Source organism: Ambystoma mexicanum, chromosome 6p (genome assembly GCF_040938575.1).
Source record: "Ambystoma mexicanum isolate Mex_15411 chromosome 6p, UKY_AmexF1_1, whole genome shotgun sequence".
Lineage (NCBI taxonomy): Eukaryota > Metazoa > Chordata > Amphibia > Caudata > Ambystomatidae > Ambystoma > Ambystoma mexicanum.
Window position 1 is genome coordinate 1,456,231,548 of NC_090935.1, and position 1,080,331 is coordinate 1,457,311,878.

At 47.1% G+C, this 1,080,331-nt stretch overlaps 1 protein-coding gene and 1 pseudogene across 4 annotated transcripts; one reads left to right on the forward strand and one right to left on the reverse strand.

Moving 5' to 3' along the window:
* Positions 1-166,600: 166,600 nt before the first annotated feature.
* LOC138510527 (zinc finger protein 454-like) lies at positions 166,601-794,628 on the reverse strand. Of its 4 annotated transcripts, XM_069626247.1 has the most exons (11): positions 794,453-794,628; positions 719,367-719,493; positions 687,734-687,841; positions 642,129-642,236; positions 612,253-612,363; positions 386,810-386,899; positions 380,727-380,816; positions 318,338-318,445; positions 227,796-227,843; positions 183,740-183,806; positions 172,104-172,262 (listed from the first exon to the last, which is right to left on the reverse strand). In XM_069626247.1, the coding sequence occupies exons 1-11, from the start codon at positions 794,474-794,476 to the stop codon at positions 172,235-172,237; spliced, it is 909 nt and encodes a 302-aa protein (XP_069482348.1). In that variant the 5' UTR covers positions 794,477-794,628; the 3' UTR covers positions 172,104-172,234. The 4 variants fall into 4 exon arrangements, with proteins under 4 accessions (XP_069482346.1, XP_069482347.1, XP_069482348.1 ...); XM_069626245.1 differs by lacking the exon at positions 183,740-183,806 and having other exon boundaries at positions 166,601-172,262; XM_069626248.1 differs by lacking the exon at positions 227,796-227,843.
* On the forward strand, positions 188,021-188,610 carry LOC138511064 (eukaryotic translation elongation factor 1 epsilon-1 pseudogene; annotated as a pseudogene).
* Positions 794,629-1,080,331: the final 285,703 nt, after the last annotated feature.

Sequence of the window (1,080,331 nt, forward strand, 5' to 3'; positions counted from 1 at the left end):
CGAAAAGCCTGCACACAACATAAGTGCGCTACTCCTCCCGACAATGACAACCGAAAATTGGATGCCTTTGGTAAGTCCTCAGGGGCCAGGCTTGGCTTCGCTGTGCAGACTTTCGCCAAGAAGTGCAACAGAAGATGGTGGATATGCCGTGCGAAGGTGAAAAAACAGACATGCTGCTCCCACAATTAGGCTTTAGCATCAACTACACCAAATCCTGCACAATTCCCTTAAAGGACTTGGTCTTCCTGAGAGCACAATTCCTTACAAATCACAATCTTGTAAAACCTTCTGCAGAAAGAGTGAAAAGATTACTTAACTCTAGCAGCGTCATTTACACCATACTAGCTGGTTACAGTCTGCTCATACATGGCTCTTATGGGGACCATGTCCTCTTGCATTCCTCTGATTCCCCACTGTCACCTTCACATGCAACCAGTACAACAATTTGTTGCACGCAGATGGTCCCAGATCCAGGGGTCCTGGTCAGACAAGGTAATCATCTCCCGCTCACTGTCAGACAGTCTGCAATGGTGGACACACCCTTTCAACATCAGAAGAGGAATCCCACTGGTGAAACCAACCTTCCAACTCACCATTGTGACCAAAGCCTCCCAGGATGGGGTGCTCATTTAGACCAGCACCAGATCAAAGGCCTCTGGTCACCTGTAGAAACTTTCCTGCACATAAATGTTCTAGAGTTGCGAGCAGTTCACTGGTCTCTCAAATCCTTTCTCCCCCTTATCAAGAACTCTGTGGTACGTGTCCTACCGACAACACAACCACAATGTTGTACTTAAGGAAGCAAGGTGGGACACGTTCAGACGCCTTATCCCAGGAAGCACAAACCATCTGGCACTGGGCCATCCGGCACAACATTCAGATCGAAACCTTCCACTTACCAGGGATGCAGAACAAGCAAGCAGATACCCTCAACAGGCACTCTTCAAACACACAAGTGGCAACTGCACAGCATCCAGATAGCCAGAAAGTTCTCAAAGTGGGGCCTTCCCCCTCTGGTCCTCTTCGCCAGCCCCGACAACAAGCAATGCCAACAGTTCACCAGCAGGATTCCACATCCGGACTCCCAAGGGGACGCATTCTCCTTCCCTTGTAACGGGGTGTTCGCCTCCACATTTCCCCCTTTCCTCTCATAAGGAAGACCATACAAAAGATTTGCAAGGCTCCTTGCAGGATAATCCTGGTCACCCTGTATTAGCCCAGGCAGACCTGCTTCTCCAACCTGCTTCAGTTGGCAGTGGGCGATACGATTCATCTGGAATCCCAGGCCAATCTTCTGTCCCGAGAACAACGGGATGATCTTTCATCACAATCCAGGCTCTCTCAAGTTGACGGTATGGCTCCTGACAACTTCGAATTCGGAAATCTGAATGTCCCTCAGGACTGCCGTCGCATCCTGGCAGCAGTAAGAGCCCCATCCACCAACATTTCATATGGTCAAAACTGGAAAAGATTTGTGCATGATGTGCACAACAACCTAATTTACAGCCGCTAGCTATAACACCTCATGAGCTCCTTCCATATCTTTTGCTATTAGCTACAGAATGTCTGGCGGTCTCTTCCATCAAGGTGCACTTGTCAGCGATCTCCAGATTTACACGTAAAAAACATCTTCTCCGCTCTACAGTGACAGGCTAATTAAACATTTCTTGAAAGGCCTCTTCATTCAAAAGAAAGAAAAAACAGTAAAATATATAAATATGCATATAAAATAGGAGAATAGGCTGCCTCTTCATATGCTATAACAACATCCTCATTCATTAAGGGATTATTCGTTTTACAGCAGCACTTTTACACCTAGTGAGTATTCCGGTTGCACATGTGTCTTCGGGGATCCGCCAGGCTCTCAGCAATTTGTGCCCAAACCATTTACAATTCACCCGGCCATCTGCTTTATCATGTTCACATTTTCTTCTAGCCTTTCAGCCACCTTACAGAAAAGAGCCCACTATCTTTGCGATAGTTAAAACAATGTCACCAATCCGGAGTGCCACTTCGGTTTTCACATCACGTACCTGTTCATCTTTCATGCGTGCAAAAATATGGGTGCTTTGTAGGGAGCTATAAAAGGGTGACCTAGGAAACGTAAGCTTTCTGCTTGCTTTAAATTACATTTGTACAGATCGTTTTTCTATAGCTTCCATCTTTTCTTATTGACACTCAGAAGTATTTGGTCACATTTTGTCAGCACAAATGGCCATGTTTCTTGTGGTGGTGGGTTTTTAATGTAGGCTCATTGGAATGTATCCACACTGCAATTATTCGGCCATGTGTAATTCATGCTCAGTTATTCAAGTTTGACCTCCAATTTAGCTCTGTCTCTTCCATACTGTTTATCTTGTGACATTTTCAAATATGCATGTCGGGACTACTTCCAACCTGGCAAATCTCTCCCAACTCTAGGGATTGAACATAGCCTTTGAAGTTGTCAAGTTTTTGGATGGATGCTCCTCACAGGCCTTGTTTTTCAGATTATCATTTTCTAAGAGATCTTTTTTTACAGTATTTATTGCTGGACTGTTTCTGGCTTTATTCTTAGTTGCAAAAACCCAATGGCTGATGCAAGAGTAGCATTTTGAAATCTTTTAGGGAGGAACATCAGGTTTTTCCAAAAAGGCGCTTTTGCTTGCTTTTTGTGGTGAACGTAAAGGGAATGGTACTGAGGGAACCATGAAGCTCAGGGTCCACCACCTGCGATCTGGAGTAGGCCTTGGATAAAGAAAATGGAGGCCAGGAGAAGAAAGAAGTGCCCAAGGTGAGGGGCAAGCACTTGGTAAGAAGCCTACCACACCAGTGCTAGTGGAGACTGTGGCATAAGCAATCTCGGGCCCAGAGAGTGGTCTGGAACCTCAGCCCTTGACAGATAGGTCCGCCAAACTGAAGGTGGTGCAATCTTCTGCAAAGGAGAGAGGCATCCTGACAATCGCCATGAAACAGTGACTGAAAGCCAAAGCAAAGACAGAAGTGTCCGGGCACTTAAAATCCTAAAGAGTGGGAGTACCTAGTTTGACCACGGGATATCAGAGCCAAAATTAAGAGAGGGACAGGCTGACAGATTATGGTGTTTAAGTAAGCTGACATTTCTAACTATACCTTCTCCAGCATGGGGTCTGGCATGGATTCACTTGCTCATGAATATTCCCCGTCGTCAGGCCGGGAATCCTCGTTAAAGAAAAAATCAGTATCAGTTTTGTTTCTGATCTGTCTTTCTCAGTAGTAACCAATCACTGGTCTCTGGGTCATACTCGCGCCAGCCAATGACTGCCCTCTCCCTAAGCCCCGCCTCTGGCAGCCATCCTCAGATTTTTACCGCACGCTCAAGTGTTGGGAGTCCTCGTGTTTAGCTCTCGAGCTTTTGCTGCGTTTTCGGGCTTTTTCAAGGAGAATTTCCCATTTTTCGGTCAAATAGAGCCTCAAGCTCCTCCGTCTCTACATCCGAGTAACGGGGATCCGTGTCGGATTTTTCTTCGCCCCTCAAGGGTGAAGATTTTGTCAAGTTACGCTTCTTGGAGGAGTCCAGAAGTTTCTGCGGCCTACCCGAACATGGCCCAGGAGAAAGGAAGATCGACACCCGGAAAGCTGTTCAGGGTTTGTCCTGGATGCCAGCTGCAGAATGTGTTCAAGGAGGACGAGCACTCGAAATGTCTCTACTGCCTTCATGAGGACAAAACGCACGTGGAGGAGGAGCTGGTAGAAGTCTTAGAGGGCCTCGACGAGGGCGTCGAAGAGGCCCGTTCCCACGGGAGAGATCCCGACGAAGGTGACGACGAGAGCGACGGCGGCATCGGCAAGGGTCCTAGTCACCCGTCGCTTCCGGAGCCGCAGGATAACTCAGCGGCCATTTTTTTGGTGATACAATCCTTATGTTCGGATACAAGGACGAGATTGCCCTTACCACCGACGGAGGATCCGGAACCAGGCTCGACGGAGGAGCCAGAGCCAGGCCCGGCGGGAAGCCCCCCGAACAAGAGAAGACAGATCCATCCAGCCCTGCCTTTTCAGCCCTCGCGGCCTACTCAACCTTTGCCCACGGCCCCCATCCCTGGGGATGACACGGGAACGGACACGGCCACGACGGGTACCGACGACTCCGGTGACAACGGGACGGAACTCCCATCGCCCCCAGCCCGGGCCTCCCCGCCCGACGAGATCAGATCTTTCCATGCAATGATCGCCAGGGCATCCAAGCTTTTTCAGCTCTACCCCAAAGAGAAGGAGGAAGGTTTCCTTTACCAACGGCGCGAGGCCAAGAGGAAAACAGTCCTCGCCGTGCCTCTGCTGGATGACATCTGGGACGAGGGTCTCACCATTTTTAAGAACCCGTCTACGACGCCTGCCAAGAGGGATCGGTACAAGAAGAAGTACCGGGTCCCCAAAGCAGCCCCTTTGTGCCTTAGGGCGCAACCGACCCCTGACTCGGTCGTCTCAGCGGCAGCCAAGAAGAAAGCGGGGGGGGCATCGGCCTCAAAGTCAACTTCCCCGCCAGACGGCGAAGGAAAGAAGCTGGACGCAATGGGATGATGAGTTATATCGTTGGCGGCAACAACGATTAAGGCGGCCAACGCCCTCGCGATCGTGGCCCGCTACGACAGTGAGTTATGGTACAAGATCGCCCCCCTGTTGGACTTCCTACCGGACGACAAGAGGGCCGAGGCCCTGGAGATCTTGCAAGAAGGCGAAGTGGCGTCGGACCACGCCACTACGGTGGCAACGGACATTGCTGACACCGGTTTCCGCCAGCTAGGCAACAGCGTTTACCTTAGACGACGAGGGTGGCTCAAGGCGACGGATTTCTGCCAGGACGTACAAGCCAAGGTTTTGGACATGCCGTTCGACGGGAACAATCTGTTTGGGAAAAGAGTGGATGAGTCCCTCCAAGCCATCAAGGCGGACACAGAGACCGCTAAGGCCTTAGGCGTTCTCCTGCAACGAAGAGCGTCCTTTTGGAGTACCGGAGGCAAGCAGGGTGCCTCCAAAGGATTCGGCGGTGGCTCCTCTACGTACCGCCAAGCGGCCCGCTCCTCATCGCAGGAAGCCTATATAGGACGAGGCAAGTCGGATGGACCCTGCCGTCGTCGCCAGGGAGGCCAAGGCGGCAAGGCGTCCTCCAAGCAAGATTGAACCTCCCTCCTTCCGGTGGGAGGCCGGCTGACGAAGTTCGTCAGGGTGTAGGAGTCCATCTCCACTGACCGTTGGGTGCTGGACGCCCTGGCCCAGGGGCACGCCCTCGAATTTAAAAAAAAAAGTGCCCCCGCATTCCATTCCACCCGTGGCCAGGAAGGAGAATCACGTCCCTCAACTGCTATTGGAGGTAAGGGCGATGCTCAAAAAAGGTGCCATCGAGCTCGTCCCGAAGAGGCTCTGGGGCACCGAAGTATACTCAAGGTACTTCCTCGTTAAAAAGAACACAGGAGGATGGTGCCCCATCCTGGACCTGCGACGACTGAACAAGTACATCAAGGCACAGACGTTCCGGATGGTCACCCTCCAGCACGTGCTGGGACAGCTGGAGGAGGGCGATTTCCTGTCGTAGTTGGATTTGGAGGATGAGTACTTCCACATCCCCATTCTAAAAGGACACTGAAAGTTCCTCAGGTTCGTGGTCCAAGGATGGCACTACCAGTTCAAGGCCCTCCCGTTCGGATTGAAGTCGGCACCCAGGGTGTTCACCAAGTGCCTCGCACCGGTGGCGGCGTGGCTGCGCCTGCAGGGGATCCACACCTACCCCTACCTGGACGACTGGCTCATCCGAGCAAGGACAAGGAAGCTTGCCGTAGATCACACAGCGAAGACCGTCCAGCTACTCACGGACCTGGGATTCTCCCTCAACTTTCCCAAATCCCACCTGGTCCTGTCGCAAGTCGCACTGTTTCTGGGAGCCAAGCTCGACACAGTGGCACGTCTGGCCTCGCCGTCGCAGGAAAGGACGAAGGCCATTCTGGGCAAGGTGCAACGTCTGCTGGCCGCGGACGAGGCCAGGGTGAGGTCCATCAAGTCCCTCCTCGGGATGATGTCCTCCTGCATATATCTCGTGCGCCTGTGCATGCTTCGGATGCGCCCTCTGCAAGTCTTCCTTGACGCCCGCTGGATCCAAGCGACGGGCAGCTTCAAGGACAGGATCCCGCTCAACGAGACCTTCCGACGAGCGATCCGGTGGTGGGCCACCCACGCTCATCTGACAGAGGGCACAGACTTTCAGACCCCATCTGACCAGATAACAGTGACAACAGATGCCTCCCTGGAAGGGTGGGGAGCGCACACCGGAGAACTTCACGCGAGAGGCCTTTGGCTCCCGGAGGAGAAGCCGCTCTACATCAACATCCTAGAGCTCCGTGCAGTGTTCTGGGCTCTCAGGTCCTTTCTCCCATCCCTCAAGGGCAAGGTGGTGAGAATCTTCACCGACAACACCACCACGATGTTCTACATCCGGAAGCAGGGAGGAACCACATCCCCAGCCCTCTTCAAGGAAGCCCAGGATCTGTGGCATTGGGCCGTCGCCCAAGGGATGTTTCTGGTGCCCTTTAATCTGGCAGGGATAAAGAACACCATCGCCGACTCACTCAGCAGGGAGCTGCGCTCGTGCCACGAGTGGGAACTACGTCAGGATCAAGTGGATCGACTCTTCCGACGATTGGGGAAAACCGCAGATTGACCTGTTCGCGACCGCGACAAGCTCCAAGTGCCAGAGGTTCGCCAGCAGGTTTCCCCAGCCGAGGAGCATGGACGATGCGTTCTCGTTCACCTGGGGCGGCCTGTTCCTATATGCGTTCCCTCCGTTGCCGTTGCTGCTCCGACTCGTCAACCAGCTCAAGAGGTCCCGGTTGCAGGATGATCCTCGTCGCACTGGCGTGGCCGAGGCAGATCTGGTTCCCGCACCTTCTGGACATTCAAGCTGCCGATGGACGCGGATCTTCTCTCCAGAGAAGGAGGCGCCATACTTCATCACGACCCAGAGTCGCTGAACTTGCAGGCCTGGCTCCTGCAGCACTAGAGTTTGGAGGGTATGAAATCCCGGCTGACAGCAGAGAGGTTCTTGCAAAGGCCAGGGCGTCCTCAACTCTCAAGTGCTATGGACATAAGTGGAAGAGGTTCTCTGTCTGGTGCTGTGCACAGAAGATTAACCCTCTACGGATTACGGCCCCTCAAGTGCTGCCGTACCTATTGTCGCTGGCCAAGGCTGGACTGGCTCATGCCTCCATCAAGATACATCTGGCTGCGATCTCCCGATACGCCAGAACCACAGGACGGGCGTCCTTGTGGTCCCATCACCTGGTGAAGGAATTTATGAAGGGACTGTTCCGATCGTTCCTGCCGGTGAAGGCCCCTGCCCCGGCGTGGGAGCTCAACGTGGTGCTTACCAGGCTCATGGGGGCGCCATTCGAGCCCCTGCATTCGGCACCGTTGAAGTTCCTGTCGTGTTACCTGTTTTCTTCCCGTCGCCTTTGTCGCAGGCCGAGAGGGCTTTGCGCTCGCTGGATTTGGCTAGAGCGCTAAAGTTCTACGTGGACCGCACAAAGAGTTTTCGGAAGACATCACAGCTATTTGTGAACTTTGGACCTGTGAACCAAGGGAAGGCTCTCGCGAAGGCTTCCATTTCCAGATGGCTCTCCGGATGTATCATGCACTGTCATCGGTTGGCAAACCGGTAGTTGCCTGGCCGTCCGAGAGCCCATTCGACCAGAGCTATCGCTGCTACCACGGCGTTCTTGTCTGGTGTGCCCCTGCTGGACATCTGCAGGGCTGCTACGTGGAGGTCGACACACACCTTCACGAGATTCTACTGCGTCAACCGGGATTCCAGGGAGGAGTCCAGGGTCGGCCAAGCAGTGCTGCGCAACCTGTTCGCCTAAGGTGAGCCTGGTGAGGAGGTAAGAATTGCTTAATGTTGAGTTGTTGATGTAATGCTTAATGTTGAGCCTTTGCCACCTCCCGTTGGTTGTGCATGTGTGTACTGCTATGTATTCTTATATTCATGAGCATGTGAATCCATGCCAGACCCCATTCTGGAGAAGGAACAAGTTACTTACCTTTAACTGTTGTTCTCCAGCATGGGTCTGGCATGGATTCACATGCAAACTGTCCCTTCTACCCCTCTGCGGCTCTTCACTTGGTCATACTGCCACTTTGCGTGCTACCAAATCTGAGGATGGCTGCCAGAGGCGGGGCTTAGGGAGAGGGCAGTCATTGGCTGGGGGCAGTATGACCCAGAGACCAGTGGTTGGTTACTACTGAGAAAGACAGATCAGAAACGAAACTGATACTGATGTTTTTCTTTACCGAGGATTCCCAGCCTGACGGGGAATATTCATGAGCATGTGAATCCCTGCCAGACCCATGCTGGAGAACAACAGTTACAGGTAAGTAACTTGTTCCTTTCTTTGTGTTCTCCATATCCTGGTCTCCCCTAAACCCTGGGCATGATTTTAAACCCTTTTTAATGTATACTTTGGGCTCTGTTGATCCTCCTCCATCCATGACAATATCTTCTCCAAATTTCTGTCTAGGCCCCATAGCTCTACTCCATGGACCAGGGACCTGCCATTTTTCATTTGGAGAACTGTCAACCTGGGATGATATGATGTTGTAATGGACACGTTTGGTTAGTCCGCTACGTGATGCCTCAGCTTTTCAATCCACTCTTAGCATGTGTGGTTGCCACTCAATGTTGGTGATAATGTTACCCCTAAACGGGGATATTCCAAAACTTGTACTGCTGGTACACTGTCCAACGTAAACCTTGAATTGGTTTCCTTTTCCGTTTTGCACCAAATATCATTATTTTTCTTTTTAATGGTTGTTTTGCACTTACATTACTGTTCCTCTGCTGATAGCTCTCCTTGTACCACAATTAGTGTCCATGCCAGGAGCACAGTGTTATCAACATATGGGTGTAGTGATATCTCTTTCGTAAAGAAACAAACACACAATAACTAATTTTCTCTCTTAACTCTGAAACATATTTCAGTGCATGCACAAATCTGGGTTAAATTACCAATGAAGATGTTGTCTGTATGTTATTTTAGGATAATACCCTGAATGTATAATGCCTAAACTGGCAACCACCAGTCAATACAATTCCAGATTTGGTTTTTTCTAACAAGTATCCCGCACAGTCTGTGCAAGATCACAACCTTTCTTCATTCACCAAATGTCTAGAATTGCAGCAATGATTCAACAATCCTAAGTAAGGTGGACCAGCTCAATCGATATGTACCTATGTTGCAAGGCACCAAGTCTCTGTATCTATGTCAAGTTTGTAGCCTTCACACGTGAACCATTGTTACAGGCGGGGCCTCTCTTTGGGGAATATGTATTTGATTATCCCAGGCATTACAAATGCCCACATCTCAAACACTAATCAAGCGCACAAGCTCTCTTCAAATATAAACAAATGTTGCTTCAGCAGCTTGCTCACCTTATCTGCTCTAAACCAAACCTCCTTCAGTCCATGCATTGCCATGTGTATTACTGCAGTGATGACCTGCAGGTTGCCAAAGTAAAACCCATTCAATTGCCATGCCCAGTGCCCAGCGGATTCCTACAGTTGTGGCAACGACTTTACCTGGGCAATGGCCAGAAGGTTTACACAGTAGTGCCTAGCAGAATCCACAGTATACCTTCACCAAAAGCCATTGCTTTTTCTACGAATGGTCCTTTACAAGGGTTGAGCGACAGTACAGAATTGAGAGGGTAGATTTTTGATCCTGGTAGTGGCAGGTGAGGCAGGTGAGGGTGGAGCAAGCAAGGCTAGATTAGGCAGCAGGATGTGAAAAGAGGCACTTGCAAGTGGTGGAAAAAGGCCAGGCAAGGATGAGGAGTTGGATTACCAGGTGCCTGTAAGTAGTGTGGAAGTAGGGCACAGCCCTTTCATATGCTCACAAATTGAATACAGTGAGAAACATGCAAAATCCTACTAGCACCATAGTTATCCTAGAAGTGTGCAGCTGGCCAGTAAATGATCCAGATAACAAGACAACCTATTCATAGGATTGCATGTATTTTGTAGGCCTGTGTAGTGCGCCCTTCCAGGAAACTATGGGACTACTGGAAGGGCCATTGAATGTGCCATCACGTTTCTAGCCGTTTCCTGGTTAACGGTCTAGTTGTTATCACCAAGATGGCCGCCCCCTCTGTATACGAACTCCCTTGCTGCTGCCTGGTGTGTTGCACCTTCGGAATTCCTCTCGTAGGTAACGCTAGTTTCTTCCTGCCTTTTGAGCTAACGCTCTGTGTTATTCCACACCATGTGGTTCCCTCTTATTCAGCCGTCCCTTCGCCTGCATTCTGTTCCTTCCCTCTCACTCCCGTGCAAGTGTTTCAGCTCTCTTACCTTCTCGCGTCTATGCGAGTGCCCCGTTTCCTCTCCTTCTCGTGTCTGTGCGAGTACTCCGGTTACTCTCCTTCTTGTGTCTGTGCGAGAGTCTTGATCCTTTCTGCGCCTTGCGTGCTCCTTTTCTCTTTGAACTCTTTCCCATTCTGGTCTCCTAATGCTGGGATTCTGGCAGTTTGTTTCCCTTTATCTATCCTCTCCGACCCCAATCCGGAAGCCTTGAATTCTATCTGCAGCCCCGCATTGTTATTCTACTTCGTGCAGGGCTCCAGGCCATTTGTCTACCCATCAGGAGACGAATATACCGAAACTCCAGGATCTGCAAATCTCTGCCTACCATTGCAATCACCTGTTATTCCGGGTACTGCTAGGGAGCGCATCATACTGGGACTCGCAACTGCATCATTCCTCTTGACAATCAGCTATCTCTAAGTATTGGAATCCCTTCTGCAAGACACTACTAGATTTTTTTAGCCAAGAGGCTTTTTCCCTGTCACGGGCTTTGCTCTAGGGTTACCCCTTGATCAGGTGTGTCACTACACCAAACAACGTGGCCTCCAATGGAGCACGTCCATATCTTCACAACAAGAAGACCAAGGCCAAAAAGAAGCCCATAGAAAACAGAAGACAGAGACTCAGGAAAGCTCCTCTGAGGATCAAGCTGAGGAGGAAAGTGGGGGGGGGGTCACCTTGAAGTTTGACAGCGTGCAACGCCAGGGAGCCACAATGGCATCTTTAGAACAATACCAGGAGTTGGTAGGAGCCATCCAAAGTCTGACAGCTGAAGTCCAGTCACTCCGTAAGAAAACCTCACCGTAAGACAACAAATCAATACTCGAGATGAGGGCAGAGGAGATCTGCCCCTGTTACCTTTGCCTTTCGGGAAGTATGAAGGCAACCCAAAAACTCTGAAAGAATTTCTGGACTCATGTTTAATGTATTTTACCTTCCGTCCAAAGGCATTTGAAACGTACAGGGCCTGAGTAGACTTTCTAGTGTCAAACCTGGTTGGTGATGCCCTAGCTTGGGCCACCCCACTCATCACCCAATCAGATCCTTCCACAAATGATTAGACTGCATTTGTTACTTTGTTCAAGACTCGTTTTGAAAGGCCTGAAGTACAGTACGCTTCCTATGAAGCCATGCTAGACTTGAGATAAGGAACACACGACGTCCAAACCTATGTGTCTGCCTTCATGCGAGTAACTGCTAATTCCGAGTGGCCAGATATAGCCCAGCAGAACCTTTTTCGCCGTGGTGTGCATGAAAACATAAAAGACGAGTTGGCCCGGATTGCCAGACCACAATCTTTTCAAGAATTGGTTTCTCTTGCCCTTCAAATAGAGTTCCGTCTGGGAGAAAGATGGCAAGAGAAAAGAAGTAGACCTCCACTCCTACCAATGCTGAATGCTCACACCGCTGGAGAGAGATCGACACCTCACCAAGGGGAAGAACCTACGCAAATAGGATCAGCTAGAGGCCCTCTTACCGCTGAAGAACGCAAGAGGAGAAGGGAACTATGCCTCTGCATGTATTGTGCTTTTCAAAAACATTTGCTACGGAACTGCCCAGAGGTTCCCCCTCGCCAGCAGGGAAACGCTATCCCCGCACCTGAACAGGGAGAGGTCTGGTGTAGCATTACAGAATCCCTGCGATAAGGCCATACCCATTTCCTTGAACGAGGACACTAGTCTGATGGTCTTTCAGGTCAAGCTCACCTTTGGGAGGTCCTGTTCTTGGGATGCATTTGCCATGTTGGATTGTGGGGTGGCTGGCAACTTTTTGGAGATTAAGTGGGCGGAAGAAAACAGATTGCCCATTGTAACCAAGAAGGAGTCTGTTCCAGTAGAGGGAGTGGATGGCACTCCATTGTCATCCAGCCCCATTAGATATGAGACGGAACCTATTCACCTGCAGTTGTTCTAACACAAGGAGAAGGTTGTGTTTGACCTTATCAGGGCAGCTCACTTCCCTGTCATTCTGGGGATTTCTTGGTTGCGTCGACATAATCCAACCATCGACTGGACATCCAACACCATCAGATTCCAGTCACCGTACTGTCAAGGCAAATGTCTTCTGCCTCAAGACCAACCCATGCTCCGCAACCCTTTTAAGACCCTGGCCGCAGCCTCCCTGCTTTCGATTCCACCCCACTACCAGGACTATCTGGAAGTCTTCATCTTGCACCATTGAGACAATTCCGGGCGCCTCCATCCCCTTTGGTAGGATGTTTCCTCTATCTTTACCTGAACGCAAGGCACTCAAGGAGTGTCTAGACAACAACCTACAAAATGGTCTCATCCAAGAATCCAGATCCCCTGCAGACACGTCACTTATTTTCCTTCCTAAGAAAGGCTCTACAGAATTAAAGCCTTGTATTGATTACCGCGGTTTAAACAAACTTACCATCAAAGACCGCTACCCGGTGCCATTAATTAAGGAAATCCTGCAAGCAGTTCAAGGGACTACTGTATTCACCAAGATTGATTTGAGAGGCGCTTATCATCTGTTACGTGTTAGATCCAGAGATGAATGGCCTTCAGGACACCCCTGGGTCACTATGAATACAGGGTCATGCCGTTTGGCCTAGTTAACGCCCCAGCTATATGCCAGAGATTTGTTGACAAACTATTTGCAGATCTTCTATTTTCCTCCGTCGTTGTCTACTTAGGGCATCCTGGTCTATTCTTCGTCACCTACGGAACACTGCCAACATGTACATGAGGTCTTGGAATGTCTTCTTCAGAACCAACTGTATGCCAAACCGGAAAAATGCATCTTTGATTCTTCCTCAGTGTCCTACTTGGGATTCATACTTTCAGAAGACAGTGTTCGTATGGATCCCGGCAAGATCAAGGCCATATTGCAATGGAATACTCCTAAGAGTGTGAAGAATATACAGGGCCTCTTGGGACTAGCCAACTTTTACCGGTAATTCATCTCAGGGTTTTCTGACCTAGTCCTCCCTATTACGGTCCTTCTTAAGAAAGGCGTTCAGTTCAGTTGGTCTTTACAAGCCAATCACGCCTTCGATTGATTGAAGCAAGCCTTTACCAGGGCTCTGGTGCAGCCTGACCAGGCAAGGCCCTTCATTGTTGAAGCTGCCTCTTCTGGAGGAGCCATAGGGGCTGCATTACTTCAGAAGGGTTCTGATGGTCTGGAACATCCGGTGACGTATTTGTCTAGGACACTTATGCCCAGCGAACGGAACTACTCTGTGATTGAAAGAGAGCTGCTTGCCATTCGACAGGCATGCGAAGAATGGCGTCAATTTTTACAAGGAGCCTTGCATCGCTTTACTGTTCGCACTGATCACAGCAACCTGAAAGTGTTAGAACAAATGGAATGTCGGAATGCCAGGCATGCCCGATGGGCTTATTTTTTTTCTCAGTTCGATTTTGAGGTTACCCACATTCCTGGTAAAGAAAACATTCTGGCTGATGCCCTTTCACAAAGTCTTGATACCGAGGAGTGTACCGCTCAAGAACCTGAGTTATTGTTAGCCGGCAAGAACTTCAAGGCAATTGCCAATACTTTTCTTCAGGACATCAAGTCTAGTCTTTCTCAAGGACCCATTTTAGACACCTTGGAAGAAAGAGAGGGACTCCTCTTTAAAGAACACGCCTTGTACCTTTCGAACAAGAAACACCAGGAATTAGCAATGTTGTGGTGCCACGATTCACCCTTGGCGGGTCATAAAGGTCAAAAAGGCGACCTTGGAGTTGTTGTCTCTGTACTTTTGGTAGCCTAAATCGACCCGAGACATCAAGAGGTACGTGTCCTTGTGACCCACATGTGCCACAAACAAGTACTCTGTCAAGGCCGGTAGGCCTCCTACAACATGACTCTGTTCCAACAAAGCCATGGACACATATATCTATGGATTTTATTGTTGAACTTCCCCTATCCCTGGGGAAGACAGCTGTCATAGTGACTGTCAACACTCTGAGCAAACTAGCACTCTTTACTGCACTTAGAGGGATTCCATCTGCCCCAGAGACTGCCGTGGTATTCCTAAGAGACATAGTATGGTTGCATGGGCTTCCTGAGACCATAGTATCGGATCGAGGATCTCAGTTTACGTCTATGTTCTGGACCTCTCTGTGCAAACAATTAGGGATTCAACAGGCTCTCTCTTCAGGGTACCACCCACAGAGCAGTGGTTGGACAGAGACTAAACCACACCCTCGAACAATATTTGCATTGTTTCTGCAGCTTACGACAAGACGACTGGAGCAAATGCCTTCCCATGGCGGAATTTTCGTACAACAATGCTGTACATACAGCTATCCATATGAGCCCGTTCTACTGCACATATGGGCTTCATCCTCGTCATCTGCCCCTTACTACTCCCGTTTCTTCCAAACTGACATCCATCGATCAGCTCACAAGTGAACTCAAAAAGACCCACAAATAAACTAGTGAAACATTGACAGCCAGACGAGGTATGGACGCTGCCGGAGTCCCTCAGAGAAGCGATTATAATCCCACTCCTCAAAGCCAACAAGCCAGACATGGACTGCGGATCGTATAGACCGCTGTCATTATTGAACCAGGACAATAAAATTCTAATGGCCGTGCTGGCAAATAGAATGAAAAGGGTAATTGGCAGGTTGATACACCCCGATCAGACCAGATATGTCGCACATAGGAATATATCCAATAACCTTCGAAGGCTGAATCATGTAATAGAGCAATCCGAAGAGGCCTCAGGTGAATTAGCCATAATGTTCTCGGATGCAGTAAAGGCTTTTGACTCGGTCAAATGGCCATGGCTGTTAGCAACTCTGAAAGAAAATGGAATAGGATCCGGGTACCTGAAGTGGGCGGAATTACTATATAGCTCACCGCTAGCCAGAGTTAGAACCGGAGCAGTCATTTCGGAAAGATGGCAACTTAGTAGAGGCACAAGACAGGGATGCCCCTGGTCCATGATGTTGTATATCTAGCGTTGGAACCTCTGGCGATATACCTGAGACAGCAATATGAGGAAGTAGGGATTTATACAAAGGGGGGACTGCACCTACTATCGCTGTATGAGGATGACATGCTACTATATCTGAAATATCCAGAGGAAAGCCTACAATATAATCTCGAGGTACTTCAGCGATTTGCATCGCTCTCAGGCATCGCGATAAACCCTAAAAAGTCCTGCATATTCCCCTTAGGACGGTACATTGGGGTCCCACACGACAAGCTACTAGTATTGCCAGTACCCTGCGTGCCCAATACCTTTTAGATACCTGGGAATTGATATTTACCATGCAACTGAGGCAGAACATATAAACAATACCGAAAAATCCCTAACGAAAATTGTCAATAGCATGAAGTTCTGGACCAAACTCCCCCTAGCCATGATGGGGAAGGGGGCACTATTGAAGATTGTGGCATTGCCCAGATTGCTGCACCTCTTTGGGAACATATCGTACATGATACAAAGACGCTTCTTCACTAAACTCAAGGCATATGCAGAGAATTTTTATGGGCGAACACGAAGAATAGGATAGCCCTGTGGAAATTGCAAAACACATATGACAAAGGAGGCATAAACTTAGCCAAAAACGTACCCAATTTTGAGATGTATTACCTGGCCAGCCAACTGAGATATGTAACGGAATGGTTAGCCGAAGACTCCACAGCAGAGTCCAGGCAGTTCGGACAAGAATGTGCCCCGTATTTCTTGAAAGAATGGATCTGGCTCCCCAAACGAGAAACAGGGAAAGGCTCAGGCATGCTGGAGTTAGGGAGGCAAGTGTGGCGTTAGATGTGCCAGTCCATAAATAACCCTACTCCATATTCACCACAAGTGCCGCTAGTGACACTAACCAGAGGAGATGCCCAGCTAAGGAAATCGATCCGAATACACTGGGAGTCAGTAGGGATTTCAACAACAGGCGATATATGGCAAGAGGGGGTGGCAGAGGGTTTTGATGCGCTGGTAGAGGAAACGGGATTACATCGGGGACAGCATATAACCTATACCAGATTAGTACGGCAAGGGAAAGAGACATGGTCTGAAATAACACTAGAGGAGCAACCAGACATGGTCATAGAAACACTGTATGACATCTTGGAGGGAGGTCTCCCGGGTATATGAACTGTTGATGTCGAGAGTGGGAAGGGAGGTGACACAGTTACGACAGGAATGAGAGGAAGAAGCCGGAGAACGAATGACAGATGAGCTATGGGAAAGGGTACCACAAAAAAGTGTCCAGAAATGCAAGGCTGCAACAAATACAATTGTATATAACCCATAGAGCATATATGACCCCCCTGAGAATATCACGTTTAAAGGTACAGTACCACAAAAGTGTCCTAAATGCCAGGAGGAAAATGCTGGGTTGATACACATGTTCTGGCCATGCCCTGAAATAAGGAAGTATTGGGGAGAGGTGGCCCAAAGACTGGATGAAAAGGAGATAAACCTGAATATAGACTCAATATGGGCATGTATGGTGGGAGGGTTCCCTAGGCCACGCCATTTGAAACAGGTTGGCAAACTCAGATATGACCTATATACTGGCCAAGCGCAGGATAGCCATGGGGTGGAAAGCACGAAGCAGACACAAAGCAGAGGTTTGGTGGGCTGATCTCCGTAAATGGTCCGAAGCAGAAACAGTTGTATGGAATGAGGCAGCTAACAGAGGGGGGGGAAGAAGAAGCGGAAACCCTAACAGCCTGGAAACATCTAGTGGCGACACTATGGAGCCCCACCTATGAGGGCTCGAGTACAGAATATTCTGAGGTTACTGACGAAGGAACACCTCCTAAGAATAAAGTGCGTAAGGATGGAGCGGGGTAGGCTTGTTGGAGGGAGGAATAATGGATACATTACACATTGAGCACAAGTCTGCAACATGCAATATATTAGAAGTACTGTGGGAATTGTGAGTTTTTTTGTTGATTATTAAATGTAATTTTGTTTGGAAATAATAAAAAAAAAACATTGACAGCCAGCCTGAAGACCTACAAGACCTGGGCAGATCGAAAAAGAAACCCACACCCACTATGGAAAGAAGGCACTAGAGTATGGTTAGCCACCAAATTCCTACCTCGGTGGATACACGCAGGTAAATTCGCTCCCAGATATATCGGACCATTCCCGATCCTAAAGAGGGTCAATCCATTGGCCTTTAAACTTAAGCTTCCAACTGAGTTCCGGAGGATACACTCAATCTTTCGTTCTTCTTTATTGAAGGGATATCAAACTAACACGTTTCATTGGAAGACTCCCAGACTTGTGTCAAGAATCAACGGAACCTCCAGAATATGAAGTCTCATTTGGTAGATTCTCAGTACCATCAGGGTACACTCCAATACCTGGTCCATTGGAAGGGATACACAGGCGGAAAGGACCTGAGAACCCCGAAGACATATATATGCGCCCGCCTTCTGAGAAGATTCCACAGACTACATCCAGGAAAACCTGGATGACCCCCGAGAAAGAGGGGACATACTGTCATGCGCCCTTCCTAGAAACTATGGGACTACTGCAGGGGGCCATTGAATGTGCCATCATGTTTCTAGCCGTTTCCTGGTTAACGGTCTAATTGTTATCACCAATATGGCCGCCGCCTCTGTATATGGACTCCCTTGCTGCTGCCCGGTGCGTTGCACCTTTGGAATTCCTCTTGTAGGTAACGCTAGTTTCTTTATGCCTTTGAGCTAACGCTCCGTGTTATTCCACACCCTGTGGTTCCACCTTGTTCAGGCGTCCCTTCGCCTGCATTCTGTTCCTTCCCTCTTGCTCCCGTGCAAGTCTTTCAGCTCTCTTACCTTCTTGCACCAATGCGAGTGCCCCGGTTCCTCTCCTTCTCACGTCTGTGCAAGAGTCTTGATCCTCTCTGCGCCGTGCATGCTCCTTTTCTCTTTGAACTCTTTCCCATTCCAGTCTCCTAATTCCGGGATTCTGGCACACTCCGGAAGCCTTGGATTCTTTCTGCAGCCCCGCATTGCTATTCTACTTAGTGCAGGGCTACAGGCCATTTGTATACACATCACCTGTTATTCCGGGTGCTGCTAGGGAGCTCATCATACTGGGACTCCGCAACTGCATCATTACTCTTGACACTCAGCCATGTCTAAGTATTGGAATCCCTTCTGCAAGACTCTACCAGGGTTTTTTTAGCCAGCAGGCTTTTTCCCTGTCAGGGGCTTTGCTCCGGGGTTACCCCGTGGTCAGGTGTGTCACTACACCAGACAACGTGGCCTCCAACGGAGCATGTCCATATCTTCACGACAAGATGACCAAGACCAAAAAGAAGCTCAGCGAAAAGAAAGAAACCCGTAGAAGACAGAAGACGGAGACTCTGTGAAGCTCCTCTGAGGATCGAGGTGAGGAGGAAGTAGGGGAGGTCACCTTGAAGTTTGACAGCCTGCCCCCCACAGGTTCCCAGTGGGACAGGAGGCAGTCAAAGTAAAAGGATCTCTTAAATCCTTCTTTTCAACTCTGGCTGAGAGAGCTGGTGACTCTGTTGCTAGCAGAAAACACAGGAAGTGAGGTTGCAGATGATATGGACATGGTTGGATGGGACGAGAAGAAAGGAATATCTTTTGTGCAACTGTTTTTTTTTAACCATGTGATTAATGAGAAATGTATATATTTTATTTATTTCTATAGCGCCAGAACCCGTAGGCATCAGAGCGCTTAACAAAAACATGCAAGGACAACACAGACGGGACAAGCACATGGGTGAGCAAGGGCAGGAGGAGGGATTACTCGTATATAACGGTTTTGAATTGCTTGCGTAAGAACCGCAGAGATTACTCCTGTCGAAGTGTCAGAGGGAGGAAGTTCCATGCCTTAGTGGCAAGGAAGATAAAGGATCTTCCATTGCCTCGATTGCTGTTTGGTTTGGGATAAATAAGAAGTCGTTGGTTACTGGATCTCAGGGTTCTGTGTGGGTGGTAGTTCTTGATTTTTTTTCTCTCAGGTAGGTGGGTGCTTTGCCATAGACACATTTATGGGCCGACGTGAGGGTCTTGAACTGGATTCTCGGGCATATGGGGAGCCATTGGAGTGGTTTTCTGTGCTCTGAGATGTATTTGCCCCGACTTGTGTTCTTAATGATGCAGACAGCATCGTTTTGAATTTTATGCAACTTGGTCACATTGCCTTTTGATGCGCCACCTAAAAGTGCATTGCAGTAGTCTAATTGAGAGAGGATGGTTGCTCTGGCTAATGTTTTGCAGTTTCTTTCGGAGATGAAAGGCTTGAGTTGCCTGAGCAGATTATGCTGGTAATGTGTTGTTTTCACTAAGTTACTTACTGATGAGTCGGAGCTCAGAGAAGGATCCAAGTAACTGCCTAAGGTTTTGACTTTGCTGAGAGTAGCGATGTACCAACAATCTCAAAGTGGGCATACAGCAGGTCTAATTTGGGCCTAGTTTGTTGAGGGCCAAAGAGAAGAAGCTCTTTTAGCATTGTTGAGGCACATCTGATGGGTTGTCATCCACTGTTTAATATGCGATTTGGGGTTGTTTTACCGAGGGGGAAATGTTTGAGGGAGAATTTTGAAATAATCTTCAGTCTTTTCTCCCCTGAACATTACCGAGTTACCCAAATCCCTATCCCCACCCACACTCCCACCCACACCCCAACACACCCCTACCCACACCACACATCCCTCTACCCGCACCCAACATCCCCCTACTTGCTTTGCATTCCATCTTGTGCTGGTCCCTGCAACGCCTGTTCCCTTTCATTTCCATGATCGGGAACAGGCGCTGCAGGGTCCTTTCCTTTTTTTTGTCGGGTCAGCTGCGGAGGTGTCCCCTGCAAATCCTGCTCACTAAAGCCCTTTTTGTTTTGTTTGGGGGACTGTGGGACAGCTGCAGGATACACCCTGCAAACCCTGCTCACAGTATAGTGATCAGGGGTTGCGAGGGACATTCCTGCAGCCTTTTTTTGGATGGCTGCTGGGGACAGCCCTGCAACCCCCAGCACCAAATGCGTGATTTGGTCCAACTTTTCCCTTGTCAGATTTTTCAAACGGCCAAAATCCGGCCAATTCACGCATTCAGTATTTATTTATTCAGTCATTTTGTCCGAAACCAAACATGCTGTCCAGTTTAAGAGAGTCAGTCATGCTCCCCTTCCAGTGTGAGCAGGAGTTGCGTATCATTAGCATCATTAGAAAATAGAATATTTTCCTTATCCAGTTTATCACATAATAGTCAGATGTATACATTAAGGAGAGCTGGGGACAATCTGGCTCCCTTGGATCAATAACAGATGGCAGCGGGGTCAGAACAGAAACCGCCCCAATGCACCGCTGAGACTCTGCCGAACACGAAAGATTGAAACCCTGCTAGGGATTCATGGGAGCATCTGGCTGTACTTTGGAGTGTCGGAAGCATGATGGTGTGATCTAATAAATCAAATTCTGAGGATAGGTCCAACAGCATCAGCAGGCCGCATTGATTTGTATCTACCATGTCGAGCATGTTGTTCAGAAGGTCTAGCAGAGCACTCCCGGTGCTGTTGTTGGCTCTGAATCTGGATTGTCTTTCATGGAGAAGGAGTATTATTCCAGAAAGTCTGGAAATTGTATATTAGCCATTTTATTGACTATTCTGAGAAGTAAAAACAAATTGGTGATGGATCTGAGATTAGAGGGATCTTCAGGGCCGAGACCCGGCGTCTTGACTAGTGGTGTAACCGTTACTTTTTTAATGCCGTCAGGAACATTATTGTGCTTAAAGGAAGAGTTGATAAAGCATGTGAGAAATGGAGTAAATAAGGGTTTATAATCAAGGATGCTTTTGGAAGTTAGCGCATCTTCTGGGCCGGAGGTTGGGCGCATGGTAGCGAAAGCATCCGCTAGCTCCAAGGTGGTAATGGCTTCGAAGGTGAAGGTTGGGTATTCTTCTACCAAGTTCAGATTTCCTGGTTTGATGTTGGTTGGAAGTGGTACACTAGGGTTCACAATGGGGTTGATGAGGGCAAGGGTTATGATTTTCTGCTGCCTTACAGTGATTTTATCAGAGAAAGAAAGCTGTATTTTAGAGCAATCTTCTTTGGTTGGCAGCAATTGCCGGGGCTGGATTTTGTGCTTTTCTAGAGCTTTCAAGATTTTAAAAAGTTGCTTGGAGCAGTTGTTGGCCTCCATAATTTATTGGTTTAGGAAATGTTGTTTGGCGTCAAAAACGGGCTATTTTGTAGGCGTTCGTCAAGGCCTTCTTTCTGGGGGTACGATCTGGATTTGGACGAGGCGTGGTCTGCTTGTCGTTTTTCTTTTTTTGTGCCTGAAGTGCACGAGTAAACCAGCAATTACTTGAGGTCGAGTCTCCAACTGTGGTTGTTTTAATAGGTGCAAAGCGGTCGAGCATGTGGGTCATGTGCAGCTGAAGGGTAGCAGCTTCCAATGAGTTTTGGCCAGTCTCTATCTGTGATGTCCCTAATGTCGCATGGTCTGATGGAGTAATTCTTTTTAGATTCCTACTCCAAACTTTACGTGGTTTAGGTTGCTCTTTTTGAGACTGTGGGGGAGGGGTGAATGTGAAATTTGACAAAAGAATGGTCGGACCAGATAGATGGCTTCGTTCCCATAATTGTAATGTGCAAATTCCGGCCAATCACCCAGTACAGGGTTTTGCCCTTGCTGTGCGTGGGTTCCTGATCTAGTGTTTGATGAGATATATTTGCTGCTGTTGAAAGTAACGAAAGATGAAATACAATACTATTTGACAAAGTCACATGTGAGTCACTGCAAAAAGGGATGTGAGGGCAAGGGCAGGGAACTCTGCAAGACTGACCCCAGAAAAAATATATGGGAGATCCCCCAGAGTCTCTTTTCCATCATTATATTGCTTATTTTGCCAATATACAAATACACCCTGAGATATTTAAGGCAGGAGACTGAAACCTTCAAAACTATAGCCCACAAGAGTAGCCAGAGAGTTGGGTCTGGAAGCTCAGCATATCTCACTATGGGAGATGGCACAAGAGAGAGTGTGGTACATAAACAAGACCAAGTATGCATATGCAATCTCAATAGTTCTCTGCAGCTTCACCAAGGGAGAAAGTCACACACAAATGAGACCCGAAGGGAAAATGCAAAGAAGCCAAGGACACACGTAAGCATTGGAAGGCTTTGGCAGAGTTAGGCTCTGGCCCTGATGGGCCACCTGATATCAAGATGGCAACCCCCTCTATTTATCATCAACTTGTAGTCTTGAGTCCTCCATTGATCCATTGGCCTGTCACCTATGTTAAAAATGCGATCACAGGACTTGAGGCAAAAGGTCCAACCCATCTTCTAAGATCTAGCAGCAGAGATTGATAAGGTGTGTTAAGCAGCCCCAATTCATATACCATTCACTAGCCAGCCAGTCCATCATGGTGACCCATCGGACCATTACATTCACAGAGGTTATAACCAAGCTATTTTCCCCTCCATTCAAGTGGGCCACAAAGAGGAAACCCAGAGCTGGCTTTCCCTTATGAATCATGTGAGAAGGAACTCTGCTCTGAGGTTGAGGACACATAGGGACATGACCCAAAGGACGGCACAGGGAAAATTAAAAGACTTGGCCTCTACCCTTGGTGAGATAATAAACCCCTGCCTGGAATTAAACCTGCCCTTGCCTCTAGATAACATTAAACCTGTGTTCTTGCCACTCACCCCTCAATTCCTCCTGAATTAGAGACTTAGGTCCAGTCAAGGATGTGAAAGGCGTCTCCTTGTAGGTGCAATTGGAAATCGTAGAAGAGATTAATAAAGAAAAGGTAGAATCTTCAGGGACATGTCTGGTATTAGAAGGGTTACTCAAAGATTTGGTGGACAATCAAAATTCATAAGTAAACAAAAGACTGGCATAGCCCACTCTGCTCAACTCACTTAACCTATAGCCACAGTACTAAGGAATATCTTCAAGGCGAGGCTCGATGCCAGAGCGTTCTTTTTGTACTTCAAATATGTAGTCAAGACAGGAGACGGTGTGGCAAACACACAGCTTCATTATTGACAGGGAAAATAAAGGCAGCCTACCAGATCCTAAATAGCGATAGGCAAACCCTCTATAATGACTTAAAGAAGGGGTTCTTGGAATGACTCGGACATGATCGCGAATATTGCAGGACTGCCCAGGTCAGATTAAACCTCATTGTTACGCCTGTGGGAAATTGGGGCACAAAGTTAGCCTGTCCCGATGCACCTCAATAGTAGCCTATGGACACTAGCTATAGGTACCCAAACCCTGATGGCGAGAGAGAACATGCCAAGTGACCAAAGCTGGAGAATGAGGATAAAGATAATGCTGTGTCACTAGTCACAATTATAGCCCAAGACTCTGCTGGGGAGGAGTACCACATTCTGAGAGCCCTAGTTTGGTATATTGTCCATGCCCTCCTTAACTGATGGATTAGCAAATAGCTGAGAGGGCTGAACTAGTATTTCCCTCAACAGATGCTCTGTGACAAGCTATCCGGATCACCTTTGTCCATGGGGAAGTGTACCATAAGCCCAAATCAAGCCTTGGGGACCAAAAGCAGTGGTGGAGGCAGCACAGATTTTGATTCTTCCTAAACCAATCGTACTAGATAACGAAAACCCTTTCTTCCAGGCTGGATAGTTCAGGCCTGATCCAGAGCAAAGAAAAGCGATCCAGAGTCCTGAGGACTTGACTGGGAGGAATCCTGTGCAATATCCTGGAATGGGGTGAAAGGGCATAGAACCAATTTGCAATGGCCCAAACACTTTACTGTTCTGCATGACCCCACGGTTCGCCAAAACTGCTTCATGAGGGAGAAGAAAGGGAACACATGACCACCAGACCATCCCATACTGAGAAGAAACTAGGGGGAGCCAAATGGAAAGAGGAAGTGGTATATGACGAAGTTATATGTGAGTTGCTGGGCAAAGGGGTGTAACAGATATTGGGTCCTGGGAATCTCAGACCTGTTCTAAGAGGCTGACCCTGGGAGCAATATATAGGGATCCTCTAGAGCTGCTCTCCCATCTCCAGCTAACTTGAGCCATATACACACACACCTAGAGATCTTCACTGCAAGAGACTCAAATTATGAAACTTCTAGATCACTTGAGCAGCCCACGAGCCAGGACGTTGAGCTCAGCATAAAACGCTTTTGGGAAATGGCACACTAGAGCACTGACCACAGATGCCATTGGAATCTCCCCAGATGGTCTCCAGGACATGACCCAGTGAGAACCTGCTTATGAGGGTGGAGACCAGAAGAGGAGATGCAGGGAAGCGAAGGGACACGCAGGTGAGCATGGCAAGCCCATGACTGAGTCGGGCAGGCACCGACTGGGAACTATGAACTGTTTTTTTTGTTTTCGTTTTGGGGAGGTGCAGGGGGGAAATTAACACTTGTTAGCATGACCAATAGAAAGGACCCAAATGTTTTTTTTCTTGGGATATGGGTGGACACAGACATGATTCAATACATCAGGTTTTTCTTGAACACAGCCTTCATCCTTGCCAAGAGAGACAGTGAATTTTACTGAAGTAAGGCCTGTTTGCCAAAAATATCCTTTTGAGAAGTGGGTATGGACAGGATAGTGGCATGGGACAAAGAAATATACAAATATGGGGAATGTCCAAAGAAATACAAAAAGCTTTCAGATAAATGGGACTATGTCCTTGCATAAGGAAGGACATAGTAAAATGTGTTTATTTTCAGTCTTCACATGAACACAGAAGGTGGAGGAAGTTATTCTATGATTTAGAGAAGTGATGTGGTTCTCTATCAACACAGTCGTATGCAAGTGTGCTGTCTTTGTGGTATCCTAAAATTCAAATAAAAGGGTTTAATTAAAAGAAATTAGGTTTTAACTGAGGGTTTCCCACTAAATTGGGGCACCCGCATGTGGTGGTTGTTCTGTCCCATTCATTTTACACTCACCATGGATCTGTTTGCCAAGAGTATTGGACAGCATTCCCTAATCGAGGGAACAGCGGTGAGGGGAAAACATCACAGAAAGTACCACTTTTCACATATGATTTATATATACATATTTCACACAGACCCACCTCTCTGCCAGCAATTTGTTCACAAGTCGATGAATATATGAGTATCTCCAGTTGTATTGTCAGCTTTTCCAAGGCAGAGATACTTAATTTAACATTGTAGGCGTGCGATCGAGAAATCCTGACATAACAATCAGGAGCACCGGGCAACAAAATTAATACTTATATTGACATGTCACAAGTAGTGATCATTGTATGTGTTCTGGCTGGTCATGATCTTGATAGTGAAAGTGAAATCTTATGCAAGGCTTCTGTATTTCTTTCAAACAGTCAGTCATTTGTTCCAAAAGACCCTTAAACGCACTCCATGCGGTGGCCCTTCCACTGGTAAAGAGTAGAGCAGCAGGTTTATTGGCAATACTAGAGCAAATGTTTCAAATGTTGTTTACCCCAGATTGCATGATTTAGAAATTGAACAGTCTACTGGGTGAGTTGAGAACGAGGGACTGGTCTTTTTAGGAGAGGTCTACATACCAATGAAACGCCAACTTAGCCACGCCCTGGCTATTGGTGTCTAGGCACCTGTGACCAGAGGACGCGGCCACTCACGCTTACCAGCGGAAGACGTAGCACATCATTTCAGCTGTGACATAACCTTCCAGGTTTTTTTCGTACTAAAAGCAATTGTGTGCATTACCCGCACATCATTTTAGCCTGTGATATAACCTTCCAGGTCTTTTGGTGTACTAAAAGCAATTGTGTGCATTACTCTTCGTTAGTTGCACAAAAAAACTTTTTTGTGTTTTGTTTTTTGTACCTTTGCCTGAGTAAGGCTCAATGCACAGTATTTTTGCCTGTTGCATAATGTTTTATTTTCCTCTTTATGTAAAAGACCATTATTGATTTGTCATCTCGGTTACAACTAAGTTTATAAATTATACCTCTGAGTTAGTAAGGGCTAGTCAACTATAGTCTGCTTCCTTTTTTGACTTAATGCAAACTATTGCATGGACTGACTAATAATGTTTGTTCCCTGTGCAATTTGGTGGGATAAAGACCTGTAATAGAACAAATGTTTTTTGTTTAACCAATTGTTTTTGTTGTAATATTCTGTTTATCCCTTTCCCCTTTCGTTGAGTCTTGTCCCCTTTTCTTACAAAACTGTATGTATTTTATTTACATTTCCAGATTGATCTATATATGTTTACCTATTTTTTGTAAATATCTCCCATGTATGCAGCCAACAAGTGGCTATTGTTGTGTCCTCATTTCAAATGAAAAAATATATATTTTCTTTACATACTGTTTTGAATGGCGTAATATATGTGCTACCAACAATAGGCACAACCAAGGTTATTTGACTGGTGAAAAAAATATATATGTATAACTGAATCATTTGTTTTGTTTCAGCTATCAGTTGAATATGCACTGACAGCTTCCTAAATCAAAGTACAACTTAACTCTGTTCGGGAACAGATTTTGTTATATGTTACTTTTTAGGAGAGGTGGCAATCTGTGCTGGGATGAGTAATTGATGCGGAGGCGTGGGATGAGATCCAAAGAAGAATGACCAATACTTCAATAAGCTCCCACTATTTGGAAGAACAGCATATTATAGCGATTAGATGGCACTATAGGCCTGTCCGGTTAAAACAGATGTCTGAATATCAAAGTGATAAATGCTGGAGGGCCACTGGAGCGATGGGGACTCTTCTGCATGCCTTATAAGGTTGTCTGGGACTTAATGTGTTTTGGCTTAAGGCTAGATCGGAAGTGGAACAAATTATGGGGGTCACCTGTTTCACATGGCCCTCTCTATTTGATACTGGGAGGTGATATGGATCTCAAGCAATGACACAATGTACAACACAACTTTCAGTTAATAATCGTTCATTAGAATTTACAAGATTATGTTTTGGGAGGACCCCTTGCTCACTGTTCTTAGAGAAGCACAGCTTCACCTCACTGATGATGCCCAACAAGGCTGAAACACGTGTATGGGGTTGCTGTGGTACTCTTGTTCAGAGGAGAAATGCCTAGTATTTCGGTGCTGGACTGCCCCTGGGCAGGACAAAGACTGATATGCAGGGACATTTCTTCTCTGTGAAAGGAACAGTGAGCTAAAGACTTGGTAGAGTCTCTCTCAGGCGTTATTCACCCAAGAACACGTCATTGGGCTGTGTTTGTGCTGGTAGAGACATTCCCAGACCTAGGGGAGTTGCTAGGTCTGGAAAAGACCCGGGGCTAAGCTGGTGTCGGAACTGTTGGGACTGGGGGCTAGCTAGTCTTTTGGCTGTAGTTCCTGAGATTCTATCTGGGGCTACAACCAAAAGATCAGGGGCTATAGCCCCCTTAGCCCCTCCCTAGCAACACCCCTGCCCAGACCCCCCCTTGTTATTCTTATAAGTCTCTGTCCCTCCAGGGATGCCCTATTCTAGTACCCAAAGTTCAAACAATGATGTCCAACAGAAAGTTTAAACCTGTTTTTAGAAGTTCATTAGCCTTCAGGCTAAGCCTATTCTACAATATAAGGATTCTCCAAGTTTGGTCAACAACATGAAACCTATTAAAGTCCAACAAACAAAGCACATTTAAAATGGCTTCCTGGTTAATCCTCTCCAGTGGATTCTCATTGTTATGCTTTTCTTGGGATGTCTGGTTAATAGTTCTATGTCCCTACATCGACATGAGTTTTTTTCAAAATCATTTTTTTAACTAAATCATTTTGAGAAAAATCATCTTTAAAAAAAATATATATAAATATATATATATATATATTTGGGACGTTCACCCCCAAAATCCCTTCCCTGTATTATAAACCCTACCCCAAACCCCCTCCCTACCACTTGTAACCCCATCCACAATATATATTTTTATTTGCATTTCAATATTACAACATAACCTCCTTTCCCTCCCAGCTGGATATCCCCACTGCAACCCCTTGCATGGTACAAATCAAACAATACACTAAGTTAGCAAATATGGAGAAACCACAGGCGTTGGGGACAGTTCTGTAGATTAAAGTCAGATTGCAAAATTCTAGCACCTCTACCTAGTCCTTGGAAAATTTTGATTGTTCAACTTGAATTGCATAAGTAGTCCATTCTAGTGCCACAAGGTTCCAGATCCGATAAAACCATTCTGTAACCCCCAGAGGATCCTTGGACTTCCACTTCTATGCAATTCCCAATAACGCTGCCAACTGCAATACCACAAAAACTACATTTTTGCTTTGAATTATGATGCATATTGGGATCAAAAATCAGTAATAAGTTTGATTTCATGGAGCTTGGCTTCGATATTCCAAACAATTGTTACATACAATTATCAATCTCTGCCCAATAGCCCTCCAACACCGGACAATGCAAACAAATATGCCCCCAGTCCCCAAATCCCCCACATTGTCGCCAGCATTGTTCCGAGAGAGAAGATTTTATCTTATGCAGGCAAGCAGGCATGTAATGCCACTGAGTAAGTAATTTATACCAAAACTCTCGTAGTTGTTCCTTCCACAGTCCTTCCCATTCATTATCAGTAATTGGTGACCCCAATGTGTACTGCCATCTAGACTTACAATGCCATGGGAGAGTAGGAGATGACCCATTTAAGATTTTGTACATATTTGATATTGGAGCCTTATTACCTGGGTTAGTAGAGACACATTTTTCAAAAGGGGTAAGCTCTCTAATAGCTGCCTGTTTAAAAGAGGGGGCCAGAATCCAGTGGCGTACTTGGTAGTATTGGAAATGCTCCCTATCGTCTAGTCCAAAATTCAATTTACTCTGTGTAAAGGTTTTAAAGTCCCTGCCAACAAACAGATCACTAATTACCCTGCATCCTGCGTGCTTCCATTTAAGAAAGGCCTGAGGATCACACCCCAGAGAAAATTTGGGGTTAAAAAATACTGGAGTAAACGGTGAAGGGAATGTCGTTCGATCATTCCATCTTGCCGCCCCATGCCATATCTCCTCAACTAAATGTGTAACTTTACTCCTATGAATATTGGGGGAGCTAACGTTTTTTGCATGACATAGACCTTCCCCTAGATTTGGACCACCCATTGCCCGTTTCATCTGTAATCAACATTTCTCTTCATCTGATCCCCACCAATCTTTAATAACACAACACGAAGCTGTGCCGCCTGATAAAGTTTATACAAATCGGGAAGACCAAACCCTCCTCTCTCGGTGGGGACAGTCAAGACTTCATAGGCCAATCTGGGGGATTTGTTATTCTAAATAAATTTAGAAATTCTGCTTCGTAGCGCTTTAGAAAATGCCATGGGGATTCGGATTGGATGTGGTTGACTGAAGTAAACCCTTTTTGGGAGAGTAGTCATTTCTATGACATTCATCCGTCCAAGCCAGGAGGTGTTGGGATTTCAGCGGGATCCTTATGGAGAAAGTGGAGGAAGCGCCATTCTCGTTACGGACAATGGAAGACAAGATGGCGCCTCCTCGGTTCCATTTCAGCTATTCACTAGTACCATTCTAGTCTTTTTCAAAATGGCGACTGCACTCTACCCGTTCTATATTATTCATTGCAACAAACGGATAGGTGCGTCACTTCTGTTTCGCTCCGTGGTGTATCAGCCTTGTGCCTTTGCACTATGTTTCCCTGCTACTACGTTAGTGTTAGGCAGAAACCTGTGCAGTTCCCTTAGGGACCACTGCAAAACATTTAAGACCACAGGAGTAAGTAAACCCAATTGGTAGCAGTCTGCACCACCCAGATTTACCTGGTAGTTGTGGCTGAGCAGTCAGACTTCTCTCAAGAAGAGTTAGGCAGTATATAGAGTATACACAATAGGGCTTAAAATACAGTAGAACAAGCAAACACTGACCAGAGCTTTGGTATAAAAGTATATAATTATTTTTTTAAAAACACACTTATGAAAATACACTGGCACTAATATATCAAGCAAGTTCAAACACAGTCACTATAAGTATATACACCTCCCTAGTTAATTATTCGACAAGTCTACGTTAAGACACCACTTAGTTAGCAAAACAGAGGTGAGCGTGTAACCATAGATGGCACTCCAATAATTTGTTTAAAAAGGGAGATAAAAGGCAGAGTAGGAAAATAAGAACAGTACCAACACTTTTAAGAAACCACAACAAGTCAAGAAAGGCAGGGTCTACTGTAGAGCAAAAAGTTCATAGGCCAGGCCCACTCTTGGAGAGAGCAAGGCGGAATGTGCCCAAGATCACATAGTGGAAATGCACTCAGTCTTTGCAGAAAAGTCAAAAAGAGTTTGGATCAGTTCAGAAAGGCAAAGTTAGCAGGTCTAAGGTCAACCCAATTAGAAAGTCAAGGATTTACGGGACACCTTGGACAATCTGTTGCAAGGGAGACCAGGTGGGACACAGTACCTGAAATGGTGAGAAAGCTCCAACAGTGGCAGTTGTTCCTGGCAGCGGGTACAAGTCATGGCTTCGTCCAGGGGAAGCGATGATCTCGACGAGGAAGAAAGCTGGAGGTCGTTGGACTGCCAGGGAAGAAACCAGCCGCGGAGTTCCGATTAAAAGGTACGACCCTTTTATTTGCGGTAGTGGTGAAGTGTGGCTATCCGGCCGCCGGGGTGCTTGGCACGGGCGAGCCGACCACGAGACGTTCCAGGAAGGCGAAAAAGGCGAACTGGTTGGTCCCACCAGTTCAAAGGGAAGAAGACTCTCCTGGAAGAAGATCTCCTCTGTTGTCGGGGAAGTGGCGAGTTTGTACAGCCAGGGCTCCACCGGTGGTGTCGTCGCTGTAGATGGCTCAGCTTCTCCCCTCTTCGGATTCTTTAGGTCCTGTGGTGACTTCTGAAGTTCCAGTCCCCAAAGCCCTGCTTTTATGCAGAAAAACCCCCATTCAACAGCCTAGCTGTCACTCAAATATGCTAAGTGGTGAGCCGGGTGGCTCACCACTGGGCCAATCACCCAAGAGTGCGACTTGAGTTGCCAAGGCAACTCAGTCCAGGGTGCCTAATCCCCCTCCCACACATCCTGTAGACCCCAGACAGAGTGACGCCATTTGGAGGGCTTCTGTGGAGAAGCCCACCAAAAAGTGGAACAAAGGGCTCGACTTGGGTTAGAGTTTCAGGGGCGAACACAAACACCATTTTAAAACTGAGTCCTGGCAATAAATATTGAATAAATAACCCGGCGGTATCTTTAACATTGCACCAAAAAGTGGTGCGTTTAAAATCAATGGGAAAATCCCATAGGAAATATTCCGGTGGAATATTTCGCGTGGTATCCACTGCCACCAGCCAGAAACTAGACAAGACCCAGGGGCAATCGAATTACCCCTACCAGTACTTCCACAATATGATGGTTTGTACTGGTTCTGTTCACAATTTAAGACTGGTAAAGCCAATGGTGACTTTACATGCCCTGGGAGACAGTAGTCAGTCCCAGAGTATGGAGTATATGTTTGTGGGTCACTATGACACCCCTGTGTTACTGCACTGAGGATGCTGTGTAACACACATACCAAAAACACATGAAGCCCTATGGAGTAAAAGACTCCATACCCATAAAACACAGTCACAGTCAAAGGACCTCATCAAATCATGTCCAAGAGTGGGAGAAAAAGAGTCTCGCTCTTAGCAGGAGAAAAAAATAAACCCCAAAAATCCAGCAAAGCTGCTGTGGGACTCACTAGGTTTGGGAAATTAGCCTTAACAGAGAATTCTCCCTAACAGTTAGCGCCTTCTTGAAACTCTCCTTACCTTCGCTCCATTCTAGCTACTCTTTACCGTGCGCTTGCGGTAACTTTCCTTGTCACTCTCACCTCACCTCCGCTCTTTCTTATCCTCCTTTCCGTGTTCCTCGCAGAACCTTCCCTTACCTATTCTTCCTCTTGTTCGGTCTTTCTCTTTTTTCCTCTCTTTTTCCTCTCTCTCTGTTCCACAGATTCTTCCACCTGTATTGTCCTCCTTCTGCTTTTCCTTTAGCCCTCTATCCTCCCGGGGAACCTTTCAGCCTTGCGGACCACAGCTCTTTCCCGCCGGCTTGCTCCTCGCCACCGGGAATCCTTGCTCCATCATCAGACCGTTCCCATTCATTTTACCTGCAGTTCTTTGACGGTTCCGCTGTTGTGAAATTCTCCACCTCCTCTTCTTCCTCGATTGCCGCTGTCTTCATTCCATTCTACGGACCCCGGACGACACCTGGATCCACTCCATCCAACGGATCCTTCATTCCATTCTACGGAACCCGGGCGGCACATGGATTGGGTTTTCTTCCCCACGAGGGTTTCCCAAGGAGACTGCCCCGAGGTGCACAGAGCTCAGTTACTGGCCTCTGGACACTCTGGGGGAAGTATTCCGAATTTCGTTGGTCTACGACTGCCATCACCTGCTCAAGACTGCCATTGTGAGTAAAACGAAATTGTGTCCTTATAAAAGTATCAGTAAGTGACGCCAAAAAAGAAATGGATCAGCAGATACAACAATTGATGGCAGCAATGCAGAATTTTAGCACTGAGGTACAGACATTGCAAAATGAAAATGCAGTCCTTCGACAAATGGTAACTTCTCGCAAAGAGCTCCCTTCCGGACCACTACCCATGGGGAAATACGATGGCAACCCTAAAAGGCTGAAAGAATTTCTAGACTCTTGTATGGTACAATTCACCTTGAAACCTTCGTTTTTCCTGACGGAACGAGCTAAAGTCCGTTTTTTTATTTCAAATCTATCCGGCGGTGCCCTTGCCTGGGCTACACCTCTAGTTACTACCAACAATCAACTTATGGATACTTATGCAGGGTTCATTAACAGTTTACAGGCCATGTTTGGCAGAAAGGAACTGGTGGTTTCTGCTCAGGAAAACCTACTCGATCTTAAGCAAGGAAACACAGAGATCCTTGCCTTCATCACTCAATTCAAGCAACTAGCCCATGAAACTGCATATGCTAATGATGCTCTCCTCACCATTTTTCGCAGGAACTTATCTGAAGAATTTAAAGACGAGGTATCTAGAGTGCCACGCCCTCAGAATTTAGTGGAGATGATTATCTTGGAATTGCAGTTGGATTACCGCATACAAGAAAGAAATCAAGAAAAATGTAAAGGTAAATTCCGTTTAGCGCCTGCCAAATCTGAGATACCTAAAAACACCAGAAGTCTTGACGCAGGAGAACCGATGCAGCTGGGATCGGCCAGACGTCCATTAACCCCGGAAGAAAGACTGCGAAGAAGAACATTGGGATTATGTATGTATTGTGGATCAGCTAAACATGTGTTAAAGGATTGCCACCTTACAACTCCCCGACGTCCGGGAAACGCCTCCCCCCACCCATAGAGGGAACCATGAGTGGGTCTTTGGTGCAGTGTTCCCAACATATTCCTTCCAGATCTCAAGACATGGTGGTGATTCATGTCACAATCCAATTCCATGATGAACAAATTCGTAAAGTCCCTGCATTGGTGGATTGTGGAGCAGCAGGGTTATTCATGGATTCAGAATGGGCCTCTAAAAATAAGATACCGCGTATCAGTAAAACCATCGTTTTACCAATTGAAGGAGTTGATGGTACTCCCTTATCCTCAGGGCCGATCAAAGAAAACACTGCTAACCTAACCATGAAGGTTTCTAACCATGTATAGAACATCTCCTTTGATCAGATAAAGGCAGCCCACTATCCTCTGATTCTGGGTCTACCGTGGCTTGTCAAACACAACCCTTACATAAACTGGTCTGCAGGGACCTTATTTTTGGGCTCAGAACAATGCATAAAATCATGCTTACCTGAAGGAGCGGTAGGACTGTTTTCTACATTAAACCAACAAGAACCCATCCATAAGAAACCGACCATCTCTAACTTAGTCCTGCTTCCTGAATGTTATCAGGATTATCAATCTGTCTTTTCTAATGAAGAATTCAAAGAATTACCACCACATCGTGAGGACGACTGTTCCATAGATCTCCTACCAGAGACCCCAGTGCCATTCGGTAGAATGTATACTCTGTCAAGTTTAGAGAAAGAAGCCCTCAAGGATTATCTACAGACCAATCTACGTCATGGCCTTATAACGGAATCCAAAAGCCCGGCTGGAGCTTCTCTTTTCTTCATTCCGAAGAAAGACTGTAAAGAATTAAGGCCTTGCATAGACTATAGGGCCTTAACAAGGTTTCCCTGAAGGACCGATACCCTTTACCCCTCATACAAGACATCTTAGAGGCAGTAAGAGGTGCTTCCATATTTACAAAACTTGATGTTATAGGGGTGTATCATCTTCTTAGAATAAAAAAAGGGGATGAGTGGAAAACCGCTTTTCGCACGCCCTTTGGACATTACGAGTACCGGGTAATGCCTTTTGGGCTTGCTAACGCTCCTGCGGTATTTCAACATTTTGTTGATCACATCTTTGCAGACTTACTCTTACATAACCTCATCGTCTACTTGGACGACATTCTCATCTTTTCTAACAACTTACAAGAACACATCTGTCATGTTACAGAGGTGTTAAAACGGTTAAAGAAACATCATTTATTTGCTAACATAGAGAAATGTTCCTTCTACAAGTCCAGCATACCCTACTTGGGTTTTATTCTATCCGCACAAGGGGCAGACATGGACCCAGGGAAAGTCAAGGCTATTCATCAATGGAAATCACCCGAGAATCTAAAGGAAATACAAAGATTCTTGGGTTTCACAAACTTTTATCGAAAGTTTATTCCTAACTTTTCACGAATCATTAAATCTTTCACAGATCTACTCAAGAAAGGAAGAACATTCTGCTGGAATCTTTCAGCTCAACAAGCCTTCCAGAAATTGAAAGTTGCCTTTTCCACGGCACCCATATTGAGATTGCCTGATCAAACCAAACCCTTTATACTGGAAACGGATGCTTCCGAGACTGCAATTGGTGGAGTACTTAAACAGGAATCTAAGGAAGGAATAGATCGCCCTATAACTTACATGTCCAAATCTCTGACATGTTCTGAATGTAATTATACGGTTCTTGGAATGGAGCTTCTAGTGATCAAAAGGGCTTGCCAAGAATGGAGACATCTACTTTTAGGGGCTCAACATCCTGTACAGATCCGAACAGACCATAGAAACCTGAGAGTCCTACAAATCTGGAGTGCCAAAACAGTCGCCAGGCCCGATGGGCTTATTTTTTTTCTTCATGTGACTTTGTCCTTACCTACATTCCTGGAACCAATAATCAGATCGTAGATGCCCTTTCCAGGAGTACCTACAATCCTCTGCCTTTTACCCATGAAAAGATGAAGCCTCATGCTACCTTCATCTACTACGTATCGTCATTTTTGCAAGGCATACAAACGCAAAGCCAGAAAGTATTCCTGATGGAAGCTAACAAGCATCTACTAAGAAAGGAAGGAGATCTCTATTTCCATAAAGATCAATTGTACATTCCTGTGGGGAATTCCAGACAACAAGTACTACACATGTGTCACGATCATAAGACAGCTGGCCATCGTGGAGTCACCACTACCTTGGATCTAATTAACAGGCATTTCTGGTGGCCTGAGGTTCAAAAGGACGTTAAGGATAACATATCCTAATGTACTGTCTGTCTTCAATCAAAAGTACCGTGACGATTGCCTATTGGCAAATTGGTTCAATCATCTTTACCTACCCATCCATGGGAGAACATTATTACTACCTTTATTGTAGAATTGCCACCTTCTGCTCATTATACCACCATAATGGTAACTGTAGACTATATGACCAAACTAGCCCATTTTGTTCCAATGACCAGACTACCTTCAGCTGCTCAAATGGCGTCATGTTTCCTCCAAACAATATTCTGTCTCCATGGATGGACTCCCCAAGAGTATTACCTCTGACAGAGGATCCCAATACGTTTCCACATTTTGGAAGCATCTTTGCAAATCGTTGGGTATACAATGCAACCTGACCTCAGGCTATCACCCACAGTCCAATGGCCAGCTGGAGAGACTGAACCAATCGTTGGAGCAATACCTCAGTTGTTTTGTTTCCGCATCACAAGACAATTGGTGTGCACTCTTACCGTATGCAGAATTTGCGTACAACAATTCCATTCATTCAGCCATACAGATGTCACCATTCTATTGTACTTATGGATTCCATCCTTCTAGCTTCCCAACTACCAATCCACAAACCACCAATGTACCTGCGGTTGACACTCTTCTGTCAGACATCCAAACCGGTCATTCTACAGCCCTCACAGCCCTTGTAGAGGCCAGAAGCAAGGCTAAAAGACAAGCAGACAAGAAACACCTACAAGAACCCTTCTATAAACCTAAAGACTTGGTAGGGCTCTCCTCTAAACACCTGCTTAGAAGGCTGATACCATCTAAATTATCTCCAAGGTATTTTGGGCCATTCTCCATCATCAAAGCAGCCATAAGAAAGGTGGCATATAGATTACACCTCCCCCCTTCTTGGCATCAAATTCACAACGTTTTTCATGTTTCACAACTTAAATCACATGTATCAGACATATTCAACAGAAAACCATCTTCTGCTCCCCCCTCCGATTGACACTCCAGATGGTCTGGAATACGAGGTAGCTGCCATCTGTGATTCCAGGTACCACTGTGGTTCTTTGCAGTACCTTATAGACTGGAAAAGATACAGCCCTTCGGATCAGACATGGGAAAAGGCCACATCTGTAAATGCCCCCAGATTGATCCGAAGGTTTCATAGAAACCATCCTTGGAAGCCCGGACCAACGAACCCACAGAGAGGGCATACTGTTAGGATTCCAGCGGGATCCTTATGTAGAAAGTGGAGGAAGCGCCATTCTCGTTACGGACAATGGAAGACAAGATGGCGCCTCCTCAGTTCCATTTCAGCTATTCACTAGTACCATTCTAGTCTTTTTCAAAATGGCAACTGCACTCTACCCGTTCTATATTATTAATTACAACAAACGGGTATTTGCGTCGCTTCTGTTTCGCTCGGTGGTGTATCAGCCTTGTGCCTTTGCGCTACGTTTCCCTGCTACTATGTTAGCGCCTTCTTGAAACTCTCCTTACCTTCGCTCCATTCTAGCTACTGCTTACCGTGCACTTGCGGTAACTTTCCCTGTCACTCTCACCTCGCCTCCGCTCCGCACTTTCTTATCCTCCTTTCCGTGTTCCTCGTGGAACCTTCCCTTACCTATTCTTCCTCTTATTCGGTCTTTCTCTTTTATCCTCCCTTTTTCCTCTCTCTCTTCTGTGCATTCTTCCGCCTGTATTGTCCTCCTTCAGCTTTCCCTTCAGCCCTCTATCCTCCCGGGGAACCTTGCGGACCTCAGCTCTTTCCCCCAGCTTGCTCCTCAACTCCGGGAATCCTTGCTCCATCATCGGACCGTTCCCATTCAGCTTACCTGCAGTTCTTTGACGGTTCCGCTGTTGTGAAATTCTCCACCTCCTCTTCTTCCATGATTGCCGCTGTCTTCATTCCATTCTACGGACCCCGGACGGCACCTGGATCCACTCCATCCAACGGATCCTTCATTCCATTCTACGGAACCCGGACGGCACCTGGATTGGGTTTTCTTCCCCACGAGGGTTTCCCAAGGAGACTTCCCCCGAGGTGCACAGAGCCCAGTTATTGCCTCTGGACACTCTGGGGGAAGTATTCCGAAATTAGTCTGTCTACGACTGCCATCACCTGCTCAAGACTGCCATTGTGAGTAAAACGAAATTGTGTCCTTATAAAAGTATCAGGAGGTTGATAACAGACCCCATTGTCCGAGTTGACTCGTGATTGCCTTCAACGAGGGGGGAAAGTTAACTTCATAGAAGCCATCCAAATCTGGAGTTATTGTAACGCCAAAGAGCTTAATTTGACCTTTAGCCCAGCAAAATTTAGTATGTAAAGAGGCCACAGTGGTAGTGGGCAAAGATATATTTAATATTTCAGATTTAGCCAAATTAATTTTCAGACCTGCAACCGAACCATAATGCTCCAATTCTTGTTCTATTCCGGGCAGTGATCTAGCCGGTTCTGAAATAACTAATAACGTAACATCAGCGTAGGCCATGATTTTATGTTCTATCCCCCCAAATTGTATACCCTGAATATCTAGCGTTTGTTGAATCATTGCTAAAAAGGGCTCCAATCCAATGGCATACAACAGTGGCGACCTAGGGCAGCCCTGTTTTATTCGTCGCTGTAAGAAAATCGGGGAAGAGAGTTCCCCATTAATTAGTAACGGTGCCACCGGAAGATTATAGTTTACTTTGATTCTTGCCATATACTGAGGCTGAACCCCATTTTAGTCATAACTTCAAAAAGAAACGACCACTCGATTCGGTCCACAGCCTTTTCGGCATCCAGTGATAAGAGAATCGCAGGTATCTGTTTATTTGCCACTTTTTCCAACACATGACATAAACGATGTATGTTGTCGTGCATCTGTCGATTTTCTATAAAACCAGACTGATCTGGCAGTACAATGGATGGAAGAAAACCCTCCATCCTATTTGCGAGAATTTTCAAATATATCTTGGCATCCAGGTTAATAAGGGCGATAGGCCGGTATGAACCACACCTACCTGGATCCTTACCCGGTTTTGGAATAAGTATTATCTTTGCTTCTTCCATTGAGTGGGAAATACTGCATGAACTGATGAATTAATTATAGAGATAGACTAGTCTTGGAGCCAATACCTTCCGGAATATTTTATAAAATGAAGCAGAAAACCAATCGGGTCCTGGAGGCTTATTTGGGGGAAGAGAATTAATAACTTTGATTACCTCTTCGGTAGTATTTTCTTTTTCCAAAATATCTCAGTCTATTTGCGAGATTCGAGGAAGAGTAACTGTCTGCAAATATAGTAACTAGGATTGTTCATCTGGGTTTTCGGTATGATATAGATGCAAATGGAACAAACGAAATTGCGCTATAACTTGGGGAGTTTCCGTAACAATATCCCATCTGACAATTTTATTGATTGGACAGTTTGTGAAGCAAACTTCTGGCTTAATTGTCTCGCCAAAAGCTTATCCGTCTTATTGGCAATGACCTAATAGGATTGGTGCATATAAAGCAGGGATTTCGTTAAAAACAGGTTAGGTTTGGCATTTGCCACTCTGTTTGCTTTTAGGATTGCCGGATCCTTGCGCGATCCATTTCCCTCATTACATGTTGTAATTCGGCTCCCATTGTCGCTTCCAACGCTGTCCTCTGTCGCTATTTATATGCCGCCTCTGCTAATAGGATCCCTCGGATTGATGCCTTAAGCATCCCATACCATGTTGATAGAAATGTCTATATTCCCCCTTACTGTATCCTGAAATCTAGTCGATTGGAATCGCAACGTCCATACCCTTTGAGTCATCCCTTCTATATCCAACTGTAGTGTCAGTGGAGCATGGTCCGATAGCACTATAAGGTAATAAACCATAAAAGTGACTCTACCCAAGTGAGGTTTAGAGACCCAGGCATAATCAATAGGCGAGAACGAGCGATGCACGTGCAAATAAAACTTTAATCCTTTAGAATCCTCCATTAGGACCGGCCACACATCCACCAAGGCCAAATTGGCAAACTTTTCTTTTAATAATTTGGAGGGTGTAGAGTGTGTTGAGGAGGTAACTTTACTTCAATCCCGTACGGGATCCCAAGCTATATTGAGGGGTCTGAGCATTATTATTTCCCCCTCACTGAACATTTCAACTTGAGCAATGACTGATTTCAAAAATGTCTCCTAACCCGTGTTGGGAGCATATATTGATGCTACAGTTACTTTTTTGGAGCCAACCTCCAAAATAGCAAAAATATATTGTCCCTCTTTATGAATATGTGTTTTCAACACTGTACAGTGGGGACCAGTTTTCAGCGCTAAAAGGACCCCCGCTACTTTAGTCTTAGCGTTAGCATGTAGCACCAGCAGGTACTGTCGAAGCCGCAGTTTCTTTATCTGAAAAACATATATGCGTCTCTTGGAGCCCCACCAAATCTGGTTGGTGATGCCCCAAAAGAGCATCTAGCTTCCTGTGCTTCACCGACATGTTCAAGACTCTAATATTCAATGTTAGATATTTAAATTGTCCCATTTGACCACTAGGTTATTAATGACAAACAAACCATGTGTTTCCCCCATTTGCAAAACCTATCCAAAAGTATCTTGCAAGCCCTCCCCTTACCTTCCTCCCATCCAGCTTAACCCTACCCGTTATGCCCTCCCTATCCCCTACTTGTAGATCCCCAGCCATAGTCTCCTGTTGTGGGCCACAGTTCCTAACATAATCTGGATCAACCAGCCCCAGCCATTATCCCACTAAAACCCCAGGACAACATGCAGGGTAATCTAATACCCCCATCTGTTACCTTAACAGATAAATTCCAGACAGTTCCGCAGCATCACCTCCTCCGATTTCAGATAACGTTTTAGGCAGCATCGGATCATCCGTTGCTTCCCACAATTGTCAATGTTTATTGTCAATGCTTATACCTCCATCGCTCACAAGCGGGCCTGCTAATCTTCCCTTTGCTGATGCAACTGCTTCCTCCCTCGCTGTGACACAACTGACCATTCCCATGATTTTGATTGCTGAGATGTGTGAGCCGCGATAGAAGCTGTTGCGCCTTCACCCTCATCCTCATCAACTTGCAACAAAGCCAATCCTGCTTCATGGGACGTAACCCTACACGGTCTGCTGTCGATTGAAAGAAGAATCCCAAAAGGAACAGTCCATCTCTATTTAATCCCCTGGTCCGAAGTACTCTAACAATTGGTTTCATCTCTCGCCTTTTCTGGAGTGTGATCTGGGAGAGATCTTGAAAGAGCTGAATTTCCAACCCGTTATAGGTGATCATTCTTTGTTCTCAGGCTTTCTCACTCAGTATCTGTTCCTTTTGTTGATAGGAGGAGCAGGCAGCCAAAACATCACATGGGCGGGCTCCGGGATCGCTCCTTTTTGGGCCAGTCCAGTGAATTAGGTCTATTGAAATTAGGGGAGTCTCATCACCTGGGAGAAAAGCCACAAAAATCTGGGTTACCACTTCTCTTAACTCAGAACTGTTTCCAACAAGTTTCTCACTCGAATGTTGGAACAACGGGACCTATTCTCCAGATCTTCATATTGCAGTTCAAGGTTACGCGTCACCCTGGCAAGGTCCTCCAATGCAATGTCCGTCTGTTTACCATCTGTTTACTATCCTGTGTCAGATCCTGAATAGACTGTTCATTAGCCTCAAACCACTCACCTAAATTGGCAATGTCTTTGCTAAAGTCTGAGAGTGATTGTTTTATTTCCGACAGTAACCATTCCACAGCTTACTAGATCAATCTCACTGGGGCTTTCCTCCGTTGCTGAATTTGTTGATGACACCTGTCTCATCCGCCCCTACTTCAGAATTTTACCCCATGCAGCAGCTGTCTTCTATCGTGCAACTAATAAGAGGCGAAGGGAAAGCAACTCTCAGTGATGTCAATAATTTTGTTAGTCTCCCCCACCATGTAACTGTGTAACTGCCAAAGTACTGCCTCTAATGTGCTAGATTGTTTCGAACCCAGTCAGCACACAACTGCATCCTGAGAGGAGCGCTTAACAGCATCAATCACCCCATGCAAGACCTGCCTGTCAGCATGTCTCTCTCCGCCGGTGTTTCCACATGTTGCTTCCCCTGCCGGCTTAGACCATCAGCACTATTCACAAATCTCGTACTCGTCCTGTAGATGCACCGGCGCATCTCTCTCCGGCATTGCTGTTCTATGTCAATCCCACCGCTCGCACTCATAAATCCAGTATGGGGCGTGGCTCTGGGCCATGTTGCCACTTACTGCGTCTCCCGAATTTGGAGTGGCTATGCTCCACAAAGAGATCCAGTGTATCTCTAGTCCCCGACTCCATACGCCTCCCGTCACTGCGCCGCTCCGGCAGATGCTATCTAGGTTCCTCTGACGCCCTTACAATCCAGGGGAAATGAGAAGTCTGCACCTGGCATTCAGGGCCATGCCCTACCCAAGCACGCACCATTTTATCTTCTGATGAATGGGTCCCAGTGTGTAGAGCATACCAGTCAGAATATTCCGAGGACTGCACCAAAATTGCAAATAAACCATGCCGCTCCCATGAGCTGTGGAGGAACAGAGAGGCACAGACACGTCCTCAGGCTGCGGCAGCCATCTTGGAATCCCCCCCATATATTTTGATGACTTATTTCAGAAATAATTTTGTCTCAAAATAAAATATTTCGAAGCAACTGTTGGGGATAAATAAACACGATACCCTGCTAAACACAAATTCATCGGACCTCTTGTTTCTTTAACATGAAAACCTTATCTGGTCGCTTCACGATGTTGGATTCTCTTAGGCTTCTCCCAGGTCTAGCCACACCCTTGGTTTATCGCAAACATTTTCCAGGCCTCTGCATGAACTTGGTTTCTCTCAACACAGCATTCTTAACAGTAATGGGTACTCGTCCTCATCGAGGGTGCTGTCAGGACAGATGATATTCTCACCCTTCTTCCAGGATTTCCTCTTGTCAAGTTTCTCAAGGAAGTGCCTCACCATTAGGACTTCCTTCTGATCTCAAACTCAGTCGATATGACTGGTCCCTTTATCAACACGGCTCCTGCTCTACTGGTTAAACCTCAGGCATACCCTTTGTGGCAAGGCCAGTACTCTAGTCTTGTCAACAGCGAAGAGCCTCTCTCAAAAGGGTTGACAGACCTTGAGAGAGGTCCCTGCCAGTCCTAAACCTGAGGACCGGGTCACTTGAGAGGGCTCCATTTCATACCCATCGGCTTTCTGCCCGAGTAATGCTCTACAATAACCATGTGTCTCTCACCATGCGTCTTTTTCAGAGCCATTAAACCAGATGATCAACTGAGCACGAGAGCCCAGCCATCGCTCCACTACCGTGTCAAGAAAGCTCCAGAGACAGACACCCATGAGCAAAGCAACCCTCCAGGACACCTTAAAACAAGGATACTATTCCTGTAGCGAGAAGAACCAGAAAGGGAGACTGGAAGGTAGGACTTGTGACAGCATAATAAACAGCAGATAGCTCCTTTATTTATTTATTTATTCGCATTTGTTGAGCGCACAGCAGACCGGAGGCATCGTGGCGCTTGTTACAGTGTTGCTTATACTTAGTTACATATAGTTCAAGTCTGTTGGTGTTACATTGGACGATATTATTCTTTAGTTACAACATGCATTTGAGCAGCAAGAGAACCAGGTGAACAATGTTAGTTGAAAAGGGCGGTTTTGAGTTTTTTGCGGAAGGAGAAGAGAGATATTTCAGCTCTGAGGTCAGTGGGCAGAGAGTTCCAAAGCTTGGGTGTGAGGAAGGGGAAGCCTATGCCTCCTGCCTTAGTTCTATTGATGCGTGGTATAGTAAGTTGATTATTGTATTGAGATCTGATCGGTCTGGTGGATTGAGTTTTACATAATGTGTCAGATAAGTAAGAGGGAGCTGAGCGGTTGATGCATTTATGCGGTGTTGTGAGAATTTTGAAGGAGATTCAGTCCTTGACAGGGAGCCAGTGCACTGTCTTCCTGGCTTGTGTGATGTGATCTCTTTTTGGTATGCTGAGGGCTGCTCTAAGAGCATTGTTTTGAGTTGTTTGGAGCCTAGCGGTGAGGCAGTTGTCCTTAGTTAGGAATGGTTTTATGGGATTGATGAGTTTAGTACTCAGTGCAGAGTCCGAGACTATGGCGCTGACTTGTTTATCCATAGATAAGGTAGCTTCTATATGCATCCCTAGTGTTTTGACTGAAGATGGAACTTGGATGATACTGTTATATATGTTGAAGTTGAGGTACAGTGGGTTAAGGTTGGAGAGTGTGGATTTCTGGCCTAGAATAAGTATTTCGGTTTTGTCCCTGTTCAAGCAGAGGCCATTAGTAGCCATCCATGCTTGTATGGTGGAGTAGATTTGCTGTAAGTTAGTGGCGTCTTGATGATAATTCCCCGTCAGGGGAAGGAGAACCTGCGTGTCGTCAGCGTAGTTAGTGTAAGTGATCACTAGTGCGTCTAGTTTATCAAAGAGAGGTTTGGAAAAAAGATTATAGAGCGTGGGGGCAGTACAGGAACCTTGTGGGACACCACAGTGGATTATGGAGGGTGCTGCATGAGCTGAGTTAGAGAACACTTTCATAGCTCTGCCCTCTAGGGACGAGGTTACCCAAGACGATGCGTCCTTAGAGAAATGTGCAGCATGTGTCAGATGAGTGGTGAGTGTGGCGTGATCTACCAGATCAAACGCAGCTGAAAGGTCAAGGAGAAGGAGGAGAGCGGGCTTGCCATTGTCCAGGATGTTGGTGATTTCGTTTTTTAGGTCTAGATGGGCGGTTTGAGTTCCGTGTCCCTTGCGGAACACAGATTGTCTTTTTCCTAGGATTGCGTTTGATTCCAGGTAAAGTTGAATCTGTTTGTGGGCGACCTTGTCAAGTATTTTCAGGAGGAATGGGACTGTTGTAATGGGTCGGTAGTTGTTGGGATTAGTGGGATCTAGCGTGGTTTTTTTTAAGAGAGGGCGCACCCAGGCCTCTTTAAGGCTGTCTGGGACTATGCCCGTTTTGAAAGATGCATTGACGAATGCCGTGAGGAGTGGGGCGAGCGGTTCTGCGCAGTGTTTGATGATTTTAGGGGGGCATACATCACCCTTACATTGCGAGAGTTTGAGGTGTCTTAAGATGTCAATGACCTCAGCTTCGGAGATTTCAGTGAAGGCGAATGTGGGCATGTTGCTTGTTTTTACACTTGGTTTAGTCTGTGCATGTGTGCTTTGCTTAGGTAGGGTATTGAAGTGGTGGGATATCTTCTTTTGGAGGAGGTTTATTTTTGCAAGCATGGCTGATTGTATGCCTGTGCACCATGCCTCGTCTTTGACAATCTCGTCAGAGCAGGTAGGTGGTATGGTTAATTCTTTAAAGATACTGAAGAGTTCTTTAGAGTGGGATTTGGCAGCGGAGATACTGTGGTTGTAGGCTTCAGATTTAGCAAGGAAGATGGCATCTTTGTATTTTTAGCTATGGCTTTAAAGTTACATTTTGGGGTGTCATCAGGGTTACACTGCCAGTTTTTGAGTGCCTGGCGTTTGTCTTTGCGCAGAGTTTGGAGTTCCTCTGTGAACCAGGAATTGGAGTGGAATGACTTTTTCTCTTTTTTGTTTTCCAATGGGGCAGCGGTGTTGACAGCCATTGTGATGGTGTCTTTATATATTTCTGCGAGGATGTTAGCGTCTGTGGAGAACAGGGGCGCTAAGCATGGCAGATTAAGGAGTGTAATGACATTGTCCACAGTGAGTTTTTTGGCACTTCTGGCTAAGGTCGCCGGTGCCGTGGTAGGCACTTTAGTGCTTATTGAGACTGGGATGTCGAATAGGAGAAGCTTGTGGTCTATCCTTGGGAGGCTAATATTGGACGTGCTGGCTGTGTTACAATTGTGGTCTAAGATCCAATCTAGGATGCGTCCTTTTGAGTGAGTAGGTGAAGTGATCTTTTGGGAGAAGCCTAGGTCATGGAGGTCTTTGGCTAGAGAGATAGCAGTTTTGTCCTTGGGGTCGTTGAATCCTAGGTTAAGGTCTCCTATAAGTAGAGATTTGGTGGATTTTTTTATATTGTTTCCTAGGAGGTGATTGACTTGATTTATGAAATTGGTGGTGGGGCCAGGCGGACGGTAAATGGTGTGAATATTTATTGTGCTATTTGGGGAGAGTGCTAGCTTGACTGATAGAATGTTGACATTTCCTTCCTCTTGGTGGGGTACGGTTCTGACAGAAAGTGTGTCTTTGTGAATAAGGGCTACCCCCCCTCCTTGTCTGGCAGTCCTATCTTGTCTAAGAATGGCACACCCTTGTGGTAGAGCTAGTGTGATGGCTGGGCAGGAAGCTTCGTTAAACCAGCTCTCTGTGATAGCAAGAATGTTTATTTCTAGGGCGTGGGCATTGAGTGATCGTACATTGATTAGAGCACACTTGTAAAGCGTGGGGCAAGGGTTCATCGTGGGTATGGTAGGAGCTTCTGGTTTGGGTACAGCGGTACGTAGAGAGTAGGAGTGGCCGCCAGATGTGGTAGGTGTTTGCTTGGTGCTCTGGCATATGAAGGTATTGGCACGGTGGTGGCGTGTGTTGATTTTGGTGGTGTGTGAGCTAAGTCGGTAGTTTCTGTGTGGTATGTGTGTAGGGGTGCCTTGGTAGTGGATAGGAGAGGTGCGGGTTCTGAGTCTGTCTAGTCTACGGCTAAGGTTAGGTATCAATGTGCCTGGTGTGTTTTTTGGAGTGTGTGAGTGGTTGGGCAGGAGGTCCATCGTGAGAGGGCACTTGGTGGCGATTTGGTGATGGTAGTTGGCTCTAAGCTATAGGCCTCTGGTGTGGTCATTAGGGTGAGTAGTATGCTTACAAGGCAGGCGTAGAAGGGCGGGGGTTACAGCAGATTACACAGTATTGGCTATAATGGCAAAACGCAGATACACAATATTGGCTATGATGGCAAAATGCAGATACACAGTATTGGCTATGATGGCAAAATGCAGATACACAGTATTGGCTATGAGGGCAAAACGTGGATTACATGGGATGGGAGCATTTAGCATTGACTGTTGCTCGGCGTAAAAGACTGAGGGTGCGGTGGGCAAGTCTTATGGCGGGCATAGAGAGTAGGCGGGTGTGACTTACGGTTATATTGCCTCCAGCATAGGTATGACCGGGAGCATTGTTGTCCGTGGGAGTCCTGGAAGTCAGGTGCAGGTGTTGATGCGTTAGTGCTTTGCCTGTGTTAGGAAGTCAGCAGAGCAACAAAATGGAGCACAAGTTCATTGATGATGGTAGGAGAAGATTTTTCGGGCTTGTGGGGGCCGGGATGCAGCAGGACAGTGTCCCGCGCAGTAGCGCAGTAGTGGACTGGGGCAGACAGGAGGGGCCTTAGTCTGCGTGGGCATTCGTCGAGGTAGGCCGGCTTCCGCCTCCGGCTTACCTCCCAGCCTATAGCGGTGGGCTCACGTAGGTTGTTAGGCAACCGGGATCAACAAAGGCGAGCGGTGGCCATCTTAGATTTGGATGCAATGGGGACGGCGACTGTTCCTTGTGGCACGACGTCGGGAATATGGTCGTAGGTGAAATCAGGCATATAAAAGGCAATCGTGCCTTTACAGGAGTAAATGCAACAAATAAATGCAATTTCTCCAGCATGGGGTCTGGCATGGATTCACATGCTCATGAATATTCCCCGTCGTCAGGCCGGGAATCCTCGGTAAAGGTAACCAATCACTGGTCTCTGGGTCATACTGCCCCCAGCCAATGATTGTCCTCTCCCTAAGCCCCGCCTCTGGCAGCCATCCTCTGATTTTTACCGCACGCTCAAGTGTTGGGAGTCCTCGTGTTTATCTCTTCAGCTTTTGCTGCGTTTTCGTGCTTTTTCAAGGAGAATTTCTCATTTTTTGGTCAAATAGAGCCTCAAGCTCCACCGTCTCTACATCCGAGTAACGGGGATCCATGTCAGATTTTTCTACGCCCCTCAAGGGTGAAGATTTCGTCGAGTTACGCTTCTTGGAGGAGTCCAGAAGTTTCCGCGGCCTACCCGAACATGGCCCAGGAGAAAGGAAGCTCGACGCCCGAAAAGCTGTTATGGGTTTGTCCTGGATGCCAGCTGCAGAATGTGTTCAAGGAGGACGAGCACTCGAAATGTCTCTACTGCCTTCATGAGGACAAAACGCACATGGAGAAGGACTGTGCGTTTTGCAGGAACATGTCGGAACGGACCATCAGGGACCGACACCTTCGTCTCTCCAACTGGCTGGAAGGAAAGAGCCCGTCAGGTGAGAAGAAGAAGAAGAAGTCTGAGCGGTCTTCTAAGTCCTGGTAGGGCGCCCCGACGATGGGGGCCCAACAGAAGGCAAAGCACTGCGAGTCCGTGGGCACTGGGAGCGCCGAACGGTTGGGCTCCTCGGCTGCCAGGCAGGGCGCACCCTCTCCAGCGCTATCAACCTCGAGCCAACGCTCTGGCTCAGGGAAGAGGAAGGCCGAGAACCCGGCGAAGCTTCTGGAGAGGCCCCGGTCGAGCTCGAAGGATCCGGCCAAGGGGGAGCGAGGCGGTGACCCTCGCCCCAAGGTGAAGGCCACAGGCCCACACAAGATGGTAAAGGCCTTGATTCACTCGGCCAAGGCCTCTATCGAGGAAGTCACGGCGGCACTGGCGCAGCCTGTGGAGGCTACACTAGTGGAGGCGACCTCGGGGCCCAGAGTCTCCCTGCCTCCGTGGAGGGAAGCCTCTTTCAGACTCATCAAAGACCCCCGTGAAGACCCCGGCCGAAAAAGAGGGGGGAGCCATTGGCCATTGTGGACATGGACACAGCATCCGAGGAGGAGCTAGTAGAAGTCTTAGAGGGCCTCGACGAGGGCGTCGAAGAGGCCCGTTCCCACGGGAGGTATCCCGACGAAGGTGACGACGAGAGCGACGGCGGCACCGGCGAGGGTCCTAGTCACCCATCGCTTCAGGAGCCGCATGATAACTCGGCGGCGGAGCCAGAGCCAGGCCCGGCGGGAAGCCCCCCGAACAAGAGAAGACAGAGCCATCCAGCCCCGCCTTTTCAGCCCTCGCGGCCTACTCAACCTTTGCCCACGTCCCCCCCGTCCCTGGGGATGACAGGGGAACGGACACAGCCACAACGGGTACCAACGATGACGGCGGTGACGACGGGATGGAGCTCCCATTGCCCCCAGCCCGGGCCTCCCCGCCCGACGAGATCAGATTTTTCCATGCAATGATCGCCAGGGCATCCAAGCTTTTTCAGCTCTACCCCGAAGAGAAGAAGAAGGAAGGTTTCCTTTACCAACGGCGCAGGGCCAAGAGGAAAACAGTCCTCGCCGTGCCTCTGCTGGATGACATCTGGGACGAGGGTCTCACCCTTCTCAAGAAACTGTCTACGATGCCTGCCAAGAGGGATCGGTACGACAAGTACCGGGTCCCCGACGCGGCCCCTTTGTGCCTTAGGGCGCAACCGACCCCCGACTCGGTCGTCTCAGCGGCGGCCAAGAAGAAAGCAGGGGGGCATCGGCCTCAACATCAACGTCCCTGCCGGACGCAATGGGATGACGAGTTATCTCGTCGGCGGCAACAACGATTAAGGCAGCCAACGCCCTTGCGATCGTGGCCCGCTACAACAGGGAGTTATGGTACAAGATCGACCCCATGTTGGACTTCCTACCGGGCGACAAGAGGGCCGAGGCCCTGGAGATCTTGCAAGAAGGCGAAGTGGCGTCGGACCACGCCATTACGGTGACAACGGACATTGCCGACACCGGTTTCCACCAGCTAGGCAACGGCGTTTGCCTTAGACGACGAGGGTGGCTCACAGCGACGGATTTCCGCCAGGACGTATAAACCAAGGTTTTGGACATGCCATTCGACGGGAACAATCTGTTTGGGAAAACAGTGGATGAGTCCCTCCAAGCCATTAAGGCGGACACGGAGACAGCTAAGGCCCTAGGCGTTCTCCGGCAACGAACGCCGTCCTTTCGGAGCACCGGGGGCAAGCAGGGTGCCTCCAAGGGATTCGGCGGTGGCTCCTCTACATATCGCCAAGCGGCCTGCTCCTCGTCGCAGGAAGCCTATAGAGGACGAGGCAAGTCGGGTGGACCCCGCCGTCGTCACCAGGGAGGCCAAGGCGGCAAGGCGTCCTCCAAGCAAGAATGAACCGACAGCAGCTCACTGGAGCACCCCGGTGGGAGGCCGGCTGGCGAAGTTCGTCAGCGTGTGGGAGTCCATCTCCACCAACCGTTGGGTGCTGGACGCCCATCTCCACCGACCGTTGGGTGCTGGACGCCCTGGCCCAGGGGCACGCCCTCGAATTTCTAAAAAAGTGCCCCCGCATTCCACCCGTGGCCAGGAAGGAGAATCACGTCCCTCAACTGCTATTGGAGGTAAGGGCGATGCTCAAAAAAGGTGCCATCGAGCTCGTCCCGAAGAGGCTCCGGGGCTCCAGAGTATACTCAAGGTACTTCCTCGTGAAAAAGAAGACAGGAGGATGGGGCCCCATCCTGGACCTGCGACGACTGAACAAGTATATCAAGGCACAGAAGTTCCGGATGGTCACCCTCCAGCACGTGCTGGGACAGCTGGAGGAGGGCGATTTCCTGTCGTCGTTGGATTTGGAGGATGTGTACTTCCACATCCCCATTCAAAAAGGGCACCGAAAGTTCCTCAGGTTCATGGTCCAAGGACGGCACTACCAGTTCAAGGCCCTCCCGTTCGGATTGAAGTCGGCACCCAGGGTGTTGACCAAGTGCCTCGCACCGGTGGCGGCGCGGCTGCGCCTGCAGGGGATCCGTGTCTACCCCTACCTGGACGACTGGCTCATCCGAGCAAGGACAAGGGAGCTCGCCGTAGATCACACAGCGAAGACCGTTCAGCTGCTCACGGACCTGAGATTCTCCATCAACTTTCCCAAATCCCACCTGGTCCCATCGCAAGTCGCACTGTTTCTGGGAGCCAAGCTCGACACAGTGGCGTGTCTGGCCTCGCCGTCGGAGGAAAGGACGAAGGCCATCCTGGGCAAGGTGCAGCGTCTGCTGGCCACGGACGAGGTCAGGGTGAGGTCCATCAAGTCCCTCCTCGGGATGATGTCCTCCTGCATATATCTCGTGCGCCTGTGGAGGCTTCGGATGTGCCTGCTGGATCCAAGCGACGGGCAGCTTCGAGGACAGGATCCCGCTCAACGAGACCTTCCGACGAGCGATCCGGTGGTGGGACACCCTCGCTAATCTGACAGCGGGCACAGACTTTCAGACCCCATCTCACCAGATAACGGTGACGACAGATGCCTCCCTGGAACTTCATGCGAGAGGCCTTTGGCTCCCGGAGGAGAAGCCGCTCCACATCAACATCCTGGAGCTCCGTGCAGTGTTCTGGGCCCTCAGGTCCTTTCTCCCGTCCCTCAAGGGCAAGGTGGTGAGAATCTTCACCGACAACACCACCACGATGTTCTACATCCAAAAGCAGGGAGGAACCAGATCCCCAGCCCTCTCCAAGGAAGCCCAGGATCTGTGGCATTGGGCCGTCGCCCAAGGGATGTTTCTGGTGCCCTTTCATCTGGCAGGGATAAAGAACACCATCGCCGACTCACTCAGCAGGGAGCTGCGCTCGTGCCATGAGTGAGAACTACGTCAAGATCAAGTGGATCGACTCTTCCGACGATGGGGAAAAACGCAGATCGACCTGTTCGTGACAGCAACGAACTCCACGTGCCAGAGGTTCGCCAGCAGGTTTCCCCAGCCGAGGAGCATGGACGATGCTTTCTCGTTCCCCTGGGACGGCCTGTTCCTATATGCTTTACCTCTGTTGCCGTTGCTGCTCCGACTCGTCAACCAGCTCAAGAGGTCCCGGTGCAGGATGATCCTCGTCGCACCGGCGTGGCCGAGGCAGATCTGGTTCCCGGACCTTCTGGACTTGTCAGCGTCCCCACCAGTCAAGATGCCGACAGACTCGGATCTTCTGTCCAGAGAAGGGAGCGCCGTACTTCATCACGACCTGGAGTCGCTGAACTTGCAGGCCTGGCTCCTGCAGCACTAGAGTTTGGAGGGTTCGATATCCCAGCTGACTGCAGAGAGGTTCTTGCAAAGGCTAGGGCGTCCTCAACTCTCAAGTGCTATGGACATAAGTGGAAGAGGTTCTCTGTCTGGTGGTGCACAGAGGATTATGCCCCCTCAAGTGCTGCCGTACCTGTCGCTGGCCAAGGTTGACTGGCTCACGCCTCCATCAAGATACATCTGGCTGCGATCTCCCGATACACCAGAACCACAGGACGGGTGTCCTTGTGGTCCCATCGCCTGGTGAAGGAATTTATGAAGGGACTGTTCCGATCGTTCCCGCCGGTGAAGGCCCTTGCCCCGGCGTGGGAGCTCAATGTGGGGCTGACCAGGCTCATGGGGGCGCCATTCGAGCCCCTGCATTCGGCACCATTGAAGTTCCTGTCGTGGGAAACTGCGTTTCTTGTGGCCATCACCTCCGCACGATGAGTGGGAGAGATCCAGGCCCTATCCTGTAAGCCTCCATACTTGACTTTTCACGACACGAGGGTGGTGCTGAGGACGCACCCCTCCTTTATGCCCAAGGTGCCGTCGGACTTCCATTTCAACGAGCCCTTGATGTTACCTGTTTTCTTCCCGTCGCCTTCGTCGCCGGCCGAGAGGACTTTGCACTCGCTGGATGTGGCTAGAGCGATGAAGTTCTACGTGGACCGCACGAAGAGTTTTCGGAAGACATCACAGCTATTTTTGAACTTTGGACCAAGGGAAGGCTCTCTCGAAGGCTTCAATTTCCAGATGGCTCTCCGGCTGCATCATGCACTGTCATCGGTTGGCAAACCGGCCGTTGCCTGGCCGTCCGAGAACCAGTTCGACCAGAGCTATCACTGCTACCACGGCGTTCTTGTCTGGTGTGCCCCTGCTGGACATCTGCAGGGCTGCTACGTGGAGGTCGACACACACCTTCACGAGATTCTACTGCGTCGACCGGGATTCCAGGGAGGAGTCCAGGGTCGGCCAAGGAGTGCTGTGCAACCTGTTTGCCTAAGGTGAGCCTGGTGAGGAGGTAAGAATTGCTTAATGTTGAGTTGTTGATGTAATGCTTAATGTTGAGCCTTTGCCACCTCCCGTTGGTTGTGCATGTGTGTACTGCTATGTATTCTTATATTCATGAGCTTGTGAATCCATGCCAGACCCCATGCTGGAGAAGGAACAAGTTACTTACCTGTAACTGTTGTTCTCCAGCATGGGTCTGGCATGGATTCACATGCAAACCCTCCCTCCCACCCCTCTGCGGCTCTTCACTTGGTCATACTGCCACTTTGCATGCTACCAAATCTGAGGATGGCTGCCAGAGGCGGGGCTTAGGGAGAGGGCAGTCATTGGCTGGAGGCAGTATGACCCAGAGACCAGTGATTGATTACTACTGAGAAAGACAGATCAGAAACGAAACTGATACTGATTTTTTCTTTACCGAGGATTCCCGGCCTGACGACAGGGAATATTCATGAGCATGTGAATCCATGCCAGACCCATGCTGGAGAACAATATTTACAGGTAAGTAACTTGTTCCTTACTTGTATTTTTTTCAGCGGCCCAGCAGGGTTACAGGCACCAGTGGCAGTGATCAATACGGGTTCCAGCTGCTCCTGTAGTAGAGTGGTGGCCTGTGCAGATGATAGCAGGGCACGGCTGCTGATGTTGCGGGGCTCCAGCCCTGGATGGAAGTGGAGCTGAGGGGCAGACAGGAGGGGCCTTAGTCTGCGTGGGCCTTCTTGAGGTGGGCATGCTTCTGCCTCCGGCTTACCTCTCTGCCTATAGCCGTGGCTCACGTAGGTTGCTAGGCAACCGGGATCAACAAAGGCGAGCCGTGGCCATCTTAGATTCGGATGCAATGGGGACGGCGACTGTTCCTCGTGGCACGACGTCGGGAAGATGGTCGTAGGTGAAATCAGGCATATAAAAGGCAATCATGCCTTTACAGGAGTAAATGCAACAAATAAATGCAATTTACTTGTATTTTTTTCAGCGGCCCAGCAGGGTTGCAGGCACCAGTGGCCGTGATCAATACGTGTTCCAGCAGCTCCTGCACAAGTGGGTGCACTGCCAGGGGAACCTCTTCAACCTTAGACCACTGGCAATATAAGAAAATGGAAGATATCCCTCCAAGGACTATGCTTAACAGGGAAAATAGCTGCCATTGAGCCCTGTCTACAGACTTGGTAATTGGGCTGGCCGAGCTGCCATTTTTGACCTTTGGAAGCCCTGATTGGGGAAAGGGGGCAGGGCTTAACCTCCATATTCATTTCACACGTAACACCTACTGTGCAGGGAAAGAGCAGCAGCATTGGTTAGGGCCAGCAGACAAATCCCCAAAAATGGAGGGATATAGGAGATGGGGGTGAAAACAGGAAGGTGTGGGTTGTTTGGTTGAGGTAATCGAAGGAGGCAGACAAGATACATGGCAGGAGGAAGCGGTAGTGTGTAGGACACTAGTTGAGAAGATGAGGTATTGGTTTAGTGAGTACAAGGGAACTGCTATGTGAGTGTATGTTATTTTTCTGAGTGAGGAGGGTGTTTGAGTAGGGGTTGTAGGGAGGAGTAGTAGTACAGAGGACAAAGTAATAGTGGGAGGAGGAGAGTAGTGGTGGTGGGGGAAAAGAAATAGGAGGGTTGAGTAATAGTGTGAAGGAGGGGAGTAAACATGGAAAAGAGGAGTAGTTAACTGGAGTGGGAGGAGAAGTAACATCTAAGGGTGGAGGCGAGAACTAAGAGGAGTAAAACATCAGAGAGACAGAAGACTCCTGAGATGAGCAAGGAGGAGGGGCGATAGTGAGAGTTGAAGAGGTGAGCATGAGCACGAGAGAGACTGCCTGAATCCAGTCGAGTAAGTACAAGGCACTGTCTGAATTTCCCATCAGATTTCTAACACTTGGCAACAGTAGGAACAGTTATGAAGTCCCTGAGATAGTTTAGGTAGCCCACACTTGGGGAACCACCTGTAGTGCAAGGTAGTGATTCGACAGTAGGGGTCAACAATCAATAGCACTAACAAAAGAGAGAGAGAGAGAGAGAGAGACTGACTACCCCCCGTATGTCTCTAGGACTCACTGTTTTCTGTGACACCCTCTTCAGAGAAACTGTTGTACAGCGTATAGCAATAGTATTGCCACTTCCCTGTTAGTGTTATCCCCATGTATCAAGGGAGCAGATGAAAGACTGTCTGATTCCTTCCAGTCTTCTCCTCTGACTGGTGTTTCCACCTTCTTTTATAGGGATGGGCTGGTGAGTGATTTCTTAAGCCGGCCCAATATTGGTTCTTCCATTGTGGGTTTTTTAAACTCAAGCTGATTATTAGTTCAATTTTGGTAGTTGTGTGGGGGTTAATGGTTGTTTAAACTGTTTAATGGTCATCCCCAATCTTTTAAACAGAGACTGAGCCCTCTGTGCCATTTTGGATCTGCAAACAGGAGTGGATGTGTCGCAATGTCCAGTGAACTTGCAGCAAGTGGAGCCTGCTGTTTCTAAAGACTGCAAGTGTTCTTGTTCTCACTGGAAAGTCAAAATGGTTTAATGGATTTATTGGGGTTTTCTTTATCTTCACATTAGCATTCTGTAAATTTCTGCAATTGCCCTTTTCCGGGGTACAAGTCAGTTACAGTAATTTAGCTGGGTTTGGTTCCCAAAACCAGCTGTGTTTGGTGACATTCTGATATTATTCATGAAACCTTTACACTTGCCATGTTCTCCATTCATGGAGTTTGAATTTCCTAGGGCATATTGGGACCTGTAGCACCAATGGCTCTCTACATAGAAAGATGCTTCTTTCTCCTTCAAAAAGTACTGCTTCTCTAAACGAGAGACCAGCCCAGGGAATTTCACTTAATCCACCCTCTGGGAGGCCCATCGGATAGCAGTCCGAAAACCCCAACCCGTGTGGCTTGAACCTACAAAAGGATGGTTAGTTTCTCTAACTCATCACAAAGCCTCTTATATGGCCCCCTCAAGACTAATGGGGAGGGGGAGGTGTGATGATTCAACTATTCCTTATTGCCACAATGTCTTAGGCCCTTTGGGGGAAGATATCTCTCCTACGATGGGCTCACGGCAGGCTGCAGTCTGGGCAATCACCATGGAGATGCTCAGAGCCAACATATGGGATATGAGAAATGCATATGGCAGAACATCGGATCTCTATTTTGAATATATTGGAGATGAATTTAGAAGTTTTTCTTGCCAGGTGAGGCTGAATGCCATTAATTGGTTTGTTGTGAATTGGAATGACGTGACAATGTGATGCAGAATTCCAGTTCTACGAAAGCTGCAATGCGCATGGAAGTTGATCAGTTTCATGATTCGGGATTAGACGATGGGGAAGGGTTTTGCAAACAAAAAAAGAAAAAGCACTATTGTGTTTTATTAGCTTTATTTCTTATATGACCTTTTTGAAATGCCAGTAAAAAGAGTGAAAAAAAGCTAAGTGCAAAACTCAACCTCACCTCCCCACCTGACACAATATATAGTACTGTACGACACTTAACCACACACTTCTGCTTAGTTCTACGGCTGCATTTACCTGTAGGTGTAGTAGATGGCAGACAGAGGGAGGGGAAATATTGAGTAATGAGTCGATGGATTTCTGTAATGAATTAACCATATCAGTGGGCAGTGCCGTCAACCCAACCCCAACCCAAAACCAAAATCATTATAGCCGTACTGAGGTGTATGATATGATAAGTCATTCATAACGCGCATGTACGAAAGTGTTTCTAGGCACGACAAGGAAGGGATGGCAGAAGGAGGACAAAACAACGATCTTACTAGGCCTTGTGTCATTCAGATCACGGAAGTGCAGGGGGAAGTAGCGTGAGAAAAGAAGAGAGAAAGCAGAAGTGAAAAGGAAGGTCTTGAGTTGTTTCCGGAACCTTAAGTGGTCCTGCTCAAGATTGAGAGGCAGGGAGGCTGTTCCAGAGGGAGGCCCCAACCAAGGACAGAAATCTACCCCCCACTCTCTGCCTGGAGAAGCGTCTGACCCTCAGAGAGTTCGAAATGGATGAGCGGAGTGCTCAAGAAGGACTATGCTTAGGTAGAGAAAGTTGGATGTAGTGTGGTGCCTAGGCCCCAGAAAGTCTTGTGGACGATGCAGAGGGTCTTGAACTTGATCCTCACATTAACAGGGATAAGGTGGAGAGATTTCAGGGCTGGAGAGATACGATCCCTGGGCTTGAGGCCAAGGACAAGTCTTGCAGTCCTGTTCTGGATAAGTTGTAGAGGGTGTAGAGTAGATGCAGGCAGATTTAGAAAGAGGCTGTTGCAGCAGTCTAGCCTAGAGAGGACCAGGGCTCTGGAGACAGTGAGCTTCTGGGGGAAAGTGAGAAAAGGAAGAAAACCTCTGAGGAGGTGCAGCTGATAGCGTGACTTCTTAGAGATGTCAGAGATGTGAGGAGAGAAGGACAGGGTGGACTCGAAGATGACCCCAAGGTTCCTAGCCTCACTGGAAGGAGCAGGTACAGGGCCCAGGGTGGGCGGCCAAAGTGAGAGTGGGAAGGTGGGAGCAGGAGTCCCAATGTGGAGGATCTCAGTCTTTCTGGCATTAAGGCAGAGATTGTTGGATGCACACCATTCCTGAATAGCAGACACACAGTCTGGTATAAGAGAAGGAGCACTAGAGGCTGAGGGGAGCCTGAAGGAGATCTGGGTGTCATCTGCAGAAAGTAGAGATGCAGTGGGCCAGAGGTGCCAGGTAGTGGTTAAAAAGCCAGGGAGAGAGGTTAGACCCCTGTGGACCACCACACGTAGAGGGAGAGATGGACCTGGGAGGGTCGATCAGTGAGAAAAGAGGTCAACCAGGCAAGGGCCTGACCAGAGATACCCAGGTTGTCTCGGAGAGGGTTGAGCAGGATGGCTTGGTTGACCGTGTCGAAAACGGAGGATAGTTTAAGGAGAATGAGAACAGAAGGAAGGTTAAAGTCAAGATTAGAGAGGAAGTCTTGATAGGTGTTCAGGAGAGCAGTTTCTTGCTTCTGGCTGCTCTGAAGCCAGACTGGTGGTCATGGAGTCAACCAACAGATTCAGTATGTAGATTAAGCTAGGAGATGGCCAGCTTTTCCAGGAGTTTGTCCAGGAAAGAAGTGATGGAGATCGGGTGATAGTTTGCCAGAGAGAAACGATCGGCAGAAGGCTTCTTAAGAAGGGGATGCACAAGAGAGTGCTTAAGGAAGGAGGGAAAGGTTCCATTGGCAAAGGAGTGATTGCAGAAATTGGCCACGGGTGGAGCAAGGGTGTTGATGTGGTCCTTGATGGTTCTCGCGGAGCAGTGGAGCACCTGCTTTGAAGAGACTTTCATAGATCGGACTTGTCTAGAAACATAATTGGGAGTGAACAGGGGGGAAGGAGGAGTATTGCCTTTGGAGCAGGCCAGTTTGTCAGAGGTGTGCTTGATGCACTCCACCGCCTCTCTGCCACCCTACACTTGCGCTTAAGGGTGGCAAGGTCAGAATCGTACCAAGAGTTGCACTTGGCTGCAGGCTTCAAAGGATCCTCATGACAGGGGCGTGGGAGAAGGAGGAGGAGAGTAAGTTGCAGCAAAAGCCTCCACTAACACATGCTTCATGGGCCAGATGACCGAGAAGGTGGGTGGCAGTGCTGGCGGCTGCCTAGCCTGGGGGGCAAAGAGCGACAGCGGAGAGAAGAAGGTGGTCAGTCCAAGAGTGAGGAGTGGTGAGGGGGTTCGAGAGGGTAAGGTCTGAGGAGATCAGAACATCCAGCAGAGTGAGTTGGCCCAGAGGGTAGAATAGAGAGTGTGTTGCGTAAGAGCCACAGGAAGGGCTAGTAGCATCCAAGTGGATGTTACAGTCTCTGAGGAGGAGAAGTTGAGAGGTAGAGGCAAGGAGGGAGGAGAAGAGGTCAGCCCACTCGGAGATGAAAAGGGCGACCTGTAGATGGTGGCCACAGTGAGAGGCCAGGGGAAAAGGAGAGCCTGCAGACCAGTCATTCATATATATACTGCACGTATAGCACACAGCATAGAGAAAGAGTGTGAGTCTAAACATCTCTGTTTCTGTTATTGTTCATACTGTTTGCAGATTAAGCTTTGAAAATAAAAAAACAAAATACAAAATTAGAAATTGCAACAAAATGAGCCATTGGGGCTAATTGCCAATATTTTGCGAGGGGACATTTACTGTTGAATGTCAAGGGGTGTAGAAGGAACTGTTAACACTGCATCAGCAGGAGTGTACAAGTGCTCGACAAGCCAAGACATGGGTCATATAATGTCTAACTCTGTTTTTTTTTCTATTTTGTTTAAATCTTCTTTATTGTTTGTACATGTCAAAAGCAGCCAAATAAAATATGAAAGTTCCAATTCCAAAAGGCGACACAGGTCAGCATCAAACCAAGTTGTACCTGCCACCATAGGTGAACTCTCCTGCCACTTCACAACCAACACTGTGACAGTGAAGCCTGGAGAAGCATAGATTAGCTTCAACCCATCCGCATGTATCACGATGTAATCGGCTGAGGCAAACCCGTGTGCATGAGGTGCAGTTTCTGTTCCAAAACGTAGAGAGTGAAGAGGGCCAGTCTCTCAGGCATATTGGTGAGAGGAAGAAATAATTAAATGAAGCCGAGTTCACTTGACGAGACAACAGGCTGCCTCAACAAGCAAAAGAGGCATCATGTGTGTGCTGATATTACAAATCTTGATTTATACTGTAGATCAGGGCTTGTGCTAAGGTTGTGAACGTGAATCTGGGGAGGTGATCTCTGCTTAACCACTTAAGGAAGAGTATGCTTGTCCTATTTGCTTAGACTTTCATAGAGCTCAGTTTAAACCTTAAGCAGAGACGGATGGTCTCAGACAGCAAAGAGGAGGGGAAAGTCTAAAGTACCCTGGAGTCGATCACTTGCTCCAGTGTTTAACACCTGTCTCCCCAATGGACACACCTAGAGTAGTGTGTGGGGGGGGTACTTGGTAGCCGAGTCAAGGAAGACCAACTTGTGACCCTGATGACTTCAGCAGCCGCTAAGAAAGAGTTGCTTGGGACACTAAAAAAATGAGAGTCTGTGAGTGACTGAGGCGACCCTGGGGCTGTTCCGAACTATGGGGAGAAGAGAAGGACTGGAGACCCTAGTCTTAAAGGAAATGAAGGATATGGTGAGATACTAGAGTGCTTCATATACAGTCTCCATCACTGTGAACCCAGTCAACCCCAATCTCTCTGGTAATCAAAATAAAGTGAATAGTGAACTATTAACTGGTCTAACTCTCGAGTCATCTCTTGACTGTGGCACCCATACTCGTTCATAGGGCAGCTGTTAGCGGCATTCATTTCAGAAAAGTTCCAATTCTCTGATACCTTGTTAGTTCTTTACTTTCCTCCTCACAATGCTCTTGGTTCTCCTCATGCGCTGGGACACTCTCCCTTGATTCCCCTCTCACCACCTCAGTTACCGTCTAACTATTGGAATCTGCTTCCTTATCTGTTTCTGGCAATTATGATGATGTACATTTTTGATTGCTCCTCCATCTCTCCCCCCATACTTCACTGCCTGAGGAATGTGTTGTATCTGAAGTGGTATCCATGATAACCTCCTGATTCCAACGGGTTTGACTACTGGATAGTATAGCCTTGCCCATATCCACACGCCCCTTTGCCGCTGTGCTGCTGCACAGCTTTCTTCCTCCACACAGCATCTTTGCAACTTGCTGTTGGGTTTTGCCATTCTGGTGTGGACGTTCCTGTCCACCACTCTGACGGCTATTCTTCTTCTGACCTCTCTCTTCTCAGCGCCTCATTCATTCACATGCATGTGTTAAGAAAACCACACAGTGTTCCTCCTCCCTTTGGCGCCACACTGACAACTCAGAGTCTTGTTGCCACTCAGGAAATGCTTTTCCACTTGGTAGAGTCAGGAACAACTTCCTCTTCCACTGCTAACACTTTAAATCTGATGTGGCTTTTGTCTTGTGACTGTTTAAAGGAACAGACTTCCTCAATCTTTGTGAATCCTCTGATGGTGGCACTTATCCACAACAGCTACTTACAGCATCATGTTGATGTGTAACAACTTGTCGTGTGCAGACACTCTGAGCGAGCTTAAAAAAGATTGCAATCTGAAATTGTGTCCTCCACTATAAAAGTGAACATTGCAGGTGTGCAGAGAACGGGTACTTCCCAAAAAATCATCCCATTAGAGACAGGAATTATCAAGGACTGGGATTTCTTCTCTTCATACCAATGCTCAACCAGATGGTGTTGCATGATATTGAATTTAAATCTTGCAACAAGAAGCCAAAGGCTCCCTGAAACTACCATGCCCTGATGGTAGAGCTCAGGCCAAACTGTGAGAGAAAAAACATAAAGCCTCATTACGAGTATGGTGGTATGTAAGGACAGTTTTTCTGAAGTCCAATTAAGGGCCTAGCAAAACCATTCTACTGAGGCAGTACAAGACTCCACTCTTAGTATAAGGCTGTACCACCTGAGTTCGGGCTAGCGTAGGCAGAGCAGCCAGGATTATCTTAGGAGGGAGAGAGGGCAGTAGATACAGTACAAGTGAAATTGTAATACAAATGATCCAAAGAAACACTGAAACACTATGTATTGTAAAAAGAAAGGATTTATTTAAATACAGGTAGGCCCAGATATATCTAGGGGTTAAGTAAGTACTAACACATTATATGAAATCACAATATAAAACACAACACTATACTTGAAAGTACTCAGACCCAAGTATAGACCTTATTTGGAACACCTAACAGTAGTTCTAGGGAAGTCAAAACCTTGTTATACACATTTAGTATAGGTCAAACCTATTCTTTGGGAGTAAAAGACCAATGGTTACTTTTAGATTACCTTTGGTAATACAAGGACAGTAGGCCCTTCCAGTTGTACAGTGACTCTTGGAACAAATCACATAAACAGTCAACAGGACAATATACTTTTCGTGAATAGTGAAACGCTTATTCTAGGTTCAGTAAAAACCTATAACTACTTTTGTCATAGCCCACAGTTATACCAGGTGAGTAAAACCTAAGGATGTAATATACAATTACAGATGCTTTGGAAATCAGGGAAACCAAGAATTGAGGTAAGCAATAACTCTGATAACTTGTTTTGGATGGCACGCAGCTAACACAAGGTAAGTAAAACCCACATACTTTAACTTCACAATGAAGGGGAAAGTAAAACCCAATGTCACACTTTACTGAATAATTATTCTAGGTAGGCAACAACCTAATGTAGACTTATTAAGGGCAGGCTAGCAGCAAGTCAGGGGAAGCAAGACCCAGTTGGGGGACACTCATACAGTTATCCTAGCAGGACTAACCTGGTGATACCAACAGTTGGAGGACACTCATACAATTACCCTACAGGAATAATCTTGTGAAAGCAACACATTACTTTTGTAAAGAGGCACAACCTAATTACAGGATAGTAAAGTACCTTTACATCTACTTTCTTTTAGACTGGTTAAACAGTGGCTAAGGAAGAAAAGATGTTAACCATACTTTTAAGAATAGTGCATCACACATTCATGATCAGTAAGAACTTTTGTAACTGTTCACTCTCAGAATTACAGTTACCCACCAACTCTTTACAAGTAAGTAAAACACTTGATTTATTTTCTAGGCAGAAGTCCCAATCCCTTCAAAGTCTTTCCCTTAGAGCATGAGTGTTCTCAGTAGCAGAAGGGGGTCACTAGGACTAGTGACCAACAGGCAGTGTTAGAATAAGTTCTTCAGTAGCAAATGTCAGAGTTTCCTTAGGAAAACTGGCAATCAAGTGAGTACTTTACTTCTAGGGTTAGAAGAGGGTCCAGGGGCTTCACAGAAGACACCCCAGCAGGATTCTAGCAGTGGGACTGGGTGCACTGGATGAGGGACCTCCCAATCACAGAAAACACCCCAGGACTACACAGAAATCCCAACAGGTTAAGGTAAGTATATACCCAAGCCAACACAGTACCTCAGCAATGAAGAAGAGATTGCAGTAGGAGAACTTCAGGGACTGCAGCCAAATACCCGGTCAGTGGATTCCTTGTCCTGGAGACTGAACAGAAGACCTCAGAAGGGACTTTGCAGCAGGGATCGATGAAGAAGGCTCTAGGCACGATTTCTCTCGCGGCTGAATGCGGTTCAGCAGGTTTGGCGCCTTTTCAAGGAGCACAGAAGAAGACAGAAAATTGCGGTTGAATTCTTGTCATTTAAAAGGTCCAGCACTCTTCTGAGGGGACTTTTTGGACTCGATTCGTGTCTCTGGAGATACACCAGGATGCCCATGCAGTTTCAGCGAGATTCGGAATTCGGAAGACCATGCACCGCACAGTGGCTGGACGTCCCAGGGTATTGGGGTATTGCAAGAACGCAAGGTCGCAGCAACCCGTTGGATGGCTCAAAATGCAGGTCGTCCTGAGTCTAGTGGGTCTCACCAGGCTCTGGGTTCAGGTCGTCGTTCTCGGAGACCCCAGGTCGATCAGACGGAAGGGCTGCAGCAGGCACCGGTTACACAGCAGGCTCTCCGGTCGCTGGAAATCATTTCCCCCCGCTTTTCCTTCATCATTCTCTTCAGTTTTCTGTTCCAGTGGTCGACATGACTTCAGATTCCAGGTTTCCAGTATTTATCAGGAACTGCAACACAACCTCTACATTCTCTTCCCGCATTTTACAAGAAAGGGGAGTTTGGCTGTCCAATCAGGACAGCCAACCCCCCACTGGGATTTGGCCCAGTTGAAGGAAGGCCTAAGACAAAGGAGGGGGAAGTTTTGGACTCCTGCCCCACTTCCTGTGCTTACAGACTGACTGGAGCCTGGGTGGGGTGTCTTGGGGACTCGCACCAAAGACAAAACTCAAACAAAGGAATTTCCCGCCCTGGATGTCAGGGGAAGGAACAAGAAATGACAAGAAACACTAAAATGGCAGAAAAAGAAGACGGCCATTTTGGTTAAATGAGCACACTTAGGTGCTTTTACTGCAGCCGTGATTACAGCCCACGGTAAAGGTGCACCAAATTAGTAAAAGGTATCACTGCCACCAGCCATTAAAGGTAAGCTTGTCGCTGTAACAGAATTGTTACAGTTTAAATGTGAAAGGGGATACATTGTATCTCCCTAGCACTCCACATAAGGTGGGGTGTGCTGGTTTCACAGAATAAAATGTAAAAGGGATCCAAAGATCCTTTCAACCCTTGGGAACTGTAGTTCACTCAAGGTTAGAACAAGAAAGTTAAATGGGGAGCCCCTAGGGCAACCCAGCAACAACAAGCACTTATTGCCAATAAGTTGTTAGACATGATAACTTTAAAAAGACACTATGGAGAGTCTTAAAAATGACACCCATAAAAAGAGTTAAAGACAGGTGAGTGTGGAAAAAGGTTCCCACTCGCTGAGGTATTAATGAAAAATATCCCACTTGAAATGCAAAAAGTTCTGGAGTTGAACCAGGAAAGGAAGATTTACCAGCTCTGTGGAAATCTTACCTAACATGGTAATACTGCGTTAAATCCGCGGAAAACAAATTACTGTTACCACCACTTGGTCAGATGGAATTTCCACCTGATTACAAGTGATGGTAGCGGTGTAAATCCCCATTTATTTTGTGTCCATTGGACCCAAAGGGGCTTTTCTTTTGCAGATTTACCTCTGGAGTAAATCCAGCCTATTCTGCCGATGTGTGGGTGCTGAGTGACAAGATTTACCTCCAGGGTTTTGCTGAAGGTAAATCTTCCACTCAAAGCCAAAACTCATAATTTGGCGTAGTCGTAAAATTGGAGGTAACTCAGTTACTGCCATACTCGTAATGAGGCCAATAGTATGCTTCACATTGTACACAGCATTACAGTGCACATAGCAGTGAGAGACATTGGGCCTCCTTACACGGTAGGCGGTAGCCATGGCACTATTAGCGCCATGGCTACCCCCTTACCGCATTCCGGGTCCGTGTTCCCGGAATAGGGACTTAACGGGTCATTCCGACCTCGGAGGACCCGGTAAGTCCCCATTCCGGGAACCATTCCCCATTCCCATTTGATCCCCCATAGGGCTCAATGGGAATGGGGATGGAGCTAATAACGGGCCCGCTATTAGCGGGCCCGTTATTAGCTCTGAAGTCCCTCAACGGGTACCTTCCATAACGCCTGGTAAAACCAGGCGTTAAGGACGGGACCCGCTAAGGGATCTCGTAGTGGGGCGGTAAGGGATTACCAGCACCGGTGCCCTTACCAGTGCCGGTAATCCCTTACCGCCTACCGTGTAATGAGGCCCATTGTATAGTAATACACTAAAAACATGGGCCCTAATTGGAGACGTGTATTTAAGAACTTCACTAAAATATATTATCTCTAGTTTTATGTCTGAGTTGAGCAAGACAAGGGGCTTCATTACGAGTCCGCCGGTCCGGACTTAACGTTGCCGGTATAACCATACCGGCGCCGTTTCCGTGATCGCCACATTCTGACCTACGAATCCAGAAATACCACCACCATAAACCGCCACCGCGGAGTTAAGGCACCCATAAACTTCATCAGCACGGAAACCCCCAAGTTACCGGCAATACAAAACACTGTGCGCATTACGAGTATCACGGACATGGAAACACCGCCACAAAATTTGCATTAAAACCGTGAACACAGTGGTGGTATCGCCACCACCGTGAACATGACGTTAAACAGTGCCTCGTGAGCTGAATCGGGCCACAGGTGCACCAAATGAGCCCAGCTGGACCCAGCAGGCCACTGGGAGCTCACAAAAGGCCCATACCCAGGCCAACTCCAAACACAACTATGCAGGCAGCAGCTCTAGCAGCATTGGGACTGGGGCTATTGAACCAACAGGCAGCACCGCACATGGTGGCAGTAATGGTGCAGAGGAGGATGAGGCGGTGGAGGCGCAGGTGGCAGTTAGCAAACCCTGTACCCATGTCAAACCCAATTGTGCAGCCGGCACGACCCCGCAGGCAGCCTGCAATACCCCGCATCAGGGCCTCACCCTGGAATCTGACCCCAGGACAGATCCACACATTATACCGGCTGGACCGTCCAACAATCATGTACATCACCACCATGATAGAGGATGACATCAGCAGCCACATTGACATTTCCACCGCCACCCCCCCTCCTGAAGGTGGTGTCGGTACTGCATTTTCTTGGCACTGGAACTTATCAGCACACAGTTGGTGAGCTGCATGGGCTCTCACAACCCTGTTTTTCAAAAATATTGGTACAGGTACTGAATGCCCTGTTGCACCATGTGTCGGAACACATCGCCTAACCCCGTAACCTTGCCCAGGTCATTGCCACCAAGTTGGCCTTCCATGCCATTTCGAGCATGTCAAATTGTGGGCATGTCAAATTGCATAGGTGCAGTAGACCGCACCCACATAGAGCTGACAGTACCACGTGCAATCGAGATGGTGTACCGCAATAGGAAACTGTACCACTCACTGAATATACAGATGGTATGTGATGCCGGACAAGTAATTACACATTGCTGCACACGTTTCCCGAGCTCAACACATGACTCAATGGTCCTGCCGGAATTCGACATTGCCACGGTACATGGAACGCAACGCTGGACAAAGCACATGGCTATTGGGTGAGTACAACTGCCAATGCACAGGCCCTGTGGAAGGGGTGTGTGTGTCCAGGGCAATGACCTATGTGAGTGGGGTGCTACGACTGCACATGCATCACCCTCCCGCCCATTTAGTGAACAGTCAGCACAACCCGCACATCACAAAGCTACACATGACAGGTTGCCACAGTGTGCCCGTACACACCCTGCCTAATGAGATACACAACCAATACTACCACAAGCCCATACAACTTGAGCCACTCAATGCATCCACCCACACTATGCACCACTGCCCCCAATGCACATGATGCCTGCACATGAGACATCCTGCATCAACCACATCATCACAGTCAATTGATTGACTCTGCCATGTGTGTACATCACTGCACAATGCCATACTTACCAACCACTATTGTCCGCAAGGGCAACTACATATGCACAGGAAGTCATTGGTCAAGGTACAAAAATGCCAACGTCGACAACAATGACCCAGGAATGGTAATCACCCACCGGTCCAACCACTGCTTGGCACCTATGGATGACTGAATGATGCCACAAGATTGAACTGCATCTGATCAAGACACGCCTGTACGGAGACCAAGGGACAGGCATGATGAGGCATACAACGGGGCACATGTCTGCACACGTGGCATGATTGAGAGGACACTTGACCTACTGAAGGCTAGGTTCCGCTGCTTGAGCAGATCTGGCGGATCACTGCTCTACAGCCCAGTGAAGACGGGTAAAATGACACTTGTGTGTGCCATGCTGCACAATCTGTGCATGCTCAGGAACATTCCACTGCCCCCAGACGCAGAGGATGAAGATGGAGCTGAAGATGGGGATGGGATGGCTCCACTTCCTCCCGGGGTGCACAAGATGACCAACGAGCATAGGATACACTCATTCGCATTTACTTTTGAGAGACTGCACATTGACAGCATTGCATTGATATGACGATGCCAGGAAATAAATGAATTGACTGCAAATTAAATGATGGATGTCCACTCATTAATGATTTTCTCAAAGATTATATATTTCAAACAAAACAGGGAAGAAGGTGCATTGGGTAGGGAAGCTGTACACCCGTGCCCACCCACCACCCAAACGTACCCACCCCCAACCAGGCCCCAATATACTAACCCCCTAATGGACCTCCCACACCACCCAAACGTACCCACACCCAACCAGGACCCAATATACTAACCCCCTAATGCACCTCCCCCACCACCCAAACGTACCCACCCCCTTACACCCTTTTTGTCCATGTATGTGTCCTGCACTGCCAAACACACATGGCATTATTTGCGTGTGCGCTTCTGTGCATGGGCATCCTTGCCTGAGGGTTCTGTCAGGCGACTGGAACGCCTCTGTGGGCTGGCAGTGGTGGAGCCGGATGGGGTGGTTCTTGTGGATGGCACTGTTGGTGTTAGTGTTGGCATATGTCCCAGATACGCCTGCTGGGCAAACAACATGGACTCCGCTATGGTGGATGTGTTGTTGTTGCCCTCCCGGACATGGCGTGCCAAGGTCACAATGGTGGTGGCAAACCGTCCAATGGCCCTGGACATCTGACACCCAGATGTAGTATAACTCTCCCTCTGCAGCCTGGCCTCCTCCCGCTGCAGCCTGGACTCCTCCAGCTGCCTTTCAACTAGCTGGGTAAAATGGCCCGCTGATCCTCCATCCGCTGCATACAGGCATTCAGCTCAGCCATGGACGGGGTTGGCGACCTCATGGGACTATGCAGTGATGGGGGGGCTGAACTGGAGGTCTTGGAGGGATGATATGTCATCCAGGTTGGGCTCCTCCCCCTGTGGCCCTACATCAGCCTGCAGGGCTGGGGCACTGTTCTCACTGCCTGCAGCCTCCTCTGCAGTGCAGATGTTCTCAGGGATGGGATCTGTGGGCATGATGGGTGGGCGTGGCACTTGTGTGGCAGCAGGCAGCATGGGGATGGTGGTGTTGGCTGGTGCATCCGTGCCAGATGCAGCTGGTAGCTGAGTTGCAGAGCAGCTTGCCTCATGCTCCTGGGCAGGGGTGCTGGGTTGTCCACGTGCAGGTGCACATTGCCTCGCCTGTTGGGCGTTGTCGCTGTCACTTGAAATGGCTGTGGGGACACAGAGGGCATGCTATTAGTTGTGTGCTGGTACCTGATGGGTCCATCACATGCATCAGGTAGGTCGATCAGTGAGCATTTGCAGTAACACGCATATGACTGTTGATGGCCATGTATTGTGGGGGTGTTGCTTCTCGTCTGGGTCTTGAATGGGTCATTTGGGGCACTCCTGCACTGGCTGGGGTGGGGATGTTGTGAATGGGTCCTTTGGGGCACTCCTGCACTGACTGGGGGTGGGGAGTTTGTGAATGGGTCCTTTGGGGCACTCCTGCACTGACTGGGGGGGGGGGGTTGTGAATGGGTCCTTTGGGGCACTCCTGCACTGACTGGGGGGGGTTGTGAATGGGTCCTTTGGGGCACTCCTGCACTGACTGGGGGAGGGGGGTGAATGGGTCCTTTAGGGCACTCCTCGGCTCAACAAGTACTCATGGGATTGTAATGTGTGCACTTACCAGCATCTGCAGGTGGGCTCACTCCTGCCTCAGCATCACCAATTCCATGTATTGCCTCAAGGTGGAGGACACTGCTGCAGCGCTCCTCCCATGTCTGCAGTCTTAGTGGTGAAGCAGGCCCTCCACCTGTGCCACTGCTGCGCTGCCGTTGTGCAGCAATTAGGTTTTGCACCCTCAGTCTGAGGTCGTCCCACCTCTTGTGGCAGTCCTTCACGCTGCGTGTGGTGACACCCACAGCTGTGCACTTGCGTGCAGCTTCTGCCCACACCTCCTTTATACGCTGCTGGGTTGCACGGCGTTGGTCAGCGCTGAACAGCATTTCTGCATGCTGCACAATGTGGTCCACTAGTACAGTTGGCGCTGCCTCGCTGAAGTGCTGTTTCCGCTGTCTCTGTGCAGGGATCCTGGCTGCCATGGTGTTGGTCCTTTTTGCCTTCTCAGAGTGGTGATTTGGCCTATGCTGACTCTGGATGGCAGTGGATTGTGGTTTATATAATGGCCGCCTCTCTCTTTACGGTTTTCGCAGTCATGGTATTTCCGCTTCCGGTGTTTCCGTGTCCGTGAGGACGGTAGCGGACACGGTTTTTGCACTGCTTTTGGGGGGCTGTATGTCCATTTCTGTGGGTGTTTACGTGGCGACGGTGACACCGTTTCCGCGTCGGTGTGGTGCGCGCAACCGACAGGCCGTAATCGCCCGCTCTTTCCGCAACCTTGCGGACGCGGAAACTGCATCACCGTCGTCACGGAATCACCGCATTCCGGACCGGCGAACTCATAAAGAGGGCCCTTAAGGTTGCATTTGAAAAATAGGTATAGGGATGAAGGCCAAAACAAGGCCAGGAATTAACATTCATCTATGGCGAAACACAACATTATAAGAATAGGCCAGCACGTTGTCCTTGAAATTAACACACCATGTTCTCCAGGAGCTGTGAATAGTGTGTATGTATGGTTGTTACGTAATTATCACTTGGCTGCTTGGTAATATAAAGAGTTTTTCTGACTGGTAGGAATATTTCCAGTAATGCATGCTGATGCAATTTGTAATATACAGACGTTGGTGCAGGGCTGAGGGGAGGCAAAACGGGGTTAGCTTCCACCAGTACTAAAGTGTCCTTTTTTAATACCATAAATATTTATTGGACAAGCTTGGTGTCCGTCTCTTAGAAGCATGAAGATTATATTTTAGACCTCAACTCAGCCAACCAGAATGCCCGGAATGCAGTCTACAACCTCTGGTACATACCTCATTCCAATACATTCAGCCTTGAGCAGAAGGCTGAATTCATTCACTTTGCTTTTTAGTTGCACAGCTCCATGAGCTGGAGAATGGAAGCAGTATGAAGACCAAGAGATGGCGAGAGTGAAGGAGTCGAGAGAGGTGGTGGCAGAGAAGAGCAGGAGGAGGTGTTGAGAGCTGAAAGAGTAGATCGTAGGGCAGAGGTAAACCTGGAGTGGGGTAGGAGGTGATAGCAGCAAAGGAAAGGAGGGAGGAAGAAAAACCTAAATTGAATGAGACTGAGGCAATAACAGCAGAGGAAATGAGGGACGAGGTCAAACCTAGAATGGATGGAGGTGGTAACAGCAGAATGGAGGAGGGAGAAGGTCAAATCTGGAGCAGAAGCAGGTGGTAACAATGGAGGAAAGGAGGCAAGAATAACACTAGTGACTAGGAAGGAGGTGGTTACAGCAGGAGTGAAAAGGAGAGTCATGGTAACATTGCAGTCTGGGAGTGAAACATAATCAATGGTGGCATCAGGGGAAAGTGGTGCAGAGGAGGCAGGGAAGGATATTTAGGAGCAGGAATTATGCAGAGGAACATCAAGGCCTAGAAAGCAGGGAAAGGTATGTTCTGTCCGGGCAGGTCAGCCCTTGGCTGGCCCAGATGCCAGGAGGAGGAATGAGACTGTCTCAGGGAGCAAGAGAGAGGAAGGGTAAGGTCTCCCTGAGGTATTCCAGAGACCACTCTTTAGCTCCAGCCACCTGCCATGATCAGTGAAGAGATTGCTCAGGACTGTGATAGTTCAGGGGTAAGTGACTGTGGAAAGGCCACACCTAGAGACAAGGAAAGAAGAGGGTTCAGAAACCCCAAGAGCTTGCAATATGAAGGAAGCAGCAGATTGTGCAACCTACCTGGGACTTTAGTAGATGTGGAACAAGAGGGTTGGGCAACCCTAGGAGTCCAAATAACGAGTGCAGTGGAGAGTAGCGCAACCACCTAGGAGCTCTAAGGGCTTGGAATATGCTGCCAGTGCTCAGGGGCCTGGCACCACAGCGAATAGCAAAGACACTTGCTAGAAGACCATCCTGTCTGTTTTGATGACATTTCCATTTGTTTGGGAAGTTCCTCCTTACCGTTTTGCGAGTCTTCTATGTATAAACGATGTGGTTTTAGCGTACTTCTTGATTTCCGCTGTTTGATATGGAATGTTACAAGATTCTCAATATGTCGCATTGCCAGAAAATAATTTTCCAGTTTTTATTAAAAGAAAACAATCAAGAAAAGGGAAATTGGGGCTCCAAATCTAGGGCTGGTCCCTGTAATCTTTTCCTTGAAATTAAAGGGGGCTCCCACCGCAGAGCTCAGGCTTCCCCATTCTCAATAGGTCTTGATGAATACTGTTTTACTACAACCAGGAACCCCAACTTTCTAAGCTCTCTGTAATATAAGGGGGCCTAAAGGCTGCAGCCTTACCTCTCTAACTTCCTGAGGGACTTTCTATGTGACCTAATCAGGCATGGACTGATTGCGCACTCATATCTGGTTTCTGGTCACAGTCTGTTGATTCTTCTCGTCTTTCAACATACCACACCTTTTCCTCTCTCAACCTTTCTGCCTGCTGGTTTTATATCTCCTCTCCATTCTCTCATGTCCACTCCCTCATCCCCCAAGCTTACTCTTCCTCTCAATACTCTTAGCTCTATTTTTCTCCAGCCCCTTATCCCTCTCTCTCTACTTTTCTCTGCCTCCCTCTCCTGGTCCCGCTTAATTTTCCTAGTCCTATTTCTTTCCATCAACTCTGACCTCCTCCCACCTAATAACCTTCCTAAAGTATCCTAAATATCTCTCCGATTCCCCTCCCCCCAAGCATAAAACAAAAATGTGAAACACTGTCTCCGTCCCAACACCATACATTCACTCTTTCCAAACACACCAAATACCTCCTCCAAGTCCACCTTCTGCACACTCCTCGCAGGTCTCTTGCACTTCCTCCAACCATAACCAAAAACCTCTGATTGTATACTAACTCTGCTGGCTATTTCTAATCCTTCCCCTTCCTGCCTAGAAGGTTCTATTTGATCCCATTGGGCACCTAAATCGGCTGCTAAACTAATCACAACTCCTCCCATCTCCTCCACTTATGGCCTGTAATTTCCCCAGAAAGTCTTCATAAGGGCCCTTAGCCCCATCCCCTTTTCAGTTTCCATTTCCCTTCGGTCAGCCATGTGGTCATTGTTGCAGTTTGTTCTCTGGCTCTTTCCTGTACTAAGTTGGCTAATTTGCACAAAAGCTTTGGGGAGGGTTCCCTGGTCCTCCTGTCATGGTTCGCCGACCCTGGAAGCTGTGGAGAAGGAGGAAGAAAGGGTAAAAGGACTATTGCCCTCGGTAACGTCATGCACGCTCTAGTCTTCCCAGCCTTTATGAACCCGGAAGTTGCTAACGCGCATGCGTTGCAACTTCCAATGTTTTCGGGAAGTTTACTGCCAGCGCTCCGGGGTGTTTGCTACCTCCCGCTCCCCGACGAGTTTCCCTCTTTGCCTGCCCATTGCTTACCTGCTTGCTTCCTCCTGTTTTCCCTTGTCTCCCTGCTTACTCGCTTCCTCGTGCAGCACGATCCTGGTGCTCGCTCTATTTCCTTGGCCACGTCCCTTTGCTCCGTACTTTGTGTTCCTCTGCCCGGTTCTGTTCTCTCCCGTACGGAGCCACCTCTACTCAGTCATCTAAGGAGCCACCGCTACTTGTCTCATCTCCTGCTGGTACACTACATGGACCTCTTCTCTGGAGTCACGCCTCTGCACCGCATTGCATTCTGGTGGTAGTAGTCTTCAGCTGGAACTTTTCAATACACCTGCCAGGGTTTTTTGGCAAGGCTTTTCCCTGGTCCGGGGTGGGCTCCCTGGGGTCACCACTGCCAGGCAAACAGCTTTCTGGCAAAGTGGCTTCCGGTGGAGCCCATACCCAATACTTCAAACCGAAAGAGAGGACTCACAAGAAGAAACCCAGCGAAACCTGGAAACAGGGAAGAAAGGGGATCGCATTAGACGATCCTGACGATTCATCCGCCTTCCCTACAGATTCAGGTGAGGAGGGGTTTGGGGAACCAAACATTACTGAACAGACTAAATCTGAGAGATTGCAACGCCCAAAGATGGCCTCTCTGGAACAATATCAAGAACTGGTAAATGCCATTCAGGCTTTAACCACGGAAGTACAGTCTCTAAGAGCAGATAATACTGCACTCAGGCAGCAAGTACAACAGATCCAACAGATGGGACAACAAGTCCAACAGCGGGATGACAACCGAGGAGAGTTGCCACCCATCCCATTGCCATGTGGGAAGTATGATGGGAATCCAAAAAGAATGAAGGAATTTTTGGGTGCTTGTACCATCCACTTTACCTTTCGTCCTAGAACCTACGACTTGAATATAACAAAGATAGGCTTCTTAATTTCCAATCTGATAGGAAATGCTCTTGCATGGGCAACCCCTCTGGTGACAAGTTCAGATCCAGTTCTTACAAACTATGCCACTTTTGTCCAAAGATTCAGGGACAGATTTGAAAGGCCAAAAGTAATGTATTCCACTTTCGAAAACCTACTGGATATCCGTCAAGGTTCTTCTGATGTTCAGACATATGTCACAGGGTTACAAAGGATAGCGGCAGAAGCCGGATGGCCTGAGACAGCCCAACAGACTATCTTCCGAAGAGGACTCCATGAGGATATCAAAGATGAACTGGCGAGAATAGCCAGACCAAATACTTTTCAAGAACTGGTATCTTTAGTTCTACAGATAGAATATCGAATGGCTGAAAGGAAGGCAGAAAGAAGAAGGCCACGTACCTTCGTGTCAGTTCTTAACCCTCCTATACCTGACAGAGGATCGACGGAAGAACCAATGCAGATAGGTACTGCAAGAGGACCCCTCTCCACCAGTGAACGCAAAAGACGGAAGGACCTAGGGTTATGTATGTACTGCGGCTCTAACGGCCACCTGCTTCGGAACTGTCCGGAAGTACCTCCCAGACAGCAGGGAAACGAAAGACCCCAACCTTGAACAGGGATAAGGAAGGGGTGAACAACGTAAATCCCTGTTGCCTAGCACAGTCCCGAGTCTTGAACGACAGCTGTTTGATGATGATCAAGATCCAGGTTGAGTGGGATAAACATAATGCAGTGGAGTGCCTAGCCATGTTGGATTGCGGAGCAGCCGGCAATTTCGTGGATGACAAGTGGGCCCAGGACCAGCAGATTCCTAGACGTCCCAAGATACGGCCCATACCTGTAGAAGGGGCTGATGGAACCCCATTGACCTCCGGACCCATCAGCCATGAAACACAGGATTTAAAAATTAAGATGGCTAATCACCAGGAATACCTCACCTTTGATCTAATCAGGGCAGCAGATTTCCCAGTAATTTTAGGAATACCCTGGTTGAGAAAACACAACCCCCCCATTGATTGGAGTTTGAATACAGTAGACTTCAGATCTCAGTTTTGTGATCAGCATTGTTTGATTACGGACAACCCCCAGAGTATACAAGCAGCATTGCATCCGTCTCACGGTGTCAACACGGTTCCAGTACCATACCAGGGGTTCGAAGATGTGTTCACAGACACACAACCTCGTCTTTTGCCACCACATCGCAAAGAAGATTGCAGAATCGATCTGAGACCGGATGCGGTCATTCCCTTTGCAAGAATGTTTCCATTGTCTCTTCCTGAAAAAAAGAATCCCTGAGGGAGTACCTTACTACCAATCTAAAGAATGATCTCATCAGGGAATCGTCTTCGTCAGCAGGTGCTTCTCTCTTTTTCATTTAAAAAAAAAGGGACTACTGAACTACGACCCTGTATAGACTACAGAGGCCTAAACAGTCTAACAGTACGAGACAGGTATACTATGCCCTTAATGAAGGACATCATAGAAGCGGTCCAAGGAGCTCGGGTTTTCACCAAGCTAGACCTGAGAGGAGCTTACCACCTCCTAAGAATACGTGAAGGGGATGAGTGGAAGACGGCCTTCCGGACACCACTGGGTCATTATGAATACAGGGTCATGCCTTTCGCTTTAGTCAATGCACCTGCACAGTTTCAGCGGTTTATGGACAATATTTTTGCAGACTTGCTCTTTTCTTCGGTAGTGGTTTATCTAGATGATATTCTCATTTATTCGACCCATCTAGTCGAACATCGCATCTTGGTCACAGAAGTCTTACACAGATTAAGAAGACACAGTCTGCTAGCCACGCCCAAAAAATGCATCTTTGAAGCAACCACAGTACCTTATTTAGGTTTTAGTCTATCTGCTGACAACATACAGATGGACCCAGCCAAGACTAATGCTGTTACCAAGTGGCCTGTACCCTCCACCATCAGCGAAGTACAAAGGTTCTTAGGCCTTGCTAACTTTTATAGAAAGTTCATCCCTAATTTCTCGGAGATCATCTTACCCATCACTAACCTATTAAAAAAAGGAGTTAAATTTGTTTGGGATACCAGCACTGAACAAGCCTTCCAATTACTAAAAAGAACTTTTGTATCAGCTCCTGTACTAAGACAACCGGACCAAACAAAACCATTCATAGTTGAAACAGATGCTTCCCAAGGCGCCATTGGGGCTGCTCTATTACAGAAGGAGGAAGATGGCCTGGAACATCCTGTGTCCTATTACACACGTACATTAAGTCCAAGCGAACGAAACTACTCCGTTTTGGAAAAGGAACTCCTGGCCATTCGACAAGCATGCGAAGAATGGAGACATCTCCTCCAAGGCTCTGTAGTCCCTTTTTTGGTTCGCACGGATCATCAAAACCTCAAAGTTTTGCAACAGATGGAGTGTCGCAATTCGAGACACGCCAGATGGGCTTATTTCTTCTCACAGTTTGATTTTGTGATCACCTATCTTCCAGGAAAGGAGAACACTCTGGCCGATGCCCTTTCCCGCAGTATTTGCAAAGAAACAGAAGGGCCACTAGAACCTGAACTTGTACTGGCAGGAAAAACATTCATCAACACTCTCAAAACTTTTTTACAACAAGTACAGGCAGTACAACAAAGGGACCAGAACACAGTAACAAGCCTCAACTAGAAAGGCGGTCTTCTCTTTAAAAAGAATGCCCTGTTTTTGCCAACCCGAGGCCTTCAAGAACAGGCTATTTCCTGGTGCCATGATATTCCATCAGCAGGATACAAAGGTCAGAGAGCCACGATCGAACTAACATCTCGTCAATTTTGGTGGCCTTCTCTGATTAAAGACGTTAAAAGATATGTAGCATCATGCCCTGTGTGCGCCCAAAACAAATATACCTACCACAAACCTTTAGGACTCCTTCAACAAGAAGCACTTCCCGGCGGTCCTTGGCAACATATATCCACGGATTTCATTGTGGATCTGCCGGAATCATGTGGGTATACTGCCATAATGGTCACAACCGATTCCTTTAGTAAATTGGCTCACTTTTCTCCTCTTAAAGGACTCCCTACTGCCAGTATCACTGCAGAAGTGTTCTTGAAAGATATAGTGAGGCTTCATGGAATCCCTACCAATATTGTCTCAGACAGGGGCTCACAATTTACGTCCAAGTTCTGGACCGCTCTATGTAACATGCTAGGAATCAAGAGATCACTTTCTTCAGGATTCCACCCAGAGAGCAATGGACAAACGGAACGCTTAAACGCCACCCTTGAACAATATATACAGTGTTTTTGTAATCAAGAACAAAGCAACTGGTTCCATCTTATGCCCATGGCAGAATTTTCATATAACAACACGAGACATTCATCCATTGGTATGAGTCCTTTCAAATGCACCTACGGGTACGATCCGAGGCATATTCCGCTCTCTGGTTTACCATCTACGAATACACCTGCGTTGGATCACCTATTGGACACAATTCAAAGATTGCATCGTGATTCATCATCCAATCTCAAAAAGGCCCGACAAGATTGCAAGAAATGGGCAGATCTAAAGAGGAGCCCTAACCCTCAGTGGGAAGTAGGTAGCCGAGTATGGCTGTCTACTAGATACTTACCCAGATGGGCTCATCCGGGAAAGTTTGCACCCAGGTTTCTTGGTCCTTTTCGCATCACAGCCAAAATCAACCCAGTGGCCTACAGACTGAATCTTCCGTTAAGCTTAAAAAAGGTCCATCCAGTCTTTCATACATCGCTCCTAAAGACCTATACGAAGGACCCTCATTCTCGGAAGATAAGAAAACCTCCTCAGAAGACTACAGATACTAACGAGGAATACAAGGTTTTGAGTATTTTGGATTCCAGATACAAGAAAGGAGTTTTACAATACCTGGTCTTTTGGAAAGGTTACCCGAGGACAGAGTGCACTTGGGAACCTATTAGAAACATCTCTGCTCCTCGTCTTTTACAAAAGTTCCATCGTCTCCATCCCGGAAAGCCGGGAGGAAGAGCATTGAGAAGGGGTCATACTGTCATGGTTCGCCGATCCTGGAAGCTGTGGAGAAGGTGGAAGAAAGGGTAAAAGGACTATTGCCCTCGGTAACGTCATGCACGCTCTAGTCTTCCCAGCCTTTATGAACCCGAAAGTTGCTAACGCGCATGCGTTGCAACTTCCAGTGTTTTCGGGAAGTTTACTGCCAGCGCTCAGGGGTGTTTGCTACCTCCCGCTCCCCGACGAGTTTCCCTCTTTGCCTGCCCATTGCTTACCTGCTTGCTTCCTCCTGTTTTCCCTTGTCTCCCTGCTTACTCGCTTCCTCGTGCAGCACGATCCTGGTGCTCGCTCTATTTCCTTGGCTACGCCCCTTTGCTCCGTACTCTGTGTTCCTCTGCCCGGTTCTGTTCTCTCCCGTACGGAGCCACCTCTACTCAGTCATCTAAGGAGCCACCGCTACTCGTCTCATCTCCTGCTGGTGCACTACATGGACCTCTTCTCTGGAGTCACGCCTCTGCACCGCATTGCATTCTGGTGGTAGTAGTCTTCAGCTGGAACTTTTCAATACACCTGCAAGGGTTTTTCGGCAAGGCTTTTCCCTGGTCCGGGGTGGGCTCCCTGGGGTCCCCACTGCCAGGCAAACGGCTTTCTGGCAAAGTGGCTTCCGGTGGAGCCCATACCCAATACTTCAAACCGAAAGAGAGGACTCACAAGAAGAAACCCAGCGAAACCTGGAAACAGGGAAGAAAGGGGATCGCATTAGATGATCCTGACGATTCATCCGCCTGCCCTACAGATTCAGGTGAGGAGGGGTTTGGGGAACCAAACATTACTGAACAGACTAAATCTGAGACCTCCATAGGGCTGTGTTGCGCTCTACTGGTTCAATCCCTGCCGCTGCTGGTCCCCTACTCTTCTGTAGTGGGTGTTTGGTCTTGCATTCAACTCCTGCATGAGGAAGCATATCACATTCCCAATTGGATAACCAGGTTATGCCACCTGTTCTAGGCTGGGTTTTGTCTGTTAGGCAATGGTGGGTTGTGGTACTTGTAGTTCATTGGATTGTGCTGCCTCTCGGGAACCATAATCCATCCCAGGGGTCTGAGGAGTCTAGTGTCTACTGGTAATTTTAGTTGCTAGTAAACCACCTGCAAGAGAAGAGAAAGCAGTCTCGCCAGGACAGAAGCTTTTAGGCATTGTGTCTGGAGAAAGAGGCACTAATAAACATTCATGTCTCCATGCATACTGGGGAACTGGGTCTTCACCTCCTCCACACTCTGGCTCTGGTGTTACCTTGGTAGGCTGCTGACCCCAGGCTCAGAGGGGTCCTTGGCTGCCTTCCACAAGGCTCAGAGGGGTCCTTGGATGCCTACCCCAGGCTCAGAGGGGTCCCTGGCCCCCTTTTGACAGGATCAAACCCATAACCTGTCTCAGTAATAAACCTCATTGCAGATAGTTGCTGCTTGCTTCTCTGAACGTTGGCAAATCTGTCATGCCTTGCCATGTATTTATTAAACATCAACACCTCTGTAATGTGACAGATGGACTCCAAAATCCACAGACGAAGATAGTAGATTTAAGTTGCTGTATTAAAAAGAAATGGACTGGGACGGTTAAAACTAAGTGGGTCCCTGTGGGTCCCTATGGCTCCCCCCATCCTTGCCCATGCATCTCTAATACCAAGATCTTCCCTGACATACTCTAAAGCAAGGTAACCCCTACTATCTGTGTCTTTCTACTCTTGACTGGGTAACCTAAAGGCCCTGGTCTTTTCCATGTATCTCCTTTTGGGACTTACTAAAGGATACCTTTGGTTTGTTGGCCTGCCCGATGTCACCAGGGTTTCTCTTTCAATCTTCCCCCTTCTCACTCTCTTAGTCTCTCTCTGTCCACTCTCCCACCTCTATGATTTTCCTCCCCTCTCTCTATCTCGCTCTCTCCAGCTGTACTCCTTTCCTTTTCCTCCCACTTCCTCCTCTCCATCACCTCTATTTTGCCACCCTTACATTACCTGCACCACTCTCCCTTTCTCTACATAGACCCCTCTCTTCTCACCCCTAATAACCACTGTCTAATGCTCTGCATCCCAATATTATACACTCACCCCAGTCTCTTCCCACTACCTTGCATCTCTCTGCCTTCTCCAAAACTACTACTACCACCTTTCACTCTCCCCCAATTTCTTGTCACATACCCTATCACTTAAGCATGCTCTCTCTCTCTGAAACCCACTCCAAATCCCCCTCCACGCATCCCACTCTCTCGCCTTTCTTTCACTCGCCTTTTTTACACTCCCTTTCCACTTCACTACACACAACTGGTACCACTCTCACATACAATACCTTACCTGCCCTCATTCTTTGCCTGGTCTCTTGATCCACCATCACTCCACCTGATATCTCACCCGAACACCTTTCAATCTCCTCTGTGCTGGCGGCTTTTATGCCCCAGCCTTCCCTCTTCCAACACTCCTCCTCCCAGCTTCCCTTGGCCAATCACTAGCTAAGCAATCCCTGGAAGTCTTCAAAGGCTTTTACCCTCACCCCTTTTCAATCGCCATTTGCAGGGTAGCAGCCATGTGCTCAGGCTACTCCTTTTTCTTGTGGCTTGATTCATGTGATGGTGAGTTTTGCAATTTGGGTTAGGGAGAATTTCTGTGCCTCTCCTGCTCCCCTGCCTCACTCTCAGTTCAATTTGTGTTGCCCCACCATTACCCTGGGGTCTGTTTGGGGTCGTTAGGTCTGGGATCAGGTGTTGGGCATCTCAGTTTGATAGGAAAACTTCCAGTTCACTCCATTTCTGTTGTCATTTCAATTCCCCTGGTTCCAATTTAGATTCTCATGGTTTTACCAAGGTCATTCTGGGAATTGCATATCTGAAAAAGACAAAACAGAACTCTGACCAAAAGAGAGGCTGGTATTGCAGATGGGGCAGTGGTACCATCAGTAATACACAAACCACACTCAGGTGTAGGGACAGCACCTCCTAATTCTCTCAACCCACTTTTGGGATGGGTCAACATCTGCCTGAGAGACAACAGATTTGTCTTTCAAATCAATTGTAGTTATGATGGTTATAGGGCCTTATACATAAGAGAGTCGACTCAGCAAGACGGATGACAGAATCGTCAACCATTGGGTCGCGCTACCTACAGTCAACGAACACTCAACGGTTCCATGTTACAAGGTCTGTGAGTTATTTCACCATAATCATATGTTCCTCTGGCCGTACAAGATAGTAAGAGCATGTGAACAGATTGAAGCAAGGACCTTTAATGAGGCCCCTCGGATGTCTCGCTGGGTAAGGCCTGAGGAACTCTTGATTATGGCTATTAGCGATAGAGCTAAGAGCAATTTATTTCTTAGAAACAATGGGTCGAGGCGAGCGCACAACACATTGTTTAAAAGAAATACTAACCGACCACGGCTGGCATGGAAATGGAAGCGATGCTCCGATTGGAGCCCCTATTCCATTTCCATGGCAGTCAGAGGACATAAGAAGAGTGGTGCTGCAACATCTTCAGGTATGTGTGAGGGGTGTCAGAGAGATAAGCAGGGACAGCAGGTGGAGGGAAGGAAAATGGTGGGGCAAGTGCAAGCAACTGTAAGCTCGCTTGGGACATAGTCTTATACTGTGAAGTTCAGGCCGCATTCTGAGAAACACGATTGGCCGCTGCGCGTGCCCAGTTGCTAATTCCCTTAGATGAATGGTGGAACTTCCAGGAATTCCACTGCCAAATCAGAGAGAAGCTGCACTGTCCTTTGTCATGTCATGGAGAAAACAAGCAGTGCTGAAAGTTCTGTCTGGGAGGCGGATACACGATTTGACAACTCGCTTGGTGGAGCTGCGCAGACAATTAAAGAACCAGTTATAATCGCTGAGTACTTGAATTGAAATTGCAGTAACTAATCCTGCCATGGAGTGGTCCATGCATCACAGCTGAACAGGATCTGACATTTGCCAGCCCGAGAGGTGGGACTGAAGAAGCATAAATGGCAGCCACAATTTGACCCGTCTGTGTCAGGTGTTGAATGGAGCACAGACTTAGAGGTGCAAGGGAAGCGAGCAGATGGGTGACAGAGAGCTACAGAGGATGTTATGTTGCTTTATACTGTGCCCCGCTACAACCCATGGGCAGTCTCAAGGCACTCATGTGGCTCTGCAAGAGAAGAGGGTGGGTGTGTTAGTGATGCTATGATGGGATAGTTTCAGAACCAGGAGGAAATGGTGTCTGTGTGCGTTGTCTTGCGTGTGGGAGTTGGTTCCAGATGCCCCGTTTGTTATTACAGTATGGGTAGGACTCAGTGCCCCAGATGTGTGCTAATGTTTGTGTTGGGTGTGTGGGTAATAAGAGGTTGGTGTGGGGTTGCGGTACTACGCACTGGTTAGTTGTAACCATAAGGGGGTCCTGAGTCGTGGTTGACTGATATTTCTTTTATTGTATTGCATTGGTGTACATCTGTGTGGTGTCGATGGATTTATGGACTATGTGCAAGGGTATGTTCCCTGTAAGGTTACTTACAGAGTCTCACTCTGGTTGAGTGTGAGGATTAGATTTGTTCTCGGTATGTCTATGTGTAGTGTGGCTAGACCGAGGTCATGTATAGTGGCTTTGGTTATGTTGGAGGAGCAGGAAGGGAGGATTTGGTTGATACATGGTTAGTTTGACAGTGCCTCTGACATGCATCTTTGGTTGCCGCTCGATGGTACCTTCCCACGTTGTAATTGTAATTGGTTATTTATAACGCGCTTAATACCCAGAGGTTTCTAAGCATGGATCCGGGGATCGAACCTGTGTTGCTCCATGTCGTCTTGCTTCCAAGGTGAGTACGTTGCCCCTGAGCTATCCTCTCGCAACAAGGTTCTTATATTGTTCTTGGTTGCGGTCCGACAGCTAGCCCTGCATCCGACTTACCCTACAGATTTGAGGGCAGGGGTTTGGTTGTACCCAGTGTGTTCCTAGTTACTTAGCAGGGATTAGTCAGGGCAGCTGCGTTTGGCTTGTTGTGCAGTTGGCTGTTAAATGGGTGCACAGCTGGTATTATAATACGTTTGAGGAATTGGTGATTTACCAGGTGACTCTAGTTATGGGGTAGAGCAATTGTTAAGGTGATGCTTTGATTTAGTGCGTTACCTGTCTGGGCTTTCCTACGTGCATGAATTGCATGTGTAGAGTCTTTCCCTGGGTTGGTCTGTCTGTTGATTGGGTGGGCTACTCTACGCCAGTCTCTCTAGTTGTGGGGCATGACTGGGGGGGCGGGGAATGTGGGCGGTGGCGTATTCTGGTCCTCCTTTGTTTCACCACTGCTATCTGTGACCGCGTCCCTTAGTGTGTTTCTTTTCTTCCGCAATGCCATTTCTTTGCTGTCATTTTCCTTTACCGCTTGCCATTGTCTGCTGAATAACCAGGTTTTTAGTCCTTTCCTAAAGGTGATGTGGTCTTCTGTGGTTCAAATTTTTTGGGCATGGAATTCCATTGGTTGGCAATTAGGCGTGAGAATGTTGTTCCTCAGAATTTCCTCTTTTCGTAATGTTTTGTCTCTATTTGTAGGTCGTCGCTTGATCTTCGGTTCCTTCTTGGCTGGTAGCGGCTGATCTTGGCCTGGAGGAATTTGGCTCCTTGTCTGTGTAGGGATGTATGGACAATGCAGAGGGCTTTAAATTTGATGCGCTTTTTGACTGGTAGCCAATGAAGGCTTCTCAAAGCTGCCGTGATGTGGTCTCTTCTGTTTAATCTTAGGAGAACAATGGCTGCAGTGTTTTGGACCCACTGGAGCTTCTTGGTGAGTCTTTCCGGCACTCCTAGGTAGAGGCAGTTTCTGTAGTCAATTCTTGTTAACATCAAGAAAATGATTGTGAGGAAAAGAAGAGGTATGGGAGCTGCCTCCTGAGTAGTCTTAGGAGATAGAGGTGGCGCACACATACAAGAGTATGATTCTGGAAGATCTTCCGTCTGCTTTGGCAGAGGATGCTCCTGGCATTCCTGTGTCTACTAAACAAGATGACCCAGAATCTGTAAATCATTGATGTTGAGAATTATTTGCAAGTGTTTAGGGACTTCACAAGAAGACTCCCTATGTGCGTTCCATTCTGCCAATCTGGTGAGCTTTGGTCTGGTGGTCCCTCTGCCCCCCATTTTTCCATCATGGCACTCGTTTTCTCAGTGCGACCCTCACAGGCCAAGACTAAGCATTCCAGGCTTCCCCCTGCTTAGTCCTGCCTCCCGCTCCATCCCCTGGGCCCTGATTGGTCCACCTCCCCTTTATCCTTGACTTTCCTAGGGCAGCCCTCTGCCCGTGCAGCCCATGTGCAGCCCATGTGGCTAAGGGCCCCAAGGCAAAGAGCGGCTCCAACAGAGGCGGCTCCAGAGAGTGTTTGCAGGTGTCCGCAGGGGAAGCCATTGAAGCCAGTGACCAGCCGTCAACCAGCAGCAACCACCAAAGTGTGGCATGGGTGGAGAGTAGAGCAATTACTCTACTCCAGAAAACCCAGCCACTATACATTACCCTACTTCGAAACTGTGATTACTAGCATGTGCCACATTTAGAGAAGAATTGTGAATATTAGTAGGTGCCACACTTGGACAGAATTGTGAACATTAGCCTGCGTCTCATTTAGATAAGACTGTGTATATTAGTATGTGCCACACTTTTTTTTAAAAGTTTTTATTAATTTTAATCAACCAAACAACAATACAACCAAACATGCAGTGCATTTTACAACAATACCATTATTCAAGGCTCTATCTTGGTCACTGCCCCCCCCTTCCATGAGCCTATTTATTCTTCGTACTCTGTATCTGCTGTGCACAGTGGGGTCTCACTTCCCATAGATTCTGTTCGGTCTTGTATTGTTCCAAATAATTCCGCTAGTAGTGATTTCCATGCCATCAGGGAACCTGTCTCTTCCTCCCCCCCTGCAGTGCTTGCCTCTTGCCACACCATTGTTTCTGCTTCTGCCCACTTCTGTAAGTCTCTCCACCACACCTCCACCCTTGGCTTGTGACAAGTCGTCCATCCCATTGCAATCCTTCGTTTGGCAAGCACATATGCTAAATCTTTTAATTTACCAACATGTTTAAGTTTAGACGATCTGGGGAACCCTCCCAACAAGCAGGCCCATGCTGTATCTATAATTATCGTGACCCCCTTTTCCGTGCGACTTCTCCCCAAAACCGCTCAATTATCGGGCATGACCAGAACATATGTGTCATATCAGCATTTTCTTCGGTGCACTTGGGACACACTTGACGTCCAGCGTTTCCAAATTTAGATATCTTCATAGGTGTCATATATGCTCTGTGAGTTATGTACAGTTGTATTTGTTTCAATCTCGCATTTCTTGACACCTTTTTGTGGTACCCCAGGGCCCGTTCCCACATCCTATCCTCTATCGGGGTTCCAACTTCCACTTCCCAATCTAGTCTCAATTGTGTCAAGTTCTTCCCAACCTTAGACATTGACATTTCATACAGTCTAGAAATCTCATGCCCCCCCCTCCGATATGTCATATATTACCTCTATAATCGCGTCTGGTTCTTCTTCCAACACTGTTTCAGGCCATGTTTTCCTAATTCTCTGCACCATCCTGTTATATGTAATGTACTGGCCCATATGCAATCCCGTTTCCTCCCCAAGAGTTGCAAAGTCTAAAATGGTCCCTTCCCGCCAAACATCTCCCAACGTAACCAGCCCCACCGATTCCCAGTGAGACCTGATTATCGCCCTTAACTTGATATCATCCCCTGTCAGTGCGACTAGCGGTACCTGCGGGGAGCATGGGAATGGGTTTTCCATCATCCGGCATGCCCGACGCCACATCTGCCATCCAAGCGTCGTCATCCTAGGGCGCTCTTTCATTTCAGACTTAGGAAGCCAGATTATTTCTTTTAAATAAAATGGAGCACTATCGTGTCTGAGTAGTCTAGACTCCGGGGTCTCTTTCTCCGAGAGCCACTTAGCCACATACTGCAGCTGACTTGCTATATAATAAACCTCAAAATTTGGCAGTTTTATTCCTCCTTTCTCATAGAAGTTCTGCACCTTCCATAGCGCCACTCTGTTTCGGGTACCAGCCACAGGAAATCTCTGCATATACTGTTCAATTTAGCAAAGAACTTCTTAGGTATCATATATGGATTATTACTGAAATAATGCAGGAGCCTAGGCAGGACTACCATTTTTAGCATTGCACCTCGTCCCATCATAGCTAGGGGCAACTTTACACAGAATTGCATACACTTCTCAATTTTCTGGATTGCCACCTCAGTATTATGCCTCCACCGTGTGATACACATCTATCCCAAGGTACTGGAAAGAACGCTCCGCCCATGGTATTTGTAGCACTAGTAGCCGTTCCTCAGGGATTCCCTTATAACTGCCCAGCGAGAACATACTAGGTTTCCGGGGGTTCACAGCTATCCCAGACAATCCTGCATATCTCTCCATCACTTCCAGTAAGTACTGGAGATTTTCTTCTGGATACCTTAAGTATAGCAATATATCATCTGCATATAAGGAGATCAAGTGGCGTTCCCCCCCCCACCTCAATACCTTTCGTGTCATATTGTTGTCTGAGGTATATCGCTAGGGGCTCAAGGGCCAATACATAAACCATCGGGGACCATGGGCACCCCTGTCTAGTGCCCCCGCTAAGTTGCCATCTCTCAGATATTACTGATCCTGTTCTTACTCTGGCCAGTGGTTCACGGTATAGCATCTTTTGCCCACCTCATGTACCCAGGTCCCATCCCATATTTCTCCAAGGCCGCCAGCAGCCATGGCCATTTGACCGAATCGAAAGCTTTGATCGCGTCTAAGGACACAATCGCCATTTTGCCTCCAATCGCACTACCCCAGTCAACCACCCTTCGGAGTCGCCTATGGTTATGAGTTATGTTTCTGTTCGGGACATAGCCTGTGTGATCAGGGTGAATTAACTTGCCAATTACTCTTCGCAATCTGCTTGCCAGGACAGCCGTCAATATCATGCTGTCCTGATTCAGCGTCGAGAGAGGTCGGTAAGATCCACAGCTGCGCTCAGGTTTGTTAGGCTTAGGGAGCGGTATAATGATCGCCTCTCTAAGTGTTTCAGGTAACCGTCCCGCCTCAAACGCTTCATTGAGCATATCTAACATTGGAGGGAGCACTTCTTCCTTGTATATTTTATAAAACTCACTAGTATGTGCCACACTTGGACAGAATTGTCAATATTAGTATGTTCCACACTTGGACAGAATTGTGAATATTAGTGTGGGATACATTGACCCACTCAGCGGAATTCCCATCCATAACCAAGCTGACCTTCAGCAGTTAACAGCAAAATAGCTGCACTGGCTCCATTTAGCACCACTGCCTCGCATCAAAACTGCATTTTGCAGCTACAAAAGGATGGCTGCACTGTTTTGCCAAGAACAACAGGGCAAGTTGAAACAGGGAGCACCCCGAGAAAGGCTGCCAGGGTGTGTACTTGTGTGTACTATAGAAGCAGAGTGAAGAAGCAGCACTCCTTTGGTGCTAGCCCAAAGTTTCCCATTGAAAAAGGGAAATATTTTACATTTAAAATGATGCCTCCCTGATGCTCTTCATCTGTTCTACATTACTATGCTTTTATCAGTGAGGCCCTGCCATGCCCATCCATATTTAGATTGTGCTCCGGCAGAAGATAGCATTATCCCCGAATAACAGGCTGCGTCAGACCAAATCTGGGAAATCAACAGAAGCTTTACTTTCAGCTGCACAGAAAAATGCTTGACTTTTGGGCTACAAAATGTCAAAAATCACTGCTTCAAAAGAAACCCTAGCTCTAAGGGCATATGTCAATTGCAGTGGACCTGTGTCTTAAACAGATTGCTGTATAAGTGAAAATGACGAGGGCTGCAAAACAATGTTGGGACATCAGAAGGAAGAGAAAACCTTTTGAAATGGTCAGCACAGCAGACTTCACCGTGTGTTAAAATGCGTTTTTGCAAATAAGGAAAAATGCCTGTTTTAAAAGTGTGATGTAGAAAGAAGGCCCTGTCTTGGCCTAGCAATAAAATAAAGAAATAAAGGCATTGGCTATACTGGAAAATTAGCCTACTATGGCTCAAGGGACAGTTGGGGGCTTGGGGCTCCCCCCCCACAGGTTGCCTTTTGAAACTTTGAATGGACCAAGAGAAAGAAATATCACACGCTCGTCAGACTTCTGTCTGGGCTTCAGCTTGAGACAATAGATCTGGGACACCTACGTGCGACTTTTGGAAGTGATAACCACCAGTCACTCAAGCTCGGGAAACTCCAGGGCAACCCTGGGCTAAACTGACATTTGATGGTAGCCTGAAGAAAATAATGGTCCCAGTTGGGGGACAAAGGCCAGCCCATTTAGTCTCTAAAGACTAGTTTATTAATAAAACGTTGAGACTTTTATCTCCGCAATTAGACAACACAGAAAGGCGAAGGTTTCACAATCTAGATGCAATTTTGATGACTTTAAATTAAGACGTGGTAGCCTCCACTGGCATATAAGGGACAGAAATGGCAGAGAATTGGATATTCTGAGGAAAGTGTATGTGGTGCATCTTTGAAATTTGATATTCACATACCTTATGGTAATCTATACACATGTACAAAGTTATAGAATTGTAGGTAAAATAATTTCACTGAAAAGGACGAAAAATTATTAGACAGACTAAACAAAGTCCTACAAACTAGAGAATTGGACTGCCATGCTCTGAGTGAAATATGTAATCTGCCTATGTAATTGGAAAAAGTGCCACAACTGTACAAATGTGTGATTTATGTTAAGATTGATTTTTGGCAAAAAGGACTGCAGGATGACTTTGCACCTCATAAAACACAACCTCCTAAACTGAGTCCCATCCTTGAGGAGGCGACCACCATGGGCTGACCTATCCGGTTCTTGGGGATAGGTCTAGCTTATTTCTGCCCACCAATAAATTCTGTGATGTCACCCATCTTATAAATGAGGCTGACACACCCACAGACACTCTCTCCTGAATTTCCAGCACCTGCGTATCCGGACATTCCAGATCCACCTTTGCAAGATTCCAGACCCTACTGCCAGGCCAAAGCATTGCTGACCCTATCCCAGCATGGCCATTGATCCAGAAACCCCACTAAAATTCCAATAACAAAGGGGAAAAGCTGTGATACCCATTGGGAAGTATCCTGTGACCAGACTGGCTTTTTGCGCACTACCTGCATGCCCGCTGTACCCTTGCCATCCAGTGACCAGACTTGCCCAGCTGTTTGCTGTCAGGAGAGCCACCTCGCTGTGACCAGAACCTTTTGAGTCCAGAACCCGGTTGGCTGTCCCAACATCCAAAGCGCGGATTGCGAGTATTTCCCCATCCCATAGTCACACATAGTCTACCCCATCTTGACCTTTGTCTTTGTCCTATTTTCTAAGTAATCCTATTCATCCCTTGGTAGCTGGTTTAAGATTGTTAGAATTCTCTGTGCACCCTGTCCTTGTTCTCCCAGCGTTAGCGCCACCTTTATATTCATTTCTGTCTTGCATAGATCGTAAGTCCTTAGTCATATTTTGAATAATCAAATTAATTCCCACATAACGTTGAACGTGGGGTGAAAAGGTTGACGTCCCAAGTCAACCTTGGAGCGTACTGTGGCTTTCTTTAACAATATAGTCTTGATAATCTAGTTTAAGTAAAACTTCTTTCTTTCCAAACCGATTTTCTCTTTGTAACTGCTTTATTTTAGCAAAAACCGAATTTCTTTCATATATGGTCACCCTTTCACTTCTATATTGTCCCTATGATGTGCATCTATTCCCCAGCCTAAAAACTGCATTCCGATTCTGTGTATTTCACCCGTTTTAAAAAAAAACTTTTGACATCTAAAACTGAAAAAGGTGAAAATACAACTTTTACACGTGTGATTTTGACTGCACTGAGATTCTTACTTTTAAATTGCTTTTGAACTGTATGCCTTTTGTGACACATTGCTTTATAGTTGCTAGTGGTATTACATCCCTGATACTGTGATAAAACATATGTAACTCATTATTTAACCACACATATAATTAATTATTTATCAAAGTCTGAGTGTCATTATAAGCAATTGCAAAGGGTTTTTGCCTCTTAATTTGTGAGGGAAGGTTGGATTTTGCTTCTGTTTGCTGCATAATATCACTGACTCCTTGCCACTTCTTCCTATCCAATCAGAATTCGATTCATTGTGGGTTGAGGGAACATTGCACGGGGAAACCTTAAGTCGAGAGCTATCTATCTTAATTGAAAAAGTGCTGCTATTCATTTGTGCTTTGGATATGTTCTTGTAGAAGGTTAACCCAGTATATTTCAGTGGTTTTCATTGTAATTATCACCCCATTGGTGAGTGCCGCCCAATATAAAAATGGTGCAATTTTCTTTGAATTTAAAATGAATAAATATTGTGTTACCACCCGCCGGCCTGGTGCATGGCCCATTGTGACCCGGGGTATTTGTAAAAGGGGGTGTGAGACAGGTTAGTTATCGGCTCAATTTGAATTAATAGAAAATAAACAAAAAGTATTCTAATTGAGCACTACATCAGAGGCCAAGGGCAAGAGTCCTGGACCGGTGTGTGATGCCCGACGGGAATCCTTCACATTAGTATGTGCCACGCTTAGACAGAATTGTGAATATTAGCCCGTGTCTCATCTAGAAAAGACTGTGCATATTAGTAGGTGCCACACTTTCACAGAATTGTGAATGTTGGCAAGTGCCGCACTTAGCTAGAACTGTGAATGTTGCCCTGCGCCGGACCCAGACAGAATTGTGAATGATCGCAAGCACCACATTCAGTTAGAATTGTGAACATTCGCCTGCGCCAAACCCAGACAGAATTTTGAATGATCGCAAGCACCACATTCAGTTAGAATTGAGTACATTAGCCTGCGTCGCATCTAGATAGGATTGTAAATGTTAGCAGGTGCCACCTATGAATGTTAGCAAGTGCCACACTTAAATAGGATTGTGAACATTAGTCTGCGTCACATCCAGACAGGATTGTGAATGTCAGCCAGTGCCACATCTAGACTACATTGGGAATATTACCAATGCCACTTTCAGATAGAACTGTGAATGCTAGCTTGCTTCACATCTAGACAGGATTTTAATAGATCTAGATAAAATGCAGATATATTCACACACCACATCTAGAAAGAACGTGGAAATTTAGCACATATCACTTCTAGATAGAGGCCAATTAACCAACCCACTAACAATTTCACCCCTCTGCATACTGCATACACCTCTCAAACTCTAACCAAACACAACCACAACCCTATAGCACAACAAACAGCACAAACTTCACTACACCACAACCACAAAACAAACCACACATAGCTTCAGCTTCGCACAACAGCACACAATGGCTACCGACCGGAAAGCAACCGCAAGCTCAGGGAACGGTGTTAACCAAACTGAAGCTGCCAACAGCACTTCACTGCTCTCTTGAACTTTTCCCGCTCATCCCCACTAACTCACCCCACACTCACTTTCCTTTTCAGATCTGCCAGAGCACCAGGGGACCACTCCGGTGGTGATTTAATATTAACAGAAGCACTTTTTAGTGATTGGGTTGACTTGCCCTTCTAGAGATAGTTTGTTGTCTGAGTATTTCTAGGTCATTTACCACGTTGGAAGTCTACGGTTGTGTTTCCATGCCAGTCGGCCAGTCCAATTGGGGGTTGGTAGCGTTGCTTTCTGTGGGTGTAATAATTATTTCTGCTTTGGCTGGGTTCAGTTTGAGGGTGTCCGTTGTCTTCCAGTTGTAGATGTCTGTGAGGCAGTTGTTGAGGCTGCTTGGTTCCTGGGTCGTGATCATCTTCACAATCAGTGGTGTTACGTCAGCATAGTTGTAGGCGTTGTGAAGGCATCATGAAGTGGACACAGACAACTGAATTAAAAGTTTGAGCTATAGACATTTATTAAACAGAAAAGGGGTTGGAAAAGGCCTAGTTTGCCCTATGCAAAGGTGGGATTTCCCTTACTAATTAAACTAAGGATAGTCTGTGCCAGGAAGTCTAAAATAAAGGTATGTCTGTGTCCAAAACCTATGCTTGCCCCCACATCTACCTGTATACAATGTGTTGGGATGTCAGCATCAAAATGAGAAGTGTTCACATAAAAGTTCAGAGCTTCTTCAAGCTCTTGGTTTGTAAAGAGTTTCCCTTCCCCAAGTTCAAGATAGTTCACAATGCAAAGAAATTCCCTTCCCCAAACTTTCAAGTCTCTTTCAACTTACACACCTGTCTTGCCTCTTCTTCAGCTCTACAGTGATGCTTGGTTTATTCTCATTTCACATCCTCATGATACTTTACCATTGCTTGCTTTGCCATTATTCACATGTTGCACTTTTATATATTCCTATGGCTCTTGCCAATACTTGTTCTCTCAAGTTACACAGTTCCTTCTACTAAACTGCGTTCCTTCAGTTCAGTATTCAACAGTACTTGCTTTTCATTCGAGTCGGTATTCAAAAGTGCTTGCTTTCTTTCAAATCGGTATTCGAAAGTGTTTGCTTTCTTGCTTGCATTGAAATGAGTACTCAAAAGTGTTTGCTTTCCTTTAGATCAGCATTCATTAAAGTTCTCACCAGTTACATGCTCGCCTGCCGCCCCGGTGTCCCTCTTCCTAGGTTGACTCACTGGTCATTGCTTACAGCGCTCCCGCGACTCCTCCGGCTGCCACGAGTTATCTCTCTCTCATGCCTCTCTCTCTCTCATTCTCATGCGGCGCCTCGCTCTGTCTCCAATCCGGTCTCCGTGGCTTTGCTCCTTCCACTGATACGCCTCTCGCATCTCGGGCCTCACTCCGAAGCTTTGCTCGGTCCCGCCAGTTCCTGTTCTATCGCTCGCCATGGCCCTCCAGCTTCTTTCATTCTGGCTTTCCGCTGCATACATTCTGCATCGTACTGGGGCTCTCGAGCGCTCCGTCTTCCACGCTGCCTTCCCGGAGAGGTCTGCGCACCTCCACCAGTCCATAGATCTGCTACCACAGCTGACTCCATTTCCACTTGCTGCTTTTAAACTTCCCACCAGCTTGATTGGTGCGAAAAGGAGTAGACTGCACATTGCCGACTTGGAAGTTCTGCATTGCTCTTGCTCGTCTCCTCCTCGTCCCAGTACATAACTGGTGTTTGTGTGTGTCAATAAAGAGAGGATGTATTTCTCTTGTTGGTCTCTTCCTCATCCCAGTACCAAACTTGTGTCTATTGGGGAATGATGTATGGTAAATATAGGGAAGGGATTGAGAATAGCCTATAAAGGCTTGGGGGACTGTGGACTCATGGTGAAAGGGAAATGGGGGATACTGTGTCTCATCTCCACCAATCCCCTCCATTCAGGTAGTCCTGCCTCGCATATCCACCCCCGAGGATCAGGATCCGATAGCAATGGCCTTTTCCTGGCCACCTGGGAGGAGGATATGTTGGGGAAAGAAGTGAGGACACCCTCAGATTTCTCACAGCGGTTAGTCTGTGGTTTCGAATGATGTTCATAAGGGGGGACATGTAGATGTTGAAGAGCACGGGGAGAGGCTGGATCCATGTGGAACACTGCAGGAGATGTGTTTGGTGTTTGAGGTGAAAGGTGGCAAGTAGGTTCTTTCTGTTCGATAAGCCACCTTACTGCAGATTCCTTTATGCCACATTCATCAGTCTGTTTATTAGTGCTGCGTGGCTAATTGTGTCAAATGCCGCCTATATGTCCAATACTATGAGCTCAGATTGGGTGCCGTTGTCTGCATTTATTTTCAAATCCCATATTGATAGGAGTGCTGGTTCTGTTTTTCTCATTGGTCTGAAGCCAACTTGCGAGTGGTCGAGCATTCTGTCTGTTTCAACGTATTTAAGTAGAATTAGGTGACCTGGATCTGTAGTTGCTTGGATCTTCAGCACTTTCTGATTCCTTTTTACGAGTAGTTTGGTGTATGCTGATTTGAAGGAGGTTAGTAAGATTCCTATTTCAAGTGATAGGTTCATTAAGTTCCGGAAGTGTATCACTGGGGTTTTTCGGTTGAGGATTTCTTTGAAGATGCCTGCGGTGCAAGGGACACTTGGGGATCCTGCAGTGTTGCTGTCCTTGATAAGTATGGACAATATTTCTTCTGTAATTGGTTTGAGGTGGGTGAGTCTTGCTGTAGTCAGTGTTTCGCCCTTTGTCTGTGGTTCAGCAGTTATGGTTGTATTAGCACGGTTGGTGTTGATGGTCTGTTGAATTGTTTCTATTTTTGATCTGAAGTGGTTGGTGATGCTGTCACATAGTGCTTGTGTCGGGATGACAACTTTCTTGCAGGAGGAAGATATCTTTCTGTGGGTTGTTTGCCGATTCGATTCTTGTAGCATAGTATTTTTTGTTTCCTTTGAGTACTGTTGATTTGTATGGTCTTAGTTGTCTTTGGTATTTTATTTTGTCCTGTTGGTTGTACTGGTTTCTCCATATTGTTTACATTTTGCAGTTCTTTTTTAGTTCTTTCAGCTCTCCTGTGAATCATTTTTTGGTGTGGCTTTGAAAGGTTTTTCTGGTGCCAGGCAGTCTATCTAGTGCCTCTGTAATCCAGATGCTGAGTGTATTTTCAGCTACAACTATTTTTTTTTTCTTCAGTTGGCTCTGTGCTGTTAGGTTGGGTCAATTCTAGCAAGTTTGTTAGGGACTCCAGGTCTAGGCTCTTCCAATTTTTTTTGTTAGTGTCGTGTAGTATTTCCTTTCCAGCTGGTAGGCGGGTTTGGAGTTGGATGCAGAAAGATATTAAGGTATGGTTGCTCCATACCATCAGAGTAGGTGGCGCGGCTGTGCATAGTCCTTCTCTGCAGAGGATTGCGTCCAAGGTGTGTTTGGTGGTGTGGGTGGATCCATTTACAATTTGTTTGAAGTGCAGTGTTTCCAGAAGTGCACCAGAAGTGCACAGAGTGAGTTCGCAGAGGTTTCATTTTCTTTTTCAAACCAGATGTTGAAGTCTCCCAGTATGACTAGGTTATTGTTGTAGGTTGATGGTATGATGATGGAGTCTTCTAGCTTTGTTGCGAAGTTCGGGTTGTAGGACGGTGGTTTGTAGATCAGGAGGAACACTATGTTGGCTTGGTCGTTGAGTTTGATCTTGATGAGAAGGGATTCACAGCCTTTGACGTCGGTTGAGGGGAGTGGTGCGGCTCTAATATGTCCTTTGTGTATCATTGCGATTACACCTCCTCTTTGGTTTTCTCTTTTGGAGTCTATTAATTTGAATTTGCCCCGAATGGCTTTGTGCACAGTGTATTTGTAGTTGTTAGATAACCAAGTTTCTGTTGGAGAGAGCAAATCTGTGCTTCCTTTGCTTAGGAGGTCATGCATTTTGTTGACGTATTTGGGTTGGGTTTCCATTGCTGGCGGTTCTCTCCTGGTTGTGCTTGTTGGGAGAAGTTGTTCTTGGATGGTGTCTTCGTCGAGTAGGGTTGGTTGGGGTTCTTTCTGGTTGGTGAGTTGTGTTGGTGCCCATCCTTTGCTCCAGTCTTTGGTGATGTAGGGCGTGGTGAAGGTATTCGATTCAAGTGTGTCCCCGATTCTTGTTGGTGTATTGTCTGTGGTGTTCTACAGGTTGGGGTGGTTCTTTTTTTGGGTGCTGGGTTCGTTGTCCCAATGGGGTCTATTTGTTTCGCTTCTTGCTTGTGGATTTGTTGCTGATTGTTTTCACTTGCAAAGGAGCCGTTTGTGGAGCGGTAGCAAGAGATGTAGTCTGTGTTTGTTCTGTTCTTTGTCTCCTAAGTCTGTTCTGCATTGTCTTCACCAGGTTTCATGGAGAAAGAGTAAAAATGCAAGACAGGAAGGTGAAGGAAAAGGAAGAATAGATTTGGAGGAGTGAGCAGAGGAGTAGGAAAAGCTATGTAGATTTGAGGAGTCAGAAAAGGAAGGGAAGAGTGTGGCGGGGGTGGCACAGAACAGAAGAAATCTTCCCGGGGGGGACAAAAGTTTTAAAAGAGAACAAAGAGGAGCACGGAGAGAAGGCAGAAGGGTGAAAAGCCAGAGCAACTGGGCAGAAAAGAGAAGCTGGGGAGGGGGAAGCAAGGGATAAATCATTGTTGGCTGCCGAAGAGGAGGAGGAGGAGAAAGAATAGACAGGAAATGGACAGAAAGAGGGTTAAACCAGGAGGATGAGGAAGTGAGGTCCTGCAAAAGGAGCACTTTTTCATCCAAGGTTGGCAGCCTGTATTTCAAGGCACCTACCCAAAGCCCCCCAGCACCCAGTGAGGTCAAGTGCAGCATAACCCAGATGTGGCAAGGTTGGGTCCCACAAGTCGGATAGGTGGGGAGGACCACCTAGAGAGAACTCAGCACAATGACTACACCAACAACAGCAGAACGAACCAACCAAGCCAAGAAGTGCAGTGCACATTTCATAACCCATTGACTGTGAGTGCACTTGTTTGAACACCAGAAGATGGAGCCCCATTGCAGTGACGTTAGACTGACAGACCACGGTCCTTAAGCAAGCTACAATTGCCCCTGCTTTGTTTCCTTTTAACCTCTTAAGTGACAAGGACGTCCTTGAAAGTGCATGTGCAGTGCCAAGGACGAGATAGCTCGTCCTTTTTGGCACCTTGTTTTGAGCGATCCCTGCAAAGCAAGGATCGCTCAAAATTGTAATCCAACCCCCGGGCTATCTGAGGGGGAGGTCCCCCATAACTGCCAGGGGGTTGGATTACCTTCAGTTTCTTGTCGGCGTGCGTAAAACACGTGGCGTGAAACTGAAAGTAAAATCACTGCAGCAGCCATTTTCGGCTGCTGCGGTGAAGAGAGAAGGTAAGAGCCCTTCATTCTCCGCCTCGATCTCTGGCTGTATTTCAAGCCGGAGATTGAGGCGGGTATCATTGGAAAGGGGACATTCTCCCCTTTCCAACGATACCCATTGTGTGGCATTGCTGATCGCAGATCGGGCGCTGTCATGATGCCTACCCCCGGAGCACCAGGCCAGGCCCAGCACCCCCGGGAGCAGGCATCATGCCCACGGGTAAAAGCCCACCGGCCCCTTATAGGGGCTCTTTGGACTCTGTCCTGGTCGCCGTTGGCGCCAGGCTCATGTTGGACATCAGTCCTGGCGCCATAGGTGCCAGGCTCATAAAGGAAGGTGTTTTGTGCACTTACCTGATGCAGACCATGCTGCAAGATTCAGGCCTCCCTGAGACCTGAAAGGGACTATTTTTTCATCGGGACTATTTTGCCACTCAGGCGTGGCCGGGGAAGGATACTTACCTGGAACTACTTTGGGGGCTATTTAAGCCACGCCCAGACAGTAGCTCACGCTTCGCGTTGTTCTGCATCCAAGCAGCTGAACGCTCACCGTGTCTGCTCCTGCATCTGGTCTCCAGCCACGCCCGCCTCGATCCTGGAACATCTGTAAGGAAAGAAGAGAAGAGAAAGGTGAAAACCAAGAATTTTATCAAACTTCTTACCTGCATCCGGAACCTTCACGCCAGCATTCCTGAGAAAAGACTTTCATTTAAAAGCACCGCGTTGCTCGCTGCAGCGCCGCGCTTCACTTACCTGTCCTCGGGAGTTCTTCTGGCTCCACCGCGACTGTCTACACCAGTCGCCACATCTCTGCGCCTAGGGGAGAGAAGAAGAGACAAAATGTGAGCAGAAGGAACATATGAGGAAAGCCTAATTTTCCGCCATAACACTTACCGGTCTTCTGTTGGTGGACCATTCCTCATTTCGGGTCGGCGCCGCTTCGTTGGCAGGTACCGCACCCCGGCCCCTATGGGGAAAGGACAAAAGACATTACTAGAGGAATATAAAGACATTAAGAGGGATCGCCCCGATCGCTAACTCACCTGAGTTTACCATCGGCAATTCAATCCCTCAACGCATCGCCTTCATTCTGCACCTGAAATAAAGGACAGATCACAGGTTAGGAAGGCAACAGAAAAGGAGGCTCAACACTTGAACTTTTGTAATCTTCATACTTACGGCGTTCCGCTCGGAAAAGCCAAGTGGATTTTGCCAGCGCCATTCTGAAAACCAGTGAAGTAACTGGACAAACACGCGCCCCTGCACCAGAAGCAGGATGGAGAGTTCATCCTTTCAAACCATAAGGTGAGCTTCAACCGGGGATTTCGGAGGAAGTTAGAGAAGAACGAGGGGGGGAAGGGGGGAGCAAGCACACTATTCTGTAGACTGTTAATCCCCTTTCTCATCTGCAGAAGGATATTCCTACGGGCCAGACAAGCGAGATTTGAGGGTCCTGTTCAGTCGGTGCTCCGAGTTCTGCGCATCACGCTCGAAGAGACCACAGCAACCCAGACTAGACCACAGCAACCCAGACTAGACCAGCGCCTCCGTGGGAGTCAGGTGAGCGTTACAGGCGCAGGGCGCGCGATCCTCGGGCAGCAATGTTACTGGATTAATAGAGATCCGTTTGTGACGCGGAGGGAGAGGGGGCTGCTTACTAGGTAAGCGGCCCCCTTCCCCCCCGTGGCCCCAAAGCATGGGGCCACAGCGCTGGAGACCCCTGGGGGGCAGATGATCACTGCCCCCAGGGGTGAAAAAGAAAAAAAAATGGCGAGGGAAGGGGGAGGTGGAAGGGGGTTTGGAGCCCTGGGTCCCACTAGGCCACCAGGGATATAGGAAAAAGTGGTGTCCTTGTAAAGGGGAGGTTCTCCCCTTTCCAAGGACACCACGTATGTGACGCATTGCTGGTCACGGATCAGGGCAGAGTGCTCGATCTGTGACCAGCAACCCACTCGACCACCATGGAAACGTTTGTGACGTGGGGGGGGCGGCTGCTTCAAGTAAGCAGCCCTCTCCGCCCGGCCCCCAAAGCATAGGGGCACATATGTGCACAACCCTGAGGGCAGATGGCTGATCATCTGCCCCCAGGGAAGGGAGCAAAAATAAAATAAATAAATAAATAGAATGAGGGTTGGGGGGCCTGGGATTTTTTTGCCCCCATGAAATGTTGGTGGCCCTCCCCATCCCACACTGAGTGGAAAGGGGGGGCCACCACTTGTAGCCCTCCATGGGGGCAGATTTATGGCCCCAGGCAGGAGTACATGAGGTGGCCCCCCATCCCATCCAATTGGGGGGTGGGGGGAAGGGCTACCAGGAATTAGTGTGCAGGCACCCCAAAGGATGTGGCCTGCAGGTTAGGCCCCCCTGGGGGCAGATGGCTGATCTGCCCCAGGGAAGGGGGCAAAAAAAAAATATCAAAAGGGAATTTTGGGTGGGATTGGGGGGGCCACTAGCCACCAGGGATAGATTTTACAGAAATGGGGGTTGGCCCTCTCCCCCTCGTCCCAAGGGGAAATGGGGGCACCCCTTGTAGCCCTCCCTGGGGGCAGATATCTGCTCCTAGGAAGGGGCATCTGACCCCAGGGAGGGCTGAATGAGATGCCCGCCTGCTACATTTGGTGTGGGGGGGTAGAGGATCACCCCCCATTATATTAGAAAATTACCTGGCGGTTTAGGGTGCCCCTCAGCCCGCCCTAAAGTGTAGTGTACCATTTTCCATTTTTTTCTTTGTTTACGAAACTTGCCTTGGCGCAGAGGGTCACATTGGTGTGCCAATCTGGCGCCGGGGGGCCCAAACCTTACTGCCCCATCCACTGGGGGGCCTGTCCCACCATTTTTTTCGGGGCCCTCTCCCCCCGCCCCAAATGGAGGGGGTGTGTACCTCACGCAGCCATTTGTAGGAGGCCCAGGGAGGCCTGCATGCGGTGCCCCAGCCACCCATTTGGGGTGAGGGGGGAGAGGGCCCTCAAAAATGGTGGGACAGGCCCCCCAGTGGGTGGGGCAGTAAGGTTTGGGCACCCCTGGGCCAGATTGGCACATCAATGTGCCTCTCTGCACCAAGGGGAGTTGGGTTACCAAATGAAAAAAGTGAAAATGGTGGAACGCTTTTTAGGGGGGCGGTGGGGCACCCCAAAGGGTCTGGGAATTTTCTAATGGGATGGGGCGTTGACCCCCTCTCCTTCCACCGGCAATGGAGTGGGTGCCATGTCATGCAACCCTCCCTGGGACCAGATACCTGCTCCTAGGAACTGACGCCTGAGCCCAGGGAGGAGTGCAGGACAGCCCCCCACTTATCTGACCCTGGGGAGGGCTACATGAGATGGGCCGCCCCTCCAGTTGGGGTGGGGGTGTGGAGGTGCACCCCCTTCACGTTAGAACATTCCACAGCTGTGTAGGGGACCCCTGTGCCCCCGCTAAATGGCAGCCTGCCATTTTGAATTGTGTTCTTTGTTTACTATACCTGCCTTGGCGTAGAGGGGCACATTGGTATGCCAATCTGGCACCGGGGCACCCAAACGTACTGGCCAATGCAATAGGGGGGGGGGCAGTATGGGTGGCTTGGTATTTGGGTGGACTGACACAGATAATTTATGTTTTGTTTTTCCCTTTACAGGTCTTGAGCAGTTCAAGCTTCTCCCTTGTTATGTACGTATGAAATTTTGGTTATTGCAACATTGTATAGTGGGTGGAGGGCACACTGCTATTGGGATGGGTGGGAACTGGGCCTGTAGTGTTGGTGTTGTGAAGGGAAGTGGGTGCTCTGGGGAGGTATTGTGGTTGCCAGGAACACACTTGCCGGGTTAGCGCACAAAATGCCCCACAGTTCAGCTGAACAATGCTGTTTCCCTGGGAGGGAAGTTTGCCACTTAGTCATCTGTGCAATGTTTTTTTTGTTTTGGGGGTTGCCATACGCCCATTGGTCTTATTCCAATTCCCTATCATTGTGCAGTCCTGCCTTCCATGGTGGTAGATGACTGAAAAGTGTCATGTATGTGGTGGAAGGAGCTGAAAAATGTACAGATATCTGCCAGACAGTTTGGATGTGTTATTGGTAGGCAAAGCACTGAATGTAATTCTTTTATGTTTCCTTTGCAGTTGCGGCTACTGAAAAGCTTTCACTGACTTATGTAAGTACAACATATATTACTTGGTAATGTGGGGGTGGAGGGTTACTGTGGTGGAAGGAATTGTGGCTGCATTGTCAGTGATATGGGTAGGAAAGGGTAGTGGGGAGGTTCGGGGGCCAGTGATGGTTGTGCCTTGCATTGAGGAAGGTGGCTGCTTTGCAGAAGGAAAGGTTTGGCCGACATAAGTAGCAGCAAATTGTCAATTTTTTTCCAGTAGTTATGCAAATGGTCATTTTTTTCTGAGCATGCTATGCACACTTGGTACAGAGCTCATTCCTTTTACTGCAACGTTCACCATTTCTGTGGTCCAATTCCAGCAGTGGGCCCAGTGTGCCCCGCCAGGGTCCCCATCCTTTTGCAGGGGGAAAAGCTGTAATGCAGGGTAGCTAGAGGGGCAAGACATTGGGGGGTGGGGGGGTGTCATTGGACTTGGGCATCCGTCCCCCAGGTGGATATTTTGCCCCCCAAATTCAGCATTGGGTGCAGGGTGCCTTGGCATGGTCCCCATCCCTTCCTGGAGGGGAAAGCTGTAGTGCTGACCAGGAAGCGATGTAGGGTGGTGGTGGTTGATGTGTGTGACCTTGGCTGCCCCTCTGCCTTGGTAGTCAAGTGCCCCCAAGTTCACCAGTGGTCCTGGAGCTGTGGCCTGAAACACTCACAATGCTGTGTCTGAAGGTGCATCCATTTGTGGTAATTGTGGCACATTCTGTCAGGGTACCTATATTCAGAGAGCGTACAAAGCACACTTCCTGTGGACTTCATATCCTCTGGCAGACTAGTCACCCTGCCAAAGTATAGTGGTGTAGCATGTGCAAGTCACCTTAACACCGTTCAGTGCAGTTGGTGGCCCACAGGAGTAGAAACCTTCACTGTTTACAATTGTGCCAGCACAACTGTGTTATTGGTACAAGGTGACATACTATCTTCTTCACCTCTTTCCCCTGAAAATAATGTGGCAATTATGTGTCGACCTACTGTTATCTCAAATGAGAGGTGCGTTCCGAATGGGTGAAGTGTGTGCCTGGGATTGTTACAAGAGCTATGTGTTGACGCAATCGTTGTGTTATTTGATAAACTGTATGTGTAGCCATAATCATGGGGGTTTTCCTGTTTCCATTTCCTAGTGAGGATGAGGGTTGTGTGGATTTTCACCCACTGTTATATCCAAAGGGCTGCACGACCTTTCCAAGGGCCACCTACATCTGGGTCTGGAAGGGATGGCCTTGCAGTGCATTGCTTTGGGGTCGGGGGGATGCGCCTTCACCGGCTCAGAGGAGCCATCATCGATGCCCAAGCAAAATGACCGCCTGACCTTATAGTGGTGCACCTGGGAGGAAATGATTTTGCATTTGTGGGACAGAAGGGGGTACGGGAGCAGCTCATGGCGGACCTTGAATGGATTGCACAGAGGTTTCCAAACACTGTGGTGGCCTGGTCCCAGATGATTCCCAGGAAGGATTGGAGAACTCAAGGGAATACAAGGGCCATGAACTGCTCGGTGTGGAAACTGAATGGCGAGTTCACTATACTGACAGAGGGCAACAACAGAATACGGACCATTCACCATGGCATTATCAAAGGTGGTGTAATGTTTCACAGAGATGGGGTGCACCTTTCCAAAACAGGCATGGAGCTGTTCATTGGAGACATAATGGATTTTGCCCAGACACTATTTTACGGGGGCTAGGGGGTGCCCAGTAACTGATGGACGTACTGGAATATGTGAATTAAAATGGTAGTAAGTATGTTGGCAGTGAGACTCCCACTTCCTAGCAATTGATTGCGTTCATGGCATGTCAATGCATTCAGTATGTCTGTGCTGCTTATTTCTTAGCTACCCATCACCACTTGCATCAGCCTAAATCAATTTGCTTGGCCTTGCAGTAATTTCGTCCTTGTGACCTTTCCCCTTACAACAGACACCCCTATGTGAATGAGCAGGTGTTTTTGTCAAAAGTGTGCCAGCAGTTGCCTGGAAGGGCCTGCCGTGTACTTTTGTTATCTTCCCTGTCTGCTTCTTCATTGCCTATGGCTTTTCAACTCACCCAATCACTAATACGTTGCATGGTTGCTTCTCACCTCCATTTCCTATCCACCAGCATCCCATTAAGGAGGGCATGGTGCAAAGCATGTTGGCTGTTTCTGAATAGGTAGTGTGGCTGCAATCCTCGTCCCCACGCTTGTATTTGTGTAAAGTTTTGCGGAAGAGGACATCGTCCTTAGATTTTTTGTTGTCTTTCTTTTAGCTGCAGGTGTGTTGTAACTGTCTACCCACTTGTAGGAAAGCAGTCAGCTGGTCCTTAGCATTTCACGTGAGTGTTTTCAAAGTAGTACTCCGTTTATTGTAGCGTGCAGGGAGTACGTCATATTGCAGAGGGCTGCTGCAGTTTGTGAGCAAAGTCTGGACCTTTTGGTCTATTTGTGTGGAGTAGGTTTGTGGCACTGAATACCACTTACTTTGCTACATTCCATACTTTGAGAAGCACACATACTTATTGTTTCAGTCTTCATCTGGTCTTTGGGCAGTGAATGGTACCATAGCGAAGGTACTCGGGGCTTCTCGGCGATCAAGGTCTGGTGCGGAGGCATTAGCTGCAGTGATGGAGGCTGGCTCAGAGCAAGGCACAGAGGTGGACATGCAGTCTGAAACAGATAGTGCTTCTGAGGGGCAGGAGGGAAGTGATTGGGGAAGTGAGTTGTCCATTGATGAAAGTCCCTCCTCCAACTCATCATCGTCATCATCTGATGACGAAGAGGAAGGAAGAGTGCATCCACCTTTTCGCACACTTCCCACACGCAGGGGACCTGTAAGGGGGAGGGGACGTGCAAGACGGCCACACAATGTGGCAGTTCCTAGCATGGCTGAAGAGTCGCTCTGGGTGCCTCCAGCAACGGCTCAGCCTGTTGTGCCCTCTTTCACTGGTATATCGTGGTGCACAGTGAATACAGATGGGTTTCAGCCTATTGATTTTTTCAATCTTTTTTTTTGATAATGGGTTTATTGCAGATGTGGTTCAGCAAACCAATGTATACGCTGCACAGTTCATGAGGTCCCACTCTGAAACCCCACTCCAGAGCACAAGCATGGGTCCCCACAACCGATGTTGAAATGAGAAAGTTTTGGGGTCTCATTCTGCTCATGGGAATTGGACACAAGCCGTCTGTCGCGATATACTGGTCTACTGTAGCACCACTTTATTGCCTGTTTTCTTGCAGCTACAATGAGCAGAAATCACTTTCAAGTACTGCGCCGTATGTTGCACTTCAATGACAACTCGGCAGCATTACCCAGAACGGACCCAAACTTTGATAGGCTCTTCAAACTCAAGCCATTTCTGGACCACTTCACTCACCGATTTGCAGAGGTGTATGTTCCTAGCCAGAACATATCCATTGATGAATCGTTGGTGTTGTTCAAAGGTCGCCTAGTGTTCAGGCAATACATTCCAAGCAAGAGATCACGATATGGGATTAAAATGTACATGTTGTGTGAAAGTACCACTGGGTATGTCTGCAGCATGAGAGTCTACACCGGTAAAGACTCTACCCTAAACCCTCCGGGCTGCCCAGCCCATTTAGGGACAAGTGAGAAGGTAGTTTGGGATCTTCTCACATCATGGCTCCACAAGGGACACCATTTGTATGTAGACAATTTCTACAGAGGAATTCCACTGTTCAAGGAATTGTTCAATGTGGGCACACTGGCATGCGGTACAATCCGCAGTAACCGCAAAGGCTTCCGCAGACAACTTGTGTGTAAGAAGTTGGCCAAGGGACAATGTATGGCATTGCGGCAGGATGAATTGTTGGCAGTGAAATTCTGCGACAAAAGGGACGTGTACATGCTAAGTACTATTCATGATGAAAGTACTTCAGCAGTCCCTCTGCGCGGGCAGACTCAGAAAGTGTGGAAGCCCAACTGCATTCTGGAGTAAAACAAGTACATGGGTGGAGTAGACAAAAATGACCAAGTGCTTGAGTCATACCGTGCTGAACGCAAGTCGCGTTTCTGGTACAAAAAGTTAGCCACACACATTGTGTATATGGCAACGTACAATGCTTATGTGGTGTACCGTGCAGCTACTCCACAAAACAACCTCTCCTTTTTGGACTTTGAATTAGCAATTGTTCAATCTCTGGCTATGGTTCATGCACAAATTCCCTCCTTTCCAGAGGTAGAAGATGTGGCCAGATTGCAAGAGCGACACTTTGGTGATTATGTTCCTCCCACTGCCACAAAGGCACAACCTTACCGAAAATGTAAGGTGTGTACAAAACAAGGAAAGAGGAAGGATACTCGGGTGTACTGTCCCCAATGCCCTTCCCAGCCTGCCCTCTGCTTTCAGCCTTGTTTCCTTTCGTATCATACAAAGGAAAAATATTGGGAGATCGACTGATTTCCGAAAATGCCCATCATTCCTTGAAAGGGACCCTTAGCCGCTGAATTCGTGCATGTCTTATAAAGGAATGGCACTCTTGCACCCTGCCCTGGAGGTGTACCTTCAATGAAAATGCAACAGGATGTCAACTCACTTCACTTGATTTAGCGTGCCTTCACGAGCATTGCTAGTCCTGCTTTCTCCACTTGAGGCCTGCCTTGGAAAGGCAACCACAGCCGTAGCTTTCCCTTGAGGCCTGCCTACGAAATATACATCAGTCTATATCCCTCAGCTCAAGGCGTGATGTGCAAAGGAACGCTAATCAGGCTCCTTCCATTGAAGGCGTGCCTGTGAAATAGTAATCATTACGGATCCCTTTACTCGAGTCGTGCCATGTGGGTCATTCCCCTTTGGTGTGCTTTGGCAAGCAATGCTAGTCCTGCTCCCTCCACTTGAGGCCTGCCTGGGAAAGAGACCTTTCACTTCAGGTCTGCCTCATAAGGAAAAGGCAGTCTAGCTCCCTCTGTGTGTGGTGTGCCTTGCAAAGTAACGCAATGCATGTTCCTTTCCAAGCAGGCGCATCTTGGAAAGGAATGCCACTCCAGCTCCCTCCACTTGAGGTGTGCCTTGGAGTAGATAGGGACGGCACTCTGGTTTACTCCCCTTTGGCGTGCTTTGGCAAGCAATGTTAGTCCTGCTCCCTCCACTTGAGGCCTGCCTGGGAAAGAGACATCACCCCCGATACCTTTCACTTCAGGTCTGCCTCATAAGGAAAATGCAGTCTAGCTCCCTCTGCGTGTGGTGTGCCTTGCAAAGTAACGCAGTTTAGGCTCCTTCCACTTCAGGCGCACCTTGGAAAGGAATGCCACTCCACCGCCTCTAGTTGAGGCGGGCCATGGAGAAGAAGGGTAGAGCACTCTGGGTCACTCCCCTTTGGGGTGTCTTGGCAAGGCATGCTAGTGCAGCTTGCTCCTGTTCGGGATTGCCATAGAAAAAAACGTCTGGAAAGCCCCATCCGCTTCCGGCGTACATTGGAAAGGAATCTGAATCTGGCTCCTTCCACCCAAGGTTTGGCAATCAAAGAAACGCCAGTCCCGCTCCCTCTACTCAAGAGGTGCGTTGTGGAAGACCAGAACACCATTCAGGTTCCCTCTACTCAAGGGGTGTCTTTTCAAAATAATACACGCCACTTTGGCTCCCTCCCTTGAGGTCTAAGTGTCATGAAAGTGGTACTTGGAAACCAACTATATGGCGGCGGTGTCTTGCGTACCTCGTAACATCCTGCCTTGTTTATTGTTTTACTGCGAGTAATCTTATGTGTGGTGTAAGTGACACGTCTTCTGTAGGAATTAATTGGATATGATTGGTGTGTGAATTAGGTAAAGAAACAAAGAGCATGCAGATGCAATTTCTGTGAATGCACTTTTCCAGCACTGCAGAAATTATTGTCATGTTGCAGAGTGTGTGTTTTGTGTGGGTACGGTTGAACATATGAATATTTGCCCAGAGTTGCTATGGGCATACTCGAAGTTGGTGTGGAAGATAGCGCCTGTAGGGCAGGGTAGCCAAGTGAGCCAGTATGCACTTGCTATGAGTGTCCACATACGATTGCAGGCACATAAAGTTTGAATGCAGACACAGTTGCTATACAATTGCTGCCAAATGATAGTTAAGATATTGCTCGAGACACGGTTGCATTGTAAGCACATGTCCATGTGGTATAAGTGTGTAGATATGCTCATGTGCAGATACGCTTGCTGGTGCTAGTGATTTGGTAGAAGTGCAACTGCTGAAATGGGTGCCAAGTGACTGCAGACACAAAAGGGATACGAATGGCCAGGGATCCGGTGGGTGCCTTGTCGTGGCATCACTGCTCATAAGGACGATCCTTCTTGTGCTACACAAGGAGGTTTCTCCTTGTGCTAAATCCCACCTTGCGTGTCCAACTGCATTGTGACTGGTATGTATGGGAAGTGTGAGGAAAGGTGCTTTTGAAATGGCTTACTACCAGTACTTTACTGTTTCATGTGTGGGTGCACCTACCGGGGGCGCAAAAGAAAAAGGGTAACCCGCTGGTAACACCAAGCCTTTTGCCACAGCACAATTTGTTCATGTGGTCAACCTACAGATTTGGGCCTACGGTGTCGAAGCCAGCAAGGAAAACAGGGAACCCCATGCATTTCCCAAAAGAGGACACCAGTGTGAGGAGAGGTGCTTTTGAAATGGCTTACTACCAGTACTTTACTGTTTCCTGAGCGTACTACAGAGAAGTTACTATACAAATGATGTACCCATTGTCACTCAGGACGACGCCTGCACACAAGAGGTCTGCCTCTCATTGGGACCTGTGTGGGGACGCGGTAAGGTAGACCATGTGTTGTTTCGGTGGGTGGCCAGAGCGAAATGTCAGAGACCTTTCCCTGTGTCCACTCACCGAAACACATCGCCAACAACAGATGTCAGACCTTCTCGCGTTCCCACAGATGTCCAGACGAAAAAGGTACCTCACATGTGTGGGTGCAAAATAGGTTACCCACATGAGCAAAATGTGCTGTGGCGAAAGGCTTGGGGTTACCAGCGTGTTACCTTTTTCTCTTCCCAACGAAAACGGTACCTCACATATGTGGGTTCACCAATCTAGCCGCAAAGGGAAAAGGCTAACCCACTGATGACCACAAAAGGGTTTGGGGAGATAACCTACAGATTTGGGCATAGGGTGTCCAAGCCACCAAAGAAAACTGGGAACCCCATGCATTTCTCAAAAGAGGGCACCAGTAGGAATCCACAGAGGTCCAACTTGCGCGAAGCACACCAGAATGTTTTACCCAGAACCCCCGAAAAAGTGAAAAATGTGGGTTTTTTCAGCACATTTTGGACTTGCGCAAATCATACCTCTGCGGATTCCCACGGGTGTCCTCTTTTCGGAAATGCATGGGGTTCCCTGTTTTTCTTGGTGGCTTGGACACCTGAGGCCCATATCTGTATGGTGTGCCGGTCGGCAGAGAGTCTGAAATTCAGGTGTCCAAACAGACTTGGGGTTACTTGTGTTTTAGGCTTTCCCCTTGGCGCCCAGATAGGTGCACCCACACATGTGAGGTACCGTTTTCATCGGGACACCTGTGAGAACGCGGGACGGTAGGCCATGTGTTGTTGGGGGCGTGTTTTGTTGGGTGAGCCGAGCGAAATGTGCGGAAAATGTGTTTTTTTCCCCCACATTTTGGAGTTTGCGGGGCTGTCTGGGTAATAAATTCTGGCCCGATTTGCGCAAATCATACCTCTTTGGATTCCCAGAGATGTCCTCTTTTCGGAAATGCATGGGGTTCCCTGTTTTCCTTGGTGGCTTGGACACCCGAGCCCCATATCTGTATGGTGTGCCAGTCGGCAAAGAGTCTGAAATTCAGGTGTCAAAACAGACCTGGGGTTACTTGTGTTTAAGGCTTTCCCCTTGGCGCCCAGGTAGGTGCACCCACACATGTGAGGTACTGTTTTCATCGGGACACCTGTGGGAATGCGGAACAGTAGGCCCTGTGTTGTTGGGGGTGTGTTTCGATGGGCGAGCCGAGCAAAATCTGCAGAAAATGTGTTCTTTTCCCACATTTCGGACTTTGCAGGGGTTTCTGGGTAATGCATTCGGGGCCGATTTGCGCAAATCATACCTCTGCGGATTCCCACTGTAACGCTCACCTGGTATCCACGGGGATGTCACTCAGCCTGTTCTGCACTCTTACGACCTCAAACCCTTCCCTGGAGTCTACTCGAGTGGAGACTGGGCCTGAAACACAGGATTGGTAGTTTAACTCCCTATTGTCTCTGTGTGCTTGAACCCCTTCTTCCCCGGGGTCCAACCCTTCCCTTTGATCCACAGCTCACCTTGTTTTCTTGGAAAGTGTGCTCTCTGTCCTGCTTTCAGCACAGGGGCGCGTTGATTGATGCGGGCTCGTTGCTGCCTAGTTACTTCACTGGCAAGAGTCCGACAGGTAAGTATAATGAGTCTTTTGAACCGTTCTCTAACCTTGTTCCTGTCCTTCCTTAGATGATGGCCGGCATCCGGGGATGGGGACGTGCTGCTGAGATGAGTAGCGCTGAAGGTGATTGAGAGCGCGATACGTGATGCGACCCTTTCGTATTTGTATTGAACTGAGTTCTTTTTCTGTGTCTTTTAGGTGCCGCGACATTTTCAGCGTGGATGCCGGTTATGAAGAAGAAATGCGGTGAGTAAGCGTAGTATGCGGTGCCTCTAGATGTTTCCACGCTAACATGGAGTGTCTTTTCCATCTTGCAGATGGATGACAAGTTCCGGAGACAGAGTTCCCCCAGAGCGGCTGGGATTCAGGTAAGCGTTTGAAGCTCGTACAGTCTTTAAAAATAAGCAAAGATTTGCTGAATGCTTACTAATGCCTTTTTTCAGTTCTTTTTCCTTTTCCTCAGGAAGTGGCGTGCTGGGATGGGAATGACCCCTCCGAAGATGCCCGCAGAACAGAAGGAGCGATGAATGGTGGGCAGAAGCGCCGCAAGGTAAGGCTGTTCCTAATGGTGTTCTTGTTCTTGCAGGAGCTGAGCGCAGAAGAAAGATGCAGGCCTACTGGAAACCGATCCGAACACAGTGAGTGTCACGCTGCAGGTGCAGAAAACGCAAAGCATGTTTCTCAGCCTGGGCGTGGCTTAAATAGTCTCTGGGTATCCCAGGTGTCTATGGGCTGAACCACACCCAAAAGACTAGACTGCACATGCAGTTCTGGGAACTGAAATATGTGGGGGCATCCATCTTGTCCCCATCAATGCACTACAAGTCCAATCCCCAATGTTATCCTATGGGAGTGAGTGAGTCTAGTTTGGTGAAACAAAAGCACCAAGTCTGACTCCAAGTGGGTCTTTGGAGGGATGGAGAGTCCCTTGAGGGCCATGTAGGTGATCGTGGCCTGGCTCCAGCCTGACATCTTGGAGGGCTGGGAACATGAGGGGCAGGAATCATGACACCCACAGGTGTCCTCTTTTCGGAAATGCATGGGGTTCCCTGTTTTCCTTGGTGGCTTGGACACCCGAGGCCCATATCTGTATGGTGTGCCGGTCGGCAGAGAGTCTGAAATTCAGGTGTCGAAACAGACTTGGGGTTACTTGTGTTTTAGGCTTTCCCCTTGGTGGCCAGGTAGGTGCACCCACACATGTGAGGTACCGTTTTCATCGCGACCCCTGTGGGAACGCGGGACGGTAGGCCATGTGTTGTTGGGGGCGTGTTTCGATGGGTGAGCTGAGCGAAATGTGCGGAAAATACGTTTTTTCCCCACATTTCGGACTTTGCAGGGGTGACTGGTTAATACATTCTGGGCCGATTTGCGGATTCCCACGGGTGTCCTCTTTTCGGAAATGCATGGGGTTCCCTGTTTTCCTTGGTGGCTTGGACACCCGAGGCCCATATCTGTATGGTGTGCCCGTCGGCAGAGAGTCTGAAATTCAGGTGTCAAAGCAGACTTGGGATTACTTGTGTTTTAGGCTTTCCCCTTGGCGCCCAGGTAGGTGCACCCACACATGTGAGGTACCGTTTTCATCGGGACACCTGTGGGAACGCGGGACGGTAGGCCATGTGTTGTTGGGGCGTGTTTCGATGGGTGAGCCGAGCAAAATGTGCGGAAAATGCGTTTCTTTCCCTACATTTTGGACTTTGCAGGGGTGTCTGGGTAATAAATTCTGGGCCGTTTTGCGCAAATCATAACTCTGCGGATTCCCACGGGTGTCCTCATTTCGGAAATGCATGGGGTTCCTTGTTTTCCTTGGTGGCTTGGACACCCGAGGCCCATATCTGTATGGTGTGCCCGTCGGCAGAGAGTCTGAAATTCAGGTGTCAAAACAGACTTGGTGTTACTGGTGTTTTTAGGCTTTCCCCTTGGCGCCCAGGTAGGTGCACCCACACATGTGTGAGGTACCGTTTTCATCGGGACACCTGTGGGAACGCGGGACGGTAGGCCATGTGTTGTTGGGGGCGTGTTTCGATGGGTGAGCTGAGCGAAATGTGCGGAAAATGCGTTTTTTCCCCACATTTCGGACTTTGCAGGGGTGTCTGGGTAATACATTCTGGGCCGATTTGCGGATTCCCTTCGGAAATGCATGGGGTTCCCTGTTTTCCTTGGTGGCTTTGACACCCGAGGCCCATATCTGTATGGTGTGCCGGTCGGGAGAGAGTCTGAAATTCAGGTGTCAAAACAGACTTGGAGTTACTTGTGTTTTAGGTTTTCCCCTTGGCACCCAGGTAGGTGCACCCACACATGTGAGGTACCATTTTCATCGGGACACCTGGGGGAACGCGGGAAGGTATAACATTTGTTGTGTTTGTGTGGTTTTCATAACGTTTTGACCCATTTGCTGGTGCCCTTTGTCACACAACACTTTCATTTCCCAAATGTGACCTACATTTAGTCGCTGCTTTAGCCACCATACACTTTTGTAACCTGCACAAGTCACCTACCCTTGAAAAGGTCTGCCTGTGCTCTTTCAAAAAATGGATGCTTGCCATTCCTCACCACATTGGTTTTCCCGATTTACACATGCTAAGTGCGTCTGTTCAGGCCGTGAGCATAAAACTCCTGTGTGCCATGGCTCAGTGTTTGGCTTGTGGTATTGCTTATTTTGTAAAACACTACAAAAAATGTGTGCTTTCCTAACTGCAAGAGTCGTGGGAATGTAGCGGAGCATTGCTTTTCTCAAAATTCATAGAAGCCATTGCCGAACCAAGCCAACCATGTCCAACACATACCTTTTTTTCAGTCATTTTCCCGCTTTTCCCCCAATCTATGACATTTTCCCCTACCTAGTTGTTGCCTGACCTACGCAAATCACCCCTTCCTAAACTTGGATTTTTTTTTTTTTAAACTTTTATTTATTGGCAGAAGGTTAAGACAGGTACAGCACAGGTTGCGCAGAGAAAAAGAAAAGGGAAACAACCACCATTGTAATACACACAGGCATTGCATCACAAGTATTACAAACATCTGAGTCTGAAGGAGGGGGGAGGGCGATCGGCACCTGGGGGGGGGGCTTGAGTGTACAGTTCTCATAGTTAGTTGGGCGGGACTAACGGGGGGGTGGAGCTCCACTCCACCTCGTCTCTATTGTTCAGGTAGCTGCAGAATTCTGTCCACACATTTTTGGGACGGGAAGGCATAGCTAGGGATCCGATATATTCTTCTTCACACATTTGTACCCAAGTGAGGGCTTTCAACCACATTTCAGAGGTGGGGGTGGGGGGGGTTTCCAGCATTGTAATATACATCTCTTGGCTACAATGGCACTTACATTTAGAAATTTTGACATTGCCCTGTCATTTCCCCCCACCCAAATTCCGAACAGTAGGGCTAGTGGGTCCAGGCCTACAGGAGACCCAATTATCTCGGAAAGCGCCGCTGTTACCTCAGTCCAGAACGTGTTCAACCCAGCACAGGACCAAAACATATGTACGTGATCTGCCTCCTCAGAATTACATTTCGGGCATGTATGGGACGAAGTACCTGTGAATTTCGCAACTCTTTGCGGTGTGTAATAGAGTCTATTGAGGAGTTTATACTGTATGCAGCGGAATCTGGCACTGAGGGAGACCTTGCGCGTGTGTGCACACATCTTGCTCCACATCCCATCGGTAATTTCGGTACCCAGCTCCCGGGCCCATGCCTCCCGTGGTTTGGGGATATGCCCTCCACTTTTGCCAGCTGCATTCTGTACAGGGAGGATATTTTGCCCCTGCACCCTGTGGAGTTCGCTATGTATTGTAGTTCAGGTGAGTCTGGAGGTTCGTCCGGGTACGATGGCCACATTGCCCGGACTGCCGCTCTAAGCCTGAAATATTGCAGTAGCTCAAGCGCAGAGTTGGAGTGTGTGGGTCGCCACGTTTGGGGGGTGATGAATGTGCCATCGGGGTACAGGTCAGTTAGGGCTCGGTAACCTAGGTCATCCCAGTGTCAGGAGAAATGCTGATCGTGTGTGGGGGCAAGTCCAGGAAACTGCAATATGGGGAGCCATTTATAGTATGGGCAGTGGGCTTGGTCAGAGTGCAAAATATTCTTCCATGCTCTAATCGTGGCGGCCACAGGGTCAAACGGGGCATCTATCTGGAGTGTACGGTGTAATAGCAAGGTCATGATGTTAGTACCACCCCCTGCAAGTTTCTCTAATTTGACGTGAGGGGGCGGATTCAGGTATGTGTACCAGTGAGTGGCATGTTGGGCCTGTGCTGCGTACCAGTAGAGAGTTAGGCCCGGGGCTGTGAAACCCCCTTTCTCATATGGCAAAGTCATGTGCTGCCACTTCTTGCGGACCGCACCGGAGTGCCACAGGAATTGGGCACACAACGAGTGGAGCCTCTTAAAATATTGCTTCCCTGGCCATATTGGTACATTGGCAAAAATATAGAGGAGTTTGGGGACCACGATCATTTTTATTAGGGACAGCCTGCCCGCGAGGGACAATGGGAGATTGCGCCATTTGAGCATTTTAGATTCAATGAGCTGAGCTGTTGACTCGTAGTTGTCCGCTAGTAGAGAAGCCTTAGTCAGTGATACTTGCACCCCAAGGTATCTGACGCCACCTGGAGACCAGCATAAGGGAAATTCGCATGTCGGTTGCTCGGTTGCTGTGGTGAGAGGGAACATTTCTGATTTAAAGTAATTGATGGTGAACCCTGAGTACGTGCCTATTTTGGTTATGTCTCGGATGATCAGATCTAGGTGCGTGGAGGGGTTTCTGACGTATAGGAGAACGTCATCCGCGTACAGCGAGATGATTTCTGGCTTGTCCTGTAGGCGGAAGCCCTTGTTGGTATGTCGATTCCTGACGTGGTCCGCCATGGGTTCGATGGCGAGCGCAAATAGGATGGAGGAGAACGGGCATCCCTGGCGGGTGCCTCTGTGTAGCGCAAAGGGGGAGGAGGTGACGGAATTGACTAGCACCCTGGCCAATGGTCCTGTATATAGTAGTTTTATATAGGAGAGCATGTTTGGTCCCACTCCCATTTTTTCTAGCACATCCCATAAGTATTTCCATGAGACCATGCCAAATGCCTTTTGTGCATCCAGTGCGACTGCCACTGCATCAGCACTCGGATCAATTCTAGCCATCACGTTGAATAGGCGGCGGATTTTGAGCGCTGTAGACGGCCAGGAACAAATCCATTTTGGTCAGCATGGACTAGGTGGGGCATGAATGGGAGGAATCTATTGCATTTATTTTAGCGAACATTTTTGTGTCCGTATTAATGAGCGACAGGGGCCTATAGGACCCACATTCATCGGGGGGCTTCCCTGGCTTGGGGAGGACCGTTATCAGGGCTTCTCTTAGGGAGGGCGGGAGGGTGTGTAAACGGAGTGATTCGGTCCAGACCCCATACAATATGGGTGCTAGAATAGCAACATGTTCCTGGTAGAACTCGGATGTAAGCCCATCAGGGCCAGGGGCCTTGTTCTTAGGGAGGTCTGAGATTACCTGAACTATCTCTTCTAAGGTCAACGGGGCATCAAGTTGTTCCTTGGTGTTGTGAGAGATGAGGCTCATAGGAATGTTTTCTAGCAGGTCATCCAGGTCGTGGGCTGTATATTCAGGCTGGGGGCCATAAAGGTTGGCGTAAAAGCTAGCAAAGGTGTCGATGATGGCCTGGTCTGACCAGTGTCTTAAGCCCTGGTCATCCGTGATGCTATCTATACGGGACCTGCCACCCTCCGCCCGCACCAGTTTAGCCAGGGTTCTCCCCGGTCTGTCTCCCGCCCCATACCTTCGGGCAGCCACGGGGCGGGCATAGTATCGAACCTCGTTTAGGGCGTGAGATTCAAACAGCTCCAGGTCTGTTCTGATCTTTGCTAGGGTTGCCGGGGCTGGTGTGGAAATGTACTCTTGTTCAAGGGTTTTGAGCTTGGTTTCGGAGTTGTTAAGGGCCTGACTTATAGCTTTAAGGAACCCCGCCTCTCTCGAGATGCACATCCCTCTAATGTATACTTTAAACGCTTCCCATCGGGTCCCTTTGGGGGTGTCGGACGTATTGTTATTCTCAAAGAACGAGTTTATGTCCGCCAGTATCTCGGCCTTGAAGACGATATCCGACAGAGCGCACGATTTAAAGCGCCAGGTGGGTCGGGCCGTCAGTGTATTACCCATATGAATTTGTAGTAGCACAGGGGAGTGGTCAGAGAGTGTGCGCGGAAGGATACTGACATCAGAAACCCTGCCCACCCGGTTGCCAGACAGGAGGAACATATCTATTCTTGAGGAGCTGACGTGGACCATAGAGTAAATGGTATACTCTCTGGCTTGAGGGTGGAGCGTTCTCCACACATCGTGTAGATTCAGGGAGCCCATATGTGTATGGAGTCGCTTGGCAGCGCCGGATGTGGCTCTGCGGGTGGTGGTCGTTCTATCCAGGACGTTGTCAAGTATGAGATTCATGTCACCTCCCCATATAATGGGGACTTCCACATAACTCATGAGGATGGCGATTATTGTGTCTATAAATTCGGGGGAATCTGTGTTGGGGGCATATGTGTTAACGAGCAAACATTCTTTGTTAGCTAGAGTGCAGTGGAGAATCACATATCTGCCATATGTGTCAATATGGGATGTATGAAGTGTGAATTCTATAGATTTGTGGATGAGAGTAAGAACTCCCCTGGCTTGACTGGAATATTGAGTATAGTATCTATTGGGGCCCCAGGTTTGTGCCAGATTTGATGAGAGAAGTCTCAGCGCGTGTGTCTCTTGCAGTAGGAGTACCGTGATCCCGTGCCTCTGTGCGTATGTCGTGATCCTACGGGACTTCGTGAAATTCGTCAATCCCCGAACATTCCACAATAATATCTTTATAGTCATGTAGGCATTTTATGGGACATCCCTAGTGTAGAATCCTTCTCTGAGTGCCACCATGTGCGCTGCAATGGCGTAAGGACGCCTCGCTTTAAACCCGTTCACAACCTTTCTGCCATTTTTAATGCAACATTCCTCAACTTTGACACCCCCCACCCTCGCCGCCCGGTACCAACTAGCAGTGTGATAGGTCCCACCCATGGAGCGATCAACTGCGCGCCAACCCCAACTTGGCGACGCTTGAACAGTAGCCCAACTGGGTCTTAAACACAAACACTCCGTTTTAGGAGGCATTGCAGTTGCAGTGGGGGCTGCTGCTGCCGTCTGACCCACATTTGTTGCAATTGGTATGATGAAACATCATTAAATTTTGAATCGGCAGATGGGAGTAAGGTTACGAAGAGAGGATACACGTGTTATAGAATGGCAAGATCTAAGCTGCTGATGCCTTGGGGTGGTAAATGACAGTGCGGCTTGGCTGTCAGAGGACGGGCCCAGTGTGTGGAGATATCATCAGGTGAGCCGAGGTTGCATCCCCTACAAGGAGTCGTGCTCTTGATGTGTCAATGTTGGCCTATGCCGGCCCGAGACGGGTGGTGAGGGGGGAAACATCAGCCCACCAGGTGGCCCTTCACCGGATGGCCAAATCTAGCAAGGTCCAGCGTAAGGGCCCGGGAGCCCAGGAGTTAGTCATTGACCATGGGGTCCTCAGGGAGGTCCAGTAGTGGGATTTGTGCCTCGATGAACTTGACCACCTCGTCAGGGACCGTGAAAAAATAGAATTTGTTGTGGTGGGTGATTTTTAGGCGAGCAGGAAAGAGCATCGCATGCTCAATTTTTCTGTCTCTTAGCATTTTCTTCACCCCTCCAAAATTGGCGTCTTTCCATCTGTACCCCCACAGAAAAGTCAGGGAAAATCCTGATGATTTGAGAGTCCAGCCTTAGTTCCCCTTTCTCTCTGGCCAGGCGGAGTATGTGGTCTCTGTCCTTGTAACTCAACAGTTTTGCGATTATTGGCCTTGGGAAGTCTCCCGGCTTGGGTCGGGGTGCCAGCGAGCGGTGTGCTCTTTCAACTGTCAAGAATGGTGAGAGCACAGGACTGTCGAGGAGATCTTTGAGGAGTTGTTCAACCGCGTGTTCCATGCAACCTTTTAGCGCAGATTCAGGAACCCCCCACTGTGCGTATATTATTTCTCTGCGATCTCGATTTGAGGTCGTCACATTTAGCTTTGACCTGTTTCATGTCGCCGACCAGCTCAGTGACTGTGTTTTGCAAGGTATGGACGTTGTCTTCATTGGTTCCGATCCTTTGCTCCGTTTCTGTGATCCTGGTCCCGTGCTGGTCAAGTTGCCTTTAATGAGGCAACATTAGCGTTAATGTCATCCAGCTTTTCATGAAAGGCTGCAAAGTTTTTGGCCATGGACTCCATCATTGCAGTTAGGTCTGGTTGCGGGGGCTCCGGCAAGACTTTGCTCTCCTCCTGTGCTGCCGAGGAGGACGGCTGATCCGCCCTGGGGGCCGCTTTGGCGAACTTATCCATGGTGCTTACCTTTGTTGGTGCCGCGCGACCTGTTAGACATTTCCGTAGTGGGGGAACCCTGTCCAACCCGGCGGGGTAGGTGGCGGGTGCAGGTTAGGGCCTCCGAAGGAGGGCGGAGGTGGGCCAGCGGTTTTGACGTGTAGTTAACTTGGATTGGTGGCAGCGGTAGTGCTCGCCAAGGCCGAGAAGGTCAGTTCGCCGCTAGATCCCAGTATCAGAGAAGCAATGAGCAGGTGTAGCCGGGGGGGGGGCCTGTATATTACCGGGCTCCGCAGGTGTCTCGCGGTGGTCACAGGTCCCGTGGTTGGAGGAGGCTGGGGGGAATTAAGCGCGCCCCGCTAGACCAGGGTCGCCTCAGAGTATGCGTGGGCACGCTGGGTACTGGGTCGCAAACAGGATGAAGGGGCGGTACTGTTCGCAGCTGTATACGTTGATTAGGTGAGGCGATTCCTCCTATATGGCACCCCCAGAGCCAGGGAACCACGGCAGGAGTTCTCGGCGCTTGATTGCATGGGGCCCCCAGTGGGAAGTGTCCATTCAGGGCCGCACGAGGGGGGCATGCGGACTGTCGCCTCTGAGATTGTAAAGGGAATTGTGCACCAGTGGGTTCCAACGGATGGTCAGAGGAGGCAGCAGGCCACCTGAGCAGCGAGTGCAGGGGGGGAGCGGTGAGGAGTCCCATGCAGGTATTAACGCTTGAATTTGTCCAAACTCTCTGGGTAGAGTGCAAGGGGCCGGGTGGGCCGGGGACCACAGCAGGATAGAGCAGGGAGATGCAGTAGAGCCTGCGGCACCCACCTTGCAGCTTTAGGGGTGGCTAAACCTGTATGTCCGCCCGTGAAGCAGCACGCCCAGGAGGGCAGCTCCCCTCCACTGAGGGAGATCCAGATGGAGCGTCAATGAGGTGTGGAGGCGGAGACTGGTCACCGGTAGCGCCGCAGGCCCCAGGCAGGGGGACGCGCTGATGGGCCTGTGCTCGTAGGATTATGTTCGCGGGGGGGCCCAGTTCGCGCCGCGCGGCTCTGGATGTTGCCGCTCCAGTGTCCGGGGCAACCAAAACAAGAGCCAAGGAGGGGGGGGGAGATCGCCCCCCGCCGAGCGGTGGCTCTAGGTCCTGTGGGACGCCGCAGGACTACACAGCGCGGCGCCCTGGTTCATGCGTCTTCAGGCCCGGGGGGCCACGCTTGCATGTCGATGCGGGTGAGGTGGGCACCAAAAGTCAAGGAGCCCCGCTGTAACGCCAGCAGCCCCGGGCACAGCTGCGTTGGTCGCCCAGAAGTCCGCTCACGGCCAGGGCGATGGAGGGCTCGAGGTCCCGCTTCACAGGCACCGAAGGCGGGCAGAATCCCAAGACCAGGAAGCGCACAGGATGCTTGTAGGTAGCGGCGCACGGTGGGCAGGCCAGGCGGCGGTCCCAATCAAGGGAAACAGAAGGCAGCCGCGAGCCGGTACCTGGGAGGCCCAGAGTGGAGGCCGCCAGCCGCGGTAGACACTGGCAGCCGTAGTAAGGATTCTGGGCTCCGATTTTCCTCCAAACTTTGGGCAAATGTAGAGGAGATTGCTGGTTAACGATTCATGGGAGTCCTGTGAGTGGCTGTGAAGGAGAAGCGCCAATATCAGTCGGATCCGGGCGGCAGATACGGAGCTCAGACGCTAAGCAGCCATTTTCTGGGCTGCTCAACAGCGCCCCCCTAAACTTGGAATTTTGTCTACTTTTCAGAAATATATGCCTTTCTGTCCTCCAATTCGTTTTTCATACCCTTTACCTCCATTCCGTCCATGCATGTTCAATTGGCAAAAATGGCCAAAATCGCCTACCTCTCACAAAACAGTTGATAACCACATAAAAAATGGGTTTTTTTCGTTTCCACTCAACCTGTTCTTGAAAGCCAGGAAATTGGGGAATTCAGCACAGCAAACCATTTATTTGTTCCTAGCTCTTACAAGGAAAAAACACAGGCTTCTTTGTACATCATTTTATTGGCATTTTTTGTAAAAAACCAAAGTTTTCACACTTTTTGCTTATTTTCTCTCACCCCCTACAGCAACCTAGGATTCCTGGGTGGCGTTACGACCGCCTACATGTGGGAAAGAAAGGAGCCAAATTTGGCCACGATATCTCATGTAACAAAAAAGTTACAAGGCATTGAATGGCCACATACCGAAACCACCAAAAAAGGCCCTGGCACGGGGGGGGGGGATACCCATGGCACTTAAAGGGTTAAAACTCTCTTTAATTTACCCAGCCCACCCCAAGACATTGACAGATTTGTGTTGTAAAATAAATCAGTTTGAACCTTATTACTAAAGTCCTGAGTTATCTCTTGATCCCTTGTTGCTTCATGTTGTCAGAAATGGGATCACACGCATTAACTCAGTAAAGGACCACACATGCCTTCAATGAGAAGATCATGGCTCAGTGGTGAGGTTCAGAAGTCATCTTAAATATCTCTTAGAAACAATACATGGGATTTGGTTCCTAACCTGAGGTTTGCTAGGCTTGCTACTGGCTCCTTAGAAGAGGAGCATCCATTCTTCTCAGGCTTTCTTAGAGTCACCCGGTAAAAAACAACCTATTCCATGACAGATGTGCCCTGGACAAAGAGAAGAGATACCAGTTTCCAAGAACTGAGTCAGCCTGATCTTAGATGGAGAATCAGAATTGCGCATCCTCAACCAACTACCTATCTTCAAGGGATTAAACCAGATCTTCCAGTCCAAAAGTCAAATATAAACAGTATCTCCATGACCGTGAAACCCTCACCCCCCCCCCCAAGAAGACCTGGATCTACCAGCCCATATTGGCAGTCTAGAAGAGCTTGGAGGGAGGACTCCATAAGAGACCAGCATAACCAAGGTTGAGGCTATTGAGATGGCCAGACCTGATTTATGATGATTTCTATAGCCGTAGGTTTGTTATTGGCTGAGAGCCGGTGTCCGACCAGCTCAAAGTTATTAAAAAGCTTAAAGATGTGGTTGCCCAACACAAATGTGCCTCCTGTCTGTCTCCTACTTTCCTATAGCTGTTTGTTGGAGAAGATCCAGGGGTGTTCATAAAGAAGACGCATGCCTCGTTTCGGGGACATCCAAAGGAGTGGCTCAGGGGTCTGGGTGCCTCTTCGAACCAGTGAATGGAGATCCTGTGGATGATATCAGGTAGATCCCCTGGCAACTTTTCCTTAACCCCCTATCATGAGGGAGGTGACCGTTACTGAAGGACTGCTATGGACTCTCCAACTGACGAATTCTGAAATCCTCTGAAGGCAAACATATATCCGTTCACCTCTCACTTCTGCAGTTCAGGAAAGAGCTCAAGACCCTCCTCTTCAAGGAATGGCTCCTCCCTAACACCTAGGTTCATACACTGTCCGCTCTCCGCCATACCAGAGAATGGGTGATATGATCCCCACGGTTTCCTCCCCTGGTTACTTGTAGATCCATTGCTGACAATTGCCCTCCCCCTGTTAGATTCCCCACTTGCTTGTTTTTCTGCTCCCTAACCTTGTCCTTCTCCCTCCCCCCAATGATTGTAAACCGCTCTGTTGTATCCCGAAGCTAGGTCAGTGCTCAAGGAATACCCGAATAATCATAATAATATTATTAGAGAGAGAAACCAAGCATGTTAATTTTATTAACAAACTGCTTTCTTTGCAAGACATGCTTCGGAAAAAAGTGGCTTTAATTTACACCCACAGCAAGAAAGAACACGTGTTCACAATTCAGGAACAGGGTGCCAACTGCTGTGTTTCGAAAATCCTTAGCAGAGGAAAGGAAGTTAGTTTCAAAGCTGGGAGAAAAGATACATTCTTCCACACATGCATTCTGCCATGGTATAAAGAAGGTAACTTCAAAGGGTTTATGAAACATTACTCTAATCCTGGACAATGGCACATGATACAATGTTGCTGGCATGCAATTCTCTGATAGCATGTTTACCCCTGAGTGATACAAATGCACCAACGCATTGACATCCAATTACACATCTACTTGGTGAAGATACAAAGTTGCAACTTTACTAGCAATCAGTAATTTGTTTACCTTCAGGTAAGTTAGAAACATGCTCAGAGGTTTTACCAGTTGCACATTCACATGCAGCAAAAGCAGATAGATTTTCTCCTTCCCGTGCAGGCATAGGCACTAGCTAAGAGGATGAAATGAATTCCAAAATGATGGCCAGTCCAGGCATAAAGCCTGTATCTCATTCTTGAGTTCTGTCGGATGAAGGCTTAAGCTGGCCACTGAATCCTAAAGTAAGCACAGGTGAAACTAGGAGCAGCAACCAAGGAGACCGTCACAGAGAGCCTAACCAAGATGGAGGGAACAGAGCCCTATAAAAACCTTGCGACCCAGTCAGTCTGCCTTGGTCGTGTTGGCAAGAGAATGAGGTTTGTAGGTGGTTGGCAAACATGGAGCATGTTATACAAAGCGTCTCAGGGGTGCTGCGTACCCAACCTTCTTGGAGATGGCGGTACAGAAGTAGCCCCAGTCAGTCTTCTTTTAAAAAGGACAGCGACTTGTAGCGTGGGGTACCAACCCAACACCTTCCTGTTTTTACAGGCAGGTACTGGACCAGCTCCCAACACCACTTTGCTGATTTTCGTGGCGCTGGAACAGTGCAAGCACTGGCAGGGAAGGCCAAACGGAATGTCCGGTTGCTGTAGCAGTTGCTGTAGTTGGTTGATTTTAGCGGAAGTGTAGCAGGACATGTCAGGATACAAGGTAACAAGCTGAGGCACGTGGCAGAGGCAATGACCAGAACAATGACTGGGCTGGACAAGGCAAGGGGGGGTAAGAGAGCTAGCTGAAGGGGGGTCCTGACAAGGCAGCTAGCAGGTAAAAGGCAGAGAGCAGGTAGGTAAGACGGACAGGAGAGGCAAGAAGGGCAGAGCGACGGGCAGGGGGCAGGCTAAGACAAGGAATGTGGTTCCAAAAATAAGCATACAGAGTCAGGGAAAAAACTGTGTTGAGACGCAGTGAGTTGGCATCCCGAGCTCCCGGAAATACCTTGGGATGAAAACGAGGCTTGGAACGTGAGCAAACGCTGTCGCAAGGCCAGAAGAGAAGCGCATGCATGGAGCGTTGAACACGGACGTGGGAGCCGGGAGACAAGGGAAGCGCCAGAGTGAATACACCCGCCATTGCACGATCCCAGGGGTGCCGACCCCAAGCACTGGTGAGTGGCGTGAGACTATGTCCTCTCCCAGGAAGGCCAGATTGCGCCCGACTTCCACGGATGCCAGAGGTAGAATTCATGGACCAAACGAGGGGCATGAATTTTTTTTGGGGCTGCCAGGTGCGATCGCAATCAGAGTAACCTTTCCAGTGCACCAGAAATTGGAGCACTCCCGTCGGATCTGCAAATCACTCCTGCACCTCAAACTCAGGAACGCCATGCACAGTAACGGGAGGTGGACGTGAACAAGAACCATGCTCATCAGAAACATAGGGCTTCAGAAGGTAGACATGAAGTACAGGATGAATGAGCCATGTAGGAGGCAAGTGTAGATGGAAGGGCACTGGGGATACACATTTGATGACCTTAAAAGGACCAAAGAAATGAGGAGCCAACTTGGTAGGGAGGTTGCCTACAGGTAAGTTCTTAGAAGACAACCAAACCAGATCCCCAACCTGAAAAGGGGGCTCAGGAGAGTGTTTCTGGTCAGCCTGAGATTTCATAAACTCACGTGCCTCTGCAAGGGTACCAACTGCTAATTCATGTAGGTTCCGGATCTTAGCCACCAAGTGATCAGCGGAGGGGACATCACTGGGTAACACTGGCCGGAATGAAATCCGTTTTAGGTGCAGTCCAGAATAACATTGGAAGGGACCAAGACTGATGGCTGTGTATACTGCATTGTTGTACACTACTTCAGCAGTATTCAGACGGTCCAACCAATTGTCCTGGGCAGCATTGGCATAACAGCAGAGGTACTGTTCAAGCGTCTGGTTGGGCCGCTCCGTTTGCCCATTGGTTTGGGGATGATAGCCCAAGCTCAATGCTCGGTGGATGCTGAGATTTTTACATAGCTGTCTCCAAAAGGAAGAGATATATTGAGAACCACAATCGGACAGTATTTATTCCGGGAGGCCATGAAGACAGTAAACATGTTAAAAACTGTGTGGCATCTGGATGTTAGTAGGTATCTTTGGAAATACAATGAAGTGTGCCATCCTGGTGAAACAATCCACAACCACATTATACAAGCAAATCCATTGGAAAGAGGGAAGTCCACTATGAAATCTCTGCCTTGGCGAACAAATGGTTCTCCGACAGTCGTTGCAGTACTTACTTCACATGGCAGATGTGTTCATCCAATTTAGCAGAAAAAACAAGGATATCATTGAGGAATACCCAAACCGTTAAACCGATCAGATCTGAAAAGATGTTGTCCATAAAATGTTGGAAGACGGCTGGAGTGTTACACAGGCCAAATGTCCTTACCCGGTATTCGTAATGCCCAGATGGAATCTTAAAAGCTGTCTTCCATTCACCACCTTCTTTGATCCGTACCAAATGTTAGGCCCCTGAGATCAAGTTTGGTGTAAACACTGGCATCATGAAGGGATTCCATAATGTCATGAATCAAGGGCAAGGGGTATCAATCCTTGTGGGTTATATTGTTCAGCAGGTGATAGTCTATACATGGAAAAATTGTCCCTTCTTTCTTTTGCATGAAGATCAAGGGAAAGCCTGCAGGAGACTTGGATTGAACGATGTAACCCTTCTTGTGGCAGTCCTAGATATATTGTTGAATGGCTTCATTGTAGATTGCAGACAATGAATAGACCTTCCCGTGGGTTATCATAGCATCAGTGATCAATGGAATAGTCAAATGGTCTGTGCAGTGGCAAAGGAATGTCCTTGGGATCAAGAAAAAAACATTGAGGAAGAGAGGAAGACTGAAGGCCTCCAAAGAACAGCAGTCTTGATTGCAGCATGTGGAAGCAAAGACCAAAGTGTGGGTTTCCCAGTTAATGAGTGGATTGTGGTGTAACAACCAGGGTATGCCCAACACAACAGGAGAAGAGGGAGAACTGATGACATCAAAGTTAATATTCTCTTGGTGGTCTTTTATCCGTAGCTGTAAACCTCCAGTATGATGATGAAGGGGACCAGAAGACAGGGGTGTTCCGTCTATGACTTCCACCACAGTAGCAATGTCCTTATGGTTCAGGGAATACCGGTACTAGTCACATAAGCAGCATCTATATAATTGCCCGAGGTTCCACAGTCGAGAAGGGCTAGGGTGTTCTCGCTCTTGTTCTGCCAAGCTATCTGGATCTTCAAAACCATCAGGGCTACAGGTTTCATAGGCTGAATCCTAAGGTCAGGATTCTGAAGGACTGTCACATAAGGCCTGTTATCACCTTCCCATCATATGACAGGCCAGCTAGTTTTCTGACCTTCGTGGAGGACGCAGAGGACACATCCCTAAATAATGAACAGCGGCTCTGCAGTAAAGACACAGCCTGAGGGTACGCTGTCAGTACTTTTTAGTGTCCGACAATGGACCCCTTATGGTTCCCAGTTGTATAGGTTCCAGACCTGCTTCCGTAGGTCCAGGTGACACCAAAGAAGGTCTCAGAATCATTCTTTTAGACCTGTGTCTTTCTCCTCTTCTTTCCATTAGCCTATGGTCGATGCGAAGCACTTCATCAAAAAAAAGGGCCTGCAATGTGTCCAGTTCAGGGATGTGCAGTAACTCTTCCTTATATACGTCTCAAAGACCACGATAGAATAGTGTTTTCTGCGTGACTTCGGGCCATAGGGAGTCCGCTTCCAATTGTTGAAACTGGCTTATATATGATATTATGTCACTGGAACCTTGGTGTATGTCAATTAATTGCTTCTGGGCAGCCGTGGCCAAATTGGGAGACCAACACATCCAGGAACGTCTTCTCAAAAACCGCAAATTCATCAAGGATGGGTCTGTCTGCAGAAACCATTGGGGCTGCCCAGGCAAGTGCACTGACAGTTAAATTTCCCAGGATGTAGCCTCTTTCCCAGGATGTAGCCTATCTTGGCCTCATCTTGAGTGAAGTGGGAAGAACGGAAAAGGAAGTTTATCTTGCAGTCACGGCAAAATGCGGCTAAGACGTCTCGGGTCTCCATCAAACTTTAAAGGAGAAGTATGAGCCATAGCGCTTTCCACATGGGGTGCTGCTCCCGCTCCTTGGACCACCATCTGTCGTAAGGTGGTGTTTTCTTGTCATATGGTAGCCATTTCTGGGCATAAAGCCTGTATCTCATTCTTGAGTTCTATCGTATTCACACCTGTGCTACACGCTGCTGTCAGCTAGTGAACTCTGTGCCTCGTGAACAAGCATGGTACATCATGGTTCAGCGTGATGACTCATGAAGTTACGTGATGGAACATGGAATGCAGGTTGAATGATTAGAGGAGTTGAGCTCAACCTGGCGGTGCTCATACACGCTCCCTCCTACTCATCCCAATATCTCTAGTGTAACAATAATAAATAACTTATAATAATCCATCTGTGCCATACTCATTACATATATATGTGCCACTGTCATATGTATGCCCCACCACTACAAGTGGCGATGAGGATTCATAGCCCAGCCCCTCCCTTCCACTTCGTGACAACTACTAACGTTGGGCTGCTCTGCTTACCCCAGACGACGCATCGAGGCCGCTCCGCTCTTGCCCGAGCATTGCAGCGGCCCGTGGAAATCAGCCACATAAAGACTTATCCAAGGTAATTGTTACGATCATACGCGCAGTCGCCCTGCCGTTGCGCATCTCAATCAAGGTCAATTCTTTTCGCGCATGCGCACTACGTTTGAAATTACGGGCCCTTTGCAGATATCTCCGCACATGCGCATATATAATCAACAAGGAAGTGAATGTATTTAAAGTGACATGCACAGCAATCCGTGAATGGCAGATGGCAATTGAAGGCCTTTTAAAGTCACAGCACAAGATATACCACATAAAAGTAAACAAATCTATACAGCAACAAACAATAAATATATTTAAAGGTGTTGCAACATACACAAAGGAGATGGGTAATACTTTTGCAAGAATTTAATTGCACTGTACGATATGTTCCAGGAGTTAGAAATATTGCTGCCGATTGCTTATCCCGTCTCACCAGTGTGTCTGAAGTTGGAGATGAAGGTGAAGATGACATGGAAGTTGTTTTAACTATAGAGACGACATCTATTCCACAGAACGAATGGAATGATGCAGAAGCAGAAGACTGTATATTAACACATTTAAAACAACTTGTTAAAAGTCAAAGTCCAATGACGAAAGCGAAATTTGAAGAACTTGGTCTCGAAGACTATTGGAAAGTTGCAGATGAACTGTATGTTCGCGGTAACATGATCATGAGAGGTGACAGAATAATTCCACCATCAAGAGTATGTCAAAGGCTGATCGATTTGGGTCATGAAGGTCACCAGGGGATAGTGAAAACCAAGCTGTTACGCTCACCTGGCTCTCACAGGGGCGTCGATCTGAAATGGACAGCTGCGGCCTCCACCAATGTGACACGTAGTGCCGAGATGACGGACTGGACTGGCCCACCTAGCTTCGTTTGCTTGGCCCGTAGGAATATTAGTCTGCAAATGGAGAAAGGGAATTAACCACCCATGGAGTTGAGTGTTAACCCTCCCCCACTCCCGCTGTTCTCCCCACTGATCACCTTTGATGTCCCCTCTTATAGTCTCACCTGATGGTTTGGAAAGATGAGCTCTCCATCCTGCCTTGAGTGCAGGGGCGCGTTGATAACCAGTTACTTCACTGGCTCGAAGGAATTGGTGAGTGCCAGAACAATATTGACTCTGAGATTCCCAGCAAGACGCCGTAAGTATGTAGTTTGTAAGAGTTCAAATGTCTGACTTTCACTCTTGTCCAATTCCTTGCAGGTTGCAGCTTGACCCTAGCGAAGAGTTCCTCGTGGCAACCGGTAATATTCAGGTAATGATTTGTATTATCCAACACAGTTCGATAAAATAATGTCAATATGTAAACTGTTGCTTTCTCCCTTATTCAGGCGCTGAGAAAAATATGAAGTCTCGGGGAATAATGCCTCCGGCGGTAAAATCAGGTAAGTCTATTGTGGTGAGGAGGTTTACCCTTGTTTGTCCCTTTGTTTCACCTTGCTGTCCTTTTGTTTCCCCTTAGGGGCCGGGGTTCGGTGAGGATGCAGTGGAAGCTGCGCCGACATGTGAAGAGGAATAGTACCCCCGGTGGTAAATCAGGTAAGTCTATGGGGGGTAACTAATATTGCCTCTGTGCATTCCCTTGGCTCACCTTGCTGTTCTTGTCTTCCCCTTAGGTGCCGGAGTGAGGCGGGAGCATGCAGAAGGATGCGGTGGAATGTGAAGATGCTGCGAAGGCCTGTGAGTTCAGCGCGGCACTGCTGCAGGCGAGGTGACGCACATAAAATAACTTCTTTCTTCCAGCTCGAAGGCACGATGGATCGGGAATTCAGGTAAGGATCAAAGGTACTGCTCTTGTTCTAACCTTTTCTCCTTCTCCCCCCTTTTTCTAGGAGCTCCGGACTCAAGGCGGGCGTGGCAGAAGACTGGATGCAGACTTGCAGGGACGGTGAGCCTAACGCTGCTGGATGCAGAATAACGCGAGGCGTGTGCTGCTCTTCGGGCGTGGTTTAAATAGCCACCAAAGTAGTCCCAGGTAAGTATTCCTCCCCAGCCCCACCCAAGTAAAAAATAGTCCCTTAGGTAAAGTAGTCCCTTCAAAGCCTCCTTTGGCTTGGAGCTCTTGCAGCATGGTCTGCATCAGGTGAGTTTGCAGCATGGTCTGCATCAGGTGAGTTTGCAGAATGGTCTGCATCAAGTAAGTTTTAATCTATGAGCCTGGCGCCAGGACTGACTCTCCATATGAGCCTGGCACCATAGGTACCAGTACTGCACCCAAATAGCCCCTAGCAGGGGTTGTTGGGTTTGCTTAGCATAACTTGATACATGCTTCCGGGGTTGCTGGACTTGGTCTGGGTCCGCGGGGGTAGGTATCATGACAGCACTCCCACCCCTCCCCCCCTCCTAAAGTCGTTCTTTCCTGTGGTTTCGGTTTGTCTGGGAAATTTCGGTTTTCACCAATCGGGATGCATGAACGTGGTCACTAGGTTCCCATGATCTTTCCTGTGGTCCGTAACCTTTCCAGTCGATTAAATAAAAAAGTTTGGACTTTATCAGCTTGGAGTCCAGGATGTTCTTAACTTCAAATTCAAGTTCCCCGTCTACAAGGATGGGGTCTGGTGGCTTGGTTAATCTTGTCCCTGGTTGACCTCTGGTGGCCTGGCTGCAACCTCCAATAGAGCAGTCTATTCGTGATGGTATCCTTTGCAATGAAAGTGTGAAAGGTTTTGTGGGTGCAAGACACCCGATTGTTGTAACAAAGATTCCTGAGAAAGCATGGGATGAACTGGGTATGGATGTACTTGGTCATGTGAATAGTAATGCAATACAACAGTACTGTCTGGTTGTGATTGACCTTCTGACTAGGTGGGTGGAGGTATTAATTAGACCTTGTATCACTGCAAGAACTGTCACCGATTTCCTTTTGGAAATTTGTGAGAGAGGGGGGTTTCCAAAAAGCATCATGACCGACAATGGTACTCGATTCCGCTCCAAAGAAATGGAGGAGTTTTGCAGTAGGAACTCCATAGAACACAAAAAGTGTGCCATTTATCACCCACAGACCAATGGAGTAGTGGAACGATTTAATAAGCTGCTCAAGGAGACCATTCGATGGGCATGGTCGAATGTATTGAACTGGGAGAAAGCTGTGACGGAGAAAGTTGTGGCGCATCGTTTCACCCCACACTCCACCACAGGTTTGTCCCCATTTGAGTTGAGCAGGGGGAGGAAAGCAAACACAAAATTGGTACCATCATGGATGGATAAAGAAAATGAAGTACAGAGAGATTTTGAGTCAGTCTGTGAGAATATCAGAAAAGTCCAGTTGAAGAACAAATGTGCCTATGATAAACGCCTACCTGTGAATAGGAGAGATATAAAACCTGTGGTGGGAAATGTAAGAATTAAACTTCCCCCTATTTTAAGAAAAGGTCTAAGTAAATGGTCTAAACCTGTTAAAGTTATCGAGGTATTTAAACATGCTGTTAAAATAGTGGACGGGAGGATATGGAATACAGAGAGAGTGTGTGTAGTGAAACCACACGACAATAGTGTTAGAATGACAGTGGACGAGTGGATGATACTGGAAGTGGAGGAGATTGTGTGAGGAAAATATCAAGAATGGAGAATGTGAGGAGAATGTTGTTGCCAAGTGCGTGCACAAAGAAGGTATCAGATTTTTCCTTGCCAGATGTCACCACAGATCCTCCTCGCAAGTCGAGGTGGGGAAGAGTCTGTCGTAAACCATGACACATGGAGGACTTTGTGTAAATATGTTCTAGTTCAAAAGCTATATGTTTTGATGTTGTTAAAATTGTTCATGGTTGATATGAAGGAGGGAAGATGTGTAGTATTCACACCTGTATACAAACTATTGTCAGCTAGTGAACTCTGTGCCTCGTGAACAAGCATGGTACATCATTGTCCAGCGTGATGACTTGTGAAGTTACGTGATGGAACATGGAATGCTGGTTGAATGATTACAGAGGAGTTGAGCTCAACCTGGCCACGCTCATACACGCTCCCTCCTACTTAGCCCAATATCTCTAGTGTAACAATAATAAATAACTTATAATAATCCATCTGTGCCATACTCATTATATATATATGTGCCACTGCCATATCTATGACCTACCACTACAAGTCCCTGGATGTCATCCATCTTGGGACTGGATATTAGGCGTCTCAATCTTTTATACAACTTGTCTCGCGGCGATGTATACCGGACCGTCTCAGAGATGCTGTTGCATAAGTAGCCAGTCTGTCTTCTTGAAAAAAGGACTGTGACTTCTAGCGCAGGGTACCAACCCAACACCTTCCTGTTTGTACAGGCAGGTACTAGGCCATCTCCCAACGCCACAGGACAGCGCTTCCCTGATTTTTGTGGTGCTAGAACAGTGCAAGCACTGGCAGGGAAGGCCAAACGGAATGTCCTGTTGCTATAGCAGTTGCTGTACTTGGTTGATTCCAGCAGAAATGTAGCAGCATATGTCTGGATACAAGGTACCAAGATGATGCATGTGGCAGAGGCAATGACAAGAACAATGGCTGGGCTGGACTAGGCAAGTAGGTTAAGGGCGGTAGAGGAAGGGGAGATTCTGACCAAGGCAACTAGCAGGTAAAAGGCAGAGAGCAGGTAGGTAAGGCGGACAGGAGAGGCAAGAAGGGCAGCACCAAAGCAGGGGGCAGGCTAAGGCAAGGAATCAGGTTCCAGAGCATTAAGACTCAGTGAGTTGGCATTCCGAGCTCCCGGAAATACCTATGGGATGAAAACAAGGCTTAGAGCACGAGCAAACGCTGTCGCAAGGCAAGAAGAACTGCGCAATGTGCGGAGTGTCGAACACGGATATCCGCAAATGCGCAGATCATGAAACATGGCCGCGCCCAGGGAATCGGAAGACGAGGGAAGTGTCACTGGGAATACACCTGCTATTGCGGCGTCTGACAATCCTGGGGGCGTTGACCCAAAGCACAGGTGAGTGGTATGACAGAGAAATGGAGAGTGCAGAGGTTTGAATGGCAAAGAAGTTGAACAGTGAGGATTAGGAGGCAGATTCTGGACGAAATGGCAGAAACAAGTTAGGGGTGGTATTTTAAAAGAATTGGCAATCCTAGCTGGTATGATATATTTTATTTCTATCGCGCTCGTACACAAAGTGTTTCAGAGCGCGACAAGGGAAGGGAGGGGAACAAGGGAGAACAAAACAACGTTCTTACTAGGCCCAGTGACATTGAGAACATGCAAGTGCGTGGGAGAGGGGGAGGGGAAAAGTTCATGGAAGGGGGGAGAAGTGGAATGTGCGGAGCAGAAACAGATAAATAATAATAAATGAATAATAAAGGCAACAAACCGTGGTAGTGCAGCCAGCAAGTGCTGGGTTTAAAGCAGCAGACAGGGTAGGACTGATAAGTGCAGGGTGAGCAGGTTCCTGGGCTCGGCGGACAGAGGGTAGCCAGATGCACAGTGCCAGAAGAGAACAGATCAGCAGGGGAGAGGGTGGGCGGAGGAAGAAGCAAAGAGAGAGGTGTTGAGGAGTTTGCGGAACCAGAGATGGTTCTCCTCAAGTTTTAGAGTGGCGGGGAGGCTGTTCCAGAGGGAGGGACCAGCCGAAGACAGAGATCTACCCCCAGCTTGTTTCTTTGAATAACGACTGACCTTGAGGGAGTTCAAGGTAGAGAAGTGAAGAGCTCGGTAGGGGAGGAATTTGCAGAGGGATAGCTGAAGGTATTTTGGATCCAGGCCCCAGAAGGCCTTGTGGACAATGCAGAGGGTTTTGAATGTAATCCTTGCATCCACTGGGAGCCAATGGAGAGAATTCAGAGCTGGAGAGATACGATCCCAGGGCTTGAGGCCAAGGACAAGTCTTACAGTTCTGTTCTGGATTAGTTGCAGAAGGCGGAGGATAGAGGCAGATAGGTTTAGAAAGAGGCTGTTACAATAGTCCAACCTAGAGAGAACCAGAGCTTGGCACACAGTGAGCTTCTGGGGGAAGGAGAGGAAGGGTAGAGTACCTCTGAGGAGGTGCACTAGGAAGTTTGATTTTTTAGAGACATCAGAGATGTGGGCGGAGAAGGAAAGTGTGGAATCAAAGATGACCCTGAGATTCTTAGCCACACAGGTGGGTGTAGGAGGAGGGCCAAGCGAGGCCGGCCAGAGAGGAGGGGAAAGTATGGAGAAGGTGTGCCGATGAGGAGGATCTCAGTCTTGCTGGTGTTCAGACAAAGATCATTGGCGGAACACCAATTTTGAATGGCAGTGAGGCAGTCGGAGAGAGGGAGAGGAGGTGGTTGAGGGCAGCCTGAAAATAAGTTGAGCGTCGTCAGCATAACACTGGAAATTTGAGCAGAAAATGGCAATGCAGCAGGCGAGAGTTGCCAGGTATTGGTTGAAACTGGTAGAGGTGGTAGCCTGGAGGAAGTGGCAACAACAAATGGTAGAGGTAATATTCTGGAGGAGTGACAAGAGCATGTGATAAAGGTGGTATTCTATTGAAGGTGGAAATAGGTGATAGGTGTGGTTTTATGGAGGAGGTGGTAACAAGTCATAAAGGTGGTGTTCTGAATGGGGCGTTAAGAGTAGGTGGCAAAGGTGATATTCCAGAGTAAATGGTAAAACTAAGAAGGTGAGGAAGTATTCAGCAGGTGTTGGAGCAGGTAACAACAGAGGGTGAAGCAGCTATAGAGGAGGAGTTTGTACCAGCAGGGGCTGAATCCAGAAATGGAGTGATGGAGGTAGCAGTGAGAAAAGAGGATGTGCCAGGTAAAGTAAATCAAGCATTGAGAGGTAGAAAGGGAAGAGAAAGACAGGGCCTTGGAAGATTAATGTTAAAGGTCATTTGTACCGCGCACTATCACCACCGGAGTGGTCCCCTGGCGCTCTGGCGGCTCTGAAAAGAGGGGGGGTTCGAGATGGTACTCCTTCCTCCATATGGCACCCTTGGAAGTCCATTGCTTCCCTGACTAGTTTGAGGACTGCTTGCCAGACTTAGTGTATGTTGTGCAGGACCATGGGAGGTCACAACTAGCCAGAAGACGGGGCTCAGGATCCCTTAAACCAGAAACGCACTGGAGGACTCAGTAGGAGTGACAAAAACCTATTTTGTAGACATTGGCGGCATCCGGGTCAACTGGGAGGTGTGTCAGATCAGAAGATGGGCGCAGACTATTTTGATTCATTTCATAGGTTTATTTATTAAAGAAAAGGGGTAAAGGCCCATCTTTCCCTATACTATAAGATGTCCCTACCTAACAAAACTAGCTAAGGCGCTAGTCCGTTGTCAGTGAAAGTCTTATAAAGGAATCTGTCCACCGTCCAAACTAACCCTACCTGACCCTACCACTAACCTAATAACTTCGGTTCAATAGGTTATCCTCAAATAGTCTCTGGAGACTGTTTTTTTATAAATTCACACAGTTCATTTAGTATCAACAATACTGTTTCTCTTTTCCCGTTCCAATGTGGACAAGTCTCTCCTTTGATACTTTCTCGGGTTCTTGACCGAGTATGAACATTCTAATACTGATTCTCATTCCCTCTGGGTATTAACATGATATTTTCCTCTCTCGCTCACTGGGACGAGTAGGAGTGTTACGATTCTCATTCACTTGTCTAGATATCCATGTAAAATACTCTTCTCTTTTACCAGGACTCATTCACTTTTCTAGACAGCAATATGATTTACTCTTCTCCTTCAGTGGGACGAGTATGGGTATTCCAATAACTATTCTTGTCTGCTTCCATGGAGTTTGATATTATAATCTCTTTATCTATACTGGGACGAGTATGTGCATTCTAGTAATGATTCTTTGGCCCCCTCCCGGCTCTCCCATCTTCCCTGCTATCTTTGGCTAGTAGGGATAACATCACTGGGTTCTTGATTCTCTCTGGTTGTCTCTTCGCTTTGTCAGGTTGGCTTCTGTTGTTTCCCTCACACCTCTTTCTCTGTGTTGCCGTAGTTGTAGGCACTACGGTCTTTCAGTTACCTGCTTGTTCAGTATTGGTAAAGCGGTATCAACAGTGTTTACAGGACCCTTGGTCCACCACACACTTTATGGTCACGCCACCACTCTCCGTCTTATTTGCTTCTTAGCAGTTATGAGATGCTGCATGTTTCCATGTGGTTCCTGCTCTTTCTCCAATTCAGGAAACAGAGCGCCCAGCCTCTGCTCAGTGTCGGCGTGCAAGCTGCTTTGTAACAGGCTTTTTCCTTCCTCTCCAGGCTCCTCCACTTTCATATGCTACGCAGCCGTGGGGTTTCCCCAGTGTAGCTTTGTATTCCCTTCTCTTCTCCTCCACCACAGGTCCTCTTCCTTGTCTCAGTAAATGGGATTATCTTAATTAAAGGAATATTTACAGTTTCTGGTTTACAATGGTACATACTGGTATTTTCTTCACAGGAATCTTTATAGGATATATCTGAAGAGGTAAAACTGTCATATTCTTGAAGGAGTTCCTCACAGTAATGGCAGTCCCCAAAGGGGGAGTCTCACCCGGTGAGGTCCCACTTTCCACAACCCCTATAGAGGGTGTTACAAAGCATGCTCACCTCCCTAGCCTCACAGGGGGAGGGGTGCTCACATTTGGGGAGAAGGCACACATTCCTGTGATTCATTACAGAGGACATTGCAAGCAAGCAAGCAAGGAAGGGCAGGGAGGCCTATCCAGGAATGGTCAAGCAGACAAACCTGTATTGTTATTTGTGGAAGAGATCCATTATTTTTGCTTCAACCTCTCCTGTGTATTTTGAGTATAATTAAACACATAATGAAGAGAAATATGGTCTTTATGTACTTCTTGGTCTTTGTCATTTTGTGACTCATTTTATACCAATTTCTAATGGATCAAAGATAGCCTCATGGGAAAAAGAACACTGAGAAAAATGTATTGCAGCATTATGAACAGAAGAACTCCAGGATCCCTTTCAGGTCCTCAATGCGAAGGTGAGACTGGGTATGAGTTTTTATGGAAGGGAACCCTGGAGAGGTTTGGCTTTGACCCGGAGTATCACCAGCAGTGCTTGTGAGGCTCTGTGGCAGCGTCTTTATAAAGTACAGAATGCGCTAGGGAAATGGATCAAGCACTTGCAGGATTTTTGCTACCACACTATTTGCTCTTCTGTAGTATTGTTCATGGCTTGTTTCACTCCCCCATACCCACCTCGGCTGCACCTTGCTGTTCAGAAATGTTTCAAAAGTGTCTAGGTTTAGACACTGCTATCCTTTTCCTTCTCTGTACCTTTTCCCCTCCTTCCTCATGGGATACAACAAAGTAACTCTGCTCATAGTTGGCACCTTACAAAATGACAATAAATACTCTTGCTTAAAGAGACGAAAGTGCTACGCATATTGCAATGGTTTTGTGCATTGTTACTACCATCGCTGAAATGTTCTGTCTGACTGCTACATCAGCAAACTTTGGAACAAGCAGCTGTTAGATGGTTGAGGAAACACACAAGTACTGACAACAAAATATAAGGGTTTTATTAAACAAAAGTAAAACATAAGACTATTGCATGGAAGTTGATTCAGAGTGGATGTAACAAAGATTCTTGGAAGATGAAGTCCTTGAATTCAGGGTTCTAAACGAATAGGCATTCAGAAAGTTTCATGAAGGAAGGTCTCCTGTTTAGGTAGTTCTAGCATTCAATCTTCATTTATTCTGGAGACCACAAGGAGTCTCCACCTCTCTTGGGATTTAGGGAATCCACCCTTTGCCAAGTGTACCGCAAGTCCCACCTTCACTGGGGCTCTCCTTCTCTCTGTTACTGTTTCTCAGGGATATGGTGCCCCGCTCACACTTTCACACCCAGAGATAAAGCACCCTGCTCACTGGTCCACACCCGCCAATATAGTGTCCTGCTCACATTGTCTCTTCACCATTGCACACCCCTGGAATCCAGAGGCTCTCCTATGCTGTGATGCCTCCACTCTGGGGGGAGAGAGGGAGGGGTCAGCGTCACTCTCTCTCTCTTACTACTTCTCACCAATACCTTCTCCTGGGTCCGGAGTCTCTCTCTCTTTCCTCACCTTCACTGGAGCCCACCCATCTTCTGGGGTCCCAGGAGCTCACCTCTTCCTCACAAGAGTATACCCCTCTTCTGAAATGCAGGGGTTTCCTCGCCCCTCACTGGAGCAGACACCTCTTCTGGAGTCGGGGAGCTCCACTCCCCCTCACAGACCCCTCTATTGTGGTTCAGGGTGGCTCATCTCCCCTCACTGGAGCACCCCCGCCCTTCCGCAGTTCAGGGTGGCTCTTCTCTCCCTCACTGGAGCACAGCCCTCTTGTGGATTTAAGGGACCCCTCTGCTCTCCCCTCTTCCTCAGCAAACCTCTTTCCTCAGCTGCCAGCCTGAAAGACAGTCAGTGTTTCTTAGCTTCAGTGATAAAGCCCTCGCCATTCTCCCATTCACTGAGGCAAACTTTTGAATTGATTAATTAGCTTCCTATTCCAAGCCAGGGGAAGGAAGTCTTTAAAGGGCTTACGCCATCTTGGATTTCTTTCAGTTGGTTGCCAAGTGCAGGCGCTGGTGTTTGTCTGCTGCTCTGCTCTCGTCTTTGGTGGATTTCTGGTGGTTAAACGGCTATCCCAAGGGGCAGGAAGGCCTCTAATAAGTTATCACATGGGCAAAATAGTTTTCCCTTTGGGAAATGTGACGCAAGTGTTTTTCTTCTCAAATGCTGCAGCCACAGGGGAGGAAGAGAACCATTCTCTGTTACAGGCGCTACTGCTGGGGGGTGCAGGGTTGGCATAAATTAGGCTTTTCCCTTTGAGGATCCACACCGGTTGTCTTTCAGGGAAAGATACGCTATGGGAAAACACTTGCACATCCATAGAGGCACCTTAGTCACTTCCGAATCTGCTCCTGGTTTGGGAATTCTAAACCGTGTGCATCTTGGGAGTTTGTAGCCCCAAATACCCTGTTTCTCTGGGACATGGTAGTTTCTAAAAAGTTGTTTTCTCAAGGGGTTTAGGAATGGTTCAGGGCTGGTCCTATCAGCTCTACTCTTAGGTGGTCCATGGACTGGATGCACATTTGGTACTGTGACTTTTTCACACAGTGCACATTGATATCGGCTATGACTGTGCTTAACAGAGTAAGCCAAATCAACCTGAGACACTAAGTTAAAGGGGGGTCATTTATAATCTACCCTGTGCGGCAAAAGGCCATTTACGCCTTGTTATACCACTCCGGGGGATTTTTGTATGGTTTTGCAGGCAGTGTTGGAGACAAGAGGGAAAACACATTACTGCCTCATACTTCCCACTCCACCTGCAAAAGCTCTGTATCAATGGATTGCTTTTCTCCCGCTGATCCTTCTTCTGAAAGATATTCCTTCGAGATTCGCTGCTTTGGAAAACTTTTGATAGGGAGCGTATTGGATTTCGACCCGGTCGTCCACCATCGATGCGTCTTGTTAGGCATCTGGTCGTCGGCTCCAGACGTGACGTCTGGCAACGTATAAGTAGCGCGTCACTACACCCCGACCTCAGTTCCTTTTTTCCACGTGCTAACACGCTGCTTAAGAAACGCAGATCTTCAACTCTTCCGATAATTTTTCTAAAATTCTTGATGCGAGATGTCGGTCGCACGGGTGTCCGGTTTCAAGGGGTGTTCCATTTGTGGCACCAAGATGTCCCTTACGGACCCACACAAGTTGTATCTCAGGTGCATCGTTACAGGTCACAGGACTGACTGGTGTCCATCGTGCGCCAAGATGCAGCCGAAATCCCTTTGCGACCGAGCTGCAAAACTCGCTCTGGGTCGACTGCCCTCAAAATCTCCAGCATGGTCGATAGTTCGGTCTTCGTAGGCATACCCCCAAAAAAACACTGGTGGAAGAAGAAAAGGTCTCACTCGAGGAGCCACTCTTCCTCGTCCTTGTCCCAAAAAAAGAAAAGGCGCCACCGCCATCATCAAGATTCAGAGTCGTCAATGGAAAAAGGTAAGCCGTCGGCTGGGCCTACCACCCGCCAGGAGTCGGAGTATTTCAAATCCCCGATGCTTGAAATGTTCATGCTGCAGTTGGCGAGGCTCCCACCCCCATGCAACATGCCTCTGAGCCAAGAGTGGTGCTTGGTGCACCCGACCCCTCTAGTGCCCTGGTACTGACTATGTCGGCGCCGATTAATCTTTCGACTACTGCGGAAGCCGGATTACCCCTGTGCGTCCCAGGGTGTCAACGCTCCTGCGTCTCGATCAACATCCACCATCACAGCGCCGAACCCTCGATGTCGACGGTTGTCGACAATGTCTTTAGACCACAACCCTGGTGCAAATTCTTCGAGACCATGACTAGTATTTTCAGCGATCACAACGCTGATGACCAAGACGTGGACCCGATGTTCTTGGGTTCAGGTGGGGTCGACTAATTTGATGACCAGAATAAACTTCAACTAGCTCAAGGCCTCCAAGACGCCAGTGGTCTGGACACTTCACCTGACCTAGAGTTTCAGCACCCCCAGCCCTATCTTCACAATATAACTAAATACAAGGCTCTGGTAGAAAGGGTTATTGACACCCTGGGATTGCACTCAACAGTGGCACCTCCACAAGGTTATGACCTTACCGACATCCTAGAGGAAGGTCTTGCCACTGAACGTCATATGACTCTGAACCTGGCCATTGCCGATCCATTGACAGCTCTATGGCAAACCCCATGTTCCAGTCCTTCCGTCAGCTCCACCATTTCCAGGAAGAACAGGCCGGCTAAAGGAGACCCCTCATACCTCTCCTCTCACCCTTACCCAGAGGGGCTTGTTAGGCAAGCTGCTACAATCTCTTCTAGACCTGCATCATCTACATCCATTCTTCCCCAGACAGAGAAGCAAAAAAAGTAGAAGCCTTGGCAAAGAAGGCATTTACTTCGGGTCGCATGGCACTCAAAGCTACCAATGTGGCAAGCAGTTTTGCCAAATACTTCTTCGGTCTTTGGACAGCGGTGGAAAATTCTGCCCAATATGTCCCAGAAGGAGAGATGCGCTAGGGCTTCCTACAGCCAGTGGAGGATGGGAAGGAAGTTGCCAAGCAGTCGCTGCGAACAGGCCTGGACATCGCAGACTGTGTGGGCCAATCTATGGCTTCGGCCATAATGCTGAGAAGGCAGGCCTACTTGAAAACCTCTGGTTTTTCACCTAACATCCAACTTTTGGGCATGCCCTTCGAGGGCGATCTTTTCGGCCACAAAGCCGACGATTCATTGGAGAAGTTCAAGGAATCAAAACTTGCTTCCAAATCCTTAGGCCTAGTTGTGCAGCCGACCAAACCTGCTTTTAGCTTCGCCTCTAGGGCACAAGCTACAGGAGATATGCTCCTTATGGCAGAAGAGCGTAGCTCCTACCGTCCAGGCAAGCACAGAAGTTTTCTCATGCCCCTGAAGGGGCAGAGGGGCTTCTAGAGGTCAACAGGCAGCATCAGCGGTGGAGGCTACCCGGTCTCCAAAGCTGCTTTGATTTTCCCCTCTCACAGCGCACTGGTTGGAGGACGGCTGACGCAGCACTTGCTCCAGTGGCAGGGAATTACTTCTGATGCCTGGGCTTTACAGCTCATTAAATGTCTATTATTTATATATATATAGAAAACCACCCGACGGACCACCCCCACCTCCAATCCAACTGGAACAGAAGCTCCAGGAAGAACTGAGAGCCCTGTTGCTGAAGGGTGCCGTGGAAGAGATACCTCCCGAGTAGAGAGGATGGGTTGGTATTCCCAGTATTTCCTGGTGCCCAAGAAAGGAGATCTTTGTCCCATTCTGGACCTTAGCACCCTGAACAAGTTCTTCAGGAAAGACCATTCAGGATGGTGACGTTGAAAGAGATTCTCCACACTCTCAAACTTCAGGACTTGCTGGTGTCCATAGACCTACAGGACACCTATTTCCATGTGCCAATCTATAAAAAGCACAGGAAGTTCCTAAGGTTCACCATAGGAGATATGCACCATCAGTTCAAGGTGCTTCCCCCTTTGGTCTTACCTCCACCCCAAGGGTCTTCGCCAAACTCGTGGCGGTAGTTGCGGCTCACCTCAGGAGATCCGGAGTCCACATATTTCCATATGTGGACGACTGGCTGATCTGATGGATGTCTGTAGTGCAGGTCTTGTCCCATCTGCAGGACACCTGCTTGCTGCTGTACAGGCTGGGCTTCTTCCTAACTTTAAAGTCCCACATGACACCAGTCCAATGGCTCCAGTTCATCAGAGCAGTCCTAGATACCCGGGTGGGGAAGGCCTCCCCACTCGCCCCCGAGGAGAGAGGAGTCAGCTTGACACAGATGGTGGATTTATTCCAGAACAATGCCACTCTACCAGTGGCTTCCTTCCTCTGCCTTTTTGTCCACATGGCTGCCTGCATTTATCTAGTGCCAGAGGCCAGGTTGCGCATGAGATCCCTGCAATGGTAACTGAGGGATCAGTGGTCTCAGTACCTCGGCACTCTTGCAGATCTCCTCAGAGTGTCTGTGTCAGTGGTCAACGACCTGTCCTGGAGGGCAGACCGCAAAGTCTTTTGGTGGGGGAACCCTTCTGGCCTCTTTGACCTCAGACCAGAGTGGTCACTGATATATCCTTGAAAGGTTGGGGTGCTCAATGCGAGGATTTGCAGGTGAGCGGCCTCTGCTCAACGACAGAAGCCTGGTGGCACATCAACAGGCTGGAGTTACATGCGCTCAGGCTAGCCCGAAAGCATTTGCCCCGTCTCTGCATGAAAAGCATGTCCTCGTTCTGACGGACAACAAAGTGCCAATGCACTACCTCAACAAGCAAGATGGTGTGCACGCCCACCCCCTCTGCTAGGAGGCGATTATGCTTTGGTTCTCGTTGCTGGAGAACAGGATCTCAGTCTCGGCAGCTCATCTGGCCGGCACAGAGAACAACTTGGTGCGTGCTCTGAGCAGGCAGAGCGCAGTCTCACACGAGTGGGAAGTGTGCCAGGAATTCCTAGAGGAGGTCTTCACTCTCTGGGGTACCCCAGCAGTGGATCTGCCCTCTCCTTTACGCGTACCCTCTGATTCCTGTCATTCTATGGGTTCTCTGGAGGTTGAAGAGGTTTCAAGCGATCATAATCTTGATCGGACTGGACGAGGAGAACATTGTACTCCAACCTCTTGGATCTGTCCGCATCACTGGTTGCTTTGGCGCCCGGATCTCCTAACCCAGTCAGAAGGCCGGATACTCCATCCGACCCTGGAATCCCTCAAACTACATGCGTGGCTCTTGAGAGGATGCAATATGACTGGGGCCTCTCTAAGGAAGTACTTGAGGTGTTGCTGGCTGCACGCAAACCATCTACAAGATCTTTGTACGCGTGCAGATGGAGAAGATTTGAGGCGTGGTGCAGGGAATGTGAGATTGACCCCATTGCTTGCCCCACCAGTACAGTGATAGTTCCTTCTGTCACTGTCCTCTGCAGGCCTTCAGGTCACCACAGTCAAAGGATATTTGGTGGCCTTGTCTGTGTTCAAGAGATCCCCGGATCAAGGTTAGTTTTTTATGATCCCGGTAATGGCACAATTTCTGAAAGGCCTTGTAAATAAGTTTCCGCCATCTCCCTGTTTTGTCCCAGATTGGGATCTTAATCTGGTTCTTACATTTCTGATGGCGGCTCCTTTTGAGCCTATGTACTCTTGTCCTTTACAGCTTCTCTCATTGAAAACAGCCTCCATGGTGGCTATTACATCCGCTAGGACTTATGCTGAAAGCCACTCTTCCTACACTTTTTCCGAGAGAAAGTTTCACTCTGGGTAAGGCCCGACTTCCTCCCCAAGGTCGTATCAGAATTTCACTTGTTACAGTCTATCGAACTTCCGGTCTTCTATCCTTCTCCTTCTCACCCTTCTAAGCAGGAGGAACAGTTACATCAGCTCGACCCTAAGAGGGTGTTGAGTTACTATATCGCCAGGACTGCTGATTTCAGGAGAGCTGACCAGCTCTTCGTGGCTTTATCCTTAGCCCGTAAGGGCCTGCCCATAATGAAGCAGACTTTATCCCGTTGGATAATTCTCTGCATAGATGAATGTTCCCAGACTGCTGGGAAGGAATTATCAGCAGGCATCGGGGCCCATTCCACAAGGGGGCGGGGGGTCTCTGCATCAACCGCATTGCGGGGGGACCCTGTCCAGGAGATTTGTTGCGCTGCGACATGGTCATCTTTGCATACCTTTGCAAAGCACTATAGCCTGGATGTGGCTCGCACTTCTGATGTGTGTTTTGGCAGGGCAGTGCTGCAAAATTTCTTACTATAACTTTCTGCCCGCCTCATTCCGCCTCATTCATTAATGCTTTGGGAGTCTATCAGATGAGAAATCTGCAGGAGAAAGCAATCAATTGAAGGATAAATTACCTTACCGTAATGTTCTTTCTATGGATTCTTCTCTCGCAGATTCCTCCCCTCCCCTCCATCCCCGCTCAGAAAGTCGGTGCGCATCTTTCTATTTAAAAAAAAATGTTGACTTGGTGATGGTCCTCTGTGTCTGTTTTTCTGTCTTCCCGCCACAGTCTTAAATCAAACATTTTTCTGACACTACTCTTAGTGTTCTTTTCAATTGTTCCTTCTTCGGAGGCCTATAATTACTTTATTTTTTAAAGGGATAATTAGCTGGTTTGTTCTCTCCGTTTTCTTATGCAGTGTGTGGTGCTCTGGAAAAAAAGGGGGAACTGAGGTCTGGGAGTAGTGACGCGCTACTCATACGACGTTGCTTCTGGTGCCGTAGACTTGACGCTGAGCAAGATGAATCAAAGGTCCACTACGCCCCCTATCGAAATATTTTTCAGAGGTAATATCTTTCAGATGAGGAATCTACGGGAGAAGAATCCATAGAAAGAACATTGCGCTAAGGTCATTTCTCCTTTACACCAGCATGAGATGTTCATGCTGGTGTAAAACTGGATTCCTACGAAATCCATCTGCAATTAGCACCTGCTAAAAAAAGGCAGATTCTATAAGAATCCATTTGTAAATGCTGTCTGCAAAAAATGATTTGCAGGTGGCATTGTCTTTTTTACAAGACGAAGAGTAAAAGTGAACAGCAGAAAAGCTAGTTTTTATATAATAATAATTTAGTTTATTGTGATATAATCCAACATTTCGACTTTACGCAACATACAATTCTAATATACAAAATACAGAAGGTAAAATACAGATGTGCAAAAATACAGATATGAAGTACAAATAAAAAGCCAGTTTTTACTCTTCACCGTTGCGCTTTTAATTGTTGAAGATTGTATGCAGGGTACCAAACAGCACTTAAGTGCTAACCTCTGTGCACTTTTTCAAAATTACCTTGAAAGAAGCATCCTGTAGATTCAAAAAGCAACAGGCCGATTTGTTCTTCCACAGTTATCATCTTGGGATGAGCCCCAAAGGGAACTTCATCCTAGTCCACTACTCAGACTTTAAGAAGAACTTTTCGAAAGGCCTGTTCCCGCTGGTGTAGAGAATGTTGTTATCAAGTGTTATGCCTTTGGCAAGTCAAGCATCTGAAGAACCATTGTATATAAGCTACTGCAATAGGCAGTGGTCCAAGATGAAACGGATTAATAAGAGGAGGAGTGGTGGTATGTCAAGAAGGAACACTGAAAGGAGACCCGCAACCCAAGTTAAAATGCTGGCACAAGGCTTGGGAGTGCAGCGACATTACATCACTGCCATGGTGGAGGTTGAAGCATTAACAACACTATTAGATTCTGGGAGTTGTTAGCCATGTGGTGCAAGTCTCCTGTCTCATTTTGGGAACATCTAGTGGGGTGAACGAGATGCCCGGATAAGCTGGCACTGGCAGGGTGAGGGACACGAATTGGGGCCCTCTCAACTGCCACCTTCCCCAGCAGAGGTAGGACTCATTCTGGATTTCTATGTGGTAGGCCTTTCACCCTCGGCAGAGAGGGGTTCCCGTCCTCTCTTGGTAAGGCCAGGTTACTGGCTTTGTGACGTGTGGTTAGGTGAGGAAGTATAGGGAGTGAATGTGAAGTGGTTGTGCAAGTGAAAAGAGCATGTCTGAGTAGGAGGTGGGTAGAGTTGAGGGAACAGTGTGGAGGCAGGAGTAGTGAAGAGTCCTGTGGAGGGAGAGAGTAGTACCTTTGCATAAAAAGTTGAAACATCAAAGGGTGAAGGCAAGGCTTAGGAGGAGTGAGAGACATTGGAGGGACAGAGGAGTAAGACACAGGTGGTAGAAAGAGTGAGAGGTGGGTGCAGTTGAAAACAGGTGAGTAGTGAGAGAAGACCATCGGGTAGTGAGAGGAATATGCGGGCATGATAGAAAAGAGACTAATTCAGACATAGTATCTGTACAATGCATTCCAATACCCCTTTAGAATTACTAATCATTGGATAGAAAAGGGAGAGGTTAGAAAGTCCCTTGGTGAGTTTGGATGTAAAAGGCAAACAGCTTTTCGGTCCTTACCTCCAGTGGAAATCAGAAATGTGACAGTAGAGGTCAATAATCAGTATTTACTAACCTGTGGTTTAGGGACACCTGGGTTAAGGAGGAGGTGCTTTTCTTGATGAGAGAGGGATGGCAGTAGGGGCCTTTCAAACCCTTGGACCATCTCAGAGACTAGGAGTATTTTGTTTGAGCCACCTGTTACATGGAACATTTAACCAAACACTATCTGAACTCTTCATGTGCGAGTGTCGACCTGAGAAGTACTTCTGTGTTTGGAGAAGGAAGAAAAGGACAGCAAGACTGTTTAGGGAAAGGAGATCTGTAGAGTAATTGGTAAAGAGTGAGAATAAAGCTCAATTTGGTGTCAGAATGGGGATCCCCAGGATTAGGCATAGTAAGCCAACCCCGTAATAGTCCTGAGGGAATTTCTGAGGCTTATTCTCATTCTGAGGAGGCTTTTTCCTACATAAATCAATCCAGTTTCTAGAACGGAGATTTAGTTTGGAGCTCTGTCCAAGTTAACAATCATTTGATTGTTTCTGTATAGTAATTGACAAAGAGTTATAATAAAGTGCCTTTAATGCTTAATCCAAGCTTGGTCTGATAATCAATGTGTCATGGTTCCACAGTCTCCACTTCACACATTGGGCCTCATTACGGGTCGGGCGGTCTGGAATTAACAGTGGCGGTAAACCCGCCGCCACTGTTAATTCCGGACCGCCTGATCCCGACCCCTGCAGGCGGAAGGTGATCTTCCCGCCAGGTCTGACGTGGCGGGTTGAACACCTCCCGCCTGCAGGCCGACGTGGAAACACCAGCACCATCACGAGATGGTGCCGGTGTTTCCACATCCCCATTCCCGTTGAGTCCTATTGGACTCAACGGGAATGGGGATTAACACCATTCCGCCTCCGTGACTCCCGGAACTCCGGGGCTGTAATGCCCTGGTAATTCCGGGAGTCACAGAGGCGGAATGGTAATACAAGTCTGGCGGTAACCAGGCGGTTTTACCGCCGACTCGTAATGAGGCCCATTGTCTCTCTGGCAATGTTGGAGAAGCTATTGTAAATCTGAATTTGATCAGAGGACACAGAGTATCTCTATACTCTGATTGCATGATATAATAGACCGAAGGTAGTCACTGGTGCAGTCTAGTCTTCACTCGAGATGGCTTTTGGGTTGTGTCGGGCTCAAAAGCACAGCGGCTTATCAGTGGAGCCCAAACAGGCTGGAAAGAGAGTTTGCAATGATTAAGATACCTTTCCTGAAGCTAGACATTGGGCCTCATCACAAGTCTGGCGGTTACCCTTAAATGCGGCGGTAGCGCTATTACCACCGCATTTAAGGGTCCGCCAGATCATGGCCTTTGCGGATATCCCCCCAGCAAATTTGCTGATTTTCGGCGCATTTTACCGCTGACGGGAAATCCGCCGCCGGTAATAGCGCAAATTTTCCCCATTGGGCCAAATGGGAAATGAGGAATTCCCGAATGGGCCCAATGGGGAATGGGCACTAACTGTTCCGCCAAACCCATGATCTGGCGCTAATAGCACCAGGGGTTTAGCAGTAGGGCTAATAGCGCCAGCGGTAATAGCGCCGGCGTTACCGCCCAACTCGTGATGAGGCCCATTGTGTTCATCCTCAACTTATTCTGGTGCCTGTTTTCTCATAATTTATGACCAGTCTTCCTTCCTTCCTGGTTCCTTCTGTCCTGGCCTGCTCCTCCTTGTGGCCTACCTGACTCTGTTTGCCTGGATTCCTGTGGCTTGAGCCAGAAGGCTCTTAATGGTACCTCTCTGTGCTGTGACAGAGGATGCCTACCCTCACTGTCTGGGTATATGCATGGGGGTTTTCTTCCCCCTTTGGTATTCCTTGGGTGGTTACTTGCCTATCAGCTGTTCCATCAGCTGGTGACACAGTGGCTACTGCAAGGGAAAACCCTTACCAGGGAACTTCCAGAGTGAGGGAAAGGATGTAGGTAAGGCCGGCAGCTAATATAATGCCCACAATTTGACATATAACACCAGGCAGATATGGATCCTTTCAGATCAGATTAACTTCAACACTGACTGGTTACCATTACTTGTGTCCATGAAGATCAGAAGATCAAGAGGTCTATAGCGTGCAGATCAAAGTTGCAGGTGACAATTTCTAAGTGGAAACAGGAGTAATGCTGGACCTACTCGAGGAACTAATTCTGGGGACAGATCTTTCCCAGTTCTTTAAATGGATCACTGCTGCACTATCACGGACAGAGGGAGAAACCACCTAGAGAGTTACGAGGTGAAGGGCTAGACAGTTGGGGTTGGTCCAAAAACATCATAGCAAATCCCCCACAAAGAGCCATCTTTATAAAGGCATGTTAAGTAGAGGGTGTTTATGAAAGTGCGGGGATTGTGATGAACTCACAGGTTTATGTTGACTGATTGGGCTGGGGGAACCACAGGGCGGGGCGTCAGCACCTGATGTTGAGGCTGAAGGAGAAAAAGTAGAGTGATTAAGATTTCCCAGGTGATGAGCAATGTAGGAAATAAGGAGGGCACTGAGACAAAAGGGACCCTGTAAAGAAGAAATGTTTGAGAACAATATCAGAGGGTTCAAAGCAAAGAGGCTCCTTCCATCAGCCAAGGGACAAAGGAGTAGCCTTCTTATCCATCATCAGATTTCCTCAAACCATGGCCCTTATGAAAAGAGACAATATGCTTGTTTGTTTGGATCAGCCCCAAAGCCAATGAGGCTTTGTTCATCCTATCACTTTGACCGGCCCCTAAAAAACTCCCTCCCCTACCATTTAAACGCCCTTACAATCCCAAACCCCTGCAATACAGACCCTCCCGCCCCCCAATAAATGTCTGAGACACAACAGGCTCATCTTTCACATCAATTGTGGTTATGATGGTTACGGCCTTGTACACAAGAGGGTCAACACATAGCAGCTGGACCCATGAGAGAATCCCAGACTATGGGTACCCGCTAGTCAAAAACAAATTTGAGAATGGTTCCACGTTAAACTGACTGAGACATTTTTGTAACATGAAACCTCTGCAGAATTTGCCTGCCGGTGGATCGGGGATGCTGTGCCAACCTTCCCCGCATGTCACAGAGGAAACAAGCAGCCACAGCAGTAACACAGCCATTGGAAAGGTAATACAGCGGATGCACCATTTGACATCTCACTCCACTTAGAATTGTGATTGCTTTAGAAATTGTCTAAGGAACTGAATTCAAATTGTGTAACTAATTCCGGTGCAGGCCGTGCACTGAAGCTGAACACCAGTGGGAATTCAAGAGGTGGGTCTGAGGGACCATAAAAGACAGCAGTAGTTTGATCTGTACGTGGCCGGTGTTGGAAGGCGCAAAGCATTATTGGCACCCGGGCAGGAGGAGCAAGTAATCCGATTGCTCGGATCGCAGGATCAGTTCCACGATCTCAGCCCGTGCCATCTTCCCCCACTCTCCCTCCCCCCACTCACCAGATTTGTACCGGCTAGTGACAGCGCCAGGGCCCAGTGTTATACCGTGGGCCCCAGTCCGTTACCAGCCGGTAATACCACCCGGACGGGTGCTGATTGATTAATTAGTGCCAAACAAGAAAGGCATGCAAACTGAAGGATGAGAGCAGAACAAGCTGCAGAAGGCGGGAGAATCAGAGGGGAAATTAAAAGGAGCGGCAGAGCTGGAGGCGTGACAAGTAAGAGGGGGGGAGATAAGGTGGAAGTGTGGAGCTAATATTCCAGGGCGCCTACCCAAAAGCCCCCTGGACTCAGTGCGATCTGGTGAAATGCAATTAGAAGCCAAAGGCGCAGAGCCCATTCTAGCTAATGGCAGGAATCGGGCTTCTTTATGATATTAGCGCATTGATTCCATTAAAGACCTCCTCTCAGCCAATAAGATGCTCTCAATGAAGTGTATAATACCTAATGTAGACCTCATGCATTTCGACAACTTTTTTTAAGTCAGATTTAACCAGGCAAATGTAGTTGGTACTATGATTGGCTGCCAGTCTGGTTTGGAATGCTGCTTTTTGTTTGTGCAGCCATTCATCACAATTAAACTACGGCACGTGGCAACACGTTGACTTGTGGCATTTGTACATTTCCATATGAGGGACATTTTACGAATAAAGGCCTATATGGAAAAAGTTCCAGTCTATAGATGCATTTCTTATACTTAAGGGAGATGGACTGAGTAGCCCATTTCACAGAGTAAGTCTCCCTCACCATCCTTGCAGCGACTGAACAGTGGCCTGTGATTCATCTCAAATACATCGGAGTGCTCCGCTCTTCTTGGCTGCCTATCTGATTTTGTGTTCAAGATAACATAACAAGTTACTTGTGTGTGCTCATTTTTTCATCATAGTAAAAATACTTTCCTTTTTAGTTGCACAATCCCAGGAGAGGTTATCAAAGCTTTGCCTTCTCCAATTTAAAGCCTTAGTCTTCGCCTAGCGCATAAACTGGGGGGCTGGTCATTAGCCCAATAGGGTGACCCCTTTCTTGTTTTATAAGGCTGAATTATAGCTTTTGGTGGAACCGGAAGACTAGAACCATGTGGCCAACCATTCAAGCTTGCATTGAGGCTACGGTACAAGTATTTGACATGGGAGACTTCTGACTGTATTTCAATCTCTCATGCCATTTCTCTGGGGTCATTGGCAATGTATCGAAGCACTTCGATGGTTAATGCTGTCAGTGCTGAGTAGGAGACTGAAGTTGAACACCTTTGATGGCATATGGCTGCAAGTCTGGATGGGTTCTGGTATACTTTGGTCAGAGAGGCACCTCAAAAGAGCAACCTCTGATTAACATGGAGCATAAAGTAACTTCAAAGGAACATTCAGTGTTAGGACAATAAGGCTCCTCTGAACATGCTGTAGTAGTTTTATGATACTACAGATGTTTTCCCGGTGCTAGATCAGTTAACAGTGGAATCTTAAAGGCATATGGCTACATTGAGGCACCCCGAGTGTTCGATTGGGAGGGAACCGTGAGAGAGATGGATAAAGATAAATGTGGTGGATCGAGGAACAAGGGATGGAGCGGCACATATGATCCACTGTCCAGGAAGACCAGCATGGCAGTAATAAGTCTTCCAGACAGGCATATGCAGGTGAGGGCCCAGGCACAGCTGCAAACCCTGTGCAGGCATGCAGAATCGAAGTGGAAATGACAGCTAGGGAATTCAATAAAACTCGGGCACAGTAGCATGCATGGAGGCCCCTTAGGTGGTAGACAGCAAAATGCTCAGAAAGCACTCATTATATATGCGTGTGTAACCTAGTCAGATAGCTCAGCAACTAACCCTCTCACCTCCAATATCCACTTCCAACCGGCAGTCATAGGTTTGAACATCAGCAGAACCAACTCTGCCATTCATCCTTCCAAGGTCAATAAAATGAGTACCATTCAGTTGGGTAAATAACACCTGGTCTCAGTACCAATAAGACGATTCAGTTTGTGATGTGTGCTACATACATGGTAAATGTGTTTGTTTTCATTATTGATATTATTTTTCTTTATTCAGTGTTTATGGCAGACAGACCTTTACACTATGTAATTACACATTTACATCATTTCATGTCATCATTTCCATTTCATTACATTTTTAAAATCAACCAACCATTAGGAGAAAAAGAAAATTAGTTTAAAAAAAGGGAGATAGTAAAATCATCAATTAAGCAGAAATTCAATCAATTACATCGATAGTTCGTAAATTTAGAATAGAAAAAACGTTTGTGAATAGTAATCATACAGCAGTCAGTTGTTTTTCCACCTTCTGCCATATGTGGAAAGCAGCTGCAGTTGCCACTAATGGTTTTGCTCCATATATGGAGGCCCAGACCTGGTCAGTAGTATAGTCTGTGTACTTACAATAACCTCTCCCATAAAGGGGCACCAAAACACTACACTGAGTAAGTATATGTCTGGTCGTTTCCACTGATGATTTACATCGGTGGCAGAGACGATTGGATCTTTCCACACCAATCCAAGCCCCTGTCTTTTCAAAGACCTGTAAAGTTTCAAGCCTCAGTGAAATGATAAAATGTACCAGCCTTGGCGCATATCACAGGGTTCATTCTTTTTCATACCCTTTGTTGAACACATATATTATATTTCCTTTTGCTTGTCAGATAATCGATCGCCATCATACGGTCATAATCCTTTGACTTCCTTTCAAAATCCAGGGCATATACCTCACCTAATGTGGCTGGTAAACCCTTCATACCAATCGCCATACAGTGTTTTAATACACATATTTCAATATTTGCAAATCATACGCTGCGTCCACTATATAAATCATGATGCTTAATTATATTTGCAGGTTTGTTCCTTTCGCTAAAGTGTATGGTGCCCCACCACTTGCTAACAGCCAAATCCCAGAGAACATGCAAAGCTGGAAGTCCCAATTCCAGGTGCATGGCTTCCACCGGTATTGATCCAGGAAATCACATCATTGATCTCAATATTTTCACCTCCAATTTAGGGAGCCAAGTGACCAGGCCCATCGGAAGCGTCTCCAGTGCATATAAAAATCGCCGGAACTACAGCTGTCCCATAAGCACTAAGTTTGGCCTCCATAGAGCGACCCCCCCCTGTCCATCGATCACATTTCTTAGGGAGAGCCATTTAGTCCAAGCATGATGTACAGTATTCAAATCGTGAGTTATATGCATACCTAGGTAACGGCTTGCTCTAGTACATGTCCACCCAGTCGCCACGTTAACCTCTTACCGCAGTATGCTCCCTTGCCTATTGGCATGATCTTGGTCTTACCAATGTTTATTCGTAGACCATTTAAATCTGTATACTTTAACAGAGCATCTAGTGAGCGCTCCAAGCCCATGCGGGTGCGATCAAATAACAGTGTCATCCCCATATGTGACACCAGCTACCCTAGTACCCCCCCAAAGACAGAGGATGTTTGTGCACTGTTTCCAGATGTTGATCAAAGTCTGCCACGTAGAGATTGTACAGTAGTGGAGCAAGTACACAACCTTGTTAGTATTGGTCGCATGAGGGAACCATTCTGTACTAATCTGACTCTTACTGCAGTGTCCTCATGTATCTGTTGAATAAAGTACAGCAGTGTTTCATTGAGCCCCCAACCTGACAGTTTATCCCACAATCTATCCCCGTCTACTGTGTCAAAGGCTGAAGAATATTTCACATTACATACAAACTAGATCCTGGATTTTGCAGTGTGTCTGATATCAAAGTAAGGAGTATCCAGATTGCATGCTTAGTGCTATACCCCTTCCTGAATCCCATCTGCATTGGGCTTAGTATATAATTTGTACTTGCCCATGCAGAAAGTAGCTCCAACAACAAACGAGAGAAGATCTTGGAGCTAGAATCCTGCATGGCAAGTAGTCGATAGTGGTCAGGGTCCTCCCGTGAGCCTCCCTTGTATGCCAGAATCAAAATCGACTCCAGCCATGTAGATGGGTAGACAGCAGTCTCACAAACATGAAGGAACAAAGTATGTAATAACTCTGCCCAATAATCTTCTTTTCTTATTTATGGTTTTCCTCCAGAAGTTTTTATTTATATGCATTACCCAGGAAGATTCCGAGATCCCACATATCATACAAAATTTCACAATAGAAACCAACATTTCCCGTTACCCTTAATAATCCTATCAATTAGGCACCGGTTTCAGGCATTCATGTTATATTCATAAGCTCTCAACCAGCGTCTATAAACAGATTGTGCGACTACCTTGTGTCTGCATTTCTCACTGTATGTTAGATGTTGATGATTTTGTACTTTTTCGAATGGTGATTTTATAGGATCTCTTTCTTTTGTCTATCTCTTGATCATACACATACCCTGGATTACTGTGCACATTTGGGCGTTTAACAAGTTGCATTAACCCTAGGTTATACCCGTCCATTAAATGTTTCAGCTCCCAATCAGGTCTACCAAGTAGTATCTCTTGGTTGTGTGTGTTTGTTTTCAAATTTAGGTTGAACTGGCTGATCTTAAAAGCTGTCAAAGACAGCCTATTTCCCTGAGAATTTAGGGACGGGTTTGTGTCTAATCGCCTTCTGTGCTGTGTATTTAATGTTTGTAATAGCACACTTAATACAGCATTGTCACTTAAGTCTATCGTGCGAACTTGCAGCTGAGAAAAATACTTTGTAGTGGCAGTATTTACAAATATAAAGTCTATACAGCTTTTGTAAATGCCCTTTGACCAAGTAACCATTGGGTCCCCTGAATTGTCGGTCAGCATCTCCAGATCATATTCTAGAAGAGCTGTGCACCAACTGAAGGCCCTTGACTGCAATACACATCCTTGCTTACCCCCTTTGCCTTTATTCATAGTATCAGTGCAATCCACATTAAAGTCACCACACAAAATGATGCCTGCCTTAGGATATCTGCTGTGCCAGTTTATTAATATCTCCTTAACTGCATTCATGAGACTTTTTGTTTGAGACCCACCGGGTTGGGGGGGGGGAGGTGTCATACAGTGTCATGATTAATGTTGATTCAGAACCCCATGATGGTTTTGCAACTATAGCTGCCAAGAGATTAGTCTGTATAGGTCTATCAAGAAACTCCATCAAGTCACATCCTGCCTTCGCACCAATTCAAAGCCCTCCTTTTGGCCGACCCAGCTTAGCTGTTACTGCAAAGCTGTGTACCAAACTATAGCCATCAAGTTGGAAAGCCGAGGTCAGCCATGTTTCCTGTAAAGTAAAAACCTCAGATATGCTAGACCATTTGTATTTCCAAGAAACAAATTCTAGCCTCTTATATTCCAGGAAATCACTTTAGGAGTAAATAGACTTACACATTGCTTGTTAGGGGCAAAGGTCCCTAAATACTTGTACATATTGGCATATTCGTTCTGCTACAATAGGCGAATATAGGGATACAATGACCGAGTTCATCGCACTGAAATATTTCGGCAATTCAAGTGAACTTCTATCATTGCTTGATATGTTGCGTAAATCAGATATGGTATGGAAAGGTTTCAGAAGCCATTTTATATTAAGGAAGGGACAGTATCACCCAATTATCCAGTAGCCCTTGAAGCCTCACTCGTCTAACCTCTCCATTAGTTAGCTCATTCACGACTAAGTAAGGCCCAGTCGATGTAATAGGGTGTGGAGTAGGATTTTGATTGTCCTTTGTTACAATATTATAATCCTTGTCCTTTGTTCTTTTCTGCATTGCCAATTGCTGTTTTCTCCCTGGATTTGCCACATATTTCAGTTATTTAACAAGTTCTGAGGTTGGCGATAAATTCAGCATTGCTTGTTCAATATGAGGGCCAACAATGCTTGTTCCTTCGAATCTGCTGTTACCCTTAACAAATCTGTCCTGATCTCATGGTTGCCTTAGGTTTTAATGGGCCTGGATGGCTCACCGGTTTTTGAATGATAGTGTAGGATTGTACACCCGCCCCTATGACAATAGGTGAAATCTCATGAGAGTTCCCTGCAGTATGGTTTGGTGTCAGCAGCTTTACTGGATTTTTAATTCTTAGCCCCTTCCGTTTTCTAGTATGGCCATCTTTGTCCATACCACAACCTTTCAGACTCACCTCATATACTTTGGCCAATAATGTTTTTAAGTACCGTTGTTCTTCGGCTATACCAGAGCAAAGACGAAACAGAGCCTCAATTTTTGAATTCAAATCATCCAATCTAAGTTTAGCCATCTCTCCTTGCCTTACTGGCGTCGATGTACCCATTTACAGCCTCATAATCTTCTTCTCCTTCCTCCATTTCACTATCACTTGAAGTGAAATCAGTGATGGAAATGAGGTCAACCAAATCAGGAGTATTAGAAAGGGTAGACCCAATCACATTATTATATTCGGGCTTTGATGGTCCCAGGGAATCACGCCGCAAATTCAGGCAGTGGTTAAGTAATGACCCATTGTTGTCAATATTAGAAAACCCAGGAGAAGGGTCTATTGCAGGATTTATGGGTTACAGTACACTATCCTTGGTATTGGGCATCCCCCAGTCTTTACAACACTTTTCTCCAATTGCGCAGTCCGTGATGCCCCGATAAAGATAGTAATTTTTGGCTGTGTCATTCCTCGTTCACTTACACACTGTTTTTTGCCTTTCTTAGAACGAGGGAGGCACCTGTGGTCTTGCTTTCCAGTGGTCTGTGTTCTTTGACGTTTGCCCTTTCACAGTGCATTACTACGCAGGCCATAAGTATGTGCCTTAGTTTTTGGCATTGCAGCAAATTAAATACCAGCTTATGTCCTGTGCATCAAAATTAGGGATTCTTAATAAGGTTCTTACCCAATGACAGCCAATATTCACAAAGGGAGCATTGTTGGACTAGCTTATTACAACATTTTGCTCAATTGCAAAATATATTTTGTATATTTGCAAATCAAGGAGTCCAACCTGCACGTAATTTGTTGGTCTCCAATGGCAGGCAAAATACAAGAACACAGGTAGTAGATACTTGCTTATCAACCATACGAAGGTCCACATTACCACCCTGTAGTCCACCTATGTTTCTTCTTTATAGAATTAGTGGGTATGATCCGCAGCAGACAGGCTCGCTATGGCTTCAGCAGCCTCAACTGCCCTTCCAAGTCCTTCGTGGCGCTTTGTGCCAGATACCGGATTATATGGGCTACTCCAATGGGGCTTTCTCTTACACAACCAGGGTCATGGAAATGGCAGAAGGACTGCCAGTAGTTCGTTCAGTATAAAAGAAGAAGTTACTTTCTTACCTGGTAACGTTCTTTCGATGGGATGGTCCGACGTATTCCATATCTATGACAGTAATCACTACAGCTGTGCTGCTTCGGAAAATTTTTCGGCGTCTGCGTCCTGCGTCGATACACCGTCCTCGAGGACCTCCTCCGATGGCCGACGTCACCAGATGTTATAAGTAAAACGCACAACGCCCGTAGCCTCAGTTGTAGCTTTTTCCCAGAACGTGTGGCACCAATCTTCTGCCAGTATTACCACAGAAAGCCTTGCGGAAACGTAAACTGCAATCGCATAATTCTGTAGCGGGGTAGGCAGGGAGGGAGCAATATGAAATGCATCGTCAGACCATCCCATCAAAAGAACGTTACCAGGTAAGAAAGGTACTTGTTTTTCGAGGGGATTGGGTCCTCCGACGTATTCCATATCTATGACAGACTCCCAAAGCAGTACCAACGTAAGGAGGTGGGAAAAGAATTTAGAATATACAAATTTAGAATGCCCAATCAAATTGCAGAGTAAAGTACCGCCTTGCCAAAGGCCAGATTCTGCCCCTGGATAGAACCGAGGGAGTAGTGACTTAAAAACGTATGGACCGAAGCCCAGGTGGCTGCATCACAGATGTTATGCATAGGAACACCCCTCTGCAGGGCAGTAGAGGCAGCCATACCCCTGGTAGAATGGGCCCGTAAGCCTACCGGGGGGTCCTTACCCGCCAAGCGGTAACATTCGGAAATTGACAAGATGATCCATTGAGACAAAGGGCCTCATTACACGGTAGGCAGTAAACATGGCGCTATTAGCGCCATGGTTGCTGCCGGTACCGTACCGAGTCCGCCATGGTGAATGGCGGAATTACCGCCACATTCCAAGGTGTGTGGGGGCGGCAATTCCACATTCACCATGGCACTTCTCCATTCCCATTTGAGCCCCAATATGGCTCAATAGGAATGGGAAAGGCGGCAATTGCGGTACTGTAATTGCCTCCAAGGTCCCTTTGCAGGCCCGTTCCTTAACGGCTGGTAAAACCAGCCGTTCAGGTCGGGTCCCGTAAAGGGACCTCATAGTAAGGCGGTAAGGGTTTACCGGTACCCTTACCGGCAACGGTACCCTTTACCGCATTAATGAGGCCCAAAGTCTGCTTAGTAACAGCTTGTCCAAAATGCCTTCCATCTTAACCAATAAAGAGTTGATCGTCCACTCTGACCCGGGACATGCGTGAAATGTAGAAGCTTAAAGCTCTCCTAGGATCCAGCCTATGGAGCCTCTCCTCTTCCTTACCAGGATGTGGAGGAGGATAAAATGCCGGAAGAATAACCTTCTGGCTTAAATGAAATGCCGACCCCCACCTTCGGAAGAAAGTAAGGACAAACTCTAAGGACAACCGTGTCCTTATGAAGCACAGTGAAGGGTGGCTTAACTGAAAGTGCCTGTAACTCACTCACTCTGCGAGCGGAAGTGACCGCAACTAAAAACACAGTTTTAAGGGTTAACAGTCTCAAAGGACAAGAATGCAAAGGCTTAAAGGGAGCACGCATTAGAAACTTGAGAACAAGGTTCAGATCCCAACCGGGCACCTGGAAAGGTGACGGAGAGAACACATTAGTGAGCCCTTTCAGAAACTGAGAAATTAAAGGGATTTTAAAATAAGAACACTCCTCAGACGAGCGCTTAAATATAGACAGCGCCGCCAGGCAACCTTTAATGGTACCCACTTGCAGGCCCTTGTGGGCCAAAGAAAGCAAAAAACACAGAACGACAGGAATGTCACATGAAAAAGGATCCACATTCTGAACCCTGCACCAGTCGCAGAACTTTCTCCAACAGCAACGGTAGAAGGACTTTGTTGCCGGCCATCTGGCCGAAAGCAACACCTCCATCACGTCTTCAGGGAAGTCCCAATCTTTATACCTCAACCTTTCAGAAACCAAGCGTGAAGGTTGAGGGATCTGACCTCTGGATGGAGAACCTGACCCCCCTCCCGTGAGAGTCTCGGTAGGGAAGTTGACGTGGAGGGCAGATGGATAAGTCCAGAAGGTCCGGGTACCACGTCCTCCGGGCCCATGCCGGAGCAATGAGGATCATATGGGAACAGAACCTCCGTAACCTCCGCGGCACTTGTGGAATGACGGGGACTGGAGGAAATGCGTACAGCAGTGGGAATGACCACAAACGCGTCCCCTAAGGCTCCTCTTGGAGGAAATTCCCGCAAGCAGAACCTTTTGCACTTCCGGTTGACACTGGAGGCAAAGAGATCCACTTGAGGGGTCCCCCAAAGGGTGAAGATCTCCAGGAGAATCACCTGAGCCAGCTCCCACTCGTGAGAGATTGTGCTCTACCTGCTCAGAACCAGAGCTGCATCGCCTCCCTGCACAGAGGAAGATACCCTGCCCCCCCCCCCCTTTTTGCTGATGTAGTGCATGGCCACCGTGTTGTCTGTCAGAATCAGGACATTCTTTCATCATAGAGTCGGCAGAAAAGCCTTCATGGCAAGCCTGATGGCCCTCAGTTCCAACAGATTGATATGGAGTCTGGACTCCGACGGAGACGAATGACTGCTGACTGTCAACTCGTTGGCATGAGCTCCCCATCCTGTGATGATCATGCTCATGCTGATGTCCAAAGACTAAGCATGCTTTGTCTCATAATGTGAGGGATGCGTCCGTCACGATCGTCACCTCCGGCCGGGGAAGCCAAAATGGAGCCCCCCCTCATCAGATTGCCTTCCATGGCCCACCACAGAAGGTCCTGGGAGACCGAGGGCGGCACCTGAACGGGGTCCGACATCCTACCGGAGGACTGTGACCACTGGAGCTTGAGAGCTAATTGCAGAGATCTGATCCGCAACCTGGGCTCTGGCACCAGAAGAATGCAGGATGCCATGAGGCCGAGCAACCTCAAGAACTCGAACGCTGGGAGACTATGGCCATGTTGAAACTTGTGCACCATCTGCTGAATGTGGTGAGCCCTCACCTGGGGAGGAAAACACTGCCCCAGGGATGTGTCGAACACTGCTCCGATGTACTGGAGCCGCTGAGTTGGCGTCAAGTGGGACTTCTTTAAGTTGAGGGAGAAGCCCAGCCTGTGAAGGGAGTGGCAGGTGACGGACAGATGATCCAGGACTTGCTCGGGAGAACGCGCCCTGATCAACCAATCGAGCAGGTAGGGGTAGACGTAAATCCCCCCTTTCCGGAGATACGCTGCCACCACCACCATGAGCTTGGTGAAAACCCTCGGGGTGGAGGTCAATCCGAAGCAGGACCCAAAACTGAAAGTGCGAGTCGCCAACCGCGAACCTCAGGTACTTTTTGTGCTTGGGATTGATTGGCACATGAAAATAAGCGTCCTTGAGGTCGAGAGACACCAACCAGTCCTGAAGTTGAAGGGCCTGGAGGACCTGAGAGAGAGAGAAACCATCATGAACTTGTCCTTCCTGAGGAGTTTGTTCAAACCGCGGAAGTACATTATGGGTCTCAAACCCCTGTCTTTCTTAGAAATAAAAAAATAAGGGGAATACCATCCCTTGTTCCTCTCCGCTACAGGCACCAGCTCTATGGCGCTTTTCTCCAGCAGGGATTGAATTTCCTGCGCAAGGAGCAGATCCGGACTCTTCAAAGAGAGATTCCCTGTTGGATTGTCGTGAGGCCTCTGCTGGAAATGAAGACAGTAGCCGTGGGCTATGATCTTCAGAACCCACACATCTAAAGTAATGGCACGCCCTTCTACAAGATGCTGCGCCAGCCTTCCCCCAACCGGCGAAGCATGGGCCTCATGACTGAGCAGAAGCGGCTGCAGCGTTGCCTGAGGGCAAAGAGGCAACAGCTTGTGCGGCCTTGGCACCTCGAGTACCTTGTTTTCCACCTCAGGCACTCCTACGGTTGCCCCTTTGACTTGCAGCTCCTCTCGCTTTACTAAAGGATGAGTAACAACGAAAGGAACCTCCCCTCCATTGCTGTCCCCTAGGATGAAAAGACAGAGGTTGGCGGACTGCAGCGCCCAACGACTTTGCTGCAGCTTTGGAGGTCTGCAACCTCTCAAGGCTCTCGTCAGCCTTGCTGCCAAAAAGATGTTCACCATCAAAGGGCATGTTGAGGAGCCTGGCTTGCACATCAGGAGCAAACCCCGACTTCCTCAACCACGGAAACCTGCATATTACGGTGCTCGCCGCCATGGACCGGCTCACACAGTCTGCCATGTCCAAACCGGACTGAACGACTCAGGATGGCACACATGGCAGTCCAAGCTGCTGCCACCCTTCTTTGCAGAGCCATATGGAATGGCAGTACCGGGTCAGTGGGTGGACCTTGGTCTAGGATATCCGTCAGGTCATACTGCACAAAATCATCTGGGGGCGCCGACCACCCCAAGTAGTCTGTGACCCTCGACATAAGGCGCCGGTACGATGACTCGGCATGGGTGCCACGCTCAGGCCTACATAACTCCACCTCCGGAGAGGTGTCCAGACCAGTGGCGTCATGCAGTGACTGACGCAGGTCCTCAATCTGGCTATGACCAGAAAGAATCTCATCTGGTACCATGTCCGGAACCAACCCATCTTCAGAACCCTCTTCCACCTCGGAAATATACTCCAAAGGCTGGAAAGTGGGCATTGAATAAGGGAGAAAGACATGTTTTGCCTTGGCCAGAGCCTTTCTAGGGTGTTCCCCCTTGCCACGGAGTACCTCTGACACCACAGCCTCGAAAGGTGTTGAGGGCGTTGAGTGAAACGGCGTCGATGTTGAGTGAATCAGCATAGACGTTGAGCACGGCGCCGACAGCATCGACGGCTTCGACACAGGCCTCGAGGGCGGAGCCTCGAGCGTGTCCTTCGACAGCCTGGGCACCGATGGCGTCGATGACTTACTCCGAGGCAGAGCCTCGAGAGAGTCCTTCGACGACCTCGGCGCCACCGGTGTCGACGTCTTCTTCGAAGACTTCACAGGAGCACACGGGTTCGAGCGCGTCGAGGACCGGGACCTGGAACGGGCATGACTAGAACGAGTCTCCTTGTCCGAGCGGGACCTCTCCGGCGAATCGTGCTGACCACCCGAGCCCGAAGGCATACGAGCAGTGTCTCTAGTACGGTAACGGCCGTACCCTCTCGGAGGCGCAGACGGACCAGAGCCCTGTGATTCAAGAATCGACAACATTTTCTTCCCGAAGGAAGCCCATTCCTCTGGAGAGGAACGCTTGGTGGCATAAGAAACCTGCCGATGGGAAGAGTCCTCAGATGAGGACGGGGAAGGCGACCGATGACAGCGCTTCCGGGAGTGCCTCGAAAAGGCAAAGGAGTGGCGGGACCCACTCCGGGACCGAGACCACCTAGACTTACGACTACGATGCGGAGAGTCGCCCCTCGAATTGTCCGTCGAATGCCCAGTGGACCTCGCCTTCCGGGACTTGGACTCCTTACCGACCAACAGCTTCTTCTTACGCTCCCGCAAGGCCTTGGACGTAAGCGACTGGCAGTCGACACAATCATCCGTGTCGTGGGCCTCCCCGAGGCACCAGGGGCAGGCGTCGTGTGAGTCCGTCACCCACATGTTGGACCCGCAGTCCCCACACTTCTTGAAGCCCTGACGCGGAAGAAGAGGAAGACATCCTGATATTACTTCACAAACGAACAGGTTCGAAGAACCGAAAGGACAGAAACTCCAAAGAGTCGAGACGCGCCGAGATCTCCGAAGCGAACACGTTCGTGGAAAAAACGGAACTGAGGCTACGGGCGTCGTGCGTCCTACTTATCTGGTGACGTCGGCCGTCAGAGGAGGTCCTTGAGGACAGCGTATTGACGTCATCGACGCAGGATGCAGAAAGATTTTCCGAAGCAGCACAGCTGTGGTGATTACTGTCATAGATATGGAATACATCGGAGGACCCAATCCCCTCGAATGATGATGTTGCTAACACGCAGCTTATTTACAACATTGGATTGTACAATTTCACATAAAAACTTCAATACGAGTAGACTAACTATGGATGGCACTTTATCGAACTTGATAGACACTTATAAAGGTCTAAAACAGGGATGCCTGTTGGCTTCAACCCTTTTTAACTATTTTATAGCTGATGTTGTGAGGGAGTTCAGAAAGGTAATCTCGGACGCACCACTTCTTGGGCAGTATGCAGTCCCCTGGATGTTTTATGCGGATCTGGTTCTGCTTGCTAAAACACCCAGGGGTCTGCAGAACTTACTAGACCAATTGGCAAAGTATGTGGAAAGAAATGACTTGGTCATAAATGTGTCTAAAACAAAGACATTGAAGAATGTACCCAACACAAAAGCTAGAGCATCTCGTTTCTCGTGGTCCCTTATGCTCCAACCACTGGAGAACGTAACCCAATACAAATATTTGGGGATGAATTTGAATTTGCATAGGACTGATATACCATACTTATAAGAACTTAAAAAGAAAATCAGTACTGCGGTTTCACAAACCTCCATCATAAATCAAAAATATTGTACCTTTTCTTTAAAACCTGTAATTATGTTCTACTGTCAAAAGGTAGTTCCAACTGTCCTTTATGGTGCAGAGGCCAGGTATTGGAGAAACAAGATGGTCTGGCTGAGATTGGAGGGCCAATTTTGGAAAAATGCTCTGCATGTACCAAAAGCTATACAGATGTGTCTGTTGAGATACGAATTGGGTTTATCATCATTATACTGTATGTACATGTGGAGACTATGCAGTATCTTTCGTAAATGTATTATGAAACAACAGGAAAATACCCTACTTTGTATCCTGTCTACTTATATAAAAACAAGTGAGCACAAGGCTATAAGTATTTGGCGTAAACAAGTAGAGTGTTTTCTGTTGAAAGCTGAAGTTTCTGAAGAACTGTTAATGACAAATCCCAACAGAGCCAAAGAAAAAATTATAATATGGGACTGGATTAACACCTATGAGTTATGTCAAAAGACTAAGCATGCTTTGTCTCATAATGTGACTGTAAAGAAGACTAGGACTCCAGAAAACTATTTGTTGAAATTCCCTGGTGCCAGGCCAAGAAATTAATTCCTAAGATTCAGGATGAACTTGTGGAATACAAGAAGTAATTTAGCCAAATGGAATATTGTTGCTAAAGATGAGAACTTTTGTCGCTTCTGTAATGATCCTAAAATTCCAGAAACTCTGGCTCATATAGTTGTGGAATGTCCCATATTACTCTGCGAAAGAACTGAGCAATTCAAAAAACACTTTGAAACATGTATCACCTTAACAACTGAACAACTGTGGTTACGAATCTATAATACTCAAATAACTACTATAAGATTAGCAATTATAAATTACCTAAGAGCATTAAAAATAAAGGAGAGTTGTAATGAGAGATTACAATGATGTAGTCAAGAACGTTTAATGTATGGAAAATCTATCTGGATGGTTTAACTAGATTTTTATATTTTGAAACAAAAAATGTTTTTATTACGCTTTGAATAGATGAATTAATATTTTATGTGTTATATTTGATCATGAAATTATTTTATTTGTAATGATCTGATATGTAATTGTTTAGTTTTATTGTGTAGAGCATTGTTGTTTGGTTCTGTTAGTTTTTGTATTCCGTTGTTGCTTTTTCTATGTGGTTTATGTATTAAGTATTGAAAAGTTGATTTTTCAACTATGTCAATAAAAATAAAATGGAATTAATTGTAAGCATTAGGGGCAAGAAAAAGGCAATATACTGTGCCATAAATCCATAAATAATGCATTTTCTTTTTTTTTAATTGAAACTTCAGCTCAGCGAACCCTGACAGCGAGCTGGCAGTACGCCAAACTTTTATTACAGCAAAAACAATTCATGGTTATCCTATTTTCCACAGAAGATGTTCGGCAAATCTTACAAGCACCAGCCTCCTTTATGTTGCTTAGAACGGCATTGCCACCGGAAAGATTAGATTGAGGAATTCATTGTGAGGCAACATTCTCATTTAGATGTAAAGAATACAAAAAGTCCACAATAGCACAGGTTAATCTGACATTGTGTCCCGCGGCCGCATATGACCACCAGTTCTGATTGTCGGATTCAACAGGTAGCTATCCCCCTAAGTGGCGCATTCGCCATGAGGTTATCGCAGGACATCTAGTGACTAAGTGTTCTATAGTTTCAATTTTGAGGTTGCAGAAATGAAAAAGATTATCCTTTACTTCATTGATATGCTGAAGAAATTGCATCTCCCTGGTCTTCAGAGCATTTAGACGTAGCCTCAAGAATGGCTCACGATGATGTTGTGATGGACAGTTTGTTAAATAGCGACACTGGACATAGAGTTTGTGTTCTCCGATGCCTGATTTTAGTGTGGTTGGCATCATTTGTCTCAAATCACAATTCTGGATCCAGCACCAGGACTCGAACTTCTTTTTGACATATTGGGGTTGTGATATCAGATCGGCTAGGTTTAAGTCGGCATTACCTAAAGCATCTTCCAACAACTGTCACCATTCGTCTAGGAGGCCTGGTCTCCCACAACCTGGGATATGTTCGAAAATTTGATATGGCGGAGTCAAGGGATTCAACTTCATCTTACGCAACACCATCAACGATTTCCACATAACACAGTTATGCATGGAGTTTAATGATAGTTCATATTGAAGTGAAGTTATTGAGATGTAAAGAGGCAGCCTCAGTACCTGACGCCAGAACTGGGCATTGATGTTCCAACCTGATTCGGACCCAAAGGTGATTGCCGGGAGAACCTTTTGAATATAGAAGATTAGAACTGGGTCGAGCGTATGTCTTGTTTATTTTTAGGCCCTGGATACTGAATTGCGTCATTCGATTGACAAGGTCAAGCTTCCAGTGGTGTTCATTGAGAGATGTATTGAACTTTATTCCGAGATATCTGATGGAATTAACCAGGCTTAGAGGTGTACCGTTGATTTTCCACTGAAAGCATTTTGCTTTTTGGTTCCAACTGCCCCAATGGTCATGATCTTTGTCTTTTCCATGTTTAATTCACGATCCTTCGTATTTAGGTACTCATGTAGTTTGGTTAAGAGCCGTTGAAGACCAATCTGCGTGAGGTCCATTAAGACGAGATCATCGGCATAGGTTATACAATGAATTTCCGTGTTGTTAATTTTTGGCGGGAAGCAACAGACAGTTTCTAGTTGTATTGGGAAGTCAGAGATGAACGATTTGAAAATTTCAGCAGCCAGTGGACATCCCTGTTTCACACCTTTTTCCGTCTGTACTTTCTTTGATAGGTTGCCCTGATTGTTTAGGCGTATCCGTATGACAGTGTTGGAGTGTAAGGCTTTTATTGGTTGCAACAAGTTGTGAGGGCAGTTCCAGTTTGACATTTTCTGCCAAATTTTGCCCCGATTTACGCTGTCGAAAGCACCCCTTAGGTCAATGAATGCCAGATGTAGTTTTCTTTTTGCCTTTAAGGTTTCAAGTTTCAATGAGTTCAGTATCAATAAATTGACTTCTACTCTGACTCCCTTGGTAAATCCAGTTTGATGGATATCGTAGATCTCTTCTCGCCGGGACCACTGAACACATTTTTGGCGTAAGAAAGAAGCAAACATTTTCCCAATAGTGTCCAGCAAGGCAATCGGGCGATAGTTGTTGGGATCAGCCCAATTGCCTTTCTTGTGTATAGGCACGATAATTGCTTCACGCCAGGACTCGGGAACCAGCATTGAAAAGGACAATAAAGAGAACAAGGCTTCGATGAAGACTGACCATTGAACATCGTTTTGTTTTAACATCATGTTTGATATCATATCAGGGCCAGCAGCGTGCAAACTTTTCAGTGCTCGTATTGCAATTTTGATGTCATCCAAGGATATTTGCAGATCCCACGAAGTAAGATTGTTTTGTGGATCGGACGTTGGTTCACTGAGGGGAGCACTGAAGATGTTCGTAAAATGAGACTCCCATTTGGCTGCTTCGATTTCGTTTAACAGAGGCGCAGAATGTCGTGAATTTCCAAGAATGCCCAAATTTCACATGTTTTCTTTAGGATCAGTTGTTTCATTATGGATTCAGCTTTGTCCTGTTCAATTATCATTTTTTGAGATTTCAGCCAATTCCTGTACGTTTGTCGGCGCAATCAAATTGCAGCTTTAAGATCAATACCCCGCATGTTTGTGGAAGAAGAATTTTTTCATTGCTCTTATGTCTCGTCGCATCAGTCTCTTTGCAGTCTTTACCAACATAGATGATAGATGTCTGTGAGAGATGCCCATCGCCCTGTCGGACACTTTGATGGTGATGAAATCAGCAGGAAGCAGAGCCTAATCAACCGACTGGCCACATTTTGATTGAGTAATTGTTGGCTCATAGTATGAATTTGAGTGCCATTTATCTGCAGTCGTGCCCCCTGCATTGACCAATAACGGGGCTACGTAAATCTGTGTACAATGTGGCCATTCAAGCATGCAGGAGAAACGCAGGAAATCATGGTCACTGTTTGTCTTCTCACATACTACCAACGTCAGATCTTTGGAGAAAAGATTTTGAGATACCCAAAAATAGTCAATGATTGACCGTGATTTTAAGTTTGACCAGGTTGCGCAGGGTGGTTGGGTCTACTTTCACGTTGCTATTGACCATTTTGCAGTTTTGATTTTGCAATGCAAGACTCCACATCTGACCTCTTGCATCTACCTCTTCACTCACTAGAGGAATAAAGGACTGAGTTGAGAGGACAATTTTGAACCATGTGAAATTTAGATCTCTGTAACATATAATAGAGATGTTCGTGTAGGTTGTCAAAGCCTCATCAATATACAGTGTGATGGAGTTTAGAAATGCCTTTGTACTAATTTTTTCGGGATTCCAATACCCATTGAGAATTAGCAGGTGTTTCCTTGTAGATGTATTTTCGTCTCTGGTCCGCAGCAAGACCCCTTGAACAAAGGGGTTAGGACAGCAAGAATTCACAATTGACCACCAGGGATTGATTTTTATTAGTGTCAGGAGACCCGAAGATGGTCTCCCTTTTGAACTTTTGATGGCTGGGTTCAATAAAGTGACATAGCCATCCCTTGATGGAGGCTCACTTAGCCAAGTTTCCTGAAGGCAAATTATGAAGACATTTTCTAAAGAAACAGCAAAGCTGTTGAATAGTTGAGTAAATCCTCTGGTGTTCCAAGATAAGAATTTGCACAATTGGTTGCTTGCAGCCTGTCGTGGCTAATTACATTTCGCTGAATTGATCAACTTGTCATCGGCGTGAGTAAGTCACCTTTGAGAGTTACTATCACCTTGGCGTGAATTGACAGGAATTGTCATGGCTTTGCGTAGCTCGGTACGTCTGTCAGTTTGATGTTCGTAAGCCTCAGACCTCGATCTCGAATTTTCCCCACTTAAACGGGTGGAGGATGGTTCAAGAGTTATGTCAAAGCCAAATAGAAGCAGTTCCTCGGACGCCTTCAGAATAGTGTTACGAACTGAGGCAGAAACAATGTGAAGAAGAACCTGGTCACAGCAGTTCTCAGTCGCATACTCAACTATTTTAATATCATCAGACGTGATAGTGCGAAGTGAAGGGATGCAATTGAAAAGTTTCATCACGTTGTGACGGTTCAGATTTAGTTTGCCGTCGTCCGAGTGGAGATTTTGTAATCGCAGTTTGCAGTTTGCGTATATAATGCATACATTTTACAACTAAACATGTAATATGTAGCTACTGTGACAAGTTCAGGACTCTGTCAGGGTGTAAAGGTGAGATTAATGTAGCCTCCAAGATCCCCTTGTGCCAGGCATATAGATATCGTTGCCCCCAACCCTCATTTCATCGCAAAATACCTCCCAGGACATTTTCTGGCCAGTGTTCTCGCTTAGTTTATTTTTCATTGAGTATAACAGTTAACACAGTCAACTTTTAATACAGTGCATAAAGAAAGTAATAAATAAACACTCCTACTGGTTAAAGAAGTAGAAAGCATCAAACAAGATGGAAAAACCTAATAGGACCATTTCACAAAACAAATTGAGACAATTTCACTGTCCCACCCCATCCACATTTAAACACAAAGAAAAAATATCATCCAATGTTATTCAAAATTAATATCTACTTCCACTTTATCAACAACAAAAAAGTAGGCATCACTATTAACGCTCATAAAAATTGACCAGAGGCCATCTGCAGTGCGTTTCCCTACCATATCAGCTGACCTCATTGCTTGTTTTCTTACCCTACGTAGGAAGGAACATTCCGTCAAGAGATGTTTTGCCATGTCTAAGCTTTCATCTCCACAGAGGCAACACAATCTCTCATTTCTGGGGATCTTATACCATGACTTCAAGTGTTCGCACAGAGTTAAATTTAACTTTCAAATAGTCCCAGACACATATGTTTCCCAAGTAGTTACTTATATAACTCAGTGCATCCTCAGGTGCATTAAAGTATGCAAGTATGAAAGGAACAAGGCAGCGGATGATTTAGAAGCAAGATCCACAATCAATTGTTCCCTGCTCTGGGAAAAGAGGTAACCCTTTGTCCCTCCCGTTATTTAGAAAGGCTATCGGGCAACAACCCAAGAGTCTGCAATGAACTGGATCAGATTCATGTAGCTTTCTCTAGTATTTAGATTGACATAAAGTAGCCTAGTCATGGAGCCAACTGGAGCATTAGCCAGTTTCCAGTATGTAATAAGGCAACTCTAACTCTGCTTCACCTTGATGGGCTTTATGTCAGACTCCAGTTAAATAGCCTGAACCGGAGAATAATGAGGCAATCTCCGGAATCTCCTAAGAATAGTATGCTCTGGTTGAACTAAAGCTGAGGATCTCCCGAGTGCAAAAGTCTCCCCCCTCACCCCCCGTAGAGCATAATCGGAAAGATCTTAACCAGATACAACTTAACAAATACACCAACAGAATAGCCACCTCCATTAAATGCAAAAGAACCAATTGCTCCCGCTACCTGGGCGGTCTTAATGTGTACCTGTTCCAGGTGAGTGCTGCCATTTAATTTGGCATCAAGAGAAATCCCCAAATATTTATACGTGGGTACAATTTCAATCACTTCCATGTTTAGCGTCCATTGTGACTCATTTTTTTATATTTGGGGAGAAGACCATTATTTTTCGTTTTAGCGATGTTCATTTTAAGCGAATTGAGAGTGAAGTAATTGCTGAGCTGATCCAGAGTAGCCTGTAGAGCTCTGGGAGCAAGATCTAAGGCTAGATCATCGACAAAGGCCAGCCACTGTAGGGGCGTGTTGCCCAATTTAGGCCGAATGGAGTTAGTATTCCCAATGACCCCTCCCAGATCTGACAGATAAGGTGCAAGGATGCACCCTTGCTTAAGGCCCTTGTGCGTATCAATCCAGCCCATCATCGTACCCAGTTGGTACAGACGTACTTTAATTCAGGTGTTCTCATGCAGTTGAATAATCATTTTCAACAGTCCAGGCGGTATATGCCAATTTCTCAACTTTACCCACAGCCTAGGTATATCTACAGTGTCAAATGCTGCGCTGAAGTCTATGAAAGCAGCATATACAGGTAGATTAAGGATCATCCAGGCCTGATGTCTAGTAGTGACAAGAGCGAGGCCATTGATGGTATTATAGCCTTTACTGAAGCCTGTTTTGATAAAGTGCTAGATTGAGGACCATAACATCATCCCACTTAATCTCATCAAGTAGCACCCAGGTGAATATTTTTGCAGGGACATCTAAAATGGCTAACCGACAATAATTCCATGGATCAGTGCGACATCTTTTTTTTAATTATTTTTTTTTTACACACAGGTGATATTATCCTTCCAAGAGGAAGGGAAGGACTGTGTCACACTAATCCATTGGAATAGCCAATAGAGTGCCTCAGCCCAGATACTGGTGTCGGTTTTCAATAAACTGGTTACATAAACCATCCGGACCAGGTGCTCTCAATGAATTGCTAACCAAAATCAATTTGGAAATGTCGACTGGACGTCCAGACAGAGGATGACAATTTATTGGAGATGTTCTGGGGATTTTAAAAAACACCCAGTATCTGTTGAATGTATATTATCCAGTCCTTTTTAGGAACCCCAAACACCTCTCTACCTTGTAGACAGTTGCCATTTAGAATTCTCCAGAACTGTTTATGGTTATTAATGATCGAGCAGTGAAACAGATTGCGCCACTTGGCACAATCCAGAACCTATGCTCCGTTATCCAGTTATGATAATTGTCTTCAGCTTTTTCACCAGGAGGACATGGTCTACCAGTGTTTGATATAACATGTCTGTCTTACAAAGTTCTCTCCAGAGGGGCCTTTTCCTGTTCTTAATAGCTGTATCAAATATATGGCAATGGCATTTCAGAAATCCAACTTGCACAGTGCATTTGGGAGCAACTGAGAAAACCCGGACTGGAGCCAAGAGAACGGAATCAAGAGCAGCGAGGAAATAGACGTGAAATTTCCCCACCAAACACCATTGAGAAATCCAACACCAACCTGACAACTGCAGATGGCCTTAGACAAATGGGGGCGGGAGGTCAGCAAACTCACCATAACCTGAGGAAAGCCACAAGGAGACTGCGCAGCCTCAGAATATGTTTCCAAAACTGTTATGGAAAAGGGGGAGGGGCTTAGGAGTTTTTCCAAGTCCCTTACCTTTGTAGTCCAGCTCCTCGCGTAAAGAAAGGCACAGATTGGTTCATAGTCAGGTAAGCCCTCCAGTCAATGGAAAAGGGGATAAGGAGATCCAGAATGAGCAGGACCACTGCATAAAAAGAAACAAAAGGAAAGGCAGAGTGTGGGTTGTTCAGGTGAGGTAGAGGCCGACCAAGAGACCAGGTGGAGGAAGGACGGTGCAAGGGAGCTTGAGGTGCTTTAGTCATTAAGTGTGCAAGGTGAGGTAATTGTGAGGGAGAGTGGTACCCGTTTGTCAGAGGGGAAATAGAGAGTGTTTATGAAGGTGGGGTAGTAGTAAAGGAAGAGTGAGAGATAGGCGAAGGTGTCACGGTATTAGAGTGGGAGGGAGTTGGCGTTGGGAGAGAGTAGCATATCAGAGAAAGGTTGGGGTGTGAGGAAAATGGTGCAGAAGCAAAGGGAATGAGAATAGTGAGTATATTGGGTGAGTGAGCAGGGCACTATCCCTGGAAGGGTGAGTAGGGCACGCTATCCCTGCGTAGGGGTGAGAAGAGGGGCGTATAGAGCAGGGAGAAGCTGGGTGTAGTGAGGTGAGAGGAGAGCAGTAGTGGTGTAAAGAGGGTAGTAGTACAGCAACAGAGACGGGTGAGTATCAGGGGAAGGAAGAGTAGTGGTAAGATTGGAGGGTGGAGGTAAGCAGTACTGGGAGAGAAAAAGGAATTTCATAGAAATAGAGACGGACGAAATAGGCAGTGTGAGGTGAGACTGTGGGTGGAGTAGGAGATAAGAGGAGAAAATGGAGAGCGATAGAGAGACAAAGGGCGATAGAAATAAAATATCAATCAAAAAAGGAACATCCGGGTATGAGAGTAAGAAGACAGAGTAGGGCTTGAGCATCCGTAAGGCACAACCCTACAACCCCATTAGAACTAAATTGATATTGTAGGGTCAAGTTCCATTTGCCTTTAGACCCTTTCTGTAAGAGAAGTAAGACCTTAGGCAGTAGGGAAAAACAATCAGTATATACTGACCTGCGGAGTAGGGACGCCTAGGTTAAGGAGGGAATGGTGTTTTTTAGATGAGAAAGGGAGGTACTTAGTGGGCCACCCCCCCTTTTCAAGCCTAGTGTGTTACATTGAATAATCTACCTGTTGCTATTTTTAGCAATCTGCCCATTATTGCATTGAATAATCTGTCTATATTTTTATTAAACAATCTGCACATTCTCACATTAAGCTATTGTTGGAAATCAAATTAATAATACAAAAACCTTGAATTTTCGAGGAGTCTCTGCAACCTATTAAAGCCATCTGTGACACTATTATATTTATAGCATTCCACTTTTAGTGCCGGTGTGACTCACAACAGAAAATATGATCTTACAGTGGGGTCCTTTATGTAAATGATTTGTGGGTCAGGGGACCACTGGTTCTGTGGGCCTCAGATTTCAGAAATTGATATTGATTTGTCATTCAGTCTACTTACAATGAGTGGCACATAAAAAGTGTACGAGTCCCTTTTTTGGGGGCATTTCTGAAATCTTGCATAACATTTGAGAATGTGTTCTTTCTGTTGCGACTGCAAAAACACTATACGCTGGATGGTCTGAATATTCGATAATGTGATTAAATTGAACAACAATATAGCTACCCATTTGTCTAATTTAATTTGTAGTATTCCTTGCCCACTGAGAAAACATGAAATAGATGGAAATGATCAGGAGGTGGGCCCCTGAATTCACAACATTTTTCAACCTTACAAATAAGGAAATATTAGATGCCCTATACATGGAGTGGGGCCAGGAAATGTTTTTTTTTTTATTTTATTTTAACCATGTATTGTCTGTTCAACCACCTAAAGCATGTCAATGTATTAATCTAGTCTAATGATCAAAGGAAATGTGGAATCATTGCTCACATTAAACTGTAGTGTGTATTTGTGCAAGATGTCATTCATGGATGTCAATTGTAATAATGAAACAATAAGGAAGCACGGATTGATAACAATACAAAAACTGTACTGTGCTGTTTTCCCATTGTAAATCCTGCAGACAGTCTTGCCTCAGCAGCCAGAAAAGAATGTCAGAAGGTACAGCCAACTTGAACTCTAATGAGTTGCAAACTGTGACCTGGGCAAATGGAAGCTGAAAGAACTGGTGGCACTGTTACTTGCAAAGCACAACATTACCATGGTATGCTCTGACTTTGGTTAATACTTGTCTTTTCCAGCTCAGTTCAGGTTTGCAGTCCTCTGGTGTGTATCTGTTTGTGTTTCTTTAGGTTTGAGGAGTCATGGAACGGTCTTTCACATACATTACAAACAAATGGCTTTTCACCCGTGTGTATTCGCTGATGAGTGACCAGGTGTGATAACTGTCTGAAATTCTTCCCACATCTACCACATTTGTATGGTTTCTCCCCAGTATGTATTCGTCGATGTGTAATCAACGTTTGAGAGTTTTTGAACATTTTTCCACATTCAGGGCATTTATAGGGTCGATCACTCATAAGCGGTCCTTGATGTTGGTTCAGATTCTTTGACTGGAAGAAACTCTTCTGACATTCACTGCATGTGTTCTGTTTTCCATTTGCAGGCCATCTTGCATTTGTGTTTGTTGCTGGATTAAATATTTTCCCACACTGACTACACTTGCACAGTTTTAACACAGAGCAACCTTTTGGTCGTGGACTGAGCCCTGCATGAAAACCATTATGCTTAACAGGGTTTTCCCTCTCACTGAAGATGCGACCATGTTCAAATTGTGCTTTCTCCTTAATGTGGACTTTGTGGTGGTTGATAATGTCTACTTTGTGACAGAAGGTTTTGCCACATTGGTTGCACAAGTAGAGACCCTCGAAGCTTGCTTGTAGATGCTCAGTGTTGTCTACTGATACTTTTACACCTTTGACAAAGAACAAAACACATACAAATTACCATTTACAATTATTACTTTTGAAATAAATATTCATAGAAAATGTTAAACAATATAGGTTATGAACTTGAAATACACTGCTTACATAGGAAGTATAATATGACATGGAACTAGATAGTGAGTTTGACTCATTCACCTTTATGACTGAGAATAAGCATGTATTCGATCTCTTGATCAGAGGAAATCCTTTTTACTGCTTGTAAAGATGTCTTCTCATATAACCACTTGAGAACAGTTCCCTTTCACTAATGATGTCTTGGTGGTTTTAAGGCAGTCTGCTGTGGCACAATACAGATATGTGTTTCTAAGATTTTAAGATTTTGGAGCACTTTAAACATTTTGAATGTGTAACAGTATTTTTACCCAGGAGTGCAAAGCTGGCAGTTCTGCGGCTTTCCAGGATCGAGCGTGCATTCTTCAAAAGTTTAGCTGAGACCTAGCAGAAGACCAGGGTTGATAAACAAAGAACTGAACAAGAGAGATATGGAATGCCATAATTAGCAGAGTGGAAAATTGAATTCATATTACTGGTGTGGATGTTTATATAGATGAAGTCTATGTTCTAAGACTGCTAGAAAAACTAAATAGTCTAGTTTCCAATAATTTCTCTTTCTTTACAAGCTTTTTTGTTCTCTTATTTGGAGAAAATGCCCTTAGTGCAAATTAAGTGAAAATGTATCGTGAGTGCATCAGGACTTTATGGGTCACACTACATCTTTGCCCGTCCAGAAAAAATGCGGTAATTCCAGCACCAGCATTTTTTCCGGACCAGCAAAGCCCAAGTCTGCTGATGGAGGCCATGGATCTCCCGGCAAGCCAGACAGCCGGTAGATCAGGCCCCCATCGGCAGATAAATGCCAGCGATTCAGTAAATCCCATCCCATGAAGTGCATGGGACTCCATGGGAATGGGAACTTACCAGCTCTCCGCCACCAGTAATATCCTTGTAATGCCGGGTTATCAGGCAGCAGAGACAGTAAGTGGAGTTTGCCGGTATCCCACCGGCAAACTCCTAATGAGGGCCTATGACTCTGATCATATACAGCCTGAAGCATCACAATCACATAACCATTCACCGAAAGCCTCACAGAGCCTCTGAACAAAAATGGAAGAGGGACGGTGTAACCGCAAGCTCATAAAGTCTGCAGTATCCAGAATATCCACATTCCTAAAATCAAAAAATAGTTACAAGTATTCCTGGGATTGGTCAGCTATTACTGCAAAAGGATCAAAGTATAAAAGGGTTCCACTGGACTGATAGTACTTAGAGGGCCTTTAGAGAATGAAAGTGCTCACTATGGCAACTGCCCGACTGATAATGCCAGACTGCCATTAAACATCCTTACAACAAAGAGATGCCTACAAAGTTGGGTTGAGAGTAGTCCTCTCGCAAAACATGGGCAGGTTAGAACAGCTCATTCTATTCATCAGCACGAAGTAACACTCAAGAGAGAAAACTATCAGTCAAGTCAGAATGTTTGGAAACTTGATGGGCCATAGACTACCCTAAAGATGATCTAATCAGTCGGAAGATCACTATCATAACCCCAGCAAGCTCCCCTCACAGGCTCTCTAGATCTAAATATACCAATATCAGGATTATGCAGGGGTTCAACCCTACACCTTTTCCTTTCTACACTGGTTTGCAGGAAAAACAAATACATGTATGCTACTTCAGGAGAAACATGCACCTAAACAGGGAGGGGACCTGAAGCAGAGAGATCAAAGAGACCAGGGACTGCCCCAAGCTAGTGGATGCTGGACCAAGAGTAGGTATACTGATATAGAGATCCCTGGCCTAGTCATCTGGTTCCCTGCACTATAGGGAGGAGCCGCATGAACACCTATGCCCACACCCAATCCACTCTACAGACAACCAACAAGGAGAGGAAGGGGGTCAAGAACAGTTGCATATGCCCCTTTCCATCAGGTTAACCCCCTAAGCGAGTTGTTCCAGCTCCTTAGGCAGATCAAACACTTGGCATTGGAAATAGAGCATTTTCCTTTAGGAAATAAACTTGTAAGATTTCAAAGCCACCAAAGTTTGGGGATACCCGTTTTCTTTGGCACAAAAGCAAAGGGAAACATTTCCCCTTTTAGAGTCATTCTCGTGCTGAGCGGAAACAAAAATAATGCCCAAAGTAAAACTGATTTGCTTTGAATGTGAGAAAAGGAAAATAAACAAAAGGTAATTCTCCCACGCTAGTGAACGTCATGGGAATTACAAAGTTGCAATACTCACATAACAAAGAGGTTACAAATGTACCAGACACCTTCACAGCCGTACAAGGGGGGTTTCTAACTTGTAATTCACATGCTATGCAAACTGAAGGGCCTATGGTGCAGCAGGCAAAAGAAAAAGAACGTCCTGTAGGAATAAGGCAATCCTCACACATACCCAGACCATTTCTCAAATCCAAAATGGGGTCTGGTCTTGAACTAAGATTAGGGCAACCCCCTTTCAGGCAACTTGACTCTAGGCTCATTATCTAACCACCAAAGAGATTAGCTCACACAACACTAGTTCAAGCAATACTCCTAAGCATCCCCGAAGGGTAGGGGAGGCTATTCTATGAAAAGCAGCTAGTCAGTCTGGAATCATGGGCCATCTAAGAAGGAGCTGGGGGAAAAGGGTCTGGAGGAGATGAACTCTCTTACCTGGTAATGTTCTTTCGATGGGATGGTCCAACGACGTATTCCATATCTATGACAGTAATAACCAAAGCTGTGCTGCTTTGGAAAATCTTTCGGTGTCTGCTTCCTGCGTCGATGACGTCGATACGCCGCCCTCGAGGACCTCCTCCGACGGCCGACGTCACTGGATGTTATAAGTAGGACACACGACGCCCTTAGCCTCAGTTGTAGTTTTTTCCCAGAACGTGTGCCACCAGTCTTCTGCCAGTCTGACACACAAAGCCTTGTGGAAACGTAAGCTGCAATCGCATAAGAAATTCTGTACCGGGGAAGGTAGGGAGGGAGCGATATGGAATAACTCGTCGGACTATCCCATCGGAAGAACGTTACCAGGTAAGAGAGTAACTCGTTCTTCGAGGGGATTGGGTCCTCCCACGTATTCCATATCTATGACAGACTCCCAAAGCAGTACCAATGCAAGGAGGTGGAAAAGAATTTAGAAAACAGACATTTAGCATGCCCAATCAAATTGCGGAATAAAGGACCGCCTTGCCAAAGGCCAGATCCTGCCCCCGGATGCAATTGAGGGAATAGTGATGTACAAAAGTATGTACCGAAGCCCAGGTGGCTGCATCACAGATGTTGCAAATAGGAACACCCCTCTGCAGGGCAGTAGAGGCAGCCATACCCCTGGTAGAATGGGCCCATAAGCCGACAGGAGGGTCCTTACCCGCCAAGCGGTAACACTCAGAGATAGCAAAAATAATCCAGCGAGACAAAGTCTGTTTCGTCACAGCCTGTCCCAAACGCTTTCCAGCGTAACCCATAAAGAGCTGATCGTCCACTTTGACCCGAGACATGCGTGAAATATAAAAGCTTAGCGCTCTCCTAGGATCAAGCCTATGGAGCCTCTCCTCTTCCTTACCAGGATGTGGAGGAGGATAAAATGCCGGAAGAACAACCTTCTGGCCTAAATGAAATTCCGACACCACCTTCGGAAGAAAAGAAGGACGAACTCTAAGGACAACCCTGTCCTTATGAAACACAGTGAAGGGTGGCTTAACTGAAAGTGTCTGTAACTCACTCACTCAGCGAGCGGAAGTGACCGCAACTAAAAATACAGTTTTCAGAGTTAACAGTCTCAAAGGGCATAAATGCAAAGGCTCAAACGGAGCACCCATCAGAAACTTGAGAACAAGGTTGAAACCCCAACTGGGCACCTGGAGAGGTGACGGAGGGAACACATTAGTGAGCTCTTTCAGAAACTGAGAAATTAAAAGGAATTTTAAAATTTGAACACTCTTCAGACGAGCACTTAAATATGGACAGCGCCGCCAGGTAACCTTTAATGGTACCCACTTGAAGGCCCCCGTGGGCCAATAAAAACAAAAAAGACAGAACCATGGGAATTTCACATGCAAAAGGATCCACATTCTTAACCCTGCACCAGTCACAGAACTTTCTCCAACGGCAATGGTACAGGGACTTGGTTGCAGGCCTTCTGGCCGAAAGCAACATCTCCATCACGTCTTCAGGGAGGTCCCAATCCTTATACCTCAACCTTTCAGAAACCAAGCGTGAAGGTTGAGGGACCTGACCTTGGGATGGAGAACCTGACCCCATCATCTCGGTAGGGAAGACGACATGGAGGACAGATGGACAAGTCGAGAAGGTCCGGGTACCACATCCTCCGGGCCCACGCCGGAGCAATGAGGATCATCCGGGAACCGAACCTCTGTAACCTCCGCAGTACTTGCGGGATGACGGGGACTGGAGGAAACGCATACAGCAGTGGGAAAGACCACTCCACCACGAACGCATCTCCTAAGGCTCCGTTTGGAGGAAATTCCCGCGAGCAGAACCTCTCGCACTTCCGGTTGACACTGGAGGCGAAAAGATCCACTTGAGGGGTCCCCCAAAGGGCGAATATCTCCAGGAGAATCTCCTGAGCCAACTCCCACTCGTGAGAGATCGCGTCCGCTGTCTTGTTTTCGTCTCCTGCCAGATGAACTGCCGAGATCGAATCCTGCTGGATTGCCCAGAACCAGAGCTGCATCGCCTCCCTGCACAGAGGAAGTGACCCTGCCCCCCCCTTTTTGTTTCGGTAGTGCATGGCCACCGTGTTGTCCGTCAGGATCAGGACATTCTTTCCTCGCACAGTCGGCAGAAAAGCCTTCAGTGTTAGCCTGACAGCCCTTAGCTCCAACAGATTGATATGGTGTCTGGACTCCGACGGAGACCAACAACTGCTGACTCAACTTGTTGGCATGAGCTCCCCATCCCGTGAGGGATGCGTCCGTCACAAGCATCACCCCCGGCCAGTGCAGCCCAAATGGAGCCCCCCTCATCAAATTGCCTTCGTCGGCTCATCACAGAAGGTCCCGGGCGACCGAAGATGGCACCTGAACAGGGTCCGACATCCTGCCGCAGGACTGAGACCACTAGAGCTTGAGTGCCCATTGCAAAGATCTCATCCGCAACCTGGCCTCTGGCACCAGAAGAATGCAGGATGCCATGAGGCCGAGCAGTCTCAAGAACTCGAACACTGGGAGAGTCTGGGCAAGTTGAAACTTGTGCACCATCTGCAGAATGTGATGAGCCCTCACCTGGGGAGGAAAACACTGCCCCAGGGACGTGTTGAGCACCGCTCCGATGTACTGGAGCCTCTGAATAGGTGTCAAATGGGACTTCTTTAAGATGAGGGAGAAGCCCAGCTTGTGGAGGGAGTGGCAGGTGACTGACAGATGATGCAGGACTTGCTCGGGAGAGCGCGCCATGATCAACCAATCGTCCAGGTAGGGGTGAATCCCCCCTTTCCTGAGGTGCGCTGCCACCACTACCATGAGCTTGGTGAAGACCCTCGGGCGGAGGTCAATCCGAATGGCAGGACCCGAAACGGAAAGTGCGAGTCGCCAACCGCAAACCTCAGGTACTTCTTGTGCTTCGGATGGATCGGCACCTGAAAATAAGCATCCTTGAGGTCGAGAGACACCAACCAGTCCTGAAGTTGAAGGGCCTGGAGGACTTCAGAAAGAGTAACCATCTTGAACTTGTCCTTCCCAATGACGCTGCTTCCGTGAGTGCCTCGAAGAGGCAGAGGAGTGGCGAGACCAACACTGGGACCGAGACCCACTGGACTTCCGACGACAGGGAGAGTCGCCCCTCGAGTCGTCCGTCGAAAGTCCCTCAGACCTCGACTTCCAGGGCTTGGACACCTTACCTACCGAAAACTTCTTTCGACGCGAGTGACTGGCAGTCGACCCAGTCATCCATGTCATGGGCCTCCCTGAGGCACCAGAGGCAGGTGTTGTGCGAGTCCGTGACCGACATCTTGGACCCACAGTCCACGCACTTCTTAAAGCCCGGAAGCGGTGTGGAAGACGAGGTAGACATCTTCACGAAGAAATATTTCACAAACAGGTTCAAAGAACTGAGAAAGCAACAGAAACTCCAAAGAGTCGAGGCGCGCCGAGATTCCCGAAGCGAACATGTTCGCGGAAAAAACAGAACTGAGGCTACGGGTGTCGTGCGTCCTACTTATAACATCCAGTGACGTCGGCTGTCCGAGGAGGTTCTCGAAGGCGGCGTATCGACGTCATCGACGCAGGACACAGACGCCGAAAGATTTTCCGAAGCAGCACAACTGTGGTGATTACTGTCATAGATATGGAATACATCGGAGGACCCAATCCCCTCGAATGGTGAGTTACAGGTGTATTGGGAAGAGAGCTGGAGGAGAGGCCTCGAGGTTGGATAAAGGTGTGAGGGAGTTGGATGGAGACATGGTACCACGTAAAAAAAAAAGAGAGAACTGCAGTTTGAGTGAAGAGTTGGTAACATCTGGAGGAGAAAATAATGCAGAAGTTGGAGGAGAAGGATAATTTAGAATAGAGGAAAGTGGAGAAAAATAACCCCAATACCATCTGGAAAACCAAAAGTGTAGATGAATTGGAAACACCTAAAGAAGTGGGAGAAGAATAGGTACCCCCACTACCATAGAAGAACATGGAGGTTCAAGCAGACCAGGTCAATCCTGGGCATATTTCACAGGTGGGAGGAGCTACGAGATGGTACAACCTCACTGTGGCCAGGAAGCTAACAGCAGGGACAGTCAATGTGGGACTGCCTTGGATTAGGATCCCCAGAACAGGGAGGTTGCCATAAGATAGTGAGCCAGGCCCCAGACCTTGAATAGGGGGACTCTGTGGGAGAAGCTGCTGCATTACCTCAGACTCTACCAGGAGACCATCCGACTGCTCCCTGTCCAAGAATTGAATTGTTTATTTGTATAGCGCGCCAAACCCTCAGGTATCTGGGAACATTATTCCAGTTACATTTGTACAAGATATAGTTACAGTTGCATGTTACTTATATAAAAAACATCAAAATTATATTTACAACATTAGCATTTTTCATGAGCAGGAGATAATATAGGACATTATGTACAAGCAGGCGGGAAACGACAAGGAGAACCATTATAGGTTAGTTGGTTTCAAGGGTGGCGAGTCATCTTTTAGCACTTGTCCTGAATTGGGAGAGAGCAGGTACAATTCTTATGGCTGTAGGTATAGAGTTTCAAAGTTTGGATGCTAATACAGCCAAGCTAGTACCTCCAGATTTCTGGCAGTTATACCGCAAATTTTGAGGCAGTGTGGTTGGGCTGATCTAGTTGGTCTGGAAAACTGGTTTTTGGTGAATCCGCAGACCAGGTAATTGGGAGCTGAGTTCGTTAGGCATTTATGTGTAAGGGTCAGTGTTTTCAAAGAGATTCTGTTATTGATCGACAGCCAGCCAGCGTTGCGTCTCGTTTCAGAGATGCAGTGGGATCGGGGAATGTTGAAGGCTGCTCTGATAGCGTTATTTTGGAGGACCTGAAGTTCGTTTAGATTTCTTTTGCTGGTTCCGAGGTAGAGTGTGTTACAATAATCCAATTTGGATAGGATCAGCTGTCTAAGGTGGAAAAGCTAGTGAGGGAGAGAAAGGGTCTACAGACGTTAATTTACAAGTGTAGGTGTGGCAGAAGCTGCGGCGTTCAATTGTTTCGTCAGCATTTACGGAAGAGCCAAGATAGACGCATAGGGTTTTAATGACTTTAGAGACCGTGATGTTAATACCGTCTTTACAGAAGGAGTTGAAGGTGGTGTCAAGTTTGTTTAGTTTGGCTTGTGAGCCAGTTAATAAAAGTTCCGTCTTCTCATCATTGAGGCAGAGGCCATGTGTGGCCATCCACGCCTGAATAATGAGGTAGATCTTATTTAGTAATTTAGAGTCGGTATCATGATTGCTAGAAATCGGGATGAGGACTTGAGTGCCATCTGCATAATTAGTGTAGGTGACACCCAGGTAGTCCAGATTGTCGAATGGAGGCTTGGTAAATGTTATATAGTGTTGGTGACATGCAAGAGCCTTGTGGCACTCCACATGTCACAGGCGCGGGGTCAGCCGAGGACAAAGGCGAAAACACTAATCGTTCTCTTTTCTAAAAAGGATTGAATCCATTCGGTAGCTTCTTCAGAGAAGTGGGCTGAAGAGGAGAGGTGGTTGCAAAGGGCTTCATGACTGACACGATCAAATGCGGCTGATAGATCTAGGAGAAGGAGTGTTATATTGCCTTTGTCAATTTGCCGGTCAATTTGCATTTTTTTAAATCTTTGAGCGCTGTTTCTGTGCCATGTCTATGCCGGACCCCTGATTGCTGCAGGCCCAAGAGGTGGTTTGATTCCAAGTGGGTCTGTATTTGGAGCTAGGCTGCCCTGTTGAGAATTTTCAATAGGAACAGTACTGTGGTGATGGGCCTGTGGTTATTAGGGACGTTAGGGTTTTTTTTTTTTTTAGGAGAGGAAGTACCCAGGCCTCTCAAGTTGGTGGGGACTGTTTTAGATTCAAAAGATGAGTTGATGAAGGCTGTGATGGCCAGTACAAGATCTTTTGCTGACTCTTTGATGACAGCTGAAGGGCACATATTGCCTTGGCAGTGGGAGGGTTTTATGTTTTCCACTTCAGTGATGGATAGTGGGGGGAATTTGAAGCGGTTACAAGGAATCTCTGCTGGATGTTGGATCTTAGGGGGTCTAGCGTCTGTGCTAATGTTAAGTTTTTTCATTTCGATTTTGGTTTGTAGCTGTGAGATTTTATCAAGTAAGGCTGCTTGAATCTTAGTGCACCAGGCCTTATCTTTAGCACAGGGCTCAGTTGGGGGGATAGGCGATTCAAGCTCTCGGAGGATCTTAAAATGTTCTTTAGAAACAGATTTCGCATTGGAAATTCTATTATTATAGATTTCGCTTTCCGTTTGGAGGATGGCTAGCTTATATTCCTTTGCAGCTTTTAGGAAGGCATCTCTGATGGGGGTTAAAGGTTGTTTTTTCCAGGCCGATTCGGCCTTCCTTTTGTTGTCGCTTAGAGTTTTAAAGTTGGGGGTGAACCAGTTATTGAGGTGCGCTCGAGGCTTGGCTTTCCGTAATTTTAAGGCGGCAATAATATCTATGGACTGGAGGAGTCTAAGGTTGTAGAGCTCCACAAAGGTGGAGGGGTCTGTATTATTGTTAGAGTACTTCATGAGAGGTTGTAATAAGGGTAATAGGTTTTCAGTCGTGATGTTTTTGTTGTTTCTTGTTAAGGCAGAAGGCGCCAGGACGCTGGTTGAGGTAGTGAGTGGGCAGGGTTGAATGTGATCGTATGATGGTCAGTCCACGCGCATTGTGCATTAGCGAGGATATTGGTTTCACAATTGAGGTCAGCTATACAATCAAGAGTTCTGCCTTTGTTATGGGTAGGTTTGTTGATACAGTGGGAAAAGCCTAATTCTGTCATTGCATTGGCTAAAGACATGGCTGGGCTGTCTTTAGGGTCGAGGAAGCCAAGATTAAGATCGCCAAGGAGTACGATTTGTGAACCAGGTTTAGTTTCTGTGGCAAGGAGTTGTTGCAAATCTTCCTCTAATGTGGAGATAGGCCCGGGTGGTCTGTAGATAAGATGGATCTTAAGGGTGCGTGAGGCTGATAGGGGAAGTTTCACAGAGAGAAGTTCTGCAGAGGAGAACGGATGATGGGGGGGGAGGACTCTGATTCCAAGGTCTATTTTACTGAGGATGGCGACGCCACCACCTTTGGAAGATTCTCGGTCGTATCTTGTGATGGTGTATTTGTGTAGGATGGTTAATGACATGGAGGGAACTGCCGCAGCATGCAGCCAGGTCCCTGTAAATGCAAGGAAGTCTAGTTGATTGGCAGTGATAAAGTCGGCCACTTCTAATGCATGGGCAGTCAGTGACCTGGTGAGGGCGCCTTTGATGGACATGCTAGAATTGGTAGGGTTGCTGCTGCTAGCAGTAATTTTCATAATGCAGGGAGTGTCCCTGGTAGTAGCATTCTTGTGGGCTTTGCTAGTTTTGCTAGTAGTAGTGGTGGTAGTAGTAGGCTTGATTTGGGCTTTAGTGGTCCGTGTGGAGGTGTGAGCTTGGATGAATCTAGATCTAAGTCTCAAATTTCTGGTGACTGGATCACATGATTGATTAGGAGTAGGTCGGAAGGCAAAACGTTGGATCCATTGTAACAGTGAGAGGTCTGTAGTGCCAGTGACAGGAGTGGTGCCTGTATGTATCTTATTGTGGGATTGTGGTGGCCATTGTCGTAGGAAATAGGTGGGTAATATAGAATTAGGGTGTGGTAGTGTAGAGGACAGAGATAGTTACACTTCTCATATTGGTTGAGGGGTCCAGTTTAATAGGAATCTTGTGCCACATAATGCTAATGTAGGTGACTAGCACTAGTAGAAAAAGTGTGGTCTGTGTAGCCACGGTTGCATTTAGTGTCTAGTGGGTCTAGCTAGCCTATACCCCCATAGTCCTCTGAAGAGGGTTCAGCAACACCAAAACCTACGCCAAAAAGACAAAAGCAAGTGTAATCTCCTGGACTTTGGAATTCCTACAAGGTGCAGCTCAAAGTGGAACTGTGTAAGAGACTCTTTCTTCTGATCACAATTTACTCTTAGAATTATCCAGAGATTATTTTGCGTCTTTATGCTCTCACTCGCCAGGCACGTGACAAGTATTAAGGTGGAAGGTGAAGGAAACATCAAGAAAGAAGGCAGGGAGAGCAGTAAGGAGGAGGTTGACAGGAATCGCCAAGAAAAGACTGACAGAATGTTTATGGCAGAATGCAGGGAGGTTGGAAAGAGCATTAAGTCGAAGGTTGGAGGTATAAGAAAGGAGAGGGTGTAAGAGAACACCCAGAAGACAGGTTAGGGAAATAAGGGGACGGCAAGGCTAAAGATTTTCAAGGGTGAGCCAGTGAAGGGTAGAGGTATGAGCATGGGGAAACGCATCAAGGGTGAGAAGGAAGACAAAAAAGGCCTGGCAAGGAGATTAAGGGAGACATAAGTCAGGTCCCACAGATAGGAGACCGATGCACATGGTACAGGAGGTAGACAAGGTCGCGAGCAGAGTCAGGACCTTGGGACAGGGAGGTTGAGAGACAGTGGAATAAAAACTAAACAGGTTGATGCTTCTAGTTCTGAGATGGTCACCCTTTCTTTCAGGCTAAGACTCATCTTAAAAGGCCTTAGCTAGCATGTGGATGCACATCGGCCAATGACACTGAGAGAAAGGGTTAATCTCCGGGACAAGAAGATGACTAGTTCATATCCATGAGACAAAAGAAGTGTGGGTGATATTTAAAAACCCCAGAAATGTGACTGACTGTGAAACAACATTGTTCAGTGAGGGAGGGAACTTCAAGAACTGTTGATCCAGAAACATTTATGTTACTGTGCACAAACACGCATTGCATGCGTCTCTGACAAACTTCCCATACCTGAACTTCTGTCCCCCAAGTACGTTCATCTTACAGCGCGTTGGGACCATACCAATGGTGAAAGATGCTATAAGAATGACAATTACATTACATTACTTTGTTAAACCTTTAATGTTTATTTGATCATTCTTAGCCCCATTATTTGAATTTTCACAAATAAACCCTTTGTTAAACTTAAATCTCAGAGACTGCCTTGTGACGATACCACTCTGCTTTGTGACAATTTACACAGCATTCCTCCTATTCACTGCCTTTGGTTAATAGTGCTATGGTCATCGCTCGCACACACTCTGGGTTCTCAGGAAAACATTGTACTACTTCCGTTTCAAGGGGGTCATTGTTGGCTCTTGTGCAGAAGCTGGGGGTAGGCCCTGGGAGATCTGCTGTATACAACCTCTGGGGTCGATATCACATAGCCAGAGGTCTTCTTCAGCACCCAAGTTGACACTCTCACCAATTCCAAACCTTAGACTTTGTCACACCCTCCCCCTGCAATCCATTCCCCATCTACCCTGGCAGGTGCACAAGATTTTGCCTAAGGGCACCCCATGCCAAGGGATCCTCACTCTTGAATGACAAGGCAAGCCCATCCTACCACTGCAATAAACATGAGATAGAAATGGGACTTTCTACAGTTTCAAAGAAGATTGAAGACTCACCTCATCTGCCTGTGATCAGAATGGTCAACTACTCCTCAGCTCATAGTCGCCATTGGAATCCATGCAAACTCAACTTTTGGCTTCTTCTATGTTTACATCCAGTCTTGGATCTAGTGCCAGATCCCAAAGGCTGCCACTGGATATATTGGGTTCATGTGGGTTTCCACATCCAATCAGCATACCGAATGTGACTCCAATGTGGACAATTATGCTTGAGTGCATAATGAGAGACAGGCTTCTAAATGTACACTCAACACTATCTAAAGGCTAATGATAATTTATTTTTGGCAAGTAAGAAATGGTGTGCTGTGTTTATATGAACAATACAGTGGGCAAATTACTTTTTATGCCTGGCTGGTGGCATGCAGCTTTCCATTTTTACCCCTGATAGTCATTCACTATCAAGATACTCTGCACACACTTGCACAACCTTCGTACCCCTCACTCCACTTCTATAAAGCACTGGGGGATGGAAGGATGAGGGGGCAACAACATATGAAACTGCATAAATCTCCAATATGTAGCTGGATAAATAAATGTATGAATACGTGAATGTATGCAGTACATGGGCAACCCTTACAAATTGCTTCATAAAGACATGACAGCTTTCTTTAAAATCCATGTATGAAAAACACATTCACCAGAACTTTGGGATATTTCATACCCATTTTTTTTATTGCACATACAGCTTGCAGTTACTATTATATTTTCATAGGTGTACCACGCAACACCTGGCAGCCACCATTAGAATGCGCACCATGTGATCCCCTGGGTCTTCCACCCCATACACAGCGAACAACAGACACTATTCAACCAGGGCAGCGCGGCTCTGGCTAAGTGCAAGGAGGCAGGGGACTGTAAGATTCCAGTTACAGACCCTAAGTGCGTGGTAGGCTGGGAGGCATTGCAGGGGCTACAGGTCGTGGCGGAGCCTGGTACCCAGTGAGACTCTGAGGGAAGCCAGGCAATCAGTCAGTGCAGCAGACAGGTAGGTCAGCAGGGGAGAGAGAAAGAGGCTAAAAGGAATATTTTGAGCTGCTTCCGGAACTACAGGTGGTCTGGCTCAATTAGGAGAGGGTCAGGGAGGGCATTCCAGATTAATGGAACCTGTGGAAGCGTCTGACCCTCGGAGTTGGAGTTGGCTGAGCAAAGGGCTTGAGAAGGAAGGTGTTTAGGAAGAGAGTTGGATTTAGTGTAGGCTTCAGAAAGCCTTGTAGACGATGCAGAGGGTCTATAACTTGATCCTTGCAGCCACCAGGAGCCAGTGGAGAGATTTCAGGGCTGGAGAGATACGGTCTCTTGGCTTGCGGCAAAGGACAAGTCTTGCAGTCCTGCTCTGGATTAGTTGCAGAGGGTGTAGAGTAGAGGAAGACAGATTGAGAAAGAGGCTGTTGCAGTAGTCGAGCCTAGAGAGGGGTCTGTGGACAGTGATATTCTGAGGGAAAGTGAGAAAAGGAAGAATATCTCTGAGGAGGTGCAGCTGGTAGTGGGCTTTCTTGGCAAAGTCCCTGATGTGAGGAGAGAAGGAGAGAGTGGAGTCAAAGATGACACCAAGGTTTTTGCCTCACAGGAAGGCAATGGAATAAGGCCCAAGGAGGGCGGCCAGAGCGAGAGAGGGAAAGCGGGAGCAGGGGTCCCAATGAGAAGGATCTGTCTTACTGACATTAAGGCTCAGATCGTTTGGGCGTACCACACCTGAATCATGGATAGTGTGGGGTACATTTACCAGCCCAGCAGAACTCCCCTGCATCACCAAACTGCATTTTCAGCAGTTACAAGAATAATGCCTGCGCTGGGTCTGCTGAGCACATATTCCCTTGCATCAAAACTGCGTTTTTAGCAGTTACAAGAATAATGGCTGTGCTGGCTCTGCTGAGCACATATGGGGCGAGTTGCAACATCAAACACCCCGAGAATGGCTGCATTTATTTTCTTCATGTGCACCAAAGAAAATAATTCAAAGGCAGCCTGGCTCAGTGCTGCTATGCTGCCAGCTCAAAACCTCCAACTGAAAGAGAAAATGTTCTGTGTTTAAATGACTTTGCTCTGGTGCTATTTTCATCTTTCAACATTACACAGTTTGGTTCCAGTAAAACACAGCCATGCCCATCAAAATTTAGAACGAACACCATCAAATGATGGCCAGCCCCCCTGAAAGGCATTGTGGTGTCCAGTAAAATGTGTGAAAGAGCAGAGAAATTCATTTCAGGCCTACGGCAAGCGTTTAATTTTGCAACAAGGTAACACAGGCAAAACTCTTCACAAGAAGCTCTTGCTCCATCTGCTTATGTCAGTTTCAAAGAATCCTTTTCTTGAACATATCCCTGTGTACAGAAATTGACTAGAGCTCTGGAAGCTTTCAGACAGCAAAATGCGAGCAAAACTGCATTTTTTGTTAAATGGATCAAAATAAAATAAACCCGTGCTACTTTGCCTTGCAGAGAAATGAAAGGACATGATTGAAGCTAAATGGGATAGAATACTGTAAAATCCCCAGAAACACAACTGTACATTGGGCGAAGAAAAGCTGCAAAAATATAGGTATATTTAAACCTGTATTTTCTTTTCTTTACAAAAAGAATTTCAACAGCCTAGCTGACTCAGGCATTCCTGTTAGACCGGTTTGGCTCAAAGGCCAAATCTCGCACCTCCCCATGATTTCCCATTGCCAGGACAGGGATCCAGTTCTGTGGACTGCCAAGTGTGATAATTGATCATTACAGGGTGCCTAAGACTGCATTGCAGCAATGCTCCCAAGGACAAAGGGGGACTCCAACCCATGCGTTTCCCTCAGAAGTGTGAAAATCCTCTGCATTCAAACTAAGTACTTCAAAAGGAGAATCCTTGGCAACCTCTTGACAAAGCTGACCAAGGAAAGACATTTGCTGGGGGATTGGGAAGACTGCCCACTTGTGAGAACAAAGCCGGCCCATGAGAATCAAAAGACTTTTTGCATTAAAACATTTATTTCAGTGATATGAAAACGCAGTAATGTGAAATTCTTATGGTTTTTAATGTGATTTTCGCGCCATTAAAATAAGACGCTAAAGAAGAGGATTACATGATGTTATGGGGTCCTTTTCTGGCTCTTTATGATTGAGGTGGTGATGGAATTGTAAATATAACAGATATGACTGTGCCTTTTACGAAAATGCTGGTGAGGGAGGGTCCCCCCCCTTTTTTTTTCTTTTTTCTCTTTCTTCTTTCTCTTTTTCCCTTTTTTCCTCTTCCTGTTTGTGTTGTCTTTTGTACTTGTATATGTGTATTTGTTGCATGTTCCTTTAATTCATTGGATATAGTTATTATGCTAGAATGCACAAAATATGATATTTACAATGTACTGTAATTTTGATTATTAATGCTTAGTATGAGACGTTGTGTACTTTTTATGAAAATGTTGTTTATTGGAAACTTAATAAAATATTTCTGAAAAAATAAAAATAAGACAATGTGTATATTCCTAGCATGTGGGTGACGCGAACGACAGTAAAAAGACATTTCTGGAAGAAAATATGCCCAACATTGATAAGCTCCTGTGTATCCATTTGTAGATTTCTTTTTCATAGAAATGGCGAAAGATTGCCAGAAGGATAAAACAGCAGCTGTGTAAGTTTCGCTTGCTGGGGCTCCTTTTTTAATTCAATATCATGGAGCTTCTGGAGCTGACTTCGCTGGAGAAATCGCTGGGACTGAGGACGGGGCACAAGTATAGCGCGCAAGGAGACCGTGACACGATTCCAGTTCTTCATTCCAACAATGGTCCAAGTTTAGTTGGCCTTGCTACCATAGCAGCCCATCTAGTGAAACAAGCCAAGAAAGAGCAACTTCTTGGAAGTTCAGCAGAAGAAAAAGCCGTAGTACATCAATGGCTTAAATACAGAGTTACACGATTAGACAGACCATCCAGTAAAGAAGAAATCCGACTGATGTTAAAGGATCTTAACCAGTATCTCGAAGATAAGGTCTTCTTTGTTGGAATCCACTTCACATTGGCAGATATTCTAATGTATTATGCACCCCATAATAGCTGACCTTCAATTCAAGAGAAGGAGAAATATGAAAATGTCTTGCGCTGGTTTTGTCACATTCAGCATTATCCAGGCATTCGTCAACATCTCCCCGCAGTTGTCTTTATCAAGAACAGACTCTACACTAACTCACATTAGGAGCTCCTTGACGCGTCACTCTGGGTACTGAAAATAATGGAATTCCGAAAACCGAAATGCATATGGTGGTTCAGAACTAGAAACGTGGAGCCTTTAGGATTCTAACCACCTTGTTTAGTGGTTTCTTACAAGACTGAGTATATGAGCAGTTAACAATGTTGGTCAGTCATTTAGCGCTACATAATGGGAGAACTCTGTCCTCCTAACCCCTCAAGTTTGTGCTATTTCCATGTACCAATTACACGCAAAAACCTGGCCAATGTTTTTATTTATTCCCAGTAATATTTTATTCTGTGACAGGCAGCTATGACGTTTATGCTTCTGAACCTTTGTCTGTTTTTACTACAGAAAACAAAATGTGTTCACGTAAGCAAATCATGGTATGAAGTTTCTTCAATTCGTTATTTATGGGGCCTTATTGCAATAATTTGAATTGTTTGTTCTCTGAATGAAGGCTCTGAAGATCTGCTGCCAAATTTGTGAGAAAAGGGGAGTTTCTAATAGGTTTGTTTATTTTGCAAATATTTATGTATCCAAGTAAATTACATTGTTTTTTTTTTTAAAACAAAAAACAGCATCGTACAAACTTGGGGTTTGGAATGGTAGATTCCTTGTCAAATATGGGGTCTGCCTGTCTGATTTTCAGGAGGCTAATTGTAAAAATGAGCATTTTTTGTCATAACTGATTTTGGTAAAAGTAACTGTGGTATAACAATGCACATCATAAAACACACACCCTAAAGCTGATGTCACTTCCCTGGGTCCAATGTGCTTACAGGGAGGCGGCGACATCCATAGACTGACCTATCCCTTTTTAGAGTTAGGGCCAGATTAGTTCTGCCCTCATAGTAAAAATCCTCCGATGTCATCCGGTTTATAAAAGGAGGAAGCTTAGGGAGAGTCAGGACATTCAAAAATCAGGACATTCATAAATCAACATTCAGAGATCCAAACATTCCACATTCATCCTGCAAGTTTCCAGACTCCAGTGCCAGGCCAGCGGTAGCTGAACCACATCCATGCTGAACCTCCTATCCAGAATTAAACCCTACAAAAATCCCAATAATTCAGGGAAAAGGGGGGAAAGGATGCTGACCCCTTTTGGGATTATCCAGTGACCAGACCTGCTTTGCCCAGCTGATGCACCCGCTCTCCACTGAGACCAGATCCTGGTTGCCTCGCTGTGTCCCTAGAGGAGAGCCGCCGCTGCCCAGTGAACAGACCCTTGTCCCGCTGTCCAGAGACCTGGTTAGCTGTCCAAACTATGTAATTGAAGTGGTTTTGTAAGTATCGCCCTTCCCCAGTAACCAAAAAGCTGCCTCCATTGCTTTGTTACTTTGTATTCTGTCCAGTCCCATAGAAATCCTATTAATACCCTAATAAATTCTTAAATTGTCAGAATCGTGTGTGTATCCTGTCCTTAGGAAAATCTGTGTTAATCACCATGTGTTAGCGCAATCCTTTCCAAATCATTTCAGTCCGTTGTATATGTCCTTAGTACTATTTGGAATAAATGAATGAATTCCCATATAAAGATGCACATGGCGTGAATGGGTTAACATTGCAAATTAACCTTCACGCGGGCAGTGTCCTTCTTAGATAATCTAGCCACTAAAAAAAATAGTCTCAGTAGAACCTGCATTTTTCTCTTAAAACCGATGTTGCCGTGTAACTGCTTTCATTATAAAATCCGATGTACCTTTCCTACAAGGAATCCCATATAGTTCCCATCAAGAGTCACCCTTTCACTTTAGTATCATACCTGTTACGTGCCTTTGAACCCTAGCATTAAAACCGATTTCCGATTATGTCTGTTTAGCTCATTTCTGAAGTTGTTCGCCTATTTAAACCCGTACAAACTAAGAAATTGCAATTTTGCCACGTGCGATTCTTGCTGCACTGTTTTTACTTCCCAAAGTTGATTTTCTAAACAGTCTGCCTGTTGTTTAGTACCTTAGCTTGTACGTTTTCCTGCTTCTTTAGTAAAATAACCATTCAGTAATTCAGAGTGCCATTTTGCTCATTTTTCAAGGCCTCCCATTCAGGGGTGGTAGGTCGGATTTTCATTCTGATTTTTGCCTAGTACACCTGACTCCTTGCTACACCTCTCCGCCCACACACAACTTGGTTAACAGGGGCTTGATGGAGTGTTGCAGGGGGAATGCCCAACTGTGGTCCATTTAAAAGCACTACCCAAAAATAAATCTTGCTTTCATTCACTTGTGCATTGTGTATCTGATGTTAGAAGGTTAAACTAAATGTATCCTATCATGTTCCTGTGTAATTAGCAACACACTGGTGATTGCTGCCCTATATTGAATGTGTTTGATTTTTATTCAAAATTAAAAAATAAATAAATATTTCATTATTACACACCGGCCTGGTTCATGGTCCATTGCGACACAGGGTGTACGTTAAGGGGGGTTTGATACGGGTTGGCTGCCTCCTCAAAAACTGAATCTGAATGTAATAAAACTTTAAAGCGTTTTTATTGTGCGTCGCATCCTTGGCCAGTAGAAAGAGTCCTGGTCTGGAGTGTGCTGCATCTTTAAAATCCTTAACAATAGACAATCCGGAATGAGCGAGAGGAGAGGAGGCTGAGGGGAGCCTGAAAGAGAGCTGAGTGTCATCTGCCTAACACTGAAAGCTAGAGCAGAAGGTAGAGATAAGGTGGGCCAAAGGGGCAAAGTAAACATTGAAGAGCCAGGGTGAGAGGTTAGAGCCCTGGGGAACTCCATATGTGGAGAGAGGCGGTGGGGAGAGAGGACCCAAATTGGATCTGGGAGGGTCGGTCCAAGAGAAAGGAGGTCAACCACGCCAGGGCCTGACCAATGATTCCCAGCTTCTTGCAGAGACGATAGATCAGGATGACGTGATTGACTGTGTCAAAAGCAGAGAAAAAGTCAGGGTGGATGAGGACCGTAGGGAGGCTAGAATCGAGATTAGTGAGCAGATCTTCACGGGGGTTTGGTAGAGCAGTTTCCGTGCCTCTTGCTGCTCTGAAGCCCAGACTGATGGTCATGGAGACAACCCACAGATTCAGTGTGGAGAGTAAGCTGGGAGATGGCCAGCTTTTCCAGGAGTTTGCACAGGAAAGGAGTGATAGAGATCTGGCTGTAGTTTGCCGGACAGGTAGGATCGGCAGAAGGATTTTTCAGGAGGGGTGCACAAGGGAGTGCTTGAGGCGAGAGGGGAAAGATCCAGTGGCAAAAGAGCGATTGCAGAAATCAGCCAAGGCTGGAGCGAGGGTATCAATGTGGTCCTTGATGGTTCTGGAGGAGCACCTGTGTTTCAGACAACACTTTCTACACAAGTCCGATCTATGAAACATCGTCAAGTGTGATCGGAGAGAAAGAGGAGAAAGGAGGAGGAGTGGGATAGGCGGCCAGAGGGGCAATGGCATTTGGGCAATGGCACCACCAGCAGCGAGAGTCTGCACCTGGGTACATTTTAGCTAGAAGTGCAGGAGGTTGTGGAGGTTGTGTATGATTTTGATCGCCTGCATCCTATACTGTAGGGATACCGTGATGTTCGAGACACTCCTACACATGGACAGCCATAGGTCATCTGTTATTTCCCTCTGAAAGTCCTTGGCCTACCTTTCCCATGCTTTTATACAGGAGAAAGGCTCTGTAACAGTGTCTTATAAATGTGTGCAATTTGGCCTCTCAAGTCAGTGTTCTGCAAAAGAACCAGCTCAAAGGTGGTCCGCTCTCTCCACAGGGTATTCCACTCCCACCCCCATGGTGGGTCAGTGAGAGCACCCTTAAGTTGCAAATATGTGAAGGGGGAAATCCTACCAATGTCGAGGCATTCTTCTAATCGGTCAACGAATATAAACTTCCCATCCTCCTAGTTGTCCAGCTCTGCTAAAACCTGCTTCTTACCAATTTTGAAATTGCGAGGGCTCGACTATTACGTTCTGCAATGGGGGAGCCCCAATGCAGCTGAGGGAAGAGGGCCATGTCGACAGCCATCACGTACCTCTACTTTCCTTCCAGATTGATCACAGCACCTCCAGCATTGAGTGGGTCAAGAATATGAGGGATCTCATTCTGGAGTACGGCGATGAATCAAGTGGAATCATCACTTATTACCCGGCGGTGACCTCCCATGTGGCCCAGGGACGCAGCTACGACCTGACCCTAGGGGCGGCTATGTGAGAGAGGATTACATGGGAGCAGACAACTACCGGGGGGAGGTGGTGACAACATCAGATGAGATGCTGTATTCCTCCCTTTCCCCTGAAGACCCTATAATACCAGAGTTCCTAATGGCCAATTGTCATTCTAGTCAAGCCCCCATCTATGACTCGACAATCACAACTCACACATCTTTCATTTGTGATGTGCCTTTATGCGAGTCTTTTGAACACCACCATCCAAGAAATCCAGTAACATCTATTGACTTTAACTCCCATAAATCCTCAGGTACTGAGACGAGGAGGAAGAGGAAGGAGGAAGGAGTTTATGCAAACCAAGAGAAGCCCGAAGCCTAACGGCAGGCTAGTTGGTTTACTGGACCTAAAGTGTGTGGGGCCTAAGTGCGGGTACTATTTTTTAAAAGAGGAGAAAGCAGTGCGAGAGAAGACGTGCAAATCCAGGCAGAAGCTCGCAAACGCGTGACACACATACCAGTGTGGCGAGAAGGGAGGAGAGGCACAGCAGGCACACTCGAAGGACCATGGAAGCACTGGGAGCAGCAGAGGACCCCTGGAGATACGGGCATGTAGAGAGGCAGCGCTCGCTGGTCCAGGGCATGGAGGAAAGACGGCAAGTGATTGTGGAGCTGCAGGAAAGGCAAGGGAAATGTCTGCACAGTGCGAGAAGCCAAACCAGTGAGGAAGCTTCATTTCAGAGGCATGCCAAGAGTTGTAGATGCTGGGAACAACCGGTGAGTCTGCCAAAGGAGTTAGGAACCCCATGGCATACCGACACGCATGCAACCAAGTGATTGAATAGTATGTGATTGCTAATACGGACAATACTCAAAAGCGGTTTTAATACAGACAAAACCCAACACCAATTCAATATTAAAAAAGAATAATATTTGAATGGAGACAAGACAAAGTGCAGCAACAAACCCGAAGCAAGTACAGACGCATAAGATGACAGTGTGGAGGAAAGCTGAAACAAGTGTTACCAAAGGCAAATATACTGATCACCTCTGGGTATATATGCTACTGTGGTATAGTCAAAACAACTGTGAAACAAATAAGTCCTGGCAGGCGAATACACCAGGCAGCTGACATTTTGGGAAGATACCTGGAAGGGGAGTATACCAGGAGATCTGAAAAACACAAAGAAGGATTCCTGGCAGGGGAATGTACCAGGCTATCCGCAAAAGTTACATGAAGAGCTAAAGAAAGACTTATGGAATGTATTGTTTGAACAAAAACTTTGTGAATCTAGTGAAGACACACATGAATTGTTGGATGAAGAGACACCCTTGCCATCCTACCTATTAATCCATGGAAAGGGAACCACCCTCTGGATACAAGGGTCTTTCCTTGAAGAACACTTTTTGTTGGTGACATAGTTATATTTTTGGTTGTTAATACTCTTTGCTAACATCAAGTCAAAGACATTTGCTTTGTTATTTTGTTTCTAGTGTGAGGGTCAGCTTAAGGCATTTTGGACACAAGGACGACTTTCAAGTTACTGACTACTTGACACAGACAGACCTTTTAGTTTTCGTTTTCTAGTTAGGGAAGTTTGTTTTTAGAATAGGGCTACAGAGGTGTTTTCCCAACCCACTGTTTAATTAAAATGTCTGACTTTGAGAATACCATAACTTTGTGTCTGGCTCTCATTTCTGACCCTTCACAGTACCCAGAGACACTCACCTAGTTTGACCGGGCTTAATATCATATTGTCCATCTGTATTCACTGTTTCTTGGAGCCCTGATCTAGGTAGTCTATCAGTAAGCACAACTGGGCAGCCCGATAATATGCATCCAAATCTGGAAATCCAACCTCTCCCTTGTCCTTCCGGAGTATGAGGACCTGATGCGCTATTCTATGTTGAGCCCGGCCCATACGAATTTCAGTAGTCTATTTTCTTTCCAAATTAGTCTTTATTGAACACAACTTTACGAAGCATACATTTAGTCAAATCTGACAAGAAGGGAAGCACTTGTCTTGTCTTCTGCCTCCTCCTCCTAGGAGTCAACATTGAACAGCCCCCCCTCCCTCTCCTCGCTACATCCATACCATCAACCTCTATAGAACCCCCTTATTTAAAAAGTTATTCCTGCAATACTACTTACGGCACTAACCATTATCGCTAGATCTCCGCCCTGGCTTCCTTTATTCTCCTGTTTCCTCAGTACTGCCGATCCCGCTCATTGCTTCTAGATATGTAGAGTGCCATGCCCCTTTTCTTCATTCTCTCATCTCCCCCTCACCCTGCCTCTCCACAGCCTTCAGGTTCCATGCCCCATCAGTAAGGCCCGTCTTTGGTTGTAAGTATAGGAAGCCAGTTTCCCTATGCCCAGGGCCATCTCCAAATCAAGTATATCTATGAATGTGTCCCCTCTCCATAGCTGGCCTATCCTCTCGAGTCCGGCTTCAAAACATGTCTGGAATCTTTCCGGGATCGTGATCGCATCCCTGACTCCCGGGACCCATAGATGTCACAGCGGGGAAGGCCACGTTGCGACTCCCCTCATTTACGCCCCTTTCCTCCAAATGTCCCTTATGGTCCCCAATATGGAACAAGTTACTTACCTGTAACTGTTGTTCTCCTGCATGGGTCTGGCATGGATTCACATGCTCATGAATATTCCCCGTCGTCAGGCTGGGAATCCTCGGTAAAGAAAAAACCAGTATCAGTTTCGTTTCTGATCTGTCTTTCGTAGTAATAACCAATCACTGGTCTCTGCGTCATACTGACCACAGCCAATGACTGCCCTCTACCTAAGCACCGCCTCTGGCAGCCATCTTCAGATTTGGAAGCACGTGAAGTGGCAGTATGACCAAGTGAAGAGCCGCAGAGGGGTAGGCGGGAGGGTTCGCATGTGAATCCATGCCAGACCCATGCTGGAGAACAACAGTTACAGGTAAGTAACTTGTTCCTTCTCCAGCATGGGGTCTGGCATGGATTCACATGCTCATGAATAAAGAATACATAGCAGTACACACATGCACAACCACGGGAGGTGGCAAAGGCTCAACATTAAGCATCACATCAACTCAACATTAAGCATCTTACCTCCTCACCAGGCTCACCTCAGGAGAACAGGTTGCGCAGCACTGCTTGGCCGACCCTGGACTCCTGCCTGGAATCCCGGTCGACGCAGTAGAATTTCGTGAAGGTGTGCGTCGACCTCCACGTAGCAGCCCTGCATATGTCCAGCAGGGGCACACCAGATAGGAACGCCGTGGTAGCTGCGATCGCGCTGGTGGAATGGGCTCTCGGACGGCCAGGCAGCGGTCGGTTTGCCAACCGGTGACAGCACATGATACAGCCGGAGAGCCATCTGGAGATGGAAGCCTTCGAGAGAGCCTTCCCCTGATTGACAGGTCCAAAGTTCACAAAGAGTTGTGACGTCTTCCGAAAACCCTTCGTGCGGTCCACGTAGAACTTCAGCGCTCTAGCTACATCCAGCGAGTGCAAAGTCCTCTCAGCCGGCGACGAAGGCGACGGGAAGAACACAGGTAACACCAAGGGTTCGTTGAGATGGAAGTCCGACGGTACCTTGGGCATGAAGGAGGGGTGCATCCTGAGCACTACCCTCGTGTCGTGGAAAGTCAAGTACGGGGCCTTGCAGGAAAGGGCCTGGATCTCTCCCACTCGTCGTGCGGAGGTGATGGCCACAAGAAAAGCTGTTTTCCACGATAGAAACTTCAACGGGGCCGAGTGCAGAGGCTCGAACGGAGGTCCCATGAGCTTGGTCAGCACCACGTTGAGCTCCCACGCCGGGGCCGGAGCCTTCACCGGCGGGAACGATCTGAACAGTCCCTTCATGAACTCTTTCACCAGACGATGAGACCACAAGGACGTCCGCCCCGTGGTTCTGGTGTATCGGGAGATCGCAGCAAGATGAATCTTGATGGACGCGTGTGCCAGACCAGCTTTGGCCAGCGTCAGCAGGTACGGCAGTACTTGGGGAGCCGTAATCCGTAGAGGGTTAATCTTCTGTGCGTGGCACCAGACAGAGAACCTCTTCCATTTGTGTCCGTAGCATTTAAGAGTCGAGGACGCCCTGGCCTTTGCAAGAACCTCTCTGCAATCGGCCGGTATGTCGTATCCTCCAAACTCTAGCGCTGCAGGAGCCAGGCCTGCAAGTTCAGCGACTTCGGGTCGTGGTGGAGGATGGCGCCTCCTTCCCTGGAGAGTAGATCCGCGTCCGCCGGCAGCTTGATCGGCGGGGACGCTGACAAGTCCAGAAGGTCCGGGAACCATATCTGCCTCGGCCACGCAGGTGCGACGAGGATCATCCTGCACCGTGACCTCTTGAGCTGGTTGACTAGCCGGATTAGCAGAGGCAAGGGAGGGAACGCGTAGAGGAACAGGCCCTCCCAGGGGAACGAGAAAGCATCGCCCATGCTCCTCGTCTGGGGAAACCTGCTGGCGAACCTCCGGCACTTGGTGTTCGTCGCCGTCGCGAACAGGTCGATCTGGGGTGTGCCCCACCGTCGGAAGAGGCGATCCACCAGATCCTGCCGTAGTTCCCACTCGTGGCACGAGCGCAGCTCCCTGCTGAGTGAGTCGGCGATGGTGTTTTTTATCCCTGCCAGATGAAACGGCACCAGAAAAATCCCTTGGGCGACGGCCCAATGCCACAGGTCCTGCGCCTCCTTGGACAGCGCTGGGGACCTGGTTCCGCCCTGTTTCCTGATGTAAAACATGGTGGTGGTGTTGTCGGTGAAGATCCTCACCACCTTGCCCTTGAGGGACGGAAGGAAGGACCTGAGGGCCCAAAACACTGCACGGAGCTCCAGGACGTTGATATGCAGGGACTTCTCCGTCGGGAGCCAGAGTCCCCTTGCGTGCAGATTTTCGGTGTGCGCTCCCCACCCTTCCAGGGAGGCATCCGTGGTCACAGTCTCCTGGTGGGCAGGGGTCTGGAAGTCCATGCCCGCCGTCAGATGCGCGCGGGTGCCCCACCACCGTATCGCTCGTCGGAAACTCTCGTCGAGCTTGATCCTTTCCTCGAAGCTGCCCGTCGTCTGGATCCAGCGCGCATCCAGGAATTCTTGCAACGGGCGCATCCGGAGCCTGCACATGGGAATGAGGTAGATGCAGGAAGACATCATCCCGAGGAGGGACTTGATGGACCTCACCTTGGCCGCGTCGGCCACCAACATCCGTTGCACCTTGCCCAAGATGGTCCTGGTCCTCTCCTCCGACGGGGAGGCCAGAAGGGACACTGTGTCGAGCCTCGCTCCCAGAAACAGTGCGACTTGCGCGGGCACCAGGTGGGATTTGGCGTAGTTCACGGAGAATCCCAGGTCCGTGAGGAGTTGGACGGTCCTTGCCGTGTGGACCACGGCGAGCTCCCTCGTCTTGGCGCGGATGAGCCAGTCGTCCAGGTAGGGGTAGACGTGAATCCCCTCGCGGCGCAGCTGCGCCGCCACCGGTGCGAGGCACTTGGTGAATACCCTGGGTGCCGACCGTAGTCCGAAGGGAAGGGCTTTGAACTGGTAATGACGCCCTTGGACCACGAATCTGAGGAATTTTCGGTGCCCCTTTAGGATGGGAATGTGGAAGTAGGCATCCTCCAAATCCAACGACGATAGGAAGTCTCCTTCCTCCAGCTGACCCAGGACGTGCTGGAGGGTGACCATCCGGAACTTCTGCGCCTTGATGAACTTGTTCAGACGTCGCAGGTCTAGGATGGGGCGCCATCCTCCCGTCTTCTTCTTCACGAGGAAGTATCGCGAGTAGACTCCGGAGCCCCGAAGCCTCTTTGGGACGAGTTCGATGGCGCCCTTTCTGAGCATCGCCTTTACCTCCAGGAGAAGTTGAGGGACGTGAAGTTCTTTCCTGGCCACGGGGGGGACGCGCGGGCACCTTCTTTGAAACTCGAGCGCGTGGCCCCGGGCCAGGGCGTCCAGCACCCAACGGTCGGTGGAGATGGACTCCCACACGCTGACGAAGCCCGCCAGCCGGCCTCCCACCGGGGTGCTTCGGTGGGGGCCCGACCCCACGGCCGGTTCAATCCTGCTTGGACGCGGCCTTGCCGCCTTGACCTCCTTGGCGACGACGGCGGGGTCCGCTAGACTTGCCTCGTCCTCTGTAGGCCTCTTGCGACGACGAGCGGGCCGCTTGACGGTAGGAAGCGAAACCGCCGCCGGAACCTTTGGAGGCGCCCTTGCCTCCGCCGCTCCGAAAGGGCGTTCGTCGTTGCTGCAGGACTCCAAGGGCCCTGGCCGTCTCAGTATCCGCCTTGATGGCCTGAAGGGAATCGTCCACTGTCTTCCCAAACAGGTTGTTCCCGTCGAAGGGCATGTCCAGGACTCTGGTCTGGACGTCCTGCCGGAAATCCGTAGCTTTGAGCCATCCACGACGTCGAAGGCAAACGCCGTTGCCCAGCTGGCGGAACCCAGTGTCGGCGACGTCCGTCGCCACGGTGATGGCGTGGTCCGAGGCCACCTCACCTTCCTGCAGGATCTCCAGGGCCTCCGCCCTCTTGTCGTCCGGCAGAAAATCCAGCAGGGGAGCTATCTTGTACCACAGCTCCCTGTCGTAGCGAGCCACGATAGCCAAGGCGTTGGCCGCTTTAATCGTCGTCGCTGCCGACGAGATGACTCTACGTCCCATAATATCCAATTTCTTTCCCTCGCCGTCCGGCGGGGAAGTCGATGTGGAGGCCGCACCCCCCCCCCCGCTTTCTTCCTGGCTGCCGCGGAGACGACGGAATCCGGGGTAGGCTGCGCCCGGAGGCATAGGGGGGCCGTGTCCGGGACCCGGTACTTTTTCTCGTACCGGTCTCTTCTAGCTGGCGTCGTGGAAGGGTTCTTGAGGAGGGAAAGGCCCTCATCCCAAATGTCGTCCAACAGAGGCACTGCGAGGACCGTCTTCCTCTTGGCCTCGCGCCGCTGATAAAGGAAGCCTTCCTTTTTCTTCTCCTCAGGGCAGAGTTGGAAAAGCTCAGAAGCCCTGGAGATCATGGAGTGGAAAGATCCGATCTCGTCGGGCGGAGAAGCCCTGGTGGGAGGCGACGACGGAATATCCTCGTCGTATGCCTCGTCGTCCGTACCCGTCGCTGCCGTGTCAGTCCCCGTATCATCCCCTCGGGTGGACGGGGAGGAGGGCTGGACGGGGCGCGACGGTTGAAAAGGAGGTGGTGGATGGATCCTTCTTTTCTTGGTAGGGGGAACACCAGAAGGTCCCGGTTCTGGATCCCCCGACGGGAGAGGTTCCTCCGTCGGTAACGGCAGCCTCGTCCTTATCTCAGAGCATAAGGACTGTATGGCCAACAAAATGGCCGCCGAGTTGTCTTGCGGCGTTGGCAGAGGGGAATCCGACGGGCGAGCAGGGGCCCCGTCGGTATCCTCGACGATGTCGTCGTCGTCACCTGCGTCGGGGTCCATTCCGACGGGCTGGCCTTCTTCCACGCCTAGGCCGTGGCTTAAGACCTCGATCAGCTCCTCTTCTGAGGTTGAGGCCGAATCTACGACGACGCCCTGCCCCCCCTTCTTCTTCCCCACGGAGGGTTTCACGGGGGTCCTATCGATGGGCACAAAAGAAGACTCCCTCCGAGGAGGCAGGGAGATTCTGGGCCCTGAGGTCGCCACCACTGGTGCAGCCTCCACAGGCTGAGCCAGGGCCGCCGCGACCGTTTCGATAGAGGGCTTGGTCGGATGGATCAAGGCCTTCACCACCTTAGGTGCGCTCACCGCCTTATCCTTGAGGGAGGGGGCACTGCCACGCTCCTCCTCTGCCTTAGAGCTCGACCGGGGCCTCTCCAGGAGCTTCGCCGGGTGCTCGGCTTTCCTCTTACCCGACCCAGAGCGTTGGCTCGTGGTTGATGGTGCTGGGGAGGGTGCGCCCTGCCTGGCGCCCGTAGAGCCCGACCGTTCGGCGCTCCCGGTGCCAGCGGACTCGCGGTGCTTGGCCTTATGTTGGGCCCCCGTCGCCGGGGCGCCCTCAAAGGTCTTAGAAGACCGCTCGGATTTCTTCTTCTTCTCGCCAGACGGGCTCTTACCCTCCAGCCAGTTGGCGAGACGTTGATGGCGGTCCTTCATGGTCCGTTCCGACATGTTGCCGCAAAACGCACAGTCCTTCTCCACGTGCGTCTTGTCCTCATGAAGGCAGTAAAGGCAGAAAGAGTGTTCGTCCTCCTTGAAGACGTTCTGCAGCTGGCATCCAGGGCAGACCCTGAACAGCTTTCCGGGCGTCGAGCTTCCCTTCTCCTGGGCCATCTCCGAGACCGGGCCTGAGAAGCTTCTGGAGTCCTCCGAAGTGTAGCTCGACGAATCTTCACCCTTGAGGGGCACAGATGAATCCGACACGGGTCCCCGTTGATCGGATGTAGGATCGGTGGAGCTTGAGGCTCTTTTGACCGAAAGAATCGAAGTTTTTTGTGAAAAGCGCGAAAAAATAGCACTAACGCTCGAGAGCAATAGCACGAGGATCCCAACACATGAACGTGCGGTAAAAATCTGAAGATGGCTGCCAGAGGCGGTGCTTAGGTAGAGGGCAGTCATTGGCTGTGGTCAGTATGACGCAGAGACCAGTGATTGGTTATTACTACGAAAGACAGATCAGAAACGAAACTGATACTGGTTTTTTCTTTACCGAGGATTCCCAGCCTGACGACGGGGAATATTCATGAGCATGTGAATCCATGCCAGACCCCATGCTGGAGAAAGGGTGTTCCCGGATTCTGTCTCTTGGTAACCATAACCATTCCCCTACCATAGCTGGTCGCAGGTGACTGTTGTCTAATGTGATCCACTGGAGGTCCCTCTAGGCCCCAAGATGTGTTATCAGAACACTATGTTGGGCTGCCTTGTAGTACCGTTTCACATCTGGTAGAACCACCCCACTTTTTACCTTGGGAAGCACGAGTACCTCCTGTGCTATACTGGCCTTCTTCCCCTGTCACAATGTTGATAGGGAACACTTCATCTCCCAGAAGAAGGAAACTGGGATACAGATAGGGGGCATCTGAAATGGCTACAAAAGTCTTGGGAGGACAACCATTTTATTGCGTTGTCGTCCCCAACCATGATACTGTAAGCTTACTCCACTTCATCAGGGCCAGTTCAATCATGGACTTCAGTAGGGTGAATTAGAGTTCCCCCAGGTCTCTGGTAAGATTGATTCCCAGTTATCTTATAACTGCCCCCAACTAACCTGCATCCCCAGAGGTGCAAATCATCCTGTGTCGCCCTCTATATCCTTGTCCAGTCGGAAGAGGATCGATTTGGATTTATTGATCATCAGTCTGGTGAGTGCGCCGTATGTTTCTGTTGAAGGGCCGCCGGAATGGATGTCAGAGGGTTCACTATGTGCAGCAGCATGTCGTCTGCCTATAGAGCGAGTTTGTATTCCTTCCCTCCTACATGGATTCCCTCCACTCTGTTGCCCTCCCTAATCATCTGTGCAAGGGGCTCCAAAGAGAGTGCATACAAAGATGGGGCAAGAGGACAACCCTGCTTAGTGCCAACAACCCAGGTCACACCATCAGGAGTATCAACCATTCACAGTTACACAGGCTCTTAGGCAGGTGTACAATGCCATTATCCCATGGAAAAAGCCACCCCCTATACCATACTTGACTAGCACTGCTTCAAGAAATTCCAATTACACCCAATCAAAGGTATTTTCGGCATCGACCGAGAGAAGAGAGGGATCCCCACCCCCTCCATGGGCTTTGTGCATCAGGTGCAAAGTCTTCCACATTGTGACTGCCCTCACCTGATTCGGATGGATTAAAAGCAGCATGTAGCCCTCAAGTTTCGCCGGCAGCACCTAGGTATATATTTTGGCTTCTATATTTAGGAGAGATCGGGCGATATGCGACATTTCTTGGGGTCTCTCCCCTCCTTTGGTATCACCAAGTTGAATGCCCTCGAGAAAGACTCTGGGGCTTTACCCCTCCTCATCACGTCGGTAAACAGCTCTGTCATAAATGGTAATAAGACATTCAGAAAGATTTTATAGAATGCCGCGGTGAACCCATCGTCCCCAGGGCTTTCCCCATGGCAGTCTCCCCACCGCCTTCCAAATTTCTTATGCCGTTATGGGGCTTCCAGCGTGGCTGCTTAGCGTCCCTTCAATCAGGACAGGTGAGCATTCGCCAAATATATAGGGTCTCGTAGAAGAAGGTAAATGCCTCCTGGATCTCCTCTGTGGATGTCTCTTTTACCTCAGCCCCCCTCTATTTCTACCACTCATCTCCCTGCTCTCTTAATCGGTCTGCCAGGAGGCACGTCTGCCTTATCCCCTTTCTCGTAGAATTTTTGTTTAAGGAATTGCAGGTTACATCTTATCTTCCCTTCCTCAAGGAGTAGCTGTTCCTCCTGGTGTTTATCTCCTCATGCAGCCTATTCTCCACCAGTCCCTGTTCCCTTTTCTTCCACGCCCCTTCCCTAATCAAAACCCCCCTCCAGGTTGCTTTCCCCACTTCCCACACCATCCTTATATCCACCTTACCTGTGTGGTTAGTAATGAAGTACTCCTCGATTTCCCTAGTTAACTCCTTTCAGAACACTGAGTCATTCCAGAGACTCGTTGCACCTCCATTTGGACCCCCGCCCCCTTAGGTTCATGCCCGCCCAACCCAGGTCCACTCTCACCATATTGTGGTCCAACCACGAAGTCGGGCGAATCTCTGCGTTCAGCGACTCCTCCCACAGACCCTTGAAAACGTACACATAGTCTATCATAGTAAATGGTCCATGGCGTGGTGAGTAAAAGGTTTATCCTCTCTCTTGTAGCTGAAAGTAGCACCAGATGTCCCGCAGCCCATATAAATCTAGAGTCTCCTGGATCTTCCCATGGCCGGGTCTCACCACTTCGTGTGCCCGGTCCTGCATCCCCTGCCTGTCCCACTTCACATCCGCCAATATATTGAAGTCCCCTCCAATGATGTGTCCCAAGCTCCCCACCATTATTTTATGGAGGATATTCTTCAAGAATCTCAGTTGTCCCTGGTTGGGCGCAGGCGCCTGAGACCAACAGCCCTCCACATCTGACCACACCTTCAACACCTCCATCTTAAGAGCTCTGTTAAATAGCATACCCACCCCGCCCTCCTTACCGGTCCCGACCACCCATATACCTGGCCCGTCAAACCACTGGATATTCTCCTTTCCTCACCCTTATATAATTTGGACTTCTAGAAAAACATCACATCTAACTCTACCCTGCAAAATGTCCTTGCAACCAGTGACGTTTTAGTAGGGGAGTTCAGGCCCTTGACGTCCCAATCCTCAGCCGGCTCTCTTGAGCGGCTTCTCTTGCAGTCGCCATCATGTTATAGTACTACAAATCCCTCGTCCTTACCGTCTGGTAAGCCTTAAACTGCCAACTTGAACTATGTAACCAGGAAATAAAAACTAAGCAAGGTCCCTTGTACCAGCCCCACCCCCTCGTCTTCTCCTCTACTCCCTCCTCCCAACCCAAGCAGCGCCTGACTCGCCCCAGTTATAACAGTGTGCAAACCGAACCACCAACTGGACCCCTACACATGGGACTCAGCTCGTCAGACCTGTTTTTCTCAGAGCCCCTCACCTCCTTCCCACCTCCTTCATTTAACACCCCCTTAATCTCATCCCCTCAATCTCCCCGGATGCAATGCTCCCCCACCCCGATACCTTATGGGTAGTTCTGAGGCGTTTCGCACCCGAATAATCACCCCCCCCCCCCAAACTCAATGTCCTTCACTAAGAAAAAGAGACCATGGCCCTCATTACATGTTTGCTGGTCCGTTCATTCTGGACCAGCGAACTACGAGTTATGCGGGCGGGTGCTGTACCGCCCGCCAGGTCTGTGCTGGCAGGCGGAACGACGCCTGGCCACATAGAGATGCACGGAAACACTGGCACCATTACGACATGGTGTCAGTGTTTCCGTGGTCCCCATTCCAGTGACTCCACTGGAATGGGGATTAACAATTGCCGGCACCGGATTTTCCGGACCACAGGGGTTGTAATGCCCAGTAAATCCGGCAAGTCTCATGCCGGTAATTCACTACGGGTCCAGCAGCAGCCTGCCGGTTTTACCGGCACGGCTACCGCCAGACTTGTAATGAGGGCCAATGTCTTATGCCATCAGGTGTCTGCTGCCGGGGACGTGTTCAACTTCCTGAACTTCTGAGATCCTGGCATTCTTTGTCTTTAGGGTCCCTTGATATGCCATTAATTCGCCCCGACCTACTGCTCCATGGCCCCATGTGGGCCTCCGGTGTCACCTACTAACTCCCCTGTAGCCCTCTATATCTCCTCTTCGTTGGAGTTTGTATTTAGTTCCATCTACTTCAAAGGCTATGTAAAACGGCAAACCCCACCTATATTGGATTACCTTCTCATTCATCCACTTTGTTTGGGGTGAACACAGACATCTACCTGCAAGCGTTAGCGAGGACAGGTCTTGAAAAATCGTTACTCTGGCGTTACCGTACATCACCAGGCCCTTCCTCCTCACCTTCTCAATGTCATTCATTTTCAGTGTGATCTCCCCCTCTCTTCTCTCCATTTCTGACATTCTCACGTCCATTCGAATCTCTACGGCAACCCGAGAGGATTGGTTGTGCTCCACTTCTTCCAGTCTTTCTTCCATCATGTCGATCCTCTGAGTTATTTTGTTGACCCTTTCCCCGATGTCGGCCTGCATGCTCTGGATCACCTACATCAGAGCCGCAATGTCTTTTTGTTGCCATCGGTTTCCCCCCCACCCCCACCGCCATGGCAGTGTGCTCTCTCTCCCTGGTTCTTCTTCCATGTGTACTCAAAGGCAGCTAGTTTAGCTCTCACATTCCTTCGCTGCCAGGTGTGTTATCCCTTGTCTGGGGGGGCCCCACTGCGATGGGCTGACCTACTTCAAGTATATTCCCCAAGAGGCACCATATACCCTATAGGTAGTCAAGCCAGTAAGCAAGTCTCTTTGGAGTGACTCGTCGTGGGAACCAATGCTCATCGACCGATAGCCGATTCCTCTCCCCTCACTTGCCTCCTTGCCCTCCTCAATTTGGGCGTGCTGCGCCAGGCCCCTCTGGGGAGGGCAGGGGGTGCTAGCGCTCTCCAGCACGTTGTCTGTGGCCCTCCTTCTGGTGCTCAGCTGTTCCAACTTTCCTGGGATACCGATCCTAGTGAGCCGGGTGTATGTAGTGGGGTGTTTGGGAGACAGGCACATGCCCCTGGATAGGGGCTCTCACCTCCAATTGGTCTCCTCTAGTTTCATATGGCCCTGGGTCCCCTGGAATCTCTTCCTTTGTGGCTCTGGCACCTCTCTGTTCTGTGTTGGTGGAGAGTGAAGCACCCGGGAGGCGGGCACAGGCCCCAGAGCTGGGGCCCACACCTCTCGCTGGCCTTCTCTAGTGTCAACACGTGGTCCCATCGCCCTGGGGACTTTTAACTCTGCTCCGCCGATACCTAGCAGGGGGCTGGATTGGGCTGCACCAGGTGCAGGCCCCACAAGAGCTCCCAAGCCCCTCAGCCCCTGGGGAGCGGGGTGGTGCTGGGTCGCTTCCACCACTCTTCATAGGGTGGGGGGACCAGTCACCCACCTCTGCGCTTCCCACCTCACCCCGCGGTACGTGCTGCTCCCTCAGTCAGGTATCCTTTTCTGCATCTCCCTTTGGGCCGCGCCTCCCTGGATCACTTGCACCCCCCTCTGCCACTGTCGGGACCCTACGCGAGGGAGGGGGGAGCCCGGCAGGGTGTGCGTGCCTCAACCTCAAATGGGACCACTACCCCAAGGCTCATGTGGTGCCACGGCCCGGCGTACCTGTGTGCGGCAGCCGGCCCATGGAAGTCAGACTGGGACCTCCTCCTCACTGTCCCGGGCAATCAAGTGCGTGCTGTATCTTGTCTCCCCGGGGCCGTTGCAATCCAAACATCTTGGGAGTGTGCCCAGAGTGCTCCCACAGATGCCGCTCCGGTCTCTCCGTTCTGGGGGGGGGGGGTCTTTTAGGGAGGGCTCTGATCCCCTTTGGACCCGCTGGTCGGGGACCTTCGCGCTAAGGCGGCCGACATCCGGGCGCCCCCTGGTGGCCTCTCTCAGTAGTCTACTTTTAACTGACTCTAGGAAGGAGGGTGGCAAGGTTATGGGGAGCATTTGGAATAAAATAAGGAATTTGGGAGGACCACCATCTTAATACAATTCAGCAGTGCCATCCTGGAGAGATTCAGCCTAGCCAGCAATCTAGATCTGTCCGCACCTTATCCCACAAGGGAAGGAAGTTTTTCAAAAATAGGTTACCAAGATCCCGCAGTATCCCCACCCCAAGGCACCTAAACCCCTCCATTTGGAGACGAAAGTCAAGCACCCTCATGTATTCCATGGTCAAGGAGTCCCAGAGGCCCACCAGATGTGCCAGTGATAAGTTTATCATGAAGCCTGATAGCTCTCTTTATTTGGTCAAACCTTGCAGTAGGTTTGTTAGGGAAGTCCAAGGTGGAGTGAAGTACAGGAGGGCATCATCAGCCAATACGCGTATTTTATATTCATCTTCACCTATTTTGACCCCCTGCGTCAAGCTATTGGCTTTAACGTCAATCATCCAAAACGAGAGCATAAAGGAGGGGTGACAAGGGAGGAACGCCGTAGATTCCTTCCTGTTTACCACTACTTGCAGCCTAGGCATAGAATAAAGGGTGGAGACCCAACTTTTCCACATGGTCCCCATTCCCACCGAACACATGACCCCCCTTCAAGAAACTCCATCTAATGCAGTCAAAGGCCTTTTTGACGTTAAGGAACAATATCAGAGCCCATTTCTTTTTGACTGTAGGAGAGTGTAGCACATGCAGGGTTTTGCGAAGATGGTCTGCTCTTTGTCTGTTCGTTATAAATCCAGTCTGATCGATCAGAGTCGATCAGTCTCAGGAGGTGGTTCTCCAGCCTAGAAGCCAATATTCTTGCAAATTTGGTGTCAACTTTCAGCAATGAAATAGTCCTATAAGCCTGGCACTGCCTAGGGTCCTTTCCTAGTTTCGGAATTACCACTATTCGCGCTTCGAGAGAAATGTAGTTGGGCCCCTAGCCCCTCTCATAAAAGGCATTAAAAACCTTAGCTAACAGCGCTGCCAAAAGCTCTGGGAATTGCTTATATAATTTTAAATAAATACATCAGCCGTACAGCCGTCCTCCCCGGGGGCCTTCCCAGTTTATGATTTCCCTATAGCCAATAACACTTCATCCGCTGTGATGTCAGCTTCCAGGAGGGCTATCTCCTCCATCGTCAGCTTAGGCATTGCTAGTCCCTCTAAGTACGAACCGATGGCCTGGTCCTCTAGTTAAAGGGCCTGCATGTACAGTGCCTCATAAGAGTCTGCTAAACACCACTGGATCCCTTCCTTTTTTTTTTGGGCCCACCAATGTCCCAGTAGCACTCCTGATTGTATCCACTCTCCTATTCCACCCCCCCACCACCTCATACCCTATTGGGCAGCAATGTCACGGGTCAGGGTGCCAGTAAGGCTGATTGCCAATTCTGGCACCCTGACCCGGGAGGACCACCCTTCAGCTCTATCAAGAGCCTAATCTCGACTCAATTGGCCCTGAAAAAGACTTAGGTCGAAACGCGTGTCGGCTGTGTACACTCACCTATGTTGAACAACTGGCATTATCTGCCACATGAATGTTTTTAGATGCTCTGGTGTATTTTGAAAACAATAATAAAGCAACAATTTTTAGACACCAACATGACTTTTCTGACCTGATAATGAACCGAAAACACTAGCAAATCAGCTAAATCCTTGGACTATTGAATCCTCCCAGCGCCTAACATCATCCACAGGTTTGCCATCCCACCTACTCATTCAGCCAATTTGGAACCCCGGAGTTGGTCTCCAGACAAACCAGGAGTCAGGCTGCGGGCTAACCTACAATTACTTCATAAATAAGATGCGCAGTAGACGGAGTCCCGACCCAGATAACTCTAACCAACTACAACCACATAATGAAGTCAATTTCAACTGAATTTTAGAGAAAGGATTGGTAGGTAGAGGAAGATAACATGAATGGTCATGAAGTTGTCTGTTTGCTTCTGCCACATAACTGACACGATCCTGAAGAACAACGTTAGAACCCTTGTCCGCTTTTTTATCACTATGTGGGATAAGTTTTCCAACTCAAGCATAGCTTTACGCTAAGACAGGGTAAGATTTTGTTTATGATTAAACGTAGAACTTCTACGTAGTTTTCCGAGGTCGCTGACATACAGATCATGAAAGGCTTCAATGCAAACACCATCTGGAATAGGTGGATTAAATCTTGATTTCAATTTCATTTTAATTCGAATATCCCAGTTCGGATCAATGTCAAAGTCAGAGAAATCAAAATTAGAAGGATCAAAAGAATCACCATCGAGGGAAGCCAGATCAATCAATGAAGGAATGTCTGAGATACAAAGATTAATACGACCTGTGCGTAAAGTATGTGGCCTGACATTGGCTGGATTTAGGGCAAAAAACTTTTTTAGTCAAGACGTGATTGAACTGATGGGGCCCATGGGAGACCCTCGCGTATGCAAACAAGGCAAGATCACCACACACGAACTGATACGTCAGACACGAGGTTCAATTCCCAAAATATAGGGTATATTGCAAAGCAAATAGTCTCAGTTGGCTAACTGGGTCTCACGTCCCACAACATGTGTCTCAAGACCCCGTGGGATGCAAGAGAGCGAGCATTCTACAACAGTTACATATATACAAAACGAACATCTTGTTATCAGTCATGACATTTTCAATACCGCCCATAATGTATTTCCTTTGAAATGGTTTCGATGATTGACAATTATGACTATCATGACACCTTCAGACATTATTTCAGCAACAGTTTGCAATTTGCGGACTTGCAGACACGATTCTTTGTTTTAGGGAACACAATGTTCTTGTTCTTATGAGCAAGCTGCGTGCAGGGGAGAGACACATTCCAGCCTCACTATCTTCTAGATTCTATTCGTGTGCTAGCGGTCAGCTCGCTCTAAAGGGGCCCAGTGAAGGGGGGCCGTAAAAGAGAGCATAATTCAAGCCATTAATTGTTTGTTTCTACCGCATCAGCGAGACTAGCTGGCACCTGCGTAGTGATTAAATGCCTTGTTGCTTACTTCCAAGGACTTGTGAGGGAGGAGACCGGGCATCGCTGTCTGGCTTGCCTGCGCTGCGTTTCAACATGTATCTAGCGGCCTTGCTTTGTGCATGAGCAATAACGGAATAGAATACGCTTACAGCAAACAGTTTGAACAGAAAGCAAGAAGCAAAAATTAGTCAAAATGGCAAATTCTATTCCTACAAAACGGATGCAAAATGAACGCTCTCTGGTCATGCTCATTAGTCTGTACTAGTAATGCTGAACATATGAGGCGGTTGGTTTTCGGCCAACAGAATACATCGCCTATGTTATGGGAGGGTAATTTCTGGACTCACAAACCCTCCTCTTGGCCGTAAGCCAAGCGCGCATCATCCAAACATTGCATCTTCCTCTGACCAGGTATCTGATTCCGAGCTTTGCATACTACTATGCTCATCATCATTGTCATCAATATTTATTGACATGAATTCTTTCACAGTCTTCATTTCTTGATTCATATTAGTATGCAGCCTGGGAGTTTTTTTCCTGTTTTACTATATGTATGCACTCCTCACTTATTTCAGTGCAAATTATTGGTAAGCAGTGTATGCAACAACAACATGTCATAAATATACTGAGCACTGCTACTAGGATTGCAACTAATTTCCATCCCCATGAGCGTAATATTTCCCAGAACCAGGAGCTTATGTTTAATTCCCAACTACCTTCTGGGGGATGGAGGTCGGAGCTCAAAACGTGCAACTTTTTTATCGCTTCAAAAATCGTAGTAGAGGAGTCACAAATATGCAACATGATGATCCCACGATTTTGCAAACTCCCCCACGATCAGCCAAAATTATGTCAAGAGCCATCCTATTTTGGAGTGTCATCAATCTAATCCCTTTTTCCTCCAACATCATGTTGTATAATATATCCGTTGTCCCATTTCCTCTAATATTCTGGACAATTGTCTTATATTATAGGAGCTTATTGCTTGGCCCCAAAATGGTATGAATGATTTTGCCATGTCTTCTGCAATTAATCCTCCTTCCTTATCTCGTAGTGGTCTTGATCTAGATAGTTTGGCTAGATCTGCTGTTTTTGAAAGAAACACCCCCGGGAACAGAATCTCCAAGTACCTCCCCAATTTCTAGGCAACCAGGGATAAGCTTTTTCTCCACATATAAAATAGACAGGGTCACCTACATACACTGGTTCTTCCTCTCTATCGAGGAACGCTATATTCATACATCTAGTGAATGTCCCTACTGAATAGGAGCCTTTCTTTTTTAAGCAAAATGGAACAGAGCGTGGACTGTAATTTACTGTATAGGAAGGGGGCACTGTATCTTTATTTCCTTCTAGGTTCATATGAAACGTGATTAGAGATGATTTATATGGCACATACAATCTATGAAATATAGAACAACCTACAGGTTTCATTATTACCTCCTCAAATTCGTCCATGTATGTTTCATCTAATTGACTCGTTTCACTCTTGCACTTAATGCACTTAAGGATGCGTAACATGCAGAACACAATGGCAATGGCTGCACATACCAACCTATTCCCTTACCACCATGCTGTGGTAAGTGAGCACACACCCAACAATTGTTTTTTCTCAGAATTGAGTGTGTCATGTTCATTATCAGAAGTAGTGTGTTATTTCCATATCCTTCCCTGTGTCTCTCTTCCATTGGGGACAAAGTATAAGAAATTAAATGGACCAGGCTTTCAGTGGCGGAAATATTTCTAATAGGCAAGAACACTTCTAATGGGTGTATTTCTTCTAAATACCATAATACCAGTACTGTTATTATCGGTGCTGATATACTCATAACACACATGACTATTGTTAGGATCAACATACAATTTCTTCGGCAATGTTTTTTCTGTAACCTTTTAGTCTCTATATTTACTTCATCATCAGCATTGGTGCAGGAGGGGGCAGAAGTTGAAGCAGGCATTTTTTCTCTCGATGATTCTTCTCCAACAATGTTCATCATGAATACCTCTTACCGTTGCACTTGTTCGAATATTAGTAAGTTCAGAAATGTCAACAAAGTGTTTTGCCAGTTCTCAGCAGTCTGGATTGCTATACGTTGGGCATGATTATCGTGCTTCTGCACATCGCCCAAAGAACTCCAGAGCAGTTATCAATTGACTTTGTAGCATATGAGCCCCTCTTGTCCGTTAGGGGTGATCTACACATGGATTTTCAAAGATAGCACTGCAGAGCCGCGTTCCTGAGCTGTCGGGTTTGCAAAAATCCCACGCCTCCGGTTCCCACTTCATCCGTGATGGAAAACAGAGGCAACAAAGAAAAATAGAACAAAGATCTGATCACTCCTTGTTTTGAGGCCGTAAATTATACCACCTTGCTCCAGGTTCTGTTTGATCGATGAATAGTGCGGGTGCACTTTCAGACTCAGCGTCAGCCTGCGGCGCAACGAAAGATGTTGGGCGCCAAAATGATGATACAGGCACCATGTCAGCCAGCAGTGATGCAGATTCTGCTGAGCAACGTTGGGGCCCTCTTTGCCCTTTCTCCTTTATAGCAATCTTTTCAGGCTTTGTTTCAGGATCAGACAGATTTTGTGGCAAAGAGCTGGCAACGATTTCCTTTGTTTCTGAGGCAGATGTCTCTACCTGGTCGTCTGGAACGGGCAGTTCTTTCAATGGTGATGGGACTTTCTTTTCGTATGGGCATGTATCCACGCCTTCCTACCGTCCACACGGACTGCAGTTTGTGTTGCCAAAAGGACTTGGTAGGGTCCACGCCACCCGGGTGCAAGCGATTTCCTCTCAAAATCTTTCACTAGTATCCAGTCGCCTGGTTGCAGAGAATGTCCCGGACCAGTGTATCTGATGGGAAGAGCCTCCTGCACCTGCTGATGAATCAAATGCAATTTCTGCATTAACAGGTTACAGTATGTACTGAGCACAGGGTATTCAACTTCATTCAATCGCCTTGGCTGTGGCGCACACCATACATTAGCAGGTCTCCCCATCACAATCTCATACGGGGAGAGCCCAGTCCTTGCCTGCACACATGTGCGCATGCACAATAAAGCTAGGGCAATGCATCAGTCCAACATAACTTGTTTCCTGTGCAGATTTTACTAATTTTGGCTTTCAATATGCCGTTTCGGTGCTCAATAAACCTGGCACTCATCGGATGTCTGGTGCAATGGAATAGTTTGTCAATCTGAAGACCTGCGCAAATCTGTAATACTACTGCTCCCACAAAATGCGGGCCATTGTCTGACCATATGACCCGGGGCAAGCCAAACCGTGAGAGGTACTCCTTCAACATCACTTTCGCAGTGCTCATGGCAGTACAGTCTTTTAATGGATATGCTTCTACCCATTTACTGAATGCACACACAACCACTAGTACATATTTTAGGTTCTGACACCTTTCCATCTCTATAAAATCAAAATGGATTACCTCAAATGCATAGAGGGGGGCCAAAACTACCTGTGGGAGTAGCTGTCCCTTTTCCAACATTTTGTTGAAGGCACGTTATGCATTTCTGTACTAGTCTTTCTGCATTCTTCTTTATATGTGTGTTCTGCCATACTGTAGCTAAGTGCTGAATTATTTTCTTCGCACAAATGTGCGTGGGACTGTGGGCCATTGTGACCATTGCGGTTACATAGGAGTTGGGCAGCATCCAATTTCTACTTTTCTTGTCCACCCAGCAACCTTCTAGATCTAGTTCTGCAGAGCCTTCAGCCCATTCTTGTATTTCATCAGTAGTTGCTTCTGCCTGCATCTCTTTGACAGTGGCAATCCCATTCTCTATCATGCAAGGCACTTCTTCTGACTGTACTATTAACATTTTGGTACTCAAATCAGTGGCAGTTTGTTTCGCAATCCTGTCTGAAAAATGCATTCCCCGTTCCTACTTTACATGTTACTTATTGCTAGGCGCTTTGGTCATGTAAGTGCAGACAGCAATCGTACAATCAAAGGGCCATTTTGAATCCTGGTTCCATGTGATGTCAAGAAACCCCTTTCAACCCAGAGTTGGCCAAAGTTATGTACCACCCCAAAGGCGTATTGGCTGTCAGTATATATGTTTACACTCAATGTTTCAGAAATTTCACATGCTTTGGTTAATGCCATTATCTCTGCGGCTTGTGCAGAGTTGTAGAGGATTCTTTTACTTTCTACAATACTCTTTTGTGTCGTAATAGCATAGGTAGCAGTTTATGTGCCATCAGATCATTTGAAGCAGGAGCCGTCATAAAACAGTTCTCCATCTGGCTCTTTCTGTGGGGTGTCTGTTAAATCAACTCTTCCTTTTGTTTCTTCCTCAGTAACCATTAGACAATAATGGGGAGGCTATTCATTCTCTGTTATTTCTCCATTGGGCAGTGGCATTAATTCTGCAGGATTCAAAGCGCTACACCTCATAATTTGAATGTGTGGTGCAAATAGGACAAGTTCGTATCTAGTCAATCTAGCGGACGTGAGGTGTTGCGTCTGCGTTCTATTTAACAGAAAGTCTATGGCATGTGGCACCATTAGAATTAAAGGGTGCCCCAGCACCATTCCTTCAGTTTGTTTCACTGACGCAGCAACAGCTCGCAAACAACATGGTAAAGCGCGGGAAGAAAAATAGACGCATGGTCTATTTCTTCCACCGTGTTCCTGCGTTAAAACAGCCAACGCGCAGCCTTCATTCTCATGCATAAATAATCAAAATCTTTTCATAGTTTGGTATGCCCAAAACTTGGGCAGAGCACAATGCAGTTTTGAGCAGATCAAATGCTCTCTAGCATTCTTCATTCCAATGCAAAGGTATCACAGCATCCTTTTTTGTCAATGCCACCATTGGTTTCACAATCATCGCAAAATTTACTATCCACTGCCGGCAATAGGAAGCCATGCCTATTATGGCTCTGACTCCTTTCTGTGTTTTTGGAATAGGCATACCAGATATACTTTCTATCCTTTCTGGTGTCATTCTTCTCCCCTCTGTCGAAAGTAGGTAGCCTAAATAAGCCACCTCCTTTCGACAATATTGGAATTTCTTCAAACTCACTTTATGGCCATGTGCTGCTAAGTGTGACAATAACAGAACAGTACTCTTTTTACAAATCTCCTCTGCATCAGCAGCAATCAATAAATCATCTATATATTCTAACAATGCACAACCTGCCGGTAGTTCTAACATATCCAACTGTCCTTTCAATGCTCTGCTATAAATACTCAGACTCTCTGTATAGCCTTGTGGATGTCAAGTTGGCCCGACTCGTGATCAGGAGGCCTGGTAGAAGAACTCGAAGTGTAGCCGTTGAGTTCTTCCTACCAATGTGTCCCTTTGTATTTCTAAGTAAAAATACAAAGGAACCAATTAGTCGAACGATGGTTCTACTGTTGTAGCTGGAGATGGAAACAGACGCCGTGGAGCATAGAAAAGCAGCTGATCAAGGAAACTGTAATGATGGCTGATGTACACTGAGAATAGAGGCTGTAGGGGTTAAACCATATATCAGAAGACTCCGAGTATAGAGCGGAAAACAAACAATTTCAGGAAAAGACAAAAATGACAATCAGGAATCAGGTAATAGGCAGTGAAACTTACCAATGGTAGACAAGGGAAGGACACTACTGAGCAAACTCTGCAAACCCAACCTATCCTAACTCACGACGAAACGGGGACGCCTAGACGGAGTTTGGCAGTCTCAAGTCCACAGATTATCCCGACGAAACGAGGACACCCAACGACCTGAGCGCCGGGAATCAGTCTCTAGTTCGTTGCGATATTCTTTCGGGCATGCAGATTTGCTCAGGTAGGTGATGATAGTGCCACAGTGTTAAACAGTTGTTGTTCCTTAATCCGGCGTGTTGAGTCCGAAATGTTGAAAAGGACTTTGCTGGAAAGCCGGTGCGAACAGTAGAGGCAGAGCAGGTCCAATAACGTTCTGGGGTTCGGCAGCGTGCGGACAATAAGGCAGAACAGAATCAGCAGGCAAGGCAGGTCAAATTGCGTTCCGTGATTCGGCAGCGTGCGGACATAGATGCAGATCAGAATCAGCAGGCAAGGCAGGTCAAATAGAGTTCCGGGGTCTGGCAACGTGAAAGCAGTTCAGTAAGTAACAAACAGTAAACAGACAAGGAAGCAAGAGTTCAAGAAACACAGACTGCGGTCCAAAAAAAAGCCAGGAAAAGATAAGCGCAGTCAAAGGGAACAAGACGTGGGTTCGGGAGCTTTCAGCGATTTTGACGAAAATCAGAAGCAGCGAGTGCAGCTACCCGGAAGCGTTATAACGGGTAGCCGCGAACTTGATTGGCCCCTCCTCTTCCTTGCAGCGTGATAGTTTGTTTGTGGAGAGGACGCCATAGTCGCCATGGCAGCACGGGTTCGGAAAGGGTGTTTTGGCTTTTTATCAAAGGAACAGAGTTTCTTTGAAACGGGCAAGGGCCTTCGTCGAACACTTTGGGTTGGATGTTTTGCGGTGATCTTGACAGTGGAATGCGTGTGAATGTAAATGATCGCCCTCCTAACGTGAAAACAAACATATCTGCTATCATGGTGTACTGGAATGCTATAAAATGCATTCTTAAGGTCTATCACGCTAAAATATGCTGCCGAGGTGGGTATCATTGTCAAAATCGTGGTGACATCTGGGACCAATGGGAATTGGGGATCAATCACTTTGTTCAATGCGCGCAAATCAATTATGAAACGATACGGTATCTCATTACCTCCTTTCTTATACACTGGGAGAATGGGGCTGTTACATGTGCTGCCTGTAATCTCTTCAATTACCTTCAGTTTTACCAAATCTGAAACAATACTTTTCAATGCTTTCTCACCCTCCATCGAAATCTTGCATTGAGAAATACGTGGCAATGTTACTCCCTCCTTCAAAACTATGTTTACTGGTTCTATCTTCAAGCATCCCACATCATTGCCCATACACAAGCTGGTACTTCACTCAACTCCCCCGGCAAAGGTTTAGACAAAAATTCAGACACTGGTATATTTTGTGGTGAAATTGTCAAAAACACTCCATCAGGAGTGCAATGGATAACTGCACTCAGTTTTTTCAATACGTTTATTCCTAAAAGATTTTCCCCACAATTTTCTGTCAGGGGAAATTGACAATATTCAGTAAATGGACCTAATGTTACTGGTACTGATTGGGCCACTGGATTGATTACTGGCGTACCTGCGAACCCTACTGAGATATTCTTTTATTCCGGAACCAAGTGGTGGTCTATTGAGCACTTCTGTGCACCTGTGTCTACGAGAAAGCTATGCTCTCTATTCCCGACTTTCATTTCTACGTAGGGTCCTTTTTGATTCACCGGACTAGACACTAGTTCCGACCCATGTCTTGGGCTGTCCTATTGAGGAAACAATAAATCATTCGATGTGTTGTGTGTCAAAAATGTTTCCGCTCCTTCCTCTATTTCGTTCACTTTGATTTTGGTTGTAAGGAGTCTGACTCTGATCTTGGCTCTGATTCTGATTGCCATTTCCTTGATTATTCTGATTTTGCTGCATATTATTATTTCTACTCTGTCCATTTGTTCCCGGGTGTTCCCTGTGCGGCCTTCTCTGCCCATACCCATTTCTATTTTGCAAGTGTGGACATTGCGCTCGCCAATCACCCTCTTCTCTACAATATGCACCCTGATTTAATCTCAGAGGCCCTCCATGCATGTTGGAATTACTCCTTCCTTGCGTATTTCCTCTCCCTCTATTGTGGCCCACTACCTGCTGCAGTAACACCCTCGTTTTCAAATTTACTCTATCCTTCACCGCTTTCTCTTTCTCTGTATTCACTCTATTTTCATAATACTGGGCCATGTGTAATACTTCACTCAATGATTTTGCTTGCCACGCACTTTGATGTCATTATTAGGTTTTGAATTGGAGGTATTAATACGCTCACATATTTATCAACAAATAGTCTTTTACCTGCCTCCATGTTTACATCCTGCCCACTGAAATCTGTAAACACTTCTTCAAATCCATTAAAATAATCTGTTGCTAACTCATCTTTGCCTTGAACACATGCAGTTAACTTGTCCCATACAATTCTTTTTTCTGGAACTATCTCCTTCAATTTTCATATTATTCGTCCTGGTAATGCTGCCATATTTGGTGATGGTTTCTCGCCTGCTTTTCTATCCTTATCCTCTATTGCTAGATTTTCCCATGTGTCACCATAGCTATCCTTATCATTTACTTTTCTTATCTGCTTCCATATGTCTGCTGGCACAATTACTGGGAATATTAGGTCTATATCGTTCATAGTAAAAATGGACGATCTCAAATAGGACTCTATTTCTTTATAGAATCCCGCCGGATTCTTCCACAAATCAGGAATCGTTTGTTTTATATTATTCACCTCTTGTATGGAAAAAGGGACAATCACATACTGTGCTGTCTAATGTGCTTCTGTTACTTGCGCTGGGCCTACCTTAACACCAGGAATTTCTACTTTCGGCACAAAAGTAGGTGGAACCTCCCTCATAGGAAATACCACACTTACTTTTCCTCCTCCCTCCCTCATATGCAATACTATTGCCAAATCAAGCGATAAGGCTGTTCCTTCTGTTCCGCGATCAATAGCTCTCTTATATATTGCCATCAATTCAGGGGGGCTAGCGTGTTTATTTTCTATAGCTCTATCCTGCAAATATTCAACCATTACCTGCAGTGTTTTTCTCTTCATTGGCAATGTATATTGATCAAGTATGTTGTGCACTTCCATCGTGGGAACACTAGGATCTGTAATCAATTTTAGCGCCTCCCGTGTACATATTTTCATTTTCTCAGTAGCCTGTCTTGACGGCGGAAGAAATCACTGCTGCACATATGGCACTGCTTCTTACCTTTCCCTTCTTATATGTTTGTTCCTATACCCTGGTATGGCAAACATTTCAGCATATGCATCATCAAGTTCATTTTTAAATACAAAAAGCCTGTCCACATGTTCCTTTATTTCTACATCTCTCTCAATCGTGTCAAAGCATTCAAATCACGCAACTTCTGCGGCGGTACCATTCCAATTAACTGCTTCCACCTTTCCATTAAATATTCTCCAATGTATTCCAACAGTACCTATCTTTCACTATTCTTCCTGAAATCATACATCGAATCCAGCGTTGATGTTTCATCATTTACGTCTATATACATCTCTGCCTGTTCTTTCAGCTCCCTCTTTCTCTCCTTGCTGACCGCACTACGGGTTACTCTAGTACACTCAATTTGAGCCATCCCCTCGCTTTCCCTTTCGTCTTTTCTTCTTACAGTGACTTCAAGTTCAATAGGCGGAGGGGGAAGAGGAGTGTCTTGGGAGGGAGGGGGTGGTGCGGATGGAACGACGGGATGGGGGAGTGGTTGCTGCGGCGCTTGAGTTGCGGGCCGCAGCGCTGCTGGCTGTATGATCTGCAGCTGTAATTGAGTCTGAGCAGCAGGGATGGGTTGGGCAATGGGTACTGATGCAGTATTATTAGCCTCTCTTTTTGGGCGCTCTTGTCTTTTCTCAGTTAATATTTTATTAATTAGTTCATCTGATGAATGGAATTCTTGTTGAGGATATATTTTGTCTACTCCCATCTGAACACATATGTCTGCCTTCCTTAAATTATCATGCCGCTCCTTTTCATCCTGCTCTTTCCCTCTTTCTGTTCTTGACTTGTGCCTACGTGGATTTTTCTCTCTGCTTTTCCAACGAAGCATAGCTTCCTTCCACTAGTCTCTAATGACGTCAAATGTCGCAGGGCGTGCTTTCTTACGCAGCAATACTGATTCCAAATAATCTATCCTTGCAATCTCATAACTCCCATGTTTTGGCCATTGTAAATCTTCTTTGTGTCTGGTTTGCCTATGCCAAATTTCACAAAACATTATTGCTCCTACACCATATTTTACATACATCTCATATGCCGGCGACCCTACGGGTGGCGCGGCCTGGCCAGTTTCCAAAGATTGTCTACCGCAGTGGAAAAATCCCACTAGGCAGGAAGACAATACCCCAAGCATGTTGTAACCTTACCCTGGGCGTTTGATTTTGCAAAACCAACTCTCAACCAATATCAGGGTTATTTAGAATAGGGGCACGACTCACCTGATCAACCAAATCGTCTTTCAAGGAGCAATTCGTCCGTATACTGACGCAACCAAAAATCGTTGTGTCTGCGTATATTGGCTCACTCTGCCTCATTTCGGGACCCTCGCCTCCTTGTTCTCTGGCATACACGTCGATCAGGGATCAGCTCTGTACAGATCTGCAAAGGAGTCTCTCATCACTTTCACATGGGTGCCCCGAACACCTCTTGATCCCGGTACGACCGTCTCGTCCTCGCTTCGTTTTCTCCACTCGCCTTCTTATATTACAACTTATACAATGGAACAAGTGGGGGAGGGTCCCTATTCGGGTGCCATTTTGATGGGGCCTCTAGGGGACCCTCGCGTATGGAAACAAGGCACAATCACCACACACAAACTGATAGCCAGACACGAGGTTCAATTCCCAAAATCTAAGGTTTATTGCAAAGCAAATAGTCTCAGTTGGCCAACTGGGTCTCACGTACCGCAAGGTGTGTCTCCAGACCCCTTGGGACGCAAGAGAGCAAGCATTCTACAACAGTTACATATATACAAAACAAACATCTTGTTATCAGTTATGACATTTTCAATACCGCCCATAATGTATTTCCTTTGAAATGGTTTGGATGATTGACAATTGTGACGATTATGACACCTTCAGACATTATTTCAGCAACAGTTTGCAATTTGCAGACTTGCAGACACGATTCTTTGTTTTAGGGAACACAATGCTCTTGTTCTTACGAGCAAGCTGCGTGCAGGGGAGAGACACATACCAGCCTCACTATCTTCCAGTTTCTATTCGTGTGCTTGGGATCAGCTCGCTTTACAGGGGCTCAGTGAAGGGGGGCCGTGAAAGAGAGCACGATTCAAGCCATTAATTGTTCGTTTCTACCGCATCAGCGAGACTAGCTGGCACCTGCGTAGTGATTAAATGCCTTGTTGCTTACTTCCAAGGACTTGTGAGGGAGGAGACCGGGCATCGCTGTCTGGCTTGCCTGCACTGCATTTCAACATGTATCGTGCGGCATTGCTTTATGCAAGAGCAATAACGGAATAGAATACGCTTACAGCAAAGCAGTTTGAACAGAAAGCAAGAAGCGAAAATTAGTCAAAATGGCGAATTCTATTCCTATAAAATGGATGCAAAATGAACGCTCTCTGGTCATGCTCATTAGTCTGTACTAGTAATGCTGAACATATGAGGCGGTTTTTTTCAGCCAACAGAAAACATCGCCTATGTTATGGGAGGGTCATTTCTGGACTCACAGAACATAATCAAAGGAGGTGGTAGGACAGAAATTCAAACCAAAAGATAAAAGTGCCTTTTGGGAGTTGGTAAGAATGTGGGAAGAAAGATTTATAATCTGACAGTTATTCATAGTGGGTTTAATTGTTTGGCTCCAGAGCGTGTTGATCTGCCCTGTTGATCTGCTTTTGAGCCGTCTCCCACACTGGCCTCGGCGAGTTTTCTTCCCGCTTGTTGTTTTTGACCTCATCCCCTGCCTTTGCCTCTTCCACGACCCCTGCCACGTTTTTGGTTTTTGCCATCCTGACACAGGAGTCGCATTTCTTCTAAAAAAATCAACCTTATTGCAGGCTCCTCATTTTGTGAATTTGAGACATCTGATTCAGACGAAATGACTCCAATTTCCAAAGGCTCAGACATTAAGGGTTGCTGTTTGGTAATTTTACGTAAAGGGTCAAATCGCTTGGCGAATATAAATACTCTGCCAGATTCATAGTATAGCTTGTCTCTGATGAATTTTCTTTGCTTTTGCTGCTTAATCTCATCTTCATAATTAATCGATGACTCATCAATCTTGGCACGTAGCTTATTGCCCTCATCTGTAACCGGAACTTCTTTCAGTTCGTTTTCAGTTTTTTCAAGCAATTGTAATGCAATTAACCAATCTTGTTTGGCATATTTGACCAAAATGGTGAGGAAACGGGCTGAGCAGTCCTTACTAGCTCCACCCCATTCCTCAAGCATTTCTGCATCCTGGTCCTCAAATGACGGTGTAGTCATGATGCGTAGACCTCTAGATACTCGGCCAATGTCTAAGTAATTTTGTAATGAATGCTCATCCCACCATTTAGATATTTCTTTTTTGCAGAATTTTTCTATGTCTCTGAGTAAGGTTAACTCCTTACTGACGTTTTCATCTTTTTTCTTCTTGTTATTGATGGCATTGCCACCTGATGGCAGTGTCTGTTGCTCATTAAATAAATCTTTTGCCTGTAATATCTCCATATATCGTTGTTAGCCTTTTAGTGCTCTGCCTGAATGCAGCTGGAGCTTAAGGGTCTGAAGCCGGCTTGCTTTCTTCCAATATGCAAAAAATATACTCTTTCTCTGGATGTAGCACTACAAAAAACCACTGAAAAATGTGCATAAAATGTGCAAGCCCAGACGACCATGCTACCTCTTTGTTAAAATCCAATAGTCTTTATTTTAACAACAATGTGCAAAACACAATCTGAGCAGAAGCAAATAATGCTATTACTCACATGACAGACAAGTACACATAAGCCACTCACCCTCCTGGTTGGGCTAGCGCCATGCGTTCAGCTCGTCTACCGGGGTTCGTCAGGCTGTTAGAGATCCACATCTACATCAAACGCTCACAAATATATATAAACAAACTGGCCACCGAGCGTGCCATGCTCCTCCCCCAAGCTTCTAAGCATTGCGGTCACGAGACCGCTAAACGTCAGCAAATTGCCTGCTAGAGCTACTTCCATATTGGAATGTCTACAGCATCTATGGAACTCTCATTACATGTTCCTAGTTTGTATATGTACAACGCCAGTGCAACTGCTATTAATTAATAGCTGGCATTCTGGCTGAACGTGCCTTGCTCTGGTGGCTTGATGTTAACTTATTATGAAATGACATGCATTACTTACCGTAAAAGTATTTCTGATGATTGTATCTGCTTAGATTCACATGCTGTGCATATGGTCCGACATCCAGTGGTAACCGCGGAGTATTGCATCTCGTCTTTCGGGGGACCGAAAGGGGACGTCGGCATAGGCGTGTCTGAAACACTATCCCTATCGTGACGTGTGTAGTACCCAAAATCCCTCACGCGCTGAGGTCCCTCCGATTGTATTTTTTCTGCCATGAGGGAGCCCAAGGCTATAGTGAATGAGCACATGAAGAGAGAAAGTAGTAAGAAGTCTATGTTCCTTCCACCCCGAGCGGGGAGGCAGGGAGGGCGCATTTGAATCTAAGCAGATACAATCATCAGAAATGCTTTTACGGTAAGTAATGCATGTCTTCTGATGCTTGTTAATCTGCTTAGAATCACATGCTGTGCATAAACTAGCGAGCAGTACCCGGAGTTGGAGGTGGGTTGTGAGAAGGAACAGTAGAAAAAAAGATGTCTTAGTACTGCTTGTCCCACCTGAGAATCAGACCTAGAATGAGTGTCTAGGCAATAGTGTTTTGTAAAGGTTTGTACAGAACTCCAGGTTGCCGCTTTGCAAATGGACTCTAGGGGAACATTTGCAATGAATGCTATGGATGCCCCAGTGCCTCGAGTAGAATGTGGTCTAGGCTTGAAGGGCAGTTCTCTCTTTGCAAGAGTATAACAGTGTGATGCATTTGACAATCCACCTTGATATTGCTGAGTTAGAGACAGGGTCTGCTTCTCTACCAGCTGCCACTGAAACAAATAATTGTTTAGTTTTCCTCAGTGGTTTAGTTCTATCCATGTAGAACATGACTGCCCTGTGCACATTTAGGGCCTGATTCATGGAACGTTTTCCTATGGGATTGCGCCATTATAAAACACTTCCATGAATCAGGCCCCTAGTGTGTGAAGGCTTCTTTCGGCCATGTTAGTATGTCTCTGGAAGAACGTGGGTAGTTCGATTGACTGGTTCACATGGAACTTCGAAATAAATTTTGGCGCAAATCTGGGATGTGTGCGCAGAACTACCTTATCTTTGTGGACTGTAACAAAGGGGTCCAAAACCGAGAGGGCCTGTAGTTCGCTAACTCTTCTGATAGAAGTGATAGCTACCAGAAAGGCTGTCTTGTAGGTCAGGTCTTTCAGACTAGCTTTATGCATAGGCTCAAAAGGGGGTCCCATGAGCCTAGTTAAAACCACATTTAGGTCCCACCCAGGGGGGCTGGGTGAGTGATGGGGGGATAAATTCTTTTAACCCCTTCCATAAAGGCTTTAATCACAGGTATTTTCCACCACAACACCTTCTGCTGTGCCGTGGTGTAGGCTGACAACGCCGCTAGGTGAACCTTTAAGGAATTGAAGACTAACCCAGAGTCCAACAAATGGGTTAGATATAACACAATGTGTGAAGGCGAGCAATCGGTGGGATTGACGCCTTTGGAACTGCACCAGATGACAAAACGTTTCCATTTGCTGGCACAGCAATAATGTGTGTTAGGCTTTCTTGCCTCCCTCAGTATGTTCATGCATCTTTGAGGGAGTTGCAGATGTCCAAACTCTAAGACCTCAGGAGCCAGGCTGCTAAATTCACAGTTTGTGGGCATGGGTGCAGAGTCTCCACCCTGTCCTGAGACAACATGTTGTACGGGCAGGGCAGCTTGACTGGTGGGGAGAGGGACATTTCCATCAGGTGCGCGAACCAAGGTTGGCGGGCCCACATGGGAGCCACCAGAATCATGGTGACTGGCTCCTGGTGTATCTTGTGTACTATCTTGTTCAGAAGGGGAGTCGGGGGGCGGAAAAGCGTAGACAAATTTCCAGAGACCGTTCCCTTTGGATCGGTTCTGGGGGTACCTGGAGGGGTAATCTTGGCATTGGGCGTTCTCCCGAGTAGCGAACAGGTCGATCTCTGGAAACCCCCATTCTGCGAAGACGTTGGATACAATGTCTTCGTGCAGTTGCCATTCATACTCTTCTGGCAGAGGAAAATCTCTGCTGAGTACGTCTGCCAGAAGATTGCATTCCCCTGGAACATGTTGGGATATCAGGAACATCTTGTGTTTGAGAGCCCATATCCAAATGTTCTGGGACAGTTTGGATAGCCCTGGAGAGTGAGTGCCCCCCTGTTTGTTCAGGTAATACATTGCTGTTGTGCTGTCGGTTCAGACCAGCACTGTCTTCCCTTGCATTTGCACCTGAAAGGCTTTCAATGCTTTGAACACTGCTAGTAGCTCCAGTAGGTTTATATGGTTGGACGCTACCTGAGGGGACCACACTCCGTGCGCTGTCTGTTGAAGCAGGTGAGCCCCCCCCCACCCCGTGAGAGATGCATCTGTCGTGAGAATGGCTTCCACTGCAGGGGTGGGTGAAGGTTTTCCCCTTCAAGAGGTTCTCCCTCGGCCACCACTGCAGAGAGAGAACGAGGGCTGGCGAGACAACCAACAGATCTTCCCATTGTCCGCTGGCCTGACACCAGTGGCTGTTGAGCCACTCTTCCATGGGACGCATGCGCAGCAGCGCGTGGAGAACCAAGTATATGCATGACGCCATCATTCCTAGCAAGCGCATAGCTTTGCGTACCGTCACCTCTCGACTGGCTACATACTGAGGAACCTGAGAGAGCATGTTCTGAACCCTCTAGCTGGAAGGGAAGACTAGACCGTCTCCGTATGAATTAGAACCCCCAGGAACTGTTTTACTTGGCTGGGGACTAAGCTGGATTTCTTTTCGTTGATAGAAAATCCCAGGCTGAACAGTAGGTCTACTGTTCTTTGGGTGTTCGAAAAACAAACGTCGAACGAGTCCCCCATGATGAGCCAATCGTCGAGATAAGGGTAAACTGGAACGGAAAGTCTGCGCATGTGTGCCACTGCCACTGCCAGGACCTTGGTAAACACCCTTGGCGACGAGGCTATGCCGAAGGGGAGTACCTTGAACTGGTAGTTTTTGTCCTGAATCACGAACCTTAGGAATTTTCTGTGCGCTGGCAGTATTGAAATATGAAAGTATGCATCTTTCATATCCAATGGTGTCATGAAGTCCCCCTGTTTTAGCAATGGGATCACCTCTTGCAGTGTTACCATGCGAAACTTCTGGGGCTTTATGAACTTGTTCGCTGGGCGCAGGTCTAGAACAGGACGCATGGTGAGATCCTTTTTGGGTACAAGGAAGTACACTGAATAGATACCTTTGTTTACCTGAAGAATCAGGACGGCTTCTATGGCGTCCTTTTCCAGCAGCGCTTCCACCTCTTGGATCAGGATCTGCAGATGTTCCGGTGAAAGACGTCAATGTTTCGGCGGTCTGAACTGTGGAGATCGGGCGAATTCCACACAGTAACTGTGCGCGACCGTCTTTAAGATCCACTGGTCTGAAGTTATCCCCTCCCATGCCTTAAGGAAAGATGTTAATTGCCCCCCGACCGGGGAGACATAGGAGTGGACCTGGACTTGGTGGTCATTTCTGACCCGAAGTTGACACTCCTCTGGAATTGGAGCCTCTGCCTCTATTCTTTCCGCGCTTCTGACTCCTCTGGGGGTAGTAAGCGAGGCTTGCAGCCGGTTGACTTGAGTTGAAGTTGCCCGTGCCGAAATTGTTTTGAGCGGCATGGGCTTGTCCTCGAAAGGACAGCCGAGAATTACTGCCCCTCTATGAAGAGGGTTTCTTGGACATTTGGTGCAGCGACTTAATAGTCTTGTGCTCCTTCTTGGCTGTCTCCAACGCATCGTCTACCGCCTTCCCGAAGAGGTTGGCCTCTTCGATGGGTTTGTTGATAATGGATGCCTTGGTCTCAGGACTGAAGACCGACGTGCGCAGCCACACGTGCCTCTTTAGGAGAGTACCCTGTACGAGAGACCCGTCTGCGGTGTCCAGGGTATTCTTTACCACATTCTGATTGGCAAGTTTACCCAACCTCAAATTCCCAGTTTACTCTCCTGCTGGGAATTTGCACCATGTTCACAGGCTTATTCACACTTTCAAAGTTCACTGCCTTCCTGACCCGTCTTTGGCCTTGTCTGTTTAATTTCAGTTTCAATTCGCATTCACAAAATCCTTTCATTCATATCATAGTTATCAATCATCTGTATTTTAAGCTGCACCGGCGTTCCGACTGCCTGCACAGCCCCTCGCTCGCTCGCAAGTGATCCGACCTGTATAAACCATGCAGTTCGCACCACAGTGTCCCGGAGTCATTCAGACTGCTTTGACTCACCTAGTACGCTGTCTCCGGATGCTGTTCTCTGCTTCGGCAGGCTCTCTGTGGCTATCGCTGCTCCCAGCTTGTCACGATTCTCTTTCAGGGTCTACGCTGCCTCAGGTTAACGGAGAGGGAGTCTTCCTGACTCCAGGTCATCGGAAGACCAATCCTGCCACCGGAGACCTTCCGATTGCTCCCGCCACAATCTGCTTCCACTACAATGATTCTGTAGCTCCTTGGTGCTTCAGGCACGCGTCTCTCTGCCTTCACCTCCAGCTTCTCCAGCAGGCGTTTCACAGGCGATCTCACTAGCCTCACCTGAGCAGGCCATTTAGACTGCCCTTTTGGTCTCGGGTGCAGGCAGTTTTCCTTTACTGCACAACAGTCTTGGTACTCGGCAGCCCTCTTCCTCGCCCCAGTACCAGAGTGGTGTTTGTGTATGTCTGAGTTAATAAGGGAAGGATGTATGATTCTGGGTTGTCTCTTCCTCGTCTAAGTACCTGATTGGTGTTTATTGCAAGAGTGCTTTCTGGAATAATAGGGAAGAGATTGGTAATACCCTATAAAAGCCTGGGGGGACATTTGACTCCTTATAAAAGGGTATTGGGGATACCGTGTCTCACCCAAGGGTGCCTCATCCCCACTCACCAAGTCTCCTCCACCCAGGTGATCCTCCCTCGTATATCCACCCGCAGGGTCAGGATCTGAAAGCAACAGCCTTTCCCTGGCCACCTTGGAGGAGGATATGTTAGGGACGGTAGTGAGGATGCCCTCAGATTCCTCACACAGTCCAAACATTCATTGTCATTTATCTTCAATTCAAATACATCATACTTACTTTTCACTGCCCCTGCTTCAAACTCATTCCCAGCCATGTTCCCATGAGCTGTTAGTCAAGATACATTAAAAATAAATTTGTGTTAAAATTAAGAGCAGCACAACATATTAATCTAGCAATACAAAGGGGCGGGCCTCAAAGGATAGAAAACTAAATGCCATACAACCTTCACAACAATTTTTTATTATTATTTTTTTTTAAATTATTTGATTTAGTTGACAATTCAACTTTACAAATATTTTAGTAAGTATAAAACGAACCAAGAATTTCAATTATTGACAATATGATTGCAGTCACAGTAAAAAAGGTCAATATATGTTAACTTTTATCTACATTCTGCATCATGTTACTGTAGATACTTCCTTAAAAGAAGAGAAGAGAACAAGTTTGTAAACGTGATACCATTTAGCGATTAATTTCATGCTGATTTTATGCTTAACCGGCACATTTTAATTGACAAATACTATCTAGATTCACTACCTTGTTTCAGATTTGTAGGACTTAAAACTTTTCTGCGCATAAGGAAAGGCAGCATCCAAAATGCGAATCGTTGCAATTCTAACAGATATTTTGGCAGAGCAAAAAATTTCAGCCCAAATTTCAGCGTCGGAGCGATCAAAGTATTTCGGGGTCATACATTTGACAAGCGTGGTACGTTGAGACACAAAAGCTTTACAATTCAAAATAATATTACGCAAGGTTTCTGTGACAGATGTATCATTGCAAAATCGACAATAGCTTAGTTCTTTTTTTACAATGCCTCGTCTAACCAAGATTTCATTTACCGGCCACAAATTCAGACGTAATCTTAACACTTTTGTTCTTAAACTTGGGGATGGGCATTTGGCAAGAAAATCAGCCATTGTACGTAATTGCTTATGTCGAAAAAGTTCTCTGTTGAAATCTTTAAGCCCCATACATTTTTCTTGAGTCATTAGCCAATCTAGTTGGCAAGTTTTGACCTTTGCACGATTCGGATTTATTAACAACAACTCAATTGAGATGTCTGCATCTGCAAGAGCATTTATGATGTGTGTTCTCCATTTCAGAGGGAATGAATGATTAGAAGTTAACAGATACTTAGCTAAAATAGATAAGCTGTCTCTTTTTGAGATACTCATAATACATTTTCTGAATAGTGTGCACATTTTCCAGGTTACTTGTACTTGGACTGATAGAAGACCAAGTTCATATCTTAGTAACATATTGGGGGTACTTTTAGGCAGATTTAAAACCGCTTTCCAGAATTTTGCTTCAAGTTGATTCCAAAATAACTCAGATTTAGGTAACAGAGATTCCAACCCATATGTGATAACTGGTACCACCTTTTGCTGGTAGAATGACATTATGGGAACACACGTAAATTTGCCAAATTTGGCTTGAACAATTTTAGCCTGCGATACCAACATCAATAGTTTGGTTCGTATTGCTACTTCAAGGGATTTTTCAGATGTTACATTGTTAAAGTTCATCCCCAGATATTTATAGTCTAAAACCACTTGTAGTTTGTGGCTGCATATTGTCATTGAAATCTATTTTGGGAAGTTGTTTTAGCTCTGCCCAAGATAACAATTTGTGTTTTATTTTGATTTACAGTTAGCTTGTTTTCCGAAACATACTGATCAAGTACGTCAAGCAAAATTTGTAACCCAGTTGGAGTTTGGGAGATCAAGACAAGATCATCCGCATAGAGGAGCCATGCTATACATTGTTTTCCTAGCTTTGGGGAATCAGATTGAGCTGCAGCAAATGAGTCAGCTATGTCCAGTAAAAACAAGTTAAACAGTGTTGAAGCCAATATGCAACCTTGTTTTAAACCTCTAGCTGTTCTAATTTTCTTATTTAGAAGGCCTTCAATGTTCAACTTAATTTATACAGTGGTATTTGAGTGTAGGGGGCTCACAATTTTTACCAAAGATTTAGGACATTCAAATCTCAACAATTTTCGGATAAGTAAATCTCTGTCAATTGAGTCGAAGGCCATGCGGAAGTCAACAAAGGCAACATATAAAGGTTGCTTCCGCATGCCCAGAGACAAAACCAGTTTGGAATGGGTGTCTCCGCTGGTTTGAGAGTGACCATGAGTTCAAGTCACGCAAGTCTAGTCTGCAAAAGATTTTTCCGGGAACGTCCAAGAAAGCAATTGGACGATAACTCATGGGATTTTGTCTATCTCCTTTTTTGTGGATGGGGACAATGATAGTGTGTGTCCACGATGTTGGTAATTTTTGATATCGAATGATTAGCCTAAACAAAGTATATAGAATGGGAACCCACAAATCAACATTCTCTTTTAGAACCGCATTAGATAATCCATCTGGGCCTGGAGCACGGGACATGCTAGATTTGTTGATGAAGTATCGAATATCGTCTTCATCAAACTCAAGGTTGAAAACAGTGTTATGCATGTCCAGGGTCCCAGGGGCCGATGGGGCCGCATATAAATTTGAAAAGTGTAGTTCCCAATCATTTTCCGTTACTCCATTTATTTGAGAGGTGAGTTGCGGCGCTGCAGAGGTTGAATTGAGTAGTTGCCAAATTTGAGATGTGTTCTTACTTTGTATATGATGTATCATGGACTCACCATCCTTTTGATATTTAGTGAGCTTATATTCCCGCATCCCATTTTTATAAGCAGTTTTAATGCTTCTCAAGGCTAAATCTTTCATTGCCAATGGCAAATATTGGGTATGTCTCTTTTGTTTTCTAAACAATACTTATCTAAGACAAATTACATTATCGGATACTTGGCTTGGTTTCCCATGAGGCTCTGCTTAGTGGCATATAATTGCATTAGATGATAAGGTGCTAGATTATTTATGTTGACAAGGTCAGAGTCCTCCTTCTCAAACATATTTAAATGATCACTATAATGAGTTAGTGATTGTTTGGACCATTTTAGCCTATTTAAAGAATTGTTAATATTAACTGCACCCTTAAAAGTTTGTCTTGATGGAGATAAGACATGGGTCAGCATAACCTTGAAAGTCAATGGCCGATGGTCACTATACTCAGAAGTTTTCACTGCAAAATCCTTTGTATATTCAAATAAACCTCTAGATACAAAAATATAATCAATGATGGCAGACTGTTTTTTGTTACACCAAGTCGCAAGAGGGGGAGAATCAGCCATACTAGTACCATTTAGTATGACCAAATTCCATGCTTTTGCAAAATCATTCCATAATCCCAACCGTTCTTGTTTTTTCACTTTGTTCCCATGCAAAAGGTGTAAATTCAAATCCCCAGCAACAATAATGTATACAATACCATGTACCAATATAACTTTTTCCAAAACAGTCGTTAGATTTTTGATAAATAACGCAGTTGTAATACCCAAAGGGTTCCAGTAAACATTGACACAGGCAATTTTAAATGAGTTAATGTTGATGATAGAACATTGAATGAACGGGTTAATAGTGGGAAATGATGAAAGATGTATATTAGCTAGTGTATTTGTAGCAGTAAGTAAACCAGACCTAGGCCTTCCTTTGGTGGCTCGTAAAGCTGGTTCAAGTTGTGCGTCGTAGTTGTTCCAAGTGGGAGGCATAGATAACCAAGTTTCCTGCAGGAAAATGATGTCATACTCATAGAATACTCTTAGGGTTATTAATAAGGTGACTATGTCCTCTCGTATTCCAGCTAATTATCGAGACATACGTGTTCTTTTGCCGGTTCTAGTTATACTCTCGTGATATGGGCGTATTCTTTCTGTTCATACGCATTCTCCCCTACGTTATAAGTTGGTATATAACTTTCAGTTTTTTTGGGTGTTTTGAGGCATGATTTCAGAGGGTGTTTTACGTCTGAATTTAATGAGATCACAAAGCCTAAATTGAATAACACCTCCCTCGCCGCCCAAATGATGTTGTGTATGATCAAAGAGCGAGTCCAAATAAGGGCTATACTAAGGTTATCCCTGTTTGGAAACTCTATCTGATCAAGATCATCCGATTCAATTTCCCTGAGCATCAGTGTTTCAGAGAATAAACCAAGAATACTCTGACAGTTCATTATATATTGACGATCTTGACGGCAAGTCAGAAGCAAGGAATGTCTGGTCTCTGGTTTAGGTGTTATCTTATTTGTAATCAATTTCGATTGTTTTAGGGGCAAATTGCCAGAAGGTAGGGATGCATGCCTTTGCATAACCTGTTTGTTGTGTCCTTGTTAGGGCCTTTTTCCAATGGCCCAACATTATTTGTCTTTGAATTTAACAGCCACAGGAGAAATTGAGTTTTTAATTTCATCGAGATCATTTTGCCTCAATCTACCATTATTTAACATTCTCTGATCCCCACCTTGGGAAATTGGGGGCTCAGATTCAACAAAGGACACTCGTTTTGGAATGACATTCTTACATTCTAGGACTGTCGTCGTTGGCAAGGAAATAGGCACAATGGCAGAAGTGCATTTAGCAGGGCCATTTGCAACAATAGGAAATTTAGGAGGCTCAAAGCTTCGACTGTCTAAGTAACGATCAATCTCTCGTCTTAAGATTTTGCCTTGATACTATTGCAACATCAGAGTCACTGTTGATGTTTTCTGTTACATGTGAAGGGTTTGTCATCTGAGGTGCAGGGGTATTTTTATGTGTATGTAATTCAGCAAGGTACTGATCTTCAGCAAGTTTTACCAATTCATCAAGTGGAGGGTTATCTACGATCACTCTTGGTGACTGACATGCATCAAGATGTTTGTTCTTTCTCAGGTTGGTCATTGCAGCATATTTTTTTTCTATAGAGCTCGAGACCACCTGAGTCCGACTATTGGCACGTGTCAAATTGTTGATGAATTGTTTTGTTGAAGATGAGACCACCATCTTTGAAGATTTCACATTCTTTGTTTTTTTTATTTGGGCAGATTGTTTTTTTGGTTTTAGATCTGCAGCTTGATTAGCAGCCTTCACGTCAAAAACAGCATACGTGGATTTCGGGGTTTGCGTCAGACGTGATGTTTTATCAACAGGGATAAAATGAGGGTCAACAGAGGGAGCGGGATTAGTATTCATCTCTACACATTTCTCTGTTATAATTCCAGCCACAAAAGGAACAGATGTTTTCATTTTATGAGATTGTACCTCTTAATTTTTCTTGATCCTTTTGGGAATCTGGAATAAATTCCACAATGTGACATTCATCATCCTTAACTGTTTGTGTATGAACATTTATACAAACCAATCTCTTAAGCGCACTGACGTGCTGTTTCACATCCACAGACCGTGCTAGTTTCTTTTGCAGCTCAGAGATGTTAAGTTTTTCATTAGACTCACATCGCAAACATGCAACATCAATAGCTAGTTTCACTTGCTCAGATGTAAGTAAATCAACATTTTCTGTAAGTCCTCTAAGTGTGCCATCAATAGATTCAAACAATTTAGCAAGTGACATTAGCGCGATATTCATGACCTCAAGTGTTAAAAAGGAGGTTTTCTGAGTGTTGGGAGTTTTGGGATGGACCTGTGGATCATCATTTGTTCTATGGGGAGTCGGAGGAATAAATGAAACATCTAACACTGAAGTATTACAATTAAACCGTTGAATCATGTCAGGTGATTGTGACAGATTGGAGTCTTCTGAGCTGGCAGAGAAACAGGAGTTAGTGGAGTTCAGGTCAATAACTGCCGCTTTCGGATCTCTTGTTGCTGCTGGAATCACTGGAAGCGGCGCTCCAGATAAAGCATTTCTCAAGAGCATGCTGTCTGACATAGAGACTGACATTTTGTCATTTTCCCCAATTTGAAAACCGTGAGTTACAACAAGCAAACCAGATGAACCTGACCCTACATCAGGATTACTAACTACAATGTCATTTGACAGAGTTGCTACGGGTGCATTTAGAATGGGCATTTCAAGTGGCCCATCAGATCCCACTGTTCCAAAACCGTATTTACGAATATCCGCACTGTTCACGTTTGTGATTTTCTTTTTATTCAGCGCTTAAGTTTTGGATCAAACACGTCACTGAATTGGTGTGGAGCACATGTTACTAGGCGCTACATCCGTTTGGAGATCTTCATGAAGGGACTGAGACTCAGACATGATACAATGCCTAATATTGTCAGGCATAGCTGTTGTAAGACGATAAGGACCATTGAAGCGTGAGGCAATGCTCCTAAACACACGCTTAGGAGTGCTCACGTTGTTTTTAAAAAAAAAAAGGGTTTGCACTAATAGTATTTTACAAATGCAAGGGCAGAATCAAGAGATTAAGAATCAAAGCGATCCCGCGGCTTCCCAGACTCCACAGGTCTTACTTGGATGTGTCACAATGTTATGTGCAACTGACTGAACAACTGGGATCAAAGGGCCTAGCCCTGCAGTCTCCCTCTGCTCGTTGTTTGTAGATGCACAAAGTCTGAGATGATACAGATATGAAAGTACAGATATGCTTGGTTTGTATGTTAGGTCTCAAGTGCTGTCTTTTACAAATGCAGGTGCTGAACCTTAACTGCAGAGTGCAGGACTCTACACTATCAGTACTTATGAGGGTCGGTACACCCCCAGCGCCATACAGTTGCACAACAGCCAGTGGGCTTGTCTCCTCCGGGCTTAACGCCGCAAGGGTGGATGGCAGTGCGCTTTGAAGATGAAACAAGTCACGTGATAGATCACGTGGCGAGCGCAAGCCTCGCCTCCTCACTGTAGCGCTCGAGCACCTGCAAGAGCCCCTTCACAGCTCGCAGCGCAGGTCAGTCCAGGAGAGCAAAAACGAACGTTGCTCGCAGTTAAAAGCACATTAAATTCCTCACAATATCTTCACAACAATGTAATCATAGAATCACAATAACACAAATATGTATCTGATGCAATAGATACCTGAAATATTCTAAAAATATGCGTACATCTTATTAGGGTTAAGTCAAGTGCTCATGTGACAGGAGGCACATAGCCCCATGTGTACAGAAAGATATAGGAAAACACAACAGTAAATGCAATTAAAAGCACAATAACGATAATCTTTTCATGTTCATGAGTCCTATATATGTGGTTGGAGGGGACACCATAGACAGCTACCAGCTTATTCATTCAACCGCCTACCTGATCTAATAGAATATACAAAGACTACATCTTAATGTGTAATGAACCAATAATACTCAAATAAAGATTTGAAAAAATAAATCAGGCACTGTGATGAAATATACATATCACACAATGGAAATATAGAAGTATGAATGGATATGTCGTCCAAAGGGCTTGCGTTATTTTGTATGCACATAAGCACGTTCGCTAGCGAGGATACATTCTCTGTTTATTAGAATCATCATAAGATTTGGTTAATTGTGGAGCACCCTTAAATGAACAAACGGGCATCCATTTGCTACAAGGAAGGTCAAGGGGACAGGGATAACTACCTTCTTCATGCGTTAGACCTAGCCATATCATAGTTGTTTAATATAGTTTTTATCCCATCAATTAAAAAGGGTTTGTATTCCATCACCATTTGTATATTTAATCTCATCTGTGGACACTCCAACAAACAAAATATGAAATCACTTATTTATTTATTTTTTTAACAGTCGGATGATCCTGGTGGAATAATTTGTTGAACTGATCAAGTCCACCGAGGACTAGAGAAAACAGCCCAACATCCAATCTATAAGCATCTGGAGCATGAACAGACAAAGGCTGCAGGTGCAAGGAGTCTCCAACCCACTTTTCTAGCGTGTTAAAGTAGGATAATTGATTAATCTAGGCCTGACTGGTAAGGGAGAGACCATACTGGTGGAGGTGATCTCTGTGTCAAGCACCTTCGAATGGACTGTCTCCTCCCACGGATTCCTCATGTTTGATATCTCCAATATCCAGATACAGTTGCAGGTGCTTTGGAAAAAGAAATTTGGCAGCGGGTGCTGTGCGTCGATTGAGTCGACTATGTCCCTCGAGGGCCTCCATCTCGTAGATGATGTAATTGCAGCTATATATAGCACGCACAGTGCCCGTTGGCTTCAGTTCCATTTTTCCGAGTAAGCTTACTCTTTGCGAACTACAGCGCGCTTCAGAAATTTCCTCCAGAAATATCTGAAAATGTCTTTGTCTTCAAAACAGACTGCCCCAAAGACTGGGTTTAAAAAGTGTCATCAAGACTGCGATGCCATGTCGCTGACCGATCCACATCAAGTATGCTTGTGGTGTCTCGGTCTGAAGCACAAGGCCTGTGTTCAAAGTGATTGAAAAGGTGTACAATCACAGTGCGCCAAACTCGGGATTGTTAAATACAACAATGCATCAGTATTTATTGTTGACACATATCAGCCTACACGTGTTTCGAGCAGAAAAGCTCTTCTTCAAAGGCTGATTATCAATTAAAAACATGTATGGTGACAATTCACAACATCATTTCATGTGTAAGAAAAACTCTGGGGGCCATTCCGTCATCTGTGTCCCTCCTCCCTTAACCTTATCTGCGATGCTCTGCCAGAATCCCACTATCTCTGGGCATGACCAGAACATATGCATCATGTCCGCATTCTCCGCGCGACATCTCCGGCAGACCTGTTCCGTGTTCCTATATATACGTGACATCCTATGTGGGGTTAGATATACCCTATGCGTCACATATGTTTGGGTAAGTTGGAATCTTGCGTTTCTGGGAGACCTTCCTTGTGTGTAACAGCACCTTCTTCCATTCGGAGTCTGTGAATTCCCTATTCAAGTCACGTTCTCATTCTCTGCACACTGCTAGGTCCCCAGTTTCCAGCCCTTCCAGGAATAGATCATAAATCCTAGATACCGCATGTCCCCCTTCCGACACGTCATACAAGGGGTCTAAAACTGTGTTGGACTCCCTCCTTTCCATTATGCTAGACTATTTCCTCTCCATCCCGACTAGCAAGCCCAAGTGTTTCAGATACTGCCCTTCGTGTATGCCATATTCGCTCACTAATGCTGCGAATTCGAGCACTTTTCCTTCCTCCAGTAAGTCCCCTGCCTCTGCTATCCCACCACTCTCCCAATATTTCCTTATCTGTCTTTCTACACCTCGTTGTTAACCCATTATGCCTGCTATGGGAATGTGTCTGGAATACTGATCTGGGGTCCCCAGGAGTAACCAAGCTCTTTTCCATAGGTCCCTGCCAGGTTTCAAGAGCCCAGAGGGCCTTGGTAGCCTCAGGTCACCCACCCATAGTACTTCCTTTAGGTAATGAAGTTCTAGCATTGGCTGCAATAGCTAAATGTTTATGGATGCTTTGTCTGCGAGCCAGTTTGTTACAAACTGTATCTGACCTGCCAGGAAACAGATCCCAAAGCTGGGTATCCTCATTCCGCCACTGCTGTAGTACTTTCTTAGTGTGCGGAGGGCTATCCTGTTCCTCGCTGTCCCCCACAAGAATTTCATTAGTCGTCTCGGGAAAATAGCTGAGCGGCAACGTGCTTGCATTGGAAGCAAGACGACGTGGAGCAAGACAGGTTCGATCCCCGAGTCCGTGCTTACAAACCACTGGGTATTAATCATATCCAGTCGCCTGAAAAATCCCCTAGGGATGTCATGCAGGACATTAGTGAAGTGGTATAAGAGGCGCAGGAGTACTACCATTTTTAGCAACGCTGCCCTGCCGGTACCCAAAGGGGCAGTCTCTCCCAGAATCTCATTGAGTTCTCCACCCCCTCCAGCGCCTTCTCTGTGTTGTCCGCCTGTGTAGAAGCTGTGTCATGCCACACATTTATCCCCAGGTATCTAAAGGTTTTCACTGCCTACCTCAGTTCCAAGTTCGACAGTTCTGTGGCTAGGCTCTGCAGTTCTCACAGCTGGAAGACTAGATTTTTTTTTATTTATTCTAATACCAGAGAGCCTGCCGAACCGGTCCACCACGTCTAGTAGGCCCAACAGGTTATCCTCGGGTTGGTTAACGTATAATAATAGCATGTCTACCGCATACATGGACACCATATGTACCGTCCAGTCTATCTCTATTCCTGCTTCCGCAGATTTGGTTCTGAGGAAGACGCCAGTGACTCCAGTGCAAGGATGTATAGCATTGCTGACAGCGGGCAGCCCAGCTCGGTGCCTTTCCTCACCTCCCACATCTCTGAGATCCGCTTCCCGGTCCTCACTCGCTCCGTGGGCGCCTTGTACATTAGCCTCACCCACTTCATGAAAGCCTTGCCTATCCTGAACCGCTCCAGGGTCGCCTGTAGCCAATCCCACCTGACTGAGTCAAATGCATGGACTGCATCTAGAGAGGCTACGGCGTATTCCCCTTTTAGGTGATTTGTGCTGTCTATTATGTGCTGTAGTCTGTGTAGATTTCGGGTGGTGCAACACCCCGGCACGTACCCAGTCTGGTCTATATGGATCAGGCTACCTATCAATCTGTTGAGCCTGTTCGCCAGTACCGCTGCCAGAATTTTACTGTCTTGATTCATCATTGAAAGCAGCCTTTACAACCGCAGTCATGTGGGGGCTTCCGAGGTTTGCATTAGGGTACGATTACTGAGTCCTTGAGACTATCTGGCAGTATTCCTGCCTTGTGGTCTTCTGTGTATACACCTAGAAGCTTTGAGGCCAGGATGTGCTTGTATGCCTTATAGAATTCCCCAGGTAGCCCATCCGGTCCAGGCACTATGGCAGTCGGGAGTTCAGTTATCACTGCGCTTATTTCCTCTAGCGAAAGGGGTGCGTCCAAGGCACTTCCTTGTCCGCTTTCCAGCTGTGGTAGGTCTATCTGACCCAGGGACTCTTTGATGTCCCCGTCACATCCTTTGGCATCTCTTGTATATAGGTTTTCGTAGAAACATGCAAATCCGTCATTGATCTCCCCCTGCATCCTGACAACCCTCCAGTCTTCGTTCTTGATGCTGGTGATCATTTCCCTTGACTCCTCCCGTCTACATAGCGAGGCTAGCAGTCTCCTCGGCTTGTCCCCTTCCACATGCAACCTTTGGGTGTACTTCGCACAATCCAATTTCCATAACTGTTCCCATTCTGATATGCACCTTTGGGCCAGTTTCAGCAATCCCGCCTCCCCCGTGCCTCTCCCCGCTATTATACTTTCCTCTTAAGCTATATCGTTTTCCAGTCCCTCCAGGGATCTCTGTATTTCTGCCTGCAGGCCCCCCATTCTGCCTATCGCTGTTCCCCTTATGACAACATTAAAGGCTTCCCAGAGGGTTCCTGTCTTTGTTACGCTGCCTGTACTAGTATCAAAGTACTCTACCATTTCACCTTCCAGATGGGCCCTAAAGATGTCTTCATTCAGCCTCCATGTTCAGGCAAGAAATGCTTAAGATAGTCAAGAGCCAGAAACACTTGAAGCAGGCAGGCCATGCTCCTACCGCGCCTTGTAAAGCCGTAAGGAAAGGGCTCGAGCCAACTCCTGCATGCCTTCAAGCTCGGGACAAAGGCCAGATTTCCATCGAGAGCCGTCCATGCCACAACAAGATGAGAAATCGAGGGATCCTTTGAGTCATAAGTCGAAAGACAAGTGAGAGGTAGTAGATGCCATCAAAGCCTCTGGTGCCATCGACGTCAAAAGCGTCTTCATCAAAGACATCGATGGCTCCACAGGCATCTAGCTCAAAATTTTCGAAGCCCTCGACGCCTTTACCCGAGAGGTACAGAACACCTTCACTCCTTTACCAAGAAAGGATTTTCTTTAAATCTCTGTCCTCTATTTATAAGGACAATGAGCCGTATGATAATGATGTGCTCTTTGGTTTGCACTATGGCACACCAAATGTCCCTGATGGTTTCATATCAGAAGAATCCAGACTGAAAGACCTACATGACAATTTGCAGACAGCCAGTGGAGTGGACACTTCACCAGAATTGGAATTTGGAAAGCCTGAGTCAGATGAGCATGCAGATGCCTCCTACAGGCAGTTGATGAGCAAGGTAGTGGATTACCTGGATGGAGCAGACCTGCCCTCCCTTTCAAACAGGATGACCTTACAGATATCCTAGATAAAATCCTCAAAGGGATCCTATCTTACCTTTTCATATTTCTCTTCATAAGAGAGCAAGCGCCAATTGGGAAGCACCAGAGTCCAGTCCGGCTGTAAAGAACCTGACAAAGAAACACCGTCCGTCAAGCAGTGACCCCAACTACTTGTTGAAGCACCCTACCCCAGAAAGTCTGGTGGTGCAGGCAGCAACTGTTACCTCTAAACAGGCAGCTTATCTGACCATCCCACCGGATTGAGATAAAAGGGTAGATGCCTGGTCAAGAAAAGTATTTTCTGCTGGGAGCATGGGTCTTAAATCAGCCAACGCCACATGTTCCTTGGTAAAGTTCACATACACACTATGGGACTGCATTTCAGTGGTGGCTGAGCATATTCCCGAAGGGTAGGAAAGCAACGGTGTCTTGGCCATTGTAAAGTATAGCAAGAAGGCCATGTGCGAGTCTCTTCGGCCGGGTTTGGATTCTGCTGACAGCGTCAGCAGAGCCATCTCGGCAAGCACCGTCATTTGCAGATTTGCGTGGTTAAGAAAGTCTGGATTTGCACCAGACATACAGTCTAGACTCCTTACCACTCCTTTTGATGGGTCTCTTCTTGTGGGCAGCAAGGCTGACAAAAGCCTTGAGAAGCTGCATACCTAGGCAGCCTCAGCCTTTTGACTCCAGTGGAACATATTGGAGGGGTAGAGCCTTTCGCTACTACTCCTCAGTTGGAAGAGCGAGAGGAATGGCTGGTCAAAGAGGACAAAGATTTTCTCGTGGTCGACTAGGGAGAGGTGCAAAGCCCACACAAGCAGCAGCATCTTTACCAACACCCACTGCTTCAGACACCTCAAAACCTCTCCGAGGTCTTGAGTCATGACACCGCAGTGGGAGGCAGACTGTCTCAGGATCTGAAAGAATGGCGAGACATTACTTCGGATGCTTGGGCACTACAAATCATAGCCCAAGGTTACTGCCGCCCCTTCATTCAGAGAGCTCAGAACCATCCATCAGTGAACCATTATTTGAGGATTCCAGATCTGTTCCTTGTGCAGGAAATGTTGTCCCTGTTAGAGAAAGGTGCTATAGAGCCAGTACCTGTAACGGAGAGGAACAAAGGATGGTATGCTCCATATTTCCTAATCTCCAGAAGGACAGATGACTGAGACTCACCTTGGACTTGAGATACTTCAACAAGTTCCTCAGGAAGGACAAGTTCAAAATGGTCACACTTTCTCAGATCCTTCAGGCCCTCCAATTCCAGGATTGGATGGTGTCATTGGACCTTCAGGATGCATATTTTCTTGTACCAATCCATCTCAAGCACAGAAAGTACCTGAGGTTCGCCGTTGGCGGTTCTCATGATCAGTTTTGAGTTCTGCCATTCGGGTTGACTTCCGCCCCAAGGGAATTCACCAAACTGATGGCGGTGGTGGCAGCGAGTCTCAGGAAAGAGGGGATTCTTGTTTGCCTCTACCTTAAGAGACAATCTGGGTTGCTCCAAAGTAGCACTAAGGTGGCTAGTGTCCTTTCTCTCCGACCGCCAAGCGAAAGTTCACTCGGGGAATAATTTCTCTGACCCCATGGCTATAATATTTGGAGTCCCTCAAGAGTCTCTCACCTATGTTATTCAATATTTACATGCGTAGTCTGTGCAATATCCTGGTGAAAGCAGGAGTGTTTTTCACAAATTATGCGGACGACACGCAGCTGGTCATTTAATTAAAAGGACGATATATTGAGGATAGTGAGACGATCGGATCAGTCTATAGGGAAATTAATGAGTGGATGTAGAGGAACTGGATGTGCCTTAAAGACACGAAAACAGAACTTATGTTATTTGGGCACAGTAGCTCTCTAGACAAACTGGGAACTGAGTATGGGACTTTCCGGATAAATGAAGCCAAAATCCAGGTATCTAACCAGGTAAAAACCCTGGGAATGATGGTAAACTCCTCAGTGAATACGGAAGCACAGGTTAACTACCTACAAAAAAACTCAGATTACTATCTTCAGCTAATGAAGGCTAGTAGCCCTTTCCTGGACGAGGGCAATATAGCCACAATAGGCAAGGCTATTGTGCTATCTAGACTGGATTATGGCAATGCTCTTCTTGTTGGAGCTACGGCAAAAGACTTAGGGAGATGCCAAATTCTAGAATAACGCTGTAAGGATCGTAAAAAAAAACTAAGATGCAAACACATCACCTCAGCTAGACAATCGCTACACTGGCTCAGAGTTGAGGAGAGAGTCAAGTTTAAGACCTTGACACTTGTCCACAAGGGTGTTTTTGGTAAAGCTCCTATCTACCTAAAAAACAGAATGGAACGGTACATTCCACAGAGACGGCTTAGATCAGAAGGCAAAGGACTGCTCATAGTGCCTAAATATAAGCTCAAGAGAGGTCTGGGTAGATCATTTGTGGTCCTTGCGCCACAGATGTGGAACAGTCTTCCCCAAGCTCTCAGATAGGAAGAAAACCACCTAAAATTTAGGAAAATCTTGAAAACTTTCTTGTTCAAGTGAGTATGCCTCACTTGTCTGGACTTGTCTACCATTATGGAGTTAGAATGGGCAGTATTAGTAGCTATGAGGCGTTGCCGCGTGTGTTGTTTGTTTGGTTTTGTTTGGCAAAGCGCCCTGATGCCCACGGACTGCCGGTGCTATAGAAGCAGACACATAACATAACATACCTGGACCATTGGCTGATCAGGGCGTGTTCTCCCAAACAAGTCCTAGATCATCTCAACATCACCTGCCACTCTTCACAGATTGGCCTTCTCCCTCAATTACAAGAAGTCCCACATGACACCATCTCAAAAGCTCCAGTTCATAGGGGCTGTACTGGATACATCCTTGGGAAAGACCTTGCCACTCGAGGTGAGGGCTTAAGACATTCTGCAGATGGTTTCCAAGTTTCAGAGTGTCCAGCGTCTCCCGGTCTTTGACTTTTTTAGGTTGCTCGGCCTGAGAGTTAGACCCTGTCAATGGGCTCTCAGGACACAATGGTCTCAGTTCTCAGGCAGCACGTCGGACCTACTTCAGGTTCCAAGCAGGGTTGCACAGGATCTTCTGTGTCGGGCCTGCAAGGACAATATTCTGAAGGGAGAACCTTTTTGGCAACCATGGCCAGAGATAACAGTAGTGACGGATGCCTCACTCACAGGGTAGGGAGCCCACACCAATGATCGGACTATCAGCGGTCATTGGTATCCATCAGAGTCCAAACTACACATCAGCCTGTTGGAGCTGAGGGCAATCAGACTAGTGCTGATGGCCTTTCTGCTCTCTGTACGAGTATGGTATGTCCTGAACAGGGCAGACAACACAGTGGCCATGTACTACCCCAACAAGAGAGGAGGTGTAGGGTCACTACCAGTGTGCAGAGACACAATGCAGAGCTGGTGCTGGGCAATTCAAGAGGGGAATCTTTCCATCAGCAGTTCGCCTAGCCGGAGAGAAGAACACAGCGGCGGACGCTCTCAGCAAGCAAAGCACCGTCTCCCATGAGGTGGAACTAGCTCAGGAAGTCCTTCAAGAGATCTTCACCCTTTGGGCAACCCTTCAAGTCGATCTGTTTCGCAACCAGTGCCAACCAGAAGTGTGAACTACTTTGCTCCAGGGAATTTCCTCCAAGAGGAGCTCTAGGGTACGTGTTCGTAGTGGACTGGGAGTTTCCACTCCTGTACGCGTTTCCTCCAGTCCCTGTCATTCCTCATGTGATTAGGAGGATGAGAAAGGTCTGGAAATCCATGATCCCAATTGCCCCGGTTTGGACCAGGAGGACGTGGTACCTGGACCTTCTGGACATGTCCATCTGCCCTCCAACACGTCTTCCACAAAGAGAGGACCTTCTCTCGCGAGAGTAGGGTCGGGTTCTCCATCCAGAGGTCAAGACATTCAGCCTTCACGCATGGTTTCCGAGAGGCTTAGGTACAAGGATTGGGACCTCCAGGTTGGATTGGTAGACCTGGTGCTATTCCATGTTACTTAGATTCTGATATAGATGTGAAAACATATTTTCCGACTCAACCTATTTCGAAAGATTTAAAAGGAGAGTAGTTTCTGCTATGTGAACCTTTTGTTGATACAATTTTACTGAACAGAAAAAGCAATCTTGTTGTCCACATTATATTAACATTTTTAGAAAAACACTATTTTTTTGCAAGCAGTCAAAACCACCCACAAACCCAGAGTGTAATTATAATCACCATCTGCTGTGGAAAACTGTACATTTTTGTTCTGGGTATCATTTATAGCAAAGAAAAAAGTGATAAATGATTGAAAGTTAAAACTCCCAAATATCAAAAATGTTAGTACTTGACAGTGAATTGGTTATGTTATGGAGTGTGGTAGTGCAGTGTGTTCAATTTTCACACTACATCAAAGCATGGCATGTGACAGCATAGTGGGCGGGTAAAGTCAGCTGCTTGACTATGTGGTTGTCTCTTTACTCCTCTTGGTATTTTTTGTAGATTGAGAAGTATACAAATCCATTCCTGTTTCATCTTATCAATTTGTATCAGGACCAAAAACCACTTCACAATATGGTTAAAGTCAAAACAGGCACTCAGCCAGTATGACAATGGCTCATTCTGACCGCTGCCCTCTCCTGCGTGCCCATTCTCCATTTACTTGGCCTGCTGCTTAAGGCTGGGCATGATATGCTAGCATGATTTTACTCTGTTTATCATCTATTTTTTAAAGAGCCTGGGTCCTCGACATGGACCACCAGTTTCTGGCTTGTGGCTTCCACTGTAGTCTTTACAAATCATTTCAAGTGATGCATCCAGTGTCCATAGCATGTCTCTAAAACAGACTTTGCCTACTACATTTCAGTGCCTTGGAATCAGGTGATAATGCCCTCACTGGGCACTTTGCAACTCGTTTTCATTCCTATTTCAAAGTAAAAAGGCTTCCCCAAGGACATTCATTTTTGGGTTTGCGAGTCTGTGGGACACTTAGGAGTTTTTAGCTTGAAGCTAAATAAAGCGTGCAATCGTCAGGTTAGTAGCTCTTGTTTCACTGGCTTGTATTAATGGCTCTCCACAAGTCAGTAACATTTCTGTACAGCATCCTATAATCGTGGCAGGGAAGACCCATAGGTGCTCTCCCTAGCCATTTCTAGGAACCACAGTGAGGTGTCCTTGTGATCTAGATCTACCAGGGTCTGCGCCACGATCCTAGAAAAGTCTAGTAAAGTATTGCCAAAACGTGCTTTAGGAAACCAGCCCGAGGCTTGCCCAAGTTGTTACAAAAGCCTTAACTAGGGATTTCCTTCATTTTCCCTGAAACAGCAGAAGATCTTCCAGCAAAGGCGAGCTAAAACGGATTGGACCATAGTTTGTTGTTTCTGCAAGCATGCCATGAATCCAATAAGAGCAGGCACAAACGACAACTCCTATCACAAGTAGAAGAACAAGTTATTTACTCCTGGTAACGTTCTTTCGACTGGATGTTCCTCCCACGTATTCCTCATCTTTGATATCACCAATATCCAGCTTCAGCTGCTTTGGAACATTTCAGCAGAGGGCGCTATGCATCAATGCAGTCAACTCGATGTCCCTCGAGGGCCTTCGTCTCGGGGACGTCATTGCAGGCATTTATAGCACGTGCAGCACCCGCTGGCTTCAGTTCTGTTTTTTCGTGTAATTCTCAAGTAGAACTACCCGCTTCAATGCGGATTTGACCATACTAGGCTCTGAAGGAGCAAAAGCTATAATAGCATGGGAATTTTTACTGAGGGGTAGGTTGGGAGGGTGATGAGGAATACGTGGGAGGAACATCTATTTGAAAGAACATTACCAGGGGTAAGTAATTTGTTCATCAAATGGATTGTGTCCTCCCACGTATTTCTCCTCTTTGATAGACTCAGTGCAGTTTGTTTTGGCGGAGGGAGTAAGAATTTTGCCATCAATGGTTTCCATGAACAGAATGGAGGACAGCTTTTCTAAAGCTTCTGTTATCGCGAATTCTCTAGAATGGCTCATTTCCCTTACCTACTGAGTCACTCAGCAGCTTTGCTGGATTTCTATGATTTATTTTCTTCACCTGGTAAGAGTGTGAACCTTTTTTCCCAATCTTACATGTGTTTTGCTGTGTGTTTTTTTTTTATTTACATTTTTATTAATTTTTCCAACAAGTGCCAATCCGTACATGTTAATTTCACATTTCAGATTAATCACGAGTGCTTGTAATAACCATGAGGTGGTCATGAAGTGGAAAAAAGAAAAACAAAGATAACAGATACATAGGTAATTGGCTGACACTTGTCCCGTGACCCCCTCCCCCTCTCTTCCCTCCCCCCACCCTCACATGATACAACTTCAAGAAAGAAATGACTAAAACCAATCGAACAGAACAGGAGGGGCTTCACTCTGCACCGTTCAGATTAAATGTTTGTGCAAGGCTTCGATCACTTTTTCTAATTTTCTACCCACTAATGTGGACCAGTGGACTACTTGGGGCAATTTTCTTAGCAATCCTTGTTATTCACATTGGTGTGCTTAGTCAGTTGGTCTTACGATATCCCAGTATGACGAGTAGAATTCTAGGAAGGGCAATCATATCATGTTTATTTTCTTTTTAGATTCTTGGACTGCTGCTGTGAGGCTTTCCATTTCATAAATGGCATGTGCTTTGGTTAACCATTCTCTCTTTGTGGGAAGGGAGGGGGATTTCCACTTTACCGTTAAGCAGACCCTCACCGCTAGCAGTAGATTACGGGGCATGTGTGTGAGAATCACATTGGAATCTTCTTCGTCCAATTCGACTCCGAACAGGACCAAAACTGGGGTTATTGGGTGCTTGCGTATTATGCAGGTCATTGCCAATGGTGGGACCCACAACCATTCGCCCAGAGTTACAGGTGCGAAAATGTCATTTTCTATGGCCACCCATTGTTTTTCGGGGTTTTCCCAGAGATGGGTTTTCCCAGAGATAGGACTCGGAGCTGTGATGCTTTGTAATACTCCTCCAGGTCTGGATATCCCATGCCACCCGACTCCTTGGGTTGAATCATAGTGGGGCATGGAATTCTGGGTTTCTTGCCAGCCCATAGATATTTCACGAGTGTGCGTTTGCCTTCAGCCATAAATTATTCTTGTACGATTATGAGGAGGGATTGAAACGGGAATAGAAACCTTGGTAGGACATTCATTTTTATGGAGGTGAAGCTAGCAGCCCAGGTCAATGGTAACTTAGTCCATCTATTTACATCGGCTTGGATAGTATTCCACAGAGGGACTTAGTTTGCCTCAAATAGTCCTGTCAGGGGGACCGTTATGTTTACACCCAGATATCTAACGGAGTGGGGTTGCACTAGAAATCCCCAGTTCGTCTTTAGTTGCTCCAACGGGTCAGTGTCAGACTTTAGGGGAACTGCTATAGTTTTCTGTAGATTGGCTCGGAAGCCAGAAAGGGCCCCGTATCGAAGTAGTTCCTGAACTCTGTTGGTTGGGTCAGGTAAAGTAGGATGTTGTCTGCAAACATAGCCAATTTATACTCCTTGCCCCCTCGAGGAATACCATGAAGGCATGAGGGCATGATCTTATGGCCTGGGCGAATGATTCAATTACTAAAGCATACATTAGGGGGGATAATGGGCAGCCCTGCCTTGTGCCTCGCATGAGTGTAAATGGTGTTGAGGCGGTTCCGTTAATTGATACTCTAGCTTATGCTGGGTGGTAAAGTGCTCCCGCCCGCTGGGTCCATGTTCCCCCGAGCCCCACCCATCTCAATACTGCCCGCAGAAAGGCCACTCCACGCGGTCAAACGCCTTCTCGGCATCGATCGATAACAAAAGAGGGCCCTCTCCGGCCTCGCAAAGTGTCGCCATGAGGTCTAGGGTCTTCCTGATGTTGTCCGCCCCCTGTCTTCCCCTTACATACCCAACCTGATCAGAGTGAACCTGTTGGGGAAGGACCAGAGCTAAACGTGCCTCCAAGATGCTAGAGTACATTTTTGCGTCAACATTTATGAGGGAAATTGGGCAATATGATGAGCATTTTAGGGGATCTTTGCTCTCTTTTGAAATGACGATGATCGTGTCTTCAGTAAATGATTTGGGAGCTTGGCCCGTATCCAGGATTGAATTGAATAGTTTGGTGAGAAAGGGGGCTAGGGTGCTACTATTGGATTTGTAGAAGGCCGGTGTATAGCCGTCCTGTCCCGGCGCTGAGCCTGCTTTTAGGTTGGAAAAGGCTCCCTGAACCTCTAGGGTGGTGATCAGGCTGTTTAACATTTCAAGGTGTTGTCCAGTTATTTGCGGTCGAGGAAGCGCGGATAGATACCCATCTATGGCTGGCGAGTGCCTGTCTCCCTCTGCTGTGTACAGCTCTGAATAGAAGCTTGCGAATTGACTCACTGTATCTTGCGGGCATGTGAGGGGGGAACCTGATTCGTCATTAATCTTATGAACTGCTCTGTCTGCTCTTTATTTCCTTAAATTATTTGCCAGCATTGTGTGGGCTTTAAACCCTTTTTCAAAGAATTTCTGCTTAAGGTACTTAAGCAGAGTGAGCGCTTTGCCCTGCCATATATCTCTCAGCTCCCCTTAGCCCCTTAATTTGACTAATCAGGGTTTCATTGTGGGTTCGGTGGTGCCTCAGGGTTCTCTCCAGGGAGGATATCTCTGTTCTTAATTCCCCCTCTCTAAGTTGCGCGAGTCTTTTTGGCTGCACCCTCTGCTATTAAGAGTCCCCTAATCGTGGCCTTCCCTGCCTCCCAGACTGTTTAATGGCATTCCATCAACATCGTTGGTTTCGAAGTAATTGGTGATGGCCTCTGCAAGAGTCTCCTTGAATATTGGGTCTCTACACAAGAAGTCATTACAAATCCACCTATGCTCGGGTTTGGGCAAAGGGCCCAGGTCAAGGTCCACCGTGCATAGGTCATGGTCAGACCAAGCCACTACTTCTACGGCTGATCCCAGGATGGCGCTTTCCTCTTTGGCCCCCAGTAACAAGTAATCTATTCTAGAGAAGGTCTGGTGGGGGGGGGGAGAAGAAGGTAAAGGATTTACCCTCTGGGTGAGCTGTTCACCAAGTGTCAATCAAGTGGTGTTCTTTCAACTGGCTCAGAAATCTATTGCTTGGAGACGGCTGGGGGGGTTGTTGGGGGGGTTGTTGTTTCGCACCACTGAGTGCCAATCCCTTTCTCGTTACGCTGCCACGTTAAAATCTCCTCCACAAATCAGGGTGCCCTCCCGCCAAGCCTCTAAAAAGTCAAACAATGGTTCAAAGAAACTGGGTTGGCCTTGGTTGGGGGCATAAGCAGAGCAGAGTGTTACCATGTGTGTTCTCAGCCTTCCTTTAAGGGCTATGAATCTACCCTGAGCGTCCCTGTGTGTGTGCTCTATTTGTAGGCATCAGGACTTTTTGTACGAAATTCCCACCCCACCTTTCTTCTGGTTGCCTGAAGCCCACACTGTATTCCCAATGTCTTTACCAACAATTTTGCGCTCTTGCCCCTGGGTATCTGTCTCCTGCACAAATAATACATCCAATCTGGACTGCTTAAACTGTTGTGCAGTGAATTGAGGCCCTTCACATTTAGGGATCCAAAGACCACTCCATCAGATCTAGCCATATTGACCAATTTGAATCTCATGTATTGCCCCACTCCTCCACAGTCCATGCGGGGGTAGTACTTCCCGCCCGTAGTTAGGAATATTATATTGCTTTAGTGATCCCTGCATATCCGAACTGGTGTAGTATATCGACATTTTTGTTCTGTAAGACTGCTTGTTTCCCCCCCTCCCCTACCCTCCTCCCTTGCAAGATGCTACCGGAGCATCTCTTTTGAGAAAGAATGAGACGCCCTAAACTAAGAAGGGCCACACTAGTGAGATCCCTCTCCAGGGCATTTAAGTTTTTCAACATGTATACTTTCGTATAAACAACTCAAGCGATGTGCTTGGTGCTGGCATCGCTCTAGATTGAATTATGTCCTTAATTCCGTTAAAACATTTAACCATTGGCGTGGTGCGCCAAAAACTGAAGCCGATGTGTCATGGAGCGACCTCGGGAGCTGCTGTGTCTGGGAGTTCCTGGTGTATTCCTCAGGGAGTATTTAGTCTCTTGTATTTCCATTTGAATTGCGCTCGTCCAAGTCGCGGAGGTTTTGGTGCCGATTCACGTCTTGGGCCCGTTGGTTCTCTCTGGGACTCAGAGTTCGAGCCTGTCTCCAGTTCCTGTAAATGCTTTAGAGCTCGTTCCGCCTCCTTCACTGAAGTTAACCTGAACTCCTCGCAGTCATACTCGAATAAAAGTGAGAAGGGGTGCCCCCAGCGATAGCGCACTCCCCTCTCTTGCAACCAACCTGTGAGGGGTCGGCATCCTCTTCTTTTGGCCAAGTCATTGCAGATAAATCTTGGAACAATTTAACCTTTGAGCCCTCAAAGTCTATTATGTCTCCGTTTCTTGCTTTCAATAAAATGTCTTGTCTTTGCGTGTAATAGTGGCATTTTATGAGGACTGAACGTGGACCTCGTGGTGGGCCGACGGCTCTGTGAACTCTTGTCGAATTGAAGTACGGGGGATTCTCTCCATCATAAAGAGATAGAATTAGGGATTTTATCTTGCCTTCCAGACTAACCGGGGTTTCCCCCTGCGCTTCTTCCAGGCCTTTGATCCTTATGTTGGATCGCCGCTCCCGGTTTTCCAAGTCGTCCATCTTAGACTCCATGTCCTGTTCTTTCTGCTCCAGGTCCAAGAGCCGAGCCTCGTACAGCATAGCTGTAATATCCCCCGATTGCTGGTTATTGAGGTCAGTGACAGTTTCTGTGAGACTTGTTTTGATCGACCTGATCTCTCCAAGGAGGAGGCGGATGTTGGATTTTGTGGCGCTGTCAAGGTCATTGCCTGGTATTTCTGAGGTGCTTTGTGCTTCGTTCTGTTCCATTGCTACGCTTGAGCAACTGAACTTCTGCAGTGTTGCTAGGGTGCTTGGATCCAGCTTGCCCGTTGGTGGGAGCGGCTGTCTGTTACCTTGAGGGGAGCCGTGTACCGTAAGGTGGTGAGCCAACTGGCACGCTTCAAAGCGTCTGGGGTGCTTTGGGCTTTTATAGTACAGCTGGCGCCTTCCCCTCTGGCTCTCTGAGTGCACCCCCTCCTCTTGTCTGCCCGTTCAAGTGTACGCCCCCAAAGTGGGATTTTGGTGTGTGATCAGAGGGCTTTTATGCTAGAGGGGGGCGATGCTGTGGGTCTGGCCTTTAGGTGCTCGGTGCTCAAGAGAGGCAATTCGGTGATGTGATCCGCAGTTACCGTTTGCTGCATTTTATTTTGATTTTTCCCCCCTCCCTTCTGGCTTATGCGCACCTCGTTGCTTCGTGGTTCCTCCCTGTGCAATCCACCTTAGTATAACAGAGGGGTCTGGAAGAAGAGCGGTGCTGCGGATTGTGGCGACCTTTAGATCCTGTTAGTCTGTTGTGGGGAAAAGCGTGGTCCTTTTTGGGCTGCAAAGTGTAAAAACTTGCGTGCCTTTACATTTATATATTTAACATCCAGTAATGAAAGTGGCCTCTGGACCACCTGAGTTCCTGTGTGCTTATGCTCTAATATGGGTCTCAGAGTGTGCCGTTCCCCGAGTGCCCATCGCTCATATCCGAGCAAGTTGCTGGTGTTTACGCTGCCTCGTGGGGCAGCTGACCTGCTGTGGTAATGGTCACCGGGGCTTCTGTCGGGAGCTCCTCTCTTATCTGTGGGAGGGCTGGTAACCCTAGCTAAAGTCAAGCTCGGGCTCGGTTGGGGGGAGCGTGTGTGGGGCTTTGTGCAGGGCGGGGGGAGCCGCTGATGATTCCCCCCCGTTCCAAGCCCTGTTTATTAACGTCCCTCCCCACTCCTTACCAGGTGTCTTTGCGCACCTTTGCAGAACGGCTGATTAAAGGCGCCTGTCCCTGGGATCAGCTGTTAGTCCCGGCTCACGCTGGCGGGGGGGGGGGGGTCTTCAGCTATGCCGCTCCGTTCGTCTTAGAAATCCGCCATCTTGAGAGCGGTGAGGCGGCTCGGGACGTTCCTCTTTCCAGGTCGCTTTTCTCTGAATGCTGTCTGCGGTTTTTCATCAAACTTCGTTTATGGCACTCTGAGATGTTTACACTCGCTATCCTTCGCTCTGCACCTCAAATATTTTTTCCACATATTCTCTGCGCTGGAGAGGGAGACACAGGCTTAGGCTGCCATTATGTCTGCGCCCCCTGGTGGTCTCCTTTGCTGTGTGTTTTACATTTTTGTGTTCATAGACTGTGGAGCCTCACCTACTCCATTGACATCTTTTTACTGTGCGTCACACAGCACCTTTAGTGCAGTAACACAGGGTTGTCTTTTTCAGACTTCCCACTTTAAACTCCATATTCTGGGACGGACTACTGTCTCTCAGAACATGTAAAGTTGCCATTGACTTTATTAGTCTTTTTACATTCACAGACCCAGTACAAACTATCTTACATAGAGTACTGGAAAGGGTTAATAGTTATTCCTTTTTGTTCGTCTCTCATGGAATATTATTGTGTTCCCTTTTCTTTAAGATTTGGCTGGTGGCAGTGGTATCTACCATATTTTTCCTACTACAGTCTATTTAACTAGCCTTGGTACTTGTTAGGCAAAAACCTGTGCAGTTCCCTTAGGCACCACTGCAAAAAGTTTAAGACTACAGGAGTAAGCAGTAAACCCAATTGGTAGCAGTCTGCACCACCCAGATTTCCCTGGTAGCTGTGGCTGAGCAGTCAGACTTCTCTCAAGAAGAGTTAGGCAGTATATAGGGTATACACAATAGGGCTAAAAATACAGTAGCACAAGCAAACACTGACCAGAGCTTTGGTATAAAAGTATATCATTATTTATTTAATAACACATTTGTAAAAATACACTGGCACTAATATGTCAAGCAAGTTCAAACACAGTCACTATAAGTATATACACCTCCCTAGTTAATTATTCGACAAGTCTAGGTTAAGACACCACTTATTTAGCAAAACAGGGGTGAGCGCGTAACCGTAGATGGCACTCCAATAATTTGTTTAAAAAGGGAGAGAAAAGGCAGAATAGGAAAATAACATAGTACCAACACTTAAGACACCACAGCAAGTCAAGAAAGGCAGGGTCTACTATATGCCAAAATGTTCATAGGCCAGGCCCACTCTTGGAGAGCAAGGCGGAATGTGCCCAAGATCACACAGTGGAATTTGCAGAAAAGCCAAAAGAGGTTGGATCAGTTCAGAAAGGTAAAGTTAGCAGGTCTGAGGTCACCCCAGGATAGAGGGTCAAGGATTTATGGGACACCTTGGACAATCTGTTGCAAGGGAGACCAGGCGGGACACAGTACCTGAAATGGTGAGAAAGCTCCAGCGGGGGCAGTTGTTCCTGGCAGCGGGTGCAAGTCGGGGCTTCGACCAGGGGAAGAGATGCTCTCGATGTGGAGGAAAGCTGGAGGTTGTTGCACTGCCAGGGAAGAAACCAGCCATGGAGTTTCCCGGTTAAAAGGTACGACCCTTTTATTTGCAGTAGTGGTGAAGCATGGCTATCCGGCCGCCGGGGTGCTTGGCACGGGCAATTCGACCACGAGACGGTCCAGGAAGGTGAAAAAGGCGAACTGGTTGGTCCCACCAGCTCAAAGGGAAGAAGACTCTCCTGGAAGAAGATCACCTCTGTCGTCGGAGAAGTGGTGAGTTCGTACAGCAGGGTTCCACCGGTGGTGTCGTCGTTGTAGATGGCTCAGCTCCTCCCCTCTTCGGATTCTTTAGGTCCGGTGGCGACTTCTGAAGTTCCAGTCCCCAAAGCCCTGCTTTTATGCAGAAAAACCCCTATTCAACAGCCAAGTTGTCACTCAAACATGCTAAGTGGTGAGCCGGGCGACTCACCACTGGGCCAATCACACAAGAGTGCGACTTGAGTTGCCAAGGCAACTCAGTCCAGTGTGCCTAATCCCCCTCCCACACATCCTGTTGACCCCAGACAGAGTGGCACCATTTGGAGGGCTTCTGTGGAGAAGCCCGCTAAAAAGTGGAACAAAGGGCTCGACTTGGGTTAGGGTTTCAGAGGCGTACACAAACGCCATCTTAAAACCGAGTCCTGGCAAAAAGACCCAACCGGAGAATAAATATGAAATAAATAACCTGGCGGTATCTTTCACATTGCACCAAAAAGTGGTGCTTTTAAAATGAACGGGAAAATCCCATAGGAAATATTCCAGTGGAATATTTTGCGTGGTATCCACTGCCACCAGCCAAAAACTCGACAAGGGGGGACTGGACAGTGCCCCCTTGGAAAACAGACCCAGGGGCAACCGAATTACCCCTACCAGTACTTCCACAATATGATGTTTTGTACTGGTTCTGTTCACAATTTGAGACTAGTAAAGCCAATGGTGACTTTACATGCCCTGGGAGACAGTAGTCAGTCCCAGGGTATGGAGTCTATGTTTGGGGGTCACTATGACACCCCTGTGTTACTGCACTGAGGGTGCTGTGTAACACACATACCAAAAACACATGAAGCCCTATGGAGTAAAAGACCCCATAGCCCATAAAACACATTTACAGTCAAAGGACATTCTCAAATCATGCCTAAGAGTAGGAGAAAAAGTCTCACACTTAGCAGGAGAAAAAAAATAAACCTCAAAAATCCTGCAAAGCTGCTGGGGGACTCACTAGGTTTGGGAAATTAGCCTTAACAGAGAAAAATTCTCCCTAATAGTACGGTTTTAGGCTATCTTGGTCGCCTCAAACTTAAATCCGCTAGATCCCATTTACTTTTATTTGGCTCCGGCTGGGTTTACTCGCCATTTCTTTTTGTAAAGGTCTTTCTCGTGTTTTACTCTCCGCGCCAAACCAGGTTTGGTTCCTTTGTTCGCCGTCCTTTGGCGGGCTTCTGCACTGAAGCCCTTCTTAGGCGCCTGAGAGTCTGGGTGGACAGGAATTGAGTAAGGGTTTTTAGGCCCCCTCTTACAGGGTTCCCTTGGAAACCCAAGTCACACTCTAGTTTGATTGGCTAGGTGACTGTCCTGCCAGGACAGCCACCCTACTGTGTGATTGACAGCCAGGCTGTGTGAATGGGGGAAAACTGCTGCGGGTCCGAATCTCCAAACTTCGACGACAGAAGATCTGCAAGGAATCGTCTTCCCTTGAGCTGGTGGGACCAACCAGTTCGGCAAACACCAAGCAAGGCCTCCCAGCCCTGGTCGAATTTTCTGTGCATCGCTGCAGTGAACCGGGTAAGCCAGGAGGCTCGGACCCTGTTTGGGTTTTAAGGAACGCACTTTTATTCGTTGCTTTGCTCTGCTGCTGGTTTCTTCCCTGGGCAGTGCAGGACCCTCCAGTCTTCCTACTTCGTGTCAGTCTGACAGTCGCTTCAGGAGCCGAGCCTGCAGGACCTGCTAGGAACTTCTGCCTCAGTTACAGCCTTCTTCATTTAAGCTACTGTTCTAACCAGGTTGTTCGTTCCGTCCGAATGCGGTGAAAGGGTTTGAAATCTTTTGCCAATCTGAGGACCTGTCCTTCTCTACTCTTTTAAATAACTTTTCCTTCGACAAACTTCGTTTCGAACTCTTAGCAAAGACTTCACCGCGAACTACTCTGAACTGTGTGATCCTCTGCAAAGAGTCTGAACCATTAACATTGGACCAGGCCTATTGATTTGAATCCTAGTTGTAGTAAGCCTTTTCTAGATTGCCCTGCCAACTTACTTGTTGGGGCTGCTTGATTTTGAATAACCTTGTCTTTTCCTCCCTTTTTAATTGCTGGAGTGCCATTTTGCTCACATTTCATTTTGAGCTTAACTTGTCCAGAATTCATTGGGTGTTGTGTAGTATATTAAGAGTGTGATTTTTCTGCTGCTTTACTTAGTGAATTGTTTTACAACTGATGTGTAAATAAATGTATATTCTTTTACTCAGAAACCTTGAGTCAGTGTTTGCTTGAACCATAGTCATTGCCGTCCTTTGTGTAACTGTTGATAATGCTCACTTTACTCTTGAGATAAGTCTGGCTGCTCAGCCATCGCTACCATTTCACTGTGTAGTACAGGCTTGTACCAAAGGTGAATTTGTACTTGCACTTGTAGTCCTAACTGTGTGTGGTGTTCCCAAAGGGTAATGCATATGATCATGCCTAACATCTTCCATCCAGACTTAAGGTAGAATCAAGGCAGTAATGCTTAGTGAAGGTGTGTATTGTAGAACAAGTAGCTGCCTCACAAATGTTTTTAATAGGAATACCTCTTTGCAGAACAGAAGTAGCCATGTTCCTAGTGGAATGGGCTCTTAAGCCTTCTGGGGGATCCTTGCCCGCCAGCCTGTAGCATTTGGAAATGGCCAGAATAATCCATCTGGATGAGGTCTGTTTTGTTACAGCCTGTCCCAGTCTATGATCTGTATAACCTATGAATAGTTGGTCATCCAGACACAGTTTTGACAACCCTGAAATGTAGAAGTTCACAGCCCTTCGTGGGTCGAGGCTGTGCAACCTCTCCTCCACCTTGCCAGGATGAGGTGGAGGATAGAAAGTGGGTAACAATCTTTTGTCCTAAATGAAAGTCTGAAATGACCTTAGGTAGGAATGAAGGCTTGACCCTCAGGACGACCGTGTCCTTATGAAATACTGTATACGGTGGTTTAGAGGATAGTGCCTTCAACTCATTCACTCTACGGGCTGATGTTAGTGCTACCAACAAGATGGTCTTGAATGTTGGTAACCTTAAGGGACATGAATGGAGTGGTTCAAATGGTGCAAGGCATAAGACATTTTAACACCAGATTAAGGTCCAAACGGGAACCTGAAAGGGAGATGGAGGGAACACATTAGTGATTCCCTTCAGAAATTGCATCACTAAAGGTATCTTAAGTATGAGGTTTCTTCAGACGAGCGCTCGAAGATGGAAAGCCGCCAAATAACCTTTAATGGTCCCAACCCAGATTGGCCAAGTACAGCAGAAAGGGTAACACCTTGGGTGTTTTACAAAGCAAAGGGTCCACATTCTTACTGCACCAGCTGCATGATTTATTTCAACAGCAGCAGTACAAAGACTTTGTTGCTGGCCTTCATAGCAAAGTCTCCATTATGTCATGGATGTTAGTCCTTGAAGTGCACACTGGTGGCACGAGTAACGGTTGCTTAGCTTACCATAACTGTGGAATTTCAGGGTTTTTTCAGTTTTACCTGTAACCATACCATCCCGGTAATAACGTTTTTCCATTGAATTTCATAGGGTTTTGCTAGTCCAACTTAACCAAAACGTCCCTTTAACAAGGTTTTGTGTTAGTGAATTTCATAGGGCACTTTAAGCATAATGTCGCTATAGAGTAGTTTGTTCAGTAAAGAGAAAACAAATATAGACTTCAACTGGTTGGCGTATGTGCAATTACACTGCAAGTATCCATAGGACTCCATTAGTGTCCGCATCTTGAAATGCACTTTTATGTAGTTGTGGAAGCAAACTTGTTTACGTTCCACACCTAGACCCATGCATAGGTCATGCAGTGTATGCTAATAACACCGCCACTGTCGCCAGCCCTACGTATTCATGCAGTAGGCTACCGCATTTAAAGTATTGCTGTCCACTTCGTGGGAGGCTCTGCAAACTTAGCAATGTGTGACTAAAGTACTTCTAACTGTATAACGGCCACTGCTCAACAAAGAACAGCAACCTGCACTTTGACGTGGGCGTTTTAAATGTGGAATTACTTAGATTTATGTAAAGGCAATTAAGGAAACAGCAAAATATGCAGAACGCAAACAAGCTTACTGGTGGTTGGAAAAGCGCTGTATATACATGGGTTTCACAGAATAAATGACTTTGTGATATAGGTAAAGAAGCTGTGGTTGGAGTTCTTGTATTCCACAATGTATGTATATCCGCAAATGGTACCGCTAACAGTAATGGCGTAGCATAAAGTGTTTGCACTGCATGTGACGACAACTCAAATTGAAGGACAAAGAAGCAGTGGGCCGGCTACCGCCTTTCAAAAAAGGACATTGGGTACTATCATGTACAGCATTTGCCACATCTGCTGTGGGCAACAAGAGGGGCACTTCTGTACGGCAGCGGAGCTGTAAAACAACCTTTCCTAAGCAAATGCTGTGCTACAGACCCTTACCTGGCAAAGGGCATTGTATTGTACATGTAGTGCAATGCGCTACTGTGCACAGGTAAGGTACTTCGAAGTGCATTTCAACGGTCGTTACAGGAGCATTACAATGAGTATCGCCTATGTAGGTGATGGCCACTCAATAATTTCGTCTCCCGGCACGCCCCCTATAATATCTAGGCAGGTGTTTCCCCTTCTGTACCAGACTTTTCCTGGCTTTCCTTCTGTGGATTGTTTGAGAACACGATAATAAATAAAGATGCACTGGGGAATGAAAATAAAGGTAAGCAAAGAAAGCACCTTTCACAGATGAACAACTGAATTGCCAATGCACGCATGCAGGGCGGGAGGCATGGCATTGTGGAGAACACTTTAGTGCAGTCGGTTAGAAAGGAGTGCACTGCACAAAGGTTTCTTTACATGTTGCAGAGCGTTTTGAAGACAGTTGCAGCGCAACACTTACTGCAAGAAAATATCACTACTTGCAAGAACAGCACAAAGCCAATTTAGATAGGGTGTGCAGAAATCGAGATAGCTGGCACAGTAAGTTGAACGTTGTAGGTAGGGAAAAGTACTCATGCTGTGAAACGTCATAATGGCATGGGCGAAGTATGCCATTGGCACATGACAAAGAAATGCACAAATATACTTCTTTGCAATGTAACGCGCTTTTTCCATTGACGGACCAAATAGAAAATGACACTGCCACATCGGTAGCTGCATACTGCAATAGAAAGTTATGCAAGAGATCGAATGGCACTGGAACTCTTGTAACATGCTGTGCAGTAGTCCCTGCACAATGAACAATAATAATGTCGGCATGTTTGCGTATCACTTACATAAACCAAAATCAGGCACTTCATTGTACCTAGTCCATAACAGTACACATGTAGATCATAGATTGGTAAATGAGTACCGAGTGCACAGTGTTTTGCATTCACTTTCACTGAACGTATGTCGGCATACCCTGAAATCCACACACTGCCTCATAAAACACACACCCATAACGGCACCATCTGCATTTCTGTGAACAAATACACAGTGTATCTCTGTCGGGCTGTACACACCACACCCACAAACTTCATTGCCTAATCCCGTAACCTCTGCAGGCCCATTACTATGGGCGTCATCTGCAAAAGGGGCATATGTACCACGTGCCACCCTAACAGCTATCGCAATATTTGCTGACTTTTTGTGCTGCACTTGCCCGGGAGTGCGGGAATAACTTTGTACCAGGGGAGCGCACTTCGTTTGGTGTGGTGGCTCTTAAAAGAACCTTTGATTTTTTGTGGTTTTATTTATTTATTTATTTTAAAAAGGTGCTTCCCTAGAAACACTCTTTGCAGTTTTCATACGTGAATGTGTGTGTTGAACTGCAGCTCACAATCTTACAGTAGGGTCTTCAGTGCAGTCTGTAGATTGTGCACGAAAATTTTCATTGCCACTGGCCGACAAGGACATGCCATTTTCCTTCAAAAGGTGTATGTATGACGAAGCAATGTTTTCATTCTCACAGGAGAACATCCCAGCAGCACTCAAGATGTCACACATGCTTCTGTTGATGAGACCCCTTCCGACCTCTGGCTGCGGCCAGAAAGCATTCGAATAATGCAAGGTGATTTTTCGGCCGTATACATGAGAAAAGCACCTTGGCAGTAGGAAAAATGCGCTGCACTGCATTCATCAAAAATGTCAGTTGACTAACCACACGAGAACAAGGCATGGAACACAAAAAGAAGCCTCCAAAATGCTCGATCACAACGTGTACAGTTGCCGAAGAGGCCACGCGTCGACATTCTAGAAGCAGTCCGCCGACACAGCACGATTCCATACCACTCCACAAAACGTCCACTCCCTCCAAACCTAAATTGCTAGACAAGTCCTCTTGTAGGGCATACACGGACAGATCTTCCACAAAGTAATCACCCACGACTTGCCATGTTTCCCAGCCGCAGTACACAAAGTTCTGGAAAAGTGAATGCCTCCCTTTCCTGTGACGCACAACCAGAGCTCCGATTGGCCAAAGGCCATAGTCCCATTTCCATTGGCCAACTCGGTGAGAAGGGTAAAATGTGGCACGTGGCACGGTGAATCAGGAGGACTTCTTCGCCCTACTGGTGCTCTTTTCTGTAACATAGACCATGAGCACCTCATTGGCCAGAGGGCATAGTCCCATTTGTATTGACCAGCATGTTCACAAACACAGAATGTGGCACGTGCCTTTCTCCAAGTACTGCTCGGGCCGCGCCCCAGTAAAGACGGAGGAGGAGTCCTTCCTACTGGCGCACGTTCCTCTGACGCACACCCTGAGCAGCACATGATAGGGCAATCACTACAGTCCCATTTCCATAGTCTAACATGGTAGGGAGCGTCGAATGTGGCACATGCGAGTCTCCAAGTACATCGAGGGCCGGTCCCCAGTGCAGCAGGAGTCCCTCTTCCTATTGCTGCACATCATAAGCAACTCATTGGACAATCCCCACAGTTCCATTTTTGTGGCCGCCACTCGCAAAATCCCTGCATGTGACTTACCTGCTGCGTGGAGGAATAACTTGCATCCATGGCAGGGGGAGTTCGTAGTAAGGGGCGACTCTTAAGGTTTTTTTTTTTTTTTAGATCTTTCTACAAAAACACCTTTTTTTGTCTGTTTTCAGTAGCTTTTGAGTTTTCTTCTACGCACATTAGTTCAGTAAACTCCTCACCGCATCCTGTAGACGAGTAAACGAAACTGCTTTGCCAATGGAGGACAAAAAAATGTCATTTTCTTGGAAACACTCCGCATGTCCACAAGGAATAAGGTCACTGTTGCAGAAGAACATTCCACGAGCGGACAAAAAAAATGTACATGCTTCTGTTGATGTGACACCTTCCTTTGTCTGGCTCGGCACTACATCCATGAGCACTAGTCCATGCTCTTGGCGGTATTGTAGATGAGAAGCACCTTGGCGGTGGGAAAAAGCGTCCTCACGACACCCAGCAACCTCCTCAGTCTACGGGACAAATGTAAGCAATGCAGGTAACCCATATGCATGCTGCCGTAAGAAATTACGGTAACTACTGATGGAAACGTAGCAAGGTCTTTGCAAAGTGCATGCATATCGACAAAATTCCACTCATACACACCGTTCCACAATGCGTCCACTCCTTCCAAACCAAAATTGACATCAACGTTTCTTTGTAAAGCACTGTTATGCGCCTTTATTACAAGGGGAGCACATACAGGCAACACAATACGTTTCGCCATGTCAGCCACCCTCAGTACGCAGAGTACAATGTGCAACCATTTCACCTCCCATTCCTGTTAACCACACCCACTCTACTTGATTGGCTAATCCCCACACTACCATGGCAATTGGGCAAGGTGGTGTTAAACAATATGAAACTAGGCAGGGGACTCAGTTTGCCTGTCCTCACATTTTTACAACATTCTGGTCAATGCTTCTTGCACAGTGCGGAAGAAAACGGCATTGCCAATGGCGCTCAAATAAATGCCATTTCTACGGAACCACTGCATATTTTGCGACCTCATGATCTCATAGTGGGTGGAGAACATACCAGCTGTCTGTATAAACCGACGCATAAATCTGTTTAACACACCTTCCGACCGCTGGCTGGGGACACATTACACCGTCATGGACCCACACTTCTCTTGGTGTGATGCATGAGAAAACCACCTTGGCAGTAGGGAAAATATGCATCACTGCGGTCAGCAGCCTCATCAGTAGATGGATTAATAGTTCACACGACATGTAACCCAAATGTGCACTTCCATAGTGCACCACGACAGTCCACGTTCGTGACAGACGCAACATATATGCAAAGGCGAACCATCCCGCCGAAACTGCATTCACCCTGACAGACCCAGAAAGCGTCCATTCCTTCCAACTCTAAATTACCAGCAACACCTCTATGTAAGCAACACCTGTGCAGATGGCACACAAAGGTTTCACTGACGATAAGCACGATCCGTCTCTCCATGTCGATCACCCTCACGACACAGTATTGTGACAGTATTGTGACAAAATCGTAATGCCCTTCCTATAAACCACACCCTAAACTCCTAGTGTTCTATTTCCCACAATTCCATTTCCACCCTGCTCATAATGGGAGGATGTGCACATGCACTTTCCCCATCTACAGCGAGTGCCACGGCCCAATAAAGCTGTGCCAATACTTCTTTCATTTGCACGGTCACTTTTTGCAGAACTCCCCAAATTGGGTGCCGTCACATTTCAAAATACGCATGCACCATTCGCATACAAAACCTCTGCACTGCATACTGTCATTTCTTTACACCTCTCCTTTTTTACTGTTCAACACTCAGTACACGTTCTGTTTGTTTGCAAAGCCCCTCCACAGAAATGTCTGCTAAAGAAGGTAGTATTGCAGCATCCACAAACATCCTAACACACCCCCAGCACCCCTTTAGGTATGCAGACATTGCAACCCTTTCCACACCCACGGCAACACTGCACATCCAAGCAAGCGTCCATGTGGGCACCCAACATTATGCACAAACGTTACATACGTAGCGCCTGTTCTACCAATCTCACTCAAGCCATAAAACTGCCATGCACGAAAATGTGTCACACTTAGCAGACGCCACAACCATAGTACAGCCTGCACCACCCCTACGCACTACCGATCACACGCTATTGTTTCACTGTCAACCTATGCACACCACCTTCACAACATTGGGCCTATTTCAATAAATTTGCACACAGCAGAGAACCAACCAAATATAAGCTGCCCTTCAACCATACCCACTTTCATAGTCATATTACGTACGCACTGCACCCTATAGCCACACTACCAAACTTCTCACTGCACCATCTCCTGCCGCACACCAAATATTGTGGCATGTTCCAACTATTAACACAACCATGGAATGCACAATTCATGCTTTGCAACTCACTTGGTCAGCTGTAGCATGTCGACAATGTGCTTCACACGCATTTTCCAAACATCACCACCCTGTGCGCATGCACTGCCAAACCTGCATTGCTCCAGTGGGTCTGCTCCTTGCACACATTCCCCCCACCGTAATTGAGCAATACATGTCAGCATATCGCCAACTACCACTATGCACATATGCACCACTGGCACAAGCATTGCACCCAGTGCCCACACTTCGTGACTTTTCTCTGCAGCAACTCCAACCACAGAGCACCGCCATGGAGGTATGCAGTAACAAATCATGTACAAACAAGACACTCTCTCCTGCATCCCTGTACACTTTCAATCACATACGATGGGCTTACCCATTGCCATTCAAACTCTATTGTGCCACTGCCAACCTACCCACAATCTGTTAGCAACAGGGGCCTATGACGGCTAAAATGGGCTCCACGACCATTCCTTACATGTCACCACCCTCTAACTCATGCACATTGAAAAGTGCATTACTGGCATGCGTGTCCTCAAGGCCTAGGCTCTTGAATGTATAGCCTACGGCCTTCGGACATGCATCCAATTGTCTAGGCCTTGAACACACTCACAGCAATGTAATGTCACCATGCATGTCTCCATGTCAGCTTCTGTGACAATGCACATAGACACCACTGCCACCAACACTCCTACCCAACCTGTACACCACCATGGTGCTAAGCAGCAGAAAATGCCAACAGTTAACATGATGGCCACATGGGCAGCTACCATTTTGCACAAACGTATGACACGTAGGTAGCAGCACTTCACCCCAACTCCCCCACACCATAAAACATGCAGTCACAAACATAGGTCGCACTTACCAGAATGCACAAACATAACACATCCTCCACCAACTCTCCGCACAGCCATGCACAAAGTACTGTGTCACTGCCAACCTACCCACAATCAGTTTGCAGCACTAACACTATTTCAACCAATCCGCACACACCGCACTTTACAAGGACCACCCTGTACCGGATGCAGACTGACACATGCCTTCCTGCGGTGTGTATGATGCCGCCCTACGCTCCTCAGTTCATGCCCTACAGCCTACGGCCTTCGACCATGCACCAATAGTGTAATCCTTCCACAGACCCACCGCACCTTCATTCACCCATGCATGCCTCGATGTGCCTAACTACCGCTTTCCATCCGCAGCGCACCGCCACCCGCGCACCCACCCATCCTATGTCATGTGCAATTCACGCCTCATCTGCAAATTAGCTGCCACCACTCACCACGAAAGCAGTTCCCTGCAAACAGGTCACGGCATAAACTACGGGACCGTTACTAAAGCTGCCTCCAATCACCACAGAAAATAGAAGCCTATGTATGTCACATGAACCACTTCTCACTCCCCCAGCCATTCCTTCCTTTATGACCACCGACAATGCGTACGGCACATTTTTCAGACTCTGCCGATGCCGCCCTGTCCTCCGATACACCATGGCGGCTTTCCCAAAAAATGTTGACGCAAAGCACGCTTCTCTCCAGCCAACCACCGGCCGCGTCCAAACTTCTGATACCACACCGTACCGCGATTCAATGACACTTCAGTCCGCGGAGCGAACAAGGAAATGGGTCAGCAGAGCAGACCCTGATATCAGTAATTTTTTGGGACATACCTTTCAGTGTTTTGTAACAAACGTACTGGTCCGATTTCCACCAAACACATAAAAGCACGCTTTCTGGCCTAAGCCCACTCTACTAGCGCAAATTTGGTTAAAATCCATCCAGCCGTTCGACCTATAGCCGTGCGCAAAGTTTTGCCCTATTCAGTCTATGCGGAAAGAGAAAAAATTGGGGACCCATTGGGGACCCTCCCACCCCCCGCACGACACCTCGCCAACTTCTGAGCCACCCATATCCTTTTTTTGCAAAGTTTGGTGAGGATTCGTCGAGGGGGAGCAAAGTTATAAGACGCCAAAAAAGTGCTCTTCCTAGGAGTTTAGCAACTCAACCATAACTACACAGATATGGGATACATTACTCACCGTAATCGTATTTCTAATGCTTGTATCTGCTTAGATTCACATGCTGTGCATAGGCCGACATCTAGTGGAAGCTGCAGAGTATTACAGTTTGTTTTTCGAAACTCGAAAATGGGCGTCGACACAGGGCGTGCCAGTAATACTATACCTAGTGTGACGTCCACTGTACCCATGATCCCTCACGCGTCTAGGAGCCTCAGATTGTATTTTTTCTGACATGAGGTAGCATGAGGAGTAGCGGGAGTACATATTATCCAAGCAGATAGAAAGATAAGACTACAAGCATCCATGCGCCTTCTCTCAGAGGGGAGGAAGGGTGGATCGCATGTGAATCCAAGCAGATACAAGCAGCAAAAATACAATTACGGTGAGTAAGGTATCCCTTCTGAGGTTCGTGGAATCTGCTTAGATCACATGCTGTGCATAGATTAGCGAGCAGTGTTAGAAGACGGAGGTGGGATGTGAGAAGGGTCATGAGCAAATAAATGTCTTAGAACCACTTGTCCCACTGGAGTATCTGTCTTGGAATGAGTGTCAATGCAGTAGTGCTGAGTAAAGGTGTGAATAGAGCTCCAAGTAGCTGCTTTGCAAATGGTGTCAAGGGGTACATTTGCAATGAAAGCCAGAGTGGCCCCAGTGCCTCTAGTAGAGTGGGTTCCTGGCGTAAAAGGCAGTGTCTTATCTGAAAGGGAGTAACACAGCTGGATACAATTGACTATCCATTTGGAGATGGCACCTTTAGAGAGGCGATCTCCTTCTCTGCCTGTAGCTACGGACACGAACAGTTGGCCCGTTTTCCTCAGCGGCCTAGTCTTGTCCACATAGTATAGGACCGCCCTTCGCACATCTAGGGTGTGCAGTTTCACCTCAGCAGAGCTTTGGGGTTCTTGGAAGAAAGCCGGAAGCTCAATGGACTGGTTAACGTGGAATTTAGAAATAATCTTAGGTGAGAACCTAGGGTGTGTACGTAAAACCAATTTATCCTTATGAACAGTAAAGAAAGGATACTGCACTGAGAGCCTGAATTTCACTGACCCTTCTTATGGATGTAATGGCTACTAAGAAGGCAGTTTTATATGTCAGGTGTTTGAGACTGCTTTTATGCATGGGCTCGAATGGGAGGCCCATGTGTTTAGCAAGCACCACATTAAGGTCCCATCCTGGTAGTGGGTTAGAAATTGGAGGGTGGAGTCTCTTTACCCCTTCCATGAAGGCTTTAACCACTGGTACTTTCCACCAAGACACCTTGTTATGGGAGGTGGTGTATGCTGACAGTGCCACCAGGTGTACTTTCAGTGAGTTAAATACCAACCCTGCATCCAGCAGGTGGAGCATGTAGGTGACAATAGTGGAAGGAGTGCAATCAACAGGGTTGATTTGTTTATTCTGGCACCAGATAACAAATCTTTTCCATTTGTCTAAGTAGCAGTGCCTCGTGTTTGGCTTCATAGATTCTTTTAGGATGTCCATACATCTCTGAGGTAAATTGAGATGTCCAAACTCTATGACTTCAGGAGCCATGCTGCCAGGTTCATTGAGCTGGGTCTAGGATGCACTGTTTGACCTTGGTGCTGGGACAGTAGGTTGTACCAGCACGGGAGTCTGATGGGTTTGCACACTGCTAGTCTGCGTAAGTGGGGCAACCACGGTTGCCTCGCCCATATGGGAGCAACTAGGATGAGCGTCATCGATTCCCTGTGCATCTTGTTGACCACCTTCCTCATGAGAGGGGTTGGTGGAAAAGCGTACGCAAACATCCCTGACCAGTTCATCCACAGGTCGTTCCCCTTGGAGTCTGGCTGAGGGAACCTGGATGTGAATTCTGGGCATTGCCTGTTTTCGCTTGTGGCGAATAGGTCTGTAGTGGGGGAACCCCACTGTGAGAAGGTGTCTTCTACGACTTCTCTGTGTAGACACCATTCAAGTTCTTCTGGGAGGGGATCTCTGCTCAAAGCGTCCGCTAGTGAATTGAGATCCCCTGGAACATGTTGAGATGACAGGTAGATGTTCCGTCTAAGTGCCCATATCCACATTTTCTGGGCAAGCTTGGACAGATTTGGCGAACAAGTCCATCCCTGCTTGTTTAGGTAAAACATTGCTGTTGTGCTGTCTGTCAAGATCTGCACTGACAGGTTCAACAGGTGGGGCTCGAATGCTTGAAGTGCTCTGAATACTGCCAGAAGCTCTAGCAGATTGATATGATTCTTGGCCACGATGTGAGACCAGAGACCCTGAGCTGTGTGGTGAAGAAGGTGTGCTCCCCACCCTGACAGGGATGCGTCTGTTGGGACTACAGCCTGTACCTCGGGATCGTAAAAGGGTTTCCCCTTTGACAGGTTGTCTCTTGTCCACCAGTGAAGACTTTGTACAAGTGTTGGCGAAACGACCACTAGATCGTCCCACTGACCACTTGCCTGAGACCACTGTTTCGCCAACCATTCTTGCATGGGACGCATGCGCAGGCATGCGCGGGGGACCAGGTAAATACATGACGCCATCAGGTCTAGCAAACGCATTGCTTTGCGCACCCTTATCTGGCGACTGGGCTGATATAGAGGAATTTGCAGCAGTAGATTCTGAATTGTTTCCTCTGATGGAAAGGCCAACCCCTCTTGTGAGTTTAGGACAGCTACTAGGAACTGTTTGGAGGTGCTTGGCACCAGGCTTGATTTTTTCTCGTTTATGGAGAAACCCAATTCGAAGTGGAGGTTGATTGGTCTCTGAATGTTTGATCTGCAAATTACTGGGGTCTCCTCCGTGATGAGCCAGTCGTCCAGGTAAGGGTACACTGGGATTGCATCCCTGCTTAGGTGTGCCGCTGCCACCGCCAGTACCTTGGTAAATACCCTTGGAGCCGAGGCTATACCAAAGGGCAGCACCTTGAACTGGTAGTGGTTACTGTCCACCTTGAAGCGCAAAAACCTTCTGTGCGCTGGGAACATGAAAATATGAAAATAGGCATCTTTTAGGAGGGGCATTACCTCTTGGAGAGTAGTCATGCAAAATTTTTGGGGCTTGACATACTTGTTTGCAGGGCGTAAGTACAATACTGGGCGCATTGTCAAAGCACAAGGAAGTAAGTTGAATAGATACCCTTGTTTACCTGGCGTCCCGGGACGAGTTCTATTGCGTCCTTTGGTAGAAGATTGGTCTAAGGAATGTACTTTTTGACGTGGTGGGTGATTTCGGGGACGCTCTAACAGTTCTATGCAGTATCCTGCGGACACTGTGGACAGCACCCATCTGTCTGATGTGATCCCTTCCCAAGCTTGGGTGAAGTTGTAAGTGCGTCCCCCTACTGGGGATACGTGAGAAAGGACCCCGAGCGGAACATCACTGTTTAGTGCGAGTCGTGCTGCCGCCTCTATTGGGGCTGCCTCTACCCTTACCACAGCACCTCTTGTTTCCCCTGCCATAACTCTGGGTAGACTGCTGGTCGTCACCCCATGATGTACCCTGTCCCTGTGTATAGTTGGAGCCCCTATGCGAATTTTGGCCGCGGGGGAGACGAAAATTACCATTCCCTCTTTGATTAGGGTTCTTGTTCGTCAACTGTCCCACGGATTTCAGAGTCTCATACTCGTCTTTGGCAGTTTACCGCTTTGCCAAACAGAAGGTCCGGTTCCACCGGCTTGCCAATTAGGGATGCTTGTGTCTTGGGTTTAAACCCTGACTGGCTTAACCAAGCATGTTTCTTAATGACAGTGATCTCTATTAGCCTGCCGGTGTTATCCGCGGCATCAAAGGTTGCCTTAAGGATGCAACCGGACACAGCTCTCCCCTCCGACGCAACCTTAGCCAACTGGCCCTTTAAGGGTTCCGGTGCGGAGTCTATGAGGGCAGCTACTTGCTCCCACTGGTGACAGTTGTAACTAGCCAGCAGAGTGGTGGAGTTGGCAATCCTTGCCTGGTAAGCGGAAGTGGAGGCTACTGTAACGCTCACCTGGTTCCCACGGGGGCGCTGGTCTAGTCTGGATTGCTGTGGCCTCTTCTAGCGTGATGCGCAGGACCCGGAACACCGATTGGACAGGACCTCCAAATCGTGCTTGCCTGGCCCGTAGGAATATCCTTCTGCAGATGAGAAAGGGGATTAACAGTCTGCAGAATAGTGTGCTAGCTCCCCCCTTTTCCCCTTCCCCCTTCGTTCCTCTCTAACTTCCTCCAAACCCCGGTTTAAGCTCACCTTATGGCTTGGAAGGATGAACTCTCCATCCTGCTTCTGGTGCAGGGGCGCGTGTTCGTCCAGTTACTTCACTGGTTTTCAGAATGGCGCTGGCAAAATCCACTTGACTTTCTTGAGCGATGCGCCGTAAGTATGAAAGTTCAAAGTTCAAGTGAGGCCCCCTTTATGTTGTCTTTCTAACCTGTGATCTGTCCTTTATTTCAGGTGCAGAATGAAGGCGATGCGTCGAGGGGTTAAACTGCCGAGGTGAGTAGTGATGAGGGCAATCCCTCTAAATGTCCTTACCATAGGGGCCGGGGTACGGTACCTGCCAACAGGGCGGCGCCGACCTGAAATGTGGAAAAAAGCCGGTAAGTATTATGGCTGTTAATCAGGCTTTCCTTCTGTGTTCCTTCTTCTCACCTTTTGTTTCTTCCTCTCTCCCCCCTAGGTGCAGAGATGTGGCGTCCGATGCTGACAGCCGCGATGGAGCCGGGAGATGTCTCGAGGACAGGTGAGTGAAGTGTGGCGCTGCAGCGAGCAACGCAATGCTTTTAAATTGAAGTCTTTCTTCAGGGATGCTGGCGAGAAAATTCCGGATGCAGGTAAGAAGTTTGAAATAGTCCTTGGTTTTCACCTTTCTCTTCTCTTCCTTCCTTGCAGGTCTTCCAGGTTCGAGGTGGGCGTGGCTGGAGTCCAGGAGCAGGAGCAGACACAGTGAGAGTTAAGCTGCAGGAAGCAGAACAACGGGAAGCATGAGCTGCTGTCTGGGCGTGGCTTAAATAGCCTCCAAAGAAGTCCCAGGTATGTATCCTTCCCCAACTAGGTATGTATCCTTCCCTGGCCACGCCCGAGTGAAAAAATAGTCCCTATGAAAAAATAGTCCCTTTCAGGTCTCAGGGAGGCCTGAAGCGTGCAGCATGGTCTGCATCAGGTAAGTGCACAAAACACCTCCCTTTATGAGCCTGGCGCCTATGGCGCCAGGACTGATGTCCAAAGAGCCCCTATAAGGGGCCGCTGGGCTTTTACCCGAGGGCATGATGCCTGCTTCCGGGGGTGCTGGGCCTGGCCTGGTGCTCCGGGGGTAGGCATCATGACAGCACTCCCCCCCCCCCCCCCCCAAGGCCCCTCCCAAGTTCGTTCCTTCTGGAGGTTTCGGTTTGTTTGGGAAATTCCGATGGAACCTTTTTACCAGCCGAGGTGCATGTACGTGATCACTGGGTTCCCAAGACCTTTCCTGAGGCCCGTACCCTTTCCAGTCAATTACATAGAAAAGTTTTGATTTTGAGATCTTAGAATCCAAAATGTTCTTCACCTCGAATTCAAGCTCCCCATCTATCTGAATCGGTTCTGGTGGCTTTGTTAATCTGGTTCCTGAGTGCACTGGTTTCAAAAGTGACACATGAAAAACAGGGTGAATCCGCATGTTAGCTGGTAGATCGAGCTTGACTGCCACTGGGTGGATTATAGCGAGTAAGGGCCTAAATACCTTGGATTAAAAGTTCGAGGCCCCTTGAGTGATAGGTGTTTGGTAGCCAACCATACTTGATCCCCTATTTGGTATGGAGGCGCCTCTCTTCGATGCAGATCCGCATTCTTTTTGTATTTCCCTTTCGCATGTTGCAAATGTGAAGTTGCATCCTTGAAGGCTTGAGTAATCGTAGAATGCAAATGGTCCACTGCGGGCATTTCAAGGCTCAGAGGTGAGTCCAAGTCTGAAGTACGAGGGTGATGTCCATATAGGGTATAAAAGGGGCTCTGACCAGTTCCAGAGTGTATCGAGTTATTGTATGCATATTCTGCCACCCATAAAATGTCCTTCCAATTACCCTCCGATTGGTGCAACATACATCGTAGATATTGTTCAAGGGTCTGATTCGTTCTCTCCGTCTGACCATCGGTCTGTGGGTGGTGGCTGGTTGAGAGTCTTACTTCGATTTGTGCCAGTTGACAACACTTTTTCCAAAAATGAGAAATAAACTGGCTTCCCCGATCGGAGACTAGTATGGACGGGAATCCATGCAAACGGATGATATTTTCGAGGAATTCTTTGTCAAGAACAAAGGCTGAAGGTAATCCTTTCAACGGAATAAAGTGGGCCATTTTGGAAAATAAATCCACCACAACCAGAATAGTATTGTAACCATTACAAGAGGGCAGGTCCGTGATAAAATCTAGTGACAGGGTGTGCCAAGGTGCTGGTGGAATGTCTAAGGGCTGAAGAAGACCGGCGGGTATTGTCTTTTGACCTTTGTTTTGGGCACAAACTCCACAGAACATCACGAAAGATTTAATATCCTTTCGCCAGGAAGGCCACCAGAATTGTCATTTAACCTTTTCCTCTGTTTTGGCAATGCCAGGATGTCCTTCCATCAGGGTATCATGATGACGGGAAATAACCAGTTCTTGCAATTCCTTTTCTGGTAAAAATAAGCGTCCTTGGAAGTAAGGTAAGCCATCCTTTACTGAAAAGTTAGACCCCCTTTTGATCCAATCCTGCAAGGCTGAAGAGTCCAGGAATTGTTTCACTCGTGCTTGCATGTCTTCAAGGGTTTGTAAAGTGGTTATCCCCAAAATTCTTTGTTCGGGAATTATCGGCACAGGTTCTGAGTTTGTGTCTATTTCTTCCATTCCAATTCGGGATAGAGCGTCCGCCTTACCATTCTTATAGCCGGGGCGGTAGGTGATTACAAAATCGAACTCAGCAAAGAACAAAGCCCATCGGAGCTGTCGAGACGATTGAGCCTTGGCAGTTTTTTAAATATTGTAAATTTCGGTGATCAGTGATCACGGTGATGGTATGCCGGGCGCCGAGGAGATAATGCCGCCAAGCCTTGAAGGCGGACTTAATGGCTAATAGCCTTATCGGTGATCGCATAATTTATCTCCGGCGGTGAGAGCTTTCTGGACCAAAATGCTATGGGGTGCAGTTGGTTGGTTTCAGGGTCTCTCTGAGACAGGACAGCTCCCATGGCTAAGCTGGACGCATCGGTTTCGACTATATATGGGAGATCGGGACGCGGGTGCTTCAAAATAGGTGCGGACGTGAACTTAGCTTTCAACTCCTGAAAGGCCTGTTCGGCTTCCTCGGTCCATTCAAAACGTTTATTTTTTCGCAAGAGTGCAGTGATGGGTTGCACCACACGTGAAAACTCTGGGATAAACCTGCGATAAAAGTTGGCAAAACCAAGCATGGTTTGGACACCTTTCACCGAACTAGGTGATGGCCATTTGAGGATGGCATCCACTTTCCGTGAATCCATTCGGACCCCTTTAGGTGTCAGGATGAATCCGAGAAACTCAACCTCGGTGGTATGGAAAACACATTTTTCCAGCTTGGCAAACAGTTTGTGCTGGCGCAGTTTCTCTAGGACGGCCCTGACATGCTTTCTGTGACCAGATTCCGAAGAGGAGTACACAGGAATATCATCGATATACACGACAACACAGACATCGATGAGTTCCCGAAGGACATCGTTCATGAAGAATTGGAAGGCTGCAGGCGCGTTGCACAACCCGAAAGGCATCACCTGGTATTCGAATAGTCCATATTTTGTACGGAAGGCCGTTTTCCATTCGTCGCCTTCTTTTACTCGTACCAGATGATAAGCCCTCCGGAGATCTAACTTGGTGTATACGCAAGCGTCCTGCACCTGGTCAAGGAGTTCAGGGATCAGAGGCAGAGGGTAACGATTTTTAACAGTTATCTGGTTCAATGCGCGGTAATCGATACAAGTTTTAAGGTCGCCTTCTTTTTTAGGCACGAAGAACAAAGCTGAGGATGCCGGGGACTTTGACGGGCGAATGAAACCATTGGCGAGGTATTGAACTAAAATCAAATTGTCTCAAATGCAGATTCTCTGGTTCAGTAAGGGCGTAAATCCTGCTACAAGGGGGTTGTGCACCGGGCACCAGATCGATTTGGCAATCGTATGATCTGTGGGGAGGTAACGTGTTGGCCTGTTCGTTTTGGAAGACGTCCTTAAAGTCTTGGTACTCTGGAGGTAGTTGCACGGGGACCGAGGTTACTGATGCTAGATTAATCTTTGGATTTTCTGGGTAGCAGGTTTGTGCACAATCCGGGAAGGTTATTCTCTTTGCTCGCCAATCAATTCGAGGATTATGTGTCTCTAACCAAGGGATTCCGAGAATAAGCTGAAACTGTGGAGCCTTGATTACATCAAACACAACTGCCTCCCGATGGCCATCCGGACCTACAAGTGTCACCTCAGCTGTGGAATGTGTTACCGGTCCAGAGGCAATTTCGGTTCCATCTACTGTGGTGATGACATCTTTGTTGGTTTTAGGACGCAGAGGGAGGTTTATCCTAGAGACCAATTCTCGATCCACATAGTTTCCTATAGCCCCGCTATCGATGTATGCCTTTATAGCATGCAACCGTTTAGGCTGTTCCGGATCTACGAGGACCATTGGCACAATGAAATGCGAGGTCTGAGAGTTTGTTTTCAAGCTCGGCAAGCGGACCCCTACGCTTGCCGGGCGTGGTCGTTTCCCGATACAGAGTTTCCATGGATTTTATCAGCGGCTCCTACCACCTTCTTGGGCGGTTTTACCGGGCAATCTCGTAGAAAGTGTCCAGAGGACCCACAATAAAGGCATAATTGAATCTGTCGTCTTCTTTCCCGTTCTTTTTGAGTTAGGGGTCCTTTAACACCTCCGATTTGCATAGGCCCTGAGGCATCAGCCCCCTTGGGGTTAGCGTGGGTCTTGGCCAACACCCGGGTTTCAAACTTGGACCGATCTGCTTTTCTGTTTTGCAACCTGTGATCCAATTGGACCACTAAGTCTATATATTCAGTGCATTCTTGGGGCGGATTTACAACTTGTGCCAGGACATCTTTAAGTTCTCCGCGTAGACCTCGATAGAATAACGTGATTCTTTTATCCTCTGGCCAACCAGTTTCCACATTAGTCTATTGAAGGTTGCAATGTAGGATAGAAGGTCTTGATTGCCCTGTCGCAGAGATAGAAGTTCGTCATCCAGAGCCTGCCCCTGGGAGTGTTAAGCAAATAACCTTTCCATGCTTGTTTGAAATCCTTGAAAATCACGAAGAATCGGGTCATCTTGAGTTACCAGTGGGACTGACCAATCGGCAGCACAGCCGCTGAGATGTGACAACACAAAGGCTACCTTGGTCTGATCATTAGGGAAGGCCCCAGGTCTGCATAGGAAGTGCAAACGACACTGATTCATGAATATGGCAAATCGTTTGGGGTCCCCAGCAAAGCGTTCAGGTGGGGCCACCGGCATGTTTCCAGGTAGATTAATCTGCACCGGGTTACTGGAAACCACAGGAGCGGGGTTCCCCCCGGAACCGGGTAAAGGAGTTTGTCCAGCTTGACCTTGCAAAAGCTGTCTAGCCAGGTCATCAGCTCTATCCTTTATTACAATCACTTCCCTCCTGAGGGCAATAGTCTCTTGATGAGCGGCGTGTACTTCGGCCCGTAATTCCCCCAGTAATTGGGCCAACTGGTCAGTTTTGGAAGTTTCCATAGCGCCTGGGTGGGAATTTGTAGGAAGGCTTCGCGTTCTGTAACGCTCACCTGGTTCCCACGGGGGCGCTGGTCTAGTCTGGATTGCTGTGGCCTCTTCTAGCGTGATGCGCAGGACCCGGAACACCGTTTGGACAGGACCTCCAAATCGTGCTTGCCTGGCCCGTAGGAATATCCTTCTGCAGATGAGAAAGGGGATTAACAGTCTGCAGAATAGTGTGCTAGCTCCCCCCTTTTCCCCTTCCCCCTTCGTTCCTCTCTAACTTCCTCCAAACCCCGGTTTAAGCTCACCTTATGGTTTGGAAGGATGAACTCTCCATCCTGCTTCTGGTGCAGGGGCGCGTGTTCGTCCAATTACTTCACTGGTTTTCAGAATGGCGCTGGCAAAATCCACTTGACTTTCTTGAGCGATGCGCCGTAAGTATGAAAGTTCAAAGTTCAAGTGAGGCCCCCTTTATGTTGTCTTTCTAACCTGTGATCTGTCCTTTATTTCAGGTGCAGAATGAAGGCGATGCGTCGAGGGGTTAAACTGCCGAGGTGAGTAGTGATGTGGGCGATCCCTCTAAATGTCCTTATCATTCCCCAGAAATGTCTCTTGTCCTTTCCCCATAGGGGCCGGGGTACGGTACCTGCCAACGGGGCGGCGCCGACCCGAAATGTCGAAAAAAAGCCGGTAAGTATTATGGCTGTTAATCAGGCTTTCCTTCTGTGTTCCTTCTGCTCACCTTTTGTTTCTTCCTCTCTCCCCTAGGTGCAGGGATGTGGCGTCCGATGCTGACAGCCGCGATGGAGCCGGGAGATGTCTCGAGGACAGGTGAGTGAAGCGTGGCGCTGCAGCGAGCAACGCAATGCTTTTAAATGGAAGTCTTTCTTCAGGGATGCTGGCGAGAAGATTCCGGATGCAGGTAAGAAGTTTGAAATAGTCCTTGGTTTTCACCTTTCTCTTCTCTTCCTTCCTTGCAGGTCTTCCAGGTTCGAGGCGGGCGTGGCTGGAGTCCAGGAGCAGGAGCAGACACGGTGAGCGTTAAGCTGCAGGAAGCAGAACAACGCGAAGCATGAGCTGCTGTCTGGGCGTGGCTTAAATAGCCTCCAAAGAAGTCCCAGGTATGTATCCTTCCCCAACTAGGTATGTATCCTTCCCTGGCCACGCCCGAGTGAAAAAATAGTCCGTATGAAAAAATAGTCCCTTTCAGGTCTCAGGGAGGCCTGAAACGTGCAGCATGGTCTGCATCAGGTAAGTGCACAAAACACCTCCCTTTATGAGCCTGGCGCCTATGGCGCCAGGACTGATGTCCAACATGAGCCTGGCGCCAAAGGCGCCAGGACTGAGTCCAAAGAGCCCCTATAAGGGGCCTGCTGGGCTTTTACCCGAGAGCATGATGCCTGCTTCCAGGGGTGCTGGGCCTGGCCTGGTGCTCCGGGGGTAGGCATCATGACAGCTACCTTCCTTCCCAACCCGTAGATCTTCTTGCTCTCTTTGTCGGGGGGAGTCTCCGATGATAGAGGCGTTCCCGCCCTTTTCCGGGTATTGGTAACTACCAGGGAGTCGGGTTTGAGTTGCCCCCTTATGTAAAGCGGGACTGATTGGGCTGCCCTGAAATTTTTTTAGATTCTGGGGTTTACTGCCCTGATGAGGTTAGGATTGAGAAGGGAAGGATCAATTCTCAGTTGGATGGACTTGAGAATTGGAATGGCCTGGCAACGGGCTTCTTCTCTCCTACTAGTTCCTCAGCAAAGTCCCTCTCCTCCTGTGCCCCCTGAGTGTCGATGCAGAAGTGTTCCGCGGCTCTAGTCAAGACCTCATTTAGGAGGGGGGCCGGTTGTCGACTGGAGAGTCGGTAACTTGAGGTTCTTTGCCTACCGGGGAGTCTACTCTGTAGACTTCTGAGTCATCTTCCTCCTCCTCCAGGTCCTCGTCATCCCCATAATAGTCCACCCCAGTTTGGTCATCCAAAGTTAGCAATTCTGGATCCTCATCTTGTAGTGGATCCTCACTATACTGAGCATAAGGCTGTACGTAGAAAGGGTCAGAAGACCGACTTTGCATTAGTGCATCAAACCGAGGTTTCCTACCAGGGGGTTGCGGGTCCCTAGACCCTGAGGGAGTAGCCCCGTCAGGGGTATAGGAGAGGAAGTGTTCTGGGTTCTTGGCATAGAAGTCTGCTAGGGATGACATTCTAGACATAACTATCTATATCCTCACTGGTCCATTCCTTGGAGCTGGGTGATTACCCTTTCTTGGGAGGGTTTCCCTGCTATGACTTGACTGGACCTATGGGCTTGTGCAGGGGTCTTGGCTAGCTGTTTATCAGAAGACTTAGCACTGTCCTTATGTAGCTGTGGTGCAGAAGAAAAGTGAGGTGGTTTCTTCTGCTGTTTCCCCCCTTCCCCATGAGTGGAAGAATGTTTCCCCAGGTGTTTTCGCCTTCTCAGAGCCTTTCGACGCCTGGCGTCGAGATTCGGGGGTAGAGTACCATTCCTTAGATAGCAGGCATCGGGATTCGGAAGCAACCACGGAACGGTCTGCTGACGCCAACTTCTGGTGACCGGCCTGGGGCTGGTGGTCGGCTTCGTCTTCTGACGAGCGTACCTCCATGAATTGTGAGTGAGGCACTTTTGGCAACTGTGGATGGTTGCCTGGTGTCGTGAGGCGATCTTGATCGAGAATGCCCAGGGGACACCGATTCGGTGGACTACTCCTTGTGTGCCTCTTCCGAGAACTCGACATGCGCGTCAAGTCTCGGTTGGACTTCGAGTGTTTAGTGGAAGTGGTGTGAGTAGCGCTCGTGTCGCCAGATGTGTTCCCCATAACCACCCTGCCGGACAGCCTTCCGAGGTCGGGGACTTGCGTTTGGCCGTCTTTCGACGCCACGTTGCCCTCCCCGTCCGAAAGTACAGCGCCGCTGCCATCACTGAAGGCGTCCTCCGCTTCCATGGCCTTGCGTTGCCTGGCGTGGTGGGCCCAAAGTTTGATCGAGATGTCCTTTAGTGTCTTAGCCTTGAACCGGCTACACGCTCTACAGTTTGCCTCAGGGTGGTCCCTCGGTAAGCAGAGGTTACAGGTGGCGTGTTTGTCAACCCAAGGATACTTGCGGTTGCACTTGGGGCAGAATTTGAAAGGGGTACCCTCCATGCGCAAACTGAGGCAGCAGGCTAGTGTGTGTAGAAAATATATGTATATGAGTGTAGCGTATGTTGCCACCCCCCACTCTCCCTACTTGCAGGGCCGATGCCAGAGGCCTTCCAGGCCCGGGCCGAGGCCAGAGGCCTTCTGAGTCCCAAAGTCCGTCGTGCAGCTCTCGACGGTTGTCTTCTTCTCCGGGCTGGCGTCGAGCTTCGATGACTCGACGTAGGAGTGGGAGAAATAGGGAAAGATAAAGATGTTTAGCAAAATATGGCTGGAAGCCAGGGAACTCCGCGCAATGCTTCCGACCAGTATGGCGGAAAAAACAATCTGAGGGTCCTAGACGCGTGAGGGATGATGGGTACAGTGGACGTCGCACTAGGGATAGTTTTACTGGCATGCCCTGTGTCGACGCCCATTTTTCGAGTTTCGAAAAACAAACTGTAATACTCGGCAGCTTCCACTAGATGTCGGCCTAGAGTGCAACAAAGTGTGATGCATTTGACTATCCACCTTGAGATAGCTGACTTAGAGACAGGATCCCCTTCTCTGCCAGCTGCCACTGAAACGAAAAACTGTTTTCCTCAGTGGTTTTGTTCTTTCCAGGTAAGACATGACTGCCCTGCGCACATCTAACGTGTGTAGGCTCCTTTCGGCCATGTTAGTGGGGTTCTGGAAGAAAGTGATTGGTTCACATGGAACTTGGAAATAAATGTAGGCGCAAATCGAGGGTGAGTGCGCAGAACCACCTTATCTCTGTGAACAGTAACGAAAGGGTCTAGTACTGAAAGGGCCTGTAGTTCACTAACCCTTCTAATAGAAGTGATAGCCAGTAGGAAGGATGTCTTATAGGTAAGGTCTTTTAGACTTGCCTTGTGCATAGGCTCCCAGGGGGACCCAATGAGTCTAGTCAGAACCACATTAAAGTCCCATCCGGGAGCTGGGTTAGAAATGGGGGATTAATCCTTTTAACCCCTTCCATGAAAGCCTTGATAACTGGTATTTGCCACCACAACACTTTTTGGTGTGACGTAGTGTAGGCAGAGAGATTAGCTAAGTGAACCTTTTGGGAATTAAAAACCAGGTCTGAATCCAGTAAGTGGATCAGGTACAATATAATGCGAGTAGGAGAGCAGTCAATGGGATTGACACCCTTTGCATTACACCAGATAAAGCGTTTCTATTTACTGGAATAGCAGTATTGGGTTTTCTCGCTTCCCTGAGTATGTCCATACATCTCTGAGGGAGTTGAAGGTGTCCGAACTCTGACCTCAGGAGGCAGGCCGCTAAGTTCAGAGTTTGCGGGCATGGGTGCAGTGTTTCTCCCATATCCTGAGATAACATGTTGTAAGGGCAGGGCAGTTTCATAGGAGGAGAGAGGGACATCTCCATCAGATGAGAGAACCGGGGTTGGCGGGCCCACATGGGGGCCACCAATATCATGGTGACTGATAAAGCAAATTTCCCTGACCATGCTATCCAGAGCCCGCTCCCCTTGAAGCAGTTCTGTGGATACCTGGAGGCATAATCTTGGCATTGAGCGTTCTCCAGAGTTGTGAACAAGTCGATCTCTGGTAAGCCCAGTTCTGAGAAAACGTTGGATACAATGTCTTTGTCTAGTCGCCATTCATAATCTGCGGGCAGTGGGAAAGCTCTGCTGAGCAAGTCTGCAAGACGATGGAGTTCCCCTGGAACGTGTTGAGACAACAGGAACATCCTGTGTTTAAGAGCCCATATCCAAATGTTTTAAGACAGCTTGGATAGCCCTGGAGAGTGTGTGCCCCCTTGTTTGTTCAGGTAGTACATGGCTGTGGTGCTGTCTGTCAAGATCAGGACTGTTTCCCCTGTAACTGTGTTTGAAAAGCTTTCAGTGCTTTGAATACCGTTAATAGTTCCAATAGATTTATGTGGTTGGATGCTAATTGTGGGGCCCACACGGCGTGTGCAGTCTGATGAAGCAGGTGAGCCCCCACCCTGTGAGAGATGCGTCGGTCGTGAGAGTGGCTTCTACTGCGGGGTGGTGAAGGTTTTCCCCTTCAAGAGGTTTTTCCTCGAACACCACTGCAGAGATAGAACAAGGGCTGGCGTGACAACTACCAGATCTTCCCATTGTCCGCTGGCCTGACACCACTGGCTGTTGAGCCACACTTGCATGGGCCGCATGCGCCGACGCGCGTGCAGAACTAAATAAAAGCAGGACGCTATCATTCCTCTCAGACGCCTGGCCTTGCATTCCGTCACTTCCTGACTGGCTACATACTGAGGGATCTGAAACATTTTGAAACCTCTCGTGGGAGGGGAAGGCGAGGCCATCTTTTGTCCGAATTAGAGATTTCTGTATCTTTCAGTGTGTTCTTCCCCTTTGAAACAAGCCCCTGAATATCAAAAATAGTACAAACCTTAAGTATAATGCCATGGTATATGTTCTGAGCAATTTCAAAATATGAGGAATCTGTAGGAGGAAGATATTTATTAGAAATGAGAACAACATTACAAATATTGTATAATCAATAGTCTGCGGAGGATAGCTCAGGGGCAACATGCTCGCCTTGGAAGCAAGACGACACGGAGCAACACAGGTTCGATCCCCGGGTCTGCGCTTAGAAACCTCTGGGTATTAAGCGCGTTATAAATAACCTATCATATCAAGCAGACAAAACTGTAAGACTGTAGCAAAGAAAAAAGCATCCCAAGACCTGGAGCTCTGGGAAATATCATGCATAAACCCTGGTCAGCCTTTAGAAGTCATAGTTGACCATGACTTGTCAATGATTATTAAGATGAGGTTGGTGGCAAAATTACAGTTTCCGATCAGAAAAAAAAAGTGGTTTTGCGAACTGATCAAATACAAACAAAGATGGGTTACAGCCAACTGCCAGAGAAGGTAATGGGCCTCATTACAAGTTTGCCGGTATCTCCGCCTGGATACCAGCAAAGTTTATTACTGTTACAGGCACTCAGTCCGGTGGTATTACCGCCGGATTACGAGTGCTGGCAACAGTTCTAAATCCCCATTCCATGGAGTCCTACTGAACTCTATCGGGGGATTTGCCAATATTACCGGCACCGGTAATAGTGGTGCCAGTAATAACAGTGATTTTTGCCGGTAAGGCGCCCGACTTACCTCCAGCTCTTAGCTGGTGGTAAACCAGGTGCTCCACCAGCAAATTTGTAGTTGGTCGGTGCAGTAATATGTCGGGATACGTTAATACCGGCATTTCTTTTTTTTTAATAGTGCAATTTTAACTTTTATGAACCTTTTCTGTTACATCTCACACATAAGAATATCCAACATCATCTGTAATGTAAAAAATTAAAAACATGTAACCACATCATGATTGTACCTCCCCCTAAACTTAGAAACGTTGTTTTATAGTCCGGTTTAAACCCATCTCTCTTGTGTACCCCCACTATATTGTCCATGCATCTCTGCGATACTGCTTAGCTATTTATATTCAGGGTGATCTTCATTCCTCTAGCGCTGCAATTAGAGATGAAAACAGTGCCCGTGTTACCGCATCCCAGGATGCAACATCTTCGCTTGATTCTTGAGTCCTCAATACACTGCTCTGTACCAAACTACTGTGCCATTGCCCATTTTTGTAGATCTCTCCACCATACTTCCACCTTAGAGCCTTCTGAGGATTTCCAGGCCATCGCAATCCTACGTTTGGCCAACACATAGGCAAGGTCCTTCATTTTACTGAGATATCTTTCGTTGCGTTTGCGTGGGAAAATCCCCAATAGGCAGGCTGTTGGGGATTTTATGTCTAAATCTATTCCCCGTCCTGGTCATTCTGTGTGCTACTTCTACCCAGTACTGCTGCATTTTCCAACGAGACCAGACCATGTGCATCATACCTGCATTTTCCTCTTTGCATCTTGTCACTATTGTCCATCTGCGCCTTTGAACTGGGAGATTTTACAGGGTGTTAGGTATGCCCTATGGGTTATGTATAGCTGTGTGAAAAATTAATTAACTCCTCCTCTTCCAGTAGGTCTCCTATTGTAGCAATTCCGCTACTCTCCCAATGTCTACGAATTCCCACTACCCATTGTGTCTCCGTCAGTACGGCAGCCAGGGGGACCTGCGTGGAGAGAGGATTGGTCATGTTAAACACTTGGCAATCCCTCCTCCACAATTGCCTGCCCAGTGTCAGGAGGTGCGGAAGCTGGCTGAGGCATGACCCTTCTATTCATAGAATCTCTTTCAGTTAATAGTGTTCTAAAGTGGACTGTAGTACTGCAGTATCAAGTGTTGGTTTGTATGCCAGCCAGCCGAGTACAAACTGCAATTAGCCAGCTAGGAAATATAGTTCACAAGTGTGGGACCCTGATCCCTCAGTCTTCATAAACTCTCTGCAGTGTGCTCAAAGCCATTATGCATCTACCACCTTTCCAAAGAAATCATCTACAAACAGCATCCAGTTTGTGAAAAAACTGCTTAGGTGTATTGCAAGGAACATTTACAAAGTAACATAATAACCGGGGGAGAACTACCATCTTTAAGAGCGCCGCCCTATCCATCAATGAAAGAGGTAACCAGTTCCATGAATTTTATTACTCTCTCCCTAGGGCGCTCTGTGTGTTGTGTTTATGTTCGGTCAGCATGTCGTGGTATAGGTCTACGCCCAAATATTAAGAGTGTCAGCAGACCATTTTAACGCCAGGTCTGGTAGCAGCGCCTTTCTAGTTTTCGTCAGGCCTGCCAACGGGAACGGGCACGACTTCTCTCGGCTGATTGTGATGCCGGAGAGTTCTGCATGTATTTCAAGTTGATTCTAGGCTGTTGTATATAAAGCAACATATACATCAGCATACAGACAAACTCCATGCTTGACCACATCTATCCATATGCCTGCGTCTTCATATTCTTCCGTGAGGAACGGCGCTATTGGTTTCATAGCAAGAACAAAGAGCGCCCGGGACAATGGGCATCGGGGACCATGGGCATCCTTGCCTAGTGCCCTTTTCAAGTTCTCACTCTTCTGAAATATATTGGCCTGTTTTGATCCTAGTCCTAGGTGAGGTGTATATTAATTTTATCCATCGCAGATAATCTTGTCACATTCCAAACCGCAGGAGCGTGGCATATAGCCAATCCCATCTAACAGAATCAAATGCTTTGATAGCATCTAAGGATGCTACTGGGTAGTGTTCCTCACATGACTTTATTTTATCAATAATGTGGTGCAAGCGCCGCAGGTTCCATGACGTATTTCTAGCCGTTCTACAACCAGACCCATCTGGTCTGGGTGTATTAGGCATGTGATCACGCCTTTCAGCCTATTTGCCAACAATGCAGTAATTATCTTGCTGTCCGGATTTAACATGGACAAAGGTCTATAGAAGCTGCATTCCCCCCAGCGATTTATTTGGTTTGGGTAAAAGTATTTGTGAGAAACCTGAAGGTGTCTCACTGGTTAGTCCCCGGGATCTGTCATCCAGGTGGCCAAGACAAGGCTATCGCTTTTGGATCGAGTTCCTGGGGGTGGACCAGTGTGGGAGGATCACCTGGATGAGGGGTCTTCTGGGCGAGGGAGTGAGACACCCGATGGTGAGATGCAGTATACCCTTCTCTTCCCTTTAACACCTTTTCCCCATCCTACCAGGATACTTAGGAACTCAATTCCCCCCTTCCCCCTTTCCTGACACAAACACTTTCTCAAGGATAGCTCACTGTGAGCGAAAACAGACTAACACTGGAGCTGTATACCCGACATGTCCCAATACAATGGTCAGGCAATTTCTGATTATTACACACACCTGACCTCCATCACACTTCCCACACACAGATAAAAGGCGGAGCACGAAAGCACACTCTGAACAAGGAAAAGCACACAAGGAAGTGCAGCAGTTCCAAGAGGGCAGTTTAATACAAGGAGAAAGACGGCAAGACCAGAAAGGGTTGCAAGGAGAGAAGTGGCCTTGACCTTTTCAGACTGTTACTTTCGTGAACCTTGGAAAATAAGAAACCTAAGACCGGGGAATAAAGCTGAAGAAACCTGCATTCTGTGCCGGAGGTACCCGGGCCTCTCCCGCGTCGATAACCCAGGCAGGGAGGAACAATTGGTGCTGTGGCACTGTCCTTGGCTCCTACAAATAAGCAGCCCCAGTAAAGACAGCCCAGCCGGTGAGTCGGAGAGACCAATACCAGACCAGCATGTGTTAGAACCAAGGTTGCAAGCAGCAATATTTTATGAAGAAATCCAAAGAGAACTGTGTGTGAAAAGTATGTTACGAGCGACATGAATATAATTGGAAACCAGGAGGAGTGTCTGAACTTTTGGAAGCCAAGAAAGATACTGCAGACAGAGTGGTCCGGCGCCACGTGGGTGTTCATTCGCAGGTCTCGGTTAGGTATCCAACAGATTGGCAACTATAAGAAGGGAAATTGAAGATCGAAGTAGTCCTACAACAGGTCAAGCTAAACCCTGTGCACATTCGAAAGTCTTTGATAGTTTAATGCGCACTGAAATTGTTCGGAGCCCGGCTGAGGGAGACTAATTGTTTAAGAGAGAGGATGTGAGCCAGGCTCGGGGGGGGAGGGGTGGGGAGATCCGGGGTGAACTTTGAGTCACCCAAGAAAGAAAATTCTCTGAACATTGTAAAAAGGGTGATCTGAGCCCGGCTGTGGGGAATTCCGAGTGAATTACAAGAATTGAGTACGTATAAGAGGAAAGGCACTTTTTGTTTTGGTACACCAGGCCCTCTAAATCAAGAGACTTTGAAGTAAAGAGACTTGGATAGAGAAGGCCCTGATGCTGGTAATGGCATTGTATTTGTATTTTGTTTATTTGTATAGCGCGCCTGACCCAAAAGGCATCTGGGCACATATCTTAGGTTACAGTGACATAGTAAACAATAATGACAACTTAGGTTACAATGAAATAGTATACATCAGGAACAGTGACATCATAGAAACAAAACATATATTCAAATTCAAATTACTTTCAAGATTCTTGTGCCGAGAAAGCCAGAATGTGTGCTTTGCTCGAGTGAACCGCATTGCCCCAGGCTGAAACCGTGGGGAAGGGAGGCCAACGGCCTGAACATCCTGACATATCATTTCATGAACACTTCTTTTTTCATGAACACTACCCCACACTATTTGTATTTAGCTGGAAGGTATGGCAATAGGTTTCTTTAGTATAAGCCTTTTTACTTTGATGAGACTCCACTAGGACTGCATTATTATTATTTGATGGTCGCAACTTGCTCCCATCTGTAGATTTAGGGTTAGATAGGCATTTATCACATCATTGTTGAAGTTTAATAAACACCCTTGAACTGTGGTCACTTGTGTCTGTCTTACTGTTGATACCAAACCTTCCTTACAGTATTATAATAGATTCTCTTAAGCTTGGGGGAAGTATGCCCTTCTCATACGCTTCCATCAGCATATACAGCAGTGCCGGGACCATATCATCAGCAAACTCTTTATAGAATTCACTCGGCAGACCGTAGGGGCAAATAAATGTTCTGCCTCTTCCGTATGGACACAAGGCAGTTTAATCGAAAACAAGGCCTCCACTATATCGGTGTGGCAGATAGGGCTGTCTTTTTGTACAGATAGCTGTATTATCTAAGAAAGGTGCTATTAATCTTGATTTGTGATCTTTTAGTATCCCTGTGGTCATAATTAATGGAACAAATAATTGTGTGCTTGTCATCGCTATTTCAGAGCCAAGCAAGCAGTCTGCCCGGTTTGTCACCTTCTTCATGCAGGTTTTCAGTATACTTGACGTAGCTAAATCTTCCTAATGTTTCCTAACCAGCTATGCACTTCTGTTTTAACGCTATTATACCTTGGGTCCTCATCTCCACCTTTGTGCCTTTTTTTTCTGCCTTTTCTAGGTCGCTTGTGCCCTAGCTAAATCCTGCGTGATTTCTTTTCCTTTCATATGCCGCCTGCTTTGCTTTCACTTCTCCTCTAACCACGATCTTGAAAGCTTCCCATATGGTGCCGGCTGCAGAAATCATTCGTCTCAAAATAACGAATGATTTCCTCCCTAATACGATCACTGGATGTTGCATCCTGTAATGCTTTGCTTCTCAATTTCCATGTTGGGATCAGGGTTCTGGGTGGGACAATTTGCCATGTGAGGAGAAGAGGGCCATGGTCCTACAGGACCCATGCCTTGTATTCAGCTTCAATAAATTCACCTACATGTCCTGTCCCTGTAAATACATAGTAGTCAAGAGTAGCCTCGAGTGGTTCTATAAAGAACCCAACAGATGTCCGACAGCTGGAAGGATTCCAAAAGAGTACTTGGCACGTGGGGCTGGCCTTTTGAATGTATTATCTGACTTATCCAGGGTGGGGTCAAGTGTATAATTAAAGTCGCCCCCCCACATCCAGGGGCAGCCTCTACAGGGGCTTAGTCTAGAATATAGTGAACAGAAGAAAGTGGCAGCATCATGGTTAGGGGCATATACATTAAGTGAACAAGTTACTTACCAACTGGTAACGTTCTTTCGACTGGATGTTCCTCCAACGTATTTGTCATCTATGACATGTTATGGTCACAGCTGTGCTGCTTCGGAAACATTTTCGGCAGAGGGCGCCCTGCGTCGATGGAGTCGGGTCGATGTCCCTCGAAGGCCTCTGTCGAGGGGGACGTCATCGGATGTTATAAGTAGCACGCACAGTGCACATGGCCTCAGTTCATGTTTTTTCCCCCTGTCACAACGTGTGGGACACGTGCCCATAATACAGCATCGACTGTACTTAGCCTTGTTGGAACAAAAGCTGTAGTGGCATGGGAAATTCTTGAGAGGAGTAGGCTGGGAGAGCAATGAGGAATACGTTGGAGGAACATCCAATCGAAAGAACGTTACCATTTGGTAAGTAACTTGTTCTTCGAATGGATTGTGTCCTCCAACGTATTCCTCATGTATGACAGACTTCCAAAGCAGTATCCATGAGTGGAGGAGGGAGAAGAATTTAGACATACCCAATTAAATGGCAGAGTAAAGCACTGCCTTACCAAAAGCAACATCCCGAGCATGTGAAGTATCCAAGAAATAATGCTTAACAAACGTGTGTATGGAAGACCATGTTGCAGCATCACAGATGTTCTTTACCGGTACACACCTCTGCCGGGCAGTCGGTGTAGCCATGCTCCTGGTTGAAATGTGCCCGCAAGCCCCAGGAGGGTCCTTGCCAGCCAACCTGTAGCATTCTGAAATAGTGAGGATGATCCACCTACACAAGGTCGGTTTAGAAACAGTCTAGCCCAATCGCTGTCCAGTATACCCCACAAAGAGCTTGTCGTCCACTCTGATTTTGGACGTTCTAGAAAGATAAAAGCTGAATGCTCTCCTAGGATCCAACCTATGGAGTCGCTCCTCGTCCTTACTAGGATGCGAAGGAGGATAGAAGGTGGGGAGCACCACCTTCTGACAAATGAAATTCTGACACTACCTTCGGTAGGAAGGACGTATGTACTCTCAATACAATCCTGTCCGTGTGTAACAAAGTAAAGGGTAGCTGAGAAGAAAGTGCCTGCAACTCGCTCACTCTTCGAGTAGAGGTAACTGCAACCAAGAAAACAGTCTCAAATGTCAACAAACTCAACGGACAAGAGCGCAAAGGTTCAAACGGAGCACCCATCAGAAACTTTAAGACCAAATTAAGTTCCCAGACTGGCACCTGAAAAGGCGAAGTAGGGGATACATTTGCGAGCCCTTTCAGAAACTGAGTGATCAGTGGAATCTTAAAATAGGAGCATTCCTCGGATGAGCACTTAAAGATAGAAAGCGCTTCCAGGTAACCTTTAATGGTTCCCACTTGAAGACCCCTGTGGGCCAAAAAGTAAGAAGGAGAGAACCTCTGGAATTGAGCACTGAAAAGGATCAACATTCTTTCCTCTGCACCAGTTGCAAAACGTACGCAAACGGCAAGGTTACAGGGACTTTGTTTCTGGGCGACTGGCTGAAAGCAACACCTCCATCACGTCATCCTGGAGGTCCCAATCCTTATATCTCAACCGTTGAGAAACCATGCGTGAAGGTTGAGAGTCTTGACCTCTGGATGGAGATCCCGACCTTCCTCTCGCGAGAGAAGATCCTCTTTTTGGGGAAGACATATTGGAGAACAGAGGGACATGTCTAGAAGGTCCAGGTACCACGCTCTCCTGGCCCAATCCAGAGCAATGAGGATCATGTGGGTCCCGAACCCTTGTAACCTCCTGAGAATTTGAGGAATGACGGGGATTGGAAGAAACGCGTACAGAAGCGGGAATAACCAATCCATGACGAACGCGTCTCCTAGAGCTCCTCTCAGAGGAAATTCCCTCAAGCAGTACCTTTCGCACTTGCTGTTGGCACTGGTCGCGAACAGGTCCACTTGCGGGGTTCGCCAAAGGGCAAAGATCTCTTGAAGGACTTCCCGAGCCAGTTCCCACTCGTGGGAGACTGCGCTCTGCGTGCTCAGAGCATCAGCCGCCATGTTCTCTCCGGCCAGATGAACTGGATTGCCTACCTGCGCAGAGGGAGTGAACCTACACCACCTCTCTTGTTGAGGTAATGCATGGCCACCGTGTTGTCCTTCATTATCAGGACATTCTTTCCCTGTACAGATGGCAGGAAAGCCTTCAGTGCTAATCTCTTTGCTCTCAGTTCCAACATATTGATGTGTAGTTTGGACTCCGATGGAGATCAACGACCGCTGATGGTCAGATCGTTGGCATGAGCCCCCCATCCCGAGGGAAACGTACATCACTACCATTACATCCGGCCACGGTTGCTAAAAAGGCTCCCGCTTCATGAGATTTTCCTCGCTGGTCCACCACAGAAGATCATGGGAGACCTTGACCGGAACATAAAGGAGATCCAACACATTGCCTGAGAACTGGGACAATTGAGTCTGGAGAGCCCACTGAAGGGATCGCATTCTCAGCCGTACCTCTGGTACCAGAAAAATGCAGGATACCATGAGGCGAAGTAACTTTAAGAATTCGAAAGCCGGGCTTGTTGAAATTTGGTGACCATCTGGAGAATGTGTTGAGCCCTCACCTTGAGTGGCGAGCACATCCCCCAAGGACGTGTCCAACACAGCCCCGATGTACTGGAGATGTTGGGAAGCTGTCCTATGAGACTTCTTGAAATTGAGGGAAAAGCCCAGTTTGTGAAGGGAGTGGCAGGTGACGGTGAGATAATCCAAGGCTTGTTCGGGAGAACGCGCCCTGATCAGCCAATCGTCCAGGTAGGGGTAGATGTGAATCCCCCCTCTCCTGAGTGAGATGCGCTGCCACCACCACCATGAGCTTGGTGAAGACCCTCGAGGCGGAGGTGAACCAGAATGGCAGAACCCTAAACTGATTGTGCGAGCGGCCAACTGCAAACCGCAGGTATTTCCTGTGCTCGAGATGTATCGGCACACGAAAATAAGCATCCTGCAGGTCCAATGACACCAACCAATCCTGAAGTTGGAGGGCCTGAAGGATCTGAGAAAGAGAGACCATCTTGAACTTGTCCTTCCTGAGGAACTTGTTCAAGTATCTTAAACCCAAGATGGGTCTCGGTCCTCTGTCCTTCTTGGCAATCAAAAAATATGTGGAATAGGAGGGGGGTGCTGTTGAAAAGCCTGAAAGATGGCTGCCTACCCTGTGAGCTGTGTGTGCCTTCAACATTAATCCGACTGCATCGGCGGATTTCTTGTTTCTTTCCAGCTGAAACCATTGCTACTTGTACCGGGTGAGCTGCAGCACGTCTGCCCAGAGTCCTGACCAAAACCGGCACTGTGTTGCCACTCTACAATGAGCTGATCCTGGACAGCGTGGAGGGCCGGTGACTGGGGCGCCCAGCACTGTGGGAGCTGGTGGGCAGTCGTCCTACTGCCGCGGCTCCCCTGGTGCTGACACCCGACGAGCCCCCTGCTGCCTGGCATCCGTCTCCCTCCCCTGCCGCCCGACTGTGGCTGCTGCGCACCAGACTGGTAGCTCCCTCTTACCTTGCTGGTCTACGCAGCAGGACCGGAGCTGTGGAGTGACCCGTGTGGGGGAGAGCTGCCGCATCCGGATCTCTGCCCCAGAGCAGAGAGGGCACCTGGAGCAGCGTGCCTTTCCTCCCTCCGCAGCCCTCTGCATTGGGGATCCTTCATTTGCCGCGCACTACTGGCGGCCCATGTGCTGCGCGCGGCTCCTTGACTGGCCCGAAGCGTTCCTCCGAGATGCCTCCTGCGGCACACCTGCTGGGCCGCCCCATAACTCAGGTGGGTGATACTGTTAAGGGGCCGCTGCAGCTCCGATTAAGCCCTTCGGGCCCTGGCCACAGTGCCTCTCCCCGACCGCCCTAGCTTTAAGAGACCGTATCTGTGCGCCCGCTCCTCTTGCCTCCGCTTGCCCCGTGGGACACCAGCTCATTGACAACTCTGCCACTATTCATGCTCTGACAGTCATTGCCCTGTTGTGGAGGTTGCTGCCGTCTCTTGCGGCCTCGGTAGGACTGTGATCTCCTACCCTCATCGACGTTCTCCCATCTCAGGCCACCGGCAGGACCAGGCATCCTCCTCTGCCCTGGGGCCTCCAGGAATACATGTGCAATCTGGACGAGTTACATTTGATCAAGTGGCATTTGATCAAGCTGCCCATACCTCCTACTCATACCACCACCAGCCTGCGCAACTACCTACCACATTACCATCGCAGTGAGTCAGCACTGGTCCCTTGACCACGCATCAATCATCCCTGAGCCCCCAGGTAGCTCAGTTGTTCATGGATGCCCGTGGAAAGCCGAAACCCAAACAAAGTTCCTTGTCACTGTCAGTGCCTCCCTTTGCAATACAGTTTTTGACACTTTATCTAATACGCCTATTACGCTAGACTGGATTCTATCAAATCCGGTTCGTGCGAAACAAAAACTTTTTCTTCATGACTGGATAGAAAACCGAAGTCTATGCCTAAAATATAAGGACTTTGACACTCGTGTTTTTGGCATCAAAGCCCTGCATTCAACAGCGTCTTATTTATTAAGATGCCCGAGTCCTTACATCAGGCAACAATTTCTTAGGTTTCGTCTAATTCTCTGGCCAACAACAGAGGTTTTGACCAGACGAAACCGGATTCGCAAAGATCTGAACCATTGCCGCTTTTGCTCAAACAAAACACAAAGAGAAACCTTGGAACACTCATTTTATACTGTCCAATGTTAGTTAATCAAAGGATGATTTACTTTAAAAAATGCCTTTTGACCAGATATAATTTCATGTCAATGGATGACATTTGATCCTATATAACCAATAATCCTAATTTGGGAATGCGGGTGGCCATAATCCACTACTTAGATGCCATCTTTCCCAAATGTTCTTCTGATGAGGAGCCTATGTAACCTTATTTGCAATTTTAAAAATCTGCATTGCATTTAGTATTTTTCTTTTTTACTGCCTTTTGATCTTTAGTGAACATTGCAAATGTTCTGCTATAAATGTATCACATATCACTTCCTCAAAATAAGGAAAAATGTGAAGTCAAATTTCAACATTTTAGTGATAAGGTATTATTATCAATGTTCAAAGCCTGTATTTCCCTCATGCATTGATTAATCTGTGTTTGTGTTCACAATGTTCTCTTTTTTTTTCTTCTTTGATTTTAAATTGTAAACTTGTCATATGTTGTAAAATGTATTCATATTCGTTTTTTCATATATTTGAAAGGATGATTGTATTATCCATATCAAATAAAAAATAATAATAATGATTGACTCATAATCTTACTGCCCTCAAACTACCCATGATTGTTACATTCGCTATCCTTTGATCCCTCAGTTGATAGTAATGTCCGTTTTACCAGCTCCTCCCCGTATACGTGTGAAACATTTTTGAATTGTGATACACTTGGCCACCTGCGCTGTGACTGGAAATTCCCGTTGAACAATAAGCCAGTCGCAACGGGGCACTAATGTATATTTCCACTTACAGCTCTAGTTTGTTTCGCCTGCACTGCTTGGAATTGATGGTACATACTTGGAGCTGCTCTAGTTCTACTCTCTGCTATCACATTTATTGGTGGGACGTAACAATATCCCAATTGTTTATAATGCCGGTTTATAGTACCGAATCCCGGTACACCATTAATCACGTTTTTAGTTGATTGCACGGCAACAGCGCACCCCGCTGCAGTTGCAATAACTACTTTCGGGGACTTGTTAGATGCTGGCCCCCGTTGTGCCCATAGCATGGCCGGTCCATGTTGGGATCCGCCTGCTATCACCTGTTTTTTTGGGGTTGTTGGTATCTGTGGGAAGTGGGTGGGTGGGGTCACTGCCAGCTATAATGGGGTGGTGTGGGAGGAGGGAGGTGTTCAGGGGAGTTCGATTGAAAATGGCAGAGGCAGATTAGTAATTCATGTCATGTTAGGACGCTTTAGTGGCAATACTCACATTTGCAGTTACACGCTGTGACTTACTAGCTGGGATGCACCCTAGGGTGATGAAATGTCTACAAATATAATGTCCTGGAATGTCCGGGGACTAAGCAATTACACCAAAGCCCACAAAATCATCATAGCTTATGCCCAGAGACATGGTGTCAAGATACTTCTGCTGCAATAGACGCACTCCCGGGGTATCCTGGCAATGAACATCGCACCAACTTGGTGGCCCAATAGATTGTATATGACTAATTCTACACAGGAAAGTGGGGCTGCTGACATTGATCCATAAATCTGTTAAATTCGCACTCCATAAGAGCTATATCGATACTGAGGGTAGATACATTGTGCTCAATTGCACGATAGTGAACAAGGAATATCTTCTTGTGACCCCTTACGGTCCTAATATCGATACTCCGGATTTTATTGATGAAATTGCTTCTATACTGCTGGGTTATGTGGGTATCCAGATCATCTGAGGAGGAGACATGAACCTGATACTTGACACTGACATGGATAGGACGGGAACTGCACCCAGGACTTTGTCATGCGCTGCAAAAAGGCTACACATACATAGCGCATTGCTTGATATCCGAGAAGCCTGGAGGATCCTCCACCCTCAGCTATGTGAATATACCTACTATTCAACTGTTCACGATAGCTCCTCTAGAATTTATCTCTTCTTTATATCTAATAGCCTGGTGGGGAGGACTGCCGAAGCGCAAATTCTTACTTGCACGCTGTCTGACCATGTCCCGATTACTCTATCAGTGGAGTTGGGTGCTCCTGCACCCACTTTCAGCACATGGCGCTTCAAATCCGCAGCCCTCTTCGACATAGTCTTCAAGGTCAACATTCTAGCAGACATTGAGACCTTCTTTGAATGTAACACCCTACAGGCTACTACAGCTGGGGTCCGCTGGGACGCCTTCAAGGTATACATCAGAGGGATGTCCATCTCGAGGGAGGCGGGGGTGTTAAAGACTAGAAGAAATGACCTCAGTCGCTCTGAATCCAAACTGCGGCAGCTGAATCCAAACTGCGGCAGCTGGAGCAGGAGTGTGTGTCGGCGGCGGATCCTGCCAAACTCGCCCAAATTAGTGAGGAATTTAAGAGATTTGAAATGCACGAGAGAGGTTCGATACTTTAGTCGCCCGCAGGCTGCACGGAAATATGGAGAGGGTGAAAGACCTGGGAGAACATTGGCTAAACTAACGAGGGGGGGGAATGGGGACAGACCCAGCTTGTATCTATCAAGGACATGCAGGGTATCCCGAAATGGTCGGATCAGCAAGTACTAGATGTCTTTGATGAGTTCTATGCTAACATCTATGCCTTGCCCCCCGAAAGTAGTGAACACCACATGAGAGATCTACTTGATCAGATCCCCACGACATGCATCTCCTCTTCGAGTAGGGACCAATTGGATTCCCCAATCCGGCTGGACGAAATAGTCACAGATATTTTGGAACTCCCGAAGGGCAAGGCACCGGGTCCTGATGGACTCACTCCCGAGTTCTACCAGGAGCATGTAGCTATCCTTGCCCCCAAACTCCTAGAGATCTGGGACGAATCACTCAGTGGGTCTACTCTCCCTCCCTCCCTACGTGAAGCGGTCATAACGGTGCTGCTTAAACCGACAAGCCTAGCGATTAATGCGGCTGGTATAGGCCCCTTTCCCTCATGAAAATAGACACCAAGATTGTTGCTAAAGTTCTAGCAAATCACTTCCTTCCAATCATGACACATCTGGTCCATGAGGACCAAGGGGGCTTCGTACCTGGGAGATCCACCTCTCATAACATCCGGTGGCTCTTCAATGTGATGGTCAGAATCGACCAGGACGCGAGTGCCATCGCGGGTCACACTCGATGCTCAAAAAACATTCGATATGGTCTCATGGAAATACATGTGGCTAGTCCTTGAGACGATGGGGATTGGCCCCAATATGATTGGATACATTAAACTGCTACTCACTGCTCCGATGGCAAGAGGCCGGGTCAATTCCTTAACATCCACATTATTCACACTCTTCAGAGGTACCCAACAGGGCTGCCCATTCTCCCCGATCCTCTTCGCACTTGGGATAGAACCTATGCAGACCACATCAGAGCGCGCCATTCCCACAGGGGAATACGGCTGAACGACACCCCCGAAATAATATCCTTGTACTCAGATGATGTATTATTATACATTAGAGATCCCACTACTCATCTGGACCCCATACTACGAGACGCCACACAAGTGGGCACCCTCTCGGGCTTTGCAATCAATTACTCCAAATCTGAGATTTTCCCACTTACCATCTCCACCCAACAACCGGAGTACCCACTTCGCTGGTCTCCCAGCGGTATCAGGTACCTGGGTGTCAGACTGTCACTGTCCAAAACTACCCTGTTAGTGGATAACTACTTGGCCGTAGCACAGCTCGTTGAATCGAAAATGGCACGGTGACGCTCCCTCCCATTATCACTTGCTGGTAAACTCTCTCTCATCAAGATGGTTTTGGTCCCCAAGTTGCTCTACATCTTTAGTAATGTACCCATTAGGCCCGGGAAATGATACTTCACGCAACTACATAAATCATGTGATCAGTTCTTATGGCATTCAGGTGCGTTACGTAAGAAATGGTCAGACATGATATTCCCATATGAAAAGGGGGGGATTCACGGCTCCTGACTTGTTGCTATACTGGATGGCGCGCAGGCCCAGTATGCTACTCACTGGTACCCAAGTGCTCTGACTCGCCCACATGTCAAGCTGGAAACCCTGGCGGCCGACGGAGTCAACACCATGACCCTTTTATTCCATCGAGATTACATACTGGACTCCCCGCTTGACCCCGTGGCAACTACCCTTCTGGCATGGGGCCGAGTATTGAACATAACTGATGTAGACTACCCCTATTATAAATGGCTCCCCATATGGAGGTTCCCTGGACTGGAACCCACCCACGATGCAGCCTTGACCTGCCGCTGGGGTGCGCTGGGATATCAGGCGCTGACTGATCTCTTCCCCAATGGGAAGTTCATCGATCCACAGACGTGGAGGCAGGGCCACTCTGGGTCGGCTGTGAAGATGTTACAATATTATAGGCTTTGTGCCGCCTTCCGTGCCAGAGGGCCCACTTTTCCTGACGAACCGCCTGACACCAGGGTGATTGCGTATATTGCTGATTCAAGCGGCGCCCGTGGTGTTATCTCCTCTTTATACAAAATGCTACTGATGGGTAGCCCAGTCCGGCCTTTCAAAGCACAAACTTAATGGGCTGGCGATTTGGACCTCGAGATCTCTGACCAATTGTGGAAGAATATGTGCTTGCATACTAATAGAGTATACGTCAATTTCCGTTTGAGTCATGCAGTTTAAGTTACTGAGCAGACTGTATTACACTCCTCTCGAAATCTCTAAATTCGCTCGCACTGCCTCACACGCCTGTGCTCGCTGCAAGTCAGAGGGCACAGACCACCTACATATGTTCTGGACATGCCACATACTGAGGGCATTTTGGGATGGGATTTTGAAAGCTCTCAATGACATCACCGGAATGGTGATTGACCCTGATCCGTTGGGGGTACTGTTTGGTGTATGGAGCAGTGAGGATATTAGGCGTATGGCTAAATACCTAAATATAGGCTGCATGATGGCTAAGAAATGTGTACAACAATGTTGGAAGAGCCCCCCCCCCCCAACCTCCCAGAAGTGGCTCAACACACTTACCTGGGCCCAGAATTGTGAGGAGGAATATCTTGACATGCTCCCTCCCCAATCTCGCCCCAAGAACATTTGGTCAACCTTCAACAGCTACCTCATTAATCAGGCTGACTGCTCATCTGGAAATGACTCACCCTCTGTTTTACAAGATTAATCGCAATGTTCATAACGTCCCACTACTGTTGGTTCTGCATACTGTTGATTGTGGATACGATACGTCCTGTACGTGTAATGTTTTATTTTGTGCTCTGACATGCCCGTTTGCTGTAAACCTCTGCCAATAAAAAAAAAACAAATAAAAAAACATGTGGAATACCAACCCTTGTTCCTCTTGGCCACAGGCACTGGTTCTATAGCGACTTTCTCTAGCAGGGTCCAAATCTCCTGCACAAGGACTGGATCCTGAACCCTAAAAGAGTGCTTCCCCGGTGTATTGTCGCAAGGCCGTCGTAGAAAAGGAAGACAGTAGCCGTCGGCTATTGTTTCCAGAGCCCACGCATCTGAAGTAATGGCTCCCCACTCTTCTAGATTGCGAGACAGCCGGCCCCCTACCGGAGAACAATGAGACAAGGCCTCAGAGACGTTTTGATACGGCTGCGGCAGTGCCTGATGGCAAAAGGAACTAGCCCTCCATTGCTGTCCCCTAGGACGAAAAGGCTGAGGTTGTCTAACAGCTGCGCCCAAAGATTAGGCAGCTGCTTTGGAGGTCTGCAACTTCTCAAGACTCTCGTCAGGCTTGCTGCCAAACAGAAGAGACCTGAAGTGAGCTGGAAGTGAAGGTGGCTGTTGGGCTGGGGACTCTGCTCTGATCTCTACTGGCTGGTGCGGTTAATCTACCGTGACAACCTGTAAGGAGGAGAGGAGTGCAGAGTGTACTCGTGAGGCGAAACGCCTGGAAGCCTTTTGTTTTGTGTCGGACTTCATTATCCAAAGTAAATACTCTAGGCACGGGGAGCTTCTCTGCTGTACTCTATCGGGAGAGTGCGGGTTGCGCTCTGTCTACAGTGGGCAGGGCTTTAGTGTCCAGTTAGAGGAGGGACTGCAAAAGTATGTGCCTAATCAGGGCTTTGCGTCCGATTTTTATTTTTTCTTCTCTTTCTCTGTCTGCTATAGAACCTGTACGCGCCCTGACCACGCCCCACTGGCTTCCTGACTTCCGCCTTTCACTACTTAGGCTGCTGGTCTCACGCATGGCGCACGCGCATAAAGTGAGCTGGAAGTGAAAGTGGCTGTTTTGGGCTGCTAGGCTGAGTGCGGGTTGGGGGAAGAAAGCTTTACAGCCATTCCTGGGATTGTTGTCACCACAGCCTTTACACTTTGAGCATAAGGCCTTCGCTGGGAATTATTGGCGGGACATATTCCTGAGCTTTGTAAGATATGCAATATTTTTGCTGAGTTTGCTATCCTGAAACTGCTGTAACTATTTGGAGTACCTTTTTGTTGCTGTTTTCTTTGTTACTCGCGCACTGTTCCATACATTACTGAGCTCTGAGTCGCTCTCACCACGGACTGTCGTGCTCTTTCTGTTCAATATTCGTTTTGGCAACAGTGTTAAGAAATGGTCAAATCTGCCACACTACATCTACTACCGTAACGAGCTCAGGTGTGGCACTGAGTGAGGCTTTACAGGATCCCAATCACAATAATGTGGAGGGCGCAGAGATGGTCAAAGAGAACTCAGATGCCCCATGTAGTGTTGATGGGGACGGAGTAGCATTAGGCACGAGAGGGGTGCAAAAAACAAAAAAAACAGAAATTATTCAGGAGTTAGAGTTCCCGCACATGTACTCCCAGATACACGCTAAGAGGAATGGTCTTGACCCAGGCGATGATGACATTTCATTAATCCCTGTTGGTCTCTCCTTCGAATCCTGAGCACCACAACAGACCAGTTTTTTGAGTGTACGTGAGACACAAAACCAACATTTCAGTGAAGATGCAAACAATGTAAATCTAGATGTCTCTATGATGTCGCAGGCAGTTAAGATGGAGTTGGGCAAGCACACCAGACTCTCACCGGGTCCTTCTACTCCGGTGAATGCTGCGCAAAACGGCATCGATAATGTACATCTTTTTAACACCCTCCCCCGAATGGGGACTTTTTCACCACATAGTCTTAGCTGTAAATGCTAAATTTCCTCTTCCTTCTGCCTCACTCTTTACTCAGGCCCAAACAGCATTATCATGTGATGTGAACAGGGAGCCAGGTTCGCCGGATGGGTTAGCGATGTCTGATAAACGGACCGATGTAGAACTACCATTGCCTGTTACACAAGAACCTATTCCATTAGTTTCACTGACTAGCTTTCCTATTCTGGAAAATAATGAATATTTTGAGGAATACCCATTTATTTATTCACATTTGTTGAGCGCACAGTAGCCCGGAGGCATCATGGCACTGGTTACAGACACTTTTCTTAGTTACAGTTTTCTTAGTTCTAACTACCAGTGATCTGTAGAATATTAAATCTCCTGGATAAGGGGCATGATCTAACCCATTGGGAAGTGAAATAGCTTAAACGAATTTCATTGGAAACACAATCTAAACTTAATAGGGTGGAAGGTTTCCTGATGGGCAGGTCCTATGGATATGGCCCACAGGAGACCAGGTCCTCTTCTGCCCAATACCCGGCATCAGAATCTCAAGGCTCCCAAAACCCAGAGGGTGTCCTTGTGGGTCCTATTTTGGGGGGTACTGCCCATCCAGACTACAACTAATCAGGCGGATCTGACAGCCGGGAATAGTTCAAGTGGTGAAGTAGAGGGGGAAAAAAATTCTTAAAGCCATTGAAGAGCTATCTTTGAAAATTACTATTCTGGAACAGGTATTTACAAATCTGGTATCGAAAACAACTTCCATTGTATTCTCGGGGGAGTCTGTGCAGGTTCCAGATAAGGAAAACTCCTGTTATGAATCTCCAGATACCCCTTCTATCCTCACTAACATAGAAAATGCCTCTCTTGCAAGGGGACCTGTAACAAGCAGCTAAATTCCAGAAGACGCCCAAAGCACAGCTTTCGAAGGATATTCATTATCCAGGCGTCAAAAACATCTGGCTTTGAAAGCAAAAAATAGGTTGCTAAAGAAAAAGACAAATCTGAAGTCTCACAAGGTGCAAATAAAAATAAAAGAAGCAGCCAATGTTATGACAAATGAAGTTGCTCTCTCAGACTTGATTCAACTGAATGAAGAAAGCCGTTTGGCATTGCAGCTTCATAATACCAATGCTGGTATCATATCATCTTGTGCAACTCTGGCAAACATAAAAATAAAGTCTTAAAAAACAAAAAATGCAAATAAACAGCATGGGGGCCTCACTGGATTGTTTAACGTCGAGGCAGGAGTGGAAAATGAGAAACCTCCTTTACCCCTAAATATTGAAGTGGGGCACTGCAAGGAAGTGAAGCAATCACAACTGTCTCATTTTTATAGGGTAGTAGAGAAATCGACATCTCGACAGACTGCGCCGCTGGTACCACCGCAGCAGATTGCTGATGTTCCTATGACATCAGCAGAGTCAAACAAATTAGGGTTCTCATCCCAACCAAGGCTTGGAAATCTGGCCCGCTCTTTCTTGGTGAATTAAACCATCTAGTCCCTCCTTGCAATAACGCAACATTCAGGTGAATACAGGGGCTGCAAGTGACATGGCTGCCCAAGTTCATGGTTCGGTGCTGTCTACAAATCCTGGAATGCATATAATTGGGGAGGGGCATGTGGACCAAAATAAACATGACCTGTCAAAGATCATAAAAAAACTATGGGGATCCACCAGGGGGCGCAGAAATGCACTGACGCATCTCTGCTAGTCTCCTTCGAAGGGCGCCGTTATTGGGATCTGAGCCCCCCAGGAGTGAGGCGCCGACCCCCACCGGAGCCCCCTGGTATCGTGGGGCACCCGTATACCCCAACTCCGATCACCTGACGTGGAGCCTTCGCCGCATAGCGAGCCATCGAAATCTGAAGGGAGGGAGAGCCCTTCCTCCCCCAGAGCTGCGGCTCCATACAGAGTCAACTGAGGACCGCGGCCCGAGTGAGGCCTGTAACGCCGACCCACAGCGGGTGGAGAGCGCCCCCCCCGAGCTGCACCAAAGCGGTCTCCTGTGCCCTGCAGAGCCCAGACTGGATTGCACGGCGCTTAGGGCAGTTGCCCTCCACTGGGACCGCGTCCCGGAGCGGCGCTCGGGGCCCTGGGACCTACGGTGCTCCCACAGTCTTTGGTGCGCATCGGATCCGACTTGGGAGCGCACACCGGAGAGCAGGTCGGCCTGCGCAGGCCACCAGCCCCCGCCTCATCGGGAGCCACCAGGAGCAGAGGAACCCGCCGACGTTCTGGAAGAGCAGGTGCCCCCCCACAGCCTACTCACCTCCTCCACTGCGGGCCATCCTTGGAGCTGGCGGATGATCGAGGGGCGCGCCGAGAAACTCCCTACGAGGTGAGAGGTTGCCCAAGAGGCCTAAATAACAATAGTTAACTTACATTAAGGGCAAAAAGATCCTGTCCCTAGTCAATTGCTCTGCGGTCAGCGCTTGATTCTAACTCTGTGTATACTCCCACCCCTGGGGCTTGCTCATGCAGAGACGGTTTGGTTCGACGCTGGGACTGAGGGGAACAGGCCCTACCAATCTTTGAACGGAAGGAACGGCCTGGACACCCCCTGGCCCTGACGGTGAGCACGGGATCTGGGCTGCGGGCAGGCAGGTCCTCCCTCGAGCTGTAGCACAGCCCAGCAGCGGTGTCCACTTAGCTAGAGGCATTTCATGATTGGACCCCGTGGTGTGGCAATGGTCCGGGGGGGCCTATGAACTGGAAAGACTTCCTGCAGAAGTTCCGACGCCTGGCCCCTGGTTCCTCCGCCTTTACCTGCGATGGCGGCCTCAATGCTTTCTGAATCAACAGATACGAGCACGGTCCCCAAGGGCATGGCTGCCCTCCCGGAGGAGATCAGAGGCTTCAGGGCGGACATAACGTTACGACTGGACACCTTGGACAAAAAAGTAGATAATATGGATGACAGGGTGCAAGCGCTGGAAAATAATACGGCCTCGAACGACATCTTTGAAACACAATTCGACATGCGCTTGGCGGAACTCGAGAGGAGAAATGTTCCCTAAAGCTGGACGATTTGGAGAACAGGGAACGCCACTGTAACCTGCGCTTTTTAGGCTTTCCGGAGCGTGAGGGCGAAACCCAAGCAGACATTATAAAAGCTGTCAACAACATGGTGGGACTACTCTTTGAAGGGGCCAACACGAATGAACCAACTATTGATAGAGCCCACAGAGCAGGCGCAGCCAACAGGGGCCCCAGGTCCATCCTCGTAAGATTCCACTACTTTGCGGATAAAAGTAAGATTCTCGAATTAGCCGGCAGGAAAGGCCCGGTGGACTGGGAGGGGGCCCAGATCGCGGTGTATCAGGATCTGTCTGCCTTCACACTGGCGAGACGTCGGCTCTGCTTCCAGCTGACAAAAATACTTCAGACCAAGGGGATCCGGGAATAGATGGGGATACCCTTTTTCACTTTCATTTGAGCTGGAAGGCTACAAATATGCCCTGGTCACGGAAGACAATATTCGCAGGGTGTCGGGGGAGCTCCTGGATGAACCAAACTTGGAAATGGGCGAACAGGAACGCGAGAGAGCCCCAACAGGCCCCAGGGGGACGAGAGCTCCGCAGGAAAGGCGCAAAGTCAGTGGTCATAGGAAATTTAGAAGAGTGGCTCCGGCTTCCCCGGACCAGCCTAATACTTGAGGAGCTCCCGGGATCTCGACGCTCAAGCTTGTACTGTAATCTGTGAGTGGGGGTGCGACTCAATTATTCATGGACTGAAAGGAAAGGGGGGGTGAGGAGGGCTCGAATTGGTGTTTCTGTTGAGTTAAAGAGCCCGGAGGGGGAGACAATGGTGGCCTGGATTGGTGACGAGATGGAGCCGCTAATCAATCAGGCGTTCAGGGGGGAGGGGGGATTGGAAAGTTGGGGTTTGTTTGTTGGGGAATTAGTTGGGTCACGTTAGGTTTCCAGGTCTCTTTTACACCTATAGAATTGTTTCAGGGCACCAGCAGGGTGCGGAAGTTCAGCGGGAGTAATGCCATTTTGCGCTCCATGGAGGGAGCCATGAGCTTTTACCATCGTTTTGATGGATGATCCGCTTCACTTCTTGACGGTGGGGTCGTTAAATGTACGTGGGCTGAACTCACCACGAAAAGGTTTTTGGTGGTGAGAGAATTTGAGGCTGTGGCTTCACTTCCTATTTGTGCAAGAAACCCACTGGGTTAGGGGCAGGGAACCAAAGATAAGGGCTAAAAACATCAATCAAGTATATGTGGCGTCCTTCCAGGCTAAAAAACGCGGAGTGGCCCTGCTGGTTGCTCCCGGGGCCCACTTCGTGATCAAGGCCTAGAAGCCGGACCCAGAAGGCCGATATATTATGGTCAAGGGGGAGGCGAGGGGCCGGCTGTTCACCCTGGTCTGCATATATGCTCCGAATGAAGCACAGGATAGCTTCTGGGTGGGGATGAAAGAAAAAATCATGGCTTTCTCTGAGGGCACCCTATTGGTGGGGGGGGGGGATTTCAACATGGTTCTCTGCCACGAGAGGGATAGGAAGTCAGTTAACCTGTGCCCGAACTTGAGAATCCATAAAAAACTTACAGAAACCTTCCAGGAGGTCAATGGGGAATTGGGCTTGAGTGACACGCACCCCAGCAGGCAGGGCCGAGACCCCGACTTTACCTTTTACTCAAAGCCACATGCTACTTTCTCCCGTTATCGATTACATACTGGTCGACTCCAGGCTCCGGGGTGAGGTCACGGACTCGGGAGTGGAGATCGTCCCTTGGTCAGACCACGATTTGGTTAGAATAAAAATGGGTATTCCCCCTGCCCCTGCATCCCGGTCCCAGTGGAGGTGTAATGACCTCCTCTTACACGACAAGGAGGTACGCCAGTCCCTATTAGAGGCCATAAAAGATTATTTCTCTGTTAACGACGATGGGGAGGTTGGCGTTATGGGAGTCTGGGAGGCATTCAAGGCAACCATTAGGGGCACCCTGATTGGGATAGGTTCAAGGAAAAAGAGGGAGAGGGGCCATGAGGAGAAATTATTGAGGGAAAAGATAGACACTATCCAACCGGGGGGGAAACTGAAAACGCAGATGTTCCCCGGACAGTGGGAGGAGCTACAAAGACTGCGCTCTAGGTTGGCAGACCTCCAGGTGGGACAAACGGAAAAAAGCTATCCTTCCTGAAACAGAAGTACATGGAAAAAGGGGAGAAAGCGGACAGGATATTGGCTTGGAGGCTTTGCAAGCTCAGGAATAGTAGGAGGGTGAATTCCATTCGCACTCCAGCAGGGGAATCAACCGTGAGAGACAATAAGATAGCTGAGCAATTCAGACAATATTATGAACGGCTGTACTGCTCGGAGTACGCAGGAGATGGAACAGAAATAGACAAGTTTCCTAGACTCCCTCCCGATCCCAGGCCTTTCCCCGGATAAGGCAGAAACATTAGAACTCCCTGTAACCCCACAAGAGATAGTGGACACCATATCCTCATTAAAGAGCGGAACGGCACCGGGGGATGATGGGTATACCGTTAAGTTTTACAAGACTTATCGGTCCACATTGGCCCCGTTTATGGCCAAGATGTTCAACTCAGCACTGGAACTGGGCTCCCTTCCACCCACGATGATGTCCGCTCTGATAGTGGTACTCCCCAAAGATGGGAAAGACTCCTCTCAGTGACAATCATATCGCCCTATCTCTCTCCTCAATACTGATGTAAAGATTCTGGCCAAACTCCTAGCAAATAGACTGGCGAAACTCCTCCCTACCCTAGTACATGGGGATCAAGTGGGCTTTATACCGGGACGCCAGGGATCAGACAACATTCGAAAGATCCTTATTCTTATGCATGAGGCCTCAAGGCAGGGGGTGGAGGGCTATCTCCTTTCCTTAGATTCGGAAAAGGCCTTCGACCGGGTCGAGTGGCCTTACATGGGCAAAGTCCTCCGAAAAATGGGTCTGGGGGTCAACTTCTGTGGTTGGGTCTCAGCACTTTACAATGGTCCCTCGGCGAGAGTTTTGGTTAATGGCGGTACATCAGACCCTCTGGCCCTATCGAGGGGCACACGCCAGGGCTGTCCCCCGTCACCCCTTCTATACACTCTAGCAATGGAGCCTCTGGCAGCAGCGATTAGGGCTGACCAAGAAATCTCAGGGATCAGATGTGACAACTGCGACTTCAAACTCTCCGTGTTCGCAGACGATATCCTGGGCTACCTGACCAACCTTCAGGACTCTCTACCCCGAATGATCAGGCTTATAGATTACTATGGCGCCTTTTCGGGGCTCAAGGTGAACATGTCCAAGTCTAGCATTATGCCCATGGGTCCCAGGGACCACGAGATCGGGGATAACTCCGAAATACTGGGAGTAAGAATAGAGCGGGTATCCACCAGGTATCTGGGCACCACCATTCCGAGGGATCTTACACAACTCTACCAATATAACTTCCCGGTGATCTTGGCCAAGATGAGTAGCGATCTCAAACGTTGGGCACCCCTTACACTCTCCTGGTTTGGGCGTATGGTCACGGTCAAAATGAATATTCTGCCTCGCCTACTTTACCTCTTTGCGGCCCTCCCCGTGGTGATCCCTGATGCTTTCTTTGAGCTACTGCAGTCTCGAGTCCTCCGGTGCATTTGGGACGGTAAAAGATCAAGAGTTACATTTTCTACCTTGACTCTTCCTAAATCCCATGGTGGGTTTGGGCTCCCGGACTTCAGACTATACTACAAAGCAGCCCAGCTCCGGGTAATGTTAGAACACATGAGGGACGACCTGGGGACATACTGGACTTACATTGAGGATGTCCACACCCACCCGAAAAAAGTCAGGGATCTATTACGGGCCCCCCCCTAAGGCCCTCTCCTCCCACCTTAGAACACACCCCACCTTAGCGGCCCTCTGGGCAGTCTGGAAGCCGAACCGGGACAACAAGCTTCTGTCCTCTTGGCCGTCCCCCCTTAACCTCGCTGTGGGGCTCCCCCATCAATCTGGATACCAGGGGTTTCCGAAATACACAATCATGGTCAGACATGGGCCTGGAGAGGGTCGCTCAACTCTATCGTGAGGAGGGCTTCATGGAATACAACCAACTGACGGAGGCTCTGAGTGACAGCCCGCCCTCAGTCTTTGAAAACCTGCGCTTGAAGGGAATCCTGACCCAACCCCGGTGGGCCGATAACATTGGTCGCCCTCTTACCCCTTTCGAAATGCTCCTAGCCAAAAGCACCTCCCGGAAAGGTTCTCCGTCTAGGTTTTACAGCGCTTTGGTAACGGCTAACCTGGAGGGTAGACAGCCTTTCAAACGAATATGGGAAGAAAGGCTGAGCATGACGATAGATGACCACACATGGAGAGCTATCTTTAGGTCTGTATTTACAGGTTCAATGTATACTGCTGCCATGGAACATAGCTTCAAGCTACTTCACTCATGGCATCGCCCTCTAGCCAAAATGTTTAAAGAAGTGTCCCCCTTTTGCCCCAGGATATGTCACCAACGGGGCACGTGGTTTCACATGTGGTGGGGATGCCTGGTTATTCAGGTGTACTGGACGGAACTCCTCAGTTGGATTAAGGACATAGAGGGGTACTCCCCGACATTACTTCCTCTGGAAATCCTCCTGGGTACTCCCATGCCGGAGACGGAACAGACTGCTTTCCCTAGGGTCATTGGGGCCATGCTGAGGGCGTGGATGCTAGCACTAGCCCAAAAATGGAAAAGTGTTTTAGCTCCATCTAAACAGGAGTGGCTTTGTAAACTCAGGTCGATTTTTACCTATGAAAAACTTACTGCAATAACAAATGATACCATGTCGGAATTTGTACAGTTCTCCTTAACGATGATTGCATCTCTATGCGACTGTAAAGTACGCCTTATAATACCTTCACCTCACACTTCTCACCACCGGACCCAGGTTCCTAGTTGGGCCCCCTATTTGCTGTGAATCGATCTGATCCCACTATATCAAATTACACGACTGATAACACATTGATATTCGAATGTTCTCTCTGCAACTTCTAAAACCTGCATAGCCTCTAAGTCTTGGAATGTTGAAAAGTTGGGGGGGGGCTGCTGGGGGGGGAGGGGTCGGCGTGGGAGTTAAAGGCAAAAATACTGACATTTATGTTTGTTCAATGTCATGCCGGCAGGGATTGCTCGCGCACCCAACCTTTTATTTTGTATGGTGTCAATAAAAACAAAGTTTAAAAAAAAAAATAACTATGATGGAACTACTTCCAGATCTATCCTGGCTTAAACAATCGGTACACTCTGCCAATTATCATGATATAAACGTAGCTCCGTCACAGGATCTGGGGGAGCGTCCCCGAAAAATGACAGGTCTGAGCAACAGGAGCCAAACACACCAGGCACACGTTGGGCAGTCGAGTCCTTGTTCCAAATGTGAAAAGGAACAGGAGATGAGTACAGTACCGACCACTAACCCCCAAACCATTGCCCAAGCAAAGGAGGTACTGGCAGAGGGGGTCCCGGATGTACACGGGCCCCCCATGCCAGCTCATATCAAGGACAGTGACGGAATGTAATGTGGTGGAAAATAGCTTTCCCTGACTATCCCAGCAATTTATTTTACAATCTTTGTGACATTGGAGGTCCTCCGTCCCTACATAGAACACAGGTTCTGTTGTTTAATGAAGTCCCAAGACTGAGGCTGATATCCTCTGAGGATATTTGGCCGGTGGACTTTGTTCACCCAACAAGATTTGGTCATATGCAAATTGTTCCTAACTCTCAGAAGACTTTTGATCTAATACTGCAAGAGACTGAGCAATTTAATAGGATGGGGTACGATATACTCATCTTCAGCAATGAGTGAGGCCAAGGGAGACACTTGATGGACCAACAGAATATACCTCAACCTGGTAGGCAGGATGTGCAGGAATTTAAAGATGACCAAGTTTCAACTCAGGGGGAGGATCAACAGGACTTGAGATGGCTAGCGCTATCCTTGAGGGAGTCCATATCCCAAATTAAAACCATGCATCAGAAACTTTAGTCGCTCTAAAGCACCGCAACATTTGCGGCTCTTATCCTGGAATTCCAGGTGACATTCCAACTTTCTGGTTTCCAAAGCATTGTGCACCAAATGTAAAACTTTTGACTTGATTTGCATCCAAGAATCATGGTTGACTTCCCCACTCCAACTAGATGGTTTTGAATGCATACACCAACTTGTCAGTTCAGGAAACCACGGCAGGCCAGCTGGGGGCCTTTTAACTGCAGTTAAAGTAGAGATTGGCACAAGAATTCTGGAGTCAAAGGCTATATCTTGTGGGGTATTAGCGGTAGTCTTGGAATTACCTAATGGTCACCACTCGACCTTTATATTGGTGCTTAATATATATTCGAATTCTCAATCTTTCAATCTTCATTGGGCAATGTTATAGTGTCTTTGAATACCTGCCTCTCGACCAGGTTACTTAAATACAGGAGGATTAAATATCATAGTTGCGGGTGATCTTAATTCCGAAATCAAATATGGTCTAGGCCTGAACAAAAAGATGGGTTCTTCGTCTATTCAGTCTATGGGAAACTCCGGGGTGATTGAAGGGTTGTCCTTTGCTTCCACCTGTAAAACTACTCACAGGCAGATATGGCGTAAGTTATTTTATGTCATGGGGTTTTACGCATATGAATGTGTCTTTTGATTCCTCTGTAGAAGAGTTCCCATGGTCGAATGGGCTTTATAAATCCACCATTGATCATATTTTTATGTCAACTAGCCGATCAGCTGTGTGTGTCAAATTCTCAGTGATCGACTCTGAATGGAGTGACCACAGGTTCCTAGAGGTTAAATTAACATGGAATTTTAGCGCAATCAACCAAGGGAAAACAAACGTAGCTTTAACAGTTTCACGTGGAGGTAACCGCATAGAATGGCATGATGGGAATATAAGCAAACTAAATTCCGTATTTGTTCGTGAATACCAGTGTACCTCATGGCCTATTAAATTGCTTTTATTTTCTGTGCCCTTTTCGGAATATGTAAATTGCTTGATTGATAGCTCTATTAAGTCTCTATATAACATGGTCTCTAGACATCCACGCATGCATGCATGTCTATGATCCAATGGTGAGATCTAAAAAAAACTCCTCGAATTGCAGCCTTCGTGCGATCCTCTGCTCCAATTTAGATCAGGTCACAAAATTGAAGCAAATTCGATCAATTAAACAATCTAAGAAAAATTGGCTAAAAAATCATAAGATGGCCATGCTAGAAAAAGATAACGTCTCTATGCTAAGGGCCTTAAGATATGTTGCAGGCTGCCAGTTCTGGTCATTAATAAACAATATGGAGAATCCCCAGGTGACGTTGCAATCAGTATGTGTCCAGGACGACGCCTGGGCAAAGTACTTCTCTTCTTTATATGCAGGGAAATTTGCATTGTCAAAACCACTTGTTGAAATTAAAAATGGTCCTTGGGAATGTAACCTCACTATCTCCTCTATCGAACAACAGATTACTTCATCTAATCCCTCTAGGGCCGCAGGCCCAAATGGGCTTACTAACATTACGTTTAAGAGAAATACAGAATTCTGGCCTAAAGCACTTTTTATCCTATTTTCTGACATCATGGAGGGTCTCATACATCATTCCAGTATGCAAAAAAGGGGATAGAAGGTTCCAGAGCAATTATCGCCCTATATCAATTATGGATGCGGATTCTAAAATCTTTGCGGGCTTAGTGTTGAGGAGTATAGTGGAATGGATCGAGGCAAATCACATCTTGTCGGACCGACAGTTCGGTTTCCGAAAGGGCATGGGCACAGAAATAGGAGGTCTGCTCTTCACCCTACTACTCGAAAAGGCTGCAGGAATTCTGCGAGTCCTATCTATCTGGCCTCTATTGAACTTTGCTTTGGACAAGGTGGATAGGGTTAGACTATGGACTAGGGTGACCTTGATGGGAATGCCCTCCAGACTATTGACTATCCTCATACATCTGCATGAGGAATCAGCCATTCAGATCCGGCTAAATACGGATGGCGCCCCATCTCGACAGATTCAAACCTGCAATGGGCTGAGACAAGGGTGCCTATTTGCACCAACACTTTTTAACTTGTCTTTCTCTGATTTGGCTGGGCCCCTGGAAGAAGCCTCTTTCATTTCCCCGAATGTAGATGGGATTAAAATTAGTTGGAGTGCCTATGCTGACGACCTTCTACTCATTGATGGTACCCCCATTGGTCTTCAGCAGAAGCTATTGGCCCTATCAATCTATGTCAGGGCAAATGGTCTCGTTAAACAAAAAGAAATCGGTAGTGATTCGCCTAACGAATAGGAAAAAAATCTTTTCAATGGAATGTAAATGCCCATCTTCTAACTAAAGTAAGGTTTTTATGCTATTTGGGTTTCCCAGTCTTTAGTAGATCTACAAATTACATGTATTGGAATTTCTACTTGGATAAAGCTGATAAATTGATTTCTCAAATGAAAAAGGTGTCAAATATTGTAAATACTCGATTATTCCACTAATAAGGTTCTACAACTCCAAAGTTGTGCCAAAACTTACTTATGGATTTGAAATATTTCCCTTCGTTACACAACGATTGGTTGACAAGCTGGAATAAAAAATATGGTGTAAAATCCTTTACGATCTCCCGAAGGGTGTACCTATGAGTGCCATACGATTCGAGTTGGGTTTTCTATCTCTGGAGTGCAGAGTGCACTGGAGAAGACTGCTCTGTATCGAAACCTCTTAATGACACGAGAACACTCCTTCTATGCCCTCCTGCGAAATAGGTTAAGAAAGGGCGCCATTGTATCTAAATGGTTACTGACTCTGCAGATTGACTGTATGACAACTCTGGATACTATTGGCCTAACACATGAAACTCATATCTAATCCGGAGAGGGTAAAGTCCCATCTCCATTGTATGGACTGGATGAAATCAATGGAGATTGTTTGGTCATCTAGGATATTCTGTCACCTTATTCATGATGGAAAGAAAATGGGAACCCCTGAGTCATACCTCAATACACTTCCGGACCCTGTCAGGAGGGTTTCATATTTAAGATTCTGCTTTAATGCTTTACTCACTGGCGAAATTCGCTCAGGAGCGACAATAAAAATCCCATGTTCTTTTTACCATTGTAGTAAATATACTGAATCATTAAAACACCTATTGTTGGAATGTGCTGTGCTTATACCTCAACGTTTAGCAGCTTTTGGTAGATTTGTCCATGATCCTTCCAGTGTGGACACTGAGGATTTATGGTGGAATATGCTACATGGGAAATTGATTGCATTAAAATTGGCTGTAGTTAAATTTCTATCTGAAGTGTGTGGGCTATTAGAACCTTGTAAATAATCAAGCTGAAGATCTAGCACAGGCTCTGGGGTGAACCTGTTGGGCAAAAAGGAAATAATAAGATTAATTGTTGAACCCCCATGTTCGGAGGCCTGTGGGACCCCATTTACCAGGGATAAAAAAAACAACTGTATATAGATGCTGAAGTATTTCTGTTGGGGATTGATTGTAGAACTTTGTTTCTCTTTTCCTATGTTTTAATGATCAAATGTTTCTAAATAATGACTGTGAAATATTTTTTATAGGGCATGTTGAGAAGACGAGCCTGCACATCTGGTGAAAACCTGGATTTCCGCAACCACGCAAACCTACGCATCACGGTGCTCGTAGAGATTGGACCTGCTGACACTATCCGCAGTGTCCAACCCAGACTGAAGGGATTCACAAATGGCATCCTTGACATCCTTCACAATAGCCAGAAAGCCATCCCTTTCATCCCCTTTGGGAATATTCTCAGCTAAAGAGATGCAATTCCACAGAGTGTGTGAAAACTTTGCTCAGGCACAGGTGGAGTTGGCTGATTTCAACACCATACTCCCAGCAGAAAATACCTTGCGTACCCATCCATCCATCCATGCGCTTATCGTGCCTATCAGGAGGGATGGTAGGGTACGCTGCCTGCTTCGAGATGGCCGTAGCCGCCTGAACCACCAAACCCTCCGGAGTGGGGTGTGTGAACAGGTAGCTGGGGTCACTACTGGATGGGCGCTATTTCTTTGTTAACGACTTGTTCACCGCCGGAATACTCTCCGGGGCGTTCCAAGTATTAGCCACCCTCTTTTGCACTGCACATGAAATGGCAACACCGGGTCAGTGGACGGACCCTGATCCAGAATATCTAAGATTTTTTATTTTTATTTATGTATTACACGTCCAGACCCTCGGGTAGCACAGCGTGGTTACAAGATAACTTAGGAATTGGTCATACATTGTTACAGAGTACAAGATTCCAATGTTTGGGAGCTAGAACAGGGAAATTGCTGCCCCCCACTCTAGTAGTTTTGTAGCGAGGGGGTGCCAATAGGAGGTTGTCATTGGATCTTAGTGATCTAGTGTATTCTTTTAGGTGTAGAGTATTGTTAAGGTAAGTTGGGCCTTTTTTGGTCAGACATTTGTGTGCAATGCATAGTGTTTTAAAGATAATTCTTGCTTTGATGGGAAGCCAGTGAGCGTCCTTCCTAGTCTTGGAGATGTGGTCCGATTTTTTTATTCCTAAGGCAGCTCTTAGGACTTTATTTTGCAGTAGTTGCATTTTGGAGAGGATGGTATTGGATGTGCCTAGTAGTAATACATTGCAGTAATCCAATTTCGATAATACTAGGGCCCCTGGCCAAGGTAAGGCAGCTTGCTGGGGTCAGAAATTGTCGACAGAGAGCAATAAGTTTAGAGGTGTAGGCCGTGGAGGAGGCAAGTGCGTCAATATGTTTAGTCATAGTAAGACTGGCATCGAGGTAGACTCTTAGATCATCTTGATCAAATTGCTTCCGGAGGCCTGGACCAGCCCAGGTACTCCACAACTCTCAACACTAATCTCCGATCCGGCTTACCAAACTCCATCTCAGGGAAAGTGTCAAGGCCACTGGAATAATGCAAGGACTAACACAGTTCCTCCATCCGACTCTTCAGAAATGAGACACTGCGGAACACCAGGAGTACCATACGGAAGACCAAAAGGACCAACATCCACATCGGACCTTTCTTCGTCCTCATAAATGTCCTAGAGAGACTTAAATAAATCCTTCCTTGGGAGAGGAGTACACCTCTTCTCAGCTACAGGCTTCACAGTCTTAGAAATAGCCTTCCTCGGAGGGTCCACAGTCACCGGGACGTCCACCGGAAATTCGGCCCAGATGGCATCGAGGGCGCTGACGGCTTCGATGGCCTGACCGGGGGCAAAAACACGACAGGCGCACCCGATGGGCATGGTGCCACACCTTCAACGGCCTCGATGATTTCGCAGGTTTTCAACTGTTTCGGCGTAGACGAAAACCGCAACCTGGACCTGGCACGTCTCTGGTGATCACCCAATGCCATGTCTGAATGGGACTTCGAAGACTCCTGATGTTTATCGTGCCGTCCACCTGTGCCCGAAGGCACGCAAGTATCCAGCCGAGACTGTTCCCTTCCGGCTTCGTCAGAAAGCACGGACGGAACTGTGCCCTGGGACTGAAATAACTGCAACATCTGCAACCAGAAAGCATCCCACTCCTCTGGGGTTGAGGATTTGGTGCGGCAGGTTACCTTTGTCTGGGAGGCGTCGTCCGAAGAGGACACAGTAGGCAAACAGTGACGTCGCTGCCTGGACCGTCTCAACGAAGAGGATGAGTGGCGCGAACCACTGCGGGACCTGGAGCGCTTGGAATTTTTACGACGAGGAGAGTCGCCCCTCGACTCATCGGTCGAAAGAACAGCCGACTTAGATTTACGGTGCTTGGACACCTAGCCTCACTTCAATTTCCCCTTTCGTTCCCACAAGGCCTTGGCAGTCAACAAATGGCACTTCGAACAGTCATCCGTAGCGTTGCCCTCGCACAGGCACCACAGACAAATTTGATGCGGATCCGTGATCTTGGAGCCACAGTCCCGACATTTCTTGAAGCCAGACCGCAGGGTCTTGGGGGTAGAAGAAGAAAACATAAAACGGTAACTTAACAGTAACCACGAGGCACGCCGAGTTTTACAAAGCAAACACATTTGCGGAAAAAAAACGGAACTGAGGCTAAGGGTGCCGTGCGTGCTACTTATAACATCCAATGACGTCACCCTAAAAAAAAAAAAAGAAAAAAAAAAAGGCGATAGCTACCCAGCTCAGATAATCAAAGATGCTGCTAGAGAATTGCCGCCTTTTATCTCTAAATTAATTAATGCCTTGTTTTCATCTGGCACTGTCCCCAGCAACTTAAAGGAGTCCTGGGTATTACCCCTCCTAAAAAAACAATCTCTGGACCCTACCATCCCTACTAATTACAGGCCGACCACTACTGTACCGTTCCTACTTAAGCTACTGGACAAAGTGGCCTAGACTCAGATACAGGAGTATTTAGAGACTAATCATCTCCTTGGTGTCCGCCAATCTGGCTTTAGGCCACAGCACGGTACTGAAACAGCATTAATAGACTTAAAGACTCAGATCGATGAACTCAAAGATAAAGGAAAAATTGCCTTGTTACTTCTCCTTGATCTTTCTGCTGCCTTCGATCTGGTGGATCACAAAGTACTATGTAAACACCTCGCCTCAGCGGCGCACTTTTTACAGGACGTCATCACTTGGATCAAATCCTTTTTGAACAATAGGACCATGAGAGTCTTCTCCCCCTTAGCCGCCTCTGACCCTATCCCAATAACCTGTGGTGTGCCGCAAGGTTCCTGTGTCTCACCAACAATGTATAATATATTTACAAAGCCTTTGTTCAAAGTCTTGGACCATCTGGGTGTCACCTACACAAATTATGCAGACACCCAGATCCTTATACCTCTTACTGGAGAGTACGACAAGGACATGGACTTAGTGAATAAGATTTACTTAATCATCCAGGCATGGATGGCAGCACACGGCCTATGCGCGAATGACGATAAAACAGAGATCTTGATACTCGGAACTACAGCCAACCTCAATAAACTTAGCACCAAATACACTTCCTTCAATATAGATGAGAACAACATTAAAGTGGTAAAAGAAGTAAAAACATTAGGTTTCTACCTCGACTCAGTCCCTACTCTAAGTAAGCAAGTCAATACCATGGCCTCATCTACAGCTTATACTTGTAAGCTGATCAGAGCCCGCAAACCCTTTCTTTCCAAAGAAAGCTGTACGATCCTAGCCAGAGCCCTTATCCTCTCTAAACTGGATTATTGTAATGCATTGTACCTAGGTGCGAGCAAGTACATTGTTAACAAAATCCAAATTCTTCAAAATAATGCCCTCATAATAGCACTTGGCATAACAAAGAGAAAGCATAACTCGGAGCGGAGGAGAAGGCTTTCCACTAAAGGCAAAATGATGCTTAAAACTCTCTCACTAACCCATAAATGTCTTAATCAAGCGGCCCCACTCTACCTCTCTGAGAGACTTATCAGAAAATCCTCCTCACGACCTACAAAGATAGTCAACTCATGCTGTCTGGCCGTTCCTAGATTCAAACTAAAAAAAGAAGGGGGTGCAGTTTCCCTGTTATGGCAGCGCAAGCATGGAACACCCTCCCTCCTTCCTTGAGAGCAGACCAACCCTTTCCTAACTTTAGGCATAACACCATAAATTGGCTCATAGCTCAGGACCTTTGACACAACTGATAATACGAGCCCCATACATGTGAGGCTATATAACCCGCTACCACTATAACCACTGCCTTTAATTGTGAATGTATCTTCTCCTGCACTTGTACATCATGTATATATTATCTGTTATGTATAAATCAACTGTACCTATTGTAACTCATGCCGAAAGTATACTTTTAATTCTGTGTAAAGGCGCCTAGATACCTCTGGGTTTGGTGCGCCATATAAATCAATAAATAAAACAAACCCTCGACAGAGGCCTTCGAGGGACATCAACCTGACGCAATTGATGCAGGGCGCCCTCCACCATATAAAATAATTCCGAAGCAGCACAGCTGTGGACATTACATGTCAGATGAGGAATACGTTGGAGGACACAATCCATTCAAAATGCACATTTCTCTATTTTCAAATGAAACCATGCGCAAGGGCCATCCTTTCTTCATCATCCGACTTAACCTGAACTACCCTGAAAGACAATGACTGTGCAATCGATATTAGGACACCCCTGGCATATGAAAAGTATGTAGAGCCCACAATGTGTCCGCCCCATTTTCTGGTCAGTGTGTTGTGTCTATCGACTGTGAGGTGTTCCTGCAGTAGAGATATTCCAACTTTATGTCTGCGCAGGTACATCAGTACTCTATTTCTTTTGATATAGTTGTTGAGGCACCCAACGTTCCAGGTCACTAGCTTTAGGCTACCTGCCATGGCGTGCAGTATTTAGGGGGCCTCTGATACCACCCCTGCAATAGCCTAATCTGGGTTGTCACATCCACTGTCATATATTCCCATATAAAGGAATGTATCCTACAGTGATGACGCCTCTTTCTGCTGTGCGCCACATTCTCTACGCTGTCCAGAGTCAGCTGGGACATGTTTAAAAGGCAACACAAACTTCCCAACTCCCGCTCCTCCCAATCCCACCGTCCACCCCACAGTCGCCCAGCTATGCGCAGCATGCTCAGGCATATCCGCTTCTCCCACATATTCCACCAAACGCTATAGTTTAGTTGGTCAGTGCACAGCGAGTGGATACTGTTAAACTAGTATCCGAGGTTATAATTCGAACAGGGGTCGCAGCCGCAAGCGGTACCTACCAGCAGAGTTACTAGTTCTTCCACTCTGCTCCCTCCTGTACTGATAACACCTTGTCGCTCCAAAAGGCAGTGCTCAAAAAGGGGACCATAGTAAACCATCAGTCCCAGAGTCAGTGTTTAAGCCCTCTCATAGCAGATGCCGCAAATTATCTTGTTGATGCGCTTCTAATATCTAGAGCTGTGACAGGGAGGCGAAGTTCAGTAAGCAGCGATTTCCGTTTCTCGCTTCATCTTGTGGTCACCTTACCCTTCCATCTGAGCCATCCTTACCATATCCGTCCATGCATGTGCGTCTTCAGGTCTGTCAAAAAAGAGAGACTGGCCATTATGTAGGACCTTGAAGTGAGCTGGATAAGAATATATTTCAGCTCAGCCCTTCTAAGTCGATGCTCTGTGGATTACACCGCCGCCTCGCGAAAATGAGAGGATCTTTTCTCCATCTTTATAGTTCATAATATTGGCAATTATTGGCCTGGGGGGCACTCCAGGTGGGGCTTCTTGGTGAAGGATCTGTGCACATGTTCCACTGTAAAGCCCTGTGTGAGCTCCACAGGGCCCACCTCCTGCAAGAGCATATTCTCAACATATGTTGTGGGGTCCAGACCTTCTGTCCCCTCCGGTAGACCCCGTATTCTTATTTTTTGCCTGGCTCTGCCTTCCGTGTCTTCTATTTTCCAGCACTTTCACTCTTTGTTTCCTATCGTTGACTTCTACTTGCACTTTCTGAATGTTTCCTGTGTTGTCACTCACTTGTGTTTCGATCTATCCAGATCTTTCTTGCCATAGTAGACCTACATCTATCATGACCAAGTGAATTTTAAACTCAACAGCTGCTAGAATCTGTTTCTCACTTCCGTTCTATCTCTCCGACAACACAGGCGACAGCACTGTTTTACTCCCTGCCAGCTTGCCGTCTGAACTACAGGCATAGATTTCCATTGTGGTCTGGCTGACCTTCCCTTTTCCGGACTGACCAGGCATGTGCCCAATGAATTCACTAGCCAGTAAACTAGGGCTTGTATTCTTTCTACCGTTGGGGCGCACTTTGAGGGACGGACTCCCCGCTCTCCTCTTCACGCACGTAAGGGGGTCTGTCAGTGTACTCAACCGCTGTCCTTCCCAACACTGCGCTGCGTCTCTTTCGTTTTGTTTATCCGTAAGCCTATGACGTGGACTCCAATAATTGTGACTCTGCTGGGTCTTGGGGGATTCTCCACCTCTGCCGCAATCGTTGGCTTTATTACATGCAGCATCCACCCCCCCCCCACACCAGCTGGGGGCGGATTGCCGTCCTGTGCTTTACCACCAACCCTGTGGTGCAGCTTGGAGCTGCAGGCTGGTTTTGGGTTGTCCCGTGTTGAGCTGCAAATGTGCACAGGGAATGCAGCAATAGGAGCGCTTTAATCTGTAATTAGTGTAGATTAGTGATTTGCGTAGGTTTCAGTGTACGATAGAGCCTATTTAACCCCTGACTCACCGGCCGTCACGTCACTGAGTTGTCTACAGTCCAATTTTTCAGCAACCAGGAGATTTCTTCCCCAAGCATGTCTTATGTTGACGATGAAGCACTGCGACCCCAAGGAAGTGGGAGCGTGCGAGACAGACATATATCACAGGATCATAAGCGATGGCTCAGTCTTGATTCCCTTTATACAAAATGTCCAACGTGGTTAACATTTATTTAATCAGATCGTTTGCAGTATCTTATGGTCCCCTGTGCATATGGAGCAATTGCAACAATGTTTGGCAAATAGCCATTCACTCTGTTCTCCATCCAGGGAAAGCGGGGCTCTGGGGACGACCGCAATCCGCCTCGCCCTATGATAACTGGGCAGTGCTTTCTACGTCCCTCCGCCCGCAAGCTTCTCTGGGCTTGTCCCTCCGCTGCAGCACCCCACCGCTGCACAGCATTGTTTTTTGGTGTATGGTCTCTGTTGCGGCCACAGGGGTGTGGAGGGGATCCTCAGGTCTATAGTTGGCCTTCCCAGTGCACGGGCTCACAGGATATGCATAGAGGCTCGCAAGTTGCTCAAACGTCTTTTCTGAAAGCACCGGTCACCATCTAGCCTCTGCGATTGCGATCTTGGCATCTTGGGGAACCAGCTATTCAGCTCTGTGGCAAAAGTGATCTGCTGATGTTTAGGTAGCCGGGAATGTAGCATGAGTCAAGATGAATGCAATCTGGAGCGTATCTTGTAAGGATCAAGCAGGAGATAGGGAGATTACTTCTCTACAGCATGACTGCCAGCCACACCCATATCCCCCCACACCCCACCAATACTGGCCCATTATTACTGCACCGGCCAATTTATAATGAGCCCTAATAACTTGGATCCGAATTTGGCTGGAACAGAATTGATTTCTGACCAGAAAAAATGACAGCAGTCACTGAAGGCCAGAAAGAGGAGAAACCCCTTGTAAGGGTATCCATGTTTACTACTAAAAGTCCAGCTATCATTTGTCTGGTTCACAGATGCAGAAAAGATGAAGGTCAAGCTTTTAATCGGTACCAAATCAATCTCTACGTTGAATCATTAAACAGGTTTGTACTCTGGGGCAAGATAGATATCCAACCTATAGGATATTCCTGAACTACAGCAGGTAACTTGCTGACCATTGCAGATCTAGTATTCAGAAATGGAAACTACAAAATGTGGATTACGGTGGTGAAAGAGAATACCCCACAATGTCATTCACATTAAGCCCATCAATAAGGGGGGTAATGGGAAGGACAACAGCTGGTGGAATAAGGGAGGGTGGAGTTAAGGGTATCAAGGGTTAACCTCTTGTGAACAGAGGAAAAAAAACAGGAATGCTATGACTGGCGTTTTGCCTCTAGCAAAAAAAACAAAAGCAGAAAAAAACACCCTGGCATGACCAATATCCAATCTGCCCATAGTTAATTCTCAGTGCTGTACAGTACTCTGGTGCTCAGTCGGATATGCAATCCATGCTTTACAAAACTTTAAATGAAATAGAAGCCCATCACCCATACCAGAGCTTGAAGCAGTCCGGCATTCTCCTTTTCTTACATCAACATGATCGATAAAACTGGAATCTGCGTCCATACCGGGAACAGGAAATCCTGCTACACAGGCAAAATCTACAAAAGTACAAACAGCAATAAAAAGATCAAAGCCACCTCCACATTGGATCGTTCTCTGCAAATGACATAAAAAAGGTTTGTCGTTGTGTTAATCCAATTCAACTTATTTTTTTATAAACTTTTTATTAACTTTTCTTTTAACCATCTTATGAAGAGGATAGTGACTTTAAAAAGCTCAGGCCTTATTCCATCGCAGCATATTTTCAGTTAGTCCAATAAAAAATATCACAACTCGAACCTTTGTGTTGTTCATTTTACTTGAGCCATTTTAATCTACTACCATCACCTTCTTAGATCTGTTTTCTGAGGCAAATTTACTTAGATAAATGTGTAACAATGTATTTCTACAAATGTAGGTTGCCCGCACACATCTCTGAATAATAATGTAACAGCAACCCTTGTTCTGTATTCCCCAGTAGTGTGTATTTATGTTCCTCCTTGTTTACATAAACTGGTATTCATTTTTAAAAAACAGTCCTTTCGACAAACATTTCATCATGGAGGACAAGCCATCATCAATTAAATATGAACTTAAAACAAGTAACAATTCTAGGGCAAGACCGGAGAAAAGTATTATGCTTCACTTTCTTTACAGATAATATCAGCAAACAACCCATAAGGGCTAATTTTCCAAAGTCGGCTGGGAAAATTTGTAGTTTAGAGTTTTGTATCAACTTGAGCAAGAAGGACCCATCAATAACATCACATTTCAGGATAGAACTGTCCTCATTAAGAGTTTAGCGATGCAGCAAAAAAGAGGCAGTAATTCCTGCACTGTCAAATTCCAAGTTTAGAGGTAAAGTGGAAGATTCACCGCCAGCAAACAGCTGGAGGTAAATATTCCACTTTCCCTAAAAAAATCCCTTTGGAGACCTATGGACTTCAAAATTCTTGAATTCTACCGACCTTCTACCATTCATAATCCTGTGTCAAGCCCACAAAACCGAGTGGCAGTAACGGTAAATGTTGGGCGTTAATGTGGCGGATTTACTAATTGCTGCCAAACTGGTAATGAGGCCCATGTTCTTTCCTTCCTTGGCTAGATCCGTTCATTGCTGATCAAAGCAGATGAAGTATCCTTTTCTTTTCCTTCTCTCTGGCTTCGGGATGTTTGTTTAAGATGAGAATGGGGGGTGGGGGGAATAACCTTTTCCTGGCCAGATTTTCATTCGGAACGAAAGCTGTGGATTGCTTTATTCACCATATTGTCCCATTTCTTGTATTCACGTCGTCGGCTCTCCTACATGAGCTGTGGGCACAACTCACTCTAAACGTGCCCCTGATCCATAGACAATGGAGACTGACTGTTACAAACTGTCAGCATTCATGACCAATTGCTCACAAGTTGTTTTATATACCAGCCAGTGGCAGATGTTTAGGACTGTGCGGCCCTGGACATGGCACACCTCAGCTCTCCGAAAACTCATCACAACTCCTGGTGGGCAGAGCCAAAGACCTTCCCACTGCTTCATAGCAATGAGGTCATTCTGAAGGCTCGGATCCTTTCTCAATGTGCATGCTCCTCTAACTGTTTAGGCATGTTCTGAGCCACTGCTCTGATGTAGAGGCCTGAAGGCTCAGGGAATGATGGTCAGTCCATAATATGCAGACTTAAACATTTTTTTATTTATTATAGTGTTATTTGGTTATTTAAAACCTTAAACACTAATCAAAGAACAATTACCATTATTACATTCAGATGACAATTAGCAACCATAGTAATAATAATTTCATATACAACATGCTACAAATTATATTAAAATGTGCTATTAAGTAATACATTTCCTCTGCTTTTGAAAACAGCATTCCGCTTTATACAGGTCATTCCCGTCCTTAAAATAATAGCACAGAAATGTCCCAACATCTTATCTTTAAAATATCTTTAAAATATAAAAAGGTAAAATGATTTCATACCAGCCTGCCTTGCATGACAAGTACCTCTCTTTCGACCACTTCATATAACCAGATTCCATTTTCCCCATTCTAATACGATTCTTTTCCAAACATAAAAAGCTGCCCCCAATTCACACCTAATGAACTTGATGGGAGTTCATTTGGCTAATCCCAAAGCATGGCTCCATAATCTGCCATAAATTGTACTCAGATCCCTTGTAAATCTGGATGTGACCGTTCCCAGTGCATACAATGCACCAGGTATTATGCAAGTCTTATACATTTCCAGCAGTTCCTCAATCGAATGCCCACCCTTTATAGACATATATGCTCTAATGTCATTCCACTTTTTTACCACCTTTCTCTCTATCATTTCCTCATAGTAATGTCGGGGTGGGATATTCCTCACAAGCATGCCCAAGTATGGGTATGTTTCCACCACCTAAATAACTTGGGTATCAATTTTCCATCTAAATTTACAGTTTCCCTTCTTTCCTCCCTTTCCCCTAATATAAGTATTTTTGTTTTGCCCACATTTATGCTCAGATTATGCTCTTTAGCATATCAATGGAGCTCATTGAGCATCTTCTGAAGTCTGATGGGGGTTAAATCGATAATTACAGTGTCATTGGTGTATGACATCCAACTTATGGTTAGACCCATCTTAAGTGGGTAGTTATTGGTGTCTACAAAGCTCGCTCCCATGTCTGATACATAGAGATTATATAAAACAAGTGTTGTCACACAGCCCTGTTTAAGGGCCATATTTGTTTTAATGGGTAAGAACCTTTCCACTCCTTCATTCGCACAAATAATTACTGTAGTCTCTCTGTACATTTCTTTTAAGAAGTGACGAACTATGGGACATATTTTAAATGTTGTTAGTTTCCCCCAAAGCCTTTCCCTGTTAACACAATCAAATGCCCTTCACAAATCTATAAAACAGGCATATAATATTGACTTTATCTTCATGGTATTCGCTGGTTCAGTGTAACCATATTATATATGGCACTGAACCCAGATCTAAATTCCGTCTGGAGAGGAGATACAAGTTTATTTAATTTACTCCATTGGTTGATCAATTGTAATAATAATGAGCAAATAATCTTACAGCTGGAGTCTGCCATCGCCAGCAGTCGATAGTTCTTGGGGCACGTTCTTTCCCCTTTTTTATGAATCAGAATAAATATGGCCTCTCTCCAGCTGTCGGGGATCTTGCCACTTTTCCATACCCAAGAGTAAAGTTCTAGCAATATAGCTGCCCATTTATCCAGGTTACGCTTTATCCCTATATTTGCCAGTCTATCAGGCCCCGGAGCCCTAGAAGATTTCATATTATTTATGATCTTTAAAACATCTTCTAGTCCAAAAGGGAATATAATTTCTTCTTTAGTCCAACTAATCTCCATTTCTGGTATAGACTTGTGTTCCTCAAAGTAGAGTGAAGGATATATGATCTGTCCATTTTACTATTGATATTACATTGACATCCTTATTCTCCTCTTCTGTGATACATTGCCTATAAAGATACCAGATTTTTCTGCATCTTGAGTTCTACATAGCCTAAACATGATTTTACAATTAGAGTTATGCATGTTACTCTTATGGGCCCTAAGGCAATTCTTAAATTTAGTACGTATATTGAAGATTTTATACCTTTTTTCATCTTCATTCATACTGACCTTTCGTCAGTTTTATTTCATACTTTACCTCTTTTTTCTTAATCTATATCTGGAAATCATATATATTTCTATGTTTTTTCCTTGTCCTTTTGTTTATTAAGATTCTACAATTTGTCATCTGTATCATCCCCAATAAATCACCAATCACCTTAAGACGATTGACGACCATCTCTTGCCTACTTAATGGTAGGATGTTGAACATTTGGCTACATTTTACCTAATTGGTTTCTGTTCAATAAATCATATTCCCCCAAACATTGGTTTTGATATTGAGGCTTACACCACCACACCCTGTTTTCAACTGGGCTCTATATCAAGTACATTTTAAGATTTGGCGGTCACTAAGAAGGGTAAATATATGTTAAAATTCTTTTACCTGATTTTTTATCCCCTTATTTACGAACAAGTAATTCAATCGATAATTCACTCTCCCGTTAGACAACGTCAGATTACTTCCACCCCGAATGTCGGGTTCTAAAAAACCAAGTCACCAACTCTGAAGCCAATTCAGCCAGGTTATTCCATCAGACGTTTGAGGAAAGTGTGTTTGTTGCATTTCTAAATTTCTGTAACGCTCACCTGATTCCCGTAGAGGCGCCGGTCTTGACTGGGCGTATACCGTATCTTCAAAGGTGATGTGCAACACACGGCTGGCTCTTTGGGCTGGACCTCTGTGCACTGTATGTCTGACTTGAAGGGTAAGATGTCTGCAGATAGAAAATATGGGATTAAGGAACTGGGTTATTGAATGTCTCTCTCTTCTTCCCTTTCTCTTCTCCTGTAGAACCCCAAAGGTTAACGCTCTCACCTTAGGTAAGTGAACGCCGTGCTCTTCATCTCCCTCGGGGCAGGGTGCTGTAACCAGTTTCTTCACTGGATAAGGGGAGCAGGCCTCTTGACTTCAGAGGACTGCTGTCCGTCGTTTACTGCACGAACGGTAAGTTTCGAGTAACTCTAATGTCTTTAAAGTCTTTAGTAATGATGTTTCTTGTTTTGCAGGGTTCCGGCGATGGCGGATGACGGGCTGAAGTGAGTTGAAGATGGAGCCGGTGTGATGAATAGAAGCGCCTGGAAGCACGTAAGTAAGCGCTTGTTGCCTGCTTCACGATGCGCTCTAACTGTCTTTTTATTTTGCAGGTACAAGTTCGGAGCGGCTGCAGGGTGCCGGAATACCCACTGGGTTAGATGTGGAAAGGAGTAATGGCACGTGAGTATTAAAGTTCCCCAATGTCTTTAAACGCACCTTGTTTTGTCTTTCAGATGCGGGATGCAGCGCCGAAGGCCTCCGGAGCGTGCGAAGAGTTGGTAAGCTTTTGTCTTTCAGATGCCGGAATGCACCGCGAGGCGTTGGTGACAGCCGATGGACCAGGTAAGTGAAGAGCTGTCACTGAAGACCGTAATGCTAACCTGTTCTTTCTTGTCTTTATAGGTGTTGCTGAAGACTGGATTCAGGATGGTAAGCCTTTTTCCTTATGCCCAGGATCAGATGCTGAAGACACGATGAGCGTTCTGCTGCAGAGGATGCAGAATAACGCAAAGCAAGATTCATCCATCGGGTGTGGTTTAAATAGCCTCCTGTAGTGCTTAGGTGTCTCCTTCCACAGCCACGCCTAGGTAAGAAAAGAGTTCCTGCTTTCCAGAAGAGTTCCAGTGTTCTGAATCTAGGGAGTGGCTCCTGCCCCACCCAACAGGAAAAGTAGTTCCAAACAGAAGAGGATCAGAGGCTCAACTGGCAGGCAAGTAAGCAGCATGGTCTGCTGCAGGTAAGTCCACCCAAGCATTATGAGCCCGGCGCTTCCAGCGCTGGGACTGGGCATATTTATGAGCCTGGTGCCACTGGCGCCAGGACTGGGTCCAAAAGGTCCCAATTGGGACTGGTTGGCACTCGGAACCTGGGTTATGGATCTGTTTCCAAGGGAGTTGGGAAAACCCTGACCTTTTGGAAGCAGAGATCATGACAGTACCCCCCCTCAAGGCCCCTCCCAAACCAGGCTCCTCCGGGGGTTTTGGCTTGTCAGGAAATGTTCGGTGAAATCTTTTGATTAGGCGAGGAGCGTGGACATATTCAGCAGGTTCCCAGGATCTCTCTTGGGGGCCGTAGCCTTTCCAGTCAATTAGGTAAAATAGTGTAGATTTGGAGATCTTGGAGTCCAGAATGCTTTTGACTTCAAACTCGAGTTCTCCATCAACTAGGATAGGTTTTGGAGATTTAGTTAGTCGGGTTTGAGGTTGCACGGGTTTTAATAGAGAGACGTGGAAGACCGGATGTATCTTCATGTGCGGGGGCAAGTCCAACTTGACCGCTACTGGGTTTACTATGGTAGTGATGGAATAGGGACCAAGGTATCTTGGGTTGAATGTGCGTGGCCCTTTTAGAGGTAGATATTTGGTGGATAACCAGACTTGATCCCCTACTTGATATTGAGGGGCTTCCTTCCGATGTTGATCTGCTCCTTTCTTGTATTGTTCTTTAGCCCTTTGAAGGTGAGAAACAGCTTCCTTAAAGGCTTAGGTGATTGTAGAATGCAGGTAGTCTACTGCTGGTGTTTCAAGATCTTGGAGGGGATCCAACTCCGAGGTTCGAGGGTGACTGCCGTACAAAAGAAAAAACGGGGTTTTCCCAGTTCCCGAATGGACAGAGTTATTGTAGGCATATTCGGCTATCCAAAGGATGTCTTTCCAAGTTTTTTCAGTTTGTTGCAGCATGCAGCGTAAATACTGTTCCAGAGTTTGATTGGTCCTCTCGGTTTGTCCGTCGGTCTGAGGGTGGTGACTGGTCGATAGTCTCACATCAATTTGAGCCCACCGACAGCAACTTCGCCAAAAATGAGAAATAAATTGACTACCTCGATCCGAAATTAGAACCGAAGGAAAACCGTGCAGTCGGACGATGTTTTCGAGAAATTCTCGGGCCAGAGTTGCTGCTGTTGGCAAGCCTTTGAGCGGAATGAAATGCGCCATCTTGGAGAATAAGTCCACGATTACGAGAATCGTATTGTATCCGGAGCATGGAGGTAGATCGGTGATGAAGTCCATAGAAAGCGTATGCCAAGGGCGAGGTGGGATGTCAATAGGGAGTAAGAGGCCTGCTGGTCTTTCCTTTTGACTCTTGTTTTGGGCGCATACTCCACAGGACATTATAAAGTCTCTGATATCTTTTTTCCAAGACGGCCACCAGAAGTAGCGCTTGATCTTTTCTGAGGTCTTGGCCATACCGGGATGTCCTTCTATTAAAGAATCGTGATAACAAGCGATTACTTTTTTCTGTAAATCTGTGCTGGGTAGGTATAATCTTTCTTGGAAATACAATAAGTTGTCCTTTACTGCAAAGTCCTTTCCCTGCAGATGCCAATTCTGTATGTCTGCTGGAGTTACAAGTTGCCTGGCTTTATCCTCAACTTCCTCTATGGATTCTGTGGCGATTACACCCAGAATTCTTTGTTCGGGAATGATTGGTACAGGTTTAGGGTTGATCAAGTGTTCTTCCACTCCCATCCGAGAAAGGGCATCAGCTTTACCGTTCTTTGTACCAGGTCGATAGGTAATTATGAAGTCAAACTCGGCAAAGAATAATGCCCAACGGAGTTGTCTAGAGGATTGGGCTTTTGCGGTTTTCAAATATTGCAGGTTTCGGTGATCCGTAATCACAGTAACGGTGTGTCGGGCCCCCAGCAGATAATGCCGCCAAGCCTTAAAGGCAGACTTGATAGCCAGAAGTTCCTTGTCAGTAATCGTGTAATTGATTTCAGGAGGCGAGAATTTGCGGGACCAAAATGCCACGGGATGCAACTGATTGGTTACCGGGTCCTTTTGTGATAGAACTGCCCCCATGGCAAGGCTTGAAGCATCAGTTTCCACGATGTAGGGGAGTTCGGGGCGAGGGTGTTTTAAGATTGGTGCAGAGATAAATTTAGTCTTCAAATCCTGGAAAGCTTGTTCCGCCTCGGTAGACCATTCAAAACGTTTGTTTTTCTTTAACAAGGCAGTGATGGGCTGGACTATTCGAGAGAATTCGGGGATAAACCTGTGGTAAAAGTTATCAAAGCCTAACATGCTTTGCACACCTTTTACGGAGGATGGTGATGGCCATTTGAGAACTGCATCGACCTTCTTTGAATCCATACGCACTCCGCCAGGTGATAATATGAATCCCAAGAATTCAACTTCAGTCACGTTGAAAACACATTTTTCCAACTTAGCGAAATGTTTGTGTTGACGCAATCTTTCGAGGACCATTTTCACGTATTTCCGATGTTCAGATTCCGATGAAGAATAAACGAGGATGTCGTCAATGTAAACAACAACACACACATCTATGAGCTCTCTGAGGACATCGTTCATAAAATATTGAAAGGCGGCCGGGGCATTGCAAAGTCCGAAGGGCATGACCTGATAATAGCCCATACTTGGTGCGGAAGGCCGTCTTCCATTCATCGCCCTCTTTTACTCGTACCAAGTGGTAAGCTCCTCTAAGATCCAGCTTTGTATATATGCATGCTTTTCTGACTTGGTCCAGGAGTTCAGGGATCAAAGGTAATGGATATCTATTCTTAACGGTGATCTGGTTCAAGGAGCGATAATCTATACAAGTTCTAAGGTCTCCTTCCTTTTTTGGAACGAAGAACAAAGCTGAAGAAGCAGGGGACTTGGAAGGACGAATAAACCCATTTGCCAAGTATTGATCCAGGTATTGTCGAAGGTGAAGGTTCTCAGGCTCGGTGAGGGCATAAATTCTACTACAAGGAGGAGTAGATCCAGGTATCAGGTCTATCTGGCAGTCATAAGACCTATGAGGAGGTAGAGAGTTAGCCTGATCCTTCCGGAAAACATCTTGGTATTCTAGGTATTTGGGAGGTAATTGGGGAGTCTCTGAAGAAATTGCTGCCAGTGCAACACCAGGTGGAGGGTGACAAGTAGAGACACATTCTGGAAACTGGACCGTTCTTGCTCGCCAATCGATCAGAGGATTGTGTTTCTCTAACCAAGGTATTCCCAGAATAATCTGAAACTGAGGGGCCTTGATCACATCGAACACGATCTTCTCATGGTGTCCATCTTGACTTACTAGCGTCACCTCTTGAGTGGTATGCGTTACTGGCCCGGAGGCTATCTCCGTACCATCCACCGTAGTAATCACGTCCTTTACAGCCTTGGGACAAAGAGTTAGATTCATCCTCAAAACCATTTCATGATCCACATAATTGCCGATGGCACCGCTGTCGACGTAAGCTTCAATTGCATGTAATCGATCCGGATTATCAGGGCTAATGAGGACCATAGGTATCACGAAATGCGAGGTCACGGAACTAGTTTTCACGCTCGGCAAGAGGACCTCTATTCTTGTCGGGCGAGGTCGTTTCCCTGCTCAGAGTTTGTAACTTTGGTAACTGCAGCTCCTACTGCCTTCTTGGCAGGTTTCACCGGACAGTCTCGAAGAAAGTGCCCTGAGTTTCCGCAATAGAGGCATAATTGCAACTGTTTTCTCCTTTCCCGCTCCTTTTGTGTTAGAGGACCTTTCAGACCCCCTATTTGCATGGGTTCCCCGGAGTCTACTCCTTTGGAAGGAGTTGGCGGTTTGGAAAATACTCGAGCATCAAACTTGGAACGATCGGCCTTCCTGTTCTGCAGTCTGTGATCTATTTGAACGACTAAGTCTATATAGTCCGAACAATCTTGTGGGGGATTCACTACTTGGGCTAACACATCTTTGAGCTCTCCACGTAGACCTCTATAAAACAGCGTAATCCTTTTGTCCTCAGGCCATTGAGTTTCCACTATCAGTCTGTTGAAAGACGCAATATAAGCCAAAAGGTCTTGACTACCTTGTCGCAACGAAAGAAGCTCATTGTCCAAGGCCTGCCCCTGTGAACGTCTTGCGAACAGTTTTTCCATACTGAGCTGAAAAGCTTGAAAATCATGGAGGACCGGATCATCTTGATTTACCAGAGGGATCGACCAGTCTGCCGCATTGCCACTAAGGTACGAAAGCACGAAAGCTACTTTAGCTTGATCAGTTGGAAAGGCTGCTGGCCGGCATAAGAAATGCAACCGGCACTGATTGATAAATACTGCAAACCTCTTTGGGTCACCAGAAAATCATTCGGGCGGAGCCAGAGGTACATTCCCAGGTAGGTTGATCTGCACTGGATTCATAGAGGATGTAGAAGGAAGATTTCCCCCAGATGCGGGTAACGGGGTCTGTCCGGCTTGTGACTGTAGCAATTGTCTAGCGAGATCATCTGTTCGCTCCTTGGAAATAATCAGTTCCCTTCTTAGAGCGTTCGTTTCCTGACGGGCTGCATGCACTTCTGCCCTTAGTTCCCCAAGTAACTGGGCTAGCTGGTCGGTATCCGAGGTTTCCATAGCGCCTGGACGGGAGTTTTGTGGTAGGCTTTGCGTTCTGTAACGCTCACCTGATTCCCGTAGAGGCGCCGGTCTTGACTGGGCGTATACCGTATCTTCAAAGGTGATGTGCAACACACGGCTGGCTCTTTGGGCTGGACCTCTGTGCACTGTACGTCTGACTTGAAGGGTAAGATGTCTGCAGATAGAAAATATGGGATTAAGGAACTGGGTTATTGAATGTCTCTCTCTTCTTCCCTTTCTCTTCTCCTGTAGAACCCCAAAGGTTAACGCTCTCACCTTAGGTAAGTGAACGCCGTGCTCTCCATCTGCCTCGGGGCAGGGTGCTGTAACCAGTTTCTTCACTGGATAAGGGGAGCAGGCCTCTTGACTTCAGAGGACTGCTGTCCGTCGTTTACTGCACGAACGGTAAGTTTCGAGTAACTCTAATGTCTTTAAAGTCTTTAGTAATGATGTTTCTTGTTTTGCAGGGTTCCGGCGATGGCGGATGACGGGCTGAAGTGAGTTGAAGATGGAGCCCGTGTGATGAATAGAAGCGTCTGGAAGCACGTAAGTAAGCGCTTGTTGCCTGCTTCACGATGCGCTCTAACTGTCTTTTTATTTTGCAGGTACAAGTTCGGAGCGGCTGCAGGGTGCCGGAATACCCACTGGGTTAGATGTGGAAAGGAGTAATGGCACGTGAGTATTAAAGTTCCCCAATGTCTTTAAACGCACCTTGTTTTGTCTTTCAGATGCGGGATGCAGCGCCGAAGGCCTCCGGAGCGTGCAAAGAGTTGGTAAGCTTTTGTCTTTCAGATGCCAGAATGCACCGCGAGGCGTTGGTGACAGCCAATGGACCAGGTAAGTGAAGAGCTGTCACTGAAGACCGTAATGCTAACCTGTTCTTTCTTGTCTTTATAGGTGTTGCTGAAGACTGGATTCAGGATGGTAAGCCTTTTTCCTTAGGCCCAGGATCAGATGCTGAAGACACGATGAGCGTTCTGCTGCAGAGGATGCAGTAACGCAAAGCAAGATTCATCCATCGGGTGTGGTTTAAATAGCCTCCTGTAGTGCTTAGGTGTCTCCTTCCACAGCCACGCCTAGGTAAGAAAAGAGTTCCTGCTTTCCAGAAGAGTTCCAGTGTTCTGAATCTAGGGAGTGGCTCCTGCCCCACCCAACAGGAAAAGTAGTTCCAAACAGAAGAGGATCAGAGGCTCAACTGGCAGGCAAGTAAGCAGCATGGTCTGCTGCAGGTAAGTCCACCCAAGCATTATGAGCCCGGCGCTTCCAGCGCTGGGACTGGGCATATTTATGAGCCTGGTGCCACTGGCGCCAGGACTGGGTCCAAAAGGTCCCAATTGGGACTGGTTGGCACTCGGAACCTGGGTTATGGATCTGCTTCTAAAGGAGTTGGGGAAAACCCTGACCTTTTGGAAGCGGAGATCATGACAATTTCCCTAATCACCTGGAGTAGGAATCTCATTCCCCACAGAGCTCTTTCCAGTCATCCATCCTTGCCGTTGCCACATCACAATAGGCATTGAAATCCCCCATTATCATATTTGCCTTAGGCGATTCAACGAGCCATCCCTCAATGGTGTCAATTATAATCTTCCAAGGATTATAATTATAATCTTCCAGGATACTACAATCTCCATCAGGTTGGCTCCCTCTAGACGTGAGTATACGTTTATCAATAACAGTTCCTCATCAGAGCCATACTTGCCTATAATAACACACATGACATATTCAGAATTGCCAAATGTAACATAATCTCTAACCATTAATGGGTTGTGGTTCTTACCCCTACACATAGCCCCCTAACCCCCTTAGGTCTGCCCCTTTCACCAATTTTGCCAGGGTTGGTGAGGATATTATACTCATCTATGAGTATTGATCCCTGGACCCAGGTTCCTTGCAGGGCAAATATATCACAGCTATTCAAGAGGGCAATACTATCCCCATGCATAATTGATTGGAATTCCCTACTATTCCAAGAGACGATGGTTAACACTAAATCCTTTCATCGTTCTAAAATGGAATCCTCATCAGGAATCCATCTCTCAAATTCTTCACTGTTTAGCTGCCTCCCATCAGCCCTTATGTATTGCCTCAAATAACTGTTTTTAATCTCTGTGATATTCCCAATGTTGTTACATAGAATAAAGTGAAAATCTTTATTCCAAAGCGCTCGCAAGTGATTATACATTAATTCCACAATTACTGCTGTACCGAATGGTATGATGTCTCAATTTTCCCGACTTCCCACATCAGGAAGAATAACCCTTTCTATATCAGAGGTTCTAATGCATTGTAATTTAGGTATTTTGTGGAGACATTTAAGCAACCAACTACGGTTTAAATAAAGACTATCGTCCTCAGGGGCTTTCTCAATTATTTTAATACTCTTCCCTCTATTGATCACCATGACATATTGTTCCCCCTTTTTATCCCAATTTCTTTTCTCTTTTACATTTCTATAGCTACTCATCGCCAGTCTCTCCAATGCAGACTTCCAAAAGTTAAACATGTACTGCACTGACCATCAATCACTAGACAAGCATGCCTTAGGCCAGGCCTACAGATTTCCGAAGCTATGAGAAGCTGAAATATTTTGAGCAACTGGGTGTAAGCTTGACAAGGTATACTGTGGGCAGGATTTACTGACAATCTCAAGTCTAGTCTGGCCAGAACAGGAAGACAACTCTCTGCAGAACTACCCTGTGTTCTAGCGGGTACTCTCTGGACAGGACAATGCAGCAACCCATAGCAAATGTCTTCAAGGCCATGCAGCTTGCATGGAAGTGTGGTTGCCCATCATCCAACCTAGTGCAAGATCCACGGTACCAGTAAGCTGAAAGGCCAAAACTCAGTGCCTCACGCCAGGCAGAGCAAGGGGAGGAAAATCACACACCTGTAAGAGGCTCTCCCTGAGGGCAAGTTTACCATAGTAAAAGGTAAAAGCAGAATTCATTGTAGAAGAGGGAGTGCCTAGATTTGTAACCTTGGCACCGGTGGAAGTGTACACACGTTTCCGCAAAGTCCCCCCTTCATCATCACCTGATGAAGGCAAGGACAATGCCACTGCATCTTCGGATCCCACCAGAAATAGATGTGGCTCCTTTGGGTACTGGATATTACAGAAATAATAAATACAGAGGTGCCAGAGATGTACACCTCCACCCCAGCTCAACCCTCCAGGAATGATGAACCAGAAAAGGACACAATTGATCCATTGACCTGTTAACATGTTCCAACTCTCTGCAGGCCTACCATGACTGTTTTAGCAGACAGTTTCAAGAGTGTTCAGAGTTTTTCTGTGGACAGAACAATGCATGCAGCAAGCCATAAGAGATGCATTTAAGCCCCTGCAAGACTTGCCTCAACTAAATGGATGCCTGGTTGACCTACACCCAAAGAGCTGTAAGAACCAGGATACCAGTATACAGAAATTGCAAAACTCAGTACCTCGCACCATGTAGAACAAGACAAGGGGGTCAGGCGGGATCACATTCCTGGAAGAGGCCATCCTCATCTATGACCCCCTGTACAGACAACAATTATGTGGTGGACCATGAATTCTCTGAGACAAAGTTTGCCTTCAAAATGGTAAAGGCAGCCTTTTTTGTAAATGGGTCAGTGCATGGGGTTGCAGACTCAGCACTGGAGGAAGAAGCACACACGTTCCCCAAGTCCTGCTTTCATCAGCTTACAGGCACATGGAAAATGACAGTATCTATGGATTCCACCATGAAGATGTAACCCTAGCAAAGACTGCCTACTACTAGAAACACAATGACAGAAGTGCCAATGTCGTACCCCCCCTACCCCAGCTCCTCGTCTTGGGTTCAGCGCAGCCTTTTTGCTAATCCCGATAGGTCTTTCTCAGGACCTCTTTAAGTCATGTATTTCCTATACAATGTTCAACTTGTCCATGCCTGGTGTACTTCCCCTACCAGGGCTTTCTTAGATGCACAAACTTGCAACTGCATGGTATACTCTCCAGTCAGGGCTTTCACATATATGTATCTTTCTTACACCTTTAATTTACCTAGTATACTTCCCTGCCAGGGTTTTTCTCATGTGGGCCCTCCACACCCCTCCAAAATGGATAGTCTCTTGCTTTTGCTTTTTCTGATATTAGATCTGCCTGGCATTTATCCAGCCCGGACATCTTTTACATGTGTATTGCATGCACTCACCAACTTGAAGTCTTGTGTTTTTCTACCGTTCTTTCTATCAAAGAAATACTCTCTCGCTCTTTCTCTTTCATATGCATCATTTGGGTTTGGCATGGCTGCTAATACGCCATGGCATCCCCGCTTCCATTGGGTGGATTCACCAGCTCTGGCTGGCACATTCTACTTCTCCTGCGGTAAGCCAGTGGCAGTCGTTCAGTGTTTCCTTCTCTGTTGCTGCATCCATTTCTCGGCTTCTCTGCCTCTTGCGGTCCCTGCTGGGCTCTTCTGCTTTGTATATTCAGGCTCCGGTAAGCCGAAAGCTGCCCCCAAACACCTGCAATGTTGGCTTCTGACATTCCTGCAGCACGTTTCTTCTTGCGGTCAGCTTCCCTTTCTTTGGTTCCCAAGCCTGGCAGTTCCACAGCCCTCTCTCCAGCCACATGGTCCCTAGGTTCGTACCAAGAGAAGTAGCTTTCTCCTTCCAGCAGCATGCCTTGGTCAGCTGCTCCACTTGTTTAAATCCCCCAGTAACAGCTATGCGCTCACAACAACTAGATCGAAGCATGTGTTCCTGGCCTTCCTTGATCTGCATTACTCTGTTCATCTTCTTCATTGCAGTTTTCTGCGAGTTATGGGAATGGAAGTCCATTCTTTATGTTTTACAGGTAAAGTCCAGAAAGTATGGGTAATTGTTCTTTAAAGGCAAGTCAGTGTAGAGCCTGAAAAGGTTTTTTCGTTAATTCTAGAGGGCAAGTCATATTTTGGAGAACTCACATACAGATCTCATCATAAGGTCTTCAGTATCCTTCTTAGGTGGATGAGGAGAGGTGTAACAGTATGCCATTAGGCAGGGATGGGGTATCCTCAAAAGAAGAACGGGGATAACATGTCTCATTTGATGGCGCCATGATATTCTTCCGGAGGTTGTCTCCCCCCGCCCACCATGTGATTCTCCCTCATATAGCCACCCCCAGGGTCAGGATCAAGTAGTGGCAGTGTCCCCTGGCCACATGGGGAGAGGTCACCGCCGGGAAAGGAGTGATGACACCATCGGATTCATCACAATAGCTACAGACCAGCTTGGGCGTTGTGAGTGGCTGATGTATTGAACAGTCTGTCAATCTTGTTTTGTCATCAGTGGTGAACATCCTAAATATTTTTACCTTCTTTCCCTACTGATGGTATACAATTTAAGACTACTAATGCTAAAGGTCAGACATTTCTGCTAGACAAACAGTTGGTGGGAGCTCTCACAGGGGATCAACTGCTGATTTTCGGGTTGGTGTAAGAAAACTTTAGCCCTCACTGAACACCTGCCTAAAGTTTCCTCCCAGGTGGCCAGGGGAAGGCAGACGCTTCCTGATCCCATCCCGGGGAGTGGTGTACTGCGGGAGGATAACCTGGGGGTAAGACAAGGCCTGGGGTGGTGAGGAGATCCCGTGAGATGACAGGAATTTTCCTCTGATAGGAAGCTTCTTACCACTGTACCAAAAGAAGTTATGGCTTGCCATTTTAATGTCCCTCAACCTCATACTAGATCGAAGATTTTGAATTCTAAGGTTTTAATATCAAAGCACACTGTACCAAAACAAAGACCCTTTTTAGTATCTAAAACTAAATGCCCTCCTCAATCCCAAGGGTGCAATATAAACGATTGTGGAAATATTGTCTTCTCTAAACCATTCTCTTAAAAGGTTAAATCTCACAGCCGCTCTGCTAAAAACCTTAAAATAATTAAATCTACCCTTACAAGTAATTTAGAAGTAGAAACAAACCTAACTTTATTGAAAAGAACTACATGTCCCAGAATCCTAGAGGAACTGAGACAAGGAAGAGGGCTGAAGAGGCATGTATATTTAGTTATCAGGCAATTAAGCCTAGAAGCCGTTGCAGGAGTCAGACAATGGAAGCTAATGGCTCACACCTGAAGCCCATTGTCAAAACTGGAAGGCATAAAAGTCCCCAGTGGGAAAGGTGAGGAAGAAGGAGCTGGACTCGTAGTTGGAAGGCTGGCAGTAGTAGTAGCAGAGGAGAAGCACAAAGCTGGCAAGTCACGAGGAAGTGGGAGCACAGAAGGGACGCTGGAACATGGAGACAGCAGATTTCACCTGCAAGTTCCGAGAGGGTCCTGTGTTTCCAAAACCTCTATTGCAGAGGCTGCACAGAGGAAGAAGTGCTTGATGAGAGGTTTTTCACATGTGAGCAGATTTGCTGTGAATGCAGAGCCGTGAACGTGCAGGAGCACAATGCCAGAAGCAGAAGGCAAGGCAAGCAGAGGGTCTCTGGAGTGAAAGACACAACTAAAGTTGCCGGACTGGAGACACCTGTGCTGGAGAAGGGTGTGGGTCCCAAGTGAGACAGAAGTAGTAGCAGTGGTCAAGGAAGTTGGGGAAGTAGAGCAACCTGCAACCGCAGTGTCCCTGAAGCCGATGAGTGAAGCACAGCGTTCAGTTTCACTCAACAAGCCTTGCTGGTAACTGTAACCAGCTCTGACGAGACTCGTGTAAAGTTTAAAGCGAGTAGCAGTTCAATATCTTTAAACTGTCTGTTAACAATAGAAGAACAAGTTACTTATCCCATGTAAAATTCTTGTGACTGGATGTTCCTCCCACGTATTCCTTATCTTTGATATTTCCAAATATCCAGCTTCGCTGCTTCGGAAAGAAAATGTCAGCAGAGGGCGCTGTGTGTCAATGCCTATCAACTCAGTGTCCCTCAGAGGCCTCCGTCTTGATATCAACGTCACCAAAGGTATATGTAGCACGTGCAGCGCCCGTTGGCCTCAGTTCTGTTTTTACGGGTGAAGAATTAGCTTGTGGCTGACGTTTACTCCTCCTGAGAGAGCGTAGACTGTAACCGCAAGGGAAATTATACTGCGGGGTAGGTGGGGTGGGCTATAAGGAATACGTGGGAGGAACATCCAGTCAAAAGAAAGTTACCAGGGGTAAGTAACTTGTTCTTCAAATGGATTGTGTCCGCCCACATAATCTTTGATACACTCCCAAAGCAGTTTAAATAATCTGGAGGAGGTAGTAGAATATTTATCTGATATGAGATTTCATGATTGTGTATGCACGGAATGCAACATTGCTTTGCCAAATGCAGAATGCTGACCCGAGAAACAGTCTAAACTATAATGTGTAGTGAAGGTGTGTACAGATGACCATATGGCAGCTGCACATACATCCCTTATTGGAACTCCCCTCTGTAAAGCAGAAGAAGTTGCCATGTCCCTGGCCGAATGAGCTCTTAGGTGTTCCGGAGGAGCTTTACCCGCTAGTTTGTAGCATTCCCATATTGCCAATATAATCCATCTGGATAGAGTTTGTTTGGTGATAGCCAAACCCAATTTGAATAGGCCACAAATAACTGGTCATCCTGTTTTAACCTCGTCAATCTGTAGATGTAAAAGCTCAGTGCACATCTAGGGTCAAGCTTGTGAAGCCTTTCCTCTTCCTTCCCAGGATGTGGTGGAGGATAAAAAGATGGTAACGTTATCTTCTGAGTGAGATGAAACTCAGAGACAATTTTGGGGAGAAAAGTGGGCTTAACTTTCAGTACCACTTTGTCTTTATGAAACATAGTGTAAGGAGGCTTGCAGGATAAAGCCTGCAGCTCACTCACCCTTCGAGCAGATGTAATTGCTAAAAAGATGTTTTTTAGAGTTAGTAGCCTCAAAGGACAGGAGTGTAAAGGCTCGAAAGGAGCTCCCATCAAAAAGTTTAACACAAAGTTAAAGTGGAACTTGAAACGGGATCGGAGGGAAAACATTTGTCAGTCCATTTAAGAATTGTACTATTAGCGGAAGCAAGACTTCCTCTGAAGTGCGCTTAAAATAGAAAGCACTGGCAAATATCCCTTGATGGTACCAATCTGGAGCCCCAGATTTGCCAGATGTAATAAAAAGGTTAACACCATCTGTGTATTACATGTAAAAGGGTCAACATTCTTAGCTCTTCACCAGCTGCAGAACTTATTCCAGCAGCACAAATATTTAGTTGCTGGCCTTCTGGCCGAAAGCAAAATCTCCATTATGTCATCCGGGAGGTCCCAATCTCTCCCCCTCTCCGTCTCTCCCTCTCTCTCCGTCCCTCTCCCAGAAGGCCCATACCACGTCCTCCTGGCCCAATCCGGGGCAACTAGGATCATGGATTTCCTGAACTTGCTCAACCTCCTGATTACTTGAGGAATGACGGGGACAGGAGGAAACATTCCCAGTCCACTACGAACGCGTCTCCTAGAGCTCCTCTTGGGGGCAATTCCCTTGAGCAGTACAGTTTGCACTTCCGGTTGGCACCAGTCATGAAAAGATCCACTTGAGTGGTTCCCCAAAAGATGAAGATCTCTTGAAGGAGTTCCTCAGCTAGTTCCCACTCATGGGAGACTGCTCTGTCTGCTCAGAGCATCCGCCGCCGTGTTGTTCTCTCTGGCTAGATGCACTGATGACAGAGTTTCCATCTTGTATTGCCCAGAACCAGAGTTGCATTGCCTCTCTGCACAGTGGTAGTGGCCCTACACCTACTCTCTTGTTAAGGTAGTACATGGCCACTGTGTTGACCGTCATTATCAGCAAATTCTTTCCCTGTACAGATGGCAGAAAGGCCTTCAGCGCTAGTCAAATTGCCCTCAGCTCGAAAAGGTTGATCTGTAGTTTGGACTCCGATGGAGACCAACATCGGATGATTGTCAGATCGTTAGTATGGGCTCCACACCCCGTGAGTGAGGCATCCGTCACTACTGTTTCTCCGGCCATGGTTGCCAAAAGGGTTCTCCTTTCAAGATGTTCTCCCGACAGGCCCACCACTGATGATCCAGTGAGACTTTGCTTGGGATTTGTAGGAGATCTGACATCCTTCCTGAGAATTGTGACCACTGAGTCCTGAGAGCCCATTGGAGAGATCTCATTCTCAGGCGAGCCTCTGGCCCCAGAAAAATGCAGGATGCCATGAGGCCGAGCGACCTTAGAAAATCAAAGGCCGGTAGACGCTGGACATTCTGCAATTTGGTCATCACCTGCAGAATGTCTTGAGCCCTCACCTCTGGCGGCAAGGCTTTTACCAGGGATGCATCCAGGACTGCTCCGATTAACTGGAGTCTTTGTGATGGTATCATGTGGGACTACTGGAAGTTGACGGAGAAGCCCAGCCTGTGAAGGGAGTGGTAGGTGAAGCTGAGATTAACCAAGGCCTGTTCTGGGCAACTGGCCCTGATCATCCAATCGTCTAGGTAGGGGTAAACGTGAATTCCACCCCTACCGATACTCACTGCTACAACCGCCATCAGTTTGGTGAAAACCCTCAGGGCAGAGGTCAGCCCAAACGGCAGAACTCGAAACTCATAATGAGAACCACCAATGGCGACCCTCAGGTACGGTCTTTGCTTGAGATGGATCGGCACATGAAAGTAAGCATCCTGAAGGTCCAATGATACTGTCCAATCCTGAAGCTGGCGGGCTTGAAGGATCTGAGAAAGCGTTACCATCTTTAACTTGTACTTCCTGAGGAACTTGTTTAAGTCTCAAGTCCAAAATGGGTCTCAATCCTCTGTCATTCTTGGGGATTAGAAAATATGGTGAGTACCAAACCTTGTTCCTCTCCGCTACTGGTACTGGTTCTATAGCACCTTTCTCTAGCAGGGTTAAAATCTCCTGCATAAGGAGCAGATCTGGAACGTTCAAAGAGTTGTTCCCCCGGTGGATGACTCAGGGTTTTGCAGAAAAGGGAGCCAGTAACCTTGGCCAACTGTTTCTAATGCCCATGGATCTGAAGTAATAGCCTGCCATTCTGTCAGATGCTTTGACAATCTGCCTCCTACTGCAGTCTTGTGAATCAAGTCCTCAGAGAGGTTTAGGAGCAGCTGACGCAGTGGCTGAAGGTAAGGCAACCACTGCTGTTGCAGTCTTAGTACTTCTTCGTCCTCTTTGAGCTGGCTGTCCTCTGCTTCTTCCAAATGTGGAGTAGTGATGAAAGGACCTACCCCTCCAGGATGTACCCGTGGGGAGGTTTGGAGGTTGTCTTATTGCAGCACCAAGGGATTTGGCTGCTGCCTTGGATGTTTGCAGCTTCTCCAAACTCTCATCAGCTTTGTTTCCGATTAAATGAGTGCCATCAAAGGGCATGTTGAGAAGTCTGGATTGTACATCTGGGGCAAATCCTGACTTTCTCAGCCAGGCAAATCTGTGTGTCACTGCACTAGCCGCCATAGCTTTGCTGATACTGTCAACAGAGTTGAGACCAGTCTGGAGGGATTTGTACATTGCATCTTTCCCATCCTTGACTATGTTTAGGAATCCGTCTCACTCCTCCCCTTCAGGGATATGGTCAGCCGCCATTGAAATGCACCCCCAAAGGGCGTGTGTAAACCTTGCTAACGTGCATGTAGCATTGGCCGATTTCAAGGCCACACTCCCAGCCGAAAAAAAACATGTTGGCCATGGTGTTGTAACGCTTCTCATCCCTATCCTGAGGTATTGTAGTATAGGCATTCTGCCTACTCGTGGAGTGGCCGCCTGAACCACCAGACTTTCTGGTATTGGGTGCTTGGACAAGTAAAAAGGGTCAGAGCTTGAAACTCTGTACATTGCCGTCAACTTTTTATTGACAGCCGGAATGGTCTCTGGTGCCTCCCAGTTGGTAGTCACACGCCTTTGTAAGGCTTGATGAAAAGGTACAATTGGGTCCTCTTGTGGCCCACTGTCCAAGCTATCAGTTAGATAGTCTTGCTCAAAAACTGGTGTAGGTCTTGACCACCCCATATATCGCATAACTCTTGAGATCAGTTGCCTGTATGTCACTTATGCGTGGTCACTGGGGACTGCCCTGCCAAATTCAACCTCAGGTGAAGTGTCTATGCCACTAGCCTCATGTAGTCATTCCTGTGGGGTTTTCATATGTGAATCTTCTGAAATTAATGCTTCAGGCACTGATGGTTTTCCATATTGTAAACCAAAGGGTCTGGATTCATCAGACGATTCCTCTGCATACTCAAATAGAGCAGAAGGACTTGAAAACCATCTGATAGTGGTAAAGGAGTATATGTCTTTTCCAGTGTAGTAGTCATTATATTTGTGGTCAGGGGAGCCAAAATCGTCGAGACCGTCGATGGTTGCATCGATGACTTCGACATAGGTGGCGTTGAGGAGGTCGACGGCTTCTCCAAAGTTATCAGCACCCATGGCGTTGATGACGCAGCTTTCGACCCTGATGGTGTCGAATCTCGGCATCGATGACTTCGATGGCTCAGTTCTCGAGGGGACTTTATCTCGACTCAAGGAATTTTTTGATTGCTCTCGAAGAGTCTTAACTGCCGGGTCCGAAGACGCACATCTTTTGTGCTTACAAGGTCTTTCGACCAGAGCATGGGTTTTAGGTGTAGTTGAGGGAGGAAAGGCTGCGTTCTCGAACACTTTTTACATTCGTAATCTAAACTCTTCCCACTGGGCCGGCGAACTTGATTTAGTGGGGCAAACGACCCGTAGACGAGGAATGTGGCAATCTCGGGTGCGGTTTCTTTCTGTGTCTAGAGGTCCACTAGTGATGTGAACCACTTTGTGACCAGGAACGTTGTTTCTTTTTGCAACGACCAGAAACTGTTTGCGACTGGTCTGAAGTATTTTTTGACTGAGTCGAAGGGGAATTTTGGGTCCTACCTCCTGCAAGCTTCCCTCTATGCTCTCTAAGGGCTTTGGTCATCATAGATCGGCAGGCCTCACACTCCGATCACGGATGAGTCGACCCCAGGTACACCAGGCAGATCCTGTGAGGGTCCGTCACGGACCTCTTCGCACCGCAGTCACAGAATATTTTGAATCCGGACCTAGGAGTGGACGAAGACGAGGCCATTTCATGTATTCACTCGAAGAATTAAGAAATTATCGAAGTAGTATCCAAGATATTCCTGTCCAAGAATGAGGAGTACCACATCCGAAGCGTAAGCGCAGAAAAATTTAACTTGGGCCAACACCGCTGCACTTGCTACATGTACATTTGGTGACGTCGACATCCTGACTTAGGCCTCTGAGGTACATTAAGTCGACAGGCATCGACGCACAGCACCCCCCTGCTGATATTTGTTTCCCGGAGCAGCAAAGCTGGATTTTGGAAATGTCAAAGATAAGGAATACGCGGGAGGTCAATACATTCGAAATGTAGCACTCGCGCTTATTCTGAAAGCTGAAATTTTCACGTGAGACGTGAAAAACGTTGCATCCATTGTTCAACCTTTTTCGGAAAAAAGGAGTGGTCGTGTGTCCTTAATTGTGAAGAAGGAACACTTGTTAAATCCATTCCGAATATCTAACATTGACGTTGTACACAAGTTAGAAGTGATTAAGTGAAAACTGCAACAAAGGAAAGTCATGTGTGAGCAATTGTGTTTCCTGAAGGAAGTCAGAAGTTGACTCCTTTAACAATACACAGGAATACAATTCTATTCATCACTTTAAGTTTAAATATCTACCTTCAAGAGTAGACATGTGTGCCAGATTATGTTTTCACTTTGAAGACTGAACCTTGTATTTTATCCAGAATTGACATTCCATTCCAAGAAGTAAAGAGTGTACAATACTGAAGAAAAGAACACGCATTACCCAAGCCAAGAGGCAAACCCTTTCCATAGTAAAACAAGTCTTGTTTAAAGTGATCCATCTACTCTAAAGTTGTTAACAGTCAAGTGGCCTAAGATACAAATGTGGCATTGTTACCTGAAGCTGAAAGAGTGGCACTATGGCTTCTGGGTGATAACCTGGTTAGAAAAGGTGTGAGTAAAGCTCGGGAAGGGGATCTAGGTGCTTGCAAACAACATTCAGAAGTAGTCTTTAACCTGTCATGCTAAAGACTGCTGAAGTTGAAAGGAATTAAGTCTGGTGGGCCGAAGCAGGATATTCTTGTGACATACAGACGGAAAAGGCAAACAGACTACCTCCTTTTAGAAATTCTTTTAAGGAAAGAGTGCCTTGCCAACCTGAAGAGGCCTATGTGTCTTGTCAGACTGTGCCTGATAATTCAGAAGTACAAAGCAGTGGTAGAAGTACCCGAACTGTGGTGGCATACAAAGTTGTCAGCGGATGTCACATTGGTGTGTTTTGAAGTAGTGGCATACTGTGAGACAAATGTGACTATTCCCACAGTAAAAACAGTAGACTGGTAGTCGTTAAAGAGGGAATCAGCAACCCAAAAATATACATCCTGACAACTATACCAAATGTACTGAATGCGTTTTAACCAATTGTAAAGTTGAAGCTGGAGAAGTAAATCTTACATATTCTTTTGAACTGTGATAAATAATCTTGAAGAGAAGATCATTTATTGTCGTAGCCAGGAATACCATTGGTGCTATTTTCTTTGCTGGAATTGGAAGATCTTTTCAACTGAAAACAAAGAATTGTTACAAGTGGATTTTTGTTTGATGAACTTTTTGCTGTGATTTGGAACTGATAAGTACTGGTTCAAGACTTTTCTTTTCCTGTGAACATTTGGAAGTTTACTTAAAACCCAGGGAAAGGATCTTACACAGGACAGGTGTTAGATCATCCAGCTATTGTTTAATGGTGTTTATTATCTTGTGTTGCCTTATGATTTCTTTGGGTCCGTTTGTTGTTTAGTGTGAGGGTTAGCTATGCTAGCGATTGTTACCTTAGGCTTTAGACTAGGTAGGGAATTCCTCGGTAGAGAAGTGCAAGCAAGGCTTTATTTGAAAACATTTATTTTAATATGTCGCATTCTGAGAAAATTAAAAGCAGTTGTTTGCCTCACATTACTGACCCCTCACACCTCTGGGATGTGAATCTTGTGCTTCAATTACTCGATGACTGGACTGATAAGGGCTTTGCTGGCCAATTTGACCACATTATTAGGTTTCATTGCTCGCAAGAGTGCTTGCATGGGTGCGTGGATAGAAGGGTGTTATATTTGCAATAGATGTACAAATTCAGCAATTAACTTGGTGCCTATGAGTTTAAAGGGACACCATCATCAAAATTGTTTATTCAGCTACAAATCAATTAAAAAGCAGAAAAAAAAACAGAAAACAAGAACTGACATCAATACTAATAAAAACAGTAAACAAGTTTAAGACATTTATACAGATGATTCAAAAACCTTTTCCTCACTAGTCACCCCTTTAAGGAACAACAATGGAGCCCAAGCAACATAACACGAATCAGTCGAGAAAGGAAAATACAAAGTTGGACTACATTACAAAAAGAAAAAATATCTTAAAATTGGTAATATTGTCCTAATCCTTATAAATGAATAAGCTGGGCAGAATAGAGTGAAATGTAAAAGGTCCTCTAAAGCTGCATTGCATAAGGGTCAGCAGGAGGCCCCAGTAGAGACATGCAATTTAGCGATATTGGTGTTCAACCCCAAAGAATCAAAATGGCCTCTAGTTATCATCCAACAATTCGATATTTTGTGACTCAAAGTTAAATACACTTGTAAGGAGTCAATACGGCTGACAATGGCATGCTTCCTTTTAGACTTGAATGCCAGACATCGAAGATCAAAAGTGCATACCTAAATAATCAAATGTCTGAACTCTAATAATTTCTGCTGAGATGACTTCAATGGAGTCATCGCGGATTCCCAGGTGGGAACCTCCTCCGATGTAGCCAGGGTACCGCAGCTGCTAACTGATCCTGACCCTGAGGGGAGGTTATACGAGGGAGGATCACATTGGTGGAGACAATAACCGGGGAGATGTTATGACTTCGTTGGAGGAGTCACAGCGCCCCCCCTTCCCCATGATAATGAACCACTAGACCCAAAAACCTTAATGGTCTATTGTCAGATAACGATTCCCCACCCTGTAGAGGAAGTCAAGAAACCTTTTCTCTGCACCATTCTAGTCATACCCCCACTTTTCACCCAAACACCCATAATTCACATACACCTTTTTTTGATTTGCCTTTATGTAAAGTCCAGGGGAAAACCCATTTAAAAGTTAAGAATCCAAAGGTAGCCACAATCTCTAATCCTGAGGTGCATTGTTATGAAATCCATGAGAAAAACTACCTAGGAGTTCAAAGCCGAAAGAAAGTTAAGAACATTAACTCCCATAACCACTCAGGTACTGAGACGAGGAGGACAAGGGAGTTTGTGCAAAGTGACAGGAGTTGCGTAGTACAACGTGCAGTCTAGTTTTTCCAAACCTGCAATGAGCGAGACATTTAAAAATAGCAACCACATTATGGAGAAGAGGTGCAGCAAGCAGTGCAGAAGACGTTGCCATCCACGCCAAGGCTCCAAAGCACGAGGCACCCTTAGAGAGCTGGCAAAGTAGAGAAGGCTGCTGGGACAGAAATATGATGCGTGCAAGCAAGAAGGCCCGCAGAGACGCTGGGAGCAGTGTAGGAGCTCCTGGCGGTTCGGTCACTAGACAAGGCAGCAGACTTCACTCTGGGCCTTAAATGGTGAGCTGGTGTGTGACTACAGAAGCCAAGCCGGGTGTTGGGGGACCGTCTAGACACTCCGACCTGGAAGGCAGAAGAAGCCATAACGCAGTGGTGCGAGCAACAGAGAAACTGGAAAGGACCATTGAGTTTGCCCAAAGCAGATGGGGACACCGGGGCATGCCGACAACCGCACCAATGAGTGATTGAATGTTAAAAGATTGCTAATGCAGAAAATATACAGAGGCAAAGTTTGTTTTAATCGAGCCAAGGCAAAGTATAGAGGAAAGATTCAATAAAAAGAATATTTGAATGCAGACAAGACAAAGTATAAAGGAAAACCCAAATCAAATATAGATGTATTAGTAGACATGTAGACAAGTTAGTCTACTTGTTGTCCGATGTGTCTTCATGTGGCGCCCTGATGCATGCGGGCACCCAGCGCGATACAAATAAATAAATGTACGAGATGCCAATGTGGGGGAAGAAGTTTTGAGCAAATATATTTTAGTAAAATATTATATTACCACAGATAGATATACTCAGCACCACGTGGTATGTGCTATTGTGACATATCAAGGAATTGTGAAAGTCCTGGCAGGCGAGTATACATATAGTTTAGTATCTAATACATCTAACAGCATAGTCAATTTAATAGTCAGCTTAGGGCTGTTGCCCCTCATGCACCGCAACCATACAGACAATCTGGACATTAAAGAGTTCGAGTTAAGATAAGTCCCAAATATATGACATTTTATAGACTCGAAATATTCACAAAAAATAATCAAATGTTGGAGAGATCCAATCGCATTTTCGTTTTGACAAAATCTACAAACATTTGATTGACATAATTCATTGCATCTTCCCCATTGAACCAATCTTTCATATGTTTGGAATTGGTTCAACCTAAAACGAAGATCGAGATTGCGTCCCAATAATGAGGGGAACTGTATAATGTAACTGGGTCAAGTTCCCCATTTCCTTCGAACCAGGGCATATTCGTGGTACGAGTTATACAAACCTATGCGATCAGACTGACAGCACCAGTAATATATTCGCATTTTCCTTTTACAGCTTGGTAACTTCAATATTAAATCTTCCTTAGAAATAGCCGTGAGTGCCAAGATGGAATTCATTTTTTCGGCAAAAGCTATTAGTGAGGGAGGGTACCCTAGAGATAGCTGTTTATTCAGATCTTCATATAGGGAGTTTAAGGGCAGATTTAGAATCTTACCATAGTTACCAAGCATCTTCCAGTGCCATTTTACTGATGGGGGAAGAAGCCCAAACTCGTGTCTAACAATATCATTGGGAATTGATAATGCCAGTCCCAACACTTGTTTCCATATACAACCTTGTAAAGAGTCAAGCACATCTGATATTTCATAAACAGACATGTCAAGGAAATAAAGAATACAGGGTTCAACATTTAACAAGTAAAATTGTAGGACAGGTAATAGGGAAAAGCAACAATATTTCCTCATAATGATTCTCATCTGTGAAATGAAGGGCCTTGCTTTTGCATGCAATTTATTCTTCCACCAATACAGAGAATACTGATCAGACAAAATATAACCAAGATATTTAATGGATTTTACTTTTTCGATGGAGATCCCATCCATAATCCAAGTAAATCGGCATGGCTTTTTTTTCCCATCCGCATAAACAATTATGTTTGACTTTAGCTGGTTCACCTTTAAGTTATGGGCAGCCGCAAATTGTGAGAAAGAATTCAATTTATTCTGGAGCCCATATAGGGTCTTGTGAAATAAAAGATCATCAGCGAAACCTACATAGTTGAGTTTAATCTGGCCCAGTTTAACCAGGAAAGTAATTGCATTGTCCCAGCAATTTTCGATTTCACAAATATATAAATTAGAGATAGTACCGCTGCAAGGGTACAGCCTTGTTTAAGCCCAACGGTATTAAATCTGTGAGAGCACCTACCCTATTTAATCTTACTCTATAAAAAGTCGATGTATGTAAGAGAGCAATTAGCGACACCAAATGAACCAGAAAGCCCATATACAACAATTTTTCCCACAATATTTCTTTGACAACCGAGTCAAAAGCTGCACTCAAATCGAGAGCAGCCCTATATACAGGGCCTGTATGGTTCCGTTTGGTATTCCATTGGATGTGGGATACTAAGGTGGCATTAAGAGAACAGCCCATGGAACGGCGAAAACCAGTTTGATATTTTGAAAGGGTAGCATTAGCTTGCATATATTCTAAGAGCTCCTCCAAAATAAGATGGCAAAAAACTTTGGAGGAGGCATCAGTCAGGGCTATTGGTCTAAAGTTGTTGGGATCATTTAGAGGCCCCTTCTTATAAATAGGAATAATGGTTACCATGCACCACGATCTGGGTATTACTTGGGTGGAAAACACTATCAATTTTGTATTTTATAATGTTTGCCCATAATTGTACATCAGATTTAACAAGGCAAGCCGGTAATCCATCTGGGCCAACCGCTCTAGATGCGTTCCATTTCATAATTGCTCTGGTAATATCATCAAGGGACCAGGGAGAGCTAGCTAGCCATATAAGGTCAGGTTGTTTTGTCATAGTAAAGTTAGTAGGCATTTTGTATTTTAGGGTAATATAGGTTACCCATTCAAATGCAGCAATACCATTTTCATTTAGACCAACATTTTCCCCATTAAGAGAGATTTTAAAATTGCCCAGATGTTACGAGTGTCGCTTTTCAATAACAGATTAATCACATTTTGATTATCATTTAGATATAGGTTAAATTTAATACTTTTAAGTGCATTTTTATAGGTCTGAAGAATTCCCTTTTTATGGTAACAAAACAGTTCCCTATCCAAGTTCAATCTTACTAAGTTTCTCAGCCTTGCATTCTTTAATTTTTATTTAAATTAAAAATCTCTGAATTAAAATTGTGCTTATGTGTATTAGAGATGTTGATAGGGAGCCTTTTCGTAGCCAAGGCCACTAAGTGAAAATTGATTCAGTTTATTATAAAGGCATCCATATATGAAGGATCATTATTTATCATCGACATCTTGTTTGTTAAAATGGGGTCATCTTTAATCCTACGGATGAGCTGAAAGCACATGGATGCCGACCATCTAACAGACAATCCAGGTCTGTCTGTTTCCACCATTTCAAATACTGGGTTAGAATTATAACCCCAGTCATCAAGTTTAACTTTCAATACAATTGCACAGTGATCCCCAAAGACTAAATCTTCAATTATAACAGTCACTAAATTTAAAGAGGGAAGTAGACAGGAAAAAATGGTCTATGTGCGACGATAGCCCCCCCCTCTCAACCAAGTATATGCGGCAACTATATCTCGCACATCTACCACATGGATGTCCCAATTTAGAAAGACATTCACCCATTCTTTTCCATTTCTGATTGTAGGGGCAGATGGATGCAGCTTGCTACCCAAACTCTGCTTTTGTATAAACAGGAAGAGTTAAAATCTCCTCCCACCAAAACCCTTACCTGGGAGTGTCGAACCAGGGCACCCTCTAAGATGGAATCAATTATGCCTTCCAGCTGATTATATGGGGTAACCACCTTGTTCCAATACACACATAAGATCAATAAGGGTTTAACATGAACCAAACTAAACGTCATCTCAACTGCTAATACAGCAGCGTCCTTGTATATCCGTTTCGAAACTAGTTTGCAAGAGTTTTTAATAAGGATAGCAAGGCCACCTGAGGGCCTCCCCATCTCTCCTCTGTCAGCAGGTTGCGAATAGAACATAAATCCTTCTACATTGAAATGAATCATATGCATTGTCTCCTGCAATAAAACAACATCAGGATGGTTAGTGGGTTCAACTGTATCCCACCATCGTTGAAAATGTGCTAATCCACAGCGGTTCCATGAACTACACTTAAAAAGAAACTCATTGTTATGTTGGTTAGGGGGGTGGTAAAGTGATTGGAGCAACTGCGTTGGTGGGTGCATTATTCAAGCTATTCAATCCCTTCAGAGCTGCCGCTAAAGTTAGAATTTGTTTGATCATGTCATCATTGACATGAAGTGATGCACCCATCAAAGGGCTAGGTTGATCGTTCACAGTCTTGGCAACAGACTTCTCAAGAAATATCTTAGCCTCTACATCATTCTGAAACAAACAGGGCTTAATCCTACATATTCAAAATTATCCTGCTGCTCCCAAACCATTTTCATAATCAGCTTGGAATGGAAACCACATATCATCCTGTTATAGTTCGTTGTTAATTTCACACAGTCGATATCATCGGAGCAGAGAGTTCTTAAAAAGGGAATAGATTGGAAGGCTTTTAGCAAGAAAGATTGTTTTAAATTGGATTTACCATTAACCTTGGGGTTGCTCTCCCATCCCAAGATGAGTGGCATCTCTGAGGTAATCAAATTTTCTCGAATTTCAGTGGAATTCACATCAACAGTCTTGACACATTGTCCCACCTCTTTACCATGAGCTTGATTAAAACATGCTTGTTGGGACATATCCTGTGCAACTTTTGAAGGAATCACATCATTTATAGCAATTGGAATGGTAGGTGTAACGTTATTAGTTGCACTAGTTGGATCTGTATGTATACTAGATACAGGTGGTTGCCCATCTTTAACTTGTGGCATTGTCTCGTTGTTAACATTGGGCGCACTAGCAGTGGCATTCTTAGGAGCGATCGTTAGAACCGTATTTGTAGTAGGTATGGATAGTTGTTAGTCTTTACCCAGTATCCCCAGCATCCACAGCTCACCATTTTCATTTTGGACACGAGGAGCAACCTTTGAACGGGTGCTCATCCAGTCCCTTTTTTTGTTTTTTCATAGAGGTACTCTTGAGAACCATGGGATAAAATTGGGAAAGAGGATTGGAGGCTCTTTTACTGGTTTTTACTGATATCGTTTGACTTAGTCAAGTTGTCGACCATCGGTCCAGAATCTTTCTTTTTTATACTAATATTTCTTTGGGCCTTTAGGGCTCCCATTTTTTCTTCTGTTTTAAGGTCTAATAGTACCCTTGATTCTTCATTTATTTAATTGTGATAAATCAATTACCATATCAACATGGGTAGCAGAATATGCTTGCGAGGGAGGTTCACAAGAAATCTTCACCTCCTTCTTAGCTAATTCTTTCTTTAAGCAGTTTGCTTTGGCTCTTCTTTTCTGAGCTCTTCCGACAAGCCTTTTTTCTCTGCGAGTGAGCACAATTGTGGATTTGACTTCAGGATTAATTTCCCTTTGATCACGTGCCAGAGGATCATCTATTGTTAGACAATCATCCGTAAGCTCAATCAGATCTTTCAAGGGCGAGGGACTATCAGGTCCCTCCTGTTTTATGATCGTCTCATGTACAGGTGAAACAACCAGTCCCATAGGTTGTGAAGACCCATAACATTCCCTCAGTTCTTGAATATCATGTTCAATTTTTAGGATTGAACTATACACGTTACCAAACCCCCCATTGTCATAAGGTAATTAACTCAGTCTGACAGTGGACAGCTATCATCACCTTGGGGGCAGTAACCTCCGCAAAAGTTCTCTTTCCAACATCCATCCCACCCAAGTCACTGTGGGATTGAGTGGCATTGTCAACCATGACTATCTTTTTTGGGCTTCGCGGATAATACAGCCACAGCATCACACGTGAACAACAACCCTTCAATTTGATTAGTCTTATTCAGAAGTTCTCTGATTGCTGCCCTCAAGGTGCCCATCTCATAATGTGAATGTTCATGACCCTTGTCTAATAGGTCTAAGATTCTTGCTATTACTGGAAAATCGGTAGTCAGGGATGGTCCCTCCAATATGTCTGTTTTTTCAGCAGGTGATGACAAATCCTTGTCTTTGTCATTTATACTTGAATGAAACTCTTGGATATCGAGATTCATTCGTGCATCAATGACCGCTTGAAGGCAAGACATCTTGGGTGAGCTCATCACCAATTTCTCTACCATATAATCAGGGGGGGATCCAACTAATTCAGCTGTTATATCAATAGCCTGTGACATCAGATGGGGCAAATATCCCTTCGATTTTCTTAATGGGGGATTGGTAAGCATGAATACATCTTCGCGACCTACAATTTGAAGGTTTGCTGCTGTCGAAGGGCCGAGAGACAACCATACTCTCTTCCCCAGTTCAGCTTCTATTGTAGGACCCATCATAGAACAGTCTATAGTATCATTCAACAGGGACTTAGTTACTATATCTGGCATACCATTTAAAGGTTGCCCATGTGATTCCACATCATGGTTCTCAAGTGATATATCTGAGTGCAGAATATCATTCAAGTACTTTACTGCAAATTTGGTTACAGGTAAGCATGATTCATAGCTGCATTTGGGTGCATGGATCATAGCAGTTGTCAATTTTTTTGGGACGATTCCCATTTCATTCATGACGCCCTCCCTAGCATCCATAGGCTGACTTTTCTCTTTAGTGTAGGTTACTCACTCAACCCCACCTAACAGATTAGATGGCGACACTGCATCAACCTCAGATGTAGACATTACAGCCACGTTAGTTGGAGACAGCGGCGTGGGGCATTGTGGATCAATGAGTTTTCTCCCACTCCTGAGGCCATTGACCATGTTAGCAGATAAGAAGTAGGATGTCCTAGAATGGATACATTCGCCAACTCGTTTATATATGTGGATACCCAAACCAGACCTGCACCATTCAGGAGTAAAGAGCTGAGCACAACACCAATATGGACTCTTTGGATTTTCAAGATGGTAACACAAATGGCATAATCGAAAGCCGGCAAATATCCCCTTACCACAAGAACGTGTATACCATTTGTAATCATTTCGAAATGCAGAGGCACCACTCAACCGCCACGCAGCCGAACAGCCAAACAGTCACTTTCAGGCACTTACGGGGTGCGCGCGCGGGGTCGCGTACACCTCTACCTTTATACAAAAAGTCGCTCCACAATATGACGTCAGCGAGACAGAAGGGGTCTGCAAAGTAAGAAGCAAGGCACTATCAGAGCCAGAAAACATACAGTACAGTGCACTTAGCACAGTTCTTGCTTAAGTCTTTCAGTCTTTCAATGGAAAATAGTGAATTTACTTGAAAATGTCAGATGACACTTGCACCAGCAGGCGAGTTACGGCCGTGCAGAGAGGTACAGATATTCCTCTTGCCGACGCCGCGTTGCTGAAAGATGGTCCACAGAGCAAGTTGACGCTGGAGCCGTGCAGAGTAACTAGCCAAACAGTCACTTGCAAGCACTTTTTGTCGAAGGGTCAGCAACGATTGACCAGGACACAGGCCAAAGACATACAGGCACAGCAGTAGTGCGCCTCGAAGGAGGGCACTCTGAAACACTAGTAATGAAGAGATTACCCAGGCACTACTCAGCACAAGCAACAGAGCTTATAGCACTCATCGAAGCTCTACACGCCTCACAAGGGTGCCACGTGACCATTTATTCAGACGCGGCATACGTCACTACAACAGTGCATGCATGCTGGGCTGTCAAGTTGGGAGAGGAGGGCGATCCGCAGAGCAGATGGTTCCAGAGTACAACATGCCACCCGCTAAATACACTAATTTCCTCACTATCACAACCCTCTGTGCTAGCTGTCGTCAATTGCGCCGCACACACAGGTGGCACTGACGAAATAACATTAGGAAACGCAGCGGCAGACGCTGCGGCCTAAATGGCGGCCTACCTTCCTGTCCCGGTAATCTCAGAATATGTCAACTACACAACCACAGGACTCGTAGCCAGCAGCACACACAGCGCTGCCCATAATGCAACTTATTGATCTACAGGGAAAAGCACCAAATGAGGAAAGATCTATGGCCCAAATGAGCGTGTACACAGTCCCCCAATGGCCTACTCTGTAGAGCTTTTGACAATAGCATTCAACCAGTTACAGCCCCCATCGCACGCTGTCACGATCCATGCCCCTGACCCCCTCAGGTATAACAGCCCCCTGGCAGCAGTGGGGCTAAAGCCTTTCACACTTGCCCCAAGGGCCTTAAAATTCCATCAGAAACATACATGGAGTCAGGCGCCAGTCTCATTATCAGGAATAAAGCAATACCAGTTTTGGACCTTAATCCAACATGGAGGCCTATTACACAGCTCAGTTCTTTAGAACCAAGCCATACGGTCTAGTGTTTTGGGTGTGGCTGGGCCTGGAACTACTTGGCCTGGAACTACTTTACCTGGGCTATTTAAACCACACCCAAACAACAGAACACGCCTCGCGTTATTCTGCACTCCTGCAGCGTAACGCTCACCGTGTCCAGCTCCCGCTCATCTGCTTCTCCAGCGGCCCGATCCGGAAGCCCTAGATCTGGGTTCCATTAATAACCTGGAAGAACAAGAACAGCATTAGCGAGCAAGAACACTTACTGTGAAGTTACCGGTCTTGAATCCATCCTGCGCTTCACTTACCTCGCCCATCTCCGGAGTTCGACGCAACCAGCAAAAGTTAAAAAATCAAAGACAGCATTAATAACAATTCTTACCAGTGCAAGCAGCGAGTCCTGGCAGCACCCTGCGCTTCTCTTACCCCGTCCATCTCCGGGTTTCACCACAACCTGCAAGGGAGAAGGAACAAGGTCAGCATTAACAAAGCACTTACCTGGACAAGCAGCGCTTCGATCGCTCATCACTCCGGAACATCACCGCAACCTGTACAAAGAAGGGAAGAGAACACGGGTTAGCAGTTAACACCAATAAACAGCAATAAACAGCACAGCACTCCGCGCATCAATAACTCACTGTAGTCTTTGCCATCGGCGCGGCAACTCCGAGATCGCAACCATCCCTCTGAAAACAAAAAGAGACATTGATAGGGAACAGCGTAGTGGAGCAAGACACTGAGAAGACAGAGAAAACACAGGAAAAGAAAGAAACAGAATAAAGACGGAAAAGACATTATAACTCACCTGGAAGACAGCAAGCAGAGCCAGAGTCACAGCCGGTCTGGACCCGACATAAGGGCACACGGACCAGTGAAGCAACTAGGCACAAGGAAAGCCCGCACCAACCACGCGCCCCTGCACAGAGACGCAAGACGGAGAGTTGAATGCACAAAAACCTAAGGTGAGCAATAACCCTAAGGGAGGGGATTTGGACCAGAGGGAGGTGGGAGTCCACACATCACAGAACCAGTATCTTAACCCTCCATTCTCCTGTTATAGGCGCTACCCAACGTCTGGCACATAACTAAGCAGAGGGGTCAGGGATAACGCTTAGACCTCCATCCAGTTTCGTGTGGCGCCCCTGTGGATACCAGGTGAGCGTAACACACAGCCCAAAGAAACACATTGCTGCAGACATTCAGGAAAAATGGATCATACCAAATCTTCAAGAGCATCTCACGAATCTCAATATACATTGCACCACCTGCCAAACTTTCAGCACTGGCATGACACTCCGGACAATACGAGGAACAATGCATCACCCTATTGGTCTGTTCCGCGAGTTACATTGATTATGCAGACATGGGAGAAAGATGCAATGGTTCACGATATCTGATAGTTGTAGTGTGCACGTTTTAAAGGTGGGTTGAGGCCGCTCCTTGTGCACACCCGGATACCAAATGCGCTGCTAAATTTCTAGTGCGCAAGGTGTTCCCTCGATGGGGCATGTGCAATACGTTAAAGTCTGAAAATGGCACCTATTTTTTCAATGAACTCTTCAAAGAGATCACAGCACTACTTGGCATTAAACATTGGATGTGTTCAATTTACTACCCACAAGCACATGGCGTTGTGGAACAAATAAACTGCCTCCTCAAAAGCACACTCTCCAAACTCTGCACCAACCTAAAAAAGAACTGGGTGCATTGTTTGCCCCCGGCCTTGTTAAGTTTGCACATTCAGCCAAGTAAAGACCATCATCTCTCACCACACAAAATAGTAACTGGCAGGCGCATGTGCACACCCATCTCCCCAGTAAGGAGGGCGTCAGACGCCCGTAGAGCTTCAGCGGTTCTGGGGGAGGAACTCAAAGAATACTTAAACCTGACACGTACGATCAGATACTAGTGATTCCCAGAAGCAAATCTAAAAGGGTGGCAAAAGCATCTTTTGCCACAGCAGCACCGGCAGCCTGGAATGGCCTGCCACTGGATCTGAGGCTGGAATCTAACATAGAACCTTTAAAGAAAAAGTTGAAAACTTGGTTGTTTGACTAACACTAGCATTTTCGATAGACTTCTTCGCGATCATTGAGATCTAATCAATCCAAAATGCCTGGTTCATCTTGAGTTATGTAAAAGGCACCTTCCAAACACACAGCGTGCGACTAGAGCTTGTCGATCCCGATGCCCTGAAATGCAAAAGCGACACGAAGAACCTCAACTGCTCACAACAGCCATATTTAGTGATTGATGCGGCGAAATACGTAAACAAATGACAGGAAACAACGTTCAGTTGCCGAGCTGATAGACTCCTGGGGTACGAAGAGAAAACAGTGGCGTTTGTGGGAAGAACATGTGCACAGATATGGACAGAGCACGTCAGAAAACTGACATGGATTGCCGCAATGGAGAAGCCAGTGAAATTGCATCAAGAGAACTATGAGCTGCGTTTCCACAGCGAGGGAACTGTCTTAGTTGACTCCAACGAGCGATGAAACAGAACATTGCCGATTCCAGACTTGAAGAGGGGCACAGCGGCCATGATGGACTACTACTGGGTGTGTGGCCAACAACCGTATTTGCACCTCCCACCATCATGAAGGGGCTACTGTTCGCTGGCCACACTACACTCAGCAGTACTGGTTGTCCCAGAAGAACATATGAAAAGGGGGCCAATACCTGATACAATACCAACAGTTTCCCCAGCAGTCTAAGAACAAAATCCACTGCCAGAGATTCGTCTCTCATCAGGCAAGAGGCAATATGATAAGCTGCGGAGGAAGAAGAGGGCCTCGAACTATCTATCAAAAGATTCAACAGCATTGCTTGAGGAGATACCTGAAGAACTTTGTCTGTTCAACTCTGCTGAAACGTTTTTCGCATTCCTCTTGCTACCCTGCGTACAGGCCAGAACTAATGCTAAATGGCTGCAGATCGTACAATGTGAGCTGGTCCAGTTGGCGAACGATAGAGAGCAAGGGTTCAACTACATAAACGTTGAGCTCCGTGCCCCAAGGCCGATGAAGATGCAGAACAGTTACATACTGGACAGCAATGGAAGGAGGCGTGTGCAAAAAGATTGGGGATTAGGTTACAAATTCGTACCTCCCGAAGATTCAGAAAATGGGTCGTTGGCCCACATAGTAGTGGCAGTGCACGACCTGGGGGCGCACATGAAAAAAGAAGCTGGTATCCAGGGAGGTGATTGGTTCAATACCATTTTTGACTGGGCACCATCCTGGCTAGGAGCACTAATGAAGATTCTTGTTCCGGTCATCGTGTTCATCCAGGTTCTTTTCTGCATGTGCTAAGTGGGACACCGGTGTTGTGCCAAAGCAGTGCCCAATAGTGCAATGATGTTGGTTTCAATTGCCGTTTCAAAAGTACCTCATAATACAAAAGAAACAGAAATACAGTGATTCCAAGATGGCCACCGCGAGGTGGGGACGTGTCACGCACTCTTCCGTCCATGCCGACAGAAGCAGGTTTAGGCCTAAAATTAGAAATACCTCTGTGCATAAAGCTGTGCCCCCTCCTGGCAGGAAAAGAAATCCCCTATTGATACTTCGACCCTCAACAGCAAAGAAATCCCAGTGAGAGCCCCCATGGCCCGCCGGGGATGCTCCTGTGGGGTACCAGCGGACAGCATCAAGCAGCAGACAGAGCAGCCCAGAAAGGGGACCCAGCGAACAAGCCCAGGACCTGCCAGGAGGCAAGCCTGTGAGACCGGCTGAGGGAGAAGAGCCCTCCCTCCGTAAACATCAAATAGGCGGGCGGACCAGAGAGGGGAACCAGAGGAAGAGCTCATCTGCCACGAGGCGATCCTGAGAGACCGGCCGAGGGAGAAGGGCCCCCCCCCCTCCACAGATGCCATGCAGCAAACAGAGCGGACCAAAAAGGGGACCTGAAGGACGAGTCCACCCCTCGGCCCCTCCTTCAGAGCCCGGGAGTGTCCCAATCTGAAGGGACTACACAGTGTGTAGGGGAGCGGTGTCGGGAGGCGCAGAGGAGAGAGGAGCATTGCCGCACCTTGGAAACTCCCACACCAGAGGCACAAACACAGCTTCCCCAGATAGAGGATCCAGCAGGGTGGCAATGCGTAATCGAGCGGGGAGCCCCACAACACACCGGCCTTGATTGACACCGCCGGTCAACACGCGGGGAGAGACAAGTAAGTGGCTGGGAAGGGAGCTGCTGGAAGTCCCGCCCAGCCCGGGGCCGTGCGAGGTTCCCAGGCACATGCAGTCCAACACGGCCTTGGAGGATGTCAGAGACCCCCTTCCCTCCCCCCTGCATAAGGAATCCTATGCGGCTGCCTCCGCTCGGGAGCAGCCATGATCTCGCCTTGAAGGTGGAGAAGGCAGGTGCTGCGAGAGCCAAGAAGGAGTTAACGGGTCCAGATACACAAGGAGGAAAACAAAGAACAAAGGAGCCGCAGCTGGGTTCCCCTCCCTGCCCCCCGCAGCTCAAGGAGGGAATCTGCAATTGGGGACAAGGGACTGAGGAGGAGCTCACAGGAAGTAGAGATCAGAGATATCAGGTCCATTGAAGAGGCCCAGGCTTCAGTCCTGCGCAGCCCAACTCCCCTCTCGCAACAGATGGCAACACCAAACATAGCAGGCAACCTAGACTGCACTAAGGACCCCCCCCCTCCTGAAACCCAACAGCGAAGCTCAGCCTGGCCCCCTGTTTGGGGCCCACATTGAGCGCAAGCCACGCTGAGTCAAAGGAGGCGGAGGGCCCTTTGAGAATCTTCCTTTGCTGACAACGGGACTAGAGGTAGTCACACTCAACAAAACACCCTCTCTGGGAGAAGGAGGCAAAACAAAGGAGGAAAGATCAGTGGCACTAGAAACCCCGTTAGGGGAGAAGGGGCGATTGGGGGAATATCGCTACAAATGCCAGGGCCAAGGCGAAAAACACCTTGTTCAGACTTAAGGGGCAATCTGAGCGACAAGGGGGAACTGGAGCGCTGATGGAAGCAGCAACAGGGAGAGAGGGTCAAGGCACAACCCCCGGGGAACAACCCATTGGAGGGGCTGAAGGAGAACCCAGGCAAACTATGGCTCTCAATAAAGATGATCTACAAGAATGCCTAAGAGGCATGGAAGACAGCCTGAAGAGCTCATTCCAGGCCAAATAATGAAAATGAAGGATGACTTGCGTAGCTCCCTGCAGGAGGTGAGGAAGGAGGTTACTGAGTCGGGGAACTGAGTTGATGTTACATAGAGGAGCCTGTTAGAAGTGGCTGAAGAGGTTAAACAGAATAGCAAGCTTCTGGAGCAAGTTGCTAGGGCTACCCACAATTTGGAGGTACAGGCTGAAGAGCTTGAAAACCGCTCTCGAAGGTCGGATAGCTGGGTAAAAGGTCTAAATAAACAAGGAGATACCAGACACATACCTGAGGGGCACCATGCAGCAGTGCTATGGGAACCTTCTGACTGGGACCCGACCAGAGGAAGTAAAGATCGATCAAGTACATAGGGTTGGGCCCAGGAGGAGGGAGCCTGTTAGGAGACTGCGAGATGTACTAATGGCCGTAACATCCTACAAAATGAAAGAGGACATTCTGCGAGCGGCCAGTGCTCAGGAAAGTATTACAATCAACGGCTCCCAGATTCATCTATATCAGGATCTAGCGTTCACGACCCTGCAGAAGAGAAAGGCGATGCAACCGCTAACAAAAATTCCAACAGCAGAGAGCATTGCATACAAGTGGACGTTCCCTTTGGCCTACTCTTCCCATGGGAAGGCAGACAACAACAAAGTCACCACGTACCAAGAGGGCCTAGCAATAATTACAAACCTTGGGAATGGTCCGAACGTAGAGGAGGTAGAGATGTGAACTTGAGAGGGCCGCAAGCCAAAGTAAAAGAAACAGAGGCAGAACCTGCCCCGACAGCCCAAACTAAGAAGAAGGGAAAGATAGGGCATTGGGAAGAGAAGGCGTAACATAGCTCAGACGGGGGAGGGGGTGGGAGAGAGAGTTGGAGGCAACCATGGAATCAGCCAGTGGGTGAAGTTCACCCCTACAGGGTTGTATTAGGTCCAAGGCCCCAGGTTAGTATCTGGGGCAGTTCTTGGGAACCCAGGCCCTGAGGGGGGAAGGTAGGGGAAGCGAGGGGGGAAGGGAGGAGGGGTTCAGCGCTGGGTGGCATTGGGGGGGGGCTAAGGCATTACAGATGGGAGAGGTTAAAGACATAGTGGGGAAATGGGGGGGTACCAGACCTGCAGAACACGCTCCTGGGGCGGGGCAAGCCCAACGTGGATGCTGAGCAAAGGTAGGGGTCCACTCATTGAACAATGTTGCTTAAAATCACTTCATGCAAAGTACAGGGAATAAACTAACCCGTTAAGCGCAATCAAGTGGAAGGGATGCTCAACAGATGCCAGACAGACAATCGTGCTCCAAGAGACCTATATAAAGAAAGCATATAGACCACTGCCCAGATTTAGACACAATCATTCACCAAGCAAATGCCCAGGGGAGAACAACAGGAGTATTAATAGGCTTCAAAAACCACCTCTATGCGCAAGTCTTAGCCACATTGGAAGATCAGGGAGGGGGATACCTATTTTTACGGGTGCAGGTAGGGAATAAACTAATGACATTGGGGACGATATATGCTCCCAATGCCAACCAGGTTACATTTCTCAGGGAGACAATGCTAAAACTGAAAATATTTGCTGAGTGGCACATCATCTTAACAGGTGATTTCAACTTGGCGTGGGACCCCTCTAAAGATAAAAGTGCAAAGAGCATGCTGCGGTGCAAACATCCGCCGAAACACCTATGTGAAGCCTTTGATTACTTAGCCCTCAAAGATGTGTGGCTCGAGGTGAAGGGGGAGGAGAGTGGATTCACGTGCTTCTCCCACGTATACCAGACTTTCTCTAGGATCGACTATTTTTGGGTCTCAATGGCTCTCTTGGGGGAAATAGTGGACATGGAACTAGGTGCAATCTCATTGTCCGACCATGCACCCACTACGTTAGCGATGCGCAGGTGGGAACCTCGTAGAGGTCTGTGGGCATAGTCATTCCCGAAAGAGATCTTGACAGATGAGGGGACAGTGGGTAAGCTGAGCGAGAGGATAGAAGAGTTCTTTGAGCAGAATGAAAATGGGGAAACGTCACAGGAAGGGACCCGGGAGGCTTTTAAAGTGGTGATTTGGAGCAAAATGATATCAGTACAGTATCAGAAGCGGAAACGGTGGGAGGCCATAGGCCAAGATTTAGAAACTCAGATAGCGGCGGCCACACAAACACTGGCGGGAAATAAGTGTAGGACCAACTATAAGAAACTAAAGGCTCTCAGAGCGCAGTTGGAACTAATCAGGTCTTGGAGAGTAGAAAGAGCGTTATTACATACTAAACAGCGTTATTACATACAGGCAAACAGGGTGCGTAGACTCCTGGCGAGGCAATTGCGGAAGGCAGAGGCGTCCCATAATATCACGTGCCTGAAGCAGCCGGACGGGATGATAACAACAGAGCAAGAGAAGATTATAAAGTCCTTTGAATCCTTTTATGGATCCTTCTACAAATCCGATAACCCTACCCAAACCGAAGTGCAACGTTATTTGGGACAGGTTAACACTCGCACAATCTCTTTCACCAATGGGGCTAGATTGGAAGAGTCAATCACGAGGGAAGAGGTGAAGGAGTTGCTTAAGGGTCTCCCGAGAAAAAACTCAAGGTCCAGACGGGTTCTTGGCATGCTTTTACCAAAGGTTCTGAGACATATTGAGCTCAAAATTGGCTAATCTTTTTTATTCCTTTTTAGAGAGAAGTGCGGTTACCCCATCCATGGCAGAAGCCAAAGTGATAGGGATAGATCCTCTAAAAAAGACCCTAGGCTCTATGGCTTCTACTGCCCCATTACACTCTTAAACCTTGATGCCAAGATCTACACAGGAGTCCTGGCAGCCAGATTGTCCCACCTACTACCAGAATTGATAGGCTCTGATCAATCAGGGTTTGTTCGGGGTAGACACGTGGGACAACCCAAGACAGGGGTCCCCATTTAATAGAAAAAGCTGAGCGTAGTGAGGTGCAGGCCTTCCCGACAGTGCTTGACGCTGAGAAAACATTTGACCGTGTCCAATGGCCATTCTTGTTTGAGGTACTAAACAAATGGGGGTGGGCCTACAGTTTTTGCAAATGATAAAAGTTGTTCATGAAAGACCCACTATGAGACTCTCCATTAATTTGCGTCTATCTGAACAAATACAAATATCGCAGGGCACGAGACAGTGATGACTGCTGTCCCCTGCTCCTTTATGCAATATACCTAGAACCACTCATACAGGCTATCAGGCACAACCAAGGGATACATGGGATACATTTTCGGGGCGAGGAACACAAAATCGCAGCCTTCGCTGATGACTTTGACGCAACCAACTTCCTTGTTACCAACACTACTAAAGGAGCTCTCAGAAGTAGAAAAAGTATCAGGGTTGAAAATCGATGGTGTAAAACAGAATTATTGAACCTAGGGCTAACACAAGACCATCTGTTGTCACTACAGATAATCTCCCCATTCAAATTGACAACAGATAATATAGCTTGTCTGGGGGTGAACCTAACCAACTCGATATCGGCTATGCATGGGGGCCAAATTTCCTGGGATACTTTCAAAACTTAAAGCAGACTTGAACAGAAGGACTCCACTGCAGATCTCCTGGATCGGAAGAATGGCCTCAAAAACGGTAGCTCTCCCTAGAGCACAGTTCTTCAAACCAGGGGGGATGCGAGAGGCCAGTACGAAAACTTTTTTTTTTAAAACATTTTTGGGGAGGAAATGGGCTGGGGCGCCTCACATGATCGGACTGGACCAAAAACGGTCTCAGGCACCAATGAAAAAGTGGCCCACAGTTGCAAATGGATATTCATTCCTTTAGTCACAGACTGTTTGAATAGTACCCACGGGGTGTTTATTGTTAAAATGTAGACAAATTGTGATATTTTAAAAATATTCATTCAGCAACAGTGGTCAAAACTACTAGCTGTATAGTGAAGTAAATCATCAAACTGGCCCACATTGGCCAAAAAAGTGGCCTATTTTGACTGGCATCCACTAGCATTTTGCATTTTTTGGTACGGGCATTGCCCTATTGCCCTATAGGCCAGTCTGAGCCTGGCAGCTCATCTATAATGGGTGAGGGGGCGCCCACCCAGTGGCCCCCTCATCCATTATGGAGGAGCCAGCCCAGTGAAACACTGAGCACTACCTCCGCAGCTTTTTCCAGCTGAGTGAGTGCTCCTGGGCTGGTTGAACTGTCAAAGGGAAACACTGTTTCCCTTTAACAGTTCGGTTCCCCAGCCGCACATGCTCACTGAGCCATGCAAGGCTGGGGGCGTTTTGCTTCGCTAGCCTTACATAGCTCATTGGAAATGCTGGCTGGGGCACTGCATCTGCAAGGGCGAGCTCCTGCGCCTCCTCGCACATATGGACAGAGTAACCTGGAATGGGGCATTTCAGCACCCACGCGCAGGTCTCTGCAGAAGGTACGTTTATGTTCATTTCTTTTTTATTTAAATATGTGTATGGATGCGTGTTTGCTTGTGTTGTGAGAGTGTATGGTGATGGGTGCTTGTATGAATGATGGAGTGATTGCTTTGTGAATGTGAGTGCAAGTGCGTGTGTGTGTATTTGTTTTGGTCCGTTGAGCTGATTTTGGCGAGTGGTTGGTAAAGGGTAGGGCGGGGGAGGAGGGTTGTACAACAAAGGAATTTTAAAAATGCTTTTTTGCACAATCCCCCTACCCACTTGCCAAAAAATCGGCTGTTCTTCTGAGGCGCCGTGGAGCCCAGGGGACAGGGATGGTATTTTTATTTTTTTGGTATAGATGTCCAGTCAAAAATACCATGCTTTCCCTCTTCGCCCCTCAGCGCCAATTGTAAACTGTTTGGCTTTTCCATATTTTATTTTTAAAATATGCTCTAAAACGCAACATTTGAACCCATTATTTTAAGAAAATTCACGGAGGAAAACCCCTCGAACCTCTCTTTATTGGTTCAGGCTCCCTCGCTATGCTCTGTCGCTATGGACTTTTTATGGGAAATATTTATGCTCTTCCACTTAAAAAATTCACCAGCTCCCACAGGCCCTCGGACTGTTTGGAAATGGTTGGGGGGAGCCCAGGGACTGTGGTGGGAGAAGGATGGGCCGGAGCACTGGGATAGTGGTGGCAGCAGGGTGGGGAGAGCCCAGGGACTGAGTAGGAGTGGGATGAGGGAGCCCAGCGACCATGATGGGAGCAGGTGGGGAGCCATGGGACTATACTGGGAGTAGGGTGCGGTGATGGCGCGCAATAGTTCATAGCCATTTGTACATACAGTCCATTTGACATTTTTGGGGGGGCCCGGCCTGCCCAAATGTTGCTTATGGAGGGGGGGGGGGGTTCCCAGGCCACAAAAGTTTGAAGACCACTGCTCTAGAGTCTTATATCTCTTTCAATCCCTGCCAATTAAAATCCCATCATCCTTTTTCAAATCCCTGAAGAGACTGCTAATTCAATTTATTTGGCAAAAGAAAAGACCCAAGGTAGCTCTAGAGACCTTGATGGCACCAAAAACGAGGGGGGGGGCTTTGATCTCCCGAACGTTAAGAGATAATACGCTGCAGCACAGCTGAGATTTATAAGGGAGTGGCTTACCAATGACCTGTCTAAAGCGTGGGCTAGAATGGACCAGGCATTGGCGGGGTCTCCCTGGGGGAAGTGCTGTGGCTGGAAAGGCGGGATAGACCTACGAACATAGGGTTGAGTCACATTCTCTCAACAGTCTGCGACATATGGGACAGACTACTTAAGCAAGGTCGCTTATCATCGACCCTATCCCCCTTCAACCCAATGTTTGTTAATCCACAGTTCTTCCCAGGTCTGATTCAAGGGGCATTTACAAGGTGGAAGACAGTGGGCTGCACAAAGTTGGGGGGACATGTTCGAGAGGGGAGAGCGTAGATCATTCGAAATAGTAAAGGAGCATTGGGCTTGTGCGAAACCGGTAGATTTGAATACTATCAATTGAGATATTGGCTGAAGCAACCAGAGGTCTATCAAGCAGGGTTGAGAGTCCTGACCCCATTCGGAAAATTCATAATTACACACATTTTGGCACTTGATAGCATCACTATATGGGTTACTGCAGGGAGAAGACCCCGCTAAGGCGTGGCCCTACATGGAAATATGGCAAAACACTGTAGGGGAAGAGATACCTACACACCACTCTGGGCACAAGTCCCGAAACAAACTAAATCCATCCAGACCAGAGAAGCATGGTACAATATGATGGTGCTATGGCACTAAACCCCCGAGAGACTGCATGCTATGTAGCCAGGAGTGTCCCAGGAATGCTGTATGGGCTGCTCATGGAGGGGCGACTGGAGGCACGTATGGTGGGACTGCCCGAGACTACAATGTTTCTGGAATGACATCAAAACCTAAATACAGAAAATGGTGCAGGGTCCCCCAGCTTATTCTCCAAAAGAATGTATGTGCAGCCTCTTTGACCCTTATTCCAGATCCTGTCAAAACCACAGGGCAAGGCCTACATGATCCTGCTTATAGCAGCATGGACAGTCATAGCGAGGAAATGGAAACAGAAGGAGCCCCCCACGGCCGTAGACTGGCTTCGCAAGATATGGGGTACAATTGCGATGGAATGGATCACCTACGGAATACAAAGGGACAGAGACAAATTCCACCAGGAGTGGGAAATGATACTAGATTACCTATGGGAAGAATAGGTAATGCAATTGTGCCCTCAAAACCTGAGAATACTGGACATACTGTTAAGAAGATCAGCAGGATGGTGGCCAAGTGAGAACGCTACACTTCGTTTCTAGAAGCAGGTCTGGGGAACGAGGGGGAAGAGAGGGGAGCTGAGGGAGGGATGGATGGATGGGGGCAGGGGGGTTGTTTGTAAATTTGAAAATGCCAATAAAAATATTGTACAAAAAAAGAAATAGAAATACAAACTGACCACCTATCCCCTTGCATGATCCCCATACCCTATGGAGATAAGGTAGATGGACTGTACCGCACATTTATTGTTCCTCCCTCTGAAAATGACAAGGAAGTATGGGTAGATTTAACAGGGGATGGGGAATGTATCTACATGACATGCACTCCCAAATAATATGCGCAAGCAGGAGAAAGCCTGCAGAATGTATGTAGGGCATGGATACCAATAAAGGGAACGCCACCATATGAAGCTGCTGTAAGGAGAGAAAATTAACGCAAGTATGCAGAGGATTTTATTACTGTAAAAGTAACAAAAGGGTGGAATGTTGGGAAGAAAATTAACCTTTCACAACCACCTAGGCGCTTTAGTGTGCAGCAAGTCCCATAAATAAGACATGCGATGTACCAGGGGGAGAGGGCCGTGCTAAGGAACCCTGCACAAACACAATATTGCACGAAATACAGATGTATAGACGTAGTGCACGCATATAAAGAGGCGCCATTTTGTAGTTAGGGTAGATACATTCAGTCAGTCCTGCATGGCTGCGTGAGAAACACAGGCCAGATGAAACCTGAACAGGCCCAAGCGCTGATGGTAGAAGGACCTGCGCTACTAATTCCCATAGAAACTTCCCTCGGTTTCTTAATTGATGCAACCTCTTGTTATCTCGACAAGGAATGCGCCCAGCAAGGCTGCAAGATCATCACCAGGCTCCTCGCTGCACACATTCATCACAGCCAGGCCACCAGCAGAGTTCCAACCATCACCCTACACACCAGGAGTTATGTCACCCACACCTGGCCCAGTCCAAGTCCCCTGAATTCTGTGGTAGTAGGTGACCTCAGACTACCAACCATAAAACCAGTGATCATAAAACATCTGAAAGAACAAAAATATTTCACCTTATCCCCTAATGACCCACTTTGTAATACGAGGTAAAGGATGGAATAAATCCTCCCACCAAAGCGATGGTGGAAACCTTGGGTGCAAAGAGTGCGATATGAACCGAACAAAGAAAGTGTGGGTCAGCGTGATCGTGATCCTCCCCCTGTGCAAGTCCCAGAGTTTCCTAGGTACATGCCATAATGATAGAGTAACATTGTCTTGCAATAGTAACTCATGAGGAACATGGCCTTCAATCCCTGAGAGATGAGCCCAGCTGACCCAACGCGATAGAAGACAGGCGGAAGGGACTGGGACCAATCGCAACCTGGCATCCACTATGGACATGGCCCCTGTATAGGGTCTCACCAACCAGCCACGCTGGTTTTTACTGTATGTGATTATGTTCTGCCTTATAACCTTCTGTTTGGACTAATTTTCAGCAGAACATTGTCGAGCAGCAGAGTTCTTTGCTTGCATACTTACTTTTTGTGCAATTAAAACTGGTTATCCTTGCAAGAAATCTGCCACGGTCTCCATTTTTAAAAATTGGTAATAGCCCGTAAGCCCTAAACAGGCACAGAGCTCTCTCTTGGTTCTGGTTGTAGGCAGGAGCTATACTAATGTAATCCTTTCACTTTGGGGCTGGAGCAAACTCTTACCCACAAAGACTCCCAGATACATGACTGCCAACTGGGCTAGGTGGCACTTCTAAGGGTTGGCAGTCAGTCCGGCCTTTAACGGTCTGACGATTTAATATAAGTGGAAAACATGATCCTGGTCTCCAGAGTCGTCCTCAGCACATCGGCTGGGATCAGGACGCTGACTTTGCCACACCAAATATGGACCATACTCAAAGATGTACACACAAATGGAGAGATCCCTACAAAACAAAAGCAAACATATTCATCCTCAGATGCAAGAGTTAACAAATGTATGAACCCAGACTCGGAGATCACCACACAGAAATAGACTTGCAGTGGTACACTTTCATCTACATAGTGCACCTAGAGACGCACGCACACATCTAAACCCTTACACTGACAAACACTTGAGACAAATACATTCACAAAAACAGAAAATAAAAAAGTGTACTATTAGTAAAGAGTGGGCTGATGTGAAATAATCTTACTCCGATTTCACAAAATATATTTTTTATAACCATGAATTCAGTTAGATGGAAAGACAAGCATAACAACCAACTATAGTGGTCAGTAATGTGAGGCAGACAACTGCTTGTAGTTTTCTCAAAATGTTACATTTTATTATACTAAATGTTTTCAAACAAAGGCCTGCTTGGCCTACTCTACCGAGGAATTCCCTACCTAGTCTAAAGGCTAAGGGAACAATCTCTTGCATAGGTAAACTCGCCCTCACTCTAAACAACAAACATAGAAAGAAATGTATAAGGCAACACAAGATAGTAAACAGTACTAAACAATATCTGGATGACTTTCACCTGTCCTGGGTAAGTTCCGTGCCCCAGGTTTTAAAATCAACTTCCAAATGTTCAAAGGGAAAGAAAAGTATTGAACCAGTTTGTATCAGTTCAAAGTCAAAGCCAAAAGTTCAAACAAAAATCCATTGGCAACAATTCTTTGGTTTCAGTTGAAAAGATCCCCTTCCAACCCAACAAAGAAAATAGCACCAATGGTATTCCTGGGTTGGGCGATGTTGTGATAGGTTTCTTGCTCCCACTCTCCCGTGCCATTCTGGAATCCCCACAAGGTTCCAGAGTGACACAGGAGAGCCGTTGAAGTGAAGTCGGCTGTGCTGTAACAACTCCCTGGTGGCCAGGGGGTCTCTTTCCTCTATTAAACTTAAAATCACTCTTACATCTGTATGTCCAATCTCAAACTGGGATTCCATCGATGCCGTGATCGAGAAGGAGACCACGCCCCGAGGTCAGTCGCTCCAAGCAGCTGAGCCAGACGCACAAGTTCTGGTGCGACCAATCGTGCCCCAGGTGAGCGTGGGGCAGCTGAGGACCACCACCCATACGAAGCCCAATATCAGGGTGGGTGCGTGAACCAGTGCGAGCACCGTGACAGTGACACACCGACCAAGTTCAGCATTAGAGGAAAGGACCCCTAAACGTGGACGTGCCTGCAGGCATTTTGTTTGAAGTGTCTCGTAGGCAACCCAACATCGAAGAAAGAACTTGCTTGTCAATAATATCTATCTACTATTGGAATGCAACTTACAACCTATAACTCATCAATTGGCTTGGAAACCGGTCCTTTATTGGGTCTGACTCTGGAACTTGCCAGAGCTTGGAAAGTACTGCAACGCTCTTTTGGATTTACTAAACTCTTTGCGGTTGCTCTTTGCAATGGCAGAGCCATGTAAAACAAAAACTAGAATTGTTGGGATTAGACGAATTTTGGAAGAACTCGCTAAATATGCCACGTAGCTCAAAAAGTGTTGTCAAGTACACTTCTCAATGCGTGGGCCGCAAATGCCTTTTAAACTCATGTCTGAGTTTGACATTTTAGTTGGACTACCTCCGCTCGAAATCCATTCAGGGCAGGGAGTGTTATTTAGACTTAATAAACCCAGCCTATGCACGCACTTTGAATTTAGAACTGGCAACCTACAGGTTGAGACTTTTACTTGCTCCTGGAGCGGTGGCAATTCTGTTATCTGTCCGGCCTGTGGCTTGCCTCCTGAGTGTGTTGTTCATTTTTTGTTATTTTGTAAATGTTATGAGGAATTGAAGGAAATGTATTTGTTTCCATTGTTCAGGAAAGCACGTGTCAAAAACATCTTAGAAGCAGTAGCTCTGTGTCGCGCTACAGAAGTGTTAGATTATAAATCTTGTTGCAAAATGTATTCATTGTGCGTGGCTCCGTAGGAAACTTAAGTGTAACTGGATTTTATTATTGCTTTTATGTGATTTTCGAATTTGAATTTTAGATCGAGGCAATGATGTTTTGTAATTTGTGTGTGCTAATGGCAAATTTCCTGAATAAAGCATTTTCTGATAAGCTATCTCTTTGCCGCAATGACCACGGGATACTGTAAAGACATTTAGTCGCACCGGCAGCACACAGAGAATTATTTTGAAGAGATTGGCCTTGCACATCCATCAACCCAAAAAGAAAAAAAAAAAAAAAGAAAAAAACACAAGGTCACCTGGGCACACACACACAAAAAATATAATAAACAGTAATCATCTCAAACGCACAGCGCAACAATGCAGTACACCCCTGCCCCTGTAGCATTTCCTGCCTCTCCCAGAGCTCCTGCCATACCATGGGAGCAATGGGTAGATGTATTTCAAGTATACCTACGTGCCCTTGGGGGAAAAACGTTCAGTGATGATATGAAGGAGGCATCCCTGCTGAACTGCATCAGTACTGAAGCCTTAAGAATATTCTGCACCCTCTAAGATATAGTGTGCCCGGATGGAGCAGCAGGAGACTCCACTTCTTTAGGGACTGTCAAGTATGAACCAGCTCTGGCGAAACTTGCAAAACATTTTGGCAACAAAACAAATGTGGTACTGGAAAGGTATTTCTATTCAAGAAAACAAAACAAAGGGAAGTCAGTCGACAGCTAAAAATCTGCCTTGAGAGGCCTTATTGCATCCTGCGAATTTACAGGTGTTCTGGGCGAATACCTTAGGTATAACTTGTACTACACACTGCAGACGCAAAGACCCAGTAGAGATTGACGCAGGCCAAGGACCCAACACTGGAACAGGCCATTGACCTAACGAGGAAAATGTAACTTGGCAAAAAATGCATGAACGCTGTGCAACAAGAATCAGCCACTTCTCAGGTGAACAAAGTCGGAGGGTGTGATGACGACAGTGATGACCTAAGTATTGCCCTAGTGGGGAGAGGTTCTGGGTCTGCTGCAAGGCACAAAACAGATTTCATCGACAGGGTGAAAAAAAGACAGTGGATAAAAACCCTCTTACGCCAGCGAACGTCCTCAATCGAAGTGCTACAGGTGTGGACGCATGAGACACCCAAGTGGTGAGAAGGAGTGCTATTAATGCAGAATGCTACAGGTGTGGCATAGTGGGACATTATGGGAGTGCTTGCAAGAATCCCAGTTCCAAAGAAGGACGCTGCACCATAAGAGCCATAGAAGAGGTTGGAGGGCACAGTAGTCTCCTCATTATCATAGACGCAGAAAATGAAGATCCTGTATACATTCTTACAGTTGAAACTCCAAAGAAATAAGGACCTTGGGAACATTTTACAATAAACAAAGTTCCACTTGAGGTGATGATTGATACTGTGTCGCCTTATACCATGGTGAATGTGGCTATATCCAGAATGTATTGGGCGGTTCCACACAAGAATTTAAACCATCCAATGTTAAGAGCTACAGGTTATGGCCACAGCCCCATAAACATTTGTTATGTTATCTTAAAGGATATTTACACTGTGCACTATCTCCACCGTATTGGTCACCTGGCGCTCTGGCGGATCTGAGATGTGAAGAGGGTGGGATAGGTTAGTAAAGTTGAGCGGGAAAAGAGCAACACAGCTGTGATGTGCTGTTGGCAGCCTCAGTTCGGTTAACACTGTTAGCTGAGCGTGCTTTTTAGTTGGTGCGCGTTGTGTGAAGCTATGTGTGTTATGTTTTGTTGTTGCGATGTAGTGAAGTGCGTGCGGTTTGTAATGCTTTGGCGAGTGTGTAGAGTGTTAGTTGTATGTAGAGGGGAGAAATTGTTTAGAGAGTGGCATCGCTATTTAGAGGCGAAGAATGCTAATCTTCACAATCCTGTCTAGATGTGGCGCAATGCTGATCTTTACAAGTCTATCTAGATGTGAAGCAAGCTGACATTCACAATTATGTCTAGATGTGACGCAAGCTTCTCTTTACAATTCCATTTGGATGTGACGTTAGCTAGTATTACAAGTAATACTGTCTAGATGTGACTCAAGCTAGTTTTACAATGCTGTCTAGATGTGATGCAATGCTAATCTTTACAATTCTGTCTAGATGTGACAATGCTGATCTTCACAATTCTGTTTCAAAACACATTCTTGGTTTCAAATGGATACACCTCAAATTTGAGAACAGAGAGACATATTGCAAATTATTTGTGGCTCAGAAAGGATCGTCTGTTGTGGGTTGGGATGAACAAGCTGTGTTAAGACTCAAAATTCATCCGGGAGAAGAAAAACCCATTGTTACGACTCACATGTTTTCGTCCAAAGACCACCTAGTAAAGCAGCTCCCACAGGTACTCAATGACACCAACAGGAAGCTAAAAGGATTCAAACACTGTATTGTTCTCAGAAGAGGGGCGTGAGGGCAGTTGTTCACAAAGTGAGAAACATCCCTGCTGGCACGAAGGATGCACTACAAAAGGAATTGGAGAAACTCTGTAGGCAAGACATGGAACTGATTGAGTCTTCCGATTGGTTATCTCCTATTTTAATTGTGTAGAAAGGCAACAGTTCAATATGTATGTGCATGGACCTCAGGGATCGCAACACCAACATTTTGGTGGACAGGAACACTCTACCCAATATTTCTGAATCGCTAACAATGAAACGAACAAAGTATTTCACCAGATTAGATTTCTTGGGGTTAGCCGAGTATTACTCCAAGTTTGTCCCATGTGTCACAGAAAAAACCCAGCACACGAGAGCACTCATGAAAAAGAATGCATAATGTGAGTGGTCTTATCTATGGCAGGAAGAATGGAAAGTCATAAGAACTGATGTCAATAAGGCACCAATCCTCTCAATGTTTAATACCGCCGCTACCAGCATAATCACAGTTGATGCCAGTAATGTGGGAATGGGGGGGGGGGTACTTGAACAAATCCAGCAAGGTAGTAACCATTGCCTTTGCTTCTCGCGTATTGAAGGGTGCAGAACTAAACAACTCCACTATTGAGGAGGCTCTGGGTGTGAAGTGGGCGTTAGAACATTTTAGAACACTAATTTGGGGGCTGCCAGTTATAATCAAGGTGGATCACAAACCCCTCATTCACATAATGAATTCTAAAAGCCCACACTTGGCCTCAAAGAGAATCTGCAGGTGGATGCTGGAGATCATGCAAAACAATGCCAAAGTTGTGTACATTCCAGGCAAAGGGACCGTTATTGCGGATTGCTTATCCAGATTACTGTCGCCTGATGAGTTGGGGCAGGAGATGGAACTGTTTGAAGAGCGCATCATTGGCCATGTTTAGTCAGGAATTGCAAAGGAGAATTGGATCAGAGAATCAGCGGATGACCCTGAACAGTGCTTGCCTAAATGCGCCGTTTATTTGTTACGCTCACCTGGTATCCTGTCAGGATCCCATGGGTTTCCAGACTTTCAATGAGACATTACAGCAGAAAACTTTCATTAAGAAGATTGAAATAAACATTTGTTTTTAGTTTTCTTCATCTTATATTAATTGGAGAATTGGTGAATGATGTTTGAGTGTTGATTCCGGATATTAATATGCCAAATATCTTAATAGGTTTCCTTAATGATATTAAATACAGGAAGTGCCAAGTTTCCCAAACCAAGATGGAGGTGCAGTTCAACACTAATGATTGGAGGAGAAATATTGTGAGGTAGTTTGGAACAAGTACCAACATTCTAAACTGCCTTTCATTCCAGTTCGCTTAGAGGAAGGTTGCAGTTATTTGAACTCTGAAGACATTTTGACTTTAGTAATCCTTAGTAACTTTTGTGGAGAGAAACTGTAGAGAAGATAAAAGTTCTGAAATATCTTTCATGAAGAAGTCATCAAATTTAAAAGAAAAGTAAAGTCAAGTACAGAAGAAGCAAGCCAAGTAGTTTTGGTGTAATCCTCAATTGTACTTTGATCTAAGAATATAATTTATTTCAAGTCAAGAAGTTATTTTTTTGAAAAGTATTTAGAGACTGTAAATATCTACAAGTAAAGACTAACTTTCATGTGCTCATTTCGTTTGTGTAATTGTGTTGAGAAAAGTAACGTTTGTTTCATTCGTATTGCGGCTGCATTACCTTTGATATTATTCGAGTGTATATATTATTTAGTTTTAGGAAAAAAATACTATTGCGCGAGTTTCATTAACCATTGTTTAATCCATAGATTAGTTTGCGCTTAACAATACTAACTTGTTGTGTTTTTTTTCTCTTTTTGACATAACTTGCATGCGCGTGCTGTGCCGTGCAAGTTATTTGTCACTTATTTCACATTAGAGAATAGGACCTGTTATTTTTCAGTGTGTGTCCTATATTTGAGATATTTACTTCCTGATTTAACGTGTACGCGTCTTTGTTCTGGACGTTTATGTATTTACAGTTCTATTTATCGACGATTCCGGCGGTTTCATTCGCTTCAAGTTTTCGGAACTGCAGAAGAGCGCAGTTTTCTCTACTGCGCGGTTTCGTTTGCATTGCTTCGTTTCTTCACCTACAATGCGTATGCTGTCAGCGTTTCGGTGAGCGTGGTTCCATGAGAGTCGCGCGATCATTTCAGCGCGGTTCTTCATTGAGTGAAATTAACGCTGTTTCCAGTTTACAAGTAACGTTGCCCCAACAGTTCTACAGTTGAAATTAAATTCTCAAGAGGAAGAAGAAACTTTTTCTACTGAACATTGGCAGCCTTTAAAATTCAACCAAGTATAACTTAGACTGATTTTTATTTTATTCTTTTTGAAACTGAACCTAATTTCAGTCAAGTTTAATGCAATATCAACATAATTTTGAGCCAAGAGAAGAGTGTAAGAAGTTACAATTCAGAAAAGTGCATTTATGATAAAGAAGATATCTAGTTAATTATTACCGCCTATCAGCAATCAAGCATAGGCTTCAGGTATTTTAATTTAGATATAAATATTACATATAAAGGTTGTAGTTAGAATTCAGTGAAGAGTAATATTAATGGTATAATATTGTGTTTAGATTTTCACAGACACTGACAAATCATTTACTCTGCAATCCAGTTCCAGAGGGTTTAACCAGTTGTCGAGTTGTCGTGTCTTCAACATTGAAAACCAGTGAAGATCGGCTTTGTTTTGTTCTCCATTCCCCTTTCCCCTTGGGTGTGCCAGCCTAGTAATTATATCTTTATTGAGATTGTTGAGCAGGCATACTTGGGGGATCTGGTGGGCCAGCATCACTCCTGCAGGAAGATTCAAGACTGGACCTTGACAATCCACGGGGACGCCACCCAGCTGTGGGGACTCTGGTGCCCTTCTCAGCCGCTCCCAGGTATAATCAGCTGAGAAGTTCTGCCTGGAAAACAGGTGGGCAATGTTCAAGAGTGGGCAACTGGGGTAAGAGCCTCCCAACACCCCGTATGCCTGCAGCCCCTTCCCGGACCTTTCCTCACCTTGTTATAGGTTTTGGCGTGCTCTCCGTCCTGCCTTCTTGGCAGGGGCGCGTTGTCCTTTGTGGACGAGTGCGATCTAGTTACTTCACTGATGCAAGCCCTTTAGAGTCTTTCAGGTAGGTCTTATTACTGTTATACTGTATGCCTTTCTTGGATTTAAATAACGTCTTTCTCTCTCCTTAGATGCGCGGAAGTTCGCTCTGGAACGTTGGCTGAATTGGGACTCGCCGACAGGTGATGATGCCTTGAGAGCGCCTTGATGCGGTAAGTAGGTGCTATGCGCAGCGCTTTGATGCCTTGCCTGTTGTCTTTTGTTCATAGGTTGCGGTGCTCACCTGGAGCAAGAAGTCCCAAGGCGATGCTAGTCGATGGGCGACTCGTGAGGTAAGCTGCCGGCACAATTGCAAAATGTCTAATGTCCTTTTCTCTCCTTTTGCAGATTCGACGATCCGGGCGGCTCGGTGTACCTTGGATGATGGTTGCAGGAGCGGAGAGCAGCTTGCGGTGGAATCACAGGTAAGCTGCTGCTTTTCACGATGTCCTTTTGTTTTTCAGATGCTGTTCTTCCGAGGTTCGCAGATGCAGCTTAACACGATGAGCGTCACGTTGTTGGATTGCAAAGTAACGCAAAGCATGCACTGGAGTCCGGGCGTGGCTTATATAGCCTGCAGGCATCCCAGGTGTCTTTGGGCCTGCCGCACCCAAAATGCTAGACCGCATAGTTCAGTTCAGGAACCGAGCCATGTGGAAGCATCCATGTTGTTGTGCAATGCCCTTCTGGGCCCAGATTACTGCTTAAGCACATGAGCCTGGCGCCAAAGGCACCAGGACTGACTCCAAGAGAGTCTGGGGGCAAGTGTCAAGGCCCTTGAGGGCCTGATGGGGTTACTAGAAGTAGCCCACCTGGCCTGGCAATCCAGGCCTAGGGCAGGGGTCGTGACATCATTAAGGTTGGAAGAGTGTGGAGAAAGCGCTTTCAAATTTTGATAAAATCTGCGAAGAGATTGTCAAAAACGCAGAGTGTGTAGTGAGAGGAGATTGCAGAATTCCACCAAAATCCTTGAGAGCAAGGATTCTAAGCTTGACACACAAAGGCCACTTAGGGAGGAATCTTACTGAGAGAAGAGTGCGAGAGAATTACTGTTGGCCAGGTATGCTGAATGAGGTTGAAGATTTAGTAAAGTCGTGTCAGGAGTGCGCCGACATCGACAAGTCCAAAATGGTGAATGTGGCACTTCCGCAACCTGTGCATGGATGAGATTCTTTGGAAAGTGAGAGAGAAACAAGGATAATACAATGACTATTGGGTTTTTATCAAAGCAACCCGTGAAGTTGAGTTCAAAAAAGGCGACAGCATCAGAGTTCGGGAGCATCAGAAAGTGATGAAAGGTTTGTCTAAATTCAGAGAACCACAGAGGATTGAGAGTGTTGGGAAGCAAACTGTATTCCTGAAAAATGGCACAGTTTGGTCGTGTGATGACATTGTTCATACCACAGAGAGTGTGCCTGGCACAGAGATGCACCATGATGGTGTCGGATCACAGTCTTCACAGTTTCTGAATGAGGAGGTGCAGGCTGACCGTTTGCAAGCTGGCTGCCCTGGGTCGCCAGCCCAGAAGAGGAAGATCCAGTTGAACTTCAGAGAGGACTTTGTGTATTATTGAATTGTAAAGATTGCTGGGAAATCTTCTGTTTATCCTCTCCTTCCCCCTTTCCTTCCCATTCATTCCTGCTCTCTCCTCATCCATGGGGGGCACGGTATGGGGGGGTGGGGGGGGGGGGGGTGATGTGATATGTTTCTTGCTCACACTCTCCCGTGCTGTTCTGGAACCCTCCCCAAGGTTCCGAAGCGACACAGGCGAGCCGTTGAAGTGAAGTCTGCTGTGCTGTAGCGACTCCCTGGTGCACCAAGGGTCTCTTTCCCCTTTTAAACTTATCACTCTTACCTCTTTGTGGCCTCATCTGTATGTCCAATCTCAACAGACGATAAAGGACCTTCTCTTCAAGATTATTTATCACAGTTCAAAAGACTAGGTAAGATTTACTATCAAGACTTCTGCAGCTACAACTTTACAATTGGTTAGAACTTTAGTGCATTTTGGTATAGTTGTTAGGATGCTTCCCTTTGGATTGCTGTTTCCCTCTTTAACAACCACCCTTCTACTGTTACTGTGAGAACAGTCACATTTAACTCTCACAGTATGCCAATACTTCAAACCACATCTGGAACTGCAATGGGAGCAACAATGGCACCGCCTTATGCTAATGCCTTCATTTATCGGTTTGAACTGACACATTCTTGAACATCAAAATTGGAAGAAACATTAAAAACCTGGGTTTGATACATCGACAATATCTTTGGAATTTGGAGTGGAGGCACATAAGATCTTAAAGAATTCTTAACATATTTGAACAGTGTTGATGCCCGGATACAGTTCACTATGGAGATTGGGAATCCGGATGTACACTACCTAGAGGTGCAAACCAAAATAAGGGAATCCAAAATAACTACTCTATTCACCAAACCTACAGACAGGAACAATTTACTTCACAGATTAAGTTTACATCCACCCAACATCTTAAGGGATTTACCACATGGGCAAATGGTCAGGAGAGAGAGTATAGTCAGCGATCCTGAAGAATGTGAAGAGCAATTAACCATACTGCAACTAAAACTATGACACAGAGGATACCCAGAAGAACATCTACAAAAAGCACTACTCAAAACCAACAACACGCAACGGGAGGACCTCTTACTGAAAACAGAGAAACGAGTAAGTCCAGAAATAGTATTGGTCTCAAAATACTCTATACAGAGTAGACACATCAAACAAAGCCTAACCAAACATTGGAATATTCTGACAAGAGAACAAAAGACTTATTTCCTCAACCACCCATTTTTTGCATTTCAAAAAGTAACAACCTCCGGAACATGCAAGTGAACACCAAAGGCACAACAAAGAAAAACAGTCCTGATACACATCCAGCAACACATCCTTGCTTAAATTGCAGAAATTGCAATAATGTGATTAAAGGACCAATTATGTTCCATTCGAGAACAGGTGAAAAAATTAAACTTAAATATCACGCTACATGCTCCTCAGAGAATACAATCTATAGTATCAAATGCCCTTGTGCAATCTATGATGTTGGGGAAACAGCAAGAAAAGTGAATAAGGATGAAAGAACACAAGTCCTGCATTAGGAACAACAATCCAACATCAGCAGTGGCAAGACACTTCGTCGAAAAAATGTCACTCTGTTTCACAACTTAGATTTCAAGTGCTTGAAATCTTACAAGAAAAGGTCCAACACACTGATGCAAGGAGAAAAAGGGCTCAACAACAAGCCTTTTAGATCTAAAGACTTGACTCTCTCACCCCAGGTGGGATAAACAAAGAACAGGACCTAAATTGCTTTCTATGATCAGGCCAACAAACTGAATGCAGGAACATAGACCAAATCAAGTGCCTTTGGGTTCATTAATGATATCTCAGTGACTTTGCACTTTACACACTGTAACCACGGACTAGATTTAGTCCATATTGTTTCACTTCTATTTCTATTGTTATGTTCCATACCATGTGAATGATCTTGAAAAAATAGGCCAACGAGTGAAGTTGACAAATTATTTTGATTGACTATTTTGAACACCACACTAATCTGCCTTTATCCTTGGTTTTTCCCTTTAGATTCACACAACACATTTGTCTTTGTTCATGGTTTTTTCCCCTCTAGCTCCATGAGCCTTAATCCCAATCCGCGTGAATTATACTCTGATGCACAATTCGAGACAGTACCTCCAAGTGTACTACGAAGTAGCATTACAGTATGCAATAGTAATTTTACGACAACGTCAGTGATTTATTCCATCTTGCAATAGAATGTAATTGACAGCTTAAAAAGTGATTACCACCTGTAACCCCTTAGTAAAACGCATCACATGAGATACGATATACACAGTATAAATCTAGAGCCATTCTAAGATGGCCGCTTCAGGTACCGAGACACAACACTCTTTGGTTTTCCTGACAACAGGTTGTTTCTTTTGCTATTACTTAACCCGTGCACGCTCAAGTCTAGATGAACGCGAAATGACACGCTGTCCTTCAAACAAAGGTAAGCGCATTACTGTGACACTCTCCCTCTTATTTAGAAATGTGGATGGTAAAGAAAATAGTATCTGTGATGACCGTGATCTGTATATGCTTTTGAGATCTACAGCAGCAGTACAAGTCAACTTCATGGCAAAACTGTCAGTGTCACTTTCTTTGATCACAGCGGCTTGCCTCGCGCATGCCATCGCTGCCACAAACTATTGACCTTTTGAGGAATTGTGCCGTAGCTCATATGGTAAGAGCAATGTTGAGAGGTGATCGCTGCATCAATTATTGTCAGTTTGCAGCGAGTTCAAATGCAGATAGAACAATTAATCCGTGCTCCATTTATTTTCTATTACAGAACGCTTAATTTTGAATGCATCGCCAGGTCAGCACACCTTCCAATTTCAGTCTGTTTTTACAATTCGACAGAAACCATTCAACTAATACTATTCTCTTATTCTTTTTTATTTTTATTTCTCCTTATCCTCTCCCCTGTACTTTATATGAATTTGTTGTACATTTGTTCAACGCTTGTGACCTGTAATATGTGGTACCAACATGCACATTTACAATGTCTTTATACTTTACTATTGTGCTATACTGTTGTGATGAACTATATTGGGTGTATCGATGTGAACATTTGGAACCGACCAAGATGATTATACAGGCCCTGGCGAAGGACCTTTACAGTCCGAAACGCATAGGCCCAATGTACATCTGCTTCCAAATTATTAACAATGTATCGTCTAAGATTATATCTATTATTGAATACATTATTATTGGTGCTCACCTTTTCGAGTTGTTCTACCATCTCTTACAATTACAAACATTGGAAACCACTAAGTGGATATTAGGGTGTGTAGCCCACACCACTGGCTGACCAGCCAAGGTTCTCTTTTTTGTTCCAATACTTCAAACCACTCCATTGTGACATCTGCGGATAACTTTGTATAGCACACAGTTCAGGTACTTCTAACACTGCTTTGTATTTCCCTATTATCAGGCACAGTTTGACAAGACACTTAGACCTCTTCATGTAGGCAAAGCACTCTTCCCTTAAATGCCTTTGTAAAAGAGGGCAGCCTCTTTGCCTCTTCCGTCTGACTGCCACAAAAATATAATAGAATAACCTGCTCTGGGCCACCAGATTTACTTCCTTTCAACTTCAGCAGTCTTTACAGGTTATAGTATACTTCTGAATGTTTTTTACAAGCACCCAGCTCCCCTTCACCAGCTTTACTCACACTCTTTCTGCCCAAGTAATTACCCAGAAGCCATAGTGCCACTCTTTCAGCTTCAGTTAACAATGCCACACTTGCATTTTAGACCACATGACAGTTGACAACTTCACAGAGTAGGTGGATAGCTTTACACAAGATGGTTTCACGATGGAAAGGGTTTGCCTCTTGGCTTGGGTAATGCTTGTTCTCTTCAGTATTGTGTCCTCTTTGCTTCTTGGAATAGAATGTCAATTCTGGATATACCACAAGGTTCAGTCTTCAAAGTGAAAACATAATTTGGCTCACGCAACTACTCTTTAAGTTTTAAACTTAAAGTGATGAACAGAATTGTATTCCTGTGTATTATTAAACGAGGCAACTTCTGACTTCCTTCAGGAAACCCAATTGGTCACACTCGATCATCCTTTGATGCAATTATAATTCGGTATCACTTGTCACTCTTGTACAACATCAATGTTAGATATTTGGAATGAATTTAACAAGCATTCCTTCTTCACAATTAAGGATATGCAACCACTTGTTTATTGAAAAAAAGTTTCAACAGTGCCTGTAACTGCTTTCACTTCTCTGGCAGACATTACAGCTTTCAGAATAAGCGCAACTGCTACATTTCCATTGTTAAAGGACAGTTTAAAGATATCAAACAACTTTGACTCGCTTTAAACTGTACGCGAGTCACTTCAGAGCTGGAGACAGTTACTGGCAAGGGTTGTTGAGTGAATCTGAACGCTGTGCTTTACTCACTGGCTTCAGGGAAACTGCAGTTGCTCTGCTTCCCCGACCAGTGCTACTACTTCTGGCTCACTTGGGACACACCCTTCTCCAGCACGGGTGTCTCCGGTCAGACCACTTTAGTTGGGAGTCTCTTTCACTCCCAAGACCCTCTGCTTGCCTTCTGATCTGGCCTTGGGCTCCTGCACAATCACGACTCTGCAATCACAGCAACTCGTCTCACATGGGGAAAACTTCACTTCAAGCACATCTTCCTCTGCAATACAGGTTTTGGAAACACAGGACCCTCTCAGAACTTGCAGGTAAAATTTTCTGTCTCCACTTTCTGGCGTCCCTTCTGCGCTCCCACTTCCTCAGGACTTACCAGCCTTGTGCTTCTCTGCTGCTACGACTACTCCCAGACTTCCAACTCCTGCTCCGGCTCTTTCTACCTCCCTCTTCCAGCTGGGGCCTTTTATGCCACTCAGTTTTCACAATAGGGTTTAGGTGTGAGCCATTAGCTTCATTTGACTGATTCTTGCAACGGCTACTAGGCGTAATTGCCTGACTACTACATCTACATACCTTGTCAGCCCTCTTCCTCATCTCAGTTCCTCTAGGATTCTGGAACATGTAGTTCTTTTCAATAAAGTTAGGTTTTCCTATGTCTTGATTCCTTATAAGGGTAGATTTAATTCTCTTAATACTTTTAACAGGCGGGCTATGGGTTTCAACTTTTACAGAGGAAGATAGTTTAGAGAAGACAGCATTTCTACAATCCTTTACAGAGCACTCTTGAGATTCAGGAGGGCATTTAGTTTTAGATACCAAAAAGGATGTTTCTTTTGGTATAGTGTATTTTGATGTTACAACCTCAGGGTTCACAACCTTAGATTTAATATGAGGTTGAGAAACATTAAAATGACAAGAAGCCATAACCTCTTCTGGCACTGTCGTAAGGATCTCCCTTTCAGGGGAAAAATACTGTGTCTCATCCCACTGAATCTCCTCACCAACCTGGGCCTCGTCTCTGCCCAGGTGATCCTCCTGCAGTACACAGCCCTCAGGGTTGGGATCAGGAAGCGTCTGCCTTCCTCTGCCCACCTCGGAGGACACTTTAGGCAAGGTTTCAGTGAGGTATCTGCAGGATTCGTCACATAAACCACATGCAACTGCCTGTTAGTGAGGGGTTTCCTGAGAACAATGTTTTTCCATGTATATTGTTAATCCAAGTTTTCTGAGGATACAATCACAGATACCCCCATGAAAAAGAGGCCAGCATCACTGGCTGTGAAGTGATGCAATTTGGAAAATACTTTTCAAGTCAGATTTGGATATTTTTGATATCACCCCAGAGATGTTTGACTGCAGGACCACTTTGTTTAACATCCCCATACCATTGCTTGAATCTTGATCCAGTATAGCAATTGTGTGCGAAATGATAAGTGTGATTAATGTGGAGTGGTTCATGCAGTAGGAAACTATTAAAGAAATTATACAACTTACCAGAGTGTGGACTGATGCTGCATCCTGCTCTTCTAGAATTAAAATGATCCATAAAACTTGTTTCGGATTCAGTATCAATAATATGAAATCCTGTAAAATAAAACTACACATCACAAATGGGAAAACATATAAGCTGTGTAAGGAAGTCAATCTTACTACTGAGCATGTATGTTTGACTTTATTATATTGCGCACACCAAACTGATTTCTTTCCTTCCAAGTTCTCCAAAAGGTCATGCACAGTTTCAAAAATAGAGGAAGATTGCTAGTTACATTGCAGTGATTGCATAAAAGAAAGATACATGACACATTGCATTGCTTGTGTCAAATAAAGTTACATGTTCAATTCCAATGTTTTTATATGGATGATTTTGTTCACTCCTTCGCCTCTGGAGTCTTCCCATCCCCCCTCAAGCACTCCCTTGTGCACCCCCTTCTTAAGAAACCCTCTTCCGACCCTTCCTGCCCAGCTAACTATCGCCCAATCTCTATCACTCCCTTCCTGGGCAAGCTCCTGGAGAAACTGGCCATCTCCCAGCTAAATCTCCATGCTGAATCTGTTGGTAGCCTTCATGACCATCAGTCTGGCTTCAGAGCTGCAGAAGCATGGAAACTGCTCTCCTGAACATCCGCGAGGACCTGCTCTCGAACCTTGACTAACATTCCATGGGTTCTCATTTTGCTTGATCTCTCTTCTGCCTTTGATACTGTCAACCATACCATCCTGCTCAACCGTCTCCGTGATAACCTGGGTATCACTGGTCAGGCTCTGGCGTGGCTGACCTCTTTCCTCTCAAATCGACCCTCACAGGTCCAACTGGGGTCTTTCCTCTCTGAAATCTTTTTCTCTACCTGTGGTGTCCCCCAGGGTTCTAACCTCTCTCCCTTGCTGTTCAACAAGTATATGGCACTTCTCGCCCACCGCATCGCCGCTCTCTGCCCCAACTTTCAGTGCTATGCGGATGATACCCAGCTCATTTTCAGGCTACCCTCGGCCTCCTCTTCTCCTTCCCTCATCTCTGACTGTCTTTCTGCTATCCAGGAATGCTGTGCCGCCAACGACCTCTGCCTTAATGCCAGTAAGACTGAGATTCTACTCATCGGCACACCCACTCCCTCCTTCCCTGCAGCCCTCTGGCCAGCCTCTCTTGGCCCTCTTCCTGCAAGGCAAAAAACCTTGGGGTCATCTTCGACTCCACACTCTCCTTCTCTCCTCATATATCCGACGTCTCTAAGAAGTCACACTACCAACTACACCTCCTCAGAGGTATCCTTCCTTTCTTCTCCTTCCCCCAGAAGCTCACTGTTTCTAGAGCCCTGGTTCTCTCGAAGCTGGACTACTGTAACAGCCTCTACCTAAATCTGCCCGCCTCTACTCTCCGCCCTTTGCAACTCATCCAGAACAGGACTGTGAGACTTGTCCTTGGCCTCAAGCCCAGGGACCGTATCTGTCCAGGACTGAAATCACTACACTGGCTCCCGGTGACTGCGAGGATCAAGTTCAAAACCCTTTGCATTGTCCACAAGGCCGTCTGGGGCCTTGGGCCAAAATACCTTCAACTCTGTCTCCCTAAATATCTTCCTTCTCGTGCTCTTTGCTCATCCGCCTCCAACTCCCTCAGGGTCAGCCGCTTCTCCAAACAACGAGTTAGGGGCAGATCTCTCTCCGCTGCAGGGGCCTCCCTATGGAACAGCTTTCCTGCCTCCCTGAAACTTGAGGAGAACCATCTCTGGTTCCGGAAGTACCTCAAAACCTTCCTCTTTGCCTCCGCTTTCTCTCCCCCTCTCCCCTGCTAGAATTACTGAAACTGCACTGAATCTGCAACTGGGCTACTCACCGTTCTCGGTCCTTGGCCCAGCCACTCTCCCCTGCACTGCCTCCCTGGCAACCCCTGCACTGCGGGACTGTGTCTGTATCCCTACAGCCCCCCTTCCCAGCACTTGTCTGCACTTACCTCACACTTGCCACCAGCTGGCCCTTGTTATTTATCCTGTATGCCATAACCGTGTACTGCACTTTTCCCTCTACTTTTCCCCCCCTGCACTTTTCCCTTCCCCTCTACCCTTGCACTTGCGCAATCTGAATGACACCTGGCCTAGTAGGATCGTTGTCTGTCTCCCCTTGTTCCCCCACCCCCCGCCTCGTCGCGCCTTGAAACACTTGTGTATAGGCGCATTAGAAATGCCATATCATAATAGTGAAGGAAGGGCAATCACAGGTTACCTTTTGCTTGTCCCATGCTATGAGTTTATGCAAAGTCTTGAAACAGCGGCCGAGGTCATTGGTGGTAGGCCTACAATTGATGGAGTTTCTGGCCAAGTCCCAGAGTGTTGCTACTAAGACGTGAGAGGAGGCTTTCATAAGGGACAACTAACAAAGACAGAGTTCTGGTTTGAACCAAGTTTCTTTATTTCAAAACGTAGTCAAAGGTTTAAGTAACACAACCATTCTGGGTACTGTAAACATATCGTGAGTCAAAGTAGTCTTCCCGTGACCTAGAATAAGAAAAATCGGGGTTTCACAGAGTCTCTTACCCTAGATCCCCTTTCCCATAAGGGATCTCCCGTGTAACTCAAAATTGGCTTATGGGTTCCCACATCCTGTCCCTTACAGAGGTCAGGATCTTCTCTTTTATATCCTCTCAGTTCCGGTTTTAAGAGGTTCCCAAACCCTTCTTCTATGGTTCTCTTCTGTAATTCTCTTGACACAGTTGTCAATCACTTCAGGGGATCCTGCGACTCTTTCAGGCATGTCTCCCGACCCTGGTCTTCATTCTGGCTCTTCTCCTGTGATTCTCCTAGTTATTTCCCCTGACGTCCTTCTCAAGTCTGAGTTTCTAAGGGTGATGTACCCTAGTTATGAGGGTTTCTGTCACCCCCCTCTTCATGGTCATGACTCCTGCCTTCGTTATCTCCTCACTAACCCTGCTATGGTCTTGCACCTCCTTGTTGCCATGGCACAGGCTTGTTCCTCTTCTCAACGTGGGCTTAGCCCTGTAAGATCAGGACCTTTCTCTACCACTGCCTTAGGCCAAGAAGACCTTTCTAGTCTTGTTTCTGTTGCCTCACTATTCCCTTATGGTCGACTCATTCCACCTTGCGAAGGTCTCCTGCCACCACCTGGTGGTCTCCTCCTTTGCCCACCTGATAATCTCCTCCTCTCACATCCAGGTGTTTCCCTCCAGCCTCCCATGAAATAATCTCATCCAAAGGATTCCCTTAACCTCTTTCTGAATGCCAATCTCGCCTTCTTGCATCCAAATTCTTTCTCAGTAACGTTCTCCAAACACCCTGCTCTCTCCAGCACCCATGTTGCCTGAGTGGAACTGTAGACATACAGTTCTTTAACTCCTGTCCTGAAGTGTGACTATTGAGAGAGTGTCTGCAACTGTGTGCAGAGGCTGTGATTGTCTTGTTTTCCTCAGAGCACCTAAGGATGGTTTCTCACTGTTGGGGAGGACTGATAATTTAAGAGACCGGAACAACATCTAGAGTTGTACTGTTCTTATGGATTCTATAACCTCGGAAGTCCAGGACTTTCCGCTGATCTCTTTGCCTTCCTCGTCCCCAATATATGTTCTGCGGTTACCCACGGGCACACCTAATTTCAGTGAGCATCCACAACTATTATGCAGGTGCACTTTGTGAGCGCTGGAAAAAACACTGTCTAGTCAGGTGAGAGCTTTCCATTTCGGGAGAGGCTACCCTCTCTCATGGCATGGTGTAGTGGTCCAAGGGCTCTGCTGTCTTAAAGCAACAGTGGGTGCAATCTGTTTTCTCCCCTCGTTCCCTATAAAGCTGGTTTTGATAAACAGGGGTCTAGCTGGTATGAACGTACTCTGGTTTGAATCTCTTAACGAGGGACTGATCTTTGAGGGCATTCTCTCTTTTACAGGAGTGGTGGTTTTACCCGATGCTGTGACTGAAGGCTGTAAGACCTGAGAGAAGGGTAAGCTGGATCTGACTTTGTGGACCAGAGTGGAGGTTAGGTGGGGAAGCTGAATGTTAAAGTTCACTGCGAGTGGGGGATGACCAGTGGTTGCTTCCCAGAACTCCTCCGGGCCCATAATCCACTGGCTTGTGAAGGCACACACACCTTCCTCCACAGTCACCTTACAGCTGGTCTCTGGAGTCAGGCAATGCATTTAATCACCAGTGAAAATTGGTGTTTTTTGAGGTTAGCTTTGAATCTCAAAGAGGTTGGTTGTCCTGCATAGTCCTAATGGTGAGCTGTTTCAGAGGCAACGGATGCAGAGGAGAATCTCAAGTTGCCTGTTTTTTGCATTTAGTTCTGGGATCCATTCGGTATGTTGGCATTGGATGGGCCTAGGACAATGGCTGCATGATTTTGTGTAGCCATAGAGGTGCAGTTCCATGAACACATTTTCAGGTGAGGAATAACATTTTGAAGGTGATTAGCTCTTATACGGGTTCTGAGGCATGTTAAAACTGGTTGTCTTTTGCTTAGGCCAAAGGCAGTATAGCTTCACGCAAATTTGCATAGCCTAAATTGCAGTATATTAGGGCTGCAATTATCATGGGACTGTTAATCTTTGGGATTTAATTCTGCACCATTTCTCGTCAGGATCTGGCTTACCAAACAAGGCTAGTGCAAGGCATAGAGTGTTGATACTGCTCAGAGTTGGAGGTGGTCCTAGCACTAGTTTTCAAGTTTTCACCAATTCATTTTCTGACTTTTCTGTCCAACCCATTTCTCATTCCCTTTGAGATCTTTCAATGTGGCTTAAAAGCTGGTAAAGTTCCCTGACACCGAGATAGCTTTGGGTGTCACATAACCCCTTAAGTGCTATGGGTGTGTATGTCGTCCTAGATCCCATAAGGAATCATTGCAGGCTCCACCCACTCCCACTCTTAAGTGTTTAAATAGGCTCAAAGTCTAGCTTGTGCTACCCGAAGTGATCCATAACGGGTTTAATTGATAGGTTTAATAAAAGGTGAATAGTGCTGACACCTAAAATGCTCTGCACGTTATGGGAATAAGGGTGTATAAAAACAGAAAATACCCAATCAAAACACTCACACAGAGATCACCTGCATTACCGATCAGCACAATGTACACAGACAATCTAAAAATACATATATATCCACTCACCCACAGATCAACAGAAATATATATGTAGTGAAAGGGGCAGAGACTAGACCCAGTTAGGAGAGGATGGGGACCTAATGCCAGTGGACCCTCTTATGAAAAAGGGGACGGGGCATAAACCCAGCCACTGGGAAAAATTAAGCCAGTAGTTGGACTGGGGAACCAGCTGAGGAAGAGAACCAATGCAAGGGGAGGATAAAAGGGACAAGGAAAGCAACGCCGAGTGGGTTGCTCAGGAGAAGTCATGAGATGATAGGAGAAGGGGGACCAAATGGAAACAGGATGGTGTAGAGGAGCGTGGAGAAGGATTGTTGAAAGCGTGGCCAAGGTAAGATATTGGTTGGTGAGAGAAAGTGGTACTTGGGTGTGAGAGTGTGTGCAAGGTGAGTGAGGATAAGAGGGAGAGAAGTAGTGAATGAGATGGATTGGGAACGTGACAGTGAAAGGTGGGAGACTGGGAGAAGGTGTGGGTGTGAGAGGGGAAGTAGTGGAGAGCAGAAAGTAGTATAGTGGAAACAGCAGAGTAGGCGTGGGAGGGGAGTAGTAGAACCAATAGGGGAGAGTAGTGGAGTGGGGAAGGGTATTACCATCAGAGAGACAGAGAGGAGGAGTGAGAAAGGAAAAGAGAGGAGCAGGAGAAAGAAGCGAGTAGAGTAGAAAGAAGGGAGAGGAAGGACAGAACATCAGAGTGAGCAGCACAAGAGCATGCAAGGAAGACAGAGTGAGTCCTAAGTGGCCGGAAGGCACCATTTCTTAATAACATATCTATTAAATAAACATGTTAACTTACTAAGAAATTTGTGACTGAGTTACCATGATATTTTTATATTGTTGAACTTCCTTGCAGGAGAGCTATAACAGACACACTTTGCAGAGTCTGCCCTTGATTCAATGTCCTTTTCTTAAAGTATTCTGGTGGATAATCCAAATCAAGGTACATGTTTCAACCTCTAAATTAAATGTGTGAACCTTACCAGAGTTTGGACTGCTGATGCATTCATCTCTTCTAGCATCAATATCATCTATAAAACTTGCATCCGACTCAGAATCCAGAGCAGGAAATCCTGTTAGAAATGTATATACAGTTGTATTACAAAAGAAACTTCTACAAATGATAATCTTTATATTCAAATGATGAATTGGTTCATCATTTTACTCCAGTTACAATGTTTCTAAATCTGGCGAACTCCAATACATTCAAAACAAGGAATTTCCTGTGTAAATAACTGGTAACAAGTGTTGCCTTCTTCGTCCTAAACATAATACTGTGTCAGAAACATGTTTTAACATTTTTAATCCCTGCCATATTTATATTTATATTGATTTTAAATGACCTTGCATTGCCTTATGGACATAATAAAACGTGTATTCAGTCTTTACTGCTCTCGGCCATGAGTGATGTAGACTTTATACAGACCAGAAAGCTTAATTTATTCAAGGACAGCAACTGGTGGTGAAAATACATGAAAGGACAATGGTTATGACAGTATGCTTCTTAAAGTGCAACAGGAAGGTCCAAAAGGAGATGCTGATGTTGCTTCCCCTATGAACTTAATTTCTTCATATTGATTACACTCAGTAAATCATAAACATGTCTGGTGTTGCTTGCATCTTCTCAATCAGTGCAGGCCTAACCAGGCAGTTGCATTGCATATGGTTGGTTCCTTTCGGTCATGGCACAGACAATATGAAAACAAGAGTAACAGAGAAGAATTCCCAGTGGTTCACGAGTGTTGGCTCAAGCATTTCCATCCATCCCTTTTTTGATTTTCTTAGTGGCTGTCCCTTAGTGTGAGGGTTGTGGCCAAAAGCTGATAAGGCCCAAAAAGGACGAAACATACCTGTGTTTGATCATTTTGCCTCTGCACAAGTAAACAAGCAATCAGTTTAGGCGGGACCGATGCTTTTGGGTGCAGCGTCAAGACTAGTTTGCAAAATGCTGGCACTCTTCTGTGATACATTTATATTGATTTATCTAGGAGGTTTAAAGAGCACTCATCCTGCGTTTCAGTCACTTCAAAGTTCTCTGGGGGGCGAGGGTGAAGTGGGGAAGATTACAGGAGTGAAGGGATACCAGAGTCAACAGCAAGATTGAGTCTCGAAGCCAAACACAACTGGTTGCAGAAGGCTGCTGGACTTAAAGTACTTATATCAAGGAGTTGATACTAATTTGAACTAGCCATTTAATGGAATTTTAGTAGATCCTGTCTAGACTGGGGTGGGATTTTCCAAAGATAGGGCCCTGGATGTTGTATCTTGTCTGCCATATCTTTTGTAGCTCACCCGATGGATGTGGAGCAAATTGTGGGGGTGTGAGCAATGATGACAGGTCGGCATGTGGGTTTTGAAAACCAAGAGTAATTTCATTCAGCATTTTCTGCACTGTGCAGTTTGCCTTGCATTGAGAAATGTCCTTAATAGGTATCCAGTGCAATGCCTTCAGGGAAGGGGTGATGTACTTCCGAGTTGCAGGTCAAAGAGGTCATGCTGTGCGGTCCTGGGCGCTTTGTAATTTGAACCACATCTTGTCTGCGAGTCCAGCATAAATAGAAATGTAGCAGTCAAAGAGAGAGCACGCCGAGCTAGGCATAAATCAACCTTTGGGGAGAAGCCACTTTTGTAATACGCTTTGATGGTAGCAGACAATTATGGAAAAAGCATGCAACAATGGTGATGCAACTCAGCCATGGACGTGCTGAATGATGCAAAGAGGTCAAGAAAAATGTTGGTCCATGGATGAGGAAAGTTCTTCTCAATTGTTTTTTGTTGTGTTGTTGTAGTTAATGTTAAATCAGTCAAAAAAATACTTAAAACAGTTAACAGTAAAATTAATTCAATTTAAGAAAACAAAATCTGTTAATATTAAATTACAACCATCTTTCATCCAAAAGACAATTTAAAATTCACTTAAGAAAAGAAAAGTTTTCATATGAAACTATCCTTTTCAACACCTAGCAGTCACATGATAAAGTGCATAACAATCCAGGAATAAAGTGCATTTGTTGCTAGAGATAGCTGTTTAAATAGAACTACACGATCTACAAAGTGTTCCATGATTCTTAAAACTTTAAGATGAATCCGATCCCAATGATTTAGTGAAACCCGTCACAGCTAGGACCAAGGAGGTAGTGTGTCTGGTAAAACATAACTCCTGTTCTAGTTCATTGATATCCATTTTAGAGGTTTCGATAAATCTCCCCACGCATTGGGAACGCAGGCCCTGGAGTCCTTTACAATACGTTAACAAATGTTTTCAGGACTATAAACCTTCCTCGTTACAGAACCTGCAATTTGCTGTGGCCGATGTACACGTGCCCCTCACAGTGTTGAGCAATGCAGGTGTACGACGGCGATGAGGTCAGTGCAGATTTTGAGCACGGATGACCTCACCCTCCTGTCTGCAGCCGCAAGGTAATAAGGTGCGGGGAAAGTTAGCTTCACTACACTCTACGCATCCCCACCTTGAGCGTGTGCCCCTAAGCACTCTTGCATATGTGTTGCTCCCCCTGGAACCGATCTTCGCACTCCTTTTCGACCACAACCCCATGCTCGCGTCTCGCCTTCTTACGTTCGCTCTACCGCAACTTCAGCCTGCATGCGCACCCTCGCAACTTGGCCGCATGCCCTCCCTCACATCGTTGGTCACCGCACCCTGCTCGGGTGCGTGCGCTCCCTCAGAACCTGGGCGCGCGCACTTCCTTGCTCCTCTAGCATTGTGCGCTCCATCGCATTGTAGGTCCCCGCATCCTGTTTCGTCCCTCCCGCATTCCCTTCCTTCTCTTGCATCTTAGCCCGTCCCTTCTTCGATCTATTGTGTACTGTTTGACAATGTGTTGTGCTTGACTGCTTTCTTTCTTTTAGGCTCCTGTAGTGTTCTGTGGCTTGTTGATAGTATTGGCAGTGTTGTTCTCCACGGTCTGCAGCAATACATTGCATTGCCTGTATTCTTCACTTCCAGGTTCTTATTGAGCTCTGTGCTTTGCTTTTGGTTCTGCATTGCATCTGCTTTCTTACTTTTAGGTTCCCTGCTGCGTTCTGTGCTTTGCTATTGGCTCTGTATTACATCCGATTTGTAGGTCCATTGTTTTGCTCTTTATTGTGCTTTCCTCCCTCTTGTATCTCCCCTTGTGCCTACCTCCCGTCTACCTCCCTGCATGACCCCCCCACTCACCTCCCCTACTTGCCCCCCCCTCTTTCCTCCATGTGGTGCTCTCTGTCTCACCTGTCTTCTCTAACTGCTTTTCTATCGACTATCTTATCCCTCTCACTAAGTCTGGCAGGAAGAAACTCCAAAAGGGACATTCTTGTCTCCAACCCAGGCCTCCTTGTCGCTGATACACCAGTGCTTCCTCCAGACAGACCCTTATCGACATACTCTTTATTGTTCCCTCTCCAGGCCTACGGACACCCATATGGTCTCTGTTCTCTCCCCTTTTTTCTCTCCTCCCATTAATGGTGGCACTCGGTGGGAGGTCCTCCTGTACCCCTTTCCAATTCTCTAAGACCATAATTAATGTCTACTTAAATGGCACCATCTTGGCACAGGGCCCTCAGCCCAATCTTCTTTTTGATAGATGCTTCCCACGCTATCAACTTCCGTTCCTCTCCTGCTATCCCTTCTTACCCCTCTCATGTTCCGCTGCCGCTTCCTTCATCAGCCACTTCTCTGGCACCCTGTTGCCTTCCTCCTCCGCCAACCCTCTGGCCCTTTCCTTTTCCTCTCAAACTACCCTGCCTTCTCTGCCCATCCTCGAGCATCTCCAACACTTCCGCAGGCCTGAACCCCTCCCTGAAAGTCCTTCAAATGTGGCAACCTGCGCCTCAACGCTACTCTCAACTCTCGTTCAGCTGTCAAACATGGCTCCGACATCTGCCATCTCCTGTTTGCTTTGGATGTACTCTGTCTCACCGAGGCTTGGTTCATGGTCAGCTCTGTCACAGGTTTTGACACTCTCCTTCCCGATGGCTACAAGATCCTCTCCAAACCCAGAACCAACCGTCGTGGTGGGGGTGTAGCCTTGATTTTCCCAGAGTGGATCCCTGCTACTATCATTCCAATGCAGGACTACAGGCTCTCCATCCCTCCTGGCCTCTCTCTCACTGTGGACTATCTACAGGCTTCCCGGGACTCTTGCAAATCTCCCCCTCCCCCATTGGCCCTACTCACTCTGCAGGGCACACCGTGGATGTTCTGAGATATATGTGGGATGCATTACTCACCGTAATCGTATTTCTGATGCTTGCATCTGCTTAGATTCACATGCTGTGCATAGGCCGACATCTAGTGGAAGCTGCAGAGTATTAGTTTGTTTTTCGAAACTCGAAAATGGGCGTCGACATACGGCGTGCCAGTAATACTATCCCTAGTGTGACGTCCACTGTACCCATGACCCCTCATGCGTGTAGGACCCTCAGATTGTATTTTTTCTGACATGAGGTAGCATGAGGAGTAGCGCGAGTACAGATTATCCAAGCAGAGGGATGGATAAGACTACAAGCATCCATGCGCCTTCTCTCAGAGGGGAGGAAGGGCAGGCTCATGTGAATCTAAGCAGATACAAGCATCAGAAATACGATTACGGTGATTAATGTATCCCTTCTGAGGCTTGTGGAATCTGCTTAGAGCACATGCTGTGCATAGATTAGCGAGCAGTGTTAGAAGGAGGTGGGATGTGAGAAGGGTCATGAGCAAACAGGCGTCTTAGAACCGCTTGTCCCACTCGAGTATCTGTCTTGGAACGAGTGTCAATGCAGTAATGCTGAGTAAAGGTGTGAATAGAGCTCCATGTAGCTGCTTTGCAAATGGTGTCAAGGGTTACATTTGCAATGAAAGCCAGAGTGGCCCCAGTGCCTCTTGTAGAGTGGGCTCTTAGCGTAAAAGACAGTCTTTTCAGAAAGGGAGTAACACAGTTGGATACACTTGACTATCCATTTTGAGATGGCACCTTTAGAGACGCGATCTCCCTCTCTGCCTGTAGCTACGGAGACAAACAGTTGGTCTGTCTTTCTCAGCGGTCTGGTCGTCTACATAGTAGAGGACGCTCTTCGCACATCAAGCGTGTGTAGTTTCACCTCAGCAGAGATTTTGGGTTCTTGGAAGAAGGACGGTAGCTCAATGGACTGGTTAACATGGAATTTAGAAATAAACTTAGGTGAGACCTAGGGTGTGTTCGTAGAACCAGTTTATCCGTATGAACAGTAAAGAAAGGATCCTGCACTGACAGAGCCTAAATTTCACTAACCCTTCTTATGGATGTAATGGCTACTAAGAAGGCAGTCTTATAGGTCAAGTGTTTGAGACTAGCTTTATGCATGGGTTCAAAGGGTGGGCCCATGAGTTTAGCAAGCACCACATTAAGGTCCCAACCAGGTGGTGGGTTTGAAATTGGAGGGTGGAGTCTCTTTACCCCTTCCAAGAAGGCTTTAACCACTGGTACTTTCCACCATGACACCTTCTTATGGGAGGTGGTATAGACTGATAGCGCTGCCAGGTGTACCTTGAGTGAATTAAACACCAACCCTGCGTCCAGCAGGTGGAGCATGTAAGTGACAATACTGGAAGGAGTGCAATCAACTGGGTTGGTTTGCTTATTCTGGCACCAGATAACAAATCTTTTCCATTTATCAAAGTAACAGTGCCTCGTGTTTGGTTTCCTAGATTCTTTTAGGATATCCATGCATCTCTGTGGTAGGTTGAGATGTCCAAACTCTGACTTCAGGAGCCATGCTGCCAAGTTCATTGAGCTGGGTTGCGGATGCACTGTTTGACCTTGGTGCTGGGATAGTAGGTTGTCTCAGCACGGGAGTCTGATGGGTTCGCACGCTGCTAGTCTGCGCAGGAGTGGGAACCACGGTTGTCTCGCCCACATGGGAGCAACTAGGATGAGGGTCATCGATTCCCTGTGCATCTTGTTGACCAATTTCCTCATGAGAGGAGTTGGTGGAAAAGCATAGGCAAACATCCCTGACCAGTTCATCCACAGGGCGTTCCCCTTGGAGTCTGGCTGGGGGAACCTGGATGCGAATCCTGGGCATTGTCTGTTTTCGTTTGTGGCGAATAGGTCTATGGTGGGGAAACCTCACTGTGAGAAGAGGTCTTCTATGATTTCTCTGTATAGACACCATTCGTGTTCTTCTGGGAGGGCATCTCTGCTCAAAGCGTCTGCTAGTGAATTGAGATCCCCTGGAACATGTTGAGATGACAGCTAAATGTTTTGTCTGAGTGCCCATGTCCAAATTTTCTGGGCAAGCCTGGACAGATTTGGCAAACGAGTCCCTCCCTGTTTGTTTACGTAAAACATTGCTGTCGTACTGTCTGTTAAGATCTGTACTGACAGGTTCAACAGGTGGGGTTCGAACGCTCGAAGCGCTCTGAAGACTGCCAGAAACTCTAGCAGATTGATGCGATTCTTGGCCACTGTGTGAGACCAGAGACCCTGAGCTGTGTGGTGAAGGAGGTGTTTTCCCCACCCCGACAGTGATGCGTCTATAGTGACTACAGCTTGCATCTCCGGATCGTAAAAGGGTTTCCTCTTTGACAGGTTCTCTCTTGTCCACCAGTGAAGACTTTGTACAAATGTTGGCGAAACGACCACTAGATCGTCCCACTGACCACGAGCCTGAGACCACTGTTTCGCAACCATTCTTGCATGGGTCGCATGCGCAGGCGCACGTGGGGGACCAGGTAAATACATGACACCATCATGCCTAGCAAACGCATCGCTTTGTGCACCCTTATCTGGCGACCGGGCTAATATAGAGGAATTTGCAGTAGCAGGTTCCAAATTCTTTCCTCTGATGGAAAGGCCAACCCCTCTTGAGTGTTTAGGACAGCTCCTAGGAACTGTTTGGAGGTGCTTGGCACCAGGCTCGATTTCTTCTCGTTGATAGAGAAACCCAATTTCGAAGAGGAGGTCAATCGTTCTTTGGATGTTTGATCTGCAAATTACTGGGGTCTCCCCCATGATGAGCCAGTCGTACAGGTAAGGGTACACTGGGATTGTCTCCCTGCATAGGTGTGCCGCCGCCACCGCCAGTACCTTGGTGATACCCTTGGAGCCGAGGCTATACCGAAGGGCAGCACCTTGAACTGGTAGTGCTGACTGTCCACCTTGAAGCGCAAGAATCTTCTGTGCGCTGGCAACATGGAAATATGAAAATAGGCATCTTTCATGTCCAATGTTGCCATGTAATCCCCTTTTTTTGGAGGGGGATTACCTCTTGGAGAGTAGTCATGCGAAATATTTGGGGCTTGACATACTGTTTTGCAGGGCATAAGTCTAATACTGGGCGCATTGTCAAATCTTTTTTTGGCACAAAGTAGTAAGTTGAATAAATACCCTTGTTTACCTGGTTGCCCGGGACGAGTTCTATTGCATCCTTTCCGAGAAGATTGACAATTTCTTCGAGGAGGATCTTCTGGTGGTCCAGGGAATGTATCTTTTGTCGTGGAGGGAGGTTGCAGGGGCACTCCAGCAGCTCGATGCTGTCATGATGCCCGCTCCCGGGGAGCCGGTTCAAGCCCTGCGTCCCCAAAAGCGGACATCCAGTCCCCAATGAAGGACCCAGCAACCCCATATAGCGGCCCTTTGGACAGTGTCCTGGCGCCTATGGCGCCAGGCTCATAAAAGACATCAGTCCTGGCGCCATAGGCGCCAGGCTCATTATGGGAGTGCTTGGGTGCACTTACCTGATGCAGACCATGCTGCAGGATCCCGGCCTCCTTGAGGCCTGAAAGGAACTACTTTACCTGTGGGACTAATTTACCATACGGGCGTGGTCGGGGAAGGATACATACCTGATTGGAGGAAGGATACATACCTGGAACTTCTTCCAAGGCTATTTAAACCCCACCCGAACAGCCACACGTGCTTCGCGTTGTTCTGCATCTAGCAGCTGGACGCTCACTGTGTCTGCTCCTGCATCCTGACTTCTGCCATGCCTCCCAGCATCCTGGATCACCTGCAAAGGAAGAGAAGAAGAGAACAGAAGAAGGAAAAGTCCTTACCTGCTAAATCCGCATCCCGGAGACATCTCGCCGACAATCCTGAAAAGGAAAACTTTTATTTAAAAGCTCATCGCGTCGATCGCTGCAGCGCCGCATTCCACTCACCTTTACAGGGCGCCTCCATGTTCAGCAGCGATCATCCGGATTCGCAGTCACGCCCCAGCGCCTAGGGAGTAAAAGACCATAACAAAAGGTGAGAGAGAGAAGGGAATAAGGAAAGCTAAATCTCCATGTTAAGACTTACCTGTTGATTCATTCCCTCTTCATTTCGGGTCCGCTCCGCATCCTGGCATTTCCGGACCCCGGCCCCTAAGGGGAAAAAAAGACATCAGCGTTAATGAGCGAATGAAAAGACATTACCAAAAAACGCTAATTAAAGACTTCCCTGATTTCTACAAGGATTTCACCTCTCATCTCGGGTCAGTGCCTGTTCCCCGGCATTCCGTACCCTGGCCCCTATGGGGAAAAAGACACTAGCATTAGTACATTAATGCATGGACACAAGGGGAACCTCTTATCAAAAAACTTACCTGGAAGCCAAGCAAGTTTGGTTCTCACCAATCCGAAAATCCAGTGAAGTAACTGGATATCAACGCGCCCCTGCATCAGAAGCAGGATGGAGAGCTCGTCCTTCCAGACCCTAAGGTGAGATGCCACGAGGAATCACAGAAGGGTTTCGAGGAGGGTGAGAGGGGAAAGTGGGAGGCCGATTGCATTACCCCGCAGACAGTTAATCCCTTATTTTTGCCTACAGAAGGATACTTCTGCGAGCCAGACAAGCCAGATTTGGGGGCCCGGTCCAGTCCGTCTTCCGAACCCTGCGCTTCACCTTAGAAGAGGTCACAGCAGCGCGAACCAGGCCAGCGCCTCCGTGGGAGTCAGGTGAGCGTAACAGATGCAGTATCCTGCGGACTCTGTGGACAGCACCCATCTGTCCGATGTGATCCCTTCCCATGCTTGGGTGAAGTTGGAAATGCGCCCCCCTACTGGGGATGCGTGGGAAGGGACCCTGAGCGGAACGTCACTGTTTTGCGGGAGGCGTACCACCTCTGCCTGGGCTGCCTCTTCCTCTACCACGGCTCCTTTTATTACCTCTGCCGTAACTTTGGGTAGTCTGTTGGTTGCCACCCCACGATGTACCCTATCCCTGTGCGTAATTGGAGCCCCTCTGGGAATTCTGGCTGCGTAAGCAATGAAAATTACTATTACCTCTTTGATTGGTGGGCTTATTAGTCAATTGTCCCAGGGACGTCAGTGTATCGTACTAGTCTTTGGCAGTTTTGAGTGCGTCCTCTACTGCTTTGCCAAACAAGACATTCAGTTCCACGGCATGTCAATAAGGGTAGCCTGGGTCTCGGGTTTAAACCCTGACTGTCTTAGCCAAGCGTGCCTTTCAATGACAGTGCTCTGTGCTATGAGCCGGCCTGCATTATCTACGGCATCAAAGGTCGTCTTCAGAATGCAACCGGACACGGCTCTACCCTCCGATACTATTTGGGCTAACTGGCCCTTTAGTGGTTCCGGCGCGGAGTCAATGAGAGCAGCTACCTGCTCCCACTGTTAACAATTATAGCTTGCCAGCAGAGTGGTGGTATTGGCGATGCTTGCCTGGTAAGCGGAAGTGGAGGCCACTTTCCTTCCTAACCCATACATTCTGTTGCTCTCCTTGTCTGGGGGAGCCTCAGATGAAGATCGAGGTGTCCCCGCTCTCTTTCTGGTGTATGTGATAACCAATGAGTCGGGCTTAAGTTGACCCCTTATGTAAAGTGGGTCCGACTGGGCGGCCCTGAACATCTTCTCAATTCTGGGGTTTACAGCCCTAGTGAGATTAGGGGTGAGAAGGGAAGGATCAATTCTTCGTTGGATGGATTTGAGAATAGGAATGGCTTGAGCAATGGGTCTTTTGTCCCCCACGAGCTCCTCTGCAAAGTCCCTCTCTTCTTGCGCCCCCTGAGTGTCTATGCGGAGGTGCTCTGCAGCTCTCCGATTAGGGGGATGAGGGTCCCTGGATCCTGAAGAAGTAGCGTTGTCAGGGGTACTCTGATAACTGAGGAAATGTTCTGGGTTTTTAGAGTAGAAATCCGCCACGAAGACATTCTCCTCATTACCCTGTCTATGTCCTCACTGCTCCATTCTCTGAGCTGGGCATGACAACCTCCTGTTGAGGTTCTTCTTCTAATCCCATATCCTGAAGAGTGGGAGGGATGAGCTTGGGTGTAGTGACAGGGACAGGGGTCTTGGATTTATCTTTATCTGACGACCTGCGTTTGTCCTTGTGTACCTGCGGTGCAGCAGTTGAGTGGGATGACTTTTTCTGCTGTTTGTCCCCTTTCCCATGAGTGGAAGAGTGTTTCCCTGATGGTTTGGATTTTTCTGAATCTTTCGACACCTGACATCGAGATTCGGGGGTACTCTCTGTATCTTTCGAGTGTGCACCTGTCGGGACTCGGAGGCAGACTTTGAACGGGCTGCCGGAGCCGACTGGTGTGCGGCCTGGGGGTGGAGGTCAGATTCGTCTTCTGAGGAACACACCTCCCTAACTTTGGGAGCGAGGCACTCTTGGCAACTGTGGACGACTGCCTTGTGTCATACGGCGATCTCGACCTGGAACACCCAGAGGACACCGATTCCGCGGACCGCTCTCTATGTGCCTCTTTCTTCCGAGAACTCGACACGCGTGTAGAGTCTCGGTTGGCCTTAGTGTGTTTAGGTGTAGTAGTAGTTTGGGTAGCCTCGTTTCGCCGGGTGTGTTCCCCATAACTGCCCTGCCGGACAATCCTCCGAGGTCGGGACTAGCACTTGGGTGTCTTTCGACGCCCCTGTGCCCTCGCGGTCCGAAAAGGCGGCGTCGCTGCCATCACTGAAGGCACCCACCGCTTCCATGGCCTCGAGCTGCCTGGCGTGGTGGGCCCAACGTTTAGTGGAGCGGTCCTTGAGTGTTTTCTCCTTAAAAAGCTTACACGCTCTGCAGTTAGCTTTGGGGTGGTCCCACAGCAAGCAAAGATTACAGGTGGTGTGTTTGTCAACCCAAGGGTACTTGCGGTTGCACTTGGGGCAAAATTTTAATGGAGTACTCTCCATATGTCACCTTATGGCAGCGGGCTAGTGTATGTAGGAAATAATAAGAGTGATATGTTTCCACCCCCCACTCTCCCTACTTGCAGGGCCGAGGCCAGAGTCCATTGTGCAGCTCGAGCGTTGTTAGTTCTTCGAACCGGCGTCGATCTTCGGTGTCTCAACGTGGGAGTGAAAGAACGGGGTAATTAATATGATTTTTAGCAAAATGGCTGAAAGCCAGGGAACTCCGCACAATGCTTCCGACAAGTATGGCGGAAAAAAACAATCTGAGGGTCCTACACGAGTGAGGGATCATGGGTACAGTGGACGTCACACTAGGGATGGTATTACTGGCACGCCCTACGTCGACGCCCATTTTCGAGTTTCGAAAAACAAACTTATACTCCGCAGCTTCCACTAGATGTCGGCCTATGCACAGCATGTCATTTTCAGTCTCCTGGGGTGGCCATTCCTCACCTGTCTTTCCTCTCAACCACTGTGTTCTCCAAGGTTCTGTCCTTGGCCCCTTTCTCTTCTCACTCTATACCTCCTGCCCTGCCCCATTATATCCTCCTTTGGTGTATTACACTATTTCTATGCTGATGGCACCCAGCTCTTCCTTTCCTTCTCCTCCTTCACACCTGACATCCACCTTAAGCTCTCTTCTTGCCTCTCCGCCATTAAATCCTGGATGTCCTTTCACTTCCTTTCTTTCAACTCTGAAAAAACTGAGCTTCTCTTCTTCCCTGCCAGTACTATTCCTCCTCCCTCTCCTCCTCCCTTCATTTCCTTCCCCCCCTCCCAACTCCCCTTCACCCCTTCTCATGCCCGCAACCTTGGTCTCCACATCGACCCCCACCTATCTCTTTCTCACCACATCTTCTACAGACTCTTCTACTGCTCCACTCTCTTCTTTTGACTCCCCTCCTCCCACCTCTCGCCCCACAAATCCATCTACCACTCCCTCTGCCTTCTCTCACCTCACGACTCTATCTCCTCTTCCCTCGACTCACTAGGATGGCTCCCTTTCAACTCCCAGCTTAAATTCAACTTCCTCTGTCTTGTCTTCAAAGCCCTCTATTGTCTTGCCCCTCCCTATCCTCCCTCCTCACTTTCTACACCCCTCCTTGCTCTCACCGTTCTGCAGATCTCTTCCTTCTTTCTCCTCCTCCTCCTCCTCCTCCTCCTCCACCCTGTGCCCCTTCCCGCTTCCGCTCCTTCCAACTTCTTGCTCCTTACCATTGGAACCGCCTTTCCCTCCCAATCCGCTCTGCTACCACCTACCCCTCATTTCGCACCTCTCTAAACTCCTACCTCTTCCATTCATCCCCCAGCTCTCTCTGCTTCCTCCTTTTCCATTGAATCCTCCTCCTCCTTCACCTTCTAACCCTCCTCTCTCACTTAGTCCCCCCATATGCACTTAACCTCAACAATAATGTAAATTGTTCCCTGTACGGTTCTCTGGTTTGATTCAATGTTATGTATTACTTGTTGTAATTGCTTGTTCCTCATGTAAAGCGCTTTGGCTTAAAGCGCTATATAAATCTAAATAAATACAAATGTGATCTAAGCAGATTCCACAAGACTCAGAAATAAATATATCTGAGTCTGGGGCAGTGGTAAAGCTTCTGCTCAGGACAAGGGGGTGTCAAAAATAGTTCCTCAAATGTTGGGGGAACAGCAAAGTAGGGAGCAAACTGGGGATGGGATGGATTCTGCGGGTTCTAAACTTCGGGAGAATGCTTTAACTCTACTGCCAGAAATCCTTTCCCAGGTTCTTGTGAAGCTGGGTATGGGACCTCAGCAGCTTTAGACAAGAAAAAATAAACCTAATAAGTTGGAACACAAGGGGTTCCAGGACCTTTAAGGCCAGGGGGATGAGAGATTATTTGTGTGACTTTAGTGATATTGTGCTACTGCAAGAAACCTGGTTAGTAAATCCCATCAGCATAGAAGGTTTCTCGATATTTTGTCTACCAGCACAGCAGAAGGCAAAAGGGAGACCCTCGGGAGGTCTTTTGATGGTTTTCAAAAATCAAACAATAAGAGAAGCCATCCAAACCTTTAAGAACCTATTGGAATTCAGGCCTGTAGAATATTCCTAAAGGGTGAGCGTATGGGCTCTTTGTGGATAATGCTCAACATATACTGGAACCCCTCGTGCTCAGAACTTCTACCATTCCTGGCGATTTTAGCTTCCTTGTTGGAAAAAATCGAAATGGAACCTGGTGGTTCAGAAAATCCACCCATTTGTAAAATCTCAAACAACGGGTAAATCTGGTTGAGTTTTTGAAATCCTGGGATTTGAGTATGGTTATTGGAAGTGCAGAGGGCGAGGGGGGGGTCCCCCTACTACTTGGCATAGAGGGAACTCATCATCAGCCCTGGATTACATTTTTCTATCCGAATCTTTCTTTCCCTTCTTCCCTGGTGATAAAACATGGAGGTGGTAGTGATCATTGCAGATTGGAGCTACCATTCTCTAATCTTGCCACCTCGTCATCGGGTTTAGATCGACAAGCTCTAGTGGGATCGAAATGTAAAAAAAGACTGATAAAGTATCAAGTTGTCGGTTCAAAATTGAATGCCCAGTTAAAAAAGGTACATAGATTCATTTGGGAGACGCAATGGCATCCGGCCAACTTCATACACTTTATCTGGGCCTCCTCAGCCCCCAGTATTCCTAGGCGAAGACATATGCAAAAGCATTTGCATTGTTTTGATGAGGAGACCCACAAGAGGAAAAGAGAGCTGAGAAGTGCTCTTCGTAACTTAAAATTAGCTGGATTGGGTACAGCAGAGTACACGCCGGAGGTTAAAATGACCAAAACCAACTACCTCTCATGGTCGAGAAACCGCAGAGTCTCCAGGATGCAAAGAGATGGGGAATTCATGTTAGAGCTTCTGAGAGAAAACAACGCCAGGAACTTCGGTCAATAGTTGGCCAGTTAGAATCGGGTGACAATAGCTCCCTCTGTAACTTAGTCCGCGAGGCCGGGTGGGTGGAGCATTTGACCGAAAATGTCAGATCCAGGGTGTACTAGCCCTAGCTATAGATTAAATGGTCCTCGGATATTAACCTTCAACGAGGAGGATCTAAAGGATATCATTCTTAAATCATCTACTTCTAATGCAGCGGGTCCAACGGGCTCACTTATCAAATTCTTAAAAGTGAGCCCGTATTATGGTCCCGGATATTATGTCGTCTCTTTGAAGAGATTTTGGAGAGCCGTGCCTTTCCTTCCTCCTGGAAAACAGCCATGATAATACCTCTCTTTAAGGGAGGTGATCGTCGAGAAGCAGCTGATTATGGCCCAACTCGACATCAAGAGTAAAATCTTTGAGGCTGTTGCTAAATGAAATCTCAGCCTGGGTTGATCGGCAAATGATCCTGTCTCACTACCAGACGGGCTTTAGAAAAGGCTTGTCAACAGCCCTAAATGGCTTAGTTTTGAATTTAACTAGTGAAAATACGATGACTAAGGGAGAACATGCCATTGTATGGAGCGTGGGTCGATCTGTCCAAGCATTCGACCAGGTTAATAGAACCTTGCTCAGGAACAAGCTTAAGAGCTGGGGCATGCCAGATTCTCTGTTAGCCATGTTGGTGGAACTGCATAGAGACACTTCCATAAGAGTCAGGCTGGACGAACAGGGCCATTTATAAGAGTACATTAGGATGGAGAAGGATGTTCGGCATGGTTCCCTGGGGTCCCTGTTACTTTTTAACCTCTTCTTAGCAGATATGGGTGTTTTCCTCGAGTCGTCTGCACTGGTCAACCCAGAGATAAATGGAAAGAAGGTCCATTGGATGGCATATGGAACAAGTTACTTACCTGTAACTGTTGTTCTCCAGCATGGGTCTGGCATGGATTCACATGCTCATGAATATTCCCCGTCGTCAGGCTGGGAATCCTCGGTAAAGAAAAAACCAGTATCAGTTTCGTTTCTGATCTGTCTTTCGTAGTAGTAACCAATCACTGGTCTCTGCGTCATACTGACCACAGCCAATGACTGCCCTCTACCTAAGCACCGCCTCTGGCAGCCATCTTCAGATTTGGAAGCACGTGAAGTGGCAGTATGACCAAGTGAAGAGCCGCAGAGGGGTAGGCGGGAGGGTTCGCATGTGAATCCATGCCAGACCCATGCTGGAGAACAACAGTTACAGGTAAGTAACTTGTTCCTTCTCCAGCATGGGGTCTGGCATGGATTCACATGCTCATGAATAAAGAATACATAGCAGTACACACATGCACAACCACAGGAGGTGGCAAAGGCTCAACATTAAGCATTACATCAAATTCAACATTAAGCATCTTACCTCCTCACCAGGCTCACCTCAGGCGAACAGGTTGCGCAGCACTGCTTGGCCGACCCTGGACTCCTCCCTGGAATCCCGGTCGACGCAGTAGAATTTCGTGAAGGTGTGCGTCGACCTCCACGTAGCAGCCCTGCATATGTCCAGCAGGGGCACACCAGATAGGAACGCCGTGGTAGCTGCGATCGCTCTGGTGGAATGGGCTCTCGGACGGCCAGGCAGCGGTCGGTTTGCCAACCGGTGACAGTACATGATACAGCCGGAGAGCCATCTGGAAATGGAAGCCTTCGAGAGAGCCTTCCCCCGATTGACAGGTCCAAAGTTCACAAAGAGTTGTGACGTCTTCCGAAAACACTTCGTGCGGTCCACGTAGAACTTCAGCGCTCTAGCCACATCCAGCGAGTGCAAAGTTCTCTCAGCCGGCGACGGGAAGAATACAGGCAACACCAAGGGTTCGTTGAGGTGGAAGTCCGACGGTACCTTGGGCATGAAGGAGGGGTGCGTCCTGAGCACTACCCTCGTGTCGTGAAAAGTCAAGTACGGGGCCTTGCAGGAAAGGGCCTGGATCTCTCCCACCCATCGTGCGGAGGTGATGGCCACAAGAAACGCTGCTTTCCACGACAGAAACTTCAACGGGGCCGAGTGCAGAGGCTCGAACGGAGGTCCCATGAGCTTGGTCAGCACCACGTTGAGCTCCCACGCCGGGGCCAGAGCCTTCACCGGCGGGAACGATCTGAACAGTCCCTTCATGAACTCTTTCACCAGACGATGAGACCACAAGGACGTCCGCCCCGTGGTTCTGGTGTATCGGGAGATCGCAGCAAGATGAATCTTGATGGACGCGTGTGCCAGTCCAGCTTTGGCCAGCGTCAGCAGGTACGGCAGTACTTGGGGAGCCGTAATCCGTAGAGGGTTAATCTTCTATGCGTGGCACCAGACAGAGAACCTCTTCCATTTGTGTCCGTAGCATTTAAGAGTCGAGGACGCCCTGGCCTTTGCAAGAACCTCTCTGCAGTCGGCCGGTATGTCGTATCCTCCAAACTCTAGCGCTGCAGGAGCCAGGCCTGCAAGTTCAGCGATTTCGGGTCGTGGTGGAGGATGGCGCCTCCTTCCCTGGAGAGCAGATCCGCGTCCACCGGCAGCTTGATTGGCGGGGACGCTGACAAGTCCAGAAGGTCCGGGAACCATATCTGCCTCGGCCACGCAGGTGTGACGAGGATCATCCTGCACCGTGACCTCTTGAGCTGGTTGACGAGCCGGATCAGCAGTGGCAAAGGAGGGAACGCGTAGAGGAACAGGCCCTCCCAGGGGAACGAGAAAGCATCGCCCATGCTCTTCGCCTGGGGAAACCTGCTGGCGAACCTCCGGCACTTGGAGTTCGTCGCCGTCGCGAACAGGTCGATCTGGGGTGTGCCCCACCGTCGGAAGAGGCGATCCACTAGATCCTGGCGTAGTTCCCACTCGTGGCACGAGCGCAGCTCCCTGCTGAGTGAGTCGGCGATGGTGTTTTTTATCCCTGCCAGATGAAACGGCACCAGAAACATCCCTTGGGCGACTGCCCAATGCCACAGGTCCTGCGCCTCCTTGGACAGTGCTGGGGACCTGGTACCGCCCTGTTTCCTGATGTAAAACATGGTGGTAGTGTTGTCGGTGAAGATCCTCACCACCTTGCCCTTGAGGGACGGAAGGAAGGACCTGAGGGCCCAAAACACTGCACGGAGCTCCAGGACGTTGATATGTAAGGATTTCTCCGTCGGGAGCCAAAGGCCTCTTGCGTGCAGATTTTCGGTGTGCGCTGCCCACCCTTCCAGGGAGGCATCCGTGGTCACTGTCTCCTGGTGGGCTGGGGTCTGGAAGTCCATGCCCGCCGTCAGATGCGCGCGGGTGCCCCACCACCGGAACGCTCGTCGGAAACTCTCGTCGAGTGTGATCCTTTCCTCGAAGCTGCCCGTCGTTTGGATCCAGCGCGCGTCCAGGAACTCCTGCAACGGGCGCATCCGGAGCCTGCACATGGGAACGAGGTAGATGCAGGAAGACATCATTCCGAGGAGGGACTTGATGGACCTCACCTTGGCCGCGTCGGCCACCAACATCCGCTGCACCTTGCCCAGGATGGTCCTGGTCCTCTCCTCCGACGGGGAGGCCAGAAGGGACACTGTGTTGAGCCTCGCTCCCAGAAACAGAGCGTCTTGCGCGGGTACCAGGTGGGATTTGGCGTAGTTCACGGAGAATCCCAGGTCCGTGAGAAGTTGGACGGTCCTTGCCGTCTGAACCACGGCGAGCTCCTTTGTCTTGGCTCGGATGAGCCAGTCGTCCAGGTAGGGGTAGACGTGGATCCCTTCGCGGCGCAGCTGCGCCGCCACCGGTGCGAGGCACTTGGTGAACACCCTGGGTGCCGACCGTAGTCCGAAGGGGAGGGCTTTGAACTGGTAATGACGCCCTTGGACCACAAACCTGAGGAATTTTCGGTGCCCCTTCAGGATGGGAATATGGAAGTAGGCATCCTCCAAATCCAACGACGATAGGAAGTCTCCTTCCTCCAGCTGACCCAGGACGTGCTGGAGGGTGACCATCCGGAACTTTTGCGCCTTGATGAACTTGTTCAGACGTCGCAGGTCCAGGATGGGGCGCCATCCCCCCGTCTTCTTCTTCACGAGGAAGTATCTCGAGTAAACTCCGGAGCCCCGAAGCCTCTTTGGGACGAGTTCGATGGCGCCCTTCCTGAGCATCGCCTTTACCTCCAGGAGAAGTTGAGGGACGTGAAGTTCTTTCCTGCCCACGGGGGGGACGCGCGGACACTTTCTTTGAAACTCGAGCGCGTGGCCCCGGGCCAAGGCGTCCAGCACCCAACGGTCGGTGGAGATGGACTCCCACACGCTGACGAAGCTCGCCAGCCGGCCTCCCACCGGGGTGCTTCGGTGGGGGCCCGACCCCACGGCCGGTTCAATCCTGCTTCGACGAGGTTTTGCCGCCTTGTCCTTGGCGACGACGGCGGGGTCCGCCAGACTTGCCTCGTCCTCTGTAGGCCTCCTGAGACGACGAGCGGGCCGCTTGACGGTAGGAGGAGAAACCGCCGCCGGAACCTTTGGAGGCGCCCTTGCCTCCGCTGCTCCGAAAGGGCGTCCGTCGTTGTTGCAGAACTCCAAGGGCCCGGGCCGTCTCGGTGTCCGCTTTAATGGCCTGAAGGGAATCGTCCACTGTTTTCCCAAACAGGTTGTTCCCATCGAAGGGCATGTCCAGGACTCTGGTCTGAACGTCTTGACGGAAGTCCGTAGCCTTGAGCCATCCACGCCGCCTAAGGCAAACGCCGTTGCCCAACTGGCGGAACCCAGTGTCTGCGATGTCCGTCGCGACAGTAATGGCGTGGTCTGAAGCCACCTCACCTTCCTGCAGGATCTCCAGGGCCTCTGCCCTCTTGTCGTCCGGCAAGAAGTCCAGCAGGGAAGCCAGTTTGTACCAGAGCTCCCTGTCGTATCGGGCCACGATAGCCAAGGCGTTGGCAGCTTTAATCGTCGTCGCTGCAGACAAGATGACTCCGAGTCCCATAGCGTCCAATTTCTTTCCCTCGCCGTCCCGTGGGGAAGTCGATGTGGAGGCCGCACCCCCCCCCCCGCTTTTTTCCTGGCCACCGCGGAGACGACGGAGTCCGGGGTAGGCTGCGCCCGGAGGCACAGGGGGGCCGTGTCCGGGACCCGGTACTTTTTCTCGTACCGGTCTCTTCTAGCTGGCGTCGTGGAAGGGTTCTTGAGGAGGGTGAGGCCCTCATCCCAAATGTCGTCCAATAGAGGCACTGCGAGGACCGTCTTCCTCTTGGCCTCGCGCCGCTGATAAAGGAAACCTTCCATCTTCTTCTCCTCAGGGCAGAGTTGGAAAAGCTCGGATGCCCTGGCGATCATGGAGTGGAACGATCCAATCTCGTCGGGCGGAGAAGCCCTGGTGGGAGGCGACGACGGTACATCCTCGTCGTATACCTCGTCGTCCGTACCCGTTGCTGCCGTGTCAGTCCCCGTATCATCCCCTCGGGTGGACGGGGAGGAGGGCTGGAAGGGGCGCGACGGCTGAAAAGGAGGAGGAGGGTGGATCCTTCTTTTCTTGGTAGGGGGAACCCCAGAAGGTCCCGGTTCTGGGTCCCCCGACGGGAGAGGTTCCGTCGGCAACAGTAGTCTCGTCCTTATCTCTGAGCATAAGGACTGTATAGCCAACAAAATGGCCGCCGAGCTGTCTCGCGGCGCTGGCAGAGGGGAATCCGACGGGCGATCAGGGGCCCCGTCGGTACCCTCGACGATGTCGTCGTCACCTGCGTCGGGATCCATCCCGACGGGCCGGTCTTCTTCCACGCCGAGGCCGTGGCTTAAGACTTCGACCAGCTCCTCCTCCGAGGTTGAGGCCGAATCTACGACGACGCCCTGCCCCGCCTTTTTCTTCCCCACGGGGGGTTTCACGGGGGTCCTATCGATGGCCACAAAAAAAGGACTCCCTCCGAGGTGGCAGGGAGACTCTGAGCCCCGAGGTCGCCACCACTGGCGTAGCCTCCACAGGCTGAGCCAGGGCCGCCGCGACAGACTCGATAGAGGGCTTGGCCGGATGGATTAAGGCCTTCACCACCTTAGGTGCGCTCACCGCCTTATCCTTGAGGGGGGGGACAGTGCCTCGCTCCCCCTCCGCCTTCGAGCTCGACCGGGGCCTCTCTAGGAGCCTCGCCGGGTGCTCGGCCTTCCTCTTACCCGACCCAGAGCGTTAGCTCGTGGTTGATGGTGCCGGGGAGGGTGCGCCCAGCCTGGCGCCCGTAGAGCCCGACCGTTCGGCGCTCCCGGTGCCAGCGGACTCGCGGTGCTTGGCCTTATGTTGGACCCCCGTCGCCGGGGCGTCCTCAAAGGTCTTAGAAGACCGCTCGGATTTCCTCTTCTCGCCGGACGGGCTCTTCCCTTCCAGCCAGTTGGCGAGACGTTGATGGCGGTCCTTCATGGTCCGCTCCGACATGTTGCCACAAAACGCACAGTCCTTCTCCATGTGCGTCTTGTCCTCATGTAGGCAGTAAAGACAAAAAGAGTGTTCGTCCTCCTTGAAGACGTTCTGCAGCTGGCATCCAGGGCAGACCCCGAACAGCTTTCCGGGCGTCGAGCTTCCCTTCTCCTGGGCCATGACCGGGCCTGAGAAACTTCTGGAGTCCTCCAAAAGCGTAGCTCGACGAAATCTTCACCCTTGACACGGGTCCCCGTTGATCGGATGGAGAGTCGGTGGAGCTTGAGGCTCTTTTGACCGAAAAAACGAAGTTTTTGAGAAAAAACGTGAAAAAATAGCACTAACGCTCGAGAGCAATAGCACGAGGATCCCAACACATGAACGTGCGGTAAAAATCTGAAGATGGCTGCCAGAGGCGGTGCTTAGGTAGAGGGCAGTCATTGGCTGTGGTCAGTATGACGCAGAGACCAGTGATTGGTTACTACTACGAAAGACAGATCAGAAACGAAACTGATACTGGTTTTTTCTTTACCGAGGATTCCCAGCCTGACGACGGGGAATATTCATGAGCATGTGAATCCATGCCAGACCCCATGCTGGAGAAACAGACGACCTTGTTTTGCTGGATAGAACGGCGACAGGTCTGCAACGACTCTTGTCAAAGTTAGGTGAATACGCAGAATTAAATGATCTCACCATTAATCCCCTCAAATCAAGAATTGTAGTTTTCAAACACCCGCAGAGGAAGATCTATTTTCAAATTAGGTTCTTGGGGGGGAGGGGGGCAGTCAAGTGATCCAAAGGGTGGAGGAGGTAAAGTATCTAGACTGTAACCTCTATGCCTATTCAGCGCGCCATAAAGTGGAAACAGATGTGGCAATAAAAGCCTCCCAGATAGCCTCCCAAATGCTCAAGCTAAATGCAAAATATTGCAAAGTTTCAGTTTTACCGCTGATAAAATTCTATTTAGCAAAAGTGGTGCCCTTAATTCTTTATGGTTTGGAGGCAAAGCCGTTTCTTTGGTCCTCAGACTGGAGTGCAGTAGAGGGGTGAATCTGGATGAAGTCTCTGGGTCTGCCTTCCTGTACTCCGGGATGGAGCCTAAGATTTGAGCTAGGCCTTAAGTCATTGGAATGTAAGGCAAACTGGAAATTGGCTTCACTTTATAGTGAGGTCATCACAGGGAAGACCTCTTTGTTACGCTCACCTGGTTCCACGGGGGCGCCACCCAGCATTTGGGTTCAGATGTCCCTCCTTGTGATGCCCAGATCCGACCAGCAGAAGAGTTCTGCCTGGAATACAGGTAAGCTATGTTCAGGACTGGGCAACCGGAGTAAACAGCCTCCCACCTCCCTGTAGGTCTGCGACCCTTCTGGACTTCTCCTCACCTTGTTTTAGATGTTGGCAGGTTCTCCGTCCTGCTGTCTTGGCAGGGGCGCGTTGAGCTTGGTGGGGCAATGGCGATCGAGTTGCTTCACTGATGCCAATCCGTCTTGAGTCTTTCAGGTAGATCTTATTGCTGTGAATATTGCTGTTCTTGCATGCCTTTTAAACAATGTCTTTTTCTTCCTAGGTACGCGGAAGTCCAATATGTGGCAAGGCGGAATCCGTGTTTCACCGGTAAGTATGGGCGTTTTTGGAGCACCTTGATGCGGTGAGTGGGCGCTATGCGCTGCGCTTACGATGCCTTGCCTTTGCTAACCTGTTATCTTTTCCTCTCCACAGGTCGCAGTACTCAGCCGGAGTATGGAATTTCTGTTGTGATGCTGATTGAGGAGCGGCCGGTGAGGTAAGCCTTTCGGCACAGTTCGTTAATTGTACAATGTCTAATGCCTTGTTTTTTCTCTTTTACAGGTCCGTCGATCCGGGGGAGCTCTGGTTCCAGGATGATGGTCGGAAGAGCTGTGGACCGCTGGCGATGAAGTTCAGGTAAGCTGCTGCCTTTTTCTCACGATGTCTTCTCCTTTCCTTTGCAGGTGCTGTCCTTACGAGGTTCGTGGCTGAAGCTGAACACAGTGAGCGTTACATTGCAGTAATGCAAACTAACGCGAAGCGTGTCAGTCTATTCGGGTGTGGTTTAAATAGCTTCAAGAAAGAAGTCCAGGTAAAATAGTCCCTATGGTAGCACACCCAAAAACACTACACTGCAAGCCTGGTTTCAAGGAGCCAGTTTATGAGGATGCGTCCACATGACTGGCATTATGGAAAAGTAGTTCCCAAGCACAAGTCCATATTCAAACATGAGCCTGGTGCCAAAGGCGCCAGGACTGGCCCCAAGAAGGCCTATGCTGCAATGTCTTGGGTTTAGTGGGGGCAGGAATCTAGACACTCCCTGGCCCATAGGTTGGCCAGGGGGTCTTCAGAGTGTGGGTTGTGACACTCTTTGCTTTATGGAGACATTAGAAATCATCTGGAACAATCAAGATCACCTGTGCTGTCTGCTTTAGAGGGAAGAGTGACGGTATTGTTGGAGAAGGTTGATTTAGAGGTTGACACCTTTATAACAAACCCATTGAAGGTAAAGCAAAAGCTTGAAATATGCTATTGGATAGAAACAATCGCAAAGGTAAGGGAGTCATCCTGTATAAACCCATTTCTTCTAATGGAAAAAAAACTGGGTTACCTCTTCCACTATCTTCTAAAGTTTCCTGATAGGGCAATAAGGAAAGACTTCCTTTGGTTTAGGCTAAATCTGGTGCATTGTGGTGAGGTGCTGGAAAGGCGTCAACAAGGAAACAGAGCCCTAAAACTGTGTAATTTTTGTGGCACACCTTCAAATCAAACTGTAAGGCATTTAATGGAGAGTGAGGGAAGGAACAAGTTACTTACCTGTAACTGTTGTTCTCCAGCATGGGTCTGGCATGGATTCACATGCTCATGAATATTCCCCGTCGTCAGGCTGGGAATCCTCGGTAAAGAAAAATCAGTATCAGTTTCGTTTCTGATCTGTCTTTCGTAGTAGTAACCAATCACTGATCTCTGCATCATACTGACCACAGCCAATGACTGCCATCTCCCTAAGCCCCCGCCTCTGGCAGCCATCTTCAGATTTGGTAGCACGTGAAGTGGCAGTATGACCAAGTGAAGAGCCGCAGAGGGGTAGGCGGGAGGGTTCGCATGTGAATCCATGCCAGACCCATGCTGGAGAACAACAGTTACAGGTAAGTAACTTGTTCCTTCTCCAGCATGGGGTCTGGCATGGACTCACATGCTCATGAATATAAGAATACATAGCAGTACACACATGCACAACCACGGGAGGTGGCAAAAGGCTCAACATTAAGCAATACAACAACTCCACATTAAGCATCTCTTACCTCCTCACCAGGCCCACCTTAAGCGAACAGGTTGCGCAGCACTGCTTGGCCGACCCTGGACTCCTCCCTGGAATCCCGATCGACGCAGTAGAATCTAGTGAAGGTGTGCGTCGACCTCCACGTAGCAGCCCTGCAGATGTCCAGCAGGGGCACACCAGATAGGAACGCCGTAGTAGCAGCGATTGCTCTGGTCGAATGGGCTCTCGGACGGCCTGGTAGCAGTCGGTTAGCCAACCGGTGGCAGTGCATGATGCAGCCGGAGAGCCATCTGGAAATAGAAGACTTCGAGAGAGCCTTCCCTTGATTCACAGGTCCAAAGTTCACAAACAGCTGTGATGTCCTCCGAAAACTCTTTGTGCGGTCCACGTAGAACTTCAGCGCTCTAGCCACATCCAGCGAGTGCAAAGTCCTCTCTGCCGGCGACGAAGGAGACGGGAAGAAAACAGGTAACACCAGGGGCTCGTTAAGATGGAAGTCTGACGGCACCTTGGGCATAAAGGAGGGGTGCGTCCTAAGCACCACCCTCGAGGCATGGAAAGTCAAGTACGGTGCTTTGCAGGATAGGGCCTGGATCTCTCCCACTCCTCGTGCGGAGGTAATGGCCACCAGGAATGCAGTCTTCCACGACACAAACTTCATTGGTGCGGAGTGCATCGGCTCGAATGGGGGCCCCATGAGCCTGGTCAGCACCACGTTAAGTTCCCACGCCGGGGCCAGGGCCTTCACCGGCGGGAACGACCGGAACAGTCCTTTCATAAACTCTTTTACCAGTCGATGGGACCACAGGGACCTCCGTCCTGTGGTTCTGGTATATCTGGAGATCGCCGCCAGATGAATCTTAATGGAGGCATGGGCTAGCCCAGCCTTTGCCAGCGATAGCAGGTACGGCAGCACTTGAGGGGCCGTAATCCGTAGGGGGTTGATCTTCTGTGCTCGGCACCAGATAGAGAATCTCTTCCACTTGTGACCGTAGCATTTGAGAGTCGAGGACGCCCTGGCCTTTGCAAGAACCTCTCTGCATTCGGCCAGTATATTGTACCCTCCAAACTCTAGCGCTGCAGGAGCCAAGCCTGCAGGTTCAGCGACGCCGGGTCGTGGTGGAAGATGGCGCCTCCTTCTCTGGAGAGAAGATCCGCGTCCGCCAACAGCTTGATGGATGGGGACGTTGACAAGTCCAGAAGGTCCGGGAACCAGATCTGCCTCGGCCACGCCAGTGCGACGAGGATCATCCTGCACCGGGACCTCTTGAGCTGGTTGATGAGTCGAAGCAGCAACGGCAACGGAGGGAATGCATACAGGTATAGGCCGTCCCAGGGGAACGAGGGGGACGAGAACGCATCGCCCATGCTTCTCGGCTGGGGAAACCTGCTGGCGAACCTCTGGCACTTCGAGTTCGTCACTGTTGCGAACAGGTCGATTTGGGGTTTGCCCCATCGTCGGAAGAGTTGATCCACCTGATCCTGGCGCAGCTCCCACTCCTGACACGCGCGCAGCTCACTGCTGAGCGAGTCGGCGATGGTGTTTCTTTCTCCTGCCAGGTGGAAGGGAACCAGGAACATCCCCTGGGTGACCGCCCAGTGCCAAAGATCCTGTGCCTCCTTGGATAGGGCTGGGGATCTGGTGCCTCCCCCTGCTTCCTATGTAAAACATTGTTGTGGTGTTGTCCGTGAAGATCCGCACCACCTTGCCCTTGAGCGACGGGAGGAACGATTTGAGAGCCCAGAACACCGCTCGGAGTTCCAGGATGTTGATGTGCAGGAGCTTCTCCTCCGGGAGCCAGAGGCCTCTTGCGTGGAGATCTCCAGTGTGGGCGCCCCAACCTTCCAGGGAAGCGTCCGTCGTCACCGTCTCCTGGTACGCCGGCGTATGAAAGTCCTTGCCCGCCGTGCGGTGCGCTCGAACGCCCCACCACTGAATCGCCCGTCGGAACACCTCGTTGAGGGGGACCCTGTCTTCGAAGGTGCCCGTCGCCTGCATCCAACGGGCGTCGAGAAATTCTTGAAGAGGGCGTATCCGTAGTCTGCAGAGGCGCACCAGGTAGATGCAAGAGGACATCATCCCGAGGAGGGACTTGATGGACCTCACCCTGGCCACATCCGTGGCTAGCAGGCACTGCACTTTGCCCAGAATGGTCTTCGTCCGTTCTTCCGACAGTGTCGCCAGGCGCCTCACTGTATCGAGCTTCGCTCCCAGAAACAGGGCCACCTGCGACAGCACCAGGTGGGACTTTGGGTAATTTATGGCGAATCCCAGGTCTGTGAGTAGCTGGACGGTCCTCGCAGTGTGTTCGACGGCGAGTTCCCTCGTCCTTGAGCGGATGAGTCAGTCGTCCAGGTAGGGGTAGACGTGGCTCCCCTGCAGGCGCAGCCGCGCCGCCACAGGTGCTAGGCACTTGGTAAAGACCCTGGGGGCCGACTTCAATAGGAACGGCAGTGCTCTGAATTGGTAGTGGCATCCCTGGATGACGAACCTGAGGAACTTTCGGTGACTTCTGAGGATGGGAACGTGGAAGTATGCATCCTCCAGGTCCAGCGACGATAGAAAGTCACCTTCCTCCAGCTGTCCCAGCACGTGCTGGAGGGTGACCATCCTGAACTTTTGTGACCCGATGTATTTGTTCAAACGACGCCAGCCACCCGTCTTCTTCCTGACGAGGAAGTACCTTGAGTACACCCCGGAGCCCCAGAGCCTCTTCGGCACGAGCTCAATGGCGCCTTTCCTGAGCATCGCCCGTACTTCCAACAGCAGTTGCGGGACGTGATTTTCCTTGCTGGCCACAGGTGGAACGTGAGGGCACTTCTTCAGGAATTCGATAGAGTGTCCTCTTGCCAGGGTATCCAGCACCCAACGGTCGGTGGAGATGGACTTCCACACGCCGACGAACTTCGTCAGCCGGCCTCCCACCGGGGTGCTACGGTGGGGGCCGAGGCCACGGCCGGTGCAGTCCTGCTTGGAGATGGTGGCCTTGCCGCCCTGGCCACCTTGCCGGCGAGGCGCTACCTGCTTGCCGCGACCCCTGTAGGCCTCCTGAGACGAGGAGCGTGCCGCCTGGCGGTAGGACGACGAGCCACCGCTGGATCCCTTGGAGGCCCCCTGTCTGCATCCGGAGCTTCGATAGGGCTATCGTTGCTGAAGGGCTCCTAGGGCGCGGGCCGTCTCCGTGTCCGTCTTTATGGCTTGGAGGGATTCGTCCACCGCCTTCCCGAACAAGTTGCTGCCGTCGAACGGCATGTCCAACACCCTGGTCTGGACGTCCTGACGGAAGTCGGCCGCCCGAAGCCAACCCCGTCGTCGTAGGCAAACTCCTTTGCCCAGCTGGCGGAACCCGGTATCGGCAATATCGGTTGCCACCGTTATGGCGTGGTCCGACGCCACCTCGCCTTCTTGAAGTATTTCCAGGGCCTCGGACCTCTTGTCGTCCGGTAGGAAGTCCAATATGGGGGCCATCTTAAACCAGAGCTCCCTGTCGTAACGGGCCACGATCGCCAGGGCGTTGGCCGCTTTGATCGTCGTCACCGCCGACGAAATGACCTGTCGCCCCATGGCGTCCAACTTCTTTCCCTCGCCGTCCGGAGGGGAATTCGACGTTGAGGCTCCTGACCCCGCCGCTTTCTTCTTCGCCGCCGCCGAGACGACCGAGTCTGGTGTTGGCTGGGCCCTGAGGCACAGGGGAGCGGTCTCGGGGACCCGGTACTTCTTCTCGTACCGGTCCTGTTTGGCTGGTGCCGTGGAGGGGTTCTTGAGTACCGACAGGCCCTCCTCCCAGATGTCATCGATTAGAGGCACCGCAATGACAGTCTTCCTCTTGGCCTCCCGGAGCTGATAGAGGAAACCTTCCTTTTTCTGCTCCTCCGGGCAGAGCTGGAACAATTCGGACGCCCTGGCGATCATGGCGTGGAATGAGCCAATCTCATCGGGCGGAGAGGCCCGTGCGACGGGAGACCCGTTCCGTCGTCGTCGCCCTCAGAACCCGTCGTCGAGCCCACCGCACTGTCATCTCCCGACTCGTGGGAGGATGAGGAGGGAACTGCAGGCCTTACGGGGGCGAGCGGAGGAGAGGGTTGGGTCCTCTGTCGTTTGTTCTGAGGACTTCCCGACGGGCCAGGTTGCGGGTCCTCCGACCTGGGCCGTGGTAATCTCGTCCTTATCTCAGAGCATAAGGACTGGATCGCAAACAAAATGGCTGCCGAGCTATCCTGAGGCCTAGGTTCCGGCTGCGCCGGAAGGGCAGGCTGCTCTTCCTGGCCATCGTCGTCTTCTTCGGTTATCTCCCGAGGATCTTCCTTGCGGGATCGTACCTTCTCGAATTGGACTTCGAGATTCCTCACAACCTCGGTCAGTTCCCCCTCGAGGAGGCTACCGTGCCCCCCCCCTTTTTCCATCACGGGGGCCCTGACGATGGGCTGAAAAGAGGATTCCCTCATTGGCGGCAGGGAAACTCTAGTCCCGGAGGCAGTCTCCACTGGCGGGGTCTCTGCCGGCTTGGCCAGAGTCGCCGCGATCGCCTCGATAGAGGCCTTTGCCTGCTGGGTAGGGGCCTTCACCACCTTAGGTGCGTCCTGGGCCTTCTCCTTAGGGGGAGGGGCGACGCCTCGCTCCCCCTCTCCCGAGATCGGACGGGGCTTCTCCCGAAGCTTACCCGGGGTCTCGGACTTCCTCTTCCCCGAACCGGAGCGCTGGCTCGTGGTTGAAGGTGCGCCCTGCCTGGCAACCGAAGAGCCCGACCTTTCGGCGCTCCCAGAGCCAGCGGACTCGCGGTGCTTGGCCTGGTGTTGGGCCCCCGTCCAAGGACTTAGAAGCCCGCTCGGACCCTTTCTTCTTCTTCTCACCCGTTGAGCCCTTCTCCAACCAGCTGGCAAGACGGGATCGACGGTCCCTCATGGTCCGCTCCGACATGTTCTTGCAGAACTGGCAGTCCTTCTCTACATGAGTCTTGTCCCCATGAAGACAGTAGAGGCATCACGAATGTTCATCCTCCTTAAACACATTCTGCAGCCCGCATCCAGGGCAGCTGCGAAACAGCTCGGGTCCAGGTGACGAACTCGCGTCCTGGGCCATCTCGAAGTAGGCCGCAAATCTTCTGGAATCCTCCAAGAGGTATATTCGACAAAATCTTCACCCTTGAGGGGCGTAGGAAAATCCTGCAACGGGTACCCGTTAACGGAAGTAGAAACGGTGGAGCTTGAGGCTCGATTAACCGAAAAAATGTGAAAATTCACCTGAAAAAGCGCGAAACACGCAGCAAAAGCTCGAGAGCTAAGCACGAGGACTCCCAACACTTGAACGTGCGGTAAATTTCTGAAGATGGCTGCCAGAGGCGGGGCTTAGGGAGATGGCAGTCATTGGCTGTGGTCAGTATGACGCAGAGATCAGTGATTGGTTACTACTACGAAAGACAGATCAGAAACGAAACTGATACTGATTTTTCTTTACCGAGGATTCCCAGCCTGACGACGGGGAATATTCATGAGCATGTGAATCCATGCCAGACCCCATGCTGGAGAACATGGGCCATTCGAAAGAGGTTGTTTGGTAGATTTGTATCTCGAGAAGAAGGGATTATAGCAGAGTATTTTTGGTATTATCTGGTTTCTGGTTACAATGTTGCCCTAACAACTTCAGTTGTTCGAGTTCTAAATCTCTGTAAAATAATGGAATAATGTTCTTCGTACTAGCAACGGTAAACGGTGAAATGTCAGCCTATTTTAGATGAATTTATGCATTGTGGAAAAATGTAATTTTTCTCCTTTTAGGTTGTTTGATTTGTGTTATGTTTGTTTTCTTTGGAATGTATAACTTGTGATCTCTTTTTGAGATTTTGTTTTTTGTAAAGATTCACAGTAGAACCTTAAAAAATGTTTTAAAAAAATTAAAAAAATTCAGGAATGGTGTGCTGCTAATGATCTCTGCCTTAATGCCATTAATACTGAGATCCTCCTCATTGGAACACCTGCTCCCTCCTTTCCTCCCTCTCTGGCCGCCCACGCTGGACCCTCTTCCTGCTCCTTCCTGTGAGGCTAATGACCTTGGTGTCATCTTCGACTCCACCCTCTACTCACATTTCTGATGTCTCTAAGAAGTCAAACTATCAGCTGCACCTCCTCAGAAGTATTCTTCCTTTTCCCACTTTCCCCCAGATGCTCACGGTCTCCAGAGCTCTGGTCCTCTAGGCTGGACTACTGCAACAGCCTCTTTCTAAATCTGCCTGCCTATACTCTTTGATCTTCACAACTTATCCAGAACAGGACTGCAAGACTTGTCCTTGGCCTCAAACCCAGGAATCGTATCTCTCCAGCTCTGAAATCTCTTCACTGGCTCCCCGTGGCAGCAAGGATCAAGTTCAAGACGCTCTGCATCGTCCACAATGCTTTCTGGGGCCTGGAACCGCTCTACCTCAACTTTCTCTTCCAAAACATCTTTCTTCTCAAGCTCTCCGCTCATCCACCTCCAACTTTGAGGGTCAGATGCTTCTTCAAGCAGAGAGCCGAGGGGAGATCTCACTCCTCGGCTGGGGCCGCTCTCTGGAACAGCCTCCCTGCCTCTCTCAAACTTGAGCAGAACCACCTCAGTTTCCGGAAGCAACTCAAGACCTTCCTTTTCGCTTTCTCTCTCCCATGCTTATGTACCCGACTGCTCCGCGCACTTGACACCTGGATACCCTCTGAACTCGGACCCAGGCTCCTGCATGTCCAGTTGCCCTTACACTGCCTCTGGGCTCCCCCAGCACTCATACCAACGGTGCGGACATTGCAACATGTCAGACTAGCAGAGGGGCAGGCACACTTTAGGGACCAGAGGGAATATGAGGTGAAGGCTCTGGCCATTTTCATGTGTGTTCCTGTCGACCAGCTAGACAAATCCTAGGATTTTCCTCCATCCCAGATGATTACTTGCGGTTATTCGTACTTGGTATTTGGTGCTACTGCGAGGACCAAAATGCATTTGACAGTGACTGCGGGAAATCTGCCTTGGAGTAGCGCACCACTCCCAACATAACATCTGGGAATCGCTGAAGCAGTGCTCTGTTATTCGTACCTGGTATTTGGTGTCAGGCGGAAATGCTATGAAAGGCAGAAGAAGCGGTGTGATAGAGGTAGCTAGAAGTAATAGACCTATTCCATCTATAGACTAAGGAGAAGCCGTTTTAGTGGAAGCGGTTCACTCGTCCCTGGACTCGGGTTGTAGCTATCCCTTCAAACACCGGCGTACATGTCCTGCCAAAGTAATTAAGGCACCACCAAAGATACACATGGAGGGAGGCATCATTACTATTGAAATGTAAACTTTTTTTCGGTTGATGGGAAAGATAAATATCTAAAGAACCAGGTGAAACCTTCCAATTTTTCTTCTACGCTGGCCTGTTGCGGCACTAAGATGACGGAGCGTTTAGAGAACATTTTAAACTTACCAGACGATGGTGAAACTAACAGTGTTTAATCCTTCCGCTCTGACTGTAACTTCACCTAAATCTGTGATAGCAAAGCAGCCTCAAACAGAAAGGATAAGTGAAGAATTTGAACATTTGTTGGTTGGTATTGACCAACATCAATGTGGAACAGATAATTGAAAGCAATGTTACTAAAGTCACCATAGATGTGCATAGGCCACAGGGAGTCATCTTGTTAGCTGACTACATAGGGGATGTTCTTTGGCCATCCCAAGAGTTATTTCCAGAGCCCAATGCATTCTGAGTCGCTGACCTTGGAGCAAAGTCACATAAAAGCTATAGAGGATGTTAGTATAATTAACAAATTACCATCCTCGCTAAATGAGGATGAAAAGAAAGTCATTAGTTAGTAATATAGAGCACGAGTTACACACTCGAAATGAATCCTGGGTCAGTGAGCAGGAGAGCAAAACATTTGTCACAATTTCAGGTCCTGGAGGAATTACTAAAAGTGGTTATTGAGGGTGGGCGCAAGTGGTTACATATAGTTAACATAACATTCAATTAGGAGTATACAGAACAGAACATGGAAGAATTTACAAGCATTTCACAGTTTAGGTAGGTTAAAGAAATGTATATGAATAACTGGAGGATGGATGCAGTTAACGTGCCTCCTGAGTTATAAGCCAATTTTTTGCGCGATTCCTCAAGCAGAGATACAATGGTTCAACTCTCAAGGGAATAGGCAGTGAATTCCAAAGTTTCGCCGCTAGTACTGGGAAGCTACTACCTCCCGCTTTCTGTAGCTTGAATCTTGGCACTTTGAGACAATGGGCCTCATTACACGGTAGGCGGTAAGGGTTTACCGGTACCGGTATTTTACCGGTAAACCCTTACCGCCTTACTACGAGGTCCCTTTGCGGGTTGGGGAATTTAACACCTGCTTTTTGCAGGCGTTAAAAACCAACCCGCAAAGGGACCAGGGAGCTAATTACGGTACCGCAATTTGCGGTGCCGTAATTAGCACCTTCCGCATTCCCATTGAGCCTTATGGGGGCAGAAATGGGAATGGGGAAGGGCAATGGGGAAAGGGGGAATTACCGCCCCACCAACCTTGGAATAGGGAGGTAATTCCCCTTTCCACCAAGGCGGTGCTGGTATTTTACCGGCATGGACCAAGGTGCTAATAGCACCTTGGTCCACCGCCATCCGTGTAATGAGGCCCAATGTGGCAGAGGTTCTGATGGGCCGGTCAGAAAGGTTTCTTGAGAATTTACAGGCAAGATATTCTGGAGCAGAATTTGATAGGCATTTATGGGTGAGTGCTAAGTTTTTAAATGTACTTCTATCCTTAACTGATAGCTACTGCGCGTCCGGTTTTACTGCTGAAATATGGTGTGTTTTGGGATGTTTAAGGAAGTTCCAAGGGCATTATTTTGTAGTACTTGCAATTTCTTTAGATTGTGTTTGTTAGTTTCCAAGTACAGTGCGTTACACTAATCCAGTTTAGATAAAATATGCGCTCTGGCCTTGCTGTCGACAGGAAAGGTTTGCAGGCGTTTATTAGTTTGCATGTAAATGCTGTGGCAGAGGGTATTGTGTTGACTTGTCTAGTCAACGTTAGTGAAGAGTCAAGATAAATACCAAGTGCTTTTACATCCTTTGACACCTAGATGTTGATACCATCAATATTAAAGGATTTAAACTGGATATCTAGTTTATTTAGTCTAGTCCGAGAGCCCACGAGGAGTAGCTCGGTCTTATCATTTCAGCAGAGGCCATCCATGCTTGGATGATTAGATAGATATTGTTCAGCAGTTTGTCATCAGTGTCATAGTCCCCAGAGATAGGTATGAGGATTTGGGTGTCATTTCACATAGGTGACACCCAAATAGTCAAGGTTATTGAAGAGGGCTTAGTAAATATTTTGGAGAGCGTCGGAGGGACGCAGGAACCCTGAGGTACGCTGCATGTGATCGGTGCAGGGTCGGCAGCTGCCGTTGGGGAGAATACTCTCATTGTTCTGTTGTCCAGAAAGGATTAGATACACGTGATTGCGTCTGCTGAAAAATGAGACGCTGAGGATAAGTGTTTGCACAAGACTTTGTGATTGACCAGATCAAAGGTTGTCCAGATCGAAGATGTCTCATGTTTGTAATGAGACATCTCGAAAGAATCCCGGGGAAAAAAGGAGAAAAGATACATTACGGGTGTGGAAATGATATATGATGAAACAATATAGGATGATGGAGACGGTAGAAAGGGAAAAAAAGAGGGGAAAAAGTAAAGACATTAGAACATATGACGGAAATGGCTGTGGCGGATGCCTCATTGCATAAGGCTGATAATGGACAGACATGCAGCACTAATAACTGGTCTTTTACCTACTGATCGGCCGTACGTCACTGAGGATAAGATAGCATGAGTAGTAGAAATGAATTTGACTAAGGTGACAGTGGGAACTATGGCTTTAATTGATAAGGAAGTAGAAATGGAGTTTACATCCCTGCAACTTCGGCATGTGTCTATTTATAGAGCTCACCCACCCTATGAGGGTTATGATGTTACGCAGCATAATACCCTTAAGAGTTGTATCAAGTGAGGACATTTTGATAGTGGACCAGGTGGCGGATAGCATAGCACTTCTAACATTTTATTTAAGTCAAGTGATATGCTAGACTTTGTTATGGCGCATGATGGAGATTATTTTAGATGTGGCTACAGATGTAGGTGGGTAATCATTCCAATGATACAACATAGAACATCTAAGCAGAACAGGCATGATAAAGAAGTAAAAGGATCTTCCAAAGCTACAATCCCACAGAGTGAATGTAACAGTGTGCAAGCAGGAAAGGGAAGTGTCATGAACAATTTAGATTGAGGGATTTTGGCATTGGGTAGCAACATCCTTATAAGAATATATCTCTAAAAAGCCCTGATACCTACATAGTGTTATATTCTTGGAATACCAGAGGATTTGCCCACTGCTGGGATGAAGAAGGGCTCAGTGACTACTGTAGTCTTTTTTTCTATATTGTTATTACAGAAAACATGGCTGGTAGACTGGCTTCAGTTTAATGGAAGGTAGTCCATAAATGGGGCTGCCAATAAAGGGGCATCCATCTATAAGGACCCACTGAGAACCAAATTTGTATTGGGAGGAAACATTGAAAAACCAAGGGTGATACACATACACTTTTTATAATCAATGTGTATGAGTCTCCAGGTGTTAATAATCACAAAGATATTTGAATTCAATTAAATCAATGTTAGATAAGGTGGATGACCGTATGATGGTTGTAATGGGAAGGGATTTCAACGCCTATATCCACTCAGTGGTTGGAGAAGGTAGGAACTCAAAATGCAAAACTGCTCCTTGTGAGACATCTAAATACAATCTAAATACAATCGCAAGGGTCTATATTGGGCAAACTTTCTCTCCTTGTATAGCTTTAGAATGCTTAATGAACATTGCACAGGGGACCAACCTGGAGGCTATGGACGTATGGATAACAAAGCTTCCTCTATGATAGACTATTTGTTCGTAAATCTTCCATACAGACATGGTTGTTGATATGGCTATTGCGTCAATGGAAGACAGTGATCACATGCCACTAAGTGCCTTATTGCAGTATGCACATTCAAAGCCAGAAGTAATGTCCTGTGGTGATTTGATGGTGAATAATGGACTGAATAGGATCATATGAATTCAAGGAAGCTTAAATAAGGCAAGAACAACTATAGAGTTAAAAGTGTATCTAAAACAACTCGAAGACGCCAAACATGAATATAGTGGGATTATATTATTGAAGAATTTGAAAATTCACTTAATAGTATCCAAGCTAAGGTATTTTGTACAAAGAATGGGTGGGTGTGGGGCGACATCACAAAATAGGGATAAGCGTAGGTCTGAGTATGATGGTAGGATGCAGCATGAAAAAGCAGCTAAGGAAAGATCTGTATAAGTGTCACTTTAAAAAGAAAGATAAACAAGGTGGTGATAACGCTCTCGGCAGTGCGCTCTCATCATTGAAGAAAAAACATAAGAATAAAAGAGGTGGTTACGAGTCCCTCAAAGAAAAAAAGAAAAATAATGTATGGACAGAAATTGGGAATGCCTCATTGGAAAAGAATGATAGACTGTTATGGAATTATATTAATGACAACAGACTCCCTGGGGGTATTTATTAAATGGTTCTTCTGGTGTAGCCTGGGAACAGTTTATTGGCTCCACACTAGGAGAGGAGGATGATGAATTTAATGAATTGGGATTTTGGACAGAAAGTAAATGGACCTGTAACACGGCCCTTAGCAGATTATTATTATTAGTAAATTAAATGTATCAAGAGCTGCAAGGCCCGACGGCGCATGCAATGCCTTATTAAAATCAGACCGCTTATTGTGGGCTAAAACACTGTATTTGAGGCCATAACTGAGACTGGAAGGTTACCGGTTACTTGGAAGGACAGCATAATCTTACCAGTTCACAAAAAGAAGCAGAGGAACAAACCATTGAATTACATGTCATTAACAATGCTAAGTATTCCTTCAAAAATATTTTCCAGAATCATCCTTGAAGAATTGTTTGAATGGAGTGATCAAGTTGATGCCCTTCCTTTTAATTAAAGTGGATCTCGGAAGGGAATAGTTATATTAAGCAATTTATTTACATTTGTTAGTGTTATTGAATAGGCGTGGCATAGGTGAGGTCTCACTGTCTATACAGCATATATAGATTACTCATCAGCATTCAACACATTTATAAGGTTATGGAAAAAACTGATTGACAAGAATATCCCAAATGGTCTTCTTAATATGGTCTTTGCACTACACTCAAATACAATGGTGTGAGTTCCCCTAGATAGGGTAAGTAAGGTCACAAATTGGATTATGACCAAAAGGGGAGTTAAGCAGTGCTACATACTTGCATCCTGCTTATTCAAACTTTATTTTGTCTGCTCTGCAAGATGCTTTAGACGTTCTTGGAACATGCCCTATGAAATATGGCAATGGGTCACTCACGTGGCTGGGCTACGCAGATGACTTGTTACTTATTCATGATAAACCCCAGGGTTAACAGTCAGAATTGAATAGGTTGGAAACGTATTCTAAGGAGAATGTGTTGAAAATCAACACAACAAAGGCAATGATGTTCAAACCGGTTGGTAAGACTCTGAAAAAACTAAAATGGTATATTGAAAATCGAGAGGTGGAAGTTGTCAAAGAACACAAATACTTAGGTGTAGTCTTTGATGAACGCCTTGAATGGGATCGACAATGGGATTTGGTCAACATGCAGGCCACCAAGATAGCCAGGGCGATTAGTGCATTCACAGGAAGACATGGTTGGCATAGTATACAGTCAATTATGCCATTTTACAAAACCAAAGTTAGATCCATAATAACATATGGTGGATAGGTAGTGGGTTAAAATACCAGTTAAATTTGAGTAAATTGGAAGCAAACATTTTAAGGAAACTAATAAAAACGTACCCGACACTGCTGATTGAATACATAAGGCTAGAGTGCAACATCCCTAGTTGTAAAACAGTGCTTTGACAAAAAAACTAATATTACTTTGCAAAATGTTCTATAAATCCCAAGTTGGTACATTAAGGCAGCTGCTAAGGCATGCTTCTAAATCATCAGAAGCTCCGTTGAAAAATAGTTACATGAGAAGTATTGAGTTAGCTGCAGAAGGTCTGGAAATTGGGAACTTGTTGGGATACATAAGAAATTGGTGAAACGTTCCCTGCAAATGTTGAATTATGAGCAAAAGATCATGTCAAACAGCAGTGCATTTTTGGAATATGAATGATTGGGTCTCCCCTCCTGCCTGCATATTTGAAATCCTACCTGCATTGTAATACGGTAAGAAAATATATTTTAGTAAAATTCAATCTTATGCCTTCTTTGGAAGCGTTGGGAGGGTGAGTTGGTGTTTACGCGTGGGTCTAGATTCTGTCATTTATGTGGAGGATTAGTATTGGAAACAACACAGCATTTAGTAATGGAATGCACCAGCCTTGATTTTCTAAGGCACCAATCCTTAAGTCGATAGAGTAATGAAGCTGAAAGTCTTGAAATGCAAATGTTATGGACTAAGTTTTTAAATGGCAACAATTGTAATCTCATGCATAATATGAGAGGATATTTGAAATACTTAGTGAGCTTTATGTATTATGACATGTTAGATTGGAACGGTTTTATTATATATAATTTATTTTTAAGTGATTTGATGGTTGGAGTATTACTTGCAACGAAATCTGGGAAAGTATCCCTTCTCCCCAAGGGGAAGCCACCCCCTTTGGGACTAAGAAGGTGAGCCTGCTACCCAATACCTTCCATAGGGGATCCCATTGGGGGTTACCCCCTCCTCCAAGGACAGAATTCCCACGTAGGGATTCCATTTCACCTTGCCTCATTATTCATTGGTTTTATGGGAACTGAGCAGAGTAGCTATGTGCAGCACCCCTTTAAGGTGATGGCTTGTTGTTTCACCTATATCTGTTGCAGCCTCATTGTAGAACCCAGAACCAAATGGGAATTTTCCCTCCACTCAAAGGAGGTTCTAAAATACGCTTGCCCATCAAAGGAGCGGGAGACCAGCCGAGGCAAGAGGTATGCCGGATTGCACTGCTGTTCAAAGAAAGAAGTCCTGCCACCCCCCCTATCCCCCAACCCAGGAGGAACCAAAGGGGAAAGTCACGCAGTCTGCATGGCCGGTAGGGACTGAGGGCAGCCTCTCTTCATGGATGGCGGGAGATCCTGCCACGCACGGGAACTACCAGAGAGGAATCCGTATAACGTGCTGGAATACGTATCAGCGTCCTGCTACTCCAGCACCAGAGGAGAGGACTGAGGCGAAGCAGCATACAACACAATCCAGAGAAAGGACAAGATTTTGGGTCCACGCACACCAGGGAGACAGTCTCCACAACCGAGCACCGCCGCTGGAGAAAAGGTACGCTGAAGCTTACACATTTTTGTACATTTTTTTAATCACTTTTGATATGTTCTGTGTACATTTTCAGCACCTTGACAAGTTGTGTCTTTTTTCTTTTCATTTATTTATGTTGTCCTCTTTTTGTTTGGTTCCTTCTCTTTCACTTCTTTCTTGCTTGCTAAGACTTTTTCTTTCTTTTACTTTCCTTTTCTCTTGTCTGGTACATACATAAGCCATCATATTGTTTGTTTTATGTTTCAAATTGAATTCAAACTGTTGGTATATAGTATACATACAGTGATTTTTTTACATAGCTTGATTTTAGCATCTTTTCACTACTGGGAAGTATCTATCGATTGTACTTCAGTTTTTCATGTGCCATTTGTTTTCTCATTTTTGTTTTTTGCTGTTGTTCAAAGCTTTATTTTCACAAATTATGTTCTGATGTATTGGTCTGAAATTGTGTATTTGTGATCACGTTTGTGAAATATTTTTGTAAAGGTACATGTGTACCAAACACAATAAAAAAAAAAAGTATGCAGCATTGCTGGGATGGTAGGTGGAGGAAGGTGAGACAATCCCATAGCCCACACAGGGCAGACATCCAGTAAACTCCAGGAGGAAGTAAGAGAAACCGCAAACAGAGCGGGCCACACAGGCTCCTAGCCCACACAGAGCTGATATCCAGAGGACCCCACAATGGGGTATGACAGACCCCCACCAAAGCAGTGCTTAACACTCACACGGCTCATGCTCAGATGAACCCAGAAGAGGGCAAAAGAAACTATGACAAAAACCAGAATCAAAGTTGAGCTAAGCAAGCTTGTAGCCGACCAGTGGCTGAACCACCAAAAACAAGGAGTGGTGTTTTGTTACCAATAGCCAAAAGCGCAAAAAACACATTTGTCTTAATATATTCACAGGGGAAGGTAAATCGAGAACTGTTCGGACTAGCTGATAAAGCTGTAGGTGTGGCTAAAAACCTGAAGAGACAATTTCTTTATTGTTGTGCTGTTTGTTGATTGAAATTCCCAGAACAAGACTTTGAAGCAACACTTTTGTTGGTTCAGTGGAACTATCAAAACAGAAGCTGGAAGAGACTTTTTTTGAACTCTTAGGTGGTGGTCAGAAAAATCACTCGCCAACAATTAACCCTTTTCCAAGTCAAAATTTAGATTGTGTTTCTTTCTTTTTATAGTGATAGGTCAGAGGCTAGGATAGTTTAGGTTTGACAAAGGACAGTTTATTTGTTCCACCTCCTGACAAGCACCTGTTATTTGTTTTGTAGAGCAGGGCACACATTGTAGTGATAGGGCCTAGAGAAGGTTTTCTTTGATTTTAATAAAAGCTGTGTTCAAATATGTCCTTTTGTACATCTCCCATATCTCAACTACCACAAGTGGTGTTAGAGAAGTGGGATTCGTACAACCCATTAAGTCGTTGGTACCTATGCTGGTGAAACCACTAAATCCCCATGCTAAACTACCAGCGAAGGCTACTCCCCAGTATATTGTGTAGGACTTCTTCAGTACCCAAGAAATGTAAATCGCTGGTATGGAAAGCAAGTGGATTCCCACTGGTGTTAAGTGTCTCTCCGCCCCAAGGCAGCCATCTGAGGTTGGTAACAAAATCTGGCCTAGCTTGGCGATATGCTCTTGATATCCCACCTGGCGTTATATCACTCTTGATGTCACACACAGACTACCAAGGGGCGATTCAGCTGGTGCTAGATAATTCAAGGACACACCCTTATATAGTAAAAGAGGGAGAACCTGTTGCCCAGGGAATCCTGGAGAAAGCTCCGAGTACTGCTTTAGAAGAAGTGGACAATCTTTCCTAGGCTTCTCGGTGTGCTTTAGGCTTTGAGGAAGCAGATGGAAACCTGATCTTCCCCACCAAAACCGAAGGAGATAACCCCACCAGGGAAACTGACAGAAACCTGAGCCCCTCTCTTCCCAGACTGAAGGGGATGAAATCACCACCGTACCCGATTTGCATTCGCACAATGACCAAAACCTGGCAGAGTCCTTCGAAAGAATTACCTCTGAAGGTCAAGGCTGGGAGCAGAATGGGCCTTTTTTCTTTAAGAGAAAAGGTCTACTATATCGGGGTTGTACTGAGCGGAATGCAACCGGGAAGACACAGCTGGAGATCCCCAGAACCCACAGGAGGGTGGTTATGGAATTGGTTTATTACGTCCGCATCCCGTCTTCCTCATCCCAGTCATTCACTGATAAAGGACGCTGGCCCCAGGAAGACCCTTATTGGCATCCATCTCATGTATATTCCGCCCCTCTAGGAGACGGTGCATATAACCCTGCCCCTCTTGACAAACTACCTGTTTTGCTTGTCTGCCTGTGGATGTGATCTGTCCCCGGAAGAGGTTCACGCAGCTATCTTGGGAGTCGGGTTGGGGTAAGCTGTCCACCTACCTTGGTCACACCAGCCAAGAAAGACTGGAGGACTTGGTCAAATGGACAGCCACACGCTATGAGATGTGACCCCCTAGAGGAAGTAAATGTGGGATCCCCTAGTTATCCAAAAAAGCAAAAGACCAAGTACACAACTAGGTCACTCAACTGCTCTCCAGAAAACCCAACCGGGTACATTGATAATGCAAATTCATCAAAAGTTTAATGTATTTCCGAAATTATATGTTCACATATAATAACCACGTTAGTCCATTGATTTTTCAAAAAAAGAGAGTTTTTATCAACAAATAGTTGCGTGAAGGCATAGTAATCTGCCTCGTGGTGTGAGGCGTTACCAATATTTCCTTAGCGAGGAAGGAAAAGCCACTTAACATCTCATGTCAGACAAAAACATTTGCCAATGCATTTCGGATTCATATATCCTTCTTCAGGGCAAGTCTGCAAATTGTACATGTGTCATATCATAATATTCCAAAATTAATGTATCGACAATAATTAAATGAATAAAGTAAATAACATACCAATAATTGTTGTGGTGGAAAAGGTCAAAATTGATAGATGCGGATAACAGGAAACAGAAGGAGAAGAAGAAAACAGCAGTGAGAGGGCTGATGCATATAAAATTGGCAAGAAATAAAAATTCGAATAGCATTTACCTGACTGAGTAGTAAAGTGCTTGCATGCGTGGTGGCTTGGTGTGCGAAAACATGTGGACGGCAGTGAACTGCCCGGGAAAATGTCAGCGCCGTAGCGCAGCCTTCGGAATAGGCTGAAATGTAATGAAAGTACCATAAGCTATGGAAGCAGACAGGTACGATCAGTATAGATAAATCTTTAAGAAGGCTTACCGTGTGACCAGCGAGCGATAGAACTGTTCCTCTCGCTAGCTCACTTGAAACTGCGATGCACGCATCGGCGCGTTGTCAGGACAACGCCTCTTGAATCTACCACGTGACCGCGTTCCCGAAGGACTCGCGGGTAGGGATAACAGACTGTGTGTGGATCTCCGGAAGGGAGTGCAAAGTCAAAAAATAATTTACATTCTACCAAAAGGTAATCACAGAATAAAGGTGACTCAAAATTATCAATAATGAAAAACATGGAAATAGAAGAAATACTGCCAAAGTAAAGAAGAGTAAAGACAAGCAGTAGCCAAAGGTATGAAAGTGAGATGGCAATCAAAATGGTGTCCAACCCAGAGGCGGGCTGCTAAATATGTTAAGCACAGTATACATAATATTAGTAACACATGGTTGTGGAATTACATTCTGAAATTACAATCAACATACAAAATGCAGTGTCGAACAGTGGCGACACCAAAGGGAGTAACACTGATGGTGCAAGCCTCCCCACTGCTATGGTGGCGCAAAACAACGCCACCTTGGGTCCCAGACAATTGTCCAGGAGACGTAGCGGGGAGGACACAAATAGATCAGTCATATGGAAATTCACAGTATATAATAGCTAGAAACATGTCTATAAAGCAATTCACAGTATATAATAGCTAGAAACATGTCCATAGAATCAAAGAAAAGGTAAAATTATAAAAAACAGTGATAATTGATCTCCTCGTTCATTCCATGGGGAACCAAACTCCCAAGTTTGTCGATCCAAAATGTCTCTCTTCGGTTCAACCGCTGGTTCAAATCTTCGTGAGGATTATTCTTAGTCAGTACCTCCAAGATCACAAATCTGATTTGGGTCAAATTATGACCATTCTCCATCCAGTGGCGGGCTACAGCAGAGTTGGTGTTAGCAGTCCGGATGCATGAGCGATGCTCATTCCACCTCACTTTAGCCATTCTTGTGGATTGTCCCACATAGAATTTTCCACACGGGCATTTGATGCCGTAGATTATATTGGTGCTATCACAAGTACCATAGTTCTTGAGCGGAATCTTTTTCCCTGTTCTGGGATGGTTGATAGAGTCTCCTTTAATTACTGAATTACAATTGGTACAGTGGAGGCAAGGGTATGTCCCAGTGCGTTGGGTTGCAGATTCTTTCAAGGGGGGTCTAGTATATACCAGTTCATCCCTCAAGTTCCTGCTACGTTGATAGGCAAACACCGGTAATTCAGTGAATAAACTTTGTACTCGGACATCATTCTTCAAAATCCCCCAGTGCTTACTAATAGTTTTCTTAATCCTGTTACTCTGAGTTGAAAATTTAGAAACAAATACCGGTGTTTTTAATTCTTTCTTATTTCTGGGATTTTGGGTAGATAAAGTTTCTCGTGTCAGGGTACTGACCCTATTTGATGCTATGTCGAGTTCTCTTTGTTTGTAGCCCCGGGCTAGAAATTTCTCTTTCATAATCTGTTGTTGGACTGCACAATCCTCGGGGTCGCTAACAATCTTCTTAACCCTAAGCAGTTGACTGTATGGAAGGTTCTTGAGTAAACTGGGTTGGTGAAAACTTAAGCGATGTAACAGATTGTTACGATCTGTCGGTTTCCGGAAGATTGAGGTACTGTAAGATGTAGTCTCTCTCTTAATGCAGATATCCAAAAAGGTAATCGTATCCTGTGAAACCTCTCTAGTGAATTGGATGCGTTGATCAATACTGTTGAGATATTCAAAGAAGGTGTCAAAGGCCGTCTTGGTGCCCCTCCACACTCCAAAGATATCATCGATGTAGCGAGTCCATAGGCGAATGTCATTTTTCCAACGTTGATTACCCAGCACATTATCAGTTTCAAATTTATACATGAAGCTGTTGGCGTATGAGGGTGCCATTGTTGCCCCCATAGATGTTCCAGAGGTTTGTAAATAGAACTGATTACGGTACTGAAAGTAGGAATTTTCTGATATGAATTGTAAGAGGGCTAATAGAAACTCCTTTTGTGCTCGTATATCAGGTGCTTGTAGCAGAAGCCATTCCACAGCTTCTAATCCTAGATCATGTGGTATAGATGTGTAGAGGCTTCTAACATCTATAGTAAACAGTCAATCCCCTTGTTCAGGAATAATGGAGTTGAGTTTCTGTAAAAAGTGGGTGGTGTCGCGAGTATATGTGGATGTTTTCTGAATTAAAGGTTGTAGAAAAAAATCGACATAGACGCCCAGTGGTTGATTAATACTTTCCATGCCAGCCACAATTGGTCTTCCTGGAGGGTTGGTGGGATGCTTATGAATTTTGGGTAAAGTATAGAAGTTTGGTATCCTTGGATGATCTTTAAGCAAAAACTTCTGGGTGTGTTCGTTTATCCACTCTAGTTCGAAGGCCTTATCTAGTAGAGTCTTGAGATTTTGTTTAATCGTAACGGTAGGATCACGGTCCAGGGTGGCATAAATTGACCTGTCCTGAAGTTGCCTGTTACATTCTGCATCATAGTCCACCGTGTTTTGGATAACTAACGCTCCACCTTTGTCCGCTGGGCGAATGGTTATTTTCTTATCGCCATACAGGTCTCTAATGAGTCTCATTTCGTGAGGTTTCAGATTCTTATGGAGAGGATTCTTATAGCTAATTCTCTCCAAGTCACGAGTAACTAGTTTCTGAAAAATATCGATGGAAGGAACAGTAATGGGTGGCACAAAGCCACTCTTTTCTCTAAATTCTTGAAAATCTGGACCAATGGGTGGTTTTTCTTGGACTTCAAGTTCTTCGAAGAAGACCTTCAATTTCAATTTTCTAACGAATTTATAGAGCTCAATTTTTGTGTTGAAGAGAGTAGTACCGTAAGTGGGTACAAAACTCAAACCTTTTTGTAATATGTCTTCCTCTGCTCCTGTCAGTGGTCGGCTAGATATGTTGATCACTAAGTTTTCCTTAGTTGAAATCTGGTTTGTGGTCTGTTTTTTTGATTTCCTCCTCCCCCTGCGCGTTCTTTTGGGCGGGCGCCTAAAAAAGGCAAAGAGGAAGGTGCTTGTGTTGTGGAGCCGCTAGCTGTATTAAGCTCTTCCGTGGTTCGTTCTGTGGAAGTTTCAGATTCTCTCTGAGCTTCCGAATCGGAGCTGCTGGTATTATCTGAAGTGTATTTAAATGGTTTCTTAGGTGTTACAGAACTATACCGTTCCATCCATGTATATACCTCATCATTAATGTAATCGTAGGTATCACGTTTAAATTTTTGACTTTTTTCTGTTCTAGTTCTGCTTTGTAGTCTTCAAGCTTAGTGTTGACATCTAGCAAGATAGTATCGTATTCTTCTTTTCCTAATGAAGCGGTTAGTTCTTTCTCGATATCTTCAATCTCTGTCTTTAATGTCATCAAGTTCTTGGAAAGTTCTTGGATGGTTAACAGAATCAGATCCAATGAACATTTGTTTAAAATAGCTTCCCATTTACGGACAAACTCCTTATTTTCCTTGCACAAGGTTGGCCGAAGTTGTATACGTAGGCCTCTAGGAATGCGTTGGTTCTTGAAGTAGCGTCCTAATGTAATTGCATGTAATTTTCTGTTGATTTCTTTACGTATTAAGTATTCTAGCTGTCTGATCTGTTTCGCAGGATCTTTAGGTGTAGTCCCATGTGTGCCAATTGATGTATCACTGATTAGTTTCAAAATGGCGTTTGCTTCCTCAGGTGAGAACCCTAAGAGAGTGAGACTCGCTACATCGATGATATCTTTGGAGTGTGGAGGGGCACCAAGACGGCCTTTGACACCTTCTTTGAATATCTCAACAGTATTGATCAACGCATCCAATTCACTAGAGAGGTTTCACAGGATACGATTACCTTTTTGGATATCTGCATTAAGAGAGAGACTACATCTTACAGTACCTCAATCTTCCGGAAACCGACAGATCGTAACAATCTGTTACATCGCTTAAGTTTTCACCAACCCAGTTTACTCAAGAACCTTCCATACAGTCAACTGCTTAGGGTTAAGAAGATTGTTAGCGACCCCGAGGATTGTGCAGTCCAACAACAGATTATGAAAGAGAAATTTCTAGCCCGGGGCTACAAACAAACAGAACTCGACATAGCATCAAATAGGGTCAGTACCCTGACACGAGAAACTTTGTTATCTACCCAAAATCCCAGAAATAAGAAAGAATTAAAAACACCGGTATTTGTTTCTAAATTTTCAACTCAGAGTAACAGGATTAAGAAAACTATTAGTAAGCACTGGGGGATTTTGAAGAATGATGTCCGAGTACAAAGTTTATTCACTGAATTACCGGTATTTGCCTATCAACGTAGCAGGAACTTGAGGGATGAACTGGTATATACTAGACCCCCCTTGAAAGAATCTGCAACCCAACGCACTGGGACATACCCTTGCCTCCACTGTACCAATTGTAATTCAGTAATTAAAGGAGACTCTATCAACCATCCCAGAACAGGGAAAAAGATTCCGCTCAAGAACTATGGTACTTGTGATAGCACCAATATAATCTACGGCATCAAATGCCCGTGTGGAAAATTCTATGTGGGACAATCCACAAGAATGGCTAAAGTGAGGTGGAATGAGCATCGCTCATGCATCCGGACTGCTAACACCAACTCTGCTGTAGCCCGCCACTGGATGGAGAATGGTCATAATTTGACCCAAATCAGATTTGTGATCTTGGAGGTACTGACTAAGAATAATCCTCACGAAGATTTGAACCAGCGGTTGAACCGAAGAGAGACATTTTGGATCGACAAACTTGGGAGTTTGGTTCCCCATGGAATGAACGAGGAGATCAATTATCACTGTTTTTTATAATTTTACCTTTTCTTTGATTCTATGGACATGTTTCTAGCTATTATATACTGTGAATTGCTTTATAGACATGTTTCTAGCTATTATATACTGTGAATTTCCATATGACTGATCTATTTGTGTCCTCCCCGCTACGTCTCCTGGACAATTGTCTGGGACCCAAGGTGGCGTTGTTTTGCGCCACCATAGCAGTGGGGAGGCTTGCACCATCAGTGTTACTCCCTTTGGTGTCGCCACTGTTCGACACTGCATTTTGTATGTTGATTGTAATTTCAGAATGTAATTCCACAACCATGTGTTACTAATATTATGTATACTGTGCTTAACATATTTAGCAGCCCGCCTCTGGGTTGGACACCATTTTGATTGCCATCTCACTTTCATACCTTTGGCTACTGCTTGTCTTTACTCTTCTTTACTTTGGCAGTATTTCTTCTATTTCCATGTTTTTCATTATTGATAATTTTGAGTCACCTTTATTCTGTGATTACCTTTTGGTAGAATGTAAATTATTTTTTGACTTTGCACTCCCTTCCGGAGATCCACACACAGTCTGTTATCCCTACCCGCGAGTCCTTCGGGAACGCGGTCACGTGGTAGATTCAAGAGGCGTTGTCCTGACAACGCGCCGATGCGTGCATCGCAGTTTCAAGTGAGCTAGCGAGAGGAACAGTTCTATCGCTCGCTGGTCACACGGTAAGCCTTCTTAAAGATTTATCTATACTGATCGTACCTGTCTGCTTCCATAGCTTATGGTACTTTCATTACATTTCAGCCTATTCCGAAGGCTGCGCTACGGCGCTGACATTTTCCCGGGCAGTTCACTGCCGTCCACATGTTTTCGCACACCAAGCCACCACGCATGCAAGCACTTTACTACTCAGTCAGGTAAATGCTATTCGAATTTTTATTTCTTGCCAATTTTATATGCATCAGCCCTCTCACTGCTGTTTTCTTCTTCTCCTTCTGTTTCCTGTTATCCGCATCTATCAATTTTGACCTTTTCCACCACAACAATTTACTTTATTCATTTAATTATTGTCGATACATTAATTTTGGAATATTATGATATGACACATGTACAATTTGCAGACTTGCCCTGAAGAAGGATATATGAATCCGAAATGCATTGGCAAATGTTTTTGTCTGACATGAGATGTTAAGTGGCTTTTCCTTCCTCGCTAAGGAAATATTGGTAACGCCTCACACCACGAGGCAGATTACTATGCCTTCACGCAACTATTTGTTGATAAAAACTCTCTTTTTTTGAAAAATCAATGGACTAACGTGGTTATTATATGTGAACATATAATTTCGGAAATACATTAAACTTTTGATGAATTTGCATTATCAATGTACCCGGTTGGGTTTTCTGGAGAGCAGTTGAGTGACCTAGTTGTGTACTTGGTCTTTTGCTTTTTTAGTTGAGTTTAGATTTGGGTGTCTCCTCATTTATCTCAGCTGGCTCCCTCTTACAATTTTTGGACAAGAAATCACATAAGAAACTAATTTTCTAAAAAATCAGTATCCGAGTAAAGATTACAAAGTGGTGCCCACTTCTTTGCTGCTATCCCCTAGTTATCCCCCATTCTTCCCAAAGCAAGCCAGAGAGACTACTGGTACAGCTACCTCCTGCAGAGAGTCAACGGAAACCCCATAGCCAGGTTAGAAAAAGAAATCCCACACATAAACAAGCAAATAGACGGAGGTAGTTCCACACAAACCTCCCAGGTAAATTACTAGGTAAGGCCAATATACTTGTGCCTAGGCTGGTGGACAAATGACTTAAAACCATTAAATGTAACTCAGCTGGAGATGAGGAGGGAGTTGTGCTAAGGAGGAGGTGGGTACAAGGAACAAGAGCAAATCAGGGCCAGGTAAATATAGGAAGGAATGGGCCAGCCAACCAGGCCCTTAGTCTGACAGTAACCCTATTGCCCACAGTTTAAAATGCAGACAGTTTCCACCAGCTATGCCAGGCAGAGGACAGTGTTCCTGGCAGCTGGTTTTGCCAAGAGAGAGAAGAGCAGGTAAGAGGCGGAGGATGAATTTAAAAACAGAGGGGAAATGTTGGAGTTGAAGAATAGAAGTTAATATTGGAAGGAGGAAAAGGAGAGAGAAAGAAAGGTTGGAGTTGGAAAGAAACGAATGTTTGAAGGAGACGGAAAAAGTAAAAGTGGCCGATTTGGAGAGAGAGAGAGCAAGGCCAGGAGGAAGGGGAAAGAGCCGGAAGGTGGATATGGAGGTTCAAGGTAGAGAACCACCACTGGCCAAATAAATAGCCAAAAGTGCAGGAGAGAGGGTGCCAAAGGGTAGGTGGGGGAGGAAAGCAACAAGTGTTCCTAGCGGGTCACTTATACACAGCATGCATTGTTAAACATTATAAAAACAAAACATTAAAACAATCGATATACAAAAATATATTTTGAATCTTATATTCCATTACCCAATTCACGAAGATTAGCATACAAAACACACAAGAAGCTTATGCAATTAATGTATAGACTCCTATAAAAGCATAACCAGAAGATTAATACACATTTGACAAAGACAGCTCACAATCTAGCAACTATGACCCAATAGGCCTCATTAAGAGTACAGTGGTAAAGACCACTAATTCCATGGAATGGAATGACCGTTACCACCATGGCATCCGGTGGAATTAGAGGCCAAATTACAAGGCCATGCGTGTGTGCCCCCAACCATTGATGAGGTGAGGAATTATGGGTATTATAATTCCGTGGGCAGAGTTAGCGCTGAGCAGAAAAGCACCATTCCACAAACTGGAAACTCAGCTGCGGCCATCTTTAAAAACATAATCCATTCAAAATGATCAATTTGCTGTTGCCATCTAGGCCCACATGTAATGCCAAAGATTCCAAGTGGAAAAGGGTAAAGGGAAAGTGACCAAAATGTTGTTGCAGAAATCAAAATTCAGAAAGGTAGAGCCCCATATCCTCGCTGATGAGGTGGTCAGCCTTGCAGAGCAAGTGTATTAGCACAGCACAGGAAAACAACTGTGCAGAGGCAGAACAACAAATGGATAGATATAAGAGACAAGGGGGCAGCTGTGGGCATTGTGCCTCGACACAATGAAGACTGCCGCAAAAGATGAGATGGCCTGAAGGACAGGGTGCAGAGTTTAATATCCATACACTGACGGATCACAGCTGCCACAGGGGATGGCACTGTTCAAAGAGCCACTTACACCATGGGAGGACAAGGAAGACATTACCCTCCACATGGCTGGCAGGGAAGATATTAAAGAAGAAATCAGAGCAGGCGGTCAACCCGGGCCCAGTGAGCATAGAATCGCAGAAAAGTAATCTCTGTGATGTGAATGCATAATCTGCCTCTCTAGACAAACATATGTGTCAGGATGTGGCATCAGATGGTCAAAATGCCCATGCCGATCCTACAGTCAAACAGATAGGGAGTCATTTGGATGCAACTGAATGCATGCAACACCCATGGAGGGGCCCCACATACAAATGTGCGATGGTAGAAATGTACCATAGCTTCAATATATGTGTAACCTCATGCAATCTGGATTTTCATTTAAGAAGGCAGCCCATGGCCAAATGGCAAACCAACAGCCCCCTGTGGACACATGCAACCCATAAGCATCCAACAACATAACATTCACAGTAAAAGCACCAGAGCCAAACTCTAGCAAGATCCATGTAACTAACACACGAGCTATGAATCTGCCAATGAGTTTCAGTACAAATGGCAGGCCAAGAAATCATGTGTCCATGCCTTACTCCAAATATGCCATTGTTGAGTGGGACCATGAAAAGGTTCCCCATCCAGGATGGTACAGTAACATGCTGACTCACCAGGGCTAACCAAAAGGTACACAATATCAACAAGACCTAGGGATACAGTACTCCCTTGTAACACCTATCAGGGCATGTGCCAATGCTTACATTTTGTTCCCTCTGTCTGCAGCTCTGACAGTGTTCCCGGGTATACTGACGAGGGGATCTGGGGCAGGAGTCCATTAGAAATATAGCACAGCAGCAACTGCAATCACCTGTAGGCCATTAGGGAAGCTGTGCAAGGCTTTCCCCATGGATGGCTAAAGCGATGGACGGGCAGATGCAACAGCATCAAATACAGTGGTAAGCCAGAGTGTTTTAGAGCTGGCTGAGGCAATATTAACAGGCATATGGCAATGCAGAAGACACTGCTACAGACAATGCATCATACCCGGGGACTAGATTTGGAAACTTCCACTTCTGTCACCCTCATAGAAGACTCACTGCTAGCAAGCCCCCCCATCAGTCCCAACACTCAGCAGCATGCTCACAAGCTGCCATGGGAAAATGGTCATGTCAATAGGACTCCTGTCCCAGAGTGAATCATGTTGGGGATGAAGGTGAAGGAAGTTGGCACGAATCCAGGGAGTTTGTCTCTTCTCCATAAGGGCAAGCCGCCCTCTTTAGCAGTATAGAGGTGTGCCTGCTACGCAACACTTCCCTAGGAGACAGGGCAAGTGTGAACGCATTGGGGTGACCCCACCCATCTGGGGTCAAGGAATCCACTAATAACAACATCCCCTCCCTTTTCGTTGCAGTTCAACATGTTGTAGGATATACAGAAACTAAGCACAACCATTATACACAGGGTCCTTTAAGGTGAGGCTGAGATTCTGCCTGGATATAGTGCTGCCTTTCACTGAACACCCAGAATGACTGGGTTGTTTCTTCCAATCCACGGAGGAACTTTCAGCCAAATAGGAGAAGATCCCCTGAGCAGGACACAGCTTAACTGAGTGGAGCCGTGCAAGGGAGGAGTCCCACGCAAGAGGTACGCCGAGGTGGGAGAAGGACGATGGAGCTTTGGTGAAGGCAGAGTCCCCAAGCACCACAAGATTGCTGAGGCAGGGAGCACCACCCTCACCACCAGTGAAGGCAAGTAGCACCTGTTGAAGCGAGGCTGCCAATTCCCACATAAGGAAGTTAATCCAGGCAGAAGCCCAGGAGGGACGAACCGAAGAACTACAGGGGCCAGAGGAGCCCATAACTCAAGAAGGGCTAACTGAGGACTAGCTGGGGCGAGACACGTCCATAGCCTGCAAGGGGCAAGTCAAGAACCTGCCACGGCTAGACGAGCCCATAGCCTGAGAGGGGCCAAAAGAGGAACCGAAGAGGTGGGAGATGCCCATCACCCATGACAGGCAAACCGTGAAAACAAGAGGGTCCACAGTGAAGAACCATAGCCTGCAAAGGGCCAACCAAGGAACTGAAGGGGCAAGGGATCCCTGTGGTCTCCAAAAGCCACCACAAACCAGGTCAAAGAAGCCCATGTCCTCCCAGAGGCCAGAGAGAGGAAAGCACACAACCTGCAAGAGTTGAAACAAGAAACCACAAGGGCCGGAAGCAGCTGTACCCAGCAAAGGATTAACTAAGGAACAGCAGGGTGAGAGACGACCATGTCCTAAGAGGAACCGACACGACGGAGGTTGGAGAAGCCCACCACCTACCTAAGGCGGAGGAATGTTCAGAAGGCTTCAGAAATCAGCATTCTAGGAAGTTGCCTTTGCAAGACCTAAAACACAGACTCCAACATCCCAGTAGATGGAATAAACACAGTTATCTGCTAGAGGCCTTGGTGAACGAACTTGTTTATGACATTTAGTTTATTTGAAAAGACTGTTTCCTTTGAACTTTAAGACACTCTAAGTTCGTCATTAAGAGACTTCATGCACCAGTTTGTGGGGGTCAGAAACCAGCCTCCAGTAAAGTTCCCTGGGTGGAGTAACGCTGAAAAAAGCATCTTCTTAGAATTCTTTTTGATGTTTTCTTTCTAGAATAGGATAGTGAAAGGCCAGTTTAGGTTTTGGACCAAGGACTTTATGTTTGTTGTGACATCCTGACGAGTACCTGTTCATGTGGTTGTGTAGCATAGGGAATTCATCAAAGCAATAGGCAATAGAGAAGGTTATTCTTTACGTGTTTCAATAAAACATTGGTTAAATTAGGTCTTCGTATCAGTCTCCTAATTCTGGATTACCACAGAGGGCATGGAAGTTGTATTGTTGGAGAAAAAAAATGAGGTAAGCAGAGTTATCTTGAGTTGCTGTAATCCAATGACCTTAGAAAAAGTTCTCCATCAGTTCTTGAGGCACGAGACATCAGTCCCTACATTCCACACAGGCAATGCATGGCAGCATGTGGTTGCCAGCATGAATATGGTCATTCTATGGCTGTCCCATGTTGACATCCAGGGTCATGGGGACATGTCTTCCGATGCACATTTTGTGCAGCATGGAACACAATACAAATATTTTCTCAATTTTCCCTCACCTGTAAATTAGGGCACTCCCAGTCTGATGGAGGCACAAGAACCTTCCCGTCAGTAGACCAAAGGTACGCTGAATACAAAGCCTGGTCCTCATGTTTGTCTCATGATAGGCCACTTGCTGTGCAGCCCGAGGGTTCCAGACAGGTGTTACGTTATCTTGCATCTGTATAGTGCCTCCTGGTATAGGTTATGGCATCGAAGCGCTTTGCCTGTGAGTGAGGCAAACATTCAATAGTGGTAGGGAGGAACAAAATCGGGTACATAGTTGGGATGAGGGCGATGGATAAATAAGATGCTCAGGAAGGCATGAGAAGCACACTGTGGGGGAGCTATTTGTACGATTGGACCAAATGTATCCTTGGACACAACTGTATTCTAGGGAGCGCATCACCAAAAGGAGAGATGGCTGGAGAGAGGTGTTCCATGCACCAGGGGGTATGTCTGGAATTTACTCACCTCATGGTGAATGTTGAAGCCATGCCCAAGAAAACACTGACTGCAAATACCTTCTACTTACTTCCCTAAACCCACAATAACAATTTGGGAGACATTGTATCATCAGCCAAGAGAGCTGTGGATAGCCGGGCTCAACTGCAAAAGCAATAGCTGTTCGATGGTGTGAAATGGTTGGGAGTAATCAGTAGTTGGGGCATGATGGTCCAAGTATGAGCCAATGTACATATGGCAACACTGCACATTCTACCATTGGGGACCGTTTCCCTCATATAAGTTGTGCCTCAAGAAATAAGGGCTAACATGCTGTATGCCTTTAGGGAAGTTCCCCATTTCAGACATTCTTAACCCACCAGACGAAACAACTAATCACTGTTAGTGGTTTGCTAATGGCCATGTTCATAATGGATCTTCAGTACTTGGCACTCATGCAGGTGCTCCGTTTTGCTTTTTGGTATTCATATGCAATTTTTGATAGTGATTGTGCCCTTCATGGTGGGCGGCCTTCATAACATGCTGTGTGGCCTGAAGTGTGATCTTCCACAGGTGATCTGTGCCAAGACCTGCCTCTGTTTAGTTTCCCTATGCATTGTGGTACCTGTAGCCGAGCCTTTCAACAGTTGGGAGTATGCATGTCTGTCATGGCCTCACATTGTCACGCAGGGGCTTTTTGGTTGGTATAGGACTTCTTACGTGGTGTGTCAGAAGGCTGGTCTGTCATGCGCAAGACTGTGGCAGAGCATGCATTACATGTGCTTTTCATAGGTGAACACCCCTCGCAATCATTCCTACCCTTCTTACTTGTGACCTTTCTATGAGCTGTTTGATGGTGTTTCTACTTACCCAGGATCCAGGTCCATTTTCCTTTGTAGGACTCCATGTATGCCGGCACTGTAGTGTTCCGCAGGGCAATGGCATCATGGGTGCAACCCGGAAAAAGGGTACAACAAAGGTTCATTGTCAGGGGCATCATAGGTCACCTGTACATTTAAAGTATGCAGTTTCCTGTTCTGGTACACGTCTTGACACCTGGGGGCCACCAATGTGACATGCTAATAGTCCATAGCTGCAAAGGTGCTTGGAAAGTGGGCCATTGCATAGTATCTTGCCTTTGTCACATTTACTTCTGCTGGAGTGTTGGGACTGGAGATGTGCTGGGGCACATACTGCATGAGAGCATCTAGTACCTGACCAAGCCCTATGAAAAAGGTGGGCTGCATCACGCCATACAGCATGCCTGAAGTCTGTTGGAAAGTGCCTGTGGCAAAAAAGTGCAGCACCAACGCAAGCTTTAGCAGGTGAGGGTTGGATGTGTGTATATTGATCCTACTCTCTATATGTGCTTGTATCATGGGGAGTAACTCAGCTGTGGTCTCCCTGTTCAGGAAGTACAGTGCAATGAGCTGCCCAAGAGTCCCCAGGGTGATGGCCAGCCCCAGGTACCAGGCCCACTCTCCTTATCTGGCCTTAATATAGGTTCTAAGATGGGATGCTGCTGCTGCTGCTGCTGCTGCTTGACGCGCCTCTACAGCTCAATAAATCACAGGAGGTTGTGGAGCTCAAAGTTTGCTTCTGTAGTTGCCCTGTTTCATTTTGGGTGGAGGTAACTTGTGTATTTAGCAGATTTACCTCCCATTTTTGGAGGCATTTTCTTGTGATATTTCACCTTGCAATACAGTGGAATTAGTATTTTACTTTCGGGTGCCAGTTCCATCGGCAGAACTAGCACCAAGAACATAAGCCTGGATTTTAGGTTATGTGTAGTGTGACAGAGCCTTAAAAGTGATGGTATTTATGTTACAGCCACTTTTTACTGTTACTGCTGTACTTGCAAAGAGGCACAATATATCTACTTTTCATCTCCTCCGGACGAATAGTCAGTGTGAGATATGGAGTAGTCCACCCACTTATTTAATAATCTGGTTTGGACAAACATATCCAAAATCATCAACTGTTGATCTAATTTATTTAATACATTTACTTTCAGAAATATGTTAAATCAATGCTACTTTTGCCTCCAGTGTTAAGCTTTGCTTAAATATGAAAGAAACAGTGGTGTTGAAAACCAAACTCATGCGCACTGTCAGTGACTGTTGAGTTTCACAATTGCACAAGCGATCTAGCTGAAAATGTGCCATCTGGTTGCAGAGCCAGTGTTAAGGAAAGCCTAGGAATTTGAGGGAAAATACTATGGGGAACAGAATTAAACAGTACACCACCAGTGGAGGAAGGGTTAAAACAGATTATGAAGGAAGAATCAGTCAACCCCTGACAAATATTCATCTAGACCAGAAGGGGAGGTAGTAAAGAGAAAGATACAGAGGAGGAGGACCAGAAAAGACCCTAGAATGGCAGTTAGCAGAGGAAGGAGTCCTACAGGGAGATCCAAATCAAGAAGACCTTGCAACATGTAAAGTGCATACTGTTCCAATAGGTTGCTGACTGTTCTGGAAGCCAGGAGTAAAAGCGATTGGCTGAGAAAGATTGTTAATGTCAAGAAATGCTGGAGTAAGGGAGCCAAACGCACGTAAGGGGAATGCAAGGAAAGGATAACCCATGGGTTCCAGTTCTGACAGAAAAGAAACCCCCCAAAGCGTGGGATGAGGATGGAGGTTTTGTGAAACTAAGGCCATCACTGAAGGAACATGCAAATAACAAGGGGGGTCCTGGGAGACTCTGTGCCAGACATGAGTCCTGGTTACAAGAGCCTTACCCAGAGTCTTTAGCTCACTATCTTTCACAGAGGAGAAATATCCTAAACATATCAGTCTTTGTCCTGCTCTGGGGCAGTCCAGCACGGAAATGCTAGGCAATTTTCCTCTGAAGAAGAGTACCAACAGCAACCCCAGACACGTGTTTTGGTCTGGTTGAACCTCATCAGTAGGGTGTAGCTGTGCCTCTCTAAGAATAGTGAGCAAGGGGTCCACGTCTGGAGGAACACTAGTGGAATGAGGAGACGTGACAAGGTTAACAGGAGTATAAGCTTCCTAAGGGGAATCAGCTAAGGATCTGTAGGGGATTCAATGTGATATCGGACACAGCCAGAGACCGGGAAAACTGAAAAGACAAAAAGAATGGAACGAAGAACAAATGCTCCATGCAGATGATGCCCAGTCAAGAACACAACCGATAGAGAGCATGTGTAGAGAAACAACCAGAGAAGTCTGACACTCCAGGACACCATCCAAATAAAAAAGAAGACCAGAGAAAAGGAAGGGGAGGGGGAACTTCCCCCAGAAGAGAACCTTCATTGGAGAAGACAAATCTGGTTGGAAAGAAACGTTTTCTAGATTTCCCATATCTCCCAAGCTGAGGCGAATGAATCAGTGGAACAGGGAAAGAAGGAACTGAAATTTGAGGATAGCAAGGCAAAGAAACCAGAAAAAGAAGAAAAGGGGGAAGCAAGAAAGAATACCTTCAGCTGCTTCAGGTCAAGATAGCAAGACTTAATGATATAACATAGATATGGAACATGAAACCTCCAGAGAAGGCAGATAAATGAAATGTCTCTGGGAGATGGCAGATGAACAAAACCCCAAAATCAGAAGGCAAGAGACACATCCTTGAAAGTGGCCAGGAGAGAAGTCGTCATAAGTAATGACTGAAAGGGTCAGGGAAAAAAAAAGCAATAGGCCAAAAGAATCCTAGAAGTGGGGTGGGGTCCAGAGACTGTCAGAAGAGGTCAGAAAGCAAAAACAGAGTGTCACGCTCGGCCGCCGTTGGCGGCTGTGGAGACACTGGCGATGGGGCGGCCATTGAATTGGCCGTCACGCTGACGGCGTCCACATCCAGCGGTCTAGTTTTCTCCGCGCTTCCCCGGTGGAGCCTATGTAACGTCACCCAACCCGGAAGCCCGCGCGTTGCAACCTTCGCGTCAGGCTCCGGGTTGGTATGCTGCAGTTTTCCTTTCCGTGGCTTTCGCCACCGCATTCCCCCTGTTGCTTCTCTCCTCCCTCTCTTGTTCCTCCTTCCGTTCCTCGCCCTCTCCCTTTGTTTCTCTCCCTCATTGACTACTGGGATCCCCTTCTTATGCTCTCTCATTGTGTCGCGTTCCCTACTGGCTCCTTTCTCTGCTTGCCGTTCTGCCTTCCTAGATAGACTCTCCTGTCTCTGCCCTATTAAGCGGACCCCTCAAGCTTCGCTATCGACATACTCCTGGTATGCCCTGCAGTCCTGACCAGAACCACTACTGACCTGCAAAGAAGGGGTTTTTTGTGCCTTTTAGGCTTTTTCCCCTACACCGGTCTACCCCGGTTCGGGGGCCCCCTTTTTGCCCCGAGTTTGAGGGGCAGGGTGGCTTCCTCTCGGGGTAAGTCATATCATCATACCAGAGAACAGGAAGTCTGGAAAAGGAGATTCGGAGCTGAACCGGAAAAGATACCCCAAGGTGAGCAGGAAGGTATTGAAGATAGAGGGGGAACAGGGGTGAAGTTAGAAGAAAGTAGGAGTTCAACTGACAGATTGCAACGCCCGGAAGTAACAATGGCCACCCCTGAACAGGTACAGGAGTTAGTGGCCGCAGTTCAGGCCTTGAACGTTGAACTACAGAACGTTAAGGCTGATAATCTAACCTTGAGACAATTGATCACTTCACGAGAACCCAGGGATCATGATTTGCCTCCCATGGCTTTATCTACTGGCAAGTTTGACAGAACCCCAAGGCGCCTCAAAGAATTCCTGGAAGCATGTTCTATGTATTTCACGTTCAGACCTAGTCTGTTTTCAACTGATCACACCAAGGTGGGATTTATGGTTTCCAACATGAAAGGGAACGCCTTAGCTTGGGTCACTCCCCTGGTGTCAAACAATGATCCTGTGATAAGTAATTTTGGTGGGTTTGTGACCTTATTGCGCCAGACCTTTGAACAGGACGAGATAGTCCATGTAGCAGCAGAAGAGCTATTGGATGTTCACCAGGGTTCCAGTGACCTGTTGACGTATATTTCCACATTTAAGCGCTTGGCTTCCACCGCAGGATGGCCTGAACAGGCCCAGTATACTGTGTTCCGTCGTGGACTGAAGGAGGAGATCAAGGACGAATTGGCAAGAATAGCTCGTCCAACAACCCTGTCGGATTTGTTTTCCATAGTCACCCAGATTGAGTATCGTTTGAGTGAACGTAAGGCAGAGAGAAAGAAGTATAAGTCCCCTGTCTCCCTTCCTCAAGGCACCCATTCGGTACCTTCTCTAGCTCACCCCAGCAACAAGGAAGAACCTATGCAGGTTGGGTCTACCAGAACTCCTTTGTCATCCGAAGAGAGAAGACGCCGTAGAGAATTGGGACTTTGTATGTATTGTGGCTCGGATTCCCACCTGCTTCGAAATTGCTCAGCAGTACCGCCAAGACGGTCGGGAAACGAACGACCTCGGAACTAAAGGGGACGAGTGAACGAGGTCGGACTTTTAGTCCCTATCTTACAGTGACAGTGACGTCACATCCAACTACGCTGGACTCACGTTTTATGGCAGTTCCCATCCAATTGACTACCCCGACGGAAGTCCTTACCACCATGGCCTTGTTGGATTGTGGCGCTGCAGGAGTGTTTATGGATACTATGTGGGCACACAAACAAGGGCTAACACTTGTACAAAGGGAGGAAGTCCAGAAGGTGGAAGGAGTCGATGGTTCTCCGCTTTCATCAGGTCCTATCACCCACTCCACCGAAACCATGATGGTTCGCATCTTTCACCATTCGGAACAGTTACAGTTCGATTTAATTCGAGCAGCACATTTCCCAGTAATACTTGGAATCTCCTGGCTGAGGATGCATAATCCGCTAATAGATTGGACACAGAACACTTTGGCCTTCACTTCCTCATACTGTAAACACAATTGCGGTATCCATCCCGCAGAAGAGCCGGTACAGGTCCTTACTCCTCTACAACAAGGGGTAAACGAGATTTGTAAAGTTCCTCAAGAATTGACCGAATTTTCTGACCTCTTCAAGGACAACTCAGTTTTGGAACTACCCCCACATCGGCCGGAAGACTGTGCCATCGAGTTGCTACCTGATGCCCTGGTGCCATTCAGTCGCATGTTCTCCTTGTCTCTTACTGAAAAGAGGGCCCTTCGTATATATTTGGATTCCCATTTAGTTAATGGCCTTATTCGACCTTCCAAATCACCGGAAGGTGCATCTCTCTTCTTCATACCTAAGAAAGATACTTCAGAACTAAGGCCCTGTATTGATTACCGGGGCCTGAACAAGGTCACAATTCGAGACAGATACCCAATGCCCCTGATAGCTGACATATTGGAAGCAGTCCAGGGTTCCACAATATTTTCTAAATTGGACCTTCGCAGTGCCTATCATCTCCTGCGAATTAGAAAGGGGGATGAATGGAAGACTGCTTTTCGGACCCCGTTTGGCCTTTTTGAGTATCGAGTGATGCCATTCGGCCTGGTAAACGCACCCGCCATATTCCAACGCTTTATGGATCGCCTGTTTTCCGATCTGCTATATTGTAGTGTCATAGTTTATTTGGATGACATCTTGGTGTTTTCAAAGACCAATTCCGAACACGTGTGTCATCTTCGGACAGTATTTTAGCGACTACGCTCGCAACAGCTATTGGTCAAGCTTGAGAAATGTCTCTTCTACCAACCTTCTATTCCATACTTAGGATACATCCTCTCTCAAGAAGGAATCAGTATGGATCCCAGGAGGTAACTGCCATCCTGGATTGGCCAGTTCCAGCATCCCAAAAAGACGTCCAACGGTTTTTGGGGTTAGCTAATTTCTATAGAAAATTTATCAATCACTTCTCACAGATAGTGCTTTCAATCACCGCCCTCCTGAAAAAGGATACCAAACCTTTCTTTTGGTCGGAATCGGCCAACCAAGCCTTTTTAGATCTGAAAGGAAGATTCTGCTCCGCTCCAATTCTGTCTCAACCGGATCAGGACCAGCCCTTCATAGTCGAGGCAGACGCTTCGGCCCACGCATTGGGAGCTGTTCTCCTTCAACTTAAGGATGGCACAGAACATCCCGTAGCCTATCTCTCTAAAACCCTTTCAACCAGCCAAAGGAATTACTCTGTGATAGAAAAAGAACTTTTGGCCCTCAAAGTCGCCTGTGAAGAATGGAGACACCTACTCCAAGGCGGTACCCATCCTTTCGTGTTACGCACGGACCATAAGAACCTAAAGGTACTCGGAAGTATGGAGTGTGTCAACTCCAGGCAGGCCCGGTGGGCACATTTCTTTAGCCAGTATGATTTTGATATACCCTACATACCAGGCACTCAGAATTGCTTGGCCGATGCCCTATCCAGAAGACAGTCTTTCGAGCACCTCACCCCCCCAATCGGGAACCCTCTGTTTCCTCGAAACAGGATTGTGGGATTAGTTTCTTCCTTTCTGCAAGAAATCAAGATGGTAACCAGACCGGACTTAGTCACCTCAATACCTGGGAGTCTGCGCCCACAGATAGGTTGGTCGGAAGGACTTTTGCTAGTGGGACAGCGTTTGTATGTTCCCTCCGAAATCCTACAGCGGAAGGTACTGGATTGGGGCCATAACCATATGACAGCTGGACATAGAGGAGTTAAAGGAACCACAGAGTTGATCTCTCGCTCATTCTTTTGGCCATCACTATCTCAGGATGTGAGAAGGCACTGTAGAACGTGTATGGTGTGCGCACAGAATAAGAATACCACCTGCAAACCCTATGGGTTATTGACTCAACCAGTATTACCCAACAGACCCTGGACTCAAATTTCTACAGATTTCATTGTAGACTTGACAGTATCCCAGGGTTCGACTTGTCTCATGGTTACCATAGACACGTTTACTAAGATGGCACATTTTTCTGCATTACCAGGAATACCATCTGCCCCCCAGATGGCGGAAGTTTTTCTTAGGGACATATTCAGACTCCATGGTCTTCCCGATAAGATTATCTCTGATAGAGGCACTCAATACACATCTCGATTTTGGGGAGCCCTATGCCACCGACTAGGGATAGAAAGGGCCTTATCATCTGGCTTTCACCCCCAGACCAATGGCCAGACGGAGCGACTTAATGCCTCCCTCGAGCAGTACCTTAGGTGTTACATCAACAAGAATCAGGACAATTGGGTTAGCCTTCTGCCCACGGCAGAATTCGCCTACAACAACACAGTACATTCGGCTACGGGTCTTAGCCCTTTTTTCTGCTCCTATGGGGTTCACCCTCGTAGTATACTTCCTGTGTTTCCCTCACCCTATAATATACCTACTATTGAATCTACCTTGGATCGCATAACTACCGCACATTCTACCGCTCAACGGAGTTTGGCTTCCACTAGGCATAGGTATAAGGTTTTTGCTGATCGGTCTCGCTTGCCTTGCCCTGATTGGAAGGAGGGTGATCGAGTTTGGTTATCAACCCGATTCCTGCCTAGATGGGTGCATTCGACCAAATTAACCCCCCCGATTTGTAGGGCCCTATAAGATCATCAAGAAGATCAATCCTGTGGCCTATAAATTACAGCTTCCCAAATCCATGCACCGGGTACACCCGGTCTTTCACTCATCCCTCCTTCGGCCTGTTGATCCCCATATCTCAGTTAAGAAGGCTTTTGGATTGTCCAGTAATGCCAAGAACCTGCCCGAAGAATATGAGGTATCAGCCATTCGTGATTCCAGATATCGCAAGGGCAGGTTGGAATATCTGGTTTCCTGGAGGAACTACCCTAGTTCAGAGGACTCCTGGGAGCCTAAATCCTATATTCGTGCTCCCAGAATGGTCCGGAGTTTTCACCGAGCTCATCCGGGTAAGCCCGGGGGAACCAGCCTTGGAGGGGGGCATACTGTCACGCTCGGCCGCCGTTGGCGGCTGTGGAGACGCTGGCGATGGGGCGGCCATTGAATTGGCCGTCACGCTGACGGCGTCCACATCCAGCGGTCTAGTTTTCTCCGCGCTTCCCCGGTGGAGCCTATGTAACGTCACCCAACCCGGAAGCCCGCGCGTTGCAACCTTCGCGTCAGGCTCCGGGTTGGTACGCTGCAGTTTTCCTTTCCGTGGCTTTCGCCACCGCATTCCCCCTGTTGCTTCTCTCCTCCCTCTCTTGTTCCTCCTTCCGTTCCTCGCCCTCTCCCTTTGTTTCTCTCCCTCATTGACTACTGGGATCCCCTTCTTATGCTCTCTCATTGTGTCGCATTCCCTACTGGCTCCTTTCTCTGCTTGCCGTTCTGCCTTCCTAGATAGACTCTCCTGTCTCTGCCCTATTAAGCGGACCCCTCAAGCTTCGCTATCGACATACTCCTGGTATGCCCTGCAGTCCTGACCAGAACCACTACTGACCTGCAAAGAAGGGGTTTTTTGTGCCTTTTAGGCTTTTTCCCCTACACCGGTCTACCCCGGTTCGGGGGCCCCCTTTTTGCCCCGAGTTTGAGGGGCAGGGTGGCTTCCTCTCGGGGTAGGTCATATCATCATACCAGAGAACAGGAAGTCTGGAAAAGGAGATTCGGAGCTGAACCGGAAAAGATACCCCAAGGTGAGCAGGAAGGTATTGAAGATAGAGGGGGAACAGGGGTGAAGTTAGAAGAAAGTAGGAGTTCAACTGACACAGAGTCGGAAGATTAATTGATTGTTTATTGATTATGCGCTTATACACAAGTGTTTCAGAGCGCAACCGTGCATGGGTGGGAAGACATAAGGTAGACAAGATAAATGATCTTACTAGGCGAGGAGGGGAATAGGGACCAAGTGCACCCAATCCCGTTAGAACATGGGTTAAATGCAGAGAGATACCACTCATGGCTCGTAACCATAGTGCAGTAGTGCTGAGGCAAGTGCAAAACCGGGAGGCAAGTGCAGGAGACTGGCAAGGAAAACTTGGGAGCTGTGAGGCTCCGAAGGTTCACCAGGCAGCCAGTCAGCGAAACTGAGCAGAAGTAGAGGAGAGAGAGCAAGAGAGCAGAAAGGGGTGGTTAGCAGGGGAGAGGGAGAGAGACTGAGGAGGTGAAGAGGAAAGTCTTGGGGAGTTTCTGGAACTTAAGGAAATCTGACTCGAGGCGGAGAGATGCAGGGAGGCTGTTCCAGAGGGCGGCACCTGCAGGAGGATAAAGATCCCCCTGCCCCCAAGTCTCTGCTTGGAGAAGCGGCTCACCAGCAGAGAGTTCGAGGAAGATGAGCTGAGGGCTCGGGAAGGAGAGCATTTAGGAAGGGAGCTTTGCAGATGCAGGTGGCCCTTGTCATGATCTCTGCTTCCAAAAGGTCAGGGTTTTCCCAACTCCCTTGGAAGCAGATCCATAACCCAGGTTCCGAGTGCCAACCAGTCCCAATTGGGACCTTTTGGACCCAGTCCTGGCGCCAGTGGCACCAGGCTCATAAATATGCCCAGTCCCAGCGCTGGAAGCGCCGGGCTCATAATGCTTGGGTGGACTTACCTGCAGCAGACCATGCTGCTTACTTGCCTGCCAGTTGAGCCTCTGATCCTCTTCTGTTTGGAACTACTTTTCCTGTTGGGTGGGGCAGGAGCCACTCCCTAGATTCAGGACACTGAAACTCTTCTGGAAAGCAGGAACTCTTTTCTTACCTAGGCGTGGCTGTGGAAGGAGACACCTAAGCACTACAGGAGGCTATTTAAACCACACCCGATGGATGAATCTTGCTTTGCGTTATTCTGCATCCTCTGCAGCAGAACGCTCATCGTGTCTTCTGCATCTGATCCTGGGCCTAAGGAAAAAGGCTTACCATCCTGAATCCAGTCTTCAGCAACACCTATAAAGACAAGAAAGAACAGGTTAGCATTAGGGTCTTCAGTGACAGCTCTTCACTTACCTGGTCCATCGGCTGTCACCAACGCCTCGCGCTGCATTCCGGCATCTGAAAGACAAAGGCTTACCTACTCTTCATGCCCTCCGGAGGTCTTCACACTGCATTCCGGCATCTGAAAGACAAAAGCTTACCAATTCTTCGCACGCTCCAGAGGCCTTCGGCGCTGCATCCCGCATCTGAAAGACAAAACAAGGTGCGTTTAAAGACATTGGGGAACTTTAATACTCACGTGCCATTACTCCTTTCCACATCTAACCCAGTGGGTATTCCGGCACCCTGCAGCCGCTCCGAACTTGTACCTGCAAAATAAAAAGACAGTTAGAGCGCATCGTGAAGCAGGCAACAAGCGCTTACTTACGTGCTTCCAGGCGCTTCTATTCATCACACGGGCTCCATCTTCAACTCACTTCAGCCCGTCATCCGCCATCGCCGGAACCCTGCAAAACAAGAAACATCATTACTAAAGACTTTAAAGACATTAGAATTACTCGAAAACTACAGTTCGTGCAGTAAACGACGGACAACAGTCCTCTGAAGTCAAGAGGCCTGCTCCCCTTATCCAGTGAAGAAACTGGTTACAGCACCCTGCCCCGAGGCAGATGGAGAGCACGGCGTTCACTTACCTAAGGTGAGAGCATTAACCTTTGGGGTTCTACAGGAGAAGAGAAAGGGAAGAAGAGAGAGACATTCAATAACCCAGTTCCTTAATCCCATATTTTCTATCTGCAGACATCTTACCCTTCGAGTCAGACATACAGTGCACAGAGGTCCAGCCCAAAGAGCCAGCCGTGTGTTACACATCACCTTTGAAGATACGGTATACGCCCAGTCAAGACCGGCGCCTCTACGGGAATCAGGTGAGCGTTACAGCCCTGGGCCCCAGAAAGCCTAGTGGACAGTGCAAAGAGTCTTGAACTTAATCCTTGCAGCCACGGGGAGCCAGTGAAGGGATTTCAGCACCAGAGAGATGCAGTCTCTGGGCTTAAAGCCAAGGATAAGTCTTGCAGATCTGTTTTGAATGACTTAAAGAGGACGGAGAGTAGAAGAAGGAAGGGTAAGAAAGAGGCTGTTGCAGTAGTCCAGCCTAGAGAGGACCAGGGCTCTGAAGACAGTGAGAGAAAGGAGAATCCCAGGAGAGGAATGTCGAGAGCAACTTCTAAGGAAGGGGCCAGGGAGGAGACCAGACAAAAGTCCTTGCTTCCACCTTCTTCTCCATACCTTGGTTGATCAAGATCCTGGAGAAGGTAGTGCAAATACCACCAACAAACTTCATAGAACACAATTCAATTCTGGATCAATTCCAATCAGGTTTTCACCCCAAGCATAGAACAGAAACTGCCTAGATGTATGTATGGGATGATCTATTACCACTCTGACCAGGACTCTTTGTCCCTCATGTTAGACTTGTCTGCCGCATTTCACACGGTGGGCCATTCAATGCTTCTTTCAAGGCTGGTAGACACTATCAGGGCTGACAGACTCTTAATAGAATGGTTTCATTTGATCTCTCTTATTCAGAACTGAACTGTTGGGTTCCACTCTTATGCCGATGATATAGAGCTTCATTTGGAAGTCCGTGGCTCCCAGGATACTTTTGAAAAATGTCAGCTCTGTTTGGTGGTGGTTAAACATTGGCTGGACGATAACCTGCAACTTCATCCTAATAAGACTGAGCTTATGCTCCTGGGACCGAAACACTTAAATGACTTGTCACGTCAACCTACACCTTCTCAACTATTTGGCCTTCAAATCACATTTGCTAAGAAGATTAAAAACCTGGCAGCCATCTAGCACCCTGAATTTAGGCTCAACACACAATTTAACAAAGTGGTCAAATCAGTTATTGTTTGCTGCCGAACACTGAGGCAGCTCTACCTGGTCTCCCTTACGACTCATGCAATAGTGGTTGGGGCAATGCTGAAGGCTCATCTTGACTATACAAATGCATAACATATAGGCCTCCCCAACAACCCATTACATAGACTCCAGATAGCTCAAAATGCGGCCATTTGCCTCATTCTTTATGTACCTAAGTTTTCCCCACTTTTAATCTCTGTTGATAATTGCTTTGGCTCCTGGTTTCTCATCGTAGCCATTTTAACATACTTTGTTTCGTTTTTAAGTGCATCCACGGTTCAGCACCACAGTATTTAAAAAGATTAAATGAATTTATACCAACCATCCCGCACTCTTTGCTCAATCCATTTGCATCTTTTAACTATCCACCCCGCTCGTTGCACCACTTGGGGGCAGAGGGGATATCAATGTTTTTCCGTTCCTGCACTTCAACTTTGGAACAATCTCCCAATCCAGCTTCAATCTACGATATAGCCTTTAAGAGCAGCCAAAAACCGTGATTTTTATCCCAATTTCAACTGTGTAACTTCGTGTTAATCCACCCCTCTGCAATTTCTCTGCCAATACATCCTGGACTCAGACTCATTTTATGCTTGGTAACTTACATGGGATTTGCGCTATACAAATAATTTAAATCAAATCCTTGAGAAAGGAAAAAGTAAAACGTATCCCGAGAAAGGAGAGATTAGAGAAATCTCTCTGAAAGCGGCCAGAGAAAGGGACAAGAGAAAAGTTCCCTGGAGGAACAAGAAAAGGAGAAACTCAGGAGTGAGGCGTTGAGAGAAAGGTTCTTTTAAGCAGCCAAAGAGGCTGAACCCAGAGAGAGAAGATGGAGAAATTCTGTGGAAGGGACAAAAGGAAACAAAAGTCTGAGGGGATGAGAGAGAGTTACGAGAAAGTTCCTGGGTAGGAGACAGAGAGGCAATACTCAGAGGAAACAACAACGTTCCTCAGAAGAAACAAGGCAACAGGGGGAACTTTGACAAGACCCAAGAGAGGCATAAAGGATTCCAGGTTCTTTCCAAGGCTTCCTTGGATCCTTGCGGATTGCGCCAGTTACCATCCCATTACAAACTCCTGATTTCTTCTTAAATGTTTAGATAGCGCCGCCTCTCTTGAATCTTAAGCCCACTTAGAGACATACCAACTTCTGGGTGACAGCCAGTCGGGCTTTCACTCGGGCAAATGAACGGAAATGGCTCTCCTGGATATTGAGCATTCTGAGCATTCCGTCCTGGAAATCATGGACCAGGGACATTCAGGCTTACTAATGTTGCTTGACCTTTCAGCAGCGTTTAATACCATCGAGCATACTCTTATGCCAGCTCTTCAGAGAAGTGTCACTGGCCTCAGACCCATATGTGGATTTGCGATCCTTCTTTTTGATGAACCGCATTTCACAAGTCAAACTTGTTTCTTATTCTTCCAACCCTAAACTCGTTGAATTCAGACTTCAAGGGTCTTGTATTGCTCCCATCGTATTCTCCATTTACATGAAATCTCTTCAGGGCTTCTTGGAAAAGTTAAGGGATGTCTTACAGAACTAGGATGATGACACTGAGATCAATTTCCATCTGGAGCGCGATCCTCTTCGTAATGCACTAAAAATAAAAGACATCTTCAAATGTGGAGAACTTTGTATGGCTCAAAACTGGTTTGGTTCCAGTCAGGGTAAAACCGAAATCCTGCTGGTTTTATATGGAACAACTTACTTACCTGTAACTGTTGTTCTCCAGCATGGGTCTGGCATGGATTCACATGCTCATGAATATTCGCTGTCGTCAGGCCGGGAATCCTCAGTAAGGAAAAAAAAAAAAAATCAGTTTCAGTTTCGTTTCTGATCTGTCTTTCTTAGTAGTAACCAATCACTGGTCTCTGGGTCATACTGCCCACAGCCAATGACTGCCCTCTCCCTAAGCCCTGCCTCTGGCAGCCATCCTCAGATTTGGTAGCACGTAAAGTTGCAGTATGACCAAGTGGAGAGCCGCAGAGGGGTAGGAGGGAGGGTTCGCATGTGAATCCATGCCAGACCCATGCTGGAGAACACAGTTACAGGTAAGTAACTTGTTCCTTCTCCAGCATGGGGTCTGGCATGGATTCACATGCTCATGAATATAAGAATACATAGCAGTACACACACGCACAACCACGGGAGGTGGCAACGCTCAACATTAAGCATTACATAAAACTCAACATTAAGCATTTCTTACCTCCTTACCAGGCTCACCTTAAGCGAACAGGTTGCGCAGCACTGCTTGGCCGACCCTGGAGTCCTCCCTGGAATCCCGGTCGACGCAGTAGAATCTCGTGAAGGTGTGCGTCGACCTCCAAATAGCAGCCCTGCAGATGTCCAGCAGGGGCACACCAGACAAGAACGCCATGGTAGCAGTGACCGCTCTGGTCGAATGGGCTCTCGGACAGCCGGGCAACGGTCGGTTCGCCAACCGATGACAGTGCATGATGCAGCCGTAGAGCCATCTGGAAATGGAAGCCTTCGAGAGAGCCTTCCCTTGGTTCACAGGTCCAAAGTCCACAAACAGCTGTGATGTTCTCCGAAAACTCTTCGTTCGGTCCACGTAGAACTTCTGCGCTCTAGCTACATCCAGCGAGTGCAAAGTCCTCTCGGCTGGCAACGAAGGCGACGGGAAAAAGACTGGTAACACCAAAGGCTCGTTCAGGTGGAAGTCCGACGGCACCTTGGGCATGAAGGAGGGCTGCATCCTCAGCACTACCCTCGTATCGTGAAAGGTCAGGTATGGGGGCTTGCAGGATAGTGCCTGGATCTCTCCCACGCGTCGTGTGGAGGTGATGGCCACAAGGAACGCCGTTTTCCACGACAAACTTCAACAGGGCCGAATGCAATGGCTCGAATGGCGGACCCATGAGCCTGGTTAGCACCACGTTGAGCTCCCACGCCGGGGCTGGCGCCTTCACCGGCGGGAATGATCGAAACAGTCCCTTCATGAATTCTTTAACCAGCGAGACCACAGGGATGACCGCCCTGCAGTCCTGGTGTATCGGGAAATCGCTGCCATGTGTATCTTGATTGACGCATGAGATAGTCCAGCTTTGGCTAGCGACAGAAGGTACGGCAATACTTGAGGGGCCGTAATCCGCAGAGGGTTAATCCTCTGTGCACGGCACCAGATAGAGAACCTCTTCCACTTATGTCCGTAGCACTTGAGAGTTGAGGACGCCCTGGTGTTAGGCAGAAACCTGTGCAGTTCCCTTGGGGAACACTGCAAAAGATTTAAGACTACAGGTAGAGCAGTAAACCCCTTTGGTAGCAGTCTGCACCACCCAGATTTACCTGGTAGCTGTGGCTGAGCAGTCAGACTTCTCTCAAGAAGAGTTAGGCAGTATGCAAAGTATACACAATATGTACCAAAACACAATAGTACAAGCAAACACTGACCAGAGCTTGGTTTCAAAAGTATATAGTTATTTATTTAAAATACACATAAGTTAAAAACACTCTAGCAAAATATAGTAAACACTTCAAACACAGTTATAACGAAAGTAGATTCAATCCTTTCTCCTATCTAGACAACTCTAGGTTAACACCACTTAATTAAAACAGAGGTGAGTGCTGAACGTTTGATGACACTCTAGTAGTTTCCAAGAAAGGGAGAGAAAAAGCAGAAATGGGTTAAACACACCACTCTAAGGTCCAGAACGCTTGCAATAGGCTCAAAGAAGCACAAAGTCACAGGTGAGCAAAAGTCACTAGGCAGGGCCCACTCTTAGAGTAGCCGGAGCGAAAATGTGCCCAAGATCACACTGTTATTAGGGATTCAAAGTCTTGCAAAGAGTTAGAAAGAGGTTAGAGTGGCTTAGAAAGTTTAGCCAGGGTGTTCCAGGCACTCCCAGGTTCGAAAGCCGGGGGCTAAATCTACCCCGTACAGTCGGTGGCAAGGGAAGCCAGGCGGAACACGGTACCTTAAGCGAAAAGGGTCCTCCAGCGGTGGCAGTTGTTCCAGGCAGTGGCAGCAAGGCTCGACGTCGGTCAGGGAAGAAGAAGTTCTCGCTGAAGAGTAGAAGAAGAGGGTCGTTGCACTGCCCGGGAAGAAACCAGCCGCGGAGTCCTCCGGTTAAAGGGTTGTACCGACTTTCGTGGTTGGGGTAAAAGTGGTGGGGTTCCGGTTGCCGGGGTGCTTGGCACTGGCAAGGCGGCCACGAGATACCTCGAGAAGCGAAAAGAAGGCGAAAACTGGTTGTCCCCACCAGTCAAGGGAAGGAGCCACTCTGTTAAGAGTTCTCCTCGGTCGTCGGGAAAAGTGGTGAGACGGTTCAGCAGGGCTCCACCGGGTGGTGTCGTCGAAGCAGGTCGGCTCAGCTCTTCCCTCGTCGGATTCTTGGTCCTGTGGCGACTTCTGAAGTTCCAGTCCCCAAAGCCCTGCTTTTATGCAGCAAACCCCCATTCACCCAGCCTAGCTGTCACTCAAACATGCTAAGTGGTGAGCCGGCCGGCTCACCACTTGGGCCAATCAGGACGGAGTGCGACTTGAGTTACCAAGGTAACTCAGTCCAGGGTGCCTAAATCCCCCTCCACCCCTCCTAAGTACCCCAGACAGAGTGGCACCACTTTGGAGGGCTTCTGTGGAGAAGCCCGCCAAAAGTGGAACAAAGGGCTCCACTTTGGGTCAGAGTTACAGAGGCGAACACCAACGCCATTTTAGAATCAAGTTTTGGCAAAAAGTCCCAACCGGAGTTATAAAAATAAATATATAAACCGGCGGTATGTTTAAGGCTACCGTAAATAAATAATTAAATGTGTTAGCCTAAAACAATGGGAAATCCCATAGGAAAATATTCGCGGTCGAATATAAAACGTAGTTTCCACTGCCACCAGCCAAAACTCGATCAGGGGGGACGGAGACGTGCCCCCTCGACTAACAGACCCTGGGGCAATCGAATTGCCCCAGCCAGTACGTCCACAATATGATGGTTTGTACTGGTTCTGTTCAGGATTCAAGACTAGCAAAGTCTTTGGTGACTTTACATGCCCTGGGAGACAGTAGTCAGTCCCAGGGTATGGAGTCTATGTTGGGGAGTCCCTAGGACACCCCTGGGTCACGGCACAGAGGGTGCTGTGTAACCCACATCACAAAAATACATGAGGCCCTATGGAGTAAAAGACCCCATAGCCCATTCAACACAAGGTTTGTCCAAGATAACACAGTTCAACATGTCCAAGAGTGAGGGTAAAAGAGTCTCACTCTTGGCAGGAGAAAAAATTAAACCCCAGAAATCCAGCAAAGCTGCTGGGGGACTCACTAGGGAGGGAAATTCAGCCTAAACAGAGAATTCTCCCTAACACTCGCCCCCCCCAGACTAAGGGACAGGAGGATTTAATCCACTCCTGGATGAACCTCATACCTCTAGTCGATGATATACATCCTAGAGAGTCCATCAGCATTTTGATGGTGACACCTTGACCTATGCTTAAGGGAGAACTCAAAGGTTTTCTTTTGCAAGCTAAAGGACCTACAAACCCTTTGAGGAACATCAGTCTTTTTGTTATAGGGGATCTGGTTGACCAGTCCCTCAGAAGTTGGTACAACTTCTGAACCTATGTTAGGCTTTTTGAAGGGGTCCTTATAAAGGATTCCCTTAGATCTAGAGGGGCCTCCAAGGTTCCTCACCACCTCTCTTGTGGGAGCAGGTTGGGTCTTAGGCCTCTTGGTTGGAGGGGTTGGGGTTAGGCAATGTACCGGCTTCCCCTTCCTCTTAGATCTACCCTTACCTATTTTAGGAGTTTCCCCCCTAATATTAGGATTTGAGTTGGGGTCTTCAGTAGAAGGTCCAACAGTCTGAAGGTTTTTGGCCTTAGACTTTTCTTTTCTGGTTTTCCACCAGCACTGAGAATTACCAGTTCTCTCAGGTCCAGATAGGGGCCTAGTTGGTCTATCCACCTCTTCCTCAGAAGTAGGGTGAGTCAGAGACTCTGAGACTAGGGGAACAATGATGGAGCTTGGTTGGGGCGCCCATGTTCCTAGCATACTATCCTGAAATGTGCCTGGGTTAGAGGTCAACTTACTAACACCAGGGCTTGTAGTGGGGTTCTCAGTAGAGGGTCCCACAGGCTTAGAAGGGTCCTTCAAGGTAGCCTTTCTAGCCAATTTGGTTAAGTTCTGCTTCTCCATACTGGGAGGCCTGGGGGTATGTGACACTACTCCTAGAGTTCTTAGGTCATTCCCCAACAGGACCTTCCCAGGTACCTCAGTCTGAACACTGACAGGGATCCTCACTGTCATGTTGTTACACTGAATGAGGGCTGGTAGAATAGGAACCATTTGGACAGGGCCTCCAGACATCTTAGTGGGACCTTTGGGTGCTTTGGCCACATCCTCAGGTTGAAAGAAGCTTTCATCCACTACTGTTCTGCTGGCCCCAGTGTCTCTCCTGGCAGGAGTATCCTGGCCATTGACAAGAACACTGTCCACATAATACACCTTAGAGTTAACAGGTAGGGAGTTATACACAACCCTATTCTGGGGACTAACCAGACCCATAGGCTCTAAGTTTACAGTTGCTTGAAGACCCAAGGGTTCTTCAGCAAAGAGTTCAAAGTGGGCACTAGCCATCTGTACTTCATCCTCAGGAGTGAAGGCTAAGGAGACTGTGCTGATCCCTGCAGGTTTACCCTTGCACTTGGGATCTCCTTTGATATGGTCAGTACCCTGACAGACATAGCATTGTCCAAATGCTCTCTGGAAGGGTGGCTTGTTCTGACCTCCTTCTGGCTTGTGGCCAGAAGGTACAGTAGCCTGACTAGGTTTCCCATGTGGCTTACCCTGGTTATTTTGTGGTTTGGGGCCCTCTTTGGGATAGGAATTATTAGGATTCTCTTTGGAGTCTTTTTTAGGCTGTTTCTCCCCATCCTTCTTCTGAGTTACCCCAGAATCCTTGTGAGTGGCCCTGTTGGCAACCCACAAGTCAGCAGCCTTAGCTAGTTTCCGGGAATCCAATTCCCTGGAATCAGCCAAGTGTTGTCTGAGCTCAGGAGAGCAGGCATCATAAATAGTCTCCAACATAAACAAATTCTTCATACCTTCATAAGTGTTCACCTTGTAACCCTTAATCCATCCCTCTAAGTTTTTCAAACATTCACTCACCCAGGTAGCCCAAGGGGTACCATCATGCTTTTTGAGGTTCCTAAACCTCTTAAGATACTGGGAAGGGGTCTTCCCAAACCTAGCTATCAAAGCTAGTTTCACACATTCATAGTCCTTCCTATCCTCCTCCCCCATCTCCATTACCACATCAGTTGCAACAGGGGGAAGCCTAGAGAACAACCAGGTGAGTAAGTCATTTCCTGTGATGTTCTGGAGCCCATGATTATATTCAAACAGAGACAACCAATCCAACACATCCAACTTAGGCTCATACATACCAACCAATTCTTTAGGCATCCGGGGTCTTTTAGGACTGGAACTTCTAGAGGAGCCAGAGAGAGAAACATTCTCAACAGATAATTTCTTCATTTCTAAGTCATACTTGAGCTCCATTTCCCTTAGCCTTAGTTCTTTGTCAGTTTGAGCATTAAGTTTCTTATACTCCAATTCTAGCTTCATTTTCTCCAGTTCAAAGTACTGAGGACTAAATGTGGGACCTGGTAAAGGTCCAGTAGGCACAGCAGGTAGAGCAGGCAGAGGCCTAGGGGGGACAGTTACAACAGCCTCACCCTCCTCTTCTGACTCTTCCTCAGAATCATCAACATTTTGCTCCATGTTAATTTCAACACTGTCATCTACAGTTGCTGGAGTGGTAGGTTCCTCTGAACCATCACCCAGACTTTGGTTAGCTAACAATCTTTCAATCAGCTCCATTTTCTTGCCCTTAGTCAGGAGATCCTTATGTTTACAGAGCACTCTTAAACAATCAGCAGTTTTGGCTGCAAGGGACTCTTGACTATAGCTTTCTATAACTGACATGTTAGAGGTTTTACTTTTTCAGTGCTAAGCTTTGTGGTTAGTTGCACTAAGGTATCTAAAGCACAATAAAATGTATACTCAATACAAATCCCACCGCTGCCACCAGTGTTAGGCAGAAACCTGTGCAGTTCCCTTGGGGAACACTGCAAAAGATTTAAGACTACAGGTAGAGCAGTAAACCCCTTTGGTAGCAGTCTGCACCACCCAGATTTACCTGGTAGCTGTGGCTGAGCAGTCAGACTTCTCTCAAGAAGAGTTAGGCAGTATGCAAAGTATACACAATATGTACCAAAACACAATAGTACAAGCAAACACTGACCAGAGCTTGGTTTCAAAAGTATATAGTTATTTATTTAAAATACACATAAGTTAAAAACACTCTAGCAAAATATAGTAAACACTTCAAACACAGTTATAACGAAAGTAGATTCAATCCTTTCTCCTATCTAGACAACTCTAGGTTAACACCACTTAATTAAAACAGAGGTGAGTGCTTAACGTTTGATGACACTCTAGTAGTTTCCAAGAAAGGGAGAGAAAAAGCAGAAATGGGTTAAACACACCACTCTAAGGTCCAGAACGCTTGCAATAGGCTCAAAGAAGCACAAAGTCACAGGTGAGCAAAAGTCACTAGGCAGGGCCCACTCTTAGAGTAGCCGGAGCGAAAATGTGCCCAAGATCACACTGTTATTAGGGATTCAAAGTCTTGCAAAGAGTTAGAAAGAGGTTAGAGTGGCTTAGAAAGTTTAGCCAGGGTGTTCCAGGCACTCCCAGGTTCGAAAGCCGGGGGCTAAATCTACCCCGTACAGTCGGTGGCAAGGGAAGCCAGGCGGAACACGGTACCTTAAGCGAAAAGGGTCCTCCAGCGGTGGCAGTTGTTCCAGGCAGTGGCAGCAAGGCTCGACGTCGGTCAGGGAAGAAGAAGTTCTCGCTGAAGAGTAGAAGAAGAGGGTCGTTGCACTGCCCGGGAAGAAACCAGCCGCGGAGTCCTCCGGTTAAAGGGTTGTACCGACTTTCGTGGTTGGGGTAAAAGTGGTGGGGTTCCGGTTGCCGGGGTGCTTGGCACTGGCAAGGCGGCCACGAGATACCTCGAGAAGCGAAAAGAAGGCGAAAACTGGTTGTCCCCACCAGTCAAGGGAAGGAGCCACTCTGTTAAGAGTTCTCCTCGGTCGTCGGGAAAAGTGGTGAGACGGTTCAGCAGGGCTCCACCGGGTGGTGTCGTCGAAGCAGGTCGGCTCAGCTCTTCCCTCGTCGGATTCTTGGTCCTGTGGCGACTTCTGAAGTTCCAGTCCCCAAAGCCCTGCTTTTATGCAGCAAACCCCCATTCACCCAGCCTAGCTGTCACTCAAACATGCTAAGTGGTGAGCCGGCCGGCTCACCACTTGGGCCAATCAGGACGGAGTGCGACTTGAGTTACCAAGGTAACTCAGTCCAGGGTGCCTAAATCCCCCTCCACCCCTCCTAAGTACCCCAGACAGAGTGGCACCACTTTGGAGGGCTTCTGTGGAGAAGCCCGCCAAAAGTGGAACAAAGGGCTCCACTTTGGGTCAGAGTTACAGAGGCGAACACCAACGCCATTTTAGAATCAAGTTTTGGCAAAAAGTCCCAACCGGAGTTATAAAAATAAATATATAAACCGGCGGTATGTTTAAGGCTACCGTAAATAAATAATTAAATGCGTTAGCCTAAAACAATGGGAAATCCCATAGGAAAATATTCGCGGTCGAATATAAAACGTAGTTTCCACTGCCACCAGCCAAAACTCGATCAGGGGGGACGGAGACGTGCCCCCTCGACTAACAGACCCTGGGGCAATCGAATTGCCCCAGCCAGTACGTCCACAATATGATGGTTTGTACTGGTTCTGTTCAGGATTCAAGACTAGCAAAGTCTTTGGTGACTTTACATGCCCTGGGAGACAGTAGTCAGTCCCAGGGTATGGAGTCTATGTTGGGGAGTCCCTAGGACACCCCTGGGTCACGGCACAGAGGGTGCTGTGTAACCCACATCACAAAAATACATGAGGCCCTATGGAGTAAAAGACCCCATAGCCCATTCAACACAAGGTTTGTCCAAGATAACACAGTTCAACATGTCCAAGAGTGAGGGTAAAAGAGTCTCACTCTTGGCAGGAGAAAAAATTAAACCCCAGAAATCCAGCAAAGCTGCTGGGGGACTCACTAGGGAGGGAAATTCAGCCTAAACAGAGAATTCTCCCTAACACTTGGCCTTCGCAAGAACCTCTCTGCAGTCGGCCGGGATATCGTATCCTCCAAACTCTAGTGCTGCAGAAGCCAGGCCTGCAAGTGCAGCGATTCCAGGTCATGATGAAGAATTGCGCCTCCTTTTCTGGAGAGAAGATCTGCGTCCGTCAACAGCTTGACTGGTGGGGACGCTGACAAGTCCAGAAGGTCCGGAAACCAGATCTGTCTCGGCCACGCCGGTGCGACAAGGATCATTCTGCACCGGGACCTCTTGAGCTGGTTGATGAGTCAGAGCAGCAACGGCAACGGATGAAATGCATATAGGAACAGGCCGTCCCAGGGGAACGAGAAAGCATTGCCCATGCTCCTCGGTTGGGGAAACCTGCTGGCGAACCTCTGGCACTTGGAGTTCGTCGCCAACAGGTCGATCTGGGGTTTGCCCCATCTCTGAAAGAGTCGGTCCACTTGATCCTGGCGTAGTTCCCGCTCGTGGCACGAACGCAGCTCTCTGCTGAGTGAGTCGGCGATGGTGTTTTGTATCCCTGCCAGATGAAACGGCACCAGAAACATCCCTTGAGCAACGGCCCAATGCCACAGGTCCTAGGCTTCCTTGGATAGGGCCGGGGATCTGGTTCCGCCCTGCTTCCGGATGTAGAACATCGTGGTGGTGTTGTCGGCGAAGATCCTCACCACCTTGCCCTTGAGGGACGGGAGAAAAGACCTGAGGGCCCAGAACACTGCCCGGAGCTCCAGGATGTTGATGTGGAGCGGCTTCTCCTCCGGGAGCCAAAGGCCTCTCTCGCATGAAGATCTCCTGTGTGCACTCCCCACCCGTCCAGGGAGGCATGTGTCGTCACCGTCACCTGGTGGGCCTGGGTCTGAAAGTCTGTCCCTGCCGCTAGACGAGCGCGGGTGCCCCACCACCAGATCGCTCGTCCGAAGGTCTCGATGAGAGGGATCCTGTCCTCGAAGCTGCCCGTCGCTTGAATCCAGCGGGCGTCCAGGAACTCCTGTAGAGGGCGCATCCGAAGCCTGCACAGGCGCACAAGATAAATGCAAGAGGACATCATCCCGAGGACATCATCCCAAGGAGGGACTTAATGGACCTCACTCTGGCCACGTCCGTGGCCAGCAGACGCTGCACGTTGCCTAGGATGGCCTTTGTCCTTTCCTCCGACGGCGAGGCCAGACGCGCCACTGTGTCGAGCTTGGCTCCCAGAAACAGTGCGACTTGAGAGGGGACCAGGTGGGACTTTGGGAAGTTGATGGAGAACCCCAGGTCCATGAGCAGCTGGACGGTCTTCGCTGTGTGTTCTGCGGCAAGCTCCTTGTCCTTGCGCGGATGAGCCCATTGCCCAGGTAGGGGTAGACGTGGATCCCCTGCAGGCGCAGCCGCGCTGCCACTGGAGCGAGGCACTTGGTGAAAACCCTGGATGCCGACTTCAATCCGAACGGGAGGGCCTTGAACTGGTAATGCCACCCTTGGACCACGAACCTGAGGAACTTCCGGTGTCCTTTTAGAATGGGAATGTGAAAGTATGCATCCTCCAAATCCAATGACGACAAGAAATCGCCCTCCTCCAGCTGTCCCAGCACGTGCTGGAGGGTGACCATCCAGAAATTCTGTGCCTTGATGTACTTGTTCAGTCGTCGCAGGTCTAGGATGGGTCGCCACCCTCCTGTCTTCTTTTTCACGAGGAAGTACCTCGAGTATCCTCCGGAGCCTCTTTGGGACGAGCTCGATGGCACCTTTCTTGAGCATCGCCCTTACCTCCAAAAGCAGTTGAGGGATGTGGTTTTCTTTCCTGGCCACGGGAGGAATGCGGGGGCACTTTTTTAGAAATTCGAGGGCGTACCCCTGGGCCAGGGCGTCCAGCACCCAACGGTCGGTGGAGATGGACTCCCACACGCTGACGAACTTTGCCAGCCGGCCTCCCACCGGGGTGCTTCGGTGGGGGCCCGACGTCACGGTCGGTTCAATCTTGCTTGGAAGACGCCTTGCCGCCTTGGCCTCCCTGGCGACGACGGCGGGATCCACCCAACTTGCCTCGTCCTCTATAGGCTTCCTGCGATGAGGAGTGGGCCGCTTGGCAGTACGTAGAGGAGCCACGCCGAATCCCTTGGAGGCACCCTGCTTGCCTCCGGAGCTCCGAAAGGACGGCCTTCGTTGCTGGAGAACTCCCAGGCCCTTAGCTGTCTCTGTGTCTGCCTTGATGGCTTGGAGGGACTCATCCACTGTTTTCCCCAAACAGGTTGTTCCCGTCGAACGGCATGTCCAAAACCTTGGCCTGTACGTCCTGGCGGAAATCCGTCGCCTTGAGCCACCCTCGTCTGAGGCAAACGCTGTTGCCTAGCTGGCGGAAACCGGTGTCGGCAATGTCCGTTGTCACCGTTATGGCGTGGTCCGACGCCACCTCACTTTCTTGCAAGATCTCCAGGGCCTCAGCCCTCTTGTCGTCCGGTAGGAAGTCCAACAGGGGGCGATCTGGTACCATAACTCCCTGTCATAGTGGGCCACGATCGCGAGGGCGTTGGCCACCTTAATCGTCGTTGCCGCCGACGAGATAACTTGTTGTCCCATTGCATCCAGCTTCTTTCCTTTGCCGTCCGGCAGGGAAGTTGACGTTGAGGCCGATACCCCCCCCGCTTTCTTCTTGGCCGCCGCTGAGACGACCGAGTCAGGGGTCGGTTGCGCCCTAAGGCACAAAGGTGCTGCGTCGGGGATCCGGTACTACTTCTCGTACCGATCCCTCTTGGCAGGCGTCGTAGACGGGTTCTTGAGAAGGGTGAAACCCTCGTCCCAGATGTCATCCAGCAGAGGCACGGCGAGGACCGTCTTCCTCTTGGCCTTGCGCCGTTGGTAAAGGAAACCTTCCTTCTTCTCTTCGGGCAGTGCTGAAAAAGCTCAGATGCCCTGGCGATCATAGTGTGGAAAGACCCAATCTCGTCGAGCGGGGAGGCCCGGGCTGAAGGTGATGAGAGCTCCATCCCGTCGTCGCCGTCATCTGTACCCGTTGTGGCCGTGTCCGTGTCATTCCCAGGTACAGGGGACGTGGGCAAAGGCTGAGCAGGCCGCGAGGGCTGAAAAGGCAGGGCTGGATGGGTCCGTCTTCTCTTGTTTGGGGGACTTCCCGACGGGTCTGGCTCTGGCTCCTCCGTCGGGCCTGGTTCCGGCTCCTCCATCGGTGGTAGGGGCAATCTCGTCCTTATCTCCGAACATAAGGATTGTATTGCCAACAAAATGGCCGCCGAGTTGTCCTGCGGCTCTGGAAGCGACGGTTGGGTGACTAGGAACCTCGCCAGCGCCGCCGTCACTCTCGTCGTCCCCTTTGTCGGGATCCATCCCGTGGGACCGGGCCTCTTGGACGCCCTCGTCGAGGCCCTCCAAGACTTCAACCAGTTCCTCCTCGGAGGCTGTGTCCGTGTCCACAATGGCCACCGCCCCTCCCCTCTTTTTCCGCCAGGGTCTTCTCGATGGGCCTGCAAGAGGCTTCCCTCCGCGGTGGCAGGAAAACTCTGCGCCCCAGAGGTCGCCTCCACTAGTGTAGCCTCCTCGCGCTGCGCCAGGGCTGCCGCGACTTCCTTGATGGAGGCCTTGGCCGGGTGAATCAAGGCCTTCACCACCTTCTGCGGGCCTGTGGCCTTCACCTTGGGGGGAGGGTCACCGCCTCAGTCCCCCTCGGCTGGATCCTTCAAGATCGACCGGGGCCTCTCCAGAAGCTTCGCCGGGTTCTCGGCCTTCCTCTTCCCTGAGCCAGAGCGTTGGCTCATGGTTGATGGCGCTGGAGAGGATGCGCCTTGCCTGGCAGCCGAGGAGCCTGACCGTTCGACGCTCCCGGTGCCTGCGGACTTGCGGTGCTTTGCCTTCTGTTGGGCCCCCGTTGCCGGGGCGCCCTCACAGGACTTAGAAGACCGCTCAGACTTCTTCTTCTTCTTCTCACCTGACGGGCTCTTTTCTTCCAGCCAGTTGGAGAGACGAAGGTGTCGGTCCCTGATGGTCCGTTCCGACATGTTCCCGCAAAACGCACAGTCCTTCTCCACGTGCGTTTTGTCCTCATGAAGGCAGTAGAGACATTTCAAGTGCTCGTCCTCCTTGAACAAATTCTGCAGCTGGCATCCAGCTGGCATCCAGGGCAAACCCTCAACAGCTTTCCGGCTGTCGAGCTTCCTTTCTCCTGGGCCATGTCCGGGGGTAGGCTGCAGAAACTTCTGGACTCCTCCAAGAAGCCTAACTCGACGAAAACTTCACCCTTGAGGGGCGTTGAAAATCCGAAACAAGTCCCCGTTGATCGGATGTAGACACGGTGGAGCTTGAGGCTCTATTTGACCGGAAAATGAGAAATCTCTTTGAAAAAGCGCGAAAACGCAGCAAAAAAGCTTGAGAGCTAAACATGAGGACTCCCAACACTTGAGTGTGCGGTAAAAATCTGAGGATGGCTGCCAGAGGCGTGGCTTAGGCAGAGGGCAGTCATTGGCTGGGGGCAGTATGACCCAGAGACCAGTGATTGGTTACTACTAAGAAAGGCAGATCAGAAACGAAACTGATACTGATTTTTTTTTTCTTTACCGAGGATTCCCGGCCTGACGACAGGAAATATTCATGAGCATGTGAATCCATGCCAGACCCCATGCTGGAGAACCATCCTTACTAAGTCAATGCTTTCCTACCCTCATTTCACTCTGAGCTGACATGTTATAAAGGCACATACCAAGGTAAGGGCCCCTGGTTGAGATCTTTGATTGCACCTTTTCCATGGTTCCACAGCTTAACCAGGTTTCAAAGAACAATAAGTATTTTCTGATGTTGAATAGACAAAGTAGGTCATAGTCCTTGGCACAGCATTGTGAGATAATCAACAGGGTCTTAGTGGTTTCCAAGCTGGACTATTGTAATTACCTTTACGCTGAGGCCCCCCTCTCTCTCACTGCCCAACTTTAGGTCAACACCATAACCAGGATGTGATCAAGACACCCTGGGAGGCACATATTTCCCCTGTTCTCTGGAGATTGCACAGGTTGCCAGTCAGATGTCGAGTTACTTCCGAGTTGCTCACTTTAGCGCAAAAAACAGTTTACAGCGATCATGCCTCCTCTCGGCCTCCACAATCTTGGAACAGCAATATCATGTATATCCATCAATGTAAATGTTCCAGGGCCTATGGCAGTTCTAGTGGGGCCTTGTGACCAAACTAAGGGACCTAGTCCCTGTTGACATCTGTAAAACTGACATTCATTTTTTTGTAGAAGATTGAAAAACAATCTTTTCCAAAGTACATCAACTTTGTCGTTTCCTGGAGCTTTTTTGGGCTGCACACTTGGACACCTTACAAGCAGTAGTGCCTTATTCTCCTGCTCGTAAATAGAAATAAATAGAAGGCAGGAGTCAAAGGAAAAGAAGTTCTAAGAAGAAAGAACTGCGCAGTAGGTGGTTTCATGGAGAAAGACCTAGAGTAACCCTAAAGACATTATACTTTTAAAATAGAGACATCATAGATACTGGAGGAAGACACGTTTATCTAATTGCCCATCGCCATCTTGAGAAATCTCACCACTAAGCCCTTCCACAGGATTATTGTCTTGTGCCATGTGTGGCAGGAGGTCGCAGGACACAGTCATTGGGTGATCACCCAGGAAACCTTGCTTTCTAGACTAGTACCTGGACATGTATTCTGAACGCTAGATCCTCCAACTCTTTTACTGCCAACCGAGCTCATCAACTTGACCGGAATCTGTTAACCCCCTTATGTGCGAGTGCTCTGGGAGTGCTGTTCGGCTTAAGGAGTCTCGAGGAGTTTCCTTGGATACCTTGCTGGATTTCTCCCTGCGACGCTCCGAGTCGATATCACTGAGGACTTTTGTGTTTTTTCACTCTTCAATACTGCGTGCAAATACAATTCTTACCCATACAAGCATTTTGTTAGCCCTAAAAACGAGTATTTTAATATAGGTTTCTTTATCCCAACAGCGACAGAGTGAGCTCCGCCCCTTTCCCAGTGTGCACTATAATTACACGTGCGCACATTGTGCGAGTGCTCTGGGAGTGCTCTTTGGCTGTTCAGCTGGGCACCCTCCCTCTAACTCAGTCGGATCGCTCCTGCTGCTGTGTATTGCGGTAAGTCCCCGTTTCAGAAAGTGTTGCTCCTGATTGCTTGGACCCATGGTGCTTTACACTTTAAAAACAAGCATGCCTCTAACTACAACAAGCCGTTCTTCAGTAATAGCCTCCAATAACCCCCCTCCACCCCCATCTCTATTTTCCCTAGCTGTCTTAGTCACGGCGACCAGACAGAAGGTTTTAAGAAGCTAACCCGATCGCAATTGTTAGGCACTGACATCCGTGCCTATTACGCCCCTGTGACACCGCCTACTAACTTCCAACCATTTGAAGCACAATTCAATTTGGAAATACCAATCCATGGATGTGAAAGAGGCTCTGCTGTTTCCACTTCCATTTCTGATGCAGACTTGATTGCTCAGCTGACTGAAACTGAGGACATAGGCTGTGCAGCCTCCATTAAAGACAATCATAGAGCCACTTGAACCACTCGATCTACCTTTATGCCATTGTGTACAAGTACATAAGGGGGATGACCCTCAAGTCCCTAAGCTATACTTGCAAGTTGTCAAGAAGCAATCCTCACGACGGCGCGAGGCTCTGGCTCGGCTTAATGGCCCCAACTTGTGAAGAAAAACATACTAAGGACTCCTGTCAGCTGCAGGCAGGTGATACTCTCATGCATTTCTCCAATAAAGTTAAATTCCATAACGATTTTATTAAAGGTACAAATGATATGTTTTGCTCTATCTCGCCATCACTTGGTAGGGGCATTGCAATAAAGCCCGATATCTGTGGACAAATGCCTTACCCGGTGGAGAAAATCATATCGGAGACTCAATTATGTGAGCCTGCACCGTCGCAGGTGTTTAACTTGTTGCACGCAACAATTTTATATCATGATTCCCCAAGCACATCTGCTAATTCGTCTGTTGTAACTAGTCTGTCCTTTTTTTAATTTTATATAATGTTTAATTGGTTTAAAAGAGATACAAAATGTAAACCTTTTACATACAAATCCTCAATTATCAAATCATCTCACTGTCCACAATACATTCAATAAATTAATTTAAAATATAAAATATAGTCCTTTTAGGGGCTGAATTAATTACTTCAAACCACTGAGGACAGGTAAATAAAAAAGGAGGAAAAAGGGCATCAGAAAAGGTAATGCAAAATGATAAGGAACCTCTACTTTGGGGAGATCTCCCATTTACTCGATTTCCCATTCACTCACCCTCTGTTTCCACAGCTTTTTTTTAACATACATTCTACCAGCTTCATTATGGCAATCACAAGGCTGGTTCTTTCCCCCAAAAGAACCCATTCCCACCATTGTGAGGGCCCCAATGTCTCACACGCAGTTATCTGCCCATCAAAGAATGTCCTTCTCACTTCCCTTAGGGACTTACATACTGTTACCAGATGGAGCAAAGTTTCTATACCTCCTATTTCGTTGAAGAATCTACACTAAGCATTCCTGATCCCAGGCAGGCAGTTGCCTAGCCCATTGCACCTCTCTTGTATTGAGGATATTTAGTCGACATCTAAGAAGGAGGTCACGATATACCGGTGATGGAGTTTAAACCTTTTCGCTCTAGATCCAGTGGCTGTCCCAGTTTATCCTGACCCCATTTCTCCACTGTTATCCAATCTAGAGCTTGGAGTTTCTTTTTTACTTTGGTCGGGTTTACCGCCAAATCACTCATTTCAATCCCATTTCTTTCCATGATAATTTCTACTTTCCTTCTCCATTGAATTAGAAATCTATCTTGCCCTCCTTTGTCCGGGTCAAAGATAGCAAAGGGAACAATTGCAGGTTCGTATGTACATTTTCTATAGAGGGCTACGGTCTTCCATAGCACCAGGGATTCAAATGATTGTAATCTCAATTCATGCCTAATCAAGCACATGGGCAGCAAGTTTGGCAGTCTTAATACTCGCCACCAGAAAAAACCTTCAAGTCTCTCTCAGATTTACCAGGATAGATGCAGGACGGCCTCTGCCCCATAAGTAAGAATCTGAAAAACCAGGTTATAGAAGGAAATAATCGGCACCATCGAAAACTTCCCATATCTACGATGGAGGGCCATTCCCTGGTTTGTTAGAGAAGATGGCTTGGACCGTAGATGGGTATATTGGCCCTTTTCATCCAGGTGCCCATTTACAACCACCTCAAGATATTTCATGGAGTCTACTATTTCAAGGGGTTTACCTGTCCATTGCGAAGCCTACTCCCGACCATCCTTCAGGCTTAAACAACTCCAACCTGTAAACTATGAGCCCATATTAACTGCCTTGAACAATAGTGTATACACTTTAATTATGTTATATGAGGCACTTCTGAAAAAAGCTGATAATCAACAGGTCTTATTAGGGAATATTGATAAGAAATTGGATGCTCTAGCTCGCTTCACTAATAATTCACATACATATGTGAAACGTGATGCCTTAATTGCATCCCTTAAAGGTTTGAACCATTGCTTCCCTTGCCTTATTTGAGCACCTCAGTGTGTGATCCACAACTCCCTAGCATGGCTCAGCAGGATGTTTTTGGAGTGGGCTTCTCAAGTGACGTATCTATGTCTGAACGCATTAATGATAACACTGTAATCGATTGTAATGCATTGTACCAGTTATCAGTGGTGAACATTTCTAATATGCAAGAACTGGCGAATGAGCCAGGTGTAGCTCCTCAAAAACAACTATGAAGTTTTCCAAACAAGGCGCAGATAAAAAGGGTAAGGCCCGGCTAATCAGTGAGACTAAAATAACAAAAGTCGAAAAGGCAAAAGAAAAAAATCTAAAAACCAAGACTTCACCAGGAAAATATCTAAAATCCATACTAAAAGATTCATTAATGCTTTAACCACGCGACCCAAAACAAACGAAAATAAAAATAAAAATACATCTATAAAAAAGATTCCAGTGGACTGGAACAGGAACTACTTCAAAACCTTGTGGCAGATAAAACTGTTCAATCAGCAGATCAAATAGACTGCTCAACATACTCCATTTCTTCACTGCCTGAAATTGGTGGGGTCTTGGTGTATGACGAGGTGTGTAAAGCCGATGTCAAACAGGAACACTGTGGGACAGGTAAAAAATATGGAACGTTTTTTGACCATGGATTAAAAATGAACAGTCTTTACTAATAGTGGTAAATGGGGACTTGTTCTCATCATACTAAAACCTGACATTGCCAAAGACCTGACAAAGTGATATCTATAGACGTTGGATCGAAATGCTCAGAGATCCCTATTAAGTCATCTGCAGAGGTGTTTTAAGAGTAAATCAAATAATACATACCTATCCTCATTACCATCAGACAGTATGAACTTAATTGAGGAACAAGAATATTTCACACTGTAGATGAAGGACATAAAAAGGAGATCCTTTCCCGAATAGGACCACAATCCTTACTGTATTTTATCAAAATAAAGCTGAAGAAAGTGGAATCCAGAGACCTTGAAACAACTCCATTCCTAAGATCTCGAAAACTGGACACTGTATCTTGGAGGATACTGTCCCAAATAGTCAGGGAATGCATCTGGAGTGAAATAAGCGTGTTAGAAAATAAAGGTGTATTATTGTCATGATCTAACACAAATCAGTCCCTCAGATCTTGGAATATGGCGCCTGATAGTTGTACTGATGAAGGAGCCACTTATAGAACTGTGAGCTTTAAGGAAGATAGCCCTAACCACTCGACCAGAAAAAGGAGGGATACGGATTATGATCATGACACAATCAATTATTTAGTTTGTCGAACAGGGACTTTAAAGCAGATCAACAAGTATCATGGGCGTGGCTCAGAAACACTCTTAAGGACAAAAAAAAAGTGTACTTAAACATTAATGCCAGGAAAATCTAAGACCCACATACATGATTGCTGTGTGGAATACCACAGGGCTTGTTAATCTTTTAGACATTAATGAATCGCATCACCTATCGAAATATGATATAATACTGCAGGAAACCTGGCTCACTGTGTATCCCATTGCGCCCAATTATGACATTGCCTGGATACCTGCTATCAAACAGGCGATAAAGAAACCCATGGCTGGGCTTTTGATTGCCCTTAAAAAATAACTTGAAGGAAATCTCCCCATCCACGTTTACAGTTGGTCAAACTAAGCATAAGTGACACATGCAATGAGATGGCTTCCTGAATTGCTATACTAAATATCATTTGGAATCCTGTTTTGTTAAATGATGATGAATTTTTCAAGTATGTAACACAACTACTAGATTTGGTAGCCTGTGAGCAGGCGAGCTACACATTTCTACTCGCTGGTGATTTAAATATATCATGTTTTGAGCAAAAGAGAGGCAGGGTAATGTCAAAAACTAAAAGATGGTTAAGATTAAGGAACAGCAAAATCTATCATTGCTGAACGGAAGCCTTAAAGATGATGTACCACCTAATCCAACGTGGCAAAGGGAAAACTCCTTAGCCATGTTGTATTACGCGTTTATCTCGGAGTTAGCTTTTCTCCATGTGTATAACTTTAAAGTCATCTGCACTATAGAAAGTGACCACAATATCCTTGAAATTGCTTTGGAGAAAGCTTCTGCCGTATCACGACAGTACTATAGGCATCAGCTCTCCCTTTCACAGGGACAAAATAGAATCAACTGGACAGCCCCTATGCTGAAGAGTCTCTTAGAGAAGCTCAGTACTGAGGATAATCATTCTGTAATTGAGATCTCCCTGATTATACCTATGCACTTATGTTAGCCGCTGTTAAACAAAAAAAGGCATGTGTATTTATCAAACACACATTTGATCAAACTATACATAAGGCCAAAACAAAAAAAAGCTAAAAAGAGAACGGAGACAACTAAAACCAAGATTGAATAATGATCTTAAGAGTACAGCTAAGAATATGTGCACAAAACATAGGAATTTTGTTGCGCAGTATAAGGCACAAAACAGGCTGATAATGAACGCATGCTCACAGCGTTGGCGACAAAATCTAGCAAGCCAATTTGGAAACTGCTGAATGATGATCCTAATAAGAGTAATGCAGTCCTGAGGCTAAACTCGATATCTGAGCTTAACCAAGTATGCCGAAGAAAATATGCTGGCAATTAATGTAGGCAAATCTAACATTATGAAATGGAAATGCAATAGGAAGAATTTGAGACAAGCATTTAAGTGGATAGCCAGTGGACTGATTGTGGAGTATAAGTACTTGGGTCAAGTAGTCAGGGACACTAAAAATTAAGCTCCTTATATCAATGGTTTACGGTACAAAAAAATCAAGCTTTGGTATCGCAAGCGAAAATGCTTCAATCAAAATTTGGGAATGTTCTTATAGTCCTGTATTTAAATTCTATAAAAGCAAAGTGGTGCAGGTGGTGACCTACGGAGCTCATACTAAATTACCTGAGAGCCAGCCCGACTGGAATATGCTCGATGGCTACTTTGGGAAAGCCCTATTACCTATCCCGAGATCTTTCCCGATTCAGAATGTGCGGTTTGAATTGGGACTGCTCTCACTTAAGGCAATAGTCAATTGGAATGCTCTGATGTTATATGCTAAATGTAAATCCAAAGATAGTTACCCGCCTTCTCTATCGACTGCTATTGACTCTGGGCTGAAACCCAATAAACCACTGGCTGCTTGGAATAACGCCTGCTGTGAGATAATTAGCAATGCCGACATAGATTTAGACTTGCTAGTATCCAACCCACTAAAAGCAACATTGAAATGGTGGCACTGCAACTGGAACAATACCTGGAAAGAGTGTTATAAGTACAAGGTATTCACTGCTGGAGGTTTTTTTGTTAAAAAACTAAACGCAATCCCTTTATATTTAACAACATTTCCTGATCAGACTTTTAACGTAGATATTATGAGACTTAGGTTTGACCTGTGGCCTACTAAGTCATTGCTAGCCTCAAGATCGAAAACAATGAGACACCTCTTGTAGGTTTTGTAATGAGCCAGAACACAGAGAAACACTGAAACATCTATTAGTTGAATATGAAGCCTGAAAGCTCTGAGGCGTGAATATTCTTACAAATTTCTCTGACTTCTGGACATTATCGCAGCGCGATATGTGGGAAATTATTTTTTAATGCGCAGAAGATATTGCTAAACTTAGCCACAATAAGGTCCTTAAAAAAATTTGATCTACAGATACTTTAGGCAGCAAAATGATACCGTATCGATGAATGATGTGTCAAATTTGTATCGCTATGCTTTTAAGCAAACTGTTATTAGAATGGCATCATATTGGTGGGATTGAGAAATCTCATGGATTGCCTTTTATGTTATGGGATGAACTGTTTTGTACTGCAATGTTTTACAGTTTACAGCTCACTCTAGGAAAATGAAAATTTAAGTTTGAGTTTTGTTTTGAAAAAGTTGTAAAACAAGATCAATAAAATAAAAAATGAAACAAAAAAATAAACCCCTTATGATCACTCCTCTTGTTAAACCTTTCACCAAGTTTATCATTCTAGGTGACCTTAATCTGTGTTTTAATGACGCCAATGAAAACAAGGCATTCCTGTTTCCTCAAGCCCTACAGGAGATCAACATTACTCAACTAGTCAGTGCTCCCATTCAAAGTAAGGGATGTACACTAGACTGGATTCTTACCAACAACCACCCTTGAAATCTTCACCATCTCCCGGTCACTTAGTCTGATCACTTCCTCATCGAATTTAACATTCTGCACTCCAACCCCATGGCCCCCCCCGCTCCCGCACTCAGCCCTATCTTCGTTCGCAACACCCGCAAACATACACACAATATACTCAAGCCCACCCTCTCCACACCTCTCACCTCCACACTATCAGATAACAGCCCAGAAGCTATAGACCACCATTACCACCAGAGCCTCAGCACTACCATGGATCAATATGCTCCTCACAAATCCAAAATCTCCAATTCGCAGACCCTCCAACCACTGGTTCTCTGATCAACTTGGCTCGCTTCATAGAATTTAGAGATCCCTTGAGCACCTTTATCTAAAGAACCCCTGCCAAGTTACCTACTCTAACTTTGCTACAGCCGCTAATACCTACATGAAAACGGTATTCTCCCAGATGGCCAACTCATACAATACTAGGATTTCTAATGCTGCCTCTAATTTCAAAGAATTATTCTCTATTTTACGAGAGCTTCAGAACCTTGTCAGTCTAAACACTCACACCAGGTCAGACAAAGAATGGTGTACTACCATCCAGGACGCCCTTCCCAAAAAAACAGACCTACTTTGCAACAAAATTAATGCCCAAAAATTCCAATTAGCCTCCAAAACCTCTACCCTTACCATCTCTCCCACATCCAATCCCTGTATCACTATAAATACAACGGATATATGTGATTATTGAGAGGGCCGAAAATGCAGACTTTTTTTAAAAACCCCTTTACAGCACATGTATATGCGGGGGGAGACTCCCCGCAGCCCCCCTATATTAATATTATATTCTATACCCCCCAGATATATATGTGGTGTAAGCGGGGGGGGGGTACAAAAAAAGTCGCAATTTTTGGCCGTCGTAATTGTGAGGGCAACATTTTGGTACGATTCCGATACAACCCCTTTCTCATCATGCCAAGACACTGAAGAGTACGTCCTAGAGACCATCCTGTCCCTTAAAGCCTCAAACTGCAAAGAAGACTCCTGTCCGCCACACATCAAAAAGTTGTGCGTGCCCACATTCTTGCCTAACATCACAGACTTTGTGAATGCCGCCTTTAAGACATGCATTGTGCCCAACAGCATCAAATCTGGTAAGATTACTCCACTCCTTTAAAAACCTTCTCTTGATTCATCCTTACCTACCAACTACCGACGCAGCTCATCTGTCACCTTTCTGCAAAAAATTCTTGACTGTATCGCCAGGGACGTCCTTTCACCAAAATGCCAAGGGTAGCGGAAGTGACATCACACGACGTGATGTCAATTGACCCTACCCCCACGTTATATCATTGGAAGTGATGGCACACAACCTTTTACCCGTTGACAAAACAGGAAGTGGCATCACATAGCATTGTTCCTCAGTACACTAAGAAATATATGGTTACAATATCACTGTAATGTGATATACATTTCATACAACAATGGATCACCATATGTAGCGTTAATATCAGTGTAGAACAAGTTACTTACCCTATCTGGTAACGTTCTTTCGATGGGATGTTCCTCCGACGTATTCCACATCTATGACTGGTAATGACCACATCTGTGCTGCTTCGGCAAATTTTCGGCAGAGGGCGTCCTGCGTAGATGTCGATCCGTTGTCCCTCAAGAGCCTCCGTCGAGAGTCGACGTCACCGGATGTTATATATAGGACGCACGGCGCCCGTAGCCTCAGCTGTAGTTTTTTCCCAGAAAGTGTGGCACCAAGCTCCTGCCAGTATGACTGCAGAAAGCCTTGCGGAAACGTAAGCTGCAATCGCATAAGAAATTCTGTAGAGGGGCAGGCTGGGAGGGTTCGATGTGGAATACATTGGAGGAACATTCCATCGAAAGAACGTTACCAGATAGGGTAAGTAACTTGTTCTTCGAGGGGATTGTGTCCTCCGAAGTATTCCACATCTATGACAGACTCCCAAAGCAGTACCAACGTATGGCGGTGGGAAAAAGAATTTACAATTTTAGAATTTTAGAATGCCCAATCAAATGGCTGAATAGAGGACTGCCTTACCAAAGGCCAAATCCTGCCCATAGATGGAGTCCAAGGAATAGTGTTTCACAAAAGTATGGACAGAGGCCCATGTGGCTGCTTCCCAAATATTGCAAATAGGAATGCCCCTCTGTAGAGCAGTGGAGGCAGCCACACCCCTAGTAGAGTGAGCCTCTAAGCCTACTGGAGGGTCCTTTCCCGCCAAACGGTAACACTCAGATATCGTCAAAATGATCTATCTGGACAAGGTCTGCTTGAAAACAGCCTGACCCAAGCACCTTCCAGCATAACCAACAAAAAGATGATCGTCCACTCCGACCCGAAACATCTGTGCGAGACAGAAACTCAACGCTCTCCTAGGATCCAACCTATGGAGCCTCTCCTCTTCCTTACCAGGATGTGGAGGAGGATAAAACGCCAGAAGAATCACCTTCTGGCTCAAATTAAATTCCGACACAACCTTCAGAAGAAAAGAACACCGTACCCGCAGGACAACCCTGTCCTTATGGAAAACAGTAAAGGATGGCTTGGCAGAAAGTGCCTGCAACTCACTCACTCTGCGTGCGGAAGTAACCGCAACTAAAAATACAGTTTTGAAGGACAACAGTCGCAACGGACAAGAGTGTAAGGGCTCAAACGGAGCTCCCATTAAGAAATTTAAAACCAAATACAAATCCCATCCCGGCACCTGAAAAGGCGACGGTGGAAACACATTAGTTAGCCCTTTTAGAAACTGAGAAATCAAAGGAATCTTAAAATAAGAACATTCCTCAGACGAGCGCTTAAACATGGATAGCGCCGCCAGGGAAGGACCACTCCACTACGAACGTGTCCCCTAAGGCTCCTCTTGGAGGAAATTCCTGCAAGCAGAATCTTTCGCATTTCCGGTTGACACTGGTGGCGAAGAGATCCACTTGTGGGGTTTGCCAAAGGGCGAAGATCTCCAACAGAACTTCCTGAGCTAGCTCCCACTCGTGAGTGACCGTGCTCTGCCTGCTCAGAGCGTCTGCCGCCGCGTTTTCGTCTCCAGCCAGATGATCTGCAGAGATCGAGATTTCCTGTTGGATGGCCCAGAACCAGAGCTGCATTGCCTCCCTGGACAACAGGAGTGACCCTGCCCCCCCTTTTTTGTTGAGGTAGTGCATGGCCACTGTACTGTCCGTCATAATAAGGACATTCTTCCCCCGCACAGACTGCAGAAAAGCCTTCAGGGCTAGCCTGACAGCCCTCAGCTCTAGCAGATTGATGTGGAGTCTGGACTCCGATGGAGACCAACGTCCGCTGTCTGTCAACTTGTTGGCATGAGCTCCCCAACCCATAAGGGATGAGTCTGTCACGATCGTCACCTCTGGCCACGGTTGCCAAAATGGAGCACCCTTCATCAGATTGCCATTTTCTCTGGCACCAGGAAAATGCAGGATGCCATGAGGCCAAGCAACCTCAAGAACTCGAACGCTGGGAAACTCTGGGCACGTTGAAACTTGTCCACCATCTGCAGAATGTGATGAGCCCTCACCTGGGGAGGGGAACACTGCCCCAGGGATGTGTCGAGCACTGCTCCGATGTATTGGAGCCGCTGGGTAGGTGTCAAATGGGATTTCTTTAAATTGAGGGAGAAGCCCAGCTTGTGAAGGGAGTGGCAGGTGACGGACAGATGATCCAGGGCTTGCTCGAGAGCGCGCGCCCTGATCAACCAATTGTCCAGATAGGGGTAGACGTGAATCCCCCCCTTTCCCGAGATACGCTGCCACCACCACCATCAGCTTGGTGAAGACCCTCGGGCGGAGGTCAATCCGAACGGCAGGACCCGAAACTGAAAAAGCGAGTCGCCAACCGCTAACCTCAGTTACTTCCTGGGCTTGGGATGATCGGCACATGAAAGTAAGGATCCTTGAGGTCGAGAGACACCAACCAATCCTGAAGTTGAAGGGCCTGGAGGACTTGAGAAAGATTTACCATCTTGAACTTGACCTTCCTGAGGAGCTTGTTCAACCAATGCAAGTCCATGATGGGTCTCAATCTCACTGTCTTTTTTCGGGATCAAAAAATAAGGGTAATGCCATCCCTTGTTCCTCTCCGCTACAGGCACCAGTTCTATAGCGCCTTTCTCCAGCAGGGATAGGATTTCCTGCGCAAGGAGCGGATCCGGAAGCTACAAAGAGCTTCCCCGGTGGATTGTTGTGAAGCCTCTGCCGGAAGGGAAGACAGTAGCCGTGGGCTATGATATCCAGAACCCTCACATCTGAAGTAATGGCTCGCCATTCTCCAAGATGCTGCGCAAGTCTGCCCCCAACCGGCGAACCACGGGACATGGCCTCATGACTGAGTGGATGCAGCTGCGGCAGTGCCTGAGGGCAAAGAGGCAACTGCCCGAGCCGCTTTGGCACCTCGAGTACCTTGCTTTCCACCTCTGGTACTCCTACGGTAACCCCTTTGACTGGCAGCTCCTCTCGATCTACCAAAGGTAGAGTAGTACCGAAAGGAACCTCCCCTCCATTGCTGTCCCCTAGGACGAAAAGGCGGAGGTTGACGTACTGCAGCGCTCAAAGACTTCGCTGCAGCTTTGTAGGTCTGCAACCTCTCAAAGCTCTTGTCAGCCTTGCTGCCAAACAGATGAACTCCATCAAAGGGCATGTTCAGAAGCCGGGATTGCACATCAGGAGTAAACCCCGACTTGCGCAACCACGCAAACCTGCGTATACGTTCCTCGCAGCCATGGACCGGCTGACACAGTCTGCCGTGTCCAAACCCGACTGAACGGATTCGCACATGGCATCCTTGCCGTCTTGCACGAGGCTTAGAAAACCAAACCAATCTTCCCCTTCGGGAATATGCTCAACCGCCAGAGATGCACAGTTCCAAAGAGTGTGAGTGAATCACGCCAAGGCACAAGAGGAGTTGGCCGACTTCAACGCCATACCCCCAGATGAAAATACCTTCTTCGCCCAACCATCAAAGCGCTTATCGTCCCCATCAGGAGGGATAGTAGGGTATGCAGCCTGCTTAGAGGGGGCCGTAGCCGCCTGCACCACAAAACGCTCCGGAGTAGGGTGTGTCCATAAGTACCAGGGGTCACTACTGGCTGGGCGGTATTTTTTCAGAAGTGACTTATTAACTGCTGGGAGACTTTCCGGAGCAGTCCAAGCCGCCGCCACCCTTCTTTGCAAAGCCATGTGAAACGGCAACACCGGGTCAGTGGGTGGACCTTGGTCCAGGATGTCTGTCAGATCATCCTGATCAAAATCAACAGGTGGAGCAGACCACCCCAAGTTTTCAGTCACCCTTGACATGAGACAACTATAGTCCCAGGCTCAGGCCTGCCAAACTCCACCTCCGGAGAGGTGTCAAGACCAATGGCGTCATGCAAGGACTGACGGAGTTCCTCCATCTGACTGCCCCAACAAAAGGTCATCAGGGACCTCAGGAGGCACAACCATCTCATCAGACCCTTCCTACACCTCTGAAATATACTCCAAAAAGGTTGGAACAAATCCAATCTGGGAGGTGGAACAGAAACGGCATTGAGAGCGCCGAGGGAATCTGTGTCGAACCAGGTGCCGACGGCAACTTCGAGGGCGGAGCGCCGAGAGCGTCCCTCGACGGACACAGCTCCGATGGCGTTGGCACCTTCATCGAAGGCTTCACAGGTTCCGACGGTCTCGATGGCGTCGAGGACCGAGACCTGGATCTGGCATGGCTATGGCGATCGCCCTTGTCCGAGCGGGACCTGGACGGCTCCCGATGATCGCGCCGACCACACGAGCCCGAAGGCATGCGAGTGGTGGCCCAAGCCCGTTCCCTGCCGGCTTATTTCGAATGCGTTGCCGGAACTTTGCCTTGCGATTCAAAATTCGCCATCATCTGCTGGCGGAATGCATCCCATTCGGCCAGCGACGAAGACTTGGTGGGACAAGTCAACCGTCTGGCGGGGTCCTCTGACGAGGAAGGGGAAGGAGACCAGTGACGGCGCTTCCCAGAGTGCCTCCAAGAGGCAGAGGAATGGCGGGAACCACTGGATTTTCGCTGACGCAAAGAGTCGCCCCTCGAGTCATCGGTCAAAGGCCCAGCGGACTGCGATTTATGGGGCTTAGACACCCTACCTACCTTTAATTTCCTCTTACGTTCCCGCAAGGCCTTAGACGTCAGGGACTGGCAATCATCACAGTCGTCGGTGGCGTGGCTTTCTCCGAGGCACCAGAGGCAGATGTCGTGCAGGTCCGTGATGGACATCTTCGAACCACAGTCCAGACATTTTTTAAAGCCTGACTTCGGGGTATTAGAAGAAGACATTGCTATCGAAGAGAAGAATCGAGCGTGCCGAGATTCCGAAGCAAACCCGTTTGTGCGTGCGTCCTATATATAACATCCAGTGACGTCGGCCCTCGAGGGACAATGGATCGACGTCATCGACGCCGGACGCCCTCTGCCGAAAGTTTTCGAAGCAGCAGAGCTGTGGTCATTACCCGTTATAGATGTGGAATACGTCAGAGGACACAATCCCCTCGAACATAGGCCCATATTACCAAATTACTGTGAATGTAAGCAGACGTCCAACACAACAACCTGGACTACTGTACATCACTCTGGCTAAAACTGTAAACAGGCAGAGCATCTCGAAGAGGCCTAAACACCAAAGCGCAGACATACAGTGGCTGCCACTGGCCACAGACTGGAAACGGCAACTGACCAACACAAGTCCAACCAGGAGACAATCAGAGGCTGTACCACTTCATGCTTTTACACTTTGACAATACGCGCAGGAACTTTCTTGTCAATTATGCACTTTGAACCATTGCACTGCAACCCACTCCTGTCAGGCACCCAGATTCTTTTAGACATTCTGCCCATGCTAGCATTCTCAATACATGGATTGTCCCATGAAATTAATCATGAACATGAAATTTCAGAATTTCTTCAAGCAAAAATCATCTCAAACAGGTTGCTAAGTATGACCAAGGACGAATTGAGATGCTGAACCATTCATGTGAACCCTGAATAAAACATTTCACATAGCCCTCGGCCAAGGAAAGTACACTAAAAGTGCTTTATGTAATTTCCAGGGCGACTACAGTACAAAACTGCATGCTTCTGCACGAGCTGCACAACAGAGGCCCTTATTTTTCCCTCATTTTTAAACGGGAAAATCCCATTGAAAAACGGTTGTCAATCATGCCTTTGGTGCACAACTTTATGAAATTCTATGCCCATGCAATCAATCATGACCTGTGTCGCACATTGATGATCGTGGAATGAGAAGCAAGCAAGTAGCCATTAATGCTGGAGACCTCACCCCATTAAACATTCGGTTTTCATGCCTAGTAGTGGGGGAACAGGGTATTATTACAAAAACTCTACCCGACAAATAGTTTGCCATTTGAGCCAGATTATTGGGTGGTCACTGCTGAAAGGCATCTGCAGGGAATCACCACAAACTGTAGCCTATCAACAGTTGGTAGAGGGGCCATCCATAAGTGCTGGGCTGGCCGATCTGCCAATTGAGGACATTTTACAAACTAATGTCCATTCAAAGGAAGAGGGTGACTAATTATTTGGCCACCCAGCAGGAGTGCCAGCACCCCAATACCCTGGGAGAGCTGCTGACATACAGCTGGTCATTAGAAGGAACATATTCTTTATGAATAGCCCGCGGCCATCTGGTAGTATTTATTTCTCAATCTTGAGTGAGTGTGCAGAGTTTGCAAAAGTTATTTGTTTGGCACAACGTTTTAGAAAGGGATGTTACATTCTAATGTCGCAGTGTTTTTAGACACAATGCTGCACAAAGCATTATCACAACATTTGCGTTAGTAAGGACTTTTAGCAAATATGTCTGGAACATCTGTGGGTGAAAATGCAGTTGCCTTGCACCATACACACTTTAACACTTCTGCTGTAGAACAAAAATGAATTCAATTATTGGGTGGACCACAGAATATGCCTGATGAAACATGCTGTACCTAAAGGAACGTGCCTGACAAACAGTGCAACATAGAAGTGAATGTGACAATAGCAGAAGTTTAAAGAAGGGAGGTGTATGCACTAATATCAGAAAAAGAATGGACCCAGCTTAACCGAGGCCTGAACTTTAAGAGAATAGAAATGTATGCTGTGGTCAGCGGGACAATTCAGAGCATGAAGGTTGTAACAAAACTCATCCCTTCACTCACCAAGCGCTGCCCTCCTGGAAAGCTGGCAGCCTCTGAGTGAGGACTAGGTGGCCAAGGTTAAAACAACCAGCATAAACAAAGAGATGGGACTGTCACTGGCCTCTTCGTTACTGATGGAAAATGTACTGGAGAACTGTCAGCCATCTTGCATGACAATCCTGCAGCAATGTGCAAGGCAGGGGGTTAGGGGGTGCTCTACGCCACTGCCAGCATCCCAGAGCTTCTGTTTAAAAAAAAAAGAAATAATAATAATGTTTTTACATTTTTTTCTATTTTTTTAAATGTTTCATTTTAATACAGGCGTCACGAGTGAGGCCTCAGGGGTCGCAGCCACGATCCCCGGCGACCCTCAAATGACATCCCTGCGCATCGCTTATTCTCAAGTCCAACTCTTCCTAGAATCTCATCATCTCCTCAGCACAAGACAATCCAGGTTCTGACCCAATCACAGCACTGAAACAGCTTTGCGGGACCTTAAAACGCTGCTAGAAAGCACCCGGGAACCAAGGAAACTTGCCATCCTTCTCCTCCTTGACGTATCCGCAGCATTTGAATCGGTTGACCATGACACTCTGCCAACATCTAGGCTCCCACTTCCTATTCTCCTCTGACGCCATTGCCTGGGTGAAGTCCTTCCTTGTTTGACCACACCTTAAGAATCTATTTCGGGAACTCAGCTGAAGACCCCATTCCAGCACCTCTCAGTGTCCCCCAATGCTCCTGCTTGTCCCCCACACTCTACAATGCCTACACTAATCCTTTATTTGACATCCTTGACATCACTTACACAAACTTTGCAGATGATACCCAAATACTTATCCCCATCACTGGGAACCACTCTGAGGTCACCATCATCATTAACAAGATTTACTCCACCATCCAAAACTGGATGGCCACCCACAATCTATGTCTGAATGATGACAAAAAACGGAACTATTGATTGTAGGTTCCCCTTTTCATCCCCGCAAACTTATCTCGACCTACTCCTCCTCCTCCATTGATAGAACCTCAATGCCGGTCCTCCCGACAGGTCAAAACCCTGGGGGGGTCCATCTTGACTTGGAACTCAATATGACCAAGCACATCAACGCTCTGGCATCCTAAACAGCCTACACTGAAAAAGTGAGTAGACAATTCCTGTCCCCAACCAACTGCCTCACATTTGCAAGAGCTATTATCAGCAAACTTGTAACGTTCTACTCATGGGCACCTCTTCGGCAAATGTATCTAAGCTGCAACTTCTCTAAAAGAAAGCTCTCTGTGCAGCAGTGGGTCTGCGCAGACAACCACGACTCAGCATCCAGAGGTGAAGCCCAATGGCTCCCCACTAAGGCTTGCATAGAGTACAAAACTCTGATACTAGCACACGGCTGCATCTACAACACTGCCCCTATGGACTTAATCAAGAGTATCTCTCTTAAACACATTTCTCGCGCTCTCTGCTCTTTCAACAGCATAGTCCTTGTTACTCCAAGATTCAAAAAGGCCAGAGCTGGAGGCATCCGTTTTGCTGTCACTGCCCCCTCACTTTGGAATTCAGTACCCCCACACATCAGAGATGAAACTTCCTACACCATCTTCAAGAAATTGGGGAAAACCTGGCTTCAATAAATAATAATAATGACATTTCACTTTGTACATGCTTCCACCTTCCCTTTCCCTTTGTACCATCCGACTGTTACCTTGTTTTAAATCTGCTTATACTGTACAAACGCTGTTATGCCCATGGGTCTGGGCGTTACAAAAATATAAAATAAATACACTTTTTATTTCACTCATCTGGACATCTGTTTGCAGAGAGAAAAAAATCGGCACCTTTTGTTGCACAGTAAACCCTCAGTGTGCCACTTTGTTTTGGCCTGCAGGCTCTTGGCAGACTGACCCTGGTAAGGGAGACTGGGCAGAAAGGAGCCTTTATTATGTTACAAACTACTACTCTGTTGCCCAGTGGCCTTTCAATTTTACTATTCCTAGAAGTGTGCGACTTCCTTTAGACTAAAGCTGTTTCGACCACTCAGAAATTCCATCCTTCAGTTGTTCTGTTTCACTGTCTTTGTGCCAGATCATAAAATTAGGAAAAGTGTATACTGCTTGAATGGTGCTGCTATCCATAAACAGGTCTAGAATTGGTTGGCATTCTCTCCTCGTGATCCATGTAAAATATGGCTGATCCACAGTATGCCAATGCTTTCACTCTTAATGTTAAGGGCTTGAGGCATCCAATAAAAAGAAAAAGAACCTTTGTACTTATGGAGACTCAAATTTCTACATGCTTCATGCCAAATATTTTGATTCCAGATAAAAATATTATGCACATGATCAAAGGTTGTGTTGATTTTTAGGTTGCCTCGGCTTCAAAAGGTAAAAATAGGGTTGCAATTTCATTTTGTGTGTCACTTCAATTCCACATTCTGGGACAGCAAAGCAATAGTGAGGGCAAGCATATTTATAGTAAATTTAAAATTGGGGAATCTATAATTAATTGAATTCATATCTATATTCCACGTCTGGTGATTCCCTTTTTTGAAGAATATTGTTGCAGATGATGAGTTTTTTGGTATTAAAGCATTCATTTCTTTCTATCCTCTTTTGGATAGGTAATCTACCATTAGCGATATATTGTGCCAGTGGCCCAAAATGCTCTCTGAGCCTTTATTAAAAATACAAAGCATGTTGACTCCTATGATTAATTATGATGTTATTCTCACTACTGATAAAAGATCAAGGCTTTTAAAAGTGATCGAAAAGGATTTCAGTATTAATAATTTAATCAAACATTGTTGATTAATCAATGGGATGCTTTCAAGGCTTCTGTAAGTAGTGGAGCCACCTCTATTCTGGCTAATACTAATAAAATAACATGTTAGAATCGTTTAATTAAAAAAGGATATGCCCATTCTGAGAGGCTTTGTGTTTGTTTATTTTGGATAATATGCATAAAAAACATTCAAAACATACCTTAAAATCACATTTATCCATATAAATACAAGATACCAAGTTTAGGGTAGTCCGATGTCGATTGCGCTGAGGCCTCTACTGTAATATGTGCTTGAGATTGATACCTTGTGTTGGTAAGCTGCAGTGCCAGTTATTGTAGGTCCTACCCATGACCTAATATGTATGAACAGTTAAGCATATTTAACTTGTGCTCTGCGCTGACCAAAACTATTCAAACATGAACATATATAACAATCTTGTTCACAAATTGCAGGGATACTTTTAACAAAGTCTAATTTTCAAAAGGTTGTTCAATGTGATAATTAGTTAACTTGTACCAATTAGGTTAACTTTAAAGAAACATTTCATTAATATTCGGCAACCTATTTGGGCTACAATCATAAACTTGACATTTACAACCAGTAGCCTGCTACAGGTCATGAATTACCATGAACATTTGATTAGCGATCAGCAGCCGACACGTGTTTCGAACATCAGTCTTTCTCAAGGCTCATGATCAAACTGATTGCTTTATACAATATTATGTCCCAGTGTCTGCACATTCAAATTCCTCATTACCGAGTTAACAATGGGAAAAAATAGCGAACTATGGCAAGAACAGACAAAAGAAAGACAGAGGAGAAGAAAAGAAAAATCCAAACATGATTAAAACCCCTGTCACAAAATCACCTAATAGCCATTTGTCACTATTGTCACCTTATATTGAGAATGTGATGAGGCAACCTAAGTGCACAATTTACAATGCCAATATATGCTTGTACAATCCAAGAAAATAAACACCCATGCATTGTGTCTGTATTCCAACTCACAATGTTAGTGCTGCTAATCCTTGAGCTTACAGCAAACTCTCCACATTTGACCAACTGTTTGTCAAAATAACGTTGTTAATGCCTAAGTAGGTGACCATTTGTGTTATAGTTATATATTTGCCGTACGGTGGATTAATATATCTCCAAAAGGGTGAAGTTTGTTTGCATTGGCTACTCACCCTAGTGTTCCTATCAGTGTATGCTGGCCGTCTGGTCGAAGTTTTTTTTATCATATAAGTAAATTGGAAATTCTGCTTCTGAAAAAACACAAAAGTTGTGCCGTTATAGGTTTACAGATAACGCTCATTGCCCATGAGCTCTGATTGTTGATTCATTATTGCACATCATATGTCCTAATAGATGGCTGCAATAATTTGAACATATATTGTTGTTCGTAATATTATTCTCAAATTACTCAGTACCTGCTATGTTATTATCATCAGAGACTTACCCCTTAATGGTTAAAGTTCAGCTCTCTCCTTATTGCAAATGATTTTATTCTCTCCACATTCTAGATGTAGGTTACTAGAATAGCTATATATATATATATATATATATATATATATATGAAAGTACCTGGTCACTAATTGTCTGGTAAGAAAAAATACAAGTCAAACCAAATTAAAGATTGGGTGACGGCACTTCTTTATTTCAACAATTCTTATGCACTTTTCATTAGTGGTTATCATAGATGCATTGTTTACTAGTATTGTCCAATGTCCCACACCACGACAGGCGCACATCGGTACGCTGTAACTTTAAAATCGAGAATAAAAAAATAAATTTCAGTAGCCACTTTTTAATATACTATGCACATTACATAAATGTTAACAATGAATTCCAGTCATAATTAACACATACAATGTCCATTCTTGGCGCCAAATGAACCATTCATCCATGACATTGTGTAACATACAGCACACTTGCCATCCTCACTTACCCAAACATTAACGAAAACTTTGCTTATATTTTGCATTGAGATTCCATTGTCCTTATGCAATGGATGACCAACTGCTTCGAAAGACAGATCCCAGCAATAGAAACCTAACTTTAATATGTCCGTTTTCAATGTAGTGAATCTGCAAACGTCCACGTTGACCGTGCTTATAAGCCCAAATGCGTGATTTGGCTGAATTTCGGCCGTTCGAAAATCACAAATGGGCGAAAAATTCGACCAAATCACGCATTCGGTGCTGGGGGCTGCGGGGGAGTCACCTGCACCCTTGCTCACTATATTGTGAACAGGGGTTGCGGGGGTGTCCCCCTCAGCCATCCCAAAAAGCCACAAAAAAATAAATAAAGGGAAAGGACCCTGCAGCGCCGGTTCCGATCAAGGAAGAGAAAGGCAACAGGTGTCACAAGGACACTTTGTTGGCAGCCGCAAGCTAAGTAGGGGGTTGGCGGTGGGGCAGGGGCCTAGTTAGAAATTTTCAGGGGAGAGAAGACTGAAGGTTATTTTGGAAAAATAATCTTCAGTCTTTTCTCCCTCGAACATTTGGATCTCTGGCTCTCAACCCCAATCCGGGAATCCAATCAATTTATTGTGGATATTTGCCACATTGTGTCCTTCAAATTGAGCATTGAAAGCCAAATAACAATGAGACCCTTCATCCATTGTTCACAGCGAGCCACAGCAAGTTTAGTTTCTGAGGGTGCACCTGAAACAAAAATAAATATTCATGCCAAGCTGTGCAGTGAAACACAAATAGTTCAAGTATTGCGCATAGCAAAATATTTACTACCATTGTAACTGTAATAACCCGCCTGGTGACACAATATTTACGAACCTTCACAGATGCGGCTAGTTGAGGTGCAGACCGAATCGGACTGCCTGGTACAGCAATAGGGCAATGGTTGTAAAAAAAAAGCAAAACGATAGTGTGGTGCAGTTTTTTGGGTGAAAGTGGGACAACTTTTTATGGCAAAAAACAGAATTAGAATACAAATCAGGAAAAAAGGCTTTTGGGACCGTTACCGCAATACGCATCCTCGTGTTCAAAAACATGGAAACCTGTGAGTTTTTGAAACACTGAGGTCTGCCTCCTTGAAAACCGAACAGAAGGGTTTTTTTTTTTTGTTGGCCTTATTGTAGCCTTTTTGACTGTGCAACCTATTTCAACATTAATCAATGCACCTAATCGCTACCCACATTCACTGAGGTTTATAAACTCACAAACTTATTTTGGTAATTTTATTTGACGTATAGAGATAGTTCCAGCATGGAATACTGATGCATGTATATAGGTGGGTGAATATATAGAGGCGACATGGGTGGACAGGGAAGGGGGCACCAATGGGTAAAAGGATGGACAAAGTATTTCGCAACAGGATGCGTGCAATGTTGCACCCCGGGCCACACGTGTAACAAGCAATTTAAAAAAGAAATATTACTTCAATACAATTACTGTTTGTCTATTTTGAGTTCAGTTTAGAAAGGTTTACTGGCTTATGTGTACATCTATTACAGCATTCATCTTCTTTTCTGCATCTATTTGACGTTAATTTGATCCGTTTGTAAGGTGCCCATACAACAAATAGTGTCTGCAGGTTCGACAAGACAAAGTGGGTAAGGAAACAAGGGGTGTAACTAAACAATAAAAAACAAAAGTAGTCTGACTAGGTATGGGCAGGAGCTTTTGGGGCCCAGAAAGGGAAGTGCCAGGCAGTGCCATGGGAGGAGGCTACTGGCTAAGTGCTTGGGCACAGGTGTCTCAATGGGTGGATGAACTACTATACTGAAAAACGCAGGAAAACCCTACACTCTGGACCATGTAAGACAAGCTTTAAAACATTGCAGATAACCAAACATTTCTCCAATGAATAATTCAATCATTCATCAACATACATTCTCAAACATACATTGACATACAAAAATACATTTCACATACATTTGTTAATATGTAAAAGGACAATCAGATGACATGAAAAAGATTTCTTCATAATATTTCAACAATTTAAGAACATGTCGTCAAATGGTGGAATGGATATTGATCATTTTTGCAATGACAACAATCTTTGGTTTCCGACCGGTTTTGAAGTGTTTGAACAATTTAATCCATGTCTTCGTCAGGGAATCCAAATTGTATACGAAGATAAAGTATACACAAATTGACATTAACAAAACAAACAATAAAAGTCAAAAAATATTGATAAAAATATTTTTAGAATAAATCGATGGGTAGATGGCCAGCCGCACGGCAGTCAGGTGGGCAACCAGAAGGCAGTGCATCTGGAGGTGGGAGCTGGTGTCGACTTGGCAGAGCGATTGGTAGCCTGTAAGACTCTTGAAGGACCAGGCTGCGAGTCACAGCAGCTGTGGGCGACGATTGGGAGCCAGTGGAGAGATTTTAAAGTTGGAGATGTGGTCCCTGGGCTTCAGGCCAAGGATAAGTCTTGTGCCCTATTCTGTATTAGATGCACGGGGCTAAGGGAGGAAAGAGGCAGATTGAGGAAGGGGCTCTTGCAGTAGCCCGACCTGGAGAGTACCAGGGTTCTGAAGACATTGGGCTTTTGGGGGAAGGGAGGTAAGGCAGAATGCCTAGAAGGAGGTGAATTTGAAAGTGTGCCTTTTTGGAAAGTTCCAAGATGTGAGGGGTGAAGGGGAGAGAGAGAAAGGAGTCTTACATCACCCCAATATTTTTGGCCTCACTAAATTCTGAATGTAGAGGGCCCAAGTAGTGCGGCCAGAGGCCTGGAGGGAAACCGGGTGCAGGGGTCCCAATCAGAAGGATCATTCTTACTGGCATTAAGACAGTGATCATGGTCTGTACACCAAGCATGAATAGTGGTCAGACAATCAGGAATGAGAGAGGAGGAAGAGTAGGTAGCAGAGAGAAGCTTGAAGGAAAACTGTCATCAGCATAACACTCGAAACAAGTAGAGAAGGAGGGCATCAGGTGTCGCATAAACCTCTGCTCTGTTTCAATCTGGAGCCGGTTAGCACGAATTCGACTTTCCAGTGAAGTTAGATTCTGTAGCATAAAAGACAGTTTTCACCCCATACATATTTTTATTTCTATTTTATTAAGCATTTGTAAGGCATTTTAAACAACAGAATTGTGTTTCAAAGCGCCTCACGGTTAAATGAGATGGGAACAGCGGAAATAATAATGGCAAAAACAGTAACTATACAGTCATGGTCCTACCAGGCCTTGTTGTATTCCGACGTCCAAGTGCAATTGAGGAGAAGTGCAAGAAATGGGGATGGAAGGAGGAGCAGAGGAGTGGACAAGTGCTGGAGGAGGAACCGGGAAGGTAGTGCTAAGAGGACTCACAAGGGTGGGATTTTGAGCAACCAAACAAAGGCCCACAGGTCAGTGCAGTGGGGGTGGAAGGGTGCTGGAATGTACTGGGAGGAAGGGCCTGGGATCATGTAAGATTCACTAAGGTCAGGCCACCACTCACAGCGGCAGTGAGTGGGGTGATTAACGGGGAAGGGAAAGAAGTAGAGAAGAGCTTAGTTTTGAACAGTTTCTGTAATTCAAGGAGGTCCTGCTGATTTTGAGGGGGGCATGGAAGCTGTTCCAAAGGGAGGCGCCAGCTGAGGAGAGAGACCTGCCCCCACTCTCTGCAACTTTGTACAATTAAAAACATTTGCAAAAACTGTGTAAAAGGTTCAAACTGGCTTTATTTAAAAAAATAAAATGTGATGAGATCGACACATCATTTGAATCCTGAAGTAAACTTTTCAACAAGTTCAAGTTTGGGAGGGCAAACCTCTACCGCAATTTTCTGTGGCATAGACTGGGCCCGAGGAACAGAATCTAGAGCTATTCCACACATTTGTATGGCCAGCACATTCAATGTCAGATCTTTTACAAATTTGAAATCCATCGGCTGGAAGATTGGCTTTGCCACCCAGTTTGTTCCTTTTGGTAAACTCCTGTAACAGAGATTCCCGAATGTTCCTGCAGTTTTTGGATCGTTCTCTGCCAACATTCTTGTTATTTACAAGTACAGACAATCTTGTTCTGGCCTCCATCTATTGCAAAATGCAACCTTTTATACCAGTACTATGGAACACCTCCAAATCTCCAGTGTGGCAGAATTCGGCGAGTCCCCTCATGTCTCTTGAAAGTGCCTCGTCATTCACAATCTTCTCGAGTGCTGTGTGAAGAGGGGAGCTTGGCACCAACCACCTTTTCTTACGCTAATGCTCCTCTCTCAGTGGTTCATTAGTTTGAACAATGGTGCATCAATGAATGACATTTTCCGAGCAGCATACCAATTCTTTTTAGCTCCAAAGATGGTTGCTGATAGACTAATACTCAGCCCTTTAGTGATATTTAGAGGACATCACACATGTTTCATAGACCCAAAAACACTCAGCACTTTAGTGATATCTAGAGGACATTATATATGTTCCATATTAAGATTTTGTCAAGGAGTTCCCCCCCTTATCACCTGAGTCCGATCTTTGCTGGATTTCTTGGTCGATGCCTTCTTGCGGACGGATCGGGTCTTGAATAAGGCTGCACGAGTCTCTTCCAACTCCAGGGTGTGTTCAAAGTTCCGGGATGCAATGATCCAGGAAATTAAGAAAGTGCACTACTCAGCACACGAGTCCATGAAGTAAGAAAGAAAGGAGAGGGACTAGGAATGGAGTTAGTAGGGACAGAATCAGGGAAGCAATACCGCAAGCTACGGAGCACACGTCTGGTCGCTACTTCGCAATAGCATTGAGACGCAGAGCATCGGGGGGCGTGGTCTATTAATAGAACATGCTACGTCCAACGTGTAGAGCGAGGAAGGTGTTTCATGCTGGATGGCCATGTTGGGAGTACCAGGGAGTGCAAGCCCCGTTGAGACAAGGACCAGGAAGTACAAAAGGGACGCGTTCTGTAGGTCATGACAGCATGCCTCCTCCGAAGACCCGTTCCTCCAGGTTTGCCCGGGTGTATGAGGTGACATTTTCTGAGCAGTCGAGGGGCCTTGAGATTAGAAAGTGGTTCCCAGGTTCATTCACTAGGAGGATATCCCTTACATTCAACCAGGTATTGAAGCTGACCCCGTTTATACCTGGAGTCGCATATTCGGGACACTTCATATTCCAGTTGGTTGTCGACCAGCAGAGGAGGGGGTCTGCAGGATTTCCGGGAGGATTGGATGTAGGGTTTTAATAAGGATGTGTGAAAAACTGGGTGAATTTTCTTCCAGGAGTCTGGTAGTTTGATCCGGTATGAGACTAGATTTATAATTTCCTTGATGGGAAATTGAACATAGTACCGAGGGGCCAATTTGTTTGGCCGTAGATGTGGGGGTAGTAATTTCGAGGGCAACCAGACTTGATCACCAATTGCATAAGAAGGCCCTGGTCTTCTTTTGGAATCCGCATACCACTTAGTCTGTGTTCTGGCCTTCTCTAAGTTTTCTTTGGCCTCCTGGTGTACGTTGATGAGGGTTTCGATCCAGGAGTCAACAGTAGGTACCGGTGTGGGATGAGGGAGAAGAGAGGGTAGAACCGATGGATGGAAACCTTGGCTACAATAAAAGGGACTGGTCTTAAGTGCTGAATGATCGGAATTGTTGTAGGCAAATTCAGCCACGGGTATCAGGAGCAACCAGTCAACCTGAACCTTGGTGGCGAAACATCGAAGATACTGTTCCAGGGTCTGATTAGCACGTTCTGTGGCCCCGTTGGTTTGGGGATGATAACCTTATGAGAGGGCGCTTTGGATTCCCAAAATGCGACAGAGATGTTTCCAGAATTGTGAGACGTATTGAGGTCCTCGATCAGATATGATCTTGGAAGGAAATCCATGCAGACGGAATATGTGTTCCGACGAGGATGGTAGTTTACACAGGGGTCTAAAATGAGCCATATGAGTGAACAAGTCAATGGTAACCATGATGGTCGTGTATCCTAGGGAAGGTGGTAATTCCACAATAAAGTCTGTAGCAATGAATTCCCATGGCCTTGTTGGCAGTGTAGGTTGCAGAAAAAGACCCGCCGGTCTCTTTTTATCATGTTTATTTTGACTACAGATAACACAAGCTTGGATGTATTGCTGTACGTCGGTCTTCATTCCAGGCCACCAAAACTGTCTTTGTATGAGGTGGAGGGTGTTGGTTATGCCACAATGTCCGGAGTGAAGGGTATCATGACAGAGGTTTATTATTCTTTGTTGTCATTTCTGTGTGGGAATGCCCAGTGCATTGTCCTTGGATATCCTTCCTTGACTCTTAGATTCCATTGATTCTTCCTTGAAATATCCTTCCACAGATCAGAGGATTGGGTTTGCACTCAAATTTCTTCCAGGAGATTGACTGCTTGAGCTACAAAGATCGTGTGGGGAAACATCTTAGGATAGGCCCTATCTTCAGTAGTTACATAGTCAGGACGTCGAGATAAGCCGTCAGCAATCAGGTTTTGTGATCCGGGAAAATGAGTGATGTGGAAATGGTACTAGGCAAAGAAGTAGGCCCAATGCGCCTGACGACTGTTCCTACACTCCAATGACTGTAGAATTTGAAGATTCTGATGGTCCGTGCGGACCTGAACTAGATGTCTAGCACCCAGAAGTAGATGTCGCCATTCAGTGAAGGCTTGGCGGATGGCTAACAGTTCCTTTTCCAGGATGGAGTAGTGTGTCTCACTGGGAGTCAGGGTTCGTGAAAGGTAAGCAATGGGGTGTTCCAGTTTATCCTCAAATTCCTGCTTCAACACCACTCCTATGGCATAGTTAGAGGCATCCGTTTCCACTAGGAACGGTCGATTTATGTCGGGTTGGGCTAAGATGGGGGCTTGCGTGAACTCTGCCTTTAAACGTTGGAATGCCTTATCTTGCGGTGTAGACCAGATAAAGGGGGTGTCTTTCTTCAAGAGAGCAACGATCAGCTGAACGATCTCGGAAAAGGTGGATATGAACTTCCGGTAGAAGTTGGCAAGCCCCAGGAAGGATTGAACTTGTTTCACGGACGTGGGAGCGGGCCATGCCAGTATGGCCTTTACCTTTGAAGGGTCCATACCAATTCCTTCTGGGCTAAGGATGAATCCTAGGTAGTGAACAGAAGTAACGTGAAACAAGCATTTTTCTGGTTTGGCTAAAAGTTTGTGTTCACAGAGTCGTTGTAATACTGCCTTTACATGTTCTTCATGCTTTAGAAGGTCCTTGGAAAAAATCAATATGTCGTCCAGATAGATAATGACGAAGAGGAATAACATGTCAGAGAACACCCTATCCATGAAACGTTGAAAAACTGCGGGGGCATTAGCTAGTCCAAAGGGCATGACTAGATATTCATAGTGACCAAAGGGTGTTCTAAAGGCTGTTTTCCAGTCGTCTCCTTCCCGGACACGGATCAAATGGTAGGCACCCCGGAGATCCAACTTCGTGAATATTACGGCGCCTCTCACAGCTTCCAGGATATCCGAGATCAAGGGCAATGGGTACCGGTCTTTGAGGGCGCATTCATTTAAGCCACGATAGTCGAGGCAAGGTCTGAGCTCCTTGGTGTCGTCCTTGGGAACAAAGAACAACGAAGCACCCGCTGGAGATTTTGAAGGTCTTATGGTCCCATTTTCAAGGTTGGTATCCAGGTATTCTCGGAGGCCCTTTTTCTCAGGTTCGGAAAGGATGAACATTCTGCCGAAGGGAATCACTGCTGAGGGATCTGTATCTATGGCGCAGTCTTCAGGTCTGTGAGGGGGTAAGGCCTGGACTATGGTAGTTGAAAATACATCAGTATATCCCTGATAGGGTTCAGGGACTTGTATGATATTGGAAACCATGAGTGGTGTTTGCTGGTCTCTTGGTGGTTTCTTTAGGGGGTGTCAAGGAGGGATCCAGGAATAGCCAGTGAGACATTCAAAACTCTGAGCTTAGGAATAGTGATCCTGCTGTCCAACTAATATACAGATTGTGCTTCTGTAACCAGGGCATACCAAATACCATGGGGTAATGAGCTGACTTAATGATGTCGAATCTAATCCACTCTTGGTGATGGTTTATAGAAAGCTGGATCTCTTTAGTCTGCAGGCTTATGGGCCCTGAAGTGAGGGGTCTTCCGTCGATTGCTTCCACCGGCTGCATAGTGCTTCGTGTCTCGTATGGAATGTGATGACTAACAACCCAATCTTAATCAATGCATATTCCCATAGCTCCGCAGTCTACCAAGGCCAAAATGGAATAGGTCTTATTCTTGGAGGGCGATTGGAAGGCCTGCAGTATCACCAAATTGTTTTGTCCAGGAGAGTTCAAGGATGGAATTAATGTGGAGCAAACATCTCTCTCCCGAAGCTCTGCTCCATCTAGGATCGGGAGCTGGCGTTTCCCGAACGTCGAGGAGGGGCTAGAGGACATTCCCTAACCAAGTGTTTATCTGAGGCACAATACATGCACAACCCCGTATGAATCCTTCTCATCCTTTTTTGCGGGGATATAGGTCCACTATCTGCATGGTTTCTGGTTCAGTGACTGAGCCTGGGTTTGTGTCCGTCTTGGTGGTGCTCTCAAAGGACACTTTCGGAGGATTTCCTCTGAATTTCTTCTCTGCCTTCCTTTCCTGGATACAAACATATATTTGCATGGCAAGGTCCATTAGTGCCTGGACGAGCCATTCTGGCCAACTCATCCTTAATCTCCTCATTCAGTCCTCTCCTGAAAAGGGTAAAACTCGCCTCAGGAGACCAATCAGCTTCCTTGGCTAATTGCTTGAATCGGGTTACAAAGGTGAGCATATCCTGGGATCCCTGCTGAAAGTCGAACAGGCGTTCCTGGGCACTATAGACCTGCTCTGGGCAGTCAAACATGGTTTTAAGGGCCTGTATGAAGCCATCATAGTCATCTAGGAGAGCATCGCTGGAATTAACGAGGGGCGTAGCCCAGGTTAAGGCATTTCCTGAAAGGTGAGGAATTATGAAACCCACCTTAGCCCTGGGAGTCGAAAAGTAGTAGGGATTAAAAGTAAAGTGGACCAAACATGAATCCAGGAATCCACGAAGGGTTTTTGCCGACCCATCGTATTTGTCAACTATGCTGCCCAGCAACACACTTTCTTTTGTGGCAGAATCACGGGATAGAACTAATTGTTTGAGAGCTGCGTTTTCCGCCTTTATATTCTGTACCTCGGTTGTTAGTTCTTGCATGTCACACATCAGTTCCTGAACGGCCGCTTCCATGTCGATATAGAGTTCGGTCGGGTGGCATCTCAAACTGTCAAGGAGTCTGATCTTTGCTGGATTTCTTGGTCGATGCCTTCTTGCGGACGGATCGGGCCTTGAATAAGGCTGCAGGAGTCTCTTCTGACTCCAACATGCGTTCAAAGTTCCGGGATGCAATGATCCAGGAATCCGGGAAATTAAGAAAGTGCACTACTCAGCACACGAGTCCAGGAAGTAAGAAAGAAAGGAGAGGGACTAGGAGTGGAGTTAGTAGGGACTGAATCAGGGAAGCAATACCGCAAGCTACGGAGCACACGTCTGGTCGCTACTTCACAATAGCATTGAGACGCGCGGAGTCGCAGGGGGGCATGGTCTATTAATAGAACACGTTACGTCCAACGTGTAGAGCGAGGAAGGTGTTTCACGCTGGACGGCCGTGTTGGGAGTACCAGGGAGTGCAAGCCCCGTTGAGACAAGTACCAGCAAGTCCAAAAGGGGCGCGTTCTGTAAGTCATGACAGCTTTAGGGAAATGCTTGCCTTGAATATATCACCATAGGATTCACCAACAGTGGATCTGTTTTGCACATTTATATGAAATACGTTTTCATGTATATTTGATAAATTGGTTTGGTTTGAGTGGTACCAGGTATTTGTCTAAATTATAGAACTAATATTGGTCATGTTTTATGATTCTATGTTAATAAAAGAATGAAATGAATTGTATGTTATGAGTCCTGACCAATCGCACTCCGTCTACTCTTGAGTCCTTCCCTCTAAATATTGTCTTCTGTTCCATGTGACATCACTCACTGCTTTTGCTGATAGAATGTGACCAACTTAAAATGTTTTCTGTAGCCTTTTTTTACCAGTAGCTGTAACTATTTTAGAAGAACAAGTTACTTCTTACCTTGTAACGTTCTTTCGACGGGATGTTCCTCCGACGTATTCCTTATCTTTGATAATACGTTTCCAGCTTGCTGGCCTGGGAAATTTTTTCTGTAGAGGGCGCTGCGCGTCGACGTCCGCCGAGTCGATGTCCCTCGACGGCCACCGTATCGGCGCCGACGTCACCATGCCCATGAATAGCCTTGCACTGCATCCGTTGCTCAGTTCCGTTTTGTAGCATAAGAAAAGTCATGCCTGAATTGGTTACTGACCTTGAAGGAGCGTAAGCTGCAACCACAAGGGAAGTATCACTGCGGGGATGGATGGGAGGGGTGATAAGGAATACGTCGGAGGAACATCCCGTCGAAAGAACGTTACAAGGTAAGAAGTAACTTGTTCTTCGAAGGGATTGTGTCCTCCAACGTATTCCTTATCTTTGATAGACTCCCATAGCAGTGGCATGTAATTGGAGGTGGGAGTGTGAGTGTTATGTATCCCTTTAGGGATGGACCGAATGTAATACGGCCTTGCCAAATCTGGTCTCTTGAGTAGTGGACGAATCCAGATTGTAAAATGTTTTGAATGTATGTGCGGATGACCATGTGGCAGCCGCACATATGTCTCGGACCGGTACCCCTCTTTGGAGAGCCGAAGAGGCTGCGATACCCCTGGTTGAATGAGCCCTGAGCTTTTGGGGTGGCTCTTTCCCTGCCAGTTTGTAACATTCCAGAATGGCCAAAATAATCCACCTGGAGATGGTTTGTTTTGTTATGGGTATTCCCAACTTGTGACCTGAGTATCCTACAAACAGTTGGTCTGCTTGCCTGATCCTAGCCATTCTGCTGATATAAAAGCTGAGAGCTCGCCTTGGGTCCAGCCTATGTAGCCTTTCCTCCTCTTTCCCCGGATGGGGAGGAGGGTAGAACGAAGGTAAGGTCATTTTCTGAGTAATATGAAATTTAGAAACCACCTTTGGGAGGAAATTAGGCTTCACCTGTAGGACAACTTTGTCCTTGTGGAAAATTGTATGTGGGGGTTTACAGGAGAGAGCTTGTAGCTCGCTCACCCTCCTAGCAGATGGTAGTGCTACCAATAGGACAGTTTTAAGCGTGAGAAATCTCAGCGAACAAGAGTGAAGTGGTTCGAATGGAGTGCCCATTAGGAAGTTTAAGACTACATTTAAGTCCCATAAGGGAACCTGGAATGGTTTTGGGGGATAAACATTAGTTAATCTCTTGAGAAATTGTACCACTAGAGGAAGTTTGAAATACAATGGTTCCTCCGCAGTGCGCTTGAAGATAGAAAGCGCTGCGAGATAGCCTTTTACCGTGCCAACTTAAGGCCTGAGTTTGCCAAGTAGAGTAGAAACGATAACACCGTTGGTGTACCACATGAAAAAGGGTTGATATTCTCTTCCCTACACCAGCTGCAAAATTTGTTCCAACGGCAGCGGTATAAAGACTTTGTTGCTGGCCTTCTGGCCGAAAGCAACACCTACATGACGTCATCAGGGAGATCCCAATCCTTGTACCTCACCCTTTCAGAAGCCAAGCGTGAAGGTTGAGGGTTCTGGTGTCTGGATGGAGAACCTGACCTCCCTTCTGCGAGAGAAGATTCTCTTTGAGTGGAAGACGGATTGGAGGACAGATGGACATATCTAGAAGGTCCGGGTACCACGTTCTCATGGCCCAATCCGGGTTTCATGGTTTTCCGGAATCTTCTCAACCTCCTGATCATTTGACAAATAACAGGGACTGGTGGGAACGCGTAAAGGAGTGGAAACTCCCAGTCCACTACGAACGCTTCTCCTAGAGCTCCTCTCGGGGGAAATTCCCTTGAACAGACAGATCACACTTCCTGTTGGTGCTTGTGGCGAACAGATCCACCTGAGGGGTTCACCAAAGGGCGAAGATCTCTTGAAGGACTTCCTGAGCTAGCTCCCACTCGTGGGAGACTGTGCTCTGCCTGCTCAGAGCATCCACTGTTAAATTCTTCTCTCCGGCTAGGTGGACTGCCGATAGAGAGATTCCTTCTTGGATTGCCCAAAACCAGAGCTGCATCGCCTCTCTGCACAGTGGCAGTGATCCTACGCCTCCTCTTTTGTTGAGGTAGTGCATTGCCACCGTGTAGTCCGTCATTATCAGGACATTTCTCCCCTGTACTGATGGCAGGAAAGCTTTCAGCGCTAGTCTGATCGCTCTCAGCTCCAATAGGTTGATGTGTAGTCTGGACTCCGATGGAGACCAACGACCGCTGATAGTCAAGTTGTTGGCATGGCCTCCCCACCCCGCGAGTGAGGCGTCTGTGACTACTGTTATCTCTGGCCATGGTTGCCAAAACAGTTCTCCTTTCAAGATGTTCTCTGGATAGGCCCACCATGGATGGTCGCGGGCTAACCTGTCCGGAATCCGGAGGAGATCTGTCATTCTCCCTGAGAATTGCGACCACTGACTTCTCAGTGCCCACTGAAGAGATCTTATTCTCAGGTGAGCCTCTGGCATAAGGAAGATGCAGGATGCCATGAGGCCTAGCAACCTCAAAAAGTCGAAGGCTGGGAGACGTTATGCATTTTGAAACTTGGTGACCATCTGTAGAATATCTTGAGCCCTCACCTCTGGTGGCGAGGCTTTTCCCAGGGAAGTGTCCAGGACCGCTCCAATGAACTTGAGTCTCTGCAATGGTATCATCTGTGACTTCTTTAAATTGAGGGAGAAGCCCAGTTTGTGAAGGAAGTGGCAGACATAATCTAGCTGGGTCTGAGCTTGTTCCGAAGATACGGCCCTGATCAGCCAATCGTCCAGGTAGGGGTAGACGTGGATCCCTTCCCTCCTTAGACTCGCAGCCACTACCGACATTAGCTTGGCGAAGACCCTCGGGGCGGAGGTCAGCCCAAATGACAGAACTCGAAATTGATAATGAGAGTTACCAATTGCGAACCTCAGGTATTTCATGTGTTTTAGATGGATTGGCACATGGAAATAAGCATCCTGAAGGTCCAGAGATACCAGCCAGTCCTGGAGCTGGAGGGCCTGAAGGATCCGAGAGAGAGTTACCATCTTGAACTTGTCCTTCCTGAGGAACTTGTTCAATTCTCGTAAGTAATGGGTCTCAGTCCTCCGTTCTTCTTTGGTATGAGAAAGTAGGGGGGGGGGGACCAGCCCCTGTTCCTGTCCGCTACAGGTACCGGTTCTATGGCACCTTTCTCTAGCAGGTCTATAATTTCCTGCAAGAGGAGCGAATCTGGAACTTTAGAGAGCTGTTCCCCGGTGGATGACTGACAGATGTGTAGAAAGGATAGGCAGTAAACCTGGGCAACTGTCTCCAATGCCCAAGCATCTGACGTTATAGCCTGCCATTCCGTCAGATGGTGAGTTAACCTGCCCCCTACAGGTGTATTGTGTGGGAAGGCCTCAGAGTGGTTTGGGGGTGGCTGATGCAGATGCCGAGGGTAAAGAGGCACCTGCTGCTGCTGCAGCCTTAGTACTTTTGACCCGTCCACCTCAGGTGGATCTCCTTTGGCCTCTTTGAGCCGGCTGTCCTCTGCCTTTCCCGAATGCGGAATAATAGCGAAAGGACTTTCCTCTCCCAGAGGTTCCTGAGGGGCAAAAAGGAGTTTGGCGGATAGCAGCTCCTAAAGATTTTTCTGCTGCTTTAGAAGTCTGTAACTTTTCCAGACTGTCATCAGCCTTTTTTCCGAATAGTGAAGAGCCGTCAAAGGGCATATTCAAAAGTCTGGCCTGCACATCTGGAGCAAAGCCAGACTTTCGCAACCACGCATGCCTGCGGATTGTTGTACTTGCCGCCATGGCACTGCTGATACTGTCAGCGGAATCGATGCCCATTTGAAGTGATTCGCACATGGCATCTTTGCCATCTTTAATAATGTTAAGGAAGGCTTCCTTTTCCTCTCCTTCGGGTATGCAGTCAACCGCTGATGAAGCACACTCCCATAGTGTGCGACTGAACCTGGCGAGCGTACAGGTGGCGTTGATGGACTTCAACGCCATACTACAAGCAGAGAAGACTTTCTTTGCCATAGAATCGTACCTCTTGTCATCTCTATCCTGTGGGACAGTAGGGTTAGCGGTCCTACTGCTAGATGAAGTTGCCGCTAGAAACCCCCAGGCTCTCTGGAGTTGGGTATTTTGACAAGTATTCAGGGTCAGCAGCCGCTACCCTATACTTGGCTGACAATCTTTTATTGACCGCAGGGATAACTTCAGGAGTTTCCCAATTAGATGTAATCTTCCTTTGTAAAGCTGCATGGAAGGCGACCACAGGGTCCTCCTGTGGACCTTTGTCTAATATGTCTGTTAGGTCATCCTGTTGAAAAACAGGGGAAGGCGCAGACCAACCCATAAATGCAATAATTCTTGCCATAAGGGTTCTATAGGGTGTTTCGGCATGTTCCCCTGGGTCTGGCTTAACAAATTCTACTTCTGGGGAAGTGTCCATCCCACTTGCCTCATGTAGTGACTCTTGTAGGTCCTTCAGCCTTCCTTCCTCAGAGGTGAAATCCTCTGAAATAGGCAGTGTGGTCCTCTGTAATCCAAATGTTTCCTGGTCAGAATCTTCCCCCTCTTCATAAATTGAAGATAGTCCAGGGTACTCTGACCTCTGAAATGGTGTAAAACCCATCTCTAAGGCAGAAGGAGCCAAACTCGTCATTATTGGGCGAGAAAATGTCGATGTCGTCGACGCCGATGTGACAGGCTTCGAAGGCGCAGAGAACAGCGTCGAAAAAACTGGAAGGGGTCTCGAAGAACTCGAGAGGATCGGGATCCTACTCGAGGACATAGATGACGGTCTCGGCGTTGTGCCGGAGGCCCTTGGAATCACCGTTGGCTGTGGAGTAGATTTGATCTTCTCTTTCATCGGCGTCAACGATGGCGTCGAGTCGATCGACCGATGCATCGAGGAACCCTTCGACAACGGCGTTGATCTATGCGTCGAAGGAATCTTCAACGGCGGCGAAGATGGTGCCTTCTTACCCGATGGCTTGTGGCGCTCTCGGGTGGAATGTTTCGCCGGGTGCTGCGACTCGTGGCGTTTTGATTTTTTGGGTTTTTCACCCTGGGTATCACCCTCAGCTGTCTTCGAGGGGGTCGAGGCCGCGTTCTCGAAGATGCTTAACATTTTCTTTCTGAATTCCTCCCACTCAGCTTGAGAGCTGTGTTTCGTGGGACAGGAGACCCTTTCTGGGGACACAGAAGACACTGAGGAAGGGAATCTTCGACGTCTCTTTTTTGGGTGTCTTGATCTCGACCAATGGTGGGAGCTACTTCGAGATCTAGAATGGGAATGTATTCGACGGCGAGGAGACGAATGCCTCGACTCAGCCGAAGGAACCTTCGAGGAGGTTTTGATTGACTTACCTCTCTCGAGCTTCCCCTTGCGCTCCTTCAAGCCTTTCGCCGTCATGGACATGCAGTCCCCACACTCCGAACAATGGTGCTCGGATCCCAAGCACCACAAGCAGATCCTGTGTGGATCCGTTATTGACATTTTTTTACCGCAGTCTCGACATTTCTTGAAGCCGGATCGAGTCGTCGTCGGTTCCGATGAAGATGCCATCGAGAATGAGTAGGTATTATTCGAGTAGATATAGAGTTATCCTGACTTTACTGCAACAACGTTCCGAGGCCCCACGATGCGCGGAAAAACAGAACTGAGCAACGGACGCAGCGTGTGGCTATTTATGGGCATGGTGACGTTGGCGCCGATACAGTGGCCGTCGAGGGACATCAACGGACGTCGACGCGCAGCGCTCCCTACAGAAAACATTTCTGAGGCCAGCAAGCTGGAAACGTATTATCAAAGATAAGGAATACGTCGGAGGACACAATCCCTTCGAAATTTATTTTGCAACGTGCCATACATCATACCGATGTGTGTGGGGGAACTGATCTCGTATGACCTTGGCTATTCCCACGTGCCTGTCAGTGGTTATCAGGCCTATTTGCATTCCTCTGGATTGCAGAAGTTTAATGGATTTAATGAATTTCCATTGCATCGAATATGGAAATTCAGACACTTGCACAACGACTGAACTCACTATTTATTTGGTTTCCATGTCTTGGAAGTGGTAAGTGCAGTATTTAGCAGAAAATCCTGGCCCGTCACACTGTCCATCACCCGCAAACATGACACTTTTTCCATCAAAAGCACTGTCCAAAGATATTTGTTCGAGTGTCCATGCCTGGCTCATAGCCGGGAAAAAGATTTTCTTCTGATATCTGTAATATTATCAATTACCACAAACGTACAGAAACTTGAAATTTTACTGATCCGCTAAACAGCAAAGCAGATGAACAAAGTAAATTTCCAGCAGGCACTTTTCCAAGTACAAGTTGAGCAGACTATTAACATGTGTTGTGGTTGTGTACACAGCTAACCTTCATCTTCATGTTTGTGCCTTTCACTATGTGAGTAAAGTTCACCAATGCCCCCCCACAAATCCTCCTATGTAATTTATGATCACATCTTTTTCATAATCTGAATGAGGCAGCAGTTGAATACAATCTATTTTGGCTCCTGTAACAGCCAATCGTCATGCAGACAGTGGTTTGCTATTTCCATGGTGGTGGTTATGTCCTCAACACTCTGAAGAGTGAAGTCCAGATCACAAGCAGAATCAAATGAATTGTGAAGTTGCTTGCCTTATTTCTGTTTGTGACATTTCTGGATTTTCCAAATTCATTGGGGGGGGAAGCGTGAACATTTTCTGTTTCTTAGATTGTAACTTTTTATCGGGTGTGGATTGTGTGAGCGGTTCTGCAAGCAATTTGGGAATATCGTATGTTATTTCTGTCTCTTCGGGGTGACATTTTGTGCTGTAACAATGATCCATGGTTACTTTACATGGGCCACTATTGACATTCCATTCAGACTCCGGCCACTGGACATCTGCATCATGGCTCTGAATCTTGACTGGACCATAGTGAGCTTCAAAAAGTAGCTTCTCCCAATTGACACCGGTTTGGAAAGCCACATGATTAGTTTGTGTTGTTGTCTCCATTTTCATGCTCCTCTTCTTCCTAGATCTCTAATGGATGAAAAGAAACGAGCTTCGTTTTTGTAAACATGCATACTATATGAATTACAACCTCAAAATGCCAAATCAATACAATACTTTACAAAACAACTTTTTCGTCATCGACCCTTGTTTGCTGAATTTTCCCTGGAACACTCAATTCTGATTTGCAGACCATAAGACCAAGCTGAAAAAACAGCATTTTGAAATTGTATCAACCATGCAATTTGCTCTTCAACTTCAAGATTCATATATACAAATATAACCAATTTCACTCTGGTAAATATTCGAGAATTAAAAATATTACATGAATGTTACATATTATAACTTAAACGTATAAATATCTTATGCATACCTCTGGTCCATAGGTCTCTTCAATTTCACAGATAAACAGTCATGGAAAAGTATTTGAACAAAAGGTTCCCATCCATATGGTATCTAGGTACCACTCACACACAAGACTGCTCTCCCTATAGGAAGAACACCATGTCCCTGCCTATGTGATGCCTTCCATCCCTATGCTGCGAGTAGTGTATCACCTATCTAACAGGGGATAGAGAAGAGGCTGGCCCTATCTTAATCTTCTTTCATACCATCTGATCAAAGCATACCAAATAAGATGCTAAAAAGAAACACACCTGTAAGGGCTAATGGAGGCTAGTAAAGGAAGACATAATGTGCATTATATCCATCTCTGTTCAAATGGTGGTGCACTATCCTCTTCGCTATCCCAATATTGGTCCTTTATAATTGAAACATATATTAAGACCATTGTTAAATAGAAAATGTACATTAGTGTTATTAATTAGACCACATCAAAAGCGATAAAGATTATGTGCAAGTCACTCAGTCACATCATGTGGATGTTGGACGTGTCTGGGGTTTCCTTCATGGTAACGGTCTGCACTTCCATCACTGCAGTTTACGTAAACACAGAGATGGTAAACACATTTTACAAAATGACCCATTTGTAAACAACGCAATGTATGTTTTTTTGAGACGGGTCAGATTTTACACGCAAAAGATGGTCCATGTTTACATAGAAGCCTAAATGCAACTTAGATGTCTGGGTAGGTATGCACTTGGTTGGATTCCCAATAATTTCACCAACAATCCATACTAATCAACTCACTCCTCTACATGCACCTGTCAAACTAACTCAACAGCACTACAGTCCAGTCTCTTGCTCTTTTTCCGCTCAACCCTACTAACCACCCACCCTCCCTCCCTCTTTGCACTACAGATCACCTGATGGCCTGGAGACCACACAAGGTGGTATAGTTGTGCTTTAACTTTGTTTCAAAAGCTAAAATTGTACATAATAACCGATATTTTTTAAGTTGAACTTAAACAGATATTTTGTATGCTCGCATCTGAAGGATTAGTATAAAAAAAATTACTTGAAAGGTGAGTAAGGTTGCTGTTGACTCTGGAATAGTGGTTGATGTATAATCTTGGTCCTTTAATTGTTGCATATATTCATAACAATGTGAAATAGAAAATGTACATTAGTTATTATAAATTAGACCACATCAAGAGTGATAAAGTACGTTTGTGTGCAAGACTCTCGGCCTCACCAGGTGGATGTTGGACATTTCTGTGGTTTCCTCCATTGTAACTGTCTGTACTTCCATTAGTGCGGTATACTTAAACCCACAGATGGTAATCAACACATTTGTAAAAGATGCAATCTAGGTTTTTCGAGAAGGCTCACATTGCATCGAACCTTTAGTGTATCCCTAAACTAGGGATACACAAACTAATCTAAAGTTATAATTGTATAAACCACCGTACATTGTCCACAACGGCAACTTGTGTAGTAATATATCAATTGAAGTATTCCTCAAAAACTCCAAACCATTTGTTACATTACCTGTTGACAGACTATTTCAGTGTATTGAATGATCCACTGAAAATGAAAAACATTATATTGAAAACATTTAGAAAAAAGTGAAATACATTAAAGAAATCTGCCTCCACCACACTATTCACCTGGGTCAGCGTATACTGATATTCAATACGAACTGCATTGGGAAGTAAATTGTGATGAGTCTGGGGCGACGCTTATTAGTGAACTTTGACTGTTCGTACATATCTTCATAGAAGTGCATGCTGCAAACACGGAATCTATTGCCCCTCACGTCAGCCAAGACATCCTTGGCTCTGCCTTCAATCTTGGACACTGGAAATCTGCAGTTCGACAGCCATTTTTTAACTAAATGTATATCCTTCAGAAAGACATGCAGGACTGATTTTTTAAAAAATGTTTAGCAAGGTTGGCATTGGGGCAACCACAAACGATAGATGAAGGCATTTTTGGATTTTCCTTAAGATCTGTTGAAGAAACAAAAAGTATTACTATAAAAAAAAAGTCACAGTGAGTATATCACTATAACCACAAAAGTGTTGGGTAGAAGGTTTTGAATGAATCCTGGCATTGCTCTGGACAACCTTCCACACCATCATTTATTAGCCCGTCTGTGCCATTACAAAAGGGGTACAGCCATATCCAAATCAGTCAGGTACTGCCACCAATGGTAGCAGCCCTGCCGAATTGCTAGGCCAGGTACCCCCTGCACAGAAACACAAGCAACCCCAGAAATGTTTCAGCCTTGTTGGGCCTCCTCAGTCACATGCAGCTTTGCATACCCTCTCCCACCAAGTGAGACAAACTATAACATCAACCATCACATTGCATTGATAATAAAAAGGTACAGTTTAAAAATTGCTGCCCAAGGCAAACATGCATTGAAAACATGCACTATGAAATATTAAATTTGGAAGGAATACTCTGTAATGTTAGTTGATATGATATGTCAATTAGAATGCGCTTGTACAGAACAGTTTCTAGGCACCACAAGACAAGGGAGGGAAGATAAGGGGAAGAGAAGATAAATGATCCTACTAGGCCTTGTGTCATTTGGATCGTGCAAGTGTGAAAACATGAAGTGCAGGGGGGGGGGGGGGAGAGGGCAATGCAAAAGAGAGGGTAGGGGAAAGTGGGATCAGGACACCCTGTCTAAACCTCAAGGATCTGTCATCCAGGTGGCCAGGAGAAAGCTATCGCTATTGGATCCAGTTCCTGGGGGTGGACCAGTGAGGGAGGATCCCCTGGATGGGGGGTCCTCGGGCAGTGGAAGCGGGACACCGATGGGTGAGACGCTGTATCCCCCTTCATTTGGCACCTTTTCCCCATTCTCACACGTGGGACATTCCAAACCACTACCCTCCCCCCTTCCTAACTAACACTTTCGTACAACACAAAGGACAACGAACTAGCACCCGAGCTGTTTACCTGACATGTCCTAATACAAGAGTCAGGGAAAGTCAGGCAATTGATCAGAATCGCACACCAAGTGGTCATACAAAGGGTCAAGCAAAATCCCTGCACAATCGAAACACTGATCTAAAAGCACTGTCAAAAAGGAACGTGATCCCGCAGTAAAAGTGCAAAGCTACAGTGTGCCCTCTTGCAATTGTAATAGAGTTCACACTCAAAATGTATAGTATAATTTTGTAATAAAATCAGTTTTTATTGTCAAAAAAGTTTTAAATAATATATACAAAAATATCCTAACATATATTTCGCAAGTTTTTATATGGAACAATCTATTCCTAACCTGGAGCACAATTGTTGCTCCCACACCCGTACGTTTTACTCCTCCGCACACCTCATCTCATATATACCACACATATACCATATTTTCAAACATAATAAAAAATGTAATCAAGGGGCGTGGCCAAGATGGCAGGCTGAGTGGACATACATTGGGATAGCTCCGTCCAGGTCTGGTGATTTTAATGATAAACTGACCCCAGGCTTGCTAAAACATACTGGAGCATCAGTGACAGAGCTGAACGGACCCCAGGTGAGAATAGTGCTAAAAGAATAATGTCAGCAAATGGAGGGAGAGAGGAGCGGTCCACGTCCTGCAAGCCCAGAAGCAGCGGGGGAGAAGGGATTGAGCGAGGCTCTCATGCTGCAAGGAGCAGAATGCAGTGGGTTTGAAGCAAGCTTGCCGTGGTGAAGCCGAAAGCAACAGCAAAGTGAGGAGCTGTGGCAGGAGCGGCTCGAGGTAGGGGGGAGGCTGCGAGGAGCAGCGGACCCAGGGCCTAAGTGAGGACGCAGCAAGCGAGGACCTCGGGTGAGAACAGTGCTAAAGAAATAACGCTGGCAAACGGAGAGAGGAGCCTCTGGAGCGGCAACATGGCGAGGGGCCCAATGGTGTAAATGTGGCAGGTGATGATCAGGAGTAAAGAGAGTGGTTCCCGTCCGTAAAGTCCAGTAGCATCGAGGGAGTAGGGACAGAGTAGATTGCAGTTAGTGTTAGGCGAGCTTGCCGTGGTGAAGGTCAGTGCAACAGCGAAGTGAGGAGCTGTGGTATGAGTGGCTCGAGGAAGGCGGGAGGCTGAGGGAGCAGCGTACCTAGCTCTCAGGCGAGAATTCAACAAGCGAAGAGTTGAGCGTACAGGGCTCACGAACATACGTAGTGGAGAGGTGGACGCCGCACGGGGGCTGTGGTGAAGTGGACCCGCAGGAAGAATAGGAGGAGGTGTCAGGAACCGGCAGCCCCAGCAGAGAGAAGAGAGGACAGGGAAGAAAGGAGTATGCGAGACGGAGCATGGGAGCAGCGGAAGTCAGTGCTGCATGAGACGCGTGAGTCGGCAAGTCAGCGGGAGGACCTGCATGAAAGGGGGAAGGCGGGAGAGCCGCCAGGAAGCAGAGAAGTGGCGGCAACGAGAGGAGAGAACATGCAAAGTCCCAGTAAGCAGGGCCGGCAAAGGTATAATCGGGAGAGTCAAAAGAGCTCCCAGGAAGCCACAGCAGGGGTGAGACCGCTGCGCAGGCAGCTCTGAAACAGCAAGGAGCAAGCAGCTGAAAGGCTGCAACTCGGGGAGGCAGAAGAGGCGGTAAGGCTGGGGAGCAGGGACGGAGAGCCTCAGCGGGTCACAGCGCCCACGGGGTGCAGATGAGACCGGAAAGACCCCTACCCCGAGAGACAAACTCTTGAGAAGTGAGCAGTACCCACCACACGAGCAGGGTGAAGTGGACTGGAGGACCGAGCCCCCCCCCCCAAACGATCAGAGGAGAGGGGGGGCAGTAAAGCAACTCTGGAAGAACAGCACACAAGACCTCCAAAGAGGAGTTGTCCCAGGACTCAGGGTGAGGGGGTGTCTTCAGGGACCCCACAAGCAGGCAAAGAAAGGCCTGAGGCACTGGAAGACACAGGAACAACACGTTGCAAACTGGGGAGGGGGGTCCCCACCCAGGGGGAGGGTCAGATCGAATGGAGCAGCGTGTCAACATGCAGAGAAGATGGCAGCAGCTGACTGATGAGAAGCTGATGGGACCAAAAAAAGAAGAATCTCAACTGTGGTGAGCAGGAGAGGCGCAGTAAGGGTCAAGTACAAACAAAGCTTCCTTTCAGCAATCTGTTGGAACAAGATGCTGGCGCGATGGCCCTCGCCAAGGAAGATCTGGCCAAATTCAAGGGCGAGCTAACGGTCACTGTCAAAGTAGAGGGCGCGAGTATAAGAGAAGAGCTCTCAGGCAATTACCAGCAACAGGAGGGATGTTGACTCACTGGAGGGAGAGAGTGGGGGTGATGGAAGAGCACCTAATAGAGCTAGGAGTCAATGAGAACGAACGGTCGCGGCAAGCAAAGGACACAGAGGAGAGGCTAAGAGCACTTGAAGAAAAGTGCGAAGACCTGGAAAACGAGTCTAAAAGGGACATCATTCGGATCAAGAACCTGGGGGTGGGGGGATGGGTGTCTGACGCCGACCTACAGGCCTGTATAAGAGATATTTAATGGACTCGTGGACGGCGAGGCAGCTCAAAGCATGGGGATTGTGAGAGCCCCCAGAGTGGGGAACAGGACCATGGACCCAGGGGCGCAGCCCGAGACATCTTAGTCAAGATGCACAACTATAAAGGCAAGGCACAGCTAATAAATGCGCCCACAACAAAGGGCAAGATCCGAGTCAGAGGGCACGAAGTGCTGATATATGAAGATCTATCCCTGATCACATTGGCAAGGAGAAGCGCCTTTAGACCATTCAGAGCGGAACTAAATAAGAGGAAGCTAAGATATAGATGGCTCTTTCTGACGCAGATCCAATTCCGCATGGACAACGAAGAAAGGACAGTCACCCAGGTTGAGGACAGAATGAGGGCCTTAGGGATGAACTTGGAGGAGACGGGAAGTGGCAATACAGAGGCCCACCAAGAACCAACAACATCTGCAAGCCGACCTGGACCACACGGCTGGACTACGAAGAAGGCGAGGAAAATTTGAGGAGAAGCAGCATAACAGGAACTGATGCTCACAGTAGAGCGACATATGATAGAATGTAGCCTGACGTTCAGTAAGACTTTGGGGGGGGGCTTTGAGGAGGGGGGAGTGATACCAAGCACGGCAGACTAAGGAGGACCACGTCGAGAACCTGGACGAGGATCCAGGGATAGTTAGAGGAGGGGTATTCATAACCAGTCACTTGGGTGGGAAGGGGCGGAGAGGTGATGGCTCAACAACTGGGTTGGAACTGACAGTGCCGGAGCATTCAAGAGGGAATTTAATTAACGTGGGATGTATAGGTTGAGAACATGGAATGTGAGAGGACTGAACAGCCCTAATAAGAGGGTGGCTGTCGAGAGAGTCAGATGAGGGGCCAGAAATAGTCTCCAAACGGGAGACGCATCTAACAAGGGGGGGGGGGGGGGGAGATGAGGTACGACTACGCAGCAGAAGCTACACACAACAATACAACCCAGTGGCAGGAACCAAGCGGGAGGGGTAGCAATCCTATTCCATAGGAGCATAAGAATCGAATAACCCAAGGTTAAGCGCGACACAGGAGGGAGGTATGGGATGGTGAAAGGTAAAGTAAGGGGCCAGGGTTATACATGGGCATCAGTGTACGCCCCTAATCAGGGACAAGAGGACTTCCTGGGAGGATTTCTGGAGAAGCTCAGCAAATTGGAGAAGGGGAAACTCTCTTAGCCGGGGATTTTAACCTAGCAGCAGACCCTGTATGGGATAGATCCGGGGGACTGTGGGGACATGCGATGGGGACGATATCCAGACAACTAGTGGGAAGGCTCTGAGAGGAGGTTTTCTGATGTATGGAGAGTACGGCACCCTCAGGAAAGACACTACTCTTACTATTCACATGTTCATAAGATGTATTCTAGGATAGATTATGTAATGGCAACCCAAAGTGTAGTCCAGCCGACCAGTAACATACAAATAGGATGCATGACACTATCGGATCACGCACGGTCACACTGGAGTGGGAAGGAGGCAACACTCGGAAGGGGACGGGGGTTGGAGGTTAGAGGAATACCTACTTAGGGACAGCGAGGTGAACAGGTTGAGAATGAAATATGGGAATTCGAGGGAGGGTGGGGGGGAGTGAGAGGTGAGATGCGTATAAACAGCATATAAAGAGGTTTTTCATAGAGGAGTCCAAGAAGATCCGAGAGAAGCAGAGGAAGGTGGAGGAAAACCTGGAGAGAGAAATAAAGGCACTTGAGGGGAAAACACAAAGAAAGGTACAAACAAATTGGCTAAGGAATTAGCCCATGCGAGAGGCCAGCTGAGGCAAGTAAGGAATAAATCCATAGAGTGTAGTCTCTTAAGGAATATATAGAGGTTTTACGAACAGGGCAATAAGGTTGTGTCAGCGTTAGCAAGGCAGCTGAGAGCCAAAAAGCAAAAGGCCTTTATGGATGTGCTGGAGAACAAGGAGGGAAGGCGGGTGGTGGTGGTGGAGGGGGCCAAGAGACGTATTGTAAGGGATTTCTATGCAGACCTATACAGGGAGGAACCAGTGGAGAGCGGAAAACAAGCGGCATACCTGGAGGGCTGGGAAGGGTCGAGGCTAATGGCTGAGCAAAGGGAGCAATTGGAAGATCCCATAGGGGTGGAGGAGGCGCAGAGGGCAATATCACTACTGAAGATGAACAAAGCCCAGGGGAGGATGGACTGATGGCAATATTTATACAACATTCAGGGACTCATTAGCAGGAATTCTTGGGGACCTATTTAATTACTTTAGGAAGGCTGGGGAGGTCACCACTTCCATGAATATGGCGCATATTACCCTGATCCCAAAAGCGGGGCAGAACCCTCACATGTGCTCATCATACTGACCCATAGCACTTAGTAATGTGGATGCTAAGGTTTACACAAGGGTGCTAGCGGCAAGGCTGGAGGGGATTCTCCCAGAGTTGGTGGGGCAGGATCAAACCAGGTGTATAGAGGGGCGAAATACATTTGAAAACATTAAAAGGGTATTGCATGTGGTAGACAAAGCAGGGAAGAGGGGGGCCGTTCCTACATGCCTAATGATGTTAGACGATGAGAAGGCATTTGATCGGGTCAATTGGGCTTTCATGGAACAAATTTTACGGAAGATGGGATTGGGACCGGAGTTCATGAGAATGGTAAAGGGTAACTACCAACATCCGCAGGCTAAAGTGAAAGTCAATGGACGCCTAACTGACCCATTCTTAATAAGAAGGGGAACGAAGCAGGGGTGTCCGCTTTCTGTGCTCCTCTTCACTCTAGTGATGGAGCCCTCTGAGCACCAGATAAGGGGGAATGAGGAGATCCGTGGGTTAGGTGGGCAGGGAGGCAACACAAGATACGGATGTTTGAAGACGATGTGATATTAATGATCACAGAGCCGGGGAAGTCACTACCAGTGATATTGGGGGAGATCCATGCATACTCAGAGGTATCGGACTCAAAGACAATCTTGGGAAGTCTGAAATCCTGACCGTCCGTAGGGGAATTGGAAAAGGCACAATTGGAGAGACAGTCCTTTCAGGTGGGCACTGGGGCCAACTAAATACCTGGGGGTGAATTTAACTGCGTCCATTAAGTGAATAGTAACAACTAACTATCACCCGCTGCTCAAACAGCTTAAAACAGATCTAGTAAGGTGGAGGAGACTATACATATCTTGGTTTGGGAGGGTAGCGCTGGTTAAGATGAATGTGCTACCAGGTTACTGTATCTATTTCAGGCAATCCCTTTAGCAATACTGGGGCAGCTTTTGAAAGAGATCCAAGAGTGCATCATGGACTTCATATGGGGAGGGAAGAAGCCGAGAATTGGAAGGAAAACACTGTTCAGGAGTAGGGCGCATGGGGAGTGGCTTGCCCAAGCATAATTACGTATTACCAGGCAGCGCAGTTGAGGGCCCTTGCGGAGTGGGGAAGTCCAGGAAACCAGAAGCATTGGGTAGATATGGAACGAGCGGTGGCGGGGGAGCACCTGTGGAAGGTGATGGGAGAGAGAAAAGAGATAGGCCGGTGGGTCTATATGGGAATCCAATCACGTTGAATCAATAGAAGTCTGGGAAAAGGCTAATAGTAGGCACAAACTATCACCTTGGCCGTCACCGCACCCATGAGTGGTGGCATCTGTTATGGTCGGGGTGGTAGTGGTAGCAGTGGAGAGTGCTGATGGGAAAAATGGGTGATTAGCCTACCATAATTCCCGAATTTTAGGGTTTTTTAGATTTTACTTGTAATCATAACAGCCTTTTTACAAAGTTTTTGTACAGAATGGCATAGGTTTTTAATAGGGCAACTTAAGCATAACGTCCCTTAAAGTTTTTTTTGTAGTGAATTTTGGAAAATTTTAGTAGGGCAACATAACCATGTCCCTTTGAGAAACGTTTTTTCAATTATTTGCTTACGTTGGCACTACTGTAAGTGAATCATATCATAAATTGACCAAAGTTTGTATTGAGTATTTGGAAGTATTCCAATAGTAACACATAAGCATACTGTAAAGCAACATTTCACTGCAGTGCCCTTCTTTCTACAAATTGCACAGTAGCATATGCTGTAGCACAGCATGGCCACATGGTACAAAACTCATACACACTTCACAATAGTATGGGTGAGTTGTTGATCGTGCGGAAGGACATTGTATATTGTTGTACGAACTTGTAACTGAAACAATTCCCGTTCACAACTCAACAGGACAAGTTTGCACCACAATAAAAGCAAGAGTGTATACCGAGGTCTTTGAAGCAGTAAACCCCATTGCACCCTAAAGAAATGGGGCCTGAATGCCATTACCAATACAGAGTTTACGGCACTAACCCATTGCACCAAAATAATGGATTTTTTATCTGCAACCGGAACGCCTCCGACGTTCCCGTTTGAATAAAGGAAAGCCTTTTCCAAGATGGCCACCATGGAAAGGGAAGGCGGCCGTTGCATAGAAAGTCTTTTGCCACTTTCCATTACAGCTGCCAGAAAGTAAAAAAGGAAAACGTGTGACTGTACTGGGCGAAGAAGATTTGTATTCGTTCTAAAATGTGTGATTATCAGCAACACCTTTAACAGAAAGCCAGCGCCGGGTGCACATGGCGACTACAATGATATGTTTTCTCCCAACCAGTAAGTGGAAGTATGCATCTCCCCGACATTGTGGCCAGCAAGCATACCTACAGCGTACCCTTCAGAGACGAAAGGCGTACCGTTGATTTCTTATGTACACGACGACACTTGTGAAGTATGAAAACACTACCACATGTAAAACACTAAGGTGTTTGTTCGTGCGTAATTACCTTTCCGTAAATGTGTGGAAAGTACAGGGAATATGTTTGGCAAAAATGTGCATAAAGAAGGCAAAGAGGTTTGCACCACAATAGAAGGAAGAGTGCATACCAAGGTCTTTGAATCAGCAAACTCCACTGTACCCTAAAAGAATGGGCGCTGAATTCCGTTGGCTATACAGATTTTACGCCACTAACCCATTGCACCAAAAGAAAGGATTTTTTATCTTCAACCGGAACGCCTCTGGCGTTCCCGTTTGAAGACAACAAATCCTTTTCCAAGATGGCCACCATGGAAAGGGAAGGCGGCCGTTGCATAGAAAGTCTTTTTCCGCTTTCGATTACAGCTGCCAGAAAGTAAAAAAGTAAAACGTATAATCGTAGTGGGCAAAGAAGATTTGTATTAGTTCTAAAATGTGTGATTATCAGCAACACCTTTAACAGAAAGCCAGTGCCTGGTGCACATGGCGACTGCAATGTAATGTTTTGTCCCAACCAGTAAATGGCAGTATGTACCGCCCCGACATTGTGGTCAGTAAGCATACCTACAGCGTACCCTTCAGAGACGAAAGGCGTACAGTTGTTGTGTTATGTACATGACGACACTTGTGAAGTGTGAAAACACTACCACATGTAAAACACAAAGGTGTTTGTTCGTGCGCAATGACCTTTCCATAAATGTGTGGAACATACAGGGAATATGTTTTGCCAAAAATGTGCGTACAGAAGGCAAATAATTACTGTTCTAATGTGTGGACAAAATCCCAACAAACCCTGTGAAGCGAAGTGCACTAATGGTAGAAATATTGCAAGCAACACCATTACCACTGACCTGTGCACACATTTTCGTGTACGTGTCACAAGGTGAGATGGGTGAAGAAAGGTGTACTGAGAAGGTATAAGGAAGCATTGCTTTTGAAACGTTTCTGTACAGCAAACACTTCCACTGCACCTGATCTAATTTTTCCACTTTTAGAAAGATACAAAATCTGACAACATAGCGTCTTCATGCGGAACTGATCTCGGTAATTGGGGCATATGGGTGTCAGAAAGTACCCTAACGGCACGAAAGCATAATAGATGGCCCTGAGCCTAACGTTGCCAAAGAAAGTGGTGTCCAATAGCGCTCTGGATAACGTACCTTGGCAGCGTAATGAAATGATTTCATAAAGGCTTACGTAGCGTGATATGCCACCTATGAAAGAACATACTACAACCCGCAACGTAGCATGGCAGATTATGAAGGGGAACATGAAATGGTTAAAAAACACACTAACATGTGAGCAGTAGTAAGGGACTTTTATTTCACAATGCACAGTGCTAAATCATCACCCTGGTCTCAGTGGCATAGAATTTGGAAATGTGTGTTTCTGCTGCACAATTGAAATGTTAGTTTTGACGTTCACGTAGATGTTTTCCCACACAGTCACCATGTGTTAGTGCCACAGTGTTTAGCACATACACAGTATGCAGTGGCGACACAGTAGTCGGTTTCCTCGCACATTCATTGTGAAGACGGTGTCAATCGCTGTGATGTAGTCCATCAGAAAGTATAGTATGTTACTTATGTTACTGGCAATGGTGATGTTGTTTCACCACACTGAAATTATGCGTTAACACAGAAGGCGTATTCCTGTCACAGTGATTTACAAGGCGACGTGAATGACTGCGAACTATGACACCAGAAAGGAGGGTATGTTGCTTCTTACTGCTACAACCGCATACGGACATAGAGGTCCGATGAGGTCATCTCATTCAATGATGATGCACATACAACCGGTGACGAAAAGCTGCACTTGACGATTAAAGAAACTGTCAGTCGGAAGCTGAAGTCCATGACATTCGCAGTATGGAAGGAAGTAGCGGAGGATAAAATGACAAAAAAAAAAGGCATGAATACAAAGCCTTTGTGGAAATGTTAAGGGTAACACATCATTTCTATAAACAATTATTTTTATATGGGGGAAATGTATTGACTCCTTAGAAAAGGCGACAATGTACAATCTGTATAGTAGTTAAAAAAATATGATTGTCACATAAATGTCGTAGGTAATAGTGGAAATTGCAGTGACATTGTACAGACGGTGCTAATGTGAGATATGAATTTTGAACGGCACACAAACTTCCAAAAGGGCGGTAATGTGCAATATGAAATTGCAACGGCACACAAACTTTCAAAATCATTACTAGTAATAAATATATATTTTTTTTCAGACTAAGTAAATAATGGCAGGTTGGTGTACAGGCCTCTAAAATAAGCTTACATGACAGCTCCATTTCAACCTCCGCAGTCACAGTAGTTCTTTGCTAGAAGACTTCCACGGGAACTGATATTTTATGTGCCTCACAAACCTTTTTGAAGCATAAGTTATCAAAGGGAATGTTTCACAAACTGTGACTCCCTACATTCTTTCTGTCTCTGTTCCCTGTACGTCAAGTTCGAAAAACAATGGACCCTTATGAGGTTTGGTGCGTGCGCGACCATACTGAGCGCCTACTGAAAAAATGAAATGAGATAACTGACCTTCACTCCGAAAGCAAATAAATTCTCTTTGCTACTACATATCAGCAGTCACTCACGATAACTGTTACTCCCGACCACGTGCAGACGCGCTCTGTTTACGAAATCGTGCAGGTGGCTGCCTCACATTAAAAAACATAGGACGCCAGTCTAACCGCAGCAATGTTGGTGTTGGCTTCTTACAAAGACGCAGTGAAGAATTGTAGTACATTGTCTACCAAGTTGCAGTGCACAGTACGATAGTGTTAACAAGAACAAAGTACTGTTTCACTTTCTACTGCCACTTATAAGTAATGCTTACCTTTCGACACAAGGTTCCATAAGGGTTTGTTTGCGGTGATTTCGGCGTACAACTCAAAAACTAAGTGACCATGGCGGCCGTATCAAAAGAATGCTACGGCAGACCCAATCGGTGAAAGCGCAACATCTTGACGTGCAGCATGCCATGGATTAGCCAATAGAAATATTCTCCGCTGAGTGAACAGGGAAGTGGGACCGTGGAGTGGACATAGATATCACTAATTCTTAAAGAGCAATTTTTTGATCATTTTAAAAGGAAACTATGATAAGATTTCGCACAAAATTTACAAAAGCACGCTTTGGGGAACAAGCCCCTGCCCCTGCCGCAAAATTGATGACAATCCGTCCAGTGGTTTGGCATGTAGCCATGCGCAAAGTTTTTGCCCCATTCAGTCTATGGGAAAAAAAGACGTTTTGGGACCCCCCTATAACTTTGGCCCCCCCTTGACAAATCCTTACCAAACTTGGGAAAAAAGTCAGAGTGGCATATATATATATATATATATATATATATATATATATATATATATATATATATATATATAGACATACATATATATATATAGACATACATATATATATATAGACATACATATATATATATAGACATACATATATATATATATATATATATATATATATATACACACACATACATATACATATATACATACATACATGATACATTACTCACCGTAATCATATTTGTGATGCTTGTATCTGCTTAGATTCACATGCTGTGCATAGGCCGACATCTAGTGGAAGCTGCAGAGTATTGCAGTTTGTTTTTCTAAACTCTAAAATGGGCGTCGACACAGGGAGTGCCAGTAATACTATCCCTAGTGTGACGTCCACTGTACCCATGATCCTCACGCATGTAGGACCCTCAGATTGTATTTTTTTTCTGACATGAGTTAGCATGAGGAGTAGCGCGAGTACAGATTATCCAAGCAGATCGATAGGAAGATAAGACTACAAGCATCCATGCGCCTTCTCTCAGAGGGGAGGAAGGGTGGGTCGCATGTGAATCTAAGCAGATACAAGCATCAAAAATACGATTACGGGGAGTAATGTATCCCTTCTGAGGCTTGTGGAATCTGCATAGATCACATGCTGTGCATAGATTAGCGAGCAGCGTTAGAAGAAGGAGGTGGGATGTGAGAAGGGTCATTAGCAAACAGCTGACTTAGAACCACTTGTCCCACTTGAGTATCGGTCTTGGAATGAGTGTCAATGCAGTAGTGCTGAATAAAAGTGTGAATAGAGCTTTAAGTAGCTGCTTTGCAAATGGTGTCAAGGGGTACATTTGCAATGAAAGCCAGAATGGCCCCAATGCCTCTTGTAGAGTGGGCTCTTGGCGTAAAAGGCAGAGTCTTTTCAGAAAGGGAGTAACATAGTTGGATACAATTGACTATCCATTTGGAGATGGCACCTTTAGAGACGCGATCTTCTCTGCCTGTAGCTACGGAGACAAACAGTTGGTCTGTTTTCATTAGCGGTCTTGACTTGTCTACATAGCAGAGGACTGCCATTCGCACATCTAGAGTGTGTAGTTTCACCTCAGCAGAGCTTTTGGTTTCTTGGAAGAAGGCCGGAAGCTCGATGGTCTGGTTAACGAGGAATTTAGAAATAAACTAGGTGAGAACCTAGGGTGTGTTCGTAGAACCAGTTTGTCCTTATGAACAGTAAAGAAAGGATCCTGCACTGACAGAGCCTGAATTTCACTGTTCTTATGGAAGTAATGGCTACTTAGAAGGCAGTTTTATAGGTCAGGTGTTTGAGACTGGCCTTATGCATGGATTCAAAGGGTGGGCGCGTGAGCTTAGCAAGCACCACATTAAGGTCCCAACCAGGTGGTGGGTTTGAAATTGGAGGGTGGAGTCTCTTTACCCCTTCGAAGAAGGCTTTAACCACTGGTACTTTCCACCACAAAACCTTGTTGTGGGAAGTGGTATAGGCTGACAGCGCTGCCAGGTGTACCTTGAGTGAGTTAAATACCAGCCCTGCATCCAGCAGGTGGAGCATGTAAGTGACAATACTGGAAGGAGTGCAATCAACTGGGTTGATTTGCTTATTCTGGCACCAGATAACGAAACTTTTCCATTTATCAAAGTAACAGTGCCTCGTGTTTGGTTTCCTAGATTCTTTTAGGATATCCATGCATCTCTGTGTTAGGTTGAGATGTCCAAACTCTACCTTGAGGAGCCATGCTGCCAGTTTCATTGAGTTGGGTTGAGGATGCACTTTTTGGCCTTGGTGCTGGGACAGTAGGTTGTAGCAGCACGGGAGTCTGATGGGTTCGCACATTGCTAGTCTGCGTAGGTGTGGGAACCACGGTTGCCTCGCCCACAGGAGAGCAACCAGGATGAGCGTCGATTCCCTGTGCATCTTGTTGACCACCTTCCTCATGAGAGGGGTTAGTGGAAAAGCGTAGGCAAACATCCCTGACCAGTTCATCCACAGGGCGTTCCCCTTGGAGTCTGGCTGGGGGAACCTGGATGCGAATTCTGGGCACTGCCTGTTTTCGTTTGTGGCAAATAGGTCTGTAGTGGGGAAACCCCACTGTGAGAAGATGTCTTCTACGACTTCTCTGAGTAGACACCATTTGTGTTCTTATGGGAGGGGATCTCTGCTCAAAGCGTCCGCTAGCAAATTGAGATCCCCTGGAACATGTCGAGATGACAGGTAAATGTTCCGTCTGAGTGCCCATATCCACATTTTCTGGGCAAGCTTAGACAGATTTGGCGAACGAGTCCCTCCCTGTTTGTTTAGGTAAAACATCGCTGTTGTGCTGTCTGTTAGGATCTGCACTGACAGGTTCAACAGGTGGGGCTCGAACGCTTGAAGCACTCTGAATACTGCCAGAAGCTCTAGCAGATCGATATGATTCTTGGCCACTGTGTGAGACCAGAGACCCAGAGCTGTGTGGTGAAGGAGGTGTGCTCCCAACCCTGACAGGGATGCGTCTGCTGTGACTACAGCCTGTACCTTTGGACTGTAAAAGGGTTTCCCCTTTGACAGGTTCTCTCTTGTCCACCAGTGAAGACTTTGTACAAGTGTTGGCGAAACGACCACTAGATCGTCCCACTGACCATTTGCCTGAGACCACTGTTTCGCCAACCATTCTTGCATGGGTCGCATGCGCAGGCACGCATGGGGGACCAGGTAAATACATGACGCCATCATGTCTAGCAAACGCATCGCTTTGCGCACCCTTATCTGGCGACTGGGCTGAAATAGAGGAATTTGCAGTAGTAGATTCCGAATTCTTTCCTCTGATGGAAAGGCCAACCCCTCTTGAGTGTTTAGGACAGCTCCTAGGAACTGTTTGGAGGTGCTTGGCACCAGGCTTGATTTTTTCTCGTTTATGGAGAAACCCAACTCAAAGAGGAGGTTGATCGTTCTTTGAATGTTTGATCTGCAAATTACTGGGGTCTCCCCCGTGATGAGCCAGTCCTCCAGGTAAGGATACATTGGGATTGCCTCCCTGCATAGGTGTGCCGCCGCCACCGCCAATACCTTGGTGAATACCCTTGGAGCCGAGGCTATACCGAAGGGCAGCACATTGAACTGGTAGTGCCGACTGTCCACCTTGAGGTGCAAGAATCTTCTGTGCACTGGGAACATGGAAATATGAAAATAAGCATCTTTCATGTCCAATGTTGCCATGTAATCCGCCTTTTTTAGGAGGGGGATTACCTCTTGGAGAGTAGTCATGCGAAACTTGTGGGGCTTGACATACTTGTTTGCAGGGCGTAAGTACAATACTGGGCACATTGTCAAATATTTTTTTGGCACAAGGAAGTAAGTTGAATAAATACCCTTGTTTACCTGGTTGCCCGGGACGAGTTCTATCGCGTCCTTTGCTAGAAGATTGACGATCTCCTCAAGGAGAATCTTCTGGTGGTCCAAGGAATGTACTTTTTGACGTGGAGGGTGGTTTCGGGGACGCTCGAGCAGTTCTCTGCAGTATCCTGCGGACACGGTGGACAGCACCCATCTGTCTGATGTGATCCCTTCCCAAGCTTGGGTGAAGTTGGAAATGCGTGAGAAAGGACCCCGAGAACGGCGTCACTGTTTAGCAGTAGGCGTGCCGCTTTTGCTAGGCTGCCTCTACCCTTACCACAGCCCCTCTTGTTTCCTCTGCTGTAACTCTGGGTAGACTGCTGATTGTTACCCCATGATGTACCCTGTCCCTGTGAATAGTTGGAGTCTCTTTGTGAATTTTGGCCACGTGGGCGACGAAAACTACTATTGCCTCTTTGATTAGGGGGCTTGTTGGTCAACTGTCCCAGGGATTTCAGAGTCTCATACTCATCTTTGGCATTCTTTAATGCGTCCTCTACCGCTTTGCCAAACAGTAGATTAGGCTCCACCGGCATGTCGATTAAGGATGCTTATGTCTCGGGTTTAAACCCTGACTGTCTTAACCAAGCATGCCTCTTAATGACAGTGCTCTCTGCTATTAGCATGCCGGCGTTATCTGCGGCATCAAAGGTTGCCTTAAGGATGCAACCGGACACGGCTCTCCCCTCCGACGCGACCTGGGCCAACTGGCCCTTTAAAGGTTCTGGTGCGGAGTCGATGAGGGCAGCTACTTGCTCCCACTGGTGGCAGTTTTAACTAGCCAGCAGAGTGGTGGAGTTGGCAATCCTCGCCTGGTAAGCGGAAGTGGAGGCTACCTTCCTTCCCAACACGTAGATTTTCTTGCTCTCCTTGTCGGAGGGAGCCTTGGATGATAGAGGCGTTCCTGCCCTCTTCCGGGTATTAGTAGCTACCAGGTAGTCAGACTTCAGTTGCCCCCTTATGTAAAGCGGTCTGATTGGGCTGCCCTGAACAATTTCTCGATTCTGGGATTTACTGCCCTGGTGAGGTTAGGATTGAGAAGGGAAGGATCAATTCTCTGTTGGATGGATTTGAGAATTGGAATGGCCTGAGCAATGGGTCTCGTTTCTCCTACTAGTTCCTCAGCAAAGTCCCTCTCCGGCTGTGCCCCCTGAGTGTCTATGCGGAAGTGTTCTATCGCTCCAGTCAAGACCTCATTTAGGAGGGGCTGGTTGTCGACTGGAGAGTCGGTAACTTGAGGTTCTTTGCCTACGGGGAGTCTATTCTGTAGACTTCTGTGTCATCTTCCTCCTCCTCTTGGTCCTTGTCATCCCCATAATAGTCCACCCCAGTTTGATCGTGCAACGTCACCAAGTCTGGATCCTCATCCTATAGTGGATCCTCACTATACTGGGTGTAAGGCTGGATGTAAAAAGGGTCTGAAGACCGACCTTGCGTTGGGGTCTCAAACCGGGTTTTCTTACCAGGGGGCTGCGGGTCCCTAGACCCTGAGGGAGTAGCACCGTCAGGGGTATAGGAGAGGAAGTGTTCTGGGTTCTTGAAGTAGAGGTCTGCCAGGGAGGACATTCTAGACATAACCTTGCCTATATCCTCACTGGTCCATTTTTTGGAGCTGGGAATTACCCTTACTTGAGAGGGTTCCCCTTCTATGACTTGACTGGACCTATGGGCTTGTGCAGGGGTCCTGGCTAGCTGTTTATCAGAAGACTTAGAACTGTCTTTATGTAACTGTGGGGCAGAAGATGGGTGAGATGGTTTCTTCTGCGGTTTCTCCCCCTTCCCCATGAGTGGAAGAGTGTTTCCCAGGTGTTTTTACCCTCTCAGAGCTTTTCCACGCCTGGCCTCGAGATTCGGGGGTAGTGTCCCTTTCCTCAGAGTGAGGGTGTCGGGATTCGGAAGCAACCGCCAAACCCTCTGCTGACGCAGACTCCTGGTGAGCGGCTTGGGGCTGGCGGTCGTCTTCGTCTTCTGACGAGCATACCTCCATGACTTGGTGAGTGAGGCACTTTTGGCAACTGTGGATGGTTGCCTGGTGTCGTGAGGCGATCTTGACCGAGAACGCCCAGAGGACACCAATTTGGTGGACTGCTCTTTGTGTGCCTCTTTCCGAGAACTTGACACGCGCGTAGAGTCTCGGTTGGACTTCGAATGTTTAGGTGTTGCCGGGTGTGTTCCCCATAACTGCCCTGCCGGACAGCCTTCCGAGGTCGGGGACTTGCGCTTGGCCGTCTTTCGACGTCACGTTGCCCTCGCTGTCCGAAAGTACGGCGTCGCTGCCATCACTGAAGGTGCCCTCCGCTTCCATGGCCTTGCGTTGCCTGGCGTTGTGGGCCCAACTTTTGGTCGAGCGGTGCTTTAGTGTCTTAGCCTTGAACCGGCTACACGCTCTACAGTTCGCCTCGGGGTGGTCCCTCAGCAAGCAGAGGTTACAGGTGGCATGTTTGTCAACCCAAGGATACTTGCGGTTGCACTTGGGCAGAATTTGATAGGGGAACCCTCCATATGCAACCTGTGGCAGCGGGCTAGTGTGTGTAGGAAATATATATATGAGTGTAGAGTATGTTACCACCCCCCACTCTCCCTACTTGCAGGGCCGAGGCCAAGACAAAACAGAATTTGTCTACCATTTCTACAGTTCATATTGATTAGAGCCATAATTAAGTTAGTCCTTAATCCTTATAACTTGTATTTTCAGTTACACTGTTTGTGTCTAACATCGTCGACTTGAGTTTCGGCTTCAAAAAAAGGGTCCTAGATCGTTTTCTCTGGACCAACCTCATCACGACGACATGGTGGAGAAAAGGAGGCGAGGACAGGGGTCAGCTGTGGGGTATATACAAGCAAATTATATGTATAATTGTCATCCCACTCCAACTGGTATCCCATGCACCTTGTGGGCAGGCGGGAGGGCCCCCTGTTAGTGGGGTCAATGGCCTAATGATTAAATCAGGGGACAGAGGTCAACACAGTTCCCTTAGGGGATGCACCTGCCCCAGAGAGACCCCGAATTGGGACATTCCTAGGGTTAGTAGAGAGCCTGTGGTGAATTAAGGCTTTAAGGGTCGCAAGCAGCAACAGTGTAACCGAGTGACACAGAATAAAGAATGATGAAATTATAAGATACATTTTGAGTCTGAACTGGATTACAATTGCAATAGGGCACACTGTTTGTGGCTTTGTAGGTTTGATTCCGGTTTGGTTTCTTATTATGCCCTAGCCAAATAGAAGCCTTAGCTCTACCTCTTTTTTTGTGTGTGCCTGCAGTAAAAGTGAACATTGAGAAAACAAGGGAATTGAATCCCGTTAAAGTCAAGAGGGGTCAGAGCCCGGCCGAGGGAGATCCAGGTGTGAAGCTGTCACCCAAAGTTGATTGATAAAGGAACTGTGATATATTTTGAAATACGCTACGAAGGGTCAACGCCCAGAAGAAGGGGACCTAGGGGTGAAGCCGTCACCCTACATGAGACTGGGATAAGAAATTGGGAAGGGTCAGCGCTCAGAAGAGGGGGATCCAGGGTTTAACCCATCACCCAGAGAACATTGGGAACAAACTCATTTTTAAAATAACTTTTTAGTTATTTGAACACCTAAGGCTCTGAAGGCAAGAGACTTTCACAGGAAACTAGACTTGGCCATCGACGGTCCTGAGAACTCCAATTGGAACTGTCGTCTCGCGCTGGAGAAGCCAGAGATACTATTGTGCTCCAAGCTCTCATCTTACCCTGTGCTCGAAACGTGGGGAAGGAAGACCCAAGCGACCGCATCCGGACATATTTGAGAACACTTCTTTCTTTTCTTGAGAACTATCCCACACCCCTTTTTGTATTAGTTGTGAAGTTTGGCAATAGATAGCTTAGTATAGGCCCTTTTTGATTTCACAACACCACTAGGACTGCCTTATTTTTCATTTGGTGGTTGACGCTTACTCCCATCTTCGATTTAGGTTTAGATTACAGCATACAGCATTCATTGTTCAATAAGCACCCTTGAATTGTGATCACTTGTGTCTGTCTTACTTGTGGTCACCAGGAGTTTCTTGCAAAAAGCAGCCAGAGCAGAGCAGCTCTGGGTAAGTGCAAGGAGGCACGGGGGCTTTAGGGGTTACAGGCCATAATTACGCAATAGGCCCAGAGGCAGTGCAAGGAAGACTGTTCATGGAGGAACCTGGCAACCAGTGAGACTCTTGTGGTAGCCAAGCAACCAGTTGGCGCAGCAGACAGGCAAGTTAGCAAGGAAGCGAGAAAGATAAGGCAGAGGAGCAATTGAAGGTCTTGAGCTGCTTCAGGAACTTCTGGGGGTCCGCTCAAATCCGAGAGGTGCAGGGAAGCCATTCTAGAGGGAGGCACCTGCAGAGGAGAGAGATCTACCACCCACTTTCAGCCTGGAGAAGCGTCTGACCCTCAGCGAGTTGTATGTAGCTGAGCGAAGGGCTCTAGAAGTAAGGTATTTCGGAAGAGAGTTGGATGCAGTGCAGGCACCAGCCCCAGGAAGCCTTTTTGGACAATGCAGAGGGTCTTGAACTTGATTATTGCCGTCACCGGTAGCCAGTAGAGAGATTTCAGGGCTGGAGAGATGCAGTGCCTGGGCTTGAGCCCCAAGAAATGTCTTGCAGTCCTCTTCTGGATTATTTGCAGAGGCCGAAGAGTAGAGGTAGGCAGACTGAGAACGAGGCTGTTGCAGTAGTCCAGCCTGGATAGAACCAGGGCTCTGGAGACACTGAGCTTCTGGGGGAAAGGGGCAAAAGGTAGAATACCTCTGAGGAGGTGCAGCTGGAAGTGGTCCTTTTTGGCAAGCTCTGATGTGATCAGAGAAGGAGAGAGTGGAGTTGAAGAAGACAAGGATTTTTTGCGTCACAGGAAGGCAAAGATAGAGGGCCCAAGGAAGGCAGCCAGAGTGAGAAATGGAAAGTGGAAGCATGGGTGACAATGAGATGGATCTCAGTCTTACGGGCACCAAGGCAGAGATCGTTTGAGGCGCACCAATCCTGACTGATATTCCGGAATGAGAAAGGGAGGAGAGGAGGCTGTGGGGAGACGAGTGTCATCTGCAAAACACAAAGTTAGAAGAGAAGCTATAGGTCAAGTGGGCCATGTGCTAGTTACTGAGATAATAGTACATAGGATGGCTGATCAAGGTGTATACTTTTTATTTTTTTTAAAACTTTTATTTTCATTTCCAAAACATACAACAACAGATGATGACACACTCCCACCAAACATGCTTCCAGGTACCCACACCTCCACATTCCCTCCAGCACTGATTGGAAACACGAGGATACATCACATGCAATCTTTCTGGGGTCAGATGCCATTGCATCATCACCTTCACCCACATTGCCCTCATCTGCACTGAGCGTGTCAACCTCGGAATATCAACCCACAGCGCTTCCCAGTGCTCTCTAGTGATGGGCTCCCCCAGGGTCTGTTCCCATTTTCTCATATATGACCAGCTAACTCTTTCATCATGTCCAACAATCAACCTGTATAGGGTGGACACTAGTTTCCTAGTGCCTGGGTTGGTTATCGCCAAGGTCTCAAAATGCGTGAGCTCTCGTGTGGCCGCCTGTTTTATCGGGGGGGAACTCAGCCAATGCTTCAGCTGCTCATATTTGAATCTGCCTGTTTAATCTTCAAATTCTGCACACATTTCTCAAAGGATAAGACTTCTGACCCATCCATCATTTCCCCCATCATCGTGCATCCCGCATGTTCCCAATCCAAGTATGCACCCTTCCCCATTCCCAGGTAGAAGTCAGGATTCCCAAACATAGGCGTGAAAGGTCTCGGCACTGTTGATAGTACACCCTGCTTTGTCAATTCTTCCCACACTCCAAGCAGGGCTTTCATTACCGCACTCAGTCGTAGGATAACGTGCCTATGCCGAGTGTCTTTCCATAAGAGTTCCCGAAGGGGAGTCCTAGCTAACGCAGGTCCTGTTCGGCCCACCCCTTCAGATGCTCCTCCCCCCAACCACTCCTTGAGCACCCACAGCTGCGCTGCCTGGGAATACTTATAAAAATGCGGGAGGGTCAGCCCACCTTCTTCCACTGGGGCCGTTAACACCATCCTCGAGGTCCTCAGGGTTTTCTTCCTCCAAACAAAGAAAGTAGTGGCCCGGGTCAGTGCCTTGAAGAAGGAGCCTGGGATCTTTGTCGGACAGGCTTGGAAGTAATAAAGCAGCTTCGGTAGTATAGCCATTTTAATCATGGCCATTCGCCCCATCCACAAAATCACCAGTGGTTCCCACCTCTCGAGGTCTCTCTTAATCTCCCCCAGAAGCCCTGGAAAATTTGCCCCATACCAACATCCTACCTCCCTCACCAGGGAAATGCCCAGATATTTTATACCTCTATCCGCACAACTCAGTCCCAATGCCGCGGCTACTCTCTTTGACTCCCCCCCATGTCCCTCGCCAGGGGAGAACCACAGACTTACTCCTGTTCATTTTTAGGCCCACCAGTACCCCGAACTCTTCTAATTCCTTAATCACCTCTGGGAGAGTACGGGCCGGATCCCCCAAAATCATCATCAAATCGTCAGCATAAGCGACCACTTTATGTTGCCTCCCTGCCATCACAATCCCCTCTATCACACTCGACTCCTGTATTCTTGTTAGCAGCGGCTCTAGAGAAATAGCAAACAGCAGCAGGGACAGGGGGCACCCCTGTTTGGTGCCTCGGAAGAGGTCGACCCAGTCTGTGATCTCCCCATTAACAGCTATCCGGACCGAGGGAGTGTTGTAATTGGCTTTGATCATTTTGAGGAAGTTGTCTCCAAAACCCATGCGCTCTAATGTTTTAAAGAGCATTGACCATTCCACCCGGTCAAATGCCTTTTCGGCATCAACCGCTAGAAGAGACGCAGGGATGCCCTGAATACCCACTTTCTCCACCAGATGTGCCATGCGTCCAAGGTTATCATGGGTCTGCCTGCCCGGGATGAAACCCGGTTGATCCGCATGGATCACCTCAGGAAGTAACGGAGATAATCTAAGGGCCAGAATTTTAGTAAAGATTTTAACGTCATGGTTTAGCAGGGCAATTGGATGATACGAGCAAACAGAGGTTGGGTCTTTTCCTGCTTTTTGACAAACAACCACCTTCGCCTCGTCCATTGTCTGAGACACATTACCCTCTTCTCTGAAGGAGTTATATAACTTAGTTAGAAAGGGGGCCTTACCCGTCTGTAGACTCTGAATAGCTTAACGCACCTCCTCCTCTCTTATTTCGCTATCCAGCGCATCCCTATCCTTCTCAGATATTTGTGATAGAGGGAGAGAGTCAAGGTATCTGTCCTGCTCGACCCCGTTCGGACGCTCGGTGGTGTACAAATCTGTATAAAAAGTTCTGAACTCCTCTCCTATATCAGTGGTTGTGGTGAGCCTTTCCCCCTGTTTATTATAAATTGCCCTGATCGTCTGCTGTGCGCGCAATTGTCTTGCAAGCAGTTTATCCGCTCTATTAGCTTTAGCATAGTACCAATGTCTGAGGCGCAGAAGACTCATCTCAGCTTTTTTTGTGAGTAGTACGTCTAGCAGCCCCTGCACGTGCCTCATAGTGTCGGATTTTTGGCACATTCCCGTTGTAGGTCTGTTAGTTTATTTTCCAGTTCTCTTTCCCAAGCCACCCTCTGCTTGTCTTTGGTCGCTTTCTTTTCAATAAACTGCCCCCTTATAACCGCCTTTAGGGTGTCCCAGACAACTCCCAGCCTGGCCTCCCCCGTATCGAGATGGTTAAAAACTCCTGAATCTTCCCCCTGATTTCTTCTCCCAGTAGCGGGTCACGCAGGACCTGCTGCGGGAGTCTCCATCTCCACAATCCTGAGTGCTTGTGTAGCAGTTTCACCTCCATGGACAAGGGGGCATTGTCAGAGATCGAAATCGGCCCAACTTCTATGTCCAAAATATGCCCCAACAGTCCTGTCGTCACCCAAAGGTAATCTATTCACGACATTGTGTCATAGACATGTGAGTAGTGAGTAAAGCCACTTTGTAGAGCATTGCGCTCTCGCCACACGTCTACCAGCGACAGGTGATTCATTAACTGCCGGAGGCGTTTTGAAGGGAGCCCCAGACCCCGACTGCCACCCGAACTCCTATCTACGGTCGGGTTCCAGGCCAAATTAATGTCCCCCCTCCCCAGAATAATTTCCCCCTCTGCGTAGCCCTCCAATTTCCCAACCACCTCCCTGAGAAATCCGTTTTGCCCCGTGTTTGGCACGTATATAGTTGCTAACGTGCAGCGAAGTCCATCTATCGATACCCTTGCAAACATACCTCCCCATCTTATCCGTCAGCGTTCAGAGAAGGTGGAAATTATGGTGTTTACGGACCACAATCAGTACCCCTGCCTTCCTGTCCTGAGCATTAGACTGTCCCAACAGGTCATATCCGTTTGTGCTCAATTAGTTTTTATCCCGCGACCCAATGTGGGTCTCTTGCAACATAATGTCACCTCCGTCCCTCTTCAGGAAACCCTCTACCTTTTTCCTTTTGAACGGGTGAATAAGCCCCCTGACATTAAATGTTAGTATCCGCAGTTTACCCATTAGTCTATTATCCTGATATAGGCCCATCAACCGTTACCAGCCTGCTCCGAACTCCCCTTGGGCGCCCTGCCCCTACCTCCCCCATCCCCCTCCCGTGTGGCTCCCCAACTCTCAACAGCTATCCCCCTTCAACCCTCTCTGCCTCACTCCCCCCCGCACCCCTAACTTCCCCCAAACAACCACAACAAACCCAAAAAAGGACCAGGTATCCAACCAACACGGCTAGGGCGTCTCGCCCTCCCCCCCGACCCCCTGCATACTCGGGTATAACTGCGCGGGGGATCCTAAACCCCGCATTTACCTCTAGTGTTTGGATTCCAGTTCTGCAGCCCTCCTCCAGGCCGCCTTCCAGCGATCAGTGAACCACCGACGCCCGCCCGAAAACCCCCATAGGGCACAACCTCATCACGCCGGGGACCCCCAGGTCTCTTCAGAAAACATCAGGTCCCCCTCTCCTTTTCCCCCCTCCTTGTAATTTGCTCTTGTTCTGCACCGTTTTCCATCCGGACAGGTTTCTGCGACAGACCTCCCTCTCCCGGCGGAGATCTTCCTCATCACACGCTTCCTGGAGCCCCAAAGTCTGCAGGCCCTCCTCATATGTTTGCACTCTTCTGCTTGCCATTCACATGAACAGAAGACCAAATGGAAAAGTCCACCTGTATCTAATGTCTCTAGCGTTTAATTCCTTAATCACTGGAGCCATTCTTCATCTCTTCTGCAACATGACCAGAGCCAGATCTTGGAACAATTGAATGTCCACTCCATTCATCCGGATATCTTCAATATCTCTTGCCTTCCTCAGGATCCTTTCCTTTTGCTGGTATGAGGTGAGAGCGACAAGCACATCCCTAGGACGCTCCCCTGGTTCGCCCGATCTCCTCGGGCCGACCCTGTGGACTCTATCAATTCCCACTTCTTCCTCTCCGTCTGCCCCCAGGATGTCCATAAGACCTCCTGAATGGCAGTGTGTAGGTCCTTATCAAGGACTGACTCGGCCATGTTCTTGCTCCGTATATTCGACCGCTGAGACCAGTTTTCCAGATCCTCACATAGTAGTTCCAAGTTGTGAGTGAGGGTGACAAGGTGCTCCTGTACCTCCCCATTCCTTTGGGTGTCCTCCTCTATGCTTTGAACTGTTCTCTCCAGTACATCTGTCCGTTCTTCCAGTTTGGAGACATCGGCTCTAATCTCCTGTAACGTTTTCTTCATGTCGTCTCTTAGGGAGCCAAATTGCTCCTGCACTGTCGACATGAACGACTCCTGTAGTTCCTTGAAGCAGGCGTGCAGCTCCTCCTTCGAGTTAGAGGCCCGTGATGGGGAGGCCCGTCCCGCCCGGATTTCCTCCCGACCAGACTCTTTCGGGTTTGCCACCATCTCTGATGCCCACATCTGGACCAAGTTCAGGTCTTGCTTGGTAGCTATGGCTTGTGCATTGGGTGCTGCACTTTTCCCCCGTGACTTGGACATTCTGTGCGAGGAGGGGAGAGGGCCCGGCCCCCCGTGAGTTTATTGTACAGGTCCTTTTTTCTTCCCACCTGTGGTCCCTCCTTTAGTTCCAAGACCTGTCGCCCGGAGCCCTGTTCTGGCCGGGCTCCAAAGTGTTGCTGCCGGTCTTAAGAGGGGGCCCCCGTCTCTTATTGTAGGGGGGATGCACCACCCCCACCTTCCAGCACCCCAGTGGGGGGGACTGTGTTCAATTCAGGGGGAGGGGTGGGGGAAGCACAGCCCGGATCAGACCCTCCTCTCTGGCTGTCTGCCCCCAGTAGGGGAGTCCACTCGCGTCTCTCCTGCCCCACTTCAGCTGCCTTGGGCCAGTGGGGCTGTGCGACCCCCTCCGCCTCCTATTCCGGGCCCCCTCAAATGCGGCGGGCCCCTCCACCACCGCTCCCCTTCCTTATCTAGGGGCCTCTGCGCGTCGCTGGTGTCTTCCAATTGGCATCCTCTCTCCAATGGATGTCTGTTCCTGTAAATGCAGAGTGCCCCTCCTGGAGCCGCTCCCCACCTGGCCCAGCGGGTCTGCTACTCGGGGCGCTCGCGTCTGTGGCGTCGCCGCCCCGGCCCCTTCGGTGCAGCTGTCGCCGCGGCCGCGCCGCTCCTCGGTAGCGTTGGGGGGATGGGCGCCCCCCTTCCCAGACTCGCACCTCCCGGAGCTCGCCTTCACTGGTATCCGAGGGGACACACCGTGAGTCCCCGGCACGGAGAGAACAGAGGGAGACAAAGACGGGCTCACTGCAGGTGGATCGCTGGCTTTATTGTTCCCCGTTATGCAGGCGGCCCGGTGGGAGAGACACTTGAATTCGTCTCTACGCCACCGCCGCTATCTTGGAATCCCCCTACTTTTTAATATATTAAATTGAGAATAGGGTGTGCGTTGAGTATAAAGCAATAGAAAGTGGCAGAGCATATAACATTGACACTAAAGAAAATAATTGTGAAAGTTGACTAACCGTTAGAAGAGCAGATGAACCGATTCAGCAAGCAAGGAAAAAAGTGGATAGATGGCGATATCCGTAGTCAGATTTCAGAAAAGTTTTCTTGGTAACTTTCTCAATGCTTATAAATGCTTCCAGAAGTGGGTGTGTATGCGGATGTATGTTAATATCACGAAAACGAAAATCTCGAACTACAAAATCACGAACACAATAGGTTTGCATTTTGTAATTTGAGATTTTGTTTTCCCCCCGCAACACATGTCTATGCTGCCGACCCACCCTCTGCGACCAAAATACCAAATAAGGGGAGCAGGGGACACCCACGCAACCCCCCACTCTCCTAATTCGTTATTTTGTAATTTGAGATTTTTGTAGTCCCAAAATGCGGGACTGTGGGTGATGCAGGATTTTAGATACACAGGTATTCAATGAAAATACTGTATGTGAATGTCTGGCGTGTTCGTTCACACCCACCAGGTCTCTCTAAGAAATTTTGACCTCCTCCATCCCGCCAGTGAAGCCCCCTTGCCAACCCGCAGCCACAGATGCAAATTGCCATCGATGGTGGAGGGGGGATGGATGGATGCAGATAATGTGAGCGCAATCAGACTGGAACAAATTCAAAGCATACAGCCATAGGTTGATTGCAGGAACCAGGTCTTCAAAGGGGAATCTGGAGACAAAAGGTCTGGGGGACCATGTGGATAAGGGTGCCCTTGTGAAAGTATCCTTTGTGGTGTACATGGTATTCAGCTCCTTGAACGTTCCCCATCCTTCCAGCCTCCTTGCAAGCGCACTCCCAAAGGTGTGAACTGTCATTGATAGCGGAAGGGGATGGATGTGGATGAGGTGAGCGCAATAGGCCCGGAACATAGTCAAAGGACACATATGTTGATTGCAGGGACGGGGTCTTCAAAGGGAAATCTGGAGCCACCAGGTCTGGGCTGGCCATGTGGTCAACCCTGTGCCAAAGAGTCCTTTGAGGTGTACATGGTGTTCAGCAGATTGAGCCTTCGAACCCACCCAGGCCCCTTGCCAGTGCGAGGCCACAGGTGCAAACTGCTATTGATGGCGTAGGGGGATGGATGGATGGATGTGGATGAGACAAGCGCAATAGGCCAGTAACCTTGTTTAAACACACCAATCTTTCATGATCCTCTTACAAGTTTGTTCGTGATGTGGACTTACAAATAATTTCCAACAACTTTTTAGATTGACTCATTTATTTGTTTTTATTTAGTTTTGTAAAGTGGATGGAAATGACAAACTACAAATTTTACTGTTGAGGTAGAGATACTGTCTGCATAAATCTGCAGTATTGTTCGGAGTCACTGGGGAATTTCTCATAAATGGCACGAACCACACAGGAAGGTATCACTCGTCTAACGCGGAATCCCAGTCTTCCATGAATTCACCTTGTAAACGTACGATAGGCCACAAGCCTGTACCACCTGTGCAACAGATACAAAAACAGTTTATTTAAATGAACCTAAATAATTGCATGTGTTCTGTTTGAAATACCTTTTTAAACGCAAGGCATTGTGATGCTTTAAAAATTACCTTTCCGTGGAAACTACTGACAGTGCTTGGGATATCAAGTGGGGATCAAATGAAAATGTGAATGCCCATTCGATCAAAAAACAGTTGGGAGATGGGGGAAATTTTGTTTTTAACTTCAAAGTGAAAGAAAGGTAATTGTTCAGACATTGATTCTAAAGATGAATATTAATGGTTGAGATTAGAAAAAGAAATGTATTAAATGTACAGAAAATGCTTTCTCCAGTGATCCAAAGAAGTTACAATGATATGGGGGAACAACATGCAATGTTAGCAGTCTCGGTTGTCAAACACACAACATGTATTGAGTTAACTTACTCGTTACTTGGATTATGAGGGCGAACTGAAGATCGAAGTTCGTGCATACGGACCATCAGCATTCGCAACATGGATCCTGTAAGGCAGGCTGCTCTGAAGTCATGCAGTTCTAACACATAGCAGTGGTGTGTCTATTTAGGCAATGTAGGCCAAGCAGACAGAGTTTTCTCTGTAGCAACAGTTCTCCAACACAGCTGGCAAAACCTCACAACAATAGCAGGCACACAAGATGGAAACATCTTCCATGCAACTGGGTTTTGGCTCCGGTAAGTAATTGTCACGACTAGCATCTGATTGCCCATGGTCTTGACTTGTTTCACTTTCAAGGATTTCCTCTTCGGAATACTCTGGCTCGTACATGTAGGACCGACTAGTGGCCATAGTTCCTTAATATCGAAGAAGTACAGAATCAACAATGAGATATATAGGAATGTTTTTGTTTGTACACAGTAACAAAATGAGGTTTCAATGTTAACGAAAAACAAGCTAAAAAACATCCATGTTAGAAAAACCAATCGTGCAAACAACAAGATTAACTGAGTTTATTATCTGCAGCAACGGTACTTGTTCTCAATGTGTCGTACTTGGCAGATAGCTGAAATGGTTTGTTTTTCTTAGTTGTGGAAAGGCGTCTTGGCATTTCCATGGAGACACATCAATAGATTGCACTTGAACTTAGGGCGATAGAACAACGGATAAGATTTCCACAAGATAACGGTGCCCAGGTAGGCGTTTTCGCATGTATAAAAGTTAGGAAAACAAAGGCAAGATGCATAGGAGTTTTTTTAAGATGGATCAATGTATGATCGAAAATGCATGCCCGATCGATTGGGGCAACAACATTTGAACTACCCCTTTAAATTTGCTTAACTGTTCACACATATTAGATCAAGGGTAGGCCCTATAATAACTGGCACTGCAGCTTACCAACACAAGGTATCAATCTCAAGCACATATATCAATAGAAGCCCCAGCGCACTCAATAACGGACTACCCTAGTATCTTGCTACAGTACTTCTAGTAGGGCTTGCTATAAGCACCATCTGATTAAGTATAGCAGAATATTTATTAAATAGAGGTGAGGACAGGGCTTTGTTTGCCGCAAGGTGGAGTGCAAGTAATGCTTTTAGGCCCAGTACCACAGCAACGGAAACACTTCGCAACAGGTTTGTCAGATTAGAGAGGTTATCAAAGAAAGAAATCCATGAAAACTATTTAGAGAATTGGAAATTTCCAAGGGGACTAAGAGTATTCATCTTTCTGAACTCTGACATCACTAAAGACATATACTAAGCCAAAAAACGGTAGGCGAATTTGAATCTGAACTCGAAGGTAATGATGCAGTTATTGGTGGAACACGCTGCCAGAGAACATGGTAGAATTCAAAGACAAATTGAGAAAGTGAAACAAGAAATAGGAGAAGTGAACAGCTTAGAATAAACAAAAGAATTTTACCAAAATGTATGACATTTGGAAAAATTAACAGGATGAGGTCAAGTTAAGAAAATCCAGGAAATATTTTAGGGACGACCGAGATGACCCGGAAGACAGTCTATACTTTTCTAACTAAATTAGATGAGATACGTAAAACCACCTCCAGAGAAAGTATGCCTAACACCTCGCTGGCAAACTCCGATATTGACACAGATTGCGAAGTCATACAGACAGCTGGAGCCCAGTCCTCCAATGGCACAGTAAGTAATACAGGAAAGCGTGAGGGTTTTTTAGAAGAGATACAGGAGAGGCACACAAAGAACCATCACAAAACATGTCAGATTTCAAGACCTTTTAGAATAAATACATTAACACACAGAGTACCCTCTGGGGCAAGAGGGGAGGCAGGAGAAGAGTCAGACGAAGATCAGGATCACACAAGGAGAGTCACGAGATCAGGTTCCAAGAAACAGCAAGTAAAAGGAAGGATACTAATTTAGTGATTAACTTATCCAGTCGTCAACTCACTCCAGTAGAGGAGTCTGTTTTGAACCAAGGTTTGTCATTTGCACCCACAACTGGGACAAATTTTATATATTTCCAAATTGATGTATTTAAGTTTGTCAGAACATTGAAACTCAAGACGTTCTTTCTCATCAAAGTAAGACAATGTGGAGAGGGGGGGTGTAGGGTCATTAGGGACTTGTTTCGAGATCAGCATGTGAAATCCTTCGAAGAATGCAAACAGGAATTTGGAGTGGGCGAGGGGGAACGGCTCAGATATTTCCAACTTAGACATTGGGTGATGTCCACAGGGATTCGTACGGCGGCAACTCGTGAGCTGACTCGATTCGAACGCTACCTCCTGACACATGAGGGATCCAGGGGGTTGATTTTGGATCTTTATAGGCTATTAGAGGCTGCGGCCCCGATTACAAAATGGCCGTATATATTCAGATGGTTGGGGGATGATTGGTGAGGTGGTGGAACGGGAGGAGTGGGAGAGGCTCTGGAGATTGATTCCAAGGGTGGCTAGGGCTGTTCCACTTCAGGAGGCCTGGTATAAGTACCTTTTTGGTTGCCATTACACACCGGCCCGCCTTCACGCGATCTATCCGGTGGTCTCGAGTATGTGTTGGAGGGGCTGCGGCGGGGATGGGACGGAGGCTCATATTTGGTGGGATTGTCCGACTATCAAGTCTTTCTGAGTAGTTGTTTCGCAGGCTCTTGCCCAGGCACTGGGGGAGGGTATCGATCAAGACCCTTGGGAGATTCTTTTGGGAAGAGGTCGTGGGATGGAGGGAAGAGTGGGGCAACGCAAGGCTCAAATAGTTTTTATACTGGCTGCGATGGCTCTTATTGCCCAAAGGTGGAAGAGCCCCATGATTCCGACGGAGCAGGACTGGTTGAGGAAAATGTGGGAGATTGTTTATCTGGAATGGGCCACGTTTGCGGTTAACAATAAGTTGGGGGGCTTTTGCGGAGGAATGGGGAGAGACTTTTGGACTACTTGAAGGGGGAATTCCGGGAGCCGTGGCGACCACAGAGACTCAAACTATTGGACTTTCAGGCCTGATGAGTTGTGCTGGAAGGGAGGGGGGCTTTGGTAGGGTTCAGGGGGGGAGGGGGATGTTTGGGGGTGTTTGTTGTTCCTTTAAGGAATTTTTGCGACCTAGAGACTTTAAAGGGATGGGAGGGGGAGGGGCAGGGGATTAGTTGTATGTTGACTTGTTTTGTGTTTTCTTTTTGTATTATGCATAAAATTCAATAAAAAGAAAAAAAAAAAGACAGACAATGTGTACCTCAGGAACAACTTGGACCACTTAGAGAATTTACTATTTTTGACATCGAAAATACTCATTTGTTGATGTCCCTCGGGCATGATATCAGTGTTAACCAACAGGATAATTGTCAAGATTTGGAAGTACACCACAGTAACTTAAAAATACAAGAGCTTAGACCGAAATACAAGTTTACACCCTCAAACATCTACAGAAAGTGTGATTGAAACTTTTCAGAAAGCAGTAATTGATATTCACCAATACATGGACAAAGATCATATAGTTTGAAGAAAACATGGTCTATTCTCACAAAAGAAGCGCAATTGAATTTGGAATCACTTTCCAATGACAATAATATAGTCATAAAAGAAGCCTATAAGGGCAGAAATGTGGTTATTCATGACAGGGGATATTACATTACAATGGGTACAACCCACCTTGCAACTGCAGGATGCTACCAGACACTTGGCGCCAACCCCACTAGAAAAGTGGTACAAGAATTACAGAATTTAAAACTCAAGTGGTATGGGAAGGGACGTATTCCAGACAATGAAAAACGGTTTCTTAATGTGGTTGAACCCACAACGCCTACTATTTATTTCTTACCCAAGATTCATAAGAACTTTGACACATTACCAGAGATGCGCCCAATCACTAATGGCATTGGTTGGGCTACAGAGGGTCTCTACAAATATATAGACAATGCTATCAAGGATCATGTATTGAAGCTGCCATCATAGGTTAGGGCTAACATGCAGTACTGCAGTTTTTGAGAAATATTGATTGGCAACAAGGCTATCTATTGGCTACGTTTGACGTGAAAGCGTTACAGACATCTATGGATCACAAGCTAGCAATCCTGGCATTGGACTGTACATACATGGGGTTTTAGGCATCATACATACCACATATTGACATGTTAAAGGACTTGTTGAGATTTGCACGTAAAAACAATACATTTCTTTTTTGTGCACACATACTATCTACAGTTAAAGGGGGTTGCTATGGGTGCAAAGTATGGCCCCCTCCTTGGCGAATCTTTTCATGGGACATTTTCAGATAACACATGCACTCAGCAACAACAAATCTGATAACAATATTATCATATGGAGGAGGTATATAGACAATATTATCATTGTATGGAATGGTTCCAGAGACTTTTGAAGAATACACAGGATACCTTACCTCCAACAGCTCTGGTCTAAGTAATGGGACATTGTGATGACAAGGCCAGAGATTTTCTGGATTTACATCTCCAATGGCAAAACAAACTAGAACCCTTCGGAAAGCAACTGAAGTAAACTCTACACTTTTGCAAGTAGCTGTCAGACAGCTCAACTATTAACATACCCACAGGGGAATTCTATAGAGCCTGCAGAAACTGTAGTGAGGATATCGTTTTTCAAGATGAGTGCAATCTTTTAACAGAGATTTCATGCCACGGGTACATATCCAAATGTATCAAACAAGTTCATGATAAAATGAAGAACAAGGATCGAGCCACCATGTTGGAACCTGTAGCTACAACTAGACCAGAGTTGAACCAACATTGGTATTATAATTCAATATTATAAAGATGCACATGCACTATATCAGATTGTGCAAAGCCATTTGGCACCTCTTACTGATGGACAAGGAGTTGAAACAGTTCATTGATAGTTATACTACATTTATCTACACACAAGCTCCGACAATCAGGAGCAGATGGTGCTCGTCCTTCTTGAATTCCACCAGAGAGAAATTGCCTAGTGGGAGTGATTGGTTACAACTGAAAGAAGGCTTTCATAAATGTGTCATATCCAGCATGTGCAAGTATGCACATGCAGCTTGTGATCAATTTGAATACAAGGGAGGCACTGTAATAACAATAAAAGATGTTATAAAGTGCAAAACCAAATATGTGGTATATGCAATCATTTGCGTGTGTAAAAAACTGTACATAGGAAGCACAATCAGGGAATTGAGAATCTGCATACGGGAAAATCTGTCAAGCCTCAGCAACCCAGATCTAAGATTGCCATTGGCCAACCATTGGCAACAACATCAAATGGAAGATAAGAAGAATGAGGTTTATTGGCCTGCAGAAAGTCAAATGTGATAAACAGGGAGCTTTAAAATGTTTGCTTAGATGAATGGAAGAAAAATGCCTTTGCAGATTAAGGAGCACAACAGAGGGTCTGAACTCTAAACATGAGATGAATGTGTTCCTGTAACGCATATCCAAGTTGGCTACAACAGAATCATAATAAGTAAGGATTTTGTCCTGTAAGGGGTCATGATGCTATTACACAAAGTATGAAAAGGGACAAAGCAAGGCACGGACGATGTGGATGCTGCCAACGGTACAGATCCTGTGATTGATGGTACATATCCGTATCTCCTTTATATGCTTTGTACCTGTATCCCCATGTTATATGTATCACATGTTCACCCTATCCATCCTGTTGTTTTATATACGCATGCCGCTATGTACGCCCCTCTGTCCCGCTTTCGTACCTGGTCACAGGCGCTTTACTGATAACTACCATATCACACTACTACGCTTACTCTCACCTATACACCATCACTCAACTAGAACACAGTCAAACCATGAAAAATTTGGGCTAGCTGTTCTCATACTAACATGACCCCCTGAACACCTCATCATCCTAACAAAACACAGCTAGCCAGACTGAACACATCCAACTGATTTCCTCAGCACCACACCTACCGCCAAGAAGCAGCTATCAGGCAAAACCCCACCATCTGCACACATATCCGGTGCGCACACGCACTATACGGCACTATCTCTCTCTACTGACATGAACTGCGGTTCCGGAGGTCGTTCAACGTAGCAGCGCTTTGAGGTCATACCAATGATATATAAGGGGCTATATAAATGCCAAGTAACATAACATGTCCAAATTGTAGACAATTTTTAACAGTTTACATTTTGCTGGCTATTACTTGAGGCAATGCAAGAAAAAGAATGCATTTTAAAATGTCAACTATGTATAAATCACAATGTGAACTGCTGGCGGATGAATCACCCAAAATGCTGAACTACAACGACAATTAAAAGTGTACATTTCAAATACTGGACCAGAAGATTGCATCAGCAGTAATTTAACTGCCACTGTATATTAAGATTGGGGCGCACACTCATAATGCATATATCTGTAGTCCTAGATGCGCATATATTAAGAGTTCAATGACGATTATGCGCGAGCAGAATACGGGCAGAGGGACTATCCTTGTGAAGGGATAAAGTGTATATTATGTGCAGAATGGCCCGTGATATTTACTTTGACAGGGCAGGATAGCTTTTCAATTTTGGGCAAAGGCCAATGATTATGAGTAACAGTTTCAGGTATTGGAAAGTTTAATCAGCTCTAGTTAATATAATAACTGAGAAGAAATGATGTATTAATGTTTATATCCTGACACAGGAACGTGACGTCACACATCATGTATGTGTGATGTCCAGTATTTACGTGTATAAATACACACATCCAAAAAGTCGCCTGCAGGAGCATATACGCGAGACACCATGACAGTAGGATGATGTTAAACAGACCATCCTGAAGCAGCCCAAATTGGTGAGTACTTTTAAAAACATGTAGAGATACATCAGCATTATTGAACTTTGCTTATTTAAAAGGAATATACATGTTCGTTGATGAGCCCAGGGATATTATTATGAACCCCATTGGCACCAGCTGATGGGGTACTGGGGTAACATGAACCGATTAATGAGACTAGCATTTACCATAAATTCAATTTGGTCACTAATTGGATGGGCTGAGGTTAATGAAAGCGCACAAAAATTGTTGCAGTAGAGAAGTGGCGTCACCCAGTCTTTAATTTGATGCTACCTGTATTTTTTCTTACCAGACAATTAGTGACCAGGTCCTGATAGAGATAGATATATATGGTACATTACTCACCGTAATCTTATTTCTGATGCTCGTATCTGCTTAGATTCACATGCTGTGTTTAGGCCGACATCTAGTGGAAGCTGCAGAGTATTAGTTTGTTTTTCGAAACTCAAAAAGGGGCGTCGAACCAGGGCGTGCCAGTAATAATATCCCTAGTGTGACGTCCCCTGTACCCATGATCCCTCACACGTGTAGGACCCTCAGATTGTATTTTTTCTGACATGAGGTAGCATGAGGATTAGCGCGAGTACAGAGTATCCAAGCAGATAAGATGACTACAAGCATCCATGCGCCTTGTAACCTACATATAGGATGCGGAGAGAATAAAATCTATTGCAACAAGGATAGAGCTGAACTTTAACTTACCATTAAGTCTCCGATGATAATATCATAGCAGGTACTGAGGAATTTGAGAATATTCCGAACAACACTGTGTATGTTCAAATTATTGCAGCCCTCTATTAGGACATATGATGTGCAATAATGAATCAATAATTCAAGATGTTTTGCAAAACTAGCAAAAGATATGGGGTAAGCTATTTGACAATTCTACCACACAGAGCTCAAGGACAATGAGTGTTATCTGTAAACCAATAATGGCACAACTTTTGTGTTTTTTCAGGAGCAGAATTTCCAAATTACTAATATGATTTTTAAAAACTTGGACCCGACGGACAGTATACACTGAGAGGAACACAGGGGTGAGTGGCCAATGTAAACAAACTTCACACTTTTCCACATATATTAATCCACATTTGGGCACATTTTTTAACAATAACACAAAAAGTCACCTAGTTAGGCATTAACACAGTGGATCAAATGTGGAGAGTTCGCTGTAAGCTGAAGGATTAACACTAAGATTGTGAGGTGGAATACAAGCACAATGCATGGGTGTTTAGTTGCTTGGATTGTGCAAACACATATTGGTATTGTAAGTTGTGCACTTTGGTTACCTCATCACAGTCTCAACATAAGGGGACAAAAGAGTGACAATAGCACCAATGGCTATTAGGTAATAAAGGATTTGTGACGAATGTTTTAATCATGTTTTGATTTTTCTTTTCTTCTCCCGTGTTGTCTCTTGTCTGCTCTTGCCATGGTTCGCTATCTTTTCCCATTGATAACTCAGGAACTTAATATTGGATAATGCAATCAGTTTCATTATCCGCCTTCAGAAAGACTGATGGTTGAAACACGCGTCGGCTGCCTGATGCTAATGAAATGTTTAGTTCAATTCATGACATGTAGTGGCTGCTGGATGCTAATGAAATGTTCATGGTAATTCATGACCTCTAGTAGGCTGTTGGTTGTAAATGTCAAGTTTATGATTTTAACCCAAATAGGTTGCTGAATGTTAATGAAATGTTTATGTTAAAAGTTAACCTAATTGGTACAAGTTAACTTAATTGTCACATTGAACAACCTTTTGAAAATGAGAATTGAAAGAGTGTAAATAAAAAATGTTTTTGTTAAAAGTATCACTGCAATTTGTAAACAAGATTGTTATATATGTTCATGTTTGAATAATTTTGGTCAGAGCATATAAATACAGACACATCCTAATGCATAAAATGAAGTTAAAAAAAAGGACCCCATAAAAAGGCTCATACAGTTCAAACCGCAAAGCTACATTAATATATTCATAGTTATACATAACGTAAATTAGCAACCATTTAACTTGCAGCATTTGACTTGCCAGTTCTAAGCTCATGAAAAGGTACCTTGCAACAGCAAAAATTCAGTGGCTGACCGTGCCTTGCAATCAAGCAATGCTGATGATACATTTGTGACACTTTTGTTCTTCAGCCACAATCTTACATCTTTTTTTGAATATAACATTACATGCTGGACAAATAGAAAGTGTTTGTTTTCAGGCTGGTTATATACATGCTGGGCATAGGTCAGAAAATGCTGGGTTCCATTTTTTCTTGAGGGTTGCAATCAGCAAAATGCCTATGCGAAATTGTAATAAAGAGGCTTTTTTTTATAATGTTGCATGAAAATGCATATTTACTTCTATTGCAGAAACTTAGATTTGAATATAATCTATTTGAGCAAAAGACGAGAATACAATATTACTAATAAAAAAAGTCAAAGTGTTACCTTAATGCCAATAAGCCAGTGCAAAATGTTGGATATTATCTTTTGCATAAAGGCAAATGTTGCACAAGTTGCCTCTATTAAAAGATCAGATGTTTCACCAGTAGCAGTATTGAAAGCTATCATGGAACAGTTTTGGGAATTTTATATCAAGTTGTATTCTTAACCAGCCCTGAAAGATGAGAAACTGATCGAGAATTTCATGAAATCTTGCAATTGTCCAAAATTATCGGATTTCTATAAGATAATTTTTATTCTGCCTATTGCATCATCTGAAATACAAGATGGAACCAACTCTTAAATGGGGGGGGGGAATTCTGTAAACACACCCATATGCCAGAGTATGCGAATGGGGTGCTCTCTCTGATGTTTGTATAGAGGGCAGCACTAGGCAGGGGTGTCCATTGTCACCCCTGCTGTTCACCTTAGTAATAGAACGTTTGGCAGACCTTATGCGCCCTCACTATAAAGGTGCCGGGATCACTATTGCTGGACGGGTGGAACTCATTAAGTTATATGCTGATATTGATGTATATCAGAGACCCAGAGAAGCATTTGCAGAAGATACTATCTGTGGTCCATGTGTTTGGGAAATACTCAAGACTCTGATATGATCGTTTATGATATGATATGATCGTTTATTTACATAGCGCATATACACAATGTGTTTCAAAGCACTTCAAGGCAAGGGAGGGAACAATGGAAAATACAACCACATTCTTACAGGCCATGAACAGTAAGGATGTGAAATTAACTATCGTACTCGGCCTAACGACATTTCAGATAGTGCAAGAGCGAAGACATGGATAAGGAAGGGAGGGGGAGAGTGGGAAGGAAATGGAAACAGACAGGTCACTACCGTACTAGGCCTGACGACATTTCTGGTAGAGCCGGAGAAAAACAAAAGGTGAGGGAGAGGGGTGTAGAAAGGGAGGGGAGGAACAAAACAAGCGACTATCATACCAGGCCTGACGACATTTCAGATAGTGCTGGAGGGATGGTGGGGAGGAAAAAACAGTAATGGGAGGGTGGATGAAACAAGACGAGGTTGCTATCATATTAGGTCCAGGGACAATTCTGATAGAGTAAGTGCAGAGAAGAAAGTAAGGGGAGGAGATAGGAAAAGGGAGAAGGGAAAGGAGGAGAGAAAAGAGAGCAAGCAGTCAAAAAGAGTGGAGAAGCAAGAGTGGAGAGCGAATACAATTGCAGAAGTCAGTAGTAATACATAATGTTGCAAGCCAGGATACAAGATGAAGATGGGAACAGCATGATTCAGGGCCACCATGAGTACAAGATGCAAAGGAAGTCCAGCATGAGAGTTGAGAAAGAGTGACACACCGTGAATGAATGAAGTCCATAAAAGTCAAATCCAGCATTGGCCACAAGACAGTGATGGTGAAGGAATGCACCAGGTGGTCGGGGCTTGCTAAGTGGTGAAAAAGAGCAGGAACCAGGAGGCACCAGGTGGGCAGGGCTTGCTAAGTGGTGAAAAAGAGTGGCAGGCAGGAAGGCACCAGGTGGGCGGGGCTTAGGGCAGGTGACCTAGATCCACTTGCACCTGCTCCCCATCTGCCTCAATAGCAATAAGTCTGAGGTCTTTCCGTTAACTGACATCACACAAGAACCCTGCAGAATATTTGGACTGCGATGGTCCGCCTTGAACATAAGGTATCTCAGCACTGAGATTGGGCGCACACCGGCTCCTGTCAAATCGCTTGATTATGATCCCCTACTAGCTAGAATTAGTAACAAGCTGGAATGATGGAAACCACTTCACATTTCATTGATGGGGCAGGTGACACTAATAAAAATTACTATTACCTACATTTCTTTTATTTATTCTGTAATATACTGCTATGGCCAGGCTGATCTTCCTTTGATAATATTGCTCAGGTGTGCTCTACATTTGTTAGGAGAGGGCAAATTCATGTAAAATAGCAGACATATGAGTTAGGGGGGTTAGCAGTGCCCGACTTCGAATTGTACTACTTGCACGCTCAGGCACACTACACAATATACTGGGTCGTTGGGAGTCCCAATCGTCGCACGCCTGGCTGGAGAGACATGGGGTTGCACCACTATTATTGATACATACAGTTATGGGGAACACATACCGTCATACCCATCTGCTGGACCCCGTCAAGGCCACACAGACGGCTTGGGCTAGGTTAGTCAAGCGCTGTGAGAACACAGTGCTGTATAATCGGAATATGCCGCTTTGGGATGTGTCCTTTTTGGGCCCCACACGAGACAGACTACTGGCGTTGCATTGGCGCAAGGTTGGTATATCATACCTGGGAGATCTCTTCTGTGAGGGGGAAGTTTGCTTCCTGGGACCTGGTGAAGATACATGTTGGTGATACACTGCTACGTAGACTCCAGTACTTTCGACTTCGTTTGGCCATAGCATCGGTGTAGCCTGGGTTCCCATAAGAACCCAAAACACATCCGTACCTTGGCTACTTGCTTTCATCCAATACAGGGAAGAAATCTATGTCGGCGTTATATAAATTGGCACAGATGTCTTGGGGCATGCAGACGGTGGACATAAGAGGGAAATGGGAAACAGACCTAAACACCACCTTCACTGACAATCACTGGTCTCAAATATGCATGCTAACAAAGCGGGTATCATTGAACTGTAGGCATCGATTGATCCATTTCAAGATTATAAACAGAACACACTTTACTCTGGCCCGCTTTAGGAAAAGGTTTTCCTCCTCGGAAGGAAGATGCCCCAGGTGCAGTGTCTCGGATGCTGATATTGTGCATATGTTGTGGTCGTGTCAGGCACTGTCTGGGTACTGGGAGTCAATATGTCAAGCAATAGATGATATTGTGGGTCAGCCCCTATTATGGGAACCTTCAACATGTCTGCTGGGAAATGTCAAAAAACAAAACCCACTGAAGCGTAAATTTGTATTATTGTATATTGGCAAAAAAGCCATTGTGATGCGTTGGACGTGGAGGAGGAGGGCCCCCAGGTATGTTAACTGGCTAAATGATATGGTGCGGGCCAATGATAAGAAGAAAAGTTTGCTCATCTCCAGGCACCAAATTGTCGGCCACAGGACATTTGGGGTGACTTCCGTCAATATCTGGTGCGCCAAAAAGCGAACAATGATGGTAATTGATTAGTACTGAAAATGTGTTAAATGTCTATGTTGACGGCCCACCAATGATGGCTTATGGTTTTGTCTGTTTTCTCTTTTTGTTGTATATTTGTAACCCTGTGCACGGTAAATAAAGTAAAAAAAAATGTTTTAAAAAAAGATTACCAATTGGTTGTGGCAGCTCTTTGCAGATACCTTCAAAAATAAGTTTGCTCTTAATTGTATGGCTATTTTATCCAGGTTAAATATACAATTATAGATGGTCGCCCCTTATATTTAACTTGGTGGGGTAGAACTGGGGCTGTTGTATTTGGCCACCTAAGTCGTATTTCTTAACCTTCAACCAGTATCCTCCCACAAAAGCATTAAGTCCATTAATTCATTAATAACCACATGTATATCAACAATAAGAGCAGGTTATCTGTCCAAACTTAATACCCCTAAACGTTGATTTAGTCATATTTTTCCTTTCATCAGTGAGGTCTTCCTTATTAGGCTGGGGGTTCATTGGTTCGCTGAATACTTTAATTGATTCCACCCTATTTGGTTACACATTGAGCAGGTCATATTCATCCACTTTCCTTAATCCACCATTATAACAAGAAATAACTCCAGAAAAATTGTTTCTCTCTATGTAGAATTACTGCAGAGGCCTTACTAGATTATAATAAATTCTGCCCTATTGGCATCGAGTCAACCAGGAGAATTTCATTATGTGATAATCCTAAAATTAAGATTAATCACACATCATGCTACTGGAACGTTTGGATTAAATGTGGCATATTTTTCCATAAATGGTCTTTGTTCAGGTAACAGTTTACATAGTTTCCAACATTTATACTTTAAATGTGGTCTTCTGCTAAAGGAGGAGGATTACAACAAGATCTTCAGAACATCCACTCATAACGTTATTGCTAATAGATTCCCTTCAACCTATGCCTCTCACATGGAGCTTTCTTTAAAGATTTTCCATTCATCTGGGCATGTTGCATCAAAAGCCTACAAAAATATACCTTTATCTAAAGCCTAGGTATTTAACACAAAGGGAATAATGACTTACAGGTAGATCTTTAATTGAATGGGATATCTAGCGCATTAATAATTCATGCTCGTCAGTCTCATTATAGTCTCATTATAGCAATCAAATGAACAAGTTACTTAGCAACTGGTAACATTCTTTCGACTGGATGTTCCTCCAACGCATTCCACATCTTTGACATGTAATGTCCACAGCTGTGCACTTCGGAAACTTTTTCGGCAGAGGGCATCCTGCGTCAATGGCATCGGGTCCATGTGCCTCGAGGGCCTCTGTCGAGGACAACGTCACAGGATGTTATAGGTAGGGCGCGCAGCACCCGTAGCCTCAGTTTCATTTTTTTCCCCCAGAACGTGTGACACCAGTCTGATGCCTATTGAACTGCACTTAGCCTTGTGGAAACGGAAGCTGCAATCGCATAGGAAATTCTCTTGAGGAGCAGGCTGGGAGGGCGATGTGAAATGCGTTGGAGGAACATCCAGGCGCAAGAACGTTATCAGTTGGTAAGTTACTTGTTCTTCGAATGGATTGTGTCCTTTAACGCATTCCATATCTTTGACAGACTTTATAAGCAGTTCCAGTAAATGGAGAGGGAAAAGAATTGAGTACCCAATTAGAATGCGGAATAAAGAACCGCCTTCCCAAAGGCCATATCCTGACCATGTATTGTATCCAGGGAATAATGTTTTACAAAAGTATGGATTGAAGTCCAAGTAGCGGCATCATAAATATTCCTAAAAGGAACACCTCACTGGAGGGCGGTGGAAGTAGCCATGCCCGTAGTGGAATGAGCTCTCAACCCATCAGGAGGATCTTTACGCGCCAACTGGTAACACTCCGTAATGGTAAGGATAATCCACCTGAACAAGGTCTGTTTGGTAACAGCCTGGCCCAATCGGTGACCAGCAAATCCTACAAAGAGTTGATCGTCCACTCTGACCCAGGACATCCTAGAAATGTAAAAGCTAAGAGCTTTCCTAGGATCCAACCGATGGAGACGGTCCTCCTTCCTTACCAGGATGAGGAGGAGGGTAGAAAGATGGAAGAACCACCTTTTGACTCAAATGATATTGAGAGACTACCTTAGGTAGAAAAGAGGGACGTACCCACAGCACAACCCTGTCCTTGTGAAACACAGTAAAGGGTGGCTTAGATTAAAATGCCTGCAATTTACTCACTCTGCGAACGGAAGTAACCGCAACCAAGAACACAGTCTTGAAGGACAGTAATCTCAAAGGACAAGAGTGCAAAGGTTTAAATGGAGCACCCATGAGAAATTTCAAAACCAAATTCAAATCCCAAACCAGCACCTGGAAGGTTGACGGCGGAAATACATTAGTCAGTCCTTTAAGAAACTGGGAAATCAAAGGAATCTTAAAGTAAGAACATTCCTCAGACGAGCGCCTAAAAATAGACAGCGCCGCCAGGTAACCCTTAATGGTACCCACTTGAAGGCCCCTGTGGGCCAAAGAAAGTAAAAAAGACTAAACCATAGGAATGGAGCACTGAAAAGGATCAACATTGTGATCTCTGCACCAGTCGCAGAACTTGCGCCAACGGCAACGGTACAGGAATTTTGTTGCAGGTCGCCTAGCCGAAAGCAACACCTCCAACACGTCATCCAGGAGGTCCCAATCCTTATACCTCAACCTTTCAGATACCATGCGTGAAGGTTGAGAGTCCTGATCTCTGGATGGAGAACCTGGCCCCTCTACCTTCTCGCAAGAGCAGATCTTCTCGGTAGGGAAGACTGCATGGAGGGCAGATGGACATTTCCAGAAGGTCCGGGTACCATGCTCTCCTGGCCCAATCCGGAGCAATGAGGATCATGTGGGAACCAAACCTCTGTAACCTCTGCAACACGTGAGGAATGACGGGGACTGGAGGAAACGCGTACAGCAGTGGGAATGCCCAATCCACCACGAACGCGTCTCCTAAGGCTCCTCTTGGAGGAAATTCCCTGGAGCATAATCTCTCGCACTTCCGGTTTGCACTGGTGGCGAAGAGATCCACTTGCGGGGTTCCCCAAAGGGCGAAGATCTCCTGAAGGACTTCCTGAGCCCACTCGTGGGAGACCGTGTTCTGCCTGCTCAGAACGTCCGCCGCCGCATCGTCGTCTCCGGCCAGATGAACTGCTGAGATCGAAATCTCCTGCTGGATGGCCCAGAACCAGAGCTGCATTGCCTCTCTGCACAACAGAAGTGACCCTACCGCTCCCCCTCCCCCACTTTTTGTTCAGGAAATGCATGGCCACTGTGTTGTCCGTCATGATCAGGACACTCTTCCCCCGCACAGAGGGCAGAAACGCCTTCGGGGCTAGCCTGATGGCCCTCAGCTCTCAAAATTGATGTGGAGTCTGGACTCTGATGGAGACCAACGACCGCTGGTGGTCAAGTCGTTGCCATGAGCGCCCAATCCTGTGAGGGAAGCATCCGTCACTACCGTCACCTCCGGCCACGGTTGCCAAAACGGTTCTCCCCGCATCAGGTTCCCTTCGTTGGCCCACCACAGAAGATCCTGGGAGACCGAGAGTGGAATCTGAACAGGATCCGACATCTTGCCGGAGAACTGTGACCACTGCAGGGATCTCATCTGCAGCCGGGCCTCTGGCACCAGAAGAATGCAGGATGCCATGAGGCCGAGCAACCTTAAGAATTCGAAAGCCGGGAGACTCGGGGAGGCAAACACTTCCCCAGGGACATGTCGAATACAGCCCCAATGTACTAGAGCTGTTGGTAAGGTTTCAGATGAGACTTCTTGAAATTCAGGGAGAAGCCCAGCCTGTGGAGGCTGCGGCAGGTGATGCCGAGATGATCCAACGCTAGCTCGGCAGAGAGCGCCCGGATCAGCCAGTCGTCCAGGTAGGGATAGACGTGAATCCCCCCTCGCCTGAGGTACGCTGCCACCACCACTATGAGCTTGGTGAAGACCCTCGGGGCGGAGGTCAATCCGAACAGCAGGACCCGAAACTGAAAGTGCGAGTCGCCAGCTGCAAACCTCAGGTACTTCCTGTGCGCGGGATGGATTGGCACCTGGAAGTAAGCATCCTTGAGTCCCAAAGAGACCAACCAATCCTGAAGTTGAAGGGCCTGGAGGACTTGAGAAAGGGAGTGTCCATCTTGAACTTGTCCTTCCGGAGAAGTTTGTTCAACCAACGCAAGTCCATGATGGGTCTCAATCCCAGTCTTTCTTTGGGATCAAAAAATAAGGGGAATACCAGCCCTTGTTCCTCTCCGCTACAGGCACCAGTTCTATAGCACCTTTCTCCAGCAGGGACAAGATTTCATGCGCAAGGAGCGGATCCGGAAGCTTCAAAGAGTTTCCCCGGTGAATTGTCTTGAGGCCACTGAACGAAGGGAAGGCAGTAGCCATGGGCTATGGTATCCAGAACCCACGCATCTGAAGTAATGGCATGCCATTCTTCGAGATGCTGAGACAGCCTTTCCCCAACCGGCGAACCATAGGACATTGCCTTCGGGCACTGCCGCAGCTGCTTCTAAACAGTCCTGAGGCCAAGAGGCAACTGCCTGAGCAGCTTTGGCACCACAATTTCCCCGACCACCATGGGTACTTTTTCGCTGGCCCCTTTGACTGGCAGCCCCTCTCGTTTTTCCAAAAGAGGAGTAGGAACAAAAAGGAACCTCCCCTCCACTGCTGTCCCCTATGACGAAAAGGCAGAGGTTGACGCACTGCAGCACTTAAAGATTTTGCCGCAGCTTTTGAGGTCTGCAACCTCTCAAGGCTCTCGTCAGCTTTGCTGCCAAATAAATGTGCGCCATCAAAGGGCAGGTTCGGAAGACGACTTTGCACATCCGGAGCAAACCCTGACATCCCAACCACGCAAATCTGCGTATAACGGTGCTCGCAGCCATGGACCGACTCACACCGTCAGCCGTATCCAAACCCGACTGAAGGGCCTCACACATGGCATCCTTGCCATCCTGCAAGGAAACCATCCCTTTCATCCCCCTCGGGAATACGCTCAGCCGCAAAAGAAACACAATTCCACAGAGTGTGTGTAAACTTTGCCAAGGCACACGTGGAGATGGCCGATTTCAAGGCCATGCTCCCAGCATAAAACACCTTCCGTGCCAACCGCTGATGCGCTCGTCGTCCCTCTCCGGAGGGATGGGAGGGTACGCCGCCTGCCTCGAAGTGGCCGTAGCCGCCTGAACCACCAAACTCTCAGGAGTGGGGTGTGTAGATAAATAGCTGGGGTCGCTAACAGAAGGGCAGTATTTTTTGGTCAAGGACTTATTCACAGCCGGAATAGAATCCGGGGACTACCAAGCAGCTGCCACCCTATTCTGTAAGGATGAAAAGGCAAAACCGGCTCAGAGGATGGACCCTGATTTAAAATGTCCGTCAGACCGTCCTGCACAAAGTCTTCAGGAGGACTGGACCAGCCCAGATACTCCGAGACCCGTGACATAAGCCTTCTGTACGAAGACTCTGCATGAGCCCCAGGCTCAGGTCTACCAAAGTCCACTTCCGGAGAAGTGTCCAACCCACTGGCATCATGGAGTGACTGTCTCAACTCCTCCAACGGACTGTCACCAGAAAATTGGGGAGCCTCATCCAGTTCACCACGGTCCTCAAACTCAGACCTCTCCTCTTTGTAAATGTCAGCCAGAGGGAGGTGAAACCTAGGTCTGGTGACAGAAGAGGGCCTGGAGGTCACAACTGGCCGCACAGACTTCGATGTAGCCTTCCTCAGAGGATCCACGATGTCCGGGAACTCCGAAAGGCACACTCCGTGAAAAAATCCCCAAAGGCGCCGAAAGCGTCGACAACCTCAACGTCAGGAGCGCCGAAGGCTTCGGCGTCGACACAGGTGCCGAGGGATGGTATGATGGCAAAGCGTCGACGTCCGAGTCGGACGAAAACGGCGCCGACCGAGTCGACAGAGTACCTCATAGGTAGCAGCTGTCTCGCTGGGGACGAGGACTGAGACCTAGAGACACGTCTCTTGCGACCTTTCGATTCCTTGTCCGTACGGGACCTCGACGGCTCCCGAAGTGGGTCGCGTCGCGAACCAAAGCCCTAAGGAATGCGAGCCGCAGAACAAGACCAATCCAGGCCGGCTTCGTCAGAAGGGGCGACCGGACCCATGTACTGTGATTGAAAAATTGCCATCATGGATTTTTTAAACGCGGCCCATTCCTCTAGAATTGAGTGCCGGGATGAGGAAGACGAGTGGTGGGAACCACTCCGGGACCGAGATCCCTGGGATTCCTTCCGACACGGAGAGTCACCCCTCGAGTCATCGGTGGAAACCCCCTTGGACTTGGAAGTGCGGGAATTAACAGGTTTGGAGCCCCTACCTACCTGGAGCTTCCCCTTCCGCTCCCGTAAGACCTTGGCAGTCAACGACTGGCATTTCGAGCAGTCGTCTGTGTCGTGCGGCTCGCCGAGGCACCACAAACAAATGCGATGGGGGGCAGTGAGTGACATCTTAGACTTGCAGTCCCGGCAGGTCTTGAAGCCGGACCACGGATTCGGAGGGGTGGAAGAGAAAGACATCTTCAATGAAGAAAACACACGAGACGTGCTGAGTCTCACGAAGTTTACAGGTTCGCGGAAAAAAACGGAACTGAGGCTACAGGCGCCATGCGTCCCATTTATAACCTCCTGTGACGTCGTCCTCGACGGAGGCCCTCGAGGGACATGGACTAGACGCCATCAATGCAGGACGCCCTCTGCCGAAAAAGTTTCCAAAATGCACAGCTGTGGACATTACATGTCAAAGATGTGGAATGCATTGGAGGCCACAATCCATTCAAAGTATGCATTTTACACAAAAAGCTGTGGACACCTGATAAACTATTTATAGTTAAGCTAACATATGATGAAAAATTCTGGCATTGTAAAGTTTATCTTGGATATTGGAGACAAATTATTTGAGTGTTGCAAATTACAATCCTTTTGGTAGGAAAGTTTAAACATTTAGTAAAAGTATCTCAGCTAATGATCCCCTTGCTTACGATATTATTAGTTTTAAGTACATGGCTATGCAATACAACACACTTTTTGCAAAGTAAATTGTTTTATTTCATTAGTGACACAGATGACATGAATAATTCCTATAGTCCCTCAGAAAGTTCAATGTTTTCCTATTTTTAAACCACATAAAGAGTGCAGATTATTCAATGTTAAGATGTTAAGGTTGCTCAATGAAATGCCCCGAGCTGGCAGAGGGGAAAGGGGCACACTATTGGGCATCCCTCTTCAGTCTTCTTCTATCCATCTAGCCCAGGCTTCCCTTAATCCCAGATTAGTTTGGCTAGCCATTGGTAATCCCTACCATCTAGGAATCTGATGTAGGTGATTGGCCTAAAAGCAGCAGCCTTGTCGGTCTTAGTCCTCCAGGATGTCTTGGAGGTAATAATCTAACTCTGCAAATGTCTTCCCCAGGTCTTAAAGGTTGGTTGTGCCAAATAAATTACTTTGATGTCTCTTCCACAGTCACTCTCCCCTCTCTCCTGGTGCTGATCATGTTCTCACATTTCATTCCACCCCCCCCCCCCCGTCTTCTCTCCCTTCCTACTCTGCTCTTTTTACCAATCTGCTCCACTTCCCATCCTATCACCCTCCAATTTTCACACATGCACTGCACACTCCCTCACCTCATGGCCCCTTCTCCCGTCCCTCCGATGTTGTAGACCCTTACTTTATCTCCTCCTAGCCAATCGCAACCTCTCCTCACACCCCTCCCTACCCTTAAACTCTTCTAATAGCCTCCTACATCTCCATCCCTCTTCTCTTGCCATGCCTTTCGTTCTCACAACTTTCTTCTCACCCCTTAGTATTACTCTCGTCCCACCTCTTTTCTCACTCCAGGGATATGGTGCCATGATCACCATTCCTACACTTACTCTCTGTATTCTCACACACCCTCTAGGTTCATAGGTGGTGGCCATTAATTAATGTTACATGAAGAGGAACAACAATGACTTTAATATCGGAAGGAAATCCATTCTCAAACACATTTTTGGACCCCTATAAAAAATCTCAACTCTTGATGCCCCCTCCCTGATATGATTTTATGAATGTTTTATTGAATGCTCATTGTTACTATTTGATTATTGATTATTTCATAGTATTCATATATTTGTGTGTTGCCGATTAGCACCATCTTTATTCATATTTTTATAGCAATTAAGTGACTTCCTTTGTGTCTGTAGTTGGAGGCCGAAATGGCTACTTGGTATATTTAAGCCACTGCAAATTAATCCACTGACTTTGTTGGTCATCTTCTGCAATTATTCTAGCAAGAATTACCATATATGGTCATTGACCTTCACAGAATCTGTACAAGGCTTTCCTCTCGGGCAGAATCAGTGCAACTTCAAGAAATGACAGACATCTTTGACAGAAGGGACGCAGAAGCAGAGGAGCTGTTCTTGAGACATAGACAGACAACAGGGGATGCAGCATCCCAGACATCAACTTCATTAAGAAATTTATTTGAAAAATTGGAAGCAGCTTCAAAAAAGGAGTTGTCAAAATGGTGGGAAATCAAAACATTAAAAATGTATATGGGGGTAGCAAGGATACCCCGAGGCCTCCGAATCTGTATATTCCCATTGTTTGAGGAAGAGGACACAGAGGAATTACAAAATTGGGAAATGTTACTAACACAAACCTCAAAAGAAAGGGAGAATAAAAGTGTATTTCATGTAAACTTAGATGACTGGAATGTATGAAAATAATACATGGAAAATAAAATCAATTAAAATTTAAATGACTAAGAGTCTATCGTATCATATCTGGTGCAGGAGTCGCACAAATTACAAGTGACAACATATGAATATAACTACAAATACTTATTTGGATTCGGAATTAGATGCTCTGTCTCGGTACGACCAGATCATTGCGAGCAAGGTCAGGAGGGCCAAAACACTGACCCTACAAGTATGAAGGTTTGCGCATGACTATGCTGCATACTCTATTAAGGATATCATAAGATTGTACAAACAATACCTCTGCCCTACAATCCTTTATGGGCTTGAAGCCCTGGCCATGCAGAATTTCGGTTGGTTAAATAGAGGACTTCTTTTGGACCTTAGCCCCTCTTGCCCTATGGAATACCTACGATTAGAATTAGGACTAAATCACTCATGCGTATGGCACTTAAGGCACGTGGCTGCTTCTTTATGAAGTCGAAGGCCAATCCAGGCTGTGCCTTGCTGGCTTGGTTGGGAGACAGTGGTGACAAAGAAGTGGTCTACAGAGGCAGCAACTTCACAAATCTAAACCTGGACACATTTTAAAAGATTGACTGGGTTCCAAACTATTGGGTTCCATATCAATAGATGGGATTGGTGTAATAATTATATACACATCTCTAAACTAAAAGGAATACGACGCAGTTGTAAATGTGGTGCATAGGTATAGGAAAACCCAGCCCTATTTATAGCTTAGAATGAACCAACCTTCTGACTTGGATGTGTACAGCCCACAAACAACTTGCCTCAGAGGCACGGTTCTGTTGTATTTGTAAAAACCCTGAAAAAAGGGAGACAGCCAGACATGTTTTGACAGTGCATAGACATGGGCCCCACATATATGTGCGCACTGGAGAGTTTGGTCCATAGGTATGAGGCTATCACTACAGAGATCTTTTGGAACTATTGCCTAAACACGGATTCCATCTCCTGGCAGATTGGCTTACACTGGGTGTGGATTCAGGTGACGCAGAGTTGGCCCTCCCAGTGAATAGTAGGGTTTAGTGTAAGACAGAAATATGTGACCTATGGGACTAAGGCCGAAAAGCTGTAAAGATGTTTGTATGAATTTTCTATGGAAGTTAGTTATACAGATTTCAGTGTTATGGTAGATTTCATTTCAAATTAGGTATGTTTGTGTGTTTTTTTAAGATGGAATTGATTAAAATTGGCTTAATATTCTGGTATTTTATAGGTGTTTTATATCTCATGTTTTATGAGTTAGGTATGTGTAGTATTGTTGATTGAGAAATTGTAGATGATTTATTTATTAGTATCTGTATGAATTTGTTGTATTGTGTTGAGTAAAAACATTGTGTAAAGTTCAATTTGAACTAAATCACAGTAAAGATATTATGTTTAAATACTATCTTATATTTTCAAAGGCCTGTGCTAAATTACAAACTTCACATCAATTTAAAACTAACAAAAGCAACTAAAACTTTGCCTTCCTCAGTAATTGTGTTACCTTCTGTTTCAAAATGCATGGTGTGTCTTTTACTTTATAAAGTAGACATGCATTACTTACCGTAAAAACCTTTGATGATTGTATCTGCTTAGATTCACATGCTGTGCATATAGTCCGACATCCAGTGGTAACCCAAGAGTATTGCATCTTGTCTTCCAAGAATCGAAAGGGGACATCGACATGGGCATGCCTGTAACACTATCCCTAACGTGACGTGTGATGTACCCAAAATTCCTCACGTGTGGAGGTCCCTCCGATTGTATTTTCTCTGCCGTGAGGGAGCCTTATGACTATAGTGAGTGAGTACAGAAAAGAGAAAAAAGCAGTACGTCTATGTTCCTTGCATCCGAGCGGGTGGGGGCATGTGAATCTAAGCAGAAACAATCATCAGAAATGCTTTTACGGTAAGTAATACATGTTTTCTGATGCTGGTTAATCTGCTTAGAATCACATGCTGTGCATAGACTAGCGAGCAGTACCCGGAGTTGGAGGGGGTTTGTGAGAAGGAACAGTAGCTAAAAGATATCTTAGTACTGCTTGTCCTGCCTGAGAATCATACCTATAATGAGTGTCTAGGCAATAGTGTTTTTAAAAGGTGTGTACAGAACTCCAGGTTGCCGCTTTGCAAATGGACTCTAGGGGCAGATTTGCAATGAATGCTATGGAAGCCCCCGTGCCTCGAGTAGAGTGTGCTCTAGGCTTGAAGGGCAGTTCTCTCTTAGCAAGAGTGAAACAAAGTGTGATGAATTTGACAATCCACCTTGAGATAGTAGATTTGGAGACGGTGTCTCCCTCTCTACCTGTTGCCACTGAAACGAAAAACTGATTTGTTTTTCTTAGTTGACGAGTTCTTTCCATGTAGAACATGACTGCCCTGCGTACATCCAGTGTGTGCAGGATTCTTTCTCCCATGATTGAGGGGTTCTGAAAGAACGTTGGTAGTTCTATGGACTGGTTCTCATGGAACCTTGAAATGAATTTAGGAGCAAACCTAGGGTGAGTGCACATAACTACCTTATCTCTGAACTATAACAAAGGGGTTTACAACTGAGAGGGCCTGTAGTTCACAGAGTCTCCTTATGGAAGTAATATCTATTAAAAAGGCAGTCTTGTAGGCGAGATCCTTGAGACTTGCTTTATGCATGGGCTAGTACGGAGACCCCATAAGTCTAGTCCACAACACATTTAGGTCCCATCCGGGAGCCGGGTTAGAAATGGGAGGGTGAATTCTCTTTACTCCTGCCATGAAAGCCTTAATAACTGGTATCTTCCACCACAACACCTGTTGTGACGTAGTGTAGGCTGTAAGAGCAGCTAAATGAACCTTTAGAGAGTTAAAAACCAGGCCTGAGTCTAGTAAATGAGTCCGGTACAAAACAATATGGGTAGGAGAGCAGTCAAAGGGGTTGATGCTCTTAGAATTGCACCAGATGACAAAACACTTCCACTTACTGGAATAGCAATATTGTGTATTAGGTTTCCTTGCCTCCGAGTATGTCCATACATCTCTGAGGGAGTTGCAGGTGCCCGAACTCTTTGACCTCAGGAGCCAAGCCGCTAAGTTCAGTGCTTGCGGGTGAAGTGTCTGCCCTTTGTCTTGAGACAGCATGTTGTACGGGTAAGGCAGTTTCATTAGAGGAGATAGGGACATCTCCATCAGATGGGCAAACCAGGGTTGACGGGCCCACATGGGGGCCACCAATATCATGGTGACTGCTTCCTAGTGCATTTTGTGCACTATCTTGTTGAGTTGGAGGGCGGGGTAGGAAGCGTAAACACATTTCCCTGACCATGTTATCCAGAGTATGTTCCCCTTGGAATGGTTCTAGGGGTACCTGGAGGCGTAATCTTGGCATTCAGCGTTCTCCAGAGTTGCGAACAGGTCAATCTCTGGGAAGCCCCATTCTGCAAAAACGTTGGAGACATTGCGCCTCATTACAACCTGCCAGTCCAGGACCGTGCAAAATCCGTGACGGCGGTAAAACGTTTCCGTGTCCGCAAGGTTGCGGAAAAACCATCCGATTACACGCTGTCGGTCGCGCGCACCACACGGACTCGGAAACGTTGTTACCGCCGTCACGGAAAACCCCCCGGAAATGGAAATAACAAAGCTACAAGTGGCGCAAAACCCGTTTCCGCCTCCGCCACCAGGGACACGGAACCGGAAATACCATGATCGGCAAAACACGAAACAGAGAGGCGGCCATCATATAAAAGCACAATCCATTGCCATCCAGAGCCAGCACAAGCACAATCCTAACTCTGAGAAGCCAAAAGGGACCACCAGCATGTCTGCCAGGATTCCTGCTCAGAGGCAGCGCAAACAGCGCTTCAGCGAGGCGGAGCTAACCGTCTTGGTGGAGCACATTGTGGACAATGCTGAGATGCTGTTCAGCGCCGACCAACGGCGTGCCACACAGCAGCGGAGGAAGGAGGTGTGGGCCGAAGCTGCACGCAAGTGCACCGCCGTGGGCGTGGCAGTGAGGAGCGTGAAGGACTGCCACAAGCGTTGGGACGACCTGAGGCTGAGGGTACGCAACCTCATTTCCACGCACCACCAACGCAGCAGTGGGACAGGCGGAGGACCCCCTTCCCCACTGAGGCTGCAAGCATGGGAGGAGCGTTGCAGCAGCGTCCTCCACCTAGAGGGAATCCATGGGATCGGGCAGGCTGAGGCAGGAGTGAGCCCACCTGCAGATGCCGGTAAGTGCCCAAACATGAATGCCACATGTAAATATGCAGTTGTGAGTACTGGGCCAAAGGACCCATTAACAACCCCCCCCCCCCGCCAGGCAGTGCGTGTGTGGGCCAAAGGACCCATTAACAACCCCCCCCCCCCCAGGCAGTGCGTGTGTGGGCCAAAGGACCCATTAACAACCCCCCCCCCCCCAGGCAGTGCGTGTGTGGGCCAAAGGACCCATTAACAACCCCCCCCCCCCAGGCAGTGCGTGTGTGGGCCAAAGGACCCATTAACAACCCCCCCCCAGGCAGTGCGTGTGTGGGCCAAAGGACCCATTAACAACCCCCCCCCCAGGCAGTGCGTGTGTGGGCCAAAGGACCCATTAACAACCCCTCCCCCCCCCCCAGGCAGTGCGTGTGTGGGCCAAAGGACCCATTAACAACCCCCCCCCCCCCAGGCAGTGCATGTGTGGGCCAAAGGACCCATCATGATCCGTATGGCAACCAATATCACTGAATGCAGACACCAGCAATCAGATGCATGTGACAAACACTATTCAATGTACAATCTTAATGACGCATGTGATGCACCCATCTGCCACCACAACAACACTAATTGCATGCCCTTTGTGTCCCCACAGCCGTTTCAAGTGACAGTGATACTGCACAACAGGCCAGCCAATCTGCATCGGCAAGTACACTAGCCACCGCCACCACACAGGAGGATGCTGCCGGCAGTTCTGCACCTCTGGCCACATTACCAGCCACTACAGATGTGCGGCACACCACCACCACCGACATCCCCACCGTCTCCACACTGGCTGAGTCTAGACAGGTGCCACGGGAACCTATCATGGACACCCAACACAACACTGAAGGCAGCAGCACTGCAGAGGGGGCGGCCTGCAGTGATAACAGTGCCCCGCAAGAGCACTCGGAAACGGGGCCACAGGGGGAGATGCCCACATTGGAAGACCTGGGCTCCTTCCATGAGCTGGGGTTCAGCCCCACTTCACTGGGGAGTCCCATGAGGTCGCCCACCCCATCCATGGCCGAACTGAATGCCTGCATGCAGCGGATGGAGGACCAGCAGGCTACCCTCACCCAGCTGGTGGAGAGGCAGCTAGAGGAATCCAGGCTGCAGAGGGAGAGCTACAGCGCCTCAGTGCGTCGCCTGTCGAGGTCCATTGGACGCTTTGCGAGCACCATAGTGACCCTTGCACGCCATGTGCGGGAGGGCAACAACCACACCTCCAGGCTTGTAGAGGCCATGTTGGTTGGCCAACAGGCAAATCTGGCACGGATGCCCTCAATCCCAGATTCTGGCCCATCAAACACTACCACCCCATCCAGCTCCACTACTGCCAGTCCAAGTAGGCGCTCGAGTAGGCTAACGGGTCCTTCGGGCAAGGTTGCACAGGCACAGAAGCGCACACGGAAGTGATGGCATGTGTGTGGGGCAGTGCAGGACACATGTGGACTACAAGGGTGTGAGAGGGGTGGGCACGTTTGGGTGGTGGGGTAGGTAGTTTTGGGGGTTTGGACAATGGGCTCTGGGTGGGGGTGGGCACGTTTGGGTGGTGGGTGGCCCCAGGTGTACAGCTTCCCTAACCAATGCACCTTCTTCCCTGTTGTTATCACATCAATACATCACCATTTCAAATCAAGACATACATGTGTGGACATTGATCATTTATTTTCCAGTGCAACTATTAATTCATTGTTGTCACCATGTTTGTGCATTTCTGTGAATGTGCTGTGACTCAAAAGTAAATGCGAATCAGGGCATTCCGTGCTCTCTGGCCATCATGTGGACCCCCAGGGGGAGGCGGTGCCATCCCATCCCCATCCCCATCCCCATCTCCATCCCCATCTCCATCTTCCTCATCTGCGTCTGGTGGCATTGGGATGTTCCTGCGCAGGCATATATTGTGCAGCATGGCACATACGAGCGTGATTTTGCCCGTCTTCACTGGGCTGTACAGCAGTGATCCGCCAGATCTGCTCAGACAGCGGAAACGGGCCTTCAGCAGTCCAAATGTCCTCTCAATCATTCCACGTGTGCGGATATGTGCCCTATTGTATGCCTCTTCATGCCTGTTCCTTGGTCTCCGTACAGGTGTCATCATCCATGGCGTGAGTGCATATCCCGCATCATCTACATGGGATGTAGATGGGGGAACATGTCAGTGTTTGTGGCATCATGTCCTCATCTGCTGCTGTGCATTCGTGTATCATCATTCATTCATGCATATGTACCATGCAGTGTATGGAGGTATGTCTTGGGCATCACGAGGTATGTCGCTGACTGCATATGGGCCTACACATTAACTTGCATGTTTACTGTGCCCTGCGGGTGACATTTGATTGTGTGCATGTCATGGTGCAGTGCTGTCCACACATGGCAGAGTGACTCCACTGTACGGAAGTAGTAAATACACGTCGTCTCATTTACACGCCTCTCATGCTTTTTGGGGCAGTGTTTCAATTGAGGGTGGGTGTCTGCAGTGGCACAGGGTTCATGGGACAGTGACGGGATTGGCTGTGGCAGCGTGTGCACGGGCACATTGTGGTGCCCTGTCATGTCCTCCTTCATGATGTTTGGCATCCGCTGTGTATTTGGTAGATGGAAGGGGGGTGATGCATGTGCGGTCACAGCGGCACACTCACTATGCTCATTGGCCTGGACACACCACTCCGACAGGGTTGTAGCATCGTCAGCTGTACTCACCCAATAGCCATGTGCTTTGTCCGGCATAGCGTTCCATGTACCGTGGCAACGTGGAATTCCGCAGTACCATTGAGTCATGTGATGAGCCTGGGAAACGTGCGCAGCAGTGTGTAATCAGTTGCATGGCATCACAAACCATCTGGACATTCAAAGAGTGATACTGTTTCCTATTGCGGAACACCGCCTCAATTGCATGTGGTACTGTCAGCTCGACGTGGGTGCAGTCAACTGCGCCTATGCAATTTGGCATGCCTGCTATGGCATGGAAGGCCAACTTGGTGGCAATGACCTCGGGGAGGGTGCGGGGTAGGGCTATGTGTTCCGACACATGGCGCAACAGGGCATCCAGTACCTGTACCAGGATTTTTGAGAAACACGGTTGTGATATGCGTGCAGCTCACCAACCGTGTGTTGATAGGTGCCAGTGCCAAGGAAATGCAGAACTGAGACAACCTTCAAGAGGGGGAGGGGGGTGGCGGTGGGGGTGTCAATTAGGCTGCTGATGTTGTCCACAATCATGGCGGTGATGTGCAGGATTGTTGCGCGGTCCAGCCGGTATAGGGTGTGGATCTGACCTGGGGTGAGGTTCCAGGGTGAGGCCCTGATGCGTGGTATTGGTGGCTGGCGGCGGGGTCGGGCTGGCTGGGCAATGGGGTTTGCCATAGCTGCAGGGTTGGCTGGTTGCCGCCTGCGCCTCCTCCGCCTACGCCTCCTCCTCTGCGCCATTACTGCCACCATGTGCAGTGCTGCCTGTTGGTTGAGTAGGCCCAGTCCCAGTGCTACTAGACCTGCTGCCTGCATGGTTCTGTGTTGTGTTGGGCTGGGTGTGGCCCTTTTGTAGGCTCCCAGTGGCCTGCTAGGTCCAGCTGGGCTGATTTGGTGCACCTGTGCCCTGATTCAGTTCAGCAGGCAGTGTATAACGCCATGTTCGTGGTGGCGGCGGTTCCGCCACCGTGATCACGGTATTTACGCCAATTTTTTGCCGGTATTTCCGTGTCCGCGCTAGTTGTGATGCTCACGGTGTTTCGTGTTGACGGTAACGGAGGGGTTTCCGTGCAGACGGACTTAACGGGAACCCTATTTCCGCGGTGGCGGTTTAGGGTGGTGCTATTACCGGGGCCGCGGGTCATGATTGCGCGGACATGGAAACGGTGCCGGTATGGTTTTACCGGCAGTGTTAATTCCGGACCGGAGTACTTGTAATGAGGCCCGATGTCTTCGTTTAATAGCCATTCGTACTCCATGGGTAGTGGAAAATCTCTGCTGAGTACGTCTGCCAGAAGATCGAGTCCCCCTGGAACATGTTGTGACAACAGGAACATGTGTTTGAGAGCCCACTTCCAAATGTTCTGGGACAGTTTGGACAGCCCTGGAGAGTGGGTGCCCCCTTGTCTGTTCAGATAGTACATGGCCATGGTGCTGTCTGTAAGGATCGGGACCGTCTTTCCTTGCAGTTGTGTCTGAAAGGCTTTCAGAGCTTTGAATATCGCTAATAGCTCCAACAGATTTATGTGGCTGGATGCTACTTCTGAGGACCAGACTGTGCGCCATTTGCATAAGCAGGTGAGCCCCTCAACCCTTGAGAGATGCGTCTGTAGTGAGAGTAGCTTCTACTGCGGGGTGGTGGAGGACTTTCCCTTCAAGAGGTTTTCCCTCGACCACCACTGCAGAGAGAACGGGGGCTGGCGAGACAACCACTAGATCGTCCCATTGTCCGCTGGCCTGATACCACTGGCTGTGGAGCCACTCTTGCATTGGACGCATGCGCAGCATGCTTGACGCCATCATTCCTAACAGTCGCATTGCCTTGCGTACCGTCACCTCCCGACTGGCTACATATTGAGGGATTTGAAATAATATGTTTTGGACCCTCTCGTTGGAGGGAAAGACGAGGCTGTCCCTTGTTCGAATTAAAGCCTGTAGGAACTGTTTGACTTAACTGGGGTCCAAGCTAGATTTCTTCTTGTTGATGAAGAATCCCAGGCTGAATAAAAGGTCTATCATCTGTGTATTTGACAGGCATGTTCCATAGGAATCCCCTGTTATGAGCCAGTCGTCGAGGTAAGGATAAACTGGGATGGATAGCCTGCGTATGTGTGCTGCTGCCACTGCCAGTACCTTTGTAAATACCCTTGGTGTCGAGTCAATGCCGGGTAGTAATTTGAACTGATAGTATTCGTCTTCTATCATGAATCAGGTATTTGCTGTGCGCTGGCAACATTGAAATATGAAAGTATGCATCTTTCATGTCCAATGTTGCCATGTAGTCTCCCTGTGTAAGTAGGGGAATTAGTTCCTGCAGAGTGACCATACGAAACTTTTGAGGTTTGATAAACCTGTTCGCTGGGCGCAAATCTAGTACAGGGCGCATGGTGAGATCCTTTTTTGGTACAAGTACACTGAATAACTACCCTTGTTTACCTGTATAAGAGGTATGACTTCTATGATGCCCTTTTCCTGCAGGATCTCGACCTCTTGTGGCAGGATGCGCAGGTGTTCTGGCATCAGGCGACTTGATCGTGGAGGTCTGAATTGGGGGATCCGGCAGAATTCTATGCAGTACCCGTGGGCGACGGTATTGAGTACCTACCGGTCTGTTATCCCCTCCCATGCTTGAGGAACTTATGTTAGCCGGCCCCCTACCGGGGAGGCATGGGAGGGGACCCGGATTTGCTGGTCATTTCTGACCTGAGGCTGGGGAGCCTCTAGGGGTGGAATTCCAGCCCCTTCCCTTTCCACGTCGTTGACCTACAGGGGGATACGGGGTGGCGTAGCTGGTTCGCTGGGGCGAGGACCAGTTATTCCCCCGAGCCATATTGGTTGTGAGGGAAATGAGATTGGCCACGAAAGGAACATCTAGAACCGCTCCCTCTCCTTGGGGAAGGCCTCTGGGTGATTTGATTTAGAGTCTTGAGGGTGTTGTGCTCCTTTTTAGCTGTTTCAAGTGCTTCGTCAACTGCTTTCCCAAATAAGTTAGTCTCCTCCACCGGTTTATTTATTAATGAAGCTTTGGTTACTGGTTTGAAACCAGAGTTTCGTAACCATGCATGCCTCTTTAGGAGGGTACCTTCTGCTAAGGTCCTGCCAGCTGTTTCTGCTGCAATTAAAAGTATTTTTGAGAAGACTCTGATTAACCGGTTTTCCCTCAGCTACAATGGAAAGCAGGCGAGCCCGCAGCGGTTCAGGAACTTCTTGAAGGCCCTCTTGTAGCATGTTCCATTGTGAATCAGAATAGCTAGCCAACAATGTTGTGTTACTAGCTATGCGAGTGGAAAAAGCTGCAGTGGGACCCTTTTCCCTAGTGCGTATAACCTTTTGCATTCCTTGTCAGGGGGTGCTTCCCCTGTGGACAGGGGGACCCATGCCCTCTTCCTGGTTGTAGTTACTAGCAGGGAATCTGGAGTAGCATGTCCCCTGATGTATTGGGGGTGAGAAGGGGAAGGGCGAAACTGTTTTTCTACTCTAGGATTGACTGCCCTTGCTAGGGTTGGTGTCAACAATGAAGGAGTCAAGCGTTTTTTGATTGAATTCAACAAATGAATAGCCTGGCTTGCCAGTGGTTTTTCTTTCAAGATGTCCTTGACAAAATCAGCCTCTGGTACAGCTTCCTGAGCAGCAATCAGGAAATGTTCAGCTGCCCTCCTTAAGATAGCGTTAAACGCCATCTGGTCGTCAACTGGGGAGGCCTGTCTAGTAGTTGTGGTAGGGCAGGAATCCATGCACAGGGCGTCGGGTTCCGGTGTTGAATTAGGTGATGCCCAAGGCTGAGGATCGACCCAGTCGTGGTTGTCCTCCCAACCCTCTGTGGGGGTCAATGGGATCATCTATAGGGTCCCCAAATGGATATTCATCCTGATTGAATTGGTCTATAGTGATCTCCTCCTCAGTGAGGTCATAAGTCTCTTCTTCTTCAGAAGAATCAAAGGTCTTTTGAAACAGGAGGAAAAGGGCTCTACTCTCGAGGCCTATTGGGTGTGGACTTCTCTGAGGAACCAGAACCAGAGGAGTCTAGGGGTGGGAAAGGCTCTTCTAGTTGATCTTCTGATCTAGAACATCAAGATTTTTCTTTAAGCGTTGAAGAAAGAGAGCCAGGGCCCTTTGAAAAGTCCTTTTGAGGTTCCGGCGGTTGTGGCTTATCTTCGGACGTATCTGTAGGTTTCGATGAATCCTTAGGCCCATCTCCAGTTTGACGAGTCCTTAGGTTTATCATTAAGTTTCGACAAGTCCTTCGACCGTTCGCTTTGATTTGCTGCTGAAACGATCTTAGCGATGCTTTCGGTAATACTTGGTGTCACAGGAGTGTGTTTAGACTGGGCCTGCAGTGGCACGGTTGTTTTCGGCGTAACCAGGGCCTTCTGTTACGCCGACGCCTTCGTCTGATGCGTCTCGACGGTCGCTTGAATATTGGTGGTAGCACCCTTTGATTTGGACTGCCCGGTCGCATGCCGCACCTGTGGTTGCGGGGAAGGCTGCCGATCCGGACCATCAGCGGGCACTGCCGAAGTTTCCGGTGTGCCCGTTGGCGCTATGGAACGCTTCGACTGTTTCGACAAAGACACACCGGGGGTTGTGTCTTTAGTGTGGGAAGAATGTGCATCCTTGTCGCCAGGATGTACAGTCCCCATAGCAGGACTCACGTCGTGCCTGTTGGGGCCGGGAACGGACGACGGAGCGGAAACACTCTGCCGTGAGGTCAATGGCCTCCGATTCGTAGTCCTGGTCGTCACTAAACCCTTCGTCACACTCGGCGGCTGCAGCAGCAGGGGAACTACTCTCGGCCTATGACATCCCGTAGGCCGCCCACCGCTTAACACAGTGCTCCTTTAGTGTTAAGGGGAAGACACCTATTACACTTAAGGTCTGTCTTTCCACAGGAATTTAGCCTTGCATGAACGACAAAACCTAAACGGAGTCCTCGCCATAGCGGAGGAATAATAAAGTGACAACAAGACCAAGGGAACAAAGAGAGAGGAAAGGGAAAGGCATTCTTACAAAGGAAATGTCCACCCTGAACCCACTGTCCCTTACTGAGTAGGCTGGCCAAAAGGCCAGTGGAGCAGGCTTTGGCGTAGGTCAGGAAATAGCCGTCGAGGGAAGAGACGGCAAGATATTATAAAAACGACCAAAGGTCGATAAGTATAACAATAGCAATGTCTCTGGAAGAGCTCCACATAAGGCGACCAGTACACTGGGCGAAAAAAAACAATCTGAGGGACCGTGACATGTGAGGGATTTTGGGTACACGTCACGTTAGGGATAGTGTTAGAGGCCCATGTCGGCGTCGCCTTTCGATTCTCAACAGACAAGATGCAATACTCCACGGTTACCACTGGATGTCGAACTATATGCACAGCATGCGATTCTAAGCAGATTAACAAGCATCAGAAATATACTTTCAGTAATAATAGTGTTTGGCAAATCCTTTGAGTGAATTGTGTCTTTGTAAGCTGTACCATTATACCACCCATCGCTATTCCTAAGAGTGACAGGGATTATGAGCAGAGCGTGCGAATAAATGGGGACTGGGCCCACTGGAGCTTGAAGCTGCAAAGGTGTGAAGGCAAGTCCCTGTTTACGTACACTCCAGAGTGAATAAAACCCTCTAGGGAAATAAGCCAGGAGATAGCTTGCAAGGATAACAAGGTTTAATCGCACAGAATACACAATATCAGTAAAGGACTCTGTTGCTCCAATGCCTTATGAGGGACCACAGCGTAAAGTTGACATCACATATAGGCTCTAAACCCACACAGTTCATTGGGTGGACGGTATACATGATCCTGCTGGGATCCATATGGGATGCCAGGCTACAATTGGTTCTCCATGTGGGTCAGCAGGGCTCATCTCGTCATGGAGTGAAGGTCAGGTCGCTCATGAAATACATTGTCAAATCTAAGCTAGCATACTAAGCCTACTGCTACATCACTGTGGCATGCACCTGGGTGGCTTGGGGGATGGGTGCCAGGGAGAAGGGAGGAGGAAATACAGTTATAGTGACCCACACATTCTGGGCTTCGTTGATACTGCACCTCTTGCACTCAAGTCTTCAACCTTTACTTTGATCTATAATTTATCCCTCCCTGTACCTCATGTTACAAAGGACGCATTTTATGCTAAGGAGTGATAGTTGTGCATGCTTAGATCTTTTATGGCCACTTGGTTTATGCTAGGACGTGGGGGTCGGGTAGGTGCTCTCTTATCATGCAATTCAGGGTTGTGGGGGTCCGGTCAGTGGTGTGGCCTCTGCCTCTGGGCTGTCTGGGTCGTGGTTAGCGGCCTGCTGGCAGCTTGGTTGTGATGAATGGGCCCTGCGCGAAGCCTTGTGTTGTCTCATCGCCTTGCAGGGCACATTCCTCCCAAAGATACTAAATGTTTGCAGCAGTGAAGTGACGGGGGGGGGGAGTGAACGTCTGTGAGAACTGGTGGCACGGATTCATTCTGCCCTAATGATTTTGGGCCTAGTCAAATCCTTCCATGGAGCTTGACTGGTGCAGCGCGGTCATGCAAGCCTGTGCTTTTGTCATAACTCCAAAATGGCGTTTCTTTCCATGTGTCTAACGCTATGCAGCTGCTGTTCGCGCTATATTACCTCTGCACCGAGTTTCATAGTGCAGTTCTCTCTCCCTCTTCCCCCTCTTATACACTATACTATTTCATAAGGAATTCGGCTCACCTTAAAGCACCTAGGAGGTGGGATATACTAATTTCCATCCCAACATTCACTCCTTTCATCACTTCTACTTTAACAAATTCTCCTCCCCCCATATTTACGCTCATTTTCTCATCTTACTGCTTCTTCATATGTGAGTGTTCCCTTTATTGGCATCCATGCCCTACAAACATGTCTTAGGCTCTCCCATGCTTGCACATATTGCTCGGGTGTACATGTCATGTAAATGCATCCTCCATCCCCAGCCAAGTCAACCCATACTTCATTGTAATTCTCGGGGTCAGGAGGAGGGGCAATGGCTGTGTGGTATAAATCGGTCAACTATATCTACAACAGGAATTGGGACCTTGTGGTGAACGGAGTGGTCAGTTTGTACTTCTATTTCTTTTTTATCACAAGGTGCTTTAGTACTGCCAATAGAAATCATCATCATTGCGCTATTAGGTACTGCTTTAGCACAACACCAGAGACCCAATTGGCACCAAGACAAACACAGTGATGGGCACCAGCATTTTCACCAATGTTCCAAGCCATGATGGGGCCCAGCTGAAGGTCAGGATAAACCAATCTTTTTGAACGTCAGCTTCTTTTTTCATTTTCACCCCTAGTTCAGGCACTGCTGCAATGACGTGTGACAATGTCCCATTTTCAGCATCTTCAGAAGGTACGAATGTGCAACATGAACTCCTGATCTTTTTGCAAACACCTCCTACACCTGGCTGTCAGTAGATCCAACAATACCTATTTTACATTGTCATTAATATAAGGGCCCTCAGCGCCACCTTTCTGATGTTAAATCCCTGTTCGGCATCATTAGCCAACTGGATCAGCTCCCAGCTGGAGACATTTTACATTGGCTCGCGTCTGGATGCCGGGTATTAGAGATGCAAAAAATGTCTAAGCGGCATTATAAAGCTTGTATTCATTAGGTATTTGCGTGAGCATTTCGGATGAGTCTGTTGATAGGTAATTCAAGGATCTTTTTCTTCTTTGCAGTTGGTCAAGACAGTCTTTCTCAGGAAGGATGCCAAAGTCTGGTGGTGGCATCATGTGCTGAGCTTCGATTGTTGGGGGCACTGTGGGCGCTTCATCAGGCAGGGGCCCCCCTTTCAGGTATTCTTCTGGGACTACTAACAGGGCAGAGTGTAGCGCAGCTAGCGAACAATAGCCCCTCCAAGAAGGTGGGAGTTGCAAGTAGGCTTGTTGGTCGCACACCCAGTAATAATCCATCAGCGCTGCGGTGCCTTTCTTGAGGCCTGGAATTATGACAGTTCTGTTACACCGTTCGTTTGAGCCAACAAACAATTCCTTCACTGTAAAAACATAGTTCATATGTCTTTTCTTGCTGCACCTTCACTGGCTTCTCGATGGCTGCAATCCAAGTCAATTTGGTGATGTGCTCTGTCCATGCCTGTGTGCAAGTCTGTTCCACATGTGCTGCAATTTCTTCAGGCAAATCGTAAAAGTCCTTGAGCTTTGCATGTCAGGGTTGTTTCTTGCCACTTATTTTTAGTGTATTTCGCCCCTTCGATCATCAGGTAAGGTTCTTTCAAACAGTTGGGGTTGCCGGAACTAGTTTTGCATTTTAGGGTGTCTGGATATACGAGTTCTAGGTGGACGTTGCGTGCCTGGAACGTGCCTTTGATCTTACATAGTGCAAGATGAATTAGGCATTGTGCTTTGATCATTTGTACCTCCTGCGATACTAAAACCTTGGGTGCCCCACATGCGTGCAGTATTAAGGAACAGACTTAGCAACTCTCATTTGTTGTTCGTCTTCCCACTGTACTGATGTCAGTGTACCAACTGTTCGAGTGCTTGGGATGACCAATATCTTCCACTGCGTCTAGCCCCAAGCCATGGTATGCATCATATTTGAGTTTACGCGCTTGTCTTTTCTGACGTAGTACATGCCTTTTGGTTACCCTACTTCTACTGTTCGTAATATTTATGCTACCGCTTGTATTACACAAATTGTTTTTGACATTTGGGAGTAATGTTTCAAAAAGTTTACTCGTACATACAGTTGTATGGGAGGTGCTACTATTTTATATTGCTTGGTTCTGTGGAATTAAAATCGTACACTCTACCTCAGTCTTTCATTCGGGTCTGGGCTTGGGGTCAATTCGGTTAAATTGCAGGGTATACTTGTGTTCCAAATCCCAGTGGTCCGGTCCCCCCGCTTCTTTTAGATGGACGGCCCAGATAAAAGATATTCCCAAATATATCCCTAATAAAAACATTATTGTAAACAAAATGGCCACAAAGTGAAGGCCACAATTATAACTATACATTCTGGTGCTACTAATACTGTTTCCATCTACAGTTGAAGAACATCTTGGCATGGACAATTCCATCGTCATGAAACCTGTATTTGTAAAAACACAGATGAGGTATAGGAAGGGAAAAAACAAGGTGGGGATGGAAGGGGGAAGGAAAGGAAGAGAGGGATAGAGGGAGAGGGATCATTTTTAATTTAAATAGTCCATGCTATAGCAGCAATGCATGTACTTCAAACTCTTTCACATGCACTCATAAAATCAGCATGGAGTTGTATTAGCTCTGGCTGGCTGGTGTAAAATTGGGTGGAGCCGTGCGAATGTCCGAGAGGTGTATCCAATATCTAAGCCCCTTCACCTTCACTGCGAGTGGGGTGGAAAACACAACCTCGTATGACCCATGGAACCTGGGGTTGTTCCATTTTCACACAAAGTTTCTTATATAGACCAGTTCCCCCGGCAACAGAGGTTGAGCAGGTAAGGCATCAGTTTGTTGGGCAGTTGATACCTGTGCGTTTTCTGTTTTTGGCAGAGCCATTTGTTTTACGATACATCTGATTCCACAGTTGTGACAGATACTGCTTACATTCTTCCCCCAGAATTGCTGCTGCTCTATGAGCGTCTGACGCTCAACTTACAGGTGAGATGGGTGCTTGCATTCGTCTGCCAGTGACTATTTTATGGGGGAAAGGTGGTGGTCCTTAGAGGGCTGTGAGCGCAGATGAAACAGGGCCAGGGGTAAACAATACACCCAATTATTTTCACATAACTTGGTGTCTGCTCTTAAGCAGGCCATTTATTTGTTCTACCATTCCCTTTGCTTGTGGGTGGTAACACAAGCAATATTTGATTCCTAAAGGGCTGTTATTTCCTTAAAGAACTCATAGAAAAAATGGGTGCCATTATCTGATCTTAAAACGTCACACTCCCCAGCAGGGGGAAGGCCTGTCCGACGAGGAATTTTGCTGCATACTTGGGATCTGGGTGGGCACATTAACCGGCCTCAACCCATCTCGAGAAAGGACACACCACAACAAATATCATGCCCCATTGCATTGTTCCCCCATGCCTTCATAGTCAATGTGTAGTTCACGGAATGGACCGACTGGTGGGTCAGAGTTCCTCGCAATGTTATGAATGTCATCCCTGTAAACACTTGGCAGGTGGTACATTGAACGACCATAGTTGAGAAGGGTTCTTGTAAATTGGGGATAAACCAATCTTCGTGGATGTCTGCTGCAATGTGTTGGTTAGAACTATGAAAAGGGTAATGAAATTGCTCAAAAGCTGTGTGCAGTAATTCCACAGGCATCACTACTTTTCCTGTACTTTGCTGTCTCCATAAGAGATCAGTGGGGAATTGCATGCACCCACGTTTGAGCCAGATGTCCTGTTCCTCTGGGGGTGCACTACGCTGCAGCTCAATTATCTGTGCGATATGGAGAGCTGTGTATGCATCTGTTTCTGGCCTGGTGTTTACTGTGGTTACAACGTATTCAGCAGATGCGGGCACTGGGAGGTATGCTGCAGCTTTTGCTGCCGCATAGGCGGCTGCTTTTCCCAATGAGATTTTGTCAGTATTGTGTGCATGTTCTGTGCATTTAATGACTGCCACTACAGAGGGTTCTGCGAGGGCAGAAGTGTGTTGAACAGGGTGGCATGCTGTACTGGTGAGTCATCTGCTCTCCTGAATCCCCTCCTTCTCCAGCGCAACAGACCTGCATGCACCGTAGTGGTGACATAGGCAGAGTGAGTATATGGTGACATAATGCCCTTTGGATGCCCATAGGGCTTCAATGAGTGCTACCAGCTCAGCTGCTTGGGCTGAATAATGTATGGGCAATCTTCTCATTACAAGGTTTTCATATTTGCCTTCTTCTAGGCATACCACTGCTGCCCCAACATGTCTTTCACCTGTCTCTTGATCAATTGATGCTGACCCGTCAATGAAGAGGATTTATCCCTCTTCTAGGGGGCTGTCTTTGGCTTTGGGGATATCATCATCTTCCCCTTAACAAGATGCAGTCATGCTGTTGCAAATCTTTGGGGGTACATGGTTGTGTGAGGAACGTAGCGGGGTTCACTGTTTTGCACCTCACAACATAAATGTGTGGGCTTGACAATATGATTTCATAGGCAGATACCCTTTGTGTGGTGAGGGTGGACTGTGACCGGTCCAAGATCGCAAAGAGGGAGTGCTCCAGAATACAATATCACTGAGCACCCCATAACAATTGTGGAGCTTTATTTCAATTGCAAAGGCTGCAGCAGCAAGCACTTTCTAGCAGGCAAACTGTCCCTGCATGACAGAGTTGAGTGGGCCACTGTAATAGGCTAGTGGCTTATGGCCCACAGTGCTCTTCTGGGTGAATAATGCGATCACGAGTGTACCATTTGAGTGTGAGAAAATATAAAATTCCTGTGTGTAATTCCGGGGTGGCAAGGACAGGTGCTGTCGAGATCACTTCTTTTAAGTCATTGAAACTCGTTATCTCTGGGATCCACTCTACCTGTTGCTCTCTTTTTGTGCTTCCTTGAGGCCCTGTAGAACTGGCCTTGTGTATGTTGCATAATCTAGAATCCATGATCTGCAATAATTGCACAATCCTAAAAATGTCTGCATATCTTTTACTGTGAGTGGTTTAGGAGTGGCACGCACTGTTGCTGCCCTGTCAGGGATGATTCTTTTTCTGTCTTTGGAGATGAGCTGCCCCAGGTAAAGTGCTTCCAGTTGGCAATACTGGAATGTTGCCTTGTCAACTTTGTACCCTTTCCTTGCTAGCAACGGTAATAGTGCACTGGAGTCCCTTCGACAGCGTTTCTCACTGTCACTGCACACTAGTAAATCATCCTGGTATTGAAATATTGTGCTAGGCACCTGAATATTACCCAAGTCTTTGTGTAGTATCCTGTTAAATATACTGGGGCTCTCTCAGTACCCTTGAGGCAAACTAGTATGCTCGTAGAGTTGCCTCTTTGAGGATGCTGCACAAAATGGACTCTGGGTTGGGGACAAGTGGAAACTCCTCCTGTACTACGTCATTAAGGGGGCTGAGGTCCTGGATCATCCTCCAACTGCCCCCAGTTGCTTTTTAATGGGGCATATGGCCCTATTGCACAGTGAATTGATGGGTACTATAATCCCTTGGTGTAGCAGGGCCCGATTCTCTGATTCCCCCCTCCTCCGCTCTCTGGACAGCGGATATTGTTTCACCCATGGAGTACTGCCCCTGGTTTAAGTGTGACTTTTACAGGGGTCCCCTCTTTTAGCATCCCTACATCGTGTGGGTTTGTGGTTCATAAATGTGTGGGTACATACTGCAGGTCTGTCTGGCTGAATGGGGGTGGTGTGACAGCTGCCATGAGGGGGCTCTGAACCTTTCTGTATTGCACCATGATCTCGCAGGGTATACAAATCTCGAAGGATGATCTCTCAATCATTGTTGTCATCCTCAATAAGTTCTTCATCAATCTATTCTCTTATTGGGACCAATGCATAACAGTGCAGCATTGGCACCCTTTGGGGTCAGTACCTAGTACTACAATACTTTTTGCTGACACTAGTAAACCTTCTGAGTCCAATTCGGAGTATTGTACCAGCAACCACCTTGGGTAATACTACAGGTCGAAAAATGAAGTCAGTGGGCACTCTCCAGCACGTTCATGTAATCTGAGGGACGGCTCGTGCAAGCACTTTTATGCCGTAAATGAAATTGTCAGAGTGATATGATAGGTTATTTATAACGTGCTTAATACCCAGAGGTTTCCAAGCGCGGACATGGGGATCGAACCTGTGTTGCTCTGTGTCTTGCTTCCAAGGCAAGCACATTGCCGCTGAGCTATCCTCCCAAAACCTGTTGACAGGGATACCTTACAATGCCACATCACTTGACACTGCATGCATCACGAGCATTGCTCTTAGTGAGCATATGCCAAGTATGGGGGCAGACAATACCTTGTCTGTAAATGGGATTGCCATGTTCAACTTGCTAAGCAGATCCCTACCGAGCAAGTTAACAGGCGAACTCAGAGTATGGGAGGGGGGGCCCTTACAACCTTCCCTCCCCCATTGACGTCTAGATATTTTGTGTACGAAACCGTTAAAACGGTCCCAGAGCATCCCTGCATGTCGAGAGTCTTTCCTGATAGCGGGAAGTCACCTTTTCTAATGCATGACTTATCCGCTCCTGAGTACACCATAAAGATGAATTGTTTGTTCCTTAACTCTGGATTTAGGGTCATTGATAGGAATGGACACGCAAGTGCTCTCTGCGGGCTGTCCTAGTCAGGGTATGTGTCTGTTCCAGGGAACGAGAAAGGGTGTCGCCCCCACAACTGCAGCACCTTGAAATGGAGCCACTGTGTCATTAGGCACAGTACAAAAAGAGTTTCTATTCTCTGCTGGATGTGGGTTAGGGCGGGCTTGAAAGGCTGAAGTGCTTGCTGCTGCTGGTGTGGGTGACAGGGGCCAGGGATTTGTGGGGGTACTTGTGTGTAAGCCTGATGGATCTCATACGGTATCCAAGTCATTCTGGGAGGTACCCTTTGGGGGCAACCTGGATGGGGACAATCATGATTCTGCTGGATGTAGTTGTAACTCCCTCCAGAACCTGCAACAACTGTTGGTTTTCTCTTCCACACTATGGTGTGCGCCCTCTTTTGGCACCCCCATCTGACTGAGGAAGGGACTATTTTTTGTCTTCAGCTCACTTTCGAGCCTTTCCTAGAATGAAGATACATTCTTAGGTTTCTGATATACAAGGGTTGAATAACATTTCCATATTTTATTTTTTGTAAACTCAATGACTTGTGTCATTTTATATTAACATCTACACACTCCTAGTCAACCTCTACAGGCAAATCAAGATATATTGTTACCACAAGTAAACTGGCATAAGGGATGTGATTGGGTTAGGTTTATAGCCCAATGTTTACTGCTCTGATTTGGGATACACTTCTTAGGTACTAAGTGCCCCCACTTTGTTGCGAGACTCATTATGAATCATGTATGGGTGCATACTAGAAGTGATAAATCTTTTCTTTACGTTTACTGTCTCTATTAGATAAGCGGCACACCAGCGCTTTCTTGCCAGTTTGGGAATACAGGTAGATCAATCATACTGTCTTCCTTTGTATGCACTGCTAAACTCTTGTTCTCTCAATTTTTTAGAACAATGTCATGTGTTCTTTTACGTGAATCTCCTTGTTGCCTATGAATAATTATTGGTGGCGTTAGATATCCAACCTTTTGTGTTTCGTAACTCCCTCCCTGCCTGCTGCAACACTCTGAAAAAATGACCCCACCTCCCACATGTACAGCACTGTCCTGGTACCCCACCTCTTGGTCCCGGGCCTCCAAATCCTCCTCCTACTCCTCCTCTAAGCCCTCAGAACCCACCTCGTCCTCGTGGTGATCCTCCTTGCCACTGTGGTCCCAAAAATTGCTGGTTTTCTCCCCACTGCCCTTGTCCTCCTTCAGCCCACACTGCTGCCATTCTTGCCTGTGTCGCAATCAAGGGAGGTCTCTTTACTATAAAATAGAAAAGTGATGTTGACTGATCACAGGTGCTGCCCGTTTCCGCTCTCCGCATCTCTTGCATTCTAAGAATGTACTGCGCAGTGTCTTCCTCATCCCCCATCGTACACTGCATTTTTTATTGTCCCCAGTGTCTGGGAATATTCGCTGCAATGCATCCCATACTCGTGCTCCAATTTTGTTGAATGATGCTCCATCATGGGCATCATTACTCAACGTTACTCCTGGGTACCCTCCTTTAATATACACAGTCTCCACTTGTTCTCCAACTGCAGCAACAAACATTTGATATCCCATATTGCTAAGGGCACTCCTGCTGTGTTCTTTTCAAATGCATAAATCCATTTCCTAGCCCCTGAAACGTGAGTTGGGGGAGCGCTTTAAGGAGGTTATATTTGTCCATTTGTGCCCAGGGTACATAGTGCTGTCGCCCTGCGCCCTTGTGTATTAGTGGCATTTACATATATCCTTTCCTGCCCTTACACTTCCCTTTTTCCATGCCAGCGCTATTCTGCCAAACCTCTCTCGTAATCTTCCATCCCATAGACTGTAGCCTTGGTGTGGCCTGGGGTGCCTGTTCGGACACTCCCTCTCCCTCTTCTTTAGTGTCATCAAAATCACTCCAATATTCCTAGTCCCCTCTTCGTGACCCTACATTATCGTAACCCAGGCTGTCTGTTTCCCCGTCCCGCTCTACATGGACGGTTCTTATAGCCACACTGTCTATTCTGAATAGGAAGTCACCTGATTTCCACTCATTCCGGGTGCCTTGCGGGCAACATTGATGTTTCTACCACCCTAGTCGCATTGCATGCTGCCCGTAAGGAACGAGTTACTTACCTGTAACTGTTCTCCAGCATGGGTCTGGCATGGATTCACATGCTCTTGAATATTCCCAGTCAGGCGGGGAATCCTCGGTAAAGAAAAAAAATCAGTTTTGTTTCTGAACTGTCTTTCTAGTAATAACCAATCACTGGTTTCTGGGTCATACTGCCCCCAGCCAATGACTGGCCTCTACCTAAGCCCCTCCTCTGGAAGCCATTTTAAGATTTGGTAGCACATAAAGTGGCAGTAGGACCAAGAGAAGAGCCGCAGAGGGGTTGGAGGGAGGATTTGCATGTGAATCCATGCCAGACCCATGCTGGAGAACAACAGTTACAGGTAAGTAACTTGTTCCTTCTCCAGCATGGGTTCTGGCATGGATTCACATGCTCATGAATACAAGAATACATAGCAGTACACACATGCACAACCACGGAAGGTGGCAAGGCTCAACATTAAGCATTTCAACAACTCAACATTAAGCATCTCTTACCTACTCACCAAGCTCACCTTCAAGCAAACAGTTTGCGCAGCACTGCCTGGCCGACTCTGGACTCCTGCCTGGAATCCTGGTCGACCCAGTCGAATCTCGTGAAGGTGTGTGTGTCGACCTCCACGTCGCAGCGCAGCCCTGCAGATGTCCAGCAGGGGCACACCAGACAGAAACGCTGTGATAGCAGCGATCGCACTGGTTGAATGGGCTCTCGGACGGCCAGGCAACAGTCAGTTTGCCAACCGGTGCCAGTGCATGATGCAGCCGGAGAGCCATCTGGGAATGGAAGCGTTCGAAAGGGCCTTCCTCTGGTTCAGAGGTCGAAAGTTCACAAACAGCTGTGATGTTTTCCAAAAGCTCTTTGTGCGGTCCACATAGAACTTCAGCGCTCTAGCCACATCGAGCGAGTGCAAAGTCCTCGCAGCCAGCGACGAAGGCGACGGGAAGAAAACCGGTAATACCAAGGGCTCGTTGAGCTGGAAGTCCAACGGCACCTTGGGTATGAAGGAGGGGTGCGTCGTCAGCACTACCCTCGTCTCGTGGAATGTCAGATATGGAGGTTTACAGGGTAGGGCCTGGATCTCTCCCACTTGTCGTGCGGAGGTGATGGCCACAAGAAACGCCGTCTTCCACGATAGGAATTATCAGAGCAACTATTGAGTACAATACATGCATCAAGGAATACATTGGTAGCAAAAAACAGTGATATAACAGGTCGGAAGTAAGGCATCACGGTGTGTCATAGTCTATCAGCACTTTAATGAGAGTTCTGGGAGGACCCACCTACGGAGGAGGTCTCATCTAGGCTATGGAGGTAGCTGTTGAAAGCAGTCCAAATGCTCTTGGGACGGGAGCGAGCTGGAATCATACCAATGTACTCCTCTTCACAATTACGGGATCAGGTGAGTAGGTTTAACCATTTCTGGAATGAGGGTGGAGAGGAGCTCTTCCAGTTCTGTAGAACACACTTCTTGGCTACGATGCAGCCCACATTAAAACATTTAGCCATTTGTTTGGCCCCCTCAGCCTGCCACAACACCAATCGGGTCTGGGTCAATAACAGTGTCACTGATTTCGGATAATGTCTCCAGGATCTTGCCCCAGAATTCTGCCAACTCAGGCATTCTCAGAACATGTGTAAATGATCAGCGCCCTCTGTACCACAACGAGGGCAGCGTTGGAGGGTGGTTCGTGCATATCTGGAGATCCTGTGCGGGGTATAGTACAATCTGTTTAACAGTTTATATTGTATGGTTCGGTAGCAGAAGTTGAGGGAGACTGTTAGTGTGTGAGCACATATTCCCCCATAAGTGGTCGGTGAGCTCCACATCCAACTCGGCCGCCCAGTCATCTCGTGCCCGGGGGGGGGGTTGGATCGGAGCACCCATCTGCAAGAGCTTGTACAATGAAGAGACCACCCCGCAGGCGCCACCCGAGTTAGCAATGTAGGTAATCTCTGGGGAGTCCAGGGGTAAATTAGGAAAAACCAGGCAAGACCGTTCAGAGGTTGGCGCAAAGTCTATAGAATTGCAGATATTCCAATGCCCGGCCTCCATGTCTGTGGAGTTATAAACCGCCCTTCCGGGTAGAAGTCTGTTAGAGCGAGGTACCCCAGGGCCTCTCAATGTCGCGCCAGGGCTGTGTCATGTGTGGGTTCCAGCCCGGGAAATCTCCAGGCGGGGACCCACTTGTAGTATGGCTGATGTTCAGCACCTGCCTTGAATATTCGACCCAAAGCATGCACAGTGGTCCCCACCGGGTCAATAGGTGAATCCGGTACATATTGCTGGTGTAGTATTAATGACATTATGTTAGTGCCTGCTGCCGCCAGTATTTACAGCTTAACATGGGGGTGAGGAGGGGGGCCAGGATACCAATAGGAAGCGAATCGCGCTTGTGCCGCGAGCCAATACCGCAGCAGGTCGGGGGCAGTGAACCCCCCTCTAGCGTAAGGGAGTGTCATGTCAGACCATTTTTTGTGCACAGCGCCCGAGTGCCATAAGAACTGCGCGCACAGTTTGTGCAGTCTTGTAAAGTATTTCTTCCCTGGCCAGACGGGGACATTACTGAATATGTACAACAGCTTGGGGAACAGTATCATCTTGATAAGTGAGAGTCTCCCGGCAAGGGACAGTGGAAGGGAACGCCATCACGTAATTTTGGCTTCAGCCTGCTGTGCCGCAGCCAGGTAGTTGTCTGTTAGCAATGTGTCCCTGGACAGGGAAACTTGGACCCCCAGGTATTTAATCCCATCAGGCGCCCAGCGGAGTGGATACTCGGTGGTAGGTTGCTGGGTGGAACTGGTGAGGGGGAAGAGTTCAGATTTGGTGTAATTGATAGTGAAACCAGAGTGTGTACCTATACAAGTGATATCGCGCAAGATTGGATCCAGGTGGATGGCGGGGTCCCTGATGAACAATAACACGTCATCCGCATAGAGCAAAATCATCTCGGGGGGTGTCTCTCAACCGTATCCCCCTTCGTGAATGGCGCACTCTCATATGGTCGGCCATTGGTTCTATTGCCAGGGCGAAAAGAATCGGGGGGGAATGGCCAGCCCTGTCGGGTGCCTCTGAAGAGTGGGATCCGGCCCGACGTTAAGGAGTTACCTCGAACTCTGGCCACAGGGGAAGTGTATAGTTACTTAATATATCTGATCATGTTAGGCCCGACGCCCATGGTCTCCAGTACTAGCCACATGTACTTCCAGGACACCATATCGAAGGCCTTCTGGGCGTTCAGTGTGACCGCAACAGCATTAGCGCCCTGATCAATCCGTGCCATGACATTGAGCAGTCTTCTGATGTTGTGGGAGGTGGATCTCCCAGGTACGAATCCTGATTGGTCATCATGGACCATGTATGTCATGACTGGGAGGAAGCGGTTAGCTATTACTTTGGCATAGATTTTAGTATCCAGGTTCATCAGCGAGAGGGGCCTGTAGGATCCGCACTCATCGCTGGTTTTACCGGGCTGGAGTAGCACCGTTATGACGGCCTCGCGTAGTGTTGGGGGAAGGGTCATGAGCCGGAGCGACTCGTCCCATACCTCAAGTAGTTCTTGGTAGAATTCTGCCGTGAGCCTGTCGGGGCCCGGTGCCTTACCCTTGGGGAGACTAGATATGGCCTTGACAATTTTATCTAGTAAGATTGGGGAATCTAGTTAGTCTATGGTTGCGGGAGAAATGCAGGTCGTGGGTATTTGCTCAAGGAGGTCCCTCATATGGGATTCACTATGTTCGGGGGGTTGGGAGTATAGTTCCGTGTAGAAGTCCGTGAAGACTTCCAAGATCTGCTGATCGGACCATTGTACTATTTCCCGGCAATCCTTGACACAAGTGATCCGAGTTTGGTCCCACTCTCCCCTAGTCAGAGTAGCCAGTTTTTTGCCGGGTCCATCACCCTCTCCATACTTCCGCGCAGCTTGTAGACGGCTAAAGTATTGAACTTCCCTATTAGCATGTTCATTAAATGATTGAAGTTCTTCGCTAATTAGGGAGAGGGTGGCAGGGTCAACCGATGTTGGATGTGTCCGCTCCAGCTCGCGTAATCTGGCTTTGGAGCGGCCGAGGGCTGTTCTTATAGTCTTGAGTACTCCCGCCTCCCTAGATATGGACATTCCCCTGATAAAGGCCTTGAAGGCGTCCCATCGGACTCCCATGGTAGTGAACTGGGGTGTATTATGCTCAAAGTAGGACTGGATGTCCGCCAGGATTTCTGCCTTAAACACGATATCCTGCAGAGCAGCAGACTTGAATCGCCATGTGTTAATGGTAGGGGCAGGAACTCCCAGTTCTAGCAATAGCAGGATTGGGGCATGGTCCGATAAGGTGCGAGCAATTATTTGTGTTTCCACCACCCTGCCCAGTAGACCGCTTGACAGCAGGAACATGTCAATTCTGGAGGAACAGCCGTGCACCGAGGAATAACGGGTATATTCCGTGTTTGCGGATGTGGTGTCCTCTATACATCTCGGATGTCTAGTGTTACGCTGTGTGCCAGCAGTCTACGCGCTGCACCAGACAGTAGTCTGGGAGCTGTGCCTGTTCTGTTCAGCGCAGTGTTCAATATGAAATTCATGTCCCCTCCCCAAATAATCTGCACCCCCACATAGCCCAACAATATAGATGCGACCTGGTCTACAAAATAGGGGGAGTCTACATTAGGACCATAAGTGTTCACCAAGAGGTATTCTCTATTAGCCATTGCACAGTGTAATATAATGTATCTACCTTACGGGTCAATGTAACTCTTGTGGAGTACAAATTTGAGTGATTTGTGAATCATTGTTAACACCCCTCTAGCCCGAGTGGAGCATGAGGTAGAATACCTGTTGGGTCCCCAAGATGGCACCATACACTTTGTCAAAGGGCTCGTAGAGTGCGTTTCCTGCAAGAGTAGTATTTTGCATTCGTATCTATTAGCGTAGGCCAGGATCTTGCGGGCATTAGTATAATTACTCAAGCCCCAAATGTTCCAGGTTATCACCGTAGTGGGCATTCTAGGTGTCTAGGGTACATCCCAGCACTGTTGTCATAGAATGTGTATACCGCGGGGGCCACCCCGATGACATGTGGTCTGCCAGTCTGCCTCTGCCTTTTCCAATAACATTTCTCAACCCAGTCCCTCCCTCCTCCCCCACCACCTCTTCCTGGTAGGTAGTGTACCCAGCCTCCCCCTTCCCCTCAAAACCAGAACTCCCCATAAACCAGGGGTCAGCGGGCGGGTCCCAACGTAGGTCCTCCTCGCTCATGGCCCAACCGGGGCCAGTACCCAACATCAATCTAACAGGAGTGAACATTGCAATCGCAGTGGGGTGCGCTGTTGCCGTGTGGTGGACACTTGGATTAATGCAAATTACATGAAGTATCAAGTGGTACATTAGGCAATAGAACGCATAGTAATTTGTCCCACATAACCTGAGGCATAGTTAGAGAGGCCTGGTTGGGGGGGGCAGGACGCCCCACTCATGAGTGGTCAATACCCAGTTTCATGGGAGCAATTGGTTAAGCCACAAATGCAAGTATGAGCCAGTGATGGCAGGTAGGCAGTGCATGGTGAGGAACAGTTTATGGCCACTGGTGGAGCGCTTGCCAAGTGTGGTTGTCTCGAGTGACAAATGCGTACACGTAGTTGAACCAGTAAGGTGTTGTTACCATCAGCACATGAGAGAACAAGCAGTAGTGAACAGTTTACATAGGTTCGCGGTGGCTGAGGATCAGTCATCAAACATGGGGTATCCATTTGGATTCGGAAGTGGTATCTGGGACTCTATAAATTTTACAGCTTCTTCCGGGAAGGTGAAAAAGTACAATTTTTCCTTAAAGGTAATCTTCAGCCGGGCCGGGAAAAGAATTGCGTAAGAGACGTTGCGCTCTCAAAGAAGTTACTTGACTCGTAGGAACTAGCGTCTCTCCTGTTGTACCCCGACAGAGAAGTCAGGGAATATACAGATGGTGTGCGAGTCAGGTCTCCTTCGTCGCGCGACAGGCGAAGGATGAGGTCCTATCTCTGTAGTTGAGAATTCTAGCGATGATGGGCCTGGGAAAGTCTCCTGGTTTGGGGCGCGATGACCGTGAAGTACGGGGACAGGGCAGGGTCACCCAGTAGATCTTTAAATAAATACTCAATTGCCATTTCCATGCGCCCCTTGAGGGCATTTTTGGGGTCCCCAACAATGCGTAGGTTGTTCCCGCATGAGCGGGACTCAAGGTCATCACACTTCGCCTTCACAGTTTTCTTATCTTGGGTCCGAGTGGTCACTGTGTCCTGCAAAGTGTGCAGCTCGTCCTGATTTGCCCGATTCATTTTTCCGCCTCGGAATCCTGGCCCACGCTTGGTCAATCCATGATTTAAGGGATGCAACGTTGGCGTTAATATCGTCCAATTTCTCATGAAAAGAGGCAACATTTTTGGCCATTGATTCCATCATTGCAGTGAGGTCGGGGGCCAGCGCACTGGAGGGAGGCTCGGGTTCGGGGTCCTCTTGGCTGATGTCGCAGCTCCCGGGTCCACCCGTGGGGTAGCCTTCGCAAACTTGTCCATGGCGCCCACCTTATTGGTCCATCTGGATCTGTTGGACATTGCAAGTGTGGTAGGGGGTGCCAGAGCAGGCCAGGCCCGACTCAGCGTGTAGAGCAGGGGTGTAGCGCCAAGTCTTAGTGTCCAGTGGTCGCAGGATTCTGTGGTAGAGGTAGCCAGTGGTACAGCAGATGTGTTCGGGGCTTAAGTGGTGATGAGGCTGCAATATGGAGACAGTTGGGTCAGCAGTCTGTGCAGCCACCCAGTGTGAGAGATGCCAGGGCAGAGGAGAATTGCGTTATCGCGCTACCAGGGTGATGTTAGACGTAATGGGAGAAGTGTGGTGCCTGCCGGGTCAGCACCACCGTGTTAAAGAGGCGATGTTATTGTGTGATAGGCGAATACGTAGATGGGGCCAGCAGTTCCACAACCACACTTAGGCTTCGCTTGTCTGTGGACCCTGTGGCCGGATGTGGCAGAGCCGTTGGCTGGGGGAGTGGCGTGGTGCCCACCAGGCAGGTGCATATTGTCCAGGGTAAGGTGTGGCTGTTGGCAATCCGGAGGGAGAGTGGGCGAGCTAAATGGGACCTGTGGCCCAATGTACACAGTCAAGCCACAGTCTCTATTGGGGCCCAGGGGTCAGGCACGCCAGGACCCGTAGCGCAGCCCGGTCAGCGGGGAAGGCACCTGCGTGTGAGTAGCAGCACGTGGATGAGGGATGTGGGAGAGTTCAATGGGGGGTCTTCCTCCTCTGCCTCTGCATCCAATGCGTGGGGGCCCAGAGCTGTACCAGGCCACCAAGCGCAGCAGTCCCAGAGGCGGTCCTCCGCCAGCAGCTGCTCGCCGTCGCACGGGCCGCAGGCCCCAGCCGCAGCGCCGTACAGCAGGGAGGAGGGGCGGTCGCAGGCACCAGACCAGGCGCAGCCTCAGCCCCCCGGTGCAACGCCGCAGCACTTGGGGGGGGGGGGGCAGTGGTCGAGGGGGCGGTGGGGGAGCACAGACGCAGCCGCTCGTAGAAATCGATTGTCTGGAACAGGCAGGCACAGTCCCGGCACGCCGCCGATGGGTGACGCAGCCTCCCGCGGAGGCGGTTCCCAGCCGGGCCTCCGGCAGCGCCGGGGTCCGCCCTCACGATCAGGATTCAACTTCAACAGGGCACAGCGGGTCCCCCAGTGCACGATTCCGGCTGTAATCAGGTCGGGGCAGGCAGAATGATGTTGGCTGTAATCTGGGATCATTTGGTGCGGTGGAAACAACGCAATCCACCGATGATGGAGGTGACAGCAAGTACTTCCGCACTTGAGGGGCTGTAATCCGCAGAGGGTTGATCTTCTGTGCACGGCACCAGAGAACATCTTCCATTTGTGTCCATAGCACTTAGGAGTCGAGGACGCCCTGGCCTTTGCAAGCACCTCCTTGCAGTCTGCTGGGATATCGTACCCTGCGAACTCTAGTGCTGCAGGAGCCAAGCCTGCAGGTTCAGCGATCCCGGGTCGTGGTGGAGGATGGTGCCTCCTTCTCTGGCGAGAAGATCCACGTCTGTCGGCTGTCTGACTGGGGGAGATGCTGACATGTCCAGAAGTTCCAGGAACCAAATCTGCCTCGGCCACGCCAGTGCGACGAGGATCATCCTGCATCGGGACCATCTGAGTTGACTGATTAGTCGCAGCAGCAATGGCAACGGTGGGAACGCATACAGGAACAGGCCGTCCCAGGGGAATGAGAAGGCTTCGCCCATGCTCCTCGGCTGGGGAAACCTGCTGGCGAACCTTCGGCACTTGGCGTTCGTCACCATCGCAAATAGTTCAATTTGGGGATTGCCCCATCGTCAGAATAGGAGATCCACTTGATCCTGCCGAAGCTCCCACTCGTCGCACGAGTGCAGCTCCCTGCCAAGTGAGTCAGCGATGGTGGTCTTTATTCCTGCCAGATGGAAGGGTACCAGGAACATCCCTTGGGCAAAGGCCCAGTGCCACAGATCCTGCTCTTCCTTGGATAGGGCTGGGGATCTGGTGCCCCCCCGCTTCCTGATGTAGAACATTGTGGTGGTGTTGTCCGTGAAGACCCTTGCCATCTTGCCCCTGAGGGACGGAAGGAACGACTTGAAGGCACAGAACACGGCTTGGAGCTCCAGGACGCTGATGTGTAGTGACCTCTCCTCTGGGAGGCAAGGGCCTCTTGCGCAGAGATCTCCGGTGTGCGCTCCCCATCCTTCCAGGGAGGCGTCCGTTGTCACCGTTTCCTGATGTTCCAGGGTCTGGAAGTCCATGCCCACCCCTAGATGCGCGCGGGTGCCCCACCACCGGATCACTTGGCGGAAAGTCTTGTTGAGGGAAATCCTGTCTTCGAAGCTGCCTGCCGCTTGCGTCCAATGGGCGTCGAGGAACTCCTGCAGTGGCCGCATCCGCAACCTGCACAGGCACACGAGGTAGATGCACGACGACATCATACCGAGAAGGGACTTGATGGACCTCGCCCTGGCCACTTCCATGGTCAACAGCCGTTGTACCTTGCTCAGGATGGCTTTCGTCCTCTCCTCCGACAGGGAAGCCAACCGTGCCACAGTGTCGAGTCTGGCTCTCAGGAACAGGGTACCAAGTGGGATTTTGATAAGTTGATCGAGAATCTCAGTTACGTGAGCAGGCGGACGGTCTTCACTGTGTGATCGACGGCGAGTTCTCTTGACTTTGCTCGGATGAGCCAATCGTCCAGATAGGGGTATACGTGGATCCCCTGCGGTGCTGCCACCGGTGCTAGGCACTTGGTGAAGACCCTTGGCACCGACTTCAACCCGAAGGGCAGGGCCTTCAACTGGTAGTGTCGCCCTTGAACCACGAATCGCAGGAACTTTCGATGTCCTTTGTGTATGGGTATGTGGAAGTAGGCATCCTCCAAGTCAAGCGACGACAGGAAATCGCCCTCCTTCAGCTGTCCCAGCACATGCTGACCAGCTGTCCCAGCACATGCTGAAGGGTGACCATCCGGAACTTCTGGGACTTGATGTATTTGTTGAGGCGGTGAAGTCTAGTATGGGCCGCCAGCCGCTGGTCTTCTTTCAGACGAGGAAGTACCGCGAGTATACTCCAGAGCCCCAGAGCCTCTTTGGGACGAGTTCTATCGTGCCCTTTTTTAGCATTGCTCGTACCTCCAGCTGTGGCACGTGGTTCTCCTTCCTGGCCACGGGTGGTAAGCGGGGGCACTTTCTTTGTAATTCCAGCGTGTGCCCGAAGCCACCTCGTCTTCCTGCAAGATTTCCAGGGCTACTGCCCTCCTGTCGTCCGGGAGGAAGTCCAGGAGGGGAGCGATCTTGAACCACAGCTCCCTGTTGTAGTGTGCGACGATTGCGAGGGCATTGGCCGCTTTAATGGTCGTCACCGCCGACGAGATGACCCGTCGTCCCATCGCGTCCAGCATCTTCCCCTCGCCGTCCGGTGGTGAAGTGGAAGTTGATGCCGTCGCCCCCGCCGATTTCTTCTTGGTCGCTGCAGAGACCAGTGAATCCGGGGACGGCTGTGCTCTGAGGCACACAGGGGCGGAATCTGGGACCCCGGTACTTCTTCTCGTACCAGTCCCTCTTAGCAGGAGCCGTGGATGGGTTCTTCAGTAGCACCAGTTCCTCGTCCCAGATGTCGTCGAGTAAAGTGTTACGCTCACCTGGCTCCCTCAGGGGCGTTGGTCGGACCCGGACTGTTGCAGCCTCCACCCACGTGATGCGTAGTGCAGCGATGACTGACTGGATCTGCCCTCCTAATCTTGTCTGCTTGGCTCGTAGAAATATTCTCCAACAAGTGGAGAGATGGATTTAGCCACTTGTGGATTCAAGTGATAGCACCCCGACTGTCCTCCCCTCTAATCACCTCTGAAGCGCCTCCTCAGCAATCTCACCTTATATTCTTGAAGGATGAGCCCTCCATCCTGCGAAGCATGCAGGGGCGCGTTGATGACCAGTTACTTCACTGGCTTGAAGATATTGGAAGAGTTGTAGACGAATCCTGACTCCAAAAGATCCTGGCGAAGAGCTGTAAGTATATAGTTTGTAAGAGTTCAAAATGTCTGGAATTCACTCCTGTCCAATTCCTCTTTTATCTTGCAGCTTTGACCCAATAAGAAGATTGACAGCTGAAAGCGCTCCGGTAAAAGTCTGTTACCCAACACGGTCTTGCCAAGGGTTAAACTTGCTGCCTTCTCCTGATCTTACAGGTGCGGCATAAGAAGATGTAGCGTGCTGATTAATTATACCTCCGGCGGTAAAATCAGGTAAGCATGTGGCGGCTAAAGAGATTGTCTCTGTCTGTTCTCTCTGCTCACCTTGTTGTTTCTTGTCCCCCTTAGGTGCCGGGATTCGGCGATGTAAAGATAGAGACAGCGCCGGATCGAAGAGATGTTGCGTGGAACAGTGAGTTTGGAGCAGCGCTGCTGCTGGCAATGCAACGCGTTTAAAACAAAGTCTTTCCTCTGGTTTGAAGATGCGATGAATCCGGAATCAGGTAAGAAATCAGGTAATACTCTTGTTCTAACCTTTGCTTCTTTCCTTCTTTCTAGGTGCTCCAGGTTCGAGGCGGGCGTGGCAGAAGGCTGGATGCTGCTGCTGGCACGGGGAGTGTTACGCTGCTGGATGCAGAATAACGCGAAGCGTGTGCTGCTCTTCGGGCGTGGTTTAAATAGCCTCCAAAGTAGTCCCAGGTAGGTATTCCTCCCCGACCACACCCGAGTAACAAAATAGTCCCTAAGGTAAAGTAGTCCCTTCCAGGCTTCACATGGGCTTGGATCTTCTTGCAGCATGGTCTGCATCAGGTAAGTGTGCACCTATGAGCCTAGCGCCTATGGCGCCAGGACTGATGAGCCATATGAGCCTGGCGCCATAGGCGCCAGGACTGAACACCCAGACAGCCCCTAGCAGGGGTTGCTGGGTTTTCTCAAGGCGACATGATGCCTGCTCCCGGGGCTAATGGACATGGTCTGGATGCCCAGGGGTATGCATCATGACAAAGGGACTGAGAGGACAGTCTTCCTCTTGGCCTCCCGTCGTTGGTAGAGGAACCCCTCCTTCTGCTCTTCGGGGCAGAGCTGGAAGAGCTCCGATGCCCTGGCGATCATGGCGTGGAAGGAGCCAATTTCGTTGGGGGGGAGGGAGGCAGAGAGTCAGTGGGTGATGGGAGGTCCGTCCCGTCGTCACCACCGTCTTCATCTGTCCCTCTCCGTTCCCGTCTCATCTCTCGGCGCAGGGGATGGAGGTGAAGCCTGGAAGGGAGGAGGAGGTTGGATTCACATCTGCTTGTTCGGTGGGCTCCCCGACGGTCCAGGCGCCGCTGAAGGGAAGGGCAACCTTGTCCTTATCTCCGTACACAGGGTCTGTATAGCCATCAAGATTGCTCCTGAATTGTGGCATAGACAACGGCTGCAACGGGACCGACGGCTGGGGCGTGGGGTCCTCCGTTTCCTCCACAGCCCGGTCTTCCTCGTTGGCCTCGTCGGGATCCTTTCCGTGGGCCCTGGCTTCCTCGAACTTCTTGTCTCGGATCCTTTGGACGCTAGCCAGCTCATCCTCAGAGGTGGTATCCATGTCCGGTATGGCTACCGTGCCCCCCCTTTTTCTTCTCCCACGGTTTCACGGGGGTCTTCTCGATAAACTGAAAAGTGGATTCCCTCTGGGGTGGCAGGGAAACTCTAGGCCCTGAAGTCGTCTCAACTGGGGTATCCTCCATAGGCTTCGCCAGGGCCGCCATGACTCCTTCAATCGAGGCCTTCGCCGGGTGAATCAGGGCCTTCACGACCTTGGGCGCACCCGAGGCCTTCACCTTAGGGTGAGGGTCGCTGCCTCGCTCCCCCTCGGCTGTCTCCGTCAGGATTGACAGGGGCTTCTCCCGAAGCTTACCCGGGTTCTCAGACTTTCTCTTCACCGAGCCAGAGAGTTGGCTCGTGGTTGATGGCGTCTGTGACAACACGCCCTGCCTGGCAGCCAAGGAGCCCGAACCATCGGCACTCCCGGTGACGTGGACTCGCAGTGCTTTGCCTTTTGTTGGGGCCCCCAACGCTGGATCACCCTCAAAGGTCTTGGAAGACGGCTCGGACTTCTTCTCACCTGCTGCTGGGCTCTTCTCTCCAGCTGGTTGGTGAGTCGAGTACAACGATACTTCATTGTCCAGTCGGACATGTTCTTACAGAACGCACAGTCCTTCTCTGCATGCGATTTGTCGTTGTGAAGGCAGTAGAGGCACCGGGAGTGCTCATCTTCCTTGAAGACATTCTGTAATCCACATCCAGGGCAGCTTCTGAACAGCTTGGATCCTGGCGTCGGGTTTCCTTTGTCCTAGGCCATGACCATGCGGTGTAGGCCTCAAAGATCTTCTGGATCCTCCAAGAAGGGAAGTGATGCTGCCATAGTGACCGCCAACACATGTCAGATTGGTGTACCCTTCCGCTGGGAGAGTTGCTAGCGGATAGATCCCCTTTTTCGTATCCACATTCTTCTCCCCTGCACCGGTCTCCTTGTTACTGTCATGTGTCGCCCCTTCTCCCTTCGGATCCTCTGTTTCTTCAAACATTTTCCAGAGGTTCAATACTTCCTTCTATTTTGTAACGATCTCCCCTTATACTTTGTCATCAGGAAGGTGGACATGTGTTCCAGCGCACATCTGTCAAAAGATCCTTGCTCTTGCGCAGTGGGGCATTCCGCCCTTTAGTATAAGTCACCCATTGATTATGATATTTCTTAATTTGTTCACAATAGAAGGGTAAGGCCCTACATATATGGTTTAAGGGTGTGTCTACCCCCATGGACGTGTCTGGCGTGTATCTTGTGTTGGGGCTAGGGCTATACTGCAGTGCCACAGTCAAAACAGAAATTCGTTTAAAGCATATAAAGCATATGCAGTTCAGTCTTGTCATTAGCACATTTCAATACTGTCAATGAAATCACAGAAAAATCAGTTCACTTTCCCCACACCCAATATTCCGCAATAGAGCTTCTTCACACACTGCCTACACACTTTCCCGATGCGCCCACACTTGCCATACACGTCCCTCCTGGGCCTCCGTCTAACACTTTAAAATACACCAACAAAAACTAAAATAAGCTAAAACAACCACTACTAGGGGTCACCAAATGAAGTCAAGTCCCTGTTTATGCACACTCCAGAGTGAATACAACCCTCTAGGGAAATAAGCCAGCAGATAGCTTGCAAGGATAACAAGGTTTAATTGTATTGAATACAAAACATCAGCAAAGGACTCTGCTGCTCGAGAATGTTCTGCCTTCAGAATACATTTGAGGATCCACAGCATCAGATGACATCACTTATAGGGTCTAAACCCACACAGTTCATTGGATGGATGGTATACATGATCCTGCTCCATATGGGATGCAGGCTACAATTGGTTGGTTCCTTTGCCGTCTGTCAGGCTCCACGTGGGTCAGCTGCGCTCATCTCGCCGTGGAGTGATGTCAGGTCGCTCATGAAATACATTGCTAAATCTAAGCTTGCATACTAAGCCTACAACTACATCACTGTGGCAAGCTTGGGGATCGATGCCAGGGGGAAGGGAGGACGATATACAGTCATACTGACCCACACATTCTGGGCTTTGTTGATGCCGCACTTCTTCCACTCGAGGCTTCCACCCGTGATCTATAATGTATCCCTCCCTGTACCTCGTGTTACAAAGGATGTGTTTTATGTTAAGGGGTGAAACAGTCGCGCATGTTTAGATCTTTCATGGTCACTTGGTTTATGCTAGGACAGTGGGGGGGGGGGGAATCGCTCGCTTACCGTTGAATGCAGGGATGTGGGGGTCGGGTCAGTGGCGTGGGCTCTGGGCTTGCTGGGTGGGGGTTTAGAGGCTGCCTGGCAGCTTGGTTGTGTTGAGTGGGCACTGCACGGAGCCTGGTGTCTCATGGCCTTGCAGGGAACATTCCTTCCAAAGACACTAAATGTTTGTAACAGTGAAGGGACGGGGGGGGAGGGGTGAACTTCCGTGAAAACTGGTGGTGCGGATTCATTCTGCCTTAATGATTTTGGGCCTAGTCAAATCCTTCCATGGAGCTCGCCTGGTGCAGTGCGGTCATGCAAGCCTGTGCTTTTGTCATTAACTACAAAATGGCGCTCCTTTCTATGTGTCTCCTAATTTTATGCATATGCTGTTTGCACTATATTACCTCTGCATCGCATTTTATAGTGCAGATCTCTCCCCCCTTATGCACTATACTATTTCATAGGGGATTCACCTCACCTTAAAGCGCCTGGGGGAAAGAGGGGTGGCAGGAATATACTCATTTCCATCCCAACAGGTGACGGGAGCCAACAATCCCAAGAATGGGAATGGCTCTGGGTACTTTCCTAATCCTTTGCTTCCTAAGGACCTAGTATAAGTTGGGAAATGTGTTGGATTGGCCAAGTTAATTTGAAAGGTTTTGCAGGTTGCAAGGGGATAACCCGCAAGCAAAAAGCAGGCTATATTTCATGCGAGTAGAACTCTGGTGTAGGATATAACAAAGCAAGAGGTGTATAAGAGGATAAAGAAATCCTTAAGTTTAGGAAGACTCCTTCTCAATGCTTGACAAAATAGACGTTATTAGAAAAAAGATAGTATACAATGGGTGAGCTCGGTGAATGTACACCTTCAACTATTGATCTGTGGCTGCCACAAAAAGAAAACTTATGAATGCTTCATTTTGGTTGTTCTAGAGCACCTTGTGATAAGGTGGTGGACTCCAAGGAGTTAGTTGTATACCTGTGTGTATGCCATAGGATATCTCACAAAGAATATGGAGCTCCTCAGATATCTGTGCAGACAAATGAACAGAAGGACTGGCCAGAAATAAACACATCCAAACAGGTCATGTAGAACTCATGTTGAAAAGCAGAAGGTTGGTCAGAATACGATGCCCAGAATATGTGGCATGTCCTGGATTTGTGGGGCATCTGGTTATCTAACAGAGGACCCCAAATGAAAAGGTAAGGTCATGGTGGTTCAGTCTAGATTTCTGTCCTAAAGAAGGGGTATGAACTGAGAGTGTATCATTCTGCTATGCTGAGAAACCCACTGGATTTCAGTCAGAGGTAACCTTAGTGCCACTTGGGCTTTGTCTCCAATTGATCCAGTAGTCTGACAGAGCATTGCGGGTACTCAAGAAATTATTTATTCTCGTCTGTTGCGGACTACATTACTGATTCTCGGAGGGCCAGTTGGGTTTTCAACTCTAATGTGTATTGCCCCATGTTAATGTTAAAGGTTACTTGAACCGTGCACTATCACCACCCCTGGTGCTCTGGTGGATCTGAAAAAGGATAGTGTGAGACAGGGAGGCTGTGGGAGCAGTTAGGGTGCAGTGGGAATAGGAAAGAGATATGGTGTTCTGTTGGCAGCTTGAGTTCGGTTTGCACCGTTCGCAGAGTGTAGGTCCGATTTCCGAGTCTGAGCGATTCCCATGTGCTGTTGTGCATGGTTATGTGTTTGTATGTTGTTGCAGTGTGGTGAAGTATGTGCGGTTTGCTGTGGAGAGATGTGGTTGTCTGGGTATCTGTGGGAGAAGTGTTTGCGTAAAAATTAGGTTTTAGTATTGGGTTAGCAAGGGTTTTTCTTATCGCTTTGCATTGGATTCCGTCGTCAGTATCTATGACCAATGTCTGTGCTTTGACTTTTTTTAAACCTTTATTTTAATTCTGACAGGTACTTCACATAGGTACATCATACCCTGTTGTCCACCGCGGTGGAGTAATATCAACAATATCACATTTTCATACACATTTTTAAATCAAGATGTACACCACTGCATTTTGTTTTTATTCAATAGACTCGCTGTCGCTGTCCTGGTTGTGTTCGAGGTATGATTGCAATGGAGCTCATATGTCCTTCGGTCTACATGTTGCAGTTACGCTTTTTACATACTGTTCCTCTCTCTTGGACATACAGTAGATCGCAGAGCCATGTCTTGCGATTTGGGGCCGTTTTGGCTTTCCATGATTGTAATATATTTCTTTTGGCCACTGCCCTGGCAATGGCTACGAAGCGGCGGGTCTTGACAGATGCCTTGCCTATGTCTCGCAGCAGGTACTTCAGAGGAGTCGCCAGGATATTCATCCCAGTAGCGTTGCTTAAAACTCTGGCCACATTCCCACAAGGCTTTAACGGGGGGGCTGGGAGGGGGGGCAGTTCCAATACATGTGAATGGAGTCTGCCGTACTTGACTTGCATTTAGGACAGGTTATGTCCCATGATGGGTGAAACTTAGCTGACTTGTGTGGTGTTACATGTAGGTGATTCAGGATTTTAAAAATGGTATTAATCTAAAATTGGAGTGAAGTGAAATAGATTTAGTATTTAGACAATATTTGGCCCATTTGGTATCTTCTATGGTGATTCCGAGGTCACGCTCCCATTTTTGTTTCATGTTTTTTGACGGGGTATGTTCTTAGGCCGCTCTATATAGACTGGCTATCGTACCCGTAAAGCCATCTTGTGTCATTGTTGCCATTATAAATTGGTGAGGCTCAGGAGCATCGGGGAATGTAGGCCATTTTCTTTTGCATGCCGCTTTTAAGCGGTAGTATTGTAATGTTATGATGAGCCCTTTGCCCACTTTCTCTTGTACCATCTTTAGTGTGGCGAACCTGCCCTCAGGGTATAGATCTCCTAGTCTCATTTCCTTATCAGGGTCCCATTTTCTATGTAGTGCTGTGTCGAATGTGGGTTCTAGGTCCGGGTAGTGCCACAGGGAAACATACGGCCAGTCAGGTTCTCACATCCCACCCTTGAACACAGGGTGGCCCATGCGCTCACCGTCGTGGCCACCGGATCCATTTCCTTGATATTGACTTTGGTTTTAGTAAACTGCACAGCTTGTATGTTGGAGGGGCCTGCTACACATTTTTCGGCCCGTACATGGGCGTGTGGTTCGGCTGTGTCTGCCCAGTATCTGGAAAAGTGTGCCTGTGCGGCGTGATCATATAGTGTATAGTCCGGGGCTGCCATCCCTCCAGTCTCACATCTTTCGCACATTTTTAGCCAATTGAGCCTCACCGCCTTACCTCCCAATATGAAGGTGAGGGATAGTTGCTGGAAAAAGTCCCTCCCAAAGAACAAGTATAACAGTTTAGGGACCACCACCATTTTGAGCAGGGCAACACGTCCATATAGAGATATTGGCAGTGCACCCCATATTTTGAGATTTTGTTCCAGTATTTGTAGGTATGCCTCGTGGTTGTTTATGTAGAGGGACTGTATCTGCGGCCATTATTATACCCAGGTAGCATGCAGTGGTGGGGTCCCATTTGAAGCCCGCCGTCGCCTGCGATTGTGTTGTAGTTGCGGTCAGCAGAATGATCTTGGACTTGGTCTGGTTTATCTTGTAGCCGTAGTAGGTTGAGAACGTGGATATCTCCTGCATGATAGTGGGAGGGGGAGATGGATTTCAGGGGGCCCGACATATATCATTGTGTCATCGGCGTACCGCGAGAGGAGCTGTGGGGACCCCCTGTTGCTGATATCCTTCCAGGTGTGTTTATGTCTTACCTTGTACGCCATCCCCTCTATCATCAGGGCGAATATGAATGGGGATAAAGGGCAGCCTTGACGGGTGCCTCTCCCTAGCGTGAATGGGGATGATACAGTGTTATTTGTCCTAACCACCGCAGTTGGTGTCTTATACAGCAAACGGATGTAATTTATGAATGTCCGCCCAAACCCCATTTTGACCAGGATTGAGAACATACAGTTCCATGAGACAGAGTCAAACGCTTTTTCGGCGTCCAGCGTGACTGCAGCGGCTTTGGCATTGGGGTCTAATTGCGATGTGATGGCGAAGAACCTCCGCAGATTCAGTGCAGTTGATCGGGCTGGGATAAACCCCGACTGGTCCGTGTGTATTCGTTTATTCATATACGGGATCAGGCGGTTCGCCATTATCTTGGCATTTATTTTGGTGTCTGTGTTAATTAGTGATAGGGGGCGATAGGATGCAGGGTCTTGGGGGGGCTTACATGGTTTTAGCAGGACAGTTATCACTGCCTCTCTCATGGTGTGTGGTAATATCACTTTCTCGAGTGCCTCCTCCCATACTGCCAGTAGTCTAGGGGCCAAACTCTGCCTTGAATATTTTATAAAAGTCGACTGGGATGCTGTCTGATACCAGCGCTTTGCCTGCATGTAGATCTGCTATGGCTTGCTCGATTTCATCTGACGTCAATGGAAGGTCTAGTAATATCCTCTCTTTCTCTTCCAACCTGGGCCATGGGATTGAGTCCATGTATTCTTTAAGTTCTTCTTGGCTCACCATGTCAGCGTTCATGTATAGTGTGGAATAGAATCATTTAAATACTTTGTTGATTGCTTCTGAAGATGTCTGTACCGATCTTGGGGTGTCGCAGATACTGGTTATTTGTCTTGCTCCCTGTTCGGTTTTGATAAGGGTCGCCATCAATTTGCTGGCCTTGTTTCCTTCTCTGTATCTCCTTGCCCGCATTGGTTGTGTTATGTGGTACAATTCTCTATCGGCCAGGCATTTGTATTTGTCCATTTGAGCCTGTATTTTCTTCAGGTGTTCTCTCCTTTCATTACTTGGTAGTTGGGTCTCGAGGTCCCGCAATTCTCGTTCAGTCTGGGATAATTTCTTCCTTATATCTCTTAGTATGCTTTGACATTATTTGACATCCTAGTTGGCAGGTACGTTGCAGTGTGGTACTTATCTTCTGTAGAAGTCTAGCGGTATGTGGACAAGGGTCGTGGAGGTGTGTCCCCCCGCTCTAGGGTTAGAGATGGTTAGGTTAGGAAGGGTATGGGTCTCTCCCTTGACTTCTAGTTGGGGGCGGGGGCCTGCCTACTGTGGTATTCCTCTAATTCCTCTGTAAACTTGGCAGTGTGCGCACGAGAGGTCCAAAATCACCTCCCTACGCCCACCGGTTGGGGATGGTTAGGCAATGGATTGTAGGTTCCTCCCAGGGCATCCTGTTTCTGCCAGAATTTAGGATTCGTACTCATTCCCATCCGATTGTGGGTGAAGAGCCAAGTTGTTAGTCGTTTTCTGAATTCCAGATGATCCCTTGTATTGTGTATGTTTTTTGGTAGGGAATTCCATGTATAAGGAGCAAGGTGTGAGAAAGATGCTCCTCCAAAATGTCAGATAAGGAACAAGTTACTTACCTGTAACTGTTCTCCAGCATGTGTCTGGCATGGATTCACAAGCTCATGAATAAATAATACATAGCAGTACACACATGGACAACCATGGGAGGTGGCAAGGCTCAACATTAAGCATCTCAACATGTCAACATTAAGCATCCCTCCTCACCAGGCTCACCTTCAAGCGAACGGTTGCGCAGCACTGCTTTGCCGACTCTGGACTCCTCCCTGGAATCCCGGTCGACGCAGTAGAATTTCGTGAACGTGCGCGTCGACCTCCACGTAGCAGCCCTGCAGATGTCAAGCAGGGATACAGGGGCACACCAGACAGGAACGCCGTAGTTGCAGTGATCGCTCTGTTCGGATGGGCTCTCGGACATCCAGGCAACGGTCGGTTCGCCAACCAGTGACAATGGGTGATGCAGCCGGAGAGCCACCTGGAAATGGAAGCCTTGGAGAGGGCCTTTCCTTGGTTCACAGGGCCAAAGATCACAAACAGCTGTGATGTCTTCCGAAAACACTTTGTGCGGAACACGTAGATCTTCAGCGCTCTAGCCACATCCAGCGAATGCAAAGTCCTCTCAGCCGGCAACAAAGGGGACGGGAAGAAAACAGGCAGCAGCAAGGGCTCATTCAGATGGAAGTCCGATGGCACCTTGGGCATGAAAGAGGGGTGTGTCCGTAGCCCTACCCTTGTCTAGTGGAATGTGAAGTAAGGGGGTTTACAAGAGAGGGCCTGGATCTCTCCCACTCGACGTGCAGAGGTGATTGCCACAAGAAACGCTGTCTTCCACCATAAAAACTTCACCAGTGCCAAATGCATAGGCTCGAACGGGGGACCCATGAGCCTAGGCAGCACCACATTGAGCTCCCACCCCAGAACTGGAGCCTTCACTGGTGGGAACAAACGGAAAAGTCCTTTTATGAATTCCTTGACCAGGCGGTGTGACCAGAACGACGACCGCCCCGGAGTTCTGGTGTAGCGGGAGATAGCCGCCAGAAGACCCATGATGGAAACATGGGCCAACCCTGCCTTGGCCGGCAGCGCCTGCGGAGCCGTAATCCGTAGAGGGTCGAGTTTATGTGCATGGCACCAGACGGCGAACCTCTTCCACTTATGTCCATAGCATTTCAGTGTAGGCGAAGGCCCGGCCTTGGCAAGCACGACGAAGGCCTGGCCTTGGCAAGCACTTCCATGCAGTCCGCCGGGAGACCGTACCCACCAAACTCTAGTGCTGCAGGAGCCAGGCCTGCAAGTTCAGCGACCCTGGGTCGTGGTGCAGAATCGCGCCCCCTTTCCTGGCAAGAAGATCTGCGCCTGCCGGAAGCTTGACTGGCTGGGATACGCTGTCATGTCCAGAAGGTCCTGGTACCATATCTGCCTCGGCCACGCCGGTGCAACGAGGATCATCCTGCACCGGGACCGTCTGAATTGATTGAGGAGTCGCAGAAAGCAACGGCAAGGGGGGAAACGCATAGAGGAACAGGCCGAGGAGACGGAGAATGCAACCACCATCCTCTCCGGCTGGGGAAACCTGCTGGCGAACCTCTGGCATTTGTCGCCGTCGCAAACAGATCGACGTGGGGATTGCTCCATCATCGGAATAGAAGATCCACTTGGTCTTGCCGAAGCTCCCACTCGTGGCACGAGCACAGCTCCCTGCTGATAAAGCCGGCAACTGTGTTCTTCACTCCTGCCAGGTGAAATGGGACGAGGAACATCTCCTGGGCGACGGCCCATCGCCATAGGTCCTGCGCTTCTTTGGGGAGCGCCGGGAATCTGGTGCCCCCCTGCATCCGGATGTAAAACATCGTGGTGGTGTTGTCTGTGAAGATCTGCAGCACCTTGCCCATGAGGGGCGGAAGGAAAGACTTGAGGGCCCACAACACGGCCCGTAGCTCCAAACGTTGATGTGCAACTTCTCCTTGGTAGCCACAGGCCTCTTGTGTGGAGATGACCGGTGTGCGCACCCCATCCCTCCGGGGATGCGTCTGTCTCCCGATGAGGGGGTGGGAGTCTGTAAATACGCGCCTGCCGACAGATGCATGCGGACAGACACCCCACCACCTTATCGCTCGACGGAAACTCTTGTCGAGGGTGATCTTGTCCTCGAAGCTTCCTGAAACCTGGATCCAACAGGCGTCCAGGAACTCCTGAAGCAGTCGCACCCGCAGCCTGGACAGGCGCACGAGATATATGCAAAAAGACATCATGCCGAGGAGGGACTTGATGGACCTCACCCTTGCGATCTTCACGGTCAACAGCCGTAACTTGCCCAGGATGGCCGCTATTCTTGCCTCCGACAGGAACGCCACGCACGAAACCATGTTGTGCCGGGACCCCAGAAACAGCGTGCCCTGCGATGGCACCAAGCATCTCTTAGCAAAGTTTATCGAGAACCCCAGTTCTGTGAGTAGTCTGACGGTCCCCGCCATGTGCTCGACGGCGGTCTCTCTTGACTTCGCTCGGATGAGCCAATCGTCCTAGGAGGGGTAGACGCGAATCCCCTGCAGGCGCAATCGCACCGCCACTGGCGCCAAACACTTGGTCAAAACCCTTGGTGCCGACTTCAATCTGAAGGGGAGGGCCTTGAATTTGTAATGCTGCCCTTGGACCACGAAGCGCAGAAACTTGCATTGTGCCTTGTGAATGGGGATGTGGAAATAGGCATCCTCCAGATCCAGCAACAATAGGAAATCTCCTTCTTCCAGTTGTCCCAGCACGTGCTGAAGGGTGACCATCCGAAACTTCTGGGACCGGATGTACTTGTTGAGGCGGCGGAGGTCCAGTATGGGTCTCCAACCGCCAGTCTTCTTTCTGACTAGGACGTATCGGAGGTACACTCCAGAGCCTTTTTGGGACGAGTTCTATCGTGCCCTTCTTCAGCATGGCCCGTACCTCCAGAAGAAGTTGAGGGACATGGTGTTCCTTCCTGGCCACCGGTGAAATGCACGGACACTTCAGTTGAAATTCCATGGTTTGTTTGTTGTTTGTTTTATTGTTTATAATGCGCGTCAGACCCAAGGGTAACCGTGCGCAGCAGTACAAGAACATGCAAGGCTTAGTTACAGGAATTCGACAAGGTAAAAAGGTACCTTTGTACATAATGTTTACAAATAAGGTAATATACATATAAATTACAGATAAGCAGGAAGGCACAAGTATTTACAGAAATTACATACAATGTGTAGGTGCGCCCGTGGGCCAAGCTGTCCAGCACCCAACGGTCAGTAGAGATGGACTTCCACGTGCTGACGAAGTCCGCCAGCCAGCCTCACACCGAGGTGCACGAGTGGGGGCCCGACGTCATGGCCGGTTCAATCCTGCTTTGCCGTGGGGGCACCACCTAGGGGACCTTGGCGACGACGGCGACCTCCTCCGGACTTGCTGCGGCCCCTGTAGGCTTCCTGAGCCGAAGAGCGGGACAGTTGACGATAGGATGATGAGCCACCACCAAAACCTTTGGAGTATCTCTGGGACTTTCCTCCGGAGGTCCGAAAGGACGGCAGTCGCTGCTGGAGCGTGCCCAACACCTAAGCCGTCTCGGTATCTGCCTTGATGGCCTGAAGAGTCTCATCCACAGTCTTGCCGAATAAGGGGTCCCCGTCAAAGGGCATGTCCAACACCCTCGACTGTACATCCTGGAAGCTAGTTGCCCTCAACCAACACTGCCGGCAAAGGCAAACGCTGTTGCCCATTTGATGGAATCCCGTGTTGGCGATGTCCGTGGCCACCGTGATGGCATGGTCCGATGCCACCTCGCCTTCTTGCAGGATCTCCAGCGCTTCTGCTCTTGTCGTCGGGAAGGAAGTCCAGGAGTGGAGCGATCTTGAACCATAGCTCCCTGTCATAACGGGCCACGATGGCCAAGACATTGGCCGCCTTGATCGTCGCCGCAGCCGATGAGATGACCCGTCGTCCCATGGCGTCCAGCTTCTTTCCCTCATGTCTGTGGGGGAAGAGGACGTCGAAGATCCGGAAGACTTCTTCGCCGTCGTCGAGACCACCGAGTCCGGGGACGGTTGGGAATCTGAGACACTTGGGTGCAGAGTCTGGCACTCTGTACTTCTCATACCGGTCCGAGGATGGGTTCTTCATAAAGGGACAGTCCCTTGTCCCAAATGTCATCTAATAGAGGGATCGAAAGCACAGTCTTCCTCTTGGCCTCCCGGCGCTGGTACAGGAAGCCTTCTTTTTCCTTGGGGGCCAGTTGAAACATTTCCGAGGCCCTAGTGATCATGGCATGTAAAGAACCAATCTCGTCAGGCGGTGAGGCCCTGGGCACTGGCGTCGGGAGGTCCACTCTGTCGTTGTCCGTACCCGTTGTTGCCGTATCCGATTCTGTATCGTCCCTCAGAGGGGGGGGAGGGGGGGATGGCGGCAAGGGATGGCAAGGAGATGGAGGATGGACTCCTTCTCTTGACAGGGGGGTTCCCCCGACAGCCTAGGTGCCGCGGGATCTCCTGCTGGCGACAGGGGCATCCTTGTCCGGATCTCTGAGCACAAGGTGTGCAGTGCCTGCAAGATGTCTGCCGACACGTCCGCTGGCGGTGGTGGCGGTTGCTCTGGTGGCTGCAACGGGAGCGGTGGCAGTGGCGCGATGTCCTCTGGCTCCTCACCGCCCTGCTGCTCCTCATCAGTTTCCTCGCTGCTCTCTACATCGGCCTTGCCGGGGTCCTTCCCATAGGACCTGGCCGTGACAAACTTCTTATCCAGTACGGTCTTCAGACCAGAAAGCTTCTCCTCGGAGGAGATGTCTGTGCCCTGCAGGACTACCTGCCCCCACCCCCATTTCTGCTCGACCAGCAAGGACGGTCTAGGGGAGATGATCTACATCGTCTTCACTGGTGTCTTCTCAATGAGTAGAAAAGACTATTCCCTCTGAGCAGGCAGGGAAACTCTCGTTTTAGGGGCCACCTCCTACGTATACACATCCGCGGCCTTCGATAGGGATGACACCACTCCTTCAAGGGAAGATATTGCCTGGTGAACCTGGGCCTTCATGACCTTGGGCGCGCTTGAGGCCTTCACCGTGGGGGGGTGGGGTGGGTCAGCAACCCGCTCCCCTTTGCTTTCTCCGTCAGAGTCGGCTGGGACTTCTACAGAAGTTTACCCGGATGGTCCGACTTCCTCTTCTTCGCTGAAGTGGAGTGTTGGCTCGTGGTTGAGGGTGCCGGAGATGCCGTTCCCAACCTGGCCGCCGAGGAGCCCGTCCCAACGGTACTTGCGGTGCTTTGCCTTAATGTTGGGCCCATGTCGCCAGAGCGCCCTCAAAGGTCTGAGAAGGCCGCTCAAATTTCCTCTTGCTGGGTGAGGCTTGCTGCCCCAGGATCTTCGTCTGGAGCCACTCGGAGAGCCACTTGCGACTGTCCTTCATGGTGTGAGGCACCATATCCTTGCAGAATGCACAGGTCTCCTCCACGTGCGTTTGGTCGGAATATAGGCAGTAAAGGCACAGGGAGTGCCCATCGTCCAGGAAAAGGTTCCGTAGTCCACATCCAGGGCAGATCTTGAACAGAGGCGTCAAGTCTCCTTTATCTTCAGCCATGTCCACGCTGAGTAGGCCTCAAAGAATCTTCCGGAATCCTCCAAGAAGGGAACTTGACGATAAATCACCCTTGAGTGGTGTAGATAGTTCTGAAAAACAGGTCCCCGTTAGTCGGATGATGGAGCTTGGGCTCGATTGACCGGAAAAAGCGCAAAACGCAGTAAAAAGCCGAGAGCTAATCACGAGGACTCCCACCACTCTAACATACGGTAAAAATCTGAAGATGGCTGTCAGAGGAGGGGCTTAGGTAGAGGGCAGTCATTGGCTGGCGGCAGTATGACCCAGAGACCAGTGAGTGGTTGTTAGGAGAAAGACATTTCAGAAATGAAACTGATTTTTCTTTACGGAGGATTCCCAGCCTGACCACAGGGACTATTCATGCGCATGTGAATCCATGCCAGACCCCATGCTGGAGAACATCATTTCCTTCAGCATCGCTACCGTGAACCTACCAATTGCCACACCAACCGATTCACTGGTCATGCGCACCAGAAATATTACCCGAGCACGTATCCTGCCTCTCCTAAATTCTCTCACTGTACCTGAAGTCACCTCTAGTAACCCAGCCTTGTTGATTGAGACTTATAATCTTTCCTTAGTACAGGCTCTAGACACCATTGCTCCATTGGGGACCCGCAAAGCCAGGCCACAGGGCCACCTCAATACCTTGTTCACTCCAGCCTTAAAAATACTCTACACGGACAAACAGGAACAACCCTTTTAAGGAAAACATGGTATCAATAGTAGACACAGACACAATGGATACAAGTTTCAAAAACGTTTATTTTGGCATTTTGTTTGGGTTGGTAGAATTCCTAGCTGGCCCAAACTCTAGAATGGGAGTACTCTCGACCATTAAACAAAATACAAACATATCCAAATCAGTCTAGTCAAAATAAAAAGGTCTATACTAAAACAAACTAACCTTGCCCTCCTTCTCAATTGACAAATGTGTTCAGGGAATACCAAAGGAAAAATAGTGTCTTAAAGGAAATGTCAGAACGACTTCGGAAACAACTTCCTTCCACACGTTCAGCAACACAGGGTCTCAAGTTTTTCTTAAAAAGGATAGATGGATGGCACAGTTATATCAGTCTTGCACATTCTGGCTTACTCAAACACACTCTTGACTTTTACTTTGCCACAGTTCAGCACAGGCTTCCCTCCACTGGGCTCGAGCCTATCTTTCTCTTTGCGAGGATTCCCTTCACCATGTTTTGTCTTTGTATCTTTTACTGTCGAAGACTTTAGAAACTGCAAGGCTTTTACGTAGACCTCTGCAAGACCACTTCGACTTCTTTTTAAATAATTCAACCATATTACTCATCTCGCAACACCAATGTTTCTTGGTACTTGTAGTTTTATTCTCTTTACTTTGCCCTCTTGGCATATTCAGAGTTCACGTACTTTGCTTTTCACTTATTCAACTTTCGCTCAGGATCGCAGATCCTTTCTTGCCTTCGGTTCCCGTTTAATACACTTCATCTCAGAACATTTCACAGAGACTTTCGAATGTTCGGTTCCGCCTCGCATAATCGCTCTGCTACTTTATATACTTTCTTCATCATTCAGCAATTGTCCTTTCCATTATGTGTTTTATCGGCAACACGCGCAACCTTTTTTGATAACAGTTACTTTTGCATTTAACACAAACCAGGCTTTTGTTGCCTTCGATAACTCACAGGACCTATTAATTCGGCTTCTCTCTTCAACGCCATTCATATAGCATTCAAGGCCGTTACCAATGCCTCCTCTGCTCTTCCCCAACTCAGTCGTTTACCCAGGTGGGTAGCGGGCCGCTCTGAAGCATCTTGAAGGTTTCTCCTTTCCGCTCACTCAGTTAAAGTCTTGAAACGCTTATGGCTTCCCGAAAGTAGGGAATTCTCACCTGGTTCTCTCTCGTTCATTGCAGCTGCCGATCAGCCCCTTGGCCTTTCAACTTCCATAGCCTGGTTCGCATCAGCCCCAAAAGAGCAGCTCCTTCTTAAACCCAACCTCGCTCAGAGTGTGCCTGTGCGCACCACCTTTTATCCTGACAGGGAGTGTTAACAAGTGGCATCTGTGTGTAGTTAGGATTACGTGCCTGACTCTGCCTGGTCTCATTAAAGGGACAGAGCGAATGTAAGTCAGTAGAGGTAATCTTCCTGGCCTCATTCCTCCTCGGCTCAGTAGTGTTGTCAATGTGACATGGGGAGGAATTATGGGAGCAGTAGTTTCCCATAAAATAAGCAGGGATAGGGGTTAGATGGGTTGTGGAAAAAGGGGATACCATGTCTCACCATCAGGTGCTTCTCCCCCACTCCACAAGGACCCCCTACCCAGGTGACCTTCCCTTGCTTGTCCACCCCCAGGGTCGGGATCTAAAAGCAATGGCCTTTCCCTGGCCACTCGAGTACGGGATCCCCGGGGACTAGGTTGTGAAACACCCTCTATTTTTTCACACCCTGCAGCTGCTAACAAAACACACTACAACTAGCAAAACACTACAAATTGGACATAATCGATGCAAAAAGCTCCACGTATAATTTCCAGATTGGCAAAGACAATTGATCAACTAGAGAGCTCTACGCCACACTACAGGAACTGGAATCTCCATCTCCCCCGCCCAATAACTGCTCAAAAGACATCATCTGGTGCACTAACATACAAACCACCCTTCACGACAAAACAGTTTTGCTTCAAAAAAAGATCTCAAAGAAAAACAATTTGATTCCAACAGACTCATCACTGATGCCGTTTCCTCATCTGTCCCAACACAACAATCACCCTTTTGTCTTCAAACCGGTCTCAGATCTGGAAGTAACATTATAAAAAGCCTCAAACCTTCCAGATACCAAGGGGATATATGCCCGGCCCCAGTCATCAAAGACTGCGCGGAAGCAGTTGCACCTTTCATTGCCTCTCTTAACAATTCTTCATTCTCCTGCAGCACAGTTCCAGCTAGCTTAAAAGATGATTGGAACCTGCCCCTACTAAAAAACATTCTAGACCGAAATATCCCGAACAACTATCGTCCCATCACAACCGTCCCGTTGCTCTCCAAAATTCTGGACAGAGCAGCTTACATTCAGGTTCACTTGGAATCTAACAACCTCTTGGACCTACGCCAATCTGTATTGCGAACAGGTCACGGGACAGAATCAGCACTTTTTGACATAAAGAATCAAATGGATGAATTTCAAAGACACCGCAATATGGCTCTCCTTCTCTTACTGGTTCTCTCTGCGCCCTTCGATTTGGTTGACTGCCAAATTCTCTGCGATCACCTTTCCTCAGCAGCCAATTTCTCAGCTGAAGCAACTACTTGGATCTCTTCTTTCCTCTCCAATAGAACCATGAGAGTTTTCTCACCTTCTGCCGCAGCACAGCCAACCCTGTCACCTGTGGTGTCCCTCAGGGCTCCTATGCCACACCCACGCTTTATGTCTTCTTCACCAAGCCACTCCTCAACCTTCGACACTCAGGGTATCTCCTACACCAATTATGCAGATGATACCCAGATCTTTCTACCCCTCACAGGAAACTACTCCACTGACACCAACACTCTGGGCGAGGTGTATCACACCATTCAGGCCTGGATGGCAAATCACTCACTTAGCTTTAATGATGACAAGACTGAGTTGTTTGATTGTCTTGCAACTTCAGTTAAACAGACTTGACAGAGCTTACAAATCCTTCGTGATTGATGGCATCAATATCCCAGTCTAGGAGGAAGTCAAAGCCCTCAGAGTCTACTTGGATTCCAACCTGTCTCTTTCCAAGCAAGTCAATGCAATTGCCTCTCCAACAGCCTATACTACCAAATTAATCAATGCCAGCAGACCTTTCCTCTCCCCAGACAGCTGCATCACATTAGCAAGAGCACTAATAGGATCCAAACTCGACTAATGAAACTCCCGACTTGCCGACACCTGCTCTCGCAACAGCAACAAGCTGCAAATTATCCAAAACAATGCATTGAGAGAAGCATTGAACATTCCAAAAAAAGATAATATTTCCGCAGAAATGTGCACTGGTTACCTATCCCTGATCGCGTATTGTTTAAAACTTTTGCCATCACCCACAAGTGCATCTCCAGCGTTGCCCCTAAATATTTGTCGCAAAAGTTCAAAGCTCAAGCTACCAGACCTACCCACTCTTCATACACTTGACGCCTCACCACCCTGAGAGTCAAACTTCAAAGATCAGAAGGTATTAGCTTCCCGGCGATCGCGGCGAAGTACTGGAACGCCCTACCACCATCATTAAGATCAGAAATGTCATACTGGTCCTTCCGTAAGCACCTTAAAATGTGTCTTTTCTCAAGATTGGGAAACTAACTATGTCTGCTAACGTGTCCCCACCGAAATCACGGACAATCTTTTCTGCAACTAGTAAACATTAATGTACTGCCTTGCCTCTATGTTGTATTCTTCTTATGTAAGCAGCGGCTTGGTGCTTAAGGCTTTAGTGCGCTATGCAAAGGTTACATTTAATCAATTAAATTACTGAATACTTCACCTACTGTTACACATACTGATGAATTGTGCATCATTTTGTGTTAATAAAAAGAAGTTTAAACTAATTACTGAACACTGCTTTCTGCTCCTTTAAGATGAATGACCGGTACTTCCAATCCATTTTCTTTTAACTCGTCACACTTTCAAGTAGGACCTACAGGTAGGCCACCATGAGTCTCTCCTTTCATGGGACCATCCACTTCATTTCAGTCGGGAGGAGTCTTCTCTCCCACTCCAATCATCAGTTAATGAGTTGGGCATCCAGAATGCCATATGCCTTTTTTTGGATGCACATTATGTGGGAATTTCATACAATAACTCAACAGTTTCACTTACAAACTCCACATGTCAGGACCTCTCTTTTGTTAGAATGCAAACAGAAATCAACTTTTAATGCACGTTATTTTCATTGTTAAAATGGTGGGGTTTCACAAGTTTCCCTGGGACTGTGACAAAGGCTTTACGATTCTTTCCTGGGTTAGTCCTATGACGTCTTATGTTCTCTGGCTTAGTCCCCAGGTGACACTTCTTCCCTGGTTCAGTCACCAGTTGATATTTTTCCTCCTCTCGTCCTGACCTCATTGAAGAAAGTTGTGACTGGGTCTCAGAGCCCTGCATGTGTCTGCACATTAAGCCCGGGCAGTGGTGGCAGCTTGGAATGGACGAGGTGGAAATGGCTCCCAGAAATTCCTGCCTTGAGAATGGATACCTGGGCCTTTCCATAGGTTGGTCAGGGCGCACTCCTCCCTGTCAGGCCTTGAGGTTGGGACCCTAATCCTCAAACCCCCTGTTCTATTCTACCTCAATGACGAGTCACAGCAGTATCATGCCAAAACGGACCTCTTCCACCCCTCAGAGTCTGATCTCATCTCCTTGATGCTCTGCCACATGTTTGTTTCTCTACCCTTCCCAGGGTCCCCCTTTCTTGCATTAGGTTTTGCTTCTGGAACCTCTGCCACCTTGGTCTGCTTAGGGCTTGATGTGCCCTCTCCTCCAACCGCCTCCTGAATGCAGACCACCTCTTCCAACTCTCCTCTCAACCTCTTCCTTGATATACTAATGTCTCTCCTCCAATGTCTCCTTCAACTTCCTCTGTTCTGAAGTTAGCCTCCTCCTTTGTTCATCTGGTTTATGTCCTCAAGTCCACACTAATCCATTACACTGTACCTCTCCTTCACTGGTCTTCCGTCAAGCCTCACCATTCCTTTTAGACATCACCTCTCCCTTTACTGTGCTTCTGCCTCTCATCACCATTTATTTCTCTTCCTCCTCTCAATTACTAGTCTTCTGCCTCCAAGGATCAAAATAAAGATTTGATGAGCTAAATGCAGTTTATGGTCATCAGGCATCACCCAGTAAGAAGGAGCTGCCTCTGGAGTGAGGGGCTAGTAAATCACAGGTCACAAATCTAACGTCCACACATTAACCTGGTGTCCATAATATAGAACCCATCATGCTTTAAAAATCTTCTACATCTGTCCTAATTCTTCTTTATATACCCTCCCAATCACACAAAGTTAATGTCAGGTAAGTATGTTTGTATGGCACCAGTTGGTTAGGGAGCCAAAAGGAGGTCCAGGTAGCTGTTAGGGTCAGCCTCACCAAACCCTTCTAGGTTACAAGCAGGAGCTAATTAGCCCCCACGTCCTGGCAATTTTTAAGCCTACGTCTCTTCTTCCAAACACCCTTTCGCCTTCCTATTTTCTTGTCTGGTTTTCTGTCTATCCTCCTCGACACTCCTTTAATCTTTCTCTTCTCCTTCACTGGTTTTCTGCCTCTCCTCCCCTTCACTGGAATTCCTCCTCCCCAACTCCCCTTTGTTTCCACACTACGGCTTTCTCCTCCCAATATCTCTCCATACCACCTTTTTATCCTCCACCACCTTCAACTTCTCCTGTTCTCTGGCTACCTCTCTAGCTTCATTCCTCCTGATTCTTTTGCTCATTCCACCAGCTTCCTCGAACACTCCTTCTCCACCACTAAACTCCCACCCTGCAACTCTGAAACTCCCTTTCCTTGCTGTACCGAGAGCTGGCCCTTATGTAGAACTTGAGATTAATGTATTTCCCCTGGTGACCTGGACGGGTACGGTGTTTACTCTGAGCATGCTCAAACCCTTGGATTCCCTGTAGTTCCAAGTCCTGGGACGAAGTGCAAGTTGGGCAGTAGCCACCTTGTGGCCTTTTACAGAAGGTTTTGTCACTGTTCATTGGGCTTCTCCAGTACACTTCTTTGTCCTTGCTGGTGTCTTAGTCCATTTCCTCATTAATTTTGTTTCGTCATTGTCTAATGGTTCCAACTCTTCCCCGCTTGCACACATTTCTACTACTTAATCTGAAATGCTGCATGTGATTCAATGTGCTAGATAGGCTCTGGCCCCAGTCCCTGTGGTCTGAGGTTATAAAAAGATGATCTACTATGTTAGGGTCAGGCTGGGGCATCATGGCAGTCTGCAGCGTTGGCGTTTTGACTACAATGTTTGGGGTTAAGTGCAATCTGTTTGGTAGTGTTCATGCCCAAAGTGCAGGCTACCCAATTTCATTCCCTGCTGAAGGATTTGCATTTGGGTCCGTCCGATTCCTGTGCCATGCCGGGTGTATGCACACCCAATATATGCTTTATCTCAGCGTCGCTCTGTGCACAGAACTGTGAACGAGGCCCAAAGTCTTCGGGAAATTACTCACTTCTCTCCTACACCATTAACCTCTCCCATGGGCTTTCTTTTTGGGGGGAGGTTTCTCCCTTAGGAAGGTAATGGTCCTCCTGAACTTGACTGTAGACACTGGCCACCAGGTATTAGGAGCCACACTTCTCTTTAAGAAATATAGCAGCCCTCTAACCTGGATACTTGCTGACTACCTGAGGGACAACTCTGCAATCCTTCATTTACCACCTTTATTGGTTCCATCATGGAGCGGTTGGATGACCTGGTTTCAAACGTCTTAGAGTATGGGACAGCTGTGTGCCATCTTTGTATCCACACTGGTGGGGCAAGAGAGGCAAACTTTGCAGCAACATCATGCTCAGGAGTAGATGGCAGACTACGAGTGAAATTGATGCCTTTGCTCTGAAGTACTTCAAAATGTACAATAAACACTTTGCTCAAGCCCAACCATTGAGCTCAGAGAAATAGGGTAGAGCGCCCATGGGTGTATGATTTAGGTAAAAGGAAAAGAATGCATGGACGTGAACATGGAGTAAATACCTAACAATATCATCTCACTTTCATGGTGCCAGTGTTTCAATATTTTACTATGTCACTCAGACTGTGCTAAACCCTCCCAAACCTTGGTTTTCCACTGTCACCACCTTCCAGTCTTTTCTTGACTGGGCCACACTCAGTCACCAGGCTTGGCAGTCCCAGAATTATTATTCTGGAGTTCACCTTGGGGAACATTTTTTATGTATTATTGGGTAAATGATCCACCAAACGTTAAGGGTTTGCCTGAGCACACCCAAAGCCCCTCAAGCATCCAAGTATCACAACGTGTGGTATTTGACTATTGTCCAGATCTGCCTTCAAACATAGTTCAATTCACCCCAAACATTTTAGCACGGTTACATGCAATTATAACTAATGAAATAATAACTAATACAAAATAAAATAGAAAATATAACATTCATTTTTCATTGTTTTGGGGTGGGGTTCCAGCCCAAATTCCCCCCCTCCAATCCCCAAGCCCTTTAAAAAAATACTTTTCCCCCATCCCCAAAATCACTATTCCCTCTCCCAACCCCATTTTTAGTTTTTTTCAAAATTAGCTGTTTTGGAATTAGTCGTTTTTAATTTTTTCATGAGTTTTTTTGTATTCGATATAATCACTGCATACCCTTTGGCACACACCCCAATTTTCTGCGCCATAAAACTATGATCCACTTAACAGGACTAACATACACCCATATGATCACCTCTGCACCCCCTGCTGAACTGCTCCCTCCCTTTGGTATACAGCACCCATTCCCTCCTTCTCATCCCCTTATCTTTGCTCAGCTTCCTTTTTATTCTGCAAACTTGTCTGTGTAGGAGATAGGGGTCACATACGTGGTGTGCATTTTGTGAATTAGCAAAATGGACTCACCTGTGGGAGAAATTACATTTACTCTCCTCTCAGAATCCTGATGATCCACGGAATAAGGATCCACCTCATCTTTAACGCTCATGGAAGTTACTGGGATGATGACTGCTGGCCCTGCATCAAAAGGTAAAATATACGTACTCCTGAGAAAACGACTTTAATGAAGTGAACATTTTTTGCTTTTCAACACAAATTTCTCTGCACAATATGTTGTGACAAGGCCAATAAATAGGCAGTGTCAAAAGAGGGGGGTGGGGAGCATGAACACGTCTCTGCTGGATGGATGCCACGGTGAATGCCAGAGCCAGTCCCAAACACTGAGATTGACTGTGGCAACAGAGAGCGCCCCAATTAGTGCCCCCCACCCCCATCTCCTTTGTGTGCCTGTATTTGAACAGAAACAGGACTACAGCCATGCCTCAGAGTGCCTGTGCTCAGCAGTATTCTTTTACTGTTTCAGATGCCAGCACACGAGAGAAAGAAGAGAACCCAGCAAGCACTGAGATGCAAGAAGAGAAACCAGAAAAAACCTTAAGCAGTTACCTGCACGAACGAAGCTCCAGTGCTGCAGAGATCTTATCAGTCTGACTGAGTGGTTAATGAGAGAGACACCCACTGGAGCCATGCAGCAGCAAAGAGCAGCCATGCTCATGCATCAAGAGGCTGTACAATGAATGTGACCGGCAATGACAGTCAGTAGTCCCGCAACAAACAATCCACTGAACTGCCATAGACTTGAGAGGGAAAGGTTCCCCAGACTTACCCTAGAGATCACTGTCACTGTGACCGCGAGAACGAACTTTGACATAGGTATTCCATCCCTGCCAGATCTACCGGTACTGTACAGCAAACCTGCACAGAGAAAGCAGGCAGGGCTAAAACCCGCTTTTAGGCATCTTTGCACAAATACACAGAAGGGGATGGGGACGAAAGCAACGAGATTGGATAGGGGCGGGGGTCAACCCTTACCAGGGGAGGATATATAAAAACAGGGGGCAGGAAACAGGAAGAATGGGTGAATCAAGTGAGGAAGAGGTGGATGGCGACTAGCAGGAGGAAGGAGTGAGCAGCAGATTTTGGAGACGGGTTTTGGCACAAGTGAGGTATTGCCTTAGGATTAATAGTGGTTCTGTGGAGCGAGTGTGCATGGGTGTGAGAGGTCTGTGTTGTGAGGGGTTAGAAATGTGAGGCAGACAACTTTCTAAAGAGTTTTCAAAATTAACAATGTTATTAAAGGTTGGATAAACGCCTCACTATCCCTACCCTGCCGAGGATTTCCCTGCCTAAAACAAACTATAAAAGGAAGCACTCCAACAAAATGATATTTGGCCCTCACACTTGTACATTCAATAAAGCAATAAGGAAATGCATGGTAGGTCAATTCAACAACTATATATGGCATGTAATCACATTATGACAACCGTCTCTTCTCAAAACCCATGGTGAGTTTTCCTTCCCCAGATCCGAGCAAGGTTTTGCTCCACAGTTCAAAAGAAAATAAGGAAATCTTGAATTGCCAGAACATTCCGGACACAGTTCTGAAGGTGTAAACTCGGTAACAAAATTGTACCCCAGAAGTGAAGTATGTGTGAAAGAACTGTATATAGCAGGAAAGTTACATGCTGACAAACTGAACTGGTGTTTGGAACTGAAATGGGCCTAAGCTTAGGGAAGGGAACCCCGAGAGGCCGGGCAAAGTTGAACATTTATTGGTTTTTGATGCTGAAGGAGTTAAAACCTGGGAAGGGAACCCCGAGAAGATTGCAGAGGAACTGTGTACATTTCCTTTAGTTAGGTTTTAAAGTTGAAAGAGTTAAAGCTTGGAGAAGGGAATCCCAAGGAACCTAAGACATTGAGGTGTTTGAAACTACTGCAAGAACTGTGGAGAAGGTCTTATGAACAGCCTTGTGTTGATCAAACTCATTCTTGTGAATCTGACCAACCAACACCTGGTGAGAAGACCACCTGAAACCAAGCTTGGTTTCTTCTGTCTGTTGAATCACAATATTTTTCTTTTAAGAGACTTCCTAACACATTTTCGTCAAAGGGTGAGGGCAAGCATGGGTTTAGACACAGACTAATTTTTACTTTCGACTTACAGTCTTTGACGGCCCTTAGAAACATCAGTTAAGGGAACCATCCCTTAAGTGTTGGTACCAGTTAGGCATTACGCCAACCCAGGACCCTTAGTAAAAGGTTTTGAAACCAACATATTTGAGGCTGTGCCTCTCTTGATACCATGTGTATTTCATAACGGGTATACTCACTCGCATGCTTTGTGCTTCACAAAATAAAGTGTGCTTCAGAGTTAACTTCCAACTTCGAACAACAACAACTTCACCAGGTTTCTTTGGCATACATCTTTAAAGCCATTTCGGAGAAACATGGAATCACAGTGCTCTTTAGGACTCTTTGGCAACTATGCTCTTTCCCTCTGGATAATCTTCTCCAGAAATCTAGCCTGTGTACCACCTTTCTTTCCCCTCTGCACCAACAGACAAACAGTGATCAGGACATGGTATACTTTGTTTCGGCAATGCGCGTTTATGCCAATTGGTGATCTGTACTTCACAAATCATGAGTAGCACGCCTTACAAGTCTTGGGTTCCCCAATGATCCCCTCTCACCTTAAAACATTTATTGTATTGATATTGTTGAGTTGTTAAATACTCTTGGCTTGGGCAATGCTTGTAGGCTTTTGATTTTAACAGGAATTCCCCATAGCGTTTTAGGGCCTCCCACCAACTCACACGCTTGCTTGCATATTCATTTTGATTCAACAAATTTAACTTCCGTTGGTTGTCAACAGTTCGCTATTCAGAATTGTAAATAGTACCTCTTTCACTGGCACGCGAGAGAATCTGCCTGCTGTGAACATATTGACAGCAAAGGAGTGCTCCGGAAGCACTTGCACGCCGTGAACACAACGGGTAAGTCGCTTGTTCTGCTACCCTGGGGAGGTTCAGGTTCAACCCAGCCACCTGAAACCTCCAGTGAGGGAACACTTCCCTTGCTGCTTCAAACTGCGTGACCTCTGCACAGCGCGTCTTCAATAAGGGGTTTCCTCTTCCTCCTGACCGGTACGCCCTCCCCCCCCACCGCCACCCATGTGATCCTCCCGCAGAACACCAACCCCAGGGTCGGGGATCAGGAAGCGTCTGCCTTTCCCATGCCACATGGGACCGGTCCCAGGCCAGGAATAGGGGAAGGGGGAGTGAATCATTACCGATTCATCACAGTGCAGAGAGGACAGTGTAAGGTGTGACTGAGAGGGCGGTTACAGAGTGAAACAAAGATGATTGAGTAGTAGTGTTGAGAGAATAGTAGCAGTGTGGAGCAGGACTAGTAGTGTGGGAGGAGGACCAGTATTGTGGGAGGAGGACCAGTATTGTGGGAGGAGGAGCAGCAGTTGTAGAATAGGAGAAGTGAAGGAGTTAACATCAAAGTGTGGAGGCAGGAGAGAGGAGGAGTGAAATAACAAAGGAACAGGAAGTTGGTGGGGCGGCGACAGGCGAGGAGCAGGTAGAGTAGAAGGGAAAGGTGAAGGTCGACGTGAGTGGAACCAGGTAAATATTACAGAGTAGCAAGGCACAACATACTAATTTACACCATTAGTACACTAACCTGTGGTGAGAGTAGGGAAAGTTAGGAAGTGGCTGAGCAAGTTAGTGGGCCTGCTTTCCGAGAGAACACCTTTGGTATAACGTGGATATTAGAAAGTAGGAGGTCAACAACTGGTAGAACTAACAGGGGGATACATACACCTGGGCTAAGAAGGAGGTTCATGGGAAGGTGAGAAAAGGGCAGCCATAGGCTCCACAAAGAATTTAATACACTTGAACCATCCTTAAGACTGGAGTGTTTTCTGTGCAGTCTGACACCATGAATAGGAACATTGAAAACTGAGCCACTGTGGATTGCAAATGCACTATGTGGAGATCTGGAAACGATGTCACTTCACATCGTAGACATTCCATTCTCGCCATCTACTACTGAAAGGGACAGAGCACAGTAACAGCTAGCACTCTGCATTGGTCTGTTCAATGACCCTCCATTTTGCTTTAATACACTGCTTTTATGGTTGTGAGAAATTCATTGGCCAGCCAAAGATGAATGGAAGGTAAAGGTGCCCAGCGCTGTGCTGTGCCTTTGCTACTACACAATCTACGCTCCACTATTCGCACATCGGTAAACCAAAGGCTCCCCAAGGTGATCTTCGATATCTTTTCTGCAGTTTGCACGTGCTCACAACCAAATCCTGAAAGAGCGGCCAGATGACAGAGTAAACAACAACCAGAATGAAAAACAAATAGGAGACAGACAACCTAAGACTTCCAAAATTAGTAAGAGTAGGTTAACTAGAAACTACTGAAATACTCCACTGAGCAAAAACAAACCAAAATACTTTAACTGTGTAACATGGTTTCACGGTTAAAGGCTTAAAAAATGTGGTCTAAGTGTCAATTAACATCAAAGGTGGTAGACAAATGTTTGTAAAAATATAAGGTCTGCAGTAAAGCCCTTAGTAGATTAATGCTCTCGAGCTGAAATTAACTTCGATGCAGAGCATATGTGGGGGAGGGGGGAACAAGTGACTTTCACTGCCCCTAGCGCTTTGAGGGTGGATACCATCCACTTTAACCCAAGCTCTAAAGGGAGTGTGTAGCCTTAAATGCCTTTCACTGCTAGCCAGTCACGCTGAGGAAGGAAGGGATAGCTTCCTGCTTTTTGAGCACTCTAATACAATAGACTTCAGGCTGTCAGATGCATCCATTAAGCACATAAAGTGGACACTGTGATGAATCCAGTGGAGTCATTAATGATCCCCCAGAGTTAACCTTCTCCTACCTGATCCTGACCCTGGGGGCAGCTATATGAGGGAGGATCACATGGGAGGAGAGACTCCGGGTAGATGGCGTGGCTTGATTGGAGGAGCCTTGGTATCCCCATTTTTCCATGAAGAATACCCCTTAATATCCAATACCTTAATGGCCTATTGCCAAACATCTACAAACCCTTGTAAGGAAAATAGAGAAACCTTTTCCCAAAACCCTATCAGACAAACCTCCATCCCTGGTGAAAAAGGTAAATGCTCCAAGACCACCTTTCACAGTTCTAATTATCCATCATATAGAACTGACACATCATGCAGAATTGTTGAAAGTGATTTTCCGATCTAGCCAATAGAGGGCTCACCGATTACAGTGAGCTCTTCCCCCACAGGTCCTAAAAGTGGCTTGATCCCCACTTATGGACACCCCCGCTGAAAACTGGAGTGCGATTGATCTATGAAGATATACCCCCTCTGAGGAAAGAAACCCGTCGAAAATTGGTGTAGATTTCACCGAGATACGGGTGATTAAGACGACGACTACAGGTTACGACCTGCTGCGACAGAGGGAGTGGAAAGCAAAAGTACTGGAAAGCAGGCAGCCGTGAAAGAAGGCCCTGCTGTGGACTCCGAGGGCGCAGGAAGGCATTGAAGCTGTCGGAGGCGGCCAGGACAGGGGCAGGGGCAGGGGCACTGGCCCCCAAGGGGATTTTGATTGCAATACCCGGCATTGTGAGTTAAGGAACCCTAAGAGGAGGAACGTGGAACGGGCAGCATCACGTCTTGGAGGTGGCACCCTGGCTGGGCACCAGCGGGGAGGAGGTAAGTCCTGCCCAAACAGGCCCCTGTATGGACCCCCCCCCAACCCTGCTTGAGCCGGGCCGAGTGCACACTGCCCCGAGGCGACTCTTGGTGGGGGGGAAACTCGCACCAGTGCAGCACGTTGGACCCGTGCGGATCAGGGGCGCTGTGCATCCTAAAACCCAGAACGAGCCGGTGACCACGTGCTCAAATTCTTTTTTCCGGCACGTCCGCATAAAGGACTCCTTAGTTGTTACGGGGGAACGCATGTGGGATATGATACGCTTCATGTCCTGAAGCGCTCAGTACGACGACGCTGTGCGGTAACTGGGGATTGCTACCTGTGGCGACCCGCGCAAGAAAGGTGATCCACCCACGCCACCCGCAGCCGTCTGGACACCGTAACAGTTTCATCGCATTGCCACACACGCACGCTCCCTACAATGGGGAGAAAGCAAGTTGCGATCCCCCCTGGCCTCCCTCTGCCTTTCAGACCACATCAGTAGAGGTGGGCACCTGCGATGCTTACTCGCCCGGAGGGGCCCAGAGCTAACCAGGCACCACTCCCTCTCATAACGGACCACAAGTGATTAGGGAATCTGGACACCCTGAGCTACGCACAACTAGTGCGCACCAGTAAAGAGCACCAAACGACTCATAGGAGAGCCTGAAGACCCAAAGGAGTACACAAAACTAACGAATAAAAGATATACACATGAAGGCCTTCCTGGAATCACTCTGAAGCCTTCAGACTTCTAGCCCTCAGCTCATACGGGTACAAGCTGACACAGAACCTTTGCAGCACTCTTCACACCGGGGGGCGAAAACACCAAGGTGATTTCTATAGGGCATTGTAGAGATAGAGCGGATAAAAGCTCACAGCGGGGCCATTCCAACATTCTAAGGAACGGTGTGGACGCCCATCCACATATGGTCATCTGAAATGTACAAGCTCACGGATCTGTCTTGCATGAAAATAGGTCCACAGAGCCCAGCTCACAAGGAAAACTTGGTCCCACAAAGGACATGGCCCGTTCAGAAAACAACAAATAAGCGCAGCCTGTGTACCCCACAGAACCTACTGAATGATACACACCCAGTAGGCGCCACCATGGACACTGAGCAGATCCCACCACGAGAACCACCAAGAGGGTTGGGCCACTGAAACCGGGGCGTGTGCCCTCCTGGGATCATCGATATCTTTGACCTCCGGTGAACGGCTCCCGGTGTCTCACACCGGCCCTTGATAGGGCAGCAACCGAGAAGTACCCATCTGCCCATCATGATGCACTAATCTGAAACCCCTCGAGATTGGATCCACCCCTCATTCGTGCTTGTACCAAGTCTGCCCTTAAATAAACCACCACTGATGGACACTGTTCAGCGCCAAGTTCCGTGTTTTGAAGGGTTTTGACCTCACGAAACTACGAGTGTGCCCTCCTCAAAACTACGATACTGAAGTGGAACGAGACCTGGACAACCCGCTGGATGAAGGTTTATCTCAAGCATAAAGACAACGACAAACTCTACGAGCCGGAAGTAACTCCGAGAGGTTTAGCTGACGTAACGCCTTATAGGGATCAGTCAACCTATTACCTCCTGAGCCCAGCACGACCGACACATGGACACACGTCAAAAGTTGGCTCAATACTGCTACACCCTGCGCCACCTTGAAACAGTCCCTTGCCTGAAATCAACGATGGCAGCGTCAGAAGCGGACGCAGCCGCAACCAAAGCTGATGTGGCAGCACTTCTCAGTGAGATGAAAAGCATGAGGGCAGATATTGGAGGAAAAACTGACGGAATAACTCATAGAATTGACAAACACGAGGAAAGGCTTGACCGAGTTGAACACAATCAAACATCCCTCGATACCCTGGAATCCCAAATGGACCAAAGGCTTGCAGACATAGAATCTAGAGAAGAGGAATTTCACGTGAAGATGGACGGTTTGGAAAACCGTGAAAGGCGTAACAACCTGCAGATTTTCGGCGTACCGACCCAGGAAGGAGAGACCGAACAGGACTTGAAAAAGACTCTCCATATGATTTTGAAAACCCTATGCGATGACGATATGGTGCACGAACCAAAGATTGACCGTATACACAGGACGGGGGGAGAGTCAAGTGGACCAAAAACAGTCCTTGTCCGGTTTCACAATTAGGCCGACAGAGCAAGAATCCTCGATAAGGCCAAGAGCACTCCTCGACACAGCAAGAATTACAATTTTTCAAGATCTAGCCTCACTCACCCTTGCCATGTGGAGAACGTGCGTGCCCCTAACCAAATGGCTCAAAGAAAAGGGCGTCCGATACCGCTGGGGGTATCCATTCTCCCTCACGTTTGAATGGGAGGGAAATACCGTCAGATTGAAGACTGAGAAGGACATAAAGAACTGCACAGCGGACTTGTTGGGCAATCAAGGAAACAAACAGAATTTGGAAGAGGGATGTGAAGAGGACCGACGATGGCGCATCCAAGGACCAAAACGGAAAAAAATCCTGGGATCCAGGAACTATACGAGGATGAATGCCTCACCAGGTGCAGAACACTGAAACATTGATGCCAGACAGCACTGAACGGCTAACACGCAGCTTTTAAAAGGTAATTGGTGTCTTGAGAAGAGACACCCTCAGGAGACGTAATAGACCTAATGTGGCGCAGATAACAACATTTACCAATCGATGCTCTTCGGAGTGATGACTGAACTCTGCAGGGAACACCCCAACCCAAAAGCCCCTGGTTAAACGTTTGGGTGCGAGGGAAGACAATTGTGAAACAAGGTGAAGGTTTAAATTGTGTTGTGTGCAGGACGGAGGGGGGAAAGGGGTGCTCATTGTTTGAAGTGGTGTTCGAAGATAGGACCTTGGTTTGCACGGTCCTCACTGGTGGTCCGGGACTGGCTAGGTGGATATAACCCAGCGAGGGCAGACGCCACAGGGGGAGGGGAATGCTGGGGGTGGGGGCGAGGGGGTTCAGGGAAAAGGATCGATCAGAGTCAAGGGTATTCCAAAATATGTTTAAAGGAAGCATAGAAACGAACAGACGACAGCTGTATATGGCCACCACATAAACAGAACAAACGGGGAGGGGGCTATGGTGGTACAATCTTCAGCTACTAGACCTGGGTTGCTCAGGGCTGGCACACTTAATATAAAAGGGTTACATTTGCCCAATAAAAGATCACTAGTATGTATGGAATTTAAGAGAGCGCACCTGGACGTGCTTTTCCTTCAGGAGACCAAGTATACGCGAGGGAAGGAACGTAAAGTCTTGTACTGTATTGTACGTAAAGTCTTGTATTGGAGTTCTGGCCTCCTGCGGAAGGCGGGTGTAGGCATACTCGTAAGGAAGGGGACCTAATTTTGAGATCACTAATGTCTGGACTGACGTGGAAGAGAGGGCCATGGTACTGGTTGGCAGGATACACAATATCACTCTCACCCTCGCTACACTCTATTCCCCTAATGTGGGTCAATCGCTCTTTCTACAACGCACAATTCTGAAGATAATGCTAGAGCCCGCGGGACATGTCATCCTAGGGGGGGACTTTAACTTGTGGGCAGATCCTATTTTGGACAGACGGGCTGGCAACCCGGAAGAAGGTGCACCACCGGGTGGCAGGCGTGCAGAAGTGATTGAAATGATGTAGGTGTATGGCCTACAAGACATCTGGCGAAGTTCCCACCCCAACAAAATGGGGTTCACGTTTTATTCGGCTCCACATTTGACATTCACTAGGACAGACTACCTGTACCTTTCAAAGGATATAAGCGAGGTCGTAAATGCCTCAGATATTGTCCCAATTTCATGGTCAGACCACAATCCGGTCACAATGGATCTGAGGTTAAGCGCCCTACCATATAAGAATTCAAAGTGGCGCTGTAACGAATGGTTGTGGAGGGACCCAATCTTCCGCACGGAGATGACACAGGAGATCAAGGAATACTTTAGGACAAATGACATGGAAAGAGGTATCCAAGAGAATGGTGTGGGAGGCGGGGAAGGCAACATGGAGAGGTATCTTGATAAGAGAAGGAGCTGAGAAAAAAAAGAGAGAGAGGGCCATAATAGAGAATAGATTGAGGAAGGAGATTGCCCAGTTCGATGCAGCGGCTTGGAACTCCAGCGAGGGAAGGGCGAAAAGAGTACCTGAAGCAGTGCAGAAAAAGGAGGAGCTCCGACGCTTAGAAGAGGGACTGGTGATACGTAAACGCCAGTTTCTCAAACAAAGCATTATGAAAAGGGAGATAAGGCAGACGCATTGTTGGCAGCCAGACTGCAGGGTCAATGGGCAGAGAGGTGGGTTTCCGCCATCGAAGGTGGGGGCGGTGTACAAGCTACAGACCCGGTAGGGATCCCCCGAGGCCTTTGCGATATTCTATGAACGCCTCTATACATCAGAAATGGGGCAGGAGGAAACAGACCATTATATGCAGGGAATTGATATGTGGGTATTCTCCCCGTCAGCATCTGCCGAGCCTTCCTTCCTATTCACTGTGGTGTCCACCAAGGATCTTGTGTGTCACCGACACTTTATAACACGTTCACCAAACCACTTTTCGATGTTCTTGACTATCTGGGTGTCACACCAATTACGCTGATGACACCCAGATATTCATCACTATCACTGGTGATTACGCAGTGGACACTAAATCCCTGAACAATGTTTATATGGTCATTCAAGCGTGGATGGCTCAACACGAACTCTGCCTCAATGATAAGACGGAACTTATTATTCTGGGATCCCATCAACGTCTTAAACTTGACCGCCTCCTTCAAGTCATTCACCATTGACGGTAACGCTATCAAGGTCTCCAAGGACACCAAAACCATAGGAATTTATCTCGACTCTACACTATCACTGTCCAGACAAACCAATACTGTTAGCTCAGCATCTGCTTATTCATGCAAACGCATCACAGCTTGCAGACCATACTTGACTACTGCCAAGTGCACTAACTTGGCCAGAACACTTATGTCGAAGATTGACTACTGTAGCGCCCGTTATCTAGGGACTAGCCAGCGCAATCTAAATAAACTGCAAGTCACACAGAACAATGCCATTAGAGCTGCTCTAAACATTCCCAGAAATCAGCACATATACGACCATCGACGTAATCTACATTGGCTCCCGGTGGCGCAAAGAATCTCCCTGAAAACGCTTACCCTCACACACAAGTGCTTGGCTAACCAGGCCCCTACATACCTTGTCAAACGTCTCACACCTCTACCCAACCTCCGAGAGCTGCCCAAGCCCATAGACTCTCCCATTCCAGGTTCAAGCTTCAGAAAGCCGGTGGGGTGAGTTTCCCTGACCTAGCCACCAAATAGTGGAATACCTTGCCCAACCCTCTTAGAGCAGAGCCCTCCTTTCAGTCTTTCAAGAGTAAAACCAAACTGTGGCTCTCTGCTTAAGGCAATTGAGCTACCTTGTTTCTGCACCTTTGATGCTGCCCTTGCTTGGCATGTACTGTGACTGCATCACTGTATTTTACTTGCATGTCATTCTGTAACCTTGACTGTACTTAAGACCATTCACTCATTGTTGTATATTCGCGTTATATATCATGCCTGTACAAACTATAGTGTATATTTACCTGTTCACTGTCTGTAAATTATCTGTCTCTGTAACCTACGACATGCGCCCAGATGCCTTTGGGCCAGGTGCGCTATACAAATAAACAAAACACAAATATGCCGAAACTCCCGCGTGACAAGGTGGAAGGTGGAAGATAGAGTCACCAATCACAGCGGACGAGGTGGAGCGAGCGATTAAGACACTCACATTGGGGAAAGTGCTGCGGGAACGATGGATACCAGGCGGGATTCTATAAGACTTTCACTTCTTCCCTCCTCCCTTTTATGGTCGAACTATTTAATGATCTCCTGCAGACAGGAGTAGCTCCCGAATCCTTCTCACAGGCGCTAATCTCTGTGATCCCCAAGGAAGGCAAAGACCACAAGCAATGCGGGTCATATACCTTCTCCCTACTGAACATTGATGCAAAAATGTATACCCGGGTATTAGCAGCCAGGATCGAGACCCACATGCCCCTACTGATTCACTCGACCAGATTGGATTTATTTTGGGAAGACAGGCCGCAGACACGATGCGGAAGACTCTCCACTTAATTTGTGAGTCAAAGAAGATGACGTCCAAACCTGCGCTCTGTCCATTGATGCCGAAAAAGCATTCAACAGAGTTGAATGGAGCTTCCTGGAAGCGGTGCTAGCCAAGGTCGGTCTGGGCCCCGTCTTCAGAAAAGGGGTCAAGGCTGTTTATACATCTCCCAAGGTAGCCGTCACGGTTAATTCAGAATACTCCAGATGGTTCGACCTGGGAAGGGGCACGAGGCAGGGCTGCCGTCTCTCTGCGATTCTATTTGCTCTCTCCTTAGAGCCTCTTGCCCAAACACTTAGAGCAGATCACCAAGTAGAGGGCTTAGTAGTAGATGAAAAGAAATATAAAGTAGCTCTCTATGCCGGTGATAACCTACTCCACGTTGAAAACCTCATGTCATCGGTACCCAGGGCCATACATTTGATAGAAAAATTTGGTTCACTCTCAGGTTTTAAAATTAATAGGTCCAAATCCATATTGTTTCCACTACACAAACTCACTCACAAGTGTGCCACTGCCCTTTCGTCGCTTGGTATGGTGATGGAGGGCAAAACCTTGCGCTACTTAGGGATCAATTTGACAAAGAAATTAGAGAATATATACAAAGCGAACTTCCCCCACTTGCTAGCTTGTTTCCACAGAGATTAGGTGAAATGGCAAAAGCTTACGATCTCCTGGATGGGGAGACTGAACGCAGTCAAAATGGTTTGTCTACCAAGATTTCTATATCGGTTTCAAATGCTCCCCCTAATACTCCCAGAGACATTCTTTGGGGAAGTGATAAGTACCATCTTAACATTTTTGTGGTAGGGGAAAAGGGCGAGGATTCCATATGAAGTTCTCATTTTACCCAAACGGGTGTCCTCTTTTCGGAAATGCATGAGGTTCCCTGTTTTCCTGGGTGGCTTGGACACCCGAGGCCCATATCTGTATGGTGTGCCCGTCTGGAAAAAGTGTGAAATTCAGCTGTCAGAACAGACTTGGGGTTACCTGTGTTTTAGGCTTTCCCCTTGGTGCCCAGGTAGGTGCACCCACACATGTGAGGTACCGTTTTCATCGGAACACCTGTGGGAACGCGGGACGGTAGGTCATGTGTTGGTAGCGGCGTGATTCGGTGGGTGAGCTGAGTGAAATGTGCGGAAAATGGGCGTTTTTTCACCTAATTTTGGACTTGGCGGTGTTTCTGGGTAATAAATTCTGGGCTGATTTGCGCAAGTCAAACCTCTGCGGATTCCCATGGGTGTCCTCTTTTCGGAAATACATAGAGTTCCCTGTTTTCCTTGGTGGCTTGGACACCCGAGGCCCATATCTGTATGGTGCCCGTCTGGAAAAATCGTGACATTCAGATGTCGGAAAAGACTTGGGGTTAGGGGTTGTGTTTGGCTTTTCTCCTTGCGCCCAGGTAGGTGCACCCACACATGTGAGGTACCGTTTTCATCGGGGCACGTGTGGGAACACGGGAAGGTATGACATTTGGTGCATTTGTGTGACTTTCATAATGTTTTGACCCATTTGCTGGTGACCTTTGTCACACAACCCTTTCATTTCCCAAATGTTTAGGCACCATACACTTTTGTAACCTGCTCAAGTCACCTACCCTTGAAAAGGTCTGCCTGTGCTCTTTCAAAAAATGTATGCTTGCCGTTCCTCACCACATTGGTTTTCCGATTTACACATGCTAAGTACGTCTGTTCAGGCCGTAAGCATGAAACTCCTGTGTACCATGGCTCAGTGTTAGGCTTGTGGTATTGCTTGTTTTGTGAAACACTACAAAAAATGTGCGATTTCTCAACTGCAAGAGTTGGGGGAATGTAGCGGAGCATTGCTTTTCTCAAAATTCATAGAAGCCATTGCTGTACCAAGCCAACCATGTCCACCACATACCTTTTTTCAGTAATTTTCCTGCTTTTTCCCCAATCTATGGCATTTTCCCCTACCTAGTTGTTGCCCGATCTGCGCAAATCACCCCTTCCTAAACTTGGAATTTTGTCTTCTTTTCAGAAATATATGCCTTTCTGTCCTCCAATACGGCTTTCCTACCGTTTTCTTCCATTCCGTCCATGCATGTCCAATTGGAAAAAATGGCCAAAATCGCCTACCTCAAAAAACTGTTGATAACCGCAAAAAAAAAATAAAGGTTTTCTTTTCCACTCAACCTTTTCTTGAAAGCCAGGAAATTGGGGAATTCAGCAAAAAAAGCATTTGTTCCTAGCTCTTACAAGGAAAAAACCACAGGCTTCTTTGTAAATCCTTTTATTGGCATTTTTTGAAAAAACACAACATTTTCGCCCTTTTTGCTTATTTTCTCTCACCCCCTACAGCAACCTAGGATTCCTGGGTGGCCTTACGACCGCCGACATGTGGGGAACAAAAGGGGCCAAATCTGGCCGAGATATCTCATGTAACAAAAAAGTTACAAGGCATTGAATGGCGACATACCGAAATCGCCAAAAAAGGCCTTGGCACTGGGAGTGGAAAAACCCATGGCAGTTAAAGGGTTAATATAAAGAAAAGGGCAGCTAAAATAAAAGAGCAACCTCACTTCACAATTTAGAACTATCTCTGGAGCAGTAGCACGGTCAGTGGCTTTAAATACCGTCACAGAACGGCTAGTCACGTTCGTACCTGCGCATTCGCACCAGGGGACGAAAACTAAGCTAGCTGAACTAGAAATTTAGTTCTCAGAGACGCACGTGTGCAGTGCATTGAGTAACGTAATCACCATTCTCACTGCATAGTGCACTGGTTGCCACATTTTGTACTAACTCAAAGTAATCTTCCAGTTTCTTGGGACAAGTCGTACACCTCGTACTGCGTCGACTGCCACTCAACACCACCTCCACTCAACACCTTCTCTCCTCTTCTCTTCTTGCTGCATGTCTGCCTGACCTCTGTTCCTGAAGACACCTGTACCCGTGTCACATCTGACCACCCATCTCCTATTCCATTTCCGGCCATCGCCCAATACCACAAAATGGGACTCACTGTGCACCTCCTTCCTAGGCCCAAAATACAGTAACTCCCCCTTCCTCACCCTGAATGTTTTCTTACCCTCATCGCCTCTCCCACATTCCCTTGTTGTCTTACCCCTCAACCTCTTCTCTCATCGTACTTTCTTTTGTACACTGCTTGATATTTGCATACCCTCTTAATTATTACATACTCGTCCACAGTCATCTCCCCTCGCCATACCATCCATGGAGAACTGAAGTCAGATTTCATCGCTCTCCTTATAGAAAAAGGTAAGTACCATGTGGTTGGGGTGTTCATGTACGCAGCAATCATCTCCCACAACACCTGCTCCCATGGTAACACGGTTGCTAATGCTAACTGCAAATTATCTTCGATTACAGGATTTCTTCCCTCTACTAGACCATTCCCTTGCAGGTGATAAAGACATTCTCACAGTTTTTATCCCATGTGCCTACAAAATCCATTCCATCTGAAATGATGTAAATTGCACTCCATTGTCGCTCACTATGTACCTGGGAAAACCCTTCTGTGCGCGCAACCCTGACAAGAAATCTATTACCACTTTGGTGGTCACTGAAGTGCTGAATCTGACCTCAAACCATTTTGATGTGTAATCCACCAGCACAACCAGATATCAACACTCCTCCCTCACACGCTCTATTGGGCCCATCACATCAGTTCCCACCTTCGCCCAAACATTGTGGTATACCCACATGTTTCAATGGTACCTGATAAACCTTTTTTGGTTTGTCACTCTCTGCACATGCTCGATAGTCCTTGACAACAACTTCCACCATGTCATCCATCACTGGCTACCAATACTTTTCTCTTGGCCGTCTCTTTGTTAAACTGCGGCCCAAATGCACAGGGAATTAGTTTTTCCTTCCTCAACAAACCCCACTAAGACGCCACCAACTCATCTCTAATCGTATTGTAAGCCATTTCAAGTTCTTGCTTCCTTGGCCACCCCTTTTGTGTGTACTCCTTTACCCGATTAAGCTCCTCATCTTCTTCCAACGCTCTCCTCCATTCCCCTTCTGGCACTACAGCCCCCACCAACTCCTGAATGCTTGCCACCCATATGTAATTTTTTCTTCTACTGCCTCAACCCACCTATAAGAAAGATATCTTGGCAAACAGTCTGTCAGCACATTGTCCCTCCCATGCACATGTTCCATACGAAAATTGAATTCCTTTGTGTTTGTCAACTCCTTCGCTATGTGGTTGTCATCATGCCTGACCCCCCTGACGTAAAACAATTGTGCTAATGGCTTGTTAACGCTTTTCGTCACAAAAGGTATACCCCACAAGTAAGAACTAAAAATAGCTTGCTGCCCAACAGCACACCCACGCCTCATCCTCAATCACAGAAATGTCTTCTCACAACACTCATTTATTACCTTTGAAGCAAATGCAACGGATACTTCCTCCTCACCGTGGGGTTGTCTCAATACTGCCCCCAAACCACTCTGACTTGCATAAACAGTTAGGATTGTTCTGGCCCCCATCTCAAATCTACAGAGGATAGGAGCCCTCACAATAGCCTACTTGACACTGCAGAATGCACCTTCCACTCAAATTGCTTAAATTTACATTTCTCCTTCACCGTCAAACCTGCATCACATAATGTCTCCAGAACCTGTACCAACAGCTTGTCATGATTCCCCTCCCACGGACATACAATAATGTCATCTTGGAAACAGTGTATACCTTCACACCCAGTGAACAAGTTTTCCATTACGCTCTGGAACACTACACTTGCGGATGCCAAACCAAATGGCATGCGGTTATACTGGTGTGCATCCATCAGCGTTATAAACAATGTGATATGCCTTGAATCTGGATGCAAATCCATTTGGTGGTATGCCGACGATAAGTCAATATTGAAAAACCATAACACTTTGCCCATGGTTGTCAATATATTGTTTTTGTTAGGGAGGATACCGATCCACCCATATTGCCTTGTTCACATCTTTCAGATCCACCCCTCCTGTATCTTTCCATCAGACATTTGCATCACTACCATGGGCGACAATCATTCACTTGACTCTTGAATGATTCTTTTCTTTCATAGCCTACCAAGCTATTGCTCTAAATCTCTGTTCTCATTCACAGAAACTTAAGCACAACCGGGATCGCTCCCCATTTCAACTTGATACTGTGCCTGAAACCTCCCAGCATACCAATGGCATCCTTGAAGACTTCCAGGAATTCCTTCGTTATACTGTGCCCATACTCACTCCTGGAACCAATCAGTGCCACAACTTGTATGTGCACTTCTTTCCCTGGTTTAATATTAAAGACACCACTGGTGTCTCCATTCCATACAACTATCCCCCTTTTCCACAACATACACTTTTTCTACAATTCTTTGATCCCCCACACTTACACTGCACCGCACAAAACTCAGAATATGTATTGGCACTCTGCCATATACAGAAGAATCTATTTTTTTGTTTTTAACTCACCCACCTCCTTCTGCAACTTCGACTCATCCGGAACGGGAAATCAATGTGTATGGTGACCCTGAATCCACCAACACTGTAACCTGACTGTTGTCTATCGCAATACTTGCCATAGATGGTCAATACGATCCTTCCTCTTCATCTCCCATCTGTGACCATCATTGTGTTAATTGCTTGGATCTGTACCATCACCTTCAAAAAGTCTCTCGATTCTTCTGCATTCACCACATTGATTTAGAGCTTTACAGACCCGGTTTCTCTCTTCCCAGCACAACTTGTATGACAGGCTTTTGCAAAGTGTCCTCTTTTGTTGCACCAACGACATACTACCATAACGAACACTCTGGATTGGACGCCATGTGACCCACAATTCCACATCTAAAACAAGTACCTTTAAATCCAGTTCCAATAAACGTGTCCCCCCACACCTTTGAAAACCCCCTTTTCTTGTGCAATCTCTGCCGCTACTACACGCACTTCTGCTGGCTGTACCAATGTGACTTGCTTGATTTTTCCAATCAATTGCCTCTTCCTTTTCTAAATATTTTATACATTTCTTACTTAGTTCCATGCTCCTGGCTATCTCCAAGGCTTCTCCCAACATAGGATTATTGGCCTGTCATAACCTTTCCTGCACCTTTGAACTCGATGCACGTACAACCAGTTGATCCCAGCTCTATTAGTCTTCAACCCTGAAAACGTGTCAAGATGCTATTAGTATTCTCAAGTCTGCTATGTAGGCATCTACACCTTCCGTTGCGGTTTTAGAGAAAAAAACATAGCTCTCTGTGAGAAACCTGAAGGTATCTCGCGCGCTAGTCCCTGGGGATCTGTCATCCAGGTGGCTAGGACACGGCCATCGCTTTTGGATCTAGTTCATGGGGGTGGACCAGTGCGGAAGGATCACCTGGGTGAGGGGTCCTCAGGGAGCGGTAGTGGGATACCGGATAGCGAGACGCGGTTCCTCTTCCTTGCAACACCTCTACCCCATCCTATCAGGTATAATACTTAGGAACTCGAGCCCCACCCCCCACCCCCCACCCCACTTTTCCAACACAAGCACTTTCTCACAGACAGCTCACTGTGGGAGAAAATGGACTAACACCCGAGCTGTATGCCTGACATGTCCCAATACAATGGTCAGGCGATCACTGATCATTACACACATCTGACTTCCATCACACTTCCCCAAATGGATAAAGGCGGACCACAAAAGCACACTCGGAGCAAGGCAAAGCACACGAGGAAGCAGCAGTTCCAAGACAGCAGTTTAATGCAAGGCGAAAGATGGCAAAATCGAAGAGGATTGCAAGGAGGGAGATGCCCTTGACCTTTTCAACCGAAGACTTACTTTCAGGAACCTTGAAGAATAAAACATAAAACCATGAATCGAGGCTGAAGAACGCTGCATTGTGTGTCAGAGGTGCCCAGGGATCTCCTGTGTCGATAGTAAAGGCAAGAAGAATCGGTTGCCGCTGTGGTACTGTCCCTGCCTCCTACAACAAAACAGCGCTAGTGAAGTCACCACAGCCGGTGAGTTGGGGAGACTGAAACCAGACCGATCTGTGTTGAAGCCAAGGTTGCAAGCAGCAACATTGTAGAATGAAAACTGAAGAGAACAGTGTATGAAGTGTATGTAGCAAGCAACGCAAAGACAATAAATAAGCAGTTGAGTGATTGAACTTTGAAGCCTGAGAAAGATACAATACCGTAGACATAGTGGTCCGGTACCACCTGGGTGCTCATTCGAAAGTCCCTGCTCGGTATCCAGCTGAAAGGTGGCAAATGTGAATAGTGATAAATAATTGTGAAATCAAAGGGGTCCTGCAACGAGTCAAGCAAAAAACCCAGTGCACATTCGAAAGTCTACGATAGTTGATGAAATCGCATAGGAAGTTGGTCCGAGCCCAGCGGAAGGAGATCAGCTAAAATCTTTTGGTTAAAGCAAATTTGTGTAAAGATATGAACATTGTGTCAAAAGGAATCTGAGCCCGACCGAGGGGATCTGAGATCTGAGCACGACAGAGCGAGATCGGGGTGAGAAGTGAATCGCCTGAAAAATTTAGTACTTGTGAAAGCCAAGAGGAAAATAACATTGTTTGTAGCATCAAGCCCTCTGAAAAAACAGACTTTGAAAGACAAGGACTTGGGCACGGAAGGCCCTGATGCTAATAGTGAACTGTATCCTTGTGCTAAAGAAGCAAGAAACTGTTAAACTCGAGTGTACCGCCTTATCCCGTGCTGAGAACATGGGGAAGGAAGGCCAACGGCCTGAACATCCTGAAATATAATTTTTCTTTCTTTTTCGTAACATTGTTTCCCACACTATTTGTATTAGAGGCAAGGATTGGCAATAGGTTCATTAGTATAGGCCCTTTTATTTTGCAAGACACTATGAGGTCTGCGTTATTATTTGATGGTCGTAGCTAGCGCCCATCTGTAGATTTAGGATTAGATAGGTGTTTTTCAAACCGTTTTCGAAGTTCAATGAACACCCTTAAACTGGTCGCTTGCGTCCATCTTACTGTTGATACCATACCTTTATTACATCTCAACACAATAATTGTACGATGACCATAATGTGCCTCCATTTTCCTCATTGCTTGGTTGAGCATGTACCCTCTAGCTGTGCGTTCTCCCTCACCATTCTGGCCTAGGTTCGGCAGGATTATCCAAAAATCTGGCGTGTGGCGCTATCCCAGAACCCGCCATCTTTAATGCCTCCTCTCAACAACGTCTCACTTAAAATCTGCCTGGGCTTTTCACCAGAACTGGCTGTGCTTTGCCATCCACCGGATGCTAGAGTCAGATATTGGCTGCTTCCTCTCCCATATGCGTTATCCACTGGTTAATTGGGTTTGGAACTGGCTGCGTCCTTCCTATCCTGCCTAGTAACACCCCCCTGACAACCATCCAGTGCACCCATCTTGCTCTTGCCCCCAGCGAAGAAACACTAGCTGGTTTTTACATGTCTTCGGAAAGCCTTGCATCCCATGGACGAACCGGAGCACTCGCTCCTGCACAAAATGACCACCGCTACCGCCAAACCGGACACTCCCGATCTGCAACATAGCAGTGCAGCACCTTGCTGAGCTTCCTCCATGGGCTCTTTCAATTGGCCCTCCGGCCGGGATAACCTGCCTGACATCAGCCGGCAGGCAAAGCCGCCCCTCATCCAAGGTCCGCATATAACGACCTTGCTGCCTATCCGGGCCTGTCGAGGCATGGCCGCGCCCAACCCCGCCACCTTCAACGAGAACCCTCACCCACTCTGATCCTCCCAACCAACTACCTTCCTTCAATTCGTCAACCACACCACATCCGCTCACCACACAGACACCACCAAAACCCTACAATGCTCCCAAATCCTCACTGAAGGTAAGCACTCAACCACCTCAGCGAGTTATAGCAGGCGCTCCTACTATCTTGCCTGCGCCCTTTGCACCTCACTCACGCCATCCACATCTTTCTTACCCCCTCTACTGCTCCACTCAAATTCCAAACCCCACCCCATCTCCCCAAATCGTACCCACAAAGGTATATCCCTCATGCTTGCATACAGCCAGCACACACCCCTCCCATCAGCCTATCCTGCCTCTCGCACCTCCACACACAAACCCCTTTGCACTCCATGGCTCAACTCTACTCCCCGGCTCAACTGTACTCCCTCGTTGCCTCTTCCCAAACCATTCTACTTCCTCCTTCCATTTAACATTACTCCCACCGACCATCTCCATTTCCAACAACCCACACACGACCATACCAAACCCATACCCTCTGTCCTGCCTGTAACCCATAAGGCACCACAAACTACGCACCCAAACCTACCCGTCCATCATCAACCTAGGCAGCTGCATGCTAGTACAAGGTTCTCTCAGGAAACTCAGATTCTCAGCACGCACCTCGCCTCCATCCCACCCGCACCTCACATAGGTCTGCCCTCTGCCATCCCAGTACACCTACCAGCCCCGTACCCCTCTGCCCCGCCGACACCTACCTAAACTGTGCCCTGATAAACACAGGCTCACTATGTGCCCACGCCATAGACTTCCACAACCTCATCATAGACAAAAACGATCACATCTTGGCCATCACAGAAACTTGGCTACACAATGCTGAGGGCCCCTCCCTCGGTATAACTACTCCCCAAGGATACGCAATCATCAGATCAAATTTCTAAACCATGTGGCGGAGGAGCCCACGTCCACAAATCCACTTAACCCATCGGTCAAGTCCCAGTAACATCACTACCAGGTTTTGAGCTTCTTGCCACTAAACACAGTCTAAACCCGCACGCCACACTATTTTAGTCCTCTATTGACAGTCCAACAACCATACCTCGCCCGAATCCAACATACCCGTACTCCCTTCACCCATCATCAAATCAAATACCAAACGCATTCTCCTCGAAGATTTAAATCTGGGATTCAATGACCCTCTGCACAACAAAGCCATGGCCCTATCCACTACCCTATCCAACTGGTCACTACTTCAACCCAAAACAAAGGTATGTGAGGGGTCAGTAATACGAGGAGGACAACTGCTTGTAGTTTTCTCAGCATTTAACATTTTATGTATAAAAGAAAATGCAAAGAAAACCTAACTAAGCCTACTCTACCAGGGAGTTTTACCTAGTCTAGGTTCTAAGGGACAATCTCTTAGCATACACAAAACTGGCCTGGCCCTCACACTTAACAAAACATTCAACATAAATCGTGAACAACATATATAAATGATTACCAAATAACCAGTGAGTTGGATAACTTCCACTTGACCTGGGTAGATCCCTTTCCCAGGAATGTCCAAAGTCAATCTCTCCCAAAGAAAAGAAAAGTCTTAAATCAGTTCTTGAAAGTTACAAAAGAAAACAAAAGTTCACCCAAACAAAAGTCCACTGGTAATAAGCTTGATGAATTTAAAAACAAAAAGTACCCCTTCTGCTTCAACAACTGTTCTCCGCACTGTCTTTGCTATGACTTGTCAGGATGCTTCTTCTAACGGGTTGCTTTCCTCGTGCCAACTCTCTTCTGCTAATGGTACAGTGAAAGCAGGCTCCTTTGCTTCATAGTTTACTACTGCTTCTACCACCTTCAATGTAATAGTCTGAATTCTTATAGACAACCACAGGTCTATTAGCTCTGCTGCAACTTGGTACTTTAGAATGTATTAGGCAATTTACAAACAAGACTTCAACCTCCACAGGTAGGCAAGGCACTCTTCCTTCCTAGGCCACAGGAGAGGGGCAGTCTCTTTGCCTTTAATGTCAATCTTACCACTAGAATCTGCCTTGGCTTCTAGACTGCTTCTTTCCCTCAGCTTCAACAGTCTCAGCTCTACAGATTGTTGATTAGTTCTTTTAACAAGCACCCAGCTCCCTTCCCCAGCTTTATGTACACCTTTTTGATTCCAGCATGTATCCCAATGATGCACTGCTACTCTTCCAGCCTTGGATAACCTTGTCACACTTGTATCAGAGGACACTGGATTTGTAAAAATTTCCAAAATTTTGGTGGTTCGATCTTAATAGGGCTGGTTTCACGTTAGAAAGCAATTAACAAAGGGTGTCCTGGGAAGTCCCTCTGCCAGGCATTAGTCCTGGTTTCGAGAGCATTAAAGAGTTTTTAGCTCGCTATCTTTCACAGAGGAGAAATATCCAAAACATAACAGTCTTTGTCCTGCCCTGGGGCATTCCAGCACCGAAATGCTAGGCAATTCTCCTCTGAACAAGAGTAACAGCAGCAACCCCAGCCACGTGTTTCGGTCTGGTTGGACCTCATCAGTAGGGTGGAGCCATGCCTCTCTAAGAATAGTGAGCAAGGGGTCCACGACTAGATTCTCTTAGTAACTTAGGATGAGACCCCCTTTTCACATTAGAAAGGCAACAATGTTTACTCCCTTCTACTGAAATGCAAGATCAATTGGAGCTGGTTACAGTTAACGGCAAGGAGTTTAGTGAATTGGAGTATGGAGCTTCACTCATCGGCTCCAAAACACTACAGTTGGATGCGGCTTCCACTTCCTGACTTTTCCTTCTACTATTGCGACTTTAGACTTCAGGCGCTCTTGGGACTCTCGCCCCTCTGCAGCATGGGTGTCCTGGATCCGGCCTCGACCATAGAGAGTCTCCTCCTTTCCCACTTCCCTCGGCTTGCTTCTGCATGCAGGCCTGGAGCATCTGTACAACCTCAGTTCTGCAGTCACTACTATTGGGCGCACCTGGGGAACCAATAAAATTCTTCCACAATGCAGCCACAACCAGACAAAATTTGTGAGCACAGGACCAACTTGGAACATGCAGGTGAAATCTGTTCTTCTCTTGTCCCAGCGTCCTTTAAGTTGTCACACTTCCTTGTGAACTGCCAGCCTTGTGCTCTGCTTTTTCTACTACTACCAACCTTCCAGATCCTTCCTACTGCTCCTTCCTTCCTGTTGCAGCCTTTTATGCCTCTCAGGTGGGGCAACTGACTTCAGGTATAAGCCTTTAGTGTTAATTGCCTGACACTGGCAAAGTCTATTAGGCCTATTTGCCTGTTTCCCCATCTGCATGCCTCCTCTGCCCTCTTCTTCGGCACAGTCCATGAGCGATTCTGGGATACGTCGTTTATTTTAAGGAAATTTGGGTTTTCCACTTCTTTAACACTTTTAAGGGTGGTTTTAATTCCCTTGATATTTTTATAAGAGGACTTGTGGGGCTTAACTTTATTAGAGACAGATGGTAGAGAAAAGGCAACACTCACCATTCTATGTAGTGTACCCTTGATATTGAAGGGGACATTTAAACCCAGGAATAAAAAAATGAAAAAAAAGAAGACATGTTCTTTTAATGTAATATCTTTAGATATTTCAATCTTGGGTTTTTGCACCTTTGTTTTCAGTGTAGGCTGAACACTATTAGAATGACAACAAGCCATAACTTCTTCTGGAATGGCAATACGTATATCACAGGAAAAATACCATGTCTCATCCCCTGGAATCTCCTCGCTACCCTGGGCCTCATCTCCACCCAGGTAATCCTCCTGCAGTACACCACCCCAAGGATTGGTATCAGGAAGCACCTGCCCTCTCCTTGCCACCTGGGAGAAGACTTTAGGCAGGGCTTTGGTGAGAGAGCCACAGGATTCCCCACAAGTCGCACTCTTGACTGGATCTTCAACCAAAATACCAACCTTTCCATCACTGTCAACACCCCACCACTCCCTTGGACTGACCACCATCTGATAGAGTTTTACTTCTCGCACACGCTCTCACACACCAAACAAGTCACCACTCTCCCCAGACTCACCCAAGAGTTCTTGTCACCTACGCTTTCACAACTATTTGCTGTCCTCCCCAGTAACCACGATATATAGGCACTTGTTAGCCAGTATTACACCATGCTCCTAAGTGCACTAAACCTAAATGCACCCCTCTAAACCATAACCCCCAAACAAACACATGCAACCTGGTTTTGAGAAGATCTACAATCCCTTCGAAGACACAAACTTGACCTCGAACATCATGGGAGAAGACACTCCCGGCCCAACCAACAAAGCTGCCTTCACATCCATTGCCAAAGATTACAAATCACTACTTATACTCACCAAATCAAACATTCACTACACCAGAATCACTGAGGCCAACTCAAACACCAGCTATTCACAATCCTCAGAGAAATAGAGAATCCAGTCCAAGCTTCAGCCCAATTCCCCAAAAACAAAGACTGGTGTACCACCACACAAACGTCACTCACTAACAAAATTCGCAAATTGAGAAAAAAAAAAACATGGTTACAAACTAGTGCGAACAGACTTTGGTCAAATACCCTGTCAAATTTCTTCCAATCAGTAGGTTCTTCCAACATGTTTTACCTCACTATACCCTTCACAGAGGATTGATTGATTGATATTTTATTTCTATCGCGCTCGTACACAAGTGTTTCAGAGGAGAAATATCCATTTGGATACAAGTATGTCCCACCCACAAGGGCAGTCGAGCACCAAAATGCTAGGCAAATCTCCTCGGAACAAGAGTACCATCAGCAGCCCTAGCCACGTGTTTCGGCCTAGTCGGGCGTCAGTGAGGTGAAGAACAGGGTATTTGACCCATGTTCATTCTCAGTTTTGGGGCTCCCGCACTCCTTTGTAACTTTGTAAAACTTGGGGTATCACCCTAAGAACCCAGGGTAATCCAGACGCGGACCTCTTGCTCACTGTGTCTTAGAGAGGCTCAGCTTCACCTCACTGACGAGGCCTGACTAAGCCGCAACATGTAGGGGATTGCTGATGACACTTGTCCAGACGAGACAACTGTGCGCACGTAACCATCCTCCACCGTCTCACTTCTCACCTGCAGGTTCAAAAGCAAACGGATGGGAGGTTCCAGCTTTACAATTACTGCGCCCCCACACCTCCGGAATTCCCTCCCTCACACTATCAAAGTTGAACAATCCTACCCAACCTAAAGAAAACCTCTAAAAACCTGGTTATTTAAAAAATATGACTGATTCAATCTTGTCTTCCTTCAACTGACAGGACTATGATACTTTCACTGTTGAAGCACCGTCCTACCTCAGGGTTTGGGCACTACACAAATGCAATAAACAAATAAAAAACATGACGCTACTTGACTGGCATCTCATACACGCTACCCCAAAGGGGTGCGTTTCTCCTCCAGGTTCGGCTCTGCTGCATGCCACTCTTCTACGCCGCTCACTTACTGCGGGTGCCTGCTGTTGGGTTCGCCACTGCCAGCCATCCTTCACTGTGCAGTCACTGCGGATTCCCAATGTCGGGTCTCGCGTCGCCATCCGATCCGTGCCGCAACCACCTGCGGCCTCTGCGCTTAGCATAACAAAGGAACCACAGCCATTGCTCTTCCGTCAGGGCTACCGTGTCCCACTCATTTCCCATCCTCATTGCCATTGTAAAGATGTAGCAGTTCCGTGGTAAGTAGAACATATATTTAATAGGATATAATGTACCGGGCCCCGCATTGACTCCACTTCGTCATCTCCATCCAACTGTCTTTCTGCCTGCCCTGTTCCAGAACCCACCCACCACATTTGGAACCTGACAGCTCCCAATTTCCAGAACACTACACCCATCTACCTCCAACTAATATATTGATTACAATCTCCAAGTTCACAAAGTATTAGGAAAACACCCACTAACAACTCATCACAGACAAACAATAAAACGCTGCACCCAAAAAAAAGAACCCTTAAAAAAATGCAATGACAGGCTCATACAAAAGACAACATTTGCAGTTATTGACAATACCAGAGTATTTTCTACTCAAACACAATCAACTTCTCCTACACCTTATGTACAACCAATCCAAATTGCCACACAAAACAAAATCACTCTTGACAAGGCCATAGAACACCAACATAAAAAACAAAACCAATCCATATCCATGCTGTTCAATACTCATTTATATTGACAATAGTTTATAGCAACACATTTTTACAAACCATGAACAAAAATAGCCATATGAACGGTGTTGTATTCCATATTAAGTATGTCAGAACGTACAACAGTGTTTATACGTTGCCTGTACAGTTTATACTTCAGGGAGCAAATCGAGGTTCAGCAATGCTGGATAGGTTTTAGGCATTAAGGGATAAATAAACTGTATAGTTAACAGTCCAACAATGCAGGTTTGGTTTATGCATAGTTTGACAAATCTGAGGATGCTGTCCCTTTTCCCCTAGGGGGAATACCTTTCCCATGGGGCCAGGGCAGTGCGTCCACAGTACAATAGTCCCACTAGGGGTGGTGCACCGAGGGAGCAGCACATGGGGAAAGGAACCCCCTTATGGGATAGGGGACGAATATTTGCAGAGAACACAGTATCCCTGCCAATCACTTCACCCTAGACCCCCCCCCTTCCTATAACCTTAACATTAACCCCTTTCCTAAGAGGATCATAAATTATAATCATCCTACCATTTCCCCATTATGTATTGGGACTATGAAGAGAACAACGGACTGCAGGGAGATCAAGGGTAGAAATACTGACACGAGGAATAGGGAGGAGTTGGAAAGATATACTATTGGCAATCACTGAGATTAGGACGATGCACAGAGCAATGCATAGTTTGTTTATTGTTTGTTTGTTTATTTTATTTATATAGCGCACCAGACCCTGGAGTAAAAGGGGCACTTAAAGACAGGTTACAGAGGTACAAAATATAAAGAATAAGCAGTTATACATTATGTAGAAAAGATGTGCAGGCTATGAAATCAGCGATAATTAGAGCATACAATTAGAACATTTGAATAGTATGTACAAAATGTACAGTGGTCATGGTCTTAGTTGGGCTTTGGATTGGTTTTAGTTTTGTCTAATAGCCACCCAATTACTAGCTTCCTGAACAGATGTAATGAGGCGGCCGATTTGATTTTTGACGGCAGAGAGCTCCAAAGTTGAGGGGCGAGGACCGTGAAACTTGCGCCGCCAGCTCGTGAATCTAAGCACAGTGAGGCAGAGAGTGTTAGCAGATCTGGCGATTCTAGTGTTCGGCTTCAAAGCCAGTTTGTTGGTGAGATATGGGGGGGCAAGAGTGCCCCGCGGAACCAGCATGAGCGGTCTAGACAACTTGGAATAAATACTGGGACTTAGAGGACGAGTCGAGGCATGAAGAGTACTCCCAAGAACCACAATGGTCAGTCTAGTTGTTGCTGGCTGCTCATTGCTCCATTTAAAGTAGAAAAGGAGGAAAGACTTGGGAAGTAGTTGTCTAGTCCTCCTTGCAGGAGCTGCAGGAGCCAGCACAGTGTAGGAAGGTGGAAGGAAGCAGACCAGGACCCCAAGAGGGGAGCTGGAAGGACCAGAAGGTGAACTTGCAGAGAGAGACTCCTGAAGGGACGACTGCAGTGCCCAGAGGACGATTGAGATTCTGGTGTTCGAGCAGACCAGAGCCCACTGCAAGGCTCCCTAGCGGTAGGAGGAGCACTTCGGCTGGCTGGTGGGTAACTAGATAGGTACAGCCAGCATCTTCATAGTCACAGTATCTGGCAGGCAGGTGAACCAGGCCTGTCGCACAAGAGAAGTGTAAGGGTCTGTAACCCACCAAAAAAAGTAATATGAGTCATCTTCCTTGTGGCGGTAGTTGAAAGGAAAGGGCTCCAGTTATCTGAAGGCAAAGAAGAGTGGTCTGGGACCCACCACTTTGCATGAACACCACAAATCATCTTTCTCATGGTGATACTTTGGAGAAGAGGGCTCCAAGCACCCGCAAGGAGGGAAACTACAGAGCAAGTTACTAAGGACCACTTGGCAGGGAAGTAAACCAAGTTGGCCCAAGCAGAAAGAGAGAGAAGCAGGGGTCTGGGACCTCCAAGAGACTTCTTGCCAAGAGAAGGAACCGGGGCAAGGGAATCATCGCCGAGGATGTTGTGGAGCTTGTGTTACGGAGACTTGCTTTACATTTAAGACATTTTTAAATATAAGCTGCATGGTGGCCAAGAAATGCATTCTACAGAACTGGAAGAGTCCCTGCCCACCTACATATCAGTAGTGGCTAAACCTACTTACCTGGTCCCGAAACTGCGAAGAAGAATACCTCAATATGCTTCCCACTCACTCCCGCCCCAAGAACATATGGACTGCATTTAACAGTTACCTCAACAGCCAAGATGAGAACACATCTGAAAGTGGCTCCTCCCTGGTTCCACATTGAAGGGACTTTATGTTGTAGTACATCACGAGTGTTTCCTCCCTCATCAGAAATAATTCTGCTTTTGCAGTTGCTGTCCTACTCCATGTGTACTTTGAATGTAATGTTTGCTATGTTGTGCGCATTTGCTGTATGCCTCTGCCAACAAAATTAAAAAAAAAACTTTGGGCTTGCAACTTTTGTTATTTGGAACTCTTTAATTGGATCCACAACCTATTCTTCTGAGTTAAGAAGACCTTTAGTGCTTTATAGTTTAGTCAATAGTACGAGGGATGGAAATAGGCTTTGGACTTGTGACAGCAGACTATTTACTTTAGACAAAGACATCCTGACAGTTTACTTAGTTTTAGTTGAGGTAGGAAAAGCCCTCACAGCTTTAGGGAAAGGTAGGAGTTTCCCCCAACACCATCCTTTTACGGTCAATAAAGGTTAATGCCAATCAACATGAGCTCACTGTGTCAGAATCTTACTTCTACATCCTTACAATAGCCTGTAATAATTTTTTGAGTCTTAATGTTGGTATTTTCATTTGCAGATCTCACATTTTTCTGCTTAGTAACCTTAACGCCCTGTAAAAAAAAAAAAGTTTTTACTGCCAACCCGTTGGCTAAACCACTGGCTTCCCGAGCTGCAAGATTTAGCAGAATCATCCGAGGTACCCACTTGGCATGGCCTCCTGCAACCATACCCAGTGGCCCCTTTTGTTGGAGAGAATGCCACCTACTGCTACCCTGTCATCTCAGAGCACTCATGGCATTAAATCCATGGCATGGGGTTTTCTCCTATGATACCAACAGTCAAAAGGCTAAGAAAGCAGAACGTAGAAAGCCACGCCAAGAATGTGGCTCACGTCAGAAACTAGTGACAGTAAAGTAAAATCAAAATGGTAGACCAGGCTACAGTAGATAATCCCTGAATAGAAACATGTTCCTTGGTGTGTTTGTGTGCACAGGTGTGTGTGTGTGTGCAATTGGCAGCTATGACACTGTATCCCCAAGTATAAGCACGCAAGCAAAATGTACTCACCTGTGGGTGAACTAAGGCAGTGTCTTCTAACAGGGTCTTCATGGATCGTGGAGTAGGAACTCTCTTTTTTAATGCTCAATGAAACTCTTGGTATAATGGTGGCATCTCCTATATTTAAAAGGAAAATAGAAGTATTACAAAAGCTAATCAGCTTCAGTGCTGTGAGATCTACTGCTTTGGCCATTGCACAAAGTCACAATTGTCTATTTACATTCAACTCACATGAAGATAACAATATTAAACATTGGGGTCACTTGCCCTTTACTGCTTCAGGCAAACCAAAGAATGTGAATGGCTTAATATAAAGTGCATATGATAAACATGATAGAAGAGGAAATGGGTAACAATAGGAGTAAAATGGCAATATAGAAAGTGCCCAAAAAAAGAGAAGACAAGAAAGACTTTAAAAACATTGGCAGCACAAGGAATGGTCGACTTGCTGTGGGTTTTCAGGGCAAATACAAATTCTGCTTAGGGGACATGAGAGTAAGAGCAAAATGAGAGCCTTCAGAATTCAGATTTTCAACACATTCGTTCAAGAAAGTCATAATTCTATTAAAGACACAGAGGCAAAGGATTATGCTTTCTCCATAGCTTTACTTCTCGAGCCGCAATGAAAACAAAACAATAATACAAACACAATACAAGAGAAGACTACAAGTCCCACTTGTTTCAAATCTTTTGTAGTCCAGGTATTATTGGTTCCTTATAAAATACGTGTCAACAAATGGCCAATCCACAGTCACGGCTCCACATAAACACAGTAACTCCCATGAAACCCAGTCTTTCTTTACTGCTCGAGCAGCCAGTTAAGTGTTCCAACATTTGTCATTCATATGTTTGAGGTGGAGTAAGAGCAAAATGAAAGGCTTCAGAATCAAGAATCAGAATCAAGAATCAAGGACAGTCATCATTAAAGAATTGAAATGAAATTTGATGGAATCGTAGGGCTTGAAAGATGTATCAGAGGTTTCTAGGCTTGACATCTGTTAAAGGTGGGTGTCATCTTGTGCCGATTCATCACTTGAAATAATTACAGTCATAAGCTCAGTTCTGATGTTCTGAAGTTCTGAAGAAAGCTGTGTTTTCTTTTAGTGTAATAGTGTAATGGATGGAGAGCCCTGCGGAAGCATGAGAGAAACAAGAGACCCCTGTATGTACTGATAGTTTCAGGTACATGGTGTAATGAAAACATTGTAGGCAGGAATGCTTGGGCCACCCTGACTAGAGGTGGTTCCTTGTCAGATCTATGAAGTGGGACATCTTTGTAAAGGAACCAATAAAAAACGAAATGATGTTTTTTAAATTTGATTTCAGCAAATGATTCACATAATCCATGGATTTGGTGTGCAATGTTTTCTGTGCTATGGAAACGCAAATAAGGGACACACTGGGGCTCATCATAAGACGAATGATATCATAGCGTATGTATTCTCACAAAGCATTTCTGTCTACAAAGTCTTCATTTGGCCACAGTATCTTACCCTAGGGATGTTGAGGAACAGTTCAACATTTGCTGATGGAACAGTCTTGAAGTTAATCACAGACAACATTGGTAGGTGAGAATCAGAAAACAGACAAGGATGCATGATTTTTCAAATGGTTTATTTTCTCTTTGGTTTAATAATAATAATAATCTTTCCCTAACTCTGAGACTAAGCCCTACTTGATACCAATGAACGTAAAAGGGGTGCTTGTCAGCATGTCAAGATGGCTAAACCCGAATAAAGTCCTGTGTCCTGAAATCCTATTCTAACCTACTTTCTCACACTTTTTCCTCAAGAAAAAAATCAACCAAGACAGTTTTGGGCATTACCCAAGGGAAAGGGATGGCTGCTCGGTTCTGCCCTCCACCCTTATGTCTCTTCACCATTTCTCCCTTGCCTATGTTCACAGTCCAAAACAGGGTTCGAAATTGAGGGGAACTAGGAGCTATTTAGCTCCTGCTTGTAGTCTAGAAGAACCTAGTCAGCTTAACAGCAACTGCTACTAGGAGCCACTTTTTGCTTCCCTGACCAACGAATGCCGAACAAATGCACGCATGTCAATTGAACTCTGAGATTGGAACAATCTATAAAAATAAAATTTTGGACACACCTATACAACATTTAATGCATAAGGGGTCATAGAATACATAATAGACAAAATTATAAGTTTAGATCTCATCTGGGAGTGTGATTTGTGGAACGCTATGTGCTAGCTCCTTATTCCCCAGTGATAGCTCCTGGTCACTGGTTAATGTAGAGATACCCAGGAGCTGCTTTTAGTTCCTGCTTATCCAATCTTACAGGAATAGTGCGCTCAGAAATATTATTGTCCCGAGGTTTCGGGCATGTGTTTTTAAGCATACATTGATCGATCGTACAAACATTTCCTATGTGCCTTACCGTAGTTTTCCACTTTTGTACACATGCGAAATCAGGCAGCAGGGCACGGCCATTTTGTGATAATCTGATCAGTTGCTGCAGCGCCTAAACAGGACTGTCCTGGTGGCACTAAATCATATCCCCTGCCCCTGAAGCTGACATCACTAGACGCGTACCGCCCATTTCACAACACCAAAGCACGTCTCGAGTCAACAGTCCCTGCGCTTCAGCTAATGACGTGTCTGCATGGCAATGGCAGGGCGCCTCTTTCCTCAATGAGTACAAACGGACCGCTTCTCAACAGACATCAGATTTTCTTTTCCATTCCTTTCACGGTCTTCTTTTGAGTATTATGTGCCTCGTTTCATTGCTGTGGTCAGCTACCTTTGTTGCTTGTAGCCCGTGCAAACAGATACCAGGACCATTACTATCAATTTTTTTTCCCCCCCCATAATGGCAACAATACAGCCCTGCCAGTACGAGCCGGAGTATTCTGAGGCGGAATTACTCGAAAAAGAAAGATGCGGCTTCTGACGACAGTAGGGAGGACGATTCAACAGATCAAGAGCCGGCGCCTAGTCTCATGGACGGCATCTCCACGTGGTGTACCTGCAATTGGTACACACTAATGCCAAACGAGGAGGAGAACTGTTGCTGCCGAGAAAACTCTGGATGCTTGTCCTACATATCGGAAGGCGAGACACGGCCGCAATGCGTTACGAAGCTGCCAGACTTCAGGGCAGCCTGCCTCACACCGACCGTGTTGAGGATTACGATGGTCCTTATGCACGAACTTCGAGCAACAGTTCGCCCTCGGAATCCAAGTAACGAGCAAGTGTCCTTTAGTTGTGATGTCACTTAAGCCACTACCATTTCATGGTAGTCTCCTATATTGTCGTAACTTTGATCTATCAATGCCAAACGTATGTAGTCTTGCAATTCTATATTAACAGTCATAATAGTTGTTCAATATTGTACAGTGTCTAGGTATAATTTGTACTGGCAACAATGCCATTTGATACAAGAATTGTCATTGGCAACTAAGGTTTAATACACTTATCTTGTTCATTTAAAAACAGTTTGTATCCTTCTCTTTCACAGGTGGTACAGGCTGGTGGCCTATCGTTCGTTTACATGGTGGCTTCATGGGAGGCTTGGACACCGCGTTCGACGAGTAATACCGGCCAGTGTCGTGACAGCGGTCAGTACAGGGGATTTTCCCTCTCTGTGCTGCAACCGGAACTTTACAATGTCTAGTAGTTTTGTGCCATCAAAATAAGAAACAAAATAAAACACAACTGAACTTTTATCAATGGTTGTTTCAGTTTTTCAGTGAATCGAGTGCGTCTCCATTCAGTGTTCCGGGCCTTGTCTGCACGCCTCAGGCCCCATCCATCCCCCCTCCATTATCAAAGGCAGTTCGCACTAGTGGATGTGTGCTGCCAAGGGGTGCTGTCAGGGGTGGGAATGGCCAAGGTACCAAACACCATGTACACTTCAAAGGTATCTTCCGTGCAGGGGCCATTGTACACATGGCCTCCCCAGACCCAGTGTCTCCAGGCATGCTCCCCTGAAGCAGGCCGCGCCCCTACAATCCACATAAGTGTCTCCATTCAGCAGTGTTCCGGGCCTTGTCTGCACGCCTCAGGCACGTCCATCCCCCTCCATTATCAAAGGCAGTTCGCACCAGTGGATGTGCGCTGCCAAGGGGTGGGAACGGCCAAGGTACCAAACACCATGTACACTTCAAAGTTATCTTCCATGCAGGGGCCATTGTACACATGGCCTCCCCAGACCCTGTGTCTCCAGGCATGCTCCCCTGAAGCAGGCCGCGCCCCTACAATCCACATAAGTGTCTCCCCATTCAGCAGTGGTCCAGGCCTTGTCTATGCGCCTCAGGCATGTCCATCCCCCTCCATTATCAAAGGCAGTTCGCACCAGTGGATGTGCGCTGCCAAGGGGTGCTGTCAGGGGTGGGAAAGGCCAAGGTGCCAAATACCATGTACACTTCAAAGGTAACTTACGTGCAGGGGTCATTGTTCACATGCCCTCCCCAGACCCCGTGTCTACAGGCATGCTCCCCTGAAGCAGGCTGCGTCCCTGCTATGCACATAAAACCACGCCATATACACGTCATTCATTCACATACACACCCTCTAATTCTTTATAAACCACTTGATATTTATCATGAGACCATCTTTGAGCACTGCAAGTCAACCCGTGAACGTGCTACCTGAAAACATCTGTGACCACTGCGAGTCAGCTCCTCTTCATGCTACCTGAGAACTTCTGTGACCACTGTGAGTCATCTCCTCGTCGTCCTACCGTGAACATCTCCCTGTTCTCCTGCCTCCAACTATCCTGCTTGCAGAATCTGTTTGTTGGTCAAGGTAAGGGCAGGTCACCTAATCATATCTCCTTGATCTCTAAAGTTCTATCTATTTCGAACAAACCTACCCAGTAGTGTTATGTTCATTCATCTCATTGCCATTGGCTTGATTTTAATTTGTTAGGTTATCGATATATATCAACTGTCATCAGTGTCAATTGGGATCGAATTGCATCCTTCACGGACCGTGTGTATAAGCATGTTTCCTTTTGATGCACGATAGTACATTAAAAAGGTACGAGTAACATGTTCGGATTTTCGTCACATCAATGAATTGTTTATGAAAGTTATCCTATAATACAACCGGCCGCGCTACACTGGTTTTGCTGTGGTGACCAAAACATACCTTGCCTAGAAGAATGTATTGTACAATTCCTTCTTTCTCACGTTTTTATGAGAAGTAATTTTCGACTTTTTTTTGCAGAATTTCCAACAATGCCTGCATGTGCGATTTCTGGCTGCCCTTCTAAGACCCATGAGAAATCTGAAGGCACTACAATGCATGTATTCCCAAAGGACTATAGATCGAATAAGAGAATGGGTCAGATATCACGGATTTGCGCCTGCAGAGCTTGAAAGTAGAGTCGAAGAAGTCTAGCAGGACACGAGGGGTGATCGATTCTGCCTCTGCAGCCTGCACTTTACCCCGAATATGTACGACCCATCCATGTACATAAAGAAGAATCGACTCAGAACGACTCGTAAATTGCTCCCAAATGCAATTCCGACTCTATTCGTTCACAGGCCGCCTCAGGTGAGTCACGGTTCTGCATTTAGCTGTAGCCGCTGGGGTAGTGAGCAGGTAACTAAATGGACGGATTGGTGTTTCAGGTGTAAATGTCCCTTACAATACTTTTCATATTTACAAGATTGTATTGCTTTATAACTAAACCCCAGTTTGCTAAACATCTGTCCTTGGTTTTAGGAGCATCATAGAAAACGATTTATGGGCACAGATAACTATGCTATAGTGCCCTTTGAAATAAGCATAATATTTTCGTAATCTGTCCTTTCTAAATCAAATGTTTCCTTTACAACTCCATGACTATGCACTGAATATGAAGGAGCAGGATTCAGCATCCATATCTTGCCTGGAGCAAACAACCACTTCGAGCGCGTATCAGGTAGTCTTACTTAGCTATTCAGTTCCGGATTTGTTTTATGCATGGAATTTGAAATAATGTGATCATATTTACGTATCGTGCGTTTACACAAGGTTTCATTCGTGGTTTGTTATTGATATGTACCATTGTCTACTTCACATTGTGTGTGTTCAATTTCAATTTTTTCATACATGCAAAAACAAGTGCAGTGTTACAGGGAGATGCTGAAGCTTCGACTACAATTACATCATCCCTCGTAGTTCATCCAGAGCCAGATGTATGCGTACTGACAGTTCCCTCGAATGAAAGAAAGTCAGTCCTAGATCTGATACTATTAGACAGTGACAATATTACAAACAATCAGTTTTTAAAAATGTCTTGAGTGCAACATTTCAATCAATGTGTTTCACAGTCAACTTTGATCGAGTAAACTAGCCATCAATCAGGTGAAATTCGAAATGTATATCTGGACTAAATGACGTACGAGTTTATCTGTGTAAGCCATGTGTGTGAACGAATAATTTGATTTCTAATACAAATGACTTATTTTTAATGGATTCTCTTTTCTAGGGATGTATACAAGATCGGGATATAGAAGAGGAGGCACGTGGATCCAGGTCAGTGGACCTGCTTGCTGGTGCAGTCGTTACAGTGAAGACGGTGGTTTCACAGAAAAGCAAGAAAGATACAGTAAGTTACAAACAATTTCATTTTCAAACAGCGTTTTGTGCTGGTGCCTTTGTTACATTGAACATGTTTTTCCAACCTGTCTTTTAGTTGCCCGATGGTGTACGAACTATGCAGACACAGACAGCGACACAAATGAGATGCTGCAAGCCAAACTGATTTCACCATGGAGCAACTATTATTTGAGCCGCAGCATGTTCAAATCAATAAGCAGACTTGAGATGCTTTTGCCCAATGGCCAGAAAATGAATTTAATGTGACCGAAGAAGCCAGCAAAGTGTTGTTAGGCCATTGCTACAATGTGACTGCTCCACCAGATGATGAAACTGAATGTATTGAAGATGCTTTTGAAATAGTCGCAGGCCACTTAACGCAATCGACACCCACCAAAAAAGGGCCACCCAAAAACCAATTGACATTGATGATTTCTCTGATTCATGTTCAAGTAACAGACGCTGAAATGACAGGCTAAAGCATCAGTACAATTGACCGAGGAACTAGACAAAGATCTCAACTACAGTATGTAATGCAGGATGATAGTCTAATAAAGGAGGCCAAATACATAGTTTTCAACAGCAGCTTGATGGAGATTATAATGATGCTGAAATGTGTGCATTCAGTGAGAGGGGAAGTATGTGGGAAGTATGTGGGAAGCCATTGGTGAAATGTGACTCATCTATCACAAGGCATTGACTTCAAAAAACATGCCACCTGTGAAATGCTCCATGAGAAATGTTCATGGTCCGCTCAACCTATGCTGGGGAAACTGCCAGCTGGAAATCTACTGTATGCAGCAGCTTTACTTCTTAGTGGCTCTAGTTTCATTAAGTTGTCCAGTTTCTGTCAATTTGTGGGACTCCATTTAATTTCTAAAACGCAGTACTACAAATATCAACGTCAATATCTATTTCCTGCCATTATCGCACTCAAAAACTCACACAACCATCTCTCGCACCACAAGCCGCACGCACTTAACAGCACTGCAACAACACATAAGGCGGAGCAACAGCACACGCGGACTGACACCGATCCAATACCTGCACCAAAGCTCAGCACCCGGTGTATACCGAGTTGAAGCTGCCAAAAGAAGACCACTCCTCTCACTATCCTACTCCCTCTTCCCCTTACTAACCCATCCCACCTTATCGTTTACAGATCCGCCAGAGCGCCTGGGGACCAATTCCATTGGTGACTGTGCGCGATACAAATACCTTTAACATTAGTGAAGCTTGGAAAATTGAACAATTGTCTATTCGAAGTACATTCTCTGAAAAACGGTTCAGGCTAGCTGGCGATGGACAGTGTGATAGCCCCGGATTTTCAGCAAAGTACTGCACATACCATTTTCAGGACATGGAAAGTAAAAAGATTGTGAGTTTGGTGGTCGTTCAGGTGTCCGAATGTAAATCCTGAGTGGCCATGGAGAAACTTGGTTTTATAAAATCACTGGAAGAATTCCAATCGAGGGGAATGCAAATCGACCTCATAAGCAACAGACAGACTTATTTCAATAGCCAAGACAATGAAAGAGCAGTTTCTATCAATTTGATATATGCAAAAAAAGGTTCTGAAAACATTTCACAGTGGTCCCAGTCTTTCAGCAACCATCTTTGGTGGCGTTTCAAAACTTGTGATGGGTCTGTGGAAATTCTACTAGAAAAATGGCGGTCACTAATGCACTACTGTTCCAACGTTCACTCTTGGACAGAAAACAAACATTTCCACCAATGTGAACATGGCCCTTTGTCGCCAGAGCAGGAACGGAAGAAGAAGTGGTTGATTTCATCTTCACCTCCACCTCCACACAAAGCCCTTGAGAATATTGTGTTTGATAAAACTATCAAGAGATCTGAAGGGACTCACAGAATTCTGTCACACGGGAGATGCGCCTAAAGTACAGGCCAAAGAGATTGCATTTCGGCAAAGAAGGAATGAAATATAGGACATTACTAGCGGTATTAGCACACAACGAGAATGTAGGCCGTGAACAATCGAGGACTTCGGGAAACTTATGGATGCTTCGCTACACTATGGCCTTTACGAAAAAAAAAGCAAAAAAATGGGTGGTCAAGCCAGTATATGAGGAAATGGAATTCGATTTTGTGAAAGATCTTATCATTAATGTCTTGGAGATGCATACTCACGGAATTGTGCACAATTTTGTTCCGAGTACACATACATTGCCACAAAACATTGCCAATGTGCCCTGTCCACCTAAAGCAGAGCTTGTGGAACAGTTCACTTCCGGTTCAAATGATTACCATCTGTTTTTTTGTTCAACAATGTTTTCATTAAGTGTCCAAATAAAGCATCCAATTTGTCTTTTGAAATCTATCCTCTGTCAATTTTTTTGCAACAAGTACCATTTTTACGAATGCCATACAACGTAACGCTGTGCTTTCACAGTTCAGTCGAGCTACTGTGGGACCTTCAATGATCGTGGGAGGGCCAGGTGGATAACAGTGAAAAAGCAACTTTGGGGTTCGGCAGTTGCCTTACCATACAGTTGCCCAAATAGCTCAATAACTACTCGTCCCACAAAAGGGATGAGGCCTAGGCTACAGAAGATACTCAGCACGCAAGAACTACTGACTGTCAACAAAACAGCACATCAAAGTGGGTTGTTGCTGAGAAATAGAAGCACTGTGACCAATGTATTCTTGGGGGCATGTGTTGGGGGTCGTTGCTAATGGGAAGAAGGCGTGGGTCGGTTGAGCCCCCGGCCAACATGCATTATACACGAAAGTGACATCCTGATCGTGCACTCGTGGGGGGCGCCTCCTTTGCCCATCTGCTGCCATGGGGAAGAAGGCCCTGACATAAGCAGAGGTGGGGCTATTGCTAGACACACCGACTCCATTTTGTGTACCCTCGACTCCAATTTTGGACTAGGGCACATTCTGTCATTGTGAAGTTTCCCCTACCCCTCAGGAGCGCCACGAACAGCGAGCTATGACAGCCCCCACATTTTTCATCCTGTGCTTCACAAGTACAGTTCTCATGGATGCGGTGAGACAAGATGGTGCAAACTAAGAATGTATCTTCATTCAGAGTGAAGGTCACCAGCTTTTAATTTTTGCTTGCGAGCAGAGGAAGCCCACGCATCGCACACACTAGAAGGTTCAATTGTTTTTCGACCTTGAGAGAAAGGGACCATTCCGAAAGGAATTGAATTAAAGAAGGGTGTAATAACGTAAGATATGATAAGGTTCACCATTCCTAAACTGGACTAAGGAACATGCAAGTTCAGTTTATGAAAAATCGTTGATCCGAATGGAGTCTGCGTTATGGTCTGCGTTACGCCAAGAGCATCTAAATGCCGAATATAATGTAAGTTTGACTTTCGACGATTTTATACCCGAACGAGTCAACTTCTCATTAGCTGACCGTTATTGCTGGGTTACATTGTACTTGTTTGTTCTGTGTGGCATGTAGACCACCACTCGGTTCCCCAGGTTCAACGCTAATATTTCATTAAAATGCCATCTATGTGTTCCTCGAATTGTAGCGTCAGCTTCCGCATCCCGTTTCCAGCTGAACATACTCCATAGCACTAACCTCCGAAGCAAACTGTGTACTACTTTCCATGTTAAAATGAAAAATTGTAATAAAGATCGGCTACTGAGACACATTTCTGTAATGTTTTACAAACAGGTACATCATGCCATTCTGCATTTGTCATCGATTCCAGATACCAACTGACGGCTTCTTCAACCGGAAGCTGCAGATGCACATCAAAAGCTGGATATCGATCACTCGTTTTTTGGGACGATCGCCAAGGGCCGATATGCCCTTACGCGGTACCAGCGATTAGGAGCAGCATAACATCATTTACGGTGGTCTAGCGCCAAGTTGATGCATAAGCCTTGCGATTCACTGTGCGACCAAAGCGCTTCTTTTACCCAAAAGGAAGACCTTGTGTACCCAAAAGGAACACAGCGTGACTCACGATAGTGGACCGAGAAAAAAGAAAGAAAGTACCCATTTGATTAATTATGGCATTCTCCGGATGTTCTCGGAGCGTTTATTGTGAAATAAAAGTACTTTAGAAATTGTACAGTCTTGCTATTTCATTTTAAAGTACAGTTTTATATCCCGAATTTTGATGCGCTGTGTTGTAAGACGATGTGTGTTGATTTCTGCATTCTGTGTCACGTAGGTGATGACTAGGCGTGATTGGCTACGCTGCCCAGTAACGTCATGGACTTAGGTGGAGAATATCACTAGGTTTGGTGAGGTCAGCCTCAGGGGCGGGGGATATGATTTAGTGCCGCCAGGGCAGTCCTGCTTGGGCGATGCTGCAAATGAACAGATTATCACAAAATGGCCGCGCCCTGCAGCCTGAGTTTGCATGTGTACAAAAGAGGAACACTACGGTAAGGCACATAGGAAATGTTTGTACGATCGATCAACGTATGCTTAAAAACACATGCCTGAACCCTCGGGACAATAATATTTCTGAGCGCACTATTCCTTTAATTTAGATCCCAGCAAAACATCATTCATGTACGGCTGGAGTGCTCTGCTGGAGAATCCTGCAGAACCCCACTAAAACCCCACCTAGAACCTCCTCCCAGGTGGCCGAAGAGAGGGTAGACGTTTCCTGATCCCAATCCTGGGGGTGCTGTACTGCGGGAGGATCACCTCGATGTAGACCAAGCCCAGGGAAAAGGGAAGATAGAGCAGGGTGAGACACAGTATTTTTCCTTATAGAGGAATACTGTTAACCCAAATTTAAAAGAGAAATTGGCTTATTGCCATTTTGGTACATCTCGATTATCTATTCAGGATAAAAAGGCAAAACTTGAAAGAGTAAGTCCATTTTGTGTTGATCCCAAGAAACTGATCTTTTATACATCTTAGGTCCCATATCCGCCACCAGATCAAAAGTATTCCAACAGGAGCTATGAACATGTAACTTTTTCTGTATCTCCCGTCTCTAAAAGGGTTAAACTTTATAATTCTTCCCTTAATAAAAGCTGGGAAAGAAAATCCACGTTAACATCCTTTGAATAATTAGCAAAATCAAATTTTTCTAACTCAAACTACAAATCCTTCAGGGACTGTAAAGAAGGCGGCTAAAGAGGCAGGTAGGAGTCCAGGTCAGGCAATTAAGCCTAAGGGCCTACCCTGAACCAAATCAGCCCACCAGACCGGCATAAAAGGCTTCCTGAGAGTGAAGCAGTAGAAAGAAGCCAGGGCAGGAGCTGTAAGGTCAGAAGTCGTAGAAGCAGAGTAAGCAGAGCAATTACCAAGCAGGCCACAAGGAAGTAGGACCAGAATAGGGATCCCGGAGTAGAGCAGCAAAATCCAATTGCAAACTCTGAGTTGGTCCTGTGCTCACACCCTGAATAGCTGTGGCAGCACTGGAGAGAAAAGAAAGCAGCAAGCAGTCTTTCCAGGTGCACCTCATTGCTGTGTTTGCCGAGCTGAAGTTGCAGTTGTTCCTAAGGCCTGTGTGCAGAGTCCAGCTAAGAAAAACTGGAAAGTGGGAAGCCCTACCTTACCCTACCTTAATGAGGCCGATCAGAGACATCCGTGCAGTAGAGGGGTGTGGATTCCAGGAGTGCCCGTAGTAGTAGCAGGAGAAGCAGCAAAGTCGGTAAGCCGCTGCAGCCCGCAATCTTTAAAATTGGGAGTCAGAAAAGGAAGCTCCGAACTTCTGGGTTCTTACTTACTTGCCGGTAACTGTAGCCAGCTTTTAATTGAACTTGCATTGAGTTATGAGCAAGTGAAAAAGTGGAAAGTCTTTTTATGAATGGGAAAGTAACACGCGCTTATCTAAAATGCTTGCGTGTGATGTAAAGCCTTTCTTTCCCGAAAAGTAGTAATACCTTGTTGCTGAGTGGTCACGCGTTTCTGATTAATACGGAGAATGCTGCTGGTTGCCACAGCAAAGCTAAAGAGTTTCAAATCCTATTAAAAGGGGCCGCACACATGAGACAATGTTTCCAGATGCCTTGGAAGCTTAGTGCTAACTGAGTATTACCATGAAATGATTGAGACAAATTTCTTTTCTTTTTTTAATAATGCAGGGGTCCCACCCGCCCTTATCCACCCTACCTTAACTATTACCCTTACCCCACCCCACACCTATATTTTAGAAAAATGTGCCCAAAATTCTGGGGGAGCAAGGGGGAAATCTGTAAAACAATTCAGTAATTTCACTATTCTTTATTTTACATTTGATCATTTCTACAGATACCCCGACAGAAAGGTGGGAGAGCGTCTCTCTTTGAAGTGGCAGTTCAACACAGAAACACAATCACGTGCAACTAATCTTGATTTCCCTTGAAGATACCCATCTTGCAACACAAAGATTGAAGCAGCAGAATAAAGAAGTAGTAGAAGTCAAAGCTGGAACAAGCATTTCCCAAGCCCATAGAGGGATCTCCATGAAAGACAAATCCTTTGCAAATAAGAACTGTACACTGGTAATTTGAAGTTGAGAACTTATTGTTACCCAAGAGTCGTCATCCAAAGTTGAGAGAGCGGCACAACCACTTTGGGGTAACTACCGAAGACCAGGTGCATATAAAGCTGGAGAAGGGAGTAGTACTTGTTCAAAGTTGTTCTATATCTGCCTGGCAAAGCCTGGAAGTAGTCTAGAAACCGAAGCAGAGTTTTAGGTAGCAGCAACACAGGCAAAGAGGCTGCCCTTTCTTAGGATATAGAAAGAAGAGTGCCATGCCAACATCTGCAGGTAGAAGATTGTAGTAGTACCCAATTTTGAAGTTGCCATTATAGCAGCACATTGAGAAGCAGGGGAAGTTGTAGTAGCAGTAGCAAGACTGTGGCTGTCAATACTGCTGAAGCTAAATGTGGGGTCAAGAAAGCTGTTCTCACAGTTACATTGTAGAAGTTAGTTGAGAGAGGAGTGAATCTCGAACAAGAACATCCTGACAATTGTACAAAAGACACTGCAGAAGCAGAAGTTAAGAAGTTGATGTTGAAGTGGGAGAAGATAATAGTCAACTTTATCTATTCTTTCTTGAAAGGAAGTCATCCAAGACACCTCGTTGGTGCTGTTAATTCTTTGTGGAACTGTAAAGAAGGAAATCTTTCACCAAACAAAGAAGAGACTTGTTTGATGAATGAGATATTTCTCTTCTCTCCTCCTTTTCCCTACTAGTGCTTTCTGTTTTTTTGCCTTTCCTTCTTCCATTTCTTTCCTCTGCTTACATTTGCTTATGACACAGGTTTTTGATGTAATTTACTTTTGCGAGCTCACATGATTTTATCCGATTTTCGGAATTGTCACTGGATCTGTATGGAAGAGTTTGGCAAAAGGTTAAATAAACTAAATGCCTAATAAAAAAAAAACATTACAAAAAGCAGAGACTTTGACCAGTGGATTTTGTTAGTGTAAATTGTTAGTTTCTTTGGAACTTTCCAACACTTTGGTTGAGACTTATTACTTGGAGAACATTGACTTTGGGACATTCTTGGGGAGCAAGATCTGCCCAAAACCACGGGAAGTCATCCAAGACACTGGGTATTTGGTAACCTTTTATTTAGGTTGTATTTGTTATTTGAATGTTTACATGGTTTATGGTGAGGGTTCGTTTTATGCATGACAGAAGGTTTTCCTTTAGATCTTAGAATAGGCAGGGAATCACCTGGTAGCGTATGTTTAGTTCGGATTTCTGTTATTTTGTGTGTAATAAAATGGCAAATTCTAAGAAAACCCAAGATAGTTGCGAGTCTCACATTACTGACCCCTCACAGCTCTCCCTGGCTTCGAGCCGGTTACACAGTTTCTCCTTCAAACTGGTTGGTCTCCCAGTCCTCCCTTTGCAGAGACCTTCATATTTTCCTTGCCACAGTCAAGGCTTTCTGTCTCTCCCCACTCTGGGGCTCGCTCTTGCTCATTTCCCACTCTGGGCTCCTGGGTTCTTTATTCCACAGTTGGGCCTCATTCTGTCCCTTTGCTCACTCATGGCCACTTGTGATTTCTTTCACCACTCTGAGGTTTCTTGGCTCTTTCCAGAACTCAGGGTTTCGCTCCCCAATCTGGGGCTTCTCTGTTCCTTCCCCACACAAGGGATTCTCAATTTCTCTTCCCAGTCTGGGGTTTCTACGATATCGCCTTGCTCCGGGGACAGTCTCCTCCTCTCTCCCAACAAGGGAGTTTCTCTGTTGCCTTCCCGATCCAGGGATGGTCTCTTGCTCTCCCCCATTCTGGGTTTTCTGTTTTTTCCCTGCTCTGGGGGACGGCCTTCTTTCCCCCACTCAGGGATTTCTCAGTCGCTCCTCACTTTGGGGCTCTTCTCTATATAGTCCTTACTCTGGGGTATTCTCGGTCTCTCTGTGCTCCTGGGAATTTCCCTTTTTCTCGCTACCCTTCTCTGGGTTATACTTCCTCTTTCTCCACACTAGAGTTCTCCCAGTTTCTCTCTACTCTGGGGCTTTTCTCCTTCCACCCCACTTCGGGGCTCCTTCCTTTGGCCTTGCCACTCACCTACCATTCCCTGCAACCAGCTGTGTACCTCTATCTGAGGAGCAGTACTCCCAGGGAGGGTTATGTAGGCCAATTGCCTCATCTTGCCACAGGGCCGCTTTTCCGTCTCAACTCTAAACTGCAGCAGTGGACATCGGCTCCAGGTTCACGCTTACTCAGTGTGGGAGCTTGTGGGCGGTTTCTCCTCCAGGCTCTTTCTCGCCCCGCTGAGGTACTCTGTTGTTGTGCAGACTGTCACACACCAGAGCTCTGGTTTCTTGCCCGCCAGGTAACGTCGCTCTCTTCTAGTGCGGGGCTCAGAGCACAATGGCACCTTCTGGCATTCGGTCTCTCCAAGCATCTCCCTCTTCAATGTGCCCTGCAACATAATTAAACTCTGCGGGCTGCATGGATACTCCTTCCTGATTGGATCCCTGCCTGACGTGACTTCAAGAAGCTGGATTAGCAGTCATTCAGCCGTTTTCCCTAAAGAGGATGAAATTAAGTTTAGGTCAGAAGTCAAGCCAGCCACTGTTGAAGGGTGCTCCCAAATATTACCTCCTGCATACCCCATAAAGGTGTAAGTCTCAGGAGGGGCAGGGTGGTCTCTCCCTGGGGTGTCCCTGTCCCCTAACAGGGACTCACCTTCAGAGGGATTCTGCTATTCCGGTCCCCTATGTGGAGAGGTGATGAACTCCCTGCATTCTTCTAACATCTTTCACATAAGAGACCACCTTGCTACTGAATACTTGAGTTTCTACCGTCTTATTTTCCCCTAGGAATTGGACTAGTGGCATGGTTAGGGTGGCAATTACCTTACCTGGTAACACAAAGGCAATCCAACATCTTCAACATTTTCATTTCACTTGCAACATATTCAAAGGGAGTCTGCCTTGACATTCTGACTTGCTACTTTATCGGTGATGGTGAAATTGAACTGCGAGAGCAACTGTACCTACTGTGTTCACATTCGTTCATACAATACTCTGTAGAGAGAAAATACATGTTTCACTGATCGGTTATTATACTGCTGGGATAACCGGCTGCTTTGAAGTAATACCTCCATGTTTCTTTTTTAAAGAAGGTATTCTCTCCGATAGGTTGAATGCCCATGAAAGATCAGCATTTGGGTGCAATACATTAGAATTAGAGTCAATTTAAGACAACCTGGTTGTAAAACATAGTCCTACCTTCAACAAAGAAGACTGTCTTTTCTTTCTGCTGAAAGAGTCCCAGACCATGGGAAGGTCTTCTGTTGCCAGTATTGAACCACCTTACCATGGCACCCCTGCCTGTAGGTATGTCATTCTCTCAAGGCATACTACAGGAAGAGCTTCCATCCGAGGGGAACTCGGACGGGTGGCCTGCTGGAAGCAGGGATGTAGGTCATCCACAGTCCATTGTGGGGTATTCTAGGTTGTCTGGAGCCAGGTGAAAGAGTGACGATGACGAAATATGGATGACATCGGGATCATAGTCTAACAATGAAGGAGTAGAAGGTCTTAAAAGACCACACCAAACTGTTAGAACAATCCATAACAAAACCACCCCTTTACCAATGTCACACAATACCTGCAAGAGAATCACTGCGGTTTGATACAGGTGAATGTGTTCAGGTACTGAAGGTGTCAAATTTTAATAAATTCCTCTGTCTTGCAATTCAACACCATAGTCATGGTCCTAGAAGTAATTTAATGCTGTTGCCTTAGGAGTGTGAATTTTCATTATTTACCAAGTCAAAATTATATTAAACAAAAATATTTATGTATTCAGTTGGTCCTTTACAAAAAGGTATGCCAAATTATTAATTAAGTCCTGTGGAAAAAAATCAACATCATCTAACAAAACCAGCATGTGTTATACCATCTACTGGCTATTGGCTCCCAAAAGGTTCCCCCCCCAGTTGAATGTACCTTTAGCCTCTTTTTGTCAACACAAACACCTTACTTGAAATCGCCCAGAACAATGCACCAAACACTGCTAAGTGACCTGCCAGACACTTAGCCAGTATCTCACAGCTACTCTGGAAACTTCACTTCAAAAAGAGAAGTATTGGCATTGATCTTGTTAAAGTGATGGCACCTCCAAAACATCTTCTATAGACAGAAAACGCTGGACCTTCCAGCAAAGGGGTACCCAGATGCCTCAGATATCTTCCAACAAAGCTTTGACCATTCCAAAAACCTAATTTCACTTTGGACTTTGCTTAGCAACTTGCTGCGTTTTGGTCCTGCCACATTTTCCTAATACTAAAAAGACCTGGCCTGCGTAGACCAAGTCCATATCACCCAAAGCATTAAAGCTCTCATGTTCTGCAAAACTACAGGACCTTGGCTGGCCCAGGTATGACAAACATCTCAATTCATTTAACTTGCAGCCAACCAATGATTGTTTTTATTTTTTAGGAAACAGTTTGTGCACGTATTCATGGATTTTAAAAACAGTGTGGTGTGATGAATCCAATGTCATTCCTTTCCCTGAGGTAGCCTCTACCTAGGTGGCCTTGGGACGGAAGCCACTACCTGATCCTGACCATGGGGGTGGCTATATGAGGGAGGACCACATGTGGGAGAGTGGGGGGGGTGGAGGGTGACCCTCTGAGAGATGACCGACATCATTGGGAAAAAAAAGAAAGAAAAAAACTGGAGGTGCAAGAGGCAGGGAGTAGTAAGGATCCCTCCCAATTACACTATCACAACTTCCTCCATATTACCTGAAGGGCGGTCCGACATCCACTGAGACAAGAAAGAGATAGAGCAATGCAAAGGACTAGCACCTGCAAACCAACACAGCAGTCTAGTCTCTGGAGATTGCTCAATTGGCACAGCAATATTAAATGCTCTGCATCTGACAGACGTGGAGAAGAGGAACGCAAGGAAACAATGGCAAAAGAAGGGAGAAAGAGATGCAGAGGCCAGGAGATATATCGCGACCGGTTCTCACACCGGTCGGATCGTGAAGGGCAGGAACGTCGTGAAAAACGGTGTGGCAACGAACCCAGAGAGCGAAGAGCGGGACCGGGCAGCGGAAAGCCCGCCGCTTGGGGGATCACAGCAATGGGGACCGCATCCACTGAAACAGGACACAGGAGAAGCTCTATGGCGGACGGGAGGCACGCTCAGCCTACAGAACGACAAGAGAGCACGAAGAACACCGACAGCCCCGATAAACCCAGGGAATGTACGGGTTACCAGGTTGCTGGAAAATGTATGCTGCTTTGGGGAAGTAATACGAGAAGCGCACATAGAAGATTGTCACAAGAATAACGTGTTTGCAAAGCTTGCAACAGCAATGGCACTGAGCCCATATTTAAAAGGGGAGAAGTCAGATGTTGAAATTAACATTGGTGAACAAGAGCCAAGAAGCTAACATTGTTATATGGTCAAAAGGGAAGGTGGCTACAACAAAGTCCTGACAGGGGAGTATACCAGACAAAGTCAAGTATGTGTAATAAGTAAATCTCAAGGAAGATACATACCCTTAAGATTGTTGTTAAAGTGCTAAGAACTGGCAGAAGAGTATACCATGTGAAGTCAAGTGTGAAACACCATGAAGAGTATAGAAAGAATCTCCAGGAGGAATCATACCTTTGAAATTGTAAATTGTTGTTGAGAAAGAAAGGAACTTGGCAGGGCAGTGCACCAGGTAAACTAGGAGTCTGGAACCTGCAACTAAATTGTGAATACATTAAAAAGGAGTAACCGAAAGGCAACATATATCCATGAGAACGTTTTCTTTAACTGTCTTAAATATAAAGGCCCTAAATTCCAATTGTAAGTAAATTACATTGAAAGCTATTATAATGGGAAAATTCACAACTATAATTTTTTGTTGTTGTGAAGAATGACCTTCACAGAAAACTGCAATTATTTTTTTAATATGCAGTACAGAACAATCTCCAGGTCAACGGCCAGTAATCCGTCATCTTCTCTTCTAGGAGAAATCCCAAGATTTCTGCCTATTCTATGGGTGACAGCAATGAGATACCTGGGTTTCTATTTGTATTTGTATTTATTTTATTTCTATAGCGCAAACCAGGCCCAGAGGCTACCGGGCGCATATCTTGAAAGCAATGGTTACATAAATTGCATACAGTGATTATATATCAATAAATAAATATAGCATAGAAATAGGCATAGGTAAGTAGTACAACGATACATGGTTTGTCGAATAGTGCATCCATACATAGGTTATTGCATCACGTTTTCAGAATGTAGCTTGGGCATTGGTAGTGACTAGCCAACATTTGGCTCTATGTTTGAATAGGTTGAGGGAGGGGAGGTTTCTGATAGTCAAGGGGAGTGCGTTCCACAATTTGGCTGCCAGGACTGAGAAGCTGGATCCACCACCTGTTTGGAGCTTGTATCTAGGTATCAGTAGGCTCTGGTTCAGGGTAGATCTAAGTGAGCGAACTTGGGTGTATAGCGTGAAACGTGAGGAGAGATAAGTGGGGGCCAGGTTATTCATGCATTTGTAGGTTAGGGCAAGCGATTTTAGTGAGATCCTTTGGGTGACTGACAACCAATGAAAGTTCTTCCCCGTATCCGAAATGTGTGCAGATCTGGGAATGTTGAGGGCTGCCCTGATGGCGTTATTTTGTATGATCTGGAGCTTGTCTAGGTTACCCTGATTAGTGCCCTGGTACAATGCATTACAGTAGTCCAGTTTGGACATGACCAGGGTCCTAGCAAGGGTAGTACAGTTGTGCGTGGAAAGAAAAGGACGACATGCTGTGATCAGCTTGCAGGTATAAGCGGCGGGCGGCCACAACTGCATTTGTCTGTCTGTGAAGGGAGAGGGTGGAATCGAGGTAGATTCCCAACGTTTTGGTATCTTTGGAGACTTTTATTAGATTTCCATCGATGTTAAAGTAACTGAACATAGGGTTCAGCTTGTTTAGTCTTTGCTGAGTACCTAAGATGAGGAGCTCTGTCTTGTCATCATTGAGACAGAGCTCATGTTGGGCCATCCATGTTTGAATGACATGGTAAACGTCATTTAAGGCTTTTGAATCTACTGTGTAATCACCCGTGATGGGGATGAGTATCTGGGTGTCATCAGCATAATTTATGTAGGTGACACCCAGATAGTCAAGCACATCAAATAAGGGTTTAGTAAATACATTATAGAGGGTAGGGGATACACACGAACCTTGGGGGACTCCGCAAGGGACTGGTGCAGGGTCAGCTGCGGAGGTGGGCGAGAATATCCTCATCTGTCTGTTATCCAGGAAGGATTGAATCCAGTTTGTGGCCATGTCGGAGAGGTGAGCTGCAGTTTTCAGGTGGTGACAGAGGATTTGGTGATTAACCAGATCGAAGGCAGCAGATAAGTCTAAAAGTAGTAAGAGGGCTAGTTTCCCTTTGTCTTTGAGATCCTCAATTTGGGTTTTGAGATCGAGGAGGGCTGTCTCCGTACCGTGCTTCGGTCTGAAGCCGGATTGTCTCGTGCCTAGTAGGTTGTTTGATTCCAAATAGTTCTGTATCTGAAGATAGGCTGCTCTATCTAAGATTTTTAGCAGAAATGGGACCGTTGTGATGGGCCTATAATTGGTTGGAACCTCCGGGTCTAAGGTGGGTTTTTTTAGGAGAGGAATGACCCAAGCATCCTTCAGGTTATTGGGGACCACTCCCGATTGAAAGGAAGCGTTAATAAAAGTGGTGATAAAAGGGGCGAGGTCATGAGCCGAATCCTTAATGATCGGGGCTGGACAAGCGTCCCCTTGGCAGTTTGAAGGTTTTAAGTTGCAGATGATTTTTTTCAACCTCCAGAACGGTGAGTGGTGTGAAGCTGAACGTAACCGGGGAGTTAGGTGTAGTTATTTTAGGTGGCCTGGTATTGCTAAATATAGGTGTGTGGAGGGCATTTTTTTGGCGTTGATTTTGGATTGCAAGGTGGATATTTCGTTAAGAAGGGCATTTTGTATATTGTTGCACCAGGTTCTGTCCTTGGTGCACGTGTCCGGGGCAGGTGAGGGAGATTCTAACTCTTTGAGGATTTTGAATAATTCTCTAGTGTTCGATTCTGCCTGGGATATTCGTGAATCTTCCCAACAATCTTTCCAGGGGGGTGTGGATTACCGTTTTCAAAGACGGCTTCACTACCCTACTGGCGAAGATGAAGCAAGTCCATTACCAACTGTGTCGCTTCTCCCTGGTACCCCCGATTAGATTTTACCTACAAAATATTGAAGCAGTAGTTCTGTATGGTTTGGGCATAGTCCCATTTGACCTGGGTGCCCCGCTTAACATTCTTCAGGGGCAAATATGGAAGAGAAACTTGGGCCTTAGTACTTCTGTGCCAAACCTTGCAAGCTTGGTCCACATAGTTTTATTAACGAAATGCAGGGTTGGATAAAGCTTACCTTGCCCTATGCGAAGGTGGGATTCCCCTACCTAAATAAACTAAGGATAGTCTGTGTCAGGAAGGTCAAAGAAAAAGTCTGTGTCAAAAACCTATACTTGCTCTCACGTCCAACTGTAAACAATGTGTAGGGATGCCAACAATAAAACCAATAGTGTTCAAAGTAAAGTTCAGAGCTTCTTCCAGCTCTTGGCTTGTAAACAGCGTCCCTTCCCCAAGTTCAAAACAGTTCAGCAGGCATAGGTGTTCCCTTCCCCCAAGAGTTCAAAATTGTCCAACGTTTAAAAGAAAAATAACAATCCCATGGGACACCTCCCAGTTCTTAGGATATTGCCAGTTTTCACTAGTTCACATAGGCAGTTCAGTTTCTTTTCATTGATTTCAAAAACACATAAAAAGGTTGTAGAACACAAGTTTCTTTATAAATGCTTTCAATGGCTTTACCAAACCAGGAGTACTTGGTCTAGGCGCAGTTGTTGGTTATATCTTTACAGCTCACACAACTCCATCAACTTTATAGGTGCTTTTAATCACTTTACCATACAGAGGGGTGTACTTGGTTTAGACGCAGTTGTCAGACCACACGGTCTACCCATTACAAGTCATGCAACTGATAAACCTTCTTGGCTTTTCCATCAACTCTTTGCCAGTGCTTCAACTGGACAGCGATGTTTGCTGCATTCACCTGTGTCACACTCTCCTGACACTATCGTAGCTTGCTTGGCCACAATGCATTGGTTATACTTTCTTGTATTCCCCTGGCTCTTGCCAATGCTTGTTTTCTCATATAATACACATTCCTTGAGCCAGGCAGATTCTCAATCTTTCTTTCACTCTACCTAATGTTCAAGAATGCTCAAAATTGCATCCGCTCTGATCAGCATTCACAAATGCTCACATTGGCTTTCGCTTAGTTCGGTATTAAAAAAAAGAAATATAGAATTGCTTTCACATTCGGTATGCAAAAGTACTTGTTTTCATTTCGTTGTAAAACAAAGTTCATTGCCTGTTTTTCATATGCGCCGGCAAGCCCAGTGTTCCCTCTTCTTGGTCCACTTGCTGGTTGGCTATTACGGCTCTTCTACGAGGTACTCGACTGCTACGGGTCCTCTCCTTCCCGTGCAGTACCTCGCTTTCTCTCCTAGTGGCTTCCAGAGGCTCTGCTTCTCTGCGATGCAGCTCTGGATTCTTACGACCGCTTCACTCGGTAGGGCAGGTCTCCTTCTTACGGTCTGCCACCAGCTTCCAGCGTCCTTCAGCTTTGCTTCCTGCTGCATAAACTCTGCATCCATGAACAGATCCGGAGAGCTCCGCTTGCCACACTCTGCTAATCCAGAGAGTTCTGCCTGCACATAGCAGTCCATAGCCCTGCTTTCACTGCTGACTTAATTTCAGTTCCTGCCACCACAATGAGACCAGGAAAGTCTAGACCGCTCACCATTAGAACGGTAGTTTTGCCTTGCTCATGCAGTCCTCCTCCTCGTCGTCCCAGTACACAGCTGAGTCAGATATGACTGTATTAACAAAATGAGGATATCTGCCTGTATCAGCAAAACAAGGCTTAGATGTGTCGGTATTAACAAAATGAGCATGCGTCTTCTTAGTAGGTTCCTTCCTCTTCCCAGTGTTGAGCTGGTGTTTCTTGGGGAAAGTTTGGAGGAAAGGAAAGGGCTAACAGTAGCCTACAAAGGCTTGAGGGATGAAGGGTTTACTATGAAAAGGAAATGGGGGATACCATGTCTCACCTAAGGAGGTCATCTTCCCATTCCCAAAGTCTCCTCCACCCACGTGATCCTCCCTTGCTTATCCACCCCCAGGGTAAGGATCCAAAAGCGATGACCTTTCCCGGAAACACCCAAGAGGAAGAAAGAAGTGAGCACGCCCTCAGGTTCCTCATAACTCCAACAATCTTGTGACACAGGTCCGATTTTTCAGCAGGACCGGCATAGCACTCCATTCAACCTTCCATACTGACCTCCCATCAGCCCAATCATCTGGGGCCTCATCCCACCAAAACCGCCAAATGAACCACCTCCTTTTTTCAATGCTCTTCTTACTGTCAAACCCTCTCATTTTCCTTAAATCAGGAGCATACCCATCTGTCCACCCTGATACAAAATGTCCCAGTTGTTGTGATTGCCCCTTCTATTCATCTGTGAAGCCGGTAATCATTGTTTCTTCCAGATTAATTTGAGCTCATTTCTTCTAGACAAGGTTAGCCTCTGCTTTTTGTGCCTGTTCAGTATTCTCTTATTCCCAATCCTCTTTTACAAAAAATTAAGATGTGCCTGTATCTCTGGCCGGTTCTATGTGATTTTGCTGACCTATTTTTGGTTGTGGTACTTTTCATCGCCGGATTTTACATCGCCAGAAACCCTGTTTTTGGGGTTTTTTTCATTCTCAGGGGGTTTCCCCCCCAGACCCCACCGTTACTATTATAATAATACCCCAACCCCAATAAAACACCCCCCAAAATAAAAAAATTTAAAAAACAGGATTTCTGGCGATGTAAAATCCAGCGATGAAAAGTACCACGACCAAAAATAGGTCGGCGAAATGCGTGTATACCCTCTGGCCACCCCTGGCCTCTATCCCTGCAACTTTGTCCAAATCATGCTTGACCTTTTTAGGAAACCCCTTTTCAACCTATGATAAATAATTGCTATGTTCTTATCCCATGCTTTGCCTGTTTCTACTCTCTACATTTCCCAAACTATCATTTATTTACTGTCCGCCTGTTAGGCGCTTATATGGCAAGTACATACTGTTTCAAAGCGCCCACAGGGCAAAGAGAGGTAACAAGGGAGTGATGCATATTGAATACACAACAGAGGAGGGGAAAGAAAAAAAGACAAACCTACCATGCCTTGTGAGTATTCAGAACGTGCAAGTGCAGCAAGGAATAGGGCAGAGGGGGTAGGGTAGGTGCTGGAGTGTCTGTGCTCGTGAGTGAGCAACAGATTAAGTGCATGGTGTGGTAAGTGCTACATGGCCTGGAACCATGTTGGGTTTAAGTGTGAGCCTCAAAGGCAGAGGGAGGGCCAACGAAAGTTGTGAGAGTAGACAGAAGCTGAGTGATTGGGTGTGGGAGGTCAGGGGCCCGAGAATGGATGGTCAGGGGCCTGAGAATGGATAAGGGCCCAATCATAGCAACTGTGAGATTAGAAAAGGAGAGAAGAGGGGAAGGAGGCGGTAAAGAGGAAAGTCTTTTGGAGCTTCTGGAATTTAAGGTAGTCCTGGTCAAGGTGCAGAGGGAGGGGGAGGCTGTTCCACAGTAGGGGGCCAGCTGAGGAAAGCAATCTACCTCCTGCCCTCTGTTAAGCAAAGCGCTTTACACACAAAAAGTTGGTGCCAGAGGAACAAAGAGGTCTGGAAGGAGAGTATTTAGTGAGATAAAGTTGAAGATAGTGAGGTGTCCGGGCCCAGGCAGCCTTGTGGGTGATGCAGAGGGATTTGAATTTAATCCGTGCAGCAACCGGGAGCCAGGAAGACTTTTTAGGGCAAGAGAGAGAGATGCGATCCCTGGGTTTAAGGCCAAAGATAAGTCTCGCTGCCCTATTCTGGATTAGCCGGAGAGGTCGCAGAGTGGAAGAAGGTAGATTGCGGAAGAGGCTATTGCAATAGTCAAGTCTAGGGAGAACCAGGGCTCGGGTAACGTTGAGCCTCTGGGGGAAAGGGAGAAAAGTGAGAAATCCTTTGAGAAGGAAAAGCTGAAAGTGGAATTTCTTGGCAATGTCCTGAGTGTGAGGGAGGAAGGAAGGAGAGAAAGGAGTCGAAGAGGACTCCAAGCTTTCTGGCTTCAGGAGGAGGAGCCGCCGGGGGAGAGCCCATGGAAGAAGGCCAGAGTGAACGGAAGAAAGAGGGTGCAGTGACCCTGATGGGGAGGATCTCAGTTTACAGGTGTTGAGGCAGAGATCATTGGAGGTGCACCAGGACTGAATGGCAGATACAGTCAGGGATGATGGAAGGTGCAAGGGGGTCAAGCAGGAGGTTTGAGAAAGAGTGGAGTGTCAACTGCATAACACTGGAAGTTGGGGGAAAAGGAGGAGATGAGGCATGCCAGCAGAGCAAGGTAGATGTTAAAGAGCCAAGGGGAGAGGATAGAACCTTGGGGGACACCCCAGGTGGAGAAAGAAGCAGGAGAGAAGATGCCCAGGATGACTTGCGACAAGCGGTCAATACGAAAGGATCTCAGCCAGTCCAGTCCCCGATCCGAGATATCAAGGGTATCGTGGAGTCTTTGTAAGAGGATGGAAAGGTTGACTGTCAAATGCAAAGGAGAGATTGAGTAGGATGAGGACAGCTGGGGAGTTGGAGTACAGAGATGCAAGCAGTTCTTCACGGGTGTTCAGAAGAGCATCTTCCGTGCCTCTGGATTCTCAGAATCCAGGACCACCAACAAGTTGTGTTTGAGTTGAGTTGTGTATTCTCCAGCAGTTTACCCAGGAAGGGGGTGATGAAAATAGGGCAGTAGTTGGCAGGACAGGTAGCGTCTGCTTGAAGTTATTTCCGGAGGGGGCGCATAAGGGCGTGCTTGAGGGGGGAGGGGGAAGATCCAGTGGCAAGAGTGATTGCAGAAATTAGAGAGTGAGGGGGCAAGAGAGCCAATGTTGTCCTTGATGGTTCTGGATGAGTAAGGGGAAACCGGTTTAGAAGAGACCTTCATGGAGCGGACAACTGGTAACTTCTTCAGGTGTGCTGGGGAGAGAGAGGAAGGAGAAGGGAGAAGTGCCAAGGGAGGCAAGGGGGTGTGGGAAGGGTTAGGAGGGTGAGTGACAAGGGAGTTCAGGATGTCCTGAGTTTTGGTGGCAAAGTGTGTGGCCAGTGCTTGGCAGAGGGCCTGGGAGGGAGACGGGGAGGAGGAGACTGCAGAAGGGTTGGCTAGTTCTCTGCAAATCTTGAAAAGTTCAGCTGTGTTGTTGGATGCACTAGAAACCTGTGCCTGTATTGTGGCTCTTTTCTTGGCATGGATGGAGAGTCTGTATTGCCTTTGCAGCAGACGGCAGGTCAGTTTGTCAGAGGATGAGCCTGAGGTTTGCCATTTCCTTTCCGCCGCTTTGAACTTTCATTTGAGGGCTGCAAGATCGGAGTCATACCAGGTGTTACGCTTGGAGGCAGGTTTCAGGCGCATTCCCATGACTGGGTCAAGGGTGTCGAGAATATTGGTGATGGCCAGGTGGAGGTTGCTGAGAGCAGAATCAATGGAAGAATCTGAGGTGTGGGGTAAGTGGGGATGAAGGTGGAGGCAAAGGCAACAGCTGACACTTGTTTCATCGGGCAGATGTTGGTGAACAAGGTTGGCAGGGCTTTGGGGGCGTGGTCAGAGTGCCCCAGACAGGGGAAAGGAAAGCATGGTTTTACCAGGATAGAGGGGTGACCAGTGGGGAAGAGAGAGGGAGGTCAGAGCAGATGAGGGCGTCCAGAGTATGACCAGCTGAGTGGGTTGGACTTTAGGTGAGAATGGAGAGAGGTGCAGAGGTCAATGAAGAGAGCGGAAGCTGTGACAGGGGAGTCCAATTGGATGTTGAAATCACCCAAGAGGAGGAGATTAGAGGTGGATGAAAGTAAGGAAGAACAGAAATCTACCCACTCACAGAGGTAGAGCCTGGATTCCGGTAAATAGTGGCAATGGGGAGGAGGGAGAGATGACCAACTTGCACACCAGGCTCTTAAAGGAAGAGTAGGGCTTGCATATGATCTTGAAGCCGTCAGGGAGGAGGGAATCAAAAACAGTGACTCAGCTGGCATTGAACCAGGTCTCGGTAAGAGCGAGAATGTCGAGGCCAATGTCTTCAAGAAGGAGGCAGATGCCAGCAGAGTGTTTGTTGGCTGAGAGGGTGTTAAGAGTCGCCAGGTGGAGGAATCTCTGCCTTTGAAGGTTTTCTGAGGTGGGGTAGAGGGGTGTGGTACACCAGTCAGAGGAGGGAGAGAGAGAGAGTAGTAGGGGGAGATGGAGGAGAACGAAGTTAAGAGATGGCAGGATCCGATCAAAGAGAAGGAGGTTGGTTTGATGACATTGGACCAGGATTGTGCCTGTGTAGTAGACATTAACGAAGCAACATGAAGATGAGAGGCCGGCCAAGAGTACTTTCCACTTGGTTCCGCCGTTAATGGGAGCAGATATGGAAGGAGAGAGAGAGAGATGTGATGGGGGTAGGGAGGGACAGAGAAGAGGAGATCAATGAAGACCACTTTGGAAGAAGCACTGACATAGGTGTCTGTGATGGGAAGGCCAGGGTTTGCGCCAAGAATATCTTTCTTCCGTTTTTTTCTTCCGGACTTCGTGAGAGAGGGGGGCGGGGGGGGAATAGGTGATAGTGTAGCAGTTAGAGAAGATGGGTGAGATGGTGAGGGCCATAAGGGGTCAGAGGAGTGGCTGCACAGCACAGTTCTGGCTAAACACACCAGGTGGCCTAGTAGTCACAAAGGCACAAACTAATCCAAAACGGTAAATCAAAACAAGAGGCACAAATTGCAAAGCAAAAAAAAGTGCACAGATGTAAAAGGCACATACACCTAAATTCGATTTTCAAAAATAGAGGTACAATGCAGTGAGAGGAGAGGCGGTTAGATGAGGGAAGGAAGGCAGAGAACATAGGCAAGTCAAAGGTTCAGACAGTTGGAGGCAGTGGGCGGAGAGTTCAGCCAACATTCACTGGTAGATTCTAAAGGCAGAGTAGAGGTCCAAGTACATGTATTGTATTTATTTCTATAGCGTGCCAAGCCCTTAGGCATCTGGGCACATTTCTTACATGTTACATAGTAAAAAAACATTTGTACAAATTCACATGGCAAAATATACAGTGAAATTAATTACATACGTAACTCAGCAATTTACAGATGTGCAGAGTATTTACAAGGTGACCTATATATTCAGTTCTATAGGTAGTTAGGCTTCATTGTGAAGGCATGTGGTGGCGGTATATATCTGGAAGCCTATTCATAGTTTGAGGAGGGGGGCAAGCAGGAGAAGGACCACCTGGCCCTCCTCAGCCTGGACAGGATCCTTACGAGTGGGGCCTTAGGCTGGGGGGCCGGTGTTGACCTATCGGTTTCCCAATTGGGTGGATAAGGGAGGACACCAGACAATCAGGGCAGCATCAAGCTGCCTCAGGGTAAGGCTTGACTGCATAGATCATAACGACAATCTTGCAGTATCCGAGTCAGTGTAAATCCATCCCAAGAGCAGAATGAAAAGTTAAAAATACTCCGTGCCAGTATTTTACTGATGAAAATATAGATTTTTGGATCAGCAGTAAAGCGCTCAATATAAACAAAATTAAGACACCCACGAGTGTGAAGCCTATCTGCTACTATGAAAATAGTGGATGCAGTCCAGTTGGTCCCCCAAGCCTTGTGGTTCTCTCGGGGGGAGGGTGGCTCTCTGCAGCCTGTAGATGCCGGGCCTCCGTCTCCGTTGTGCAGGAGGATATGTTTAGAAGGATCTTTCTCCAATTTCTTGGTTTTAGATAAACTAATTCATATCTGGCATATCGAGGTACATTACCTGTAGTGCCTTCCACTTATCTGCCCTACAATTATAAAAGGTGATGCATCACATTAATTTGATTCTAATCTAACTTTGGGGTACCCTGTTTGTTCACTAATAAAAGCTAAAAATAAACTTTTAATGATCCCAATAGCCACTATTACTTTACGAATTTGTTTTTTCTAAAGCGTAAATTCACTTTCCTGCTCCTGCAGTGAGCAAGGGCAGTGCCTTCATTAAATTATTCCAGTCCATGTGCAACCAGGGAAGATAATAAGCTTTTCCTTGTTCTTCTTGAAGCAACGGAAATGGAGTTGCTGTTATTTTTTCCTGTTTTTACTTACAACCGCCATGCGGCAACCATGGCATTTCCTAAGCCCCATGGTGTGTATTCTGTGACTGCTGCTATGGAGAATGCTGGAGCTGCTGCGCCAGACATCCCTCTCCAGTCACATCTTCCCAATCCTCACATTCCTCCTCTATTGTTGCATCTATTTCTCTTCCTTCTTGTTCAAATCTTAGACCTAAAGCAGCACTATTTTCATCAAAGTCTATCTAAATATCCTTGATGGAACAATTATCAAGTTTAAAAGTACTTGTCTGTACCACGATTTCTCCAATCCAACCTTTCCTTTCTTGTTTATTTCCGTTTTCCCCGCTTTAAAGTTGTAGTCCCAGAACAGCCTCCTCTCTTCGTGACTCTGCTTCGTCCCAATCTCGTTGCCTCTGGTTTTCCAGTTCCCTTCTCAGCCCATCTTTTATCTTGGCTGTTGAAGGCCCTTCCAGCCCTCTTTCATTCGGTCCTACCGATTGAGAATGTCGCCCTTCTCATTTTCTGCTCTTAGTCTTTTGACTAACCCTTCGGTCGGCGGCATATCCCCTTGATATTGACGCCAATCGTTTTTATTCAGAAGCCCCCCTTTTTGGGGTGTAACCCTCTCCTTTTCTTCTCGTTGTAACCTCTCTGCTAACCGGGCTGATGAAGATGTCATTTCTCCTCTACCCCAGATTCTCAATCTCGCATATCCTCTCTCTGAAGGAGTTAATTCTTGCCTTTGTCTAGCCCAGCTACTAGAGTAGTTGCTGGGGGCACATACTCTGGATTGGAGAATTCTTCGGCGGGCACCATGGGATAACACCCATATGGTGATGGCGCAGAGGGACCTTCTGCCCCTATCATAGTTGACCCTATAACCCTGTGGGTCCCCTTTTTCTCATATATGTTCCATAACCCTAAAATATGACATTGCTTTTCTAACTTAAAACTCTATCACGTAACTAAAATGGTATATATATTTTGTAACATCCTTTTATCAAACGTCCCTTCGTCTGGTCGGGATTTAAAAATGTTCCACTTAGTTACATGAATACATTCCATGTAGTACGTTAGAATTTTTATTTTATGCCCCAAAAGAACCTGCCATTAAATGATCAAGCAGAGTATTGTGAGAAACTAGAGGGCGTACTCACAAGTAGTCCACGGGGATCCGCTGTTCAGGTGGCCAGAGAAGGGCCATCGCTCTTTGATCCCAACCCTGGGGGCGGACATGCGAGGGAGGATCACCTGGACATGGGGTCCTTTGGGACTGCGGGTACAACGTCTGAAGGAGAGACCTAGTATTATCCCATTCCTTGCCTTAATACATCCTACCCTCCCTCTTTATTCATGGGATATTATCATCTGAATCACGTCCTAACTGTTGACCTTCCCTCAAGAAAAAGAAAGATGAAACATATTGGACATCTAGGAAGACCAAACTCTTTCACAACTCTTAACACCAACCTTGTCTGGCCGTCCTCAAACCCCAGCAGGTATGCTGTAAACCCACCTTTTTCCTCCCAGTTATTCCCCTTCAGTAAAGAAAGGGATTTAGAACCAATACCCCATTACTACTACCCCAACAACCCAAATAAAGAAAGATGGAAAACCTCCCCCACTCAGCTTAACAGGCAACAACAAATCCCCACACCTATTACTGAAAAGAGGATGAGAAAAGTCCAAACCCACTCTCCCTCGGCCTTTAGGGGGTATTTTCAGTCACACCCCATTTACCCATCCCCATTTCCAACAAATACTGACGAGGAGGAGGCAACTAAGCTGTAAAGATTACCCATAGAAAAAACATGGGGCAAGTATGGGAAACCGACTATAGAAAGAACTTAAACTGTCCCATTGATAGAGTCAGGCATTTACTAATTATCACGCACACCTGTCTCCACCTGACTGTTTTCACAACTATAGAAGGCGTCGTTTATTTTCAACAGTGAGCGAGTAGGGGATGCTGTCTAGAACAGTGTGCCGATACGCTGGCCTGGTGTCTGTGAGGGGCTGCAGCGTGGTGAGGGAGCTGTGCCTCCAATGAGCCAGAGTGAGGCTGCCTGCATCCTGCTGACAGCGTCCCGGAAAGTGCTTGTTCCCTTGGGACCTGTGCCGGCCCCAAGGGTGCCTGAGGGGCAGGTAGTGGGACCCTGATCTGAAGCCCGTGTATCCCTAAGGGACTGCTGGTCAACGCGACGCTGTGAGTTTCATGAAAGCAGTGAGAAAGAAAGCCGGGAGCGTGCATGTGACTGTAACGGAGCGGGAAAAAGGCAAAGAATATGAAGCGGCACTGAGCAAAAAAAGCAAGACACAGAAGAAAAATGTTTTCAAGCGGAAAGCGATTGGAAAAGAGTGCGAAAGATTTTAAAAAAAAAGTGCAAGTGAAAAAGCAGAAAGTGTATAAAGAAGCACAGAGAGCGGAAAGGAAAGGTGCAAATGAGTACCAGGAGGACAGAAGGTGTGGAAAAATGGTGCAAGTGACCCGCAACGAAAAGGAGGGTGAAAGTGAGCACAGAAAGGACAAGGGAAGCATGCAAGAGGCACAGGAAGGAAAAGGAAAGTGCCAGGGGCACGGAAAGGTGAAAGCAAGCGAGAGGCAGTGCAAGTGTGCACAAGAAAGCAAAAAGGGTACAAGTCTGTACAAGAAAAAGCAAAAGAAACAAAGGAAAACAAGAGGGGGTGTAGGAAGCACCTGAAGGTGAAAGTCTAAAGAAAGAAGAGCAAGGAATAAGGAGTGGGGTTACAGATCAGTGTGGTCATGCCCAGTAGGAGCAAAGAACCAGGCCGTTTCGAAAGTCTCTGATTGTGCCCCACAAGTGAAGTGTGTTTGAAAGAACTGTGTTTAAACAAAAAGGTACATCCAAACAAGTTGAACTTGTACTTGAAACTGAAAAGGGGCCTAAGCTTGTGGAAGGGAACCCTGAGAGGCCTAATGTAGAAAGCAAAGTAAATCCTGACCAAACTGAATTTGTGTTGGAAACTGAAAGGGATCCCTGAGAAGTCTAACCAAGTTGGAGATTTGTTGTTTTGTAACTTTGAAAGGATTGAAGCTTGGGGACGAGAACCCTGAGGAGCTTCAAAAATAACTTATTTATTGTGTAGTGTTTGGAACTTGAACACATTTAAACTTGGGGAAGGGAACCTCAAGGAACCCAGAGAAATTGAAGGTATTTGAGAGTATTGCAAGGGCTTTGTGGAGAAGGTTTTTATAAACAGCACAGTTTTGATTGAACTCATTTTTTGTGAAACTGACCAACCTATACCTGGTGAGAAGACCACCTGAAACCAACCTTGGTTTCCTATTTTCTGTTGAAATGCTGTCTTTTTCTTTTAAGATAATTCCTAACACATTTTGTCAAAGAGTGAGAGCAAGCATAGATTTAGACATGTTTTTTACTTTGGACTTTAAGACTTCAACGACCCATAGAAACAGGGCCAGTTAGGCATTACACCAACGCAGGAACTTTAGTAAATAAAGGTTTTGAAACTAACATCTTTGAGTCTGTGTCTCTCTTGATACCATGCCTGTCTCAAAGCCTCCATACTTGAATTAATCTGGATGCAACAACCTATTTTTAACAGCTGAGCCTGCAGCAAACAAATCTAATCAAAACCCAGTGCAAAGCCAATTTATTAAAATGTTCCACCAATTATTCATACACCTTTTAACCACACCAAAGTTATCTCACTAACTTTTTTCCCCCTTCTATTCCTCCACAAGACACTCATTTACAAAAGACTGCAGGTTATTACATCTGCCATGGCCCATAAATTCATTTTTTACAGAGCTCTTGACTACAACACAGTCTTTTTCTGACTACAGAAAGATTCCCTTCACTACTTTTGACTAACCAAGAAAAATAATAAACAAAGTAAAAAAGACTTACAACATAATTCATTCACTCCTGCCAAACACTCACCCATACAACCACCCTACCCGACTCCATTCATAGACATCCCTAATTATCATTACCCAAAAAGATACAGTACACAACCCTATCAAAAGCCCACTTGGTCTCCTGTCAAAGCGCACTCACATAAACTAGAGGTCCCCCCCCTGAAGCTCTCCTGAAGTGGTGCTTCTCTCAATTGTCCTGCACAGCTGGGTTGCAGCACTATGCCTTAGGGAGCAGACATCCAATATGGTGTTGGCAAACTGCTCTTTTGCTATGTGCACAATAAGTGGTTCCCTTAGAAAAGCACAGCAGCCAATACGTGGGGACAGGAAACCCCCAACTTCTTCGGGGGCCTGAGAGATCATGTTGGCAGGTCACCAAATTTAAGGTTTGACTTCATATCTATGCACTCTAAAACAGCCTACTTCTTAAAAAGAAATGAACGCACGTTAAGCTAGAGAACTTCTTTAACTAACCTTAGTCTCTTTTCAATCACAGAACGGCGACAGGGCGTGCCAGTAATACTATCCCTAGTGTGACATCCATTGTACCCATGATCCCTCACGCATCGAGGCCCCTCCGAGGGGAGGAACGGTGGGCGCATGTGAATCTAAGCAGATACAAGCATCAGAAATAGGATTAAAGTGAGTAATTTATCCCTTCTAAGGCTTGTGGAATCTGCTTAGATCACATGCTGTGCATAGATTAGCCAGCAGTGTTAGAAGAAGGTGGTGGGGGGTGTGAAGGTTCATGGGCGAACAAATGTCTAAGAACCGCTTGTCCCACTTGTGTACCTGTCTTGGAATGTGTGTCAATGCAGTAGTGCTGAGTGAAAATGTGTATTGAGCTCCATGTAGCTGCTTTGCAAATGCTGTCTAGAGGGACATTTGCAACGAAAGCTGGAGTGGCTCCTGTGCTCCTTGTGGATTGAGCGCTGGCCGTAAAAGGCGGTGTCTTGTCTGACAGGGAATAGCATAATTGTATACATCCGACTATCCACCTATAGATGGCATTCTTTGAAATGTTGTCTCCTCCTCTGCCTGGTGCCATGGAGACAAACAGTTGATCTGTTTTTCTTAGCGGTCTGGTCTTGTCTACATAGTAGAGGGCCGCTCTCCTCACATCTAGTGTGTGGAGTTTTACCTCAGCTGAGCTGGTGGGTTCCTGGAAGAAAGCCGGTAGCTCAATGGACTGGTTTACATGAAATTTAGAGGTGAATTTAGGGGAGAACGTAGGAGGAGTACATAAAACCAGCTTGTCTTTGTGTACAACAAAGAAAGGATCCTGCATTGACAATGTTTGTATTTCACTAACTCTCAGGTGTTTGAGACTAGACGTGTGCATCGGCTCGAAATGAGGTCCCATGAGCTTAGCGAGTACAACATTGAGATCCCATCCTGGCTGTGAGTTCGAAATTGGAGGGTGGAGTCTCTTTACTCCCTCCATGAATGCTTTGATGACAGGTACCTTCCACTATGAGACCTTATTGTGGGAAGTGGTATAGGCTTACAAAGCCGCCAGGTGGACCTTTAAGAAGTTGAAAACTAACCCTGCATCTATCAAGTGGAGCATATAAGTTAGAATATGTACATTATATTGGGTTCATTTGTTTAAACTGGCACCAAATTACAAATCTCTACCACTTATCAAAATAACAGTGCCTAATGTCAGGCTTTCTCGATTCCTTTAAGATATCCACACATCTTTGTGGCAGAGTAAGAAGTCCAAACTATGACCTCAGGAGCCATGCTGCCAAGTTCATTGAGTCAGATTGAGGGTGCACTGTTAGTCCCCCGTGCTGAGTGAGCAGATTGTTTGGGCACAGGAGTTTGATAGGATCGCACATCGCCAGTCTGCGCAGATGTGGCTACCAGGGTTGTCTTGCCCACATAGGAGCAACTAGGATAAGCGTCACCTGTTCCTTGTTCACTACCTTCCTTATTAGAGGTGTTGGGGGAAAAAGCGTAAGCAAATTTCCCTGACCAGTTCATCCATAGGGCGTTCCCCTTGGAGCCTGGCTGGGGGAACCTGGACGCGAAGTCTGGGAATGGTTTGGTTTTGCTTGTAGCAAACATGTCTATTGTGGGGAAACCCCATTGAGAGAAGGTGTGTAGTTGCCAGTCGTGTTCTTCTAGTAGGGGATCTCTGCTCAATGAGTCTGCGAGAGAGTGGAGTTCCCCTGGAAAGTGCTGCGACGATAGGAATATTTTCTGTTTGAGTGCCCATTTCCAAATTTGTTGCGCAAGCCTGGACAGATTTGGAGACCATGTGCCCCCCTGTTCACTGTAGTGCTGTCTATCAGGATCTGCACAGATTGGTTCGCTAGGTGAGGTTTGAACGCCTGAAGGGCCCTGAATACTGCCAATAGTTCTAGCAGATTGATGTGGTTCTGTGCTGCCGTGTGAGGCCACAGACTTGGAGCTGTGTGGTAATGGTAGTGAGCCCCCAACCAGCGAGTGATACGTCCGTCGTGACAATCGCTTGTACTTCCGGATCATAGAAGGGTTCCCCTTCACCTGATTTTCTCTTGTCCACCAGCGAAGATTCTGCACTAGTGTCCGCGAAACGACCACAAGATCGTCCCACTGACCACTTGCTTGAGATCATTGTTTCACCAACGACTCCTGCATGGGTCGCAATCACGCATGAGAAACCAGGTAAATGCAAGATGCCATCATGCCTAGCAAGCGCATTGCTTTGCACACCCTTATCTGGCGGCCGGCCTGATAACGTGGTATTTGCAGTAACATATTCTGGACTCTTTCCTCTGATGGGAAGACCAGCCCCTCTTGTGTGTTTAAGACAGGTCATAAGAACTGTTTGGTTGTGCTTGGCACAAGGCTTGATTTTTTTTCCCTCGATGGAAAAGCACAATTGGAAGAGTAGGTTGAAAGTTCTCTGAATGTTTTGCCTGCAAATTAGGGGGGACTCCCCAGTAATCAGCCAGTCGTCCAGGTAAGGGTACACTGGGATTGCCTCCCTGCGCAGGTGTGCTGCCACCACCGCCAGTACCTTGGTGAATACCCTTGGAGCAGATGCTATTCCGAAGGGTAGCACTTTGAATTGGCAGTGCTGGTTCGCTATCATGAAACGCAAGAATCTTCTGTGCGCTGGCAACATTGAAATATGAAAATAGGCATCTTTCAAATCCAATGCTGCTATGTAATCCCCTTTTTTAGTAGAGGGACTACCTCTTGTAGAGTAGTCATGAAGAACTTTTGTGGCTTGAAATATTTGTTTTCAGGGCGCAAATCTAATACTGGGCACATTGTTAGATCTTTCTTTGGCACAAGGAAGTAAGTTGAATAAATACTCTTGTTTACCTGATTGACTGGGACGACTTTCGATGGTGTTCTTTAGTAGAAGTGTGGCGACTTCCTCGAGGAGGATATGCTGGTGTTCCTTGGAATGGGTCTTTTGTCGTGGGGGGTGGTTCCAGGGTTGCTTGAGGAGCTCTATGCAATATCTGCCTGTTAGAGTGGACAGCACCCATCTGTCTGTGGTGATTGCCTCCCATGCGTGGGTAAAGGTGGATATGTGCCCTCCTGCTGGAGAGGCATGGGAGGGCACCTGGAGCGGATAGTCACTGCTTTTGAGGTGGCGTGCCACCTCGGGAGGAGTTGCCTCTACCGAGTCCGCAGGATGTGTGCTCCTCTTGGGTAATTCTGGGAGGACTGACCCCAATTGTTTCCCCAGGTAGTACCTTGGCTCTGGGTATAAGTGGAACCCCTCTGTAAATTTTGGCCGCAAGAGCGAAGAAAATTCCTGTTTCCCCTCTGGCCGGTAGGTCTATTGGTAAGTTGGCCCAATGACGAGAGTATCACATTCTTCTTTGGCCGTCTTTAAGGCTTCAACAGCCTTGCCAAAGAGCACATTGGGCTCAACGGGCATGTTGCTAAGGGTCGCTTGAGTTAAAACCCGACTGGCGCAACCAAGCATGACGCTTGATAGTAGTCCCCACTGCTATTATCCTGCCAGCGTTGCCCGCGACGTCAAGATTGGTTTTTAATAAGCAGCTTCACACTGCTCTGCCTTCTGCGGCTACCTGGGCAAGCTGGGACCTAAGTGGTTTCGGGGCCGAAGATAGTAAGACCGAGACCTCATCCCATTTGTGGCAGTTGTAACCGGCCAACAGGGTCAAATTGTTGGCAATTCTAGTCTGGAATGGAGCGGAGGATGCCACTTTCCTGCCCATCGTGTAAAGTCTTTTGCTTTCTTTGTCAGTCGGGGCCTTAGAGGAAGCTAGGGGAGTACCAGCCCTCTTCCTTTTTTTAGCGACAACTAGTGAATCAGGCTTCAGTTGCCCTCTTATATACAGCAGGTCAGAAGGGGCAGGTCTAAACAGTTTCTCTATGCGGGGGTTCACTGCCCACGTAAGAATTAGGGTTTTCCAGCGATGGCTGTATTTTTCGCTGAATGGACGAGTAGAGGGATAAATTGCGTGACGGCCTTCTTGTCTCCTAGGATTTCTTCTACAAAATCCTTATCTTGCTGTACTTCTTGAGTTTCTATTTGAAAATGCTCTGCCGCCTTGAGGAGCACTTCATTTAGAAGGGGTTGGTTGTCAATGGGTGAGTCTATGACCAGGGAATCCTGATTAACAGGAGAGTCCATGGGATACATATTTTGCCTCAGGGTCTTCATCATCCCTTTAATAAGGGTCTGCTGTGTCATCCCCGTAGTAAGAGTCTACTGCCTCCTGAATAGAGAGGTCTGATCAATGAATGTGCCTTGCACTGGATTCTCGGGGCGAGACCTTTTAGCAGGTGGTTTAGCAGGGATCTGTGACCCAGAGGGTGCTGTAGTGGGGGTGGGGGATTGGGGGTGGGGGGAGTGGATTGGAAACCTTGGAAATAGGCAGAGTCCTTTTCATAGAAATTGGCCATGAAGGACATCCTCCTCATGACCCGCTCTATATCCTCAGCCGACCATTGTGCCGAACTAGGGATGACCAATGGTTGGGAAGGGAGCAAAGGTTGGAAAGGTAGCCCAAAGTCTTTATCTGTTGGAGGAAGTAATGCAGGTTCTTTGAGATAAGCTTTCCTTTATGAGGGGTAGCCCTAGCCTCTTGAGATTTCTCCCTATGAGAGGGTTTGTCCCTATGAGGGGTGTTCTCCCTATGAGGGGTCTTTGAGGACTTTTTCTTGGACTCTTTCTCCCTACTTTGGCCCTCTGAAGTGTGTTTGTCAGACTGCTTCGGGCCTAGTACCTGACTTGACGCAGAATGTCGAGTTTCAGGTGCGGGCTGAACTGGAGCCTCGTCTGCGGACGATCAGCTTTCGGTGGGAGTTTCATGCAATGTCTGTACCGTCCTTCGACAGTCGGAACATGGTATGCGGCGATCACGGACGAGAGTGTCCAGAGGACAGAGTTTCCACAGACCTTTCCCTGGACGTCATGCATTTTCGTCCACTCGACACATGTGTCAAGTACCGGCCTTGGGTTGTGTGCTTAGTGGTGGATGAAGTAATGTCCCCATAACAAGGCCGCCGGTCTGTCTTCCGGGGTCGGGGGCCTGCGCTTGGGTAGTCGAGGCTACCCAGTCGCCTTCACTGTCAGAAACTGCAGCGTTGCTGCCGTCACTGAAAGCACCTTCTACTTTCATGGCCTCAAGCTGCCTGGCGTAATGGGCCCAGCGTTTGGTAGATCAGTCCTTCAAAGTCTTGGGCTTGAAGAGCCTGCACGTGCGACAAGAGCCCTCAACTTGGTCACAAGTTACAGACAAGGTGTTTATCGACCCAGGGAAATTTCCTATTGCATTTGGGGCAGAATTTAAAGGGGGTCTTGTCCATAACGAAAAGATGTGGCAGCTATGCAAATGTAGTGCAGGAAAAGGGGCATATACATTCAACAATTACCCCCACCTCTCCCTACTGTGCGGGCCGAAGCCCGGGGCGGCCTTGCAATGCCAAAACTGATCAGTCGAAGTAGTCTTCCGACTGTCGTTTTTCTGGTCTTCACCGGCATAATGTTTCGATAGTCGTTGATAGTAAACTATCTGTAATTGAAAATGAGTAAATGGCTAATAAGCCGTAAGAGAAACTCTGCTATACTGAGGGACCTCGACGCGTGACGGATCATGGGTACAGTGGACATCACACTAGGGATAGTATTACTGGCACGCCAGGTAGACGTCCCTTTTTGAGTTTTTGAAAACAACAACTGTAATACTCTGCAGCTTGCACTAGATGTTGGTTTATGCACAGCATGTGATCTAAGCCGATTCCACAAGAGAGAGACACAGACACAGACACACACACACACACACACCTCCACTTCCAGGACAACTTAACACACTCTCACATTTCCCTCATGTTCCCTTACAAGCCATTACCCAAAATACAAATGGGTTGTCCCTATACAAGGAAATATAAACCCCACAATACCATTGGCTGCCTTTCACTGTCTGCAGCACTATCCCCATGAACACAAAATGTTCATTACACTGCAAATGCAAGCCCAACCCTCTTCTTGGGTTTTTTCTTGCAAGACATATAATCATAACAATGCATCCAATACATTTTTAGCACAGATTTCACTTGGTCACAGACCTGTAATGCTAAATCTGACACGCATGGTTTATGTATGGACACTTATTATGAGGCTAGACAGTTTAACAAAAAGGATTCTTTTAACTGTGCACCAACTCATTTCTTCAGACACTTTAGATACATATTCTTTGTGTTTTTGTTGCCTTTCCATTGTGCGTGACCATCAATTCACTTCATGTGGCCTCTGTTCCCATTATTTTCCTGTTAACCTTCACATAGGCCCACGGTCATTTCTGTTCGCAGTCACCCTTACCATTTTATACAAAAAAGGTAGCAGGTGCCCCTATCTCGAAAGAACACAGCATGATAACCTGAGAGTTCGCAGCCATCTGCTTTTTGCTCACTTTAACTTTCACAGATGGGAAATATTAATTTGCATATCAGTCTTTGTCCTGCCCACATGGGCAGTCCAGCACCAAAATGCTATGACAATTCCCTTCTTAACAAGAGTACCAACAGCAACCCCATACATGTGTTTCAGCCTTGTACGGCCTCATCAGTGAGGTGAAGCTGTGCCTCTCTGAAGGGCGTCTGCTACCTTTTTTGTATTTTTGGAAGGAACTTGGGGTTGGTCACCCTCAGTTACCTGGGGGAAACCAGACGTGGACTCCCTGCTCACTGTGCTCAGAGACACAGGTGTCCCGAAGAAAACGGTACCTCACATGTGTGGGTGCACCTACCTGGGCACCAAGGGGAAAGCCTAAAACACCCCTAAACCCAAGTCTTTTCCAACAGCTGAATTTCACGATTTTTCCAGACGGGCACACCATACAGATATGGGCATAGGGTGTCCAAGCCAGCGAGGAAAACAGGGAACCCCATGCATTTCCCAAAAGAGGACACCCATCGGAATCCACAGAGGTCTGCCTTGCGCAAATTGCCCCAGTTTTTATTAGCCACAATCCCCGACAAAGTGCGATATTTGGTGGGGAAAAAACACAATGTTCACTTTGTCTGGCGTTCTGAGTAATAAATTCTGGGCCGCTTTGCGCAAGTCAGACCTCTGTGCATTCCCACGGGTGTCCTCTTTTGGCAAATGCATGGGGTTCCCTGTTTTCCTTGCTGGCTTCGACACCCTGGGCCCAAATCTGTAGGTTTCCCACATGAACAAAATGTGCTGTGGCGAAAGGCTTAGGGTTACCAGTGGGTCACCCTTTTCCTTTTGCGCCCCCGGTAGGTGCACCCACACATGTGAGGTACCGTTTTCGTCGGGACACCTGTGGGAACGCCGGAAGGTATGACATCTGTTGTTGGCGACGTGTTTCGGTGAGTGGACAGAGGGAAATGTCTCTGAACTTGGCTGGAAATAAAGACAATTCTCAGACATTTTGCTCTGGCCACCTGCCAAAACACACTGCCAACACCACATGGCCTACCTTCCCGCGTGAATCCCCCCTTTCCTAAGATTCGCTGCCACCACCACCATGAGCTTGGTGAAGACTCTCGGGCGGAGGTAAATCCGAACAGCAGGACCCGAAACTGAAAGTGCAAGTCGCCAAACGCAAACCTCAGGTACTTCTTGTGCTTGGGATGAATCGGCACATGAAAGTAAGCGTCCTTGAGGTCGAGACACCAACCAGTCCTGAAGTTGAAGGGCCTGGAGGACTTGAGAGAGAGTAACCATCTTGAACTTGTCCTTCCTGAGGAGCTTGTTTAAACCACGCAAGCCCATGATGGGTCTCAAACTCCCGTCCTTTTTCGGGATCAAAAAATATGGGGAATACCATCCCTTGTTCCTCTCCGCTACAGGCACCAGTTCTATGGCGCCTTTCTCCAGCAGGGATTTGATCTCCTGTGCAGGGAGCGTATCCAGACTCTTCAAAGAGAGTTTCCCCGGTGGATTGTCGTGAGGCCTCTGCCAAAAAGGAAGACAGTAGCCGTGGGCTATGATCTACAGAACCCACACATCTGAAGTAATGGTACACCATTCTACAAGATGCTGCGGCAGCCTTCCCCCCCAACCAGCGAACCATGGGACATGGCCTCATGACTGAGATGAAGCAGCTGCGGCAGTGCCTGAGGGCAAAGAGGCAACTGCCCGAGCGGCTTTGGCACCTCGAGTACTGTGTTTTCCACCTCTGGTACTCCTAGGTTGGCCCCTTTGACTGGCAGCTCCCCTCGATCTACCAAAAGGTAGAGTAGTATCGAACGGAACCTCCCCTCCATTGCTGTGCCCTAGGACGAAAAGGCGGAGGTTGGCGAACTGCAGCGCTCAACGACTTTGCGGCAGCTTTGTAGGTCTGCAACCTCTCAAGGCTCACGCCAGCCTTGCTGCCAAAAAGATGGACACCATCAAAGGGCATGTTGAGAAACCGGGCTTGTACATCAGGAGCAAACAGCGACTTCCGCAACCACGCAAATCTGCGCATCACGGTGCTTGCCACCATGGAGCGGCTGACAGTGCCACGTCCACACCGATTGAACGGATTCACACATGGCATCCTTGCCATCTTGTACAAGGGCAAGAAAGCCATCCCGTTCCTCCCCTTCGAGAATATGTTCAGCCGCCAAAGAAACAATTCCACAGAGTGTGAGTGAAACGTGCTAAGGCACACACGGAGTTGGCTGCCTTCAAAGCCATACCCCCTGAAGAAAATACTTTCTTCGCCCAACCGTCAAAACGTTTGTCGTCCCTATCAGGAGGGATGGTAGGGTACGACGCCTGCTTTGCTGGAGCCGTAGCCGCCTGCACCACCAAACTCTCCGGAGTACGGTGCGCTGACAAGTAGCAGGGGTCGCCACTGGCTGGACGGAACTTTTTTGGCAACGACTTACCCACTGCCGGAAGACTCTCCAGAGCAGTCCAAGCCGCCACCACCCTTCTTTGCAAGGCCATATGAAATGGCAGTACCGGGTCAGTTGGTGGACCTTGGTCAAAGATATCCGTCAGATCGTCCTGCAGAAAATCCACTGGTGGCGCAGACCACCCCAAGTACTCCGTCACCCTCGACATGAGACGCCGGTATGAAGACTCGCCGTGCGTGCCAGGCTCAGGCCTACCAAACTCAACCTCCGGAGAGGTGTCCAGACCACTGGCGTTGTGCAAAGACTGACGCAGGTCTTCCATCTGGCTATGACAAGACAATAGTTCGTCGGGAACCTCATCAGGACCTAAACCTTCATCAGACCCTTCATCCAACTCAGAGATGTAATCCAGAGGCTGGAATAAATCCCTGGATGAGGGCACAGAAAAAGGTTCAAATATAGGCCTCACTGACTTCTTCAGACCGTTCCTCGGAGTATCCACCGATGCACGGGGTACCTCCGGTAAAGCCTCATCAAAAGGAGTCGAGGGCGTCGACATAATCAGCGTCAAGCGTGGCGCTGACGGTTTCGACACAGGCCTCGAGGCCGGAGCCCCGAGCGCGTCCGACGGCCTCTGCGCCGATGGTGTCGACGACTTCCTCGGAGGCGGAGCCTCAAGAGAGTCCCTCGACAGACATGGCACCGATGGCGTCGACGTCTTCTTAGAAGACCTCACAGGCTCCGACGGTCTCGAGGGCGTCGAGGACCGGGACCTGCAGCGGGCATGGCTAGAGCGATCTACCTTGTCCGATCGGGACCTCGACGGCTCCCGATCGCGCCGACCGCCCGAGCCCGAAGGCGTGCGAGCGGTGGCCCTAGCGCTTTCCCTGCCGGCTTCTCTTGAAGGCACAGCCGGAACAGAGCCTGCAATTCGAAAATCGCCATCATCTCCTTACGAAATGCGTCCCATTCCGCAGGAGAGGAATGCTTGTTGGGACAAGCTACCCGCCGTCTGGCGAAGTCCTCGGACGAGGACGGGAAAGGCGATTAGTGACGGTGCTTCCGCGAGTGCCTCAAAGAGGCAGAGGAATGGCGGGAACCACTCCGGGACTGAGACCCCTCTGGATTTACGCCGACACAGAGTCGCCCCTCGAATCGGTCGAAAGCCCAGCAGATTTCGACTTTCGGGGTTTGGAAACCCTACCTACAGATAGCTTCTTCTTCCGCTCCCGCAAGGCCTTCGACGTCAAAGACTGGCAATCGTCACAGTCATTGGTGGCGTGGTCCTCGCCGAGGTACCAGAGGCAGATGTCGTGCGGGTCCGTAAGCGACATCTTGGAACTGCAGTCCCGACACTTCTTGAAGCCAGACCGCGGGGTAGAAGACGAAGACATGATATCTTCACAAACAACCAAGTTTGAAGAACCGATAGAAATCATAAGAACCGAGGCGCGCCGAGATCTCCGAAGCGAACACGTTCGTGAAAAAACGGAACTGAGGCTACGGGCGTCGTGCGTCCTATTTGTAACATCCGGTGACGTCGGCTCGAAGGAGGCCCTCGAGGGAGCGTATCGACAACATCGACGCAGAACATTTTCTGAAGCAGCACAGCTGTGGTGATTACCTGTCATAGATGTGGAATACGTCGGAGGACACAATCCCTTCGAAATTGGGGTTTTTTCGCCACATTTCGGACTTTGCCAGGGTTTCTGCGTAATACATTCTGGGCCGCTTTGCGCAAGTCAGACCTCTGTGCATTCCCACGGGTGTCCTCTTTTGGGAAATGCATGGGGTTCACTGTTTTCCTTGGTGGCTTGGGCACCCTAGGCCCATATCTGTATGGTGTGTCTGTCTGGAAAAATCATGAAATTCAACTGTTGGAAAAGACTTGGGTTTAGGGGTGTTTTAGGTTTTCCCCTTGGCGCCCAGGTAGGTGCACCCATACATGAGGTACCATTTCCATCAGGACATGCCTGGGAACGCGGGATGGCATGATATTTGTTATGTTTGTGTGGTTTTCATAACGTTTCGACCCATTTGCTGGTGCCCTTTGTCACACAACCTTTTAATTTCCCAAATGTGCCCTACATTTAGTCGCTCCTTTGGGCACCATACACTTTTGTAACCTGCACAAGTCACCTACCCTTGAAAAGGTCTGCCTGTGCTCTTTCAAAAAATATATGCTTGCTGTTCCTCACCACATTGGTTTTCCTGATTTACACATGCTAAGTGAGTCTGTTCAAGCCGTAAGCATAAAAATCCTGTGTACCATGGCTCAGTGTTTGGCTTGTGGTATTACTTGTTTTATTAAACACTACAAAAAATGTGTGATTTCCTAACTGCAAGAGTGGGGGGAAATGTAGTGGAGCATTGCTTTTCTCAAAATTCATAGAAGCCATTGCCGTGCCAAGCCACCCATGTCCACCACATACATTTTTTTTCGGCCATTTTCCCGCTTTTTCACCAAACCATGGCATTTTCCCCTACCTAGTTGTTGCCCGACCTGCGCAAATCACCCCTTCCTAAACTTGGAATTTTGTCTACTTTTCAGAAATGTATGCCTTTGTCCTCCAATTCGGCTTTCCTACCCTTTTCTTCCATTCCGTCCACGCATGTCCAATTGGCAAAAAGGGCCAAAATCACCTACCTCTCACAAAACGGTTGATAACCACATCAAAATATTTTTTTTTCGTTTCCACTCAACCTGTTCTTGAAAGCCGCCAGGGAATGGGGAATTCAGCACAGCAAACCATTTGTTCCTAGCTCTTACAAGGAAAAAACTACAGGCTTCTTTGTACATCATTTTATTGGCATTTTTTGAAAAAACACAAAATGTTCACCCTTTTTGCTTATTTTCTCTCACCCCCCTACAACAACCTAGGATTCCTGGATGGCGTTACGACCGCCTACATGTGGGGAAAAAAAAAGGGGCCAAATTTGGGCGAGATATCTCATGTAACAAAAAAGTTACCAAGGCACTGAATGGCGACATACCGAAATCACCAAAAAAGGCCTTGGCACTTGGGGGGTGAGGGGGGGGCGCATGGCACTTAAAGGGTTAAAACTGCATGTCGTCCCAACTTTCTACTATGCTGACACATTTAGTTAGGTTGTAGCAGGTTGGCAATATTGGTAGGGAAACACAGGTAAATGTGCGCGGTTATGGAAAAGGATGTGAATTTGTGTGCTTATAAGAAAAACAGTAAAATATCACTGTCAGATTCCTGGTTAAGCACTCTTAAACATCTTTTACTCACCCACAGATTGGTCAACAATGTACTTTCCTTCGGGGTCTGGCCGGTGCAACAAACACACATCTTGCCCTTTTGTTTTCAATGCGTTAACAGAAGAAGCAATAAGAGGACCTGTGATAAGGAAAAACAAATTAGTATACAACTTCCAGATGCTTGCCTAGAGACCAGGGGGGTCATTTTATTATGGGCAGAGCAGACAAATAAAGGCCTAAAAGGTCTAACACTTTAACAAAAAAAAGTGTCTCTCATGGGAAATATAAAGTGTCCAAACAAAAATGTTTTCAGAGGCCTCACTAATATCCGCCAGGTCTCTACTGGCCAATTGAACACCACATGAGGTCCTCCACTGTTTTCACATGACAATTTAATTTTTTTTAAAAAAAACGGCAGAGAGGTGGGCATCACTATAAGTTCAAAATTTGGATCAAATGGCATGTTTATTGCGTTTGCAGTAATTTGCTTCTCATTTATGGAGCTACCAGGTTAGGAATAGCCCGAATGACACCAGGGCCATAACAAAAACATAGCATCAAAAAGAAAAACCATGTTCGCAGTCAGAGTGCACGCTCAATCTCCCCTGAGAAGCAGAATGGTTCAATGAATACGGCCTAGAGGTAAGGGCTTTACCTGCACGGGTATTGAACCACATACAGCCACACCATGAAGCTCAACACACTGATTGCATACTGTTTCTCCCGCAGAGATATCTACCCCGTATACTTGAAATTGAAGAAACACGAGACACATACTCTCGCCAGTCATAGCTAAGGTAATTACGAAACAGGACGCGTGTTACTGAAGTTTCTAAAAGGTATGATACACAATGCAAATATGGGTTTGAGTATTCTAATTAGGGTACTCTGTCTTTTTCTGAGCTGTTCATCGACATACAACTATGCATCATTTGTGACACGCTCAAATGGGGGTATGTAAAATACTTACAATTTATTACATGATTGAAACGTTTGTTTGAACTACTGTTTTTTTTTAAATAACGCAGCCCTGCCGAAGGTGCTTTGCACCGAAATGCATTGGCCCAAGAGCTTGTACTGTTAACTGAGGATTTGTGGATTCTCTTGGGATAATTGTGTGATTAAAACACAAATCTTTTACAGCATACTTTAGAATGAGTATATTTTGAACATCTGATCATTGAAGCAAGCAAACTAGGAATAATTTAATTGAAGAATTGAAGCAAACATAATTACTAACAACAGCTTTTTTACTTGAGAACAAATGAACTGAGCTCCTTTTATGGAGCAACGAGGAGCACCAGGCTTTACAGGGTGAATCCCACTCGGTTTTTCTTTTTGATGCAATAATTAATTTCAAAAAACATTATTAAAGTGAACATGGTTAAAGTGAAAACATTTATAATGCATAACTAATTTATTGAAAGCCCAATCAAATACAAAAAAAAACGCACAAGTATAAAATACATTCCAAATAATGAAAATAACAAAATACATAATCACATGATATTAAACTACAAGTGCATACACCTTACATACGAACTGGTCATACACTCAACCCAATAATTTCAAACCCAAAGAAAAAAAATAAAATAAAAAAATAAAAAAACATACCACACTCACTCATGCTGAAACTAAATTGTGAAAACAAATGATTGATTGATTCATTGATTGTTTATTTATATAGCGCCTATACACAATGTGTTTCAAAGCGCTTCAAGGAGGGAGGGAACATAGGAAAATACAGTTACATTCAGTTAAAGTCCTTGAAACAATACAGAATGTGAAAAATAACTATTGTAATAGGCCTGTCGACATTTCGGATAGTGCAAGTGCATAGAACAAATAAGGCAAGAGGGAAAGGAGAAGAAGGAGAACAAAGCAAGCAGTATCATTACTATGTCTGATGACAATTGATGTAGTGCAGGAGGTATACAAGAGGAGGGGTAGGAGGGGGCACGGTGGGATATGAGTGGGGAAAAGGAGATGAAGAAAGACACGCTACTGTGCAAATTTGGCAGCGACAAATTTAAAAAGCAGGGGTGGGGGAGGGGGGAGACACAAGCTGCTATCAAAAGTCACGGGAACAGATGATAAGAGTAAGTGTAAGTAAGTGTAGGAGGGGGAAGACTGAGAGGAGGGAGAAATAAAGTGGGATGGGGAGTAGGAAGATGGTAGAAGAAGAGGGATTAATGGAGTGGGGAGGGGGTAGAAAGGCAGATATGAGGGGCAAGGGGGTACACAGAGCCAAAAAGAGGGGGCAAGGCAGGGGGGCACACAGACGCTCACAAGGGGCATGGGGGCGCATAGACAATCAAGGGGGGGACAGGGGGTACAAGAGGAGGGGTGGGAAGGGGTACGGGGGGAGATATGAGTGGGGAGACGGGAGACACAAGACAGGACCATTCATTTATCCCAAGCCTGTCACAGTATTTTAATTATTTGCTTCAACAGGCAGGCTGCATTTACTGCAGCCATATGTTGGAAACTAGAAACCAAATTACAACATAATTTCTTGTCAACTCGAGTTTTGGCTCTGGGGTACGTCCTTTCCGCCCGACCCAGCCTTCTTCAGGTCAGAGAGTTGTAAAGCCACAGGAAAGAACATCTGGTCACCCGAAATACAGCCCGCAAAAGAAGGTCTAAATTAGGGCTTGGTCAGGGAAGTTCACACAATATCTTGCGATAAAAATGTTCACAAAAAGAAAGAAAAAACCCAATTACTAAATGTTGACCTTGTTTCGAATTCGTATGGTACACATGTCCAGTTTATAGAGTCCCCTTAGCCAACGACCATCATACGAATGCCTATCAGTGCTGTCAGAGAATAGAGACCAAAAAGTCACACACAAATGTGAGTAAGCACAGCCCATTTGCTACGTGCAACCCAGCCACCGTGTAAACAAACTGGTTTAGCCATGCCTATAAATTGGAATCGGCCACAAATCGAGCTAATCTTGCAAACATCAAAGAGCAGTTACGGAATAACGCAAAACGACACTGCAGTGGGCCAGAGCGTCGAAACTATAAAGGAAATATACACAACGTACATCTCATTCACCTACACACTCATATGTATACCACTAGTTTCCGAGTGGCATCCAACCTGGCCCCGACCTGTTCTGGAACCCAGACTTTCTTTACTTGGGTTTCCGTCTGCTTGCGTGTCGTCCCGCTACAGTGCGATCAGTTGCTCTCTTCGTGCCTACTTTTGACGAGCCATGCGTTCAAAAACTTGGCGGCCATGTTAGCGAAGGGCTAGACCTTTGACACCAGTACTATTATGCAAAAAAAGGCAATGGCTATCTTGAAAAGTCACCCTGGTGCCGGCCCAAGGCACGCAATTCCATAGTTAACTGAACTAAAGGACACAATTTCACTGTGGAATGCAGTGCATAAGAACAGATGGACAAAAGTTGATCAGGCAAACTCTGATAGACACTCAGCATAACTAAGGCATCTTAGAACTGGCAAAGGAAGAGTTGCCAAAACGTGCATACTCAGCAGAGTGATATCACTCTCAAGCAGAGTGATATCAAAAGGAACACTACCATGCAGCGCGATCGCCTATAATGAAGGCCCAATAGATTTGCTGTTAATGTTAAGATAAGTTGCCATTGCAGCTCCTCAAGCCAAATTCACGCTTGCGCAGGCGATGTAGCCAAGACTGATCTAAATTAGGCAGCCTGTTGACCATTGTATAATTATGGAGTTTGAGATAATGACTAATCCCCCACACTAGCATGAGAAGGAGGTTTAGATTCCATTAAAGACAAGGAGGCAAGTATTTTGCATTACAATCTTTACTCTGAAATCACAGCAGCAAATAAAAAAACGTTTACAAACAAAAAAGTTGCAAAAACAGAACTAAATAGAGTTCAATGTCAATGTAAGGGGGGTTCCCCAATCCATCATGGAGGACAGGTCATGCCCTGCAGGAGACCAATGAGCAGGGGCCCTCCCATACAAGTCCTTTACTCCAAACCCAACTCCTCTTCCGGTAGCTGTCTTGAACCAGACGTCCACTGCACAGATCAGATGATGAAGACAAATCCAGCGAACCCTCGTATCACGCACTCTCCACATCTTGTAACTGTGAGCCACATTCCTGAGCAGAACCTCAGCTCGTAGCTGTAAGAACAACAAGGAAAGAAGGGTGGGTGAATGGGAAGAACAACAAACCAAAGAATGTTCTCTCTTGAAACACCTGTGTATAAACATGCCACAACTGCCATATGTCATATCAAGGGTGGGTGGGTGGGTGTTAAAATACTCGCCTCCTTGTCTTTAATAGAATCTAAACCCCCTTCTCACGCTAGTGTGGGGAATTAGTCATTCTATGGCAAGACAGGAGACTCATATTATGCAAGTTTGAATCCCTTGCATCCCATTAGTACAACATGATCAATACAATAGTGACAATACAATAAAAATAATAGAAGAAAGGGTTTTAAATGTTTTCATTTGATCAATCAACTGAACGCAAGAGTATTGCCCAAGGCTAGGCAGCCTGAATAACTGTCTTATAAGACATAGCCAAATCCACTGCCAGAAACAAACTGGGAGGATGCGCCAATTCAAGCGTTCCTCACAGGCCACTAAAACCAACTCGTTAAAAAGAGGGAGGGGTAAACGCTGAACAAAGTCTTCCTATACTAATATGTTAGGAAAAAACATAGGAGTAATAAACTCCTCAGTTGTGCAAACGAACATTTAAAACACTTCATACCATCTTTTGGAAACCTAGATAGCAAACAAAAGAAGTTAAACACTTAACTCTCCTGGAGATAAAGAAAAATACCCCCCAGAGGGTGAAAGCTTTGTAGGTTCCATCCCATGCGTTAAAGGAAGATATCGTATTAGAAACAGGACACGTCACATAACTAAACTGGAAACCGAGTGGGAAAGGCAATCTTCATAAAAGGTAAAGCAGGAGTAAAAGGGCATTTTATTAACCTGTTATAGGAAGACCTAACTCGAGTGGAGCTGAAAAGCAATAAAAAAAATAAAAAAAATAATAATTAACACACCATTGTCCCCAGACATATGTGTATACTAAGACAGGTATGTCTTCTGGAGGCAGAAGCAGAATGAAGAGACGGGCCCCACCTGTAACCCAGCAGCTAGCGTTAAAAAACATCCGGGCTAAGAAAAGACCCACCAGGGGACCCTGATGACAAAGAGATTCCCGAAAAATCCTTGAAACACCAGGAAGAGTTAAACCTGCCCAACCGCCAAGACGGAGACCCTCAGACCTCCTGAGCTCTTGAAGAAGGACTCTGCTACCATGACAAAAGGAAGATATTTACAAAACCTGACCATTAAGAGACCGAACTTGGCAAGGAGAAAAGACGTATCTTACATCCAATCGCTACCATTATCGTGATACCTGAATCCCTTTGAAGATGTGCCAGGTGCTTGGACCTTATCCCCTCCCCCATGGTTGATAAATCCCATAGAGGATCATAAACTAACCGAAGGAGGACCCACTAAACTCCATAGTCTTAGTAAAGACTCTAAACTGCAAAGAAACAGATCACTTAACAGTTAAAATGCAGTTGTTTACCAGAAGAGGACTAACCTCTATTTTAGCAAATCTGAAGAATCTCGAAACTCCCAGCACCCTGTGCTGGCACCTTATTGCAAACAATCTCGAGTGAAAACCCAAAAGGTCTACCTGCCATGCAGGTGACTAGGAGAACCAAGTCATTAACTAAATATATATCCCAGCCTTCTGGCAATCGCACTGACAGACACCTACTGAGAGTGTGTGTGGCTGCAGGTGTCCGCAGGGGTCGCCAGGCGCCAGCCCTCTCCCTTCGACCTCCTGCTCACCCCTCCCTCCGCTCACTAGCTGTAAACCTCTGCTGTTCTACTTGCATAAATCCACCTGCCTTATTACCGCATTGTGAAACCTAGGCCTTTTTCTCCCTCTTTAGGATTCTCAAATTTAGGCGGCGCTAAATTGTTTGTAACAGTACCACCTATATAATTGCATTGTGAAACCTAGGCCCTTTCTCCCTCTTTAGGATTCTCAAATCTAGATTTGTCTTCCTTCCTGTCTTGTAATGCTCGGTGCCTTTCCTACGCTCGCCTCCTAAGTGCCGTCGTCTTGTTCCCACTCTCCTGCGCACTTGCCTCTCTCTGTCTTGTCTGTCTACCCCCTTTGAACCCCCTCCTCTCCCTCCTACTCTATGGTGCTCTCTGTCTCCCCTAACTTTTCAAACTGTTTCTCTATTGACTATCCTGCTCTCCTCACCAAGTCTGGTAGGAAAAAGTTTAAAAAGGACATCCTGGTATCCAACCCAGGCCTCCCTATCGCCGACACCTACACCAGTGCCTCATCCAAGGAAACTCTTACCAACATCCTCTTTGTCGTTCCTTCACCAGATCTATGGACCCCTCATATGGTCTCTGTGTTCTCTCCTTTCTCCTCTTCTCCCATTAATGGTGGCACCCGCTGGGACGCCCTACTGGCCTCCTTCCTATCCTCTAAGGTCATCATTAATGTCTACTCTAATGGGACCGTCTTGGTCCAAGGCCCTCAGCCCAACCTTCATCTCTTTGATAGACGCTTTCCACGCCTTATCAACTTCCTTTCGTCTCCTGCTGTCCCCTCCCCCCTTTCCTCGGCTACCTTGCCTTCCATCTACCTATCTGCCCTCTCTCGGGTGCTCTACACTTCCACAGGGCGTACCTCTGATATGTACCCCTCCACGGAAGTCTTTCAAGGGGGTGCAACTCTTAACTCCCGCTCCGCTGTCAAACACTCCTCTGACATCTGCCACCTTCTTGAAGAACTTGACCTAGATGTCCTCGGTCTCACTGAGACAAGGTTTACGGCCAGCTCTGTCACCAGCTTTGACACACTCCTACCTGATGGCTACAAGATCCTCTCTGCGCCCAGGCCCAACCGCTCTGGTGGTGGTGTAGCCCTTATCTTCCCTGAGTGGATTCCTGCCTATGTCATTCCTACGCAGGCCCACTCCTCTTTTGAATGCCTCGTCTGCAGGCTCTCTCTCTCGCCTAGCCATTCCCTTACTGTGGCTACTATCCATCGGCCACCTGGTCGGATTTCTTCCTTCCTCTCTGAGTGGGCGGACCTCTCCTCCTCACTCCTGGTCTCAACCACTCAACTCCTCCTTGGAGACTTCAACATCCACCTGGATGCCTCCTGTCCCCCCTCTCAACTCTTTCGCGACCTCTGCAACTCTCTCACTCACCATTCTCCCCTCTGGCCCGACTCATTCTGGAGGGCACACTCTCGATGTCTGATATCTTCGACCTTCCCCTCTCTCCACTCCTCTCTCTCCTGGAGTGACCACTTTCTCCTATCTTCCCACCTCACCCTCCCACCCAGCAGGCCAAGCCACCTCTGTCACTGCCACCCACCTTCTCGGTCACCCGACCCATGGAGCGCGTGTCAGCTGAGGCTTTCACCGCCACCTTCTCACCCCTTCCTCCCCCCCCTGGCTGACACTCACCCTGACACAGCGCTCTCCATGCTCCACTCTGCTATATCTGATACTCTCGATATCCTTGCCCCGGTCATGAAAATCCGCCTCAAGCCCAAAGCCAAGTGTAACTCCTGGTATGACTCAGACCCCGTCACCCTAAAACGCAAGTGTAGGGTTGCCGAGAGGAAATGGCGTGCTTCAAGTTTATCCCCTGACAAACTGGCCTGCCGCCTGCTGCAAAGGCAATACCGGCTCTCCGTCCTCACCAAGAAGAGAGCTCATATCCAAGCCCGTGTCTCTGCGGCATCTAACAACTCAGCCGAACTCTTTAAAATCTGCAAGGAGCTGACCAATCCTGCTGCAGTCTCTACCCCTCCTGTTGCCTCCCAGGCTCTTTGCAATGCCCTTGCCTCTCACTTCATTTCAAAAACTCAGGACATCCTGTCCTCACTCTCCTCCTCTCACCCCCCTCCCGCTACTCTCTGCCCTTCATCTGGCCCTTCTGCAGCCACCCCTCCTCCCTCCTTCTCTGCCTTTCCCCTTTTCTCTCCAGACGAGGTTTCTAGACAAGTCCGATCTATGAAAATCTCGTCGAAACAGGTTCACCCCTGTTCCTCCACATCGACTCCCTGGCTCCTGCCCTGGCGGATTTCTGCAATCACTCCTTCACCACTGGAGTCTTCCCCTCCCCCCTGAAGCACTCCCTTGTGCATCCTCTTCTTAAGAAACCCTCTGCCGACCCCTCCTGCCCGGCTAACTATCGCCCAATCTCCATCATTCCCTTCCTGGGCAAGCTCCTGGAGAAACTGGCCATCTCCCAGCTCAATCTCCACACTGAATCTGTTGGTTGTCTTCATGACCATCAGTCTGGCTTCAGAGCTACCAGAAGTACGGAAACTGCTCTCCTTAACATCCGTGAAGACCTGCTCTCCAACCCTGACTCGAACACCCCTTGCGTCCTCATCTTGCTTGATCTCTATTCTGCCTTTGACACTGTCAACCATGCCATCCTGCTCAACCGTCTCCGTGATAACCTGGGTATCACTGGTCAGGCTCTGGCGTGGCTGTCCTCTTTCCTATCCAACCGTCCCTCCCAGGTCCAACTTGGGTCCTTCCTCTCCAACATCTTTTTCTCTACTTGTGGTGTCCCCCAGGGATCTAACCTCTCTCCCTGGCTGTTCAACCAATACCTGGCACTCCTTGCCCACCGCATTGGCGCTCTCTGTCCCCAACTTCAGTGCTATGCGGATGATACCCAGCTCATTTTCAGGCTACCCTCAGCCTCCTCCTCTCCTTCCCTCATCTCTGACTGCCTGTCTGCCATCCAGGAATGGTGTGCCGCCAACGACCTCTGCCTTAATGCCAGTAAGACTTGAGATTCTACTCATCGGCACACCCACTCCCGCCTTCCCTGTAACACTCTGGCCGGCCTCTCTAGGCCCTCCTCCCACTCCCACCTGCAAGGCAAAAAAACCTCGGGGTCATCTTCGACTCTGCACTCTCTCCTCTCACATCTCTGGCAAGTCACACTACCAGCTGCACCTTCTTAGAGGTATTCTTCCTTTCCTCTCCTTCCCCCAGAAGCTCACTGTCTCCAGAGCCCTGGTCCTCTCCAAGCTGGACTACTGTAACAGCCTCTATCTAAACCTGCCTGCCTCCACTCTCCGCCCACGGCAACTCATCCAGAACAGGGATCGTATCTCTCCAGGACTGAAATCTCTGCATTGGCTCCCAGTGGCTGCGAGGATCAAGTTCAAAACCCTCTGCATTTTACACAAGGCCTTCTGGGGACTGGGGCCGTAATACCTTCAACTCTCTGTTCCTAAATACCTTCCTTCTCGAGCTCTTCACTCATCTGCCTCCAACTCCCTTAGGGTCAGTCGCTTCTCCAAGCACGAGTTGGTGGCAGATCACTCTCTTCGGCAGGGGCCTCTCTCTGGAACAGCCTTCCTGCCTCCTGAAAACTCGAGGAGAACCATCTCCTGTTCCGGAAACACCTCAAAACCTTCCTCTTTGCTTCTGCTTTCTCGCCTCCCCTCCCTTGCTGAACTCCTGACTGCAATTGCACTGGTTACCTGGCCACCCTTTCTGATCTCTGGCCCAGACCCTGTAAATTACCCACCTGCACGGCCTCCCTGGCAACCCCTGCACTTGGGGACCGTTTTCTGTATCCCTTCCGTCCCCCTACTAGCACTTACGTCTGCACTTCCTTTGCACTTACCACTAACTGGCTGTTTTATGTGTCCCATTTATTCCACTTCCCATGTACTGCACTTTCCCCTCTTCCCCCTCCCTGCACACTTTCCTACCCCCCCCCCTCTTGCACTTGCGCGATCTGAATGACACCTGGCCTAGTAGGATCGTTGTCTGTCCTCCATTTGTCCCCCCCCCTGCCTCGTCGCGCCTCGAAACACTTGTGTATAGACGCGTTATAAATGCCATATCATATCATGGTTAATGTAGAGACGATGGAACGCACTGTGATAGAGGGCTGCAAAAAAACTTGGATGGAAGATGAGGAGCACTCCCAGACCCCTCTGTCCCCCCAGAAGGATATTGCGCCTTCCCATAGGTGGGGATAAAAACCTCCTCCACTTATCTAAAGAAAACCTTGCAACCCAGAAGAAGGCTACCTTGAGGACCACACTAAAGCCCTGCTTTACACCTTTAAAGTAAATACACTCTTGCACTTCTAACCAACCCCCATGCCCGTGGAAGGGGGCTCTGCTTACCTTAGTGAAATACCAGGAAATTGGTGCAAAGGAAAGTAAACTGACGGGAGGGAAATGCCCAGTGCGAGTTTTGCACTGGCCATGAGCCAGAACTCCTGTTAAACGGAAGCCATCAGGTGTTACTCCAAGAGGTGTAACATTATGATGCAATTCCCCTCGCAAGGGTGGCGGGGGGGCGGAAGGATTTTGGGATAATTATCGTGCCCTGTAATTGAAAGGTTGTGAGGGAATACTGGGAACACTGTCCCTTCAAACACTGAGGCCCGGACCTCCGTATGCATGCAAGGCTGACTGGCTTCTCTGGGGCTCAGGAGAGGAAATAATTAAGTACATTGCCCATAGCAAAATAGCATTTATATAGTGTTACAAACCCTCAGGTATACGAGTGCTGCTCATCATTACTACCAAGGGTGTGTGGTGTGAGGTGTTCACTTATCGATCTCAACAGGATGAAAGACTGATTTAGACCCTTCCAAAATTAGGAACCTGCATCAGTAGGCTCTGCACAGATTTGAAAGCAAACACTATATTTGCCGCTCTGTAGGAAAAATATATAATGAAAGAAACTACACAACTCTTGAGGGTACAGAAACCGGCTTCTACTCCTCGAGCAGAGGAGAAATTGTAACACCACTAGACGATTAGTGGAAAAACAGGCCAAGCCTTGGGAGGAAAACCATGGGGTGGGCACCAGAAAGTTATTATTTGGTAACCCGTCCCTCTGATACCAGCAAGTGTTTCCAAACACTCCATCCAAGTCAGAACACGGTTGCTCAACGTTGCCTTGCAACAAAAAACTGAACCGTTACCCGTGAGCTGACCTTGTCCCCACCAATATTCCAAATTGTATAATGATTGTCATATTGGGACAAATAGTAAGGGAAACACTCCACCCTCTAAGGAGAGAACTTGGGGTTGTCGAGCAGGTAAACCCCATTTGCACATCAAGTCCTGCAGCCCTCAATAGGGACATAAAGTGTCATTTTCTCCTCCTCATGTCGAGAGACAATTCTGCAACTTAATCAACACGGGTACTGGGTGGAGCAATTGTTATTGGGGAAAGAAATGCCTAAGGAAAACGGACTGAGTCGTCCTGAAACTAACTAATGTAAAGGGTGACAAAAATTAACTAAAGACGAAGATTAACAACTGAGTGATGGCTAGAGAGGAAGGTAAACCCCCCCTATGGGTCTGTTTATACCACCTCCACACACTCTTTTCTTTAAAGTACCTAATAAATAAATAAAATAATATAGTTACGCCCCAACAGGGGTCCGAACCCTGGCCCCTTATAGAAGCTGATGCTTACTGAGCTATCCGGGCTACTGGCAATCCTGAAAACGAAAATGTGCTCCAGTCACAGCTTAAATATATTGTTTAGCGGAAGAGTACACTGAGCAAGTGCACCTCTACTGCTCATCCGAGCAGGGTGTGGAACCAGCAGTACACGAGGGGTTCACCTCGCAGAAGAACACAGGCAAAGCCTGCCACTGAGCAGGTTATGGCGCACATACAGTGAAGGTAATCACCAATGCCATATGCAGCACCTAAACAAAGCGGCCGACTTTAAGGGAGGAATACACTGAGCAAGTGCACCTCAAACTGCTCACCCTAGCAGGGTGTGGAACCAGCAGTACACGAGGGGTTCACCTCGCAGAAGAACACAGGCGAAGCCTGCCACCGAGCAGGTTTATGGCACACCTACAGTGAAGGTAATCCTCTATGCCATATGCGGTGCTTAAACAAGGCTGCAGACTAGCAGCGCATCAGGCACTTGAGCGGGCGGGTTCCAAACAAATATATTACAAAATATTCTTATTTCAAATGTAATTAAAATTATATATAATCTTGTTAAAGTGAAAAGTCCGGCCTGAGCTGGCTCAAGTTGTCCCGCATAACTAGGGCGACCAGACGTCCCGGTTTTCATTTTAGAAACCCTGTACGGGTTTTGCATGGTTGGGCGGTATGGTAATTAAAATTGTAATTCTTTTTCACGACACATTCAGAATTTTGAATTTGGAGGATTGGTTCGAATCCCGAACCTTCCAGGTACAAGTGACAACACTTACTGACTGTGCTACAGAGACTGGCTTCAAAATATATAAAAACAAAACACGTATCGGGTCTGGCGCGAAAAACTAATTCGGGCCTTCCAGCATGTAAAACCTGCCGCTCTACCCTGCTTCTGGAGTGCAGCAGAAGCTACACTACAAAATGCTTGAAAAAAGAAAACAAAACATAGGGGACCGAGCACGGCAGCAGCACATGGCATTCCCAGGTGGAATTTAATGGAAAAGGAGACGTAAATTTAACCAAATATACATTTTTTCTAAATACCCATGATGTTCCGAACATTGGATTAGAACTCAGGTCCCCAGCATTCCAACACCAAGCACTTAGTAGTTGAACCACTGGAGGTTGTGCTTCCCAAAAGAACACTGCAGCCCACAATAGGGCTTTGCACTCTGGTCGCCAGCACTGCAGGCCCCAAATAAGCTATTGCGCCACCGTAGCATTGTTCATCCAGCATCTGGTACTCCCAGGCCTTCTGAACATGGAGGGCGGCAAGCCCCAACAAACACACAGGGCTAAACAAACAAAAGAGGCTCTGTTTGCCGGCCTTGAAGCTTTAGCAGCTTCATTCAGACCTGCGTGTGACGGCCGTAAAACATAAAATAAACATAAATTAAACCACCAAGAAGAATGCTCGTGCGTGTCGGCACGAAGCATTAGCAGCTTCTGTCAGACCCCATTAAACTTACATAAGAGAGCCGTGTGCACCGGGTCTGAAACAAAGCTTCCATTTAGACCGGCACGCACGGGATAAAAGCAAAGAAAAACAGTACACGCTTAAGCATAACGCCCCTAATACCCAGAGGCAAACTAGCACGAGCGTTGCAAAGTTAAATAAACAGTACCTGGGAACACCATGCACAGCCAGAAATATGCCTTATAAAATAAAGGGCCAATATATATTAAATGTAACACAAATAAATGCTACATGTACACAAATGTTCTTCCTTAATGTAACAAATTAAGGTTTATTTCTACTGACAACATGCAAGACAAAAAACTGAAAGGAGTGACTTTGCTGTGGTGTCAGCAGCAAAGAAAGAGGAGTTGGGTTTGGAGTAAAGGACTTATATAAGGGAGGGTCCCTGCTCCTTGGTCTCCTGCAGGGCATGACCTGTCCACCATGATGTATTGGGGAACCCCCCCTTACATTGACATTGAACTCTGTTTAGTTCTGTTTTTACAACTTACTTGTTTGTAAAAGTTTTTTTCTTTGCTGCTGTGGTTTCAGAGTAAATATTGTAATGCATAATATGAGCCGCCTGTCTTGCCATAGAATCAGTAATAAACCATCTCAGATCATCTGCAATGTGGTTAGTTTTTAAAAAGTGTTGGACCAAGGGAGCAGACATTAGCCGTTCGAATGTGTGAGCGATGCTCGTTAATTCTTATGGCCACCTTCTGTGTGGTTATGCCGACGTAAAGCAAGTTGCACGGACACTTAATTACGTAAACTACATTTGTGGAATTGCAGTTGGTAAAATGATACAAAGTCTATCTGAATGAATTATGGACAAACACAGATTTTCTCTGTAAATCTGCACACACTGCAATCACCACATGGGTAGTTCCCAGTAACCATCATCAACCCATGTGCTCATGACTCTTCCAACGTATTCTGCATTATATTTGAACGCCCATGTAAAAACCTCGAATGGATCAATCGATCTTGCAGGTTATTTTTAGGGCAAATAATGGTGCCCTTGTTGCACATCCAATGCTCGCCACCCGATGCCAACGTGTTTCATCAACTTTATGTGTTTTGTATATTTGGAAAAAGTTGCCATGCAAACCAATTGCTCTCTTCGACGAGCAGTTCACTAATCTTCTCGGATAGCCTCTTTCCGAGAGTTTATCTGCCAATTACTGGGCCTGGTCGTCTTTGAATGTGCAGTTGCGCCTATTTTGCAAGAATTCTTCGTAGGGAGTGTCGGATGGTATAAAGCAATAACGTGTTCCAGTCAACTTCCTTGCGGTAAAGATTTGTATAGAGATGTCCATTCCGATGGCAAATGCGTAGATCTAGGAAGGGTAAAGACACTTTGACAAATGAACAAGTGGATCTCAGATTAATCCATTCAACAAACTTGTTATGGTCGTTCTTGGTTCCCTGCCAGATGGGGAAAAAACCATCATCTATGTAGCGTTTCAAATGTAAAACGTGCCCCTCAAAAGGGATTATTGCTGCAGACATGAAGTTTCTCAAAATGCGACAAAAATGTACGCCAGACTTGGTGCGAAAGTTACTCCCATCGTGGTCCCTTGTTTTTGGAGCAAAAGATCACTGCCAAATTCAAAATAAGTTGTTGCATAAAGCGATCTGCAACAATTAAAGGATGAATGATGTTGGGAGCATCCCGTGGCAAGGCTCTGCTGTGTAGCCTGTTATTAATAATTTCAAGAGACTCTCCATAGTGAATATTCGTGTACAATGCAGCTATGTCCAAAGGGGCTAGAAAACATGTGTCAGCATTGTATTGTAGATGCTCAAATGCCCCAATTATTTTAAAATTAAATAAATAATCAAAAAAGAGGGTAGCTGCTAGACGTTGCAGAAATGTATCAACATACTGTAAAAAACCAGAAGGTGTCTCACCCACAGGTCCCCGGGGAACTGTCATCCAGGGGGCCAGGAAACAGCTATCGCTTTTGGATCCAGTTCCTGCGGGAGGACCAGAGCGGGAGTATCACCTGGATGAGGGGTCTTCCGGGAGTGGGACACCTGATAGCAAGATGCGGTATCCCTCTCCCTACAACACCTTTACCCCATCCTACCCGGTAGGATATATGGGAAATCTGCCCCCTGCCCCCTTTCCCTACACAAACACTTTCACACAGACGGCCTGCTCTGGGAAAAAACAGACTCACACCCGAGCAGTGTACCTGACATGTCCCACTACTATGGTCAGGCAATTACACGTAACCATTCACACCTGACTTCCATTAAGATTCCACACACGGATAAGAGCAGAGCACGAGAGCACACTCTGTGTGAGACAAAGCACACGAAGGAACAGCAGTTTCGAGACAGCAGCTAAACGAGGAAAGACAGACAGCAAACCAAGAAGTGTTCGCAAGGAGGGAGATACCCTTGACCTTTACCTTTCCGGCGGAAAGCGGTTACTTTCTAGAAACCTAAAAAGCAGGAGGCCAGGAAACCAGTCTGAAGAATCCTGCATTGTGTGTGTCAGGGATAACCAGGGCCCTCCTGCACGGCTGAACGAGTCGGGCAGAAGCAGAAGCCGTGTGGTGCCATTCTTGGCTCCAAGATCAAAGAAAGAACAACACAGCCGGTGTGTTAGGGAGACCGATTCAAGATCGGTCAGTGTTGAAGTCAAGATTGCAAGCGGCAACACTGTATAAAAAACGAGAAGATAGAGATTGGTAACGCGTGGGATGAAAGGCGCGAGGAAAGCCTAATGGCTGATAACTGTAGCAAAGAAGATACAAAATGTGTGACAGTATGGTCCGGCACTGCAAGTGTGCTCAAAGGTCTCTGGGGTAGTCAATCAAGAAGTGGCAGAAGTTAATGTTAAAAGGTATTTGTACGGCGCACCGCCACCAATGGAATTGGTCGCCAGGCGCTGGGGGTGTTAGTAGGGTGAAGTGGGAGTAGGAAAGTGAGAAGAACGGTGGTGTCCTGTTGGCAGCTTTAGTTCGGTATTCACTGTGCGCTGAGCTTGGGTGAGATTATCAGCTCGACGTGGGTCCTCTTGTGCTCTTGGTAAGAGTTAGGTGTTCTTTTGTTGTTGTGGTGTGGTGTATTATGTGCGGTTTGCTGTGCGGAGAAGTGGTTGTGTGGGTTTTTGTGTGAGATGTATGGGGAAAGTTGAGTTTGGGATTAGTGGGTTTTTTCTGGCCTCTTAATCTTTTTATTTCTTTGTTCCACGTCTCAGATTGTACTATGGGATTGTTATTGTAGTTTGTCCGTCTAGTTGATAGGTGTGATGGGGTGGCAAGTTTCCATCTGAGCGATTTCAGAGATTTGTCGACCTGGTTGAGGCATGCATTGTCCCCGCCCTGGTATTGGTGTTGTATATTTTACAAGAATTAGCTCCTTTCCTACCCATTTCCCAGTTAGTGATCCTTAGCTGCCTACGTTTCCTCTTTCGACTAAAGGTGTGTTGAAAAGTCATCCCTACCCTTCCCTCGTGATATTCATTCCTTAGTGTGATCCTGACATATCTACGTTTCATTTTGGTATAGCGATATGCTGTGAATTGTTTCTCCCCCTCCCTCAGTTTATGGAAGCTAACTTAGGAAGATAGGGAGGGTCGGTTCCCTCTCCGAGTATTGTTTCCACTGCATATGTGCCCCTATAGGCATTCCTTCTAGTTATCGGGTGAAGAGCCCGGTTTTGAGTACTTTTCTAAATAGAAGGTGATCTCTCACGTTACGTATGTTTTTTGGTAGCTCATCCCAGGTTTTTGGTGCAAGGTGAGAGAATGAGGACCCTCCGAATTTTATTTTGTTGTATGGTTTTGGTTCTATGCACATGTTGCTGCTTGATCAGAGTGGTCTTGTTGGCCAGTAGATGTTTATTTTCTCCTTTAGGAACTCTGCTCCTTGGCGGTGGATTGCTGAAATGGCCAAAGTTAGTACTTAGGTGACCCTATAGTGTACAACCGGGACTGTGAATACAGTCTGCAATAAACAATAGCACAATAGTTGGTAGAACACTGCCACCAGCCACAACTAGAAGGTTGTCTATGTCACAGGAACAGATAAAAAGTATCCCCTTGTCACTCCACATAAAATGGGGTGTGCTAATCTCTCAGAATATAAAGTTTTAGGAGAGATACAAATATCTCTCTATGCTCAAGATCAGTAGAAGGTGAGGATAAAGAAAGATTGTCAAAGGAGAACCCAAAGGGTTCCCAGCAACGCTGCCAATAAATGCCTTAAAAGAGATATGGAGGAAAGTAGATGCCATAGTAAGTAAAACACAGAAAAGTGTTTAAAAAGGTAGAGCCCATAAGAATGAATGAGTGGAAAAAGGCTCCACTCTTTCAGAATATAGAGAAAAGGGTCCTTAATTCCAGCAAAATGTGCTGGGGGTCTCACTAGGAGAGGGGGATGAAGCATAAAAATGATAAATCTCCCCAACAGCCTCCTGAAAAAGTTTCCTGAACCTAATTGGGGTTAAGGGAGTTCTAGGAACAAAACTAGATTTTAGTGCCCACCAGTGATTTTTATTGTACTTTTAAAGTCACTTCTCTAATGTAATGTTTTCATACAGACGTATTTTAACTGTTAAAAATGTCTGGTTCCCTATGCCCCCCTTGGTAATGAATGGTGTGTGTCTATCTTTAGGGTGTGAACATAGATTCAAGAATAGGAGCCGACGAGTGCTTGATTTGTACTGTTTGTATATTATACTATGTGCACGATTTGCTGAATTACTTAATTGATCGGAGTTCTGTACGTGTAACATAATAAAATCAATATATTTTCATTGTTATCAATGTGGTGATTTTCTGTGGATAGGTTTGCAGATCAATTGTACTTTTGTGTCAGGCTTAACTCTCAGGATGAGGTTGCAGGCGGATTGCTCTGCCACTCTACCTACCTTTAAGAGAGGGCATGGCAATCAATCCTTGCAACCGTGGTATGAGTTTTGTAATTCCTAACCGTTGCAATTGCCATGATCCAATCCATCTCCTTCAGTCGTTTTTTAATTGCATCTGGATTTCATGCATCTCTCCCCAATCCTTGCTACATTCATCAAAAATGACATCACATCTTTGGATCATTGCTGTAAGGAATGGTGAATTATTTGTCCCCAATTCCTTTGCTAGATTTTCAAAGAGAGTATTAGGGGTAGGATAGAGAATCTTTGACAATAGACATTAGTTTCCATTGGAACCAATATTACAGTAAAAACAAAACCAAAGTCATAACGGATTGTGGGCATTGGTGTCCCTCGTGGCAGATTCAAGACTTTTTCCATATATAGCCCTCTATTCTTACCCATGGGCTAGTTAGACTTACTCAATTAACTTCCACCCTGTATGTTATTTTAGGCACTACTTTCCCCACATAATGTGGGAGCTAGGGCTTTATGAACTTACCGTATTTGCCCAGTATTCTCTTCAATTGGTAAATCATTTGACCACTTTTGTACAATATTCGATTTACACTACATTTCACATGATGTTTTATCCGTTACCTAGAATCCTAAATAAGTTATTTATTTTTCGGGGAGGATCTTCATATTGTCCACTGGCCAGGTATATTTTGCTCCAGTTGCCGTGGGATGTGATAGCTGAATAACGTGGGACTTTTTCTGGTTAATCACCAGTCCATCGATTTTGGCAGATTCGCTAGTTTTTGTGAGCAGACATTGTAACCCTACCGGGGTGTGATCTATAAGAGCAAGTTTATCTGCGTATGCCAATTTATTTTTTCGCCTCCCGATATGCTATTGTCGTGTGTACAAATGCAGCTTTGCATATATTAGCAATAATTTTTGAAAAATAATGAGGTGCAGGACAAGTGTGGGGTACTGCTGGAACTTCTGAGTAAACAGGAATGCAAGAGGCTGAGACTTTGCTGAAATACAGAGACTGATGAGGAAACGCTCTGAGAAGCTGCAAGTGGGATTAATGAGAGGCAATTTTGAGCTTGTTGCATTCCATTTGTTATTAGCTTGTACCTGATCACATCTTTTTTGTTGCATTAAGCTTCCCGGAGATAACGGGATGTGGGCTTTACGAACACTGAAGAGATTTTTGTTTTGAACACTTAAGAACCTGCACAAGGTACATTAATTCAAAACGGACCACGTCCTTCTGAATGACCATCCTGACCCAAATTCAGTTATTCTGTTCATATTCTTGGCACGAAGGAAAGTTTAAGATATACATTGATATAGAAGTGATAATAAACTAATCTGTGTCTAGTCTATATTTGATCCTACTTGGCTTTGTTACACACGTTCAAAATGGTAGTTCATGTCTCTTTCCTCAAAGCTTTGCTGCTTCCCAAAGCTCCTAAAACAGGTCATCACCATCCTCAAAGCAAGAGGAATTTGATTAATCATGTATTTAGACAACCTGCTCTTTTCAGCTCACAGCCCATCAACTGTCAGCAACCAGGTTTGTCAGGGAATTTCAGTCCTCCAGAGGTTTAGCTAGATTATAATTTCAAAGAAGTCAATCCATTCAATTCCTAGGTGTCCTCGTTGGAGTCAGTACATTCTACCATGCTCCTGCCATCTCACCTGAAAGGAATTTGCAAGAAGATAAAATTAATTTTGGCGACTGAATCCTTTTCTGTGAGTTCTAGAGAAAGTGGGTGCCATGACATACAGAACGCGCCACTTTTGGACTTCCTGGTCCTTAGCTCAACGGGGCTTGCACTCCCTGGTACTCCCAACATGGCCGTCCAGCATGAAACACCTTCCTCGCTCTACACGTTGGACGTAGCGTGTTCTATTAATAGACCACGCCCCCCGCGGCTCTGCACGTCTCAATGCTATTGCGAAGTAGCGAGAAGACGTGTGCTCCGTAGCTCGCGGTATTGCTTCCCTGATTCTGTCCCTACTAACTCCATTCCTAGTCCATCTCCTTTCTTTCTTACTTCCTGGACTCGTGTGCTGAGTAGTGCACTTTCTTAATTTCCCGGATTCCTGGATCGTTGCATCCCAGAACTTTGAATGCACGCTGGAGTCGAAGAGACTCGTGCAGCCTTATTCAAGACCCGATCCGTCCGCAAGAAGGCATCGACCAAGAAATCCAGCAAAGATCGGACTCAGGTGAGAAGGGGAGGTGGGGGGACTCCTTGACAGTGGGAGGAATTCTATTGTTTTGTATTCAATCCCTTTTTACAGGGCCCCTCCATTACAGACCTCTTCAAATACTTTGGATTCTCCATGTCCTAAGAGGTCTTGGCCAGTCCAGAACGCAACTCTTATTGTGGCTCAAAGACATGAATGCCTTGATCATTAGGGTGATCTTCGGAATTCAGGTAGATCTGATCACAGTCCAATGTCTTTGATGGGGTGCAAGGACAGGCCAGTACAGAGACAAATACCCACAAACTGTTCATAACTCCTAACCAGCTACGTTGCTGTAAAGAATTTAACAAGGAGAGAATACGCTGCATGTCCTTCAGAAGATAGAAAACATCTCCACATTTCACTCCATAAACCTGGAGTAGCCATTCTGAGGCCTGCCTAATTGACTAGCTTTTAATGCTCATCGGCCATAGCCAGCACAGTCATAGTTGGGGATCATGATAGTCGTAGACCAACATATTTGGATGGTAGCAGGTTGCCCACCATTGACAAACCATCTCTAGTGAACAGGATCCAACATGTTTTCCCCTATCCTAAACACTCAGCTCGCATTTTTCCATCTAGAGGCCAGATCCAAAGGCTGAAGCTCTCCATGTTTCTCTCAATGATTGGTCAAGTCAAATAATTTAGGCCTTCCCACTCGTTTGCATGATTTACAGGGCACTTGTCAAAGCTTGTATCCACAGGACATCCCTGGACCAAGTAACTCTTCTGTTCTGGCTATTTTGAGCATGGTACCCAAATCTTCTACAGTTCTCAGTAGATTTCCCCAGACCGATTCCTCACCATCTGCTTCTCCTGAACCACCCAGCCAGCATTTGATAAAACCTCATTGCTCACGAAACAGACAACACTAATACCACAGGAATTTCAGGTTGTCCTGGTCTTGTGCCAAGGCATCTTGGTGGACTATCTTCATCATCTGATATTCCTGGGCTCCATCCACACAATCGAATAAAAAAAATAGATTGATCACTCTGGTTTAGATGGTGACTGGATGAGAATATCAAACCCTTTTCTGACCCTCCAGTTCAGGTGGTGCATTCCATAGTTCAACATCTTTCTAAATGGAAAACTTATTGTACCGTCAATGGTTATCGTTCAGTAATTTCTGCTCGTCACAGCTTAATTCACGGTGACCCAGTCAGAACACGCTTTTCTTTTAGTTAGCAGAGCATTAAGAGCTATACCCATTAAGAACCATCTCAACCAAAATATAGTTCCCATTAGGATGTTCATTTCATCCTAGATTACATTTCCTCATCATGTGGACCATTTTATTTTGTAAACACTGAAGCAATCATCTGTGGCACCTTGCGGGATAGCAAAAAGGCTATATGTACATATGTAAGTTAGCGCTCCAAATGACCCCTCAAATAGTCTCCCATGGAGAGACATTTTACAATGGTGGAGGGAGTACAGCTCACCCAAGTTAAATGTTTTGATTATCTTGGGGTGAGGTTCCAAGATACGGGAGATTGGGTAGAGCAGGTGAGGCATTCAGTTACCACCATGGAGAAATTTAGCGGGTCCATCAAGTCCTTCCATGTTAGACATGGAAGTGGTGCCATTTACTCTACTTTGAACCTTTATGGAAAGCAAGCCTTACCTGCAGTCCTTTAGACGGAACTATCGGGTCATGCCAATGTAAAAGACATTACTGCGATTGAACACAAGTTCTTAAAAAACCTGCCGTTATTGCCAAAGAGTGCTCCCTCTGCCTTGGTTCTCAATGAACTTGTCCCTGTAGCTGTCCAGTTTAAACTTAGACCAGTTTTATATTGGCTAAAGTTTGGACCCAAGATGGGTTGGAAAATTCTCGGTCAGCACCGACTCATCTCATGTCATTAGATGGTGAGACATCTTTAGCTTGGGTTTTTCACATCAAATAAAATTGTCCATGAAGTGGGTGAAACCAACTTGTGGAGTAACCCTGCGAGCCGGCCCATGGGCTTAAAGAAAAGAACCAAAGAGGCTTTAATGATTGTGATTAACTGTTGTATGACCCTTTAAAACTCAAAACAGGTTTGGCCTACCTCGAGACCACCACCTTTGGCTATAAACCATATGTGGACTATATCTGGCCATCATTTGAAATGTCTCTATACCTACGCCTAAGAATAGGCATACTGCCAGTGGCCGCTTTCACAAAATCATGGATTCAAGCTAATACAGCTTAGTGCCCGATGTGTGGGAAAACGAATGAAACAGTCTTACATTTTCCGCAAATAAGGGGAATGTATCCGAGACCAGTTCTGTTGAAGGGTGGGTGTAGGTACACCAATTCGGCAAAGAAAGAGCTAAGGCAGAGCCTAGACCCTTTTGTGGTGTTCACATTACATTCAAAGATATTGGCTCTCTAAGAAGAAGTTGCTGAGTCTGAGGCCTATATGAGCTTGTTTAAAGCCTGTTTGGTAGTAAGTAGGATGGTTGATTGTGTTTCCAACTACTCTTCACGGTATGAACAAATGAAAGGCGTCGTATAAAATCATGGTAAAATTGTGTATTGAAGTTTCGAGCAGAACTCTCATTGTTTTTAACCATCTTGATAGATTATACCAGTTTTTTAGATTTTATTGCTTCTATGAACTGTATATTTTCCCCATCACCATATATATATGCCAAAGTTCTGCTGCGGTGCACAACAAAAAGAGTGAGGAGCACTCTTCAAAGTCTGTCTCCACCAGGAAGCCGAGTCCACCAAAGTAAAAATGTCAAATTATTTTATTAGTGCATCATGCACATTAAAATACCATAAAGATATAAAGTTCCCAACAAACAAAATGCCGAAAATTAGGCAGCGTTACGTTCCGTGACTTACTTGTCGCTTGATCACACATTTTCCACCCAGCATTCCAGTGTACATATAGAGGAGGAGTTTCTGACAGCTAGAGCCCACAACATAAACAAGGCACCAATGTCTGACAAGTTAGCGTTTGGACATATTGAGTTCCATTGATGTAATACGAAATACAGCATAAAACATCCCAATATAAATGCAACTCTATGTTGACACATTGCAACTAAATAATAAGTTCAATGAAATATGGAAACGGTGCCAGCAAGGAAATCTATAGAGGGTATGCTCAGATATGCTGTATAGTCCTAAGTATGTAATTAAATGTGGTTAATGGGTCCTAATAGAAAGATATCTGTGACTGTGTGGATTACTAACACCAATGTGTATCTGTGGAACACAGTGTGTTCCTGGCCACAGGACAGCATGTGAGCCACGGCACTCAATGGTCCTGTGGACCCGTACAGCAAGGTGTATGGTCAAAATCAATAGACCAAGGCAAGGGTAAGGGTAAGCAGTGACCTATAGAAATAAGCAAATGATGTTGCACAATGTATGTGAGCAACCCGTTCCCATATTCAAAGGAACCAGAGGTTAAAAACATTAAAAGTTAAGAATAGATAATGAAGTGCAACAGGCGCCAAATGCTGAAAGTAAAGTGCTAATGCAGAGTAAACATTATCTCAAAATGCTTCATGTACAACAATTTAATTGCTGGATTTTAAAGTGCATAATGCAGAACTAGCACCAAATGCTCACAATGAAGTGCCAGTGCAAAGTAAACAGTCTCTCAAAATACTAATACATATACAGCAACATAATTGCTGGCTGATAAAGTGCATGATGCGGTGCAACTCTGCATAAAGGTGCTATAGATAACATGCTACTGCATGTTCAAGTCATCACATACTGTTTGTGAATATACAAACATCACAAGTTCATGTCCTCATCTAACAAATGGGCCCATAAACACGGCCAATATAGTAGCTGCCTAAAACTCGCCCTCAGTTACAAAAGAGTGAAAGACTGAAGCCCAGAAATAAAATCACCAATATGAAAGTCACCAAAGTGAAACAGGAAAGACAAGAAAAGAAGGAAAGAAGGCTCAACCATGGAGGGAAGAGAACTAGGAAAGAGTGAACAAACGATAGAATAAGGAATAGACCAAAAGGAAAGAAAAAACAGAAGTGACTACAGACAGAGAACAATAAGCCCAAAGTGGTTGACACAATATCAAAATGGACATTAAAACATTGACAAATAATGAATAAGGAGCTGAATCTCAAAACAAAAGGCAAATATGACAAACACAGATGACGCTCCACATCGCATCTCAAGGGACTTGGAAAACATTCTAGGCACCCAGGCATTTCATAATAATTACAACAAACATGTGTGTCTCAAATGAGAGCCCATAATGATCAAAAAATTAATAAATCAATACAAGAAAAGAAAGAAAATGATGAAATCATTAATAACTGATAGGAGAGAGAAGGCAAGAGAATACCTATCAGTGAGACAACCTAACAGATAAAGTGGTACAAACTATGTGTTCCCCCAGAGTAACACAAGAAACGTTACTGATGAATCATTGGCCCAAAAAGGTATAAAGTTCTTCATAAATATTGTGGCCCTTTGGGTATTTACTCTCAAAGTCCAAGATACATTTTGTTTCTTGTTGTCTTAGGGCCAGTTCTTCGTCACCTCCACGTTGTCCAGTGGTAATTCTGTGGATTCCAAAAAAATGAAAACCCTCCACACTGGCGACATGGCATTCCGCAAAATGCTTGGCCATTGGATAACTGCTGTCCTTATTGGCAATGGCTCTTACATGTTGCTATATGCGAACTTTCCGTTTACATTTCGCACTACCCACATACCACTTATTGCATTTGCACTGCAGCACACAGACAACAAAGTCTGACTCACATGTAATGCGATTGCTTATGAATATATTGTGCCCTAGAACAGAATGGATTAGCGACACACAATTACTAGCATACTTGCAAATGTTGCATCTAGTGCACTTTGTGAAACCCCTTCTGGAATCCTGAAGCCACAGCCGGTTATCCTTCTTATCAGGAAGCATGTAATTGCTGACAAAAATGTCCTCTATGGAGCGATTTCTTCTGTAGCTGATATCAGGATGGGGATTCAGTCGGATGTATAAATCAGCAGCCATCAGAATTTTCCAATGTCGTTTAAAGATGTGTCTGATCGATGGTGCTGCAGTGCTAAAAGTTAATATCAATCGAATAGCTTAAGTCCCGGAATTGCGTTTCTGGACATTTGGAGGTGGTGAGTAGACTCGCTCTGTTTAAAGTCTGAGCTTTGATATAGGCGCGCTCAATCACTCACTTAGGGTAGCATTGTTCTTGGAAACCCTGTGCCGTAGTTTTACTCTCCTTGTCGAAGACTTCCATGGTCGAACAAATTCTACGGTGACAGATGAATTCCCCATATGGCACACTCCAGATTAAATTCTTGGGGTTCCCACCTCATAAAATGCAGGGGAGCATTGGTCCCTGCAGGTTTCCTATATAGTTGCGTAGGGAGTTTATGGTCTGCCACTCAGAGTAATATCGAGATACGTGATGGAGGTGCGGCTATGTGTTTCTGTGAATCTCAGATCGTTTTCATTGATATTCAGCAACTTGACAAAATCTAGCCATTGAGGTTCTCTGCCCTTCCAAATGATGAACAGGTCATCTAGGTAGAGCCAAATGACCACATCTGTTTCTGCCTGTCCACTGTCCAAACAGTAAACTTTTCCCAAAAACCCATGGTCAAATTAGCATAGACGGCACAAAGATGGGGCCCATGGAAGTACCTTGCAGCTGACGGAAGTATTCGTTATTGAACAAAAACGTGTTATTTTTCAGGCAAAGATCTATCATGACAAGTATCATTTCCATATGCAAAAGATAATTGAATGACCGGGTATTCAGGTAGTATCTGCAAGCATTCATGCCAAACTCATGGCCTATCTAGGTGTATAAGGACACCACATACGTGGTTGCTAGTTGATAGTCATCTTCCCAAGGTAAATCCTCCATGTGCGACAGAAAGTCGGTGGTGTCTCGTACATAAGATGAAGTGAAGAGACGAAGAGAAAAAGTACTTAATCGATAAATCGACACATTTTCAAGTAAAGAGCCAGAAAGGGTGCCAATAGGTCTGCCGGGGGGTTTTGAAATGTTTTTATGCACTTTGGGGAGACAATATATAGTCGGCATGACAGTATTTGTAGTGAGGAAAAACCTGCAGTTATCTTCCCCCAAGATGCCTTTTGTCTCCCATTCCATTATGAAAGTTTTCACCTTGCTCCAAGTTTTTGATGGGATTCTGTGTTATCCTTTCACAGCATTTCTTATCATTTAATTGTTTGTATGCTTCTTTCATGTAGTCCTCGATTCATGAGAACTATATTCCGTCCCTTAACAGAGGTCTTGATAATACAGTCTGGTAAGTCATGTAATTCCTGTAAGGCAATTTTATAAGATGCTGACATATTTACAGGTCGGCTCTTGTTCATCTTTCACCTTATACGTTTAAGAGCTTCAGTGACAAGAGACTGAAAGGCCTCAATACTATTACCAGAGGCAGAGATTGAGTTGAACCTTGACTTCGGTTTAAGACAGCTTTTAGGAATCCAATCTGTATTTATATTTAGGGCAGCATGATCAATCTGCTCATTACTCGAAGGGACGTCCAGACCTTCCTCCAGGCCTACCAAAGTTGACAGGGTGCCTAATTCACTGATGGTAATATCCGTTTTCCCTTGTGATTTCTCCTTTACTGGTTTGACGTAGGTGTTAGTGGCAAAAAACTTAAGAATCCTCATTTTTTTGTATGTATTGATCAAAGTCAATGCGAGTTTGCACATAGTCATAGTGTGCACTGGGGCAGAAACTGAGGCCCAAATTCAAGACTTTGAGTTGATTGTTGGTAAGCATGTGATTGGATAGATTGATCACCTTCATTGCGCTATCCATGGGGGTATCTACTTTCTAGAGCGCAGTAATCTGCCTGGCATTTTGTTTGTTACATTTCCTGCCCTTCTGGCCCCTCCTCGTTTCTTTCTGCCGCCTCTTCCTCGTCCCCATACTGAATTCCCTCCTCTTCCTTGTTTTTGCATTCTTCCATCTTGGCGCAGCAGCCGCATCTCGTCTAAAATATTTAGACGCACATTGGGTTCTTCGTTCTCACTTCCGGTCACGTCTGACTCAGAGGTGGATCGAGTGTCACTGAGTACACTCATTTTTCTGAGACGGTCCGATTGGTCTACTCATCACTGTTTGGCGTAGTTGATCGAATCTGCGCACAATAAGTATACACGCATCCTTGTTCGTAGTCCTCTGAATTTTTTCCTCATAACTTAACAGATTATTCTCTATGTTGGTTTTCAGTTTCTTTCCTGCTTCACTTTCAGACACAGATTTCAATTTCACTGATTTTTAGCAATAATTTCTCACGGTCAACCCTGGCATATTTCACCAATAATTTTTAAAAGGTTTTGGAACAGCTATTGGTGGCATCACTCCATTCATTTAACATGTCGGGATCTTTCCTCGAAGGAAGGGATGGTCAGTATTCGTAATCCCAGTGGTACTCTCCCTACACCTATATAGTTTTGTAGGGAGTGTTCTTCCCACCACTTACTCACTTGCTTCTTTTGGAATTTCTCAAGTTCCTTGAGTAGTGAAATTTCATCATTGTCTGCTTTACTCGGTGCAGTTTTGTGATTCAAGAATGCAATTAGTCAGCCTTGTAGCGGCTACTGGTGCCCTTGTATCTTAGTTGATTAGAGGTTTGGAAATGGATTGACAATATTAGTATACTAGAATTGCAGCTCAAATTCAAATTACAGTTACCCTCAGGCTGACCAGGGTTAGAAATAAGACAACAAAAACAGAAGAGATTACTGTAATATTTGAATTGGCACCTTTATTTTTAGTTTTGTATGTTAACCACTTAATTTTTAATTTGCTTGTGAATTAATGCTGTTCACATTGCTTTTAGTATCCTTCATGTACAAAAATAGTCACTAACATTCTTCGTTCAGTTGATTTTTGTGATGATATTCTTTTTTATACGTTCTTTTTCATTTTGTTGTTCTGTATCCGCAAAACATCTCACTGGTTGAAAAACTTCCCAGTTGGTTTGTAGAATAGTTTTAAGTTTTGTATTGGCGACTTATACTCGGTTTGGATTTTTTGCTTATTGAAGCTCCTTTTGTTTCTAGGTTCCTCTACACGCGTTTCCCCACCTAAGTGTTCGGCGGTTCCTCAGGAGGTTCCTATCTGACTGTTAACTTAACGTCTTTGATTTGTATTGGGTTCTATTGAAAAGTCACAGAATTCCTTTTTTGATGTTCTGGAAAGTCAATTCTTGTTAGATTCCTGTTTAGATATATTGCTGGTGATCCATTTTGTTAGAAAGCATCCAGTTTCCTTTCTGGAATTTCTTATGTAGTATTTTCAATTGCCTTTGTTTTAAATATTCCTTGTGCCTTTGTTTGTTCAGTAGACTTACATTGTTGGGCGATTTTCTGGAAAAGAAACCCAAATATTTGTTTAGATAGTCGCTACTTATTTTATACTCGATATGTTTTTAAGTAATTGTTATTCCAATACTGACGTTGTTAAGATTAAAAAAAACCACAATACTTATGTGTGTATTTCACAAGGTTAAGCATCGGCAAGTAAAATTCCCCCATATTGGTGGGCATTACGGTTTCAAACATTCTTATAGGTATAATGGTTAGTGGTACCTTGTGTTTCACATGTTCTGATGTAATCTGCGATGTTCGCTCAACATTTTTTTCAATTTTCCCCGTTGGTATGAGGAAACTACCTGCATGAAAGAGAGCAAGCGCTCATTATTGTAGCCTCTCGTTTGGCAGTGTCCATTATTAGCATTTAGATCACAAATTTGACTCGCTTCCTACAACATATTGTTGCTGACCTATCTAAGTCCGTATAAAAACGAACGCTGTATTCACCTTATAATCGTTTGTTTCCTCGCGTGTCGCTATCTTCGTGCTGTTCGCCGGTCCGTGTTGGCATTTTCTTTCTGGGTTTATAAATCCGGTCACATGATTTTGTTTTTATGCACGTGATGACGTCCTGTGTTGGACTGTGTTCCCTCGCACCATCTTGGTATGGGGAACATTTCCTTTTCTTGGAATGAACGTCATGCTTTGTTGCATAAGATTATTTTTACCAAAATGCAATATTTTTATTTTTGTAAGGTTCCTCACTTGTTATATCTGCACACATGGTGGCACAGTATAATTGGTTTATATTTCCGCTTATTAGTGCAGATAAGTGGTTTTTAACATGATTACCATTATAGACAAGATACAGTTTCGATGCAGCGTCATATGTTTCTATTTTGATTGTTGTGCAGTACTTCCTTTTTGTTGTGGAGATGTTACTTGAAAATTCATGTCATCTACAGTGTGTCATTTTAGTAGATTTTTAGTGGTTGTGCAGGCAACCCATTTTTAAGAGGACAATCCATGTTGTTGCATTGCGTAGTGTCATAGTCAAACCAGAACAAAAAATGTTTTGGGTAGTTTCTTTCCAAAAGCTTTTTGGCTTATGTTATATTTATTTTTTATTATATAATCTCCTTTGTCTTTAGCCAGACAGAGTTTTTTCCCCCTTGTGTTGCACTGAGTTGATGCTTATCTTGTTCTTATTTAGGTGGATGCCCAATGGTGATATTTTGTGACAATTTTGTTTACAGGAAATGGTGCATCTCCTGATCCTGGTTGAGTCCGGTACGGCACGTATCCATAAGACAAATCCAGTAAACCTCTCTTTTTCTTAAGATTTTTTCTATGTTACCTCCTCTGGGTGGGCGTTTGATTTTGTCTATTCCAAAAAAATTGAGTTTGCCAATGTCTTTTTGTGAGTTGTTTGCCTGATAGTGATGAGCCAATGGTGTTTATGATTCTTGATTCTGAATAGATATGTTCACTGATGCTTGTTTTTAGATTTCGTATCGTGCTCCCAATGTAATACTTCAAACAGATACATTGAATTGCGTATACTACGTATTTGCTGTTACAATTGATAAACTGTTGTATTTTTTTTAATTGTCCATTGGGTAGTGTGATGCTGGTTCTGGCATTATCTGAAAATTTGCATTGGCTGCAGGTTCCACACTTATAGTTTCCTATTGTTGGAGGTTTGAGCCACCTCATTTGCGTTGTATTGTCGGTTTTCTTCTCAAAGGAATGTGATGGGCTGAGTGTATTTTTGACTCTTCGGATGGTTAGACTAGGTTGCGGGTCTAACAAAAGTTCTAGATTGCTGTCAGTTTTGAGTATGTTCCAATTCTTTTTGAGAATCTTGGTAAGTATTTTGTTATTGCTGTTGTATGTTGTAATTGTTTTTTCCGGTGATGTTTTGTTGTTGGTTTTGTACATTAGGAGGTCTGTTCTGGTTCTTGGTTTTGAGATAGCTTTTTTGTAGAAGCTTATAGTTGTAACTTCGATTTTTAAATTTGTTGATGCAGTCTTTTGTATGGGTTTCGAAATCTTGAGTTTTTGTGCAGTTCCACAGTGTAGCAGTGCTGGCATCAACAAGCAACCTGAGCTGCAATGGGATGTCCGTCTTCCGGGCCAACAACCATGCGCTCATTGACAAAATATTTCATCAGTGCTCATTCCGCGTCGTGACTCCAAGGCGTGAATATATGCCAAAGTTCTGCTGCGGTGCACAACAAAAAGAATGAGGAGCACTCTTCAAAGTCTGTATCCACCAGGAAGCGGAGTCCACCAACGTGAACATGTCAAAATATATATATATCTGTACCCACCACGTACTTTTTCCTGTTGAATGTTATGTTTGACTTGAAGGTGCAATGCCGAAAAAATTACATTGTTCAACCTGCCTGAATCTAAACAGAGGACCATATTGTATAACCGTATACCAGAAGAACTGAAAATTACATTTCTATTCACCTAGATGAAAGCTCAATTTTAGTAATATATTATATATTATTACATCAGTAAAATGTATTTTTTGCTGATAGGGATTTCAGTAAAGATTTTTAATAAAATAATACTTGGTACCATGTTGTTATCAGAATCTAATCTTCCACTCTCAATTATGGTGATTAAGATTATATATTGTGCTAGCTTGCAGAGCATGGGAAGTACCAGGGATCGACTGCAGTGGGTCTGTAGAACAGCAAATGCACTGATAAAGGGGGTGACTCAATGCTAGTAGCCAATGCTTAGGATACCAACCATACCAGATCTCACACCCAATGACTGCCTAGTGTGTCCAGAGGTAGGCACACGTTCATGCAAATGGCTAGGCCACAATCTGAACATTGACTTTAATTGAAATGTAAAATAACTGGCAGCATGAAACTGGAGGCAGCCTCAACCGTAAGGGAACTGTAACATTTTGCTCACAGGCTGGTGTCCGTGAAAGGCCAAAGAGGCTAGGACAAAGTCAATTTGACACAGACTTTGCACACACATGGCCTGTTCTCCCGAAAGATTTCTATGTAGAATAATGCCCAGATTCCTCTACAAGGCATCGATTCTAGGTATGAAAATATTTCATTTAACAGTTGTATTGCAGCATTTCTAAGGGTTTACTTAAGAGCTTTTGCATAGAAGCAGAGAAATGGGTATGCATGTTTTGCAAAGTTGATTGTAAAACAGCAGAGTCAATACTAGGGCTTCTCAAAATAGGGCAAAGAAATAGAATCAAAACAGGTTTTTAGAAATACGGATACAGGTAGCAATATAAGTTGAATTGTTTGAAAAAGAGAAAATTTACCCAGCGAGATCAAGGCTTGGTGAATTTCATTCATCACATTCTTATAAAGTTCCTTCTGCCAATCATGTAAAAGCTTCCACTCGTCTTCAGAGAAATAGGCAGAGACATCACAGATTGTAACACATTCCTGCAAGAACAAATTGTACATTCATTACCAACAAATTACATCAGTGGAATACAATACAAAAAGAAAAAATGGATGTAAGACAGCCGGTCTCCTTTTTCTCATGCCTATTAGTATATATCAATCTGCTTAGGTGATATCCGCAAAGTGAATGCAGACAATGTCACACACCTTGGGAGAGGCCTTGCGAACCACGACTACTTATTTTAAATCAACAAAGGTTTTAAATGCTTATTCTCACACAGTGATTTCCTTGATCCAATAATGAGTTTCTAAACAGGTGTTCTACTACTTTCGATAATCACAAAGACAGATTTTGATCATGTTGTTCATTTAACTCTGCACCCCCCCCATATAGACACTAATAAAAAGAAGAAGAGTAAGAAAAGCAAGCTTCAATATCTTCACTAAACACAAAAATAAAATTACATCAGACGTTGCACACTCACATGACCTCTCCCACCAACATATCAACAGTCCAAATTAGAAAACAATCTCTTATCACAATGGACTGGACAACATGGAGCCCGTACACCCATTTTTGCGTGGCCACATCCTCCTTCCATTCAACATCAACATTATCCAAGAATTAATGACGACCAACCAGAAAGTCTAATGTTTGCACCAGGCAACTAAAACAATAACAAAAAAGAAGTTCCAGAAGAGACTCTGATAAAAACTGAACTGGCACTTATGCAACAAAATATTGTGAGACAGGCAAAGTAACAGTTTGTAAACCTTTATTATCAAATTTTGTGGGGTTGGTGTAATGCCTACATGGCCCTAATTGTAAGAGGATTTTTCCCTCAACATATGCTTCTAAGAGCCGTCGATGTCTGCAAGTCCAAAACCAAAGTTAGTCTGCCCAAACCTATGCTTGCCCTCACTCTTAAACCAAATGTGACAGTGGATCTTCTTAAAGGAAAAATGGCGACTCAAAAAGAAAAAAGGAAATTTAAACCAGAGTGGGTTTCAGGCAGTTTTAACAATAGGTGTAGTTCTGCCATTTCAAAATAATTCAACTCAAAAGGGTTGGCCTTGGAACCTTCCATGTAGGGCTCTTGCAGTAAGTCAATAGAGTTCACAATGTATCTCGGTCTTTTGGGGTTCCCTGCCCCAAGCGTCGACCCGTCCAGTTCCAAACAAAAAGACTCTGTTCCTGTTAGTCCTCTTAATGTTCTCTCTCCCAAGTCTAAGCCTCTCCTCACAAAGTTTAACAAGGTCTTAGTAAGCCTCTTGGGGTTCCCTTCCCGGAGTCTAGCCCCCTCTTTACACAGTTCAACAAACAAAGTTCCTCTCGTCAGGATGTGCTTTTCAACGAACAGTTCTTTCATGGGGGTAGTATCCGAAACCAGACTACCTCTGCATTCTCCTGAACCAAGGCCCGAGTACTTGAAGAGCATTGACTCATCTGGCCGTAGACCCAAGTTGCTGAGTGTTGCCGAATATTTTAACCTTCACTGTTAATCCATAACTAGCCTCCCAACTTGGAATTCGCTTTTCTGCCATTGATTATTGTCACCTGTGTTCCCAATAACACACAAGCTCCCAGAGATAGTTTACAGGTCTTTATTTTCAATTCAGCAATGGATCTAATGGCCGTCCCTCTCTGTAACCTAGGAAGGGCCAGTCCCACCCAGGCCTAGGTGTCCCCACTCCCAGATGGTGGCTAGAGACTGGTAACTATTACCTAAAAAAGTATCTGTCTTCTTGTGGTGGCCTAAAGGCCAATGCTATCACTGTCTAATCTTAGTCTGGGAATATAGAGATTCCTTTCTAATGATTTCCCCATTGGAAATTACTTTATGTCTGTGCCTTTCACACACTCTGGTGTTCACCCTCTCTGGTCTTTCCACACCCTGGTATTCCTTCCCCAAGCTCTCCCACAACCTTTTCTACTACTCTTCTCACTCTTACTCCATTCATTGTCTCGCCTCCCTATCCCTCAGAGACCCTCGAATGTCCATCCAATGCTCTCTCTTTTCAGCTTACCTCCACCCTTCGATTTTACTCACTACCACTGTACTTCCCGATACCACTACTACTTTCTCCTCTGCGCACACCACTACTACTACTCTCCCTTCGTCACACCATTACCATCACCTCTCTGTAACACTACTGCTACACCCCTTTCCATTAGTCACCCTTTTACTCCCTACTCTTACACCACCTTCCTCAATCACACACCTTACCAGGGACCGAGATTGGCAAAGCAAGAGCTAAAACCAGCTCCTGGGTATCCAGCAATAACAAGTGACCACTGGAGAACCAGGAGCTAGCACATGGTGTTCTGCAATTCTAAGTTCCACACAATATGCAAATATCTTTTTGGCCCTTATTTATGACCCAACGTGCTTTAAACGTCATATAAATGTGCCCATATGTTTATTTGTAGTGTGTCCAAAATAAACAGTTATATTCATACAGGTGTGTTTGTTTGGCATAGGTTGACCTGGAGCGCCCAAAAAAAAAAAAAAAAAAAAATCACTCCTGGTAGGCTCTAGTGGGCAACAATCAGGAGCAAAAGAGCTCCCAGCTCCCCTCCATTTCGAACACTGCATTTCCACTTCCTCTCCCCAACCAATACCTCACATTCTCTGCTAATCGTCTCATCACTCCTTCCTTCCTTCCTCCTAGTCTCTCATTCTGCCACCTCATCCTCCTCTGACCTCACCCATACAACCCACACCTTTCTGTTTACTGCCCTTTGCTTACATCCTCCCCCTTCTGTTGCCATGGGTGCTTCCCTGGCTAGTCTTGCCTGTTCTTTCCAGCCGAGAGGTGTTCCAACCAGTGCAATTTATAGAAGGGGGATTTAAGCTCCACCCCATTCCCTTGTGCAGGCCTGCTGCAAACAGGAAGTGGTGGTCCGACATAACCACAGTTCCATGCTGGAGAGCTGCATGAGTAAAAGTGCTGTGCGGCCCGATCCACAGGCTCGCGCAAGTCTGTTGTTTAGTGTGGGTGGGTTCTCCTCTGCAAACACAGGTGGCAACAAACAGTAAATTTGCAATCTTTCTCTCCATCAAGCAGCATGCCTGCTTCTTCACAGCTGTGCAACCTAGTTGTTGTAGAGAACTACAAGAAACAGATAACTTTGCCAGCATCATGCGAGACCGGTATGGTATGATCCACAGTGCTACTGTCTTCATACATGTAGGCACTTAGAGGGGACAGGAACTGCCCCCCCCCCCACCCACACCCTCAACTTCCTCCTTCCCCATCTGGGGTAGGACTGGGTCTGGCTTCCACTCTGGTAGGCATCCCACCCCAGGATGAGAGGGGTTCCCATCCCCTTTTGACAAGGTCAGCCTACGTTTCTCATCACAATCTACAGATCCATGAACAGGTTGAGAGACCAATGGCTACCCAGAATTCAAATACACATGAACGTGTAGCGGTGAAGGAGGGCATCACACAGGTGTGCACCTGTTGGTCTACTGAGGGAACAAGCGGCGGCTGGTCTGGTATCCTGGTTGATGACTGGTGAAAACAAAGAACGAACCACTATCATCCCCTGTGAAGATCACCAGTTGAGTGCTTCGCTCCCTACGCCACAGCTGTTAAGGCCTCCCACAATTTATGTGGAGCAAGGACAGTGCAAACACTGGGCGGACGGCCAGGTGGTAGAAGCGGGATGGCTCCCACAGAGGTTTGCAGGCAGAATGGTAAGTAGCAAGGAGTAAAAAGCAAATAGGTCAGAACCACAGGAACCCACAACCACATGGATGAAGAGGGACTATTGGAAGCTAAAGGCCTAACCATGAGCAGAGGCAGGCAAACGGGAGGCCAACAGGTGTTCGCATAGGCAAGGCAAGGTAATAGCACAAGTGGAACTGAGCGGGACCGGAGAGGCAGAAAGGTAAAGAAGATTCAAGAAGCAGAGAACGGGGAAAGGGACAAGCATCACTCACCAGTAAGATGAGTTGAGATGCGACAGAGAAGGCTTCTGGAGGCATTATGAGGATGCTGGCATGGAAGCAAGGCTCACTTCCCTTCCACAGAGGCACCGGAGGGCATAGATGACTGAGTATGCCTGGAATTGTGATGCCAGTCCCTGGCACATGTGCCGATTGGTCAACATTGCAGAGCCCATATCACTGAACCCCAACGCACTCTGTCTCTGGGACCGAAGACAGAATACCCAGAGGGCCCAGGCGAACCATCCCAAACATTAAGCGGACTGCCAGCTAGGCAGAAGCCTCCATAGTCCAGATAAGGGTATCCAAGGGGCGGTTGTGACACTGTGCCCCCTGCAAAGACCAGCCAGTGCTCCAGGTGTCCATGGGTGTGGACGAGAGAAACGCCTCGCCACTAGGAGAGGTGCTTGCACAATATAAGCTGGTTCCCAAGTTCAGTCGCATGGTGCATAGACTTTTCTGTCCACCAGGGACAGGAAGCACAGATGTACATCATACTAGTTTTCTCCATCCACCATCACGGGCATAGGCTTTGGATAGTGCTGTTGGTATTACTCGGGTAAGTGCCCCTTTAGTAAGGAAACATGGAAGAGTTGATGCACACACCATGTTGAAGGCAGCTGCAAGTGGACTGCTACTGCTGATCGACACTTACTGATGCGGAATAGTTCCAATAAACGAAGGGCTAACTTAGTTGGAAGGTTGCATGCAGGCAAAGGTTTGGCAGATAACAGACTTTGTCCTCGACACATACTCTGAAACAGGAGAACAACGATCAGTGTATTTCTTTTGCAGAGCTTTGGTGGTCTAAAGAACTGTTAGGGTGACCCAATGCATCTCCTGGCTCTTTAAAAAAAAATACAAAAAAAAAACATGTTCAATAGCGAAGAAAAAATAAATCACAATAAACAACATTCATCACTTGGCATGGCAACATAAAGGCGCACACTACAGATAAATAAAAATTAATGGATGTATAACAAGGGTCCGGCGGACCAACCACTCTCCCATTTACCACCACTACCAACTACCCATTTTCCCCAGACTTTCAAAAACTTTGCTGTGCATCCCCTAGCTTTATACACCCTCCTTTCCAGGGCCATACATCTGTCCATCTCATCCATCCAGGAGGTCAGCCTAGGGTGATTCGAATATCCCTGCAATGAGGAGATTACCTTCTTGGTTAGATCCAGGGCCACTGCCAGAATTGTCTTCTCACACTTAGTGAGCCCCCACCTCCCCCCATACCCAAGTAGAAACCTTTTGGGTCTTCAGGGACCTCCACTTTCAGTATAGTTGACAATTTACTTCTACATTTCCCCCACAATATTTGAGTGTGAGGGCAGTCCCACAAGGTATAGAATGTGCTACCCGACCCTCCACACTGGAGACAACAGTCGTCGTCCGCTCACCCCCATGTATACAGTTTAGTGCGGGAGTAGTAGATATGCAGAATCTTGTACTGTATGAGGCAGAGCCTGGCTGATATATCGATCTGCCATGGGAACATCAGCGCCTCCAGCCATTCCTCTGGTTCTATGGTGCCAACTAACCCCTCCCACCTGTCCCTCAAGCGGGTCAGTTCTCGAGCCCCGTTAGGCGGAAATTGCTAAGTACAGTGTAGACATGACCTTCATCTCAATTCGGGCTGGCAGTATATTTGTTTTCAGTGGAGAGCACTGTGGGATTTCCCCCATATCAGAAAAATGTAACTTTAGTGCATGCAACAGTTGTATCGAAAGCGTTCCCCCCTCCCCAAGGGCAAACTTGTCCTTAAGAGACTCGAACGGAAGAAGACTGCCTCCCTGCAGCACATCCCCACGTGCCGAATCCCAAGATTCTCCCAGTTCCTGAACTGCCCCATTTTAGCGAGCTCTGGGGGGGGGGTTCATTACCCATTGTGGTTGGCATAGTGTCAGCCTCCCTCCTCACCCAATGTATGTATGCGCCTAGGCCCAAACCTGTAACACATGTAGTGTAATGAGCGGGAGATCCCCCACCCAAACCCCCTTTTTCCCCCCCATACAGTATCTGTACCGGAGTCTCCCTCCCCTCCCCCTCATCCATCCCTTTTACGATGCGATATATGGCAACCCAGGGTCTCCATGAAGAGAGTCATTGATGACTCCCTGCTGTGCTGCCCAGTAAAATTGCTGCATGCTGGGTATGCCGATCCCCCCCCCTCCCAAACTGACTGCTGGAGGGTCCTAAAGGCAATACGAGTCTGCCCCCCTCATACTCCCTACAAAAGCTCCCGCAAGGTTCAGGTTATCCCTCTGAATACCCTCTTGGAGATAGGGAGCATGGCACTCTGTAAAACAAATTGGGCAGCGCTATCATTTTGAACAGGGCGGCCTTGCCCTTCCACTGCTGGGCCGTCAACTGCGGTAGAACCATTTGCTCCGACCCCCCCAGGCCAGTCCAGCTCGGCGGCACACTATATAGGGACTTGTAATACCCTATGCACACCTAAGCGATGACCGCTTCCTCAGTGAAAAGTACACCTGCATGGTGCAAACGAATGCCTTGCTAAACTCAGAGAAACCCAGATAATTCGAGTTTAGCCTTCAGGTGGGTGTCGGCTTTTACCGCTCGGTCGTGTGTGAGGAGTAGCGGAGAGTGGTCCAACACCACTCTGGCAAGGAATCACGCCGAAAGTAGCCTGTGCCCATCAGCCAATGCAATAAACATGTAGCCTAACCTGGAAAAAGAAAAATGAGCCCCTGAGAAAAAGGAGTACCCCAGCATGCAGACTCCTCCAGGTGTCCAACCACCCCATTGCCCCCACAAAGGAACCCAATTCTGTGGGCGCCTCTGGATGTCTACTGCCCGTATGAGCTCTAGCCAAGCCAGTATCCATAACATCATTGAAACCCCCCCACCTCTCCCCTGAGGACCCATCTGTCAGCCTCACCCAACGCAATAAGCTTCTGGAGGTCATTTAACAATTCTGTCACAAGGGGAAGGAACGCATACACCGCCACAATAACCCAGGCAGCGCCCCAAACTCCCATGAGGGTGTGGTTGTACCTCAGTTACAGAGAACGGTACCCTTTTGTGTATTAGGATCATGGTGCCCCTCACCCCCCTGGCAAAGCCAGCGTGAACCGCCATCCCATAGTTTGTACGTGTGAAGAAATTACAGTTTGACCCGTCAAGTGAGGCTCAGTGAGGAGAGCTAAGTCTGCAGAGTGCCTGTTGTGGAGCTGCAATATCAGTTTGCGTTGAACGCTGGAACAGATCCAGTTTACGTTCCTCGTTAGGAACCCGACTCCGTTATCATATGCCATCCATTCACCCCTAGATGCCAAATATCAAGCCTGTGAGACCCTGTGGGTTCTCCGGCCCAAATACCTCCGCGCCCCTTCCCCCATGTGCAGACCGAGGGGCAACTCGCCACCCCCACTGTCCTCCGGCCTATGCCAAGCAATGCCAAACCGATGACAAACATTAGAACAAGAAACAACCCCAACTACCCCCACCCTGCACTTCTCCCGCGGTGGATGGATGAGCCCCTGGTACTGGTCTGTCCGTGGGTACCCCATGGGCCCGCTGAGTTTCTTTGGCGCCATTACGTCTGCAAGCCACTTTGTGGAAAAGGTCTATACTGTGACCCTCCACCCCCTCTGGGAGCCCAGGATGCGAAGGTTGTTTCGCATTGACCTCTCTTCGCTGTCTATCATGATTGCATGCAAGATTCATAGCCCTGAGTCAAGAATCAAGGTCAGGAGGGTTTAATTACAGAGATCAGTAGGCCTGAGGTGGGTGTTAGCCTGGCACGCACACAATACACAGCAATGAATAAACAGACCCCCCCACCCCCTAGGAATGCTATAGTTTCCCAATACCCAAAAGATGGCTGCACGGGTGGTCAGAGAAAGCAGCAGCAGTAATCTAGACATTGAACATTGTGGACTACTTAAGCCCCGCTTCCACTGTAACGCGCGCTTCGTGTTTGATCCGCTGACACCGCTTTAACGCTACCGGCGCCTCAGCTCACAGAACCTGTGAAAACCAAAGAAAAGAAATATCAATAGTTTGAAGAATCGACAGAATATCTATCGACCGCAGACAAGAGTTACCTGACAGCAGTTTGTTTTTTCGTCGCAGCTTTCCAGTTAAAAATGTCCTTTCGTCACAGTTCCTCTTCAGTCAACAGCCTTCGCTCATAACCGCGTCATCTTCAGAGGGTTATCTCCGTTTCCGAAGTCCTGCAAACAAAAGGTACATAATTAAAAGCATGAACATTACCAGTTAAGAGAAAAGATAATTTCTAAAGCATACGTACCTGAAGCTCCACAGAGTTGTTTTTCCGCACAGCTTTGAAGTAGAAGGTTGTACCGGTTTGCTCTGTCAAGACGAATTTACGCTAGTTAGCGCTCTCTTCACGATTACACGCACAACCATTCTTCATGCAAAATTAATTTCTAGGCTACATTAACCTCTTCATTTACTGTGCGCCTCATTCTGGAAGTAAGCGCTCCAACTCTCATTGTTAAAAGGTGTCAAAATGGTTTTCCTTATACTGTGAACTCAGTTGAAGTCTTCTTTCTTCAAGAATCTCCCTAAGAAAGAAGAAATATTTAGTTAGCACGAGAGATCTCTCCAACATAGAAAGAACGTTCATTTTCTTTTTTTCACAGAAAAAGCTAAATGCAGCTTGCTCAATGGTTCATTCCAAGACATATGAACTTTTAAAGAACATTTACCTCCGAGTCTTCCTACGTCTACGCCATCCAGACTTCAGAGCCATTTATATCTATGCACCCACGTATTATAGCAGGATGGGGAGCTATCAAAACATAAAAACACAGGTGAGGATATTTTGGGTCTCAGTTTTAGGGAGAGCATAGACATAGAATGCCTTAGAGTCATAATATCCACTCATTTTATAGCAGCTCCTTTCTTGTTACATTTTCTTTCCTGACAGAATTTCCAAAGCTCCTGTTAGCAGACCAAAAAGGGGGGTTGGCGGGGGGGGCAAGAAGTCATTACACTTCTGTGGAGTACAGATAAGCGTTCCAGAACACAAAGCCATCCTTAAAAATACCCTGCCCAAGCGTATTTTATTTTTTAATTTTTTTGGATTTATAAAGCGCCAGCGGCCCAACAGCATTGTGGCGCTGTTGAATGGATACTTGGCTTGTGCAGAGGATACAATTTATATTTACAGTTATATGTACATTACATCATCAGCATACAATCACAACGTAGGGTATTGGCCTTTGCAGGGGATACTTTTACATAGATGGTTTTGTATATATTAAAGCATGGATATATGGCTTGTGTAGAGGATACAATTTACATTTACAGTGATATGTACATTACAGCATTGGCCTATAATCACAGAATAGAGATAGTGGCCTCTGCAGAGGATAATTGTACATAGGTGGTTTTATATACATTACAGCATGGGTAGGTAAGGAGCATACCTAGTGGCAGGATGAGTCTATACGGCGAGTTTGCTATAGGCTCTAGTCGCGGTGTAGGTTAAGCATCATTCTAGCTTTATTGCAAGAGTTGCGTTTTGAGTGCCTTCTTGGGGGCTAGTACTGCAAAGCTGGACCCTCCAGCTTTGAGCCTTTTGTAAGTTGGGACCGTGAGATGGTTGCAGTGTTGGGTCCGTTTGGGTCTGGTGGAGCGGTCTCTGTGGATGGCTTCCGACAGGTAAGGCGGGGCTGTTTGGGATAGGCATGCGTGCGTGATGGAGAGTGATTTGAAAAGGATGCACCCTCTTATAGGGAGCCAGTGAGCGTTTCGTCTTGCTTGGGATATGTGCTCCCTCTTGGGAATGCTGAGGGCTGCCCTTAGTGCATTATTTTGTGTAGTTGAAGTTTTTTTTGGTTTTTGGAGGATGTGCCTAGGAATAGGACGTTGCAGTGGTCCATCTTAGCTCCCACTGTGGCTCTTGCAATGGCTAGGCAGTTTTTTGGGGACAGGTAAGGCTTGACAGCATTAATGATCGTGGTAGATAGTGCCGCTGAGGATGACATGGAGAGTGAGGCATCTAGATAAACCCGTAGTGTTTTTGCAGCAGCTGCAGTGGTAATGGTTGTGTTGTCAATGTTGAAGGAAGCATACTTGCTATCCAGTTAGTTGAGGACTTGACCTACTAGGAGTATTTCTGTCTTTTCTCCATTGAGACAGAGACCACTTGCTGCCATCCAGGCCTGGATGACGGCGTACATTGAGGGTGGCTGCATCCTGTTCATAGGAGCCAGTGAGAGGGAGAAGGACCTGGGTATCAGCATAGTTGGTGTAAGCTATGTTGTGATCATCAAGGTTGTTGAAGACGGGGGGGGGTGAAGATGTTGTAGAGGGTGGGTGACATGCAAAATCCCTATGGAACTCTGCAATGGATAGGAGTGGGGGGGATGCGCAGTCTTGATCGGAGAAGACTCTCATGAGCCTACCTTTGAGGAAGGATGTGACCCAGGAGGTGTCTTGTTGGGAGAATTGTGCTGCGTTTTTTAGGTGTTTGCAGAGGAGCTCGTGATCCATGAGATAGAAAGCAGCGGAGAGGTCAAGGAACAGGAGCAGGGCAGGTTTTCCCTGGTCCATGGTTTGCTGTAGCTGCATTTTTACATCTAATAGGGCTGTCTCAGTCCCATGGCGTGGCCAGAAGCCCCATTGTCTTTTGCCAAGGATGTTGTTGTTTTCAAGGTGCTGTTGTATCTATAGGTATGCTGCTTTATCTAGTATTTTTAGCAGGAAGGGGGCGGTAGTGATCAGTCTGTAGTTGTTAGGTTGGTCTGGGTCAAGCGAGGGTTTTTTCAGGAGCAGGCGTACCCAGGATTCCTTGATGGAGGGCAGAACGACCCCTGATGATAGTAAGGCATTAATGAAAGCCGTGAGGAATGGGCCTAGAGGTTCTGTGCATGCTTTGATCAGGGATGTGTCTCCCTTACATGAGAAGGGTTTCATACCTTTCATGAGCGCTAGGACCTCTGATTCGGTCACCTCTCGGAAGGAGAATGGTTGGTATTCTTTTTTGCAATTGTTTTTGTGACGTTCGGCTTTGGGGAGCGAGTTTTGGGGAGTGCCTTGTAGTGGGCTATTTTTTCTTAGAGGGTGTTTAGTTTGTTTAACATGGCATTTTAGATGGAGTTGCACCATGCTTCATCTTTGACTGTTTCTTGGGTGTTGGATGGCGGGGATGCCAGCTCTTTATAAATTGCGAACAGTTCCATTGATTCAGATTTTTCGTGGTCTATTCAGGAGTTATATGATGAGGATTTGGCTGTGGTGATTTCTTTTTTCTACTAGGAGGCGAGAGTTTTATAGGCCTCTGGTGAGGTGGGAGAGAGGTGGGATTTCCACAGTGAGAGGGCCTCTTTTTTTTTGGCTCTTTTTGGCTCTGAGGTCAAGTAGCTCTTGTGAGAACCACGAGTTGGCATGTTACTCGTTTTTAGGTTTTTTTTAGACAGAAGGGATGCAATAGTGTCCAGGGCATCTTGTATAGATCTGCCAACTCCACAGGGTCAGAGGAGAAAAGGGGTTTTAGTGCTTGTGCTGCTTCTAGGAGAAGGAGGAGCCTTTCCTTCACGAGGAGCCTGGTGTATCTGGCCAGTGCTTGCGGAAATGGTTTAGTAGGTTGGGGTTCGATTCCTGTGGGGATGTAGAAGTGTACTACGTGGTGGTCTGTCCAAGGGCATGGGGTCTTGGAGCCAATATCGACGGAGCAGTTGTGGTCAGCTATCCAGTCAAGAGTACATCCTTTATTGTGGGTAGGATCAGTAACTCTTTGGATGAAGCCAATGTCGAGGAGTGATTTGTTCAGGGCTTTGCTTTGTTTATCTTTAAGGTCATTGAGACCTAGGTTAAAGTCTCCTAGGATGATAGATCGAGTATTATTTTTCAGGTTATCTCCAACTAGGTGAAGGAGGTTGGCTTGGAATTCGAGTATAGGGCCAAGGGGGTGGTAGATCCGTGTAGAGTGATGGTGTCATTGGGGGATAGAGCAGGTTTGACCGTTAGTGAGTCTGTGTGGTCATCCATCATTGAGCGGATTAGTCTAACGGCGATGGTGTCTTTGGTGAGGAGCGCTACTCCACCACCTTTGATGTAGGTCCTGTCTTTGTGGAATGAGGAGTAACCAGGGGGAAGAGCGAGGTTGATAGAGGGGCCTGAGGCGGCATGAAGCCAGGTTTCTGTGAGTGAGAGGATGTCAAGGTCGAGATTAGTGAACAGGTCGTAGATTTCAGTGGCATGGGCTGGGAGGGAGCGAGTGTTGACCATGGGGCAGTTAAGTTGTTGGCGAGTGGGTTGGAGTGTGGGGGGCCAGGGGGAGGGGCGAAGTTTCACAGTTTGGCTGTGCGTGGGTGTTTGGGGTGCTATGGGAGTGTGTGCGGTGGTGGGGGGGTGTGATGGGTTTGGGCTTGGATGTGGTGGAATGGATATGACTGGTGTGTACACAGGAGCTGGTTTCTGAGTGAGGTGGTGTTAGGGAGAATTCTCTGTTAAGGCTAATTTCCCAAACCTAGTGAGTCCCCCAGCAGCTTTGCTGGATTTGTGGGGTTTATTTTTTTCTCCTGCTAAGAGTGAGACTCGTTTTCTCCCACTCTTAGGCATGATTTGAGAACGTCCTTTGACTGTGAATATGTTTTATGGGCTATGGGGTCTTTTACTCCATAGGGCTTCATGTGTTTTTGGTATGTGTGTTACACAGCACCCTCAGTGCAGTAATACAGGGGTGTCATAGTGACCCCCAAACATAGACTCCATACCTTGGGACTGACTACTGTCTCCCAGGGCATGTAAAGTCACCATTGGCTTTACTAGTCTCAAATTGTGAGCAGAACCAGTACAAACCATCACATTGTGGAAGTACTGGTGTGGGTAATTCGATTGCCCCTGGTTCTGGTTTCCAAAGGGGCACTGTCCAGTCCCCCCCCTTGTCGAGTTTCTGGCTGGTGGCAGTGGATACCACGCGAAATATTCCACCAGAATATTTCTTATAGGATTTTCCCTTTGATTTTAAACGCATCACTTTTTGGTGCAATGTTAAAGATACAGCCAGGTTATTTATTTAATATTTATTCCCCGGTTGGGTCTTTTTGCCAGGACTCTGTTTTAAAATGGCGTTTGTGTTCGCCTCTGAAACTCTAACCCAAGTCGAGCCCTTTGTTCCACTTTTTGGCGGGCTTCTGCACAGAAGCCCTCCAAATGGGGCCACTCTGTCTGGGATCTACAGGATGTGTGGGAGGGGGATTAGGCACCCTGCACTGAGTTTCCTTGGCAACTCAAGTCGCACTCTTGTGTGATTGGCCCAGTGGTGAGCCGCCCGTCTCACCACTTAGCATGTTTGAGTGACAGCTAGGCTGTTGAATGGGGGTTTTTCTGCATAAAAGCAGGGCTTAAGTCACCACAGGACCTAAAGAATCTGAAGAGGGGAGAAGCTGAGCCATCTACAACGACAACACCATCGGTGGAGCCCTGCTGTACGAACTCATCACTTCCACGACGACAGAGGAGATCTTCTTACAGGAGAGTCTTCTTCCCTTTGAGCTGGTGGGACCAACCAGTTCGCCTTTTTACCCTTCCTGGACATCTCGTGGTCGAATCGCCCGTGCCAAGCACCCCGGCGGCCGGATAGCCATGCTTCACCACTAACCGCGAATAAAAGGGTCGTACCTTTTAATCGGGAACTCCGCGGCTGTTTTCTTCCCTGGCAGTGCAACGACCTCCAGCTTTCTTCCTCGTCGAGATCATCTCTTCCTCTGGTCGAAGCCACGACTTGCACCCGCTGTCAGGAACAACTGCCACCACTGGAGCTTTCTCACCATTTCAGGTACTGTGTCCCACCTGGTCTCCCTTGCAATGGATTGTCCAAGGTGTCCCGTAAATCCTTGACTTTCTAACTGGGTTGACCTCAGACCTGCTAACCTACTCCAACCTCTTTTGACATTTTTCTGCAAAGACTTTGAGTGCATTTCCACTGTGTGATCTTGGGCACATTCCGGCTTGCTCGCTCCAACAGTGGGCTGGCCTATGAGCATTTGGCTCTACGGTAGACCTTGCCTTTTTTTGACTTGCTGTGGTTTCTTAAAAGTGTTGGTACTGTGTTATTTCCATACTCTGCCTTTTCTCTCCCTTTTTAAACAAATTATTGGAGTGCCATCTAAGGTTACGCGCTCACCTCTGTTTTGCTAATAAGTGGCGTCTTAACCTAGACTTGTCGAATAATTAACTAGGGAGGTGTATATACTTATAGTGACTGTTTGAACTTGCTGGATATATTAGGTCCAGTGTATTTTCATAAGTGTGTCTTTAAATAAATAATGATATACTTTTATACCAAAGCTCTGGTCAGCGTTTGCTTGTTCTACTGTATTTTAGGCCCTATTGTGTATACTCTATATACTGCCTAACTCTTCTTGAGAGAAGTCTGACTGCTCAGCCACAGCTACCAGGTAAATATGGGTGGTGTAGACTGCTACCAATTGGGTGTACTGCTTACTCCTGTGGTCTTAAACTTGTTGCAGTGTTCCCTAAGGGAACTGCACAGGTTTCTGCCCAACACTGGTGTACAGCGGTGGGATTTGTATTGAGTATACATTTTAGTGTGCTTTTAAGTACCTTAGTGCAACTAACCACAAAGCTTAAAACTAAAAAGTTTATTTTTTAACCTGTCAACTATGGAAAGTCATAGTCAAGAATCCATTGCTACAAAAACTGCTGATTGTTTAAGAGTTCTCTGTAAGCATAAGAATCTCCTGGCTAAAGGCAAGAAAATGGAGCTAATAGAAAGATTGTTAGCAAACCAAAGTCTGGGTAGTGGTCCAGAGGAGTCTACTCCCCCAGCAAATGTAGATAACAGTGATGAAATTGATATTGATCAAAGTATTGATAATCTTGAGGCAGAATCAGAAGAGGAGGGTGAGGCTGTTGTAGTTGTCCCCTCTGGGCCTCTGTCTGCTCTACCAGCTGTACCTACTGGACCTTTGCCAGGTCCCACATTTAGTCCTCAATGTATGGAACTAGAGAAAATGAAGCTTGAATTGGAGTTTAAGAGACTTAATGCTCAAACAGAACAAAGGCACCAAGAACTAAGGCTCAGAGAAATGGAGCTCAAGCATGAGCTAGAGATGAAGAAATTGTCTGTTGAAAATGCTTCTCTCTCCGGATCCTCCAGGAGGTCCAGTCCCAAAAGACCCCAGATGCCTAAAGAGATTGTGGGTATGTATGAGCCTAAATTGGATGTGTTAGATTGGTTGGCTATGTTTGAGTATAATCATGGGCTCCAAGACATCTCAGGGAATGAGTTACTTCCTTGGTTGTTCTCTAGGCCGCCCCCCCCCGTTGCATCTGATGTGGTAATGGAGTTGGGGGAGGTGGATAGAAGGGACTAGGAATGTGTGAAGCTAGCTTTAATATCTAGATTTGGAAAGACCCCTTCCCAGTACCTTAAGAGGTTTAGGACCCTCAAAAGAATGATGGTACCCCTTGGGCTACCTGGTGAATGAGTGTTTGAAAAACTTAGAGGGATGGATTAAGGTTTACAGAGTGAACACTTATGAGGGAATGAGAAATCTTGTAATGTTGGAGTCAATTTATGATGACTGCTCTCCTGAGCTCAGACAGCACTTAGCTGATTCAAAGGAAATAGATCCTAGAAAGCTAGCTAAGGCTGCTGACTTGTGGGTTGCCAATAGGGCTACTCACAAGGATTCTGGGGCAACTCAGAAAAAGGATGAGGGGAAGCAGCCACCAAAAGGGAACCAAGATACTTCTAATACCTCCCAACCCAAAGAGCGCCCCAAACAAAATAACCAGGGTAAGCCCCAAGGTAAACCCCATCAGGCTAGTGTACCTTCTGGTCACCAACCAGAAGGAGGTCAGAACAAGCCACCATTCCGGAGAGCAATTGGAATATGCTATGTCTGTAAGGCAACTGACCACATCAAAGAAGATCCCAGATGTAAGGGTAAACCTGCAGGGATCAGCACAGTCTCCTTAGCCTTCACTCCTGAGGAGGAAGTCCAAATGGCTAGTGCTCACTTTGAAGTCTTTGCTGAAGAACCTTTGAGTCTTCAAGCAAGTGTATCATTAGAGCCTATGGGTCTATTCAGCAGCCATAATAGGGAAATATATGACTCCCTAAGAGAAAACTCTAAAATATATTATATGGACAGTGTTTTTGTCAATGGCCAGGATACTCCTGCCAGGAGAGACACTGGGGCTAGCAGAACAGTAGTGGATGAAAGCTTTTTCAAACCTGAGGATGTGGCTAAGGCACCCAAAGGACCCACTAGAAATTCTGGAGGCCCTGTCTAGATGGTTCCTATTCTACCAGCCCTCATTCAGTGTAATAACATGACAGTGAGGATTCCTGTCAGTGTTAAGACTGAGGTGCCTGGGAGAGTCCTGTTGGGGAATGATCTAAAAACTCTAGGCGTAGTATCCAGTACCCCCAAGCCTCCCAGTATGGAGACACAAAACTTAACCAAATTGGCTAGAGGGGCCACCTTAAGGGACCACCCTAAGCCTGTGAAAACCTCTACTGAGAACCCCACTACAAGCCCTGGTGTTAGTAAGTCAACCTCTAACCCAGGCACATTACAGGCTAAAATGTTAAGGAAATGGGAGCCCAAACCAAGCTCCATCATTATTCCCCCAGTTTTAGAGTCTGTGACTCCCACTGCTTCTGAGGAAGAGGTGGATAGACCAACTGGACCCCTAGCTGGGCTTAAGAGAACTGGTAATTCTCAGTGCCGGTGGAAAACCAGGAAAGAAAAGTCTAAGGCCAAAAACCTTCAGACTGTTGGACCTTCTACTGAAGACTCCAACCCAAATCCTAGTATTGGGAGTGAAACTCCTAAAGTAGGTAAGGATAGGTCTAAGAGGAAGGAGAAGCATGTACCTTGCTTATCTCCATCCCTTCCAACCAAGAGGCCTAAAACCCAACCTTCTCCCAACAGAGAGGTGGTGAGGACCTCTGGAGGCCCCTCTAGATCTAAAGGAATCCTTTATAAGGGCCCCTTGAAAAAGCCTAACATGTTCAGAAGTTGTACCAACTTCTGAGGGACTGGTCAACCAGATCCCCTATAGTTTTAAAAAGACTGATGTTCCTCAAAGGGTTTGTAGGTCATATAGCTTACAAAGGAAAACCTTTGATTTGACCATATAACACAAATCAGGGTGTCACCACCAAAATGCTGATGGTCTCTCTAGGATGTATGTCATCGACTAAAAGGTATGAGATTCATCCAGGAGTGGATTAAATCCTCCTGTCCCTTAGTCTGGGGGGGGGGGGGTGAGTGTTAGGGAGAATTCTCTGTTAAGGCTAATTTCCCAAACCTAGTGAGTCCCCCAGCAGCTTTGCTGGATTTTTGGGGTTTATTGTGTATACTCTATATACTGCCTAACTCTTCTTGAGAGAAGTCTGACTGCTCAGCCACAGCTACCAGGTAAATCTGGGTGGTGCAGACTGCTACCAATTGGGTTTACTGCTTACTCCTGTGGTTTTAAACTTTTTGCAGTGGTCCCTAAGGGAACTGCACAGGTTTCTGCCTAAGAGGTGGGCTTTGGGCGTGAGATGGGTTTGGTTGTGAGCATAGTGTGTACGTGAGTGTTGCTAAGTGGGTTGCTGTGTGGTGTGGTGATCATTTGAGGGGGCGGGAGTGAACTTGTGTGGAGCAGGGGTGGTGCAAGAGAACGGTGGTAGAAAGAGTGTGGGAGGCATGTTGGTTGTGAGTGAGCACGAGTTGTTTTCTCGGGGTGGGCGGTGCGTTACATTGCCAGTTAGGTGAATGGACCGGTCTAAAGGCAGGGTGCTAATGGCTGTCATGATGTGTGAGCCGGGGTACCTGGGCGAGCTGGTAGTAGGCTAGACAGGAGAAGGCAAGATAGGCTGTGGGGTATAGCATAGTGGTTGTAGGCTTTTAGCATAGAGCATAGGCGGTGAGCTTATTCAGCATATTAGGGATATATCAGTAGGCTACTTCAGTGTACGTGTAACAGGTAGGCTAATCCTGACAACAGGAGCAATGGTTGTACAGCAAGTTAGGCATATGGTGGGCTGCAGAATAAGCATATGACAATAGGCTACTTCAGGGTACATGTAAATGTAACAGGTATGCTAAATCTGACAACATGGGCGATAGCTGTACAGCAAGTTAGGCATATGATGGACTGTTCGGCAAATTAAGCGGAGTTAGCATATGAAAAATGGGCTACATCAGCGTACACCCAACTTACAGAAAGTAGGCAGGGGGTGCTTAATAGTGCCTGGTGTGTGACACTCTCGGCGTGGTGGGTACAGGTATGGAGAGTAGCAGTGCCGACGGTAAAGGGCAGCAAAAGTAGACAGTGACGTGCTTATGATCAGTCGGCGCAGAGTTCTGAACAGTCTTGGTGTCATGAACAGGTGCGTATTGTGTAGCAGTGCGGACCCGCACATTAGTTGGCACTTACCAGCAACATGGTGGCTTGGCGTGTGGACCGGTGTCATGCCGCAGTCTTTTGGTGGTCGCTGGCGGCTATGGAAGGCTTGGCGTTGGCGGCGCCATTAGACTGTCCCGTGTTTTTTCCTTTCACTTCCTGGTTTGACTGTCTAGTCTTTTTCTCTTGTTTCCGTATTTAGCCACGCCCTTCTCTGGGCTCTGTGCGTTGCAACTTTGTTTCCTTTTGCCTTGTTGCCGTGCTGCTTCGTACCTGTTGTTTTTTCGCTGTTTCTCACGCGGTTTCTTCCCTCCTAGCTTTCTCCTCCTTCCTTCCCCTTCCCTGTTATCCCGTCCTTACGGTTCCCTTACCGTATTGGGTCTCTCCTCTCCTTCTTTTCTCTCGGACCGCGTCCCTGGTCCCTGCCGGTGCTTCCTTTCCAGTCCTTTGCACTGCTCCTTGCTCAGTACCAGCATCTCCGCAATCCGGACTCTCCGGTTTTCTGCGGCATCAAGAAACTTACCTTCATATCTACTGCTCCTGCTCTTTCCTGCATATACCGGACGAAATTGGTCATCGCTTCCCGAACAGCATCAGTACCAGCTACATCCGTAGAGAGGTTTTTTTAAGCGGCTGCTTTTTTCCTCTCATATTGGTTCCTGCGGGACTGGGGCCGGCTGCTTCCCTGTTTATTAGGGAATCAGGGTGGCTTCTTCCCGCGGACGGCCGTATCTCTTCACAAAGAAGAAAAGACCCAAGAACAAGACCTCCAGACGAGAACTCGTCCCGGAACAGACAGGTGAGGAGAAAGGGGAGGTGGACATTGATATATCAGACTTAGAAGAAAATCCGCTTGCTCCCATCAATCGTGACAACCGGACGCACTGGTGTGGGCTGGAGAGACTGGGGCGTCTGTCTTGGTCCAGACAGGTCCAGACAGGTGAGGGCCTTAGCTTTAAGGGGCCTTCGCTGGAGGGGGCACGGCTGATGCCTCACTGTCTCCTGTGGCTGTTTATAGACATGCTGGCTGATGTTGCTTAGCAACGGAAAGCATAAACAGGACGCAAAGTTGCGCCGGCCATCTTAGGAAGGTGAACAGCTGATTGAAGATGCGGGTCAGCCGCGTGTGTAATGGCGGCAGTAGAGCAGGGGTCTGCTGGCAAATAGTGGTGGAGGGTAGCCTGAAGTGGATGATCAGCATAATGGAAACCCCAGGTATAGACAATTTGTCCCAGCTCTTGGGGGAATTACGGGCAGAAGTTCATGCAGCAAGGTCAGAGACCAATTCCTTGAGGAGGGAATTAGTGGTTAATAGGGAAAGCACAGATGAATTAGGTCGCCAATTGTTACAAACCCAAGCAGGACAGGCACCACTTCCCGGTACTCTTCCACCAACTCAAGGTTCCCCTTCAAGTCCCCCTCTTCAGGTGATTTTACCAGGAAATATTCCATTAGCCCCTCCAGAACTATTTATGGGGGATCCAAAGCGCTTTGCAGTTTTTATGAATCAATGTAACTTGCATTTCTTATGTAGACTCGGGAAGTTACCCTCAGATCAGTCAAAGGTGGCATTTGTGTTATCCTATTGGGGGGGGGTGGGCACATGCTTCCGATTGGTCCATTCCATTGGCCAAAAGAGAGGTACCTCTATTGAGAAATTTCCCTGGCTTTCAACAGGAATTGGAAAAGCGGTTTGCCCGTCACACGCAGGGGCAATCTAGAAGAGTTATCTACATAGATAGATAGCAAATGGATTCATTCGACCATCCAAATCTCCTTTAGCCTCTCCTCTGTTCTTCATACCAAAGAAGGAAGGGGACCTTTGCACTTGCATAGATTATCGTGTATTAAACCAAATCACAGTAAAGAACCAATACCCCCTTCCACTCATTCCAGTGTTAATGGACCAAGTCAAAGATGCAAAAATATTCACAAAATTAGATCTTCGGGGAGCCTATCATCTGGTGAGAATTAAAGAAGGAGATGAATGGAAGACCGCCTTTTGCCCAAAGCATGGATTATACAAGTATCAAGTTATGCCCTTTGGTTTATGCAATGCTCCAGTAGCTTTTCAGAACTTCATGAACGATGTCCTGTCGGAATTGTTAGATGTATGTGCTGTGGTATACACTGATGACATCTTAATTTATTCTGCTTCTGCCGAAGAACCCATAGCTCATGTTAGAGCAGTACTTACGAAGTTACAGCAACATCAGTTGTACGTCAAGTTGGTAAAATGTTCCTTTCATGTGACCTCAGTGGAATTTCTGGTATTCATATCGTCACCATCGGGAATCCAAATGGACAACAGAAACGTAGAAGCAGTTTTGACATGGCCTTCCCCTACGTCGGTGAAAGGAGCTCAAAGTTTCCTGGGATTCGCCAACTTTTATCTGCGATTTGTTGCAGGTTTTTCCCAGTTAGTTCACCCAATAATTACGCTGCTAAGGCAGCACAAAAAATGTGCATGGACCGAAGAAGCAGAAGAAGCCTTTCAGACTTTAAAGAGAAAATGTACAACCGTCCCGGTGCTTAGGCACCCGCAGCCAGATTTACCGTTTGTAGTAGAGACTGACGCTTCTAGTGCTGCCATGGGAGCAGTATTGTCACAAAAGGATTTGGAAACCAGACAATTACATCCAGTGGCTTTTTGGTCAAAGAGGTTCTCAACAGCTGAGTTAAATTACACCATCACAGATAAGTAATTACTAGCAATAAAGAATGGGCCTCATTACACGGTAGGCGGTAGGGACATACCGTTACCGGTAAGGGATTACCGATATCGGTAAATCCCCTCCCCAATCACGACCCGGACATACCGCTATTAGCGGCACCGCAAAGTACGGTGGCACTATTAGCGGCAAGTCCGTGAGCGCGCGGCCCCTCAGACCGGAAATAGCGGCATAGCGCTAATATCACGGCATCACGAGCCATGCGTACATGGCAATACCGGCATGTACTAGACCCAAAGAACCCTTACCGGCAAGGCGCTAATACCGGCATCGCGAACCACACGTTAAAAGAGCACAGCAGAGTTCCAACCTGCCACAGGTGGACAAAATCAGCACAGGTGGAGGCAATGGAGACTGGCAGCACAAAAGAGCACACCACACCCCTCCCCACACCCATTCCCACACCAAGATGGATGCAATACTAGCAGCATTACATGGGCTAGAGGACATGATTGCTGTGCAGCAGCTACAACAACAGGCAGCACAGAGGAGACGCAGGAGGAGGAGGAGGAGGAGGGCAAGACAGGCGCAGCAAGCACCACCAGTGCACCTAGTGATACCACAGAGGCAGCCACCAATTCCCAGGATCAGAGCCAGTCCAGTCAACCTAACCCCTGAGCAGATACACACCCTGTACCGTCTGGACTGGGATACCATCACCACCATAGTAGACATGATATACAACGACATTGTGAGTCTCATTGACATCCGTACTGCCATCCCCCCTCTACTGAAGGTAGTAACAGTGCTCCACTTCTTGGCCACAGGCACCTACCAGCATACGGTAGGTCAGATGCATGGCATATCACAACCAGTATTCTCACGCACACTGAACCAGGTGCTCGATGCCCTCCTGCAGCACACAAGTCAACACATATACATGCCACGGACTGCCCAGGAGATCTCCAACACCAAAGTTGGCTTCCATTCACTGGCAGGCATCCCAAGTTGCATCGGGGCCATCGACTGTACCCATGTAGAACTGCTGGTCCCACATGCCAATGAGGTAGTGTACCGTAACAGAAAGCAATACCACTCCATCAACGTCCAAATGGTATGTGACTCCAATAAGATCATCACACATTGCTGTGCCCGATATCCCGGTTCAACCCATGATGCAATGGTCCTGCGGAACTCGACAATACCACGATACATGGAGCGACATGCTGGACAACGTTCGTGGCTACTTGGTGAGTAGCAGGCTGACCACATGTCAGTGTGATGTGGATTGTGAGTGGGGGGGGGAGATGCATACTCCAACTGGCCGTGAATGGGGGGGGGGGGAGATGCATACTCCAACTGTGCGTGAACTTGTGTCATGAGAAGAATGGACATACATATTTGCATCACTGTACAGTGAGGCAGCCCACAATGGACCAGAGACAAAACCACATGCCGGAAGTGAGTGCCACGGCAAACATATCAATCCATTACGCCAAACAGGCCATTCCAAACAACATGCACACCGCACAACACACCATTCCCCCATTACACAAATCAGCAACATGCATATCAAAATCACAACTGAAATGTACGCTGAACTACATCAGAAATGGTCCGCGCACATGAGTGCATACAAATGGATCCCCTGTAGCCATTGTGGTGAGGCACACCCGTACCCCACCACAGAATTGCCATCAAACAGCATGGGGACATCAACTAAGGAATGGCAGTGTACTAGCAGTGTGGCACTAACGTTGCCAGGGCCAGGAAACACAAATCACTTAAACTCTGGCGGGACATGGCAATCCCTGCTGTATGCATGCATGGTGCATGTCCACTTGCAAGGACCACCTCACCTTCCCACATTGCAGTTACCCTGATTGCCATGCGTGCTTGGATCAGTGGATGTCGTTGAATATGCAATGTTTGTTTGTGTGACATGTGCACGCTCCACATTATGTAGACACTTACACATACCCATTGTTGCACCCATGCAGGTGATGCAGGTTATCCCCTGAAGAGGTGGCTCCTTACCCCTGTGCGGAACCCACAGAACAGGCACGAAGAGGACTACAATCATGCACACACCCGTACCCGCGTGGTGATCGAGCAGACATTCGGCCTATTGAAGGAACGCTTCCGGTGCCTCAGCAGGTCGGGCGGGGCACTCCTGTACGGGCATGAGAAGGTGGCCAAGATCACCATGGCATGTGTCATGCTTCACAATATGTGTATCAGACGGAATGTGCCAATGCCCCCTGACATAGAACTGCGACCACCGTCTGAGGATGATGACGGGGATGAGGATGGAGGAGAGGGGGCTGCAGGTCATGCAGGTGGCGATGCCCATGAGGGACGTGCTGTGCGGCAGCACCTGATAGACCATTGTTTCTGATGCACATGGATTAGGAGGGTGCAATTGGTGTTCAGCTCAGGGCACGGGGTGTATGGAGGACATAATCACAGTGCACCCTTCAACAATAAAACACACATACACAATTATCAATGTCGAGTCATGTGATTATCCATGCCATTACGTCTGTATTGAGCATTATGACATTCAAACGTGCATGTACCCTCCACCCAAAACACCCTCACCCCCCTCCCCCCACAACTCCCCCAAACACCCTCACCCCCCTCCCCCCACAACTCCCCCAAACACCCTCACCCCCCTCCCCCCACAACTCCCCCAAACACCCTCACCCCCCTCCCCCCACAACTCCCCCAAACACCCTCACCCCCCTCCCCCCACAACTCCCCCAAACACCCTCACCCCCCTCCCCCCACAACTCCCCCAAACACCCTCACCCCCCTTCCCCCACAACTCCACCGAACATGGTGTGCACATCAGTGCTGCATTAGTTCCCAAGTGTCAACAGGGACAGGCTGGCCCTACTTCCCTCCTCCACTACCACCATTGGGGGGTTGTGAGTCTGACCGCCGCAAGGACCGGCTGGACCTGCGCAGGATGGTTGTCTGGTCGGAGCTAGTAGACGAGGGCGTGGCTGGTTGATCTGCTCCCTGTGAGTGACGCATGCTCTCCATCGCCTCAGCAATGCGCGTTAGGACCTGCCTCACAGCGGCCATCTCCTCACATAGGCGCGTCGTGTTGCTGTCCATGGCAGCTTTCATGTCCCTTGACAACCCCCGGATCTCCTCCCTGGTCGAGGCAGCCTCGCTCACTTGCCGGGCAACCAGGGCATTGAGCTCCTCCTGGCGCTGGCGTATCAGGCTCATGGTGTCGTCTGCGGCCCTGCCCCTGTTACTCCTCGGCGCAGCTTGCTGCATGTGGCCGACATCAGGTGAGCTCGCCACGGGACTGAATGACCCATCCATTGCATCTCCGGCATGCACCTCATGGATGTTGCCATTGGATGTGTTGCATGGGCTGTGGAGTGGGGACAGCTGGGGGCTGGGTGTACGCTGCCCTTCCGGTGTCGGACATGGGTCGTCCACATCACTCATAGGTGCCGTGGCTGCTGCTTCCCCAACGGAGCTATTGGCTGCGGACGGCGTGCCTTCTGGCACTGGCTCCTGAGTGGTGGGGGTGGGTGGTGGGGGTGCTGCCACAGTGTCGGATGGCATTTCGACCCTTGGTGTGGTCGTTGCGTGGGTGGCTTTTGTACGCTGGGCCACTCCAGATATCCCAGTGCCCCTCGATGTACTGGGCCTGGTGCCTGCATCCTTTCCCTTGGCCTGCTTTTTGGGTGGTGGGGCCTGCGTTGCAGCGTCCAGCTCCTCACTGTCAGATTGTGACCCTGTGGGGGAGCAAGACAGGGATAACATCAGTGATGGGTCAACGTGCATCATGCATATGTTGTTGTTGCTGCAGTTCTTTGGATTTGGACATCTACTTTGGGCCTGCAGGTTGTTGGCCAGATGGGTGGGTCATCCGGACATGTGTCAGGGTGACACGTGTGTGAGGTGCTGCATGCATGTGGTTGTGTGGGGATGTGCAGGGCATATATGCAGGGTTGTGTACATGTGTGTGTGATGACCCCATCCATTAGCTGATTCCCAATTCACATTTAGGGGAGGGACTCATGCTTGGCATTGCTGTGTCTTGCGTGGTCACTCACCTCCGTCTGACGTTGTTGCCACACCACACTCCATTCGGCCCACTCCCTCGATGGATTCTATGCCAATGGTGCTGGCACATGTCTCCTCCCACTCCTGCATCTTCATCGGGGATCCACCTCCGCCTCCTGTGCCCATGGCCAGATTCCTGTTGGCCGATAAAATGCTGCGTACACGGAGGCGCAGATCATCCCACCGCTTGCGCACGTCCTTTACGGTGCGGGGGGTGGAGCCCACCGCACTGACTTTCTGCGCCACCTCAGCCCAGATTTCCTTTTTTCTCAGGAGTGCCGGGCGCCGCATGTCGCTAGCGAACACTACATCTGCATTTGCAGCCAGGGTGTCTGCCAGCATTTTCAATTCCTCATTTGAGAAGCGTTCTTTGCGCTGGCGCGCATCGGCTTTCTTTAGGGCCTTGGGCATTGTTTGTTCTTCTGGGATGTGGTTTTGCCAGTCGTGGTGTTGCTGCAGGTCCTGAGTGCAGGGGATGGCAATGGATTGTGATTTTAAAGATGGCCGCCGGGCTCTTTCCCGTTCCGGTGCGATGACGCTATTTCCGGTTCCGGTGTTTTACGGTGACCGCTAATAGCAGTGACCGCTAATAGCAGTGACCGCTAACAGCGGTGGCCGCTAATAGCGTGCAGCATGAGGGCGGAGGTGCTATCAGCACTTTGGTCGGAGCCGGTAAGGTGCTTTTCCGCCATGGCGGTGGGGTCATTTACCGTCATGGCCCTATGCGCGTGTCCGCTAACTCGTAATGTGACGCTATTAGCGGTCTCCTACGATGGCGGACACGCTAATGGCGCCATGACGGTAAATCACATTTTTTAGCGCCTACCGTGTAATGAGGCCCAATGTCTTTAAGAATGGAGACATCATCTATTAGGGGCTCGTCATACGATCACGTTTCTTACTGATCACTGAAACCTGCAATATTTACGCAGTGCTAAGACTCAGTCTTCATGGCAATTTCGTTTGCATTGTTTTTTGCAGAATATGATTTTGTCATAACATATCGCCCGGGAGTACGCAATGGCAAAGCGGATGCATTGTCTCATATCGGGGAGAGAGAGGATGTGCAAATCAGTCAGCATCCAGTTAGTATTATTCCAGAAGAAAAGATGCTAGGAGTTACTGGATTTTCAAAAGAAGACTTAAAAACACAGATTAGACTTAGTGTGACCACTTCCGAATTAGAGGCCTGGAAGTCAAAGGGACCCAAGTGTTCAATTCAAGAGGGTTTACCATATTTCCAGGGTCGTCTTTATCTACCCACACGACAATTACAAACACAGATCGGAGCAGATTACCATGGGGCAATGATTGAAGGTCATCCCGGAATGGCCAAAACTATAGCCAAGTCAAAAGACATTTTTGGTGGCCTACTTGGCGCAAAGATATCATAGATTTCATCCAAACTTGTGGCATTTGCGCTCTGAATAAAAGTTCTAAGAAGAGACCTGCAGGGCTCCTTCAACCTTTACCGATTCCACCTGCACCATGGCATACCATATCAATGGACTTCATCACTGAATTACCCCCTTGTTCGGGTTTTAATAGGATTTTAGTGGTGGTGGATACATTCTCCTGATGTCCCATTTTATTCCCTTGAAAGGACTTCCATCAACATCAGTCTTGGCTAAAGTATTTCTGGAGAATATTGTACGTCTTCATGGATTTTCGTCCGCAGTAATCTCAGATAGAGGGAGTCAATTTGTATCCCAATTTTGGAAAAAATGTTGAGATGGCTAAAATAGAGGTGTGATTGTCTAAGAGTCATCGCCCACAAACTGATAGTCAAACAGAGAACGAATCAGACCTTAGAACAATACCTTCGATGCCTTCCTCTGCCAAACAGATCACGCTTGGGTGGATGTTCTTTTGGTAGATGAGTACAGGACATACTCCAATCTACGTCCTAAATGGTTGCCATCCACGGACCTCAACCTTTGATCCACCAGATTTTTTAGAGATGCCAGCATTGCAGCGTCTTCACAAGAACATTTCTCAAGGGACAGCGCATGCGCGCCCGACGCATGCGGACCTAACTGCCTCGGCTCCCGGCGGCCGCTACAATTATCCTGCAAGAACTCCCGTTAAAATGTACTATTTCCACCCCAGCTGCGCCCCGGGGGCAGCGGATGCAGCAGAGAACCAGTGCCCCCAACCCCGAAGAAAATCGGAGTAGGAGATGCGAGATCCTCCCCGAAGTCGGCGGACGGACAAGGCGCGGCCGCTGAGGCCCTGGCACAGCGCCCGCCCCCTCCTCGGCACAGCGTGCGCGTGAACCCTCCTTGAGAAGGCATACAGAGACAGCCCGACTCCAAGAACCAGTGGCGCCCTACAGATACCGCTGGAGACCTACCGTGATCTCCTCCATCGACCCGACACTGGCAGTAGACGAATCCTCAAGGCGCCTCTCCTGGCCCGTCGGCGAGGTGAGCGGGTGAAGCTCCGCGACTCGAAGGCCCGCACAACGGCTCGGGCCCACGCTGCCTGTCTTTGCCCCCACTGTTAGGCAGAAACCTGTGCAGTTCCCTTAGGGAACACTGCAAAAGATTTAGGACTACAGGTGTTAGCAGTAAACCCACTTGGTAGCAGTCTGTACCACCCAGATTTACCTGGTAGCTGTGGCTGAGCAGTCAGACTTCCCTCAAGAAGAGTTAGGCAGTATGCAAAGTATACACAATAGGCACTCAGATACAACAATACAAGCAAACACTGACCAGAGCTTTGGTATCAAAGTATATGATTATTTATTTAAAAACACACTGTTTGAAACACTCCAGCACTCTTGTTGTAAAATATTCTAAACACAGTTACTATTGTAATATATACACCCCTTTTTCCTTATCAGATAAGTCACAGTAAAACACCACTTATTTTCATACAGAGGTGAGCGCTTAACTAGATGGCACTCCAATAAGTTTGTGAGAAAGGGAGGGAAAAAGACAGAATATGGAAAGGTACACCACTCTAGGATTCAGGAACACTGTTAGCAAGGCAGAAGAGCAAAAGTCACTGGTGAGCCAAAGTCCAAAGGCTGGGCCCACTCTTAGAGAGAGCAGAGCACAAATGCGCCCAAGATCACACAGTTACACTAGGCTTAGAAAGTCTTGCAGAGGGTTCAAAAAGAGTTTAGAGAGGCTTAGGAAAGTTTAGCCAGGGTGTCCCAGGCTAACCCAGGTTCGAAAGCCGGGGGCTAAATCTACCCCGTACAGTCGGTAGCAAGGGAAGCCAGGCGGGACACGGTACCTTAAGTGGGAAGGATCCTTCAGCGGTGGCAGTTGTTCCTGGCAGTGGGTGCAAGTCGCGTCGTCGTCCAGGGGAAGAGAAGATCTCGACTTGGAGGAAAGATGAAGGTCGTTGCACTACCAGGGAAGAAACCAGCCGCGGAGTCTTCCGGTTAAAGGTGGTACCTTTGTTCGCGGTCATGGTAAAACGTGGTATCCCGGTTGCCGGGGTGCTTGGCACAGGCAAGGCGGCCGCGAGGTACGTCGGGAAGGCGAAAAGACGGTGAAACTGGTTATCCCCACCAGTCAAAGGAAGAAGACTCTCCGGCGGGAGATCTCTGTCGTTGGGAAAAGTGGTGAGACGGTCCAGCAGGGCACCACCGGCGGTGGTGTCGTGGCAGGTCGGCTCAGCTTCTCCCTCGTCGGATTCTTAGGTCCTGTGGCGACTTCTGAAGTTCCCCAAAGCCCTGCTTTCATGCAGAAAACCCCCATTCACTCAGCCTAGCTGTCACTCAAACATGCTAAGTGGGCCAATCAGGACGGAGTGCGACTTGAGTTGCCTAGGCAACTCAGTCCAGGGTGCCTAAATCCCCCTCCAAGTACCCCAGACAGAGTGGCACCACTTTGGAGGGCTTCTGTGGAGAAGCCCGCCAAAAAGTGGAACAAAGGGCTCGACTTGGGTTGGAGTCACAGAAGAGAACACAAACGCCATTTTAGAATCAAGTTTTGGCAAAAAATACCAACCGGAGAATTAATATTAATTAAATAAACCGGCGGTATGTTTGAGGCTACTGTAAATAATTAAATAAAGGTATTAGCCTAAAACAATGGGAAATCCCATAGGAAAATATTTGCGGTTGAATATAAAAAGTAGTATCCACTGCCACCAGCCAAAACTCGATCAGGGGGGACGGAGACGTGCCCCCTCGACTAACAGACCCCGGGGCAATTGAATTGCCCCAGCCAGTATGTCCACAATATGATGGTTTGTACTGGTTCTGTTCAGAATTTAAGACTAGTAAAGTCAATGGTGACTTTACATGCCCTGGGACACAGTAGTCAGTCCCAGGGTATGGAGTCTATACTGGGGGGTCACTATGACACCCCTGTGGTACTGCACTGAGGGTGCTGTGTAACACACATCACAAAAACACATGAAGCCCTATGGAGTAAAAGTCCCCATAGCCCATTAAACACATCTAGAGTCAAAGAAACGCACTCAAATCATGCCCAAGAGTGAGGGTAAAAGAGTCTGACTCTTGGCAGGAGAAAAATGTAAACCCCAAAAAATCCAGCAAAGCTGCTGGGGGACTCACTAGGTTAGGAAATTCAGCCTAAACAGAGAATTCTCCCTAACACCCACTCCCCCCAATCAGCGAGACAGCGGCACTGGGGTCGAGCAGCAGGACAAGGAGAACCGGGGGCTGCACTCCCCCGTGGACCGGAGATACGCTGCCAACGAACTATATAAAGGTGCAGCCAGCACACAGGCCCCTTCGTTGCTTGGCCACACCGACTTGGCATACGTTAGCCCTTTTCCAAACCCTACACCCACCCCTTGGGTGAACACATGAAGCAGCTGGGCCCCCACTGCACGGGGCTGATCAACCGCGACATGGGGAAGGAAAAGACCAAGCGACAAACACTGCAAAGCAAAATGGACCTCTACACCGTGGAGGCCCCTCCACGCCGCAGACCTCAGCCCCCAGAAGATGAAGGGGCCGGCGATGAGCCCCAGGACCCCCCAATTTCCTTAACGGACCTCATGAGAGCGATTGGGGAATCGAGGACTTCGCAGGAACTTAAAATAGGTGGCATATCCACCGAGGTGTCCATTATACACCAAGACCTCCGCAATCTATCGGCCAGGGTTGGTGAGGCGGAACAGAGAGTGTCGGACACAGAAGACACGGTGCACCGCTTGGAGCAACAACTTGCCGCGATCACCCAAAAAATTGCCCACCTGGAATACCGTGCTGAGGTCAGCGAAGGGAGAGCGCGGCGCAATAACCGCAGGATCCTCGGAATACCAGAGAAGGAGGAAGGCCCCAGCGCTGAACTGTTCCTGGAGGATTGGCTAACTCATGTCTTTGCCCCCAAAAAACTATCCAAATTCTTCTCCATAGAAAGGGTGCACAGAGTCCCCACCGGCCCACCTACCCCGGGCGCCCCGCCTAGAACGATAATCGCACGCCTGCTGAACTATCGTGATCGAGATGCGATCCTACAAATGGCAAGGGCCTCCGGCCCGATTACATACAACGGCTATAGGGTCGGGTTCTACCCCGACTATACCAAGGAAGTCCAAAAGGCCCGCCAATCTTTTGACTCGGTCAAGAAGAAACTTCAGTCGCTCTATCAAATATGCTTTATTTTTCCCGGCATCGCTCAAGGTCCACTATGAGGGCACCACTCATGTATTCTACACTCCCAAAGAAGCATGGGACTGGCTGGAAACCCAAGTTCTCACGGATTCCAGAACGAGGCGCACACCACCGGGCCCACCCACACAGAGGCCCCGGTCCGAACGGCTCTCACCCCCTCGATCTCTGGCCAATGCAGACAGCGACATGACGCGGACCCCCGCGGAAAAGGGGTAAGGCCCACGCAGTGGGGGGGGACTAATCTGCAACGTAATAACATGGAAGCACCCATCTAGCGGCCGCCGCTCCTAATGTGGCGTGGGCGTTATCGCAGTCAGGGTTATCCTGAGGAAGTTTACCAAGTTATAAGTTTAATGTTTGGGCGACAGGTGCTCCCAGTTGGGGGGGGCGGAAGTACAGGGTGGGGGGAGTTTTGGGGACCCAAGACAATGGAATCATGGGACAAGAAGGTTTGAAACCGACAAACGTAGGCAAGGAAAGCAAACACTGTCCTTGGCCAGGACCGAGGACGCAATTATCAGCCACTTCAATGCGAGGCAACCCTCGGATGTCTCCCCTGAAAAGAAACCGCCATATGTCCCCAGGAAAAGCGCAATTGCCACTAATCCTTCCAGTTGTCCCAACAAGAAGACTCACGCAGATAGACTGAACTCCAACAAGGTAACCATGCTGTCCTGGAACGTCAATGGCCTCGGCTCCAGCATAAAGCGAAGATTGGTGCTCCAGTATCTAAACCGACACTCGCCAGACATTGCCCTCCTAAATTAAACGCACTTGATAGGCAGAAACGCCAACTTTTTCAAAAGATCCAATTATTTGCATACCTACCGTGCCGGATTCACAAAAGGTGCCAGGGGCACGATGATACATTGGTCCACAAACGAGTTCCCCTCCAGGTAAGGAAGATCAGGCCCGACCCCCGGGGCCGCTTTGTACTGTTGCTAGCTGATATTTGGGGCGAGAAATGGGGCCTGGCAGCAATCTATGCCCCTCCACGCTGGCAAAATAACTACTCTCCAAACTACAGAGCTTGCTCCTGGAACAAGAGGCTGATACGTGGGTGATTGGGGGGGACTTTAATGAAGTAATGGGCACCGCAGTCGATAAATCTTATGAGATCTGGAACACGCCCCACCTCCACACCGCTCGCAGAGTTCGCCGAGGGCTTGGGACTGACGGACACATGGCGTTCGCTTCATAACGACGTGGCTAGCTTTTCCTTCTACTCGGGCGTCCACAAATCGTTCTCCAGGATCGATTCTGCCTTTATCCCCTGCAACATAAATCACAGGCTTCTCGACACTGAATTCCTCGCAAGAGGAATTTCGGACCACTCTCCGCTCCTCCTAACCATGAAAAACTCCTGCCGCCACCCGGACCGTAACTGGCGCCTAAACGCATACCATCTCCGCCTCCCTGAAATCGCTGAGGAGCTGGGAAAAAAGAAAACGGAATATTTCGAACTCAATGAAGGCTCCGTGGACTGTCGGATCTCGATCTGGGAGGCGTACAAGACCGTCCTCCGGGGGGAAGCTATCTGAGCGGTTTCCACCTATCAACAACATCAAGTCCAGAAGGTCAGAGAAGCAGAAGCACGAGTCCTGGAGTGCGAAAGGCAAGTCCTAGTACACGGCACCCAAGAAGCAAAAGAGGCAATGCTCACGGCGCAAGACGCCCTTAGCAACCATCTCTAGATAATGCACGAACTGCCCACCAATTAGTCCGAAGCCAAATATATGAACGGGGCGACAAAGCTAACAAGACTCTGGCCTGGTTAGAGAGATGTGAACAAAGCAGGGGACATGTATGGGCCATTAGATCTCCAGATGGAACACTGCTAACAGAATACTCTGACATTGTCGAGGCATTCGCCGCCTAGTACAAAAATCTCTACACCCCACCCACTGAGAACCCGCCAGTTGAACCCTCACGCTACCTCGACCGAATCGAGATTCCGATACTCCGACAGCACCAATCAGACCTCCTGAATGCTGACATCACCGATACCGAGGTGCAAGAGGCGCTGGCACAGCTCCAGTCCGGGAAAACTCTGGGCCCCAATGGGTTCTCAACGGAAACATGGAAATGCCTCGGTGGCACACCATCTACCCACATGCACCGCATGTTCCTACGCAGCAGAGAGCTAGGAGCACTCCCCCCAGACCTCAGGAAGGCATGCATAGTAGTCATACACAAGCCTGGGAAACCCCCGGAGGAATGTGCCTCCTACTGCCCGATATCCCTGATCAACGGCGAGGCCAAGGTCCTCGCCAGAACACTTGCCAATAGACTACTGCAGGTGATTGAGACCCTCGTCCACCCGGACCAATGTGGATTCATGCCCAATAAATCAACTCGAATGAACTTACGTAGAGTCCAATTGGCGCTGAGCAGAGCGAAATAAATACCAGCCCCACTTGCCCTACTGGCGGTGGACTTTGAAAAGGCGTTTTGATTCTGTGGGGTGGGATGCTCTGTGGGCGATCATGGCTAGGATGAACCTGGGGCAGACATTTATATCATGGGTAAAACTTCTCTATGCATCCCCGGAGGCTACGGTGAGGGTGAATGGCAGGTCCTCCAAATCATTTCCTTTGGGTCGGGGCACGAGGCAGGGGTGCCCGCTATCCACACTCCTCTTCCTCCTGGCCATTGAACCGCCTGCAATTGAATTTAGAGCTAATACCAACTGGACTGGTTTCGTTTGGCCGGGGGGGGGGGGGGGAACGCCTTTCGCTCTATGTGGATGACCTTCTCATATACCTCAGTAACCCGTGCATCTCATGCCCGGCTGTCTCCCTTATTCTCAGGGAGTATCAGAATTTCGCGTGCCTAAAGGTCAATGATGCCAAAACCATCTTCTTCCCGATTCAGGGTGGCGAGTCTGCGATCCCGGAGACCTGCCCATACCATGTCTCTATTAAGAAATTTAAATACCTGGGCATACGGCTTGACCCGACGCTCGATGAGTTTCCCCGACTTAATCTACAACCAGTAATTGAACGGTTCACCAGAGACACCCCCCATTGGCAATCACTTCTCCTATCGCTAATCGGTAGAGCCGCGCTATTCAAAATGATGACCCTCCCCAGGCAGTTGCATGTTCTTCAGAACGCCCCATTCCTCATCCCCCGAGAAACCTTCGTACTCATCGACAAGAACCTACGCACACTGCTGTGGGGCGGAAAACAATCCCGGATCGCCCTTGACACGCTCCAGAGATCAGTATGGGAGGGAGGCATCGGTTTACCCTGCATACACACCTATTACCTAGCGACACAGATAGGAGTGGTAAATGACTGGATGCACGTAGATCCCACATTGCCACACATCCGTATCGAACTGAAGATCATGGCCCCGTTAACAGCGCTCCAAATCCTGTACGCCACCCACGACCAACTCCTGGCACTGCCCAAAATGACCCACCATATACGTCGCGCCTGGTGAGACGCACACAAACTAATCGGCTGGAAAGGTCAGCCAACACTATCACAACCCATATGGCACAATGCACTCCTCCCGGAAATAGTGAGAATGGGCTCCTTTGGTCACTGGCATGCAAAGGGAATACACACACTAGCACAGGTGATGCAAGGGGGTCGCCTCCTGGGCTTTGAGACCATCCGAGAACAATTCGACCTGGCTCCCATGGACCGGTTTCGGCATGCGCAACTAGCCCACGCTATCCGTACCCAATTCCCTGACACGACAATTATACCCCCCTGCTCCCCCATCGAGACCAACATCCTCCCGCAACGCATCTCCTCTAAAGTCACCTCCACTCTCTACCAGGCCCTTAACTCCTTCGGGGCTACACAGCTAGACGGGCTCAAAGCAAAGTGGGAAAGGGACGTAGGTCACCTGGAACCTGAAGTTGGGTATAGAATCCAAGCTTAGACTAATACAGTTGAGAATCCTCCATCGCTCATACCACTCACGTGCTGTAATGGCCAGATGGGGTGGGCTAGAAGACGGGACATGCGTTCGATGCAAAAATGAACCTGCCACCTTCAACCATATGATATGGGACTGCTGGGTGTTACAGGCCTTCTGGGAGGACTGTATTAGCACAATCTCTGCCGCCCTGGTGACACCAATCCCCAAGGATCCCAAAATGGTACTCTTAGGCATCTGAGGTGAAGTAGACCTGTCAAAATATGAGAAAATGTTTCTGGCAATTGCGTTGGGGGCGGGCAAAAGACTTATTGCAGCTAATTGGGGATCTGCCGACTCACTGTGCCTGAACCGTTGGAGTAACGAACAGGTGCGCAGCTTCAGAGCGCCGTATTTATAATGCACGGAGCTGCCCCCGTAAATTTGAAAACATTTGGGGTAAATGGCTAGATGCTCACTGAGATCCGCTGGTGGGGGTAGATCAATATCACTGTTGGCATTGGTTGCCTGCCTTGTTTTGCTATTGTCTTACGGTCCTCGGCCTTATGGGCCTCTTCTAACTGTTATTAATGCTATGCTGCCTTTATCCTATGTATGCCGATGATCCATGTTTGTTTTTCTAGGTTGTGTTGTTCAAACTCAATAAACAGTTATAAAAAAAAAAAAACATTTCTCAAGTACAGAAGGAAGCCCTAGAACATTTAACTGTTGCAAAAGAGTCAAAAGAAATTTGCAGACAAACTCCGAAGAAAACCTCCAGATTACCAAGTGGGAGACAAGGTATGGTTAACCTCCAAATACATTGCTCTAAAGGGGCCGCGCAAATTTTAACCCAGATTTCTGGGCCCATTTTCAGTGGAAACTTTCATCAGCCCTGTAGCATTAAGATTAAAACTACCATCTAACCTGCAAATTCATCCTGTATTTCATCTCCTTATTAAAACCAATGACTCCAGGAACCAGGTCACAAAAGTCCCCCAAGCCCATGATTGTAGATGGAGAATCTGAATTCTTAGTGAAAGAAATTTTATATTCCAAGATGGTCAGAAGGAAACTGTTTTATTTAGTAGATTAGCGAGCGTTTGGTCCACAGGACCGAACTTGGGAACCCAGCTCCAATATTCATGCCCCTCAATTACACCAAAACATTATAATCAGAATCACCCAACTAAGGCAGGGCCGGAGGGTCTATCTTTAGGAGGGGCCTTGGGGGGTAGGGGGAGCTGTCATGATCACATCCCAGAATCATAGTCCCGAGTCAAAAATCCAGGTCAGGAGGGGTTCATTACAGAGATCAGTAGGTCTGAGGTGGGTGTCAGCTTGGCACACCTGGCATGCACACAATACACAGCCATGAATAATCATAGACCCGATAAGAATGCTATAGTTTCCCAAAAGATGTCCGCCCGGGTGGTCAGAGACAAATCCGCAGCAGTAATCTAAAAATTGAACATTGTGGACTACTTAAGCCCCGCCTCCGCTTTAACATGCGCTTTGCATTTGATCCGCTGACAGCGGTGTAACGCTACTGGTGTCTCAGCTCACAGAACCTGTGAAAGCCAAAGCAAAGAAAGATCAATAGTTTGAAGAATCTACAAAATATCTATCGACAGCAGACAAGTTACCTGACCGCAGGTTTCCTTCGTTGCAGCTTTCCAGTAAAATTTCCTTTCGTCACAGTTCCTCTTCAGTCAGCAGCATTCGCTTGTAACCGCGTCATCTTCAGAGGGTTATCTCCGTATTCCGAAGTCCTGCAAACAAAGGTACATAAAAGCATGAACATTACCAGTTAAGAGTAGAGAAGTTCTAAAGCATACATACCTGAAGCTCCACAGAGTTGATTTTCCTCACAGTTTTAACCGCGCTTTGAAGTAGAAGGTTGAAGCGGTTTCCTCTGTCAAGACGAATTTACGCTAGTAAGCGCTCTCTCTTCAGGATTACACGCACAACCTCTTCATTTACTGTGCGCTTCATTCTGGAAGTAAGCGCTCCAACTCTCACTGTTAAAAGGTGTTTAAATTCTTTGTCTTATACTACCAACTCTTCAGTTGAAGTCTTCTTCCTTCAAGAATCTCCCTAAGAAAGAAGAAATATTTAGTTAGCACGAGAGATCTCTCCAACATAGAAAGAACGTTCATTTATTTTCACAGAAAGCGCAAAATACAGCTTGCTCAATGGTTCCTTCCAAGAGACTCATGAACTTTTAACATTCACCTCCGAGTCTTCCTGCGTCTACGCCATCCAGACTTCAGAGCCATTTGTATCTACAGACCCCTGTATGATAGCAGGATGGAGAGCTATTAAAACATAAAAAACAGGTGGATATTTTGGGTCTCAGTTTTAGGGAAAAATTAGACATAGAATCCTTACAGTCATAATATCCACTCATTTTATAGCAGCTCCTTTCTTGTTGCATTTTCTTTCCTGACAGAAAAGGAATTTCCAAAGCTCCTGTTAGCAGACCAAAAGGGGGTTGGAAGTCATTACGCTTCTGTGGAGTGCAGGTAAGCGTTACACTGTCCTCCGCCCTACTCTCCAGGACTTTTAGCTTCTGTGTCACAATCGCCCATTCTTGAAGACAACCTGCGGATGTCCTACCGCAGAAAGGAAACCTCAAAAGCCAGTCCGTCTAGGTTTACCTCCATCGAGGTCCGAGACTCAGCTATGGCGCCCATGTCGCTGAGCAAAATGCCTGGGTCCTGGGCCAGATTTTCACCACCGGAGGTGCTCTTTGTGGTGGGTTGTACTTAGTCAGGGCCGGATACCACAAATTGCTCAATTTTACTTTGCTGTGCGGCTTCCTTACTCTTTTCCTTCACCATGGTGAGGTGTAGTGGGGGCCTCCCCCCAGTTGAGCACCGCCCAGACGACTTTCTCTGCTTATAGCAGCGGCCCATGGGCTACCTGGGTTGTAGTTGCGGTCCCCTCACTTCTTGCCCCAGGCAGACTTCCCGTCACCTGCAGAGGTTATCAGTCTGACAGCCGGCACATCACACGCACACCGCCTGGCTGCTATCCCCACACTTATCATGCCCACAGTTGCATTCTGATGCGCAAGTTCCCTACTTCAGTCTCTTCCCCCTCGCAGGCTTCTCACAGATTGTCCCACACTGGCATCTGCACCTGGGACTATAGCCCCTCCCCACCGCATCCCTGGCCTCCAGGTAACTTGCCTGATGTCCTTGATTGCACTCCTAATGTCACTGCACCTCCAGCTGGGGTGCCTGGCCCGGCCTGTCTGTGGGCCACCACTTCAATTCAGCCACACCTGTCCGCAGCAACAGCCGCTGCTCCTCTGGCGTCCCCCTGCCACCGTCATAACACGCTGTCATGCTCCGGCACTACCAATGCCTGTGCACACCTTCCACAGACCGGACCCCCCAGCGCACCCCCCCCCCCCCCAAGCCTGGGAGCCCGATTCCACTTGTATGGTGAATGAGTCTCAGGGTCCGTCCAACTCAATCTCCGAGAGCGTCCTAGCTGCCACTGATGTCCTGGCATCCCACCAATGGCTCCTCCGATATCACAGTGAATCACGCTCCTTAGGCTCTCACTGTGTGGCACTAGACTTGCTCCGTTCCACACAAGCCGCCTTGCCCGGCTTTGCCGTCTCTCCGTGGCTTACCAGCCCGCAGCCCCCACACTGCTGCCAGACGACAGGTCTGCACACCCAAGGATCAGCGGAGCGGCCGGCTGGCTCACAGAGCCTGCACCCACTTCAACCCGACCTGACGCACGGCAATCTGCCCTGTTCTTCGCCTCCCGTCCACAAAATCTGCCCAGAGTGCTGCGGGTGATTGCCGCCACTCTCCGATCCTTCACCCCGCCAACGTAAAAGGTAGGATTAGTGAAAGGATATGTTCAGCCTCACGGAGCACCAAAGTCTTACTGCTTCATCTGCTGGCCCTTGTTGATCAGAGTATCGGTGGATGAGACCTTAATGGCGATATGGTGGGTAAATGCATGGTTTTTGGTTGATATCTGTTAGTGGACTGTATTGGATAGCGGAATGGGTGGAGTTGTTATGGGACAATTCTGCCAGATGCAGGTGGTGGCTCCAGTTGGATTGCAAAGCATTGGAAAAACAATGCAGATATCGTACCACGGTCTGATTGGGGCGTTCAGTTTGACCATTGGTCAGCGGGTGGTAACCAGAGCTAAGGGCCCTTTGGATATCCACATGGGCACAGAACGATGTCTAAAAATGGAATACAACTGGCTACGCAGATCGGTTATGATTTTCTCAGTAAACCCCTACAGCAGTACACTTCACGGGCAAAGATGTCAGCATTTTTTCTGCGGTACAAATTTCATCCAAGGCAAAAAAAATGGGCTAACTTTGTGAAACAATTACCACCATGATGGATGTGTTGCCCCCTGCAGGGCGTAGTCCATCAATATAATCTGTTGCAATGGTATGCCACTGATGCAGGGATTACTGCAAGTGGTTGCAGTAAACTGACAGGTTTTGTACCAGAAGTTTTGTTTCCTTGCGCCAGTGGGACACGAAGACGCAGTCTTGTACTTGGAAACAAACGGGGCCGCCAGAATTGGTGTTGGATAAGATATATAGTACCTCAACTTCCTCTTTATCATGCCACTTTGGAGTTGTGGAAGGTTCTCGGGATCTGTATACGCATAGCTCCTGTTGGTATATACAGACAGTTGTCTGTAAACAGTAGGCCTCTCCTTTTCAGATTGCTGGGTACTTGAAGCAAAGCATGAACGCGGTTGTCAAGAGACGAGTCTTTCGGAATGCTTTCCCGTAAAGGCACAAGAGAAGCCAATATGTGCTGTGTCGGAAGGACATGTATATTGAGTTGTTCCTTTTCTTCGGTGGACGGTGAATAGGATAGGACATTTGCCTTGCAATTCTGGGTTGCTAGAATAAATGTCAATTAAAAGACAAACTGGGAAAAGATGGCTCATCTGACTTTCCCGGCATTGGGACAGGCCAAAGAACGTTGGTACTGAAGATTCTGATGATCCGTCTGGATTTTGGCAGGATACTGTCCTCCTTGGAAATGCTGTGTTCACTCAGAAAATACTTAGCCAAGAGCTCTTTTTCAATTACAGAATGGTTGACTACATTGGTTTTGGTTTGCAGGAATGGTGTCTTCTCCCTTTTGCATAAGAACCAACACTCTGGCTTAATTGTAGGCATTAGCTCTCACTATGAACGGCTTGGTGTCATCGGGATGTTGCAGGATGGGGGTCCGTGACAAACACCTTATTCAGTTGTTGGAAAGCAGATTACGTTTTATGATGCCACAAGAACTTGTTTTCTTTCTTGAGCAACTGGGTTACGTCTCCTGATAGACATACGTCCCCTTCCCCAAGACATTCTCTACCCCTGCATCTCAGTTAAGTGCTGGAACAAGGTCAAGGTACTATCGGACCAGGCTGAGGCGCTGCGATGTGCCCTCCCCCCACTCCTGACCACAACTAGACCCTTACCCATAGAGCTCTTCAACTCCTGGCTAATCAACTCCCTCATTCCCCCAACCCCTTTCCGGCCTGCTCCCTCCCGCAAAGGTCTTACTCCAAATGGTTCACCCTCACATGAAGACTCTAAAAACCCATAGACGCTCCTTTGAGCCCAAATTGCAAGCTTCCAGAACCCTACAAAGCAACTCAGTACTCGCCCAGCCCACCCCACCACAGAAATTACAAATCGGAGATGTGACAGGCCAAAAAAGACCATTATAATAAAAATCATCACAGATTTCCCGAAACGGCCCTGCACCGCAGCCCTGACTGCCTCCTCACAAACGCTCTGCAACTACCTGTCTGAACACTTCCACAAAACATATCCATCCTGTCCACCCACCAAACACCTGCTCTACTAGATCCAACCACCCCCAGGCCCCCCTACTACTACAGTCAGCTGACCGTCTGGCTCCCTCCTGGACCCTTGTCCCGCCTCTCCCCTCAAAGAAATCTTCCCCTCTACCTGTGCGGGAGGATTGGTCTCCTAGACCCCGCGCAATCAGGTTTCCGTCGGCGCCACAGAACAGAAACCACGCTGGGGATGACCTCAAAGTCACAGCAGACTTAGAAGGATACACAGCATTTATTCTTCTTGACCTTTCGGCAGCGTTTGATACAATTAACCACACAATCCTCCTTGACAGACTGCACTCCTTAGGAATATGAGATTCAGCACTCACCAGGATCGCCTCATTCCTCACTAATAGACAGCAGTGTTACGCTCACCTGGTATCCACGGGGAAGCCACCCAGCCCTGGTTGGAGGAGTTTCACTCTCGAATCCTCTCCTAGTCCCTTGGTAAGGCCACTGGTTAAAGATGGGTCTGCAATATAGGAGAGCTGGATTCAATACCAGATTGTCTTTATGTTTTCCCACCTCCCTTGGCCTCAACTCCTTCCTCCCCCTTGAGCACTCTCCTCACCATAATATTGTAGATGGTGCATTCTCCGTACTGCTACTCGTTGCAGGGGCGCGTAGATGTGGGGGGCGAGCAGTGACCAGGTTACTTCACTGGTGCAAGCCCTCGCCCCCTGTGGGAATCCAGGCCTACTGCGACTCCGTAGGTTTGCTGCTTTACAGACTTTATATGCAGTTCTTACATGCCTCTTAGTTCGAATAATGTCTTGCTTCTTTCCTTTTAGGTATGGAAAGGTATTTTGGAGTTTTCATGCAGTTTGAAGATGAGCATGGGCCGGTAGGCGAAAGCGCGGTGTGTGCGATGTAGTCCGGTGAGTAATGCGCGATGCGCGGCGCCGTTTCACCTTTTATATTGCTAACCTGTGTCTTTTCTCTCCTTGCAGGTTACGATGCTCTTCGCCGAGCGCCGTAATGTTCCAACAATGATACTGACCAGGAGATGACTACCCAGGTAAGAATTGTGTGGCTTTCTTCATTCGGAAGGAAACGTGAGTAAACGCTTACTAATGCTGTCTTTCCTTCTCCTCTTTCCAGGTTATGGTATTCCAGGATACATGCAGTGCCGGATGATGGAGTTCATACCTTCAGGTGAGCGGAACTGAAGTTGGCGATGGATTGAAGACAGGATACTGTTCCAGGTAAGTTTCGTAGTGTTATTTCTCTCTCTGCAGGTCCTTGGTTTCAGGTAAGCTGGCATCAAAGAACTGGACACAGTGAGCGTTACGCTACCCACAGCAGAATAACGCAAAGCATGTTCTGCTGTCTGGGTGTGGTTTAAATAGTCTCAGGTAAAGTAGTCCAGGTAAAATAGTCCCAGGTCTGCCACACCCAAAGGACTAGCGCGCATAGCTCAGTTCCTTGTAACTGAGCTATTTGTGTGCCTCCATGTTGGCTGACCCCCCCACCCCCATCAACCCCAAGTAAAATAGTCCCAAGTAAATAGTCCCATTCTAATGTAGGTCTTCATGATGGTTATAAGCCTGACGCCAAAGGCGCAAGGCCTGACTCCAAGAGAGTCTTGGATGAGGTTTTAAGGCCTTTGACTTGGCCCCAACTGGAAGGCTGACTTGCCAGTGAAGGCCAGGGGCAAGGGTCATGACAAGCAGATCACCCATCTCCCCCCTTTTCTATTCCCTGCACACCCAGTAAACACTGGAGTACCCCAAGGTGCCTGCCTCTCTCCTCTTCTCTTCAACCTTTACATGACCCCCACTTCCCAGGATCATCTGCTCACACAACCTCACCTGCTACAACTATGCGGATGACACAAATCATCTTGAGAATTCCTAAATTGATCACATGCCCTCACCCTGACCTAGCAGCATGTCTCAGACATTGACCGCTGGATGACAACTAACCATCTCCTTCTGAACCCAGGTAAAACAGAGATCATGGTAAACAGCAAAACTGCTCTATTTCGCCAACTGTCTCCCTGGCCACCCCGGCCCTCCAACCCCGCTATCAAAAACTTCAGCTACACAATGGCCTCGGACCAAACTCTGTCTCACCACGTGTGGTTTTTGGGTCGGTGCGACTTCCCAGTGTGCTGTTGTGCCGGGCTAGGTGTTTGTCTGCTGTTGCAATGTGGTGAAGTACGTGCAGATTACTGTACAGAGAAGTGGTTGTGCGAGTTTCTGCATAAGAAGTGTATGCGGAAGGTTGAGGTTTTAAAGTTGGGTTTGTTCTTACCTCTAACTTTGCGCTTCTGCGCTCAACATCTGCGATTATCCTGTGTGTTTGTTGTTGTATTTTGTCCACCTACTTGGCAGACAAGTTGAAGATTGGCAGTTTTCCCCTGCGTTACTCTAGTGTTATGTGTATTTGGCTAATGCAGGCGTGTTCCCCCGCCCTAGGTTGGCGATGTTTGGGCTAGAGGGTTCTGGTCACTCCCTGCCCATTCCTGTGGGGGTCTTTACCTACCTAGGTTTCCTCTGAGGACTAGCTGTATGTGGACATGGGTTGTTGGGGTGTCCTCCCCGCCCTCCGGTTAAGGAAGATTAGGGGTCATGGTTTACTACTTAGCATTCTTGTTTCCTGTTGGGTGTATGCTTACTAGTCATTTCCTTCTGGATCTGGGGCAAAGAGCCAAGTTTTGAGTAGTTTCCTGAATTCCAAATGATCCCTTGTGTGGAGTATGTTTTTTGGTATGTCATTCCAGGTTATTTCTGCCAGGTGAGAGAAAGATGATCCTCCGAATGTTCTTTTATGATATGGTTTTGGTTCTAAACGAATGTCGTTGCTTGATCCGAGTGGTCTTGTCAGATGGTAGACGGTTATTTTCTCATTTAAGAACTCTGCTCCATGGCCGTGGATTGTTCTGTGCGTTATGCACATTGTTTTGAACTATATTCGCCGTTTTATTGGTAGGCAGTGTAGCATTTTAGCACTGGGGTAATGTGTTCTCTTCGTGGTAGTTTGTGCAGGAGTCTGGCCACACAGTTTTGGATGCGCTGACGTTTCTTTAATAATCGTTCTGGCATTCCTAGGCGTAGGCTGTTGGCGTAGTCTACTGTGGACATTTAGTGCGATGATGGGGAGTGTTTTGTGGATGAAAGAAAGGAATGGTAGGAACCTTTTTACTGCGTGTAGGAGGAAGAAACATTTCTTGATTATAGTGTTTACTTGTGGCTCAAGTGTTAGTTCCTTATCCATCAAGACTTCCAGGTTTTTTACTATTGTTGATGGAGTCGGTGCTGTTTCTAGTTCCAGCAGCCAAGGGATGTAGTGATTGTTTTCCCCGCTATTGGATATGATCAATATTTCTGTTTTGCCCACATTGAGTTTGAGGCCGTTCGTGTTCATCCAGCCGTAGAGTTCTTGTAGGCAGTCTTCAAACATTGTGATGGCCTGACTCGATTATGTGAACAGCCCCTACCTGGGTGCACCGGTTACCAGCTAAACAAACTCCAAAGAGTACAAAACCCTGAATGCTCCTCGCATTGGGACGGAGGGGCCACATCTCACCTGGTCTCCGCACCCTACACTGGCTCCCAATTGGACGCAGGCCACGTTCAAATTCCTATGCATCACCCCCCCGAGCAGTGCACAAAGCAGGCCCCAAATTCCGACAAAAGATTATGCCTTACAACCAAACTCAAACCCTAAGGTCAAGCACTGCCCTCCTCCTAGAAGTCCCCACCTCCAATTCGCCCAGTATCGGAGGATCCGCCTACTCAACCCTGGTGCCAACTTTGTGGAACTCACTGCCTCCCCACATTAGATACAAAGACTACATGGCTTTCCGGAAGGCACTCAAAACCTGGCTCTTCGCCTAAAAATCACACAAGGGAATGCTGTGAACACTTGACTTACCACCACGACCCAACAAACGGTGTGGTATCCCGCTCAATACAGATCCTTTTCATAGACTCTCGGGCCAGACGACATCTACCCCCATTACCTGGAGCCTTTGCCCCAGACTTGAAACCCGAATCATAGTAGTAGCACCCATGTACATGATGGAATTGAATCATTGCCTTTTTCCACCAGGAATACTGTACACTCTGAAGCCTAGAGATATCCATCTCCAATAAGCTGGACCAAATTTGTGCTAGACTCGTAACCCAAGCACTAATAGAACTCATTAGCTTGATCAATGCCATGCAATTAAGCACTACGCTATCAGTCCAGGAAATGCAGATGCTTGCTATTCCTACTCATCTGGAAGTCCAAGAGAAGAACTAGATACCGGGGCTGGGGGGCGTCTAGCACTTCATTTTGGTAATCGCACCCATCAGTTAATGTATTTAACAGAACTACCGGGAATCTATCTAGCAGAACTACCAACCCAAGCACTAATAGCACTTATGAACTAGAACATTGCCCTGCAAATATGCACTACGCCATCAGTCCAGGAAATGCCCTTACTTGCTAATCCTACATATTTGGAAATCCCAGAGCAGAACTATATACAGACAACCATTCTAGCACTTATTCTTTGCTAATCCAAACTATCTGGGAAGGTTTTCAGTAGACCTACCTATCAGGGAGTCCATTTAGCAGAACTACTGACCAAGGACATTGATAGCACCTATACATTAACATGAAATTGGGACAGATCTGCCCACCACCAGTCTGTCTTTGCCAAAGCAATTTGACCCCACAAGACACAGGGAGGACCTTAGCCTAATAGCCCAAACCCAAAGGGAGATACCACCCGCTCAACAGGCACTGGAAGCTCAACAGGAACAGGATCCCCCTGGAAAGCACACAGACACTCAAACACACCATTATGCCAACCCTTTCCTCTGCACCAACAAACAATTGACTGCAGCTACACCCCTCGATTAATTCTGCCCAGCTGCACACATACTTATACACCTCCACGTTCACCTCAACAGTCCTTAGAACATAGCTATACCCCTCAAAATTGCCCTAGCTGCACACAGTCTCATTCACAAATTCCAGCACCACAAGACTGCAGATACCAAAGTCCATTGTTCTTGCTGCACACATTCTACTGATCTCACACAACCACTGCACCACACTGAGCACACATACCGGGTGCACCCATGCACGTTTTACTACATTACTCTCTCCACTGACCTGGACTGCGGTCCCTGAGGGCGTTCAACCCACAGAGATTTGGCATCATACCAATGGTAAAAGGCGCTATACAAATGCCCAGTAACATAACATGTTACTATGAGGGTCCGAGATAGTTTGGACACAAGGTCAGTCTACTTTAATTTTAGTTTCCTAGGAAGGGTCATTTGATTTAGGATAGGGAAAGGTAGGCCTTTATCCACACCCCTTTCCGTTAATAAAAATGGCTGATGTTTCAAACATTGCAACTTTTTGCCCGCCACTCATTTCTGACCCCTCACGACACCCAACTGCATGGATTCTGTCCTAGAAGGTCTGTCACTGGAGTACCTACCAGGGAACGCCCCTAAACCCCTATTGACATACAGCCAAGCACCTACATTACATACTACACTATGCCCCACATTTATGAAAACAAGCCAGGAGCAGCAAGATGGACAAAACTTGGTGGACAGCAGAATTGAAAGCCTTCTATAACTGGAAAATGTTCTGTGCGTGATTATGCTATGTGTAGGGGAGGCATGGCATCATACATATGACAACGACACAATGGATACAATTTGCAAAAATGTTGGGGTCAGAGAAACTCCTAAATTTCCCTATAACTAAGATGGGAGTAGTCTCGACCATCAAACGATAAACAAAACAGTCCTAGTGGAGTCCGTCAAATCCAAGTGGCCAATGCTAACAAAACCTAATGCCTGCCCTATCGCTTTTACAAAAAGTGTAAAAGCAGAAATGTATGCAAAAGGAAAAATCAGTGCTCAAAAGAATAAAGCAGTTGAACCAGCTCAAGTTGAAAGGCTGTCCCGGTAGGCAGGATGACACACGCTGGTTCGTTTTCTATCACTCTAAGCAGTTCCAAACCGTGGATTGAGGCCCGCCTGACATGCCACGTTAAAGTTTTATTCTTGACTTTCTATTCCAAAATTGTATTTCCAACGTAAAGTTTACAAAGGTCCCCCTCTGGCCGGCTCAGACCTCTCACGTCACAGTTCAACACAAAAATTCAAGGGGGTTCCCTTCCCTAAGTTTACTGTACTTTGGGTCTCCCTCAATCGGTCTCGGACCCCTTTCGAAGACTTTTGAATGTGCGTGGTGTTTTTACCAAACCACTGAAGGACCAATTTGACTCAAAGGTCATGGTTACTTTCACCTAACTTGCTTTCACTGTCTGTTTTATAACTTCAAAACAACGTACCTTTCACGGACACTTCGAATGAGCTACTTCCTTTTGCCGGACCAGCCTGTTAATTGGTATTGCTGATCTCACAGCTGCTTTTTACTTCAAAGTTCATTCACACGTCTACCTTTCTTCGCATCTCATCCACACGCGTGCAGCCATCATAGAATATTGCTACTTCATTTGCTATTGCTACATCATTCGCTTTGACACACTCCAGTCTCTCAGGTCTTTGCCAACTCACCGGCTGTGTGCGCTTCTTCCTTATTTTGCCATTTTCAATTCATGAGGCAAGGTTAGTACAACATGCTTGGCCTCGCCTCCACAACTCTGCCTTTCACCCGGAAGGGTCGCTGGCGTCCTTGAAACACAATGCAATCTTCAGTTATGGGATCTGGCCTTCTCCACGTGTCTTTCATGATTTGTAGGAGGCAACAACCTCCAGTAGAGAACCCTTGGGGTTTTCGGCCCACTGCTCTCGTCCCTTGGTCCGATGCTCTGCGCCAGTAGGTGTGCCCTCGTCCCGGATGTTCTGCTTGTGCTCGTGTTCCGCCTTGCTCAGAGTGTCTCTTTAGGTGTTGCCTTTTATTCATGCAAGGAGGGCCAACTGGTTTCAGGTGTATGAACTTAGTGTAAATTGCCTGACCCGTTTAACGGGACACCACAGTACAATGTGAGAGTGTTAGTCTGGTTGCTCTTAGTCATACTCATCCTCGGCCCACTGTTTGTGGAAACAAGAGGGGCAGGGGTGTTGGGTTTTTGGAAAATCCTATAAAATAGGATGGGGTAGATTAACAAAACAGGGGGAAATACCGCGTCTCACCATTGGCTGCCTCACCCCCACTTGGCTGGATCCAAAGGCGATGGCCATGCTCTGGCCCCCTGAGAGAGATCCCGAGGGAGACTAGCGGGCGAGACACCCTCTGGTTTCTCATATATGACAAACACTAAAGAACTTCAAACAAAGAACAAATCAGACAATAGACATCTGTATTAATTGTAAAACAAAATTTGTAGCGTCTGCAATTAAGAACAAACAAATCCAGGACCATATCAATATAAATCGGAAGTCAAGACCAACAATTACCACTGTCATCACAATGAAAACAAGAACGAAATAAGATGCGTCAGCTTATACAGAAAAATCCCTGACACAAGAGGACTTTAGCTGAATGTATGGAATCCAAACTGATTTGTAAACTGCGGACTACATATACAGAACTAAATACTGAAAATGAGATGAAAGTTTTTCTTCGGCCTGTGGACTTAAAGTCACTGAAGTTGAACGTGCATATGGTTGATCCTTACCAAGATATGACAATTTCAAGATTGTTGTGTAAGCCAATCTTCTTGTAAAAGACAATCAAATGAATATGTGCAAATCTATAGATAGAACCGGAGCCTTCAATAATCTGCTCACATAATATGTACTGAAACTGTGTTTATTCCTGATAAGGTACAACTAATAATAACTTGGCTTTATCAGTTCCACCATAAGAAAAACACCCAAGACCAGATATGCTCAGAAATGTTCCCCTAGTAATGACCTAAATGCCCTTCAAGAGAGAAATCAAAGATAAAGTATTAGTTATTATTCATTAATCACAGGACATTACACAGCAGCATTGGTTAGCTTGTTTAATTTGAAATAAGTGATTATACCCAACATGGAGGCATATTGTGACGAATCCTACGGATCCCTAACTAAAGCCCTGCCTAAAGTCTCCTCCCAGGTGGCATGGGGAAGGCAGACGCTTCCTGATCCCGACCTTGGGGTTGGTGTTCTGCAGGAGGATCACCTGGGAGGAGACAAGGCCCAGGGAAGTGAGAGGAATCTGTGGGGTGCGACACAGCATTTGCCCTTCAATAAAGAAGACATATCACAGATGGCAAAGTATATAATGGCTTGTTGCCACAATAATGTGTATATTCCACAGGTTTAACATCTTTCTGAGGGTACAAATAGTCCACAACCCTTTGGCATAAAAATAAATAAAATCCCTTCTCAAACCAGAGGAACTCATACAACTAAAGTCTCCATTAACTCCCAAAATTATAAAGAAAGTACATGAATAATAACAGTCTGAACATTAAAGAACTAAAGAAACCAAGTGACTGTAATATTGGGCATGCAGGTTTATGGAAAGTCCAACAAAAATGGGGAGGCAACATTGTTAAAAGCTAATGCCTACAACTACTTCCCAAACCAAGAGAGTCTAAAACCTAAGCAGTATAAATCCAACAGATATTGCCAAAGACAAAAGGGGAGTAATAGAAGACCCCAGGGTTGTGAAGTCTGTTGTTCATGTTTGCTAAACTATATAACAGTTAATATGAAAACACACAATTCCAAACCCAAGAAAGAAGCAGAACAGATCTGTATCCTTGTCCATATTTGGTTACAGGTGTCATGGGGATTGGGGGGTGGGAGAAAAAATTTCACTGCCTTTGACCACTCCTTGCACTCCCGCTTCTTGTGTAATTTTCTCCCTTCGACTTTGTGGGCATGTCTCCACCCGCAAGCACCTTGACACAGGATGGTATACCCAGATGGCAAACCTTTGAAGTAGTAGGCCTGGCAGGGGAATAGACCAGGTAGTAGTTGACAAAGAGCTGAACTGTGGTCCTGATATACAAGGTTATATCATTCATGGTGCTGAAGGAAGAATTGTGTAATTGATTGTTAACCCCCCAAAAAAAATTAAAAAAATAAAATAATAATAATAATAATACACCGGTGTCGGTGCTTTCGAGGGGGCGGAAAAGGTAAAGAGAGTTGGAGTATGCAGAGTGTCCCGATTGATAACACAACAAGTGTTCTTTATTTGGGGTTCCCTCTCTTGGCTCAACGGATCAGAATTCAAACCTTCCTTAGACAGAAAGCTACAGTTCTGTCCAACCAGATGTTGGAGCACAATTTGTCTGGTTCTCCATTAAATCATCGGTCTGCTTTTACAAAGGAAAGGTGGTCCCTTAACTCACCTACGGGATGGAACTGTATTATCATGAGATGGAGAATTTTTGGGAAACGCTAGAGGGAGGGTTGTGGAGACGGACGTTTAAGTAAACCAATTCACTTCCGGCATCGGCTATTAGATTCCAACTGGGAAAAGCCTCTTTGGAGGCCCGGGTGACATGGAGACTACTTTCCCTTTTTCGAAGTCTTGATAGATCCCATGCTGATCACACTATGTAGAGTTAGGTAAATTGTTGGGCAAGTCTGGACTATAACAAGATCCCAACATGCTTTTGGTTAAAATCCAACATAAATGTGATCAGACATTGAGATCTCTCTGTTTGGATAGACAGACTCTGGTTTTAAACCCTAATATGATTAAAAGAGCTCTCTATGAGAATGATTGGGTCACAACTACCCAGGTTCCACTCATCCTTCTTTGAGCCACTTACAGTGAGAACATAAGACACGCAAGGCCATTTTGCCCCTTCTCTTACAGTTCCCCCACCAATATTTTCAGACTATTCTGTGAAAATTACGCTTGGAATAGCTTACCTACCCATGAGGTGTTATTACAAAGGAAAGATGCGGTCTGTCAATTTTGTAAAAAGGAGGGAGAAATTGAAACTGTGAGGCATCTCCTACTAGCCTGTCCTGCACTCTGTATTGAAAGGTCGGTCGATATGGCCAAATTTGCAAAGTGGGGAGTTAATGGGGATGATTATATGGTCCTGCTGTATTAAATTATAATCAGAAGTAGTAGCACTATATGGGTTATTGTCCCTCTTTTTCATTAACGGGGTTTGAGGGGGGTGGGGTGGGGGGGGTTGGTCTGATATAGAGACGATATAAAATGTACTAAAGTTGATCAGATCAACTACCCCTTTCTCAATCCGCTTGATTCGAGGTAACAGGTATGGTACTTAATCCATTTTATATAATTCACAAAATAGAGATAACAAACATGGTTGTAGCAATACTTATTAGTACACATTTTATTCATCAACAAAACTAAAAACTTCCAACACCAAGAAAAGCCTACATCAATTTGGCGTTTCAATTCAATTTTCTCTGAGCACCTAATGCTCTCTGTGAGGTTAGTATGTGACAAAAAAAAGCTGTTCTTAATCAACAGATGTTTTGTCACATACTAACCTCACAGAGAGCATTAGGTGCTCATAGAAAATTGAAACGGCGAATTGATGTAGGCTTTTCTTGGTGTTCATAATATTCAGAATACATAGCGATTGCGTCATTTGTTAAGTCAATGGATTTATACAATGAACGTAACATATCATAATTTGGGGTTTCCATTAAAAATACTGCACACTTTATGCTTGCCCCTGAATATGACATTTAAAATGGATGAAATATTAGTTATACATATTTAAATGATGTACTGTTTTTTACGGTGCAAATTCGGTTAGTTCAAGTTCTATTGTGATGAATTGATATGTATTTCATGGTTTTGTAATCGGTTTATTTTACAAGTGATTGATCATGTGATACGTTGTAAAGGTTTTCTTTGTATACCATATACAAAAAAAGCAAAGAAATAATCCTGCTGTGGAAAAGTTACATTTCTTGAAAGAATTAAATTGTGACAAAATCATTGTGCCAAAGACAATTTGTGTTACCTTGTGGAGAAGATTAATTTGAGGTTCATTCTTATTTGAAGAAGAGAAAGAACACTATATTTTGAAGCATTGGAACTTTCTAGGAAGTTAAAAAGAACTGTTAGGACTTTGTTACCAGCCAGGACTTTCTTTTGAACCGTGGAACAAGAACCCTGACTGAAGCAGGGCGCGAGTACAGAGAGAGGGGTGCTGCTTTTCAACAGCGGGGAAAGCCACAGGCTTCTGCAGGAGGGAGACCGGTTCAGGGTATCGACTACTCACCGGTCCCCGATGCAGGCAGGCCCAGGCTTCTGCCCACAAGTGGAGGCTGCGCTTGAGTAGCGGAGGTCTGTTCGCCATTGTTTGTTCACCTCTCTGAACTGCCTGATTTCCCCGAAGAGACACTCCTTGGCCCGTTGGCACCCGCGTGTGCAGGTACTTTTGAGCACAAGGCTCCAATCTTCGTAGGGCTCATACTTCCTTCTATTTAGATGGTCTCTGATGTCGAACTGGGCCTAACGATTACTTGCACTGCCTGTTTTCCTCCCCATCTAGGTGGTCTGCATATTTCGTGCTCCTAACTCGTTAGACCCCTCTGTCTTGCATATATAATGTATTGGTTGTGATGTGTGGGTTTACTTGAGTTTTATCGTGATTCTTTACTATGGTCGATGTTACAAAGGCCTTGTAATAAATGGGTCTATATTTTTAATATAACACCTGCCTGGAGTAATTTGTAAGTGTCCTTGCTTTGTGTGCTCATTGCAGGCTTTCAGTCACCCTCACCCCTCTTGAGACCTAGTCTTGACCGCTGCCATCGCTACCCTGATTGGTCTGGCTTGTCCAGAGGTTACCCTGTTCCAAGAAACTAGGCTGGCCTTCTGAACCTCTGCCCCTCCAGGACAGAGTTCAGAAATCCATCTTAACAAATTGGTGTACAGCGGTGCGATACGACTGAAGGTACCCAGTGTTGCTCACGAGCGAAGGCATTTCAAGTTATTCCTACCAGGACACGTAGTGAATTGTCGTAGTATAACTTTTAAAAAGCCATAGTCCTATCTAACAGTATGGAAACAAATACCTTGTTAACTTTAAATGCTTCTAAATCCGAAACATTGAAAAAGATGTGTGCTGAGAGGTGTCTCCTCTCAAGGCACCAAATTGGATATGATCCAAAGACTCATGGCGTGGCAAGAAGCTCAGCTTCACACTATAGCTTTAGAGGACAGTGCAGAAGGAGGTGGGGCTGCTCTCACTGGTAGAACACAGTTCTGCCGCTGCACTGGTCCACCATGACCATGAGGACAGGGAGGATGAAATGTCCAATATTTCCTCTGCCAGTGTCGATGGGGAGGCCATGCTTGAATTCAAGAAGCAAGAGCTGCTGTTTAGGCAGAAGGAGCTTGAGTTCAATATGGCCAAACTCCAGGAAGAGCTTGAGTTCAATAGGGCCAAGCTAAAAATCGAACAGGTAGAAAAACAGAAAGACAGGGATCACCAGTTGGAACTGGCCAAGCTTCAGGTTGCAAATGGATCCAAGGGTCCTGGACATGGGTCTGAGGCCTCCTCTCATCCAAGGTTTCCAAATGATCTGCTCAGTGTGTATGAGGAAAAGAATGACATTATGGACTGGCTGAATACATTTGAGTATGCATGTGAAGTTCAACAAGTTGACAATGCTGATAAAATTGCCTGGTTACTCAGCAGACTGCCCCATTCTGGCTGCAGTGCCATTATGGAAATGTCGAAGGCTGAGCAAGCAGATTTTGCAATGTTGAAGCAAACTCTAATTTTAAAGTTTGGAAAGACTCCTGCCCAATATTTGAAGCGATTCCGAGAGTATAAGAAAAAAGAAGGTGGTACTTGGGTATCTTATGTAACCAAATCCTTAAAAGAACTTGACTGGCTGGGTCGGAGGTTATAAGTTTTCTACCTTTGAAGGTATAATAAGTCTTGTCATGCTGGAACATATTTTTGCATCTTCTTTCCCTGAGCTTAAACAGCATCTGGCAGATTCAAAGGAGATGGATCCTAAGAAGCTTGCCATTGCAGCAGATTTATGGGTGTCACATCGAGTGTCCCATAAGGACAAAACTCATCCTGGTAAGCACAAGGAAGGGAAAAAGTCCAAAGATAAGGAGGGTGGAGAATCTGATAAATCTTCTCAAAAGGGCCACAAAAAGAAAAATAAGGGTAAGACACAAGAGAACTCACAGGGTAGTGGAGGTCGGCCTCCGAAACAGAACTCTGGTTATAGTAAGCCTCCCTATGTAAACAGACCCAATGGATCTTGTTTTGCTTGTGGAGCAACTGACCACATGAAGGGGGATCCCCGGTGTAAGATTAAACCTTTGGGGGTCCACTCCGCTAATCTGGCCTTCTCCTCCTACGAGGAAGAAGAGATTACAGGAGCATCCTTCTCCTCAGACTCCTTCCCCAGTGGGATAGAAGCTGAGGTAGTTTTAGTTTCCCTGGGTTCCTGGGAGCCTAAAGTCGCAGAGGCTTATGCTAGGATTCCAGATAACACCAAGCACTACTTTAAAGACTGTGTGCTGATCAATGGAGTCGATACTCCAGCTCTTAGGGATAGTGGGTGCAGTCAAACTGTTGTAGATTCTACCTTGGTAGACTCAGAGGAAGTTGCCAGAGCTACTCTGATGCCCACTAAGTTGGCTGACGGCCCGCCTCGCATGTTTCCAGTAATACCTGTAAATCTTACTCTCAATGGTACAGCAGTTAGGATTCCAGTGAGCATTCAGAGGAACGTCCCAGGAAAGGTCTTGTTGGGCAACGATCTCAGAGCTTTAGGGCTCGTAGGAGACACTGCTGACAGACCCTGCACACGGTCTCAAACATGGGCAGCATTGTCCAAGACCAATGCACTGCCCCAGCCAAAGGGGAAACCCAAGGCTAAAGGAGTAAGAAAACCAAAACGAGGGAAAGAAAATATTCCCCCCAAACTCACCTACCACTGCGGTGGAGGAAGTTGGTCAATCGCCCGGACCTGACGAGGAGGCGGCGATACCTGAAGTATTTGACCCCAATGACCATCCGGAACTAAAAGACTTGTTAGTAGAAGGTGGTCCTGACAGGGAAGAGTTCAGTAAAGGCCAACGTGAGTTCCCATCTCTGGAAGGCCTAAGGAGACAGGCCTGCTCCCAGCTTGAGGGTGAACCTCCTGGGAAGCATCGGATTTATTGGGAAGGTGGACTCCTGTACAGAGTCTACAGAAGGAGACCATAGGAGGTTGGTGGTTCCCCTTGCTGTAAGACCCTTCCTCCTGCAGCTGGCACATGAAGTGCCCCTTGCTGGTCACCTTGGTATTAAGAGGACCAAGCAAAGGTTACATACTGGCCCAAGATGGGGGTGCAAGTAGAAAGTCACTGCAGGGGTTGTGCCTCCTGCCAGTTATCTGGTAAGAGTGGCTCAACAATCCAAGCTCCATTGGTACCACTCCCAGTTGTGGGAATACCATTCGAAAGGGTAGGGATCGACATCGTTGGTCCCCTTGACCCGCAAACATCCTCAGGCAATAGGTTTATCCTGGTGCTGGTCGACTATGCTACCAGATATCCTGAGGCCATCCCATTGAAAACTAACTGCCAAGTCAGTTGCAAAAGCATTACTTGGCATCTTTACTAGGGTTGGCTTCCCTAAAGAAGTTGTGTCTGACAGAGGCAGCAACTTTATGTCAAAGTATATGCAGGCTATGTGGAAGGAATGTGGGGTCACCTACAAGTTCTCTTCCGCATACCACCCCCAGACCAATGGTCTGGTGGAACGGTTCAACAGAACGTTGACGTTGAAGAGTATGATTGGGGCTCTGGAAGAACCCCAAAGAAGAAAATGGGATCTTCTTTTACTATGCTTACTGTTTTGCCTACCGAGAGGTACCACAGGAGGGTGTTGGTTTCAGCCCCTTCGAACTTCTGTTTGGTCACCCTGTGCGGGGACCCTTAGCCATAGTCAAGGAGGGATGGGAGATTCCCACTCCCCCTATTACTACCAACGTAGTAGACTATGTGTTAGGGCTCAGAAAACAGATGGTACTTCTGATGGGTCTGGCTAGCGACAAGATGAAGGCAGGACAAGCGCTGGTGAAACATTGGTTTTAGTGGACCTTGGAAGGCCTGGACAAGCTCCAAAAGTGTTCCATGTAAATAGGCTGAAGGCTTTCGTCCCAAGAGTTGAAATCACAGCACTGCTACTGGCTTCAGATGTTGAGGAAGAGGAGTCTGAACCTCTCCCCGACCTGTTCCAAAGTGGTCCTTCAGATAGCTCCTTTGAGGGTGTCCGAGTGGCCCCTCATCCGACTTCTGATCAGCAGGCGGAGGTGAAATGTTTGCTTAGGCAATTTTCCCCCCTGTTTTCGCAGTCTCCTGGTTCGATACCTTGGTGCAAATATAACAGACACAGGAGACAGCGTTTCTACCAAAAGTAGAGGATACAGGATGTCAGACAAAGTACGGTCTTACATTAAGACAGAGGTCAACAAAATGTTAGATCTTGGGGTGATTGAACCCTCTAGTAGTCCTTGGCCCAGCCCTGTGGTTCTGGTTGCAAAAGCAGGCACTTCTGAATTGAGGTTCTGCGTGGATTACAGGGCTCTGAATGCTGTTACCAAGACAGATGCACACCCCTTGCCTCGAACAGATGAGCTGGTGGATACCTTGGTTGCCTCCAAGTACCTCAGCACGTTTGACCTCACTGCAGGTTATTGGCAAATAGCCTTAGCAGAACAGGCCAAGGAGAAGACAGCGTTTTCCACTCCAGACGGTCTTTACCAATTCAGGGTAATGCCGTTCGGGTTGAAGAATGCACCTGCCACCTTTCAGAGGCTGGTGAATCATGTGTTGAATGGGTTGGATGAATTCTGTCTTGCATATCTGGATGATATAACAGTGTTCAGCGCCACCTGGGAAGAGCATGTGAAACACCTCGGGATTGAGCTACAGGCTCTTCAGAAAGCACACTTGACCATAAAGGCTAGTAAATGCCAGATTGGACAAGGCTTAGTGGTTTACCTTGGACATGAAGTAGGTGGAGGGAGGATACAGCCTCTTCCCAGTAAAGTACAAGCAGTACAAGACTGGCCTACCCCCACTACACAGACCCAAGTGAGAACCTAGGACTCACCGGGTATTACCGCAACTTCATGGCAGACTATGGCACCATAGCTGCCCCTCTGACTGCCCTCACCACTCCCAAGAGTATAACACCCGTCTGGAGTAATTTGTAAGCGTCCTTGCTTTGTGTGCTCATTACGGGCTTTCAGTCACCCTTTCAGTCACCCTCACCCCTCTTGAGACCTAGTCTTGACCACTGCCATTGCTACCCTGATTGGTCTGGCTTGTCCAGAGGTTACCCTGTTCCAAGAAACTAGGCTGGCCTTCTGAACCTCTGCCCCTCCAGGACAGAGTTCAGCAATCCATCTTAACACTCAGGCTTAAACAATCATACACACACCCCAAAATGCCAGGTCAGGAAAGTTTTCTACCAGTTACTGCTATATGGATCTAAGAAGCTGGAAATCCGATCCAACTATGAAGAGTACAACCCACGTTTTGAGGGGTCTGGAGCCTGATGCTCACCCTCTCCAGGGGTTGCAATTGCCTTCCTGCTAGTGCCACCCAGGACTGTCAATTTATAAAAGGGCCTTGTAGCAGCCCCCTGCTTCAAGGATAGGACGAAAGTGACCATTGTGCAACAAGAAACTTCAGGCGTCAATCACACCCTTAGAAAGGTCCTTTCAGAAATACATTTGCGGATTGAATCTATTCGCCCAACATCACAATTATGGAAGGGCCTATCGAGTCATGTGTCACCACACTGGTGAGATAGGGTCTAGATTGGATCTCATTTCCTGGTATGTATCCAATAGAGACAATCTTCCCCTATAAAGTGGTTTCCCTTGAATCAGATGAGGAGAAGAAAAAATGATGGAGGCCAAGAGGAATCTCGCTCTCAAATCTTCAGGGACCACATTCACTTTCTTTAAAGACGGTGTCCTGTAAGCAGATAGTCCTGTTATACAACAGTGCAACCTCACCTTCCTTGCCATATCGGTTTACCTTGATCTCAGCAATCACTGGTCTGCACATATATGTACTCCCCTGTCCACCCTCTATGATGTATGATAGCTACTTTTCTGCTATGGGCCTCATGCCCTTTTTTGTATTTCCTACCTTGCAGACCCTTACTTGACAGTGTACCTACTCACCAAAAAGCCATCCCACAAACCCTGCCAAAGAGCTGGATTTACAGGAGCTTATGAAGACAAACCTACAAGCCAGTCTGTGCGCAATAGACCAAATGTCGAGCAACCCTGGCATAGTATCTACTCAGCATGCTATGCACGCCGAGAAATACTGGTGCTTGTTTGGACCCGGAACATCCTCCTCCAAATCATTGATGGCTGCCCTTCTACATCCATACTTTACCCCTGCCACCGGCAATCATGCATAGCGGATAGCCAATGGGACTCACTCCAGTGGAAGTCATCTTCAGTATCCTCAATAAAACACTATGGTAAAATGCTGCACGAGCGCATCTTTGGCGTGTTACAAACATAAAAAGGCCAGCACTCATAGTATGCCCAGCTTTTGATGTCCCTTTCCCAATCCATGACGGAAGACTAAATCAAAGCTATAATCTTCCCGAATCAATACTGAAAAGCAGAACTTATAGTCTTTGCTCTGGCGACTTACTCAAGATCTGTGCAGCACTGGGGAGCCCATTGGCTGTGCGTATGCTGCAATGTCAAATTTCCCTTAGATGGCTTTCTACTATCTGCTGGTATACTTTTACCTGCATGTGCATCTCAGCAATCACTTTAATTATCAACATTCCCATGCAGTGCTTGTCCCCAAATATACTCCTCTATGTTAAACAAACAGGACTTGCAGATCATGTCCTCCACTTACCTGGATGACTGGACGCAAAACTGTTCTCGGTACCAGGCTGGGAGTTTCAACCCCAGGCAGCACACCAACCAAATCCTGTGGACTGCCAACGGGTCTTCAAATTTCCCCCAACAGCCTCACACCAGAGGCCCCAACATGGATTTTCCAACCTTCCAACATGATTGTTGCACTGCATGATCAGCATTCCAAGCAAATTATTTTCATGTTGCTCCTTTAGCCCCACTGTAACGAGATGTCAGCAGGCTAACACCTGCAGTCCTTTAAAGTTCCTGCCTGGACAGCAGGAACCTTTTAACTGGAGAATTTTGGGTTTTACACCTCCAGAGCAGAGGGCAGAACTTGAATACATTTAAAATGGGAGCCTGTGATGGAGGTTGGCATCTCAAAAATAAGTACATGGAAGAGAGAGACACACACACACACACACACACACACACACACACACACACACACACACACACACACACCCCCTCCCCCCCTCCCCCCTCCCTCCCCCTCCCTCCCCCTCCCTCCCTCCCTCCGACGGTGCCACTGATAATGTATTTTGTTCTCTACACTTTATTTGTCAAACTTAACTCCACTGCAGCTGGCATGTTAGTAAAAAGCGTAATGCTTCGATTACTTACCGGTGACTTCATTACTCTATTCCTATAATGATGAATGAACGTGTTCTGATCAGCACACGTGGCTGCTCTAAATGTCTCATGTAGTGAAACTCCCTGGTGTTCGCCCAGGAGGCAGCTATTCTCCTAGTGGACTGGTACTGCACATGAACAGGAATGGGTAACCCTGCAGCCACGTAGACAATGGAGATAACAGTCCATATCCAGTGGCTGATGGAAACCACTGAGGCGTACTGCCCCCGCTGAGACAAAGGTCACCAATAGAATGTTTTCTGAAAACATTTGGTTCTAGAAAGATACTGCTCGACTACCATCCTCACGTGTTTGGGGTTGCTGAAAGAAAGCAGGGAGAACCACATCTTGAGAGGTGTGAAACTTGGATACTACTTTATGGAGAAGCTTAAGATTATATGGTCCCCTAAGGATAGCTCAGGGGCAACATGCTCGCCTTGAAAGCAAGACGACAAAGAGCAACACAGGTTCGATCCCCAGGTCCACGCTTAGAAACCTCTGGGTATTAAGTAGGGATGTAACGGTATAACGGTATACCGTTAAAGATACCGTGAACCACTCAATTGAACAATAATAACCGTCACATTGTTTATACCGGTATACCGTTCATACCGTGAAGTGTGCTTTTCAATCTGATTTGGAAAGGCTGCAGTAAGCAAGTGCTGCGCAGTCTTGGTCTTGCACTGTTGGATGTGCCATCTGCCAAGTAGTTTCAGTTGGAGCAGTTTTTAATGCCATTCCATAAACCACACGTGCCTGACACAAAATCAATATGTTAGCAATAGGAACAATAAATAAAGTGCCAAGAAAGGGAAACGGTTTACTTTGGGTTGGCGGCTTTGGGGTTTATATATTTATAATGGATGTTTGCTAAAAATATGACAATGGGGGATTTCCCTGGTTCTATCATTGAATTTACATATAATTCATACTGCGAAATTCACTCATCTCTGTGGGTATTCCCTGCTGCCATACCAAAGGGTAACATGTCCGTGATTACATGAACACCTTTTGGCCCGCAAGGAAACTAATGGCTGTAACATAAAAAGAGCGTGCGTGTGTGTGTGTGTATATGCACAAGCTTATACTACCATCAGCCTCCGTTGATCTGTGGCATGCAGGTTATAAAGATGGCAACATGTTCATCTTCACCAGTAGCCAGTGGGGGAGCTAAAAGCCAAAATGACCACTTAAGAAAAGCTATTCAGTTTGCTTTGCCAGTCGCAGCAGCCCCCCCCTCCTCCTCTCCACACGTGTGTTTGTGTTTGGTGGAAGCAAGGGGTGGCATTTCAGTGGAATGTATGTTGAAAAGCCCAATTCTGGCCCTGGGTGCCTGGTTTTGTTTGTGATGATAAATCTGCCAATTTATGACCTTTTAGAAAATATTTGTTAAGATTGGTTAACTCCACCTGCTATACCGTGATAACCATGATATACCGTTATTTGGCAAGAAGGTTATAATACTGTCATAAAACTAATACCGTGACACCCCTAGTATTAAGTGCGTTATAAATCACAAATCATATCATACAACGCAACACTACAGCTTCTCAAAGATCTCGATAAAATGGAGGCCTAAAGAGCAAAGCCCCAACTTCACCCAACAGCCTGGCTGAGGTAATCGCAATCGCAATCAAAAATGTTGTTTTGGTGGAAAGGTGTTTGATATCAAGAAGACAATGGGCTCAAAGAAGGGGCAGGGCTTTGGGAAACCTAGAACCAAAGGAGGTAAACCATTATAGGGGAAGAGGTTGAGAGAAGGCCACATGCAAGGAATATTCTGACCAATGTTTTACCCTCCAGCTTCTTCTCTGGATAAGAGCAGCCCACTGAGAATGAAGAGTAAAAACTGACAAACCCTTGTCAAACCCATTCTTTTGGAACTGTAGCACAGTCAGGATCTGTCAGCGATTGGACGTACCTCTTTAGACAAGTGTTTGGTCTTGGAGAATTGAGTTCTATCGCTACTGGAAGTCACAGTGAACCTGTGACTTGTGACACAGGTGAACCATGGACTTCCCAGCAATTGCCAAGGAAAACCCTTGCAGGGAATAAAAACCTTGGAGACCAGAAGTCTAATTGCTGAGGCTTGAGTACAATTGGCATAGTAACAGGTCCAGAATAACAGGAAGGCAGGGATAAGGTTAGAATTTAAAAAGGCATGAAAGAATGTAGCACAGGAGAGGAAACAAGGAATGTCTGTGTGCAAAGGGTTGCAAAACGAAGCCGCAGTGCTGCAAGGTCCGATCCTGCATCTCTGTGCGATCGGCACCCTGTTGAGGTGGGTGGAGCTTTCAGCATGCAATGCAACGTGCGGTGGACATGGCACCTGCCATGTTGGAAGGGCAAAACAAGGCAGAGATGTGCCGGGCACCCCAGCGCCACTGCCTCAGAAGCATGACAGGACACCGCAGAGAAGACATGAAATACTTGATTCCCCACACCACTTCATAACGTTACCCAGCGCCTCTCATAGCGTTTCACAGTGGAATAAAGCTTAAAGTCGAGGATAGAACCAACAACCTGATCTGAAAGGCCCAGGACCTTCAGACCGTTTCAATTTCCAGGTTGTCCTTTGTATCCCTAGTGCCCCAGCCCTTTGACCTGCTTGCAGGTGATCGTGTCCCTCGTTGACTTCCATCTGCTTCCATGTGCAGTGCTCGCATCTTCAGCTGCTCCTTTTCACAGGAGCCTAGCTGCCTTCTCCGCCCTGCTAGAGTGTTTTTCATCTTATGTCGTTTTTTCGCCAGATCTATGGACCCACATATAATCTCTGTGCTCTGTCCGGTCTCCTGGTCTCCTCTTCGATAGGCGGTTTCCTCGCCTCATCAACTTCCTTTCATCTCCGGCTGTCCGCTCCACTCATTCCTTGGCTACCATGCCCACTCCTCCCTCCTCCTCTGCCCCACTTCAGGCAACCTCCACTCCTCCGCAGGGCGTACCTCTGATTTGTACCCCTCTCCATAAGGCCTTTAATGCTGGCAACCTTCTTCATCTTGCCACTCTCAACTCTCGTTCTGCTGTCAAACACTCTTCTGACATCTGCCACATCCGGAAGAACTGGACCTTGATGTCCTCGGTCTCACCAAGACTTGGTTCACGGCCAGATCCGTCACGAGCTTTGTCACACCTCCCTGATGGTTACAAGACCCTCTCCGCGCCCAGATCCACCCGGCCCGGAGGTGGTGTAGCCCTGACCTTTCCCCGAGTGGATTCCTGACACTATCATTCCCACGCAGACCGACTCCTTCCGAATGCCTTGTCTGCAGACTCTCTCTCTCGCCTAGCCACTCTCTTACTGTTGCTACTCTATACCGGCCCCATGGTCAAATCACCTCTTTTCTCTCTGAATGGGCTGACCTCTCCTCCTCCCTACTAGCCTCAACCACTCAACTCCTCTTACTTGGTGACCTTAACATCCACCTCGATTCTGCCTGTTACTCATATTTGCTCTTTCACGACCTCTGCGATTCCCTCTCTATCCGCCCCTCTGGCCCGAAGCACTAAGCAGGTCACACACTTGATGTCCTGATCTCTTCCGTCCTCCCCCTCTCTATCCCTCTGACCACTCCTCTCTCCTGAAATGACCACTGCCTCCTCTCCTCATCTCTCACTCTCTTCCCCCCTGAAGCCAAGCCTACCCCAACACTGCCACCTACCTTCTCGGATATCCGGCCCATGAAGCACGTGTCAGTCGAGGCGTTTGCTGCCACCATCTCCCCCCACCCTCCTCCTCTGGATGACTCACTCCTCGACACAGCCCTATCCCTTCTCTGCTCTTATATTTCTGATACTCTTGATGCTCTTGCCCCTATCATGAGAATCCGCTTGAAGTCCAAAGCCAAGTGCAATTCCTGGTAGGACTCTGACCTAGCTACACTTAAACGCAAGTGTAGGGCGGCTGAGAGGAAATGGAGGGCTTCTTGTTCATCCTCTGACAAACTGGCCTGTCGCCTGCTCCAAAGGCAATACCGACTCTCTGTCCTCACCAAGAAGAGAGTCTACATTCAAGCCTGCGTCTCGGCGGCATCTAACAACTCAGTCCAACTCTTTAAAATCTGCAAGGAGCTGGCCAACCCTGCTGCAGTCTCTACCCCTCATCTTGCCTCCCAGGCTCTTTGCAATGCCCTTGCCTCTCCCGTGATCTCAAAAACCCAGGACATCATGTCCACCCTCTCCTCCACTCCCGCTCCTCTCCCCTCAGTCTGTGCATGCTGACCCTCCTTCAGCCACCCTTCTCATCTTTTCCTCTTTTCTCCCCTGATGAGGTCGTTAGACAAGTCCGATCTAGGAAAGCCTCGTCAAAACAGGTTCATCCAAAACCATTAAGGACCACATTGACACCCTCGCTCCGGCCCTTGCCGATTTATGCAACCACTCGTTTGCCTCAGGATCCTTACCCTCCCCTCTGAAGGACTCCCTTGTGCATCCTCTTCTCACAAAACCCACAACTGATCCTTCCTGTCCAGCTAACTATCGCCCAATTGCCATTACTCCCTTTCCGGGGAAGATTCCTGGAAAATCTGGCCATCTCCCAGCTTAACCTGCATTCCGTCTCTGTTGGCTGTCTCCATGACCACCAGTCTGGCTTCAGAGCTTGCAGAAGCTCGGAAACTGCTCTCCTGAACATCCGTGAAGATCTGCTCTCCAACCTGGATTCTAACATTCCCTCTGTCCTCATCCTACTCTGCCTCTCTTCTGCCTTTGACACGGTCAACCATATCATCCTGCTCAACCGTCTCCATGATAACCTGGGTATCACTGATCAGGCTCTGGCCTGGCTGACCGCTTTCCTCTCTGATCGCCCTGCTAGGTCATATTGGGGGTCCTTCCTATCATCCGTCTCCCCCTCTACATATGGAGTTTCCCAGGGGTCTAACCTCTCGCCCTGGCTTTTCAACCAATACCTGGAAGCTCTCGCCCACTGCATTGCCATTTTCTGTTCAAATTTCCATTGCTAGGCTGATGACAACTCATCTTCAGGCTGCCCTCAGCCACCTCCTCTCCCTCTCATTTCGAATTGCCTTATTGCCATTCAAGATTGGTGTTCCGCCAATGATCTTTGTCTGAATGCCATCAAGACGGAGATCCTCCTCATCGGCACACCTTCTCCATCCTTTCCCCTCACTTTCTGGCCGGCCTCCCTTGGCCTTCCTCCTACCCCCACCTGCGAAGCTAAGAACCTCTGGGTCATCCTTGATTCTACACTCTCCTTCTCCGCCCACATCTCTGATGTTTCTAAAAAGTCAAACTTCCTATTGCACCTCCTCAGAGGTACTCTGCCCTTCCTCTCCTTCCCCCAGAAGCTCACTGTCTCCCAAGCACTGTTTCTCTCTTTGGTGGACTATTGTAACAGCCTCTTTCTAAACCTACCCGCCTCTACTCTCCGCCCTCTGCAACTAATCCAGAACAGGACAGCGAGACTGGTCCTTGGCCTCAAGCCCCGGGATCGTAGATCTCCAGCTCTGAAACCTCGCCATTGGTTCCCAGTGGATGCAAGGATTAAATTCAAAACCCTCTGCATTATCCACAAGGCTTTCTGGGGCCTGGGTACAAAATACCTTCAGCTATCCCTCCGCAAATACCTCACCTCTCGAGCTCTTCGCTCCTCTACCTCCAACTCCCTCAGGGTCAGTTGTTTTTCAAAGAAACAAGCTGGTGGTAGATCTGTGTCTTCGGCTGGGGCCTCCCTCTGAACAGCCTCCCTGCCACTCTAAAACTTGAGGAGAACCATCTCCGGTTCCGGAAGCACCTCAAGACATTCCTCTTTGCCTCCGCCTTCGCCCCCTGCCCCTCTCCCCTGATGATCTGTTCTCTTGGCACTGTGCACCTGCCCATCCTCTGTCCTCCGGGCCCAGGTTCCTGCTCACCCTGCCACCCTCCCGCACTGCCTCCGGGCCACACCTTGCACTGGGGTATCTGTACCCATACAGCTCCACCCTCCTTTTTTCTTCTTCCTGCACTTATCTGACCTACCCTGTCTGCTACCTTAAACTCAGCACTTGCTGGCTGCACTACCATTTTTGGTTGCTTTTATTATTTATTATATTCTCCTTTTGCTATGCACATTCCATTTCTCCCCCTTCCTCGCTCTTTTCCCCTCCCCCATGCACTTGCGCGTTCTGAATGTCACTGGGCCTAGTAAGATCGCTGTTTTATTCTCCCCTGTTCCCCTCACTTGTCTTGTCACGCTCTGAAACACCTGTGTATGAGCGCGATAGAAATTAAATATCAGTATCAATATCAAAAGGCCACCTCAGGAATTTTCAAGCCTCCTGTAACTGAAGATACATAAAGGAAGGGAACCATCCCCTTCGAGGTCAAAAGAGAATCACCAGAATCACTGTCACCCTGCTTTGTCTGATCTTTTGTATAACCCTGGGGATCAGGGGAATAGGAGAAAGGAGATAAAAGGAGCCCCTGAAGCCATTCCGTATTCAATGCATTGACCCCTTTCCCCACAAGCACCCAATACCCAAAACAGAAGATGGAAGGGAGGCAAAAAGATACACTACTGGGCACCCAGTTAGGTGACAGATCTCAAAGAAGGTCCTGTCTGACAAAACGAACTCCCAAGTGCCGTGGAATTTCTTGCTGAGGCGGTCTGCCTCAAGATTGCCCACCCCTCTGATGTGAGCTGCCTCCAAGGAAAGAAGGTGGCCCTCTTCCAAAGACTCCATCTTCCAGTCCAGGGCATTCAGGGATCATGATCTGGAACCCCCGCCCCCTCCCACCCAACAGTGCACATAAACCATGGCAGTGGTGTTGTGAGTCTGGCCCTGCACAAACCGGTCTTTGATCTTCCCCGAAACATTTCCAGGGTCAAATCTATGGCTGACGATTCTTTCCAATTTGAGGATCCACAATAATCCTTTGATTCCATCTTTCCTGTACAATCATGGGCCCCAGCCTAGACTGCCTGCATCTGTAGCAAGGATGGTCCCAAGGGGGTGTTCCAACCCAATACCCCTTCAGAGGTCACTGCTGCCAAGCCATCAGGCTAAGTCCTTCTATAAGTCCAGAACACAGGAATTTTAAGGTCTGTGAAGCCAGAATCCAGTAACCCAGGAGATGTGAAACCAGGAGCCTGTGATGCAGATGAGCCAGAGGCCATATGGCCCTGACCTGTTCCCGAGCACTGCCTTGATTAAACAATTGTCGAGATAAGGGAATATCTTAATCCCTTGCAGATGAAGATGAGCCACGGGGGAGCTACCAATTTTGTAGAGACCCTTGGAAATGTCGAACACAAATAGAAGAGCGAAGAATTGGAAAGGATTGCTCCCGACCACAAACCCGAGATAATTCCTTCGAGAGCAGTGCATGGCCACATGCAAGCAGGCATCCTAGCGATCTAAAGACACCAACCAATCCCCTTCCTGGTCAGAGAAATTATTCCCTAAAGGGTTGCCATCATTCCCCTTTTGCATAGGTATGCAGGGCTTTTAGATCCAAGATAAGCTGGAATTTGTCCAGAGGATTTAGGCAACTAGAACACTCGGGAATATAACATCTGACCCCATTGACCCTCAAAATCTCCTTCTTGTCCAGTAACTTTCAGATGGCTCTGGACTTGGTTGTCCTATTGATCAGGTTCTTTGGAATAGGTATGACATGAGTGACTGAACAGGCAGGGTCAATAACTCTGCAGAACATCTCTAGAGCCCAGGCACCTGAAGACCACCTATGCCAAATCTGAAAAAAGTGCTGGAGACTTCCACCACTGGCCTGCAGTGGTCAGGACTTCTGGAACGCAACCTTCCTGACAGCCCCAGGTCACAGGCAAAAAATGTGCAATCGCTGAAAGGACTTGGCTCTGGTAGCAGGAAAATTACCCTGGATTTTGGAACCAGAAGATGTGCAGCCAGAGGAAGAAGGCGACTTACTCCATAGCTTGTCAGCATGTTTGTCAGCTCAAAAAACGTTATGGACTTCGTTAAGGAGTCTCCAAAAAGCTTCTTCCCTTCAAAAGGGAATCTTCAAGGCAGTGGATCTCTGGGAGTCTTCGGTGTTCCAATCCTTTAGATGAATAGGGAGTCTAGCTGAAATGACTGCCCCCATTGCCATGGCCATTCCCCAAACTCCAACATCTGACAAAATATGACCTCACCCCCCCACCCCCGCGGTCGCCTGTGATGCTGTGTGTACCCTCACCCCCCCCCCGGTCGCCTGTGATGATGTGTGAACCCTCACCCCCCTGTGGTCGCCTGGGATGCTGTGTGTACCCTCACCCCCCTGGTTGTCTTTGATGCTATGTGTACCCTGACCCCCCCCCCCGGTCGCTTGTGATGCTTTGTGCACCCTCACCCCCTGCCCCTGGTCGCCTGTGATGCTGTGTGTACACTCCTCCCCCCCTCACCTGTGATGCTGTGTGTGCCCCCACCTTGCACATTGTCTTTCGCACCTGTGTGCCTCTACCACCCTGCAACATGGGGTAAGCACCATGTATTTGCCCATTGATTGACATTTGCACCCGTGTGCTGCTGCCGCCCTGCATCATGGGTTGGGCACATGTATATGCCCACTGATTTGACTTTGCATCTGTGTGCTGCTGCTGCCACCCGGCAACATGGGGTCAGGCCCAATGGATGAGATCAATTGGCTTATGATGTATTTACCTTTTGCACGTTCCACAATGTAATTCACCCCTTACACTTCCTTTTCTGTAACCTGAAGAACTTACTGTAACCATATTCCTAAATTAAAAGCACCCAGATACCTGTGGGTTTTGTGCGCTATAAGTGTCAAAATTAAAATAAAAAAATAAACAGTCCACATGCTTTTGCAACTCTGTAAGAATTGGAGCACAATATGATCCATCCTCCATGGCTTAGCACAACATTTAAAACCTCAGAAAACAGTCTCGGCAGCATAGAAACCATAGATATTTACCCTAGGGGCCTCTGTGTGGACCTTCTTAAGCACTGTATTATCCTTTCGGTTGACTTGGTCCAGGACCTTCATTTATTCAGCTGCCAATGATTATCTCATCACCAGACTGGCCAAGATATCCTCAATGTGCACTGTTTCTGGGAGAAAGAATTGCATGCCTTTCAGGGGGTACACTTTAGCCATGAATCGTGGCATAAAGATATGCTCTGGATCGTTACACTCCTATGTCAGAAATCACTAAGACCCATCTTACATATGCTTATACTGCCCCATTATTGGTTTGGCCAGTTCATCCTGGATAGAAGGCTCTGAAAATCCCATGCTATCCCATAACGGGTATTGTCTCGACCTCCTCCCTATCCAAATATTTTCCTTAAACCTCATCCTCAGAGACTAAAAACACTGAAGAGGAGGAACTAAACTGTCTGATGATAAAGAAGAGGATGAAGAGACAATTGAGAAAGGGATCTTTTCCTTTTCTTCCTTCCCTCAAGTTCTTGAATCGTCCATCTCCTAATCTTCTCATTCTATATTCTTTTTAGTTCCATTCTTTTTGCTGGATTTCTTCTGAGGGATAGAATAATCCTTAGACCGCTCCAAATGTCTATTTTCATTATGTTTCCCCATTTTAGCCAGGGAAAGCTGTCAAATTTGCTGTACACAAATCGAGAAAAAACCAAGACACAACACCCAGAATCCATAACAACTTGACCGAGTCTCCTAAAGGCTTCCTGACTGCTACATCAGTCAAGCACCCGACCAATCAGGTCCTTGACAGAAGCCCTTCCTGCCAGGGAGACAATGTCTGGAAAGTGTCCCAGGTTGCGAAGAGACACTGGGCACTCAACGTTCCCTCTGGCATATGGCAGTGCCATTTGCCAACCACCATCAGCACCAACCCTGCTCAGAGGGAACCAAAAGTGACTGCGTGGGAGACCGGGAGCCCGGTAACCAGGCAACTGTTTTTGCACATCACTCGCTCACCATGCACTTATCAGAGAGCCCCAGGCTTAGTCATCAGCCAGGGGCTGTCATATCGTGCACCCTGCTTCAGAAGCCCTTGCCCAACAGGGGAACCGAGAGGGCCTTATTGGCCGGGTGAGAGAAGGTGCTCAACTGCATCCCGTGCCCAACAGGGAAAGCAAGAGCAACTCGACCCAGGGCCATTGCCTTTGCCCCGCTGGAGGAGATGCCCAGGAGGCCCGCTACGTTACTCCCCAGTGCCCCACAGCAGAATGATATTGATTCCTGGCTGGAGGATAGGGCATTTTTAACTTTTATACCTCCAAGAGAAGATATTGTTTTTAAATCCTGTTTGGAGGCATAATCTCAGAGGCAAGTACTGTGACAAAGAAGAGAGACGTTTAGGTAATGCATAATATTTGCCTCTGTGTTATTCATAGGATACATTTTGACAAACCTACGCATTTTTGATGAGGAAGAGTATACATCGTAATAAGATGAGGAATAGTATTTCAAACCAGATATATTTGGAAGGATAATGCTAAAAACTTTGTTATTAAGTATGGTGACTGAGTGAGGATGTATGAGCAAGTAAAGAGCCTGTAGTGATATTAGGTAACCCATAACTACCTCTGCCTCCCTCTTCCTCATCGCAGTACTTGCTTATAAGGCTCGAGCCTCTCTGACAGGATCTATTGCCGGCTTGTTTTAGTTCTGCCACGTATCCCACTGGGGATATAATCTACAGTATTTCACAATCCCTCTGTTAATTTCCTCTCCTTGGGACAGGCACCCGAGTGAGTTGCTGGTGGCTTACCCGCTTCAAAATGTCCTAATTCTGGGCGTCTATCTCTCCTTTAGAGTCGATGGAAGTATCCGTGTTGAGTGAGAGGATCCAATCTAGGGTTCTTCCTTTGATGTAAGTGGGGGCATTCACTAGTTGGATAAAGCTCCTACCCTTCAGGGATGAGTTTAGTGCTTCTGCTCAAGGGTCTAGGCTATCATTAAATCCTACGTTCAAATCTCCCAAGATGACGCATTTGGTGTTGGGCTTGATGAGTGGAGCTAATACTAAAGGCATGTCTGTTTCAGGATGGCTGTTGGGGTTAGGAGATCTATAGATAACTACTATGTTGATAGTGGTTTTTACATTTATGGGAAGTTTAGCAAGCAATATTTCGTAACCTGCAATGTTTTCAATGGGGCATGGTCTTAATTGGAGTTTAGTCTTGGCGATTTATTTTATTTATTTGCATTTTTAAAGCCCACAGCTGCCCTCAGGCATCGTGGCGCTGTTACAAGAAAGTGTACTTGGCATAGGTGAATATAACGAAGACAATGGGAACATGGTTACAGATATAGCAAACATTCCGAAGTTACATGGGAACAGTGAGCATAGGTACAGTTGTATATTATAGCCATTATTCACATTGCAGTGGTGTTTTAAGTAGGATTCACTTAAATAAGATGGTTTTCAGTGCCTTTCTGAAGGCCATGAGGGACCTGCATGCAAGTAGGTCCTATCCGTTCTGAGGATGGTATGGCTGGTGGAATTGCGAGAGTTAGGAGAGGGCCGGAGGCTTGGTGTAGCCATGATTCGGTGACTATTAGTATGTGAAGCTGTGATTCTGTAATGAAGTAGTGTATTTCAATGGCATGAGCCCCTAGGGAGCGGGCATTTATGAGGGTGCCTTGAAGGATGGTCGGAGGTTTCTGCCTAGAGGTGTTTGCTATCATGGGGGTCATAGATCTAGAGGTTGGAATTTGTTTGGTGTTAGTTTTAGACATATGGTGGTGGGCGATAGAGGGTGACTGCTTAAGTGGTGTGTGATCAGATGTGATGAAGTTGACCCGATACAGGGTTCGTGATCAAAAAATCTTAGTTTGTTGTACACAGAAAATCAAAAATCTTAAAAAGTTCCCTCTAGGCAGACTATGCATATATAGTAAACAAAAATATAAAAGAAGATATATTGTGAAAGGTAACAAAACAACATTGCCTTATCGTAATGAACAGAAACCTTATCTAAGAAATAGTTTACTTTGATGGGGTGCAGGATTCCCTATGCAAGAATGGTACTGAAAGGACCTCCTTACACTAATGTGAGTCTGCAGAGGACGAACCCCTTCACAGGGAAGGAGGCAAATCTCTTGTAAAAAAAACTCCATGTCTCGTGGTTCTGTGCCAGACCTACAAATCTTGGGAACCAAGCTCCTTTAATCATCCTTGTATGCTCTCTTGAGAATCCCAGGGCCAATAAGTCATAGGGAACTTAGTTGTCACTCGCTGAAGCACTAGAGTATTTTACTAGATACATAGATGGGAATATATAAGGTATTATCAAACTGACTTTGAAGCATCAGGATAATGGTTCATGAGAGCTTGTTAGGGAAGGGCACAAGGGTTTACATTAGGAACTTAAGCTGACCTTAGGAGGCTGGAAATACATAGGAGGATGCAGATGGATGCCAACAGTGCCTTCCAAGGTACATACATTCCCAAGTGGAAAACTGGATAGGGAAGGAACATGCAAAAGAACACTTCCACTTTGATGCTCTCTTGTGTAGGGTGTTGACATTTGGAAAAATATATTTTTTTTATTTTAAAGAACAAAAAAAATTCCCCTGGCAAATGTCAAGTTGAGGACAACAGGACGAGACCCCTTAATGACAATTATGAGATGATTGGATAAATACATTTGGCCACTGTTCACAAAAGAAAAAAAAGTGAGCATTATTCAACCTCCCTTTGCAGGGAATATTTCCGAATAAGGGATACGTTAATACTTACCAAAGTTGTATTTAAAATAAGCAAAATATCAAAAAACGTATACAATATTGAAAAGGGAGACAAAGGGAAGATTTCCCCTAAATCCAGGAGACTAACGAGGTGCATGTAGACAATATGGGGGTCTGCATTTAGCTAGTCTGCTCTTTGGAACTACATGTCTCACCATATATTAACACTGACACTCTGCCTCCCCTCAAGTTCCTTTGAGAGACAAGAGGGACTGAAGGCATGATTGTGAAAGGCAGAGGAATTTTAGGTAAAGCTCTGTAGTGCCAGGTACTAGGAACACATGGGAAAAGAAAAATTGTATTTTTGAAAACAAAAAAACTCCCTTACTATCCCTGAGGAAATCTTAAGGGTGTATTTCCCCAATTCAGGTTTAATTACAAAAATGGGGCAACTTCTACTCTTCTTGGACGTATTGGGGATATAAACTGAACCACTTGAAGAGAACAGAAAGACCCCCCATAATCTTTTCATCAAGTAATATGAAGCAAAAGCTGATAACCAGGAAGGCCTGGTGTGTAGGAGAAACATCTAAAGCAATGGTACTCCTTGTTCTTGGCAATACCCCAAGTAATAACCAGTAAGCTAAACCGGGAGGTAGGGAGGGATAATACTTGCTTCTGTATCTTTAATAGAAACTAAAGCCCCACTCATGTTAGTGAGGTGGATTAGCCACTCTATGTCAAGACCAGAGGCTTCATATCATGCAAGTTTAAAGCTTTATTATTATCGCCCAAGGACTATAATGGTCTGTTAGATAAGCAATACTACCAAGAGTAAAGCCACCCTTATGCCTTAAGTCTCCATTCTGGATCTCTCTTCCAAGCAAATTCCAAATGTTGTGACATATTGGGGGAAGGTATGATAGAAGGAAAAATCTAAAAGATGGCATTGTTTCTACTCTGCAGAACAGAGGGTACCCAGCATAAGACAAAAAAAAATGTCTCAGACACAGGGTCAAAAGGTCTGTCAAAACAAAGTTAAATCGCAATATGAGAAATCCTGTATTTGAAGCAGGATCATAAAAATTTGGGAGAGAACTAGCCAGCCAAACAATTATAATTTCCTTTGAAACAACCGAAATAGCTGTAAATTGTTCCACTAACTAGAGACAGAATTATAGAGAGCACACCTCATAATAGTTCAAAGTTGGTTGAATTAGTGTATAAATTAAGGAAGGTTTACAGGTGCAGAGAAGACGCGACTGACACAAGAAGTCGCAAGTACAAACAGGAGAAGAAAAGTGTCCTAGACTAATGGATACTAGCATCCCCTGCACACTATATATACACACTGATGTTTTATCAGTCAGATATACTTTATATTTAGAGAGTTAAAAAAATCAATTGATTGAGTTACTTTAGTGGTAAGGTTTTGGAACAGGTCATAATAGTTCATTCGTTCAGATTTATAACACTTTGACAAAAACAAATTCAAATGTAATGTTTGTGTTATACATACGAGGTATTCATTCCAGACGTCATACATAAAGTTAATTAGACAATTAAAATTGAGCTTGACACGTTTTGGGAATAAAATCCCTTATCAGGAGCGTAAAGTTAAACAATTTCATATACTTCATTAATTTTCTAGCTTCAATTCTAATCTACAACATCAACAGCAATCAAAATTGAAGAAAAAGGAAAGCGTGAGAATCATTTAGAAAAGACTGCCGGGCGCCACGGCTCTGTCAATATGACTGCAGTTAGCAGTGTCGGAGGAAATGCAAATTCATTACGCTTTAACAAATATTAAGATAATCAGAACTAATAAAGCAGGACCAGGATATTGTACAAAATGCAGTTTAAAGCAAAACCAAGCACATGTCACACACAATTGCCATGAGAAAACAGAATTATGATTGCGAAGTACTTATCTGCTGTGACGAGCAGCAAAGAAGGATGAGAGACGGATTGCAGGGTATTTTATAGACTTGGACCTGTGCTGATTGGCTGTTATCAGGGTCATGACCCTGGCTCTCTGGGGAGCTCCATTTATGTTCTCATTACGAAATTGTTAATGGTAAGTTTTCTAAAGTGTCTTTTTTTCTTTGCTGCTGGATGAGTCGATAAAGTAGATTAATGCATATTAGTACCCGGCGCAGGTTTTCTTTTCACGCACAAACGAAGCGATTGGTTCGTTTTTTTTTTATTTATAATTTTTTTTGGTTTTATTTTTGTTACAGCCCACCATGAAAAGGGACTACACATAGTCCTTTCTCCCCTTCCTTGGCAGCTATTTTCTTTGTTTACTATGGCCACCACAGAAAAAGAAAACGGACTAGGGTTTCATGTCCACAGCAGACTTTTTTTCCCCAGCTGTGAAACGCAACGTGCCTCATAGCTGGAAAAAAAAACACCATTAGTATGCCAGTTGCTCAGCTATGTCCGGGCCTGTAACTATGGGCCCCAGGGGCATTACCTTATGTAGTAACGGCCCACAGTCTCGGGGCTTAGTGCCCAACTAGGAAGCCCCCAGCGCTGACGTAGAATCTAGGTAGCACAAATTGTTCAGCATTGGGGGTTAACAATACAATAACATCAGCGGGTGGACATAAACAGCATGGTGCATCACAACAACGTAAAAGACAACTTATCATGTGGCTTATAATGTAGTCCAGGATTATCATTCTGCGCTACAAACTGAATTAAAGGTTCCCACTACGCAATACGTTTTGACATTTCCCCTTTAAGGGTGGCCTCAAACTTGCACATTGCCACAACAAACCATAGTTTGACCCACCATTCCCTTATGTCAGGCGCAGAAGGGGACTTCAACTAGATGACAGTTCTGATCGCCATCACATCAGCACTAGACTGGGGGAGACCGGGCTCTTCCATGCGCTCCTACCTATTTGAAGGTTCAAGTCAGGTGCATTTATTCTGTGATACAATCCTTTTTTCCCCAGAGTAATATCTAAATTCCCTTGGTCACAGGCAATTGGGCTATTGGCATTCTATCCGGATTCGTCCTCTCCAGTAGAGGAGGTTTGGCACTGTCTGGCCTTCAGAAGGACTTAAACCCATTTATATAACTGAGATTTTCGAAAAGGATGTAATGTGTTGGTCACGCTTGAAGCTTCCGGAGCTTGAAGGAGGGCCTCAGGATGGTTAGAGACAGGATAAAATAAGATGGTAATAGGTCCTTCATAGAAGGTGGAGTCCAACTGATAAATACTGATGCGAGGAAGAGCGGGACTATTAGAAATGTAGATTACCGGTAGGTAATCCATTCATTATCGTGAGGGACTAAAAGAAGATGGGAGCAAGTCTAGCCATAGAGGATGACGCCCCAAAGGTAAGTATTTGATCGAATAACGACGATTTTATTGTATATGGTATTCGTGTTTTCCGGTCCTCAGTAAGTCTTTATACAGCTAGATCAAACACAGAGGGTCGTTACAGAGCAATCATGATAGATAAATAATGCAATGGTCTTTACATGGCAGACTTCTTACACTTGCCTGGTACATCGCTCACCTTATCTGAATCCGAACCAGACATTTCCGACTGTGACTGTTTTTTTACACGCTTAGGATCTCTGTAGTATCTACCACCTCAATAGGAGGAACTGATCCCCAAACTCAAAACACAGAAGAGTCTCCCTACAATGTACACCAAAGCGGTAACAGAACAATTCTGCGCGAGCCCAATCATTGGACACTAGTTTCCGAGACACGCGTAGAAATAACAGTATACTGCGCATGCCCAGAAAAGAAGAAACAAGAAAGAATACCATCGCATCGCTGCAAAACTTTACTTCCGGGAACCTCACTTCCGTTCGAAAGTTGTGGATAATGTTGGACTATGTATCAGCATGCGACACAGTATAGACACAACACTCTGTTCGCTTGTTTTATAAATGTACATTGTGAACATTTTGGGCCTGGAGTAGGAGGCGGGTAGCAACAGAATACAAAATAGCAATTCGGCACTCTTACTAGTGAAGTAAGGTAACAGTGCCCAAACTTAAACTTCTTAATCGTCCTTAAAAACGTGTGCTTCAATCAGGGAAGTAAACTCGCAATAAGTCTCAATGATGCACATCTTACTAGGCAACAGTCGTTTGCATAGGCTTGCACACTATCACAACTGACGTCTGGGAACCTGTAGTGGGTGTCTTATTCTCCAGCTTCGTGATGTCCTCTGACGAGAAAAAGAAAGTAAAGACTCTAATTTGTGTCAGTGTTTTGTTCAAAATATGTCTTCAAACTACATAGTTCCGAATTCTACATAGTTCCAACGTCTCTGGAAGTAAAATAAGAAATTACAGAACCTGAACTTTGACCCGGAAACCGTCAAAAGAATTGACACGTGTAGGGGGGTGCTAGTTCAACGCACTGCACCGCAACGAACTGCACCAGGCCAGGAGAGCACAGAAGGTCCCAGTATACAGCAGCACAACTCCTCTTGCCTCCCGCGCCCATCTGCTCTGGGGTATGTCGGCCAGCCACACGCACCCATTCTCAGTGCAGTTTACTTCACAGTGCAAAGCACATGAAGTGTTAAGCGAATTGGAACAGCGACTTACAGCATACATGCCAACATTCGGACGTACCTGGGAGGGAGATTTCATCAGGGAAATCGGGAGACCAACATTTTCCCATAAGAATGCATTGGGGCTACATTTATTTTAGGCGGGAGACTGTGAAAAATAGCAATATTTTTCACTGAAAATCGGGAGTCTCCCGCTTAAATCGGGAGGGTTGGCATGTATGTTACAGGATCATTGATTTTCAACAATTGAGTGCTGTCGTGTCTGTTACGGAGTGGACCTCTGATATGTATTTCCCCTTTAAGGGGGTGTGTACCTTGGTACGGTGTTACCCTTTTAAGAGGTGCCATGACTACGTCATGGCCCAAGATAATAAAAGGGAGCCTGCAGTCACGTGCGGGCAGAACGGCCGCAGGCACCATGACCAACTAACTGGTGTGTGTGTCTTTTATTGTGGCCTGCAGGCCCGCCCTGAAGACACGGCCTGCAGGCCACAGTGCCATGAAGTTCCCTGCCTGGCCTGCCGGGCAGGGTCCTAGGAAGGACCACGGCCCGCTGTGCCGATCACTGAGGCTATGAAGCCTCCCCAGTGATGGTGTCCCATAGCACTGTAAGGTGGGGCTGGTGCGATGTCCATGGCCAGCCCCCACCCTTGCAATCTCCGGGGCCATGAGCCTCCTGATGCTGGTGTCCCATAGCATCCAACGGTGGAGCTGGTACGATGTCCCCTGGCCAGCTCTACAACACAACATTGGCGACGAGGAGGAAGTCGTCTCTTTCTCAAGAGGGAAAAGGAGAGAGAGAGAGGACCACGAGCACACAAAGTGCAAGCAGTCTCTACATTCTTTTCAGGACAGCACCCGACCCTCACTGCAGCCAGGAAGCACCCGCGCTCCACTGCACGTACTACGGTAAGAGCCCGGGCCACCCTGCAGTGAGCTGCATCCCGCGGTGCCTGTCAAGAAGGAGGGAAAAGTGGAGTGGCCACAGCCGCAAAGAAAGTGGCGGTTCCTGGGGAAGAAAGGGATATCCCCCTTTCCCCGCAGCACCCGCCGCAAGCCCGGGAGGAAGGGCCCTGTGCCCACACAGTGTGAAGTACGGGGTCAGCCACACGAAGCCCCCCCCTCTAAGAACTGTAAAGAAGGTCCTGCGGCCTCCGCCGCAACTGTGACAACGCGGGTCGTCACCGGCGTAGTGTGGGAGTGACATGCTACCCCCAAAAAGGAAGATGCCGGGTGGCCAGTGCCGCACCGAGATTCCCCAAGTGGCGTGATCGCCACGAAGATGAAAGAGTTAGCAGCCTCCGCCGCAAAAGGGGAGGCTGTGCGGCAACTGCTGCACGGAAGAAGTAAGATGCCCCTCCCCCGCCCGCCGTGAATTGGAGGCAGCGTCCCCCACAACAAGGAAAACCCAGAAGAGGAAGCCGGCTCGCGGGAAGGAGGTGCGCTGCCCGCCCCTCTATTTTCCCCCCAGATGAGGAGGCCTGTCCTGCGGGCCCTGTCGCATGAGACGAGTTGCCCCTCCCCTTCCCGCAAGCCACGCAACACGAAGCGCCTACACAGGCGGCTCCCTCCGCAGGGAGAGGTGAGCTGTCCCTCCCTTGCATGCCTGCCAGCACCACAAGCTGGAAAGACAGTGGCACGAGCCGCTGTATGCTCCAGAGCGGAACGAATAACGAAGCCACCGGCGGGAAGTGCTACTCTGCTCCGGGCCGGAGCAGTAACAGGTTGCAGAGACCCGATCTTTGTTAGAGCAATGCGATGGGCATCGGCCCATGGTGGGCCCGGGCCCCTGGTGACGGTGAAGTGCTGTCCTCCATCTTGCATCACCAGGGGTTTAGAAATGCAACACCCCTTCGTGGCTGTCCAATCAGGCACCCGCTACTGGTGTGCAAGTGGCACACACGAATATGGCCAACACCAAGTCGACACATGAACCCTCCTCCGGTCCAGAGCTGCGACTAAAAAGCGACAATGACGACACTGCAGTTCCTGGGCCCAGTGGTGGGGACTGGCCGTGAAAGGAGAAAGGCAGCAACGGAGCCCCGGTCACCAGAACAAAGAAGTCAGACCCCCTACCACGGAAGCCACCCTGATTGACTGCTCAACAATGTCTCCAACACCATGCAGGCCACTGGAGTCACCCTGGGTGACCAACAGGTGGTGTTGACGTTGAACCACCAAGACTCCTGAACTACCGGCCACTGGTGCCGGCCACATGCAACGCCGTCACAAGACGGAACTATCACCAAGAAGCAGTGCGGTCGACAGGAACTGGGTTGCAGCTCATGACGACTGCTTGTGCGCCCTCCTGTGCCATCGAAGGACAGAGGAACTCCCAGCTGGGGGGTAACATAGTGAGTGATGGCCAGCCACCCCACACCCTGTCGTCAGCATGAGGAGCAGCCTGGAGCCCAGAGATGCCCAGAGGGATGCAGATCGCTCCCCTGCCCACATCAAGGGACTATGCCGATGTGGCCCCTGGTGCCTACCAGGCGCGGCTTTGCCGGCTGTGAACTGTACGGTCAACAGACCCGGACCCGGGAAGTGACTCTGGAACTAACGCTCATGAAGAATGAATTGGTCTCCTGCATTCCCGACTCAGCGTTAAGAGGACTCAGTAGACTGCGTTGTGATGCTGTGAACCGGCATAGTATGTACATGGTTAAAGTGGTCTTAGGCGAGGACAGCAATGTGAAGCTGTGCTCTGGCAGTCAGGTGGAGTGTCTGAAAATGGTGGCAGTTCTGTACCCGAGGTTAATAAAGGGTTCTGTAATTTGCAGTACAATGCCAACCATCCACCAGAGAGGGACCCACGGCGATTGGCACTTGCGGGTAGGGGATGAGTTGACAGATGGTGACATTTATGAAGTCAATGATGTTTGTGGTTACAATGGTTAATCGTTATGTTGGAATTGCACATGTTTGTTCCCTATGAAAAAGGAGGGATGATAATGTTATGTAGTGGACCTCCGATAAGTATTTCCCATTTAAGGGGGTGTGTACCTTGGTACGGTGCTACCCTTGACAGATGATGACATTTATGAAGTTAGTGATGTTTGTGGTTACAATGGTTAATCGTTATGTTGGAATCGCACATGTTTGTTCCCTATGAAAAAGGAGGGATGTTACGGAGTGGACCTCCGATATGTATTTCCCCTTTAAGGGGGTGTGTACCTTGGTACGGTGTTACCCTTTTAAGAGGTGCCATGACTACGTCATGGCCCAAGATAATAAAAGGGAGTCTGCAGGCATGTGCGGGCAGAACGGCCGCAGGCACCATGACCAACTAACTGGTGTGTGTGTCTTTTATTGTGGCCTGCAGGCCCGCCCTGAAGACACAGGGCCTGTTGGCCACGGTGCCATGAAGTTCCCTGCTTGGCCTGCCGGGCAGGGTCCTAGGAAGGACCACGGCCCGCTGTGCCGATCACTGAGGCTATGAAGCCTCCCCAGTGATGGTGTTCCATAGCACTTTAAGGTGGGGCTGTTGCGATGTCCATGGCCAGCCCCCACCCTTGCAACCTCCGGGGCCATGAGCCTCCTGATGCTGGTGTCCCATAGCATCCAACGATGGAGCTGGTACGATGTCCCTGGCCAGCTCTACAACACAACAGTGTCTGTCTAACGGGTACTTTTTGCTAGTTATAAATAAAGGCCAGATGTAGGTTTGTCCAATTCAGTAGCTTCACCTGTTGTCACCTAGAGGGAGCTGTTGGCTTTGTATATGTAGTGGTCCTACTGTGTCAATGAAAGCCTGCACTTTTAGTTGTGAATACAGCACTACAAGTCCAAATCAGGAGGGACTAGTGTCTCCCTAATTGAATGGATAATGCTGGCTTGTATGTAAAGGCAAAAGAATGATGGGCTCAATATGTTGCAGGCTATCTGAGTGATATGCTGTAGGCGCTGCTTGGCCTTTTTTTTAAAAAGCCTGTGATTGTAAGCACACCTAGTGCATCCCCTTGTCTTTACACGTTAAGCTGTCTTCACTGTTCTCATGTGAAGCTCGCTCCTCCCCCACAAGAAGCAGCAACTTAAGTAATCAAACAATAACAGAACATGTACAGTTTATCTTTTTAAGAAATGTTACTTTTTTATTTTATCACTACATAGGCTTATTACAAACCTTATACAAAAAGAACATTAACTAAACAAATTCATTAAATACCCTTCTTAAATTAATTACAATAACATCAGTCTAAAACACATGATCGCTCAATTTCATCAATTTAAAAAATGTAATCCCTCTAATAACGAGGAGAGTCAAACCAAGTACATACATAGTGAACATATTCTGTTTCTGTGCTGTGTGAGTGCGAACTTAGCGGTGCAGCTTTACGTGTGCAGTAACGTGTAGCAGACTCTTTTCCTCTAATCAGCTGGTCTGCTGACGGTCCGTTTCCGAGGTACTGCAGCCCTCAGCCAAAGCCAGAAGCCTGAATTCACAGCCAGTGTTATGTAATATTTGGTATCCCATACCGATTGGTATCTCCTAGTCTTCGGCTGTGTACGGCTCATCACTGATTGGCTGTATTAAGCCTTAGACCGCCCCCGTGAGCCTGAGCACGGTTCCTCTTCTCAGCTGTTACAGACAAAAGCAGCAGAGTACCGAGCGAACGTCCTCCGTTGTTGTAATAGATAAACACAGCATAGCTCTCAACTCACCTGCTTTTGGCGGGTGTCACCCGGCTTGAAAGCTGATGAATCACCTGCCAAGCCCCTCATACGCCCATTCACTTCTATGGGCCTCTCACCCGCCAAAAAGAAAATCGGGTGTTTTCACCCACCTTGGTGACAAAAAAGGTTGGGAGCTATGAACACAGTTTATTCTGAGAAAAAGCTTTGCATTGAAATGCGTGGCTGCCTCTGAGGAAGCCGTTTATGTAAAGCTTTCTCTCAGAATAATAAGCAGTGTTTAGTCTATACCCACAACGGAACGAAGCTCGGCATTTTATAAAGTGTAACTTGTCATTAAAAAATGAGGCTTTGACTGAGGAAGCCATTAATGACTCGTTACAGTTCATAACCTGGGCACTTGACTGTAAAGAAGACCGGACTGGTGGGGAGCGTGTCTGTACTCCTGCTCTCTATAGGCAGAGGAGAGGCACAGAGGACCCCAGCCAAGATTCTCTATAAGGTAGCTATGGTCAAGCAATCAAGGCCTAGCTTCTCGGGAGGTGATGCAGTCTGGCTCTTAAGTACATTGTAGTCCCCAAGCACCCACAAAGGAATGTCCACCCACTGTATTAGTTAAAACACAGTCTTTATATAAATAAGGTTCAATGTTATATACACTATCACGATAATACACTTTGTGCTCCGACAATTCTAAAATGGTAAATATGTACAGTTCTAGGTGGTACCACGATTACTCTGATTCCATTAAAATGCATCAACTGTACTCAGTTCAAATAGCATACAAATCAACACGGTAAAACAATATCAACCATAGACGTAGGAGGAAGATAAATTGGTTAGACAATTGGCAGAATACTGGCCCCATTACCTAGACACAGTTCTGTATGAGTATCCTCCCACCTGGGCAACCTGTAAATAAAAAAAGGTGGAGAACTTGTAAGTAACTCCACACTCTTTCCACATTGTTTTCATGTAGCTCGACATGAAGTTGGATCAGAGAAAACATAAGGGAATCCAACACAGGTGAAAATGCCCAGGAGAGCCCTGGCAAACACCTTGGCCCTAATAGTCCGAAGGAGTATAGCCTCAGGTTACCTGCTGGCATGATCAACCAAGACCAGGATGAACCGATGTCCACCTGAAGTGGGAGGGTCAAGGGGACCGACAATGTCAATGCCCACCCTCTCAAATGGTGTGCCAACCACTGGCAATGGCTGCAGTGGGGCAAGAACATTGCCTCCAGTCTTGCCAGACAACTGACAAGTTGGGCAGGTCTTGCAGTGGGACTCCACTTCTACTCCCATCTGGGGCCAGTAGAAATGGGCAGAGAGCCTTTGCTTTGTCTTCTTGGTACCAAGATGACCAGCCAAGGGCAAATCATGCGCCAACTGCAGCAAGAAGGGCCTGTAAACCTAGGGTACCACCAACCTCTTGAGGTCACCAGGTTCATGCTTAGTGGGCTCACTAAGAAGGAGCTCACCCTCCCAATAAATCAGGAATGTCCTAGGCACTTCTCCTTGAGAGAGAGAGAGAGAGACAGAGAGAGAGAGAGAGAGAGACTCTCTGACCCTTACAGAAGTCCGCCCAGGAGGGTCCCCGTTCAGCTAACAAGCATTGAAGGTCGGGGTGGTCCTGCGGGTTGAGCACCTCCCCCATAGGAGAGTCTTCTGGCTCTTCCCCCACAGGAGTTGAGGCGTGGGTCCCCACTGGATCCAGCCCAGCCTGAGCATGAATCCCAATGGGTGCTGCAGGAGCAGCAGTAAGAGAAGGGGTCCCTTTCGCAAAGACAACCTTCTTGCTCTTCTTTTGTCGTTGTGCCTTGGGTTTCCCCGTCGGCGAGGGTACCGGACTCACAGCTGGACCCCGTGTGACCTGTGATCGGGTGACCACCGCAGCAGTCATGGGTAGACCATCCGCGATCATCCCCAATTCTACCAAATTGTTTCCTAACAAAATGTTAGCAGGTACGTTGTCCTGAACCAGGACAGGAAGCTTTGCTGTCTTGTCTCCAATCTTAATGTTAACGAAGGCTACAGGCGATAATTTGCGAGGACCACCAGCTAACTTCGTGGTTCTCAGAGGAACTCCTACATAGTCCTCTGGCTTGAGCAATGTCCTGTCCACCACTGTCATGCTTGCCCCAGTGTCTCTCAAAGCAGTAGACGGCTGGCCATTCAAGAGGACACTTCTCAAAAACCCATGGTGTTTTGTGGGATTGTCGCCAGTACTTCCGCATACTGGTCCCAGGCCCCAAGGGACACTAGGGAAATCTCTACTGGAGCACCGAATGTGATCCCAGTAAAGGAGGGGAGGACAGTGGCCTCCACCTCAGGTACGGAGTAGGGGTAGGTCAGACTGACAGCCTGAACTCCAAGTGCCTTACCCTTACACTTGGGGTCACCCCTTTTGTGATCCAGAGCCCCACGTGCGGGGTACAGTACTGGAACAACTGGGACCCTGCTTTACAGCAGGCAGACCACTACTCTTAATCCCACCCACAAAAGACTTATCCCCACTAGATTTTTGGGTCTTAGGAGAGGAAGGTTTTGGTTTATTCGACTGTGACTGCTTTTGGGACTCCTCAGCCTTCTGAGAGGACCCCTTTTCTTTATCCTTGTCCTTCCCACTGGAGTCCTTGGGGGACACCCAGTGGGAGACCCACTTGTCAGCCAACCTGGCCAGTTTAAAGGGATCTAAAATGTTCTGGTCAGCAACATACTGACACAGCACTGGTGAACAGGCTTCCGAAAAATGCTCACAAAACAAAAGGTGTCACAATTCAACAAACATTTTCACTTTGTAACCATCAATCCACCCCATCATGTTCATGTGCGCAGAACTCACCCAGTCAACCCAAGACACATTATCTTGTTTCTTAAATTCCCTGAACCTCTTAAGGTATTTCAATTTCCTCCTAGATTTTTCCACGGATGAATGACATTCAGCTCCTCTCCAGTTTTGCCTTGGTATAACCTCAGACCAAATGATCTCAGTATCTCCCAAGCGTGAAGCCATAATTGCTTCTGGCCCATGCCCAGCCCTGCTGCTGATGTGGCTGCCCCAATTCGGAATGAGTGGGTCCCGAAAACCCCTTCTGTTACTCCCATGTTTTTTAATGCCATGGCCATCACGCTCTTGAACTGGTATCTGCTCAGGGCTGTACTCTCCCTGTGCAAAAAGAGAGGCGCACATCCTCCTGCCTGAGGTCTTTCTTTTAGGTATGCAGCTAGACCGGCTACTGGACAGCATGGGCTTTCTTTCATGCAGTAAAGTGTGATTGCCCTCCCCTTCCCTTTTCGGTCTGTTTTTGACCTTTTTAGGTGTATTTGAGACCAACCCCTGCCATCATGACATCTTCCAGTCTCAGAAACCCTCTACCCCTGCCCTCCTTATTCTCTGGGACCAACTCCCAGAGTCATTGGCAGTACCTCTATCATCCTGTGCAGTTTCAAAATGTCTATGGAGCGCCTTGGATAGACTTTCTTCTCTGTGCGTTTAGCCCAACCCTTCATGGCTATCGTGACATAGTGTTCCTTAGTGGGGTCTGCCTTCCATCCCAGCTTGTGGTAGTGGGCTATTGCTGCCAGGTGGTAAACTACCCAGGCTCTGATTTTCTGAGTCTGCCAACCCCACCTGATGAAGGCAGGCACTGGCGATTCTCCCTGGTGCTCCGCCAAGTAACGTTCTTTGAAAGTCAGAAATCACGCTTTATACCGCTTTCCTGTGCCGGGCGCCAATGCTGTGCTGATCAGTGTGCTCACATTTTCCCAATCATGCCCCACCATTGGCCCTTGAATGGGGTCATCCTCTCGTTTGCCGCTGGTCTGCTCTCCCGAAACCTTCCCACTGTAAACGAGAGAGAGAGTCAGCTGCTACGTTCATTACCCCTGGTATGTGTCTCGCTCTCACTTCTGAGTTTAAATTGAGCAAGCTTGGTGCAAGCTCCCTGAGCAACCTCAAAACCTTTACTTTGCTAGATGTCCCTTTATGAGCTGCACCACTGCTATGTTATCTGACCACAGAATCACCCTTTTATTGGCCAGTGACGTGTCCCACAGCCAAAATGCCACCACGATGGGAAACAACTCCAGCAGCGTGATGTCTCGGGTTACGCCCTGTAACTGCCATGATGCCGGCCATGCTTGCGCACACCAGTCCTTCCCCAAGATTGCTCCAAACCCTTCAGCCTCTGATGGATCCGTAAACATCCTCATACTTTCACTACTTGTCCAATGCTCCCTCCATAGAGCACCCAATTAAACCTATCCAGGAAACTGTCCACATCTTCAGATCTTCCTTTAATTCTGCACCCAAACAGACATGTTGCGATGCATGTTGCAGCCCCACTGTCTTCAATTCAATGCTTCTTGCGAACACCCTGTTCGCTGGAATCACCCTACCGGCTAAATTCAGTTTTCCTGCCAATGACTGTATCTCCCTCAATGTCGCCTTGCTCCTGCCCCTCAAACCCTTGATCACGTCCTTTAGGTTCTCCACTTTATTTCTTGGTAGCCCCGTCTTCCCCTCCTCTGAATCAATCTCAATTCCTAGAAATGTTATTCTATGGAGTGGGCCAACTGTCTTTCCCTCTGCTAGAGGAACCCCCAACACCTGTGTCAATGCCTTAAATTTGTCCATTAACGTGCCACATTCAGCTGTCCCTTTCCTGCCGTTGAACAGGAAGTCATCCAAATAATGCATCACTTTCCCGTCTCCGGCCCTTACCTTTAGTGCATATTGCAAAAATGTGCTACATTTCTAGAAGCATGCACAAGAAATTGAGCAACCCATAGCAAGGCCTTTGTCGTAATAGTACTGCCCGTCGACCTTGAAGCCAAGCAAGTTGTAACTTTGTCTGTGAATTGGTAATAGCCTGAAGGCGGATTCAGTGGCTGCTTTCCCCATTAATGCCCCTCTCCCCATGGCCTTTACCAGCTCCACTGCATCTTCAAAGGAAGCATAATTGACCCTACAGCCTTCTTCTGCAAATCCCTCATTTACAGATTGTCCCTCAGGGAAGGGTAGGTGCTGGATGAGTCGAAACTGGCCTTCCTCTTTCTTGGGCACCAATCCCAATGGTAATACTTTAGTTTTCAAAGGGTGGGGGGTGGCGAAAGCACCTGCCACCCTTCCTGAACTGACTTCTTTTGCAATTTTCGGTTTCACTACTTCTGATAATTGTAGCACTGACTTTAGGTTATCCGCCTCCCTGTCGCCTAATGGACCAGTGTAAAACCCTCCCAAAGTAGCTTTGCATCTGCGCTGTTATTGTAGGAGTTTAAGAATGGCATCAATCTGGCAAGCACTAAGGGTGTATGTAGTGAGGTATCAATTTCGTTTTGAATTCTCCTTTGGCTTTGCGCCAGTGCTCTCCATCACATGAGGTTGTGCTATGGCTCCCTGAACATTTGGTGCAAGCATGTTTGAATTTACAGATTTTGCCGAAAGGGCAATAGCCTTGCTCAAATTTCCAGTATGTCGCTTTCTCCCCTTGCTGTTAGCTGGGTCTTTTATTCCAGGAGGAGCACCCGCGAAAGGAACCCCTCCTCCTGTCACCATATTCCATTTCTCTTTTCTATACTAAGGCTTCTCCCCCTGCACCCCTTCCCCTACCTCTTTTGCTGCTACCATCTTTTCAGTGTAACCCGTAACATCCACTTCATCCCACGACATAGCTGGCCAAATATGCATTCTTAAACAGAAACCCCTGTTGTATTTTAACCATGCACCCCCCCCCCATAAGTTAAGTAAACGGTATGGATGTATTGTTCATAAGTCCATAATGCTCCCGCATCTTCTGGGAATTTTTCTGCCATAATGGATGCCAGCATTCTGAAACCTGCTAACCAATTGTGAATGGTCTCCTCCTCCAGATTAAACTTTTCCCTTTCTTTCTCTGAAATTTGGCACATGTCAAGCCCTGTTTGTTCCATATCCAGCAAGGTGAAAATATCGATACATTCCTTTTGCCATATGCTTTCCTTGAATGGTGTTGGGATATGCCACACTAACACATTCTCTTTGCCCGCACTGGTGCGCAGCCTGGCATCCCTCTGCCATAATTGGTACCATTCCCTGACACCTCCCTTGCACCTGACTGTTGGACGCCATTGTGGTCACCTGCTGTAGCTGCGTGACTACCCCTTGCGGTAGTACCCCGGCTATGTTACCCGCTGGTCCCGGTGAGCCAGCCCCAAAACCCCCTTCCGTACCATTAACCACCCCTCTCTGAGCATCCCTATGCTGTTAAACAGATTCTGCATTTCCCCCTACTTGGTTAAAAGCATTAACATTCCCATACAGCATTTGTCCATTGCCCCATGCTTGCAAACACTGCATCACTATACCTTACACTTGTTCCAAGGATGCAGGTCCCTCTGGAGCCTCTGTGTTGCCGTGATGGCGGCATGCGTGCTGGGTTCACTGCTGCTAGCCCTTGAAGCTTCTATGGGAGGGGCTACCGGGTTGGCAAAAAGCCCCTGCCTCTTCCCTCTGCTTCTATCTCCCACTGCTATTTTCCCAGCTTCTCTTCTCTTCCCTTCTTGGCAGCTTCCGTTTGCTGCCTAATGGCCTTTGCTTTGGTTATAGGTCAAATGTTCGAATGGAAAAGGTCGAATGACAAAAGGGTCGAGTCAAAATGACCGAAAAAAGGGTCAATTTTTTTGGGGGGGTGGGTTCCCCCCCGAAACCCCTGTTTTTGGTGTAAAAACACCTCTTTTTACCTATACTAAAGCACACAAAAAATTACAGCCTTTGGTTTTCGGTCGTTTTGACTCGACCCTTTTGAGTAGATCCTTTGACCGGACACCCTTTGCTTTTGCAGTCAATGTCCTCCTCCTCTTGGCCCCTGGACCCTCCTCTCCCATTACGATCAGCTCCTGGATAGACTGCTCATCAGTAGAAGCTGGAAATAACAGCGGGGACTGTGATCGGTCCCACTAAGGTCCTGCTACTCTGCCTTCTAATTTAGTTGCAACTTGCTGCAACCAGTTGGGCCCGTGCCTGGCTGCTGCCATCCTTGCCATCGGTAGGAACTGTTCCAGGTCCCTTTCAGCGCTGCTTGTACCGGGTGTGCCAGCCCCTTTCACCTCCATCTCGCCAAGGCTTCTGTGCAGCAGTAAAAAACCCTAGCACGTGCACCGTTTCCTTGTTTGCCGGTCTTATTGTCCGGCTTTCTCTTGGTGTTCTTTTGGCAGTGTGCTGTTGTCTCTCCCCTCACTGCTTCACCTGCTTGTTGTGGCCTAAACAGATGACAGGACGCTGTAGTATTTCTAACGGTCTTTATTGACTAACAGCAAGTGAGAAGGCTATGCGTGGCCTGGTGGCGCCGGGAGCTTACTCACTGTTCACTGTGACCAAGTCCTGTGCTTCCCCAGTTGCTTCACTGTGGAAGGGTTGTGCACACCGGTGGCACGCTGTAGTCTCCTAGGGCCCCCATGAAGCCTCCAGTGGCTGTGGTGTTACGCCCTAGGAGCCGTGGTGTGAGTTCTCTAACTCACTTCTCCTTATCCTGTAGTCAGGAGCAGCGCTCCTCTGTGGCTGCTTCTGCTGGCCAGGCGCCAACACTGAAGCGGGAACGTTTTCCCGCGGAGCGTGGGCTCGCGAGATCCCGTCTCGCGAGATCTCGCGAGAACACGCTCCCGCGATCACGTGATGTCCCCACACACCTCCTTTGCAGGGAAAAGGAATGGGTGATCACTCCATGATGAAGTCCGCATATTTCCTGGGTTTCTTCCTCTCTCTCTGGGGCCTGCCAGGATCAGGGTATGAAGCGGGATCGATGAAGTGTCCTTGGGAGGGTGCTGGTGATTCGGGTTCTCTTTGTCCAGCTCCTTGCTGTGATCCCCTGGGTGTAGTTGGGGGAAGGGAGCTTGCGAAGTCGTTGTGATGGTGCGGCTCTGTGGTGTCTCCACTTGGGAGGTGATGGTTCTCGTATGGCTCTTGGCAGACTTGATCTCCTCCAGTGTCTCTTGGCGAGTGTACAGTGTCTTCTTTCCTGCGGTACATGGCTACCCTCTCTAGGTTCCATCTCCTGCCATCGCTGGTGCAGATGTGGTTTGTCCCTCTCTCCAAGACTTCTATGGGGCTGCTGTATCTGGAACCAGTGGAGGTGTCCTTGTGGGGAAGTCGTATCTTCACCAGATCCCCTTTGTTGACTTGTGTGTGTCGAGCGGCTCGGCGCAAATCCCCCTGTGCTTTCATTGCTTCTTTGTTGCGCTGCATGCGACACGTTATGTCAGCCATGTCAACTTCTTCGTCGGCCCTCACTTGCTGGAGCCATGGTGGTACCAGTGAGGATGCTGCCCTTCTCCCCCTCAGCAGATGGAACGGTGAAACACCTGTGACGGCGTTGGGGGTGAGACGGTGGGCCGCTACGGCTTCTTTGACCGTCTTGTATGGGTCTAGGCCCGAGGCGTGAGCCAGTTGTAACGCCCCTTTGATGAAGCGGTTGGCCCGCTCAACTAGGCCATTTGCCTGTGGGTGATACAGACTTGCTTTTCGCTGATTGATGTTGTTGAGCTTGAGAAATTTTTCCATTTCTCTGGAGACTAGCTGGACTCCGTTGTCCGTGACGAGTTCTTCGGGCAGGCCCTCTCGCTGGAATATGGCGGTGAGTGTTTCAATGACTGTTCCTGTGGTGATGTCCGGGGTGAAGTCAGCTTCCACCCATTTGGAAAAATAGTCGACCAAGACTATCCCGTATCTGTGCTCTGGGGGCATGTTGTCCAGCGGCCCTATGAAATCCAGCCCCAGTTTTCGCCACACCCCTTTGGGGACTTCGGTGGGCAGCATGGGGGCTTGCCTCACGGCTAGGCGCTTGTCGCTGTTGGAGCATTCGTGGCACCTATCGACCATCTGCCAAACGTCCTGGTCGATACCTGGTCACCAGTATGCGTCGCGTATCCTTCGTCTGGTCATGTTGCACCCTAAATGGCCCGAGTGTGCTCTGCACAGTATGACTTTGCGGATTCCGCTGGGTGGGATGATTTGATCACCTCTGAGAATGAGGCCGTTCATGGCGGTGATTTCCTCGTTCACCTTCCAGTAGGGACGAAGGCCTTCGGGGATCGCTCTCTCGTTGGGCCATCCATTTCGAACCCAGGTGCTTACGTGCCTTAGGGCGTAGTCCTGCCCGAACTCTTCCTGCCAGTGGCGCTCGCTCATTTCCATGTATTCGACGTTCCTCAGGTCGCCAATGGACGCAACAACACATTTGTCTTCCAGGAATGTGGTGCCGGGGGCGCTTTGGTTCAGGAGCCTGGACATGCAGTCCGCTTGTGCGTTTTTCCAGCCCGCAATGTGTTGTATCTCATAGGTATACTCTTGGAGCTTTGTGGCGATCCTGGCCAGTCTGGGGGTGGCCGTCTTGGTGCCGCCCGGGCTCAGCATGTGAATTAGGGGTTTATGATCGGTGATCAACTTGAATCTTGTCCCCCATACGTATGATCTGAAATAGTCGACGGCCCAAGCGCATGCCAACATCTCTTTCTCTACCGTAGAGTAATTCTTCTCGGATGAGGATAATGCCTTGGATGCAAACGCCACAATGTTCTCCGTATCGCCCTTTTTCTGGGTCAAGGTGGCCCCTAGGCCGTATGCGCTGGCGTCAGTGGTGATGTAGGTGTCCCATTCGGGGTTGTATGGTTTAAGGCACGGCGCGTGTAGAATCCTATTCTTGATTTCGCCGAAAGCCTCATCTTGTTCTGGGCCCCATGAGTACGCTGCCCCCTTCTTCAGAAGCTCTCTCATGGGAGATGTGGTCTCAGAGAACCTAGGGACGAATTTGGCATAGTACTCGGCTGGCCTAAGAATGAGCGTAGTTCCTCTTTGGACATCGGCGCCGGTGCCTCTGTAATGGCCTCCATGAGGTTCTTCTTGGGGCTTACCCCTTCACTCGAGATGCAGTACCCAAGATATTCTACTTTGTTCACCCCAAAGACACACTTTTCGTGGCGTAGGTGAATGCCTTCCTCCTGAAGTCTGCTTAGGACTGACTTGAGCGCCTTGTCATGGGTCTCGTTGTCCTTGGCGTATACCAGAATGTCGTCTTGGAAGAATGAGACATTGGTGAGGCCTTTCAGTAGGGAGTTCATCATCCTCTGGAATGCGGATGCTGCGGACGATAGCCCGAAAGGCATGCGGGTGTATTGGAAGGTGCCAAAAGGAGTGATGAACGCCGTCAGGGGGCGTGAGGACCTGTGTAGAGGAATTTGGTGATAGGCATCACGCATGTCCAGCTTCGAGAAAATGGATGCCTCTTTCATCATGAGGACGATCTCATTAATGCTGGGGAGTGGGAAGCTATCCGTGATCACCTCCAAGTTCAGGCTTCTCAGGTCGATACAGATCCTGAGGTCGTTGCTGGACTTTTTCTTCACTAGTACTACCGGACTCAGCCACTCTGAGGATTCCACGGTTTCAATGGTTCCTTCTTCGACCATCTTCCTCAGGTGGGCATCCAAAGCTGGTCTTGCGGTGGCAGGTACTGCCCTTACTTTGTGCTTGACTGGAGTGGCGTCGGGTTTCAACCGAATTTTGTGGATGAACTTTTTCACTTTTCCGGGTTTCTCAGAAAACAGGTTTGGAAAGATCTCCTTGTAGTTTTGCGCTGCTCCTGACGAGATCATGAGCACCTGTTCCGGAGTGCTGGGATCTAGTTTCATGCTGAGTTTGTGTTGGTCATCCCACCCCAACACGGCTGGACCTTTGGGTGAGAAATACACTTTGGTGGTGGTAGACCTCCCCTTGAAATCGAACCGGGCCTTGATGTAGCCCAACAGGTCGACCGTTGCCCCTCCAAACACGGTGGGTTTTTGCCTGGTTGATCTAATCTCTACTTTTTCTTGTCCCATCATCTCCTTGTACGTGTTGATGGGCAGAATGGTGAGGTCGGATCCCGAATCAGCCATGACGCGCGTCTCCATTCCGTCCACTTTAATGGTGCAGTGTGGTTTTTCTCTTCTGGCATGCGGGGCATTGACCATGACAACCATGGGTCTGTCCTGCAGTTCATCATCATCGGTTGAGGTGCAGTCACCGTCAACAAGGGACACAGTTTTCTCCCGCCACATGCATGCTGGAGCCACGTGGCCAATGCGTCCGCACTTGGAGCACTCCTTATTCCTGGCGGGACAGTCGCGGTCGTTCGCCATGTGCTTGAGGCTGGCGCATCTGTAGCATTTCGGTGCCTCCTTCTTCCTGGGACTTTTGTCTTTGGGGCCGTCGCGGGATTGCTTGTCTCTGCGACCTCTCCATTGTAGCGCCGCCATTTCGGGCACGGGCAGGTGACTTCCCGCATCCTTGCGTCTGCTGGAGGTTTCTTCCTCCGCTCTGGCAATCTGGATGGCTTTATCGAGGGTGACCTCCTTTTCTTGGATGAGTTTGTCCTGTACTTTCCTAGAGTTGGTGTGGACAACGAGCATGTCGCAGATGACCTGTTCTGCATTTTCTCCAAAGGCGCAAAGAGAAGCGAGTTCCCTCATCCTGGTGATGTAGTCATCCACGGGCTCGCTCCCTTCCTGTTTGCGAGTGTAGAATCTCAACCTGTGCAGTACAATGTTCTCCTTATTGGTGAACCTCTTCATGATGCGACGAGTCACTTCTTTGTAAACGTCTTCGACGTCATCGTCTGCCGCAGGTATTTCTTTAAGGCCGGCAAAGATGCGCTGACCTTCAACCCCCAGCGCATTCAACAGCATCGCCCTCTTCCTGATGGGGGCATATCGCGTGCCGCCCACCGCTTCTAAGTAGGTGGAAAAGAGGGGTTCCCATTGCATCCACGGAATCGCCGGTGTCCCTGGCAAGGGGAGGAACGCAGGGGGTGGTGTGGCGCCTTGCATGGTGGGTCCGTGGGACTTCTGGTATCCTCGTCGCCAGTTATGTTGTGGCCTAAACAGATGACAGGACGCTGTAGTATTTCTAACAGTCTTTATTGACTAACAGCAAGTGAGAAGGCTATGCGTGGCCTGGTGGCGCGGGGCGCTTACTCACTGTTCACTGCGACCAAGTCCTGTGCTTCCCCAGTTGCTTCACTGTGGAAGGGTTGTGCACACCGGTGGCACGCTGTAGTCTCCTAGGGCCCCCATGAAGCCTCCAGTGGCTGTGGTGTTACGCCCTAGGAGCCGTGGTGTGAGTTCTCTAACTCACTTCTCCTTATCCTGTAGTCAGGAGCAGCGCTCCTCTGTGGCTGCTTCTGCTGGCCAGGTGCCAACACTGAAGCGGGAACGTTTTCCCGCGGAGCGTGGGCTCACGAGATCCCGTCTCGCGAGATCTCGCGAGAACACGCTCCCGCGATCACGTGATGTCCCCACACTGCTTTACTTTGATTTAATGCCTTACTACTGTAATTGCTTTACCGCTCACTGCCGCGGCCCGTGTTTTTAAATACTCCTCCTTGCGCCGCTTTCAGGAGCCCCTGTTGTTCTGGCGCAGGACTACTACCTGAGTCCTTATACTCCTGCTGGCAGCGGCCTTCAAGGCACTCGCACTGCCTGGTTTGCCCAGCTATTGTAAGCCGGAAGTTGCTCCCATCAGCAGCAGCCAACTGGCACATGCACTGCCTAGTCCGCACTTCCTCCGAGACTCCCCATCGGTTGGTTACTCTCCGGAGCAGCAGCCTCTTGGGCACATGCACTGCCCTTAGACTTCGGCCGGAGCATACCTGTTTATTGCAAGGGAGTGGCTTCTCAGGCCTTGCACCGCCTGCTCCGCTTCTTCAATTTTATTCCGTTGACGTTCCACTTCCTCCGAGGTAGCAGCTTCAAGAGCACGCAAACCACCCGTTCCGCTACTAGATTCTTCCGGAGCAGATCCCCTTTCTCTCGTTGAAGCGGCTTCTAAGGCACCTGCACTGCTCACTCCAGTGCTGCTCCGGCTCCCGATGGCAATGTAACAGCGTTAGTTGAAGCAAAATGTTTGAAATCGGGTCATGATGTCGCATTCAGCTCCTCAAAAACAGCTCCCGGACACCTTGTTCCGGCGCCGGTGCAGCGCAAATATTATAGTGCCAGGTGTCCTGAGCCGCCTTATATTTCCTGGCTCGCCTTTGTTGTCCTTTTGCGGGCTTTTGCCCATGTTTGGCAGGCGTTCTGCCCTCTTTTCTCTGCCCGGGTTTACGCCCCATTTTCGCAGGCTTTCCCTCGCCCGCTCCCCCTTGTGCAGGGGGAAGGAAGGAGGCCTCTGCCCTGTTATCTGGGCGCCTCCTTGAGGTCCCCCCTCGTCACCTCCATGAAATGTCGAGCTGCGCTCCGTTGTGGTAATGACAAGTTGCAGTTTATGGAATGTTTCTTAAGGTTCCCTCTAGATTCTCTCCTAGTGGTGAAAAATATCCTATTGTCCAGTCAGGAGAGTAGCCAGCATTGCAAGAGTGGGGGTGGGGGGGCCAGCCATGATAAAAGTCCTGCTACTTACCCCCAAATGCAGTGCGCGCAATTCCATATGGTCTCATTTGCGCCCACAAACCACCCACCTCTGCCCCTATCTACTTTTTTGGTAACATTAATGGCATATGGCCTTTTAACGACAAAAAAATAAAACAGCACAATCATTACAAATGCAGGGAACTCATCAATTAGAGCTTTGTCCAGGCCCTCTGGGGCAAAATGCATACAAACCTCTCAATTTGCATATGGATTGCACCAACAGAAATTACTTGACAGAAAAGGACATCGCAAGGAGCATAATCAGGCCCATATTCTCATCTTGGTGCAGTGAAGGTGCTAAACAGCACGATTCATTGCCCCAAAAGAGGACACCCAGGCTCCACTACTATTCTAAAATGGGCCTGGGCGTCCTCGTAGAGCACGACAGTGATCTGTGAGGATTGCGCCTGTTTTAAACTGTTACGGGCGCAATCCAATCTCAGCAGCATTTTTGGAAAATAACAACAGATTTGTTATTTTACGAAAATGCTGCAGAGATCACAGATTAACACGTTCCTATACACCATAGTGAGCAGCTTCAACATTGCAGGATGTTGAAGCTGCTTACTGTGGTGTATAGGAAAGTGTTCATATTCACCTTTTTGGTGTATATGAACACTTTCATTTAAAGCAAGCAGCTTCAACGTTGCATGCTGCAACTTTGAAGCTGCTAGGTTTGGTGTAAATGGAAGTGTTCAAATACACCTGTGTGTTGTATATGGACACTTTCATATACACCAAAGCAAGCAGCTTCAATGTAACGTTGAAGCTGCTTGCTTTGGTGTACATGAAAGTGTCCATATACAACACACGGGTGCATATGAACACTATCATTTACTCCAAACAAGGCTTCTTGTGGCAGTCCTCCAGTTTAACGGCACCAAAAGGGTACCATATTTGTGCGCTAGTTTAGCGCACATATTAAACTGGCGGAGTGCCACAAAAATAGGCTTCCAAAAAGCCAGTTTCCGAATGTGGCAGTTGCTAGGTTTGTTTCCAACCCATCCGAGCAACCACCACATATATTCCAAAAGTGGCGCATTCCTTCCGACTTCAGAGGAATGTGCCACCTTCAGAATAGGTCTTAAGTACCGAAAAGGTCATTAAGCCTTTTAACGTCTTTTTCGGTACTTAACACCTAGTTGAGAATAGGGTCCTCAGTCTTTGATACTTGGAGGCACCATAGGAGTGACTTTAGAAGAAGATGCCATAAGTAAGACAAGTGGCAAATACTTTTGTGGTGCAAGATACCTAAATTGCACTGTTATATATGGAGCAACTCTATATTCATGCCTTTTAAAAAAAAATAACAGCATGATATTAACACATACGCTTTGAAGTGAATCACTTCCAGATCTGCAGATAAGACGCAGTGTGATTACATGATCTGGCCAGCATCACACACTTTGGTTAAATGGTGGACAATTTCAGCAACTGAGCACATCTTCACATGTTTAGTTTATATAAATATGTATTAAGATTTCCCTTTGCATTTCATGTGCTTAAATAATTATTTATAGGAATGCCTTGGAAGCAAAGCACATTACATAAGAAACTACCCTTTCATAATTAACTTTACACTATATACATCATTATAGAAATATGTCGATCAATAAGAGGATGACATTCGTTTTATTCTCCTCATGCTGTATGCAAAGTCACAATAGGATCATGCAGATTAATGTGACCCTAACAAATCCCCCTTGGGTAAAGCCATAGTCATTATTTCATAAAGTCTGCAGCATTATGCAACCTTCGCACTGCTGATCACTCCCTCCCATGCACATTTCTAAACTGACAAAAGTCCCGACTAATAGGCCCCCTCCCTCCCATCAGTGCCTAATGGCTCACATTGAAATGCTCTGTTGGCACAGAGCAACTTGAGAGCCCCTCTGCTGTTGCCTGGATTTCCTGGGAACATTTTCCTGGCAGAGGTTTTGGAAAGGATAAGGTGTCCTGCTGCCAGGACAAGGACCATGCTGAGCAGGAAGCACACATTGTCATGTCAGCAGGACACCTTTCCCATTGTGCACCCTCATTGAGGTGCCAAACGGGAGAGGTGGTCCACTGACAAAAGACACTGTCAGGCGCTCAAAAGAGTCTGTGGAAGAGGGTGTGTGGGGGGGGGCAGTCCCCCCCTCCACTCAGTACGCTACTGTGTCCAGTTGTTCTCCAGTAGGTCAAGATATGAAGTTTCACAGTCCCTGGTGCCACATCTATGAGTCTATGAACCACCCTTCTGCATTTTACCCATTCTCCTAATTGAGGGGCTTTAACACACCACATAAGACGTCCACCATTAGGGTCTACACTTTTTTTGACAACATGTTATATTCAAGAAAGATTGTGAACAGTAATTTCAACAGTGATACATCCTCGTCATATACTGCCACTGATTCCTTACATAAATCAAGAAATGCAACCTTTCAAATACAATTTTCCATCAAAGAAGCACAAAAAGGAACAACCACAAAGAGCAATACATAAGGAAAGTCGGTTGGTACAAGGTATGTCTGTGACAGACAGCAACAGGAACATCGACAAGACGGTGCACACTGATACAACAAGCATTAGCAATGGCAACAGTTTGGGCTTTTGTGTAGGCATGGGAAAGGAACTTGCCAGACACAGTCCTATTGGTATTAACTGGCCATTGATCGTTGCAGGCGCAAAATGGTGCGAGCACCTGGGCATCTAAGGAGTGCCTGGCAAGTGCCTAATATTATACACAAGCCAATACTGTTGGCTTTGCCAATGCTTGTTCTTAACAGGACTTCAATGAAAGAAACGCAGAGTGCTTATACATGAAGTAGCTGAATGCAGACCTGGCTTCAGCATTTTTATTACACGAGTAGCGTGTTTACAGCACCAATTAAGTCTGCAAGCTGTGTGACCCTCCTCATATGCCGACACCTAAAGAGTTTGTGTCAAAGAGGCTGATACCTAAAAAGTAGGTACCGGGACAAGGAAGAGGAACATGGAGGTAATGTGCCTGAGAGAAATGTGTAGAAATTAGCATTTCTACACATAAAGTTGACTTCCTTAAATAAAGCACATAGGGCCTCATTACAAGTTTGCCGGTCCGGTAGTAACTGCGCCGGTAAGCTACCGCGTCGAAACTACTGCACTGGCAAACTACGAGTTCTGCCCGCAGGTGCCTTTTCGGCCACCAGGTCTGACCTGGCGGGCGTACAGGCACCCGCGAGCAGAGCATATCGGATGCAGCGGCACCATTCACGAATGGTGCCGGTGCATCCGACCTCCCCATTCCCATTGAGGGAATGGGGAGTATTTATTACCAGCACCCGGCAATGGGGATGTACTGGGTTGAAAGCCTTTGACCAAAGAACTATGAGAAAGCACGTGAAGTGAATCCCGCAAAAATTGAAAGTAAATGTGAATTTGAAGTTGGCAAGAGTGAACCCGGAAGGGGGATGCTGATGAAGAGGGGCAAAGTCTAAAGTCCCAAGAAACAGTGTGTTGACAAACGTGAACCCGGTAGAGGGATGTCCACTATGAACTGTTAAAAAAGACATTGAGATTTGCGAACCAAGAGAAAGACATATTGAACCCAGTGGAGGGAGCCTGAAAGCAACGAGGGGTCTGCACCCGGAACAGGGGAACGCAGGGGTGAAGCCATCACCTGAAAAATACGTAGAACAGAACTTTGTGTTTGTTAGTCGTTTTTGTAAACCTATCAGGCCCTCAGAAACAGGAGACTCCACCACCGAAGGCCTTGATATCGATAGGAATATTTTTAGGATCCAAGCCCGGAAGAGGGGGATCCTGGGGTGAAAGTCATCACCCACGACCCACTGAAAGGGGACTGTATATTTGATTAGTGGAAAGCGATTGGTACCTGAAAAGGAACTTTGCGTTTGTTTGTTATTTTACTGACCCTCGAAGGCAAGAGACTTTTTGAAGGTAATAGAGACATTGCCAACAAGGCTCCTGATAAGCTGAAACAGAACTGTCATCTCGTGCTAGGAGAGCTTGAGACTGTGCTGAGCTCCAAGATCCCACCTTACCCTGTGCTCAAAACGTGGGGAAGGAAGACTCAGGCTACCATGTCCTGACATATTATTTGTGAACACTTCTTTCTTTTCTTGAAAACTATCCCACACCCTTTTTGTATTAGTTGTAAGGTTTGGCAATAGGTTTCCTAGTATGGCCCTTTTTCATTTGACACAATGCCACTAGGACTGCCTTATTTCCATTTGATGGTCGAAGCTTGCTCCCATCTTATATTTAGGTTTAGATAACAGGTTTTTCCAACCTGCATACAGTTTAATAAACACCCTTGAACTGTGATCACTTGTGTCTGTCTTTATTGTTGCCACCAAAAGTTCCTTACACCGCCCTCCCCCTTTTTCTATCTGCCTCTTCATCCACAGAACTTCCTGACAAGAGTTAATATCTGCCAACTAGATATGTGCCACCACAGCGCTATGATAACCTCGGTATCACTGATCAGGCCCTGGCTTGGCTGACCTCTTTCCTCTCTGATCGACCCTCCGAGGTCCAACTTGGGTCCTTCCTCTCCTGTATCTCTATATCTACCTGTGGTGTTCCCCAGGGGTCTAACCTCTCTCCCCGACTGTTCAACCAATACCTGGCACTTCTTGCCCACTGCATTGCCGCTCTCTACCCCAACATTCAGTGCTATACAGATGACACATAACTCATTTTCAGGCTCCCTGCCGCCACTTCTTCTCCTTCTCTCATCTCTGACTGTCTGTCTGCTATCCAGGTGTGGTGTGCCAGCAAGACCGAGATTCTCTTCATTGGCACGCCCGCTCCCTCCTTTCCTGTCACTCTCTGGCCGGCCTCTCTTGGCCCTCTTCCTGCTCCCACCTGTGAGGCTAAAAGCCTCAGGGTCATCTTCGACTCAACACTCTCCTTCTCTCCTCAAATCTCCGACATCTCTAAGAAGTCACACTGCCAGCTGCACCTCCTCAGAGGTATTCTTCCTTTCCTCTTCTCCCCCCTGAAGCTCACTGTCTCCAGAGCTCTGGTTCTCTCTAGGTTGGACTACTGCAACAGTCTCTTTCTAAATCGGCCTGCTTCTACTCTCTGCCCTCTGCAACTCATCCGGAACAGGACTCCAAGACTTGTCCTTGGCCTCAAGCCCATGGATCGCATCTCTCCAGGACTGAAATCTCTGCACTGGCTCTCAGTGGCTGCAAGGATTAGGTTCAAAACCCTCTGCATTGTCCACAAGGCTGCCTGGGGCCTCAATACCTTCAACTCTCTCTTCCTAAATACCTTCCTTCTCGAGCTCTTCGTTCATCCGCCTCCAACTCTCTCAGGGTCAGACGCTTCTCCAAGCAACGAGTTGGTGGTAGATCTCTTTCTTTGGCTGGGGCCTCCCGCTGGAACAGCCTCCCTGCCTCCCTGAAACTTGAGGAGAACTATCTCTGGTTCCGTAAGCACATCAAAACCTTCCTCTTTGCTTCTGCTTCCTCTCCTCCTCTCCCCTGCTGAACTCCTGGCTGAAACTGAAACTGCACTGGTCACCTGGCTACCCTCTGAGCTCAGGCCCAGGTCCGCTCCCCCGCCAGCTGCACAGCTGCACTGCCCCCCTGGCAATCCCTGCACGTGAGGACTGTTTTCTGTATCCCTACAGTCCCCTACCAGCACTTGACACCTGATGTCTGCACTTACCCTTGCACTTGCCACCAGCTGGACGCACCTTTTACTTATTGCTTTTATTTATTTTTACGGTCTATCCCATGTACTGCACTGCACCCCCATGCACTTTTCCCCTTCCCCGCACTTGCGCTAACTCAATTTCACCTGGCCTAGTAAGATCGTTGTCTGTTTTCCCTCTGTTCCCCATCCCTCGCTGTGCCTTGAAACACTTGTGTGTAGGCATGTTATAAATGCCATATCATATCATATGGATTTATAGGAGGCAAAATTAGTGGGGTCTTTCCTGGGCTTCAGGATTAGCGCATTCATGGCTTCACCATAATAGGAGGGAGCCTTGCTGTACAGCTTCTTGCCAGACTTTCAACAAGTGCAGAGACACTTTAGGACTAAATTCGTAAAACAATACAGCTGTTAGACCATCCGATACCAGGACTTTTGAGGATACCAGGACTTTTGAGGTGGGAAGCGCTGCAATGGCATTCATTATGTCTTTTGCCGTGATTGAGGCATTTACGAGTATAGAGTGCACTGATTTAACTCACGCATTGGTATATTGCATAGATCTGCTTTGAGTTCCATAGGGAATTGTGTATTCTTCCTAGCATACAGTGGGCCTCATTACAGGTCGGGTGGTCTGGAAATAACAGTGGCGGTAAACCCGCCGCCACTGTTAATTCCGGACCGCCGGATCCCGAGTCCTGCAGGTGGGAAGTGGCTTTCCCGCCAGGTCTGACTTGGCGGGTTTTCCACCGCCCGCCTGCAGGCAGACGAGGAAACACCAGCACCATCACGAGATGGTGCCAGTGTTTCCATGAAGGAAGGACTCAATGGGAATGGGGATTTACACCATTCCGCCTCCAGAATTCCTGGGACACCGGGGTTGTAATGCCCCGGTAATTCCGGAGGCAGAATGGTTTTACCGCCTCGGTTTCCGCTGGACTCGTAATGAGGCCGAGTGTCTTGCAATAAGTATGAGAAATACCGGAGAGGTGGGCACCACAATGTTTACTCGCTTCTATTCAATGTCTGCTTCTCTCAATTAATTTTTGAATTGGAGCTGCCAGTTTGAACTGGTCCTATAGCACAAGGACCTCCATGAACCACATACAAAAGAAAACAAGGCAACTTTGCCTTATTATAACTGGCACTTCTCAGTTGGTCCTCTCAGTTGGCCCTTAGAGAGGGCTGCAAATTCCCAAAATATTTAAATCCAACGTTCTCATAAATTCAAATCAAAGCTTCAAATCAAAGTATCAGTTAGATCCGTGCAGTTTTGGCCAGGAATATTTTATTCACATCCCTGTTTTTATGCTAGAACGGTTGTCTAAATAGCCTGTTTCTTTCACAGAGACAAGTTTAACATATGCGTTTCTCCACGCATTTGCAACACATGTGGCTGGAGCCGTGAGGGTTGCAAAAAGAAAAGCCTTTTGGGGCTTACCAGATTTGCATGAAAGTGATCAGGTAGGACACTCTTCTGTCCTTATACTATGTACATAGAATCTTGTAACGCTGATACTAAATGAAAATTCTGTTTTTCATTTATTTTTTTTCTGGCGTACCAATTGAATATTCGTGGGACAAACAAAATGGTATGTGTGAATTTGATTATGTATTGTATATAAATCATTCAATGAACTTGTATTAACATATGTATGACTATTTGTAGCTTGATGATGTAGTCAAGAGCCTATATACAGCCCTGATGAAGGTTTACACCGAAATACATTGGCTAAATGTATATTGATGGCAAAATATGATCGCCCAACAGATCACATTCTGAATAAATTTAATTATAAAAACAGGGATGTGAATAAAACATTCCTGGCCAAAACTGCACAGATCTAACTGATGCTTTGATTTGAAGCTTTGATTTGAATTTATGAGAACGTTGGATTTAAATATTTTGGGAATTTGCAGCCCTCTCTAAGGGCCAACTGAGAAGCGCCAGTTATAATAAGGCAAAGTTGCCTTGTTTTCTTTTGTATGTTGCAATAAGTATTAAACATATTCACTATGTCACTCAGATCTGACATGAGTGTCCCTTCATCATTCAATATGGTCGCTATGTTTGGAGGCCCCCGTTCAGAATGTAAAACAAAAGAGGTGATGACTGGAAGGTTTGGAATTAATCTTAACCTCTAGCATTGATCTGGGCAACCCTCGAGACCATCTTCTTCGCCTGCCAAGCCATTACAAAGGGGAAATATCATATGCAAATCAGGCTTTGTCACACCACAAAAGGGGCAGTCCAGCTGAAACTACTAGGTCTCGTCCATTCTGCACGAGACCACAAGCATCCTCAAACATGTTTTGCCCTTGTTGGGCCTCATCAGTGAGGAGTAGCTTGGGTCTCTCGGCCCAACAGTCACAGGACCCACGTCTGGGCATACCTGTCACACTTGGGGTGACTACAGCAAAACAAAAGAGGTGACGGCTCTTTCAGAACACAACCGTCAGGCTAGGAGACAGCAGGTCTTCCGCCCTCTCCATATTTCGGGTCTGTATCTGGGCAGTAACTAATTTCACCTCCTGATCTGGCAGGGATCGGAATTGGTCCAGTTTAACTTTTATGGATGGAAGCAGGATGTTCTTGCCAGACCTGATCCATTTCAATCGCAGGTTGTCTGATCTCTACCTTGAGGTCCATCAAACTCCTTATGGACTCCATTCTATATGCCTATGCAGCATGAAGATAAACCTTGACTGTGTCCCAGATAGTAGATATTCAGGGGGACCAAGCCGATATTAGTTTAAAAAAAGGTGTTAATGACCACGTTGATGTCACTTTTAAATGCTACATTCGACCGTGCATACAATTTAAAACGCCAGAGGAGTTGCTCAATTACATTCTCCTGAAGAAGAAATGTCCACAATAAGGAGGGGGTGTTCTGAAAGAGTCCTAGGGAGGAGAGTACACTCCCAAAACCTATGTAACTGTCCCATCCCTATTAAGATACATTCAATCCGTGACTGCATATCATGGACTGATGAGTAATATGAATATTCCCCATCACTTGGATGTAGTGTCCTCCACAGGTCTAAAAGCTCAAAATCATCAATGCCCCTGGGAATTTCCTGTGCAGACAATGAAAAAGCTCTAGGAGCCCTGCTGGATCTACCTAGGGGGGTGCTTAAAATGGTGTTGAAATCTCCAGCCTATATAAACTGGGTATGAAATGGTTAACACATTTACCAAGCAGGAGATTATGAAATATAGGGTAATCAATATTCGGGGCATATCTATTGACAATGGTAAAGTTAAGTTAGTGTGGGTAAGTGTGCCTGTAACTAACAATTAGCGGCCCTCCAGATCTTGCTCATGAATATGTACTTTGAATCTAAGGGACTTATGAATTAAGGTGAGAACTCCACATGAATTAGAAGAAAAGGATGTAATAATCTGGAGGGCCCCTAGAGCTTAGCAAAGGACTCAGTGTCTTGGCCTGAGAGCTGCGTTTATTGCAGAATTGTTTTTGCCCCCTGCCGTTCACAGGATTGTACCCTGTGGGCCTTTATAGGCTTATTGAGATCCCTAACATTCCAGCTTAATATCATACATACATCCGGGAAGGGGGGAATCGGGGTATCTCATTAGAGGTGGTTTAGTGATGGCCACGATGTGAAGTTAGTTGCACTAAAGAGGCTGTATGTTGTGAATAACCCTGTGATGTGATATGAAGTCATTTTAAGTTTCGCCTTGCTCTCTGGGAGCCGAGACGTTCCCCAACCCCATTACCAAACCACAACACGCAGTGATAATACCAACCCATGCCATCAAGCAAACCCAAACGTCAAATCTTGTGCAACTGCCCAAGGGCAACATTGATTCGCTCATCCATTCGCGCCCACTTTGCGGGGGGTAGGGTGCGAGCTCCAGAAACATCAATTTTTGACAAAAATTGACTTAGGTGTTATATCCTTAAGCATATGCTGGGGGACGAAACCCCATTAGACATCCTTGTGATAGAGTTAAAGGTGCAATGAAAGAGAAGAGTTCAACTGTTATATTGTGTGCACATCGGGGACACTGTTTATTCAACTTACATCATTCAATTATACCCTTCTGTCGTGGTGTTGTGGGCGCATTCCCATATTCTACTCCTGGATCCCTTTCTCGGCTGGCCAGGGAAGAGCATTTGCTATTGGATCCCGACCCTGGGGGTGGACAAGAAAGGGAGGATTGCCTGGGTAGGGGGTCCTCAGGAAGTGGGGAAGAGACACCTGAATGCGAGACATGGTATCCCCCATTTCCTGACAGTTATTTAACCAGTATTCCCTCTGCATTTATGGACTCCTGCAACTCAAATCTCATTCTCTCGCTGAAAACCCAACTACTGAGATGAGGAAGAAGAAGAAGACTGGGATTAGGAAGATCACGGCTAGTAAGATGCAATGGCCCTGTCCCACTAATGAGGCCAGGCAGGGTCAGGCATTCAGTCACAATTAGAGACACCTGAAACACATTGATGGGCAAACAGAGTATAAGAAGTGGAGCAAAGAAGTACACAGAACGATGACAGGTACGAAAAGGAACAGCTGAGCAAGGGCTGTTGATAACCAGGCTGAGGAGAACGGAAGGCAGAGGGGCTAGCAGACTACAGAGGAGAGCAAGCGAAAGCCAAGTGAGGAAGCTGTGTCTCCAAGAAACCGAAAGGGTTCAGAGAGGAAAGCCAACAAGCTGGAGGAATCCTTTCTTTGATGTGCCTAAAGGTTACTAGTTTCCCCAGAACAACAAGAGTGTCTGGGATGGTCCGAGGGGCAGGAGGGGGAGACCCTGACCTTGGACGTGAGAGCAGTGAAGGACGCGCTGAAAGCAATCACAGCCGGTGGGTTCTTGGATGAAGGGAGAGCCTGGTTTGTGAAGACGTGAATGATAACAAATTTGCAAGCAAGGTTATGCGTATGACTGCAGACATGTGGAGAGAAAGACTTGATTGTTAAGAAGTACAATGTAACAGAGTGGTCGAGCAGAACGAAACGCATTATTGAAAATCTCTGTGAACTGTTAAAGAATCTCAACCTACGATAACCAAGATGCATTGTGTCAAAGTGGTCATGCATAGGCATGAGTAATCTATGCAGTTTCGAAAGTCTTATGTGAAAGTGAACCGACAACCAAGAAGGTTGGAGAAGGGAATACTTTGGTATGAAATACAAATTGAAAGAATTGAAAGAAGTTAAAGCACAGAGAGGGCTCAACTCATGCAAGGGAAACCCGAGGGACCTGTTAAAAAAACAGTTGTGAATCAGTTTGAAGCAAAGAAATGTCCAATCTCGGTTAAGGGAAACCTCAGGGGCCTATGGTGAAAGGAGTTACCCTGAAAGTGAAAGGACAACCAAGAAGGTTGGGGAAGGGAAGTGAAATGCTAACTGACAAATGGGAAGAAGATTAAACCCAGAGAGATCCGGACTCAGGTGAGGGAAGCCTGAGGGACCTGTTGTAAAACTGTTGTGAATTGTTGTCTAAAATAAAGAAAGGTCTAGACTCGGGCAGGGGAAACCTGAGGGGCCTATGGTGAAAGAGTCACCCTGAACTATCGTTCTACCAGAACTGTGTGATATTGAGCTGATGGTGAATCAGGCGATGAATGTCAGGACCCAAGCTGGTATACTCGTAAGAGAAAACACAGAAGTATACTCACAGGGAGGATGTCCACAGATGATCGTCACCGCTCTTACCAACCCGTCCTCACCAACCCCAATGCTAAGACCCCCTTACCGAGGAAGACCTTCACAACAATACGCCACACTGCTTAAAGGTAAATAAACCAGAGCCAGAGAGGGGTATTCCTTGAAAGGTGGTATGACCTGCCCACCCAGAAGGAACACCAAGCTGTTGGCGAACAAGGTAGATGAGTTAGGTGCTGCATAAAGGAAACAACCTCAATAGTACCAGACTATTCTGGCCCGATCTGTGTGCAGAGCATCTTGATCCTAGACCTTGTGTGACCAACGGAATAGCAAGGTCCTGCCGTGGTTCCTCAATGGGGTCTTCCAATAGGGGAGACAAACAGAACACCTAATTCAATCCTAAATCTAGGGTTTCTAGCAAGAAAATAGCAGTATAGGGCTATCAAGGGATGTTTACCACGTGTTGGGGGGAGGAGTCCAAGTCCTTCCTGAATCTGGTTCGAGGAGGAGGGCAAAACGACAGACAGAGGGAGGTTAGTAGGGAAAACTAGCCCGAACAGAACAAGGGCCATTCTAGTTACGGGGTGCGGCACTCAGCAGAGCGTCCATGAAGTCCATGTGCTGTTTCTAGGCAGGGAATGATGGAAGGAAAGTAAAGGAGAGGGAACTATGAAGGAGTGGAAGAACTAGGGACCCAGTGCGTCAAGGACCCAAAGTACAAGTTGGGTAGTCCCGGGTCCGATGTTGAGCGTAGGATAGAAGAGGAAATCAATCCAGGAAACTAACAAAGGTCAGTACAGTAGCAGGAATGTAACAGTGGCAGAATCAAGAGGAAGGCAGTCCAAGTAAGCGTACTGTGTCGGGAAGCCGTGCTAGGACTTGAACGTGAGGCAAGGAATAACGGTCCGAGGTCGGCAACAGCTGATCAATGCAGAGGCAGATTCAGGGCATAGACTGGAGCAGGTCCGTGGGAAATAACAAGGGTCAGAAAACAAGGATTCAAGATGTCAGAGAAGGCAGCAACAAAGCTCTGTATTGTGAAAAAAACGCAATCAGAAGCGTGATCATGTGTGGGAGGGAGTTGTTTTTATGGGCCAATCGCAATGCGGCTTCTGCGCCGGAACATAGAGGTTGTTGTGACATGATCCGTTGTTGCAGAGGTGCGTCTCACAAGCGAGGCACAATTAATGCAACCCAAGGGGGCGTGACCACATGGCACCCACTGTTTCCATGGTACCGACCATGACTCCTGTGGAGATCGCACCGGCACTGTAGGTAATATGCAGCAGGACTACAATGTTTTGTAGAGGTGAACCGCGCTGCAGAAGTGGTCCCCGGATCCCGGGTCATGACAAGGGAAGCCTGAGAGAACTGTGTTGTGTTGAGCTGAAACTGAATTAGGCAAGGGAAGCCTGAAAGACCTCTGAACTATTTGAACTGTGCAAACTGGCCTCCCGAAAGGAACTCTTAAAGAACCCCAGTGGCTTGAACTTGGGGGTGGGAGTTGTGAACCAACTCCATTGCCATTCTGACCTTCTTTTGAAACTCCTTTGTTTTGATACATTTCCGTACACTTAGTTATTGATAAAGTGTGAAGGCAAGAATAGGTTTCTGACATAGACTTTTCTTATTTTGACTGAATGACATTGACTATGTTATTTTTCCTTTGGTGGTCGAGACTACTCCCATTATAGATATAGGGCCAGTTAGGAAGTCTCCAACCCCATTCACAACTTAATAAAGGTGTTGAAACGTGTATCTTTGTGTCTAACTCTTGGTACCATGTCTGTCTCACAACTGCCAGATCCTGCTCAACTCAGGGGCTCTAGTATTTTAAAAGGCTGTGAGGGAGTCCAGATAAGAGTGTGCTTCCTTTTGGGCGAGTAAACAAGTGTTTTATTGTTGTGAATGATAAGAAGATTGGACGGGTACAATATTGTATATTTCACGCCTTTGTCCCACAATTTGAGCTTTACAGAGGAGAATGATAGTTGGGCCTTTTGGATAGAGGATGGACATTCTGGGTAAAAGGAGATTCTAGCCTCTTGATAGTTTAGTTCGCCTAATTCGCTGGCTCACCATAGAATCAGATCTCGATGTCTGTAGTTCAACAGTCCGACAATCATTGGGTGGGCATTTTGACCAGGTGGAGGATTTGGACCGGCTACTCAATGTGCCCTCCCCACCAAGAACTGTGTAGATAGTCGGGGCCTCACAGAGCACTTCCCTAATGAAGGTCTCCATAAAGCTTTCCATATTACTATTTTTTTTTTATTTTCTTTTATTATTTGTTTGGCCGATTATATACAACCTTTCAAATTATTTCTTACAAAAATAAATTTTCCATTCATTATTTCATATTTGATAATACATACGTTCCTGTTCAAATTAAAATGCATACAGTCCTATTTACAGTTTATCATTATGTGATTTAACATCTTTACCGAGTGAAGAGAGAATTCATACCTCATCTGGAAATAAACCATTTAAAAAATGAACAATTGCTTTCCTCACAGACAATTTTGTAGTTGAAAAGAGACAACGCCATATGTCCTCATGATTAATCGGTGCATGAATATATAAAAGATTTGAGAAAAATAAATGTCTCCTTGGTTCCAGATTGGGGCAAGTGACTATAATATGCTCCATTGTCTCTTTTTGTTGTTTATTATTACAATAACGACAGATATTTTCCTCAGGAGTTATTTGTTTCCTTCTAGCTAAAATATCATTTGTGGGCCATAGGTTTAACTTAAATCTTAAGTATTTGTTTCTTAGATATGGCGAAGGAAATTTGGCCAAGTAATCTGACATTTGGCGATGCCTCTTATGTCCAAATAATGCAATAGAAAAATCTTTATATGTAACACATTTGTCTATATTTACAATCCAGTTATATTGGTGCAGTTTCTTTTTTGCCTGCGTTGGATTCTCAATCAGTCTTTGTAGCGTAATACTTGCATCAGATAGAATTTTGTAGACTTCAAGCCACCATTGTTGTGGGAAAAAATGTCTGGAAGTCAACAAGTAATGTGCTACTGTCCCTAAGATGTTAGTTAGTTGGAGACTCATTAAACATTTACAAAAGAAGGCACATCTTTTCCATGCAACATGGTTTTCTATCAATAACAAACCCAATTCATGCCGTAAGATGGACATTGGTGTACATATGGGTAATCTTAAAACCTGTCTCCAAAATCTGCCTTCAAGCAAGTACCATTTTGGTTGTGGAGTGTTTAATAATGTTTCCATACCGTATACCAGAATCGGGACAACTTTTTGTTCATAAAAGGCCACAATATGTTTATATGTAAATTTTCAATACTTATGTATCATGATTTTTGCTTGAGAAATTAGCATTGTTAATTTGCAGTCAATAGTCTTCAAATGTTTCACATATGACGTAGAATTTTGCACATAAATACCCAGATACTTATAATCAGGTACTGTCTGCAAAACCTTTTGATTAATGTGCCAGTTGTACTTTTTATGACAATTTGCCATCTTTTTTTTGCATATTAGTATCTTTGTCTTTTCCTGGTTAACAGATAGGGAATTCGCATTGGTATAAAGTGCCAAGCCATCGAGTAATCTCTTCAGTCCACTCGGAGTTCGCGACAGGAGGACTAAATCGTCCGCATATAATAGCCACGGTATGTTTTGAGTTCCCAATCTGGGTGCGTCTGCTGTGATGTTTAGAAATGTTTCGCCAATGTCAAGTATAAAAAATATGAAGAGAGTGGACGCTAAGATACACCCCTGTTTTAGTCCGCGATCTGTTCTAATGGGGGCGGTTAAGAGTCCCTCTATGTTCAATCGGACTTGCAGCTGCGTATCTGAATGCAAATGTATAATCAATGCAATTAGGGTGGACGGACACCCATACCGATGAAGTTTTTGATATAGGATTTGGCGATCAATCAAATCAAAAGCCATTTTAAAGTCCACAAAGGCCATATACAAGACTTGATTTTCCTTTGCACATTGCATTTTCAACATATTCAAGGCTACAATATTTGGGATAGTGCCCAATCCCATCACAAATCCGGACTGCAGAGGATCTCAAAAACTGGCTCTCTGTGTCCAAGTGTTAAATTCCCGCAAAATTATCCTGGCAAATATCTTACTTGGTGCATCCAGCAGAGATATTGGACGATAATTTGCTGGGTTATTACAATCTCCTTTTTTATAAATGGGTATAATAATAGCACATTTCCATGACCGAGGAATCTTCTGCGTGAGATTGATCTTATTAAACATATTAAATAAGATATTTGTCCAGAGTTCTGGATGTTGTTTCAACATCTGATTTGACAGGCCATCAGGCCTTGGGGCTCTAGATCTACTGGCTTTGTTTATGAAATATGCTATATCATCTCTATCAAAGTGGAGATGAAATATCCCCATTTGTTTACCATTTATCGTGATGTTTAAGTCTCCCTTTTGTTTGTATATTTGAGTAAAATATTCAGCCCATACTTGTTCATTTATGCAATTTAGTTGTAATGCTACTTGATTGCCCGCTGAGGATTGATTTATCAAAGACCAGATTTGCCTGGTGTTTTTGCTACTTAAAGTACGGATCATATTATCTCCATCAATCTGATATAGCGTTGATTTTCTTGCTCTTATCCAATTTTTGTATTTTGTCTGGATTTGCTTTAAGACCTTCAGTCGAGGAGCCAATGGGAGATGGGCTGCCTGGCGTTTTTCTTGTCTAAGTTGTGTTTTTTTATCTTTAACTTGCTTGCTGAAACAATGTACATGGGGCTTGTGTCTCAATGTTTGTGTTTTAGCAAGTAGTTGGAACTGCTGCATTGCGTTTGGATAAATTACTTCCTCCGACTCTAAGTTTTTATTAGACTGTACAAGGAGTGAAGCATTATGCTCCCCAAACGCCTTAAGTGAGTGAGTATTCCAGGCCAATCTCTGCCGAGCACAATTTACAGAAGAAAAACCCTGATAAAGGTTGAATGTTGATTCATTTATAAGACTCGGGACTAACCACTTCATAACCAACATATTGTGATCACTCAAATCATTCTGAAGCACTTGGAAGGAAGTAATATGTGCCATGATTTTTTCTTCAATATGGATATAATCTATTATCCCAGCACTATTACCTCTCTGCCAAGTGGGTCTCGGGGAGATGTCAGAAGAGAGGGACCCATTGAGAACAAAAAAATGTTTTGCTTTGGCTAATTTTAACAATTTCATCAAACGTGTACTATGTTGATTATGTTTTTGGGAGAGACAGTGCGGATTAAAGTCACCTGCAATGATAGTGTAACAAATATCTCGATCAAGTACAATCATGTCCAGAAGAGCAACAAGATCTTCTAAGAATTTATCATCAAGAATGGCCACAGGATTCCAATACAAGTTGACTACGGCAAATGATTTTGAGTTATATTTCGCCCTGATCAACTGTGTATATGGATTCGGAGAGGCCCAAGATTCAATTTTAATACAAGAGCTCTGCTTGGCAGCAATTAATAGACCTGAAGAAGGCCTCCCCCGAGTTCCTTTATATGCAGGGATCACCTGAAGGTCAAAACCATTCCACACTGAGGGCTGTATGAGCCATGTTTCTTGAAGTAGTATTATGTCATATGAAGAAAGCTGGGATGGTTTATTTAGAAGATGCTTAAACCCTCGGGAGTTCCAACTTACTAAAGTGATGAACTGATTGTTCTGCAGTGAACTCTAATAACAGTTACCTTGTTTTTTGCATGCACACTCTGTAGTTTTAGTTCGATAGAGCCAGCTGCATTTTTAGCAGTGGGTCGCTCAACTCCTCTTTCTCAAGTATGAAACCCAAATCAAGCAAATACGTCTTTTGTGACCACATCAGATTCCAGATAACCTTTGAGTTCATCCAAATTCTAACTTCTGTCCCATCTCCCTTGGGGAGAAATTCAACTTGTTCAATATCAACTGATTTGACATCATCTAAGGCCGGAATTTCCGACATGATTTCCAAGACTGATTTGCGATTCAGGATGTATTGCATGGCGGGTCTTGGACAGCATTTTAATGTCAACCAAAAACGAGCAAGATGTTTCACATTCTGTTTTGGATCTTTAGCTCGACCAGTCAGAGCTTTAATTTGGTGAGGTGCTTCCTGTGGTCTAGTTTGTAATACGTCTGCAATGGTGGAGGCTATAATCTGTTTAATTTCAGAATGTGGTTTACCCGTGCCTGCACATATTTGGGCATTGCCTGATGATGGGAGTATACTAACCGACTCCCGAGGTATCTCCCCTTTATCTCTAGCTAAAACAGCGCCAGTAGATGCACTTGTTTTTTTGTCATTGATAGGTATTCAGGTGTTATTAATTCCGCTCAGAGTAGGAACAAGAGCATGTATTAGAGCTGGGGCTTGAGTTGGTTGTGTTGCTAGATAATCATCAACCGCCCTCCTAATCTCTCTTCGATGGATGTCATGATTTAGATTGGACGCAGAATTTATAAGCGTCGGAGTCGTCAAAAGTACTTTATCCACAGTTATTATTCCTCTAGACATGCTGGCGCCTTCATGAGAGGAGGATGCAGCCTTAATTAAATCATCTAGTGGTTTGTAAGATGAAATTACTGCGTTTTCATTTTTTGATGTACTGCCTTTTTTATGATGTAGTGTTTGGGCATGAGATTGATATTTTTTAGATATCCTGCTAGCTTTTTCTTTGAGTGCTGGACAGGAAAGAATTTTGACAAACTGTTTTGTCTGAGATGTAACATTAGATTTGACATTCTTAAGATTTTTTGTCTTTTTTTCCGTGCTAAAAGTGACTTTTTTTGCAACCCTTTTTTTGCAACCTTAGTCCTCTCCACTCTTGGTTTGTGTACAACAAACATGGGATATAAAGGTTTCACCACAGATGGAACTTTACTCTCTGAAGAGTTGGCATTGGATCTACCTTCATTCTGTTCTAAGAGTCCAAGGCAAGTATCTCTGTTCATCCCTTGCGTTGAATGAGTCAACGCAGTTATAATTTTTGGAATGTAAGGAACAAAAGTTTTAATGAACGATTGTATTGGCATAATTTCAAGATCATTTGAGATCTGTGTGGCTACAGTGATGCAAGCTTTTGGTTTCAGGTCAGAAATAGCTTTCATAGTTCTTTCCTGAGTTCCGTCCATTCTTAGCATCACTGATTGCTGCCACAACAAGATCTGATCAATTTCATTATTTTGGGCACTAATTTTTCGTTCTATTGACTCAAATAATTTGCTCATTGATTGTATTGCTAAATTCATCGAGCTCAAAGTAATCTGCATCAAACTATCTATTGATTGTACTGGTGGAGATAATGCCTTGGAGATATTTTCAAGCCCTCTCCTAGGTGTTGGAGCAGCAAAGGAGATCTCAGATTCTGCAGATAATGAGGAATTTGAATATAATATTAGGGAGGCAGAAAGGTTGTCATGTAAGGTTCGTGAGGACGGGCAAGACTCATTCAAGTCAATGTTAGCTACTGTAGGAGCTACATACTCAGAGGGACAAACAACAGAAGCCTCTTTTGAAAATGAAGTTGGAGCAGTCATAACATTACATAATAATACACTGCCCGAGAGAGAGGCATTAAGTTCAAACATACTTACTGGCCCCTGATCAAGGTGGCCCATGACCGGCACAGTGTCCATCTTCCTAGTCTCCATGGCTGGAGACTTTATAGCTTCTTTCGATGTGTGTGCCTTCTTCTTGTCATGATCTTTCACAGTTTGCGGCGCCAAAGATATGGCTCTATGCAGGGTGGGCGTGTTCTTGCTGAATACTGGCGACAAAGGTTGTGGCAAGGTCGCATAAAACGACCGAATATGCATGTGTCTTCCTACGGTCTCCTTTATTTTTACATTATGATTAAAAGGTTTTGGAAACGGTGTGGAGACACTCCATGAATGTTTTTTTTGTTGTGGAGGGGTCATAAACCCGGAGGAGGTTTCCCATAGGCTTGCTAATTGAGCTCCAGGAGGCATGCCCGAGGTTAATGTGAGCATAATTTCTTTAACAGATACTTAGGCACCCTGTTAAATCAAAGTGTGGTTACTTCTGTCAAGGATAACCGTCAGCCGCTTATTCGCCAACCGTGACAAGCGCGGCAAAGCGGCCAAGCAGTACTTAAACGGTACTTGGTACAGTGCGCGCGCGCGGTGCTCGCGCATTCCTGAATATATACACGCTTTAGAAATGGGCGTGTCAGCAGCTCGTGAAAAGCCTAAACAATGAAAACAAAGATAATTGTAAGGGTTTATAACAGTATTACGTTGTTATAAAAGTTATTTCCTTGTGCAATGTTCACCTGCTGGTAAAGATAGTTCTTGCAGTGAGTAAGTACTTGAAGTCTTTAAAAGCCACAGGAAACGAACAGCATGCCGCAGCCAAGCGGTACTTAAACGGTACTTGGTACGGTTGCGCACCATATTACTCGCAGGAATAGATTTGGTTTTGCGGACCACCCGTACATTATTCATTCTTGGCTTGGATCCCGTTCACCTCCTGTTGCAGTGCTCTTATGAGGTAGCTCACCTCTGAACTGCTGTCTTTCAGGATTCCTACTCAATGCTCTAACTGAGATATAAACCCGTTTTACTTCTCAATCCTTTGTTGAATTTGCTGTTAACTGAGTCAAGCCCAATTTAATTTGGGTAAGGAGGATGGACAATTCGGACTGGTTCCCTTGCTGTGCATTGGCCGGAGCCTCAGACATCGAGGATTTCAAGGCCACCACTGACACATTATATTCTCCTGCTGAAATCATCTTGGAGGTGTGAGCCTCCTGTCTGGGTGCAGCAGGGAGGTTTTTATTTGAAAAGGACAGTTTAGATTGTCTCTTATTGCCCTTGGCCATGTGAAAGATTAGGCCCGGTGGCTCCAATGACCTACATAGTTTTAAGCTCTGTTGAGCTCTTCTGGTGTGTTACCCTTATGGCAGGAGCATTTTAAATGGGACCACTCATGTACAACAATCCCAGCCACTGTCACGTTTGTCGTCTTCTTCTGAAGAGATGACAAGTTCTCCCCCTTCCCTCAACTCCTCACCTTCCTCTTTCTGCTTAATCCTTCTGTCCTTGTGTTGTGGAGGCTTCTCTTTTTTCTTGTGAAGATAAGGACGCCCTCGATAGGATGCCACCGTGCCACTAGATAGGGGCAGCGGGGGCACTCCTACCGAGAACGCCTCACAGGGGGAAAAAAGCCGGAAGGCACAAAAAACCCCTGAACGTGGAGGATCCCAGGAGGTGAGTAGCTGAAGATGGCGCGATCCGATGTGCAGGCACCGAATCGGGAAATAGGCGGATCCAAACGGTAGACCAGGATATGGCAAAAGGTGGTTTCAATGCGGAGATACTAAGGAAATCACAGGCAGTCCGGTAGGCAGGCAAAGGGTCTGGCAACAGTTCAAATAGGATATAGGGATATTCACAGGCAGTCCGGTAGGCAGGCAAAGGGTCTGGCAACAGTTCAAATAGGATATAGGGATATTCACAGGCAGTCCGGTAGGCAGGCAAAGGGTCTGGCAACAGTTCAAATAGGATATAGGGATATTCACAGGCAGTCCGGTAGGCAGGCAAAGGGTATGAAGAAGTCACGAATAATTCACCGGGAGATGGAGCGGCAGCAACACAGGAAGGAACCCGGAAACGTTGCAACGCGTATGCGACCCGGAAGTGAGGACTTAAATACTTCCGGGTCAAGGACGCGTGCAACAACTAGAGCGGTAAAACGGATGACGAGTAGCGGAATGCTACGGCGGACAGAACCGCCAGCTATTCCACTTCCGCCAACCCTGCCGCGGCATGACAGCCACATTGCGTATAGGGGTGAGATGTTGGGGCTAACTAGTTGAGAGCAGGGACTGGGAGCAGGTCTGGTGTTGGTGTGGCACCCCAACTGGAGGTTGATTGCTCAGAAGGGATTGTGAAGAATCACAAAATTCAGTCACCTTTCCCAAGGAAGGAGCCTTTCCCTGGGAGGCTAGGGAGGTGAGCCCTCTAAGCGATACCCTGCCTAGTGGTAGAGGCAAGCAGGACTTCTACCTGAGTTACTTACTCTGGGACCATCAACAGCCTCAAGGATCAAGAAGGGCCAAGAAGATCAAACCACTGTTTGTTATTGTGACCTAAGGTTTATGAGTCAACCTTAAGAAATAAATGGTATTGGTACTGCGAAGAGGAAGAATGAGCGAGTGATGCCGATCACTCAGTGGAAAGAGAAAGATGACTATAATCCTCCGCTGGGGAGGGCCCATCCAAGTGACATAAAAAGATGAAGGATTCCTATTGGAGAGTCATCACCGGGAAGCAGAAACACAGGAGCTTCAAACCTGTGTTGCAGTCACAGCTGATCGAATCTAGGAGGTCCTGTGTCCTGTGAAAGCAACCACCTGGCGTGCAAGGGATGCGCCGGGAGAGCTGGGACCAGGGGAAGCAAGGGGAAGAAAACCCCAACCAAGAGAGCCAGTCGTGAGAGGTGGTGTGATCCTAGAAGGGTGGACTGTGCAGTCTGCTAACTGTGCCGAGGCCACTGGTACTTGGGCACTGCAGAGCAGATGCCAAGGAACCGAGCGAGTCGAAGAGAACAGGGAAGCCCTCCTGACCAGAAGAAGAGGAATTCCCACCCTGCAAGCAGGTCTGGTGATGGCAAACTCCTGGAGACCAAGTAACTGGGACAGAGGGAGACCGATTTCGAAGATCACGAGCACCAGAATCATACTCATCCCAGTAATATTGATGTGAAAAGGCCAAGTGTGGATCATTACTGGTGCAAACATACGCATGGGCATAGGACATTGGGGTTAGAGGGGGGACAAATCCCCCCCACAATTATAAGGGGGGTTATAATGGCATGTATCCCCCCCAGAATATGCAAGTGTTGTGCACAGTGCACTGTTTCTCTGCCACTGTCTGCTGTTGTATGCAGCGTGTACAAATACTTCTTCAGGCTGCAGCCGACGGCGTTTGACTTTCGGGGGAGACTAGAGAGAGACTCGACTTGAGCTAAGGTAAATAGTGAGTAGTAGTGTGTGTGTGTGTGATGTCGTGTGACTGGACGAGGAGGGACAGCGTGACTGAGTGTGTGATGTTGTGTGGGGGGACGTCAGGTTCCCTTGGACCCAGACCAATAGCACCCGCTAAAGGGCAATGGCACACGGGCCAAGAAACCACCTGGGTATGCCACCAGGGAAGAGAGTACAGAAAGCCATGGGTGTCGTTGGCCCTGGCTACACTGTTCTCAATCTGAGCTTTTCCTCCTCATTGCCCCCACCCCAAGTAAGTCACTCACCTGGATAAGGCTGCCATACATCACGGGCTGTGATTAAATCAAGGGCCTGGGTCCAACTAGCGTTCCCAGTGGTGGCGCGCGGTGCCTCCTCGGACTCGAAGGAGCACAGAACTCCGCGCTGCGCAACCATGCTCCGGGCCTTCCTGATCAAGAAGTCCTCGGCGTCCAGCAGCCGGAGGAAGTGGTGCGAGTTCCTGGATGAGGAGAGGGGCGAGGTCTACATACCAGGTGAGTTTATTGCCGCTGATATTTTCTTACCCACCGCATGAAGTGACAGATAAGTCGGTTGCAATGGGAAGGCTGAGTTTGTCGGCTTTCCTGGAAGGTAATGTTTTATGGCAAGGTTCGAACTTTACGCGCTCTCTCATGTCCTCCCCTGAAAGTCGAACTGATCAGGAGTGTGGGGTAGAGGGCATGAGGGTTCAAATAAGGATCCTGGGTGAAAGTAACAGTTCACCGTAACTCAGTTGTTATGGTGTACATCCCTGTTACACAAACAACAATATAGGTAATTCCTTGTGACTCCCAGGGACAAAAGCACAAGTCTAGGTAATGTGCGGTACCTTGCTGGTGACAGAAGAGTCCAAAAGTAAAAGTAGCCGATTTAGTCTGGAGTGGGCAGCCGACACCCACAGACTGTGAGGTAGGTTGGATGGGGTCAAGCCCTGACCCAGGGAATGGGCACATTAAAGAGTTCCTTCTTTTTTCGCAGGCATCCGTTTCTGAAGGAGAAAGATCCGTGGGTGTTCATCTAAAAACAGCACGCGCTTGACTTGCCGAGCTACCTGGACGGCTATGTGTAAAAACTATTTGCAGAGCTTTTTTGATTCTGCACAAATCAGGCACCAGATGTTTGTCCAAACCTGGCTTTGGTCAAATCCCTTTACTACCAGACCTTCACTTGAAGCCTTAGGAGCCCACCCCAAACCTTGAGATCCCGGCTCCCCCTTCATGCTCGTGGACAAGCATTGGCAAGGCTAACAGTTTCGATGTGTGTGTAAGCATGGGATCAGCATTTGTCAGGGATTGCCATAACGGTACTACAAGGTCATAAAACTGCAACAGCTGGAAAATGGTGTGAATGTCGGTGCACATGCTTAGCAAATGTCTATCTATTGCCTATAAAAGTGCCAACACTGTTGGCTTGGCCAAGGCCTTTTTAAACAGAAATTGAATGCAAGGAACAGATGTTAAAGGAAGTCTTAGCTTTCCATCCTGCATCACTTTGCCTTCTGGTGCTTCTGTGCTTCTGGTAACTACAGGGCTGTGAGTGTGGGTTTCCAGGAAGGCACATTGGAAAAGGGCCTTGTCGGCTCCACACCAACAAACCATCCCGTTACCTGCAGAGCATGTCAGTGTTACGCAACAGCAAAGACAGTGGTAGAGGGCAGCAAGCGTAGGGTAACGTGTGTTTGCATGCCGATGGGACGTGACATGCGCTGCTCTGGGATAGGTCCAAGCTTGATTTGCATATGGTTGTGGTCTGCAACCATTCTGTAATGGCACAGAAGAACTAAAAACGATGGCACAAAATGCTGCCCACTTGAATTGTTAAAACAATGCAGTGCTTCAGTGCCCCGAGTGCATGTTAGGTGCTGTGCGAAACCGAATGTGTAAGATTGATTAAACTGCGGTCGCTCGTTCGAAATCATGGCAGCCAGACAGACTCCATCTTTCACCCTTCTGAGTTTGATACTTTCAGGCCGCTTTTCCTTGTGTGATAATAAGAGCAAATGTCTAGTGGGCATGCAAGGTTGGGGCCCGAACCCTGGCACTTGCGGACAGTCGCAGTCCCCACAGACAAATCTGCAGCTATACGTTACCCTGAGGGGAAGGCTGCATGCTGCCGCGCATCCAGTGAAATGGCCTTTGAAAAGAGGCCATTAAACGAACCGCTGCAGTTCATGGAATTAAATAATTCACGCCCAGGGATTCTACATTTATACAAAAAGCAACCTTAATTATAAATTCCACTCAGTCTCATGGAGCGTCACCAGTCTGGAACCCAGGATCTTCAGGCCCTTTAAACACTGCTTACTCAGTTAAGGTTCTGTCCCATTCATCCGCAGCATGCCCCCAGAATTCTGCCAAAACACGCTCGCCTACACCAGCCTACGCCAGCTCCCAAAGATTGTAGGCACACAGCTGAGAAATAGATGTTGCGGCTGCCAATGCTCTATTGGTGTAATCAAAATGTTGTAACCAGCTCAGCATTGAATTATAAGCACTATGTGTGTCTTTCACTGAAGTCCTGGCAAAAACAAACATTGGCAAAGCCAGCAGTTTTGGCTTGTGTACAAGTATTAGGCATTTGCCAAGCACTGCTGTTAGATGCCCAGGTACTCACACCACAAGTGACTTTGCTGACACAAAAGCCCAGAGTGTTGGCATTGCCAATGCTTGTTCTTTTTCAAATCAATTAGGATAAAATCCATAGAAGAAGATATTGTGTGAGTACATGTACTCTATTGGTGAAAGTAAGCTGCAAGCACTTAGATGTGGGACTTCAAAAATAAGTTATTGACAGTAGAATAAACATCTGCAAAAGAATCCTTATAATAAAATAAGTTTCATATATTGTGCCTTTTGACCCGGGAAGTGGTAACTTAGCCTTCTGAATTGAGACGCCAAATTGAAGGATTTTATACTATGCACTGAACTGCTTTTCTTTTTCTTAATTTTCTTCTGTTTTCTTTTCTTCTTTTCTCTTGTTTTATACAGTGATGATATGTGTAATTTAATACGTACTGCTATTTTAATTTTGTGAAAAGTCGAGTTCTTTGACTAAAACAAAATAAATAAAAATAAAAAAAGTCACCAAGGTGTCCCCTACACCCCTAACCATACTTGTCCCAATAATACTGAGGTGAGAAGGTCAAGTGTGTAATATTACTGGTGCAGTCCCACCCGTCCCAGTGATAAAGAGAACTGGAAATTAAAGGTGAATGATTACTGGACCAAGCATACTCGTATCAGTAAAGGAGAAGAGAATTGGGTAAGAATCATCACTGGCATAATCATACTCGTCCCAGTGACAGCAGGAAGTATAAACCAAATGGTTATTTGTCTTGGAAGAAACATACTTTGTGATAAAAGTGAGTGGCAAGATACTGAGACGGTGGACAAGAGTGTGATTGGCTGGCTCAGCCAGGAAAGGAATTGGGCACTATTTCTCAGGGCATAAAGAATATATTGAATGAAGAGGAAGAGAAAAGGCATTTCAGGAAAGAAAAGCCCAGTGCTAAAGTCAGTGTTAAAGTCAAACTTTATGAACTGATCAAGGTAGTGACTAGAAACTACTTAAAGATTAACTATTGGAGTAACTTTTGCTAACAGCATAGTACAGGAGAAGGGAGTCATTCTCCTGTACTCTCGTCAGTTTGGAATAGTGATAGGGACAGAGCAGATTAGAATTCGACAGAGGACAGTGATTATTTTTGGAGACTCAACAACAACAGACGAACACCTGAGTTAGTTTCTGTTAGGTAGGCATAACACCTAGTTTAGGACTGGCAAGGAGTTATTTTATTTTCCTTTTAATTTAAAAGTCATTAAAAAGCCTGAATTAAGTCCACTCCTTCTGCTAACTTGCCACAGGATCCCCAAAGTAAACCAAACCTAGATTCACCTGCGAGTTTAAAACCATATGGAGCGTAACTGTTAAATACCATCCACCTTCCTTCTCTCCTGAATCTCACCTGCACGACCATGTGTCCCCAGAGGAACCTCTTGATGACTCTCGACTTCCAAGAAATGAGCGGAGTAGGGTAGTACTACTGAGGTTAACCACTTTGTCGATCGTAGCCACCCCCAACTTGCTAGCCGCTTGTAGGGGAGAGGCGGGCCACCAGGCATAGCCTCGTGGTTCCCACTCTGATGCGCGATGGCTCCAGTACAAACCCAAATCCCTAAGCAGGTAATAGAAGCCCAGTCTACCTGTAAGGCTCCAACTCAGCAGGGCATCTATGGAGCTGGCTAAGGGAATAAAATGTGATTTGGAGCAGTTCGTTTGCAGGCTGAAATATATCCCCAGATCTTGCCATCACCTGTGTAATTGGGGCTAGGTTAGGAGAGGAGTTCTTCACTTATGGTAAGATATCGTCTGTATAAAATGAAAAGATTTCATTTTGGCCTACTAGCGTCAAACCCCTGTGTAAGGTAAAGAGGAGCAGACAGAGGTGGGATCCCTGCTTGGTACGGATTGCAATGGAAAACGTGCACAAGAATGCCCATCACCAAATACCCTTTGTCTAGGGAAGGAGTAGAAAAAGAACATGGAGTCTAAGATGTAACCCTCAGCCCCACATTTTACCCATGACAGTGAGCATGTACCGTCAGGACACAGAATCAAATGCTTTCTCAGAGTCAACAAATGTAGCAACCCCTGCATGATGGGTTTGAATGAGGATGTAGAACAGACAGGAAAAATTCATGGTGCTGGATCTGCCAGGTATAAACCCTTACTTGGTCTCGGTGTGCAAGAATGGCAGCATATTTCAGCAGCCTGCCCATAAGAATATTGGGAGAAACGTTAGCATCTACATTGATTATCGATCAGGGTCTCTAAGGACCACATGCCTTGGGGTGGGGAGGTCACAGTTCGACTTTACTAGCAGTACGATTATCGTCTCACTCAAGCCATCAGGAAGTATACAAAACTGTATTGGGGAGCGGAGTACATCATAAGTCTACACTGTGACTCCTTCTGGATGTCATCCTGTCCTTTTTTTCTGGGGATGCCAAATATAACCGCTGATATTTGTGTTGTAATATTTGGTATCCCCTTGATTTTGAGATGTAACATTTAACAAAGCACTGCTTGAACTATCCCTTGTATTGGGGAGGGGAGTACATCATAATTCTACACCGTGACGCCTGCTGGAAGTCATCCCATCCTTTTACCAGATATAACAACTGATATAGCGTTGTAATATTTGGTATCCCCTTGACTTTGAGGGGTAACATTTAAGAAAGCATTGCTTGAACTATCCCTTTTACCCCCATCTATTACCTTCTATGAGTCAACCACTGCCCCGGCACAACAAAGGAGGTTATCTCTGGCACTCAAAACCTTAGATCCTTTCACACTTGGGGCAACTGACCCTATGTTAGTTGAACTAAATCAAGTTCTGAGTTCACTGCTTTGTTTATTAGGGAACTTGTAGAAAGATTCACATTCTCATGCGACTCTACTTGATTTAAAATGGGGTAAAGTGCAAAATGTGTCTGCAACAAATGTGGTTGAGAAACCCTCATTAGGAGGACCTAAACCCCAGGTTGCTCCTGTTTTGGTTCGCACTGATAATGACCCTCTAGTGGCCATTTCCCAGGAGGTCTGTCTGGTGGACTCAGTGAGGGCCAATTAAGTATTCCCAATCGTCGCTCAGAATAAAGTTCAGACATCTTTGAATAAAAAAGCCAAAACCATTAGTAAAGATTGCACCAAAAAAATCAAGAATCCCGAGCCTTCGAATATCTCGAATTCTATCTCTAAGACTTTCTTTAAATCGGTTTCTCTCACCTCTGGGAGGCCACCGATAAGAAACCCTCAGGACAAACAAGTTAGCATTTCGACTCAAGTTGGGATATTCCAGACCTTAGATCCTCTCCCCCTAATTCCCAACACCATATGTAGGGGAATCCCCCCAGTGAACACTGAAAAGATCTGGAGCACAGAATCTGCAGTGCAAGCATCTCTGCCTAAACATAAACAAATAGAGTGTCACCTTTGATTGCCCACTGCAGTAGGGCTTTCCAACACGGCAGAGAGACGGAATCTCGGGGATAATTTGGTGACAGGCTTCTTGTGAAATCCCTTAAATATTGCTCTTCCGCCCCTTCCATTCCTGTGTAATGGTGTGTGGGGTCTGGGAACACGGAAAGCAACACAATACATTACACAGGAGTGGGAGGGGTTAGAAGGTCACAACGAACCAAATCCTTATAGTGTACCACTTAGCCAAAGGGAGCAACAAAGGTACTACTCACAGCCCCCTCTGATGAATTTTAGGAGAGGGGAGGGTCCAAGAAGGGACACTCCCCAATCCCCTCCATGGTGGCATGGGAGGGATTCGGAGGGGAGAGGAAGAGCGGAAGGTGGTGTAACACACTTAACTCATCCACATACCTCTAAACAAGGTGGTAAATTCACTTCCATTTAGAATAAGTGCAATAAGCAGACTGGTACAAAGTTCAAGGTCGCCTGTATGGCATACAAGAAAAGGTAATTCGTATTGAATCGAACAGGGATCTTGAGGCAGCTCTCTCAAGTTTCAAGGTAAAAGCAATATCATCTAGAGATATAGATAGAATTGAATTTCCGTTTAGAGGAAGAACTGATGTTGTGTTACTAATGTTTGCTACACAAATAGTATCTGATTTGGTTCAAACTGAAATCTACTCCCTATTTCATTTAGGATTTGATTTCTCAACAGAAGTAACCACAAAAGGTGAACACTACATTGACCCGCAGGTACCCCCTAGTCTGTGCTCATGGAAAGAATGATCAGTTTAATACAATTATGAAACATGTGGTGGCAGCACTCGGGAATAGATTTGAGCATAGGGAACAATTTGGGTTCCAGAAGGCGATTCTGAAGCCCAATATTCGAGGCATCAGAATGGGTATGAATAAGTTTACTATTCTATCCTGGAATAGCTGTGGCCATACTCATTTATACACCAATCCAGATTTGGAGAAACTCCTACAAGAATATATGATCATGTTTATCCAGGAAACTTGGTTAACTGATGCACCAGCGGTTACGTAACATTTTTTTCTACAGCTGTTAACAGTCCAAAGGGGAGGCCATCCAGTGGGATTGTCACCCTTATAAAAGAGAATGCTGGATCGGCTGTAGACCACCTGGTAATCTCAAATAAAAGCCTACTGGGGTTTCAGATTTTCATTATCCGGGGAGATAAAAAAACACACGTTCCTATTGCTGAATATATACTGGTATAATAAGCTGAGCAACATTCGGTGTGTTCTGGAGGAGGTAGTAGACCTTGCGTCAAATTGGATGGATACCTGGAGGGTGGGCTTTGTAGTCTTGGGGGGGATTTGAATTCATTTTGCTTACCTAATTCTAACCCTTGCATGGGGACTACTCGGTACCCCGCGAGATGATCACAGCTGAGTTTGATTGGGCTCTGGAGAAGGGTTCAGGGGCCTATCCCCCCCATTGTCTGTAAATCAGGGGTCGAATAGAATCTCCTGGAACCCGCAGTGGGCCTCTCTGGTGAATGGTGAAACCAAGACGCTATTGGCTTCTAGTTCTTTGGACTGGAAACTGCACACTTTTAATGTCAATTATTTTGATAATTTTTTTGGAAAAGCTTCTTGTCAACACTGAATCTAGAAGGAAGATTATTTCTAAAAAGCATATTCATCAATTTGATCGGACATTGTGAGTCAGAAAAAGGGAGATGAGGGAGAGAATCAAGGTAATTAAGAGTAACTGTAATGCCTAGTCACTGCCATGGCTAGAAGTTAAAAAAGAAAAACAATACTATTGGCAATGGTGCAGATTGCATAAACGTCATTTATTACAACATGATGCAGAATGTATGATGGACTCACTATGTCAAATGACAACCTTGACATTCTGGCATCTGATAAATCATTTAGGCAGAAATCAGGTGGATTTACAGTTAAATCCCATTGGTGAACAGCAGTGGGTATCTTATTACGAGATTACATTTGGACACAATTCTACTCTTAAAATGGCCCCCACTTTGCTCTCCCGAAGTTGGTCTCAGATGATTGGAAATTATGAATTGACTAAATAATAAGGGGTATTAGCAGTTCTAGCGCAACAGGGGCTAACAGACATTCCAATATGCTTTTTAAGAATGATCCGGCATCTTGGTCAATCATTGTGACCATATATTTCTGCCAGATTTTAAAAGATAAAATGTTGCCATCAATTTGGCAAACACCGCTCCTAATCCCGATCTATAAGTGGGGCGATCGAAACAACCTGTGCAACTATAGACCTATTTCTATCCTGGACACTGACAGCAACATTTTTGCATCACTACTGCTTAAACATCTTGAGGCATGGGCGGTCCAATGAGGGCGTATTAAGAAACGGCAAGTGGGGTTTCAGAAAAACCATAGTACAAACCTTAATGGCCTTTTGTTAAAATATGTTAAAAGCCTAGCCCTGAAGGGCAATGCACATGCCTCTTACGTTGTAAATTTTCAATCTCACCTCCGCTTTTGATACTGCTCACAAGTTCTTTCATGGAAAAAGCTTGCAAGCTGGAACATACCCATGGGTCTTTTGAGACTAATAATAGCTCTCCTTGGTCACTCTAAAATCAGGATAAGACTAAATGGGAGCGGTGAGATATCTGCACCCATTAACACTATCTCAGGAGTTAGATAGGGGTGCATGTTGGCCCCTTGGCTATTTAATCTGTATATGTCTGATGCTGGTGAAATCTGCATTTGCTTCTCCAAGCTTGAACAATCAGCAGTTGACATGTGTCTCATATGCAGATGACTTCCTATTGTTTGGCCTGGCCCCATGAGGTTTGCAGAAAATGATTGATGCCTTTGTAACCTACACCAAGTTAAATGATTTGGTAATTAATTGTTCTAAATTTTAAGGTCATGATATTTACAAAGAGAAAAAAGCAAATCAATCCACACTGGTGGGTGGACGGTCCAAAATTGGAAGTGGTGGATCCGCTTGTCTATTTGGGATTCCATATTGCGGCTAAACCTACTAGGCGGTTCCTAATGGAGAATCTATTAAATAAAACCTTGGGTCTCTGTTTACAGCTTTAAAAAGTTGATGGGAAGTATGGTATGTTTTCACTCCTCCCTGCTCTAAAATTCTATGAGGGTAAAGTAATCCCAAAATGTCTCTAAGGTGTGGAAATACAAGACTTTTCCGTGTTGGATCTCCTACCCAAATTTGAGGCCCTTCTATGAAGGAAACTGCTTCATATCCCTAATTCCCTTTCAGGGGATATGTTGAGGTATGATCTGGGAATTCAATCACTCGGATCAAGGGGAATGTGGTGTTTTCTGAATCTGTATCGTGAAATCTTGACAGCAGGTAATTCCACACTCTATGGAGATGTTCGTGCTTCCATGTCATCTTTGCCAAAAACGGGTCCATTTTTATTTGAGAGGGCTTGTGAAGACCTTCTCCTTGAGATAGGTTCGAACCAGGAAGAGTTAAAAAATAGACCACAGTACACTAAACACTGCTTAAGACTCTGGGATTGGATCCAAATAGTAGAATAACAATAGCTTCATCTGTTTTCATCTCTTTCTTATTTATGTACAGAGCATAAGAAGCAAGGAGTGGTGGCACCTTTTTTGACCATTTACCCAAGCAGACCAGTAAGAAATGAATTTCTTAGATTTCGGTGGAACCTTATACGAACCAAGGAAACTCTCCTTGGGTATAAAATGATTGAACCTGGGGACTCGAAATGCAGGTTTTGTGATGTTGCAAAGGTTGAATCTTTAAGACACATTACAGTGGAGTGCCCCTTTTTGCAGTCTGCTCGTTTAAGGTACTTTAGGCGATATTGTGGCTCTGGAGTCCTTTTTGATGAAGATGCTGTTTGATTAGATGTCTGGGAGGGGGGTGGTTTCGTAACCTCTGACATAATATCAGTTGTCGACTTTTTAAGCGCTATCGATTTGAGTTAAGTTTGCTTTTTGAGATTTTTGTAATATTTGTATAAATGTTATGATTTTTAAACTGATCTTATTTAAAATTGAAGTTGATCAGTCTATAGATTTTATTGCATCCATGATATGAATTCATTATTATTGTTAATGATCTTTCTAATTGATTGTGACTTATTAAAAGCTGCATGTCAGCTGTAGGACAATAAAAAACAAAAAACCTATCGAACAATTCTATCCTTCTCATTTGGAAGTATGGGCATTTTATCATTAGATGCTTTAACGTTTCTAAATTGTCCTTACAAAAGCGGCATACTGCAGACTCTGATATACCTCTGATATTTAAATCTCTTTTGTTTGAATAAGATTAAAACAAATTCTTTAAAAAAAGTATATAAAACTCAGGAAATCAAAACATTACTCCTTTTTCTTTTTTTCTAAACACAAATCTGAGTACAGTTTTAAATTTCATCCTTGCGTCGCAAGTACTACTCCTGCGCATTTCTAACATTTTTCTTTTCAGTGACATAGGATCGGATATACTATTACCCAAGGAGGCATTATACAGTTACACATTTTCAATGGATCTCTTCTTGAGGTTGGAAAAGCAGCCCACATTATTACCCTCTAGCTGTTTACCTACTGCTCTATACAAAGACTCAAAGTCAGCATAAAACTATTTCCTATATAATGATAACAATTTCCAAGAAGCCATACTGGACAAAGAGGACAATCATGTATTTCCTAACCAAATTAATTTTACACAAGCAAGAAAGTTTAAATGCTGGGTTAGGCATTCTAGCATTAAGCTACCGCTTCCCAATCCCTACCAACCTTTTAGCAGCAATGCAATCCAGACCGATAATATTTTCCACTAGAATTGTTTAGATTAGTTGGGAATATGCCAGGTACACAGACTTGCAACTGAATTTTCCTGGTTACTCCCAGCCAATCATAGAGGGTCGCCTGTTAGTAAATTTCCCCATTTCATTTCTGGTGTTATTATAGATATCTTGCTCCATTACACAATAATCACTCCCACCCCACTTATATCGATGTCACGGTGGGTTAAGAAAACGCAAAATCACTTTTTTTTAAACTGCGTAATTTGCTGTTTTGCAAAAACACCTGCAAAATCAGCAATTTTTCCAACATTGCACACAAAATCAGCAGTTTTTAAAAAAACAGTCATTTAAAAAAATCTCCATTTTTAAAAAACATTTAAAATGAGCCACCATATGAGGGGGGAAAGGAGAGCGAGGGGAGCAGAGGGCCAGAAAGCATGGAGGGAGCGGTGGGCCAGCGGTGATACGGAGGGCAAGAAAGCAGAGAGAGGGGATAGGTCAGAAAGCAGAGAGGAAGGGGTGGGCCAGAAGATGAGTGTTGGGTCAGAAAGAGAGGGAGGGGTGGACCATCAAGAGGGAGCAAGGGGCAGATTGGAAGAAGAGATGGGGAAGAGTGTGGTAGACCGGGAGGAGTGAGAAAGAATGAAGGATTGTAGGACTGCTGGAGGAACTGGAGAGCGTAAAGTGTGAGAATGTGTGTGTGTGAGAGAGGTTTGTGAATGGCAGCATGTCAGTGCATTCAAAGATTGAAGAACAAAGGTAGGAATATTTGCACCATTATAAATGATAACGGTCAATAACATTTATAATATAAAATAGGCTTGCACAATAAACCAAAAAAGTAGAGCGAAACAAACACTGTTCTATCAAGCCAGGGACATCCGTACTCTATCACTTTGATAGCAGAAACTACCTAAGAATGGTGCAAATAATGACAATGTGGCTCCATTGCAGCCTCACACATGCTACCTCGGTATTGAAACCTGGCTCACTAACACCCGCCAGTCAACAAAAAATGTGGAGAAAAAATGCTGCAATAAATACAATTTTGTGCTACAAAATGTGCTTTTTATGTTGCAAAATGTTCAACTATGTGCCACAATATCCTGAAGTGTCTGAGTAGTGAAAGTTTGTGTTTTGCAATGCAAATGCAGATCTTCAAGTAGCAGGCTTGAAGGTTGATGTTGAACTGGAGGCCATGAATGCTGTAACTTGCACTTGAAAAGGGTTATCTGGTTAGATCTAAGAGAGGGGGGGCTTCATTCTAAAAAAAAAGCTTTAAGTGTAGTGAAGAGGTTCCATAACATGTCTGACACTTCCCATCCAGCATCCAGCGCTGGCTGTTCGTTTAATAGTGGTTTGCATCGTGGGACTTGTAAGTTTACTTTTCCCAAATGCTTGTACCACAAATCAAATGCAGACCGGCATTGGCTAAAAAGCAAATGCTGACCACTAGTCAGCTTCTTTCCCAACACTGCCTCCTTACGCTAGTATATATGGTGGGTGTGAATCAGAGATGTGTAGTCTCCCTCCCTGCATGTTGGTTAGGTGTTAGTGGTTAATCCTATTCTAAGTCTTTCTCTGATTTCTGGTATTCATAGTTTTGCCTTTCATTCACCATCACAGAGCTGAAAGCGACAGAATGTAACAAAAAACAGTCTGGCATGGATGCCCTAGTCACGTGTGACACTGCAACAACTTCATGTGTCTGAAGTGTGGCGTGGGTTGGCTGTTTTGTTAATAAACATTGCTTCTTTTTTGATTGTTGAAAACCTCGAGTGTCCTCGGTAGCCGATGTGGCGGTTTTTGGGGTGGTCTGTCCCTTCTACCTAGGACAGAGACTCACTCTTAGCCCGTGCATTGGTAAGTGGAGAGGGGGCTGGAGGCAGGTCATTGGCTCCTGTTGGGGGCTTTGTGCACTGGGGCCATGCACGTGGCTGCCGGGTGTTGGTGTGAGCTGTCGAAAAATACGTTTTTGTACACTCCTAATTTGAAGACCATTACAGAAATTTAGTTGTAGGTAGTATTCGGTCCATTGTTCGGGATGCTGCGGAGTGTGACGGATCTGGTCAATTTGTCCCTTCTCCCAGAGGGGAGCCACCCCCTGTGAGGCTAGCCAGACATAAAATAAGCTGTATTGCCCTGCAATTTGCAATATAATACTGCTGGTTTGCTTTTCATTTAAATAATCACGTCGCACCAACTGAGATATGATTTCTAGAGCAGCATTATTACAGCTTCAGTCTGCACTTTTGTGTCTGGCTTTGTGCTCGGTGCACTGCGTACAGGTGAGGCAGAGGATTCCGGGCTGGGCTCAAAACATTGTATCAATGTATGTGCCCAGCCCGGGGCGTGGCGTCATCCAAGAGCATGAGCAGAGACAAGGCACGGCATGGAATGAGCTGCTCCATTTGCTTACAAACTCGGCTGCACAGTCATCGAGGACACCCTAAGTGTGAAGTCACGTGCCCCGGAAAGCCGGTCACGTGTCAGGGGGCGGTTTAGGATAATAAAGGAATCACCGGAACTGACGCCCGCTCTCCAGTGCGGGTTTATGCAGCATACCAAGCGGTCCTGTGTTTATTGCCGCGCTGCATTGATAGGCCCAGGCGGGCCTCATCACTTGGCCGGGCCTCCGCTGTGACGGAGGGCCCACACCATCACACTGGCGACGAGGCAGCGCTGTTCCCACGTGCCAACTCACACCTGACCTGCAGTCTGGTGTGCACCGAGGATCAGCCCCTCACCATTCTACAGCTCCGTTTACACGTGCGGATGAGAGAGCCTCGCTCTCACACCCCCAACATTCCAAATGGGTGTTCCGTACAGTGATCGACTTCGCGTAGGAAGAGCGAGCCTCACTCTCACACTCCCAACATTCTAAATGGGTGTTCCTGGCAGTGGATCAACACGGGTATGAACGTACGCGTAAGAGGAGCCTCGTTCTCGCACCCCCAACGTTCCAGGACCATCACAGAAAGGAAATACTCACCGCGTACAGCGTTTTCAGCACCCAGGAAGCAGGCTGCTGCCCAGACTCTCCATAGGCCTTCAAACACAACTTTTTCAACGCTCTATGGACTGAAACCATCCAAAAGAAGTGTAATCCAGACAATTATCAACCACAAATACTCTGGTGAGTGACTATAAAGCCCCTGCATTGGCATATGAGCCCCCAATAACCCACATGGACTAGGGGATCCCTCATCAGCGCATGAACAAGTGCAACTGCACCACGGGTTGCACCACCAAGGGCACGTGCTTATGCCTGCGCACGCAAGGCCCAACATTTCCCGTGCACGGCCCACGGCCCAACCCACAACACCAGTCATGTCCAGCACGAACTCGAGCACCTCTAGAGCGAGTGCAAGCCCATCGACAGGCAGGAGCACCAGCACAGAACAACCAGACCCAGCGCTCACCACCCTCATGCCTCCTTTTGATCCGTTCTCCAGAGGAGCAGCAGTCCGCTGGGGCATCTGGCTACAACAATTCGAGATGCACCTCGATGCCAGGGAGATCACCTCAAATAGGAAAAAACGCACCTTCCTCTTGCTCAACATAGGAGCGGCAGCTCTACGGCTGTTCAACGCCATCCCAAACAACAGCGATGCAAACTATGATGCCGCCAAAAATGCGCTTACCAACAACTTCAAACCTGACCTCAACCCGGACTGTGAACGATTCCATTTCTGTATGGCTAGACAGCGGGAGAGTGAGACAGTGGATAACTTCCATGCTCGCCTAAGAGAGATGGCAGTCGGTTGTGAATTCCCTGACAAGAAATTTGCCATCCGCCTCCAAATTATCAATGGGATTTCATCAGAAAAACTGAGGCGGGCCATCCTAACAGAGAAAAATATGTCTCTATCCCGCATCCATGAAATGGGGCGTCTTCAAGAACGCACGGACGATCAGGTGGTGGTCATCGAAGCCACAATACAACGCCTTTCACTTGACAACCCCAGAAAATCAGAGGAGGTTGTAGCAGTATCGGGACGCCAAAACACCATAGAACATGGAGCTAGAGGGACAAACCCCTCCAAGCCTCACATGCATCAAGGGAGAGAGAACGCAAGCAAGTGGTGCGGCGGCCCATGGCACAGAGGAGAAACATGCCCAGCGTGGGGGTTAACCTGTGGCAAGTGCAACTGCCTCAACCACTATGCGGCGGTCTGCCTACACCCCCCAAACAGAAGTGACTGTGAACAACCACCACGAAAGCCGCAGGAACACCGAAGGAAGTTCGCCCCTCGAGAAACCTCTCACCAACCAAGCAGGAAAGGGAAAGCGAGAGCTGTCGACGGTGTCCAGTTAAAGTTTTGAATCCTTTTGGTCGAATGCCAAAAGGATCGAATCAATAGGCCCGAAAACAAAAGGGTCAAAAACATTTTTTTACAAGTATATATTTTTTTGGGCTTTCGTATACTTAAAAAAGGTTGTTTTTAACAAGAAAAACTGAGTTTTCGGGGGGGGGAACCCCCAAAACAATAAAAAAATAAATAAATAAATGTCGACCCTTTTTTTTGGTCCTATTGACTCGATCCTTTTGGCATTCGACCAAAAGGATTCGAAACTATGACCTATAACCCTGTCGACCACTCGCAGAGATCACCAGACACGAGTGAAAGCAACGAAAGCGAAGACAGCGCATCCCCCGACAGAAATGACAAAGAAAGGCGAAGGAGGCACAGCAAGAGGGTACACAGAGCATACCTAATCTCAGCAGTAGAATCTAAGAGATACAAGCAACGGAAAAGGCCATCGTGCACAGTGCTGGCGGACGGAAAACCTCTAAAAGTGGTCATTGACACCGGTGCTACCGTCAATGTCATGCCAGTAGCAGCATTTGGAAGACTCCAACCAAGACCAAAGCTCCAAGAGAGAAAAGTCAGACTGTAAGAAACCACTGCCTGTACAAGGGTCCTTCAGATTGGACTTTTCACACAACAACACCATGTGCCGAGCCCGCATCTATGTTGTCAACGCTGGCTGCGAAACACTCCTAAACTGCAAAACAGCAGCAAAGCTACAACTAGTACAATTCACATTCAGCATCCAACACACCGAAATCAATTACCTGCTTGAGAAGCACCACAAAGTGTTCCAGGGCATCGGCTGCCTCAAAGGAAGATCCATCAAACTGCATATTGATCCGACCATCGAACCAAAAGCGGTACGCCATCGCCGAGTACCATTTCACATGAGAGAAGCCATTGAACAACAACTCGACAAACTGGAACAAGCAGGCATAATAGAGAAGACACCAGGGCCCACCGCCTGGGTGTCCCCCATGGTGGTAGCGCAAAAGCCCAAACAACCCAACGCAGTACGAATCTGCATCGACATGCAGCTCCCAAACGATGCCATCGGAAGAGAACGTCCCATCACGCCGACCATAGACAAACTCATCGTCGACCTGACAGGAGCGACAATATTCAGCAAGCTAGACCTCAGGTCGGGATATCACCAACTCAAACTGGCCAAGGAGTTGAGATACACCACCACCTTCTCCTCCCACCTAGGGCTAAGGAGGTACAAGCGTCTGAATTTCGGGATCTCGTTGGCAGCTGAAGTGTTTCAGCACAAAATCAGAAAGGTCCTTCATGGCCTGGAAGGAACAACCAGTATCAGTGACGACATCATTGTATATGCGAAAAATGACAAAGAACACCACAATCACCTTGCTGCAGTTCTGCACAGACTGGAAGAGGCAGGACTAACTCTGAATGCAGAGAAATGCGAGTTCGGGAAGGAAGAACTTTGCTTCTTCGGATATATCTTCAACGCAAAGGGAGTCTCGCCAGACCTTGCTAAAATAAATGACATTAAAAGCGCCAAAGCCCCACAATCTGCCATCGAAGTACGGAGCTTCATGGGGATGGCAACATACTGTGTGAGATTCATCCAAGACCTTGCCACCATGGCAAGGCCCCTCCGTGAACTAACAAAAAAGGACCAGAAGTGGGAGTGGTCATCCACCCATCAGCAAGCCTTCCAGCTAATCAAAGACTCACTGTCCACCTCCACAACTATGGCGTTCTTCGACATTGAAAGACACACCGAACACCTAGTCGACGCCGGCCCCGTTGGCCTAGGAGCTGTACTCACCCAAATTGACAAGGAAGGCAACATACACCCTATTGCCTTCAACAGCCGGGCACTGACCAAAACGGAACAAAATTACGCGTACATTGAGAAAGAAGCCCTCGCAATCCTGTGGGGATGCAGACATTTCAAGGTATATCTACTAGGAAAACGCGCGAAGGTATTCTCGGACCACAAGCCTCTCATCCTGATATTCAAAGGCTCAGCACCACACCCCCCAGTGCGCATCGAAAAGTGGATGCTTCAACTCCAGCCATACAACATAGAAGTAGAATACAGAGCAGGTGCAAACAACCCAGCCGACTACCTGTCCCGCCACCCACGACCTACCACTGACCAGGAGGAAAGACACGCGACAGAGACGAATGAACACGTATGTCACGTAGTCGCCTGCACCAGACCACGAGCCATTACCCTGCGAGAAGTAGCAGACGAGACCGAGGCAGATGTCATACTGACCCACACCACTCTGGCCATCCAATCCGGGAATTGGAAGAATTTCCTATCCTCTATGGCACAGCGCACAAAACCCGCTCAAGAAAAGCTGCAAGCACTCTTCGGGATCCGCCACGAACTGACCATCGCCCCCGAAGGAGTGATACTTAAAGGACACTGAATCGTACTCCCCGCGACTCTGGAGGAAAGAGCCCTTAAGATAGCCCACAGCGGGCACCAGGGAATCGTAAAAACCACCTCATACCTAAAGTCCCAGATGTGGAGGCCGCACATGCAACAGCGAGTGATGAACCTCGCAGAATCGTGCGCAGCATGTCAAGCCACCAGGAGCGCAGAGAACCCGGAACCCATTATCAGCACACTGAGGAGCAACCTGCGGTGGAAAGCGGTTAGCATAGACTATTGCACCATTGCAGGAGAAGGCTACCTACTTGTCCTAGTAGATTAATTCAGTAGGTACCTGGAAGTGGAGCACATGGCGTCCACCAACGCAGAGACAATGACTCTAGCCCTAGAGAAGATATTCGCAATACGTGGCATTGCGGCCAAAATCAAAAGCGACAACGGACCACCCTTCACCAGCCAATTCTTCCAAGACTTCAACTTAGACACAAGCGGATCAACCCAGGATGGCCACAAGCAAACGGGGACTCTAAATGGTTCATGGGATCGCTCAACAAAGTTATCCGAAATCCCGAAAGAACGAGGCCACTCATGGCTGAAGGCAGTATACCGCTTCCTAAGGACACACCGCCAGACCCCACACTCATCGACAGGGATCAGCGCCGCTGCCCTTATGTTCGGGGTGCCAATACAAGCTGAACTCTCCATCCATCCGAACTGCGTAACACCTGACCCAGACATTCCCGCTATAGAGGCAAGACGTGTCAAACAGAACGAACAAGAAAGCCGCACTCGCCGCGCAAGCCACCGGGAACTGCCACCAGGGGACACGGTAGTAGTCAAGAACCGCGCTCCACCGAAGAAAATGTCTCTAAACTTTGAATTCCGATCCTGGACGGTCAGTGCTGAGAAACACAGCATGATCACAGCCACCAGAAGAAGCGAGACAGTCACCAGGAACATTTCACACTTCAGGAAAGTCCCGGCAGCACTATGGGAAGAAGACCTGAGGACCCCACAGACAGAAACCAGATCACACACGCAGCAAAGCGACTCTGAGTCATCCGGAAACTATGGCACCACCCAAGAGCCGGACACCGACCCCATGCGAGAATGAAGCCAGGACAGAAAACCCCCCAGCAGCAGAAGCAGAGAGGAGTCACCCTCGATATAGCCTGAGAGAAAGGCCACGACCGTCATCCCACTTACGAGGGTACACAATACAAGGAGTCTACCATTCTAAGGGACTATAAAATACAAAACCTGTTTGAAATGTTATTGCTCATGACCGTGGAAAAAGCATTCCAAGTTTGGGAGGAAAGCCGATCACGTGTCAGGGGGCCGGATTAAGATAATAAAGGAATCACCGGAACTGACGCCCGCGCGCCAGTCCGGGTTTATGCACCATACCAAGCGGTCCTGTGTTTATTGCCGCGCTGCATTGCAAGGCCCAGGCGGGCCGCATCACTTGGCCGGACCTCCGCTGTGACGGAGGGCCCACACCATGACACTAAGTAATGGGGCAGATTTGAGTGGCAGGCAGATTTATGGGGCAGCTTGTTATCTAAACCGTATGCCGTTGTTTTGCTGACAGATTTCTTTTCGTAGTCATTTTCAATGCCCAAATTACTATGAAAAAAACGGATAGAAATATTTAGGGGGCAAGGGGTTAAAATGGGGGAGGGGTTTGGGGAATGAGGGGGCCTTGGGGGGATAGAAACATTCCAAGCGATGTCGCTGGAGGGACAATCATGGCCACTCTGCGATTCAAATTACAAAGGCCACCTGCGTGCATGCTGCGTTTTCATTGCAGGGCTGTGTGCTAGAAAGTGTCTGAGAATAATATTTTTCGCGCCATTGGGTGGGAGAATTATTATTCCTAGCCACTCTCTAGCAACCCCCCACCCCACCGCCCACTAATAAAACAGCCTGCACGCAGAAGGCCTTTTAAATATTCTATCAGTCGAGTGACACAAGGTGCCTGGGGTTGCCGCTGTTATATCCGCCCTACGTCCCGCAGCGCAGTGACGTAGGGCCGCTTAATAAAAGCCCTGCCCCCAATAGTGGGAGGCAGTTCCGGGCAAACCCAGCACAGCGTGTGGGTGTCTTTTGTCTGCGCTCCTGCCGATGCCGCGCCCCAGGCCGCGCGGCCTCCTGGACCGGTGCCAGCCCCACGTGCGGGGCCTCCAGAGCACCGGTACATAACAATGGCGACGAGGAAGTGAGCGAGCAACCACACGCTCTACATCACCTCACACGCGGACGCCCCACGGACGTCCCGCACGAATTTTTGGATTGGACACCCGGTGGGGGCCACCGAGACCACGTGACCCCCACCCCAAAAAAAAAAAAAAAATTAATACAAAAATAAAAAAAATGTTTTCTCTCGTTCATTCCCTATCCAAAAGGGGTCGAGAATTTTTTTCTCTCTTCGTTTGCTTTTCCTCCTGCATGGCGCACATGCTACAAGGCGCCCATCGGTCGGCGCACAAGTGCCAGTGGGCACATTCACCGCGAAAGAACACTCCTCAATGCAATGTGTGGACGAACCCATGAGGCAGGACAACATCAGGCCAGCACGACAGCATAATCAACAAACCGAGGGTACGTGACACCATGGCGGCTGGGTCATCAACTCCTGGACCTTCCACGCCGTCCAGGATCGCGGCAAACCTGTCGATGGCGTCGCCACCACCCCGCACGCTGGGCAGTTCGTGGACGTAGGTTCAACCCTTCGACCCATTCACCGACCCATCGTCCAGTGGACCCAGATGGCAGTTATGGCTACAAAAGTTCGAGATGGCCATGGAATGCAAGGACATCACGTCATCCAGAAAGATGAAAGCTCATCTGCTCCTAAGTGTGGGCGACGAGGTGCTACGTATCTTCAACTCCCTGAATGTTGATGATGGCCAAGACGCGTACCTGAGTGCGAAGGACGCCTCAACGGCACATTTCCTCCCGCAACTAAATCCAGACTATGAGACTTTCATTTTTTGCACGACTATCCAGGCCACTGATGAGACTCTAGACGCCTACCACACGAGGCTGAGGAAACTGGCCATGTCGTGTGAGTTCACGAACACTGAGAGGGAGATCAGACGACAAATCATAAATGGCATACATTCGGAGAAGATGAGGCGTCTCGTACTCAGTGAGAAAGGCATCCCTCTACAACGCATCCTAGAACTGGGTCGACAGAGGGAGCTTGCCCACTCCAGGGCCGCCAACATGGAAGCGACACTACAGAAACTGCAGCCATCCCTCTCAACAGCGATGGTCGCCCAGATCTCCAACAGACCATTTACGAGAGGTGAAAGCGGCGGCAACCACACCCAGAACAGGTGGCAACCTCGAGTACCAGGACCCACGGAATGTGGGTGGTGTGGTGGTCAAAGACACGGAAGGCGAAACTGCCCGGCGCAAGGCATCACGTGCGGAGCGTGCGGCAGGAAGGATCACTACGCGAAAGTGTGCAGATCAGCGAACACGCCACTGCAGCCCCCACAAGGCACTCAGGAAAAGGGGTCCCAAAAAAAAAAGAAGCAAGCCAGCGCAAGGAGGGTCGCAGTAGTCAACTCCTCGACGGAAGAGGAAGGGGATGATCTCTCAGCCCTACGGCAAACGGCAGGCATGGAGAGCGAAGGAAAGGGCCGAAAGGTATACCTGGTATCCGCACTGAATCAGGGGCCAGTACCGCCGAAAAGAACCGCCAGGCGACGAAAATGCACGGTCTCCATCCAAGGCCAGTACGTACAGATGACCATTGATACGGGAGCCTCGGTAAACGTCATGCCAACCAGTGTCTTCCAAACTCTTACACCACCACCTGAGCTCAAATCTACAGACACTCGTCTATTTGCCTACGGCAGCCGGAGACCCCTGCCAGTCATCGGGAGGTTCCGCACCACTCTTGAACATGGCGAACAGAAGGTGTGGTCAAAGATATATGTCGTGAAGGCGGGGATCGAAAGCCTACTGAGCGGAGATGTGGCTGAAGACATGGGCGTGGACAAATTCATCTGCCACATTGACTACGCAGCCGAAGTCGAGAACTTTCTCAGGCAACACCCCAAGCTACAGAAGGGGATAGGCTGTCTCAAGGGAAAGACTATCAAACTACACATTGATCAATCAGTGCAACCACGTGCGGTGAGACACCGGAGGACACCGTTCCACATGAGGGAACAGGTAGAGAAAGAGTTAAAGTCACTGGAAGCTGCCGGAATCATTGAAGAAGTCACGGGACCAACGCCGTGGGTCTCCCCGATGGTGGTCACCAGGAAGCCCAAACAGCCCGGAAAAGTCCAGATCTGTATTGACATGCGCTTGCCCAATGCGGCCATAAAAAGGGAACGACACATAACACCAACAATCGATGAAATCATCACCGACCTCACTGGGTCATGTGTGTTCTCGAAGGTAGACTTAAAAGCGGGGTACCACCAACTTAAGCTCCACAGAGAGTCGCGCTACATTACCACTTTCTCAACCCACCTAGGTCTGAGGAGGTACAAGCGCCTGAGTTTTGGCATCTCCTCGGCCGCGGAAGTCTTTCAACAGACCATCCAGGAGGTCATCAGAGGCATACCAGGGGTATTGAACGTGAGCGATGATATCCTAATACATGCACCTGACACCAAGGAACACATCACGAGACTGAAGACACTCCTGGGCAGGTTGGAAGAAGCCGGACTCACAATCCATCGAGAGAAGTGCGAGTTCCTAAAATCGGAAATAACCTTCTTCGGGTACAAGTTTGACCGCACTGGCATCTCACCTGATCCCCAAAAAGTGGCGGACATCCAAGCTGCTAGTCCCCCAGCGACCCCCACCGAAGTACGCAGTTTTCTGGGAATGGCCACCTACTGTGGCAGATTCATTCGAAACCTAGCAACCCTATCTGAACCGCTACAGGAACTTACAAAGGTCAGCACCAAGTGAGTCTGGGGGCAGGAATGCCAGGAAGCTTTCGAGAGCATTAAAGACTCCCTGTCGACTGATACCAAGATGGCCTACTACGACACGGACCTACCAACAGAACTATTTGTGGATGCCAGCCCAGTAGGACTTGGAGCAATCCTGATGCAAGTCACGAAAAAGCGCGAAAAAAGACCGATCGCATATGCATCCAGGGCACTCACAGCTACGGAACAAAGGTACTCCCACATAGAGAAGGAGGCCATTGCCGTACTATGCGGGTGTCGACACTTCCACATGTACCTGTATGGGCGCAAGTTCACGGCAATCACTGACCACAAGCCCCTACTACCAATTTTCACCGGGTCATCGGCGCACCCACCAGCCAGAATCACCAAGTGGCTGCTACACCTCCAGCAATATGATTTCGAACTCGTCTATCAGCCGGGCAGTGGCAACCCGGCGGACTTCCTTTCGAGACACCCACGTCCAGCCACTCAGCAGGAAGTTCTGATCGCCGAAGAAACGGAGGAACACATTTGTCAAGTGGTTCGCACCATGAGGCCCAAAGCGGTAAACATTGAGGACATTGCAACAGAAACCCTAAATGACCCCTGTTGCGACCTGGTAAAAGATGCCATCATGTCAGGCAACTGGAAGGAATTCATGACGCACACCCGCAACAGAACCGAGGGGGCTAGGGAGTTCCTGGCCAGCATGTTCACGGTTCGACAAGGCCTCTCAATCACCGAAGGAGGGCTCCTGCTGAGGGGAGATCGTATCATCATACCCCCAAATTTGCAAGACAGGATAGTAGCCCTAGCGCATGAGGGACACCAGGGTCTCGCAAGAACAAAGGCCCGGGTCAGACACAGGGTGTGGTTCCCGCACATCGATGATCGGGTCGAAGGCTTAGTGAACACCTGTTTACCCTGCCAAATAACGGGTGGGCCCCCAGATCCAGAACCGATTCTGTCGGCCGAGCGCGGCCCGGCACGATGGGAAGCGATCAGTATTGATTATTGCAAAATCAGAGAGGGTCTACATCTACTGGTGGCAATCGACGATCACTCACGCTATCCAGAGGTCGAGATACTGGAGTCCACCGCCGCGGAAGTGGTCATCCCGGTGATAGAAAAGATGTTTGCCACTCATGGTCTGCCCACAACCATTAAGAGTGACAATGGACCCCCGTTCACAGGGGAAGAGTTCAAGCAATATTTACAGGAACTGGGCATCAAATACCACCACATCATGCCGAGGTGGCTACAAGCCAATGGGGATGTCGAGCGGTTTATGAGGACCATCAATAAGGTGCTCCGAGTGTCAAGGGCAAACGCCAGCCCGTGGACGGTCGACCTATACCGCTTCCTGCGGAACTATCGGGTCACCCCACACAGCACCACGGGCATGCCACCTGCTGACCATGTTTGGAACCATCATCAAATCGTCGATTCCCCATCACCCAAGCAGGACCCCCGATGACGTCGACAATGCCCGCATGGAGATGAGGAGAACACGTGCCAATGCTCACATGAGTGCCAAACGAAGAGCAAGGCCGTCCGACCATCGGGTGGGTGACCAAGTCATCATGTTACGAAACCCCACGAAGTCCAAGCTAGACACCAGGTACAAGGAACTGCCATGGACTGTCAGCAACCGGCGCGGGACCATGATAACAGTGACCCGGGGGCGTCGGAAAGTGACAAGGAATGCCTCCTGGTTCAAGCCCGTGCCCTGCACTCTCTGGACGGACTGCGAGGGCCCTCAAGACGACGACAACTTACAACAAGACAGCGAAGAGCTGGCGCAAGACCCAGAGGAAGAAGCTGCATGGGACCGCAGCTGGCAACCAGAGAGCCTGGCCGGCAGTGGGGACGCCTGCAGTGAAGGTGAGCAGATTCACGAGCCGAGCGGGGACAGCCCCCAGGTGAAGCGGTATAGTCTGAGAGCCAACACGAGGCCGCCCGCGAGGCTGAATGACTATGTATGCTGAGCAGACACCGTCGCCAAGCATCCCACACAAGGGGGAGCTGGTACAGTGTGAAAAGAGAACTGTGTCAGGTGTTTGAAATTGAGTATGTTGATTGTGTTAATGTTAAGTTTATTTGAAATAAAGGAGGAATGTTATATCCGCCCTACGTCCCGCAGCGCGGTGACGTAGGGCCGCTTAATAAAAGCCCCGCCCCCGATAGTGGGAGGCAGTTCCGGGCAAACCCAGCACAGCGTGTGGGTGTCTTTTATCTGCGCTCCTGCCGATGCCGCGCCCCAGGCCCCGCGGCCTCCTGGACCGGTGCCAGCCCCACGTGCGGGGCCTCCAGAGCACTGGTACATAACAGCCGCTGCAGGAAAATCACTGTTTTCCGGCGATTCATTTACCAATTAGTCTGCTTTCTACCAGCAGGCTGTGTTATCAGTCGGAGCAGGACATTTTGGCGCAGCCATTTCGGTGCAGGCCGATTAGGCGCAGATGTTTTCCCGCAGGAAAATGTTTGGCACGGACTGTTCGGTGCGACCGGTTGGGCGCAATTTCAATGAACCGGGCTGCGCAACTGAACATTGTAAACATCCGCGCCAAATTGGTCCATCAAATTCAGCCATTTTCAAACACTTTTTCCCTGACGTTCCTCTTGTATGTTTTCTTCTGGTGTCGTTTGTTTCGTGGATAATTCAGGATGATCAGCAATGTAATAACAGAATGTTGAGAATGTATGGATATGTAATATATATAATTCATGGCGTTGAAGCTGTGCAGGGCGAGGGGGATTGAGGGGAGGAGGAGGCTGAAAAAAGACTGAAATGTGTGAGTAACTGAATAAGGTTTGAAAACACTTTCGAGGATATGCTTACATTGAACCAAAATGCGCATCTGAAAAAGCTCTGACTGCAACCACTATGCATGTAAATCCTAGTTTTGCTTTGTTAAAACAGACTTGCCTGATAGATAAATAATTCACAATGCACCTGTGAGTTCTGTCAGCAAATGTGACCAACAAGGTTCCACAAACAGCATGCCACAGCTGTTTGCTCCTCACCACTTTGTTATACTGGCAGGAATATGTCTATGAGAGATGTGGTACTAAAGAAGAACATAGGCCCTGACCTTTCCCACCACCCCTGGGGATGTAGTGTTACTTTTCTAATGACTAATGCGCATTACAGTGCATTTGATTTGTGTACTTGCTGTCAGTGAGTTTCCTTTTGGATTATTACTCTCAAGTAGTCTTGGGAGAACAGACTCAAGGAAAAAGCAAACCACCAGATTATGGCTGATAAAACTACTAGACTGTTAGGCGATCCTCAGCACATCAGGCCTCCCCACATCAGAACACTGCTCACATTCCCCAAACATCTCCACCCCAGCTTCGAGGCTCAAGGGATTCGGTGAACCCACAGAACCGAAAACACCGTACCTACTTTGGTGTACGGGCTCGTTTACAACCTTTCCTGCATTTGCAACTGCCTTGGAGGATGTATCGCAGAAGGGACGGCGTTACGTCATCACGTCGGTCACGTGATACAGTGTGGCGTTCCTCACGTGATCTTGGTGGACGTCACATGGCCCAGAGACATCACATGACACAGGGACACACAGTATAAAGAACTGAGAGGCAGGACGATCATTGCTTCTCAGCTGGCTTCGGACCCTGTTTGGCGTTATTACTTGCTCCTTGCTACCTCGACCACGGAACTCGATCTTGGACTCTCTTGGACACCCCTTGTACCTTTGCTTGGAACTGTTTACCTGTTGCCGGATTTTTGGACTGCACATCTACTTGTCTTTGGATCATCCCTGAGTATCTTGCTGTACTTCTACGCCCAAGTCAAGCCCTATTTTACAGGTGGTCTACCTGTATCCACGCTTACCTGCGGTTCTACCACTCCAGGGACCGCTGTATCTTTTTGAGCCTCGAACCTCCCTACTAGGTTACCTGGGTCTCCCTTACACCAGATAGGTAAGACACTTTAGATTCTTTTGTTTACCTGCCTGTATTGTGAGTGCCTGGTGCTTAACCTCATTCCTTCTTGACAGCAGCATCGGTGTTCCAGAGGCTCCGTGGATCTGGGAAGACATCTCTCACCTGTGGCCTCAAGGGTCGCACAGCGGGTTTCTATTTTGTTCCCCTGTGCGTCACTTGGGGACGGAGGTCTCATCGGTCTACACGACACTCAAGTCAGAACAGACTGAGAAGCCGTTTAGTCGTGTTAGACGATGCAGGGATCCACGGACGAACCCATAACTGCTTTAGTTCAGGCAATTACAATATTAAGGGCAGATATGGCCGCCGCGAACACAGTGATCCATCAAAGGTTGGATACCATACAGAGCGTTCAGCATTCCCTTCCTGCAGACCCTGAGTTTGGAGATGGCAGCTCCTCCACTACACCCCCTCCCTTGGCTCCTTCTACAGTCCCGACTCCAATAATCCTCCCAACTCCTTCCCCCCTGGCTGCTCCTGAACGTTACCAGGGTGATCCCAAGAAATTCAGAACCTTTGTTAACCAGTGCAAGTTACATTTCTTATGCAGGCCTTTGGCTTTTCCCACGTCCACTGCTAAGGCCGCCTTCGCCCTTTCCCATTTAGCTGGAACAGCTGCCGCTTGGGCTAATCCCCTGTTAGAAAACAATAGCCCAGTTCTTTATGACTTTGATTTGTTGGTCCTAGAAATGTCCCGAGTATTCGATACTCGACACAAGGCACAGTCTAGGGATTTGGAGTTGTTGGAATTGACTCAGGGCAAAAGAACTCTGATAGATTACATCACCCGGTTCAATCAGCTAGTTGCGGAAACATCATGGCCAGAAAACAAGCGGGCGGTGGTCTTTTATAGGGGGTTGAGTAACACCATGAAAGATGCTTTAGCAGTGATCCCTTCTATGCCTACTCAGTATCAGGAATTGGTTGATCTCGTCCTGCAGGTAGATGCACGCCGATCGGAGCGTAGAGCTGAATTGGGGGCCTCTTCCTCTCCTACTCTTGTTAATACTCCCGCTTCCGATACTGAAGAACCTATGCAAGTGGGAGGGTTACGCAGTCCTATTACAACATCTGAGAGGGAACGTAGAAGGGTAGATAATGCGTGCTTTTATTGTGGCACCACTGGACATTTCGTGAAAGAGTGTCCTCGACGCCCCAAGAAGAGTCAGGTTTTTCGGATGGCTCGATCTTAGAACCGGAGACCAGGTCGAGTGTCCCATCATCTTCTCCGGGTACCCCTCTTGCCTTTGCTCGTGTTCAACCCATCTCCGTAAAGGCTACTCTATGTCCCTCTACTGGCCTTCTTCATGCAGTCAATATCATTATTGATTCCGGTGCCACTGGTAATTACATAGATATTGATTTGGCCCATTCCCTCAATCTACCCTTAGTGGTAAAAACACGACCGGAACATGTCCAAGCCGTAGACGGCTCCGCATTGGTTTCTGGTCCTGTTAGACATCAAACTGCACCCCTCTTGTTGAACATACAAGACATACACACAGAAACCTTAAGTTTTGATTTGATCACCGCACCTCAATTCGGTATCATACTAGGGATTCCCTGGTTACGTGAACATAATCCACTGATCAATTGGCAAGCAGGCACTGTACTCTTTGAGTCCGATATTTGTCAGAATTATTGTCTCCCGACCCATCAAGCCCCTGACACACCCTCTCGGGTCTTGGGAGCCTTAGCACAACTCACACTGACAGTTGACGATCCAGAAGTCATACAGTCCCATACTGTTGGGGGGTTGATGTCTGGGATTCCGCCAGAATATCGGGCTTTCGAATCAGTTTTCGATCGAGGCTCGTCTGAGGTACTTCCTCCACATAGAACTTATGACTGCCCAATCGAATTGCTTCCTGATTCCACTGTTCCTTCGGGCAGGATCTACTCTCTGTCTCCTTCGGAGGAACTGGTGTTAAAAGAATATGTACAGAACGCCCTGCGTTTAGGACACATCCGCCCCTCCACTTCACCAGCGGCAAGTCCTATCTTCTTTGTACCCAAGAAGGAGGGGGATTTACGTCCTTGTGTAGATTATCGGCGTCTTAACGCGATCACCAAGAAGGATAGATATCCCATCCCGTTAATTACTCCACTCTTAGATCATTTAACACATGCTTCCATTTTTACCAAACTTGATCTACGCGGCGCATACAATTTGGTACGCGTTCGCGAGGGAGACGAGTGGAAAACTGCTTTCTGTACTCGTTACGGCTTGTACGAATATCTTGTCATGCCCTTTGGCTTATCTAACGCCCCGGCCACGTTCCAACGATTCATGAATGACATTTTCAGGGATATTCTGGATGTGTACATGGTTGTGTATTTGGACGACATCCTGATCTTCTCTCGTGATCTTGATGACCATGTAAAACACGTCCGAGAAGTATTAACCCGTTTAAGCAAACATTCCTTATTTGCCAAACCTGCGAAATGTCAGTTCCATAAGACCTCTGTTGAGTTTTTGGGTTTCCACATCACCCCTGGGGCGTTATCCATGAACGAGTCTAAGGTCAAAGCAGTCTTAGATTGGCCAGTACCTCAAACACTCAAGTCCTTGCAGGCCTTTTTAGGATTCGCCAACTTTTATAGGCGTTTCATTTCTTCCTTTTCTACGATTGTAGCCCCGCTCACGGCCCTGACTAGTCCTCGGGTACCATATCAGTGGCAGAGAGAACAGCAGGAGGCTTTTGAGACTTTGAAAACCGCCTTTACTACCGCACCGGTACTCCAACATCCCAATCCTGATCTTCCGTTCATAGTCGAGGCAGATGCCTCTTCCTTTGCCCTCGGGGCGGTACTGTCACAAACATGTCCTAATACAGGCAGATTACATCCAGTGGCATACCACTCCTGTAAGTTTTCCAGTACTGAGTCTCATTATACCGTTACGGAAAAAGAACTCTTGGCTGTCATGGACGCTTTCCGTGTTTGGCGTCATCATCTTCTGGGGGCTAAACATCCCATCACAGTATACTCCGATCATCGGAATCTACAGGATTTGGCCTCTCTGAAATGCATTAATAGCAGACAGGTCCGATGGCATCTTTTCTTTTCCTCTTTTGACTTCCGTATTATGCACCGTCCTGGAACGGCACATGGGAAGGCGGATGCCTTGTCACGTTCCCCGGGGGGGGTCCAATTGCCTACATTCCCCGACACTGTTCTCGGAAAGAGTCATGTGATTTGTCTCTGTACTCCCTCATTGTCACTGATAGACTCGGTTCGATCCTGGACTAGCGATCATTCTGACCAGTTGCGAGAATGGGACCCAGTGTTTTCTGATGGATTACCGTTCGTACATGAACGCCTGTTCCTTCCCACACCTGACACACGTAATCTGGCCCTTGAGTGGTCTCATGACGCTCCCTTTAACGCTCACCCCGGACAAGAGCGCACTTTAGATCTTCTCAAGCGTTGGTGTTGGTGGCCTTCTATGAAGCGCGATGTAGAATGTTATGTTAGATCATGCGCAGTATGTGCTCAGGCTAAACATCAAAGGGGTCGACCAATTGGGTTGTTGCTTCCGCTTCCAGTACCTCCCAGGCCCTGGCATACGTTGACGATGGATTTCGTTACTGATCTCCCCAAGTCGAAGGGCTTCGACTCCATCTGGGTGGTGGTGGACACGTTCACTAAAATGGCCCGTTTTGTTCCCTGCAAAGGGATCCCTTCGGCTCCTGTATTAGCGGATTTGTTTTTTGAACATGTGTTCATGCTATTCGGCCTTCCTTCGGTCATTATATCTGATCGAGGGTCACAGTTCACCTCTCGGTTTTGGAGATCCCTGACGAAGCTATTGGGCATTGATACCAGGTATTCTTCGGCCTATCATCCTGAGACCAATGGACAGACCGAAAGGACGAATCAATCTATGGAACAATACCTTCGTTGCCTTATATTGCAACATCAGACCTCTTGGTTGGCCGCTTTACGGCTTGCGGAGTTCGCATATAATAATGCGGCTCATTCAGCCACTGGTTATTCTCCTTTTTACGCCCTCTATGGCCAACATCCCAAGGTCTTGCCGGTCCCTGATGCTTCTGATTCTGCGAACCCTGCGGCCACGACATGTCTTAGGGATCTTTCTGCCTTACACGCTAGTACAGTGGTTCATCTCACTGAAGCAAAGGCCGCTATGAAGGCTCGTGTGGATGGCAAACGTCGGGCTGCTCCCCCTCTGGTGGTGGGTTCCAGGGTCTGGTTGTCTTCCCGTCATCTTCGCCTAGTGGGTTGTCGGAAGTTGCTACCTCGCTTTGTCAGCCCTTATGTGATATCAAAGGTTGTTAATCCGGTGGCTTTCCGTCTAGTGCTTCCCAGCTCTTGGCGCATCCATCCTGTGTTTCATGTCTCCCTCCTCAAACCCTGTCCTGACTCTGTCCGTCTTCGTACCCCTGTTGCGCCGGTGTCCTTGTCCTCTCCTGATGTTTTCGAGGTGTCGGCCATTTTGGGCTCCAGATGGTTTAGGGGAGGGATCCAGTATCTGGTGGATTGGAAGGGTTACGGCCCGGAGGAACGATCATGGGTTTCCGCCTCTGACTTGAACGCCCCTCGCTTGGTAGCCCGTTTCCATTTAGACCATCCATCCTGCCCACGGGGTCGTGGGCCGTTGGGGAGGGGCTATGTTAGGCGATCCTCAGCACATCAGGCCTCCCCACATCAGAACACTGCTCACATTCCCCAAACATCTCCACCCCAGCTTCGAGGCTCAAGGGATTCGGTGAACCCACAGAACCGAAAACACCGTACCTTCTTTGGTGTACGGGCTCGTTTACAACCTTTCCTGCATTGGCAACTGCCTTGGAGGATGTATCGCAGAAGGGACGGCGTTACGTCATCACGTCGGTCACGTGATACAGTGTGGCGTTCCTCACGTGATCTTGGTGGACGTCACATGGCCCAGAGACATCACATGACCCAGGGACACACAGTATAAAGAACTGAGAGGCAGGACGATCATTGCTTCTCAGCTGGCTTCGGACCCTGTTTGGCGTTATTACTTGCTCCTTGCTACCTCGACCACGGAACTCGATCTTGGACTCTCTTGGACACCCCTTGTACCTTTGCTTGGAACTGTTTACCTGTTGCCGGATTTTTGGACTGCACATCGACTTGTCTTTGGATCATCCCTGAGTATCTTGCTGTACTTCTACGCCCAAGTCAAGCCCTATCTTACAGGTGGTCTACCTGTATCCACGCTTACCTGCGGTTCTACCACTCCAGGGACCGCTGTATCTTTTTGAGCCTCGAACCTCCCTACTAGGTTACCTGGGTCTCCCTTACACCAGATAGGTAAGACACTTTAGATTCTTTTGTTTACCTGCCTGTATTGTGATTGCCTGGTGCTTAACCTCATTCCTTCTTGACAGCAGCATCGGTGTTCCAGAGGCTCCGTGGATCTGGGAAGACATCTCTCACCTGTGGCCTCAAGGGTCGCACAGCGGGTTTCTATTTTGTTCCCCTGTGCGTCACTTGGGGACGGAGGTCTCATTGGTCTACACGACACTCAAGTCAGAACATAGACTCATCCAAGAGAGGGCATAGCGGGCACTGAGAAAGAGTGCATGAGCCTGCACGCTTCTGCTAGAAATACAAATTACTGCTGCACTAAAACATTGTGGCGGCAAAGCATCCCTGTGCTGGATTGATCACGCCTGACAGGCTGCAGCAAATCGTCCCGCGCCGAATTGGTTGCGCCGAAATGGGTACGTACTGTGGCTGCGAATAATATTTCTCCCACTTTCGGGTGGGAGAAATGTTATTTCCAGCCACTTGTTAGCACACATCCCCGCACTAATAACACAGCCTGCTGGCAGAAAGCCTTTTAAATGTTCTTTCATTGGTGTGATTAATAGGCGGCTCCTGCAGGAACAACCACTGCATCCCACTATTGAAAAGACATTTAGAAGGCTTTCTTCCTGCAGGCTGTGTTAAAATTGCAGGGGTGTGATCCCGTTCGGGTGGGGGAAATGTTAGTCCCAGCCACTTGCTAGCACGCAGCCCCACACTGATAACCGTTCAGTCTCGAGATAAACTGTTCATGTGGCTTTACAGTTAACAAAGACCCGGCAATTACTGCTGTGAAACATGTATTTGTTAGCAGCAGCTACGCCTTATTTTTCAGGCAATTGATTCATGAGGGGATGTTAGCACTTGCATGTCAGGGTACAGCTAAAGCGGAAACACTAGACCCGTGAAGGGGACATTTGTGCCGGATTTGAACATTAAAGCTTCAGCTGAAGAGTCTCACAATGTGTAGTTAGGAGCCTTTCACGCCACGTTTGCCCATAAAGGAAGTGACTCAAAGCTATTTTTTGAAAGCTGAGTTTATCCATGAGGTCTACTCCTTTTAAGATAAAAAGGTTAAGAGTTTTGCATTCTGGGACTTGTATTCTTCAATTCAAGGTGGGCAAATACTGCTACAAAGAAGGTTGCCTTGGATGATTTGTGTATTTTGCAAGAAAACACTGCAAGGCCATATTGTAGTTCTTTAAACCCAAAATAATATTTGTACTAATCGGAGCTTAGAAGGTATGTGGTAAGTTACTTTAATTGCTGGCAAATCCTGGCTTCACTGTTTACCCAAAGTGTGTGCTCCTGGGAAAATCATGTGATCCAACCCAGCCACATCATTACTGTGCTGGCAAGAACAGACATGTGCATTTTATCCTTCAATCCTATCATGTTTAGATGCAGTGTCAGTGGCCTGATGTGCATTATTGCACAATTTGGTGGAAACTTGCCCCTCTACTTCACCAAAACATGCCTTGATGGAGAACGCGCCCACACAGGTGAGTTTATCCCTCCCATCCACAGTCTCCAAAGTTAGCCTCTCTCCCAATATGTGAAGGGTTATCCCCCTCCTGCTGAAACTTTTAGTATAGTTGCGCTCCTGGCACCCTGTCAGACAATTCTGTGAGGCTGATGAGTCTTGTGCGGCTGTGGATGGGTGTGTCGGCTAGGGTCAGGAATGAGTTCTGCACAAAAGCCCAGAGTCGGACTGCCAGACTGCCTCCGCTCTGAGCAGCACTCTTTTCAGTGACCTTTTCTAAGCCAGAGTCCCGTAAACAATCTGGCAACAGCGGTTTCGGACCACGGTACTATTTGAAGTATGACAGTATGATGCATTACCGTGTGTGCAGCTATTTATTACCTTGCCAAGGGTGCTGACTCCACTTTCGCTGTTGAGGGTGGATCTTGTAGCATAAGTTGGCAATGTGAAAATCCAACCTCTGTGCATGCCGGGATACCATAAAACTGTGTCAGCAATGGGTCTGGTGTGAGTTAAAAGTGATGAGAGTCACAAAACCTGTATGCCATAGGTTTCAGAGAATAGATTTCCAACTCTTGGGCACCCTGATGATTTATTATACATTTTTTTGGCATAAAGTAGTGCCTGGGACGGCATGCCTACTTAAGCACATTTATTTTGATCTTTTGTTTGTTCCTTTGAAAAGAGTGATATAAAAATCGCTACTCTATTAGGTTGGATTGCTAATCAAATAATTTTTATTTAGCAATTTCGACTAATCAATTTTTCAAAACGAATGTATGCCTTGGGCTAGGGAGGTGACCCAGCTCTGCAAAACCCTCCCTAGGTGTTTGAACAAGCAGGATCTCACTGGGAGTGACGCCCCTTTGTGGGACAAGGACTGTGAGTCCCAGAAGGACTTCCCAGTCCCCAGAGCACAGTGTCCACTTATATAGATGCAGAGATGGCTATTCTTACTATTGACTTTATACCACCAACAGTGACACTTCTTTAATTTCTTATTCTTCACCTCAAAGCAATGGTGGTTTCCATTTGGATGCTGCAGTCAGCGAGGAACACCCCTCCACTCCCCTTTTTGTTGCAATGATGTACTTAAGCACAAGGAAAACTGTGTATGGCAACAAATCTACTACACTGTGCGGAGAGCGACCGCAACGCCGTGACACACCTCTGTGCAAGGAACGTCCTGCAGATGCTGAGCTAAGTCCGAATGCGGAGCCAACGGAGAGGTGAGAAGCGATCCAGAGCCTAGCTGAACATTAGAATGCTGGCTCTCCGACTGAGCAGTCAGTCGGAGGGAGAGGCGGCAACAGGGAAGCCCTCGTTTGCTCTGGTGGTGCGACCGCAATGAAGCAGCGGTAGGCTGATGCTGAGACCAGACCATTGTCGAAGGAACTAATCCCCAAGCTCCATGTACGATGGACAGCCGCTCGTAGGGGATGTAGGGTAGAGAAGCAACGCTTCCACAGAGAAGGTTCTGCTGAGAGAAACGAACATTGTATTAAAGGGGAAGTTCACGCCAAAATTTTATTGTTTCAAAAGATTGGCCATAATCAAAAATATATGTAAAACATATATTTTTTTTAAAGTTCCTATGTAAAATGTTCAGGAAAGTTTTGGCATGGAGGCATCCATTTTGTGACATTAAGCAGCCTCTGTTCATGTTAAGCTCTGCTCTCGTGGCAATAATTAAGCCAAAAGCCCCCTGTTGGGAGCTTTTGCTAATGCTGCCAGAGAGCAGAGCTTAACATGGAGAGTAGGGCGCCACAGTAATTACCTTGACATTCATTTTATGTTTTCTGTGCTCCCCAAGCCTAGGGAAGCACAGAAACCGTCAAATGAAAGGCACAGCAATTATAAATACTTCGCTGGCAGCCAGCAGAGTTTTCATAATTGCTGTGACTTTCTTTTTTAGTTTCCCGAGCATGGGAAACTAGAAACCTAAAGTTGCAGCAATTATGAATCCTCGGCCGGTGAAGTATTCATAATTGCCTGGACTTTCTTGTTTAGTTTCCTGGACTCCCCCAGCTCGGGGGAGCTTGGGAGACTTGAAACAAAAGGCACAGCAATCATAAATACAACAACATTGTATTTATAATTGCTGTGGCTTTCTTTTTAAGTCTCCCAGGTGCCACCGAGCCAGGGGAGCCCTGGAGACTTAAAAAGAAAGGCAGAGCAATCATAAATACAACAAAGTTGTATATACAATTGCCTGGACTTTAGCTTTAAGATTCCCGGGCTGCCCTGGCTCGGGGGAGCCAGAGAGACTTAAAAAGAAAGCCACACAAACGTTGTTGTATTTAAAATTGCCTGGACTTTCACTTTAAGTTTCCTGGGCCCCCCCGGCTTGGGGGAGCCTGGGAAAGCAGGAAAAAAAGAAGCACTCATTAGCAGCCCAGGGCAGGAAGGGGCCTGAGAGCATTCTCTGCTCTCCAGCTATATTAAGCAAAAGCTCCCAGCAGGGGGGCTTTTGCTTCATTATTGCCACAAGAGCAGAGCTTAACACAAGCACAGGAGGCTCATTCATTTCACAAAAGTGCTTGAAATCTTTGATTTTGAGCCTCATTTCCTCACAATTTTACATAGGAACTTTCTTTAAAAATATTTTTTTTTATGAAGACCACACAGATGCCCCCCAGACCGAACCCCGAATAGATGGCCAAGCATCTGAAGTCCGGTAAGAACTCGGATATCACCACTATGGTCCTGTCAGCAGACAAGGGGAAGAAATCTGATTACCCAAAACTTACACCTCAAAAGCCCTTGGAAGACAGGGGAGCGCTCGCAACCAAAGAAGACCTCCAGGCCTTTATGTCGGACATCAAGGTGGAATTTAGAACTTGCATGTCAGAGCTTACAACTAAACTGGAACAGATGGATCAGAGGGTCACGGACGTGGAGCAAAGACTCAGTGAGATGGAAGATCTGGCTCAGGAATACGCCTCTGCTCTCGCAGAGGTTCAACGCTCGATCCAGACTCTTCTCAATAGAAATGAGATCCTCGAATTCAAACAGGAGGATCTCGAAAACAGGGCCCGACGCAATAACCTCTGAATCCGGGGGCTGCCCCCTCATCGATTCCTGACAAGGACCTCGCCGAATATGTGGGGGACTTCTTTCAGTCGCTGCTCCCGCACCTGGACGGAGCACAACTCATTCTGGACCGGATCCATAGGTTGCGCCCTCAGCGTGGAGTGGACTCGGATTCCCCGCCAGATGAAATAAGGAGGTTACATTTTTATACCACCAAAGAAGCCATTTCAGCAATAGGGCGATCCTGGGAGGAGCTCACATTGCAGGGCTCCCCGCTCCAAATATACCAAGTCCTCTCCCTCCTCCCATTACAAAGGAGAAGGGCCCTTTGACTGCTCACGCTGTTTCTTCAGGGTCACCACATTCGCTACCGATGGCGCTTCCCAACAGCCCTACAGTTCTCCTACAAGGGCACCCCTCGCAGGATCAGCCAACCGGAAGACGCTGCTGCGATCCTACGCTTGGACCAGCCCGAGGGGGCAACGGAGACCGATGCGGGCCGCCCGCTTAGCGATCCGAGCGGGTCTACCTCTAAACCGAGGGGCCTGGTCAAAGGCACAGAGGAATCGGAACACAAAATGATCATCTGAGAGCCGCTTGAAATAAGGAACCACCGACACTTCTTGCAGGAAGCGAACGGCTTGGAACAAGAGACGGAGTATACAGAGTTGCGGGCCTCATGCGGCCCTTGCCCAACTCCACGGTGTTTGTCACCAATGTTCCCCTGGATTGGATTACAACAAATCCTGCTACAGTTTGATCTGGCCCTGTTGGCCGTATGGTCGACTGTTTTAGCCCTGTTGGCTAGGGGAAGACCAGATGGAAAGACGTCGGGCGAACCGAGAAAAACAGCTTCCCAAACCCTTATTAGTCCAGCCTCCAGTTGGAGGTGGTTAAAATCCCAGCCACCTGATGGCCACAGCATGACTAAGCCTCCAGATGATGACTGAACTCCGCTCTGCCTGTCCCCCGCCACAGGAATCCACGGAGGTCCCAGACGCACCTCCACCGCTTCAAAAACTGAAATTTGTCATGCTAAATGTCAGGGGCCTCAACTCCCCCCCCCCAAAGGAAATCCATGTTACTCTGCTTACAAAATGATGAATCCTCCGTGGGTGTCCTGCAAGAGACTCCCCTGACACCAACAGACTTTGCTCGTCTTCGCAGCAGATTCTTTCCATTGCAATTCCTGGCCTCCAATGGCACTAAGAAAGGGGGCACTGCCATACTTTTCAAAAAGGCCTCAGACCTCAAATCTTGGAGACCATGCACTGCCCTGGGGGCCGCTTTGTGGTGGTCACATGCCTGCTTTATGCACAGCCTTACTCCTTCATTTCGGTCTATGCTCCCAATGACAAACAGGAGGGATTCTATGGTGACTTGGAAGCGTCTCTTCTTCCGTTCATCGAGGGGCAGAAAATCATTGGACGAGACTTCAACGGGGTCTCTGATCCGCTCAAAGATAAATCGCACCCCTAAGCCCACAAAGACATCAAACTCGCGACAGGCCTCCTCCACCTGTTTAGGGCCCTTGATGTGGTGGACACATGGAGAGTGCTCCACCCTGATGATAGATACTATTCTTTCTATTCTTACGTCCACAGGACCCATTCTCGAATTGACCTCTTGCTGGCCTCCCCTCAAGTCTTGGCCTTCACTGATGATGTTGCCATTGGCCCCAGGATCCTCTCTGACCATGCCCCAGTCGCCCTGACACTTCGGGCCCATGATCCTGACCCTCCACATTGACGCCGATGGAACTTATATGATCTCATCCTCAATGACATGTCAACAAGGGATTCTGTGGCAAAGACAATCAACACCTAAAGACAGCTAACACCTGGGATGCTATGAAAGCAGTGGTCTGGGGAGCATTGATCGCCCAGGGTGCAGCCTTCCATAAACGCAGGTGGCAATCCCGCATTGTCCTGGAAAATGAGGTCCGTGAGTCAGAGGCCGTCTGTAAACGCAAAAACTGGACCCCGAGATCCCACCAGGCCCTACAAGTTGCACGAAAGAAGCTTGAGGCATTATATGCAGAGGACACTGCCCAGCTGCTGGCTAAAACCAGACAAGAATACTATGCTAAAGGCAATAAGGCGAATAAACTTTTGGTGGACAAACTTGCCAAGGCAAAGAAGCAGAACTCTATCCTGGGCCTCCGCGACCCCCAAGGTAGAGTCCAATTTGCATATCAGGATAAGCTACGCCTCGCGGTCACCCACCTTTCAGATACCATGTCAGCGTCCCCAAGGACTCTCACAGAACTAAAGGACTACCTACCGTTCTTCCTCACCTCAAGGACGTGGCGAGAGAGAACCTTGAAGCTCCCATTACAGGCAAGGAGATTGACGGCGTCATTAAGAATCTCAAACCCAGAGCCCCTGCCCCAGACGGATACACCACACGGTTCTACAAAATCATTCGCCTCCAACTCATAGCGCCTTTGACAACCCTATTCAACTCCTTTGCCACCCCGGGAGCAATCACCCCCTCAATGCAGGAGTCAATTACGGTGCTCATCCTCAAGCCAGGGAAGGACCCTAGAGATAATGCCTCGTATATACCTATTTCACTATTAAACCTAGATGCCAACATATACTCAAAAGTCCTGGCAAATCGCTTAGCGGCCGTCCTTCCCGATATCATAGAGCCAGGTCAGTCGGGGTTCATAATGCACAGGTCGACTGGGCATAATATTCGCAGAGTCCTGAACCTTGTAGATGTTGCGAACCAGGAGTCGCGGAAGCTAGCCCTACTGGCCCTGGACGCAACCAAGGCATTTGACAAAGTGGATTGGGCGTTCCTGCGGCTCAACCTGGAGTCCTTCTGCTTTGGACCCACCTTTCAAAAGCTAGTATTAGCCAACTATCAATCCCCAAAAACCCTCCTTAGAGTCAATGGCCTCCTATTCGGGCCGATCCCTCTGACCGGTGGGACCAGACAAGGATGCCCCCTTTGCCCCCTGCTCTTCGCCTTAGTCTTGGAACCCCTTGCCCAACGAATCCGGCTTAACGCTCAGATCAAAGGCTTCCTGGTGGGCCCATCCCAAAACAAGATCGCACTCTATGCTGATGATGTGTTGCTATCGCTAACAGATATCCCAGCCTCGCTGGAGGCAGCCCTCGCAGAGATCCATAGGTTTGGGAGGGTGTCAGGCTTTATTATCAATTTTGGAAAATCAGTGGCACTGGGCATTGGGTTGGAACCGGGGTACCAGGAGTCCTTTAAATCCTTATGCCCAATTTGATTAAGCGAAAAAGCTATCCCCTAGCTAGGGGTTCAGATCGCTGCTCGTCCGGGAGATGTTTATCTGGCAAACTTCCCTTCACTTTTCAAAGAGCTGGAGGGGGACCTGGACCGGTGGCTACCCCAGGAGATCTCGCTTCTTGGCCGAATCACTTCCTGCACAATGAATCTCCTCCCACGGTTTCTCTATGCCTGTGCGTCTCTTCCCACTGCTATCCCGCTGCCCCCACTTCAACGCCTCCAAAGGAAAATATTACGATTTATTTGTCTGGCGCATCTTTTCGTGTATGGTTATTGCCTTGTTTCCATAGCACGAGGGACCCCTAGGGGCCCCTTTCAGAGAGGTAAGAAGTCGTGAATCCCCCGGAAGATCATGATGAGCTGCTCAAGGCTCGCAGGCCTGGGGGTCCCCGACCTCCAGAAGTATCAGGTAGTGGCGCAGCTTGCTCATGCTCATGCCTGGGCCATCGCCTCGGGCGGCAGAAGTGGGAGGAGATAGAGCAATCTCACCTGCCCCTCCCTTTTTGCTTTCTCCCATAAATCTCCTCCCTGCTGCGCCGGTCCTGGCCGGGCACATTGTCTTCAACCAAACACACTCTGAAGGCATGGAATTGGGTTCTGAAACACAAAGGCATCCCGATGGGTTTGGGCCCCCACTCCCCAGTCTTTCACAACCCGGCCTTCTCACCAGGCTCTTCCCCCTCAAGCTTCAGGAACTGGGCAGAGGGTAGCCTCGAATCCCTGGGCCAACTGTTTGAGGAAAGCCAACCACGCTCCTTTGAGCAATGTAAGGCAGCCTTCCAATTAACAGAAACTGATAGATTTACCTATTCGCAGCTCCGGCACTGGTGCTCCCATCCGCTGACCCGCTCGGCAGCGCTACGCCCCCCTAGCCCCCTCGAACTCACCATTAAAGGATTTCCTCTGCGAGGGAAAATCTCTACTCTCTACAAACTATTGCAAGTGGACTTCCTCGCTGCTAAGGCCTCCTAAATGTCACAATGGGAAGCAGACCTGGAACATCCATAGAGGACCAGACCTGGGTAGACATTTGGTCCAGGACGCACTCTTCCTCCCTCTGTGTCACCAATCGGGAGTGCGCCCATAAACTACTCCTACAGTGTTACTAACCCCTGCTCCGGCTGCACCAATTCCACCGGGCCTTGGACCCACCATGCTGGCACCGCGGTGGCCTTCCAGGGTCTTACTTCCATATGTGTTGGAAATGCCCAGTGGTGAAAGAGTTTTGGTCCCAATGCATCGCTGCAATTACAGATATCATCCACGTGGCAATCCCACCAGAGCCAGAATCTATCCTTTTGGGAGTACCGACCCCGAGCATCTACCCGAGAACCGGCAAAAGAGCTACCCTTCTAACACAACTTTTGCTCGCCGCAAAGATCACAGTGGCGCGCACGTGGAAGTCCGCGGAGGGCCCACTGATGACTCTATGGTGGCTGAAACTTTGGGACATTCTGATAGCAGAAAAAATCACTGCGGCCAACGCTGGCCTTCTCCACCGCTTCTCGGTCATCTGGGCACCGGTCTTGTACTATGATCAGAACATTCTGGCACTAACGTATAAACCACGCCTGTTTGCAAGGGCCCTTCATCCGGACTGTGAGGGACAGGCCCTAGCCCAAGCCCCGCCAGACCCCAAAGAGGGTTGACGGGGCTGGAGGGGGAGAAAGTTACGTACACGTTCAGGCGGCAAACTGGAGGCAATATGTTGTTGGATCTTCCTAATGTAATTGTCATCTATGTGCTAGTTTAAAATAAACAAGTTACAAATATATATATATTTTATATATATATATTTTATTATGGCCCATCTTTTGAGACAAAAACAGTTTTGGGTGAACTTCCCCTTTAAGTTTAAGAGGTCCCGAACAGGCAAAATTGTGCTATGAAGGGGATAGCGAACCGGCAAGGGCCCTTTTGAATCAAGTTGAAGTGAATAAGAACATTTATTTTGTATCCAACCTGGAGAAACTGGCAGGATCACGGAAACGTGAATAATCTGAGTAGCCAAGTGCCTTCACAACATGCTAAATCTGATAAGGAACAAACCTTGCAGAGGGCCACCCGGCTCTGGGGAGTCAAGGAACCCGAGATTTGTTTTGCAGTGAAGTTGGTGTAAGAGAAAGTGTATTCAGGATCGATTTGAACTGTTGAGAAACCTCCCATGCTGGGACAGTCAGAAGCCTAAACTAGAGAGAGTGTTCTGGTTTCCTCCTTTCTGTTTATATTACTAAGTGGCAGGGCTAGTTTATAGTTGGAATTCAGACTTTTATGTTTGACTTTTGATGAGCACACTTAGTTTTAGTTTTATAGGTAGGGAATCTCCCTCTTAGAAAAAGGGCAAAATAAAAACCTGTTCAAATAGGGCAAGATAGGTGTTTGTTTTCTATTTAAATACAAACCTGTTCAATCATGCCATTAAGTTGTCGGACTCATTTTTCTGGCTCGCCACAGGAGGTTGTACATCTCTGGCACAAAGGTTGAATGACAATACAGGGATCGAGTTTAAGATTCAATGACCAGGAGTTAAAACCAGCTGCTGAGTCTCTGGCTTCACCCAGTAGGCAGGAGCTACTGCTGGGGAACCAGAAGCGAGTATCTAGAGCACTGCAAATCCAACTTGAACCTGAGATGAACACTTTAACATTTTGTCCATTTCGTATAAATCATTATGTTAAATGTGTACTAGATGTGCCCTAATTCCTCTTCATATGAATTCTCAAATACTCAAAGTTAATGTCATATATGCATGTTTGTAAGGCACCAACTGGCTTGGGGAGCCATAAGGTGGCTCCTGGTAGCTGTTGGATTTATGCTAACCAGGCTCTCTTAGGCTAAATGCTGCCGCTAAATAGGCCCCAGCTCCCCTCAATTTTAAACCCTGCAATAGCAACAAGAGGGTATCCTAAACCTAAGGACACTCCCGTCCTCTGCACACCATTAAGCAGATAAGTCAAGATTTTTCGAGTTTTAGCAAATATGTACTGATTGATTGATATTTTATTTCTATCGCGCTCGTACACAAGTGTTTCAGAGCGGGACAAGGCAAGGGAGGGGAACAGGGGAGAACAAAACAGCGATCTTACTAGGCCCAGTGACATTGAGAACGCGCAAGTGCATGGGAGAGGGGGGAAGGGGAAAAGTGCATGGAGGGGGGAGAGGTGGAAAGTGCGAAGCAGAGGAGAAACAGATAAATAACAATAAATAAATAATAAAGGCAACAAACAGTGGTAATGCAGCCAGCAATTTGCAAGTGCTAGATTTAATGCAGCAGACAGGGTAGGTCGATAAGTGCAGGAAGAAAAAGGGGGGGCTGTATGGGTACAGATACAGACCACGTGCAAGGGGTGGCCCGGAGGCAGTGCGGGAGGGTGACAGGATGAGCAGGTACCTGGGACCAAAAGACAGAGGGTGGCCAGGTGCACGGTGCCAAGAGAGAACAGATCAGCAGGGGAGAGGGGGAGCAAAGGCAGAAGAAAAGAGGAAGGTCTTGAGGTGCTTCCGGAACCGGAGATGGTTCTCCTCAAGTTTTAGAGTGGCAGGGAGGCTGTTCCAGAGGGAGGCCCCAGCCAAAGACAGAGATCTCCCCCCAGCTCGTTTCTTAGAAAAACGACTGACCGTGAGTGAGTTGGAGGTAGAGGAGCGAAGAGCTCGAGAGGGGAGGTATTTGCGGAGGGATAGCTGAAGGTATTTTGGACCCAGGCCCCAGAAAGCCTTGTGGACAATGCAGAGGGTTTTGAATTTAATCCTTGCATCCACTGGGAGCCAGTGGAGAGATTTCAGAGCTGGAGAGATACGATCCCAGTGCTTGAGGCCAAGGACAAGTCTCGCAGTCCTGTTCTGGATTAGTTGCAGAGGGCGGAGAGTAGAGGCAGGTAGATTTAGAAAGAGGCCGTTACAATAGTCCAAGCTAGAGAGAACCAGAGTTTGAGATACCATGAGCTTCTGGGGGAAGGAGAGGAAAGGCAGAGTACCTCTAAGGAGGTGCAGTCGGAAATTTGACTTTTTAGAGACCTCAGAGATGTGGGCGGAGAAGGAAAGGGTGGAGTCAAAGATGACCCCGAGGTCCTTAGCCTCGCAGGTGGGGGTAGGAGGAGGGCCAAGGGAGGCCGGCTAGAGAGTGAGGGGAAAGGATGGTGAAGGTGTGCCGATGAGGAGGATCTCCGTCTTGCTGGCATTCAGACAAAGATCAGTGGCGGAACACCAATCTTGAATGGCAGTTAAGCAATCAGAGATGAGAGAGAGAGAGGAGGTGGCAGAGGGCAGCCTGAAAATGAGTTGAGTGTCGTCAACGTAGCACTGGAAATTTGAGCAAAAAATGGCAATGCAGTGAGCGAGAGTTGCCAGGTATTGGTTGAAAAGCCAGGGCGAGAGGTTAGACCCCTGGGGAACACCACAGGTAGAGAGGAAATAGATGAAAGGAAGGACCCAAGTTGGACCTGGGAGGGTCGATCTGAGAGGAAAGAGGTCAGCCAGGCCAGAGCCTGATCAGTGATACCCAGGTTTTCACAGAGACGGTTGAGCAGGATAGTATGGTTGACCGTGTCGAAGGCAGAAGAGAGATCGAGGAGGATGAGGACAGAGGGAATGTTAGAGTCAAGGTTGGTGAGCAGATCTTCACGGATGTTTAGGAGAGCCGTTTCCGTGCTTCTGGCAGCTCTAAAGCCAGACTGGTGGTCATGGAGACAGCCAACAGAATTGGAATGAAGGTTAAGCTGAGAGATGGCCAACTTTTCCAGGAGTATTCATCGTATTCAAGTATTCATCGTAAAAAAAGAAGAAAGGACGTTTTTATGAAATTTTCAATGGTGCTTTTGAGCCAAAATTATTCTTGAATAATAAAAAAAAAAGGATCCTTTAAATGAAAACTTTTATAGCTCAACGCGTTTCGGGACAATTCCCCTCTTCCAGAGTATACATTTGAAAATCTGTTGGCTATCAAACACAAATATGTTTAATTAATATAATATATGTGTAATTATCAACACATGAGATGCATTTAAAGAAAGATAACACCTAAGTGAAATATTAAATTGATTTACCTAAAAAATTAAGGGAAATATTGCAGTCTTCAATTCAATCATTGCATACATTTAATCCTACATGAAAAAAAATTGAACTTGGTTATAAAAAGGATACAAGACTGCCTCGTATGAGCAAAAGACTGATGATTTGGTAAAGATAGTTACTGTACCTTGGACAAAGGAAACAGTAATTGTATTGAACATTTGCCTGAAGGTAATGATTTCAAGGAGGACAGTGGCAGTTTTTTTTTCTTTCAATTCGACATAGTCAAACAAGTTAAAGACACTATAAAAGAACGTAATTGTCTATTACCTAAATTCTGAGGAAGATATCAGTATTACCTTCAAAAGATAATCGGGGATCGCATCTGCAACAGAAGAGAAACTGTGTTATCTATTATAAAGTGCCTTCTAGTATGGTCATGAGTTAAAACTCTGATTAGTCAAATCTATTATGTTACTTACAGTCAAGATCAAGGAATGTGATATAGGTTTATAACACAGTAAATGGAGAAGACCAACGCCATGTGAAAATGGGTCCCCCCTCCAGACCCTCCATTTCCCCATGTATAACACCCCGCCATTCAGTATTTTTTGTTATTTTTTATTCGTTTAAATTTCATTCTCTATTATCTATTCGGTATAATCACTGGATACCAGCATGCTTCTGTGGGAAGTTCTGGGAACAGATTTTGCCTTCAGGCTCTTCTTTAGAGGAGGTCTGTTTAAGTAGGCCTCCCTCTCAGTAATTTAAGTTTGCATTCAAGCCATGGCTGCCTTTTGCTTCCAGCGATAAAGAAGGGGGTTCTAAAAGACTGGCAGGAGTCTAAGATGGTGGCAGTGCCCTGCTACACGTCCAAGCTCTATCCCTTGCAGGGTGAGGAGGTTAAACTGCCACAGTCTCTGCAGGTAGATAATATTCTGTAAAGTCTGGTGGGCCACTCTTGTCTGGCAGTAGTGGAGGCTGCTGTGCGTGATCAAGTAGACAAGAAGAAAGTTTCAGCTTTTACTAAGGCCTTACGCTGGGGCACATGTGGCATTCCAGGCAGCTACTTATGCCTCCTAAATGGTGCTTGATGGATTTCGACAGTTGACAATGCTAGTGGAGGAAGGGGGTGACAGTGTGCTAATGTTGCTGGCTATGCAAGAACAAGTGGAACTGCTCTTTTATCTGCCTTATGAAGATGTCTGGGCAGCAGCAGTGACGATGGGGGCTGCAGTGTCTTGCCATCCCTTGCGCCTCAGGGATTGGCATTCGGATGGGCATCAGAAGGCTACACCACTGAAGATTCCTTTTTACGGTAAGATTCTGCTTGGCAACTCCTTGGAGGGCTGAATACATTGCGTGTTTAGAGCAGACAAACATGCTGACCTGCTCCGCAGGCTTACTGATCCTAAGTACACAGTCGGGCTAGTCTAGGGTGGGCGCAAGAAGTTTCGGGGACAACCAGTGTCGAACGGGGGCTTATCAAAAGTTGCCTCATATATATGGCAAACCCTTCTCCTAATGGGATGTTGCAGAAGTCCTTATGCCAAGTGTGTAGGGCCAGACTCTGCTACATCTGGCCTGCTTACATTGCCATCTCCTTCGACGTCTGGTGGAACCAGATTGACTAGTGAGGGTACAAAATAGTTTTCCTATTCTCCCTGTGGTCGGAGGTGTTAGCAACTCCTGTCTCCAGGTGGTTAAAGAATGCACTTGCCATGACACAAGGGCAATTCAAGAGGTTCCATTGGAAGAAGAGGGTTTAGGGATTTTTCTCCGTCATCTTGGTTCTCCTGAAACCGAACGGCAAGTTCAGGCTGGTGATTGGCTTGAAAAGATTGAATTTGTTCATGGGGATTCTGCACTCCAAGATGCAGAGGATTATTTCCTTGATCAAAGCGTTTGTCTTTCTGACACAGCAAAGGTAGCTGAGGTCTATGTTCAATTGATGACCTTTTCAGTTGAGGGTTCTCCCATTCGGCCTGAAGACTGCTCCAAGGGTCTTTACGAAGGCGGTGAGTCCAGTGGTGGCACACCTTCATGCCACGGTAGTGGCTGCTCAAGGCTTCCTCCAGAGAACTTTGTTGGAGCACATGTATTCCACATGCGAGGTTCTGCAGGAGTTGGGGTTTCTGCTACATCTGGAGCAGTCTCACATGGAGCTTGCCAGGGTCTTCAGTACATTGGGGCCTGCATTTGAACGGCCCTGGGGAAGGTGTTTCTGCTATTGGATTGTGCAGTCTGCCTCCTGCGTCTCCTGGTGGGCCTGCTATCCCGGGATTGGGCTATTGCCAGAGGGGTGCTCCGGTTGCATGGACCTATGGTGACCTGTGGGTTTGTGGTTACATGGGCGAGATTTCACATGCAGCCATTGGTGTCTCACTTGTACCGCTGCTGGACTCTCGACCTTATGAAATCAGGATTGCCATTATTCAGGAGTTGAGGGTGCAGCTTCTGTGGTGGCTGGAAAGGCACAATCTTCTGCAAGAATGTTCACTGCTTCAGCCCTTGCCCACCATAATCACCACAAATACCAGGGGCTTCAGCTGGGGGGAAAATTTGGGGAACCAGAGTGCCCAGCTGCGTTGGACTGCCATACAGGTCGCTTGTTCCTCCAACCGGAGGTAGCTGGCAGTGATTTTCCTGGCTCTTCAATTGTTCTTTCCCTGCATCCAGGGGTCAGGGGTTCTGGTGCAGATAGATAACAAATCAGCAGTGGCATATGTAAACCATCAAGGAGGGACATGGTCCATCATCTGGAATCACTGGCATTCAAGCTGGGTTGCTGGGCTGAACAGAACCTGCTGTCTATCGGAGATTCACATCAGAGGGGTGGACAATGTCCAGGCTGACAGTTTGAGCAGGGTGTTTCTTTCCTCCTGTTGGGTGTTGCGCCGGAAGGTGTTTTGCAGCAGGTTCAGTGTGCCGGTGCTGGATCTGTTTGCCTATCCACAGGATGCTTAGCTGCCACGATTTTGTTCAAGGTTCCTTTGTCCGGTGGCTTGAGGAGTGGATGCCAGGATGGTGCCCTGGCCGGTAGGGCTATTCTGTACCCTTCTTCCTCTAATTATGCTTCAGACAGTGCTGGTCAAGATTTCAGAATCTGGGTTGGAGGTGATTCTGGTGGGGTCGGTATCACTGAGCAGCTCTTGGATCCTCTTCTGCTCAACCTGGCAGTGGCCTTAAGGGGACATGAATCCCCCAGAAAGGGGCACCAGTCGCCATGCCTTCCCCCAACCACTAATACCTTTGTTGGATATGATATGTGGGATCTGAGATATAGGATAATCCTTAACCTCCCTTTGTCACGTCTGGTTTGGTTTCTGACTGCAACTATCACCAGTCCTCCTAGGAGACAACAGAGGAGCAAGTGGACTAGAACCCTAGCGAAGCGTCAATTAAATAACCATTCAGAAACGCAGTTGGAAGAAGCCCGTGGAGTTCAAGTGAGCAGAAATGCCTGGAAGAGGTGTGGTCAAGCAGAGAGAGAGCACGCCTGACTCTGCATCTCAAACTGCGGTCTAAACTGCGGGAAGGCAGCAGCACATACTGGACAAGTACCCCGGGAGGGTCCTGTCTGTCGAAGCAGAAGCAAACCAGGAACTCCAGAGTGCTGAGGCAACAGCCTTGGGGGAAGCTGGAGTCGCATCCCCGCGCAGAGCAGGCTGTCAAGTTTAAGAACTTCCTCCCCCTCCTCCTCACCTGGCTCCTCAGAGGTATACTCTATTGGGATGGTCTCGGTCTTCTTTCGTTCCTTCCGTGTAGTGGGAGTCTCCTTCTTGGGTGTCCTGATCTTCTTTTCATGCAGGTAGGGTCTGGCCCCTCCGGAGGCCACCTTGGCAGAGAAAGAACCCTGACCGCGGGGAACCCCGGGGGGCCAGCCCTAAATTCAGGGAAAAAGCACAAAGGCGGAAAAAAACCCTGTACGTTCAGATGGGTTCAAATGTCTGTAATTCTCTTCCTTGAAGACCGGAAAGGCAGGCGGCGTAGGTAGAATTCAAGGGAATGATTGTTTGTGGCTATATAAATCCTTAGAGATAGGACAGGAGTTTGATGAATTGCTGGAAATGGAGGCTCCAAAAAATAGAAAGGAGTCAATGAAAAATCTGATTGAGAAGGTGTCAAGGAAGTGGTATAGAGAGAGACAGTCAGAGCAAGTAGCAAGTACAGAACTAGAAGCAATAAGGTAATAAGACAGGAAGATGTTTACGGAGCGGAAGACTGCTCAGTTAACGAAAATGAGGTGCCGGGACCAGCTGCAGAAATAGCAAGGGCATTGTAAACAAAGTAACCCTTAGCAAAAGATAAGGCAAGAAGACAGGAATCCGGAAGGGTGTCCAAACAAACGTAGGAATGGATCCGGACAGAAAAGGAGGATGGGAGGTAAGTAGAAAAGTAGGAAGTAAGAAACAAAAAATAAGGCAGGAAAGTCAGGAGGCAGTAAAGGATGGAAACGGTAGAGGACTCGGAAATGGCAGGAAAATTAGAGGTTACAAAAGGCAACAGAGAAGTAGAAGTTCCGTTGAAGAAGGAACAGGAGGGCTGAAAAGGCAAAGATGGGAAGAGGCAAGTGAAAAATCACGGACGAGGTTTCCTCACGAACCGTAGCGTTGGTAAACAGATACAACGCGTCGGTTGGTGGGAGGAGTCAGAATATAAGGACTCGTCCGCCATCTTGGGTGAGGACTGAAACGCGCGTACGGCGATCAATGCCTCCAGCGTTTACAGATCCTCCAATCCGAGTTCCTGACAGTATGCCCCCTTCTTCTCGGGGATCCCCCGGGTTTACCCGGATGAAGTCGGTGGAATCGTTGTACTAGCTGTGGGGCATGGACATGGCTCACTGGTTCCCAAGTTCGCTCTTCTACTGGATAACCCTTCCAGTAAACCAGCTAGTACAATCGTCCTTTGTGGTATCTGGAATCCACTAGATGAGATACTTCATATTCGTCGGGAATAGGAGACACTTGAGTACGCCCTCTGAATACGGGTCTCTTGAAAGGGTCCTCCTTATGTTCTTTCAGAGGGGAGACGTGGAAGACTGGGTGCACCCTCTTGAGATATTCCGGTAGCTTGAGCTTGAATGCCACAGGGTTTACCTGTTGTAAAATTGGAAATGGCCCAAGGAAGCGCGAGGAGAATTTGCCTTTATGAACCCATCTCGGCAGGAACCTGGTGGATAACCAGACCAACTGCCCTATCTTCCATGCTGGATTGCCACTACGTCCCTTGTCTGCCCATTTCTTTTGCGAATGTTGACTTGCTTGATGAGCTTCTTTGGCCAATCTGTGTACCTTCTGTAGTTCCTGTAGAACTCCATCAAGAGCTGGGATCTGGGTAGAAGGAGAACTGAGCCAGGGTAAGTGTTTGGGACGGAACCCATATGTACAATAGAAGGGACTCATCTGGATAGAGGTATGCAGGGTGTTATTATAGGCAAATTCTGCCTGAGAGAGAAAGCGATACCATTCTTCTTGTTGAGGACTGCAGAAGCACCGGAGATATTGTTCTAGGCTGGCGTTTAACCTGTCTGTTTGTCCATTGCTCTGCGGATGATACCCTGAAGAGAGAGCCTTGTGAATACCCAGAATTTGGCAGAGAGAGGTCCAAAATTTGGACGTGAATTGGGGTCCTCTGTCCGACACGATGGTTCTGGGTAAACCATGTAAACGGACAATGTCCTGGAGAAAGGTTTCTGCCATCTCGGAGGCAGACGGTATCTGTTTGAAGGCTGAAAAATGGGCCAATTCGCTGAATGAGTCTATGGTCACCATGATTACTGTCATGCCATAGGATGAAGGGAGGTCTACTATAAAATCGGTGGATATGTGCTCCCAGTGACGGGTCGGTAAGGAATGCTGCTGCAACAAACCTAGGGGTCTTCCAGTTCGGTATTTGTTAGAGGCACAGACTGAACAAGTAGAAACGTACTGGTTTACATCACTTCTTAAGGTTGGCCACCAGAAACCTCTCCGTAGGAGGTCATATGTCTTCCTAATACCTGAGTGCCCGGTTAAGGGCGTATCATGACACCAAGACAGTATCTGTTCCTGTAGCTTCTTGGTCGGAATATAGAGTGCACCTTTATAGTAGTACAATCAGTCCTTGTCTTGGTTCACCTTAGATGGAAACTCAGTGCACATCTGATACTGTGGTACCAGATCTTGTAGAAAGGAAACCGTAGATGCCAACACAGTAAGGTTTGGGAAAATAAGCTCATGTCCCTTGTAGGAACCAGATTCTTCCCCCAGGCTTCTTGACAAGGCATCGGCCTTTTTATTCTCTGTTCCTGGTATGTATGTAATCACAAAATCATACTGTAAAAAGAAATATGCCCATCTGGCATGTCTGGCGTTGGAACATTACATTTGTTGCAAGACCCGAAGGTTACGATGATCTGTTCGAATGGTAAATTGATGGTTAGCTCCCTGTAGTAGATGTCTCCACTCTTGACAGGCCAATTTAATCGCCAAAAGCTCCTTCTCGATAACAGAATAGTTGCGTTCGCTACAGGTAAGTGTCTTAGAGTAATAAGCTACAGGGTGTTCATATCCATCTTCCTGCTCTTGAAGTAGGACTGCTCCTACTGCTCCTGAAGAGGCGTCTGTCTCCAGAATGTACGGTCTGGTCTGATCTGGTTGGACTAGGATGGGTGCAGTAGAAAAACATTTCTTTAGAAATTGGAGTGCCCTTTGGGGTTCATCGCCAAAGATGAACTTAACACCCTTCTTCAATAAAGAGGTCAGAGGTAACACCTTGTTGGAAAAGTTGGGGATGAACCTCTGATAAAAATTGGCCAATCCTAAGAAGCTCTGCAGCTCCTTGATGTTAACTGGATTCTTCCATTCAGTGATGGCCCTTACCTTGTTAACATCCATTTCGATACCTTCCTTGGACAAAATGAATCCCAAGTAGGACACGGAAGTAGATTCAAAAATGCATTTTTCCAGTTTAACCAGCAACTGATGGGATTGAAGACGTTGTAGGACCTGTCTGACCAGTGATCTGTGCTCTGAAAGAGTCTTGGAGAAGATAAGAATATCATCTAGATACACTACCACAGATACAAATAGCATATCAGAGAAAACCTTGTCCATGTATCTTTGGAAGACAGCTGGAGCATTTACTAGGCCAAACGGCATCACTCTATACTCGAAGAGTCCGAAAGGGGTACGGAACGCTGTCTTCCATTCGTCCCCCTGTCTTATTCTCAGAAGGTGATAAGCTCCTCTTAAGTCAAGCTTTGTAAAGTATTCCGCTCCTTGAACCGCCTCCAGAATATCTCGAATCAAGGGCATGGGGTATCTATCCCGGATGGTGACCTTGTTCAAACCCCTGTAATCTATGCAAGGGCATAGTTCTGCCGAGTCTTTCTTAGGAATGAAGAACAAGGAAGCTCCACAAGCAGACTTGGACTCTTGGATGAGTCCGTTTTGTATGTTTGCGTCGAGGTAATCCCTTAATGCCTTCCTCTCCGGTAATGACAGTGGATGCATCCTCCCAAAGGGAACCACTGCATCTGGTGTTAGGTCAATGCAGCAGTCCTCAGCTCTATGCGGTGGGAGTTGTCGGGGTATGGTATCCAGGAATACCTCTGAGAATTCCTGATAGTGGAGAGGAACAGAAGCAACTGTAATCAGTTCTGGGGTTCTGCTTATGGAAGACTCTGGCGTTTTTGAGACCAAATGTAATTAAAAACAGTGTGATTTACAGAACTTGGAATCGAAGTGTACCTTGTTGGCGGTCCAATCAATGTGAGGGTTGTGCCTCCTTAACCATGGAATACCAATAACCAAAGGAAAATGGGCTGCTCGGATCTGATCGAAGACCAAAAACTCCTCATGGTGGCTTAACCTCATTCTCAAGGGGATTGTCTCCTTGGTTATCGGTCCAGACGACAAGGGTCTACCATCAACCCCTTCCACTGGGATAGGTGTGGCCTTGGTTCTAGTGGAGACAAGATGTTCCGCTGCCCACTTGGAGTCTATAAAGTTCCCTGCTGCTCCACAGTCAAGCATAGCTAATACCTCAGTGGGACCGGCCTCTGTCAGCCAAAGGTGGACTCGGAACACCATCAAACTGTTGTCCTCAAGAGTGTTTACTGCTCTTGTATGGTTGCAAGGGTGTTTGAGACTTCCCCCGAAACTTCCCTTGCTGTAGATCGGGGGTTGAAGTTTCCCTATCTTCTAGGAGGTACTTCAGGACAATCTCTTAATAAGTGCTTTGAAGAGCCGCAATACATACACAACCCAGACTCTGTTCTTCTCTTTCTCTCTTCCTGCGTTAATGGTCCTCGGGCTGTTCCAATCTGCATTGGTTCATCAGTGGGATGAGAAGACCTGGTGGGTGGAATAGAAGAGGGTAGAGGGGTTAGTCGAAAAGTGCCTCTGGTTCTTCTTCTTTCAGATCGTCTTTCCTTCAAACGAAACTGAAGAGACAATGGCCCTCATTACGACCCTGGCGGATTTTTTCCGCCATCGACGGACTTTTCCGCCATGGCGTAAAGTCCGTTTACGCCATGGCGGATGGCGGACTTACCGCCCCATTCCGAGGTTGGCGGGGCGGTAAGTCCCCATTGACCCATTTACCCTTCCCCATTCCCATTTCGGCCCCATAGGGCTCAATGGGAGTGGGGAAGGCGTTAATTACGCCACCGTACATTACAGTGGCGTAATTAACACCAAGGTCCCATAGCGCCATGGATTTTTACGCCCGCAAAAAGCGGGCGGAAAAGTGACCATGGCGCTTTGGGAACTCGTAGTTGGCGGTAAGGGGTCGGCGCAGCTAACGCTGGCGTAAACCCCTTACCGCCAGGGTCGTAATGAGGGCCAATGTCACTAGGTCCTGAAATGATGCAGGTTGGGCTACTCGAGCTAGCTCATCCTTAATCTCTTCATGAAGGCTGCGTCGGTAAATGGTTTGCTGGGCGGAATCCGGCCAATCCGCCTTGGCTGCCAGTCTCTGGAAACGGGAGAGATAGGTCTGGACATCAGTGTTTCCTTGTTCGACATCTAAGATTGCTTCTAAAGAAGAGTAAAATACTTCAGGTCTGTCGAATCGTTCCTTAAACACCTCCGTAAAACAATTGTAGTCATCCAATATTGGTTCATTTCTGGTGACAAATGGTGTAGCCCATGAAAGTGCATTTCCCATTAGATTGGCTATGATAAACCCAACCTTGGATCGAGCAGTCTCGTAGGCGTGGCTACGAAAGGCAAAATATACCTTGCACGCAACGAGGAATTCCTTCATTCCTCCGGGGTGACCATCATACTTGCCAAAGGATAGAGGCATTGTAGGCAAGTCTCCACGGTCGTCACGATGCATCACAACCTGTTGTCGGAGGGCGATATTTTCGGTTCTCAGGGCCTGGACCTCCATAGTTAGATTCTGCATGGCTGCCACCAGTTCTTGATACTGTTCCAATGACGCCATGGTCCGGTTCTGGGCGTTGTATGCTGTCAAGTTTAAGAACTTCCTCCCCCTCCTCCTCACCTGGCTCCTCAGAGGTATACTCTATTGGGATGGTCTCGGTCTTCTTTCGTTCCTTCCGTGTAGTGGGAGTCTCCTTCTTGGGTGTCCTGATCTTCTTTTCGTGCAGGTAGGGTCTGGCCCCTCCGGAGGCCACCTTGGCAGAGAAAGAACCCTGACCGCGGGGAACCCCGGGGGGCCAGCCCTAAATTCAGGGAAAAAGCACAAAGGCGGAAAAAGCCCTGTATGTTCAGATGGGTTCAAATGGCTGTAATTCTCTTCCTTGAAAACCGGAAAGGCAGGCGGCGTAGGTAGAATTCAAGGGAATGATTGTTTGTGGCTATATAAATCCTTAGAGATAGGACAGGAGTTTGATGAATTGCTGGAAATGGAGGCTCCAAAAAATAGAAAGGAGCCAATGAAAAATCTGATTTAGAAGGTGACAAGGAAGTGGTATAGACAGAGACAGTCAGAGCAAGTAGCAAGTACAGAACTAGAAGCAATAAGGTAATAAGACAGGAAGTTCTTTACGGAGCGGAAGACTGCTCAGTTAACGAAAATGAGGTGCCGGGACCAGCTGCAGAAATAGCAAGGGCGTTGTAAACAAAGTAACCCTTAGCAAAAGATAAGGCAAGAAGACAGGAATCCGGAAGGGTGTCCAAACAAACGTAGGAATGGATCCGGACAGAAAAGGAGGATGCGAGGTAAGTAGAAAAGTAGGAAGTAAGAAACAAAAAATAAGGCAGGAAAGTCAGGAGGCAGTAAAGGATGGAAACGGTAGAGGACTCGGAAACGGCAGGAAAATTAGAGGTTACAAAAGGCAACGGAGAAGTAGAAGTTCCGTCGAAGAAGGAACAGGAGGGCTGAAAAGGCAAAGATGGGAAGAGGCAAGTGAAAAATCACGGACGAGGTTTCCTCACGAACTGTAGCGTTGGTAAACAGATACAACGCGTAGGTTGGTGGGAGGAGTCAGAATATAAGGACTCGTCCGCCATCTTGGGTGAGGACTGAAACGCGCGTACGGCGATCAATGCCTCCAGCGTTTCCAGATCCTCAAATCCGAGTTCCTGACACAGGCGGGAGACGAGAAGCAACAGCAGCCGGGGCACAACCCAGTTGATGACTCGCATAAGCGGCTCTGTGTTGGACAGACTCGGCATCCCGACGGAGGAGCACGCATGACAGAAGAAGGTGCTCAGTAGCTCCATGGAACTGCAAGGCGGGTGGTAAAATGAAGAAGAGGAGGAAGAACCCCCAGAGTGGGGAGATCACAGAGAACCCCCAAGGTGGGGAGATCACAGAGAAGCCCCAAGGTGAGGATATCACAGAGAATCCCTAAGGTCGGGAGAGCACAGAGAAGGCCCAGAGTGGAGAGAACGCAGAGAAGCCCCAATTTGGGGAGCACTGCAGTAAGTCAAAATCCAGAGACAGATGCTCTGCCATTTTATTAAGGTTCTTTATTGTTAAATATTTCAAATCTTACTCTGTCCCTGATGCGAAAATCTTAACAAAAACACAATCAGGCTTTTTTTCCCCAACCAAGGAGTGGTGACTGACTTCTGACTCCCTTGTAATTTCTCCTAGTCACAGGGAGCACAGGCTCCTGGCCCTTTTTAGAATCTACAATAAGTCTCTTTTCATCTTCTTCTTCGGTTTGTATTATAATATCAGTCTCTGATTAGACTCTTCCGTGTACACTTTACCAGATAATTTGCTCCAGTCTCTGGTTGACACACCAAGATGGGTTGTGTTCTGATTCGCAGGTCGGTTTAATGTTTTTTTTCAGGATTTTCCCACACTGGAGCTGTGTCCAGCTCTTTCCACTGGTCATTACCATTGTATGGATTTTTGGGTTTCAGAGCCCACCTTGGATCATATCCCGTTTTGGCATTGGGTTTCTCCCACCCTATCTTGTTATTTGATCTCTTGTACCCTGCTCTGGGATTTGGTTTCTCTTTCCCTGCTTTGGGGTATCCTCGTTCTCACCCAGTCCTGGGGCCGGGTATCTGGCACCCTGCCTTGGGTTTTGTTTTCTGCTAGCCCACCTTGGGTTGTAGCTTTACTCGCCCGCCTTGGGTATATTTGTTTTGAACCCACTCTAGGGTATGTTTTCTGGCACCTTGCCTTGGCGTACGGCCTCTAGTAGCCCACCTGTGGCTTAGTCTCTCTAGCCCCACCATAGGGTATGTTTTCTGGCATCCTACTTTGGGGTATGATTGGCCTTCTACTCCCAGATCCCCCAGAACCACTGCATATTGTGGCGAGCTGTAGGAAGGAGTTGGATAAAGGGGTGGTGTGGTATGAACACTTATTTATTAAACAAAACTACCCCTATTCTCAATGGTGTTCCCTACCTAACTAAGGCAACTTGAGTTCTCGTTGTCAGGGTGGTTGTCCAAATGAAAAAACCTCTGTCCTCTGTCCAAAATGACCTAACTCTAGCCCTACCACTATATAAAATCCACATAAAGAACACCAGGAGAATGACTCCGTTCTCCTGGTTCACTGGTACCCACCTTGGTGATTGTGTTTAAAAAGTCTTAACTAAAAGTTCATTTTGCACACAAATATAGAATACCAGGAGGATGACTCCTTCCTCCTGGTCCAATGGTTAAGTGTCTTGACAATATATTTGGCAACTGTTGCCCTGGTTTCTGAATCAACTTCTTAGTGAGCTTTGTACCTCTTTACTCCAGGCTTCTCGCAGGTTTAGTTTAAACGTTCCACATCCTTCTAATTTATGTGGTTCAATGACCCTTTGACAAATGTTGTAACCGGTACTCAGATGAGGGAGATCACGCTCGAGGTTTACTTCACTTTGGTTGACTTTGCCACATTCTATGAGACAGAGGGAGATTAATCCAGAGGCTTTGGTTATCTTCACAACAGTTACTGAGATTAGGGAGATCCCTCCTGATACCTTGATCAGCTTTGCAAAGGTTAGTGAGACAAGGACGATCACTCCTGATGCTTTAATCTGCTTTACCATGATTACTGAGATGAGGGAGATCTCTCCCAATACACTTCTCACTGACAATGCCAGTCTTGGCTCTTCTCCACCAACCACTGTGATGAGGGAGATTCCTCCAAATGCACTTTCCCTTGACAATGGCACACTTCTCGACCAACCACTGTGACGAGGGAGATCCCTCCTTATGCTTTGATTAGGTTTACAACAATTACTGAGACAAAGGAGATCCCTCCTGATCCATTTCTTACTCTTCCCAAAACCCCTAGTGGGTCTACCGTGGCTTCCAGTTACCTCTTTCTTTCTGGGACCACGTGCTGATTCTTCCTGGGATGTTGGGACTGCTCTTCTTCATTAGTCGCCACTCTTTCCTCAATTCTCTCTACCCTCCTTCTGTTCTGTAGGTCCTCCAGTTCACTGGTATCAGTTTAGTTAAGGACCCACCGGAGGTCACGTCACTGTCAACCAGATTATCACTTCTATATTGGTCGGGCCTCCTTCCACCTCCGGAGGTTTCCTCCGACCTTCCAGGTATGTCCTCTCAACCGAGGACTTGCTTTTCCATTCAGCGTCTTGGTTGCCTGGATTTGAACTTCCCAGGCAGGTGCGTCTTCATGCTAGCTTCTCTGGTATCCCTGTTTCTTTTTCGGGTAGTCCTTTGTTTTTATGGTCGGTAGGTGGCTCCTCCCCAGCACAATGTCAAAGTCCATTGTCTGTATCGATGACGCACTCTTCACACCTCCTCGGGCTACCTCTTCTCAGTACTTTGGAAGGCACATAAAAAAGTAGTTTGTATAACTCTTGTAATCTTCTTCCCAGTATTTACATAAGACAATGAATTAGGTTTTATAGGAAGAAAGGGAGGAGTGTCACAATAACATATATTGGTACTGTCTGAGGCTGTTCATACAGATCTTGGGGATTTCGGGAACTCAAAGGTAAGAGGATTAGGGAGTTCCACCATGGAATGTAAGTCACCATCCCCATAAGGGAAGTCCCTCCCTGTGAGGTCCTGACGTTTCTTACGACCCCTAGGGGGAATATCGTGTAGCAGCCTCACCTCCTTAACCTCACAAGGAAGAGCTCCCCCATGGGTAGAAGTGACGTGATCCCATGATTTGTCACATGCCCTTGTGCTCCGTTGTGGTTCTCTTTGGACAGACAGGAAGCTTCAGGGTCGGCATCTGCAGTTCCTCAGCAGCTACTCTCCTCTCAGCCATGGTGATCGTTGAGGCCTCTCTCACAGGGTTCTTGGTTTTCTATCCTCAGCCCACCGTCAGTTTCTCGGTTCAAGACCCTCCCTGTATCCAAGGCTTCTCCCTCTTTTGACATCGCTGTGTTCTGCAGGCCTCTCCGCGTGGTGAAATGCCACGCCTGGTGTCGGTCTGCCTCTTCCTCTGGGTACACCTCCCAGTAGGAAGTCTTCCCACCTCTGCCACTCCGCAGGCGACTTGCTCTCCTCTCCCCAGTGCGGATGGTATCTTTTTGTTCCACCCCAAAAAGGAGCGTGTTTGTTCTCTGCATTCAATTCAGACATGGATGATGTCTGAAAGGGGTCAGAAAGCAAGTCAACCACTTGTGTCTGAAGTTGTTAATTAGTGCACCATGCAATCCGCATATAACCAACAGAATTGTTATATTTTTGCGTTAAGGGAGTGTGCCGAGCCAGCAATAAGACTCTGGCTAGAGGACATGATTCAACTCTGCTTTTATTTAAGCAAACAGAAATGTCCTCCCTGTCCCTACTGCTAAAATACTAAGGTGCTTGTCATAGTAAACAAAAACGACTGTCCATCCTAACCTGCCCAACTATCTGGCCCTACCGCTAGTTGAAAAACAAAGAAACAGGCGTTCACCCTGGGGTTTTGTTAACACATGCTGGTTGACCCCCTCTTCTTCAGACAATCTTCAAAGTAAATGTTCCTCCCAGCACACAGTTCCTGGCTTAGGCCACTGCAGCAGTTCTCCCAAAGAATATCCAGATCCCGCTCCGTTCCTTGTGTAAAAAAAGGTACGAAGTGCAACCGATACCCCTTCTTGACTGCTTGTCCATCAACACTTGACCACTGCTTTAATTTGACAATGATTCTTGATTTGTTCACATGTGTCACACTCTCCTGACACTGTACTGTGGCTTGACTGACCACCATGCACTTGTTACATATACTTCCTTGTTTCCTCTCGGTGCTTGCCAGTGCTTGTTTCGTTATCACATACAGTTCCTGCAATTCTCTTGGACCACACAACACTTTGTATACTGGCTTTTGGCAGTACTTTCCAGCTAATACAGTTCCTTGTATTTTGGCTGTTGCCAATGCTTGGTTTCTCATATATTGTAATTCGCTGTTTCAGCCAGCTTCACTAACTTTCTTTTACTCCACTCAGTATATTCAATAGTGCTCAAAACTTTCTTTAATTCCGTTTGGTGTTCAAAAGCACTTAGTTAGCATGTTCACCGGCCAGCCCGGTGTTCCCCCTTCTAGGTGTACACTCACTGGTTCGACTTACCGCTTCCTGCAATGTCCTCTTCCGCCGCAGGTTCTTTCCTTCCCATGAGGTACCTCGCGTCTTCTCCCAGCAGCTTCTAAGTGGCTCGCCCTCACCCAGCGATGCAGCTCGGGACTCACACGACCGCGTCACTTGGTCATGCCGGTATCCCTCTTGCTTCTTGCCACCGTCCTCTGGCATCCTTCAGCTTCTCTTCCCACTGCATAAGCTCTGCATTCTTCGAAATGTATTGAGTGCTCCGCTTGCCACACCGCTGCACTGGAGAGGTCTCCTTGCACCTAGTAGTTTGTGTCTCTGTCTCCACAACTGACACCATTTCTATTACAATTCCAGCTTTTAAAGTTCCCACCACCATGATCGTTCCGAAAAGGACTAGACCGCTCACTACTGAAACGGTAGTCCTTCCTTACTTTTGCTGTCCTCCTCCTCGTCTCAGTACCTAACTGAGATTTGTATGTGTCTGTATTAGAAAAATGAGGATGTGGTTTTCTCTTCATCATCCCAGTAGCATACTGGTGTTTCTTGGGGAATGTTGTAGGAGAAGAATAGGAAAAGTGCTGACAATAGCCTATAAAGGCTTGAGGGATAGAGGGTTCATTGTGAAAAGGGAATGGGGGATACCATGTCTCAAGTAAGGATGTCCTTTCCTCACTCCCCAAGTCTCCTCCTCCCAAGTGATCCTCCCTCACATACCCAACCCCCGGGGTCAGGCTCCAAAAGCGATGGCGGACCCAGAAGTGCTATGAGGTCTCATGAAGTTGCTTACAGAGGGTTATCTGCAATACTGGTATTTAGCTTCCACTTTCGCACAAGGCGTTACTGTACACAGACATTGAGTTGCACCGGAAAACAGAGCTGATGGAGCGACATTGGCAGGTGCAGATAAAGCTACATTGCTAAGGAACGCTTCCCAGCTATAGATGCGGAAGACGTGAAGAGCACATCGCAGAACTGGATTTTTCCATCAAAAACATGTTTTGCACCTCACAAAGTTTCTAGAAGGTTGCGTCACTCTGATTAACAGGCCTGCCCAAGAAGAATGCATACCCACATTAATCAGGAGGGACACGCCTGATGGGCTTCTGCTAAGTGCACATTGCGAAGTGCCCAGAACCAGCAACCACTCTGGGACAGAGGTTCCTAGTAGTCATATCGCACCTTCATGCTGGTTCCAGAGAGATGCAAGGCCAGTCCCACAGAGCGAAGACGCCAGGTGTGAGGGTGGCTTGGGTCCTAGATGTGACAGTTTCCATCATCCACAATACCTAGGAACGTAAGACCTTTTGTGTTCAAAGTATTTGTGATTCATAACTTGTATTCTATCCCATTTTACTAAAATATTGCTCATTTATATAATTTGCTTGTTGCCAAATAAATGCAAGTATGTCACATTTTTGGCTAAGTAGCTTCCAGAATGAGTTCATTGTGCTTCGCATAATACTTGAACCTGAGAGGGGAGGGAAGGGTGTCATAGTTTATTTCGGCTGGTCCAAGAAAAGAGCAAACACCCTTCATACAACAGCCCATACTGTCTTAAGTTCTAAGGAGTTGAAGACCTAAAGGCCATTTTACCTTTTCTATGTATACTCTCTTGGGGACTTCCTAGACTGTCCCTACTGTATCCATGTCATGCCGTTCGCAAGGAGACTCCCTTGGCGTCTAGGTAGCCAATGGCAATTGCGCCACCATTGAATTGTTCCACGCTATCTCCTACTTCCTGTTGTTACGCTCTAGTCTCTTTCCTGGCCTCTTCCTGGTCTCGCTATTTAACCACGCCCCCTTGGTCTGTTCGGCGCGTTGCAACTTTTTGCAGTTACGCTCCGCACCGTTCGGGCTTGCTTCCAGCTTGCCTGCTTTGTGCTGCCTTACCGGTCTCAGCCCGGTTTCCTTTCCTTCCTTTGTGCCTCCCTTTTCCCTTCCATACCGCTTTTTTTGTAGCTTTCGGTAGCGTCCTTGTCTACCTTCCTTGGACTCCGTTTTTCCTCTTTCCTCTCTCTGCCCTCACTTTCGGCTTCTTGGCCCCTCCCCCTTTCACTCGCTTACTGTATTCCGACCTCTCTCGGGTCTGCTGTTTCTTCTTACTTCCTTCTTTTCTATTTTTTCTTCTGTTTACCTTTTCAGGTGACTCTAGCCGTTCAACCTCTTTTCCGGCGTGCCGTCCTTCTTCCGGCATTCCGTTCTTGCAGTGACCCTGCTACCACCGCTTTCGGCTCCGGCTCCACTCTAACATGATCCTCGGCGGTCACGGATTTCTTCTACTACCTGGAACAACTACACCTTCTGAATCAACCACTTACCTGGAATAGATCCTTGTCTGGTAATCCTACACTGCATCAAGACTTCAACACTCAGGAGAGGTTTTTTTAAGCACACGCTTTTTTCCTCTCTTGCAGCTAGGTTGTTCTCCTGGTTTGGCATGAGATCCAGTACTTCAACCCCAACTTAAAATTCTTTATGATGGGCATTTCCATTACAGGGCACTTGTTGTTTCTCCCAGGCTTGGCACAGATTTCCTTTCACCAGCTGTCTTATGCTGTTCATATGATCCTGGGGATTTTGTGTTTTGTTTCTCCCAATCATCTTTAAGCATACTGTCAGAATTCCTCTTCACTGGTTTGACTCCGTAGTGTAGAAGAAGAATTCTTTCCACCAATGTACCCCTCTGAATGGTGCAAATACACATGCAGAGGGATCAATTAATTGGAAGATGATTGGACTTCCCTCCGAGACCAACGTGACTGTAGAAAGAAAGAAGCACAATTAGTATCCAAATATACTTTCAGGCTTCAAGCATGTACTAGCACTCCTCCCAAACTAACCTGACCAGTGATAGAACTGATCCTAAGAAGGTCTACCACGATCTGAATAAGGGCCGTATGTTGTAGAAATATTCTGCAAGACAAACAACCCCTATGTTTTACAATTAGCTATGTACAAAAAAATATTGTCAAGAAAAATGCGTAAATGCAGAGTAAAGCTTACCCGGGGAATTCCAATATAGCGGGATACAAAAAAAGAAGGAGTTGTTCAATTGACTAATTGCAGGGAACACAGATGAAGCAAGGAGACCAGAACTTCTGTTTGGTTCCAAAACAAACAAACGTAGGTAAGTATGCATCTCCGCGATGCATTAATGGTTGTTTCAGCTCCCGCGGTGCAGCGGATGCTGTCCCTCGGTGCAGCGGAGGCTGTCTGGTGGTGCGGCGGCTGCTATCCCACGGTGCAGCGGAGGCTGTTGCGCGACGCAGCGAATGCCTTCCCACGATGCAGCGGATGCTGTCCCGCGGCACAGCGGAGGCTGTTTCACGGTCCAGATGAGGCTGTTTCCCAAGTACAAAGAAAGTACTAACAAACCTCCAAAAGTTACTTGACTTCAACAATATCCAAGGGAGTCCTTAAAACAAACCGGGTTGGATTTTACACGGGCAAAGACAAGGCAGTATCAGCAGGCAAGATAACAATCCACGGGCGAAAGCAGGAGTTCAAGAAAAGCCAGAAAGAGCACAAAGTTACCTGAACAGACAAGGAAGATCCAAAAACAAGGTTGGGTCCAATTCCAGGGTCGAAGTTATCAAATAGTCACAAAAAACCAGAGTCAAGAAAAGAGTAGCTCCAGAGAAAGAATAGTGCTTGATCAGAAGCACCAAGCAACCAGGGAGGCGGGGTTAAATAGCTAAGATCACATGATCACCTCCATAATCCGGCATGAACGTTGCTCTCCTTAGCAACGTATTACCTAACTTCCATTGCAACCTCCAGTCGCCTCGGAAAGCAAAGTTTCGACATAATCTACCCCGCCGTCAACTGCCTTTTGTTTTGTTGATTCTTCCGTGTTTGTTGGTTCCAAGAAACATACGCCGACTGTTTCGAAAACCTGCATGCTTAACAGTACCCTCCCCTAAAGACGGGTCCCGTCTCCTCGAGGTCCAAAACTCCGATATTAGACGGGGAGCATGTACATGATGGACAGGTTCCCATGTCCTGTCTTCTGGATTGTATCCTTTCCAGTCCACATAGTACAACCTGACACCCCGGGATACCTTGTGTCCAGAAGTTTGTGCAGCTCATACTCTTCTTCACCTTGCATATAGAGAGGAGGGGGATGTGAAGGGAGAGTGGTACCGGGATGAAAAGCTTTAACGAGAGACACATTAAAAACGGGGTGTACTTTCCATTTGGCAGGAAGGGACAAACGTATGACGACAGGATTAATTACTGCCGTGATCGCAAACGGACCGATGTACCATGGAAGAAGCGCCCTCCTACCAGGAATACGCAGGTTCCTTGTGGACAGCCAAACCTTTCCCCCCACTACATACATTGGGGCTGGTGAACGATGGATGTCGGCAAAGCGTTTGGCACTTTTCTGAGCAGCTTCAAGGTGTAGTCTAACCTGCGTCTGTACCGAACAAAGTTGCTGAATGCAAGAGGAAGCCGCGGGATGACGTGCAGGCAGAACAGGAGAGAGTGGCATAGATCTAGGATGTCGACCATACATAGCAAAAAACGGTGAAGAGCGCGTAGACGTATGGAGTGAATTATTATAAGCAAATTCTGCCATGGAAAGCAGCGAAAGCCAAGTGTCCTGATACTGATGAGTAAGACATTGTAGATATTGTTCCATAGTCGAGTTGAGACGTTCAGTTTATCCGTCTGTTTGGGATGATATGAGCTGGAATACCTCTTGTCAATTCCAAAAGAAGTGGTAGGAGATCTCCAGAACTGAGAAGTAAACTGTGAGCCCCTATCCGTGATGATGATACAGGGGAGACCTAAAAAACGAAAAACATTTCTTAGAAACAAATCCGCTAATGTTGGGGCGGTAGGTAGACCTTGACAAGGTACAAACAATGCCAGTTTGGTAAAATAATCAATGATCACCCAAATGGTGTTGAAACCAGAAACTGGAGGCAGATCTACCACAAAGTCCATGGAAATCATGTACCACGGATAGTCAGGGACAGGCATAGACTGAAGCAAACCTACAGGTTTGGAATGAGAGCTTTTACACTGTGCGCATACTGTTACGCTCACCTGGCTCCCACAGGGGCGTCGGTAGGACCCGGACTGCTGCGGCCTCCACCCACGTGATGCGTAGTGCAGCGATGACTGACTGGATCTGCCCTCCTAATCTTGTCTGCTTGACCCGTAGAAATATTCTCCTTATGTTCTTGAAGGATGAGCCCTCCATCCTGCGAAGAACGCAGGGGCGCGTTGATGACCAGTTACTTCACTGCCCTGAAGATATTGGAAAAGTTGTAGACGAATCCTGACTCCAAAAGGTACTGGCGAAGAGCCGTAAGTATATAGTTCGTAAGAGTTCAAAATGTCTGGAATTCACTCCTGTCCAATTCCTCTTTTTATCTTGCAGCTTTGACCCAATAAGAAGATTGACAGCTGAAAGCGCTCCGGTAAAAGTCTGTGTTACCCAACACTGTCCAGTAAATAATGCCAAGGGTTAAACTTGCTGCTTTCTCCTTTTCTTACAGGTGCGGCATAAGAAGATGTGGCGTGTTGATGAATAATACCTCCGGTGGTAAAATCAGGTAAGCATATGGCGGCTAAAGAGATTGTCTCTGTCTGTTCTCTCTGCTCACCTTGTTGTTTCTTGTCCCCCTTAGGTGCCGGGATTCGGCGATGTAAAGATGGAGGTAGCGCCGGATCGAAGAGATGCTGCGTGGAACGGTGAGTATGGCGCGGCGCTGCTGCTGGCGATGCGACGCATTTAAAACAAAGACTTTCCTCTGGTTTGAAGATGCGATGAATCCGGAATCAGGTAAGAAATCAGGTAATACTCTTGTTCTAACCTTTGCTTATTTCCTTCTTTCTAGGTGCTCCAGGTTCGAGGCGGGCGTGGCAGAAGGCTGGATGCTGCTGCTGGCACGGCGAACATTACACTGCTGGATGCAGAATAACGCGAAGCGTGTGCTGCTCTTCGGGCGTGGTTTAAATAGCCTCCAAAGTAGTCCCAGGTAGGTATTCCTCCCCGACCACACCCGAGTAACAAAATAGTCCCTAAGGTAAAGTAATCCCTTCCAGGCCTCACATGGGCTTGGATCTTCTTGCAGCATGGTCTGCATCAGGTAAGTGTGCACCTATGAGCCTGGCGCCTATGGCACCAGGACTGATGTCCCATATGAGCCTGGCGCCATAGGCGCCAGGACTGAACCCAGACAGCCCCTAGCAGGGGTTGCTGGGTTTTCTCGAGGCAACATGATGCCTGCTCCCGGGGCTGATGGACGTGGTCTGGATGCCCGGGGGTATGCATCATGACAGCACTCCCCCTCAAGGCCCCTCCTAAAGTCGTTCCTCCCCTTGGTCCTGGTTTGTCTGGGAAGTCCAGATGGAATCTCTTCACTAATCGTGGTGCATGAACGTGGTCACTAGGCTCCCATGACCTTTCCTGTGGCCCGTAACCTTTCCAATCGATTAAGTAACCACCTTGGGGTCCAGGATGTTTTTCATGTCGAATTCAGGTTCTCCATCTATCAAGATAGGATCTGGTGGTTTGGTTAATCTTGTTCCTGGTTGAACTGGTTTTAAAAGTGAAACATGAAAGACAGGATGAATTCGCATATTGGAGGGTAATTCCAGTTTGACGGCCACCGGGTTGATAATGGCCTTAATGGTGTAAGGTCCCAAATATCTAGGATTAAAAGTCTGAGTTCCTTTCAGAGGTATGTGTTTTGTAGCTAGCCAAACCTGATCTCCAATTTGGTACTGTGGAGTTTCACTTCTATGTAGATCAGCATTTTTCAAATGTTCTGTTGCTTCCTTAAAGGCTTGTGTAATAGTAGAATGTAAATGACTAACTGCAGGCATTTCTAAGTGCTGAGGCGAATCGAGGTCTGAGGTTCGAGGGTGGTGTCCATATATGGTATAAAAGGGGCTTTGTCCGGTTCCTGAATGTACAGAGTTATTGTATGCATATTCGGAAATCCATAAAATATCTTTCCAATTACTTTCGGTCTGGTGAAGCATGCAACGTAGGTACTGTTCAAGGGTCTGGTTGGTCCTCTCTGTCTGACCATCGGTCTGGGGATGGTGACTGGTTGATAACCTTACGCCGATTTGCGCCAAATGGCAACATTTGTTCCAAAAATGTGAAATGAATTGACTACCTCGGTCAGAGACCAATACGGAAGGAAACCCGTGTATTCAAACGATGTTTTCGAGGAACTCCTTGGCCAGAATTGAAGCAGAAGGTAATCCCTTCAAAGGAATAAAGTGGGCCATCTTGGAAAAAAGATCCACGATAACTAGAATGGTGTTAAATCCATTAGATGGAGGTAGATCAGTAATAAAGTCTAAAGACAAGGTGTGCCATGGTGTAGGTGGAATATCCAAAGGTTGTAAAAGGCCAGCTGGTTTCTTCTTCTGACTTTTGTTTTGGGCGCAAATGACACAAGACATCACAAATGACTTTATATCTTTTCGCCAGGTGGGCCACCAGAATTGTCTCTTAATTTTAGCTTTGGTTTTTGCGATACCTGTGTGACCTTCCATCAGGGTGTCATGATAATTGGATATGACAAGTTCCTGTAATTCCTTGTGTGGTAGAAATAGTCGTCCTTGATAGTAGGGTGATCATTGATGACTGAGTAATCCGGGCCTTTCTTTACCCAGTCCTGCAGGGCTGCTGGATCAAAGATTTGTTGGATTTTTAAATGCATTTCTTCTAGTGTCTGTAAAGTAGTTATGCCAAGAATTCTTTGTTCAGAAATTATAGGCACCGGCTCCGGGTTCGCATATGCTTCTTCCATTCCTATTCGGGATAAGGCATCTGCCTTGCCATTTTTACAGCCTGGTCAATAAGTGATCACAAAATCGAATTCGGCAAAGAACGATGCCCATCGAAGTTGGCGCGATGATTGGGCTTTGGCTGTTTTTAGATACTGCAAGGGCCGGTGATCGGTGATTACAGTAATGGTATGCCTGGCACTGAGAAGATAGTGTCGCCAAGCCTTAAAGGCGGATTTGATGGCTAATAACTCTTTATCGGTAACCGCATAGTTTAACTCGGGTGCCGAGAACTTTCTGGACCAAAATGCCACTGGGTGAAGTTGACCAGTTTCAGGATCCTTCTGGGACAGGACAGCTCCCATGGCTAAACTGGATGCATCAGTTTCCACTATGTATGGAAGCTCTGGGCGTGGATGCTTTAAGACAGGCGCAGATGTGAATTTCGCTTTCAGCTCTTGGAAGGCCTTTTCAGCCTCTTCGGTCCACAAGAAACGTTTGTTCTTTCGCAAAAGTGCTGTGATGGGATGTACAACATGTGAGAAGTCTGGAATGAATCTGCGGTAGAAATTGGCCAATCCGAGCATGCTTTGTACCCCTTTAACTGAACTAGGTGATGGCCACTTGAGAATTGCGTCCACCTTTCGTGAGTCCATTCAGACTCCTTTTGGAGTCAAGATAAATCCAAGGAATTCAACTTCTGCAACATGAAAAACACATTTTTCCAATTTTGCATATAACTTGTGCTGGCGTAGTTTCTCAAGGACTGCACGTACGTGCTTAACATGGTCTGATTCTGACGAGGAGTACACAAGGATATCGTCTATGTATACGACAACACAGACGTCAATGAGTTCACGAAGGACATTGTTCATAAAATACTGGAAGGCTGCTGTTGCATTGCACAACCCGAAGGGCATCACCTGATACTCGAATAATCCGTACTTGGTGCGAAAAGCCGTCTTCCATTCGTCGCCTTTCTTTACACGTACCAGATGATATGCCCCTCGGAGATCTAACTTAGTGTAGATACAAGCATCCTTTACTTGGTCTAGTAATTCTGGGATCAGAGGCAGTGGGTACCGTTTTTTTACCGTAATTTGATTTAATGCGCGGTAGTCTATGCACGTTCTAAGGTCACCTTCCTTTTTTGGAGCGAAGAACAAAGCTGAGGATGCAGGAGACTTGGAAGGGCGAATAAAGTCATTAGCCAGGTATTGGTCCAAGTATTGCCGTAGGTGAAGATTTTCAGGTTCTGTGAGGGCGTAGATTCTACTGCATGGGGGCTGTGCACCGGGTAGAAGGTCAATTTGACAATCGTACGATCTGTGAGGTGGTAATGTATTGGCCTGTTCTTTTTGAAAAACATCCTGAAATTCTTGATACTCCTGAGGTATCTGCAGGATTGGGTTGATGACTGTGGCCAGGCCTTTGTTTGGGGTTTTCTCCGGGTAACAGGTGTGTGCACAATCCGGGAAGGTTATTCTCTTCTCTCGCCATTCAATACAAGGATTATGTTTTTCCAACCACGGCCTCCCCGGTATTATTTGAAACTGCGGGGCTTTGATTAAATCAAACACAGTAGTCTCTCGATGCCCATCTTGACCCAACAGTATCATCTCTGTAGTGGAATGAGTCACAGGCCCAGAGGCAATTTCAGTTTCATCGACTGTGGTGATGACATCCGAAGTGGTCTTTTTGCAAAGAGGTAGATTCATCCTTGAAGCCAATTCGTGGTCCATATAGTTCCCTATGGCCCGCTATCAATGTATGCCCTTACTGCGTGCATACGTGAGGGTTGTCTAGGATCAATTAGGACCATTGGTATGATCAGATGCGAGGTCTGAGTGTCCTTCTTTAAGCTCGGCAAGCGGACCTCTACGCTTGTCGGGCGTGGTCGTTTTCCGAATCAGGCTCTTTTGGGCTTTTATCAGCAACTCCTACCACCTTCTTGGGTGGTTTTATAGGGCAATCCCGTAGAAAATGTCCTGAGTTCCACAGTACAGACACAATTGCACCTGTCTTCTTCTTTCCCTTCCCTTTTGAGTTAAGGGTCCTTTGACACCCCCGATTTGCATAGGTTCTGATGCATCTGTTCCTTTGGGGGCAACGTTGGATTTAACCAATACCCGATTTTCGAATTTAGCTCGATCAGCCTTTCTATTCTGGAGGCGATGATCCGGCTGGACCACTAAGTCTATAAACTCTGCGCAATCCTGAGGTGGGTTCACAACTTGAGCCAAGACGTCTTTAAGTTCTCCCCGAAGTCCACGATGAAACAATGTAATTCGTTTTTCCTCAGGCCATCCGGTTTCCACTATCAATCTATTGAAGGTTGCGATATAGGTTAACAAATCCTGGTTACCCTGTCGTAGGGACAAAAGTTCGTTATCCAGGGCCTGTCCTTGGGAGTGCTGGGCAAATAGTCTTTCCATGCTCGTTTGAAAGCCCAGAAAATCCTGAAGAATTGGGTCATCCTGAGTAACTAGTGGAATTGACCAATCAGCTGCACTGCCGCTGAGATATGACAATACAAAGGCTACCTTGGCTTTATCGTTTCGGAAGGCTCCTGGTCTGCATAAAAAGTGCAAGCGGCATTGGTTCATAAACACAGCGAACCTTTTGGGATCTCCGGCAAAACGTTCGGGTGGAGCAATTGGAATATTTCCTGGTAGGTTTATTTGCACAGGATTACTCGATAACACAGGAGCTGGATTTCCCCCGGAACCAGGTAGGGGTGCTTGTTCAGCTTGATTTTGCAGCAGTTGTCTAGCGAGATCATCTGTGCGCTCCTTCGATACAATTAGTTCTCTTCTGAGGGCATTAGTCTCTTGGCGAGCGGAGTGCACTTCCGCCCTAAGTTCCCCCAATAGTTGTGCCAGTTGGTCGGTTTCTGAGGTTTCCATAACGCCCGGGTGGGGATTTGTAGATAGGCTTCACGTTCTGTTACGCTCACCTGGCTCCCACAGGGGCGTCGGTCAGACCTGGACTGCTGCGGCCTCCACCCACGTGATGCATAGTGCAGCGATGACTGACTGGATCTGCCCTCCTAATCTTGTCTGCTTGACCCGTAGAAATATTCTCCTTATGTTCTTGAAGGATGAGCCCTCCATCCTGCGAAGAACGCAGGGGCGCGTTGATGACCAGTTATTTCACTTGCCTGACGATATTGGAAAAGTTGTAGACGAATCCTGACTCCAAAAGGTCCTGGCGAAGAGCCGCAAGTATATAGTTCGTAAGAGTTCAAAATGTCTGGAATTCACTCCTGTCCAATTCCTCTTTTTATCTTGCAGCTTTGACCCAATAAGAAGATTGGAGAACAGAAATGGTGCGTCAAGCACAGAGAATTGAAAACCCCTCACTACTAAAACCCGGGGGAAAGTAGAGATTGACCGATTGTCTTCACATACAACTTAACAACACCATAAACATATCACAAAAATGCACATTGCGATGAAACTCATTGAAACTAGAGGGCAATTAGAACAATCCAAGTGAGAAAAATATATATAAATCTTACTTTATTAATAAATATTAAAAGCAGTATATATGCATACAGTAGTGCATCACGAAAAACACAAAAGACAACTGTCTATACAATAGGACATACAATAGGGAGAGTGGAGATTTTATCAGTCCTCCTTTCGCATTTGAAAAATTCGACTATAGCGGTTATGCTTAAACGCTATTAGAGAAAGAGAGTGTCGACATGTTTCGGCCAGAAATCAGATTGGATACGTTCTCAGGTATCCATTCAGGAATAAGTAAAATGGCCATCTTCAGGACAACAAATTTCTTTATGATGAAGCTGATGTGTAGTTTAGATGAGACATCATGGATCTCAAAAGATGTATGCATAATTAATTAACTGGACAAGATGCATGGTTTTTAAAGATTGCAATTGCCTTCTATTGATAATGTTCACATGGTTTGCAATGCATAAAAAGGTTTAAAAATCGACAGTACATATAATCTACAGCCTACACAAGGTAAAACTGGTGTTGTACACTTCAGAAATAAGACAACTTAAAACATACAAGTAACTCGTAGTTGAGTGACAGAAAAATCGGAGCAATCTCTTACTTAATTCCACTGGGTCGAGTGTGCTGGAGTAGATACAGAAGTTCATCCGTCTCAGAAATATTTTTAAATACGGCTGGCGGCACACTGGCGGCACAAATCGTAGAAAATATGGCAAGGTTCACCACGTCCTATTTTTGAAACATATTAAATTATGTTCACACATTTTATTAAATATCAAATGTTTATGATCATTTAATGTAGGCAAGGATCTATACATATACAGATATATATAGCATAATTTAGGTATTAAGAATGTTTCCGCAAAACAAATTGGGAAATAGCAGCCAAGCTGCTTATGTTCTAAACTGTGCTAGAAAATGGATTTACAGATAGTTTAATCACCAGCGCCCTTTCTACTATGTTTTAACACCGCGTCTTTTGATTGTACAAAGACGCTGCATAGGTGGATCAAGAATGAACGCAACCAAAGTTGGAGGTATGTACCCCTCTGTGGATGGAAACAGAAAGGGGGCGACCCAATAAGTTGCTTGTATAACACACGAGAAAACTTTAAAGAGAAAATGCATAATGAATGCACACTATGTGATTTACCTCAAAACGCTGCCGTGAATGGCAAAATGAAAGGCTCTTGTATTAATCACACTGGGAGACCGGGCGTATGGGCGTCCGCAAAAGTGTTAGGCAAGATTTTAGTAAATATGTCCAAATGTGCGACGTCCGTAGAGGTCTAACAAATATGAAAAGGAAAAACAACAGTTTACAAATCCGTGCAGTATTTGAAAACGTGCCTGCATAATAGATTCATTTCAACAGCAGCTGTCAACTCAATGTAAGTCAGAAAGACAGACTCGAGTGAGGCGTTTAGTGAGAAAAAACTGACAGGGCATGCTTACCTGGGTCACAGAGATGCCGGGATCAATCGTTCGCTTTGGGTGCTGGCTAAACTCCAAGTGGAGACAGCGCGAGCAAGTCGTTTTTTAAAAACGAGAAAGAAAACGCGTGCTGACGTGATCATTGTGTCGAATTCAGCGTACTGCGAGCATGTGACCAAAGTCACATGATTTTTGATTGCTGGAGTGTGTGATTTAAAGGTATACTACACATGTGCCAAGCACAGTGCTGGCTACCCATAGAAACGGATATTGCATGGCACACACTTTTGCTGGATCTATTACTGAGACAGTACTCCTATTCAAAATAAGAATAAAAATGAAGTACATCTAGAAAGCCAGCGCACTCATGGTGTAAAGATTCTGCATGGTTCATATGCTAAGGTGTGTGGCTTAAAAGTGTACCGCACATATATCAAGTACAGTACTGATTGCCCATATAGGAAGAATGTTGCATGGTAACCACAGTTGCCTCAACTGTTGCTATAACAGTAAAGTCTTTCCAAAAAGACATTGGACCTCATTACGACCCCGGCGCTAAACCATGGTGCTATTAGCACCATGGTCCATGCCGGGGTCCGCCATGGTGAATGGCGGAATTACCGCCCCATTCCAAGGTTGGTGGGGCGGTAATTCCCCATTCACCATGGGCCCTTCCCCATTCCCATTTTTGCCCCATAGGGCTCAATGGGAATGGGGAAGGCGCTAAGTACGGTGCCGCAAATTGTGGCACCGTACTTAGCACCAAGGTCCCTTTGCGGCTGTCAATAATGTCTGTTATGTTTTCTTCTTCTGATGAAAAGTCGAGTTCTCCCCCTTCCCCCAACTCCTCACCTTCCTCTTTCTGCTTGATCTTTCCGTCCTTATGTCGTGGAGGCTTCTCTTTTTTCTTGTGAAGATAAGGACGCCCTCGATAGGATGCCACCGTGCCACTAAATAGGGGCAACGGGGGTTATCCTACCGAGAACGCCTCACAGGGGGAAAAAAGCCTGAAGGCACAAAAAACCCCTAGATGTAGTATTTCAGGTGGATGATCGCAGGAGATGAGTTCGCTGATGGGAGAGCAATCCGGAAAGCAGGCACAGAATCTGGTAAGCAGAGATACCAATAATGGAACCAAGGATTGAACCAAAGGCAGTCCGGTAAACAGGCACAGGTCTGGCAGGAGGTAGATCCAAAACAGACACAAGGGATAATACACAGGCAGTCCGATAGGCAGGCACAGGTCTGGCAGGAGGTGGATCCAAAATAGGCACAAGGGATAATACACAGGCAGTCCGATAGGCAGGCACAAGTCTGGCAGGAGTTAGATCCAATTGAGAGAAAAAAGGAAGAAAAAGAAGGAAGAAGGGAAACAGGGAAAGGAAGAGGCAGGGGTAAGCTGAAGCAAAAAGAAAAGGAACTAAAGAGAGGAGATGACTAGGCAAGGACGAGGCAAAGCACAGGGCTGAGAACAAGGGTGGAACACAGCTGAGTGGAACCAGCGAAAATGAAAGGCAGAAAGGCAGGAATATCACCAGGTACGGGAGCGGCAGCAACACAGGAGGGAATCCGAAAACGTTGCAACGCGTATGCGACCCGGAAGTGAAGTGATTTATACTTCCGGGTCACGAACGCGTACAATGACTAGAGCGGTAAGCAGAAGACGAGAAGGGGAATGCTACGGCGGACAGAACCGCCAGCGGTTCCACTTCCGCCATCCCCACCGCGGCATGACAGTATGCCCCCTCCTAGGGGGGCCTCCACCCGGTTTACCCGGATGAGCGTGAAAAAACCTTCGGACCAAGAGTGGGGCATGCACATGAGAGGCTGGTTCCCAAGAGTTTTTCGACCAGTGATACCCCTTCCACCGTATTAGGAATTCCAGCCTTCCCCGGCGGTACCGGGAGTCACAGATCTGGGCTACTTCAAATTCCTCCTGGGTCGAAGTAGCAGGCAAGGGAGTCTTCTTCTCTTTACGGGACCAGGTATCTGCATGAAATGGTTTAAGTTGTGAGGCATGAAACACCGGGTGGACCCTCTGTAGGCTTTTGGGTAGTTTTAGACGAAAGGCCACCGGGTTTATGACTTGGGTGACTTCGTATGGACCCAGAAATTTAGGGGAGAGTTTGGAAGGGTGTGCCCATCTCGGTAGGTACCTGGTGGACAACATGACCTGAGATCCTACCCCCCAATCAGGTACAGTTTTCCGAAGCTTGTCGGCCTGGTCCTTATATCTAATTTGAGCCTCGCTAAGGTTGTGTTTAGCCTGCAGGTGAACGTCTTTCAGCAAGGCGAGAGTGGAATCAACTGTGGGTAAAGAGGTGGAGATATTAGAGACCGGTAGTATAGACCGGGGATGGTAGCCATAGCTGCAGAAAAAAGGAGTGAAACCAAGAGTAGTCTGAAAAGAGTTATTGTAGGAGAACTCCGCCAGGGGTAGTAGAGTAACCCAGTTGTCCTGTTGAAGGTTCACATAACACCGTAGGTACTGTTCTAAAGTGGCATTTAGACGTTCCGTCTGTCCGTTGGACTGAGGGTGGAAACCGGACGTTAGAGCTCTTTCTATACCCAAACGGCTGCAGAGATTTTTCCAGAAACGAGAGGTGTATTGGCTACCTCGATCTGAGATGATCTTCTTTGGTATCCCGTGGAGACGAAAGACATCCTTGATGAATGTTTCAGCCATGGCTACAGCAGTCGGTACCCTTGTTAATGGGGAAAAGTGAGCCATTTTAGTGAAAAAATCGATCACCACCATGATGCATGTGCACCCTTCAGAAGGAGGCAAGTCCACGATGAAATCGGTCGAAATTACTTCCCAAGGACCGTCGGGAACAGGATTAGGTTTCAAAAGTCCCAAAGGTCTAAGACGAGAACTCTTGCTGCGAAGACAAGTCACGCAGGATTGTACGTAACCGGTCACATCTTGTCGCATCTCCGGCCAATAAAAGTGCCTCTGTAGATAATCCAACGTGCCCTTGATACCTCGATGACCTGCCAACTTGGAGTCGTGACACCACTTTAACGCCAATCTCCGAAATTCAGGAGTAGGTAGATATAATTTGCTTTCCACAAAGTAGAGTCCTTCCTTGACGTCGTAGACGAGGTTTTGTGGGTGTCTCTCAGATTCAAAACCCCCTTTTGAAGCTTCTTTCACTTGTCTCAAGAAAGTGGACAGAACTCCTATTCGCCTTGTCAAGGGGAACATAAGATCCGGTGTCCTGTCGGATTCGGTCACATAGTCTCCTCTGCGAGACAGAGCGTCCGCGACTACATTCTGTTGCCCTGGGATGTAGGTAATGTTGAAATCGAACTGGGCAAAGAAGTGAGCCCAGCGGGCTTGCCGTGTGTTGTAGCACTCGTACTGTCGCAGGACTTGTAGATTTCTGTGATCGGTTCTGATGGAGAAGGGGTGTTTACCTCCTTGCAGGAGGTGACGCCACTCCAAACAGGCTGACTTCATGGCCAATAATTCACGCTCTATAACTGAGTAGTTCCTTTGGCTGTCGTTGAGTGTCTTGGAGAAATAGGAGACTGGATGTTCCACTCCTTGATGTTCCTGCAGAAGAACTGCCCCCATAGCTGATGAAGAAGCATCTGTCTCGACAATGAAAGGCCGGTCTTGATCAGGCTGCTGAAGGATGGGGGCGATACAGAAGGCTTCCTTGAGATTGTGGAAGCTATCCTCAGCTTCTCTGGACCAGAAAAATGGTTTGGAGCTTTTCTTAAGTAGAGTGGTAATAGGTCCGGTCCGGTGGGAAAAGTTGGATATACATTTCCGGTAAAAGTTTGCCAGACCTAAGAATCGTTGTACCTCCTTGATGGATTTAGGTGAAGGCCAATCCAATATGGCAGATACTTTGCGGGGATCCATGGCGACACCCTGACTGGATAATATGAAACCCAAATATGGGATGGAGGTTGCAGAAAAGACACACTTGTCTAATTTGACTGAAAGGTGATTTTCTCTTAGCCTCTGGAAGACCTCTTTAACATGGACTACATGTTCCTCCGGAGTCTTTGAATACACCAGTATGTCATCGAGATAGACAATCGTGGTCTGACACAGCAGGTCTGAAAAAAGCCGGTCCATAAAACGTTGGAACACTGATGGGGCATTGACGAGCCCAAAGGGCATCACTTGATATTCGTACAACCCATAGGGGGTCCTAAAAGCTGTCTTCCATTCATCCCCTTGGTGGATCCGGAGGAGATGGTAGGCATTCCGGAGGTCCAATTTTGTAAAAATAGTGGCGCCATGAACAGCTTGAATGATCTCGGTGATAAGAGGCATGGGATACCTGTCCTTTATGGTCACCTTGTTTAGACCCCTGTAGTCGATACAGGGTCTCAGTTCTTGGGTGTCCTTTTTAGGGATGAAAAACAGTGAAGCTCCAGCCGGTGACTTTGAAGGTCTTATAAGCCCGTTGGCCAGATTGTTATCCAGATATTCCCGGAGGAAGTGTCTTTCTCTGAGGGATAAAGGGAACATCCTACCGAACGGGACCAGTGCACCAGGAACAAGATCCAGACAGCAGTCTTCTGGTCGGTGGGGAGGAAGATCGCTAGGCGTCTTTTCTGTCACTACCTCTGCGTATTCTTGCAGATGATGTGGAAGACAATGTATGAGTCTGGAGTCGTAAACACTGGTAGTTAATACTGTCTCATATTCTGGTTCAGGCAGACATTCGGATCTACAAAAGGTGGACCGAAAACTGAGTACGTTCTTTGCCCAGTCGATGTGAGGGTTGTGCTTTCGTAGCCAGCTTATCCCTAGTATGATAGGGAAATGGGCTTCTCGGATGATGTCAAACGAGATCTTTTCGGTATGTTGCTGGATACTTAGGTGTAGTTCTTCTGTGGTGTGTGTAATCATGCCGGAAATCAAAGGTTCACCATCCACTCCTTCGACTTTCTGATCCTCCGGTTTGGCCAGGCGTGTTATTCCTTTTTGTTTAGCCCACAAGGTATCTATGAAGTTGCCGGCTGCACCACAGTCGAGTAATGCCTGAGTTGGGACCACGGTCCTACCCACAGTAAGAGTGACAGACAGCACCATCAACCTAGAATCCTCTAGTATACCAGAAGATGCTACCGACAAAGTTGCGTAAGGACTAGAAATGGCCCCTCGGGAGTGCGTCCCAATGCTCACCGAGGGCGCTCGCTTCCCGAACGCCTCGGAGGGACGTCAGGACAGTTCCGTAACAAATGGTTAGAGGCTCCACAATACATACACAGGTTGCCATTCCTTCGTCTCTTTCGTTCTTCCGGGGTGAGTGGTGCACGAGCAGTACCGATCTGCATCGGTTCCTCTTTGCTTAGACGTGAAGGTGGTAGAGAAGAAGGCAACTGGGCTTCTAATGGAGAGAGACTGTAGGGTTTGTTCTTCTTTCTTTCTGACCGTCGTTCCGAGAGCCGGAAATCAATCCGAAGAGCGGCCGTGATGAGATCCGAAAAGGAGGATGGACGATCGATACGTGCAAGTTCGTCCTTGAGATCCTCTCTCAACCCTCGACGGAAGATGGTATATTGGGCCTGTTCCTGCCAGCCAGCTTCGGCGGCTATCTGTTTGAACTTAGTGATATAGGAGAGAAGATCTGTATTTCCCTGGCAGATGTCTAAAAGGTCCTCCGAGGCCAAAAAAGTACTTTCTGTGCGTAAAAATGTTTGCTGCAGCAAGGTCTTGAAATCATTATAGTTCTGCAGCACAGGATCTGGTTGGTTAACCAAAGGGGTGGCCCACGCCAGGGCATTACCCGTCATATGGGTAATCATGAATCCTACTTTGGCATGATCCGAGGTGAAGGTCTGCGGACGGAAGGAAAAGTGGAGATTACAAGCATCTAAGAACTCCTTGACTCGTTTCGGCGATCCATCAAATTTGCCGGAGACCAAAGGGAATGACGGTAGGTCTGCAGAGGGTCGCTCCCGTTCGTTCATTCTTAATTGCAATGCTGCGTTGGTTGCCTTAAGGTTCTGAACCTCCAAATTAAGGTTTTGGACGGCGGCTATGAGTTCCTGAACTTGCTGGGGGGTTGCCATCTCAGTTTCTTGTTGGCGTTGCAAACTGTCAATAATGTCTGTTATGTTTTCTTCTTCTGATGAAAAGTCGAGTTCTCCCCCTTCCCCCAACTCCTCACCTTCCTCTTTCTGCTTGATCTTTCCGTCCTTATGTCGTGGAGGCTTCTCTTTTTTCTTGTGAAGATAAGGACGCCCTCGATAGGATGCCACCGTGCCACTAAATAGGGGCAACGGGGGTTATCCTACCGAGAACGCCTCACAGGGGGAAAAAAGCCTGAAGGCACAAAAAACCCCTAGATGTAGTATTTCAGGTGGATGATCGCAGGAGATGAGTTCGCTGATGAAAGAGCAATCCGGAAAGCAGGCACAGAATCTGGTAAGCAGAGATACCAATAATGGAACCAAGGATTGAACCAAAGGCAGTCCGGTAAACAGGCACAGGTCTGGCAGGAGGTAGATCCAAAACAGACACAAGGGATAATACACAGGCAGTCCGATAGGCAGGCACAGGTATGGCAGGAGGTGGATCCAAAATAGGCACAAGGGATAATACACAGGCAGTCCGATAGGCAGGCACAAGTCTGGCAGGAGTTAGATCCAATTGAGAGAAAAAAGGAAGAAAAAGAAGGAAGAAGGGAAACAGGGAAAGGAAGAGGCAGGGGTAAGCTGAAGCAAAAAGAAAAGGAACTAAAGAGAGGAGATGACTAGGCAAGGACGAGGCAAAGCACAGGGCTGAGAACAAGGGTGGAACACAGCTGAGTGGAACCAGCGAAAATGAAAGGCAGAAAGGCAGGAATATCACCAGGTACGGGAGCGGCAGCAACACAGGAGGGAATCCGAAAACGTTGTAACGCGTATGCGACCCGGAAGTGAAGTGATTTATACTTCCGGGTCACGAACGCGTACAATGACTAGAGCGGTAAGCAGAAGACGAGAAGGGGAATGCTACGGCGGACAGAACCGCCAGCGGTTCCACTTCCGCCATCCCCGCCGCGGCATGACAGCGGCACCCTACTTTAACGGCTGGAAAAACCAGCCGTTAAGGTCGGGTCCCGCAAAGGGACCTCGTAATCAGGCGTTAAGGGTTTAATGGCGCCGACACCTTTTACGGCGCCGTTAAACCATTAACGCCAGGGTCGTAATGAGGCCCATTTTTCAAAAAGACATTTAAGAATCTCGAAGCGTTCATAGCGAACGAGTTTTGCATTGTTTTTATAGCGAGAACAAATTCAGCACTGTTCTCAAATCGGAAAACAGTCCCAGTAAAAGAGGTGGAAAGAAAGGAGAAAACTCCCGGTGGTACAGGCCACATTATTTCTGGGGTGGCATGCCAATGCATTTAGCCATCTGGCCAATGATGGAAAATACATAGAAAAAGTACATAGAAAAAACCCCAGGTCAAAGTGGTTGTTGGAAGCCCCAATGGTTTAGGATAGGAGGTTGTTCCATTCGATGGATGAATTTAAACCTTGATTAACCGTATTAAGGTTATAGGTCCATCTCTGTTCTGCCAGACTTAGTGTCAACTCTCTGTTGCCCCCTCTTGGTGAGGATGGAATTTTTTGGATGACAAACCATAATAACTCTGTATATTTATGGTTGGCTGTTGTATAGTGGGCGACCAGGGGTTTCTTTTCGGCTTTATTTTTAAGACAGGATCTGTGTTCACAGATTCTTTGTCTTATCATTCTACTAGGTTTTCCTATATAGAGTAAATTACAGGGGCATTTTATGCCATAGATAACCCACTCAGAGGCGCAGTTTGAAAAGAACCTGAGGTTCCAAATTTTCCCATTCAGGTCCAAAGTCTTACAATTGTTTGTCAGAGAACAAACTGAACAATGACCACATTTATAGTGGCCAAAGACTGGTGGAAGATTTCAGAGGGTAGTTTGAGTCGAAGGAGTCGGTTCCTTGGGTTAAGTATGGACCAGCATGTCCCTCATATTTCTTTGGCATTTAAATGCAAACCTCGGTTGTATCGGACAGAAGTCTTCGGTAGCTAAAAGATGCCAGTGTTTCTTTATTGTTCTACGTAAGGCGTTGCTAATAGGACTGAACATGCTTACGCATGTGATTCTTTCTTCTGAGATGGTAGGCTCTGGGTGGAGACATCTATCTCTATTTGTATGTTTGGCTCTTTTGTAAGCTATGTTGATGAATTTTCTTAGGTAACCCCTGGTAATAAGCCGCTGCTTGAGGTCTTTTCCTTCTCGGATAAAGTCACTGTCATCAGAGCAGTTTCTTCTTACTCTGAGAAATTGACCTACTGGTAGATTTTCACGTAGGCTCCGGGGATTGAAGCTATTGAATCACAAAAGTGTGTTTTTATCAGTTGGTTTACGAAATAGTTTGGTTTTCAAAAGACCAGTAGCCGTTTTATAGATTGACAGGTCAAGAAAAGGAATGGAATTTAAATCGTACGACATGGTAAACTTAATATGATGATTGTGATTATTAAGCCACTCAAGAAAGGATTGAAGGAGAGTAGTGTCACCTTTCCAAATAAGGAACACATCGTCAATGTAACGTAACCATTTGACGATGTGATGCTTAAACTGATTTGTGGGGTCATAAACAGAGGTGGACTCAAAATTATCCATGAAAAGGTTAGCTAAATCTGGGGCGAATGTTGCCCCCATACTCGTGCCGTGAATTTGTTTATAAAATGTCCCCTCATATAAGAAGACATTTTCAGTGAGTGCGATCTTAATGCACTCCATTATAAAAGCGGTGGGAACTTTGTTGAGGGAATTTGTGCGTTTGTTAAGATAAGACTCCATGATGGACAGGCATTCTGTTTGGGGGATGCTCGTGTACAGAGAAGTCACGTCTAAGGTGACAAGAAGGTCTGTGGTTTCTAATTGCATCGAATCCACTATATTGATCATATTTGTTGTATCCTTGACAAAGGAATTCATAGATCTTACAAAAGGTCTGAGGAAAAAGACGGCGTACATGGAAAGAGGCTCGAGAATGGAGTTGATTGCCGAAACAATTGTTCTTCCTGGAGGAATCAGCAGATTTTTATGAACCTTGGGTAGGAGGTAGAAGGCCAGGATGGTGGGTGAAGTTTTTATCAAAAAATGATGTTCATCTTGGTTCATCTAAACCCACCAATAAGAAGATTGACAGCTGAAAGCACTCCGGTAAAAGTCTGTGTTACCCAACACTGTCCGGTAAATAATGCCAAGGGTTAAACTTGCTGCTTTCTCCTTTTCTTACAGGTGCGGCATAAGAAGATGTGGCGTGCTGATGAATAATACCTCCGGCGGTAAAATCAGGTAAGCATATGGCGGCTAAAGAGATTGTCTCTGTCTGTTCTCTCTGCTCACCTTGTTGTTTCTTGTCCCCCTTAGGTGCCGGGATTCGGCGATGTAAAGATGGAGGTAGCGCCGGATCGAAGAGATGCTGCGTGGAATGGTGAGTATGGCGCGGCGCTGCTGCTGGCGATGCGGCACGTTTAAAACAAAGTCTTTCCTCTGGTTTGAAGATGCGATGAATCCAGAATCAGGTAAGAAATCAGGTAATATTCTTGTTCTAACCTTTGCATCTTTCCTTCTTTCTAGGTGCTCCAGGTTCGAGGCGGGCGTGGCAGAAGGCTGGATGCTGCTGCTGGCACAGTGAACGTTACGCTGCTGGATGCAGAATAACGCGAAGCGTGTGCTGCTCTTCGGGCGTGGTTTAAATAGCCTCCAAAATAGTCCCAGGTAGGTATTCCTCCCCGACCACACCCGAGTAACAAAATAGTCCCTAAGGTAAAGTAGTCCCTTCCAGGCCTCACATGGACTTGGATCTTCTTGCAGCATGGTCTGCATCAGGTAAGTGTGCACCTATGAGCCTGGCGCCCATGGGGCCAGGACTGATGTCCCATATGAGCCTGGCGCCATAGGCACGAGGACTGAACCCAGACAGCCCCTAGCAGGGGTTGCTGGGTTTTCTCAAGGCAACATGATGCGTGCTCCCGGGGCTGATGGACGTGGTCTGGATGCCCGGGGGTATGCATCATGACACATACATAACAACAAGCAATCTGTTCTGCAACGTCCTTGGCCATAGATGGCCACCAGCACCACCGCTGCAGGAGATCTATGGTCCTCTTAGTACCCGGATGGGCTGCCAACATCGAATCATGGCACCACTTGATAGCTTTCTTTCGAGTATCAACATCCGGAAGGAATAGCAACCCCTTGATTTGAGGCAAACCATGTTTGACTTCAAGATTAAGTCTGGCCGTTTCAGCAGGATTTTCTTTCACCCATTCCTGTAATTCGTCACGCAAGGTAGGTTGTAATGTACAAGCACAGATCACCTGATGCGGCAATAGAAGAGAACCGTCTGCACCTGGAGGAGACGATTCACCATGCATACGTGAGAGGGCATCAGCCTTTGTGTGCAATGAACCGGGCCGATACGTAATGGTGAAGTTAAACATTGAAAAGAACTCATGCCACCTAGCATAACGGGCAGTAGAACACTTAATTGACTGTAGAGCTACTAAATTCTTGTGGTCAGTGAAGACCTGAACCGGAAATGCCGTACCCAATAAATGATGTCGCCAGGTCAGGAAAGAATCCCGTACTGCTAACAGCTCTCTTTCAGTGATAGTATAGTTTCTTTCATAAGAAGTCAATTTCCTTGAATGGAATGCCACCGGATGTAACCCTTTGGTTTCTGGGCATTCTTGAGACAATATGGCACCAAGAGCGATGTCTGAAGCATCAGCTTCTACCACAAATGGTAGATTAGGATTAGGATGTTGGAGCACAGGTGCGCAGGTGAATGCAGATTTGAGGCTCTGGAAGGCTTGATTACAAACATTGTCCCAAAGAAATGCTGTTTTACTGCTTGTCAAAGCTGTCAAGGGGGCGACCAAAGCAGAGAAATCTTTAATAAACCTCATATAGAAGTTTGCAAAACCCAAGAATGATTGCAGGGCATTCAAAGACGTGGGTACGGGCCATTCCAAAACCACCTTAACCTTAGATTATCTCATTTGAATTCCTTTACAAGTTATCTCATACCCCAGGAATTCCACTTCCGAAGCATGGAAGATACATTTTTCTAATTTTGCAAACAAGTTATTTTCATGCAGTCTTTGTAAGACCCGAGAAACGTGTCTCACATGTAATTCATAGGATGTGGAATAAATCAGTATGTCGTCCAAGTATACCACAAGAAACTGGTCCATCATGTCATGAAAAACATCATTGATGAAGTATTGAAACGTAGCGGGCGCATTACAGAGCCCAAATGGCATGACTCTGTATTCAAATAACCCATACCTGGTCTTAAAGGCCGTTTTCCAATCATCTCTCTTACGGATTCTTACTAAATTGTAAGCACCACGTAGGTCCAATTTAGTAAAGATAGCAGACGATCCCAATTGATCTAAGAGCACTGAAATGAGAGGAATGGGATATTGATTCCGTACAGTGATGGAATTGAGGGCCCTATAATCTATACACGGATGAAGATCTCCCTCCTTTTTGGGCACAAAAAATAAGGGAGAAGCAGCAAGTGAACGTGAGGGGCGTATGAATCCCGATTTCAGAGACTGATCAATGTATTCCTTCAGAATGAGATCTTCCTTGTGGGTTAATGAATAGATCCTACCTGATGGTAGTTTTCCCCAGGGATCAAATCAATAGGGTAGTCGTATGGTTTGTGAGGGGGCAAAACTGTTCCACCTCCTTCAACAAACACATCCTTAAATTCAGAATATTCTGCAGGCAAAACACCAGCTATTACTGCTCCAATAGTAGGAGCGATATCCAATAAGGGATGGCAAGGATTATTGGTTGGGACCTTATTCTTCTAACACCAGTTCTCACAATATTCTCACATGAATTCGATACTGCCTGTGTGCCAGTCAATGGATGGGTTATGTAACCGTAACCATGGAATACCTAAAATGAGCCTGAACTGGGGTGCAGATATAAGATCAAAAAAGATTTTCTGAATGTCCCATTATAGTCTCCATCACTATATTCACTGTCTGTTGGACCACCATTCCGGATAACCAGGTAGATCCATCCACAGCGTTCATAACAACAGGATTCACCTTATCCATGATAGGTATTCCCAGATCTTTGGCGTACCCAGTATCAATATAGTTTCCTGTAGCTCCGGAATCTATGATTGCTGTGGCTGGAACACTCCTGTCGTGTGATAAGCTGAAATATACCTCCATTTTAACAGGTTGGACTAATAGTGAGTCCTTGGAAACAGTAGTGCTCGGCAATTGGACTCCTCTTATTGCCGAGCTCTCGCGTTTCCCTGTTTTTTGGATGGCTTCTTGGTGCAGGCTTTCAATAGGTGTTCCGAAGACACGCAATAAAAACACAGATTGTTTTTCTTACGATGCTCTCTTTCTTCTTGTGAAAGAGGATCCCGTGTAGCCGCCCCGATCTGCATTGGTTCTGGTGTAACCGTAGCGGGTACAGGGTTGATGTGGACGTCAGGAGCCACGCCACGTTTCTCCCCTTTTCTAGCAATTTTACGGGCGTCGATCTGGAGAACTAGTTCCAGCAATTCTGGAAAGGTGGCTGGAACTACTGGCACCATAGCGAGGGTATCCTTTAAGGCGTCAGATAATCCTTTATAAAATAAGGATGCCTTTTTATCATCAGGCCAAGCTGTTTTGGCCGCTAACTGATTGAACTTCGCTAAATAGGCCAAGAGTGTCATATCCCCTTGCTGTAAACTTAACAACTCCAACTCCATGACTTGGGCTTTATATCGGGTATCGAACACCTTGCCCATAGCTTCAATCAATGCGTCACAATCGAACAATAGTTCACTACCCTCTTCCAAAAGGGGGTTAGCCCAAGCCGCTGCAGTACCCCCAAGATGGGACAACAAGAATGCTGCTTTGGTTGCAGAATTAGGAAAAGATCCCGGTCGGCATAAAAAGTGCAAGCGACATTGATTTAGAAATGTCCTGAATTGCTTTGGGTCCCCATGGAACCTCTCTGGTGGAGCCAAAGGAAATTGCGACGTGATATACACTGGCCCGGCCTCCGCCTGTGCGGGTTCCATGACTGGGGCATTCGGTACTGCAGGAGCTGCTTGAGGCAATGGCTGTATGGCTGTTTGTAACTCCAGAATCTGCTGTTGAGTGGTGGCGTGAGCGTTAGCCATATCTGTCCTCAAATCTGCCACTAATTGGAGGAGGTTAGCTAGGGTCTCGGTGGGGTCCATGTTTAGAAGGCTTCTAATTATGTCAGAATTCCTCTTCACTGGTTTGACCCCGTAGTGTAGAAGAAGAATTCTTCCCACCAATGTACCCCTCTGAATGGTGCAAATACACATGCAGAGGGATCAATTAATTGGAAGATGATTGGACTTTGCTTCCTAGACCAACGTGACTGTAGAAAGAAAGAAGCACAATTAGTATCCAAATATACTTTCAGGCTTCAAGCATGTACTAGCACTCCTCCCAAACTAACCTGACCAGTGATAGAACTGATCCTAAGAAGGTCTACCACAATCTGAATAAGGGCCGTCTGTTGTAGAAATATTCTGCAAGACAAACAACCCCTAGGTTTTACAATTCGCTATGTACAAAAATATATTGTCAAGAAAAATGCGTAAATGCAGAGTAAAGCTTACCTGGGGAATTCCAATATAGCGGGATACAAAAAAAGAAGGAGTTGTTGTTCAATTGACTAATTGCAGGGAACACAGATGAAGCAAGGAAACCAGAACCTCTGTTTGGTTCCAAAACAAACAAACGTAGGTAAGTAGGAATCTTTGCGATGCATTAATGGTTGTTTCAGCTCCCGCAGTGCAGCGGATGCTGTCCCTCGGCGCAGCGGAGGCTGTCTCGTGGTGCGGCGGCTGCTATCCCACGGTGCAGCGGAGGCTGTTGCGCGACGCGGCGGATGCCTTCCCACGATGCAGCGGATGCTGTCCCGCGGCGCAGCGGAGGCTGTTTCACGGTCCAGATGAGGCTGTTTCCCAAGTACAAAGAAAGTACTAACAAACTTCCAAAAGTTACTTGACTTCAACAATATCCAAGGGAGTCCTTAAAACAAACCGGGTTGGAGTTTACATGGACAAAGACAAGGCTGTATCAGCAGGCAAGATAGCAACCCACGGGCGAAAGCAGGAGTTCAAGAAAAGCCAGAAAGAGCACAAAGTTACCTGATCAGACAAGGAAGATCCAAAAACAAGGTCGGGTCCAACTCCAGGGTCGAAGTTATCAAATAGTCACACACAAAAAACCAGAGTCAAGAAAAGACTAGCTCCAGAGAAAGAATAGTGCTTAATCAGAAGCACCGAGCAACCAGGGAGGCGGGGTTAAGTAGCTAAGATTACATGATCACCTCCGTGATCCGGCATGAACGTTGCGTCTCCTTAGCAACGTATTACCTAACTTCCATGGCAACCTCCAGTCGCCTCGGAAAGCAAAGTTTCGAGATAATCTACCCCGCCGTCCACTGCCTTTTGTTTTGTTGATTCTTCCGTGTTTGTTGGTTCCAAGAAACATACGCCGACCGTTTCGAAAAACCTGCATGCATAACACATACCCATGATGTTTTTGGGGTTCTACCCATATATGAGCTGCAATGGGATGTCTTCCTGCTGGCAAAAAGGAACCAATCGAATATTTAAATGGATTGCATCTTGATGGATATCCTCATTCAGCTCTGCTGTTCGGAAACTTTTTCGATGGGGGCGTAGTGGACCTCAACTCAGCCGTTGATCCGTCTTGCCCAGTGCTCAATCGTCGGCTCTGGAAGTGATGTCAGGCATTTTATATATAGCAAGTCACTACGCCCCATGCTTCAGTTCCTGGAACACGACCTTGAGTTTTCTCAATGATTTTTGTCAAACCTTTTTTCTTTTTTGTCAGAAAACCTCGACCACGATGTCTACTTGCCAGGTTTCAGGCTTCAAAAGATGCACCAACTGCCAGGTGAAAATGTCGGTGACCAACCCCGCGAAGTTTGTCTGTGGTGGTTGGGTGCAAGTCACGACACAGAGGCCTGTGCGTCATGCTCGAAAATGCAGCCGAAATCCTTACGTGAGAGAGCCAACTGGCTTTGGGCTGACCGTCCGCGAAATCTCTATTGATAGCCCACCCCAGACAAAGGGAAGGAAAGAGGAAAAAAAATTGTCCCATTCAAGACACCATTTTTCTTTGTCTTCCTTGTGAAAGAAGTGACGCCACCATTTATTTATTTATTTATTTATTCGCATTTGTTAAGCGCACAGAATCAGCCCTGAGGCATCGTGGCGCTGGTTACAGAATAGCGCTGGTTACAGGGAAAGCGCGTCTTAGTTACAGCATACAGAGGCATACATGCATACAGTTTGGGCAGTAGCAATAGTTAGCAGTGTGTGCCTGAATGGCAGTAGGTAGAGGAATTTTAGTTAAAGAGAGAGGTTTTGAGTTTTTTTCTAAACGCTGTGAGGGAGCCTTCTGCTCTTAGAGCGTGGGGGAGATTATTCCAAAGTTTTGGTGCTATGTAGGGGAAACCCAGCCCCCCGGCTGTAATCTTGTGGATGCGTGGTACAGTGAGTTGGTTAGTGTAGCAGAGTCTGGTAGGTCTGGATGAGGTCTGTCTGAGAATGGTGTCTGAGAGATATGATGGTGCAGTGTGGTGGATACATTTGTGGGTAGTAGTCAGTACCTTGAAGGTGATGCGTTCTTTGACAGGGAGCCAGTGAACTGATTGCCTTGCCAGTGAGATGTGGTCCCTTTTGGAGATGTTTAATGCTGCTCTTAGAGCGTTATTTTGGGTGACCTGGAGTTTGTTTAGGTTTTTTTCAGAGGTGCCGGCTAGAAGTGCATTGCAATAGTCAAGTTTAGCGCCTATGGTAGCTCTTGCTATTGAAAGGCAGTTTTCTTTGGAAAGGAATGGTTTAATGGCGTTGATGAGTTTAGTGCTTAGTGCAGATGCGGAGACAATGGCACTAACTTGTTTGTCCATGGACAGGGTTGCATCAATGTAGACCCCTAGCGTTTTCACAGAGGATAGGACTGGGATAGTGCAGTTGTCGATGTTGAAATTGGCATAGCAGCTGTCTAGCCTGGCCAGTGTGGATTTTTGGCCGTGAGTCCAGTTCGTCATCGGTAAGCCCTCGGCGGGGCCCGCCACTTAAGACACAAATGCTGGGAATGTTTAAGCAACAAGCTGTAGCCCCCACCCCGACCAGCAAGCTTTGGCAGCAAAAGCTGGGCTCGGTGCTCCTGACACCACTCTAGCCGGTCCGTCGACCCCATCAACGCAGCCAAGCCTTTGGCCTCCACCCTGACGAAGGTGCATAAATTGCCAGTGGCAGGCCAGCATAAGACTAACGACCACTACATCCATCTGACACCAGAGCCTCCCTCTGCGCTGAAAATCCCACCAATGCCAAAAGCCGTCCATCAATGCTAAAAACCGTTCCATCGGTAGAAAAACCCTTGACGCCGATTGTCGGTGATGGTTCCATCCAGCTGCTGTAAATCATCGACTCCATGCAGTTGATCTTCAACACCATCGAGCCCGATAACCAAGGGGATGTTGACCCCATTTATTTGGGTACCGGCAGTGTCGATTCTATTGACGATCAAGACCATTTGTTGGCACTAGCGCAGGGTTTACATGATGATAGTGGCCTAGACACATCCCCAGACCTTGAGCTCCAGCACAGTCAGCCCTACGCATATGCAAATTAAAAATTCAGGAATTTGGTTGAAAGGGTTGTAAACACCCTTGGTTTAAAGTCCTCTGCCACACCCCTTCAGGGGTACGAATTTACAGACATTCTAGACGAAGGTCCTGCAGTTGAGCATAATATGCCATTTAACCCGGCAATGGCAGATCCCTTAGCCTCCTCATGGCAGCACCCTTGCACACACCCCCTCCACAATGTAAACACCAATTTCACAGGGAAGTATAGGCCGGCAGGAGGGGATCGTTCATTCCACACTATACACCCATCTCCAGAAGGGCTTGTTGTGCAAGCTGCCACAATTACCACCAGACCTGCGGCATCCACATCCAATCTACCACCAGATAGAGAAGGAAAGAAGTTGGCTGCATTAGCCAAAAAAGTTTTTACTTACTTCAGCATGGTACTCAAAGCCACCAACGGAACTGCGGATTTGAGAAGTATTCCTTTGGCTTGTGGAAAGCTGTAGACCATGCAGCTGACCCCAACTTTCTATGGGCTCCTGCCCTCTTGGTTTCTTGCACTGGGGATTCGCTTTGGCTCTGGCATCCCAGTCTGCAGTCCTGAGTGAGTTTCAAACTCGCAGGCATCCTGGCTTAAGCTTACTCTGTCTTCTCCAGGTGTAGCACAGATCAAGGGCTACTGTTGCATGAGAAGGTGTTCCCGTTTCTGTTCTCGCTCACTTTTGCTTGTCAAGTGCACACCATTCAAAGTACTCGTCCCAGTGGATTGGATAATTCGATTTAAAGGGAAATGTTCTTTTTCTATGCAATAATGACATCCATTAAGTGTTTCTTCATCCCAGTCTTCGTGTCTAAATGTTTCTGCTATTTTAGAGCATCCAGTGTGTTTAATTCCCTCTTATTCTTGTGAGAGTACAGCACCTAACCCAACCTTAGAGGCACCAGTTCTGAATAGAAACTCCTTATTAACGTCCATCATCTTAACGATGGGAATGCTGCAAAGGATATTTTTCAGGTCATTAAAACATTTATGATCTTCCTTTTTCCAGATCGGTTTCTGTGATTGCACATTTTTCAACTTGTCTGTTAGGTTGGCAGCGATGCTTGAATAGTTAGGGATAAGTCTCCTGTAGTATCCCGTCAATCCCAAGAAGGTGCAAAGTTCTCTCTTGGTCTTGGGGATAGGTGTTTTAGGACCACCTTGACCTTTCAGTTTGTGGCTGAATTAGGTCGTTCCCAATGGAAAACCATAGACATTTTACTAGGGACTGGCCAAGATGACATTTTTGTGGGTTGCCTCTGAGGCCGGTTTTTCTCAGGGCCGGGTGATCTCATACAGATGGTTAACATGTTCATGCCAACTATCACTACGAACCACAATATCATCCAGGTAAGCTCCACAGAAAGTTGAGTAGGGTTTTAATATTCTGTCCAATAACTGCTGAAAGGTGGCTGGGGCTACATGACGGCCGAAAGGCAAGACCTTGAATTAAAACTGGCCCTGTGGTGTCAAAAAGGCGGTTTTTCCTCAGTCAGATGGATTCAGGGGTACCTACTAATATCCCTTCATTAGATCTAAAGTTGATATGTTTTTAGCTGAGTTCATCGATTCTCGGCATCAGGTAATTATCAAATAATAAGATTGAATTCAGTTTCCCGAAGTCCATGAAAAAGCACCAGGACTGATGGGGTTAGGCGACTAAAGCTATAGGGAAACACCAGGGACTGACTGTCTGAAGGCTTGATTATGTCTGCCGCAAGCATGTCCTCTATCTCCTGCTAGATTTGTTTTTTACAGGGCTCAGGAATTCAGTAAGGCTTGAGATTTATGGTTGTCCCTGCTGGTGTCCTACTACAATGAAAAGAATTAGCAACTCTCTCTGGTTATTCTGAGAATACCTTGGGAAATTGTTCTAATAAATCTCTAATATCGGCATGACAGCTCTGGAAAGACCAAGGTATTTTCATCAGGGGAATCGGTAAGGAGGGCCGCTATGGTAACAGTGGAATTCTCACAATGATCTATTTTCCACTACTTAAGCCAGTTTACAAGATAGACCTGCATTTTCTGGCGTCTATCCGATTATGATAGGAGATAATTTAACAGACCCTTCTGTTCCAGGACTTTATGGGGACCATACCATTGGGAAAACATTTTCTGAGGTGGATACGAGGACCAATACTGACTGTCTGACCAGAAAGGTATGGGTGACTGCACATCTATTATAGATAGCCTGTTGTTGTTCCTGGGCCTGTCCCAGATGTTTGTTTGCAATTTCCTGCACTGCTTTCATATAGGATTTTCATTTTTGTGTGTTTTGAGAAATTGGCAATAGTGCTTCTTCTCTCTTCTCACAGGATTCCTCCAGCCTGTCTAAGACATCTCCGGGTTCCTTCCATACAGAAGCTCAAATGGAGAATATCCCAGGGATGCTTGTGGGGTTTTCCTTACTGCATAGAAGGCCCAGGGTAGCATCACATCGCAATTCTTCCCATTGGTCTCCACCAGCGGTCGTAATGTTCTCTTTAATGTTTGGTTGAAGCGTTCTATGAGAAAGTCGGTCTTGGATGATACACTGACATCCTTAAGGTTTTGATATTCATTATCTCTTTTACCTCTTGCATCAGGTGGGACATAAAGGTGGTACCTTGGTCTGTAAGGATTTCTTTTGAGAACTCTCCTCTGGAGAGGAAAGGTAACAGATGTTTTAAAATGTGTTGTGTAGTATTGATATGAAGAGGAAAGGCTTCTAGATAGTGAGTGTCGTAGTCAAGGATTACAAGGATGAAGTGATTCCCTAGTTTTGAGGTTTCTAGGTGTCCCACCATATCCATGGCAATCCTGGAAAATGGAACAACAATTATGGGTAAAGGTTGTAAAGGGGCATTTGGTACGGTAGTGTTGGCCGTCTTCTGACAGATCTCACAGGTTGATAAATAATTCTTGACGTCAGCCAAGACACCCATCCAATAGAACCTAGGTATTATTTGGTTCTGGGTTTTCCCTATTCCTTGTTGAGCTGCGGTTAGATGGGAGTGTGCTAATATTCTAAAACAGTTTGCCTTTGACTTTGTGGTACGACCAGTTGTGTTTGGCGTACCACCTCAGGTGTTACATTGCTTCTATAGACTAACTCTTTTTTTTAAGAAAAGAAGGGACTAGCCTGACTTTTCCCTGCTTCTTTGGAGATTATCTTATTAAAGGCTTCCATGAGGGCAGGGTCATTCTACTGGGCAAAGGCCAGATCGTGTAAGGGGGCCACCTCATCTAGTTCTTCGTCAATGGGAAGGTCTGCTTCCCTGAAACATTTAGGACCTCGTTCTGTCTCTTCTTGTTCTTGGAACACAGCTTTTTTGAGTATGCTTTGAGCAACCTTTCCCCCCTCTCTCACTATATACTAGTTGCTTCCGTGATTATGTAAGAGAACTTTAGCATCCCCTCAGATATCCAGATCTATGACTCCTGCCATAACCTCTAACCCATCTCTCCAAGCAAGACCAGATTTGGAGGCTAGCCTAATATATGTTCCTTTAGGAGGAGTTAATGGTAAACCTGTGAGTATCAGACGTCTCTCACCCGATGGTATTTCAATTGATTCAGTACCTTGTATGTCAAACCCTATGGATACAGCTGTGGCTACAGTGGGGTTTTTGGCCTTGGAACTCAGTTTTGTGAATCTTATGAGTCCCTAACTTCTATCAGCTGGTATGCATCCCACTCTGACACCATAAGTGGCGAGTCAGGAAGAGGACGCAGACACTCTGAAGACATGGACCACAAGATTTTATTAAAGTAAAATGAAGACCTAACTTTCCCTGTCACTATAGGTGTTCCCTGCGTATGTTACTAACTAAGGTGCGCGTCAGTCATTCTTTAATGTTCAAAGGCATATGTCCGCTGCCCAGATCTAACTTATCTGACCCTACCAGTATGAAAGCTAACTTGGGTCTGTAGAATGACTCCCTTCTCGGAAGGATACTTTTAGTACCAGTCTTTAGGATTCTTTATTAATACATAATCCTCAAATAGTCTCTCATGATTTCTTGGTGTTCGAGGATTAGGGCCACAGGTGGCAGGAACAGGAACACTAGGTCCTCCGAATGGCTGCTGTAAAACAAGGTGCAGGTTAGGTAAATACAGAGAAAAACTAGGTAAGTGCAGACAAAAATGGGTCAGCAAAAAAACAGAGAAAGGAGCACCTACCAGAAAGGTATTATGCAGTTTGTGTAAGCTGGGAGGAGTATTGTAGTGTGGGGATGTATCAGGAGTAAAGCCGGTGTCCTCAGAAGGTTCAGAAAACAACAGGCAGCATGGAAATCATGAGGCCAGTTGATGGAACCTACTGGTAGCACCTGAACAAGAGCAGAGTGAAGAATAACTGGAGCACTTGAATCCAGAGGCTGATGCAGAACATGATCCAAACCAAGTGACTGTACAAAAGGGAAGTCCAAAACAGTCCGTTTGTAGTCAGCAGGAGGTGTAACAAGATAACAATGTTGAGCCAAGTAGGAAGAAGCAGGAGGCAGTCCGTGAAACAAAATCCGAGGTCTGGAGTAACAAAAACAGGATCCGAGGTAACCATGACGCTAGACGCTAGATGCTGAATAAAGCAGCTGAGTGTCATGATCTCTGCTTCCAAAAGATCAGGACTTGCCCGACTCCCTTGGAAGCAGACCCATAACCCCGGTTCCGAGTGCCAGCCAGTCCCAAGTGGGACCTTTTGGACCCTGTCCTGGCGCCAGTGGCACCAGGCTCATAAAGATGCCCAGTCCCAGCGCTGGAAGCGCCGGGCTCATAATGCTTGGGTGGACTTACCTGCAGCAGACCATGCTGCTTACTTACCTGCCAGCTGAACCCCTGATCCTCTTCTGTTTGGGACTACTTTTCCTGTTGGGTGGGGCAGGAGCCACTCCCTAGGTTCAGAACACTGGAACTCTTCTGGAAAGCAGGAACTCTTTTCTTAGGCGTGGCTGTGGAAGGAGACACCTAAGCACTACAGGAGGATATTTAAACCACACCCGATGGATGAATCTTGCTTTGCGTTATTCTGCATTCTCTGCAGCAGAACGCTCATCGTGTCTTCTGCTTCTGATCCTGGGCCTAAGGGAACAAAGGCTTACCATCCTGGAATCCAGTCTTCAGCAGCACCTGTAAAGACAAAGAAAGAACAGGTTAGCACTACGGTCTTCAGTGGCAGCGCATGTCTTACCTGGTCCATCGGCTGTCACCAACGCCACGCGCTGCATTCCGGCATCTGAAAGACAAAGGCTTACCTACTCTTCGCATGCTCCGGAGGTCTTCGCACTGCATTCCGGCATCTGAAAGACAAAAGCTTACCAGCTCTTCGCACGCTCCGGAGGCCTTCGGCGCTGCATCCCGCATCTGAAAGACAAAAGAAGGTGCGTTTAAAGACATTGGGCAACTTTATTACTCACGTGCCATTACTCCTTCCCACGCCGAATCCAGTGGGTATTCCAGCACCCTTCAGCTTCTCTAAAGCTCCGAACTTGTACCTGCAAGACAAAAGGGACAGTTAGTGCGCATCGTGAAGCAGGCTACAAGCGCTTACTTACGTGCTTCCAGGCGCTTCTATTCCTCACGCGGGTTCGATCCTCAACTCTCATCAGCCCGCCATCCGCCATCGCCGGAACCCTGCAAAACAAGAGATATCATTACAACAGACTTTTAAGACATTTGAAGTGCCCAGAACTTACCGTTTGTGCAGTTAACGATGGTCAGCAGTCCTCTGAGGTCAAGAGGCCTGCACCCTTATCCAGTGAAGAAGCTGGTTACGGCACCCTGCCCCGAGGCAGATGGAGAGCTCGGCGTTCACTTACCTAAGGTGAGGGTGTTAACCTTTGGGGTTCTACAGGAGAAGAGAAAGGGAAGAGGAGAGAGGCACCCAATAACCCCAGTTCATTAATCCCATATTTTCTATCTGCAGACATCTTACTCTTCGAGTCAGACATACAGTGCAGAGAGGTCCAGCCCAAAGAGCCAACCGTGTGTTACACATCACCTTTGAAGATACAGCATTCACCCAGTCAAGACCGGCGCCTCTGCGGGAATCAGGTGAGCGTTACAGAACGCAAAGCTTATCGCAAAACTCCCACCCAGGCGCTATGGAAACCTCGGATACCGACCAGCTAGCCCAGTTACTTGGGGAACTAAGAGCAGAAGTGCATGCAGCCCGTCAGGAAACGAATGCTCTAAGAAGGGAACTGATTATTTCCAAGGAGCGAACAGACGATCTCGCTAGACAATTGCTACAGTCACAAGCCGGACAAACTCTGTTACCCGCATCAGGGGCAAATCTTCCTTCAACATCCTCTACGAACCCAGTGCAGATCAACCTACCTGGGAATGTACCTCTGGCTCCGCCCGAACAATTTTCTGGTGACCCAAAGAGGTTTGCAGTATTTATTAATCAGTGCCGGTTGCACTTCTTATGCCGGCCAGCAGCCTTTCCAACTGATCAAGCTAAGGTAGCTTTCGTGCTTTCGTACCTTAGTGGCAATGCGGCAGACTGGTCGATCCCTCTAGTTAATCAAGATGATCCGGTTCTCCATGATTTTCGAGCTTTTCAGCTCAGTATGGAAAAACTGTTTGCAAGACATTCACAGGGGCAGGCCTTGGACAATGAGCTCCTCTCATTGCGACAGGGTAATCAAGACCTTTTGGCTTATATTGCGTCTTTCAACAGACTGATAGTGGAAACTCGATGGCCTGAGGACAAAAGGATTACGCTGTTTTATAGAGGTCTACGTGGAGAGCTCAAAGATGTGTTAGCCCAAGTAGTGAATCCCCCGCAAGACTGTTCGGACTATATAGACTTAGTCGTTCAAATTGACCACAGACTGCAGAACAGGAAGGCCGATCGTTCCAAGTTTGATGCTCGAGTATTTTCCAAACCACCAACTCCTACCAAAGGAGTAGACTCAGGGGAACCCATGCAAATAGGGGGCCTGAAAGGACCACTAACACAAAAGGAGCGGGAAAGGAGAAAACAGCTGCAATTATGCCTCTATTGCGGAAACTCGGGGCACTTTCTTCGAGACTGTCCGGTGAAACCAGCCAAGAAGGCAGTAGGAGCTGCAGTTACCAGGGTCACAAACTCTGAGCAGGGACACGACCTCGCCCGACAAGAATAGAGGTCCTCTTGCCGAGCGTTAAAACCAGTTCCGTGACCTCGCATTTCGTGATACCTATGGTCCTCATTAGCCCTGAACATCCGGATCGATTACATGCGATTGAAGCTTACGTCGACAGCGGTGCCATCGGCAATTATGTGGATCATGAAATGGTTTTGAGGATGAATCTGACTCTTTGTCCAAAGGCTGTAAAGGACGTCATTACTACGGTGGATGGTACGGAGATAGCCTCCGGACCAGTAACGCATACCACCCAAGAAGTGACGCTAGTAAGTCAAGATGGACACCATGAGAAGATCGTGTTCGATGTGATCAAGGCCCCCCAGTTCCAGATTATTCTAGGAATTCCTTGGTTAGAGAAGCACAATCCTCAGATCGATTGGCGAGCAAGAACGGTTCAGTTTCCAGAATGTGTCTCTACTTGTCACCCTCGACCTGGTGTTGCACTGGCAGCAATTTCCTCGGAGGCTCCTCAGTTACCTCCTGAATACCTAGAATTCCAAGATGTTTTCCGGAAGGATCAGGCTAACTCGCTACCTCCTCATAGGTCTTATGACTGCCAGATAGACCTGATACCTGGATCTACTCCTCCTTGTAGTAGAATTTATGCCCTCACCGAGCCTGAGAATCTTCACCTCCGACAATACCTGGATCAATACCTAGCGAATGGGTTTATTCGTCCTTCCAAGTCCCCTGCTTCCTCAGCTTTGTTCTTCGTTCCAAAAAAAGAAGGGGACCTTAGAACTTGTATAGATTATCGCGCCCTGAACCAGATCACCGTTAAGTATAGATATCCGTTACCTTTGATCCCTGAACTCCGGGACCAAGTCAGAAAAGCATGCATATATACAAAGCTGGATCTTAGAGGAGCCTACCACTTGGTACGAGTAAAAGAGGGCGATGAATGGAAGACGGCCTTCCGCACCAAGTATGGGCTATTTGAATATCAGGTCATGCCCTTCGGACTTTGCAATGCCCCGGCCGCCTTTCAATATTTTATGAACGATGTCCTCAGAGAGCTCATAGATGTGTGTGTTGTTGTTTACATTGACGACATCCTCGTTTATTCTTCATCGGAAACTGAACATCGGAAACACGTGAAAATGGTCCTCGAGAGATTGCGTCAACACAAACTTTTCGCTAAATTGGAAAAATGTGTTTGCAACGTGACTGAAGTTGAATTCTTGGGATTCATATTATCACCTAGCGGAGTGCGTATGGATTCAAAGAAGGTCGATGCAATTCTCAAATGGCCATCGCCATCCTCCGTAAAAGGTGTTCAAAGCATGTTAGGCTTCGCTAACTTTTACCGCAGTTTTATCCCCGAATTCTCTCGAATAGTCCAGCCCATCACCGCCTTGTTAAAGAAAAACAAACGTTTTGAATGGTCTACCGAGGCGGAACAAGCTTTCCAGAATTTGAAGACTAGATTTATCTCTGCACCGATCTTAAAACATCCTCGCCCAGAACTCCCCTACATCGTTGAAACTGATGCTTCGAGCCTTGCCATGGGGGCAGTTCTATCACAAAAGGACCCAGTAACCAATCAGTTGCATCCCGTGGCATTTTGGTCCCGCAAATTCTCGCCTCCTGAAATCAATTACACTATTACTGATAAGGAACTTCTAGCTATCAAGTCCGCCTTTAAGGCTTGGCGGCATTATCTTCTGGGGGCCCGACACACCGTTACTGTGATTACAGATCACCGAAACCTGCAATATTTGAAAACCGCAAAAGCTCAATCCTCTAGGCAACTCCGTTGGGCACTATTCTTTGCCGAGTTTGACTTCATAATTACCTATCGACCTGGTACAAAAAACGGTAAAGCTGATGCCCTTTCTCGGATGGGAGTGGAAGAACATTTGATCAATCCTAAACCTGTACCTATCATTCCCGAACAAAGAATTCTAGGTGTAATCGCCACACAATCCATAGAGGAAGTTAAGGATAAAGCCAGGCTACTGGTAACTCCAGCAGACATACAGAATTGGCATCTGCAGGGAAAGGACTTTACGGTGAAGGACAACCTATTATATTTCCAAGAACGGTTATACCTGCCCAGCACAGATTTACAGAAAAAGGTAATCTCTTGTTATCACGATTCTTTAATGGAGGGACATCCCGGTATGACCAAGACCTCGGAAAAGATCAAGCGCTACTTCTGGTGGCCGTCTTGGAAAAAAGATATCAGAGACTTTATAATGTCCTGTGGAGTATGCGCCCAAAACAAGAGTCAAAAGGAAAAACCAGCCGGCCTCTTACGCCCTATTGACATCCCGCCTCGCCCTTGGCATACGCTTTCTATGGACTTCATCACCGATCTACCTCCATGCTCCGGATACAATACGATCCTAGTAATCGTGGACCTATTCTCCAAGATGGCGCATTTCATTCCACTCAAAGGCTTACCAACAGCAGCAACTCTGGCCCGAGAATTTCTCGAAAACATCGTCCGACTGCACGGTTTTCCTTCAGTTCTAATTTCGGATCGAGGTAGTCAATTTATTTCTCATTTTTGGCGAAGTTGCTGTCGGTCGGCTCAAATTGATGTGAGACTTTCGACCAGCCACCACCCTCAAACCGACGGACAAACCGAGAGGACCAATCAAACTCTGGAACAGTATTTGCGCTGCATGCTACAACAAACTGAAAAAACTTGGAAAGATATCCTTTGGATAGCCGAATATGCCTACAATAACTCTGTCCACTCGGGAACTGGGAAGACCCCGTTTTTTCTTTTATACGGTAGTCACCCTCGAACCTCGGAGTTGGATCCACTCCAAGATCTTGGAACACCAGCAGTAGACCACCTGCATTCTACAATCACCCAAGCCTTTAAGGAAGCCGTTTCTCACCTTCAAAGGGCTAAAGAACAATACAAGAAAGGAGCAGACCAACATCGGAAGGAAGCCCCCCAATATCAAGTAGGAGATCAAGTCTGGTTATCCACCAAATATCTACCTCTAAAAGGACCACGCACATTCAACCCAAGATACCTTGGTCCCTATTCCATCACTACCATAGTAAATCCAGTAGCGGTCAAGTTGGACTTGCCCCCTCACATGAAGATACATCCGGTCTTCCACGTCTCTCTATTAAAACCCGTGCAACCTCAAACCCGACTAACTACATCTCCAAAACCTATTCTAGTTGATGGAGAACTCGAGTTTGAAGTCAAAAGCATCCTGGATTCCAAGATCTCCAAATCTAAACTATTTTACCTGATTGACTGGAAAGGCTACGGTCCCCAAGAAAGATCCTGGGAACCTGCAGAATATGTCCACGCGCCTCGTCTAATCAAAAGATTTAATCGAACATTTCCTAACAAGCCCAAACCCCCGGAGAAGCCCGGTTTGGGAGGGGCCTTGAGGGGGGGTGCTGTCATGATCTCTGCTTCCAAAAGATCAGGACTTGCCTGACTCCCTTGGAAGCAGACCCATAACCCTGGTTCCGAGTGCCAGCCAGTCACAAGTGGGACCTTTTGGACCCTGTCCTGGCGCCAGTGGCACCAGGCTCATAAAGATGCCCAGTCCCAGCGCTGGAAGCGCCGGGCTCATAATGCTTGGGTGGACTTACCTGCAGCAGACCATGCTGCTTACTTACCTGCCAGCTGAACCCCTGATCCTCTTCTGTTTGGGACTACTTTTCCTGTTGGGTGGGCAGGAGCCACTCCCTAGGTTCAGAACACTGGAACTCTTCTGGAAAGCAGGAACTCTTTTCTTAGGAGTGGCTGTGGAAGGAGACACCTAAGCACTACAGGAGGCTATTTAAACCACACCCGATGGATGAATCTTGCTTTGCGTTATTCTGCATTCTCTGCAGCAGAACGCTCATCGTGTCTTCTGCTTCTGATCCTGGGCCTAAGGGAACAAAGGCTTACCATCCTGGAATCCAGTCTTCAGCAGCACCTGTAAAGACAAAGAAAGAACAGGTTAGCACTACGGTCTTCAGTGGCAGCGCATCTCTTACCTGGTCCATCGGCTGTCACCAACGCCTCGCGCTGCATTCCGGCATCTGAAAGACAAAGGCTTACCTACTCTTCGCATGCTCCGGAGGTCTTCGCACTGCATTCCGGCATCTGAAAGACAAAAGCTTACCAGCTCTTCGCACGCTCCGGAGGCCTTCGGCGCTGCATCCCGCATCTGAAAGACAAAAGAAGGTGCGTTTAAAGACATTGGGCAACTTTATTACTCACGTGCCATTACTCCTTCCCACGCCGAATCCAGTGGGTATTCCAGCACCCTTCAGCTTCTCTAAAGCGCCGAACTTGTACCTGCAAGACAAAAGGGACAGTTAGTGCGCATCGTGAAGCAGGCTACAAGCGCTTACTTACGTGCTTCCAGGCGCTTCTATTCCTCACGCGGGTTCGATCCTCAACTCTCATCAGCCCGCCATCCGCCATCGCCGGAACCCTGCAAAACAAGAGATATCATTACAAAAGACTTTTAAGACATTTGAAGTGCCCAGAACTTACCGTTTGTGCAGTTAACGACGGACAGCAGTCCTCTGAGGTCAAGAGGCCTGCACCCTTATCCAGTGAAGAAACTGGTTACGGCACCCTGCCCCGAGGCAGATGGAGAGCTCGGCGTTCACTTACCTAAGGTGAGGGTGTTAACCTTTGGGGTTCTACAGGAGAAGAGAAAGGGAAGAGGAGAGAGGCACCCAATAACCCCAGTTCATTAATCCCATATTTTCTATCTGCAGACATCTTACTCTTCGAGTCAGACATACAGTGCACAGAGGTCCAGCCCAAAGAGCCAACCGTGTGTTACACATCACCTTTGAAGATACAGCATTCACCCAGTCAAGACCGGCGCCTCTGCGGGAATCAGGTGAGCGTTACACTGAGAAGCACAGAGTATCAGAACACCAGCTGTTTTAAACGTCCCTCTACTGGTCCCGCATCACTTGACTCCTTGCACGTCCATCACGTGTCGGTTACCGCATTCCCTAGTTGGTTGCAGGACCCGTACAACGTCTTGAGTCGGGTGTCATGGGACCCGGAAGTAGTAACGCCCACTGAGCCTGATGATGGGTGGGTTGCGAAACGCGATGCCGTGTCACGTGACCGCCAACAGGCTGGGGCAGAAGATCGAAAGGCCGCGTTGTCTGCTGTCAAATGCAGGATACGTCTTCTTTCTGAAATGGGAGGGTCCCCATGTCTACCCAAGCGCCACGGCAGACACCACTTGGGGTACAGAAAATGCTGTACCTGTGAGGTAACGGGGCGTTTACTCCTGAGTGTGGACATCGTGTTGTGTAAACTAGGGGTAGTACCTAAGCGTGATGGGGCATGTCTGGCAGAACTGCGAGGGGACCTTGTGTTACGTACATTTTGGGCATTACCTAAGCGTGATGGGACATGTCTGGCAACACTGCGTGTGGACCTTGTGTTACGTACTTTTGGGGCAATACCTAAGCGTGATGGGGCATGCGTGACTGTCATGCCCGCTGGGCATATCTCTGGACCAGGAATGACCTCTCCATACCAAATGAATTACGCCCATAGAACCACTAGACCATTCTGTTCGAAATGGAGGTTGTTCGATGCATTGCCCGGAAAACGACGTCTGCATTTTTCACGTCGTTAAAATTCACGTGACTTAGTTTCGCCACGTGTATCACAGCAGTTCGTACATAAGCAGCGTGGAAACGTCGATCGCTGCTTCTGATTAATTAATTGTTGGCGTTTTGTAGCTGAACTCCGGACCTGCGTCCTCGCATTCCCTTCAGCAACTTCTTTGGCCTTTTCGAGCGTGTTTTCCTCCACACGCTAATTCCTGGAGCCGTGTATCCTGTTCGCGTGTCAAATCTCCACGTGGACGCTGTATGCAAGCGGGGCTGTCCTGAGCTGCGTGTATCCTGGTTTGCGTGCCAACTCTCCACACGCGGATGCTGTTTTCAAGTGCGGCTGTCCTGAGCTGCGTGTATCCTGGTTCGCGTGCCAAATCTCCACACACGGATTCTGTTTTCAAGCGCGGCTGTCCTGGGCTGCGTGTATCCTGTTCGCGTGCCAAATCTCCACACGCGGGCCCTGTCTGCAAGCGTGGCTGTCCTGAGCTGCGTGTATCCTGTTCGCGTACCAAATCTCTACACGCGGATGCTGTTTTCAAGCGTGGCTGTCCTGGGCTGCGTGTATCCTGTTCGCGTGCCAAATCTCCACACGCGGACGCTGTTTTCAAGGGCGGCTGTCCTGGGATGCGTGTATCCTGTTCGCTTGCTAAATCTCCACGCAGAAACGCTATCTACAAGCGCGGCTGGCCTGGCTGCGTGTACGCTGGCGCGTGTAATCCTGCACGTGGTTTTCTGAACTACTTTGAACCTTTGGTGCCTGTGACTGTTAACAGGTGAAAATCTAATTTTGTTCTTCGTGGGAAAGGAAGTATTTCATGAACTATTGGAAGGTGATTGTGCACAGTACTTTGGAAGCTATCCTGTGGTGCACCAACCCGGTACCTAGCGTGAGCCTCGTGCCGTTCGGGATAAGTCTCCCTTACTAATCTTCCCCTCCTTTATCGTTGTTTCAACTCCTGGTTTTCTTCAAGAGACTTTCGTTGAATTCTTCAGTTTTGCCTTAAGGTCAGTGTTTTGAATTAATGCTAATACTGTGCTATCATAGTGATTTGAGTTTGGGACATTTTCTTATGATACTTTATCTATACTAGGCATACTTATGATACAATACCCACGCCCTTTCCAGTGATCCATCTCTCTGCCTGTTTTATCAGTCAGAGAGTTGTATCATTTGGAAGGTTTAATTTTACCCACAATCAAGTCGTGTGAAAAAGGATCCGGAAGAGCCCTACCAATTGTATCCTTTTTTGGTTACCGTATCCTCTTCAATTGATACATTGGTGATTTATGACAGTGACAGACTGTTGCTTCTCGAGTTCAAGCTACTTGTCCCAGTGGATTGAATATTTCGATTTGAAGGGACATGACCATTTTTCTACGCAATAATGACATCTATTAAGTGTTTCTTCATCCCAGTCTTGGAGTTTAAATTTTAGAGCATCCCATGTAGGCCACGGTGTGCACAGCTTTAGGGAGTTCCTCACGAGAACAGGAGTCCTTGTCCCCTAAGGGGAGGCTTTCCCGATGAGGTCCCACTTGCCTCAACCCCTAGCAAGGGTATTGTGGAGCAGGCTCACCTCCCTAGCCTCACAGAGGGGGGTTCTCCCGTGGGGAGAGGGGATGAATTACTTTGATTCGTCACAGCCCCCAAAAACATTTGGCAGGGGTTGTAAGACAGGAATCCAAATTTGGAATTTTCGCAACAGCTCCCTGAAAAGTGAGGAAGTAACATCAGTTTTTGGTTTCCTCATTTATTTGTCATGCTTACCAAAACCCTAGGCTTGTGTGCAAAGTGCTTAAGAACAACAAGCCTGTCTATGGCTTAGCCGCAGTCAGACTTGTGAGCTTTCCAATGTGTCATGGTGAGCCAAGGCATGTAGAAACAATGGCCAAGAACAAACAGCAAGCAAAGCCCTTCTATTCACTACCCTGAGCCCCAAAACGGCCACGTTCTATAGATGGGAAAACTGTAAGGAAATATGGGCACATTTAACTGAGGGTGGGATTTGAACCATGGATTCTTCTTGGAAGCAGAAACCCCTGTCTGGCCTTGCTGCAGGTTGTCGAGTCCTGCTAGGGCCTTTATGATAATGGGAATATTGGTGTTTGAGGCAGGAATCTTCCTAGGATGTGGCGTTGGGCGGTTATGCGAGTTAATTTGCATAATCCTGCCTTTGACTAGTCGCCTCACCTCAGGATGCAGTTACTGTGTCCTGTTAATAGAAGGCATCATGCGAAAGTTAGGCAAAACACAGGGTGTATGAGGTAGTTAACAGATTAGATTTTCTAGCCTACCCCTCTGGTTCTGGTTATTTCATTATTATTTTTTTGCAGCTTTAGGGTCTTAGTACCAGCTGTTTTATGGCAGCTCCAAAAGGCGCTTGAAATGTAGGTATTTGAAGCTAAACATTATCATGAAACCTCAACATAATATACATGACCTATTCAGTTAGTATAAAAGGAAACCAACATCGTACCTCCCCACCCCCTTGAAGGAGTGAATGAGTACATACAGAATCATTTTGGTACATTTTAGTAAATACGCATTTAGCTTTGGGAAAAGATTAGCTTTGGGAAAAGAACACATTGATCCCAGCAGAACAAGACACTACACAACAAGTTTCTACAGCTTAAAACAAGACATGACATGCCATAACATATTACAGTGTAGCACACCAAATTTAACTGAGTGTAGCTCTTCAAAGGCAGGCATATATGATATGATATGATATGGTATTTATAATGCGCCCTTACACAAGTGTTTCAAGGTGCGACAAGGCAAGGGAGGGGGACAGAGGGAAGACAGGCAACGATCTTACTAGGCCAGGTGTCATTTAGATCATGCAAGTGCACGGGAGGGGAAGTGCAGTACATGGGATACTAGAATAAATAAGACAAATAAGAAACAGCCAACTGGTGGCGAGTGCAAGATAAGTGCAGACAAGTGCAAGGTTAGTGCAGACATGAGTGCTGGTAGGGGACTGAAGGGATACAGAGAACAGTCCCCAGGTGCGGGGGTTGCCAGGCAGTACAGGTGTGCAACTGACGGGGCCTGGGCCTGAGATCAGAAGGGTGGCCAGGTAACCAGTGCAGCTGCAGCCAGGAGTTCAACAGGAGAGAGGGGGAGAGAAAGCAGAAGCAAAGAGGAAGGTTTTAAGGTGCTTCTGGAACCGGAGATGGTTCTCCTCAAGTTTCATGGAGGCAGGGAGGCTGTTCCAGAGGGAGGCCCCAGCCGAAGAGACTCCTTGCTTGGAGAAGCTACTGACCCTGAGGGAGTTGGAGAGTTGGAGGCGGATGAGCGGAGAGCTCGAGAAGGAAGATATTTAGAAAGAGAGAGTTGGAGGTATTGAGGCCCCAGAAGGCCTTGTGGACAATGCAGAGGGTTTTGAACTTAATCCTCGCAGCTACTAGGAGCCAGTGCAGAGATTTCAGTCCTGGAGAGATACGATCCCTGGGCTTGAGGCCAAGGACAAGTCTTGTAGTCCTGTTCTGGATGAGTTGCAGAGGGCTGAGAGAAGAAGCAGGCAGATTTAGAAATAGACTGTTGCAATAGTCAAGCCTAGAGAGAACCAGAGCTCTGGAGACAGTGAACTTCTGGGGGAATGAGAGGAAAGGAAGAATACCTCAGAGGAGGTGCAGCTGGTAGTGTGACTTCTTGGAGACGTCTGAGATGTGAGGAGAGAAGGAAAGTGTGGAGTCGAAGATGACCCCAAGGTTTTTGGCCTTGCAGGTGGGAGTAGGAAGATGGCCAAGAAAGGCAGGCCATAGAGTGGCAGAAAAGGAGGGGGCGGGTGTGCCGAGGAGGAGAATCGCAGTCTAATTTGTGATGTCATCTTTGATGTCATGGGTGTTAGTCCTTGCAGTGCACAGTGGTAGCGCGAGTTATGGGTGCGTACCGTACCATAACTTGTGAATTTCTGGGGTTTTTAGGTTTTACCTGTAACCATAACGTCCCTGTAGCAATGTTTTCCATTGAATTTCATAGGTTTTTTAGTGGTGCACTTAACCATAACGTCCCTTTAACAACGTTTTTTGTTAGTGAATTTCAAAGGTTTTTAATAGTGCACTGTAACGATAACGTTGCTTTAGGCTAGTTTTTTCAATTAAGGGGAAATGGTTTTAGTAGCGCAACTTAACCATAGCGTCCCTTTAACAATGTTTTTCGTTAGTCAATTTCATAGGTTTTTAATAGGGCACTTTAACCATAAAGTTCGTATGTTATAGTTTTTTCAGGAAAGATGATCGGATTTGAGGTGCACAAGTGAACCATTGTGTCCCTGTAATAATGTGTCTTTGGCCCTCATTACGACCCCGGCGGTAAGTAATGGACATTACCGGCATGGCGCAACTAACGTGTCCGTGCTGGCCTGAAACCATTAAAAGTGGTACATTACGACCTCTCGGGCACGGGAATTGCACCAAGCCGGTAATGAAATCTGCGCCATGCTGTTAACGTCTCAAAAACGGCACCCACCGAAATCATATGCTGTGCAAGCTGCACCACCGCCACCCTACCCACCGATATTAGCGATCACCGCAAATAGCAGTGACCGCTATTAGCGGTGACCCTAAAGAAGCGGATCCGGAAGTTACGCCATCGCACCGGAACGGGAAAGAGCACGGCGGCCATCTTTAAAAACACAAAGTTGTCAAAAAATCTTGCGATCGGCTGCGGCATGAGCGCTTCAGTAGGGAAGAGCTCACCATGTTGGCGGAAACCCTACAGGAAAACGCGGACATCGTATTCTCCACTGAAATGACCAGACCGGCAATAGCACTGAAGAAGGCCATATGGGACCTAGTCGCACAGCGGGTCAGTGCAGTTGGAACAACACCCCGCACCACAAAACAGTGCCGGAAAAGGTGGGACGACCTCCGGCTCCGTGTAAGGAGCATACTGTCTGCCAACAGAAACCTGGGCATGGCAACTGGTGGAGGAGCAGACTCACCGATTAAAATGGAGCCGTGGGAGGAGATATGTGCCACAACCATTGGCATCGAGAGCATCGAGGGGGTCGGTGAAATGGAGAGAGGAGCCCCGACATCAGGTGACGCAGGTAGGTGCCTCAAATTAAGCCATGCTAAACTTCCTGAAGTCCAGTTTCATGGGAAGCACAATGTTGCCTAATAGGGTTAACGCAACACATTAGCAGAAGACTGCCAACAGGCATCATTGACCTACACCCTGTACACATGCAGTATGCACACTCTTACTGTAGGCACCCACATTCCTGCATGCTTCTCCCACCCACAAGGGAGACAACCTGTATGTCACTGCCTCCAAAGTGCACCATCTAGTCATCAAAATCATGGCAGTCATCACAATGCCTGCTCAATGTCCGCAGACCCATCAATAACACTTTACCTCCTTTGCTCCACAACAGGCTCCCATTCTGACCTTGGCAAGGACGAGACTGGCACCACACCTGCCAAGAAGGCCAGGCCCGAGGCAACACTACACCAACCCTCCACCTCTGCTGGACCAAAAAAAAAAAAAACCCACAGCAGCCAAAATCGACTGCCACAACACAGGCCAGGGCAACGATAAGCACCAAGGCAAGCAGCATGGTACCACCAGCAACAGACATCCAACAACTGGTGGCCACTGAAGGGACTGTGTCGGCAGGAAGCAGTACGATTGGGGAGACTGCTGCCATTGCAGCTTGCTCGGATAGTGATGTGATGTGGGGAATGATGATGATGTCATAGAATGTCCCCCCACTGCCCACCTTCATTCCCCCTACCTATCCCCATATAGCCTGCATGCTGATAACACACACGGGCTATCCCCTGATGACTCCTGGCCAGCCACTCCATGCCCAGTGGAAGGTGTGGAGGAGGGTAGTAGCCCAATGAACGCGCCAATGGCATCATCCAATGCCCAAAAATACCAAGAGTCGCTGGACCAAATCTTAACAAGGCAACTCCAACTGTCCTCACTCCTCACTCAGCATGTGGCCGAATGTGGAGGTGCAAGTGCTGACATGCAAAAATGTGCAGAGACTGTGAAGGCAGCCATACAATCCTCCACCAAGGACATCTGTGCCGAAATTGCCGCGGTGCGGCACGTGCTCTCGGAGCTTGTACAGACAATGAGGGACATGCGTCCTAGTGAGCAGCCGAGTACCTCCTCCGCTGCCAGTTCTGCCCCAAGCAGCCCCGTCCGCAGGTCGGCCAGGAACCTGCGGAGTACAGGCTGGGGTCCCCCGGGGGCCGGCAGAGGGGGCTGCCAATAGAGGCCGCCCAGTGGAACAATTCCACATTAGGCACTTCAACAAAGGCATCCACGCACTTTTGCAGGGAGTTGAGGGGGGAGGGGGGAGTGGGTGTCTTGGGGAGTTGAGGGGGGAGGGAGGAGTGGGTGTTTTGGGGAGTTGAGGGGGGAGGGGGAGTGGGTGTGTTGGGGAGTTGAGGGGGGAGGGGGAGTGGGTGTGTTAATTGAATTCACATTTACAATACAATTTTTGCTTGATCACAAATCACATGTGTGGACATTGCTCATTGCGTATGTGTGCTTTATTGGTGAACAGTCCACAGTGTGCATATCCCAGACACACACAGTGCCCCAATTGCTATCTCCATGTGACACCCCCCATCCGTGTGTGCTAGAAACATGGGTTGATCAGAGTCCGACGCATGTCACGTCCCTCCTGTGCATCGCTGCCTCCCTGAGGTGCTGCCCCATCCCCACCCTCCTCATCCTCATCGTCAGGTGGTTGCAGTTCAGCGTCAGGGGGCAGGGGCACATTCCGTCTGATGCACATATTGTGTAGCATGACACATGCCATGACGATCTTTGCCACCTTTTCATGGCGGTACAGGAGTGCCCCACCAGACCTGCTGTAGCAGCGAAACCGTGCCTTCAATAGGCCAAATGCCTGCTCAATCACCACACGGGTTTGTGTATGTGCACGATTGAAGTCCTCCTCGTGCTGGTTCTGTGGGTTCTGGACTGGTGTAAGGAGCCACCTCTTCAGGGGATAGCCTGCATCACCTGTATGTGGGCAACAATGTATGTGTCAGTCATGACATCAAATCTCAAATCATGACGTGCCACCATGGCATGCATTCAATTGTTACTTTGTACGACTTTTACATGCACGAATGGATTCACACTATGTGACCGGTATATGTGTATTCCTCTCATGGACTGTTTTGCATGCCATCAACCAATGTATGCAGGGGGGTCCAGTGCCTTGTGAGTGCCCATCCACTGTGTTCGTTCATTGCGTTTGTTTTGGTGACCTGGCAGGTGTCCTGTGATATCAACGCTCTCATCATGGCAACATTGCTGTCAGCCTCATGATGACCCCACTGAGCACTACTAATGTTGATAGGCTAATTTTTTGGGTCTCGGTGTCTGTGTAGTGGTGTATTGATGTTTTTGTCCGTCATATGCCTCATTTGTGCGCAGTTATGGGGGACTGGCCTTTCAGTTGATGGTGTTTGGTGCCGTGTATTGGCTGAAGTCATTGCATGTAGGTGCATTTCGTTGAGGTAAATGTGGTCCGAATTGGTACAATGCACTTGCAGATGGTTGTGTCATGGTTGGGACACACCTTCATTCACATGGTAGGGCTGCTTACATCGGGCATTATGTGTACAGGTGTCAGTTGACGTTTGGGCTGCTTTAGGGCATGAGCTGGCTCCATTGCCTCTGGTACTCGCAGCCAGGTAAAGTATGCATCATTCCCCCCCCCCTTTCAGCCAGGTAAAGTATGCATCATCCCCCCCCTTTCAGCCAGGTAAAGTATGCATTGGTACGTCAATCACCTACCCACTTCACATTTCCATGGCCATGACATGAGACTCACCGAGTAGCCAGGATCTTGGGCCTGCATGTCGCTCCATGTAGCGTGGTATTGTGGAGTTACGCAGGACCATTGAATCATGGGTTGATCCGGGGAATCGGGCACAACAATGTGTGATGATCCTGTTGGAGTCACATACCATTTGCACGTTGATTGAGTGAAATAGTTTATGGTTGCGGTACGCTACCTCCATGGAATGTGGGACCACCAATTCCACATAGGTGCAGTCGATGGCACCAATGCAACCAGGTATGCCGGCTAATGTATGGAAACCCACTTTGGTGTTTGCAATCTCCTGGGCAGACCGTGGTAAGGAAATGTGGTCGTCTGTGTGCTTGAGGAGGGCATCGAGCACTTGGATCAGCGTACGTGAGAATAATGGTTGTGAAATGCCATGCAAGTGCCCCACTGTGTGCTGGTAGTGCCTGTGGCCAGGAAGTGGAGCACGGACACTACGTTCAGTAGGGGGGGGGTGGCGGTGGGTGTTTCTATCATGCTGACGATGTCGTTGTGTATCATGTCAACGATGGTGGTGATGGTGTCCCGGTCCAAACGGTACAAGGTATGGATCTGCTCAGCGGTGAGGTTGAATGGACTGGCTCGGATGCGTGGGATTGGGGGCTGCCTGCGTGGTGGCACTGGCTGTGCTGGTGGGGCTTGCTGGCCCTGCCTTTCCCTCCTCCTCCTGCGTCTCCTCTGTGCTGCCTGTTGTTGTTGTTGTTGTAGTTGTAGCACTTGCATTGCAATCAGGTCCTCCAGCCCCAACATTGCTAGTCGTATTGGAATCATTGTGGAGTGTGACTGGGTGTGGGAAGGGGTGGGTGTGCTCTTTTTGTACTTGGTGAGTCTTTATTGCCTCCACCTGTGCTGATTCTGTGCACCTGTGGCAGCTGGGAACACTGCACATGGCCATTTACGGTTGGTTCGCGATGGCGGAAATAGCACCATGGCGGTAAGGTACTTTACGGCCTTCGCGATGGCGTTAAGAGCATGTCTGCTTGGTTCGTGATTTGCCCACCTTTGCGCGATGCCAGTACTTACGGCGTGGAAGGTTGCGTGCGTGCGAGCTTGGTGCTGTTAGCGGCACCGTTAACTACGATGCCGCTAATTGCACTTTCACGGGTCATGATCGGACCTAGCGGTAAGCGATGCCGGTAATCATTTACCAGCATCGTTTTTCACTTGCCGCCGGGGTCGTAATGAGGGCCTATGTGTTCATTAAAGTGACAATGGCCCTCATTACAACCCCGGCGGTAAGTAATGGACATTACCAGCATGACGCAACTAACGTGTCCATGCTGGCCTGAAACCGTTACAAGCGGTACATTACGAACTCTCAGGCACGAGCATTGCGCCATGCCGGTAATGTAATCTGCGCCATGCCGTTAACGTCTCAAAAACGGCACCTACCGGCATCGTATGCTGTGCAAGCTGCACCACCGCCACCCTACCCACTGATATTAGCAATCACCCCAAATAGCGGTGACTGCTATTAGCGGTGACCGTAAAGAAGCGGATCCGGAAGTTACGCCATCGCACCGGAAAGGGAAAGAGCACAGCGGCCATCTTTAAAAACACAATCCATTGCAATCCTCCACAACCAGTGCACATCTGACCCCGAGACCCGCCACAAACCTTCACCCACATCCACCCATCGGCAGAATGCCGAAGGTTGTCAAAAAATCTTGCGATCGGCTGCAGCAGGAGCGCTTCAGTAGGGAAGAGCTCACCATGTTGGCAGAAACCCTACAGGAAAACGCGGACATCGTATTCTCCACTGAAATGACCAGACCGGCAATAGCACGGAAGAAGGCCATATGGGACCTAGTCGCACAGCGGGTCAGTGCAGTTGGAACAACACCCTGCACCACAAAACAGTGCCGGAAAAGGTGGGACGACCTCCGGCTCCGTGTAAGGAGCATACTGTCTGCCAACAGAAACCAGGGCATGGCAACTGGTGGAGGAGCAGACTCACCGATTAAAATGGAGCCGTGGGAGGAGATATGTGCCACAACCATTGGCATTGAGAGCATTGAGGAGATTGGTGAAATGGAGAGGGGAGCCCCGACATCAGGTGACGCAGGTAGGTGCCACAAATTAAGCCATGCTAAACTTCCTGAAGTCCAATTTCATGGGAAGCACAATGTTGCCTAATAGGGTTAACGCAACACATCAGCAGAAGACTGCCAACAGGCATCATTGACCTACACCCTGTACTCATGCAGTATGCACACTCTCACTGTAGGCACCCACATTCCTGCATGCTTCTCCCACCCAAAAGGGAGACAACCTGTATGTCACTGCCTCCAAAGTGCACCATCTAGTCATCAAAATCATGGCAGTCATTACAATGCCTGCTCAATGTCCGCAGACCCATCAATAACACTTTCCCTCCTTTGCTCCACCACAGACTCCGATTCGGACCTTGGCGAGGGCGAGACTGGCACCACACCTGCCAAGAAGGCCAGGCCCGAGGCAACACCACACCAACCCTCCACCTCTGCTGGATCAAAAAAAACCCACAGCAGCCAAAATCGACTGCCACAACACAGGCCAGGGCAACGATAAGCACCAAGGCAAGCAGCATGGTACCACCAGCAACAGACATCCAACAACTGGTGGCCACTGAAGGGACTGTGTCTGCAGGAAGCAGTACGATTGGGGAGACTGCTGCCATTGCAGCTTGCTCGGATAGTGATGTGGGGAATGATGATGATGTCATAGAATGTCCCCCCACTGCCCACCTTCATTCCCCCTACCTATCCCCATGTAGCCTGCATGCTGATAACACACACGGGCTATCCCCTGATGACTCCTGGCCAGCCACTCCATGCCCAGTGGAAGGTGTGGAGGAGGGTAGTAGCCCAATGAACGCGCCAATGGCATCATCCAATGCCCAAAAATACCAAGAGTCGCTGGACCAAATCTTAACAAGGCAACTCCAACTGTCCCCACTCCTCACTCAGCATGTGGCCGAATGTGGAGGTGCAAGTGCTGACATGCAAAAATGTGCAGAGACTGTGAAGGCAGCCATACAATCCTCCACCAAGGACATCTGTGCCGAAATTGCCGCGGTGCGGCACGTGCTCTCGGAGCTTGTACAGACAATGAGGGACATGCATCCTAGTGAGCAGCCGAGTACCTCCTCCGCTGCCAGTTCTGCCCCAAGCAGCCCCGTCCGCAGGTCGGCCAGGAACCTGCGGAGTACAGGCTGGGGTGCCCCGGGGGCCGGCAGAGGGGGCAGCCAATAGAGGCCGCCCAGTGGAACAATTCCACATTAGGCACTTCAACACAGGCATCCACGCACTTTTGCGGGGAGTTGAGGGGGGAGGGGGGAGTGGGTGTGTTGGGGAGTTGAGGGGGGAGGGAGGAGTGGGTGTTTTGGGGAGTTGAGGGGGGAGGAGGGAGTGGATGTGTTGGGGAGTTGAGGGGGAAGGGAGGAGTGGGTGTGTTAGGGAGTTGAGGGGGGAGAGGGGAGTGGGTGTAACGCTCACCTGATTCTCGCAGAGGCGCCGGTCTTGACTGGGCGACTACCGTATCTTCAAAGGTGATGTGTAGCACCCGGTTGGCTCTTTGGGCTGGACCTCTGTGCACTGTATGCCTGACGTGTAGAGTAAGATGTCTGCAGATAGAAAATATGGGGTTAATGAACTGGGGTTATTGGGGTGTCCCTATCTCTTTCCTCTTCTCCTCTCCTGTAGACCCCCAAAGGTTAACGCTCTCACCTTAGGTAAGTGAATGCCGAGCTCTCCATCTGCCTCGGGGCAGGGTGCTGTGACCAGTTTCTTTACTGGATAGGTAGCGCAGGCCTCTTGACTTCAGAGGACTGCTGTCCGTCGTTTACTGCACGAACGGTAAGTTTCGAGTCATTCAAATGTCTTTAAAGTCTTTAGTAATGATGTCTCTTGTTTTGCAGGGTTCCGGCGATGGCGGATGACGGGCTGAAGTGAGTTGAAGATGGAGCCCGTGTGATGAATAGAAGCGCCTGGAAGCACGTAAGTAAGCGCTTGTTGCCTGCTTCACTGTGCGCTCTAACTGTCTTTTTATTTTGCAGGTACGAGTTCGGAGCGGCTGCAGGGTGCCGGAATACCCACTGGATTAGATGTGGAAAGGAGTAATGGCACGTGAGTATTAAAGTTCCCCAATGTCTTTAAACGCACCTTGTTTTGTCTTTCAGATGCGGGATGCAGCGCCGAAGGCCTCCGGAGCGTGCGAAGAGTTGGTAAACTTTTGTCTTTCAGATGCCGGAATGCTAACCTGTTCTTTCTTGTCTTTATAGGTGTTGCTGAAGACTGGATTCAGGATGGTAAGCCTTTGCCTTTCAGATGCCGGAATGCTAACCTGTTCTTTCTTGTCTTTATAGGTGTTGCTGAAGACTGGATTCAGGATGGTAAGCCTTTTTCCTTAGGCCCAGGACCGGATGCAGAAGACACGATGAGCGTTCTGCTGCAGAGGTTGCAGAATAACACAAAGCAAGATTCATCCACCGGGTGTGGTTTAAATAGCCTCCTGTAGTGCTTAGGTGTCTCCTTCCACAGCCACGCCTAAGTAAGAAAAGAGTTCCTGGTAAGAAAAGAGTTCCTGCCTTCCAGAAGAGTTCCAGTGTTCTGAATCTAGGGAGTGGCTCCAGCCCCACCCAACAGGAAAAGTAGTTCCAAACAGAAGAGGATCAGAGGCTCAACTGGCAGGCAAGTAAGCAGCATGGTCTGCTGAAGGTAAGTCCACCCAAGCATTATGAGCCCGGCGCTTCCAGCGCTGGGACTGGGCATATTTATGAGCCTGGTGCCACTGGCGCCAGGACTGGGTCCAAAAGGTCCCAATTGGGACTGGTTGGCACTCGGAACCTGGGTTATGGATCTGCTTCCAAGGGAGTTGGGAAAACCCTGACCTTTTGGAAGCAGAGATCATGACAGTACCCCCCCTCAAGGCCCCTCCCAAACCGGGCTTCTCTGGGGGTTTTGGCTTGTCAGGAAATGTTCGGTGAAATCTTTTGATTAGGCGAGGAGCGTGGACATATTCAGCAGGTTCCCAGAATCTCTCTTGGGGGCCGTAGCCTTTCCAGTCAATTAGGTAGAATAGTTTAGATTTGGAGATCTTGGAGTCCAGAATGCTTTTGACTTCAAACTCGAGTTCTCCATCCACTAGGATAGGTTTTGGAGATTTGGTTAGTCGGGTTTGAGGTTGCACGGGTTTTAATAGAGAGACGTGGAAGACCGGATGTATCTTCATGTGCGGGGGCAAGTCCAACTTGACCGCTACTGGGTTTACTATGGTAGTGATGGAATAGGGACCAAGGTATCTTGGGTTGAATGTGCGTGGCCCCTTTAGAGATAGATATTTGGTGGATAACCAGACTTGATCCCCTACTTGATAGTGAGGGGCTTCCTTCCGATGTTGATCTGCTCCTTTCTTGTATTGTTCTTTAGCCCTTTGAAGGTGAGAAACAGCTTCCTTAAAGGCTTGGGTGATTGTAGAATGCAGGTAGTCTACTGCTGGTGTTTCAAGATCTTGGAGGGGATCCAACTCCGAGGTTCGAGGGTGACTGCCGTACAAAAGAAAAAACGGGGTTTTCCCAGTTCCCGAATGGACAGAGTTATTGTAGGCATACTCGGCTATCCAAAGGATATCTTTCCAAGTTTTTTCAGTTTGTTGCAGCATGCAGCGTAAATACTGTTCCAGAGTTTGATTGGTCCTCTCGGTTTGTCCGTCGGTCTGAGGGTGGTGACTGGTCGATAGTCTCACATCAATTTGAGCCGACCGACAGCAACTTCGCCAAAAATGAGAAATAAATTGACTACCTCGATCCGAAATTAGAACCGAAGGAAAACCGTGCAGTCGGACGATGTTTTCGAGAAATTCTCGGGCCAGAGTTGCTGCTGTTGGCAAGCCTTTGAGCGGAATGAAATGCGCCATCTTGGAGAATAAGTCCACGATTACTAGAATCGTATTGTATCCGGAGCATGGAGGTAGATCGGTGATGAAGTCCATAGAAAGCGTATGCCAAGGGCGAGGTGGGATGTCAATAGGGCGTAAGAGGCCTGCTGGTCTTTCCTTTTGACTCTTGTTTTGGGCGCATACTCCACAGGACATTATAAAGTCTCTGATATCTTTTTTCCAAGACGGCCACCAGAAGTAGCGTTTGATCTTTTCTGAGGTCTTGGCTATACCGGGATGACCTTCCATTAAAGAGTCGTGATAACAAGAGATTACTTTTTTCTGTAAATCTGTGCTGGGTAGGTATAATCGTTCTTGGAAATACAATAAGTTGTCCTTTACTGCAAAGTCCTTTCCCTGCAGATGCCAATTCTGTATGTCTGCTGGAGTTACAAGTTGCCTGGCTTTATCCTTAACTTCCTCTATGGATTCTGTGGCGATTACACCCAGAATTCTTTGTTCGGGAATGATTGGTACAGGTTTAGGGTTGACCAAGTGTTCTTCCACTCCCATCCGAGAAAGGGCATCGGCTTTACCGTTCTTTGTACCAGGTTGATAGGTAATTATGAAGTCAAACTCGGCAAAGAATAATGCCCAACGGAGTTGTCTAGAGGATTGGGCTTTTGCGGTCTTCAAATATTGCAGGTTTCGGTGATCCGTAATCACAGTAACGGTGTGTCGGGCCCCCAGCAGATAATGCCGCCAAGCCTTAAAGGCAGACTTGATAGCCAGAAGTTCCTTGTCAGTAATCGTGTAATTGATTTCAGGAGGCGAGAATTTGCGGGACCAAAATGCCACGGGATGCAACTGATTGGTTACCGGGTCCTTTTGTGATAGAACTGCCCCCATGGCAAGGCTTGAAGCATCAGTTTCCACGATGTAGGGGAGTTCGGAGCGAGGGTGTTTTAAGATTGGTGCAGAGATAAATTTAGTCTTCAAATCCTGGAAAGCTTGTTCCGCCTCGGTAGACCATTCAAAACGTTTGTTTTTCTTTAACAAGGCAGTGATGGGCTGGACTATTCGAGAGAATTCGGGGATAAACCTGCGGTAAAAGTTAGCGAAGCCTAACATGCTTTGCACACCTTTTACGGAGGATGGTGATGGCCATTTGAGAACTGCATCGACCTTCTTTGAATCCATACGCACTCCGCCAGGTGATAATATGAATCCCAAGAATTCAACTTCAGTCACGTTGAAAACACATTTTTCCAACTTAGCGAAAAGTTTGTGTTGACGCAATCTTTCGAGGACCATTTTCACGTGTTTCCGATGTTCAGATTCCGATGAAGAATAAACGAGGATGTCGTCAATGTAAACAACAACACACACATCTATGAGCTCTCTGAGGACATCGTTCATAAAATATTGAAAGGCGGCCGGGGCATTGCAAAGTCCGAAGGGCATGACCTGATATTCAAATAGCCCATACTTGGTGCGGAAGGCCGTCTTCCATTCATCACCCTCTTTTACTCGTACCAAGTGGTAAGCTCCTCTAAGATCCAGCTTTGTATATATGCATGCTTTTCTGACTTGGTCCAGGAGTTCAGGGATCAAAGGTAACGGATATCTATTCTTAACGGTGATCTGGTTCAGGGAGCGATAATCGATACAAGTTCTAAGGTCTCCTTCCTTTTTTGGAACGAAGAACAAAGCTGAAGAAGCAGGGGACTTGGAAGGACGAATAAACCCATTTGCCAGGTATTGATCCAGGTATTGTCGAAGGTGAAGGTTCTCAGGCTCGGTGAGGGCATAAATTCTACTACAAGGAGGAGTAGATCCAGGTATCAGGTCTATCTGGCAGTCATAAGACCTATGAGGAGGTAGAGAGTTAGCCTGATCCTTCCGGAAAACATCTTGGTATTCTAGGTATTCAGGAGGTAACTGGGGAGTCTCTGAAGAAATTGCGGCCAGTGCAACACCAGGTGGAGGGTGACAAGTAGAGACACATTCTGGAAACTGGACCGTTCTTGCTCGCCAATCGATCAGAGGATTGTGTTTCTCTAACCAAGGTATTCCTAGAATAATCTGAAACTGAGGGGCCTTGATCACATCGAACACGATCTTCTCATGGTGTCCATCTTGACTTACTAGCGTCACCTCTTGAGTGGTATGCGTTACTGGCCCGGAGGCTATCTCCGTACCATCCACCGTAGTAATGACGTCCTTTACAGCCTTGGGACAAAGAGTTAGATTCATCCTCAAAACCATTTCATGATCCACATAATTGCCGATGGCACCGCTGTCGACGTAAGCTTCAATTGCATGTAATCGATCCGGATTATTAGGGCTAATGAGGACCATAGGTATCACGAAATGCGAGGTCACGGAACTGGTTTTCACGCTCGGCAAGAGGACCTCTATTCTTGTCGGGCGAGGTCGTTTCCCTGCTCAGAGTTTGTAACTTTGGTAACTGCAGCTCCTACTGCCTTCTTGGCAGGTTTCACCGGACAGTCTTGAAGAAAGTGCCCTGAGTTTCCGCAATATAGGCATAATTGCAACTGTTTCCTCCTTTCCCGCTCCCTTTGTGTTAGAGGACCTTTCAGACCCCCTATTTGCATGGGTTCCCCGGAGTCTACTCCTTTGGAAGGAGTTGGCGGTTTGGAAAATACTCGAGCATCAAACTTGGAACGATCGGCCTTCCTATTCTGCAGCCTGTGATCTATTTGAACGACCAAGTCTATATAATCCGAACAGTCTTTTGGGGGATTCACTACTTGGGCTAAAACGTCTTTGAGCTCTCCACGTAGACCTCTATAAAACAGCGTAATCCTTTTGTCCTCAGGCCATTGAGTTTCCACTATTAGTCTATTGAAAGATGCAATATAAGCCAAAAGGTCTTGATTACCCTGTCGCAACGAAAGAAGCTCATTGTCCAAGGCCTGCCCCTGTGAATGTCTTGCGAACAGTTTTTCCATACTAAGCTGAAAGGCTTGAAAATCATGGAGAACCGGATCATCTTGATTAACTAGAGGGATCGACCAGTCTGCCGCATTGCCACTAAGGTACGAAAGTACAAAAGCTACTTTTGCTTGATCAGTTGGAAAGGCTGCTGGCCGGCATAAGAAGTGCAACCGGCACTGATTGATAAATACTGCAAACCTCTTTGGGTCACCAGAAAATCGTTCGGGCGGAGCCAGAGGTACATTCCCAGGTAGGTTGATCTGCACTGGATTCATAGAGGATGTTGAAGGAAGATTTGCCCCTGATGCGGGTAACGGGGTCTGTCCGGCTTGTGACTGTAGCACTTGTCTAGCAAGATTGTCTGTTCTCTCCTTGGAAATAATTAGTTCCCTTCTTAGAGCATTCATTTCCTGACGAGCTGCATGCACTTCTGCCCTTAGTTCCCCAAGTAACCGGGCTAGGGGGTCAGTATCCGAGGTTTCCATAGCGCCTGGGCGAGAGTTTTGCGGTAGGCTTTGTGTTCTGTAACGCTCACCTGATTCTCGCAGAGGCGCCGGTCTTGACTGGGCGACTACCGTATCTTCAAAGGTGATGTGTAGCACCCGGTTGGCTCTTTGGGCTGGACCTCTGTGCACTGTATGCCTGACGTGTAGAGTAAGATGTCTGCAGATAGAAAATATGGGGTTAATGAACTGGGGTTATTGGGGTGTCCCTATCTCTTTCCTCTTCTCCTCTCCTGTAGACCCCCAAAGGTTAACGCTCTCACCTTAGGTAAGTGAATGCCGAGCTCTCCATCTGCCTCGGGGCAGGGTGCTGTGACCAGTTTCTTCACTGGATAGGTAGCGCAGGCCTCTTGACTTCAGAGGACTGCTGTCCGTCGTTTACTGCACGAACGGTAAGTTTCGAGTCATTCAAATGTCTTTAAAGTCTTTAGTAATGATGTCTCTTGTTTTGCAGGGTTCCGGCGATGGCGGATGACGGGCTGAAGTGAGTTGAAGATGGAGCCCGTGTGATGAATAGAAGCGCCTGGAAGCACGTAAGTAAGCGCTTGTTGCCTGCTTCACTGTGCGCTCTAACTGTCTTTTTATTTTGCAGGTACGAGTTCGGAGCGGCTGCAGGGTGCCGGAATACCCACTGGATTAGATGTGGAAAGGAGTAATGGCACGTGAGTATTAAAGTTCCCCAATGTCTTTAAACGCACCTTGTTTTGTCTTTCAGATGCGGGATGCAGCGCCGAAGGCCTCCGGAGCGTGCGAAGAGTTGGTAAACTTTTGTCTTTCAGATGCCGGAATGCTAACCTGTTCTTTCTTGTCTTTATAGGTGTTGCTGAAGACTGGATTCAGGATGGTAAGCCTTTGCCTTTCAGATGCCGGAATGCTAACCTGTTCTTTCTTGTCTTTATAGGTGTTGCTGAAGACTGGATTCAGGATGGTAAGCCTTTTTCCTTAGGCCCAGGACCGGATGCAGAAGACACGATGAGCGTTCTGCTGCAGAGGTTGCAGAATAACACAAAGCAAGATTCATCCACCGGGTGTGGTTTAAATAGCCTCCTGTAGTGCTTAGGTGTCTCCTTCCACAGCCACGCCTAAGTAAGAAAAGAGTTCCTGGTAAGAAAAGAGTTCCTGCCTTCCAGAAGAGTTCCAGTGTTCTGAATCTAGGGAGTGGCTCCAGCCCCACCCAACAGGAAAAGTAGTTCCAAACAGAAGAGGATCAGAGGCTCAACTGGCAGGCAAGTAAGCAGCATGGTCTGCTGAAGGTAAGTCCACCCAAGCATTATGAGCCCGGCGCTTCCAGCGCTGGGACTGGGCATATTTATGAGCCTAGTGCCACTGGCGCCAGGACTGGGTCCAAAAGGTCCCAATTGGGACTGGTTGGCACTCGGAACCTGGGTTATGGATCTGCTTCCAAGGGAGTTGGGAAAACCCTGACCTTTTGGAAGCAGAGATCATGACAGTGGGCGTGTTAATTGAATTCACATTTACAATACAATTTTTGCTTGATCACAAATCACATGTGTGGACATTGCTCATTGCGTATGTGTGCTTTATTGGTGAACAGTCCACAGTGTGCATATCCCAGACACACACAGTGCCCCAATTGCTATCTCCATGTGTCACCCCCCATCCGTGTGTGCTAGAAACATGGGTTGATCAGAGTCCGACGCATGTCACGTCCCTCCTGTGCATCGCTGCCTCCCTGAGGTGCTGCCCCATCCCCACCCTCCTCATCCTCATCGTCAGGTGGTTGCAGTTCAGCGTCAGGGGGCAGGGGCACATTCCGTCTGATGCACATATTGTGTAGCATGACACATGCCATGACGATCTTTGCCACCTTTTCATGGCGGTACAGGAGTGCCCCACCAGACCTGCTGAGGCAGCGAAACCGTGCCTTCAATAGGCCAAATGCCTGCTCAATCACCACACGTGTTCGTGTATGTGCACGATTGAAGTCCTCCTCGTGCTGGTTCTGAGGGTTCCGGACTGGTGTAAGGAGCCACCTCTTCAGGGGATAGCCTGCATCACCTGTATGTGGGTAACAATGTATGTGTCAGTCATGACATCAAATCTCAAATCATAACGTGCCACCATGGCATGCATTCAACTGTTACTTTGTACGACTTTTACATGCACTAATGGATTCACACTATGTGACCGGTATATGTGTATTCCTCTCATGGACTGTTTTGCATGCCATCAACCAATGTATGCAGGGGGGTCCAGTGCCTTGTGAGTGCCCATCCACTGTGTTCGTTCATTGCTTTTGTTTTGGTGACCTGGCAGGTGTCCTGTGATATCAACGCTCTCATCATGGCAACATTGCTGTCAGCCTCATGATGACGCCACTGAGCACTACTAATGTTGATAGGCTAATTCTTTGGGCCTCTGTGTCTGTGTAGTGGTGTATTGATGTTTTTGTCCGTCATGTGCCTCCTTTGTGCGCAGTTATGGGGGACTGACCTTTCAGTTGATGGTGTTTGGTGCCGTGTATTGGCTGAAGTCATTGCACGTAGGTGCATTTCGTTGAGGTAAATGTGGTCCGAATCGGTACAACGCACTTGAGATGGTTTTGTCATGGTTGGGACACACCTTCATTCACATGGTAGGGCTGCTTACATCGGGCACTATGTGTACAGGTGTCAGTTGACGTTTGGGCTGCTTTAGGGTATGAGCTGGCTCCACTGCTTCTGGTACTCGCAGCCAGGTAAAGTATGCATCATTCCCCCCCCTTTCAGCCAGGTAAAGTATGCATTGGTACGTCAATCACCTACCCACTTCACATTTCCATGGCCATGACATGAGACTCACCGAGTAGCCAGGATCTTGGGCCTGCATGTCGCTCCATGTAGCGTAGTATTGTGGAGTTACGCAGGACCATTGAATCATGGGTTGATCCGGGGAATCGGGCACAACAATGTGTGATGATCCTGTTGGAGTCACATACCATTTGCACGTTGATTGAGTGAAATAGTTTACGGTTGCGGTACGCTACCTCCATGGCATGTGGGACCACCAATTCCACATGGATGCAGTCGATGGCACCAATGCAACCAGGTATGCCGCTAGTGCATGGAAACCCACTTTGGTGTTTGCAATCTCCTGGGCAGACCGTGGTAAGGAAATGTGGTCGTCTGTGTGCTTGAGGAGGGCATCGAGCACTTGGATCAGCGTATGTGGGAATAATGGTTGTGAAATGCCATGCAAGTGCCCCACTGTGTGCTGGTAGGTGCCTGTGGCCAGGAAGTGGAGCACGGACACTACCTTCAGTAGTGGGGGATGGCGGTGGGTGTTTCTATCATGCTGACAATGTTGTTGTGTATCATGTCAACGATGGTGGTGATGGTGTCCCAGTCCAAACGGTACAAGGTATGGATCTGCTCAGCTGTGAGGTTGAATGGACTGGCTTGGATGCGTGGGATTGGGGGCTGCCTGCGTGGTGGCACTGGCCGTGCTGGTGGGGCTTGCTGGCCCTGCCTTTCCCTCCTTCTCCTCCTGCGTCTCCTCTGTGCTGCCTGTTGTTGTTGTTGTTGTAGTTGTAGCACTTGCATTGCAATCAGGTCCTCCAGCCCCAACATTGCTAGTCGTATTGGAATCATTGTGGAGTGTGACTGGGTGTGGGAAGGGGTGGGGTGTGCTCTTTTTGTACTTGGTGAGTCTGTATTGCCTCCACCTGTGCAGATTCTGTGCACCTGTGGCAGCTGGGAACACTGCACATGGCCATTTACGGTTGGTTCGCGTTGGCGGAAATAGCACCATGGCGGTAAGGTACTTTACGGCCTTCGCGATGGCGTTAAGAGCATGTCCGCTTGGTTCGTGATTTGCCCACCTTTGCGCGATGCCGGTACTTACGGCGTGGAAGGTCGCGTGCTGTAATCATTTACCGGCATCGTTTTTCACTTACCGCCGGGGTCGTAATGAGGGCCTTTGACTGAATTGCATTGGATGTGTACAGGATATGCTTAGTTTGTAAAGATGTACTGTACAACATACTGAAGCCGGAGGCTCTATAGTAATAGGCACAAAGGTTGGGAACACTGCATCCATTTGCGGAGATTGGGTGGAGTCCAACGTGCCCAGAAAGGGATAGGGGGTCCTAAAAAGTTATAACATGCAGCCAAGACAAAAAACATATGCAAACAGCAGCAAGCGTGTGAATGAGAAGGGAAACTGCTGTACCTATACAAAATCTGTACTTTCGCAACAAAGTGCACAAAGGCATAGGGTATGCAGCATAATGGAAAGCACCAACAAGAGAAGTGACGTTTGCCTTAATTAATGTTAACGTACACCTGAGGCACAATCAAACAAAGAAGGAAGAGGCAGAGGAGCAAACAGCAACTACCGAGAACAGAACGTCAGAGCAACGTGGTAAGTACACAAAAGTTTATCTTGTAATTGCACAGGTCTGGTAGACTACAATAGTAGCAAAGCATGATATTTTCTGTTTGTGCGCAGAAATGGCTTGCACCCTAGAGTGGCTTGAACTTTTTGCATGAATAAATGAGTGATGACTATAGGCCCAATTTTACCCGCCGCACTGTGAAAAGGGAAAGAGTTATTGTAAGGGCAAGCACCCTGGAATGGCTGGAGGAGAATTTCCCGCATGACCAAATGAGTGAGCATAGTAAGCCCATAGGTAGGGAACGCGATGGCAAGAAGAACACAATCACAATGTAATACTTCATGCAAATTAACCACATTTGATGTCTTCTAACAGAACATACCGGAATGCACAGCAGAACACCAGAAGCGGTACCTTGTCCACAGGAACATGCGGCCACTGAAGCTGAACTAAACGCTGGGGATATAAAAGTTGACTGCCTGGATGCCAAAATCAATTAGTTGCTCCTCCAATTTGCTGCTTTGAGAACGTTTGTAGAAGAACATATAAGGGGGAAAATAAGATATCACTGCCCAACTTGCACATGTCCTTCCCCATTTTCCAGCCCCCCTTCCCTGCAAATTCAGTGTCATGAAAGACGCTTCGATGAGACCTCAATCCCTTCTTCCCCACAGCAGCAGCTTGTTGAAATGGAAACATCCCCAATATATGTATCTGTTTCTTGTCCCCCTTCCTTTTCCAAATAGTCGCCATGAATGTGTGCTAATAAAGATTGATATGTTCATTTGTACGGATTGTGTATGTCCCTTTTTTTTAGTTTAACAAGGCCATTGTAAGTGAGAAGGGCACAGCACTAGTGGGGATGATTGCAAGTGAGAAAAATAGAGGAGGCGGACGAATGCCGCACCTTGGTACCCTATGCACAATCACATTAAAAGCATCCGTAGGACGCCACTATGGGCCGCATGTTTGCATGCACACAGCCGTCTGTTAATAGTGGCAGGAGCGTCCGTTTATCTGTGACACAAATGCTCACATGCGTATATCGTCCTGTGACTCCTGGTAACACTATCCTTGGTGAACATATGCAAATAAACGTGTGATGTAGTTGTACTAGCTGCAAGCGTGCACCCACCTCCTGTGAGTATTTTTCCATGGAAACATTCCACCTACTATATCGTGCTCACAGCAAGCGTAGGTAGAAATGTGCAATGTACGTGTACCATATGTTTAAGTAGGCCGGGGATGGCAACAGTATCAGTAGGAGAACTGTGCACATGCCACAAAGTATAACGTCCAATATACATCCAGCAGACAAGCTTGCAAATGGAGAACAATGGCGGCGTCACAATGGTAATGTATCAACGGTGCGCATGGTCCCTTATTTGGCAGACACAAGCCAGATCCGTACACATCGAAAGAGGACATTTTTCTGCAATGTATGGAGAGTTACAGTGATAGTGCACCCTTACAGAGATCCTCCACTCTTCCTTCTACATGTAGATATTGTAGGGAATGAGTTAGTGCCACTTTGTGATGTCACATGCTCCACATCAGCCCTATAAAAGAGCACACCCCACAATTGCTCTGTTTGGCTTTCTAGAGAAGAGCACTGGTGCACATTGCTTGGGGCAGAAATTGCTTTCTCACCAATTGTGTGCCTGCAAACTACTTGTCCAAGTAATGGCAACCAGAGCTTCTGCTACTACCTCTGACTCAGGAGCACCCACAACCTCACCACCAATACCTCCTTCTTAATGTCCTCAGCAAGGGGACAGGCATCATAATGGGAAGGGACATCAAAAAGGAAACAAGAGTAAAGTGGAAGGAATCCCCATTGCCTACAGCCAGTGGCAATCCTGGGTGTGGAAACTATTTAGGACCATTGGAGATGTGCCAAAATCTCATGCTGACCAGGTGCAGTGCACTGAGTGTAACATAGTACTCAGTCGCTGGAAAACCTGGCTTTTACAACTATGGCACCACCTCATGCAGCAACACCTGAAGGCGAACCACCAGGCAGCTATTGGGAGGGTTGTTCCCTTCCAAGCAGGCAGTAGGTTATTGTCCTCTACAGCATCCTCTGCATCTGCTCCTGCCACCACTAGGGACACGCCAGTGGGCCACCGTGTCCCACAAGCAATGTTGGAGGACATACGCAGTACAACAGACCCCTACCTTTCAAAGGTCACTGTATTGTGCATATACTGCAATGCGCTACTGTGTACGGGAGAACATTTGCGAAGTGCATTTGAGGCTGCGGTCCGGGAGCATGACAAACACTGCCCCCTACCCAAGTAAGGTGCACCCTACATCTTCTGCTCTCCACGTACGATTTCTTATCCCTGTGATTGCTACCCTTTGCCAAATCTCCTTTCCACTGCTGGCTTTTCTGGTGTCTCTTATAACAACAGGAAAAATGCTACACAGCCAGAAGGGTGGGGGAACAAAAAGGCTCTTTTCAGAGCCACCTTGCACTGTTCAAAAATAGAAGTTCAATTCAAGCATTCAGGCGGTGATGCTGCCTATAAGCGCCACGTACAGAGATGGCAACAATGGGCGACGGGACACCGTCAAAAGCATTGTATGTCTTGCCAAAAAGCAGTGGTGGCTCTCAAAAGAGCTTTTTTGTACTATTTGTATTTTGAGCGTTAAAAGTGGTGAATGACCACTGGGAAAATGCATCCTACACTTGCAGGAAGCGCTGCACGGCATTTTGGATATTACGCAGAAAGATCTCATTGCCAGCATCAGTCAGATTAACTATCTGAACGAAAAATGTTCCTACTACGAAACGTAATGTTTTCATTGTGGAAGGAGAACATGCCAACGTTGCGAAGAAAAGTGCAAACAGCATTGTTCACATTGCGCCGTGCTTTCTCCATTTGTGGGCCAGAGAAGGAAGAACGCAGCCACATCTGTCTCTGGGCAATGCGAGAAAAGATTACGTGTGATTTTGGAAACATTTCCATGAGTTTCTAAAATGTCTCCTTCATTGCAAACTGCAGTGAAATGCTGGTAACATGCCCTAAACTGTTCCCTCCACAATGAACAATAATAATGGGCCTCATTCCGAGTCTGGCGCTAACCAATGGCGCTATTAGCGCCTTGGTCGGCGCCGGACCCGTAAATTCCCATTCCCCAGGGCTCTTCCCCATTCCCAAATGAGCCCCCATAGGGCTCAATGGGAATCGGGAAATTGCAAATAACGTTGACCGTACTACACGGTCACCGTTATTGGCTTAAAAGCCCCTTTGCGCCCTCGTTCCTAACGCCTGCTAAAAGCAGGCGTTAAGGACGAGGGCGCAAAGGGAACTCGGAATGTGGCGGTAAGGGATTACCGGCACCGGTTTCGTTAACGGTGACCGGTATCCCTTACCGCCATACTCGGAATGAGGCCCAATGTCTGGATGAGCAAGCGTCACAAAACTGGCACAAAAGGACCCACATAGAACCACTGCATTCCACGTACTCGGTACCAGTGCACATCAACATTATCGAAACCAAGGTATGCTGCTAATGCACAACACTCTACGTAAACTTGTACCCAATGTCTCGGGAGGATAGCTCAGGGGCAACATGCTCACCTTGGAAGCAAGACGACATGGAGCAACACAGGTTCGATCCCCGGGTCCGCGCTTAGAAACCTCTGGGTATTAAGCGCGTTATAAATAACCTATCATATCATCCACGAGTCGCCCAACAGCCATATAGTCCACCTACTGAACGGCACACCTGTCCCCGTAGCCATGTCCACTCCTATTGGCAAACAGACCTTCTGGCATAATCTGTTGCTACACACCACACCCACAAATTCATATTGACCAATCCCAACTCCTACACAGTCCTATTTCCATTGCAGCCACCCTCACAATACCCGAATGTAGCACGTGCGCTCCCCCAAAAGGCGAGGCTTTCGCCAACATATTGTCCTGTGTAGGGGGCTAGACAAACACATTTTAAGCGTCATAGAAAGTGGGCGACTTCGTAGAAGTTGTGCAAAGTGTTTATTTCTAATTTTGCTAAAGGGACGAGTAAAGAAACACCTTTTTCTGTGCTCCTTGTTATGGGTTGCTTTCGGCTTGTGCTCCGTACATTACTTCATGTGTGTCTGCAGAATACATTGTATAAACGGCAAGAGATTACTAATTGCAATAGAGGGAAAATAAATTCACTGCCACTAACAAACGTCACACTACAAGCACTAACGTTCTCATGGGCACAAAAGAACATCCTACCATGGAACAAAAAAGCAGACATACACGTGAATCGCTCAACCGTAGTCCCATTTCCATACCAAGCACATTATGAAGGACAGCATGGAGAACGTACGATTTCCCCAACTTCTGCGAGGGCTGCGGCCCAGTAAAGCAGGGCCAGTCCTTCTTCCCTTTCAATTATTCTTTCAGCAGCACTCCCTGATTGGCTACTGTTAAAGTATTACATACGCATCCACCAATTACAAACAAGAACTGTGCATGTAATGCTATCATATCTAATGAACAGTGCATAACAGCCGTTAAACACCCAGAGGTGAAATATCTTCTAAATCAAAAGCACCTCCACGAGAAAGTACAGGTCAACGATCTACGCATTCTGCACCCACAAACATCAGCATCACTACCCATCACCACACCCAGTAAGTTTATTTTTTTTCTACAGTACAGTGCCAACTGTGATATACGTGCGCATACCTCTCAACTCACATGATTTTGGAAGGTTTCACCCGCCACTTATGCAGCTCCCTCATCCGCCAAGCTCCCTAAATGGCCATAAGAATCACTGGGCTTTCACACGCCAATTACAAAATCGGGTGTTTTCACCCGCCCAAGGACCATGAAAGATTGAGAGCTATGAGTGCGTAGCAACAGTGTACCTAGGAGTAAATCTCCATAACGTACTCAAAATGTGTACTGTTGTGTCTCCCATCACCTACCATTAAATTGCTCCTACAGTGGTAGGTGGTGGCAAAGGTTCCATTTGCCCACAACACGCATTGGTAGACGAAAACGGTTACTGTGTTCTTTTGTTCCGTCATTTATACAATGCTTTCCCCCATTACACCACCTCCTAGCAAATTTGTAGAAATCACACACAAAACTATCAGGCAGCCTTTCCGAACAAACTATGCAAAGTGCCTACATTTCAAGCATAACGACAGTTTCCACCCATATGTCATACATAACAACAGCAGTTAAGCATTAAAAAAAGTTATCGCGACATTCAGAACAGTAACATTCGTAAATGTGCATAATTAAATGAAAACCCCGAAGCAATGCCTGCACTTATGTACTAAGCATATATATGCAAAGAACTACATGCAAATGGATGCCCAAAAACATTGTGCTTTCCACTCTACATATTTCCGCACCTTTGTCTCATCCATCCACAATGGGCAGTACTGCATTTGTCAATTAAATAGGCCTACACTAATACACACACATTTTTTATAACCAGTGATACACTAAACTCCCAAATAGCCCACCTACTCCTTTAACAAACATGCTTATACTCCCAAGCTCCCTTCATATTGTACACCTTCCATTTATACACACACTTCGTCTTCCTGCCAAGACATCCCCCTATAGTTCTGAAGAATGTAATTTACAAATGTAAGCCAACATATTTTCTTACAGTCTTCTTGTACAGGAGAAGTACCCACCTGTCTCTGGAAAGCTACTGGAGTGTACACTTCAAAATACAGCCTACAAGACAACTACTCTCTGCAATCAACAAAGTAAGTACAATATCAAGTACGTATTTGGATTTTACTGTTTACAGCTGGTCTCGTGGGCGACTCCTTAGTATTCCTTTTCGTTATTACAGGTCTTAATTCAGAAATTCAAATATTATAATTTCCTCATGATGTCGCAATTCCTCGGAGTTGACGGTATAAAGCCTATATTGTTAAAGTTGCATTATATCAGAAATAACTCTGTGTCTCTGCGCCAATTAATTTTGGAAAGTTGTATAGTTTTTATTGGGTCAAAAAATTAAGTCAAAACGCCCTGTATGACACGTGTTTCGGCTCAATAGAGCCTTTCTCAAATCTGGGTACTCTGGTGTATTCTAAGTATATTAATCACATGATTTAACATTAGATATTTGGTTCAAGATTCAAATGCAACAAAGTTTATGTATGATCAGTACATTCTCCAATAAGAGTTCCCCCCAAATAATATTATATATTCCAATTTAAAGATAGAGATAAGGGATTGGTAGCAGGGAGGATTGTATAGGTCAGAAGACAAAACAAACATTTGTGCAAATAAATTATACAAAGCATAAGGAAGAGAAAAAGTAGATAAACAAGGGATCAAACAAACAGAAACAAGAAGAATTTCATTCCATCCAAAATATAAAACAAAAACAAAACCAATAAATAAATAAATAAATAAATAGGAGAGAGAGAGAGAGAGAGAGAGAGAGAGAAATACAAAGTTATTAGCAATGGTTGCATAATACTATTCAATTAAAGTTGACTCTATTATATTCTTAACCACAGAGTGACTTACCCTGAGGTACATGAAATATCCACTGATTGTGTTGCTCTCGTTTGGATTATATTGGGCTCAATCCCATGCTCCTTCTCTGCCAATTACATATAGTTAAATATATTTAATCTACTTCTTCCCAATTCAGAAAAGTAATATATCTATTGTTTACTGAAGCTGCATAGTGTATCTGAGATATTGACTATGGTCACTCATACATTCAGCTCTTACATTAGACATATATTCACAACCTTCAAAGTTGCCTAAGTATTATCCCGACACTCCCTAGGTTAGGTGTGACTAACGTCGACTCCCACACACTCGTGTTCCTGATCTCTTTTGCCAAAACCATCTAATGCGCTCTAAATAGCGTTCACTACTTTCACGTAGAGATGTAATTACAAGCTGGGAAAGCCAACAACATCATGGAATCCCTTTTTCATGGGGATTTCCATGACGATGCAGCGTACAATATCAGCATACTTTTGTATTTCTTACTAAACGAGTGCACTGATGTTTTATTGTAGCATATAGATCCAGCAGTATGTACTTCATTGTTACTGATCACACCTCTACAGGGGCTAAGTGTTTGTTATGTCGCCACTATTACAATAATGCCCACATACTAAGATAGTGTCCACAACCTAACCTTACACACCACTTCACAGCTACACACTTGCACTTTAATAGCTGCCTACCCTCTAATTTACCCACTGATGCACATTGCACACATAGACATGTGAAAATGTGTACACCCACACTTCCTTTTCTTCATCAACATCTACTACACAATGCCTACCAAACGGCAATTCCGTAGAAAGCAACTCCGAAAGAGAGCTATACAACCTACAAACAAAGAAAGTAGCCATCCACTGCAATCTCAACGTGAACAGAAAGGTGAAGGAGAAGAGGTAATTCAGTCATTAAGGAAAACAAATGCATCTACCAATAAAGACAGTGTAGGTGATCTGCCAAAATGTGAGAATGTAAAGAAAACCACTAAATACAGTGCAACACACACTAAGGCAAAGGGAGCACATACAAATGATAATGTAATCAAAAGCAAGCATTCTAAAAAAGTAATTTTACAAATAATGTTCCACCGCAGAGCCCTTCAGAACCTTACAAGTAGAGGGTAGAAATCACGCTCAACCCTCAAACCTACTGCAGAAAGGTCATCCTAGAAGCTCTTGTAGACAGTGCTATAAGGGTGAAGTGGAAATTGTTTATAGTAATTTTGAAGAGAATGAAACCACTAACAAGATTAATTGCTTAATTGCAAGCACTAATTCAAAACAAACGCAATGTCACCATAGATACTTTGGCCATATATGTACAGGTGAGTGGAGTCACACCAGCAACACAGAGCCATACTTCCATGAAGAATCATACAAACAACAACAAACTAACCAAATTGCCTTACATCAGAGTGGACGAGGGTATGAAAAGATAGACAATACCATAATGGAAGAGGAAACACTGCTTTCAGAAATATCCCAATCAAACTTAGCACTCTCGAATCCACCAAACCAACACGCCTCACCTACAAATGGCCTTGCACATCAATGTGCAACATTCGTCAATGCCTAATCAAAAATGTGCAGCAATTCCTCAGTATGTCAAAGGCAACGACACAAGAAAAATTCTACAAACTATGGACTCCTGTCCACTACACTGGAATACAAGGACATTCCTTAGGCTGTATTTCTGGACCAGCTTGCAAAAGCACCTTCCACTGTATTAAAATGTTAGTTTCAGAAGTACTTCTGCTGAAATGCCAAACCAAATATGTGTGTGTTGTCGTAGAACTTTCTATAAAAAGAGCACCAAAACTGTAGATATGATGCAGAAAATAGAAGGCAATGAAGAATCCCCATGGTTTCAAATAGCTCTGCACCTTTTATCAGAAAGCAAGTACGACATTACCAACACCTCCATACTGTGCACATACTGGACTGCAAAACTTGACAATAACCAAAGGCCTTCACAGGCAATTAGTAATCATTTGGAACTGTTTCCACTGCCAAATGCACTGCAGCAGCTTAATTTGTATAGGAGCATTATACAGTGCACCCATTTCAAGCAATAATACGTCTTCAACCCATGGTTCACCCCACTACTAAGCACCATGAAAAAGGACAACAAGAAAATGGAGCTGGAATGGAGGAAAGAATACAACCCAGAGGAAAAAAAACGGTTCCAGAAACAAGTCCAGGCATACAAGAAGGAAATACAAAAGGCGAAGAGAAGGCATTATGACGACAGAATCACCAATGCGACAAACTCACAAAAAGAAATGTTCAACATCATTAAAGAAATGAGAAACCCACCAGCTGCTACAACACCCCAACCCCCTCAGAGAAACATTGCAACAACCTGGCAGGCCACTTCAAGAACAAAATCAACGACATCCGACAAATCATGCAAAACAGACCAATCAACCATAACATCCAACCAACCGAACCTAACACAGAACCACAACACAAACTCCAAAACCTTCCCGAAATATCACCAGAGGCTTTCATCTTGCTGGTGAAACAGAGCAAGAAATCAGGTTCATCCATGGATCTGTGCCCGCCTGACATCTACAAATCAATCCTCGCCCAAGGAACACCATCAGAATATTACAGAAACCTCCTAAATCTCTCACTAGCAACAGGAAACGTACCAAGAACCTTCAAATCAGCATATATCAAACCACTCTTAAAAAACACAAGTGGCAACGTAGAATACCTCTCCAACTACAGGCAGATCTCAAACATTCCATACCCAGCAAAACTCCTGGAAACCTACGTATACAAATTAACCCAAGAACACGTAGAAAAACACCACCTGTTGGACCAAGCACAAGTCGGCTTCAGACCCGCAAAAGGGACAGGAACAGCACTACTATCCATCTGGGACGACCTAAAAACAAACACGACTCCGACACAACCTCAGCCCTGATTCTGCTCAACCTCTCCGCAGCCTTTGACACAGTTAGCCATGAGACCCTAAGCAGAAGACTAGAAGACATAGGCATAACAGACATGGCACTACTCTGGATTAAATCTTTCCTAGCAGACAGAACAGAACCTGTTTGGTTAAAGCCCTTCAAATCCACACCACAAGTCAACGACTGTGGAGTACCACAAAGGTCCTCACTATCACCACTGTACTTCAATATCTACCAAACTGCACTAATCAGAATCTTCAAAAAATACAAAATTACATGCTACAACTACGCAGATGACACTCAAATCATCTACAAAATCGAAGACACTCAGGCCGATCACTCAACTTTAATCGAGTGTCTAAAAGAAGTCTTTAATTGGATGAATGCCAACAACTTGAAAATCAACCCAGGAAAGATAGAAATCATGATTATATCCAAAAATCAAGAGAACAACACCTATATTCCATGGCCAACGGAAATGGGAACGGCACCAATTCCATCTAAGGTAGTAAAAAATCTGGGAGTCCTGAGGATAACACCCTAACCTTAGAACCACAAATAAACGCAATAATCAAGAAATGCTTCTTCCTCCTTCACACGGCAAGAAGAATCTTACCTTTCCTCTCCTTCACCCACAAAACACTCACAATTGTCGCCCTCATCATGTCAAGAATCGACTATGCAAACAGCCTCTATCTCGGGATACCAGAATACCTCCTGAAGAAACTACAACGGATCCAAAATGCAACAGCCAGACTCCTCCTCAAACTATCCAGAAGAGACCACATCACTCCAGCCCTAAAAATACTGCACTGGCTCCCAGTCAAACATCGCATCACCTTCAAAACAATGTGCATAACACACAGGGCAATCAGCGGACAAGGAGCTGTATTCCTGCAAAAGAAATTAACAATCTACAAGCCAACGAGACTCTTCAGATCAAGCAACAAAATCCGTCTGGAAGAAAAACCATACTTTAAGAAAAAACGTGGAGGCTCCTCCTTCTCCCACTTAGCCGCAAAAACCTGGAACAACGTCCCGAAAGAAATAAGAAACACCAAAGACCACCTACAATTCAGAAAATTACTAAAAACCTGGCTCTTCAACATCACAGATTCAAACTGAAAAAAACAAACCACCAAACGGGAAACACAAGGAAAGGATGGCAAATCTAGGACGACAATGATAACATCTAGAACAAAATAAAGAAACTGTTACTACAACTAGAGAGATGACACTAAGTCTAATAGGACACAAGCGACACCCATGAGGACAGAATCCAGCATCCCTAACCAACTCCCAGCGAACAACCTTCACCCACTCGATAAATGCTACTGTAGATCAAACCTGTATAAAGTTGGGTGAACGTTAGCCCTTTCCACACTAACTAAGCTATGGATATTGGCAGGGGCATGGACCAAAGAGAGTTATGAATGAAGGCAGACGCTACGCCTAGACATAATGCAAGCGTTATCATTGCCACATTCCAAAGGGGGTAGGAGCGGTAACATGAATGAGCAACCGAATAAGATGATGAATGCCGAGCAGCCCCAACAAATGGAGGGAGTAAACCCAGGCTTACCGATGCTGCCCTCCTATTAGACTAGATTGGGAATGCTTTCTGGGCTAGATTGCAAGGGACGCACAAACGCCTGCCCACCCCGCATACAAACAGGGGCCACATTGGCGGCTGCTACCCAACTTGGGCAATGTTATGAATATGAACTGATGCCATATGGGAAAGTGACCATGAGTGTCGTACAGTAACTAACAACCTCACCCTCTGCATACACCTCTCAAATTCTAACCAAACACAACCACAAACCTACAACACACCAATCCCCACAAACTTCACTACACTGCAACAACAAACAAAGCACATACAGACCCGCACAACAGCACACAGCACAACAGCACAAAACGTCTTCCGACAGTATAACACCCCAAACCCAGCCAACGGAATACCGTGCTGCGGCCGCCAACAGCAGATCACTGCTCTCTTGCACTTCTCCAGCTCATCCCACTAACTTCCCCCCAGCCCTCCATTTCCAAGCCGTCAGAGCACCAGGGGACCACTCCGGTGGTGATAGTGTGCGGTAAAAATATCCTTTAACATTAACATTAACCAAAAACTGCACAATTACCTCCCACCGAATAACTGAAAGGCATTTGTGGTAAAGTAGTTTATTTACCGTTAGATCTCAAAGAAAATGTAGACACTCTACAAGTGCAAAGGCCAATACACGAATCTTTGATTATCCTGGTAAATGGTGTACCTACAAAAGACAAAAAAATGTGGCAACACCTAGTGGACTTAACCAAAGTTAGAGAGGCGTTGCAGTACCTTAAAGAAAACAATGAATACTACAAGGAAATAAACGTTCAAGAAAACCTGAGCGAAACAATCGAAATAATTCAGGACTCCTCAACAAGTGGCCCATTTGAACGTCTAGATCCTAGTGCAGCCTCGAGTATTTTAGACCATTATACAATTCACCCAATGCACTCCAATAAGCACCATAGACGATGCGCTAGAAACATATCAAATGCCCCAATCAGTATAAGGGAAAAAAGTGTGGAAGCACAAGCCTTTCCTCTACTCTTCCCCACTGGAAAAGGTGGAAGGTATGATGAAAGAAGCACACAAATAACAGCATCAGAATACCGCTGTTTACGAATGTATTCTGAAGACCCTAGATTTTGACAGAACGTGGATTACATATTGCACCTGCTCTTTGAAAGTGAACTAGCATCAATGTTATGGAGTTGCGCACACATTAAAAACAGGTTTCCATTTCCAAAACATGTCTGCTACACAACTACTTGAAAAGGTGCAAGAGAAGGACGACGTTTTACAATCAAGTGTTACAAATCTCTTGGCAAACATGCGTGGCATGAAAGAGTACTGGTTCTGACGGCACGCAGATGTACAGTGTATGCTACTCAACCTTGGCCCTCCCACATGGTTTGTCACTTTAAGTTGTGCTGAGTATGCATGGGAAGACTTGCACACTTTCCTACGTGTAGCAAACAAAAACAAAACAGGTGTAGACATGAAAACACCTGGAAAGCTGTGCTCTCTCGATCCAGTAAATGTTTCACGCTACTTTCATCATGGCTTCCGTCCCATGCTGCACTTCATTTGCAATTAAGCACTTCCTCCCCTCTGAGAATTGGAACACTTCTTTTGGAGAAAAGAATATCATGCCCAGAGGAGCACCACACATCCACATGCTTTGTGGATTAAGGGGGTAATTCATAGATTTCAGCGCAGAGGCAGCGCACGCGAGCAGCGCAGAGAGGGATCGCGCGCCAGCGTGCGCCAGACGTGTGCGCTAAACAGCATTCTGGAGCACCGCGTATTCATGGAATTCCCAAGGCAAAAAGAGCCCTGGTGGCAGAGAACATCCCGCAGCGCCAGTTACGCCCCCAAGAACGCCCCCCGCGCAAGGAAAAGCCATCAAAATCCCCATTCCAGCGCAAAGGGCGACGCTAACCCTGGGCCAGCTTACAGGGCCGCTACACAGCAAACGTCGAGCGGGGATCGTGTATTCCTGGGGTGCGCTGGAATTATCATACGCGGTAGGGCCTGTGCGAGCGGGGTACGTGTATTACTGGGGTTCGCGGGGAGTTTCACACGCGATTGGCCCTGTGCGAGCAGGGTACGTGTATTTGGGTGGTACACAGGGAGTTTCACACGCGGTAGGCCCTGTGCGAGCGGGGTACGTGTATTTCAGGGTTGCGTGGGAAGTTTCACACGCGATTGGCCCTGTGCGAGCGGGGTACGTGTATTACTGGGGTTCGCGGGGAGTTTCACACGCGATTGGCCCTGTGCAAGCAGGGTACATGTATTTCGGGGGTGCGCGGGAAGTTTCACACACGATTGGCCCTGTGCAAGCGGGGTACGTGTATTACTGGGGTTCGCGGGGAGTTTCACACGCGATTGGCCCTGTGCGAGCAGGGTACGTGTATTTGGGTGGTACACAGGGAGTTTCACACGCGGTAGGCCCTGTGCGAGCGGGGTACGTGTATTTCAGGGTTGCGTGGGAAGTTTCACATGCGATTGGCCCTGTGCGAGCGGGGTACGTGTATTACTGGGGTTCGCGGGGAGTTTCACACGCGATTGGCCCTGTGCAAGCAGGGTACATGTATTTCGGGGGTGCGCGGGAAGTTTCACACACGATTGGCCCTGTGCAAGCGGGGTACGTGTATTACTGGGGTTCGCGGGGAGTTTCACATGCGATTGGCCCTGTGCAAGCAGGGTACATGTATTTCGGGGGTGCGCGGGAAGTTTCACACACGATTGGCCCTGTGCAAGCGGGGTACGTGTATTACTGGGGTTCGCGGGGAGTTTCACATGCGATTGGCCCTGTGCGAGCAGGGTACGTGTATTTGGGTGGTACGTGGGGAGTTTCACACGCGATTGACCCTGTGTGAGTGGGGTACGTGTATTACAGGGGTTCGTGGGGAGTTTCACACGCGATTGGCCCTGTGCGAGCGGGGTACGTGTATTTCGGGGGTGCGCGGGAAGTTTCACAGGCGATTGGCCCTGTGCGAGCGGGGTACGTGTATTACTGGGGTTCGGGGGAGTTTCACACGCGATTGGCCCTGTGCGAGCAGGGTACATGTATTTGGGTGGTACGCGGGGAGTTTCAGACGTGGTAGGCCCTGTGCGAGCGGGGTACATGTATTTCGGGGGTGCATGGGAAGTTTCACTCGCGATTGGCCCTGTGCGAGCGGGGTACGTGTATTTCGGGAGTGCGCGGGAAGTTTCACACGCGATTGGCCCTGTGTGAGCGGGGTACGTGTATTACTGGGGTTCGTGGGGAGTTTCACACGTGATTGGGCCTGTGCGAGCAGGGTACGTGTATTTGGGTGGTACGTGGGGAGTTTCACACGCGATTGACCCTGTGTGAGTGGGGTACGTGTATTACAGGGGTTCGTGGGGAGTTTCACACGCGATTGGCCCTGTGCGAGCGGGGTACGTGTATTTCGGGGGTGCGCGGGAAGTTTCACAGGCGATTGGCCCTGTGCGAGCGGGGTACGTGTATTACTGGGGTTCGGGGGAGTTTCACACGCGATTGGCCCTGTGCGAGCAGGGTACATGTATTTGGGTGGTACGCGGGGAGTTTCAGACGTGGTAGGCCCTGTGCGAGCGGGGTACATGTATTTCGGGGGTGCATGGGAAGTTTCACTCGCGATTGGCCCTGTGCGAGCGGGGTACGTGTATTTTGGGAGTGCGCGGGAAGTTTCACACGCGATTGGCCCTGTGTGAGCGGGGTACGTGTATTACTGGGGTTCGTGGGGAGTTTCACACGTGATTGGGCCTGTGCGAGCAGGGTACGTGTATTTGGGTGGTACGCAGGGAGTTTCACACGCGGTAGGCCCTGTGCGAGTGGGTGTCATGCACCAGCCCTGGAGAATTGCTAGTCGTTGGAGATACTACTAAGATGGCGGCCTGTTCCATTCTATCGGTCTAGTTTATTCCAACATGACCGACGTATTCTATAACTAGCGGCCCATAGCAACGCTCTGCGCGTTGTATCGTTTCCGTTACGTGCCCAGCAAGTCGCTCTCAGCGTCTAGCTTTTCAACATTGCCTTTGCGTTCAAGTCCTTTACTTACCCACCTATTCTTTCCCTACACTGGAGGTGATTTCAGGTTTTCAGGTAAGGTGATTAGGGTCTTATCTTCTGTCCTTTCTCACACAACGCGCTCTACCCAGCGTTTTCCATGTAAGTATTTTTCCAGTCTTTTTCACTCAGCCGGCGCTTCAGCGTTAGTATTTTCGCTGTGAGCGTTTTCGACTGTTCATACTTTCCTGTCCTTTTCCTTACCTCTTTCTTTCCTCCTTCCTTTCTTCTGTTGTTCCGTTCATAACGCCTCTTCGGTGTTCCGACGGACCGAGACCTCCCTCCAATCACAACTCAGCCGATATGACAGTTGAGCAAGGTGTGGACATTCATACTACGTGTCCGGAGCTCTGCGACTACAGGAATCAAGATCTCCATGTAATTGCCGGACATCAGTATTCCACGGACACCTGAATACTGATCGGGGTTTTTTTGCCAGGAGGCTTTTTTCCCCATTCTTTAGGGCGTGCTCCTCGGGTATTCCCTTGGTCTGTTATCAGCCAGATCACGGAGGCTACCGAGGGAGCGCGTCCATACCTTCGACAAAAAAGGAGAAAAACCTGCCGAAGGAGAAAAGGTTAAGAAGAAGAATGTAATAAAGACGGAAGAAGTACAGGAGAAGACAGGTGAGGAGGAGTTGGGGAAGGCTGAGACGATACGTGACAGTATACAATGCCCAGAAGACACATTGGCGTCACCAGAACAAATTCAAGATATGTGTAATGCCATTCAGAGCCTCAGAGTCGATATGCAATCACTGCACGCCGAGAACCTTCTTCTACGACAACAAGCAGCCTCTAGGGAAGCTGGTAGAGATGATTTACCTCCAATGCCATTCACATTTGGTAAATACGATGGAAACCCTAGGTTTATCAAAGAATTCCTCGATGCTTGTACAGTCTATTTTTCCTTCCGACTTCGGGCATTCGAGTCTGGAAGGGCCAGAGTTGGGTTCCTCATAGCCAACTTGACAGGAAGCGCCCTAGCATGGGCTACCCCTTTGGTAACCAACCAAGACCCTTTGGTTAACAATTATGCCCAGTTTATACAAGGTTTCAAAAACCGGTTTGAGCGTTCCAAAGTACAGTATTCTAAATATGATGCCTATCTTGATGTCAGACAAGGAAACCAAGATTTACAGGGTTATGTTGCACAATTCCAAACACTGGCGGTAGCAGCTGGATGGCCGGATACGGCACAACAAACTATTTTCCGGAGAGGGCTAAATGAGGAACTGAAGGACGAACTGGCTAGAGCAGTACGTCCCAACACCTTTCAAGAGCTGGTTACGCTAGTCCTACAGATCGACTACCGTCTACAGGAAAGACGGGCAGAGAAGAGAAGAGGAAGAGGATCAGCGCCACGCTACAGCCCGCCTTCAGGAAGGAGGGAAAGACCTATGTCGGAAGAACCTATGCAAATAGGGGCAACCAGGGGACCGCTAACCAAGACTGAAAGGAGAAGAAGGCAGGAGCTCAACCTTTGCATCTACTGTGGTTCATCAACTCACATGCTTAAGGATTGTCCAGATATCCCCTCTAAGAGACAGGGAAACGCCAGACCCCAGGTTTTTGCAAGGGAAGCCATGGGGACCACCGTACAAACCCTTGCAACCTCACAAGACCCATTAATGAAGGAATAGAGGACAATCGTCTGATGGTATTCCAGCTGTCCATTTCCTACAGTCTGAGACAGAACCTATCGGTCTCGACAATGCTTGACTGCAGAGCAGCAGGAAACTTTATAGACGTAACATGGGCTCAGGAAAATCAGATTCCACTGAGGAAGAAGGACAGACCGATACCGGTCGAGGGAGTAGATGGCCGTCCACTCTCATCTGGACTCATTACCATGGAAACGGAACCTATAACAGTAAAGATGGATCATCATGTCGAAACCCTCACATTTGATGTTATCAGAGCAGCTCATTTTCCGTTGATATTAGGTATTTCATGGTTAAGAAGACACAACCCCAAGATTGACTGGACTAATAACAAGTTAAGCTTCGACTCCGAATACTGCCGGGAACACTGCATGAATGGTATGGAATTCCAGAAGGAGATACATTCCAGTCTCCCTACGACTCAGTGCAATCTCTCGATATCCTCTATACCTAGGCAGTATCTGGCTTTCGCTAGAGTGTTTGAAGACATTAATCCCAGACTCCTCCCACCTCACCGCCACAAGGACTGTAACATAGATCTAAAGGAAGAGACCTCCTTACCCTTCGGCCGAATGTATCCACTATCCTTATCTGAAAAGGAAGCATTGAAGGAGTACCTCAACTCCAACTTAATGAATGGGCTTATTCGATCATCAAAGTCCTCAGGAGGGGCATCATTGTTCTTCATATCAAAGAAGGACTCCAAAGAATTATGCCCCTGTATCGATTACAGGGGCTTGAACAGCATTACCATCCGAGACAGGTACCCAATGCCGCTTATCAGAGACATACTGGAAGCTGTCAGAGATTCAAAGGTATTCACCAAGCTCGATCTCCGTGGTGCATATCATCTGTTAAGAATAAAGAAAGGAGACGAGTGGAAAACCGCTTTCAGGACGCCGCTGGGGTTGTTTGAGTACTGTGTTATGCCATTCGGACTGGTAAACGCCCCAGCGGTATTTCAGAGATTTGTAGACAAGATCTTTGCCGATATGTTATACATATCGGTAGTCGTATACCTTGATGACATTCTGATTTTCTCTCCATCCTTGGAGGAACACCGGCTACATGTGTGCGAAGTACTTCGTAGGTTATTGGAAAATCAACTTTTCGCCAAGCCCGAGAAGTGTCTCTTTGAGACCACAGAAGTACCTTACCTGGGATTTATATTATCAGAGAAAGGTATCCGTATGGACCCCAAGAAGGTGTTGGCCATAGACAGATGGCCAGAGCCCTCGTCAGTCAAGGAGGTTCAACGTTTCCTAGGTCTGGCGAACTTTTACCGCCGGTTTATACCCAACTTCTCTGATCTGGTATTACCCATCACAGCACTTCTCAAAAAGGGTATAGTATTCCAGTGGGGTTCGGCGGCTCAAGCAGCATTCGAGACACTAAAAAGATGATTCATCACTGCCCCGGTTTTGGTTCAGCCCGAGCAGAATAAACCATTTATCTTGGAGACCGATGCCTCGGGGGGTGCTTTAGGGGCCGTCTTCTTACAAGAAGGAAGCAATGGAGAAGAACACCCTATCGCCTATTACTCTCGCACCCTAACTGGAAGCGAAAGAAATACTCAGTTCTGGAAAGAGAATTATTAGCAATGCGGGCAGCCCGTCAGGAATGGAGACATTTGCTACAGGGAGCCTCTCACCAATTTGTGATTCGTACTGATCATAGGAATCTGAAGGTTCTCCAACAAATGGAATGTAGGAATTCCAGGCATGCCCGTTGGGCCTATTATTTTTCAAGCTTTGATTTCCTGATCACCTATATACCAGGATCCCAGAATAGTGTGGCAGACGCGTTATCCCGAAGTTGGTTGGAGGAAGATCTATCGGAGGTTAAAAAGGAGAAGATTCTGCTTGGGAACCACTTTCATACAATTGCTAACCTATTCCTTGAGAAGGTTCAAGGTGAACTCAAGGATTATGCTCAGGAAGAGAAACAGTCATGCAAATTGCAGGAACGCGAAGGATTGTGGTTTCATCATTCAGCATTGTTCTTACCCACCACTGATCTTCGCAGACAGGCCATCAGCTTTTGCCACGATCTACCCTTGGCTGGACATAAGGGGGAGAAGGCAACGTTCGAGTTGGTGTCCAGGAGTTTCTGGTGGCCGTCGATGCGAAGAGACATCACCTCTTATGTGTCGACTTGTCCCATCTGTGCCATCAATAAGACCCCTCGCCACAGACCACTCGGACTCCTACATCAAGCCAAGACTCCCACACGCCCCTGGGAGGACCTCTCATTGGACTTCATAGTAGAACTCCCAGTTTCCGAGGAAAAGAAGGTGATTCTAGTGACGATTGATTCTTTCACAAAGTTAGCTCATTTCGTAGCTCTCGCAGGAGTTCCTTCAGCCTCAGAGACCGCTACAGTCTTCCTTCGCGAGATAGTAAGGTTACACGGTTTACCACGGTCCATAGTTTCGGACAGAGGAACGCAATTTACTTCTAAATTTTGGAACTCGCTATGTAACCAGTTGGCTATACAGAAAGCGTTATCCTCGGGATATCACCCCCAGTCCAATGGACAGACCGAAAGACTGAACGCTAGTTTAGAACAATACCTTCGCTGTTTTTGTAACAGGGAACAGGACAACTGGGCTGCTCTGTTACCAATGGCAGAGTTTGCTTACAACAACACTTTTCATACGGCGATTAAGATGAGTCCTTTCAGGTGTACCTATGGTTATGACCCGCATCATCTAGGAGCCTTATCTTTCAGCAGCCAGACCACAACTCCCGCCTTGGAGAGGATGCTGATGGATCTCAAGCGTACACACAAGGAAGCCCTACAAACCTTAGAGAAAAGCCGCAAGAGGTATAAGACCTATGCGGACACCAAACGTAATCCGGTTCCTCTTTGGAAGACAGGAGATTTGGTTTGGTTATCTACGCGATATCTACCTCGCTGGACTCATAAGGGGAAATTTGCAGCACGATACATAGGGCCCTACCCAATCCTGGCCCAGATCAATCCTGTAGCCTTCGAACTAAAATTACCTCACTCTCTGCGGAGGGTACATCCGGTCTTTCACTCCTCTTTACTCAAGACTCATCAAAGAGATCTGTACAAGAGACCTTTGAGAAGGACGGTGATCACTCCGCCCGAAGAACCTGAGGAATATGAGGTGGCCAGAATTGTAGATTCCCGCTACAGGAGAGGAACCCTTCAATATTTGGTCCATTGGAAGGGATTTCCCATGGCCGAAAGATCTTGGGAACCAAGATCCCATATGCACGCTCCCAAACTTGTACAGCGATTCCATAGGCTGTACCCAGGAAAACCTGGAGGAGGCAGGTATCGAAGGGGGCATACTGTCATGCACCAGCCCTGGAGAATTGCTAGTCGTTGGAGATACTACTAAGATGGCGGCCTGTTCCATTCTATCAGTCTAGTTTATTCCAACATGGCTGACGTATTCTATAACTAGCGGCCCATAGCAACGCTCTGCGCGTTGTATCGTTTCCGTTACGTGCCCAGCAAGTCGCTTTCAGCGTCTAGCTTTTCAACATTGCCTTTGCGTTCAAGTCCTTTACTTACCCACCTATTCTTTCCCTACACTGGAGGTGATTTCAGGTTTTCAGGTAAGGTGATTAGGGTCTTATCTTCTGTCCTTTCTTACACAACGCGCTCTACCCAGCGTTTTCCATGTAAGTATTTTTCCCGTCTTTTTCACTCAGCCGGCGCTTCAGTGTTAGTATTTTCACTGTGAGCGTTTTCGACTGTTCATACTTTCCTGTCCTTTTCCTTACCTCTTTCTTTCCTCCTTCCTTTCTTCTGTTGTTCCGTTCGTAATGCCTCTTCGGTGTTCCGACGGACCGAGACCTCCCTCCAATCACAACTCAGCCGATACGACAGTTGAGCAAGGTGTGGACATTCATACTACATGTCCGGAGCTCTGCGACTACAGGAATCAAGATCTCCATGTAATTGCCGGACATCAGTATTCCACGGACACCTGAATACTGATCGGGGTTTTTTTGCCAGGAGGCTTTTTTCCCCATTCTTTAGGGCGTGCTCCTCGGGTATTCCCTTGGTCTGTTATCAGCCAGATCACGGAGGCTACCGAGGGAGCGCGTCCATACCTTCGACAAAAAAAGGAGAAGAAACCCGCCGAAGGAGAAAAGGTTAAGAAGAAGAACGCTGTAATAAAGACGGAAGAAGTACAGGAGAAGACAGGTGAGGAGGAGTTGGGGAAGGCTGAGACGATACGTGACAGTGTGGTACATGCATTTCGGGGGTGCGTCGGAAGTTTCACACGCAATTTCACAGTCAGAGCGGGGTACGTGTATCCAGTGGGGTGCGCAGGGAGTCCCACACGTGAATTGGCAGTGTGGGTCCTCCCAGGTGTGCCCTCAACCCCCTCCACGGCCCCTGCAGGCAGCCCACACCACATGGGACTACCCTGCACCCCTGGTCATGTCCTGCAGGCAGCCCATTCCCCATGGGCATGCCCCCCAGCCAGGCCACATGTCACCTTGCACTAGTGATCACCAACTCATGTCCCCCTGCACCCCCACCCACCCATCATTGAGGGGCACCTGCCAGTAGCCCCCCCACTCATGTCCCACTCATGTCCCCCTTCACCCCCACCCACCCAGCAGTGAGGGGCACCTGCCAGCAGGCCCCCACTCATGTCCCCCTGCACCCCCTTCCCCCAGCATTGAGGGGCACCTGCCAGCAGGCCCCCGCTCATGTCCCCCTGCACCCCTACCCCCCTGCATTGAGGGGCACCTACCAGCAGGCCCCCACTTATGTCCCTCTCATGTCCCCCTGTACCCCCATCCCCCAGCAGTGAGGGGCACCCGCCAGCAAGCCCCCACTCATGTCCCCCTGCACCCCAACCCCCAGCAGTGAGGGGCACCTGCCAGCAGGCCCCCACTCATGTCCTCCTGCACCCCCACCCCCCAGCAGTGAGGGGCACCTGCCAGCAGGCACCCACTCATGTCCCCCTGAACCCCCACCCCCAGCATTGAGAGGCACCTGCCATCAGGCCCCCACTCATGTCCCCCTGCACCCCACCCCCCAGCATTGAGGGGCACCTGCCAGCAGGCCCCCGCTCATGTCCCGCTGCACCCCCACCCCCAGCATTGAGGGGCACCTACCAGCAGGCCCCCACTTATGTCCCACTCATGTCCCCCTGTACCCCCATCCCGCAGCAGTGAGGGGCACCCGCCAGCAAGCCCCCACTCATGTCCCCCTGCACCCCAACCCCCAGCAGTGAGGGGCACCTGCCAGCAGGCCCCCACTCATGTCCTCCTGCACCCCCACCCCCCAGCAGTGAGGGGCACCTGCCAGCAGGCACCCACTCATGTCCCCCTGCACCCCACCCCCCAGCATTGTGGGGCACCTGCCAGCAGGCCCCCACTCATGTCCCCCTGCACCCCACCCCCAGCATTGAAGGGCACCTGCCAGCAGGCCCCCACTCATGTCCCCCTGCACCCCCACCCCCAGCAGTGAGGGGCACCTGCCAGCAGGCCCCCACTCATGTCCCACTCATGTCCCCCTGCACCCCCACCCCCCAGCAGTGAGGGGCACCTGCCAGCAGGCCCCCACTCATGTCCCCCTGCACCCCCACCCCACAGCATTGAGGGGCACCTGCCAGCAGGCCCCCACTCATGTCCCACTCATGTCCCCCTGCACCCTCACCCCCCAGCATTGAGGGGCACCTGCCAGCAGGCCCCCACTCATGTCCCACTCATGTCCCCCTGCACCCCCACCCGCCAGCAGTGAGGGGCACCTGCCAGCAGGCCCCCACTCATGTCCCACTCATGTCCCACTCATGTCCCCCTGCACCCCCACCCCCCAGCAGTGAGGGGCACCTGCCAACAGGCCCCCACTCATGTCCCCCCCTACATGACATAAAGATGCACAATCATGGCCCACTTCTACACCAAAATACCACAGCACGCCACCCCAGTCTTGAGACGCAATGATTTCCCAATCCACCCCATACTGACATGCCTATCTCAAGACACAAACCAAATGTCAACTATGTACATCAACACATGTCCGTCACACACACAAACACTGGTTGGCATTGATTGCGTAAAGCCACATTTTCACATGCATGAACCCAATGAGCCAATCACAGACATGGAAGTAAAATATCAAAAGGTATTATGGACAAAAATAAAACAATGAAATGAAAGCATAAAAAAATAGCAAACATGAAATGAAAAGCATGTCCAAAAGATGAGTAAATGAAAAGTATAACCAATCCAAAGAAATCCAAAAGAAAAATAGTCCAAACTCTCCCTCCACCAAAGCAAATCCAAAGGAAAAGTAAAAGGAAAAATCCATTAATCCATAGAGAAATCCAAAGAAAAGGTACAAATTAATCCATTGTCCAACTATGTACAATCCATTGTCAAAAAGAAAAATCCATCAATCCATGTTCAAATCCAAATGAAAAGTACAAATAAATCCATTGTCCAACTATGTACAATCCATTGTCAAGGGTCCATGAGCCCAACAAAAGAAATTAAACCTACCTAACAAACTACCTAAGAAAAAAACTATATACAAATGTGTGGGGCATAATCACCCCAAATCAAAGGAAAATGAAAATAAAACCTAACACTAAAAACTATTTACAATGGCAGCGGGCTAGTCCGACGGCTCACTTTTTGATGTCCCATGCCAGGGCATCATCGAACTCCCGCTCAATGTCCTGGAGGCGGTCCTCTTCCATAGCCCCGAGGGTTCGCAGGGATGATGACATGTTGACCTCCAACTCCCTGCGAATTGCCTCGAGGCACTCGGCCCGCCTCAGTGTCCTCCGCATGGAGTTCTCCGCCCTGACCATTGTGAGCCGTGCTTCTTCCACCCGCTGCCGCTCCGCATCTATTGCGTGGCCCAACTGCTGCCACTCGAAAGACACTTGTAATCCTGGGTCCTCCTGCCCTCTGGCCGATGCCTGCCCCTCCGACGTCGATGGCCCTAAGCCATCATGGCTCCCACCTTGTTGCTGCTGTGCCTGTGCCCCTGCTCTTGCTGCCTGCACGTCCTCCTCTGGCTGGGGTGCAGTTGTCGTGGTGGCAACCCCTGCTGGACGTCCGACTCCCGACTGTGGCAGGGATTTGTCCCCCAGCAGCCTGGCCGCTGGCTCAGAGACAGCTCCACAGGGTACCCAGGTGATACATGGGTGGGAAGATGGCATGGAGGACGACTGGAGGGGGTCGGAACAAGGTCCAGCAAACATAGGAATCCAGCCCTGGTGACCAGTCCCAGTAGGTCAACGCGGTCAACGAGGGATTTGAGATGACGTGTAGTGTCTTCACGAAAACACTGCAGGTCACCTTGCATGCCCCGTTGACGCAACACCATCCCACTCAGGACAGGCTCAACCCGGTCCCGGATAACCACGTCCGCAGGGAGAGGAAGGCCAGTTGTTGTAAGCGGATCCCCTCCCTGAAAACGGGTCTGGACGTAGGCATCCCTGCTGGTGCAGGATGATGCAGTCACAGGATCGGGGACAGGATTACACACAGGCACCTCCGAGGTGGCCTGTGCTGCCTCCTGTCCCTGCACTGCACCACTAGCACCAGTGGAATCCCCACCTCCAGACCCTGTGTGTGTCCCTTCCACAGCCTCCTCCTCCACCAAACCCCCCACCAACCTGGATGACTCCGTGCCATCTTCCTCCGTCGGACCCTGTGGGTCCCTTCTGCTGCCGAGGAGTCCACCTCCAACCTCCGCCTCTTGGACCTACCCTCGGCAGCTGCGGCCTGGGACGCCTCACTCCCCGACAAGATGGCAACCTGGGAGGGGAGCCGGGCCTTGCGTCTCCGGCTGGTGGTGCGATCCCTGCTGCTCTGCTCCACAGCACCCACTCTGCCCTCTTCATCAGTTGACGCTGCAGACAGGGAGAGATAGAACACAGGCATCAGGGCACTGGACAATGGACTGATACACACATGACAGTTGTACATGAGTGTCAGTGTCAAACCTCAGACATGGCATCACACTCCCCAACACACATGTAATTTCAACTCACACACATGAGCAATTCAACAGCATTATTCCACCAGGCAGCACCATCCATACACATACAACAGCACGAGCAGCCGAAGGTGAGCCTGATGTCACATGAAACACGGGGAGTGCACAACACATGCACACAGGCCACCACACTTACATGCATGTGTACATCTCCACCTACTGTCGCAGTGATGAGATCGCCATCCATGTCACATCTGCCATTCAGCCTTCTACATGTCAGTGTCACATGCATCCATGTTGCATCACAGTTGCACACTTGTCAAATACACACACATGCACATGTACACAGTGCAGATACATGCAGCTGGAACCACCATCCATGTTTGACACCACAACCATGCCAACGTACATACACAGTAATTCAAACATGTGTGCTTCCACACCTGTATTTGGCCTGCATGCTTACCAACACATACACCATCCATGTGTCTCACACATGAGAGGACTCACAGGTGTCAGCCTCACCCCCCTGTACATACACATCCATACATGGCCCTACAAATATACATGTGCAACCTGCACACTACTGGCACACCACAACACGCACAGCGTCCAATCAGTATGCATGTACACTTACCGCTCGACTCCAGATGGGTCTGCCTCTCAAGGACCTGGATGTGGAGCGCTGGGCGTGTGCGTTCCAAGACCCTCATTTGGTGGTCTGACAGGTGGCCCCGGCGCCCCTTGGCATCTGCTGCCTTCAAAAGGTGCTGGGCCTTGTCGAGGGTCCTGGACCTGAAGTCCTCCCAGCGCTTCCGGGCATGTTTGATGTCGCGGACTGCCACCCCCTCCTCGTTGATGGCAGTCACAATGTCCATCCAGATGTAACGCTCACCTGATTCCCACGGAGGCGCTGATCTTGGCAGGAAGGTGTCTGTGACTCGAAAGGTGATGTGCAGAACCCAATGGGCTTCGGGGGTCGAACCTCTTCGCACTGTGTGTCGAACTCGTAGGATGAGGTTTCTGCAGGTGAAAGAATATGGGGGGTTAATGGTCTGGGTTGTTCAATGTCCCTATTCCTCTCTCTCCCTCTCCGTAGAACCCCCAGGTCAACGTGCTCACCTTAGATAGGTGAATGCTGGGCTCTCCATCTGCGTCGGGCGCAGGGCGCTGTTGCCAGTTCCTTCACTGGTGGAACATAGGCCTCTTCGACTCAGAAGACCATTACCGTCGTTAACTGCACGAGCGGTGAGTTTCCAGACACCTTTTTAGTCTTTATAGTCTTTAGGTGCAAGGCACGTTAACATTGAACAGGACTTCGTATAATGCTTTTCTCCCTTTTGTCTTGCAGGACTCTTGAGGAAGATGGAGTGAAGCGCCTGGAAATGCGTGAGTAAATGCAAGCGCTCTAACTGTCTTTTCCCTTGCAGCGTAGTTCGTGCCGAAGAGACGCCGGAGTATTGCAGGCGTTCTATTGCGAAGAGCGCGATGGGCGTAAGTAAATACCTGTCTAATGTCTCTTATTTTGTCTTTCAGAAGTTGGGTTGCAGCGCCGGAGTCCGCGGAATGTCCGTAAGTAGATACAATGCTTTTATCTCCGCAGGCGACGATGCAGTGTGAAGAAATCCAGGATTCACGGAGTGCCGGTGAGTAGTGACAATGTTTTTATCTTTGCAGGCGGAGGTGCAGCGTGCCGAAAATGACCGCAGCCGATGGATCAGGTGAGTAGCACTGCGAGTTAAGGCTGCCTTGCTAACCGGCTGTTTCTTGTCTCTGCAGGTGCTGCTCTCGACTGGATGCGGGAATGGTGAGTATGCTTCTTGCAGATTCAGGATGCAGGAATGGTGAGTATGCTTCTTGCAGATTCAGGATGCAGGAATGGTGAGTATGATTCTTGCAGATTCAGGATCGTAAGAAGAAAGGCTGGAACAGACTCGGTGAGCGTTCTGCTGCAGATGCAGAATAACGCGAAGCACGTTTCGTCTATCGGGTGTGGTTTAAATAGCCTTGGAGTGATGAGGCGTCTTCCTCCACGGCCCCGCCTAGGTAAGAAAAGAGTTCCAGTTCCAGAAGCTTTCCACTGCTGAATCCAGGGAGTGGAGCTTGCCCCACCCAGGTAAGAAAGTAGTTCCTGTTCACAGAGGACTTCTAATAGGCTGGTAAGTAAGCAGCATGGTCTGCTGCAGGTAAGTCCACCCAAGCATCTGCACACATATTAAGAGCCCGGCGCTTCCAGTGCCGGGACCGATGATTCTGATGAGCCTGGTGCCACCGGCACCAGGACAAGGTCCAAAAGGTTCCCGTGGCGACCGGCTGGTGCCTAGGATTAGGGTTAGGGGGCTGCTTCCAAGGACGTTGGGCTGGTCCTGGCTCCTTGGAAGCAGTGATCATGACAGTACCCCCCCTCAAGGCCCCTCCTAAGCGTGTCTTCTCTGGGGGTTTTGGCTTGTCGGGATGATTCAGATGGAATCTCTTGACCAGACGAGGTGCGTGGACATATTCTGAGGGTTGTGGGAGTAGGGCCCTAATCAGGAGAGCGCACACCTTGAAGTCTTTATATGTGATGAAATCAAGTATTGGTTAAGCTGCTGTCGTGTGGATGGTAGGGTGATCTACCACTATCACCTAGACTGAAACAAATTGTGAGGGGTAACCATCTGCACAGGCTGCGCTTGTTACCTGTTGTATGCAAGTTTTACGACTTGCCCTGTGGACTGCTGCACTGCTCACAAACACAGCTATAAGAACTCATTTTCATAATGACAGATTACCTTAAGAATAGAGAAGAGGACAGTGCTGCCCTCTTTGCACCTAGGGGCTCTGATACTAACCCCTTTAAATCCAGACCCAATATATCGGAAACTCTTATACAAAAATTCATCAAACTTGAAAGGCTATGCAAAAAAGAAATTAACAAGTATTGGGAACAGGTATCTCTTAAAAACTATATTCAGCAAGATATCATACCAAGAGGTTTGAGAATAATAATCTTTCCAGATTTCGTACACAAAGACGACCAGGACCTGGCAGCTGACTGGGAATCAAATGTTACAGTCAGCTCGGAGAATATGATGAAAATCTTAGTTAAACACGCTGAACGCGAACATGCTCGAGTTGTCAAAGAGATAGACAAACTCAAAACCAAAATTAAAGAAATGAATAACCCGGTCAGTTCGAAAGAAAAAAACTTCGCTAAAATGAATGAGATCCTGGTTGAATACCAGGACGAGATCAAGTTGCGTAAATTCAGAAAATTTTATAGAGATGAAAAAGATTACCTGAACGATAGAGTCTACACCTATCAACCTAAATATGATGGGGATTTATCACAAATAGCCACACCAACAGCGTCTCCTGTCACATCTGATACAGATTCAGAAACCGACACTACTACTAATCCAAACCAAGAGGGAGAACAGGCTAACGCCGTAGGGTCTCGCCATTACCGACGAGGCTTCCTAGCGGAAATTAAAAGGTATAAGAACGGCAACCAATCGACATACAATCTACAAAATAAACAAGTTCGCTTTCAGAAAAATGTCCCTTTAGGACGCAAAAATCTCCCTACTCCAACAACCTCAGAGGAGGAAGAGGAAGAGGAGCAAGGAGGAGAGGAAGGGAGAGATACAAACAAAAGACTCACCAGATCCAGTTTCAGGAAATCGATACCGAAGTCTATACTAAAAGCCTAGTTGTCAATCTATCTGACAAACACCTCTCACCTCAACAACTTTCTGTCTTAAACCATGGACTTTCTTTTGCCCCAGTTGCCACATCCGATATGACTGAACTTCAAATTGACCTGTACAAATTTTCAAGAAAACTTAAACTGAAAAAATTCTTTCATAACAAGGTTGAAACATATAGACCGTTGGCACAACTCCCCCCCCACCAGTTCCAAAAGCATACAAGAAATTGAAAATATCCATCTACTTCATAACCTTATGGGAGAAGAATCTAAAAGTGTGAGCGATATCCAGGCAGAACTTGGTATCCATCAACGAAATATGGACATCAAGGAACACAAAAACAGATCAAAATTTTTGCCACCTATCACGGGAGATAATGTTATTGATACATTTTACAAGACAATTACCAAAGAAATCCATAAACACATTGATGGTCTCCAACAACATTGCAGCAGTAAACAACAGAACTTAACCAAATTGGAACGACAAGCACTACAAGATATCTGTGAAGACAGTACCATCATTATTAAGGAAGCAGATAAGGGTGGCAATATTGTCATCCTCAACAAATCAGATTATATCAAAATGGCAATGGAACATCTTGCAACACCAGGATGCTATGAGACACTCACTTCTAATCCTACCACCCAAACTCTAAAAGAACTACAAAACTTACTCCAATTTTGGTATAACCAAGGATTGTTATCAGATGAGGAAAAAATGTTTCTGTTGACTGCTAAACCACTTATGCCAACGATTTACTTCTTACCGAAGGTTCACAAACCATTCCTGACTCTACCACAAGTCAGACCAATTATGAGTGGACAGGGAGATGTTACGGAATCACTAGCTGATTATATAGACAGCAGTATTAAACACTTGGTACCTGAGATTCCAGCATACCTCAAGGATACAACGCACACGTTGCAAATATTACAAGGGATTACATGGAAACCCTCATACTATCTAGTGACTTTGGATGTCGCATCCTTATACACTTCTATCCAACATAAACTGGCCTTGGACACGATTGACTTTACCTTCAGAACTTCTTCTGCTTCTCACTATACACATGTCCAGATGATTAAAAGCTTCCTAGAATTTACTCTCTCACACAACCAGTTTCTTTTCAATGGTAACTATTATTCACAAAGTAGGGGGATTGCAATGGGGGCTAAATATGCGCCCTCTTTGGCCAATTTATTCATGGCCTTCTTTGAGGAAAGTTATATCTTTCAGAATAACCCCTACATACATCATATTATCAGTTGGAAAAGGTACATTGATGATGTCCTGGCCATTTGGGAAGGCAGTAGAGAAGCTTTTGAAGCATTCATGCTTTACCTTAATGATAACACCTTTGACATTAAGTTCACAGGCCACATTGATCCGCTTGAAATTACTTTTCTAGATTTGAAAATCAAAATTGTCTCCGATACCATTGAAACCTGCACGTTCAGGAAAGCTACAGCAGTGAACTCCATACTACATGCCAGCAGTAGCCATAGACACAGTGTCATTTACAATATTCCTAGAGGTGAAATGCTTAGAGCCAAGAGAAACTGCAGTCAAGATAAAATGTTCCTAACAGAATGTAAGTCTATAGGACACAGATTTCGGGAAAGAGGGTATCCAATCCAACTAATCAGGAATACAACTGATGCAGTAAAGCAAGTACCCAGATCGCAGTTATTGACAGAGAAGACAAAATCAACTCAAGAGCAATATCCGATACATGTCAACTTTATCACCAAATTTTCCAGTGATCATAAATTCATTCAATATATACTACAAAAACATTGGCACATTTTGCACCTAGACTCTGATTTGACACCATATATCACGGATCGACCTAATATCATTTTCACCAAAGCTACCACTTTGCGAAATATCCTGAGTCCCTCTTTCCTCAAACCTGATCCTATTGGACAGGATAGCTGGCTCTCTATTAAGTCTAAACCAGTAGGCTTTCATAAATGTGGCTCTTGCAACTTTTGTCATCACGCCTTAGCACCAACCAAAATTTTCAGTTGTCACAATGGCCTCCAAACCAAAATATTTGACTTCATCAATTGCCGAACGAAATATGTTGTTTATGGTATTATATGTGTTTGTAAGAAAGTGTATATTGGCAGCACGATTAGAGAAGTACGCTTCAGGATTCGGGAACATCTCAACCACCTTAGTAGTCAGGACATGAGACTTCCCTTGGCCTCCCACTGGCAGAAACATCATCAATTGGACAATACTAAAGATATCAAATTTATTGGATTACAACATATCAAACAACATCAGAGAGGTGGCAACAGAGAATTGACCCTACGGCAGCAGGAAGCAAGAATGATCTGCAAATTACGCTGCTTATCGCTTGGTTTGAACCAAGATTCCGAACTTAATGTGTTCATATAAACTATTAGTCGGTCTGGCGGTACAGTGACCTAACTTTGTCGATTCCTTTAGATCACTGATATGACTTGCCTTACATGCATATTTTTTTCAATGTTGTGAACTTTCAGATCCAGAGGTTTACCGCTTTTGTTTTCTGACTTTGAGGCTCTTGAGAATGCAAACGTCCTTCCTAACAGGATCACACTTGATCACAACCTTTCCACTTAGTAAACTATGACATGTCCTTATATTCTTTACACCAACAGTACTTGAATTACTTTTCCCAAATGAATTAATACTCTAAGACATACTTGTTATGGCACCTCTTCAAATTACTTACTTACTGGCTCCCCAGCCCAAGACACATGCTATTACAGATTTATCTGATGACCTTTCACCTTTCACCTGCAACAGCTAACATTCACCTGTTGAACCAATATTTCCAGACCCTAAAAATACAATCTTTTTCCAGCTGGCAACTGAATATCCAACACCCTCGTGAAACCCCCCCCAACGATCGATGCCTGCAGGCAATAACCTTTCTTAATGTCACAAATTTGGCACTAATACTTATTTCGCTTATGTTAATTTTGGCTTCCTATAATTCTTTAGTACTTAATGTTTATTGGGTGCAACAGTCTGTGCAACATGCACCTTTCTGTTAAACCAAATTGAAGTCGACTTAGAATATGCATCCGTTTCTAAATATGCCGTATTTTAATTAATACTTGCTTACAAACCAACCTCGAGTTTCCCCTCGCAGGAACATATGCTATTTTCTATGTCCCACCAGACGATTCATTCATAACTTGAATTAGCTTTTCACGTATGGACCAGCATTTCCCTGCCTTCCGGCTTGGTTCATGTGTCCTAGCAACAAGGTCAGGTGACTGCGACACCTGACTGACCCTGTGGAGGTTACTATAGTAACCCTTCACAAATGCGATTGCTTTCAGCGTTTTGAGAAACCACCCGCCAATGAGCACGCCAAATCCCCAAGCCGGTAAGCACTTGCTATCGCATTTGGCAAATTACACTGCTCGCATTTGATTCCATTTCACGCAAACACGGTGATACATTCATTTTACAGATTACGGCTGGATATCCGGAATAAGCACACCAAATACGGGCTTTTACACTGCATTATTGCTACAGCTACGGTACCTCGGCCAAGCAATTAACCACGACTTGCCCCGAGTAAAGGTAATATTTTTCATGATACCGAAAATCGTAAATTACATTATGAATACTTAAGCAAGCACTTTTCAATTGACTAAATACGCTCTATTTGCTTCATATTTCACAGCATACTGAACTGATCAGCAACATGTTTTGGGAATCATCCGTTGCTTAATTTTTTCTATAGTTTGACTATGACCCTTCTGAGAATAATTACAATAAGGTATGCTTTATTTTTCATAACCTACATACTTACCAGTAGAGTCATGGTGTGTACGTAGTAATCTAATACCATGCTTTTTTCTTTCTTTCTTTTCTCTCCCATTTCCAATTGCTCCTTGCTTTGACACGCTTCCCCCTACCCTGGCAGGTTTTTGGAATGAACACAGTTCAGGTTTAGCATTAGCATTATAGTCCAATGTACTACATGTATCTATATGCCCTGATGACGACCTCATAGGTTGAAACACGTGTTGGCATTTTCTGTATTTCTTGGCATTGTTTGGCATTTTCTGTATTTCTTGGCATTGTTTGCATGGACTTCGTTTTGGACACTGCCTGGTACTTATCTGTTTCTAGTACTAAGTACCTTACATGAAATGTGTACCTATGTGTACCAAGAATGTACCACTTTTTTTTTTGAAACTTTAAATCAGTATGTACTATTATTTACTTGAAGGAAAAAAAGTTGGGCTTATTGAACTATAAACTAATTGAACCACAAATCAGTTGTGCCTTTTTGTGAATACTCCCCATCCACCTTGCTCAAACTTACCACATCTAGTGAGCATACAACAGGTAACAAGCGCAGCCTGTGCAGATGGTTACCCCTCACAATTTATATTCTGAGGGTTCCCAAGACCTTTCCTGGGGGCCGTATCCTTTCCAATCAACCAGATAATATAACTTAGATTTGGAGATCTTGGAGTCTAGAATGTTCTTTACTTCAAATTCGAGTTCTCCGTCTACCAAAACAGGTTCTGGGAGTTCAGTCAATCGGGTTTCTGGTTGTACTGGTTTTAATAAGGAGACATGGAATACTGGATGTATTTTCATATGCGCAGGTAATTCCAATTTGACCGCCACCGGATTAACTATGGTAGAGATGGGGTAAGGTCCAAGGTATCTCAGGTTGAAGGTGCGGGGTCCTTTTAGAGGCAGGTGCTTACTGGATAACCAGACCTGATCTCCTACTGCGTAGTGAGGGGCCTCTTTACGGTGTCGATCTGCTCCCTTTTTGACTTGAGCTTTAGCTCTTTGCAGATGGGCAGTGGCTTCTTTAAAAGCACGGGTAATCTCAGAGTGCAAATAATCCACAGCAGGTGTTTCGAATTCTTGGGGAGGATCCAGATTAGAGGTTCTAGGATGATGTCCGTATAATAGGAAGAAGGGAGTCTTCCCGGTTCCAGAATGAGTCGAATTGTTGTAAGCGTATTCAACGATCCAAAGAATATCCTTCCAAGGGTTTTCAGTTTGTTGGAGCATGCAACGCAGATATTGCTCTAGAGTCTGATTTGTCCTCTCGGTTTGTCCGTCAGTTTGGGGATGGTGACTGGTTGAAAGTCTTACATCAATTTGGGCTAGACGACAGCAACTTCGCCAAAAGTGGGAGATGAATTGACTTCCCCTATCGGAGATTAAAACCGAGGGAAAACCGTGTAACCGAACGATGTTTTCTAAGAATTCTCGGGCCAATACCGAAGCCGAAGGTAGGCCCTTCAAGGGAATGAAGTGAGCCATCTTGGAGAATAGATCCACGACTACTAAAATGGTATTATACCCTGAGCATGGAGGTAAGTCCGTGATGAAATCCATGGACAGGGTATGCCATGGACAGGGAGGAATATCCAGAGGGTGTAAAAGGCCGGCTGGTTTCTCCCTCTGACTTTTATTCTGGGCACACACACCGCAGGAGATTACAAAGTCTCTAATATCCTTCTTCCATGATGGCCACCAGAAATGTCTCTTGATCTTTTCCATGGTTTTGGTAATGCCAGGGTGACCCTCCATTAGAGAGTCGTGATAACCGGAGATTACTTGTTTTTGTATTTTCTCACAGGGCAAGTACAATCGCCTTTGGAAATATGGTGGGTCTTGATCCACTGAGAATTCTTTTCCCTTTAATTGCCAGTCCTGCAAATCGGCCGGAGTTAGGAGTGACTTGACTGTAGTCTTGATGTCTTCAAAGGATTGAGCGCTGACCAACCCCAAAATCCTTTGTTCTGGGATTATGGGTATTGGTTCCGGATTGGTCAAATGTTCATCTACTCCCATCCGAGAGAGGGCATCTGCTTTTCCGTTTTTACTGCCGGGTCGATAAGTAATTAGAAAGTCAAACTCAGCCAGAAACAGAGCCCAGCGAAGCTGTCTGGAAGACTGAGCTTTGGCCGTCTTCAGATATTGTAGATTGCGGTGGTCAGTCATTACAGTGACTGTGTGTCTGGCTCCCAAAAGATAATGCCGCCAGGCTTTAAAGGCCGATCTGATAGCTAAAAGTTCCTTGTCTGTAATTGAATAGTTGATCTCGGAAGCCGAGAATTTGCGGGACCAAAAGGCTACTGGATGTAATTGGTGTGTGACCGGATCTCTTTGTGATAACACTGCCCCCATAGCAAGACTAGAAGCATCCGTTTCCACGATGTAGGGGAGTTCTGGGCGAGGATGTTTTAGAACAGGTGCAGAAATGAATTTAGCTTTTAAGTCCTGAAAAGCTTGTTCTGCTTCTGTTACGATGGGTCTCCGACGCGGTCTATTATGGAACCGCTGGCGGCTTCAACCAAAGTTGCGGCTGTGTTCCTCCAACATGGCGCCTATACTCGGTGTCAATGGTCTAGTTGTCAGGACGGAAGACGGGAGCGAAGCTCCGCCTCCCATCCCGGATACACTACAAGAATCCACGGCTCCTGAACAACAACGCGTTGCTACTGCTATCAGAGGCTTCGCTTCGTGAGTTGTCGCTAGGTACCTCTCATTACAATTGCCCTAGAACCTTTGCATCTACTAACCCTTGATTTCTCTCCTTTTCCTTTTCGAGCAGAGAAGCCCCTCCTCCTCTGTCAACCACACTTGCATTATCGACTCCATTCGACCACCGGTGTGTCTCAGCCTTCATTCATGTAAGCTTCTTTCCGCTTTTCCCCCGGTTATCAGAGATATAGTTCAGACCTTTCTAATTACTCTTTCCTTATTCCCCCCAAAGAAACCCAGTTCTTCAGCTTACCGTCCTGCTCCTTATCGGAACCCCGTCTGGGTTCCATCTTTAAAGGCACACCTTCTACCAAACAGCGATCGGAAATCCTCTGCCGACACCCGGTCCCTACCACTTGCAGGTATTATCTGTCTCATCTAACCCTCATAGGAAGTCCGACACCATTACCTTCGCTAACTTCTATACATTTATTCCCAGATCTCTAATGAGCCTGATACATCATAAACAACAACTTACTTACCATTAGAAGACTTCATCCCGCAAGATCGTTGAGAGGTGGAAACCAGCTTTGCACCCAACGCTCTCTACCGGCAGCCGGGTTTTCTCCCCCACGAGGGTTTCCCGGGAGTCTCCTTTCGATACCTGAGTTAGAAGGGGTCGGAAGCAGGTTCCAGGTAGATCTATCCTTTCTTCAGGTTTGGACGAAGACAAGGTAGGCCTTGTTGTATTGTTTTTACCGACGAAGTCGCATGTGGGGATTATTCCAGAGAAATAAAAGATAAAAGTAACAGTTAGCAACGCCTGAAAAATAAAGCTCTGGAGGACTCACAGGGGATATTCGACGGGCATTAACAATGGAACAACAGCTACAACAAATGATGGCTGCCATGCAGACCCTTTCTGCAGAGGTCCAGCAGTTAAAATTAGAAAATACTGCATTACGACAGCAAGGGGGACAGACAGCCCGAAGCTCGGAAGTCCCTCCAGGGCCATTACCAGGCGGTCGATTTGATGGCAATCCCCAAGCCGTGAAAGAATTCCTTGAATCTTGCACAGTGCAGTTTGCCTTTAAGGCAGCATTTTTTCCCACGGACAGAGACAAAGTGGGCCATATGATTGCACAAATGACAGGAGCAGCCTTAGCATGGGCCACTCCTTTAGTCATCAATAACAACCCCATTTTGGACTCTTATCCGGCATTTTGCAACAGTATCCGCAGCATGTTCAGCAGACAAGAGGTGGTTGTCGCCTCTCAGGAAAGGCTCCTTGACTTAAAACAAGGGAACCTGGACATCCTAGCCTATATAACTACTTTTAAAAAGATGGCCGCTGACACCTCTTGGGCAGACGATGCACTGATTACTCTCTTTAGAAGAGGGTTATCGGAAGAACTAAAAGACGAAGTGTCTCGAGTTCCGAGACCTCACAACCTGACTGAATTTATTGCTCTAGTGATGCAGTTAGATTATAGACTCCAGGAAAGGAACAGAGAAAAACGAAAAGGAAAGAATCCTAGATACCACATGGAATCTTTTTTTTCTCCTCATAAATCGTATACGAGCGAGGAGCCCATGCAATTAGGTAACGCAAGGGGTCCTCTCTCTCCGGCAGAACGTACACGGAGAAAGACACAAGGATTGTGTATGTACTGTGGATCAAACAGTCATACTGTTAAAGAATGTACGGTTGCACCCCCGAGGAAACCGGGAAACGCCAATACCCGACCGTAAAGGGGACAACGGCTTCGGGTTCTTTAACTTCTATTAGTCCCCTTCCAAATTACACTATCAGTCCTTCTACCCTAGCAGATGGAAACACCATGATTACTTTAAGTGTTTCTTTAGCTTGGGATAACATGTGTCTTGTTAACGTGCCCGCCTTAATAGACAGCGGAGCCGCGGGCAACTTTATTGATGATGTTTGGGCTAAGAAACATGCTATCCCACGTACTACTAAGACCATAGCCATCCCCGTGGAAAGCGTCGACGGTAGCCCTCTTATATCTGGGCCTATTAAGGATCACACAAGAGCTTTAAAGATGACGGTGGTCTCCCATCATGAGAACATTGAGCTAGACATTATTAAGACCGCTCATTATCCGGTCATTCTAGGTATCCCGTGGTTACGGGTCCACAACCCCTACATCAACTGGACGGCGGGTACTCTTTTCTTAGGTTCCGAACATTGTGTTCACGGTCACTTTTTACCGAAACCCCCTTCACCAAATTCGGAGCAGGAGGCAGGGATTGCCCATACTATTGTAAATGAAGTCTCTTCCCTACCAGCAGAATATCATTCATTCCGTTCTCTCTTCTCTCAGTCTGAGTTTTCAGAACTTCCCCCTCACCGGAGAGACGATTGTGCGATAGACCTCATCCCAGATCGTCCACTCCCTTTCGGGAGAATGTATATTCTATCAGCCAAAGAAAAAGAAGTACTAAAAAAATATCTACACACACATATCAAGAACGGTCTGATTTCCGAGTCCACTTCCCCCGCAGCAGCTTCATTGTTTTTTATACCAAAAAAAGACACCACCGAGCTCCGTCCTTGCATCGACTTTAGGGGTTTAAACAAAATCACCATCCCGGACAAATATCCCATGCCTCTCATTCCCGATATATTAGAAGCAGTACAAGGAGCCAAAGTTTACACCAAGCTTGACTTAAGAGGAGCCTACCACCTAATTCGAATAAAGGCTGGGGATGAATGGAAGACGGCTTTTCGCACGCCATTTGGTCATTATCAATATCGAGTCATGCCGTTTGGACTTATGAATGCCCCAGCAGTTTTTCAAAGATTTATGGATCACATTTTTGCAGACATCAGCCTACATTTTGTTATCATTTATCTGGACGACATCTTGATTTTCTCTTCTACCTGGAAAGAACATGTTTTACATGTAAGGGAAGTGTTAACGCGACTACAACAGAATCATTTGTTCTGTAAACTGGAGAAGTGTGAGTTTCACAAAACCACCATTTCTTACTTGGGCTACGTTCTAACTCAACAAGGTATTGCAATGGATCCTGACAAGATATTGGCAATCACAGAATGGCCCTCTCCTCGATCTATTAAAGACATTCAACGATTTCTAGGTTTCGCCAACTTTTACAGAAGATTCATCCCTCATTTCTCCTTGATGACCAAACCCTTAACGTATCTGCTGAAAAAAGACATCCCATTCGTTTGGGCCGCTGAGACACAGAGATCATTTGAACAACTCAAGACTCTTTTTACTCAGGCCCCTATTTTACAAGTACCAGATCAAAGTCGAAGATTCATTGTGGAGTCCGACGCATCCCAATATGCCTTAGGGGCCGTCTTACTTCAACCAGACGAGCAAAACATAGAAAGACCAGTGGCTTATTTATCTAAAACTCTCTCACCGGCTGAACTGCACTACACGGTGTTGGAGAAAGAACTCCTAGCCATCAAACGGGCTTTTGAAGAGTGGCGTCACCTCCTTCTAGGGGCCCAACACCCTATAGAGGTCAGGACTGACCATCATAACCTCCGATCTTTACAGTACACACAAACCTGCAATAGTCGGCAGGCCCGATGGGCCTATTTCTTTTCTCCGTATCGGATCACATTTACTTTTGTTTCAGGGAACTCCAATTTGAAGGCGGATGCTTTATCCAGAAAGACTCCTCAAGAAAAGGTCCCTTTTAAACCCGAACCTATGTTTCCAAGGACAATGTCCATATCTGTTGTTAGTCTCTTTCTACAACGACTGGAAAATAAATCCAAAGATCTCGAGATCCTAGACACTACCCTACTATCGATGTATGGATTAACAAGAAGTCAGGGTTTTCTGTTCAAAGGAGAAAAAGTCTACATTCCTGATCCCGAACTCCAAAAAGAGGTGTTACGATTATGCCATGATTCTCAAGCGGCAGGACATCGAGGGTTTACTAATACCCTGGAACTCATTCAGAGACATTTTTGGTGGCCTTCGCTACGCACTGATGTGCGAGACTATCTCGCTTCCTGCACTATCTGTCTACAAACCAAGACACCTCGGTGTTCCCCTTTGGGGGAATTGGTGAAACCTCTACTTCCAGTCAAACCCTGGCAGATAATCTCTACTGATTTCATAGTGGACTTACCTCTTTCTAAGGGGTGTAGCACCATCATGGTCACCGTGGACAGTTTAACTAAAATGGCTCATTTTATCCCTTTGCCTACTATTCTCTCAGCAGCCATTATGGCACGGGTTTTTTTGGAACGTATTTTCTCTCTTCACGGCCTCCCAGAAACTATAATTTCTGATAGAGGACCACAGTATACTTCGAGGTATTGGAAACACATCTGTCAGGCATTGGGAATTTCGAGAGCATTAAGCTCCGGCTTTCATCCACAGACCAAAGGACAGACGGAGAGACTGAATCAGACCCTGGAAGGGTACCTTCGCTGTTATGTCTCGTCGGCCCAGGACAACTGGAAGGATCTGCTACCCTTAGCAGAATTTGCCTATAACAATACGGCACATTCGTCCATCAAGACCAGTCCCTTCTTTTGCACATATGGATTTCACCCTTCAGTTTTTCCTCATGTGACCTCCACCCTTACCAAATTCCCGGACATCGACGCTTTGATCGATACCATTCACCAGGGTCATGTCAAAGCTGGTCTGGCCCTGCAAGAAGCCCAGACCAGGAGCAAGAAACAAGCCGACAGACATCGAACTCCTACCCCACAATTCCACATCGGGGATCAAGTGTGGCTGGCCAGCAAGTTTCTCCCCAGGCGACTCATTCCCTCTAAACTATCACCCAAATATTTCGGTCCTTTTCCCATCATTGCCCAATTCGGACCGGTAGCCTACAAACTGAGACTCCCTAGTTCTTGGAGTCGCATTCATCCCACCTTTCACGTCTCACAACTAAAACCAGATGTGCGCAACCAGTTCCACCGCTCTACGTGTGGTTCTCCCCCTCCTGTGATGACGGACTCAGGTCCGGAGTATGAGATTTCGGGGATTTGTGACTCCCGTTACCACAGAGGGGTTCTTCAATACCTTGTGGACTGGAAGGGTTACCCCCCCGCCGACCGCTCCTGGGAACCTGCATCCGCAGTTCATGCTCCGCGGTTGATTCGTGCTTTTTACCGCTTCCACCCGGGTAAACCGGGATTTTCCTCCCTTGGAAGGGGGCATACTGTTACGATGGGTCTCCGACGCGGTCTATTATGGAACCGCTGGCGGCTTCAACCAAAGTTGCGGCTGTGTTCCTCCAACATGGCGCCTATACTCGGTGTCAATGGTCTAGTTGTCAGGACGGAAGACGGGAGCGAAGCTCCGCCTCCCATCCCGGATACACTACAAGAATCCACGGCTCCTGAACAACAACGCGTTGCTACTGCTATCAGAGGCTTCGCTTCGTGAGTTGTCGCTAGGTACCTCTCATTACAATTGCCCTAGAACCTTTGCATCTACTAACCCTTGATTTCTCTCCTTTTCCTTTTCGAGCAGAGAAGCCCCTCCTCCTCTGTCAACCACACTTGCATTATCGACTCCATTCGACCACCGGTGTGTCTCAGCCTTCATTCATGTAAGCTTCTTTCCGCTTTTCCCCCGGTTATCAGAGATATAGTTCAGACCTTTCTAATTACTCTTTCCTTATTCCCCCCAAAGAAACCCAGTTCTTCAGCTTACCGTCCTGCTCCTTATCGGAACCCCGTCTGGGTTCCATCTTTAAAGGCACACCTTCTACCAAACAGCGATCGGAAATCCTCTGCCGACACCCGGTCCCTACCACTTGCAGGTATTATCTGTCTCATCTAACCCTCATAGGAAGTCCGACACCATTACCTTCGCTAACTTCTATACATTTATTCCCAGATCTCTAATGAGCCTGATACATCATAAACAACAACTTACTTACCATTAGAAGACTTCATCCCGCAAGATCGTTGAGAGGTGGAAACCAGCTTTGCACCCAAAGCTCTCTACCGGCAGCTGGGTTTTCTCCCCCACGAGGGTTTCCCGGGAGTCTCCTTTCGATACCTGAGTTAGAAGGGGTCGGAAGCAGGTTCCAGGTAGATCTATCCTTTCTTCAGGTTTGGACGAAGACAAGGTAGGCCTTGTTGTATTGTTTTTACCGACGAAGTCGCATGTGGGGATTATTCCAGAGAAATAAAAGATAAAAGTAACAGCTTCAGTAGACCATTCAAAACGTTTGTTCTTCTTTAACAGAGCGGTGATAGGCTGGACTATCCGAGAGAACTCAGGAATGAATCTGCGGTAAAAGTTAGCGAAGCCTAACATGCTTTGAACTCCTTTTACCGAGGTTGGTGATGGCCACTTGATGATTGCGTCGACCTTCTTTGAATCCATATGAACCCCATTAGGTGACAATATGAATCCAAGGAACTCAACTTCAGTTACGTTGAAAACGCATTTTTCAAGCTTGGCAAAAAGGTTATGTTGACGCAGTCTCTCGAGAACCTTTTTAACGTGTCTCTGATGTTCCTCTTCAGATGATGAATAGACAAGGATGTCATCAATGTAGACAACAACACACACATCTATGAGTTCTCTAAGGACATCGTTCATAAAATACTGGAAAGCGGCAGGAGCGTTACAAAGTCCAAAGGGTATCACTTGATATTCGAATAGCCCATACTTGGTGCGAAAGGCCGTCTTCCACTCATCGCCTACTTTTATTCGTACCAAGTGGTAGGCTCCTCTGAGATCCAACTTTGTATATATACATGCTTCTTTGACTTGGTCCAGGAGTTCAGGGATCAAAGGTAACGGGTATCTGTTTTTAACGGTGATTGGATTCAGGGCGCGGTAATCTATACAAGTTCTAAGGTCTCCTTCCTTTTTCGGAACGAAGAACAAAGCCGAGGAAGCTGGAGATTTAGAAGGACGGATAAACCCGTTAGCTAGGTATTGGTCCAGATATTGCCTGAGGTGAAGATTCTCTGGCTCGGTGAGGGCATAAATCCTACTGCAAGGAGGAGTTGTTCCGGGTATCAGGTCTATTTGACAGTCGTAAGACCTATGAGGAGGCAGGGTGTTAGCTTGATCCTTCCGAAAGACATCTTGGAATTCTTGGTAGTCGGGAGGTAATGTGGGAACCTCAGAAGAGATTGCCGCCACTGAAACTTCAGGCCGAGGATAACAAGTGGTAAAACATCCTGGAAACTGAACCGTCTTTGCTCGCCAGTTGATCTGAGGATTGTGCTTCTCTAACCAAGGGATTCCCAGAATGATCTGGAACTGAGGGGCCTTGATCACATCGAACACGATCTTCTCCCGGTGTCCATCTTGGCTCACTAGCGTCACTTCTTGGGTGGCGTGCGTTACTGGTCCGGAGGCTATCTCCGTGCCATCCACTGTAGTAATGACGTCTTTTACTGCCTTAGGGACAAGGGGTAGATTCATCCTTGATGCCATTTCACGGTCCACATAATTGCCGATTGCTCCGCTGTCGATGTAAGCTTCAATTGCATGCAAACGATCCGGACGTGCAGGACTAATGAGGACCATGGGCACCACGAAGTGCGAGGTCACGGGACAGATCTTAACGCTTGGCAACAGGACCTCTACACTTGCCGGGCTAGGTCGTTTCCCTGCTCAGAACTTGAGGTACTGGAATCTGCGGCTCCTACAGCCTTCTTAGCTGGTTTCACTGGACAGTCTCGAAGAAAGTGCCCCGAGTTCCCGCAATAGAGGCATAATTGCAGCTGTCTTCTTCTTTCCCGCTCCTTTTGGGTTAAAGGACCTTTCATCCCCCCTATTTGCATGGGTTCCACAGTGTCAGCTCCCTTAGTAAAAGTCTGTGGTTTAGAAAACACTCGGGTATCAAATTTAGAACGATCAGCCTTCCTGTTCTGTAATCTGTGGTCCAATTGGACGACTAAGTCAATATAGTCTGAACATTCTTGTGGAGGGTTCACAACTTGAGCTAACACATCCTTGAGCTCTCCACGCAGGCCTCTGTAGAAAAGCGTAATTCTCTTATCCTCGGGCCATTGAGTTTCCACTATGAGTCTGTTGAATGAGGCTATATAGGTCAAGAGGTCTTGATTACCCTGTCGTAATGAAAGAAGTTCATTGTCCAAGGCCTGCCCTTGTGCATGTCTTGCAAACAGTTTCTCCATGCTGGACTGGAAAGCCTGGAAATCATGTAAAACCGGATCATCCTGGGTGACTAAAGGGATCGACCAATCTGCGGCGCTGCCACTGAGATAAGAAAGCACGAAAGCCACTTTGGTCTGGTCTGTTGGGAATGCAGCTGGTCGACATAAGAAATGTAAGCGGCACTGGTTGAGGAACACTGCAAATTTCTTTGGGTCACCAGAAAAACGTTCGGGCGGAGCCAAGGGCACATTACCAGGTAGATTGATTTGCACTGGATTTACAGATGATGCAGAAGGATAGCTCCCTCCTGGAGTGGGCAGGGGTGTCTGTCCTGCCTGCGTTTGTAGCAATTGCCTAGCGAGGTCCTCTGTTCGCTCCTTGGAAACTATCAGTTCTCTTCTTAGAGAGCTTGTTTCCTGACGAGCTGCATGTACTTCTGCTCTTAATTCCCCGAGCAACTGGGCTAAGTGATCAGTGTCTGAGGTTTCCATTGCGCCTGGGTAGGAGTTTTGCGGTGGGCTTCGCGTTCTGTAACGCTCACCTGATTCCCACGGAGGCGCTGATCTTGGCAGGAAGGTGTCTGTGACTCGAAAGGTGATGTGCAGAACCCGATGGGCTTCGGGGGTCGAACCTCTTCGCACTGTGTGTCGAACTCGTAGGGTGAGGTTTCTGCAGGTGAAAGAATATGGGGGGTTAATGGTCTGGGTTGTTCAATGTCCCTATTCCTCTCTCTCCCTCTCCGTAGAACCCCCAGGTCAACGTGCTCACCTTAGATAGGTGAATGCTGGGCTCTCCATCTGCGTCGGGCGCAGGGCGCTGTTGCCAGTTCCTTCACTGGTGGAACATAGGCCTCTTCGACTCAGAAGACCATTACCGTCGTTAACTGCACGAGCGGTGAGTTTCCAGACACCTTTTTAGTCTTTATAGTCTTTAGGTGCAAGGCACGTTAACATTGAACAGGACTTCGTATAATGCTTTTCTCCCTTTTGTCTTGCAGGACTCTTGAGGAAGATGGAGTGAAGCGCCTGGAAATGCGTGAGTAAATGCAAGCGCTCTAACTGTCTTTTCCCTTGCAGCGTAGTTCGTGCCGAAGAGACGCCAGAGTATTGCAGGCGTTCTATTGCGAAGAGCGCGATGGGCGTAAGTAAATACCTGTCTAATGTCTCTTATTTTGTCTTTCAGAAGTTGGGTTGCAGCGCCGGAGTCCGCGGAATGTCCGTAAGTAGATACAATGCTTTTATCTCCGCAGGCGACGATGCAGTGTGAAGAAATCCAGGATTCACGGAGTGCCGGTGAGTAGTGACAATGTTTTTATCTTTGCAGGCGGAGGTGCAGCGTGCCGAAAATGACCGCAGCCGATGGATCAGGTGAGTAGCACTGCGAGTTAAGGCTGCCTTGCTAACCGGCTGTTTCTTGTCTCTGCAGGTGCTGCTCTCGACTGGATGCGGGAATGGTGAGTATGTTTCTTGCAGATTCAGGATGCAGGAATGGTGAGTATGCTTCTTGCAGATTCAGGATGCAGGAATGGTGAGTATGATTCTTGCAGATTCAGGATCGTAAGAAGAAAGGCTGGAACAGACTCGGTGAGCGTTCTGCTGCAGATGCAGAATAACGCGAAGCACGTTTCGTCTATCGGGTGTGGTTTAAATAGCCTTGGAGTGATGAGGCGTCTTCCTCCACGGCCCCGCCTAGGTAAGAAAAGAGTTCCAGTTCCAGAAGCTTTCCAGTGCTGAATCCAGGGAGTGGAGCTTGCCCCACCCAGGTAAGAAAGTAGTTCCTGTTCACAGAGGACTTCTAATAGGCTGGTAAGTAAGCAGCATGGTCTGCTGCAGGTAAGTCCACCCAAGCATCTGCACACATATTATGAGCCCGGCGCTTCCAGTGCTGGGACCGATGATTCTGATGAGCCTGGTGCCACCGGCACCAGGACAAGGTCCAAAAGGTTCCCGTGGGGACCGGCTGGTGTCTAGGATTAGGGGCCTGCTTTCAAGGACGTTGGGCTGGTCCTGGCTCCTTGGAAGCAGTGATCATGACACCAGATCCTGGTCCGTCCTTCATTGTCGGCGCGCGAACTTCCAAAGAGGGCATCATACTGCCCCAGGACTTGCTCCACCAGGACACCAACTTCCCTGGCACTGAAGCTGGTGGCCCTCTGCCTCTCTGGCTGGGGGTTGCCAGTGGTGTCAGAAGGTGTTGTGTCCGATATGGCAACCCCAGAGGCAGGTGTGGGTGGGCAACTGGGTCCTGGGGCTGGGCTGTGGAGCGATTGTATCCCAGTCGGGAGGCTTCAGTTCCACCAGGGGTGGTCACAGCAACTGCACCCCTGGCTGACGTGCAGGCAGCAAATAGCAGGGCACATAGGCAGCAGGCAGTCAGGCAGCAGCAGATGGCAGGTGGGAGCGTGCTCGGGGCTCTGGGGGGCAGGAAAATGGCCTTTTGGGTAGGAGCGTGGTCTTCCATGTGTATTCGCGTGGCCAGCTTGATACGGAGTGATTTGGCATGTGAAAAAATTGCACGTCAGCGTGTAAATCGAGGAAAAGTCCTTAGCGCGTAAGCGCGTCATTAACGTTAGCCGCGCAGGCATTGCCCACAACACGGGTGCATAGTGAATCAGCATGTGAGAAAACTGCACGTCACTGTGCTATTGGAGGAAAGGGCCTTAGCGCGTAAGCGTGTAAGTGACGTTTCACGTGTGGGCTGGTTTAAGAGGTACCAGTATCATGCTATTTCCTTGTACGTGCTTATTGTGGAGAGCCAGCGGGTGTATCTTGTACTTCTTGTCGGTTCACACACGATTACTTCACAACGTTTCTAGTTCGTACCTCCTGTTTCCTCAGACTGCGTTCTTTTCTTCTTTTGGCGGGGGTGTTGCCTACGCGCACACGCACGTCTTTTTCACGTTCTTTTACAAGGCAGACGGTGAGTCGCGCATGTATTTTCTAACTGTGGTTGCCCCTGTGTGTCGCGTACCCCTTCAGAGGTCATTTTAGGTTGCGTGTAACATGAGTACGCTTATTTTTGTGTTTCTGGGTGCCACAGCGTAGTCCAGGGGTTGCGTGCACGTGTGCTTTTTTTTTGGGGTGCCTGTGCATTGCGTGACCCCTCATCTTCCCCCAGCGGTCACATACAGCCTTGCTAGAGCACTAGGGTACGAATTCCATCTAGTACCCTACCCCTTTCACCCGAATTGCCCATAACAATTGTTTACTGCAAATCCCATACGCACAACAACATCAGTGCCATGGTTGGGAGGCGACCAAGCAGAAAGGGAGGCAAAGGTAGCCGACCTCCAAAAGGTGGGCATGGTGGGCACGGTAGGGGACGTGGCCAGGATTTGCAGGGTGCCCCTAGACCCCCATGTGTGGAGGACCAATCAGGGACACCCATGCCCCCCCATGGTTGTGGGAAACGTAGCTGACACCATCCCAGCTCAGCCCTTGTTGGACCGGCCCATTTTTGCAGCTGAACCAGCACAGGATGACTCCCAGGCTGACTTCCAGGTCAGCAAGTCTAAGCCACATGTGGCGGTGCAAGTTGCTGTCACCAGGCCACGTGGATCTGGGGCAGCAATGTCATCTGCTGCCCCACAGCAAGGTGCAGATCGCCTTGCCCCAAACAGGTGTGGTGCCCGCCGACACGGTGGCCGTGCGCCACCAGGCAATACTGTATGGGAAAACTCCATGTACGCTATTGCAGCACAACAGGGAGCATCAGTTGAAATGATGGCTCAGGCAATGGAGAGGGTGGCCACTTCCATTCTCCCCCCTGAAAAGCAGATGGAGCAACAACAGCAGGCAACAGACTCCATTTGCCAATCACACAGGGAAGACATGTTGGCGTCCAACAGGGACCGAAGGGAGGCACTGGAGACTCTGCGGGAAGCCATTTCTGTGGAGTCACAGGGCCACAGGGAAGCCCCGAGGTTAGAACTCCAGTTCCTCAGGCAGACTCTAAGTGAACTTGAGGCTTCCCGAAATTTAAGGTCAGAACAGCAGCTGGAGCAGCTCACACGTTTGCTCTCAGCTGAGCTGCAGGCAACTCGGGAGGAGATCCGGGCATCACGCGAGGCCATGCGTGCAGAAATGCAGCCAACCCGTGAGGTGCTGCATGGGGATCTCCGCAATATCATCCTCCAGAATCAGACCTTCAACACCCGCATGCTTGCTGCCATGGAGGACCATACCAGGGCTTTGCATGGGCTGCCTCCCATAGCACCACCACCAGAAGCAGAGGGTGAAGAGAGCGACAGCAGCAGTTCTCCCACAATAGCGAAGCCGTGCAGGCCATGAGCCCATGGAGGTATTTTTTTTTCCACAACATCCACGCAGGTGGATGTTGGTGTGCACCCTGTCCTCGAACCTCCTGGGTGGCCTCCCCCCGGCCCCCACATGGTCATTTTTTTTGTTATTTTTGTTTTTACAGTGTGTTGCCTTTTGTGGCTCCCGTGGGCATCCACTGTGTATTCCAGCTGGGCACATGCAGGCTTGTCCTGTGTTTGGGTTAGATGCTTGGGTTCCTGACACACACACCCCTCCTGCTTCCCTTTCCATGAGCTTGCAAAGGGTGTGACAAAGTGACAGTGACTTACACAGTGACATTGGGCTCCCATGAGCTGTGTGGGGTGGGCAGTCTGTAGTCAAAACTGTGTGTACATCCCTAGTGGGTATTGTTGTTGTATTGAACACTGCATGGTGTATTGATATGTGCTTGTGCATCCATGTCTTCCTCCTTATTCACAGGTACCTTCTTTATGTCTTCACAAGGCCGTCTCCTTTGTAGATGCAGTTCATGTTGTATGCAGTACACTGACACATTTGCCTGACGTCAACACTCTGCAGTTCGAAGGGGTGGATGTGCTGGCTTATTCAGGTTGTAAAAGTTGCATTACTTTGATTTGGTACTGTCATATTTTGTCAATGTTTCATCCTGTGTTGCTGTATTGTGTTGCTGGTAAGTATTTGGTCATGTGTGCTGTTTGTTATTGATTACTGGGAGCATATTGTCTGTGGCCTGTTTCCATTTGGGACAGTGCACTTTGTGACACTTGTGTCATGTGTTATGCACCCCTTTGTTTGCTTTCACATTGCATGACATGCCATGGTGTGTTGGGTAGCAGAGATTCTGGAGGGGTTGGGTGACATGGCGCTGTTTTCATGTTCTATTTTGCAAGGGGGTAGTCATTCATGCAGCATAAATGTGTGTCTTTTTGTGACACAGCATTGGTTGTCTTTGGGTAGGTAGGGATGCACACAATGTAACACTTCCAGGTGACCAATCTCATGCTGGTATGGTTGTGACAGTTGACTGCCACTTATGTCATCATCATTGATTGTCAGCTGGTATGTACCAGGGCTGTGTGCACTCCACAAGGGTGTGATTTTAGGTGAAGTAATTAGCCACCAGCTGCGTACGGGCTGGCTCAACACGTGCCCTTTCCCCTCCCATGCGCAGCAGCAGTACATGTGGTTGGGGATGTGGGGGCACCACCATGTCCACCGGCAGGCCCCGTCGGGTTGCAACGTTGTGCAGGACACATGCTGCCACTATGATCCTGCACACTACTGGGGGCGCGTATAGCAGCTGCCCACCAGAGCGGTCAAGGGAGTGAAAGCGTGACTTGAGCACTCCGAATGTGCGCTCCACTATGCCCCAGGTTGCAATATGGGCTGTGTTGTATCTTACCTCGGGTGGTGTGGTGGGGTTCCGAATTGGCGTCATCAGGTGGGTGCTCAGTGGGTAGGCACTGTCCCCTGGGGAGGTGATGATGGGTATCATTAGTGGGGTTGTGACATTACTCAGTATCTGACATGCATGCATGTGCAGAGGCATTTATACTCACCAACCAGTCATGTATCGCCATGCCGCCCAGCTTCTAGGTCCCGGTTTAGGGTTGACATTCTGTAAATGAAACTGTCATGGGTGGACCCTGGATAGTTGGCATAAACTGAGGTGATGATTCCCTTGGCATCACATACTACCTGCACGTTGATGGAATGCCAGTGCTTGAGGTTTCTATAGATGTGCTCAGTTGCCCTGGGAGGACGTAGAGCCACATGGGTGCAATCAATGGCACCTAGCACTTTGGGGAAGTGTGCCACCCCGTAAAAATCCTGGACGGCAGCCTGCCTTTCTGCAGGTGTTCTGGGCAGGTATATGTGCCTGCGGACTGATAGGCGTGCAGTCATGATGGCCAACACCTGGTGTAGGCAGCATGACTGCGTGGCCTGTGACACCGCCCCCCCACTATGGCACTTGTCCGCTGAAATGAACCAGTGGCCAAGAAGTGCAGTCCATTGAACACCTTTTCCAAGGGGCTCAGTGCTTGGGAGCACAGGGTGGGTGATGTGAGGTCATCCTCCCACTCACTCACCAGGTCGAGTATTATGTGAGGTGGAAACCTATACCTCCCATACATCTGGTCATCAGGCATCCCAAAAAGGCTGGTCCTGGGTGTAAAAATTCTGGCCCTGACTATCCTCCTCCTCCTGCGGTGTCCCATGACCACTGCTGCGAGGAACGGTATATTCATTGTAGCGTCTGAGCTTGTTTGTTGTTTGCACGCACTTTTATGCTGAGCGGGTCCGCGTACGCCTGCTTCCTGCTGGCGTACGTGTTTCCGGATTAGCGTGTCTTTTTTGGTGCACGCATTTCCTCTGTTCGATTCCATGAATACGTGTTGTAGGCGCGCGTGTGTGCGTTCCGCACATTTGCCTCCTGTACTTCCCCCGTAACGCCCACATTTTCACGCGTTGTTCCCCATTCCGCGTGTTACACCCTGTGTTCCGCCTACTTTTGTTGTGTGCCCCGCGCTATGTGCGCTTTCGCTGTGCACGTAGCGCACGCCATTTGATGACGTGTGCGCCCGCATGCGCCACGCAGGATTTTAGCGCACATCCCAATATTTACACGCGCACGGACTTCCATGAATCGATGTGCGCAGCTTTCGTATGCTTGCACTGCGATTTTCGCACTTGCGCTGCGATTCGCGCGCATTCGCACGCTTGCGCAGAGATTTTCGGCGCACATTCATTCCATGAATCGGCCTGTAAAAATGCTCCTAAATTTGGTGAGGAGAGTGATGAAACTGTTTTGCAGTTCATTCACAAATATGTCACTTGCGAAATCCCTTCGGAAAGTACCCATAGTGACCTACGAGCACAAATTTTGCAATTCCAAAGACACAAGTGTGGCAAGTATTGTCGACGTAAATATAAGAACAGAGGCAAATACTACACCAAATGTCGCTTTGGTTTCCCTAGACCAGTTTCAACAACAGGCCAAGTAAACAGCTTCATGTCTTCGGTTCGGCACAGTGTGAAAGGAAAATCTCCTAAAAATACATACTGCATAAAAAGGAGCAAAGCATCAAAGTACATCAGTGATTACAATGCAATTATTGCCCTCTTATGGAATGCCAATGTTGATGTACAGTACATTGCAGACAACTCCACTGCTGTTGCACGATATGTCACTGCCTACTTAACCAAAGCAGAGAAAACAGAGCTAAAAGACCTCTGGGATGACATATCGTCTGACGAAACACTGGCACAAAAATTTTACAGCTTTGGAATTAAAATGCTGTCCCATAGAGAATGTGGCAGCTACGAAGCCGCTGACCGCTTAATCGGCACAGCCTTATATGGGAAATCTGACAACGTAGTGTAGCTAAGCCTTGGGCCTGCTGCATCCAGAAGAAGAGTATTTACATTTTACGAAGACATACAAACAATAGCCAAAAGCAATCCCAACAGCCAGGACATTTTGATGAACAACTTATTGGACACATACTACCCAAACAGAAGTAGTACTTTAGAAGCCTTGTGCTTCTACCAGGTAGCCCAAAACTTGTCATACAAAAAAAACATTACACCAAATGAGGGAAAAGGTAGGTACAGATTGGAAAGTTGTGAAGGCAGCCTGGTGAGACTTACCAAATGCAGACTAATTAATCATATAAAGTTGTCCTTAAAAACTCCTCAACACAAAGAACTGTACTACATGGCTCTACTGCAACTTTTCAAACCATGGAGAAAAAAAAGATGTATTAGCCACCTACAGCTCCTATGAAGATGCTTTCAAAGCCACTGAAAGTGCAATTACAGATGGAAACTTTACACGGTACAAAACCATACTGGACAATGAACGCCAACAAGAAGAAGAACTTCAAGTACAACTAATTGTAGACACTTCTGAGAGCAGTGAACCTTCACAAACAGGCAGCCAGGAACCACTTGGAGAGCCACTCATAGCAAATGAGACATAATTAGCCATGACAGAGGTAACCACCACTATGCTTCAGTGTGAGCACTCTACAGAAGAGTAGGCAGTACTTAAATCCCAACTAAACGATGAACAGCATACCATTTTTGTAGAAGTAAGTAAAACCATTGAACATGGTATACAGCACAAAAGTAAAACTTGCACCTGTGACACCTACAAACCTGTACTGCTGTATGTAAGTGGCGAAGCTGGGTCAGGAAAAACATTCTTAATAAAAATGATCAGTAAATACCTCCCAACAATTAACAAACAACAATCTTTCTGCAGTTATACCCGCCCCTACAGGTTTGGCTGCCTACAACAAAGGTGGACTCACTCTACTGGATTGCTACTCCTTCCAGTAGACCACCAAAACAAATTAGAGTACTACAAACTTTCACCACTATCTGCTATGGAGCTGCGCAGAGTTTTAAAACAAATGAAAACGATCCTAATAGATGAGGTGAGCATGGTCTCCAACCTAATGTTGGCTTTCATTCACCTCATATTGCAAGAGGTACTCAAAACAGACTACTCTTTGAAGGAAAACATGTCATTGTTTTCAGAGATCTCCTTCAATTGACACCAGTCAAAGGTGAACCTATCTTCAAAACCTTAGGACACAAACAGTTCCGTAAAAGTCTATGAAGCATCAGGAATGTTAATCTTTGGCAACATTTCCAATACAGAGAACTAACTCAAAACATGCATCAGTCTGCAGACCTCATCAATGCCTACATTTTAAAAACATTTTAGAAAACGTACGGATTGGTGTACTATCAAAGGAGGCACAGTCTACCCTCCAGAGTAGACTCATCCATGAGCTGTACGGCCGTAACACATGTGGTACTGATGTCATGGTAAATGTCAGCTGTATGGCCTTAATGCCGACTCTAGCAAGCTGTGCACAATTTAATGCAACAATGCTGCAAAAAGAAAAACAACCACTCGTGCAAATTCATGCCACAGACAAACTGGATGTACACGGTATGACAATACCTATGTGTCAACAAGGCATAGCATGACTACAAGCTTTGGAAAACTTCATCTCCAACACAGCAGGTTTGGAGAAAGTTTTAAATGTATGTGTCAACTGTAGAGTTATGCTAAAGCGTAACATTGACTTAGAGCAAGGTTTAGTGAATCGAGCACTTGGTACAGTTTTTGGCTTCCAGACATACCCACGGGACAACAGCATTCAGTTTGTAAACATCAAGTTTGATAAACTTTCAGAAATCAAAAATATAGGACGCACAACTGCGAGGTTCCTTCTTTTCAAAGATATGCATGTACGCAGAGAACAGTTTTCTCTGTTGCTAGTTTTTGCAGTAACTATATATAAATTGCAAGGTTTAACCTTAGATCAAGCATTGATTGATATTGGCAACACAGTCTTCAAAGAAGGCATGAGTTACATAGCACTGTCATGGCTACGTACACTGGAAGGACTGTATCTAGTTAATTTTGATGCAACTGCAGTCAGTGCAGAAATTCCTTGCATCATAGAGTACAATAGACTACGTGCACTGTACACACCCCATCTAAAAATGTACCATATTCCTCAAAAACCAAAAGCTTCGAAAAGAAGGCTCATTCCATCAGAAGTACTAAATGATTTCGGCACACTACCATCAAAGAAATTAAAAGAAACTGATACTACAGCAACTACCAAAAGCAAATACAAAAGGAGTAAAATAGACAAACCATACCCAACTCCAGCCACAAAAATAAATGCCTCTGCAAAGAAACCATGTACCCTTCCATCAAAGGGCTCAGACACAGAAGTACCTGGACCATTAACATTTTCCAATACAACAGGTGTTAATTGCTATGCAAATGTAAAAATCAATGTTCTATTCCAAATACCAGCAGTTGTTGAAAACATGTATTTAAATGGCGTAGACCAGTTGTGTTTGCAAATTATGGTCCTTCACAGAAATGCAGTAAGTAATCCTGACACCATTTACAGTTTTTCAGGAATAAGGCAAGAATTGGACTACAGTGCTGGAATGGTGAAATTCACTTCAAACCGACAAGAATATCCTCAGGAATTTCTAATGTACTTACTACAAATGCTGGAAAGAAAAAACATACTTATAAATGAAATCTTTCACATTTCCTACATGTGGAAACATACATGCACTCTGTGTAACCATGTCGTTCGATTGCTTTGTGTATTTATCAATACCTAACTGTGACTCCATTCCATTTCAGCAACTGATGCAAAATGCAAACCATAGCATGTGGTGTACGTCGTGCAATTCTGATATTCGTTCGACGCTACATATACACTCACATAGTCAATGTGTGATATTAATGCTCTTAAGATACTATGCCGACGGTACCAAAAACAACTGCAAACTTAATGCCTTCACACACAGACACGTATCACTTGGCAAAAACCTTCACAACTGTAGCCATAATCTACCACACAGGGGACTCCACCAATGGAGGCCACTATAATGCATACATTACAAAGCAATCGCCATAGTGGGAATGCAATGATGCTTCCATTAGTCCAAAGCACAGACTACCTGAAAATCTTGGAAATGCCTACTTAATATTCTTGAAGCTAAAATGTACTCATTGATGTACAAACCTACTATACTTTTCTCCCCAGCACCAACCACAACCTTCCTAAGTGGACAGAAAATATTTTTCCTTCCACACTATCGACCTAAACCATTGTACCATACTGGAAGCATTGACGAAATGCACTCCAATGTGTGTTGGACAATTTTATCCCCAATGAATCCAAGGATTACAGTCACACAAACAGTACGTATACTCAAAGCACAGTGCCAGCATTTTCCACTGGATACGTGGAAGGGAAAGTGGTAAGTGTGAGGGTTCAAATCTTTCCTCAGTAACCTCCGAAATCACCACTTACCCAAATGAGTCACTAGCTCTCTGAGAATAGTCATACAACTCCAACACATATGGACGTACCACCACGTAAATCCATAATTGGGCAGTACCAGTTCAAAATGTACGCAGATGTCCAAGTAACCACAGGAATGCACAAGCTTCTCTACGTACCCTTTACAAATGGGACACTGTAAACAGTTAGAATATGCCACCTGGTATCTAACTGCAACCTGAATATGACAATGTTATTTGCAGCATCACAACTACCCAACTGAACCTTCAACAATTACTGTGCTATAAACATAGCTTCAAACACTTCCAAACAATTAGCAGTTACAGTACGCCAACAGGTACGTAACTATGGTCAGAATTCTGCATTAGCACAGAACAATGTCATAATGCTTGCAAACCACCAGCAGAAACCAAACGCATAAAGAAACAATGGTACAAAAAGGAAGCAGTAAAACATTTACAAATCACTACCTGCTATAGTAGAACGCCACTCATCCCACCAACATGTATAGTCCAGCTATCGTACACAATTACATTTCGTCCTACTTCAAGAGTACACCTTAAAAAGTGCTGTAACCACTCCAGACATCACTATCATTCATTGTGCACCATAGTAGCAACGAAATTTCAAAGTTATTTTTAAAATCCAGCACGGATTGTTTTTCCCCACAGACCCAATGATTATGCAAAGAACCACAGGAACTGCGCTGATTGCACAGTACACTGGTTCAAAGCATAGTATGTACGAAGTGCTAGTTATGAGGGTCTACAAAATAAAGAAATGTATGCTGTGTAGTGGACTGCAAACTAACGAAATACCTGCGCTAACATATTGTGTTCTCTTTTCCTACAGATAATGCAACAATCAGTATGACAACATTTTACACTCCATACACAAAACACAGTGCAGGCCTTCCTCAATCCAAACAGTAAATCTGCAACTATTGCTATTATAATTCTCTACAATATCCACAGTGCAATAAGCGCACTTATTTCTGCTATACACATACCAATACTACCACTTACAATGCACACCTATATTACACTATGCAGCTTGTGCCCACGCCCTACACGCTTCAATATACACCCTGTACATTGTAGGGCCTCCAGCCATACACTAAACATTGTACACCCTGCCCACTATTGCCGCTGCACTGCAGAACTATACATACAAACATCTATCCACGCACGACTAACCCCACACATAACACAGCCACCTACCCCTTAGCCACTGCAGTTGAAATTGGCTGCTGTTTCTTCAACAGACTACATAACCTGTTTCCTACGTACACTGGTCCCCTAACCCTATCATAATTGCACACACTGAATTAACAACACTACAGTAGCCTATCCTTCATTCTGCACAATCACAACAACACAACTTCATGCATTCATCAATAAATCTTACGTAACTTTCCTAACTGCTTTCTTTCCACTGGCACCATGTAGGCCTTTAGGTCACTTTCATTGTTATGTACACCATTTCCAAGAAACCTACCCAACCCATATTTCACTGCAGCGCATACATCATAGCTCACCAGCCACATTGCAACCACTGCCTTCGTGCTTAACTTTTTAAACCTCTGTTTCCCTTTTTTCTTGTGTAAAGAAAACACAATTTCTAGCCAATTACCACCTTACAATGTTAGACAAATGTTCACACTAAGTGCTTTCCTTCCCTAAACAGTAGCCCCAAAAAAGGTCATGCTGCACGACACCAAACTGCGTACGATGGACCACCCACCCACATGTTCTGAAACAGCAAACACAGTCTCACATTACCCACCGTTGCCTCGTAACACAGTGCACATATAACTGGCCCTTACCCACTGTAAAAGCACATTTGATGTATTTTGCCATCTGTGCATTCACAGGACCATTTGTACAGCACCATCATATCAACTTGTACGTTGCACTACCTTCACCGTAATGACGCTACCAACATTCGTAAATACATGCTACAATTGAAACACGTTGCCAGCTGATTCCTTCCTTTTCTTCCTGCATCATCTCTGAAAATCAAAACCCAACATACCTCTCCTTAAACAGGATACACGCTCATTGTAAAACAGCCTTTAGGGGGAAGCATGTTTAGCTCCGAGGTCAGATATTGTATAGAAGTCTAGCAAAAAAAGATACATAACTTGCACTGCAGTTCCTCTCTCCATGTACCACAAAGGAACTCTGCAATGATCTCATACGCCGTACACTGCAATTTCACGCTTTCCCAATAGAAGCATGGAATTTGTTGAAATTCTGTAAGTACACCTTTACATCACATGTGTATTACGATTAACATTTATTAACATGCTCCTCAGTGTGCATATTTAAAAACTTGCTTTACCCTCACCTTCTCTCTGTACATTACACGGACCTTTGTGACGGCAGTAAAAAAAAGTCATTACTCTGCCATGTCTCCACCATTCCCAGTAAATTGCAACTGTTATTGTACTTTCTTTTGCTGCCATTCTTCCCCACCCCCTCCAAATGCAAACATACAAGGCACAACGAACATGGAACGCAAGTCGTACACTAAAGCACCTCACCTTCTGCGCAATCGTACACTGCTACATTCTCTGTTCTGCCCTTTGTATGCCCTTTCATACAATTACTACATCTACGCACCCTCAGTGTACTGTACGTTATAACGGCCACAGGTGCATGCATCGGTCAACCGGCACACAAACATGTACAACTCACATTTCATTGACGCGCTTCTTACCAAAGCAGCTCCTCTGTGCTCCAGCAATCCGAGGTGACCCCATTACGTTTCTTATTGTATTACTTTCTTTGCAGACAAAAAGACACATTGTACCGTGGGTCCAACTACACTCGCACCACTGTCAACTTTTGTAAAAAAAAATAAAAAAACACATGCATTCCCAATGGTTCCATGACATTTTCTTGTTTGCAGCCGTACAATCACAGTATTACCTACAAACCAGACACCAAGGTAGTGGGTTCACATATGGCGCTACGCACTAACACACACTTCATGGTTCATCAGGCATGCAGCTATTACTACATTATCCTTCCCGCAAAGTTTTGTCCTGTACGCTGCAACTAATACCCATTACTTACATCTACTCTTATTCCTCTTTCTACTCAGATATCTTGCACCCTACTGCACATGCCACACCTTCCACATTCCAATAGACGGCTGGTGGACCAAACATTGGAAGATTACCATAAGCAATGTCTTTTCCATCTTTATTATCTGGGCCGACCACTATGGGCCGGTATGTCCACTTGCGGTTCCTGCTATATGAACCAACCTGCAAACCTTAATTCTGTAAGCCATCCCAGAGGCACCAGATGCTACCTTTGCTACTTTTCAAAGAAAATGTATTCTTCCACACGGGCCACCTGGCAGCACTACGTACTCCTTTTCCCACTGTGCTACACAAGAACAGAAGTACAGAATTGCACTGGATTTTGTTTGCGAAATACAAGAGTGGCGAATGCACCAACTGTCACGTTGTCGTTTACATTCTGTGGCAAAATAAAGCACTTCCAACCACTCACTGTATTGTTAGTAAAGTATGGAATGTTCTGGAACCGTAAACTCTGTCTGCGCATGTCCGCTTTTGCTTTTGTTTATGTTGTTCCTTTCCAGAGCTAGGTGCTCACATGACAGAGTGTGCTACGCTTGGCACGCACATAAAATAAATACCTGGAGTGCACACCATGAGGAACGACTATCCACAAGTGACGTCACTAGCGCCAGTGACTGCTGCAATGGTGTAGGTGGCACACAAGAATATCTAACGGAAGCGATGCACACATTACAATTGCACACACTAAAAGCTCCACCCGCTTCCCTTGGCCATCTCAACAAGTACGCCAAACAAAGGTAACAGTCAGATGGCCTGCCATCCTGTATATAGCTGGACTTAACAGCGTTCATGATGTTGTCGACTGCAAATGTATGCGTGTTTGACTGTACATGTAATGCTTATTAACTCGTGTCATGTCGCACTGCGTTCCTTCGCTCTCAAAGTCCAGGGTAGTATGAGAGGTGTACCATACTGTACATTGATTGTGCCATCTCAGTATGTGAATGGCAACAAGGCCAATAACGTTCACCATTTATTTATTTATTTCCATTTATAGAGCGTGCATCTGCCCTAGGGCATCGTGGCGCTGTTACACTTGGGTGCAGGTAAAAACAGTGTACAGTTCTCAGTACAGGGTCATACAGATTAGTCAATAGTCAAGTTCCTTGGTTACAGTGGAACAAACAGTTATTTGAATAGTATGGTTTTCAGAGCCTTTCTAAAGGCTAGGAGTGATGTGTCTTTCCTGAGTTTGGGAGGTATTGAGTTCCAAGATTTTGGTGCCAATACTTCAAAGCTGGTACCGCCGGCTTTGGCTCTGTTAAAGACAGGGACCGCGAGTTGGTCAGAGTAGAGTTCTTGCTTGGGTTTGAGTGATTGTGCAGGGTGTATTCGATCCGCTAGGTACCGGGGCGCTGATTGGGAGAGACATCTGTGTGTGATTGTGAGCACCTTGAACAATATGCGTTCTTTGATAGGGAGCCAGTGGGCATCTTGTCTGGCTTGAGAGATATGCTCTCTCCTAGGGATACTGAGAGCAGCTCGGAGAGCATTATTTTGCACAATTTGTAACCTGTTTATGTTCTTGGCAGACGTACCAAGTAGGAGTGAATCTGGGTTGGCTCTAGGTCTGGAAACAGCCTATGCTAGGCTCCTCTGTTGTCCGAGACTGATGAGTTGTTCTGGCGTTGCACGATCACAGGGGCTGTTGGGGTTTAGCCAGTACCCCAATTTGTTGAGTAGATAAGGAAGTTTTGTCCCCTGGCTATCTTGCTTCAGTGGTTGAAATAATTGTTATAACACTGTAGTTAATGCGATACAAGATTCGCTTTATTAGTGATAGTGTTAGATTGTTTTCCATATAACATTGATAAGCGTCATATACACTTAAAGGCAATTGTGCGCCTTGTTTGTCAGCCGACACGTATTTCGACCTGTGGGTCTTTATCAAGGGTATTCTCATAGGTCTTGAGCCCCCTGTGGGGGTCCTGGTCCTGTTGTGGGTGCTGTCTTGTTGACAGTCGTGGCTCCTGTTGGGCCCTTGTCTGCGTCTCTAATCTGAGGTCCGTCCGGCTCCTGTTTATGTTCTTGGCAGACGTACCTAGTAGGAGGACATTGCAGTAGTCCAGTTTCGCTCCTATGGTGGCTCTGGAAATGGTGAGACAGTTCTTGGCGGAATAGGTAGGGTTTTACCGCATTGATGATTTTAGTGGTGTGAGCTGCTGATGAGGAGATGTAGCTAACTTGTCTATTCATGGAGAGGGTGGAGTCAAGAAAGACATCAAGTGTTTTTACTGCAGTCGAGACTGGGATGACAGTGTTTTCGATGCTGAAATTACTGTATTTGGTGTCAAGTTTTTTTTAAGGTTTCCTTTGGGCCTACAATTAGGAGTTCTGTTTAATCCCCGTTAAGGCATAGGCCGTTTGCCGCCATCCAAGCCTGGATGATTGCATAGGTCTGTTGTAGTGTTCTGAGGTCTTTCTCGTAGTCACCAGATAGAGGGAGAAGAATGTGTGTGTCATCGGCATAATTGGTGAACGTTATGCCGAGACATTCCAAGTCATTAAATAATAGTAGGGTGAAGAGGTTGTAGAGGGTTGGCGAGGTGCATGATCCTTGAGGCACTCCACAGCTGATGGGAGAGGGAGCGGCTGATGCCTGATCTGAGAAGACCCTCATGGCACGGTCCTCTAGGAAGGAAATTATCCATGTGGTGGCTTCGTGGGAGAAGTGGGCAGAGTTAATGAGATGGTTTCCCAGCATTTTGTGGTCGACCAAGTCGAACGCTGCTGATAGGTCTAGGAGCAGGAGAAGCGCAGCTTTACCATTGTCCCTGTTTTCTAGGAGCTGATTTTTTAAATCTAGCAAGGCTGATTCTGTGCCGTGCCGTGGGCGAAACCCAGATTGCCTCTTGCCTAGGATGTTGTGCGATTCCAGATAGGCTTGTATCTGTGGGTAAGCCACTTTATCAAGAATTTTCAGAAGGAATGGCACAGTGGTGATCGGTCTGTAGTTGTTGGAGTCAGGGTCAAGTGCAGGCTTTTTTAGCAGTGGACAAACCCACGCTTCCTTAAGGGAAGAGGGTACGGTGCCCAAGGTAAGTTATTCATGTGCTGCCATTTCACGCCACCTCTACTGGTATGCCAACTGCAAAATTTCCTCCATAACCATGCTGTGACAGTGAGCACCCACAGGAGACATACATATTTCCAACCGTGTATGCTGGAGTTACTTATCAGTGTAAGAACTGACTCAAAGAAGGGAACATTCTGAAACCTACTTCCGAACAATGTCCACATTGTTACGTCAAACGCCCGTAGCCATCCATACACAGCAGTACGCGCTTGCCACTCCCAACACAACATGGTACACCGATTACAACAATCCCTTTATCATCTGCAATACACTCCTCATCCCCAATAGCCTCTGAAGGTTGTCGCCTGCGCACCTACCCCACAACGCTTTATGTGTTAGTATCTGCGTACATGGGCCATGTCACAAACGTTACGCAGTAAAACAATACTTGCATGTCCCACTTTCTTACTGCACCCCCTGAACCGAAGCTCTGTTCACGTTCACACCCCTCCTAACGCAAATGGTGTCTTATCTCACCAATGCCACTTTACGACCTGGACCATGTCCTCCACAGTGATTCTGCAAAGGCACGGATCTTACAACACTTACATATTTACAAGTGTATTGTATGGCACAAGGTATGCTTTTAATAACTTATGCAAATGACCTAAGGCAAAGTGAAAGTACTCTTTGTACCTATGTCTTCAATCCACATACTAATATCACAGTACTCCCATACATAGCAGCATTGCGTTGGAGGTTTCTTAGCAAGAGCCTACTCCTTTGCCACACCCACTGCAAAGCAATACACCCATGCATGGAAACATGTCAGCACTTACCCTTTCTGTCCACAGGTACATATAGGTTCATTAATGAACCCAATCAAGTCAACTTTCTGTTACCTACTTCCAACCAGTGCCCAGCCTCTTATGTCCAAGGGCCCCAGCCATGCACACAAGGCAGTATGGGTTTTGCAAGTACAATACAACATGGCACTCCGACTGCAAATATCCTCATATTGTCTCCAATGCACTCCCCATCCCCAATGGAGTCTGCCTGCACTCACCAAAAAATGATAGTCGCCTCCACAACTGCCCACCAATAAAGTGTATGTGAGTACCTGCGTACAAATTCCTTCCATGTGCCAATATCTAACTGCCCGCCCTAAAGCAAGGCTGTGCCCAAGCCCTACGCTCTTGGGGACATAAGCGGAGGTCTACGGCCTCCACCCATGCACCCAATTGCCTAGTCCTTCTACACACCAACTGAAAGGCAATATAGTCATTGATGGTAACATTTCCCACAGTGCTTTCCTGGCTACAAGTACGTGTAGCTACAGCAACAAACTCAAACAAGGCAACATTCTCACACCTATTTCCAACCAGTGCCCATACTGTTACAGCCAAGGGCCGTACCCATGCACACAAGCCAGTATGGGTTTTGCAGGCACACGACAACATGGCACTCCGACTGCAAATATCCTCATATTGTCTCCAATGCACTCCCCATCCCCAATAGTGTCTGCCTGCACTCACCAAAAATTGATAGTCGCCTCCACAACTACCCACAGATAAAGTACATGTGAGTACCTGCATACAAATTCCTTCCATGTGCCAATGTCTGACTGCCCTCCCTAAAACAAGGCTGTGGCCAAGCCCTACAATCTTGGTTACATAGGCAGAGGTCTATGACCTCTGCCCATACACCCTATACCCTGCTCCACCAACACACCCACTGAAATGCAATATAGGCATGCATACTACCATGTGGCCACATATCTTTCCTGATTACCGGTATGTGTGGGTACACTAACAAACTCGTGACATTTTCCAACCTACTTCCAACCAGTGGACAAACATTAACATCCAATAGCCCTGGCATGCACACAATCCAGTACACCTTTGCAGGCACAACACACTGTCATACATCAACTGCAAATACCCTCATATTACCTCCAAATCACTCCCCATCCTCAATGCAGTCTACCTGGACTCAATGCACTCTTTCTACGTATGTGTGCAATTCACAGACCATTATCACAGTTCTCCCATACATGCCTACATTACGTTTCAGGTAGTGTGCCCAACACCTACGCTGCTCTTTGTACATATGTGTGCAATCCACATATCAATACCACAGTACTCCCATACATTGCAGCATTTCATTGCGGTTTCATTGCCAACAACCTACTCCTTCGCCACACCCACTGCAAAGCAATGGAGCCATTCACTGAAACATGTGACCACTAATCTTCCCTGTCCACAGGTACATAATGGTACAGTAATGAACCCAATCAAGGCAACATTCTATAACCTACTTCCAATCAGTGCCCACCCTGTTATGTCAAAGAGCCCAAGGCAACATTCTGTAACCTACTTCCAACCTATTTAAAGTTTACTATTTTATTGAGGGATAACCTAACCCCTTAAGTGCCAAGGATGAGTAATACTTAAGATTTCTGGGCTCAGTTCTCAAAGATTTACACTGGAGCAAGGTTATCTCACAGATGTTCCAGGTATCTCCAGAATTGCTCCAGTGTTAGACTTTGTGAATCCGGTATAGGTGTCCAAGAGCAAGTCTGAAATGCTCACAGGCCTCTACTCATTGGCACCAGTTCAAATCTTTTAAAATCATGCCCTGTATTTTACAATGTGCTCTTGCTCCTGGGTTGGGTCCCCTGGGGATCTTGTTACTAAGTTAATTCTTACTACGTTTTTGAGGATAACATTGTATGTGTACGTGCTTCCTATGCTTCATTGTTTTCTAACTCATGGATTGGTGACTTCTGTGTTCTTGCTCATGGCTTTTACCCCACTATGGTCTTGCTACTATGATGTGCCCCGTTGTTGCCCTCTGTTGCGATCTTTCTCTTGGGACATACTCTACTCATTCATTGTTCCTGTGTGGACACCATTTTAATCTTGCTGCTGGGCTGTGCACCAATGTGCACCAATGTGATATTGTGCTCTGCTTTGTTCTTTCTCTTAGGCTTTGCCCATTATATTCTTGCTTCTGGGTTAATACTGTATTTGCCACTGTGGTTTACTTCTGGGTGGCACCCAATCTATGTTTCTGATGAGTGACGAATCGCAGATATTCCCCTTGTGAAGCGAGGGAGATGAACCCGCTCCACAAAACCCTCCCTGACGGTCGAGGCATGTGGGATCTCAGTGGGAGAAACTTCCCCTTTGGGGGAAAGAAATCCCGTTCCCTAAAGCTCCAACCATAGCTGCATACATGGGACTGTCTGACATAAAGAGTAGTGTGGCATCTTTACCTTTGGTTGAAGGAAATGTAAAAAGAAACCCATATTGGGAAAAGAGAGGAATATGTCTCTTTAACAAGGGACACATTTTTAACTGAGATGAGTCAGAACAAAGTCAGAGGAAGAGAGTGCTTTGTGCAGGGGAAGACCCCTTACACCATCATGCTGCATCATCACACCATGTGCAGTTGAAGCCGAGGCAGATTGGGTAGCCCATGCCTTTCAATGAGATGTAGAAGGCCAGTGTGAGACTCCGGAGGACCGGTTTGCACCGCCGCGAGGAAAGAGTTATGAGGAGGAAGAAACAAGCGATGTCTCTGGTGGTAGCGTGACCCTGCTTGCAGAGTGGTGGGCAGGATGCTTGAACAATGACGCTGCGACTACCGTGGCAAGAAGTGAGAATAGCTTCCGATCTCCAGTGCCCGTGTAGGGTACAAACCCAATTCTTATCGCAGAATCCTGGGCCCCTTCCACTAGGAGGAGCAACAACGCGGCTTGGGCCAAGTGGACTAGTTGGTGCAAAGGGAGAGGTGTTCATCCCATTTCAGCCCCTGTAATAGTCATCCTGAATTTCCTGGCGCAGTTATTGCAAGACGGAAGAGCATTCCGCACTATAGGAGTTTACAGGTCTACAATATCAGCACGGCATTAGCCGATTGAGGGAGTGCCGGCAGGAGAACATCCAGCAGTGGTGAGGCTCATCAGGGAAGCCAGATTTAAAGTACCCCCGGAGCCTAGATATAATACGGTATGGGACGTAGCGGTGGTCCTCCGTCTCTTGGAAGACTGGCCGTCAGACAGATACTTGTCCCTTAAGCAGTTGTCAGGTAAGCTGACAATGCTTTTATGCCTAGTTTCTTGCAAGCGTGTGTCAGACGTCAAAGCGCTGTAGGTAAACAGGAGATCCTTCGGTCCGGAAGGAGTTACTTTCTCGATAGTCAAAAGAACTAAGACAGGGACTTCGTCGGACCACTATCCTTATTTCCCGAATAAGACCAAGTTATGTGTGGCGAACTGCATTAAAGAGTATAAATGCAGGACAGCAGAGTGTAGAGCAGCTAGTACCACGCAATTGCTCATAGCATGTAGGAAACCTTTCCACGCTGTATCGACAGCCACTATTGCTAGGTGGGTTAAGGAGGTCATGCAAGCAGCGGAGGTTGATTTAAGGAGGTACGGAGCACACTCAGTACGTGAGGCAATGGCATGCAGGGCCTTTACAGCAGGAGTGTCATTGAGAGAAATTATGCTAGCAGCAGATTGGGCTAGTGATCATACCTTTAAGGAATTTTTAAAGAGGTTTTAAGCCAACTGAAAGTCTAGCGGTTGCAGTGTTGGGGAAGCTTTGAACAAGCATAATGCTTGCCTCCAGTCTTGTCATAGAATGAAGATTACCCCTGCTAACTGTGCAGGGAGTATTAATTCTATTAAAGACTAGGAGGCAAGCATTAATTTCCCACCCAATCATGTATTGTTGATGAAGTGTTTTGTATGAGGATAGCAATACATGGACGCAGTGCTTTAAGTGGGGTAACAAATTGTGGGGGGGCTCATTTGGGGGCGTGGCTTGCCTGATGGGCGTGGCCTAAAATGTGAAGGCGTGGCCTAAAAAAGAGCATGTAAAAATGAACAGGGGTGGTCTCATCTACACACTTAAGCGCATACTGCAACATTGCTGGCACAACTAAAACGTGTGTTCCTCGGCAAATCATTTAATTGCACTGTTGAGGGTGAGGCTTTTTAAAAAGAGAGAAAGTTGACTGCTTTTAATATAAAATACAAGCAATCCTTGCATTTGGGGAGGTGGGCCTACGACCAACTTTTTTCTCAGGGGGCTCGACATAAAAAAGTTTGCATACCACTGCCATTACCCAATGCGGCCAGGGCATGGTTGCATAGCCCAGCGCCTGAACGTGGGTGTGCTGCCGACAGGGTAAGGTGACAGGTGGAAGATGTTGGCTACGAAAGCACGCTACCGGGTGCTCTCATATCCCCCCACCCCAACAAGCAAACAGAAAAGTTTACAATTGGTTATGTCTTTAAATGCACTGGGGTGTCCTCTGGAGTGAAGGCTGCGATGCCTGCTCGACGGGGGGTGTTGTGTAAGAAATAAGAGACGGTTATGACCGTGTGAGGAAGAGAGGGTGGGAGCAGGGGAGGAACGGGGCAGAGGCGGTGTGTGTGTTTGGGTTCCACTGATAGGCCAAAGTTGTTCTCTGCATCCGTTCTCAGCTATGTTCTGTTTATGCAAATGCTATAATGGCCCCTAAAATAACTTCCCAGGTTCCTTCCTTCCTTCCTTCCTTCCTTCCTTCCTTCCTTCCTTCCTTCCTTCCTTCCTTCCTTCCTTCCTTCCTTCCTTCCTTCCTTCCTTCCTTCCTTCCTTCCTTCCTTCCCCTCCTCTGTCCCCTCATAAGGCCTCCCGCCTCCTCGAATTCCCTCACCTGTCCCTCCCGCCTGTACTTATTCTGACATCTGTCTCTGTCACTGGCCCCCTTCCCCCGTGTTGTGTCCCACTCCTGCCAAGTGCTGCCGCCCCCTGATTGTCCCGCTTCCCCTGGCGTCTGTCCCAACCAAGCTGTGGCATAGAAGGCTGGGCACCTTTTGAGTCCCGTCATGGGGTTAATGGGTCAAACATTAACACCCTTTTGTCTCCACTCCTGTTGTGTCTGTTACTCTCAGCCCTACGCTGTAAATGGCACAACAGTGAGTGGAGACAAAGGGGTGTTAATGGTGGGTGGGGACGCTGACCTGTGACTAACACAAATGCCAGCCAGCCCCAGCTTCGCGCAAACTCGTTTGAGCGAAGCCGGGACTGCCCTGCACTTCTGTCAGTCACAGCTGCCTGCCTTGATGACGGCGGGCTCATCTCCCGTCGCGGCTGCGGCCGTGGCGGGACAATGATCCGCTGTCAAGTGGTGGGACCGGAGGGCCCTGGCAGGGCCCTGGCTCTGCCTCACTTTTTGGAGACTGCCAGGGCCCAGCCCCGGCAGGCCCCGGCCCACTTAAAGCACTGCATGGACGCCACCCTGATGTTTTTGCTTTGTATTTTCCTTAGGGGAGGAGCAGAAGAATAATTGAGAGGAGAGGCTAGCCGCCGAGGTCGGTTAAGAAGCTGAGGAGGATTGGCGTTTCAGTTTGGAGTGGTTTAAGTCTTCGCTCTGTTGGCAGGAAGTAGTTTGGAGTTTCGAGTGACAGTTCAGAGCATGTAAAAGAGAGGAGGAGCTCAGAGACAGGATGTGGTCATAGCTGAGCATGGGTGGATATGGACTACAGAGACTATGCGGGTTGTAGTTTCAAGGAAGAAAAGTCAATTTGGACATTTTACAGTATTTTGTTATTGGTTTGTTGAAACTGCTGAGGAGTAGTAATAAAAGAAGTTGAAGCATAATGCTCGCCTCCTACTCTTTAATAGAATGAATACTCCCTGCGCAGTTAGCAGGGGTAATCTTCATTACTACAATACACGGTTGCAGATGGTCTCAAGATTACACCAACTCAAATAAGGTTCAATGGGTGTTATCATACATTTAAAGGGGATCTACCTAAGGGCTGCCCTTCTCTCATGTTCGCATGAGCTTCCTTCACCCTAGCCCAGACTTGCCTAATCCTGAAGATGGTCACCAGTGAGTGGTAACCTCTGCTATCTAAAATCTGACTTGCTTTCAGTGAGGCAACCTAAAGGCAACAGCCATATCTATCAGACTTTCTGCGGGGTCTCCTAGGTGGATTCTAGCCGGGTTTCCCACAAAGACCTTAATGGTCTTTGAACCAGTAACTGGTGCCTTTAAACCACCCAGGTCTCACTTGCTCCTATCTCTCCCACACTCTCATATTCCTCTCCCTGATGATCTGTCCTTAATTTCCGTTCATTCTACTCTCCCCTTCTCTTCCTCCCACTCAATTTCCTCTCCCTCCTCTGTCCCTCCAATGTTATTCTATCCCATTTCTACTCCTCACTCCTACTCTCCACTCTACTCTCAACTACCCTCTACTCCCACTCTCCACTGCACTACAGCCCTCCTTCTCTCACACTCACTCTCATTTATTCCCCGAGTCTCTCTCTCCTTGCACTTTCTTTCTCTCCTTGGTCACTCTCTCTCTCCCTTTGCTCTGTCTCTTTCCCAGTTACACAGCCTCGTGTACACTCTTTTACGTTCACTGTAAGCGTCTTTCATGCCTTCTCTCTTTTGATACCGTTCATGCATTTACCTTTGAGGATTCCGCCCCCCCCCCCACACCCCTGTGTTTCTGTGTCAACGGCCTTCTCCCACTCTCTCTGGGTTTTTCTATAATCTTTATCTGTGGGTTTCTTGTGGACTGATTATAACTGTAGATGTATCCCAAGTAAGCTATCTTCTTTCTTTTTTTCTCTACTTCTTTCAAGCCTTTTCTCATTTAGTCTTGTTTTCACCACTTCGCTATATTGCTTTTAGGCACAAACGCACGTTCTGTCTTTTGCTTTGTCTTTGTATGTTCTCGTGCTCTCTTTCTCTCTTTCTCTCTGTGGAATTCACTCACTCTGTTTCTTTATGCTTCTTTGCTTACTCACTTTGTTCTTTCTTCACTTCTTCCTTTCCCTTCACTCTCGTGTTGGGCCTCCAATTCTCTCCTGTTTGTCTTCCTCGGACTCTCTTGCGCACAAACTGTGGTGTCACGTGCCCAAGTAGTTCCGGGTCACATGACACGCCGGAAATAAAGGTACCACCGGAACTGGCGTCAGAACGCCAGTCCGGCTTTATGCATCCAACTAACTGGTCGTGTTTCCTTTGCCTGCGACCACATCGCGCAGCGCGCTTACGCCGGCCTGCCTAGGCCCACATATGACGGTCAGGCCCGCACATATCCAGCAGCCCGACTCCACACTGGCGACGAGGCCGGAGAAGGATCCACGTGGGGCCGCGCCCCCCTTCTTCAGAAAGCAGAGGCTGACTGCCTCCGGAAAGCCGCGCGATCGGACGCGCACCCTGCTTTACACACGGCTGCAGAGCGGAGCGCTCTGTGAGGCAACATGTCGGCCACATCAGTAACGAGAGCCGCGTATCATACGCGCACTGAAAAAAAAAATAATCCCTCGCCGCGTGTCAGCTGCAACTACGCCGGCACGCAAATCACGTCTCGAACATTCCAGGAAACAGCGTGTCGACACACATATCCGTGAGGCCATCACTGTCTTCCCTCAACATTCCAACATTGTCACTGGGATCAACAGGAGTAAAGCTATTTACACGCCCAACGTTTTTGCTGCCACCATCTCTGAAAGAGGAGAAGTCACTTTTCAGCCAAAAGCTCTTGTGTTCTAGAGTGAACTGGAGCAGCCTGGAAACTCTGTCTCCCACACTACAGGAAAGACCCAGGATACCCCATGGCAATGCAGGATGCAGGAATAACACCGGTGAGTGTACCAAACAACCGCCCTCACTGAAAGCGTCCTCCCGTCATTAACCCCGTAGCAACATGTCCGGCTCTGAAACCAGCCCCGCGAGGGCCAGCACGAGCTCGTCCAACAGAATGAGCCTTACCACTGACCACCCTGACCCAGCGCTGTCCACACTCATGCCACCGTTTGACCCCTTCACCACAGGAGCAGCCACCAGATGGGAAATCTGGCTGCAACAATTTGAAATGCACCTTGATGCCAGGGACATCACCATAGCAAGAAAGAAGCACACTTTCCTTTTGCTCAACATCGGGGCTGCCACCCTACGCCTATTCAACGCCACCCAAAACCGCGGGGACAACAACAACTATGACGCAGCCAAGGCCATACTCATGAACATGTTCAAACCAGATCTCAACCCGGACTACGAGCGTTTTCATTTCTGCATGGCAAGGCAGAGCGAAAAGGAAACTGTGGACAAATTTCATGCCTGCCTTCGCGAAATGGCAATAGGCTGTGAGTTCCCTGACGAAGAGTTTGCCATCCGCCTCCAAATAATCAACGGCATATCCTCGGAAAAGCTAAGGAGAGCCATACTATCCGAGAGAAACATTCGCCTGTCACGCATCCTAGAAATAGCGCGCCTTCACGAGCAGACGGAAGATCAGGTAGCAGTGATGGAAGCAGCGATCCAAAGGCTCCCGCTGGACAGCCCTAAGCCGACAGAAGACGTCGTGGCCATATCCAAACATCAGGGCACTCGAACAAAACAAGGCCAGAAAACACACCTACCACAAGGGAGAGACAAAGCCTGTAAGTGGTGCGGTGGCCCATGGCATAGAGGCGAATCCTGCCCAGCATGGGGGTCTACGTGCAGAAAGTGCAACCGCCTCAATCATTATGCTGCAGTCTGTTTAAACCCGCCAAATCAAAATGACAAGGAAGCTACCACACGACCGGCACATCACCGCCGAAAGAAGTTCGCCCCAAGAGAATCCTCCTACCAACAAGAACGGAAAGGGAAGGCCAGAGCTGTCGATCATTCCCAAAGATCCCCTGACACGAGTGACAGCGACGACAGCGACAACAGCGTATCCCCAGAGAGGAAAGATAAGGACAGGAGGAAGAAAGGGCATAGGCGGATACACCGAGTACACCTCATATCAGCCGTTGAACCACACCGATCACGCCAAAGGAGGAGACCATCGTGTACTATCCTCTCCAACGGAGAACCGCTAAAGGTGGTCATCGATACAGGTGCAACAGTAAATGTCATGCCAACGACGGCATTCAGCAAACTTCATCCGAAACCCACACTTCACAAGAAGAAAGTCCGGCTATATGCCTACGGGTTTAAGAAGCCCTTACCCGTGCAGGGGTCATTTAAGTCAGATTTCGCCCACAAGAACACCAATTGCCGGGCGCGCATCTATGTCGTGGATGCCGGCTGTGAGACACTATTAAGCTGCAAGACAGCGGAAAAGCTGAAACTGATTCTTTTCGCTTTCGACCTTCAACATGACGAACTTGATGACTTACTAGAACGGCATAAAGCACTATTCCAAGGCATTGGATGTCTAAAAGGCAGAACCATGAAGCTTCACATAGACCCTACCATCAAGCCGAAAGCTGTACGACACCGACGGATTCCTTTTCATTTGAGAGAAGCAGTGGAAAAAGAACTGGCCAAGCTTGAAGATGCAGGTATAATAGAAAAAACATCAGGCCCAACCCCGTGGGTATCGCCCATGGTGGTGGCCCAAAAACCCAAACAGCCTAACGCAGTAAGAATCTGTATAGACATGAGGCTTCCCAATGCGGCTATTGGAAGAGAAAGTCATGTGACCCCAACAATAGATGAGCTCATTGTGGACCTCACAGGAGCAACCATCTTCAGCAAACTTGACCTTAGATCCGGCTATCATCAACTCAGACTAGCCAGAGAGTCGAGATACATCACAACTTTCTCCTCTCACCTTGGCCTAATGAGGTACAAAAGGCTCAACTTCGGAATATCGTCAGCTGCGGAGGTATTCCAACACGAAATCCGCAGAGTCATCACTGGCCTAGAGGGCACCACAAACATCAGCGACGACATTCTGGTGTACGCATCGAACGAGAAAGAGCATCATAAACGCTTAGCAGCAGTCCTAAGCAGGCTGGAAGAGGCGGGCCTGACACTAAATGCGAAAAAGTGTGAGTTCAAAAAGAAGAACTATGTTTCTTTGGATACATTTTCAGCGCCAAAGGTGTATCCCCAGACCCTTCCAAGGTACAAGACATAAAGAACACCAAAGCACCTCAATCGGCCACTGAGGTGAGAAGCTTCATGGGGATGGCGACATACTGCGCGCGTTTCATTCCAGACCTCGCCAGCATCGCAAACCCTCTCCGAGAACTGACGAAGAAAGACCAAAAATGGGAATGGACCCCAACCCACCAACAGGCATTTCAACAAATCAAGGACACATTGTCAGCATCCACCACCATGGCATTCTTCAACATAGAAAGACAGACTGAACTCCTCGTTGATGCCCGGTCGGCCTAGGGGCAGTACTAATCCAAACGGACAACGACGGCAATGTGTTCCCCATTGCATTCGCCAGTCGGGCACTCACTAAGCCCGAGCAGAACTATGCTCACATAGAAAAAGAAGCCCTTGCTATTCTATGGGGATGCCGTCACTTCAAAGTGTACCTGCTCGGCAAACGAGCAAAAGTCTTCTCGGATCACAAGCCCCTGATCCCGATATTCCGAGGATATGCTCCCCACCCACCAGCACGCATCGAGAAGTGAATGCTGCAACTGCAACCTTACAACATAGAAGTTGACTATCGCCCAGGAACAGACAACCCCACCGATTACTTGTCCCGCCACCCGAGGCCGGCCACTGAAGGAGAACAACGCCATGCGAAAGAAACGGATGAACATGGTTGTCACGTAGTCGCCTGCGCCCTACCACGGGCCCTGACCCTACATGAAGTGGCACGTGAGACGGAGTCAGACACCATCCTGCAACATACCACTGCTGCCATTCAGTCAGGGAATTGGAAGAACTACCTTGCATCCATGGCCCAACGCACCATGTCGGCTCAAGTCAAACTCCAAGCACTTTTCGGGATCCGACATGAACTCTCCGTTGCCCCCGAGAGGGTGCTACTCAAAGGACACCGGATCATACTACCTGCATCACTGGAAGAGAGGGCCCTCCGACTAGCCCACAGCGGGCATCAGGGCATTGTCAAAACAACGCCATACCTAAAGTCCAGAATGTGGATGCCCAACATACAACAAAGAGTAGTGGAGTTAGTAGGATCCTGCGCAGCCTGCACAGCCTGCCAAGCGTCCAGAAGACCAGAGAACCCAGAACCCATCAGCAGTGCTCCAAGAAGCAGCAAGCGATGGGATGCGGTCAGCATGGATCACTGCACAATTGCTGGTGAGGGATACTTACTCGTAGTGATCGATGAGTTCAGCAGGTATCCTGAAGTAGAACACGTGGCATCCACCAATGCTGAGACCACAATTCTCACGCTAGAAAAGATTTTTGCAACACATGGAATCCCAAGAAAAGTAAAGAGCGACAATGGTCCATCATTCACCAGCCAAGAACTACGCGAGTACTTCAAGGACGTAAACGTCAAACACCAGCGAATCACCCCGAGATGGCCCCAAGTGAACAGCGACACTGAAAGATTCATGGGATCGCTCAACAAAGCTATTCGCATTGCCAAAGAACGAGGGCACCCATGGCTGAAGGCGGTATATCGGTACTTGAGAACCCACAGGCAAACCCTGCACTCCTCCACAGGCATCAGCCCTGCCGCTCTCATGCTCGGAGTACCCATACAGGCAGAACTCCCCATCCACCCTCAGTGGATAGCTCCGGAGCCAGACATCCCAGCCGTAGACGCCAAGCGACTAAGGCGAAACGAACAAGAGAGCATTGCCAGGAGAGCCAGCCACAGAGAGCTAAAACCAGGCGATACTGTTATCGTCAGAAACCGAGCAACGCCCAAGAAGATGTCACTCAACTTCGAACTCCAACCGTGGACCAACCACAGCATGGTTACCGCCACTCGAGGGAGTGAAACCGTAACAAGAAACGTGTCACACTTCAGGAAAGTACCACCTGAGCTATGGGAAGAGCACCCAACGTCCCCCCAGGGAGAAACGGTGGCACCGTGCACACCCCGAGGACAAATGTCGCAGAGGAGTCGTGACACACGAGGAGACTCCGAAACAACACACCAGCAAGAAGATAGGGCTGGACCCGAAATCCCCCGGGCAGACACACCGGAGAGAGGAAACACCCGATATCACCTGAGAGAGAGGCCCAAACCATCATCCCGTCTCCGAGGTTACGTAGTAGATGGAGCGTACACACAGAAGACCCCATCCAATTGAACTCAGAGTAAGACTTAATGTGTCAGTATTAGTTCATAATGTTTGTCGTTGACAGTAGTGTAAACACCTCCAAGTTTGGGAGGAATGTGGTGTCACGTGCCTAAGTAGTTCCGGGTCACGTGACACGCCGGAAATAAAGGTACCACCGGAACTGGCGTCAGAACGCCAGTCCGGGTTTATGCATCCAACTAACTCGTCGTGTTTTCCTTTGCCTGCGACCACATCGCGCAGCGCGCTTACGCCGGCCTGCCTAGGCCCGCATATGACGGTCGGCCCGCACATATCCAGCGGCCCGACTCCACACAAACTGTGATCATTTCCAGTAACTCTCTCCTACCCTTGTTTCCTCTTTCTCACAATTAACCCTCATTTTCCTGCTTTTGTTCCCTCTTAGAAAGCCTCCCTTTCCCTCTATTTATCCCTCTCTCTGACTGTCTTCATCTTTCTGTCCCCTCATGCCCTCACATAGATTCTCTACCTGTGTCTCCATGTATGTCCCACTCTATTTGTGTCTCTGCACATCTCTCTCCCCCCTCCTCATTTATCTCATCCCCTGGCTCTCTCTATGTCCATATTTGCTTTCCTCTTTACCTGTGTCCGTATCTATTTGACTTCCTATCACTCTCTCTCTCCGCTTGTTCCACCTTTTTATGCTCTCTGTGTGTATTTGTTCTGATTATCGATCTCTGTCCATTTTCATCCCCCCTGACCCCTTTTTCCCATGGACTTCCCTCCTCTCTTTCCTCCTCCAATCATGTTATGTCTGCAAGTGCCTCTTGTTATTCCCAGGTGTAGTATAGTATAGTACACCAAAACCAATCGCAATATAGACCGTTGGAGAGACAGAGGGGTGTGTATAACATGGGCGTAAGTAACCCTGTTCCTTCTAAACAGTCGTTGCAGAGATTTTCCTTCGCAGAAAATCTTCTATGGAAAAGTATTGTAAGAGCCTGCAGCTACAGGCCTCTTCATTCACAGGTGTGAATTGGGAGGTGTGTGCTGTTAAATCCGCAGACTATGGCTCTAACGGGCACAGCTTCCGTGGCTCTCCATTTGTCAGCCAGTTTTGGGAGGGAAGGATACAAGCTGGGACACAGCGGGGAGATGGAGGAAGAGATTAGAAAGCACATCTTCCAAGAAGCCTGCAAGAGCTTTGCCCTGCCTTCAGCAACATTGTAAACATCTTGCTCACTTCCACATCGCTGAGTAAGCGTACTGTCTTTCAGATTGGCAAAGTCCCGGTCCTCAGTCTTTGTTCAAATATTAAGTGCAGGCACTGAGGATGAGCCCATTTAAAGCACTGCCTTTAACACTATCTCCACCAGTCTCCTCCATGCTCCGCTCCACCGTCCTTCCAATGCCTGGTCTCTTGGTCTACCTATCACGAACTTGGGAGACTGGCGGGTATAGAGGAAATGTAAACTCAACCACCATTAGAGTGTGATGTCACGCTAGTGTTGCAACGTTCCGCAGTGGTCTAGTGTTTTGCGGCGCGGCCGCTGCCGAGTTCTATTTCCGGTTCAGTGCTCGGCGGCTCGGCGCGTTGCAACTTACTGGATTTCTCCTTGTTGCCTGCGCTCCTCGCATTTTTCCCCTTGACGGTGGTCCGCCCACTCTATTGCTTACACTTTCGTACCCTTCTCCCTGCCTTCTTTTTCAGGCTCTCCGCATTTGCTGTTAGCCTGTTGCCCTTCTTCCTCTTGGTCCATCCCTCCTTTTCTGTTTCCTCTGTTCTGACTGTACTTGCAAATTTCGTGTTCTTCCCTCCTGTATTGGATGCTCCTGGTCGGTTTCTTACCATTTCGTTTTCTGCTGCATTCCGGATTCCTCTCAATTCTCCTACAGTGATATTCCTTCCTGAACACCATTTTTCCTGGTTCTGCTTTCATCGGATACATACCATCTAGACCAAATTGCGGTACTTTATTCATGAGATTCTGGTTTTTTTTACGTCTGTGGCTTTTTCCCTCCACCGCTCTGGCTGTTGCGGAGAGGAGTCACCGGAGATTCTCAGGACTGGAATCACGGTGGCTTCCTTCCGAGGCAGACCCTATCTGCACCAAAAAAAGAAGGCTAAAGCCCAGCGACCTTGATGGAAGAAATTGGACTATTCTTCTACCACATCAGGTGAGGAGGAAGGGGGAGAGGGAGAAGTCAATTTTCTGAGTGAAGAGGAAGATATTACCGACCTACCAGATAATATTGCCACCAAACCTGATAGCTTACAAGGCCAGATTGAAGAGATGGCCACACCACAGCAGATTCAAGAACCTTAATCTCAAAGTTCAGGCACTCAAAGCCGACAATGCCAACTTACAGCAAACAGTGGCTGCTAGAGAACAGCAAACTGCTGATCTCCCTCCTTTACCCCTGGTTTCAGGGAAATTTGACGGCTCAGAAAGGAAAGTAAAAGAATTCCTGGAGGCTTGTAACATTAATTTCGCCTTTAGAAAAGACGCCTTTGCTACCGATCATGCCAAGGTGGGATTCATGATTACTCATATGTCGGGTAATGCCTTGGAATGGGCAACTCCATTAGTATCCCAGTCCGATCCGGTTCTGCAGGATTATGCAGCTTTAAGGCTCTCCTACAACAGACATTCCTCCGGACCGAGTGTGCCTCTGTAGCCAGTGAGGATCTGCTAGATGTACGCCAGGGAAATTCTGACCTGCTTACCTACATCTCAATCTTCAAGAAATTGGCTGCCGAGGCGGGTTGGCAAGAACAAGCCCAATATACCATTTTTCGCAGAGGATTGCGAGAAGAACTGAAAGACGAGCTCGCTCGTATCCCTTGTCCAGAGACTTTTTCTGACCTCCTCACGGCGGTTCTGAGAATCGATTTCAGCTTGACTGAACGCAAAAACGAGAACAAGAGTCGCGGTTCGGGATCTTATCCTGAAGCAAACCCCTTGCCCTCCTCTCCTGCCACGCGTCCCATTCGAGATGAACCTATGCAGATTGGGACTACTCGGGTGCATTTAACACCCGAAGAGAGAAAAAGAAGAAGAGAGGGAAGCCTCTGTATGTACTGTGGTGCTTCCTCCCACCTGCTGAGGGATTATCCAGATGTTCCTCCTAGGAGACCGGGAAACAAACGCCCTCAGTAGTTAATAGGACGGACTATCGAGGGGCGAACCCCAGTCCCTACACAACCCTTTCTGTCAACTCTGCCAAGGCATCTGAGGACTCACGTCTAATGGTTATAGCAGTTAAGATACAGTTCAGAGGGAAAGAAGTTGACACACAAGCCCTGCTGGATTGCGGAGCTGCCGGAAAATTCTTGGACACCATATGGGCGGAACAGGTGGGTCTAAAGGGACTCGCAAAGATGGAAGATCAAAAGGTGGAAGGAGTGGATGTAACACCCCTGGGTTCCGGACTTATTACACATACCACCGAGGAAGTAAGAGTCTTCACCCAACAACATTCAGAAGTAATGAGCTTTGACATCATTCGTGCAGCCCACTTCCTGGTTATACTGGGTATAGGATGGCTCAGAAGACACAATCCTACTATCAACTGGACCAACAATCTTTTGAGCTTTCATTCCAAACACTGTAAAGAGGAGTGTCTACCCGAGCCACTGTTTGAACATGTCAAAACCGTATGTTCTACCGAGACCAGTGCAATCCATTGCATACCCAGTCACCCAGCCAAATTTTCAGATGTCTTCAAGGAACAGTCTCCCCGTAAACTACCTCCACATCGACCAGAGGATTGTAGAATCGACCTAGTACCTCAAGCTTTGGTTCCCTTTGGCCGGATGTACTCACTGTCTGTATCTGAAACGAAGGTACTCAAGCAGTATCTGGATGACAATTTTGCTGATGAGCTCATCAAACCTTCTCGGTCCCCCGCTGGGGCATCTTTTTTTTCATTCTGAAAAGAGACACCAAAGAATTAAGGCCTTGTATTGACTATAGGGGTCTAAACAAGCTAACCATTAAGGATCGTTACCCTATGCCCATCATTACAGAAGTGTTAGAGTCTGTCCAAGGCTCGGTGGTGTTCACAAAGCTTGATCTCCGGAACGCTTACCACCTGCTCCGCATTAGAGTAGGTGATGAATGGAAGACGGCCTTCCGCACTCCTTACGGTCTGTTTGAGTATCAGGTAATGCCGTTCGGACTAGTCAACGCTCCTTCTGTTTTCCAACGTTTTATGGACCGTTTATTCTCAGATTTGTTGGCCCAAACTACGGTGGTATACCTAAACGATATTTTGTTTTTTTCTAGCAATCTAGAAGACCATCAGTGTCACGTTAAGGAGGTATTACGCCGGCTCCAGTTGCATCACCTTTTGGCTAAACCTGAAAAGTGCGCTTTCTCTCAGTCCTCTATATCTTATTTGGGATTCATTCTATCTGACCAAGGGATCACCATGGATCCAAAGAAAGTAGAGGCTATTTTGACCCAGCCACCACCTTCTTCAGTTAAGGAGATTCAACAATATCTCGGACTAGCTAACTTTTATCGAAAATTCATCCCTGAATTCTCCCAGCTCACTCTTCCTATTACCTCCCTATTGCAGAAGTCTTCCGATCCTTTTATCTGGTCTAAGGAAGCTGACAACAGTTTTTCCAACCTAAAACAAAGATTCTGCACCACTCCTGTCCTAAGACAGCCTGACCAACTACAGCCTTTTATTTTGGAAAGCGATGCTTCTGCGGCAGCTGTAGGTGCTGTTCTCCTTCAATCTAATCAAGGATTAGAACATCTTGTTGCTTACTTTTCCAAGACCTTGAGCCAGAGCCAACGGAATTATTCCGTTATCGAACGGGAACGGTCGGTTGGCCATGAAATTAGCTTGTCTGGAGTGGAGGCACCTAGTTCAAGGAAGTTTGCATCCCTTCCAAATACGAACTGATCACAAAAACCTGCAAGTCCTCAAACAACAAGAATGCTACAATATACGTCAACCCAGATGGGCTCACTTTTTTGCTCAATTCCATTTTTGTATCACTTACATACCCGGGTCTCAAAACCTGATTGCTGACGCTTTGTCACGCAAAGAAGACATCGAAAAGAACCCTACGCAAGGCAAGGAACTGATGTTCCTTCATACTCTGATTATTTCCACCGTGACATCCTTTTTGCAACAGGTACAAGAGGCCTCCCTCAGCTTGGAACAGCCTGCCTCCATCCTTCTGAAGCAGCCAGTGGTAAGAAGAGATGGGTTATTCTTTGTCCACAGGAAATTGTTTATTCCATCCCACGATCTCCGACAAAAGATTCTCCGATGGAGCCATGATTCCAAAGTGGCCGGCCATAGAGGTATACACGTTACTCTGGAATTACTCCAAAGATCTTTCTATTGGCCCAACATGAGAGCAGATACTCAGGAGTATGTGCAAACTTGTCTTGTTTGTCTACAAAGCAAACACCTCACACAGAAGCCTTTGGGACTACTTCATCAAGAGCCAATTTCACCTGGTCCTTGGAAACACATCTCAACCAACTTTATAGTGGACTTACCCGTCTCCCTAGGTTGCTCCTGCATCACGGTAACGGTGGACTCCTTCTCCAAGCTAGCACATTTTTCCCCCCTAAGCGGAATACCCTCCGCTTCAGTGATGGCAGATGTCTTCCTGAAGGACATTTTTAGGTTACACGGTCTTCCCTTGAAAATTGTATCAGATCGGGGTAGCCAATACACCTCCAAATTTTGGACAGCCTTGTGTAAGTGTCATAAATCACCAAGGTATCTTATGAAAAGGATACAGTAACCAAAAAAGATACAATTGGTAGGGTTCTTCCGGATCCTTGAATTCACACGGCTGATAGTAGCGAAGTCAAATTAGACCTTCCAAATGATACAACTCTCTGACTAGTAAAACAGGCAGAGAGAGGGATCACTGGAAAGGGCGTGGGAGCATTATAGGAAGTCAGCCTAGGATAAATAAAGCATCATTAGAAGTTGTCCCAACTAAACTCTCACTGATAGCACAGCAATAGCACTAATTACAACACTAACCTGTAGGCTTAGAACTGGAATCTCCACCAACAAGTCTCAGAAGAAATCCAGGAATTGAAACAACGACAAAGGAGGGAAGGTTCGTAAGGGAGACTTATCCCGAACGGCACGAGGCTCACGCTAGATACCGGGTTGGTGCACCACAGGATAGCGTCCAAAGTACTGTGCACAATCACCTTCAAATAAACACCTTTCCCACGTAGAACAGAAATGAAATGAGTCCACCTGTTATCTCATCACAGGTGACAGGGATGCGTGTGGAGTTCAAAAAACCACGTGCAGATTTACACGCAACCAGGACCACAGCGTGTAAAGAGTAGAGTAGACCGCGTGTGATTTTACACGCAAACAGAAGTGCACGCAGCCAGACAGCCGTACCTGAAGAGTTCCAGAGTCCACGTGGGGTTTTACCCGTGAACAAAGTCCACGCAGCCAGCACAGCCGCGCTTGGAGAGTTCCAGAGTCCGCGTGGAGTTTTACCCGCGAACAAAGTACACGCAGCCAGGACAGCCAAGCTTGGAGAGTTCCAGCATCCGTGTGGGAATTTACACACGACAAATTTACACGCAGTTAGGAAAGCAGCATGCACAGATATCAGGAACCCGCGTGTGAGGATACACGCAACTGAAGTGCACGCAGACAGTGCTGCCAAAACTCACGTGTGAAGGAAAGCCGTCTGATGGTCTTCTAATGGACGACTGACGAAGATAGCGTGTAGAAATTTCACGTGAACAAAAACTGCTGTAACTTCTAGAAAGCAGCTCCAGGAGTTTGCGTGTGGAAGAAACACGCTGAAGAAAGCCAAGGGAGTAACTGACGAGATGCGAGGACGCAGATCAAGGGTTCAGCTACCAAACGCCATATTGGTTCAATCAGAAGCAGCGAGCAACGTCTCCACGCTGCTTATGAACGTACTGCAGTAACACACGTGACTACCCTGAATCACGTGAATTCAACGACGTGAATAATGCAAACGTCGTTTTCCCGGCAGTACATCAAACAACCTCCATTTAGAATAGAACGGTCTAGCAGTTCTATGAGCATAACCCGTTCTGCGTGAAGATGGTTTTCCAGCTCCAGAGGTAATATGTCCAGCATGCATGACAGTGCCACCCCCCAAAGGAGCAGCCTCTCCCCTTTTCAAGTGGAATTTTCTTAATAAAGCAGGAGCATGGATATTGGAAAGAAGTTCCCAGGACCTATCTTCTGGGCCATATCCTTTCCAGTCCACCAGATAATAAGGCCTACCAGAACGCAGTCTCATATCCAGTATTTCTTGTACCTCAAATTCATCTGAACCTTTCACAGAAACAGAAACAGGCCGTATAGGCAATCCAGTAGCATCAGGGCATGGCTTGATGAGTGACACGTGAAATACTGGATGCACTCGCCATCGTTGTGGCAATGCCAGACAGACACCAGCCGGGTTAATCACGTTGAGCACCTCATATGGCCCAATGTACTTAGGCAACAGTTTATTTTTACCAGGTAACCTCAAGTTCTAAGTAGACAGCCATACTTTCATTCCTGTTTTGAAGACTGGTGCAGGTACTCTACGAGCATCAGCATAGATCTTATCTCGTTTTTTAGCCTGCTCCAATTGCTGCTTCACCTTCGTCTGTAAATTCTTTAGCTCTCTGATATTACGAACTGCTGCAGGAGTATCCATAGACAAACCGAAATCCAAAGGAATGGATATGGGGTGTTGCCCATACAGAGCATAGAAAGGAGAAGTACCTATGGCACTATGGTAGGAATTATTGTAGGCAAATTCTGCTGCCGGCAGGACAGTAACCCAGTCTGATTGGAACTGAAGACACAAACACCGCAGGTATTGTTCCATAGTGCTACTGACCCTCTCAGTCTGTCCGTCCGTTTGGGGGTGATAAGCACTAGACATCCTGTCATCAATAAACAATGCAGAGGTTAGTGCTCTCCAAAAACGGGACGCAAATTGTGAACCCCTGTCGGTAATTATCACTGAAGGCAGACCAAAAAACCAGAATACATGTCGGATGAATAGGTCAGCCAGGACAGCAGCTGTTGGTAACCCAATACACGGAACAAAAAGAGCCAATTTTGTAAAGTAGTCCACCACAAACCATATGGTATTGTAACCATTATTTCTTGGGAGTTCTACCACAAAATCCATCAATATCATATACTATGGTTTGTGAGGAACAGGTAAAGATTGTAGTAAACCCACTGGTTTGCCAGGAGTGTTCTTGCATTGGATGCATACAGAACATGTAGAAACATAATCTATTACATCTCTTGTAATGGAGGGCCACCAACACCATCTCTTGAGCAGCTCTAGGGTTTTCTTTTGTCCAGGATGGGCTGCCACAATGGAGTCGTGTCCCCAACTGAGAGCCTTGTTCCGAGTGGTATCTGTTGGTAGATAAAGCACCCCTTGTGTGAAAGAGTAACCGTTGTGTATGTCTAGATTAAATTTCTGAACCGATCGTGGATTTTGTTCAACCCATTCCTGTAATTCATGTTTTAGGGAAGACTGCGCAGAACAACTACAGATCACGTGGTCTGCCAACAACGTATTTTGAACCGGAGGTTCTTCCTTCACCTCCTCACCGATGCAGGATAAAGCATCCGATTTGACATGTTGTCTGGCAGGGCGATATGTGATTTGGAAATCGTATTGAGCAAAAAACACATGCCATCTGGCCTGTCGAGCCGTAAGACATTTCATAGTTTTGAATGCCTGAAGATTCCGATGATCAGAGTACACCAACACCTGATGTTTGGCCCCCAGAAGATGATGTCGCCATTCTCGGAAAGCATCCTTGATCGCAAGCAATTCCCGCTCAGTAACGGTATAGTTCTGTTCATATGGGGTTAAATTACGAGAAAAGAAAGCGACTGGATGCTCCTCCTTGGTTTCTGCACAAACTTGCGAAAGTACAGTGTCAGGAATTTAGGTTGGGGCAAAGGACGGTGCTTTACAGGCAAGAAATAAGCTGTCCTTAGGAAAAGACTACATTTCCCAGCATGCTTAGGGGAATTCTGTAGTTCCTTGGTTTCGCGCGAAACAACAGCTGTTGATCAGGAACTGGTTAAAGCCTCCAACCGCCCGGGCCTCAGTGCAGATAATTAATGATTATGTGCACGGGCGGCAGGAGACGTGAGGAGCCAGGCAATCTTTTCGGACGCCGAAGGACTGGTGGGCGTCAACATTGATTTTCAGATGAAGATAAACATGAAATAGACGGCGCAGGGCCGCGGCGGTGATTTACGAGCGGCTTGGGCGTTCACTGAAAGCTACAGTCTTCAGGGTCCGGGTGTCCTCGTGAGGCGCCCGGGCCATCAGCTAAGTGCATTCTCCCTTTTTGTTTGGTTATGGCTACAAACGTCTAAATCATATTCAGCTTGTATTAGATGCGTGTGTGAAGGAACACGCGGCCGCATTGGTATATGGATTCAAATAACATGCCAAATTACTCGTCAGGCATGCCAGCAGTGTGTCACTGAGAGCTATGAATTATGTTCCAATTTAAAGTCTCAGGAGAGTAACGACACAGTGTTTTTCTTGGAAAATATATGTGGCATGTAATCAATGTGCAGCATTTTGTTTGTTGCTTCACTGTGCCTCATGGGCCATGAGTCTATTGTGTTTCATCTCAGTTTGTGCCATCATGCTTTATGTGCAAGAGTCTGCTTACGCATAATTATCTTTCATATGTTTGTGTCCATTATGTATGAGTTGCTAACACTATGTGCAGTATGTTTAAAGTCATGTTATGGGTGTCTTCATTATGAAAAATGCTAAGAGTATTGATATTCATGTGAATGGTTTACCATAGGTTCAGGTATCATTGTGGAGGTCAGGTTAGGGCAGGTCAGGTTCAGGAGTTAGACTCTAGATATAAGTGTATTAATTTGGAGTTAGGTACTGTTATACTTGCATGTTTGTTTTCCCCTCCTTTCCTTTGTCATTCCACCCCCTTTCCCTAACTCTGTCTTCCCCCCATTGGCTGCCACGTGGCTCCCTGTGTTACTTAGTTCAGGCGCCCGTGCTAACCAAGGTGGGAGGGTCGATCTATTCAGCTTCTGTGGTTCGGGAGAGGGGGTTGAGACCCTTATCCTTTTGCTGGCATTGACATACAGCTCTTGTAGCAACACTGGAAGCATCCGCCTCTACGATAAACTGACAATCAGGATCAGGATGTTGTAGTACAGGTGCAGTGGTAAATGCTTCCTTTAACATCTCAAAAGATGCTTGAGCGTTCTGGTTCCAACAGAATGGTACTTTTGAACTGGTTAAAGCTGTCAATGGTGCCACTGTTTTGGAGAAGGAACAAATAAATCTGCGATAAAAATTTGCAAAACCTAGGAATGACCGTAGAGACTTGACATTATGTGGAATGGGCCAATTCAATATGGCCTTCACTTTGGAACGGCTCATTCAGACACCATGATTGGTAATGTCATAACCCAGGAATTCCACTTCTTGTGTATGAAAGATACACTTCTGGGCTTTAACAAAGAGTTTGTCCTCTCTGAGCCTTTGTAGGACAGCGGACACATGTTTAACATGTTCTGGGAAAGACTATGAATATATTAATATGTCATCCAAATAGATCACCACAAATTGGTCCATCATGTCTCTGAAGATATGGTTCAGGAAGAACTGAAACGTGGCGGGAGCGTTACAAAGGCCAAAAGGCATCACAAGATATTCATAAAGACCGTACCGTGTTTTAAAAGCGATCTTCCACTCATCGCCCTCACGAATGCAAACCAGATTGTATGCTCCTCGTAAGTCTAATTTAGAAAAGTACATAGAAGTACCTAGTTGATCTAACAAAACATTTATCAATGGTAATGGGTACTGGTTCTTTATGGTGATGTCATTAAGAACCCTGTAATCTATGCAAGGCCTTAGATCTCCCTCTTTTTTCGGAACAAAGAATAATGGTGAGGCAGCAGGCGATTGGGATGGCCGTATGAACCCCATATCAAGAGCTTTATCGATGTATTCTTTCAGGACAACATCTTCTTTGGGAATTAAAGAGTAGACACGACCAGTAGGGATTTTGGCCCCAGGAATTAATTCAATCGGACAGTCATACTGTCTATGTGGAGGCAGCTGTTCTGCCTGGCCTTTGTCAAAAACAGCTGCATATTCCGTATACTCACATGGTATATGTGTATCGCTCTGATGTACAACACTGATAGAGGAACAACCCTCCATAGAGGCCAAAATATGTGATTTGGTTGACACCCCCTGACTGGAAAAGCAATGTTCGTTGCAATAAACAGAAGGATATTGCATCAATCCCGTAACCCAGTCAATGGTTGGATTATGAAGAGTCAGCCAGGCAAGACTAAGCAATAGTTTGTATTGAGGAGCCGCAATGACATCAAAAATCATTTCCTCTTAATGACCATTTGATAAAGTCATTTGATTAGGTACAGTCTCCTGGGTTACCATACCCGAAGTCAAAACTGACCCATCCACAGTGTTCACAGTTTCAGGTTTGTTCTTGGTTATGAGAGGTATAGAACATTTCTTAGCATATGTGATGTCAATGTAATTATTTGTGGCTCCGGAATCAACCATAGCCCTGGAAACTAATTCTTGGTCAGCAAAACGTAACGTCACCTCCACAGCTATAGGTGCATACGCGGGAATGGTATGGGAGTCCGATGTAACACTCGACACAGGAAATCCTGCTAATGTCGAGTTTTGGCGTTTCCCGAACGCTTAACTGGTTTCTTGGGACATGCCGCCAGTAAATGCTCAGATGAACCGCAATACATGCATAGATTGTTTTTTCTTCAGTTCTCTCTCTCTGCATTAGATAACCTGCCTCTCACGGCACCAATCTGCATTGGTTCAGGGTCATTCGAGGAGGCTGCCGGTACCTACGGACGAACTGGTGCTTGCAAGAAAGGTTTTCTCTCTCCTTTGCGAGCGTTTCGTCGAGCATCGATTTGTAGAATCAGATCGAGCAATTCTGTGAACCCTGTAGGGTGCACAGGAACCGTAGACAAGACGTCTTTTAGTTCTTCTGAAAGACCCTTGTAAAAAACAGCCGTTTTCTTGTATGCAGGCCACTGGGTCTCGGCTGCTAATTGGTTGAATCTGGCTATGTAAGCCAACAGGGTTTGACTACCTTGTTGTAAATTTAGCAACTCCAAATCTGTGGCTTGAGTGGCATAGCGCATGTCAAAGACCTTACTCATGGCAGCCAGAAGATCGTCGCAATCATACAGCAAGGGACTGTCTGACACCAATAAAGGATTAGCCCAAGCAGCAGCTGTGCCCCCCAAATGAGAAAGCACGAATGCTGCCTTTGTAGTTAAATCGGGAAACGAGTTAGGCCGGCACAGGAAATTAAGTCGGCACTGGTTGACAAAGGTTCTATAGGTTTTAGGATCACCTGTGAACCTTTCCGGGGGAGCCAAAGTAAACTGTGTTGGCATGACCACTTTAAGGGTTTCTTGTTGTGGTGCCGGTGTCCCGGATCCAGATGCAGTGGCCACTGGAGCCTGTGCTCCCTGAGGAACGGCATGAATGGCGTCTTGCATAACATCCATGCGATGACGCAATGTGTCCTGTGCCGTAATCATTTCGTTTCTCAAATCCGTGATCAACTGAGTCTAGACCGTTAAAGGATCCGTACCCTCCATGGCTTCTGATTCTGTCATAAATCACTAAGGTATCTTATGAAAAGGATACGGTAACCGAAAAGGATACAATTGGTAGGGCTCTTCCAGATCCTTGAATTCACACGGCTTGATAGTAGTGAAGTCAAATTAGACCTTCCAAATGATACAACTCTCTGACTAGTAAAACAGGCAGAGAGAGGGATCACTGGAAAGGGTGTGGTAGCATCATAGGAAGTCAGCCTAGGATAAATAAACATCATGAGAAGTTGTCCCAACTAAACTCTCACTGATAGCACAGCAATAGCACTAATTACAACACTAACCTGTAGGCTTAGAACTGGAATCTCCACCAACAAGTCTCAGAAGAAATCCAGGAATTGAAAAAACGACAAAGGAGGGAAGGGTAGTAAGGGAGACTTATCCCGAACGGCACGAGGCTCACGCTAGATATCGGGTAGTGCACCACAGGATAGCGTCCAAAGTACTGTGCACAATCACCTTCAAATAAACATTAGTTGATAAATACTTACTTTCCCACGTAAAACAGAAATGAAATGAGTCCACCTGTTATCTCATCACAGGTGCCCGGGATGCGTGTGGAGTTACACGTTTCAAAGAGTTCAAAAAACCGCGTGCAGATTTACACGCGACAAAGTTCACGCAGCCTGAACAGCTGCGCTTGCAAGTACAGTAGAAAGCATGCTGTTTTACACGCAACAAAAGTACACGCAACCAGGACCACAGCGTGTAAAGAGTAGAGTAGACTGCGTGTGATTTTACACGCAAACAGAAGTGCACGCAGCCAGACAGCCGTACCTGAAGAGTTCCAGAGTCCGCATGGGATTTTACCCGCGAACAAAGTCCACGCAGCCAGGACAACCGCGCTTGGAGAGTTCCAGAGTCCGCGTGGGGTTTTACCCGCGAACAAAGTACACGCAGCCAGGACAGCCGCGCTTGGAGAGTCCAGCGTCCACGTGGGAATTTACACACGACAAATGTACACGCAGTCAGGAAAGCAGCATGCGAAGATATCAGGAACCCGCGTGTGAGGATACACGTGACTGAAGTGCATGCAGACAGTGCTGCCAAAACTCGCGTGTGAAGGAAAGCCGTCTGATGGTCTTCTAATGGACGACTGACGAAGATAGTATGCATAAATTTCACGTGAACAAAAACTGCTGTAACTTCTAGAAAGCAGCTCCAGGAGTTTGCCTGTGGAAGAAACACGCTGAAGAAAGCCAAGGGAGTAACTGATGAGATGCGAGGACGCAGATCAAGGGTTCAGCTACCAAACGCCATATTGGTTCAATCAGAAGCAGCGAGCAACATCTCCACGCTGCTTATGAACGTACTGCAGTAACACATGTGACTGCCCTGAATCACGTGAATTCAACAACGTGAATAATGCAAACGTCGTTTTCCCGGCAGTACATCAAACAACCTCCATTTAGAATAGAACGGTCTAGCAGTTCTATGAGCATAACCCGTTCTGCGTGAAGATGGTTTTCCAGGTCCAGAGGTAATATGTCCAGCATGCATGCATGACAGTAAGAAATTGGGGATCGAAAGGGCTCTCTCCTCGGGGTTCCATCCCCAGACTAACGGACAGACAGAGAGGCTAAATGGTACACTGGAACAGTATCTCAGATGCTTTATAAATGAACAACAAGACAACTGGGTATCTCTGCTCCCCACCGCAGAGTTCGCGTACAACAACTCTGTACATTCTGCGCTGGGGATCAGCCCCTTCTACTGTACCTATGGGATACATCCTCAACCCATAGTGCCTACTTTTGCTGTAGATTCATACACACCAACCATAGAGACCACCCTTGAGAGAATCAAAGATGCCCACGTTACCGCTAGTCTAAGCCTTCAAGAGGCTAGAAGCCGGTATAAAGAACAAGCTGATAGACATCACAGACAGGTACCTGAATGGGGGAAAGGCACTAAAGTTATGCTTTCTACAAAATTCTTACCTCACCTGGTACATCCTTCCAAATTGTCTCCCCGTTTCATCGGTCTCTACGAGATACAATCCCAAATTAATCCTGTAGCTTACCGCCTCAAGCTACCCAATACCCTGAGGCGGATACATCCAGTTTTTCATTCCTCTCTTTTACGATCTTACTTGCCTGGTACCCGAACACAGTCTGCTCCCAAGCTACGGATCATTCCTAGTTCCACTTCTGAAGAGTACGAGGTCTCACAGATTCGGAACTCCCGATATCACAGAGGCCGCCTAGAATATTTGATTCACTGGAAAGGGTATCCCTCTTCTGAGGATACCTGGGAACCTTGTTCAAATATTCAGGCCCCTCGTTTGATGCGCAAATACCATCGTCTTCACCCGGGGAGACCAGGAGGGCGAGGTCTTCGAAGGGGGCATACTATCACGAACTTGGGAGACTGGCGGGTATGGAGGAAATGGAAACTCAACCGCCATTAGAGTGTGCCGTAACGCTAGTTATGCAACGTTCCGCAGCGGTCTAGTCTTTTGTGGCCGCTGCCGAGTTCTATTTCTGGTTCAGTGCTCGGTGGCTCAGCGCGTTGCAACTTACTGGATTTCTCCTTGTTGCCTGCGCTCCTAGCACTTTTTCCCTTGGCGGTGGTCCGCCCACTCTATTGCTTACACTTCGTACCCTTCTCCCTGCCTTCTTTTCAGGCTCTCTGCATTTGCTGTTAGCCTGTCGCCCTTCTTCCTCTTGGTTCATCCCTCCTTTTCTGTTTCCTCTGTTCAGACTGTACTTGGCAAATTTCGTGTTCTTCCCTCCTGTAATGGATCCTCCCGGTCGGTTTCTTACCATTTCGTTTTCTGCTGCATTCCGGATTCCTCTCAATTCTCCTACAGTGATATTCCTTCCTTAACACCATTTTTCCTGGTTCCACTTTCATCGGATACATACCATTTAGACCAGCTTGCGGTACTTTATTCATGAGATTTTGGGTTTTTGTTTTTATGCCTGTGGCTTTTTCCCTTCAACGCTCCAGCTGTTGCGGAGAGGAGTCACCGGAGATTCTCAGGACTGGAATCACGGTGGCTTCCTTTTGAGGCAGACCCTATCTGCACAAAAAAAAGAAGGCTGAAACCCGGTGACCTCGAAGGAAGAAATTGGACTATTCTTCTACCACATCAGGTGAGGAGGAAGAGGGAGGGGGAGAACTCCATTTTCTGAGTGAAGAGGAAGATATTACCGACCTACCAGATAATATTGCCACCAAACCTGATACTACCTCAGGGTCGGATTGGCCCCTCGGCCTTTCGGCCCGTGGCTGGGCCGAAATCATCCCTGGGAAGTGGGGGCTGGTTTCTGGCCATGCTTGGGCCTGTTTGGATGAATAAAAATAGAAAAAAAATATACATTTTTTCCACTTTTTTTTTTCTTTCAAAAAAGCCTTTCACCCTTCTTAGGTCGATAAATGAGTACCAACACAGGTTGGGTGATATTGTATGATATTTGTTCTATAAAAAAGAGCTTAAGTGTAAGTGCTATACAATAACACATTATCATTTGGCCTTGGACGTCTGCTTGTATTCATAGTAATTTAGTGTACTTGGAAACAATGCTATTTGATGCCACTTCCTGTTTTGTCAAGGGGTGAAAGGTTGTGTTTCATTGCTTCCCGGAATGTCACTTTGGGGTGGGGTCAAATGACATCACTTCTGGTGATGTCATCAAAGGTCAAGGGTCGTGAGGCGAGGGGTGGGCCACTTTTTTGAGGCGAGGGGTGGGCCACTTTTTTGAGGCTCTCGGGCTCACCTGGTTCCATCAGCCAATCTATAATTTGCTCACCTCTTTGCCATTAATAGACCACCGCCTGTCCTTCCTCGTACATTTTACTAGGACTAATCAGGATTATTGTCGTTTTTTTTCATTCGGGTTTAATGTGGAAATATCTGACCGTTCAGTCAATAAAGTAAGATACATGTGCCACGAATGTGCAATGAAGCAAGGCAAAACTTTGACTACATACAGAGACGTTTTTATGGGAGGGCAAAAGGAGCACTTGCCCAGGGCCCCCACCTTGGAGGGGGCCCCATAAGGCTAGCTGATCTGAAAAAGTAAGATTCCATTGTTCACAAGTCTTAAATAGCACACTTCAGGATATTTTATGGGGTGCTGCTGAGGCTCTAAACCCATTGCCTTTCTGTCTTGGCAAGTGCATTCTGCCTTGATCAATTCATCATGTATTGCTTTCTGTGTTCACTGTGGTATACATAGTGTGTGTGTTCCTTATGGCACAACTCTAGCATCCTTTCCTTCCTGTGGGAATTATGTTAATCATGTGGAATAGGCAATGGTGAAATGCATATTGATGAATTGAGTGCCACAAGGGTTCAGAAGTTAGCACAGTGTGTGAAGCACTAATTGCAGAGATATGTGTTCATATGCAAAATTAGAAAATCACATTCCAGCAAGGCTAGCTGAGCCTTTCCTATGTCTGAAGTTTATAAACCTGCCTGCATATGTACTCGGTTTTGCAGAACAACATCTGCTATTATCACCAATGTACCTGTACCAGATAGGAGTTTCTATAAAAACTAACATATCATCCGTATGGTGAAGGTCTACAAATTGGTTTGTTCAGATGGGGTGTTGTAAAACCTAGGCAATCGCCTCCAACAATGGCATAAACTGTTGGTCCAATAAGTATCCAAATTCAAGACTATGGAACAACAGTGTTCATGTTTGTATCCTGGATTTACCAGCAGACGATAAAGTTATCCTGGTCACTCATCTAATATATCTTCCATTACTGTGCTGTTGTCTGTGAGGTTTGCTTCTTGCATGCTGCTGGTATCGTTTAGCCCATTACTTGATCTTTCTTCTTATGTAGGACATTTGGGTGGAAGGGTTGGTAGACAGAAGAGAGTGGATCATATGTTGCAGGCATCAGGCAAACATATTTTAAGGTCTGCTTGTTTGACACAAAAAACGGTTTGCTTTTTGATAAAAGTCAAAGGTTTTTATGCACGTTTATAAATGAAAATGTCACAAGCAATTGTTTTGGAAGTATTTAAAGTTTTAAAATACAAACGACAAACCCAGATTAAATGTGTTAAATCACATCTGTTGGTATGCTGGTTCTTATATACTTCCTTTGATGATGGAGAGAATGAAGCTAGAATCTTTCTCATTTTGCATAACACCGTTCTGTAATATTTTGTTTAAAAATGGTCATGTTTGGTAATGTGATTTGTGTAATTTACAAGTCTGTTTGGCTTATAAAATGAGATTGTTTTAGTTCATGGTAAGAACGGGGAAAGAAAGTGTTGAAATGCAGAAATTGCAGAGTTGGCACACATCCCAGCTTCCCCCCTTCCCCCCTTAACCAATGTGTGATCCTGGGCATCTCATTTAATCGTGTATTGCCTGACCTCTCAATATTGCCAGTCCCTAAACCTTTCAAAATTGTCAGCCCTTCTGAGTGATTTCCTTCTCATGGTTTGATCTTCATAATAGCCTTATTCATGGTTTCACTGTGTTAATAGTGAGCGTATTTATATCGTACAGCACAGGCATTTTTTCCTTTGATATCTAATGGCAACGCTATTTGAAAACCATACCCCACTTCTAATCCCAGTCTGCCTGGATAAAGACACCTTTCTGGTAGCTTCTAATTTGCCTCCACTATCCATGCTACGGTATGTGTAGCGTTCTCCTTCCTTCCAATTGGTGGTCTCTATCCATGCATGAGCACTTTTGCATTCTATGAGGCAGCTAATGTGAGTTCTCTGTCTATTATGGGTTATATGTAACTTTTACATACGGTCCAGCATTAATACTAGATCTACCTTCCTGGATGTTATTGATAAAAAGTATCCTGTATGTACTAGAACAGTAACCCCTTTGTAGACTGCTAATGTTGGTTTTCAAATGTTACTTGTTTATCATTCTGATTAGAGCAAAATGATGAAGGCAACGGGAATTAAAGGGAGTAAGCATGCTTATTATGCTGCAAGACAGCATATCAACCTATAGGTTGTGAGCGCGACGGGTGAGGGGTGGGGGACACAACCAGTATTCTTGATCCTTTCCTTCCTTTGGTTTGGTGGAGGGGGGCCCGAAGATGTCCGTGCCCAGGGCCCCAAAAGTGCTTAAGATGGTCCTGACTACATACCACGTTTGTGAGGTTTGAATTATTTTTATTTGCTTTTGATGAAAATAAGAGGTGCAAAGAAGTACACTTTTAGCTGTGTCATATCAATATGTTGTTGGAAAAGGGCTCAGTCAAGATATCATCAAATAAGTACTCTAGAAAGCAAGATATATTGAAGTTTTTTCAATGTATGAACACAACAATTCCGGAGTGATGGAGAGTGACAGTCCTGCACCTGCTGGGAAGACTGAACTTCGTGACTCGAACCCTCTGCTGACTATGCTTGAGTCTTTCTACTAGCTCAGTACTGGTGGGTGGACCCACAGTACTAATACTGCCTGCAACCGTGTAGCGGCCGCGGAGTGACGGAGAGTGACAGTCCTGCAGTCCTGGCAGGCAGGGCTGGCAGGGCGACAATGTACCCCACTCCCATCTCTCCAGCCCAAGAAGAGGACGAAGGATGCCACCTCAGAAGTGCCCGCCCACGAGTAACAACGGACAGAAAGATGACTGAAGAAGGAACAAAACTGAGCAATGGCCTCCAACCAACTTTAATGGCGAAAGGTAAAACTTTGATGCTGGCATTGGACCTAGATCCCAACCTGACATTGCCACTAACCTGCACAGTTCCGCATTTGAGGCGGGGTGAGTCCCTGGTGGATGTGGCGGCTCTGGAGGAGTCGGAAGCGCATGAAAGCTGCGCCCGCCTGGCCTTGCTTGACTCGAGCCCCCAGCCTTTGTGTCCTCTTCCGTCGACACCCGAAGGGGGGCCGCCATGTGGAGTGGCAGGCGGGGCCTCGTTGAGCATAGAGCCGGGAGCGGGCCCGGGGCGCAACGATGAGTCACACATTGTGCCTCGGGGGGGGGGGCGTCACCAGGACGGGCCAACCCAGGGGGAGGCGGGGTTCAGACACCGGAAAAGGATGAGCCGTCGAGCGCAGTGGGTGATGCCCAGCAAGCTGGATTGCTGCGAGCTCAGACCCCGGTGCTTCGGCCGGACGAGAACTCGGTCCTGCCCCTGGCACAAACATTAACTATTGAGGCACTGGTGCATACAGAACCTATGACATTGGCTGAGCCCGAAGGGCAGCCACGACAGGCTACTCAACCTTTGGGCTCAGCTATTGCCAACTTGGAAGAGGTCACCATAGAAAATGACACTTTGAAAAAAAAAAGACAAAGAAATCCAGATTCTACGAGGAATGAGAAGTATTCTAAAAAAAGACTGCCCAAATCTACCAAAGGGCTGAGCAAGAAAAACAAATCACAGAACCTGAGATCTAAAATAAGCACCCAAGTAACATCAGATAACAAAAGATTGGCACTTCAAACTGAAAAAAAGACCAATAGAGCCCTGGACAGGCCTACTAACCTAAGAGATTTTTTCAATATCAGACCCTATGCAAAAAATCTTTGTAGGGAGGAACTTACTTACAGAGACATCCTTGTGGCACTCAATGAATGTTTGCCTTTCTCAAAACAACGACGAATGGAAGGAAACTCAACACATATCAATGTACCATCAATCAAAGACAGTGAAAAAATTACTCAGACTCCCAATACATCGGAGCACCTCAGAGACAGCTTGCCCAGTCTTCTCACTCTGGCTCCCATTATCACAATGACCAACGAGATTCCAACACCGCAAACAGGGATGACCTCGTGGCAGCTGGGCTCAAATCTAGCATCAAATGACAGCTGCCATAAAGATGCCAATACAAGTGACTACTACAACTTGGACGCAGGCCAACGTAACGAAGGAATTGCCTCTGGCTCACGAGAAGTCTGCTACATCAAAGGCTCCACTTGGGCCTGATGAAGTCATTAGAGACCAAGCTGAAATTCCCCAACCACGCAGAGAACAAGGTACGTCAGGGGGAGCTGGAGCCAATGAGCCCCTGCAAGAAATTAGACCACAAAGGGGGGGAATTTCCACACCTGAAAAAGTGAACCACCAGAGACCATGCAGTGAACAAGCCCTTTGGGACCCCCTAAACGTGGCCGTAAATCGAAGAAACTTGCTGGAACTACACAGAATACCCAGCTCTCAACTGCCAGCACCTTCTCCACTCTGGATTGATTCACCTTCGAAAGGAAGACATCATTTCCCCATAGACCCAAATCAGGGGGCTACTCTGACAAAGATCCGGATATGCTATCAATAATGTCGACAGTAACGATCGCGTTAGCACCGTTCATGAAGCTGTATAAAGGGGTCAGTGACACTCTGAAGGACCACACATCGATACAGGCCACGATGCTTGGTAAGCTTACCTTTTTGGAAGCCTACATCATGGCCTTGGATAACAAAGAAAAAAGACAGCTACACCAGTTACACAGGAACAACTTGCTCCACCCGTAACCACTAAAGAGGCAGGGTCTCAAACGACAACCACGATCGACACAACATTGAGCACTAAAGGAAAATCTCCCCCCACAAACGAAAAGAAAAACCTGGAAAAAGCAGCGAGGCTCATAAAGACCAAGGTGCTGGAACCAGTCTTTATACTAAATTGACTTCTCAAGGACCCCCCTAAAGAAAAAAGAAAAATGGTAAACCACACTCGTGCAGGTGGGATGACATGTGCTCTAGAAGAAACCATAACGGTGGAATCAACTACAGCCACTCTAAACTCGCCGAAAACAATAGATGAATTTTTGAAGAACGATGACCTGATGAATATGAGTTTACACCTTGATGACAAACGCTCTTCAGAAAAGAGGGTAGAAAAGGGAGTTCAGGCCGCCCCAGAAACAAGCTAGACAGATCAAAACCCTGGTCCGGAACAAGGTGCGAGAAGAAGAAAAATCAAATTACTCTCAAGAAGACAAGGAAAGAAAACTAAAAGGGAGAAGGAATGAAAACAACACGCCTGGACACCGTGTAGAACGACCTTGGAAACCAAGGACTTCGAGGGTGCACGAATCCACACGAAAATCCAGGGACAACAAGAGGCAACAGCGCAAGAGATCTTTAAAGTCACCTTCGGCGTATAGAGACAATAAAAAGAACCTCAAAATTCACAGAGGGTCATCTAATTACCGGAAACCTCATAATAGTCCTCCAAGGATTCACTACATAACAAAAACAGAAATCTACAATAAAGCCAATAAGAAGAAGGACTCCGCTAGATGGATTCTAAAGCTGGAACAAATTGAGGGAAACAGCGACAAAGTCATCCTCAATCGAAGCTTTGTCCTAGCCTTATTTAGTTATATTCTGAATTTACAACACATAAAATCAGATGATCTACTCATTGTGGACCCGAGCCAAAGAAAACAGGAAGCCTTAGCACATTTGTACATCGCTTCAACAACAGTACAACGACAATTAAGGGAGGAAACTAAAAGCCTACTGAAAATGGGCTATGACCTGACTGAATCCACTAGAAAGGTGAACACGAAGTCAAGGTTGAATTCAGTCAACTGTACAGCTGGTGCAACACAAAGCCAAGAAATCGCCCAACATATACACGATCGTGAAAGAAGGTGGGAGGCCCAAAATGAGTTCTTCATAGCAAACAAGAAAAACAGTGCACCGAGGAAAATAAGAGAAAGTTGCAGAATAAAACACTCAAAGTCCCGATCCAAAGGGCGAAGCAGATATGTTACATCACTTCCCGATAAAAATAGGTTGAGCAGCGCAAAGAACCATAAACAGGCTCTTTCTCCGGCCCACTGCGAAACCAAAAGAACAACCACCCAAGCCACACTTGGAAAACAGGACACTGGCGAAAATCCTGGCAAGACATTTTCTACACAAAGTCTGTGGTCCTGGCTACCGAAAGCCATGTCAACACAACAAAAAAGATAGCAATTCCCGAGTACTGAGCATAGCAAACAAGTGAACACAACCCCAAACAAGTCAACAAAGCTAATTAGGCTATGCTCATGGAACACAAAGGGCCATGCACATTTCACAGCTCCAAGTGATATAAAATTGGGCGACTATGACATGCAATGCCTACAAGAGACCTGGTTGATAGAGTCTCCGTCATTAGACGGTTATGAAATATTCTTATCTATAGCAAAAAAGGGTCCCTTGGGTCACCCCTCATCAGGAATCTTGACGCTATCCATCATGGATGTGGAATATCTTCAGCAGAAATGCTAATAAGAAACCAATCTCTACTGATGATTAAGGCAGCATGGATGGATGCAGATAACAACAGAACAAGGGAAACAAAGACAACGATCATCATCATGAACACATATTGGAATCCAGCAACAATTGACACCTGCCAATTCCTTGGGATGATCGAAAACGCAATAGATGAGGCGACAGCAGTACACCTGGCTCTGCATTTGCTGATATGTGGAGATATTAACTCGACTTGTAAACTGAGAATATTCTGCTACTAGGATCGCAAATAGTTTCCATCCCCATGAATATAATAACTCCCAGAACCAGGAGCCTATATCCCAACCCCCTTCTTGGGTATGGAGTTCAGAGCTCAAGACATAAGCTTTCTTATTGCTTCAAAAATCGTGGGAGAGGAGTCGTTTACGAATACACAGCACGCTGATCCCACGATTTTGCAAACACTGCCACGATCAACCAGGATTACATCAAGCGCCATTCTATTTTGTAGTGTCATTAACCTAATCCCTTTCTCCACTAATGTCATGTTGTATAATATATCTGTTGTTCCATTTATTGTTTTTTCTAAGGTTCTGGATAGTTGTCGTATATTATAGGAGTTTATTGCTTGGGCCAAAAATGGTATAAATGATTTTGCTACAGTCCTCTACTATTAATCCGTCTTCATTACTCCTCCGTGGCCTAGATCTAGATAGTTTGGCTATGTCTGTTGTTTTTAAAAGAAACACTCCTGGGAACAAAAGTCCCAAATAACAAGTATCTCCCCAGTTTCTAGGCAACCAGGGATACGCTTTTTCCCCACATATAAAATATACAGGGTCACCTACATACACTGGTTCTACTTCCCTATTAAGAATCCCTGTATTCATACATCTAGTGAATGTCCCTACTGAATAGGAGCCCTTCTTCTTTAAGCAAAAAGGAATAGAATGTGGGCTGTAGTTTACCGTATAGGAGGGAGGCACTGCATCTTTATTTCCTTCTGATCTCATACGAAATATGATTACAGATGATTTTTCCGGCACGAACAATCTATCGTGTGGCATTGGTTTGGGCGTAGCTTTTGGCATTATCATTCGTGCTCTATGAAATATGGAGCAACCTATAGGTCTCATAATTACCTCCACAAATTCATTCATGTTTGTGCTATCTAATTGACCCGTTTCACTTTTATTCCCTTTCCCATAATATAATGTACTCAGGGATGCACTGCATGCAGAACTTAATGTTAGTGGCTGCACGTACCAACCTATTCCTTTGCCACCATGTTGTGGCAAATGAGCACACACCCAACAGTTATTCTTTTTCAAAATTGAATGTGTCATATTCATTATTTCCAGTAATGTGTTGTTTCCATAACCTTCCCTATGTTTTTCTTCCATTGGGGACAGAGTGTAAGTAATTACATGAACAGGGCTTTCAGTGGTGGAGATGTTTCTCATGGGCAAGAAAATATCTAATGGGTGCATTTCTTCCAAATACCATAATACTGTCATTATTGGGGCCAATATACTCATTATACACATGATTATCGCTAAGCTTAGCATACAATTTTATTCGACCATTTCCTTTCTGTGCCCTTCTATGCGCTATGTTTAATTCATTATCAGCAGTGGTGCAGGAGGGGGCAAAAGCTGGTTCCGGCATTTTTCTTTCACGGTCCTTCTTCTTCTGCAGTGTTTGTCGTGAATGTCTCTCGTCGTTGCACTCGTTGGAATGTCAATAAGTTCGATAAATGTCAAGAGTCTTTTCTGCCAGTTCTTAGCAGCCTGAATTGCTACACGCGGGGCAAGATCACTGTGCGTCTGCACATTGCTCAAGGAACTCCAGAGCAGTTATCAATTGCCTTCGTACCATGTGCTCCCCGTTCATTCGCACGGGTTCAGGACACATGGATTTTATGTTAGCACCGAGGAGCCTCGTTTATTGGGCTGTCCGATTTGCACAACCCTCACGCCGCTCTCCTCTAGGCCTCCGGTTCCTACTTCATCCGAGAATAGGAAACAGAGGCAACAAAAAGATCAACAGAAATGCAGGTTTGATCACTTCTTCTTCCTAGGCCGCAAATTGTATCTCCTTGCTCCTGGTATCATGTGATCCATGAATAGTGCGGATGCACTTTCAGACTCCAGCTCGGAGTCAGCCTGTGGCACACAAGCAGATGATGGTGGGCGCCAGAGTGATGATGCAGCTTTCATTTCAGGCTGCGGCGCAATGAAAGAGGGTGGCCGCCAAAGTGGTACACGTTCTATGTCAGCCAGCGGTGATGCAGATTCTGCTGAACAACGTTGGGGCACTCCTTGCCCTTCCTCTTTTACAGCAATCTTTTCAGGCTTTGTTTCAGGATCAGGCAGATTTTGTGGCAAAGAACTGGCAATCGTTTCTTTCGTTTCTGAGACCGCTGTCTCTTTCTGGTCGTCTCGATCAATCAGTTTTTCAGACGGAGATGGGACCTTCTTGGCGTGTGTCGCATGTATCCACGTCTTCCTCCCATCCACCCGAATTGCCGTCTGCGTAGTTAGGAGGATCAGATAGGGTCCACGCCATCTGGGTGCTAACGATGTCTTTCGCTCAAAATTCTTGATTAGCACCCAGTTTCCTGGCTCCAGTATGTGTCCCGGGCCAGTGTATCTTAATGGCAATGCCTCCTGCACCTGCTGATGAATCAAACGCAATTTTTGAATTGAAAGATTACAATAAATGCTGAGCACAGGGTATTCAAGTTCCCTCAGCCTTTATGGCTGAGGTGCACACCAAACATTCGTCGGTCTCCCTATAACAATTTTGTACGGGGAGAGCCCAGACTCTTTTTAGGGGCAGTGTGGTTGAGGACCAGTCGAAACAAAATATGCAAAAAGCCCACAAACCAGCTTCCTTTTTCCTCTGTTCTGGTGAGTTATTTAGATACCCATAGACCTATTCATGTTCACCCATTGACCATCAAAAGAGGGCGAATAACCATCTATTATCCGAATATATATATATATTTTAATGTTGTATCAAAACTAATCACTAATTACAGTGCATGAATATAAAAACAACAACATAATTCAAATTCATTCTGACAATGACATCTACACATATATGTACAACTCATATTGCGAAAATGCATACAATTCACGCTCTTTTGTACATGAGTGGGCGGATAATCCGTATCCCTACCACTACTTTCTAATAATACCCTCTTGGTTTATGAGGGCAGAAAACGTGCCTACACCCCAAAACTGTGTTTCTAGGACCAAAGATGATTATAAGAAAAATGCACGTAAATCAATTTCAATTGCGTTTCCTGTTGGTGCTGTCTTCAGGGCACTTAATCTTTTTCCTATGTTTCCATTTCTTCGTATGCCTTCACACGATATTAGCCATACTCGTACTTTTCTACAAGAACAAACAAACAATTCTACTTTAAAAAAAAAACACTTTGGGTAAAAAACATATGGTTACTGCAACTTTCAGCATGACATGTCTATTATGGCATCCTATTCGTCTTCACCTCTATCTCTTTCAAAACAGAAGGATACATTTTTTCTAGGCATCATCATTACCCATAAAGGTATAAATCCTTAAGAATTTCTATTTATTCTGAACACTTTCAAGTAAACCACTTCTACTCTGTGCTTTCTATTTCTCTTAGTGTAATTTCACAAGTTATTGCTATTTGACTCATGTCACAAAGTACCTTTATCATTGCTCCTCAAGTCTTACAGGTTCTGCAAATGCCCTGTAATTTTCTTTTAAAGACACCTTCGTCGGTAATAGTCCCCCTGCTGCCAGCTTAGTTCTAAAGGCAGAAAGAAAATTATATTGTCCGGGTATTATATGTGAGAGAACGGACATTTACACGTGCTGCCTGTAATCTCTTCAATCACCCCCAATTTTACCAAATCAGAAACAATACTTTTCAATCCTTTCTCTCCTTCTACTGAGATTTTATATTGCGGAATACGCGGTAACCTTACTCCTTCTTTCAAAGCAATTTTCTCTGGTTCTATCTTCAAACATCCAACATCATTGTCATTTATAGCCCAAATACAAGCAGGCACCTCACTGAATTCGCCTGGCAAAGGTTTAGACACAAATTCGGATACCGGTACATTCTGTGGTGAAATGGTCAAAAATACTCCATCTGGTGTACAGTGGATTACTGCACTCAATTTCTTCAATACATTTAATCCCAAGAGATTCTCCCCACAGTTCTCTGTTAAAAGGAATGGACAATATTCAGTGAATGGGCCTAATGTCACTGCTACTGGTTGGGACATTGGATTTATCACTGGGGTGCCTGCGAACCCTACTGAAATATTCGTTCGCCCTGACAGTGGTATTTCTGGAACCAAGTGATGGTCTATCGAACACTTTTGTGCCCTTTATCCACAAGGAATCTGTGCTCACTATTCCCGACTTTCATTTCTACGTAGGGTCCTTTCTGATTCACGGAAATAGACACTGGCTCCAACCCCTGTCTTGGGCTGTTCTATTGAGGAAACAACACATCATCCGTTGTGTAATCGCTACTGTTATTATAGTACGCATTCGCATGAGTATCGAAAATGTTCCCGCCCCTTCCTCTACTCCCATTTTGCATGTTCTGCTGGCTGATTAGAGGTTTGATTCTGAGCTTGGTTCTGATTTTGGGCACCATTCCCTTGACTATTTTGGTGCTGCTGCATGTTATTTCTGTTATGCCCATTTGCTCCTGAATGCCCCCTATGCTGTCTTCTCTGGCCGTACCCATTTCTATTTTGCAAGTGTGGACATTGCGCTCGCCTGTGACCTTCCTCTCTGCAATACGCACATTGATTCAGTCCCAGGGGCCCTCATGCATGTTCGAATTACCTCTGCCCTGGGCGTTTCCTCTACCTCTATTGTGTGTGTCCCGCTACCTGCTGGAGTAGCACCCTTGTCTTTAAATTTGTTCTATCCTTCGCCTCTTTCTCTTTCTCGGCGTTCACTCTGTTCTCATATTATTGAGCCATATGTAGTACTTCACTCAACGTTTTTGCTTGCCATGCACTTGCCGATGTCATTATTAAGTTTTGAATGGGAAGTATTAACCCTCTCACATATTTATCGACAAATAGCCTTTTTCCCGATTCTGTACTTACATCCTGTCCACTGAAATCTGTAAATACTTCCTCGAATCTATTAAAATAATCTGTGGCTAGTTCATCCTTGCCCTGAACACATGCAGTCAATTTGTCCCATTGAATTCTTTTCTCTGGAACAATTTCTTTCAATTTCTGTATTATACGTGCTGGTAATGCTGCCATATTTGGCCCTGGTTTCCCTCCCACCTCTTTATTCCTATCCTCTAGTACTAAATCCGCCCATGTGGCGCCATAGGCCGTTGCATCATCCACTTTTCTTATTTGCTTCCATATGCCTGCTGGCAGTATTACTGGGAATATTAAATCTATGTCACCCATAGTGAGTACGGATGACTGCAAACAGGACTCTATTTCTTTATAGAATCCTGCAGGATTCTTTCTTACATCGGGAATCGTCTGTTTTATGTTGTTCACTTCCTGTCAGGAAAAGGGAACATGTACATATTGGGCGGTATAATGGGCTGGCGTTACCTGCGCCGCTACGGTGCCTGTCACAGGAATCTCTACTTTTGGCACAAAGGTAGGTGGGACTTCTCTCATGGGAAATATCGCACTCACTGTTCCTCCCCCTCTCTCATCTGTAGTAATATTCCCAAGTCGAGTGATAAGGCTGTTTCTCCTGTTCTGCATTCAAATGCCCTCTTATTATACTGCTATTATTTCAGGGGGGCTGGCTTTCTTCTCATTTATATCTTTGTCTATCAGATGTTCAGCCATTATCTGCAGTGCTTTTCTTATCATGGGCAAGGTGTATTCATCAAATATCTCATGTATCTCCATTGTGGGAATACTGGGATCTGAAATCCATTTCAACGCCTCTCGTATAAACACTTTTAGTCGGTCGCCTGTCTGTCTTGACGACAACAAATATCACCGCTGTATATAGGGCTCTACCACTTCAGCTCTATCTCTCCTAATATCTCTACTCCTATACCCAGGTGTGGCAAACATTTCAGCATATTCATTATCAAGTTCATTCTTGAGTTCAAAAAGTCGGTCTACATGTTCTCTCATCTCTTCAGCCCTCCCTCTACAACGTGCCAATGAATTCAAATCCAACAGTCGTTGCGGAGGCAACTTCCCAATTAACTGTTTCCATCTCGCCACTAAATATTCCCCCATGCATTCCAATACTACCTGTCTTTCGTTGCTCCTCCTGAAGTCGAATATTGCAGCCATCGCTGACGTTTCATCATTCCCATCTATATACATTTCGGTCTGTTCTTGCAACTCTCACGTCCTCTCCTTGCTAATTGCACTACGCATTACTCTCGTACATCCCCTTTGTTCAGCCCCTTCTTCTGCTTCGAAAAGTTCAAGTTCAATCACAGAAAGGGCAGATGGGACAGAACCGATCTCTTGAGAGGGAGGTGCAGATGGGACAGCAGGACCGGGAGGTGACTGTTGCGGCGCTGACTGGCTAATGGGAGGCACTGTTTGTGCAGTGTGTGGCTGGGCTGGGATTTGGTCAATTTGGGAGGGGCTGAGCAACAGGAGGGGGCTGAGCAGTTGCTACTGACGTGATCATTTTAGTGTCTCTTTTTGGACGGCGCTTTGTGTCTGTCAATATTTTATCTATTAATTTGTTTGATGAATGCAACTCCCGCTGTGGGTATATCTTTTCTATGCTCAACTGCTCGCGTCTATTTGACTTTCTCAAACTATCATTCCACTCCTCCTCTTCCTTTTCCTTCGCTCTCTCTGCTTTCGACTTATGCCTGCGCGCATGTTTCTCTCTACTTTTCCAGCGAAACATTGCTTCCCTTCCCCAGTCATATCAAATGCTGCAGGTCGTGCTTTCTTTTTCATCAACACCTTCTCCAAATGATCTATTCTCGTCATTTTAAAACTCCCATGATTCGGCCATTGAAGATCTTCCTGCTTTCTGGTTTGCTTATGCCAAATCTCACAAAACATTATCGCTCCCACATCATACTTCACATACATCTCATACGCCGGCGACCCCTTGTGTGGCACGACCTGGCCAGTTTCCAAAGATTGTCCACCGCAGCGGAAAAATCCCGCTAGGGTGGACAATATCCAGGCATGTTTTAACCTTACCCATGGCTAATCAAACTTACACTGGGTGTTTGAGTTTGCAAAATCAACTCTCAACTAATATCAGGATCACTTTTGAATAGGGGCACGACTCACCTGATCAATCAAGTTGTCTTTTCAAGACACAATTCGTTTGTATACTGACACAACCAATGATGTCGTGTCTGTGTATCTTGGCTCACTCTGCCTCTTTTCGGGACCCTCGCACCCTTGTTCTCTGGCCGGGCACGTCGATCAGGGATCAGTTGTGTGCAGATCTGCAAAGAAATCTCTCATCGCTTTCGCAGAGGTGCCCCAAACCCCTCTTGATCCCTGCTTGATCGTCCCGTCCTCGCCGTTCTCTCTGCCTTGCTTATTTTACAATATACACGATGGCACAAGTGGGGGAGGGTCCCTATTCGGGCACCATCTTGAAGGGGCCCCTGAGGGACCCTCGTGTATGGAAACAAGGTACAATCACCACACACAAACTGATACGCCAGACACAAGGTTGTATTCCCAAAATCTAGGGTTTATTGCAAAGCAAATAGTCTCAGTTGGCCAACTGGTCCCACGCCCCGCGACGTGTGTCTACCAGACCTTGGGGGAAGCAAGAGAGAGAAATTCGTACAACAGTTACATATATACAAAACAAGCATCTAGTAATCAGTAGTGTCACAACTTATACCGCCCCTACTGCATTTCCTTTGAACTAGGCACGATGATTGACAATGGTGACAAGTATGACACCTTCAAACATTCATTTAGTAACAGTTTGCAATTTTGTAAGCTCACAGACATAGGTCTTTGTTTTAAAGAACACAAAGAACACAATGCTTCTGTTTCTACAAGCAAGCTGTGCGTAGGGAGAGACACATTCCAGGGCTTGCTATCTCCTCATTTCTATTCGTGCACTGGGGGTCAACTTGCTCTCCAGGGCTCTACCGGGCTCAGGAAAGGGGGGCCACAAAGAAGAGCATAATTCAAGTCATTTAATGTTCGCTCTAGCAGTTCTACTGTGCTTACCGAGACTAGCTGGCACCTGCTGTACTGATTAGAATGCCTTGCTGCTCACTCTCCAAGGATATGCAAGGGAGGGGACCGGGCATTTCTGTCCGGGTTACTGCGTTATGTTTCAACATGCCACTCGCGGCCTTGCATTGTGCACCAGTGAAGCAGAATAATATTTCAGCAAAGCAGTTTTACATGAGGCAAAAAGGCAACGTTAGAGAAAAACAAGAAGAAAACAAAATGGCGATTTCAGTCACCTTAAAATGGCCGCACCATGGTTAAGCTTTTGCTGCACCTTTTCTATTACTAAACAAATGAGGCGGTTGGTCTTCAGCCAACAAAGTATAGTGCCTTACGATCGAGGGGGTGTCTATTCTTTTCTGACTGACATGAGGACTACCTGCAAACAGGGTTCAAGAAAGACCTTTGAACAGCAGCTAACATCTTGACGCTAAATGTCCTGAAGAACAAGGTCTTAGAAGGGGGCCCGCAGATATTTATCACCTTCGTGGACCTCACTCAGGCATTCGACCATATGGACAGGTCGCTCCTCTGGGTGAAATTAGCAGCTTGGAACTGCCCCACTTCACTACTGGCCCCAATTAAAGCCTTGTATACGGATACAAATATGAGAGTGCGACTGTACCAAAAAGGCTTACTCTCAGTAGAAATTCCAACCCTAAGAGGATTAAAGCAGGGATGCCTATTGGCACCGGCCATGTTTTTGGCTTTTATAGGAGACATTAAAGACTCAGACACAGAGATACGCTGTTTCCCTCCGAAAATGGGTAAAACCCCCATAAACAGGCTTTTGTACGCGGACAATCTGATCCTTCTCGATTATACACCGATAGGTTTGCAACACCAGCTCAGCAACCTAAAGAAATATATGACAAACAACAACTTGGAGATCAATGAAAACAAAACTAAATTTATGATCGTGTCCGCAGGTACAAAAAGAAGAGAAAAAATAAAATTGGGACTGGATGGAAGACAGATAGAAAAGGTATGCAAGTTCAGATACTTACAAATGACACTTGACAACTCTAAGAATGAGACAGCTATGCAAAAATTCCTGAAAGAAAAAAACAATAAACTAGCAGTTCAAAAACGCGTAAATGACAAGAAATGTGGCCGTGTTTCACTGATTCCCGTGCTGAACTTTTATAAAAAATGAAAGTAGTACCAGCGCTGACCTATGGAGCAGACGCAATGCCTAACATTCCAATGTCACTATGGCCTAAACTGGAGGCTCTGTTCTGGAGAAAGGTGCTAGGTCTTCCAAACTGCACCTCGATAGTCTGCATTAGGAAAGAACTCAGCCTGCTATCCCTTGCGGCCACAGTAAAATGCAACACTCTGATGCTTTTTCGAAAATGCCGGTTGTCAGAAAAACCCTCAATCTACAATCTTATTTTACAAGAAAGTTTGGGTTCAAGTTGCAAGATGCTAAATCGATGGACAACTGAGAACTTGGAAACTTTACACGATGTTTCCATGGATGAAGAGGTACTGAACACCAACCCGGTGAAAGTCCTGAACAAAGTAAAAGAGCTTGACTGGATTGTGACAGGAGAAGCAGCAGCCGCCAATAAACTGACGCGACAGCTACCTTACAACCCCCGGAAACTGAACAAACTACAACCGTTCATAAAACAGTTTCCCTCAAAACAGGCTTGAAATCTCCTATTGAGAGCAAGATTTAACCAAATACATACCAATGAAATTCTAAACATCCGAGGGCTGGCAGCCACCAATGAATGCACTTGTGTGACCTGCCAAAAACGGTAGAGTCTATTCGTCATCTACTTCTCTCTTGTTCTGGCACATCAAGCATAAGAGCACATTACTTGAGACACACATTCTCCAACTTTGCATTGAGAGATGAAGACTTATGCTGGTCAAAAATGATGATGGGAGACAAAACCGCATGGTTATTGGCCACATACACAATTCTGCAACACATAGGGCCCCATTACACGGAAGGCGGTAAGGGTTAACGGTCACCGGTAATGGTACCGGTGACCGTTAACCCTTACCGCCTTACTACGAGGTCCAATTTGCGGTACCATAATTAGCACCTTCCCCATTCCCATTATGCCCTATGGGGCAAAAATGGGAATGGGGAAGGGCAATGGGGGAAGGGGGAATTACCGCCCCGCCAACCTTGGAATAGAAAACATGAACTTCTGTAGAAGCCATGAACTTTTGTGGAGGTTGGGGCCCTTCCAAGAGCAGTCATTTGATTATTGAATAATAGATGTATCTGGTGATGTAAAATGTCTGGGGATTCTGTGGTATTGACATCAAGGGAATATTGGTTAAAAGATTGGAGATAAGGAGAATGGTGGTTTGCGTACGTCCTCCATTGCAGGGCCTCTAAACTTCTCGGGTGCAGGAGTCTTGAACATTTTTCCAATGGGGACTATATTTTATTGGAAGAGATTTCTATACATTTTCAAAGTTCACAATGGTCCCTTCTATAACATTGTATAATTGTCCCATTTCTACTACATGGATTGGAGTTGGAGAGTGAGAATGTGGTCAAAATCTTAAATAAAGCTGAAAGGATGTTGCGGAAAAGGGTGCTGGGATTACCCATGTCAGTACTCAGCTGTGCTATCAGATTTGAACTCCCGTTGACTTGTTTTAACACACTTTGGGTATGGAGAGAACTAAAAATGTACACACAAATTGTTGATCCCTGGCGTAATTCGCTATTTGAAGGTTTAAATGTAATACTTATGTCATGAACAAGGGGGATCTCAATAAATGTGTTACCTATAATGAGGGTATACTAGCAGAGCTGGACATGGGCATAGAGGCGTTGAAGTCCAATCAATTTCTGGTTAGAAGAAAGATTAACGAAAGGGGGCTGGGTGTGGACCGTAGAATTGCTGTACTCCTATTCATTATATAGGGGCTTGGCAGTGATCGAATGCCCTAGGACAGAATTACCAAATTACTTAATATGATTTCCGTCGAGTAAACTCCGAATGACATACATGAAGTGTAAATCGAATTTGGTCCCCACAAGAGAAGCATTAGGGCTGCATTCACAAATATTAAGGGAACAGCGCTTCTGCAGATTGTGCAAAATACTGAGATAATAGAATCCTTAAAACATTTGCTCACAGAATGCCAGGAAACGTTTGAGTTATGTCTTGTATACTTTGCGAAATGTTCACACACATATTTGGAAATGACAGCCCCTTTTATGTGGAATAGGTTTATGGAAGGTACTGATACTTAATTGATCTTTGCACTGTATATTTCTTAATCATTTGTATGACATTTTAGAAGAGACTATAAATAGGAGATATGGATTTAGTGGAATTATAACTTTTTATAATTTTAATTGAAATGTATGTGGGTTGTCTTTTAGTTTTCTAAAGATAGTATGTACGTTTTAGTGTTGTGTTTGGGAAAGGTTTGCCTTAATGTTACTTATACAAACTCTAACACTTTTTTTATTTTAAAAAGAAATTACAGTATGTTGTTTTGGAAGTGATTTCAGTCTCATTGATCCTAGGGCGTTCCAACAGACCACATTTCTTGTGTTTTAAGATATTTCTTTTATTGAGGTTTTTCAAAGGATCGACAAAGAATTAATTGAGGGTGCTGTCGCTCCCCCCATATTACAGATAGAGTAGACATAAATGCGTATGGTCTGTGTGAGAGATCGATAGCTGGACTACGTGAAGTGCCACAATTACATGGTGATGTGTAACAGATGTTTAACTGAATAATCAACTTGGACCAGAGATAGATAACATAATACCCTGCTACATTTTTCTTTGTGTAGGATAAGGGTCTTGAGTTTACAATTTTCTAATCTGGATCCATCTGTTACTCTCTATTTACACTGTCTGGGTAGCTTTTAATTGAATTACAGGTGGACGCCCGATTTAGGCCATATACAGGTCTAGTTTGAGACCTGCTTGTTGTAGGGATTAGAAGGGAGGATGGGTTTAAGAAAGGATATAAGAAAGGGCGTAGGAGATTAGGAGAGAGCATCTGAAGGTATGGCATCAGGAGTTACTAAGGAGGACATTTTAATAATGTTCTGTTTACTAATGGGGTATGTCTGGGCCACCTATATGTAAGGATTGGGCTTAGTCGTGGTTTTGCATGTGGTGTTCAGACAATGTGGCATGTGACCATGAGGTGATGGCCCACTGATATTTGTACTTAAAACCCCCATGACATCTTGTTGTAGTTGTGGTTAAGGAGACCCAGTTAGGATCACCATGTGTCTAAACAGTCTTGAGCTAGTCAATGTTGCATGTATTTTGTTGGCACTTGCCACTTTGGGAGGTTATTCCCAGAACTATTTGGTTCACCCATGAAACCCAGTCAGAGGATAGTGTGTATGGTATTTACAGGGGTTTTCGGACCTCCATGTTTTGACCTGTACTTAATCAATTGGTTGTATGAAATTTAGGTACTGGAGGGCTCCACATTTGTGTAAATTTCGCTAAGGGTCTTGGGTCCTGCCATAGCGTTTTTTCTAGTCTGTGGGATTGGCATTTGGAGTTCAAACACATACGGTGGCCATCCGTGCGATGGCGGTTCTTGCTTTTTCCAGTAGGAGATAATGCATTATATGGCTGTTACCAATAGTGTGTCTGAAAGCTGTCTGTTTCGGGGCTCAATGGGCTGCCTTTCTTAAGGGTGTTGATACAAAGTTCCTTTATCGTGGTATTCGGGTTCAGTTCCATTACATCTATGATAAACTGTGCTATCTCTTTCCAGAATCTGGATAGGCTAGGGCAGCATAGAGAATGTGCTCAAGTGAGCCTACATCTTGAGGATCTTTACATCTCCAGCACGATGGGCTAGAGATAAATTTGGCGTTGTGCATTCTTTCTGGTGACCATAGAGCCCTATGTAGTACAAAGCATAGGGTTTATGATTTTCTTGCAGCTATTCATGCTGTACACCCTCTTTTGTGGATCTGTTCCCAATGGGTGGGATCTAGATTGATGGGTATTTTGACGAATCTGAGGATGTCGTGCCTTCTCCTGAAGTAAATCTCCCCCCGTCTCACCTGGGATCGCTTCTTGCTCTGTTCCGCGGGAGGATTCCTCTTGTGGACGGATCGGGTCTTGTATAGGCTCGCTCGAGTCTCGTCCGGCTGCAGAGCGCGTTCAGAGTTCCAGGAAGGCCGCTGTTCCAGGATGTCCAGGAAAAAAGGTAGCGGTCGCTAAGAATGAGGATTCCGGGAGCAGATTAGAGGGAAGGGGTGAAAAGAAGGAACAAGGAACCAGGATCTAGGAATAGTGGATTCGCCGAACAGCATACACACGTCAAGTCACTACCTAAAGATAGCATTGAGAGGCGCGGGGCCGCGGGGGCGTGGCCAATTTATAGAACGTGCCATGTGCGACGTGAAGGCTGGTGCGAGGCAAGTCGCTTGGCGTGGCCATGTTGGGAGTGACAAAGAATACAAGCCTTGTCGCGATAAGGACCAGGAAGTCCAGAATGGGCAAGTTCTATGGGTCATGACATTCTCCCCTCCGCGGAGACCTTTCCTATGGGGTCAGGGTGGTGTGTCCACAGTGCAATAGTCCCCCTGGGAGTGGTAAACCGAAGGAGGATCACATGCGGAAGGAACCACTTATGGGTTTGGGGAAGACGGTCTCCACAGAACGTGGCATGCCCCTGCATTAGTATCCCTTAATCCCTCTCCAATGTTCAATCCTCCCCAAACCTTCTTTTGACCAAACCCATATTTGTTATAGTCAGGTTAATCAAATCCTGGAAACTGCAAGCACTGTTAAATCTGACCTTTATGACATGTACTGAGAAGAAGAAGACGGTCAGGAGTCCAAGGATCACTATGGAGAAACCAAATGAGCATTCTAGCTTGTCAAGGACTGAGACGAAAATGATGATCAGGAGCCGAAGGATCATTGCCGAAAAGCAGGATGAGTGTTCTAGTTCCCCAATGAGTGTGATTGGCCCAAACCAACTCCCTTGCCCAACGCAGGAGTTTAAATACCAACCAGCTGATATACCAGAGAGAGACGATCCTCAAAGCAGGAATCTGACAGGCCGTGCCGCAGCCAGCAGGACGAGAGCTAGCTGGAGGGAAGCCGAGAACAGAGGGAGAAAGGAACACAAGCAAGGTGCCAGGAGCCAGGACTGCTTGCATCTTTACTGTCGGGAATCTCCAGGCCTCTCGAGCTCTGGCGAAGCTCCCAGCAGAGAGGACGCACCGCCGGGAAGAAGCAGATGTCTGGGAAGCCACTGCCGGCTGCAATGAATTCCTGAACATGACCAGAGCCTCCAGAGAAGCTGTGGCTGCTCGGTAAACGTGGGTACCTTCCAGTTAGAAGCAAACAGGTAAGCAGGTTGCCCAAGTGATACAGAAGGTGTGGGGAATGATGGGGTAAAGGCAGAGTCACTAGAAAGGGATCTGGCACCCTGGAAACCGAGTGCAAGTCTGGGACCCCACTCATTTGAAGTCCAAAAACAAAAACCCATCCGAATTTTGCACCCATATGTGAATCTGAAACTGAACCATACTAAATACTTTAAGTCTGGGACGGGCACCCAAAGTGAAAAAGCATATGTTGGAACAGTTACTTGGCAGCAGAGTATACAAAGAGGGACAGTCCAAGAGAGGATGAAGGATTGGCAAGAGAGTATACCAAGTATGCCAAGTCGAGTTGAATGTTGCAAGTCTGGGACCCGCACCCAAATGAGAAGTTTCACGAATGCATAACTTCTTGGCAGGAGAGTATACCAAGCTATTATTTCGCGAGTCTGGGACCCGCCCCCAAAAATAAGAGAAGAAAACACAGTACAACAAATCCTTTACTTGGTAAGAGGAATGTGCCAAGTTGATGGGATTAATAGAAGCATAAGGAGGGTATTCTTTTAAACTGTCGACATTTATGGAAGCAAGTGCAGGCCGGAGGGGCCTTACAGAGAGAGAAACATTTTAAGAAGGATCAAAGGGGAAAAGGCCAAGACCCTAATGTTGGAGTCCTGCAGTATTCAACATTTCTTTAACTCTGACACTTTTTGCCCAAGAGACCGGGAACTTTTGTGTTACTTGGAACCAGAAGAAAATCTTTACTTTAGGAAGAGATCATCTTTGCACAGTTCGTTTATGCTATTAGTATTAGGGACAAAAGTAGGCTTTTTCAGACACAACAGGGACAGGCTTTATATTTGGACATTCTGACAGTCCCATTGGTTTTCCTAGAGGAAGGGAAACCCCTTAGTTTTAGGGACAGAGGGGCATTTTTCCAACCCTTTTGCACATAATAAAGGTTTATGCCCACAAAGATGCCACCACTGTGTCTGAGTCTTACTTCTGACACCTCACAGTATGTTTTTTCCCCATTTTTTCATAATTTGTTGGGCTGCTTTATGTTGCAGTGTTAACCTGGGTACTATTTCTATACAATGCTCTTGCCTTGTATGTTTTGCTTTCGAGCCGAAAGTCATCAGAGGCATTGTTGCCTGGTGGATCACTGTCAATCTTGACTTTGTTGATTGCGCTTTTTAGCTTTAAGAAGTGTGGTGTGGTGGAGTGAGAAGCCGGACAAAGGGGTGGCATATTTCACCAATACTTTATTTGAAAACAAGGAAAAGAACATACCTCTCCCGATCTCTAAAGGGTTATTCCTCCCTCACAAATATCGACTCGGGTGCTCATCGTCAGGATGTTTGTCCCAATAAAAAGGGTCCGTCCTCTGTCCAAAAACCTACTCTAACCTTACCACTAATCTACAAAAGGGTTCAGCATCCAAATGAAGAGTACTAGGAGAATGACTCCATTCTCCCGGTGAACTGCCTCAGTCTTTATCTCTTGTCCAACAATCCTTTGCACTAGCTCCTGATTCAACAAAGAGCACATGGTCAGTAGAATGACTCCCTTCTCCTGATCCACCTTGAACAGCCTTAAAGGCTTTCTTGGGATAGTCTTTGGCAATAGTCATCAACAAAGTCTCTTCAGTTCTTCCCAAGAGCCCCTGAAAGCTTGCTTTATAGTTCCAGCATTTCTTTCCTGTTGTATGCCTTTCTGAAGGTTGCCTCCAGACAGTTCTTGTTGTCTAATATTCTCTTTAATCCTAAATAGATTATCACTGTGACGAGGGAGATTCCTCTAGAGTCACTCTTGAATCTTAAATCTTTGAATATCATTATTTTGACAAGGGAGATTACTCTTGAGGTTTATTGACTCTTGAGGTGCCCCACATGCCTACTGCGTCTCCAGCTGTTCCCTTTATCTATAGACAGTTCTTCCCGGGGTGATAGGCTGACTTGCGTTGATTTAGTGCTTCCTGCTTCCTTCACTCCGCTCCCTGTTTCGTCCTTGCGGCCCGGTACGTCTTTGCCCATCCGGCTTCGGTGTAGTTACAGGACCACATGGTCCACCTCCCCGAGGTCACGCCACCACTGGCTTCTGTTCCACTCTTCCACTGGTCAGGAGCTTGGCTTCTCCTGCAATGGTCCGTCGACTGTTTCTGGATGGCCCCGCCGCTGGGGATCAACGTTCTTGCAGCTTATGGTTCCCAGGTTTGAACTTCCCGGCAGGGCCGGTTGCAAGCCAGCTGCTCTCTTTCCCAGTCCTTTCTCACTCTTGATTTCCTGTGGCTGGATTCTCCCCAGCATAAGGTTAAAGTCCTTCTTCACTGTTGTGGAAGTACTCTTTATGCCTTCTTGGGGCCAACTCTTCTCAGTACTATGGTAATGCAACCTATTATGATTCTGCAGGTTTCTTTAGCTCTTCTTCGTCTTGACCATATTACTTCGTAAGTCAAAGACTGAAGAGACATTACCATAACAGACAGTAATATTATCAGGAATTTCTGTCAGTCACTTGGTCTCCAGGGAAAAGGGGTTATGGAGTTCCTTCACGGACCGGGAGTCCTTATCCCCATGAAGGGAGTCTCTCCCTGCGAGGTCCCTCATTCCACCTCCCCTAGGGGGAGTAGTGGGTATCAGCCTAGCCGCATAGGGAAGGGCACCCCCCTGGGAAGAAGTGATGAAATCTTGTTATTCAATAAATAACATATAATTTATCAACAATATTATCACATATACATACTGAAAAAGTGAGTATAACTAATGTGTTCCACTGTAAAATTCATACAAACCTTTTTTTAAAACAAAAGAATAAATAAATAATAATAATTGACTAAAGGTATCTATGGTGGCGAAAAGGATTCTCTTACGAAATTGGACATCAAAAGTGATTCTTTCGAAAGCTGCATGGCTAAATGAAAATATCTATCTTTAAGTGTCTATCTGTAATGTTGAAAGGATTGTAATGAATTTGCCGAAAAAAATAGAATTTTTGATAAAATATGGAGCAGATTTTTGAATTTCAAACCGTAGTGAACAGATGGGGAGATCATAGAGCTGATGGAATCAGAACATAAAGAATTTCGAAATTGATATATTGTTTAGTTGAATGTGTTTGATATATTTGGAATGCATTTCAATTATATGGGGGAAAATGATATAGAACTTATTGTTGGCAAGGATGAGTATTGTTTCAAGGGGGATAGTATTATTGGAGTGATCATCATTTTGATTGTGTCCAGTCTGCCCCACCACGACAGAAACAGAGGATACTATTCCTCCAATTTCCCTTATTTTTTCAGTTTTAGAGGTTTGGACTCTGTATAAGGTTAGTGTCATGATGCCTACCCCCGGGGACCCAGACCAAGTCCAGCAACCCCAGAAGCAGGCATCAAGTTACCCCAAGCAAGCCCAACATTCCCGCTAGGGGCTATTTGGGTGCCTTCCTGGTGCCTATGGCGCCAGGCTCATATGGAGGGTCAGTCCTGGTGCCATAGGCGCCAGGCTCATAGATTAAAACTTACCTGATGCAGACCATGCTGCAAACTTACCTGATGCAGACCATGCTGCAAGAGCTCCAAGCCAAACGAGGCTTGGAAGGGACTATTTTACCTAGGGACTATTTTTTTACTCGGGTGGGGCTGGGGAGGAATACTTACCTGGGACTACTTTGGAGGCTATTTAAACAACGCCCGAAGAGCAGCACATGCTTCGCGTTATTCTGCATCCAGCAGCGTAACGCTCACTGTGCCTGCAAGTCTGCATCCAGTCATCTGCCACGCCCGCCTCGAGTTTGGAGCTCCTAGAAAAAGGGAGAAAGAAGGAGAAAAGGTTAGAACAAGAGCAATACCTTTGATCCTTACCTGAATTCCTGATCCATCGCGCCTTCGAGCTGGAAGAAAGAAGTTATTTTATGCACGTAGCCTCGCCTGCTGCAGCGCCGCGCTGAACTCACCGGCCTTCGCAGCATCTTCACATTTCACTGCATCCTCCTGCATGTTACCGCCGCACTCCGGCACCTAAGGAGAAGACAAGAACAGCAAGGTGAGCCAAGGGAATACACAGAGGAATACCCCCATAGACTTATTCTTCTTCATGGGTCGGCGCAGCTTCCACTGCATCCTAGCTGAACCCCGGCCCCTAAGGGGAAACAAAAGGACAGCAAGGTGAAACAAGGAACTAACAAGGGGAACCCTCCTCACCACAAAAGACTTACCTGATTTTACCGCCGGAGGCATTATTCCCCGAGACTTCATACTTTCTCTCAGCGCCTGAATAAGGGAGAAAGCAAAAGGTTACATATGGACATTATTTTATCGAACTGTGTTGGATAATACAAATCCTTACCAGACCATTACCGGTTGCCACGAGGAACTCTTCAGTAGGGTCAAGCTGCAACCTGCAAGGAATTGGACAAGAGTGAAAGTCAGGCATTTGAACTCTTACGAACTACATACTTACGGCGTCTTGCTGGGAATATCGGAGTCAATATTGTCCTGGAACTCACCAATTCCTTCGAGCCAGTGAAGCAATTGGTTATCTACGCGCCCCTGCGCTCAATGCAGGATGGAGAGCTCATCTTTTCAAATCATCAGGTGAGACTATAAGAGGGAACATCCAAGGGGTTCAGTGGGGAGAACAGCGTGTTGGGGGGATTTACGCTCAACTCCACGGGCGGTTAATTCCCTTTCTCCACTTGCAGAAGAATATTCCTACGGGCCAAGCAAACGAAGCTAGGTGGGCCAGTCCAGTCCGTCATCTCGGCCCTACACGTCACATTGGTGGAGACCGCAGCAGTCCAGTCCAGATAGACGCCTCTGTGAAGCCAGGTGAGCGTAAGAGTTAGTTCAATGTTTTATTTTTTTTAAAGACATTTTTAACACTTTTTTTTAACCAGTTTCAACATACAGCATATGGTAGTATTAGACATTATATTTGTCCGCTGCATTCAGTAGCTTACCATCGTAACGCCCAGAAACATTATGGATAAATTATTCTCATACAGAGAATATATACTCCCCTCCATCCAGACAGGGCCCAGCTCCTACATCTCTCCCACCCGTCCAATCCCCCCACACAACCCTTATACTGTCAGGTACAATATACCCAGGTTCCTCCTAAGCAGCTCTACACCCTCCATTCATCCCCACCCAACGCCCTGGACCCACCGATAACCAGAACTTTATGCCCTCAAAGTACCCCCTCCCAACCATGCTGTGCATATTTTACCTCCTTACCCTATCTTACCCCTACCACCTGAATAGCCAATGAAACCGCCCCCCCCCCTGCACCAACACTGCAACAGCCACCCAGCATGGACATCTACATAAAGGCCAAAGGGGAGACCGATGATGAAAGCAAGGTGGCAACCCTATTATACTCGGCTGGCCCGGATGATTAGATCTTCAAGACTTTGCAGCCGGTGTCCGATTCCTATGTTGCAGCAACGAATGCACTGCAGGAAAGTTTCATGCCCCTTGATAACATGGATTATGAGATTTCTGATGTGCAATGCAAGGCAGAAAGATAACTAATCCCTAGACTCTTTTCGTGGACTTCTCCGGCGTATGGCAGCAACCTGCGCATGGGGGAGTGAGCAAGGCATGATTCGTAATCAGTTGATCCAGGGGTGTGCGTCTGGCAAGCTATGTCGTCAAGTGCTGCGGGAAACAGGCCTAACCCTGCCCTGAATCCTCGAACTTGGACGCTCCCATGAGGTGGCAAAAACACATGCCTCCAAGATGGACGCAGCAATAGGCTCGCTCAAGATTGACGAGGTATGTGCGATAAGTCGTGGCCATGGGGCGAGAGGGGCCTAGCGGGCCACAGTACAGCCGAAGGAAAGAGGCACCAGATCGCCAGAGTAGTGTTTGAAGTGTGGATATGACCTTCCACACCGAATGGAGTGCCCAGCATTGGGCAAGGCGTGTGGGAGGTGCAGGAATGTCGACCACTACGCACGTATGTGTAGAGCATCGCTTTCGGTGGTGGTCAAGAGAGGTCCTGTCCAGGCAGGATTCTTCAGGCAGCAGCACCCACCAAATGTAGCCATCGTTGAACAGGAGGAGGGAGAAAGCCAAGAGGTTGAAGAAGACAATGAAGAGAATTTATTTTTCATCTCTAACGTGAGCGTGATGAAAGTAAAGGCCAGAAGGCAGCCGAAGAGAATGTTGCGAATAGATGGATTACCAGTTCCGGTGTTGATGGACACCGGTGCCTCTGTCAACGAGAGTACACTATGAAGCAATGAAGGATCCCCCAGCACTGAAGCGGCTGAAAGCATGCATTTTCACATTTGGAGGAGACCAACCTATCCTGCTAATGGGTGCATTTGTGTCACAAGTAGAACACAGCACCAGTTCAGTCAAGGCCAGCTTCTTTGTCACGGATGTGAGTGCCAACACCCTATTGAGCTGCCCTGCAGCTGAGGCCCTGGGATTGTACATTTTGCATACATTGTGCATGTGGAGGATGTGCATGGGGTGCTTGAGAGGTTTGCAGAGGTTTTCATCAGAATTGGACAGGTGGTGGGTGAGACGATCAGGCTACACATAGATGATTCAATCCGACCGGTCGCCCTGAAGCATCATAGAGTCCCTTTTCATCTAAGGGACTTGGTGGACAAAGAACTGGAAAATCTCATCAACCTTAATATCATTCAGAAGGTCGAAGGTCCAATGCCCTGCGTGTCGCCCATCGTCATTGCACGAAAGCCTAAACAGCCCGACTCCATCAGAATCGGTGTGGAGATGCGGCTGCCCAACAAAGCGATAAAGAAGGAGAGACACCTAACACCCACAATTGACGACATCATAACTGAGTTGCAAGGCGCAAGGTTCTTCTCGAAGCTGGATATGAGGGCTGGCTACCACCAGCTCGTGCTACACCCCAAGTCCTAGTATATTACCACGTTCACAACGCTCCAAGGCCTCTTCAGGTACAAACGTCTCAGCTTCGGTGTTTCGTCCGCTGCCGAGGTGTTTCAAATCATCATCACTGGTGCCTTGGCTGACCTTGAAGGGGTCATAAATATCAGCAATGATATCCCGGTGTTCGCAGGATCAGAGGTGGAATACATGGCGTGTTTAGTCAAGTCTTGAATACATCCAGGCACTGGGCCTCACGCTCCACAAGAAGTGTGAGTTCCTGAAAACCAGCATTCAGTTCTTTGGTTTTGTGTTCAAGGAAGGAGGTGTGTCGCCTGACCCCCGCAAAGTTAAGGACATCGTGGAGACCAGACCCCTAGAGACAGTGAGTGAGGTTCGCAGTTTCCTGGGGATAGTAACGTATTGCGGGCGATTTATAAGAAACCTGGCACCGCGATCGGAGCCACTGAGGCACCTCACGAGAAAAGATACCACCTGGCAGTGGGGTCCTCGCGAACAAGCAGTGTTTGATGACATGAAGATGGCCCTCACGGCTGAAGTCACAATGGCGTTATTTTATCCATGCAAAAACAAAGAGGTGATGGCTGGAAGGTTTAGAATGAATCTTAACCTCTGGCATTGCTCTGGGAAACCCTCCAAACCATCGTTCTTCGCCTGCCAAGCCATTAGAGAAGGGGAAAGACCATATGCAAATCAGGCTTGGTCCCACCCCAAAAGGGGCAGTCCAGCACAAACTGTGAGGTCACACACCTTCTGCACGAGACCACAAGCATCCCCAAACATGTTTCAGCCTTCTTGGGTCTCATCAGTGAGGAGTAGCTTGGATCTCTAGGCCCAGCAGGCACGGGACCCACGTCTGGGCATACCGGCCCCACTCAGGGTGACAAAGCAAAAACAAAGAGGTGATGGCTGGAAGGTTTAGAATTAATCTTAACCTCTGGCATTGCTCTGAGCAACCCTCCAGACCATCGTTCTTCGCCTGCCAAGCTATTACAGAAGGGGAAAGACCATATGCAAATCAGGCTTGGTCCCACCCCAAAAGGGGCAGTCCAGCCTGAACTGCTAGGTCACAACCCTTCTGCACGAGACCACAAGCATCCCCAAACATGTTTCAGCCTTCTTGGGCCTCATCAGTGTGGAGTAGCTTGGATCTCTAGGCCCAGCAAGCACGGGACCCACGTCTGGGCATACCGGCCCCACTCAGGGTGACAAAGCAAAAACAAAGAGGTGATGGCTGGAAGGTTTAGAATTAATCTTAACCTCTGGCATTGCTCTGGGAAACCCTCCAGACTATCGTTCTTCACCTGCCAAGCCATTACAGAAGGGGAAAGACCATATGCAAATCAGGCTTGGTGCCATCCCAAAAGGGGCAGTCCAGCCCGAACTGCTAGGTTACATCCCTTCTGCACGAGACCACAAGCATCCCCAAACATGTTTCAGCCTTCTTGGGCCTCATCAGTGAGGAGTAGCTTGGATCTCTAGGCCCAGCAGGCACGGGAACCTGCGTCTGGGCATACCCGGCCCACTCGGGGTGACAAAGCCAAAACAAAGAGGTGATGTCTCATACATGCCAACATTCTGTGACCAAAAATCTGTAGGAATCTTAAAGTTTCAAAAATAGTCAGTCGAGGAGGTAATGATAGGAATAGGGCGTGTCACCAGCCCATTGTCATTGAATGAGCCCGCCGCCGCGGGTGCATTCAATGACAATGAGGTACCTGCCACGCCTTCTGCCACCACGCCAGCTCGGGGGAGCCCTTGAAAGACTCCCCCGAGCTGGCGTGGTGGGGGGCTAATGGCGCCTTTTGTCAAAGGCACCCGCGACAGAGGGGCGCCCTTAACCCACCGCCGTGGGCGCCTTTTACATCAAAAGCCTGCATGCTGCATCTTCTTCTGCTACGCCAGCTCGAGGAAGCCCTTAAAAGACTCCCCCGAGCTGGCGTGGGGGGGGCTAATGGCACCTTTTGTCAAAGGCACCCGCGGCAGAGGGGCGCATTTAGCCCACCTCCGTGGGCGCCTTTAACATCAAAAGCCTGCATGCCGTGCCTTCTCCCACTACGCCAGCTCGGGGGAACCCTTGAAAGACTCCCCCGAGCTGGCGTGGTGGGGGACTAATGGCACCTTTTGTCAAAGGCACCTGCGGCGGAGGGCCGCATTTAGCCCACCGCCGTGGGCGCCTTTTACATCAAAAGCCTGCATGCTGCGCCTTCTCCCGCTACGCCAGCTCAGGGAAGTCCTTGAAAGACTCCCCCGAGCTGGCGTGGTGGGGGGCTAATAGCGCCTTTTGTCAAAGGCACCCGTGGCGGAGGGGCACAATAGCCCACCGCCGTGGGTGCCTTTGACATCAAAAGCCTGCATGCCGCGCCGTGTCCCGCTACGCCAGCTCGGGGGAGCCCTTGGAAGACTCCCCCGAGCTGGCGTGGGCAAAAAAAACAAATTAAAAAAAAAAACATTCTTTTTTTTTTTTTACAAATTAAATCGGTATTTGGTGCCAATAAATCAGTAGGCGGTAGGACTGCTTAAAAAGCGGTATCCTACCACCTAAATCGGTAGGGTTGGCAAGTATGATGTCTGGAAGGTTTAGAATTAATCTTAACCTCTGCCATTGCTCTGGGCAACCCTCCAGACCATCGTTCTTCGCCTGCTAAGCCATTACAGAAGGGGAAAGACCGCATGCAAATCAGGCTTGGCCCCACCCCAAAAGGGTCTTTTCAGTCTGAACTGCTAGGTCACATCCCTTCTGCACGAGACCACAACCATCCCCAAACATGTTTCAGCCTTCTTGGGCCTCATCAGTGTGGAGTAGCTTGGATCTCTAGGCCCAGCAAGCACGGGACCCACGTCTGGGCATACCGGCCCCACTCAGGGTGACAAAGCAAAAACAAAGAGGTGATGGCTGTCATGATCTCTGCTTCCAAAAGGTCAGGGTTTTCCCAACTCCCTTGGAAGCAGATCCATAACCCAGGTTCCGAGTGCCAACCAGTCCCAATTGGGACCTTTTGGACCCAGTCCTGGCGCCAGTGGCACCAGGCTCATAAATATGCCCAGTCCCAGCGCTGGAAGCGCCGGGCTCATAATGCTTGGGTGGACTTACCTGCAGCAGACCATGCTGCTTACTTGCCTGCCAGTTGAGCCTCTGATCCTCTTCTGTTTGGAACTACTTTTCCTGTTGGGTGGGGCAGGAGCCACTCCCTAGGTTCAGAACACTGGAACTCTTCTGGAAAGCAGGAACTCTTTTCTTACCTAGGCGTGGCTGTGGAAGGAGACACCTAAGCACTACAGGAGGCTATTTAAACCACACCCGATGGATGAATCTTGCTTTGCGTTATTCTGCATCCTCTGCAGCAGAACGCTCATCGTGTCTTCTGCATCTGATCCTGGGCCTAAGGAAAAAGGCTTACCATCCTGAATCCAGTCTTCAGCAACACCTATAAAGACAAGAAAGAACAGGTTAGCATTACGGTCTTCAGTGACAGCGCTTCACTTACCTGGTCCATCGGCTGTCACCAACGCCTCGCGCTGCATTCCGGCATCTGAAAGACAAAGGCTTACCTACTCTTCGTGCGCTCCGGAGGTCTTCGCACTGCATTCCGGCATCTGAAAGACAAAAGCTTACCAACTCTTCGACTGCATTCCGGCATCTGAAAGACAAAAGCTTACCAACTCTTCGCACGCTCCGGAGGCCTTCGGCGCTGCATCCCGCATCTGAAAGACAAAACAAGGTGCGTTTAAAGACATTGGGGAACTTTAATACTCACGTGCCATTACTCCTTTCCACATCTAACCCAGTGGGTATTCCGGCACCCTGCAGCCGCTCCGAACTTGTACCTGCAAAATAAAAAGACAGTTAGAGCGCATCGTGAAGCAGGCAACAAGCGCTTACTTACGTGCTTCCAGGCGCTTCTATTCATCACACGGGCTCCATCTTCAACTCACTTCAGCCCGTCATCCGCCATCGCCGGAACCCTGCAAAACAAGAGACATCATTACTAAAGACTTTTAAAGACATTAGAATTACTCGAAACTTACTGTTCGTGCAGTAAACGACGGACAGCAGTCCTCTGAAGTCAAGAGGCCTGCTCCCCTTATCCAGTGAAGAAACGGGTTACAGCACCCTGCCCCGAG

Coding starts and splice junctions, on each gene's coding strand:
- LOC138510527 (XM_069626245.1), bottom strand. CDS start 794,476: ATGTCTGGTTCGGATTCAGATAAG. Junction 719,494..794,452: donor CTGGTTCGGATTCAGATAAG/GTGAGCGATGTA, acceptor TTGTTCTTGCAG/GAATGTGTTACAATCTGTGA. Junction 642,237..687,733: donor CATTGTTGACCAATCTGTGG/GTGAGTAAAAGA, acceptor TTTTAAATATAG/GAGATGCCACCATTATACCA.